Source organism: Lutzomyia longipalpis, chromosome 1, assembly GCF_024334085.1.
Source record: "Lutzomyia longipalpis isolate SR_M1_2022 chromosome 1, ASM2433408v1".
Lineage (NCBI taxonomy): Eukaryota > Metazoa > Arthropoda > Insecta > Diptera > Psychodidae > Lutzomyia > Lutzomyia longipalpis.
Window position 1 is genome coordinate 21,840,337 of NC_074707.1, and position 1,038,393 is coordinate 22,878,729.

The 1,038,393-nt window shown below is 36.4% G+C and overlaps 144 protein-coding genes, 5 long non-coding RNA genes and 1 other non-coding gene across 275 annotated transcripts; 76 read left to right on the forward strand and 74 right to left on the reverse strand.

Moving 5' to 3' along the window:
- The first annotated feature begins 9,908 nt into the window (after nt 1-9,908).
- LOC129796981 (apoptosis-stimulating of p53 protein 2) lies at nt 9,909-108,292 on the forward strand. Of its 6 annotated transcripts, none has more exons than XM_055839175.1 (9): nt 9,909-10,753; nt 17,417-17,462; nt 75,962-76,039; nt 76,278-76,467; nt 103,530-103,747; nt 103,821-105,616; nt 106,141-106,358; nt 106,430-106,632; nt 106,716-108,292. In XM_055839175.1, the coding sequence occupies exons 2-9, from the start codon at nt 17,433-17,435 to the stop codon at nt 106,758-106,760; spliced, it is 2,778 nt and encodes a 925-aa protein (XP_055695150.1). In that variant the 5' UTR covers nt 9,909-10,753; nt 17,417-17,432; the 3' UTR covers nt 106,761-108,292. The 6 variants fall into 6 exon arrangements, with proteins under 6 accessions (XP_055695150.1, XP_055695149.1, XP_055695147.1 ...); XM_055839174.1 differs by lacking the exons at nt 9,909-10,753; nt 17,417-17,462 and adding exons at nt 46,078-46,291; nt 67,830-68,153; XM_055839172.1 differs by lacking the exons at nt 9,909-10,753; nt 17,417-17,462 and adding exons at nt 46,078-46,291; nt 67,879-68,153.
- Nucleotides 108,293-108,443: 151 nt separating this feature from the next.
- LOC129796971 (nuclear factor related to kappa-B-binding protein) lies at nt 108,444-118,108 on the forward strand. The gene is made up of 7 exons (XM_055839147.1): nt 108,444-110,136; nt 110,232-110,807; nt 110,874-111,598; nt 111,668-113,594; nt 113,780-114,471; nt 114,553-115,018; nt 117,247-118,108. The coding sequence occupies exons 1-7, from the start codon at nt 109,177-109,179 to the stop codon at nt 117,478-117,480; spliced, it is 5,580 nt and encodes a 1,859-aa protein (XP_055695122.1). The 5' UTR covers nt 108,444-109,176; the 3' UTR covers nt 117,481-118,108.
- Nucleotides 117,932-120,714, reverse strand: LOC129797035 (serine protease gd-like). The gene is made up of 3 exons (XM_055839275.1): nt 120,191-120,714; nt 119,970-120,111; nt 117,932-119,015 (listed from the first exon to the last, which is right to left on the reverse strand). The coding sequence occupies exons 1-3, from the start codon at nt 120,570-120,572 to the stop codon at nt 118,196-118,198; spliced, it is 1,344 nt and encodes a 447-aa protein (XP_055695250.1). The 5' UTR covers nt 120,573-120,714; the 3' UTR covers nt 117,932-118,195.
- Nucleotides 120,715-121,824: 1,110 nt separating this feature from the next.
- On the forward strand, nt 121,825-126,618 carry LOC129797027 (serine protease gd-like). 2 transcript variants are annotated; one of them, XM_055839263.1, is made up of 5 exons: nt 121,825-122,045; nt 122,121-122,260; nt 125,462-125,558; nt 125,618-125,898; nt 125,968-126,618. In XM_055839263.1, the coding sequence occupies exons 1-5, from the start codon at nt 121,831-121,833 to the stop codon at nt 126,501-126,503; spliced, it is 1,269 nt and encodes a 422-aa protein (XP_055695238.1). In that variant the 5' UTR covers nt 121,825-121,830; the 3' UTR covers nt 126,504-126,618. The 2 variants fall into 2 exon arrangements, with proteins under 2 accessions (XP_055695238.1, XP_055695240.1); XM_055839265.1 differs by having other exon boundaries at nt 125,621-125,898.
- A 921-nt stretch (nt 126,619-127,539) lies between these two features.
- LOC129797030 (plancitoxin-1) lies at nt 127,540-128,803 on the forward strand. The gene has a single exon (XM_055839269.1). The coding sequence runs from the start codon at nt 127,540-127,542 to the stop codon at nt 128,737-128,739; it is 1,200 nt and encodes a 399-aa protein (XP_055695244.1). The 3' UTR covers nt 128,740-128,803.
- Nucleotides 128,766-130,697, reverse strand: LOC129797003 (poly(A) RNA polymerase, mitochondrial). Its single transcript, XM_055839226.1, has 2 exons — nt 130,461-130,697; nt 128,766-130,380 (listed from the first exon to the last, which is right to left on the reverse strand). Exons 1-2 carry the CDS (start codon nt 130,594-130,596, stop codon nt 128,801-128,803), a joined length of 1,716 nt encoding a protein of 571 aa, XP_055695201.1. The 5' UTR covers nt 130,597-130,697; the 3' UTR covers nt 128,766-128,800.
- An 86-nt stretch (nt 130,698-130,783) lies between these two features.
- On the forward strand, nt 130,784-132,125 carry LOC129797037 (uncharacterized). Its single transcript, XM_055839279.1, has 2 exons — nt 130,784-130,900; nt 130,960-132,125. Exons 1-2 carry the CDS (start codon nt 130,852-130,854, stop codon nt 131,982-131,984), a joined length of 1,074 nt encoding a protein of 357 aa, XP_055695254.1. The 5' UTR covers nt 130,784-130,851; the 3' UTR covers nt 131,985-132,125.
- Nucleotides 132,126-132,177: 52 nt separating this feature from the next.
- Nucleotides 132,178-133,670, forward strand: LOC129797031 (snRNA-activating protein complex subunit 3). The gene has a single exon (XM_055839270.1). The coding sequence runs from the start codon at nt 132,282-132,284 to the stop codon at nt 133,419-133,421; it is 1,140 nt and encodes a 379-aa protein (XP_055695245.1). The 5' UTR covers nt 132,178-132,281; the 3' UTR covers nt 133,422-133,670.
- A 1,870-nt stretch (nt 133,671-135,540) lies between these two features.
- Nucleotides 135,541-142,637, forward strand: LOC129797007 (serine protease gd-like). 3 transcript variants are annotated; one of them, XM_055839229.1, is made up of 7 exons: nt 138,994-139,485; nt 139,557-139,719; nt 141,027-141,367; nt 141,434-141,590; nt 141,661-142,013; nt 142,098-142,260; nt 142,338-142,637. In XM_055839229.1, the coding sequence occupies exons 1-7, from the start codon at nt 139,104-139,106 to the stop codon at nt 142,459-142,461; spliced, it is 1,683 nt and encodes a 560-aa protein (XP_055695204.1). In that variant the 5' UTR covers nt 138,994-139,103; the 3' UTR covers nt 142,462-142,637. The 3 variants fall into 3 exon arrangements, with proteins under 3 accessions (XP_055695207.1, XP_055695206.1, XP_055695204.1); XM_055839231.1 differs by lacking the exons at nt 141,434-141,590; nt 141,661-142,013; nt 142,098-142,260; nt 142,338-142,637 and adding exons at nt 135,606-136,086; nt 136,160-136,313; nt 136,384-137,569 and having other exon boundaries at nt 138,660-139,485; XM_055839232.1 differs by lacking the exons at nt 141,434-141,590; nt 141,661-142,013; nt 142,098-142,260; nt 142,338-142,637 and adding exons at nt 135,541-136,086; nt 136,160-136,313 and having other exon boundaries at nt 136,384-139,485.
- A 2,899-nt stretch (nt 142,638-145,536) lies between these two features.
- LOC129797042 (serine protease gd-like) lies at nt 145,537-148,526 on the forward strand. 2 transcript variants are annotated; one of them, XM_055839287.1, is made up of 4 exons: nt 145,686-145,938; nt 146,003-146,327; nt 147,350-147,503; nt 147,573-148,526. In XM_055839287.1, the coding sequence occupies exons 3-4, from the start codon at nt 147,385-147,387 to the stop codon at nt 148,393-148,395; spliced, it is 942 nt and encodes a 313-aa protein (XP_055695262.1). In that variant the 5' UTR covers nt 145,686-145,938; nt 146,003-146,327; nt 147,350-147,384; the 3' UTR covers nt 148,396-148,526. The 2 variants fall into 2 exon arrangements, with proteins under 2 accessions (XP_055695261.1, XP_055695262.1); XM_055839286.1 differs by having other exon boundaries at nt 145,537-146,327.
- A 1,609-nt stretch (nt 148,527-150,135) lies between these two features.
- Nucleotides 150,136-152,973, forward strand: LOC129797023 (serine protease gd-like). 2 transcript variants are annotated; one of them, XM_055839255.1, is made up of 4 exons: nt 150,136-150,224; nt 150,312-150,633; nt 150,715-150,886; nt 151,868-152,973. In XM_055839255.1, exons 1-4 carry the CDS (start codon nt 150,171-150,173, stop codon nt 152,691-152,693), a joined length of 1,374 nt encoding a protein of 457 aa, XP_055695230.1. In that variant the 5' UTR covers nt 150,136-150,170; the 3' UTR covers nt 152,694-152,973. The 2 variants fall into 2 exon arrangements, with proteins under 2 accessions (XP_055695230.1, XP_055695229.1); XM_055839254.1 differs by having other exon boundaries at nt 150,142-150,633.
- A 702-nt stretch (nt 152,974-153,675) lies between these two features.
- Nucleotides 153,676-156,104, forward strand: LOC129797038 (serine protease gd-like). Its single transcript, XM_055839280.1, has 3 exons — nt 153,676-154,249; nt 154,367-154,541; nt 154,977-156,104. The coding sequence occupies exons 1-3, from the start codon at nt 153,871-153,873 to the stop codon at nt 155,800-155,802; spliced, it is 1,380 nt and encodes a 459-aa protein (XP_055695255.1). The 5' UTR covers nt 153,676-153,870; the 3' UTR covers nt 155,803-156,104.
- An 815-nt stretch (nt 156,105-156,919) lies between these two features.
- LOC129797070 (uncharacterized) lies at nt 156,920-157,947 on the forward strand. Its single transcript, XR_008751304.1, has 2 exons — nt 156,920-157,355; nt 157,513-157,947. It is a non-coding gene; the product is annotated as an uncharacterized LOC129797070 (long non-coding RNA).
- A 552-nt stretch (nt 157,948-158,499) lies between these two features.
- On the forward strand, nt 158,500-172,512 carry LOC129796976 (muscle M-line assembly protein unc-89). 4 transcript variants are annotated; one of them, XM_055839157.1, is made up of 6 exons: nt 158,500-159,826; nt 163,678-163,896; nt 164,161-164,307; nt 166,786-169,934; nt 170,207-170,292; nt 170,368-172,512. In XM_055839157.1, the coding sequence occupies exons 1-5, from the start codon at nt 159,716-159,718 to the stop codon at nt 170,277-170,279; spliced, it is 3,699 nt and encodes a 1,232-aa protein (XP_055695132.1). In that variant the 5' UTR covers nt 158,500-159,715; the 3' UTR covers nt 170,280-170,292; nt 170,368-172,512. The 4 variants fall into 4 exon arrangements, with proteins under 4 accessions (XP_055695132.1, XP_055695133.1, XP_055695135.1 ...); XM_055839158.1 differs by having other exon boundaries at nt 170,371-172,512; XM_055839159.1 differs by lacking the exon at nt 158,500-159,826 and adding an exon at nt 160,116-161,225.
- A 272-nt stretch (nt 172,513-172,784) lies between these two features.
- Nucleotides 172,785-178,276, reverse strand: LOC129796972 (uncharacterized). 2 transcript variants are annotated; one of them, XM_055839148.1, is made up of 5 exons: nt 178,120-178,276; nt 177,915-178,057; nt 177,753-177,835; nt 175,512-177,692; nt 172,785-175,444 (listed from the first exon to the last, which is right to left on the reverse strand). In XM_055839148.1, the coding sequence occupies exons 2-5, from the start codon at nt 178,018-178,020 to the stop codon at nt 172,823-172,825; spliced, it is 4,992 nt and encodes a 1,663-aa protein (XP_055695123.1). In that variant the 5' UTR covers nt 178,021-178,057; nt 178,120-178,276; the 3' UTR covers nt 172,785-172,822. The 2 variants fall into 2 exon arrangements, with proteins under 2 accessions (XP_055695123.1, XP_055695124.1); XM_055839149.1 differs by having other exon boundaries at nt 178,165-178,270.
- A 1,035-nt stretch (nt 178,277-179,311) lies between these two features.
- LOC129796989 (RNA-binding protein 25) lies at nt 179,312-183,026 on the forward strand. Of its 2 annotated transcripts, none has more exons than XM_055839190.1 (8): nt 179,312-179,618; nt 179,708-179,820; nt 179,894-180,150; nt 180,212-180,462; nt 180,523-181,367; nt 181,437-181,742; nt 181,806-182,483; nt 182,563-183,026. In XM_055839190.1, exons 2-8 carry the CDS (start codon nt 179,752-179,754, stop codon nt 182,653-182,655), a joined length of 2,499 nt encoding a protein of 832 aa, XP_055695165.1. In that variant the 5' UTR covers nt 179,312-179,618; nt 179,708-179,751; the 3' UTR covers nt 182,656-183,026. The 2 variants fall into 2 exon arrangements, with proteins under 2 accessions (XP_055695165.1, XP_055695164.1); XM_055839189.1 differs by having other exon boundaries at nt 179,312-179,582.
- Nucleotides 183,027-185,280: 2,254 nt separating this feature from the next.
- LOC129797025 (uncharacterized) lies at nt 185,281-199,325 on the forward strand. 6 transcript variants are annotated; one of them, XM_055839259.1, is made up of 6 exons: nt 185,281-185,860; nt 186,058-186,221; nt 196,762-197,187; nt 197,676-197,910; nt 198,310-198,842; nt 198,942-199,325. In XM_055839259.1, the coding sequence occupies exons 2-6, from the start codon at nt 186,211-186,213 to the stop codon at nt 199,021-199,023; spliced, it is 1,287 nt and encodes a 428-aa protein (XP_055695234.1). In that variant the 5' UTR covers nt 185,281-185,860; nt 186,058-186,210; the 3' UTR covers nt 199,024-199,325. The 6 variants fall into 6 exon arrangements, with proteins under 6 accessions (XP_055695234.1, XP_055695237.1, XP_055695235.1 ...); XM_055839262.1 differs by having other exon boundaries at nt 198,945-199,325; XM_055839260.1 differs by having other exon boundaries at nt 185,281-186,221.
- Nucleotides 190,616-191,321, forward strand: LOC129797067 (uncharacterized). Its single transcript, XR_008751301.1, has 2 exons — nt 190,616-190,776; nt 190,869-191,321. It is a non-coding gene; the product is annotated as an uncharacterized LOC129797067 (long non-coding RNA).
- A 3,475-nt stretch (nt 199,326-202,800) lies between the features above and the next one.
- Nucleotides 202,801-207,243, forward strand: LOC129796991 (protein masquerade). The gene is made up of 7 exons (XM_055839191.1): nt 202,801-203,366; nt 204,100-204,510; nt 204,865-204,932; nt 205,011-206,244; nt 206,330-206,593; nt 206,665-206,849; nt 206,930-207,243. The coding sequence occupies exons 1-7, from the start codon at nt 203,282-203,284 to the stop codon at nt 207,065-207,067; spliced, it is 2,385 nt and encodes a 794-aa protein (XP_055695166.1). The 5' UTR covers nt 202,801-203,281; the 3' UTR covers nt 207,068-207,243.
- Nucleotides 207,244-208,067: 824 nt separating this feature from the next.
- LOC129797002 (NGFI-A-binding protein homolog) lies at nt 208,068-220,235 on the forward strand. 2 transcript variants are annotated; one of them, XM_055839224.1, is made up of 7 exons: nt 208,068-209,998; nt 216,770-216,871; nt 216,942-217,416; nt 217,479-217,926; nt 218,782-218,867; nt 218,923-219,019; nt 219,124-220,235. In XM_055839224.1, the coding sequence occupies exons 1-7, from the start codon at nt 209,725-209,727 to the stop codon at nt 219,376-219,378; spliced, it is 1,737 nt and encodes a 578-aa protein (XP_055695199.1). In that variant the 5' UTR covers nt 208,068-209,724; the 3' UTR covers nt 219,379-220,235. The 2 variants fall into 2 exon arrangements, with proteins under 2 accessions (XP_055695199.1, XP_055695200.1); XM_055839225.1 differs by having other exon boundaries at nt 208,297-209,998; nt 218,941-219,019.
- A 2-nt stretch (nt 220,236-220,237) lies between these two features.
- On the reverse strand, nt 220,238-224,156 carry LOC129797020 (venom serine protease Bi-VSP). The gene is made up of 5 exons (XM_055839250.1): nt 223,681-224,156; nt 222,445-222,771; nt 221,484-221,596; nt 220,610-221,342; nt 220,238-220,545 (listed from the first exon to the last, which is right to left on the reverse strand). The coding sequence occupies exons 1-5, from the start codon at nt 223,739-223,741 to the stop codon at nt 220,370-220,372; spliced, it is 1,410 nt and encodes a 469-aa protein (XP_055695225.1). The 5' UTR covers nt 223,742-224,156; the 3' UTR covers nt 220,238-220,369.
- Nucleotides 224,157-224,574: 418 nt separating this feature from the next.
- Nucleotides 224,575-228,229, reverse strand: LOC129797032 (venom protease-like). 4 transcript variants are annotated; one of them, XR_008751299.1, is made up of 5 exons: nt 228,128-228,213; nt 225,504-225,978; nt 224,952-225,437; nt 224,727-224,889; nt 224,575-224,645 (listed from the first exon to the last, which is right to left on the reverse strand). XR_008751299.1 is itself a non-coding variant. In XM_055839271.1 (4 exons), the coding sequence occupies exons 1-4, from the start codon at nt 228,177-228,179 to the stop codon at nt 224,781-224,783; spliced, it is 1,122 nt and encodes a 373-aa protein (XP_055695246.1). In that variant the 5' UTR covers nt 228,180-228,229; the 3' UTR covers nt 224,666-224,780. The 4 variants fall into 4 exon arrangements, 3 of the variants coding, with proteins under 3 accessions (XP_055695246.1, XP_055695247.1, XP_055695248.1); XM_055839271.1 differs by lacking the exon at nt 224,575-224,645 and having other exon boundaries at nt 224,666-224,889; nt 228,128-228,229; XM_055839272.1 differs by lacking the exons at nt 224,575-224,645; nt 228,128-228,213 and adding an exon at nt 226,441-227,408 and having other exon boundaries at nt 224,674-224,889.
- Nucleotides 228,230-229,144: 915 nt separating this feature from the next.
- Nucleotides 229,145-229,632, reverse strand: LOC129797065 (adipokinetic hormone). Its single transcript, XM_055839322.1, has one exon. The coding sequence runs from the start codon at nt 229,542-229,544 to the stop codon at nt 229,308-229,310; it is 237 nt and encodes a 78-aa protein (XP_055695297.1). The 5' UTR covers nt 229,545-229,632; the 3' UTR covers nt 229,145-229,307.
- A 1,483-nt stretch (nt 229,633-231,115) lies between these two features.
- LOC129797062 (ras-like protein 2) lies at nt 231,116-234,013 on the reverse strand. The gene is made up of 4 exons (XM_055839319.1): nt 233,767-234,013; nt 232,432-232,519; nt 232,154-232,365; nt 231,116-231,944 (listed from the first exon to the last, which is right to left on the reverse strand). Exons 1-4 carry the CDS (start codon nt 233,839-233,841, stop codon nt 231,747-231,749), a joined length of 573 nt encoding a protein of 190 aa, XP_055695294.1. The 5' UTR covers nt 233,842-234,013; the 3' UTR covers nt 231,116-231,746.
- Nucleotides 234,014-234,583: 570 nt separating this feature from the next.
- LOC129797011 (acetylcholine receptor subunit beta-like 2) lies at nt 234,584-238,069 on the reverse strand. Of its 2 annotated transcripts, XM_055839239.1 has the most exons (6): nt 237,857-238,069; nt 236,840-237,785; nt 236,540-236,772; nt 236,343-236,452; nt 235,969-236,119; nt 234,584-234,869 (listed from the first exon to the last, which is right to left on the reverse strand). In XM_055839239.1, the coding sequence occupies exons 1-6, from the start codon at nt 237,927-237,929 to the stop codon at nt 234,862-234,864; spliced, it is 1,521 nt and encodes a 506-aa protein (XP_055695214.1). In that variant the 5' UTR covers nt 237,930-238,069; the 3' UTR covers nt 234,584-234,861. The 2 variants fall into 2 exon arrangements, with proteins under 2 accessions (XP_055695214.1, XP_055695213.1); XM_055839238.1 differs by lacking the exon at nt 235,969-236,119 and having other exon boundaries at nt 237,857-238,046.
- Nucleotides 238,070-238,218: 149 nt separating this feature from the next.
- On the reverse strand, nt 238,219-243,473 carry LOC129797017 (serine/threonine-protein kinase pelle). The gene is made up of 5 exons (XM_055839247.1): nt 243,000-243,473; nt 242,766-242,872; nt 241,668-242,360; nt 238,546-238,901; nt 238,219-238,476 (listed from the first exon to the last, which is right to left on the reverse strand). Exons 1-5 carry the CDS (start codon nt 243,165-243,167, stop codon nt 238,319-238,321), a joined length of 1,482 nt encoding a protein of 493 aa, XP_055695222.1. The 5' UTR covers nt 243,168-243,473; the 3' UTR covers nt 238,219-238,318.
- A 63-nt stretch (nt 243,474-243,536) lies between these two features.
- Nucleotides 243,537-244,841, forward strand: LOC129797047 (thiamin pyrophosphokinase 1). The gene is made up of 2 exons (XM_055839296.1): nt 243,537-243,948; nt 244,014-244,841. The coding sequence occupies exons 1-2, from the start codon at nt 243,780-243,782 to the stop codon at nt 244,643-244,645; spliced, it is 801 nt and encodes a 266-aa protein (XP_055695271.1). The 5' UTR covers nt 243,537-243,779; the 3' UTR covers nt 244,646-244,841.
- Nucleotides 244,842-244,965: 124 nt separating this feature from the next.
- LOC129796974 (recQ-like DNA helicase Blm) lies at nt 244,966-249,785 on the reverse strand. Its single transcript, XM_055839152.1, has 7 exons — nt 249,429-249,785; nt 249,223-249,367; nt 247,315-249,159; nt 246,578-247,250; nt 245,502-246,506; nt 245,131-245,433; nt 244,966-245,070 (listed from the first exon to the last, which is right to left on the reverse strand). The coding sequence occupies exons 1-7, from the start codon at nt 249,527-249,529 to the stop codon at nt 245,030-245,032; spliced, it is 4,113 nt and encodes a 1,370-aa protein (XP_055695127.1). The 5' UTR covers nt 249,530-249,785; the 3' UTR covers nt 244,966-245,029.
- Nucleotides 249,754-252,260, reverse strand: LOC129797008 (asparagine--tRNA ligase, cytoplasmic). Its single transcript, XM_055839233.1, has 5 exons — nt 251,916-252,260; nt 251,607-251,809; nt 251,171-251,539; nt 250,152-251,034; nt 249,754-250,086 (listed from the first exon to the last, which is right to left on the reverse strand). Exons 1-5 carry the CDS (start codon nt 251,947-251,949, stop codon nt 249,902-249,904), a joined length of 1,674 nt encoding a protein of 557 aa, XP_055695208.1. The 5' UTR covers nt 251,950-252,260; the 3' UTR covers nt 249,754-249,901.
- A 101-nt stretch (nt 252,261-252,361) lies between these two features.
- Nucleotides 252,362-269,683, reverse strand: LOC129797041 (uncharacterized). Of its 2 annotated transcripts, XM_055839284.1 has the most exons (6): nt 269,242-269,595; nt 257,641-257,730; nt 254,029-254,348; nt 253,793-253,957; nt 253,626-253,729; nt 252,362-253,537 (listed from the first exon to the last, which is right to left on the reverse strand). In XM_055839284.1, exons 3-6 carry the CDS (start codon nt 254,252-254,254, stop codon nt 253,085-253,087), a joined length of 948 nt encoding a protein of 315 aa, XP_055695259.1. In that variant the 5' UTR covers nt 254,255-254,348; nt 257,641-257,730; nt 269,242-269,595; the 3' UTR covers nt 252,362-253,084. The 2 variants fall into 2 exon arrangements, with proteins under 2 accessions (XP_055695259.1, XP_055695260.1); XM_055839285.1 differs by lacking the exon at nt 257,641-257,730 and having other exon boundaries at nt 269,242-269,683.
- Nucleotides 264,338-264,844, forward strand: LOC129797069 (uncharacterized). The gene is made up of 2 exons (XR_008751303.1): nt 264,338-264,523; nt 264,609-264,844. It is a non-coding gene; the product is annotated as an uncharacterized LOC129797069 (long non-coding RNA).
- A 1,484-nt stretch (nt 269,684-271,167) lies between the features above and the next one.
- LOC129797000 (protein I'm not dead yet) lies at nt 271,168-286,558 on the reverse strand. Its single transcript, XM_055839221.1, has 7 exons — nt 286,116-286,558; nt 276,854-276,930; nt 276,619-276,754; nt 275,699-275,964; nt 274,590-275,628; nt 274,389-274,526; nt 271,168-272,573 (listed from the first exon to the last, which is right to left on the reverse strand). Exons 2-7 carry the CDS (start codon nt 276,904-276,906, stop codon nt 272,421-272,423), a joined length of 1,785 nt encoding a protein of 594 aa, XP_055695196.1. The 5' UTR covers nt 276,907-276,930; nt 286,116-286,558; the 3' UTR covers nt 271,168-272,420.
- Nucleotides 286,559-309,836: 23,278 nt separating this feature from the next.
- LOC129797071 (transcriptional regulator ATRX homolog) lies at nt 309,837-315,757 on the reverse strand. Of its 4 annotated transcripts, none has more exons than XM_055839325.1 (10): nt 315,604-315,757; nt 315,149-315,324; nt 313,821-314,965; nt 312,807-313,744; nt 312,566-312,741; nt 312,250-312,501; nt 312,008-312,176; nt 310,797-311,935; nt 310,570-310,716; nt 309,837-310,484 (listed from the first exon to the last, which is right to left on the reverse strand). In XM_055839325.1, exons 3-10 carry the CDS (start codon nt 314,963-314,965, stop codon nt 310,404-310,406), a joined length of 4,047 nt encoding a protein of 1,348 aa, XP_055695300.1. In that variant the 5' UTR covers nt 315,149-315,324; nt 315,604-315,757; the 3' UTR covers nt 309,837-310,403. The 4 variants fall into 4 exon arrangements, with proteins under 4 accessions (XP_055695300.1, XP_055695301.1, XP_055695302.1 ...); XM_055839326.1 differs by having other exon boundaries at nt 315,599-315,754; XM_055839327.1 differs by lacking the exon at nt 315,149-315,324 and having other exon boundaries at nt 315,604-315,749.
- Nucleotides 315,758-315,814: 57 nt separating this feature from the next.
- LOC129797072 (arylsulfatase B) lies at nt 315,815-321,230 on the reverse strand. Its single transcript, XM_055839329.1, has 6 exons — nt 318,895-321,230; nt 317,466-317,553; nt 317,014-317,405; nt 316,647-316,953; nt 316,292-316,585; nt 315,815-316,230 (listed from the first exon to the last, which is right to left on the reverse strand). Exons 1-6 carry the CDS (start codon nt 319,154-319,156, stop codon nt 315,888-315,890), a joined length of 1,686 nt encoding a protein of 561 aa, XP_055695304.1. The 5' UTR covers nt 319,157-321,230; the 3' UTR covers nt 315,815-315,887.
- Nucleotides 321,231-322,136: 906 nt separating this feature from the next.
- Nucleotides 322,137-325,335, reverse strand: LOC129797073 (proton-coupled zinc antiporter SLC30A9, mitochondrial). Its single transcript, XM_055839330.1, has 7 exons — nt 325,197-325,335; nt 324,872-325,053; nt 324,504-324,803; nt 324,180-324,450; nt 323,983-324,109; nt 322,531-323,455; nt 322,137-322,458 (listed from the first exon to the last, which is right to left on the reverse strand). The coding sequence occupies exons 2-7, from the start codon at nt 324,947-324,949 to the stop codon at nt 322,414-322,416; spliced, it is 1,746 nt and encodes a 581-aa protein (XP_055695305.1). The 5' UTR covers nt 324,950-325,053; nt 325,197-325,335; the 3' UTR covers nt 322,137-322,413.
- A 1,906-nt stretch (nt 325,336-327,241) lies between these two features.
- Nucleotides 327,242-346,349, forward strand: LOC129797078 (proton-coupled amino acid transporter-like protein CG1139). Of its 2 annotated transcripts, none has more exons than XM_055839336.1 (8): nt 327,242-327,575; nt 336,786-336,853; nt 337,784-337,867; nt 338,202-338,352; nt 338,806-338,927; nt 342,611-342,937; nt 345,292-345,504; nt 345,572-346,349. In XM_055839336.1, exons 1-8 carry the CDS (start codon nt 327,567-327,569, stop codon nt 345,999-346,001), a joined length of 1,404 nt encoding a protein of 467 aa, XP_055695311.1. In that variant the 5' UTR covers nt 327,242-327,566; the 3' UTR covers nt 346,002-346,349. The 2 variants fall into 2 exon arrangements, with proteins under 2 accessions (XP_055695311.1, XP_055695312.1); XM_055839337.1 differs by lacking the exon at nt 327,242-327,575 and adding an exon at nt 336,368-336,692.
- Nucleotides 346,350-346,553: 204 nt separating this feature from the next.
- On the reverse strand, nt 346,554-350,064 carry LOC129797076 (chromatin-remodeling complex ATPase chain Iswi-like). Its single transcript, XM_055839333.1, has 5 exons — nt 349,886-350,064; nt 349,678-349,817; nt 348,636-349,606; nt 347,658-348,574; nt 346,554-347,583 (listed from the first exon to the last, which is right to left on the reverse strand). Exons 1-5 carry the CDS (start codon nt 349,997-349,999, stop codon nt 346,702-346,704), a joined length of 3,024 nt encoding a protein of 1,007 aa, XP_055695308.1. The 5' UTR covers nt 350,000-350,064; the 3' UTR covers nt 346,554-346,701.
- Nucleotides 350,065-350,117: 53 nt separating this feature from the next.
- LOC129797079 (required for meiotic nuclear division protein 1 homolog) lies at nt 350,118-351,533 on the reverse strand. The gene is made up of 2 exons (XM_055839338.1): nt 350,411-351,533; nt 350,118-350,348 (listed from the first exon to the last, which is right to left on the reverse strand). Exons 1-2 carry the CDS (start codon nt 351,380-351,382, stop codon nt 350,145-350,147), a joined length of 1,176 nt encoding a protein of 391 aa, XP_055695313.1. The 5' UTR covers nt 351,383-351,533; the 3' UTR covers nt 350,118-350,144.
- Nucleotides 351,534-351,795: 262 nt separating this feature from the next.
- On the forward strand, nt 351,796-353,022 carry LOC129797083 (dephospho-CoA kinase). Its single transcript, XM_055839342.1, has 3 exons — nt 351,796-351,996; nt 352,109-352,400; nt 352,472-353,022. The coding sequence occupies exons 1-3, from the start codon at nt 351,885-351,887 to the stop codon at nt 352,779-352,781; spliced, it is 714 nt and encodes a 237-aa protein (XP_055695317.1). The 5' UTR covers nt 351,796-351,884; the 3' UTR covers nt 352,782-353,022.
- Nucleotides 353,023-353,828: 806 nt separating this feature from the next.
- On the forward strand, nt 353,829-355,189 carry LOC129797080 (transcription termination factor, mitochondrial). Its single transcript, XM_055839339.1, has one exon. It carries the CDS (start codon nt 353,917-353,919, stop codon nt 355,126-355,128), a length of 1,212 nt encoding a protein of 403 aa, XP_055695314.1. The 5' UTR covers nt 353,829-353,916; the 3' UTR covers nt 355,129-355,189.
- Nucleotides 355,190-355,254: 65 nt separating this feature from the next.
- On the forward strand, nt 355,255-356,326 carry LOC129797081 (exosome complex component RRP43-like). The gene is made up of 2 exons (XM_055839340.1): nt 355,255-355,363; nt 355,435-356,326. Exons 1-2 carry the CDS (start codon nt 355,341-355,343, stop codon nt 356,252-356,254), a joined length of 843 nt encoding a protein of 280 aa, XP_055695315.1. The 5' UTR covers nt 355,255-355,340; the 3' UTR covers nt 356,255-356,326.
- On the reverse strand, nt 356,250-361,765 carry LOC129797074 (kinesin-like protein Klp98A). 2 transcript variants are annotated; one of them, XM_055839332.1, is made up of 8 exons: nt 361,470-361,765; nt 361,155-361,372; nt 360,679-360,920; nt 358,838-360,609; nt 358,614-358,736; nt 358,362-358,484; nt 358,115-358,293; nt 356,250-358,028 (listed from the first exon to the last, which is right to left on the reverse strand). In XM_055839332.1, the coding sequence occupies exons 2-8, from the start codon at nt 361,205-361,207 to the stop codon at nt 356,966-356,968; spliced, it is 3,555 nt and encodes a 1,184-aa protein (XP_055695307.1). In that variant the 5' UTR covers nt 361,208-361,372; nt 361,470-361,765; the 3' UTR covers nt 356,250-356,965. The 2 variants fall into 2 exon arrangements, with proteins under 2 accessions (XP_055695307.1, XP_055695306.1); XM_055839331.1 differs by having other exon boundaries at nt 361,155-361,765.
- A 546-nt stretch (nt 361,766-362,311) lies between these two features.
- On the forward strand, nt 362,312-365,064 carry LOC129797077 (splicing factor 3A subunit 1). Its single transcript, XM_055839334.1, has 4 exons — nt 362,312-362,549; nt 362,675-362,839; nt 362,903-364,456; nt 364,521-365,064. Exons 1-4 carry the CDS (start codon nt 362,435-362,437, stop codon nt 364,988-364,990), a joined length of 2,304 nt encoding a protein of 767 aa, XP_055695309.1. The 5' UTR covers nt 362,312-362,434; the 3' UTR covers nt 364,991-365,064.
- On the reverse strand, nt 364,995-366,329 carry LOC129797082 (valacyclovir hydrolase). The gene is made up of 2 exons (XM_055839341.1): nt 365,576-366,329; nt 364,995-365,517 (listed from the first exon to the last, which is right to left on the reverse strand). The coding sequence occupies exons 1-2, from the start codon at nt 366,078-366,080 to the stop codon at nt 365,168-365,170; spliced, it is 855 nt and encodes a 284-aa protein (XP_055695316.1). The 5' UTR covers nt 366,081-366,329; the 3' UTR covers nt 364,995-365,167.
- Nucleotides 366,330-366,549: 220 nt separating this feature from the next.
- Nucleotides 366,550-395,481, forward strand: LOC129797086 (modifier of mdg4-like). 41 transcript variants are annotated; one of them, XR_008751306.1, is made up of 6 exons: nt 366,583-366,712; nt 367,265-367,503; nt 367,575-367,717; nt 367,788-368,364; nt 379,391-379,728; nt 379,818-379,934. XR_008751306.1 is itself a non-coding variant. In XM_055839350.1 (6 exons), the coding sequence occupies exons 2-6, from the start codon at nt 367,290-367,292 to the stop codon at nt 393,361-393,363; spliced, it is 1,278 nt and encodes a 425-aa protein (XP_055695325.1). In that variant the 5' UTR covers nt 366,583-366,712; nt 367,265-367,289; the 3' UTR covers nt 393,364-394,122. The 41 variants fall into 41 exon arrangements, 40 of the variants coding, with proteins under 40 accessions (XP_055695346.1, XP_055695325.1, XP_055695359.1 ...); XM_055839350.1 differs by lacking the exons at nt 379,391-379,728; nt 379,818-379,934 and adding exons at nt 392,952-393,090; nt 393,159-394,122; XM_055839384.1 differs by lacking the exons at nt 379,391-379,728; nt 379,818-379,934 and adding exons at nt 384,281-384,310; nt 384,756-385,014.
- Nucleotides 395,482-395,849: 368 nt separating this feature from the next.
- On the forward strand, nt 395,850-399,149 carry LOC129797088 (sorting nexin-12). Its single transcript, XM_055839389.1, has 3 exons — nt 395,850-396,234; nt 397,817-397,912; nt 398,016-399,149. Exons 1-3 carry the CDS (start codon nt 396,058-396,060, stop codon nt 398,244-398,246), a joined length of 504 nt encoding a protein of 167 aa, XP_055695364.1. The 5' UTR covers nt 395,850-396,057; the 3' UTR covers nt 398,247-399,149.
- A 912-nt stretch (nt 399,150-400,061) lies between these two features.
- On the reverse strand, nt 400,062-404,617 carry LOC129797084 (condensin complex subunit 1). The gene is made up of 4 exons (XM_055839344.1): nt 404,425-404,617; nt 402,262-404,341; nt 400,922-402,190; nt 400,062-400,816 (listed from the first exon to the last, which is right to left on the reverse strand). The coding sequence occupies exons 1-4, from the start codon at nt 404,543-404,545 to the stop codon at nt 400,192-400,194; spliced, it is 4,095 nt and encodes a 1,364-aa protein (XP_055695319.1). The 5' UTR covers nt 404,546-404,617; the 3' UTR covers nt 400,062-400,191.
- Nucleotides 404,618-404,639: 22 nt separating this feature from the next.
- LOC129797085 (CCR4-NOT transcription complex subunit 10) lies at nt 404,640-406,892 on the forward strand. Its single transcript, XM_055839345.1, has 3 exons — nt 404,640-404,838; nt 404,905-406,059; nt 406,127-406,892. Exons 1-3 carry the CDS (start codon nt 404,750-404,752, stop codon nt 406,821-406,823), a joined length of 1,941 nt encoding a protein of 646 aa, XP_055695320.1. The 5' UTR covers nt 404,640-404,749; the 3' UTR covers nt 406,824-406,892.
- An 85-nt stretch (nt 406,893-406,977) lies between these two features.
- On the forward strand, nt 406,978-411,892 carry LOC129797090 (cell division cycle 5-like protein). Its single transcript, XM_055839390.1, has 3 exons — nt 406,978-407,119; nt 407,237-408,793; nt 408,874-411,892. Exons 1-3 carry the CDS (start codon nt 407,075-407,077, stop codon nt 409,858-409,860), a joined length of 2,589 nt encoding a protein of 862 aa, XP_055695365.1. The 5' UTR covers nt 406,978-407,074; the 3' UTR covers nt 409,861-411,892.
- Nucleotides 411,893-414,368: 2,476 nt separating this feature from the next.
- On the reverse strand, nt 414,369-438,476 carry LOC129797091 (AN1-type zinc finger protein 5). Of its 8 annotated transcripts, none has more exons than XM_055839393.1 (7): nt 438,356-438,476; nt 437,406-437,514; nt 417,255-417,338; nt 416,479-416,846; nt 416,175-416,378; nt 415,493-415,637; nt 414,369-415,331 (listed from the first exon to the last, which is right to left on the reverse strand). In XM_055839393.1, the coding sequence occupies exons 4-7, from the start codon at nt 416,575-416,577 to the stop codon at nt 415,183-415,185; spliced, it is 597 nt and encodes a 198-aa protein (XP_055695368.1). In that variant the 5' UTR covers nt 416,578-416,846; nt 417,255-417,338; nt 437,406-437,514; nt 438,356-438,476; the 3' UTR covers nt 414,369-415,182. The 8 variants fall into 8 exon arrangements, with proteins under 8 accessions (XP_055695368.1, XP_055695366.1, XP_055695367.1 ...); XM_055839391.1 differs by having other exon boundaries at nt 417,120-417,338; XM_055839392.1 differs by having other exon boundaries at nt 417,120-417,338; nt 438,323-438,448.
- Nucleotides 438,477-438,528: 52 nt separating this feature from the next.
- LOC129797092 (translation initiation factor eIF-2B subunit alpha) lies at nt 438,529-439,902 on the forward strand. The gene is made up of 3 exons (XM_055839400.1): nt 438,529-438,837; nt 438,902-439,003; nt 439,065-439,902. Exons 1-3 carry the CDS (start codon nt 438,813-438,815, stop codon nt 439,853-439,855), a joined length of 918 nt encoding a protein of 305 aa, XP_055695375.1. The 5' UTR covers nt 438,529-438,812; the 3' UTR covers nt 439,856-439,902.
- Nucleotides 439,903-442,171: 2,269 nt separating this feature from the next.
- LOC129797094 (protein glass) lies at nt 442,172-448,454 on the forward strand. 2 transcript variants are annotated; one of them, XM_055839403.1, is made up of 8 exons: nt 442,172-442,656; nt 444,665-444,789; nt 444,889-445,028; nt 445,827-445,973; nt 446,036-446,761; nt 446,899-447,078; nt 447,292-447,396; nt 448,083-448,454. In XM_055839403.1, the coding sequence occupies exons 2-8, from the start codon at nt 444,694-444,696 to the stop codon at nt 448,153-448,155; spliced, it is 1,467 nt and encodes a 488-aa protein (XP_055695378.1). In that variant the 5' UTR covers nt 442,172-442,656; nt 444,665-444,693; the 3' UTR covers nt 448,156-448,454. The 2 variants fall into 2 exon arrangements, with proteins under 2 accessions (XP_055695378.1, XP_055695379.1); XM_055839404.1 differs by having other exon boundaries at nt 442,173-442,656; nt 446,911-447,078.
- A 2,764-nt stretch (nt 448,455-451,218) lies between these two features.
- Nucleotides 451,219-496,501, reverse strand: LOC129797096 (C-terminal-binding protein). 3 transcript variants are annotated; one of them, XM_055839406.1, is made up of 10 exons: nt 495,923-496,501; nt 478,451-478,492; nt 458,730-459,598; nt 458,308-458,613; nt 457,928-458,188; nt 457,682-457,822; nt 457,306-457,507; nt 452,395-452,588; nt 452,158-452,310; nt 451,219-452,065 (listed from the first exon to the last, which is right to left on the reverse strand). In XM_055839406.1, exons 3-9 carry the CDS (start codon nt 458,922-458,924, stop codon nt 452,245-452,247), a joined length of 1,365 nt encoding a protein of 454 aa, XP_055695381.1. In that variant the 5' UTR covers nt 458,925-459,598; nt 478,451-478,492; nt 495,923-496,501; the 3' UTR covers nt 451,219-452,065; nt 452,158-452,244. The 3 variants fall into 3 exon arrangements, with proteins under 3 accessions (XP_055695381.1, XP_055695380.1, XP_055695382.1); XM_055839405.1 differs by having other exon boundaries at nt 452,153-452,310; XM_055839407.1 differs by having other exon boundaries at nt 452,153-452,310; nt 494,271-496,493.
- Nucleotides 496,502-496,639: 138 nt separating this feature from the next.
- LOC129797097 (E3 ubiquitin-protein transferase MAEA) lies at nt 496,640-499,738 on the forward strand. The gene is made up of 3 exons (XM_055839409.1): nt 496,640-496,908; nt 497,106-498,146; nt 499,046-499,738. The coding sequence occupies exons 1-3, from the start codon at nt 496,867-496,869 to the stop codon at nt 499,142-499,144; spliced, it is 1,182 nt and encodes a 393-aa protein (XP_055695384.1). The 5' UTR covers nt 496,640-496,866; the 3' UTR covers nt 499,145-499,738.
- Nucleotides 499,560-501,825, reverse strand: LOC129797093 (CDP-diacylglycerol--glycerol-3-phosphate 3-phosphatidyltransferase, mitochondrial). 2 transcript variants are annotated; one of them, XM_055839402.1, is made up of 4 exons: nt 501,669-501,825; nt 500,662-501,533; nt 500,296-500,501; nt 499,560-500,221 (listed from the first exon to the last, which is right to left on the reverse strand). In XM_055839402.1, exons 2-4 carry the CDS (start codon nt 501,500-501,502, stop codon nt 499,802-499,804), a joined length of 1,467 nt encoding a protein of 488 aa, XP_055695377.1. In that variant the 5' UTR covers nt 501,503-501,533; nt 501,669-501,825; the 3' UTR covers nt 499,560-499,801. The 2 variants fall into 2 exon arrangements, with proteins under 2 accessions (XP_055695377.1, XP_055695376.1); XM_055839401.1 differs by having other exon boundaries at nt 501,637-501,825.
- Nucleotides 501,826-506,117: 4,292 nt separating this feature from the next.
- LOC129797103 (aminopeptidase N-like) lies at nt 506,118-511,491 on the forward strand. The gene is made up of 5 exons (XM_055839418.1): nt 506,118-506,269; nt 507,694-507,899; nt 508,651-511,034; nt 511,100-511,181; nt 511,253-511,491. The coding sequence occupies exons 2-5, from the start codon at nt 507,708-507,710 to the stop codon at nt 511,427-511,429; spliced, it is 2,835 nt and encodes a 944-aa protein (XP_055695393.1). The 5' UTR covers nt 506,118-506,269; nt 507,694-507,707; the 3' UTR covers nt 511,430-511,491.
- A 1,431-nt stretch (nt 511,492-512,922) lies between these two features.
- LOC129797101 (ubiquitin carboxyl-terminal hydrolase 1) lies at nt 512,923-519,418 on the reverse strand. 2 transcript variants are annotated; one of them, XM_055839416.1, is made up of 5 exons: nt 519,085-519,418; nt 516,260-517,524; nt 514,887-515,125; nt 514,374-514,815; nt 512,923-514,293 (listed from the first exon to the last, which is right to left on the reverse strand). In XM_055839416.1, the coding sequence occupies exons 2-5, from the start codon at nt 517,511-517,513 to the stop codon at nt 513,286-513,288; spliced, it is 2,943 nt and encodes a 980-aa protein (XP_055695391.1). In that variant the 5' UTR covers nt 517,514-517,524; nt 519,085-519,418; the 3' UTR covers nt 512,923-513,285. The 2 variants fall into 2 exon arrangements, with proteins under 2 accessions (XP_055695391.1, XP_055695392.1); XM_055839417.1 differs by having other exon boundaries at nt 519,223-519,399.
- Nucleotides 515,929-516,001, reverse strand: Trnaa-agc (transfer RNA alanine (anticodon AGC)). Its single transcript has one exon. It is a non-coding gene; the product is annotated as a tRNA-Ala (tRNA).
- Nucleotides 519,419-519,747: 329 nt separating the features above from the next.
- LOC129797110 (elongation factor 1-gamma) lies at nt 519,748-521,565 on the forward strand. The gene is made up of 3 exons (XM_055839426.1): nt 519,748-519,850; nt 520,073-520,228; nt 520,307-521,565. The coding sequence occupies exons 1-3, from the start codon at nt 519,848-519,850 to the stop codon at nt 521,450-521,452; spliced, it is 1,305 nt and encodes a 434-aa protein (XP_055695401.1). The 5' UTR covers nt 519,748-519,847; the 3' UTR covers nt 521,453-521,565.
- Nucleotides 521,566-521,910: 345 nt separating this feature from the next.
- On the reverse strand, nt 521,911-524,144 carry LOC129797109 (solute carrier family 52, riboflavin transporter, member 3-A). The gene is made up of 2 exons (XM_055839425.1): nt 522,265-524,144; nt 521,911-522,199 (listed from the first exon to the last, which is right to left on the reverse strand). The coding sequence occupies exons 1-2, from the start codon at nt 523,384-523,386 to the stop codon at nt 521,990-521,992; spliced, it is 1,332 nt and encodes a 443-aa protein (XP_055695400.1). The 5' UTR covers nt 523,387-524,144; the 3' UTR covers nt 521,911-521,989.
- A 340-nt stretch (nt 524,145-524,484) lies between these two features.
- On the forward strand, nt 524,485-527,292 carry LOC129797113 (replication protein A 32 kDa subunit). The gene is made up of 3 exons (XM_055839432.1): nt 524,485-524,832; nt 524,895-525,540; nt 527,142-527,292. The coding sequence occupies exons 1-3, from the start codon at nt 524,820-524,822 to the stop codon at nt 527,218-527,220; spliced, it is 738 nt and encodes a 245-aa protein (XP_055695407.1). The 5' UTR covers nt 524,485-524,819; the 3' UTR covers nt 527,221-527,292.
- Nucleotides 527,293-527,383: 91 nt separating this feature from the next.
- Nucleotides 527,384-530,849, reverse strand: LOC129797104 (uncharacterized). The gene is made up of 4 exons (XM_055839419.1): nt 530,512-530,849; nt 529,962-530,142; nt 528,457-529,868; nt 527,384-528,372 (listed from the first exon to the last, which is right to left on the reverse strand). The coding sequence occupies exons 1-4, from the start codon at nt 530,711-530,713 to the stop codon at nt 527,606-527,608; spliced, it is 2,562 nt and encodes an 853-aa protein (XP_055695394.1). The 5' UTR covers nt 530,714-530,849; the 3' UTR covers nt 527,384-527,605.
- Nucleotides 530,850-533,060: 2,211 nt separating this feature from the next.
- On the reverse strand, nt 533,061-538,883 carry LOC129797099 (protein mahjong). Of its 2 annotated transcripts, none has more exons than XM_055839413.1 (7): nt 538,491-538,883; nt 538,088-538,238; nt 536,521-538,016; nt 536,170-536,392; nt 534,112-536,083; nt 533,766-533,990; nt 533,061-533,683 (listed from the first exon to the last, which is right to left on the reverse strand). In XM_055839413.1, exons 1-7 carry the CDS (start codon nt 538,607-538,609, stop codon nt 533,367-533,369), a joined length of 4,503 nt encoding a protein of 1,500 aa, XP_055695388.1. In that variant the 5' UTR covers nt 538,610-538,883; the 3' UTR covers nt 533,061-533,366. The 2 variants fall into 2 exon arrangements, with proteins under 2 accessions (XP_055695388.1, XP_055695387.1); XM_055839412.1 differs by having other exon boundaries at nt 536,170-536,407.
- A 69-nt stretch (nt 538,884-538,952) lies between these two features.
- Nucleotides 538,953-541,106, reverse strand: LOC129797107 (tubulin-specific chaperone E). Its single transcript, XM_055839423.1, has 4 exons — nt 540,750-541,106; nt 540,177-540,649; nt 539,399-540,102; nt 538,953-539,330 (listed from the first exon to the last, which is right to left on the reverse strand). The coding sequence occupies exons 1-4, from the start codon at nt 540,843-540,845 to the stop codon at nt 539,029-539,031; spliced, it is 1,575 nt and encodes a 524-aa protein (XP_055695398.1). The 5' UTR covers nt 540,846-541,106; the 3' UTR covers nt 538,953-539,028.
- A 1,817-nt stretch (nt 541,107-542,923) lies between these two features.
- LOC129797112 (ribose-5-phosphate isomerase) lies at nt 542,924-543,842 on the forward strand. Its single transcript, XM_055839431.1, has one exon. The coding sequence runs from the start codon at nt 543,018-543,020 to the stop codon at nt 543,774-543,776; it is 759 nt and encodes a 252-aa protein (XP_055695406.1). The 5' UTR covers nt 542,924-543,017; the 3' UTR covers nt 543,777-543,842.
- An 86-nt stretch (nt 543,843-543,928) lies between these two features.
- On the forward strand, nt 543,929-546,424 carry LOC129797105 (BUD13 homolog). Its single transcript, XM_055839421.1, has 2 exons — nt 543,929-544,047; nt 544,135-546,424. The coding sequence occupies exons 1-2, from the start codon at nt 543,941-543,943 to the stop codon at nt 546,320-546,322; spliced, it is 2,295 nt and encodes a 764-aa protein (XP_055695396.1). The 5' UTR covers nt 543,929-543,940; the 3' UTR covers nt 546,323-546,424.
- Nucleotides 546,344-548,260, reverse strand: LOC129797108 (protein FAM98B). The gene is made up of 4 exons (XM_055839424.1): nt 548,138-548,260; nt 547,105-548,065; nt 546,795-546,981; nt 546,344-546,723 (listed from the first exon to the last, which is right to left on the reverse strand). The coding sequence occupies exons 1-4, from the start codon at nt 548,173-548,175 to the stop codon at nt 546,473-546,475; spliced, it is 1,437 nt and encodes a 478-aa protein (XP_055695399.1). The 5' UTR covers nt 548,176-548,260; the 3' UTR covers nt 546,344-546,472.
- A 99-nt stretch (nt 548,261-548,359) lies between these two features.
- Nucleotides 548,360-552,858, reverse strand: LOC129797100 (coatomer subunit alpha). 2 transcript variants are annotated; one of them, XM_055839415.1, is made up of 5 exons: nt 552,682-552,858; nt 552,452-552,599; nt 552,123-552,390; nt 549,382-551,710; nt 548,360-549,308 (listed from the first exon to the last, which is right to left on the reverse strand). In XM_055839415.1, the coding sequence occupies exons 1-5, from the start codon at nt 552,759-552,761 to the stop codon at nt 548,456-548,458; spliced, it is 3,678 nt and encodes a 1,225-aa protein (XP_055695390.1). In that variant the 5' UTR covers nt 552,762-552,858; the 3' UTR covers nt 548,360-548,455. The 2 variants fall into 2 exon arrangements, with proteins under 2 accessions (XP_055695390.1, XP_055695389.1); XM_055839414.1 differs by having other exon boundaries at nt 552,096-552,390.
- A 61-nt stretch (nt 552,859-552,919) lies between these two features.
- On the reverse strand, nt 552,920-554,929 carry LOC129797111 (deoxyribonuclease TATDN1). 3 transcript variants are annotated; one of them, XM_055839427.1, is made up of 6 exons: nt 554,878-554,929; nt 554,089-554,136; nt 553,990-554,024; nt 553,779-553,923; nt 553,120-553,717; nt 552,920-553,051 (listed from the first exon to the last, which is right to left on the reverse strand). In XM_055839427.1, coding segments are annotated over exons 1-6 (936 nt in total). In that variant the 5' UTR covers nt 554,879-554,929; the 3' UTR covers nt 552,920-552,942. The 3 variants fall into 3 exon arrangements, with proteins under 3 accessions (XP_055695402.1, XP_055695405.1, XP_055695404.1); XM_055839430.1 differs by lacking the exon at nt 554,878-554,929 and having other exon boundaries at nt 554,122-554,877; XM_055839429.1 differs by lacking the exon at nt 554,878-554,929 and having other exon boundaries at nt 554,089-554,877.
- Nucleotides 554,918-555,830, forward strand: LOC129797114 (60S ribosomal protein L23). The gene is made up of 3 exons (XM_055839433.1): nt 554,918-555,043; nt 555,319-555,530; nt 555,592-555,830. Exons 1-3 carry the CDS (start codon nt 554,923-554,925, stop codon nt 555,787-555,789), a joined length of 531 nt encoding a protein of 176 aa, XP_055695408.1. The 5' UTR covers nt 554,918-554,922; the 3' UTR covers nt 555,790-555,830.
- Nucleotides 555,831-556,779: 949 nt separating this feature from the next.
- On the forward strand, nt 556,780-573,848 carry LOC129797106 (heat shock 70 kDa protein cognate 4). Its single transcript, XM_055839422.1, has 4 exons — nt 556,780-556,791; nt 570,355-570,426; nt 570,855-571,065; nt 571,763-573,848. Exons 3-4 carry the CDS (start codon nt 570,861-570,863, stop codon nt 573,529-573,531), a joined length of 1,974 nt encoding a protein of 657 aa, XP_055695397.1. The 5' UTR covers nt 556,780-556,791; nt 570,355-570,426; nt 570,855-570,860; the 3' UTR covers nt 573,532-573,848.
- Nucleotides 556,952-558,831, reverse strand: LOC129797116 (uncharacterized). The gene is made up of 2 exons (XR_008751307.1): nt 557,230-558,831; nt 556,952-557,150 (listed from the first exon to the last, which is right to left on the reverse strand). It is a non-coding gene; the product is annotated as an uncharacterized LOC129797116 (long non-coding RNA).
- Nucleotides 559,420-565,001, forward strand: LOC129797098 (bromodomain adjacent to zinc finger domain protein 1A). 2 transcript variants are annotated; one of them, XM_055839410.1, is made up of 6 exons: nt 559,420-560,003; nt 560,147-562,767; nt 562,837-563,575; nt 563,642-563,817; nt 563,918-564,689; nt 564,755-565,001. In XM_055839410.1, exons 1-6 carry the CDS (start codon nt 559,891-559,893, stop codon nt 564,900-564,902), a joined length of 4,569 nt encoding a protein of 1,522 aa, XP_055695385.1. In that variant the 5' UTR covers nt 559,420-559,890; the 3' UTR covers nt 564,903-565,001. The 2 variants fall into 2 exon arrangements, with proteins under 2 accessions (XP_055695385.1, XP_055695386.1); XM_055839411.1 differs by having other exon boundaries at nt 559,422-560,003; nt 563,666-563,817.
- Nucleotides 565,010-565,533, reverse strand: LOC129797115 (uncharacterized). The gene is made up of 2 exons (XM_055839434.1): nt 565,250-565,533; nt 565,010-565,182 (listed from the first exon to the last, which is right to left on the reverse strand). Exons 1-2 carry the CDS (start codon nt 565,410-565,412, stop codon nt 565,115-565,117), a joined length of 231 nt encoding a protein of 76 aa, XP_055695409.1. The 5' UTR covers nt 565,413-565,533; the 3' UTR covers nt 565,010-565,114.
- A 235-nt stretch (nt 573,849-574,083) lies between the features above and the next one.
- Nucleotides 574,084-574,793, forward strand: LOC129797121 (nuclear cap-binding protein subunit 2). Its single transcript, XM_055839438.1, has 2 exons — nt 574,084-574,270; nt 574,342-574,793. Exons 1-2 carry the CDS (start codon nt 574,220-574,222, stop codon nt 574,756-574,758), a joined length of 468 nt encoding a protein of 155 aa, XP_055695413.1. The 5' UTR covers nt 574,084-574,219; the 3' UTR covers nt 574,759-574,793.
- LOC129797120 (uncharacterized) lies at nt 574,762-575,619 on the reverse strand. The gene is made up of 3 exons (XM_055839437.1): nt 575,511-575,619; nt 575,302-575,423; nt 574,762-575,229 (listed from the first exon to the last, which is right to left on the reverse strand). The coding sequence occupies exons 1-3, from the start codon at nt 575,617-575,619 to the stop codon at nt 574,798-574,800; spliced, it is 663 nt and encodes a 220-aa protein (XP_055695412.1). The 3' UTR covers nt 574,762-574,797.
- On the reverse strand, nt 575,514-578,506 carry LOC129797117 (ATP-dependent DNA helicase DDX11). Its single transcript, XM_055839435.1, has 2 exons — nt 576,029-578,506; nt 575,514-575,961 (listed from the first exon to the last, which is right to left on the reverse strand). The coding sequence occupies exons 1-2, from the start codon at nt 578,394-578,396 to the stop codon at nt 575,777-575,779; spliced, it is 2,553 nt and encodes an 850-aa protein (XP_055695410.1). The 5' UTR covers nt 578,397-578,506; the 3' UTR covers nt 575,514-575,776.
- A 13-nt stretch (nt 578,507-578,519) lies between these two features.
- Nucleotides 578,520-580,757, reverse strand: LOC129797119 (histone acetyltransferase Tip60). Its single transcript, XM_055839436.1, has 5 exons — nt 580,624-580,757; nt 580,399-580,525; nt 580,071-580,318; nt 579,205-579,995; nt 578,520-579,142 (listed from the first exon to the last, which is right to left on the reverse strand). The coding sequence occupies exons 1-5, from the start codon at nt 580,672-580,674 to the stop codon at nt 578,926-578,928; spliced, it is 1,434 nt and encodes a 477-aa protein (XP_055695411.1). The 5' UTR covers nt 580,675-580,757; the 3' UTR covers nt 578,520-578,925.
- Nucleotides 580,758-580,840: 83 nt separating this feature from the next.
- LOC129797122 (dnaJ homolog subfamily C member 3) lies at nt 580,841-583,218 on the forward strand. Its single transcript, XM_055839440.1, has 6 exons — nt 580,841-581,138; nt 581,202-581,312; nt 581,401-581,600; nt 581,673-581,941; nt 582,012-582,412; nt 582,487-583,218. The coding sequence occupies exons 1-6, from the start codon at nt 581,045-581,047 to the stop codon at nt 582,909-582,911; spliced, it is 1,500 nt and encodes a 499-aa protein (XP_055695415.1). The 5' UTR covers nt 580,841-581,044; the 3' UTR covers nt 582,912-583,218.
- LOC129797123 (inactive peptidyl-prolyl cis-trans isomerase shutdown) lies at nt 583,203-584,874 on the reverse strand. Its single transcript, XM_055839441.1, has 2 exons — nt 584,717-584,874; nt 583,203-584,656 (listed from the first exon to the last, which is right to left on the reverse strand). Exons 1-2 carry the CDS (start codon nt 584,770-584,772, stop codon nt 583,375-583,377), a joined length of 1,338 nt encoding a protein of 445 aa, XP_055695416.1. The 5' UTR covers nt 584,773-584,874; the 3' UTR covers nt 583,203-583,374.
- Nucleotides 584,875-585,431: 557 nt separating this feature from the next.
- Nucleotides 585,432-586,305, forward strand: LOC129797125 (UPF0598 protein CG30010). The gene is made up of 2 exons (XM_055839444.1): nt 585,432-585,653; nt 585,724-586,305. The coding sequence occupies exons 1-2, from the start codon at nt 585,540-585,542 to the stop codon at nt 586,210-586,212; spliced, it is 603 nt and encodes a 200-aa protein (XP_055695419.1). The 5' UTR covers nt 585,432-585,539; the 3' UTR covers nt 586,213-586,305.
- LOC129797124 (uncharacterized) lies at nt 586,243-611,936 on the reverse strand. 2 transcript variants are annotated; one of them, XM_055839442.1, is made up of 7 exons: nt 609,282-611,936; nt 608,537-608,767; nt 591,365-591,514; nt 590,585-590,806; nt 590,358-590,497; nt 587,635-589,831; nt 586,243-587,559 (listed from the first exon to the last, which is right to left on the reverse strand). In XM_055839442.1, exons 3-7 carry the CDS (start codon nt 591,512-591,514, stop codon nt 587,410-587,412), a joined length of 2,859 nt encoding a protein of 952 aa, XP_055695417.1. In that variant the 5' UTR covers nt 608,537-608,767; nt 609,282-611,936; the 3' UTR covers nt 586,243-587,409. The 2 variants fall into 2 exon arrangements, with proteins under 2 accessions (XP_055695417.1, XP_055695418.1); XM_055839443.1 differs by having other exon boundaries at nt 609,245-609,545.
- Nucleotides 611,937-615,784: 3,848 nt separating this feature from the next.
- LOC129797130 (gastrula zinc finger protein XlCGF57.1-like) lies at nt 615,785-619,652 on the reverse strand. 4 transcript variants are annotated; one of them, XM_055839449.1, is made up of 9 exons: nt 619,502-619,652; nt 618,782-618,976; nt 618,671-618,718; nt 618,566-618,604; nt 618,360-618,492; nt 617,990-618,084; nt 617,329-617,918; nt 616,341-616,746; nt 615,785-616,195 (listed from the first exon to the last, which is right to left on the reverse strand). In XM_055839449.1, the coding sequence occupies exons 1-9, from the start codon at nt 619,583-619,585 to the stop codon at nt 615,968-615,970; spliced, it is 1,818 nt and encodes a 605-aa protein (XP_055695424.1). In that variant the 5' UTR covers nt 619,586-619,652; the 3' UTR covers nt 615,785-615,967. The 4 variants fall into 4 exon arrangements, with proteins under 4 accessions (XP_055695424.1, XP_055695425.1, XP_055695423.1 ...); XM_055839450.1 differs by having other exon boundaries at nt 616,345-616,770; nt 619,502-619,651; XM_055839448.1 differs by having other exon boundaries at nt 616,341-616,770; nt 619,502-619,651.
- Nucleotides 619,653-622,244: 2,592 nt separating this feature from the next.
- On the forward strand, nt 622,245-628,074 carry LOC129797131 (uncharacterized). Its single transcript, XM_055839453.1, has 5 exons — nt 622,245-622,547; nt 623,915-624,050; nt 626,198-626,404; nt 626,479-626,601; nt 626,672-628,074. Exons 1-5 carry the CDS (start codon nt 622,511-622,513, stop codon nt 627,303-627,305), a joined length of 1,137 nt encoding a protein of 378 aa, XP_055695428.1. The 5' UTR covers nt 622,245-622,510; the 3' UTR covers nt 627,306-628,074.
- Nucleotides 627,888-631,422, reverse strand: LOC129797129 (vam6/Vps39-like protein). Its single transcript, XM_055839447.1, has 5 exons — nt 631,228-631,422; nt 630,151-631,163; nt 628,798-629,990; nt 628,352-628,490; nt 627,888-628,281 (listed from the first exon to the last, which is right to left on the reverse strand). Exons 1-5 carry the CDS (start codon nt 631,295-631,297, stop codon nt 628,003-628,005), a joined length of 2,694 nt encoding a protein of 897 aa, XP_055695422.1. The 5' UTR covers nt 631,298-631,422; the 3' UTR covers nt 627,888-628,002.
- Nucleotides 631,423-631,438: 16 nt separating this feature from the next.
- LOC129797132 (metaxin-2-like) lies at nt 631,439-632,624 on the forward strand. Its single transcript, XM_055839454.1, has 4 exons — nt 631,439-631,699; nt 631,770-632,009; nt 632,076-632,317; nt 632,387-632,624. Exons 1-4 carry the CDS (start codon nt 631,550-631,552, stop codon nt 632,544-632,546), a joined length of 792 nt encoding a protein of 263 aa, XP_055695429.1. The 5' UTR covers nt 631,439-631,549; the 3' UTR covers nt 632,547-632,624.
- Nucleotides 632,609-636,534, reverse strand: LOC129797126 (DNA-directed RNA polymerase III subunit RPC2). The gene is made up of 7 exons (XM_055839445.1): nt 636,351-636,534; nt 635,952-636,283; nt 635,599-635,887; nt 635,353-635,540; nt 634,910-635,288; nt 632,916-634,840; nt 632,609-632,845 (listed from the first exon to the last, which is right to left on the reverse strand). Exons 1-7 carry the CDS (start codon nt 636,420-636,422, stop codon nt 632,632-632,634), a joined length of 3,399 nt encoding a protein of 1,132 aa, XP_055695420.1. The 5' UTR covers nt 636,423-636,534; the 3' UTR covers nt 632,609-632,631.
- Nucleotides 636,535-636,582: 48 nt separating this feature from the next.
- LOC129797127 (toll-like receptor 3) lies at nt 636,583-641,008 on the forward strand. The gene is made up of 11 exons (XM_055839446.1): nt 636,583-636,979; nt 637,049-637,209; nt 637,273-637,595; nt 637,660-637,964; nt 638,027-639,038; nt 639,098-639,192; nt 639,258-639,447; nt 639,525-639,720; nt 639,795-640,061; nt 640,135-640,357; nt 640,432-641,008. Exons 1-11 carry the CDS (start codon nt 636,882-636,884, stop codon nt 640,862-640,864), a joined length of 3,303 nt encoding a protein of 1,100 aa, XP_055695421.1. The 5' UTR covers nt 636,583-636,881; the 3' UTR covers nt 640,865-641,008.
- Nucleotides 641,009-641,553: 545 nt separating this feature from the next.
- LOC129797133 (general odorant-binding protein 99a-like) lies at nt 641,554-642,913 on the forward strand. Its single transcript, XM_055839455.1, has 3 exons — nt 641,554-641,726; nt 641,892-642,283; nt 642,378-642,913. The coding sequence occupies exons 2-3, from the start codon at nt 642,242-642,244 to the stop codon at nt 642,756-642,758; spliced, it is 423 nt and encodes a 140-aa protein (XP_055695430.1). The 5' UTR covers nt 641,554-641,726; nt 641,892-642,241; the 3' UTR covers nt 642,759-642,913.
- A 14,043-nt stretch (nt 642,914-656,956) lies between these two features.
- On the reverse strand, nt 656,957-664,573 carry LOC129797134 (doublesex- and mab-3-related transcription factor A2). 2 transcript variants are annotated; one of them, XM_055839457.1, is made up of 6 exons: nt 664,072-664,573; nt 662,396-662,497; nt 662,124-662,322; nt 661,503-661,577; nt 658,045-658,585; nt 656,957-657,673 (listed from the first exon to the last, which is right to left on the reverse strand). In XM_055839457.1, the coding sequence occupies exons 1-6, from the start codon at nt 664,216-664,218 to the stop codon at nt 657,361-657,363; spliced, it is 1,377 nt and encodes a 458-aa protein (XP_055695432.1). In that variant the 5' UTR covers nt 664,219-664,573; the 3' UTR covers nt 656,957-657,360. The 2 variants fall into 2 exon arrangements, with proteins under 2 accessions (XP_055695432.1, XP_055695431.1); XM_055839456.1 differs by having other exon boundaries at nt 662,124-662,340; nt 664,072-664,535.
- A 3,827-nt stretch (nt 664,574-668,400) lies between these two features.
- Nucleotides 668,401-672,812, forward strand: LOC129797135 (uncharacterized PE-PGRS family protein PE_PGRS3). Its single transcript, XM_055839458.1, has 4 exons — nt 668,401-668,854; nt 671,279-671,593; nt 671,664-672,225; nt 672,284-672,812. The coding sequence occupies exons 1-4, from the start codon at nt 668,837-668,839 to the stop codon at nt 672,634-672,636; spliced, it is 1,248 nt and encodes a 415-aa protein (XP_055695433.1). The 5' UTR covers nt 668,401-668,836; the 3' UTR covers nt 672,637-672,812.
- An 830-nt stretch (nt 672,813-673,642) lies between these two features.
- On the reverse strand, nt 673,643-675,788 carry LOC129797137 (CLIP domain-containing serine protease B4-like). Of its 2 annotated transcripts, none has more exons than XM_055839459.1 (3): nt 675,559-675,788; nt 674,925-675,279; nt 673,643-674,482 (listed from the first exon to the last, which is right to left on the reverse strand). In XM_055839459.1, the coding sequence occupies exons 1-3, from the start codon at nt 675,677-675,679 to the stop codon at nt 673,933-673,935; spliced, it is 1,026 nt and encodes a 341-aa protein (XP_055695434.1). In that variant the 5' UTR covers nt 675,680-675,788; the 3' UTR covers nt 673,643-673,932. The 2 variants fall into 2 exon arrangements, with proteins under 2 accessions (XP_055695434.1, XP_055695435.1); XM_055839460.1 differs by lacking the exon at nt 675,559-675,788 and adding an exon at nt 675,319-675,501 and having other exon boundaries at nt 674,925-675,224.
- A 44-nt stretch (nt 675,789-675,832) lies between these two features.
- Nucleotides 675,833-676,653, forward strand: LOC129797139 (pterin-4-alpha-carbinolamine dehydratase). The gene is made up of 3 exons (XM_055839462.1): nt 675,833-675,939; nt 676,070-676,170; nt 676,273-676,653. Exons 1-3 carry the CDS (start codon nt 675,852-675,854, stop codon nt 676,570-676,572), a joined length of 489 nt encoding a protein of 162 aa, XP_055695437.1. The 5' UTR covers nt 675,833-675,851; the 3' UTR covers nt 676,573-676,653.
- LOC129797138 (N-alpha-acetyltransferase 40) lies at nt 676,604-677,514 on the reverse strand. The gene is made up of 3 exons (XM_055839461.1): nt 677,050-677,514; nt 676,831-676,989; nt 676,604-676,747 (listed from the first exon to the last, which is right to left on the reverse strand). The coding sequence occupies exons 1-3, from the start codon at nt 677,418-677,420 to the stop codon at nt 676,669-676,671; spliced, it is 609 nt and encodes a 202-aa protein (XP_055695436.1). The 5' UTR covers nt 677,421-677,514; the 3' UTR covers nt 676,604-676,668.
- A 215-nt stretch (nt 677,515-677,729) lies between these two features.
- Nucleotides 677,730-681,802, reverse strand: LOC129797141 (maltase A2). 2 transcript variants are annotated; one of them, XM_055839466.1, is made up of 4 exons: nt 681,393-681,802; nt 678,402-679,866; nt 678,035-678,184; nt 677,730-677,965 (listed from the first exon to the last, which is right to left on the reverse strand). In XM_055839466.1, exons 1-4 carry the CDS (start codon nt 681,538-681,540, stop codon nt 677,890-677,892), a joined length of 1,839 nt encoding a protein of 612 aa, XP_055695441.1. In that variant the 5' UTR covers nt 681,541-681,802; the 3' UTR covers nt 677,730-677,889. The 2 variants fall into 2 exon arrangements, with proteins under 2 accessions (XP_055695441.1, XP_055695440.1); XM_055839465.1 differs by having other exon boundaries at nt 681,354-681,802.
- Nucleotides 681,803-681,906: 104 nt separating this feature from the next.
- On the reverse strand, nt 681,907-683,580 carry LOC129797142 (dual specificity protein kinase TTK). The gene is made up of 5 exons (XM_055839467.1): nt 683,465-683,580; nt 683,339-683,386; nt 682,782-683,282; nt 682,158-682,707; nt 681,907-682,087 (listed from the first exon to the last, which is right to left on the reverse strand). The coding sequence occupies exons 1-5, from the start codon at nt 683,551-683,553 to the stop codon at nt 681,992-681,994; spliced, it is 1,284 nt and encodes a 427-aa protein (XP_055695442.1). The 5' UTR covers nt 683,554-683,580; the 3' UTR covers nt 681,907-681,991.
- Nucleotides 683,581-683,711: 131 nt separating this feature from the next.
- On the forward strand, nt 683,712-687,585 carry LOC129797140 (zinc finger CCCH domain-containing protein 14). Its single transcript, XM_055839464.1, has 4 exons — nt 683,712-683,800; nt 683,952-686,013; nt 686,535-686,783; nt 687,017-687,585. Exons 1-4 carry the CDS (start codon nt 683,762-683,764, stop codon nt 687,274-687,276), a joined length of 2,610 nt encoding a protein of 869 aa, XP_055695439.1. The 5' UTR covers nt 683,712-683,761; the 3' UTR covers nt 687,277-687,585.
- Nucleotides 687,586-687,696: 111 nt separating this feature from the next.
- On the forward strand, nt 687,697-688,471 carry LOC129797144 (cytochrome c oxidase subunit NDUFA4). The gene is made up of 3 exons (XM_055839469.1): nt 687,697-687,836; nt 687,964-688,110; nt 688,173-688,471. The coding sequence occupies exons 1-3, from the start codon at nt 687,789-687,791 to the stop codon at nt 688,233-688,235; spliced, it is 258 nt and encodes an 85-aa protein (XP_055695444.1). The 5' UTR covers nt 687,697-687,788; the 3' UTR covers nt 688,236-688,471.
- Nucleotides 688,472-688,515: 44 nt separating this feature from the next.
- On the reverse strand, nt 688,516-693,731 carry LOC129797143 (E3 ubiquitin-protein ligase RNF123). Its single transcript, XM_055839468.1, has 8 exons — nt 693,480-693,731; nt 693,183-693,408; nt 691,613-693,110; nt 691,345-691,544; nt 690,582-691,279; nt 689,693-690,516; nt 689,444-689,621; nt 688,516-689,377 (listed from the first exon to the last, which is right to left on the reverse strand). The coding sequence occupies exons 1-8, from the start codon at nt 693,572-693,574 to the stop codon at nt 689,224-689,226; spliced, it is 3,873 nt and encodes a 1,290-aa protein (XP_055695443.1). The 5' UTR covers nt 693,575-693,731; the 3' UTR covers nt 688,516-689,223.
- Nucleotides 693,732-694,603: 872 nt separating this feature from the next.
- Nucleotides 694,604-697,506, reverse strand: LOC129797147 (myotubularin-related protein 9). The gene is made up of 2 exons (XM_055839472.1): nt 696,450-697,506; nt 694,604-696,383 (listed from the first exon to the last, which is right to left on the reverse strand). The coding sequence occupies exons 1-2, from the start codon at nt 696,597-696,599 to the stop codon at nt 694,842-694,844; spliced, it is 1,692 nt and encodes a 563-aa protein (XP_055695447.1). The 5' UTR covers nt 696,600-697,506; the 3' UTR covers nt 694,604-694,841.
- Nucleotides 697,507-697,618: 112 nt separating this feature from the next.
- On the reverse strand, nt 697,619-709,463 carry LOC129797148 (GTPase-activating protein). Its single transcript, XM_055839473.1, is given in 6 exon segments — nt 697,619-700,265; nt 700,379-700,530; nt 701,270-701,493; nt 701,496-701,642; nt 702,051-703,820; nt 707,874-709,463. Coding segments are annotated over 6 exon segments (2,937 nt in total). The 5' UTR covers nt 708,055-709,463; the 3' UTR covers nt 697,619-699,802.
- A 1,409-nt stretch (nt 709,464-710,872) lies between these two features.
- On the reverse strand, nt 710,873-727,971 carry LOC129797145 (adenylyl cyclase 78C). Its single transcript, XM_055839470.1, has 11 exons — nt 727,416-727,971; nt 720,910-721,111; nt 719,727-720,488; nt 719,310-719,502; nt 718,233-718,456; nt 717,863-718,161; nt 715,540-715,680; nt 713,482-715,456; nt 712,566-712,794; nt 711,525-711,667; nt 710,873-711,252 (listed from the first exon to the last, which is right to left on the reverse strand). Exons 1-11 carry the CDS (start codon nt 727,523-727,525, stop codon nt 711,127-711,129), a joined length of 4,404 nt encoding a protein of 1,467 aa, XP_055695445.1. The 5' UTR covers nt 727,526-727,971; the 3' UTR covers nt 710,873-711,126.
- Nucleotides 727,972-738,648: 10,677 nt separating this feature from the next.
- Nucleotides 738,649-750,525, reverse strand: LOC129797151 (choline-phosphate cytidylyltransferase A-like). 3 transcript variants are annotated; one of them, XM_055839484.1, is made up of 4 exons: nt 750,297-750,525; nt 747,465-747,924; nt 741,820-742,143; nt 738,649-740,820 (listed from the first exon to the last, which is right to left on the reverse strand). In XM_055839484.1, the coding sequence occupies exons 2-4, from the start codon at nt 747,720-747,722 to the stop codon at nt 740,188-740,190; spliced, it is 1,215 nt and encodes a 404-aa protein (XP_055695459.1). In that variant the 5' UTR covers nt 747,723-747,924; nt 750,297-750,525; the 3' UTR covers nt 738,649-740,187. The 3 variants fall into 3 exon arrangements, with proteins under 3 accessions (XP_055695459.1, XP_055695457.1, XP_055695458.1); XM_055839482.1 differs by having other exon boundaries at nt 748,941-750,461; XM_055839483.1 differs by lacking the exon at nt 750,297-750,525 and adding an exon at nt 750,032-750,213.
- On the forward strand, nt 750,501-755,053 carry LOC129797149 (Fanconi anemia group I protein homolog). The gene is made up of 4 exons (XM_055839474.1): nt 750,501-750,728; nt 750,797-753,051; nt 753,118-753,321; nt 753,378-755,053. Exons 1-4 carry the CDS (start codon nt 750,696-750,698, stop codon nt 754,945-754,947), a joined length of 4,062 nt encoding a protein of 1,353 aa, XP_055695449.1. The 5' UTR covers nt 750,501-750,695; the 3' UTR covers nt 754,948-755,053.
- LOC129797152 (U4/U6.U5 small nuclear ribonucleoprotein 27 kDa protein) lies at nt 754,949-757,624 on the reverse strand. Its single transcript, XM_055839486.1, has 3 exons — nt 757,433-757,624; nt 757,099-757,319; nt 754,949-756,880 (listed from the first exon to the last, which is right to left on the reverse strand). The coding sequence occupies exons 2-3, from the start codon at nt 757,293-757,295 to the stop codon at nt 756,553-756,555; spliced, it is 525 nt and encodes a 174-aa protein (XP_055695461.1). The 5' UTR covers nt 757,296-757,319; nt 757,433-757,624; the 3' UTR covers nt 754,949-756,552.
- A 232-nt stretch (nt 757,625-757,856) lies between these two features.
- On the forward strand, nt 757,857-778,823 carry LOC129797150 (protein hu-li tai shao). 6 transcript variants are annotated; one of them, XM_055839476.1, is made up of 12 exons: nt 757,857-757,997; nt 767,316-767,456; nt 767,614-768,091; nt 768,173-768,483; nt 768,608-768,975; nt 769,059-769,182; nt 770,309-770,425; nt 770,528-770,813; nt 770,896-771,069; nt 773,309-773,374; nt 775,892-775,959; nt 776,049-778,823. In XM_055839476.1, exons 2-12 carry the CDS (start codon nt 767,367-767,369, stop codon nt 776,154-776,156), a joined length of 2,190 nt encoding a protein of 729 aa, XP_055695451.1. In that variant the 5' UTR covers nt 757,857-757,997; nt 767,316-767,366; the 3' UTR covers nt 776,157-778,823. The 6 variants fall into 6 exon arrangements, with proteins under 6 accessions (XP_055695451.1, XP_055695453.1, XP_055695455.1 ...); XM_055839478.1 differs by having other exon boundaries at nt 773,309-773,368; XM_055839477.1 differs by lacking the exon at nt 757,857-757,997 and adding an exon at nt 758,170-762,780 and having other exon boundaries at nt 767,124-767,456.
- Nucleotides 778,824-786,254: 7,431 nt separating this feature from the next.
- On the forward strand, nt 786,255-818,305 carry LOC129797153 (synaptic vesicular amine transporter). 5 transcript variants are annotated; one of them, XM_055839490.1, is made up of 9 exons: nt 786,255-786,792; nt 786,931-786,993; nt 798,447-798,708; nt 811,224-811,515; nt 811,686-811,744; nt 811,818-812,413; nt 812,498-812,694; nt 812,879-812,999; nt 814,451-818,305. In XM_055839490.1, the coding sequence occupies exons 3-9, from the start codon at nt 798,465-798,467 to the stop codon at nt 814,517-814,519; spliced, it is 1,578 nt and encodes a 525-aa protein (XP_055695465.1). In that variant the 5' UTR covers nt 786,255-786,792; nt 786,931-786,993; nt 798,447-798,464; the 3' UTR covers nt 814,520-818,305. The 5 variants fall into 5 exon arrangements, with proteins under 5 accessions (XP_055695465.1, XP_055695462.1, XP_055695464.1 ...); XM_055839487.1 differs by lacking the exon at nt 814,451-818,305 and having other exon boundaries at nt 786,456-786,792; nt 812,879-814,275; XM_055839491.1 differs by lacking the exons at nt 786,255-786,792; nt 786,931-786,993 and adding an exon at nt 789,644-790,117.
- A 3,824-nt stretch (nt 818,306-822,129) lies between these two features.
- On the forward strand, nt 822,130-825,943 carry LOC129797158 (uncharacterized). 2 transcript variants are annotated; one of them, XM_055839498.1, is made up of 4 exons: nt 822,131-822,430; nt 822,499-822,815; nt 823,360-823,590; nt 823,699-825,943. In XM_055839498.1, exons 1-4 carry the CDS (start codon nt 822,244-822,246, stop codon nt 824,503-824,505), a joined length of 1,542 nt encoding a protein of 513 aa, XP_055695473.1. In that variant the 5' UTR covers nt 822,131-822,243; the 3' UTR covers nt 824,506-825,943. The 2 variants fall into 2 exon arrangements, with proteins under 2 accessions (XP_055695472.1, XP_055695473.1); XM_055839497.1 differs by having other exon boundaries at nt 822,130-822,430; nt 823,360-825,943.
- On the reverse strand, nt 825,805-830,071 carry LOC129797155 (protein RRP5 homolog). Its single transcript, XM_055839492.1, has 3 exons — nt 829,955-830,071; nt 829,599-829,889; nt 825,805-829,530 (listed from the first exon to the last, which is right to left on the reverse strand). The coding sequence occupies exons 1-3, from the start codon at nt 830,036-830,038 to the stop codon at nt 825,910-825,912; spliced, it is 3,996 nt and encodes a 1,331-aa protein (XP_055695467.1). The 5' UTR covers nt 830,039-830,071; the 3' UTR covers nt 825,805-825,909.
- A 288-nt stretch (nt 830,072-830,359) lies between these two features.
- LOC129797159 (alpha-taxilin) lies at nt 830,360-833,256 on the forward strand. 2 transcript variants are annotated; one of them, XM_055839500.1, is made up of 5 exons: nt 830,360-830,551; nt 830,609-831,383; nt 831,540-831,695; nt 831,774-832,676; nt 832,739-833,256. In XM_055839500.1, the coding sequence occupies exons 3-5, from the start codon at nt 831,594-831,596 to the stop codon at nt 833,153-833,155; spliced, it is 1,422 nt and encodes a 473-aa protein (XP_055695475.1). In that variant the 5' UTR covers nt 830,360-830,551; nt 830,609-831,383; nt 831,540-831,593; the 3' UTR covers nt 833,156-833,256. The 2 variants fall into 2 exon arrangements, with proteins under 2 accessions (XP_055695475.1, XP_055695474.1); XM_055839499.1 differs by lacking the exon at nt 830,360-830,551 and having other exon boundaries at nt 831,239-831,383; nt 831,569-831,695.
- LOC129797160 (uncharacterized) lies at nt 833,195-833,806 on the reverse strand. The gene is made up of 2 exons (XR_008751308.1): nt 833,706-833,806; nt 833,195-833,639 (listed from the first exon to the last, which is right to left on the reverse strand). It is a non-coding gene; the product is annotated as an uncharacterized LOC129797160 (long non-coding RNA).
- Nucleotides 833,753-838,679, forward strand: LOC129797157 (pre-mRNA 3' end processing protein WDR33). Its single transcript, XM_055839496.1, has 8 exons — nt 833,753-834,349; nt 834,414-834,683; nt 834,764-834,915; nt 836,418-836,515; nt 836,601-836,727; nt 836,790-837,235; nt 837,496-837,807; nt 837,879-838,679. The coding sequence occupies exons 1-8, from the start codon at nt 834,077-834,079 to the stop codon at nt 838,520-838,522; spliced, it is 2,322 nt and encodes a 773-aa protein (XP_055695471.1). The 5' UTR covers nt 833,753-834,076; the 3' UTR covers nt 838,523-838,679.
- Nucleotides 838,680-838,723: 44 nt separating this feature from the next.
- On the reverse strand, nt 838,724-843,033 carry LOC129797156 (KAT8 regulatory NSL complex subunit 3). 2 transcript variants are annotated; one of them, XM_055839494.1, is made up of 4 exons: nt 842,732-843,033; nt 841,602-841,748; nt 841,008-841,541; nt 838,724-840,947 (listed from the first exon to the last, which is right to left on the reverse strand). In XM_055839494.1, exons 1-4 carry the CDS (start codon nt 842,837-842,839, stop codon nt 838,809-838,811), a joined length of 2,928 nt encoding a protein of 975 aa, XP_055695469.1. In that variant the 5' UTR covers nt 842,840-843,033; the 3' UTR covers nt 838,724-838,808. The 2 variants fall into 2 exon arrangements, with proteins under 2 accessions (XP_055695469.1, XP_055695470.1); XM_055839495.1 differs by lacking the exon at nt 842,732-843,033 and adding an exon at nt 841,992-842,203.
- Nucleotides 843,034-843,563: 530 nt separating this feature from the next.
- Nucleotides 843,564-847,988, forward strand: LOC129797161 (zinc finger protein 431-like). The gene is made up of 4 exons (XM_055839502.1): nt 843,564-843,698; nt 843,758-844,516; nt 846,679-847,641; nt 847,722-847,988. Exons 2-4 carry the CDS (start codon nt 843,759-843,761, stop codon nt 847,915-847,917), a joined length of 1,917 nt encoding a protein of 638 aa, XP_055695477.1. The 5' UTR covers nt 843,564-843,698; nt 843,758; the 3' UTR covers nt 847,918-847,988.
- Nucleotides 847,989-849,969: 1,981 nt separating this feature from the next.
- LOC129797162 (dynein axonemal heavy chain 5) lies at nt 849,970-876,502 on the forward strand. The gene is made up of 16 exons (XM_055839503.1): nt 849,970-850,215; nt 851,059-851,130; nt 851,943-852,008; nt 852,106-852,262; nt 852,388-852,529; nt 852,664-852,922; nt 853,263-853,463; nt 853,595-854,956; nt 855,316-855,435; nt 855,519-855,675; nt 855,741-860,402; nt 866,042-871,096; nt 871,440-872,572; nt 872,699-872,851; nt 875,500-875,632; nt 876,043-876,502. The coding sequence occupies exons 1-16, from the start codon at nt 850,138-850,140 to the stop codon at nt 876,294-876,296; spliced, it is 14,004 nt and encodes a 4,667-aa protein (XP_055695478.1). The 5' UTR covers nt 849,970-850,137; the 3' UTR covers nt 876,297-876,502.
- A 671-nt stretch (nt 876,503-877,173) lies between these two features.
- On the reverse strand, nt 877,174-885,482 carry LOC129797163 (uncharacterized). Its single transcript, XM_055839504.1, has 4 exons — nt 885,015-885,482; nt 878,957-879,086; nt 878,311-878,433; nt 877,174-878,225 (listed from the first exon to the last, which is right to left on the reverse strand). Exons 2-4 carry the CDS (start codon nt 879,080-879,082, stop codon nt 878,028-878,030), a joined length of 447 nt encoding a protein of 148 aa, XP_055695479.1. The 5' UTR covers nt 879,083-879,086; nt 885,015-885,482; the 3' UTR covers nt 877,174-878,027.
- Nucleotides 885,483-886,604: 1,122 nt separating this feature from the next.
- Nucleotides 886,605-890,692, forward strand: LOC129797166 (polycomb protein Scm). The gene is made up of 5 exons (XM_055839507.1): nt 886,605-887,391; nt 887,770-888,585; nt 888,658-889,033; nt 889,101-889,264; nt 889,333-890,692. Exons 1-5 carry the CDS (start codon nt 886,894-886,896, stop codon nt 889,471-889,473), a joined length of 1,995 nt encoding a protein of 664 aa, XP_055695482.1. The 5' UTR covers nt 886,605-886,893; the 3' UTR covers nt 889,474-890,692.
- LOC129797172 (SWI/SNF-related matrix-associated actin-dependent regulator of chromatin subfamily B member 1) lies at nt 887,398-899,864 on the reverse strand. 2 transcript variants are annotated; one of them, XM_055839516.1, is made up of 3 exons: nt 899,761-899,864; nt 898,669-899,693; nt 887,398-887,587 (listed from the first exon to the last, which is right to left on the reverse strand). In XM_055839516.1, the coding sequence occupies exons 1-3, from the start codon at nt 899,839-899,841 to the stop codon at nt 887,545-887,547; spliced, it is 1,149 nt and encodes a 382-aa protein (XP_055695491.1). In that variant the 5' UTR covers nt 899,842-899,864; the 3' UTR covers nt 887,398-887,544. The 2 variants fall into 2 exon arrangements, with proteins under 2 accessions (XP_055695491.1, XP_055695492.1); XM_055839517.1 differs by lacking the exon at nt 887,398-887,587 and having other exon boundaries at nt 898,444-899,693.
- On the forward strand, nt 891,363-895,126 carry LOC129797171 (trophoblast glycoprotein). Its single transcript, XM_055839515.1, has 2 exons — nt 891,363-892,095; nt 893,472-895,126. Exon 2 carries the CDS (start codon nt 893,495-893,497, stop codon nt 894,683-894,685), a length of 1,191 nt encoding a protein of 396 aa, XP_055695490.1. The 5' UTR covers nt 891,363-892,095; nt 893,472-893,494; the 3' UTR covers nt 894,686-895,126.
- Nucleotides 896,893-898,132, forward strand: LOC129797175 (8-oxo-dGDP phosphatase NUDT18). The gene has a single exon (XM_055839521.1). The coding sequence runs from the start codon at nt 896,893-896,895 to the stop codon at nt 897,898-897,900; it is 1,008 nt and encodes a 335-aa protein (XP_055695496.1). The 3' UTR covers nt 897,901-898,132.
- Nucleotides 899,865-900,119: 255 nt separating the features above from the next.
- Nucleotides 900,120-906,483, forward strand: LOC129797170 (deformed epidermal autoregulatory factor 1). Of its 2 annotated transcripts, none has more exons than XM_055839514.1 (5): nt 900,120-900,236; nt 900,564-901,200; nt 901,510-901,946; nt 902,143-902,309; nt 906,379-906,483. In XM_055839514.1, exons 1-5 carry the CDS (start codon nt 900,162-900,164, stop codon nt 906,386-906,388), a joined length of 1,326 nt encoding a protein of 441 aa, XP_055695489.1. In that variant the 5' UTR covers nt 900,120-900,161; the 3' UTR covers nt 906,389-906,483. The 2 variants fall into 2 exon arrangements, with proteins under 2 accessions (XP_055695489.1, XP_055695487.1); XM_055839512.1 differs by lacking the exon at nt 906,379-906,483 and adding an exon at nt 903,305-903,664.
- Nucleotides 903,374-906,453, reverse strand: LOC129797165 (snRNA-activating protein complex subunit 4 homolog). The gene is made up of 3 exons (XM_055839506.1): nt 906,340-906,453; nt 904,901-906,135; nt 903,374-904,830 (listed from the first exon to the last, which is right to left on the reverse strand). Exons 2-3 carry the CDS (start codon nt 905,995-905,997, stop codon nt 903,702-903,704), a joined length of 2,226 nt encoding a protein of 741 aa, XP_055695481.1. The 5' UTR covers nt 905,998-906,135; nt 906,340-906,453; the 3' UTR covers nt 903,374-903,701.
- Nucleotides 906,453-907,864, forward strand: LOC129797174 (polymerase delta-interacting protein 2). The gene is made up of 5 exons (XM_055839520.1): nt 906,453-906,563; nt 906,668-906,947; nt 907,011-907,352; nt 907,420-907,625; nt 907,687-907,864. Exons 1-5 carry the CDS (start codon nt 906,469-906,471, stop codon nt 907,802-907,804), a joined length of 1,041 nt encoding a protein of 346 aa, XP_055695495.1. The 5' UTR covers nt 906,453-906,468; the 3' UTR covers nt 907,805-907,864.
- Nucleotides 907,800-908,719, reverse strand: LOC129797177 (GPN-loop GTPase 3). The gene has a single exon (XM_055839522.1). The coding sequence runs from the start codon at nt 908,717-908,719 to the stop codon at nt 907,865-907,867; it is 855 nt and encodes a 284-aa protein (XP_055695497.1). The 3' UTR covers nt 907,800-907,864.
- A 122-nt stretch (nt 908,720-908,841) lies between these two features.
- LOC129797178 (actin-related protein 2/3 complex subunit 3) lies at nt 908,842-910,551 on the forward strand. The gene is made up of 3 exons (XM_055839523.1): nt 908,842-908,974; nt 909,109-909,478; nt 909,547-910,551. Exons 1-3 carry the CDS (start codon nt 908,969-908,971, stop codon nt 909,702-909,704), a joined length of 534 nt encoding a protein of 177 aa, XP_055695498.1. The 5' UTR covers nt 908,842-908,968; the 3' UTR covers nt 909,705-910,551.
- LOC129797167 (serine protease gd-like) lies at nt 909,750-914,803 on the reverse strand. Its single transcript, XM_055839508.1, has 4 exons — nt 914,753-914,803; nt 913,568-914,091; nt 911,318-912,200; nt 909,750-910,510 (listed from the first exon to the last, which is right to left on the reverse strand). The coding sequence occupies exons 2-4, from the start codon at nt 913,781-913,783 to the stop codon at nt 909,972-909,974; spliced, it is 1,638 nt and encodes a 545-aa protein (XP_055695483.1). The 5' UTR covers nt 913,784-914,091; nt 914,753-914,803; the 3' UTR covers nt 909,750-909,971.
- A 348-nt stretch (nt 914,804-915,151) lies between these two features.
- Nucleotides 915,152-919,147, reverse strand: LOC129797169 (serine protease gd-like). Of its 3 annotated transcripts, none has more exons than XM_055839511.1 (5): nt 918,848-919,147; nt 917,421-917,752; nt 916,919-917,348; nt 916,408-916,691; nt 915,152-915,780 (listed from the first exon to the last, which is right to left on the reverse strand). In XM_055839511.1, the coding sequence occupies exons 1-5, from the start codon at nt 918,895-918,897 to the stop codon at nt 915,251-915,253; spliced, it is 1,626 nt and encodes a 541-aa protein (XP_055695486.1). In that variant the 5' UTR covers nt 918,898-919,147; the 3' UTR covers nt 915,152-915,250. The 3 variants fall into 3 exon arrangements, with proteins under 3 accessions (XP_055695486.1, XP_055695485.1, XP_055695484.1); XM_055839510.1 differs by having other exon boundaries at nt 917,421-917,929; nt 918,848-919,066; XM_055839509.1 differs by lacking the exon at nt 918,848-919,147 and adding an exon at nt 918,120-918,327 and having other exon boundaries at nt 917,421-917,929.
- A 90-nt stretch (nt 919,148-919,237) lies between these two features.
- On the reverse strand, nt 919,238-932,509 carry LOC129797173 (uncharacterized). 2 transcript variants are annotated; one of them, XM_055839519.1, is made up of 4 exons: nt 932,365-932,509; nt 931,678-932,094; nt 920,669-921,204; nt 919,238-920,278 (listed from the first exon to the last, which is right to left on the reverse strand). In XM_055839519.1, the coding sequence occupies exons 3-4, from the start codon at nt 921,180-921,182 to the stop codon at nt 919,692-919,694; spliced, it is 1,101 nt and encodes a 366-aa protein (XP_055695494.1). In that variant the 5' UTR covers nt 921,183-921,204; nt 931,678-932,094; nt 932,365-932,509; the 3' UTR covers nt 919,238-919,691. The 2 variants fall into 2 exon arrangements, with proteins under 2 accessions (XP_055695494.1, XP_055695493.1); XM_055839518.1 differs by lacking the exon at nt 932,365-932,509 and adding an exon at nt 932,207-932,295.
- A 2-nt stretch (nt 932,510-932,511) lies between these two features.
- Nucleotides 932,512-933,242, forward strand: LOC129797179 (mediator of RNA polymerase II transcription subunit 21). The gene is made up of 3 exons (XM_055839524.1): nt 932,512-932,656; nt 932,712-932,740; nt 932,848-933,242. Exons 1-3 carry the CDS (start codon nt 932,615-932,617, stop codon nt 933,164-933,166), a joined length of 390 nt encoding a protein of 129 aa, XP_055695499.1. The 5' UTR covers nt 932,512-932,614; the 3' UTR covers nt 933,167-933,242.
- LOC129797164 (histone-lysine N-methyltransferase SETD1) lies at nt 933,175-939,031 on the reverse strand. Its single transcript, XM_055839505.1, has 7 exons — nt 938,866-939,031; nt 938,757-938,781; nt 938,420-938,650; nt 938,094-938,343; nt 937,784-938,031; nt 933,874-937,714; nt 933,175-933,802 (listed from the first exon to the last, which is right to left on the reverse strand). The coding sequence occupies exons 1-7, from the start codon at nt 938,888-938,890 to the stop codon at nt 933,629-933,631; spliced, it is 4,794 nt and encodes a 1,597-aa protein (XP_055695480.1). The 5' UTR covers nt 938,891-939,031; the 3' UTR covers nt 933,175-933,628.
- A 45-nt stretch (nt 939,032-939,076) lies between these two features.
- On the forward strand, nt 939,077-939,823 carry LOC129797183 (DNA replication complex GINS protein SLD5). Its single transcript, XM_055839529.1, has one exon. The coding sequence runs from the start codon at nt 939,156-939,158 to the stop codon at nt 939,813-939,815; it is 660 nt and encodes a 219-aa protein (XP_055695504.1). The 5' UTR covers nt 939,077-939,155; the 3' UTR covers nt 939,816-939,823.
- LOC129797182 (uncharacterized) lies at nt 939,806-940,748 on the reverse strand. The gene is made up of 2 exons (XM_055839528.1): nt 940,562-940,748; nt 939,806-940,492 (listed from the first exon to the last, which is right to left on the reverse strand). The coding sequence occupies exons 1-2, from the start codon at nt 940,651-940,653 to the stop codon at nt 939,889-939,891; spliced, it is 696 nt and encodes a 231-aa protein (XP_055695503.1). The 5' UTR covers nt 940,654-940,748; the 3' UTR covers nt 939,806-939,888.
- LOC129797184 (COMM domain-containing protein 2) lies at nt 940,734-941,609 on the forward strand. Its single transcript, XM_055839530.1, has 3 exons — nt 940,734-940,967; nt 941,028-941,110; nt 941,169-941,609. Exons 1-3 carry the CDS (start codon nt 940,823-940,825, stop codon nt 941,589-941,591), a joined length of 651 nt encoding a protein of 216 aa, XP_055695505.1. The 5' UTR covers nt 940,734-940,822; the 3' UTR covers nt 941,592-941,609.
- Nucleotides 941,601-944,741, reverse strand: LOC129797181 (cullin-5). The gene is made up of 4 exons (XM_055839527.1): nt 944,524-944,741; nt 942,568-944,425; nt 942,328-942,503; nt 941,601-942,262 (listed from the first exon to the last, which is right to left on the reverse strand). The coding sequence occupies exons 1-4, from the start codon at nt 944,530-944,532 to the stop codon at nt 941,975-941,977; spliced, it is 2,331 nt and encodes a 776-aa protein (XP_055695502.1). The 5' UTR covers nt 944,533-944,741; the 3' UTR covers nt 941,601-941,974.
- Nucleotides 944,742-944,766: 25 nt separating this feature from the next.
- On the forward strand, nt 944,767-945,675 carry LOC129797185 (DNA-directed RNA polymerase II subunit RPB7). Its single transcript, XM_055839531.1, has 4 exons — nt 944,767-944,878; nt 944,946-945,266; nt 945,340-945,477; nt 945,544-945,675. Exons 1-4 carry the CDS (start codon nt 944,867-944,869, stop codon nt 945,592-945,594), a joined length of 522 nt encoding a protein of 173 aa, XP_055695506.1. The 5' UTR covers nt 944,767-944,866; the 3' UTR covers nt 945,595-945,675.
- LOC129797180 (small G protein signaling modulator 3 homolog) lies at nt 945,612-948,574 on the reverse strand. The gene is made up of 4 exons (XM_055839526.1): nt 948,384-948,574; nt 948,156-948,311; nt 946,937-948,042; nt 945,612-946,873 (listed from the first exon to the last, which is right to left on the reverse strand). Exons 1-4 carry the CDS (start codon nt 948,450-948,452, stop codon nt 945,814-945,816), a joined length of 2,391 nt encoding a protein of 796 aa, XP_055695501.1. The 5' UTR covers nt 948,453-948,574; the 3' UTR covers nt 945,612-945,813.
- A 733-nt stretch (nt 948,575-949,307) lies between these two features.
- Nucleotides 949,308-950,215, forward strand: LOC129797190 (60S ribosomal protein L32). Its single transcript, XM_055839538.1, has 3 exons — nt 949,308-949,420; nt 949,648-949,745; nt 949,838-950,215. Exons 2-3 carry the CDS (start codon nt 949,653-949,655, stop codon nt 950,147-950,149), a joined length of 405 nt encoding a protein of 134 aa, XP_055695513.1. The 5' UTR covers nt 949,308-949,420; nt 949,648-949,652; the 3' UTR covers nt 950,150-950,215.
- Nucleotides 950,216-950,334: 119 nt separating this feature from the next.
- Nucleotides 950,335-962,169, reverse strand: LOC129797188 (axin). 2 transcript variants are annotated; one of them, XM_055839533.1, is made up of 12 exons: nt 962,012-962,169; nt 961,422-961,659; nt 954,879-955,250; nt 954,562-954,797; nt 954,053-954,493; nt 953,473-953,601; nt 953,238-953,334; nt 953,022-953,165; nt 952,523-952,932; nt 952,354-952,452; nt 952,058-952,279; nt 950,335-951,991 (listed from the first exon to the last, which is right to left on the reverse strand). In XM_055839533.1, the coding sequence occupies exons 3-12, from the start codon at nt 954,966-954,968 to the stop codon at nt 951,865-951,867; spliced, it is 1,995 nt and encodes a 664-aa protein (XP_055695508.1). In that variant the 5' UTR covers nt 954,969-955,250; nt 961,422-961,659; nt 962,012-962,169; the 3' UTR covers nt 950,335-951,864. The 2 variants fall into 2 exon arrangements, with proteins under 2 accessions (XP_055695508.1, XP_055695509.1); XM_055839534.1 differs by having other exon boundaries at nt 961,951-962,169.
- Nucleotides 962,170-962,707: 538 nt separating this feature from the next.
- Nucleotides 962,708-965,774, forward strand: LOC129797189 (ninjurin-1). Of its 2 annotated transcripts, none has more exons than XM_055839537.1 (3): nt 962,708-962,845; nt 962,917-963,093; nt 965,133-965,774. In XM_055839537.1, the coding sequence occupies exons 1-3, from the start codon at nt 962,810-962,812 to the stop codon at nt 965,325-965,327; spliced, it is 408 nt and encodes a 135-aa protein (XP_055695512.1). In that variant the 5' UTR covers nt 962,708-962,809; the 3' UTR covers nt 965,328-965,774. The 2 variants fall into 2 exon arrangements, with proteins under 2 accessions (XP_055695512.1, XP_055695510.1); XM_055839535.1 differs by lacking the exon at nt 965,133-965,774 and adding an exon at nt 963,834-964,655.
- Nucleotides 965,608-969,793, reverse strand: LOC129797186 (uncharacterized). The gene is made up of 3 exons (XM_055839532.1): nt 969,390-969,793; nt 966,650-969,325; nt 965,608-966,580 (listed from the first exon to the last, which is right to left on the reverse strand). The coding sequence occupies exons 1-3, from the start codon at nt 969,684-969,686 to the stop codon at nt 965,843-965,845; spliced, it is 3,711 nt and encodes a 1,236-aa protein (XP_055695507.1). The 5' UTR covers nt 969,687-969,793; the 3' UTR covers nt 965,608-965,842.
- A 25-nt stretch (nt 969,794-969,818) lies between these two features.
- On the forward strand, nt 969,819-971,958 carry LOC129797191 (actin-related protein 1). Of its 2 annotated transcripts, XM_055839540.1 has the most exons (7): nt 969,819-969,998; nt 970,164-970,228; nt 970,295-970,469; nt 970,533-970,684; nt 970,752-971,061; nt 971,127-971,363; nt 971,430-971,958. In XM_055839540.1, the coding sequence occupies exons 1-7, from the start codon at nt 969,951-969,953 to the stop codon at nt 971,571-971,573; spliced, it is 1,131 nt and encodes a 376-aa protein (XP_055695515.1). In that variant the 5' UTR covers nt 969,819-969,950; the 3' UTR covers nt 971,574-971,958. The 2 variants fall into 2 exon arrangements, with proteins under 2 accessions (XP_055695515.1, XP_055695514.1); XM_055839539.1 differs by having other exon boundaries at nt 969,832-969,998; nt 971,127-971,958.
- A 117-nt stretch (nt 971,959-972,075) lies between these two features.
- LOC129797192 (suppressor of fused homolog) lies at nt 972,076-973,829 on the forward strand. Its single transcript, XM_055839541.1, has 4 exons — nt 972,076-972,378; nt 972,440-972,848; nt 972,918-973,074; nt 973,140-973,829. The coding sequence occupies exons 1-4, from the start codon at nt 972,159-972,161 to the stop codon at nt 973,686-973,688; spliced, it is 1,335 nt and encodes a 444-aa protein (XP_055695516.1). The 5' UTR covers nt 972,076-972,158; the 3' UTR covers nt 973,689-973,829.
- On the reverse strand, nt 972,850-986,704 carry LOC129797194 (E3 SUMO-protein ligase NSE2-like). 3 transcript variants are annotated; one of them, XM_055839545.1, is made up of 6 exons: nt 986,519-986,704; nt 986,308-986,435; nt 986,098-986,197; nt 985,864-986,032; nt 985,657-985,799; nt 972,850-973,008 (listed from the first exon to the last, which is right to left on the reverse strand). In XM_055839545.1, the coding sequence occupies exons 1-5, from the start codon at nt 986,613-986,615 to the stop codon at nt 985,685-985,687; spliced, it is 609 nt and encodes a 202-aa protein (XP_055695520.1). In that variant the 5' UTR covers nt 986,616-986,704; the 3' UTR covers nt 972,850-973,008; nt 985,657-985,684. The 3 variants fall into 3 exon arrangements, with proteins under 3 accessions (XP_055695520.1, XP_055695521.1, XP_055695519.1); XM_055839546.1 differs by lacking the exon at nt 972,850-973,008 and adding an exon at nt 984,242-985,529 and having other exon boundaries at nt 986,519-986,697; XM_055839544.1 differs by lacking the exon at nt 972,850-973,008 and adding an exon at nt 984,448-985,565 and having other exon boundaries at nt 986,519-986,697.
- On the forward strand, nt 981,959-985,684 carry LOC129797193 (homeobox protein Hox-B4). 2 transcript variants are annotated; one of them, XM_055839543.1, is made up of 4 exons: nt 981,959-982,516; nt 983,584-984,210; nt 985,116-985,279; nt 985,352-985,684. In XM_055839543.1, the coding sequence occupies exons 2-4, from the start codon at nt 983,694-983,696 to the stop codon at nt 985,553-985,555; spliced, it is 885 nt and encodes a 294-aa protein (XP_055695518.1). In that variant the 5' UTR covers nt 981,959-982,516; nt 983,584-983,693; the 3' UTR covers nt 985,556-985,684. The 2 variants fall into 2 exon arrangements, with proteins under 2 accessions (XP_055695518.1, XP_055695517.1); XM_055839542.1 differs by lacking the exon at nt 981,959-982,516 and adding an exon at nt 983,103-983,474.
- A 67-nt stretch (nt 986,705-986,771) lies between the features above and the next one.
- LOC129797196 (poly [ADP-ribose] polymerase tankyrase) lies at nt 986,772-994,992 on the forward strand. The gene is made up of 9 exons (XM_055839547.1): nt 986,772-987,435; nt 987,502-987,538; nt 989,969-990,497; nt 990,570-990,823; nt 991,108-991,427; nt 991,527-991,894; nt 991,962-993,127; nt 993,197-993,804; nt 994,249-994,992. The coding sequence occupies exons 1-9, from the start codon at nt 987,277-987,279 to the stop codon at nt 994,327-994,329; spliced, it is 3,522 nt and encodes a 1,173-aa protein (XP_055695522.1). The 5' UTR covers nt 986,772-987,276; the 3' UTR covers nt 994,330-994,992.
- Nucleotides 994,993-995,643: 651 nt separating this feature from the next.
- Nucleotides 995,644-997,889, reverse strand: LOC129797197 (protein spartin). Of its 2 annotated transcripts, none has more exons than XM_055839550.1 (3): nt 997,744-997,889; nt 997,344-997,471; nt 995,644-997,275 (listed from the first exon to the last, which is right to left on the reverse strand). In XM_055839550.1, the coding sequence occupies exons 2-3, from the start codon at nt 997,452-997,454 to the stop codon at nt 995,782-995,784; spliced, it is 1,605 nt and encodes a 534-aa protein (XP_055695525.1). In that variant the 5' UTR covers nt 997,455-997,471; nt 997,744-997,889; the 3' UTR covers nt 995,644-995,781. The 2 variants fall into 2 exon arrangements, with proteins under 2 accessions (XP_055695525.1, XP_055695523.1); XM_055839548.1 differs by having other exon boundaries at nt 997,344-997,489.
- A 1,025-nt stretch (nt 997,890-998,914) lies between these two features.
- Nucleotides 998,915-1,010,004, reverse strand: LOC129797200 (F-box/WD repeat-containing protein 11). Its single transcript, XM_055839553.1, has 8 exons — nt 1,009,437-1,010,004; nt 1,002,895-1,003,117; nt 1,002,344-1,002,795; nt 1,002,068-1,002,259; nt 1,001,701-1,001,963; nt 1,001,203-1,001,392; nt 1,000,949-1,001,084; nt 998,915-1,000,865 (listed from the first exon to the last, which is right to left on the reverse strand). The coding sequence occupies exons 1-8, from the start codon at nt 1,009,488-1,009,490 to the stop codon at nt 1,000,846-1,000,848; spliced, it is 1,530 nt and encodes a 509-aa protein (XP_055695528.1). The 5' UTR covers nt 1,009,491-1,010,004; the 3' UTR covers nt 998,915-1,000,845.
- LOC129797199 (zinc finger matrin-type protein CG9776) lies at nt 1,009,838-1,015,484 on the forward strand. Of its 2 annotated transcripts, XM_055839551.1 has the most exons (8): nt 1,009,838-1,010,085; nt 1,010,161-1,010,787; nt 1,010,975-1,011,088; nt 1,011,421-1,011,611; nt 1,012,761-1,013,011; nt 1,013,089-1,013,281; nt 1,013,353-1,013,520; nt 1,013,584-1,015,484. In XM_055839551.1, exons 1-8 carry the CDS (start codon nt 1,010,022-1,010,024, stop codon nt 1,015,387-1,015,389), a joined length of 3,414 nt encoding a protein of 1,137 aa, XP_055695526.1. In that variant the 5' UTR covers nt 1,009,838-1,010,021; the 3' UTR covers nt 1,015,390-1,015,484. The 2 variants fall into 2 exon arrangements, with proteins under 2 accessions (XP_055695526.1, XP_055695527.1); XM_055839552.1 differs by lacking the exon at nt 1,010,975-1,011,088.
- Nucleotides 1,015,485-1,016,176: 692 nt separating this feature from the next.
- On the forward strand, nt 1,016,177-1,032,215 carry LOC129797202 (serine/threonine-protein phosphatase PP1-beta catalytic subunit). Of its 4 annotated transcripts, none has more exons than XM_055839557.1 (6): nt 1,016,177-1,016,358; nt 1,026,555-1,026,686; nt 1,027,443-1,027,658; nt 1,027,734-1,027,972; nt 1,028,549-1,028,788; nt 1,028,880-1,032,215. In XM_055839557.1, exons 1-6 carry the CDS (start codon nt 1,016,307-1,016,309, stop codon nt 1,028,997-1,028,999), a joined length of 999 nt encoding a protein of 332 aa, XP_055695532.1. In that variant the 5' UTR covers nt 1,016,177-1,016,306; the 3' UTR covers nt 1,029,000-1,032,215. The 4 variants fall into 4 exon arrangements, with proteins under 4 accessions (XP_055695532.1, XP_055695530.1, XP_055695533.1 ...); XM_055839555.1 differs by lacking the exon at nt 1,016,177-1,016,358 and adding an exon at nt 1,018,852-1,018,990; XM_055839558.1 differs by lacking the exon at nt 1,016,177-1,016,358 and adding an exon at nt 1,018,852-1,018,888.
- A 70-nt stretch (nt 1,032,216-1,032,285) lies between these two features.
- LOC129797201 (putative ATP-dependent RNA helicase DHX57) lies at nt 1,032,286-1,036,446 on the reverse strand. The gene is made up of 3 exons (XM_055839554.1): nt 1,036,250-1,036,446; nt 1,034,170-1,036,181; nt 1,032,286-1,034,088 (listed from the first exon to the last, which is right to left on the reverse strand). Exons 1-3 carry the CDS (start codon nt 1,036,315-1,036,317, stop codon nt 1,032,362-1,032,364), a joined length of 3,807 nt encoding a protein of 1,268 aa, XP_055695529.1. The 5' UTR covers nt 1,036,318-1,036,446; the 3' UTR covers nt 1,032,286-1,032,361.
- Between the last annotated feature and the right edge of the window lie 1,947 nt (nt 1,036,447-1,038,393).

The window sequence follows — 1,038,393 nt, forward strand, 5'->3', positions numbered from 1 at the left end:
TTCGACATAATGTATTTCATTTGAATAACTTAAAAAAAGAAAGAAAAGTGGATACAACAATAAAGTAACACTTAAATAGTGATGACAATGAGAAAAAAAATATTAAAATACATTTATTGTAATTTTTTTGTTCTTAATTAATTAAGCTGCGCGCGATTAATTGACATGCATATTTCTTGTGAAATTTTTCATTAGCGATATACCCAGAAGAATGAAAATAAGACATCATAACAACAAAATGTTCTCAAATTGTCCAAATAAAAAAAAGTTTTTCTGGAAATTGTCAGGAATTACGTATAATAACTAAAAGCAAAAAAAAAAAGAATTAATTGTCAATTATTGATCGCGCATTGGAACTCAACACTCGCCATGATTGTAAATATTGTGTATATCAAACCTTTAAGAAAATATTTGAAATGGAAGAGAATAAAAAAATCATGTAATGATGGATGAAATATTTAAAAGAAGAAGAATGAAAAAATATAATCTAATGGAGCAAATAACGTCTTTAATATTGAATGAGAAAAGTATAACATAAAAAATGAGAAAAATATAAACTTAACAACATATTTCTTTAGTTTTGTAAGACTCTCTGGGAGTTTATTTAAATGGGATCTCCATGATATTGAGCTGGATATCATATTTTCTAAAAATGATCTACTAGAAAATTTCTTTTTTTTCTAGTATGATTACTTTTTTTTTTAAATGTATAATGTAATTATAATTATCTAGCAATCTTGTCATATAATTATTATTTTTTGACTTTTTTATGTCTTCATTTTATTCTTTTGCAAAAGAAAAAAAAAACAAATTATTAAAACAAGAAAATATATATTGGTGCAAAACTAATTCCACAAGAGAAAAAAATCTAAAAATAAAATTGTAAAATTTTTAAAAATAAGGTAATTTATATTTTGAGATGTGAGGAATGAAAATGTAAATAACAATAAAAATTACATTTACGTAGACAGAATACATTAAATAGAAAAAAATACCAACTTTAAACCTGTTTCTTTCTTTTTTTTTCATTGGTTTTTGTGGAGATTTCTTTTGGTTTTCTTGGACTTCTTTACTCATATTATGCCCTTCATTTTTCTCCCCTCCCCTTTTTGTAGGTTTTTCTTTGGATTTATATATTATTTTGCATTTTATTTTACAGTTGAATATTAAAAAGATTTTTTTTTAATAAAAGAGGTTTGTCGAGAACCAGCACAATTTCTAGTTTAGAACCTACATTAACATAGGTGTACTTACCTATAAACGAGGAACATTAATTTGCTATATTACTATGTGAAATAATATGCAAATTGTAATAGGATTCAAATAGAGATATCTATTTTGAAAAAAAACAATTTTTTTTATTTGTCCCAAATCCGTATGCCCTTTTATTATATAATTTCAGTTGAAGCACTTTAAAGAAACAATCATTGGAATTCAATAAGCTATATAGTATTTTTTCTACTTAAAAATGAAAACATGATTAGATGGAGTTACAATAAAATTCATTTCTTCCAAATCATTTCAACTAATCTAAAAAAGTCATAAAATCCCATTTTTGTATAGAAAATTTTGAAATAATAAAAAAAAAATAATGAATAAGTTGTAAAAATAAATCACATTTATTATTGCATAGAAAAAAAAAGAAAGGTAAAAAAATAATATTAAAGAAAAATTCAATGATTAATAGGATATAGAGATACTTATTCTCATTTATTATTTGTTAATTGAGAACGTACACATTTTTTAGGTAACGAAGTAGAGAAAATCTTTATAAGGAACAATATGAAAAAAAAATGAAACAGTAATATCGTTAAAAATAGACACTTGGAAATGAATTTTACTCGATGTATTAATACAGATAAAGAAAAAATGGATTAAAAGATAGAAAAAAGTGGAAAAATATAATGAAAATTTCATTAAAATCTAGAACTTTTTATTCTATATATTTTTCAATTGATTTTTTGATTGGGAAACCCCTTAGCTCTGTGTCTGCGGTGTACGAAAGTTGCATTTAGTGTCTCCACTATATGGAATTTTTTCCATTGGTGCATGAAATGTACAGTATCATGAAAGTTGTTGGTATCACTTTCAAAAGTTGGATTGACCCAAAAGACCAAAATTCGTTATTTGCAATACCTTCATTTTACACAACCTGAATGCATTAACAATGGGAAGAATTCTAAAAAAATGTTTACCGCGTTAAAAGTTTCAAGGACGAAGTATAGCGAACTTTTTCATTGATTAAACAAAGTCCTTAAAACATAAGTATATTGTTCTATTTCAAAAATTAAATTTTCTTATAAATAAAAAAAGACCTACCTTGTAGCCTAATAAGCTTTCGAATGAGGTATAAAAAAAAAACGAGCACAATCTCCCCCACTTTACCCTATACTGCACAAGTTTAACATGGAAAAGTATTTATTTCCACCACATTTACCCTCAGTTCCTGGTTGAGTGTTGATAGGGGAAGGACACAATATTGCATATTGGGGGCTGGGATATTGTGTTTTAAGAACCCTTAACATAGTGCTTTTTGTGTGTCTTTTTTTATTAATTTGAAATGAGCGACACAGACCAACCAGGCGTCTCCACTGGGGAAAATTCAAAGTGTCCGTGCTATGAGTTTTCTCACCGAGAAAAAGTCATAACGAATTTGTTAAACCGTTCGGAAAATGTAATCCAACGATTGACCACGTCCCTTCAGGGTGGTTCGGTGAGTGCTGCCAATAAACCTTCACCAGGTGCACCCAGAGTTCATTTGCATGCTTCAGTGGCGTCACGACGGGGGTATACGCATCTGCCAAATGAGTCTATTTGGGAACAACGAAATTACATTTTCACGCAAAAGTATCCCTTTAGAGAAGGAGGTAGAGAAGGACGAGGGGAAAATGCGAGAAAAAATGCTACATTCGGAGGAAAAATTATTCAGCAAACACAAAATCCAACAAAGCGGAAGATTCTGACTGGAAAACGTAGAGGAAATTGGTTCTTTATGCCCAGTGAAACTCTCTTCCCCCTGCGTCAGAGTCAACCATGTACTGCTGAGACCAAAGTTGTTACCGGAAAAGTTATTCTTGATGAATCCTGGGGTGATATATTAAGCGGAAGTAATAGAAGAAACTATGAGTCGATGCAACCAATTTCATGCAACCAAAAAGCAACTAAAACGACTCAAACAGACACTCATGAAGATGAATCGGAAAATCAATGTTTCCTGGAGATTTTTGCCACAGAAATGGAAACTGAGGGCAGCGAAAGCAGAAACGAGGATTCAGTGGAACAATTAAATTCCGCAGAAGGGAATGGTATTCAGGGACAGGACGAATACGATACAGACTTTGAGCGCGAAACATCGTCATCAAGCAATAAAAATTCAAATTCGCCAGCAGATGCGTCTTCAGGCACGCAAACGAGCGCTAATATGTCCAGGAATGAATTTATTGCACTTTCCCCACTTCCAACCAATCCAGAGGGAAATGTGGATAAAGATGAGGCCATTAGAGCCACAGTGAGTGTAGCATGTGAGGCAAAATTGCCCATTCTTCCCTTGAATCAAGCACAAAGTGAGACAGACACTTTTAATGTTGTGCAACCTACCCCAATTGAAGAAAAAGACGAAACTGAAGAAATTGAAGAAGAAGAAGACAATGTGAATGAAATCTTCCAGGAAATGCTAAATACGGTTAATTCAAGAATAGTTCAACAACTTGAACCGGATTTTTCAAAAATATTTCATCAAGTTGTTGATGAAGATAATCATAACAGAGATTTTTGTGAGGACAATAGCAGAGTTGAATCTACAAAAAATCAGAGAGAAGAACGTGAGTTTAACTAATCCATTAATGGATAATTTAATTATTTTTGTCCCACAAAAAATAAACATTTTTTGGTTTATAAAAAAAACTATATACATATATATACTACTGAATTATATGTAGTCAAAGCTCAATTGGGGCTCGAAACTTTATACAAAATTAAATGAATGAGGTTGATGTGGCAATTTCCCAGAATTATATAACAAGATTAAATATAAATAAATCGTGTGAAAATTTGTTAAGCCCATAGTTAACATATAAATTAATTGTTTTGAGAAAGTATTACACTATTAAATATTTACGTATTGTGTATGATTTAACAATATCGTTTTAAATTATTGATGTTTTAAATACAAAACAACATCAATGTCCAATATTATCAAATTAAAATGAATTTTGGCAAATACGTTCAAAAGGATTTTTCAATTTGAATTTTATTGCTAACTTCTATATGGATTTGAACAATGTTTTAGACCGAAATCATATCCTAAATTCTAAGTTTTTTTTTTAAATATATAGTTTAATTTTATTTTTGAGTTTAGTTAAACAATATTAGTTTTCAATAATATAGTATTTAAATTTAAATTGAAAAATATTTAATGAAATATCCGTTTATGAGTGACTAGGTTCTTATCTGAAACGTGACTTTTCTATAGGTACGATTATCCTACAAATCCTACTTATGTCTATGCATATGGGAAAGCACTGTTGCAGTAGGGGAGACCGGGGTAAAAAAAGTCAATTTGCATAAATCCTTATCTGCAGGATTCCCCAAGGACAAGAAAATTTCCTCGATAGGTCATTCTTATAGGAAATTTCCTGGCCTACAACTTTGTCTCAGACCATTTTTCTCTATCTCCACGGGAAATATGAGTTTTCGAGATTTTCCTAAACACTTCCGCTTCTGACTTTTATTAGACGCGGCGGGTAAATATAGTCACCAGTTGGCTAAATTAAGTCGGTCGAATTTTCCGACATTTCCAATGATTTTCCACCTGAGAGATTGATAGTAGTTGATAGCTAAACTTCTCACCTTTTGATCCGCGACAAGGAATTTCACTTTTATACTTTCACTTTTTTAATGGATAGAAAATATGTCGAAAATTTCGAACTCCCATATGATTTACATGGGTTGACCCGATCTACCCCAAGGGGTATGTTTTGATTCAAATAATTGTACAGAAAAATCATTAAAAGTTATTGAAAAATACACCTTGGCAACGTTTTCTGCACTAACCCAGCTAGTGAGAAAAATTATCAGATTGGAAAATTGCTGAAGGAAAACTCGTTTTTCTCAATACGCAAAAGTTTGGGAAATGGGCCAAAAATTTATTTTCTTTTTTACCTCCTAAAGTACTGATCGCATAACCTCCAAATTACTGTCAAAAATTATAGGTTGGTAGGGCTTTCCACCAGAATTTTTTCCGATTTTTCCGATTAATAACTTCGGAGAAATTGGCATTTGAAAATTCGAAAATGACTTTTTTTACCCCGGTCTCCCCTACACTATAAATTTACAGAAATGTATTAAATAAGTAATGTAAAATCGTATAAGAAGGTTTTGTTTCTTATTAGAATCTAGTCAATAAATGATATATCGATTTACGGATATAGAAAAAGCCAGTTTTCCAATAAAATTTCCTGGAAAAGAGCAAGAGAGTATATCGATACTTATGTACCTACATATATGAAAAAAAAAATTGCATTAAAACGAATCTAGAGTACAATACCTACTCTGTGATGGAAATTTCTAAAAGATAATGCATTTAATCTTAATTTCAGACTCATTTACTAAAAGAAGAGAAACAAGAGAAACTAACCACTCATCAGGTAAGACTGTAGGTGAAACTGAAAGAATGTGGCCAAAAGTTGGAGACATTAGAAGCGGGTCGTGTGTTGGCTGTAATCACCAAATTGAGATTAATTACTCGTGCTTCTCGTGTGGCAAGAATAGAAAGTCGCAAGATATGCAAGGATATTGGAGGAAGTTGGCAAACAAAAAGTTATCCAAATCTCTTTCGGAGACAAGAAGGACTGTAGAGCCAATCCGGAACTTCCCGCAAGTGGTGACAGGAAGACGAGATAAAGTAAGGGAAGTGAATGGAGTGAATGAGGAGAGTGTACAGGCAGATGTTGAGAACTTTATTAGTGCAGTAAGAGAATCCCTCATGTCAATCGAACGAGACTCCTTACCATCGGACAATAGTTCGTCGTCTCAAGAGCTGCAACAAATAATCTCAGACCCCAATGAAAATCCTTCTGAAGGTGAAATCCCCAGTGAAGGGGAAGTCCAGAGTTATTCAAAGGATACATTTCCTAGTCGCGAATAATATAATTGAGATAAACATACAGCGAGCATAAAGCTGTTTTCCCCAAAACTTCAACCGCAGCACAAATCATTAACAAAGTTTTTTTTAGATTTACTTCATGTCAGTAGGATTTCAATTTGCCAAAAACATACGCAGTTATGTATATATTTATAGAGAGCAATGAAAAGCTGTAGAAAATACAAAGGAAAATTATGTAGAAGATATCATAAAAATTCTAATGCTTCATTTATGTTTTATATAAATCATTATTGATGAAAACTCAATTCATTTTTAATGGTTCACCAGAAGATTTATATACACTGAAGAAATTATGATTGTATGAACCATTTCAAATCATTTTTATTTTTATCATGGAAAAAGAGTTTTTCCGTTCTCTCCTCGTAAATCTTTAAAAATTTATTCATCCACTGTATATAAATGTACATTATGTGCTAAAATACTGGATAAAGGTAAATGGTGATGCTATGATGCTTGCAAATTTCTTGAATTAAAAAAAAATGAGAGAGATGAAAATGGTGAAAAACATTTAACCCTTCACTTTAAGAATTTATCAGCTTAACATGGTTGTTTTTCCAGTTGAGAATGATTTGTATTTTATTAAATGTTAAAGGCAACAAAAGCTTCAAAATCAAGATTAAAAAAAAACACACTGACATAGGAATTTTATGAGAAACAGAGAGCTGCAGTTCTATGTTTTATTAAGAAGAATTATTTATGTAGGTATTTCCTAAATAAAATTAAAACCTTTCCAATTAGAGAAATGAGTTTTATTTTTTCATTATGCTTGATAAATTATGTGCATTCTGGATAAAAAAGAATGTTAGTTGGTAAAGGAAGGTGCGGACAAGGTAATAATGAAAATGTGGACAATTGAACGGAAATGATAAGTCACTGTGGATTGTACTTCCGAGTGATCTCCTACATTCCATTCACTTTGTGGTGTGTGTAAACAGCGGAAAAAGTGGCTCTTTTGCTTGTTCTATCGGTCAATCTCTAAAGTGAAATATACATACATAATTCAGATACATTATAAAAAAGTTTGTTATGTATGTAAGAACTATGCTATCTGTATAATATTAAATATATTTCGAAGAAAACTTCAATCGTACAGAAAAAGTAATACTTTTTTTTTTGAATATTTATTGATTTTTAAATTTAAAAAGAAAGTTGTTTCAATTTCAATTTCACGATGTCAAAATGCGGTCATTTCGGCCGATCATATGTAAATCCCTCTCAATATAACATTGTATGCTTTCAGGTTCGTGAAGGCAGTTATGCTACGACCAATTTAAAGTGCACAGATTCTCATGATCACTATATTATCACAACATATCCGTGAAAGTATGTTGTTAAAACCCGGCCATTTAACTGCGCATAGATGCTCATGATTACTTATTAGTTTTATTGCAGTAGAAGCAGTAGTAAAAGAATTTTTTTCCTTAACCCATTTAGTGATCTAATAAGTACCTTATAAGATTTTAACATAAATATCTAAGTTAGGTACCTAAATACGTAATAATCCATCCTTCTCAGAGGATAATAAAAAATTTAAAAAAATGAGCAATGCGAGATATACTTTGTCAACGAAATGAGACAGATCGAATCTCTCGAATGTTCGATTTGTTCTCTTTCAGGTTTAGGTCTCACTCGCTCTACCTGTTTCAGAGCTACCCTCAAGTGAGAATCTCCGGATTTCTATTGAAATACTCTTGAAAGAGACACACAGGTATAAAAATAGCCAAATTCCTCAGGTGTGTCCATACACGGAATCAGCTTCTCACACATGCTCGCACTCAGCATCCGAAAGAGCATCGCGTAAAGAGGTTTCCAGGCATTTTCAGCGCGAATGGATGCGGAGCGAGTTCCAATATTTCGATTTTTCATTCATAACGTACATCTCTTGGCCTTGTCAGAACATTATTTCCTGTGCCATGAGTTTCACCACATACTGCCCACTGCTGTACACAGGGTTCACCGCAACGTATGCCAACCCCGTGCATGGTGATTTCTCGTGAGATTTTCCCATTGGAGAAAATGGATCAACTTTTCCCAGTGGAAATTGCTCAACAACGCGATTTAGTGTTTGTGTGGCCCACAGTGAGAGAGATGGAGAATGTGTGTTGGACACGAATATACTCTCGAGGGATCGTTCATGAAGAAAAACACACAGGTGAGAGCGTACCAGAGGCGAACTCGTCCAACTCGTCCCCAGCACCATTGAGACACTATTTTAAATATATATCCGTTCAACAAATTGCACCTCTTGCTTTTTTCTTATATGTACCTACATTTGGAAAACTTATGTGTGGAATAAAGGAAAAAAAAAGAGGAAAAAAGACATTTTAAAGGTAAATGACTAATGTTGAGGTATTTTCTAATATAAAGATATTTCATCCCTGGTAAAGTATGGGAAACATGAAACGACCGGTGAATCTTATAAAATATTCAGTTGGTTTTATGGATTACAGAACACCCGTTGAGTGAGCTCACAGAGCTCTTTTCCTCTGGATTAAATGCTTGTCCTCTTCAGGATGAATATTAATTACCTACCCGGCAGGTCAGTCAGAGTATTTATCTGCCAAAAGGATATAAATTTAATATCGAGAAATTTTGTTAAAAATTCATAACTGAAATTTTTTATTTCCCTTTTTGTTTCGTTGCGACCGCTATTCTCGGGAAAATGAAACACTATTTAGGCTAATTTACCATCATTTTTGATTGGTAAGTCGAAGAAAGAAATCAAAGTATATAATCTTTAAAACTTTCTGGATAATTTGATTATTATTTTTTCTTTGGACAAACATAGCGACAAGCAAGACAGATTCTTTTCCAGGAAATTGAAAAGTTCAAGGTAAATACCTCTCAATGTAACTGAACAATGTAGATATGATTAATTTAATATTAAATATTTATTTTTCAGGATAAATTGAATTTTTTTTCCTGTTTTACCAGAAGTTCCGGAAGATTCTTATAAAAAACTAAAGCATTTGCGGAATGTAAGTTAAAGAAATTTCAAGGTTATTATTGGTATAGTATTTCAAAATCCGGGTTTTTCGTCGTTTTTCACCGACGAAACACTCGGATTTTGAAATATTGCTACCCGGAAAAGTAAAATAGATTATTAGCAATGTTTAAAGATGTTAAATGTTAGAATATCTAATTCTTAACAGTTTATATTTCTCATAAACATAATCAATCATATCAAATTGTAGGAAAACTATTAGATTTTTCTTATTGAATAAAATCATTTTTGATACTCCCGCAAGAGATCAGGTGTTCATCATCTTTGGTAGGGGAGACCGCGGGACTAATTAATTCAATTTGCATCAATCTATATTTCTAGAATTTCTCAAACACATGAAATTTCCCTAGATAGGTTATTATCACAGAAAATATCCTGCTGTACAATTTTGTATCAGACAACTTGTCTTTATCGTACTGGGAAATATGGGTCGGGCTTTTCCTGGACCAAACGAATTGAGAGATTATGATTTCGGCCATCTTTTTATTTCTTCTTTTTTTGAATTTTAAAATTTACCGTTTATCCCCGACTCATCTCAAAATACGTAGGTAGTTTTAGCGTCCTACATTCAAATGCGTTAGAAGAAGGTATGCAATGCGTTCTTGTTCTTCTGTACGGTAGTGTATAATTATGTTTCTTGTGGAATTTTTGAGGTTGGTCTCACTCCACACCTGGAGAACTTCCCCACCACTATAGCGAGAAATGGCTGCCATGCCCATGAGTAGAATGCGCGTCGCTCTTAGCTTCCATCCAACCGAACACGGAGCCGCCAGCACAGTCAAACTCCGTCGTAACGGTTTGTTGTGCGCAAGAAAAAGCTGTGCAATTGACTTTCTCAGCGAAACTTTTGTGTGTGAAAACCGAGCATAACGTTGGAGTTGTGAGAATTTTCACCTCTAAAATAGTGCCGCATGTGTGAAAATTGTACGAAAAATCGACATTCCCTTGGCTGAAATCAAGGAAAAAGTGTGTTGACGGAATTTTAGTTCGCGTGTGTGCAAAAAGTGATTAATCGATTTGTTGTGTGCCGAAGCAGAGGTTTCTTAAAACGTCATCGAATCGTGCTCACCTGAGACGGTGAATGCTCCCAGAATTATTTAAGTGAAGTGATTTCCCATTCTAAGCGGTATCCATCTAAATTTTTGCCCTCATCCCAACCGTGAGCTCCGTGAGCTCACAACATCATTGTGATCGAATTGTTCTACATACCATGAAGAATTGTCCACGAGTCTCGCGACTTTTCCAGGCAGTTTAAAATTAAAACACAGAAATTTTAAAATAGGAATTTAATTTATTCCCATTTTTTTGTAGTTATATGCGTATTTACCTGTGTATGATTAGTGAAGTGGTATTGGTGTGCGCGAAAAAGAGCATTTTTCGAGTGAAAAGTTGAGTTTTGTTCCAAGCGAAGTATTTTTTTCTTCTTCGTAAATTAAACAATATTGGATTACGGTGAAACGAGACGGCGATAGTTTAGTGATCGTCAGGCAGAGAATTTATACGGATTTAGAGAATACAGACACACATCCATCGGTGAGAGAAGTTACGGAAAAGTAGCGAGACACCAACACAGCATCTAAGAAGAGGTAAAAATCTTTTCTCACAAATTTCTTCCACTACTTTACCTGGGTTGCATATCTATCTCTTTTTCGCCACGAAAGAACAAGTTTTGAGAGGAAAAAGTCGTTGGATAAATTCAAAAAGTGCAAACAATTGCGCACACTGATCTTGTTGCGCGATCTTTGCGAGATCCTCTCCTCCTCTGTTTTCAACTCATCCGCGTCGTCGTCGTTGTCGTGATTTCTTCACTTCATTCCAGTCGCGTTCTTGTATCCTCACATCCTCAGCTATTTCAAAGTTAAACTTTTCGGAGGAATGTCAAGAAGGTGGAAGAATACAGGATCGTTTATCACTTTTTTTTTCAGTATTCGCGACATTTTCCAACAAGAATTATTTAGTTAACACTTTCACTTATAAGAGAAACGTAGGTGTCTCTATAAATGTATTTGCCTGATGAAGGATAAAAAGTACCAAACTGTCACAAGAAATAAAATGATGGGATTTCTTTATTTTTTTTATCTCTACCTACCTCAAACTTCGTAGTTATCTCAATATGCTATTTTCATAATAAGTCGCTCAATGAGATATAAATGGCTTATGTTGATGATGACTAATGTTGATAACGATATAAGTAAAGATTGCTGTGAGTTTATTTAGTGGCATTTATACATAACTAAATATGTCAATAAATCAAGACGATCGTCGCGATCGAAAATAAAAGAATTGAGCGACTTGCATTCTGAAAGCAATGTTGAGAACTTGCTGGAGCCATGAGAAATGAGTTCCAGAAGCCAGAGTGGTGGTGAGATGGCAAAACAACCACACATGATTGGAGCCTGTTGATGACGATGCGACCAACTTTATAAAATGTAAACACTTTTAAGCCTCACTGATTTCTCACACAACTATACGCGAATTTGTTCTATTTTTTCAACCATATATTAGCAAATTTATTTTAAAAGGTATAACTTGTACCCGTTATTTCGACGGTAAAAAATTATACACAAAAATACTCTTAAAATACCATTTAAAATATGTTCTCAAATCCATTGATTAAATCATATAATAAATCAATATGATAACATTTTTCAAAGGAATTTAAGCGTGTCTCCATGGGAAAACTCCTCATTCGAGGAAGCACGCGTGACTCATATGCCATCTTTTAAAAATCATAAAAAAAGCATTAAAAAATCGCCGGGGCGACTTTTTTTTCCTACTGGGATTAGTTGGAAATAATCAGCGAATATTATCCCCAAAAATTCACACATTGACGTCACCATTGTGTTTTGTTTCTTCAAATATTTGAAACATATGCGCTGATGTTTCCTTGGTGATTCATGCATTCTCTAGCCTCTTCAGCTATTTTCGAGTCCTTTTCAATCTTCTAGAAGATTATGGATATCCTGATTATTTCTTCGAATGTAAGTTTGGCTCATGTGCCAATGAATGAACTCCTTAAAAATTCCATAAAATCATTGACTTTTATTTTGAACTTCCTCGGGAATTTATTGTTCATTTCACTTAAAATATTTTGGTTTGGCGGCATACTAGGAATGTGGAAACTATCGGGTCATTTTTATCGCTAAATAAAATACCCATCGTACAAAGTAGGAGAGACCGTGGCTAAATGAGTCAATTTGGATTAAATACATTTTCGTTGTTCTTTCAGTCAGTAAACTTTTTATAGAAAAAAAATTCCCTATAATTGGGTGACTCATTTAGTACGCCGGACTTTCTGTTTAATTTCTCAAATATAAATTGCAATAAAATCGCAAGAATGCGGAGCACCTTTTTGGTTGAATGAGATAGCATTGTTGTCTTTCACGCGTTGTGTGGGATGATAAGAAGAGTCAAATATAAATATTCTTCTGTTTGTGAGCACTGTAGTAGATGTTATCTAATCTTTCCATATCATACGTATATTCTATGCTGGTGTATCACCTGCAGAGTATAATAATCAAAATACACTAAATATTATTTTTCTTTTAAAAATTTCTTGTGGTAGTGAAGTCGGAAAATTATTTTAAAAAATTAATATTTGAAGGAAAATGAGGAATTACCATTATTGTCAAAATATTTTTTCATCAATATTATTAATTATTTGATTATTTTTTAACAATTTTTGATAATTCGTTTCTATATTTTCCGTTATTATTGGACCTTCCCTTAAGTACATACTGAAAAATGCAGAGGTCGGTTTTAAAGGCTTTTATAACTTAAGTAAATGAAATTAATTTATGAAATTCAAAATGTTGTGGAAGGAGTTATCATCATTACCCACCTTATAAGCATTTTTGTGTTAATAAATTTGAACTAATTGGTTTACTATCCAAGGAAAGATCTCATTTGAACACTGAGTGCCTTATTTCGTGAGAAAGCATGCCTTTTTGTTTGTAAAATTAGTTGGATCATTTGGACCTTGTGGATAGAATTTAGTTTACAATAAAAACAACTTAATGACCCTAAAATTAGATCACGAAAACAATAAAATTACTCGTCCGATAAGACAACCACTTGAGCTGAAGATTATTTTGTGAGATCAAGAATATCACGCAAAAAATATATTAAGATTTTTCCTTTCGATATTGTAATTAAATTAATTTAATGAATAAAGGTTAAAGAAATATTTACAATTCATTGATTGCGAACACATCGTATTGAATATTTCTCATACTATGTCAAACTAATTATATGCAAACTGAACCAGTTTGTATGACTTTTATTGATTTTTATGTTATCTGGTATTGGGAACACATATGCTGAGCGAAAAGTAAGTTACATAAAATACAATGTATGATAGTCAGTTATCTTATGATAAATCTAAATCTTTTGCTAAGCACAGTCTCAGTGATAAAATCAGAAAAGTAAAAAATAAGTGCGATGAGATAGGAAAGATAAGAACATAATTTGTGTGAATATAGTTTAACCCAATACATATTTTCGGTGATATCTGTTATGTTGCGAAAAAATTCCTGTTTGTTTTAGCTTTTCTATTTTATTTTATTAAGCAAAATTTTCCTTAACTTTAACCATTGTATTTTGTAATGAAGAAGATACGAGTAAGACAATACACAAACATTACAACTTGCTGTAAAGTAAAGCAAAATGTATTACATATATGTGGATAAATCTCTGAGAAATCGTTCTCAGGTCAAGAGATCTTTTGTTTTTTTTGCTTGTAAATACCAAAGTTACAAACACAGATTAATTCTCTTTTCCATTTTTGTTCTTATTTCTTTTCTTTCCATACTGATGCATAATAGATTGCTTTTGCAAATTCACCAAATAATTGTTTATATTCAATATCTATTGTGTCCTCTAGTAGATATGTTTGTATATAATAGCACTATGCTACAAGATCACAGAAATAGCAAACAAGATCACGGCAAAAAATTCAAGATCAGTGAAAAACTGCGAGGAACTTGCAGTGGAATTCATAAAGTTATCGCTGTGTGAGAAAGAATAGAGAGGAGAAAACTTCAAGGAATTGCTATGAAATTTCTTTTTTTTCCTATCCGTGATCTTCAAAAATTGCGGGAAAATTATTTGATTAATTTGTTTTTTCCACGATTACTTAATTATGTACAATTTTCTGGCTAATTTTGAAGCTTTTTGTGAATATGTAGGATCATCAGCATGTGAGGTAATCAAAGAATATTTCAACACTTTAGAGTGGTGTTAAAATTATGTACATATACATAGATAGGCTATAATAAAATAATTCGCCATTTTAAAAAGTAAGGAATTGCGAGGGATTATTTTGAGCTATGATTTCTTGACCTTGGATTTGAGAAACCTGTTATGCTCTTATAATACATTGGAATTTTACGCTAATTTAAAAGCCGTCTTGATAGCGTTAATGATAAAGAGTAAATTTATAGGTTGAGCTCTTGCGGTCAGAAGGTGAGTTGGAAAGTGCGAAACATGAGAGGTGAAGAGTGCTCAAAAACCACAAAATTCCTTCATTTTTGCGCGCAAATATGCTGACTTTTGAGTGAGTTCTTGGTGGTTATTTGGTATTTTTTGTCGTCCTGTGGCATTTTAAATTATTTCTTCGCAATACACCGCCAAAAATAATATTATGGTATTTATTGAAAATTGTGTACAAAGAGGACGCGGAGTTACCATTTTAAGAAATATACGCAATCACTTCGACACTTGTGTTACATACAAGATCTTTTGAAAAAAAGACGATGAAAAAAAAATACATTGAATGCCTGAACTACACACTATCGACTGAGGTTGGTGTAGAAGGGCGAGATGATAGAGTAAGAAACGAGAGGAGACCTTGAAGATTATGTGAAAAGGAAAAAAATCATTTCGAAATTCATTGGGTATACAAAAGTGGCGACAAAGAGAGAAACCCGAGAATGATCGTGCGATGATCTGAGACTCCCCAAGATGGGGAGTCACACATATAGGTAACCCAACACATTGTCAGAAAATCTTTTCCAATTGGCCATTGAAGCTGATCAAATATTGTGATTTCGCTTGGAATTCTTACGTGAAAGACAGTGTGGATGAAAGTTCTACGATGGAATTTGATTCAGAAAGTCTACTTGACTAACATACATAGATATCATACCTATATATACTGGAGTAATATACCGTTAAGCCCACAAAAGCTCGTCCATCGTGGATCAAAATGAAGAAGACTTGCAGAAGACCGCCACAGTTGTGATTTAATCTACTCTGCAGCTGTTTTTTACTCATTTTATCTTCACCTGGATCGTACAGGTACAATTGTATATATTTATGTTGCTGACACCTAAGTCTTCTAATATATGTTTGAGTACCTACAGCATCTATCTATCGTTGGTTGCTGCTCCTATGTTATGTTTCTTTATAAATCTTGACAAAAAGGAATATAGAGTTTGTAAGATTGTAGCAAAAATTGATCTCTTCATTAGTCATATAAATTCATTCCTATTGTATGTAGTGTATGTACATAAAACCGACCTTTACAGCCGGTGCACGGGTATATAGTGAATTTCATACAGAGCGTTCCATTAAGAAAAATGAAGGTTAAGAATGAAATTTTCTATCGGTCTTCGCACCTATGAGATGATCTCCACTAAATATTTCATCGTATAATTTTTGTATTCATTTGACCTTCTTCGTGTGGAGATAGAAGAGACTGTACGTATAAAAAAGACCATGAATTCCTCACCACATTTTGTGTGTGTGCCTCAGAATAATTCCTCTAATGACTTCCCATTTGAAAATTTACTATTCATTACAAATTGCTTTTTTATCCGAAAAAATTCCCACACACAGAGTCACAGTAATTCCTTAACAGCAGTACAATTTTATTTATTTCCTTTTTATCGTCTTTATTTTGGTTTATATTTTCTTAGAGTATACCAGTGCGTGAGTGAGTGTTCTTCGATAGAACAAAAATTTACGCATCTTCTTAGTAATATTTGAGAGAAATAACTATAGAGAAGAACTCAGAATGGTAATAATGAAAAAAAGTCATTTTTTCTTACACCCACAGTAATCATTGAATGCATTCTTTGTCTATAATCTCTTGGCACCATCCAACAATAAATATTTGCAATTGAGAATTTTCCTCTCGAAAAAAAAAAACTTTAATTACCTGCAAATCGATTCAAACCGATTCAAATTGATTTAATTCGTTGTTCATGGATTTCGTCAAAATTAAGGAAAAGGGTTTTTCTTTCTTGGTAATGAATGAGATCTCACGATGGGACTAAATAAAGAAAATATTCTACTTTTCGAATTGATATATAAACATAATGTAACGTTCTTCACGGAGCATAGAAAAATTGCGAAAAGCGCAAAAAAGTCAATTGTACTGCGCAACATATAAACTTGTTTGGTATTTCTTCTTTATGCTTTTTTATGCTGACCATGCTTCCACCATTGACTCTATTTGGTAATTATTGAATCATTTACCGCGAGACCCCCGATTCGTACATCAGAAAATTATTCAATGACTGGCTTTTCCGGTCAATGAGATCTCTTTTTTTGGTGTCGAATTCTGCAATTTAATTTGCAAGAGTGAGAGGAAATGTGAGAAACCGATTAAAAGTTTATGAATCTTTCGCTCGTTGTCCGGTGTGGACTCTCATTTCTTGCTTCCCTGAAAGCTTCATATAAGAAAAAAAAACAAGCAATTTGTAAATCTGTTGAGTTCACTCAGCGAAATTTTTAATGAGCCTGAACAGAGACTGTTCACTTTGCCATGTCTGCATCACATATGTTCCAGTTTTGTCCGTGACTTAATTTGTTGAAACATATATTGTTTAGTTAATAAAGTATCTTGACTTTTCGAAGTAAATGATTCGATTTTATTGGCAAAAACTTCTTTTAGTTGCTACAACTGGAAAAAATGGAAAAAAAAAGTAGACCTAATTTTCCTTTATTTGCAATTTTATTTAGACCTCAGCATTCTCAAAATTCTTTTACACATTTTATATGAAGCTTAGGTGTGCGTTTTTTAATTAATAGAATTCAATATCGAAGGAAAATATATTTAAAAAAAGAAACAAATCTTTAATACATTTTTTCAGCTTTTAATTTACTCTCGAATTGTATTGACTTGCTACGTGTTGCTTATGTGACAAAAAATGCCATAAACTCAGAGGTTTTTTATGGTTGTGACTAAAGAACTAAAAAAAAATAAACATTTATGTACTTATGCATTGCTTTTTTCTCTCTTCTAGGCGATCGCGTCATGGTATGAAGGAGCCGAACCACTTTGACGAAATTGTGAGTGTTTTTCAATGTTTTATAAATATTTCCCTTTTGTTGTTTCCCTTTCCCAATACTTTCTTTCACTATAATCTATATTATACACAACCATAAATATGTACAAACAACCGGCTATATAGCGCAATGGAGTATAGTAGTTTCAAATGGATTTAACTTTAATTTATTCTTTGATTGATGATGATGACTCAATTTTCATTGAATTTATTATGAACTGGAGCGACATAATAAGTTGAATCTAAAAGAAAAATCTTGCCAAAGTCAATCATAACGCGTCCAGTTATAAGAGTTGGTGTCCCACAACGTTTAGAAGTTTGTTTATGCGTTGTAATGCGATTTGTGAGCAGAATTAGTAGACTTTGATTTTTTTGTGAAATTCGGCAATTTGGTGGATAAAAATGGTCATATCTTTGGTTCTATAAGACCTACAGACATTTTTTGACTAGTTTTGGAAAGGTATTAAAACAGGCTATAAATTGAGATAAATTTCAATAATTTTCAAGGTCACCTCCAGAACACAAAATGAAGATTTTTTGTTTTACAAGAACATTTTTTGGCATTTTTCGTCTTGAAGAAATGGTTTTAGAAGTTTTTGATGTTCTAGAAAGTTGTAGAGTTTTGCAAAACCTTTAATTTGATACTAAGATGAGCAAAATCGGACAAACCGTTCAAGCGATATGGCTCTTAAAACTTTTCAAATTCAAGAATTTTTCAAATCTTCTAAACGGCGACATAGATTTTTTTCATTTTCGGACTGAAGAAAGATATTGAGTCAGGCTACAACATATCAAAATTTAAAGGAAAACGATAACAGATGTTGGGAGATATGGCCCCTTAAAGTTAGGCAATTTTTGTTTTTATTTTTAGCGCCTCTTGCGGATGTTTTTGAAACTTGAAATGTTCTAGACAGTTGTAGGGCTTCCCAATACCTTTCATTTGATACCAAGATGGTCAAAATCGGTCAAGCCGTTCTCGAGTTATATCGAAAAAACACTTTTTGCTTTAGGCCGCCATATTTGCTAAACCGCTTGACCGATTTTCAAGTATGAATTGTTGATGAAAACGTCTCACTGAGCCCTACAACATACTAAAATTTCAGACCTCTACCTATAAGGGAAGTGGTTGACGGTATTTCAAAATGGCGGACGGCGGCCATCTTGGATTTTGAAAATGCGAAAAAATGAAATTTTACACCCACATTTCTATAGAAAACTTTAAATCCGAAGTCTCTATCTGTTACCGTTCTCGAGCTATAAGGCAAAGTTTGGGCGACCGGCAGGACGGCCGGCAGGCCGGCAGGCCGGCCGGCCGGATCAAAAATTTTCCACCACCATTTTCGTTATGTGGGATGTCTAAAACGTTCTCATACCAAGTTTGAGCCCGATCTGAGGTGGTCGGTTTTTCCGACGATTACAATACTTGGTGTTCGCCACGAAGTGGAACACCAACTAATAATCACAAGAAAAATGTACTGGTAAGCTGACCAAGCTTACGAGAGCTGTGTTTCTTTCAGTGTACCAATTTTGTGAGAGCAAACTAGAACGCGAATTTGTTTAAATACATGCAAAATCGGGAAAAGTTGAAAAGTCATCCCCCAAGAAATCTTTAAAACGCCATATCTCGGGAACGGCTCCATAGATTTTCGAGTTTGAGCTATCGTTGGAAAGGTCTTAACCTCAACTATAATATATTAAAATATGAAGTAAATCGATAATGGCATTTTCGAAATATTCGAGTTCGAAATTTTCGAAAATTTTGATTTTGACTTTAGCGCCTCTCGCGGTCATTTTTCGAAGTTGCAATGTTCTAGACATTTGTAAGGCTTCACGAAACCTTTCATTTGCACTTGAGTTGATCAAAATCGGACTTGTAGAACCCGAGATATGACATGCCAACTTTGGAAGGCTATATCTCGAGAACGGAGACATAGATTTTCTTCATTTTTGGCATGGAGCTAGACAATATGGTCAGCTATAACATATCAAAAAATGAAGCAAATCGATAATGGCGTTTTCGAGATATTAATCGAAAACTCATCGAAAATTTTGTTTTTGATTTTTGGCCCCCTAGCGGTCACTTTTGAAACTTCGGATGTTCTAGAGAGTTGTAGGGTTTGTTGAGATCTTTCATTTGACCCCGGGTTGATCAAAATCGGTCAAGCCGTTTTCGAGTTATGGTCGATTTTCGATGAAAAATTGTGGCGGCCATATTGACTAAACGGCTTGACCGATTTTCGAAAATGAGGTATCGTTGGAAAGGTATTGATGGCCCCTACAACATATAAAAATTTCAGATTTTTAGCTATTACAGGGGCTGAGATATAGCCAAAACAAAATTTTGAGGTTATTCAAAATGGCGGACGCGGGGGTGGGGGGTAAAATTTGACGTCATAATCTGACGTCTTCCAGTCGACTTTTAAACTTTGCCGTTTACCGCAAGTCTCTATCTATTACCGTTCTCTTGCAATTTAGCGTTGTACTACGGACGGACGGACGGCCGGACGGACGGCCGGAAAAAAAATTTTTTGGCGCATACGTTTTTTGGAATGTGGGGACCCTAATTCGTGCTCATCCCAAGTTTGAGCCCGATCTGACGACTTTCGATTTTGCTCGGTACACAAAAGCTGTGTCTGAAAGAAACACAGCTAAAATCTTTCGGAGAAATATTCATTAATGTATTCACTTCTTGAGCTTATATGTGATTATATTGATTGTTTTATGCAACATGTATATTATGCAACCTAAACGAAAAAGTCAATGGAATTATCTTGAAACACGAATTTCTTTACAAAGCACACGATTTTCGTCCAAATCTCAATCATGCAGAGTGAAGAGGCTATATGAGGCTGAATGTGTATATGTAATGTCAAATTGATCCATTGTTGATGATTGTGATCAATTTTCATAATTATCTGCTTTGGCAATGGACACAAAACATATTTATCTGTTTTCTATTGTTTTATTGTTTTACATACATACCAGACACATAAATATCACCCACTACAGGTTTAATGATTTCATATAAAAGCCAAAATTGTTAAAAAAAAAAACTAATTTAATTTTTTTTGAAGTAGTCTTGGGTTTCTTTTCTTCAAGAAAAGAATTATATATTTTTGCAAGGATAAAGTTTCTTTAGCTGTGATAAAAAAAGGAAAGCAGTAAAAGCATCAAAAAGAGCTTTGGTATTTCAATGTAATTAGGACATAGCGGTTAAGGGGTGATAAAAGAGAAAATTATACAATTTCTGTGTTATTTAGAAGTATAAGGAGCCCCCACCCGTCCCACTGAAAAGTTGTCTAACATTGTCCATTGAGACTTTAAGAACTTTTCTACATTTTCTCCTGTGGGGATATAATTAATCCCAAATAATAAATTTAGGGGTTGCCGGTAGAACAAATAACGTGCAAAAAGGTGCGTGTTGAGCACATTTTGTCGTTCGTGTCTTTTTCAGAGCTTTTTCACTTCACCTAAAAGCACCCATCTAGCTCTCCTATACACCTCTGCTGGTGGAAATGTTAGGTCGTAATATTATGATAATAGCACCAAAATTTCACACGGTGAGTCTCATCTTACGACTTTCCCTCTCACTGACCATTTTTCATTAATTTTACTCCAACTTTTTCTCATTTGAAAAATTTCGTCTAGTGCTTACCTTTTGCACAGATAAAGTACCTACCGCAATTAATGACAAAACCATGTGATTTTGTGGAGCAAATTCGGCGAGAAATCGTGTATTAGTTAGACAAATGACTTGAGTAAAGTTTACTGATTGGAAGTGAATTGGGTGAAAATTGTAGAATTCCACCAAAGTTTATTTAACTAAATTTTCCACATGAGTTTATGAGATAATTTCTTCGCTATATATGTATATACAAACCAGTAGGAATGTTGTGAATTTTATTTGCTTATTAAAACCCACCTCAATTGTTGACTTTATGCGTTACTAATTTCATTGTGATTGATGACTAAAGATTGTATTCCCATGGCGGCACTTTCCACCAAGAAGCTGATCTACTTTGAAGTTGCAAAAGGTATATTAGTAGCGGAAATCATATCTTGTGGGTAATAGCAAACTCCCTCTTTCCCCAAACCATAACTGCATGGTTTTTATCCCTCCTATGCCATTTCTAAACCACAGCTACACGTATAGGTGTATATTGCAACATCCATGTGCTTTATCATTCGATACGCTGCAATGAAGCGTTGCACGCCGCTAATCACATTGGAATCTTTTCTATGTGCATTTTCCTTTCTCACTATTCTACCCAGGGAATTTCACATTTTACCATGACCATTATAGCGACCGTTATATTGCGAATAGTTTCAATTTTCCGTGTCTTTTGCACACTGTGTTTGACATCCTCTGTTAAACATTTGTCAAAAGGAGGTTTCGCATTCTTTCTATATGCATTTTGTGGAACGTTGTACCTACATAATATATAAATTTACTCATTCAATCTCAATTTGTAACAATTTCAAGTGCTTCTATTCACCAACAACCAGGGGGATCCAAGAAAAAAACTATATTGAAAAATATTTCATTTGTTCTTTCCTTTTATATTTTTAATTTAATTTTTTTTCAACTTCGTTCTGGAATTCAGGGCGTTATGTGCAATAAAAAATAAGAAAATATTAATTAAAACTGTCAACCCGCTAATACAGGTTGCCATAAATTAATAGGTAACCCAATGATTCTACTCTATATAAATAATACATGAACGTTTTACCAAAGTTCATCGTGCTCTATTATTTTATTAAACAATAGTTTATACTTCGTAAATTGCATTGGTAAACCCCTTGCTATATATTCCACATTGCGGTCAGTGCAAATGGTCTGTGTTGGCAATCTGAAGAACGTTGAAATGATAATTCATGAGTGATGAGGATCTCACAGAGTGTGGAGGATAATCTCCATGGAAGTGACATTTATACTAAATTGCTGCACAACAATGCTGTACTGGATTAATTTTCCACATGATTTCTCTTTATGCAACCAAAGAGGTATACATAGATGTGAATAGTATTCTCATGGAATTGCCTATGATGCTTTCTACTCTATAGCCTATACGAAAAAGGGAGTTTGTGCTTTATTCTTTTGCATAAGTTTTTCGCTATTTCTTCTCTTTTGCCTTCCCTTTATTTCTACATACATATATGTATACCACATAGAATTTTCAATTGCACCCGACCACCCATAGCCATGGGATTAGTATCCGCGCGGATGTAATGTATTTTGTTTCTCAGTAGCGCGTCCTTTTTCCAACAGTACTCGACAAAACCACAAATTGAGTCAATTTCGTTTGAGAATGAGTAGAAAATTAAATAAATCCCCCACTAAAACACTGTGGATGGAAAAGAGTATGGGTGACTCAATAAGAGGTTAAATTATGAGGGTGGTTTTCTGAACACCACTCCTCCATGTCATCCCCAGAGAAAGATATTTGTGGCTGTAACACGTTCAAATGAGCCCCAATTGAGGGGATAAAATTTAAGAGAGCTTTCACTTTAATACCATCCATACACACTCTAGAATATTCCTCTCAATATTTGATGAGATTGTATGCTCCATCGGGGAGCCCTTCTCGTGGCGAGAGGCCAAAGGGGAAAAATAGAATTCCACTGGGGTTGAGTAGATCACGAGGAGGATTTTATAACTGAGCCTGGTGATTTTTTTTTGTTGTTGCTTCTCTTTTTGGGGACTTTGAGATTCTATTTAATCACATTCCTTCAGTGTTGGTGATTTTCTAAATTAACTTCCCTTCACTTTGAGGGTGCTAAATTTACAATGAAAAGTCAATAATTGCTCCTGCCTGAAATTCTCTTATAATCTACACAAGCATAATGCCGCGTCCTTTTGAGCTTTCAGGGAAAATGGAAAGCCATTCACGACGTAAGTTATGTATAGCTCATAGCTTTCAATTCTGATTACAAGCAATTAGTGGTGATTCAGAGAAGCTGTTAAAATGATACAAGGCCATCAAGAGAGGACACTACCAATTCAATTCTTGAACATTTCATTGATTAAATTATTTTGTTGTTGATTTTTATGGACTGATTTTTATGTAATCTGATTCATTTCCAAAAAAGAACCGGTATTTAAGATTTTAAAAGAGAACGAAAAGCTTTTCGTCGTATAAGCTCTTAATTCATTACCATTAACATGAGCGCAGATTTCTCTAACACCACCAAAATAAATAAAAACAAAGTTTACCCTCAGAAATTTTCTCGCTGACACCCACGAGGGATTATTTTGCGAATGGCTTTTTCACTTTTTAGATGTGTGCCTTTTTAGCTGTGATTCTTTTTCTATCTCTATGTAAAATAAAATCAACTTAATAACTTATATAATCGCATGTGTAAAGACAGCGCGGAAAAAAACATATAAAAATCTTGAATAATGGACATTTTGGGAAATAGACCCATCATCCATCTCTCGGTGAATAACTTTTTAATGAATCTTTCATCATTAATGCAAACTATTATGAATACTATGTGGCAAAAAACGAATTAACTCAACAAACTAATTTTCAACATTTTCTGAATTATTGTGAGTGTGGTCTTTTTGTGAGTATATGGCAAATAAATTTCGCACATGAATTGATTGATTTAATTGAACTTTTAAATGAATTCCATGCTGTAATGTTTAATCAATTTTGAAAGTTTTTTGATGAAAAGTTTGAAACAAAGTTGGTTGAAAAGCAGGAGATTTCAAAAAGTGAAAAGGCACTTTATATCCTGGGGTATGTTTGAAATGAATCTCTTGGTTTTATTTGTGCTCGACAACCCTGAAATTGTGTCAATTACACTTTGTTCCACCTCATGATTTTGCATCATTTTCCAGGGAATGGGATACATTCGAGGGGGCTTTTGTCGACACTCTCGTCTAACTTCATTCTTTTGCCGAGGTCAGAAATACGATATTACCGTAACACTGTCCATCTTTACCCATTGTCACCCATCGGGCAGTAATTTCTTGGGGGTCAAAGAGCACAGAAAATTGTTGGGAGCATGTGTTTTTTTTATTTAGTGTAGGTCAGTTCCTCTCTAAAAATGTATCTTGCTTGATTTTGAAATAGCTAGAGCGATAAAAGGAGTGTATTCAATTTAGTATGTGTTAAGCAAACAATTGGGACACGCGTAAGTTTGTACAGAATCTGAAATAAATAAGAAATCACCAAACAGACTTACTATTTTCCACTGAAATCAGTTAGTAAAAGCCGCCAAAGTTTTTCCATTAAAATGCAAAACATGACGTCAGCATAATGTTTGTTTTTGTCTCCTTCAATGTATGAAGCGTTTACTCCAAAAAAACACAATAGTGACGTCATTGTGGTAATTTTTGGCCAAATCTTTGGCAGTTTTTCCTAGCTTATCTCAATGGATAATAGTAACGTCCGGCGATTTTTGATTCCCTTCGATCCTCTACAGTATTACGCGAATCCCGATTGGTGTCCTTCGAATGCAACGTTTTCATATCATGGTGTGGACTCCTTTAACACTTCAATATTTTGTTTTTATTACAGTTTTGTTTGTATAATTACACGTGTACAACTTCAACCACTTAAGTATTTAAATTCCAAGGGGAGAGTTTATTTGGGCTATAAAGTAATGAAAAGTTATATCAATAAAAATTCACAAATTTTATGGGTAAAGTTGGGCAATTTTACGGTATTTTGGTGGTGAGTCAGTATAAAGTTTCACTGTTAATTGAAAATTGTCCACGTCGATGTGGCTTATGGGCGAAAGATATGTATGATGTGCGAAAGCATGGAAATGAGCACGTGAGATCTCCACCCACAGCGACAGTAGTGGAAACCCCATAAATACTATGGGTTTTCACAGTGTTCTCTTCCAGCATGTCACTCGAAATTACACTAGTGAGCCTCTCTTTGTCTAGCTGTAGAAGCCATATAGTCTGTTTAAGCATATGCGAAGAGGATGAGATAAAATAGGGCACCGAACTGACATTTAGCAATAATTCGACATTTGAGGGCATTAACTTCTTCAGTGGAAAAGAAAAACTAATTTTTGCATTAATGTAAAGATTGTCATCCAATCTAAAGAATATGGATTGCTACTATATAATCTTGTGGTAATCACTTACAGCTTTATATTTTTTATGCATCATATATGCACAGTATATACCTATCAAATATGAGCTTTTGCTCTAGCGGGCAAAATGATGGAAATCTTACAAGTTGCTTTTAACAGTTAAATCCAGGAAATGCGGAAAACGATATCTAATCCTATTTCTCGTCTTTTGCACCAAATCAATTTGTTTTTTGTTCAACATCAGCTGCAATTGATTTTCTTTGTGCAGCGTATTATGTGGATGGTTTGTCGTATTCAACGAGAGAATGCCACTGTTACCGTTCTTCGAACACAAATCTCATATCAACAACATTTGATTTGGTGCGATGGAGTAAAGACAAGCGATTCGCTGAGAAATATTATATAAATACATACATATAGGTTTACAACATACTATCCCAAGCACGTGGTGTGTGACATTGCAGAGGGAATCCCAATAAGGAAAACCCCATATCTATAGAGTCCCGTTCGCTATAAGATGAAGTATTCTGTGGGAAATATCAATAGTTTATGCGGTTTATGCAATGTTAATCGTATTGTGAAATAAAAGACCAAATGGTATTTTTTTTCTTTCTACGAAAAAGTGATTACTCTGTATGGTTAAGCCAAAACTGTCAGGGGATGGTTAGGGTGAAAAAAAATTTAATTAATTTTTTTTTAATTAAAGCTCTTTCAATTATTCACTTTATATTTTTTCACATACGTATTCCATATTTTATGCTCTCTCTCTTAACTTTTTAGCTTATTTTTGCCTTATAGATCATTCATATCTGCTCAATCTAATTCTTTGATTTGGGTAAATCCTTTTAAATCTCATATGTTTTTTTTTCTAGAAAAAAATCCTTTTGTCATCCTATCACAAATTCTATGTTTTTTAAATAAATCTTGATTTCTCTAACCTGTGCTCTCTACTGAATTTCATGCCACGTCGAGGAAATATTTCTCTTTGATGAAAGAATTTCAATTCAATCGAAAATTTAGCGCTGTCTTGTTTTTTTGGCACTACAATGAATGTTCTGCTAAGCTGAACTAGGAGCATTTTTGAAGTGAACATACACAAAAATTCACTCTGCAGGAGATAATGTCGGATGTTGGTGGGAAATTAATTTTTGTGGTAGAAGCGGAAAAAATGAGTCTCTTATCGGAAGTTGCTGCTCAAAGAGAAAAATCCTTGGGGCTACCATGCGGGCTCAACCAATTTGGCAACTCCCCAAACATTCTCATACCCTCCTATATAGCCATCATTTTCCAGCAACGTTTTTCTGGTATAAATGTGAATTTTGCAATCTTTCAACGTAAAGAGGTACTGCATTTCATCGCACATGCAAAGTACACTTTAGAGAGAGCTTCATGAAAACAAACTTTAAAGTAAAGCTTGTTTGGGTTGTTATGAAAGCATCAGAGGCAGCAGCAAAGAAAATGGTTAGCGCTTGGCCTTAAGGACCTTTGAGTGCACTTTCTGATAAAATATGGAATATATGTATATACTTACTTGCATATACAGAACATTATTTAAAGGTCCTACTTACTTAGTTTTTGCTGCTTAAATGGAATTTGTAATAAAGTGGAGGGTGTGACAGACAACTTAATCACATGTAAACAGAATACTCACCGCTTTTAATTACACAGCACAATGAAAATTGTGTTTCCAATTAGTTTGTATGGTTTTTATTGAAATTAAAACTTTTCTTGTATAAAATATTCCCCGAATGAACTATTTTTGCTCATTACAAACAATGAGTGTGAAGGGTACCCTTCTGTAGAGTTTCTTACAAGAGGTCATATTTTTAATATATAGCTACAGATCAACCATAATATATATATATTTTTTAAATTCCCTTTAATGCACAAATAAATTTCTAATAACAAATTAATGCTAATTCCAAATTTTCTTGTAATAATAATATTACATGAAACAAAAATCACAGTAGTGACGTCATTGTTCGCATTTTTCATGCCAATTTTTACCGGCCTTTCCCACCTGATACCAGAGAAAAATTTCTTTTGGCGATTTCTGATTCTTTTTTTTTATCCTCTACAAGATCACGTGTAATAAATTGTTTTCTCTAAGAAGTTTTAACATACAAACACGAATAAACTCCTTTGCCCAGAGGGGTTTTATATAAATTGGAAATAAGAACTTTTCACCCGACCTATCATAAATCGTATATTAAAAAAAATATGCATGATATTTCTGCAACACTACTTGAGGTGTTGCTTCTTTCTCTTTCTTTGAACCAAATGTTAGCTTTTCTTTCATTCAATGCGGGAGCATTCGCAATTGAATTGATGAAGAAATCGCAAGCGTACACACCTATATGTATAAATCAGTCTTCCGCTCTGTGTAAATAGGATCGTTTGATTTTCAAAGAGATTTATATATGAAAATTCCTCCGCTATTGAAAATGTCAATCAACCTCTAAGTTTAATGTATGTAATATATGTTTCCTTTCCTCCCATTTCTTAACTTTATTTTCTATCTGTGATTATGTTGAAATTTTATCTCATAGTATATAGTTTGTAATTCAGTAGAGTGAAAATTATTGAGATTGACTTAGATGATAAAGGATCAAAGTTAGAGGAAAGTTAGTGAGAGACTGCAAAATTTGAATAATAAACCATCATATTCAGTAGAACTAAAGATTTGCATAATTTGCATAAAGAATGTTTAAAATTTTTCATATCATTGTCAAACTTTTAAGATGTGTTAAATTTATTTTTTAACTAATTTTCCTGAACTGTTTCGTGATTTTTATCTGTGGTTCACACATCACGATCTGTGAGAGAAGGAAATATCACTGAAATACCGACGAATATGTATGTGATGGATAAAAAAGTGTTGTACTCTCCATATTTGTACAGCTCCGTGATTGATGGATCTCGCATCAGAGTTCATCATCGTCATGTGAGCTTTCTCTTCTTCCATGGGAGATTTTTATAATTCGCACCAAGAGAATTGATTTCACAGTAATTTCCAGACGCAACGCTCAGCGTCTTTTGAAGTGAATTTTGCAAATTTTCGAGATACGCGGCAAAGCTTTGAGCTTCACGTTTGGTGTGGTGGTCATATGAATCCCTTTTATAGTTTCACATTACACACGTTTTCATTCATCTCTTGGCGCCGCATCAACATTGTATGTATGTAGGTGATCTATGTAGGAAATATAACGACGAGATTGACAAAGACATGAGAGGTGAGAGGATCACAATACACAAAAAAAAATGAAAATGATTTGAATAAAATGATCGAGTTTCTCTGATTGATTCTAATCTTTGCTTTTCGGAGGTGAATTTACAACGTGTTGATTCTTAAAACAAAAATATTTTATGATTTTCTCTTCTATTATAGCTATTTCTGAAACAAAGCTCTTTTAGTGTCGCCTTTCTGATTGATGACGGCAATCACCTTTACCTGAGAGATCAATGTAGGAATATTATATTTTGCGTGGTTGACACGCAAATATGTCTTTACTTTTATATTTGAAACAAAAAATCTGTCATAGAAAATCGCATGTAGGACGATATTTCGCAGATAATTTTTTCTAGAGAGAGATTTTATGGCTGCTTAGGTAGTTGAATGACCAAATGGCAAGAATAGTGAGAGTTTTGCGTTGAAATTTTCTTGTACGCTTTGTATGATTATTTCATTGATTAATCACAAGTTGAATTGCCATTCTTGGGATTTATTGGCAAAAGCCTGTATATAGGGTTGAGAGGAAGGAGACTCCTATATAATACATATTGTGTTAGATTTCGTGTATAAAGAAGTTGACTAACATACACTGTCGCACTCAAGAAAGATTAATAACTTGAGATTAGAGAGGAAATAAATTCCACCCACATCGATGATAAATGTTTCACGGAATTTCAATAATTTCAAATTTTAATTTTTATATACTTTCCCTTCTCTGCCATTTTGGTGAATTGCTATATGGAAAATTGAGCAGACATGTACATATGTGAGCTACTATATTTTTAGTTGGAAAGTACAACCAATCTCTGCCATCATCTTTCAACGGAGATTCCCATATTTTTTCTTCAGAACTAATTCAGAATGAAATAAATCGTGTACATAAGATGAACCCACGGGAGATGGAAGGAAAAGTGACTTGGCTACAGGTGGTTCAATTTCACTCTCAGCTCGAGTGATGTTTATGAGAAATTGCATGTATGCCCACAATTTCTCACCCGTAGATTGGCGTTGAGTGATTCTCGCGGTCCAGTACTTCCTCAAACGTCCGGACACAGTGGAGATTTAGTAGCCACCACATAACCCCCGGACAAATAGGGGTTGTCGACACACCACTCTATTTCCTCAGGCTATTCCCATAAATTTCAATTCGCCACACTTTTTTGGCAAATATACTCGCCCCTTTTTCGCCCTACTGCGTGGTGTATTTTCCCTTCACTAACCCTCTATGGTGGGATTGTTTTTTCCTTGTTAGATCACACGCAAAAACACATCGAGATTTTGAGGGGGTGGAAGATGAATAGCAATGAATGGTTTCGTAGAATCGAAATGAAAAAAAATCATACGTATCTCATTTCAACGTGAGTTTGATTTTTCCAGTTTCATGCGCCTCGGGATCGATTGGGGTAAAATATACATTTTAGGTACTTTTTGATCATCATCACCATTCAACTCATCTACTATGTATAATTTCCAATATGAGGATGTTTTTTTTCAGTTCGAATAAAAGCTCTTTTTCATAAATTTTCCTTTGATATTTACTTGGGATATTTTTCTTGAAATAGGCCATATTATTTTTTTGTTCTTATGATAATTTTTAAACTCGCCCATACGCTATGATTTATTTAGTCAATATTATTTCTTTGTTATTTAATATTATATCGATATAGAATACTGCGTATACCTACATATAAAATAGTTGTTTTTGAATTTTCTACACAACTTTTTATACACGAAGAAAATTCTTCACATTGAGAAACAATTTGTCTGGGAATCGGGGCGAGGCAGCACATATAAGAATCTCAAACTGATTGAAGGAACTCGTTTTCATGTCTCATGTATTTCCCTCCCAATGCAGAGAGCGAAGAAATGGGAGGGAAATTCTTCCAGAAGGAAAGTGAAACTTCCAAGACAAGAACAAATTACAGTCAGGACGATTTCTTATTGCTTAAGATTTCCTATGAAAATTCATTGATTTCCATCGTGTATTCTCATACATGGTTGTCTTTGGTATGAGGATTAATCGATTAAACAAAGCAGGAAAATAGAAAATGTTTTGCGTCAGAAATGAAAGTATATACGTAACTAAAGAAACATTTAGCTGCTATTATTTACTTCTAGGGGGATGAAAGAAATAAATTTGTGTTTAGCCATAACAAGAATACGAATGTTTGCTACACTAAATTGTAGAATTTTTTTTAATCTCGTTTTAATTGTGCTTAGAATCGATTTTGTGCACAATTAATTTATAGTGGGTGGAGAATAATTTTATCCTTGCTTAGAAACCGCAACCATATGTAGTTTGTGGTTTCAATGCTGGAAAATATCCCTCCACTTATTTACCTCATTAATATGTAGCATCGGCACTAATGCAAGTACAAACCACACCTGGTTGAAAGCAAACCTATGAGGGAAGACCTCATTATAAATTGTCGCATATTGTGAAGCAGAAAGGTCGTAGTTCATTGACTTTTTCAAGCAAGATTAAAAGATATAGTGGGAGTACATAAATAAAAAAATAGATACTCCTTCGAAGTTAGAACATATAATTTTTTTTTGCAATTTTCTAACCCCTGTAATATCGATAAAAATGTGACTAATGGACTGTTCAGATGTTTTATTTGTCTGTCATGTTCAGGTGTGGGCGGTGGTTTAAGGAGTAAAATGAAGAGGGAAGACGACTAGTTAGCAGATAGTGGCATAGAAAAGCCATGAAGTACCTACCTAACTGCCCAAAAAAGGCAAATAAAATCGAAACATAAAACTGCATTTAGTGGCCAAGTGGAGTGTGAATTTATAGCCCGTTAATTCGTTTTTATGTCCCAATAGGATTTACTCTTATTCCCTTCCGATTTTTTCCACTGATATCCACCCACATATCTAAAATTTTCACCTATTCATAGAATTCCAATTAAATTCAAGGCTCGGTTAGTTTGTATTTAATCCTGGATGCCATCAATTATCCTCTTACGTTTCATCAAATTTAAGTATAAAACTGGATACTGGGATTTTTTTGAAATATAGAATCAAAGTTAGAAATGTAGTACAGTCGTGCTCTCGTGGTAGGACCGTCGTCAAAATGACTTCTCCGCGGTAAAACGGCTTCAGAATGAAGTATTTTGCCTTCGCAGTGGGACAATTAGTACTATTGGAAAGGTAGGATACTAATTGTCCCACTGCGAAGGCAAAATTCCTCATTCTGAAGCCGTTTTACCGCGGAGAAGTCATTTTGACGACGGTCCTACCACGAGAGCACGACTGTATGGAAAGCTTAGAAATATTTACACAGCATGCTAAATCTTAATAGGACTTAAAGCTTACATATGTGTAGTCTATGAGAGCTTTTGTTAGACACAAAAGTTTTTTTTCCCATTCTCAATTTAATGTTTAAAATTCAAAATAATATAAAGTTCCTCTTGTGTGTCTGTAAAACAATCACGAACCGATTAAAGTAAATGAAGGAATTTAAAACAATTTTAGCACACACAATTTTGAAAGAATTACTTTACGGGCAAACAAAGAGTCGCAATTGTTGAATAATTGCGAGAAGAGAATAAATTGCTACATTGCTTGTATACACAAATTCAATTCTTTTTCTCTCTCCTATTTTCTTGAAAGAGAAACTCTCTTTGATTTAATGTGATCGAGTGTGTCTTTAATTTTCACTTTTGGAGTGTGAGCTTTACCGCAATCTTGCATGATAGAAAGAAAATTTTCTCGTGCAGACGAAACGATTATAATTTTTATAAAGATGGCGTTAGGCACCGTTCAATGGAAATTGTTTCCACACAAAATGAAATTACTTGTGGTGGCTACATTGACGCAAAGTGCTACAGAATCGACATAATTGGCGTGAATTGTGGTTTAACACTATGGGGCTTTCATGTGACAAACAATGATGGTGAAAGGTGGATGACCAACCAGAAGCTTTCATGTGACCCTCATTTAGTTATATACCAGAGAGAGAGGTAACTTTGACTACCTACTTGCGGTAGGTTAAAGGAGAAGGGGCAAAATTGAAGAACTTTTTGGCAAAGAGGAGAGTTCCTGCACACCCTCTTCTATTGCTCTTCGCTTAATTCTCTTCTATATATACATATATAGGTTCCTATATAACATACATAATAATGATATGCATCAGAATCAATAGGTAAACAAGAGGACTAAACGTTTGAAGATCAATTTAGAGAGCGTTGAAATGAATGGTTTATGTTGTACATAACAACAAACATCGGTCCTATCACACAAAAACAATTTTATTCTAGTCTAGTACATGCTATTTTCCTATGAGAATTGTACTTTATGAATTTCAGTTAAGAGGCACTTTATCAATCAACATTATTGTGCTTGTGCAATTCCAATATTCAAACTGCAAGTGCTAGATGGGTCAGTGATTGGTAATTGACATTTTGCACTCCATGTTAATCCCTCTCCAAATTTCCCCAAAATTATATGGATGATGTAGCTTCCATGTGTTTTCAATTTGTTTATAACCAAAATGAAATTTGGAAAATTATTTTTCCACCTGCTTTTCATCACAGATTTCTACGGTCATTTAATTAAAACACTGCGTACAATTTATTATTTACCCTTTTTTCTTGCATCTGCACATTTTCCCCGGATAAATTGTGCGGTTTTTGTATTAAATAAAATATGTTCTTTATGGGAAATATTTGTGGTTTACAAGTGATACTTCACCACACACACACACTGAAAATCCTAGATTTTAATAAAAAATGAAAAAAATCCGTATTGGATGCCACACACAAAGGTACAGGAAAAACGCTTTGAATTCAGGTGCAATTGAAGAACGTGGTATATAACATTAACCCTTTTGTGTCGTTTTCCCACGAGTTTTCACTATTCAATACCCGCTGTGTATGCGGGGACTCTTACCCCGTGCATTGTACACACATACATATGTAGTTCAACTGTATTTATGCACCTACCGAAGTGACTGCAGTAGTATTAAATCGCAACATGATTCCACAGAATGATAAAACACAATGTGTGAAAATGCATTGAGAACAAGAGAGATTCACGAGAGGTAACACATTTTCGAACTTTCAATTGAATTTCACGCCAAATGCTTTCAATTGAACTTCCAATGCTATCAATCAACATCTGAGACTGACAAAATAATTATATTGGCACCTCTTGGGATACGCACCATATTCCTGCTCTTTGTGAATCACTTTGTATTCCAAAATGTTGAGGGCAATTACATGGAAAAGGAGTATCATCCATGCAAATCCAGTCACAAAGATGGGATCGTTATTGGGTTATTCGTTTTTACGGGGGGCTCCTCATAAAGTTGAATAAAATACAAATAACCATTTAATATTATGAAAATATGCAGATGAGAGGTTCTCATATAAAGCTCTCCACAAGTTTAGTTATATGAATATTTCCTATATTTATGAATGAACTGAAGTGTTATTGAAATATTAGATTTTTAATGTTTTATTGCAGAGAAAAATCTGCCAGGGCTACTAGCCATATAGGGTATTTGCGTATCTAAGCACCATATACGATTTCGGGCTGATGTTTCATATTTCCAGTCTAAAACTATAATTTTAAGAAATTAAAAAAGAAGGATTTTCTAACGTTAAGAAAAATGTCATATATTGAAATAATTGGTATTACACGTTAAAATAGTAAATAATTAATGGAAAACTAATAAACATCAAACATTAGAAAAGAAGCGTCACATGATCGAAATGAAATGTCAAACGTTTTAAAAGGAACGTCAATCGTTAGAAAAAAATTAAACGTTTAAATTAAACAAATCCTTTTTTTTTAAATTATTCTCTAAAACACCAATTTCCTATAAAATTCTAGGTACGACCTTGAGCAATATACATATGTACATATGTAATTATTAATTTTGAAATTGCGGTCTGTGGTTAGGATTAAAATTATTTCAACCATAATTCGATAATATTTAACTCCGAAATGAGAGGTTATCTTCCCAATGTAATGGTAGTTTTCTAGTCTATTAAAATTGCAATTCTACATATAATTATTCTAAATGTTTAATTAATTTAGAAACTCTTGTATGTAATTGTTATGAATAAATTATCAATCAGTATTGATTGCCATGTGTTCAAATTAAAATTAGTAGGTATGAATGGAAAGTAATAAACTGGTATGGTTCAACATGTAGGTACTTAATGTGAAAAATCCAATAGTTATAAAACAGTTTGAAATAAAATTGTCACGGCTATTAGGAGTGTTTTTGAATCTTTTAAAGGGTAATGAAACATCTCATTGATTGCCCCATTAACACCATAGGAAATCCAAGAAGACACGAACATTGGAGAACTCAGGGTATTTTGAAGAACCCGAAGTAGGGGCTTCATGGATCTGGAGGACTCCGCCCCCTTTCAACTCCCGGCACTGTACCCAAAATGTCACATACACTAACGCTCTGACTCCTGTTGAGTCTTACCACTTGTATCAGCCGAGGCGGTCTGACTCCCTCCTCGAAAGACACCCCTAACAGTGCATTGTGGGAGAAGAGAGAGTCCTCTTACGCAAAACAGCCTAAGCTGAAGGGGTAGGCATTCGGGCTTTTTGAACACCTTTTGGGGTCATAGAACTACACTCGGCCATTCCTGAATTTCGACGTCCTCGGCGAAAAATTAAATGAATCAATGATTTGTGGAGGACATCAGCCTATCTCTAACCCCACCTCACTCTTCTATCTCCCATCTCCTAACCTAGTAATCCTATCCCATCAAGCTAACCTAAGCTTGGCCTGTATCTCTTTGAAAGTTTCCTTTCCTTTACGCGGGTCATTCTGATGTTTAGCGTGCACGCTTACCAATTTCCTAGTAACATGTTACCCTTCTGGTCCCAAGGCCCTTCGCCTTTCTTCGATCTGCTTCAACAGTTCCTTCTGTAAGCATGTATACTGCATATTGACGTTCTCACATATCCGTTGAGCTAGCTTTGTCTTTGAAGTTCCTTTACTGCCATCTCCTTTCGGGTTCCACCTGTAGGCAAGTGCAGGTCTTTCACCCATACACATCCAGGTTAATCGGGGTTATCTCCGGGGTTTGGTGAACAATGCCATGCAGCTATCTGGGAGGAAGTTTGGCAGACGCGTCTGCCAGGCGGTCCCAGAGGCAATACACAGTGACAATTGCTCGCCCCTTTGATTACCCTGCTGTTCAATTCCATACATTTGGACCTTCATTGTCCTGGAGTCCGTTCAAGATCACAAGATGGTGCGTGCATGTGTCTGACTCACCACGCCTACAACATTCAACTATGTGCACTCTGTCTGCCAATGAACTCTTGGATCTGAAATGATACTCAACGATATTTTTAATTTCCAAGGATCTACTTCTCACTCTCGAGTTCATCCCAGAAATTAAAGCCTCTGTGTTCTTTTATTACATTTTATTCAGAAAAATCGTCATCTCTCAAATCCACTTCCATTTCCTCTTCTAATTCCTCTAATCCTTCAGGAACACCACACCTCTTGAGGCGATCAGCTGCATATATGGCCTCAAACGGTCGTATTGTCACTTGTGTAGCTGGGGTGTCCTTTATCAAATATCTATCGCGACCCACCACTTTGGCAACAATGTAGGGACCTCTGTATCTGGGTATCATCTTCCTTGATCCTCCTGTCGCTGGAGCAGTGTATCTAACCAACACCAGATTTCCTTCCTTGAATTGTGTGGGCTTCTTCTTCATCAGATTATGTTTTTCTGCTTCAACACGTTGATGCTCCAACATCCTTGCTTCAGCCTTGCTTCTTAGGCTCTGCAAGTCTTCCATCGCGGTGTCTGTTCTTTCTACTGCGGTGGTCACAGCAAATGACAACAGATTTTCCCGTTGTTGTCGAGGGTTGTATCCCAACAAGAGCTGATAGGGAGTCTCCCCTGTTACTCTATTTATTGATGAATTGATTGCCCATTGCACAGTCGGCAAGTGTTTTGCCCAATCCTTGCCAAGCTCATCTTCTGATAGGCAGCGTAATGAGTCCTTGACTACCCTGAAGATGCGTTCTACCTGACCATTGGCTCTAGCAGTGGCCACAGCCACAGGGGAATGCTGAATGTTATTCTGCTTGCAGTATTCCTGGAATTCGCGAGATGTGAACGCAGACCCATTGTCGCTCACTGCAATGCATGGGAGTCCGAAGAATTGTGATATTTCATCCAATGCCCTTGTTACAGTGAGTGTTGTGGGACGAGCCACAGGTCGAAGAATCGTGAATCGTGTGAAGGCATCCACAATGGCCAGAATGTGTTCCTTGCCTCCCGATGTACGTGGAAAAGGTCCACAGAAATCAAGATGAACTGTGTGAAACGGTATGGGTTTCTTCTGCATAACGTGCCACTGGTATCGATGTTCGTCTGGGCTGGCTTTATGCATGGCACATTTCATACAGTTTCTGACATATTTTCGCGTTAATTGTCGAAGTTTTGGGAACCAAAAGTCCTTTTGAATGGTCTTGATGGTTCGGTCGGTTCCCGGGTGTCCACGCTCATCGTGTGCTGCACGCATCACAAAGAATTTCAATCCTGGGGGCACTACAAGGCGATTTCCCTGGGGAGTGAGTCTAAATAACTTGTTGTCCTGCACCACGTATTCTTGCAGAATTTGTTTCTGATCCACCTCTCCTTTCAACTTCCCAGTGACCACTGAGTATATTCTCTCCAATTTTGGGCTTTCCATCTGTCGTGCCACTACCCAATCTTCACCAGATATTCCAATTACCCTTACCCATGGATCTTCTTTGTTCCCGTCCAAAGGTACTGGGCATCGGCTAAGAGTGTCTGCATGGGTCATGGCAGTTCCTTCTCTATGCTCCAACACAAAATCAAATGCCATCATCCGTATCCACCAACGTGCCACGCTGTCTCTTATCTTGTGCTTGTTTTGTGTCATTTGAAGAGCACTACAGTCCGTCACCACTTTAAACTGCTTTCCCAACAGAAAGTAGCGGAACCTCTCCATTGATTCCACAACTGCCAAGGTCTCCATTTCATATGATGGATACCTGGACTCTGCATCAGTTGCTGCTCTGCTGAAGTATGCCACCGGACGTAGGGGGTCGTTTCCGGTACGTTGCATTAGCACACTTCCTATTCCTAGCTTTGATCCATCGCAGTGTAGCTCATGGAATGCCTCTGGGTTGTAGAGTGTCAACAGCGGTTCACTTGTGAGAAGCTTTTTGATTTGTAGAAAAGCTTTTTCCTGACTTTCACTCCAAGTTATTGTCTTCTCTTGATGAGCTTCCGCCCCTTTCTGTTTCTTCAACAATTCCCTCAGGGGCTGAGAAATCTTTTGAAAATCGGGGATGAATCTCCTGAAATATCCTGCCAGTCCGAGGAATTGACGCACATGGCGCTGGTTCTGTGGCTTTGGGAATTGTTCTACTGCATGAACTTTGGCTTTACCCGGCGACATGCTTTCCCCATTGATGTTATGACCCAGGAAGTTAATGGAGGAGTGTAGGAATTTACACTTACTGAGTTTTAAAGTCAGGTTGTGCTTCGCCAATTCAGCAAATAGCTTTTCCAACACCGCCAGATTTTCTTCCACAGATGTAGTAGCTACGATTATATCGTCTACAAAACAGTGCAATGTATCACCCTTTAGTGGCTCTAGCACATGGCTCATTGTGCGCATGAACACTGCAGGGGAATTGGCGAGACCAAACGGCACCCTATTGAATTCATACTGCCCCGATGGTGTGACAAAGGCAGTAAGATATTTAGATTGTTCCTCCACGGCAACCTGGTGGTATCCCATCATCAGGTCAACGGTGGAAAACACTGCTTTTCCCTGCAGCTTATGCACCTCCTCTTCTACGGATGGCATTGGATAATGCTCCTTGACAATCAGTGCATTTAGTTTACGATAATCGACACATAGTCGCAGATCACCGTTCTTTTTCTGCAGAGCCACCATTGGGCTTGCAAATTCTGATGTGGACTTCCGGATAATGTTGTTGTCTAGGAGCTCCTTTAGGGCCTCATCCACCTTTTGTTGCAGCCGCAGGGGAATGCGATAGGGAACATATCTCACCACCTTTGCGTTGTCCTTGAGGGAGATCGTCATTGGGAGCTCAGCATTGTGCCCCAACTCCTTGGAAGACAAAGCAAAGCATGTGCGGTACTTGTTGACCAGCTGCACAAGCTTATCCTTAGCCACGTCATCACCTTTGTCTCCAAACTTGAGATCCTCCATCTTCAATTCCCGTCGTTGCATCACATTGTTCCTCATTTGGTCCTCACGTGTCTCAAATGTCGCGTCTACAGTGGGGATAATTGTCTGACTTCTCCTTTTGCTTGCTTCCAAATAATTTTGTCCCCAATTTCCTCCCTTCTAATTCGATTTGAGTGAGCGATTTGCGGATGGGGCTCAGGCTGGTGGTACGCTCATGCACCAGCCTAACCCGAAAATCCTTCTTCTCCGGGCACTTAGACGCCAGATGTTCATCAGAGTTGCAGATGAAACATCTTTTCTGCGTATTTCCCCGGCGACTTCCACCCCATTGTCCGGATTGGGGCTTCCTTCGCTCAGTCTTGATAGCATCATCTTTCCATGAATTGCGATATTGACGATCGCGTGATCTTCCCCTATAGTTCGGCTTGTGTCTCCCTTCACAGGAGCGGGAGCGATCTCGCCTTGGGCTTCGGCTTAGATGTCGGCGATCCCTGCGTCGTTCTCTCATTCTGTTGTCCCTCTCGCGTGAGCGGTTCCTCTCACCTCGACGGAAAGTTCCACGCACTGAGTAGCGATTGCGTGAGTTGTGATTGCTGTCATCAAGTCGCTTTAACGCCAGCATCAGATCAGGTATTGTTTGGGGATTGGTGCATGTTAATGATGAGCGCTCTACATGCCCCGGCACTCCCTGGATTATGTATTTTATTATTAACCGTGTAGACAGTCCAATGCGCTGGCCCAGGGCATACTTGCCCATGACATAGGCCTCCACCGGTTCATCCCTCTTGCGGGTGGCCTCCATTTTCACCATGGCGCTCAAGTCGTCCACATCATCCGGGAAGAATTTTATAAGTGCCTCTTTTAGCTTGGGCCATGTATATGCCAAGTCCATGTTTCCCTCCAGCCATGATCGTGCTGCCCCTTTTAGCCTCATGGTGGCTATGATTACTTTTTGTTCATTTGTAATGCTGAACTGGGCGCAGCATTTTTCGACCATTTCAACCCATTTCTGGGCTGACAGGGTTCTGTCTTGGTCCGGATTAAATTCGGGAAGCATGGATTCAACTTCCCTTTTTCCTATGGACATGCCCAATCGCGGCACAGTGGGGTATTCCCGTGTTTCCGGGAAACCCCTGAATACAGAGCTGTCGGTCTCACTGAGCCTTGGTGGGACCTCACCATGCTCCTCGGCATCTCCAGGGTTATTTCTCCTGGTTGATGTGAGCCAGCGTTGGAATTGCACAAGAGTTTCTTCGTCCATTTCACTAATCACTTTTCACTTAACGCGTGTTGCTTGACTGAGAGCGATATGCGGAATGCTTTGTCCCGAGAGAAACGCAGAGTGCTTTGCCTCGACAAAGAAGACTTAATGCTTTGTCTTCCTGATGACTCACACATTTTCTCAGGACTTGGAAATTTTCCACTCGCCCGGTTAATTTACACAAAGCTTACTCACCGCCTTCGGCAATTATCGTTTACCCTCTTGTCGGTCGATGAGTAATCCTCACTTTCTCCTGATCCCGGTCGATCTCGTTCCCCTTCTCTCTTCTTTTCTTTCTAGCGATCTGAAAAGCTTCAGTTGCATTAGTATTGGGGTTCTTTTTCTATGACTGGTAATTTTCCACTCTTTCGTTCTCAATCAGCATCATTCATGGGCCCCATTTCTCACACACATACATACGTGCATACATACATACATATATATGCATGCCCACGCCATGTCTTTGCGATTAGAAAAAGAATACTTATCTTTGTGAATTGCTGAATCCTTTTTCCATCTTTACACTACACACTTGGGGATCTGTTCAGATCCCACTTCTGAATGAAGAACCCGAAGTAGGGGCTTCATGGATCTGGAGGACTCCGCCCCCTTTCAACTCCCGGCACTGTACCCAAAATGTCACATACACTAACGCTCTGACTCCTGTTGAGTCTTACCACTTGTATCAGCCGAGGCGGTCTGACTCCCTCCTCGAAAGACACCCCTAACAGTGCATTGTGGGAGAAGAGAGAGTCCTCTTACGCAAAACAGCCTAAGCTGAAGGGGTAGGCATTCGGGCTTTTTGAACACCTTTTGGGGTCATAGAACTACAATTTATACCAGGAGCTCAAAATGACAAAATTAATGGCAATTCAATGAATCAAAATTTATCTGTGTGTTAGAAAATCCTCCCAAAATGCCACAGAGCAAACGACATACACGTGAAGCCCGAATTAGCATTTTAATGGATTCGAAATGGGAAACAAGAGAGTGGAACCAAACTGGGTGGATAAGTGTGTGGCTCCCCATTAAAACTGAGAAATCAATGAACAAGTTTTTGGCGGGAAAATATTTGTCCACCAAATTGTCACATCTTGAGTATGTCCATACTCACGTCACAGTCACAGTAATGATGCACAGATTTTTACAAGATCACGATCATTGTGATCTCATGAAGAATTCATATTGAGCTTGCGCGCTCCTCTTTTTTTTCCAGAATGCTGTCAGTGAAATTAGAGCGGAGGAGGTTCAGTGCGTTATTGCATTTATAAGCAGAGCAAATTCATGGAGATCCAATTTATTATTCAAGGAGTGTCCCATGTGTGTTGGTTGTTTGATATACAATAGCAAAAGAATTTCTCTCCTTTTTACCATATCCCCGCATATACACTTTTTGGCTCCATGTCACTGCTTATAGACACAATAAAGTTCAAATGGAAAAATAAAATATAGCATTGCTTTTATTTTTTTTTGCTTTTTTGTGTCTCAAGCCAAATCAAGCATTTCTCGATGTTTGAATTCCATAATTTAAAAAAAAAATAATACGAATTTACACTCTTGAACTTTACCTATATAAAAAAGAATTAAAAAAAATAATTTCGACAATACATGGTGTTTTATTTGAAAGATTATTTGAGATAATTTGTGACATAATTTCATAGCGTGTGGAAAAAAAAAAGTTTTTTGATTTATTCTCGCGCTGGTTCGAGTATCCACATCTTTTAACCTCCTTTTATTCCTTCACTCAAATGGCAAACAATAAACATAAATCACAAAAATTATTCTGAATAATAAACATGTGGTAATGAAATGGAATAAAAAAGCATGGAAACGTTGAATGTCTCATGGACTGAATCAAGAGGAAGAAATATGTGTGTGTGTGTATAACATAAGAGCTGTAAGAATCACAATTCAGAAAAAAATATCCATATAGTAGGGGTCTTAAGAAAGTCGCATGACTTCAATGGAATCCCACGAGAAAATTTTTTTTCTCTAAAAGGATAAAAACCACCAAACAGTCGATTCTTTGTCCAAACTTCTTTTATTGTGCTCAATCTTGAGGATATACACATGATCTTTTGTTGATCTCTATCGGAATTTTGAGGCACTTTGGAAAATTTAGGAGCCTATTTCGGTACTAAAATTCCACAAAGGATGAACGATATATGGTCCACACTAAATGCAGGGACACATATAATATACAAGAACCATCCGTTTGGCAACCATTAAAATTTTGCCACTAAAATCTTATGGTGAACGTGAGATAGAAACTGTGAGGAATATAACATTGCTGAAATGAAAACCGTCAAAAGTGCTTTTCATAAATTTACGTTTTAGTATCTAATTAGTCAACCGTTTGATTTGTGGCGTTAATTTCCCATCACGTAAAGACAAATTTTGTGTATTGTGAAAGGTATACCCGTCACAGTATATTGAAACCCACAGCCTCACCGTTAAATAAGCAAAATTTATACATTTGACATTATATAGCACCTATACATACATTCATTTTCTTCATTTATGTACAACATACTATCTAGGTACATACATGTATACCTATACATATTATTTTAAAAAAGTCCAGATCAAATGTCTCTGAAATATACATTTTAGAGGTTTAAGATAAAAATTAAAAGAATGCATCTCTCTTATGGACATGGATTTAATAGCATTTCTAAGTGTATACGGTCTGTTTGGTGCCGGTCCAAGCTATTATATACTTAGATGGAGACTAAAAGGATGGGAGAATTTCCCTGAAAAGGGATGGAATTTCAAGAGTTGGTAACAATTTAAATGGACTCTGTTTCATGTCACTCAAGTGGCTCATCCTGAATTGAGCACTTGTCGTCAGTTTTGAGCATGCGGTAGACACGGAAGTTGAAGACAATTACATATTTTACAAATTTGCAATAAAGTATTACAATTGCATAATATGTATTTTAGTGAGAGTTCTTTTTGTGTGTCTGCTGCAATCCTTATTCTGCAAATTAGTCACTTGAGTTTGAGTCCTTTGTAATTTCCCCGTACATACAAAATGGAGAGGAAACATTGGATCTTGTTTTACGAATTGTTTGCTAAATTGTGACAAATTGCCTACACCACACGGAAATGATGTGGAAAATGCTTTTTAGTGTGATGAATGATGAATAGATATGTACTGTACGTACATAAGGTAAACATGTACCTTTTTCCATCGTTTGGACCACAACTAATGCGCGAGCATTGTATCTCCACCATTAGCACTAAAATTTTCCAAAGTGATGGAATTCCAATCATTTCCAGACGGTTCTCTGGCTCTCAACGCGTAACGCCCTTTCTGGTATCTCCCTGAGACAGTAATGAACTGAAGAATTTCGATGTATTTCGAAAAGAAAATTGTGTGGGCGAGAACCACAGAATTTGTCACTCTGACGCTCCTCAAGAGTCTCCCGGAAATATTTCTCTTCATGGTATATATATCGTCTCAATTTTTCCACCTCCTCCACCATCTCTTCTTTATAATAAATAATTTTTCCGCCTCCATGAGCAACTCGATTCCAAGCTCGTCATCCTCTCTATATGTTGTGTTTAGTTGATGATATTGTCCCATAGGAAAAAAAATGAGGAGAGTGAAGAAGTGAGATGAATTGGAAACCCGATAAGGCTCATCTTCTTTTATTATTGTATGTCTCAAATTGAGTTTTTCGTCCCACCTTTAATTCTTTGAGTGTACAAAATTCTCCAAAAAAAAGAAATAATCCGTATATGGTGATAGACTTTTCCCTCAAACTGTGTATCGTGTAATTGTCCGCACACAGATGATGCCGAAGAAAAAAAAGTAACGAGAAAAATGTTATTGAAGCTTTTGGAAATCATGTGGAAGAAATGAAGAAGGAATTTTGCTGACTTTAGAATTAACACGTTTTGAAGCCTTTCGTCGTTCGACGCCCCGCTTTTAGGGTTCAAGGGGGTGTGATTTCTGAAATGTCTTCAAGGATCGCGGTAAGTGGCTTGGAAAGCTCTCGAGTTGAGTCATTGTTGTGAAGGGATTTTTAGAGCCATTCCGTCCTTTTTCCATCATCCGATATTATCAGCACTTTTCCAATTTACCACTCGGTTTACAACATATTCGGCATCATTTTCGAAATAAAACATTTAATGTTTATTCAGTAACGAGACTATATAGCTCAAATAAACAAAGTTGAAAATTAATAGTTTTCAATCTTATACATGTATGTACATAATCTACTCTAATTTCTCTTTGCACGACAAATATGTACCTATATAACGTACATGTGCCTAGTTAAGGATAAAAATAAATTAAATTTCGGTAAAAAAGGTATGATTAATGTTAGTTATATGCCTATAATAAACTATAAAGCATTAAGAATGTATATGATATGCAAGAAAATTTTCAAAGTTCAGTACGATACAAAGATGAATAAGCATAATTTTCAAGATTCCTTCCCAAGTAATTCTAGTTCTTTATTTCCATAAATTGTTCAACTCTGTTGAGGACACAATACATATAGTAAATTCATTTAATGGATGCTTTACTGTGGAATTGTGGTTTCATTTAGATTCAAAAAGGCGTGTTGTGTATTTTTCAGACGGTCAACAAGCTTTTTTATTGCTCACTCTTTATTTTTTAAGGAATTTCAAGAGTTCCGTTTGAGATTTTCAATTTCTTTACTGTTCCTTTTGCGACAGGAAACAGTGTATTGTATTTTACATACTCTCAGAGCCGACATAATTCTCTTCAGAGTGACAAGGATGGTCCAATAGTTATGGAAACATGAGGAATTTAAGGGGAGATTGTTGAGTCAAATTTAAAAAATTGCTTTTAGTTTAAAATAAAATTATTTGATTTTTAACGATTTTGAGAGTTCAATAGAGTTTCTATAATTATTTTTATTAGACCTATCCATTATGTTTTTCCTCTTATTACATCGTATGTTTTAGATAATACGACCATATGGGACAATACTGTAATTTTTAGCGGGTGTTCAAAAATTATAGAGAAAATTCGAATTGGGTCCGCAAATAAAATATAAGGTTTTGTTAATAGTTCTTTATTGGATATGGCACTTAAAATGAAATACCATTAATTTGCCACCAGACCTTTTTGCTCTCTCTCTCTCAAACATTCATATGCTACATCGATTACTATCACAGCACTCGCACTGTCGTTCGATAAGAATTGATGTTATAAATGGGTATGTTGGAGGAAGTGGAATCCAATAAAACACCCACGATTTCGACTAAATCACATACTTGTTCGAGCAAAAGAAAATATCAACCAGAGTTTAGGTAATGATTTTCATGATTTTGTTACATGAAAACATTTTCCGGTAATCGTTGGGTGTAGGAGAATAGCATTTGAATTAATTGAGGGACACCCTCAGTTGTAGCAGACAAAAATAAAAGGTGCGAGATTTCTCGGTGATACGAGAATCCATCTCTACTGAGAAATAAAAAGAGAAATCCTCGAACATGTGGAAAAATTGGCTCTCCTCCCCATTGAGGCGGGAAAAATCAACGATGCCGGTCGGTGGTGATGGTAGAGAAATTGTGGTGATAAATATTGAAGGGGAGGATAATTTGAGCTTTTTTTATTGAATTATTTGAGGGATGCTTTAGGGGTGGAATGTACCATATTGATAAATGTATATAATGAAAATTCATTGCCCCAAAAACAACACCAGAGTAGAGTGATTTTCAATGAGAAAATTGCGTGAAAATTCATCTTTGTTGCAACACAAATTTCCATCAAATTGAATACATACATACACATCTCTCTCACTCTCTTTTGCCAGCTCTCTGAGAGAGTGCTTATCTATATGAGAGAAAGTGAATATTTTCAGTGTTTAGGAAAGAGCACTTTGGGAAGCAGCATAGCTTTTCAGTCGTTGTGCGATCGCCGCGCAGAACTGTTGGGCATTCAATGCAACAGTGCTATCGAATATACTAGTCTTGGGTGATAAATTTACGTATTTTCATTATAATTTTGTGTTTTTTGAGTGTATATCGAGGGGGTGTGATAATTATGTGCATTTGAGTGATAGTGAATCATAAAGCTGAACATAAAGAAACATAATATAATACACATAAGTTTAATGTACGAGTATGTTTTGAATTATTCTTCTACGTACATTCTTTTGTGTGGGAGGAGGATATTGCACGTGAGGGAGGACCCTCCAAAGTGTGCTCACTTGAAGATATATCTCACGCGGAAAAATGGTATTTCTTTTATTGAAATTCACCTTTCGTTAGGGTAGAAGTCATCCTCTCACACACCAAAAAGGAATCTCATACAAATCGTTATTTCTCGTATCCTTTCTCTTATTATTATTATTTTTATTATTATTACATATTATTGTACGTTTCTTTCTACGTAATATATGTGCGTAGCGTATATAGTGAGAATATCAAACGAATTTTATGGGCATTTACCCCCTTGAGAAAGACATTTGGTACAGGGAGTGTTGAAATTGCAATCTCGAGGTGCAATAAAAAAGGGTGGGAGTGGGTGTCTTGATGATCTATGTCTATGAAGCACTGTGACTATATAATATTGTAACACACAAATTGATAGAAACAGCCATCGTAACGACTTTCTCAGAATTAGAACGAGATCTCGGCAAAAAAATCAGGATGATGTTTATCTTCATACTCTCTCCTGCGTCTCATTTAAGATGTTTGTCTTACCTACCTATATATTTACACGCCACTCATGCATATGATTTTATCTAAACATAAAGAAAGCGTTTCAATTTTTTATAGCATTAAAAGTAACTTGAGAGTATATTGGCTACACTGAGAGATGTAAACAAATCGTATATGATGAAACTTGAAAGTAATTGAATGAGTCAGATAAAATTTAACATTTTATTGACACTGAACTCCAAAGATAAACTATAAAGTACAAGTTAGACAAGACGTGCACAAGTAGAGGAGGAATTAATTGTTTCAAGAAGAACCATCAGTGAAGCTCTCATTTTCAGCCTTGTGCGCCTCCCCAATCATTACATATCCTCATCAGATTGTTGCCTTGAACTTCCAAGTGACGCTCTTTCAAAAGGATCCTTGAGGAGCATGGAAGTTGATCGAGGATGTGTGTCGTGCGTACATTCTCATGGATAGCATAATTCTCGAGGGAATCTCTAACATATTAAAACATCCAATTCAAGGGAATTTCATTTCTTGTTTCTCTTATTAAGCATTAATTTTTGGTCATGACCTCTGCTGCTTCTCCTTCTTACATTGTTGGGTACAGGAAACGTGTCATAGTTCTATTAAGTAACTTTTATCAGAACGTGCAATGAAAATTCTTTCTAAAAATTCTATATGAAGGAAATATCTTTATTGAATATTCTTAAGCTTTTTCAAGACGTTCACAATTTTCTTAGAAGAAATATATTAGCCTTATTTTTGCTTTCTTATGTTTTCGCATTTGAACAAAAATCTCTACTCAAATATTTTATAAACTGGGAAAATGTTATACCTTTGTGGATTTCAGTTTGCAAGTGATGCACTTTTAAATTATGATGTTTTGAGAGTTTCAAAGTTGTTCACTTCGTGTTCTGAATTTTGTTGTTTATATATAGTGCAGAGGTAGCATCATATGGTATATTTAATATTCAAGTGGGGTGAAGCATATCACTTATTCAAGATCTTACACCCAAATGATTTACTTATTAAAGAATATTGTATGAGGAGTGAACGTAAAAGATGAATATTTACGCGAAACTTCCCAATATTTTCTACTTCAAAGTACCCTATAATGGAAAAGTGTCAATTTTCTTTCAACACAACACAAGATATCACCTAGTTCCATCACTTTGGCGTTACGCCCTTACAAGAGTATGTGAGAATGAGATAAGAGCCTTATGATGACATGCAAAAATCATTCGCCAAGACCCCGCTTAATCCCTTTTCATGACAATTATCTCGATGGTACATAGTAGATTCTAATTTATCCCCACTTTTTTTTCTACCATTATTATCACACAACAACATAAGAACATGAGAATTTACTTCACACATGTTGGTTTTTGGGGTCTCCATGCTATGTTGATAAACTATACGGTATGACAAAGTGTTGGAGGTTTTCCTACCACGCTGTAAGTTTCACAAGATCACACAGCTTCTCTTAAATATTTATAATACAAGTTACCTGCTGACTTCTTGCCTAGTTCGCATGATTTTTTTTTTCACTTGAAAAGGATGAAGAACTTTTTAGACTTTTTAGCACAAATATTTGCTTTTGGGATCTGCAAAAAGTTTAATAGGAGGAATTGCAAATTTTGCCTTACAGGTAAATGCACTTCTTTGGCTGTTTGACTTTACTTTGCGAATTTTGTTCGAAATCTCGCTAAAGGCATGTAGTGGGATTTAAATCTCCATGCCTATAGGTGGCATAACATATACATTTTCGCAGTTCTCAACTCTTTTTCTCGTGGGGGTCTTTTGTGTGTGCTGAAAAATAGTGGACATGTGTGACTTTTCAGAGGTGTGATTTACAAGGCGATTGTCTTTTGCAAATGACCCGGTTTACACTTGAGCGACTACATGTCTTTGATGCTTTGGCTTCTTCCTCTCATTGAATTGAATGTTGAATGCAAAATAAGCTTTGGGTATTATATGTATGTATGTAGAGAAGAATGGATGTTGAGAGAGAAAATTATGAAAGATGTGTAAAACGATCAATTTCCGTTTTAAAGAAGAGAAAGAATGAGCATAAAAAGCGAGGGAATGGGGGAAAAAGTTCTAATATAAATGCTAAAATAGGAAAAGAAAACCAACCAAACCATTGAGGGTATTTAAGCGAATAATGATGGTAATTTTCATAAGAAGTCCCCTCGTTGCGATGTTGGGATGTATTTCAGCAAAGTGCCATGAGTATACATGTCTTATTGAATTATTGAATTGCTGGCAAGAAGAAAAATTGTTCTACTTCATTTCCATGTCATGTAGATAAATTTTCTTCGAGTGTATTGAGTGGAAAAGAGGCGAAATAAATTTTCTTGACACATCGCGAGCTGAATAGGGAATTTCGCCATATCCTGGAGAATAAATCAATTAGTACTTTTGATGTCAGAATGTGGTATCTTTTCTCATCCACTTTGCATTACTTTTTTATGGCCATCCACAAACTCTATTGATTTTCTATGTGTGGCACCTGTAAAGGGATCCATGTTACGCGGAAGGGTGGTACATGAAACGCCCATAAATTATTCAATTATCGAATTAAAACCAAATTAGTCACATAGTGAATGTACTCGCGCAGAAAATGATGATGAGAGAATGGCAATAAATTGTCTTTGCAAATGTTGATCGAATTAAAGAAAATCTGATTAAAAAATTTAAATTACTTAAAAAATGAAAAATGCGTGAGACTAGCTCTTTCCCTTTTCAGAATATAAAACGTAAAATGGATTAGCGACTATATTAATTCGATATCTTACCATTTAATAGTCCATAGACGAATGCTAGAATGTCATTTTCATTAAAACCTTAAAATTGCGTCTAGAGTGGATTTGTCAAAGTATCCCAGAATACATAAATCGTTGAATTAATTAAATCACATCACAGCTCTTTAATTATGGGAGAGCATAAAAATGTGAATGAAATTTGAAGTTTCCAAATTATATTAAAACTTTCATTTTGGTGCTTTCTCTCTCATTTTATCACACCCACAACACTTCTTAAATGGTTAGGATATTTTTTCGATTAGGCACTTTTTGCCTAATTTTGCCTTTTTTCTTAAAAGGAATTTTACCCCGAGAAATGAATCGACCGTGACTTCAAAGTAATTCTTTTAAAAGGACGGATTTTGTAACTTTTCCCTTAATTTTTTTTTATCACATGACAAAAATGATAAAAGTTACAGAAATTCTTCTTTGTTAATTCAATCAGATTTCGGTTTAAAGAAATTCTTATCAAATTGATGATCTTTTGTACAATTTAAAATTGAATTTAGATATTTATTACTACATTAAGACATAATTATATTTCATATGATTTGTAATTAAATTGTTTTAAGACACTCCAATAAAAACTTTCAAGATATTATTAAATTCGAAACTTTTTTTTGGGCTTAAAGCTCATTTAATTTAAAGAGGGGAAGTTAATTTGGGGATATAATCTCGATGAATTAAGATGATGAGAGAACAAAGTCAGCTCGTTTAGGCAAAATCTGCATTAAAATCGTGGCTTGTAAATAGCCCGCGAAGACATTGAAATTTCCACTGACTTGAGAGATAAGTGACAATGGATAACACTTTCTTTCACCCACCGCCCTTCATCTCTTTCGTATATCACACTTCTTCGCGAGAATGAAAAGTCCCGTGGGGGACAATTTTAGTCGAGCGCGAGAAGTGAAATTTGCGCACATTGAAAATGAGAAGACTTTTTCAATAAATTTGTGATAGAGAAGAATTTTTATTACATACATAGATGCGGAAAAAGAAAATGTCAATGAGGAAAGCATATACCTTTCTTTTTTATTTGGAATTTTTCTTCGGAATTTCTGGCCTGAGGCACAAAAGATCTTTTTACTATTTTGTGCGAAAATTGACGTGGAATTGTAATTTTTTTGTGCAGTATATTGTACAGATTTAGCTTTAGCTGCTCAACATAAAAAAAGAAAGAAATATGCTCAGCTCACAGTGACAGGTTTTTTTTGGTTTCTGATATCAGTTTTTTGTCATCTTACTATTGTCTCTTTTTTGCCGCGTGTTGTATTAAAAATATTGAGGAAGAAAATTCTGAATCGCTTTCCTGTTCAATTGCTCGTCGCACAATCAAATGTGAGTGGATGCGGGAAATTGAATTGAATGTTGGAATCAAAACACAATTTTTCTCTTGTATGGAATTTGATTCCGCAATATCTCGGGGTAAAAGGTGAAATGCAAACGAACCCTCCACACAAACACTTTCCGCAATCTCTAGTAGAAGGAATCTTCTTTTTTTTGTGCTACCAAAATCAACTCTTGGATTCCCATACCCCATATTACAGGTACAAAGGCCCCATGAATTTTTTTTCACCTCCATGACTTTTCTTTTGGGAGTTAAAATATATTTTACTGCCTTCTCCTAAGTGGCCTTCTATTTGTGACGAAGTGTGTGCTCGATGAAAGGAAATGCTTTTTCATCCACCCGCGCGCGTTTTCCACATTGTGGCCCACTTTTTTTTGAAGTCCTTGGTTAGATCACCCCAGGTGGGAGCCCATCTAACCATTGTATCATTATTGTGTGACGTTCACAAATTCGAATTATTTGAATATATTTTCCCCTCAAATGTAGGACACGCACATCACGTTGTTAGGTTGACAGGTTCGAAATGAAATGTCGTTTTGGGATTAAACATACATTTATATATTGAGACAATACTATTTACAATTCAGCGTTAGTTGGTAATTTGGTTTTATAATCACAGCTTTCGGAAGTTAATAGAGAGCTTTTGGGAGGATGAAGTGTAAATGTTTTACTGATGCACCACAAGATTTTTCAAAAACTTTTTTTTTATCTCAAAATGAGGCAAGTATGAGAAATCTATTTGTTTTTTGAATATTTTACACTACCTAATCACTTTTATTTAAGGGATTGACTTTGGTGCGGGATTTATTTTATTTGTCATTAAAGTTCCACCAACGAATTTGTTAACATGATAATTATTTATATATTGTTTTATTTAGCTAATCAAAGTCAAATATAAGCCAACAGATATACCAGAAACAGTCAGATTTGTTATTGTGGTGATAGTGACATTCATATGACAGCTATTAAGCTCAACTAAACCAGAGCTAAATCTACAATATTTGCATATTTCACAAATTGCCACCATCATATTTTTCACGCTCTGAACGAAATAGAGAATTGATAAAAACCACGCATACAATTATTGTCCATAATTATTTCTCAGTAAAAAATAGATTTTATGAATGATATACCTGAAAATGTTCATTCTTCACTGAAATCGTTAAAATATTTATTGCTTATAGTACATATTTTTTGTTCTTCTCTTTGCAATGCATGAGAAAATAATCACAATTGGACTTTGTTTTCATTCACCAAAAGAAACATTTAGAGGTAGACGTTGTGCATTTCATAGACTCATCGCCCAATTTTCTCTATACAGATCGGTAGGCATACCTATCTCGTGTTTGTGTTGAATGTGTTGTACTTTTTGCTCTGCAAAAAAATCTATCGATTCGTAGAGAAGCGGAGATCTCGCGATACCAGTAATCAATGAAAATTAATTCGTGTTGCTCGTATTCTATATGAAATTAAATTAGAATTTTCTCATGTATCTAAACTTATTGTTCATGATTTACTTTGTATCAGACACGAATTACTTTTTTTTATTTAATTTGATTTTTTACGTGGCCGTAGTGGAAAAAAATGCACATAGTCTGTTGTTTTACATGATTTCTTATGTACAAATTTTAAACATAAATAATTTGTATAAAAAATTAGCAGTGATTAATTGTGATTTGCTAAAGAATTCAGCTAAAACTTGTTCATATATCATCGGTTCTCAATTTTAAGCATTTCTGTGTGTTGAAAGTAATATTTATATAAAATATTTGACTTACAATTTCCATTTTCGACTAAAATAGAAGATAAAATCTTTGACAAAATTCCACGCAAAGTAATAAAAGTCAGCATATTTTTATTTTACAAAAAATGATTCAAATTCATATTATTGGAAACGATTAAACTTTCTTGGAAGTTTTATGTTTTATACCCTAAAACATGCAATAAAATCCCATGAAGCTGACAGCATTGCCTATAGATTTTCAGCTATCATAAAGATTTTCTCATATAGAAACGAATGCCCTCCTTTTATATGTTTAGAAACAGAACAGGACAAAAATTAATTAGACCAGACTATTCCTGCGAACATACTATCGCTCTTTTGCCGGTGTAAACAAAACTTTCATGCAACAAATATAATTTTCAAGGGTATTCGTTGTCAGGATGTCCTTAGATTAGAGATATGTAATGTTTATTTTAATTAATTAAACTAAAGTTCTGTAGTAATTTTGCTGTATGGTATGTACTTTGGTATTGCATGGGGTTGATAAGGCAGAACGTCTTTATGAATTTACTAACTGTACAATTAAAATTAATATTTATAATAAACGTCCTTTTATGTTTCAACCTCTCATCTCAATGAAGTCTTTAAGGAAGGTTTTCTCCAAACCTATATTTTTAATCAAAGACAATTGAAATATGTAGTATGGAAATGCTTCCTTCAAAAGTCAGGGACTTACGTGAGCGAGGCTTTTGTAGACAACTACAGTGAAATTCGGGGTGAAATCTATCATATACAACGGAAAAAGTTTTCTCTAGAGAGAGAGAAGAAAGAGCGGAGAATTTATTTTACAAAAATTCTTCGTTTATGATTTTTTTTATATACGAAACAATATATTTTGCTGTCCTTCAGAAATGCTGTTATATGTGTACTTTTGTTTGCTATTTTATGGTGAATAAATTTTTCATATCCACACCACATACATACTTATGAAGTTGTAGCATTTACTCAAGATTTTTTATATCTTAAGTACACCGTGTATTTTATGCACAAAAAGAAATAGTTATGTTAAAAAGGATTTTTTAAAGGAATATTCTTCTATGATACCATTGCATATACATAGTTTATTATGCAGGTCGTCCTAGATTTTTTTGTGGTAAAGATTTCTTAATGAGAGTTTTTTATTATCATGATGGTGAAAAATTCCTGAAAAATCGCAAGATTCCGTGCTTTTACGAAATGGGCAGAAAATGTAGAATATGCAAATTCCTCCCTTTCGTGGTCACTCACGCAAATAACGTATTAATTCACTCACTCTCTTGAGTTTGAGCTACTCACACTTTTAATGACGAAAACAACCGACTTACACATTTATTTTTGCGACGAGTAAAATGCAAATGGAAAAAGGAAATGTGTACCATGGAACATAGAGTAATTCAACCGTGGAAATGCTAGCATTTCCACACACGGTGTTCCATATTGGTGAGCCTCGGCGTAATACGAAAGTTCTATGTAAATTATTATTGTCATTATTGCCCAAAAGTATAAGGGCAGCAAATAAATTTACACGGGAGGACGCACAAAATTCCATGACAAAACGCAAAATTTACTCATTTCAATTCTATTCTTTATGTAATGCGTTGGAATATGTTGTACAATACTACAAGCATTATTGTATTCACAGAATGGAATGCACAATACCAAGGGCGTGTTGGGTGAGATGAAAGTTTAATCTCTGAGATTTTTCCTCCCATGAAAATTTAATTATTTTGCTGCTAAATTCTAACACATACAAAATGCAAGTTTAAACAAAAAATACTTCGCGTTAAAAATGGAAAGTCAACTTAATATTTTATAACTCGACAAGGAAATTCAGATTAGAGTATTTCATTAAGGCACTTGAAATGATTTTTTAACACATACTGAAATTTTAAAATGTAAGACAGTCTGCTCTAAATGTGAGACTACACCACAGATTTTTTTCCAAATGTGCGCCATTAAAATTCAAACAAAGAGTAAAATGTAAATATGAATAAAAATTCATAAAAAATCATAAATTTATTTATGTGTTGACTCTTTCTTCACATTCACTTTAAAATCCCCCTTTTACATTTTTTTCCTTTCTTTCCCAAAATTACGTTTTCCTCAAAAGAGCTATATAGGAATAAATTTTATTAAACCAAAACACAGAGAAATGCAAAAGAGATTGAATAAAAAAAGGAATTTTATGAAGAAAACGACAAGTGAAATTTTTTAAAGGAAAATCTCTGAAAATTCATTTTATAGAGAGTATGATGAATGAGTGTACCTATGTTAAAGCCTGTGGTGTGGAATCTTTTATCAGGGTAAGAGTCATTGACAAATTAATAAGATTTAAACTTGAGGGGAACTTTGTGAAGTGCGATAGGTATACTATATACAGAACGTTTTAGGTACTCTTTCTCATGCAAATAACTTTATAAATAAAATGAAGATAAATTCATGTAAATCCAATTAAATTCTTTAAAGAGAGGGCACAGCGAAGAGCACTGAAATGCCATTTTGCTAGGGAAATACTGGAGGGTAAATTGAAAGATTTTCCCACACCGTCCGTCCCCTTGATTTTCATTTCACCTTCATTTTCTATCTTTACGTGTGTAATGAGTTGGAATGACACGACAAAAGAGAGATGGCACATAATTCAAAATTTACTGACATCTAATTAATTTTACAGCATTAATTAAGCTTTGACTAAACATATAGGTTTATAGGGGAAGGAGCGTAAAATGAGTGAATTAGTTCATCAAGCTCTCTCTCTCTCCGTTAGGGTAGAACATTTTCACCTTTTTCTTTCCTCGCACAGCCACTCACTCACACCTCTTTCGCTACAGAAGAAATTGCTTAACACAATTTTACCTGAGAAGAATCCCTCTTTGGCGTTTAAAATGTGTTTTCCCACATTCTTCCCGCACCATTTCATCTGGGTGGGCGAAAGATTTCCAAAGTCTCGGGTGAAGATTTTGAAAGTAAAATGAAAATTAATGAATCGTCCGTTTTTTTCTTCTTATCCACCGCTCTACGTAATGGGTGATGCGGTCTAAAGATGTCAGGATGAAAGATGAAGATGCCAGAAACGCAAGAAATTTTTCTCCACAGAGTCGAGAAGACCCATACTGACCATTTAATTAATTCGTCAATTTATTGGTAATATCGGGATGATGAGGTAGATGCTAGGTGGGGGGCAGTTTTCTGCGTTGAAGCTTAATTATATCAGCAGTAACACCCTCGAAAATCCACCAAATGGTCGATTATGTTTTTTTTTTACGACACACCAAACTGATGGTGGGTGAGGAGTGATTACTCAATAAATTAGTTGATGGTGCGCTGATCGATTCTCCCATCCCTCGCAGCTGGGGGTGAGTGTTGTCGTATACGATGTAAAATCGCTCCCACTGACCTTTGTCGTTCACGTTGAAAGCTTAACATATCAAAGTGGGGCAATTCCTCCATGGGTGTAGAGAGGGCAAAACTTTGAGGGGACTATATGAGAAATCGAAACCTCTGGCCCAGATGGTTGGACTGAGAGTGAGAGCATATTTGGGTCGAATGTTGCCGATAATTTGGAGGATGAGCTCTTTCGGGGTCATTTGGCTGTGCAAACTAAATGGCAGAAGCAGATGCCTTTTGTCGTCCTACAAACACAACGTGTGCGAATCCTAGGAGGAAGCTCAAGAGCATACGCAAATATTGACATGAGATACTGATTCTGATTTGATCGGATACGTGGATTAGATGTTGGTTGGTGTTTGCCGAAAAAGCCAACAAAGGCAAAATCTGCAGGAACACTCAAATTACTCTTGTAGGTAGTTGGTATATGACATGTAGCATTCGTATAATATATTTGACACACAATTTGGAGATTTAAATTGCAAAGAGAATTTTTATTCAAAGCCTTTTACACGAGTCTTCAAGTTCTTCTATGACAGAATCATCATCTTTCGTATTTCTTCAAGCACAACAAGTGGGTATCAGCACTTTTTTGTGTGACCTCAATTGAGATGCATAGTTTAAGCGGTACATGGTAAAATGGTTATGTACTTAGCATACCACGTGATAGTATACATTGAACTTGGCATTATGTACGTTATTATCACGATATTCTAACATGAAAATAAATTAGTCATGTACCACCTACATTTTACTAAAAATAAGTTTGGTTTCTTTTTCTATGACATTTTCTATTTTTTTTATAGCACAGACGTCATAGGGGAAAAAAACTATTAAAATATAGACGAGATGTGTACTATTTCTCGCAATGTTTTCAGAATTTCTATTCAAATTCCCAAAGAGATGGGGTAGAGTGTCATGCTACGTGATGACAAGGTATACCCTCAATGGGACCACTAGTGCATATTTCTCTTGCAATTCGTAAAAAAAAATATAACATAAAAAGGCACTCATGTAATTTTCATTCTCATATCACAAAATGACAAATAACTACGTGTACTGCTATCCTCTATGGTTTAACATAGGATGGTTATAGTTGAGTTGAAGCTTTATACTCAGATCAAACATATAGAAAATTCTTTGAATCTCCACCGGACTATTGTTTACTTAAATTGTTTTCTAAGTTGAAATTGACCTTAATGAGAATTTTAACCAAGTTTTCTTTTCATTATTGATTTATTAATTTAAAAAAAAATGTATTCATCTGAAGCTTTCTAAAGAAAAAACTCTAAGAGAATGGAATTTGAAGTCCAATCCTCCAAAGTGTAAAAATAAGTCGAAATATGTATTTTTTTAATACGTCATAGTCCCTACCTTCCCCATCGTAAAGATCTTTGACCAATACGTATTATTTCAGAGTAATTTCATGGTGGTCTGTCACCTCGTTCGAAATATAAAATTGGCACTGCTAACTTTGGGGGTGGAAGGTTGACTTTTGTGTTGAAAATAATGATTGATGACACCAAAAGTGGCACAAACAATTTATATATCGGCGTGTGTCGCCCAAGTGGAACCTAGAATCTACACATAAAGGTTTTTTTCACGTGTTTTTCCCAAGTCATGGAGTTTCCGTCCAGAATTCACCCAGATCATCTGTTTTTTTCTGTAGTATTCGACCCTGGGTGCTAAAATCAGACAAACTCTGGGTACATTTCCAGAGGGTTTGTTTGGAGTGAAAGGTTTAAAAATAGAAAAATCATTCATAATGTACACATACGTATGTATAGATATACATTATTCATTCGCTATAAAAGTACTTGGGATTTACTGTTGATTCCGCTCTAATAAAATTTCACAGCAGGATTTGGTGACTTCTACTTTTGGATTTCAAATTAATTCTCAATTAAAATCACATTATTGATCACGCCGCATCCCCATTTCAAATTGAAAGGAAAACTCAAACGATGTACATAAAAAAAAGTAAATCGTCATTAAGTATTTTCCATATGTTCACTCTGGGTTCGGTTCCATTTTATCGCTGTTTTATTGACATTTTAGATGATGAGAAATAAAGCATGGGACGGCTTTTTATGAGCTTTACATGGACTTGCCACTTTGTCCACTTTACCCATGTGCGCGTTTACTCACGTCCTCCTCTCAACAATGGCAATGATTGCAATAATATACAAATTAGCTAAGGAATTAATAAAATATACCTTGAGATTCGTTTTTTTACGTTCCTCACATGATCAATTAAATTGGCATAAATTTTTATCTTTAAACATATTATGAGTTTCAAGTTCAATAATTTTAAATTTTCACTATGTACACACATGTATACGTGATATGGCTCTAGTATAGAAAACTCTCACTGTGAATGAAAAGTTCTGATGTACCTACATATATAACTATAATGATTCATTGTTAGTAAGAAGATAATTTTCCAACCAATTTCAACTCATTCATAAAATGATTCAACACTCATCGCCCCGTAATGGAATGTACATAATTTAAAAGTATATATGTGAAAACTTTTTCGTGTGATTCTTATTCTCATGGAGTGAGACATTTTGTAGAATAAACTTGAATGAAATTTTTATTTTCTCCTCTCTCTCTTCTCTCAATCAAAGTGCAATTTTTGCCACGATATCGCAATGCCGAAAGGAAACTTCTAATACGCCCCTCAATCAGTGTTGAATTATCATGATTCAATTTTTTTCATTTCATTTTACCCAACATCGGCAATAAATATTGATGAGTGAAGTGAAACATCTGTACACCCTGCTGGTGTTTCGTATATATAACAACAACAAGTGAAGAGGCAATAAAATCGTGATGAAAGTGCCAAAAACAAAATTTTGCTTGCTAATAGCTTTTCTATTCACACACAATACCCCCTCTGTACCATTATTTCACATATGGCAGACAACGACAGACTTTTTTCTCGGAAAATTCTCACTATGCTCTTGTGGTTTTTCTCACCCATATATACACACATTAAAAGTTACGCCTCGATTATTGTTTCATCTTGGAGTCACTTGTACATAGTATATATGTTACGTATGTATGATAAGTTTGGCATAGAGGATAATTTTAGGGTTTACATCTTCATCTATACAAGATCTACAAGAATATAAGGAAAGGAATAAGTAGAGATTTATTTAATGATCCTGATCTATTTTTTAAAGAATAGCACCTCACGGAAAAAAATGAGGAAGAATCTTCCTGAGTGAATTTTCAAATTCACGCTACAAATTACAAGATGTATTAAAGAGATGCTGTAAAATGGGTTTGTTGAGAAAATAAATATTATGATGAGACCACGATGACGGAGATATTCCCAAATGAAACGAAGGGAAATAAAAAAAAATCTTTAAATTTTACACTGTCTTGAATATTTTCTTCGCTAATGCTTGAAAGGGAAATTTTTTTTGTACCAAAACCACTTCCCTCCTTTTCATTTATCCAACACATTTATCATCAACCCATCAGATGAACAACTCTATTTCGACATTAACTTATATTCCTCTTTTTTTGCTACTCACTCAAATATGTGGAGTGATACTACGTTATGCGCAATATTTATATTCAAAGCATACCACCATAGAAAATAATAAGAGAAAAAATAAGATGAAAACTAATGTAAGAGAAATATGATAATATATAAAGCAAAAAATTATTTTATGACTATAAAGAGAAAGAGATTTACTAAATTTCCCGTCTTGATTTAGAGGGTGTATGAATCTTGGCAATTCATTGCACTCCAAATGCCAAAAAAAAACTCCAACTGAAAGCCATTTAACAACATTTACCTTGTGACACGTAAATCATCTTGCTAATGGGATAAATGGACATGGACATTTGACTTCTTCACACATTCTCAAGGTGTGATGTTCGTTGGAAGTTAAAGAAATTCCACGAATATTTCTCACATTCCATGACAAAACTTCTGTCCTATTCACACCCTCTCACATCTAAGTCTCAGGCACACATTTTTCAGCAGAATTTGGAATATCACGAGCTGGAAAATATTCCAACTTGTGCTATTATTGCCTTTTCTAATGACCACAGAGATTAATGTTCTGTAGATATTAGAGGTACTTCAAGCTCATAGAGTGTTCAAAAATAATTTAAAAAGCATTTTTTTTTACATATAAAATTCTTGATATTTTTTTCTCAATTGGATTGATAAATTTATTGAAAATACAAGAAAAACTTTCGGTTTAAAATTAATTCAAAAATCGTTCACAAAAGTTTTCAAGTTTCCATAATTATTGAAGCATCTCTTATTTCAAAATCTTGCTAAACAAAAAAAAGCGCTGCTAAAAATCTCTTTTGCATACAAACATCAAATGTTCTTCATTCAATGCTGTCTGTCACTAAGGGCAACTTGGAATTAATGAGTGTTCATCTCAGCTTATATGTATGTTGTGAGTGTGGGACTTTGCACCCGCCCACCTTTTAGCACCCCACACCGTACAATATTCGTCCACATTAATTAGACTTTTCACTCTCAGCCCCGCACATGTGAGTCTAACATTGGGGAGGTTTCCTCGTTATCGTTATGGCTATATGGTGACAATTTTCTGGCCATTTGTTGGGCCACTCCCACCCCACTGTCTCTTATCTACGCTACCGGACATGTGTGTGTCACACTTTTGTGGAATTTGCCCTTCAACGACATCCGTCACCCTCGACCACCCAGAACCAAGGTTTTCAGAATTTCCGTCTATTTTCAGATACGAAAGCATTACAGAATACCTTCCTTTTTTATCAGTATATCCTGCTTCTAGTTTGCAATGCAATAACTAAAACTGTAAAACTCTTACAAAATCTCTATATATGATATATAACAAGGCGACTTGTGAACTATATTTGGGTAAGTTGTACTGTGTGGCTGGCATTACAGTGAAGGACACTGTCATTTTACCCTATTTCCATATCAGGATAACCCGGAAAACCTTTTTATTAAATTGGGCTGCAATTTTCCATAAGTAACTTAAACATTTTGTTATATATTTTGGACAAAAAATAGATTTTTTATCGTCTTCATCGTCCTTGATGAAATTAATAAATTTTAATTAAATTCAATTACCGATTCCTAAGTTAGATTAAGGGAAATTATTTAAAAGCTTTCAATGAGATATTAACTAATTCGGCTTTACAAATCCTTTTGAGTTTATGCTTTTGATGCTAGTTTTGTTGTGTGCTTTGGGTGCTTTGAGAAATACCAAAACTTTGCATATATCTACTCTTTCAAGCCTTTTCCGCAGGCGAGTAGTTAACATTTTCATCTCTCATGCATTCATGCTGTTGAGCTTTCTGGGTATTTTTCGGTGAGATAAAATGAACCCCATATCGCTATTTTGGGTTGATTGAGAAAAGTGCGAGTGGTGAGAATACAGAAAGGGTATGATTTTTTGTCATGATATATTCAGACCAACAAAAAATGTGGGTTGAAAACTCTACTTCAATTTCCTGGAGCTTTACAATAGCTCTTGAATATATGTATAAGAGAGGATTTTACATTAAACATTATTTGAGATTCAAAAAAATGTAGATCCATTTCGAGTTATTTTGCACAGAACTTTAAAATGGTTGGTATTTCCTAATTTTAAGTTAAGGATAAGTCTCTTTTTTTTTACTGTCTGATTATGAAAAAGTAGAAGTCTTTACTGTTTCTAACTTTATCAAGCTATAATCTAAAATCTTCAACTAATGAATCAAATTTCAACACCTCCCACTCAAAGTATATAGAATTTCAACTGCTATATGTATATATGTAATTCCAAAGGGGATCTCGTTGGGTTTTCAATGAGACCGAGGTGAAGAGTATCATCTATATTCTTAGTGGGAAACTTGTAATCATTTTGAGGGGGATTGTTTAGTATAGGGGCTTTTTGCAGCTTTTCATTTTGTGTGTAAGGCTTCTCCACCCTCACTTGGGGGTAGGAAATTGTGTGAGTCATTGTGTTTGGATGTCAAGACAAAATTACATGACTTTTTGGGCGCGTGCCGCACTTTCCAAAATATATATAATTTGGAAACCGAGAAGCTCTGTGGAGATGAAGTTGGGGTGAAGGGGATGAACGCGCGGGGTTGGTAGATATTTGGAAATTGCAGCATCTGCTTCGGGAAACATGGTGTTTTCCGCCCCATCTCTGCAAGTCTAGCGAACACATTCATAAAGTTTCATCCACACAGTATTTCGGGTGAATAATTTTACCATACACACCCGCACCCCTCGCTTCATGTAAACTTTACACTTCCCTCCTTCACGCAATGGTGACAAATTAATTATTCACTATGTTCAAAATTAAATCGTTTAATTACAAATGTTAGATGTGAAATGGGTTTTTGCGCATTTTCCATCCCTAGAGTGGGTGGAACGAGATGGAAAATATTGTAACCAGAGTGGCTTAAATTGAATTTATTGTTTATGTGGCCAAAGCAGCGTTATGAATGCTGTACATGATGGAGGGTGGTGAAAGATCGCAAAAGTTTGGTAAATCACTAGAGTATGTGTATGTGGGAAAACCAACATTATTATTGAGTCTGCATGCTCTATTTTGTTCAATTGTACGCTCAATTGGATGTTTATGATGTGAAAATGTATATCCTTAAAACATTCCTCTCTCTCTGTGTCGAAAAAAAAAATCAAACAATACCATGAAAAGCACCACCTACAACACAGAGTTTTCACACTAAATTAATTTACTCTCAAAACTCTGCTTTGGACATGTGAGAAAATGGTCATCGTTTGTAGTCGTTTGCAGAGATTTTTATAGCATCTTTTTTCCTGGTCGAACATTTTTCCTTCAGAGTGATGTCAACGTCACTGGAGAGCTTAAAAGCTCGCATAAAGCTGATCCTTAAATGTTTTTTTTCATTACGTTCTTCACACAATAGAAACAATATTGAGAAAATGTATTACTTTTGTTTAAATTTTTTTTACGTTATAATGCAAAAATAATATATCAAACGTATGTTCGCTTTTTTCTATGGCACATACCTACCTATATACCTATATTAAAATTATTGAGTCATAAAGTATGTGGAAAAAAATTATAAAAGGAAATTTTCGATAATAATTAAAATATGAATTTTAATATATAATTTAGCTTTGATAGTTAACACCCGTTTGAAAATGAATTATGAAAATACTAAAGCATACAAAAGGCAAAGAGAAAATTTGATAGCTCTGGCATTTTGCCAAACTTCTCGTAAAGTCCATTTTTTTTTGGAATGAGAAAACTATCAAGAGTGTTGTACGTTAATTCGTGATAGTACCGTACCTGTAGGGCGATACGGTAATAGTCAATCGGTGTGCCCTCTGAAGCCGGTGGAGGAGTCACGGCAACCTTACCTGTAGGGCGATACGGGAATAGTCAATCGGTGTGCCCTCTGAAGCCGGTGGAGGAGTCACGGCAACCTTACCTGTAGGGCGATACGGGAATAGTCAATCGGTGTGCCCTCTGAAGCCGGTGGAGGAGTCACGGCAACCGTACCTGTAGGGCGATACGGGAATAGTCAATCGGTGTGCCCTCTGAAGCCGGTGGAGGAGTCACGGCAACCGTACCTGTAGGGCGATACGGGAATAGTCAATCGGTAAGAGATCTAAGCCCTCCGGCTCGAAGCGAGCAAAAAATTGTTGCAGGAGGCCGGAGCGCCTTTCCACGTGTTTCTCCGGAGGATTGTCGTGCAAGCACAATAAACACACAGACTTTCTCAATTCAAATTTACTTTCACCCCTAAATTGTACAGGCCACAGGTGGGCAGATAAATTCAATATAAAAACTATGGAAAAGGTGGGTGAAAATATAAAAATCAGACAAAATTAATCAGCACTAAAGACGAAGCACCCAACCGCGTGGAGCCATTTTACAAGAGAGAGAATGATTTTGACCGGCGGGCGGAAGTGAGAGAATGTCACTCAAAGTTGACATCATCGTTACTTTGACAAGTTTCCTGCTGAGCCGCAGGTGGCGCTTATCTCACTGTGATGGTTCACGCGATGCGTGAACAAGTGTTTTATTTGGGGAGCACCTTTTGGGAGAATGATTTGAAAGGGAAAAAGTAAATGCAAAAAGAAATGTTTTCCCTCAAGTGATGGGCACTTTAGTGGCCACATTTGAGGTAAACTTTCTCCATATATAGCTCCGAAGGTATTTTGAGGGTTGAAAGAAGTCAAAATATACACACACGTAAAATGGGAATAAAAACTTTTCCATGGTGATAAAGGAAAGGGGAATAAACAGTGAATAAAGTATTGTTGGATTGAATGAATAAGAAAAAAAATCACACAATCGATATAACATTACATAGACTTCTTGTCCCATAGAGAGAAAATCTCTTATGTAGAGGGTGTTTGAAAAACAAGAAAATGTTGAGTTAGTCCATCAACTACTTGTTGCATTGTGCACCTTTCTCTATATGTATTCTGTACGTGTACGATATACTTTCTCTGGATAGTTTTTCGTTATGCTCTAACCGTTTATTTCCTGCTCATTGTGGGTGAAAAGAAAAAAAAATATATAAATAAAAAAGGATAGATTTGGAAAAGAATTTCTGAGAAAATCCCATTTCCCATATCATGTCGACATTCAATGTAAATGGCTTTCCTTATGACAATTTTCTAGACATTTAAGACATTTTTGTTTTCTTTCACACATCCCGTCCTTTTACTCCGCTAAGCCACCACTTCTTTATCAGTGTAAAGCCCCAAGGTGATTTTTTTTCACAATTTTTCTGCACGTAGGGCAAAAAAAACGCTTTGTTAAGAATGTCCAAAAAAAAACGTCTAAGCGTAACCATAAGGAGAAAATTCCCAGAAAAAAAGACATACAGGAAAAGGAAGATAAAATGATTAATCTGACACCATGGAGTTATAAAAGTTAGTAGTTCATATTGCCATGAAAATGTGTAGTAATAGAATTTAGTAGCTGACTAAGGAATTATTATTTTAAGCCAAAATACAAGATTTTCCTGTAAAAAGATCATCCAAATTATCAAAAGTAGATTGGGAAGAGTAATTTATGAAAGTCTTTAGAAACCTCTCATTTGACCGAAATTTTTATATTTTCAATTCAAAATGAGATAATACAAAACTAATTTGAGCACTAATGGAAGAGAATAATTAAATAGACGGCTAAAAAATATCAGATTCAGCCACGTATGTGGAATACCAACTAATTGTTTATATTTTATTGTCAGAAAGATTTCATCTTTAATGTAATGTAGGAGTTTTTCATTCGTTTCACCTGGTAAAAAAAATGATGAAAATTCATGAAATATTTTATGCATTTTCACATTGAATTTTTGCCACCTTCCGGTTCAACTATACACAAAAGGAAGAAAAAAAAGAAACGAGAGTTGAAGAAATGAAAGGAAAATACGCAAGCTCTTCACCTAAATTTAATTTTTCATAACACACCCGCACAAACTGAATAAAAAAATGTTATTTCAAGATTGTAAGATAAACATTTCGTAGGTAAATATGTATAGTTCACATTATGTAGGCTTGCTTCTTGTTGATTTTTTTTTAAATCTATAAATTGTATAAAAATATTTTTCTACAATGTTTTTTCACCTTTCAAACAGTTTTTAATTCAAAATGAAGAAAAATATTTATATATTAGAAAGTAGCTCTTGTTTTGCACCAGGTAAATGAAATCATTTTGGTTTATGTTTCATTAAGTTTTATTATTCCTCAATTAAATTAAAAATCCTCAAAAATCCTTTTACAATTATGTAGATCGAATCCAACCTATAAAGCTGAATTGATTAAAATAGATTTTCTTCAAAATAAAATTGTTGTTTTCTCTCTCGAAGACTTCAAAAAGACATTAAATTCTCTTTTATAACATTCAAAACGAACTTCTATAGCAAATCTCTATACACAATTTATGAACTTTATATTATAAAAAATTCAAAAGACAAATCAAAGAAAAAATTCACATTAATGCACGCAAAATATGAGGAATTGTTAAATTTGTAACATTTCTTTGTTACAAAAGAAAAACATTCTTCCTCAGCCTGCGGCTATTCACCAAGGAAAAGAAAGGAAAACCCAGGGAAAAAAAAGAAGTGTGATTCCGCAATGTGTTGCAAATAATTTTCCCCATGTGATTTTTCCCATAGCTGGTGGTAAAGAGAGGTGTGTTTCATGGGAGAAAAGCTGTTTTTGTGGGGAGTGCAAAAGCATTTGAAGAGGAGAAAATGAAATGCTTCGGGCACTTTAATTACGAAATATTTCGTCCAAAAAAAATCAATAAAGTGGAATAATCTCAATTCTCTTTTATCTTCCTAAAATAGTAGACAATTTTCTTCTTATATTCAATACCTTTGTTGTTTGTTTGGATTTTTCCCGGAAACGAAACTGAAATGATTGAAATTGTTGCCAAATGTAGAAAAGGTAGAGGATTAAAGGCAAAATAGTAATCGACTAAATGGTTCAAAGGGTTACCGTTAAAAAGGTACTCTTTTAGTGAAATTTTACAAGTTCAAAGTTCGAATTTTCATTAGAGCTTTTGGTTGTTTACTAAAAGCTTCAAATCGTAGTTTTTCCACCATACTTAAAAAGCTTGTTTTTATCTTTAATTTTGTAGTGAAAATAAATTAAAATAAAAATAATCTGGAACTGAATATCAACATCTAAACATCTGAAGGAGATTTTTCTTAGAATTTCTATTAGTTTTCTCTATATCATTTCTGCGAGTGAAAGCTGCTAAATGTTTAGAAAAAAAAGAAGAAGAATAATGAGAATTTCTATCCTCTATTTTTCTTCACTTCTAAGACACATCTTCAACTTTCTCGTGTTCCATTTTTTAATGAGATACACAGATTCATTCATTTACCCAAGGATTCCATTGAGAATAAGGACTCTCAAGCTTGTTGACAGAGATTTTTTCCTTCTTTTTTTTTTATTTACTCAAGAATCCCCGTGATTATTCTTATTTGGAGATGGGGTTGCGTTGGATGTTGAAGAATAAATAAACTTTTTGCAGCACCATGATGAAGACAAAAGTTGTCGAGACAAGGCTGCTCGGAGGGAAAAGTTAGGGCAGAGTTTGTACCAAATTGGGCTTTTTTGTTGAATCAATTCTAATTTTTCTTCTCTTGTGCACGTTTGAAATGGAGTATGAGAAAAGAATGGACAAAGATGAAATGCCCTTAAAATTAATAATTTTAAAATTACATAAATTAAAGATGCAGTGTTAATTAATCTACATTACATAATATGCTGTATATAGGGTATTGTTACGCACCGTGAAGAAGTGAAGACGGTAGCCACGTGATCTGGCTCTCTTGTCCGCACGGGGAGTTACAATATATTTTTACTCTGAGAGTGGTGGAAATTTAAAGAAAACGGTGTGAATTTTTGTATGAGACCTACATGTGAGATAAAAGACGGAAATTGGGCAATTATGCTGGACTCTTTGCCTGTCTTTCTTCATGTCTGGGCGAGAGTTCAAATGAAATTCTTCATTACTGTGAGCACAGTTTGCCCAGTGTAATTCAATGCCATCTCCCTGCAAACTTATACCAAAGTGCAATTACCATCCAGATAGACACCATGAATTGCAAAGTCGATGGTTAGGGGATTGTGTCCAATTCCGAGGGTCACTGATCACGCGGTGTCGGAAGAGTAATTTCCCACTCTGCATGCCGTTCGATCGATTTTCATTAGTGAGCACACGAAGGGTCGCAAATTATATGTGAATTTTTCCCCACAATAGCCTAAAATTATACTCGTCTGCATGAGATTGAAAGACTGATAAAGTTTAAGGAGGGGTACGCTGTACATTTCTGCGGAAATTTCAAGTAAAACTTGGGGGGAGCAACATTGCAGTGAAGTGAAAAAAAAATGTTGACTTGTGTGTGTCGCCCAGTAACCAGCTCCTTGCCAAAGCCACCAGCAATGGCACCCCAAAAGAGGAGTCCTATTGTAGTCACAGCAGAGCCAAGATTTGCAACGGCAACGATTGTTAAGAAATCAAAATCAACGAAGAAGGTAACGTTGACACCTTATATTAACCATCCTTTGCAGCATAATTTAGGGACTTTTTCTCATATGCATGTTAATTTATTAAAATTCTTCTATTGAAATGAAAATGAGTTTTCCAGATAAAGGTCCTGTGAAAAACTTTCTTGAGTTATTGAAAAATGTCTATGAAGAGTGAAGGAATTACCTTCGATTGTCATTTAAATGCATTTCTTCTATCTCTTCAAATTGCTTTTATTCCATAGTAGATACGTATGATTATATAAAAGTACTGTGCATATAGCATACATTCATACACACAATAGACTTTAACCCCCGGAATATGTCAGTTTTCCACGGAAATTATACTTCCACCCAATTCCGACCTTTCACACCGTGTGTATATCCTTGGATTTGGAATGTTGACTGAAAATAGTGTCAGCAGATCACTCTGCCCAGACGAGAGCTTCCGCCCTTTGGAATCACTATCAATATAGAATTCACAGTGTATTTTGTGTGGCGTTAGAGTGACTTTTCCATCCTGAAATTTTCCTATGTGATGAGAATTGCAATGAATTCACATCACTTTTGGATTCCTCCAAAATATATAACTCACAAATGGCACAACCATCATATAAGAGGGTGCTATATACACTGTAAAGTGTCATTCACAGTAAATTTTGTATTATTAAGATGTGTCACAGAGAGCAGCTTGAGTCCAATGTGATTTCGCGTGACATCCACGAGGAATTTTCAACCCCATTTACAAACCTCATGCTTGACGTTCTAATCTAAATATGTGATACAGTAAAAAGGAAATTTCATGTCATTTGGAACATTTCACCAAAATTATGCATTATATACATTACATACCACAGATAAGGTGATTAAAATGAATCGTTTGCACTATATTTGGCGCAATTTGCTATAGTAGAACTTTAGTAGAAAAAGTTTTCATTTATGTTGAAATAACATTCTATTTTACCCATTTACTTTTCCTTAATTCTATTCTACTTAACTCCTTAAATAAATCTCCGTCTGGCGGGAGTATTGAATTTTATTTGTGTAGTCATAAATTGAATTAAGACAAAAATTATGGTTTTCTCACCCATTCTCTCGGTTTAATATTTTGGTTGTATGAATAAAGGTATGTACATAATAAGTTTAATGCTCTCACATGAATATGATTACATTCTTATTCATGCGTCGTTTAATTTTCAACACATTTAGAATGAACCCTTTACCCTCAAAACCCTCTAATGAACCCATACTGTTAATTCACCATTCGGTCTCGCTCTTGATTTTGTAAGATGAACAAGTTGTTGACAATCTTCCTCATGCTTATTTACTTTGTGGAAATGTTTCTCTTTCAAAATTCACCTGAAGCTTATATATGTAGGTATATAATTCACTGATACCCCACAAGCTATTATCTATGTATGTTTAAATTTTGGTAGAGAGAAACAACAGATATTTGCACGATTTTATGTGGTATATATTACATGATTCAGTGAATCATTTTAGGTAGAATACGTGGAATTAGGTAAATAAATACCATATACGAAGCAATTTTTATGGTGAGAAAAAAAAACATAATTTGAAACTTGAATGAAATGATTATTTTAAGAAAATCGGTATAATCTCTCGAATAATATGTACATAGCACTGATTCATATTCTACATATCATTTCTTTCAAGAGATTACACACTCAGAAAAAAATACATACAACCGATTAAGCGGGTTAAATCAGTTAAATATGAAAGATGTAGATCTATGTGTGTGATTTTAGAGATACAGTATATCAAAAGCTTGTTCTCTAAGGGGTTGAAAACAAGATAAAATGATTTTCAAACTCTCATACGTATATAGAGTCCAATGTTTATAAAATACAATTGAAATTTATAGTACCATAGTAGAAGGAGAAAGAGCTAATTTTAGAATATAAAGTCCATCGTTTGCGAGAAATGTCGTTAAAGTTTCTCCATAGATTTAAATTTTCACAGAATATAGACAAGTTATTTGATTCAATATTATGTATATATCCCATAAGTTGGGGGGCGTTGGGGGTATTCCATTTTACATAGCGAGATGTTTCTGAAATTCTCGCTCTATGATCTCCTTGGGAATTTCGTCCATCAATTTGGTGTATCTCTCTAAAGCTTCACAGCGAAAATTCTATACGTGATAGAGAAAATATCTGTGAGAGTTTGATGCACAAAGTCTTCTTAACATGAAGCACTAAAAACAACAGCAATGCCTTTTAGCGAGACGTGTCCCCTCACAGCTCAACCCTTTCATACTTTGCTCTATATCACTTTCACGTTTAAAATGGCTTGAGTGGGAATACTGTAATAGGTAGCATACATATAATAGACTATGAGAAAGTGTGTACTCTCCTAAAGATGAAGCGGACAAATATTTGGTTTGAGAGAAGAGAGTTTTTGTGTTTAATTGACAATGATGATGTTGGAGGAGTGTGCCATTTATGTAGAAATACACAATTCACCCAAAATGGGCTTTGAGTTCGGGTCACAAGTCACGAACTCTCGATGGGGTTGAATGTTTAATCATGAGGAACCTTTTTACCATCCCTGGGAGGCGGGCATGATTTCCCTTCTCAAGGGTAAACCCACCATTTGGAATCAATCAAGACACCCTTATTGATTCCTTTACGGACTTCATAACGAAAAGTTATATACCGAAAAATTTGCGTCATTTTGCGGCAATCAACCATTTCCACTGATGTCATCAAATTTGCATAAAATGTATATAGGCAATACGGCTTCAAGGGTTCTCTCAAATATTTGTGCACTAATTAGTAAATTAAATTGAATTCTTAATTATTCAAAAATAAAACTGATATATTAGACATAAAAAAGTTCATAATATTTGATTGGTGAATATTAATTTTGAAGTATTATATGGGAAACCCTGAAAATGTTAAGAGGGTAACACAAAACGGAAGCATCCCCGTCACCATTGACACTCAAGACACGCAGGGATTCCACTTGAAGAAATTACAATTCAAGAGGGTTAGGATATAATTAAAAGGTAATTCAATAAGGGGGTGGGAGGAATGGCTTATACACCCCCCCATGAAGAAAATTGCTTTTTTACGCACACAACCACCGCTATTTGTTTTCAATTCATCCCTTCATCACGTGCCTCACTGAGGTGGGACCCCAGGGTGGAAATAAAGGAGTGTACGGAACAAGGAAGTGGGTGAATTTATTATACTTTCAAGCACATATAGATTTTCCTGATTTTCTAATGTTCCATCCACATCTTATAGACTAAAAGAGGTGGGAGCTTATTAATTGTTTACCATGCTTCATTTCTTTCCATAATAAAACCCCACCACCAATATCTCTTCTAAATTATGGATCATTAAGCTTTCCTCGGGGTTTAGATATCTACTTAAAAATGCAAAAAAAAATGTAGAGAAGATTCTCTAGGATTTTAGAATTAATAAATAAATCATTAAAGAAAAAATTAAATTTTCCCCATAGCTTCCCTTAATGAAATGTTTGTACCAGAAATTAGTGATGCATATCCAGTATATTATGTTTCTTCTATAAAATATTGGGCTCATTAAGAATTCTATTCTCACTGTATTAGATTAAACGGGTCACTAATCATCGTTATAACATTAAATTCACTTTAAGATAAAATTATTTATAGGACTTTTATTTGCAATGTAATGTAATGTTATAAATAGGAGCTAATTGTTTTCAACTTAATCTCTTCAACAAAGTACAATATATGCTTCGAATTTCCGGAGCTTTCAAAAATCTTTGAGTAATTCTTTTAGATTTAAAAAATTTTATTCTTCATCCTTCTTTGTGTTGGTTGATCCTTTTTTTATGAATAATTTAAAAAGAAAAGGAAGTTCTTAGCATTAAGAAGCGAAAAGAATTGAATTTCAGCTAATACATCAGGAAGTCAGTGAAAGGCTTTAACATTATATATAACATAATTTTAGCTGTGTTTCTTTCAGACACAGCTTTTGTGTACCGAGCAAAATCGAAAGTCGTCAGATCGGGCTCAAACTTGGGATGAGCACGAATTAGGGTCCCCACATTCCAAAAAACGTATGCGCCAAAATTTTTTTTTTCCGGCCGGCCGTCCGTCCGTCCGGCCGGCCGGATTATAAACTTAAATTGCAAGAGAACGGTGATAGATAGAGACTTGCGGTAAACGGCAAAGTTTAAATATCGACCTGAAGAAATCCGATTATGAGGTCAAATCCACCCCCCCACCCCCCCGTCCGCCATTTTGATTAACCTCAAAATTTTGTTTTCGCTATATCTCAGCCGCTATTATAGCTAGAGGTCTGAAATTTTGATATGTTGTAGGGGCTATCAATACCTTTCCAACGATACCTCATTTTTGAAAATCGGTCAAGCCGTTTAGCCAATATGGCCGCCACAATTTTTTATCGAAAATCGATCATAACTCGAAAACGGCTTGACCGATTTCGATCAACCCAGGCTCAAATGAAAGCTCTCAACAAGCGCTACAACTCTCTAGAACATCCGAAGTTTCAAAAGTGACCGCTAGGGGGCCAAAAATCAAAAACAAAATTTTCGATGAGTTTTCGATGAATATCTCGAAAACGCCATTATCGATTTGCTTCATTTTTTGATATGTTATAGCTGACCATATTATCTAGCTCCATGCCAAAAATGAAGAAAATTTATGTCGCCGTTCTCAAGATATAGCCTTCCAAAGTTGGCATGTCATATCTCGGGTTCTACAAGTCCGATCTTGATCAACTCAAGCGCAAATGAAAGGTTTCGTGAAACCCTACAAATGTCTAGAACATTGCAACTTCGAGAAATGACCGCAAGAGGCGCTAAAGTCAAAAACAAAGTTTTCGAAAATTTCGAACTTGAATTTTTCGAAAATGGCGACATAAATTTTTCTCATTTTTCGATATGTTATAGCTGACTTCAAGACCTTTCAAACAAAAAAAAATTTATGAAAATCTATGGATCCGTTCTCGAGATATGGCCTTCGAAACATTTCTTAGGGTATGACTTTTCAACTTTTCCCGACTTTGCGCGTATTTAAACTAATTCGCGTTCTAGTTTGCTCTCACATTATTGGTACACTGAAAGAAACACAGCTCTCGTAAGCTTGGTCAGCTTACCAGTACATTTTTTAAATGTCTATTGATGTTCTTTTCGGAAATAATTTAAAGAAATATGATAGCTTTTTCATTGTGTAGTTTTCATTGAAACAGAGTGATAAATAGAATGAATACAACCATATTAATTAAAATTTAATTTCATCCCCATTTTCCGGAGTACGCTGAAAATAAACTTATTATGTTGGTAGATTATAAACGCATTAACGCTGAGAATTTAATAAGAAAAACGGGGTTAGGTGGTACAAAACAGGGTACAAAATGCATAAAGGAGAAATCGAGCAACCCCTCCGCTGACTTGATGACTTATTCCAATTTAAATGGGGGATGTAAATGCTTCTATGTATGTATAATGTATGTATGTGCTGGAAGAAATAATGAGCAATATTGCATTCTTAGGACTCACTATGGAGAATTAAATTGCAAACAATTGGAGTAATTTCTATGTGAAGAGACTGAATTTCTCAGCTTTCATACGTTTCAGTGATCGCTTTTCTTTGGGCGATGATGGTAAAATCTTCCCCTCTTATGTAAGTGGATGATGAGACAAAGCATACGCTTTATAGTACAGAAATGTACTTTGGCACACATCGAAACTCTGAGAGCTTGAGGCGGAAAATTGTATATTGGCGTGAGAAAATTAGCATAATCGGGATTTTCCACGTACAAAATGGTATATGTTAGTACATTATTGTTGAGTGATATTCTTCGTCTTGCGTTCCACGTACCATTCCTTCCAATTCAACCAACATTACAAATTTCTCTTTTATTTAACTCTTTTTTGCTCTTACCCCAGTTTCCCGCATTTATTCGTCTTTTGTGCTTGTAAAGCTTCCATAAGCAACACTCGTTGCTTATATTGTATACATAGTACATATAACCCTACATGGATTTACATTTCAATCCACTTGGACACAATTGGGACTCGTTTAGTCAATTTGTCAAATGCGTTGCGTGGGAAACTTCTTCACTCTTTCACCCTCTTAAATCCTTATTTCACAAATATTACTTCCAAAAGTAAATTATCAAACACGCAAACAATTTTCTGTCATTGTGTCCTTATTTTGCTACATATTGGTGACATTTTCTTTTCAATATCTTACGATCAAACTGTAATGGCATTCAATTGATCTCCCCATGGGTATTATGTCGATGTCAATAACCCCAAAAAAGTTCAACAATTTAAGGGCGTTTTAACCGAAACTATCCATTGAACTTCGTACACAAAGGGAAACTTATAGGATCTAAAGAATTTCGGATTTTCTTAGTGAAAATTTAATTGAATTTTTCATATAGTACATAATTTGTTCTTGAGAGTTTTCAAAAAGTAAAGTTATGAAAATAAGCTCTTTCAGTGGGAGGAAAAAGTTTTCAAAGTGCATCAAAAGTTCTTTTGGAGCTTTTTTGGGTGGGCATGAGTTGTTTTAAAATCATACACCCAGATAAACTGTTTACTGGGTAAATGGTGAATAACGGGAGCTGAAGCTCAACATCCTGACTGTGCTATATATATGTACCTATGTATTTCTCTTACGTTGCAAACGGGGAAGGCGGAAAATTGAAACTTTAGTTAAATTGTTGTTTCCCTTTTCTAACTGTTGAAGAGCTTAATCGTCTGCCATGGAAGCTTTCTAGAAATTTTGTGTCAATATTAATTGCTATTACAAGTAATGTTCTAAGTAGAATAATGAAGAACCTTTATCAAATCTCAGGTTTAAAAAAAAATAAAATACTAAAAACGAAGGGAAAAGTTTTACTGATTCTAAATGTAGGTAATTCAATAAAACTCTATAACATTTATCAATCGAATCAATCACTTTCTATAAGATGTTTTTAAGTGATTTCGATTACTTGTATAGCAAGTTAAAAGAAAAGAAAACGTGACTCTTGATTGATTGTGACCACAAATTTGGAACAATTTGATGGCATATCTACGAATCGTAAAACATATTTCACTTGAAATGTCAGGATTGTGTCTGCTTTTGATTGATTTCTCAAAATAAAATAAATTTTTCTATTTTAAGATGCTGAAGAAGGACAAACAGAATTTTTCACACTCTCAACATTTATCTTTTTTGTCTACCACTTCCGGGTAGGGTGTAAATCCATGGGATTCAATGAAATATTTTCTCAAGATAATCCATGATAGCATAAATTCTCACCAAAAAGGATTTTCACTGAAATCCTTCTTTTACACTTTCTGTGGAGCAGCAGTAGAAGTAAATTGCGGTACAATTCATCATAATTTGCTTTTTCCCTGGATGTGACTTGCGGTGTCCTCTTCTGAAAAATATTTTTCTGTTTAGATAAATTCATAAAATTTTGCAGCAATTTTATCAAAATTTGATATTTTTCAAGAATAAAAAACATCAACTTTTTTGAATTCTATTAATTTCTTCTCATTATTATATTATAGATGATATATAAAAAAGTATGTGAATTAAGTAAAAGATTATAAAAGATATAAACAAGAAGAACTTTATTACTTCCTTTATGCAAAAATTACTAAAATGGAATTTTACGATGCAAAATCATTTTGATCTCATCTCATTTTAAACACTTCTTTTCCAATTCCCAAACCCCTATCCCCATAGAGAATTATTTATTATGTACAAAATGTGCTCTGAGAGCACTACAGAATAACATAATTAAAATTAATAAATTGCATGTTATGTCTCTTCATTGCAGGTGCCGGGAAGGCCAACCGCTGCTGAGCTTAGGGCAATGGCGTTGAGACAACAGCAGCAGATCGATTCCCAGCACCAGGTTAATTGCACACACAACATTTATACAATATTCAACCCATTTTCTTGCATGTTTTTCCCTCTTGTCCTTACCTGGTGCCCCTTTAGCCCTGTCCCCCCGTGTGATTATGCTATGTAATTGCAATATAGCTATGCAAAAAATTCAAGACATTCTTGTACGTGCGAGTTATTTAATCTGTCCTTGATTCGTGATGGATTCAACGAGGTATAGAAAAATGATGATCTTTTGTCATTTACAGCTTCTCGCGGCGAAGGAGCAGCGATTGCGCTTCCTGAAGGCCCAAGAGGCTCGTGGAGCTGCAGCCGCTGCTGAAGGTGAACGCCTAAGGCGACTCAGGGAACGTGTCGAAGCTCAGGAATCTAAATTGCGACGCCTCAGAGCACTCCGTGGACAAGTGGATCTTCAGAAAACCTACAATGTCACGCTGAGTAAGTTTTTTTTTATAATGAAAAAATTGTCCTTGGATAAATTGAGGAAATCGCGTGCGGAAAATTAATTATTTCAATTTAATTGGAGACTAATAATAAGCACAAGCAAGAAGAACAAAAAAAATATGTCCCAGGTTTCTTAAATTTTTAAATAGTTGTATGAGCACTAATATCCTTTCCAAGCTATTCTCAAATCGTTTGATGGGAATTATAGCTGAGAAGAAAGCTCCTAAAGAATTTTCTTTCTATATTATAAACATATACAGTATCTCAGATATAGCATGAAAATTTTTAGGAAGGGGAATGCGTAACGCAATTTCTAAAATTGTTGTGAGAAATCAATGGCTTCTCTTGTAAAACATTTTTTTATTGTGCGTGGAAGCCCGAGGCTATTGAATGTAATAAATTGACAAAATACCTAATAAATTTATACGCTGAGGTGGTATGGCTTGGAGCAAACATTTGAAATAGAGGAAGTGAGGTGAAAATTTGGTAATTACTCAAGATTGCAGGAGATCGTGATGTAGAAGACTTTTTTAGGGTGGGATTTGTAGAAATATAGCAAAAGCGAAAAATATAATAAAACAGTAAACTCTTAAGATAATAAAAACTATTACATTGTATATCTCTTCATTAACTATACAACAGTCATGTTTTATTCATTGTTGATTAGCAATTAATGGGGTTTTTTGTAATATAGGATCTTTAGTGATATATAATTAGCATGTCACAGAGGATTTAGCAAAAACATTTTCAATGTATTTTCTGTGTCTCATCACTTTTTATTCGCACAAAATCTCTCATCTTTGTGGGGTCAATATCCAACATCGAGGACTTCTTGTTGGAATTTTCCTATTGGTGTGATATTAAGTCTTGAAATAACATAGACCATGTATTGAGAATAAATGCGTGTTAGAACAAAAAAAAATACGTCTTGGCCAAGATTACGAAATAATTTTGCAGAGATTTGCGTGACGAAAATGGAGAAACATAAAGGAAGTAATTTCTCAAAAAGGTAAATAGCTTCTTCATTTTTTGCAAACATCATCTGTTCAAATGGGCGCACAATCAAAAAAAATATATATTCTTGGAGGTGTGGGAAAAATATATCAAATTGCCCCGCGAAAGAACATTTTCAACCACTTCGGCACTGAGGTTTTTTATTTCTTTTTTTCTGTACCCAGAAGAAAACGTTCTTTTCAATGCAAACGCAAAACCAAGAGAACGAAAGACGGCAGGAAAGGAAGGAAGGAAATAGGTAGAAAGTGAACGGAAATCTATTGTGGATTGAATGTTGAATACATTGGTACCTATATATTAAGGGAGAACAGGGAGAGAATGAATATAGGAGCTAAAAAGTCAGGAGTCAATTAAAAGCCATCATTTCTTTTCAACTTTCTCAATAAATTGCCCTCCGATGAAGATGCAATCTTTGGTCTTTATGTATGTACTCTTATTCCTCTCAAGGCAGTGTTATACATATATGTGTAGGAAACGTCAACCTTCCAAATCCACTACTAAAGTTGACTCCAATTTGCCCAGGAGAATTAATTCTGGAGATGGTTTGTAGTGTAATCCCCAAAATGGATATGCCGACAATTGTTTCAAAGTTAAATAGAATTCATTAAGATTAATAATCTTCTGGAATGGCGACAAACACGAGGGTGAAAGTGTTACGACGTGGCATAAATTAATTTAATCGGTCAACAAGGTGAAAATTTCCATCAAAACGGCACAGATGCTCAACCACCAGAGACTATCTCCTAGCTAGACCAAGTTGGGGATGGAATACCTTGAATGGTGAGACACTTTGTTTCAACCGGAAAAAGCACAAAGTTCAAAATATAAACACCTTCTCCATCATTCAGGAAAGTTCCGCTTTTCTCGCACTTAAACTAATGAAGAAAACAACTATAGAGGATTTTGCTAATCATCTGACTCCAACAAAGATTCCCATCCGCAGATGATCATAGCTTATACACAGGCAGTATTTCCAAGTTAAATTAACTTTAAACTTATTAATGAAAAGCTCTCCGTTAAATAAATAAAACTCCAAAGCACTACCCCTGTGTGTTGTGAGATTGTCAACATAAATCTTCGAGGAATTTTAAATTGGCTTAAAATAGGGACGACAGAGATGTAGATAAGAGAGGACAGTTCATTAAAGATTGAATATGGCTCTAAATCTCTTGATTGTTTCTATATTAAATCGATACATTTCGCTGTTCCAAAATACATATTTATTTTTAAAAAAATAACTCACGGGTATGGGAAAGAAGAGGAAACCAATCAGCTTATTGTTTAAGATTTATATACATAAAAATCCCTGAAGGCATATTGAATACAGCATATATACGCCTACAATGTCTCATTTCTGTAATTTCTTATTTTCTTTTTATTTACGATGTATCAATCAAATATGATTACGGGTAGTATTCTATGGGTATATTACTTGTGGGAATACTATTTGACTTATCATGACGATAATGTATGTATTATATATATACATACATTTATGTATGTAGTTTCGATCCTGATTTTTATTCAATCTTATGATTTTTACATTCTAACATATGGAATTTTTTTTATATGAATTAATCAAGAATGGAAGAAATATGAAAGAAAAGATGAAGAGACTTTCCCGATATAATAATAAATTCCATAAAATAATTGCCTTAATGCGTAATTCGATATGGCGTAGGAGTAGGTAGGTACCTGTGTATAATATTCGTGAAAATAATTTTAATGTAGAAAAAGAACATTGTGAAATAATTCGTCATTTTGCGACATTTGAATTGTAAATTGATGAAAAGGAATAATACGTATCACCATGGTGAAACTTTATTAGCAATTACATTTGGATGCATCGTGGTGTGCTTGTTCTGCGATACTATGCGCGTGGGAGGATGGTAGAAATATGACAATTTTCTGGTGGATAAATTTCACTAAATCTTCACCATCGCATCTACACTACACTATACGGCAAAAGGAGTGACTTGCCTTTTGGTGAGAGAAAGTCTCATTTACAGCGGAAGTATATACATACAACATAACTTGGCAAACTCTTCATCGCACAAGGGGGCAGCTAACTAACTCTTTGTTGTGTTCATCTATTAGATTTTCAATGGAGTTTTGAGAGTGTGTCGTACGGCATTGAATGAGAATAAAATGCACCCACTAAATATTCAACTAACCACCCCTTTTGAATTCACTTCACGATACTCTCTCGTCTTTCCTAGCTAAGAAGATTCTTCATTGAAAATTTATCTCATTCTTCGGGAGCACATTGAATTTGCAGCGTGGTCGATTTCATCATCCTGGTGAGCTCGTGTCTTTTGGTTCACTTTAATTTAGATACACGTTGGGTTGTGGGAAATAACGAAGAATATTCCCATCACAGACTTCTTCTTTACGAACCAACCATATACATACATATGTATATTCAAGACCCCTTCTGACAACGAATAAATCCTCTTCTCCCTGGCCTTATCGGTGCAACACAACACAATGCTAAAATAATTATTTTATGTCCTTCATGGGAAAATTTTCCATTCACTTCTGGCTTACTAACCAGCAGTGGGTGCGTCCTATACTGGGGTATATGCTTTCAGTGGACAAGAGGGTATCACGTGGCCAATGTTAGGAAAGAAGGAGTTTTGAGAATACAGCGATGGTGTAGGAGGAAGTCAATTTATGTCCAATGTGTCCTCCTAGATGACAATAAGGGTGAAATTGTGACTTCCATTTTCTATCCTTGGACACTTTTATATCCGGCAGTGAAGAAGGTGGAAAATGTTGTGTGGTCTGCCGCACCAACTCATCGTCTTCCACTAGTGGAAATGGGATTAAAGTGATTTGTTGTGCGCATGGGAGGAGTGAGGGAATGGTATGGGCAGAAAAAAAAGATACAGTTCAGTGGAAAGAAAAGCCACTAAAACACTTAATAATTTCCTCTTCAAGGAGCTTCTTCGCTTCATCGACTCTGGAGGCTATAGCACTTCAAAATTCTACTCCCTGTAAAATTCTTCGGGGTTTTTTTCCATCCCTATTTCCGTTTACTAGTGGCACTGCTCAACATCCTCAACTCATCCCACTTATAATGGAAAATCCATAAGTTGGAAAATACTCCATATTTCTCAGGAAAAATGTATGTTTTCTCGCTTCAGTCTACATTTCAGCACTTTCACATAGAGTACGGTTCGTGCAAAATATGTCCCATATCGCTTTTCATTGATTGAAATGGGTTAATATCTTTATGATGACTTTTTGCCTCTTACACAAGATTCAATTTTCACATATCATATACGCGCAAAAGAGGCACCGGAGCTGACAACATGGTATCAGCATCCATCTAATGATGATGTGTAATGTGTACTTTGAAGGAAAATGTGAGACATGTCAGATGCAATGATTCCTTTAAAAAAAAACTCCACGTTTCTTGTGCTTTACCCTTAAAGAAACCCCTACCCTTAGGAGGTTTTTTTTTTACTAAATTTCTCAAGTAAACGAGGAAATTCTTTTCTAAGGGGAAACGAAATTAGTTATCGGATAAAACCTCTTTAAATTCATAAATGTGAAAATTAATTTAATTCAATCTAATACAACCATCTAGTTATTTTACTTTTTATCCTTAAAAGAGGAGGCTAGAATAAATTGTAGAAAGTATTAGAAAAGAGCAATAGGAAACATAAATAGACATCGGCAAGAATCTAACGAACGCATCCGATGGTGCAAGCCCAAAGGTTGCTATTGGCTATGGAGTCAAAAATTTAAAGGCAAAATTCAAAATTTTCCAATTCACACATTGTGGATTTTTCTTTTCGATTCACTGAACTTTCAAATACGTAACCGATTCATTTTCAACCCAACACTATATATCTCACCCTCGCGGGAATATCTAGACGAGGGTTAACTTTTCAAGTGAAATGATCCGGGAAGAGGATACATTTTCCAAGTGAAAAGGAGAAAAGGTAATTTTTAAATCATCGTTAACGTGTATGAGATGGATGAGAGTAGACCGGACAGAACAGGGAAAAAAATTGCCAAATACGGATAAAAAAGTTTCTCACGTCCAATGCCTCCGGGAGATTTGTTATCTTATTATATTTCCCTATGGAATTGGATGATAAAAAGCGTGATTTTCCCGGTAGAGAGACAAAATTGGTACCTTATAAACTTTTGAGGCAATATTGCGTTCATCGCCAGAGTTAAATGCGATGGGGACGCGAGAGTTTTGTATGGGTGTGAGGAAAATCCTCTTGTAATTTCCTATTGAAAGTTCATCGGGAGAAATGGGCGAATGTTACCAATTTCCTGCCTGACGTCGCTTTTTTTCCCTTCAAAACAAACCATCGCACAACTTTTTTTGCCAACCGACGGGCATTTTTCTCTCACACCACCATTTTTATCCGCGTCTCCATTAAAGAACATTTAGAGTGTTTTCCTTCCGTCTCTTTTGCAAATGCAAAGTTATGTGCTTCTTCATTTGAGAGAAAGGAAAAAGGGAGCGTGGGAAATTCTCAATTGTAAAAGAATTCGACGCAGAATATGATCTACCCCCACCTACATTCACACACCTGCAAGAAGTTAGTTAAATTTAACAACTTCCTCACAATTTCCTTTCTCAGTCTGTCCTCTCACTCCAAGATCTAATAGGGTGTGGAAAATGAAAGAAAAATCTGAACCTCATCCCATAGCTCTGTTGTCATTCCTTAATTTGATTAAAAGAAGAGTCATAAGTCATTTTGCCAGGTCGATCCCCCTCGGTAGGCAATCTTGCTTCATTTGTACTAATATTTTTCAATAAAAGAAAACGGAAATGAATCGATTTTCTTCCCATTCTACCGGAAGTTTCTTGCGTAAAAGGAAAAGGCAGAGCACATGACCAAATGGAAATTGCATCCATTTCCATTATTTTTCCAGCAGAGTACATTCTTGATATAAACTTTTGAATGATTTTGAAAGTCATTCCTACTTGACATACATCACGATGCAATGGAGACATCAGCTTTGCATGTGCCTTAAGATGAGTTTGAAAATGTCTTTGAGAAAGTTTTTTTTATTATAAATATAGAAATATTTTTTTCCATTTTAAAAGATCATAATTTTGAGAAGCAAAAAGTTTTTTTTTTAAAGATTTTTCGCACTTTCTATGAAGAAATATTTTGCCTCAATGTAAAACCGGGTTCTACAAAATAAGATATATAGTAAATTGAAGCAAAGCTCAAATTTGACTCGTTTTTCATACATGGTTAGAAACTTTATATATTAGGTATATCCACATGAGTGAGCACCTCAGCTCCACTTCGAACTCTATAGAGAAGAGAATTTCAATTTGCAAAATGTATCAAATTTTCATTCAACTTTTTACTCGGTTGGCAGGAACATTACAATACATAGGACCTATACGTCATATCAGACTGAGATGCCTTTTCGAAATATCATCACAAACTTTACTTGCAAGTGAAGAAATATCTTTCATAGAGATGTGAAATACATGAACATGGTAGTAGAATTTCAATTTCCTGTCAATGTATTCAATTTTAAATTCATATTAAAAACTATAATGTAATATTGTATTCAGGACTTCAAGATATTCTAATTTTGTTTTTGAACTCTAATTGAATAAATAAAATGAACAATTCACTAAAAGTTTATTTGATATCGAAAGACGTTGTATGTAGGCAGGTATTAAATAAAAAAAGGAAAGCATTCTTTTATATGTGCATAGAAAAGGCGTCTTAAAGTGCAGGCATTTCGCTGTGGAATGCAATATAGATACATTCTTTAGTATCAAAGGTTTCTGTATAGTTAAAAGAAAGGAGGACGGCAAAGAAAATATATAAACTGCAAAGTAAAATATATATAAAACTGCAAAGTTAAATATATATTAAACTGTAAAGTAAAAATATACACATATAAAATAAAATAAAATATATATATAAATGCATATATATATACATTATATATATACATATAAAAATGCAAAGATAAATATATATAAACTGCAAAGATAAAAATTAAATATAGCATGGATGGAACAGTATAAAGCGAAAGAACGGTAAGTAAAACTTACGGGCTGTGATTCTTTCTTTGTCAGTGAAATGTGAAATTGACGGAAAATTGAGGATGGGAAAATTTTGAGGAAGACTTTCTCGCGCACCGAATCACAGCCAACGCGCAGATAATTTGTGAGAAGCCTTAATCGTGGGCGTTGGCTGTGATTCGGTACGCGAGAAAGTCTTCCTCAAAATTTTCCCATCCTCAATTTTCCGTCAATTTCACATTTCACTGACAAAGAAAGAATCACAGCCCGTAAGTTTTACTTACCGTTCTTTCGCTTTATACTGTTCCATCCATGCTATATTTAATTTTTATCTTTGCAGTTTATATATATTTATCTTTGCATTTTTATATGTATATATATAATGTATATATATATGCATTTATATATATATTTTATTTTATTTTATATGTGTATATAAAACGCCCCGCTTCGCGGGGCGTTGGACTTATGCAACTCAAGATATGACATGTAAACTTTAAAACGCGATATCTCCGGAACGGCTACATAGATTTTCTTCATTTTTGGCATGATGAAAGATATTATAGCCAACTATAACATATCAAAATATGAAGCAATTCTATAAAGCGGTGCTCGAGATATTCATCGAAAACACATCGAAAATTTTGTTTTTGATTTTAGCGCTACTTGCGGACATTTTTTGAACTTGCGATGTTTCGAGCAGTTGTAGGGCTCGTTAATATCTTTCATTTGAGCCCGAGTTGATCAAAATCGGTCAAGCCGTTCTCGAGTTATGGCCGATTTTCGATGAAAAATTGTGATGGCCATATTGGCTAAACGGCTTGGCCGATTTTCGAAAGTGAGGTATCGTTGGAAAGGTCTTGATGGCCCCTACAACATATCAAAATTTCAGACCTCTAGCTATAATAGGGCCTGAGATATAGCGAAAACAAAATTTGGGGGTTATCCAAAATGGCGGACCGGGGGGTGGGGGGTCGGATTTGACCTCATAATCGGATGTCTTCCACCCGATATTTAAACTTTGCCGTTGACCGCAAGTCTCTATCTATTACCGTTCTCTTGTAATTCATCAAAAGGTTCCGGACGGACGGACGGACGGCCGGCCGGAAAAATTTTTGGCGCATACGTTTTTTGGAATGTGGGGACCCTAATTCGTGCTCATCCCAAGTTTGAGCCCGATCTGACGACTTTGCATTTTTGAGTGTACACAGAAGCTGTGCTTCTTTTAAGAAAGAATCACAGCTAAAATATATATTAAACTGTAAAGTAAAATATATATAAACTGCAAAGTAAAATATTATATAAAACTGCAAAGTTAAATATATATAAACTGCAAAGTTAAATATATATATATATATAAAACTGCAAAGTTGAATATTGCATAGATGGAACAGTATAAAGCGAATGTACGGTAAGTAAAACTTACAGGCTGTGATTCTTTCTTTGTCAGTGAAATGTGCAAAATTGGGTGAATGGACTGAAATTAAGGAAAGGTCAAATTCTAAGGAAAGACTAACTCGCGCGATGGCTGTGATTCGGGCGCGCGAGTAAGTCTTTCCTCAGAATTTGACCTTTCCTTAATTTCAGTCCATTCACCCAATTTTGCACATTTCACTGACAAAGAAAGAATCACAGCCTGTAAGTTTTACTTACCGTACATTCGCTTTATACTGTTCCATCTATGCAATATTCAACTTTGCAGTTTTATATATATATATATATTTAACTTTGCAGTTTATATATATTTAACTTTGCAGTTTTATATAATATTTTACTTTGCAGTTTATATATATTTTACTTTACAGTTTAATATATATTTTTTTACTTTACAGTTTAATATATATTTAACTTTGCAGTTTTATATATATTTTACTTTGCAGTTTATATATATTTTACTTTACAGTTTAATATATATTTAACTTTGCAGTTTTATATATATTTTACTTTGCAGTTTATATATATTTTATTTTACAGTTTAATATATATTTAACTTCGCAGTTTAATATATATTTAACTTCGCAGTTTAATATATATTTAACTTTGCAGTTTATATAAAAACGCCCCGCTACGCTGGGCGCTGGTTTATATTAAGTAGTTTTGAAGTAACTTTGTATCAGTTTCAATTGTAAAATTCAAAGTCGTCAGATCATTCTTATAAACCTTTCAAGAAAAAATTTTAGCAATATGTTCAAACTTTTTATTAATTTAACATATTAAATATTATAAAAAGTTCCCCCTAGCGCCCAGGTTCTACCACGGGGAGGTGCGGACAGAAGTTGAATAAGAGAGGCTATATGTGTCGCGTCTTATTCCATTAAGAACCCAAAAACTGGAAAGAAAAATATTATTAAAAATATTCACAACAAAATATTACAGAAAAAACTTGCCTTAAAATTCGTATGTAGAATACTGCGTTGGCCGCTCGTGTTGTCGCCTGCCCGTTGATCTGCGTTGCTTGTAGATGCTGGTTGAGGTCGTTGAGGTAGCCTGTTTGTCTTATAAAAGAAATTAACTACATATTATGTTATTTTATCTATTTGGTAGGAAAAGGAGTTATTACTCTATTTTCCAAAATATATTTTATGTGTTTTCTCATTTTTGTTACATCATATCTTTGTTGGCATGGGTCTTTGCCTAAAACGTAACTGACCGCATTTGCCATAGCAAAAATGCCACACATGATATAGTCTGGCTGACTCATTACTTTCTTAATTTTAATATGATTAGAAATTGGTTGTAAATAGGGATGCAATTTGCTCAAAAAATTTAAGGCCTGATCATTAACTGTTGAGCCGTTCATCGAATCATAATAATCTATCGTATTGTCACCGTTATATATCGCGAGGGTAAAATGTCCTATGAAATTAGATTCTTGTCCAGAAGTAAGTATTATTTGAATGTGTTTTCTATTGGGAGGAATTATGGGGCATGCGTCTGTATTGTGGACTCCAAATTCAAGATTAACGTTTTCAAATTCGGGGTATTTTTCGGTGAGAATATGCATGAAACGGTATATATGAAGTGAACTTGCATATGTGGAGTCTAAACTTATATCTTCAGTTCTCCATAGTTCAAGTAGAACGTCAGGTTGGTCAACAGGTTTTTCTGGACTTTTGTCTTTGACTATTTTCTTAGTAGTTGATGGAGAAGAAATATTTTGGGGCTCTTTGACAATTTCGGGGGGTGGCAAAGAATCCGGCGTATGAGATTTAGGAGGTGATTTTGAAATAACTTTTTCTGGTTTCTTTGGGTCAGGCGTATGGGGTTTAGGAGGTGATTTTGAAATCGGCGTATACGGTTTAGAAGGTGACTTTGGAATAAATGTTTCGGGTTTCTTTTCATCGACTATGCAATAAACGGGACGATGATCAGAGAAATAACTATCATAAATTCCGACTGAGCAATTTTCATTTGGAATATTGCTTATAACGACATCTAACTGACTGTCATATTTGGTCGTAGTTTCATGAGAATCTAATTTAGATTCCAACTGGAATTTTGCAATAAAGCTTAAAAATTTCTTATTAACGTTATCCGCATGAATATTGAAATTAAAATCACCTGTTAAAATAATTTTTGAATTCTTAGGAATTTTTGAAAAAACATTTTCAAATGAATTTGCGAAAACATCGAAAGGTACTTTAGGTGATTTGTATCCAGAAATGACATAAAATTGATTTCCGTAATCTAAAACGAATAAGCTTAAAGTGTATTTCTTCTCATGATCAATTTTTAAGTCTTCTGCTAATACTTTAACTTTCGACCTATCTTCATTTTTGACCAAACATAAAAGGCCTCCAATATTCTGTATTTCATTGTCTTGTCTATATAAGGTAAAGTAACCCTTGAAACTTGGAATTGAATAAGATTGAAACGTTTTAGTTTCAGAGAATATTAAAATATTGAAGCATTTATACCACGAATCGGTATCAATATCTTTGAAATGCTTATGCAAGGATACGATATTGTGGTAACAAATTTTAATCTTTTTCCGATCTACTTTACGAACATCTTCAAAAATGTCTTTTAATGGTTTTTTTGTTCGTAAATTATGGATTTCATTAATGATTCGTTGTCCTACGTGTGAAATTTGTCGTGGGTAAAATGTACCAATTATATATAAACCGTTTAATGACGTTACTCTACTCAGTGCTACGTACATCATGCACAAGCTAATATTTTCTTGTTTAGTAAGATCAATACATATTGATTGATATGTTTGGCCCTGACTCTTATGCATTGTTATAGCCTCCGCAGGCATAATAGGAAATTGTACCCTTGATACTGTAGTGGTACCACCGCTATGTAATTGGAAACTGAAATTGCACTTTTCAAGTGGAACTAAATTTTCATTTAAATTATTTGTCTTTAAATAATTTTGGTAGCGCTTTTCCTTATTGAGTTTCTTACCAACTCTGTCTTCTAAAAATTCTAACCATAATAGAGATATATTCTTCTTTGAGTCAAAAGTTATGTGACGGAGTATTCCGCAAGCTCCATTTACTAAGCCGTCTTCTACATCTATATTCTTAATTACCATATATTTAATTCCTAGTTTTAAATGCAAAGTGTAGACGGCACCTGCACTTTTATTGGTATCTCTAGTTTGAAGGTCTTTTAATATTTTATCCGTTTTCTTATCGCTTATAGATTTGGACTTTTTACTAGTAACTACTTTATCTTTTGCTATCGATGTGTGCAATTCTCCTGGAAATTCGGAAATTTTCCTTTCATTGAACGCGTCAACATTTGCACGTGTGGCAAATAATCTAATAGCTTCTAATGGAACGTCCTTTGCATTCTTAACCGTTCTAGATCTAATTAAATTTATATCTTTCTGTGTCATTTTTCCGATTGCCATATTATTTAATGCTATTGTGAAATCTAAATCACCCTTTTGGCGCATTATTTCATTTAATTCAAAATACTTGAATTCTTCCCAAAGAGGATTGATATCTAATATATTGATGCTACTTTTAGTCGGTGCACGAAATATTGAAACATCTCCAACAGGAGCTATTTGATTGAGATCTCCTACAACGATAACTGATTTACCACCAAAGCTTTGATTTACTCCAAAAATTTGTTTTGATCTTTGATTCATTTTTAAAAACATATTTGAACCAACCATTGAAACTTCGTCAACTATAATAAGGTCAACGTCTCTAAGTTCACAACGAATTGAGTTAGCAACATCTTCTGAGAGACGATCAGTATTGACAGGATTTTGTGTATTGGGAAGCGCGAAAGCTAAATGAATGGTCATACCATTTATTAGAAAGGCTGCCATGCCACTAGGAGCACAAAGTAATACCTTCATAGTACCTGGATTACTATTGGGTAAATTATCAAAGTGGTGTGTTATTAATTGATATAAGCAGTTTATTACGCGAGTTTTACCTACACCAGCTGAGCCTGATAGAAATATACGAATTGGCAATTTATTAGAAGTGAAACACTTATAAATATGCATTACGATTTGCCTCTGACGTTCATTAAGAGATTGCATTTTTAAGCATAAATCATCTTTGGTTATTCTAACGGGGGAAACATATTTTCTAGGTTTATTATCACCGGGCTTATCATCTTTGGGTATAGGATCAACTTCTTGTGATTTCGATACAGGTTTGTTTGTATCAGTTTCGTCATCGCTTTGGACATCACGAACTTTCTCTATAGCTTCTATTATTTCTTCTTCAGATACAAAGTTATACTTATCGCGCACTAATTTTATCGCTTCTAAGTTCTTCAAATAAAGTTGCTTGCAATCAGCATCTTCAATTTCGATCTTTTCGTCTCTAAATGGCAAATACAAGAGACATTGAAAACGGTAATAATTTTCTTCATCTTTAAGTTTATCATATGGTTTAAATCTGACTATTTTGGAACGAATTCTCATACTTATATCTGTTTCATCGTCACTATCATCCTCCTCTTTACTTCTCTTAACTTCAGTATAATCTGCCGCATATTCAATCAAAGTTATATTATTTAATTCAGACTTTCTCTTCTGATATTTAAGAATTATATCTTCGGCAAATATATCAGTGGAATCTGGGGGTAAATTTTTCAATTGTTTTGTCTGTTTCAACATTCTAGCTCTTTCATTAATTGGCCTAGTATTTATATATACATTTGATCTACTACATCGACTCATAGGAAGTGATAAGCAATAATAAGAAGCTTCTTGAGCACCTACTAATTTAGCATTTAGAAGTCCATGTGCATATTTTCGCATTCGTTCTTCTAAGGTATAATTCTTATTTACTTTAATTTCTGCTGATATATCTTTTAAAATTTTCGCAAGACCAGAGTCTGCTTTTGTTACGTAATCGACAACATATTTGGCTAAAGCAAAGACTTCTAAAACGGGTTGAATATCCATATTGGATTCCGTATAATTTAAAATATCTTCATTATACGCATTTATATTGACTTCCCTACTGGTTCGTTTAAGGAACAAACGGGGACGTTTAATATGAGCTCTAATAGCTAATATATATTTCTCTCTAGTAATATTAAGTTTAAATAATAAATCTTCAAAAGACATATCGACATATTTCTTCGAAAAATTTTGAACTTCATTGTCAATCTGTTGATAGATTTCATTTAAAGTTTTACGATTGTGTAATTTTCTCTCTTCTTCGTTAAGGGGCAAAAGAATTTCTGTTTTATCCATTGGTGGATGTGGAATATTAAAACGACACCTCTTCCGTTTGCCTTTGTAGCAAGTTTCGGAATGTCTATGCATTTGTCTCTTAATTAAGGGATATTTAATTGGATCTTTATATTTGCATGTAACAAATTTATCTATAAATTTAATAACGCCTTCAAATGTGTCAGGATTTTCTGGATCAAACTCGGGAAAATCTTTACACCATAGAAGCATATGAATATGAGGGCTTCCTCTCATTTGAAATTCTACTCTTTGGAAATAATCAATTACGAAATTGTCTTCAAATGGACCACATTTCTGAATTTGGTCTTCACCTACTTTGACTGTTTTACTTGGATCAATTGTTAGCATTTTCATTAAATTCTTTGATTTGTTTTCAAAATATCTAACGCACGTAATAGGGTCATTTTGAATCATTTTGGTCCTATCGGCCTTTTCAAGGTTCATACTTTCTAGGAAACTTATGTTTTTATTTAAATTTTCAGCTAAATTTTGCAATAGCTCTGGGCAATGCATTTCGGAACATGTTATTGTGAGAAATAAATGTGGTTTTCCTAATTGTCTAATCATTGAAAGAATTATATTCTGTTTCTCTATAAAATAGGCGGGAGTTAAAGGATTTGCCTTAAGGAATCTATATCCATCATCAATTCCAACAAGTTTATCGACTTTTGTTGGGTTAAGAGCATCACCTGCAGTAACATTCTTAACATTTTTGGATTTTCGTAAACATATATTGACTGTACTAGCAACGGAATTTCGCAATTTTATATTAGCGCAATATAAAACTTTTTTGGGAATACGACACCGAGGGTCTTTTCTACGAAGTTCTGACTTGACACGTTGGTGATAGAAAATTTTATTAATTTTGTAAGTTTGTCCACAATAAATTTTAGGAAAGGATAATTCTTCTAGATTTTTATGGGTATCGAAATAGACGGGTTTCTTTCCTTGACCAGGGGCCATAATACAAATTTTACTAGCCGCAGCTTCGTATGCATCAAGATCTAAAAGCATAACATCTTCATTCGGTAAATTATCGTCATCATCAAAAATGTCTACAAGGGGATCTTTATTTTCGTCTTTCTCACTTTTAATCTTTTTATTGGGTTGAGTTAAAGGCTTTTCTTCCTTAATTTTATTTGTAAAGGTAAAAGTATCTGGGAAATCAAAACTAATATTATCTTCAAAATCATCATTTTCGCGTTTTCTCTTTTTGGGGCTTTCTGGAATTTCTTCAATTTCCATTAAAATATTATATACGACATTACTATTATTTTCATCAATTTGGGACGTTGAAACTATAGGGAACATTGTGACATTTCCGGTATTTAACATGGTGTATAAATGATTTCTCATTTCTTCAATTTTATAGCAAAGATTACTGGGGTCAATGTTATTAAGCAATGCTACACTATTTGCAATGGCATGAACACCACAAGAATAACTATCATTCTGCTGAAATGTTTTCATGAATTTAATTGCATCTTTCTTCTTCATTGTAGTAGGGTACATTTTCTTTAAAAATTTAATGCAATCCTCATTGAGTGTTTTCCAATCTAAGGAATCATATACGTAAATAGTTTTATCTTTATGTACTGTTGTTACCCAATGACCTATTTTATTATCACCTTTGGGTTCTAAAAACAAAATCTGAACGTTTCTCTTATTTCGACCTTTTGCTTTAACATGCTTGAGGCCCATATCACAAATATAAAAAGTTGGAAACATGTGGTTGTTCTTATATAATTTATTTATAATTTCGATAAATCGTTCAGTATGGTCACTATTTACGTAAATTTCGGAATTGCGAACATCTTGAATGTTCCATTTAGCATCTGGTTTAAATGAAGATGGTTGTGAATTATCTTTACCAGATAAAGTAAATATTTCGGGGGGAATTTCTTTCTTTTCGGGACTAACAACTTTATCATCACCTTTTGGTTCATCTTTAACTTGATCTTCCGGATCAACTATAAAAGAAATTTCTATATCTCCGATATCTTTTAAATAGTTCGGATCAACTGTAATCCCTTCAGATATATAAAGAGGGGTTGTAACTAGATAGTTAATAGCTTCTAATACTTTCCTAATTCGTACTGTTTCGAACATATAATGACTCTTGTAATCTTCGTGTCTCTTTAATTTAACTTGAACCGTATTCATATTATCAAATCTTCGCGGTAAAACTTTAACCATATCGTTTATTTCAACGGGAATATGGACGACGCTACCTTTTAAGCCTTTCTGGGGATTTAATGCGTATTTCTTTAACTCTTTTTCCTTCGCAACATCCACAAATATAATTTGTAACTTGTTTTCGTTTATCAAAAAATTCTAAAAGGGTGCGATTTTTATCTTTCATCTTCTTCACTTTCAATTTAAAATTTTTATTTCCTAATTTCTTGTAATTATAATTAACTTTAATTTTTAGAGACCGCCTTAATCTGTCTCGAAACATTAGAATTTGATTTTCGAATTTCGTTTGATCGACGGAGGAATATTTAGCTTTGAGTGACTTTTGAATACGTTTATCTATAAAATTATTAGGCTTTAATTTTGCATGATGAGTCTGTATACTACTTTTCTGCATTCTAATCGTTCTAAGTAAATTTTCCTTTCTCCTGAATTTTTGATCTTGGCGTTTTATAATTAGTCTCTTTCTTCTATCTTCGTTTTCAAGGGATTTCTTTTTGGGATCAATTCTCTCAATTATGTGCCTTAGCTTTCGTTTAATATTTTCAATTAATTTCGTCTTAGTGTCTTGTCGTTCAATTTTATGCCGTTCTTTTCGTCTAATATTTTCATGTAACTTTGTCATAGGATTCTGTCTTTCAATTTTACGTTGTTCTTTGCGTTTGATATTTTCAAGGGATTTTGTCTCATGGTCCTGCCTTTCGATTTTATGTCGTTCTTTTCGTTTAATATTTTCAATTAACTTTGTCTCAGGGTCTTGTCTCTCAATTTTATGCCGTTGTTTTCGTTTAATATTTTCAATTAACTTTGTCTCAGGGTCTTGTCTTTCAATTTTACGTTGTACCTTTCGTTTAGTATTTTCTGTTTCTCTTATTGAAGAAATCAATCTATTTTCTCTTAGCCTTTTTCTACGTCTTTCATTGTCATCATTTTTATAAGATTTACTTTGAGATCTACGAAACTGCTTATATAGTTTACTATATTCGCGTTTTCTATCCGTAATTGTTTGATCTGTTGAAACTTTATCTGTGTGAAATACACTTAAAGTCGTTTCCTTTATCTCTTCATGTACTTGTACGTTTAATAACTCGCTAATATTTCTATTATATTTAGTATTGCCATCTAATTGAACATGAATCGGTGTTATCGCAAAAGGTACCTGGCCGTTAAATGCAAGATTTCCATGAAGAAAATTATATTTTAAAATATTATATAAAGATATAATATCGGAATATCCACATAAAATTGATTTACCATTGTCAACAAATTGGCCAAAGATTCCACGAGAATGACTATCGAAGTAATAATATAAATTGTTAATTTTGAATATTGCGATTGATAGTAAATTACACGTAATTACGCCGTGTGTGAATTTATCGAAAAATTTGTGCAATGCTGTTTCAAAAATTGAATTTTGATCGTTACCAAATATTTGACCTTGCAAACCGATCATTGCTTCATTGAATTCGTAACCATTAAATTCTTGTTCAAGAGTAATGTGGATCTTAAAGTTTTTAATAAAAAAATCTGTGTAAACTTGTTCGACAGTTAAGTAATTAGTAGCGCAAGGATTATTAGAACGAGAAGTTATATATAGTTCATTTCCTGTTAAGAGAATGTCATCTAATGTATTTGTCAACCAACTGGAAATAGGTATTACATGAGTAAAAGCAATTGCTGCGACTGAATTTGCTGTGCATTGATTATTATTTGAAAATGGACCAAAAAGTGTTATATTATCTTGATTGTGAGAACCGGAAACAAAAATATGAGGTTTGATAATTCCAAATTGTTTGTAATAAGCTTCATTTTTCGCGATTTTCTTCTTCTTAGTAAAACCGGCACCGTATTGTTTTGGGCGTTCATGTAATAAATTTTGAAAATTTGAATTTTCAACAGTAAAAGAAATTGGATTTGGTATGGGCGCAGCGGGTGCCACGACCTTTTCTCCTGACCTTCGACCTTCGGTCTTGATCAGGGCGACTTCGGAGCTATGGTCAAGCCATGCCACGGATCCAGTCCTCCCAGAACAGCCCTAAAAAAATTTACTTTCAGTATCTCGAAAAGAAATTCTGCTCATAATTTATCTACGTCCCTTCAAATGATATGAATAAGCATCATGAGTAAAAATTCACATTTAAACAAAAAATTTAACCCTCTGAAAATCAAAATGGGGACAGTGTAGGCCAATTTTTGCAAGATTAGCTCATAACTTGACCTTTAACGAATTTCCCAATCAAATTTGCTTGATTCAAGTAGAGTTTTCCATTTTAATTTTTGTCCATAAATTTTCTCCAAGAAATGGAATAAAAGCAAACAACTGGCGCCATGGGTGGCCGGAAAAGTAGATATGACTTGATAAACCATTTATTTGTGTTTATTTTTAAAAATTTATGCTCAATTAGTGTTTTTTGCGTTTAAATACACTACTTTATTGAAGAACAATGAGAAATGAAAGCAAAAAATCAGCCAAAATTCAGTGATCTAAAAAAGTATTTTTTTGGACAAAAAATAAAAAAAATAACTATTTTCAGGTGAATTATTCAATTTTCTTTCAAGTCTTCAAAAAATTGTATGAAAAAAATTAAAATGAAAACTTTTTAGAGACTTTAATCAATTTAATTAATAGAAGGAAATGGAAGAGCATAAAAAATTCTCACATTTAAAAGTTCTTTCAACGGATTTTCACGAGATTTCCCACACAAGTGCCACGCGTAGCAATTCTGTACCAAAATAATGTAACGGAAAAATTTGAATTTGAGATTTTTTAAATTTTGGCACAACGTTTTTTTGGGCGTCACAAATACTTGCATGATTGAATGTAATTTTTCCCAAAACACCGCGAAATTTCACACAAAATAACTTCTTCCAATAATTGATGCAAAACACAATGAAAATGTATGAAAAAAATTAAAATGAAAACTTTTCAGAGACTTTAATCAATTTAATTAATAGAAGGAAATGGAAGAGCATAAAAAATTCTCACATTTAAAAGTTCTTTCAACGGATTTTCACGGGATTTCCTACACAAACGCGTAGCAATTCTGTACCAAAATAATGTAACGGAAAATTTTGAATTTGAGATTTTTTAAATTTTGGCACAACGTTTTTTTAGGCGTCACAAATACTTGCATGATTGATTGCAATTTTTTCTCAAAACAACGCGAGATTTTACACAAAATAACTTGTTCTGATAAATTATGCCAAACACAATTTTCACGAATTTAAGAAACGCGGCGTTTAAAGATTTTGAAGGGAAACGTAAATGAACTTTGAGCAATTTGTCCACGCACTTTTAGCGAAAATTTTCAAAGGACTTACATCACTGTCGTGGGAAGACACGCCTGACGCTTTGGCGGCCTCACGTCCGAGGGCGCGCCCCCTGTCCCGACGGCTGCTTGCTGTGGCCCTCCATGCGTCTGGTCCTCCCGTTGAGACGCTGATGTCCTAAGAACTCTGAAAATAAAGAAAGAAAAGAAAAAGAAAAATTAAAAAGCGGCGGCCCTGTGAGAGAAAGAAAGAAAACACTAAAAGCACTCCCGACGCGACGCGATTAATTTAATTTTCTCTCCCTATCACAAATTTACACCAATCTTCTCAAAAAATCTAATCCTAATCAGCAAATGAATGAAAAATGAATGGAAAGTCAATGAAAATCAAAGAAAAATCAATGAAAATCAATGAAAAATCACTAAAAATTGCCCGATTTGCTTAGCACGACGCACTTGCTTTTGCAATTGGCAACACACTGAGCGATCATCTGGTACGACATGGCGTCCCCTCGCCGAGCCGTTGGGAATTTGAAATTGAATTTGGTGTCACACACACAGTCGTTTGCCCTTACACTGGGCGTGGCTTCTCGTACACTTAAAGGTTCACAAACACAAATCACGTGAAATATTCAAAAAATTCAAAGGATAAAAAATTTTTTGGCGGAATAAATAAAATAACGCGGCATCAAAAAAAATTCCACGAAATTTTAGAAATAATTTTACTAAATTTTCGAAACAATGTTTTACCACATTTGCTAAAAATTGAAAAAGCTTAAAAATTGTTCGTGTATTTTTCCAGTAATTTATCTTTAATGAAATTTTCATGAAATTTTAGGGTTTCGCGAAACCTTTCATTTGTGCTTGCTCTAATATCACCAAAATATGACACGTAAATTTTAAAACGCGATATCTCCGGAACGGCTACATAGATTTCCTTCATTTTTGGCATGGTGAAAGACATTATAGTCAACTATAATATATCAAAATATGAAGCAATTCTATAAAGCGGTGCTCGAGATATTAATCGAAAACTCATCGAAAATTTTGTTTTCGATTTTAGCGCCACTTGCGGTTACTTTATAAACTTCCGATGTTCTAGATAGTTGTAGGGCTTATTGAGAGCTTTCATTTGAGCCCGAGTTGATCAAAATCGGTCAAGCCGTTCTCGAGTTATGGCCGATTTTCGATGAAAATTTGTGACGGCCATATTGACTAAACGGCTTGACCGATTTTCGAAAATGAGGTATCGTTGGAAAGGTCTTGATGAGCCCTACAACATATAAAAATTTCAGATTTTTAGCTATTACAGGGGCTGAGATATAGCGAAAACAATATTTAGGGGTTATTCAAAATGGCGGACGGAAGGATGGGGGGGTGGATTTGACTTCATTATCGGATGTCTTCCACACGATATATGAGCTTTGCCGTTGACCGCAAGTCTCTATCTATTACCGTTCTCTTGTAATTCAGCGAAAGGTTCCGGACGGACGGCCGGCCGGACGGCCGGCCGGACGGAAAAATTTTTGGCGCATACGTTTTTTGGAATGTAGGGACCCTAATTCGTGGTCATCCCAAGTTTGAGCCCGATCTGACGACTTTGCATTTTGGAGTGTACACAGAAGCTGTGCTTCTTTGAAGAAAGAATCACAGCTAAAAATAGAGAAGCGCAAAATGTTCATCCCAGAGGGATGTCTCTGCGATGCAAAATTTCCGACAAACATTGTAAAGAAAATGTTTACAATAAATTCTGTTGTATTTTAATTAGGAAAAAAAAGAAAATCATAAAACAAACTACTGAAAAAAATCTGCAAAATGTGGTTTTTTAATCAACAAAGTACTCGACAAAATACAAACATTTTACTACTAAAAATATTACGCGCAGATGAAATTGCGTTTATTTCCTCTAAAATTTGGTGGATCATTGCTATGGTTGAAACATTCACAATATTTGTTTTCAATGGAACGACCACCACTATATAACGCGCGTATGAGAAAGATGGTACTGAATAAATTTGCAGACACCCTTGTCTTTTGTTATTCGACTCTAATTACATCAACCATTTCCGATATAACTTAATCACGGAGTGAACAGGCCAGAAAGGTTGAGGGGAGGCTGGGGGTAGCTGGAGCCCTCATTCATCAAATTAATAATCGCCTTACAGACATTACAAGCACGCTTTTAAGGATCTCTTGCCACATAACTCCATAAATTACTATCTTGCCCGCGCGCGCATTTGATTGAATTTCAATGGGTGGTGCTGAAATGAACAAATACGAACATTGGTGGTTGCTATACCCTTTGTGATTCAACACTTCCAATATTAATTCTCTTTTGGGGGCTCAGAATATCGCATCTCGACATACGTTTAGACTTTCATTATATACCTTCTCTCACAGAGACTTTTTGGCATTTAATTTATCAGTGAAATCCATGCAAATATGCTCTATTTAGTAACTTTTTTATGAATTAGCCTTATTTGGTGTCTTTAGTAGATAAGGGATGGTCAAATTGTTTAAAATTACTAAAAACATATTTTAATCAATCAATACCTACAAGAAAATTTTTAATTATTTGTTTCCAAATTGACACAAAATTGCTAATAAATCTCCTCAAGTTTCCATTATTATTTGGACCAACCCCTTTTATATGATTTTCGTATTTGATTTAGGTATAGGTCGTATATATATGTAGTATATATAGATTGACTTTATATACATATAGACACAAATGAATAGCCCGGATAATCATCAATTGTATCAAGAGATCTGAGCAGAAGAAAAATCCGTACATTGTGGTTACAGTGAAAGAGATACATCGCAAGTCAACGATTTAATAATAATTTTTCGAGGACAATAGATGCATTTGTGGCTAATCTCAACTTATCATCGAGTTTTATGTGTTAATAGCCATAAAGTGGATTCCATGCGTGAAATCCGATGATAGACAGAGAGAGATTCAGAAGGCATACACCACAAGTGAGATACTCACGGAGACACTTTGAGAGCATCACATGGAATTTAGTGCCAACTAATTATGAGGGTTTTATTGTCTCATTATTTGAATGGCAGCCATAGGACAAATGTTATGTATGGAATGAAAGTGCGAGATGTTTGCGAAAAAGTCACGAAACTCATTATTATGGAATATGAATTTCATCCAGCGTCTGGTGTGAGATTTTTTTTCTTCTCAATTTCTTCACAACGCATCTTCCTTATGTGGTAGGTACCAAAAAGCTCCCTGTGAGAGAAGAAACTTCTCATTTTGGAGGAGTTGTGCTACACACCATGCACACTGTGAGAGTGAATCAAATGAGGGGGAAACTTCTTATGCTAAAGGTCAAGAAGGGTGAGGATTCTCATGTAGGCAAATGGAGCAATATATTGTGGGTGGTTCAGTCAGCTTTCAATAATACCACCATGAGAGACACGATCCCGAAAAAAAAGAAGAGAAAGAGAGAATAAGAGGTGGATGAACGTGCCAATGAAACAAATTAGTTATTGTATGCATATATCGTGAGTGTTGCTACCCATCGAAAACCCCATTCACGCTTGCCAAAGATTGTTTGAATTAGCTTTTGCCTATTCTCTCATTGTTTCCTGGACCAGGAGAGATGTGGTGAGTGCTTTTGAAGCACTGTGAAATCCCTGAATTCAATTAAAATTTCAGTAATAGCCTAAAGTTTGCACTTTTGTCTTCATCCCCTCATTCCACCATCCCGCATTTCCCCTAAACTCATAGAGAAGGTACAATTGGTGAGAATTAAGCTCAATAAATTCACTTTGTTGAATATGTTCTATTAACAAATCTCAGGAGGAATTATAAATTATTTCCAACAATGTCACATTTACGTAGGTACCTTTAAAAAGAATTTAATGTCTTTCAAAAAAAATCTAAATGAGAAAAGGAAAATTTTTAAATTAAATTTCATTGAATTCTAGCTGATGCAAGAGTATAAAAAAATTACCCGTAATGAAATATATGATTGGAAAGAAATGGAATGTGAAATGCTTATAATTTATATACATATATGGCTGCTCATGATCATAAAGTGAATTTCATTGAAAAAGAAAAAGCACTTGGCATTGAAATGAAGAATGAAATCATGGGAAGACTTTTCTCTATTGACATTGGAAATAAATAGAATTTTTTCGTTGTATGGAAAATCACAATACAAACAGACCCCGTGCTTAAAACAACAAAAGAAAGGGAAGTTGATAAAATACATACCTACATATGTTTGGAAAATAAATCTGCTGTTTTTATGTAAACAAAAATTAAATTAATTTAACATTCATTACCATTTTTAATTGATAATTTTGTCTTCTAGGGTGTAATGAGAAAGAACATAACTAACGGCTAGACTATTCCACGATATACAAAAGCTACAAACTCCTAAAAAATAGCAAGAAAGTGTCGTATTTTTCTTAGAAATTTAACTTTTTCGATTAAACTTTCAGTATTTTAATCCATGTTTTTCGTAACGAGAAAAGACAACAATTTGTTTTTATGCTGTTTAGTATTTGAGTTCCGTCCGCATGGAGTAATACTATGTAATTTAATTTTTAATTAGATATGCTTATTATTACATTCATGATTCATTATTATTCATTCAAAGGGAAATGAAGACACATCCTTTTAAACAAAGCATACCCAATATATACAATAATGTTTTAATTTAAGATTGTTTCTCTGTTTGGGCAAGTGAAGCTTAAGATTTTGAGAGAAACAAAATTCATTAAAGAATTAGGATCAATTGGATATTTTCTACTGTGAGTTTCGCTTCTTTGATGTAATCGAAAAAGTTTCAAAGTCAATTTAGAAAGCTTTTTTCTCTCATGCCAAAGAATTTTGCTGTGTGAGTTCTTATGGAGACTTTGTTCCTTGGTTGGACTTTCTTTTGAAATGAAGACTATGCACAATTGAGAGGAAGAACTTTTGCCTTTTGTGAGAAATGTGCCAAGGAGGATTTTCCATTTTAAAAACAAACAAGAGTAGAGTAAAAGGAAAAACCCTAAACCATTTTCCACATAAAACTGCAATTTAAAACGTATATAGAGATACTATCTTTTCATATGGAAAATAGAACTTTAAAATAAATTAGCTGTTCTACTGGAATTATTTTTTTTTTAAATTGTGCTGTAGTTTTTCCATCAAGAATTTTCCAACAAGTACCAGAGACAATAAAGCTTTTAATTTCTCAAGATTTTCTTTTGAGGAAAAATAATTAAATTCATTTGTAAACCATAAAGGGAAGCAAATAGTCTACCAAGTTGAGAAAGACTCTGTTTTCTACTAACGACTTTTGATTAAATTATATTTTTTCGTGGAATTTCCATGCACTGAAAATCTGAAACACAATAAAAGTTCCAAATAGAATTTAAAATTCAGGTGTGGCGAGGGGTGGAATAGCTTTATATATAGTGGAAAGTTTTTCTTCCTCCTTGTAATCAAATCCCTTCGTCCAAGAGACATTTTTATTGATTAATTGTCCAACGCACGTGAAAAGGTTGAGAAAAAGCTGGAGGTTTTTCTTTTTTTATAAATTAATTATTTAAAATTTTACAAATTTTATTGAGGCAAACGTATGTGCTTTCGTTGAACTTTTCGTAGAAAAAAAACGAGTAGGTAATACATGTGGTAAAATTGAAAAAAGTTGTACTTGACGGTATAGTCGAATATGAGTGACATTGATTTAAATATTTAATGTAGGTACACGTAGTGTTAAGGCCATATGCATGATATTAAATTTAGAAATCATAAAATGCTAACTTTTATGAATTAAATTTTTGTCTTTCAATAAGTAAAAAATTTCTAAACAAAACGAATGAGTTTTGTCGCATAAATTGTTACGAACTTTCATGGGAAGTTTGCGAATTAGGTTTTTATTTAAGGAACAAATAGATGTATATATACAAGAAGTTCTATTTTTTTTCGTTGACTGAAATAACTTTCTAATACATAATTTAACAAATTTCGTGGATTTGGAGCGTTTGAGAAATAAATAAATAGAAATAAATTATAAATAATCCTCACGGGGTTTTTTTTTAAATAAATAAATCTAAATTGAAAGTTTTAATTTGACTTACAACCAACAAAATTTATTATTAATTTCATTTAATTTACAATAACGTAAAGGAAGTTAAATACCGTATAAAATAAAATTGTTTCAAGCATTAATATTAATAAAATTAATGATTTTAATGTTGGTGTAAATCACTTACATATAAATTAATTAAGAGACTTTTGAGCATATAATTATCCAATTGATTCGTGTAAAAGCTCTCCCATTGCAATCCTTTGTGTAATATGCTTTTATTTTTCACAAATCGTAGTTCTTACCTTTATTGTGCCCTCTATTGATGCACGTGCGGAGAATCGAAGCCGGAAAATTCGTGTTTAACGTGCAAGCAAACCACGAGAAGATATCTTTTATGATGAATTTCGAGCATTATTGAATTTACTTCACTTGGTGGTTTTCCCGCCTTGAAAATTGAAATTCAATTCCACGTGCCATTTCGTGATTTGAATGCTGCAATTCATCCTTCCGATTCATTTTGATGTTCGTTCAAACCCCTTTTCGCACCATTCGCGCTGTGATTTTTGCATCTTTATGTAGTACAGCGATGTGCATGTGATATGGCACTTAATCTCTTCACGTCTTGAAGGCTTTATAGCGACGAAGACATCCCTCAAAAGTGATATGGGGAATATTGAAGGGAAAATTGTCTCAATATGGGTGCGATAATTTCATCCTTTCCCACCCACAACTGTATGATATGCAACACCTTCTCGCACCACCCTCATGTGTATGTGCCCTCAATCCCCTTAACGTTGCGGCTTATGTTGGGTAATCACAAATGTGGCACAACTTGCCACTTAAGTGGATTGAATCGATGAAGTTAAAACACTGCGGCTTTTCTGATTCAGCGTCTATGGCATGTTTTCTATCGACTTTGCAGTTCTCGAGGGCGTTAGAAATTGCAATCATGAAATGTATGTGCACCATTATCAAGGGCATATAAATGTTTCATTTGCCCCTTAATGAGTTTATTTATTCACCAGATTCACGCTAAATCAGGGTTAGTTCTTCCCTCTATTGCACAATCTATCTAACCATTTTCTCTGCTTTCTCCATGTAAAATAATACCTTTCTGGCTCAAAGTAAACCCTATCAAAGTTTTCCATGTTGATAAACTTTCTATATATTCAATGTTTGCAAATTAATTTCTTTGAAATATCAAACTTTCTACAGAGAATTTATTTAATAATAAAAGTTCTTGTAGAAAGTTTTGCAGTGAATTTTGTGCAATTTTTGATTTATATTACATACCCCTTATCACTTTACAATAAAATGATTTACCTTAGAATTCTTAATTCTATTTGTTCCTTCTCAAGGCACAATACTTTGTGCCCTAATAAATAGTGAAGATATAATAAAATTATTATACTCAACGAGGCATCAAGTCACAAATAAATGATAATAAGTAGGCACTATATTAACAGAGAAAAAGAGTAACCCTTACCTACGTCGCACATGAAATGTAAGATTTATTAACTTACCCTAAAAACACTTGGGAGCCATAAAAGGCTGAGGCAGTGCAAGAAGAAAGAGATGAATTCTCGTTAGGGGGCTCAAGAGTTTGGGAAGAGCGACGTGACCACGGGAATTTAATAATTTAATTTATGTATCGTTGAGAGAAATAAGCAACAATGTGGGGTTGATAAGGAGGTCGTAATCCGTGATTAATGATGAGACCGAGGACAATTTTGGTTGACCTTCTTTCCGAGGTTATTGCTCCAATATATTGATTGCTTGGATCATGTGACTGGGGGTGGAAGAAAAATTAAGAAATTTATTTTTATCCATCACAGGCAATGACTTGGATTCCATTAGGGCACTCTTTAGCGAGAAGGAGAAGGAGTTGAGTTTGGCTGTGGCAAAAGTGGAAGCTCTCACGAGGCAACTTGAGGATTTGCGACGAGATCGACGTGGACCACTCAATCTCATACCAGGTGGTGGAAATCCCGGTGGCAATCAACAGCAATCCGCAGCGGCACGTGAACTTGACAAATTACGTCGAGAATTGATGGTGAGTGACAAAATTCTTTTTTTATACTAATTTGCGTGCAACGAATTGCAACTAATTGCCTCCCGTCTTTTAGTATCGCAATCAGTTGTCGCTGCAACAAGATGCACGACTTCATCTGCAACGAGAGGCTCTACAGCAGCGTCAGGCGGAACTACGATCAGTGGACCAGAGGATATTGGAATTACAGAGTCGATTGCAACGCAAGAAGGCATCCAATTTACTCCTACAGACCTCGCAAAACCCATCTCCATCTCCACCCCAGCTGACACCACCGGCAGCCACCACGCAACCACTGCAAAATGGAACAACAGCAACAGTAAGGCCATCGAATAATGTCTACCCATCTCAGAGGATTGTTCCTCGTGCCAACAATGTTGCTGCAGTGGAACCCTACGTGCATACACCTCAGAAGAACAGCATTCCGATCTCGAAGCCAGCCCAGCATCTTATTCACGATCTCACGGCGCTCAAACAACTGAATCAGGCATCGAATCAAGCGAGTATTGTGAACCACGTTGCATATGCGGAAAGTGATGAGAGCAAACTTGCCCGGCAAAAACGACAAATGGCCACAAAGATCAAAGATCCAGATGAAGATCTGACCGTGACGGATTTTGCTGTTAAGAAGAATGATCCCAAATATCAAACGCTACCGTACAATACGAAGTTCGGAACACCCTTTGGAGCCAAAACCCCATCGTCTGCAGCATCGACGGTATCAGCGGCGGTAACATCGACAACGACAACGGTTACGTCGAATGGAAGTCTATCGAAAACGAACGAATGTGATAGCGAGAAAGCGGGAGAAATTGTCAAGACACCAACGTCCAGTACAACCCCAAGTGCGACGCAGAAGACACCGAAGGAGGAAAAGCCAGGACCGAAACCCAAGTCACTCCATCAAATTCCCAGTGGGAATCTTGTTGTGCCACCCCGGAAGCCAATCAGTAGTGTTGCCCCGACAACAATGATCCCCAAAATTGTTGCTCACAATCCCAAAGTACAAATGGTGGCACCCAGTGTCAATCACACGGCAGCACAGCAGAGTGGGATTCCTGTGAGTGTGGCAATGAGTGAAGCGGATAAAGTGCGACCTGCATTGCCACCGAAGCCCAACAAATCACCACCTCAGTCAGACACAGACTCCCCCAATGCCTCAATAGCTGTTGTTTCATCGGCCTCAGTTGCTGCTACAACAACCACTTCTGCCCCGACGATTGTGAGTATGATTAACAAACCCCCGGTAACGGAGCCAGCAAGCAGCAATAGTGACTCCTCATCACCTGTCCTGCCACCTCCAATGGGACTCTCAGACAATCTTCCAATCAAACCGAAACCACTCACAATTAAAAAGCAACCAATCCACGAACAACCCAAACTACGATCAAATACTGGCATTAAACCCATTCAGTATACATCGCGACGCATTGAAATGCCTCCTGCCTTCCTTTTCCCGGAAGTAGCAACAGCTGAGCTAAAGGACAAAAGTGAACCCCCACAGAGCACCCCACCAGTTGCCTCACCGAAATCCTCACCGGAAGAATCAACACAAATGAATGGCTCTCTCGATGAGACGGACAAATCAACAAGCTCCTCAACGGGTGATGACACAGTTACATCATCCGAGAATGAGGGTGTTCAACGGAGAACACGTACAATCTCCACAGGAGAGGGTGGTGGTGGTAAAGCAAAATTAGCTCGAAGAGTTAGCTTTGATCCGCTGGCATTGCTCCTTGATGCCAGTCTTGAGGGTGAACTCGAGCTAGTCCGCAAAACAGCTATGCAAGTCACAAATCCAAGTGCTGCCAATGATGAGGGTATTACAGCACTTCACAATGCAATCTGTGCTGGTCACCTGGAGATTGTAAAGTGAGTAAAAACATCTTTTCTTTTTAAACTAATTATTTTTGTTTAATTTTCATATCTTCCTTTTAAAACTTTTGTAAACTTTTTAAATATTAAATCTAAACCCAAAAAAATGTAGAGAATCAATCAATCTCAACAAGATTACACAGTTTCCGATTGTTTCATCAAATAAAGGTTCAAAATGAATAAACTCCTTTTCTCAGGTGAACTTTTAGGGAACTTTTGAACTTTTACACCAGAAAAAATCGAATATTTAACCAGGCCTAGGCATACGCTCATGCAATAATATAAAACAGCATAAACAAACAACCCTGAAAATTAATCGTTATGCATTTTCTATGGCCAAAGGCTTCATTAATATTTATAATGTAATAATTTATGTATAAAGTGAATTTGCATAATTGTGTTTACCAACAAAATATTAAATTATATGTTAAATTTTGCTCATAAATGCCTCTCAGGACATGATTTGTTGAATATTGTTAGCACATTTCATACCCAAAACTTTGATTCCTTCTTCAATGTAGATTCCTTGTGGAATATGGATGCGATGTGAATGCTCAAGACAGCGATGGATGGACTCCACTCCACTGTGCTGCTAGTTGCAACAATTTAGCCATGGTGAAGTTCCTGGTGGAGTCTGGGGCGTGTCTCTTTGCCGCCACCCTGTCAGACCATGAAACTCCAGCTGAAAAATGCGAAGAAGATGAGGAAGGATTCGATGGTTGTTCTGAATATCTCTACAGTGAGTTTTCTTTTTTTGTTTTCATTATAAAGGAGATTAAATTAATTAAAATATAATTAATTTTTTTTCAGGCATTCAAGAAAAACTTGGAATCCTCAATAGTGGCGAAGTCTACGCAGTCTTTTCATATGATGCTCAACAAGCAGATGAATTGAGCTTCTCAATTAATGATCATCTGACAATTCTGCGAAAGGGTGATGATGCTGAGAGAGAATGGTGGTGGGCAAAGGACAGCACTGGCAAAGAGGGATACGTCCCTCGAAATCTTCTGGGAGTAAGTTTCTTTTACAAATTAAATTAATTTCTTTATGAACTACAAAAGATTTTCTAATTAATTTTCTTTCTCAACTTCTTTAGCTCTATCCCCGAATTTCGACGAGGCACTCACCCAATCTTGAATAGCGTTTAGTGAAATGCTGGAAAAATCTGGACACGGGTGTCCTGACCAAGTGCTACGTGTCCCAGTTTATTTAAGGATTCTAAAGTATTTCAGAATCAACAGCGGCAATTTTTTTTTATTTTTAAAACATGAAAATCTCTAAAAATCAATATTTAGGATTTTGAAAAAGTTGTTTTGTAATTTTTAAAATTTATATATAAAAAAAGATTCTTGTCAAACCTCTATCATCCCAGGAGAACCTTCTTTCCAGGTGAAAGAAACAATTTTATGAGTCCCCTTTGACGAAATAAAAAAAAAAAACACATCAAATTTATATATTGTTGCCTTTTAGTGGGATATCGATTGAATATTAATCTATTTTTTTTTGTTAATTTTAAGTGTAAAACGAACAAAATTTGCAGATATTTAAAGCAAAAAAGAAAATGAGAATGTTTAATGGGAAAAATCGGTGCAAAAAATAGGATGGAATTCTTGATACTTTTGCAAAATTTTCAGCAATGAAGAAAGACAAACTATCGAATAGAAATTGTACATTGAACACATTTTTAGATAGATAAAGAAAAAAATTTATTAAAATATCAGTGTAAATAAAAAAAATAAATTTATCCTCCACACACATTTGGGAAGAATTCTTGAGGAAAACTTTTGAGGAAGACCGTGATGCGGGAGGGGGGAGAAAAGGAATTCCAAGTGAATTTCCGAGCAAACTTTCCTTTTTGAGATGAAATTTTATAGTGCCATTTCAAAATTATTATATATTTACAGACATATATATTATTAACACTTATTTATTTTGATGTTATCCTTTTAAGCCTCAATGATTCTATCTTCCTCTCCATCTCTCTGTTGATAGTTGTGTAGTAAAGTTTTCCTCATAAATTCTTCCCCTTTGATGCCGTCGTCAACATTTCAAAATCTCTCTACTCTCAAGAAATCATATCAAAATAAGCATGTCATTTTGCAATCTTATAATAAAAAAAAAACAAATAATATAAACAAGTATTTTCTAGAACGTAAGAAAAAAAATATTGAAGAGATGTTTAAGAAGAAAAAAATATCATTCTTGTTGTCTTTTAAGGAATTTTATTTAAAAGACGATTTAGAATAGAAAAAAAATGTAAAAGTTCTTTATTCACTCACACTCAGAAAATCACGTTCTTTGACCATTTACAACACACATACACACATATCTTACTTATCTTGTAGCTCCAATTTAATATGCAAGATAATTTTAAGAAGAAAAAATGTGAAAATTTGTGAGATTGCAAAAAAATGTTTAAACACCCACCACCCCCTAACTTATTTGGATAATTTTGATTTTATTTAAATAAAAAAGAAAATGAAAAAGTATTTCAAAAAGGATATTATTAAAGAAGGAAAAAAAAGGAATGAGAATAAAAATTGAAAGAAGACAATAATTGAATTTTATCATCAATTTAGCGAGTTTCAAGGATCAAGAAAAATTTAATAAGTTGTTGTGTAGTTTGGAAATATTAATAAAATATCGACCAAAACTAGAATATTTCTTCTAAAATATTAAAAATGTGTTTTATTTTATTTATTTTTTTTTAATAACTTCATTAAATCTTGGATTATTCGGTTACTTTTAACGGATTTTATCAAAATATTTGATTGTTGAACCAAGTTGCCGCGGTTGCGCCACCTAGTGGCAAAATCAATGACGTGAAAATACGAAGCCAAAACGAACGAGGTACGAATCCATATTTACATATATATACATAAAAGCATTAAATTATTTTGTCGGGAAAACGCGTGAAAAATTGGATAAAAAAGCAAAATTGTGCGTAAAAAGTGTTCTCTGGCATTAGATTAGCTAATACGGATTCCATTTATGGCCACAGAGTGTGCGAATTGCGTGGAAAAGGGCGTGCAAATGGGGGCGTAGGAGATTTCGGAGTGCGACTTGTGCAAAAAAAGTGTTCGTGCGAATTTAATGGAAAATTTTCGCAGAATAATCGTCTCGGAGACAGCAATTGTGTTATCTGAGCGTTCCGCTGGCATTTCCCACAGTATTGGGCTACTGGAGTTGATGGCACATCTATAAATATACCGGATAAATGGGATGTTTGCCTTGGGTGCACGATTGACAGATTGACGAGGATTTGCTTTGATTTCTGGGAAAAACTCACAGAGCTCTCCCGCACCAGTCCCACTCGTTCGTTATATAAGAATATTCTATTGATTTTGTTCTGCTTACCCGTACATCCAGACAATCGCTGCCGTGCAGGGCATTTGCGGGGGTCTCTTCCACCACTCTTGGCAAACTCTTCACACACAGAGAGACCCATCCGGACATAACCTCAAAGATGGTGAGTGACCAAAAAAGGCGCCCGAGGATTTGCCGGAATTGCAGCATTTAAGATTTGCCCACAGGGTGGAATTGGCTATTAGAGCGTAATGTACACCGTACAGAGGGACATGGAAGTGGACACGGGATCGGAGTGTTCGCAAAATACCTCAGAATCCCACAATACGTCCGCAAGTTCCTCAACGAGACGCTCAGAGGAGAGTGCCGAGGATGCGGGTGAGCCCCTTGAGTCAGCAACAATACTCAAACAACGACTGAACCTGCCCAAGGGACTCTGTGAGAGTGAGAGCATCTTCAATGAGTTCTTCTCCGACAAAATGTGGAATACCCTCACGAATGACATGCGAACGTACCTCGTGGACAACTTCTTGCCCAAATTCCCGGGAAATGATGAACATGAGAAGGACATTACGCTCCAGATGATCTTCAATCGGGAACCATTTCGTTTCGGTTCATCGCCCCTTGTGGATTTCCAGCGGAATCTCGAGGAGGGTAACTTCCGGCCCGACATTGTCAACTACCGCAACAGTATTCTCAGATCACAGCGCCGGGAGCAGCGCTACCAGGAGTGCGAACGTATCAGTCGCATTGCCAAGACGACGCTCCTGTCGCGTGAGAAGCTCCTTCGGTTGGCCTACGATTCCCCTCCGGGAGCGTCTCTACGGCCCACCGGGGAAGCTGTGTCCAATGATGTCACCAAATTTGGGGGCACAGCTGCAGCAGTCGTGAGGGCAAAGAAGCGCTATCATCAGGAAATCTCCACAATGGCCAAGGAAATTGGTATCCCCGTTTCGGATGATGAGGATTTCCTCGAAGCTGGACCTTCGGCAACACCCTCTGCGGCACGTAAACAGAAACGTACCCTTAGTTTCAGTTCTGGACCCGTTAGTCCCAGTGCTGAACCTAAAATTGTCAGCACTTTCACCCACCGATTCACCACGGGAGACCACAATCTCCATCAAGGAGCCCCAGCTGGTATTCCAGCACCCTCCGAAGACACCTACAGAGTGATGCTGTATCAGCACAAGAAGAGGAAACTTCGGGAAGTAGTGAGTTGTTCGAAAAACTTTTGTCTTTTCTACAAACTTTATTTTTTCTCTTTAAATTGTTTTGCTAAATTTTTTTTTTTGAATTTTTGTTTCAGGATCATCCGGAATTGGATGTGAGTGAGGTGAAGCTGAAGGATATCTATGCAAGGACACAGCTGTCTGTGGGCTATAGAAGAATTACGCCAAATAGTGGAAAAGTAGCCATTGGTACGAAGAAGAGTGCCCTGGCGAAGTTGAAGCAGGACATTGCAGCTGCTCCCCTTCCGGGAATGCAAATTCAAACGTCCGGGAATGTCACAAAGCCCCCACAGCCAACACCGGCAACACCAACTCTCTACAAATCACCTTCACTCCTGATGACGGTGAAGAGTGAGGAGGAGTTGATTGTGAAGACGGAACCAGAGCTCCTTTATACAACATCCTCACATGAATCAATCGGGAAGCTACCAAATGTTGAGAGGAAGAAGATTATCGTGAAGAAGAGACCAAATAGTGTCAGTCCGGGGATTGGTGGTGTGGCCAAGAAGAAGGTGACAGCTGCCAATGGAAGCATTGTACCCGCAAATGCGATGATGCACGTAAAAGTGGAAGATGAGGAGGAGGATCTTTGTGGTGTGGTTAAGATTGAGGAGGCAAGGATGAGTGAGATGGCATCAGGAAATCATTCTCAGGTATGTTATTGGATAAAAGTAATAATGCTTTGTTTTGGATGCAATAATCAGGAGATTCTCTTGCAGATGTTCGGCAAGGTGAAGCCAGCAACATTGAGTGATCTCGAGGGTATTGACATGATGCACCTCCCTGTGGATCTTGACACCTCAAGTCACATTGATATCCTCAATGACATTGCCGATGAGGCTAATTGCTCGCCGGAACTCATGCAGGAGACCCACGCGTGCTTTCTCTCCCTCATCCGGGATATCTTCTGTGCCACACCTGATCATCGGATGGCAATGGATAATCTGCAGCGGAAGATCGCCACGTGGCTGGGTAATCCAATCACCCCTCTCAATGATTGGTACTCTCTGTGTGACAATTGGCTCAATCAACTACCGTCGGTCATTCACTTCCTCGCTGGGGAGTTTGTGGATCAACCCGAGGACTATGTGCCCTACCTCGAGTACAAAGTCAATTTGGACATTTATCAGTGGATTGGAGCGGGGAGAGATACAGATCAGCACCTCATTCCCCTCTGTGCCTACTGGTTGAGTAGGAAGCACGAAATGGGGACGCGTCCGACACCGCCGAAGCTGGAGAAGACGCGCAGTTCGAGCTTTAGTGATGGCGAAGAGATGAGTGGGGGTGCAATGGCACCGGAAAAGCCCGTGTCTCCGCCACCACCACGCTGCCCAACTGCGTGGACGGTGCAGAAAGCGTCAGATGATGAAATTGAGGAATTCCGTCGGCAGGAGAGGTTGCGTTTTGACAATCCCCACATGGCATTCACGTACAGAATGCACGGGTAGGTGTTCAGAGCTCTAAAACATGCTAAAACTTTCCACTTAATTAAAAAAAAAATCTCAATTTTCAGGTATGAGAGCGTTGTGGGCCCAGTTAAGGGGATCTACACGCAAGTTCCGGGCGTGAGTAAAGCCAGACTGCACAACATGCTGACGAGAGATCGACCAAATTTCGTGACAATCCTCACACTTGTGCGTGACGCAACGGCACGTCTGCCCAATGGCGAGGGTACCCGGGCGGATATTTGTGAATTGCTCAAGAGCAGCCAGTACCTGAATCCCGCGGCCCAGGATAATGTTTTGCAGACAATTGTGAGTGGGGCACTCGATAGGATGCACACGGAGCACGATCCGTGCGTGCGATTCGATTCGAAGCGTAAAATATGGATTTACCTGCATCGTGATCGGTCGGAGGATGAATTTGATCGGTTGCACCAGCAGCAGCAGGGAATGTCGAAGCCAAAGAAGGTCCCAAGTAGGAGTAAGCTGAAACCCACCACGGGGAGGGTTATTTCCGGCAAGAGTCCACCCAGCAATAGTCATGTGAATGTGCTGAAGAGTGTCTCACCGGGTGGTGTACAGACGTCGGTTGTTGTGACAGCTGGGAAGATTATTAGATCACCGCAAAAGATGCCAGGACTACCGCAGGTGGTGGCAAAGGCACAGCAACTTCCAGCTTTGAGTACAATTCAATCGAATGCGGTGAATCAATTACCCGTAGCATCGGGTATGCCGCCGCTCTTGAACAAAATCTCCCCGCATCGTTCTGTTGTGAAGGCAGAACTTGTGCCCATTAAGGGTATTCCTCCCCTGACCACGGATAAAAACCAAATAGAGCACATTGATGTCGAAGCGAGCCTCGAGGCACACACGACACCCGTTCTCATTAATAAATCATCCCTCCAGAGTGTTCCGGGACTCGTGCAGAAGACCCCCATTGGTGCCCCATCGCCAACAACATCCGTCAAAGTGTCCACATCGAGTGGCATTCAAACGGTGCATGTTTCAGTGGCAACCACAACGCATGGGAATGTTTCGCGCCCACTGACGTCCCTCCTGGCCAATTCAGCTGCTCAGTCTGTGCTGATGAATCAGCAGAATCGCGCCCAGAGCCCCAATGTGGTGGGAAGAATTAAGAAGGCAGCAATTCCTCCGGGAAAACAACCAATTCTCATTCAGAATCCCAACAAGGCTCCACCGCTTCTCACCCAAACCTCCAGCAGTGGTCAGAGCTACATAATCCCCTTCAATCTCGCCAACACCAGTGGGGAACCAACTCTCGCGAAGGTTATCAGTTCCCTCCCGGCTACCACAGTGGCGGGGATGAATCCGAAATTGGTGAAAACATCAATTCCGCCAGCACTGACGAGCACTCTGGGCGATAAGGCGGCAAGTTCATCGTTGCTGGGGAAGAATGCGATTCGCGTGGGGAATACAATGGCGACCAAGAGTCTCATAAATCCGGCTGTGATCTCATTGCATCAGCAGAAGGTACCGACAGCGGTGTCAACGGTAACGAAGGCATCGACGCTGCAAAAGGGAGGTGCTCTGAGTGTGGTGAGTGGTATTGTGTCGTCATCACCAACGGGTATTGTAAAGGGGCAACAGCAGCAACTGACACCAACGCAGCAGAAGCAAATCCTGCAGAATATCATTGCACAGCAGCAGCAACAGAAACGTCTCGTTCAGAATGCCGTTGTTGTGTCCGGCAGTGGGCAGGCGACGCAGCAGCAACTGAAATCCATCATTGTGGCCGCCAATCAGGCTCAGGGGGCAACGGGGAGTATCGTGAAGATTGTCACGAGTACAGTTCCCGTGACAACGGGTACAAATACCGTCAGTATGCCCGGTGGGAGTCTCATAAATCCCCAAATAATTCAAATTCAGCAAACAAGTGGTGGGCAAAATGGTTCAAAGATGCAGACAATGTCTACGGCAAATCTGACACCGCAGCAGCAGCAGAATCTCTTCAATACCCTCCGGCAGCAGCAGCTAAAGGTGAGCATTGACATTCATTATAAATTTTCTCTGCGTGCTTGAGACATTTTTGGCCATGTTCCAAAAATTCCCGGGAATTTCGATGTTTTACAGAGTTTCCGAAGATTTGTGTATCTTTCAACCGCCAAATAGGCTTGTTCAGCAAAACATCGTTCTATTTAATGTTTTTTCTCCATTTATTTTAGGGTCAGAATCTGCAGGCAAATCAACCAGCTGGAAGGCAACAATCTCTCATTATAAAACAACATCCAATGCTGCAGATTCAACAGAAGGGTCAAGTAGCAACTTCCCAGGCATCCCAATCAAGTGTTGTGGATAAAGTAACGTCTGTTGTGACAACAGCCACAACGACAATTGTTTCATCCGCCGTGACACAGACAATGGCAAGGAAACCCACAACAGTTGCCACTGTACGCCCGGCAACAACTGTCACGAGCCCCCTGAAGGTGCTAACAAACCAAAGTGGTCAACTTATATCGCTGGAAAGTCTACTGCAGAAGCAGGGCATTGGAACACCCATCAGGGTAGCTGGTGCCAAGGCGGGTCAGACGAATCTCATTCAATTGGCCGGTGCGCCTGGATCGCATATTACACAGTACGCCGTGGTATCACCGGCAAGGAATATAATTTCCGTTGCAACGCCCCAGCGTGTTGTGGCGTCTGCGGTGACGACAACAGCTGCCACGGCACGTATGAAAGTTGCCACCGCAACGGCAGTTAGTGCTGGGGAGAGTGGACAACCGAAGCTACTCACGCAGAAAGTCACAGCAGCACCCACGGGGGTAACAAAAGCCGTTGCACCATCCCAAGCGATGGTTAATGCCAAACTTTTGGGTGTGCAGAACATTGCAGCGGGAAAGATGAAACCAGGAATCAGGTAAGAAGAGAACAATCTCTCTTTATAAAGGGAAAAGTTTTGATTTTTTTCTATGTTTGTGATGGTTGATTTTTTTTCAAGGATGGTGAATGCATCGAACCTGAATATTGCTCACATCGGAGGGAAACCGGTGATAATTGCAAGTAAATCCGCAACACCTGGACAAAGTGGGCAGACACAGGGGGTGATTCTGCAGAGTACAGCCGGGACAAATGGTGCCAATCTCGTGATCGGTGGGCAGACACTCAAAGTACAGAGTAACAGCTTAAATCTCATCAGTCCAACCAGTTCGAATGCACAGACCGTCATGATTGGGAATCAACTGGTGAAGGTGCAGCAGCCACAGCAAATTTCCGGGGAGGCTTCTACGACGAATAGTATCACTGCTACGGGATCCCCCGTGGCAGCTGCATCCGGGAGCCAGGCGGCAAAAATTATTGCTTCATCGAGTCAAGCATCCCCACAGACTGCCGTGAAGGTACAAGCCGCACAGGTTGAGCCGCAGCAGCAACAATCACAGATGATTCTTGGTGCGCAGGTGAAGAAGGTGAGTTGAAATGGGTTAAGAAGTAATCCTTGATAAATTAGTCGTGCATCTGATATGATTTTCTAAATTTTGACATTTAAATTTCTTTTTATTAGATTTAAATTTCATTTTTCTAGTGTGTGACATTTCTTTTTTTTTTATTTAACGTTTTGCATTTCTTTCTTAAACATTTGACGTTAATTTTAACGTTATTTTTTCTACTTGACATTGATGTTCATGCATCAGCCTCGATTGAAAATTCTTTCTGATCAGAATTGGGGCTGTTTCTTTACTGTTTTCATGACAGCATCCTTTCCGGGAGTGACGTTAGTTGCGGTCACGTGATCTACCTCTCCTATTTTTCTTGTATCTTCCCTCCCACGATCGGGAACGATCACGCTCTTTGCTTCGGCTTCGATTGCGATGATCTCTACGTCGCTCTCTTGTGCGATAATCTCTTCCTCCATAGCGATCTCTTGAGGAGCAATTACACCTTTCTAGTCTATTCAACGCTTGTATGATGTCAGGGATTGTTTGGTAGTTTGCACACCTCAGTATTTGCCTCTCCACGTGTCCTGGCACACCCTGGATGATGAATTGAATCATTAATCTTGTGGTGAGGCCGATCTTATTGCCCAGGGCGAATTTGTTTATGACGTAGGTCTCCACGGACTCGTCCTTTTTCCATTGAGCTTCCATCTTCCGAAGTATATTCAGCTCATCCACCTCATTGTCCCTGTCCGGATTAAATTCTGGGATCATGGACACCACCTTCTTTTCTTCACCCGAGGCTCCATGATCATTTGTCCGCGTGGAAGTCAACCTGCTCCGGCATTGACGCTTGAGATATTCATCCATTTCTGAAAGAAAAAATTATTAATTCCTCAATTTTTCATCAGGATTTCACTCCATGGGTGCTTACCTCACGATTAGCAACAAATTTTGTTGGCAACTTTCTATTTTCATTCACTTTTTCTCAGTTTTTTTGACAAAGGAATTTGTCGTACACTTTTTTTTCCAAACACGGAAAAAAAAAGTTGTACGGTACAGTTATTGACAAATTTCTGAGCCAGAAATTCTTATATGTCTCTACCACGTATAATTTGTATGTGAGCCACTTAGAGCTCTATTCTCGGCCAAAAAAGAATTTTAACTTCCTCACAAATTTTGTCATTTTTCACATGAACTTAGCACTCAGGAGAACCTTCAGTAACTCCTAGGAGAGCAATCTGGTTGAAAATGTCCAGGAAAATGTTAAAAAATTCCGCGAGAAGGTCATTCACGAATTTTCGCGAATTTGAGAAACAATGGGAATGAATCCACGGAAGGAACCACCATGAACAGAACATGCACAATACTCACATAAACATGGTCATTTTCATAAATCATCGGGAAAACTGTGAGATTTTCCGACAAATCATGAGATGTTACTGTGTAAATGGGTCCACAGGAAAATTGCACTTCTTCAGTGAAAGTCAAAAACACCATCCCATAACCTAATTTTTGAATGTTTTGATTTTTCTCTAAAATTTCTGCGCTAGAAATTTCAAATGTCTGGGAGAGACATAATTCATTTCTACCCTGGACATTATTATATTCTAACGCCAAATAGCTGGGAGAAATATTTTTTGTGTCTACCTTGGCTATTTATTTTTTTCCGTGAAATGACGCGACAAGTTTTCTGTCGTGGCGAAATCCCGAATGAGTGTACTTACCGCCCTTCGGCGATCATCGTTTTCTATCGTCGCTATCCTCACCATTAACACTTGGAGGACCAAAACTTCTAACCTCAAACTTTCCTCTCAATTTTCTATCAAAAAGAAAACGTTTTTCTAAGTTTTCTTTCGACAAACTTGAAGTGATTGAAGTCGCCTACACATAGATGTAGAATTTATCACAATAAGTTAAATATACTTTATTCTGTAATGATTTAAAAAAGTCAAATTGGCAGCGATCGTCAGTTTTGTCCTCCAAGTGTTAATACAGGAATAATAGAAGTTTCTTTTCTAACTTTTGACATTTCTTTTTTAACGTTTGACACTTTTTGTCTAACGTTTGAGGTTTCTTTACTAAGGTTTGAAGTTTTTTCATTTTCGTTTAACGTTTCATTTTTAAATTTATGGATTTAAAAAAAAAAGAATAATCTAGCTAGAAGTTTAAGAGTGCTTAGATAATTCCTCAAACACTCCCCTGACTGCGCTACTGGTACATGAGCTGCTTCTCATAAATTTCTCTACTTTTCTGTGTAGGCTAATGTGGTGAAAGGACCCAGTGGAGGAGCTCCTGGGCAACAGAGGGTAGTCCTTGCGCTACAGAGTGGTGGACAAATCCTCCTACCGCCGGGTTTTCAGGGAGGATCAATCAATTTGAAAACTCTCCAAGGACTCAAGATGATCTCAATCCCGCAACAGCAGCAGCAACAGCAACCGCAACAGCCGCAGCAATCACCTCAAGCAACACAGGCCAAAGGGAAGAGTGGATAGGAAATGACGTAGACGGAGAGATCCGAGGATGTTTGTAATATTGTGTGGTGAAGTGTGTGACAAAGTGAGTGTTCTCAAATGATCTCTTTTTTTCCCTATGAATTGTTTCTGTTCTTAACTTTTATTTTTAAAATCGTACCCCTTGACCCTAATGAAAAACTTCCGTTTTCCCCCCATCGTGTATCCCTCGTAAATGCATTTCCAACAAAAGAAAAAAACAAGGAGAATTTATTCTTTTCCTCCTTTTATCTACTTACCAACAGAAAAAACAACAACAACAAAAAGATGAAAAAGAACAAAAAAGAACCCAAATAGTGACTCAAATATTTGTAAATATTTCCTTTTTTATATATATAGGTCGTGTATAAAAGTGAGAGTAAAACAAAAAGAGTTTTAAAATAGCACCCTAAACACACAAGAAGGTTTAAATGAAAAGAAGATTAAAGAAAACTGAAGGACACACATTTTTATTTCCTAAATTAATTTATAAATTAATTTAACCTAAATACGATCAACATAATAGAATTTTTAAGAGGAATGAAAAAAAGTTGAAGGACTTTCGCGGAATGTGTGAGAGACGAAACACATCCAAAACCAGTGAATAAAATTTAGGAAATGAGATGAAAAATGAGTTTTTTTTCTCTTGATTTATTCTTTTTTTTTTTAAAGTTATTAATGCCTTTTCAGTCATATTGGGGAAGGCATTTTGTATGCGTTATTCCACTAAGAATGTTTCAATCCAAACGACAAAACTCACAACGTCCGTAAAGACAACGTACTCCTTGAGATCACATAGATTGGATTGTCTGTCTGTGAGGGATGTTGACACAACACCTCTGAGGGTCCATCGTCCCTCCCGTTCAAACATGAGTCCTCCGCCGGAATCCCCATTGCATGGGCCGTCTGTCCCATTGCGCCATCCTGCACAGAAAGTCACTTCGGATGTGATCTTTGTGAAGGCATCGTGCGAACGGAGGCATGTTTCGTCGGAAACCACGGGGATCTCTGCCTTCTTCGGGAGTTCCGTAAAGAAATTCCCATGCTCATCACGACCCCATCCAGCTGTCACACCGTTCAGTCCCACAAGGCTATCCTTACTCTCAGATCCCTTCCACAGGCAAGCTGGACGGATGAAGGTTGTGAAGCGCACTACCTCCGCTAGAACCACCACAGCAATGTCCGAATCGATCGTGTTGCGTTTCCGATAGTTCTTGTGAATGTTTATGCTGTGCGGGTAGACAATCTGCGTGCCCTGATCGTGGGGGCGCTTAAGATTGTGCTGACCAAGAATGAGGAGGACATCCTCAGTGGGTAATTGTCGGTTGTAGCGATCGAAGAAGCAATGAGCAGCCGTTATGACGACTTTGTTGGAAATAAGCGTAGCTCCGCATTGAAAGCCCAAACGTGGGCCAGTGTAGGAGAAGATTGATACAAGCCACGGCCAGCTGCCTCTTGTAATGGTCTGCCCATGGAGTACGAGAGATTGGAAGATGTTCGCATAATCAATTGTACCGCATTCCACATCATCGACTACCCTGTGAATTACATTAAATTGTTTTGTAGGCATTACTTTTTTTTAATTCAGGATAATTGCCAAAAATCATTTTTTATAGAAATCTTTTTTTTTTATTTTATAAAAGATTAAAAACCATTTTTAAAATTTAAAAAACTTCAAAATCGAAATTTATAAAAATTGAGACAGCTTTAACTTTTTACTGTTGATGCATTGAATTTAGCTAGTTTTTAACGATTTTTTAATGCAATTGAGGCATTTGAAGTATTTTTTCCTTACGGTATTTGGTATCTTTTGTAATATTTGACATTTAATCTAGCTTTCTTTTCTAACGTTTGACGCTTCTTTTCTGCATTTGTCAATTCTTTTCTTACGTTTTCTAACATTTCGCGATTAAAGAAAATCGAAAATTTTCTTTAAAAATTTTAAAGGCTAAAGTCACGCCCACATTTTATTAAAGTTTTCTACCAATCGAGTAATGATGCATAAGCTGCTGTACAAATCAACCCTTTGATATTTAGAGAAAAAAAAAAGTTATTAAATTGACTTCGCTATATTAATTGAAAAATTTACGAAGACATTAAAAAATTACTTTTGGTATAAATAAAGATTTTAGGAATTTTGACGAAATCTCCAACATAACTTATAAACTATTTATGATAAGTAGGATAAAAGTAGAAAGACCTGAAATAATGCCTTCACAGAATTCTTTAACCAAGCCAACCCAACCTGTCTGGAGACTTTACCCAAAATTAGTAGGTACCCTAATACCTAGTACCTAATCTATAAGTAAATCCAATTTTGAATCAAATGCTTTCTTTCCCAAAACGTCGCTGGAAAGCTAAAAAAAAGCTGTCCCCTGAATTTTTCTTAATGCTACAATCTAATGAGAGATAATCAAGAAAATTAATTTAAATGATTAATTCCTTTTTCAGAATACTTTTGATTTTTTTAAAGTTTAATAAAATATTCTTACGGAAATCTCTGATCAAGAGCTGTTGTTGGTTTTGGGGTGTGTATTGCAACAATTTTTGCACTGGATGTCTGATACTTTGTAAAATGATTGTATTCCATGAAGACCTTTATCTTAACGGGTTTAGAGCTGTTGTATGCATTTTCTGCACAAAAAGATAAAAGAGAATTCACTTTGGAGATCACAACAGGTAGCATAAGGCATCATAAACTTTAAGCACTGACCTTTAGTCGCACATATGTAATCACCATTAAGTATAAGAGCTGTGATGTCTGGCAGGGGATCTTGAATTGGGAATTTTATTTCAAAATTAATATTCCATCGAGTTTTGTCTTCTGTTGAGCGGAGTTTGTGGAAGTGAAGCATCCTTATGGAACCGAGAAAGGTGGTATTTTCTTCTAGTTCAACAGTAGCCAAATTAACTGCAATTGTGATGTTGTGTAGATATTGGGACCATGTTGTCCAAGCAAAACCAAATCCCATCCATCCCACTGTTGAGTCTACGTAGATATTTTCAACTGTTCCCGGACATATGGGACTACTGAAGTGGAGGACAGCAAAACAGGACACCGCGAGGGAGATTACGAGGTACGGCAGAGGATTCATTCACACGGAAATATTTTTAACGAAAGGAACTTTAACAAAAAATGAAGAAGATGAATGCTTTGGCAGGGAATGAAAGGATCAGTGCACCGGATGAGAAGGAGTGCAAAATGCAACTGATTGTCTCCTCGCCAAAGAGGAATGCACTTTGTGGCTGCATCCACTGTGCGGAGAGCAACCAGATCCCCCCGTGACTTGTTTCGAGGTCAACGTGCCATTCATGCGCGTCATATCAGAGATTTTTCATGATGTCATGGGAAATATCTTGCGAAACTATCCAACGTACTTTCCCGAATAACCAGCGACGGAGATCATCTTGTGCTGCACGAAGAAAACGTGTTCAGCAAATAAACTGGCTTCCCCCAAACAAGCTGTCCTTCAACCTGAAATTCTCTTGCGAGTCTACCGTCTCGATCAGTCGTATGTTCGTGCTTCAACATTCAACAGTCATCTTTTTGTGTTACCTGGCAGTGATATTTAGTCTTTGAACACATTAAAGTTTCAATTAGTAAATTTTGCTTGAAAATTTGGATTTTTGGAAATAAATATGCAGAAAATTATTTTTGTCATCGTCCTCCTTGCGATCACGACGAATGCAGAAGAGAAGACTGCTGATAGCCCCCTGCCACAACTACCTCCAGAAATTAGTCAATTGGGAGCTTCAGCTACCGGGAAAGCTCCCTGCCGAATTGTCGACAAGATCATTCCACACGGTGAAGAGTGGACACATCCCGAAAAGTGCGTAAACTTCTTCTGCTACGACGGAAAGATCATCACTGTTGACTACTGCGACGAACTCAAGAGTACTGGACCAAATTGCATCATTGTACCCATAAGGCCCAACTTGGATTATCCCTATTGCTGCCCCAAAGTTGTCTGCGATTAAGGAGATCTCCCTGCGATCGACACCTTTTTACTCTTTTTTTACAACCACGTCGATCAAAATGTTTTTACTCTGTGTATTTTTTATACAAAAAAATTATAATTAAATTTCTTGTGTAGACTATTGAAATATAATTAGCGTAATTCCCCACATAAGAGTGATCTTTCGAACTCCAAGAAGCGATAAAAATTAAAGTGTGTGTGTGCGTGAAAAACTGCAAATGATCTTGTGGGGATTTCCAATCTCGCAATAGCTCATCGTTCAGTGCTATCGTGTGGCTCTTCTTTAAATGTTACAAAACATCTTTAAGTGATTCTCTCAAATTCCGGTTGTTTCTCATGTGAGACGAATCTTCTGAAAAAAAAGAAAAGATTTGCTATGTTCAAATTTTATATCCTTCACGCTGTAGCGATCCTCAGTGTGATCTCTGCAGCTTGTGCAAGAGAACTTCCTGATTCACCGTGTCCAGATATTTTTCGATATCGCTACAATGGGACAAGTCGTCAGTGGTACGGGTGGGGTCATGTCCAAAATGCCACAAAAGCAACAAATGATTTGTATGTGAAACTCTTCATTAAACAACGACAGCCACTGTAAGAATTTAATTTTGTTGGCATTTGCTGAGAAGAAAGTTCATTGAAACAAATCTTTTTGTATAAAAATTGTAGATTAGAAAATGAAGGAAGGATTGAGATTATAAAGACCGGAGGTTCCCTTGAATTTACCGTACATTTTCCCATCCAACGTCCACTGCCTGACATTCACAAAATTATCCTCAATGACGAAGAAGTTTGCAAATCCTTATCAGGTGAGTTTTATTTTATTGCATAAGGAAGATCATAAACCTCGATCATATAGCAAAGATTGATTTTTAAGCATAAATGCAATTACTAAAGTTAATAACAGTGAACTTGCAAATAAAACTCGGAAATTAAGATGTATGGGAAATGATCACATACTGAATATGTATAAATCTCCGATCGATAGCGACGGAGATCATCTTTTATCCACGAAGAAAACTCGTTAGGCCAGAGAAAAAAACTGACTTCCACCCAACAAGTTGTCCTCCAATCTGAAATTGTCTTCTGGATCTCCATCTCGCGATCAGTCGCATTTTCGTACTCAATCATTCAACAGTCATCTTTCTTTTTTTTTTTAATTAGAAGGGGTGATTGTAATACATATATAATATTCATTGTCGATAAGAGATATTTCAAGTGATTTTAAAGAATTTAATTGAAAAGAAATTATGCTGAAAATACTTTTAATAATCATCCTCATCGCGATCACTGAAGATTTGATCATTAAAGATCAAATTGAAAAGGCGAAAATAGCAAGGATTTGTTTTACTTGATTTTGCGATCTTTATCTAAGCGCAATCGACGTAAAAATAAGATTGCAAATCACTATTTGCAAAGATTAATCATAAATCATTTAAATTGCATTTTATCATGATCGTATAAAATTAGGGAATTACTAATAAGGACTTGACATGAAAAATGTCTAAAACTTGCATGAAAATCAACAATAATACAAAAGGACGCTAAAACAGCAAAACAAAGACGTTATAAAACTAAATTTATTATAGTGTTATTTAAGCATAAAATGGATTATAAAAAGTTTATTGTCTTGGCGGTCTTGGCGTATTCATTTTTTAGTTAAATTGGCAAATATAGAACAAAAATAAAATAAAAAAATTAACAACAGATTGTTGTTTGGGATTTTGTGTATGAAAAAATGTGACGATCTGAAATACATACTACCTACAAAAAAAAATTAAAGCTAAGTATTTTCTCTAAATATAATGATTAACAGTTAACAAACAAATCATGAAGATTTCGAGGTACATAGAACCAGATTCATTCACACAAGCAAGCATTTATATTTTTTAATAATAACATTACATATTTCGCGAAATTTATGTATGTATTTTCCCGATCGCGACTCGGATTATCTCTTGCCCACGAAGAAACTTGTTCAACAAATAAACAGGCTTCTCCTTCAATCTGCTAAAATTCTCTTGCGATTCTCCATTCCGCGATCAGTCGCATATTTGTGCTTCAACATTCAACGATCATCTTTGTCTCATCAGACAGTGATCTTTTAAAACTTTACGTACAAAAGTTAATTCTCTACAAAGAATTTTATTGCAAAAAATGCAGAAAATAATTTTTGCCATCGTCCTCCTCGCAATCACAACGAATGCACAAAAGGAAAAACCAACTGCAAACGGCTCCCCGCCTGTACTACCCCCGGAAATAACTCGCTTGGAAGCCTCAGCTACGGGACGTGCACCCTGTCGTATTTTAGACAAGATCATCCCACACGGTGAAGAGTGGACACATCCAGAGAAGTGCGTGAGATATATCTGCTACGACAAGATGATCCTCAAAGTTGATTATTGCGATGAGCTGAAGAGTACTGGACCAAATTGCATCATTATACCCATAAGGCCCAACTTGGATTATCCCTACTGCTGCCCCAAAGTTATCTGCGATTAAAAATATCTTCTTTGCAACAGCAGGACACTTAATGTGAGAGGAGTCGTAAATGGAAAGGACTCATTTGGACTGATCCAGCACTAACGATACCGCTGCTGTGAAAAGATTTTACTCATTGTACTTTTTTTTATAAAAATTTATTAAAATTTTTGACTAGCCAACTATTGGAAATATTTTTTATAATCATTACGTATTAATCAGGTAAAAAAAATCTTAAATTAAAAGTGTTGCTCAAAAATAGTATTTTGTAAATGTCGTTACAGTGATTATTATGAGGTTTCTGCACGATAATAAAGTAAAGAAAGTGGTGGATCGGAACTTTGAGACATCAGCCAGATTACTTTTTTTCACCACAAAATATACAAAAATTTTGAGCACATGCTGACGCGGGATTGGATTTTCCAACGACTTGCCATACTTGAATTCTCACAAAACTAATTCTTTTTTTTTTTTTTAAATATTTTTTGTTGTAATCTGTTCCAAAAATCAGAATCGTCTCCATAATTTGAAATCGACTTTGCTTAATAAAATAAATTGTTCAAAAAAATTGAGAAAAAATCTAATGAATTAATAAATTGCATTGATGCAGACTGATTTAATTTAAAGATTTGATTTAAAGTGAAATAATTTGTGGTGTTATATTAACATTGCATCGAGACCCCACCATCTCTGAGTAAAATTGCGAAGATTCGTTTGGACTGATACACCAATCTCCTTCTAGTTATTACAAAATGATGTTTTATACCTACTTCTTTCATCATTTTGGTCTGACAAATACTTACTGGGAATTATAGCTCAGGGAGAAGCTCCAGTGGTAAAGAGAGCTAAAGCGCCACTCAATACCACCCATCACTGGGGTTGTGGGTTCGATTCCCGCAGCGGTTCGCCGTTTCTGGCCTGGCGCTTCCTTCCCTTTCTTTCCTTTCTACTCCACAGCTATTCCTTTCCTGCTCGGACGACTGCTGCCCCCAACGGGATGGAGCCAACATCAATATCAGCACCATCTGCGAGACGGAAGGGCAACAAGTAGACAGAGTCCCATAGTCGTGTGCCGGTCAATCAGCGATAATGTGCAGCCGCATACAGTAAGTGCCTGCGTTTGCGGAACTTCCTATATATATGGGACGGAGCCAAAAGATGAACAGAGCAGTCTGGTGGCGGAGGGACAACGCTGGTAAAAAACCGATCTACACTGTGTGGCCTGCCGAACGAACACCAGTGCCCAGCGTCTAGTGCTGAATGATTGCGGAACTTCCCGTGCAGTCGCCACCGACGGGACTCTCCCCCTACAAAATCTACATTGTAACAAAAAACATTGTAATTGAGTAGGAATAAAGGGGATGCACAATAGGCCCACATGGGCCGCAGTGCACAAGGAGATGTAAGTCTCCGGGCCCCACTTAGCGTAAAGTAAAGTAAGTAGCTCAGGGAAGATGTAAATTAGAAGACCTATTTCAATCTTTTTTTTCCCTAAGAATTTCATCTTAAGTTTTTTTTTATTTTTACAGAAATCGATCCTCAGTGGAGGAAAATTAGGCTGAGAGCTGTCTTCAATACTCAAACAACAACCACAGATCCCGGTGGATTGGAATCATCTCAAGGCAGGTCCGTGGAAAATCTAAATGGAGAAATTCATTTGAAACCTTGCTTGATCTCCTCCTCAGCAGGGAACACGTTGAATGTGGAACACTTCACCCCCTTTCCAGTGCCACAGCCCTCGTGGCAGGAGGTGAGATCATTAATCGAGGAACATGGCCATGGTTGGTGGCTGTTTTCGGCTACACAGGTCCATCACTTTCCTTTCGCTGTGGCGCCACTCTTATCTCAACTAGGCTCATTGTCACGGCTGCTCATTGCTTCTATCGACGCCGCGGTAGCAGGCTCAAAGCCATCGACATTGTCCTCATTCTTGGCAAATACAATCTCCGGAAGATTGACGAAGAAGGTGAGAGAATTCTTATAATATTCACAAATTGATTTTTCTTCAATCTCAAATGAATTTTTATTTGTTTAGGAGACAAGATTGTCTATCCGGAAAGTCTAAACATCCATCCTGATTACAATTTCCACAATCCGGATGCAGACATAGCTGTTCTTGTAACTCCCGATCCCGTGGAATTTACTCAATTTATTCGACCAATTTGTCTCTGGAATTCCTCTGATACTTCTGAGATCGTCAATCGGGTTGGTATTGCTGCTGGTTGGGGAATGGATGAGTATGGGAATACCTTCTCTGATCTTCCGAGGCATGTAAAAATCCCCGTTGTGGCGAATTCAGTGTGCCGAAATGCAAGTCTACAGTATCAGCTTCTTCTAAGTGAACGAACACTCTGTGTTGGATGGAGGAATGGTACATCTGGAGTTTGTCAAGGAGATTCCGGCGGTGGGTACGCTCTAGAGATTTCCAATCAATGGACTCTCAGGGGTTTGGTTTCCACATCTCCAGGAGTTTCGCAGGGAAGTTGCAATCTCAATGAATACGTTGTCTTTACGGATGTCTCGAAATTTATTGACTGGATAAATTCTCATGAACCAACAACAACTAATTGAATACCTCAATATGTGATCACACTGAACGATCAATACCTATAATATTTCTCATGCGTAATTAATGCAAACGCATGGACGCAATGATTGTAGAGAGCAATAAAAATGTTAAACAACATTGTGTGTGACTCAATAATTCGGGCTGATAAATAAGCTACATCAGATAGATCATGTAGGCAGATCACCAATGATCAATCTCCTATCATCATCGATGCTAAGCTGTCCTTCACATTTCGTATGGAGATTTTCGTTTTTCTTTCCACATAAATTTTATCTAGATGGAGGAATATAATTTTGTAGTCATTCCTGTGGCTTTTAGCTGATGATCGAAGCATTTCACGAGACAGTCTGGCTCCAAGTTGCGATCATGAGTGATCTTTGGATCTTCTACTACACTCTCCTTCTTTTGGTCAATCAAGGAATTGGGATTTCCTTTAAATCTCCCATCAATCCAGGTGAGGGTTCTTTCTCAGAAGCAATTCGAAACGTGATCTTACAGAGTAACTGATCTTCTGGTGTGATCTTACAGATTTCCCACACCAGTGCTGGTTGGAACAATTCCAGATGCCCCTCCAGAGAGATGAATTGTGGACAGATCGAGAAAATTGTGTGAGGTACATGTGTTTTGCCAGAAAAATGGGAAAAGTCTACTTCAGTGTCGAAGAGTGCACAACACGATCCCATAAATCCAATCCTGAATGCATTCTCGGACCAATAAATAGCACAAAAGATTACCCCGAATGCTGTCCCGATGTTATATGCTACTAATCTTTACGAAATAAATTAAAACGCAAAAGATCATGTAGAATTTTTTCTTTTCATTTCTAATCTGTGGATGTTTTGTAGTTGAGCTGCGTAATTTTGATATTCACATCTGAATAAATTAATTGAAATTAAATTTCTAAATTTTCATCAAGCGGGGTAAACATCAAAATGCTTCAAAAAGTTGTCCAGTTTAACCAGAAAGAAGTGCGTCAAATGCGTGATCTTTTGTGACTCAAAAGCGCGTAAAAATGCAAACAGACACCACGGCGCCAAGATGTCTCCCGCCATGCATGATCGGGTGCTAAACGACTTGTCGCACGATCGCCGCATCATCATCACGATCATCTCTGACGCTGCAGGCAGTGCTCTAAAGCTCTTTCCCGCAATCATAGTTGCAATGTACGGTGTTTTTGGGTTTTTTCTCTCTATTGGTGCATTTTTCATCCTTCCTGGGCTTTCTGAGGCTGCCCTGTCATGCCTGGACAGCCATGGAGATCCCATAGATTGGTTCAATTTATACAAACTCCCAAAAAAAATTTCCACAGGACTACAGTACTTTGTGCTGACGGAGAGAGACAATGACTGGCGACTTTCAAGTGATTCCATTGATGATCCCCTGAGTATTCCCGGGCAAATACTGAGACAGCTCACGCGTGATCATGTGGTGCTGATGTACAACGATGAACCTCCCGAGGGAGAGACTGATGGTACACGAGGACACACAAAGGGTGTTATTGCAACGGATGCAGAATCTGGGTTTTGGCTCATTCATTCTGTGCCAAAATATCCCAGCGGATTAGGTACAGCATACATGTACCCCAAAACGGGAACAATCTACGGTCAGAGCTTCCTGTGTGTCACCTTTAATGCCACCGAGATGGACACTATAGGGCTTCAGTTGATGATGAATGAGCCTCATTTGTATGAGATTAATCTCCCTGAAAAATTAAAGGAAGTTTTTCCAAATCTCGTGAGAGCATCCAACATGATGAGGATCACAACTCCACCATTTTGGCGTGTTGAGGAGCTAAAATCCCGCAATGGAAGCATCTTCAGGAGCTTCGCCAAGAGTGCTAAGTTCCAAAAGGAGCTCTATACGGATTGGGTAGCTCCCACACTTGGAGCTACGCTGATGGTTGAATCCTGGCTACATGGACCGGGTCGTTTGGAATCAAATTGTTCCCTCCAATTTGGTGTCTTCAATCTCAGAGACATCATCATTCACCTAAATGGCAACACAACGAGCTTCCGGACGCTCGATGATCATTCCAAGTGGGCTGTTTCACTTGGGGAGCAGGATTGGATTTGTGTGGGTGACATCAATCGTTCTGAGCATCAAAAAGTTCGCGGAGGAGGTACCCTATGTCGCTGGGACAAGAAAGTAGCTACTGCATACAGGAACGCCATTCTTGACTACTATCCCTGTCCTGACATCTCACAAAACTCATCTGAAAATTACTCAGAAAACTACTAAATGATCTCTCTTCTCTAAAACTCATATTTTCTATGAATAAAAACATTTATTCTTGGTCACACTACCTCCTTCTCTCTCTTCTGTCTACAGTAGTCTCTTTTGGTTTCTTCTTCAATCTCTCCGTAGGCACCTCTTCCTCATGTTCTTCTTCAACTTCCATCCCTTCAAACAACTTCCGGACATCTAGCATTGGCTTCCGTGGTGTTGTAGCTGGTCCCTTGAGGAGAAGCGACAAGAGACCCCATGGTGCCACGGAAGTTCTTTCCACGAGAGAGTCCAGAAGCCATGCAGCTTCCCGCACTTCCATCCGGAAGCGTTCCAATTCCTCTAAACTGACATTTTTACTCACATTTAGGCTGGTTTCGAAGGGATTTACAATGTACATGGGTGAAAAATCGGGTTTAAGGGTTTTGCGGGCCTCATTGAGGTTCAATGCGCGATTGGCAAAATCAAAGTCCGAATAGAACTCGAAGAATTGAAAGAGAAGCGCACCCAGACTTTCCTCATTTGTTATTTTGAAATCTATTCGATGTAGATCCCGTGCAAATGTACAATTTATTCCATCAATTGTTATCCTGGTATCTGCCGGAGATGCTTTTGAAACGAGATAATTGATGGAAGGAAGGATTGGCTTTTTGAGTTGCTGCAGGAAGAACACCACGAGGGCTGTGAGGGAGAAATTTGTTATCCACCGTCCAGCCACGGAATTTGTCAGGGAAACCGTGTGTGCCCATCGTCTAATGGCAAAGACAAGAGGTCTTACTCTCTCATCGAGCTCCCCATAGAGATAGAGTAACTCAGACATGTAGAGTCCACTCGTGTTGGTCATCGACAGATCAACTTCCAAGTCCAAAAATTCATGTTTGTACTTTACAATTGGTACCCTAGCCCGGAGGATTCGTCTAACATTGGATATTCCCGGCAGGAAGAGTTCTACAACGTCTCCAATCTTCTCCATGCATTTTTGGATTTGATACCGAGCATCTGTGAGCTCTTTTGAATGGAAAATCAGTCTAGATGAGTAATTTGGACGATTAGCTTCATCCAGTTCTAGGATCAGATCGAGATCGCATCCCATTTTTCCAAATCCATTTATGGAAGATCCAAATGGTAGCACCTTGGCGTATGGGAACATACCCGTGAGGGATTTCTCAATCTGCTGAGCCGCCAAGAAGCGCATCCTTGTGCCTAAATCATTCAATTTTGTAGCACTACAGAGAATCTTCAGCTGATCATCAATACTTGAGGCCATTTGAAGCCATTCATGTAGCTCCTCATTGCTTGTCACACTACTCCCATTGACTGTAGCCAATTTGGCATCTTTTGTGCATTTTATGGGCTTTCCTTTTCCAAAGTACAGAAAGGAGGATTGAACGGGAAGCACCTGGGCATCCCGGGCAAAGCAACTGGACTGCACAGCTGCTTGTGCACTCTCAATCTCTGAGAATTCCAACAAAATATAATTCAGATTCTCACCGTACTGATTAATTGCATAGTGATGCGCCTCTTTTATTTGGCCAAATTGAGAGCAATAGGAATGGAGTTCCGGATATGAATTTTCCGAGTACACCTGCACCACAACGCTTCGACTAGCTTCCTTTCGGCGTTTCTCAATGATATCCTCTAGCTTCTTGCAACTTCCTAAAACAGAGACAAAAGTAGGGGAAGCAGGATAAGTAATTACAGTTTTCCAGGCAATGTCCAGGAAACTCTAACCTCACCTCTTTCACTATGGCAATGCCGGGTATTGTGATGAAAAGTACTCGTTGTACTTACTACGCTTAATCTACGGGACACTCTGGAAAAGTTATTTGCTAAACTATGCAAATTCATGCATATTTCTGTTATTTTTTGCATTTTATAATTTCCCTAAAATTATTTTATTTTCGGAGCACGAAAATTCTCCCTAACCTAACAAAATATCGTGCAGTTTTGTCGGCCAATGTCGGGGTTTTTTTTTCTTGGAAAGAAACGGTCAATTTATAAAAGCTCGCGTGTTAGCGTTTTTTTGGATTTGCAAGGAAAGGAAGGCTGGGAAAAATTATAATAAATCACTCTTAAAGGCAATTTAACAAATTAATTCAGTGTAAAACAACGCAGTTGCAATTCAAGATGTCCCAGGACGATTTTGATATCTTTTCCAACATTAATGCTCTCGATGGTAAGACAAAAACAAAACAAAGAAATTTTTTCATGTCTAATCGTAAATTTTGTTTGCAGAGCCGCCTCCGGTGAAATTTTCCGATATACGAGTAAGCGATGATTTGGAGAATTCATCTCAAGCGGACTCTATTCTGACTTTAGATGATCTCGATGATACACCTGATACGTCTGAACGACAGCCTCTGTCTCTGTCCAATTCCAATGTCCAGGAGATGAGCAAGAAGGGGCAACAGCTGATGAAACGCTACCAGAAGAAGCAAGAGGTGGTACAGAGGCAAACTCAGAAGAAACTACAAACACAGATGAAGGTGAAGAATCCCTTTTCCCACCCTAAACGAACTTCCACGCCAACAGGCTTTCCAAAGAGGAAGAGGGCCAGATTCCACCGAAGTATGTTGTTTGGCTATGCCCTTACAGCTCAGGCACGAGCTCATGCACAGGCCCTGTCTCAAGACTCGGATGAAGACCTGGATGAGTATGGGGACGATTTTTACCAGGATTCGGGAAGTTTTGGCAGTGGACAGGGATCGTCATTCCAACGTTCAATTTCAGTGTCTTCCATGGAGCTCTCTCGAGAAATTGACCATGAGATCACCATAAAACTCAAGTGGCATGAAGACATTGAGAGGATTCCCTTCCGTAATCTTCAACCCTTTGAGGATCTCTTCAAAATGCTCAGTGAACGCGAAGGAGTGTCCTCAAATCAAATTCTACTGCTCATGGAGAACAAAATTATTTCTTCCACCGACACTCCCAGCTCCATTGGCTACACCAGTGTTAACTTCATCAGTGGCCGTATTGTCCAGGAGAATATGATAAATGCCAAACCCACCAAGAAGGTGGCGAAGAAGTCGGAGCTGCAGCTGAAAATACAATCAGATCGCTGGAAGAGACCCATTGCTGTAGAAGCACAAAAGTCCGACACGGTGGGACATTTGCTGCAGAAGTTTGCTCTCCAACAGAACTGTGCCACTGAGAAGATGTATCTGAAGTTCGATGGGGATGTTCTTGAGAACGAGATGACTCTTGCTGATTTGGATCTGGAGGGAGGTGAAATGCTAGACTGTGTCTTCGTGAAATAGTTGAGAAGTTTCTGTGTACAAAGGCCCATCATTGCGGTCATTATTATCTATTATTCCTTTATAAAAAAAAAGACTTAAAGAATTTGAAAGCCTGATAAATATATTATATTTTCCAATAAAATGTTGAATTAAATACAAAAAGATTTTGTTTTATATGCCTGGAAATATTGGAAGTTTGGCGCGTGTTCTTGTTGTGACTGGAAAGTTTGTTTTTATCTTTCTAACCAAAACAAATGCTAAAATCGGTGAAAGGATTGTCGCTGTTTATTTGACAAGGAAGGAATAACATCAGGAGCAATGGAGAGAGTTTATCCCCCAAAAGTGAGACCAAAGTACAAGATAGGAGATCACATAAAGGGATATTCCAAGTTTGTTCACATCGATGGAGTTCCAAAGTTCCCGGAAGAGGATGATGACATCCAAAAGTTAATGGGTTTAGAAGGGAATCCAACACAGTTTTACTCACTGATGAATTCCATAAGTTTAGATCAAATATCCTGCGATAAGGACATCCCAGTGGAGACTTTTGATTTGACAAAGAAGAATTACAACCGACAGACCGGGTTGAGCATTGAAATCCCAAAGGAAGCACTGGAATTGCATACAATTCAAGCACGCGTAGAAAAGAGTCAAAATTCTCACTTCCGGATTGATGAGCGAACTGCACGGTATTGTCGAAATAAGTGCCTCAATCCGATTAACAAAAGCACAGAGGGGCAGATGGATTTGGTTCCATTTGAAGAAATCGTAATTAGTCTTCACTTCTACTATCCCTTCAAGTACGAACCAGACCATCAGAGTTACCAAATAAAATTCTGCCAGGAGTACCTTGTTCTTGGATCACAGAAGCTTTCTGTACTGCGGGATAAGATCTACTGTTCAGCAGTGAATGGACCCTTCTGTGAGATTAGCGAGAATCCCGATGCTGCAAGGGAACCTGTGGAAGATAATTCTGCCTTCATCTTCATCACTGACACCTTCTACAATGACTTTTCCCGCCCAGATGCTAAAGATTACTCCTCACCGATTATTGAATGGGCTAAGAATATTGAGGAAATAGATGAGCTCAAAGCAGCAGAAATGGATGATGTAAAGTTTGAAGATCTCACTGTACGCTTCGGCTATCCACAGCTCTATCAGCACTATGGGAATTGCGAGCATATCTTTGTCTTTTCGGATGTGAGACTCCTGCAGCCGTCGGATGTTCTGCAACGTGCTCAGTATCCCTTTCTTCGGACAATTTCCAACAACCGCTGCCACATTTGCTTCATTTGTGGCGTCAACAGCGTCAAGTATCTCGTCCGGGGATGTGAAAGGCAGATCACAGATCCAACGCTCTATTGCCAAATATGCTATAATAAATATTTGTACGTAAATGGGAAGAAGAGAGGAGATTTCGAGGCTTTCCCCTATGCACAAAATCAACCATGTAAATAAACATGATGAATCATATCATATCACAGCATAGCAAATAAATTAGCATAAAAGTAAGTTCCTGGAAAATCCTTCTTCAATCGTCCTCTGTAAAAATCATTAAATATTTCATTCAATTTTTTCAATAATTTATTTGAAACAAAATAAAAATTATATAAAAAAATCAAGCCATAAAGCATCTTTATAAAATCATTTATTCAGATTTAATAAAATAAGTCATTGAAGAATTAAAATAAATCATCATTATAGTCATTCCTATTTTTATTGATTTTATTGAATTCAAAAGAATATCTTAATCGACATTTTTTATGCACTTTATTGAATCTTTGAGAAATTGAAAAAAAAAACAAAATAAACTTAAAATAATGCAATAAAATACAGAAAAAAAATTAATCTTAATATATAAAGCTGAAATCTTAATATATAAAGCTGAAAATGTTTGTTTGTCTGTCTGTGGCACATGAACTCCTCCGAAACGGCTGGGCCGATCTTGATGAAATTTGGTATGGGGGTAGAGGGGGTCAATACGAGTTGCAAGCGCTATATGGGATTCCGCCCCAACCCCCCTTTATAGCGCCCCCACAGAAAAATTGATTTTTTCCCATTTTCTACCTGCTGAAGGGTCAGATAACGGGATTTTTTTATTTTTAGAATTTCTCGGGGTACCGTATTATTCATCCCCCCTATTAATATACGCCCACCTTTTATAGCTTAAAATGGAGTTTGCTCACACGTGATTGGGGGCTCGGGTTGACTAGTTAAAATATAATTAAATTAAGAAAAACTGAGTGATTTAGCAACATTTTATAGCAAACACGTGGTAAACATTCTCAACATATATTTTCCGTTTAAAGTGATCATGCCAAATTTTACAGATTCTTAATTCAACACAATGTCTTTTGATCTCTTTAAAACCATAGAGAAGAATAAGGCTAATAAAATGAGAAAATGTTTCAGAAAAAGCTTAAAATATCAGATTTTCTCACGAAATAAGAAGTAAGATTTTATTTCGTTTGATATTGTAGGGAAATATGATATTTTCAGCTCCTTTGACTTTTATTAACCATTTTCTTAATTTCTTTGAAAGTTAATACATAATTTTTATTTCGTAAAAATGTTTAAAATTCTAAACAATTTTAAATGATTTAGATTTTAATTAAACAATACAATTAATTAAAAATTTATTATAAAATATGAAGTAAAAGTCTTAACCGAAGACGCGTAGTGGCTAATGCTAACATTACTTCAATACACTAATTACAAACCACTTTAGGACAGCAATAAGGATAATCGTAATTAGCTTGAATAGGTGTTACACGGCAATTTGGTCCTGGCTTTGGGTCCAGTGAACATCCCAGAAGTCTTATAATGAATCCATCGTAACAGAAAATCTGCACACAGTAGACGGGATGTGTCCAAACTTGACCATGATCTAATGTAGTCTCTTCGACTCGGCAAGTTTTGAAGACATCTAAAGTGAAAGAGTACACATTTTATTACGTTTTATATACTAAAAGTATCAATAAATAGTAATTACAGTCAGCAGGTGGATCCCCAATCCCTCGTATTGCGACCGCTAATGAAATGACTAAAATAGCAATTTTGAACATTTTCTTGAGTCGTCAGTTTTGAGAATGAAAAACACCAAAGAAGATTCGTACTCTTCAGACACTGATTCGCGATTAGCAGTGGGGTCTAATGGAATGGCTACCAAACCTCGCACAAAGCTCAATCCGAAGGACAACTATTGAGACTTGATGACGATGTAAACTGGTTTCATCTCCACGCATGCAAATTGGCCCTCACGTGCTAGAATATTCCTAAATTCCAAGTATTTGATTTTTTATACCTTTTTATTTATATTTGACTTTTCAAAGATTAAAATATTTTCCTAAAATTGTTTTTTTGCATAAAGATTTAGCCTTAAAATTCTTAGATTGAATTGATTTATTCGTTTATGATTGGATTTTATTACCTATACCTAAGAATAAAATTATATGTGTCTTTGTATGTATTCGCGAAATTTTAAGATGAATCCGAAAACTTTATGTTGTATTTCCTATATATATATATATATATATATATATATATATATATATATACATATATGTATATGCTACGTAAGGTTATTTCAATATTTTAAACTTGTTTCTCAATCACCAGGAAAAAACTGCTAAAAAATCTCTCATACTTTGATATCCAGCACCTCAACTCGTGCGATTAGTCTCATTTTACATGTTGAACAGTGAATTACATTCTTAGTGAGATTTTTGTTGCAAATATTCTAGAATGAAGTTCTTTTATCTTATTGTAGTTCTTGCAAATGCATTGCCGTCTTTTGGACGAATTCCAATGGGGAATTGCGATCGCAATGCTCATTTCTTTGAATTTGTTAGTCCCGAAATTGGATGGGTTGGAATTGGTGCTGTAAATTTGGGCGATAGAGATCGCCTGGATAATATAACCGTTTCCGTAAAGATGGAAGTTCCAAATCTCGAAGATCAACTATATTTGGGTGAAATAAGAAAGCTCTACTTTACAAGAGCAAAGACATCCAATTCCGTTCCAAAACATTCCCTTTTTTACGAAATACGTCTACCTGCTGATAATCCACTGCCTAATATAGTTTCCGTAGTTATAGACGGTTTTGAATTGTGCAAAAATCCTGGTAAGTACTTAATTTTTTTTAATTAGTATTTACTTAAAAAAATATAACAAATAAAATATAAATTTTATTGTAGTACAAAGTGATGAGTCGACAAAGATTCATTTGGGATACATCTTCAATTCTTTTCTAAACACTGAAAAGAAGTTTAGTCAAATAATTCACATTCCTAAGGAAGAGGCAAAACCAGAAAATGTAGAAAATAAGGAAATTAGTAATCTCAAACCTGAGTGAGTACAAAGCAAAAAAAAATGCGCATAAACTTAGAAATTGTATTTAATCAATCGTTGATTTTTGCAGCGGAAAAATCGAATGTGGTAGAATAGGAAATGTGGAGAATGTGGTTTCTTTGGTCTTGGGTGGGAAGAGCTACCCAAGAGGAGCATGGCCATGGCTTATATCCATTTATGCTTACTACGGCCCAAGACTTGGATTTCAGTGTGGAGGAACCCTCATTTCCGACACACTCATCCTAACTGCTGCTCATTGCTTCTTCGACAACTACAATCGGCAATTAGACATTCGAGACATTGTCGTTATATTGGGGCAGTACAATCTCAAACGACCCCAGGATCAGGGTACACAGATTGTCTATCCAGACACGGTGAACATCCATCCATCCTACCGCAAGCGGAATAGCGTTGATAATGATATTGCCGTGATAGTTTTGCCACAAGCAGTGCAATTTACGACTTTCATTCGTCCCGCATGCCTCTGGCAGGAGCCAGCTTCTAAAGATAGCATCATAGGTCTCATGGGAACTACAGCTGGATGGGGTCGTGATGAACATGGAAACTTCTTTACGGAAATTCCCAAAAAAGTTGAAATCCCCGTTGTGTCTGATGAGGTGTGTCTGAGATCACATGAGGCATTTTCGAAAATCACCACGGAGAATACTTTTTGTGCAGGATGGCGAAATGGCACAGACGGTCCTTGCAATGGGGATTCCGGTGGTGGACTTATATTTAACAGGGATGATCATTGGTTTATTCGAGGAGTTGTTTCGACCTCTCTATCGGACAAGAAATCATTAGCATGTGATCAAAATGAATATGTAGTCTTTACAGACATTATCCCATACTTAACATGGATTAAGTCTTTCTCAAAAAATCCTGATTTACTTTAGTAATGTATCGATTTATTCTCATACCTCTCAGACAGATTCAGACATAATTAATAAAGACTTAAATATTACATGTTTAATTCCTCTGGCATTAACCGTCTAGACAGGTGATCTATCTAGTAATAAAACGTTTATTTTATGCTTTACTTTTTTTTTTTTAAAAAAATTGAAAATGTTAAAATATAATGAAAAAAAAATGAGCTGTGGTCTGTTCAAAATATATTTCATTCACTTTTCAATAAAAAATTCTTTTAGATTAATTCCAAGAAATATGTATCACGTCATTAATCTACGCTCAATAAACGTATTTTTTTCAATAACTGAAATATTTTTAAAATAATTATTTTCTTACTAATTTACGAGGTAAATTGTCGCTTCGCTCCAATTTACCTCGCCCCGCTTCGCGGGGATTTGTTACGCTTCGCGAAAATTTTAGTGAGAAAAAAATTTTGATGGTTTGATGGTAAATTGTCGCTTCGCTCCAATTTACCTCGCCCCGCTTCGCGGGGATTTGTTACGCTTCGCGAAAATTTTAGTGAGAAAAAATTTTGATGGTTTAAAGGTAGATTATGACCACTTATCAATCCCAAAAGAAAAAAAATAGCAAAGAGAAGAAATCATTTTCATACAACACTTTAGGCGCCAAATTCAAAAATTTGCAAAAACTGCATGAAATCTCTATGGGGGCTACCTGAAGGGGGGCTTTGGGGGGAAAATGGATACGGCCATCTGAAACCGCCTGTTATAAGGAGCCTCTGTACCAAATTTCATCGCGATGGGTTAAACGGTGTGGATTTGTATAGAAAAGTCGGAACGACGATTACCAACAAACAGGCCTTTCTTTATTATATAGATGGGAAGCTCTCATCGAACGAAAAAGAAAAAATTTGCAATGAGGAGAAATCATTTTCATACAAAATTTCAGGCGCCAAATTCAAAAATTGGCAAACACTGCATGAAATCTCTATGGGGGCTACCTGAAGGGGGGCTTTGGGGGGAAAATGAATACGGCCATCTGAAACGGCCTGTTATAAGGGGCCTCTGTACCAAATTTCATCGCAATCGGACAAACGGTGTGAATTTGTATAAAAAAGTCGGAACGACGATTACCAACAAACAGGCCTTTCTTTATTTTATATAGACTAGATAAGAAAATTTCTTTACTAACAATTCAATTCGATGTGATCACATAGTTTTTGTTTCAGTTATAACTATGGTGATAATGATACATTTTATTGCCTTTTTTTTCCTGAAATTAATTTGTAGGACAGCTTTTCTTTTTTATTCTTTTTTTGGAAATAATCTGGATTGGTGAGAGATATAATTCTATTGTAATTTGTGATTATTCTGGACTCAGATGGCTTAACAGCTGCAAAGCTTTGCCATTCTTATCCTGGATTCCTTCGCATTTGTTTATTTTTGTAAAATTATATTCTATGTAAAAGGATTCCAGTTGAAATAAATATAATCTAATCTAAAAAAATCTTTATTTTATATTTTTTTACATAAAAAAATTATTACGATAAGAACGATTAAGAAGGAGATTTTAAATAAATAAAAATTATTGTAGTAGCATAACGAAATGTATTCAATAAAATAAAAAATAAAGTAAATGTATCATGACAAATTTGCACATATACCGGCATATAATGTTGAATATGTGTGCATAAGACGTTACGAACGACGAAACGACTTTTGTATTATCTTTGGGGAATTCCATCGGAAAAATATACGTACTACATAAAAGCAAAGCAATGGGATTGAAACTGGTTATAGCAGATTCTCAAATTTGTATGTTGGAGATGTTTATTCATTTCATTCTCCTTCAGTATCTACTTAGACCCAGAGTTAACAACCACTCAGTTTACTTGTTTTGCGCTAAAGTATAAAAGTTTCAATGTATTTACTAACAAGTCTCACGATATTGAGCTTAGTTTTTTCGGGGTTTTCACAAACTATAAAGCATCCAGCCTGTCCCGACTCAGGATTTAAATATGTTTATCTCAACGAGAAACATGAATGGGTTGGACTAGGATGGGCTTGGACTTCCTATGAAAATACTTTGAATAATATTAAATTGCACGTGGAATTTGCAACGGCTGAATTACCGGATACAACGAATTTAGGGACAATTAAAGTTTTGAATTTCTATCCTGTGAAGAATCCGGATGCAAAGAAAGAATGGACTATTGTCTACGAAGTTAAATTCCCAATTCAAGATCCTCTGCCGAATGTTACCAAAATTGTGTGGAATGATCAAATCATTTGCTACGATCCTTGTTAGTACAACATTTAATTTATTCGTAGAAAAAAACAATATACTAATTTTGCATTAAATTTCATTATTTAGTAAATGCCTTCACAGAAGAGAAACCACATTTAGTTAAAATGAAACTGAAATATAATGATTATTTGGAAGAGCAAGCATTTACCACTGAATTACTTACAAAACCCGATCCTGAGACTGAAAATTACAACAAAGAAGACGCAGACAGTGCAGTTGGTGCAAATAGGTGAGTTCTATTTCTTTCTCTGAATTTATTAACAAATCTTCAAATTTTCTTAACATCAAGTAAAAGAAATCATATCGAATTGCTTTCAAGTCGATCTGAGACGAAATTACAAAAATATTTTTAAATTTTTTTTTTCTTATTTTAAATATATTGATATTTATTAATCCTCCAATCATTATCCATCACATTTAACTTTCGGGCAGCAATATGGATAGCTCAGTGATGGTTTAATAGGCAAAATGTAGCAATTTGGCTTATCCATCACTAAATCGTCACAGAAATCCGCATCAATTAGCATTCCATCGTAGCAGAAGTAATCAACACAAGCTCTCGGGTCTGTCCATGCATCACCGTGCTTTAGGACTTTATCCACAATTCGGCAGCTTTCCCATTCACGCAAAGCTTTACTGGCATTCAAGTCTGTTGTTTCACGATTAAATCGTTCTGGTAAATTGATAAACTCCCCACTATCCTTAAAAACAATATCCTGTCCAGCTACCACGACGAAGAATATAATGCAACAGGCCAACTTAAGCATTTTCTCACTTTCAACTATGAATTTTTACTAATAAAAAAAAAAGCTTTTGGTTAATTTCTGAGAGAGCTGCTATTCTCTACTTGAGAATACAGTGACGACTAAAGTGATACGACTTCTTTCTTGGTCGACAAAACACTGGCAAGTTTGCAAGACGTATCTGAGAGTAACTTTGCGACATACTCCCATTGATAGGAACTTGTTGAATAAAGTGGGTTTTCTGGGTTTTTTTTCTCAGAGATACGCTAACAAATATTTTTGCAGATCTTCTCAAGTTCTTAATATTCAGATGAAATTTTAATTATTTATTTTAATAAGTGTTGTTTATGTATATTAGTACCTACATAATATAGCCTAATTAAATTATTTTTTTAAAACTGCCTGAATTAAAAAAAAATCGTATATATTTTAAAATGATTGGTTGCTATATTGCTCCAAGAGACAGAGCTTGTGAGTTTAGTTTATAAAATTTGGTACTGGAGGGGAAATTTTCCAATGTATTTGTAGCAATATGAGGTAAATATGTATAAATGCATGAGTGTGACGACATTTAAAATAAAGGAATCATCATGGAAATACCTTGGTTTAACAAAACCAGTATTCGCATCTTTGCTATACACATTATTTGGTAAATTCACCTCTAAGATCATCAAGCTAAAGACTTTGGGATTTCACATAATAAAAAAAATCATTTTAACTTTTTTTCTTATTAATTGTATATTAATTAAATAAATCCTTCTTTCATTTTTGTTTTATTTCAATTTATTTTCAGTGGTTCCAATAAATTCAAAACATACCTTCACCCAGCATGTCCTGATTCTGGATTGAAATTCGTACATATAAATCAAAATGAATGGATTGGCGTAGGTTGGGCTTGGACTAAGGAAGAATCTAGATTTAATAATTTAGTTCTAGAAATTGAATTGGCTTCCCCGGCATTGGAGAATACCACTGATTTGGGATCCTTAAAAGTTTTGAATTTCTATCCTGTGAGAAATCCGAAAAATGAATCAACTTGGAATATAGTTTATGAAGTAAGATTCGCCACTCAGGATCCACTTCCAGATGTAACAAAAATTGTGTGGAATGATCAGACTATTTGTTATGATCCTAGTAAGTATATTTTTTGGGTAATTACACTGAGGATCTTAATTATATAATTTTTTTTCCTTTTTATAGAAAAAGTCTTCACAGCAGAAAAACCAATAATGATTAAAATGCGTGCAAAATATAACAATATGTTGGAAGAACAGTCATTCAGTAGTGAGTTGGTTACAAAGTCAAACTATACTACAACCTATCCAACGATTCATTATAATGTCAACAATGGCAAAGAGTAAATTAAATTTTTAATTATTTATTGAGTCAATTTACACATTAAAATTAATCAAAATCTTCCTTTTCAGTGAACATAAGTATTGGATTCCAGATAGATTTAATCATCCAGCTTGTACTGATGATGGAGTGAAATTTATTTATGTAAACAAGGAAGTAGGTTGGGTAGCTATTGGTTGGGCTTGGACTTCAGAAACCTACAGATTCCACGATCTAACCCTTGAAGTGGACTTTGCAAGTGCATTAATACCAAACACCACATATTTGGGATCACTTAAAGTACTGACCTTCTATCGAGTTAAAAATGTAGAAGATGCAAGAAGAGAATGGAATGTTGCTTATGAAATAAGATTCCCCATTCAAGATCCTATTCCGGATATTACGAAAATTGTTTGGAATGATGAAACTCTTTGCTATGATCCATGTAAGTTGATTTTATTATTTTTTAATTAACGTTATTTTATTTAAACAATAGAATTTTAATTTATTAATTTTTTCCCATATTTAGACAGCGTATATACACCACAGAAGCCATATCTAGTTAAAATGCGTCTGAGGTACAATGATTATCTGGAGGAGCAAACTTTTTCAACTGAATTAGTGACAAAACCATTCTTTCTTACGAATTCAACAACTCCTAAGTCAAAATTAGAAGATGAGAAGATAGACAAGTAGGTTTTTTTTTTAAATCTTTATGATTTATTATAATTTTTTCTAACTGAATCATTATTATTTTTTTGTATTTCAGACACGATATCGATTCATTATTAGATGAAGAACACACGGTAGATGCCACAATCAATGAAGTAACGCCCGCTTTGTCTGATTTAGAATCAACAACAATAAAAATTAATCAAAATAAAACAGAATAAGCATGTGTATTGAGAGATGTAATGGGTGTGAAATAAAATACTTTTTTCAAATGCTTTATATAAAAGGAAACTCTTAACTTCACAGGCGATTATAATATTATTTCTGAACTTGAAGAAAAAAGATGTATGAAAAAACATGTAATTGTGAGAATTTTTCATTAAATAATTGAAATATTTTTACTTCTTTTTTACAACATGACAGTTTATTGTACCCCTATATTAAACCCTTATATGAAATAAGAAAAAAATGGAAAAAATATTATAACTAAATAAAAACAATATACCAACTAATTTATTTAGTTGTCTTATGAATTTTTGTATGGGATGGTGTATGATTTTTAGCAGGTATGTAGATTAGATACATTATATACAATGTTTTCTAACGTACTGACCTTAAAATATACCTTCATAGATATTCTGAAAAATATTAAAAATCCGTTAAGATGACTACATAATTTTCATAAATAATAAGGATATTTTCTTAAGTATTTTTCCTCCTTCATTTTACTTTTTCTGTCATATACCTAGTCTATCTAGAAGATTAATAAAACAGGTTATACAACGCATATTTTTTTCTTTCACGTGATGTACAAGAAATAAGCAAACAAAAATAAAACAACTGTGGAAGACTTGAGAAAAACAGCATCATTAGTTTTTTTTAATAAAAAGTCCGACTAAAGAAATAATTCTGAACTCTCATGAAACAAGTTATTGATGGATATTTGGATGGGAAGGGTTTTTCCAGATGAGTACCTTTATAAAATACTAAAAAAAAACAATATACATAGGTATGTATAAATAGGTTTTATATATATTATTTAATTCTTTATTTTATTTTATTATTATGTAACTAATCACATACAACTTTTGGACAGCAATAAGGAAAATCGTAATTAGGTTTTATAGGTGTTATGTAGCAACTAGGTGTATTCATTACTAAATCAGCACAGAAATCCACATCGAGGAACATCCCGTCATAGCAGAAATATACAACACATCCTTTAGGGTCGGTCCATTCATCGCCATGCTTGAAAACTCTGTCCACAAGGCGGCAATTCTCTGGTTCTCGTGATTGAGAATCATTCACAAAACTTCCACGAAGTGGTATCTCGAAAGCAATATCCATGTTTTCTGCACTATCCCTAAAAGTTATATCTTGCGCGACTACCATCACCAAGGCAAACAGGAAGGTCCCCAGAATTAATTTGATCATGTTTTTAGTTTATAATGGAGGTACTAAGATGAGTTTAGAGAAGAGTTCTTTCAGCCTAACAACTGGGTTTCCTCAGCAGAGTCTCTATGTGTACTGGCAAGATATTTTGAAAAATTTTGTGGTAAAGCAAGTTTATAAAACGATCCAATGAATTTACTTTCGGCGCATACTCGCTTTAGACGATTGACGATTGTTTTATCATCGCTTTGGCTCTTCGTTATATTATTAATTTTATAATTTTAAAAACATTTCATTTGTTCACAAAATTAAAAATCCTTTTACAAATTCAATATTATTATTATTATTAATAATTTTATTACGGGTTCCATCCGTTTAGATGATTTCCCCGAATTCAATATTATGATTTTTAATTTTTTTAAAGAGAATTTTACGATCCTTAGAAGCTTTCTCTTGAGTCGGATTTAATGGGTTCAATCAAAATAGGTTAAATTAAATCGTGGTGTGATAATGGTCTATATTAGATGAAAAATTTGAAAGATTGTATTGGTTAAAGGGCAAGACTGATTTTTAATATTTTCTTATCGTTAAAAACATTCAAATAGTTCCTTTATCAAATAAAACTTCAATCCCATTCTGAAATCAAGGAAAATGTTTTCTCGTGAAAAGTCATATTTAAAGATAGGACTTTTTAATTGGGAATTGAGATCGAGAAAAATTTTCTATAGCGCACATAGTGTGCTCACACCAAGTTTGAGACTGATTTGATTACCTAAATTTTAATACACAAAGACAGTGTGTGTCTGATGAAACACAGCTGAATCTAACATCAGTAAAAAAAAACCAACACAAAAATTATTCTCCAATTTGGTGAAAAAGGAAAATCTTTTGCAAAGAAAATAAAATAAATGAGTTGATTATAAGTATTTAATTTTATTTGAATACATAATAGCATAAAATTATTCACAGACAACCTTTGGACAACAATGTGGAAAATCATAATTCGGCTTTATAGGTGTTATATAGCAATTGGGTTTATTCATTACTAAATCATCACAGAAATCCACATCGAGGAACATCCCTTCGTAGCAGAAATAAACAACACATCCTTTGGGGTCTGTCCACTCATCGCCGTGCTTAAAAACTTTATCCACAAGACGGCAACTTTCTGGTTCTCGGTGTTCTTGTGGTTTAGATTCGTTCACAATACTTCCACGTATTGGAATTTCGAGAGCAATGTCCATGATTTCTGCACTATCCTTAAAAGTTATATCTTGCGCGATGACGATCACCAAGGTTAACAGGAAAGTCCCAAGAATTAATCTGAACATATCGATAGTATATAATGGGGCTACTAGATAATTTTATAGAAAAATTCTTTCAGCCTCAACGGAGTCTGTATATGTACTGACAAAATGAATTGAAAAGTTTCATACTAAAGCAAGTTTATAAGACGATCGAATGAATTTGCTTTCGTCACATACACGAGATGAATTTCTTTATCATTGTTTTGTTTATTTTTTTTATAATCACTATCTTTTAGCTTCAATAAGGCTTCTTATTTCTTGGGGAAATCCAAATCGTTTTACTTTTTATGAAAGCCCAATAAATTATTTTTCATATAATAAGTAGAGTTTGAAATTTCATTTTCTTATTCCTAAATATTTTAGAGAATTTTATTCATTTGGTGTTAAGTATTCATGGTATAGGACACTATGAGCTACATACTTGAATTTATTTAGAAAGCTTTTATTGTAAGAGAACAAAATAAACTTACAGAAAGTTATGCTGGAGAAGAAAATTTTCTCATAAAATTTTTCTATTTATGATTTCCTGATTTTAAGTACTTTGTAAAATTTAGAATTATCAAGAGCTTTTCATTCGTAGAGGAAAACAATGGGGTGCAATGCACTTTGAGTACAAAGTACATTCGATTCGTCATTTACTTGCAATAGTGCTTTACACAGCTTTGAGCTTTCGGGCGTGCTGAGACAGGAATAACGCCATTGTGGAGGGGAAATTGTCTACGTAGTTTCGGTTTTTACGTCTGACCACGATCTTTGGGGATGTGTAGTGGAAAAGCATATTACCATACTTTTGATTAACATCCAAAACTTTTTGTTTTCTGACGATACTGAACTTGAAACTGGCTGGGGAACGTGGTTTAATTTTTTTTATACCTGTCCACCACTCTGAATTGTACCTTGTGGAGTTACCACGACGAGTCATTTGGAATCTCACCAGTAGTGGTTCGGTTACAGAGTTAGCAGACACCTTATTTTCTTGTCGTTGAGAGTTTCACACGGGTATTCAATGATTCTCTTGAAAATATTTATAGTTTTTAGTGTGACAAAAATTGCATTTGCTCAGAGATTTTCAGTTCAAGCATGTCCTGATGCGGGATTGAAATTCATATACATAAGTTCAGACGTGGGTTGGAGGGGTCTTGGATGGGCATGGACACAAGAATCGCATAAAGTTCATAAATTGATTTTAGAAATAGATTTTGCCACAGCAAGCTTACCGGATACAACAAATTTGGGAATACTTAAAATATTGAACTTCTATCCGGTCCGAAATCCCAAAAATGACAAAAAATGGAATATAATTTATGAAATTATATTCCCAATTCAAGATCCTCTTCCTGATGTTACAAAAATTGTTTGGAATGGTCAAAATATATGTGATAATGCAGGTTTGTAAAAAAGAAATAATTTTGATTCGTGCAAAAATGCGCAGTTTTCAAAAAATGAGACTTTTGTGCAAATTACCATGACATTGTAATTTATTAAGACGCCGCATGAGACAACCTCTGATATTTGTCTTAATTTTTTGTTAAACCGCGACTCAGAAATCCCACTTTACGAAAATGTTTTTGTTCAAATTTTGTCATAGAAAAATTCTCTCGATGGGCTAATCTAAACCAAACTACATTCTTAAATGTTAGTCATCTACCTTAAAATGTCTTTAAACTAAGCTTAAACTTTATATGTCCTTTCGGAATAATGACATATATAAAGTTATACTTAAACTGGGTAATTTTCTTAAGAAGTTGTAAAAAATTAAAGAGAAATTTCTCACAATCTTAAGATTAGGATTAATCCTAAATGTATCTTAATATATAAAGCTGAAAATGTTTGTTTGTCTGTCTGTGGCACATGAACTCCTCCGAAACGGCTGGGCCGATCTTGATGAAATTTGGTAGGGGGGTAGAGGGGGTCAATACGAGTTGCAAGCGCTATATGGGATTCCGCCCCAACCCCCCTTTATAGCGCCCCCACAGAAAAATTGATTTTTTCCCATTTTCTACCTGTTAAAGGGTCAGATAACGGGAATTTTTTATTTTTAGAATTTTTCGGGGTACCGTATTATTCATCCCCCCTACTAATATACGCCCCCTTTTATAGCTTAAAATGGAGTTTGCTCACACATGATTGGGGGCTCGGGTTGACTAGTTAAAGAATAATTTTATGAAAAACTTGTTACCTATATTTAGATGAGGTGCCCAAGGATTATGGCTTTTACGTGAAGATGGCCTAATTTGAAAGTTTTCACTGTATCAGTAGACTTATGGCGTTTGTTGAAGTACACCTAGTTTACGACTCTTATGCACTAACTACTTATTAGCATTTTTTGAAAACTGTACAATGCACCGTTATGCATTACACAAAAATTAAATGATATTTTTTTAATACATTTTTTAATGCCAAAATTCAGCTGCTATTACACCGGAGAAGCCATATGTAATAAAAATGCGTGCAGTATACAATGACTACACTAAAGAGCAATCGTTTACTACGGAATTGGTTAAAAACCCAGTATCCACAACAGCCGCAGCACCAGTACACAACAGTACAAGCGATGATGACAGGTATGTGTTCAAATAATCTTTAAATTCTAAGGAAATTTTTAAAATTATTTTATAATTTACAATTTTCAGTAATACTGTTGGTTGCGGTAAAGTAGATTTAACAAATATCTATGTGCCATTGGTGTTGGAGGGAAAAACAATTGAAAGAGGAACATGGCCATGGTTAGTATCCGTGTATTCATATTCAAACCTAAAACTTGGATTTAAATGTGGAGCAACGCTCATTTCGGATAAACTAGTAGTAACAGCTGCCCACTGCTTCTTCGATATCTACAATCGACAAGTTAAAACTGATGATGTCCTCGTCATTTTGGGGCAGTACAATTTGAAACGACCTCAAGATCAAGGAACAAGGATCGTTTATCCTGAAAGCGTTAATATTCATCCACGCTATGCGAAACTCAATAAGATTGATTCGGACATTGCTGTGGTTGTTATGCCAGAAAGAGTAAAATTTACTACATACATTCGTGCTGCATGCCTGTGGAAGGGACCTGCAACGATAGATAGCATTGTTGGTGAATTGGGTTTTGTTGCAGGATGGGGTCGTGATGAGAATGGGAATTTCTTTACGGAATTGCCAAAACAAAGTGAAATACCTGTGGTATCCGATGAAGTTTGTCTACGCTCTCATCAAGCTTTTTCCAAGATTACATCAGAAGTAACCTTCTGTGCTGGATGGCGCAACGGCACCGAAGGACCCTGCAATGGAGACTCTGGAGGTCCACTTGTCTTCGATAGGGATGGTCGTTGGACACTCAGAGGAGTTGTTTCTACATCCCTCCTGACTGATGGCAGCAACACCTGCAATTTGAACGAATATGTTGTGTTTACGGATGTTGCAAAGTTTACAGAATGGATAACATCATTTGATTCTGAATATAATTTTTAATCTTTTTTGTTAATTATAAAATTTGCCAATACTCCGTACAAAGAATCAAAAGTTTCAGTTTAGTAGCTTACTGTGTACAGGAAATAAAGATACTTGAGGAAATAAAAATTCCGAGGATGATCAGTGAAAAAGATTTTTTCTAAACTAATTTATTTTGCATGCATCATGTTAAACACTTTAGAAGTTATAATGTTCCTGTGCGATATATTGAAATTTTAGTATGTTCATTACTACTTTATTTCTAAAATTGTATCAAATTAAAATTAACTGAAAAATGAATTTACAAAAGAAAGAATATATTTGGCGTCTTTAATTAATCTTAGTTTTGGAAGTGATTTAGCTTTATAAGTATAATCATACAATACCTACATATAGATTGTATCAATGTACCTGTTTAGGCGACTGAAAATATTAAAACACGTTTATATTGACGCTAATGTTATAAAATATTGTAGGTAATATTAATTTCTATAAAAAGAATTTAATATGACTATGAAATCACCATGCAGATTTGGCAATGAACAAAAAATCTTTCAATTAGACAATGCATATTACAATTTCTAAACAGTATAATTCAGAATTCTCAAAATTAATTTATGGTCATATAATATTTAAATTAATGATCTTTGACAGGGAGGTCCTTTTTACTTTATTTTAGTTCTACTTGATAGTTAAATGAATATATATGATCTATATACGTTGCTAAATTCACTGACTGAATTTTGTTTATCGAGGAATATTAGATTTTTTTAACTCATGACGCAATTATCAAATTTCTGACAAACTAGTCAACACTTTTTATAGAAACATTGAATATATAGGTAGGTATCATTATCTTATTGCATTGTTAAAAATTTTAAGCACTTTTTTGCAAAAAAGGTAACTATCTTCAAAGTTAACAAAATAACTTAAATTGGTAAATCCATTTTCCTAAATTTTTTCATTACTGATCATTCCTTATAACAATTTTTTCGATTGTGAAATTAAATGTCTTATGACATGACACAGGTAAATTAGTTTTGAAACACTACCATACTTTCTTATATTTAGGTACTGTTAATTTTTTTGCTACTTTTTCCTATATAGCAAAAAATATATATATGTGAAATAATCATTACACTTTCAATTGACTCATCAACCTGTATTTTCCGAAGCTCTTCGGTAAAACTGGTTGGGGAAGATGATAAACTATGCAACAATATTTCAAAAGTCATAAATTTTTTATAAAATCGACCGTAAAATTTTTCTTTTTTCTTTAACAAAAATAATAAAAAAAAATTAAAATAAAAAATAGATAGTAATAAAAAATACCACGATCCTATTGTATTTAATGTAAAAATAATAAAAATCTTTTGCTTAAGAAACACTTTAATGTCTTTATGCTCTTATTGGGTCATCGTGCAAGCACATCCGTAAAATACTTCGTGGGTAGTAATCTGCACGTGAGCACTGACCAGAATTTCCGGCTATAAAATTTACACAAGAAGATGAAAGCTAACAATCTCCAAAGCATGATTTTATTATGCAAAATAGAGATCTCAATAAGATATTTTAGCTTAAAAGTACAAAAAAATGTTTTTTTTTTAAATAAGATTGATATTCAAATTCCATAACAAAATTTTCAGACTAAATAAAATCTTTTGGTTATAAATCTTGGTATTCTGTATATTATTTGCTTTAGCTATATTTTATTTAAATAAGGTTGCCCAGTGTTGGTGTATAAACTCATAAGATATTTTATCCAGGTACATCAAGTATCACAGCGCAACATTCATATGTATCTGTTTAGTCTTCGAGTTGTGCTTGACTTAGTTGGTAGCTGTGTTTTGGTAACTCATAGAATTCTTTAAGAGTTTTCAATGAATTTTATATCAAGCCTGCTAATTATTTGTTTTATAACATATATATCTGCGCAGAGATTTAATAGCGAAAAGTGTCCGAACGGATATAAATACATATATGTAAATTCAGACATTGGTTGGGTAGCACTTGGGTGGGCATGGACAGGACAAACACATAAATTGCACAATATAACCCTTGATGTGGATTTTGCAACCGCAAAACTGAAGGATACATCATATTTGGGAGAATTGAAGATTATAAATTTTTATTTCATTAGACAAAGTGGAAATGTTCAACAGTATAATATAATTTATGAAATAAAATTCCCAATTCAGGATCCACTGCCGGTCATAACTAGTGTTATTCTTAATGGTGACACACTATGTGATGATTCCGGTAAGTGACATACTTTAGTTTTTTCTTTTTACTGTTTTGTATTTTGTTAAAATGTCGAATGTTTTTTTTTTATTTTTTTAGGTAGTGCATTTACACAGCAAAGGCCAGAATTAGTGAAGTTAAAACTTAATTATAATAACTATATAAAAGAACAAAAATTTACATCTGAACTGGTAACAAAGCCTGTCAGTCATGTGGAATCTTCTCCATCATCTAATAACTTCGGAAGTTCAGACCAGAGTAGCAGCGACAGGTTAGTATTAACCTACCTTCGTCTTAGTCTCATCCACTGACATGATTAAATTCAATATGTTTAATTTTTAATACTTTTTATCACATGAATGTTAATGGAAATTTTCTTTATACTAAAAACTGGTTTAAACACGCGAATTTCATTACTATCATATTTTTTGCACATTTCATTATGTACATACTGTATATAGAGATGGTTATATAGATACCTAAGTATAGACAATGTGATAAATCAGCTTCTTTCACTTGTAAGAGGAAATCCCAATTTTTCACCACATCTATTGAAACTTTAAAAGAAATTCCCAGAATTTAATTAGGAAATAACTTGGACACTACACAATTAAATTTACTTACTACCGATCATTAAATTTAGTTTTTTTATAAAATATTTTTGTTGTTTATCAGCACTAATGCTATGACATAAGAACGTTTTAGGAAAATACAAAAATACATAGGAATATTTTTACATAAAAAAGTACCTACATAATTTCTTTCACATTATATTTTTTAAATATATAGGTAATACACATTACAAGTTTTTTTTTTGCATTCTAAATAGGATTAGTTTTAGAATTTAAATTTTTTTATAAGTTTTGGATCTTGTTTTCTTGTTAGTGCGCAGCACATCTATAATCATAATATTTTTAATATGACCGTGAATATTTTGAATGTGAATAATATACTACATATGTACATTATGTATGTATAATATGTATTTATGTAATGGTAATCGTGTTGGGTTGCGGAAAATAATTAAGTTTTTTTTATCTTAATGATTATGATATTTTTTTGTGGAATTATGAGATTTTCGTAATAGAATTTTCAATATGTACTGAACTAAGATCTTCAGCTTGGGAAAATATATATTTAACTCAAAAGTTTTCAAATGCGGATATTAATTTTCCATAAAAATCCTGTGATTAACATTTTTAATTTATAAAACAACGAAAAGGTTTAAAGAAAAAAATTGTTTTTTTTTCAGTGGCACAATCGAATGTGGAAAAGTGGATTTGGTAAATATCTATGTACCTCTAGTGCTGGAGGGAACGACAATCCAAAGGGGTACATGGCCGTGGTTAGTCTCCATTTATTCCTACTCAAATCTGAGATTAGGATTTCGATGTGGCGCCACATTAATATCAAATAAGCTAGTAGTAACAGCTGCTCATTGCTTCTTCGATATCTACAATCGACAAGTTAAAACTGACGACGTTTTAGCCATTTTGGGGCAGTACAATCTGAAAAGACCCCAAGATCAGGGAACACAAATTTTGTATCCAGAAAGTGTGAATATTCATCCACATTACCGGAAACGTAACAAGATAGACTCGGATATAGCTGTTGTTGTGTTTATGGAACATGTTCGCTTTACATCATATATTCGACCAGCTTGCTTATGGAAGGAACCCGATACCAAAGAGAGTATTGTTGGTTTGAAAGGTTTTACAGCAGGATGGGGTCGCGATGAAGTTGGAAACTTCTTTACGGAGTTACCTAAACAAGCTGAAATTCCGGTGGTTTCCGATGAGACGTGCCTACGTTCCCATGAAGCCTTTAACAAAATCACCTCCGAAGTGACTTTCTGTGCTGGCTGGCGCAATGGTACCGAAGGACCCTGCAATGGAGACTCTGGAGGACCACTTGTCTTCGATAGGGATGGTCATTGGACACTCAGGGGAGTTGTTTCTACGTCACTGTCTAAACCCGGTACCAACACATGTAATCTCGATGAATATGTTGTCTTTACTGATGTTGCTAAATTCAAGGATTGGATCATAAGTTTCGGAGATGATACATACAACCTGTGAGACTTAGGTCACATTGACCAAACATTGAACTATTTACAATTATTTTCCATCTAGCATTTTTTTTTAATTTTAAATTCATCATCAATGTTCCATACTTTGATGAAGTTTTGAATATTTTAGTAAATATATAATTTTGAAAAAACAAACAAACAAAGTCCGTGTAATTAATATTATCTAAGTTTTAATAAATAAATAAATATAGGAAATATTACAATGATTATACCTGTGCAGGATTGAGAGAAATGGAATGAGTAATAAAGGACATGAGATGAGAAAAAAATGTTAATTATGTTTTTTTTATTCAAACTTTTACTAAAAGAGCCTTAAGAAAATATACAAAAGATCTACAATTTCTTTTTAATATCTTATGATTTTTTTCGTTTTGCACTCAATCACATATAACTTGTGGACAACAAAATGGATAGTCATAATTAGGTCTCAGCAATTATCTCCTTCAACCACTAAATCATCACAAAAATGCAAATTAAGGAACATTCCGTCATAGCAGAAATACAAAACGCATCCATTTGGGTCTGTAAATTGATCAGTATGGTTGAAATATCTATCCACAAGTCTGCAGCTTTGTAGATTCTGGATCTTGCTGTTCTTGCACATAGGAAAAGCTTCCACGTACTGGTGCTTCAACGTAGTCATAGTTTGTGCCTTCCATGCTATCTCTGAAAGTGATATCCTGTGCGAAGATCATACAGACTAAAGTAAGGATAGCAGAAACTAATCTCAGCATATTATTTAAGTAATAAAATTACTGTAGAAAAATTTAAAAAAAAATTTCTTGTATTCATATTAAAAAGCAGAAGGCTAGTAGACAGTAAATAGGCAGAATATGAACTGTACTAAAATTGATGGTTTTGGAAAAAAGAAAATTTTAAGTGGAAGGGATAACTTCTCCATGGGGAATAACGTCGTCAGGCATACCCATTAAAATTTAGTTAGCTCATCAACGATGTGTGTTTTCCGTCGCACGTTGAACTTCAAAGTTGCTGGGAAATAATATGAGACCCAGTCAGACCAGTTCCCCTGAGACATGCCGAGAAACCTTGCTCGAAGACATACAAACCTTTAGCCACTTCAGCTCAGCTCAGTCGCAATTTAGAATTTGAGTTGGACGGAGGTTTTCTTTTCATTTTGAGATCTTTCATATACAGAAAAAAATTCAATGAATTTATTGATAAGTTTAGTGATATTAAGTGTAGCGTATTCTGTGATTTCACAAAGATTAGATCACCCAGCATGTCAAAATGGCTTCAAATATGTTTATATAAATTCAAAAGTGGGATGGATTGGCATGGGATGGCTCTGGACATCAGCAGACAGTCGATTGCATAACATAACGCTTGATTTGGAATTTGCAACAGCTAAATTGGAAGATACCACCAATTTGGGTGAACTGAGAATTTTGCATTTCCATTTCCTGCGGCAACTCAATAGTGAGAAGAGATGGAATGTTAATTATGAGCTCATTTTCCCTATACAAAATCCATTACCGGACATGACGAAGCTCGTACTCAATGGCGATGTAATTTGCGAAGCTCCTAGTAAGTTTTTCTTTTTTAACTTAATTTTTAAAAGATTTTCCGAAGTAGTGTTCTTTGCAAATAATTTGTCTTTATATTTAAGCATTGCTTAATTTTGTAATGTTTTTCTTCATTTAGATTTGGAATATACACCACAGAAGCCTGATTTGGTAAAATTACATCTTGAATACAATGATTACTTAAAAGAACAAAGATACACAGGTGAGCTGCTGAGAAAAACCACACCAACCGCTGCTCCTCCATCTCAGCAAATCAACGAAGAAGTAACGCAGGACATCCAAGAAGATGATAGGTGAGCTTTCTTTTAATATTTACATTATTTATATTCCCAAAAAAAATCTTGAATATTTTACTTTTGCAATATTAAGAAGATTATCTTGTGACTGTTTTTGCATACACACGTCATGTGAATTCCCCACGGAGTTTTGGGTTTTTTTTTGTTAATCTTGTTTTTCTCAGTGGTATTTATTATAAGACGGCACACAATCATTTGAGATGCTTTAATATACATATATGACAAAAACTTTATATACATGTATATAAAGAATGATAGCAAAAAAGCTGATGTTTGTAAATAATATGGCTGAAAAAAAAACAGACGCTACGGACACTACATATGAGGTCAATAAGTGAGAGAATATTGCAGTCACGAGACTTGTAATTTATGAATAAAAAATTTAATAATTTTCTCTGAATATTTTTCTAATAAAAACATTTTTTTTTACAGCAATTCAATTGAATGTGGAAAAGTCGATAAACCAAATATCCACGTGCCTTTAGTGCTAGAGGGGACGACTATTCAAAAAGGAACATGGCCATGGCTTGTCTCAATCTATTCATACTCCAAACTGCGTTTAGGATTCAAATGTGGAGCCACATTGGTTTCCAAGAAATTAGTAATCACTGCCGCTCATTGCTTCTTTGATGCCTACAATCGGAAGGTTCGCATCGATGACGTGCTCATTATCCTTGGGCAGTACAACCTTAAACGACCACATGACCAAGGGACTCAAATTGTTTATCCAGAAAGCATTAATGTCCATTCTAACTATCGTAAAAACAACAACATTGACTCCGACATTGCAGTTGTAGTTCTAACCGAACCAGTCCGCTTTACAACCTACATTCGCCCAGCTTGCCTGTGGAAGGAACCCAATACAAAAGATAGCATTGTAGGCCTTAAAGGATTCACAGCAGGATGGGGTCGTGATGAGAATGGTAACTTCTATACAGAGTTGCCGAAACAAGTGGAAATTCCCGTCGTATCAGATGAGGATTGTATAAATTCAAACAAAGTTTTTTCGGAGATCACCTCCGATGTAACTTTCTGCGCTGGTTGGCGAAATGGTACGGAAGGTCCTTGCAATGGTGACTCCGGAGGGCCACTTGTCTTTCAAAAAGATGGCCGATGGACCATAAGAGGAGTTGTTTCTACATCCTTATCAACGGATGGTGGCAATACCTGTAATCTCAATGAATATGTTGTCTTCACTGATGTTGCAAAATTCAAGGATTGGATTTTAAGTTTTTCAGATAATTCGTATCCTTTGTAAAATAGGTCATCTAAACTCGTCCCGTGATTTCATTCTGATACTCTATCTATGCTGTACTTTAAAGTACATACCTAAATTTAATAAAATCCTCAAACATTTTGCTTTTATATCAATTTTCTTTCAAGTGATATGTAACTCTGTGTATTTACATAAAATAATAGAATAGATGAGAAGCAGTCTCACAGAATAGGAAATGATTTGAATGGATATTGCGGGTCTGCATTTATAATTAAATTTTGTAGTTTCAAAGTCTTTATTAAAGAGAAATAAAATAAAGAAACTTCAGTAAACTCAAACATAAATCTGTAATTTATTTTATTAGTCGTAATTCGCTTTTTATACAATCTTTATTGACAAACAACTTTGGGGCAGCAATAGGGAAAATCTAAATTTCGGTTCATGGGAACAATGTAGCAGTTTGGTTGATTAAGCACCAAATCATCACAGAAATCCACATCAATGAGATTTCCTTCATAGCAAAAGAATACAACGCATTTTTCAGGATCCGTCCATTCATCTCCATGTCTAAGGACTTTATCCACAATTCGGCAGCTTTCAGGTTCTTCTAATACTGCGCTGCTGGTTTTATTAGCAGGAGTGATGGGTCCAATTTCTCTTCCATCAGCTACGTACATAGCTATGGTGGCGATGAACATGATCCCAATAAGTAACTTTACCATTTTTATTTATTATTAATGAACTATAAATTTGTAAAAACTTTACTAAAGCACGAAATTGAAAAGGGGTAATTTGTTAAGAGCAAGCGTGTAGGTTGTCTGAACGTCTCAACCAGACTGATCACAATGTGAGTTTCGTCGACATAGCATAGAGAGACAAGCGTCTTTAATACAACCGGCAAGAAAGGAAACAGGTTACCTGGGTTATTTTGAGTGATGCATCTTTGCGGAATATACATACAGAAGTAGGTAGATATGTGTTTTAAGCTTTTCTACGTTGGTTACAAAATCTATTTTGTTCGTTTTATAAATTCCAAAACTTGTTGAACTTGAAAATACGGAGTTGAAATGATATTCTCAATCTCTGTAAACTTGTTGAATAAGAAAGGAAATTTTCTCATCAAGCCACAAAGACTTAATGACTCTTCGACCGAGAGATCAGTCGTGTATAAATTGTTGTATAGGACGGTTATATTTTGCTTCTTTCAATCATGCCCTACAATTTAATTTTAAGCATATTGTGCTTTCTCTTAGTGCAATATGTTAGTTCTCAGAGAAGAACTCATCCAGTGTGTAAGGCTGGATTTGAGTATGTTTATATTAATTCAAAAGTTGGATGGGTGGGCATGGGATATGCGTGGACTCAACAAGCCGAAAAAATACACAATGTCACTTTGGAAATGCATTTTGCCACAGTTCCATTAAAGGATACCACATATTTGGGAGAATTGAGGATTAACCACTTTCATCGTCTTAGGACACTTAAAGCTACATCTCGATGGAATGTAAATTATGAAATTAATTTTCCAATTCAAGAACCTCTACCAGATGTCATAAAAACCATTTTAAATGACGATATTTTATGTGATGATCCAGGTTAGTAAAGTACATAACGAAAATCGCCTTAATTAACTATCAGATTTATTGCTTAATCCATTTTTGAATCAATTTGTGTAAATGATTTATTTTGCATTCCTATATGTTTTAGGTACCTATTTGTATATTTATTAAACCTATTACTTTATGTATTTAGACACAGCTAAATCGACGGAAAAGCCAGAACAAGTTAAATTGTTACTAACTTACAATGACTACACGAAAAAGCAACAATACACTGCGAGCTTTTTGAAAAAAGTATAAATCACAACAAGCCATTAATACAATGCAATGATTGATGATTTTGGGGACCACTGATTTTTCACTTCAGGAGACTTAGAGGATTTATTATCACATCTCAATCTACGGATGGTAGCAATACATGCAATCAACAGGAAGATGTTATATTTACTGATGTTGTTAAATTTTAAGATAGGATCGTTTCGCTTTAGGAAGATTACTATAATTTTGATTTAATTAATGAACAGAAGAAGAAATAATAATTCTAAAAAATATTCCATTTTAAACATTATAAAATTCTTCCCATATTGTATTAAAAAAAATAAAATAAAATAATTAATATTAAGTAAAATCATTTTTTTTACTTGTTGTATAGGTTGTATATTTTTAAAACTTTGTGACCAGTTTGAGAACCACGAGATTCATTGAAGTACGTGGTCGCTTTTAGTGTTACCATCGTGAACATTTTTCCAAAAGCACATCACCCTCAGATTATGTATATCAGGGGCCCCCCATTGTCTCCCCTTACTCTACATTCTCATTGACTTACTCCCGAGAGCTTTCTCTCTCTCACTTTGAATTATCCATACAAACAAGACTAAAGCAGTGAATTTGTACATAATTTCATGCTTATTGTACATTACACCATATTAGAGTGATTTATATCGTTGCAAAGAGACTTCTAGTATACGGAATAAGTCACGCTATGCTATGTACATTTTGAATTGAAATTGATGACACAAGACAAGGAGTTTCATAGTAAAGTATGTACTTAATTCGTGTCTGATTTTTTCTCGATCGATATTTCCCGCTCAAACACGCGCGCGCCAATATTCCTCTCGGTATACAATCGTGAAGAATTCATATTCAGTAGTAACTAATAAATTCAGGGTGTACGGTAGGATTCTCAATTTTGTGCTCACTGCAGGCACTTATACTTTTTTTTGTTGATGTTGAATAAAACAATTAAAATCGCCACTCTATTGGATAAGTCTTGGCGATTAAATAAAATAGGGATAGAATATTAGTGAATTGTGAGCGGTATTGTGTACAATTTGTTGGTTGAATCAATATCTTGTAGTTTATTGATAGCACCTCAAGTTAGAATTACCTTTATGGATTCTTGTGTCATGATAATTTTCCGAATTTTCACCTTATTCTCTCTGTGTTCAACGTGAAAATAAGATTTTTGTACGCTTTGATGAGCTTTCAGAGCTTCCACATTGTCAAAAAAAAATGTGTGACTTGCAAACGTGCCTCGTATTTGAGTAAAGTTCGACGGTAAAGTTACTAAGAGCTAAAAAAAGCATTTGTAGAAAGCGCAAGGACTTTCCTAAGAAAAAAAAGTCCTCACTGTGTTTGTGAGTTGAAGAGTGTATTCCTCATGTTCGCTAAGACAGTAGCGAGCATGTAAATGTCTTAAGGATTCACGTTTATTGACTATTCTTTGCGGTTTGCTGGAAAATCGAAAAAGGGACCATTTGTGCTACGGTAGCCGCCCTCGTGTGCAGCATGAGGTAGTGAAGAAAGCAAAAACTCTCCGAGGAAAATCAAATGTGTCTCAGTGGAGCATTTTTTGTCATTTATGTGTCTCCTTGTTGATTAAATAATATAAGTTTTCATTTGTACAACATACATTTTCAACGATTAGAGCACCGGCTTGAATAATCTCATATGTGTTGCGAGTGAAGTTTTCCCACCGAAAATGGCGCGTGGACCGTGATAAGAAAGTCAAACATGGAGGTCCACCAGGCGTCTCCATCGCGTATTTCAGATGAAGAATTCCTAATGTATTTTAGTGAAATTATACATTACGTTTGCAGCTGATAAGCTCTCAAAATCGCATTAAAATAAGTACCTAGCGGATAAACTTTCAATAAATTTATATAAACCTACCACATATAGAACTTTATGGAAGAACTATTTACAAATGAGTTACAAAAGTAAATTGAAAGTTTTTTTTTGAAATTTTGCGTACACGCGTGGTTTCAATGTGCTATGATAATGGCGTAAAAAGTTTGCCACAGACGAGGAAAAGTAGATAAGCCTATTACAAGGGGAGGGTAGTTTATTTGATTCACTGCCAAGTGGATTTGTGAGACGTGCATCATTCAACAGGGATGGAGGAGCAGCAGCAACCAGAGACCACGAGTAAGAAGCAAAAGCGTTTGGGACCAGCTCCCATTGCTTCGGTGGAGGATATTGGGTCGTCGGATGAGGTGAGGCAAAAAGTACGTATCTCTTCTATCTCTTTTCTTCTACCTCTTTCCACCCACACTACACACATCCAGCTATAGTGACAATGGCGCAACAGTAAGATACCCTTCTTAATTCAATGTACACCTACCCTATATAACACTGTACACAAAAGTTCTTCGATATCTCGCTTTGTGCCCCTTTTGTGTGTTGCAGTATTCTAATTGGAGAAATAAATCGATTCACGAAACTTATTTAGTCAGACCAACCCACCTACCCCCGTAACCATTCATTCCATTCACCTCCTTAGCTATAGTTAACGCCGGTTTAGTGTCACCCAGTCTCTTGCCTTCTTCACCCTTCTTTCATGGTATAAATTGAAATTTTCGCCACTCATGTTGAACTGTTTCTCGAGTTCACGTATATTTCTCTTTCACCCATTGAAAGGGAGTCTAAGAAATTCTCTCTCTTTGGATTTAATGAATTTTGACTTTAGAATACATACTGCACTTAAAAAAAATCTCTCATAGTACCATTTAAGGGAGGTCAGTTATCTTAGGAGTTTTTACAAATTTTGTGTATTAAAATTAGAATTGTATTTTAAATTTACTTTATAAAGAATAATGTGGAATAAGGTATATAACTCAGGGGTTTGTTGTCTTACCCCACCTTGCCTAGGAAAGGGTTAGAAAAAATACATAACTGAAAGCATATCAATTAAAACTGCAATTAGCTTAATCGGAACTCCCAGGTAAATTATAATAAACAGAGATAAGTTTCATTGCTAACTTTACGTAAATTAGGAGAGTTCTCAAAAGTATTTCTTTTTAATTTTAATATTATAACATTATTCCCAAAAAAAAATACAAGAGTTAATTTCTAGTAAATTTCTTTAAAAAAAAACTTAAACTCTTTGAAAACAATAAATACGTCTAAGAGAGAACGTTTACTATGACACTCTCTCTCTCTTCTCTCAATCAGGAGAAGCTTTTGTAATGCTCCCTCTGCGCACTGCATGGAACAATTTCCGGAGAGATGGCATTCGACGGGGTTTGAAGAGGAAAATTTCTATGCACACATTTTCCGTTCGTTCCCTTTCGGGTCGGTCGGAGTACTCTCCTATGTCGCGGACTAGCTTTAGAGTCGATTCCTCCCTTTTTTCGCAGCACGATTAATTCAGTAAGTGGTTGACTTGCAACGAGTACGAAATGGAGAAATATATTTCGCTCCGTGTGCACTTGCTTTATCCAATAACTTTTCTTTTCTGCTCAGTGCTCTTGTGATAAATCCTTTCCTACGCAGTCGAAGCCTTCACATTACCCGATGAAAAGGCTTTCTTGCTAAATCTCATTTCATTGATCTCGTGCACGGTGAAAAATTTTCATAGTTTGTGCACTTTTAATCCTTCTATCGCATATCTGTGTGTAGAAAAAGGTGTGTACATCCATATAGGATGGAAAAAATCGCAAGAAAAGGATATTTCATTTGAAGGAAACCCTAAGAAAGATTATATAGACGGTATAAACCCATTAGAACAAAAAATTATGACTCCTCCGATGGGGTCATTGACTCAATTTAGTAGTTTTTTTTTTGGTGAATTTTCCAATGATGGCATAGCTTTGCAAGCGAGATCTCTGAAGAACTCACCAAAGCTCTCACTATACTTTTCCCTTAAACACACACTTTTACACCTTTTGGCGAAGTCCTTTTTTTGCGAGAGCAGGAAGGGAAGTTAAGGATTCAGGACCATGTCCAGACGTGAAACGTGTCTGAAGCTCAAATGAAACACTCATAAGGGTGAGAGCGGTGAACTCACTCACAGAAAAGCTCTGTGGCAGGTGTTATATATACTACATACATACAGACAAATGTAATAAGGCTCTTGGAATAATGTGCAAAAAATGGACTAAATACAATTTTCAATTTTGGAAAAAATAGAGAAAAAATGTACTGGTAAGCTGACCAAGCTTACGGGAGCTGTGTTTCTTTCAGTGTACCAATTTTGTGAGAGCAAACTATAACGCGAATTAGTTTAAATACGTGCAGAGTTGGGAAAAGTAGAAAAGTCATACCCTAAGAAATGTTTGGAAGGCCATATCTCGAGAACGGATCCATAGATTTTCATAAATTTTTTTTTGTTTGAAAGGTCTTGAAATCAGCTATAACATATCGAAAAATGAAAAAAAATTATGTCGCCATTTTCGAAAAATTCGAGTTCGAAATTTTCGAAAACTTTGTTTTCGATTTTAGCGCCTCTTGCGGTCATTTCTCGAAGTTACAATGTTCTAGACATTTGTAGGGTTTCACGAAACCTTTCATTTGCGCTTGAGTTGATCAAGATCGGACTTGTAGAACCCGAGATATGACATGCTAACTTTGGAAGGCTATATCTCGAGAACGGATCCATAGATTTTCTTCATTTTTGGCATGAAGCTAGATAATATGGTCAGCTACAACATATCAAAAAATGAAAAAAATTTATGTCGCCGTTTTCGAGATATTCATCGAAAACTCATCGAAAATTTTGTTTTGGATTTTTGGCCCCCTAGCGGTCACTTTTGAAACTTCGGATGTTCTAGAGAGTTGTAGGGTTTGTTGAGATCTTTCATTTGACCCCGGGTTGATCAAAATCGGTCAAGCCGTTTTCGAGTTATGGTCGATTTTCGATGAAAAATTGTGGCGGCCATATTGACTAAACGGCTTGACCGATTTTCGAAAATGAGGTATCGTTGGAAAGCTCTTGATGGCCCCTACAACATATCAAAATTTCAGCCCTTTAGCTATAATAGCGGCTGAGATATAGCGAAAACAAAATTTTGAGGTTATTCAAAATGGCGGACGGGGGGGTGGGGGGGTGGATTTGACCTCATAATCGAATGTCTTCCAGTCGATATTTAAACTTTGCCGTTTACCGCAAGTCTCTATCTATTACCGTTCTCTTGCAATTTAGCTCTGAACTCCGGACGGACGGCCGGACGGACGGCCGGCCGGAAAAAACTTATTTTTGGCGCATACGTTTTTTGGAATGTGGGGACCCTAATTCGTGCTCATCCCAAGTTTGAGCCCGATCTGACGACTTTCGATTTTGCTCGGTACACAAAAGCTGTGTCTGAAAGAAACACAGCTAAAATTATGATAGACAACGCTAGGTCGTGTATATTTATGAGAAACTTGCCATGCTGACCCATTCCAGCCTAATGCCATAACACATGGGAAATTCAAAGTTCCCAGGATAACCATTTAACGATAGGCAAAAAAATCATCTGTATCCATAAGTAATTACAGTTTAATAAAAAAAATCATTATCAATGTGGCTATGTGTCAGCATGTAATTAAATTTCCAGTCTGGTAACATACATAATGTACAATATTGTATAGTTGGCATCTCTTCAAGAATATATGTACATACATAATCCTTTACGTTCTTTACTTATTGAAAACAATTATGAATTATAGATGCAATAAGAAATGAGTTTACAGTGAATTCATTCAATTTAATTTTTAAACATTTTGTAGTAAGTTAGTCAGTTTAATCTTTATTTTGAGTTGATAAAGTTTTAAAAAAAATGTTGAAATTGAGTTTGAGGACAAAATCTTCAAGATCTTCAAAGATCCTAAATTTTCTCGTAATTCTTAGATTTTCGTCTTAAATCTAATAAGATTTTTAATTTTCTGGGACCTATAATACGTTAGGTAACCACGACTAGATTTTTACTATAACCAGTTGGTTTCCTTTTTCATACTTTCATACATGATACTAACTACTTAAACATATTTCTAACTATGCTATGTGTAATGTGGATAATTCATTCATGGGTACATTTGTGGTTACATTTCTGTCCTTTTGTGTCTTTTTGCACACACACATGATACATTTCCGTGATAGATGGAAAGTAGTGGATCTGGGGAAGGCCGTTTGCCTGAAATACAAGAACATCCAACGACTGCAAGTGGCCTTAAGGGCCCTTCGACCACATCGAAAACTGCTGGTGGATCGAATTTAGGTATTTTTGCGTCACATCCCCCAAGGATAGACATCAGCAGAGCCTCTAGTTCTTCTCATCAAGATAGTCGCGACAGCAGCCCCGAAAATGTATTTGAGCAGGTAAAGATTGCATATAAGAAAATCTCACCGTGAATGTTTTAAGAGATTGCAGTGGCAAACGATACTTTACTATGTCTCTTAGAAATTTATCTTTCTCAAAATTCTCCTTTTCTACCCATTAATTATTGGCTCAAGAGCATGTTTCAAGAAAAAAATCTTCGCCAAAAAAGAAACGTTAATTTCATTAAAGAAAACACTGAACCCAAGTTATTTAAAAAACGGAAATATAAAAATCAAAATTCTAATAAACACGACAAACACTAGATCGGCACAGGGACACTTCAGGAATGCGCTCCTATTGGGTTGGGCTTCGGTGAGGAAGGAGCCTTGGAATTGCGAAGCTCTACGGAGGAGCTCTACTTCATGGAGCCGGAAAAGGGCATGACAGAACGTGAAAAACCATCACAACAGGTTACTCTCTCAGTCTCTTATCATCGCATTCATTCATTTCTATGATTTTAAGTTTGATTTTTTTCTATCATCCACTAAACTATCTCCCATCTATTTCTTCCATCTTGCCCTGAACCCTTTTGATCACTTCTGCACCCACAAGAGCTTCCAATTTGTTTCAACTTTTCTGTGCTTTTGCTGTGCTTTTCATTGATATGATATTCTCTACTTTAGAAATTATATAACTATAAACTATTTACTTGTTCTATTTATCATTTCCTTATATAGATTAAATTTCCAAATTAGATTTTTATGAGATTCTTTTTTGAGTTGCTTCTTCTTCACATTTGGCTCATTGAAATTATTTGGCAGTTTCCTCGACATACGCGTTTAACTCGAAAAATGTCTTACACCAAGGACAACAAGAGGATCTTTGCAGATGTTACAAAATATTTATTGCATTTCGCTATCTCTTATGACGCAATCGAGGAAAATGTGAATGGTTTGTCCGTTCTACGATACGAAGTCGCTTCCGTACCAAACACTTATGTGAATTGTGCTATACACGAGAAAAAATAAAACAATCATTTGTAGAGAGCAGTAAAGTTATGAATACCTATGCTAAATGTACTACACACATTATTAGTGCTAAATCATAAGTTTTAGAACATCAAATCAACAAATAGAAAATTATAGAAAAAGACATAAAAGATATAGTCAAACAACCGGCCGTAAAGTTTTTTCAGGGATAATTATTATTTTGTAGGTATATGTATATATCAGACTATGGTGCTATTAATTCATTTCTATAGTATAACTTTCTTGGATTAACCCTCCCTTTACGGACCTATACTGTATTTACAGTACATATACTTATTCATTTCCCAGATCTCACATTAGGTGTGGAGAGCATCAATAATTGTGTTAATCATTCATGAAGAATCACGGCAGAATGAAAAGACATAAGAACCTCACAGCATCTGTCGCTGGAGATAGAAACATTCTTGTTTTTCGTGAAAATATTTTTCACCTTGTGGTCTTGGCAAAAAGAAGTTGCTCACTCTCTTTTTTGTGCCTTTCTCCTGTTCATCCCATTTATGTGCTCGAAAAGAAATATGTTTCCAGTGAAGCAGCAAAATTTATGTTTTCTTGCCTATTAAGCAGAAAAAAAAATCAGGGATTTACTCGAACCCTCCATTAAGTTTATTTTCTCACACAGATGAGTTTCTTGCTCTTTAATTTTCACATCTATGCAGTGATGAAGAAAAGTGGGTTGGTTTTGTTGAAGATTTTAATTCCAAAATTCATGCACATTCAATGAGAGGAATGAAATTTTATTTCATTATCAACTCCGACAGGAGAATATTGCACGTAATAGTGCGGATGAAGTGAAAAACGCCGATAAAATCACATTTTAAATAGGAAATTCAATTTTATAAGAAAATCAATTTATATGTGAAATTGAAAGAACAATTTCTTTGAAGTGGAAGTGGCACATACATATAATGTACTATGTACATAGACAAGCACTTTGTATTTATTCATTCAGTTTTAGTTTTGTCTTTTAGTAGGTTGCATTTATTCATAAGTAGTTTCCATTAAGATTCAGTTGGTATATAAAATTTTTGAGAAATCCAAAATCGGGAAGTATTTTGCACATTTCTCGTGCACAGAAAGATTCCACGAAAGTAATGAAAATTGGAAATAGGTAAATTACATCTCAAGTCTCAAATAAACATCAAGTTTTGAGTAAAAATTATGTAAAAATATTTAGCATCTTCAATATTAGCGTTAATTTGCAAATGAATCAAACTGATTTGAGAAACATTCACACGACACCTCTTCAGGGGACAAACAAATATAATATGAAAAAATTGTATGTGTAAAAAATCGAATTGGGGCAATGAACTTCATTATTATCGCATTCAGTTGAACGACACAGAAAATCCAGAAATCGCCTCGTTTTTCCACCTACATGTTCGGTTTCCTTTTTTGTCTTTTCAACAATGTTCTATTCTATGTGAAAAAATATACCCCCAGCATTATATCATACAGTACATATTGTAGAGTGTGTAATATATTCATTCAAAATGTGCATTCAACGTGTATAATGACGAGGAATTACTATACCTACATGGTTCTTTCATCCCTATTGGATGGAAGAGATTAATTTAGTCCCTTTTCACTGTAAAAGCCTTATGTTTTAATTGATTGTCAAAAGCGACTCCTTGAGAATGAAAAAAACACAGCTAAAAATGTAAAAAGTTGCACTAAAAGATTCATGATTATCATCAAGTGCGCAAAAAAATAATAAATTTGGTCTAGAATATTTCTGTTGAATTTGTGATCGTCCTTTTAAATTGCATATATATATAACCCGTAGAAGAGCTTTAGTGTGAACAGACAGCTTTAGAGGTTTACAAAATGCACGAAAGTTTTATGTTAAACTGTAATATTGAAGGTGTACAAAATTTTTAATATTATTTCTATCATTTGCAGGGCTCTCAATCACCGATTTTATTCAAATTCGATGAGCAACAGCAAGCATGCCTACAGCAAAACCAGAGAAAAGATTCAGCTAGTTCGGAGGTGGCTGCATTGCTTTGTATTTCTGGGCGAACTAGTCGAATCTCAAGTGTAGGAAGTCAAGGATCAGCAGCAAGTCGTTTGTCGGCTGTATCGGGGGTTTCTCGGTCTCCATCGCCTCATCGGATGCTGCTTGAAACCTCATTTTGTGGCCCTAAGCCCCTAGATGGACCGATTGAGGGTGGAATTGTAATGAGTGCTGAACCACCAACTGTTGAAACTTTGGAGCAGATAATTTTAGCACGAAAGCAAGATCCGACGCAGGCTGTTCTTGCTGAGGGTATCAAAATTGATATATCCACACCAAAGAGATCAAATGCCAAGTCAAATGGGGCCATTATTGAGTCTACAGCAAAACGGAAAGAACCCTTAAAGACTGTACCAGCAGCCGGAAGTAGTGTCATCCGGGGTGCTCTTGCAAAGAAGACTGCTGCTGCTTTTGGGCGTCGTGAGCCACCAAAAGCAATTCTAGGTGTTACAAAAAGTGGTACAGAGTACATAAGAATTAAACTCAAGCCAGATCACCTGTATGAAGACAATGGGCTAGCTGCAAATGAGACTGTGATTAATGCTCCACTGTCAGAGGTGCTCAAGAAACCCCTTTCACTGAGCCTCAAATCACAAGATACCAAGCAAACAGACGAAATATCTCGTCATCCAGAACAAAAAACACTGGCCTCGCCAAAACCAGCACGACACACCGCCCTAGCGAGAGATTCAGGTAGTCGATCGCCGTCACCAGCAACGGTTACTATATCACGAAAGAGTTCCTTTTGTTCGTTGTTTAAATCAAAAGAAGTAACAGGGAGCCCAGAATCCCCAACGGGTATCCATCGGAAGAAGAGCAAAGAGCCCGATGATGTCACAACACCAAGTAGGGCACGTTCCAAAAGTGGAGATCGAGGAACACCCCAAATGTCAGTGACGCCAAGTAAGCAAAAATCCGTACTGGCGATTTTTAAGCCTCGACGCAGTGGCTCTAAATCTAAATCCACATCACCCGTGGAGCCAGAGTTGGGGTCAGAAATTGAAATGACAAACGTGGAATTCCAGTTTCAGACCTCAAATCAACCACCACGACCAAAAAGTAGACTCCGCTACTACGATACACCTCTGGATGGCAATACAATCCACATTCCTCTTCATACGCCCCCAGAGGAGAAGGATGACTTTCGATCACTACCTCCCCCGAATCTAACTTCGACATTCGCCTCAGTCAAAAAACCCATCCATGAATCCATCCATCATGCACCACTGCCTGAGAAAAAGAAAGAAATTGAGAAACCTCAGCAAATTGAATATCCAGACGGAAGTATTCGTATACCATTGCACTCGCCCACAGAGGATAAGGAACGAGAAAGTTTATGGAGTGTTGAGGCACAGCGTCACAGTAGTCAGGAGAGTCAGGAAACTGTTATCTCAACGCAGATAACATTGGAAAAGCCAAGAAAGGTATCAAGACCCTCACTTACGGAAACAGAACCGTTGCATGTTGTGGAAAATGGCAGTGTAGTTAGTGCGGAAGTACGTCCACCTCCATCAGCTCCACCCCCAACTCCAGCAGCCTATACTGCCCCAACAACACGTGAAAAGAAGCACATTGTCTTCACAACCAAAATCGGTAGTGGAAGCGAGGAACAACTCTTTTGCACACAGTTTAGTCTCTCCAAAACCGAGAGTCTGTCGAGTCAGCTCTCTGAGCAGGTGTCTCAAATTGAGAGTCCTAAAGAAGCTCCCGTAGGACCACCAGGGAAGAGTGAGTCAATGAAAAGGGAAGAAACTCCTCCAAAATTAGTAACTCTAAGACGCCAAAAGGATTCCTCCGAGGAAAGTAGGAGAAAGTCAAAAAGCAGTAGTCAGTCTACCGAATCGATTAAGGAGGAACCAGTTGCCACACAGTGTTCAGTTACTGTCCAAATGCCACAGCAGTCTAAATTACGCGAAGAAGCCATTAATACCCACAGGCATTCACGATATATTGAAAATATCGATCAGATCATGGAGGAACAGCGGAAGATTCACGTTGCAATGCAGCAGAGTAAAAAACTTGATCCACCAGTTGAAGAAGATCCCGTCAAACAATATACTGAAACTCCAAAATCTCTGTCAAAGCCATCCTCAGCTGAAGAACCACAAAAAGAGGAAGCAGTGAAGGTGGAAAAAATTAAAAAAGAACAAAAATCTGAAGATAGTGTGAAAAAAGAACCCAGTCATAGATTGGATTCTCAGCGGGGTTCCTCTGAGAGTGATCGGGATGATGTCACGGATGTCACGGAAGAACGGGGAAAGCACCATTTAGCACGGAGTATGGCAGAAGATCATGAAAGTGCTGGACTTGTATCTCAGGAGTCTTACGATGATGAACTGCCCTACGTGCCCACAACACTGCCCGAGGAACGTTCCATGGGTGTAGTTATAATCCCGAGCAAGGAACGTGCTCACATGGAATTGCGGATGTGCCCTGTTGAGCGACCACGTTCAACCACACCAATCAACCCCAGCTGCCTCGAAGAGTACTGCGGTACACCGGGACCTGAAACACCGGAACCACCGACACCAAAATTACGAATTTCATTGCCCCGACGAGACTCTCGCGGTGAAATGAGAGGCTCAAAATCCAAATCGCCACGTCGAATTTCAACTCCATCTGGCAAGAGTTGGTTTGAATTTGCCGAACAAGGCATAAAGGGTGCTGTTGGGGACACTTCCAGGAGAAGTTCCGGACAACCAGATGATGATACGCCACCACCACCATTACCACCACGTAAAGCTCAAGCACCAAATCAGTGGATAAACTTTGAAAATATACCGGAAAAGAGAAAACCCCCGAAGAGAATTACTACACTACCCAGTGCGAAAGATTCCCGAAGTAGTACACCCCCACATCAAGTTCACTACACCTACGTAAATCCAGAAGAGTGTCAGTGTGAGTGTCATGAGTCAGAACGCGATGGAGCATCCGTACACAGGCCAACGGAATCTGAAGAGGAAGAACAAGGTCCTCCGGAAGATACACAACCCCTTTTGGATGAAGGAGAACCAGGGGAAGCTGAAGGAATCAGGTGAGGAAATATAGTTGTTTTGTGAAAATTGTCCCAGAAAACTCATTAAAATAAATTAGAATGCACAAAGAGTTTTTTGGCTAATGTACATAATGCATTGCATAATTTTTAATTAGGGATAAACATTAAAAATCATGAAAATTTGCATTTGGCACGTGTTGAATAATTTTTCCTTTACCACGTTATGCAAAGGAATATACATAACGTGCGCCTTTTACATAGATATATATATATATATCCTAATAAATAATTTTAATTTTTAATTCATACAGCGATCCCTCTATGGAACATTTGCTGTCCAGCAGTCGCTCATCTGGACGTGAAAAGCCCTACTCAAGCAAATAAATGTATACACCTGGTATGTACCTATATATATGTAGATTTTCATTCAATTTATTATCCTTTTCATACTTTTATCCTTCATCTCTTCTAGCAGAGAGGGGGATTTGGTAATATTTACTATGTAAAGAAAAGCTAATTTTTGTGGACTCACTCAATACACTTCTTCAGTGCTTTTTGGGAGCTTTTACTACTTCATCTTTCGACGTGCATTCTTTTCCTGTTGGGTCAAAAACTATATAAAATGTACTTTTATGGATATATTTCATTTGAGAGATATTTGAAAGGAGAAAAAAATATCTGTGATCCGTGACAGAATAATCCTGAATCCATCCTGAAAATCCCTTATATAAAAAAGTCACATGAAAAAAAATTCTTCATAAAATTCCTCGTCATTAACATACTGAAACTTTGCTTTTTTCACGTCCTTTTCTTATCTTCTAGCAACAAACACATACAAAAATTTCTATTATTATAAAATGGAACAAGACATAAAAAATATTCATGTTGTAGAATAGCTAAGTGAAAAAAAATTAATAAACATAAACCTTTACATAAAAGGATATCACGTAGAAATTCCTTTTTTATAGATAAATTTTATTAAAAAATATTTTAAAAAGAAATTTTTCAAGTTGTTCTGAAACAATCATTAAATCCTAAGAATGGTGTCAAGATTAATAAAATAATTATTATCTGAAAAAAAAAATCTAAGGAACAACTTAACTAACATTTTCGACCTTTTATCTCTCGATGTGCTGCATAAGCGTTAGAAAAATACAGAAAAAATCACATCAAAATTTAAGAGGTAAAAAAATAATATAAAAATTATCATTAGAAAAAATTGCGCAATAAATCTTTTCTTTGAAGTATTATATATGGAAAATTCGTAAAATTAAGAAATGTAATTAACATTAAAGAAAAACTCAAAAAATTTAATAAAAATAATAAATTATTTTTTTGAAAGAAATCTTATGATTGGGAGAAATATTTAGATAATGACAAATCTACTAAATTATAATGCTGTTTTGTTCTGTTCTGTTATTCCTTTTTGTTAAATATGAAAATGCAAAAAAATAAATGAATAAAACGGAAGCACTACCTATATTATAATCCGCTAAAATCGCTTATTGTTTTAAAGGGGTCGAATATGAGATTTAGACTAAAATTTGTGATTTTTATGGGATTTGAGCTGTTTCAATAAGAGGTGGAGAAGAATTTATTTAAGTCTTATTTCTTTTCTAGAGCATAATAATAATGAGCATTTAATGGGATTGCAAAAAAGAGAAGAGTCTATAAAATCTCCAATTTTAACCCAAATCTCAAATCCCCTTCAAAATTATTAAAATATATATTATATTAATAAAATGAAAAGAAAAAAAAAACGAAGAAAACATGATGCAATAAATGTTTATCACGGGTTTCCCATAACGTTCGACGAGAAAACTGAAATGTATGTACTTTGGTATGTGAAGAAAACTCCATTCAATGTGAATTCACAATTCTTTTATCGCCACGAAGGGTGGTGGTTAGAGAAATCACAATAGAAGGATTCTCTGTCCCCTCTTTTGTTCGACAACCAAATTCAATTGGTTTGTCGAGGCAGAAAATAGCATGGAGATGCGAAGCACTTTCTTAGTGATTTTCTCGCCACTCTGGCTTTTTTTGTAATAACATTTAAAGAATATAAATCACTAAGACGAATTTATCATTAAATTGAGAACAAAAGAATGATAAAAAATTATCAAACTTGAAGAAAATCTTCTTAACAATTCATAAAATAAAATCAACTGTAATTGTACCACATTCCTCAAAAAAAGTGTTCTTCGAGCGAACCCTCTTGTTAGTAGATCTTTAATTAAAAAAAAGGTAAACCCAAAAAAAGATTACAAGCGATTGTAAAGTATTTTAAATCCTATAGAAAAAACTTAATTTAAAAAAATAATGATGAGGATTTGAAACATTTGAACACATATAACAAAAAAAAAGAAAAATATATATTTATGAACATTTTGTGATTGTTAAAAGTATTTAAGACAAATCTTATTTCATTATCTCAAATATTGACTCATAAAACATAACTTATATTGTAATGAAAAGAAATACAAATATTATGGAAAAAAATCATTATACTCATTACCAATAGAAAAGTTCATAAAGAAAACATATGGCTATTCGCGAAGAAATGTATAAGAAAAGGACATTTGTCAGGAGAATCAATAAAATCATGAAAAGATTGCAATGCAGTTTTTTTTTCTTACTTCCTATAAACTCAATCTAATTTTTATATAGAAAACTAAACACTGACATCTAATGGGTTAACAAGATGCCACAAGTTTTTATTTTCTTGTTGAGAATTAACTTTTTCTCAGAAGTGTCTAGTCATCTTGACGACACTTTATATATTCTTGAATTTTCCTCAATTTCCTGGTGACAACTTAACAAGGTCAAAGGATTTATGTATGTTTGATAAAAATGCAACAATGGCATGAAATTGAATAAAAAATCAGCTTATTCTCTTCATTTTTTATTGATAAAATAAATCATCAATGTTATAAATTAACAAAACTCTTTACAATATTCATTGTAAACTTCCTGTCCGCGAATAAATTTGCTTCTTTTGTATCAAAAACCTTCCATTCGTCATTAGAAATTTCTTCAGTTTCCCTCAAAGCATCATCTTCTTCCATTGCAATGAGATCTAATAGGAAGATTCTTGATTCATTCGTAGGAATAATAAATTCTATCAACGTCTCTATGTAGAGAAATAAGGCATAAGAATCACATGGAATATTCACTTCGTCTGTAGAAGATAAAAATTCATTGGAGCATGTTGACCTCAATGTCTTGCTAAAACACCAAATGGCTCTACAAACAATCCTCCTGACATCGGGTTCATCATCTCTAAGGAGCTGCATGATCACTCGTAGAAGCTGTAGATGAAAATCTCGCTCATATCTTGTATTATTGCTGCAAATCCTGAGGATTTTCTCCACTAAAAGAGCAATATTGAGCCTTGTGAAGTCATTCATTTCGTTGCTGCAAAATCCAACGAGACTTTCCACATCAAGAGCAAAGATGTCTTCAATCTTTGATGAACAAACAAGGACTTTCCTAATTGCGCAAATTTTCTCTTCGGTAGAAACTTGATCGTTGGTTAGAGTCTCGTTGATCTCTTCAATTGTGCAATTCCGGAGATTAATCTCAGCGAGTGGCATACAGAGATAGGCTCTACATGAAATTAGTGAATTGTCACACCGTGTTAGACTTTCAAATAAATTCTCTTCACTTGTGTAAAATATTCTTTTTAAATCCTCTCTTTGCTCTTCATTGAGAGATGAGACAAATTCAATTTCATTATCTGGAATTTCATTTAAAATTTCTTCAGGAATCTCGTGCTTTTCATCTCCATTTAGTAAAAGAATCACATTCAATGCTGTTATGTGTGTTGGATCCAGCAGAGTGTTCTGCATCTGCCGTAACGACTCCATGAGCACATTTCCAATTGATTCTGCATCCATAGCTAAGGTCAGCTTAAGAATAAGGTATGAACTCTGTACAGCAGTTCTTCCCAAAACAGTTCTTTCTGCCTCCAAAAGCTTCTGCATCTGACCCGAAAAGTCCATCAAATAAGCGTGAGAAGAAGTACTTAGAATACTTTTCTGTTCTTCATGATCTTTCGGGAGATACTTTGCAAGAATTTCCATGAAGAGCTTCCCAATTAAGAGGCAATCATCCGAATGGAGCTTGTAAAGTTCAACGAAGGAATTTAGATATTTTCGCACAATGAATGTGTCCTTTTTAGCGAATTTTCGGAAAATTTCCCTAATTTGGAGGATTCTTGAATGTAAGTCATTTGAATTTTGAGGAATTTCCTTTCTAAGGAGCCACTCTATGCGCTTCTCGTACTCAGTTGGATGAATAATTGTAATCAAAGCTTTCACCGCGAGGACTCTTATCCTTAAATCATGGCATCTTGCTGATATTCTCTCAATTTCTCTCACATATTCACCTGAATCCCATTTTGGGCCATAGTGCCCATTGAGAGTGGGAAGACGTTCCAAGAGAAGAAAAATCGGATACAATTGAGGAGCACTTCCAACTTTCACCAATTGCTCACTGCCTTCCTTCAGTTCATTGTACATAAAATCATAGAGCATGGGAGCATCTTCGAAGAATTCATTGAATATCCACGTATTTACAAAGGGTAGCTCCTCTGTTGCCCCCTTAGCACGACAAACTCCAAACATTCGGACAATTAGTGCGGAAAATAGGAGAGTTGCTGAATTCCTCTCTGTCCATGCTGCTGATCCAAAGCTCTCAATGGCAACCTTTATCCCATCCTTGACGTAATTTATTGTTTTCAATGCGGAGCATCTGAAAATATACCTGAGGATATTCATGCTGTGTACTCTGCCTTCTGTATTCTTCTTCGATTCCTTATGCAGCCTATTGATGGCATAGTCCAAGAGCAGAGGATCGTATGAGGTAATAATTGATTGAATTATAAATGGAAGACCAGCACTTCGTCGTGTTACGCATAGTTTCACATATTTAGCAGATGTTTTCCTCTCTTCTGGACACAAAACGGCATTTAAGAGCTCCTCAAGCCATTCCTTGGGCAGTTTATTCAACTCTGGGCACTCACTTAAACGTAATCGCATGCAGAGCTTTGAAAAACCCACAGCGGAAACCTCAAAAGCTCCTCTGTGCTTCGATTCAAGGAGAATTTCAATGAAATTCTCTCCAATTTGAATGATCTCTTCATTTGAAATTAAATTCGTGGATATGGGTGTTTTTTCGCAAATCTCCCCAAGGAGAAGGGTAACTTCCTTAATTGTTCGCCATCCACACAGCAGGACCATCTGGGGAGTTACACGTTCATCCGTAGACTCCAAAAGTTCACTGTCTTCTGGGAAAAATCCCTCAGGGGAGGAATTATTGACGATAGGAGCTACAATTTGTGATGCTTCATTGCAAAGAAGTAGGACTTTCTCGTAGAAACTTTTCCATCTTGGGGTTTCTTTAATAGAAAACTGTGGGATGCTTTTAAAGTTGCTTCTTGGAAGGTCATCCAAGAGATAGCGTATACACAATATTGTTCCGTACAGTGGGTTTGATGCTGAAGCTTTAAGAATTGACTTTTTGGCATCAACAATTCCTTCTTGGAGAATCTTAAAATAAGATTTAAAAAATACGTTGAAATAAACTAATTAAAATGAAAGTAAATAGATAAATTACCTGATGGCACCACTCCAGAGCAGTCAAGATATCTATGTTGCTTGTTCCGTCATCTTTGAGTGCATTTGGGAAGACTGTGGGAGCAATACTTGAGAATAGAATGAGCAGATAGGCAGCTTCTAGTGAATCTGAAGGTTTAGCACTTGTCATCAAATCTTTCAGCTTCTGCTGGATCTCTCCCGACTTCCCAAATCGCAGTTCAATCCATTTAATTAGCAAACGTTCAGGAAACTTTTTCAAACAGTCCACAGTGAGCCTCTTCACAAATTCATACGGAGAATCAAAGCAGCTGAAGACTCCATCGAGATGTCTCAATTCCCAGGGATGTTTGCTGAAGATGCCCCAGGTGTCCTTTAGAATTTTCAGAGCATATCTCTGTCGTGGAAAACTTCCACCGGCATAAAAATGCTGAAATAGAATCTCCCGGAATTGCTCTACGAAATCCGCAATGATGCTTAGCTCCTGAGCATCCCGGTTCTTTACGGATACAGCAGATGTTAACAATCCTAGCCAATTTATTTTATTTTCATGCGGTTTATGCTGCAGAACAATCCCAAAGCGCAGAAAATCCAAGAATAAATCCAAATTTTGCAAATCTCCAGATATTTCTGCGAAAACTTTTGCTGCCGCAACTCGTGTATCTTCCTCAAAAGTCACAAGTCCCTTCTTGAGGAGCTGCCGCAGCACAGGGGTCCTTGGGAAGTTTTGGGGGTATTTTTTCATGCAGTTTTGTGCGTAAAGAATCATTTCAATTGGAATTTTCTCCGTGTCTTGGATAATGTAGAGAGTGACGTCGCTTCTCCAGGAGACAAGCTCTCTAAGGAGACTCTTTACTTGCTTCCTGAACCATCCTCCATGAGGATGTGCTTGGCATTCGCAGAGGAGTGGCTTTAAAAAGAGATCGTACTGATCCTTGAGATCTGTGGTTGTCTTGCAGAGTTCCACGAGGGCTTGAATGGAAGGATTTTGATGCGAACAAGAATCTCCATGGCAGGTTAAATCACAGATTTTGTTGGACCTCATGTCATCCCTGAGGATAATTATCATATCCGGAAGACGCTGTAAAACTTCTGATGATGAATACACTTCACAGAGAACCAGAAGTAATCGCCCACGCCACTTTGGTGAACAATCTGCAGAACATGTGCTCAGGAAGATTCTCTCCTCAAAACCCCCAAAAACATCCCCTGTTTGATTCATGCAAAAGTACAGGATATCCTTGAGGCTTTGCAAAAAATAATGCTCGCTCGTAGTTTTCTGACACAACGTGAAGAATATTTCCAGGCATGTCAGCAAATCCTGCTCTTCCTCCTCTTTCCAATCTCTAACTTCTGATAAATCTTCCCTAATTATATGGCACATTGGCATTACGATGGCCATTACAAAGTGAGTCTTTAGAGAATCACCCCAGAAGTCTTCGTAGAGCCTCTCATAAATAATTTTAGCACAAATTCTGAGAATCCTGCACATATTTTCTCTTCCCTGAATAATCCGTAAAGGATTCCGGAACATTCCTTCAAAGTACAGCATAATAACATCGTCTGTGCATCCCACAGTTCCAGCTTCAATGGCCTCAATGAGATCCATTAATTTATCTAATTTCTTCAAAATTACTATCACAGAATTTCCACAGAAGTTTCGTATCTCCCTGTTCAACCTTGCATTTGGTAAGTAATGCGAAAGGTTTGGCAGGAGAGACTCCAGTTTTTCTCTACAGGAATCTCTGGAGATTTTCTCATCAAATCTGTACAAAACTGAATTGATTCCTGACGTGGAATTGAAAAGAAATTTCTCTGCCAGTGTCTCATCAACTTCTGCAGAGAGACTTCTACTGATTTCCATAAATTCAGTGAGAATGGAAAAGATATTCTTCCATCTAATCTCTACGGCTTCAGCAGTGTAGGCAAAATCATCAAAAAAGCCCGTAATCTTTCTCGCCAAATTACTTTTACATTCCAGAGAATCATAATGTTGTTGGTACTCACAGAAGACAGTCTCCAAGACATCACCTACAGCATCCTTGAGAACCGCAGGATCTTTCTTCAGAAGAAGTTGCAAAAGTTCCTTGAAGTAGTAGGAGATCACGTGATCATACGTCCTGATCCTCCACTCAAAAACAAACCGATAGACAATTCTTCTCCTATCAGGGCATTTTTCGGCTCTTGTAAACTTTTCCAGGAACTGAAAATGATTTTTATATCAGTACATAAAATCTTAATGAAGTCTTATCATTACTCTCACCTCATTTAGAATATCCAATTGCGCCACTTCCTTCTCTGCAGCTGACAGGTCATCGAGACACTTTTCCAGGAATTCCAAATTTCCTGCAAATCAATTTCAATGAATTCCTTTCTACAGCCGGAAAAATATTGGCTGAAATTATGCAAAACATGTTGTTCTAACCTTTCAATCTTATGCTGCCGGCGGATTGATAAGCTTCAGGAAGTGGGATCCTGGGTGAATGGATGCTCTCATCGTTGTAGTATCTCTGTCGATATCCTTTGATCATTTTATTCTATTGAACAGGAAGCTCAGGAGGTAACCAGCTGGAAGACAAGTAGCACATTAGAGACATTTCCGGAAGTCGTCCAGGTGCAGGAATACTCACCCGATTCATAAAAATTATTGGAAAAATAGATAATTGAGCACTAACCAAGTTTCTGCACGACAGTTAAAATGTCCAGGATTGTGGGAAAGTATTTTGTCTGGACAATTTTTTCCAGTCACAAATGATTCGTCGTCAATGGAATCACTAACTAACGTATGTGCTAAATAAGTTATGACACTTGCTGATAAAGCCGGCTGTTTGATGGATTTTAGTTTTTTTAGTTTATTAGCTTATTAGTTGATCCGATCGCGATGATATTTGGTACAGAGACTACTGATACCAGGCGGTTTCCACCAACGATATTCATTTTCCCCTCAGAGCCCCCATTCGTAGCGCCCCCATATAAATTTTTTATGCAATGTTGACTACTTTTTGAAATTGGCGCCCTAAATGTAGTTCCAAAAGCCACCACTGCTATTTTTCGTATACATTTTGTATAGGAGAAAATGAGACAGTGCACATCACTGATACTGTCTCCCTCACACTTTTAGTTTTTCGCAATTTTCTCGCGTTTTCCGCCGAATGTCCCAGCGAAATTACCTTTTCTGTGACCAGAAAGCGACGTCGCGTCGATTGTCGTCCTCAGTTCAAAACACTCAAAATTTCCGCCAAAAAAAGTCGTACAAAATGGTTTTTTTAATCCGGCGAATTTCGCCACCAAATTTTTACTGAAGCTCCCCGGGGCCCCTCGGAGCATTTCCCGCATAGGCCCAAGTCGCGAAAATGAGTTTTTCCCGGAAAAATAATTATTTTAAAATTTTTCCGCACCTCTACAAACAAACATTTCACACACACACTCAAAAAAACACACCTACACAAAATGCCAGAGTGAGAGGAAAGTATTTTTCTCATGCCATGCGATGAGTGCTATCTCGTTCTAAAACAATCGATGTTTTTTCTATGAAACCTATGAAACATACCGGCACGCCGATTCGATGTTTTTCAAAAAAATAAAAATTGAAAATTTTTAGAAACAAAATCACATTTTTTAGTACCCGAATTGGCTCTGGGGTGTTCTAGAAGGCAATAAAGAGTTTTTTGGGATAAATTTGGAAAATTGCGCTGACAAATTCAATGGAAAATGCGAGAAAATCGCAAGAAAACCTACTGTGCGAGTGAGAGAATAGAGTTGTGATGCAAAAATAGACTTCTATCTCACTTCCTCTTCAATCAACAGCGCTTCTCAGCGGAAATTTTTGAAACTTCCCAAAAAACACTCAGAAAAGCGATTGCAAAATTGGGAAGTTTTTCCGAGTCAATTTTTTGCAATTTTCTGTGAAAATAGTGCAAATCTGCGTGGAATTTTACGTGATTTGTGTAAAATAGTGTCCCCAGATTGTGTTGATCAAGTTTTTTGGTGCGAAGGAAACCTGTAGAAGACGCAAATTGCAAAATATGTCAGAGCGTAGAATGTCGGAAGAATGAGGAGGCTTTTTCTGCAAATCCATCGATAGTGAGCGATAGTGAGGGCTTTTCTGCATCTAATCATTAGAATTGTTGTGAGATTTATCTGTTGGAATTGCCTCTGTGACTCCCTACCCCCATTTCTGGGCAGACGACTTACCATAACCTCACTTTATCACCACAGCGAAAGGGGCGAGAAGCCAGGCACTCCGATTTTCAAGCTTCAAAATGTCCTTTCCGGGAAGGCCCCCAATTGTCCCCGGTATGTCCTACATGCCGCCCCCATTAATTCCACCGGTAAGTACACCATTTTGCAATGTTTAATTCCCGAAAGGGATGAGTGACGCTTGACGGAATATTTTGCTTGCAGCTTCTTCCGGCTGGGATGCCTTCTATGTCAACGCCCCCGCCTACGTCGCGGCCCTACCGCACTGGCAATTCCACCACTATTAATTCACGTCCACAGCTGTACCCACAAACGCAAGCTCCTGATGGCCCCATAATCACAGTTTTTATCGGGAATATCAGTGAAAGAGCTCCGGAATCGATGATCAAGAAAATTCTTGCGGCTTGTGGTACCGTGATAAACTGGAAGAGAGTCTCCACATTTGGTTTTTGTGAATATGAGTAAGTTGAGAACAACTTCCTCTGAGATGTTTAAAAATTGATTATTTTGTGTTATTTCTAGTGGCCCAGCTGCTGGATCTCGTGCTGTTAGACTATTGCATGGCTTTGAGGTAGATGGGAAGCGTTTAGTAGCGAAAGTTGATGCAAAAAATAAGGAACTTTTGGACACGTACCAAGAAGAAGAGAGTAGAAATAAATCCCGCGATGGTGAATTTGAGCAAAAGAATGATGAGACAATCTTGGGGAGGATTTCTGGGATTCTCGTAGAGCACAAGGAAGAGATTCAGAATTTTGTCGCACCAGATAATAAAGGTACATTTCTAGTGAATATTATTTAGGCTTGAAAGTAATTAGAATATTTTTCCCTGATAGAAATGTCAACGTCTAGGCACAATAAAGTGCTCAATGATACAGACATTGAAGAGGGGAAGAGAGATTTAATTCATCGGGAGATTGGAAAGTTCCGGAAAACAGCTGAGGAGGAAGAGCAGAAGAAGGAAAAGGAGAAGGAGCGTGAGAAAGATCGCGAGAAGGATAGAAGGAAGCGCGATGACAAAGATCGTGAGAAACGTCGCTCATCGAGTCCATCGGGACGGAAGGAAAAGAAGAGACGCCGCAGTAAGTCTCGATCTCGTGAACGTGAACGCGAGCGGGAACGTGAACGTGAGCGTGAGAGGGAACGTGAACGAGAGCGCGAAAGGGAACGCGAACGTGAGCGTGAACGGGAGCGTGAGAGAGAAAGAGAAAGGGAGAGGGATAGAGAACGTGAAAGGGAACGCGAGGAGAATAAAGTTGTGAAGAACATCAAGGATCTGCAGAAGGAAAAGGAGATGGAGGATGAGGCACGTGAGCGCAAGAAGCAGGAGAAGAAAGCACGCGAGAAGGAGGCAGCGTATCAGGAGCGTCTTCGCAACTGGGAGATTCGGGAACGGAGGAAGGCGAAGGAGTATGAGAAGGAACGCGAAAAGTTGCGTTGCAAGGAGGAAGAACGCGAACGCGAGGCAAAGCGTCTCAAAGAATTCCTAGAGGACTACGATGATGAGAGGGATGATCCCAAGTACTATAAAGGTCGCGAGCTGCAGCGTCGTCTGGCTGAACGCGTACGGGAGGCCGACAATGATGCCAAGGACAGGAATAAGGAGCAAGAAGAGCTCGAGGAGTTGCGCAATAAAGTCTTCACTGGAGAGTACGATAATCCCACGCAGGAATTCGAAAGGGTTTGTATTTTCTTAATGAGATATGGGAGTAGCTGTTAATTCTAATAATTTGTACCTTTTTTTCGGCAGTTGAAAAAAGAGCGTGAGGATCTCTACAAGCCCAAGATCCTTATTGATGTGAATCTGGAGCAGTCACAGCAACGTGAACGTGAATTGGAGCGTGAGCGTGAACGTGAACTGGAACGGCAGCGCGACAAGGAACGAGAGAAGCTCCAGAAGGAGCGGTATGTGTTGGCGCAAGCGTCCAGGGAGCTTGCATCCATAAATGCCGAACCCATTGAGTCCGATTCAAGTGAGGACATTCAATCACCGTCGCGTTCCAACCATCGTCGTTCCAAGTCCAGAGATTCCAATGCAAATAGTCTCAATCATCAGGTGAGATCAATAATTTTGGATAATCTTTCAGAAGTATTTTGAAATTTTATCCATTTTTTTCAGAATGATGAAGATTCTCAGACGTCAGCACGCGGACCGAGTCCACCGTCGAATCATCATCACCATAGCCACCATCATCACCATCACCACAACTCTCAGTCATCTGAGCGACTATCAAACACACCTCCTGTGCTGAATACATCAATGATTTCTCTGAATTTGGGCGAGGCTACGGCCAAGAGGAAGAAGTTGGAGATGAAGGATGTATTTAGTATGGATGACGATGCTGAGGAGTCAAATGGGCCGAAGAAGAGGAAACTCGTGCCGTTGGATTATGAGGACAGTAAAGGTGGCGCTCCCGTACAACCAATACCCCAGAGCCAAGCTGCAGTTGCAGCAGCAACAGCTGCAGCTATTCAAGCTAGTAAAAATTCAACTTCATCCAGGAAGAGAGATGAATCGAAGAAGAGCGGTGAGGAAGCGGTTAGAAGTCAAGAGGAGAGAAGGAAGCACATTAAGAGTATCATTGATCGTATACCCACGGAGAAGGAGGACCTCTTCAACTACAAACTCGACTGGAATGAGACGGATAACACGCTGATGGAGAAGAAAATTCGGCCGTGGATCAATAAGAAAATTATAGAGTACATTGGGGAGCCTGAGCCAACGCTCGTGGACTTTATCTGCTCCAAAGTTCTTGCTGGGAGTACACCACAAGGCATTCTCGATGATGTTCAAATGGTAAATAGACAGATTTTGTTTTTATTTTTAAGAATGATGAGAAAGATTTTTCCAAATTAATATTTTATTTCTCCGGTAGGTTTTGGATGAAGAGGCCGAGGTATTTGTGGTGAAGATGTGGCGCCTACTCATTTACGAGGTGGAAGCTAAGAAAGTTGGTTTAGATAAGTGAGACAGGACGTTCCAAGATGAGAAAATGCATCGAATGAGAGAGAACCTACAGGTGAGCCCTCATTTCTTCAGGCAGATGAAATGAAATATAATTCCTCAATATGGTGAAGAACTTTTTAAATGTATATCTCCAAACAATTTTACATTTTTTTCCCGAAAATAATTTCTCTATTTTATATAAAAAAAAAAAAGATAACAATTGCTCTGCTGAGATTAGGAAAATTATAATTTTAATAATTTATCGATGGAACGATACAATGTTGAGGAAAAAATTCTCGGAATATAATTGCAAACAATAAGAAAACATTATAAATTGATTACTTAGATGCTGAATGAGATGATAGAAAGGATATAAATGGATAAGTAATGATACATTGAGTTTTTTCTTTCTTTCTTTTGTTATGTGGACTGATTACTCACGAAGCATCGAGTTATTTTCAAAAATTTTAAAAGGAGTTGAAAATCTGCCAGAGAATAAAAGAATAAGAAATCTCTAAGCAAACTCCTATTGTTTTAAAATTGATTTCAAAAATAGTATGTCAAAACTCATCGACGAAACATCAGCGTAAATGTTTCACGCACTTAAAGAGACATGGAACAGAATAGTGACGTCATTGTTTACATTTTTAATGATTTTTCCTGACTTTTCTCAATTAATCTCATTGGAAAATATCTATTCTGTTTGCTAATTTCTCATTTTCTAGTCCTTTACAAGAACATGTTTGTCCTGTTTGTTTCCTCCAAAATGAATAGACATTATCCTTTTGTGAATTTCCATCCTTATGTTCTCGTTGGCATTGAGTGTGACATCAAAAGATTCTCGCATAATGTTTCCGCACAGAATAAAATGTAAAATGGGGCAGTAGCAGTTGTGGCAGTGATAATGAGATGTGATAAATGCTCCTCATTTCTGCACTTGCTCAAAAACCTGTTGGAGGTGCTGAGGCCTGATTCTGAAGCGACCAACATAGTATTTGAGGGCGGCCCGCATTCTCTCTCTCTCCGAGAGCACACCAGCACGCTGCTGGTGCATTGTGGAGATTGCAGAATGACTGCACTGCAAATTGAGTAATACATCGAGCAAACTACATAATATCAGTGGGACGATTAAGTGAGTTACTTTAGTGGAACATGTTCTAAAAGTGGAGAGAGAGGAAGAATTTTTCCCCTAAATTGCCTCCAAGCATACCCACCTCTCACTCCGACTACCTTGCCCGGTTGATGCAGAAGTGAGATGCGAAGAATAATTTCATTCTCACCTGGAAGATTCTTGCAGCTGTCTCATTTCCACCTTCACGGTTCAGAAGCTTCGCGGTATCACTGACCACGGTTTACTTTAACGGTACCCGAGGCAGAGACAAACACGAGCTTGCGACCTCACTCGCGGAGATTTTGAGAGCACTTGGCCAGATGCTGGGTAGGTACATCTCTCGTGACCTCGAGAGCTCACGTAGAGTCGCATATGATGCTTGTTCCGCATCCGCGCAACAATTGATTTCCTCCCACGGAAGGTTCTTGCAACTGTCACCACGGAGATGATGGATCTACGTGATGTGCTCCATTTCCGCGCAGTGGTACAACGGGAAAGATCTCATAGAGCACACCACAGATGATCTACGAGAGATCCCACGACATCACGCACACACTCTAACTGTTCCCAACGTGATCTTTCCGCCGGATGATTCTGGAGGGCGCGCGAAAAACTGTCAAGGGTTCCGCTCCGTGACCCCTTAGAACGCCGTGCCATCCTCGGATTCTGTAAATTCTCTCACGTGACCACCGTCTTCACCTTCTTCCTCCATTTGCTCCGTGGAATTTTAATTAAACAAGAGACCATCTCCATGACCTGGAGGACTTAGCCCCGAGGTGAGTATTATGTTTAGTTTAACCTCTTGAAAAATTAAATTATTATCCAAGTGTGAGGTAAATCAGTGGTCAGGAGGATTCTCTAAATGAATAATATTTCGAGAGAATTTAGTCACATAATTCCTTCATTTTATTACTCAATTCAAAAGAATATTATTCTCGTTGAATATGTTATAAGAAAAAAAAGTTACCGACTTCCCGTTTAATGAGATTAAAATTCAAATCTCTGGAGCGGAAATAATTTCTAATTTATTGCCAAACTCTTTTAATGCCATGAAAAAAGGATTTTCATAATTTTTATTTTATTTTTAATTGAAAAAAAAATGAAGTAATTTAAAAATTAACCTCATAGAAATCACACATAGATCATAAAATGCAGCATAATAAAATCAATTGGTTGATAATATGCTTGTGGATTTAGAAGTTAATCAAGCAACGGCAGATCAGCCACAATGTGTGTGGTGTATGTGTGCAAAGCATAAATTCTCAATGCTCTCAATCGGGTGTTTGCTTTGCATTTTATTTCGCGATAAGGCTCTCGCAGGTGCAGAAAGAGGTCACCGTGAGAGCACTCTTGATGGTGATCTTAATGAACCAGAGAGACAGAAACACGGTCCAGAATCCATGCCAGTTCTGAGAGACAATCGCCTGTCCCGGACATGAGATTTGCAAAAAAAAGACCAATTGCATCATATATCATATCTCCGTGTGTCATAATTTCTTTCATATGTTTATGTTCTTCTTTCACTGAAGAAGTGTACATAAAGATGTGGTGCTCTTCCTGCGACATTGAACTGCCGGAATGGCGCAAAATTGGCGCGCAATGATGGAGGGAGGGTAGACGTGAAAGAGATTTTCAATTACACCGGAACGATTTTTGCCACAGTTGAGCAGTTCTCTGGTGAGCAGTTGGTGAGCTCCTCCGCCAATCTTCAGCAGCTCGCGCGAGTGTCTTCAGTTCACCATCAGCCACCGATGGAGTGACACCAGTGTTCGCGGATCTCTTCGCTATAACTTTCAAGTTCTTCGTGCCCAACGGGCGAGCTCTTGCAGAGACTGCGCAACATCAGGCCTGATTTTTTTTTTTTACTTCTTTTGCGTAAAAGAACTCCCTTGATGGTCTCTCAGGCATCGCGAGCAACCTGTCCAATTGAAAGTTTCGCGTGTGCTGCATTGTTGTTCGCGGTTGAGAAAATTCACCGAAAATATTGTGAAATACTCCCCGAAAAAGTGAGTCAAAGAAAAATATCCAAACGAAAGAGTCTCTCTGCGATCGCGAAACCCACAACAAGAGGAGGACTGCCAGTGTGTGCATGAACAAAAGACGGTGACCAAGCAAGGTACAACCAAAACACAAAAATCACCCGCACATTGCAAAGAACATGTGAATTTGAGAGATTGGAAATAAATCACAACGTGAGAGATTTCTGTGAATGCAATTAATAAAATTGCTGATATTGCCTTTTGGGCATTGTTCCATCCACAACTACACAGTGCAGAAAAAAAACATATACAACTTCTTTGTGCGATTTTTCAGTGAGATGGAAAAACGTCTGGGAAAATTTGTGATTTAGTGGAATTCTTCGTGCGCGCGGGGCATTTTGCAGCTAAACTGAGAGAGAAGGAAATTCCCGGAGAAGATCAAAACATCTCTCACATCAGCTAAGGCGTGCTCCTGCACACAGAGACAATGAGAAGAAGGTAAGAAAGATATGGAAGGTGATTCCTCCTCATACCGTACCTACGCTAATTTTGTGATTTTCTTGATCTACTTTTCCCGTTTTTCTTTTTTCTCGCCATAAGACCATAAAATCTTCCTCAATTTCACACTTTGAACAGGAATCGCCCAGTGAAACGATATTTTTTTTTCAATTTATATTGTTCAACTTGTTGTAGTTTATGCAAATTTAATTGTTTTAAATGCTGCATCTCTTCCATGTCCGAGGAAATAACAAAAGAAAATAAGAAGAAAAAATAGTTCATCATTTTATTTCTTCTCCCTACTTTGGAGGTGAGAGGTGGAAAATTCTCTTCAGTGAGTGATTTTCACATTTGAAAGTTGAGAGGAAAATATTTATTCTGTTCAGATTATGAATTTTATTATTCTTCACAAGAAGTTTTCTACCTTTTCCACTTCCGAGCTCTCAATAGATCTTTAATTAAATTAAATTACAATCATCTGTACGCCGCGAATGAAACACGCACAAGGGCACGGGGTAGGTGACCGACCCCACAGATTTTTACGCAAATTAAGCAAATTCATGTGGTTAAATAAGGTTTTATTGATTTCTTGAAATAGTTTCAGAAGTCTTCTATCCATTTCATATTAAAAATTTAAATTTCTGTTGGATTTTTATTTTAAATTCATACTGGTTTTTAACTTTGGCTAAAAACAAACTTTGAAGGAATCACCTGATAAAAATACTAATTTATTCTGCAATATTTTCAATAAATTTTAATATTATTATTTAAATCTCATATTCTGTAGAAAGGAAACTATTAAAGTTACAGGTATCGTTTTAGTTAATCTACGTGCATTTTAATTAATTTCAACTCTTTATTGCCTTTAAAAAGTAGTAAAATACATAGTTAAACGTAAAGAAGAACTTTGTGGTTCATAATTTTCATTTTTCATAAAAAAATCATTCCAGATCATGCAATTTTGCGATTTCTACTGCATCATAAAACTACAAATTAAGTGATTTTTTTTTAGACGGGAATAGAGACCAGACTTTTTTTTTGTAAATTCACAAAATCCAATAATAATGGCACCCGAATGTCTCACGAGCAAATAAATTCTAACTCCATATAAAGCTTATAAATCATATTTTAAAATTAATGAAGAAAAAAAGCTCTTAATTATCTATTCGGGTTGTAACCTCTACTTCTGGTCAGAGCGAGTACATAAAATTATCAGCACTCGCGTGGCGGAAGAAAACCAAAAAAAATTGAGTGCTCGCGAAACGACCACGCAAATTCACTTAATCGCGCGCGTATTACGTAAGGAAATCGGTACAAGAAGCAATTGCCATTGACATTGGGAGTCATCGATCATTGATCTACAAAGTATGTTGTATGAAGAAAGTCTCTTATGCTGCCTCTCGCTGTGTGTCGGCAGCTGAGAGCACCTGAGAGAATAAATGCCAAGAGTGCAGCATAGAGCACCGCGAAGAGCGACGATGTTGTTGTGTTGCAGATCAAATGGTCACGATTTTACATAACGCGCGGTAACAAATTACGTTAGGATCTTTTGGAGAGGAGAAGCAACAAAAACACTTCTCTTGGCAGAGAATTTATATACCTACATAATATAGGTAGGTAATATATGTGTAATCTTGAGCACAGGAGAAATGGGAAAGAATCGAGGTTACAAATCCAGTGAAACGACCTCAAATCACAAATTCTCCACTTATTCCCTCCGCTTCAGCACCTTTAAGAATCACAATAAATAAACATAAGCATCGATAGAGAGGTAATGGATTGAAAGAAAATGCCAAAGGCTATAGAACGGCTCACCAGAAGTGGGAAATGCTAGAAACTTCAACGCAAATACATTTCGATGATTCATTCCTTTCATCGCAATTTATAAAGATTTTATGTTTTAGGGCATTTTGCATTCTCTTCGTGTTTAATCCTCGATTTCTCCAACTGCTAGCTCTTTAGGGTCTTCGTGAATTTTTTTCCACAAAACTCCCACAATTTTGATGTATCAATTGGGATAGGTAACCCTTTTTCGCGAGCACGTTTCCTAAGTTCAAAATCACGAGAATATTACCTACATTGTGTGTGATTCGCGGGATCACGAGTGGAGCGAGGAGGATGAGAAGAAAAATTCGAGTCAAAGAATGGAATCACGCCTGATAACGGGATTGAGTATGATTCCAACTTATTATTTTCTTCATCTCCCAAACACATCAGCAGGAAGAATGGTTGAACAAAAGCGAGCATTAGATGTGTATATACGCTACAAGAACCCATTGAATTCCGCATGATCAGGAAATTCACAATTTATTTTTGATTCTATACCTCAACATCCAGTGTTCCTTCTTAGGAATTTGTGGCGCCTCTTGAGCTTCATCTCCTCCCACCAGATGATCTCGTGCTCTGAAACTCCCTCATTAACCATATCCAAACACCTTCTTCGCATTGCGCGCGGGGTTATAAATGGAATTAATGAGGATAGGGATGTAATGAGGTGGATTAATCCAATAATACGCCACAGAGCACATACTGCTGGTAATTAATCATCGGTGTGTGTGCGCGAGATTATAGAAGAGGAAGAATAAATCCAGAATGTGGAGCATATGAATGAAATTCTTAACGACCCGAACTAATTATCACGTTTCGCGTTGATTTTCAAACCGACCTCAACCACCTGGTGTGTGGCTCTTGTGGCCATTGCAGAACATTTGTACCAGTCAAGTCAATCAATTTACCTTCAGCTCCCCATGCTTGCGTCCATAATACTGTGCCAAACTCTCGTGGGATCCTCAATTCTTTATATCTGTTTGAAGAAGCTTTGTTTCATTTTTTTAAAGTCATTTAGAGCATGTTGTTCAAACTGAAATTAATCTAGAATTTTACGGGAGAACTTTTGATAGATCTTGCGAATTTAATTTCTTTTAATGCCGGGAAAAATTTTATTTTCTTTGGAGCTTTCTAATTTTTATTTTAATGGACTAACTGCTGAAACTTATAATGTATTACGTTTAAATGAAAAAGAGTTCTTAGGTTGGAAGATTTTCTGGAAATAAACAGAAAAATTAATAATATAAAAGACCAAATAAGTGTTCCCATAATTTTGGAAGAAAAGTAATTAGAGATTTATATAGCCATGTACTTTCCATCTCAAAGTTTAATAAATTCGCACTATGATTTTTTTTAAATTTTAATTAGGAGATTGCATATACAATAACATGCTGAATTAAATGTGTCAGTATACTTGATTATCTTTTATAATTTTTTGTGATTATTTGTTTCTGAAAAACCCAATTTAAAGAGTAAAAAATGTAAAAAAAGAAATCATCCTTTGCCTCCTCTGCAATTTACATTGCTGATTAAGAGCTTAAATAAACGAGAAATTCACATCAATTTACTTCAGTTCCAAGAGTGTAGCCATACTGTGTAGATCGTCTCAATTTATTTGTGAAAAGTCTCAGAAAGATGTCGGCAGTTAGAATTGGATTTTTGGTTTTATCCCTTGCAATTGTAAGTTCTGCTTACGTCATGGTTAGTCCTCCCAGTACACATCCTAGTAAGTGATTTGAAAATCTTATTTGAGGAATTCTATGCTGATGACTTTACATGATTTTACCCGATATTCATCTACTTGCAACAGATCATCCTGGTTATTGCTGGATTCCGCATCTAAGTCGAACTGTTAAACCTGGCTCAAGTTGGACTGATCGAGAAAAATGTGAAGAATATAACTGTTCTGATAATTTTTCCTACAATATTGTCGGATGTGGGAAGATTGGCTTTCAAGCCCCTTGTTACTTAACTGATATTGATACTACGAAGAACTATCCAGGGTGCTGCCCCAAGCTACAATGCAACTAATTTGAATATCTTATACCTAGCTGTAAGAAGATGAATAATGACGATCTTGAAGATCTCTCCCGTTTGATTTTTTTTATATTTCTTCAAAATTGAATTTTCAGAGTGAAAATACATATTTTTTTAATAAAAAAAACATCATTCTTTAAATTTAATTTGTGTGAATCATGTTAATATTCAACTAAATTTTTGAAATACGCATTAAAGTACCAACGATAGTGCGATTTTTAAAATAAAAGAAATACACCTGCCCTGAAGTCTCAATTAGAGATTTTTTATAGGCACGTATAGCATGTACTTTCCATCTTAATGCATATAATTTAATTCGCACTTTACGAGTCTATGTGAAATGTAAATTACATGATTATTGTATATAGTGTTGAGTTAGTAGAGTACATATTTGATTATCTCTAAAGTTTTTTTGTTTGTGCTAAATATATAAAGAAAAAAATCATCTAAAGATGCGAAAGTTGACGTCCTTCATAATTTTGAAGATCAACCACAGAAGTGAGTGAGAATTTTACTTAAACTTGTACTTCAGTTTCAAGATTACAGTCATTCCGCTTAGATCGTGTTAATTTTTTCAAAGAAGTCTCCTTGTTGGGAAAAATGTCGGCAATTAGATCGGGAATTTTTGTTATTGCTCTAGCAATTGTAATCTCTGGTCAAATCCTTCGTCACCCTCCGAGCACGCATCCCGGTGAGTGATGATCTTCTAGTGATCAAGGGGAGTTCTAAAGGGATCTAAAAAACTTTATGGCAATTGATGAGGGTTTTAATCAATGCGTGTAGATTACCCAGGACATTGCTGGATTGCTGATCTCAAACAGGCTGTTAGGGGTGGCTCAGAATGGAGTGATCGACAAAACTGTGTCAGATATTCATGCTTTGCTCATGATTACTCCTACGAAATTGATGGATGTGGAAAAATGGCTATTCCAGATACTTGTAAACCTACTCCTATTGATACCACGAAGGATTACCCAGATTGCTGCCCCAAGTTTACATGCAACTAAACTAAATCCACATAAAGCACATATTTAACATACTTTGGTAATGATCCATGCTGATGTTGTGCCCTTATCTGTTTGATGAAATTTATTTACTAAACAGAGTTGAAGTTTTTTAAAAGATTAGAACTTTTAAGAGGAATTCAGCTTCTAACTTACTTTTTATTTAAAAATTAAAAAATGGTGCTAAAAAATTTAATGATTTTTACAAATAAATTAAAAATGCATTTACAGATATTTTTTTACTAAATACTTTACCAGTTTATTCCAAATATCCATTAATCTCAATAACCGTGCAATATGTTAATAAATCTTGCTAAAAAGATGAGAAATCACTCCCACTACAATACGTATGCCGTTGTCCTTCAATTTCTCAAAATAAAAACCATCAAATTGTGCAAATAAATAGTCACTTTGAAGTTGAAAGTCAATCTATGATAATCTTGGTGTTTTAAAGTGATTTTGTGATTTTTCTTATAAGAATGAATTTTCTTAATGTTAGATTTTTTCTATTCAGTACGTTTTTTACTATTATTTCATGTCAGGTTGCATTTTTTAAACCAAGCATAAATCCAGGTGATAATTATATTTTTTTTTAATTGATTTATTTATGAGTCTTCTAAAGAATTTTGTTTTATTCTGTAGAATATCCGGGTCATTGTTGGTTAGAGAATTTTAATCAAACTATAAAAGGAGGTGATGTATGGACGGATCGCAGTGATTGCGTTCTCTTCTCATGCTCTGACGAAGACTTTTCCTACACTGCTTCGGGATGTGGAAAAATAGGTGCAACAGGACCTGATTGTAATGTTTCGGCTGGAGATAATAACAAGGATTTCCCTGATTGCTGCCCTCGAGTATCCTGTGATTAAAATAATGTACAATATCGATTGATTTATGCTCTGTGTCTGTTGAATTTCAACTCTGTGTATTGGATTAAGCCCAGCATGTAATTATGTAGGTAGACTTTTCCTCTCATATTCTTTGGGACCATTTTCTGTGACTTGCTTAATAAATTCATTATGAAAAAAAGCGTCTCCAAATTATGTGACCGAGACACACATTTGGGCTGGAAAAAAAAAGAAATTACCAACAAATTCTTAACGGTTTGAAGCACATTTCTCGCGCATATGAAAGAGTGTGGCGCAAATATAAAATCTCTGTTGAGACATCTTCATTTTACTAATGCGATGCTCACTAAACATTTTTGCTATAATAACAGTTATACAAATTTTAGAAGATTTTTCCACCAACTGTCACAAAAAGTGTGTTTCGTCAATTTTTATGCTTTATATGTACCTCTTTGTGCCCATCATCTTTATACCTTCTTGCAGCTCCCTCATGTAGCTGCATTGCAAAGTCCATCATCTCTACCCATCTAATTAATCTTTAATGACCAATTGTTTAGTCTATGGGCTTTTTTGTCCACATCGCTCTATACTATGGGAGTCGTGTGGGGAAGCTTACGGGTTCTTTCCCGCCAGATTTCTTGTGCAATTCATGAGCATTCAGAGCGTGATTAATCACCGTGTGTATACCGGGTATGGTGTGGCTACAAATCAATAAAATTATCATCACGCACTGGGCAAAATATGTAGTAAGTCGAAAGAGGGATAGAGAGATGGTAGGTGCATAGATCGCATGTTGAGGCCTTCCTGAAGGAGTTGCCGGTGGAATCACTTCCGTCCATTATGCATCTCTCACAGACAAATCATATACAATACCACCTCTCCATCAACATACGCGAGAAAAAGACGATTAAAGGGAATATAACAGTAGATACACATCACGGTGGGATTTTTGAGCAGTTTGATTGAATTTATTGGTAAATGAACAAAATTGTTGGACTTTTTCTCTGCCCTTTCTCCACATAAATTCAATTTGCTTTTCATCTCTGACATTGAAGACCCGCGAATGGGGAAAGATGAGAAAATTCCGCAATGTTACGCTTCACGGTGAAATTATGATCTAACTGTCGTTGATTATTGAAATCTTGTAAAAGCATCTTCCTGACCACATGTGATTCACCATGTGCACGCAAATGAGGTTGAAATGATTGCGAAAAAAAGCCCCGCATTGCATATTTAGATCAATTTTGGCGACTTAAACATGGCAAAAGTTCAACAATCGAGAACAATGATGCGAAATAGATAAAGTGGAGGTAAGTAAGTAATTTTGCTGAAACGCGATCATGCTAATTTTTAATGGGCCAGAGATGATGATCGCATCGCAAGTTGATGATCTCCAGGAAGTTGAGCTTCACACGTCGTCGTATGTGAAATGAATCAATTGATTTGTATGTTGAAAATATACGGCCACGCGGAGAGATGTGAATTTCAATTGAGAATTAACCGTTTAGTCCCCGGAATTGTGTGTGCCTCTGCCAAAATTGAAGGTGGTTCCGTGACCCAATTCTCGTGTAGCATATCACCGCGATGGTATACTTCTTTTTCTCACACATCATGTGCTTCTTCACGAAATTACACTCCAAAAGTGCTAACTGTGTTTTCTGTCGACGCAGAACCACCTCCCCGCGGGTAAGACAAATCCCTGAGAAGTCTCCGTACTGCGACAATGAGATCGCACATTTTTACTCAAGCCGCACACATTGACTCGATAAAATTCAACGGTGCTAATTAATTGGGATGAATAACGCAATTCAACGCCTAAATTTAAAAAGCGTAACGTGTTGCACTTATATAGCAGCACATGATGAAGAGAGAAGGAAATTGTTTTATTTATTACCAATTCGCGAAGGAGGAACTTTTACATTCTAAGATGAAAAAAAAAATCTTCAAGCCCAGGGGCGATATATTTTTCTTCAAAGGGCTATACACAATCCACTCCCACGCGACATAGAATTCAAAATCAAGTTCAAATACCAAATGCTCGTGGGGCAATTTATTACAAAAGCCCGGGCTATACAATTGAGAAGGAGAGAAAGGTGAAATGCTCCATTTTTTTCCCTTCCGTATAAGAGAGCAACAAAGAAGGAAAGAAATTTATGATGCAATTTAACAAAGAAACAATAAAACTTTCGAGATCTTTTCAGTCACTAAAATTAATGTGATTTTTGGGGAATTCATCTTCATGAAGTTCATTCAGTTGGATCGCTCGGCGCAGTTGGACGTATTTTTGTGGCGCTCTTGAATTATTAGTAATGGCTCGTGAATTATCGAAAAAAGGGCAACCCGTGAAATGTGATTCGGAGATTTCTCAACTGAAGGAGTTCTTTGAAAGGAGATTTGATCGAGTGGACAAATATATGGAGAAAATGGAAACAATTTTTTCGTCATTCTCAAAGGAACTCACTGGACTGAAGGAAGAAAATGATGCGTTGAAAGCTAAGATCATCTCTCTGGAGGATCGTTTGAGTGATGTGGACCCAGAACCTTGTGACTTGAATGCAATTGTGATAGATGGTATACCCAATGTCAACGAAAAACGCAAGTTTGCTCAAGCTGAGTGTACCTTGAAGGAAATTGGAATTTCTGTGGATCAAGGTGATTTGGATCAAGTTACCATCATTAAGAAAAAAATAGTGGCAAAAAATCAATCTGGTTCCAAAGAGCGGGACGCTGCTGATAATCCAGGAAAAAATTGTGTCATGATTGTGCGTTTTGCTTCGAGGCGGACAAGAGAGATTGCAATGCAACACTGGAGAAATCGAAAAAGGTCTGGATCAACGGCAATTGAGTTTGGGGGAATACCAGTCGAGTTGAGCGTGAGTGAGAGATTGAGCAAATCCCGTAGGGAGCTGTTCAATAAAGCAAGAGAGGCTGCTACGAAAAAAGGCTGGGCTTTTGCGTGGCACCAACAAGGTCGAATTCTGCTGCGTAAGAGGGGAAGAGGTACCGTTTTTGCAATTGATTCTCATCAAGATCTAAAAAAATTCATTGATTGTAACTAAATTGTTTCCAATTGTTAATAATTTTTGCATGACTTATTGGTAAATATTTTTGTAAATTCTTGGCAATGCGGATCTTTGAGAGATTACTTTAGTTTAAATTTGATAAAAAGTCAAGTGAATTTGTATGAATTTGAATTTAAATTACGCGTTGGGTGATCAACTGGGCTCCGAGGTGGCGACACAGCTTTTAGCTCTGCCACTTTGATCCCGAGTTCCTTCTACATTCTGTTTGTAAAAAATTGAAATATTTTGTAAATTTATGTATGTATGAGGAATAAGGTGAATAAATATACTCTACTCTATACTCTACTCTACTCTCTACTCATTTCTTCAAAGAAAAAAATTGCCATTCTCCAATCAAAATCACGCTCAAAATGTTGAAAATTTTATAGCCCATAATAATATTTGCCTTAAAAGAAAATCGAAAGCTCTACATAAAGTAAGTAAATTATGAAAAAATAAGTTGCTTTGTCAATAGCTAATAACTTTATAGCTTTTGATTTTAGAATTTACATCAGCGACTCTTAAAAAAACTTTCGCTAAGGAATGATGTATTCTTTAACAGCATTTTGAGATTTTTTTCAAGAAGAAAAAAAGTCAATATTTGATTTTCATAGCAGAATATTCGCCGTAAAATAATTTTGTTTCGGTGTCGGTGTTTTATTTCAAAGAGCCAGCCAAGGTAGTTTCTTCTTGTAATTACGATGTGCAGTAAAATAAAAGACCAGCATTCATGCGATATATTGAATGAAAAGAAGAATTAGAGAAAGACAAACAATAACATTATTAAAAACATAGTTCCATTAATTCCTTTCGCTTCTCACAAATGGAGATTTTTTTAATTTAATAAAAAATATGTTTCTTTACACATTTTTGTCGTTGTTTCAATTTCATTAAATTTTCGCATCACAGGTGTGGTATTTTAATCAACTATAATTTTCACTTTCAAATGAATAAAATCCCATGAAATGACATCTTTGCGATTATTCAACTTATTATAAAATCACTGATTTCCAATAAAAAAAAAAGCTAATGAGATTGAAGAAGATTTCCCAAAAAGCTTTTATTGGATTGATTAGGGCGGAGCACTGTGCCACCACCCTGATGAATATTAAGTGATTATGAAGTAGAGTGAAAAGTTTTTTTTCATTGTATGTAGTCAGGCAGGAGAAATGAGTTCATCTAATGTGCATGCCTTTGTCACTTTCAGTTTTCATTCAAATGAGATTTTCTTGCGAGATTTGCCTCTGCATGCGGTGATCAAATGGCGATGTAATCAACGCAAGGTCAGGCGAGAAGAAACGTACACACAGATGCTTTATCACAAGAGCATCGACATTCCCATAGCTATTGCATAAAAATAGAAACAACTCAATGACTTATTTTTTAAAGATCGCGAAGAATGTCACTCCCCAAGAAATCAAGAGAGCCACAAATTGGAGTGAATGGGATTATTCGATGTTACGTGTGGGAAAAAATTATTATCATTAAAATAAATAAATCCCGAGTGAAAGAAGGTAATAGAAAGAGAAAAAAATGTGCATAGAAATGAAGACACTTTCACTGATATAGTGCCTTTTTTTCGTCTTCCGTGCGCCTAGCGAAAATCTTCATAAAATGTTAATAATAAATATTTATTGAAGTTTAACTTCCTCTCTCTCTCTCTCTACCAACACCGGGGTTTGAGGAAGTGTGAGAAAGAGCTTTTCAAAATTATTCAAAGCTGCGAAAATTAAATGCCCGCTTTTCTTCACTTCTTTTGCAGCAATTCCATGGAGTGGCTTCAATTGTTCTTCGTGGGCTTCCTCATTGGTGCAACAGGTACAACTTCCGTTCGTCCACCGCCAAATCATGTGGTTTCCATCAGTGCCAACTGTACGAGGGATTTTATGAATCTCCGTCTTGATCTTGGTCGTCCCTTCAAGGGGGTAATCTTTGCTAAAGAATTCGCTGAAGAGTGCCATTCGCGTGGCAATCTCACTTCAACCGTAACCCTCCGACTACCCACTTCCGGCTGCGGTGTACGATCTGAACCGCAGGAAGATGGTTCCATGGAACTATCAGTGCGGATTGTCGTTCAAATGGACGGAAAACTACGACAGAGTGCGGACGTTGTGAAAATAGCCAAATGCACTCTTCTCACAGACATGATGAGCATGAATGTGATTTCATCACACGACAAACCTGTAAGGTAAATTCAAAGAACTCTTGGACACACAATTCTGAAATTATTTTTTTACGGGAAATTTTAATGAATACGCTGTGCAAATATAAAATTCACCAACACGAGCTTTCTCGTCTTTGTTGAAAAAAAAATTGCACCTTTCAGAAGGAATTGTGTAACTGGTTGGAGATTTCATGTGTGATGTTTCTCTTTTAACTTTGGGAATGTGCTAATTTGCTGATAAAATTACTTTGCATTTCCAACTATATTTTTCTCGAAGGTAAAAGTTGCAAATTTCTTTAAATGATTTAACTTTTTAATAAAAATGTGAAGTAAAGCCGAAAAATTTGAAATTTTGGGGGGCCACTGGTCCGTCATGCGGAGCATTTTTATTATGAACTATTCCATCAGTTATCAAGATTTCCCAAAAAAAATTACATGAATTTATACATTTCAATTAAATTTTAAGATATTTTTTTAATTTCATCGATTTTATCATTCAATTTCCTTTGCAGAAATGGAAGGATGAAAGCCGACTTACCAGGATCATCAAGAGTACGAGTGTGGTTGGAATTGGGCGGTAGTGGAGGTTCTGGAGCAGTTGAGGTGGGACAAGCAACAACCCTTGGTGTCCGTGCTATTCTACCAGGAAGTGTTGGGGTTCGCGTAGTTGACTGCATAGCCTTGGATGGGCTTGGAGAGGCATCACAGAAACTTCTTGATGAGAGGGGCTGCCCCATCGATGAACAGGTGAGTCTGCGGGAGGTTTCACTTTTTTACGACGCATAAAGAGTCAGAGAAAAGTGTGTGTGTGTATGTATTTACAGGTGAATTTGCATTACAAACTTTCTGATCTTGAAAACATTTTTTTCTCTTTGTAACCATCTCCCTGAGAGACTTCCTCGCCCTTCCTTCAGCGCAAGATTAATAATTCAACAAGACGTGAGAGATTTTTTTTCCATCTCCAATTGTTTCACCACAAATATTTTCATCTCATTGCCAAAGAGGAGAAAAATAGTCTTCAATTATTCCATTGTTAAATGCGAGAGAGATACAATTGTGACGAACGGGAGTGCTTCTTGTAGTACTCACAACGGAGAACTCTCGATTTTCAATAATCTTGGCTATTACACTTTATGTCTCTTTCAGGTGATGCCGGCACTTTTGGTGCGATTCCGTCCAATAGAAGAAGGCTGGTCCAAACCACACAAGGATGATCTTGTTGAGAAACTTTTTCAAACGACTTTTCCCGCCTTTAAATTCCCCGATCGGGAACACCTGCACGTATCCTGTGGCGTTCAGCTTTGCCGTGGACGTTGCCCCAAAGTGGATTGTCGCAGACGCGATGAGAGATTTATGCTGCCCACTGAGAGGCATTTGGCACGAATTGAAGTTTTCAATTCTCTAGCCGTTACGGCGCCACAAATTGAGCTAGATTCTCGATCACGCGGTGATCGACGGGGCAATATGACGCTGGAGCAGTACCAGAGATTGAAAAAGCTACGCTCAGATGGAACACTCTGCCTCTCGCAGTCCTTCTTGGCACTTTCCTTCTGCATTCTCGGCGTAATATTCCTTGTCGCCATTATTGTAGCCCTGTGCTGTCTACTGAGATCCCGGATGCGCTCCAATACAAATGGTAGTTCCTATCGTAATTCCGGAGCCAGCATCTTCTCCTCGAGGTGAGTGACTGATTGCCATCCAACCCATGGATGGGCATTGTGTTTGCTAATTTGCTAATAACTCTATTTATTTTTTTTTCATTACATATTCCCTCCCAGCAGCTCCGGCTCTCAGTCACGCTTCGGCAGCAAACTCCTCATCCCATACTCGGGCTCTCTCCCATACGGAAGAGTTTATTAATTGCCTTTCTTTCGCTCTGGACAGCATTCCCCACAAAGACTGATCTCTTCTAGTTCATACAATGTGCATACCTACATATCAATTTTCATGCATATTTTTAGTTTTTATTTTCTCTTCACATTTTTTTTCTTATTCTTCCTCTATCGGTGTTGGCGGGAAATCTTTATAGTGGGTGGTGAGGCGATAAGTGTGTCCATTGACACCTTCCAAACTGGGACCTTTATATTGAAATACAAATTCTATGTGTAAGAGCTGTTAATTAGGTGAATTATTGTGATAAGAATAAACAAATTTTCCAAATACTTGTTTTTTTCCTTACATTTGTTTTTTTGCGTTATTTAATTGAATTAATAAAGGACAAAGAAAACAAAAGAAATTCTTCCGATGTAAAATCAATAAAAAAATTTTAATTTTTCATTATTTATTTTCATTTTTTGAAATGGACCTACGAACTTTTTTAGCTTCAGGAGTTTTTTCTGTCCTTTTTTTATTTTTTTAATTGTGCTTTTCATGGCGGAAAATACAGTTTTGGAAAATACAACTTTTTTTTGGAAGTTGTTTTGATTCTCATTTTTTTTCCTGCACACTCGCTGTTTTTTTTTTTAACCTCTAGGCCGCCAAGCGGGGTCGTTGAACGACCCCAGCCCTATATTTCGTGCTATAACTTAATAAATATAAAAGTTAGCGTTCCCATCTTTTGGAAATAAGTTCTTTGGTTATCTGAGGAGGTTGTGTAAAAATTTCAGCTCAATCCGTCCACCACAAGAAAAGTTATTAAGGAAAATGTAGAAGAAGGGAATTCAAAAATTGGTGTAACGGCCATGCTGCGGAAAATTTATCAGAATGAAGTTAGTCACATCATAAATCATATGGTTGAAGGGTTGTGTTTACTTTCTCACTTTACCATCTCAGTGTCAGAATCATTGCGAATAAGTAGCATAAACAACATAAAACATAATCAGAAGCACATAAGTGTTGAAAAGAATAAAGAATTTTCTAGAAATATTGTCATTTATTACGGTGCGGGAAGTGAGGGGAATGTGGGGAAGTAGTGAAAAAAATAGCAGTTGCGGTCAACTTCGTGGCAAATTTCTCAGGAAGAAAGTGTGAAAAATGAGTGAAAAATGTTTTTCCCTAATATCTTCTTCTGCGTGTTTCCGGGTGGCGAATTTGTGATGCAAGGGGCAAGAGGACTATATAAGGAGTCTAAAGGTAGTGACCCGACAGTTCCCGGTTTTATAGTTTATGAGAAAATCGACTTCCTTCTTGGGGTCGTTCAACGACCCCACCTTGGCGCTCTAAGGAAGCTCCAAGGTCTTGGCGGCCAGCAGGTTAATTAATAAAAAAAAACGGAAAAATTTGAAAAAACGCGGGAAAAATAACTTTAAAAGGTTTAGAAAGTGTCGACTAAATGATTCGTTCTTGCATACTCTAAAAGCTCACAAACTAAATTGAACTAAACGAACTTTTTTTTTGCATTTCGACAAAATTCGTGATTTCCGTGTTTTTTCGTGGGCATAAAACGCATTTTTTGGGCTCCTGGGGCACCTACGGGTGCTCCGGGAGCCTCGGGGAGCTCCTCCGTGCGGAATTTGGGGCCCGCGGAAATTTTGACGGTTGGGGATTTTAACCCTTTAACGTCCAACGTGAAACATAAAAACATTGAAACATGCGCTCTTTTATCGCGATTTTTATTCTATGAATTTTTTATAGAAGACTTTTCTCACTCAGAACGTCTTCTTTGAACCCTTATGCGTGAATTTGATGCATTTGTAACATGGAAAAACAATTACATTCATAAATAATTGAAAAAATAAAATGTTTCACGTTTGGGTCAGCGTATGACCCAAAAAACCTTAAAGGGTTAACGAACGACTCGGAAAACCGAGTGAGCGAGACGAATGGCAGAAATTGGAGTGAGATGGCTAATCACTAAACAGCGCCATATAACGTCTGGCCCTAATAATAAAATTTGAATTTTAACGAACTTTTTTTTTTATTTATCCAAAAATAGGATCTTTTTTGTTTTCTCCCAAATTTTTGAGCATAGAACGCATTTTTGGGACTCCTGGAGCACTTACGGGTGCTCCCGCGGCCCCGGGGAGCCGCTCAGTGCGAAAATTGGGACTGGCAGAAATTTTGACGGTTGGGTTACAAATTTGAAAATTTTGACGGTTGGGGATTTTACACGCACTTTTTTTCCCGGAAATGGATTTTTGTGACTTTTGGAATTTTTGATGCCAAAAAATCAAAAGCGTTTTCCTGGTCACAAAAAACACAGTTTCCCCGGAAAATTCGGTCGAAAACGCGAGAAAATTGCGAAAAACCAAAAGTGTGAGGGAGACGGATAGCGATGACATAGCATGTCTCATTTTCTCTTCAACAAAATGTACCAAAAAAGGCGCCAATTTCAAAAAGTAGTAAAAAAGCATAAAAATTTATGGGGGCGCTATGAAGGGGGTTCCGGGGGGAAAATGAATGTCGTTGGTAAAAACCGCCTGGTATCAGGAGGCTCTGTACCAAACATCGCGATCGGACCAACGGTGTAGAAATGCATAGCTGAACAGACACGATATTTTAGAGAGACCTTTCTTTATTATAGAGATAAAATGTCTGTAACTTTCAATTTGAATTTAAATTAAACTTTAATTAAAATTAAAAATTTCTTTTAGAACTAGGATTTTTTAAAATTATCTTTTATGGTAGTAGGAGGTGAGAGTGATAATGAATCCTTGGCTAGAAATTCGTATAAACATTTTTTTTTTAAATTAAAGTTCTAAAAAAAAACAAATCAAAAAGCTTCTCTAAAAAAGTAATTTAATATATTTGTCTAGTTCAAAATTAGAAATATACTCTAAAAACAAACATAAAACAAAACTTATAGCTCTATGGAAAACAGGCAAAAAGAAATGCATGCAACAATAAAAATTCTTCCAAAAAGAAGTGAAATTCAGTCCATTGAAGAGACATAGAAAGAAAGTCGTCCAGAATGAAATGGAGAGTGATGAATTGGTGCCAAATTGAGAAAAACCCCTAATTGAGTCAACACGATGCGGTGAGAGCAAATTTTATCATCCAATTGAGGTATTTGGACCACGAGGCATGATTCAAGGGAGGACAGCGGAATGCTCTATCGCAGTCACTTCGCTTTGAAGTGCGTTTCTGACCAGAGTGGCGGAAGTAACAAGTCATTTAAGCATTTACCTGCTGCCTCGACAGGAATTTTATGTCTCATTCTCTTCTTTCTCCATCCATGTCTAAGAGAAATGCCCGCAATTCAAGTTTGGTTCAGCTATAGGTATTCAATGGAAAATCAGATTTTTTTTGTTATACTAATTACCAAAAAATTCTTTTTTTTTGTCTTTTACGTTTTTTTTCTTATTTGAATTTTAAATTAATTTTTTATTCATCTTTTAAATTGAAAAAAATATTAGTCAACGAAAATATTTTTTTTTTTAAGTTGGGCACACCTTCCAACGACGTATTGACTTTTTCATCTTCCATGAATCTACAAAAATCACTCAAAATATAAAATGTTTGAAATTATTCTTTAAAATTATGCACTAATCTCTATTTTATGAATTTTATCAATTTTATCATCAAATTGATGTCAAAATTATATCCGTATCTCAAAGATAAATCAGAGTTTCTCAAAGAATTCTTACGCTATTACCACCAAAAGGTTCTCCAGCCTCATGAGATGGTTGCACCTCATCATCCACTCTTTTCTCTTATTTCTTCGGTTAACTAACATAAATAATGCTGGGGCATCCACTCGGGCAGTCTGGGTGAGATTGCGTCAGTCTTCAGGTGAATTCGTTGAGGTGAAGAACGTGAATCGTCTTCGTGAGCACTGACGATAATATACCGTTAAACCGTGTCCAATTGATACGTGGTTGTGGATCTTTTTTTAGTTCCTTCTGCAGGAACAAATTTAATTTAGGTGCTTTTGTATGATAAGAATTCTTTGAGTGCAAAGTGCAAAGAGATTCGTAAGTAGGATGTACCTGGGTCAGGAGGAAGTGAAGTGAAGACATAGCCCCAGTTCATTCGAAGTATTCTCGGTGGGGCCCCCCAGTTGTAACGGTATACCCCGATGTCGTGTACCATAAACAGCAACATAAGCAACAGTATAGAATTCCAAGTGACTTCCATTTGATTCTCACAGTGAAGACAGATTATCCTGGAGCAAGGATAACTATTTAGAAAGGATTTTTGGGGGAAGTTTTGTTGCAGTGGACAAAGTGACTGAAAGAAAATGCAAAAATTATTTGTGATTGTATTAATTTGTGCTGGTTCAGTAGCTGGTCAAGATGAATCTCTAGCTGGGAGTTTCCTCTCAGGTACAATCACACTTCTAGTATAGAAATATGCCATTCTGAAATAAATTAAATTATTCTTTTTTTATCACACCTCTCTTCCATTTATTCTTCATACACCCATCATTTTACCACGCTGGCCTCAATTCCGATATTTCCTTCCTCACACACGTATCCATAGCAGAAAAATCAATTGTGGATTTATGGAAATAGCAAGAATTCTTGGGGAATATCTTCATGCTTCAGGTGCTCATGCGGTGTTGTGCTGTGTGGTGTATATTTTGTAACGGAGGATTAAATGGGCAATTTTCGCCACTTTCATATGCAAATTCATTTGAATTTCTCCGGTGCACACACTCATTTTCGTCTCCGATGAGCAAATACTTACATCACTTTGCAATTCTATGTATAAAGAATAATTTTTTCAATTAATAATATCTTCTTGATTTTTTTTCTTTTAACATTACAGTTTTTTTCTTTTTTAATTAAAAGAAAAAAAGAATTAAAACAATTGTGTGAGATCCATTAAAAATCTCAAAGTTTGTGAGATTTCTTTGTTAGAATTTTTTTTGAACAATGGTTCTTTTAATATATTTTGGAGCGTTCCAGAAAAAAAGAGTTCTTGATGTATCCTTCACAAGTTCATTCACTTTAATGCTTTTGATGATGATCTTAAACTTGAAAATTGCGCATTATGTTTGCATGAGATGTGAAATTGAGGCGTATGATGTTTTGGAAATTTAATTTCTTTTTTTAGGTCTTCTCGACACAATCACAAGTACGGCAGATTCAAAAGACTGCCCAGGAGTGTGTGTCCACACTCTGGCCACTCTCATCTGCTACGAGGTGTTGGAGGATGTACCGTGTCCCTCTCCTAGCATGAGATGCTGTCTTGAGAGCGCACCAGACGACAGTAAGACCACCGAGGCACCCAAGATTGCATCTACAACATCCACCACAACCACCCAAAGAACGACGACGGTGTCGAAGAATAAAAAGGACAAGGAGGACAAGAACAAGGCTTGTCCGGGTGTTTGTGTGGCTGATCATATAGCAGAGTACTGTGAGGCATATCTCAAGACGCCCGATTTATGTAAAACAGGTTCCAAGTGCTGCGTCTCACGTGATATCTATCCAGATAAACCGCCAGCTGATTTATATGTTCCCAGTAATTAAATCTATTTTTTTATTCTTAACATTCCTCTCCACTTCTTCCATATGTGGAGTTCAAGCTTCATTGTGTCTCACAGAAATTTATGGAAGTTTTCATGATCATTTTATGGGGTTCTATTGTCTCCTAATGACCTGTTTATGCGCGATTAAAAAAAAAGTTCTTCTCTTTTATTTTAAATTATCTTTTTTGTAAATGAAAAACTGATTTTTATAAATTCTTTTAACTAATTTAAAGATTAAAGAAAAATGAATTAATGAAAAAAACTTTCATAAATTCCAATTGAAACCTCTTTTTATGCTCAACCCTAAGCCGGGAGGAATATTAAACAGAAATTGTTGAATTTTTCAGGTCATGTTGTGAAGCCGACAACGGGCAGACCAAATTCTGGCACACACAAAGTAGAATCACAGCATAAAGTAGAACAAATTCCTTTGAGTATAAATATCTGAATGGAAGAATCATTTGTCTTTCTCTTTTCGCGCCATTTCTTTCAGACCACCACCGAACCACCGCGCCAGAAGACCAACAGTCCAGTTAAGAATGGGAAGCCGCCCAACAAGTACAACAAAATAACATCTGGGAATCGCAATCCAGAGAAAGAAGCCCCAGCGAGTAAGCCTCAATCCAAGGCATGTTCCGGAGAGTGTGTTAGCGGGCTATTTGCCCTCTTTTGCGATGATATCGATGCAGAGGCTTATTGTCCCGGGGAAGGGAGTTGCTGTATCACAAATAGTGGAGAAGATGATCGTGTTCAGACAACTACTCCACGTATTACCACACCTCCACCACCACCGAGATGCCCAGGATTCTGTCTCCTTAACATTATGGCAGCATTCTGTGAGCGCCCATCCGTTATCATACCTAGAACATCCACGTGCAAGCAGGGATCAGTTTGCTGTGATAACACCCGAGCAGCCACAACATCACGACCACGGCCACAGTCACGACGACCAGTTACACAACCACCAACGACCACAACAACCACTACTCAAGCACCTGATCCACGGGAACCATGCCCCGGATCCTGCATAGTGGGCCTATTGAGTTTCACATGCTTCCGCAATGCTGAATTAACTGACTTGTTTAAATGCAAAAAGAGCGGTACGCATTGCTGTGCACCAAAGAGTCGCATCCAGGAAGTACAAAATGCCATGGCTAGGAATGAAACTGTCGGCATGTACAACAATGGTCCACAACCACCGTATCCTCCGCCCTATGGTGCTGCCACACCAATGCCACCAAATTACCCTGCATCCCCAGTTCCAGGACCTGCAATTGCAACAACAAACAACTACGAGGTGCCTGCTCCGACATCAACCACCTCCAGACCACCAATCTATTCAAAATACGTCTGTGGTGTTAAGGGTACTAGTCGTACAGGACGAAAGGCTGAACCATTGCGTGATAAGCGACATATAAACGGTACGAGCTACATTAGCCATCCTGGCAAAAAGACAGGGGAACGTCTTCAATTGGGCCATGATATCACACCCTATCAAATTAGTCAGGATCTCGTGCAGTATGCCGATGTTCCCCCAGGTGGCAACTTTACGCGACAAGGTAGGAGACGAGGACGTGTTGTGGGTGGAGAGGATGGAGACAATGGCGAATGGTGCTGGCAGGTTGCTCTCATTAACTCACTCAATCAGTACCTATGTGGAGCCGCTCTCATTGGAACACAGTGGATCCTAACTGCTGCTCACTGTGTCACCAACATTGTTCGTTCAGGTAAAGATTTTTTTTTTCATTTTCTCAAAATCCTTTAAAATGTGACAAAAAAAATCCTCAATTACTGATTCAAAATTCTTTTCAGGAGATGCAATATACGTTCGTGTGGGAGATTATGACTTAACGAGAAAATATGGAAGTCCAGGAGCTCAAACCCTCCGGGTAGCCACAACTTACATCCATCATAATCACAATAGCCAAACTCTGGATAACGATATTGCCCTTCTCAAGCTTCACGGACAAGCTGAATTGCGAGATGGTGTGTGTCTTGTGTGTCTCCCAGCACGAGGAGTTAATCACGCAGCTGGTAAACGTTGCACAGTCACGGGATATGGTTACATGGGCGAAGGTATGTTTAATAGGAATAGTTACTCTTTCAAAATTTCGATTTAAACTGATTTGTTCTCTCTGTTAAAAAAGCTGGCCCTATCCCCTTAAGGATTCGTGAGGCTGAAATTCCCATTGTGAGCGATGCTGAATGCATCAGGAAAGTGAATGCAGTCACAGAGAAGATCTTCATTTTGCCCGCCTCTAGTTTCTGTGCTGGAGGAGAGGAGGGCAATGATGCATGCCAAGGAGATGGTGGAGGACCTCTTGTTTGTCAGGTAAACGCCCATTTTTTTCCAACTTGCTCTTTTCTCCTTTCTTATCTCTTTTATGTTACAATTCGATATTTACCTTGCAGGACGATGGATTCTTTGAATTGGCTGGTTTGGTATCCTGGGGCTTTGGTTGTGGTCGTGTGGATGTTCCGGGTGTTTATGTAAAAGTCTCCTCATTTATTGGATGGATTAATCAAATTATCAGTGTCAACAACTTGTGATCACTCTATACACAAACAAAAAAACACACATCTGCGATGAAAAAATTGTCCTCTCTGTAAATGCTGTAAATTGCACTACCTGCAGCCCTATGTCACACACAAGAAAACTTTAAAAGACTTGAATTATTTATTTTATTTCATAACATGTCTTTTCCAATAAAAAGGAATTAAATTTATGTTCTGCTGAGCTTTAATTTTGATTTACCAATACAATTTTGTTGTTCTTCTATTTAATTCTCAACTGAATCAACGAAGATATTGATCATGAAAATTATATCAAAAGGGGTTTACCCGTTCCCGAATTGGAAAATTTCTCATTTGAGGAATTTCCAGTTGAATTACCTAAAAATGCAAAAAATGACGTCACAATTTTGTGATATTGTCTCATTTATTGCAACTCCCGCAACTTCTCTCTCAAACGATTTTATGCAATCAATCGCATTCAACTTGCTATTAATCGTATGAAATTAACGTTGCAATTGGCGATAATTCATGAAAAATTTCAAGCACAGCTTTAACTTTATTGATCGAAAGAAATTTTTTAAGATTAGTTACATTCTTTTAAAATTATTTTATTAGAATTCTATTTTATCAAAAACAAATAATAAGTATTCTGCTTATAATTGAAAGAATTAATTAATTTTTTGTTTGGTTTTGTTTCCTATCTTTTATGTTCTTTATGCTAGAATTAAATCGAGAATTCTATTTGGTCACGTGGGTATTTTGTGCAACAATTTATAGGTAGGTACAATGTATGTTGCATATGAAAAAAATGCAATTATTCGAACAGGGGAAGGATTGTTTATGCGATGAAAGGTTCACCACGGTGATGAAGTCATGTGGGGAGACCGAGGAACGCAGTCGGTGAATCGGAGGGGAAAAAAGAGTCGAAAAACGTGGTTCTTGTGCTCCTTGCAATGGCATTCGCATCCGAAGACGCGGACGAAGTGAGATAGAAGAATATTGGAGAGTTGTAATGTCCAAGCGCGCGCATTTTCTCAGTCACATTTGTTCGGTGGTTGCTGACGAAACTGACCAAGAACAGCGTGTATGCAGCAAAAACTGGCCAAGAGGCCAAGTTGCGAGAAAAAGTTGTCTGTCGCTGGTGCGTTGTTGCTTTTTGTGGAGACATGGGGTAGGATTGTGGCTCCAGTAGTCTCATAATCGTGTGGCAATAAATGTGAAAAATGGTGCTCATGTCGCTCTTGTTTCCTCCACCACCTCGCTACCACATACAATAATATCTTATGGACACCCTTTTTTTCATGCCCACCCATCTCGAGTAGCATCTTGCGTCCTTGCCCGCTTATAGCGTGTTGTATAGTATATGTGCGGTGGACTCCTTCACCCATCCCAAGCATGGCAACTTTTTCACACCACCATCCCAATGCGATTCTATCGATTTTTGCAAGTGGAGGTGCATCTTTTTCACCATAACACAATTGCCGGGAAAACTGGTTGGCAATTATATCGCAATTTCTTCCTCGCACGCCATGTCGCTCGCTCCTACCCAAGGATCCCTGGGCTGCCTTCCATGAAAGGTGATGGACGTGCAACATCATAAAAGATGATGACATTAAAACATTCCACGGGAAGATTTACACCACTCGAGAAGGTCATCCAATTATCGCAAATCAAAATTTATTCCTCTATCAATCAATTAATAAGCTCATCATCATCGATGGAATCCTGCAATTTTTCAAAATCATCTCAACACTGACTTCAATCGCGTCCCCAATACCTCGTGGTCTTTTATCGTTTGCCCAAGCTGACTCGCTGTATAGCGACGATATCTTTCCGATGGAAAAGCGCTGAAGGGAAGGAGGGACAGAAGGAAAAAAAGTCAGGGAGAAGAAGCTTGAGAATTGCAACAAAAGGAGGAGAAGAAACTACAGCAGTTTTTTCCTCTATACTGCAAGTTTCCCTTCTTCTTCGACAAGGGCGGAGTCAAAACGCATGGCTCAACACCACAAGAGATCTCACAGCCAGGAGACCCAGAGGATTCAGATGTTTCTTCGACGTCAAGAACACAAGAACAGAAAAATTGCTCTGTGAGATCAACAAATTTCGGCGCCAAAACTCACTGTTGAGATTACCTTTGCGTGTGCTTCGTGGACAAATTGCATCATTTTTCCGCTCGAGTGCATTTCCCATCGCAGATTTTTTTTAAATAAAGAAAAAACAAGCAAACTGTGCTGTGAAGTGATAAAAGCGGGACTGAAAAGAAAATTCTACAAGGACATACATTAGTGCAACTATTTTAGAGCTTTTAGCAAAAGAAAAATTTCCCTTAAAATCATTTCCATTGCAATCCTTTCATGCCCTCTAACTTCCCTTGAGATTTGTTGTTTTTCTTGTGACGGTTTTCAATGTAGATTTCCTTTATTTCCTGTCTGGGTTAATATTTTATGTATATATATTTTTAAAATATGTAGTGCAGTAGATAATTCGTGTGTCAATAGTTAGTTTTTATTGGGAGTGAATTCCGTTTGTGGGTGCAATTTTTGCGCGCTAAATTGCTTACAATTTTCATATGAGATCTCATTAGTTTCCTGAATCCTTAAAATTTTGCAAAAATATAAATAAAGAGTGTTTTGCTTGCGAATTTTCTTTAACAAAAAAAATTGCGCGTGGGTGGGCAAAGGCGCGCCAATTGAATGTGCCTCTTCTCGTCCCCAATAATGGACCAATCGTCTTCGGGGGCAATTTCTACGACAAGTGGAAGCGTCATTGTGCAGCAATTAAGTACCACCACCAGCAATCCATCCGACGCCGAAGTTAGCCTCGCGGGTATTGCCATTCCAGAGTCTACGAGTCGCACGAGCCATCCACCGGCTGGGAATCTCCCAACCACACAACCGAGTCCATCAACTGCTGCAACAACCCTCAGTCCACCAGGGAAGGTTTTTGGGCGCAATTACAACGGAACGAGTGAGTTTTTTTTTAAATTTTTGTTCGAGAACTATCATACAAAAAAATTGCGTGTTATTTTACACACAAAAGAAAATCTTCAAAAAAATCCCATTGCATCCACTCGCGTAATATTTCATTCCACTAACCACCACCCTGCCACCCAGCACGGGAAAATTTTCCCTTCCTCTGCCCCCGACCCCTTACGATGTGGGAAGCAATAAGGAGAGAAGCAAAAACGAGCATCATGATCGTGCGGCTCCTACTAGTCTATCGAATGCAATAAAAACCACCCCAATAAGACACATTGCAACTTACAAGCAGACGAAAAGCATACAACATGAGAAAAAAAAGGCATGAAATAATGGAAAAATGAGGGGAGAACTTTGGGGCAGCGGAAGGAAAGACGCACACAAAAAACACGTCATTGCTCTATCTTGGCGTCTTCTCCACACATTGCCACCCTCCCCCAATTGAGGGGTAGCGAAGGGTGGGACAGAATGTTGTGCACGTTTCCTCATCGAATTGAGAGCAAAAACAGCAGTCAATGAGTTTCACATTGTGCCAACATTTTATTTGATTTCATGCCGCCCCTCTTTACCACAAAGGGTGGATTTTCTTCGTAAACACTGCACACACATTGTTTGGGGTAAGAAAATTGCATTCCGGGGAAGTCTTTTTTTTTCATTTTAATTTGTCCCGTTATGCAAACATTTTCTAAATTCTTTCTTGACTTGTAGATTTTTTTTTAAATTTTACTAGTCAACCCGAGCCCCCAATCACGTGTGAGCAATCACCATTTTAAGCTACAAAAGGTGGGCGTATATTAATAGGGGGGATGAATAATACGGTACCCCGAGAAATTCTAAAAATAAAAAAAAATCCCGTTATTTGACCCTTCAGCAGGTAGAAAATGGAAAAAAATCAATTTTTCTGTGGGGGCGCTATAAAGGGGGGTTGGGGCGGAATCCCATATAGCGCTTGCAACTCGTATTGACCCCCTCTACCCCCATACCAAATTTCATCAAGATCGGCCCAGCCGTTTCGGAGGAGTTCATGTGCCACAGACAGACAAACAAACATTTTCAGCTTAAGATGTGAGCAATCACGCATTTTTACTACCTTTCGGAGCTTTCGAATTATATTATAAATTCTAGCAATTGATTGACATTTTAAAAAAGTTTTTTTTTAAATAATTTTAATTAATTTTCTGAGGTCAGTATTGAATTGGTTATTTTATGTAAATAGAATTAAGCGAAATTGAAAAATAAAAGTGAAATGTTAGCCCCTTTCACGTACAAATCAAGGCATAAAAGCTTTAAAATTCGTCGCATTTCTTCCACTTATCGCTGATTTTATTTCTCTTTTAAGAAGTCAAAAATATTTTATGTTTGTGTCATTGATATGACCTAATGGTCCTTAAAGGTTTGAAAAGTCTTTGCTCTACTAATACCAATCTGCAGACTTAATGAGATTTTAACTAAAATTTCTTAAAAACATAACTCTATCCTTAATTTATGTTGGTACATAATGTTGTAATGTATACATTAAAAGTTCTCATCTCGTTTATTCATTATTAGAGAACTCGTTTATTTTCTTTAACCAGTTGTTGCTTCAAGTCTTTTTCCAGCTAATGTAAAAAAAAGTGTCCCTCGACGGTATAAAATCGAAATGAATCCTTTCTTACTGAGCAAAAAAAACGCTATCACTTTTCATTCCCATGGGACCGTCGTAGAACGTGAGATAAGACAAAAAAGAGTGATTTGGATATTCAAATTAAACATTTGATTTTCCCATCGTGTCGCAACCTCGTGAAGGTCTTTCCCACCTTTTTTCCTTCGCGTGATTTGGGTGTGTTTTATTCCTATTCCTTCGACAGGGGGTTGGAAGGAACTCCGCGATAGAGACCATTTTCGGTGCTCTCATCATTTTTCTCATATATTTATCTCCCCGAAAAGTATGAGAAACGCGCTTGTGGCAAAAAAAGTGCCCAGGCTAGGATGAACGATATATGTATATTGAGGAGGTATAACACACAAAGGGAAGAGTTGAAAATGCATAAAGAGATGGACAAAAAATGCTACAGAAGAATAATAAGATGAAGAGAAAAAACAAGTTAAATACCACGCAGAGAGAAAATTTACCTAAAACGCGGACTGCGGTCAGAAAAAACAACGAGCCTCCGACCCATGAGGATCTTCACCGTTTCTCCCTTTGGTTTCGCTGCCTACCTCTCTATACCTTCTGCCACGGATGATGATGCGGAGGACAGAGATGTATAGGAAAAAAAGTCCAAGCTGCGGCAAAAGGGTTAAGTCGAGGGGTGAGAGCGAGAAAGACTCAACGAGGGGATTGAATGCGTGAATGAGCGGCAGAAAAAAAAGTTTTGGTATGAAAAGTGAGTTTTTTCGCTTTGGCCTTACCTTCGTGTACTTTTATTCCATGAATTAGTGTGGATATGTTTTTTTGCCATGATGCCATAACAAACCCCACATGCATCATGAAGAGGGAATTAGATAGAGAAGTCTCCTCTGCTCCTTTATTGTGTGTACCTTCAGCTCCGATTCATTTGCATACGGACGGACGGACGTCTTGTCTCACCCAATGTCTTCAGCAATGCTATGGCGTTTTTTTCCTACCAAATGAACTTCTTGTTGGGCGAGGAAAAAAAAGCCGAATAAATTAGAGTTTTTTCACATAACATCCCATCCACAGCTAAAAAGTTTTTTCACACTTTCGATTTTTCGCTGTCTAGCCCGAGAGCGTGTGAATATTCGCCATGGAAGGATTCTCATGCCCGAATAATGATCTTTTTTATCCTCCTGTATCTTGCTCCTTCTTCGTTCTCATTCAAGTTTTTGCCCGGACCTTTTTGCATTTTCAACTCTCATCGAGCTAGAAGAGAAATGTGGATCAACATCATCACGTCCTATATGTTAGTTCCACCATCAGCAACCTTCGTGCCGATAGCTACAGACACGAAAGTGATGAGAGTTTGTTGACCATCATCGCCTAGAGAGTCAATGAAAGCCTTTCGGTGCCCAATGGTCATGTGAAAAAAAAACGCGGGAAATTATAGAGAATCTCGTGGGAATTTTCAGAGAAATTTCGCATTGCAAATTAACCTTCTTTTTCACCCATTTCTTCTACCCTAATGACCTAACGAAACCATCAGCATCCCACCCTGAAATATGCATGCCCAAAGGATCTATACTCCGAGACTTAATGAGATATCTTCTTTGTAGTTTATTTTCGCTACTGGAAACCTCCTCAGCATATTTGACGAAATATCTGCATATCATCAATTCCGATCAAGGTCTTTTCGACAAGAAAATTATGGCCGTTCGACATTAATTTATCGCACAAAAACCACCTCACGCTAACATTCCGCAAAGTTGTACTGAAGAAACTTCAACTCTTTAACTTACTTTGTGTACAACGCAAATTAATTATAATTCTTGGTGCATTTAGGAGGTATGCTTAACGAAAAATATGTATGTACTCTACATGTATTGAGTACCTACATTGAGTAGTAGGTCGATAAAAGAATTGATTGGCATACAATTATGGCCGAGGAAAGTGTTAAAATTTGTGTACAAGTTTTACAAAAACAAGGTATAATAAGCTTTAAAGTTTAAATTTAAAAAAATAAGGTCGAAATCAATTTCATAAAATTTAGTTGGTATATACCTTTATTTTTGTAAATGAGATAAAAAATGAGCGCTTATAAAGTCCAGGAAGAATTAGTAAATTTTCGATGTTAATTTTTTCTGCTCTCTAAAATTTATTTTCTTATTCCATTTTTGAAGTTAAAGCCTAAAAAAATTTTTAAGGCATTTAATTCTTTTTTTTTAATTATTTTATAAAACATTTTATAAAATACTTGGCGCCTCCACTATATGGAACATTAAATATAAGTACCAGGCGTCTCCATAAGTTTTATTGCTTTTAAAAAACACATTTCAATCAAAAAAAAAAATTGAGCAGAAAATTTCATTTTTCGTCAAAGCAAAATATAGTTATCTCCGCTTTTCTTCTATTTTGCCCAAGGTTCTCCTCTAATTTTTGATGAAAAATGTTTTTGTTTCTTTTATTTCAAAAACCTTTCAAGACTTTCAAGATAAAAAAACAATATTGATTTTGAAGACAGAGAATCAGATTTTTAAGATTTGAAATTATTATTATATTTTTCTTGAATTAATTTAATTTATGCATAATCAGTGATAAAGGCTAAGAAAAGATACTTGAACGTTTAAAAGCAAAATTATAAAAGTTGCTCTTAAAGATGATGCTATACTGCGAAACATCACTGTTAAAAACCAATCAGAGGAGCAAAATATTAGTTTATGCTAAAGTCTGATTTGGAATTCCATCAGATAAATCATTTTGTAGCAAATAGAGCCATGAAAATTTATTTGCACCCAATATTTCTGCATGGTGGAGACACTCTCGGAGCAAAACCAAAAAGGTAAAACACAACGAAGAAGACAGAGGAAAGGAAGATAAAATACAGGAGATGAACAAGGGAGAAGTTAAAGAGTTGCAATAAAAAAGAGTCGCATCTTAACATTCCAATTGTCCTTCTGTCCTCTCTTTCATGTCATGTTTTACAATTTACAGAATAAATTTTTTCATCATTTGTGACAAATTTGCAATAATTTTTCGCAGTGTCGAATTTATGCAGTTGTCCACTGCTGCGGGTATGGGAAAAGAGATGTGCGGTGGCCCCAGCGAGGGAATTATAAAATCAAATGTCTTGTCTTGGTGCAAAACATTGCGTAAATAATTCCTCATTTTGGATTTTTCCTCTTCGCACCGGCCAGAATGTTCTGTGCGTGGTGGAGAAGAAGAAAAAGAAGAAATTCTGGCTCATGGGGCCAGGGGTGCAAAAAGAGGCTGGTCTATGTGCTATGCCCCGCTTGGATGTTAGCCGATTGATGAAAATAATGGTTTTGTAAATTCATCGCGGTGCGTTGCGGAGCGAAAAGGGCTGGGTGTTTGGGTGCAAGCAAAAAGTATCAAGAGAGGGGCACCCAATTTGATGAGCTGCCGCCCTGATTATTATACAAAAGAAGCATCCAAAAAGGATTGGATTTGGCGAAAAGAAGACGCAAGTGAGGATGTTAAAAAATTTCTCGTCTTTAATATTATGAAATTTAACCAGACAATTTTTTGCAATGCCACAACGCCCAACTCAATATGCAATGGAGGTAGAATTCTACCACAAAACTTTTTCATCTAGCGCTCCGCAAGGAATTCTCGACGTCCAGGAATTTATCGATGTTTTGTGCACACACCACATCCACAATTTATTCCCCGCATCACCATCCCTTTTGGCTCCCCATGCCCCAGCTCTTCGGCACAAATTTCTTCTTGAATTCTATTTATCACAAAACACGTGGAAGATGCAATGAAGGATAATAAATTAACGGATTTCTGTCACATTACCAGACAAATCATTAACCTCCGTGGAATTTTTGACTCATGCGATGCCATCTCCGGCAGCTCCTTTTGGCTACTGAATTCTTTTCTTATCAGAAGGCGAATTTTGGTTTCATTCGCAAACTTTCACAGAAAAATCTTTCGCAATTTATTAATTTAATTTATAATGATCTGTTTATATATTTTCTTTATTTCCCTGTAAAATTAACATTGCAGATATGAGCGAATTTTCATTTCATTAATATGTACATATATGTTTGCAATTGCATAAAATTTTAAGAGTGTTACCTACATATATTACTGTACATAAGTTACAAAACTTTGCTCAATCCTTTTTGTTCTTGATTTACAAAATGTCTTTTATATTGTATTCCAGAGAGAGTGGTTAAATTAAGCGAGGAAAAGGACACAAAACATCACCCTGGCAAGCATGAAAAAGGGGTGAAGAAGTACAAAAGAGCATATGGTCTCTAAATGAATTTTTTTTGCCACCCATATCCTGGAGATACTTGAAATTCCTCGCTATCGGGCAGAAGAATCATCGAAAAACTTCCGAGAGTTCGTTAATCCTTCCACCCGGACTTTTTTTGTCCATGATTGTGTAATTTAATTTTTTTCTGGAGGTCTCAAAATTTCTTGGCGGTTGCCGCGCAATGAAATGTTTTTCATTGGTGCTGAAGGAGCATTGTGTGCATACAGAAAATCTCGCTATAAATCGCGTTTTTTCCCATAAACTACCAAATGTGAAAAGGGTTTAAGTGACATCCATTTTGGATCCTTTCCAGCATCCGGAGTGGAAAAATATAACGTCTCTTGTACCAATAAAAAAAATATCCTTGGAGTTTTACCATCCCTTTTGCGCTTCTTGCTGGAACGCATTGGGACAATTTTTCGAGTACCATCGAGGGTAGATTTTTGCTTCCCTTCAGTGAGGCTCAAAAGAATCCTCCAATCAAAAAATACCTTTGCAGAGTTCAGGGCAAAAAAAGCGTATATGGAACGTGAAAAAAAATAGTCGTTACAGGGAGGTGTGGTTTCATCCAATCTCTGTGAGTTTTTTTAACCCTCATCTTGTAGTCTACAGCAGCCGAATTCGCGAGAGAAAAAGTACCTCAATAAATCCATGAGCACCTCATTGGTGCCTAACGGTCGCTTTACCCTTTTTCAGCATACCTACATCACTCTTCTCAATCACCTCACCCTCTTCTTCACCCTTGAACCTCTCAAGCAACCCCTAAAATTCTGTTGAGAATTTATTGTTGCTTCACAAGAAAAAAAATATCTCACGACATTTCACCTTTTATTGGAATTTTCCCGCCAAAAATATAATTTTTCTTAACTTTCTTTTAGTGGTTGTAACATCAACTCCTTCCAATGAGGCTGAACTTCAGCTCTACAGAGTACTACAGAGGGCTAGTCTTCTAATCTACTATGATACCCTTTTGGAAATGGGTGAGTGAGATCTCAATATTTTTTTTTTCGAGTAAATCGCCTAAAAATTAATTTAATTTTATGTTCAAAGGTGGAGATGATGTTCAACAACTTTGCGATGCCGGTGAGGAAGAATTCCTGGAAATAATGGCTCTTGTGGGAATGGCATCAAAACCTCTGCATGTACGTCGCCTGCAGAAAGCCCTCCAAGAGTGGGTAACAAATCCATCAGCCTTTCAGACACCCCTCTCAAACACCCCCGACCTTCCCAGAGCAATGTACAGTCCTGAACATGCCCAAGGCTCATCCAGATCACCTTTTGGTTCCTCAATCCATTCCTCCATATATCCAACTTCGGCCATTTCATCCTCATCCACTTCATCCCTTATTGCTCCCAATACTGGTGGTGGGAATTTATCTCTGAGCAGCATTGCAAGTGGCCTGGGGGGACAAATTGGGACACTCTCGAGTACATCGTCGAGTACTGGTGGAATGGGTGCAGGAGTGCAGCTTACACCGAGTCTCACAGAACCTCAGATTCACCGAATAACTCAGGCGGCAGAAAGGTATTAAATTTTTTTTTTTAAATTTTTCGTTTCACTTAAATTGTGTTCAAAATTGTTTTTAGGATTTCTCAGCGACCCCAAATGGCTCAACTTGCGCCCCGATCACAGAGCTCAAAGAAGCGCTCATCAAAGGAACTTGAAGCAGTAATGGGAATGAATGAATCCGATCCACGAAGGATGGATGAAATTCGGAAGTATTCAGCTATTTATGGACGCTTTGACTGCAAGAGACGCCCTGAGAAACCCCTAACCCTGCACGAGGTGTGCGTGAATGAAGCTGCAGCACAAATCTGTCGTTTTGTCCCGGCCCTCCTGACCAGACGCGATGAACTCTTCACACTTGCACGGCAAGTTGTACGGGCATCGGGTTTTGGTCATTCTGCGGGTATTGCGAGATTTGCAATGAGCCAACACATGCCCAGGGATGAAGATTTAGATGCACCAGCAACCACAAAGAAGGCCAGGTTATCTTCCGGTGGAGGAAGCGATGGGAATTTGGATGCTTCAAAGGTAACAATGTCTCATGGAAGTGGGATAATTCAGGGACATCATCGTATGCCTCACTACCAGTGATAGAGCTTGATATGCTTTTTAGCTGATTTGGGCTTACATCACGCAAAGGGAGTAACTAGTTTGCTAGAATTCTCCTGCATGCACTACAAGGACTTACTTGTTTTCCATAGTTACCCATTTGAATCCCATCCTGAGAATTTGTCTCCTTCTCTCTAGAAATGCTTTATTTAATTGCTTTGCAGGTGTACCAAATCCTTATTGCATGTAAAATGCTTTTTACTGACCATTTTTCGATTTCAGTAACTGCACAGGGCGTCTTTGCCAGTTTTTTTATTCACAAAAATGCTTTAGTATTCTTATAGCCATACAGCAGCCAAAATAGTCCTCCTGTTTAGGCAAAAAAAATCCTATAGAATGCTTCTATATTGAATCCCTTCTTGCTTCATGTTTGAAAGTTGCAGCTTGAAAGCTTTCGAGGTAAGCTCGGCTTCCTTTGCTATATAGAATTGATTACTAATATCGAGGGTTGGAAAATATACTATACTAATTCATTTTTGTTGATTTTCAGGAGAGCGATTTGAAGTTTGAGATTTACATTGCTTCTTATGTAAAAATTTTTACAGTTTTCGCTGTAACTTTTTAGGGAACAAATATTCGAATTTGTCCTTTTGAGGGAAGATGAAGGACATCAAAAGCTATCGAAAAATGCGTTAAAAATATACTATACTAACTCGACTTAGTATAGTGTATTTTCCAACCCTCGATATGTATTTCGTTTACATCCCTCAATAAAATTTTCAAAAGTAAAAATATAAAGATTACTAAATTAAAAAAAATATATATAACTTCCAGGAAATTTCGGAGAACAAGGAGAAGATCCTCTCGATGTATCAACGAATGGGAAAATCTTTCGATTTAGCAGATTCGGCAAAGTTTTCGTAAGTTGTGAAAACACATTCAGGGAATAGAGATAAAATTTTGCAATTAAAACAGTTTTCTGAATTTTGCCAGATACTCACCGTACTCCAGGCCAGAGTTTGATGATGATTCGCAGTTTTCCTTTAGTAATTCCAATTCTCCACCGTTGCATGTGAGTTTCAAAGAAATTTTTATGATTTTCAGTTCATTGGATTAAGAAAATCTAGATTTTTTTAAATTCCTATTAAAAAATCTAAAACTCCTAATTTTCTTTAGGGAAGCAACAATGGAGGTGACATGGATTCAGAACCATTGAATGTTTCAAATGACAATAACAAGCACGACGACAGCAAGGAGCAGCCATCTTCACCGGATTCCCATTCAGATGGTCCAATTGGGATCCAGATTATTTCAGCATCCGGAGGGCATATTATTGCCGTTGCTAATCCCGCTCTGGCTCTCAGCCCTGCACTGGGAGACACTATGAGCGTAAAACGGGAACGAGAAGTTATTTCGCCGGATATTCGATAAAACAAAACGTTTGAATGAAAAGATCCGGCTACAGATCTCAGAAATCGCGCGAGTACCTCATTGATTAGAAATTATTAGATCTTAGATAGATATTTTATAGGAACAAATAAATATATAGCATAAACAGGAACGTTCGGGTGCAATTAAATTTTGGATTTTGAAAATTTTACCTTTAAAAGAAAACCCATTTTATCTTTTTGGTTTAAACGCAATCTAGTCGTGTCTAAATTAAATTTTGGAAAAGTGATTAAAATTTTGTTGCAAAGATTTTAAAACGAAAATTATTTTTTGGTAAATTTTCGCGAATTTTATGTTAGAAGGAAATAAATTTGAAAGCAAAAAAAGATTGAATAAATGTGCCTCAGTGTAGCTTAGGATTTTCTAATAAAATTTAAGTAGATTTTTTGTAACAAATTGCTTAGAAATTTTAGATAAAATGTTTTCAATTGTATTATTCTTTAAGATTAATAGAAAAGAGACTTTTTTAGAAAATTGTTTTAGGTGTGAAAACTTCTTTTAAGCAAAATTAGCTAACTTTTCATTTAATCTAATTTGAATTTGCTTCATTAATCGTTGTTTAACTTCTGTGATTTACAAAAGATAAAGAAATCTAAATTTATAATAAAAAAAATCGTATTAATGCACCATCATTGACTCCGGTTTATTTTGTGAAAGACAATAAATTCTCTCTTTTTATGCGGAGAATAAAATAAAATATCTGTGTAATCACATAAATAAGAAGAGTAATATCTTGGAGAAGAAATAGAATAAATTGCAATATAAAGAAGACATTTTTACATGCATTCCTGTATAATAAGATTTTCCGTACATTCGCCAATAAATCAAACATAAACGGATATACTATCTCTCACTCGTCTGACTTAATAAATCAATTTAATTTCCAGACTGTAAAAAAATACAAAAGCGTATAATTGAGTGTCTCAGAGTTATGATTATAAACTTTTATAAAATGAGAGTTTTTTTTTTATTCTTAAACACTATTAGAGACTTGTTCCCTAATCCAGTCTGAGAAAGTCTGGACACGTGTGTAGACTCCTGGAATACTTGCACGGGCACAACCAATGCCGTATGAAACAATACCAATCTGATAGTAGATGAAGGATCCTCCAACCCTTACAGGGATCATCAGTGGTCCACCACTGTCGCCTAAAAGTTGATGATTTTTTAAAAATAATTTTTGTTTATTTTATTGGTCATTTTAGCAACTCACCTTGGCACGAATCCTTGCCCCCTTGTAGGAATCCTGCACATAGAACAGCATCATTGAATTGTTTGTCACTTATAAGCTTCCTCACATCTCGATACTTTTCCATGCATTCCTCGTTTTTCAAAATTGGTAGCTGCAACTCTTGCAGGATGGATGCAGATTTTCCACCCTCCTGTGTACGTCCCCATCCAGCTACAAATGGAGAGTATCCTTCGAAGTTTCGCGTCAATACCGGTGGCTCAATGGGGATACAAACAGGACGAATAGTGTCTGTGAAGGGAATATCACTTTGCAGCGTAACAACAGCCACATCACTATTTCCATCCTTTGGATCATATTGAGGATGTTTCACTGTCTTCTCAATGGGAATATCATAATGCTTTGTTTCAGTGTCTATGTCGAGATTGTGCTCCCCAAGACGAGCAACTGAGAGAGTTGGACGCATGCAGTGCGCCGCTGTAAGGACATGACGTCGTGTAATAATGGATCCTCCGCATTTGAAGCCAATTTCACCCAAATTGTTCTTATAACCCAATAGGGCCATCCACGGCCAACCGCCCAATTCAGCATCAACACCTCCAACCACGCGATTGTGGGTTTTATTTGAAAATCCACATCCTTCTTCAGGTGTTAGAAGATGAATTGGACCTGAGGGTTGAATTGGTCGAGAAGTAGGTGATGTTGGAACAACTGGAGGAGCTGTTGTTACAGTCATCATGGATTTTGGACAACAAATCTTTAATAAGAAATAAAATCAAATTTCAAATTATTTTTTAAAACAATTCCAACCAAAATTTTCCATTTATGGTTAATTAAAATAATTTAAAATTCCATAATTACAAAAAGAGTTGAAGCAGAAAAGAATTACAAAACTCACATTGGGCTGTACGTAGTTACAATTGGCGTTGGATTGCTGTATATACCGCACATAGTTGGGGTCATTCTGTCTAGCCAAGAAGTCATTGAGCACCGGCTGGCATTCTTTTATATCTGTTGAAATTTTATAGACATTGCGTATAGAAAATTTATGGTCAAACAACATTTCATTGAAGAGTTTACTGAACTACCAAAAAAATACACCAAAGCGGGAAATTAAAGCGCTTTTATAGCTTCCTTATCACAACCGTTTTAGACTTTTCCGGATGTTTTGAAAATTTTTTAACCATAAAATTGCTACAAACTTTCCTATTTGTCCTTCAACTTTGTCATAAAAAACTTTAAAGTGGGGATTTCTGAAATATGATCTTACTTTGCAGAAATCTTGGTGAGAGTGACGCAGACACCAAAATATTATTATATAACTTTTTGTAATCATGGCGCTCCCATTTTCTTGCTATTTATTTAGTTAATACAAAAATAAATACACACTAAAGACGTTAAATAATTAACAAAATAAAAAATGTAAAAATAAACACACCTGGAGTATTTACTTGCAAAATTTCAGTATTTCAAATTAACCGAAAAGTTTAATAAATAAGCGTATGAAAAGTTATTCAAAATTAATATTATGGACAAATTAAAAATCTTATGACGTGTTTTGAGACTTATTCCACTAATTCCGTGGTAAAAATTTCCGCGTCAAAAGGACCACAAGAACTTTTGTTAATTAAGTTAATTAACAACCAAATTTTTTAACAAAGACACGTGTAGCCCATAATGAATTACGGATCTTTTAAATATCATCTCTAGTTTATTTTTTTGCTTTTTTTAGCTCTTTACGACAACAATAAAATAAATATGCAAATTGGGAAAAATAATCCTAAATGCAAAGTTTATACGTTTCTAATATCAATCAAAATAAATTAATAATTAATTAAAAAAAAGGATTTTCTACTCACTGACACACACTCCAGAATTTCCAGCAGGATCCTTGCAGTTGGAATCTGTAAGAGGATTTCTTTGGGTTGTGCGAGGTGCTTGAGTGGTTGGTGGTGGTGGCGGTGGGGGTTGTGTGGTTGGTTGGGGTGGTTGTGCATTGTTGGTGCCACAGCAGACAACAGGATTCCGATTGAGATTCCTGTTGCCGCAATTTTTCTGTGATGTTATGAGATAGTTTATGATGAGGGGATTCCCTCGGTTGGCGCTATAGAGTTGGATTAGTGTAGGACAATTTGGCAATACTTGGCAAACACCGCGCGTTCTATCCGCTGTGACGCATTCTTCACCTGTATTTGAGAAAAATCACTTTAAAGCACCGGAATTGAGTTAAGAATGTCTTCTAAGGCTGTGATATGGTGCCAAAAACTCGAGGACATTAACGCAGAAACAGGTTCTCGCGACAACCCGCATCTCAACCATTTCTGGTATTCAATTTCACTCTCAATTTTTTCGCGTCCATTTAGCCCAAGCATAAGAACTTGAACCACTGCCAAGGTAATTTCGGTTGGACAGTCAAACAGCTTGCGATAGAGTTCACGTCTGATTCATGCTATTTTTACAGCATTAATACACCATGAGAAAGCTGCTTCGCAATTACTCGCGCAGTGTGATTTACATTTTCAAGGCGGTTCAATGATTTTGAAGTGAAAAAAAAAAACTATTTTGTCAGCGATCAATTTGCTGGAAAATTTTTTGAATGAGTCGGTTCATTTTGAACGTCCAAGATTTCAGCAGAAATTGAGATTTTTGCGTGGATTTTCGTGAGAATTGCTTATTTGAGTAACATAGAGCAAATTTGCTTTGCTTAGTCGTCATCGTCGTCACAATATTTAGCGATATGAGTCGTTTTTGCTAAGAAAATCTCATTTGAGGCTGTGCTAAAAACGAAAGACTTGTGCGATAACATAGCTGATAACCCGTCCTGCTATAACTTTTTTTTTGAGTATACAACATAGACGAAAAACCCAAAATAGACTGCAAAAAATTAATTATTCTACATTCTCATGATATATATAATACAATACAGTTAAATATTTTGTTTTGATAGCTTGGTAGAGAAAAGAATTAAAATGCTATATACACAGCTAAATCTCTGTTAATTATTTCGCGAGAGAAAAACCACGGAAATAATCCAAAAAATACACCATTTACATTTTTTCACGGACACAATTCATCTGAGATATTATCACTCTCACCTTGACCATTGATATGGCCCGAAAAATGAAGCAGAAAAACCGAAAGTATCAGAAACTTCATCACTTCACTGGTATCCTTTTCACAATGCAAAAGAAAATCCTTGCACTCTGATTAAGTGTAAAATCTATTGAATACAACCTTTGTTGGAACAAATAAATGAATGGATGAGAGGATTTTATTTCGTTGTCTACTGCACGATCTTCTGTTGACAATGATATCACCGCGACTGAGAGAGACTGACCAGAGCATCAAGACAGGGAGCTTTTAATAAAGCCACAACACAGGCCCACCGAAATCACCGGTAATCCCACTTGAGAGAGACACCCAAGGAACTCATCGGTTTCTTAACACGCGCCAGTGAGATTTTTGCGCTCACGCCACGGACAAGGTCAATCAACAGTCGGAGACTTTTCAATTTATTTTAGCTTTTCAGTATATTCAGCATTAAATTCTCACGAATCCCCTCTTGGGAAGCACACGAAGTCATACGGAGATCATTCTAGGAGGGAGAAAATTAAATATGATTTTGCAACTGGAGCGGAGGATTCACTCCGCTGTGATGATCCATTGGAGGTTCTCTGTATAAATTGTGGATGTATCGGAAATTCCGGTAAAAAACATATTCATAAGAACTTTCAGCATTAATGGGGACGAAAAATTTCATGTTAAAATAAAAGTATGGGGAAAATCAATGATCTATCGTCTTCTCTTTAAATATTAGCTGTTTAAATAAATCATTATGTTTAATATAGAGGAATGTATTAAACTTTGACAACATTTCTTAAAGCATTCTTATGCAAGATGTAATAACATTATTTTGGAATGTCTCGAATGTTTTTTTTATATCATTTTCAAAAGCAAGATTATATAAAGAATAAAATGTCCCATCGATCCTGAAAGAGTCAACTTTTAAGAAACTGTGTGATGTCTAATCTTCTTTAAACTTTTAGATGTTCGTAAAATCCTTTGAGTAATAAAAGTAAATTTTTTAAGGTCAACTATCTATTCAAACATAAAGTCAATAAAAGTACATGAAGTAACTCACTGGGAGAGACGATTCTCAAAGAAGAACCAAATTGTGCAACAGAAGCGATTAAACTCACTGACTGAGTTGATCATTAATCCATGAGAGAAAGGATGTGACCCTTGTGTAGACTCCAGGGTATCCCGGAAGAGCACATTCATATCCATAGGACACAATCCCTATGCTAGAAAAGAAAAAGAAATATAAGATTTTTTTAAACACTGTAACCCAAGAAAAAATCCTTACACGTTGTAGTAGTAAAATGTTTTATCAGTTGACAGCTGCGGAAGATAGAGTCCAGCACCACTGTCACCAGTACAGGCATCCTTTCCTCCACTTGGCCAGCCAGCACAAATTATCTTGTCATCAAAAACAAGTGTTGGGAAGTTGCTTTGGTAGTTGGTTTCACAGTCACTAATTGGGAGGATTGGGATTTGAGTTTGTTGCAGGATATTCGCAGAAGGACCCCGGTAGGATGTAGCTCCCCAGCCGGCAACAAAAGGCTGGTAGTAAGTTAAATCCTTTTGTCGTAAATTCGTATCGGTGGGAAGGCAGACAAGAGCCACTCTATCATTCAATGTAGCTGGTTGGGCAAGACGAATGATTGCAATATCACTTAAGATATTTTTTGCCTGAAAATCAGGATGGACGGTTTTCTTTTCTATTGGAATGTCTTGTACGGCTCCATCCGTTGTTGAGGATAAATCATGTTCTCCCAAACGAATGAGGTATCTTGAGGTGCAAATATCATGCTTAGATGTTTTAAGTTAATAAATTCTGAAGAGCTTTTGAACTTACAGAGATTCCTGAATACAGTGTGCAGCAGTGAGGACATGTCGTTGTGAGATAAGAGATCCAGCACATGCAAACGTAAGTCCACGTCCAGGAGATCGATAGCCAAGAAGTGCGATCCATGGCCAGGCACCAATTGATGCATCTTCTCCACCCACAACCCTCGTAAATGTGGAATTACTCACTCCACATTGAAGGGCATCTCCGGTACTACCCTGACGTAATCCTTGGAAGGGGTATAGAGGGTATGGTGTGCTTACTTGATCATAGAAAATGAGCACATTGGATGAATCTCCACCAGAAACAGGGCAACAAACAAAGAACGAATAACTATCCTGTCCACAGAAGGAACGCTGAATATAATTAGCAATCCGCACATCTGATGTTTGGTAGTATTGTTGGAGTAGTTCAGCGAGGGTAGGACAAGATTGGAAGGAAACACAATTTCCCTGACTGAGGTTGGGTGTGAAACAATTGAGACCTTAGAAAAAAGGGAAAAGATTTGCAATTCATTCACATAACTGCGAAGAAGCTAATTGAAATGAGTCATCAATGTGTGATCTTCATGTTTGTACTGCAACATGAGAAGAGGATCAATTAACTTGTTAATCACGATTCATGTTGTAAAGACGTATCTTCACCACACATCCATAGAGTTTGAATAATCGCACACTGTTATTATATATTTTTACAAAAAAAAAGATTATTACCTGAGGAATTTATAAAGAAAGTATTAAGGAAGAAATATAAAATGATTTATTTGTTGTTATGTTGCTTTTTCCATTATGCTCAGAATTGACGTGATTCGTTAATGATAGCAAGATCGTGTTAAGAGACAAAATGTTATACAAATAGGCCACTTAACAAATTAATTGTTTCACAGGTAATTTTAGCAAAAAGTACACGATTCAATAACACGCGGTTTTTCCCGCGAAAAACTAACACAGCATTTCACATGACATCCATTTTTTTTTATCGATGAATCACAGAACGGGCACTTTTTCTCACAGGAATCTGTCCAATAAGATTTTGTTGGTTGAAGGCTGATCAGAGTCGAAGGTCACCGCGTCGGATTAAGTCCAGAATTAAATCCAGCATCACCATGCGAGGATCAAGGCAGGGACATCCATTGGGGAGTATTTGTGGTTGACCAGGAGCCGTTGGGGGTGGACAAGTGGGTGGAACTGGGTCACAGATAACAGGAATTGGTGGTGTAATATTCGGGATTGTAGGAAATGGAGTTATTCCACTCGTGAGAGGAGGAACAGGAGTGAGAGTATTTACCGGTGGAAATGGGCCAGTTGTAAGGGGTGGAACAGGTGGTTGTGTAACAGGGGGAAACGGCGTGAGAATTACTGGTGGAGTCATACCAGTTGTAAGAGGTGGAATTGGGGATCCTGGAGGAACTGGAGTGAGTGATCCTGGAGGAACTGGAGTGAGAGATCCAGGAGGAACTGGGGTGAGTGATCCTGGAGGAACTGGGGTGAGGGATCCGGGAGGAACTGGGGTGAGGGTTCCTGGAGGAACAGGAGTTAGAGGTGGAGGATTTGGTGGGAAGGGCGTTAGAATCGGAGGAACAGGAGTTAAACGTGGCTGATCAGTCGTCGTTAGTGGAGGAACTGGTGGGAGAGTAATTGGTGGAATTTGAGATGTTGTAATCGGTGGAAGAGTGGTCAGTGGTGGAACAAAGGTCATTGTAATTGGAGGAACAAAAGTCATTGTAATGGGAGGAACAGGTGGAACTGGAGTGAGTGTTGGGGGAGGTAATGTAGGAGTAAGTGGTGGCACCATGGTTGGAGGGAGGGTTGGGAATGTAGGCAATGTCGGCGGCGTTAGTGTAGCTCCTGGAGCAAGAGTGATGAACGGAAATGGAGTTGAAGTAAATTCTTTCCAGCAAAGATTCAGAAGCACCAGCTTCTGGCAGATTTTGTCAAAGAACATCTTCGACGAAGAGATCAACACAATGCAGCGAATTCTGCAGCAACACTGAACTCATCCAGAGTACGCAATTTAATTTTATTGCCATGAAGTACAATAGAAAATCATACAGAAGCGTGAAAAACTGATGCGAGAATTTAGAGAGATGTTATTTTAATAGATCAGAGATTAGAAATAAAGTGTTGAAATGTAAAAAAAAATATCTTTAAAAAATTTCGTAGGTTTAATTGAAACTTTTTAGATTTTAGGTTCATTCCTTATTTTGGTAATTTGCATTCTTAGAAGATTTAAAAAAAAACTTTTTTTTTGGTAATTCAATGACCTGATGAAATTCCAATCAAGATCGAAACATTGACGATTTGAGAAAAATATAAAACAAGGAAGAGCGAATTTCGCTTTTAAGCTTTTTTTCCACTTATGTTTTTGAAAAGAATTAGCGCAATCAAATTATGCAAAAAATCTCACCTTGTAAAAAAAGGAAGAAAAAAATCTATTCTAAATCTGTCATCTTTAGAAAATTTTACTGCTCTGTTCAGAACATGGAGATAAGTACCAAAAGTTTTTCCACCAGCTCAATTTCTCTTCCTCCGGAAATATGGTGCACGCATGAAAGTGGGCGCGAAAATGTGGAAAGATGCGGTGTGGCGATTAAATGGTACGCACGAGATGGTCCACAAAGTAATCAAACTCACAGTTTCCGCGGCTCCAGAGAATCATAAAAATTATCCCCAAAAGTGACTTCATCACGCTGCCGGATCTCAACTTAATGCATCACGAGCGACTATTGCGAAACTGACCATGTTAGTGATTGATGGGGCTACCTGGAGTGCCGTATGTGAGCTTTTTCTCACACATTAACCATCGCCGATTAAGTGCAGGTGAGCAAAAACTTGGCAAATATTTGAATAGAGACCATAATTGGAACACCTTTTTGCAGTGGCAATCAGACACCACAGTTGATGTCAATACCTCATGGTCATAATTGTTTATAAGCCCAATGAATAAAAATTATTCACTTTTTCACGTCTTGCGCGTGATGTCCCATGTGAGGCATGAATTTGGACGGCGAATATTAGTGACTAAGCGTACGTTCCATGCTGTTGCTTGGCCCCACTTAAGCCCAAGAAATTTGCAATAAAATTTAGTGGAAGCATAATCAATTTTATTGAGATCATTTTTCCACCAAAAATTTTCCCAGATTTCCCCCAATAATTTTTGAAATGTGCGTTACATAAAGCTTTAACATGCCGGAAAATGTCCTTCATATAGTAATTGAGGATGTAATAAATATTTATGAGTTTGTATACGCATTTCTGTATTTGAATTTATTTATAAAGGAAAAAAGAATCACTTGAAGAGAAAAAAATTAAAGCACTTTTCGTAGTAAAAATTCCAAAGGGGATTTTTAGATTTAATTTTCCAATTTTCTCTAGAATATAAATCACTTTAGTATGGATGGTGTTGTTCACGATAAAATGAGTAATACGTAAGCGAATGAAAAACCTTCAATTTGGTGAAATTATTAATTTGTTTGTCGAATTAAATGACGAATTTCCCTACAAAATCCGGTTAATTCAACATCTTTTTTTTTTCAACGCAAAAATTGCAACAATAAAAATTTCTGGGGGATTTTCTGAGAAATGTACATATACTAAAGAATGCGCTCCAGAGGAAATCCTTGTTGTGCGTCCACAGAAGAGAAATGCATTGGGTTTTTTTTTAAATTAAACCAGTAAATATATTAATATGTTTTCATACATCTTTCTTTTGATCTCATTTCATTCTGGTTCGTGATTTGAGCAGGCGATCTTCCGGGAACTTTTGCCAGGCTGTCCTTCATCCATTTCCAGCCTCACTCTCTGCGAGTTGCCATCATTTCTGATTGCAATCCACGAGCTTTTGGGCCTCATTTTGGATCATGCGGTAGATTAGGAGCACCAAGGAGTCCATATTTTCCACAGGCATGCGACTTTCGCTGGCAATGGCACCAGGTCCACCGTGCAGTGAGGGATCACTTCGCTTACCCCATCCAGGCGTGAAAGTCAATTGGGCATTGACACATACGAGGGCACAGATCAGGAGAACAGCCAGGATTACGAGTTTCGTCATTTCACTTACAACACAAAAAAACTCTCAACTCTATCACAATTTTTTTCGAGGGATCGTCTGCGCTATTTGCAGGAGAATGTGTACTTCGGGCTGATTGTGCGAGAAAACTAATTCAGTGTCCACCACAGCAGGACATTTTATAGGGACACAGGGTCCGCCTTGTGACGACACTCGCGCACTTGGCGGCTTCATTTGCAAGGCGAAAGAATCTCGCACCCTCCGCGAGAAGAAAAAAATCACAGAGGGAAGCCTAAAAAACTCCCATCGACGCGAAAAGAAAAATAAAATTTCTTCCGAACTTTTGTAATTAATCAAAAGGACGAAAACACTATGCTATGTGGTTCTGTCTTCATCTCCAACTCTTCTGAAAAAAAAAAGATGCAACACAAAAGAGAGTAGGGATGGTTTTTGGTGAAGGCATTTTCGAAGTATAGTTTACGTTTTTTTTATAAGAAATATTTAATCAAATTCACATTTTATAAAATAAAATAAGAATTAAAGTAGAATATAATTCTAATTCATTTTTCCTTTCCGTGATTTCAATTCGAGGTTTTTTTTCTAATTTCTAGCTTTCTTTCATTCATTATACATGAGGGAAAATCTCATTAAATTTCATTTTTCACTTGGATAAACTAAGAAAAAAGCAGTAAAGATTTGCCCAAAAATGCAAACAATGACGTGACTGCTCTATTTTATTTATTTATCCTTTTCTATGGATGAAGCAATCACGCTAAAACTTCGTCAAAGATTCTTTTATCGAGTACCATAAAAGAGTTGATTTCCCTTCGATAATTTTTGACAAGATATTTTTAGGCTTCTTGCATTGAAATATACAAAAAATACAATTATGACGTCATTGTTGGCATTTTTAGACAAATATATTAGCCTTTTTCAGCTTCTCCCAATGGAAAATTGTAAATATCTGGCAACATCCGGTTCTTTTTCCATATTCTGCAAAATATTGCGTATCACGATTACTTCTTTAAATAAAGGGCTGTTTCTTTAGGTTTAGACAGTGGGTAAACTGCTTTCTTCAAGAATCCTTCTTTTCAGGCATCTCATAAATTTATCACAATGCCATAAATCCAAAGAATGATTAGAAAATTCCTCAAGGGAGTAGAGAAATGTTGAATTGTAGGAAATTTGCCCATCCCTTAAGAAATAACATTGCAAATTGGAAATAGAATAAGATTCATTCATCAGCCTAATTGATTTCCATGTCGTCTATATTTGTCATTCGATAAAAGACATTTTCTATAAATACACAGAAACTGATCTTGAAAACAAGTAAATAAATCCCACACAATGCAGTCTTTATGTCATCATTAGAAAATATTAATTTTCAGAAGATATTCTTAAATTCCTTGAAAACATTTTGCTTTGAGAAATTTTCTAGGTAGGTGACATATTGGAATACTTTGCATAAAATGATGCAAAAAAATTTTTAAGTACTTCCAGCCATACGTATAATTATATGACCATCAGTTCAGTGCTTGAGGCTCAAATCTTAAGACAAGTGGTCACTACAACAAAGAGTAAGATAAAAATAAAGGATTAAAACAAACACAATATTCCATTTAATAACATCAAAATATTATTTATTGTTAAAGATCTTAACGTCGACTACAAGTTTCTTTTTGACATTGTAACATTAAAGCTTAAAAAAATTAACTTTTGTAAATAGAAAGTTACATACACATCGCAATGTTACTTAAAAGTACAATTTTTTATTATTATATTATTCGAATAAAAAGAGGAAGAAATTATGCAATTTAGTAGGTAGAGTATGATAACTCTTTTGATTCTTCTCTCTCAGAAAAACTCCCTTGTATTATGTGTGCTGCCCAGGAAAAAATAGCAAGTTGAAGAACTTTATTCTCTATGCTTCCTCCTACGTAATAACTTTTTTAATATAATCCTTTCTTAAAATATATAAAAGAGTAAAAACAAGAATACACAATTTTATGTAATTTATAATTAAAAAAGAGTGTGAAAATGATTCCTCGTAAGAGAATATTGCATGATGTTTGGGCGTCCGTGTATATATTTAGAATATTATTTAGGCACCTGTTTTTTTTGTCTTCTCAATAAGTTAACGAAACTTTTTTTTTTCATTTTACATTATGCGTGTTTTTTTTTTTACTAATTCGAAAGAAAATCTCCCATGTATGGCAGTTTTTTTTTCTTCTCTGCTGTGTCCAGTTAGAGAATGGAACACTTTCGTTTGTTTTTCTTTTTGTACTTTTCCTCAAAGAATGGTCTCTCTGCCTCCTGGAATTTCCTCACAATCCTCACGAGTTCGTGAAAAGCTTGATCGACATTAATGCGGTGCTTTGCACTGCACTCAATATACGGAATACCCAGCTGACGACACAATTGCTGAGCCTCATCCAGGGAGACCTACAAAGAGCACATTCAGATAAATAAAATCAACTTTTTTATTATTTATTTAGAAATTAATACAAAATGAACGTCTTAGACTGTTTCCTATAGTAGTGTGATTAAATTCAGATTATCTTATCGTAAGCTTTGAGTAAGTTGATTTAATTTTGAAAGACAAGAAGTAATTCATTCAAAGAATTTCTTAGTAATCATTGCGCATCACTCACCCGTCTCTGTGCCTCGAGATCTGATTTATTACCAACGAGGATCATTGGAAATTCATCTCGATCCTTCACGCGTAGTATTTGTTTCTGGAATTTTGCAATTTCCATGAAACTCGAATGATCTGCAAGAGAGAAAACCAAAAGGAATCCCTCTCCTGATCGCATATACTGCTCTCTCATGGCACTAAATTCCTCCTGACCAGCCGTATCCAAGACTAAAAATGAAGAAATTATGAAATTTCATACAAATGAGGACTCTACCCCCCAGCTAAGGGACTTACTATCCAATTTAGCTGGAACATCATCAATCACACACTGCTTTGTGTAGGAATCCTCAATTGTGGGATCGTAATCAGTGACGAAGTAGCTCTGGAAAATGAGGGAAAAGACATTTCAATTGTTTATTCAAAGATTCTTGACCCGTCCATCGGCGACCAGATGGTGGAATGTCGAGTGTTTTTATCATGCTACGAGGTAAATTGTCGCTTCGCTCCAATTTTCCTCGCCCCGCTTCGCGGGGGGTTTTGCGCTTCGCGCAAATTTTAGAGAGAAAAAATTGTGATGATTGGGCACACCTATCAATCCCAAAGAAAAATTTGCAAAGAGAAGAAATCATTTTCATACAACATTTCAGGCGCCAAATTCAAAAATTCGCAAAAACTGCATGAGAGTTATATGGGGGCTACCTGAAGGGGGGCTTTGGGGGGGAAATGAATACGGCCACTCGAAACCGCCTGTTATAAGGAGCCTCTGTGCCAAATTTCATCGCGATCGGTCAAACGGTGTAGATTTGTATAGCCGAACACGACTGATTACCAACAAACAGACCTTTCTTTATTATATAGATCGAGAGGTCTCATCAATTCCAAAAGAAAAATTTGCAAAGCGAAGAAATCATTTTCATACAACATTTCGGGCGCCAAATTCAAAAATTCGCAAAAAAAGCATGAGAGTTATATGGGGGCTACATGAAGGGGGGCTTCGGGGGGAAAATGGATACGGCCACTCGAAACCGCCTGTTATAAGGAGCCTCTGTGCCAAATTTCATCGCGATCGGTCAAACGGTGTAGATTTGTATAGCCGAACACGACGGAAGATTACCAACAAACAGACCTTTCTTTATTATATAGATTACACAATTGACTCGCTATTTTTGCTTATTAATTATGGATGTGTGTGAGCGTCTTGAGTGGGATTACATTTGCCTCCGGCACCTCCCAGTGATTCAGAAATGGCATACTTCCGGTATATGCGCCATCAATCATTCTCCCCAAATGTTCCATATCCTCATTGATATGAGAAAGGAGGTGTGTTCACAGCAATCCTTCCGGGAGTCTCACAATCTTGTCCGCCACTGATGTCTATTTTTGGATACGCGGGGGCGCAATCGAGGTTCACAAAATGCTCGTGATTCTCTCATGTATTTCGGTCTTGAGACGTATTTTTTATTGTGTTGGTTCGTCTTTGATGTTCCCTCACGGTGGACTTATGCTAGGATTTTTGCAAAATTAACCAATCCGGAAGTAATTTTTGTACCTGATTCCACTCCCTCGACATTCCCCAAATGGTAATACATGGAAAAATCTGCAAATTAGTGGGAAATTCGTGGAAATTACCTGAATAAATTGAATTGTTAGAGCTGACTTCCCGACTCCGCCACCACCCACGACGACTAATTTGTAGTGAGACATTTCCAGACGATGGCACGTTATTCTAACACGGCACAAGAACACAATATTGGCACGATTGAGATAATTTTTCACGCAATATTTACTTTGGAAATGCCACAAAATTTCACAAAAAATATGTTTACAAAATTGGCAAAAAACAAACACATTCACACACAATGTGGTCTCTACAAATTACGCACGATGGCGCACCATTCGCATTTACGTTTTTCCATTCATAAATGTTTCATTCATTTGTAAAATGAAACATGAATGAACTTTTACAATTTTTTTCTTCTTCCGCCAAAAATGCATTGCAAAATCTCCCGGAAAGCTTTTTCCCCCATTTCTGGAATCATTCGATACCAGAAAAAATCCAGGAAATTGCATCCAAGGATCATTTCTCACGTAGTAGCAAGAAAATGGGTGAAGAAAATGCAATTTCCGCATGGAAAAGCAAAGAAAAAATTGAAAAAGCGCCAGATGAGTTAAAAAAATACAAATTCACTACATTTTTGCTCAAGAATGCAAACAATTACGTCACAAATTGTGTGCCTTCCCTCTCGATCGGTCAAGCGGTTTTGAAGAAATTCACTTGCAGTAAAACACAGACTTTGTTTTATATATTATTATATATAATATAATAAATTAAAAAAGAGAACAAGAACACATTTTGGGGATTAAAAAACAACGTCGATGTTTTGTGCATTGGAGCGTGAAACCCATGGCAGAGATTGCTTCCGAAGTTTGTGCAAGAATTCCTCCATTTGTTTTTTAAATTCTATATAATAACTAACGTTGGTTACTAAGAGGTTTCAGGAAGGGGGGAAGAGCTTCTAATCCAGCTTCATACGAATAATATCCGGCGGTAGCATAAAGTTATTCTTCCGCAGCGGAATCTCACTGAATTGCTGATCAATGGGTGGACGTAAATCGTAGAGCGATGGACTCTGAAAAATGATACCCAGGGTACCGCCAATGCATGAAAGGGTAAAGAGCCAGAGGAAGAAACGATCGAGTACCATTGAGACAAATTTCCAATCTTCAACGATCTGGAAATAAAAAATTTACATAATTTTTTATTATTAGTTTTTGCGCTTAAATAAAATTTCTAACAAAAAAAGAAAACAAATAAATTTCACATCAAAAGCCTCTACTCAGAAATCGGAACAAGGATTGGAAATTCAATTGCGGATAAAATACAGGGGGAAACACCTTGACTACCCCGAAGGAATCAGAAACACCAACAAATAGCATACCATTATGTACTATTACTGCTGTACTGCAGTAAGTATTCTTGTCCAGAATTAGATCTACGATACTTTTTTTTTTAATTAAACACTTTATACCAAATTGAAATTCTACCTGAGAGCACCAAGTAATTGAATGGATTTTATTCATGGAGATTATGGTAACCACCAATGCTAAGACGGCGGTAGCCGTCAAGGGAATGGGAACAATGTACTAAATTTTGAATTAATACACTAAATGAATGAAGGGATGATCGCATGAAGACTACATAAGTGGGTGATTTGGAAATCATAAAAGATTTCACCGAATGAACATCATCCAACCAAAATCACAAAGCAACTGAAGTTAAGTTGATCAATAATATATCAAAACTACAAATATTGCACCAGCAACCCCGAAGATACGTGGTAGGTCATCAGTTGAAAGTTGAAATCGGACTTACTCGTGCAGGAAGGAAACAGAAAGATAAAAAAATGACCAGAAAAATATTTTATTTGAGCAATATAACGATTATTTGATCCTTTTTAGCCACTAAATTAATACTCTCTGAATTAGTAAGAATAAAAGAGAATTTTGAATTGTTAGAATATTCAGTTTTCTACTGTATGAATTAAGTTTCTTTGAATTTTGTTGTTTGTTAGGATTTGTAGAAATCAACTTAATCAGTATAAATTGTTGCACTAACAATAAATCAAACTAAAACAATTTGGTAACTAACTACAGAAATTTTGCATGATCAATTTAAAAGCATTACTGATCAAGTTAATTTGTACGGTACCAAATAAAAAGAAAAATAGTGTAATTTAGAACATGTTGAAAAAAATATATTAATTTACCAGCCGTAGATCAAATAATTTTTAATACTACCTACATATTGCCCAAATAAGATATCTTACTGACCATTTCTTGTAAACCAAATTGGTTCGCGTAAATCGTAGAGAGAGGGACTCCGAAAGATGATACACAGGGTACCGCCAATGAAGGCAAAGGTAAAGAGCCATAGGAAGAAACGATCCAGAGCCATTGAGATAAACTTCCAGTCCTCAACGATCTGAAATACGAAATTCCTGATTATATATTTTTCCTTTTGCTTACAAATTATCCAAATAAATAATTTAACATTAATTTTTTCCACTGTTTCGGAAGTTTTTCTCAAGAGACTCCTTGCTGTGAATTGCCTTAGAAATAATTCAACAACAAACCCATATGTATACTTACTATCAATCAATAATATAACCATCCCTTCCCCCCAGAAACATCACAATTTTTCTCACCTCGTTGTCTTTATCAGCATCTTTTATGTGTTGCGCAATAAAGCGAACACTCTTCATGGCTTGCATGAGTTCCGGGGTTATTTGGCGCGGGAACATTTGTTCCGATTCAACTGGGAATTGAGCAATAATAAAATGATTAAATGAATCCCATATAGGATTGTACAAATTCCTTTAGAAATTAAAAGAATTCTTCTTACCAGAATGAACGTGATTCCCGAGATTGTCGCAACTTCCATCCGCATCCTTGTAGTCACCGGGGAAGTCACTAATACTGTCTCTCACATCAATTTCATTGGTGTACCCATTGCTGGGCATTGAATCATCATAATCAGGGAGGGAATAGTGCGTTCGACGCATCATCATGAGCTTTGGCATAAAATGCAGGAAGACTCGTCGCATTATGGGAGACATGTTATGCGTTGATGGTGATCTGATGGAGCATTGCACAGGAATTAAATCTTCAATACAAAGCAGAGAATAAAAGCCCAAAATCTCACCTGAAATGAATATTGAGGACACAGACAGTCGTCCAGACGGAGAGTGAGACGAGAATCATGGTGAAAAGGAGGTATTTTCCAAGAAGTGGAATAGCTAGACTTGTTGGCGGAATAATCTCAGCGAGAAGGAGGAAGAACACAGTGAGCGACACAAGAATGGAGATACAGAGTGTCACCTTCTCCCCAGAATCGCTGGGAAGATAGAAAACTAGCACAGTTAGAAAGGTGAGAGCTATGATGGGAATAATCAGGTTGACAGTGTAGAACAGTGTCTTCCTCCGCATTGTCATCTTGAAGGTGATGTCAGAGAAGGGTTCCGTACAGCAGGGATAGTACTCCTCATTTCGACTAGCTGGCACCTCCAAAATATCCCATTCAACGGATAGATAGAATTCCGACAGATCAATCCCAATGAGAACAAGATTGCTTCCCTGCACCTGATCGAGATGCTTCAGATCCACCTGGGCACCATTGTAGGTCCACGAGCCGAATTTCATGAAGCACGTTTGCTCATCAAATGGAAAATATTCAACGTTGATTTCACAGGATGATTTGTAAATTGCTGGAGGTTCCCAAAAAACTTCACCAGTGTACTTGAGTGTGGCTTTAGTCATAAGAGTCACTTCGTAGTTTCCATCCCAGTTGTTGTACAGCACAATGTCTGGGAGCCAGATTTGTTCTGAAGGCACGTACAGCATCTCAACACCGCCATACTCTTCAGGATCCCATTTTAGCTTGTAATCGAACCATTTCTGCTTCACCCACAAATTAGTGGTCATCACCTGATTCTTTAGATTAACTTCAATCAACTGGGAGAGTTTTAGGCCCAACCATACTGTGAGGGTCTCCGTGTTATTGACCACAGGACGAATTAGACGATTGTAGTTGCTCAAAAGGTCATCATATAGTCTCTTTGCATCCGGATTTGCCTCCATTTGTTCCACGTCTTTGGGAGAAATGAAGAATTTTTTGAAAAAAAAAACTTCTCATCACTACACGCCCATAAATAGAACTCACCAAAACGCCCTCGAACATTTTCACTGAGAGCAAGGATTGTAATCACAAAAAACACTATTCTTCCACCAATCATTATTCACTGCACACCCGTGGAAAGTGAAAAGAATCCCCCACGGAGGGATTTCTACAGCCCGATAGCTTGAAAACTTATAAACAAAATCACCTGAAAATTCAACTCCCAACTCAGAGATTCTCAATCGATATCCTTTCCACGGAAAATCCGTTTGATGTGCGCATGCAAACTTGTGCATTTTTTCAGATACACGCGAGTGATGCTGCGAAAGCTCCACATGGGTGGAAGCTCCGCTAAGCTTTGCGCACTTCCACCCTCTGAGCTTTCTTTTGAAGAAAAAGTTCTTGAGTGATTTTTTTTAATATATAATTTTTGTTGATAAAACTTTATAAAAATATTATGCGAGCCTATTAAATAAAAATAGGCTCTATGTTGGAATAAAAGGCAAATCACAAATTAATTTTAGTATCAAAGAATGACAGCACCTTCACCATCTCCGGACGATCTTCCGGCCTGTCGGCTGTACAAAAACGCCCCAAACTAATCATCATGGAACATGCTTTTTCAATAACTGCATCCGCAGGGCAGGACTTGTCGATTAATTGATCTAACAAAAAATATCAGAAGGATTTATAAAAAATCCTTTTCATGTAAATAAAACGTTTCTTTGACTTACCAATCGAAACATTCTCTGCACACGCAGCCATAATGTGCCTAGTGAGGAATTTATGCGTTCGCTTGTGATCGTACGCCCTCAATCCCGTGACAAGTTCAAAGAGCACCACACCAAAGCTGAATGTATCAACTTTTGTACTGAGGCTGCGATAGCCTAGAAATTCAGCGGGAAGATAGGGTTTTGTTCCATAAACACGAGAAACTTCCATTGCTGTATTAACGGCATTTGGGCCCTCCCGGGCGAGACCAAAATCTCCAATACGAGGTTGACAGCATGGATCAAGAAGAATGTTGGCTGGTTTAATATCACCGTGAATTAGTGGTTTCTCCTTGAATGTGTGAAGGTACTGAAGACCTCTAAAACAAATGAAAAAGAAAGGGAAATCAAACATGAGGTTCTTTACGATAGAATACGATAAAGTTTAGGAATTTTCTTTGCGCTTAAAAAGAAGTGAAAAAAAGTGGAAATAAAAGGCGTTACAACGAGGTGAATTCATGAGAAATTTAAAAGGAAATCATCCCAAAGGGAACACCCTCAAGATCATAAATAAATGATTCCGCCTGTTAGTGAGGTATAATGATAACGATTTACAAATGATTAGTTCTAGTTCTCAAACGGATTAAGGACAATATACGACAATCTAGCGAAAAAAATGCCCCATCTTGTTCACAAAAATTTAAAAGAATTCATTCATTTCTATTTTTATTCAATTGAATTGCAGTGGATTCCACCAGTGAGATTTTCCGTAATAAATAAAGCTAAACTTACAATAACTCCCTTAGCTTCGTGCTTTTCGGCTTTCTTTTCAATTTGGCATGTTCTCTTTCAAATGAAATCCTTTCAAAATGGGCTTGAATTGACATTAATGTTTAGCTTGGCAAATGCATCCCTTCAAGCTGTAGTCACATTTATAACTCTCAATATTTTATTTAAGAAGAATTTGTTAAAAGTGTTGGATTTTTTTGACGAAATTATCTCTTCAAAAGAAGAATTTTTAATCAACGCTCGTGAAAAATATCTCAAAGAGAATCTGAGAATTTTATGGAAAATTTTAAGGTAAATTCAATTGAAAATTGATTTGTAATATTTCTAAAGTTTTAATCATTTTATTTTTCAGAATTTCCAAAATTGTATTTCCTCTAGCAACAACCATTGCATGCCTACCAGGGTTGATTCAAACTAATTTTACAACACCCATTTACTACACAATACCTGGAATACCGCAAGATTCTATCATTTTCATTACCCTGAATGCTCTACTGCAAACTTTACTTTTTTATGCTGTTGCTCTGTATGTAATAACAATGGATGTTTTAATTTTAATCTACGTTCTCTACCTACATGGAGAATTAGTGGCAATAGAAAACGTTGCCAAATTCCTGTGTGATGAAAAATATCTCCCAAAATGTCGAAGAATTCAGAAAGTCATCTACAACGCACACATAAAAGTTCTAGAGAAATACTCAATTCTATCACCCGTTCTGTGGCATTGCTACTGCCAGAAAGTCTTTTCAATTTTAATCCATTTATGTGGATGCGTTTTTGTCTTCACATCAGTACATACTACAAAGATATTTGGGATTGTTATACCTTCAGTTCTTTTGTGTGAATTACTTTTCCTCACCGTACCCGGGCAACTAATATATGACGCCTCAGAAACTCTAAGGAATTGTCTCTATGAAAATTTATGGTACAAAATGAAGATTGAGGACCAGAAAAATCATCTAATGCTCATGATGGGGGCACAAAGAGGCATTCGATATGAGACCTTTGGCGTGGGAAAAATTTCCATCTTCACTTTAATTCAGGTGAATAAAAGAAGAAAATTAATTTATTTTTCAAACAGGTGATTTTAACGATTTTTTTTCATGTTTTTTGCAGATTATTAAATCAGCAATTTCCTATGCAGTTATCATTTACACTTTTATTTTTAAATGATTTATTCTCTTGTATTGAAATAAATGTTTTAAGAGAATTTTATTAGAATAGAATTTGTTTAAGAAATATATTGCATAATTTTGGATTTGCGTAAGCTGATATTTTTAATATTTAAAAATCTCATTTTAAATTTTTTTTATGTAACTTTTGGCCTTCAAGAGGTGTGTAATTTCAGAGGTTCTCACACCTTTACTAGATACGTTACTTAGCTGACTTATGTTTAAAAAATACTTAAAATATTCAAGAAAAAAATATTGGCCCATAGGTGTGTTAAAAAATGTATTAAAATTGTATCAAAGAAATTAAAGTTTTCTTCAATTTGTATTTAAATGTTTCCTTTAAATTAAATTTATAAAAAAATCTATGATTTTTGGTCTTTTTCTCAATTTAGCTTATTATTTGCAACAAAAATCTTCAAAAAGAATAAAACTGTGAATACATTTTAAAAGATTTTTGAATGTCCGAAAAATAATTTTTAAAGAAATCTCAGTTGTCGATGAAATGAATTATGTCCAACACAAGGACAAGGGAAGACTTTAGAGAATTGGATGAACAATTTCTCAGCTTTATCGTGGAAATCAAAAGAGAATCTCGAAATTTCAAGCCTGATGACGTGAAACGTCTCACAGTTTGGGCAAAAAAGCTCAATAGTCCAACGGCAAGGAAGAACAAGAATGAAGCTCATGTGCGCAATGCTCTTGCGGAATTCCTCCTCAATTGTCTCAAGCATGCCAAACAACTTCTTCCACCATTCAACCAAAATCCCACCAACTATGCCACACTTTTTGACGTGATAAATTCCATTGTGAGTTTTCCCGAAGAAGTAACTTTTTTTTGGGGGAACTTTCCTACACAAAAAAATGTCTTTACTTTTTCTATTTAGCAGAAGAAATCAACTTTCGCACCGAGAAACCCACGCGGGAGGAACCCACCGAGGAAATCCCCAGAGAGACGCCCCGGTGTTGAAGAAGCACGCAAGAGGCAGCAAGAGCTCATTGATAATTCACCAGATGGTGGGGAATTCCTCATGAACTTGCCACTCCCTCGCGCTGGCGTCTTCTGCTATATGGCCATTGTGAACAAAAACACGGTGAAATAAATTCCAAGTCGTTATCTAACTGCGGGCATTGACCTATCTTCACAATCCGATAATGTATTTAAAAAAAAAGGCTTTTCTGACTCACCTGGCTGTTCCTTTAGCGATGTTGAACCTCTGAGTCCACACCAAAGGAGCCGCCTGGGGTCCACTGAAGAGTCTCTGCTCCAGAGATCCGCCAGTCATGAGTTGATACACTAAACATGGCTCAGCGCCGTTGATGCTGTATCCATAGAGTGGAAGAATGTTGTCGTGGCGGCAGGAATTGAGATGTCGTAACTCATTGAGACTCTGCTGCATCTGAATCTTATTGGCTTCTGCATCTCCCGTACCGCGGTATTCTATCTTCTTTATTGCCACTGCCGTGCACTTCCACATACCCTTGTACACGGTTCCAAAGCCCCCTTTCCCAAGAATACTCTTATCGCTCCAATTGTTCGTGGCTTCTACGAGTTCTTGATACTCAATCTGGGGTATTGTGCTTGCGTAGTCTTTAATATTCTTAATATCCACGACACCCGTTGAGGTAATTCCATTCTGTTCCTCGTTGTTCTCATTGCTGACTTCATTCTGTTGGCAATTGAGAATCTTGGCATTTGTTAATCGCTTTGGGACATCAGGGCGTCTTTCCTCCTCTGTCACGGGACTCTTTTCTTTCTTATCTTTGAGACTGTTATTCTGAAGCAGGACGGATAAGTCAGGCTGGCCACTGTAGATCAAACGATGATACCGGCGATCCACAAGATCCTTGATCACAGACATTGCCACGTACTGTTGCATTCTGAAGGCAAATATTGAAAATATTAAGAAATCTTTTCTATTGTGACCCTAATATCAGGTAAGCAGGTAAGGGCATTTTGATTCATTTAATAGTTTAGCAATTTTAGTAAGTTTATATTAGTAATCCAAAAGAGCCACCGAATGAGTCATTCTTGATTCCAAAAATCAAAGAAAAATTAGCATTTCTTCGCAGCTTTCTCATCGCCGCAGACGACAAACATTCATGGTAAAACTGCATTATAAATAAATTGAAGAGTTCTCCACAACCTCTCAACCCACGACATCTAACCACAAGATTAAATTATGAGTCAAAATGGTCAAAATGACTTCCTGCTAATACTGCCCAGATGGCCCAGATGTTTAGTCACTTTGGGGCTTGAGGAGCCCATTTCGCGGAACATCTTACCTGGATAGGAGGATAAACAACTCCGTTACAGTGTGATTCTGATCACCCCACATTGTGAGAAGTTCATCGGCTGGGGAATTCCCATGTTGCATCTGCCGTTTGATTTCCTAACACGGTAAAAGAGAAAGTTTGTTGTAGAAAATTGCCGCTTCGGACTTTCACTTGAAAATTCATTGCAAAATCCTCCTTAGAAATTCAGGGAAGATCAAGAGGAAAAGTTTGCCAGGCACTCACCTGAAGATCCGTCTTTGTGTACCCCATATGATTGAGAGCCAGATTTCTCCATACGTCGTTTTCATCCAGAATTCTGCAGAGATTTTCACGTTCCTGCGTCGGCATGTCGTACAAGTAAATGTCCATTGAGAGTCCACTTGATGTGGTATGACCACTTTGCTTCTGCATCTTCTTTTATTACTTCAATGTCACTGATTTGTACTGAATCCCAAACTTTTTTACATCATCCGGAGGCGCCAGAGTGAATTGAGAGAACTTCTTCACCACAAGATGCGAACCGTTTGACTGTTTCGTAATGAATGATCCAGACGGAGTGTTGCTCTGAGACGTGCCTCCGTGGAAATCAGCGCTGACTAATACAAGACGACACCGAGGAATTTCTGTTTGAATGAAGAGCAAGAAGTGGGACGAGATCAACAAGTTGGATTCCCCAATTGCGTCACGACGGACTTTCTTTGAAACACCAGCGCCCTCACCATGTGCGTGGAGATTCCCACAACTTAATCAGCTGTAAAAAATTGTCGTTATTTTTGAAAATTCCATGTTTGTCAGAATCTTCTTCTTCAATTTCATGTTGTGCAGTGCAGCATAAAACGATAAATACACGCGTTTTTGTGCCTCATTTTCTCACATGAAATTGACCTCAAATTAAAACGTGATTGCTGCAATAAAGCAGCTGTAATCACCAAGGAGGGGATAGTGAGTCAGATAAGTACCCTAAACGAACTGCCGGTCAGTTCGGCGGGGAGAAAATATTGCTGGAAAGTTCTTACCTGGAGGATGCAGAAGAACCACCTGAATAATTCATCCCCCGAGAGGGAAATCACAACCTGGACACCTGAAAACTACCTCAGATTGACTCATTTACGCGATGAAAACTATGCCATAGTTATTCTCAATCGCCCAATTAATTTAGAAGAAAAATTCGTCGTGGAACTTTGGAATTCAGGTTTGGAACATTATTCTTAAAGATTTCCGGGGGATTGCCTGACTAATTCTCTGGTTTTCTTGCAGCCCAAATTCGACACACAGTTGACGGTGGAACAGACAGATGGATGGAGTTCGCTAGAAAATGTACGTGTGAAAGAGAAATCCGCAATCCGGACTTAATTACTGGAGACTTTGATTCAATACATCCCGAAACGCTGCAGCATATGGAGAGTTTGAGATGTGAGATCATCCGGACACCAGATCAGAATGAGACAGACTTCACGAAAGCCTTGAGGCATCTGGTACCACGCTTAGCTGCTCATGGGGTACAAAATGTAATTGCTCTGGCGGATACATCGGGGAGAGTAGATCAGATCATGGCAAACATCAATACCCTCTTCAAGGCGCATTCCTTCGCACCCGGAATACGGATTTTCATTTTATCCCGTGATTCACTAAGCTGGCTCTTAGCACCTGGGCATCATCACATCATTGACATCCCACAGCGTTTCCTGCGACAGAAGCACTGGTGCGCCATAATCCCTATTGGGCATAAATGCGTCGTGACGACGAAGGGATTAAAATGGGACATGACAGATCAGACCATCCAATTTGGGGGCCTTGTGAGCAGTTCCAATACCTACAGCGGAACAGACACCGTTCACATCACCTCAAGTGACCACGTTCTGTGGTGTATGGGCATAAAAGTAGAGTAGCCAGGTGAAAGTTCCTCTCTCACATCTCACACAGTGCGAAATCCTCACTGCCCCACTTACTTACTTCCCGCCCATTGAACCCAGATTGCTTGACATGAGAGCACATTATTGCAATACAATACTGTTCCATAGAAGCTGGCACTTTGTACATAAGCTTTGTTATTCTTGTTGGAAATAAATTTTACGTAGGGATTAATTTTGTTTTTTATCACTCTCCCGCCTTATCAGATGCCACGTGAGAATGTTAAGTGGATTTGGCGCCAAAAGATCTGCGATGTTTTCTCCACGAGCTCCAAATCAAAGATTGAAACAACTGCAACTAATACTTCATGTTCTTGTATTTACAGGAGTTATAAAAAAAAAGAAAGATAAAGATGACGCCTTCTATCTCTTGCTGGAACCTGGCAGTGGCATAAGCTGGAATGCTGTAAAAATGGAGAAAATTAGAAAAGAAAAATTCTCAAAGAAATAAAGGAGAAAGTTACCTTTGCTGGTTGTTGTTGCCGTCTTTTTGCCAGAACCCGAAGATGTGGCAACTGTTCTGGCCTTCGTCCTGGGCACTGCTGTCTTTTTAGGTGACTTCTTCGTGCCGCGCTTCTTCGGACTCCCCTTCTTTCGTACAGTACGTCGGAAGCGCTTCTTGGTATTCATACCTCCACCCCAGGATTTCTTTCTCTTTAATCCACTGTTACTGCTGCTGCAGCTTTGCTTTGCCAGCGCACCCCAATCAATATCATCCTCATCAGCTGTACTTTGTCCTTGTTGCTCCTTCGCATCTAACATAATTGCTAAAACAAGAAGGACATTCAGCATGAGAAATCTTTTGAGAAACTAAAAGCATAAAAAATAAACTTACAAAGCTTATGTGCTGCATAGTTCTGCGTAATTTCCAGCAACTGTTGGCCAAACTTCACGAAATTCGCCGCAGTTATGTGTGGCAGGCGCATCATTTCCTCCTTCGTAGTCGGCATGACCTTTGACATCTCCCGAATAGTTTGCATATTCATAATAGTCGCGATGTTCACGTGTCGCTCACCTGCGAGCGTCCTCAGCTTCTCAAGCAAATCATTGTGACAACGCTCTTCGAGATCTTTAAGCTCCTTCCCGAGTTCCGAGTCAGCAGGTGGCATCACCTGTACTTCCTCAAGACGTGGACGTTCCTTCTTCCCATTGAGATGCAGAGCAAACATTATTTGTACTTGATTCGTCATGAGTGCCTCAATTTTTGGTCCAATTCGTATGTATGCCTGTGGAATTTCATGAACGAAGATCATCTCCTCATACAAATACTCCTCCAGCACCAATTTGTGCACGAGTCTCTTAATATCCGCCTTATCCCACGATGCCAATTGCCCGTGATACTTTGTGCGATGATGATTATTGTCCTTAATCTTCTTTATCTCACTCCCCTTGAAGAGATCCATTATGTAGAGTTCTGTAAATCTGTTGCTTCCACTGCAGAGATCTCTCACCGCCCGTACAATCTCCTTTGCCGTCTCCGTGGCATCAATGCTCTTGTACTCATTCTCCTTAAGGCAATTATCACAGGCAGTCATACGATTCTCCAGGCACTGTTCTCGCGTGAAGTTCTCCGCAAAGTAGTTGAGCTGCTGTGTCCTCCTGCATTCAGTCATATTCTCACAATAATCCACCATTCGCGAGAGATTCTGCTTATGAACTTGCTGTGCTGCATACGACATCGTGCGGTCCTGATCCATCATCTTTAGGTACCTCTTCATGTCAGCATAGCTGTAGTACAGGATACACGTAGCAAATTCCCCATCGCGACCTGCTCTTCCTGATTCCTGGTAGTACCCTTCGATTGATTTTGGCATTGAGTAGTGAATAACATATCGGACGTCTGAAAGAAAAATAATTTTTTTTTTAAAACTGTTTTATGGGAAAATCTTTCTGTTTTATTTTCATGCTTACCAGGCTTATCGATGCCCATGCCAAAGGCAATTGTTGCACACACAACTTTGATCTTCTCAATCACCCATTCCTGCTGTACCTTCTCCCGGACGCTGTCTGTGAGTCCAGCATGATAGGCCGATGCCCGAATACCCTCTGTAGACAACTTCATGGCCATTGTTTCGCATTCTTTGCGCGAGAGGCAGTAAACAATCCCTGAAGAGCGAGGAAATTTGCTCTTAACCAGCTGAATGATATCCATAATTGTCGAAGAGCCCTTCTTCTCGGCCACGATGTACTTCAAATTGGGACGATTGAAGCTACTCAGGAACCATTTGCAATTCTTCAAATTCAGCTGATTTAGAATATCAGTGCGAACCCGCGGTGTTGCAGTGGCTGTGAGAGCAATAATGGGTACATTGGGGTAGTTCTTCCTCAGCACGCTGAGCTTCGTGTAGTCTGGACGGAAATCATGTCCCCACTGGGAGACACAATGTGCCTCATCAATTACAAAACGTGCAAGAAATCCCCGATTGTACAGAGTATTCATGATTTCCCTCACACGATCCGACGCGCAGATTTTTTCCGGTGTCACGTACAGGAGTTTTATCTTTGGCGGAATTGTCTGGAGATCATTGAAAATTGCACGTGTTTGTTCCCAACTGATGTCTCCGGAAAGATGTTTGGCGTTTATCTGAAAAATTCAAGGGAATATTATAGAGGATTTTTGTGTAAAACAATAGGTAGGATGTACTTACATCCAGGGAAGCAAGCTTATTGCATTGATCGAGAATGAGCGACTTCAGTGGGCTGATGACGATTGTCACTCCCTCAGTCAAGACAGCTGGTAGCTGATAAATCAGAGACTTTCCACCTCCCGTTGGCATCAGTACGAAGCAGTCCAAATTCAGGAGAGTAGCATTAATGGCTTGGAATTGATTGGGACGATACGCTTTGAGTCCAAAAACCTCCCGGAACTTTGTTTGCATCTCAACTGAATGGCTGAAGTTTTTGGAATCAAACTCCCCAGTGATCCCATCATTATGGACTCCCGAGTGGAAATTCCCCAGAGAGTTGTTGTACTTGATCGGTGGATTTGCCTTCTTTGCCTGCGTTGGACTCGGGCACTCATCAATGATGTACTGCGTCTCAGTCTCATTTTTTCGTATGGCAGCAGCTGTAGTGAAGCCCTCCCTACCCGCTGGAATGGAAGCCTTACTCGTTGATGGAGCTGATTCCGTAAAATCTTCAATGCTGTACTTCTGCCATCCATCTTCATCCACCTCCGTGAATGTATCGTCAATCCATTGAGTCCCAGATGGTTTGGGCTTCTCCTCTCCAACCAGAATTTGAAAGTCACGCAATGTCATGCGATTCAGATCGGACAAACGTCCCATCTTCATCAAGGACTCTTGTTCCATCTGTGCCAGCAACTCATCGACATCATCATCGAAATTCAAATCGTCCACCGGTGGACTCTCAGAAAGGGAAATTACGGAATTTGTGGCAAGAAGGATGTCACTTTGCTTTGTCTTTGCCACGAACTTCTTCCTCGCCGGAGATTCTGCAGTGGAATTCAGAGTATCATCTACGACATCTCGAACTCTCTTCTCTGTAACTTCGGGAATTGGAAGTGCCGGCATTGCTCCGGAGCCCATTGCGGCAGCATCATCCGGACAATCATCATCAGCAGGATTCTGTGTTTCCCCGAGGAGTAGCTTATTGTGGTACTTTGCAGCAATCTTATTTTTCAGCCCCTTTAGCTTAGCAAACAAAACCGGTTGGAATCCTTCGAGTTCCTTGAGGTACGTCAGAGGTATTCTATCGAAGACTCCACAATACTTCTCCAAAATCTTTATGTAAAGTAAGCTCAACTTTCCCAAATCTACCTCAGTATCATCCGAGAGTTCCGCGGAATTCTTTGTTTGCTCCACAAAATCATCCAGTGTGGGATCAAAGAAGATTTTTGGTTGAGACTTCATGGAGGAAGCACTGGTTGGTGTAGAAGCCATGCATAGAAAATCAAGTTCATCCATTGATGGTTCATCATCACACTTCTTCTGCTGGTTTTCTTGTGAAAGAACTTGGGGCTTCCTTGGGGGTATTTCCGGAGTTCTCATTGGGCTTACTAGTGCACTCTCCGGGAGCACAAATGAATTGTCTTGTGGTGCACTCTCCGGAAACTCTTGAGCTATATCAAGATGAAGGTGCCTACGAGCGCTCGGCACTTTAGGGGTGAATTTCTTCTTCTTCTGTGATGCCAATTTTACGAGATTCTCCTCCAATTTCTTGGTAGCTGATGCGTATTTTGCATCTTTATTCATGAGATCCTCTGAGAGCTTTTCCAACGACTTGGAAACGTCAATCTTCGAAGGAGATGTTTCCAGCACCTTTGATGGTGGTGTGAGGGAGTATTTATTCATAACGTCAAAATCGGGAGCATTCTTTTCCGGAGAAGTCTCCGCAACTTCCATCTTCACTGGATATACTTCATGAAGCACCTTCTTCGGACTTTGGGCATTCTTGCGGAATACCTCCGGCACCTCAAAGTCGTCGTCATCGCTAATTTCAATACAATCCATTCTGCGTTTCTTAGGTTGAAACTGCCAAAAGTTTTTTTTCTTAATGTGAAAATCAAATCAGGACAAAAAAATACAAAGAAATACCTTTTTCTTGGGCTTCAGCAAACTCGGAGATCCCTTCTCGCTGCTTGTACCATTGGTTTTGTTAAGTAAATCTAGATTTTCTTTAAGAGCAGTACTATCAATCAACCCATTGATATCCTTAGAATCAACGGTACTATCCAAAATCCTGCAATTTCAACAAAATTAGGAGAATTTTCGCAATTTTTCGCAATAAAAATGGCCCTTACTTTTTATCCGTTTTCGGAATTCGCTTGATAAAGTCAGTCAACTGAGGTTGTTTGGTCTTTACCCGTCCATTAATCAGTAAAGAAATGGGTTTTCTGGACATCTTTCTACCTTCCCCATGTATTTTCACGTGAAAATTCGTACAAAATCCTAATGAAAATCGTGAAAATCGCTGAGAAAAAATCCAAGAAACTCTAACCAAACTTTTTTTTTGACAGATTAAAATTGCGCCATTTTTGATTTTGCTAGAATTTTTTCCATAAGAAATGTCCGAGGAATTTCCATCGAATTCTCCAAAATTGCGGCAAGATGAAATAAAAAAAAATATTTTGTCCTTTCCCAAGCTTTATTTTATTGTATTTAAGTAGCAAATGCAGAGTAAATAGCATAATTGTCTCAATAAATTACTGCATTGTGTTTGAATATGTTTAGTTGAGAGGAAATAACTGGGAATGGAAAATGGGGTTTTTTGCATCTACGGACGACATCTCTCGAGGAATCTGGGATAGAGGCACACCTCACGGATGTGATAGCGGTTGAGAAGCCAGCACATGAATCTCTCAAGCCCTAGGCCGTACCCTCCATGAGGCTGAGTCCCATAGATGCGCTGATCTGTGTACCAATAGTAGGGAGCTGGATCGATTTTCTCCCTCTTGTACCCTAGAAATATAAAAAGGAACTCAATTTAAAGGATTTCAAGTGGTTTAGCTTTGCGGATGGGCTACCTTCAAGGAGCTCCTCGTAGTTGTGAATCCTCATGGATCCACCAACAATCTCTCCTACATTCGGCAGAAGAACGTCGACACTTTCAGTGAGAGCACGATCTTCAGGGCAGCGAGGCATATAGAAGGATTTAATTTCAGCTGGGAAGCGACACAGCATAATGGGTTCATTGATTGTGTCAGTCATCTTTCTTTCTGGCGCTTCAGGAATGTCCTCGCCATCTTCGTAGAATGTTCCATCGTCCTTGGTTACGTTGTTCTCACGCAACCACTTGATTGCATCGCGGTAGTTCATCCTCCGGAAGGGTCTCTTGGGCGGCACAAAGCCCGGGTTGAGCTCCTGCACAACATACCCATAGGGGCTCTTCAGCACACGATCTACAACATCGCACACAAGATCCTCCAGACGATCCAGGAGGTCGTCGAACGTAATAAATGGACACTCCGCCTCAATGTGACTGTACTCAGCGAGATGTCTGCGTGTCCTACTCTGCTCAGCCCTGTAACTCTGGGCAATGCAGTAAACATCCCCGAGAGATGGGACGCACGTCTCTAAGTACAACTGAGAGCTCTGGGTGAGGTATGCTTCCTCTCCGAAGAAGTCCAGTTTGAAGAGAGTCGATCCACCTTCTACCTGCGTCTGTACCAGTGTTGGGGGTGTTACTTCAACGTACCCACGATCGGCATAGTGGCTCCTGAATGCTTGGAGAACAATTGAACGCATCAGCAGAATCTTGGATGTGTTTTCTCCACGAATCATGATGTGCCTTTGATCCAATTGCACATCCGGATGAGCCTCTTCATTGAGGATTGTATCAGCACCCCCTGCAGGTGCTAGTCCCACCAATTCCCAGTAATCTACGTGGAGTTCATGTCCTCCTGGAGCCTGTGTGTGTGTAAGAAAGATTTTAATCATTACCTCACTGATAACAATTTGACCCATCTGACCTCTTATTGGAATTTCTCATTAGATCTCACTAATACTCTGAACTGAGCTGGTCATTTAAAAAATATTTACTCACCGTTTTCCCTTCTGGGACAACTTTGAGCGTCCCAAAGAGCTGAACAGAAGACTCCGTGGACAGGAGAAGAGCATCATAGGTCTGACATAGCAAATCCGTGAGGACACACTGCAGGAATCCCGTACCATCTCTCAGCGTGATAAACATCAAACCCTTCCCCTGACGTCTGAGTCGATGAACCCAGCCATAAATCCGAATTCTCTGATCACGGAATTTTCCTCCGTCGAAAATCTTTATACGCTTTGCCTCTGGCCACGATGGATCCTGCTCAATTTTGATTTTCTTCGCTTCCTCGAGGTTCTGTTCTCGTTTCTTGGCATCTTCCTCCTCGCGCTTGCTCTTGTCGGCATTTTTGTGGCTCTCGCGCACCTGCAAATTGGTCGATTTATTGCATCAGCATTTGGATGCATTTCTTTTTCTTTCGCAGAAGACTTACCCACAACTTCTGAATTTTCTTCAATTGAGACTTGGCTGCTGGCTCATACGGTCCTGTCGTCTCATCTTTAGCATCTACGTAAATTGTGGGGAAGGGTTCCTTCCCGGCGTGTCTCATCGCCTGAAGTATCGTCTTGAAGGGCTTTCCTTCTGTCCCATCTCCTGTCTCATCAGAGCCCTTTTTGTCGGACGTATAGATCTCACCTATGTTGCAATTATGCATTAAATGCAGTCATTCCGGGAAGAGAGAAAAAAGGCAGGAAGAGATAAGGTTACGTCCACAAAAGTTTCATCACAATTTCTCACTCACCAATGCTCAATTTTTCCATTTCCTTTTCTGGCATCTTGCTAAGTGAATTATCGAGATAAAAACTCTGCAATTTTTTTTGGGAAATGCAAGAATTTTCCGGCTTTTGCGGAATTTCCACGTTTTGCAAATCTTCTCTGCACGTCAACTCAAATTCTTTTCACCCTATAAAAATTTTTGTTTTTGTTTTGGAATATGGATTAGACATTCCTAGGACATGTCCATTAATTCCGTCTATGAGGTTGGAAAGAGAAAAGCAGTATTCTCTATTGCATGAGTGAGAACGAGAAAAATATTGTAAACAATGGAAAATAATTGACTTCTCTTTCTCACAAAAAACTCATGCATAGCTCATGAATTGCATACAGGTGGCGCTGATGTCAATCCCGCGTTTTTCTTCGGCAATTTTTGCGCCAGAAATTAAAGAATAAAAAGAGAAAATACAAGAATTTTCCTCATTAAAATTTTTCACTTATTTAATGTTCTCTTCTTTGAATACAGATGAAGACATGGAAATAACATAGTACAGAATTTATCGCATATATTTGCTTTTTCACTCTCTATCATTCATTCATAATGAAATCACAGACTTCAAACCATTTCATGTCATTTTTCTCTTTGTAGAATTTTCATCAGTTATATATCGTACAAATTTTCCACTTTTCCTCATACTAAACGCAACAAATACAAAGAAAAAAATTCACAGAGATATATTTTGTGAAATTGTGATGAAAATGAGGGGAGTTTTCAATAGAATAGAGGAAATTAAAGTACAGGGTGTCAGTTCTACTGAAAGGACGGAATTAAAGAGATTCATGGGATACATTTGGAGGGGGTGGTTTTGTGTCCCTTAAAAAGGAGGTAATAGAGACTTTGTTGTGTGTTGTCTAAAACTTAAAAAATAATTACACCTCGTGTTGCAGGACGGGAGAGATTCTAATATAAGTATTGTAGAGATGATAAAGTACCATCTAAAAAATCGACTAAAATATCATTCTTCCATTTTTTCGAGATGAGTTGGGATTTTTTTCCATATGTACAGGGTGGCCCAAGGGGATGTGTCTTCTGCTGAAGATCCAGCACACTGCAAAGTTCCCTTTTCAATCTTTTCTTTTTCTTTGTTCCTTTGGAAGACACGCAAGACGACCCAAAACGCACGTAGATCGTGCTGCCTAAACTTCGGTACTGTGCGTTTGGATGCGCACCTTCTTCATACTCCCATTGCGTCCCATTGTGGGCGATTGCCCTGAGCCCGAGAAGCCGGGATTCTGAATGCCCAGCCCATCCTTGGGCTTGGGCTTTTTGAGACTACTCCGTAGGGGTGAGCGTGTCACAGAGTCCACGGTGGAGCCATTGGACATGCTCGTTAGTGTTGTATTCATCGATTGCATGCTCCCATTTGTGGCACTTCCCTGAGATCCCGTCCCGTATGGCTTCCCTGAGGCGTCCGTCATTGAGATGCCGCCAGTTCGTCGGCCCTCCCGGAAGCCGGGGTTATTGAATGTGGTCCCACTACCGGGCATTGGGTGTTCCATGAATGTGGGATCACCACCTGTTCGTCTAGATAGCAGCACATCGTAAATTGCCATCCCCATAAGGCCCAATGTGAGGATGATTGTGAGAATCTGCAAAAAAATCAATCAAAAATTTTATAGATTAAAGATAAGGATTTTTTTCTTATTGAGATTATTTAAAAAGAACATTGATACTCACTTGTAAGTAAAACGAGACACCTCGTGTTATCATAAAGCCAGTCCTAAATTGCCTCTCATCGGTTTCTATTGCGAAGAGAGCTGCAGCTACAATGGCCAGGATGGCTAAAAAAAATTAAGATTTTTTTTCTCATTCATCTTCATTAATTTTTAAATTTTTTTCCTCACCTGCCAGAATTGAGAAGATGAGTTTAAAAACTACTAAAACACTATATTTCATAACGACTTTCTCGCGTGATGAAATCATGGCTATCTGGATGATGCTGAAAATGCAAAAGAGCCCAAGGAATGTGCAACTGAGTGAGGCGACGATGCCACAAATGTAAATGGCTCCTAAAAAAGAGAAGAAAAAATACATTAATATAAAAAATTGACAAAAAGATTTAACAAAAAAAGAATCTTACTCGTTGGGCGGAAGCGGGAAACTTCCACGCCACATTTCTCCCGTCCGTATGTTAATTGCTTGCACACCCGCCATGGCCCAAAGTAGCCGCGATCAGTTTCCCAGCCACCAATGGGGTTATCAAAATAGCCCCAAATGGGGAGACCTACGGCCGTGGCCGCTATGGCAAAGCACACGAAGCCCAGGCAAGTTACGCCGGCGGCGTACAGAGCTGGTTTCCCGGCCATGATTCAGGCATAATGCGTGGCTCGACCGATTGACTCTGTTGCGGCTTCCTGGCTCACTTTTCGCTGTCACTCAACGCCAATTCGTTTACCTCGTCTGCAACATACAATGGAAAAGAAAGTGTTTAGTGATAATTCCCGTTGCAATAGAGTTAGGGAAAAGCTATGCACAAATATTTCCAGATTTTGCATACAATTTCAAAAAAAAAAGCATAAATTGTCGATTAAAGAAAAAAATTATGATTCTTAAAATTTTGCAACAGAATATTATATTAAAGGAGTTCATTCATCAATATGATGAAATAACATTCTTTAAGGATACAATCAGGACACGAAAATGATAATCTTGTAGACAACCAAAAATCTCTAAACAAAACTATTTACAGGAAGCAGATATAAAAATTTGTCAAAAATGTAAATGACGTCATTATTGAATTTTTGCCACTTTAAATGTTTTATTAAACATTCACGGTGATGTTTGGTTGATTCGACGTGCATCTAAAAGGTAAAAATTAGTGACGTCAATATTTGAATTTTTAGGAAAGTATTTTCCGACTTTTCCAGCCAATTTGTTACAAAACCAATAATAATCTCATCTATAAACTCAAAAAAAGATTTCAACTCGGTTATTCACAAGAAAGTATTTCACAAACTTTTAAGTTCCCACCAAAGCTGCAATTTCAAACCATATCAGGTATTTTCAAGGTGCTTTTTAGAGCTCTTTTTGTGCAGATTCTTTTCACACTGTTTGGAGAAATTTATTTGAAATTCCATCTCCACGACAAAGAAAGAGAGAGAGGAAATTTAACAGTTGCACCGAAATCGTCACGCACCACAAACATCTAACAAGATCCAAGATTTTGCACTTTAATTAGGTGAAATACTCAAGGAAACTTTTCACGATTTCCATTAGAAAATATTCTTTTTTTTTTCAATTAATAAAGTTCTAATATTCAATGGGAAATTCTATATAAAATTTTCTTTTCATAGAAAAGCTCCAACAGATAGAGCAAAGTTCTATTGATTAAACTTTTCGAGAATTGATTAAACAACATAAGGGAGATGCATGGAAGGGGAGCGGAAGGGAGGGCAAAATCTTCAATGAAAATCATGAAAAAAAATATTGCAAAAGTGTGTGTTGAAAAAAAAAACGTTGCAGGTTTTTTTTCAATGTTAAACACAGATTAAATTTTTCTCACAGTTGATTGACTATTCCATTGAAACACCCAGAAAAAAATATATACACAATCCTATTTAATTTCTCACGCGAGGGTGGTTTCACTCAAAATTTCCATTCTTCCGGAAATTTTTTCAATGTTGGTCGATTGAATGGAAAGTTCTCTTTTTGATTGAAATTGATGAGTTTTGGGTTTTTTTTATTTGGTTTTACATTCAAATGGAGGAAGTTGGATGATGCTTTCTTATTTAAATTCTCCTCTACATTTTCAATGGATTGGACACAAATTATTTAGGGCTCTACTGAACACAATTCTCAAATGGAATTTATTATAATTCCAACGAGAATTTATGGCTAATTTCATTTGGGATATCAAAGAGAAAGAAAATCCACTGAATAATTTTCGAATATTTTCTTCTTCATTGCCATTGAAAAATGAATTATTTGATGAATTTATATCTCCTGGAAATTCAATGAAAACTCCATAGAAATATACATAGGAAAAAACGTCTTTTTTGTTAAATCAATCATAGCAAAGACAGACAATATTACCACAAAACAATCAATTTCATCTCTTCAATTAAACAACCATGAAGCGTGATTGAATATTAAATGAACTTTCCACAAATTCTCTCTTTCTCCCTATAAGGGCGACAGTTGTTTATTTGGGGGGTGATGGAGAACTTTATATTGTTGGTTGATAGAATTGAAGAGTTGATATCGGAAGTGAAAGGTGCACCTGCTGAACTATAAGAGATTTCCCAGGAATAAGGATGACATCGATTGACGGGGTATTCCTCGAACCCTTTGCCAAAATTGCTGTGAAATTGAACAGATGCTATATTGATGAAAACTTCTGTCTGCAAATCAATCAAGGTTTGCCAGACTAAACGGGGGTGGGTAAAGCAATAATAAGTGTTGAATGGAATCACAAATATCCAAACTATATTGGTCTTTTTTCAAAAAAAAAATCTATCAGGAATATCGAATTTGCAAAGGAGTTTATTCGTTATTGCATAGAAAAATTCCTTATTCGTAGAGATAATAGTTACGCGTAACAGTAAATGTTAAAATTGATTCTCAAACATATCATTTTCCACTAGGATCAGCTGGAAAAAAATCGTTAAATGATTTGCTAAAAAATGCACACAATGACGTCACATTTGTGATTTTTGTCTAATTCAATGCATTCGCATTAAAATATCTTATTAAACTCACCGACGAAGCTTTAAAGTAAATGATTTATTTCTTAAAAGGAGCAAGACCTAAAAATGACGTCATTAGTTTGCATTTTTTGAAAATCTGTTCCGGCTGTTCCTAGTTAATTCTATTTGGTAATAACATAGTTTTTTTTAATCATCTTTCAATACGTATCCCAACTATTTACTCAAATAATGAGGTTTCCCTATATATAGAAACGAATAAGCTCCTTCGAGAGCTTGATGTTTTTTATTAAAAAAAAATTGTGAGAAAAATAGTACGAAAATTGAAACTTCAAAAAAAGCAACATATCGTAATTAATTTTCCTGAATTGTCTTTTGTCACACATTCAACAATGCTTCTATTAAATTCCTGTCTCCAGTTCCGAGGTATTCTGAGGTCACTGACTGCCTCAATTATCTCTGGTTGTCCGTATTTAGTGATGCAGAAAGACAATCTCTTTCTGTGTTTCATCTTTCCCCCGAAAAAAAAAAGATTTGGACGAAAGTTGTGGAATGCGTGGCATAGAGCCAGGAAGTTGGATTGCATGACACTGTACCAAGTACATCTCTGGGGAGCAAAGGTAAAAAAATGCGCGCGCTCTTGCCCAACCTTCGCGCCGAAATTATTTTGGAAGTCATCAACAGACTTGGGCCATTTTACTATTTTGGACACCGTTGGCGTGGATTTGGAGACCAACATGAGGAGTGACCAGTGGGTCAGTGACCCGCGCTTCGAATCGCGCGCGCCGGTTTTCTTCTCAAAGCATATACAACACGGCATAGGTATTTTATGTGATGTTGCCTCCGTAACACACACACATAGTTATGGAGTGAAAAAAAGTACTTTCAATGCTCCCAATCCAAAACATGATGGAGAAAAAAATATTATTCTGTTTACTTCATAACATTCATCAGGGGAATTCATAATTTTATTCACGTTTCGGTCTTGAGTCGGTGTGTGCAACATAAAACCATCTCGAGGGAGTCGCGTTCGCCCCGGTGAAATACACCTTTCCTTTGCCCATTCGTATTACATTTCGCCTCCCTCACTCGCCCATCAATATCTCCGGCAATGTAGGTTAAAAGGGTTTACGCCACACCTGAAAAGAGAGATCAATAAACTACTAAAATCCGTAGAGCTATTGCATGCAACAGTCGTGATACTTTTTCAACTACCTACATATAATACTATGGGAGCTCTTCATTTACTCAAACGGCTCCAAACACGCTTTCAGCCGAAAAAAAACGTTTCCATGGCTGCCCTCATGGACGCGCAAAGTGTGCAGAAAAAGAAGACACAGGAAGAGAAATTTTCCACTGTGCACTGCAAACACCATTCCTCAACTGTTTTCATTTAATGTACACAGGTGGGAAAAAGACCTTCTTCACCACGCGAGTTGACAAACATAATATCAGTTTGATGGTTGTCAGCAAAAGTGTCTTTAGAAAAAACTTCTAAGAAATTGATGACATGGACTTCTTGCATCATTTCATGGGTTTGTGAAAGTTTTAAAATCTTTGAAAAAGAATTTAGAGTTTAAAAAAATATATAAAATCCAGACTTGCATTGAAAATCTTATGAGATTTCCAGAAATTTTTCCTTCCAGAAGATATTTTATATTCTGAAAAGTCTTTCTTTGGACTCATAAATAATACGAATAAACCAAGAACATTGATTAACTTTTCAGGTTTTTTCTCATTAAAATTCGAATAAAAATATTTTCCACAAAGTTCGTTTAAATAACTTTTTATCCAGCAATTCAGTTGCAAGAAAAAAGTTATATTTTCTTTATGAGCACAACTGTGCTTTCAGCTCACCTCTAGTTCATCAAAAAGTATGGTGTAAACAGAATGCATAAAATGTGTTATTTCTTCAAGAATTTATTAAGATACTCGGGTGTTTTTCTCACTGGTGAACAAATAATTGAATTCTTTTGAGAATTTTAAACATTTTACGCAAACATTTCTCCCTCCACGCTCATAAGATATTTTCTAAAGTTCTCAAACCATCGCTCCGTAGGGCTTCAATTCATTAATCATTTTGTGTGGACTTTTTGTGCCTCATAGTAACGGTGTTCTCCCAAAGACAAACTGCTGGGCGAACTCTGAAGAGGTTGAGCCCCTTTGGATGATGCTTCATTTTGTATGTCACACAGTAGAAGAAGAACTCTTCACAGCGGCTTTCTTCTGTGTGTTTCACAATTTAAATCTTTTAACCAAAATCGTGCATCAACAGACGCGAAAAAGAACGCGATGGGCATGATTTTCGTGAGTTTCAAGCAAAAGATCTCCAGAGAGTCATTTTGGCGGGAAGAAAATGTTAATTTCAAACAAAGAATCACTCAAGCAAGAGTTTTTGGTTGAATGTAGGAGAAAAAATTCATTTTTTTAACACAAAAGCAAAACTCTCGGAGATATTTATCACAATGCTAATTAGACGCTAGGTTTCTCTAACTGCAGCTCCCCCAAAAAAAGAGATGTTGTGAAGAAAATATTACATTACAAGCAGTAAAAAAAATTAACACACGAAAGGAATTGCATCTCACACCTTGTGGAATTTTCCAGCTTCACTGTGCTCAATGAAAGATGCAACTTCTCAATGAATTAATCAATTTGTGGAATTAATTTTTGAGCGAAATTGTGCATCGATTTTCTGTTGGAAAATGTGAATTGGATACATTTTTACCTCTATTGGAGGTCATTCTCATGCACAGAGACGCAAATACCCAGCAATTTTCAACAGAAGCAAATTTTCCTCAATTAGTGTGAAGCTCAATTGATTAGTTGATCTCGTGTGGATATATTCATCCAAGTTCCAAAGAGCTTTTGCGATATGCTTCACTGCTGCGATGATTACGCAAGATCATTTGCTAGGAACAGGTTATTCTGGCATTATGGATAATCTCTCCTTCGAGCACAAAATGTATGACTATGAGGAGAATGAACGCCGAATGGAGCTTTTAAAAGCTTTCGTACCCATTTAAATACAACACTTTGCGTCTCTTTTTTTTTCTGAGTGAGAGAACTCAAGAAAGGTGACTTCACGCTTTAAAAATATTTATGTTAATCGCATAAAATATCCATAAGAAGCCATTTAAATTTCAATTTCTCTCACTCACTCTCACAATAAGGGATTTTTTATACGCATTTGCATGAAAAAGCATTTTAGCGTCAGAATGAAGAATGGAAGATGGGATGCTTGAGTGAAATTTTGCTAAAGAACTTATGAGAGAACTTTATAAGAAAAAAACAGCGTTAAATTACTCCAAATTGTGACGACGACGACGGTTGTTTTTTACAATTAAGATGTTTGTCTTCCCCATAGAAGTAGTATGAGATGTCAGTTTGATTGAGTTGTGAGATCGTTGAGATATTTTTCGCCAAAAGCAGAGCAAAAACTCATAAAATGTATAAAAAAAATATTTTAACTTTTTGAAATATTTTTGGTGAAAATTTTCTTTAAAAATTTAAATATTTAGTTCACGCTTGACAATTTTACTTTGGTGATTTTGAGTTAATAAAAATAACATAAGAAGTTTTTATTTTCCCACAAGGCAGAATTTTAGAAGTTCTTGTAAAAACCTGCGTGGTTAAAAATTTAATTTTCGAAACATTGTAAGAATTTTCAAAAGTATAGAAATCATCGGCGTATCCGTGTTTCTGATGATTAAGAATTTGTGCCTCTGCAGTGAATTTTGACAAATTATTTTTGAAGCATATAGACAACTTCATGTAAAGTTTCATATTTTTAGAACTTTAATGTACCTACCTATCGAATATATATAATTAATTAATATAAAATAAATTCCTATAAAGTGTTCGGGCAAATTTATTCATGCGATTCACTTAAGAAGCTCTTAGAATATTGATAAGTTCAATAAAACATATTAGAATATAGGGAAAGTATTTATTCTTAGCTATTAAAACGAAGAGAAGCAATAATGCATTTTATCAGTGACGTAAAAGCTGTAAAAGTGATGTTAAAGCATAGATGTTACACCGGAAATTGTTAAATATATAAATAAGTTTCCCTGTATTATTTTTTTTTCACTCTCATCCATCCAACATCACATGCTGGTATCTCTTTGATAGTCATGTTGAGAGGTATTTAATTAATATTATTTTACTGTGCGGCTTTTGAGGATGATAAACAATGGGTAGAAAAAAGTGAATGGCACAAAAGTGGGACAGCAGACGTGAGAGATTCTCAAATGCGAATAACACAGAGAGGTTAACATAAAACTTTTTATTGACTTCAAGAATAGAAAAAAAAAGAACTTAAATGTACGTCATGCATTTTAACGTGGAATAATCACCAATTGAATTCCCGGAGTGCACCTCATTTTTGTTCCAGCACAGTAATCTATATTAGAGATGGTTAAACTGTGATGGACAGAATAAACCACAAAATATTTCCTTCTCTTCGTTCAGCTTTTCTCACTTCCAGACAATATCGGTTCACTGATTCTCTATACGCTAGAGTTCTTTCTTTCATCGCGTAAATCGATTAAATCCGCAACTCTCATGGATAAAATTTAATAGCTCACGAGCTAAGGAAGGTAGATAGCTTATATTGATTGACTAAGAAAAATAATAAGTAGTGAAATATGATTAAAATTTTAAAATAAACAACAATTTTCTTCAATTTCATGGTCTTTATACTCATTACGCTGTCCTGATTATATTGTCAAAATCATCCTTCCCTCTTCCCCTGTACATCCACTATCTCTGTCAAGGCAAAGTAATAATTTTTTAAATGGTACAAAGACCATCTAACTAAATCACCCAATAAAAACGCCCACAATGCGATGAACATAAAAAATCTTTGTTAATGTTCGTAAATGTTCTTATGTAAACACCTGAAGCATTCAATATGTTCGTTCATACAGTCTTCTTGCCTTACCTATTTAATGCGAGTCACTAAAAACATCAATGTCAAATGAATATGGCCTTTTGCTCTTGGCATTTGCTAAAAGGATCCAATCTGTGAGCTTTACGATACATTCTCATGCGAAATATATAGCCCGTAAAAGATTGTCCTTTGATTCCTGCCATCGTGTTTTAGAGCATATAAATTCAACTAATAATAAGGAATCGATTGTTAAAAATGTCATTTAGAATGCATATACTCGTACAGTTTTATATTGTTTTTTTTTATCCTTTTTTTACTTTTCAAAAAAATGCCGAAAGTATAAAATCAAGCATGAAATTTGGAGCTTTCCTTTATGTCCTAAAGGCCCTAACGTTTAAAAACAAATGTACCGATGTACCTGCGTTGGAAAATTTTGATTCATACATCAAGAACATTTAATTCATACTACAGAAATACCTCGAGGCAAGATGTTGAATTAAAAATCTCTCTCTTCCTCGAATTCAATCGAAAAAGCAAAATTAATTAAATATGCCGGAAAGTCCTTGCATGAAAAACATATTTTTCGTCTTTATGCGAGGAAATAATCATTTGAATTTTTTTCTAGTTTCTTTCTTCACCTCAACAATTAACACGAGGATATTTCATGAATGGCAAACATTTAGGAGAGAGTATATAATCTTAAAATAATATTTTCTTGTATTTTTAGCACACACAGAAATTCGCTCTAAACGAGTGAAAATGTGCGAAGGCACTCCATACACATAATTTTAGCAATGATTGTATAAATAAATGTTGCAATTGTAAGAGTCACGTAACCACCTGATTTTTCAGATTGATCCATTGCTATCTATCTGTGGAAATGCCTTTTATTCTGGGTGATATCAAAATAAATTTGGGTGAAAAATTAGTGGGGGTGGAATGGGAAAGCGTGCAAAGAAAATGATGCGAGTGTAAAAGTAATTTTCCCAGCTGTTTTGGGTGAAAAGGACAAAGAGGGAAAATTTAGGGCAATAAACTACACCCACTCACCGACCCACCCTTATATGACGAGGTAGGTAGGTCACATGTTGGCGGTTTTGACGCCTACAAAACACCCCGTATCGCGCGTTCACAGAGCCGAGGACTGCAATATTCGAAATAGCTCATTTTCACGACACTTTTATCCGACATAATAAAAATAGACTTCCGCTTGATGACTGTAAACAAAAGTCAGGTGTCAGAGAGGTAGAGAGGGGTTGCTTGTATATCCACACATTTGACCTACATAGAGAAAACAGTCACATATTTCCCCCTCATAATGGACTAAGAGGCTTACATTTCATTGTTTCAAGGCAGCAGAGTGAAGAAGTTTCCATCTTTACGAATTCGCATACAATTGATTGTCAAAAAGTTTTGAGATGCTTTCAACTAGTATTACAATATTGTTGTGCCTTGTATGTTGCGAAAGTGCGACACAATGGCAAAAATTATGCCAGAGGAATTAATTAAGAATATCCCTCAATGACTTTCTGTCACATACAATCATCCTTCTTGAGAGCATCCAGCAGCGTCACAACATGATGGTTGTGGCACTTACCGAGACGCTTCAGGGAGACAAACTTTTATATGCTGTTGTATGTGGAGAATCTTTGTAAGGATGACAAGAATATATGAAAGCTCCAGAAAGGTAGAGCTAAGAAAATTTTATAGATATGTAGCCTATCTAGTTTATTCTTTTACAATTATATTTATCAAAACAATATTAATTTATTTTGAGAAATTAAAAAGCAATGAAAGTAATCAATCAAAGAAACAATTAAAGAGAAAAATCTTTTTTTTGTAATATTGTCCGACTTCACCAGAATTGTTCAATATCTAAGCTTTTTATATAAATCTTTTATCTTTATATAAACTTTATAGCAACAACTTTCTTCTATATCAATGCGGAGACATACATAATAAAGTTTTGATCAATCTTGTAATATGCTATTTGTGTCGTCCTTTGATGATTCCTCTCTAGGAAGCATATTGATTTACGAACTTTGGCATAAATATCGCTTGGAAGCGCACGTGTTTGGTCCAAAAATTAAAACTCCATCCGCGTATGGTGAGCAGATGGAGGTGCCGCGGGATGATGAAAGTAAACTAGCTATACAGCATGAAGTGCAGTCAAATTATGCAATACCCGCGTAATTGACCAAATAGGCAAGTTCACATAGGTTGTGCACACATTACTCGTGTATACGCAGCATTGAAAGGCCAATTTGAATAAATTGATTGACTTCAGGAGGTTTTTGGGGACAAATGTTAATTTCGGTGGATGATATGATGGCGAGCAGGGTCAGATTGCCAAACAACACGATAGAGAGCTCCGCGCAAAGGAATGTTTTCCTCATTGCGATGAGCGCGGGAAAAAACAGAGAATGTCTTTGTCCTATTTATGCTCGTGCACAGATGATAATCGAAATTGATGACTAACGATTGTCATTTGTGTATTTGAGACGCCATGAGATCAAAAATAATTATGATTCTAATTGAATCAACTTGCCATTCAGCAATTCTCCACAATGGCGAGACACATAACTCGCCCCAGGAGTATTCAATGAGCTTCATTATAATCACTGATTATAGCGCATCGCATTTCCATGCCAAAATAGGTCCCCTTATCAATCACAATCTTGGCGCGGATATGGAATCATGTTATGAAATTTATATTAATTTCCGCGCAGGTGTATCGGCATTCGATGGTTTGGCCCCGAAATGTGGAGTGTCACCGTGTAATTCCCACCAATTTATACATTAAATGCCGTCTCATGTGCCTAGAATACTTTTTTCTACCCTCCTAGCACATTTGTTTTCTTCATAAATAATTAATTAAAGTCATTGTCACCGCCCACATGTCTCTCTTGCGATGCCTCACTGTCTTGTTAGATAAACAAACATAACACGCAGTTTGCTCCATTATTTCCCTGAAACCAGCATCGTAGCTTTATATTCAGCTGGATAAAAGCATTTTCCCGCGTCCCGTGAAAATCCTTATGGTATGTAAATGCATTTTTTTGGTGCAACGAGCAGTCCCAGATTTTATTTTCACTCTCAGTTGTTGATTTTTTTGCACTTCCCCAGCAAACCAGGCCAATTCCACTAATGAGATCCACAGAGAGACGATGCGGTAATTAAAACTGCCACATGTTGCACAACATTGGAGCACCAAGTGCAAAAAGCTGCGTAATATCACCTTCTATATGTTTTGCGACTATGCGATCTCTAAAATGTCGCGTGTGTTCTAAGAACACATTCAATGGAAATGGAAATATTTTATAAAATGCACTTGGAATTGAAATTAGCTGTTGTCTTTTTGATGAATCTTTTAACAATTAAATTGTCAACTGTATAAAATAAGGCTTGTTTTGCATAGATAAAAGTTTCAACATAATCAATGATTTTTCTATTGTTTAGAAGGCCAGCTTTAAAGGTAAAAAAATGTCATTTTAACGAAATTCTGATTATTTTTCATAGCTAAAACTTTTAATTAATTAAAATTTAATTTACAAACTTATACAATAAAATAAATTTTTATGTGGATTCTATAACACAATGATGCATATATACCAGCAAAAATTTCCCTCAGCCTGTAGAACGAAGCATAATTTTTTTTATTTGCAGCCCAAATGTTATTTTTTTTAATTTTTTTCTTTGCGGAACTTTTTTTTACCACGATAATATACCTTCAAAATTCACTTAAGTCCAAACTCTTTGTACGCGGACAGTGTTAAATATCCCGCTATAATTCATCCAAATCACTCAACCGTAAAACAAGGTAGCAAAAGAAGTCTTTGTGAGATATTCTGAATTTAGTGTGGAGCAAAAAACAGAAGGTTCATTTGAGGTTTTTGTCTTACATTTCAATTGAACACCTTGTTGTCCGCATAACACCTTCACCGTTCTATGGATAATCAATTAATTCAAATATCAATAGATCCGCCAAAAACTTGGCTATTTGTAATAGGGGGTGTAAATAGAAAGTATTTGCATTTCGGAAGAATATGAGAATTTACCAGGCGGTAGGAAAGTCTCAATTAGAGCAATTAAGAGAGAAAATTAGAGTGGGATTAAATTACTCAGTCAGTTGCAATTAAAACTTTTAAGAAATAATTCCATCCTAATTATTTATATTCACCTAACTGATTTTTCTTTTATTTGTGAATTCAATTAAGCAGCTTCTGAGCGTAAAAACCGCTGAGATTTTCTAATAAATGGGATTATATTGAACAATTCTCTCCTACACCCACTAATTGCATTTTGAGGTTCTTTCTCTTTTAAGCTATTAGTGTTTTTTTTTACGTTTAGTATGTTCTCTTTTCTTATAGAAGTGAATTTTTTTCATGCTTGACAGAATTAACTTACTGCAGCACAATCTCATTGAAATTCTGGTGCATTGTCCTAAATTTCCGCTTCAATGTGACCAAATCTTGTGAGGAGGGTGACTTCTGGTATGATACAAAATGGAAATTTCTTCACGAGTGTCAGTCGTAAATTTATAAAGTATGTATCTCTAACTGTATGAGACAACAATGGGATCACTATTGATTTTCCTTGTTTTTCAATAACACTACTCTATAGCTATTTTTATTCGTCAAATGATTCGCAACGAGTCAATTGAATGCCACTCACATTGTATCACGAACTTTTATAGTTTGTGTGCCTCAACGGAGATACAAGAAAAGAAGTTTATGAATGAAATCACAAGAAAGAACCTTGAGTGTCTCCATGTACAAACATAAATCCATCTTTTCTACAAAGGAATTTCATCAAGGGGAATTTTCTCCCATATATACCACAAGAATTGCCAGATAAGACACAAGAATGAGTCAATTGAGTCAATAATTCGATGGAACATTAAGTTACCGCAATGGTAATGCCACAACGCGCCATTGCATTGATTTGCTACCGGTGGGGTGTTTGCTTTGCATGCAAAATTGGCAAAAATAGAAATCAATATTCAAAGTGAAAATTATTTATTGACTTTCGTATGGTGCTAAACATTTTTGAAGGACATTGAATGAAATGGACTAAAAAGAAGATAAATGCGAAAATTTAACAAAAATACAGGAAAAACTTTTTCCAGCACATCACACGTTTTGCTGCGCTCACTTAATGATGATGACCAAGTATATTAAATGACACGGAATGGAATGTGTGCCTGTAAAAGTGATATTTTCATCAGAAAACCATTTTCAAGCAAAGTCCCAAATATACATGCTTTTGTTGGAATTTACGAGAGATTCTTAACATTAAATTTGTTGCTGTCGTACACATTTTGTTACATTTTCACCCACTACCCATGTTTATTGTCAAGACCAACCTCATTAGTCAGGATTTAACCTGTGTGGAGTACGTACCGCGGCCAATTAATTAGCTTTTAGTGAGTAAATTAGAGTGGACCAGCTTTTAGCATTAATTGGGAAAACTTTGCGTGGAAATAAAATAAGGATAATTAATTTAATTTAATTTTGTATGCTGTGGGTTATAATTAATTTTCCTATGATTTGTTTACTCAAATTATTTTTATCAATTAATAGGAAAGGAAGGAGTTTATTCATTTTAACATGGAAAAACATCTCATTTGAGAGAAATCGAGATACTATACGATAACATTGGCCCATAAATGCAAACAATGACGTTACGATTGTGTTTTTTTGTTTAAAAATGTTTAAATAAAAACGAATAAACTCTTTTGCCAAATTTATCTCATAAACGGTTTGATTCGTCATACATATACGCTCCTAATTCTAAGATTTCTCAATCAGCAAAATCAGTCGAGAAATAGCATCTCATTAAATCTTTTAGATAAATTTTAAAGACATATTCCGATAGCATAAGAGCTATGTAATATGTATCTCTGACTTCCGCTGCCTAATGTTGCGGCAATATTGAATTGTTTATAAATTCAGGATCAACAAGTTGCTCTGCTTGAAAATTGAAGGGGAATTAAAGTGAATTTTAAATGAGTTCAGCACTTTGCGTATACCCTTTGCCAGCGAATATGTATAAATTAATGTTCATCAATATGAAGCTACTTCAGCATTATCAATTTAATAACAAATTAAAATATGCTGATGGATGTTCCACTAAAAGAAGCTGTATATAAGCGAAGCTGCTGCGTGTTTGACGCACCATGAGTTTTTGCAACAGCAAAAAAAAATATGCTGATGGTGCAACGCAGCCATTTAATTCTGCGGTATGGAAGTTTCAGTGATTCAGCCAACCTTCGCATGGAGCCCCAACACACCGGCGTGGACTCCGGTGAATGTTGGGGCTCAGTCGATCGTCACAATTGCGGTGTCTAACGTGTCTGTTGGTGTGCGAAAATGCCGCCGATTTTGCCACGGAGGAAACACGAGGCGCCATGTCTGTTAGGTCGGATGCAGTCACGCTGCCACTCCCAAGTCAGTGAAAGTGGACAAGAGATCATCGGATTTTAAAGGGCACACCACTAGGTTTCGATAGGTAATAGAAAATTTTTGACCATCATTTTTCAATTACAAATCCAACAATAGAAAACTTCTTTCGTAATGCAAAAAACACAGAAGAAAGATGGCAAGAAAATTATTATACTTGCTAATTCTGGATAATTGGCACTGCCAATTAATACATGTAATAATGCAATTAGCGTCAAAAGAATTTGGGATTTTCTGTGAATTACGAAAGTTTAAACATTGAAAGAAAAATTGAATTTTATAGAAAAGTCTGGAATGATTTTTTTTATATTCAGGCTGTTTAGATGAAGACCTTTAAGTCTTACAAATTTTTGCTTTCCAGTTACTTTTCCTGAAGTCCTAGCGTAAAGTTCTAAATTAAATTCTTGCCAAAAAAAAAGTATTTAAATAATAAAGAAAATAATAAGTTTATTATTTAGGTAAAAAAAGGATAACATAGAAATGAGCTTAAGGAACTTTCCTAAGCGAAAACTAAATACATAGCACACTAAAGTTCCTTTCTTTGTGGATTTGTTGTGATTCTTGAATAAATCAAGAATTTTCTGTGTGAGCGTGGATACGATTGAGGTAGGAATGTGTATATGCTCGCAAGTTGGCAATGTTCTGTGGAGCTTGAACGCATAGCTACATAAGCGCACAAAAGTGTGCGAAAGAAGGCAAAATCAACAAGTATTTGTTGGATGAAAACGAGTTTGGGTTTCGCATTTCATATTATACACAATAAAATATGAACCTCTTTTTTCCCCACTTCACGCCCCAACCGAACCAATACTCACGGAGCCTCCACAACTTTCCTTATACCAAGAATCGAAGAACTTCTTCGCGTTCTGTGAGAACATTCTTGATCTACATGGCGAGACGTGGCGTGAAGGTGCGACGATGAGAATTCTGTGATGATGTTTGCACAAGATATTTTCTTTTTTTCTGTGTGTATGGCGACGCTCTCCCCCAACAATGTCTCATTCCGTGTTGCGGAAAATTCACAATCTAAACCACCCACCGCCCTCTTGGCAAATGCCTCATCGAGAGCTCATCCACAAGTAGGGAATTACTGCACGACAAATTTATTTACAGAACAGGTGCGGCTTTGTGTATATGCCTTGCTTGCTTCTTTCTTTACCCCAGCTCTTCTCGAGCACACATAACTCTCGGGAAGGGAATTTCCCATATCAAAAAGACTTGAGAATTCTCAGTGAAAATTATTCAATTCAAGAAGTGATGTGAGTGGAATAGAAAAAAAAATCTGTAAGGATGCTTACCGCACGTGCTGCAGTCCGTTAGTGGAAAATTTAAATCCCGCACAAGTCAATCGATATTATCCTCAAGGGGGGAGAGGCTCCAAAAGCTCACCACACGAAAGTTTGAGAATAGCTGAGATTGAGGTATTCCCACTCACACACACACAAACGAATCTCACTCAATGCTTCGTGTTTTGAAATCCACCCTCTCCAACCACCCACTTCCTGTTGGCACGATTAGCACGTGATACGTCCACGACACCTGTCACACCCACTCACGCAGAATCACTGTTTGTAGGAGACTGTAGCGACCGCAGCAATGGGACACGCGGCAGGGCACCTGATTCTTCGTCAATGGCTATACTCGTACTAACTGGAAAGTGGTTTTGAGCGCGATGTCGATCCAATGCAGCAACGGTCGCAGCCCAAACAGCGCGTTGCTAGCGGCGCAAGAGTAATATTCTCCTTTCCACTGCCACCGCTTGCCGTGGCTAAAATTCTCAGATCATGATACGTACAGACATCTACTGAGAGAAAATTTTCAAAATGTTCCCGCGTAAAATTACAGATGCGCCCCAAAAATAATTGACCACTAATTTTATTTTTTGCTCAATTTTTTTCTCTATTTTTTTTTAGAAGTTTTCTAAATCAACATGAAATTCGAAGCAAATATTCGTAAAAAAATCTTTTTTTCTACTTATTTTATTTTTTTTACTTATTTTATTTCATGTTTAAAGTTACCAACTTTGGTCGATCCTTTGAAGCTTTAAAAGTATTTTTTTGCAATTAAAAGTTATTTTTAAGATTTTGACAATTTATGTTTTTTTTAAATCGTTCTATTTATCTTCCTATAAAAGGAAAATTAAATCTGAAAATTCATTCAGGAACGTTTTATAAAGGTTTATGAAATTGTAATTGTGGGAGAAATTCTCAGGCTCTAATTAATTACATTATTACATCACAAAACAACATAGTTGCTAACATATTACATTTATGAAATTATTCTTTTGTTTTTCAATAATGGATAAAAAAATAGAATTTAAAATCATACAAGATTTTTCAAAGAATGTTAAAAATCTTAGAGCTCTCAAATCCAAAAAAATTAAAATAGAATCAATCTCATTTATTTGCTCATAAACTTTGGTGTTATGCTGGATCAAATAGAAACATATATCATGAAAATAAACCTTTTAAATCAATAGCATAAAACCAGACAGCCAAAACTTGAATTTTTCGGGAACTTTGCAAAAAAGTTGTTTCGTGTTTTTGATATCTTCGATGGGGATTGATTATGGAATATTCAGCCGATTTTTTGAAATAACATAAAAAAAGAAAGAGATGGAGATTCAACTGGCTAATGCTAGGTATCATACAACGGGTTTTCCCAGCTCATCAAACTATTTCGTGTAATATAAAATGTATGATTTGTGTTGATCTTGGAAGTATTCAAGAAAATAAGCAGATTCAAAAGGAATCGAGTTTTAAAACAATTTTAAAAAAAAATGATATGAAAACCAGAAAAAAAACATTAAAAAGAATTTCACATGTTTACCAATCAGAGACAGATCATCTGAGCGGTTGTTGAGCGACATTGGGGTTTTCCCGATTTTCCTAAAAGTTCGCACATAAATTACCAAAGTGGATTTTATTTCGTCACATATTCTTTTTAGTATCACATATATAGACTCTAATCTTTGTAGGAAGTGTCGAGCCTGACGTCTAATTGCATTAGAACTGCGCTGTAAATTGATTGTCTGTGAGCCATGAAAAGTGTCAATGAACCGGATGAAGTTGCACAATTGGATAATTTGAATAATTCGCGACTGAGACGACAACGGAGAATTTCTTTTGTCATCTGAATCATCGTCTAGTCTCTCTTTAGATGAGAGAACAGTGCAATTTTTATGTATGCCAACGTACCTGGAACAATGAATAAAATACTACATATTTTCGTACATAATTTTTTCTGTATTTTTTTTTCTCTAAAATATTCTCTACTTCTATATCACTGTGACAATTTGTTTTAACAAATAATATCGGTGTTTCTGTGTACATAAATTTCTCTCTTAATATATTTTTGAAAACTATGCTCTTCTATTTTTAATTTATTTTACAAAAAAATATGTTTTCATTTTGGAAAATATGTACATTTCTTTTGAGCATAGAGGTAAAAAGTAATTTATTGTCCCTGGATACACAAAATTTATTCTTCCTGTATATATATTTTTTGAATAGTTGCAACACTTTGTAAAAATTCTCTGATGATTTTAAAATTTTAAACCGTAAGAATATTTTTGGAAAATTTACATTTTTCTAAAAACATTCTTGGCGTTCTAATTTCAATTTGATTTCTTTGTGATTAAACACACTATATACCACATCGTTTTCTTGTTAATTTTAATGCAAATATTCAAAAATAACACCCAAAATGTATAAATATAAATCTGTGTTAAGGTATGGAAGACAGGCCTTGAGTTTTCCTTTTATTTCTTCTCACAAAAGACACTCACAACGACTATTTAGTATTCAGTGTTTATGTTCCTTTCAACACCATCTTAAGTAAATGCTTTCATGACGTGATCCTATGAATTAATTTATCAAATTAATAATTTATTGCTAAAATATTCTTTCGCGATACATTCACCCAAATTCTTTTTTTTTTTATTTTCATTGATAATAAAAAAACACAAAATTTGGGATTTTAGAGAATTCATAAATTCTCCATAATATTTAGTGGTTACAAAATGTCATTTCACACACTGAGTGATTTTTCTTTTTGATTTTTTTTAAGATTAAAAAAATGAATTGCAAATTGCACCTATAGAATTAAATGATACGCACCTAGAGACATAAAAGTTCCCTATAATGTAAACTGGCGAAGAATGAATTTTCTTCAGTGTGTTCCAGTTAAAAAAAATTAAACACCTTTTCTTGGAAATTGTTACACATGTTTAAATAAATTTCATTCTATGGGCTGATCGAGTACCAGTTCTCCACATAAACTTGCTTAAAATGTAAAAAGTCAGTTTAGGCACTAAATTCAATCTCTGGATTTAACTAAAATCTTCGAAAAATATCCACGAGTGGCACATGAAAATTGTGCCACATGTTGGCCAACTGAATCCTCCGAAATGAGAAATGCAAAAAAATCTAAATTTTCTGAATAAGGCTCCTCCAAAGGGATGAGTTTAGATGGCTGCCTATGTCACAGTGGCATTGGCCACACTGACAACCGTATGTCTGGCCCAGTCTGGGAAGGTTGCGAGTTCCGGGTAAACGACAGCACCCCATGTTGGAAAACTAGCCCAGACAACGATGAGTGTGAAGATTGTGGGACCAATTCCAGCAACAGCCTATAAGACATCAAAAGAAATTTAAGAATATTTTTTTCTTTATAAACAATTAAAAGGATTTCTTCATTCTTTGTTGTTCTTTTTGGTGCCAAGAAAAATTACCAATTAGACAGATTTCTCAGATTTACAGACTTCCTTGTCATTTCATCTTCATTTTCTTTCATTGACTTTGTGAGACTTGAGTATTTGTCTTCGCCAAGGCCAAATAACGCATTAATCTTTACTCTTTTGTATTTGTCTCTTTGATATTTGTTTTCTATTTTTTTTTCTTTTGCAATAAAGAATCTGAGAGTATTTACAAATTAGTTGGTATACCACAATCGTGGCATACCAAGTATTGTAATCGTCGGAAAAACCGACCCCCTAAGATCGGGCTCAAACTTGGTATGAGCACGTTTTAGACATCCCACATTACGAAAATGGTGGTGGAAAATTTTTGATCCGGCCGGCCTGCCGGCCCGGACTCCACATTTTGCCTTATAACTCAAGAGCGGTAACCGATAGAGACTTCCGGTTTGAAGTTTTCTATAGAAATGTGGGTGTAAAATTTCATTTTTTCGCATTTTCAAAATCCAAGATGGCCGCCGTCCGCCATTTTGAAATACCGTCGATCAGTTCCCTTAAAGCTAGAGATCTGAAATTTTAGTATGTTGTAGAGCTCAGTGAGATGTTTTCATCAACAAATCATACTTGAAAATCGGTCAAGCGGTTTAGCAAATATGGCGGCCTAAAGCAAAAAGTGTTTTTTCGATATAACTCGAGAACGGCTTGACCGATTTTGACCATCTTGGTATCAAATGAAAGGTATTGAGAAGCCCTACGACTGTCTAGAACATTCCAAGTTCCAAAAATGGCCGCAAGAGGCGCTAAAAACAAAAACAAAAATTGCCTAAATTTAAGGGGCTATATCTCCCAACATCTGTTATCGTTTTCCTTTAAATTTTGATATGTTGTAGCCTGACTCAATATCTTTCATCAGTCCAAAAATGAAGAAATTCTATGTCACCGTTTAGAAGATATAGCCATTTGAAAAATTCTTGAATTTTAAAAGTTCTAAGAGTTATATCTCTTGAACGGATTGTCCGATTTTGCTCAATTTGGTATCAAATTAAAGGTTTTGCAATTCTCTACAACTTTCTGGAACATCAGAAACCTCTAAAACCATTCCTTGAGGACAAAAAGTCCAAAAAACTGTTTTGGTAGAACAAAAATCCGCAATTTTGTGTTCTGGAGGTGACCTTGAAATGTATCGAAATATATGTCAGATTATAGCTTATTTCAATACCTTTCCAAAACTAGTCAAGAAATTTCTGTATGTGCAATAGAACTTGAGATATAACCATTTTTGTCTTTCGAATTGATGAATTTCATAAAAAAAAATCAACTTTGCCTACTAATACTACTTAAAAATTAAATTACAACGCATAGACTGACCCATCCGCGTTGTGGTATACCAACTCTAATAACTGGACGCGTTATGATTGACTTTCAATTAATTCTGAACTCAAAAAAATCTTTTTTCAACAAAAATAAATATGTAAGTAAATGAAACCGCCATTAGTGGGGCTTTTTTCTTAATCGTGGGAATAAAAAAATAAACCCACATTGTAAAAAGAATTTAGGGCGCAATTGTTATTCACGATAAAGCTTCGTTTTTATTTTTTTTATCAATGCAGATTTTTTTTGTCCAAAAATGCGCCAAACTCATCAAAGTTGCGAGGGCATAAAAATAAATCTCTTATCTGCGTATAAAATCCTTTTCAATTTTCTTAGCGATTGTGATCAAAATCAATTTTTTTAGAGAATAAAACTCACCATGTCTTTTGTGGCGATATTTCCAACACCAGCAACAATAGCATTGGGGGGTGTTCCAACAGGCATGTGGAAAGCCATACTACAGCTAAGGGCAGCGGGGTACATCAAGAACAGTGGGTGAACTTCAATAGCGATGGCCTTGAAAGAAATTTTAAGTTATTATTTAAATTATGGCCGTTGCCACTTCATTTTCATTCTTACCATTTCAGCAAGAACTGGCAGCATAATGTTAGCAATGGCCACGTTGGATGTGAATTCAGTAAGACATGAAGCTGTGAGGCAGACGACAAAGAGAAGAAGAAGTGGTGGCAGAGTCTTCAGTCCAGCAAGTGAGTTACCCAGAAGGGCAGACATTCCAGAAACGCGTCCACCTTCAGCCAAAGCAAAACCACCACCGAGCAGGAAAATCAAACTCCATGGAACCTTCTGGTGAATGTACTTCCATGTAATGAGACCAGGTGTAGGGGCTTTGGGGAGATTGGCAGCTGTTGAGCGACTCTTAAAGTAGTTGAGGAACTTCCAATTGGCCGGGATAATGAAGAGTGCAATGACAACGAAAATGGCCGGGGTGGCATCCTTAATTTTAACATCAGTTAGAGCTTCAGCCCATCCAGTAATGAATCCTGGGGCACGTGTGAAGAACAACACAACAGACAGAAGGAAGAGGAATGCTACGGATTTTTCGTGTGATGTCATTGGACCGAGTTCCTTGTAGCGTGTCTCAATTACACTTCGAGCCACAGCTTCACCCTCCTTGCCCAATTGGGAGGCCTTTGCTTCGGGACTATTAGGACGGAAGAGACCCATGTAGACAAATTGTAGGTATGCCCATGTGAGGAAGGTGAAGATCAACATTCCAGGTACATTGTAGAACATCCACTTAGGGAAATCAAGGCCAGGTGCATCGGGGAAACGACTTTCGTAGATACCCTTGAATGTGAGATTAGTTCCGGATCCAATGATTGTTCCACACCCACCGAGGGTTGAGGCATAGGCTGCTCCGACAAAGTAGCAAATGGTCGTCTTTGAGGGTTTCTTTGGTTCATCATCAACCTTATCTTTGCCCAACATTCCCTCCTCCTCGGCTGACTTTGTCTTATCCAAGTACATCTTGCACAAACCCTGAGACTCCAGTTCTTCCAGGACAGCCTGCATAATTGGGCACATCATGGCTACAGCAGCAGTATTGGAGATCCACATTGAGACAAACATTGTAACAGTGAGAAGGCCAAAGTTTAATCTGCGCAGAGATAAAAGAAATTCTCAGAATAAGTAATTTTATTTAACAAAAAGAATATAAAGCCTTATACCTTCTTTGACTGCATCCAATGAGTGAGATCACTTTAAGAGCAACCCTCTTGTGAAGATTACAGTACTCCACAGCAAGTGCTATGATAAGGCCTCCAATGAACATCAGCATTGTTTCCTTCATGTACATCATACATGTTCTCTCTGTGTCCAGGACACCCATTACAGGAAAGAGAACCATTGGGATCATAGAAGTAATGGGCAGTGGGAGGGCTTCGGTGACCCAGTAAATTGACATTAGAAGCACCACGTACATGCATTTGTACGCCTGTAAGTTAAGAATTTCATTTAATTTTCCTTTCTTCTTTTAAATTCCTTTTAAGTTTGTCGAAAAATTAGTGAACAAGCGATGATATAGCGGAATTTCTTGAATTCTTCTCTAAACAAATCTTTCTAGTTTTAGGAGGAATTATCTTCAAAATTACTCAACCAATTAAGCTGAAGAATTTGCTTTTGGAATCATCGCTCAGCTGTTGAATTCATAAAGAAAATATTGATGCAATAAATTTACCACGTGCCTCATTCATAAATACGGTCTACGTCAAGAATAAAATAAATATATTCGCAAACGTAGTATATAAGATGTATTTGCATAAATGAAAATCATCTTTCGGCGTGCAAAAACTTATGTAATTTTTTTATCATGTTTTCAAAATATTAAGTTTTTTGTGTGTTGAATGACGTTATTTGATATCAAAAATCAATCAATAATGCGTTTAAAATTTCAGACGCTCAAAGTTAAAAAAAAAAACTGGCAAAAATATTCAATGTTTAGCTTTCTTTTTCATGAAATTTGCAATGAATTTTCATGATGAGCGATCGTATCGCGGTAAACTCATTCACGAATGTTTTATTATCTACAAAATGCTTTTTAATTGTTCACTAACTGACGTAGGAATAAATTTAAGAAAAATTTTCTCACCGGTCCCTCGTTCAGTAGAAAAACGGGTAGGAGGATAAATGGTGAAAATACAACCACTAGCGATCTCCAGTAGATGCTAATGAATTGTGAACATTTCTGCCCTGCAGTTAGTGGTCTCTGTGGTCGTTCTGGGAGTCTGTAAGTTATTTTTAAAAACCACAAGATTTACCATTGATTTTTCCTTTAGCCCTTTTACCAAAATAAAATAAAAGATTAAAAAAAACATTGAACTCACGTAATGGCTTCCTCGCCATTGAGCGGTTTCTCTTCCTTTATTTTGTCCGTCATCGTTCACTCACGAGGCCGTACACTCTGAAAGAAGAACCGAAAAAGAAGCAAGTTTTAAAAACATTTTGTCAATCAATAATCTTTCTCATCACCCACGCAAATCAATAATTGCCCCCAATTGCCTTCACCTCTAGGAGACCACTCAGGCGTAATATATAGGTTGTGTACATACATATTTTTAATGCAGCATAATTATTATTTCAGCTTATGGACGACGAAAGTGACTATTGTTGTATTTTGGGACATACCTACATATTTTTCATTGAGCATAAAATAAAGATTTTATTCGTAAGAATAATGTATAGATCCGATTCAAAGTCCATGCGAGTTTATTCGCACCACGCGATCCTCCTTTTTGTCACACCATTTATTTTAATTAATTCACAGTGGAATTTTTAAGTGAGTGAATGACCCCAGGGAATCACCTGGAACTTCCCACGGTAACCAAGAAAAATAGGGAAAGCGAATTTTTATGCTCTGTTCTAGTAATTAATAGCCAAAAATTTTGCATATAACTGATGGTTTTATGAGACTTTTTAAAAGCTTTTAGCTGTGTTTCTTTCAGACACAGCTTTTGTGTACCGAGCAAAATCGAAAGTCGTCAGATCGGGCTCAAACTTGGGATGAGCACGAATTAGGGTCCCTACATTCCAAAAAACGTATGCGCCAAAAAAAAATTGTCCGGCCGGCCGTCCGGCCGGCCGGCCGTCCGGATTATAAACTTAAATTGCAAGAGAACGGTAATAGATAGAGACTTGCGGTAAACGGCAAAGTTTAAATATCGACCGGAAGAAATCCGATTATGAGGTCAAATCCACCCCCCCACCCCCCCGTCCGCCATTTTGAATAACCTCAAAATTTTGTTTTCGCTATATCTCAGCCCCTGTAATAGCTAAAAATCTGAAATTTTTATATGTTGTAGGGGACATCAATACCTTTCCAACGATACCTCATTTTCGAAAATCGGTCAAGCCGTTTAGCCAATATGGCTGCCACAATTTTTCATCGAAAATCGACCATAACTCGAAAACGGCTTGACCGATTTTGATCAACCCGGGGTCAAATGAAAGATCTCAACAAACCCTACAACTCTCTAGAACATCCGAAGTTTCAAAAGTGACCGCTAGGGGGCCAAAAATCAAAAACAAAATTTTCGATGAGTTTTCGATTAATATCTCGAAAACGCCATTATCGATTTGCTTCATTTTTTGATATGTTATAGCTGACCATATTATCTAGCTCCATGCCAAAAATGAAGAAAATCTATGTCTCCGTTCTCGAGATATAGCCTTCCAAAGTTGGCATGTCATATCTCGGGTTCTACAAGTCCGATTTTGATCAACTCAAGTGCAAATGAAAGGTTTCGTGAAGCCCTACAAATGTCTAGAACATTGCAACTTCGAAAAATGACCGCGAGAGGCGCTAAAGTCAAAATCAAAATTTTCGAAAGTTTCGAACTCGAATATTTCGAAAATGCCATTATCGATTTACTTCATATTTTAATATATTATAGTTGAGGTTAAGACCTTTCCAACGATAGCTCAAACTCGAAAATCTATGGAGCCGTTCCCGAGATATGACGTTTTAAAGATTTCTTGGGGGATGACTTTTCAACTTTTTCGGACTTTGCGCGTATTTAAATGAATTTGCGTTATAGTTTGCTCTCACAAAATTGGTACACTGAAAGAAACACAGCTCTCGTAAGCTTGGTCAGCTTACCAGTACATTTTTTTTTCAAAATGAATTTCATGCCTTTCTTTGTGAATTTTTTTTAATCAATTTTTTGCGGATGATTCATTTAATTAATGAAAAACCATGTTATAATGTCAAGTTGGTTTTAATTTCTTGTCATGCGTGAACCACATTAGATTTTATTAAAGGTTTTTGTTTTATTTAATGAAATATGACTAATAAATAGATACAATAAATGTGATATAAATCAATGTATTAAAACACCACGTAATAGTTTGATAACAATCAAAAAATCGTGTTTAATTTAAAGAAACAAAGTAAGAAAAAAATATCAAAAATTTTATAAATCATTTTTAATTAAACAAAAACATTGATAATGCTTTAACATGACTTTTAGCTCTGAATCATTTGGAAGCTGAGTCATACCATCCGTTTTGAAAATTTTGATAAAATTAACTTTCTCCACAAAGTACAAAAGCTTTACTTTTTTTGTTAAAAGATGAAAAGGACGAATCAGAAGAAAATAATCAAAAAAAAGGCAATTGAAGTTCGATGTATCGTCTTAATTTTTTCCGAAGGTTATTTCAAACGAACTCTGATTGACTTTGAGAAATCCTCGCGGGAGGCTATGGCTATGGCGTTTGTCGAGGAAAATCCAAGAGCACACTACCAAAAAAACCCACGTGAGAAAAACAGGAGGGAAAAAACTCTAAGAATAGAATGGACGAAAGAATGGAGAAACCCCTTCTGGGTCAACCTTGTAATTTATTTTCAATGCAAATGTCGTGAATTTTTCAAGAGAGGGAGAGTAAGAGCAAAGTACCAGCATTTAATGTTTGTGTGCTGTCTGACATCAACAATTTGTTGTATTTAAAATATCATAGAGACAACTACGCGTATATTGACAGGCCGTGATCTACTTTTCCTTCAACACGACTATTGCTTTTGAATTAAAAAGTTCTAAATTGAAAAAAAAAAAAGTAAAACCGTTCATGACGTTAATTCGAGCCATTAGGCGCGCATTTTATAGACAATACGATAACATAATAAATGCATACAATATTATTTTAATATGTGCATTGAATCACGCATCTCTATTCAACTTGCAACAACAACTATGCTTATTATCAGCACGAGAATAAATTTTATCAGTCTATACTAACAAGCATAGAATGCGGGAATCTCCCATGATGAATGAGAAAATGTTTTGTTTTATTTTATTTGATTTGGAATTTAATGAAAAATCATGAAAAATCTTACAAAGTAAAAGATGTTCGTTGAATGAACTCCACGTCAGTGTTTACGAATTCTCACCGGCATTTAACGCCTTGCCTCTTCTATGTTTTCTTGTGAGCTTTTGCACTCATTTACCGGGAGCTTTGTATATTTACAGTGGAATTTCCACCCACACAAGATCTCTCTCTTGCACAAATAGCGCACAAAGCCACACTAAAAGACCGCTAGCAAAGTGAGGAAAATTATAGAAAAATAATGTAGGTAATGTGTACAGAAATATCACTTTTATAGCGCCGGAAGCTTTTTCAGTTGCATCACATCATCATGATCATCCGATTTTCATCTCGCAGTTAGCGACAGCTTCCACCCTGAGACTTCTAAAATTCCCCTCCTCAATGCTTTTCGTGATAGACATGATTTTTTTTCATTCTAATATGTATAAGAAAAAATTATCAACTTTTAATGAAGCATGACAAGATTGTAAATATTGGATGTAGTGGGTATAAGAAAAAAAAAGCTGCCACGCAATTTGTCGCACCAAAAATGAGAGCAAATATATGGAAAGTGAATATTAAATTTGTTAGTGACAGAGAATTACATAAGAAATTAACCTTGTCGGTAGGAGGAAGAGAAAAAAAGAATCGCTAAAAAGTTGAAAAATAATCTAAATTGGTGCGATGGAGACCGTGAAAGTTATATCAATGGTATACCACACATAATCCTCTCAGACCATATGATATTTTTCGTCAGCAATGCGGGGGATTAGAGGAAAAATTGTTTTTGTGCCAAAAGTGAATCGCCATCTAATCTAATCTAACCAGACCTAATCTAGAATCTTGTACGATAAATTTCAAGACCAATACGAGATCTTCAGTGTATGCGAGATAAATCAATGAGAAAGCTCAAATGATGCAATTTTCTCTCACAGCTGATTCCTCCCGCAATTTCCGGAGCACGAGGTCGCTGTGGGAAAAATAACATGATGATTTTATCTTCTTTTTTTTCCTTCACGAAGCACGAAGTTGTGTTGATTTTTTTCTCAATGTGGGTCAATGTGGTAGTTGATGTACTTTATTTTTCCCCTCTCACTTAATTCTTTTCTTTTAAGACATTTTATGCGTATATACCCCACATCATGATCTTTAATCCTATCTCATCGCTGATATCGTACGGACTTTGAAAAATTTACTGAGAGTACAGAGCGTTAGAATTAATTTCTTATCAACTGTTTGCTCAATTGTGGAACCTTTTTTCATGTCAAGAATTTAAGGGTTTCCAAAGAAATTATATCCAATAATTTACTTTTTTCATGATCATCTCTGCTTTGGAAGATCTATGAAATTGAATAGGATTTTCTTAAGAGATTAAAATACAATTAATTTTAATTGCAAAGTCATAAACAGTTTAAATGTTTACCGAACAATTAAGAGCAAAAAATTCACGTCAAAAAATTCAATTTCAAAGAGAAATTACATTAAGATAAGGAAATTCCAGCTTATCGATAACTTTCGACATTTTAGAGAATTTCGCTTCTATATTTGAACAGAAAATTCAAACACATTGATAAGCTTTTTAAATTCAGCAATAGCCTGAGGCCTTTCCTCGATTAAATAGCCTCTCGATTTACAACTTTGATCTCTTTTATTTCTGTCTGTATAAGCAATTGACAAAGTCTGAAAGTGAAGAAGCCTGTTGGCGAAAAAAAATGCTGGTTTGCAAAAAAGTTCACTAAAAGCCAAACACTTTCGCCCCATAATTTTATAAAAGATGTTAAAGACCTGTAAGCAAGTCTGGAAAGGCAACTCTCTGCGACCACATTCCGCGCGCGTCCATCAATCGAAGACCAGCAAACTCGCAAGGTCAGCCTTTGGGCCATCTCGCGCGAGGAATTTTTGCACATGACTACTCCACCCGGTTTCCCGCGCTTTTACGTCATACACAGAGGGTCATCTTTCGCAGTGAAAATCTCAACTTGATTCTATTTCAGTTCTTCTGAGAGTTTGCGACTATGCCAGTGTGTGGGACCTTGACGCAATTTTCATCTTTCCGCGCAAATTTTCAACTTGCCAATTTCCTCACAGAACACATTTTGGACTTCGAACGGAAGAGGAGGTTGTCACGTGAAAGAGTTTAATCAGCAGCTGCGTGAGGAGAAGTGTGAATCTGATTATACACGGCATATTGAAGAGATGATTATAAAAGGTACAAAAAATAGACAAATTAGCCCATCACGACTGTTATTGTGCATTGATGGCTGCAATAAAAAATTTGCATTGATAGATAGCTCTTCCACGTGTTTTCTATGGAATCTCTCACGCTCCTCCCGCATCAACAGTGGCATTAAATCGCATGCCAACTACATTAATGGCACGAGCAACAAGTTCCATTATAAGTACTTTTTAACAGTACCTGAATGAAGATTGGCGACTTGTTCTTCGAATAAACAAAACAATATTTTTACAAGATTGCTAATAATTTTTATTAGAGTTCCTTTCAAATGTTAAAATCACAATCACTAAGCGGTAGAGATTATAAAAATTAGAATAAACAATATTCTTGGTTTGTTTACTTGAAAGAAAGAAATAGTGATACCAATGTTTTATATATCGATGGCGAGTTTATTTTTTGTTGCAAATTGAAACAGATAACTAATTCAAGAGGTTGAAAGTAAATATTTAGATATGTTAGAGCAGGTAAAACAATAATGAATTCGATTGGAATTCATGTCTTGAGTACATTGAGAATGAGTTTTTTTTCTTAAAAATTTTATAAATTAAGAAGTAGAATTTAAATTAGAAATCATTTAAAATATGTATATTTTTTTAAATATAACTGATAGATCAATAAAATAAAATATGAACAGTTCTGAATTTCATTACAGTCAGGTATTGGTTAACGTCGCATTAATAATAATGAGTGGAAAGAGTATATCCCATGCGACGTTAATCAATACCTGACTGTATAAATTTTTTATTTCAAATTTAAAAATCTTTTCATTCACGAAATACAATTTTATTGAACTTAATTGATAGGATGAGAAAAGTGCGTTTATTGCGATGAATGAGAATTTTTTTGCTTGTTTTCCAAAAAATAACTTTTTCATGATGCAACATAATTCACGTGTGCGGTATTAATTTGCAGCTTAATTAGCACATTTCGCACAATCACAGCATTTTTAGAATAATTCGTCATAATAATATGTCAATTATGTGCGAGTTTATTAAAATGGAAATGAGTATTGAATGAAGAAAGAAAATCAAACAGGTTGGAATGTAGCTCGATTAAGCGATAAAGGTCACTATTCTCGTTAAGTGTTAATAAAGTTCTAAGCGCGTGGTTGCAGAGACATGTTGCAAAAAGATTGGCATTTCCCGCGCGCCGAAAAGATCGTCTTGTCTTTTATACCCATATCACAAAATGAAGGTCAATCTATTGCTGGGGTGATACATGCTGATAAATTATTTATTAGAATTTATGGATGGTGTCAAGTGGTTTGCAAGGAATTGCGTCTCCCAATAGCACTTTGACAAATATTTAAATTATAATACACGATTACGTAACATTCATACTTTTTACTCTCCCTCTCTCTATCTGGCGCGACAACGTGTAATTGAAATTCATTTTCCATGGGGGCAACAAAAAAGGCATATAACTTTTTTGTCCTCACGCCTCTAAAGACAATCTCGTGTGCGATATGCTCCACTGATTCTGAGAGGAAGACGTCAACTCCTCCACATTGTTCCCCACTGACCCTAGCAGAGGTCAGTCCAATTTTCATTCAATCGGGTCGAATTTCAGGGGCTTTAGAGGAAGTTGACTGTGCGCGATAACTTTTCCTAACCCCCAAGATACTTATTCTTATCAATTTTACTCTGACTTTCATTCCAACGTGTATATGACGCAACCTGGGGTGACATGCCTGGAGGAGAAGCAAGAAGCCTACCCGAAAATTAATTGACCAGAATGACACACTCTGTGGGGTACTTAAATAAGCCGAACAGTGGGCCACTTATCTTTATGAATACTCGTTGTTGCGAAGAGATTGCGTAAGTCTTAAAAAAATACTGCAGCATTGACCTTCCTTAAGAACACAAAATTGCTCTCAACAGAAATTCTACGTAAGTATAGACGTGAATCTTCAAGAAATCTATGACGTAAGATAATATATGCATAAATTATATTATAGGAATATATTTAGAATTTCTTGCTTTCTTATTTAAAATTAAATATAAAATAAAATACTTATCTAAAATTCAGAATAAAAATGCGGTAGAGAACGTAAATAAAAACCAACAAAATCATATATCGATAAAATTTTATTAGTTCTTACAGAAGAGTATGTAAAAAGTATTTCAAAGTTCTCAGAAAAGTTAGAGAGAAAATATTGCTTCAATTTATAATATTTTGTAAAAAATTCCATATAGCTTTGTTCAATAAAATTATCATGAGCAATTTTTCAAGTTACTGGGAAATTACATGTGCCATCTGGGCAATGGAAAAAAAAGAATAAACACGCTTGTCCTCCAAATAGCATGTATGTACGTACATAAATTAAAATTAATTTTGCGACGAATAGTTTAGTGGCATTTAAGTTCTCACTTAAAACAAATGTTAGAACCTTTAAAAATTCTGAAATTTTTTAAATTAATTTTTCAAGTTAATTCAACATTTAAAAAACAGCCAAATAAGTGCAGAGGGCTAAATAATTTGAAATATAATTCACCGCATTCACTCTTTGACCTAAAAAGGTTTTGGGTGGAGCTTTACATTAGGGCAAAATAAGTATAAAATAAAAGGTTAATAAACCCACAGTTCTTCAATGAATAAAGGGGAGTGTGAATGACGATTTGGCGCGCAACTGAATGTGTTTGAATTGCGAATGAATTGATAAGAACCACCCAATAAAGTCAATTGAATAGTGGTGCAATTGAGAAATCAATGGTCAATTGATAGGGGTTAAAGGGAGCATTTTTTGGCACTCATAACAAACCATGTTATGTGTGTGGATCACGGGAATTGCTTTGTTTGCATGCAACAAGTGGGTAAGAAAAAATTTCAATGGAAAAATCCCATCTGGGAATTCACTCGATAAAGCCCTAGGAATGCTCCTGCAGAAAAAGGGTGTTAGAGCAAGGAATTAATTGTCAAGTGTTCTCAATGTGCAATGCTTCTACTTTGTGAACGTTTTATCGGACAATTTCCGTTGTTGCCCCAAATCGATAAGATAAAACATGGAAAATGTGTGTAGTGTGAGGCATGGCGCGTGAGGAATTTTACGGCAAGAGAAAAAACTTTGTTCTTGATTCCTCATGGTACAAAGTCTCGCAATAGATTGCAGATAAAATGATGAACTAGGGAGACTTGTTATTCACTCTCGGTGCTTTATATAATTTGGCACATTAATTGCTTTACTTAAGGTTCATGTAAAAGTTCAAAAAATAAGGTCATGCTTCCACGCAAGCATTTTTTGGGAAAATAAATATTATTTCGGAGAGATTCTCGCGCCTTGTTTGTCGTCCAGAGATGAGAGCTATGCTGACTATGCTGCCTATTTGGTACAATAACGACAAGACAAGCGGTCGCAGAGATTAAATTGGAGAAATTGAGAACATGAAACGGAGAAGTTTGAATAAATTGCTGGTATATACTATTTGAGAAAGAGATGCTGTAAATTGAACCATTGCTATATCCTTCAATCGGTCAATTTGTACGCACGCAAAGCGGGGGAGGATGCAAAGGGGCCGCACCACAGATGATTTAGGATGAAAGAGAAAATTGACGAGGAGAAGCAGCGAAACATCTTGTATGGTGGTTTATTTTTATCACATAGCTATTTTTCACCAACACACGTAGTTCACACATTGCGTCACTATTGCGAGATTTCACGCACTTGAATCATTTATCTTAAAACATCTTCTTGGAGATCTCCATCTCAAAATCATGCCTTAAGTAGCTCAACTACTCAAAGATAGTGGGATTTATAGGAGGGGTGTAGCTTCTTTTAGAAAATTTATTTAGAGCTTAACTTGCACTCTTTTCGCCCCACAAACTCGTGACACACAACTTTTCCGCGATTAAATTCGTGGCAAGAGTCATGTTGAGGCTTTCTGTTTTATCACACCTCCAAAACCACGAGGCACAATTCATTTGCCATCAATCTCGCATTACAAGAGACGCCAATCTCGAGGGTTCTTTATCGCTTTTCATTCTCAACTTTATGACTTTTTAAATTATTTTTAGATGAAAGTATAGGGAGAAAAAAAATGCAATTCAACACTCACTTTATCAAAAAAATGTGATCCTCTCCTTTGAAAATGTTCACAAATGATCGTTATTTCTGCAAAAACTTGCGCCCAACGCTTAGAAAGAGGCGCACTTTGGTGTCTCTCCTGATGAAAACCACTATTGATGATTTAGCAGCGGAAGAATTCACGAGGAATAAAAAAAACAAAAACCAATAAAAGGATTGAGTTGACTGGATTTTGCTCAAAAAAATGAGCAAATATTTTATGCCGCAGAACGTTCTGAGGAGCAACAAAAAATGTTCTCGACAAACTCAACCGCACAACCTCGAGTCCGCGACTAACTGACGAGCTCGCCTCTTACAAAAATACATTATATTGTAAGTGCGAAGGCAAATGCAGCGGCTTGTATATCTGGTAAGTCCCCCCAACACTGCCATAGTAATCTCCAAGCCACATAGTCCCACACAAACCCGACTAAGCCCGCGTACATACAAAACTCCAATATGTGTGTTTTGGGTATACAATTCGTACAGAAATTCACACATTTCACGATACGAGGAATAGAGATAGAAAGAACTAATGAAGAGGAGGCACGAAAAAATCCACAATAATTTCTATGAGAATGATTTTTTTTCTTTCTCTCCTAAAAAGACGAATGGAAGAATTTCAGGTCATAGCATAGAATGAAGGTACCTTCGGAATGAAACTCTCCAGCCCTCACGTCAATCACGGACAATGGTCGTATTTGCGTCTCTCGAGATCAGTTCGAGACGCAAATTCATCGCATTTTGGCACCGAGAATCTCACTCTCCTATGAGAAAGACCACGTTTCACTGTTTATCTTTCCTGACTCGCATTGGCACACATCCCAAGGTAAGACGAATCCATCCTCATGATGTACACGCGTAGTCCTCTTCATATTTATCCTATATTCCCAAAATATTCAGAGAACGCACGATAAATGAAAATGAATGAAAATTGATTGAAATTTTTTTTGTAAGAATTCTATATTAATTTGGATTAAGAATATCAAAAAAAGAAGGAAAATCAGTGGTGTAACTAATAAGTTAGCTATTCAAGGCGGTGGAGAACCAGGAAGATTTTTTTAAAAGTTTAGCAGTCAGGATTTATAAAAATTGAGATTTTTAAATAAAATATAAACTATTTTTGCTTTGATAATCAGCATCGTTTGACGTTTTTTGTAACATTTGAGGTTTTCTTTAGGTTTAAAAATTGTAATGTGTTACATTTCTTTCCTAACGTTTGACGTTTTAATTTTTTTGAATTTTTTTCTAACGTATAGCATTCTTTCTTACATTTGACATTCTTTTCTATTTGAAGTATTTATAAACGTTTGACGTTTTTCTCTAACCAAAAAAATCCAAAAAAAATTTAATTCATTTCGCTGGGAAATTTTTTCATTAATCCTTGACCATACTGATTACGTTTTTTTATGCATGTGAAAGCTGTAAAGATAGATCATATATTTTATTTATTAACGACTTTCACAGACATTTAAAAATAAAATATTATACATATATCGACGCAGTTTCAATTAAATTGTTTTAGTCTTCACCTTGAGAACAATTATTAGCACTTTACATATGAATCAATAGAACTTCTTTACGCATTAAATTTTCAATTGAATTGTTTTCCATTTCCCGCCTAAAAAAAACTTACGATCATTGCACATTCGGGTAATAATGATAGCATCATATTGGCGTATGCCTAACTTATTACTGACGTAACGAAGCAAAGTTGAATTTCGTATTTATTGCTTGTAATGTTTAATGATGCATTTTCTTTTACGAAAATAGTGGAATAAAATCCCAAAGAAACATTGAACTTAAACTCAAGCCACACTGATTTTTTGCGCAATATTTTGCAATGAACTTATGCAGTCAAAAAAATATTTTATTACGTCTTCTACATTTGGGTTAATGTTACCTTCAAAATAATTAGAGACTTTTAATTTTAATAAGGTAATTCAAATATATAAATTGAAGATTCACGTTTGCTTCTCATTTTCTTTGGTCTCACTTGTGGAAAAATATTTAATCAAGAATTTTTGTCATTGTGGGAGGTTAGTTATGTAAGAAATCTTAGGTCAAGGCGGTCAAGGCACTTATTAAAGTCATTAGATTATGATATTTAGAATGTTAATAAATAGACTTTAGGTGGTCAACCCGCACGTAGAGTAAAACTTTAACAATTCTTGAGGCCAATCTTTACTTTAAAAATTCTTGAGAAACAAAGATAAACGGAGAAAATTCTGAATTATATATTTATCCAAAGCTTTTATATTGGAAAAATTTAATGGAATTTATGATTAAGAATGAAATGAATCGTCTGAAAAAAAATGTGGTGTACCCCACTCTATGTCCGACACTGTCTTGAAGTCATCGCTGCTCCAATTACGGCGTATCCAGCATTTCTCTCCGTTTGCGCACATCCAGACGCATAAAAACACATCACGAATATATGATACCATTCCCCAGAATTTATCATTGTCTGCGGAATTGAGAGTGGGCTCGTCTCTTGGGATCAGCCATGTATTTCCGCACGAGATCACCGAGCCATGAGACCTATTCTTTGCCTTGGGCGAGTGCAAACGCGACGGTGGAAGAGAATCATTATCGCCGTCGTAAACAATGACGAGCAAGTGAAGTCCACTGCTGGTCAACGAGCTCCACAACTATTTATTCATTCGCATGGCATCGAACACTGGGGCGCAGTTTCACGTCCACCTGTACGTGCGGATTTGTTGGCTACTGTATGTGAACACGTGGTTGGGGACGCAGGAAGGGTTAATATAAAAATAGATACGGGGTAGTCGGTATAAAGTTCACGGCACAATTCCATCAATGACCATTATTTTTTTCTCGCTGCTGTGCGCACCTTCATTATTAATTAAGTTGCAGAGAGGGCACGCCGATTGACAGCATTCTCGTCAGAATAAATTGCGTTAGAAAAATGCTTTATTGCACTTTGAACTTGATGAGCATTCTCTTCCTTGAACGTCACACCTGTCGAATCCTCCGTGATTAGATTAAAATATTTCACAGCAAGGTCATCTTCATATCGTCCGTCGTATGTCTCACAAGGTCCCCAGAGTATCGTGCAAGAATATTGTGAATTTTGACCAACAAATCTTGCTATCGCTTCATTTTCATACAAAGCAAGTTTTTTTTTAGGAAGAATTTGGGGTCTTTTGATAAAGAATATCTTATTTAAGAAACACGAGGTTCAACAAATTGATTCAAGTGTGATAAATGATTAAATAGTCTGCCAACCTTGTGATTTTTTCATGTTCAATTTGATAGAAAAATGTGGGGTGTATGATAAATTTGTATAAGCAGCTGATAAGAAAATGTTAGTTCCCGGATTATTGTTTCTTTAAGAAATTTATTAATTTTTAATATTTTCCTTATTATTCACGTAATTTGAAAAAAAAACAAATAATGCAGTTTTTTATTTAAATATGAAAAACGTAAAAAAAGAAATGAAGATATGTACAAATCTAAGCTTTAATTAGCTTTTTGTTTAAAATATTTAAAAGCAAACTTTTTCATGAAAACTTTCATTATGAAAAATAGTGATAGCGGTACGATAGGCGGCATACAAAGAATATATACGATGTTCTGTAGTTCATCACAACAAATCATAAAATTTCTTCGAAACTTTTTATGTTCCTTTAACGGTATTAAGATGCTATTAAACTTAAATTGAAGATTATTCCACCACATACAGCAAAAACGCATATATACAGCAATTTGAAAGTTTTTCTTTTAATTTAGAAAAGGAATGTTTCAATTAAAATTATATAGCGCCCTATAGCAATTTGATATACAAAAATAAAAGATGCGGTGTGTCTTGTCGTCACTGAGAACGCAAATTGACGTTGTAATTATCACAGAAGATGAAGTGCTCTTACGCAAAATCTCCAAGGAAGCTCCAATGGATTGTGAAAATCAGTGGAACACGCAAAAATGTCAAGCAGTCGAGTAAATATAGCGCCGCTTGCAATTTCCAATGAACTTGAACCATAAGTCAATCTCAAATGACTTAACAGGCGATTAACATCAATTTGCATTTGAATTGGAGAACGGAAGCCCCGAGAATGGGCACAAGGAATATTATAGAATTTTCCTAAATTTATTTTCATCTTCTGAGATTTTTTTCATTCATATTTAATATTGAAATTGGTCTCCAAGATACATAAATTGATATTAGAGAAATTTTGATTCAAAGGAGTTTACTCTCTTTTCATTATGGAAAACCTCTCATTTGCGGGAGTAATCCAAAAATTTCCTTTGAAAAAAATAAGAAGTTAATGTATTCAGTTGGGAAAAAACTGGCAAAGATTTGCCCAAAAATGCAAACAATGACGTCAGTATTTTTTGGCTTTAAATTAAATTGCTGGAAAAATATGAAAACCCGCGAAAACTCTATTTCGCCGTTAACGGAAATTCTGTTATATAGAGTTTATAGAGTAGTACACATTTCAGCGCGAAATTTAAAGTGAACGGTAAGGAAGAGCAAAGCATAAAATTGGCGCCAAAATGTTGACAAATGGCGCCAAAGCTTAAAAAGTTGCACAATTTACAACAATACAATAAATTTTAATTCCCAACTTCACTCTTTTGTCCCTTTTTCGCTTTTTTTTGTAACCCTCCTCGTGATGCTTCACACATCCTTTCCGCTATCGTACTAATCTTCCACGCATGAAGGGAACAGACGGGGTTGAAAGGGGATGCAGTGTTGTCGAGGAGGGAATGGATTTTTCAACTGATTTTCGCCTCCAGTGCATTTTTTGCAACTTTTAGTAAAAAAAAATCAATATGGATGATGTTAAAGCTACCTCCAGGGATTACGAATTCCCGCGGGGGTGTGGACTTTTTGTTTTACTCATGTTTGATTTTCCATTAATTGACAAGAAGCGCGGGAGTGGAGGCTAATTCAATAGAGGCACAATTAATTTGGTTACATTGCGCGAGTGTTTGGGTGCAAGCAAAAAAGGCAACACGGCCAATTGAATTGCCTTTCATTATTAGCACCCCTCTTTGAAAATTATGTGTGCATCTTTTTTTTTCACCCTTCCCGTCAAGATTTATGAATGTTTTTTTTTTTCGTGGAAAAAAATTGTATGAGCTCGTCGAAAAAAAATCAGCAAAATTTTGTAACATTTCAACCCCCTTTTTTCGAGGATTTTCGGGAGATTTTGAGGGCGCGGAGAGAGGATATAGTTTTTTTTGTGTGAAAACCTCACATTTTTGCCATTTAATGAAAGGCTTCCGAGGGGGCTTAATCCATAATATTTTCCCGTATTTCTATTCGCACCCGTTCGATATGTTTCCCTCGACATTTTTGGCGCTTCTTTTTGCTTTCGATTGACACCGTGATTAATGATTGAAGCACTTTGGAGTGAGTCACATTTTTGGCCTATTTTGCATTAAATATCCACTGATGAGACATGCAATGTGACAAGAACAAGATAAAATACGGGGGTGAATAATTGGTCCTTTTTCCGCCACTTATTTGCTCTGATTGTACTAAATTGAGTTTTAAAGTATTAAACATATTTTTGGATTAATAGGTGGGTATGTTAATGATGGATAAAATAACATAAATGCATTGACAAAAAATAGGGATGTCAAGGGTAGATAAACGAATTTTAAGGATTCCTTTTAAGTATATAAATTAAGATTCTCAAAAAAAAAAAGTAATAGTTAAGAAAATTCATTGTTCTCTTCATATTCTTAAGGAGTTTCTTCATACCTCTATGGAAAAACTCGGTATTCGAGGAAACAATTTTGAATGGTGTAATTTTGTAGAATAGATTATGAAAAGAGCTCTTTTAATCGCCAAATGTAACTTTCATTTTATACTCAGCTGGAAAAAAATATTAAAATCGGCTAGAAACGAAAAAAAAATACGTCTAATTGTGTTTTTTGTCTATACATGAAACATCTGCGCCAATGTTTCATTGATAAGATTTAAAAAAAATATTTTATGCTTCTTTGTAAGAACCTAAAAGCTAAGTAACGTAAATGTTAACATTTTTGAGTCAATCTTTGCCGGCTTTTCCCAGGTAATTCTTATAGACAACGATAGGTTTAATTGATAATTTCTGGAATATTATGGATACATCATTTTACTCTAAGGATTACGCGTATCCCGATAGTTTCCTCGAATGAAAGATGCATAAATGAATAAACTTCTTTTGTCTGCAAAACTCTGCCTGCATAGTACCTACAATAATTTAAAATCGAAAGCTCAAAAATAACAATTTGAATTTAGCATCTGTTCAACAATCAGGTTTATGTCCTAATTCTTTACTTCCTTTTGCACTACCAAAAATTGCCATCCTTCCCTTCTCTTTCCCAGACAGATTTATACTTTTGAAAAATTCTCACCGGTCTCACTCACATTGCCGAGTTGTTTCTTGGCATGATTTAATCGCCCCACGGCTGAAAAATCCAACCGTTGGGAGTTCAATAACCCCTTTTTCTCGTATGTCCTTTTCTGTCTCAAAGGGAATCCCCTCTGCCAAAAAATCTCATCCGATGCAGACTTTCTTCTCAGAAGCGATCTCCGATTCCTTTGTCCTCCATCATCTCCCATCGGGGGAAACAGGGAACGCAGAAAAAACGCACCGAGACGATGGTTGACAAAGGAAGGGAGAGAAATTGTTAAAAAATTCGTCTCAGCGGCAGATATTCTTCAATTGCATCACCTTTTCACCCTTCGCCGGAGGACAAGAAACGCATATATAACCCTCTTGCAAATAAACACTATAATGATGTATTTGAGCGAAATATAATCATATTGTTCCTCAATGGTAGGGATGCCATACACCGGGGGTTTTTGGGAGCGAGAGGAATGGTTGCTTTAAAAAAAAATTCAAACGCATCTCATTCGCGGCAGCAGGAACTGCAGCTGATGATGAATTTCATGTTTTCTTCTCGTCGGCGAAAAGGGATAAAGGTGCGCTATATCGGCTGCGAGTATCGTCGAAGGGGCTGGAAGGGGTGCCAAAATAGTAGGTATAGGTAAAAAAAGAGTGAACGCGTTTTTTACCACTCCAATCTCGATCATGCTTTAACATTTCATGAAAGAAATGTTTGTGTGAAAATTTGATCTTTTTTGATAATCAAAAATTATCTCTAAGTAAGCAAATTCGATATCTAATAAAATCTTAGTTCTTTTGAAATACCTTTCAAAATTAGATTGATTCTTGTGAAAATAGAATAAGCACGACTTCTGTGACTTCTGTGTATCCCCTAAAAAACGAAATCGTTAGATCGGTCTCAAACTTGGGATTTTATTTAAAGACATTTCAGTTTAAAATTATTACGTAGAAAGATCAATTGGATCAATTTATTGAATTTTTTGTAGATATCATAAAAGCTCGTTTACTCCACTGAAAATCTGTGAATATAAAGTTTGAAAAATTGCGTAAGGCAATAAATGAAATATTTCCTAAAATTTTCATTCGAAACATAAAACATCCTTCCAGTCCTGTTGTCTCATCAAATATTCCCCAACACGCTCACTCTTGTGCATTTTTTACATCCTCCCAGGAGTGGTTTGGGATTGCTGAAATATTTTTCCTGTGGCATCCAGTTTCCAACATTGCCAACCCGTTTTCTCTCTCTCACTCTGACCTGGGGTTGAAGGGATGATTTTTGATTGAGTTTGAATTTTGCACCCCTTGAATTTTCAGTACGATAGGCCCAGCAATTGCGTACGCATCTCCTCGCGGTCCGCCAGTCGAATGACGTCTCATGCCACGGTAACCTCTTTAAAGTAAATTTTTCAGACTAAAAGTAAATCTCCACACGGAGTTTCCGCGCAAATTTTCCCGATCGTTTTTCCCAAAGACTCCGTGAAAAGTGATTCTTAAAGAAAGTGTGTTAATGATTCATAAGGAACGCCAGGATGTGTGACAGACATGGAAGGTCTTCCATGGCATCCTCGCGCAATGGTGCCACCCCGGAATTTTCACATCAACATTTTTCGGGTAACAACTTTTTGAGGACATTTTCGCATGGCGTCTCCCAAAGGTGTCACGCTTTCTCTCTCTCAACATTTTCCCAAAGTTTTCTCTTCTTTCCAACATTTCCCGCATCCTTTATGGAAGTTTTGCCGGAATTTAAGTGATATCTGTGAAAATTTGTATAGAAATAATTCAATTAGTATGTCAAATACTCAATCAAAAGCTTCCTCCTTTGAAGCATCCTTCTGGAACTTTCGATTCCATTCACCTATTTCAAGCAAGACCTTGAATTTTTAATCATATCCCCCGCATTGAAATAAATCCATAATTAAGCACTTTAAAATATTGATTGACGTTTCAATTCCTCCTTGGGCTAATTTAAAATAGAGAATGAGGTTTTTGGGGGTGGCAAAAAGTGAAGTTTATGCAATGCGTGAAAACCTTAAAATTTTCATCTGAAAATAAATGATTAAAAGTTTATAAATGAAAGTGAAATGAGTATCAAATTTCTTGATTTATTGTGAATATTAATTATAAATTCCCCTGAATTAAATAATATATTTCAACGGGGAAATATTTTTTATTCGCTAAAGCTCAACAAAAGCTTTAATAATTTTGAAATTAATTCAATTATGTCTTATTGCATCATTTACTAATTTCTGAGAAATTTTTAATGTAAAAAATTTAACGTGGATTTGCATGTAAAACGAAATTTTCTTTCGAGAAAAAAGAGAAAGTGACATTGCGTGGTACGACGTCCATTTACAGAAATGGCGTAACTTTCCCTCAGTGTTTTCACTCCTCACGCACAAGAGCTTTTCCACAATGGCCGCCGTATTGAATTTTCAATGCCGGTTTTTTTTATTTCCTTTTCTTTACAATTGATGTGTAATTTTCGCGTAAATTTTTTTATTAATACATTTAAATCCTTCTTAATGGAACTGAATAAGTATCAAAAGAACAAATTTATTAGCTTTCAAAAGCCTTTTTAAGGGTTGTTTCCTTTGTTTGACAGGAAGTAATATGTGGAAATGGCGTACTTTTTGGTTCCTTTTTGTTGCTATATAATTAAATCTAGTCCTCGTTTCTATGGATATTTAAGGGTTGGAATATAAACAGAATAATTAATATTCCTTCAGGTATTACCCAGATCGTGCTTTCCGGCATTTTGGTGGTTTTTAGCGCCATTGAATAGTCCATATGTATATGTAATGTTCTGAAAAGAGAAGAAATCCAAAGCCATATCCATTGCATCTCAAACTTTAATACTTTCATTACCTTAATTTACTATAAGAGTTCTGAAATAATATCCAGCATATTACTTACTATTTAATATAAACTAAGGATAACAAACATAATTTATAAATTATGTCATATCGAATCACAACTTTATTTTAAACTTCTATATATGAAATGATCTTATATTTTTTACAAAGTAGAAAACAAAAGAAACCAGATTTTTAGTGTTTCTCGCGAAAATATTTTTGCTATTTCTGAAACAATAAATATTCAGGGAAAAAAGTTACAAATACTGAAATCTTCTGGTATACCTATACTATGTTGCAATCCCATAATCTTCTAATGCCTGTGGAGTATGGAAAATATCCACGAAAATTATTTTTCTTATGTTCTTCTTTTCATCGCAGAAAAGTGTTTTTATTTTGTTTAAATAAAAAAAACTAATTTTGCGAAAAGTTTAAGAACAACTGGGCGTCGTGACGTCGTGCATAGAATATGTATGTGGAAAAAAGAAGACAGAGAAAACACGCACACTCGAAATCAACCCCCGAATGAGGCCTCGAGGGGTGGATTTCTATTCATGTCAAAACGTACGATGGTTGGAGGAAGGTGGTCAGTACGTCGAATAGGACACACACGCTTCTACCCAAGCTCTACATAGTATAGTATATGCCATCATGAGAGGCCCCTATGCTAGCGAGGGTCAATTTCTCCGTGTCCTTCTGCCCACTTCTTCCTCTGACAATTCGCAGTGAATTAGCCACACGCTCGGTCTGGCACCACTCTGGATGACCAATGGAGGATGAGATGGTATCGTTCTCATAGGCGATTTTTCGGGGTCTTCCGCAGAGGGGTGTCTCGAAAAATTGTCTCGCATATACGGAGGGAATATTATGAAACGTGCAAAAATTGCCCCCGGTATTCACGAGGGTTTTTGGCCCAGGTTTCATTCACATTTTTTCACAATTTTTTTTTGCACCGTGATGTCGCCTATTTTTCACGCTCTTTTTTCTTTCACCCTTCAATGGAAGCGCTCGTTTTTTTTGTTCAAGCCAAAACGTTCAAGCATAGGAAATTGTTCGTCAATTTGGGAGAGCGTGGAGGCAATAAAGTAGCGAGAGCGCCTCTTTTGATTAATTTCCCCACATATTACACCGGAGAGTGAGAAGCACATCTTTTTCCACAAGTCATCCCAATTGAATGTCCAAATGGATTTCCAGAGTTCACAGAGGGTTCACATTCAAACCGCAGAATGCAATTTTCATTCACAGTCTTTTACTTCTGTAGCGCGGGATGAGTGGAGGTTTTTTTTTTATTTGGGGGTGGTTATAGAAAACGCCCATTTCTGAAAGTCTCTCCGTCAGGCATTTCAAATTCAATAACCCTTCATTTTTGAGGTACTTTTGCGTGATCAAAACAGACAATTCTGAATGTACAACGCCGGGGATCATGAACTCAATCATTTAATTTCCGATAAAGTGCAGCAATTTTATTAGGAATGTTTTTGAGCATTTTTTAAGTGATTGCCAATGATATTGCAAAATTATTCTTTTAGAGAAATATGCTCCGGTTACAAGTTATTAATCTAATTACTGACTCTCCATTCTGCAATGGATGTGTCGGTGTTTAGTATTTCAAGAAATTAAAGAATGTACAAAATTTCATATATTTTCATGTTTTTTGTAAAGAAAAACAAACAAAATAGTTAAAAAGAAAATTTTATTAAAATTAGAAGAAAAGTTCTTCATCAATTTTTTTACAAAAAAAAGATTCCGTTCACTAAAAGAAATTGCCATTAAAAATTTACAACACACAAAGTGACATTTTTCTGTGATAGGATGCACTAAAAGGTTTTCTATTAAATATATCATTGAATATTTTATAAATGTCCCAGATTGACCAATAAAATCTCCTAGCAGGAATTCCATTTTTGGACTCCAAATGGATAAAATTTGCATATTGTGCCACTTGGATGGGGTTTTGTCCTCTGATTGTCTTCATTTGCGCGCAAATTGATGACGAAATGGGAAAATAGTTTTCACGATGTGGGGGTGGGGATGCGATGGTTTATGAAAAATGCAAACAGTCGCTGACACCGTGGGGCTAAAGTGTTCATGCGATTTGAATTGTCACTTAAACAAATTTAATTGAATTAGCTGGAAATTTCAACACCTCATCCCGCCCGTTTGGGGCGGGAGGGCGCGCAAGTGGTGTGGGAGGAGGAAGTGTCGACCAGTCACTCCATATCATGATGGTTTGATTGTACCAACCAGAGTATGGAGGACTTAAAATAGAAAAGGTTTGCATTGTGAAATAATTTGATTATAGCCATTTATCCAGAGAGCACCCACTGAACTCCCAATTTTTTTCATCCACACCCACCCCCATAGCTGCTAGGTTGAATAAATAAAGCACACCACCCATTGAAAATGCTTTGGCATTAACTTACTCAGCCACAGCGCGATGGATACAAAATGTCAGGTGGCTATTAATTCTTTAATTGGGCACTCCAATGAAAGGGCTGTGGATGGGGGACGGATCGTGGGGTACGGGAAGATTCGGAACATGGAAGTTGCATCAAATTTAAAAGTCACTCCGGGGTGACATGGACGACACCTTTCCAGGGAAAATATTTATAAATTCATTGGCATTAATTGACTCAACAATGGCGTGGAAGGGTGTCGATTTGCGGAGAGGAAGCCAAGCCAGTCAATTTGGCAAGAGTGCATTATTTGGGTTTTTACCCCATCTCCTCGATATTCCTCGTTCAAATTAATTTTAACCTCACCAAATGCAGTCCATTCTCGTGGTGACTGAATTTGCAATAATTTCATCTAAATTCTTTGACCGATTCAAATTGGATAGTCCTTCAGCGTTCTTTCGTGTGGCACAAAATAAAATAATTCAATTATCTCGGGAATAATTGATTACAATTATCCCAATTTATTTTCTTTTTAATTTTAGCTACTAAATTAATGAATCATTAAATACCTATTGTAATTGTTTTAAAATGTCACAAAAGTTTTAAATAAACAAAAAGGAATTTTGAAACTTTTTATCCACTCCATTAAAAATAAATTTAAATTGACTCCTAAAATAAATAAATTGAAGGAGTGTATTTCTGTAAGGGAAAAACCATTAATTCAAAAGAATAAATAGAATTAACGTATAATCAAAAAATCCCAAAGGAATACTTTAATGCATCGTATATGATTTTGGCAGGCTAATTTTATACTCCTTGCATTAAAAGAGACAAAACACATTATGACGTCAATGTTTGAGTTTTTTGGCAAATCGAATACGGTATTTTATCGGTTTTATCGAATAAAGTATTTTCCATACAAAAACACATAGACTCCTTTATTTAAAAAATTACACTGTTATATATATATATATATATACATTTTTTATGTATTCAACTATCAACAACATTTTGAACTATGCCATGATACCGCATATTTATGAACATATGTACATATACATATGTAGTATATGAAGCCGATAAATTTGTCATTTATGCGTGTTTCCACAAGACTTAATGGAAATTTAATCCATGTAAAATTGTTAAATTTAATTAAACAGATAAACATTTTGATGATAAGCTTAATTAACTCACATCATTCACATCTGATGAATACTGGATATTATTTAATAAAATATGCTATAAAAGCATTTTATATTCATAAAATGAAGAATTAAGCACAGAAAATCCTTTTAGAATGAAAAAAAATCTTTTCTCCTAAATTTTATTTTGAAGGAAAAATACAAGAAAAAAAATATATTTAAACGAGGTAAATTGTCGCTTCGCTCCAATTTACCTCGCCCCGCTTCGCGGGGATTTGTTGCGCTTCGCGCAAATTTTTAAAAGAGAAGAGATTTGTGACGAATTGAAATAGATTCAATGGAAGATTTATTCGTTGGTAAAAACCGCCTGGTATCAGGAGTCTCTGTACCAAATTTCATCACGATCGGACTAACGGTGTGGAAATGCATAGCTGTACAGGAACGAAATCCTTTCTTTATTATATAGATGGGCCATGCAAAAACCTCCAACAGATATTTCAAAGGGGAAAAGTGAATTTCACACAACATTTATGGCGCCAGATTTAAAAAGTAGTCAAAAAAGCATGAATTTTATATGGGGGCTATGTGAAGGGGGGCTCTGGGGGGAAAATGAATGTCGTTGGTAAAAACCGCCTGGTATCAGGAGTCTCTGTACCAAATTTCATCACGATCGGACTAACGGTGTGGAAATGCATGCTGTACAGGAACGAAATCCTTTCTTTATTATATAGATAGATAGATGGGCCATGCAAAAACCTCCAACAGATATTTCAAAGGGGAAAAGTGAATTTCACACAACATTTATGGCGCCAGATTTAAAAAGTAGTCAAAAAAGCATGAATTTTATATGGGGGCTATGTGAAGGGGGGCTCTGGGGGGAAAATGAATGTCGTTGGTAAAAACCGCCTGGTATCAGGAGTCTCTGTACCAAATTTCATCACGATCGGACTAACGGTGTGGAAATGCATGCTGTACAGGAACGAAATCCTTTCTTTATTATATAGATAGATAGATGGGCCATGCAAAAACCTCCAACAGATATTTCAAAGGGGAAAAGTGAATTTCACACAACATTTATGGCGCCAGATTTAAAAAGTAGTCAAAAAAGCATGAATTTTATATGGGGGCTATGTGAAGGAGGGCTCTGGGGGGAAAATGAATATTGTTGGTAAAAACCGCCTGGTATCAGGAGTCTCTGTACCAAATTTCATCACGATCGGATCAACGGTGTAGAAATGCATAGCTGTACAGGAACGAAATCCTTTCTTTATTATATAGATTGACCAAAACACGAGTAAATTGGGGTGGAATTTCAAGTAAGGAGTGGATTTATTGGCAAAGCGAGAGAAGGTTAGAAAAGACTTCTTTAGGGATACGAAGAATCTCACCTTTGCTACTGCGGTGAGCAGAGATGGAGCATTTGATGGCGATGCTGCTTTGGGATTTTCTAATGTTCGACAATCAATGTCATCTCATTTTAGTGGAGAATTGAGCTTGAGAAAGGTTGACGTGACAGTGATGAGGCGCTCTCAAAAATTTAAGAGACATTCCATGTTTGGATGAGAAAGGGATAGGAACCCTCAACCCCTTTTATATCACTGCTCTCATCCCCGAAATTTGCACCTCGTCTCACGTGCTCCACCTACCATCCCGGTACATACAACAAGTCGTGTCTCATGTCAACTCCATAAAATCTTCTGTGAGCTATGAGCTCCTCTTCGATCCCAATGTACTCCGGGGTGGAGAGTTTTCCCGCGCGGAAAAAATGGATGGTGTCAAGATTAAGATTAATCTTTTTTTTCTCAAATAAAAAAAAAAGAAAGCTTTCTGAGTGGGTTGGAAATTTACAGCCCATCATTAGTAAAGCGTCTGTATATAGTAAACACACAAACATATATATAGGTAGATACCTACCACCGTAATTCCATAATTGATTCCATGAAAAATTCACTTGGGATGGAAACATTGGTGGAAAAGTCTCAAAAGCCCCATGCTTACAAGACGAAGAGTTATGAAAGGTGAAACTTTTGAAATCCGATATTCGTGTAATTGAGCCACTGATGGGTTCACCGAAGAGGTTGGTAAAGGTGATGGGGTACAACTAAAACTTTCCTCTCATTGGTATTTCCCCGAGGAAAGTGTAGGAAAACAATTGGGCAACTTCTCTTGAATACTTGTGTGAGAGTTATCCTCTCCCATCCCACTCATAAAAGCTCATGAGAATAAGTAATAAATGCACTTTTGTGGATGCAATTCGTAAAATTATTGAATTGTTCAAGTGAGTGTGTCAGACATAGCAGAAATATTATTTGTTAAGAAATTCAATAAATGGGTAAAGGGGGAAACACTTAAAAATAATTAGTTTCTTAACACAAATTGAAAATTTTCCTAGAGTTAAAAATGTCCTTTGGACTGCATTGTAAAAGCAAAATTGAAACTTTTACAAAAATTTGTGACAACGACTCATTTCAAATAATCAGCCACAAGAAGGACCTTTTGCTGACATTATGCTATATAGATGAATTTTTGATAAACTCGTCGAGAAGTTTAAGAAAACACGCGGAGTACCAACAAATTTACACACAAAACCCCAAAAGATGTGACAAAATCCACCCCACTAGGACTCCCTCAGGATGAGCATGGTGCTGGGTACATGCACAGAAGGATGGGATGTAGTAGATGTGAAATTGTGGGGGCAACTGAAGGTGTCCACAGATGCCACAGAGATCCCTTGTCAGAGTCACTAATGCATCCTGACACGCTGTCTGTGAGTTCCTCCGATCCCAAGAAGTTGGCATGAGTTGGAGCCTATGAATAAATGAGAACATCCAAATGTTGGGAAATTTTCAAGAGCAAACCTTCCATATCCTGTGATTGTTTCATTTGCCATGACTTTTATCTGAACAACAGCGCTTGCAACATTTCAATTGAGACATTCCTTGCTACGTCCTGTCTCAGAGAGCATTCCTTGTCTCGTCCTGTCCCCGCACTCCCTCTTAGTCCCAAAAGTGAAAAGTCATTACTTATTAACATATACATATATGTTTGTTTTCCGTTTTCCAGGTACATCTCGCGAATCAACCAAACCTACCCCAGATGTCTGCCAGAATTTTAGATCAATCCTCCTAAAATGAAACTGACAGCATTAATTAGCCCGTTGATCATCTCCCAAGTTTTAAGAAAAAAAATTCAGTTCGTACGCTTAGATAAGGTATTTATATAATTCTTATTTGTCACAGTTTATCAAAATTTTTCCTATATTCTTTATTTTTTAATTCGTAAAAAATTGACCTGATGAAGGAGATAATTTGCCTCCAAAACATTAGTAAAAGTCCTACAAAAAATTGCAGGATTTTAGTAATAAGTTTCAATAGAAATTTAAGCTTGAATTAATGCAATAATTCAGTTAGTTAGAGCTCTCAATTAATCCATAATAATTTACCTCAAAATATTTAGAGCGAAAACGCTTGGTGAGGAATTGTGGGAGACAGAGAGGTAGTACGTATAGCTTTTGAGAGGATATATTTAACTGGGAATGTGCACATGCAAATCGCGTCTGTATTAAAATTAATACCTATATTGGATATATTATACTGCAAATAATTATCTATGAATTGGTGGAATTGGCCTCTTATCGGGCACGGGGAAGTTGCACCCAGCAGGCAACTTCCGTTCGCATCCCCCGAGCCCATCAATCAGCACGTGGGTGCGCGGTGTTTGGCATTTTCTTCATTTTATGTACATAGAGGTGGGTATATCTCCCGGAGGCAAACATTGACAATATACAGAGATTTGGGTTATGGATGAGGGAATTTGAGATTTGGTGGAGAATCTCTCTCGGTGACATGCGAAGGTATACCTTTCTCTTAGCATCGCGTGAATGGGTAATGCAGAAGCCACAAAAGGAGTGACATTCACCTCGGGATGTCCATCAAAAATGAAGCAAAATGTCTCTTCGCTCTTTCGATGACCGGACATGGGTTCAAGTGGAAACATCGGTATCCACTTTTGGCGCTTCGCATATATTCATTATGGATAAATTTATAATGCGCTTCACCATCCATGGGTGCCTGGGTGGAACACAAAACACTTCCATCGAGCTCCATTTCCATTTTCTGCAAATTAATGAAATTGACTGACGTGCTGCCAATTGCCAATATTGGTGGAAATTGATAAATCTGCACACAATGCCAATGCTGAAATCTCAGGACTTGTAGCCAAAAATGTATGAGAGTGATGGGAATATGTGTGTGTGTGTACCAACCAAATTTTCACTCATCTTTCTGTTCACCTTCAACATAGCACATAGCAAAGGTAGATGTATGAGGGAAATAGATTAAAGATTTGAAATTATTTCAAAGTAAAATAACATTCGATCTTTGATGAGCAAAATGTTCAAAAACAAAATGAGTTTACTCTTTAGTTCTTAATGGAAAAATCCTTCATTCAAAGAAAAAATCAGGATATTCGTTATTTTATAAAGAAATCAAAAAATACTAAGAAATCGCCAAAAGACTTTCAATTTTGCGCTGATTGGGAAATCGGCAAAGATTTTTTTTATTACCTCTATCATAACACGATCAATCACAGGGAAGTTACATTAGAAAGTATTTTATCAATTTAGGGATTTTCTCATATAGAAATGAATAAACTCCCTTAAAATTTAATCTATACAAATTATTCATTGTAATGTTTTTCAACTCTGTTTTTCACCCCCATTGTGAAAAAGCGCTAGAGAATTTATAAAATAAAAAAATATGGAAGAGATAAAAATAAATTTTCAATATATCACATAAATATGAACCTCCACACTCCGGTCTTATTGATAGAGCTACTAATACCCCGAGGGGCCGTCACATATATGAACATAATTTCGCCATTTGATGCTCTTATGATTTATTTTATTACAAATTTTCACTGAAATGGCAGATTGACAAGCCAATGAAGAGATTCCTTCAGATTGTCCTAAAATCATAGACTCATCAAAATCTCATTCAGAGTGGTTTTCCGTGTATATGACGAAATGACGATTGAAGTGTATGAGATGGAAATTCATCAATAAATTCGAAATCCTAATCAAATATCGCGAGTTGACGAAAATTATTCCCTGCAAAAGAGCTCGTATGAAGTTTCTTGAGAAAATAACATCCTTTGTTGCAATTTATGCAAATTGGACTCAGCTGCATGAGACTTTGATGAATCGTGGGGTCGAAAGAAGAAGTTTTCTTTGGCCTTTTTCGAATTAGGGTCATCATAGTTGCACTTCTTGCTCGAGTTTGGAACCCCATTTAGTAGGAGGTACGTGTGGTTTAACGACTTTAGCTTTTGTACAAATTGATTCATTTGAAATGGATTTTCTCCATTTCTCAGGATCACACACTAAAATTACATCTAAAGTGATTTTATGTGTCCCACTCAATCGATTTTTATCAAACCTCACCAGTAAAAGAATTTTAATGGACGAGTGGCGGAGCAAAAAATTGTGGGCATTTTTCCCACCACTACGAAAAAGGAGGGAAAATACCCACGAGGAATTATCCCATGTTGCATATTGGTGAGCAAAATAGTAGAAATGGACGGTATCCTCTTGAGCACCACTCGCCAACATTGAGAGTAAACATTTTCTGAATTCACATGTGGGGATTATTTTCCAACAAATCACCCAAATCACCCTTAATCCATTCAACACAGTGCGCTCCCCGCAGCAGCCACCACACGATATATGGAATTTCAGTTAATTTACACAACATTCGCGGTTGATTGAATTGTGGGGCTTTTTGATGTGCAAAAGTGGGTTAAATTAGTTTTTTTTTCGCCCCATCTATTTTTAGCTCCAAAATAGGGAGGAAATTTCCACACAAGGAAGCTTTTTCCTATATATACATATGTGCGTATACATATATCTCGAAACTTTTCAATCAACAACGAAGTTCTTTCTTTTCTTTTGATGTTATTCGTTTCTTCTTCTCCCACGAATGGAGCGAGAATTTTTCTGCATCTTCTTTTTTCATCTCTTATTCTTCTGTATAGAAAAATAGGTGAATTGTAATATTTTTTTCAATCAAAGGGTAGTTTGACAAAGCATGCACAATATAGGTACCTATACCTGGTATACATACTGCGTATCCTATGTGTAAAGCAACCTCTTGAAATGTTGTACGAAATATTGATAAAATAAATAGAATGGAAAACAAATTGTCAATTAATTCATGTTCTTATCCTGAATGAATTTATATTTAAAAAAAAAATACCTTTCTTCACAAAATTAAGAATTCTAATAAGATTAATCGATTTTTTCAAGTAAAAAAATATAGTTTTTAAATAACTACTGAAATTATTTTCATAATAACTTACAGAATATTTCAAACTAATGCAAACCTTGCACAACTCCATCGTAAAATAAATCTCTTTAGAAGCTTTTCAAACTATAAAAAGGTTTTAGGAACTTTTAGAAACTTCAGTAACGTGAACTTTTTGATTTTTCTTCAATGTGTTTGAAAGTGATTTAAAATCTCTTACACTGAAATATTCCATTCACATTTAGATAAGATTTTTCGCACCACCAACCTACAAACACCTACCTATCCCTAATCTTTTAAATTATATTACTCACTTTGGCAAAACAAAAATAATAATTTCACGTACAGTTAAAGAAATGGAATGAATTAGAATATAATTTAATTTAATTTATTAAATTTTATTTAACCTTCTATATTACGTTTTATATTTTTCGTATTTTTTGCAGAAATAACTCCTAGTGGAAGCTCCACACTTCATGTGGTTTAGGGGTTGGAATTTGCATAATGTGCCCCAGAAAGAGCTTTATGGAGTGTACGGGGAAAAAATTGTGAATTTCCCGGTGAGTCTTCACCATTGGCACATTTCCTGGTGGCTTAATTAATTTCCACACTTCATGGGTGGGTTATTTTATTGCGCGCCGAAATATACACTCACAGAGGACTTTTATGTGGGGGGTTCTTTTGTGAGCATCAAGAGTCGCCCCCGATTTTAGCAAAGGGGGGGGTGCAAATATCTACCTTTCTTTTCTTTTATTCTTTCCAGTATAGAATGGAAATCCCACCCGGAAGTCGATTCGTTGCGGACACACGTGTTGGTGATCATTGGGCATCGCGAGAAGGCGGCAACTGTATACCGCGAAATTTTACCTCCCTCCCTCCCTCGAGCCACCCCCGCATGAGCTCGAGCGGAGGCTCACATTTGATACTTGCGGGGGATTCTGACGACACAAAATTTTCACATGGAAAATCGTGCACTCTCTCGCTCTCCCTATATCACAAACGTCTCCCCATGTGAAGCACCCCCAGTAAATCCCGTGGTCTGGGCATGGATTTTGTGAGCATGTGTGCGGGTGCTCGTGGGTGGGTGGGTGGCTCGGAATTCGGCGACGGTGCACTGCACAAAATGCTCTCCGATTTACCATTTTCGAGAGACGGAGTTTGTTTTGCCAACAAAGTGATTATGGGGTTGCAGCATCCACCTGACTTCCAACAGTCTCTCTTATCAGTTCGACCTGAACGGACCGTTCCTGGGAGATAGTCTCTCCCACACATTGTACTTTGTACCAAATAGTACTTTTGGTGTTTCTACATCCGGTACTTTGGACTTTGATTCTTTTTTTTCCAACGACATTGTGTTTAACTTTGCGCTAACATTTTTCCATTCAACATTGCTGAATTCTTTCTCTATTTTCTTTTCTTTTTTTTATTTTACACTGTCGCCCCACAGAGAGGGCTTTTTCGTGATTTTATTTATTTTTACTGTGTGCTGTAGTCACGGGTCAAGGATGAAAGGTGAGAAGAGAGCATATTGTAGCCCCAGGCATTGAAGAATATATAAACCTACGTTTTTGGGGGGAAATTGCGCTGTGGGTGGGTGGGTAAGCAAAGCATCGTCTTTTCGGGACGAAGCAAAAGATGATGTAATTGAAAACCTTCCCCGAATGAATGTTATTCAGTTGTAGAGCATTTAATTCCTCGGGATCTGTTGGTGTTTCTGCACACACCCACCCACTCACCCACTCAGCCCCAATTCATTCGTGCAATTTATTCAGGTAAAAACCAACACAACCCCAACAGGATCCCAACCACATCACCTCCAAGACAATGAAAAGGCATCCAGTTACCAATTTCACAACCCCCCGAGGATTGAGAAGGCATAGCAGCTCTTGTGATGTATATCATTTTGATTGTTGCTCAGAAAGCCGTGTTTTAATTCACTCATGAGGCTTTCGAGTAATAATTAAACACAGATACATCGCACACCATCGGTAAGCACGCCCACCCCATCCACACATAAAGTAAATTCCATCCAACCCCATGGACGTGGTCGCAACGGTGTGAAAATGAAGAGCAAAGATTCAAGGCAGAAGGGTGAGAATTAATTGAAAAATTAAATGGAAAATCAGCATTCATTTCTTATATTTGCAGAGATTCGCACCCATTGAAATTGAATTTTCACCTTCATACTCCTGACCCCCATATATACTCTCTCCCATCCCAAAAGGACCATTTTCCAGTCCCACAAAGCATTCACTCCTAAAATATATTGGCCAGGATGAATTGTGCAAAAAGCTCACAGCAAGAAGAAAAAAAAATATTATCCAAAGAGTCAGGGTAAGTCGCTCAAGACAGCAATCATGAGGGGTTAAGGCGTCATCTCCAAAAAGCCCATCACCCTCCTGGACAAGCCATAATTCCTCATACCCAGCTAAAAAATCCCTCATCCAGCAAAAATTCCACAAAATGGGAAGAGGAACATAAAACCATTTAAAGTTTCACTCGGCACTGTTTGCAATTAATAAAATTCGAGGATTTGTATTATATATAGCATTACTCCCTTGAACTATATATAAATGAGAATGATACCATTATTATATCCACACAAAACTCCTCTCGTAGTCTCTCTATGTCAAAATATCGCGCAACTTTTCGCCCTCCCCCGCACCTCCCAAAAATACTCTGCACATAAGAGAAAATTGTTTGTACCGCAAATTGATACAAGAGGTTTTCCATACACCACCCAACACATAGTCGCGAACACGCGAGTTATTTGATGCTCGTACATGCAAATTTATTTAATGATTTCTGTGCACCCTTCACCTCTTCTCTCACCCCCATCCTTTTTTTGTCGAGCTGCGGAAATTACATAACATACAAGAATATTTAAACGGTACATGCTACCATCACGAAGCTTTTTCTGCACACAGTAAGCTGCTAACATTAACTCCCAATTAGTAAACACTCGTAAATGAGGCATGCGGAATTACTTTTAATGAATGTTTTAAAAGTTAACTGAAAACATCATGTAATGCGTGCGTGTATGTTTAAAAATCATAAACCAAGAGAAAAGGTTACAAGTATTACATGAAAAAACGCAAGCTCATGTTATTGAAGGGATGGAAGAGTTTAATAAAAATTGTATGTTTAAATAAATTCTTTTTATATTTTACAATCAACGAAAGAACAAGGCGATCATCTTGATAAATAGGTATCTTTTAAAAAATCCCTAATGTGATTTCCTGCGATATCTTTGCTTCCATGATCAGCTAGAAAGCTAAAAAGATTTTATAGATGTTGCAAATGTAACTAACTTGCCTAGAAATCCAAAACTAACTTTTCTACTGAAATACTAAAAATTGTGTAGGTGTGAATAAAAATATTTCCCATGAAAAATGCAAGATAATTTTTATATCCCACGCAGGTGATATAAAAACTAATATATACATAAGAGATTTAATTTGTATTACGCGAAATTCCATTACAAGTTGCGAATATTTTTTTCCTGGAAATTTTAATTTATTTATTACAAAATATTTCATCAGACCACTTAATTAATTTTTTTATTTTAAATAATTTAATTAATATTTCCTAGAAATGTAAATATTTATTATATAAAGTACCTAAATTAACTTTGAGAGCTAGTAAATCAACTGAAAAAGTAAATAATTATACATTTTTAAATAAAGTACAAATTAATAATGAACCCTCTATAATCCAGATAGAAAATCTTAATTTTCAGACCCCAGTGCTTTGTATTTTCTGGATCCATATGGCCAATTTTGCCCAAGTTTTTTTACTACAGTATGGTTTGTTAAATTATTTTATTGGGTTCAATGTTTTCACTGTTCGATTTATTGGTGATATAATGATTTCTCCCTTTCCATTTTTAAAAAATATATTGGACTATCCCAAAGAGTTAGTCAAAAGCTTCTCAAAGTTATTAATTATAATTTAACGTTTGTTTTACGTGCTTGTATTTTGAGATTTAAAACTCTTTTTTGACAACTAAAAATAAATAAAATTATGTACTTACCTACTATCGGATAGATTAACAGAGAGATTATCCTCATCCAGCATATACCTTAAAGGTTGAGCCTGATACTTCCGACTTTCAGGTTTTCTTCTTCGGTTGGAAATATTGTTTCCGCGAGTTTCCAAGTCATTTGGGGATTGCCCCAACCATAACTTAAAAAGCGACAGGTTATTTAATTCTAAAACATGCCTGGCATCTTGGTAGGAATGCTCGTGACCTACAATAATTATAAGTCACGAGCATTCCTACCGAGATACCAAAGATAATTATTAATATATCTTTATTCATTCAGTTATCGGCGTATGCCACCTTAGCTTAGGTTTTAGGCTGGTTCACGGCACAGGTTTCACCAGGATTTCTACAGACTTGTAAACACTTCATCACAAAGGAGTTAACTCAATGCAACTGCTCCCCTATTCATTCACAACGTAGAGACATTCTTAAAGGTGGCCAAACCTTCAAGCTAAATCTTCTTCCTCAATCATGACTTTGCGGAAGTTAATAATTATTTATTTTATAGATTATTATTAGATTATAAGACTCTGCAATACGAATTTCCAGCCACTTCGAGCACCATGAAAAAGAATCCACCAAAACAATAAAAAAAGAAATAAAAAAGTCAATTGTGTTGTGAATTACTTTATTTATCCTTAAGAGTATAATTTATTAAATTAACTACATTGAATTTTATTTCATATCTCTGTTTATTTTTCTAATAAAAAGTTTTTTCTTCTTTTTTTCAAAAAAAAAATACCAAAGTATCCACATTTACATAATAAGTCATTTAAAGTAAAATTTGCGAAATCTCTAAACTACTATAAATGAGCTAATAGAATAGGACAAAACAAGAGATGTGTTGTTGAAATAAAGAAGACGCAATGAGAAAGATCTTTTTCTTTGTCGTCAAATTGCAAAATAATTGTAGTTTGTGCACTTTTATTACTTTTACTAGCCATCCAATTTATCTTTTTTTAATTCAATATTTACGAGCTTATATAACGAAAAAAAGGAAGATTTCACTAACTTGTAGTCTGAATGTTTTACATCATTTATGTAAATTAATCAAATTAATCATTAATTTACTTAATTTTAAATTCGAAATAACTTTATAGAATAAAATACCAAAAAAGGAAATTTGTTTGCGAATAAAATCATTTAGGAAAAATCATTGTGTGATTCTTTTTGTGTGTCTAATCTATGTTAATGACCCCATTATCGGATGGGAAGTTGTTTCCACTCAGTTGGTTATTCTGTCCAAAGTTTTGACGATTCTGCATCAGTAGAAAATATTAAAATATTATATTTGTTCATGGGAGTAGTTAGTACTGGTTAGTTCAAAGGAAATGTCTTACGTACCTGATTGAAACTGGGATGGTAGGGATTAATAAGGTTGCCCGATGATCCAGCAATGTACTGTGAATTGTAGTTTTGATAGATGTTGGGTATCTGTGGCGATTGGGCATCAATCAGTTCCTGCTGCAGCACAATCAGATCATTGTAGGTCTGTCGGAAAAAATTAAAAAAAAAAAATGAGACACCTTGATTGGGCAAGGGTGTAACATGATATGAAAAAAAAAACTCACTGTCATGTCTCCTCGGGACACCTCATTGTACATTTGCTGCACAAGGACTGGAATGTAGGCTTTAATTTGCATCTCATCGAATTCCGGATGATCCTGACGCGTCTTGAGGTCCAAAAGTCGCAGGAAAATATCCCCGCGGAATCCAAAGTAGTTGTTGGATGTTACATGCCCGGTCATTGCAGCTCTTCCAACATTTCCCACATTGAATGTCCCCATTGGTAATCCACTACCCATCATGCCATAATTGATGACGGGAACACGCTTCTTCTCAGCCTCATACTCCTCCCATGCAGCTCGTCGTTCCTCCTCATTGAGTGTCTCCTCTTCTTTGTTCTCCAGCAGTGAATCATGTTCGTGGTATTTGTAAATTAAATCCTCATACTTGGTCAGCATATCAGCAAAGAGACGATCTTTGGGCAAATTTGGCGTCTCCCGTGGCTCTTGTGGTTCCAAATCGTAATTGTAGAGGAGCATTAAATCATTTTCACGGTAGTGCCGATCAATTTGCTGCTCATCAATTACACGCTTCGATATGGCTTGTTTTGTCACCTGCCGCTCATAGATCTTCTCCTCCATCGTGCCCAAAGCGAGGAAGCGGTAGATGTAGCACGGCTTCACCTGCCCAAAACGGTATACACGGAAAATACTCTGAACATCATGGGATGGATTCCAGGAGGCATCGAAGATCACCACACGATTTGCCGCCACGAGATTAACACCCAAACCACCGGCACGTGTTGAGATGAGAAATAGCCTGGCACGGTGGTTGTCAACTTGATTGAATTGTTTTATCGCTGCATTCCTGTGCTCAATTGCCGTCGACCCATCCAGGCGGAAGTAATCCAAGCCAAGAGACCACGATCCCGCAAAGCCCGCTAGAAGGGGATTTACTTTCTTTGCCTGCTCATTGTCATCCACAAGCGAGAGGAAGTGCTCAATCACGTCCAAGGAAAAGAGACTCTGCGAGAAGACAAGCAATTTGTCACCAATTGCCTCGCATTCCTCGAGAATTGAGAAGAGCATCATCAGCTTGCCGGATACTTTGAGATTATCCAAATCACTTTCCGGAACCATGTCTACCCACCATTCAGTGGGATTTTCTATCTTCATTTGTTCTTGGCTTGGTTCAAACAGAGGTTCTATGCAGAGAAAAAGGACAACAAAAACTCAGCAATTCATTCATGAAAATATTTTGCTTTAATTGAACTCACCATTATTGAGCATTCTGCTATTTCTCGTTGTTCTCTTCACGGGCTTTTTCTCTGCAGAACTGTTGCTTGATCCACTGTCTGAATCACTCGAAGCCGCCGAGGAAGTTTCATCGTCAATGAAATCCTTCAAGGATCCCACTGATTCATCTGTGTCATCCATGAGATCACGCTGAGAAGTAAATTATTGTGATTTCAGTTAGATTTATAAAGAAAAATTATATATTGTAAATAAAATATCTTACCTTCTTTTGTTGATTGATCTCATATCTATCACTATTGTACCTGAGAACACGTGGATGTGTCCAGATACGCTGAAGATTCTGAAAATCTGCAAATAAGATGGATGTCCTCTTTGATCCACCTTCATCGGCACTCCTCGCTTTGTTCTCCATGTAGTACTTGTACAGCTTTATCTGCAGCTCTGTCAGTCTTATGAATACAACATACTCGTGCTTCGGTGGTAGGAAAGGCGCCAAAACGCTATAATCTCGTCTCTAATAACAAAAATTCGTATCATTTATGAATGATATTAAATTATTCTATTTTTTTTAAATTTACCTGGACGCATCCATCGAGCATTTTGTGCAAAACATGCGAACGCCGCTTCATTATTTGAATGTCACGCGGTGTAGAGTCAATGTACTGACCATTTGTGATGGGATTCACGAAACGATTCATGTACTCGTTGTACTTCCCAAGAAGATTGGGCTTCACAAACTGCACCATGCAGTAATCTGGAAAAGAAACCAAAATTCTCGTTTGAATGCTAAAAAAAAATAAAATGATTCCTGGAACTTACATTCTTTGAGATTATTCTGCAGAGGCGTTCCTGTGAGAACAATACGTCTGAGGGTACGAATCTTATTGACTGCCTTACTTAGGGAGGTCTTTTCATTCTTCAGCAGATGCCCCTCGTCGCAAATGACGAGCTCTGGGCCGGGATTAATGAGACCCATTTGAATGGATTCCCGGGCTTTCTTCTTAATGTTGCGATTCTTCTCATTGGACAAATTCCGGAAGAGATCATACCCAATCACAAGTACCCCACCACCCGTGTGCCACTGACGGATCACATTGGCACGATCGTTGTTCTGCTTCTGCTTGGACAATTCGTATACATCAATATCCTCACTATCACTCACATCATCCAGCCACTTGCTGAACTCATTCACCCAATTGAGCACCGTCGACAGTGGACAGATGACGAGTACGCGTTGCACACCCGTCTTTTCACTGTTCGCCAGCAGTGTGTGCGTCAAAGCAATCACCTGGAGTGTCTTCCCCAAGCCCATGCAGTGCGCCAGAATACACCCTGATCCATCACTCTCTGTCGATCGTTCGAGTGTTTCAAAGCAAGCATCCCACATGAACTTTATCCCCATTCCCTGATGCGGTTTCAGCTTCTTCACGAGATCTTTGTGCACCGACAGGAGGTCCTCTTTGGATTCTTCCTCAAAATCCAAGACAACCTTATCGAGTTCCTTCACTGCATCTCCATCCTTAACTTCGTATATCTCATTGTACATCTTCTGTCGCTCCTCAATTCTCTTCTTCCTCTCAGATTCCTCCCGAGCTGCTTTCTTCGTATCATCCTCAAGATCGCGATCCTTTAAGACTTTTCTAATGTTCTTCCGCTTATTCTTATCCGGACTCTTCTCCGTCTTCTTCTCATCATCACTCGAATCACTGTTCTTGGGACGCTTTATACGACGCTTTCGTGTTGGTTTTGTCACTGAACTGTTAAAAAAGAATTAAAAATATGCAACATTAAAAAATTATATAAAAACAAATTTATGTAAAAAAAAAAACTCACTCAGAATCTGTGGATGAATTGGAGCCTTTCGTAGAGTTGGATTGTGCCCTCTTCCTCTTCTTCCTGCTCACAATAATCTCACTATCTGTGCTATTATCACTATTTCTGTCATCACTCCCTTTCCCATTAATCTCTCCCACCTTACTCTCACTCTCAGACATAGGAACTTCCTCGTCAGAATCTTTTAATCCCTTTGACGGTTTCTTCTTTTCCACCTCTGAAGTTTCCTGCTTCTTCTCTGAACTCTTCTCAGAAGATTCCCTTTTGTCTGGGTTCTTTTCGGAAGTTTCCTTGTTCCCCGCCGTACTATCCTCGGAGGAAACTCTCTTATCCACCCTCTTGGTGATCTTTTTCTTTCCGTTCATGATCTCGTCAGAGGAACTTTCCTCTCCGTCTGAATCCTTATCTTCAGTGGACTTGTCTGATCGCTTCGAAGGATTTTTGATCACTAGCTTTATGGGTTCCTTTGCTGCTTCTGAGAGCTTCTCAATCAATGCACCGTGGCTATTGCGAATCTCCGTGACTTTATGTTGACGTTTGAGTACCGCAAGATCTTCCGGAAGAGCTTTTACCTGAACTTTGACACTCTTTGCGTGCTTTTCCACTTCAGAACTCACTACGCGCGGGGTGCTCTTTAGGGGAACGTGGATAGGCTCATCGTCACTTGAATCAGAGATAACTATTGAGCTCTTATTGAGCTTCTGCGGAATAGCGGTGGGTCTCTGCTTCAATCGAGATTTCGGTAATCGATTATTGGAGAGAAGTGTCGGATCTTGGAGCTTCTCAAGAGCAATCACACGAATTTTTGGCTTATCACCGTCACTATTCTCCTCAGATTCTTGACCCTTATTTGTACTCTCCTCTTTTACTTTCGCATTAATTGTAATTGTTTTGCAATTGCCTTTCCACTCTCCAATGGAGGTTCTCACAGATGTTGTGGCACGATCGATGGTCTTGGTGATTTTTCCTTGAATCTCGCGGAGGACTGTTAGGACGCTGTCTACGCGTTCATCAAAAGGAATTCCACTATCTTTGGCACAGAGATCTGACTGGCTTTTTTCCAAAGTGTCGCAACTTTGCTCAAGACTACTCCGGATACTTTCAAAGTGTTTCCCAATGGATTGGCAAAGAGATGAATCGTCCATCTACCGAATAAAATGAATTTTTGTTAGCAGGGCTGGCGCGTTTCCTGCCACGAAACACAGTGGATTGGCAGAGAAAACGCCTCACTCAGAATTGTGTGTTAATAAAAATGAAAAAGAATGGAAATGAAGGGAGCAAAAAAATGAGGTTAGTTCTGTGCCACACAACAAAAAACAACTATTTACCGCTAATTTTCTCAACTAAAACGCTCTTTTTATGCTTTGCAAAAAGCAGCAAGAGCTACATGTGAATAAAATGCGATGGAGCAACTAAATCCCATACACCCGGTCCACTCGGTGACCATCGAAGGATGCAAAGGCGACCAGAAACCCCCAAAGAAACCAATAAAACCAGATGCAAACTAAAAGAAAAAAACAAGAAATGCGTGAGTGTTTTTGGCCAGAGAAGACCACATAGTTCCCACAGAAGTAGCTAGGGTGTAACATTCTATGCGGGTAGCATTTCTCTACATCCACTGGGGACGTGTTCACCCGTGCCGGGGAGCCCACCCACGGATGAGCCCCCGGAAAAGCCAAACAATGCGCCCAGTCGAGGAGAGAAAATGGAGACGCGATTTTGCTACCCGTTGTGCGACCACTTTTCCCCACCAATCCCGCAACATAATGGGAAATTACACTACATAGTTGATTGCAGCAGGGCTACGGCAACAATTTACAGACACTTTTGCCTTTTATGCACATGAAATAAGCTAATTTTTTGCACTGAAAAACACAGAAAAACCTTGCCGGACAATTTTTGCGCGCAGTCGCAAATCCTTCCTGTCAAAACTTGTCTCAACGAAGTTTGCTTCGTCAATACCGGAGTCGTCGATTTTTTGAATAATCACACAATTTAACGGTCAAATAAATAATGATTTTTATTTTTTATCGAAATTATAAAATGCATTTCAGAATTAATTAATAATTAATTCTGGGAGGAATTATAAGGTAGAATGTCAATGCGTGATGACTCCAGCTCTTTGCCGTAGTAGCTGTAGTCTCCAAAATTTGTCCAGACATTGTCCCAGAATCTGGGATCTGCCCTCGGATCGAGTGCCCGATTGTCCGGCGGTATGACAGTCTCATTGTACTTGTTGAGGCGCGAAATGAGAGCATGAAGGGTATTGGGATACTTTTCAGCTACATTGGCCAATTCACAAGGATCTTCTCTGATGTTAAAAAGGCACGGGGCTTCCAGTGGTCTGCATACACTTCTTGGATTCTTCAGATCTTTTTTGCACTCAATATTAGCTTGTTGCCGCAATTTTCTGGAAATTAAAGAAAATTATTATCACGTTTTAAATAAATTAAAACCATTCTTTAATTTACTGAATTTCATCATCTTTCGGCAATAAATTCATCTTCTGCATTGCTTTTCCTGCTGGTGAACTCAACAGGAGACTGATGTTGTAGTTCTCCGGCTCTCTATCACCAGACGGACCATACCAATTGTCCCACTGCCCATTATAGTTGGTTCCTTTGATAACCTTCCAATCGCCGATCGTGAGAGCAGCACTACCCCAAATATCATCAATATTGTGCAGAATATGTGTTCTGGTTGATTCCTCATCCTCGGAAAGTTGTTTCCACAGATTTTTTCCATCCAAATCATTTCCCAAATCTCTAAAAAAAAAACAATACAATTCAAAATTAACATAAAAGATCATGTTGGCTAGGAACTTACTCATCATCTCCTCCAGCTGCAGCGTAGAGTGTTGGAAGCCAATCAGAGATGTGCATAGTTTGACGTGCAACACGCCTATTTTTCTTGATGAGAGGACTCCACAAGAGTCCAGCACCACGCACCCCACCTTCCCACAATGTATTCTTTACCCCCCGCAGTGGCCAATTTGAAGCAGCATTGAGATTAAATCCCTCCGCTGGACCACCATTGTCCGTACTAAAGACTATTATTGTATTCTCCAGCATTCCTTTGGCAGACAGTGCAGCCACAACAGCACCCACGGAATCATCCAGAGAAGACATCATTGCTATAAAAAATAATAATCTTCATTAAATCCCCAATTTTTATGCTGCAATTCCCATCTCACCTGCAAATTTCTTCCTATTGAAATCCGTAATGGTACTCTCGAACTGCATGACCTTTGCATCGGGTGCTGGAAGAGGGTTGTAGGGATTCCCAGAATGAACAGCTCCGTGTGCCATGTAGAGAAAGAGTGGCTGGGAATTGTTGTGATTGTGAATAACACGCACTGATTCCTGACTAATTATATCTGTTAGATATTTTCCATGGAGATCGAATGCAACATCCATTCCACGTCGCATATCCAGACCCCAGCTGGGTTTCTCTATGGATGTGTGATCAAAATAGTCCTGCCGACCCGACCAGAAGCCCACGTGAGTGTCAAATCCGCGATATAGGGGCGTATAGACCTTCTTGTAGTGACCCAAGTGCCATTTACCGACAATGTGATTAACATACCTGCCCAGAGAAAAGGGAAAGAATTATTTTGCAAATAAAGCAAAGTGTAGCATTAATTACCCAAGATTTCTGAGATGCTCAGGTAAGAGCTTTTCCTTGAGAGGCAAACCACGGGGTTCTGCAGCATATAGAACAGTGTGTTGCATACCTAAGTTTATAAAAATTAAATTAGAAATTAAGATTAGGAGAATTTATCTCAAAGCCATGAGGAAATCTTTAATTTTCTGGAAAGTCCAAAAATGAGATGTTTTCAATGTCCTTTGAATCAAATGAACTTTGTCATACATTTTCTCGCAATTATTCAAGCTTAACCTTTGGAATGCGGAGGCCTTGGTAGTTACGTAGAATGCGAAGGTGGGGTCGTTGAACGACCCCAAAAAGAAGGCCAATTTTCTCCCAAACTATACAACCTGGAGTTGTCGGGTTAGTGCCTATAGATTCCTTATATAGTCCTCTTGCCCCTTGTATCACAAATTCGCCACCCGGAAACACGCAGAAGAAGATATTAGGGAAAAACATTTTTCAATCATTTTTCACAATTTCTTTTTGAGAAATTTGCCAAGAAACTGCAATTTTTTTTTCACTCTTCCCCACATTCCCCTAACTTCCCGCAAAGTGATAAATGGCAATATTTCTCGAATATTCTTTATTGTTTTGCACATTTATATGCTTCTCATTATGTTTTATGTTGTTTATGCTCTAAAAAATTTTCCGCAGCATGACCGTTACACCAATTTTTGAATTCCCTTCTTCTACATTTTCCTTAATAACTTTTCTTGTGGTGGTCGGATTGAGCTGAAATTTTTACACAACCTCCTCAGATAACCAAAGAACTTATTTCTAAAAGATGGGAATGGTATCTTATATATTTATGGAGATATAACACGAAATATAGCGCTGGGGTCGTTCAACGACCCCGCTCCGCATTCCAAGGGTTAATGCACAATTTTGTAATATTTTAGAAATATTTGATGAAAAAATTAGCACATTCTATTTAAAGAATCATGTGCTGATTTTGCATAATATTTTGGAGAAGTGAGCAAAAGATAGGCAAACACTGATTCACAAAATCCTCTTTTAACACTTTCCATTTTCTTGAGCTTTATAAAGACTCTTCACGCGGCTTTAAGCACCCACTGTGAGAAGTTTTTTTTTTTTATTTACAGACACATCGTAATTTTTTATTCAATCGTGTGTTCAAAAAATTATTTCAATTTGGTGTTATTTTTATCACAATTTCTTGTATTGATTTTCAGGGGGTTTGATAATAAAACTCTTTGTGCTATTGCCACAGAGCACAAAGGGAATTTCGGTGATTTCACACCAAAATAAATAGTTTATGAGTTTTCAGGAAAACCTCTTATGTATTTTGGGGAATACTGCACTGCACACAACACTGCTGATCAGTTGCTTCCGATACTTTTGCTCAACATGTCTGGTGTGAGCACGCGAATGTTGTTTGATGATGGATTTTGAATGTAATACTCACCTAAATGGACTGGATACTTTCCCGTCATGAGAGCAGCCCTGGAGGGTGTACAGATGGGTGTGACGTAGTAGTGATTGAGGATGATCCCAGAGAATGCCAGTGCATCAATATTGGGCGTGGGAATTTGATTTGATCCATGGAATCCCACATCATTCCACCCTAAATCATCGGCTAGGATGAAGACAATATTGGGAGGCCTATCGGCAGCCCAACATCCACCAACGAGACACACACAAAACACCCACAAATGAAGAAGATTCATTGCTAAACACAAAATCTTGAGAGCGTCCCACGTTCAACTTGCAACCAACACTGTAGTCACCGAAGGAACCCTCTGAGACATTGAAGAAAATCCTAGCAGGGCTCTTTCCCACAGAGACTCAATACAGTACACCAGAGAAGAGAAATTTGTGCTCAGGAAGTGAGAGTCGATAAGAATTGCTTACAATTGCATTTTACTGCGTAAAGATATACCGATTTGTGCCTCAGAGGCGCGATCGAGGACAGAGTGTGTGGACTGTGCGCAATTCCCGAGACAACTGATACCAAACAGCTAAAGACTACGAGGCGTGAGCGCGAAATTTGCCTCATTTCGCGTGGTCCCTCAACTATGGGTTTAATTTGTAAAAATTTGTTGAGAGCTCAAAAGTGCTAAGTTTGATTGAATTTATCGCAACAATTTTGAGGAGAAATGATTTATTGGATTTACTTCTCAACTTGAATAGTTTTAATAACTTTACTGATATTACAATAAAATCTTATCCATAGAACGCTCAATAAATAAATTTGATATAAATTTTAAGAATTTCTTTTCAAGTATTTTTTGATTTTTTTTTTGCTAATTAATCCGATTTTAACAAATCTTGAAAAAGTCATGAAAGAAATTAATAGAAGAACGAGTCTTAATGATTATTTAAATCAAATTAAGAAGAAATTAATTTTTTTTTCAGTGTATTAGCAGTGGTCTCTTAGAGATGACGTCATGAGATTGTCTGTGAATATTCTGCAGCAGTGATCTCAATGGAGGATTATTATGTGTCTGCTAAAGAAGAAATTCAATTGACACCCATTGACCATTTTTTTGGGTGTTCTTTTGTACACGCATTCGATGCTAATTGCTCGTCAATTGTTATTCTAATCCAATGCTCGCGCGTTGATTCAAAAGCAACAAAAAGATCCCATCGTACGCCCTGCGCGTGGGAAATTAGCAAATAAGGTAAATTTAAATAAATTGTACATAAATGTCACAAAAAAAATTAAATTACTCAAAAAAAAAAACGACACGCAGCACTGAATCATCGGATTCTCGCTCTCTATGTCAATAGAGCAATAGAAATGCAATGCAGAATTTGGCGTGGATTCCCGTTAAAAGTTTTGCCTACAAAATAGCCAATTTAAACGAGATTTTCGTGTGAAATATAGGTGAGGAGGTTTGCAAAAAACAAACACTACTACCTCTCCAGGTGGCAGAAAGTGTGCTTGATCTTGAAAAGACACCTGGTGGGTCAAATGCAAATTTTAAATAACAAATCACCGCCTCTGCACGTCGCTGTGTCGATGATGCTCCATGGAGAATGGTTGATAATATCATCATAGGCGCGAGATGGACCACGAGACGCGACATCGCCAATATGCCAATTGTCGCATAAAATGCATTTTCTCTGTCTCTTTAAGTCGCCGATGCAAGCATGACTAGCTAGTCTTGCCAATGTCTATGGAGGAGGTGATGGTGGTTCAATAGATTGCGGCAGATCTAGTAGAGATGAGATATACACGCTTTGATGCCGTAATTGGTCACATAATGTGTGGCAAATAGAGACACTAAAATTGAGACCTCATTCGGCACTCCTCTGTGTAGCCAGCCAACAGATCCAGCTGCTCAATTTGCAATCATGAAATTAATTTTTGAAAACTTTTCGTGCTCAATAAATTCGATTTAACTATTTGTTGTATTTTTTCTCAAAAGAAAATATTGCGAAAAATTATAAAATATTTTATTTTATTACGAATTCAAAATAAAGCAACAATTTGAATTCTGCCCTGATCACTTTACCGCAAATAAATAAATTTAGTCATACTAAATCAATTTTTAAAATGTACGTTTACGACAATAAAATATTAATTTTAGTATAAAGAAACCTTCAAGGGGACAACAAAGTCCTTCTTTAATTTTTTTTAAAGCATACAAAATTGTTTACCAATAAAGTTTGATTCATGCTTGATTAATAAAAATGATTAAATATTTATAAAACGAATGAAAAATGTTTTTTCACTGAATTCCTTGCTAAAGGTGTTTATTGATTGTTATATGGGAAATCCTCTCATTTGAGGAAATAATCAAGATAAGCTTATCCTTAAACAGGATCGGAAGAAATTCAGAAATCGCCAGAGACTCTCATCAACCATGAAAAGCCGACAAAATTTTGCTCAAAAAAGTAAAAAATGACGTCATTATTACGCTTTTTCCTCCTTGAGTGTATTAAGCATAAAATATCTTATCAAAATTCACCATCGAAGCCTTGTGCGAAGTCTTCATGCTTTGAAAGGGATAGAAAATGAGGAAGTTGCTTTAACGAATTCTTTGATTTTTTGAAAGTTACAAGATTATATGTATCTCTATTACTTCTTCGAATAAGAAGCTTCCACATACAGAAATGAATAAGCTCCTTTAAAATGTAACTGGAGTAAAAAAACATATTTCAAGTAATTTGACTACGCAGAAATCCTTATCACATTTTAGCACCATTTCTTTATTATCTTCTGCAGTTTTCATTTCATTATCAATATTTCATTACAATATCAAACATGATAAGAAACACCTTTTTCGTTTGACCCAAAAATCACTTTGTTGTCTACACAGAAAATGCGCAAAATGCACATAATCATCGAAATCATTTCTGTGGTGGTAGTAAAGCGTGATGATTGCACGATAGTGCAGCAGTAAACGTGCTGAAAAATATTACTTTACATAATTACAACACAATCTGGAAGCAAAAACAAAAACGGAGGAAGTTGTAGTGAAAGTAATTCAGTTGATGCTTTTGAGAATATTCACCTCAGCGTGGAGAATAAAATTGATAACAGCACGTTGTTTTCAAATAAAAGAAAATCGTGATAAAGCTGGTGTTGACCCTTTTTTGTAAGTTTCGTGGGCATTTTGTGGGAAACCTAAAGCGTGAACACGAAATTGATTTTCTTTTTAGCTAAATAAAAATAATAATAAATGGGAAAACTACATAGAATGAGGTTCACATTTAACGATTTTTCTATCGCACTTTATTTTTAACTGCAACAATGAACAACGACTATGTTTGTTTTTTAACCGCTCAATATTGAGCTGGATGGTTTTTTCCAAGCTTAAATAGGAAAAATCCAATAAGAGACACTTTTTGCAATAAAACCACTTGGATAGAAACGTAGTAATAGTTTCATTGTAGATTTTAGGCTTAGACGCTTGGGAAGTTGGGCAGGTAGGAAAAATAAATAAATAAACTGACCTAAAAGGGAACAAAGTCCTGCCTAGAGAATCTCCAAGTCGCAATGCCGAATTTCTGGATATTTTTTCTGAAAATTAAAATTTTAAAAAAGAATTATGAGAGAGTTTTAAGACAACAAATCAATTTTCTAATTACTCACCTTAAGTTTCATTTCGATCCTGTCGATCTCTCCACCCATTAGGTCCACAATCTTCTCTCCATGCTTCAGCATAAATAACTCCACCTCATCGATCGTCGTGAAGGATTTTACCTCCTCGAGCATTGACTTTAAGTCAAGCTTATCGAGGTAGGATCGCGTCAATTCTCTCCCATCGAAATCAACTTCAGCCTTGTAGCGGACAAGGGAGTTGCCCATGTCAATACCTTTCACGTCGTGGATAGCTCGTAGCATCACATCACTCTCTAGCTCTGCGTTGATTTGCTTGAGATTCGTCTCTGGAATTGATCTCCCCACGAGGGCATTCACATTGGTGCGAATAATAAAGAGAGCCACCCCACCGAGTATCCCACCCACAAGCAGAGATCCCATAGCATCGGGGATGGGTGAATTGAGGAATGCCGATAAACCCATGCAGCTTCCAGCCACAAGAACACCCGCCACAGCTGCTGTATCCTCCGTAAGTACGACATTCACGCACGGGTCATGCCCACGTACAACGTATTCCCGGAAGGTCATTTGGGATGATTTGGCAGACTTTCGGATGGCATTGATGGCCACGACGAGTGTTGCACCTTCGGACACGAGAGAACCCGCCAAAATGAGGAATGCCATTGAGTAATCCTCTACGACTTCCGGGTGTACGAGTCCCATAATGCCGTGATAGAATGATAATCCAGCACCCACACAGAAGATCCCAACCCCAGAAATGAGCGAGGAAACGTACTTCATGTTTGCATACCCATACGGATGGTCTGAGTCAGCCATTTGATTTGATTTGTGAATTCCAAAGGCAAGAATAAGTTGATTTATTGTATCTGCCAAGGAGTGGATGCACTCGGCGAACATACTGTTGGAACCCGATGAGATCCAAGCGAAAAGTTTGAACAGAAAGTTTGCAGCATTTCTGTGAAAAAAAAAACGTTAAAATAAAATCAAAGATTAGCACATTATTTGCGATGCCAATAAAAGATCGCATATCGCGCGATCTGTAAGATCGCAAGTTCGTTGTCAATTAAAAGATCGCAGAGCTTCTCTAAATTGTCATTAAATTTTTCGCTGAAGCCCATATCTCAAAGATATTATATGAATATATGTATATAAAGAGAAGTTTCAATTATGTACCGGAAGTCTATCTAAATTAAAAAAAAATCGTTCATGTAAAAGCTTAAAGTAACAAATAAAAAAAACTAAATATAGATAGCATATAATTTAATTATCAAAAATGTCATAAAGTTTTTCTTCAACTTCTTAATTACTCGCAACTCTTATCAGCTGCGCCCGTTTAATTATCTCAAAGATTATATAAAATATTTTCATCTCTTCTTCCACGAGATTGCTATGCAAAGCAATAAATTAAAAGCATGTGCTTGCAGAAATTCAAAGCAATAGAGAAGCGCTTTAGGCAGAAGTTTTTTTTTATATACAACTTACATTCCTATAGCTGTTAAAACAACCTTCCCGGAGGTGCCAAACAGTCCAGTTTCACTTTCAATCACACTCGTCCGGCTTCCTATCTCCCTACGATAGTCTCGAAGACGTCTCTTGACCGTGAAAATGTCTGGAGAGATAATATAAACATTGAGATTAGCGTGATAATTAAACAGATAAAATACAGCACAACGACATACTCTGCTGGTGGGTCTTCTTTTCAATCTCCTGCTTAAGGCATTCCCGTAGAAGATTTTCTCGCGAACCCCACACCTCAATGGCCTTGGCCTCAACATCTTTCCGCGAGTAAACGGTTATGTATGGTTCTTCGGCGTGTGGTGATCGCCGACGCATCTTCACGAGAGATTCCAAATCCGTGGGTTTCAGCAGAAAGTCCGACATGGCACGACTGGGTGTTATAAATTTACGCTCCAATGGGGATGGATCGAAATCGACCTGCATTCTCTTTTGCTGTAAAAAGAGAGGGATTAATGAGAGAAATCACATCTACACTGAATATTTACCTTGTTAGGCCAAGAAGAATCTTTACTGGCACTTTCTGGCTCTTTTGCTGCATTCTTTTTGTCCTTTTCAATTGTAAGACTCTCCACTGAATCCTCATTAACGGAGGTCGTCACAACGAGCTTTCCGCTCTTCGTGTTGATTTCAAGAGTTGATTTTTGCTCAGGTGCTTCGGGGGTTTCTTTGGACGATGCTCTGAGAACACCGCCCGTGGATAAATTTCGGATTTTGGGAGAAAAGTGTCCAGTTGTTGGGAATGTTAGAAGAGCTGTAGAGAATTTCCGGAAATATCGTATATTTGGCTGAAAGAATCCACAGTGAAATTAATAAATATCCAGGTCCAAGAATTCAAAGAAATTCCTTTACTTACAGTGTCCTTTCTTACAGGAGTCAGGAGTATTTTATGGGTAATTCGAAAAACCCTTCCAGCATCCCATAGACGTGCCATTGTACTCGGTGCTTACTGTTCTTCACAAAGTTACTATATAGAATCACAATACTATTGTCAAGACGGTTTTTCTTGTATATCAAATACTCGCCCTCTAATACTCTCTGAAATAAAATGAAAATATTTTTAAAATGCAAATTTTTTCTACGTCAATCGAGAGAGATAATGGATTGAAAACTTTGCAAAATATTACCAATATATCAGGTGATTCATCGTAATTTTGGGTACTGATTAAATTTCATCTTACCTAGATCACCAGACGCCGTCTAATTACACAAATCATCGTGATAATTGGTCACAATAGCGTGATGCAATTAATTTTTGGTCAAGTTTGTTTTGTGGAGACTACGACTGTTTGCAGAGAATATGTCAAATTTTTGACGGCTATTGTAGCGCCGCTATTGGTCAGAAAATGAACTTTTTCAAATTATTTTTAAAAAATATCGTTTTTAACGAATATTTCGAATTACCGTTTGAGATTTTTTTTAACATTTTCTGCTTGAAATAAAGATTCCTAAAATGTATTAATTTCTTGTAATTATTGGATTCCTAAACATCATAAACATAAAAAGGAGTTTACCCGCGTCGCGTATTGAAAACTTCACAATCGAAGAACGGATAGGGACACACGTAATCACTGTAGGATTAAACTAATATTATTAAATACTTAAAAGAACAAAAATTACCAAAGAGATTACCTATTTCTTTTTCACTGTGAAAAACCGGAAAAGATTTGCTCAAAAATATAAAGAAAGACGTCACTGTAGCTCGTTACTCTCAAAAATTTTATTCAATCTAGCTAAATTTTAGGATTTCTCAATAATTTTTGCCACAAATTCACTTCTTTTCAATTGAAAATTAATTTGCATTTAAAATTATTCATAAATTGAATATCATTGAAAGCCTAGAACGTCAACGTATTCTCGGTATTCTCCAACATCTCATCTTAATCTGATTCTATCTTATTTTAAAGGCTTAACTTATATTCTCTCTTGTCTCGATAAAATTTTCAGCAATATCACTCTTAAAGGCAACCAGAGTATTCGAAATGATTTTCATTCATTATTTGTTTTAGGTCCAATATATCTACTTAATTAAATTTAATTAAAAACACTTTATCGCATTTATCGATGATTTTTTATGAAATTCATGAACTTTGAAAATAAACACTGTCATAGCCTTGCATTTGATTTTCCACGTTTTGCAGACAATAGATTTTCCCGTGAATAATTTATTATTAAATTTAACCTGCAATTAAATTTGTAGGCCACACGATTGCAAATTAATCACACTTCCATCCCATTTTTGTCACTCAACGCCACAGCAATAAATTGCGACGAGAAGTAGGAAGCCACCCTTCAGCAATTTTCCTTCCTGAAATCTCATTGTTGTGCATTTTTATTTTATTGCGCTCCGTGGGCCACGGATTTTTATCGCAATGTAATACCTTTATTTTTTGGAAGGTGTGTGTAAGTCCCACGAGACCTTGATAGCAATATATATTTCCACAGTAAGCAATTTTTGTCATACAAATTACATTAATGGGAAAGCTGTATAATGTTCAATGTGTTCTGTTTATGAATACAACGAAGTAAAAAAAAAATAAAATTGAGTCATTGTCAACGAGTCTATCGAGAAATTGACCTATCAAAGACAATCTCTTGGGTGTAGGTTCGTCTTCTATCGCACCAAATAAATCTTTTGTATTGCGCCCTGGAAGACAGCTATTGGTGCCCTCAGTAGTCGCAGCACGTGATTAATGGCTCTTTGCATGAGCCGTTTTGGGGCCAAATGTGCCCAAGAGCGCCCCACAAAAACCGTTTTGTTGATATGGCCACTGCTACCCTGAATTTTACCCATTTTTACCGTGTTGATGGAAAATTTTTGGGAAATTCGAGGGCACGAGATAAAGACCCTCACCTGGAAAAAAATTGTGCAAGTCCCTTTAACTCAGTAGAGTAACTGATTACTGCCTATAGGTGTATTTTTCCTTTAAATTGCATTAATTAAAAAAAGAAAATCTAATTATTTTTCCTGCGATCTATAAAATAAAATAAAATATGAATAGGTACTACGAAGTATGATCCTCAAAGAATTTGTAGTATTTTGCCATATTATTGATTTATTTGCAATACTTAATAGTTTATATGAGAGTACATAATGTTTTGCGCACGCGGGAGAGAATTAATGTGAGAGAGAGTGTTTAGCGCGTATAGGTATGAACATATATGATATGGGAAAAGCTAAAAAGCTCACCTGGGGCCGGGTGATTCCGTTGGGGCCGTGCATTCAGTTGATGTTTGCACCTCGACGGAAACAGTCGCACTTTTGGAAACTTATCCAGGGAGGGAAACGCGCTCATTGGGTATTTGGAACACCACCTGTTATTTATTATATTTATGTCTACGACGAGGGGCTTTGTCCGAAGTAAAGTTGCAAAAACACCGCACGTGAGTGAATTTCGTGAATGGTGCTCAAAATTCGCGTAGAATTCTCGACGCAGTGCAAAACGCGTACTTTCACCGTGGTGTGATTTTTTTCCCGCCTTTTTTCCTCCTTCTACATCTTCGCGAAACTCTTCTGGTGCGTCCGCACAACCACCTGCTGTCCAGTAATCATGACAAAGGTAAAAAAAAAATCATGCATCATCCTCCACTGTGCCCCAAATATTGAGATCAATCTCATTCTTATGGGACAAGGATTTACTTTGAGCACTTTGAGCTTTCTAATTTGCAAAGCAAATTCTCAGGAATTTATTTTCGTGACGTCTTTTGTGCCAAAAGACGCCACAAGAGAACCAACAAAAAAACCACAGAGTTCAGCATAAATGTGTTATGAAATTCCGCAATGAAGATGATAAAATGAGCATATTGAATTCACTTTAGGGCCACTCCACTTGTACAGAGAAAGAAGATCCGCCATCGAGGCAATTTTAATTTTCACATCGTATGCACCTCATGTGCGACACTCAGAAATGAAATTCAATACTTGTGTGCGGTCACAGAAATAAACCATTAGGTAAGCAGGGGGCATTTTTGGAAAATGAAATGAAAATCTCTTCAGTTTTGGGGCTGTAGTGACATTGACCTTTTAAAATGCTGACTGTGAGTGGACTGAACAATGTAATGCTGTGAAGAACTTTCTAAAAGTTTCAGCTTTACAAAATAATTGCCATTTTAGGGTATTTATTAAAAACACTTGTGAGGGAGAAGGTTCAGAATATGTGTGTACAAAAATAGTCATAAACAAAAATAATAATACAGTCGTGCTCTTGTGGTAGGACCGTCGTCAAAATGACTTCTCCGCGGTAAAACGGCTTCAGAATGAAGTATTTTGCCTTCGCAGTGGGACAATTAGTACTATTGGAAAGGTAGGATACTAATTGTCCCACTGCGAAGGCAAAATTCCTCATTCTGAAGCCGTTTTACCGCGGAGAAGTCATTTTGACGACGGTCCTACCACGAGAGCACGACTGTAAAGACAATAAAGATAAATTCATTTTAAATACAAACGAAACAGGCAATCTGAAACTTTTGAATCGGATGTACATTCGAAAGCTCAGTCAGCTTTTCTACGTAAAAACTTGCCTAAAACTTACTTAAGTAATAAAACTTAGAAACATAACAACATAATTTAATGCAATTTTTAATAATAAAACATAGTTTTTGAGTATTCAAGACCTTTAGTAAAAAAAAGTTATCATAAAAATCCTTAATGAATTTATGTTAAATCATTACAATCCTAAATTGCAATAAAATTAGTTTGTTTATTAGAATTAAATCTCATTTGAAATCTGCCAGAGTTTGTACTCCCTCACAAATTAAAATGCAATTTGTCATCAAGAACATTGCATGCATCGAAGAAGCATAATGTTCTTTTTCACAAACAAAACATAAAAAACTTAACATTTTTTTTTTTAATATCATATGGATCAGATTTTTTCCGAACTTGTTTACATTTGATTTCTTTCCGTAATAATTTTAAAAAAAAATCTAAATTTTCTATTTAGAGAGAAAAACCTTCAAGTGATACAGACACAACAACGTCATACACTTTGACTCTCTAAATCTTGTTGTCTTTAAGATAAAGGCATCCCAAAAAAATGGAGTATTTGCAATGAGATCAAAATGTCTCTGAATGCTATGAAAATGTGAGAAAATTTACCTCCCATAATCTCATATGTGAAAGATTAATGTGTATGTGGAGATCTCTCGATGAACGTAGCGCAATATTTTGCAAAATAGTGTGGGAGTGGGTGGAAGTACATAAAATGTAAAGTGCAAAAATGATTAATAAGGAATGTGCCAATGAACTAAATTACCAAAAGCAACACCATATTATCGAGAGTTTTAAAAAGCGAAAGTGATCCTCGATGGCCGTGAAGATCGCGATGGCGCTAAATGTAGGCGATGCAGTTTATATCGGCAACTTTTGGCACACAATGAGTTTTCTCAATGAATTTTGCCGTCTGCTGAAGCCTTCAGCTCCACCCTGTTCTTGGGAAATTCTCAACTTGAGACAATGATCGATTGACGTGGAGAGGGGTTTGCATAGTAGCGGTTATCATATGTTATTACATATTGCAATGCAAGCGACACTATCAGTCGATTTATATCATTTTGTTTTGCTGCAAATAAATCCTCGAGTGGGTGGCATTTGTACTTCTTCTATCCTACCATTCCACTCCCCTTTTATCTCGAGATGCACAGCAGACAAAAATTCCATGTTGATCGCACTTGAAGTGGAGATTGATGATCTTTCCCCCTGTGCGTCTTTTTATCGCATCCACTCGAAATTCGCACATACCAGCAGATTGCACAAAAGCTCTGTCCCACGAGATACGAGAAATCTTGTACATATACATTTGTCGCACAAGTATCGAATGTTTGACCAAAAATCACCTCACATTGCGAGTTATCTCCTCCTGAAATAATCCAATGCGATCGTAATCTCTGATTGATCACCCAGCAAGAAAATCACGTGAGGAGCATTTTTTACGACAAGACTCTCAAAAATTCACCTTTCATTTGGAGAGGATTATTTTCCGATGAGATGTCAAATTATGCATAAAATTGCCAATTTGCAGCACGATGGATCGACGAAAATAAATACACTTGCGATCGTTTAAGATTGTAAGTGTTTACACCGAATTGTGGCAAAAATTACCGTCAACTTGGGCGAATAAGAACGGAGGAGGTAAAAGCTTTTACTATACACCATTCAATTGTACCAATTTACCCCAATTTACGGTAGCTCATTAGAGGCAAAATTTTAAATTTAGCTATTAAAACGATTTGGGTGGGTTAAAAATGAATTATACTGCAAATAATGCGATAATTCTTGGAAAACTCTTGTCTTGTTTCCCACCAAGAATTCACTCAATTAGCATTGTCTGGAATGTCTTCAATGCAATCTGAGAAGTATCAAAAGATTTCTTTTTATCATTGCAAAGATGATCTTCTTCTTTGAAAATTATTTTATAAACATTATCATCTGAATTTGGTGTTATTAAAAGGATATCATTTCATGTAAATACAATACGCTACAAGGACATCAAGTTTTCTCTCAATAATAATTCTTCCTATAACAATTTTAATTTATTCCCAATGTTAATGATTTATTTACATATTGCACGGTTATTTTGTTTTTCGTTTATTGCAAAAAAACGATGTTAGATTTTTTGCAAACCTCGTAAAAAAATAGCCAGCAAAAAATATTGCTCTTAAACGGTCTTTCATATTAGTGAGAGTAGATCCGCAGACATGCTGTCTATGAGTGCAACACCATCGTGGGGATTTACCATAAAAATTTCAACGATGTGGAATGCTGATGGAATTTGCAAAGAAGCAAAATGGAGTTAATGGGAAATATTCATATACTCACACATAAATCACATTTCCACCTGTCTTCGGTAATAATATTGACAGAATTGCTCAAAATGCAAAATACATTGGAGTCAAATATGCCAAAAGACCAAAAGTAGATGTCCATCCATAGCAAGTAAGACATGGATGCGCACCCGAGCTTGCGGTGCAGATGGTCACAAAGATGAAAACAAGAAATTTCTTAAAAAGGGGAATTGCGATCGAGCATGAAAAAAGATGAAAGTTGTGTAATTAAGGAACACCATTTAAGAGTGCATATATTTAACAATTTCTGTTGTTTAATTTGAGCCTGAGTAACATTTTCCCGCAACGCCACCTCATTACCAAAATTTTTTTGTATCAAAAAAAGAGTCATTGCATAATTTTAACAATTTGATCGCGGAAGATGAAATTGCTCAAAAGATTATTATGGTGTAGGTGGTAATCAATGAATAAAGAGTTAAGAAAAAAAAGTGACGACGATTTCCCCCTGATAGCCCTTTATAATGATCATCATACCGCGATCATTGGTGATTTATAGTTGAGAAAAGATCACTCATGATCACATTGAATGTACCACACCAAGCCAACAATTAATTAATAAGAGAGATCAATGTTCCATATAAAGTCTTGTTGATGGGCATGATGGTGCGAGAAACAAAAAAAATAAAAACGTGTTCCTTTTCGCCGTAGACATCGAGGCGATCGCGCGACATTCACGTTTTGTATTATTGCCATCATCGCGATGAGAGAAGTTGACATAAATGTGAAATACAATATTGAATAGGCGCAACAACGAAGCAAGCACAACATGAGCTGTGTGAGATTAAGTCGCTTCGTATCTTGGATGAAAGAATTGCATACATAACAAGTGCGATCGCGCGCCATGAGATCAATGAATTCAGGTGGTACGATCGGTGCGCGATTGATGACTACTGTGAGAATAAATCAAACTCGTCATCATCGTTTTCATATTGACTTCTCGTGAACCTTCTGCTTACACACAGCTCACAGACGAATCACTTAAAATTAATTAACTTCTCGTTTTGAACCAGTTGACAAGATCAACCAATCATTCTTTACAACTCTCACAGCTCCTGCAGGGACATAAAACACAAGATATATGATCTTACTAATTGACCCCCATGATATCGCGTAGGTGCAAAAAAATCACCATTGAGATATCTTTCACAGCATTAATCTCATGAGAGTATGACCCAAAAAATTTCGACAAGCCCCAATACTATTATATAATTTGCGCGAAATATTCCACTTTTCCCGTGTCTTTTTTGCATTTTTCACTCTTTTGCAAAATTACACACACGATCGCAATACCAATCGCGAGTAAATGATCAGATAAATGATCTCACATAAATGAGGACTTTTAAACCCTCCTCCGGACATGCAAAATGAGCAACACAATAAAATGATTTGCGTATGAAAAGTTTGCTACTTATATGGCATACAAAAAAAAACTAAAATTGAAAAATTAGCAAAGGAAATTCAACTACTTGTAGTATACCATAATGATCAGCATAACAATAGATAATACCTTGTGTTTGTTTTTTTTTTTTTTTCAAAGTACTTGCCACCTCTTTCCGCTCATTTCTTTCATATTTCGATTTAATAGTTTAAATTGCAAGAAAAAAAAATACATATTTGATGAAAACCTTGAGGACTTGCAGTGATCTCGACTAATTCAAAATTTTCATCTGCCCATTCAAGCGAAAAATGATGAATTTGCTAAAAATAAAAATTCTCGATTGTACATATATGGAAATGATTGGAAAATCTTACAAAGCAAACAAAATGCAATAAATGATTCAAATTGACGTTATTGAAAAACCGCAAAATCTATAATATACATATAAGAAAAAATTGATCTAAAAAACGTTTCTCTAAAAATTTATTATTTTAATCATCCCATCTGTCTTCATTGGAATTTGCTTTATAATCAGGTAATTATTCAATATAATGGCATTTTCACACCATCCACGAGATAATTTTCTAGCTTTACTGGGATTATCTATAAAGTGGCATAGGTAGCGTCAAATATTATGTGAAAATTCCAATATCTTATCTCTGATATTTGCTATATGGCGAAAGTGATATGTGGTGGTAATATGTACAGGAGAATGACCTAAAGTCTATCACATGTCAATTCTGCGATAAACTTGGGAATACCATTCAGGGTCTCTCGACAATTGCAATTTTTTCTTGATAAATTTTAAGTGGACATGCATTAGTTCTAAAGAGCTCTGTTTTTTGAGAAGAAATATAAATAAAATTTCATAGGCATGCGTCAGAATGAATTCACATTATTGGCTACTGAATGGTTTGTTGTGAACTATTGGGTAGAATTAAGTAATAAATAAGATTTATTCTTCCACTTCTAAAGAACTTAAGGAACAATAAACTAATAAATTTTATTTTTCATTGTAATTCAAGTTAAGTTTGATTGCAGTGCACATGCGACATTCAATTTAATCAATGCGATCAAACCAATAAAATTATTTCATAGTACTATCAAGAATAACTTAAAGATTTATAAAAGGTTAACTTTCCTAAAAAAAAATTAAAAATGATTTTTTCAGTTTGAACAAGGGTTCGAGTTTTTAATTTTAATGAAAAAGACACAAACAGACATTTTTAGTTTTTTGTGATTTGAACTATTAGACGATTCGACGGTAGTTTCCTTCTTCTTTAAGCATTGAAATACCATTAAGATAAATTTTTGACTTTTACCTGAATATTTTCAAACCTGAAGAAGGGGTAAAACACGCGCGAATCCTTTAAGTATAGCATGATGAAATATAAACCTTGTAATCTGTTATGTGGCTCTGATGAACTCTCCCTGACAACGAAAAGTCAATCATAACGCGTCCAGTTATAAGAGTTGGTGTCCCACAACGTGTAGAAATTTGTTTATGCGTTGTAATATTATTTGTGAGCAGAATCAATAGGTAAAGATGATTTTTCTGTGATATTCAGTGATTTGATGGATAAAAATGATCATATCTCTGGTTCTATAAGACCTACAGAAATTTCTTGACTAGTTTTGGAAAAGTACTAAAACAGGCTATAAATTGACATGAATTTCAATAATTTTCAAGGTCACCTCCAGAACACAATATGGCGGCTTTTTGTTTTACCAAAACACTTTTTGGCATTTTTTGTCCTGAAGGAATGGTTTTAGAGATTTCTGATGTTTTAGAAAGTTGTAGAGTTTTGCAAAACCTTTAATTTGATACTAAGATGAGCAAAATCGGTCAAGCAGTGCAGAAGATATGGCTCTTAGAACTTTTCAAATTCAAGAATTTTTCAAATGGCTATATCTTCTAAACGGCGACATAGAATTTCTTCATTTTCGGACTGGTGAAAGATATTGAGTCAGGCTATAACATATCAAAATTTAAAGGAAATCTATAACAGATGTTCGGAGATATTGCCCCTTAAAGTTAGACAATTTTTGTTTTTGTTTTTAGCGCCTCTTGCGGATGTTTTTGAAACTTGAAATGTTCTAAACAGTTGTAGGGCTTCTCAATACCTTTCATTTGATACCAAGATGATCAAAATCGGTCAAGCCGTTCTCGAGTTATATTGAAAAAAACACTTTTTGCTTTAGGCCGCCATATTTGCTAAACCGCTTGACCGATTTTCAAGTATGAATTATCGATGAAAACGTCTCACTGAGCTCTACAACATACTAAAATTTCAGACCTCTATCTATAAGGGAACTGGTTGCCGATGTTTCAAAATGGCGGACGGCGGCCATCTTGGATTTTGAAAATGCGAAAAAATGAAATTTTACACCCAAATTTCTATAGAAAACTTCAAACCGGAAGTCTCTATGTCTTACCGTTCTCGAGATATAAGGCAAAGTTTAGAGTCCCGGACGGCAGGCCGGCAGGACGGCAGGACGGCAGGCCGGCCGGATCAAAAATTTTCCACCACCATTTTTGGAATGTGGGTTGTCTGAAACGTGCTCATACCAAGTTTGAGCCCGATCTGAGGTGGTCGGTTTTTCCGACGATTACAATACTTGGTGTTGGCCACGAAGTGGAACACCAACTAATAAAACCATTCCTAATACAATGTGTGGAATTTTATAGGCATTAGAAAATAATACAGACCGCAGTTAAATTGATCCCAGAAATTCCTATTATGTGACGCGAGAGAAGATAGAAAAACTAAATAATTGTAAAATGGTTTGCTAACAAAATGATTCATGCTGGAGCTTTTTGCGGATTGGTTGGGGGTGTTGCATTCCAATGCAAAAAAAACTCCACACACTGGATTGTGCGAGATGTGAGGTCGTGAAAAAGCAAAATTCTTCACTTTCAGAGCATCTGCAATGTATCGGTGATTGCGTGATGAACCTTTTGAGATCACATGAATTGTGTGGATTATTTCATTCAATAATTGCATACAATTAAACTATAGCCATACGGAAATGATCGCTTAGTGAATGAGAAGGAGATGTTTTTAGTAATATATAAAATCAATGTTAAAATTATGCTCAAAGCACGGGGAAATTTTGGTGCAACAGTATCTTTGCTATTTCAAACACTTTACGTGCACTTGGTGAAAGATTTTTATAGGTACATAGGTGGTATATACTGCGGCTAACCAATGGCTCTCCAAAAAATGATCGATGGTGACTCAAACACACGACTGAACAATATATCCCTCACAAGATAATTCAATTATTTCAAGTGCCTTCACAACTTAACAATTCATCAATGCTATCAACAGAGGGTTATAAGTATTTTGCCAACAGACGGAAGCAAAATTTAGAGAGGGATTAAACATTTTATTTCTATAGTTAAGTGTGTAACAGAGAATGAATCAAAAAGAAATGTATAGTCTTCTTGTGATTTAGAAATAAAGAGTAAGATATTTAAAATAGGAAAACGCATATACAGGGAGTACACTACAAAACGAACATTTACTTTGTTAGTATGGAGTCGGTCAGTTAAGATGTTAAAAAAAGAATTTTTCGATCAACCCAATTTTAATTGGCACATATTTTGGAGATTTATTTCTACTTCCTCAGGTACAAATTATTTGGAAAGACCCTGGTCGGTTCTTTTAAACTTCCCCGCACAACCATGATAATAAGAGTCGTAAAGATCCTGTTTTAACTGCATGAGTTCCATGCGAACTTTTCTAAATAATTTGCACCTGAGGAAGGAGACTGAAATCTACGAAAAGTATTTTCTTGAGCTAAATTGGAACATAAATGAAAAGTAGAATATCGGTCGTTGTGAAAGGAGCTTCCTGTACTTTCTGTTGTTGCGATAAGGCCTTAGCACCGATTTTTGCGGTCCTCCATTGTCAAAGAATTAGATGCCACATTGCTTTTTATCAAAAGCTATTTGGCTCAATTGCTACATCACCACATACCCTTTCTTGGTGAGCATTCTATAAAGTGCGCGCGAACAGTCAATTGGTCGAGAAATTGGCAATTTACAGTGTGGGATTACAAAAGATCACAAACGCGTTGGGAGACAAATTACATAAATACTTGGACATGTGCCACTTGATATCAAAGTGAAGATCTTGTCCACTTGTTGGTTTATCACCTGCTCCAGTCGCACTGCCGTATCACAATTCGATCCGCCAATTGATAAGGTGGTTGAGCCAAAGCAATTGGTCTCTCTCCCACTGTGCAGTGGGTTTCAGTGTTAATTGGGTGGCCTCCTGAAACACTCGTTCTGTGTGGACTATACTGTCTGATCCTCTCCCTGCGCCAGAGATCAGGCTGAAATAACTGCCATATATCGCAAAATTTAAAAGTCTCTTCAGCTCTTCGCGATTTACTACGAAGTGTGTGACTTGCTGTGAATTTTAAAATTTTTCACGAGAAAACCATGGCGGTACAAAAATCCCCATTAAATCATGATCTTGGTTTTTTATGCAAAGAAAAAGTGACTAATTTTGTGTTTTTCTTTCTGATGTGATTCTTACAGGAAAAGACTCCTTCAGCACCTCCGGCTGAACCTCCAACAGGTTTCAATCTCAATGAATTCAATTCCACGTAAGTTTTTTAGTTTAATTAAGATTAAACTTTTTTATATAAAGCTGTGTAATCGAACATTATTTTTCATTACCTAATTATTTTTCTATAATCATAAGAAAAGTGTCTCTTTGTAAAAGAAACTTACAACACATCTCTTTAACATTTGAGAAATTTTTGCTATTAATTTGCGTGTAATAAAGACTTTTTTGCAAAATCATTCTCATATCATTTTATCGTATTATTCCTTCCACATGTCAACTAACATGCACACAAAATCATTGACCAAGAGCATGACAATGAGAATTGAAATATTTTTCACATGCTGTAGCATAGATCAATTTGTTGCAGATTACCCCATAATAAATTGACACACATAATTCCAGAAACTTTTTCATCCATGTGTTACCTACGAAAATTAAAAAAAAAAGCTCTATACCGTAACATTTCGAGGTTCAAGTGTGAGATTTAAGTTAATTTTTGATAAGAAACTCGTGTCCCAATTTTTTCGTCACACACTTCTTTTCCACTCCCGCATACGCTAGGTCGGGAAAATTAATTAAGACATACCTTGTGCAACATGTTAATTCGTAATGTGATTATTACAAGAACAAATACAAATCTCTTTTCAAATAAATTGATAGGGTAAAAGCTTCACGGAATGACACACGTGATAAATGTTTTGATTGGATTTCTCGAGAGCTTCATATACGAATGGGATTAATAATGAAGATAATTCATTTTTCTTATTCATTCACCTTTAGAGGAAAGAATTTTAAACTCTTGTACATAATTTTCTTTACCTCATTTATATTTTATCAGTTTCATTCTACATTTAAATTCTCTAAATGTTGATATTCAAGGTGGTTGACATGCTAATGAGTTTATTAAGAAAAAAAAACAAATAGAAAATTGAGCAAAGTAACAGATTTTTCGTCAATTTTCTTTCAGGACAGCCTTGACGGAAAAACAGAGGCTTGAAGATGATGAGGAATACCATCCCTTCGAGCATCGTGAAGTGGCAAAGCCCTTCTCGTAAGTTTTCAATTTGTAGAGGGGCGACCGTGGGTGATGAATTGGATATTTTAAAAAACGGATTTTCGGTCTTATTCTCGGATAATTAGATTTTATTCCCGGCCGGGAATAAAATCTAATTATCCGAGAATAAGACCGAAAATCCGTTTTTTAAAATATCCACTTCTCGTAAGTAATTGTTTAATTTTTAAAGCATTTGCTGTGCTTAATCTCATTCTCTCAATTTAAATCAATTCTTAAGTTTTGATATTTTTTTTCCATGTTTTTCTTTTATTATAATCTTAAGATCTTTAAGATCAATGAAATGAAAAATAACATTTTATTCATTTCTCAGGACCGGAGGAGCTCTGGCGCATTTGCTTAAAAGTTCCCTGGGTACAGGGATCCTCGCCATGCCAATGGCATTCAAAAATGCTGGTTTACTCTTTGGTGGAATTGGAACGGTCGTTGTAGGATTTCTATGTACATACTGTGTTCATATTCTGGTGAGTATCGCACTACATATTTTAAGCTCACTTTTGAGCCCTGCCAGATAATCCGGTACTTCCGTTGCAAAAGCTTCATGTGTCCTCAAGATTGCATGAACTTTGGGGCTTCCCCGGGGCCCCTTTGTTTTCTGTGTACTACCATCAAAAGCTGGCTGACATTGCAATTTATCGCGCAAATTTGCGGTGAATTTTAATAAACAATCACGTTGAGGGGGTCATTTTCTGGGAAATTGGTCACTTTACGGCCCTGAATTGTATGGACACATACCTTCAATTGTTATACAAAAAAAGTTATGTATCAAGAGATGTTTTTTGTCTCGTACGTGCCAAGAATGAGAACAATGATGTGATTTATGCGATGGGGCGAAAACTTCCGGATTGTGACTAAGCTCATCATTTCCGCTTATTCTGCATAAATGAAAAACACTAAAAAATGCACATCTTTTACAGGTAAAAACATCACATGATGTGTGCAAAAAAGGTAGAATCCCACTGCTAGGATTTGCTGAGACGGTGGGAAAAGTTTTTGAATTAGGACCTGTGCCACTTCAGCGATTTTCAAATGCTGCCAGGTGAGTGACAATAAAAAAAAACATTTATGATGGTTTAAACACAAAATAAGCTAATATAATTTTTTTATTGAGCAAAAAGACAAGAGATTTTTCTATAGGGGAACGTGGCCCAATTGCGACCCCCTAAATTCTGTTTCAGAAGGATTGAAAAAAGTCTTATTAAAATGAATTAAATCTTCCCAAGTTTGGTACCATTGGAAAGGTCATTTAATAGGCTAACTTTGTTCTATAGATGCAAACATTCTAACTCTTACCTGTTCTGAGTAATAGTCGAATTAAAAAAAGGTGCTAAAATTGCACTTTTTCACCACGGTGTTCTAATTGCGACCCCCCGAGTGTTCTAAATGCGACCCCCTTTTTTGCCGTAATTTGTGGGTTTTTCACTAGTAGATCACATTTATCACTACTATAAATAGGGAAACTGCCATGAATTACCCGGAAAAGCCGGAAAATCAAGAATTTATTTTCATTCTTCCCCACATTTGTTTTGACATTTCGCCCTTGAGGTGACTACACACACTTTCACACACACCGACAATTGCGCACTCACTGACGTAATTCCCAGAAAATCCACGAAAATTCTTCTGAGGAATGCGTAAATTACACTAACTGCACTCCCCTTTGGCTGTAGGAACATTTGCACTGCGAAAAAACTTTCAAGAAACGTGAAAAAATATTGATTTTCCCGAAATCAAAACACAGCGCGGTCTGTGTGAGAGAGACACTTCCACACCACTACACGCATGCGCGGCTGCTTTACCGTGGTGAGTGGTGGAAATAGACGGTCCGAATTGAAACATTTTGGGGGTCGCAATTAGACCATTCTGCATGTATTACATTTTCACTTAATTACTTAAAATACCTAAAATCTTTCAAAAAATTGTAAATCAAGTAATAAACTAGACCCTCTAAGCTACAGAAACGCGGCATAATATGAGACATAATAGTGGGAAAAAAACTCATATCAACTTGGTTTCTAAAATCAGAAAATGTCGGCCAAGTGCTGAAAATGAATTTTGATTTTTTATTAGTCCTGTTGTGTACCAAATTAATTTATTTTAGGCGCTAACATTATCTTACTATAATATCTTCATAATGTAGTGAAACTAATTTTATAATATTTCGTCATTTACGAGAAAAAGGGGCGGTCGCAATTGGGCGGCGGTCCGATTTGGGCCACGTTCCCCTATGGTTAATTTTCCGCGACAAACAAACCACTTTAATTCCCATTTCGCGCGTCTCTACCAAATTTTTCTGCAATTTCCCGCCACTTGAATTATCACGGATTAAATGTAATTCCATTGAAATACTTTGTGATTATCGGACAATTGATTAAAATCAATGAATGTCGTGAATCATTCTTTTGGTGATTATTGTAAAATCCTATAGACTTTGCATTGAGATGATAATTTGGCTTCACAGCGTGAATTTTGTAAATTTAAAGCCGAATTCGGGATTTCTAAAATATATTTCAAGGGATAAGCTGATCCCTAGACTTCTGAAGCAAACTAGTGATTAAAAATAACATTGAGAGGCGTCCGAAAAATTGTTATTCTTATTCTATTGAGACAAAAAAAAACCCGAAATTTTATTATACTTTAATAATTTTATTGGCAATGTAATCACTTTTGAAGTTTTACAATTCCTCATATAGCAATAAAATACGAGGTGAATTAAATTGACGAAAAATGGTTGTAAATCATCTTACGGCTCGGCTACTATCAGTAGGAGTGTGATTGATGATCAATAGGGTGTCCAAATTGACGCTAGCAAGGGGTCCCCGCGGAAAGCTCCCCAAATCACTTGATTTATGAAACAAACACTTTTTTTTGAAGATGTTGAAGGTATTTTGTGGGGAATTAAGAGATTTTCTCCTTCTTTTTTTTGAGATTGTTTTCCAATGATTTTTTTGTGATTAGATTTGGAAAAAAAACTAGCAAAGCTTCAAATGAATTCCACGAAATTCCTTCCTTCATGCACATGAGATACAAATGAGTGGTGATATTATTGATACTTTAATCTGATTGCTCACAACAACTCATTATCAATCGATTGAGAGTCTTTCACATCGACAAACAATTCAAGCAATGATGAGAATTTCATTGAAACGTGTATTTCAATTTATAATCAGGGATCATCCCCTCTTGCAATTGATTAGGCAGATTTATTGATGTCCAATAAAATCGTCACAAAGATGAAGTAAAAAGAAACATACGGAAACAAATTTAATTAAAATTTCACAAACAAATCTTCTATGTTACAACGGAGTGACGCGCACAAAAGACACCTTGAGGCCTCTTCTTTACACCCTGGTGCACGTGGAATCAAGTCAGACACCTGATGTTTAAATTGTGGCATTTTTCATAGTCAATTTGCTAGAAATGTAAATAATTTTGTACTATTAGCAACACGGCAAAAAAATTTCACGCACATGAAATGATTTAAAAGCAAGCGACTCAATTTATTGGACGAACTACATAAATTTTACGTTAATCGTAATTTTTTTGTGATTAAAGTTTTCACCTTTTACGCATAAACGAAATAAATTCAAATTAAATTTTATTGTGTTGGATGGAAGGGCATGAAAATCAAAACATTCGCATACACAGAATGTACAAACGGAATACCACTAAATTGGGATTTAATAGTAATAATATTTAAATTAATATCTAAATTATTTATTTATTTTTAGAACAGACTAATTTGTAAATATTGTGGCTAGCCAATATTAATCAATATTCTTATAAGCGAAATTGAAGTTCTCCTTCAACTTGGTTGTATGTGGAGAAATATTGAGTCATTAATTGAACAAGGTGGTCTCTACCAGATGTTTGATTTATATTAAAATTTGCATTGAATAAGAGATAATTTTAATAAAATATACGATACTTTCGGAACTGATTTTATTACAAAAGAAACATCTTTTAGATTAGATAATAGATATTGTGAATTAATTTAAAACACTTTTTTTCTAAACCTGCACTCGCTTTTAGACACCTGATGCAGTTATATTAAATATTTTTCCCAGAGCTATACGAGATGTATATGTATATTCCTAATTAAAAGATACTTTAATGCATGGTTATTAGAAGTGATTAAATGCTGATATGTAGTCATTTTCTTTATGCAGAAGCAAATAGTTAAATGGAGAGAAAATTGGCGAGATTTGATACCGAGTTTAGGCGATAAATTCAATGATTGCATTCCAAATTGGAATGCAAATATCGTTCTAATGTGAATTTCAGTGCAACCTGAATTAATCGCAATTTAACACACAATGATTGCGCGCATTTTTACAATATGGAGATTTTTTTTCAAATTTAATTTACTTGTAAATAATTTAATTTATTTCTATTGATGTAAAGAGACGTCACAAGTCCCTTCACAAAGAAGGGAAAAAATGGAATTAAATTAGAATGGTAGTCTTTCTAGGAAATTCTGTGGAAAATAAGCCTAGAGTATGTAGAGAGATTGTTTAACTGATATCCCTCTCGCGACGTTCCACCTCATTTCACGGCAAATTCATGAATGGTGCGCGCTAGTGCGGGGCACACGAGAACGGCAAAAAAGCGCGCACGATTTGCGACAAAATGCCTCTGACCGCTGAATGTCGTTCCGATTAGATGGAGAGCTGGAATGCACCCTGACGCAATCCAATTCACGTGAACTATCTCTTTTTGCAGACTCTTTGTCGACTACGCACTTATGGCGACATACTACAGTGCAGGCTGTGTCTACATTGTCTTCATTGCGACGTCCTTCGCCAAAGTCGTCAATTACGAATTGGAGCTCGGCTGGGATGTACGCATATGGATTGCCCTTATGTTCGTACCCGTGTGGGTCATGGGACAAATTCGAGAACTCAAATATCTCGTACCCTTCTCAGCTATCGCCAACCTCTTCATCGTCATCACATTCGGCGTCACTCTCTACTTCATGTTCAACGTAGAGCTCGAATTCCACGACAAACCACTCTTTTCCAGCTTCGCACAACTCCCACTATTCTTCAGGTAAGTTCATCGAGAATATTACTAATTAATGAGCAAAAATTCTGCAAAACTCATTCATAAAAGAATCGTTCTTGAATATTCGTTTGGAAAAGAAATTATACGAACTTGAGGCAATTAAAGTTACGCTCAAACTTTTCCTCAAAATAATTACAATCTTTGATGATTTTTACAATTATTGCGTAAAGAATGACGTCAGTAGATTAAGAGTTTTCTTAATGTATAATACAATAGATCACGAAGATGCGATATTTCCCATATAAAAGCATTTATCTTTGTAAGATTGCACAGTGAAAATCAATGAAAACACCTACAAAATGAATTATTTCTTCCTTGAAAAAATTCTCGAGCTAAAAATCATTAAAAATTAGAGATGAAAATCACTTCTGTTGAACATTTAATGGATTTTGAGTAGATAGTTTATTCATGGGCTATACTCTCAATCGAGGAAATGATCAAGCTACGCGTATTGTTGTAGAAAATTAAAGAGATTCAGTAATCGCCATAAAAACAGAGATCAGTTAAGAAGAGATTTGTCTAAAAATGCAAAAAATTACGTCACTATTGTGTTTTTTTTAGCTGTGATTCTTTCTTAAAAGAAGCACAGCTTCTGTGTACACTCAAAAATGCAAAGTCGTCATATCGGGCTCAAACTTGGGATGAGCACGAATTAGGGTCCCCACATTCCAAAAAACGTATGCGCCAAAAATTGATCCGTCCGTCCGGCCGGCCGTCCGTCCGTCCGTCCAGAACCTTTCGCTTAATTACAAGAGAACGGTGATAGATAGAGACTTGCGGTCAACGGCAAAGTTCATATATCGGGTGGAAGACATCCGATTATGAAGTCAAATCCAACCCCCCACCCCCGCGTCCGCCATTTTGAATAACTGTCAAATTTTGTTTTCGCTATATCTCAGCCCCTGTAATAGCTAAAAATCTGAAATTTTGATATGTTGTAGGGGCCATCAAGACCTTTCCAACGATACCTCATTTTCGAAAATCGGCCAAGCCGTTTAGCCAATATGGCCGCCACAATTTTTCATCGAAAATCGGCCATAACTCGAGAACGGCTTGACCGATTTTGATCAACTCGGGCTCAAATGAAAGATATTAATGAGCCCTACAACTGCTCGGAACATTGCAAGTTCAAGAAATGACCGCAAGTGGCGCTAAAATCGAAAACAAAATTTTCGATGAATGTCTCGAGCACCGCTTTATAGAATTGCTTCAAATTTTGATATGTTATAGTTGACTATAGTATCTATCACCATGCCAAAAATGAAGAAAATCTATGTAGCCGTTCCGGAGATATCGCGTTTTAAAGTTTACATGTCATATCTTGAGTTGCATAAGTCCAACGCCCCGCGAAGCGGGGCGTTTTATATACACATATAAAATAAAATAAAATATATATATAAATGCATAGATATATACATTATATATATACATATAAAAATGCAAAGATAAATATATATAAACTGCAAAGATAAAAATTAAATATAGCATGGATGGAACAGTATAAAGCGAAAGAACGGTAAGTAAAACTTACGGGCTGTGATTCTTTCTTTGTCAGTGAAATGTGAAATTGACGGAAAATTGAGGATGGGCAAATTTTGAGGAAGGCTTTCTCGCGTACCGAATCACAGCCAACGCCCACGATTAAGGCTTCTCACAAATTATCTGCGCGTTGGCTGTGATTCGGTGCGCGAGAAAGCCTTCCTCAAAATTTGCCCATCCTCAATTTTCCGTCAATTTCACATTTCACTGACAAAGAAAGAATCACAGCCCGTAAGTTTTACTTACCGTTCTTTCGCTTTATACTGTTCCATCCATTTGTATTCTTTGCATTTTAAAGCAAATATTTTTCAGCTTTTTCCAGTTGAAGACAGTGGAAAATTGAAAGTCTTTGTCGATATCTTATTCTCATTTGATTCTCTACAAGAATGTGTATCCTGGTTGTTTCTTTTCCCCATACAGATACAAATAAACTCCTTTCAATTTAGCTTACAACATCATATAAATTTACTTTGACGAATGCAATTTTCTGCCTGGACACGTTTAAAATGTAATCACATAGTGATGTAGAAGCATAAATGATAGTGCGAAGAAATGGTGATCACATTATAGGTGAATTAATTAAATGGAAAAGTACTGAACCCAATGCGGAGTACAAGTTGCTTTTACTCCACAAAGGCACACACAGCACAATTCATTGACATATTGACCATGAAGGCGAGATGTATTGAATAATTAGATATGCTTGGGAATAGAATAAGCCTCATATATTGCGTAATTAAATTGCAATTGAGATGCAAAATAAAGAAAAGAAATAAGTGTGTGAATTTTTTTTTGTACAGCACTGTGATCTTCGCAATGGAGGGAATTGGTGTTGTGATGCCCGTTGAGAATACCATGAGGAAACCACAGCATTTCCTTGGATGTCCCGGTGTTCTCAACACCGCAATGATAACTGTAATTGTCCTGTACGCCGTAATGGGTTTCTTCGGCTACGTGCGTTTTGGAGATATTGTCGAGGGTAGCATAACGCTCAATCTGCCACAGGATCAAGTGTGAGTAGTCTTTTTCCTTTCCTTGCTCTATCAATGTTTAATTTTGGTTCTTTCTCTCTCATTCCAGAGTCGCTCAAGTAGCACAAATCCTCATCGCTTTGGCCATTCTCTTCACCTTTGGCCTGCAATTCTACGTCCCCATGGATATTCTCTGGCGAAAGATTCAGGATCGTATCCCAAAGGAGAAGCACAACATTTCACAAATTGCCATTCGCACGGGAATCATCCTCATTATGTCCGCCATTGCAGCTGCTGTACCCAATCTTGAGCCATTCATCAGTCTCGTGGGAGCACTCTTCTTCTCAACACTTGGGCTCTTGGTCCCCGCTGTCGTGGAGACAGTCTTCAAGTGGCCCAATGCCCTTGGACCGTTCAAACTTCTCTTTGTAAAGAACATTATTGTGGGTGTCTTTGCCATCTTTGCCCTCGTGTCCGGCTCTATTGTTAGTATTCAGGAAATTGTTGAGATTTATCGCGGAGAAGGAGAAGATCACTAAACCAACGATTGATTTTCTCATCTATTGCGTCAACCCAATAGCCCTCTCCGGGGCAACACGCTAGGAACAACAAATCGCAAAAAAACCACCCAAAAAATACAGGACTTTTTTAAAAAATAAAAAGGATGCTTTCCTGCATCCTTGTCTGTAAATAGTGCATTATATAGAAACAGGAGAGAACGAGTGCGTATTCTAAGAGGAAACTTTTATAAAGTATGACCGATTTTTTTGTTGTTGAAACTACCTTCATTTATCATTTAAGGATATTTTTTGACTCTAAAGCATTTTTTTGTAAATGTTGTAATAATATTTAATTTATAGAGAAATTAATAAAAAAAAAATAATAAATCGTTGAATAGCTTTAAGAAATGTAATGTAAATTGTGAGAAGAAAGTACAGTCAGGTATTGGTTAACGTCGCCTGGGATATACTCTTTCCACTCATTATTATTAATGGGTAAGAAGAGTATATCCCATGCGACGTTAACCAATACCTGACTGTAATAGATAAAAAGTGATCCAGCTAGTGACAAAATAATAATTTCAAATTCCATTTTTTAATGAAAAGAAAACATTTATTAACTTCAAAGGAAGGAATATAAAAAAATACTTCATAATAAAAGAAAAAAAGACAACTGAAATTTTAATGTTGAAGCCCTTCACGGGATAATCTGGGAAATTTCTTCTTGTTAGTTGGAACCCTAAGGTGTAAATGGATGAGATTTCTTTGTTGGACTCACCTCACCGATGGGAACAACATTTTCATCTTGTGGACGCTTCTGTCCTGTTTTGATGACTTGATATGCCCAAGCTGAATGTGGGCTTGAATTCGCCCCAATATTGCCACTTGTCTGCCCCATAGGCTGCATTTGAGGGTTCTGCTGAACATCCGGTGCACAGTTGACGGGAAGAGTAACAATTTGTGCTTGTTTGATCGAAATAACATTCTTATTGATTTCTGTTGGCTGCAAAATGTAGATTTTCCTCTGTTTTGGAGAGCTGGCATCAGCTACATTGACGCTTTCATGTGGACGCTTCTGCCCAATCTGTAGAGGGCCTCCATGGAAAGAATTTGGAATCGTGTTGAGTTTTTGATCAAATGGTTGCTTCAGTGTACCATTTGGTGAGTTCTGTATTGCGCTGAGACCACTGGGACCACTGTTGGAATCAGTAGTGCCACTTGTACCACTGGGGGCACTGTTGGAGCAACTTGGGCCACTGAGAGCACCGGAGAGGTCAATCCCATTAGATGGGTGCTGCTTCTTAACATTTCGAGTAGCCAACAAGGCTTCCCCAAATTCAATACGCCTGATGTACTTCTCATAGTCCGGCAACTGCTTGTAGTTCTTCCAGAATGCCTCCCAGTACAGCTGTACTTCCGTCGGATGCATCCCACTTACGGACGTTGAAATTTTCTTAATATTATTTCGCCCATGTTCTGCACAAGCCGTGATAAATTTATCAAAATGTTCCTTTGTCCAATGCTTGAAAGAAGCAGCAAGGAGGGAATCGTAGTGCTCACGCTCTGAAACAGTCAACGGTTGTGCCTGTGCAATCTTGTGTTCCATCTCGTAATCATCAGTCTGTTAAAAGAAAGTTTAAGGAACATCACTTAAAGACATATTCGCCATTATTACTATATGCTTTACTAATTTACCTGATGCCCCATGACTTGCATGAAGAGAAGCTTCTCCCTCTCAGTGTACCTCTGGAGGGCTTTGGGAAAGAACCAATGGGGCTCATAAGTTTGTATGTAGTAGGGTAGATGAGACAGTTTGGATGCATAACTGGATCGTTTGCGTCCCTTTCGACTCCATCGTGGAACATCCGGTGCCTCCAGCCTCACTTTCTCCGTTATCTTTTCGCGCTTCTCCTTAAAATCTTCCCCATCGAATTTGTAAATACTCTCATACTTGTGCTGCAGCACCATCTGATCGGATTTCTCTTCCAACTCCTTCTTTTGGCGCTCCTCACATCTCGCGAGAATCGTATCCAAATCCTCATCTGCCATCATTGTGTGCGCCTCCTCGAGTACTTGACCCATTTCCTTTGTGAGAATCTTCTTCACCAAGCCAGCACGTGTAAGCGATGGGGCACCCTTTATGAGTTTCTGATCAAGAGTAAATTTCATATCTGCTGCCTCCACAATGCGATCATCAACGGAATTCTCAAGAATCAACTTGTACACGTGCACCTGCTTGGTCTGGCCAATTCGATGGGCACGATCCATTGCCTGCAAATCCATTTGGGGATTGAAGTCGCTATCGTAGATGATGACACTGTCTGCAGTGGCAAGATTAATACCCAGTCCACCAGCACGTGTGGACAGCAGGAAGAGGAACTTGTCGCTGCCGGGTTTGTTGAATTTCTCAATTTCTTCATTTCTGGCGTCACCAACCAATGCTCCATCGATGCGACAGTAGGTGTAACCGCGATAGTTGCAATAATCTTCAATAATGTTCAACATCCGTACCATCTGTGAAAAGATCAGTACACGCGATCCTTCTGCCTTAAGACGTGCCAGCAATTTATCCATAATCACCATTTTGCCGCTGTTTGTAACCAAATGCTCTCCTATTTACAAGAAAAAAATTTAGTCACTAAAATCGAGGGCATTGAAAGAGAATATTCTTACCTGCCGTAAAAGGAGGACCTTCTTCTGCACCATCAAATAGGTACGGATGATTTGCCACCTTGCGCAGATGCATCAGGAGATTGTCAAGCTTTACTTTGTTAAAATTCCCATATCCGTCCATTTGGGTGACTTCTTTAAGGAGAACCTTTTGGTACCACTCCCGCTGCAATTTTGTCATCCCCACGTAGACTTTGAGCTCACACTTTGGTTTAATTGACTTCTCCACATCCGACTTAATGCGACGCAGCACAAAAGGCCTAATGATGGTCTTGAGGCGCTCAATGACGGTCTCATTGTTGATGCACTCCATATTCTGGAACCAACGGTCAAAATCATCGCCACTGTTGAAAATATCCGGAAGGAGCCAGTTCATGAGGGCCCAGAGTTCATGGACAGAATTATGTATTGGTGTTCCCGTGAGTATCATTCTGTGATTACTCTCCAACTCTCTCAGCTTGCGAGCTGTGAGGGAGTTCTCATTCTTAATCCTGTGTCCCTCATCGAGGATGACAGTGTGGTATTTAAACTTCTTCAGGAGACCTATCTCAATGTAGGACATCTGATAGGATGTGAGGAGAACATCCCAATTCTTTGGCAAAATCTCATCTTGTATGCGTGCCTTTCGTTCATTCTTCTCACCCTGGAGGTCCACTACCTTAAGAGTTGGACACCAGCGCTCAAATTCATTCAACCAATTCTGTATGGTTGTTGTGGGCACCATCACAAGATACTTGAGGCGTCCTGACAATTTCTTCGTGTGCTTGAGGTAACCAAGGAACGAGATTGTCTGCAGCGTCTTCCCCAGCCCCATCTCATCAGCCAGAATCCCACTGATGCCATTTTCGTACAATGAAATCATCCAATTAAGCCCCTCCACCTGATAGTCGCGCATGTCCCCATTTTTTATAAAATCAGGAGTTTTCGAAAAACGAAAGATTGTCTTTGATTCACTAGACTTGTTTGCTCGTGCCCTGAAACATCCCAAAGAGAGAAAAAAGATGTAAAAAAAATGTCCCGGAAAGGACAACCTACCTAACCTTACCTTTGAACCATTTCTTCGCGCCTCCTATTGTTGCTAATAAAATGGTCATAGATTTGCGTCCGTTGGAGGAGGTACTCCAGACGATTTTCCATGTTCCGGTTAACATTTTCATTGTACACAGCGACTTCCTCGGCTTTTTCCTGCGCCCCCACAAAAATACCCCGAAACCGTTAGAGGCTGAACAAAAGGAAAATTGTGAAATGCTTACCAAACGGAGTTGTTCCATTCGCAATTCCCTCTCCGTTTTCTCGGGTGGAGCCGAAGGAGTCTCCTGGACAGCCATTTCACCGGTTTCCATCACATTTTCCTCCATTTTTTCCATTTTTTCACTCAATTTTTCACAACGTTGAACAGAACCGAACAAAGAGCGAACACGAATAAAAAGCGGGATTTTCTGTTTCGGGAATTATCCGCTAGGGCTGCTGGATTGAAAGCAAAAATTCAAAAATAACGAATATTTTTATTTTTTATTTTGTACGTTCTTCTGCAACAAATTCAGCTTCCTGGCCAGAATCCACGTAACGTTCAGCATAGTGGATGATCTCAAACAACACCTCCACCATAATCAAGATGATGATCATCCATTCGAGGCGCACATGATGGGCATCATTGAGATTTGAGGAAATCAATTCCGCCAGCTCAACGCAATGATTCAGCTTCTCATTCATTACCTGCCCAAAGAGAAAGAAGAGCTTTTCATCGAGGAACTTTCTAAATGCAAACAAAAACTTACCTTTGTCCTCCTGGAAATACTGAAGTATCCACAAATCTGAGCATAGAGATTTTCAAGATGCTCACGATCCCAGTAGAAATCAGGCGTGTCCAGGAGGTCAGAACTCAAGTTAATGAGATGTCTCAAGGCAAATAATTCACCCGTTTTTCGAAGTACCTCTGCCCGGGACATTTTGATCTTTGTTCCTCGTTTGAGGTCCTCTGTCACAAAGGCAATTGAATCAATGTACTTATCCAGGGAAGCTTCCCAGATGCCCAATTTTACGGAAAGGGACATAGCATTTGAAAAGGTGTACTTCTCGAGGTAGCCCTCCTCATCGCGAGTCAGTAGAAAGAGTCCTCGTTTCAGGTGAGCCGACATCTGATCCGAGGCCACATAATTGTACACCATCTGCTCACTCTCTCCTGCCACAGTATTCTCATCATAGCTATCATGCTCGTACTGTCGCAGGAATGACAGGACATTGCTGCTCTCCAGTTCCCCGATATTCCACAAAATTACCGTTCCCTCCCTGAAGAAAAAGATATCCCGTGGTTCCTTATCTACTTGATACTTTGCAGATACATAGAGGACATCCGGTTCAACTCCATTGTCATCCGTACAGATGAATTTTTTCGGTTCGTACAGTTCCTGCTGCACAAGTCCACTAAGAAGTTTCTCCAGGTCGTATTCTTCAGCTGTAGCATATGCTGTCACCGTGAAATTCCCATCTTCTGTGACCTCTGCTTCTTCCGGACGCTTCTTCCTCATTGGGCGCTTCTTCATCTGAAGTGTTGCAATGCTGCCAATTGAATTCTTCCCCAAGATTCCATTTGCTCTCACAACAGGAAGCTTTAGATTGTTGGTAAAGCTGGATTTGGGGGCAAAAGTCGATGAAAATCTTCCAAATATTGCAATCCTTGCCGGCTGATGCAAGGTTCCCGAAATCGCGGAAATTCCACATTTTGTAAGTAATAATTTTATTGAATTCATATTGTCAAGTATATTCAGCCAATATGCTTTGTAAATCCTGTCACTGTATTTACAAATAACTTGGAAAACTTTGAGAAAATCGCTGGGAAATTGTGGTCACAAAATGCAAAAAAATATTCAACACATGTTTATTTTTTACTACATAAAAAATCCATTGAGAATTGTTCTGAATGTCCATGGATATGTCTTACGATACAGCAGACAATCACAATAATGAATACTATCAGAGGAATTGTTCAAATGAATATTCGGAATATTCACTATTTATTATTAAGTACAATTATTTACAATTTACAATGCATTACCGTTACAATTTATAATAATTTTACTTAAAGAATAAAATAAATTCGCAATTCATTCAAATTCACAAGACAAGTCATACGAAAGTCTCACTTCTTGGCACAATTGAAATAGAGAAATTGTTTACTGGTCAGAGGGTTCCTGAAAACATTCCGGAGGTGTTTTGTGTTGAGTTCATTTACGCATTTTCACAGAATTCAGCATGTTCCTTGTAGCTGTAACTGGCGGAATCGCCACTGGAAAGAGCACAGTGACACAGGTATTCAAGGATAATGGAGTACCGGTCATTGATGCTGACATAATTGCTCGATCAGGTAAAAAAAATACAAATTGAGGTTATACACCCTTCCTGCAATCTCAGCAGAGATGGTTTCCTTCTGATAAAAAAGTTCACAAAACTGATAAGATAAATGGGGTAATTTGTAGTTGTGGAGCAAGGAAAGCCTGCCTGGCACAAGATTAAGATGGTCTTTGGCGATGGCGTGCTTACGGAAAGTGGGGACATTGACCGGGATGCTCTGGGGCGTCTCATCTTCAATAGCGCCGAAAAAAGGAAGATCCTCAATGAAATCACTCATCCGGAAATCCATCGAATTATGTACAAACAGATCATCAAGTACTTCTTCCTGGGTCATCCATTTGTCGTACTCGATCTGCCACTTCTCTTCGAGACGGGTGTGATGTTCCAGTTTATCCACAAAATCATCACAGTCACATGGTCCGGTTTAGATATACTTATTATTCATCCCATGTAACAGTTTTTACTCAAGGTGACCGTATTTCTTTCAGTGAGGAGGACATGCAATTGACAAGACTGATGGATAGGAATCGATACTCTGAAGAGGATGCCAAGAAGAGAATTGCCGCTCAAATGCCGCTGCAGCACAAATGCGAGAAATCTCACTTTGTCATCGAGAATTCCGGATCCATTCGTGACACTCAAGCTGAAACTCTCAAGATCCTCGAACTTCTCCAGGAGAGCAATCATCACTGGAAATTACGTGGGATTCTTCTCACAACGGCGGCCATTCTATTCTCAGGGATTGCATGGTTCCTTCATCATCGATACAAAATTTTCCCACTGCCACATATCCAGTAGGATGATCTACATATTTTCCATTCTTAGTCCTTTTGCGGATAAAATTCGTGTTGGATTCTGTTCTTACCTTCCGGCTGATGGTGTCTTTATTATTTTTTGTTGTTGGTTTTTATTGTAATATCCATGTAATGTTTTTTTTTGTTGGTTCTTGTAAATTCTCTCAAATTCTAGTATCCATAATTTGTGATTTATTTCCCATTAAAAAACGAAAGTGGAATTAAAAGCTACATTTATCCTTGAACATTTATGGAATCTTATTAGAACTATCCTGCGGTTGTATAACTTCCGCTTGAAACTGGGTCTAAATACCCTAAATTGCTGTCTTATTAAAATTAATTAAATTGAGAAATATTCTGTATAATAATTAAAGGTTTTCGTGTTTGTATAGCTATGCATTTCTACACCGTTTGTCCGATCGCTATAAAATTTGGCACAAAAGCTCCTTATATCAGGCGGTTTCAGATGGCCGTACTCATTTGCCCTCCAAAGCCCCCCTTCAGGTAGCCCCCATATAGATTTCATGTATTTTTTGCTCCTTTTTGAATTTGGCGCCCTTTTTGGTACATTTTGTTGAGGAGAAATGAGATGAATGCATTTCACCGCTATCCGTCTCCTTCACACATTTAGTTTTTCGCAATTTTCTCGCGTTTTTCACCGAATTTTCCGGGGAAACTGTGTTTTTTGTGACCAGGAAAAAACTTTTGAATTTTTGGCATCAAAAATTCCAAAAGTCACAAAAATCCATTTCCGGGGAAAAAAATGCGTGTAAAATCCCCAACCGTCAAAATTTTCAAATTTGTAACCCAACCGTCAAAATTTCTGCCAGCCTCAAATCCCGCACGGAGGGACTCCTCGGGGCCGCGGAAGCACCCGTAAGATCCCCAGGAGTCCCAAAAATGCATTTTATGGCCAAAAATTTGGGGAAAAAACAAAGAAAATCGCATTTTTGGAAATGCAAAAAAAAAGTTCGTTAAAGTTCAAATTTTTGGTACAACGTGATGCAAAAATTTCAAGGTCGTCATTAATTAAACATAATGTTTCAATGATGTTTCATTAAAATCAAAACAAATAAAACAATAATACCTAAAGTTTTGAGAATATTTTTTGTGATTTTCCCGAATTTTCCAAAGTAAAAATGCTTCCTATTGTGCTAAAAATCTCCAGAATCACCCCAAAAGTTACATCAATGCCCAGGATTGTAAGACTCCTTGCGTCCAGTCGTTCTCTCGGTACATTTCAACCTGTGCAGGGAGTGCAAGGCATTGATGATATCTCTGATCCGACAATTGGTCAGAATTTTGAAGATTTCTCTCTCAGGAAGAGTAACAAACTCTACGTTATTCAATCAAAGCTGAAATGCACTGAAGAAGAAGCTACAAAAATGCTAAAGTGGTCAAAAGAAATCCAGGCAACAGACTACAAGGAGATCAGTGAAAATCTGACCATTCTGCTGAACCATGAGGTAACTCCGGCATGTATATTGGAGAATCCGTGGCTACTTGTGGAGAAAAAGGCGACTATAAGGCAGAAAATCTTCTCATTGAACGACATGGAGCCAAAGCAACTGAGAGACTTTGTTCCTCTGCTGAGAATTTCATTGATTAACCTCATGAAGCTGCAGCAAAGGTACAAACAGGAATCCTCGCATATTCCACATAAGCATAGGGTGTACTACCTCAGCAATCAACTGGAGATAGAACCTAGAATTGTCTCCAAGTACCTATCATTGCGCCAATTCATCTTTTACCTCCCATTCTCAAAATTGCATGCTTCTATCTCGTTGCTGAGGAAATACAATGTCGCTCCGATGAATATTCTCAAGGATATCTGGGTATTACGGTATAATGCAGACTTAATTCAGGAGCGCCTGGATTATGTGAAAAAGGTAGAAGTGAAGAGGACAATGCCATGGATGGTACGATGTCCAGATTCAATTCTTGACAACAGTTTGAAGATCACGCAGGAAAATCGAGCAATTCTGGGCAGAAATGAAACGGCTTTAGAATACTTGTGTGAACGACTAGGCTACGATCAGCAGACAATGATGTACATCATGTCCAAGCATCCTGCAGCCCTTCGTGTAAGAGTGACAAAGATCAAGGAAATTCTGGACTATCTTCTCATTGAAGCCGGTTTCTCACCTCAAGACATTGCTCAGGTGCCCCGAATTCTCTGCCATAGCCTAGAAACTACCCGTAGTCGTCTCAATGAACTGAAAAATCACGGATGTACCCCATCTACGCTTACCATTGTCTGCAAGAGTCAACGGGAGTATGAAAAATTCGTCAATAACTGGCTGTCTTGTCGTGAAAAAATCAAAATTAAGGAAAAGCTGGATTCCCTTTGAAGTTCTCTACTTTAATAATTTCTTGTAATATAATAAATAACAAATAAATGTGCCTAAATTATTTTTTTTTATTTCATTTATCATTTTATTTTTCAAAATCATCTTGTATCTAAAATGTTTCACGAATTTTTTGAAACATTCCGCAAAAGTAAACAAAAACATTCAGGAGATAATTTTTTTCAATAAAAATAATAGGAATTAAAATTAAATAAATGGAATCCCAATCACTGTACAAGTTAGTAAATGAATAGTAGTCATTGCATGAACAATTAGTTATGCTAAACACTGCTAAAATTCCTTCTGCAGACTCATTCATCCGGTTAAGTACTACCGCGATCATCTAAGCCAGAATGTTCGTCCCGATGGCAGGAAGTTCCTCGAATATCGACCAATTTCGGTGAATGTGAACTCCATTGGGACGGCAGATGGGTCAGCAATTGTTAAGTATGGTGAGACAACGGTGATTTGCGGCATTAAAGCAGAACTAGCAGAGCCACGTGCTGCAGAACCAGATTCCGGCTATGTGGTGCCGAATATTGAGTTGACACCACTCTGTTCGCCAAAATTTCGCCCTGGGCCACCAACAGACGAGGCACAGGTATTGAGTAAGAACCTAATGGACATCCTCGTGAATTCCAAATGTGTAAACCCGAAGGATCTCTGTATTGAGCGTGAGAAGTTGGTTTGGGTGCTATACTGCGATGTTTCCTGCTTCAACTACGACGGTTCCGTCCTTGATGCTGCCAATTTAGCTCTAATGGGAGCACTACACTGTTGCACTTTACCCGAAGTTATTTATGATTCAACCACAAAAACCTACAAGGTCAACTGTGACAAAAGGTCAAAGCTCAAAGTGCAGTCAATGCCCATTTCCACAACCTTCATGGTGTTTGACGAGAAAACCGTCGTGGCTGATCCGACGGCGGATGAAGAGGAGCTGGCCAGTAGCATCACCAATGTGACCTCATGCAATGGCGAAATTTGCTTCTTCTACAAATCCGGCGGTAGTACCGTGGATACCACGGAAATGGAACTCTTCATGAATCATGCAAAGTCTCAGGAAACTAAAGTGGCCTCCCTCCTCAGGTCAGTCCTCAAATCATCCGAAAGTAAAAGAATACTTTGAGGTCACACACTGATTTTTATTGTCAAACGATTTTTCTATCTACAAATTTACGAATAAATTTTCTTTTTTTAATTCAAGATTTTTTTTACACAACAATTTTAGGCACTTTTTCCATTTTCTTTCTCTTTGTTCTCTTTTTTTATATTTTATTATGGTGCAATAATTAATTGAAAATTGGGGAAAATGCAGGAAAGGGAATTTGTTTTAAGCAGCAGATTCTAAATTTTAAGTGATCAAAAAAACCTTCTTTAGAAATTAAGTGAAATCCGGTTATTAAAATTAATTTTTTAAGGAGTTTCGAGAAAACATTTTCCCCCTATTGATTTATTTCTTTATGTTAAAAGTGTGCTAATTTATGTAATTTACTAAATATTTTATTTGTCTTAAATAATAGAATATTTTTTATTTATTATAGTTTGAAGGATAGAATTTTTAAAATTTTTAATTTTATATTTAACAGTTATAGGTAATTCTCGTAGGGCAATCACAGTTGATGTACATTTAAAAAAAACTCATTCATAAAAGGAAGATAAAATAAAATTATATTGCAAGGATTGCAGGTTCTTAATAAAAAATAAATTCGCATAAAAAATAATACTTGAAAATGTGATGAACATGTGAACAAAAAATATAGGATAAAAAACGTAAAAAATAGGAAAAAAATGAAATGCGGGGATTAAAAAAATGAAATGCTTTGGGAAGCTTTGTTTTCTAGCCTGTGCCGTGTTTTCCGGACTCAAAGAGTCCCTTTTTGAAGAAGCCAGAGAACTCCACGAGACTCTGCTTGGTAACACCACACCCCCCGGGGCCCTCGTAGATCGGGCACTGAGGTATCTTTGCACAGACAACGAGAAGACGTCGCAAGTACGCCTCGAGGTACCTTCTTCGTGATTTGGCCACATTTTCACTTTTAGAACCAAAAATCTCACGTCGCGGAAAGGGGATGTCCTTTATTTTCTCCCCATAGAGATTCTTCATGCTATTGTGCAGCTCCCGGAAGCGACTGTATCGCCGCAGAAGGGTCCACCGTCCATCTGGGAGGCAAACTTTCACTTCATATTCGTAGTGAGTCTGTTTGCCGGCACCTCTCATAATGAAGCTCGGTATACTAACGTAATTTTCTGCATCTTGCCGTTGCTGCTGGTGAGTAGTCTCAATGGACGGCTGGCCAATGGAGTTTGTGGTGCCATAAATGGAATTCTCGTAGTGCCCCAGGGGGGCAATAGTGGATGAATTTGCACAATCATCACTCCCATTGAGACTCTCAGGAATATCCGGATGCTCGTCGGGCTGATGGATGGAATCAATTTCCGTTTTGAGGATTTGCTTTTGCTTCTGTAGCTCCTGCAATTGGAAAATGAGATCATCCAACTCGGCTTTATCGCTACAATCTGTCTCAAGGGTCTTCATTATGTGTGCCTTCTGTGATGCTATCTGTTCCCGTAGCTTTTGCAGCTGAGCCCCCGAGTCGGATCCATTGGAATTTGCACATGAAACACACGATAGACGATCCTCATCACACTGCTCTGCGGGATCCTTTGGGGACTTCTCTTGCGTCCTATTTGTATCCACACTCACACCACTATCACACATAATTCCATGCCGTGGAATGGGCTCGCACTGTTTAGCTTCTGGCGTGAAGACTAACTGCGAGGGAATGGAACAATTTGACGTGGCTGTGTGGTATGTCTCTGATGTGTCCAGTGTTTTAAGTTCATTGACCATATCAGTCTGGGCATCAGCATCGCTGGTCTTCTTCAAGTTGAGCGACATGCTGCAATGAGAAAATGCAACCATTAAATTATGGCCAATTAACTTGCCACATATTAGAAATGCCAGGCACGTGAAAGAGAGTCTCACCTCTGCTTCTTCAAGTTGAGAGCTTCAATATCAATATGAGATCTTTCAAGTAAGAGTGCTTGATTTTCAGCATCTAAATCAGTCATCTTTCCATCCAATATCTTCATCTTTGTATCACTTTCACATAGAATTTGGTCTTTATCCATTAAAGCTTTTTCCATTCTATCAATTTCGTCTTTCTGCAAAAATTAATTTAAGTCATAAAAATCTTTTTTTTTTATTTAAAATTTCGCCATAAATTACTTACATTCCTCTTGAGAGTTTCTTTGAGGAATTGTGCGGCGGAATTGTCTAAATTCTCAGTCACAGATAAAAGAAGATTACTCGTATCCTCCGGACGAGGATTTTCCTCTAAAATCTTAATGTCATGCTGAAAAAAAATGAAACAAAGAGTGAGTTTTTTCTTTCACTCTTAAATGCACAAGAAACGAATTCACGTGAAAAGAAAAAGCATGAAAGACTATTAAAAGAAAATAAAATTGGAAATAAAAAATAATACCTCGTCTAATTTACCACAATCAGATAACTCTTGCAGTTCTCTAGCTACATACTCAAAAAAGTCTCGCTTTTTCGAATCGAGCTGCGTCTGCAAGGCGCACTTTTGCCTGATTATTATTTCCATCTAATCAAAGAGAAAAAAAATAAAAGAAAAATGCAAAATAAAAAATAAAAAGTGAATTGTGAAGGGATAAAAAAAATGAAAAATTGCATCTCTAATAATACCTGAATCTCCTCATTACTCTTCTCCCACAGAAGCATCTCTCTGCGTGCATTCAATTCTTGCTCGCGAAGTTGAAAAATTGCTTCTTGGTCCCTCTTCTGCTGAATCAATTCATTGAGTTCGCGGGATAGTTTTGCCACTTTCATCCTATGCTGATGATGCATTTGCGTCCGTTCGGCATTTAATTGCTTCAGCGCATTACCAATTGTATCCAAAATCTTTCGATTCTCCTCCTGAACTTCAGCATCTTCCCGGCAAACCATCTCTTGGGGGTAGTAGACTTTCTCACGTCTACTACCCGTCAATTCGTCATCACTCGCAAAGCTGACGCTGAGATTCTCCCGGGAAGCCGCAATGAGGGATAAACGTGACAAATCCATACGAGATCTATTCAAATCCTTCCTCAGCTTAGCCGCTTCTGCGGGATTATTGTACCGAAACATATTTGTGCGACCGAGTAGAAGGATGTCTCCCTGTGAAATTCTCGTGGGTTCTTCAATCAGATTCGCATTGAGCCAACACTGAGCTGGCAACTTTGGCCATATTGTTGCAATTCCATCTGACAAAACAATCCTACAGTGTTCAGGTTGGATTCCAACGCCCGAAAGGACGATATCTTGCGGATTATCATTCTCATCCGTACCAATGGTCGTTTCGCCCTCCTTCAGGCTGTACAGGGTCACCCCTGTGCTAATATCATCGTGAATACCAATTAAATGTGGCATTTCCGAGTCAAGGATCACCCCATAGCCTGACTTTCGGAGTCCTAAGGATTTTTGTTCTCTCAGAATCATTTGAGCTTCGCGCCATTTCTCCGTCCACTCCTCTGTGAGAACTTTCTCCTGAGCCTCCTTTTTCTGCAAATCCAACAGCACCTTTGACGTCAACTCCTCCACATTGTCCACCGTAAGCATGGCTCGCAATTTCATAATCTCCTCACGAAGTTCCCGAATTAACTTCACATTCGGATCAATATTGACCGTGGGCTTATTGATGATGTTTTTAGCACGATTGGCATACCTAAGGGTGCTCAGTGTTTCACCATAATTGCAATCTGCTGGGGAAATTGCAGCAATCATGATGGTCTTGCTGTTGCCACCGAGAGAATCCTTTAGGAGCCACGTGAGGACGGAATCTCGGTAGGGAATGTAGAGGATGCGCTTATTGTTTGTGGGGTGTGTTTGTTCAGCCAATGCGGAAATGACACTGCCCAATGTCACGAGAGATTTATTAATGTGTGCCCCCTCTTTGAGCCTTTGACCTGTGGCTCCCGTGGCATTTGCTCTCTCACTTCCCGCCAAATCGACCAAATGAATTTTGGAAACTGTCTCACTGGGCATGTCATCGGTAAAACCCGCCTGGACGAAGGTAATTGTGAAGATTGCATGACTTCTGCTACTTGTATCATTCATATTAGTACTGGCCGTAGTACGCAGAATATTCCCCTTATTTATGCACTCCTTTATCTCATCGTAATCACTCACGGGATGCTGCGAGAGATTCTCCACGTACGGTCCCGTCGTCATGTGCTCTCTCACACGGAGCCCGTGTGTTGCTGATTGAGGTCCCAGAAGATCTTTCACGCGCTCATTGTAGATCTCAAGATAGCTCACGTGGGTCTTGTACCCCGTCCCAGCTTCTTGACCAACCTTCATTCGTGCAAAGAGGGATTTGCAAATGCGCGGTATGAGACCCAGACTGTCTGGATTCCCCATCATCGTGAAGGTCTTTCCACTTCCCGTCTGCCCGTACGCAAAAACGCACGCATTGTAGCCTGCAAGACATGAAAAGCATTTCAACAATCTCTATTGGGTAACGTTCTGTGCGTGTGCCAACGACGTACCTTGAAAAGCGCAGTTGATTACATCAGTACCCAAATCTTCGTATACTTCTTCCTGTGAGACGTAGTGCTTGTCCTGGTCGTCAAAGGACCAGTATGAGTAGTCAAATGTGAACTCATTGAAATTCTCCTTCGACAAACTATCTCGACAGATTGCCCCATTGCTCCCGGGTGTTCGTGGTTTTGCCAAGCGGGTCTTCTTCCCATCCATATGGACAATCAAGTTAGCCCCCATGTCGAGTTCCCTGCCAAACAAAGGCGCATACATTGTTTTAATTATATATCTCTGCGTGTAGCATCACCCAGCTCATAGCATTGAAGACAATTTGGGAGTCACGACGCATGAAGCGAGAGATTTTTTTATTCTTAGTTTGCAATGGAAATTCTTTTCTTTTTGAGATGGGGGAGGAAGAGCTCAGTGATACGAAAAAGTGACGTCATGGTAACTGTACGTCGAAATTAACTGATTTATCCCTTACCTCTGATTGAAGGGACGCACCCGAACAGCTACAATCACTTTTAGGGAACTCATTTTTGCTCTTTATCACCACAATATCACACCAAAATACGAGAAATCCACAACATTTTTGGTATTTTTCCTTCACTTTTCTTGTGCACCAAACCAAAACAATGAAGACCCATTAAATATTTTTTCAGAGTCAATTTAAGCTCAATGTTCCTCAAACTTCCAACTTATCTAATTAATTTGAAGAAATATGAGATTAAAATAATTTTCTTTTTTTCCGCATTAATAGAATCTTATCTTTCTGAAAAAAGAAATTATTTTTCTTAACCTGCTGGCCGCCAAGACCTTGGAGCTTCCTTAGAGCGCCAAGGTGGGGTCGTTGAACGACCCCAAGAAGGAAGTCGATTTTCTCATAAACTATAAAACCGGGAACTGTCGGGTCACTACCTTTAGACTCCTTATATAGTCCTCTTGCCCCTTGCATCACAAATTCGCCACCCGGAAACACGCAGAAGAAGATATTAGGGAATAACATTTTTCACTCATTTTTCACACTTTCTTCGTGAGAAATTTGCCACGAAGTTGACCGCAACTGCTTTTTTTTTCACTACTTCCCCACATTCCCCTCACTTCCCGCACCGTGATAAATGGCAATATTTCTCGAATATTCTTTATTGTTTTGCACATTTATATGCTTCTGATTATGTTTTATGTTGTTTATGTTACTTATTCGCGATAATTCTGACACTGAGATGGTAAAGTGAGAAAGTAAACACAACCCTTCAACCCCCTTCAACCATATGATTTATGATGTGACTAACTTCATTCTAAGAAATTTTCCGCAGCATGGCCGTTACACCAATTTTTGAATTCCCTTCTTCTACATTTTCCTTAATAACTTTTCTTGTGGTGGACGGATTGAGCTGAAATTTTTACACAACCTCCTCAGATAACCAAAGAACTTATTTCCAAAAGATGGGAATGGTATCTTTTATATTTATTAAGTTATAGCACGAAATATAGAGCTGGGGTCGTTCAACGACCCCGCTTGGCGGCCTAGAGGTTAAACAAAACTGGTCTCGATTTTCACAACAAAAAGTGGAAATTGCTTCCCCTCAAAAATATTGAGCATTTATTGCTTGCAAATTGCCTCCATTTCATTGTTGCAGATTGACAATTTCATTAGATTTTTTATGGGGTATTTATTGACATTTTCTCGTGTGTATCGAAAGTATTTTCTTTCTGAGTTTTCTCTGAATTTTTGTGCATAAATCGCCTAAAATTACGTGAAAAATGCCATCAGTTGAGGTGGAAGGTGCTCCTGCAGCTGCGGAGGCACCAAAAGAGGAAAACAAAACTCTTTCTGGGCCCGTAATTGGAATAATCTACCCTCCACCGGAGGTTAGAAGTATCCTTTTGCAAAAAAAAAAAACATTTCCAAACGTTTTCTTTATTTCAGCTATTTTATTATTAAAATACTTTATATTTTATTGAAAAATGTGCAAAATTATTCCTTAAATTGATTTTATAAAGATATTGTCGACAAAACTGCAAGTTTCGTTGCAAGAAATGGTCCAGAATTTGAGGCTAGGATCCGGCAAAATGAGATTGGAAACCCCAAATTCAACTTCCTGAATGCAGGGGATCCATATCATGCTTACTATCAGCACAAGGTTGTTGAATTTCGCGATGGGAAAGGTGAGATGATTAATAATAATAATATTTAATGAATTTTAGTTACATTTTGAAACTCTTTTGCAGCTACTGACCCAACTGTTCACCTTCCGGCGGGTATTCAGAAGCTCTCCATGAGCTCATCTGCTCATCAGAAGCAACAAGAACTTCTAAAACAAGTAGCTGAACAGCAATTCGTACCCAAGGATCCCCCGCCAGAATATGAATTTATTGCTGATCCTCCTTCAATATCAGCCCTGGATTTGGACATTGTAAAACTCACGGCGCAATTTGTGGCCAGAAATGGACGGCAATTCCTTACGAATCTCATGAATCGCGAGCAGAGGAATTACCAATTTGACTTCCTTCGTCCACAGCATTCTCTATTTCAGTACTTTACGAAACTCCTGGAGCAGTACACAAAGATCCTCATTCCCCCCAAGGATCTCATGAATAAACTCAAAGCTGAAGCTGCTCCGGGAAAAAGTAGCTTGAATCTTGTTCTTGATAGTGCAAAGTATCGTGCTAATTGGATTAAATATCAGGAAGCTCAGCGAAAGCGTGAGGAGGAAAAAGTTGAACGCGAGAGGGTGGCGTATGCGCAGATTGATTGGCATGATTTTGTCGTTGTGGAGATAGTAGACTATCAGCCGTACGAAACAGGCAACTTCCCTCCGCCAACAACACCCGACGAGGTTGGTGCTCGTGTCCTGATGGAGGAGCGTATAAACGATGATGATGACATTGAGATGCAGATTGAATCAGATGAGGAATCTAATGTTCAAACTTCCGGAATCAAACTATCCACTATGGAGGATCGTACGAGTATTAAGTACACCAATACGAAGGATAATAATCAAGTTCAGGATATGGATGAAGCATCGAGTGATGAGGAAGATCGTGGAACTTCCAAGGGACAACCTTCTGTCGCTGCTCCGCTTCCACCAACGCACGATAAGGTGGTGGTGAAGAAGTACGATCCAAAGCAAGCACATGTGGTGCAGAAGCCCAATCCAACTGCTGATGACTTCCTCATTTCACCAATCACCGGAGAAAAGATTCCGGCTTCCAAAGTGGCGGAACACATGCGAATTGGTCTCCTTGATCCTCGATGGGTGGAGCAGAGGGATAAACATACAGTGGAGAAATTGACGCAGGATAATGTTTTCGCAGCTGGAACAGCCATTGAAGCAAGTCTCAAGCAACTGGCTGAGCGTCGTACAGATATCTTCGGTATAGGCGATGAAGAGACGATGATTGGAAAGAAATTGGGTGAGGAAGAGACGAAGAAGGATGAGAGGGTCACATGGGATGGGCATACGTCGAGTGTGGAAGCAGCCACAAGAGCTGCTCGAGCTAATATCACGCTTGAGGATCAAATTCATCAGATTCACAAAGTCAAGGGTTTGCTACCGGATGAAGAGAAGGAAAAAATTGGCCCAAAACCCGTAACTTCTGCCACTAGTGCTCCTCCCAAGGTCTCTATGGTGCCATCTTCGCAACCTGTGGCTACACAGCCCACAATTATTGTTCCGCCAAAGCCACCATCCGTGATGGCTCATCAAGCACCACCAATGCCGCATCCTCATCCCAATCCAGTACCCGTCATGATGATGCCCATGCGTCCTCCACCGATGATGCGTAAGTTAATTCAGATTTACTTGCTTTTGCTTTTAAAATCAAATTATTCGTATTTCTTTTGCAGCATCCCCCTTCCAAGTTGGCTTCTTGCCGCAAATGCCACCACAGGGTGCTCCAATGCCTGGACCACCGCTAATTGAACCATCCCAGCAGCCACCACCACTACAGGCACCAGAGCCACCAGAAGAGCCACCCAGCAAGAAGTCCCGCACTGAGGATCATCTTGTTCCGGAAGCGCAATTCCTTACACGCCACCAAGGTCCTATTACCATTCAAGTTCAGGTGCCCAGCATGACGGAGAAACCCGAATGGCGTCTCAATGGGCAGACCGTGTCCATCACACTGGCACTCACGGACACCATTGCTACAATGAAGGGAAAGCTGCAGGACGAAACGGGAATGCCTCCGGCAAAACAGAAGATATCCTACGAGGGAATGTTCTTCAAGGACTCCAACACGCTGGCGTACTACAACCTCCTCAGTGGGGCCACAGTGCATTTGGCTCTCAAGGAGCGTGGTGGACGAAAGAAGTAAAATATTTCTTAAAACATTTTTAATCATAATAAAATCGTAATTTTTGCTGAAAATAATAAAGGGATAATCACCTACACCAAGTCTTCAATTCTTTAAGGCACTTCCTCTACCATTATCACAGGTAAAAACCTCCCAAAAAGAATCTGAGTCAGTAATTGAACAGAATAATGCAAGAAATTACAATTTTGCAAGGAATTTAGCGACAATCTTGTTAAAATCTTCAGCATATTTCATGTGAATATTGTGCTTTCCATCCGGGAAAGTGTGCAAAGTAGCTCCTTTGATGTTTTTCATTAGGAATGGGATGTGTTCTGCCAATAGCATTGGATCCTTTTCCCCATGAAGTATCAATGTTGGACATGAAACATTTTTCAACAGCTCCTTGCAGATGTTTCCATCCTTTTCCTTGAATATCAGTATCATGGCATCAATCCATTCACTCCACAGCTTCGGAAATTCCTCCTTCCCATAAACATCCTCCATGGGCTTCCTCATCCTCTCTGACCATTTGCTAACATCTCTGATATCTAAAAATATTTGAATATTTAGGAAAATGAAAACTAAAACTTAGAAATTACAACTTACTTTCAAAGATTTTAACCTCATCTGGGTGGATGTAGGAGTTAGAGCCCCATATGATGAGGTTCTCCACTGCTTCCGGGTACGTAGCTGCCTGAATTAGACCCGTAATACCTCCATCACTCCATCCGGCAATTGAGTACTTCTCAAATGATAAGCTTTGCATCAATTTATGAGCATATCTTGCATCATTGTGGAAGAAGTCAACATTAAATTTCCTTCGTGGTGGGATTGACTTCCCATAGCCTGGAGGATCCCATCCGATGATTGTGTAGTTTGGCAGAAACTTCGGAAGTCCCTCAATTTGTGGCACAAAGTCCGTCTTTGCCGAACCCAGGGCGCCCGGCATCAAGAGAATGGCTTTCTGGCCACTTCCTGCTTTCACATAATTGATGTTCACATCCTCCACTTTAATTTTTGATTCAGTAGTAAGTCCTGAAGACATTGTCCTTTGACTCCTTCGAACAATGCCAGCAATTGGGGTTTTAAAAGAGTTGGCGACTCTTATCATTTTTCCTTCTTTTTTCGAAAATTTTGATAAGCACTGTCAAAAAAAAATTCTGACGAAACAAAATTCGGGAGTTTTATGGATTTTTGTAATATTTTATTAAAAAGTCATTTAATTTTCATCATTTTCATTGATACATTTTCTTAATTGCCCAATTTGTTTTATACATATAAAAATATATTTCTGGGAATTCGGATTTCTGTTATTTTCAAAAGAAAAAAAAACATTCTTAACCCTTATCTGTTGCAAAGGGCTTTATCATCATGCAAGAAAATTGAAAATATAATTTTTTTTGTAACAAAAAAATGCAAAAATTAACGAATAATAAAAACATTACTGCAAATTAATATATTATTTTATTAAAATAGATAATAAAACATTTTTGTAAAGAAATTGTTGCAAATATCAACGGTATGAAAGGGTGTTTTTTCACCCCATATTCGGATCGAAGGGTTAATGCGTTTATGGTGATGGCGCTGCTTTCGGTCGGTTCGGTTGGTTTGACGTGACGTCATTTGTGAAAAAGTAGCCGAAGAGTTTAGACGTATTTTTGGGACGCTCCGTGAAAGAAGTGAAAAAGGTGAAATAAAATTTGTGAATTTAGTGAAAACTCCAATTTCAGAGGTTTCCCAAAGGTAAGTGGAGCATTTTGGTGTAATTTTTATATCGGTAGCTTTATTGGTTTTCGTGAAAATTGAAAAAGAAAATTGAGGAATTTTGTGGGACGCCATCTTTGAAATTTCGAAACGGTGCATTTATGGGCGTCTCTCGAAAAGTGGGAAAATATTTTGTGGGACTCGGCTGTGCTATAATCGAAAAAATGGCGTTTGGAAAATATTTCCCAAACATTTTTGTTTACGCCACGCAACCGGGGATGTTTGTAGAAATCCGGGGGCCCCCTGAGAAAATTTCTTTGTTCAACTACGCATCAGATTTAACGGAGCGCCCCCTTCGACAAAATGGCTTGGCTTGGGAACGCCTGCGTCACTATATTGATTTTCAACTTGAGTTTTTTTCTCACACAAACACAAGCGCGTGGGTTTATTTTTGCCTCTAAATGGGGCTTTTATTGTGCGGATAAAGTTTTTTTTATTGCCTTTATGGTACATAGTAATTGTGGGATGTTGAATAGCACAAAGCATTTTCCCGCTAAAATAGATTATGTAATATTTTTTCCCCTCCGACAGTGTGTGAAAAAGCGGCGCCAACAAGATGGCGGACGAAGAACTTTTTTCTCTGTGTTGGAATAACTTCAACACAAACTTATCTGCGGGCTTTCATGAATCTCTCGTGAATGGCGATCTCGTGGACGTGACGCTAGCGGCTGAGGGCCAACTCGTCAAGGCGCATCGCCTTGTGCTTTCCGTCTGCTCTCCCTACTTTCGTAAAATGTTCACCAACATGCCCGCCAATCAGCACGCATTTGGTAAGTTTTTTTTCTAATTAAATTTTGTTATTGTAATTAGTAAATTAATAATTTTTTATTTTCCTCTGTAGTATTCCTGAAAGATGTGACCCACTCTGCACTCAAGGAACTAATTCAGTTCATGTATTGCGGTGAAGTCAATGTAAAGCAGGAGGCTCTGCCAGCATTTATCAGTACGGCAGAAGCTCTTCAAATCAAGGGACTCACCGATTCGGTAATTAAAAAAAACTTAATTTCCTTTAAAAATATTTTGTCTGACAAAAATTTCGTTTTCAACTTTACAGGGTGAATCTGCCCCACCGCCACCTAGCTCACCCACCAAAGTAGCAACACCATCACACTCAACAGCATCATCGCCTCCACGGGTCCGCACGCAACAGCGTACAGTGCAGCGAACAACGTACAAATTAGAGTCTGAAGATAGTGCAGATGAGAGAACATTGATTCAGGTGCAGCACACGCAGAAACGTACTGCACCACGCCAAACAGTTGCCCTACAGTCCGTACCTTCTGCGAAGAGAACGAAAATGGAGACTCATACGATAGAAACTGTTGAGCAACCGACCGAAACACAGACCACGGCACGTATATCGGAAAAATCTGAAGCGGAATTCATTGATTTGCCCATCACGGAGACACTATCGGCAAAGGCGGAACCCGTGGAGGAGTACGCTGAGGACACGGCAGAGGACATTGAACAGGAAGGCGAGGCTACGTACGTCGAAGAGGACACCTACGGCGATATGAAGTATGATGAATCGTACTTTACGGAAAATGATGACACCGGCACAAAACCCAACGTTTCTGGATTTAGCGACACATACACCGGCGAATCGGATCCCACTGTGGCTGAAGCTCAAGGTTAGTGTTAATATTCAATGCAAATGAAGAGAAACAAAGTGGCTGTAGGCATTCCCCCCACATTGCAAAGTAAAATAGAAGAGTCCCTCTTACTCCCTGGGCCTGTGACAGTTAATCTTTATTTCGCTCACTCTACAATTCTTTTTCCTTAAAAAATTTAACTTTTTTTTAATGCAAATCGGGATGGTTTTAATCGCGCGCGAAAGAAATATATTTTTTGCAAAATTTTCCCATTAAAAAAATGTCATTTTGAATTAATTGCAGGTAGGTGATCCTTTTTTATTGTTCCGTATTAATTAGCGTTTCAAATTTGAGCTAAAAGTATTAATTTTTTTTTCTTCAACAACAAAGTTTCAATCTCTTATTAATTTTCTAAATTTAAATTACTTTGAAACGCTGCGTAATACTTGAACATCCCTTTGAGCGAAATAAAGATTTTTTTTTCAATTTTGATTTGGAAAATCATAAATTAATGTAGATTTTTTGACTGCACAGCGCCAACCTACGAAACTAGTTTCTCAATATATAGAAATTTTAAGATGTGATTTTTTATACAATGATGTTTTTATACAAAAAAAAGTAAGCAAATTTTAAAAAAGATGCCTTTTTGAACATTTAAAAAAAAACCTGTGATAATTACATAATTATTATCAAAAAAAAATTAACAATGATTAAAAATTGAAAAACCAATGATATATAATGGGAAAAAACATTAAAAAAAACAAATTATTTTGGTTGAGGGTTTAAAAGAAATCATGGATAGTTTGATAAGTGAGGTAAGTTGATTATGTTTTGTGCCGTCCTGTGTGTATTTTATTCTAAATTATTTTTCCAAAAACATAACTGACAGGCGCAAATACGCTTACCCTTATCATTTTATAGAATTATTTAAGGAAATTAAAAGAAAAATGATGTAAAATTTGCTTACTTCTTTAAAGATTAATGAAATTCTTAATAGTAAGAACAAGAAAAACTTATTCAATTGAATTATTCAGATTTTTGAGATAAATAATTCACACAAAATGAATTTAAAAATTATCATAAAGTGAAATGATAAAAGCGATATTAAAAAAATATTCGATAGAGTTGAACGATAAACTGATTCCGGGCGTAATTTTTATTTTATTTATTTTTTATTATTTGTTTATTTTAATCGTCAAAGTGAGTGAATTTAGAGAAGTGAGTGAAGTGTAAAAGTTTAGTGATATTTTTTTTATAATATTTTGTGAGTGCAGTTTTTTCTGAAGATAAAAGAGAATGTAAGTATGCAAATATCTTAATAAGTTGATTTTGAAAAAGAATTTAAAACTGTCGTTTAATTTATTCAGGAATTCATGGACTTCTCGGAATTTTGCAGAGGTTTTGTGATCATGGCGGAATTCCTGGAAGGAGTCCAAAAGAGTGTGCCTGAAGATGAGACTGAGATTCTTCAGAGGAGCTACAAAAATGGACGGTGGGTATAAAAAAGTATCGCCAATTTATTTAATTTTTCAATTATTTTATTTTTAAATTTCGTGTTTTGTGCGGAAGAAGCTCGTAAAAAATGTGTTTCGGTTAAATTCCGCGATGTGAAGTGTACGCGCTAGAGTGTCCGTGCTAGTCAAGTTCTCTCGGGTTGTGCCACGAAATGTCGACAAGTTATGTTTCATGTTGGAAGGTGTTTCATCGTCGATAAGTTGGTGTGCAGCTCGGATATTGTGGAAACTAACATCTAAACGAGATGCCAAGAGAAAATATATTCGTCTCGCTCTGCGTTTTGTGGTGTGCGTGTGGAATTAACCACTACATGCGCATGTGATGTGGAACTTGTGCGGAAAATTTTTTAAATAATTTTTCTCGCAAAGAAACATAATTTTACTGGGAAATTCGGCGGAAGACGCACGAAAATTGCGAAAAACCTTCCATGTGAGTGAAACAGTATCAGTAACATGCATCCGTCTCATTTTCTCTTGAACAATCAGTACCAAAAAATAGCAGTGGTGGCTTTTGGAATTACATTTAAGGCGCCAAATTCAAAAGTAGTCAAAGATACATGAAAATGCTGTGCAGACGCGAAAAACATTCTTTATTAAATAGATAATAGTCTGTTTTACATGTAAAATCATAAATTTTACAATAAAAGAATAAACAATTTGGTAATCCGTATGAATTGTACATTATTATTATTATTATGTATAAAATAAGTCAAAAGTATATTTAATATAATTCAAGAAGATTATTGTGTTGCCTGCTAAAAAAAAAATAATGAAAAGGAAAAGGAATCCATTTAATTTAAATGGTTAAACACAAATTTATATTCCTCACAGGCGGCAAAATACAGTTCATACGGAGCCAAAAGAAAAATGCCCAACTTGTGCTTGATGGTTACATTTACAACAAGAAACTTACGCAAGCCAATGGTTTAACCACATGGCGGTGCATAGATGTCTCAAAAACGCGATGTCGAGCAATTTGCATTACAAAGGGCAGCCAACTAGTCACATCACGACGCAGTCACTATCACGAACCCCACTGGAATCGTATTTCTAATCGTCCCTTGTATAATTATGAAGAAGACGCAGATCCGGACGCGAGTCATTTTATTGAAATATCAGCAGAGACTGAAGAGAAAATTGATGAGATGATTAGTAATATTAGTAATAGTAAGAATATTCAATTAGGTTTAATATCCTCCGATGTAAAGTAAGCAAAAAATAGATTTTTTTTAAATAATTTAATTTATAGATCAGATTGAAGATGTATGTACTCCAGTTTTTTTTTTAGAAACTTGTAAAGCAATAAAATACGAAAACAAAAGATGAAAAGAACTATTTCTTATTCATTTTCAAATTTATTTTAAATCTTAATTTAGAGAAGAGAGACATATAAAAGAAATATTCCTTTTTCCTTGGCTGTACAGTAAATTTTGGCGAAGCTCAGATGTTCATCGTGAGCCGTAAAGGGGGAATACATCTCGTGCATGAAAACTTTGTGTATCGGTCCAATTTAAAGCGACAAGGACGAAACAAGGATGTTATTTACTGGGAATGCATTCACAATCGCAAAGGTAAATGCCGTGGAAGGATGAAGAGCGTGGGTGATGCACTCTTTATCACAAATAAGAATGGTCAGTCTCTTTTATTTACTTTTTTGGTCCTTTCCTATCTCCGTATGTACAATGAAATATCCTTAATCTCTTGCAGAGAAACACAATCACGAAGCTGATTTGCAGCGAGTAACACAAGCTGTGAAAGCAAAAGTTACAATTACAAAATATTTCAGTGAATTGGGATTCTAAGTGCGGGTACGCTTATGGGGTGGAAAAGAAATAATTCAACTGGACTCACGTGTAAAACTCATTGAAAAGAGGCAATAGTCTGTATAAAATACATTTTATGTACATAAATTAATGCTATGTAGAAGAGAAATGAAATTTATTAGCACAATTGATAAACTGATACTGTTTTTCTTTACTTTTTTTATGTTGTTATTAAGAAGCTTTTCAATGGTCCATACTTACGTGATTCTTTCATTGTATTAAATTATGTTTTAGATCGTAAGGACTTCTTCAATGTGTCCGAATTGCCAGAGGTGCAAATTGTACACAATGAAAAGGGTCGTGTTCGTCTGAAGATCGACGGATATCTTTTCACATTGAATCAATCCAGCCACAATAGAACCGTCTGCTACTGGGAATGCATTCGACGTAGAGCTAAAGTTAGAGATATGCAGTGTCGTGTTCGTGTGGTAACCGTGGAGGGACGTCTCAAATCACTTGTTGGTCTTCACAATCACGATCGAGATACAATTGTGGAGTCATGTGTTGATCGAAAATATTTCAAATTATTCCCAAATACAACAATGTAGAAAAAGAATGATCAACAATACCTAAAGAGTTTTAGATCTTTATAATTATTAATTAATATTAAATATCTACTTTTATGTGTAGCAATAAAATTCTCTGCAGATAAACACTAAAAGATGATTATATACTTTTGCTTTTCTCACCTCATCCCTACTACAACACATGTGGTGTACACAGTTTCATCTGCAATGGCAAAAGGGCATCCAACATGTAGCATTATGCAGCATCATCAATCGAGCAATAGAATAAAGTTTATAAGGACACCAATGGGTCGAGAATGCCTTGAACTCAATAAATTTATATTTCTCTACAATAAAACAGTGGAGAAGACGGGAACAACATACTGGAGATGCTCATTCTCGAGTGCCAGGAAGAAGATACCGTGTGAAGTGAGGTGCATAACACGCCATGGGATATTGCAAAAGGTCACGGGTTTCCACAATCATCCACCACCTCCGCCGAAAAAAGCATTCACTAAAATAAAAGAAACCAATAAATGAGTATTTGTATTGCGTCAAATTATATTGAAATATAGTGTAAATTTATAAACTTATTTTGGTTTGATCAAAAGTAATATTTTAAAAATTAAGGACAAAATATTGTTGTTGAGTCTTTTTAGCTAAAACGCATTTCTTGTGTGTTTTCAGCATCGGAAGCTGATGCGCTATGCTTCATCAAAACCCCATGGTCAACATCGTGTTTAGTCATTGATGATTATATATACAATTGCCACAGTAATACGCATAAAGGGAAATCATACTGGAGATGCCATAACTACTCAAAGAGAAATCTCGCTGAGAGATGTAGGGCGAGATGTGTAATTATGGATGGGAAGGTACAAGCTCTAACTGGTGGACCGCACAATCATCTGCCACACACAGAAAAGATACAAAAGATAAAAAAGCGTGAATCCCTTTTGGAGCAATGCGATTCGTAGGATCCTTAGAAAATTCTGTACATGTAAAAAAACGAAGAAAAGAGACCATTTTTGGCATTAATTAAAAAAAAATGGAAAATACATGACTTTTGAGAGAGAGAAGAATAATGTTATAATTCCAAATTTATCCCGAAAATTCTCTCATCAAATTCTCTCGTTCATTTTGTGATTGTATTTTTGTGCTTTCAGCTGTGGTGAATGAGGAGAAAGTACTCCACATGTTCCTTCGAAGTCAAAGAAATGCAGCACTATTGACGCGAAACAACTTTGTCTATCGATGCGAAAGGTTTCAGCGTCGAAAGAGTTATTGGCTGTGTTTGAATTATAAAACAGATCACTGCAATGCACGACTTATATTCGATGGGGATCTTATTGTTAAGGAAACAATTCACAATCATGTGCCGGATTTTAGTAGATTTAAGAAAGCCGTTTATGAGTATAAATCCTTCACTGATGATGACATCAAAGCGTTCATTATGAAAAAGAGTTAGAATTTATAAGAATTTGTAATAAAACTTCGATAAATACAAAGTTTACACACATATGAATATTTTAAAATCTTTATTTGCTACCTTAGTTTGTTAGCAAGTAATTTTTATAATATTGATTGGGGGTTGTATCTTTCTGATAGAACTCATGGAGATATCATCAAATTCCGATGACAAAGAACTCCAATTCACACGAAGTCAACGTGGGAAACCGATTTTGTGCATGAAGGGCTACAGATTGCGTTTGGAGAGATCATCCAACAAGGGGATAGCATACTGGAGATGCGTGAGATCACGGTGTCGTGGACGAGTGAATATACTTAAGGATAAAATCATAAAGAAACAAGGACACGATCATTTGCCCCCACATGATATGATGGATGTTATTTAATTTTTATCTTTATTCCCTTCGTTGTATCAATTGTGCAATAAATGCACGTGTGAGAGAAATTGTTAAAAAGAAAAGTTCTTGTTTTCATTCCCAAGCATTGTTTATTAATTTAAGAATAGAATTCTAATGATTTTTTGCATATTCTTTTTTTTTTTTTTTTTTTTTTTTTTTTTAACTGCCTTACAGCCTTTATTTACAATCTGTCCACTTTTACATTCAATAGACAATAAGTAAATTACAACGCATAATAATCACGATCACTACAACACAGATTTTTGGGAAAGAAGAGTCACTACCCGATCCTCCCACACAACATCACACGCACACTCAACACTGTGGTTCGTCCGTCCAACGATGCGACAACTCAACCGGATCCGCCCTCCTGATGCGCCTGTACGTAGGTCTATTAAATAAAATCCTTGCTAGGTCACTGGGGTGGTGACGTACACGCTCCTTGTATCTAAGGCTGCACTCTTCAATCTCCTGCCGGACTGGATTGATGCCAAGATCCCTATGAATCACCTCGCTTCTCACATACCACGGGGCATCCACCAAATTTCTCAACACTTTGGACTGGAAGCTCTGCAGCACACTAAGATTCGAGTTACTTGTAGTACCCCAAAGCTGCACCCCATAAGTCCATATGGGCCTTATCACTGATTTGTACAGCAGCACTTTTGAATAAATTGGCAGCTTAGACTTCCGCCCCAAAAGCCAGTAGAACTTGCCGTACTGAAGCTTCAACTGGGTCATTTTGCTTTTTATATGGTGCTTCCAGTTTAATTTTTTGTCGAGGTGCAACCCCAAATACCTCACGTGAGTCTCCCTTGGAATCACAACATCATTCAGTCGCACAGACGGGCATTCTCGCTTTTTCAAAGTGAACGTAATATGTGCGGATTTAGTCTCGTTCACCTTAATCCGCCACACCTTCAACCACTCCTGGAGCTCATCAAGGTAGTCCTGCAGTTCACGGCTCGCTGTATTCGGGTTACAATGGGTAGACAAAAGTGCTGTGTCGTCCACAAACGTAGCCACGGTCACCTGATCCGATCTTGGGAGATCCGCAGTAAATATTTGGTATAAAACAGGCCCAAGAACGCTGCCCTGGGGCACTCCAGAGCCAATACCACGGAGTCCAGAGATCTCCGCGCGATGCCTAACTCGAAACTTCCTATCAGACAGATAAGACTGCAGGAAAGCATGGAAGTGCTGAGGAAGCCACTGTTGGATCTTTATGAGCAGGCCTTCATGACAAACTTTGTCGAACGCCTGTGCGACATCCAAGAAAACAGCACTGCAGAAATTGCCCCCCTCCAGGGCCCGCTGAACTTCCGCCACCACTCTGTGCACCTGCTCCACCGTGGAGTGCCCTGCCCTGCATCCAAATTGATGTGCCGGTATGATGCCGTGACGATCGAGAACAATTCTCATCTTCTTCAACAGGAGCTTCTCACAGAGCTTGGAAAGCGTCGACAGGATGCTGATCGGTCGGTATGAAGAAACAATTGTGCTATCCTTACCAGGTTTAGGGATCATGACAATCGTAGACAATTTCCATGATGAGGGAAAGTATCCCAAATTCATAATTGCATTGCATATGAAGGTAAACATCCTCACACAGTTGTCGGGCATCTTTTTCAACATGTACCCATCTATTTGATCATGCCCCGGGGTCTTCTTGGGATTGATTTCCTTCCTAATAACAGATCTCACCTGGGAGACTCTAATATTCGACCATGGCTCCATGACCGACAATGGCACCGGGGCAGGCAAAGGGTCGGGATGTCCACCATCTGCAGCAGGATACGGCGTGAACACCTCAGCAAGGTGATCGGCGAATAATTTGGCCTTTTCAGAGTCACTTCGGGCCCACACGGACATGTTGCTCTTCCTTACCGGTGGCTCCGGGATCTTGGGCTTTTTGACACCTTTCAGTACTCTCCATAGAGAATAACCATCACTTGCTTTCGGGGACAACCCACCCAGGAATTTCTGCAGATTCTCACTTCTTTCAACCTTCATTAGATCCTTCAGCCTCTTTGACAAACTATTCCACATTCTCTTAGCTTCCGGGGATCTCGTCCTTTGAAATGCCGCTCTGGTTCTTCGCTTCTCCGCAATCAGCTCCTTGATTTCAGTGGATGATATGAAGTGGGACTTTTTAGAGTTCACAGAACATTTGGGGGTGGCAAACTGAGCAGCTTCCCTCAATACACATGTAAAGTCATCTACGGCCCTCTCAACATCAGCACCGCACCTCAAAGCAACATTCTCATTACATTTTTCCTCCAAAAATTCTCTGTATAACGTCCAATTAGTTCTGCTATTCGTTAATTTGAAATTTTGAATTGTAACGTTGCTAGGTTTCTCCCCGAGCGTGACAATTAACGGCGAGTGGTCGGATGACAGTTCAAAGCACGTTTTGATAGAGGCCAAATTGGTGTTTACATTTTTCACAATTGCAAAATCGATGAGGTCAGGTGTCTTGCGGAGGTCAGTGGGCCAATATGTGGGTTCTCCAGTTGATAATACATCTAAGTTGTTTTTGTTTATGGCTTTCAGGAGTTTTTTGCCCTTTGGATTGATCAACCGTGAGCCCCAGAAGGTGTGTTTCGCATTGAAGTCACCCCCGATGAGGAATTTATCGCCAAGCGACCCGAAGAAAGCATCATATTCTGACTCATCCAGAACAAATCTCGGGGGACAATAAATGGCAGAGATTGTGAATGTACCATTGTGACTTTGCAGTGCTATACTAGTTGCCTGAAGATTTCTTAAGCAATATTTGGGCAGCTCATAATGTTGTAGACTCCTTCGAACAATAATTGCTGTGCCCCCATGGGCTTTGCCGTCCGGGTGCTTTGTGTCGTATGTAACATAACCTCTAATGCAGAAGAAATTTTTGGACGTAAAGTGCGACTCAGAAATGAGCATAACATCAACATCGTGGTCAAACAGGAACTTCTCGACCTCCAGCTTATGCTGAGAGAGTCCATTGGCATTCCAAATAGCGAGCTTCATCATCATTTACGACTAAGCAATTCATTCAACGCTCCCGTAAGGGATTTTATGCTCTCCTCCATAGTGTTCTGTTTCCGTAGCATTTCGCTCATGTTGATCTGCATCGCGTTTATATTGGACTGCATCATAAAGATCAATTGCATAACTTCATCACGACGACGAGGATCACTGCCGCCTGGGCGGTTTGCAGTCACATCCGCATAGGTAAGATGTTCATTGTTTTCATCTGCATTCCGGGTATTTTGAACTTGATTATTTCTTGCCACTCTGAATTCTCTGCGTTGCTTGGGGTTCATTTTTTCCAAGAACCCCTTATAAACGCCACATCCTCTCCAGCTGGCTGCATGGTTGCCCCCACAATTGTTGCACTTTCGGGCAGTTTGATCCTCTCTGTTTATGGTACATTCATCGGTCTTGTGTGACCCCGCACACGTGGCACAGATTGTATTAAGGCTGCATTTATTCTTCGTATGGCCATATTCTTGGCAGTTGTAGCACCGGACAGGCGCCTTTGCCTTTCGTGGCTCTTCCACCGCAACCACAAGGTGCATGAACCGCTTGAGATCATATATCGGGTGGTGGGAACCATTAGCGGATTTCACATTACCTGGCTCAAGTTCAAGTAGAAATATTCCTGTTTTTTCGCCACGAAAGTTTTTAACTACTGAGACATGTCTAGGCCGGAATCCCAGCGCTAGCAGCTCCTTCTTAATCTCATCACACTCCATTTCCGGAAATAGACCCTTGATCACCACTCTGAGGGATCTCTCGCTCTTCAGCTGGTACGTAAAAAATGTAATTTTGTCCTTCTCGAAAGAATTTTGCACCTTTCTGTAGTCATCTACAGTTTGTAGCTGTAGCTTTGCTTCAAGACCTCTTTTCAGGATCTTAACGTCATAGTTCTTAATGCCCAGCCTGCCCATAGACAAAGGGACATTCCGAATGTTGTCACTGCCACGGATATACATGGGTGTCGGTTTCTCTGAAGCTTCCGTAGTCTTGGCAGCATTGGCTGCCTTTCCCTTATCACGATCATCAGAGAGAGGAGAGAAGCGATTTTTTGTTGTCACCGGCTTATTCTGATCCTGGATCTTATTTCTACCACTAGACGACGCCGCAGGACTCCGCTTCCTTTTCGTGCGGGCCTTCACGAAGTGTTTGTAAATATCAGCGCCTGTAGCCGAAACTGCGGTTGCAGTCGTGTCTTCATCCATCGGGGTACCGGTAGTCTCCTGTGCATCCTTACTGTTAGCTAGGGGCACCTTGGAGCTACCTTCCCCTGGGTCGGGCAGGATCTCGCCATTTGGGTTCATATTGTGACTAATTGACTACTTTTCGCTAATCTTTCGTACACAACCTCCAAATGTTCATACACCCCCGAAGGAGTGATACAGGCAAAGTACCTTCCTTAGCCCAAAAGACTTAAGTCAATAGCGCAACTTGGTCTAGAGGGCCTCAGTATGCCTGAAATATGTGCCACAAGGGCACAGAGAAAAGAATTTCTACAGAAAAAGGCTTATAATATGAGGAGGTCTTTGTTTTGGTGTTAGACACTTGCCTGACAGCGCGGGTATATTTTGCATATTCAAGGTCTGGATTTCATATGCAGTCAACGCGGTCATCCACTATTAGTCATCGGAGAATACCTCTATCGACACAATCGTGGTCACTACTGGCGATGCATTGGATGTACAAAATACAATTGCCGCAGTAGAATAATTCTCAAGCCCGGTCGTGCTCCGTGGTGCATTGGTGCGCACACCCATCCACCTGAAACGGATAAAATTCAAAATGGTCGGAAAATGAATATTGGGAAGAAATAAATGATGAATTGCACACCAGTAGAAGAAAGTCTTTATAGTCTGTGTAGGACTAATTAATGTGAAATTAATGTGACTTGTATTGCTTATTTAAAATTTTCTATTCCATTGCAGGAGGGTGGTTATTTGGAGAATTTGAACTCGTACCAAATAGGAAGCACGGGACAAATCTCTATATAAATGGATATATGTACAGGAAGAAGGCAGTCTTCTCCAATACAATCAATTGGATATGTTCCAAAGCAGCCAAGAAGTGTTCAAAGACCGGAAAATGGGAATTCTGCTCTGCACGAGTAATAACAAATCAATCTGGTTATTATAAATTTGGAAAAATACCACATAATCATGATCCGCCCAAAATAAATATTCAGAGTCTCATGAATGGAGAATAAAAAATATATAAAAGACGAATTAAAAAAAAAACATGCAAAATGATCTTTTCTTGACAAAGTAAAATTTTGAATATTAAAATTTAGAACATTCTAATAATTTTTCTAACATAAATATGATTTATTGTTGCAGGTTCACCTCCAACTGCTGTTTGGATACAAAATGCAAAATTGATATTTACAAAAAACCCAAAAGGAAGGGAATTGCTCAACTTTAGAGGGTATACGTACACAAAGGAAGCATCATTCAAAACATGCACAAATTGGGTGTGTACGAGTGGACATGGAAATAAGAAAATCCAATGCAATGCTCGATGCGTGACCAAAACTGATGGAGCTATTAAACTCGGAAAGCGTCCACACAATCACTCAAAAATTCTTAAAATAAGCAATTAAAATAAATAAAAGTCATTCAATTGAGAGAGATTTTCTCATGAAACTAACGAAGATTTCATTCATTTTATAACACAAGTAAATGATGAATTAATTATGATGAATTGTTGCATTTCCCTTTAGATTAATGTTCTTTTCTCTTTTTTTTTTCTTTAATTTTATTCTAGAACAACTACGGTTTGTAATGAGCAACAAAGGCTGCCCACAGTTGGTTTACTGCGGATATGTTTTCAATTACGAACGTAGTCGGGGTAATCGAAAGTATTGGGCATGTGCTGGACGATACCTTCATAAATGCTCAGTGAGAGTCATGACAAGTTTAGATAATAAGTATGTGTACACACGGGTCTGTGCACATGATCATGAGGCGCCAACGAAGAAATTGCAAAAGAAGAAATTGTATCCTATAGACTTAGATGTGAGAGAATGAATGTACATTGCTCTTCAAATAAAAGAAAAATGCTATGATACTGAAAGTATAAAATTTGTTGGGCTTGCGGTGTCTCTGTTTAAGTGTTGTGTTAGTGATCTTTAGTAATTTATTAACTAACATGTAAAATTTATTCTTCCTTTTTACAGGATGTGCTGCTGCAATTTACGAGCGTACGATGCGTGGCAAAGATCAGGTCATTTACATGGGACAACCGTTTATTTTTGACAAATTTGTCCAACTAAGCAATGGTATTGAGAAAAGGATCTGGCGTTGCAATCAATGGTGGAATAAAAAATGTCGAGCGCGAATTTACACCATTGGTGACATCGTGACGCCAATTAATAAATTGCACACACATGCTGATATTATAAAACGAAAGAAGAGGACGATAAAGAAGAAAGTTGAATTGGATATTGATGGAACAATAATTACTACAATATAAGAGATCTCTTTTCTTTTTTTTTTTTAAATTAAATATTGAACTCAATAAAATTTCTCGTCTATAAGATAAACTATATATTACTTGTCTTGAGGATTTTTTTAAAAAAATTTTTGTTATTTTATTGTACATTTTTAGTAACATATTTTGGATTTATTTATCATTTCAGCAACTGATCTTATACCTTTGCACAGCGGCAGCGTTGTGTATGTCTCAAAGAAGGATCTTATATCGATCTTTACCAATAAACCACCAGTTTATACGTCGCGTTTGGCTGATTTGCTCTTTGGGGAAGAAGCTCTACTTGCGTGCAAAGAGAAGTACAATGTTAATCTGACATTGTTGGATCCTGTTAAACTAAAATCTCTCATAAGTACGCAATGATCATGTCTTTTGTATAAACTTGAATTACTATTAATATTTTTTTAAAATGTTTTTCATTGCAGTTCACATTGTTCAAGTGTGCAAAAGGAGTTGTATGGATATGAACGAGCAGTCAGTATTGTCGTATCTAAAGACAAAAATTAACAACATGAAGAAGGATGGCGCATGAAAATCTTCGAGAATTTATTTTAAAAGACTTTGAAATTATTATAGTTTATAAGTGATACCTTTTCTCCTCATTTTTATAATATGCTACAACAAAGAATAAAGCTTTCATTGAATTCAATATAAATGAAGAACAAAACTATGTTAAAATGTAGAAGATTTATAATTTATTCTTTTCAGCCATTCGTCGATTAATAAATTATTTTTATTTTTATTTTATTATCATTTTAGGTGAAAATGTCTCCCCAACGTACGAGTACATAATGTCATCACAGGGAAGGCTACAAATACTCTTCGAAGATCATGTCTTTACAAAAAATCATGAACTCAATGATCGTGCATATTGGAGGTGTTCCCACTCGAAATTACTCAAATGTAAAGCAAGATTAATTGTGACGAAGAATTCGGAAGTTATTGTGACAAATTCAGTTCATTGCCATAAGCCAATGAGACGATTGACCTATGGGATGGGGTTGAAGAGCAAAAACGCAAGAAATTTGGTGCGAAATAGACTGGAAACAATGTCAGAATAATAAATTTTATTAAAAAACACATTTCTCTTTCCTTAATTTTTGAAAATTGTAAAGTAAAATTGCAAATGATTTACTAATACTTTTCTTTTATAATTTTTTTTTAGGATTGAAAGCTGTTAAACAGGAAAAACAGGAAAAGGAAACATTTAATTACATTGATGCTGATATAAAGGACGATGTGATGCATCTACATTCAAAAATTTACAAGAAATACATGGGAAGAGCCTTTCGGAGCTACTGGAGGTGCATTAATGCATCCTGTGGTGCTCAATTAGTTCTCAGTGACCTCAAAGGGGGATCAATTAAAGTAATGTCGGAGCACACACCAGACTGCACGGATGCCATTATGGAATCAATAAAATGAACTTGAGTGAAATGTGAGTTGAGGAAAATATAAAAATTTTACCCAATTCTAACGAAAGAAATATTCTTCTTTTTTTTCAGAAGCATTGATCAGTTGCAGAAGACTCTCAGCTATTGGATTGCTGTTTGCATAGAAGAAAAGTTTTCATAAACTATTTTGTAGGACTATTACAAAAAAAAAAAAAGAAAATCATGTAAATATAAAAATTTCAGGAAATAAATAAAATGAAATTTATCTCGTCTCATGAAAATTTCTTCAATGCAAATACTTTTGTAATTTTCTCTAGAAATATTTTATTAACAAATTTTTCTTATTTTCTTTTTGAATTCTAGAAATAAGTGAGGCATCCTACATGACAAGCAAATACGGATCGAAACAGTTAGTGCACAACAACTATGTATTCAATCGGCATGTCTTTCGTGGGGATATAACATACTGGCGTTGTACACAATATTCCGTATTTAAATGTCGCGCAAGAATACGGACAAAGAATGATCGGATGTTTGTGCTGAATCCACGACACAATCACGAAGTCATCAGAGAGCCCCGGAAGTATGGGAGTCTCAAGCAAATTAGATCCGGCTCCCAATTGCAATGAAACACTGAAACTCTGTATTTGTGAATTCTAATAAAATTTTCTCTTGATTTTCTTCGTTCGCAACTATTCTACAGCAAAATTACTTTCTCTTCATAAATTTATATCATTTCACTTTTATTAATCTTTTTGTTTTTTTTTTCTTCAATATTTCTTTTCAGAACATACAAATCTGTCCTTTATCACTGGCTTCCGGGGGAGTAGAAAGCTAAAAATTGGTGACTATAGCTTCACGAAGAATAAAGTGTCTGGATTAAAAACCTATTGGTCATGCGCTAGAGCTGCAATGTGCAAATGCAAGGCACGTGTTGTGACGGTGTACGAAGATGGTGTACAATCAGCTATAATTCGATGTAGCACCCATAATCACAGTCCCTTCTAAGACAAACAATTTGAGAAAGAAGAAATTCTTTCAATACATTGTTGTTAAGAAAATAAATCAATGAAATCTGAAACTTTATAATAGTTTTTATTTTATTATTTCTGTAGATTTTCTTTTTTAATGTAAATCTTTTAAATTTTTACTAATAAAATTTAAAATTTTCTTTTAGGTAACAGAAAAGAACTTCAAGTGATTCTAAGTGAAGAGGATCGTTACCCCGTGAGCTTTGTGAAGGGTCAGAGGGGATCAACTCTACTTATTCTCGATAATTTCACATTTGTTAAAAATCGAATCTCAAAAGATAAAACTTACTGGATATGTTCGCGAAAGGTATGATTTAAAAAAAAAGTTCTTTTTTCTTTATTCTAATGGATTTTTTTCATTTTTTTTTCAGGGAAGTTCAATGTGTCGTGCACGAGCAGTTACAATTAAAGACAAAGGAGAAGAAATTTTAATTTCTCGGACAAAATATCACAATCATGTATCACTTTACACAAGAAAACATGAGCATTGAGCTCTCAAGACTTAATTAATAAATGATTTTTTAGGGATAATTCACAATCCCTTAAAAATTTTTATCTAAGCTTATGAATTGTAAGAAAAATGAAAGAAATTCAGAAAAATAGAATATTGTTGAAATATGATAAGAAAAAATAATTAAAATATTGCAAAATGTTCTGGATACATATGACAATGAAAAAAAAAAATTAAAAAAAAAGAAATATATAAGAAAGAAAACTGATTTTTTATTGGCATGTGTATCAAAATTGTTTTATATTTAAGTATTTAATTGTAACTAATTTAAGTTTTCTTCTTTTAACTTCTCTTTCATCTACCAAGATGTGAGCATTATCGAGCTGAAAACATCAGATTTGGATTTTGATCAGTGGAAAATCAAGAGGAAATCATGCAAAAAGGACCTGTCTGCAGAATCAGTTGGGTACAAAATAACGTATCAGGAGTCGGGACGTGGGAATCATCTGCTAATTCACGATGGGCATCGCTATATTCGGAATAATTGCCATGGCAATAAGATCTACTGGAAGTGCACCAAATGGCATACCGGTTGCAAAGCACGTGCCATAACGAAGCTTTTTGATTCCGAAGTGTGCAGACTTAAGAACATTCACAACCATCCGGTTCTTCCTAATGTTTAGAAAGAAAAAAAAACATGTGCACTGATCATCAATAAAATTCTATTGTAATTCCACATCCCAGAGGTGCTAAATTTCATTTTTAAGTCATACCTTTGGCGTGTTTTTTTTTTACTTTTAATTATATTTATTATTTTTTATTTTTTTTATATTAATAATTCTGTTTAAAATTCTTTTTCAGGTTCTCACGCATCAACTAAATCTTATCATGGTAATCCACTCACTGTAAAAGGCTATCGCTATGTGATTAGCTCTCGTAAAAGCAACAAAATTTACTACAAGTGTGCATCTTTTCGCAAAGGTTGCAAATCTCGGAGAGTTTACGATATTACAACTAATAAATATTCATTACTTAAATTTCACAATCATCCTCGATTGAGGAAACCATAAAATCTTCAAGATGAGATGATCCAGAACTGTAGGGATAACTTACAAGATGTTTTGCTGTTTATCCTCGATTATAAGATAAAATAGCATTAAGTTAAAAAAAAATCAGATATAGAATTCATGTAAATACTCATACAGTCTTTTCTTTACTGAAAAATACTAAACTGCCAAATATTGGTGGTTAAATGAGTTTTTTTTTTTAAATAATTTACTTTTTCATATATTTATAATTTTTTTTTATTAATAACTCTATTTGATATTTTTTTCAGGCCTTTACTCATCAAGTAGATCTTATCATGGAAATCCCCTTATTGGCAATGGCTATCGTTATGTGATTAGTTCTCGAAGTACCAACAAAGTTTACTACAAGTGCGCATCTTTCCGCAAAGGTTGCAGAGCTCGGGGAATTTATGATGTTGCAGCTGATAAATATTCATTTATTAAATTTCACAATCATCCTCGATTATAAGAAAAAACTAAAATAGCGTTAAGACAAATGTCAGAAGAGATATAGAATTCATGTAAATACTCGTACAGTCTTTTCTTTACTAAACCTACTAAACTGCCACATATTGGTGGTTTAATAATTTTTTTTAAGTTATATATTTTTCTAATTTTTAATTTTCTTTTTCCTCTTTTAGGCGGTCTGAAAATAGAGTACGTTCCATCGAAGCACAAAGGACGTCTCTTGCTCGTTTGCAATGGTGTACGATTCTTTAGGAATCGCAAGAGAGGCACCAAGCAATATTGGAAATGTTCAAACTATTACTACACCAAGTGTCCAGCTATAATAATTGTCAATGAATTAGCTGAAAATGGGAGAATGCTCCATGAGCACAATCATGTTGTGAAGAATTTTTATTAAAGAAAAAGATTTAAAACAAAATATAAATCCATTTGAAATCCCGTTTTAATCATTTTATTCCCGGAGTAGAATAATATTCTTTTTCCTTTTTATATTTTTTTCTAACAATTTTTTATTATTTTTCTTTTCTCAGGTGATGATCTCAATGTGATTTTCACAAAATCCTCCCGTGGTAGACCTGCAATTATTGTGAATGGCATAAGGTATTTGGTGATGACGGACTCAACGGAAAAGACACTTTGGCGATGTAGTTATATGGCATCGAAGAAATTGAAATGTCCTGCTCGGGTATTGATGCTGAAGACAGAACCTGCAACTTTCGTTTACATTCGTAGACTCCACAAACATGCACCGCTCAAGCGGGAACGTCTGGAAGAATTTGAATTTTCATCTTCAACCACGCAGTTTTAGACCTCCCTCCCTAACATGATCATGTTGTCGCATATTTTTTTCCCTTTTATCTCTTCCTGCGTATTCAATAAAAAGAAATGATCAGACTTGAGAAAATCTTCATCAGTTTTTTCATTAAACTTTATTATGTAGCTTTGTAACTTCCCTGACTAATTGAATTTGATGTTTTTTCTTTTCAGAAGTTGACGGAGAATCAGATATCATGTTTATTCGGAGTCAAAAGGGGAAGATTCACTTGGAATACAATGGGAATTGCTATTTGCCGGAAAAAGTAACCAAAGGGAATAAGACTTACTGGAGATGTGTTGAGTACACGACAAAATTCAAGTGTCGCAGTCGACTCCACACAATAATTGACAACAATACACGGCACATCACAAAGTGCTCACCTCACAATCATGGGAAGATCCTCAAATCATCTAAAATTAAGAAGCACTAGATGACCAAATTGGGCTACAATTAAGAAAAATTCAAATTCACAAAATAAATGAATGTTCTCTTGTAATAGCATTATTCATGTAAAAACAAATCCCCCGTGTTTTGAAATGTAAATCTACCTTCTATAGCAGAATTTTTTTTAAATATTTCTTACTAATATTTTGTTCTTTTTCTTCTTTTCAGATTTCAAATCAACATTTTTGTACTATGTCAAAACACAGAGAGGTCGTGATATGCTTGTTCACGATGGCTACAGATATGTGTCGAATCGCGAGAGCTCAAAACATATTTTTTGGCGATGTTCGCGGTATGTTAAATACCATTGCCGAGCAACTGTGGTCACATCGAAGAATAACAATGCACCATCAATTAGAATATCTGGCCCTGAGCATACGCATGAACCTGAAATGCAAAAGGATATGCAGTATTTGAATTTAAAGGAGGAACATGAGAAGAAGTTGATGACATAGATGATCTGTGTGGTAAATTGCAGTTGCGATAAAACCAAAAGGATGTGGCTTAACACAATAATGCTAAAAAAAGTTTCAAAACTTGAAAATTAATGTAAAAAATAAATACTTTAGATTAGTTAAATTAGCGATAAAGTTTATACCTTTTTTTAATTTTACTAAAGTCCCTCTTAGTTTTAATAATTTTTAAGATATTTATTATCTTGTAATCTCATGTAAAACCATTTTTTTCTTCAATTTTATCAGTACAATTTATTTTTACTGCAACAATAGCGTCAGAGGATAAACTTTAATTGCTAAGAAAAAAAAGGTGTTTCATTAAACATTTAACTTTTTCTTGTATAATGTGCTATATGAAAGTTAGTCTAAGCATAATAGGTGTTTCCCAAAATGGGAGAAAAAAATAAAAAATCAAAAAGACATTTATCTTTACTCTTTTTTTAAAATTATTTAAAGTTAGATTTGTTAAAATTAAATTACTAACATATCTATCTATGTTTATATTTTCAGGCGATCGAGCTCTCTTTGGACTATCTCAGCGTGGGTCACGTACGCTCATTTACAATTCATTCAAATATGTTAAAGACAAGCAATTTCTCGATTCAATTAACTGGAGATGTAGCCGATTCCGCAGAGATGGTTGCAAAGCACGTGCCATTACGAGGCTTGTAAATGGAATTGAACTTGTCAAGCTTTCCTATAGGCACCACAATCATTCCCCAAATGAATAGATGTATAATACAATGCAGAGCAATTTGTAATCTAAATAAATGGTCAAATTAATTAATATCTTCATTATATATTTTCTATTTTTAGCACATAAAATATGTTAAATTTATTATTGAGGATGCTTTTAAACTAATATATAAATATTTTTTCATTTGCAGATGTAAAATCATCAATTGTTTATGTACCATCGAAGCGTGGTACAAATTTAATTCTTCACGAGGGAAATACTTACACGCCAAATGATAAACTACAGCCGGGGCATCTATCGCGAAGCTGGAAGTGTTCACAGTACTATCGGCAAAAATGCAGAGCAAGAATTGTGACGAAAAATAATACAATTCGCGTAGCAGTTCCACAACATACGCACGATCCAATTTATCCAATTTCACTCAAGTATCATTACGACTTGTAGTGATTCAAATTACCATTTACACCCTGAGAATGAACAAGAGTTTAGTTTCAATTCTAGTAAGAAATCTTGATTTTTTTTAATAAACTGTCTGGATTCCAAAAAAAAAGGATGTTACAGAGAAATGATAAGAAATAAATTATGTAAAGGTCGAGAAGGAAAATTTGAACATCACTAAAAATCTGAATTTATATTATCAACCAATTAAACCATATCTTTTTAAATTTTTTTCTCTAATACAATTTTTCTTTTCTCTTTTAGATATTACATACAAAGAAAGAGTTTCTGTACCGCTTTGGGAATATATTTATGGTCGTCAAGGAAAACCAAAAATTATCTTCAGGAATAACTCATTTCATCGTAGTCATGCATACGCCGATAAAATGTACTGGTCCTGCCATATGTACTGTAAAACCAAATGCGGCGTCAAACTTGTGACCAAATGGAATAGCAATTCCTTGTACTTTGGGAAATTAATCATACACAATCATCCGCCGGAGTTCCTCAACACATACAACATAAAAAATATTATGAGGACAAATAATATAAATGAAATTCTTTCTTGCTATGAATTGGCTGGAAATTACAAATAAACGTTGAAAGAAAAATATGAGATAGTCAATATGAAATTACCAAAAAATTTGAAAGTTAAAAAATAATGATAAAGAAGTTAACCCGTTTCTGTATGGAAAAATTCCATTATCATAAAAACAGCTTAAAAACACATAATCTGCAGAGAATCTAAAAAATGATTTTAAAATATCCTCAGAATCATCACCATTGTTTTTTTTTAACTCTTTCAATGTTTGAAATATTTGCGCTTATGTTTCATCGATGTATTAGTATTTTTTTTTAATTTCCCATGAAGATATCCACAGGAAAATTTATTTCTGGACAAAAAGCAGATTTTATGTAGCAGAAGCTACATAAAAATGTTTCAAAAGTCTTAAGAAAAATCGTCGATAAAACATTAGCGTGAACGTTTCACACGGAGTTATAAAACACAATTGTGATGTAATTGTTTACATTTTTGAGCAAATATTTGATGAGTTTAATCCAGAAAGACTTCTAAAGATTTATGTATGTAGGCTCATTTCTCGAATCAGGCTCTACACATGCAGAAACGGATAAACTATTTTGTCCATTTAAAGAAAATGAAAGATTTATTTTTAAAAATTGTTTCAAGTTTCCATATTGATCATCATTTATTTTTTTAAAGGCAGTGTTCAACAGAAACTCAAGCTGACTGACAAAAACATTAAAACAAGCAAATATAAATTAGAAACCCAAATTAACAAGAATTATTTTGTAAAAAAAAATCTCCAGTTTAAAAATGTTTCTAATGAAAAAAGAAAGATGAAAATATTAATAAAAGCTTCCACTGTTGGTGATTTTAATTTATTATATTAGTAGCATCTAGCTGTGCTATATTAATAATTCTAACTAATTTTGTACTAATATGATGCATTTTCTTTCTGGATTTTAGGTTTAATGACCGCCGATGGAAAGCCAGAAACGGAGGAAATACATTTTGCCCGTAGTATGAAAGGTCGTCCAAGGCTTATCCTCAAAGGCTATTCATACTTCAGGAATAATGGCAATTGCGAACGCACATACTGGCTATGTTCGAGAAATCGTTACCACAAGTGCAAAGCTCGCGTGATCACGTCGGCAAATTACCGTGAAATCATACTGAAGAATCAAATTCACAACCATCCTCCTGATCCAGAGATAAACAACAGGGATGGGTTTTACGTGAATGACATGTAGAAGACGAAAAGAAACAATAATCTCACATTCTTTCTCTTTACACGAATATTACAAGAAAAAAGAATAAATCGATGTTGATTTAACAATTTAACTCCATGAAGATTTCATCAATTTAGATGTTATTTTTTTCTTTTAAATATTTTTCTTTATTAAAACTAACATAATTTTATTTCTTTTACAGATAAAAAGTTCAAATATGTGAAGCACCTGACCTTTGTGTCTGGACAGAGAAATTGTCCAAAGTTAGTCGTTGACGGATATTCATTTGTGCGGAATAAAGGCAATTACAGATGTACTTATTGGCGTTGTTCGGCAATGCGCTCCAAAGTATGTCCTGCAAAAGTCGTAACATATGCAGACAGCAATAAAATCTACATTAGAAATGCCAATCACAACCATGAGCCGGATTGTGGGAATTTTAGAGATGATGAATGAGGATTTAAATGTATGTACTGTGTGGTATTAATAAAAAGAAAATTATCTTTAAGAAATCCTTTGAAGGAAATTTATTGTTTTTGATAAATTGTAGATTTCATGTTATCTAATTTTTTAATTAATATTACAGGATGCTCTTCTTTATACTAATTTAATGGTATCTATATTTTCAGGGTATATGGATGAAGCTGTGTTCGATAGGACTCAACGTGGGTACCGCTGCCTTGTGATTGATGGCTACCAATTTGTAAAGGATCGTCTGTCGCATGATTCAATCAATTGGCGCTGTAGCCATTTCCAAAAGCACAAATGCAAAGCACGGGCCGTGTCGAAAATTTTCAATGGAGTAGAAATGGTCAAGATCACAAATAGCATTCACACCCACTTGAAGTTGTGGAATTTGCAAAAACTTCCAAAGTAGAAAAATTTCTACTTTACAACCAGAAATATATTTAAAAAAAAAAAAACATTCTTTTTCCTTTTTAAAAATTTTTATCCTGAAAATACAATAAATAAAAAAATGCTAATTTGTAGTAAAATATTGTAAAAAAAGAATGTGTAAGAGAAAAAAATTATAATTTCGCGTTTTAATCAATGAGTTTTAATTAGATTTATACAATTGGAATTTTTTAAAAGTTCATTTAAACTAATAATGTATTTTTGTCTTTCTAGGATGGAAATCTAAAAAATCACCTATTTTCACGTATGTTGTTGGACAACGAGGGACACCCAAAATTCTCTATGAAGGCTTCACCTATATTTGTACAAAAACAATTAAAAACCGAAAGTACTGGGTCTGTTCGAAGCAACGCAGCCGCGGGTGTAGGGCACGCATCATCACAGATTATGAGGAAACTGAATTAATTACAAGGAATAGTTGTCATACGCACAGTATTGACACAACCAATAATTTACATTTTGCTTAATCTCCAAAATTTTCTGCACACCACATCAATAAAGTTTTCTCGATAAAAGTTCAAATTCAATGAATTTCTGACTTTGATTTCTTCATTTTTTTACTATGATTTTAAAATATTCCAATGCGTTTATTTTATTTTGCTAATTTCATTTAATTTTTCTTTTCTAGACTTCCAATATATTCAAGAGGACAGATCAGCAGCACATGTGCTATTTAATCAGACACTGGAATATGTGCGTGGACAGAGAGGTCACAAATTGCTCGTCTTCGATGGGTATACCTTTTCCAAGAATAACACCTCCCTGAAGACTACCTACTGGACGTGCCGCTACAAGTCAGCCACTCGAGGTCCGTGCCGGGCACGTGTTATGACCACAGTTACGGATGAGCGTAAAGATCTGTACCGAATAACAATTACAATGGCAAACCACAATCATTCGCCAACAAAGAGAATGTTGCGCAAGTTCAAAGAGGACGCAGAAGGAAATCGCTATGAGTCAATATAGAGAACAAAAGTTTGCCGATTTTTACTCATTTTCTCTTTCTTTTAGCACCATTAGCAAATAAATGTGTATTTCTTCAGTTTTGTTTTATATGTTTTATTTTATTTTATATATTTTTTGTACATTTTCTTATCTATAGAATTCTTCACTATACTAACAACTTATATTGTCCATTTTCAGATCCATCATCAAGAGTGTTGAAGAAACGACCGAAAAGAGGAAAAGCTCCGGCAAAGAAGCAAACAAAGGTGGATATTGAAAAAATCCTCGAAGGTCCATCGTACCCCATGGAGTTGGTCAGTGCAAAATTCGGTGGCATGAAGGTGGCCTTTGGGGGGCATCATTTTGCCTTCCATTTCTCACGGAGACCCACGTGCAATTGGCGTTGTCTCAACTTCAATCAAACCGATTGTCCCGCAAAGATTATTACAAAGGATAATCGTGTGTACGTTCTCCATGGGGAACACAATCACACGGAGAAAGCACTTGCAGACACGGAAGATTATGTGCCTGAAACTGTGGAGATGACTTCAACTCCATCAGCTTCAAAACCCAAAATTCTCAACAAACACGCTAATAGGAAACGCTAAATGCACTACTACTACTCAAAAGAAAAACGTTATCTTTTTAATTTTATTAAATAATCAAAGGAGTTTATTCGATTTTGTATGGGGAAATTTCTCAATACAAATAAGCGTAATCTTGTAGAGGAAAAAAAATCATAAATCGTCAGATGACGATATTATTAATTTTTAAAAATATTTTTTTGTGCTTCGTGTCTTAAAAAATAAGAGACAGTAACAGAATAGTGACGTCATTATTCACATTTTTAGGCAAATCTTTTTTTTTAAGTTTTCCTATCTAATCCTGATGGGAACTTCTTTCCTGTAAATTCTTAATCCTCTTCTTCAAGATTACGCATTTCCAGATTTTTTCTCGAATGAAACAGTTTTATCATATAGAGACTAATAAACTCCTTTTAATTTCTCTTTTTGTATACTTGTACTTTAAATTTAAAACGTTTTATTTTTAATTCTTTGAATACTACATAATTAAAAAGATTATGTTTTATGGTAGTTACACATTTTCTTTTTCACAGTTTATCAAAAAGTTTAGCAAGATTTTATTAAAAACAAAAATTATTTTATCTTTCAAAATCCACTTCACAATTTTCTAAATCTTTTCCTTTAAATTTTTATTAAATTGTTGCAAAATTATCTAGTTAGGTTTTTTATATGAAAATTCCAATTTAATAATTGGCACGTTATTTAACTAAATTGATTTTAGTTTAATGTGTAACTATCAATTATTTTTTATTAAATAAGAAATGGTGTTGGGTTGATTCATAAGCAGTTCTAATGTTCTATAAGATTATGTATCTTAAAAACGAAATCTATATAAAATGAAATAAACTTTATTAAAAATTTTCTTATTATTTATTCTTAGAAATAGCTTGTAAATTTAAAATTATTGATTCTAATTTTGTTCTAATTATTTCTATTTATTTTAATTTCAGCTCAGGGAGAAGTTCCAATTGAGTATGTGAGTAGTATTAAAGGAAGTTTTCAGCTGTGCTTAGATGGATATCCCTTTACACGGCATCGCAATCGTGGCGAAACTATCTACTGGCGTTGTGTTCAATTTAAGCCTTTGGGGTAAGAAAAGCTTTTTTAAATAACAAAAAAAAATAATTTTAATATTTTTTCTCCTTAAATAATTTCAGATGTAGAGCACGTTTACGAACACGACGCAATGGGAAACAATTGGAAATTGTAGATAGTCGACATAATCACAAAATTCTCACAGAAAGGAGGAAGAAGGGATCACTGAAGGCACTGTATGATGAAAGAAAGCAAAAATTACTCGAAGCCAAGAGTGGTGCAGTAGCACAAGAAAAGTCTACTTTCAAGCCGAATACGGATGTTTAAAAAAATATTGTATATATAAATAAATGAATAAAATATAAAATAATAACAACTTTAGGGGGGCTTCACATTAAATAATAATTTTTATTATTTTGAATGTTTTTTTTTTTTAAATGTTTTCTTAAAACTAACATTTTATTTTTCTTGAATACTTTTAGGTTCATCAATTTCTATTAAGACTGAAGCATCAGACCGAGAACAATTGATTGCTCGTTGTTTAGCTGACCATAAACCAAGATCAAGGGCGGTGGTGTCCACAGATCCCATTCCACCATCGCAATATTCGTACAATGTGAAAGGAATGCTCGTGTACAAAGACTACCTCTATACGAAGGCGATGGTGAAGGGGCAAGATAAGACAATCTACTGGAGATGTACGAAATACAATCAATTGAACTGCAAAGCAGCCCTCAAAGCTGTTGGAAAAACCCTCTATGTGATGCGCGACAATCACAACCATTCAACGACGAAGCAGAAGACCGTAAATGTTATTGTATGGAATGAGCAACAAGAATAAATTCTCTGTCCTCTTGTTTGCTCATCCAACCAACACACTTTTTAAGCTGCTATATAATAAAGGCACGACGTTTTTTTTTGCATTTCTTTAAAGTTTTTGCAAAAATCAACTGTCCAATGCAAGAGTATAAATTGTATTAACTACCATATTTTTGCATGGGATAGGTGAAATATGCAACCTTATATAAATTAAAAATTGAAAAATAAAATGTGTATTGATGCGAATAAAGCTCAGAAAATATAAAACGGATATTGCACTCTATGCAAAAGATATTTACATGTGAGATAACTTTTTTCTCCAATTTCATCGATTTTATTCTCAAAGGAGATAATGAATTGAAACTAATTTTCTTTTCTGAAAAGGAAAATCTGATAAACGGAAATGAAGATGTCCATTTTATTGGATTTTCTTTGAGAAAAAGAAATAGCTAAAAAATCGTGGATATTTTTTTGAAACTTGCAGAATAGAGAAACATCATTTAATATTTTTTGAGCTTCAAATTTAAAATAATAAATAAATTAATAAAATAAAAAATAAGAAAACGTATTTTTCTACAATAAATAATTAAGTTTTGCAAAAGAATTATTATATTAATTTTTCTTCTAATTAATATGTATTTTTTTACAATTTATTTCAGGAGAAATGAGACATACGAAATTACCAATGAAAACTGAGAAACCACATACGATGGTTGTGAAGAAGACGATACTCTCTGGTGGGATGCACGTGAAGGAGCAAACAGAGGAGGAAAAGCCAATCCCGGAGGATCAGATTATCAAAAAGCTCCCCAATGGGCATGCTTTGTGCATCATCAAGCGCACCCGTGTGAAGGGTTTCTGCGTGGAGTGCATCATAAGGAATGGCGATTTTGAGAATTACAAGAAAGTTCTACCCAAAATTGTAACCTTCTGCCCAAAATGTCCGGGTGGTCGTTGGTTTTGTGAGCCATGCTTTGATCGTCTTCACTAACTTCGTTTATTTTTTATTTTTTGCTTATTCAATTTAATTCTTTCTCACAATTATATTATACCTATAATTAATGCTGGAAGTATGCTCTGAAATACAAGGTTTTTCTCTCAAAGTTACATTTTATTAATTTTAGGATATTGAAAGTAAAATATTTTATCTTTTATTGAAATAATTATATTTTTTTCCTAAAATTCTTTTTCATTTCCCCCTCAAATATAGATGATGAGATTAAGTGCACATCGAAAAAGGCAATCTTCACAATTGGTCAACGGAACTCGATAAAACTAATCTACGATGGGTATTGCTATACAAAATCCTACTTGGCTAATAATACAATTAAATGGGTTTGTTCAACGAAGAACTACACAAAATGTCGTGCGAGACTCCGTTTCCGCCGGGACATGTGCGTGTCACCCATCAATACTGTGCACAATCACAGCAGGAAAAAGGCTGGCTACCGCAACATTGTCAAGTGTACCCCTGAATTGACCAAGAGCCTCTTTAAGGATACAATTCAAGAGGAAAGGTATCACATGACAATTGAAGTTGATTCAGATGAAAATTAATTTGCAAGATGTAAGAGTTTAGATTTTTTTTCATAATTAAAAAATTCATTTTTTGTGAGTCCAATAAAATTGTATAATTTTGATCCTTTCTTGTTCCCATATTTATTTGGTAAGTATGAAGCTTTTTCAGGTGATTAAAGATAACGCAGCTTTCGAAGGCTTAAAGCTTTTAGCTTATTCTAACCGTGTGGCTGCCGCATACTTTTAACTACCCCGATCTCAACAAAAAAACGGCAATATTTCAAAAATGTTTTCTATCGATCCCTTTGTTCCTAATTGATTAATTTTTCTCATTTATGATAGACTTGGACTAAAATGATGATTAAAAATTAATTTAATTATGCTAAGATTTTCCGTGAGTTTTCCGGCAGTCTGCCGTTTTTAAAACTTTTTCGAAAATAACTGACAAATGCGGCACTTTTTGGACTGCCTAATATGAAATGAGAAAATGACAAATTAACGTCAAATTTTTTTTCATGAACACACCGAGAAAATTAATTTCTCCTATTTTTCATTGAAAAATCGCAAAAAACCACCGCAAGTAGTGGCTAAAAAGGACAAAAGTGTTTCCGTGAAAGGTCCCCCTGGAATATTGTGTTGGAAAATAGGCACAGGATTTGTGGTGAAATACAATAAAAAGAGAAAATGATGGTGGAGGATTCCACAGCTTCTGAGGCGACAAGGAGATTGAATGTGAAGAAGCAAACTCTGGATGATGCCTACGCTGTGCCCGCAAACTTCCTGGAGATTGATGTTGTGAATCCCATGACCTCCATGACGGCGGGCAAGAAGAGGTATACAGACTACGAAGTCCGGATGAGGGTGAGTTTACATTTTACGTAATTCATTCATTCCTCCTTCTTTGTTCCGCCTCTTTTACGCTAATCTCAGCGGCTACTGTTGCTGCTACTCTCGTCGCGGGCAGTCACAAAACACTTTCTAGTCAAGAGAGATGCACTTGCAATCAAAGTGCATTGGTCACACGACGAGAGGCAGGCAGCATAGAAAGTTAGTCATTCGAGAAAAATCTCAATCGCCGCCGCATAAACTTATCCGGTGATTGCGAACAAACAATTTTGCTGCTATCGCTCAATGCTCTGGAGACTATGGAACTGTTTGGGAAGAAAAGATAATCTCTTCCTCAATGAATATACAATGTTTACGCAGGCACATTTTTATGCTCTTATTTTTGCAGCAGTTTGACTGCCACGGCCCCTTATCTTAAAACTATACATACATTATGTATAAGTACCTACATAAATAATATGTTATACGCAACGTATTCTTTATGACGTCCCTTGGGCAAATAATGTGTACAATAATATTAGATTAGAATCCAGTGCTTCTTCCCACTAGAACGTCACCATAAGCTTGCTAATTGAATAATGAAAAGAAAAGATTTCGAGTTATGACCAAGGTCAATGTCACCTACCCAGCACCAGCTCCTTTCTTCTACTCCTCCTATCTTCAACTTTTCTCTCTTAATATATATTTTTTGGAATTAATAAAGACAGGCAATATAATGCCGACCGGACAGAAGCAATTTATCGGCGTCAATGAATAATCGCGTAATTGGTATTTTTGGGTGCTTATTGAATAGAGATAATTGGGAAAAATTTTCACTTTTTTTCGGTTCAATCCGCGTTTTATTGTTTTCAATTAAAAATATATTTGTAGTATTTCTTTCAATTCATTAAATAAAAAAATAAAGCGTTTGTTATTTTTAAAAGAGAACTGAAAAATTCTTAAGAATGAAAATTTTGTTTTTATATCCATTTGAACATTCTTTAATTGATCTTTTGATTTTTTAAAAATAGACTTATGAAAATATTTCCTATTTTAGTATGCAAATTTGACGGTTTTCATACAAAACATTGATTTTTTTGTTAAAGTTCCTTTTACGATTTTTATCAACATAATTCTTTGTGTTTTTTTTTAACATTTTGAACAATTTGTTTCAAAAAACCTTCTTTTCAGGATAATGTTTTGGTTCTTATTGCTAATCTATTTTAAAAAAATACCAGTCAAGCTATTATTCTTAAAAATAAAATTCTAGGTTAATTCTGTTATTGTGAGATAGAGAAATATTTTTTTCTAGCTCATATGCGTCATACACTCTTCGTGTTTTAATTAAATTACCTAAAAAAAAAGCTTCTACCTGTTCTACCTCAACAAAGAGCTAAAAAATAATGTTACCTACTTCATAATATGCAAGATGAATCAGCAATTTGACACACATTTTTTTGCAAAATGTTTAATAATATTTTATTATTACCTGCTGGCTATTTTTGTTACAATTCTTCTCAAGGTTATTGCTTTGATTAGAATTTAAAAATAGAGAGAGAAGAAGAATTTTGTCTACAAATCATATAAATATATGACGTAATGATTTTTTTTATTGCAGACAAATCTGCCCGTCTTCAAAGTAAAAGAATCCAGCGTAAGACGGCGTTACAGTGATTTTGAATGGCTCAGGAATGAACTGGAGAGAGATAGCAAGGTATTGAGGAAAGAAACAAGTCAATGTGTGAAGCTTTAAATTTTTTAAAAAAGGGAAATCTATATTCAAATTTATTTATTATTAATTTTTTTTATTCCGTCAGATTGTTGTACCGCCGTTGCCTGGCAAAGCGTGGAAACGCCAAATGCCCTTCCGCGGAGACGATGGCCTTTTCGATGAGAACTTCATTGAGGAACGACGAAAAGGATTGGAGATTTTTATTAATAAAATTGCTGGGCATCCCTTGGCTCAGAATGAGCGGTGTCTCCACATGTTTCTCCAGGAGCCTACAATTGACAAAAACTACGTCCCCGGGAAGATTAGAAACACATAAAATGCATTCAGAAAGTTGAAATTCACCGAGATACGTCTAAAATTACTTTTTTTGTACGTTGTGAGCTGAGAGGAAGGAAAATATTACTATATATATAAATATTATAAAAAAATACATTAAGTTTCAGGATTAATGTAATTTTTTTGCAAACAGATAAACATGGGACAACATTTTTCTCTTTTTTTTTCGTTTTAAGAAGTATAAATTCTATTTTTCTCTATTGGGTCAGACGTATTTTTACTTGCAATATAAAATGATTATAAAACAAAAGATATAAGAATATAGATTAAATTATAAAGTAACAGCGATACTGAAGAGAAAGAAAAAAAATCAAGGAAAATTCTATTTTTGGATAAATGGAAAAAAATAAAATTTGTCACTAAAACGCAAGTCTAATATGCAATCTCCAACATTTAAATTTAACAAGAAAAAAAGAAACAAAATACTATTAATGGAATGAGACAAAAGTGGTTATAAATAGGAAGCATATAGTAAAGTAATTTTTTGGAGCACCTTTGCGATAAGAAAAAAAACATTTATTTCTCAATTTATTAAGACAGTAAAGTTTATTTTTTAGAAAATATTGTATTATAGGCTATTCTTTAAAACAAATACAAACCTTGGTGGTAATTGAAGAATAAAAATTGCCAAAATCAATGTTCTTCTCTTTTGTTTGGTTACAGTATAAGAACAAGAAAAAAAATTGGGCAATACGAAGAAACTGCTGAAATTTTAAATTTGGCAAAAATGACATGATTTTTGATTGATTTGAAGAGAATAAAAAAACGTGAGTAACATTGTGTTGTAAAATAAATTCATTATCACTAGAATTGTATGTAATATCTGTTTCAAATGAAAGAAAAAAATATTTCTTGGAAAGATCAATAAAAATGTTTCAATCAATTAACTCTTTTTTCTTCTAAGTCCTTTTTTTTTAAAAAAGATTTTTATATTCCGTATAAATAGTTAGTAAGTTCTTTTTAAATCCATCATAAACCCAATTTTCTTTTCATTTCAGACAATATTTATTATGGGAAATGGATTCAGCAGCTGCACTACATGCAGATCGGAGATTAGTTCCTGCAAGCAACGTAAAATTGCCATATATGTAATCAAAGGAATTTTTAATTCATCAATGCTTCCAATTTATCAATAAAATAAATGCAATTACTGGGATAAATATAAAAATGAATCGTACTGTTCGAAAAAAGTAGCTTTAGCATGGCTTCAATATTAAATTTAAGCTTCAATTAATATTTTATATCTTTTTAAATTATACTTTATCAACAAAAAAAATTGAAATATAATTTTTGTTTCGTGTTTTTTAAGGATATTCTAAAATGAGAAAAAAATCAAATATGTATCAAAGGAGTTTATTCAACGATAGATTTCACTAAAAATGCAAACAATGACGTCACTTTTGAGTTATTTGGCTCTTAAAACATGCTAAATATTTGCGCTGAAAGTATAATAAGACCATCTTTTGTAAAATTCAGATTCACGTGCAATCCAATTGACCCTTTAAGGACCATAAGGAATCCAGCAGGTGCAATGACGTGAAAATATATTTTGTGAGTTTCTTTGAGCTCAATTAAAACATTTTTGGCCAAAGCTACAATTTTTAATTTTTTTTGTTTTTCGTCTTTCTTGGTCCTGTGAGTCCTTGAGGATGTTCTTTTGTCCCATTGGTCTTTAAGGATTAACCGATGATCTTCCAGAGAGTTTCAACAAAGTCTTTTAATTTTTCCTAGCAAAATCAATAAAGAATCCGCATCAAAAAAATTAATCATGCCATCGCTGGAGTAAAAAAGACAATTTTTAGTGGTACGTGAAAAATGAAGTTTCTTTTGAGCTAAATTGATTGTACACAGAACAGGAGAAATTACACCTATTTACAAACGAATTTCTTTTGCTAATTTCACACAAAATAAGAATTTTTATTGAACTATTTTCTAATCTTCTTCGCCCGTGTACTTCGTGATTCCTCCTCACTGTCTGAGCTGGTACTTGATTCCAAGACACGCGTCTTATTCTTCGTCGTGATCCTCCTCGATCGGTTGTTCTGTTGTCGCGATGGCATCTCATTTTCACGCTCATTGTCACTCTCCTCAAAATCATCCTCACTATCAGCCTGTCCGAATCTCCCACCTCTCTTCTTCTGCTTCTTTGCTTGAACTTTTCGTCGGATCTTCTTTGCATCGACTTTATTCTTTTGCGGTGACTTGTCACGACCTTCATCTTCCTCATCATTTGGATTTGCATTGCGAAACTCCTCCACTTTGTACTCCAACTCCTTCACGAGATCCTTGAGGGGTTGCTTTGCCAATTTACTCGTATTCGAAATAATCGTCTTGAATGCCTCGTAGACGTCATCATTGAGAATCTTATTCTTGAAGTAGTTTATATTGTCAATTAATTTCTTTATTGACTTCTCATTGTACGATAGGAGAGAAAGGCAGAATGCAACATCCCTCCATTGGCGTTCCATTGAAATAACACTAAATCTCAAGCAGAGCTTCTCAACAAGACTCTCAATTTGTTTATCCTTTCGAATTTGATTCATGATAAATCTACAAATAAAAATAATAAGAGAGAGAAGAGATTAAAAGGATTTATATAAATAGAAAATTCACACAGAGAGAGGGAGAGAGAAAATAATTAAAGAAAAAACTCACCTCATTATTGTTCTATATCTCTCCTCTTCGAGATTCAACGTTTGATCACCGAGTCGTGATATAATGTCGGGCATAACGTTGTAGAGAATTGTGGATTTCACGGAGACTTCCTTGAAGAATTCCTCCGTACTTGTGCGAATTTCTTCATCTTCATCCACAAGACGTAGTGCCAATTCGGATATTTGTCCCTTAACCCGAATCATTTCGTGCATAAGTAGGTATGAGAGCATCTTCACCGTTGTCATTCGTACTCGGGTATTTTCATCGTGTAGACTGTTGTAGAAGTGTCCCGTCCACGGTTCCGTCACATTCGGGGACCGGAATGTGAGATCAGCAGCTCCAATGATGATGTTGCATTTAACAGAGGAATTCCTTGCGCCACTGAGAATGTTCATGAGGAGACCCAAATTGCCTTCGCAGAAACTCGATGAGACACACATGAAGCGTATGAGGGACATTACTGCTGTCTGAAAGAGTTCCTCATCGTTGAATTGGCTGGGATTGCAACAGATATCAGCTATGCACGTTGTGTACTTCCTGAGAATACTCTGTGGCTTAAAGAGGAGTACCTCTTCGCAGATGAAATTTATAACTTCGGCAGTATTATCATCGGATGTTGGCCCCACAAGAGCCTCCTCATCTGTCTCCGTTATCCTCTTTAATGCATTACTTGCCGACGTGTCGAGTGCTGGTGATGCTATTGACGTATTTGCACGCCCATTTACCGCATTCTTCTTCATATTCTTCAATTCCTGCCGATACTTGACATTATTGTACACGCTTGTGTCCAAGAAGATCAACTCCCTCAACCCAAACATGCCCAAAGTGTAGATTAGTCGATTCAAAATACAACTTGGTAGTGTTAATTGAATAATTTTGCGATTCTTCGTCAATTGCGTACTCTCCTGCGTCATCTTCACTTCGGATGCCTCAAATAATTTTCTGCATTCGTCAAAAATTCTACAAAGAACATCTTCGCACACAGCATCCGGGGATTGTACCATTGTGTAGATAAATTGGGTGGTTTTTGAGGCAATTTCATTGAAATTAATCACATTCTTCGTGAAAAAGAATAGCTGAAATGTTTCGCAGATCTTTTGTACGAGTTCACTGTCTTTTTTGAGGCGTTTTCCACTGCTATCGCCCACATTGATGTTCATGAGGAAATCCAAGCATGTTCCATACAACACCGTATCACTTAGGCCTCTCTCACTGAAGGCAATACTCTCAATAACACCCCTATTTGCTATCGCCATTGATGGTTTTGTTCTACAAAAAAAAATCATATTGTTAGATTAGAATGAAAAAAGAAAGATTTTCTTGGGCAAAAGTAAACTCACCGAGATATTAAAACCAACAATTGAAGAGCCTCCCTGGCTTCCTTCTCAGTCGTATCTTCCAATTTCATGGTGCATCGCTCGAAGAGAATCTGAATGATTTGATGATCAAGATCATCATTTTCCACCCACTGATTTACGAGGAATTCCATCGAAATGTACCGCCCAATGGACATTTCTCCAATGAAATTACACAAATTCTTCACAACTTTTGCCGCATGTTGCCTTCCCTGGAGGTCAGTGGTGAAGAGAACCTTCTTGTAGGCTGCACTCACAGCTTCCTTCTTCTCCTTCTCATTGCACCAAATGACTGAGAGCATTTTTTGCATACCCTCTAGTGTGCCTTTCACATCAAATTGATAGCCGAGTGTGAAGAAGTTTATGGCCTCACACACATCTCCATTTGTCTTCGATGACAGCAACTCAAGTATTTTGGGCATTGCGCTCTGAATTATTTTCATAAAATCAATGCAATCAGTGTGGAATTGTACGGTGTGCTCCTGCTTGTCGAATTCTTCCTTTATCTCTTTGTGCCCATGTGCAATGAAGTAGTACGTACTTAGAAGAGTCATGTAATAAACGCACTTCTCCCTCATCTGCATACTACTCACGGATTCAGCATTAATATCTGTGGCGTAGACTAATTTGAGAGCACTCAGGTAGTCCTTCTTCTCTAAATACTCAATCACGAGTTCCGTGTGATTTTCCATTTGTTTCGAAGGACTTCCCGCGGGTCGTATGTCCGCATCACCATTCGTATCCAAGTGCGCAAGATAATCCTTAACAATGGATCCAGCATCGTTTGCAACTTCTTCCCAGTCATGTTCAATTTTTAGCATTTTCTCTCGCAATTCCTGAAGTTTTTCCTGCTGCTTCTCCACTTCCTTACTCAGCTCCTCCATTGAGAGTTTCCCCGAGAAGGGATTTCGTTCGAGGAATGATCGAATGAGGATCATTGCATTCTTTCGCACAATAGCACTCTTATCCTCAAGCCGTTGAACGGTTAAACGAAGAACTTTGTTATGCCATGCAAGCGGAATGGCCATATCTTCCTTAATCTGTATCCATGTTTGGAGAACTTTTGACCGTACATAGGAATTAATATCTTGTCCATGATCAAAGATATGCTCCAGATATTCCTCACGTTCCTCCTTCATTTCACTCGAGAGATCCTCCGAGGAGAGTTTAATGCGCAAAATATCCCCCATTATTTGAAGAATTGTATTTCGCAGTTGATAGGCATCGAGTTCCAGCAGAATGTCTGCTAGCATCGTTATGTGTGGCCTAATGATATCCAGTGCAGTGGTAGAGAGCCTCATGAGGAACATTGCGCAGTGTTTGACTGTTTTGCTGTCGTCTATCTCATTGGACACAACTTCAAGGAGATCCTTGAGGAGCAAACCACACAGTGTTGTAATGCCAAATTCCTCCTCAAGCAGGGATGTCCCATCGGCAATTGGGTGCACAGCTGTTTCACTGGCACGCAGTATTGAGATGATGCGCACTGGGAATTGTAGAGCATGGTTGTAGCGCTTGATTGCAACACCGAGAATCTGGAAGACAGCATCTGTAGCATTTGCGTGCCTCACAAAATCCAATTCGAGCGTTCTGTAGCCAACATCGCAGATCATTGTGACGAAAGATTCCTCGGCAATTGATCGCTCCCACAGCTTTTCAAGGGGAAGTTGCATTACATTGTACAACTGTACGAGACTCTTTGTCCGCTTCTCATCCCAATTTGTTAGGTGGATATGAACGTCATTCTTCTGTGCTCCCTTTTTCTTCTCCCCAGACCCACTGGATGCGAGGAAAACTTGATCAATGGCCTTCACGAGACCCGTCACAAGGTACAAAATCATCTTTGTGGCATTCAGTAGGGATTTCCTCTCATCCACCTCCATGGAACTCTGCTGCAGGACTGACGCCAGTGTCTGACCAAGCTTGTCTGTTGTTGTGTACAATAAATCAAAGGCATATATTGCAATGCTTGGGGAAATTGTTTCTGCTCTCTCGATCACGGAGAAGAAGGTGTCAAAATGATCAAATATGTAGTAGATTTTAATTTGTGACGCCGCTTTTGCTCCTGCAAAACATTCAAGATTGTAATTATGAGAAAATTCGCAAATTTTGGAGGTAAAAAGAACAAAATCGTAACGGAAGATTTACTTTTGAGCAATTCACTTATTTCCGCCGCTTGATGCACTTTCTTCACAAAGTATCCATTTCGGGGGGCTTCAATGTCCAGCAGATCGGCATTTTTGCCAGGAATTATAAACTCAAATTGCATTTTTACACACAAAAATCCTGTTTTAAACAAAATAAAAATTCACACAAACCGCTTTGGCGTCAGTTTTTGACGCTTTCGTTAATTCGTTTGCCGTTCGTTGATTTGTTTCGTCAAGTTTGCTTGATTTATTATTATTTTCTCTTTCGGCAAATTTTATGCAATTTCCGTACTTTTCTCGAGTTTTCCCAATTTTCACAGTGAAAAATGCTCGAGGGTGAAGGTGAAGGATCATCAATGACCTATAAAGATGAGGATCGAGCACTGATAAAGCTCTCATTTGAAGAATTTGTCAAGTAAGTTGTCTCTGTTTCTCTGTTTTATATACGAAGGCAATATTATGGATGAGTTTTCGTTTTCAGGCAGGATTATGGAAATGCATTGAAAAATCTGAATAAATTGGAAGCATCCATAGGGGCGTCGCCAAAGATAGCGCACAATAAAGCCGTGGTTGAGTACTACCTGAATGATTTGCAGAAGCACGAGCAATTCAGGAAATGTCTTCAACAAATCACCGGATGTACGCAATTTTCAGCTGGATTTGAGATTAAGGACGTTAAGATGTGCTCAGCCTTCTACAATCAAGCTCTTCTGCTGCATCACTTCCGGCAGCCACAGCAGGCACTGAAAATAATGACAGCTGTCCTCAATGTCCTCAACCATGCCAATCATCTCGATGAGAATTTCATTCAGCGATCCTACCTCCTTACCCTGACCATGCTTCTGGAAACAAATCAACCACGAAAGGCAAAGGCATTGCTGGAACAACTGGAAAATCGTCTGGGAATCTCTCGGGAAGCCCTCATAAATGACGACGATGAAATAGTGGCAGCAACTGAGGAATTAACTCTCACGCCAAAGGAAAAGGAGAGGAATCTCGAGGATTTCCTTGAAATGCTGAAACTCTGTACAATTCGGGTGAATTTAGCAAATGGAAAAACCACACCCCTACCCAAAGAGGAAACTTCTGAATTTTCAATTGCAAAAGCCCATCAGTACTATCTTGGGAATGATTTTCAAATGGCCGCCCGGGAGTTGTCGAAGAAATTCACAAATGATCCATTCACAATTGCCACCAATGGTGAGGATCAGGATACAATTATTGCCAATAATATGGGCTTAATTCACTTTGCTGTACGTCACTACGCCATGGCGGTGAGATTCTTCCAGCATGCTGTGAATTTTGATAAGAATGCCAATGAAGATGTGGCTCAGAAGTATCCAAATGGGTTACCTTTGCACGCTGTTGGGGCATCGAAGCAAACACAGATTCTCTACAATCTCGGTGTGGCTCTTTTGCACCTACAGCGCCCCAAGGAAGCATTTGAATGTCTCATTGTTCCACTAAACTATCATCACAACAATCCCCGGCTGTGGTTGCGTATTGCCGAGGCGTGTATTATGCTGCACCGTCAGGAGGTCAAGCAGAATGAGAACAAGGGCTTGGTGTCATCGGTGGTGAGTTCCGGAGTACACAGAAAATATATCCTTCAGCCAACACCTCCGAAAACTGTTTCGTAAGTTTTTCTTTACCATTTTTTTCCTTTCTTCTTTCCCTAATTAAAAGCAATTTCCTCTCCACAGAGATGGTTGTCTCTTCGCCATTCCCAGTCCAAATCTGGAATTTGCCGTTTTATGCTTGAGGAATGCCTACACACTCATTGAGCATTTCCTCGCACAGCAAAAGATGGAGGAGGAGAAGCAACAGGATACTGATGTTAATATGGAGTGGGATAAGAAGACAGAGGGAATCTCCGTTCATCCATCGAAGCCACTGAAGGACAGCGCTTTCCAGCAATTGCGAAGCGCTGTTCTTGCCTCTTTCTCGTACGTCCTTCTCACCCTCGGTGACTACACATTATCGCTGAAATACAGCAAGGAACTCCTGAAGATACCCAATCTCTCAGACACTCATCGCCTCTTGGGCCACCTCTACTGTGCCGAATCACTCATAATGCTCAACAAAGTTCCCGAAGCAATAATCTTTCTCGATCCCAAATTCCTCAGTGAGCTCCATGGGGAGGATTTTGAAACGCGTGCTTCACCAGATTGGAATGTTAATTCCTTGGAAGCTGCCCAATCAATTGTGACGTACAACCTCGCTGTGGCTCTCGTGATGAAGGGCGATGCCCCGGAAGTGGCTAAGAATTTTGTAATGTCGTGCAATCATCCCATTGTGGCGCATCACGTTAAGATGCTGAAACTCTATATGGAGCTTCAAGCAGGGAACATTGAGAATTGCCGGAAAATTATTCGTATGGATGCTCCGCAGTACATTTAATACTACAAATCTATTTTTTTTTTATATTTTATTATTTAATTACATAAAATAAACTAAGATTTAACAAAATTATTATTATTTTATTAGTTTTGAGGGAAATCAAAAAACCGTTAGCGGCTTGTTTTTTTGAATTTCACCCTTCGTTGAGTTTTTTGGCATCAAAACCAAAACAAGTAAACGTCAAAATAGATTCTGCATTTTTGCAAAAGTTCTTTTAAAAAATTAGTTAAATCGGCAAATATATCGCCAAAATGCCGCGGATTATGATAAAAGGTGGTGTCTGGAGGAACACAGAGGTATGTGCAAGGCAAAATTATCATTATATTATCACATTTATACGAATTTATTGCAAACGCTTGAAACTAACCTCATTGAACCCTCTCTGGGGGCCCTAAATAAAATTTTTTTTGCAGGATGAGATTCTTAAGGCGGCTGTAATGAAATATGGCAAAAATCAGTGGTCCCGTATTGCATCACTGCTGCATAGAAAGTCCGCCAAACAGTGCAAGGCGCGATGGTATGAGTGGTTGGATCCTAGCATTAAGAAGACCGAATGGTCCAGAGAGGAGGACGAGAAACTCCTACATCTGGCCAAATTGATGCCAACACAGTGGCGTACAATTGCCCCAATTATTGGGAGAACAGCAGCACAGTGCTTGGAACGCTATGAATATCTCCTAGATCAGGCGCAACGGAAGGAGGATGGGGATGACACAGTGGATGATCCGAGGAAACTCAAACCCGGTGAAATAGATCCGAATCCAGAGACAAAACCAGCACGTCCTGACCCAAAGGACATGGATGAGGATGAACTGGAGATGCTGTCGGAGGCACGAGCACGTCTCGCAAATACGCAGGGCAAGAAAGCGAAACGTAAAGCTCGTGAGAAGCAACTTGAGGAAGCACGGAGACTTGCAGCACTGCAGAAACGTCGTGAATTGCGTGCTGCTGGCATTGGGGGTGGGAATAATAGACGTCGACGCAAGGGTATTGACTACAATGCGGATATCCCATTTGAGAAACGCCCCATGGTTGGCTTCTATGACACGTCTGAGGAAAAAATTGCTCCTGTGGAGTTTGATTTCAATAAAATGCGTCAGCAGCATCTCGATGGGGAGTTGCGAACTGAAAAGGAGGAGCGTGAGCGTAAGAAAGACAAGCAGAAACTGAAGCAGCGCAAAGAAAATGATATCCCAATGGCGATGTTGCTGAATCAGGAGCCAGCAAAGAAGAGATCAAAGCTGGTACTGCCAGAACCACAGATATCGGACTTGGAACTTGAACAAGTGGTTAAATTGGGTAGAGCTAGTGAGCTTGCCAAGGAATTGGCATCTGATGGTGGTTCAGACACAACAGAAGCTCTCCTCACGGACTACAGCATTACACCATCTGTTACAGCAACACCGCGTACTCCAGCAGCAGCAGCTGATAAAATCATGCAGGAAGCACAAACACTGATGGCTCTCACGCACGTTGACACACCACTGAAGGGAGGTACCAATACCCCACTACATGCTTCAGATTTCTCCGGAGCACTGCCTCAGAATACAGCAATTGCAACCCCCAACACCGTTCTCGCCACACCATTCCGTTCCTCACGCTCTGACGCCCCCAGTACTCCTGGATTCCAAACACCCGGAATGGCTTTGGTGCCCGCTGGTGGTAATGCCGTTACACCCGCTTTCGTGAGGGATAAACTAAATATCAATGATGAAGATGCTCTCAACACGGGAGATACTCCAGCAGCAGTTAAGAACTACCAGAAGCAATTGAAGCAGAAGCTTAAAGATGGTTTGGCTTCTCTCCCTACTCCACGCAATGATTACGAGATTGTTGTTCCAGAGGAGGATATTGCAGAAGAAGAACCCACACAGACCAACGATATGGTTGAGGATCAAGCTGATGTGGATGCAAAAATGCAAGCTGATGCCAAGAAAGAGCGTGAAAGGGAGATGGCTCTGAGATCTCAGGTAATAAACACCTACCAAATGAACTTCCTAATAATATTTTACCTTTTTCTTATCTCTTTATTTGTTTATTTCTCACACAGGTTATTCAGCGTGACCTACCGCGGCCATTGGATGTGAATATGTCAATCCTACGACCCCCAGCAGACATGCAGGGTCTCAGTGATCTCCAGCGTGCTGAAGAATTGATAAAGCATGAAATGGTGACAATGCTGCACTACGACTCAATCAGAGATCCAATTGCATTGACCCAACCTCAGGCAACTCAGATGCCCAAGAAGCCCAACATGACAGCCCAGCATCTTGCCTATTTGGAACAGAATCCCTACGAGGACTTCACCGAAAAGGAGCTCCAGGTTGCCAAGAATATGCTCCAGCAGGAGATGCAGGTGGTCAAAAATGGCATGGCCCATGGGGATCTAGCACTAGAGAGCTACACTCAAGTGTGGGATGAATGCCTGAGTCAGGTGCTCTTCCTACCAAGTCAGAATCGCTACACACGCGCGAGTTTGGCCAGTAAGAAGGATCGTCTGGAGTCGGCGGAATATAAATTGGAGCAAAATAGGAAGCACATGGCCAAGGAGGCAAATAGATGTGGGAAGATTGAGAAGAAATTGAAGATTCTCACTGGTGGTTACCAGGCACGTGCACAGGCACTCATAAAGCAACTTCAGGATACATTTGAGCAGATTGAGCAGAACTATTTGGCACTGTCGACATTCAAATTCCTCGCAGAGCAGGAAGATAACGCCATTCCGCGGCGTCTAGCCTCGCTCACGGACGACGTAGCGCGTCAGACGGAACGTGAGAAACTCCTTCAGGCACGCTATGGACAATTACAGGAAGAACTGACACAATTACATCAGGCCATAGCCAAGGAGGAAGGTGCTCAGGAGAAATTTATCCCAGATGAAGATGTTGAGATGGTGGAGCAGTCAAAGAACGAGGTGGCAGTCACGGCCGAAGTGGAGGAGAAAGATCACGCGGAAAATGAGGAAGTTCTTGAAAATCATTGCCCTAATGGAGATGCCGAAGACGCGGAAATGAATGATAGCAATGGGAGTGAGTAAATTATTTCACGTGGAAAATGATTTACTCTTCAGTATATCCGCTAATTTACACGAGAGGAAATTAAATTTATCTCAAATTCAATGTAGAATTGTGTAGAGATAACAGAGGAGATAAATAATAAATTAAAATATGGACAAGAACGATATAATGAATTTATTTTTGTTTTTAATTAAAGACTGTCAACTGTTTTTATTGAAGAAAACTATAGCTTCGTTGATGATTTTTGACAAAGAAAGGTATTTTTTGTTTCATGCATTGAAAGAGATGCAAAAAAAACACAATTTGTGACGTCATTCTTTGCATTTTTGAACAAATCTTTATCAATTTCTTAAGTTTTGATTCTATAAAAGATTACGCATGTCCCAATTGTTTTCTGGAATAAAGATTTAGCCCATATAAAAACGAATAAACTTCTTTTCTACCTATAGCTGTCCAGTTAAAACAACAGATAAAGGAGAAAACGAAAAAAAAACATTTTTTTTTATTTCTAGTACGATACTTTATTTTTTTTCAGTTTTTGTAATTAAATTGTTGAAGAACCAAACGAAATTATTTGCATATAATTAATAATGTATTTTTATGTATATTTTTTCCACTTTTTTTACTCTTCATAATTTTTTTTCATGTATAAACTAATAAACTAATAAAATGAAAATTTTCCTACTAAATATTTACACTTGTTTTGCCTTATTGTTTCACTTGTTCTTTATGCTGAATGTTATGACCTCATCATTAAGTTTTACGACTTTACATTTTTCTTCTTTACATTTTTTTTTCTTTTCGCATGAATTATAACTTCTTGTATCGTAAATATACGTGTTAAAGCAGAAGAGGAATAAAGGATAAAAAAGGTTTTTTTTTCTTTAAAAAAGAAAACTATCCAAAGTCAAGTATTTTAGTTTCTTTTTAACCTTTCAATTAAGGGTTTTTATAAATACATAATATTCACCTAGACCTCTATCAGTAATGATCTGATTATTGTGAAATTTATTGTAAAAATTAATAATGATGAACTATACATTGCAAAAGATTGTGTGTGTTGTGTCAGTTTGTATGACCTCGTTTTTTTTTCTTCAAATTTTGTTTATTTTTGCAAATTTTTATGTAAACACGGTGGAGCACGTAAGAAATTGCGAGTGTTTTTTCTTTAAAATTTTTCTCTTAAACTGCCTTTAATAATGCGAATTGTGACGACAACGCCTAACATTGGCAATTTCTTTATTAACTTCTGTTATTATTTTTTATTTCTCACATTAAAATTCAATACATTTTCTTTATATTTTGCAATCATTTCTTCTCATTTCATTAAAACATGTATTTATTTATATTTAATTGTGTGATAAAATGATTTAAAAAATATCCCCAAAAATCAGATAAATTCTATACAAAATAGTTTTTTTTCTCTCATAACATCTTTTTTTTTTATTTATGTTTTACTATTTATTCGAAGAAATGTTCTTGTTAGTTTATTTTTTTTTTCAAAGAAAATGGTATTGAATTTTTTTAATTAGTGAAATGTGTCAAGAAATAGTCTGCACTGCTTGAAAGCGTTTTTTATTTTCCCAAATGATGAATTTCGTTTCTTTTAAAATATAAAGCCTATTAGTTGGTATACCACAATCGTGGCATACCAAGTATTTCTGAATATCGACCTATAAAAAAAATCCTTGATTTTATTTTACAATGTTTCGGCTAAAAGGATACATAAGAAAACTTACCGACTTTGGAAATATTCTTGAAATTAATTTGTGAGAGAAAGTTAAATACATAATTTTATCATTAAAAAAAAAACGTTCATAATCAGTTTCTTCGAAAGGAGCTTATTCGTTTCTGTATGGGGAAATTCTTCTTTGGAGCAAACTACCAATTGAGAGTCGTCTTGTACAGAATCAAATTGGTCAAAGTTTTGCAGACTTTTCCTAGCAGATTTCAGAAGGAAATGAAACCTCAGAGGATTTTTTTTTACTCAATTTTGATTCTCTACAATATTACTCGTGTCCGGATTGTTTCCTCAAATAAGGGATTTCCCATTTCTTTTCGCATTTACTCACCATTAGAATGATTCTTGCTAAATAAAAATGAACTGTCCTGTAAATTCCAAAAAAAGGGCATTTTGTTTTAGTTCTTAATTCAAGACAAATCTGAAGACCAACGATTTCAAACAGTGCAGAATTTCTATGCTCGAAATCTCTGAACGGATCTAATTGGATGCAAAAGTGTTTCTTTTTTTGGAAGTAAAAAGTCATTTTTTTAAATCTCAATGATATTCTTCACTTTTATATTTTTTCATCTATTTATCGAAAATATATACCATCTTCAAATAGTGCGCAATTAATATTCATGTAGTTTTTTTTTCTCTTAAATTTCTCACCATTATCACTCACACGATAATAATATTTTTTTTAATCATCTATGACTTAAGTTTTTCCTCTTATGAAATCCATTTTTTCTCCTTTTTTTAATATTCTTTAATCGTTTACTATTTATCAGTTCAATAAACATTTATGTTGCAAATTTACTACAATATGCAGTACAAGTAGCAAAATAAAGAGTAAAATGTTTTATTGTTTTTTTTTTAATTTTAAAATTTTTATTTTCATTTTTTTTTTTCATTAAAAATAAAAATTAATTGCACGCACATTTTCCGACAAAAAAGTTCTATGTAATATAAATGTTTTTAAAGCAAGTGAAAGTGATTTCTTTCCTTATACCCATTTTTTTTATTAAATCTTGTGTAATTATGTTTCTCATGTATGAAGAATTCAAAACCAAAAGCATTAACAACGAACAAAAATAATGTTAAAAAGCATTGAATTACACCGTAATTTTTTTATTAATGATATTTCTCTTTTTTTTTGTATGCAAAAATAGTTTTTCACCATATTATTTTCTAAGATTATTAAATTGTGTTTTTTTCTTTGCGTATAATGTGTAATATTAACAAACGTAGAATGTATAATAAAAAGACATAAAACAATATTTTTACTAAAACGTGGGCAAATTCACTGATTATTTGTTTATTAGATGGTATTTTTCATTCTTTTTCTTTTAGCTCAGTTTGATTTTTTTTAAACGCTTTTCTTCCTTTCCTCTAGATTTGCATCTGATTGGCAATGTTTAAAATTAAATTAACTAAAATACGCGATATAGATAAAAAAAAAAACAAAATATCTAAAGCCACAAAGGAAAAAAGAAATCCATGGCAGTGTGATAACTTTTTTTAAAATTTCACCTCTCTCTTTCTCATTATTTTTTATTGAAAGTTAAAGACCAATAGAAAGAATTATTTCTTTATTTAAAAAAAAAATGATTTTTTTTAACAAACCAACCATCCAATCAATATCAATCCTCTTTTTGCAAGAAATACTTTTAGCAGTCGATAATATCACAAAGTTAACTTGCTTGGAAGAATTTTTAGTTAATGCATTTTCATTTGGATGTATATTACTACATTCTTAAACAAATTAATTAATATTTATCGGGAATTTTGGTCATTATACTCTGTTCAAATTAGTTTAGCACCAATCCCTCATGCTCTATGATTCTAAAAATCAGAGTTCTTCTTTACATCATTGATTCTTCTTCTTTTTTTCACATTTATTTACCTTTCTATCTAAAGGTGGGGCTTCACGATGCAAAATTAATTCGATTAGAGTATTGAAGAAAATTTTATCAAGATATTTTGATCAATTTGGCCTTTGGACATTTTTATTGTATATGGCAGTATGTACTTTATAGGCTTTAGAACATTTTTTGGATATATTGGATAATTTTTTAAGCGCAAAATATAGATTTAATTTTATTGATTTTACAATTTCTACACATTACCAATCATTTGCTGATCTAATTTCAATTTGTTTTTCTGTAAAATTTTGCTAAAAGCCAAGAACAGCGATTATTTAATCTTTTGTTTTATTTTTCATTTGATAAAAGAATTTATTTTCCAAGAAGTATTTATTGATACAGAATCATCCAAAAAAATCTAATCTATATTGTTTTTGAATGACTAATTTTTTTGTCAGTCACAGTGAGTTTGTATTCCCAAAAAAAAAGACTAATTAAAAAAATTCCTAACCATTATCAAAAAAATAATAATAAACATTTACACGGAAAACCCATAAACATAGTTGTGTTCGTGGCGACTTTCGTGTATATTATTCCATTTTGCATTATAATCTTCATCCACAATTTATTTTCTTTTTTTTTTTTTAACTTTGTAACTCCGCAACTTCTCATATCATTACCGCCGATTGTTTACTTAATAAAAGAACTTTTTTTTCCTTGCCAACGTTGTACATTTACGCACTACAAAGTTACACTCTTTATTAAAAAAAAACCGCTCGTATTTTTTCTATTTGTGTGTTCTTATTTTTTTTCTTTTTTTTTCCTTAATTTTTTCACTTTAATAAAACTTATATTTTAATATAAAACATTTAGTTTTTTTTTATCTTGATTTTTCTTTTAGACCAATAATCCATCATAATCATCCCTCGATATACGCCTTAACTATACTTTTATCCACTTCCTGTATATTTCATTCAAGTTACAATATATAAATGTTTATACATATAAATAAATTTTTGTCTATTACTATATGCAAGTCAAATTCTGATTAGTTTGATGTTTTGTGGATTATTTGCCATTTCTTCTCTTTTTTTCTTTCTTTTCTTTTTCAAAAGCTGATAGCATGTTGTATAATTCTTGTTTCTGTACACAGTGTAAACAAAAAAAAAAAGGATTTCCTGGCGCTGGAAATTGAGGTGTATTGTGTTATGTTAATGAAAAAAAATATTAAAAAAAAAAACAAAATATTAGTATTGGTTTGGTTTATGTTACGCAAGTTTATTCCTGTTGCAGAGATAGTCATAAATTTAATAAGGGTTTTGTGATTTACTGCATGTTGTTTTTTTATTATAACAAATTTTGGTATGGAATTTTATTAAAAAAAAAATTATGAAAAAATAATCATTTCTACACAAAAAAAAAATCTGAAACATGTTGTATGTTCTATGAGAATTTCATTCTTATGTTGCATTTCCCAAACATGTTTTAAATGTAATTTGAATTTTCTTTTTTTTTTTAGAACAAAAACCTAAATTTTTTACCACATGATTTTTTTCTCAATATTTAGTGAATTAATAGTTATTAGATAATATATGCATATGTAATGTTTTTTTTTCCTTTTTACTTTCATTTTCTCAAAAAACGCATTTTCAGTTTCTTCTCACTTAAATCAATAATTTCTTTCTTTTATAATTATAGTTTTTTTTCTTCATTAATATTATATATTGATTATTTCATTGAAAAGATGGCACAAGAGTTCAAATTTTTTGAATTTTCTCACCAACTACCACGGGATTATTGCGCCTAATTTCTTGAGCTCCATGTTCTCGATAATCAAATGTACAGTCGTGTTTATCACTATATCTATGGATGGCGCAGAACAGGCCGCCACAACGGCATTCAAAACCTATTTTCAAGTTTTCCCACACAGACACAAAATCAGGTCAAGAGTGGAGGAGAAAAGAGAAAATTAGTTTACTTTCTGATAACGTACATTGATTTTTATAGATATAAGTAAAAAAAAATAAATAAATAAAAAGTAAACATTACATGAGAAAATATTCTTACCTGTTAATCCAACCTTTTTGCGGCAAACGGCACAGCGGTTCTTCTTTTTCTTTGACTCTTTATCATCCTCCTTATCATCCTGCTCATTGCTGCTTATTGCAGCTGCGCCTGCAGTTGTGGAAGTTGAATCATCGCTGGTCAATTTCTACACATTGGAGGATAAATTCCAAATGAATTAGTCATATTTCTTTACCTACAATTCCATTATCTTGAAAAGATTTTTACGTGAAAACCCTTTTGAACAAAGTTCCCAGAATATCACTGAATTTTAGACCATTTGCCTAATCTTTGAAATATCTTTTTGTTAAGTATGTAAGTAATCGATATTTACATTGCAATATTAAAGTTCTCTGTGCAGTTTAAAAAAATTTAACGTTTCATTCTCTAATAAAAGTTTTGTCGTAATAAGTTTTTTGTATTCCAATTCTAAACCAAAATTATTGCGTAGTATAAAATCATTAAATGGTGGAAAAAATATATAAATTCCAAAGTTACATACTGTGCAGTCTTTTCGAATTTATTCATTGGAGTTTGTTATAATATAAAAAAAACTACGTAGGTATATAAAGTATATTCATGTCCAAAAAGAAAGTCTCACGAATATTTCATCAGTTTGAAAACCAGCTCAGCATTGTAATGTATATTTTTTTTCTTCTTCTCCTGTTTTACTTAAAATACTTACATCTTTAATTTCATTGTGCTGTTGCAAACTCTGCACTGTTGGCTGAGCTGTACTAGTGACTGTGACGGCGCTGGCGAAATTCTGTGTTTGCGACTGTGATACAACTGTAATTGTGCCAACATTGCTGGATCCACCAGTGGGGCTGGCTGAAGCAGGAACAGGAGTACTGCTAACAGGTGGCTGTTGCTTTTTTCTTAATGAATCCTACACACACATAATAAATTAATTTTTAAAAAAAATTTTCAATCACTTCTATACATGAAAAAAAATTCAAATAAAAATGTGAAATAAATAAATAACCTACCTTGTAGCAGACTGAACATAGACCATCTGTAGCTGGATTTCCGTAGAAACCACATCCAGATCTGCACATTGGTTGCATTGGATTTGATTCACGTTCCATTTTCTTTTATCCTCTACCGAGTAATCGTCAAATGTTGCGCAGTACGCAGATATAAAAGATACGTTTTTTGTTTAATGATCTCTGCTTTAAAGAGTTTATTTTTTGGTTATCACTAATTGTTCTGCTAATTTTTATGCAGTAACAACACCACTCAATCTAATAATATAATTTTGTTTTTTTTAACACTGTGCCACACTATTACACCTTGTGTTTTTTTTTGACTTTGCAAATTTTCTTTTTCTACTACCACATTACACCAAATTTTGATGCTAAAAAAGAAAAAAAAATGATTTACTTTAATTAAAAAATTTTAAAACTTTATTTTACGTGATATTTGTTGACTAAACAGCAATGAAAACTTATTGAAATAATTTTCTTTGTAAAGTTTAGGTGACATTTACATGAAAATTAATTGTAAAATTAAAGTAGAGAAAAAATTAACATTACAAAAGTTCATGAGGTCATTACTGCATTAGCCAACAAAATTATTTAATGTTGTGTGATTTTTAAATTGATGTCTCTCTATTAACTTTTCAGCATACTTTTAAATGGGATTTTTAATCCAACTTTGTGTACTCTGCTGACTTGTAAATTTATATCATATCAATCTCTATTGGATGTGCTCCTGACTTGTGGAGATTGATTAGTGTCCTTTTTTAGGCAATCTGCTTAATTACCGTTTAATTTCACCTATTGCATTCACACTTCTACCAATTTCTTGGCAGTGTCAACCGGTGTCAAGACCGTGTTTGCGAAAAGATCTGAAAAGAAAAGAAAATTGATTTAGAATTTATAATGTATTTGCAAAGTTTTTTTTTGTTATTTTATAATTTTTTGAACTTAATCTTTATAAATAAAAACAAATGCCTCTTCCTGAGACTTTATTCCGTTCTCTTCGCCCACTAATAAAATATTTTATATGTAACACACTTTTAGCGCAACTTTTCTAGCCCCTCGAGTTAACGATTTCAATTTTTTATGGTATAAAACCGCTCTATCAACTTCTACATTCCAACCACCATTCGAAACAGTCACACAACAGTCTTCTTGTGAAATGGAATAATTCATAGGAAATTTGGACAGGTGTATATGTATGTATTGTATCTATCTACATAGTATAAGCTCTCAATTAGGTATGAATTTTATTTAATTACATACACACAGAAAAATTTTTCGCATTTTGTGAATGCGAGTGAAATGGTTCGCAGTTTCAATCTGCGAGCCTCAGGTAGACTCGCACATTACTATTACGAGTCTATGGTAGATAGTTTCTTTCTCACTAACATTTGACAGGTTTTTTTTGACAAGCTCCTTGTTTATTTTCAATTTGGCCGTTACCGCAATGCCTCATCTAAAGAACACTGACACGATTTTCTAGAGACGTGGTATATGAGATATTCAGTCCAGAAAACGTTTTTACACGTTTTTTTCTGGTTTTCCTGCAACAAAAAAGCATTTTCATCATACACGTATGATTTTGGGTCATTTTATAAAAGATGTTACACCATTGAAAGATTAACTTCTGCAAAAAGATTTCGTGACGACATGTCATAGGATAATCCATACCTTTTTCTCTTTTCGTCATTGAATAAATTCTTAATATATCCAATCATTTACAAAATTTTGCAAATATTTTTTTTATAATTACAAAAAAAAAACCAAAAATTATTTATAGAAAATTAAATTAAGCTGTTTTACGAAATCTTATGTCGCAAAGTGCTACTTTAAAATAACACGAGCTACTTTAGAAAGGATTTTCAGTCGGGATTTCGCCCTCAAATTCTTTTGACCGCCATCTTGCATACCAAACTATTATTGATTTTTTTTAAATTCATATCCTTGATTCTACAAAATAGGGCTTTATAACGTTTCATAAGATCTATATTTTCCTAAATTAAAACAAATAAATTAATAATTAAAATAAAAAAAATAATATTCGCGTGAAATACAAGTTTATGGTTATGGGAAATGTGAGAAACATCATCCAAAAAGCGTGGTTGTAAAATAAAATATTTATTTTACATTACATTTGTTGGAAAAAAGTTCGGATAAAATGGCGGCCATTTTTGAATTGCTTAAAAATTTTTATCTAAAATTGATCAACGTAACCATATTATGTAATATACTTTCATATTTTACCATTAAGCTTATAATAAGCTTTAATATTTATGATCGGACATTTCGGTTTAGGATTGTTCGTCCGATTGACTTAAATTTTATTTTATAAAGTTAAATTAATGTCTTATGAAACATTATCAAGTTAAATTAGTTTTTGACGATATTTTTTAAATATCCTTTCTAAAGTAGTTCAAGTTATCTTAAAGTAACCCTGCGACGTAAGATTTTGTAACACAGCCTTATTTAAGGGTCTATTAATTAACTTTTGTTTTTTTTTTAATTATAAAAAATAATTCAAACTTTGAAAGTCATTATGAAATTATTTAATGACGAAAAAAGAAAAAGTATGGATTATCCTACGACATATCGTCATGAAATTCTGTTGCAGAAATTATTTTTTCTATGGTTGTGACATCCTTTAAAAAATATGCGAAAATTTATGTTTTCGAGAAGAAATTTTATTTTTGTGGACCTTTACATGAGATCAGATAATGATTTTTGGTGTTTTAATAGTTTTTCCAGATGAAAAATTAACAAAATAAAAATCATGTGTAAAATTGGTAATTCAGCCCAATTTCCGCGCGGCGCTAGTGTTTGTGAAAGAAACCTTTTAAATGTTTTTTCTGCTATAACATTTGCTTTCTTCTCGTCAATTTTATCAATTAATATTGTATTTTTATTTATCTATTTTGGGCAAATAATGCTATTTATGGAAGAAATATTGCTTTTAAATTGGTGTAAGTGATTGAGCAAATCAGTATTTATAGAATTCAATGTTCAATTTCGGTCCAATAAATGTGAAAATTTTCGAGAAATAGTGCGAATGAGTGCGAGTGAAATATTCGTATTTTGTCTATGCGAGTGGCCCACTCGCAAAAATTGACGATTTGACTGCCACTTTTTATCATTTTTTTTCTGTGTGTACCCCCAGCAACAAATCCCTCATTGTCGTCCCCTCATAGTGACAACATCTACACAGAGAGTAGTTCGTAGAACTATTTGCACAATCTTCTCTTAAGTCAGTACCAAGAGTGAGAATTCTATAAATTGATGTGCATAATACGAAATGCTAAGAATTGTCTATTGTACCTCCTATCATCAATTCAAATCCCACACACAAGTACATTATATATCAAATAAATATTCAGTTGAATAAGATATTATGTACTCCTGCATTACATTAGTTTATTTATATCTTGTACATAAAACTATCTAATTATTGCGCCTCTCATTCATTGAAATATTTTTAATTCGTACACTAATAACTTTATTAATTGCATATACTGTACGTTCATATAGTGCCACCAAATATTTTTGTAAACTGTCAGAGAAATTATTACGATTCAAATTTATAAACTGATCATTTTAGAAATAAATCATTTTATTAGAGAGAAATACAGGAAAAAATAATATTTTAGATTCAAAAATCAAAAGAAAAAATATCCTTCAAGTAATTTGTTAAATAAAAATATATTTTAACATCCGCAATGTTTCACTTCTAATTTGGCACAGAAATCTAAATAAGCAACCATCATCGTCGTCGTCTCTTTTTTTGCAATACACAACGTGAGTTTTGTCACTGGGTAATTAAACATCATCACTAAGGCATAAAAAAATGTAGAATTTTAAGTTATTAAATAAGAAAACTATTTCCTATAGCCTTTTCTAGGTATGAATGCAGCAGTACGATAAGTTGATAAAAATGATAAAAGAAATATTACCACAGAACCTATTGTTGGCAAATTAAATAGGAAAATGGGACATCTTATCAGTAAAAAGTGGGCTCTTTCTCCTATATATATTAATGTTTGAAAATTGGTTCCATTTTCTAAGTAAGACAATAATGTTTAAAAAGCAACATCGTAACTAGTTCAGTCCAGATAAAAGTAGAAAATAAACAAATATTTCATGGGATCTTCTATATGTTGCGTCTTTCGTGATAAAGTGAATCATATTCAATCCTGAGAATTCCAAACATAAAGGCGCGTATTTTAACATTAGTCATTCCGCCTAAATTCACAAAGCCATGCAAACCAACAGAAAACAACCATCAGCAAACATTTTTCTCTGAAGAATATACGCCACTTTTGGAGCTGAAAAATGTAATATATTATCTGACATTAAAAGAATACTTCAGATTAAATTCCATGTAATATAAAAACAGTTTAGTCAATCATTTTCATGCTTCTCATCTTTTGGTCAGTGAAAAAAAAAAGGAAAGAGACGATGATGAGGGAGGAAATTCCATTTACTTCACAAGGTTGTTCATATTATCTTCATCGTATAAGAAGACCTTTTACCCTTCTCCTCCCCACTGAACTTCATCCCATCATCGTTTTGCGATTGAACACACATATAAGCACTCAGAGTGAGAGGGAGACAGAACAAGACTTTACGGATATCGTTTTGTGGCCTGGCATCCATTTGAGCAGCAACTTCTGCAGTGGGAGGTAAAGATTAAAGTTTTGTGCACACACAGAGAGGCCAGAAGAACCTCTCATCTCATCTCAGCTACAGGCACGACTCAATGGCACACACAACACTTTCCGCGACTTGAGCGCGTGATGATGATCGTCAGCAGTCGCCAGTCAACGTCATCGTCAGCGTCACGAGAACACTGAGTGACTCGTGGCGATATTGAGAAGAGTGGGAAGAAATCCAACGCTCACTTACTTATTAAACTCATACACGTGTAATATAAAGCAGCAAACAATATTAAGCTTACTCACAGGAGAATTGGAAAATGGAGTCATGCGCAGTGCCAGTTAAATAAATTAACGGGGATTTTATATATATAATGTAATACATATTTTTGTGTATATATACATAGATACATTTATATAAGCATTTGTCTGTACATAACAATACATACTGTATAATTTTAAAGGTGGGTGGTTGTGTTTTGCCATTCTTTTACCCAACAGACCGTCTGCTACATTTGCGCTTATACTTATGTAAGTCTATCAGTATAGTTACACTTTCCCATAAGACAATAGAATTTTCTTTTTACCTTAAGATCTACTGAAAATGTTTTTTAGTTAGGTACATTGATAATCGGTTTATTTGCCTAATGATATAAGGGATGGTCACGTTATTTTGGAAACTCTACAGGAACAAAATGGCCAAAATGTGAGAATTTCAAATGATTTTTTTGAGCACAAAAATTTATTTTCTAAATTGAAAATACTGAATTCTTATCAATATTTGGCCATTTAACAAGAGTGCAAGCAAATTTCGAATTTTTGGTTTCGAAATTGGCTTGAAAATCGTTCTTGAAAGTCCCCGAGTTTCCAAAATAACGTGACCATCCCTTAGTTATATGATAAGGTAGTACGTCATATTTATAATAGTACCTACAAATTTCTGGCCTAATCTCTTTATTCAGAACATTCTTAGAAGCAATAATAACGTCCTAAAGATTTAATTCAGAATGTATGTACGACGTACGTATTAAACCAACACATATAAAATTTAATACTCCTTTCAGTATAATCATATCAACTCATAACTTCAAAGAATTCGATAGTATCAACGATTCTACGCAAAAAAAACATTGATACCTACATATTACATAGGCGTTACCATATTTTTTTGTTGGGACCGATAATATGTAGGTATGTACTTAAACATATGATACTGTGAATCTAAAAGTACGTCACAGTTTAAATTTAATCTACCTGTTCAAGATGAGTTGGTTTAAAAATGAAAATAAAGTGTATAAAACTTTTCTCTTACATATAATACCCAAATTAATACATAAATGTTGTGTGTAAAAGTGAAAAATAGAAAGTTTCCGGACCGACATTGTAAAAATATTTTACTTTTGCAATTGAGTAAGAAGCAATAGCGAAGCCTCTTAATTGGTTTTCATTAAAACTATAAGTGAAAACATTCTCTTATCACTCAACACATTGAAGTATCTTCAAAAGAAGTCAATCATGAAGTTTTGGATGATATGTTTTTCTTTTTTATTTTCAAGAATGACAAGTGAAGAATTCGAATCAAAATATATTTTAATATATTTTGATGAAATTTGACTCAATATACGTGAATTAATCAATAAAATAATGAATGAAGTGAGTAAGAGTGTAGGTATGTAACCATATTGTGTTGAGCTATCCGAGAAAGTTATCAAATAATCTTCCTAAACTCATACAAAGGAAGTCGTTCCAACACATAAGCTGCAATATATCTCGGTTGATTTGTTCTGCCTTATTTATTTTCCAACAGCACAGTGGTTGCGACCACAAAATATATAGTGAGGAGGAACTTTGGTTGTAGGTACTTTGACCCATCCCATCCCATTTTATAGAGTCCATCAATATTATATCTTCTACATTATCTTCTCTTATTAGGGCTTCTTCTTTTTAAATTCATTTTGCTTTTATATTTTTGTTTCTTATCACAAAGAATCATTTTTCAATTTGTTTTTAAAAACAAAAATTAAGTAAAATGAACTTATTGTGATTTACTAAATTACATACATATTTACTTTTTATATTGCTTAACAACCAGCGATGTCAACAATACCAAAAGCAGATAACTCATGTTCGTATTTATGGTCAAACCAGAGAGAGCTACAATAATTTACCATTCAGGTGTTGTGAAGGTTATCGACCTTGGACATTAAAGGTCGTCTCGCTGCTACATCTAAACACAAGAGAATAATGCAGTATGGTGTGGACAATGAAGAATCCAAATTATTATCGGTTCTTTAACTTTTCATTCATCAAATTGATGCCCAATTTTATATCTTATTGTAATCTTTCAAGGACTAAAAAATATATTTAAAAAAAATAATAAATTATCGATAACAATAATTTACACCTCATAAGTTATTAGCAATATGTAATCCACTTCTAAAACAACTAATAAGCTCATACGGCTAATATTGTAATGCTCATGTACATAATGTATGTAACCTATAAAAGCAAGAAGAGACGGAATTTTATTATCTCGAAGATTGCATTTATGAAAACGAAGAGAAAACATTGAAAGTGAGTGTACAATTTTATTTATATAATATCTATGAGAGTTTCAGAGTGGGAATTCAAATTTTTCCACAACGAGACACACAACTATACGTGAATAAAATGTGGCACATTGAATTTTTGTACTTTGCATAGATTCCATATATGGGATTTATACAACATACATGTGCACATTCATTTTTTTTAGAGAATTGTAAGAATATTAAACTACCTTTGCTTCACACCTATTCTCTCTGTCGCTGAACTATTTCACACGGAAACTTTGGTTCATCTTGTGTAATATACTTATCATATAAATTGAATGAGTTTTAAAATTTTCTTTGATGTAAAAATAAACTATCATTACCTACGATATTTAAACGTTATAATAAAAATTAAGTTTTAAAAATTTATCTTTATATGGTTAATTTAAGAATTATGTGAATTGCATGGAATTTTCAGACGTATTTCCTTGGCACTAATAGAAATACGGAATTACGGAAAAAGAGTAAGAAAACAAATGGTATGAAACAAGTCTATTAAACCATTTAACATTGTGCAAATTTTTTCTCTGCAATTTTTTTTATAATGAACTGAAACAAGTCTTTTTATGGAAAATGATTTGAAAACAAAAAAAAATGTAAAAGAAAAACAAAGATTGATGTCTTCATAATCTTCCAATTAAAGTTTTTCGATATATTAAACATAAGTTGTTATGTTTCCATGAACCATAAAGATCATTTTGCAGTATATTATATAAGTCATTTTGTATATAAAGTCGAATTTGTTAGTCTATTTAACCAGAGGAAGTAATTATTTTTCTGTCCTAGATTTATGATATTGGTTCGCGTTGAAAATTTATGAAAATGAAAGATATAAAAAATGAAAATGGAAAATTGCAGAGTTGATTTTATGCGTTTATGCCTGCCTTATACCTAACTCATCCCGTACATTCACTCTCTCCATTTTTGTCCCCCTTTATATTCTACGTGCTTATGTACGCCATATCCCTCCACAAATGCGGTTACTAACCCTAAAAGCCATATTCTGCGTATGTACACAATGACTTTTATTATGCCACGTATTCTGAGCAGATTTGTTCGTAAAGTAAGGAGTAAAAAATATATAAAACGTGTAATTAGTTGTCTTTCCATTACAACTTTTGCTTAAAAATATTTTTAAAGGAAATCAGCTATAGAGTTCTCTTCTATATCTAAGTAAATGCGGTGTAGTTTTTTTTTTGTTCTTTTGTAAGATAGTCCTTTGTATGTACTTAATTGCAATGTTACAACCAATATGTAGTAAATTGCACATTACCAGAGCAAGAGAAGAAAACCCATAAGAGAAACCCTAATACATCTTCCTTGAATTCTCCACCCATATGTGTAACAATAGCACTGTGCGTGAAGACAAAGGTCATTCAACTACGTCACCACAAAGAAAAGTATTGGAAATAAGGGAGAATGAAATAGGGGAAAATGCGAAGAAAAATAGAGGAGTATCATCATCCAGTACCTCAACAGCAGAACCTCTATCATCAATTTCGTCGTGCACCGGCTGACTCCTGCTTTATGACAGCTGTGCCTAAATATATACATATGCCTATATAATATGCTACACAATTTGTAAGGCAATATATAATGTATGTACGTACATACATATATATCAAATATGTAGTTTATATTCGACATCTCCCGTGGACAAAATGTTCAGTATTTTGTTTGTTGCGTCAGGCAATATATAGCGTAGCTACGGAGGTAAACAAACTTCTCATAATTTTTTACACAGACATAACCCCCAAGAAGGTTCAATGTGATCCTTTTTGAATCTCTTCAAACCACAAAAAAAATCTTATGCATGCACAAAATTATTTTTTACGTGTGTAATTAATCTTGATTTATAATGACATCATTCAATACAAAAATTTTAGAATTTACAATTTAAGTAGTAAATTTAAAACTTTGTGGGTGACTTTAAAAGTTTTTTTTATATTCTTTCACATTTTCTTTACGTTTAACTCACTTTCAATTACTATTCACTTAATATGAAAAACATTACAGCTATAGAAATCCAATATGTACGTCGTATACATAAATTGCGCTACATTACCTACTGATTAATGCTAATTTATAAGCGCAATAATATCACACTGCAATAAAAAAGGAAATCATTGAAATTCGACACGTGGAAGAGAATATTGAATAAATATTAATAAATGATCGATAAACCACAGAAAATTACAAAGAAAGAGAATAAATGTAAAAAAAAATATGTATACATACTATGAATATATGTATGTATGCATATATATTTTATTATATAGGAAAAGTGTAGGTACGTTATTTCTTCTTACATAGTAACATATTATATTTTCATACTCAATTGATTAAAATCTACGACCTAACCATAAAGTAGTGTATACCTAATCGCTTTTATCTGCATATACTTTATGTCATATGACAAATGAATCAATATAGAAACTATGACATCATCTATCGTTACCAAAAATGCAATAAAATCTGTGAAAATATGTATTCTCTATTAATTAGCGATCATCATGTACCGATAGGAAATACATAGTATTGGTGAATTGATGAAATGTACAAAAGAGATAAGCACTACATATAACGTGTAATATGCTTGAGAAACTACAATTTTCTTATGAGATTTCAAATGTACAAGGTGATCAAGAAATCACATAGCAAAAGATACAAAGAGAATCTTGTTGTCTTATTGCGAAATGTACCTATATACAGAAAATCGCGAATCTACAGGAAGCATTCTATACACATTATCTCAATCTCCTTTAAACTTCTTTTTTTGAACAAAGATACAGGGTAATTGCGAAAATTAATCTTTGTTTTAATTTACATTATGTTTAAACTAATTTTCATTTTTTTTTACTGATTAGTGATGCAGCACAAATATTGGATTGTCCGAAATTCATGGAATTGTAAGCAAATGGAATATTGCTTCAACCACGAGAATTTCAATTTTTTTTTATCTATCTGTGCGTGTACTTAAAGTTAATTTTGGTTTGTAAATTAACTTAGTGGGACACAGAAAATTATTTAGAAAATTTATAATATGTTGGTAAAATACGGGATTGAAATTGCAAATGGGTTTATCTCACATTTCAACACGAAAATCTTTCAATTTTATTTTCTTATGTGATCAAAGTGATCAAAAGTACAGAAACACTGATTTCAATTTCACAGAATAAGATTTTTTTTTTAAATAAAACTAGAAACCCAACCACGTGTTCTTTTATTTTAGAATCAATTTAAATCATCCATATCTCTAGAAAAAGTTAAACCAAGGATTAATTTTAATAAACTCAAAAAGATTTAAGAGAAGTATAAGAGAAGCTTTTATTAAAGACGAAATTTAAAATAAAATTATGCAAAAAAAAAGAACTTTATATAAATGATACAGTTGTCGATTAATGTCCACAATGTCCATGTTCCATTCAATGCTAAATTAAATCGACACAATTTTCTCTACACATTCACATTATACAATTGTACATAATCTGTTATCATTTCTATTTTTGTGGCGTATTCTCATCATATGCGATATTGTGTGAATACAAAATGAATATCAGGTAAAAAGATACACTGTATTATAGTGACTTGCCTACATCGAAAATATGGGCACAAAAGAGCCACAAACATATTTTGGGGGAAAAATTTCATATTAAAGAAAAAAAAACACAAAATTCTATTTTACAACAAAAAAGTGTTTAATTATATATTCACCATGTTATGCTAAGCCACAATGTGATAACGTACATGTTCTAGCAAAAATAACAAAAAATAAGAAATATGTGACATACCACAATATGTAATTAAAAAAAGACGTGCTAAACTTTGATACCATTACCCAAATTGAAAGAAAAAATGAATAACAAAACTTTAAATTGCTTCATAAGTTACCTCTCTATATATTGTAATCTATATACTCACTGTATATAGCCACAGAAATTCATGTACGTACATGTTTCTTTAGTGTGAGAGTGGGATATAAAAGTAAATTTTAATACGAAACTAATTAAGAAATACTAAACTTACTCGTTAAGACTGTTGCCAAACTGGTAAATTCCAATGAAAAATTATTATCATTCACTTGTCCTATACTGTCACCTATGTATTGTGGTGAACATTCGTTACTTCCCACTTTCTTGCTAAATTGTTTCAATGAAACTCCAAAGCAAAGCACCAATTTTCACTTCAATTTATTCAGTAAAAAAATCATGCATTTGCATAAATTTCCTCACAAGTTATTCCAGTTTTTTTTTTTAAAAATATTTTTTGTTGTTTTTCCTTCTTAACAAAGACCTTTGTTCACTTTTTTTAAAGACAAATATTGAACAGTGATGCATTAAAGCTATGTGTAGCCGTAATCTCATCTATTCATTATCAAAATAAAAGTGATGGGAGTACACACTTATCAGAAAATTGAAAAAAAAAATAATATTATCAACTGCCACGTTACGGTTTCTTCATCTCTTAATGTGAAGCACTTTTGCGTCGTGGATCAACTTTCAGAGATGGACTTTTAACTGCTCACTAAAATCCATGCGATCTCAACGATTTCACAATTTACCTCTTTTTTTTGGAACTCTCCTTTTGAGACGTAAAAAAAGTCTTATTCACTTGCACAAAAACGACCTTCCTATATACATAGGTATATTATTCTCAATCTCAAATATAAAACGAATTTCTCAGTCTTTATAAGAAATAAGTCTTTTATTACACTTTTTTTAAGTCCCAACTTAAAGAATAGGAAAACGTTACGCAATTATCTTTTCTTTGCTGTGAATTCTCTTCTTTGTTGATTAAAAAAATAAAGAAGTAGACTACAAAGCAAATATGAGAATTAATCTTCTTCAAGTTCTTCACTCGACAAGCTCTCAATTTAGACTGACTTCACTCTCTGGCCTGAATTGTTCCCAACCAGCTTTTCTGTGTGACTTTTCTTTGTACTGAGCACGCCACTGCCACCAGTGCTGGCGTGACAATGCTGATTTCCCATTTCTTCAGCCATACAATAATAACACACATATTCACGCCAAGAGGGGAAATCTCTTATGTACTCATGCAATATATATAAATAATATTACACCGCTTTGTACACAAGCGCATTTATGTTTTTTACTTCTTCTATTCATTCGTATATATTTGTTTTTATACACTATTTACAACGTATTTTTTGAGAGAATGTGAAATAAAATGTTTATATACAAAAAAAAAGCATTTCTTAATACATACATAGGTAGGTTTAACATTGCAGGCAGACGCTATATTTCCAAATCCACGAATTTATATTTCCATCTTATAAACATGCTGTGTGTACATTACATATTGTGTACATACATGCATATATAGGTATATTGAACTGGACGACTGGACTGCCTTAAGTTAATGGCATGACAACGGCACAAAATTTGTTTATACGTTTTATATCTCTGTATTATGTATCATATAGAAGTTCAATATTTGCTGCGAATGTCTTTCTTCCATTCTCCCTCCTCTCATCTTCAATACATCCTCCATCCACACAACATGCTCAACGGCGCATTCAAAAGTGAGAATCAAGAGATGATGACGATAATGACGATAAAAACAGAAAGAGTGTGGGGAAAATACGATGAGACGTAGAAAATTGCCATACGTTTGAATTTATACAAATTGTCTGTATTTTTCTTCTTCTCTTTCATTAAGTGCAACATTGAGAAAAAATCATGCTTGTTGCACATATCAACATAAGAAGTATTGTAGATTTGAAAAAAAAAGTTATGTAGGTACCTACTTATTGATAAAAAGAACAATAAGTATGACATCTTTCTTAAGCTGAATTTAATTTTTTTTTTCATCTTATAAAAGCCTTTGTCAGTAAAATCGCAAGATAGAAAAATCAAGCATTAGTTAGAGCTTCTCAGGATCTTAATTTTCATCTTGTAGGTATCATCTGATTATTTTTTCCAATGGAGAACTCACGTAAGAATGAATCCATTTGCTCGATGATTGCCAATCATCCATTTCTTCAGGGAAAAACCTTCAAATTTACAATTTATAGTAGGTACCACCTACCCATCTCTATTAAAATTTTTCACACTGTGCAAATTCTTAAGGAATATAAACTTTTTTCTTTTTACACATATTATTTTGTTGCTGTATGTTGAAATATTCTTAAGTGTGCTCAGCTCACAGAGAGTGGATTCATATGAAAACGAGTGAATAACAAGAGATCGCAGGTGTACAGCATATAAATTTAACCACACATCCAATGCTTCATATATGAGAAGTTTTCAGGTGGATGAACGTGTTGTATTATAAAGTTGAATAAAGGATTATAAAATCGTTTTTTTTTTCTCTTATTTTTAGACAGCTTAAAAAAAAGAAAAGATTTCGATTAAAAAACCTACGAAGAAAACCAATTATTGACTAAATAAAATTGATTTAATATTCTTCTATTTCTTACTGAACAGAATAGAATAGCAATTTAATAACTTTATAAGAACTTAATTGCAAAATGTTCTCTACACACTAAAAAGTCTCCTCGTAAAGAGAGCAAACGAGGAAAGAAACGCAAAACATCTAAATTAAACAAAGAATTGAAAAAATGCGTTCAATCTGTATGGCACAAAGAAAGATATAAAAACGTAATAAACACAAGTACAAAAGTCAAATGGTAAAATGTAAAATGCTATCAATTTCTTATAATACAAAATCCATTTCTTTATCCAACAATATTTACGATTCTCTAAGTTTCTACTCCAAATAAAGACGAGAATCACGAGAATATTCATATTATATGTCTTTCTTATTCAGGTACTTTGTTTCCTTTGTATTTTATGAACATGAATTGTTAATTTTCTTTGTCAACATTGTATGAGTGCATTCACTTCAAGGCTGAAAACAGCTGATCCTTCTTTCTTCATCACCATTAGAAATTTTTAGTCAGTATTTTGCGACTAATATTTAGATATATCCGTAATCCAAATTGATGAAAAACATAAAGCAAAAAATATGTATTATACACACCAATACGAATTCTCTTAACTTTTTACAAGCTATTTTTAAATTCTTCTTTCACATTATAGTATATCTTCCTTATTTCTTTGTTGTTATTTCTATTCTTTTGTCGTCATGAAAAATGTATTAAAATTTTTAGGAAGAGGAACTGCCTTGAGTTGTCAACAGTTTCTTATCTTCTTCTAATTACAGCACTCATTTTCGTCATTAGAAGTGTTTTAACCTACATTTAGTAGGATGTAACCAATATTTCAAGTATAACTTTTTTTTTCAATTACAAATCAAAAAGGATTACCAAAGTATAATTAACAATACGAATAAACTAGAAGGTAGGTATGTAAATGAAGATATAACACTATGTATATAATTATGTACGAAACACAGAATAGCAAATGAAACGGACATCGAGAAAATACCAATATCCACGACCTTGGCGTCTATAAAAGCATTCCAATTGTAATTCGCGACTTTGCGGATTCTTTTTTAGTGTAGTCTCTCCTTCACTCTTTTGCGTCTTTTCTTTGTATGTTGCCATTTCCAACTTTTATATAATAGGTATAGGTATATATGTACCTACATATATTCACTTATACATGCAGTAATTTTATTTATTCTATCCATTATGTACGTACAAATCTCTTGGCCAATTCACCTTTTATCTTCTCTCTCATGCAAAGCACACTTTTTCGACATTTATGTAAGTGGAAATGTACATTATGTGCACATATATGTACATATATAAAATAAAAGATGACGGAGAAAAAAAAGAAGTCAAGTGGAGGTCTCTCTTCATCACAATTTTTCAACTTTCATACACTCTGAAGAAAAAAGTATAACATGTCTGTAAACACTTACTATTAAAGAAACAAAAATCAATTGAAATACCTATAATTTTTAATATTATATACCTAGATAGCAACAATATTTAATAGCCAATATAAAATAGAGACAATGTCATAAAATATTTTTAAAAAAAATTGTTTTAATGCTAATTTTTGGGCTTTATGTCTGTCCCAATAAAAGAGACCTTCCCCAAACAAAGTAAGGATTTTTATCATTGCAAGTTCATACATTTATTCAAGGTTCATCAAGATTTTAACTTTATTCAAGCTCTATTAAAGTCTTTTCTATAATTTTTTATTGCAATCGTTGAAAATGGCACTTATATTGTCACTCCATATTGAAAGAAATAGTACTCCAAGGACAAATTTTAATACAACATTCAAGCACAAATGCTATGGTTGAGTTGAGTAGTGCTCAGAAGTGGAAGAATGCACAACTAATATCCCAAATGCATAATGGTGCTATGCAGGAAAAGAATGTCAAGAGAAAATGATCATGACATTTTTTCCTGACATTTTTTGTCATTCTATCTCACTCCCACTAATGTATTTTCCTATCTTTCGTCTTTTTCTCACGCATGTTTCCGACATCTTTTTTCGTGGCATGCTTTTTTTCTTGCGCACAACATGTTTTTATTTCCTTGAATTTTCTCAACATTTGGGGGTATTTTCCCCAAAGAAAAGTGGAAAATGCTTAGCTAAAGAGCCCACAGTGCCAGGAAAACAGTGGAAAATGGAAATTTACGGTCATTTAGCGGCCAAATATGTGAAAATGCGCGAAGTGAAAAATCAAAACATTCTTTCCCTGACCAATTTTTACGGGATTCTTTTCTAGATTTTGACCACACAAATCACTTGTTGCGGGCTTTTTGTATCTTCCTACAGGTCATCTGCATAGGGAAGGTCGGCCTGGGGTCAGGGAAATGCTTCCTGGGTGGTGGAATCCCACCTGAACGCGAAAAACTGGTCCGGGAGTGAATGTTTTGCTGTCGAACTTCACTGTTTTCACTTATTTGGCCGATAAATACCCACGATTTTCCACTTTTCACACTTTCACAGGCACTAAGAACACTTCCAAGTCGCTTTTCACTTTTCCCGAGATAAAATATCACAATTTACAGAGAAAATAGACGAAAAATAAGAAACGTGTTGACTACACAAGAGCTTGAAAAAGAATGTCGCAGGAAGATGTTTTTTTTTGACATTCTTTTTCCAGCTCTTGTGAAGTCAACGTATTTGTTAGTTTTCTGCAATTTTCTCTGTAAATTGTGATATTTTAGCTCGGGAAAAGTGAAAAGCGGCTTGTGGAAGTGTTCTTAGTGCCTGTGAAAGTGTGAAAAGTGGAAAATCGTGGGTATTTATTGGCCAAATAAGTGAAAACTGTACAGTTTCTACAGCAAAACGTTCACTCCCGGACCAGTTTTTCCGTGTTCAGGAGTTTCTTGTACGATCCAGGAGACAATTCATTGACCCCACACAGACCTTCCGTGTTGCAGATGACCTGTGGGAAGGTCCAAAAAACCTGCAGGAAGTGATTTGTGTCGTGAAAATACAGAAAAATATCCCGTAAAAATTGGTCAGGGAAAGAATGTTTTGATTTTTCACTTCGCGCATTTTCACATATTTGGCCGCTAAATGACCATAAATTTCCACTTTTCACGGCTTTCCTGGCACTGAGAACACTTCAGCAAAGCCCATTTTCACTTTTTCATGGAAAAATATCCCCAAATACTGAGAAAATAATACGAAATGAAAAACATGTTGAGTGCACAGAAAAGAATGATGAAAATGTCGGAAGCATGCGTCAGAGAAAGACGAAAGATACAGAAATACATTAGTGGGAGTGAAAGGGAATGACAAAAAAATGTCAGGAAAAAATGTCATGATCATTTTCTCTTGACATTCTTTTCCTGCATAGCACCATAAATTCTTAAATTTATATTACTTAAAAATCTTTATGACTAAAGGAATTGATGGCCGAATGTATGAAGGATGATCCTCTATCGCAGAACAATTTTAACCCATTCCATCTTGTAGAGGATCAAAAAACATTGAAGAATCGCGAGAGAAACTCCCCAAAATCCACTGGGATCACATCGAAAAGTGCAAATAAAAATTGCAAAAAAATTCAAATATTGCGACGCCATTCGACGTTTTTTTCCCTATAAAAAATGTTTCAAAAGTTTTCTGTAGACTTGTCGCTCATTTTCTGTAGAGTTTTTTTCTAGTCAAAATAAATGTTTATTTTTTCGTTTCTGGAGTGATTTCTACATCTGAATCAAGTGATCCACAGCGAAATGAAGCTGAGGGAGGTTGATAGAACCAGCCCCTTGCAAATCAAAACAAATATTTTTACATTTTTTTGGGCCTTTTTGGCAGTGAGAATTTAAGCAAATCTTACCGAGTTGAATCCCATCCAGCGCAATATACCTGATTCAGATGTAGAAATCAGTTTAGTAGTCAGTATCCGGAAACATTCGACGGAGTCATCAAGCAAATCATGACCAGCACGGAAGATATTTCTGAGAGTCGCAGAACTAACTGCCCTCAAAGCTATTCTGGGATTCCTCCGGAAAGTCTCCTTCCGCGGATTGTAACACTGAGGAAGTCCACAAAATCTTCATCACCGTCTTCCCATACATCTTTCCCAAGAGCAATGACTTCCTGGAGCTGACAAAAGTGATTCTCAACTCTCATTTTGCCTCTCTGAGTTCTTTTCTGCAGAATGCCCACGAGGTTTTGCTGTAGAAATTGGGACTTCCGGAAGCGAAAGATTTGCTCCGGCACATTGAAATTGAATCAATGGGTAGTGAACAGAAATTCCATGTCCTCCTCCTTGTTGCATCCACTCTCGAGGAGGCTACAATGTCAAGACATCCGGAAGTCTCATGAAATTATTCACAGCAATAAACTCGCAATTAGTTTGTTTTCTCAGTGCTTTGAGAGTATCATTAGATGCACAGACTTCCAAGGAGCAGAAGATTTCACAGATTCAGATGTAGAAATCACTCCAGAAACGAAAAAATAAACATTTATTTTGACTAGAAAAAAACTCTACAGAAAATGAGCGACAAGTCTACAAAAAAGTTTTCAAACATTTTTTATAGTGATAAAAACGTCAAATGGCGTCGCAATATTTGAAGTTTTTGGCAATTTTTATTTGCACTTTTCGATGTGATCCCAGTGGATTTTGTGGAGTTTCTCTCGCGATTCTTCAATGTTTTTTGATCCTCTACAAGATGGAATGGGTTAAAATTGTTCTGCGATAGAGGATCATCCTTCATACATTCGGCCATCAATTCCTTTTAATTAGTTAAATAAAAGAACCTCAATAATCATAATATTTTCCCTTGTTTAATTTAATGAAATTATTCTATTATTTACTTAGATTAATTTAGTCATATTCTATTTCAGGGAAATAAATATGAATTGATGTAACAATAAAAAGAAAATTCTAACCACAAGAAGGGAAGACGCAGTCGATGACACTCTTCCCCATTTTATGCTGGTTCACTTTATATGTATTTAATACTCAAATCGTATAAATACACAAGAAAATGTATAAATATAAATTGCGTTCTTTGCACTGGCGGTTGATGGTTTTCTTCCATCACTTCCCTCCTCGCCCATTTCGTTCATTGTGATTATTTTGCCCGAAGGCCACTGACCTTGTGGTCGCTAGAATTGCTTCTCATCTGATGGATCCGTGCGCGCTCAATTCGTTATTTTGGATATATACTTATATTGTATGTTGAGGAAAAAAAGACGACTCTTCTTGGAAATATAGAAGTAGACAAGAAAGAGAGGTGCGCGAACTTCAAACGCGCTACTTTATCTTTTCTCAACTCTTCTCATCCGGTCAAAATTTCGAACAAAATACTTCCTGGAAATCCCACAAAGAAAATTGAGAAAAAAAAAGGAATTTGCAATCAAAATTGAACGATTTGTTTTGCTAAAATACTATACTTTTTTTAAAAGAAGACTTTATTTTGTTTCTGTACGGAAGAACTCTTCATTCGAGGAAACAATCAAAGCAAACGAAGATTTTTATAAAAGTTCAAAAAAAAAATCTCAGCAACAACAACAAGATTGTTTCGTCGAATTTTGAAGCTTTCACATAAAAAAAACGAATAAATTTCTTTAGGAATATTTTCTTTTCTATACCTACTAATTTATCAAATTAATATTATGAACCTGCATTAACATTTTTTTCTATAAGTAAACCACATGATTTGTTCGTGATCCTTTATTGCGTTTGACCTAGACGAGAGTCAATCTTAATCTTAAAAAAAAATCATTATCACTGATCGACTTTGATAGCGATGCGTTATGTGGTTTTTTAACCTTTGAACTTTTTTGATGATTAATTAGCAAACACAAGATTGTAGCATTTTTAAGAACACAATATAAAAAGAATATACTGAGAAAGTTTAGCTTTTCTGTGAAACCCTTAATATCTTCTGAGTAGTGCAGAGTAATATTGAGCAGGTAGGTACCCTACCTACCTATAAATTTAAGGCTTATCTGACTTATCAATCTGGCTGTTAAATAAATAGAAAAGTATTTCTCATGGGGAATTTTGAGAATTTGGGAAGAATTTAAATATGAGTGTGTCACTACTTTTCTTGTCCAGCACCAAGTCAAGTGGAACTAGTAGTTGGTCGCATACAAGCATAAATTCCCCTTTCCACAATCTATCTGTTCAATGAGATGTATTTATGAAAAACTCGTAAGAACAGTATGTAGTGGAGGTAGGGAGCTACGACGTTTTCTGAACAAAATGAATTTAATCTCTATACACATGCCCATTGGTCCCAACCACATCTATGTATTTTCTGTGTGTTTATATAGAAGAGATGACGGAATCTACAGCAGCAGTGATTAAATAATTGAGAAATGTGATTAAAAACCCCCACCAAACATGACAATGCAGCCATTTTTGAAGGCAAATAGAGTCGGTTGGTATTCATTCCAATATGTACACAAGAAATGTGCCAATTTCTTTTAGAGGACACCAGACACACCACAGCACAGTATGTGTCACATGAAAATTGCCACGTTTCATCATCAACTCCCCATATATTCTTTCTTCTCCCTCTCACATTCATTCCACAATATCACTTTCATTCCGATATTGAAACAACATTCACTTGCTACATCCATAATTTCTTATGCACCAAATTAAGGTCACACTGCTGTTTTCTTTGCTGTAATTTCCATTTTCATCAGTACCGTCGAAAATCCGCACCTTGTGTATTGCCCCGCGTGTTGTGAGACGAACAGAACAAAGGAAGAGCGTGTCTGGAAGAGATCCACACAGAGACATGCCAGACTTCCTTTTCTATACTCTCATGCTATAAAGTATAGCTCTACCCCACCCAAAGGCGGGTGTTGTGTGATGCTTATTCAGAGAATAGGTAATTGCACTTGACAAATTCCCCTAATTTAGTTGCAAATGATGAGACGACATATAGGGATGAAAGGTGCGGAGCTCCATGGCGATTAATCGAAACAAACACACATACGGATTGGTTATTCACTCACAGAACAGAGAGAACACTCATCACAGACCCATTCCTAATGGGTATTGTAATGTGAACGATCAGAGACGATGAGAGACGCCTCTTCAAGAGTTTTTCTTATACTATCTCGGTCCTACTCTGACCAATATGTACTGCCGATGCCCTCTTGTGCACAGTATGAGGTAAATATATATATGAGGGATATACGTTTAGTTGGGAGAGCTGTGAGAAGCAATGATCTGCAGCTGCTTCTACGCAGCATGTATTTCTCAGTCTCATGGACATTCCTATGTTTACCATGTCGAAAGGTAGAGATGTAACAAACAATTCACTACTCACCATTCCAGTCTCGTTCTTCAGCTTCTTCAGTGATGGGTTCCACCAAAGCGATTTATCCGATTCGCTCCTATTGATTTCCAATACACACTTTACCCCAAATGGTAATTGTCTGGCGGAGGGAAAAAAGGGGGCCAATGAGATAAAGTAATATATATTTTTTTACTAAAGATGAAATGATTGCAATTTGGCACTCTAGCTACAAAATTGATCACTTCCACCGCAACCCACGAATGCCTGCTGGCGAATTTCTCGTCATCAGCCCTGACGCAATTGAGAATGACAGGGACTCACTGAGTTGAGTTGCCAGATATTCTTGCACCAGCATTTTGCGGATTTCAAAGAAAAATTTTCTTGAATCAGCACAGACAGACAGCAATTTATTGCGAATTGCTTGTGTAGCTGTTTCTGGCACATTTCACAATCGATTTTTATTAGTGGGAAGGAGGCTCTCTCATGCAGTTATCAGATTTTCTATGAATACCCACAAGAAATGCTTGATCCTACTAGCAATCTCACTATTTACTCCCAATTCCTAACCCTCATACAAAATAATTACTGAGACAAGCTTTCAAATCCGGAAACAGAGAATCACTTTGCCAACAATCTGCCCCGTCTCCATGATGACAAGGTGTTTTTCCCATTGAGTCATCATTGACTTTCCGGATGTTTCCCAAAATCAGGATAACTCCCCAGAAAGTGCCCCACAGTACCCCGTCATATTTTAGTCTACACAAGTCATCCCCATCGCACAGAATTATATAAAACAATTTTAGTCTTGAGAGCATAAATAAAATGGCGGACATACAATTTGTTGGAGGAAAACCCAAAAGTGAATCCCACTTCAAGGCTGTCGTAAGAAAATTCACTTTTTCTCAAATCCCGTGCCATTTTTACCCCAAATTTAAAGAGATAATTACCCTTAGGGTGCACCTATATAGTATTTTACCTACCAAACACGGATTTTTCAACTGAAATGGTCCAAATAATCCACAAAATCACAGAGCACTTGCACACTAGCAAAAATCCAACCTTTTTCCGAATCCGAAAACCGAAAGTGTTCGGGTTTTTTTCCGAACAATCCCATCAACAACTTTTATATGGATATGTCGTAGGAAAATTCCTCAGTCTGTTAAATATTTTCTGTTTTCTATCGATTAATTTTAGAAAATACTATTTTTTCTTATAAATCTACTTCTAATTGTAGCATTTTTTTTATTTGTTTCAATAAAAAGAATTGTATTGCATGCCAATTTCATTCGTTTGCATCAGACTTTCCAACAATAATATAACATAGAATTCTATATTTTTTCCGAAATTGAACAATTTCAATCTAACCTCACTTTTCTCTTGTTCCAACCCATAACCACACTTTTGAATTGTTATTGCTACGTGTTATTTTTGTAAATAATGAAGGACAATTGTGAATCTTTTGGTAATAACATTATCCTCTCATTGCAAATTATTAGGTCTACATCATGTCTTCATTTTCATTACAGACGTGGCAAAATATTTTGCACAAGAGATGGAGAAGGATAAGAATCTGTCTGCCGGAATTGCAGCCATCAAAACATTGCTGATGGTCTTGGAAAAGACAAAATGTGAATAGAAAATTTCTATTATGCTCAGTCAGAATGTAAATAAATATGTTTTCCTTTGTAGTTGATACAGTCCAGGAGCTGCATACCACGATTAAAACAGCCATTGCAACAATGAAGGAAACTGAACAACCCCTGACTGCCGTAATTTCCGGATGTGAGCTGTTTTCTCGTTTCATCACCCTGGCTAAAATTGATGATGTTACAATGGAAGAATGCAGGACCATCATGCTACATCGCGGGAATGTCTTTCTACAGAAGCTACTCGAAGCCCGACAAATTATTGCGAAGCAGGCATCGCTTTTTGTCCAAGACGGTTGCAGGATTCTTACACACTCTCGCTCTCGAGTTGTTCTGGAAGCCCTTACTGTAGCAGCTCAATCCAATAAGCGCTTCCATGTTTTTATCACTCGTAGCTCCTCTGACAATGAAGGGGAGCGCATGAGGACAGATCTCGAGAAATATGGAATTGATTGTACCCTAATTCTGGATTCGGCCATAGGATATGTGATGGAGAATGTGGATATGGTATTTGTTGGTGCTGAGGGAGTTGTTGAGAGTGGCGGAATCATCAATCGCATTGGTACCCTTACAATGGCTCTGTGTGCAAAGGAAATGAAGAAACCATTCTACGTGCTGGCTGAGAGCTTCAAATTTTCTCGTCTCTACCCACTTAATCAGCGTGATCTGCCCAATGAGTACAAGTATCCACGGAAATCTCTCAAAGGGGATCTCTCAAAAACCCATCCACAGGTTGACTACACCCCACCAGCCTACATTACCCTCCTATTCACAGATCTAGGAGTCTTGACACCTTCTGCCGTCAGTGATGAGCTCATAAAACTCTATCTGTAGGTAGTAAATGAATATTAAAAAAGAAATACAAGAAATATCAGATAAAAGATTCTGGATATTTTAGGATGAGTGGGTATTTAATGTATTAAATTTCTCTGTTGGATCCCCATGGCCATCGAAGAAGTTACTCATAATCATCATAAAAGCAGTCACGTGTCAATGGCGATGAAATGGCAAAGAGAGCATTTAATCGCCTCGTGAGGCGGTACCTAATCACTAATAATCCTTCTTTACAATGTCTACTACATTATAATTTTCTCATAGATTAATCCAAGAGTAGAGAGATGTTCCACTTTTATTATGTAAAAAAAAATCATCTTAAATTTTTTTTTATATTCAATTACTCAATCCTTACCAAGCACAAAAAATCAGTGCATTGTGTGCCGAAAATTTATTTAATAACAAAATGATGTAACACCACCCTAAAAATCGATGATTGTGGGGGTTGTTCTGTTTTGTGGGGCTTCCGTGGTTGTTATCATCGCACCAAAACTCACCCCTCATCGGCACAAGCGAACTGTTATGCCTTCAATGGCTTCCCTGCGCCATTTGATATTTTCCAGCATGTATTTATTTTGTCACAATTGTCTCCTTTTGTGCTTTGGAAAAGCGGTATAGGAGTCTCTCTATGAAGAATTTATTTAGAGAAATAACAATCCAATCCAATTTTACTTAATTTTTTTTTTTTAAATATTATGAAAATCAACATTATCCCTAATTTGGTTAATGATCATTCTATTTGTGTTAATGGTGTTAATTAATGAGGAAATGATTTCTTTTTTCATTATCAAAAATATTAAGATTAATGTTGTTTCAAAGGCTCCACCTCACACGTTCTTATGATTTATTTTATAAAGTAGGAAGCCTCAAGTACGCGCTGTTATACAAAATTATCCAATTTTAATCCTGTAAGCAAATACAGGTGCTATCACACATTTATCCTCTTTTATATACATCACCATCCATTCAAGTGAATTCTGGTGGTTAAGCCAAAAAATCAACAGGATAATTAAATATTTTCCTCCTGTAGTAGGTAAGGTATCTCTATCTACCCCTCATCAATTAAATTTCATTTAACTGAATAAGGACACGCGGATGAGATATCACCCCCTCGTTTTGTGGCAAATTAATCCCTATCTCGAGAGAGTTAACATCATCACCGTCCATTGACTCCCTCTCTCACAGATTGCTGGCAAAAAGTGCAGTGGGCCGTAACCTCAAGCGAAATATCTTTCTGCCTCATTAGAAAGTCTCGCGGCATTCAATATCAGGATCGTGTTACATCCCTCTGAAATCTCCATTCTCAATTCTTTCTCATCAGTCCCCAATACCGCAATCTTGCTCATCATCTACGGATGATTCTGTTAAATACGTATGTAAGTACAATGTTCTATTTGTAATTCCCACCGCGATTAGAATTGTTGAAAGGTATTTATTTCAGTGATACGCGTGAACGATATTAACTACATAGCACATGATGAGATAAACCCAAAAGATTATAAAAACGTATATAGAAGAGAGAAAAGGATATTTAGTTCTGATTTATTTTTTTATTCTTTCTGTAAAATTAATTATAAATATTTTATTCTATATGGGCATTATTTTAAAGATATAATGTAACTACATAAAATAAATATCAGAATTGAGCTAAAAGAAAAAAAAAGTGTTGAAACATGGAATGAGAAAGTATGAGCGGATGTTAATAAGATTGAATTACCTTCTTCTTCCCCATTTACCGGACGAAGAGATGGGTTGCAAATAAAAATTTCGTCAGCAGCAAGGTGAAGGAAATTGAAAATGAGTCCCAAGAGGACGGTAAAGTCTCGAAAAAAAAAGAGGGCAGTGTAAAAGGCCATTCTCTCAACTGTAAGGAGTTTCTTCGCGTCGTGGAAATGTGATACTCCTTTCGTCTGGGTGGTCGTTGATCGTCATTGATCTCTTTGAGTTGTGGCCACAAGAAGCAGAAGATAGTCATTCATCGCACTGTCCTCGAGGACTGATCCACCAAGGGAGACAGTAACAGATGTTGGCGCTTCTTTCCTCATGATTTCCCATATAATATTGAATGATGCGAGTTCAATGAATGCATCTCCCGGCGATCATTGTTCATTTCTCATTTCGCCTGATCGCGCCCTCTAAAAAAAAACAAGAACAAGAAGAGGGAGATATTATATTAAATCGACTTCTGAACCGCGAATAGTGAGGATGAGTTCCACACACATTGGCTGGTGGAAGCATTTTCAGTCCATGAGTGGTGGAGTGTGCGTTTCTCTTGTGCGACAGGGTAAAAGGGAATTAAGCCAATAACCAACCCACCACTCCTCAACGCAGCCACACATTGAGTCGCTCGGAGGCATACATAATAAACACTGTCAGTTCTTCGCGCGACACCATCCAGGCACTTTAGCTCGTCATCAGTTCCCCCGAGCTCTGTCCCGAGGCGCACAAATATCACTCAAAAACTCCCGTGTTGGTACATCCTTGAGTGTTGAAATTCTCTCCTGATTACAATGTGATTAATACCTACATTCAACGAAATCTAAACGATTTATATTGGATTTATACTAGCATTTGGATTTATCGGATTTATCAGTGAATTTAAAAGTGATAAAAATGGATATATCAGTGAAGGAACCATTGCTGTTCTATCTTATGTGCAAATCAATGATCAAGTCAACGATAGAGTGCTTATGATTGTAATGAATTTGATATTGAAACTTGGTTCTTATTTTATGTGTATTAAACAGAAGCAGATTAGGTTTTTATACAAATTAAAACTTTGACGATTAGTATAGAACTGGGTGAGTAGTTATGAGACTCTTCTTAAAATTAGGTCCTAAAAGTGCAATTAAATTCATTAAAGCTCAAATTATGGAACTTTATCACTTTAATCAATTTAAACCTTGAGATGTGATCTAAAATAAAAATTAATTTCCTATATTTTTAGCGATATTATCAATTTTTTTTATTTTCTCAAATATATTTTAAAATTTTTAACTTTTGTATAAGAAAATTAAATTGTTTAAATGAGATTAATTTTGTCTTTTCGCTGTTTAAGCACAAGGTTTATATGCCTGAGCTGCCACACTGGTTTGTTGAATTAAAGTAGGAATTTTTTATAACAAAATTATGTTTATTATTCCTTGAACCCAATCTGAAGCATCTGAAATGTGTTCCATACCTTTAAAAAAAACTTCTTCCAATATTTATTTATTTGTTTTTAATATAAGGCAAATGATTACAGGAAATTGTTTAATCAAATGAAATCTTATTGTAAGGAAAGTAAATTAAATAAAAATTTAATGGAATATTCTCAAGTATCTCCTATAGTTTCTTCCCGGAAGATTATCTCAAATAACAGAATTTTTAAAGAAGAATTTTATAGGAAAATATGGTGAAGTTTGCAGAAGATGGATTTTACTCTAGTGGTTTGCCAGGTAAAAAATAATTCCGTCCGGTTAAGGAAATTTAGGTGTATCTCTCATGGAATTAATTCCTGATTTAACAACCACTCCGGAGGGGAATCCATCAAGAAAGTAAAAGGATAAAAGTTTTTTTCTTTATTTTTATGTTGTTCGTTAATAAGGATCAAAATAAAGCGGAAATCTTCTGTGATTTTTTAATATAATTATTTCGCGTTTTGATGTGTTCCTGACCCAAACGGGATATAATTTTAGTTAAAATTTTTGGATAATTTTTTCGCCATACAATGCTAAATGATCAATCTTGTGAGACTTATTTGTTCCTTCAATTTATTTCTTAAAAAATTATTAGATTTTCAGCATTTTGAAAATCAACATTTTTTTTTTCAATTTTATAATCTCTTGGCAAAATTTGGCATGGAAACATGCATGAAAATTTTTTTTTGGTAATAAATTTAGGTTGTTTTAGTTATTTTGAGTTTCTAAGTTAGTAGAACTTTATTATATTTAGTATTGATTAGATTTTCTTTCCATAATTTAGTTGTAAGGATCATTTTGCGCCGTGGCAAAAAAGAAAATCAGAAAAGTGTTATATGGTCTTAGAAATGAGACTATTTAATTACCTACTAGAAATCATGAGATAAAGACCTTAAGATTTTATAAAGTCATTTATTTTCCTGGATTTTCAGTTTTTTTTTTGAATCAGAAAGAATCTCATTTTTTTCATTTACCTTTTTTTCAATTAAATAACTTGTAAATTTTGCCCTTTATTCCTGGAATAGACTAGACTAGAATTTCAGTACATTGGGAAAGGAATGGGATGGAATGGGACGGAGAGATTATTCAATAAAAATTAGAAGTTCCTAAAACTACAAGGTCATTGTGTTAACTTCTTTCTCTTATGTTAGACACATTTACCAAAAAAAAAATTCTCCATAAAAAAATCACAAAATCAGTGCTCTATTTAAGAAGCTAGCTAAAAAGTTCTCTAAAAGAAAAAGTTTCTTTAATTGAATATATTAAAGTCAATGAATTAATTTAGATTCAATCGAAATTAAATAAAATTGCGAAGAACGGTGACTATATACCCAAAAAGGCGGGTCATGCTCAATGAAATGTACCACGCAGATTGGTTGCTATGCATTCAGAAGAGTGGGATATTGCCCTGGAGTTCCAAAATGGCGCCGGCTACCATTTTCCCTGCCAATTTTAAATCACAGAGAGCACCCAATAGAAGAATATTCATGCTCGATGAGAAATTGTATAGCAAGGGAGAAAATTGATGAAGAAGGTGCTCTGCGAGGGGATGAAATGGGTTTTTATAGGGGAAGGAATTGTGGGGGAAATATTGCATATTAACAGTCATACTCTTGCGTGCATTTCGCAGATCCCATCGTGAACCAAGAGGGTGGAGCCATGTACATTACGTGTGGAGATGGGATCCCCATGGAGCCGGAAATGGGATATGTTCCCAACAATCCCCTGTTTGGGCTACCGCAAGATAGTCCTCAGGTGAGTTCCTAGCTGAACACATTCTTCCTAGTTGCTCTAAATCTTATTTGAGTGGAATTTTATCTTTGAATTTGTGAACTTCCACTTCCCATTGAAAAGGAGTGTCCGTCGGCATCCTGCATCGGTTGCTCCAGCTGCCAGTGCCAAGCTTCCACATTTACTATTGCTGAGTTTCACGAAGACGCCAGAGGATCGGATTTCGACTGCGGAAGTTGTCTCGACCACAACACTATTCTCAGGTATCCACTGAACTCATTACAAATGTAATTCATAACATAAATGAATGTGAGATATATTCCCATTCTTGGTGATTTACCAGAAAAAAGAGAAAGTGTAACTTAAGTCTGCAATTGATTGCAATTTTTACTTAATATCTACGATTTTTCCTCTATCTATATTATGTATTTATTAAATACAGTTTAACAAGTTTAAGAAGAAAAGTGGAATTGTATTTATATTTAAAAATCTTTTGATTTAATAAGTTGGTGCAATGGTCAATGTTGAAAGGAATTTCATCTCAAGTAGCTCAATAATAAGAGTTCTAATTAAAACCCTTATTGGTACATTAAGTTTAGTGAATTTATAAATTTTATAATGAAAGTGTAATTTAAGGGTTATTTAAATGTGGTTTAAGGAGGTGAATAAAGTTAAAATTAAAATGAAAATGACGAGAAAGCGAACGAATGATTACTAAAAAAAATCAAACTACCCCAATTAAAGTTTTATTTCAAGTTTTCAGTACTTATAAGTTATTAACGAGTCATTAAGAAAAAGAAAATTTACTCAAAAAAGAAAAATTATAATTTCCAATGATAAAATTAATAAAAGAAAACATTATTCTGATTAATTTAGTGATTCATAGAGCGATTAAAAATAATTATTACCGCACAACTTTGATTAACATGAAGGAAGGTATTAGATCTCTAAGAACTTTCAGGTTCTTTTCTTAATAAATTATATATAAAATAATTACAATACCTATAACAAAAAAAAAGAAAGATTATCTTAGATTTTGATAAAATTGCTTCCAATTGTAGCCTACCGCAGAACATTCACACACACCAGCAACCAACCTCAAGTACTTACTGGAGTGAAGATATGGGATCCTTTCCAGGTCTTCCGCCTCTTGAGTTGGATCCATTACCTAGTCTATTCCCCTTCTCACCCTGCGGTGCTTCGTATGGGTAAAATATAATTAAATATTTTCCATCTGAATGGCTGCATTTCATGGATTTTCTTCATTTAGTCGAAATGAAAGACCAACACATGACATGGCTGATGTCCTTCTATCTCTCAAGCATGCCGTGCTGAAGCCAAGTCCAGAGCCTCAGCCCCATCAGGCGTCATCTCAGTCATTTGGGGCACCCCAAGCATCCCTTTCGTACACCGTTCACCCGTCGGTTCAGACACCCACTGCAGCTACAGCAAACTACGGTCCAAGTGGCTACTATGAGAGCTCCTGCGGGCAACATACACCAGCCATGTATCCCAGTATGAGTGTCAACGTCAGCATGAACATGACAATGCACGGATACGGTAGTGAATCATCAGCATGCTCTCAGTGGCCACCACAATCATCAGCATCTGCAGTAAATGTTCTCTACCCCCCGCTCTTGAGTCCTGGGCACTATCCCAGTGGAACCACGTACTCCTTCACGGCGGACTTTCGTCCACCTCTACCGGGTTCATCTGCTCAAAGTGTGCCCTCCATTGAGACACCCCCGCAGCCGCCACAGCGCTCAACATGCTATTCCGCCGGAACATATTCCCCAATCCAAAAGCCAAATCCCATGTGTGGAGCATCGAAACTACGGTCAGTTCGTACATTTGGAATTGGATATGATGAAGATGACAGCGGAGACAGTTTGCCAGATGCAAAGCCCAATTTATGTCGCCTCTGCGGGAAGACTTATGCTAGGCCTAGCACACTCAAGACGCACCTCAGAACTCATTCCGGAGAGAGACCTTACAGGTACATAAATTCGCTAAAAATTTAATTTCACTTAAGAAGAAATTTTGGAGGGATTTGCGAGATTCAAGAGAGATTAATTATTGAAAAATCAAGCTTTAGAATTTCGTGAAAAGATGCCCAGTATTCATACGACACAGGCAAATTTTCAGATGTCCAGATTGCAACAAGAGCTTCTCTCAGGCAGCCAATTTGACGGCACACGTGAGGACCCATACAGGCCAAAAACCCTTCCGGTGCCCCATTTGCGATCGAAGATTCTCCCAGAGTTCCAGTGTAACAACTCACATGAGGACACATTCCGGGGAACGACCTTACAGGTGAGTCATCTCATTACGAATTTAATTCCATTATAAACTCCTCCCCTTCAACTAATGGCGTCCTTTAATCTTGTTTTAATGTAACCATTTAAAAATTCTGCAGAAACGTTTTCGTCAAAGAAGACGATTTTCTTTGAAAGGGGGGAAATTCTATTCTCAATGTAATGCTACATAATAGAAGAAATATCTATATATGTGAATTACATATTTCAGATGTCGCGCATGCAAAAAGGCTTTCTCGGACAGCTCCACCCTCACGAAACATCTCCGGATCCATAGTGGTGAGAAGCCATACCAGTGCAAGCTGTGCTTATTGAGGTACGTAACACGTGTGTTGTCTGAAAAGTATCCGACTTTTTTTTACACCCCTGGTAATCTATTGTAGCTAGGAAACAATCAATCCGATAGTTCAGGTGTGTAGCTAAGAGTGTTTTTCGGTTTCTATTAAAAAATCCTAAATTTTGAGGCAGTTTAGATTTTTCTTTACAATTCAAAGAAGTTTTTTCCATGATAAAAAAGCCAGTAAGACCCTTCAGGTTAAAATTGTTTTCTTGAGCCAGCCCAACTCCCATATATAGCTAAATGGCCTCCTTCACGTTTAGAAAAATGACTTCAAGTTTTATAAATGGCTTTAACTCATGGTTTTATTTACTGTAAAAAAACCAATAGACTGATTTTGATAAAATTTGTGGAAATCATTTTCAAAAAACTAAATAAAAATTTAGAAACTGGTTTTAATCAAATCGGATTAATTTTATCTTTTAGAAAAAATTGAAAAAAAAAATAATTTTAAAATATCTCAGAAACTAAAGGATCTAAAAATTCCTAGTATTTCTTTGGTCAAATTTTACCATTCCTGAAATCATTTAAATCGGTCAATTATTTCTAAGAGCCGACAGTAGAGGGTTAAAACAATTGATGTTTTGGAATAATTTTCTTATTCTTTGCTGTAAAAGTAAAAACTTTTTATTGCTCTTACACAATTTCTTCCTATGTTATTGCAGATTTTCTCAGTCAGGCAACCTCAATCGTCACATGCGAGTCCACGGGACCAATGGTGGAAATTCAATAACATGACAAAGACACCCCGTTGGAGCCATTAATATCGCATCTCGAACATCCTTCAGTACAACAACATCAACAACAGTTAATGAACTACCCGGCTACTATAGGGCAGCAAATTGTCTCAACATCTACTGAATGCCATCGAATCTCTCAACGATTTAGTCGCGCATGTTGGAGTTTTTCAGTTCGTGAGTGTAAAAGAAACGTTACAAATGTTTGCATGAATGTTAGTACATCTAAACCTAATTCATTCTCTCTAGTCAGCAATGTTGCATGCTGAGAAAAATAAAGGATTTAAAACCAAAAAAAAATTAACATGTCTTTTTTCTTTAAAACTTCGTTGAAAGTCCTAAAGAACTTCAGAGCTCTGGAGTTACTCTAAAAAATTCTTTTTAAGGATGCTGACGTGAAATGAAAAATCTTATATTGGAAAATGCCTTATTTATTGTTATTTTATTTATATTAAATGTTTATATATATCTCATATATTTAATTAATTTTATACTTTTTTTTATACCAATCAGTAATGGATATATGTAATTTTAATTTATATTATTTATATAGACTAAAAATAGCGAAAAAATATTTGATTCTTCATTATTTAAATATTTCTTAATTTCATTTACTTATTTTCTGTTCTTTTTTTTCTTTAATTTTTTGTTCCATTTTTCTTTATTTTTTCACCGTCGTTTTTTTTTTCTTCGTAAAAAAAATGTTTAGTTCATACTACAAAAGAAAATTGTAAAAAGCTCACCTAAAAGAAACTGGTTGTTGTTTGCCTATTACAGAGAAAGTGGATTTTTTTTTGAAAAATTAAGAAATATAAAATTTCATAATCCATTTTTTTTTGCTAGTTTCCTTATGAAAAATTCCTATAAATTTCCATTTATCTTTCATCCACAATTTCATTTCCACGTATTTATACCATTCTTCATTTTTAATTTACTTTTTTTTTATTAATTACTAACAATACTATAGTGATTCATTTTTTTTCGTCATTATATCTTCACATTTATCGGATCCAAAATCGTACTTCTTGTGAAAAAAAAATCTTTCACTTCATTCTTTCTAAATAAGTTTTTCATATCTCTCAATTTTCTGCCCTTTTGCCATTTTTTTTTCTTCATTTCCTTTTCAATCTACTTGGTGTGTAGTCACAAGTAGGTTCACTTTATTTACTTTTTTTATTATAATTATATAGGATTCTTAGAAAAAAAGAAACAAGTTTCTAAATAAAACATAAAATCTACTAATTAACATACTTTTTCCTTGTTATTTCGTATCCCTTAGAGTGTTATATTTCTATTTTTTTCTTCGTTTATTATTTTTTTTCCTTTTTACTAATTTCATTTTTATTTCCTCCTATTTTCCGTCATTTCTTTTTTTTCTTTAATTTTTTTCATTGATCTACAGAGATGGGAAAATTGGGAGAAAATTGATGATTCAGCCCACCACATTGACTTTTACTTTTTTTCTCTTCATTTTAATAATAATTATAATAGTCAGATAACGTGGATTAATTTGTACAGGGACTTGGTAAAAATGTACCAAACATGTCCTGAAAATATTTTTTTTCCTTTTACATTATTTACGTTGAAAATTTGATGAAGTCAGGAAATCGTGATTGAGAAATAAAATTTTGGAAATTTGGGAATGGTTTTCCTAAATATTTTCTACTCTTCATGCTATTTTCTAATTATTAGAATTTTGTACAAATAGATTTTAATATATACCTTTTTTCTTATATTTTTTTTCTTTGAATTAAATCTTTTTTTTTGCAACTATATCTCCATAGTTTTTACTTTTTTCTGCCCATAACAAAAAAAATATTATACGCGTTAAACATTTAATACAAGTAGCTATTAAAACATATTTTGTGATGCACTTGGACCAATTTTTTCTCTCTTTTTTTTCAGCCAAAAAGAATAAAAAATTGAGGCAAAGAAAAATTTCTTACTATATATATAAAATATTAGATTACGCGAATATATTTATAGCCTATGTGTTGGGATATTTATGTGATAATGTATTTACAGGATATAACTTCAGTTAAAATTAAATTTGTTCTTTCACCATTTATCATGGATTTCTTTTTCCTTCAAGTTCTTCTTTTTTTTCTTTTGTGAAATGCTTCTCATTAAATTATTACACCATTATTCTGAAAAGATTGTATTTAAACTAATATACACTTTTTTTTATTAGTTTGATGCCCCCGAATATAAGCGCCTATTTTAAACTCAACTCACATTCTGTATATAGGACCATAAGTCAATAGTACCGGGTGGCTATCGATATAAAACAATTTCTCTTGAGAAAGGTTCTCCGTTCAGTGATTTTTTTTTCATGTCACTGTTGAGCAGTTTATCATTCAGTATCCATTATGAGGTGTCCTAGTTGATTTTTGTTCCATTCATATGTTGTGTTATTAATTTACAAATTATTTTTCATTTTGTGTATTCAAAAAAAAATGATTTTTTTTTTTAAATTTTATTCCCTCAAAAAATTGAGAACTAAAAATTCAATTGAATTTCCATTTAATTAAATAAAATATTGAATTGTCCCAAAATCCTCCAGATTTATTCTTCTAAAGATATGCCACCTAAAAAAAAGGAACTACCCTCATTTTTTTTAACAAAGGTGGTAGGTACGCACTTTTTGTCCTTTAATTTCTTTTCACTCACAGAGCATTGCTTTTTGAATATTTATAGCCTTTAAATTTCTTTTAGTGCTTAACAGTAACAATATGTTGACTGTTTAATTTCCTTCTAAAAAAGTAATGGACATTTTCTTTAATATTTTTTAATTTTCAATTCATATTTTCTTGCGATCAATATTGTTCCACAAACTCTTAAAATAAATTTTAATAATAATTTGCCTCTGCACTGAAAGAAATAGTTCAAAATGTGCGCTCACTTCAGGACACCGTAAATATATTTTTTTAGATTTTTTTTTCTCATTTTCTTTTATATTAGAATTTCACCATATTTGTTTTATTTTTTTTTTAATATATTTTTATCGTAATTTATTAACGACAGATTTTCTTCACTTTTCTCTCTCTCTCTCTCTCTCTCTCTCTCTCTCTTTATTATCCTTATTATGTAAAATTACTTTTTTGTGATAATTTAAAAATCTTTTCTCCAATTACCACAGTGCAATGTACTTCGTGATTTTCTCATTCAAATATTTTTCTAAATACACAAATTTTTTTGCCTATCAAATTCCATGAAAAAACACGTCCCGTGTGGAAGAAAAATTCTTCCCATCTTTTTAACTTCATCAATTCCGTGTGAAAAATTTCTTCTTTTGCCATTTTCTTCAAAGTCTACGACATTATTCTCCATTTGCATCTCTTTCTACACTTAAAATCTCAATATAGGTAGTTAAATTTATATCTTATCAAGATATAATATCTACTATTCTATGTGTATAATAGTATTTTCTTTTTCATTTTTATCCTTTCATTCCTTATTACAATATCTAGAGTAATAAATTCAAAAAAAAAAATTAAAAAATGTATGTATATATGTAATGAAAATTATTGTTAAAAATAAAGAATCAACATAATGTGCCAACGAAATTTACATCGTGGCTTTTCCTTGCTCAATTGTCGCTTTCATTTTTTTAATGACGCTTCTAATGAAAATTTAATTATCATTACTGAATGGTCACATTAAATTTCATTCTGGCTCTCAGTGTGTTGCTCCAAATAAACAAACAAAGGTGTATATCAATAAACTTTGTTGATCTGCAATTTTATACTACAAAAACTGCTGAAACATTTGCAAATTCTCGCAACAACGCGATCTTTTTTTTTGGATGATCAACGTCAATTTCTTTTCCTCATACGTTCTCTTCTTTTTTTGTAGTTATACTCTGAATATTTTGTTTTTGAATATACAATGTAGAGGTGGTGGACGATACACTAAATATGAGAAGGAAGAGAAGGAAAAAGCAACAAATTAATCATCACCAATCATCATTCTTGGCAAATTATTTCATGTCAACCTACCTTACCATTTTTTTTCAATTTTTTAATTTTTTTTATTCATCGCTAATGCTTCAACTGCTGTCAACCGAACTTTTTTTTTACTGAGGAATGAGCTAATGGACTTCCGAGGGCTCCGGCTTCGTAGCATGGTGATTGCTGGGATCCGGAGCACTCAGCGGCTAAAAGGTAAAATGACAAAAATTCGGAGGGATGATTTAGTGTCTGCTGCATCAAGGAAATCTCTCCTTGACTCTATTACTCACCGATTTGCTCACAAGTCCGTGCTGAATTCCAGTTGGAGGTGCAGCTGTGACCGCTGCGACAGGAGGTGGTGGGGGCACCGTTTGCGGCGGAGGTACAGTTGGTGGTGCATGTGGCCCAGCACTGTGAGGTGTTTCATGGGGCGTTGTGCTATGTGCCTGCTGCAGACCACCTGAGTAGTAGCCACCATTAATGCCTGCAAATTGTACAAGTAGAAACGAGATAAAGCCATGAGATTAAGTAATATTTTAAAATTTTCACAAAAGTGCAATGCTTTTTAGGAAAAAAAAAATTTGAAGATTTTCTTTTTAATCTGAATTATAAAAAAGGAAATTATTGTCAAAAAATTGATTATTAAAAAAGTTTCTTTCAAAATAAATGGAATTAAAATTCTCTAAATAATTAAAAAGGTGTTTATTCATTTCTGTATAAGAACTAAAGTTGTCATTCGAAGAAACAAAGAAACAATCGGAAACCCATAACCTTGTTAAGGATCGAATTCTTTCGAAGAAATTATGTATAACAAGGAAAATGATATTTCCTATTTTCGACTTAAAATAGTCGGGACCTCCTCAAAAATGTAAACAATGACGTCACCATATTATTTTTTGCTGGTCTTTTTTTTTTGAATGAATGAAGCATTTATTCCGACTTTTATTAACAGATTCTTGTGGAAAATGGAAAGCCTCTTCGGAATCTCTTTACGATTCAAGATAAGATTACGTTATATTCCGAATATACAGAAGCGAATGAACTCTTTTACTTTCTCAAATGCAGGATGAATAATGACAAAAAAAGTTACAGTAACAACTTTTAAGTTTTTAAGACGTGAAAATATTTTTTGGAAGTTTTTTTTTATGCTCAAATAAGACATTTTTGACCAAAATTTAGATTTTTTTAAAAATTTTTGTCTTTCGTCCACCCTGATCCTGTGAGTCCTTCAAGATATCTTTTAGGCTCTCGAAATGTCGAGGAACCATATAGAAAACGTCTTGAACTGCTTTTAGATTAATAAATAAAAATTAACTAACCAAAATTAAATATTTTCAAAATCGAGTTTTGGGACGAAAACGTTCCATATTGGTCCATGAGAGGTTAAGACAAAAAAGCTCAAATTATCGTATGTGAATAACTATAAATTCATAAATAATAAAATATAATATTCCCTAAATACACATAATACTACAATTAGTAGGGGAGACCGGGGTAAAAAAAGTCAATTTGCATAAATCCTTATCTGCAGGATTCCCCAAGGACAAGAAAATTTCCTCGATAGGTCATTCTTATAGGAAATTTCCTGGCCTACAACTTTGTCTCAGACCATTTCTCTCTATCTCCACGGGAAATATGAGTTTTCGAGCTTTTCCTGAACCCTTCCGCTTCTGACTTTTTTTAAACGCGGCGGGTAAATATAGTCACCAGTTGGCTAAATAAAGTCGGTCGAATTTTCCGACATTTCCAATGATTTTCCACCTGAGAGATTGATAGTAGTTGATAGCTAAACTTCTCACCTTTTGATCCGCGACAAGGAATTTCACTTTTATACGCACTAAAACAGAGAATTTTGCGATTTTCTCAATCACGCCATTTTGCAACAAATGGATAGAAAATATGTCGAAAATTTCGAACTCCCATATGATTTACATGGGTTGACCCGATCTACCCCAAGGGGTATGTTTTGATTCAAATAATTATACAGAAAAATCATTAAAAGTTAGTAAAAAATACACCTTGGCAACGTTTTCTGTAGTAACCCAGCTAGTGAGAAAAATTATCAGATTGGAAAACTGCTGAAGGAAAAGTTCGGAAAACGCGTTTTTCTCAATACGCAAAAGTTTGGGAAATGGGCCAAAAATCTATTTTCTTTTTTAACTTCCAAAGTACTTATCGCATAACCTCAAAATTACTGTCAAAAATTATAGGTTGGTAGGGCTTTCCACCAGAATTTTTTCCGATTTTTCCGATTAATAACTTCGGAGAAATTAGCATTTGAAAATTCGAAAATGACTTTTTTTACCCCGGTCTCCCCTATCTTTTGTATTTTTGCAGAGGGATTGCATATTTGACGTACCTACGTCAATTGAAAATCTTCAAATTTTTCCCCTTACTACTATTCTCATGTTTTTTTTTGTACATAAATTCTTTTTGATGAATAAAAGTTAAAATATTTTCTTGCAATTTATCTTGTATATTAGGTTTTGCAATTTAGGAGCAATTTTCAGATTTAAAATGCATTTTTTGCATTTTCTCCAATTTTTATACATTTTCTTGCAAGAGAATATTTTCTTTTATTTATTTTTATCTATATCATACAGAGCATAAATAAATAAAATTTAGACTTACAATAAAATTAATATATTCATTGTTTACTTACACAAAATGTGAGCTCGTTAATGTAATTTAAATCACTTGCAATGACCATCACAGCTATGTCTATTTTCTATCGCTTGACATCTTCTCTCTGTAAATTCTAATATTTGTGCCTTTTTTTTCATATTGTAAAATGATTCCATCATCCACGTGAACTGGCAAATGGGGAAGAATAACAAAAAAAAACGACACCCGAATTGCGTCAGAACAACAAGATCATCAAACTTATTTGAAAACAATTGAAACCATTTGAATTGCAAAAATGTGTGCTTGCGACATGAAAAGGAACCACAAACAAATTTCTTGAACCCCGCCTCGGCAAATGGATTCGGTGTAATTAATTTAACAATTCAAACAGTTGTATCTCCATTTCATGTTTTCCAACATTTTCATTTTATAATAAAGTTTTATTTTTCTCTATTATTAAATTTTTGTTTTTTTTTTGTACAAAAATTAATACAGGTTACATTTAGTACTCCCTCTATTGACCATTTTTTGTTTGTTTTGTTTCCATTTAATTTGAGAATGCTTGAGGAGTTTTATGCGGTTATTCTTCATACCGTATTGATGTTTTACCAAGAAAAAAAACCCTTTCTTCCATTTTTTTAAATAATCATTTCATGAAATATGGAATTATCGGTATTGTGTTATTGAAAATTCTTTTTTTTTTCTAATTTACCTCTTTATAAATTAATTCGAAAAAATATATATAGTACTTTAAGGCGAAAATAAACGCGGATGATGAAATCAATATCAGTGATGTCTATTGCGCTTCTAAGTTTTGATCACATTTTTTCTAAAAAAGTTCATTGTTTGTTTTGGTTCTTTACAAAGAAAATTACAATAAATCTTTTTTTTTTGTTTCTAATAAGATAAAATAATTTGTTTTGCAAGTTTTTTTGGCATTGAATGTAAATTTAATAAAACACAACGAGCTCACAAAATTGTCATAAAAATTATTTTTCTTCTTTTTTGGGGCTTTTCTTTAGTTTTTTTTTATCAACTGTTGCTGTACAACAGAATGAACTTCAAAGTATGTAATACAGAATACAAAATAAGAAATTTAATGTGAATATTTAGTAAATTTTTAAAATAAAAAAATCATCACTCTATCATTTCACATAATTATTCGCAAGAGTCTTTGTTTTGTGTTTTGTTTCTGTTCATTAAACATTATAAACAAAACAAGACAATTTATGAAATGATTAAAACTCAAAATATTATACCTGTGTTTACTTTCACCTTAAAAAGTAATACATAATTTTTATGACAAACCAAATTAATCTCATTTATGTATTTTTAAAAAACAAAAATCTATTTCATCGTACCGGAACATAAAAAAATGAATAATGTTTGAGTGATTTAAGAAAAATGTAAAGATAATTTGTAATACAGCGTGGTCTTTTTTTCACTCTGAAATTTCGATTATATTTCAATGCAAAGCTTTGCAAATTGTGTTTTCTTTCTCTATCTATTTTCTCAGTTTTTTTAGAAGAACACCTTTGATATTTTAATCAACAAATTTTTCTTTGTTTCTTTCTTATCCCTTACATTGTGATTAAAAACATTTTACTGGATTTTGTTGGACCTTAAATGTCCACTCAAAAACATTTTTTTATATGATTAAAATTTTGATGCAACGCACCAATCTTAAAGTTGAAGATCATTTCTACGAGCCAATTTACATATTATTTAAGATCAATTTACTTATAATGACAAAAAGTATTTATCTTTCTTTTTGTATTTCATGTATCATGAAAAGTTTAATTACTAAAAACTAAATTATTAAAGAATAAGTTTGACTTTCAGGACTTCAAATTATTTGTTACACATTCTAAATATATATAAAAAAAATTAACAATATTAATTAAAGTGTAATGTATTATGTACGCGTGGTGGATTGATTTCAATTTGAAAAAAAAAGAGAAAAATAGGAGAAATTCTCTTTATCATTAAAAAAAAAATTCTCTATCAAAATGGAACTTAAATGGCGAATTTTTCATTCATTAAAAAAATATTCGATATATTTCATTTTAAATTTATTATTATTAATTTTTTTTGTAATTCTACAAACTTAGCTGCATTTTGTCTTAAATATTATTCAAGAAAAAAAAGTTTTTAATCTATTATTTAGAAATAAAATTTCCACTTCAAAATTTTTAAATCCTTTGCATTTTGTACGTATGAAAATAACAATGAAAACAACTTAAAACGCCACGCTTCTCTTATTTTGCATCTTGAGAAAAAAGAGAAAGAAAAAAATCATAATGAATTGATTCTTTCTCACTCAACTTTCATCATGATTTCAAATCAATCTTTGTGGTTTTCCACATCCTACATGTATATAGACGTTTTTTTTGTAATTATTATAGTTTCTTTTTGCCACCCAAAATGGGTGCAAATGCTGTGCAAAGTAACCACAGTTTTTTTTTTCAATGTGAGAAAGGGGAAAGTGTAATAATAATAATAAAAAGGAGAAACAAATTGTTACACAAATCAACACTACAGAGGGATTTGTGGTTATGTATGCCTTCGATTTCTACCTTCAGTGTAGCCAGCGGCGGCCGATGGGGCCCTCATGAAATACTCCTTGTTGACACAGTTCCGAAGACACTCTGGAATATTGCCCACTATTGCTCTCCTAATTTCTGTGGCTGCCATTTCTCTGAGTTCAGACGCGGAGGCTTCACTATAAAAGGCGGCATGTGGCGTACAAAGAATATTTGGAGCGTCTTTGAGAACACCCTAAGAAGAAAACAAAAATAAGAAATTTATCAAATAAAGAATAATACAAAAAGATAGTGATATCTTTTGTAATTAAATCATAATAAATTGACTTCTACAATTTTAAAATTTAATTTAGTAAAATAATGGTAAAAAAAATTATGAAAGTGTTGTATACAGATGATGATAGCGAACCTGGAATACGTTATATGGCTCATTTTCATGCACATCAAGTGCAGCTGCTCGGATTCTGCCTTGTTTTAGGGCTGATGCCAGCGCCTCGTCATCTACCAAACCACCTCGTGCTGTATTCACCAAAAATGCACCTGGCCTCATCTGCAATAAGAGAAATTTCATTTTATTAAAATATTTATACACCGGCAATTTGCTGAGCACGACAGATACATTAATTTGGCATAAAACATCAAATGATAAACGAACCTGTTTGATGGTGAATTCATTGATTAAATGGTGATTGTGTTCATTAAGTGTGCAATGGAGTGAGACACAATCCGATTGGAAAAGTAAGTCTTGGAGGGTGTAAACTCTGGTTAAACCAAGTGACTTTTCAATGCCATCAGGAAGATATGGATCATAGAAAATGACATTGAAGCCAAATCCCTTTGCACGTAGAGCCACGGCACTGCCAATTCGACCCAGACCAACAATACCCAGGGTGTCCCCTCTGATTCTGGCACAACCCTAAAAAAAAAGATGTTTAAAAATTTATTTTAATTTATTTTCTTTTTTTGATCAATGAAAGGACATTTTTCAGGAAGTATGAATAATAAAGAAAGAAAAAAAAACAGATAATGACTTACTGTGGCAGCTTCCCTAACTTGTTCTGGTCCAGTGAACTTTTTACCCTCTCGCACCATATTTGCCAACCAGTACGTTCTTCGGTACAGATTCAATATGAGACAAAGTGTCGTATCTGCCACCTCTTCGACACCATAACCAGGAACATTGCACACAGCAATCCCCAATTCACCGGCCGCCTTAACATCAATATTGTCCACCCCGCTGCCGATGCGCACAATAATCCGAAGAGCTTTGAACTTTTCCAAATCCTCCTTTGTAAGGATGATTGTGTGCCACATGAGAGCACCAACGGCCTCATTCAACACCTGCAATTGCATCAAAACACGCAAAAATGTGACTAACATGCTTCACAAAATAAAAAACAACAAAAAAAAAACAAACTCAATTCTTTTATTTCTCGTCTCTGTCTCTTTTTACTTACCTTTTCGTGTATTTCCGTTGTGCTCTGTGCATCGCAAAACGCGACAGTGGCAACATCCTTGAGAATTGGCATTTCAATGGAGCAGTCTCTACCATCCAATAGTGCCACAAGAGGCCTAGGCTGCATTGGTCCATTTGCAATTGGACCACGAACATCGAGTCGTTGACGTTTTGGCAACATCATTGATTTCTCCATCACTACACTTTTTTTTTCACAATAGAAAGTGCTTAACTAGTTGATGTTGGTTTCTTTAATTTTTTTTTACTCTTCTCTTCAGAAACACAAACTTTGCTCACTTGTTAGTAATATAAATTACAATATATATCTATTGTTGATTGTCATACAAGTTCACACAGCTTTTATGCTTCTCTTTTTTTCTGTTTAATTTCAAAATCCTCTTTATTTTCTCACTGGATGTTCGTGGAAAAGAGGATAAGAGAGGAAAGAAAAAAATCACAATCACAAAATAAAAAAAAATACACTTTAAGGGAAGTTTTTTTTTTCTCCTTTATACACAACTCTTCTATACTTCCCCTTTTCACTTCTTTCCTTCCTTCCTACGAGAAATAAACACACTTTTGATACTTTTCCCTTTTTTACGTTTCTCACGCTCTCAAGAGCTTCACTTATGCGTGTGCTATGTGTGTGTGTGTCTGTGCCAAGGAATTGCTAATGCAATGACGACAGACACAACATTTGCAAAGTCAAGGAATCAAAACCACTTCACACAAATTTTGACTGATTTGAATTCCTCCAACTTTAAAGATTTGCAAAGTTTTTGCAATTCCACAAATATGTTGGATGATAATAATCAAATAGAAGGGGTTATTTTCGACGTGCTGTTCCCCTCATTGTGCCGCTTTTAGTGTCTGTAAAGAAATAACGAAAATAAAAGAAAATTATTAAAATATTCTAACATCGTTTTTTTTTCAATTTTTATTTGTAAAATATTTTGAATTTGATCAAAGTTTTTATTAATCATTATAATCAACTAATAGAGATTGCATTGATGCAAATAGGAAAAAAAATGCAAGGCAAAATAGTAAAAGTCAAAAGGATATTAATATAACTTCAATAAACTGCTGAAGGGTGGAAAATCTCATTGGACAAAACACAACAGTAGGTACAACGAAAAGTTCAATGATGTTTCAATACAGAAAGTGTGCTTCAACAAAAGCTTCATAGCCACACAACTTTGCAACAACTTAGTCTTTGAAAACTAAGTTATATAACTCATTGTACAACTAAACACGAGCACATACAGTATACGGAGGACGAGGTGATGGAAAAGGAGGAGAAAGTTTGCAACTTTTTGCGTCCCCCTCACCCACAATTCTCTCTCATCTTCCCATTTCCTCCCAACCCTCAATTTCTCATAAACCCCAACCTACGGCATATTCTCTTGTTTTCAACTCTCACCCGCCTAGTTGGTAATTTTCAATCCCATACAGGCAAACACACACACACATCTCCGCTTCAAAGCTCATTTCCCCAACTTGTGAAAGTGTGGTGGATAGAACTATGCTCTTCCGGTAAGCTATGTCTGTATTTAAATAAAGGATAAGTTCAGAGAAATGGAAGATGTATAAAATCGAAATACGATAGTCAAAGTTTTTCAAATACAAACTCCAAAACATAAAAATCTTATCAGTTTTTAAAATAAAAAAAAGAAACATTTTCTTTTGATTTATTTATTCAACCAATCCCCTCTCCTCAAACAAAAAGTATCCTTATCTTTTGATGACAAAAAAATGAGGAAAAAGAAACTTTTAAAGCTCTTCAATTTAAATTTACTCAACATAGAAGTATCCTGTAACATTAACTCTTGAAATTCTCATACTAAATTGTAACGTAACATATGTTATTTTATCAAAAAGTCTCTTCTAAAAGTGGATTTCCATTGCGACACCCCCATCACAGAATGTACTTGAGAAGAGTCAAAAACTGGATATATGTATATAGATAATTTTCCCCACTTTTGAGACTGTCTGAAGAACAAAACTTTTCTCCGCAATATACCATAAGCCTGACACTGCTGTGTGTGGATATATTCAAGCCACATCGATATAAGATTGGGGTGTGTATCACCCCCCTGTGCAGAAAAGTTGAAGACATAAGTGAAAATCCCAATATTATCACCATCTGTCTCGAGTATAGAGATGGTGGTACTACCCGAATATGTATCTCTCTTTAAATATTTTTCCTTGCTTTTCTTGCTTAACAAATTCGTTAAATTGAACTTTCACCCCCCTCCCCCAACAGAAAAAAAAGTTTGCTAAAGATTTCCCGGCATAGAGAAGCAAGAAGAGGAGCAAAAGAAAAAAAAACTTTTCAAGTCTCTCTCGCATCTTCCATTCCTTGTCAATTTTAAGGACAAATGTTATACTATATATACATTTGGTAAATTACTTTGTCCTCTTCTCTATGCTACTCTTGTCTCTCTTGCTTAAAATGACTTTCCTTCAACTTTATGGTTTTCGATCCGCCCACAACAGTCTAATTTTATCGCTTCTTATACCCCATTCCATTCAACCCCCTATACTCATCGCTTACCACTGACTTTTCCTTTTCCCTCCACCCAATAGACAGAAAAGCTGTCCTGCGCTAAAACGACGCGAACTCTTCACGTTAACCTATATATTAAAAGTGAATTAAATTCGATTTATTCATTTGCCCAAACTTTTAGTTAATATGCATTGAATGTCACACGAAATCAATCTTATTGAACAATTAAACATTTTCAAATTTACATGAGAAACATTCCAACATAAGTTAGTTGCAATAAATCAAATTATAAATTAGTCTATTCACATGAATTGATGGATAAAGACTTTAATTGGCTAATTAGCTTAAATTCATGACATGTTTAGCTTCTATGTATGCACATTCTCATAGTGCTCTAAATCAACAATCTTCGCACATTCCAGTATTATCCATTTGCACCAATTGACTGCATTTGTGAACATCTATGGATGTCCTTAATCATTTACACATAGTCACAAAAATGTATATAGTGAGAATACTATATTCACAACAAGGTAGATAATTTTGTATTTACCCCCGACATAGTATTATTCTTGCTCTCTGATCTATCAAATATTAATACGAATTATCTATAAACAGGTTCTATATACATTTAATTATTTTTTTGGAATCAATACAAAATTAAAGAAACAATTCTAGAGATGGTTTTAAAGTAGATGAAGCCATTTGTCAAATGAGTAAGCTTATTGATGTCTTATTAAACCAATAAAGAGCTTCCAATATCAATCAATTTCACTTTAACAACTTTACGAACATATATTCTATAAATTCATGTAGCAAACTAATAGAAAAGAAAAAATAAACTTTATTAAAAAAGAAAATTTATTATAATTTTTTCTTGTAATAAAATAACTTCAAGTGAACTTTTATTATTGTCTGTCTATATTTTATACATATAAGTACCTACATAATATTATACATAGGGGAGACCGGGGTAAAAATAGTCATTTTGGAATTTTCAAATGCCAATTTCTCCCAAAATATAAATCGGAAAAATCGGAAAAAATTAGGGTGCAAAGCCCTACCAACCTATAATTTTTGACAGTAATTTGGAGGTTATCCGATCAGTACTTTAGGAGTTAAAAATGAAAATAGATTTTTGGCCCATTTCCCAAACTTTTGCGTATTGAGAAAAACGCGTTTTCCGAACATTTCCTTCAGCAGTTTTCCCATCTGATAATTTTTCTCACTAGCTGGGTTACTACAGAAAACATTGCCAAGGTGTATTCTTCAATAACTTTTAATGATTTTTCTCTACAATTTTTTGAATCAAAACATACCCCTTGGGGTAGATCTAGTCATCCCATGTAAATCATATGGGAGATCGAATTTTTTGGCATATTTTCTATTCATTTGTTGCAAAATGGCGTGTTTGAGAAAATCGCAAAATTCTCTGTTTTAGTGCGTATAAAAGTGAAATTCCTTGTCGCGGATCAAAAGGTGAGAAGTTTAGCTATCAACTACTATCAATCTCTCAGGTGGAAAATCATTGGAAATGTCGGAAAATTCGACCGACTTTATTTAGCCAACTGGTGACTATATTTACCCGCCGCGTTTAAAAAAAGTCAGAAGCGGAAGGGTTTAGGAAAAGCTCGAAAACTCATATTTCCCGTGGAGATAGAGAAAAGTGGTCTGAGACAAAGTTGTAGGCCAGGAAATTTCCTATAAGAATGACCTATCAAGGAAATTTTCTTGCCCTTGGGGAATCCTCCAGATAAGGATTTACGCAAATTGACTATTTTTACCCCGGTCTCCCCTACATACATATATCTACAAAATAAGGCAAGAATTCAAGTAAAAGAGATTTTTTACCCCTTTTCACCCAAACTCCTGTACCCCAACATAGCATTATAAAAGTTTTCTCTCGCCATATCCCAAACTCTGAAAAACTTGTATCAACTTATTCTCTCTTTACAACTTTTCTGTTTTTCTGTGAACTTCAAGCGCGCTCTCACACACAGTAGCAACGTTAGAATCGATATAAGTATGTCCATAAGTAAATGTTTCCCAGTATACACAAAGTTCACTGAATAAGTTTTCCGTGCGCACTCCGGTTGGTGGTCGTCTCATGGCAAAAAGCTTCCAGTCAGAACTTTTTTCCATCCCTCTCAGATTCACTACCCACAATTGGAAAATGTGCGAACAAGATAGAGAATGAACTCCATTGACTCGAGGAAAATGTCATGTGAAAGATATATAATGTACATATATATGCTGCACAGTTATGTATGTATAATTGTGTATATCAAATTGCAAACTTTTTCCCTCTTCCACATTTTTCCCATAGAAGAGTTTTCACCAAGTTTTAGTTTTGCAAAAGTTACACCGAACAATAATAAAGTATACAAATATAGATGTAGAAAAATATCAGTACACACTGTAAAGAAGCCGCGTGAATATTTTTTAGCGTATTTCTCTTTTATTTTTAATTATTTAATTTTAAGAAGTATCATTTAAAAAAACCTAACCTATGCATTTTATCGATTGACTTCAATTCATTTTGAGTAGAATACGATAAATTAATCATGATGTATTTTTCTAAAAATATTTTCTTGTGTTACCAACATGTAAAACAGAATGCTATACATATTGGAATTGTGATGTACTCACGTCGCGATATGGGGGAGGGTAATTTTCCTTCACTCACTCATACCTTATGAATAAGTTAATGAGATAAGTTGTGAAAAGCTACTTTAACAACAACTACCTACCCCCATCCACGCAGTCATCCCTCAAAAGTCACCTTTTCACCGTGCCTTTTCTATGACAAACTTTTACGCATATTCCACCATAATGTAGCATTTCTCTACTGTCTCATCTCCACCACCCCCACATCCTCCCCAACATTAGGGCGTTACTTTGGTTCAATTCAGTAAAACACGTTCTTCTCCGCCATACCACAGTATAGAAATACCTACCTACATTTTGATGGAGCTACACGTAATGCGAAGAATGTTAGTCGAGATGGTAAAAGACTTTTCTTTCCTCCCTTTTGTCATATGTTGTTTTATGTTTGATTGTCAACTGTGCCACCCTTACTTTCTCACATCACACCCCTTTCCCACACATCCCTTCGTTCGCTATTACTTTATGGGCTCCAAATGAAAATCAAGGTAATATTATACGTATAGCTATGTAGGTACATGTGTGTAAGGGGTGAAATAATTTGTACTTTCTATATCTACATAACATAAAATTTTCCTCATTTAGTCAGTCGGGGGTTGCTGCACATATTCTATATGTATGTACGTACAAATTCAAACATAGCATGAGAAGAGAAGCTTTACTACGGAACACCGGAAGGAAAAAGTTTCACATGTCATACAAATATGTATATACCTTTATACATACATATACCACATAGAAACAATATAACTTGGTTAAGTGTTCGTTCATACAGAGAGAAAATTCAAACTAAACTTTTAATAATAAACTGCCAAGAAAACTTTGTTTGACGACAGATATTTATTAAATGCGCGCCAATGCCCTTAGCAAAATGAATAGAAAGGGTGAATAGGTGCATATTATTTTCCCATATTCTTTATGTTAATAATATTTAAATTACCCATTAAAATTTATTTAAAAAAAAATTTCCTTACATATGGATAAAAAGTTTAACAGAACAGTCTTCACTATTAGTAATTAAAAGTACAAAAGAGAAAAGACAATCATTAACTTCACACTCCAATTCTCAAAAGTGTAAACAAGGAATTCTATATGTCAACATTTATACATTTACACAGCATTTAAATAGTATCTTGTTTAGTTTAAATCGGAAGTCCAAAGTTCAAGAAGTGGATGTCATCTTTCGCTTAAATAGTAACACACAATTTTCACATACAAAACTTTCCCCTAGGACAACACAGAATAACTCCTCAAAATGTGGAGAAAACTCTGTCTTTTCCCATATCTATCTTCTCCTTTTCCACATGGTTGGAGAAATTTTCCCTACATTATAAAGTTACTTTAAGTTTCAGATTTTAACTCCCCCCATTCCATATACATAACATACAACGAAAGAGTAGACGACAAAATACATACATATACATATTCTGAATTCTACATAACATGCTGAAGATAGTTTGTAGGAAAACTTTCTACCACCCACCCTAAGAACCTAAGCGATATAACCCACATGCATGTACCGTACAAATTCATATGAATGTTTGATAGTCAAACGGAAGGTAAATCCTCTCCCTTAATACTTGGTATTCCAAATTGTGTAACTCAAATACGCTAAAAAATATAGGTTTGTATTAAAGGATTGAATTTTTCTTCAGAAAAATTGGAAAAATATTAATTATAGTCCAGGAGAAAACCTTGACATAGCTTAAAAAAGTTTTCCCATGATGTTATCGATAAAATTCAGAAAAAAATGTTTAAATGTATAAAATGTTTAACAAATAACATTAAATTTGCGTGTTTTGAAACGTTAAAAAAGAAAATCTCATGCAACAATTAAGAGCAATTTAAATAATGGTCTGTCTTTCCGACACCTCTTATTCGCATTTATATAGAATACCAAATGATTTGTGTGTAGTTGAGAATTAGATGAGAAGGCGTTGCAAGAGTTTTCAGAAACAGGAAAATCTTCCATAAGGAATGAACAGGAGGACACAATGTTTCTCATACCCCAACCCACCCCCAAAATGTCCCATTCTACTCAAAGTACGATGAGTGGATAAACTTTCACCCATGAGTGTGAATATGTATGTACATGAATTTCACAAATCTAGGAGAACTTTTGAGTGTATCTCGGTACACATTTGAAAAGCATCGCAATGCTCTGCCAAAAAGTCACTTTCAACTCACTATATGTACATATTTTGGCAACCCTCTTCCCTTTAATTTAAATAATACACCGCAAACAATCTACACAGGAGAATATATTCATCCTTATTCTCTAATGTTTAAAGTTTTATCTATGTACCCTATATGTATGAATAAACCTACCTAACAAAATTTAGTTTATTCATAAACAAATATGAATTATTTTGCTTTAAATACACAAAACACCTTCCTTGGTATTTTCAATATATATATACATAGGCACATAACATTTCAACTTTTAGCGTGTTCAGAGCGTAATTTTGATAGAGCTTGTGTGAAACTTTCAACTAAAATTAGTAAATTTTATTTAATGTATCGAGAGACACGCTCAAAGTACATTCACCCTAAAAGTTTTATCTCACACGATAAGTTAGAGTTTTAAATTTAATTTTGTCACAAGTACATAGATACCTAAAGATCTTGATTTTCCTTGCATCATATAAAATGCTATATGCTGATTTACCATAAATTCTTAGAGCAACTTATTAGGAAAACTAAAGAAATGATTTAATTTAAGCGTTTTCATTAATGTAACAATTAAAGTGACAACAGATGAATTTAATATCATTAAAAGCAAAGAATTTATACTTAGCATGGTTAAGTTACTATTTTAACACCCCCTCTCCATCCACCAACAGCCTCACCTTAATTTTTTCTCATTATAAACTCCCTGTTTTTTTTCGTGAATTTTGCATATTTCGTCTTTTAAGTGACTGATAACAAATTTTATTTTTTTAATGTTGAGTTATTTCATTTAAACAACAAAAATCATCTTTTATATAGAAGATCTGTAAACTTAAATGTCAGTTGAATTTTTGCAATATTCAGAACTTCTATTTTAAACAACAAGCATTTTATAATTCATCGTACAAACAAAATTCTACCATTAATAGTAAATATAACATATCCAACATTCTTTGCGTGTATTGAAGGGGTGCTATATGAAAATTTAAAGGAGAAACAACACAAATGAAAATCTAAAAGTCATGCCATAAATCGAAAGCGCTCTATTTGAGAGATGAAAGTTCACGGAAAGTTCTTTTTAGTTACCCCGCAAATAATTTCTTCCCTCCTTCATGTTCTTATATTATCACCAAACTTTCACCCCTTTCACCTTATCTAATATTTCGAACAATGCGTTTTCTTTTCCGCAGCAAATAGATAATGCAATGATTTCATTTTAATTTTTCAAAAAAAAATTAGAGTTTTAGTTCATTCAAATTCACTTTTAGGGCATCACTCAAACCACGAAAGCGATGGGTCCTTAGGGGTGGGAATTCATTATTTTAGAGTATAAATACATTACTTATACAACTTATGTATGAGTTCAAAATTATTATTATTCTGTCGTTGTCAAAAAGTTTAGTTTAATTTAATAATTATTTATGATGGAGGTGATGTTCCAAAAGTTTCTTTTCAACCCCTCTCAAAAAGCCCAGACTACACAACACATAGAGAAAACTCTTGGCATTTGATGTTGAGCAGGAGGAGGGAGGTGGGTAGGAAGGGGAGGTATGTTGGAAAAGTGTGGTTGGGATGGAACTGCTGGAGTTGGAATGAGAGAAGTTTGCCACTGTTCTGTGCATGTGTAAGCACTGAATTCCGGGAAAATGGTCGATTTCATCATCCTCCCCATATTTCTCAATTCTATATCAGCTGAATTTCCACTCTATATGGAGCTACACATTGAAAAACCCACCCACTAACATACATATATTACCCTGCTTCAGCTTCTATCCTAACGCTATGTACGTGTATACTGTATACAGTACCATACAAGAAACTCTGCACAATCGTACAAGAGTCAGCCACACAAATTCACCGTGTTGCGAGTATTTATATGAAATTGTGTATATGGAATAGAATACTTTGTATCTGTGTTGGAAGCCAAAGTTGAGCTCTTTTACCACCCCCCAAAAAGCCCCCGAGAGTACGAAACACACCACGCGGAGAGACAAATTCACCCTCACAGCGCGCCTCATCCAGTCAGACTAGTATGAGGATGGTGGTAACGTCAACAACGTCGTGGTGGGTGGAGAGACAGAAGAACGGGTAGCCCAAAAACTTTTAATAACAGAAAGTTTTCGCAGTTATAATTAATGAAATTGTTATCTATATAACGTATAAATCCGCGCAGAATATGAAAATGTTTTTTAGGTTTTGGACTTTTTAATGAAATTTTCCTCTTCATTCTCTGCTTCTCTCTTTCCCTCATTTTGGTTTCATATAAAATGTACCACAACCAATAACCTTGAGTAAAATGGGATGGGAGGGTAGTACGGGGAAAGATTCTAAATCTCATTTCATTTTATTAGGTACCTATAGGTATACATAACATATTCTTTTTTGATCGTCTTCCAATTGTACTTAAATGTGAGAAAAATCTTTTAGCTTTTTAGCTGTGATTCTTTCTTGAAAGAAGCACAGCTTCTGTGTACACTCAAAAATGCAAAGTCGTCAGATCGGGCTCAAACTTAGGATGAGCACGAATTAGGGTCCCTACATTCCAAAAAACGTATGCGCCAAAAATCTTTCCGGCCGGCCGGCCGGCCGTCCGTCCGGCCGGAATATAACACTATATTGCAAGAGAACGGTAATAGATAGAGACTTGCGGTCAACGGCAAAGTTCATATATCGGGTGGAAGACATCCGATTATGAAGTCAAATCCAACCCCCCACCCCCGCGTCCGCCATTTTGAATAACTGTCAAATTTTGTTTTCGCTATATCTCAGCCCCTATTTTAGCTAGAGGTCTGAAATTTTGATATGTTGTAGGGGCCATCAAGACCTTTCCAACGATACCTCATTTTTGAAAATCGGTCACGCCGATTAGTCAATATGGCCGCCACAATTTTTCATCGAAAATCGACCATAACTCGAGAACGGCTTGACCGATTTTGATCAACTCGGGCTCAAATGAAAGATATTAACGAGCCCTACAACTGCTCGGAACATCGCAAGTTCAAAAAATGACCGCAAGTGGCGCTAAAATCGAAAACAAAATTTTCGATGAGTTTTCGATGAATATCTCGAGCGCCGCTTTATAGAATTGCTTCATATTTTGATATGTTATAATTGGCTATAATATCTTTCATCATGCCAAAAATGAAGAAAATCTATGTAGCCGTTCCGGAGATATCGCGTTTTAAAGTTAACATGTCATATCTTGAGTTACATAAGTCCAACGCCCCGCGCAGCGGGGCGTTTTATATATACACATATAAAATTAAATAAAATATATATAAATGCATAGATATATACATTGTATATACATATAAAAATACAAAGATAAATATATATAAACTGCAAAGATAAATATTAAATATAGCATGGATGGAACAGTATAAAGCGAAAGAACGGTAAGTAAAACTTACGGGCTGTGATTCTTTCTTTGTCAGTGAAATGTGAAATTGACTGAAAATTGAGGATGGGCAAATTTTGAGGAAGGATTTCTCGCGTACCGAATCACAGCCAACGCCCACGATTAAGGCTTCTCACAAATTATCTGAGCGTTGGCTGTGATTCGGTGTGCGAGAAATCCTTCCTCAAAATTTGCCCATCCTCAATTTTCAGTCAATTTCACATTTCACTGACAAAGAAAGAATCACAGCCCGTAAGTTTTACTTACCGTTCTTTCGCTTTATACTGTTCCATCCATGCTATATTTAATATTTATCTTTGCAGTTTATATATATTTATCTTTGTATTTTTATATGTATATTTTTTTTTACATACTCGCGTAAATTATTTTTAAAGACTTACATATTCGCAATGTAAACTTTTTAAAGCATTAATGATAACTTTTGCCAAAATTGCAACAATGTAACTGGAAATTCTGCTATGTATGCATACATACTTCATAATCCCCATGAAATTAACTTTCTTAATTAGAAGATATATAAATTCTACAAACAACTCTCAAGATTTCTCCAACATCATAAAATAACTTTCTGTCAATTATAACAAAGTTTTGAAATACAAGAAAGTTGAAAATTTAATCATGCTACCAGCAAAATTTTCATTGTTTTAAATAATTTTACATTGTGGATGACAGTTTTGGTTAATAAGGAATCTCCTAAAGAAAATCCTTTTTCTCTTCTATACAAAGAAAAAAATTGAATGTTGCAAAAGGCACTATTATACATCCTCATAACTTCCAGAAAGAGTGAAAGGAGTGGCCAAACGAATTTTCCAACGTATACAGACAAAAAGTTAAAGAAAAGATAGAAGATTGTTTCGAAAACTTTCTTCAAACAAAATTTTTGTACAACTTTTCAAAGTGAGTTTTTTTTTAACTTTAAAACTTTCCCATCGAACCCCATACATCAACCTTCCACTCACAGAGTGGGTAGTACAACGAAAATTCTTCAGTCTTGCCACTGTCATATAATATAGCTATTTTGAAATCAACCTTTTGCTAAATGCACCATCTGGGCTTTTATATAGAAGATGAATACAACAAACTAGCATGAGACATAAAACTTTTTTTTTTTTTTCAAAGAACGACGAAAATTTAAAAGTTTTAAGTGTTGGCATCTAACTCAGAAAAGTAAGTTTACTAACTACATTGTGTCATATTTTGATTGATTATTTTCTGTGATTCTATTTCTTTTTGCTATTTTTTTTAGTAATAAAAATAATAATATAAAGTGCTAAAAAATGCAAATTCAATTTCATTCTCATAAAATACAGCATTAATATCTCTTTTTTTCTTATTTAAGAAAAAATATAGTATAACACACACACACACACTAAATCAATATTTAATTAATAAATAACAATTTAAAGTTGGATAAAGTTTTCCAACAAACTCCATATAAACTTGATCCATAACCCAAATCTCGTAACTTTGTTCGAAAGTTGTTCCAACTTTCAACTCTCCTCTGACTATGTAGACGAAGAAGGGTAGGTATATGTATGTATGTATTAAATCTCTATGTATGTATCTAGAAGATGAGTATAAGAACAGTTTGAGAAAGAGTGGCGAGAGCCAGCAGTTAGATGAAACAGTAGTGGGGAATATACTTTGATGGGGGTGGGTGGATGTGTGCACGCCTCCAACTGGGTGAAAATTGAGTGAGTGACTACGAACTTTTGGGGTGAATGGATGAAGATATCGACGTTTAAAAAGTTTTCTACGACAGCATTAATTTCACAGCAGACTAATATTACATTACTGAAAGTTTAATTAAGCAATTATTGTACATAAATCACATTAAATAAGTTTTCATACATACGAATATCTATACATGTCATCTTTTGTAGTAGGTACCTACATAAAATATTATATTCTATAATGCAATATTAACTTTCAAATATTCTATTGCAACGATTTTTTGTTTCGCAAATTGACGGAAGATTATAACAAATGACATTTTATAGCAAATTAAATAGAAATTATTAATATTCCTTTTCTTCAGTATATTCCTTGAGACACCTTGGTTTCTAAATGAATGATCTTGAATCGCGCGCATTCACTAAATATTCATAATATACAGATAAATATTATGTGAAGCTACTCAAAACATCTACTTTCCATCAGAATTTATAACACGTTGCTATGTTGGTGAGAGAAAGAGAGAGAAAGGAGATAAGTTCATATTTGTTTCCGAACAAAAGTTGTAGTACTCATTCAACACATTTAAAAGTGCCACCCACAAACAATACGCCAACCAAAAACTTTATAGACAGAGAATGAGGTTGGTGCTTGTTATACTTTCCTGCATCATCCTCTTCAGTACAGAACCCCATCTAGTGAGGTCCTGTGCTTTCTATACCTACTACTTTATTAATTTATACACCGCTCAACTATTTTACAACTATATATGACACTCACATACTATTTTATATGGTAACATTATAGAGAGAAGGGAATTTGAGAGGGATTGTTGGGAACTTTTTTAATCTCTCTTTTCTCAATTCGATTTTTATGTTCTGCACTACACATCACCCAAAAATGAGACAACAGCTTAACATCAGTTTAGTCAATGGAAAAGAGCAATAAAATTTACATGACATCTCAACTATGTATTGGAAATAGCAAAGATAAAGTGCACTTGAAATTACATTAAATAGAAGAGTTAAGTTCTTATCTCCACGTCCTCCACGTATAATAGATATTATGTATTTAAAGCATGAGAGAAAAAGGCGCGAAATTTCATTTAGATGTTCAATATAAGAATTTGATATATCGAATTATCCATACTTAAATACAAATCGATACCTACTTATACTTATGTTAGTCAAAACATTCGCCAGAAAAATATGCAAAAATAGATAGAAAATAACTCCTCTTCTTTTTTTGTATTCTCTGAAACTTTTAACTCATAAAATTATGTATGAGATTAAGAACAAAACTTTTTTTATGTATCAACTTTTCCGAAAAGAAATGTTAAATTGCTTCAACTTTTTTTTGGTATCTTTCTACAATAGACCATTTAAACGTCCGTAAGATAGACCATCCCCCATTATATTGTGTGCACACATTCACTCAATAAATCTTTCGTCGCGGCGTTGTGAGAAACATTAGCACGTGTCCGGAAAGAAACATACACGTCCACATGACATTATTCTGAAAACATTTTACCGCCATTCTACAGTCTCATTAAAATTTAAAAGTCTCTCTATACCTATGTATGTACATATATGTTTGTGAGTTAATTAACAATATAAAATACATTCTTTTATTGTAAATTTTCAACATTTTTCTACACGATATAATATTTTGTACATAGTGTAACATTTGGATATAGTTTGTGGTACATAATCATGATTATTAGTTGGTGTTCCACTTCGTGGCAAACACCAAGTATTGTAATCGTCGGAAAAACCGACCCCCTCAGATCGGGCTCAAACTTGGTATGAGCACGTTTTAGACATACCACATTACGAAAATGGTGGTGGAAAATTTTTGATCCGGCCGGCCTGCCGGCCGGCCGGTGCGCCAAACTTTACCTTATAGCTCGAGAACGGTAACAGATAGAGATTTCCGGTTTGAAGTTTTCTATAGAAATGTGGGTGTAAAATTTCATTTTTTCGCATTTTCAAAATCCAAGATGGCCGCCGTTCGCCATTTTGAAATACCGTCAATCACTTCTCTTATAGCTAGAGGTCTGAAATTTTAGTAAGTTGTAGAGCTCAGTGAGACGTTTTCATCGATAATTCATACTTGAAAATCGGTCAAGCGGTTTAGCAAATATGGCGGTCTAAAGCAAAAAGTGTTTTTTCGATATAACTCAAGAACGGCTTGACCGATTTTGATCATCTTGGTATCAAATGAAAGGTATTGCGAAGCCCTACAACTGTCTAGAACATTTCAAGTTTCAAAAACATCCGCAAGAGGCGCTAAAATCAAAAACAAAAATTGCCTAACTTTAAGGGGCAATATCTCCGAATCCCCATTAGGCAAATCTTTTAAATTTTGATATGTTTTAGCAGGACTAATAATCTTGCACCAGTCCAATCTACAACTTTCTAGAACATCAGAAAGCTCTAGAACCATTCCTTCAGGACGAAAAATGCGAAAAACTCTTTTTGTGAAACAAAAATCCGCCATTTTGTATTCTGGGGGTGACCTTGAAAATAATTGAGATATTTATCAAATTATAGCTTGTTTTAAGACCTTTCCAAAACTAGTCAAGAAATTTCTGTAGGTGTTATAGAACTTAAGATATTAGCAGTTTTATCTTTCAAATTGCTGAATTTCACAAAATTACTCAACTTTGCTTACTAATACTGCTCACAAATAGTATTACAACGCATAAACAAATTTCTACACGTTGTGGGACACCAACTCTTATAACTGGACGCGTTATGATTGACTTGTCTCTGCTTTCGGATTATACATCCCCTTCTACTTTGTGAAGCCATCTCTCATCTTATACATTTAACATCACTTTCTACCCTAACCCTACCCTACCCTATCTGTCCTATACAGCTCCTTTTGGTCTTCGTCTAATCTCCCTCAATCCATATAAACAAGATCCTCATACATAAATACACCCCAATGATATATACTTATACGCATATTCCACATAGTATACCTTACATCTGCCTTGCTCAATGATATTCACTTCCCTCTTCATCCATTTCATGTTTATCCTCATATTATATTGCATGTTGTATTGGTATTATGCTCTACAGATATGTTTCACATAGTCTTGTTCCGGAACCAGACAGTACAAATATGGACAAGTGTAAATCACATTTGAATGCCTACCTACATACATACATAATATAATATAAATATATTAGATATACTTTGTTTTGAAACCTATTAAAATTTTATAGATAAGTAATTAAAGCAATATCTAATTTACACACACACACACAATTTTAAATTTTATGTTGAATTAAAAAAAATTTAAGTTCCAAAACTATAATATAATTATTTCATTCTAATAGAAAAATAAAAGTGAAAACAGTCAGAAATAGTATGGATATAATTAGTAGAAAATTACTATTTTCCATTTTATCTCATCTGAACTGTAATTTAAACTACCCTTAGGTGTAATATATGTAGTTATAATCAAGATATGGTTTACTTTTAAAAACTATTTCTCTACAAATTTTCCACGTTTTTATTCACACACCATTGCAATAACAGACACAATCTCTCATCCTTGACACTGCAGCGAAAAAGTCAGCAAAAGTGCTTGCATAAACTTTTTTTTTTTTTTCAAATAGTAATTACCATAAATTATTGTTTCACCGTATTATATGTATGTATACACATCTACAAACGCTTATACATTATATATAACGTGCACATCTGTGGGCGAAAAGAATTCTAAACTTTCTTCAAGTTTTGCAAGTCAGAAAACTTTTGCACTCAACTTTATGTGTTATGAGTTATTTGACTGTGGAAGATGCAAACATTACAATAAGTTCCATTGAAAGAAGAATTTTTATAGGTAGGTACTTTTTTTTGTACAAAATTACCATTTAAAATTTTCATCTCTCTCTCAGTTGATATAATTTTCATTCTGAATATTTCTTGCTTTTCATGTATAATGGCACAAAATATAACCCTTCCCAAGAGAGAAATTTCATACATGATATATTTTCTCCAAAAGCAAATATACAGAATGTATATTTTCTATCATTTTCACGAAAATTTACAGCGCACAATCGTCATAAATCCATGAAGGGCTTCTTTCTCTTTCTACATCTTTGTTTCATCTCTTTTTCACATCTTCATATACACTATCCGGAACAAAGAGCCAGACTAAATAGATATACAATAATATATAGGACCTTACCTAACTAAAATTTTCACATTATTTTATCTCCCGGATTTGTTATTTATATACAAAACTATGTGAATTAAACTAAAGTTAATGTCAAAACCTTTAATGTGAGCCTAATTTTTTTAAGAGAACAATTTTGTACTACAGAAATAGATCAATAGTTTAACTTTGGCATAAAAATAATAAAATTAGTGTTTTTGAAACACTATTTTGATTACCTATAGATTTGAATAAAAATCTGTAACGTGATATAGGTATCTACCTATATGTAGTCATTTAATAGAAACATAAAGTAGAGATAGAAAGTTGGTAGAACTTTTCCAAACACACAGCTAATATTTAGTAACCCCCTGAACATTTTGGCAAACTTCTGTTCAGTTAAAACACAACATAATAGCCATCAACATGAATAGAGTTACAATTCCATTTTCCACTACAATGGAATTTTCATTTTACGTTGACATTCGGAATGAGATTTCAATTGTTTTCCATTTTAGCTCGAAGCACAGAAGACACATAGATATCCAAAAATTATATCGACCATATCAATTAACATGTATTTATACACAAAAATAAATGCTTACCCAAACCACCTACACAACCATCCCCAGCCTCTCCCCTTCTCATCATGTCCCTATCATTTTGTGGCAAAAAACATCCCCCTTCACATCTCATCCGTACATTTAACAATTTTGCGCGCACTCCGTCCTTTCCATTTGACCCCATCGAATTCGCCCAAGGGAAAAGGCAACGCAACGTGGGTGGGTGGTGGTGGATAGGGGAGAGTGAGTGGTCGAATGAGAGGCAGTGCGGGATTAGGGTGAGTTGAATGAATAAATGGGAGCAAATATGGGATTTGAATTTGTGGAAATAATTGTTTTCAACCCCATACTTTCCATTGTTCATGCACACTTGGGGAAATTGAGAGAATGATAGTTTATATGCAAAATATCATTTTACATTCCTACTGATTCAGTGATAAAATTTATTATATTTCGTCGTACCTATGTATAATTTATTCGTATACAACTTTATCAAAAATTTGCATTATTTTTAACAATATAAAAAAACAAATAAGTTGCTTAACTAACAGATTATAAAACTTTTTTAAATTTTGGAATAGAGTCAATTTGGCAAACCTCTTTAAGCTTTTTTTATTGAATAATAAATGTACTGGTAAGCTGACCAAGCTTACGGGAGCTGTGTTTCTTTCAGTGTACCAATTTTGTGAGAGCAAACTAGAACGCAAATTAATTTAAATACGCGCAAAGTCGGGAAAAGTAGAAAAGTCATACCCTAAGAAATCTTTAGAAGGCTATATCTCGAGAACGGATCCATAGATTTTCATAAATTTTTTTTTGTTTTAAAGGTCTCGAAGTCAGCTATAACATATCGAAAACTGAAAAAAATTTATGTCGCCATTTTCGAAAAATTCGAGTTCGAAATTTTCGAAAACTTTGTTTTCGATTTTAGCGCCTCTTGCGGTCATTTTTCGAAGTTGCAATGTTCTAGACATTTGTAGGGTTTCTCGAAACCTTTCATTTGCGCTTGAGTTGATCAAGATCGGACTTGTAGAACCCGAGATATGACATGCCAACTTTGGAAGGCTATATCTCGAGAACGGATCCATAGATTTTCTTCATTTTTGGCATGAAGCTAGATAATATGGTCAGCTACAACATATGAAAAAATGAAAAAAATTTATGTCGTCGTTTTCGAGATATTCATCGAAAACTAATCGAAAATTTTGTTTTTGATTTTTGGCCCCCTAGCGGTCACTTTAGAAACTTCGGATGTTCTAGAGAGTTGTAGGGTTTGTTGAGATCTTTCATTTGACCCCGGGTTGATCAAAATCGGTCAAGCCGTTTTCGAGTTATGGTCGATTTTCGATGAAAAATTGTGGCGGCCATATTGACTAAACGGCTTGACCGATTTTCGAAAATGAGGTATCGTTGGAAAGCTCTTGATGGCCCCTACAACATATCAAAATTTCAGACCTCTACCTATAATAGGGGCTGAGATATAGCGAAAACAAAATTTTGAGGTTATCCAAAATGGCGGACGGAGGGGTGGGGGGGTGGATTTGACTTCATAATCGGATTTCTTCAGGTCGATATTTAAACTTTGCCGTTTATCGCAAGTCTCTATCTATCACCGTAACGGCCGGAAAAAAAATTTTTTTGGCGCATACGTTTTTTGGAATGTGGGGACCCTAATTCGTGCTCATACCAAGTTTGAGCCCGATCTGACGACTTTCGATTTTGCTCGGTACACAAAAGCTGTGTCTGAAAGAAACACAGCTAAAACAAATATTTACATGATGTGCACAAAAATTCGTTACTGTACCCTTTAATGAAAAACATAATTCAATTGCAACGAGATGTAGCTCTATATGTATTGATTTTAGCCAATGCATATTTACATCATATACATGAAGCTCAGCGACATATCAATTATTGCTCTATGTACGTACAGCATTATTGTTCTCATGTGATATTTGTTAAATGAAAATTTTCCCGTAACCACTTTTCTCTCATTCCCCCCATGTTCGCGTATGTGATCAATAAAATTCACCATGTATGCACATAAGATTTACATTTTGTTGACTTCAAATTCACTCTATCAATAAATACATAATAATAGATACCTACATATAGAACATGAGATATTTCCATATTTATTCTCTTTAAATAGCGTGTAAATAAAAGCTTTTTAATAAAAAAAAAGAATGTATCTACAACTAATTACTGTAATCAATTTATTTTTTTTTTTTGCTTTTTAATCAAGTGTCATGTAGGTAAAAAAAATGTAAGTTAAACTTTTGTAATAAATTATGTTTCAATGCATCCATAAAAACGATTTTAAAAACTATTGCAATCTCCTTTCACTTTTATTTCAAAATCGAGTTCAACTCATAAGTAGGTACATTCAAATGTCAATACCAATTGAACTCAAAGATAACTTGTGTATGTGAAAACGGCCTTAAAACTTTACTTAATAATAAGTTACCAACCACTTTTGTGGATCAGAATGTAAATTTTAAGTTTAAATTGAAATATTTTTCAATATATGGATATAATATTTAATTTTGAAACTCACCTTTAGCGACAACAACAAAATCATTTCACTCCTTGACGCCTTCTGAAAATAAAGATAAAAAATTGTGTTAAAAATAAGTTTAAAAAAAATAAAAATAGGTATTCTAAGATGATATTATATCTTACATTCTAAGATACCATCAATGAATACATCTACTATTAAGGGATACATAATCTTCCTTATGAGTTTATTAATTTAATGTGAACTAACATAATTATAACATTTCTATTTCTACATAAAAACCAATGCTAAATTTAGACACGATGACAAAGAAAAAAGATAGCAAAAAAAAATTTTTTCATCAATAAGTATGTGTCTGTTTTTACTGTTTAACGATTAAAACGTGTTACGTTGATAATAATTAAGTCCAATTGAATTCAAGGTCAATTGAGGCGTCACACTGGGAAATCTCTGCTTTTTTTCTTGCCTCATTCTTATCGACAACAAGATGTATGAAATCATTTCTCAATGGTCAGAAGAATATACACAATATGTATGAATACATACATATATGTACTAAACATAAATCTTTTTCCAACTATTTTAAGTCTATAATGGGAAGAAACATTATCTCATCAATTTTGCATTTACAGTGAAAGTAGCATGTTGATTTCTACCAAAATAGAGGAGAGATATGCCAAATTGATCACCTTTGATGTTAAGAAACTCAACGTAGTAATTTCTTACTACTCTACCACATCTTATGCTTCCACACACCTTCTTGCATAGGCACTTTTTTACCATTCAGTCCTTTTTGCATTTTACTCATTTTAACATTCAACTCGATGATTTCATTCACATATCATAAAATACGTGCATATCTGTACATATGCACATACATAGCACACACATTTAAAAACAAAAGCTTTGCTAAAAAAAATTGGCATCGTGATTAATTGTATTTTCCTCGTCCATTTTACTGAATGTCAAGACAATTTACCATCTAATCGTCAAATTCAGCAGTCCCTTTCTCTTTATAGTTACAGATTTATTTTTATTTTAATGTGTTTTATCTCTTTTATTAGGTTTTAAATTTTGAATTGATTAAAAAAAATTATATTTTGACTTAAGTCGAGTTTTTGTGTTTAAAGATAAACAGAAAGTAATCCTCGTGGTATTTTATTAATAATTTATTTTTATGCATATATTGTTTCTTGGAAGCTCAACAATTATCTTTTAATAAGTATTTTACAATCTAATGTAGATATTAAGTTAAATGTTAGGTATATTGAGATAAAAATTTTATTATCAATTCGAGCACTCGTCGAGTCATTTAACCTCATTCCTTCATTTTCATTTACTTCTTTCTAATGGGAAAATTTTTGACAATTTTTCGGTTCGCTGATTTGGAAATATAATTGCTTTGCTCGCATAAAGAGATTTCAAACTTCGCCTTGTCTTACAACACATTCCATTTTCTTTCTATAATTTGTCTTCTCCATATTTCTTTTTCTTCAGTCTTTTTCTCCAATTTCTGAATTGTCACACTATGGATATACATGCAAAACTTGTTTTCAACATACCTCATAGCAAGTAAAATGAGTAAAACCAACACTTTGGAAAATCTCATGTGAACCATTTTGTGGTACTACACACTTAATTTACATTTTGTTTATGCGAAGCATCTCATTAAATTGCTTAATATTCATTTCTTCTTATATTTGCCAATTTATCAAGAGAGCCCACACTTCATAGGAATTTTCCCGCTTTACATTCAAGCATTTGCAATAAAGCAGTAAAGTGTGTCTCTAAACAGTCCTTTACAATTTTGAAAGAGAAAGCAATGGCAAAATATGTGGTGGAAAAGCAAGTCAAAGCATAATCAGCAATATCATCACGAAAGAGAAAGACATTAAATATTTTGTACGTAACAACGTTTTTTTTTGTTCCACTCTATATCAATATAACAAAATAAGAAGAAAAAAATTTCTTTTAACAATTCTGTATGTAGGTAGAAAGAAAAAAATGTAGGTACACATTTTTCCACACACACTTTTTTTGTACAGTCTCTCACTTTAAAAGCATTCCCAATGCAATATTAATTAATCCAAATATAAATTTCGCTCTCCTCTTAAGTTCACAAGCAAAGATCTTCACTTCAATATGATTGTTTCATATTACGTATAGCTTTCACGCACACACAATCACATCTTTTAGCTTTTATACTTCTCACAGCGGCATTTATAAACTTCGTGAAATAGCCAACAATTTATTTTTGCACACTCATGTTGAGAATTGAAATCTGCGCATATAAAATATATAGATGAAACGTTTTGTTTCTATTAATACACACAACAAATTCTAAATGAAAAGAAGTTATACTTATGAACAGCATAGTTAAGTCACTCATATAAATCGCAGGAATTTTTCCTCTCTTTATTATTAAAGCAAAAGCAACGTCTTTTTTTTATCTTCGACCTATTAATAGATTTATGCTGAAAATTTTTTTCGCATAAATTACTTTTTCGTTTCTTTTCTCACTATATTTATCTTCGACAGCAATTTTTCCACACTTCTCAAACAACCTATGCAAAAATATTAGCACAATGTTTCATTTTATCTATGTTTTTTTTTATATTATGCATTTTAGTAACACTGTGTATCATTTTATGCTGATAGCATTGATAAAATATATAGAGATGTTGATTTATTTTATGTTATATACCTACTTATTTATTCATGATAAAGGTTAATTATATTTTGTAAATAATAATTTCATTGTGACGTTAGAGTGATTTATTTAAAAAATATATATAATACATAATATTCATGTAAAGGTACATATTTTGCATAATGTCAAATTATGTATTAAGTGTATTATATAAAATGTTTATTAAATTAATTTTTTGGTAATTTAATATATCAACACATAAAAACTCTTTAATTTATACCGACAATTAAAAGAAATAAAAAATGAAAATATAGACTAAACTCTATTCATATAAAGTTCAAGGAAAAACATGATTATCCAATAAGTGAAAGAAAAATAATAATGTATAGGTAGATTGATTTCTTATAGTTCTACCGTAATATTTTGTTGTTGTGTTGAGCGTGCACAAACTTTTTGTTAGCTCACTTTTTTTATTTTAATCTTTTTGCAACTTCTCATATTGTTTAATGTGAGAAAATTCCGTATTCAGTGAACAAGTCCGTGTTGAGCGCGAACGAAGCGATTAACTGGCGATTGAAACGACATTTCGGACACGCTAAACCTCTGGTGAAATCACCCAACAGAACATGTCTATATATCGTACAGGACGCATTCGTATTTTCTTTTCAGCAAAAAATCGCACAATTACTCAAATTGAATAAATTTCTTTATATTGCAGGGTAGCACAACCATAATGCTTTCGCTCCTACACTGTCAATCAACCATCAACATAAAATATCGTATCACGTGAGCTATTAGACTTTAGATTACTATATCAGACTCTGACACCTCTTTTTAGTTGTAACTTTTTTCGATTGATGATAAAAACAAGTCAACTCATAGAAAAACAAGAAAATTAAGTAAAATTTCCTTTAAAAAATTATGCTCTAGGGGTAACTGGGGCAAAATGTTATATCGCAAGGTTCGGAAAATGGACTGAAAATGCATTTTCCCATTGAGATAGAAAGAAATCGTGTGAGACAAAATTGTAGCCCAGTAAATTTCCTATAAGACAGTCGTCATTATAAAATTAAAATATTTTCTCAGTACATACCAAGGAAAATATACTTCTCAATTAAAATTAACAAATTGCCCCATGTTCCCCTATAATTGAAACATAGGGGAGACCGGGGTTAAAAAAGTCACTTAAGGGTTTAGAAAAAGCTTAAAATATCATATTTCCCAAATAGATAAAGCGAAATGTATAGCTCATTTCTTTAGGAGTTTTACTGCCCTATAACTCTTTCTCAGATCATTTTGTTCTATCTAGCTAGGAAATATGATATTTTAGGCTTTTTCTAAACCCTTAAGTGACTTTATTAGCCCTTCCCTCCCCTATCTGATCTTGAGTGAAATTAAATTTAACGTATCAATGTTGCATGTTAAACCTGCAAAAACTTAGTACGGCAAAAACCATTACACATGAATGTTTAGGCGGGCACGTAATCCACACATGTTAACAATTTAGAAATTATAGTATATGTGGAAGAAGAGTTTTGAGTATATAGATATTTATCACAGCGTGTGATTTGAGAGATTATTACCTAAAGCATGCTTTTCAACTTGATGCAAGGAAACGCTTCAAATTGCATTTGTAATGTGTATAAAAATAAACATGAATTTAATGCCAAAGTCAAAAACTTCTAATATCTTTTACAATCGTCTCTAATATAGGTAAAATACAAGACAAAATAGTAATAAAAAAAAGAACGTCATGACAAGAGAAATGAATATGGTAAAAGCCAAAAAGTGTGGTATATTTTATTAGTCCCATTTAAAACGATTTGCTGACAATGCTGGAAATGATAGCTGACTTTCTGCAATTTGCTGACACTGAAAACCATCCAATGAATACACAGCACATTTTGGTATAAGTCTAACAACACCATAATACGATTTGTTGAGGAGGCAAATAGAATGTTGCATGTCATGCACTTTTCTCTTCTCTCCATTTCATTCACTCCACACTTACGCGCCATCATATGTTAAGTTACAGAGAATGATTGTTTGTATTTTCATTTTTATGACTTCTTAGTCCATTTCTTCCACATACTTTCCCTTCAATACTTTGCTGGATAAATTTTATTGAATATTTTCTTGTTCCTTTCTTTTCCATTACTTTAGTTCCGTTAATCTTTTTTTTTCTACAATAAAGACCTTTATCAAAACATAATAATCATGTTTACTTTTTAAAGCTAGAAGATATCATAAAGTGATAACGACAATTTTTTAATATTTCTAGTGAAGAAAATTCCAATCATACATGAAAAAGGTATATAGAATATAAGAATGAAACGTGCTAAATTTGACCTCATGTCAACGATAACTAAAAAAAAAACAAATCACAATGTTTTAAGACACTTTTTACAAGCCGTTACAGAAAAATAAATAAACTAACTAGCGCTGATAGCCGCACATCATAGAGATGTGAGAAGATGACGAATGAAAGAAAAAAAGATTAAATAACGAAGCAATGATGATGAAGATGAAATCTTTTCCAAGGAGATTGGTTGAACACATTTTAAGCTTTGGTATTGTAAAATAGCCAACAGTTTGAGATTTCACGTCTCCACCACATTTATAAATATGTATTTTTATAATTAACACAGTATTAATCCATGCTTCGAGTGTGTAAACGACCCAATAGAATTAGAATCAATGTTTATTTTATCGCATTTCTTCTTCTCACTCCCTCGATTGATTCTCTAATTTTCGTGCCGATTGAAAGGTTGCTAATATTATACTTATGTATACCTACATATGTATTCCCTATATCTATGTATACGTTATGTTTAGCATAGCGACTGTTATATGTATCGTATTTAAATTGTGAATATTAGACTAAAATGAAGCGTAAAGATAGTGTATAAAAAATAATATAAACATATCTATGTTCTTAACATAACTAACATACTAAACGTAGGTATCTAACACCTATGTATGTGCAGTGCATAAAATATACATAATTTGATCAAAACCAAAAATAATTGCAAGTCATTCTTCTGTACTAAAAAAAATAAACAAATCATAAGTGGAAAAGCAACATATTTTGTAAAACTGCTGGTTAATTTAATGATAACTTTTGAGTATGTATGATATTTGCATACAAATCCCCACTACCTTTTAATTTTAAAAAGTCGTACATTGAATACATTATATTGTAAATCATATTCACAAATATGCGAACACTTGAAATACATTTAAAAAAAAAAACGAAATGAAATGAAATGAGACAGATAGAGTAAAACATACAAATATAGCAAAATAAATAAAAAAAAAAGCATAACAAAAAAATAGTAAATATTAATGCAATCATTGGTGCAAAACAAGTATACTATGCAAAAAGTTGTGAAGACGGAATTTGTGGATGACATGAAAGATCAAAAAATATATTCTCAATATTCTGTTAGTTTTTCAATGTTTTATAATTTACACCATTTTAAAATTTCTACACCCACAATATAATTAAATATAATTAAATAATTTAACTAGATTGAAATTGAAAGCTACGTCAAGAATGATTATATTTACTGTCCTCTTTTTGCACTTACGTGTATAAGTTCATCTATCTTAATATTTTTGGGTAATTCCGTATTCATGGACGGAAGAAAACAGCAAAAAAATATACGTATGGTAAACAACTTCTACATCTTCTTCATACCGAAAATTTGTTTACACATGCAGGTATTTTTAGGTACAATGTATGTACAACAATTTTCCAAAGAATCATAAGTATGTACATAAACAACTTGGAGGTCCTTATTTTAAAGTATATAAATTTCAGAACAATAAAGTATTTCAGTATAAAGTTGATGCATATTTAGTTTTATCAATAGTTTCTATGCTTCTTTTATTTAATTAATTTCATAATTATTCAGGAAATCAAAATCATTTTTAAGAATTTTCTGCTATCATGTAACAGAAAATGTTTATAAGATTAAGTAATTCTATGAATTTTTAATTAAAAAAAAATAATGCTTTCATGTATGATGTGATAAAGGTCTCGCAGTCTAGTTGCCACGATTCACTGCATATTTCTTTACTTTTTTGCGAAATCGCAGAATCATCAATGCCAATGCAACACACATTTAAATTGCAATTATTCAATGAATGCAACTCAGAGAAACGAAAGAATAAAATAAAGTAACACTTAAATATCGTGCTAGCATTGTGCGACTGCGTATACTGATATATTCCACATTCAATATAATGTAGGGGAACGTGGCCCAATTCGGACCACCGCCCAATTGCGACCGCCCCTTTTTCTCGTAAATGACGAAATATTATAAAATTAGTTTCACTACATTATGAAGATATTATAGTAAGGTAATGTTAGCGCCTAAAATAAATTAATTTGGTACACAACAGGACTAATAAAAAATCAAAATTCATTTTCAGCACTTGGCCAACATTTTCTGATTTTAGAAACTAAGTTGATATGAGTTTTTTTCCTACTATTATGTCTCATATTATGCCGCGTTTCTGTAGCTTAGAGGGTCTAGTTTATTACTTGATTTACAATTTTTTGAAAGATTTTAGGTATTTTAAGTAATTAAGTGAAAATGTAATACATGCAGAATGGTCTAATTGCGACCCCCAAAATGTTTCAATTCGGACCGTCTATTTCCACCACTCACCACGGTAAAGCAGCCGCGCATGCGTGTAGTGGTGTGGAAGTGTCTCTCTCACACAGACCGCGCTGTGTTTTGATTTCGGGAAAATCAATATTTTTTCACGTTTCTTGAAAGTTTTTTCGCAGTGAAAATGTTCCTACAGCCAAAAGGGAGTGCAGTTAGTGTAATTTACGCATTCCTCAGAAGAATTTTCGTGGATTTTCTGCGAATTACGTTAGTGGGTGCGCAATTGTCGGTGTGTGTGAAAGTGTGTGTAGTCACCTCAAGGGCGAAATGTCAAAACAAATGTGGGGAAAAATGAAAATAAATTCTTGATTTTCCGGCTTTTCCGGGTAATTCATGGTGTTTTTCCTATTTATAGTAGTGATAAAAGTGATCTACTAGTGAAAAACCCACAAATTACGGCAAAAACAGGGGGTCGCAATTGGAACACTCGGGGGGTCGCAATTAGAACACCGTGGTGAAAAAGTGCAATTTTAGCAACTTTTTTTAATTCCATTATTACTCAGAACAGGTAAGAGTTAGAAGGTTTGCATCTATAGAACAAAGTTAGCCTATTAAATGACCTTTCCAATGGTACCAAACTTGGAAAGATTTAATTCATTTTAATATGACTTTTTTCAATCCTTCTGAAACAGAATTTAGGGGGTCCGAATTGGGCCACGTTCCCCTATATAAACAAGAATGCATTCGATTGGGATTGATAATGTAGAAATTTTGCATAATCAGAAAGAGAAGAAGATGAAGAAACAAGGAGAAGTGCAATGAAAAGGGATTGGTAGCTGTGTTACTTGAACTAAACAGATTTTATGATTTCATTTGTTTTTTTAATTTTAATGTGTACCTGCATTTCTTAAACAAATCTAATTTAAAGGTCATATACCTAAACAAAAACCCAGGCCTTCTCAAAAGCCTTAAAAGTCGATTCACTGCAGAAATTTCAAGAGACTCAGTGATTTTTCATAAGATTCACACAAAATATTGAGACTCACACAAGACTCGCACAGATTCACTGCAAAAATTTCAGGCTCATGGTAAAATTTTCAGACTCACTCGAGCTTCAGCAGGGCTTTTAATGCTCTTTCTATGCTCAGAGGCTCAAATGTTTTACCATAATTAACCCTGTAAGGGCATTTTTCTGTGATGTGAATATTATTGAACATCAATAGAGATATTTCGTTAGATAATTTGTAATATATTAATTTAATCAAAGCGTTTTTTTTTTGGAAATTTAAAAGAACAATTAAATTATTTTGAAGCCAAAGCACCTTTTTTAAATTTTTTCAAAAATATTTTTCAATGCTTTTCTCAAATGCGGTGTGCCAGTTTGAAAAAAAAAAATTTTTTTTGTAAAATATGAGACTTCTTTTTTTATACTTTCCATGTCGGAAGTCATTTCTATATCTAGACAGCCCAAAAAGTATTAGACTTTTAAAAATTATAAATTCTACCTATATAATAAAAAAAGGTTTCCGTTACTGTTCAGCTATGCATTCCTATATCGTTGGCCCGATTGTGATAAAATTTGGTACAGAGGCTATACATAATCACCAGAAAAAAAAACTACTTAAAAAAAAGGGGAAAAGCCCTTAGTCTACCTGCTGTGTTAACTTTGTTAATGAGGGTACCATAACGGTAATTGTTATTTATTTAAAAGAAAATAATTACCTAATCCTACTTATTGATTAGCATTCTAGATCTTTCTAAATCTATATAATAAAGAAAGGATTTCGTGTCTGTTCAGCTATGCATTTCTACACCGTTGATCCGATCGCGATGAAATTTGGTACAGAGACTACTGATACCAGGCGATTGTTACCGACGAATAAATCTTCAATTAAATTTATTTCAATTCATTACAATTCTTATCTACCTCTAAAATTTGCGCGATGCGCAACAAATTTATGTGAGCGTCTATATAACAAAGAAAGGTCTGTTTGTAGGTAATCGCATCTGTACAGCTATACAAATCTACACCGTTTGACCGATCGCGATGTTTGCTACAGAGACTTCTTATATCAGGTGGTTTCAAATGGCCATACTCCTCCAAAGCCCCCTTTCAGGGAAAAAAGCAATTTCTATGCGGGAGCGTTATGAAAGGGTCAGAATGTCATAGGAATAGTGCTTGTAACTCGTATTATACCCCTCTCCTTCCATACCAAATTTCTTCTGGATCGACTCAGCCGTTTCGGAGTGGTTCACTTGCCACAAGCAAACATTTCAGCATTATATACTAATTTCTAGAAGGATCTAGAATGCTAATTCAAATAACAATTACCGTTATGGTACCCTCATTAACAAAGTTAACACAGCAGGTAGACTAAGGGCTTTTCCCCTTTTTTTGAGTAGCTTTTTTCTGGTGATTATGTATAGCCTCTGTACCAAATTTTATCGTGATCGGGCCAACGATATAGGAATGCAAAGATGTGGAGATGTGAAATCCATTCTTTATTATATAGACTTGTCAACCCGAGCCCCTAATCACGTGTGAACATATTCCATTTAAATGTATAATTATAGGGACGAAATATAGAGTACCCCAACAAATTTTTAAAATTAAAAAAAAATGTTATTTGATCCTTCAGCAGGTAAAAACGCGGAAAAAAAATTATTTTTAATTTTTTTTAATTCTATCATGATCGACACAGTCGTTTCGGAGGAGTTCATGTGCCACAAACAAACAAACTTTTCAGCTTTAATATTAAGATTTTTAATTAAAAATTTTTTTTATAAAAATAATTTTAAAAGTCTCTTGGGGCTTGAAAAAAAAATTAAAAAAAAAGAAATACGAAATTTATAGGCAAATAAATAAACAAAGGTCTGTCACGAAAGGGTTAAAAATACAAAAAATCAGAGACCGACGGCAAGAGACTTTTAAGGCTCAAATAGATTCGACTCTATGCGAAATTTGCTCTATATTCATCGGATTCAACCGAGTTCAAGCGAGACTCATGAGGTTTTCTTTAGACTCATGCAGGCTCTTTCAGACTCATGCCAAAGAGTCGGAAAAGATTCAACTTTTTTGGGGATTCATGTCAGTGAATCGACTCTTAAGGCTTTTGAGAGGGCCTTGACAAAAACCAAAACTCGCTTTAATTTTCTTACCTCCACGATCCCTTTTTATCTCTAAAACCAAAGTGGCTAAATATACATACACACATCATATAGTTATGTATATGTATAACAATATATTTTATTATAAGTAGGTGCCTACATTTTAACAAAAACATAAAGTAATGTACACAAAACACCGTCGATGAGTGAAACTGAAAATGAAAACCTGTCCCGCGATTACGCGACCACGACTCCATCCAGTTATCGCATTTCACATTAAATTGTTCACTTCGTGGCGCGCTTCTTATAACTTGAATTTCGCTGTGTGGAAAATAATATAATATATTATATACATATATTTATATCTCTTTATTCGCTCTCCTTTCCGTCTCTCACAATCTCACACGCATTTTTCTCCCGACACACCAATCTTTGCCTAGGCAAACTTCTCAAGAAGAAGAAAAAAAGTAAGAAAAGGTGAAAAGAAAAAAAAATAAACACCGCTCTCAACGGCACCGACAGTATCGCCACAATCTCAATGTACACCGCAATTATATGCGAGACATTGCAAAAGTAATGTGCGAGAGATAGAATATTATGTGGAGGAACATTATAAATGGCGCTCACAAATCCATGAACTCATACAACATAACAACACAATTCAATATTCAAAGCTGTAAGAGAAAAAAAAAAAGCATGAGCAGTTGATACAACCAAGAGAGCGCTTCACTTCTATTCCACTTCTCACATCTATCCACTTCTTTTGCAAAACATTGTAGGTATATATGTGTTATATTGTTGTAGATTGCGTATTCGCAACAAAAGAGAGTTTAACTCTTTTTTTTCTCTTATTTCTTCTCCTCATTTCAGAGGCAATGCACGCCATGAATGTCGAAGGTAAAGTGAATACTGGTCAAGGCTTTTAATCATTAATATAATATTAATTATGTGATTTTATTTTAAATAAAATTTATTTTTTTAAAGAATAATTTCATTTGTAATAAAGTATTGTAGTCTTTTGAAAAAAAATCTTTTAATCATGTTTACCTTTTTTCTAGTACCCTTTGACCTTTAGGAAATTTTTGCCTTATCTTAGTGGACTAAATCGTGTACGTACATATTTGTATATCCCAGACTTTATTTATAGTCCTTATTTGTAAGTAATGGTGCTATGCAGGAAAAGAATGTCAAGGGAAAATGATCATGACATTTTTTCCTGACATTTTTTTGTCATTCCCTCTCACTCCCACTAATGTATTTCTGAATCTTTCGTCTTTCTCTGACGCATGCTTCCGACATTTTCATCATTCTTTTCTGTGCACTCAAGAATGTTTTGATTTTTCACTTCGCGCATTTTCACATATTTGGCCGCTAAATGACCATAAATTTCCACTTTTCACGGCTTTCCTGGCACTGAGAACACTTCAGCAAAGCCCATTTTCACTTTTTCATGGAAAAATATCCCCAAATACTGAGAAAATAATACGAAATGAAAAACATGTTGAGTGCACAGAAAAGAATGATGAAAATGTCGGAAGCATGCGTCAGAGAAAGACGAAAGATTCAGAAATACATTAGTGGGAGTGAGAGGGAATGACAAAAAAATGTCAGGAAAAAATGTCATGATCATTTTTTCTTGACATTCTTTTCCTGCATAGCACCATAAATCATCCCTATAGTTAGTGAAAGTTCAAAAAATAGATCATTTCATCCTGTCAAAAATGATGTATCATTAAAATTCTAACATATTTTAGGAAAATGGTGAAAATTTAAATCAAATGCTTTTGTTCCCTATACATATATATACCCATAAATGTATGCAAATTCGTCAATTAATGCAAATATCTTATTTCAGAGGCGCTCGAAGTAGACTACCATCAATAAAATCACCGATTATGTTCATGGTGAATATTTAGACTCTGGTGGAATTTAAATTTCGAAACAGTTTTTCGAGACAAAACAAGACGAAGAATTATAAGCAAGCCACCATAGCTATCAATATCGATATGTGAGGCATTGCATGCATATATACATACATACATATAATAAATGTATGTATGTGAATCGAGAGACGGGAGCCAAAAAGGGGTATTCGAAGCAGTGGTGTCTGATCGACGACTGTATCTCCTTTTGCTTGTCCACACATTGTCCATTGCATTTCGATGGTTTGTGCAGAAAGAATGCGGCAAGAAGCGAAGAAACGGAGTGAAAGAAAATGAAATAAAAAAAAATAAATGAAATGAAGGAAAAAAAGACTACATCCACCGACTTTCATACATATTGTAATATCTAACATATCTCTCTATCCATCTATCTCACCTCATATATGCACTGTGCACTGTATAAATATACCTACATATACCCATGGAACATTTTGAGATCCACACTTCAGGTTAACATTGCAAATACTTCAACTACATTGCACATATATAGTATATCGGTTTGCTATATCTCTTATTCATCTATAGGTTCGCATATATAGCAATAAGAGATATGTATGTATAATTCCATTCCTTCCACTCTCTTATAATACTGTATACATATTCTGTACGTTGTCTCCTTCACTCTCCGAATTGTTGCTGTGCTGCTGCTGCTCGACAGAATAGGCATTGCGCAGTCGCGCTAATCCGCAACCTTAGCGGCAGCAACAACACACAGCAACAATACAAAACGGCAACACTCGAGAGAAACAGCCACACAAGAGAGTAATGAAATGAAATGAAATGAACACATAAATATCTACATACCATATAGAATATATATAGGTAGATATTTAGAGTGAAGAAATATCGTTGTTGTTTTTTTTTTAGACACCGAGCAACGAGGGAAGAAGACTACACAAAAACGAGTTTTTTTTTTCCTCTTCATCTCTCAACAATCATTTTCTTTTTCTCCCTCCCCTCATATCCTTGCATCCCCTCAAAAACCCAATCGATGTCCCATCCTTCTTCGTAATATCCTCTTCTCTGATCTCTCGTTTCTCTTTCCACTTTTGTCATCATCTACCCACTTTATCCAACTGACGAATGCCCAATAGATTGTATTCTTTTTTCTTTCATTCTTTTTTTTTCTCCTCTTTGTGTATGATCTTTCCAATGTTTATTGTATACCTACATATGCTATAATACATATTTCCATTCTTTTTATAGTTAAATAAAATATCAATAAAGCAGAAGGATACAAAAAAATGAATGAGTCCAACAAAAAAACTTGCTTCGCGTCTCTCTCTGTTTTTGCATGTCATTTGCTATATGTAGGTATACATATCGTATAAAAAAACCACCGTGTACAATCTGAAAATTTCAATTTTCATTCACTCCCCGAATTCCACATTTATACAACTTGATGAAATGGGTAAAACAGCTTGCATTCAACAGATTTGGTAATTTTAGGAAAACAAAGTTTAAATATTAGGAGATTAACTCTTTCGTTTACTCGTTGACCGGGAATCCCAAATTGAACATTATAAAATTCTTACCAACTTATGATTTATTATTGGCTAATAAATACTTTACGAAGAGAAAAGACAAAAAATAAGAGAAATAAAAATACCCAAAGAACATATTCCAGTAATACAGCATCATATGTGCACATTGATACATGCTTATAAGACATTTTTCTATTTATATTCCAAGTGATAAGACGAAACTATATACATGCACAAATTGACAAATAAAAAATATTCTCACAATGAAGAATAGACAAAGGAAAAATAGTGTTCTTCCTCTTTCATTTCACATCACCAATTTATTGTGCCTTTTCTTCAATAGTAAATGTTCAGTAAGGCCCACATAAACAGTACTAAATAACCCTCCCTCCCTCCATTTTCATTCTCTTCTCAATTTATCCAATTACAATGTCACTGTGCACAACTCTCAGATAAATATCATTCCAATTAAACCACACATGAGAGTTTTAAGGGAAATCCCCAAGAGACTAATAAATTTTCCCTTTTGCATGAGTATTCAATGAACAAATCAAGCCAGTTTGAATTATATATGTAGATATATACATACATACCTACGACTCTTGAAAATATTTTACAAATTCACACATTCTCCAGTAATCACAGTGAGGAAGCGGTACAGTTTTGACTTTTCAGCATGAGCTGATAAGAAAACTCGTTCCAAGAAATAATTATAAATATACATATGTGTCAACATCATTAGTTTCCATTTCTAGACATACATATATACATACATTGTAGGTACATAATGTACAGAAAATTTAACATGTAAATATTGTTAAGTCTATACTTTGAGTATGGACATTATTCTTTTTATTTTATCTTGTTAAACTTCTTATTTTTCACTTTATTCAATTATACTTTTGAATCATTTGTCATTATAACGACAAATTATTTATTATATTAATTTGAATAAAATCTCTGAGGTTAGATTCTGATATGAAACACAATGTTTCTATACGATAATTCTACAAGTTATTTTTCTATCGTTTTTTTTTTTGAGGTTTGAGTAAAAGCATCTGTTGCACATTTTCTATGAGTTTTTTTTTCAGACATTTTTCAGACACATACAAATTCACAAAAATGTAGAAGAAAACTTGTAGGAAAATTGCATTTCTTATCAGAATCTAGTCACTGATACTATTCTATGCTTTACACTCAAGTTTATGTAATTAGCAAAAAAAAAGTAGTGAATAAGAAATACAGAGAAATAGAACTATTTAATGTTAAAATATATCATAATTCGAAATGTGCTTGAAAAATAGGTCACCATTCGACAGCATGTTTTAGTTTCCATGTGAAATAAAAAGTTCGAAAGGCCAAATACAAAGTGAATTCGCAATGGTTGAACGTTGGAGAAAGAGAGTATGTATATAAATTTCATTACTCAACACTTTTCCCCCGTCAAATCAGCAATTTTCAGTGATACATTGCTTGCAATATAGATGAAATTATTAGCTAAAAATATCACTGTTGATTTATTAAAGTGATAATATAGTATACTGTGTGTCGATTGAGTGGAAAAATTATGTTACAATTTTAAGACCGTATGTTATCGCACACACAGTGCCTCTTATCAGAGAAAACAAATGGAAGAGGCGAAAAAAAGCTATTGAGAAGTCAAACACAAAATAAAATTACACAAAAATGATACGGAAATTTCTTGTGAACATCAACATTCTTCAAGTTGGAGAGGAAAAAAAAACAGAGATAGTGAGAGTGCGTGATAGAGAAATAAAATTTCAATTCTCTCCATCACTCCCGTCCGCCTTTTCTTCATTATTATACTCCGCGCGCTTGCCCTATCGCTGCTTTTTGAAAAATTACACAGTAAATAATATTTTATATGGTACGATAATGATAATGAGTGATAAGAGAGTAATGTTGTAGCTGTGAACAAGTGAATTTGCGATTACCACTAATTCGTCCACAAAAATCATTTGTGAGAACAAAGTGCAAATTGTATGTTGATGGAGAAGATCATGCAAGCAACAATATATAAGTAACACTACATACTTGTATGTTGTCAGTACAACGCAGAAAATTTTGAATGACTTTTTTCTTTCTTTCAGCATTATTCATCTTGGTGATTTTTATGTATTTAATCCAAATTGCAATAGCACCAACAACAACACCTTTACTACACAAATTCACATCTCACTGAATAAATTAACATTCAAACTCACAAGTCAGAGGAAAAAGACGTTTAGGCAATCTCTCCTCAAGACATATTTTATCTCTTTCTCCATTTCTCTCACTTCCACGTTTGTAATATAATGTACTTTTTGTCGGTCTTTTACCATTCCCTACTTATCGTTACTTTTCTTTTGCTTTTCTTATATTGTTATGCTGTCAATGTGGTGAATTACGAAACTTTTTTAAGAGACTTTTAGACAATTAACGGTTTAGTTGTTCATTCAACTTGCAACTTTCTGCTGTGATTTATATACATATAGATATGTTGAGTTTTACTATTACAAACTCTATGTAGATATTAAATTAGATGTACTTAGAGAAATTTGAATGCATATTTTTAATTTTTGAAGAGTTTTTTATCGTCTTTTGTATAACAAAAAGTCAAATATAGGTAATGAGTGACCTTCAATGTCCTAGAAAATATAGATAAGAACTAAATTGCCAAATTTTCTTTATAAATAGAAGAGTAGTAACCTATCAATTAATAAGAATGCTAAATTGTGCTTTCAATATCAAAGAGTTTACCTAATAAATACATTAATTTGCACACAGTATAATATTTTAATATGCACAATGGTTTATTTTTAACAACCGTGTAGCACCACATAATTTTTTTTTTCATTTTAAAATTCAACACCTCAGTGAAAACGGGTCGTCTTCTTATGCAAATTTGATTTCTTTGCCTACCAAGAGGTACCGCGATGGATTTCTCTGTTGGCTGTGAATATAGGGCGAAACCCGAGACATGTGTGACACGTGAAGGTGAGGGAGTGCCCGCCGAAAATGTGCTACTAACCATGTCAGTGAGTGAGGAATACTGGAAAATCATCCCCCTTTTTTTGAAAACAACAAGAGAGAACAAGCGCGCGGAGGCAAAAGTGAAATAAAATGTGGAATCGAGAGACACGAAAAGTGCGCGCCATTCAATTCATTCGACCGGCATATTTCGCTTTTTCTCCTGCCCTCCTCATCCGATTCTCCTTGCCTTTACATTCGTGACTCACAACCACATTTTCACACTTTTTTTCTCAATCCATCTCGCTCTACCTCACACACATCTTGTCTTTTCCCATCCACAAAACCATTCCTCGCTTCCTGCACCGCGTCTCGAAGCCAGCGTGCAACAATGGCTTTCCGGGAGTTGATGATGAATATATTAAAGAGACAGGAGGGATAGGAGACGACGATTTTTCTCTCTCCACATCACATCGTGGTTTGGAGAAGAGAAATTACGCCACGATGCTCACTTGAATCACTTCTCTTGGTCAATTCCCATTTGTAAGAAACCGAGGCGAATGTGCGCGAAAGAGAGGAGCCCACAATACAACAAAGCTTATTTGCTGGGGCTTTTTTTTTCAACTTCACCTTTCGCAGAGACGGGAAAGGTAAGGTCTACTAAATAAATTGATAGCTAAGCGCGGAGAATGATGTGAAAATTTTTTTTTTCTTAAGTAGCGGATTCGTTTACTTACCTTTCGCAAAAATATAATTGGAATTGCAACCAATTCAGCGGGGGGGTATCACTGTGAGTCCGGCTAAATGGAAAATATGGCTCCACGCGCTGTGTCGTCTCTGCCAAGTACGGAATGGCGCGTCTCCTCTGTTTCTCCACCTCCCGACTTTATCCACACACACACTCACGAACAGACGCGGTCCTGGCCGCAAAGGATTCACAGCCGCAGATGGCCCAAAAATCCACTGAGAACCTTATGGCGGCACAGAAAATGCGTTACCCGCGGTAATGCGGCTCCTCCGGAAATCCAAACGACGGCGATGCAGAGAAAACGCCAAGAGATTTTTTTTCTTCTCCCTTGGCTTTTGGGAAATGGAGTCGCACGGGGTACACCACACTATTTTCAGCGGCTATTGCCACAATTCCACCACAAATCACTACCCTGGACGCCGTAATATTGATTCACGCACAAATATAGCGCACTTTTCCACCTTAAACCGCTGTAATTCCACAGAATTTTCAGCTTTTCTTGCACCAAGCGTACATCAAAAATTTCCAAAATGGCGGCTTGACTTTTTTATTATTTTTTTACAACACGCAACTGAAAAATATGAAACATGTAGCACGAAACATGTTTCCCACTACATTGCTATTACGAAAAAATATCTTTTTTCTCACTCTCGCATAAGCATAGCTGTATCATGCGTCTTGCTCTTTAGCAAAGGAGTATACCTTCAATCGTATTAGACTTATCCTCTTACTGGCAAGTAGCGCCCTCAATTCTCATAAGCACGTGTGGTGGATATTTTCACAAGCTTTTGAGACAATGTTCATTCACTTGTGGGTCACTCCTTTAGAAAAAGATTTTTGTTTTCAACTCCAAGACGTAAAAGAATTTTGTGTGCAAGATAAAGGATCAAATTGATTGGGATTTTCTCACCTTGCTACATCTTGAATTTGCCTATGATGTCCGAAGTAAAGGCCATAGAGCACCCTACACTCAAGGTAAGTTGAAAAAATGTGTGGTAAATCTGTTTTTTGTGCGATAGAAGGCAATTTTTCAACCGAGGTCATTTGCTGCCATTTCATCAAAAAAAATTTTTTGCCTGAAAGTCTCCGTGCAGTGGAATTTCTATTTTTACCCCTAAATTTTCCTTTCTTTCATTTGATTTATTGCTTAAACGGTTCTCCATCTATCTTAGGTGCCGTATGAAATTCTCAATAAGAAATTCCGAAATGCCCAGAAACAATTAGACAGAGAACTCAATCAGATCCAGAATGTGGCATCAGAGCTGGAGAAAGGCTTAACAAATGGATCAGCTGGGGAGATATCACGTCTCCTTGGTGGTGTTGTGGAACGCCTGCAGGTGTTGAAACGCAAAGCTGAGGAGAGTATTTCAGAGGAAATTGCTGCAGGGTATGTCTGCAAGCGACGTCTGGAGCACCTAAAACAGAATGTCGTAGCTCTTCCCAATCCTGACATTGAGGTTCAACTTGCAGCCACAAATCAATGGAAAAAGACTCGTCTTGACAGAATGATTGTTGAGCATTTCCTTCGACTGGGCTACTACGAATCCGCCGAACGTCTCGCCATCCGCAGTGGCATTCGTGACCTCACCAATCTGGACATCTTCCAGACATCACGCGAGGTGGAGCAAGATCTTGCGAATCACAGGACAACAAAATGCATGCTGTGGTGCAATGAGAATAAGTCAAAGTTGCGCAAGATTTGTTCAAATATTGAATTCCAACTTCGTATGCAAGAATTTGTTGAGCTTGTGCGTCTTGACCGTCGTCTGGATGCCGTGAAGCACGCCCGGAAATACTTTCCGGACTTTGGGACAGAGCAACTCAAGGAGATCCGTCAGTGTATGGGACTCCTGGCATTTCCTGTAACCACCGAAATTGAACCGTACAAATCACTCTTTGATCCACAACGCTGGAATGATCTCGTGCTCAATTTTCGCATGGAGAACTATCGCCTCTTCCAGCTGGCAACACAATCAGTCCTCAGTGTTGCCGTACAGGCTGGTCTCTCTGCCCTCAAGACACCCCAGTGCTACTCAATTGGCTCAAAGAACATCAGTTGCCCTGTGTGCCAGGAAAATTTCAATGAGATTGCGGAGAATTTGCCATATTCTCACTGTGCCCAGAGTCGTCTCATTTGTCGTGTCACAGGGAAGCCCCTCAATGAGCACAATTTGCCAATGATGCTGCCCAATGGGCAAATTTTTGGACAACAGGTTAGTAATTTGCATTCCTTTAGCTTTTGAATGAAACAAAAAAAAATAATTTGAAAATATCTATAATGCAATACTTTCTTGAGAAAATCTTTAAACTAAATGATTGCAATTTTGTGATTTTGTCAGCATTAACGAGTGATAGAGATCAAATTACATTTTTAAATTGCTCAGATTGCAATTTGCAATACGTGCAGTTTGTAATCTATTTAGTGGAAAGTATTTCAATTAAATTCTATGCCTTATGGGTAATATGAGCGTTTCTATCGTACTTATAAAGAGAAAAGGTTGAACAAGGAAATGAAAATTAGGAATGCAGGACACAAATAGAAAGAAGAGTAGAATATCCAAGAAAAACAATAAGAAATCACCCAATAGAGGCATCCATTTCAAACTGATGAAGGGTTTTCTCGTACAGAAACGAGTACATAAACCAGGGGGTAGACAAAGCCCTTTTTTACCCGAACACAGCAAATAATGGCGGACGGTTTGCAGAGAAATTAAAGGAAGAAAATGACGTCACTTTATTTCCAAAAAGTGCATCAAAATTTTTAAAATCAGTTTTAGTGCATTAATCTTCGTGAGACACCCCTCAAAAGCTATCAATCGATAGAATATTAAATTATCTATCCAGTGGTGGTGGATTTTTTCAGATTGAAGCATTTTCCTGGGTGTCTCAGCGAGTGAGCAGTGAATTCCTATGGAAATAGAGTCTTTGTCTACCCCCTGACATAAACTCCTCTTTACGAAATTATTCTGAGAGCTTTAACTAATGTATTAATTAGGTAAATTTAGTAGATAAGACTGTAATGGATTGAATCCAAACAACGATAAATTGCACCGCCTGACTCATGATGTTATAATGAAATGAAAAATGTATTATTTGACTGTCTTCTTTGCAGGCATTGCCACACATCACGAAGGAGAATGGCATCATTGTGTGCCCAATAACAAATCAGACATTTTGTCAGCCAAAAATTGAGAAGGTCTTCGTCATGTAGATTTATTGGGGCAAATCTCAGGCGTGTGGTGAGACGTGTTTTGGTGTCCAAGAGATGATGGGCTACACCATGGAGAGATCTCCTCGCATTAAAATATCATTTTATTGGTAAATTAAATTATCTTTAAGGCTTTTTCCTCCCTCAAATATTTCTCGAGTAAATATTAAGATAAAAAAATGAGCAAAATCTATTCGATCGTATAAGCAATTCTTGAATTATTATTTTTTTACTTTGAAAATTTCTTACTCTTTTCCAAAAAAAAAATGAATTACTGTTGAGGAAATAAGAATTGGATATCGTATCGTGGTTTAGATGATAGAGAAGAAAAAAAATTAAGATGAAGAAAAATGAGATAAAAATTTTTTGAAATGACAAAAGACAAAATTATGGGTAAATTAGAAATAAAAACAAAATGTTAAATTGATGGATTGACCTCTTTGACGTGACCATAATTTATTTTTCACTCACATAGTTGTGTCCAATGTGAGTTTATTCTATAAATGATTACATTTTTAAGTACTCTCCCCCTACCCCAAATCTTTTTGTATAAGGAAATCTCATCTCTTATGAATAAACATATGAGATATTGTGAAATAATTTATTTTCTTTTTGCGAATTTATTGACTAGCGGCATGAAAGCACAGATGCGCGCGGCAATTAGAAGAAATTTTTAAACACGGATACAACGGCTCTCACCCATCTTGGAATATCCCTTTGCGTGATATCAGATTCAGCTGCGCTCCCAAGTCGATAAAGATTCTCACATTCGGCCTCAAGGCGCCTCTGGAGGTCTGGGTTCTCCGTCACAATGCAAACTTGTGTCTCAAGATCACGATTAACGGATCTCTCACCGAAGTTTGAGGATCCAATGAGTGTCATTGCGGGAAGATTCGAATTGGGCAGGTAGTACCATAGTCCTTTAGCATGGTACGTCCATCCTGGCAATTGGTATTCATACAAACTTACCCGATGTTCCTGTTTAGCCGCACGGAGTTTCTCATAGAATTGCCGTGCAATGAGGGTGTATGCATCCGGAATACCACCTGCAGGACCCTTTGCACCCTTAAATCCGTTTGCCTATAAAGGATTTTTTTTTTTACATTTAATTTTACAGAAAAAAAATTGTTATATCATTTTGAACTTTTTCTTACATTTGGATGTGCCATAAGGATGGCACATTCAGCTTGACAATCTGCTATTGAATCCATATATTCCTGGGTGAGGTTGAAATAACCAGTTGCCATTCGAATTCGCGTACTGGGCAGAGAATTTTGGAAAATTGCCTTTGTCACTATGCTATCGTGATGAATACCTAGCTGACCCATTTCAATCACAGGGAAGATCCACGTATCTGCGTCTGCAAGAAAAAAAAAGAATTCCTTCTCAATAAACTGTACGTATTGCCAAAAAAGTTGTGCAGAGTGAGTCATCATGAAAAAAAATCGATGAACAATGCAGCAATTTTTTTCCAAAGAATTTTACACAAGAAAATGCATTCTAAAGAGAATATTTTTTACCTTTTTCCATGTCCACAGCATTCTTTTGCTTATCGACAACTTCACTAAAGTACGAGAAAATCCTCTGACGTGCCTCCTGGACAAAGACACTTTGATTACCCTCATAGGGCCAGTGCTTCCATGAATTTTGTAATTCAAACGATGATTCTTTGGACACTTGGAGACTAAATTCTTGAACTTTCCCCACAAGTCCTGCATAAAAGTCGGCAAGAGTTTTGTTCTCAATCATGATGTAACGATCCTGGCGATTTGTGAAATAGTCATTGGAGAGATTTGCTCCGCTTATGATGACGGAGTTATCAAACAGGTACACCTTCATATGTTGCAGCCCCAGAAGTTCATTCCATCGTGGTGGAGCAAATCTCTTTGTGAGACCCCGTAGGACAGGTGTATGGTAGAGGGATAAGCTAACATTTTCACTTTCCTCAATTAGTGGCATTATTGTCGTCCTCGAATTAATTTTTCCTCGTGTGCCACGATTAAAGTCGAGCAGGAAGTTTATTTTAAGCTGCTTATTCTCCCGTAAATTATCTCGCAACACAGAAATTAGCCTCGTTTCGAGTTGTCCGATACCCAGGTAGAGACTGGCCAGGATAATGCGACTCTTGGCTGAGGCACACTTTGCCACGACAGTCTCATAGAAAACCTTCGGGTCCTGAATAACGGTGATACTATCACCACGTACAGGAAAGCATGGTGCTGCTGCATGGAGCCAGGATAAACTCTGAAGGCGTGCATTGGAAAATTGTCGTCCTGGGAGTGGCGCAGGCGAAGGTAGAATATCCGCAGCTTGACCCTGGATGGGTTGTTCTATGAATGTCGCAAATAGTCGCCGTATCATCTTCACTAGTAATAATATTAAAAGTGGCCAGCTGAAATAGCGAAAAATCTCAATGATTTCAGCTACAAAAAAGCAAGATTATAGAAGTCCAGAGAAGAGCATGCAAAAAGTACACATCAGTGGGAGAAAAGTACCTCAAGAGAAAATCCATTAAACTCATTATTACCTCGGTAATTTAGCTATATTCAAATTTCACTGTGACCAATGACACTGCCCGCGGCCAATTCATACCTAATTTTTCGTCATCATGACGCTATCTTATGCAAAAATTGGGTTTATAAAAAGACTGCACACGCGATAATTGCAGACTGGGACATAAACACTTTTTTGTGACATCGCAAAAGTGAGGTTATAAACGTGTTTCCCAACAAATAATTTTTCCCACGAAATTCGGAAAATCCATACAGACATGTCGTTCGTTTCCCGCCAATTTTTTTAGCTCTTGGGCAAAAATTAATACAACCGTTAAAAAAAGTAATACAGCCGCTAAAAAAGCAATTCATCCGTCTTAAAAAGTAATATAACCTTTTAAAAAAAGTAATACAGAGCCGTTAAAAATGTAATATAGGCAGATTCAATATGGCGGAATTTTTAATCAAAAAGAAAATTAAAGCAGAAGGAACCATATTTTAGTTTTTTTTATGATCATTTCCTAAACTTTTTCGTGGAATGAGCATTTTTAATTTTCTGTTTTATTAAATAAAAATATTTTATTTTATTTCATTCACAATTAATTATCAAAATCTAAAAATTTATCTTTGCTGTAAAATATTCAAATAACAGGATATGATATACCTAACTTGTTTTAAAACCAAATTGAAAGTTATTTGTTGAATAGAAAAAAATAATTGCAATTTATCGATTCATTTTATTGTCATGATGATAAAGATCCATATTTCAACACGCTTTCTCAAATGGACTTTTAATTGTTATACCCATTGATCCGTGTTCTTTTTTTTACAATTTATCACCTGTGAAATAGAATAAAAATTGTCTGCAGAAGTTCTTTACGCACACACCATAAATTTCATTCAAAATGTGAATTGTTTGTAAAACAATAAAAATTATTTTGATGGCATAGAATGATTGAGAAAAATGTGGAATTTATACTAGGGAAAGGCTGAATTAAAGCTACAACGTACATTATTTTCTTTTTAATTAATTCGAACACTCTCAAAATCCATTCAATTGAATTTTTTTTGCACTCTCCTTAAGGTCACGCTCGGAATCTCCCAGAATTCAACCATAATTTCGATGAGATATTACTCATCAACCCTGTACTATTTAGTTAGAAATAGAATTAAAAGAGCTTTTTTATTACTCTCAGTGCATTCGATTGAAATTTCAGCAGAACAAAAAAAACTATGAGAATATTTACACATTATAATGCAGCATGAAATGTTGAGATAGTAATTACACTTTAATAAACCAACCGAGTACCATTCATTAAAAAATTATTGAACTTTAGCATTTTGGATTGGCAAGTGAAAGATATTTATCTTCTTGTGCATTAGAATAAGTTTTCAGTATGTTTATTGTCTTATAATAAGATTCTTGCGCATAAAACCGTTAACATGTCTTAGAAAGCCAAACCCAAAAACTATCAAATAAGGAACATTATAAAGAAATATTAAAGTAATGAAAAATTCATTAACGGCTGTTGAAAATTTGCGAAGAAAAACTAGGAAACGCAGTCAAAGAATAAAAGCACCCCTTTTCTGCACACTAGCAATTCATTACGTAATCATTTAATTAACCCTCCATAGGCCATAAGGGGTAGGTGGTGAGCCCAAAACTATAATTTTTGGTCAATAAAATAAACAAGTCACTCTTTTGGGAATTAGGTACAGTTCTTAAGTATAAAATCACAGCTAAAAGGATCTTTTTAGCGCTTCATTGACAATTTCTATGATTTTTTGTGACATAGAAAACTGTTTGAAAATTTTGAAATAATTTTTTTTTATTTTACTCTTTACACAAATGGAATAAATCACAAAAAAAACTGTTCCATGCAAAAGAACGTGGAGTTGCTGAAAAACACGAACGCACCCATAAATTTATGTTATTTACATTCATCTATATAATAAAGAAAGGTCTGTTTGTTGGTAATCAGTCGTGTTCGGCTATACAAATCTACACCGTTTGTCCGATCGCTATGAAATTTGGTACAGAGGCTCCTTATAACAGGCGGTTTCGAGTAGTCGTATCCATTTTCCCCCCGAAGCCCCCCTTCAGGTAGCCCCCATATAACTCTCATGCTTTTTTTTGCGAATTTTTGAATTTGGCGCCGGAAATGTTGTATGAAAATGATTTCTTCGCTTTGCAAATTTTTCTTTTGGGTTTGATGAGAGCTCTCCATCTATATAATAAAGAAAGGTCTGTTTGTTGGTAATCAGTCGTGTTCGGCTATACAAATCTACACCGTTTGTCCGATCGCTATGAAATTTGGTACAGAGGCTCCTTATAACAGGCGGTTTCGAGTAGCCGTATCCATTTTCCCCCCGAAGCCCCCCTTCAGGTAGCCCCCATATAACTCTCATGCTTTTTTTGCGAATTTTTGAATTTGGCGCCGGAAATGTTGTATGAAAATGATTTCTTCGCTTTGCAAATTTTTCTTTTGGGTTTGATGAGAGCTCTCCATCTATCTATATAATAAAGAAAGGTCTGTTTGTTGGTAATCAGTCGTGTTCGGCTATACAAATCTACACCGTTTGTCCGATCGCTATGAAATTTGGTACAGAGGCTCCTTATAACAGGCGGTTTCGAGTAGCCGTATCCATTTTCCCCCCGAAGCCCCCCTTCAGGTAGCCCCCATATAACTCTCATGCTTTTTTTGCGAATTTTTGAATTTGGCGCCGGAAATGTTGTATGAAAATGATTTCTTCGCTTTGCAAATTTTTCTTTTGGGTTTGATGAGAGCTCTCCATCTATATAATAAAGAAAGGTCTGTTTGTTGGTAATCAGTCGTGTTCGGCTATACAAATCCACACCGTTTGTCCGATCGCGATGAAATTTGGTACAGAGGCTCCTTATAACAGGCCGTTTCAGATGGCCGTATCCATTTTCCCCTCAAAGCCCCCCTTCAGGTAGCCCCCATAGAGATTTCATGCAGTTTTTGCAAATTTTTGAATTTGGCGCCTAAAGTGTTGTATGAAAATGATTTCTTCTCTTTGGAAATTTTTTCTTTTGGGATCGATAAGTGGCCCAAATCTGCCTTTAAACCATCATTTTTATTTTCTCTCTAAAATTTGCGCGAAGCGCAACAAATCCCCGCGAAGCGGGGCGAGGTAAATTGGAGCGAAGCGACAATTTACCTCGTCATTAAATATGCGACGAAAACCAATCTTTTTCGCTTTAGTCAAGATTATTGCAACATCCCTATACCGCCTTCACGTGCTGTTGTCGGTTACTGTGAAGTTCAAGTGTTATAAAACAATCCAAATAAATTAATAATAAAGACATGCACTTCACGTAAATTCTCATACCTTTTGAATTTATCTTCTCACGAAAGATGAGGACATTCTTGTGGAGAAGGTATGTAGGTAGGTAAGTAAGTACATACATAAATTGCACGTAATCTTATTTAAAGAATCTTCGCATAATGTATTAGAAAATGTGCAATGTTGATGAAGCGGCTGATTAATGAATTAAATGGATTTTATTAATGCTCATTTCCTCACCTTGATTTTCATGTCGGCACTAATTTTCCATACACTAACTAAGAGAATACTTTGTAAAACAGTTTTTTATATAATAAAAATAAATCACACTAATCACACATAAGAATCGTTCCAAATTAGCTACCGATGTTCTACGACATGCTCACAAAGAACAATTAAAAATTGTATACGATTTTTTTTTTATGTAGGTGTTTAATGTGGATTGTTGGCTGTTACAATTTCTCAATATTATGTTTTTAGTGTTAAGTAATTAGAACAAACTAAAACATTATTTTTTCCATGAATTTCCCCTGTCTATATAATTTCTTTGCAATTTACTGTTTGTATAGAAATTTCTCAAGTTTAGCTTTCAAGTTTTGCTTTCTTGGGAAAATCTCAAAGATCAATGAAATCAAAAATGAAATCCAATGAATCAAATGATTTTGTGTAAAATTAACAAACTTTTTAAAGCCCAAAAGTTACGTTTCTTCAGAAGATAAATTAGTTATGCTTTGTGCACAATTTTCTTAGGGAACTTGGAATAACCTTGACCTTAGAAAATCTCTGCCAACAAATAAATAAAATTCAATACTCCTCCTGGCCTGGGTTCTATAGAATTCATCTCACGAGCTGCGCATTGATTGCGCATTGAGTAAGATGACGAAGTTCATCAAACCTAGTGTATTTGCATTAATACAACCGCATGTTTTCCTTACAGAACATTCATTATGAGAGAGAATCAATGGGGAGTCAATGATTTGGAAAAGTTCTGAATGCTCTAACCACTGCCACGCGATTAATCTGCTCTCGGGACAGAGAAAGGGGGTGGGCGGGAGAGAGTGAGTCAGAGAGAGAAAGAAGAGCTCTCAGAATGAGAATCAAGATACAAGTTTTAACGGACAAGGTGGCCAGTTGAGTGGGGATTAGACACCATAAAAGCGCTTACGATGGTCAGAGTACGATCAGAGTCTATTGAGGTGCTTTCCGGAGTGGCTCGTGTGCCACACCATCCGTCCAGGTGTTGTGAATTTAGTGGTGGAATTTCAGTGCAATATACCAACGAGGATTCTCACGTAAAAAAAGGATTTCCAGTGCTCAGCAGGAAAAAGTGAGTGATTCAAATAAAGTGATTTTGTGCAAAAATTTTTTGATGATAAAAAATAAAGTCAAAAAGCACACCAATTATTATCTCCTAATGACTATAAGTTAACTCCTCCACAATGAAAGTTTTTTTCGTAATTCATGTGTGGAAAAATCATAAATCACGGACAATTTACATCGTTTAGTCATTTTACACCCGCAAATGCCCAACAACTCATAAATTTTCTTTTTGGATTTTTTTTAGCTTAAAATACTCCATAATGTATGTGCCGTTAAAACTGGTATAGAGTGAACGATACTTCTTGGCGCCAATATTTATTTCTTATTAATTTTCTCCATAAGGTGCATTATGTAATAATTTGGTTTATATTGCTTTGGCAATCATGAAACTAAATTTTCTTTTTACAATACATTTGATGTAAAAATTTTCATGACCCAAATGTTACTAATATTTTGCAGTAGAACTAATTTTTTTTATATTGCTGCTATTTTTATTTTTTATGTACATAATACGGTTCGAAAGTGGATGGAATTCATAGCATTTTGTGCGTAATGTTTGCATTGTATGTAGAGACGCATTTTGGAGACCGGTTGGATGAATATAAATGGAATAGGATTTGTCAAAAACTAATGGAGCTAAACAAATAAAATCTTTGAAAATCCCCCAAATAGATGAGCATTATAATGCTTTTTTCTATATTACTGTGGTCGCTTACCATGGATGTCAAGGTGGATTTAGAGTCGATTTAGTGGTGTGTCCATGGGGAGAATAATTGCAAAAATCTCAATACAATTGACAATAAAGATTTTGCACAGTCTAAATTACTTTTGAGATGCATTTTTTTGTACAAAATAAAATCATAGAAAAATCATGTTTATAAAAAGATTGGCGCCAAGTGAACACCTATAATTTATTTCTTTAGTTTAGATCCTAAAAGTATGAAGGGCATCAAGCAGTATAATGATCGTATGAGGATTTTAGATAAAATATATTTTATGCTTTTTATTTATAAAAAGACAAAATTTTAAGACTTTTTTCAAATGATCCGAATAAAAATTGGAAGATCTCTTCAGTGATTTCTTATTCTTTGTGTTCCGATCGTTCCCTAAAGCTTCATGGAATTTAAAGTTTTCCTATACACAAATGAATAACCTCCTTTTTTACTCAAAGACTTTTTTTTTTACAATCTTTCAATTAAGAATTGAAAAACTTTTACGGTAAAATCTTTAAAAAAAAAATAAAAATCATTAGAAGAAAAAAATTAAAAGGTATTAATTCAAGAACTTATCTGCCCCTGTGTGCGGTGATTGGATTTATCAGGATTTTTCATCACACAAAAATCACTCAATGCTGTCCATGGGAATGTGACACACATTTTTTTCATCTCACCCTCGCAATCTTTTCTTTTCTTTTTTTTTCTAATTTCACAGTTGACTTGCGAATCATGTCTCACGGGAGGTTACTCCTTGTGCTCCTATCCCTCGTCATCCTCGTCACGGCGATGAAGATTGACATCAAGGAGGAAAAGCCCTATAACTTGCCAGGAGACATCATTCCCGAGAGATACAGGCTCGCTGTGGTGACCCACATAAATGACGATGAAGGATTTCGATTCACCGGGAAAGTGTGGATCAGTGTAAGCAAAAAAAATCAAATTATCATCATTTAAAAGCGCGCGGTCATTCGCACAAAATTCTCAGCATGTGACAAAAAAATATTCTAAAGAGAACACCAACAGGTTTCTTGTCTTTTGGTGTTTTTAGAGAAGGTGTGCCCGTATACATGGGAAGGAAATGACGGCACAATCTTCTTTAGCTTGGGTCAAAAAACGGGATAAAGAGAGAAGCGTAAAATGCATTCTTAGAACCCAAAGAAGCGTATATTAAAAGCTCTCACCGAAAGCTAAAAGTGAATTTTCACAAAATATGTAATCAATCTGATGCATATTATTTTATGATTGAAGCTTTTATATAAATCAATGATCATTGAACTCATTTTCTAGGTCAAAAGTTATTCAACTCGTGACTAGACTACAATACCAGAACATTTTGTATCTCAAGCTGTAGAGGTTTTTCAATTTATTTCGCATGTAATCAAACATAATGTTGTATAAAATTATTCATAAAAAATAGAGGCGTAAGGAATGCATGATAGCATAGAGAAAAAAAACCGAAGTGTTATTCAATTCAATTTACAATGCTTAAATCAATTTCTTGAAAAATTTTATCTCTGTTCGCCCTTTTATAAGAATCATTACATCTCACGCGCATTTTATCAATTTACATCACGATTGATCGAATAAATTAAAGAATCAACCTCCAAGTAATTCACCTGAAGCTCTGTATGATAATGTGCTTTTTTTGTTGTTTGTTTAATTCAATTCTCAGATCATGCCCATTAAGCCAGACGTTCCGGTGATCAAGTTGCATTCGAAAAAACTCAAGATTCGCTTTAATGAGATTAGATTGCTTCAGTGCGATCAGAATAGCCCAAAGAGGACAAGAATTAAGATAACGAATGCAGAATTAATTCCTGAGCATGATTTTCTTGTTATCCATCCGGAGGTAACGCTGGAAAAGGGTCGTGTCTATGAGCTATACATTCCATTTGAATCGGAGCTAAATAGTGATTTGGTGGGTTACTACAAAAGTAGCTATCTTGACAAAGCAAAGGAGAAGCACTGGCTCTCCATCACCCAATTTGAGCCCACCCACGCGAGACAGGCATTCCCATGCTTCGATGAGCCAAACATGAAGGCACGCTTCGAAATAAGTTTGGCGCACGACAAGAAATTCACAGCTCTGAGCAATATGCCGCTCAAGTGGTCAGAGCCATTCGATGGGAAGAGTCACTGGGTGTGGGATCACTTCCAAGAATCTGTTCCCATGTCAACATATCTCGTTGCGTACAGCATCAATAAATTCCACTACAAGGAGTCCTATGTGAAGATGGTGGATGATGTTGTGTTTAAGATTTGGGCTAGACCCGAAGCCATCGATCAGGTGGACTATGCTAAGTTTGTTGGGCCAAAAGTGCTCAAATTCTACGAGGATTACTTCGACATCAAATTCCCCCTGCCAAAGGTGGACATGATCGCCATCCCGGACTTTGGAGCTGGTGCCATGGAAAATTTCGGTTTGATCACATACCGTGAGACAGCTCTCCTCTTCCAGCCGAATATTTCATCAGCAAGTAGCCAGCATCGGGTAGCGAGTGTCATAGCGCATGAATTGGCACATCAGTGGTTTGGGAATCTCGTTACAATGAAATGGTGGACAGATCTCTGGCTCAATGAGGGTTTTGCCACGTACATTGCTAGTCTGGGGGTTGATCATCTCCACCCTGAATGGAATTCTTTCGAGGAAGAAAGTCGCGATAACATTCAAACTGTCTTCATCTTTGACGCCCTCAAGTCTAGTCATCCAGTTTCCGTTCCAATTGGCCATCCCGGGGAGATTTCACAAATATTCGATGCCATCTCCTACAAAAAGGGCTCAACAATTTTGCGTATGATGCACAAATTCCTCGGTGAAGAAGCCTTCCGCAATGGTGTCCGTCACTACCTCAAGAAGCACAAGTACAACAATGCTGAACAAGATGATCTCTGGGATAGCTTAACATTTGAAGCGCACAAGATTAAGGCACTCCCCGAGGAGTTTAGTGTGAAGAAGATAATGGATTCGTGGACACTCCAAACAGGATTCCCAGTGATAACAGTTGAACGTGACTACGAGAAGGGACATGCAAAGATAACGCAAGTTCGTTACTTGCTGGACTCGAAGCGAGAAAAAGAATTCCTTGAAACCTGCTGGTGGGTTCCATTGAGTTATACAACGAAGAAAGAGATGGATTTCAATGCTACCGAAGCGAAGCATTGGCTAAAGTGCGAAGATGATCACAAGCCAGTGCTGAAGGTCATGAAGGATATGCCACCACCAGAGTATTGGGTCATTTTCAATCTTCAACTTTCGGGATTGTACAAGGTGAAGTACGACAAGAAGAACTGGGATCTTCTCATTGATCATCTCACGAGTGAAAAGTTCACCGACATTCACACCCTCAATCGTGCTCAATTGATCGATGATGCCCTCGATCTCGCCTGGAGTGGTGATCAGGAGTACTCAATTGCTCTGCGTATTGTGGAGTATTTGAAGCAAGAACGAGAGTACATCCCATGGAAAACGGCCCTGGAAAATCTTGCATCAGTCAATCGGATGCTCAAACGTAGTCCACAGTATGGCTTCTTCAAGATGTACATGCGTAAAGTTCTAACGCCAATGTACAAACTCATGGGTGGCATTGTCAGTGACAAAAAAGCCTCTGATCGATTGGATGCAGTTAAACATAAGATTCTCATCACAAGCTGGGCATGTCGCTTTGATGTAGCCGATTGTCGAGAAGAAGCAGTGATGCTCTTCAAGAAATGGATGCACGAGGAGAAGCCCGATATTAAGAATCCCATTCCCATTGATATGCGATCTGTTGTCTACTGCAATGCAATTCGCATGGGTACGGAGAAAGAATGGAATTTCCTCTGGGAACGCTACTTGATGAGCAATGTTGGCACGGAGAAAATCATGATCCTCAGTTCATTGGCATGCAGTCGGGAGGTTTGGATCCTCTCACGCTATCTTGAGTGGTCATGCCAGGAGGAGACGGGAGTTAGAAAGCAGGATATGCCGACTGTTTTCAGTAGCATTGCTCACACTGAAGTTGGGTATCATCTAGCCAAGGGATACTTCTATGAGAACTTTGACAAAATTCACAAATAGTAAGTTTGAAGTCTCTACTTCTTTCTGGAACTTGATTTAATATATTTCATTTTCATCTTCATAGTTTGGGAGCCGATACAACGAGATTGGATCGATTTGTTCGTACTCTAGCAAAAGAAATGACCACCGAAAAGGAGTTAGTTGAGGTAGGTTAATTGCTGTTTTTCCTTAAATCTAAACAATTTGTAATTTATTCCATTTGTTAATCCTTCAACAGCTGAGCAGTTTTGTAAAAGCCCACGCTCAACAGCTCGACAAAGCTACGCAGGGAGTTAAGCAAGCACTCGAGACCGTTGAGATCAACACTCAGTGGCAGCACAAGAACTACAAGAGTATCTCACGTGTTCTCAAGGAATTCACGGAAATCCACGAGGAATTGAAGGCACAAGCATAGAGGGAGAAATGTGTTAATTTAAAAGAGAAAAAAAGGAAATACAAGGAAATTTTTGAGAATTATAAGTTTTCTTTTTATTTTGGAAAATAATATTGTTCTTCTCATCAACTAAAACAGTCGCTCTTTTAGTTTATCTTTTAGTTTATACTTCATCTGGAAAGGAATTTATACACGTTTTTTTTTTCTTTAAAACTTTTCAATTGTGGCGAATAATTAAATTCATCATGGGAAATAAATTTAATTAATTCACCCTGAAGAAAGCAATTATGTTTTTTTGTTTAAAAAATATACATGATATGATATTTTTACAGTATATATAATTATATGCTTTCTTTAAATGTTTTTTTGCTTTGTTTTAAAAATGATTTTTGTTTTATTTTTTTAAATCTGTCTCTTCTATTTAACATAGACACATTTTATATTTCTTTTTTTATTTTTTCATGTTTATAGCGAATTATTATCTTTAGTCGTTTATTTTTTTTTCTTCTTTTTTATAGAGTTACATTTTTGCGTCATTTTAAAATATATAGTTTTTTTCTTGTTTTCTTTTAAATGTAAAATTTTTCAAATTCAACAAAAAATTAATATACAATCAGAGACTGGAAGAGATAAATTTAGTGTTATACTTTTTTTAAAATAGTTTTTTTTACCAATTTTCTGGGGTTTGTTTTTTTATAATCATTTTTAAATTCTTTTTTACGTTTATGATCATTTTTTTAATATATATACTCCTCTCTTTCTAAAGATATAAAAATTAGTTCGTAAATATCTAACACTATTTAATATTACATCTCTTTTTTTTACTCTTTAATCTACAAGCGGTGTTATTATACTGCAGTGTAATGTCACATTATTCCTCTTTTTTTAAGATCTCGATCACTTCAAGGTATAAAGTCTCTCAAGATAGACGAATCATTTAAATAAAAAATGTAGTTATTTTTAAGATTTACTTGACTTTTAAGTTTTTTTCTTTATGGTTGTGCAAATTGTTTTTGAACGCGCAAGAAAACAGATAAAATCACTTGGACACAAGAAAAAACATAAATAAAATATTTTTAATGTTTTTTTTGTGATTTTCTGTATAGAAATTAAAATATTTCCCATTATTGAAAATTAATGACGGACAAACTGTAGGAAAAAAGCTTTAAAATCAAAGATAAAAATGTTTAAAAAAAAGAAATTGAGAAAATAAAATGCTCCACAACTACAATTCGGAAGCCCATGAAAGTTTCTGATAACAAATAAACTCCTTTTTTTAAAAAGAATTTTAAATCTGTTTAATTCAAATTTGAAGTAAATAAAAAATGCTCAAAATAAAATTGTTTTTTTATCGTTAAATTTTTCGTCAATCTTGTAAAACTTTTCTTTTTTGTTCTCTCATTGAAAATTTTCTTTTTGTTGCAATATTGTTAAAATTTCTGTTGGTCCAATCTACAAAAAAAGAAGAAATAAAAGAGAATATCGCAATGCGCTTGAACAACGCAATTCTATCAGCCGTTTTTATCTCAATTTATTTTACAATTTTTTTTAATCATTTTACAACATTTCTTTTTTTTATTCTCTTTAAATTACTAAAACATTTTGCATTTTGAAGCACACTCATCTCATTTTCTTTCTTTTTCTTTTAATTAAGTAATATTCAATATCAATTTATTTTCCCTCTTTATCTGTTTTTATTTATATCCCGTTCAAGATCACAATGAGAACCTATATAGTGTTATTATATACATAGATTTTTCTTTTTTTTCTCTTCCTAAACACTTTCCCTATTATGACATAATTTCTTTTTGTATTATATTCTATCGACTTTTGGCCACCATGGGGCACACTCACGCTCTCTCCACGTCTCTCTCTCTCTATTTAATATCGTTACGTGCGTAGAAGAGAAGATAGGGTGTAATCATGACTTTTCGATTTGGTGACAAGAGTTCTTTGAATTCTTGCTGGGGCATTGATTTAATTTTATCATCATCACACATAAACCAAATTGGCTCCTGAAGATTACCACCACTATTCCCGAGACTCCCCGTTGCCCCCAGTGGCCGTACAATTCCGTTTATATTGACTTCGGTTATGGAATCAAGAGCTGATGCACTTACCCCACTAGCTTGGTGCTCCCCAAGTGCTGCAGTACTACTGTTGTATTCCACTGGGCCATTATCGTAATTATTATTCCCATTGCTATTAACGAGGAAACTTTCCTTGGCGTGAATACCACAGCAATTGAGTGCTTGACACGTGGTGGATGCCCCCTCGGCTGCTGCAGCCCCATTTGGCGTGGAATTCGCCGTAGCTACAACCGTATTCCCATTCATAGTCTTTAAGTTCTTTGTTAAATCACTACTACTGGAAGCTTTGCTCCTATTGTCACCCTTCTTCAACCACGATCGCTTCTTTAGTGCCATCTTCTCCAAGATCAAACCCCCATTGCTCCTTTCCGATCCACCTGCTGCATTCTGTTGCTGTTGCTGCTGCTGCTCCTGCTGATTCTGCATCAGTCTCCGCTTGTCCTTATCGCAATTCACGTACTCACTGTAGGAATCAAGGGAGCACGTGTATGTGATATAGTGACCCGCGGATAGCGTTGCACCAACATGCGTTATCACACTATATAATTTGTAGACGTGAATCTTCTTATTCTCCGCCAGTGCATGACACTTTCGGCAGAAACACTGCAGTGTAAATGGCGTAGGTATGTAACTATTGATCTTTTCCATGCCACCAGAGAAGCGTTTCAGCTGAATCACCAATAATCGTGGTAATACTTCAAAGGATATCGATCGAATTGCCTCCGTGTAGCCAAAACACTTTTCACATCTATACTTGTTTTCACCTCGAAAATATTCTTTGGTAATGCACGAGTTCTACAGTTAAAAGTGAAAGAAATCACAACATTGTAAATGATAAATAAGCAATCCAGCTATTTAATAAATCTAAAACTCACCTGAAAGAAAAGTTGTGCATTTTCCATTGTTTCCATAGTCTCCTGCCCCGAAATTGGAACCGAAATATCAATCATGGTCTCCTTTTGTTCCGTTTCCGTTTCACATGTTAGACATTTTGTCGTGGACACGGTAATACCCTCAAAATCCTCACAAAAAAAATCCAATCCCATCTTCTTGATTTTCTCATCCAACTTCTCCCGTTGCTCTTGACTCTCCTCATCAGATATTTTACCCTTATTCTTGGCATTTGCCGAATCTAGGGCATCATTTATCAAATTATCCCGCGAAGGTGATTCGGGTGGTTTAATTAATTTCGATTTATCATCTTTTCGTTTTGATTTTCGTGTCAAATTATTGAGAAGCGCCTTTAACGATTGCGTTGAATTTATCGTTGTCGACTGTGGTGGTGTCGTTTCAATTTGCTCCGGTACACTTCCACATCTAAAAGAATTTTGCAAAAAAAATGTTTTTTTTATAGAAAACTCGGAAAAAAATAAAAAATAGCAACTCACCCATTTAGTACAATGTCTGGGCAGTCGGAAATTATTTTCGTTAATGACTGACATGTTTCACGAATACTGTCCAGAATACACATTAGCAATTCATGGGCATCCTGCTGTTGATTCCCTTCAAATGTTGAGCTAACATCTTGAATTGCATTGAGAAAATGTACTGGATGGAAGGGATCGGCGTCTATTAATTCATTTCGATGAAGATTGTGGAATAATTCATGGAGTTTCTCAGTGACAATCTAAAGAAAACAAATAATTTTATTTTTTAAAAATATTGTTTGATAAATATTTCATTTGAAGTATTTTTGCAAAAAATATGCAACGTGATTTTTTTCTTCGTAGGTATCATTGTTATATACACTATCATCAAAAAGTGTCTGAACAAGCAAAATTTAAGGATATTTTAAAGCAAAAGAAATTTATTCGTTTTAGTATGAAAAAGCCTCTCAAAAATCCTCAAATATACTTTATACTTTTTATTGGGATCCGCTGGAAAAAGTTGGCAAAGATTTACTTCAAAATGCGAACATTGAGGTCACGATTGTGTTTTTTGTGGGTTTACTAAATTGATGGTAAAAAAGAGAACTTGGCCGATTTTTTTACCTAGTCAGATTACCTTTCTAAAACAGCCAGATTTTTTAATAAATCAATTGACCACAGACAACGTAATATGTATTTTTTTTTAATTTTCCCTCTAAAAAATACCCCAGTTTTGGATTGTCCTGATACTTTTTAAGGGTATTGTATGTTCGTACCTTAACAAATGATAAAAAATTCATAATTAAATGACTACCTATTCTAAAAATAAATACCAATTTCTGCACAATTAAAAATTCTATAAAAATTAAATTGTTCGAAGGGTATTATCAACAGTATGTAGGTACTGAGAAATCAATATACACATTGCATGTCTCAAACGTCTCAATGAAATCCTTCTCTATGAAGCAGAAAATATCAAGGTTTATTCTCCTTCTGATTCTTTTGTTTTGAAATTCATTTCAAAATTGCTCAAAAGAATTCATTTAAAATTTAAAAAATAATTTGGAGATGCCGGGTATCGATCCCGGTACCTCTCACATGCTAAGCGAGCGCTCTACCATCTGAGCTACACCCCCAGATACATAATCAATCCCAAATGATCGAGGCTTGCACGGCAATTGATCCACTTTTGGCGTGGCCACCTTTCGAAAAAATGCATTTTTATGAGACACTTTCGCAACGACCTCAAGAGCACCAACTTCTTCCACCATAAATGTTCAAACATTTCCGTGGTGTGTGTGTAAAAGAAGTGGAGATACGCGCTACGAACGAGCTGGAGTTAAGTGTATATGATGAATTGCCTGCATTTTGGCTAATTTAATTCTTCCACGTACCTGTCTATTTGATTTGGAGACTTCGGATAAATTGGTATTTAGCGATGCTAAATCCTTGCTACTCAAACTCCGTCCACTGGACCCTTGGAGGCCCCCAACATTTCGTCCCAGCGATGAACTCTTGTAGCGATACCCAAGTCGCTGATTCAGCTGCGTGAGATCACTCACAAGATGATGGAGGTTGTGCAGGAAGAGCGGAGCAAATCTCAGGGTGTAAATGACTGAATTAAGGTAGCAACTATTCCCAATGTTACTCAATGTGGCCATAGATGATGAATTTGTGTGCATAAAATGATTTGTTGCATTCCCACTGGGTAGATCATCATTTGCTGATGTCTTCACATAGCCACCGGCCACCTCGGTGATGGCATCCGATCGCATTTGTCTCTTGTAGTCGGATATAGACATATCTGCTGCAGAGGTATTTTCAAACGTTTCCAGGATTCGTCGTTTTCGTGGATTTCGCTTTTTTGGCAATGAATTAATCACTTCAATACGATCGAAACTATCATGCCACAAATCTCTTTGTTGATTTTCCTGATTCTCAGGATTTCGACGTTTTCGCAATCTTACACCGTCTCTCGTGATCACTGGTTGCTTCCTCGAAGCACCACCCTTTTTTCGTTTTGCAGGAATAACACTACCACTATGCTCATGAAATTGAATGTTCACCTCAATCACTTTCCTCTTGAGGGCACCCCTCGTCAATATTGCTCCCTTACACTCGTACTGCTCCTCTTCACTGGTATCCGAAATGCTTATTAACAAATTCTCCGTCAAACCCTCACGAACACTCTTCACAGGTGTCACAGACTTTACTGGTGTCACAGGATTTACCGGCACCACAAGCTTCACTGGTTCCACTGGCCGAATAATGTGGGATTTACCATTGAGGATGGGGGAGTTGTTGCAACTCAGTTGTGAATCATGGCTACACAGACAATCCAGAGGATCACGTAAAATTTTGTGAATTTTACACTGCCGACTATGTCGTTCTTGCCACAATAAGCACTCATCCGTGCAAACAACACTTTGGGGACTTTTCTTTAATTCAAATGGATCCTTGCCTAAGTCAAAACGAAAATCACACGTACACTTGGATGGGGATTCCCTTCTATTGTGAACACAATTCCGATGACAGTGTTTGAGTTGGTAGTTGAATATATCGCCAAAAGTTCTCTTTAGTTTTTCATGTTTCTCACATACGGGAAGTTTTTCCTCCTCTTCATCGGTTTCAGGTTTTACCAAAACCATCTTTTGGAAACCTAAAATGAGACAAATTAAGCACCATTTTTTTTCCTTTTATTATTATGCTCAAAATATGCTACGAAAATATTATGGTGTAGAAGAGTGTTTAAAGAGAGACGTTTACAGTTAAAAATTCTCTTGGGAATCGCTATTGGTGGCTGACTGAGAAGAGGAAATCAATGTGCGACATGCCGACAGTCTCGTGCTGTTTCCCTGCCATTTCGTCACATTCTCCAGCGAGGTATTGGAATAATCAACAGGTTTTGCCTTATCAGATTCTATATTTGTGGCACGACCAAATAATTATCATCTCAACTCAACTCATGAGGACACCGAACAGTGTGATTCAGTATTATATGGTGCCACACATTAGCGTCCCAATTTTTTTATATATATTTCTCATTCACATACTCAAAAAAATATATTTGTCTTAGAAGAGAAGCCACAATCGCACTAAGGCATCTTCATCACTTTCTCAGTAAATAGTATATAATCTGAAGTACTTTTTTGCCCTTCAATATGTCAGAGTATCATAAATACAGCCATAATCCGAAGAATTGGAACACGTATATGTACTACAAAATAATAAATCTGTTAAATATATTTTTTTTTACTTCTGTGAATTTATCCTTGCAACACGTTGTCCTTTGGCATAAAAGTAATATTTTTTTTTAAGAAATCATTCACACGTTTAGTTTCAAATTTAAATAATTGAATTGATTAGTATACAAATACCTCTGACTTGAATATTTCAATTTTGAATAAATTAATCCAAAGTCGTAGAAAAACAACGTATATGAGAGAATGCAGAACAAAAAAAAATAGTGGATCATTTATTTTGATCTTTACTGTATGATTCACGGGATTCACGATATTTTTTTGGCCATGTGATATAAATGATTGATAAGAAATTTGAAGATCTACACGGCACACAAATGCCCAAAAAAAATAAGCTTGTGGTGAGCCGAAAAGTGGTGTTTTTATCTCAACACATTATTATGTACATTTATAATTATTATAATCCTCATCATCTTTTTGTTACTACGTGGGAGGATCCGGATTGATTGGTCTTTAAAAATAAAATCTCATCTAATACCTATAATAAAATCGTCGTCTTTTGCACATTTTCGCACAGTTTACTCTGAAAACTGCGCTCTTTTGTGCGGCTTTCCCGGGTGCCCGGAACGTAGTGCTTCCAGTTTACAACGGATAAACACGTCACACTCCCGGAAGACTTCCACAATACTGTCCGACATGAGGAAATCGCGCAGTGCGAATAAAAGTGCAGAAATCGCTACGAAATTGTTGACAAAATTCATGCAAAATTGCTCGCAATGCCCCAGAAATGGCAGCTCCTCCATCCGGGCATTACGGCGAAGATGAGTCAAGAGGATTTTTTTGTCAGGGAGCTTGCGGGTCCTCTTCTCACGCAAAAATTGCAATGACAACAACATGGCCTATTCGTCGGAGTTGGATGAAATTTCTTTCATATCGCAGTTAGTCTAATCTCGATTCCCAGGAGAATTCAGTGTAAGAACATAAAACAATAGTGGTTATATAATATTCCAGATACGTACATTACTAGATCCAGTGACATAATTAATACAAAATCGACGAATATTTTTTAGTAAAGAAAAACAATACAAATCACACGGCAACTTTTCACGCCTGTTTTTCACCCACTTCCTCAGCTGTCCCGTCACAAATTCGCTTACCAATTCGCACTAAAACTACTTTCCTACAAAGTTTATGCCTTTTCAAGCACTTTTCATATCACTTTTCCCCAATTTTCACAAACTTATCTCTTTCGCATCATTATCAAGGAATTTCTTGCTTTTTTTCATCTACCACTAAATTTTTGACAGCGCCTTACTCTCTTTTCTTACCAACCTGAAGTTTTTGAACACTCCCTGGCAAATCGACGGGTTCGATAAATATTTTTTATTTATGAAAATAACATGTTTAACGTTTTTTTTACGTATTTAACCGCATTTAACTCCCTTAGAAAATGATATTCTTTTAATTCATTATTTTGTTAATAAAAAATTTTAATGATCAACTACGTTCAATACGTTCAATAGAGCGAATAGAGCTTTTACTGCACTTACAGGTCTAGGAAAAAGAAAAAAAAATGCCTATGCTGATTATGTTTAATAATTTCTTTTGTTTTTTTTTTAATTATATGATTAAAAAAAGATTAAAAGGTTTTGAATTTTATAAAAAAAAATTCCACTATGAGACTTTGGCTGCCTCAGTCGACAATTTTTATCCAGCTTCCCAATACTTCACGTTAGTCCGGTCTCTTTTTTTAGCCAGCCACGAGATCTTTCACTTCGAGAAATGGTGAGTTGCCACGAATACTGAATAAAATCCCTTTTTAAACCAATTTGAAGACATTTTTAACCCTCAGCAGTGATTCCAATTGCTTTCTTACAAGCCAATTGGTAGTTGAAGTAAAAATTTTCTTTATTTTCTCAGAAAATTCCATGTTAAAACTTTGCCGAAAACTAACCTTAAAATTCCAGGAAAATTAACCTTTTTATGGACATTTTTTCCCTTTTTCAGACTCTATATACGTATCCCAACAACTTCCGAGCTTACAAGGCGCTCATTGCCGCTCAGTACTCCGGGGCTAAAGTGAAAGTAGCCTCAGAGACGGAGTTTGTATTTGGGGAGACGAACAAGAGCCAGGAATTTCTCCGGAAGTTCCCGCTTGGCAAGGTAATGGGTCTCAATGAGAGATTAGTATGACGAAAAAAAAAACGAAGTGCCAACGAGATGTTCTCTGTTATTTTTTAGGTTCCTGCTTATGAGACAGCTGATGGGCAGTTTTTGACCGAGAGTAATGCCATTGCATTCTATCTGGCCAACGCTGAGCTCCGTGGGAAGACTGAGCTGCAGCAAGCTGAGGTGTGGCAATGGGTGAATTTTGCAGACAGTGAAATTCTTCCTGCATCATGTGCTTGGGTATTCCCACTCCTTGGGATAATGCCCTTCCAAAAGAAAACTGTTCAACGTGCCAAGCAAGATGCTGCTGCTGCCCTTGCGGTTCTCAACACCAAGCTGACTAATGTGACATTCTTGGTGGGTGACCGAATCTCTCTGGCGGATATCTGTGTATTCTGTACGTTGCTGCATTTATTCGAGAATGTGCTGGATGCTAATGAGAGAGCACACTACGTCAGCTTGACACGGTGGTTCAATACAATCCTCAATCAGCCACAGGTGAAGGCTGTCATCCCCAACTTCCAGCTTTGCGCAAAACAACTCGAATTTGATCCCGAGAAGTATGCTCAGTTTGTTGCCAAGACTGGTGGAGCTGGTGAGGAGAAGGAGGAGGGAAGCAAGAAGAAACAGGACAAGCCGAAGCAGGAGAAGAAGAAGGAACAGCCGAAAAAGGAGGAGAAACAAGAGCCAGCTGAAGAGCTCGACCCCGCCGAGGCTGCTCTCCTGGAGGAGCCCAAGTCCAAGGATCCTTTCGACAGTCTCCCCAAGGGCACCTTCAATATGGATGACTTCAAACGCTTCTACTCCAATGAGGATGAAGCCAAATCTGTTCCGTACTTCTGGGAGAAATTTGATCCCGAGAACTATTCCATCTGGTACGGCGAATATAAATACAACGAGGAGCTCACCAAGGTGTTTATGAGCTGCAATTTGATCACCGGTATGTTCCAGCGTCTCGACAAGATGCGCAAGCAAGCATTTGCATCCGTATGCCTCTGGGGTGAGGACAATAACAGCACAATTTCCGGTGTGTGGGTATGGCGTGGCAAGGATTTGGCCTTTGAACTCAGTCCCGATTGGCAGATTGACTACGATTGCTATGCCTGGAAGAAATTGGATCCATCCGCAAATGAAACCAAGGAGTTGGTTAAGCAGTACTTCTCCTGGACCGGCGAGAGGGATGGCCGCAAATTCAATCAAGGAAAGGTCTTCAAATAAATCATTTCTTTTTTTGTCCGCGAAATAACACACACTGTCTAAAAAAAAAGGACACGATCCTTCGTTTTCTTTATCCCTAACACAGAGATTAAACTTCAAACTTTTGTAAGGAATCAGCTTTTTTTTGCACATAGAGTGTTCCTTCATGGGATGTAGAAGTACCGCATCTGTTGCATTCAGTTTATCTTTCCGATAGAAATGTTGAGCTAATCTCGAGGAACTCTTTGCTGTTTGCACGGATTGTTGACTTTATGATCTCATCAGAATTTTGGTCGTTTCATGCATTGTTAAATTTTCAAAGTCAATGAACTGATTGCATATCAAACTAAAGGTTGCTTCGTCACGTTCTCAATTTATTGTTGATCTTCCTCAAATTAAAAGAATCCTTTGTAATCCTTCTTAAGAATTTCATGATCTCTCTACGTATATTGATTAAACTGAGATAATTCAAAGCGAAATTTAGGACTCCTAAATACTAATTGTCTTTATTTAAAAAAAAACTATAAAACGGAATACAAAACTAGTGCCAAACAATATTTATGGCGTTGCTGGACACGTCGGTGTGTAGGATGTAAAAAGCTCAGCATTATTTATAAGTACAAATGCCAGGATTGCACCACTAAAAGAACCTATTTGTGAAACACCTCCCACCCAAACTAAGGATTTTCCACCCTGTTGGCGGAATATTGTTGTTATGGATAGTTTCATGTAGCTTATGAGACCATTGAGTACTGTCCACGATAGAACCTGAAAGAAGATTAAATTTTATTAGAAAAAGAAAAGATAAGAGCAGGAGAAGCATTGACTCTCACCACAAGGATTTCTCCTCCAATATTGCCAAGGAGAGGTGGCGATGGACTCATTACAGCTGTAGCCACAGCATAGACACCAATGGCTGTGGCAATTGAGCTGAGTATGGAGATCATACGTATGGATGTGTGGGGCAAAAAGACTGCCAAGAAGCATGCTAGGGGATTGGCGATAGAGCTCAGGGTCACTGTTAAGTGATATGCGATATTCCCATATGGGAGGCATGAATATGATTGAATGCTGGGGAAAATCCCATTGCCGAACATACAGATGATCCCCATGAGAACAAGGAGAGCTCTGTAAGTTGTCACGGAGAGGTTTGTGAATCCCGAATCTTCCTGGAGAGTGAGCTGTTCTCCACTTTCATTAATTTTTGATGACTCATCGTACGTATACTTATTGCCCCTGTCAATCTTCACTGCTGCATACTCCTTCTTGCAAACACTGAGATTCTCAAGGAGCACAAAGGCGCCCAAGCTCACGACCATGAAGGTGGTGACGAAGGCAAAGAATTGTGCAGTTCCAAAGCGCGGTGGTGGAGTGTACAGCTCATACTCTTGCCCTCCATCGGTGGTATTGCGCAAAACACACTGGTCATTGCCGCCAACTCCCTGGATGAGGGCTAATGTACTTGGTAGGAAGCCACTGAGGCCCTCACCGATGAGGTATGTTATTAGATAGATTTCCCTAAAACGTCCCATGTATGGCATGAAGAGTACCGAACTGGAACATCCCACGAGGGCAAGGAAGAAAACAACAACAAACAACCAGACACTCCTCTGCATCCCTGCCACATAGGCAGTTATATCGTATACGAAGCACATGGCTAGTGCTGCCATACACCCTATTCCCAGTATCCCGTATATCACATGAGCATCCAGAATTTTCTTTGGGGAATACTTCTGGATGAGTGTGTAGGCGAGTGGACCAAGGTTGCCCAGTTGTATAATCACAACGATGAATGACGGAAGGTCCCATCGCTCAGGAGCTAATGCCACAAGTAGGGGGAATTGCACAAAGGTTGAATTGATGCCAATCCACGAGCCGATGCCAAAGAGAATGGCCAGGAAATCCACGAAAACTCTCCTGTCTCGGAGGATAGATTTATATGACGTCAGTCTCATGGTCTCACAGCTGCGGACACGGACTGTGGGGGAAAAATACTCCACTCTCGGTGGACGTCTCGTGTGTCACTAACCCACCAGAGTCCAACACATTTAATGATAATTGCTTCCAAATTTTTATGCGAGCGAGCACGACAATCAACCGACGAAACCAACCATGATTTTAAAGTTAAGGCACTCCACTCATGCGAAGAAGATTTTATAGATTGTTTTTTTGGTATTTGGGTAATCTTTCAAAGAAAATATCTCTATCGATTATTCCTAATCTTTTCTAACAAAAATATGAAATGAATCAATGTCACACAACTCGTAAAAATTACATAAAAAAATTTCTTCCACGGATTGCAAGTGCCTTAAACATAAATTAACCTGCGTAACCTTATCACAGAGTTTCTCTTTTTTTTTTTATTTACAATCTCAATTAACTACAACGGCATACATGTGTGATGCGAAGAAAAAGGGTAGTGCAAACAGACGAATGAGATGAAAAATAAATTATTCGGGATTTTATCAGAATCATGCCACACTGGAGAGCAATAAAAATCGTCTCGATCGTATTTTTCATATCTTGAACAATGGAGCTTTTATCTTTATAGGCTGCAAATAATAATGGCACGAATGGCACTCTCGTCAACATTGTATTATTTGAAGAACGATTAAGCTGGGATTAATCAATCAAATTGGCTAATTTTTCATTTATTTTCTTTTTTGCCGCTCTCCTTTTTGAATTTGGCGCCAGAAATGTAGTTCCAAAAGCAACCACACTGCTATTTTTTTTTGGTACTGTTTGCCCAAGAAAAAATGAGACGGTGCACGTCACTGATATTTCAGCGAAATTCCTTTTTTTGCATTCCCGGCAACTTTGGAGCCAAAAAAAATGAGTTTTTCCCAGAAAAATTAATTTTAAAAAAAAAATTCCGCATAAGTTCCACACAAACATGCGCATGTAGTAGTTAATTCCACACGTTCCAAACGCACCTCGCAAAACGCAGAGTGAGACGAAGATATTTTTCCTCATGCCATCTCGTAAACCATATATTGGGTTGTCCCATAATGGTTCGCAGAATACGAACGTTACTTTTCCGTTAAAATCTGCTGGATAATTTGGGACAGCCCTATAGAAAAGTGCAATTGGGAATAAAACAGACATTCATAGGAATATCTCAAGATTTTCCAATCTCTTTTCCAAACGGGATTGCATTTTTCATCATTCCGCGCGTATTTTGTTTCACATCAGAAAATTTCTAAAAATTAAGCTGTTTTAGTGGAAAAACAACCTACGGAAGAAGATTGAACGGTAACGTTGTGTAATTATTTAGAGAATTTGCAAGAGGAAGCTGCAAAACTTGTGAAAAGGCATCAATTGGGGTTCTAACCTTAAAATCAATTTCACAATCTTATTTGTTGGAAAATTCCTGAAAATACGCTGAAAAATGAATGAGAGTTGTAAGTTATGCGTTATTATTGCATTGAAGGAGCAATTTTTAACGAGTTTCTGTAATTTGTAGTCACTGGAGGTGGATTCACTGCAACCCAGGGTGGTGGTGGACCTAGTGGTCCGGAAAGTAAGGAAGGTGTTGCCCCGCTTGTTATTCAGCAGATCTATCAACTGGGAGATGATGGAATTAAGATCTTTGGTTTTACTTACGGTGTTATATCACTCGTAGCAATTGCCAGGAGTGTGGAGCACACATCTACGAGGATTATGTACAAACTTGAGGATCATACGGGAAAAATTGATGCGCACCTGTGGTTGGAGGAAGGAAAACCCGAAAACAAAGAACATATTGCCATCAATTCCTATGTCCGTGTATATGGAATGGCACGTACCCATAGTGGTGCAAAAGTTATCATGATCTTCAAGATTATGCCGATCAAGTCGGTTAATGAAGTTACAACACACTTGCTGGAGGTGATGCACGCACGATTCCAGGCGGAACAGTATCTACGTCTGATGGATAATGGTGGAAATGCGGCCCCAATGAAGGATCCAACTATGGAGGTAGACGCACCAAACAATGGGAGTTTTGCAACGGGGCTTAAGGGGAAGCCCCTTCTCATCTACCAAGCCATCAAGAATCACACATCCGAGGAGGGAATCAGCATCAATCAGATTCATCAGAAGTTCAAGCACATCCCCGTCGCGGAAATTCGGTAAGTGCCAAAAAAGATAATGGAGCTAATTCTGGCAAAAATATTTTCTTTTCTTTTCTTACAATTCGTGAGTTATAAGGTTTTTTGGCATTCTCACAAAAAAAACTTATAAATTTGTAAGATCTAAAAAGTTTCACACTTCAACTTTTAGAACACGTCGCGAGAAACATTTTTGCTATAATAGAAAAGAAAAGGTTTTGGTATTCCGGCCGAATTTTTTCTTATAACTTGTAAGAAAATCTTACAAAATCATATCTTAATATATAAAGCTGAAAATGTTTGTTTGTCTGTCTGTGGCACATGAACTCCTCCGAAACGGCTGGGCCGATCTTGATGAAATTTGGTAGGGGGGTAGAGGGGGTCAATACGAGTTGCAAGCGCTATATGGGATTCCGCCCCAACCCCCCTTTGTAGCACCCCCACAGAAAAATTGATTTTTTCCCATTTCCTACCTGCTGAAGGGTCAGATAACGGAATTTTTTTATTTTTAGAATTTTTCGGGGTACCGTATTATTCAGCCCCCCTACTAATATACGCCCCCTTTTATAGCTTAAAATGGAGTTTGCTCACACGTGATTGGGGGCTAGGGTTTACTAGTGATTTATAAGGACCTGTCGAGGTGCTTTTTCAATCTTTTTGTGAATTTTGTGACCACCAAAGCATGATTCCTTATCATCATAGGCAACAATTGACTACTTTGACGGATATTTTACATGAATCTGAGTGTTTGGAATTGTTTTTTAACAAAAATTATTGTGAAATATGTGGAAAAACTCTGACCATTTTTTGTGAATTATGCCAACGAATGTCAATCATTTTCAGAGACTTGGCCTTGAGGAAGATGATTAGAATTATGCATTCACACAGGCACTGCATTAAAAGATACTTCTGTAGTGTAGAAAAAAGGCAAAAGTTAGAGTATGGGAAGACATTTTATTAAGGAACATTCTATGTAGATTCGCGACTTCTTCTCTTAATGCCATTCCGGAGAGCTGGTCCCACCAATTTCAACTCTTCCACAAATGCTTCCATCATTCCGCATAAGATCCTGCTTACTAAACAAAAATTTCATGCTGCCTGGGAGTTGTCCGGGTATTCTTTCCCGGAATCCGTGGATGCCACAGATGTTCAAAAGCTCCGGATGATTCAATTTTTTTCCATGATAGTCTAGATAAAAAAAAAATTTAAAAAAAACTCTTAATTCATGGAAAAATTTTTGCATGGAATATGCAAAAATACTTTAAAAGGGTTAAATTTTTACCAAAAATCGAATAATCCATTGTGTTTTGTTGATAAATTCACTTAACTTTAACCTCATTTTCTTTATTTACATTAACTTATTTCACTTCGTCTATCTTCGGTTTCACTTCGTTTGATAAAACTTAAATTTTAACAGCGACATCTGTTTTCTTGTTCTAATTTCGGAGGTTTGTGTATGTGTTACTATAAAAGAATGAAAAAGAAATTTTTCTGGGAATGCCAAATCTTACAAAATCCCTTGTAAGACGAAATAGATAGAAAAGAAAATATTTTTGCCAGAATAAGCTCCAATATTAAATTTTGGAGACACAAGCCAATGCATGTGTGACTATTCATTTCAGTCAAATCACTGAAGCTATGTCTCTCGAGGGACACATCTATTCCAGCATCGATACTGAGCATTTCCTCCCTACTGAGTAATCTGAATTATTATTATTATTATAAAATGCAGGAGCATTCTTTTTACCTTTAATTACATATTTTTTCATTGAATACGACAATGCGTTGTTTCTGTCCCTCACAGCAATTCATATTTTCTTAATATTTCAGCTATTTAGATGAAAATGTTCAAAAAGTCAGTTGATAATCACTCAATAATTTTCATTTATCATTTATCCTTATACATAAGACAGTGTCATAAGCAAAATTCATATTAAGGGAGGGGGGATATTGTTGCTCAATCCATTGTAGATTACTTTTCTTAACTTACTTCCTCTCATTTATATCGATTGGATGTCGCTTGGAAATGGGATAATTCCTCCCACACAGACAATAAAAAAAAATAAACAGACAAACTTCCCTCACTTCAATCGCTATTGGATTCATCGCCAAAGTGATGCCGATAGTTCCGTCGTACTCGAGCTACTTTCTGCTGAAAGATTTTATATGATACGGCAATTTCTTCTTCGGCCTCACCACCGATACTGCTTGTACCATTTTCAGTCTGCTGCTGCCCTGCCGATCCGGAGGACGTCGATGGTGGCATCGATGATCCTCCGGCACCGGATGAATTGCATTGATACTGAGAAGTCTCACCAGCTGTGAGGACAGAGGCTATCCCACTATCGGGTGTATTTGTCAACTCTGTCTTTTCCAGCGGTGTCTTGGGGGTCTGTGATGCACATTTCCACTTATTCTGCTTTGTAGTGCTGGCCGAGTGATCGAGGAAACTATCATTGCTGGTGGAATCATCATTGTGGCAGCTACTATTGGATAGGCGTGAATTTGAATGGCTCGAATAGATATCCGTATTGTGGTACATCGGTCGCCGGCCGCTCACTTCTGCAGGCCCGCAGCGTCCATTGGATACTCCATTTTGCATCCTTGGCAGGTGATCGTCGTCATCGTCATCATCTGAGTCCATAGATTGCTGAGCAAGACGGAAGAGTAAACCCTTCCCGTTTGATGTGATGCCCGTACTTGTGCTGGGAATATCGGCTGCATTATCACACGTATTCACGCCATTAGGGTTGGTCGTTGTTGTTGTGGCTGTGGTGGGCAAATTACACGCATTCCTTGGGGCTCCAAAACAATTTCCACTTGAATTCTCATCGGAGCTTGTATCAGAAGGCTCTGGGGAATGAATCAGAAAAGAATTTTAAGGGTGTTAGAAGAAAAATATTGTTAAATTTAGAGAATTATTTGGTGTTTACTCACTCGTGGCTGGATTTGTGGATTTGCCTTTCCGACGGAATGTGAGACGGAAGTGTGGGTTGTGATGAAATGTCTGAACTCGCCTCTTTGTCGGCACTTTCTTGGGCACTTCTGTGTCTGTACTTTGATCTGTGCAACGACGTCTGTACGCTGTCTTCGTACCATGACGTGTTGCTACTCTCTTTGTGGATGAAGCTTTTCGCGTACCCCTAAAGCCTGACCTTTTGACTTTGCGCCCAGAGAGTTTACCCATTTTCACGCGATTTGGTGTGTGATTGACGGCACCCTTGAGGGCCAATCTCTTTAGGGTATTCCTCTTTGTGGAGATCAAGTATGCAATGCGATTGAGGTAGATGGATCGCTGTGGCTTACTCGGATTGTTGGCCATACGGTGCCGGTAGAGATCACGCTGCGAGAAGTAGTGCACGGACTCACTGTCAGATGATTGCGATGATGTTGGGCGTGAGCTGTTGTAGCTGTACTCGGTCTGTTGATGTGAATCTGAACTGTCTGTGCTGTTCCATCCCTCAATCTCCTGCTGAACGAGTGAATCGAAGAATGCCATCATCCGGGGATCCTCCACGGTGCTCTGATTATTGTAATCCTGTGCCAAGCTTTGACCACCAATGTGCACCATTGAGAGATACTCATCGTGCGTGTAGATACGACGGGGATTTTCAGGACCAAGTGGTCTTTCCACAAGTCCCCCATCCCAGTGCTCTGTAGGGAATGGCATCCAAATCTTTACAACCTTCTCCACACCCGATGATGCAATCATGCACTTTTGCGAATTGTAGCGAACTTGATTGACAATAGAACGATGCCCGTAGAGAACCACCTGATTTGTGTCCACCCATTGATCTGTTTTTGTGCAATCAGCATCCCCAATACGCCACATGTAGAGGTTAAAATCATCCGATCCCGATAGTACGTACTCATCCATTTCTCCGGCAAAAGTACAACTTTTCATGGTGCAGGAGTTGTAGTAGTCGGGATGGTAGAATTGGCAAATGGGATCCGGGGAAAGGGTGTTGTATAGAATTGGTGGAAGGCGTCGCCTTAGAGCGAGTATGTGATTCCCAAGGGTATTGAAGCGAACACTCATGCAGCTCTGGGATGTATCCTCACGGAACCCATAGCGGATTGTTGGTGTTTTCGGACGACGCAAATCCCAAAGGGAGGCACCTTCCTTGGCATTGCCGCTCACGAGAAAACTTCCATCCAACGGATGGAACATTACAGCATGAAAGGGGGCACGGCATTTGGCCACATTGAGGACTTCGGTACTCAATCTCAGATCGAATATCAGCAGTTTCCCATCCTCGCAGGCAGTGGCGAAAATTTGCTCATTTGTTGAGTCTATTGACAACCCATAAACGGGCTTTGTGTGTGTGAAGACATCGATTGTTTCACCACTGAAATGGAGGAAGGTGTGTGGAGGAGAGAAGAAATGGAATGAAAATTATTATTTTATCTTGAACAAGGAGAGAGAGAGAGAATGGTCATACCTTGAGACATCGTGTACAATCACGGTATCATCATTACCCCCAGAGAAGATTCTGGTGTTGTTGCTATTAAAGCCAAGACAGAAGATATTGCTGAGGTGCTGACTCTTCATACGGCAGGGCTTCTGTTTCTCTGCTAGGGCGGTCTCCAGGTGCCACAGAAGGATATTTCTGTCATCTCCACCTGTGGATTGTCAATGGGAAGAAAGGAAGCCGGTTATATGGAGGATCTCATTGCAACAAAGGAAATGTCGACACAAAAAATCATTCGTAGCCAAAAGGAGGGGTTCGCATGAAATGTCAATTGACAAATGAAAATTCTTCCCAAATTTACTTTATATTTAGCACCCCAATGCTACTTCCGTACCCGTATCAACTGCTAAACATAAATTTGCAATGTCTGAACAACTTTAATCCCAATCAATCCATGCAAATTACATTGAAAAATGCTGCAAAAATTGTCAGAGTGAAATTTCAATGGAGGTGTAGAGAGGAGGAGCACCTCTTTTGGGAAGATTGATTCAACCAAGAATGAGAAATGGGGATAGCTCACCTGATGCCATGTACTCCCCATCGCGGGAGAATTCAATTGCATTGACACATCCTGTGTGTGAGACCAAGTCTTTCCGGTAGAGATTATTGGCCACTTTGAGGCGTTCTCCAAAGAGATGCTGACGGAAGGAAAGTCGAGTATTTTTCCCACTTTCGCGGTGCAAGAGGTGGATCAGAGTGTTTGGCCCAGATGGTTTCTGCATCTTTCAACCTTTCCGCACTTTAATTGTTAATTAATTTTCATGAATATCCACGTAAAAAGGGCACAATTACACTTCACATCACACAGTTCACAAGGAATAAGCACATCGCTGTTTGCAACACCAAATGTCGTATAAAGTTATTGTATGGGATTGTCGTTATGCAGATACGATATTTGCTGTCTCAGAAAGCGACATAAGGGAAATCGGGGCAGTTTGTTACACTTTTTTTTTAGATCTCCTTCCTGACTTTTTTGTGAGTTCCAAAAATATTTAATTACAACTATTTAATAGGAAATTTATCGTTTTATAACCTAACTTTAGGACATTTTTTGATATCTCAATGCAAAAAATGGTTTTTGGACTATTTTTCCAAAGGATTCTAAAAGCTGTTCATCAATATGCTCCAGGTAGGACTAACATTCTTCCTTATGCGATTTCTGCGATTTTTATAAAGAAAATTAAGTATTTTTCTTACATACTTGTGTTTTTCAGAGAAGGACTTTCTCAATCACGAGAAAATTAACGTTAATTTAACATTTAGGCCAAAATATAAGTGATTTTGAGTTGATTCTACATCTGATTTTTCTAAAGAAAGAGGTCAATTCTATGATAAATCTTTAATTTTCTTTTTTTTTACAATTCGATCAACAAGATTTTTGATGTTCTATGAAAAATATTTTATGGTGCTATGCAGGAAAAGAATGTCAAGAAAAAATGATCATGACATTTTTTCCTGACATTTTTTTTGTCATTCCCTCTCACTTCCACTAATGTATTTCCCTATCTTTCGTCTTTCTCTGACACATAATACCGACATTTTTTTTTCATGGCATGCCTTTTTTCTTGTGCACATGTTTTTCATGAATTTTCTCAGCATTTGGGGATATTTTCCTCAAAGAAAAGTGGAAAATGCTTAGCTAAAGAGTCCACAGTGCCAGGAAAGCAGTGAAAAGTGGAAATTTATGGTCATTTAGCGGTCAAATATGTGAAAATGCGCGAAGTGAAAAATCAAAACATTCTTTCCCTGACCAATTTTTACGAGATATTTTTCTGTATTTTCACGACACAAATCACTTCCTGCAGGTTTTTTGGAACTTCCCACAGATCATCTGCAACACAAAAGGTCTGTGTGGGGTCAGGGAAATGCTTCCTGGGTGGTGGAATTCCACCTGAACGCGGAAAAAATTGGTCCGGGAATGAATGTTTTGCTGTCGAAACTTCACTGATTTCACTTATTTGGCCGATAAATACCCACGATTTTCCACTTTTCACACTTTCACAGGCACTAAGAACACTTCCACAAGCCGCTTTTCACTTTTCACGAGATGAAATACCACAATTCACAAAGAAAATTGCAGAAAACCAAGAAATATGTTGACTACGCAAGAGCTGGAAAAAGAATGTCAGAAAAAAAACATCTTCCTGCGACATGCGTCAGAAAAAGACGAAAGATAGGGAAATACATTAGTGGGAGTGAGAGGGAATGACAAAAAAAATGTCAGGAAAAAATGTCATGATCATTTTTTCTCGATATGAGAAACGTGAATAGACCCATTATGTATGTATTTTTACAAGATTTCGGCGTATTTTTTCTTCATTTAGACGTATTTTAAAGAAAACTATTTTTCTAAGAATTTTCAAAAATCTTTCTGAGAAATTTCTGTAACAGGAACCCTTTTGTTTCTCTTTTATCGCACAACAAAAGAATAATTTAGAAATGCAAACTGTCAAAATCTTTATTTTTAAAAGATTTTGGACAGAAACAATCTTTCGTTATTATAAAAAAATTATTTTAATTGAAAATTAATTTTGCTAATTTCTTTAAAATAAAATTAAGAAATTGCATCAAAGGTAGATCTTTAATGAACTTAAAAACTAAAGAGATAAGTTCAAAAAAATGTGCACTGATTGATTATTTTGTGATATAACATATAACCCCGTTTTCCCCTATACATAAACACATATAGATAAATAAAATAACTAAAGCAAATATAAGAAAATATATTTTGGTAAGTTCGCACATCCGATAGGCTCCTATGGGCATGTGATCTATTCTTTCTCAGAAAATATTGTAAAGTCTATATCTGGTAAAAATTGAGGATAGGGAAATAAACTTTTTGGGAATACTCCACGCAGAATCACAGCAGATTTATTATTTCCTTACCTTTTTAGCCTAAAAATAAATTAAAATTCTTTTTAGGGAGTCCCTAATTTTTGAAATTTTTTTTTCCATTTGCAAACTTGCAGGACCCTTGACCAATCCTAATAGTTTTGGCGATAATTGCATGAGATGTGGGTGTAGAGAATTTTCCATAAGCTCCAATTTCCAATAGATTTTCTCCATAAATTCTTTGGAAAATATAGTATCAATTTTTAATCATCATTTACTTACATTTTTTTATTGTTTCTTCCACATTTACTTGGAAAATTGTGTCACGCACAACTTTTTTCTTCTTCTCCCGATGACCTCTCACTATAAATCTTATACGCACATCTTAAAAGCTCACTGCTGTAAAAATGTTATTACAATATAATTACAAAAGTTTTTCCTTAAAAAAATTCCTTTTGAAGAAAAAAAAAAACAATCCAAAATCCTTTTGAAGGTCTAACGGGAGATATTTAAGGGTTTTCCTCCTTTTTTTTAATCTGGCTTTCAATCTGAGACACTCGTCCAGGAATCATCATCTTGTTCGGGAATAAACAAATCCTCTGCTTCATCGTCATTTGGATTGTCTCCCTCCTGGTCATCGTCGTCATCATCATTGTTCACTGAGCTGGCCAAATAGTCACTACCTGTTTCGCTGCTGCTTGAAGTACTTCGTGGCGAAAGGCCCAGTATCCTCATGAAGTTCCTCCTTCCAACCTGACGGCGTCTTCGTCGTCTATTTTGTCGTCGATCACCATCATTATTGCCCCCATCTCCATTGTCATTGTCACCACCGCCATCCCTTCCGTTGTCCCGCAGGAGGGCTTTAGAAAAAAAAGTTTAAAATTTAATTATAGAAAAATCTCTTATCTGCAGAGAAAATAATTTGAAATGTTTGAAACTTACCTTCTACGGATTCCGTGTCTGATATCGTTCCATCCTCAGAGCCTTCGGATTCTTCCTCCTCATCCTCAACTTCATCTTCAAAGTTTTTCTTCCTTCCCACGGTGTAGAGTCGTATTACGGATTCCTGGACTGAATCATAATCTCCATTGTTCTCTACCACAGCTATAGTGCTCCCATGACGATTTACAGACAGATCATGAATATTCCTCTTTACATCCATTGTTGCTGCAAATAAAAATACGTAAAAATCGCAATTGTGACGTCATTGTTTGCATTTTTGGCATATTTTGGGGCATTTTGTTATTATTTAGTGTCTGTGGAAGGTTGATAGAAAGGATAAACTCACCAATACTGGAATAATCGTAACAATCCAACGTCTTGAAGCTCGAATTGAATCCATAATTATCATCCAATCTCGTGTCTTGCTCCACACTGAATGCATAAATAACATTTTGCGGGGAAAAGATGGCGTGACATTGATCAAGAATTGGCACAGTTCGTAGCAAATGGAAAGTCCGAAGATCCCAAACTTCCGTATTGGACACCACTTCGAGTCCATTTGGATGGAAGACACCCGAAAGTGTTTGATTGAGTTTATCAAACTTGTGTATCTCAACTCTACTTCGAACATCCCATAGAACCCCATCGGACAAAATTAGCTCATCCGTGGGGCAAAATGTTGCGCGATTCTTTGTATATTGATTGAAGACTTTTGGAGCGAATGTTGCAATTGTCGTTCCTGTGTGAAGATCACAAATTGTGGCAACTTCTGACTTTGTACAGAGAACCTTATCCTGGGTAACATTGCTAAATTCGCAGTATTCATCATCCGAAGCTGACCACATTATTTCAAATTGACGATTCTCCATGCGCCACAAATGGGAGGTGAAGGGTGGCGATTGCCACTGAGACGACGTGAGAAGGAACTTCCCATCGCGACTAATCTTCACATTGCTCACATTGGAATCGTGGCATTCATTGGAGAACTCCTCTGTGCCATCATTGATGTTGTAGACCTTCACTTCGCCACTAAAACAACCCACAACAACGTACGATGAGCATGGTGTAAAGTCGCAGCATGTGAAGAACATATCGGGTTCTTGGGATCTCAGTGTACGCGTACTTGAGAAATTTGAGTGTACAAGATGCCTGTCGAGACGTTTGGAATTGAATCCAGCGTGTCGTCGGAAGAAGCGATCGGCAAAATTGAGGCACATTCCTGAAATTTTATTTGGACGCGGATCGGGACATTTGTGTGGGACAAAGAGATCAAATTGCGGGCATGTAGACATGGGATTCTTGCAGAGAGCATGCTGATTTGTCAGATACTCCGTAATTATCGTTTCAAGTGTTATACTATTCGGCTGGTGATGATACGTCGTCATTTCCTTTTGATTTGTGGTCACAATGAATGAATCCGACGAACTTATTTGCTTCTGCAGTGATCTCTGATTTGACAATGGTGTCTCCTTTGTGTTGGTTGTATTTGTGGGATTACTGGGTGGAGCGGATTTTTTGATTAACTTTATTGGTGTACTGGATGTGACAAAGGATGAATCCTCAACATCCATCTTTCCATTTACTGGCACAGAATTCGCCGACACTTGCGACGACGTGTCAGCTGCAACGAAGGACCCACTTGAGAGTAGGGCTGACACATTTGTTACACTCGTTTCACGCTTCAAACGACTCCGGGACAAGTGACTGGCATTTGGTGAACGAAAACTGTACGGCGATAGATGAAGCAACGATCTCTGTTGCTGATTGGACGTCAGGAGACCCGCTTCCCTTTGCAGCATTGCCGCCGATTCGGCAAGTCCACGTGACACCAAATGCTGATGTATTAGCTGATACAGCTGAACTTCATTGAATTGAATCTTTGTCTGTGCAACAATATTGGCTTTGTGAATATTTGCAAGGGATGCATCAAATTGACTATTAGACGTCTTTGTCTTCCCCGACACGCGTTCCATGAGCTCTAGGGCGTACTTCTGAAATTGCACATGTTCCGTACGCTTTTCTTGTAAAATTGGATCCCTCATGAGATTCTGCAGTTGTCCATTCGTGAAGAGGGATAATTTGCTTATGATCTGCTTCACTGTGTCCGATCGTGCGAGTCCCGCGAGAGCTCTGCACGCCATACCACGAATGCAATCGGCATCAGTTATCGGTGTCTTTATCTGCATTAGCGAGAGTAGAACAATAATGCCATTTGTGCTGCGAACACACTCCCAGATAGCTTGAATAATCTCCTCCGATATCTTATTCACCGATGATTTCTTCTTCGTCGATCCGAAACGTATTACCATCCCACTTGGCTGCAAGAAAAACAAATTCCATGGAGCATTGAAGGATTCTGTCATGAAGAACATAAAGAATGTCTAAAATACAAAACACAACTCACCCTGTGAATTGGAGCACAGACACAGTGCACGAGGACTGCAAGGGCGGATTTTTGTACTTCAGCATCAGCTACAATTTCTCCCTCAGCCGCACCTAGGATCACATTCATCCCAGCCGTTGATGTATCATCCGGCAATTCGAGGCGTTCACAGAAAACCTGATGAACACGCGGCATGACACAGCATATGGACAGTGCATCCAAAGCCGATCGAACTGTTTCAGCCCTGCAAGTTTCAAAACTAGCGTTGCAATGAGAAATTGTACAAAAGTCTAAAACTAAATTAAACCTAAAGGCAAGTAAATCCTATAAAGAAGTACATTCATGATATTATATAAAGTATAAACAACTCACCGGCCACTGTAGTTCCATTCGTATGTAAGGGCAATGATACGGAGGAGAATTGTAACACCTCCATAGTCCAGTAATTTATCCACAGGTGCCCAATGAGCACGTACGGGAAGCATCTCCTGCAGCATCCTCACTTGATCGCTAATAACTTCGGGATTGCACTTTGGGGCACGAAATTGTGGTTGCATTCCGTACGTATTTGACGGTGATTGTTGCCGCGTAACTTGAGCGTATTTGAAGTAGAGGTGACTCTCCATGTACTTCTTGAGCGAGACACACACATGCCGTACCAGCTGTCGTACAGCATTCTCCTCATCATCATTGAGATTGACATCATCTGAGCTGGATAAGATGGGTAGCACAGAGATGACATTGTAGAGCTTCCGTAGGCCATCCTGACTGTCGAATTCATCGAGGATCACTTTAAATTGAAACGACAGCCCGAAGAACATTGTGGCGTGACAACGTCCAGAATCATGAGCACAACCCAAGAGCCAAAGAGCATACGATACAAGTTCCGAAATTACTTTAGGTGGCATCAGGCATATTCTCTCCATGGCATCTTCACAGTAGGCCAGGTAGTACAGAGCAATGGACACTCCAGTGGCAGCGAGACTTGGCCGAGGAACTTGCAGAAGACGCTGAAGACCTCCATTCGCGACAAATTCAATGGAAAACTTCTTGTGGCACAGCAGAGAGGCTAAATATTTCAATGCCTCAAATGCCAAGCAGGTCTCCTTGCTGTCCAACTTCTCAATATACCGGAATATTATGCTCATTGCATTATTTTCAAAAACCTGTCCCAGGAATTCCTGATATTCCCCCATAGAGGCGAGATAGCGTAGAATTAGCATCTGACTTGTGGCTGTTGTTGGTGGATGGATGGGTATTGTATTGCGGACGTGAAATTTATTCTCCGTATTGCTCGTACTCAGCTCATTCTGCAGCAAAGTATTGAGATTGGTTGAATTGCGGAACTTGTAGATGCTTCCATTGGGAATTTTGGGACTTGTAGCTGATTTATTTCCCTCCGGACTGGTAGGTGCTGATCCACCACCCAAATGCTGATCAGGTAGTACATCTGTGTCCATTGCGGAGTCATCGTGAAGCTGCAGATTGGATGCTGAGGATGTTCCTTCGGTTGCGATAACCTTTGGATATTGGTAGACAACTTTTGTAGCTTGCAGTGCATGGAGACGTTTCAGCATAATGGGCAACAGGTGAGTATTCTGATCACGAAATCCCGTGGCTGTTTCCTGAATTTCCATCGATGCCCCCAAAAGTCCCGTTGCGTAGCTCTGCAGTGGTTCAGCACTACTTTCTGCCCATGTATAGAGGCGATGGATGAGGTAATCATGTTCACGCTGAAACACAGCTGACGTATCTAAGCCTGGCATTATCACCAGAATCAGTCGACATGCTGCCACATTGAGATCCATGGAACTCTTGGGAATGTTTTGTCGCGTGAAAAAGTTGTCCCGGAAGTAGTCACTCATTAACTGAAAATTTTCAAATAAAAAAAAATTAATCAAAAGTTCTGCAAATTATCCTTTCAAGACATCCTCCTTACCCTGGTCATAAAATTATCCTTTCTAAAGAGCAATTTAAGCATCCGCCCCAGTTCACAATCTGGATCAGTACGCGATGGATGACGCTCATCGAAGGGATCTGGATCTTTTTGCATGTAAATCTCCGTTTCTTCCTCAATCAGCTCCGCTAGTCTGCGCGCGTGCAAAAAGAAAAACAAACCTCAGCTGTTTTCTTTCATTCATTGACATTTTACTCTACCCCCCTCCCCATCCAAGCCATTGGCGGAAAATTCCATATTTGATTCCCGACTACTACCACCTGCTTACAGCTAGATTCCACCTGGGTGTTTAATGAGTTTCCCAATTGCGTGGAAAGTTGAAATTTCAGGCGGAAATCGAGAAAGTTCGCAATACGCTCGAATTGCGTCATTCCGGGTAACTCACCTGGTAAGAATGGGACATGGATCGAATCCCGGAGTGGCGTGCCTCTCCTCCCAGAAACGAAACATAAGATGGAGATCTCTGCCCTGGAGCACTGTGTCTTGATCCAGTGGGGATGTCATATTGGGATGGGAAATAATACGCCACAGGAGGCCGGATAAGAAATTTTCTCGGCTACCCTAACCTCAATTTCCAACTTTTCCTTCCTATTGTGAATACCAAATGAATATAATGCGAAATTTTCACTTTCCCCAGTGTGCCCGGGTAGACACTTGCACAAGGAACAGCAACAATAGCACAATGTGGAATTTTTTATTGAAATTTGGTCGAATAAAAGAAATTTACTTTTGCAAAAACGCGAGGAGAAATGTCACAAATTGTCACACAATTTGATGAACCAAAATTCCCCCAACAATAGCGAACAAACGAAATTCTCCGCGGAAGTGTCATATGAAATATCCCAAGTTTGTCATGTGCTTAAAATTTTATTTTCTTTTCAATTTTGTAAACAAAAAGATAAATTGCTGCACAAAAAGTTTTCCTACCACTGAATTATGATTGTATCACCATCCTGGATTGAGTAGTAATCCAGTGTCCTGGACATGTTGTCTAGGACAACACAAACATCCTGCCTTTCAGCATCCACATAGCTCAGTATCGGGAGACTTCCTGCATTTGATTTGAATAGCTTGAGAACGAGTCCCTGGAGTGCCTGAATTGTCATCTTTTTGGGGAGTTTCTTCGGTACAAGTCGATTGGCTTCTGGATCCAGAAGATTCACGGCAACCACTGAGGAAACCTTCACCTGCGGACGTACGAGAGATTCATCTGGAGAGCCATATTCTGCAAAAAAAAGAGATTAAAATTAAATTAAAAAAATAAATAAAAGACAATCTTTCATTCATTCATACTTTCAACGATCCTTCCGTAGGTACGAATCTTTTTCATAAATTTCTTTCTTTCCGTGGGGCTCCCGCTTGTTTGCAAATACTCCCATCCGTACAGCTTCCAAATGTCATATTCCGCATCACGTCTGTTCCCTGAATTAACTGATATTTTATTGAGTTGCCTGAGATGGCTAATCAGTCCCACAGCTCTGGAAAACATATTCTCAAAACCCGACTTTGGGTCTGGTGTTTGATTGAGAATAGCGAGTGATTTGAGTTTGTCCAGTTCATTGAATGTTTCAATCTCATTTTCAATCGGATTATCGCGCAAGTTGATTTCCATTAGATTTGGGAAGATTTCCACGTATTCCGTTGCCTCACAATCCGGTAGATTGATCCTCTGTAGTCCGTTTTGCATGAGTAGAAGTACCTTTAGGTTCACAATGTTTCCAAGTTTGAGAATTTCGTCGAATGAGCTCAAATTATTCTTGTGAAGATCCAAATAGTGGAGATTTTTGAAGACAACATCGCAATCCGGCGCAATAAGCTGTGAAATGTTATTTTTCTGCAGCGAGAGGGATTCAATCCATGGGAACAGCTTAGCTATGTGGAGAATGTCCTCAAAGGAGCTCAGGCCACAGTCGCTTAAATTAATGTCCTTCAAGTGACGGAATGATGGTTCGAGGTCAACAATATCCAAATCTGACGGCAAGACAAGACGATTTTGCCTAATAGGAAATGCAAAAGAAAATTCTTATAAGAATCTGACAAGCTTTGTTTGCAGGTAGAGAGGAATACTTACGAGAGGTTCAAGTAGGAGAGTCGTGGTAGCTGACTGGCAATATCGGCAACAATTTTCCAATTCCAAATGAGTGTAGCTGTGAGATTGACGGTAACCAAATTGCAGAAGGGCATCAAATTCCCAGCAGTTTGGGCATTGGAGTATGCCACTGAGATGTCTTCGAGATGTTCCACATGACTTTGCTTCTTCATAATCTTCTCGGCACCGACAAACTCAAAAATGGACGCCTTCACATTTTCCTTGGCCTCCCGCATGAGATTTTCATCCAAGGGATTACCAATATTGAGCACGTAGCGCTTCTCAATGGCCCCCGCCAGCGAATCAAAGGGTGCTATCTTCCCCGGACGAATCATGGAACCCGCATTTGGGCATGTTGTCTCAAAATACTGGATCTCATTGACGCATCCACTGTGCTTCCCGCGACGTGGGTCATCCCACTCAACGCCCACCCACAATCCAGAGTAGCCTTTGATCTGGAAAAAAGAAACAATATTCCACTTATAAGCTCACCAAATCCCCACAAAACACCTGAAACTTCCGCCCTCCTTGTCCTGCGTGGCATTTTTAACGTACCTCTCCGAAAAATTTCACTGTCCCGTAGTCATTAGAAACTTTAATTCGCGAATTAATTGGAAAAGCTGACATCTGCTGCTCCACCAGCCCCACCATTTTTCCAAAATTTCACGTAAATCACACTTTCTTGGATGATTGTCCAAAAGCACCAGCACTAGCCGATGCTATGCTCATGAAATTCACTATTTCCCTTTAATTTTTTCCCCGAAGAAAAACAACAATTTTTCCTGCAGAAAAAAAACTTTTCCTTTTTTTCCTTCACTTCTTTTTTAGAGATTTGAATGACACATCCAAAATACCACGTTGAAGTTTTAACCACGCTGTGAAAACAAGATAGAATGTCTCGCGCATCTCTAAAAACTTCAGTAAGTTTTTCTTTTCTAAAAAAAAACGCATTTTTGGAATTTTAAAAAGCGATTTAATTTTTTTGGACTTTGCTCAATTACGCAAAAGCTAAGCTTTTTTTTCTTTTATAATTTCCAAAAATTATTTTTTCTTTTAAATACTCCTTTTAGCTGTGATTCTTTCGAAGAAAAGAATAGCACAGCTTCTGTGTACCACCTAAAATGCAATGTTGTCCGATCGGGCTCAAACTTGGTATGAGCACGAATTAGGGTCCCCACATTCCAAAAAACGTATGCTCCAAAAAACTTTTCCGTCCGTCCGGCCGGCCGTCCGTCCGGCCGAAGTATAACGCTTAATAACAAGAGAACGGTAATAGATAGAGACTTGCGGTCAACGGCAAAGTTTAAATATCGGGTGGAAGAAATCCGATTATGAGGTCAAATCCACCCCCCACCCTTCCGTCCGCCATTTTGGAACACCCCCAATATTTGTTTTCGCTATATCTCAGCCCCTGTAATAGCTATAAATCTGAAATTTTGATATGTTGTAGGGGCCATCAAGACCTTTCCAACGATACCTCATTTTCGAAAATCGGTCAAGCCGTTTAGTCAATATGGCCGCCACAATTTTTCATCGAAAATCGGCCATAACTCGAGAGCGGCTTGACCGATTTTGATCAACTTAAGCTCAAATGAAAGCTCTCAGCAAGCCCTACAACTTTCTAGAACATCTAAAGTTTCAAAATTGACCGCTAGAGGGCCAAAAATCAAAAACAAAATTTTCGATTAGTTTTCGATGAATATCTCGAAAACTGTACGATAGATTTGGATGAAATTTCAGTATGTTATAGTTGACTATATTATCTATCTCCATGCCAAAAATGAAGAAAATCTATGTCGCCGTTCTCGAGATATAGCCTTCCAAAGTTGGCATGTCATATCTCGGGTTCTACAAGTCCGATTTTAATCAACTCAAGCGCAAATGAAAGGTTTCGTGAAGCCCTACAAATATCTAGAACATTGAAATTTCGAGAAATGACCGCAAGAGGCGCTAAAGTCAATGTTTTACATATCCAAAATTTTTAAGCCTAAATATCTCAAAAACTGTATTATGCATTTCGTTAAAATTTCAGTATGTTATAGCTGAGGTCAATACCTTTCCAACAACAGGTTATTTAAGAAAATCTATGGAGCCGTTCAGGAGATAAAAGGGTTTTAATTTCTTATTTAATTAACACGCAAATTCTTAGGCGCACCGCGAAGCGGGGCGCCTTATATATAAGGTATATGAATATAAATGCAGAGTAAAATATAACGGTAATATATAAATATATATAGTTGCATGTTTAATTAGTACGCTAACTATTTGGCGCCCCGCGAAGCGGGGCGCCTTATATATAAGGTATATAAAGTATATAAATGTAAATGCAAAGTAAAATATAACGTTAAAATATATATAGCAGTATAGTATAGATTAATAAGAAAAGGGAATGTACATGGTAAGTTTCACTTACGGGCTGTGATTCTTCCTTCAGAGGCTAAGTTAAATATATGTAAATGCAAAGTCTAATAGATAGCTGCAGAGTATGGATTAATCAGAAAAGGGAATGTACTGGTAAGTTTCACTTACGGGCTGTGATTCTTCCTTCAGTGATCAGTCTAAGTGTGATATTTGATATAAGTTTGGTGGTGCAAACTCTGGGGAAGGATGACTCGCGCCACGAATCACAGCCAATGCGCGAGTTAGCCTTCCCCAGAGTTTGCACCACCAAACTTATATCAAATATCACACTTAGACTGATCACTGAAGGAAGAATCACAGCCCGTTTTTTTAACACGCGGGCATTATTCTTATCAGCGATAAATGCCCCCCACTGCTGGAGTTTGGCTCGCTAATTTGAATCAGTCGAGGCTAAAAGAGTAAATGTTATTGAAAGTAAATCCAGTTGTGTGCCACATTCGTCGCTATTTGCATAAAATGAGTCTAGAGGAGGCCAAGAAGATTGCCGCATACAAGGCTGTGGATGAATTTATTGAGACGGGCCAGGTTGTGGGAATCGGGAGTGGATCAACGGTCGTCTACGCTGTTCACCGACTAGCTAAGAAGGTTACCAAGGAGAAGATCAATGTGACTTGCATACCAACTAGTTTCCAGGCGCGTCAGCTTATCATTGGTCACGGTCTCACGCTGAGTGAGCTGGAATTGCATCCAGAAATTGATGTCGTGATTGACGGAGCCGACGAATGCGATGGAGATTTGACACTAATAAAGGGTGGAGGAGGATGCTTACTGCAGGAGAAAATTGTAGCTTCATGCTCGAAAAAGATGATTGTAGTGGCGGACTACACCAAGGACTCCGCAAAGCTGGGAGAGCAATACAAGAAGGGCATCCCAATTGAAGTTGTTCCCATGGCATACATCCCAATTCGCAATAAAATCCAGAATCTCTTTGGGGGAAAGCTTCAGCTGCGAATGGCAGTGGCTAAAGCTGGGCCCTGTATTACGGATAACGGCAACTTCATACTGGATTGGCATTTTCCATCAGGAAATCACAATTGGGCCGAAATAAATCGTGAAATCTGCATGATTCCTGGCGTAGTGGAGACTGGTTTATTCATTCGAATGGCTGAAAAGGCTTTCTTCGGTCAATCCGATGGTACCGTTAAGGAGAGATCATCATAGTTATCATAAAATGTACTTATCTGATTTTTTTGTACAATTTCCGGGAGAAAATGCGCCATAACCAAACTTTTCGTTTCACTTCCTTCCGCCAAAGACAAGGTGTCAAAAATTTTAGAGCGGTGCGTGCATGTTTTTAATGCATTTTTACTTGAATTTCATGCAAAATGAGTGCAAAGATTGACCAGAAAGAGTATCTGAAGAAGTATCTATCCAACGACGTGGGTAAGGAGAAGAAGAAAAAGAAAAAGAAGCGCCCCATTACGGGGCAGAGGTGAGAAACAAACTCCACGAAATTAGTGTGTAAACAATTTTTTTTCCATGGCCGCCGCTGAAAAACGCCTTTTTTGCAATTTTCCAGCGTTACTATTATCGATGATGACGTGGATGTGTCGAAAATTCAGCATCTTCACGACGATGAACTCGAAGTGCTGAACACTGGTGAGGATGCCCCGCAGGTGGTGGGTGTAATTGATGAGCGTCCACCGGAACTGAGAGCGCAAGATTTCAAGAATAGCTCAAAGTGGAAGTTGATTGCTGATGACAATGGATTTGAGTCCTCCCTCACGGTACAAGAATTGGATAGAAAATCCGGGCGAATTGAGAAGTCAAGCAAAGGGAAACGCGAATACAGGTCCAGGTCGAAGAAGGACAACAGTAGTCCGGATCTTTCACCTGTGAGACACAGAAGGAAGTCGGGTTCCCAATCTCCCCCACGGCGCAGGAAGAGTTCGGATTTATCTCCTAAGCGCAAGAGAAGCCCAGATTTATCCCCGAGACGCAGAAGGCGCTCAAGTTCAACTCCTCATCGTAGGAATAGTTCAGATTTATCCCCGGAACGCAGGAAGAGCCGAAATTCAAAGAGAAGGAAAAGCTCCAGTTCCTCTGCAAGAAGTTCCAGTTCTTCTCCCAGACGCAGAAGCCGAGATCTATCGCCTAAACGCAAAATGTTGGCAAAGACTTATAGACGTCGAAGCCCAGAGTCCCCACCAAGGCGCAAGATGAATTCCGAATCTCCCATGAGACACAGAAGGAGTCCAGATTCACCACCAAGGCGCAAGAGGAGTCCAGTATCCCCACCAAGACGCAAAAAGAGTCCATATTCCCGCAAGAGGAGTCCAGATTTCCAGCCAAAGCGCAAGAGGAGTCCTGAATCTCCTCCGAGACGTCGCAGAAGCCCAGATTCACCACCAAGACGTAGAAGAAGCCCAGATACTCCCCCGAGACGCAGAAAGAGTCCAGATTTTTCCTCCAGGCGCGGAAATAGTCCAGGTTCTCCCCCTCGACGACGTAGAAGCCCAGAATACTCTAATTCTGACTTATCTCCGAAACGTCACGGAAGAGGGTATGAAGCGTCCTACCAGGGAGACAAAAGTAATTCTTTTTATGCGTCATACCGCAACAGGACACCACAAGAATCGTTTAGAAACAGAGAAAGATCAAATTCACCGCGTTGGCAGCAAGATAGAAATAGAGGTTTCCAGTATTCGTCAAACAGGGGCAGGGACTCATACGGCAGGGGAGGTCGTGGAGGCCGAGGTGGTCGAGGAAGAGATTTTGAGTACAGACAGGATCAGTCACAGAGGGGGGACTTCTTCAGGGGAAATCAGGCGGCATTCGATAGAAGAAATGAGTCAAGAATGGGAAATCGAGGAAATCGAAATGCCCAGGAGTGGTCTCCGCGGAAACATACTCAGAATGCAGGAATTTCTCCTACAAAGAGGCGATTCAGTCCAGAAACTTCACCTGGGCCATCATTTGAGAAGCATCGCAATCAGGGAGGACATTTCAGTAAGTCCCGAACTGATTCCTCGCCCAAAAAGCGCGGAACAACCCCTGATTGGGATGACTGTCCTCCACCATCGGGAAATGCAGAAAAGGAACGAAAGCCCAGAACTCCCGACAGTTCTCCTGAGCGAAGTAAAATGCAAAAGACTCTTGAGGGAAAGACAGCTGGATTGCAGGATGCAAAATCACTGAGGGTGGAAAGTGATAAGATACGGAAACGTGATGCTGAGGCATTTAATCAAATGAGTGATGAGGTATCTGGGAGGAATGCATCAATGGTGATGCGTGACAAGAGAACAGGCAGGATTAGGGATCTTGATCGAGAAGCAGAGAAGGAGCGTGAGAAAGATCAGAAGGAGCAGGAGAAGAAGGCGGTGTATGATCGCTGGGGAAAGGGTTTGAAGCAAGTTGAGGATTTTCAGCAGAAGATGGATGAAGAGATCCATGAGATGAGTAAACCCGTGGCACGATATTCAGACGACAAGGACTTGGACAACTACCTGAAGCAACAGGAGCGCGAAGGGGATCCAATGCTTGAGTACATACGACAGAAGGAGCGTGAGAAGCAAAAGGACAGCAAGACGGCCACCATGCCAACATACAGAGGCCCATATCAAGATAATCGATTCAATATCCGACCAGGGTATCGTTGGGATGGCGTGGATAGATCCAATGGGTACGAGAAGAAATGGTTTGATGTGCAGAATAAAAAGAAAGCTCTTCAGGAGGAGGCGTATCGCTACAGCACCGAAGATCTCTAATTAAAATAAAAAAAACAATACTTTATGCAAAAAAGAATTTAGTGTGAAGGACACACAGCAAAATGGAAATAAATTAAAATAAAATTGAGATTTTAGAGCTGATGCATAAGGAGATTTTTCTGGATATATGAGAATTTTCTTGGAAAGCACTTAACGACGACCGCCACGATAGTTGGAGGAACGTCCTTGATTGTAGCCTCCTCCTTGGTTGTAGCCGCCACCTTGATTATTATGGCCTCCTTGATTATGGCCGCCCCACTGGTTGTAGTTCCCCCCCTGATTCTGGTTATAGTTCCCTTGATTGTTGTGACCCCCGTGACCTCTATAGCCTTGATCCTGGTAGTCCTGCTGGTTGCGATTGCTGTAGCTATCGCGATTATCACGGCGATAGTTATCAGAACCTGAAATCATTGAATATTATTGCAAATTATTCACCTTACTGGTATTCCTTAAATCCCAGGCAGTTAGTTACCTTTCTGAGACCAGCCGCCTTGAACGCGACTACCTTGATTTCCGCCACGATGCTGGCCACCGTCGGAGCGATTATCGTAGTACTGGTTGCCCTGAGACTGATAATTTGAGTATTGCTGTTGCGATTGCTGATAATTCGAGTAGCCCTGATTCTGCTGGAAGCCACCTCTGCCCCCACTCCCACCTCCCTGATAAGAAAGACGTCAACGTGAATCATTTTAACATTTTTTTTTCTAGAGGGCCAATCACAAAAATTCATTAAAAATCATGCAAATTTTTTCTATTTATCGCAATTTTTGAAATTTTCTCACCCTTCCACCACCACGACCACCACCAGGTCCACCGGTGGATCGATTTTTCTGCCACGAAGGCATTTCCGGTGGTGGTGGAGCATGTTCCCATGCCCTTCCACCTCGATCTGGTACCTGCCCAATAATATGCCGCTGAATCTTACTCTGGGTATTCCTCCGTACAGCAGCACTGCTGGTTTTCTCAATAATAACAAGACGATCGCGAGCTGCTAGGAGTGCCGATATAGTGGTATTCTTCCCCCCAGTCTGGAGGGTATCGAGATGTTGTCGCTTGAGATTGTAGCGTTGGTAGATCTCATCACCTTTGCTCTTGAGGCGATCTGACCACTGGAACGACTGAACAGTCACGTCAAGTCGCGTAAGGAGCATCTTTCGCCTCAAGTCATACTCTAAGTCAAGTTCCTGCTGGAGTTTCACCAATTTCTGCCACTGCTCTCCCGTGAGAGTTTTGCTGGGATTAAAGAGAGGCTTCCCAATGCGCTTTGCGCCGGCTTTCTGCATCACCTCGGCCAGCCGGGAATCGATCTTATCGAAGAGAGCCTTGCATGGGAAATTCTCTGGTGGCTTCCCCATACTCAAACCCATTGCAAGTTCCTTCAGGGCTGCTGCTGTGGGAGATTCCTCGAGAGTTATCACATTGCTTGTATCTTTCGGCCGATTTGCCTTGACCATCTTCATTGCCATTAATTCGTTGATTAGGAAGTTGAAAAGCAAACTTAGAGATTCCATTGAGTCAAAACGATTCTTATTCATGCCATCCGTGAGGCTACTGAAAGGGCACTTCATCTCCTTGAGGAAACTCGAAAGTGTCATCCGGAATGAATCCAAATCCCCATCATCGACCAGCTGTTCATCGATGTTCCCCAAAACACGAATTTCATTCGTGAGCCACACAAGAACAGCCCGCGCCTCCGCATTTAGGTTCTTTTCCTGGAACACCGCACTGCTGTTTCCGGTGTATCTGTAAATTTATCCCATTAAATGGTGGAATTTTTGGCTTAAATTCATTTCTTTCACTTTAGTGTAAACTTACCCAACAACCTGGAGTGCTTCCGCAAAATCAGCATCCATATTTCAGCAGGAAAATTGATGAAAATCCAGAGGTTGCGCGAGATGAGAAATGACAGGCGGTTGCTACATATATGTACATATCACTATTTCTATCTCACTCTTTCAACCTCATGCTCTGCGGAATTTTTATTTTATTTTCAGATCAGCGAAAATTCTTTTTCTACTCAATAAAATCAATCAATAATTGAAAGTAAATAATAAGTATTTTATTGACCAATAATAATATGAAATACAATTAAAAGAATGATAGATAAATCCTTGCGAAAATGCTTGAATAAATTTATCGGAATTGCAGATGACAGATTCTCAAACCAATCACATTCTTCCCCACTTCCGCTACCCCGCAGACAACACACTGAATTCCCTTGAAATCGGGATTGTAGGTGGCTCCACAGAGTGGGCACTTCTCCTCAGGTTGACCCCTGTAGATTGGCTTGTAGGTGACGGCGCATAGGTTGAAGGGATTGTGTTCATCGTACAGCAGATTGTGCTCATCCGTGAGATTCATCTCGCACGCTTGGAGCATCTTTCGCGCCTGCTGTGCCACCTCCATTCTCGGGCCCAATTCCAAGAGACGCCTGGCAAATGAGGCGGCTGTCTTGTAGTTTTTGAGTTTGAAGAACATATTGAGTGCCGTTCTCAGGGTAAGAATCTGATGGACTGGCTGAAGATTGCAGTGCGTAAAGTAGGCTGCCATCTCACAGAGTCTCTGTTGCTCCTCCAAAGTTCCTTTTGGCAATCCCTTGCGTTTTGTCTCCATTTGCAATCCAACAACGTACTCCTTGCATATCGTGAGGAGTTGCTGTGCCTCCGAGATGTCCTGTCGACTGTCCACAATGAGCAGCGGGATTGATATTGCAATCAATTGGAATTTCTCAACGGCCTCTGTGAATTTCCCACCAGTTGTGAGTTGGTAGCATTTCTGCAAATTCTGTACGAGGTCATTGAGCTTTAGAGCCAATACTGGACGATTATTTTTGAGATTTGTATCCTTCCAATTGCGATTGGGATGGGCAAACATTGACGGTAAACCCGGAAGGGCTTTATAGGATGTTCGTGACCCAGCAAAAATATTCATAGCAAGCTTCCGGTAGGGCAAAAAGTTAACAACTCCCACTTGATCATTGAGGAGTCTGTTGGCAGAAAAGAAGAGAAATTAAAGGAATTATTGAATTTTCAAGATTTAGCAAAATTCTCTTTACTCACCTGAATGCACTGTCAAAGGCACCAGCACGAAGATGATCAGCCACAAGTTGGGAATTGCTACTCCAAATTTGTGCCTGAGATAGTCCCTTTGTTGGTGCCACAAATCCACCTGAACCATCTTCGGATGCCTTGAGATTAAGCATCAGTTCTTCCGGTAGTTCCACTTCATCTACATCCCATCCTGGCCCGGCTTCTGCTTCACCTTCTTCACCCTTCTCGGCATCCTTGAACTCATCCAGATCGTCATTTTCATCCAAATCAAGCTCCGCATCGGCTCCCCAACCCTCAGTCACACCACCATCTGTTGGTGCTTCAAAAGCCAACGCCTGATGTACACCCTTTGATGCTTTTGTCGTCATAGCGGCATCGAAGAAGCTCCTGGACACCGTTAGAAGGGGCCAATTGGCTTCAGCTTGCTGCACCGGTACAGGTGGCTTTAGGAATACCGCATTGGGATTCAGTGGTGGCACCTCTTTACCCTGACTAATATCCTCCCGAAGCTTTTCAGCTTCCTCTGTGAATCCGTGCGTGGCTGCAGTCAGATAGGCCAAGGAGGAATGCCCGCAATTTTTTAGAATATTAATCCTTTCCCCCACATCTCCAAGCAACAGAGCTCCTTGATACTGTGCCGAGGTATCCTTTCGAATTTCTGCAATTTTTGTCATCTTCTTCAACTTCTCCAAATTCCCCGTGATGAGGTACAAAAAGGAGAGTTTATCAAAGTTCTTCGTTCTCTGGTAGCACATCTCCACAACTTGATGATTACCCTGCATAAGGGCAACCTGGCCAAGTCTCTCCCAGCATGCCTTGTCATCCAAAGCCTTGGCTGCTTCTAGTGCCACCTCAATGTTTCCACACTCGAGAGAAAGATTAAATCTTGTCTTTTCGTCTTTGACAAAGTGCAGAGCAACTTCCGGATAGCCCTTCTGCTGCAGATATGCAATAATACTCTGGCCAACGAGTCTGGCATTGCGTACCATATGCAGAACTTCCTCATATTTGCGATTAATCAGTGCTAGCTTGAATTTATACTCCGTTGGATCGATATTCATAACACGAGCCCGGCATTCACGATCCAAGCAGAAAACTTGCGTTCCCTTCACCTTTGTGATGTAAATGGGAAGATCGAGCGTTCTAATGATCCCATGATCGCCATTTGTGATGGCATACTTGATGTGATTGCTGGTGGTGTATATGAATACCCCACTATCATCCCATGCACCTGACTTAACGCGTGTATTCTCCAAAATGTTGCACAGAGACTCCAAGCGTCTGTTGCAAATGTTGACGGTGTGCTTACCCAAAAGAGCCACGTGGGACATATCCGGTGACCACACCACGTAGCGACACTTTGAAATTTTCACCTGTGCAATCACCACGAGCTGCTGAACGTCATATAGAGTGACGTAGTCAGGATCACGTAGGAGTAGCATCCCCGTGCCAGCATAGAAGATCTCATCGCATGGTGGAGCTTGAATTTTCTTTGTAACTTCATTCTTGAAATTCTTCACCACAAGCTGATTGTTGCGATCGAATACGGCAAAACGATTCCTTGCCACCCACAAGGCAGTTATCCCGGAAGATCTTTTGCATTCTACCTCAGAGCTGCTGGTCGTGTCAGTGTCCTTGGGCAAGCTATACAACTCATACGTACTATTCTCCATATTGGACGTTCTCGAGCAGAGAAGCATCGCATTGAGGGCTGGATTGTAGGAGATACTGTACACGGGAATCTTCCCACTGCCCCGCAGTTGAGTCACACTTGATTCCTTCGTTGTGGTCAAGTCCAATTTCTTGAGAACACGCTCCTTCACATAGTACAAAATATTCCCATGCACCGTGTAAGCTGGTCTCTCACGCTCAAGCTTAAAGACAATCATACCAGCATCGTGACCAGCGGCAAAGAGATTGAGTGTCGGATGAGCAGCTAGCACCCAGAAACGCTCATGCTCCCGACGGAATGTATGGAGGCACTGTCTCTTTGTCATATCCCACACACGGATACTCTTATCCTCGCTATTGGATATAATGAGCTCCTGTCGTGGGTGGAACAGGACACATGAAACATTGTTGTAGTGACCCCGACATGTGTCCACCTCCCAGGCTTTGTATTCATTCATACGCCACAGTTTTATCTGTCGATCATCCGCTCCGGATACAATGAGGGGCATGTGGGGATGAAAACTAGCCCAGTTGACACCGCGATCGTGGCCCTCCAGCACGTGCTTAACCACAGCATCCGCTTGCCCGAAGAGATCTGTTGTTCCGGGATTTTTAAGATGTTCTTCCAATCCACTTGGCCCAGGAGCTACGTTCTTCTTCCGCAAACCTACCGTATGGGAAATTAATCATTAGAAAAATTCACATCATATAACAAGTAATTGTTGAAAAAAAAATAATTAGAGGAGACAAAATATTCAATCCCAAAATAAAGAATTTATGAAGATTAAGGTCTAGCAGGATTTGTCATCCTGTTTCCCTTTAGTCTTCATTGTGATACTACTCTTATTGGAAAAGCTCTAAACCAATGAAAAAAAAAGTGAATGAGAAGTGAGAATCCATTACCATAAGAAGAGATGTCATGTCCGGGAGGAGAGTTTTGTGAAAGACATCCAAACCATCTCAACAATCATGCATTGCTTCATTTTTTTTTGTGAATTTCGATAAATAGGGTTTCAACATAACACACGTGTCTCCTACCGATACAATCCTACCTTTCATTCCATCTCGATTGGCAGTACCTGAGATATCCCACACCCGGACTGTCTGGTCGAGCGATGCAGACACAATTTGATCCTCGGTGGGGTGGAATAGAGCACACATCACGTAGTGATTGTGCCCCGTGAGAACACTTATGCACGTGCGCGATTGCCAATTCCAAATCCTGATTGTTTGATCATCGGAAGCACTCAGAATCCATGGATACTCCTCGTGGAACACGGTTGTACGGACATAATCCAGATGCCCAAGAAGAGTGAATGTGCACCGTCGCTGCTTATAGTTCCACACCTGCCAGGAAATCATAAAATCATTAGATTTGGGGCACTCTTGTGTCTAGAAAAACTCCCACCTTAATCTTGAAATCATCACCTCCGGACACAAATAGGGGTTGCTGACTGTGGAAGCAAATACCCCTCACTGGACCATCGTGCTCATCAAATTTCTCAAGAAGGGTGTGCATCCGATAGTCCCACAGCTGGATGACCCCATTGTGCAAGCTAAACAAGCAGGAATTAGTAAAATAATTCAGGAAAACGACTACCGGATATGAGCCGCAAAACATGTTGGTTTTCTCTTTACCTGGCCAGAACCCATGGCCGTTTCGGATGAAAGGACAATCCTTTCACACGGGCGGACTTTGTTTCAAAGTTTGTCAGCATTTTCACACAGTTTTCCCAGCTATTTTTCACTTTTTTCCCAAAGAATACTCTTTTCAACACTGACACGTCGTCCCTGTTTCACGCACGTTTCATGTACATGTTTCATGTTCATGCTACGTGTTCATTTTCGAAAATGTTGGCGCTAAAAAAAATCCAGATTTTGGCAAAGAAGAAAATTCTTTTATTCAAGTTCATTCGGGAAAAAGACACTCATAGTGTTCTTGTAGAACAAATCAGCCAACTTTTCCTCATCCTCCCCTTTTACACCAGCAATGACTTCAAGCACTTGACTGAAAAAAAAAAAATTAAAACAGATTGAGGCAAGAAATTAAAAAAAAAAATCTTTAGCTTGTCTTACTAGATTTGTATTGGTTCACATCTTCCATCAATAAGTTGATCGGCAGTCCACTTTTCCTTCCTCTTCACTGTGGGGAATTTAGTCTTAACAAACTTGGCACTAGCATGACTTGGACGGATCCCACACCAAGGAGCATCAGTTTCAATCATAATTTTCTCAGCTGGAAGCAAACTCACAACCTGCAGATTGTCCTCAGTTTTCAGGGAACATCCATTGAGACCAATAAAGAATCCCAAATCTATTAGTTTCTCCGCCTCATCGATATTCCCATCGAAGGAATGCACAACACCTCCACACTTGATCTTGTCCCGATTCTTTTCGATGATCTCAATAAAGTCCTCATGGGAGTTTCGGCAATGCAAGAAGAGTGGTAGTTTGAATTCTTCTGCTAGCTGTAGCTGTATATCAAAATATTTCTTCTGAATGTCTTTCTCACAGAAATGAAGACGATCATAGTCAAGACCAATTTCTCCAACAGCCACGACTTTCTGTTTGAACTTTTCAATTGACGTGGTGAGATTTTTTAAGTATTCATCTGGATCAGCAAGGAACTCTGAGCATCTCGTCGGATGACAACCAACAGTCATTACCAAGCGATCTAGATGGGAGACAAGAAAGACTTTTAGAAGAATAATAAAAATTTCTTGAATCTAATTTACCATCTCTCTCAATAACTTTTGCAGCTTCGGCAATATCATTCACACTTCCGCACGTGACAATGATCTTTTGCATCCCAATGTCCCAGCATCTCTTGAGGACAATATCCAAATCAGCTTCATGCTTCTTAGATCCTCCGTATATTCCCTGAAAATGTAATTTTGCAATGTACAAAAAAAATCCCGGCATTCAGAAAGAAATATTCCCACAAACCTGGAACATGGGATCCGTAAGATTGGCACCAATATCTATAATTAAATAATTAATTCATTAATAGAGAAAACTTGTAAATACTCATTAATTTATCCTTACCTATAAACTTCATTGCAAATCTCCCTAACTTACTCAGAATTATTCTCATTAACCTGCTGGCCGCCAAGACCTTGGAGATTCCTTAGAGCGCCAAGGTGGGGTCGTTGAACGACCCCAAGAAGGAAGTCGATTTTCTCATAAACTATAAAACCGGGAACTGTCGGGTCACTACCTTTAGACTCCTTATATAGTCCTCTTGCCCCTTGCATCACAAATTCGCCACCCGGAAACACGCAGAAGAAGATATTAGGGAAAAACATTTTTCACTCATTTTTCACACTTTCTTCGTGAGAAATTTGCCACGAAGTTGACCGCAACTGCTATTTTTTTTCACTACTTCCCCACATTCCCCTCACTTCCCGCACCGTGATAAATGGCAATATTTCTCGAATATTCTTTATTGTTTTGCACATTTATATGCTTCTAATTATGTTTTATGTTGTTTATGTCACTTATTCGCGATAATTCTGACACTGAGATGGTAAAGTGAGAAAGTAAACACAACCCTTCAACCCCCTTCAACCATATGATTTATGATGTGACTAACTTCATTCTAAGAAATTTTTCGCAGCATGGCCGTTACACCAATTTTTGAATTCCCTTCTTCTACATTTTCCTTAATAACTTTTCTTGTGGTGGACGGATTGAGCTGAAATTTTTACACAACCTTCTCAGATAACCAAAGAACTTATTTCCAAAAGATGGGAATGGTATCTTTTATATTTATTAAGTTATAGCACGAAATATAGGGCTGGGGTCGTTCAACGACCCCGCTTGGCGGCCTAGAGGTTAAAATCAAATAACTGGAATTCAAAAATAACAAAATATGAGGTTATGTCAATTTCGAATGGAATTTCGAAGTACACTTCCATTGGATTTCCGGTGTGTGATTGGAAATTTGCTTCCTTTCCAATCGTTTGTCATTGGTTGAAAAACGTGCTCATGTCTAAGCGAGGTAAATTTTGCATTTTATCCCTAAAATACTTTAATTTTTGCTTAAAATTTAATGTTAATCTTTAGTTCACAATGTGCGCTAAGATAATGTGTTGAAATTGCAATGGAAATCACGAAGTTTTTCACGGAATTTCAATGTTAAAGTAAAAGTGACAACAAGCCATATTTTCCCCGGAATGATCGATCCGGATTTCTCTTTCATTGCAACATTAGCAGTGACTTCCAAGGATTTTGTCGATTTAGTAGTCTAATTACTTGTTTTTTGGTATTTTGCAGGACGAGGAGGTTCCGCCGGAGGAAAATTCCGGATATCCCTGGGTTTGCCAGTAGGCGCCGTGATCAATTGCGCCGACAATACAGGTGCCAAGAATCTGTACGTAATTGCAGTCCATGGCATCAAGGGGCGTTTGAATCGTCTTCCCGCGGCCGGTGTCGGTGACATGTTTGTGGCCACGGTGAAGAAGGGCAAACCTGAGCTGAGGAAGAAGGTATGTTCCCTCTTTTATTTCCAAGAAACATAAAAAATTAATTGCAATGTGTTTTTTTTAGGTAATGCCTGCCGTTGTCATTCGGCAGCGCAAACCATTCAGAAGGAAGGACGGTGTGTTCATTTATTTTGAGGACAATGCTGGCGTAATTGTAAACAACAAAGGCGAAATGAAAGGATCAGCAATTACGGGGCCTGTGGCTAAAGAGTGCGCAGACTTGTGGCCACGTATCGCTTCAAACGCCAGCTCTGTCGCTTAAGCACGTTGATCTGGAAATAAAATCCTCCTCAACAGTCTAAATTGTTTTTTTTTTTACTTTTAATTGTTTTTTTTTTGTCGTATTTATGGTTTCAGGAAGTTGTTATAATTCCCGCTCAGGATTAGGGAAAGAGTTCTATTTATTCAGTCTTGATACCGAATTTTTCGGACATCACAGGATAAGAACCTCGGGTTGTAGCCATTTTATGGTTACGAACAATTAAATTAATTTAAAAAATCCCTTAATATGCTATAAAACGTATAAAACTAATTAATTATTTATTATTTGATATTGTTCATTTATACTTTTTTTATTGGCTAAGAAAACTTGAATTACAAAAAATCTTAAATTGCGTCATTTATTCTCCTGTTTTTTATCGGAAAATTGCAAAATCTGCAATTTCCCAGAAATAAAAAATCTGCTCGGCTGAATTCTACAATTATCCTTCAAAATTCATCCGCCAAAACACTTTACATAACCTCAAAATAACACCGTAAAACTGCATAAACTCCTTTTTTATGCGATATTTTGACACTTGTGACAGATGAAAAACGAAACCCCATAAAGAGTGTCCATGGACAATCCAATGGATTGTCCATGGATTCGTCCCATGTGTCCCATGGAAATTTCTTGTTTTTTTCTTATATTCTGTCCTACGACAAAATAAGACATCCTCAAAGACATTTTCATGACTTCCGAGTCTTGCTTTCGTACGACAGATTTTGGACAGATCATAGGACTTGTCACTTATTTCCGGTTAGGATTTGTCCAATGTTTACAAAATTTTTTATTGGACACGTCAGGGGACAGTCCATGGACAGCCTATACAAAGAACATAGGACATATCCAGTGTTTAGAAAATTTTTAGAAGACGAGTCAGTGGACAATCCATATGAATAGCATAGGACAGATCCGTGTAGAGTAAAAATCTAGCAGACACCTCAGAGGACAATCCATGGGACAGTCTATACAAAGAGCATAAGACATATCCAGTGTGCAAAATTTTCAGTGGATACATCAATGGACAGTCCATACGAATAGCATAGGACAGGTCCGTATTTAGAAAAGTTCTAGCGGACGCGTCGTAGGACATTTCATACGAATAGCTTAGGATATGTCCAATTTTTTTCTATTTTTTTTTTTTACTAAAAAACGCTTTGAATTAATTTTTTATTTTTTTATTTAAAAATTATATATATAAATCTTACATGTATGATACTTTGTCCTTCGGCGGTTGAACTCTGACGTCCTGGGTCTTTGAGATGTTCTGCAACTCCTGTATTCCAAGACACGGGATGCTCTGCAATTTCTGTTTTCCAAGACACGGGATGCTCTCCTACTTCTGTTTTCCAAGGCACGGTCTGAAAAGACAAATAATTTTATGAATATTAAGTAAAATCTTCAAAATAAAATGAGATATAATCAATCAATGATAAGTACCTTTTCTTTTCTCCATTCCCTTCGTCATAAATGCTGATAGTTCTCTTTGGCGAGCTTTTGTAACGTGGGAGTATCCGTAAGATAGTTGTCCGGGAACGCCGGGAACATGTAGCTGTAAGAATATTACAGAATATAAGAAAAAAACAAGAAAAGTCCATGGGACACATGGGACGAATCCATTGACAATCCATTGGGTTGTCCATGGACACTCTTTTTGGGGAGCCTGGGAGAGTCCGGAGAATAGAAGTTGTCCGGGAACATGTAGCATGAAAAGACAAATCAATGAATAATAATGGAATAATAGAAAAATTTGTCAAATATTACATACATAATATTTACTACTACTACCCCGACTACTTCTACTACATACTACTGCTATTACTACTACTACTACTACTATTTACAGAAGAGCGCTCTTTAATTAAAATACTTCTCTTTTTACCTGCTTTTATTCGAAAAAAATCTCTCACCTGGACTTGTCGAAACACGTAACCTGTAAAAAAGAAAATTTCTATTTTCGCGTACAATTATATAAATTGCAACTTAATTTCTTATACACATCGTTTAACTATATCCTAATTAGTGTATAATGTACTTACTTTGCTATTTTTCCGGATATTTTTCCCATTTTTCCATTTTCCAACGCTGCTACACACGCACTCTTCACAGAACAAAGACATTTGAACAAACGTAAGACATATCGATGGAAGCATATGTCGAAAGTCCAATGAAAATAGTTGGACTGGCATTAGATATATGAAATTTTAACGTCCTATGATATTCCTTTGGATTAGCTTTGGACGTCTGAATTAGACGTCTTAAGAGATATCGTAGTACAAGATATTATACAATCGTGGGATATATCCCAATCGAATGTTCAATGATGAACTAATGGACTGGCATTGGATACGTTTAACGTAGACTTTCCTCTGAAATTCCTTTGGACTAGCATAGGACATTTGAATTAGATGTGCTAAGATAAATCGTAAGATTAAACGTTCGACCATCGTTGGACATATCTCAAACAAATGTCCAATAATAAACCAATGGACTGGCATTGGATATGTCCAATTAGAATGTCCTATAAATTTTCCTTCGACTAGCATTGGATGTCTGATTAAAGTGTCCTGAGGTAAACTGTAGGATTAAACATTAGACTATGGTTGAATATATCTCAATCGAATGTCCAATGGTAATCTATTGGACTGGCATTAGATACGTCCAATTAGAATGTCCTATGAAATTACCTTGGAGTAGCATTGGACGTCTGATTATGGTGTCCTAACATAAATCGTAGGATTAAACATTAAACTACTGTTAGACATATCACAATCGAATGTCCAATGATAATCCATTGGACTGGCATTGGAAACGTTCAATTAGAATGTCCTATGAAATTACCTTGGAGTAGCATTGGACGTTTGATTATGGTGTCCTAACATAAATCGTAGGATTAAACATTAAACTACTGTTAGACATATCACAATCGAATGTCCAATGATAATCCATTGGACTGGCATTGGAAACGTTCAATTAGAATGTCCTCTGAAATTCCTTTGGACTAGCATAGGACATTTGAATTAGATGTGCTAAGATAAATCGTAAGATTAAACGTTCGACCATCGTTGGACATATCTCAAACAAATGTCCAATAATAAACCAATGGACTGGCATTGGATATGTCCAATTAGAATGTCCTATAAATTTTCCTTCGACTAGCATTGGATGTCTGATTATGGTGTCCTAACATAAATCGTAGGATTAAACATTAAACTACTGTTAGACATATCACAATCGAATGTCCAATGATAATCCATTGGACTGGCATTGGAAACGTTCAATTAGAATGTCCTATGAAATTACCTTGGAGTAGCATTGGACGTCTGATTATGGTGTCCTAACATAAATCGTAGGATTAAACATTAGACTACTGTTAGACATATCACAATCGAATGTCCAATGATAATCCATTGGACTGGCATTGGAAACGTTCAATGTAAACGGAAATTGGACTCATATAGGACAAGTGAAGGACACGTCCCAAGAAAAATCATTAGACTAGATATAAGACTGTAATTGGACATATCCCAAACGAATGTCCAATGATAATCCTTTGGACTTTCATTGGATATGTTCGCTGAAAAAAGATCACATTGGATTGCTGTTAGACATGTCCATAGACATGTCTACAATAATAGGACAACTCTTTATGGGGAAATTGGTGCACAAAAGTTTATTTTAAAAGTTTTTCTTCTTACCAACTAATTTAAAGTGTTTAATTTATGTTTTAATTTATTGTTGAAACCCTTGAGATACTCGAAAAGCAGGCTAATGTGTAAATTTATAAGGAAACAGTGAGAAAAAATGGATAAAAATTGTTTTTGTGCGATCAAGGCAAATCGCTGAGCGTCACTATAAAAGCGTCCACTACAAACCTTGAAAATCATCTTAAATTGCACCTTATTGTGCAATAAGATCCTTTTTGGGTGATTAAAAGTGTGATAGAGTAGATCTGCAAGTTTTCCTGGCTTTCGGAGTGATTTGCAAAAAAGTTTTATTTTGACACTTTGGTTCGGACGCCAATTTCCCTCCAAATCACTCGAGGTCAGGCTTGCATTGAGGGAGAAGCTTTAAAGCGTGTGCGAGCCAAGAAGAGTGAAGATGCCTTTGATAAAGAGAAAAGAATTCAAACCCCTACCCCCTCCGGATGATCTTCAGGACAACGAGGAGGTCTTCTACTGTTCCATTACCAAGGAAGTTTTCCGAAATCACGAGTGAGTACACGTTAGAATTCGATTTTTTTTCATGGCTTATAAGATCATGCAAAATTTCCCATTCAAATCATGAGAATCATGAGACAATGTGGGTGGATGTAGGGAATTTTTTCCTCATGCGCTACTGTTTTTTTCGTTTTCAGGGACTACTTTGAGCGTGTAATGCTTATAAATTCCATGGTATGGACATGCGCTCTCACGGGAAAGAGTAGCCTAACGTACAGCGAGGCACTGGAGAGTGAGGAAAATGCCCGGGAAACACTGTCGAATTTCTCAAAGGCCCTCAAGACGGCCGTTGTGATTATTACAACCTACACACGACGTAGTGGGGTGCTCGATCTTATGGATGAGCTGTACACCTACATGAAGGATCGCTACTTCAAGGGTGAAGAGGTGATTTACTGTCCAAAGGATGAATCAGAAGTTTACGGGAAGGTAGTGTCATTCGTGAAGGAGAGTACAAATTGCGCAGATATTGAGTACAAAATTATGCTATTTCGAAATCGAGAAACAATCTGTGTGCCCGGCAGTGAGCTAAGGAGGCACAAAGCTCGACTCACGCGAGATAAGTTGAAGTTTTTCCTCAAGGATAATACGCATTTGGTCAATGGATCCCTCTGCATTAAGGAACCAATCCTGAGGAAATATACAAATGATTCAACGATTAAATTCGAAAATATTCACTGTGGAAAACCACCTGTTTTTGCGGCGTCAATGCGTGTCCTCTTAGCTGAGAAGCAACCGAAGAAGCAGGCACAAATCTCCAAGTACTTCGCAAAGGATGGTGCAAAGAAGAATGCTGCGGCAAGACTCGAAGCGGCAAATAAGGAAATTGAGGAGATTAATCGAGAGGCAGCTGAGGAGATGGAAAAGAGGAGGGTGGAAGAGCAAAAGAGGCTAGCTGAGGAGAAGGAACGTCAGAAGCAAGAGCTGAATACTTTGGTGCAGAGCACCGTACGAGCTATGAATCAGATTAATGAAGATCTTCTGTTGCAAGATCAAAGGCCATTGCCGACACCCAAACCAATGGAACTTCTCGTACCAAAACGTTTTTACGGCGACTTCCTCATGGTGCTGGAGTTTATACACTCATTCTCTGAGGTATTGCAGATACGTGATAAGTTCCCCAAGGGTGTCACTATTCCACTCCTGCAGAGAGCTTTTCTCATACGTGATGTAGCTGGGCCACTTAGTGACATCGTTCAAGTGCTCCTTGCCACGATATTCTCCCTCCAAATGGAGGAACGAAGTGAAGTTGTGATCCGATACAAAAAGGTTTCCAAGACCAAATTGGCTAGAGCAAGTGATCCGACGGAATTTGCTGAACTACACGCAACACGGACCATGCGGTATGCAAAGCAGTACTTTGGCAGTGACATCTCAGATTTGCCCATGGATGCTACGACAATTAGTGAAATCTTGAGGTTGCACATCTTGAGTTCGGGGGCTCAGTTGATGGACGATCAAGCGGTTAAGTGGCGATATCAAACTCGTGGTGGCTACCGCAGTACAGACGACCCGGGGCTGCTTCTTCGACTTCGATACGCTCACATAATTCGCGCACTGTCTCATCGAACATTGTACGAACTCCCCCTGGGGGACATCTTTAAAATCCTTGAGTGTTTGATAAGTCAAATTATGACCTATCCATCTGTCAGGGATATCATTGATGAACGCATAGAGAAGGCCACAAGTGCGAGGGCAACGATGAAATCTCTCACCCTTGCTGAAAGGCAACGTGTGCGACGATATGAAGTTGAGAAAAAGGATCTACGTGAAGAGGCGACAAAGAAAAAGGAAGCAATTCAAGTTCCAGATGGTAATGTGGAGTTAAAAGCGGCAAAAGAGAAGGAAATTGATGATGCTCTGCAAAAGAAGTTGGAGAAGCTTGAGATGGAGTCAATAAAGGCAAATAAGCAATTTATGGTGGCCCTTGAGAAGAATAAGTCACAATGCTTTGATTATCAACTCTATTTGGGATCTGATCGAGCTCATCGGAAGTATTGGCTCTTCAACTCCCTGCCGGGACTCTTTGTGGAGCATAGTGATGAAGATTTGGGACCGTGTTTTGATGAAGTGACAAGAAACATTCCAGAATTGACTAAATGTCCCCAAACGGAACGATATAGAATCATTAAGCAGCTTGTTGCGACGCAAATTAAGACAAATGAGAAGGAGAATAATCGTGTGAATGGTAGCAAAAATCAACCACCCATAACTAATTTTAGTATCTCCACCGCTGATTCGGATACTGCAGTTTCCCAGAAGGATTTGTGGATGTGCACAGCTAAACCCGAAACTTGCCCAATACACAGAAAACGCTTTCCGGATAAAGTTCAATGGAGCTACTTTCACACAGCTGAGGAGGTGGATGCTCTTGCAGCTGGTCTCAATATTCGTGGATTCCGAGAAAAACCACTCAAGGAGCAGCTTGAGCTTGAACGTGAACTCATTGTGGCTCATGTGATCAACTGTCCGCACGATCTACTTCAGCTGAATGCTGGGGATAAGGACAAAATTCTCGCTCGCTATGTGGCTGATCAAAAGAGATATGAGGCGGCGAATTTCCAAAAGGACGATACGGAAATCAAAAATATCATGTGCTCCGTGCTCTGTGATTACATCTTGGATCTCGAATGGAAAATCTCACAGGGATACCTTGGAGTACAAAAGGGGCAGAATAGGCAAATGTGGAGAGATGCTGTCGTCAATTTTGACTACAAATCCCTTAAGAATGGAATGCAAATCCCCGCACATTCTAAAAGTACGTTGATTATTTTATTTTTATTTGTTTTTTTTTTATAGTTTATAAAAATTAATTTATATATTTCAGAAGTGACGAAAGGCAAGGAAGACAAGGAGAAGGAGAGTAAGGAGAAGGAGAAAGAGGATAATGATGATGAGGATGATGATGACAGTGATTATGAGGATCCTGGTGCAGATCTGCCAGATTCTCTCTTCGTCGAATCCGAGGATAGTGCTGATGAATGCATACCTCTGTATGATTTTGACGATGAGAAGAAGAAGGTGCACTTTCTGGCCACTGCTCTCATTCAAGTGAAACGTACCATTGATACGAAGTTCCTCAAGTGGCCATTTGGCGTGGCCAAGGAAAAACCCAAATCCATTCAGGCAAAGCTCGCAAGAACAGTGAAGAATTTGCAAAAATGGGAAACTGCCCTCATGCGTGCCGTCAACTATTCTCAGGTCTTTCTGCACTACAACAGGCTCTATGATTCCATTCTGTGGTCTCAATCGGCATCACATGCCGCCTGTCAGATTTGTCGTCGGAAGAGTGATCCCGAAAAGATGCTGCTGTGCGATGAATGCAACAGTGGTTGCCACATGTTTTGCCTGAAGCCGCCACTAACGAAAATTCCCGATGGCGATTGGTTTTGTACAAAATGTAAACCCGAAGTACCACAAAGTGCGCGGAAACGGAAAATCTTCCGAGAGGAAGAATCGAGTGAAGATGAGGAGGACACGGAGAGTGATGAGGAGTCCGATGATGAGGAGGAGGAGGACGAAGAGGAAGCTTCGGAAGTTGAGGTTACCAAGAAGAAGAAATCACAGTGAGTACTTTACCCTTTATTTATTCTACTTTATCCTATAAATATTGCAAGATTGAATATTTATAGATCATCACGATTTTGGGATTTCAGTGAAAGTAGTGATGAAGAATGCGATGCATGCCATAAAGCTGGAAAGCTCATCAAATGCACCACCTGCTCCAGCTTACGGCATTCAAATTGCATCACTAAGAAGGATTGGGTGAAGCCAGGCAAGAAATGGGAATGCTCCAATTGCAGGAAAGGTAAGCGTTTTTTATTTGCTGACTAAAATGGTTTCGTAACGTTTTAAAGACCTTGACCAAAGTTCAAAAATACATCAAATTAAAAATTTCTTCAATGTAGGAGATGAAAAGGAAGTTGTACCTCAGAGGAAATCAAGAAGGCAAGAAGCTGCAACGGAAAAGCAACAACCATCGCGTAATTCAAACAGGAGATCATCAATAAAGCTTCGAAATATACAGCAAGAACAAGAGTCATCGTCTCCTGATGAAGATGATGAACCACTGGCAAAGAAACCGAAACGTCAAGGAGGTGACACCAAGAGAAAGTCCTCAATTAGGCTACGGAATTTACAAGCTGATCAGGAAACATCGTCCCATGATGAAGATGGTGCTCGATCGGGGAAGAAGAGGAAGCGCCAATCGGAAGCTGATACCAAGAGAAGGTCCACAACGAGATCACGAAATCAAGCAGATCAGGAATCATCACATGATGAGGAAGAAACACCACCGGCAAAGAAACAAAAGCAAGACGCTGTAGCACCACGCCGGTCCCTGCGTTCTCATGATGATTCAAAAGATGATAGTAGCCCAACAGCGGCAAATGGGAGGAAGATGCGAAGATCAAATATAAATCTACCTCTGGACAGCGTCTCTCTGTACGCCCTACTCGATGCAATTGCAAAACATCCGGATTCATGGCCATTCAATCGTCCCGTGGCTAAAGTCGAAGTTCCTGACTACTATGAGATCATCAAGAATCCCATGGATTTTGCCAAGATCAAGTCCAAACTCAACTGTGGAGATTACATTACAAATGAAGGACTAATTAAGGACATTGAGCTGGTATTCCATAACTGCGATGCATACAATAACAGCGATTCAAAGATCTATCAGTAAGGAAATTCCCGGATTCGTTTTTAGGGCTTTTCATTAATTATTATATTTCATTTTCTTATAGGGCTGGAATACGATTGGAGAGATTTGTCATTGAAAAGTGTGCAGAACTCAATTTTATATTCAAGCACAGCGACATGATATCCGATGATGAGAATGAGGTGACTGTTATTGAGAGAAACAAATCCGGACGCAGTAGTAGGAGGAAGTAGTTTGTAATTTAGTGGAATTTTCCTCGTACCCGGAACTCGTGAAATTTTCGTGTATTATTCCCATTAGAGATGGATTAAATTTAAATATTTCATAAATTCTACAAGCATTTTTTTTTCACTTCCAACCAGCAATTTTATTCATCCCATGAGACTACAGAATTTTAAGATTTAGATGGATCATCATCGGATTCTCTATTCGTGGGGGGAGATACTTAGTGGTGTTCCGCTAGTTCCTTCTTCTTCATTTCTGCCCACTTGGCCTTGTTTTCAGGGGAATTAGCTGAAAGAACGAATAAAGCAGACAATGAAGCATACGGTCATGGGGAATTAAATCCAAAAGAACTCACCGAGTTTGCTGATTTTGTAGAAAATGGGGAGGCAGCACACCACCGAGATGGCATAATACTTCCAGATCCACTGCTTTGTGAAGTAGAATTTGTAGGGAAATTGGGCGATTTTCGCGGAGAAGGTATAGGGGAATTTCATGGGTCTGGACACTTTATCAGACATGATTTCGGGATTTTGTTGAATTTCACCTGAATGCCCAGAAAATTGAGAAAATTCACCCTGAAAATTCACAGGAGGAAAAATTATATAATGTCCGAATGTCAATCCAATTGTCGAATTTCGAAAAGCGAGGTTATGCTACCCAGCAACCCTTTCTCTCTTAAAATAAGAGTTCTCTTAATTCTTGAAAGTTAAGAGAAAATTGCAAAGAAAAAACAGGCATTTTTGGGAATACTTTGGTGGAAGCTCTCCGTGGACGTGTCATTAGATCTTCCAGGGAGCTGAAAGCTTGGTTCGTGGGTTTCTTAGAAAAATACTTTCCTCTCACTCTGGCATTTTCTGGTGGGGGGAGTGCGCTGAAGTTGTGTGCGTGACGTTTGTTTGTAGTTGTGCGGAAAAATTTTTAAAAATTAATTTTTCATGGAAAAACTCATTTTTGGGGCGCCAGAAGTTGGCGGGTAGCTCAGGAGGGCCCAAAGAACGTTCAGTAAAAATTTGGTGGCGCAACTCCCCGGATTTTTTTGGGGAATTTGCACGACTTTTTCTGGCGCGGATTTTGAGAGTTTTGAACTGGCGATGCCAATCGACGCGGCGTCGCTTCCTGGTCACAAAAAATGCACTTTCGCTGGGAAATTCGGCGGAAAACGCGAGAAAACTGCGAAAAACTAATTGTGGGAGGGAGAAAAAGTCAGTTGCTGTGGGAAGAGAGAACACGGTGAGAGAGCATGAGAAAATATGTCTCCCTCTCACTTCCTCTTGGACCTACAGCGCCCCCAAATTTTCCGCGGATTTCCCGCGAAATTTTTCTTTTTTGCCACATTTGCTCTCAAAAAGTTCAACAGCGCGGACGTGAAAAAGTGTGAAAACATCGTGAAAAGCGGAAAAAATGAAAGTTGGACAATTTTTTGAAAGTTACGAGGAAATGTGGGATGCGTTGCAGGATCTGCAGCGGGAAACTTGCAGCACATTTTATGTGAGGGATTCGAAATCCGGGGAAAAGGCCGCGCGGCACGTGTCGAAGGAAATAAAATTCCTCTACCTCCATTTTCTTTGCGTCCGCGGCGGGCCTTCGCGGGATTGCAGGTAATTTTCCTCATTTTCTCTTAATTTTCAGCACAATAATTTCCTCTCAATTTTTTTATTCTACTCCTGCACAATTTCCTCTCATATTTTTTTCTCTCCTGACACACAAAATTTCCTCTCTTCTCCATAGAATTAAAAAGAAAATGCTAAAGAAAAAAATAGGGAAATGAGGGAAAGAAAAAAATATTTTTAATTTTTTTCCAACAAACATAAAATTTTTGGCATTCAAAGTGAAGAACTAATTTTTTTTAAAACCCCAAAAAATACATTATTCATTATTTTTAAATAAAAACTAAAAACAAAATCGAAGAAATATTTTAATTAAAAAAAAAATGAACGAACAAACTTTTCCCAAAATATTTGCAAATTCAATGAAATTGAAAATATTATTTTATTTCACGAGTGAGAAAAACAAAAATGTTTCAGAAAAAAAGCTTGTAAAAAAATTGTTAAAAAAACGTAAAATTATAAGAAATTTGACGAAGAAAGTTGTAAAAAAATGTTTGTACTAAAAATCATGCTAGTAGAATTGAAATTTTTAAAAGAAAAGAAGAAATAATACCTAATAATTGTAAAATTATTTCAAGTTATTTTCACTTGATTTTTTCAAATTTTCTTGACAACGACGCTTTATTTCTTAATACCAATTTTGACTGTGGAATTTTTTTTAAAAGAATGTTTAGTGTTTTTATTATTTCAAAAAAAATCAAAGTTTTAAAAATGTCTTACAGCACTGAAAATGAGAAAAAAATATGATATTGTATTAAAATAAAGAAAAGATTTTTTCAACACATTTCTCGTCTTGTTTGTTTTTATTTTAATAAAAAAAAAATTAAATTGAAAATATGAAAATTAAATTCCCTTACCTGGGAAGAAGAAAAGTCTTAAAAAACAGAACAATTAAAATGATACAATAGCTAATTAGCTAAAATAAATAAACGAAATTGCATAAAAGTGAAAGGATGCAATGAAATTTTTTCGAGAAATTTAACCCTTTCGCGTCACATGAGTTCTTATTATTATGTAGGATATTTATTATTTCTCAAGCAAAAATGTCGTTTTCTTTTCTGTGTGAATTTAATGCATTTCATAATTTGAGATAAATATTAAAACTTATAAAGTTTGTTATGCGTTTGACACAAAGAACGAAAAAGCGTTAAAATTGATCATGAATTAAATTGAATTGTAGAATTTTGTAATGATTGTTTTCAAAGATTGAGAGAAATTATTTTTTTTTATTAAAAGAAGAAAAATAATAAAACATTTTCTATATAAGGAAAAAATTTAAAAAAAAACAGAGCAAATAATTAAAAAACAGAAAATAGAAAATTGGATACCCGTTGAAAATCTCAAATTAATTTGAAGAAATAATAGTGAATGATTTTTTAATTCAAAACTACCTAATTAAATTGAATTGTGAATTTTTTCAATTAACGATCGATAAAAAAATTTTATACCCTATGACCAAAAACTCTTACGCGAATTGATAGGTGACCGATCCCATAAATTTTTTCTCAAAATAAGCGAAACTTTTCCGTCAAATGAGATTTCATTGGCTTTTTGATACACCCTAAGAAGTCTTTTGTCAACTTTATATTGCAAAAAAAATTTTAAATGGATTTTTTTTATGATTTTTGCAATGAGTTTTACAACCGACGGATAGGGCTAAAATTCTTTTCTTAGAAAGAATTAGGTAAATAAAAAATATATTTGTCTGTTTGACTAATTTTTAAATTCCCTCTTCTTTCAAGTTTGTTTTGACACCTTCTCAGAAGGAACTTATTTCCAAAAGATTGGTTTTTTTCTAAGTATTAGGGAGAATTAGAGCGAAATATAGCTCTGAGGTCGGTCACGGTCATGGCAATGCGAGGGTTAAGAAAAAATTAAAACAAAAGAAACAAAACAAAAAAAATTATTGAAAAATTAAAAAAAAAAAGCAATTAAAGAAAAATTTTTAAAAATTTGAAATGAATTTGATAAAAATAAATAGCAAAATGAATGTATTAATGAAAATTGCTTTCTGACGATAGACATTGAGTTACTTTTTGTAAAGATTTTGTAATTTTTGTAAAAGAAAAAATAATGGTAGAATTTGTGGTATTTTTCATTTAATGGTTTTCTTTTATCAACAACATAATAAAAATTAACAAGACGATTAAAATAAATTTAGGTAAGAAATAAGTTAATCAGTAGTAGCCACACACTAAAAATAATTTTAGGAAATCTTAATTTTTCCGTAAATGTTCTCTCACTAGAAAATTAGTCATTTTCTCTTAAGTTGCAATCGAATGAAAACTAAGTTATTTTTAGTGTGCAGGTGAAGAAAGTGTTGGTGAAAAGATTTCCTTGAATTTTTTTCCTCCCAATTCCCAATCCATCCTACCAGGAAGAGCCAGCGCAGAGGCTGTAGAGCCTATATAAAGTTGCGGGCTACGAAGGTGGGGACGTCATTGAGGGTCACCAAAATGGATTTGACCCACAACCATAGGATTGATCCAGATCTCAATGCGTCCCTTCCGCGCAACAACCATCTGCGGAGGCCACTGTACAAGGTGGCTCGGATTCTCCTGAAGTCATCTCTGCCCCACCGTCTGATTGCGCAGTATCTGCTGTATCGCTCGGGGAAGGTGATTGACGAGAGCGTAATAAAGAAGAGATACCGGACTTCCAAGAAATTTTCTCCTGTTCTCATCCGGCAGACTGCCGAAGATGTTGAACAGTGGTTGTGTCTGGCCCCGGAAGACCGCAGACTGCCTGAAGCAGTGACAGACAGCGAGGAGACGGAAGAGGATGAGGATGTCCCGACGAGCCAATAGCTAGTGGGTTGGTAGGCCCGCCAGCCCCATCCTCAAAAACGGTCCTTTTCAGGACCACAATAAAGATCATAAAGAGCTTTAAATGAAATACAGTCGTGACTGCGTTGTAGGACCATCGCTAAAAAGACTTCTTCGCGGTAAAACGGCTTTAGAATGACCATGAATTAGGCTCCCTACATTCCAAAAAAAACGTATGCGCCAAAAAAAAATTCGAACTTAAAAATCGTCACAGAATAAAATCTATTGGACTTATATCTCGATAAATTTAGCATCTATGTGTAGGGAATTTTAATTACTTTAAGATAGCAGAAAGAAAATCTCGAGAAAAGTCTTTTCTTTGGAAGATAATTGTGGTCAAAGTCAGAATCCAACGCGGAGGATCAAATTGGTAATAACTACCAGTCAAAATCCCATACATTTTTGCCGTGGTTTTGAGGTTATGTTTCCCCATATTTCCCAAATGAAGTATTCTTGTTCACTTTTCCCGGAGTGAAAATCATTAATGTGGACTAATTTTATTGCCGGAAGTGACTAAAAAGTTACTTGAATAATCAAAGTTTGTGATGATTTAGGCGCAATAATAAATTAAGCAAAACTGCAACTAAAACAGTCGTTTGTATTGGCAGTTTTGCATCGATTCTACGCAATTTTTTTTCAGTGATGATTTTCTCAATTAAATATTTAGTAATTCGGTGCAGGAATGCTTGAAGGAGATTAAGAATTAGTGAAACTTTCGATCCTCATTCAATAAACTGATTAATAATTAATTATTGAGCATATTTTATCAGCTGGTATACCAATTTGATCCTCCGCATTGTGCCAAAATGGTGGGTCCTCCAAGTGTTAAAGTGAAAAGTCGTTAACCAATAAAAATTCAAACTGTGTGGATGTCGAAATGACGTCCGGCCTTGAAAAATTTAAAAAGAAGAAGAAGAAGAAGAAGAAGAAGCTTCCCTAGCGCCCCTAGCGCAGAAAAAGTCAATCAATTCTATCTTCTCCGCGACACGCCGTGAATGTGTTTTTCGCGTTCTCTGAATTAATTAATTAGTTAATTTTCACGTGCTCAGTCAGCAATTTCCCACCATTTAAACGCTAAATCACGAATTTCATTCAATCAGGTATGTATTGGCACAGAAAAGAATTCGGGGAAATTTGAAATTGCAGAGAAAATTGAATTGCAAAATTTTGTTTCTCCCATATGGGGCATTCGAGGTCACGCTTCCAGAAATTTCCATCACGGCCATGATGATTCATTCACAATTTCTCCAAAATCCCCATTAATTCCGCCCGGTTACGTGCTGAAATTTAATGAATTCTTATCACGGAGATGCGTTTTATCGGAAATGTGGGGATTTTATGAGAATTTTCGGGGCGTTACTGGGCAAAACGTGCAAACACGTGCGTCAGCGTGGTGTGGAAATTTCTAGAAGCACCTCCCAGAACAAAGCCACACGCATTACCTTAGCCTTGGAACGTGGTTTGAAATATTTTTTCCCTTTTTTGGGTTCTAATTGGATCGGTTTTTCTTTGATTTTCTTTCCAATAGTAAAAAATGGCAAAGGCTCCAGCTGTTGGTATTGATTTGGGCACCACCTACTCCTGCGTGGGAGTTTTCCAGCATGGAAAGGTGGAAATTATCGCCAATGACCAGGGCAACCGCACCACGCCGTCCTATGTGGCATTCACGGAGACTGAGCGTCTCATTGGTGATGCCGCCAAGAACCAAGTGGCCATGAATCCAACAAACACCATCTTTGGTAAGTCTACTACACATTAAAGCATAAAAAAATATTCGAGGAAGACGCCAAGAAGAGCAACTTTTGGCACTCGGCAGTGTTGCTGGAAATTTTCGCAAAGGTTACGTAATTTGAGAAGAAGGAGCAGAAAAATTTGCATAAATAGCACAAAATGCAGTCAAAATGAAATATAAAATGTAGAATTATTGGGAAAAAATATTAATCTATTAGTTGTGAATATTCTTGGGGCTAAATTTAGAACATATGAAGACGCTGATATCTTCTCATCATAAGTAAAGATCTATTTTAGCACATTAATGCTTTGAAAATTTATTTAAAGACCAGCTGAACTTGTCTTAAAACTAGAAATGTGTCATAAACCTTTTTTTTTTCTTGCTTTGGGCGTTTTGGGTCATCAGATGATGCAATGCTTGCAAATTGCTCAAAGGTGTATGAATTTTAAATGAAATTAATGATAATTATGGGGCTACGTGCAAAATATTTGAAAATCCCCTCAAAGATAAGACATACGAGGTAAAGAAGATTCCTAGAATACATACTATTGCTTTGAATGCGAAGTTTCCAGTATCACTGGGTTTAATTTACAAAGAAAACGAATGAGTCAGCAAAGACGCGACGCGGAACAAATCAAACTTTGGTTTGATGATTAAAATTTTAGCAGCAAAGTTTCAATGGGAATTTTTTCTCCTTATTGCAGATGCTAAGCGTTTGATTGGTCGTAAATTCGATGATCCAGCTATTCAGGCTGACATGAAGCACTGGCCTTTTGAGGTTGTGTCCATTGAGGGAAAGCCCAAGATTCAGGTCTACTACAAGGATGAGAAGAAGACTTTCTTCCCAGAGGAGATCAGCTCCATGGTGTTGACAAAGATGAAGGAGACAGCTGAGGCTTATTTGGGTAAGACGGTGACCAATGCCGTCATTACCGTACCGGCCTACTTCAACGATTCCCAGCGTCAGGCCACCAAGGATGCCGGCACCATTTCCGGTCTCAATGTTCTCCGTATTATCAATGAGCCAACTGCGGCTGCCATTGCATACGGTTTGGATAAGAAGACCTCAGGCGAGAGGAATGTGCTGATCTTCGATTTGGGCGGTGGTACCTTCGATGTGTCAATCCTCAGTATTGACGATGGTATCTTCGAGGTGAAATCCACAGCTGGAGACACCCATTTGGGCGGTGAAGATTTCGACAATCGCCTCGTGAATCACTTTGTGCAGGAATTCAAGCGTAAGCACAAGAAGGATCTCACCAGCAACAAGCGTGCTCTTCGTCGTCTCCGTACGGCATGCGAGCGCGCAAAGAGGACCCTGTCATCGTCCACTCAGGCCAACATTGAAATTGACTCTCTCTTCGAAGGCACAGACTTCTACACCTCCATTACACGTGCTCGCTTTGAGGAGCTCAATGCCGATCTCTTCCGCTCGACCATGGAACCCGTGGAGAAGGCCATCCGCGATGCCAAGATGGACAAGAGCACCATTCACGATATCGTCCTCGTGGGTGGCTCCACGCGTATCCCCAAGGTGCAGAAGCTTCTTCAGGACTTCTTCAATGGGAAGGATCTCAACAAGAGCATCAATCCCGATGAGGCTGTGGCCTATGGTGCTGCCGTCCAGGCCGCCATTCTCCATGGTGACAAGTCAGAGGAGGTACAGGATCTCCTGCTGCTCGATGTGACACCACTGTCGCTGGGTATTGAAACAGCCGGTGGAGTCATGAGTGTCCTCATCAAGAGGAACACTACCATTCCCACCAAGCAGACCCAGACATTCACCACCTACTCCGACAATCAACCCGGTGTGTTGATTCAGGTGTACGAAGGTGAACGTGCCATGACCAGGGATAACAACTTGCTCGGTAAATTCGAATTGTCTGGCATCCCACCGGCTCCACGTGGTGTCCCACAGATTGAGGTGACATTCGACATTGATGCCAACGGTATTCTCAATGTGACCGCCCTGGAGAAGTCCACCAACAAGGAGAATAAAATCACCATTACCAATGACAAGGGTCGTCTGAGCAAGGAGGAGATCGAGCGGATGGTTAATGAAGCTGAGAAGTATAGGAGTGAGGATGAGAAGCAGAGGGAGACCATTTCTGCTAAGAACGCCCTCGAATCTTACTGCTTCAACCTCAAGGCATCCATGGAGGATGACAAGGTGAAGGATAAGATTAGTGAGCAGGAGAAGAACACCGTTCTCGAGAAGTGCAACGAGACCATCAAGTGGTTGGATGCTAATCAACTTGCCGACAAGGAGGAATATGAGCACCGTCAGAAGGAATTGGAACAGGTGTGCAACCCCATCATGACTAAGATCTATGCTGGAGCTGGTGGTGCACCAGGTGGCATGCCAGGAGGATTCCCAGGTGGCTTCCCTGGTGGTGCTCCAGGTGCCGGTGGTGCTGGGGCCGGTGCTGCTCCCGGTGGCGGCTCTGGACCAACCATTGAGGAAGTTGACTAAACAAATCGTCGCCGCCTACTTCGTTTGCAACACAGTATCTGCTGCCACTACGTAGAAAATTTTACATCATGCGAAATCTCAAGCTCAGCGTTCAATTTTATGCGAAAATATTCAGTGAATTCTTAAAAAAAAAAACTTACCTTCTACAGAAAACTTACGCGTTACTCGAAGGAGTGCCGTTTTCAGACACTTCCTGTATTTTATCCATTCCAAAGCATTTTGCAGTAAGCCACTGAATGGCACCACAATGAATTAAAAACGCTTTGTAGTTGAATTGAATTGAAATTCCAGAAAATATAATCATCCGTACCACCAAATTTTCTTGTCTTTTATTGTAATATTTCTTTTAAATCTACAGGAAACACAACCGCAAGAACTTCCTGCTTCAGGGACTTTCGGGAGAAACATAGTCCAACGCTTGTAACGGTTTTTTGCATTTAAAAATTCCGATCGAAAATATTCGAAGTTCGGGAAAGTTCGGAGAACATTCGTGTAAGCTCGGCGTAAGCAACGCCGAGGCAACGCTGTGTAGATATTGAAATGACGTTCGGCCTTCAGTTGTTAAGAAGCAGAAGAAGAAGAAGGTTGTAAGTAAACAATCATCGTCTTTCAGTGATATTTTATTTTGCATAAAAAATAAGTCTATTCAGTCTAATTGTTTCATAAAAATTCAAAAACACAATAAATCATGGCTGCATCATCTGTAGAGTTGAGTTCATATCGAGATCAGCACTTTAAGGTAATTTAAAATAGTAAAATTGGGAGTTTTCATCAACATAACCTCAAACTTGTTATTTTTGTTTTATTTAGGGAAGCCGAAATGACCAGGAACGACTACTGAGATTCACAACAACACTGTACGTGGGCAATCTATCATTCTACACGACGGAGGAACAAATTCATGAACTCTTCTCACGATGTGGTGACATCCGGAGAATTGTAATGGGCCTGGATAAGTTCAAGAAGACTCCGTGCGGCTTCTGCTTTGTCGAGTATTACACACGAGCTGATGCTGAGATGTCTATGAGGTACATAAATGGAACACGGCTCGATGATCGTCTAATTCGTGTGGACTGGGATGCAGGATTCGTCGAGGGACGACAGTATGGAAGAGGAAAGTCCGGGGGACAGGTACGAGATGAATACCGAACTGACTACGATTCCGGACGAGGTGGCTACGGAAAGATTCTGCAGCAGAAAGCTGTCCCAAATACTGATAATCTCTAAGAATTTAGATTAAATAAATAATATTATGTATGTTATGTTTTATAATTCATTATGTCTATGTCCACCGGCTAGTTGGGGTCCTTTTTTCAGCTTCTTCCGCACTTTCTTGGTCTCTTTTGGCTTCTCTGGCGTAGCTTCGTTGGCACCGCTATGTCGGTAGGGATTCACAAAATCCTCGGAACGTTGGTCTTCATTAATTTCCTGATTGAATAAATTGAGCATTTCAATTGTTCTTTCATCAATCACATTTTCATGTTGCATCGTCATTTTCCACGCCCATGCAATGATTTCTCTCCACTTTGGCATCTTCTCCAATACTCTGTATGAAATGTCTGGCATGTGGAGGACAAGGTCGCCGAATAAACAGGTGTTTTCTAGAAGAAGAAAGAGAGCTTCCATCTCAGTCTGATTAGTCGGAAGTTCCTTGCCTACGGAATCTTCGCTCACTACTTGGCGACTTTCCTGTATTATCTAATGAAGAAAAGGTAGGTAATAGCAATAGTTAAACGATTTATTGAAAAAAATCAATAGAGGATTCCTTACTTGTAGAATCTTTTCATAAGCCAGCTTCAGTAATGCAAATTGCTTCTCATAGCTTTCAGTTGCTCGCAGATGATTCCGCACAAGGCGATGCTCCTCTCTTTTTCGCACAAAGATATTGGAATCTTCATTTTTTTTTTAAATTTAGTAAAGGAAAATTAATTTATTATGGCTGAAAAGTGAGGGATTAGTAATTTGGCAAAAAAGGATACAAATTTTTGGTGTAATGTTTATGGTGGCTTTATCATCACTACTGCTGCCCAAACATGGAACTATAACGCACAAAAGGATAATTGTTTGTCCAATTCCAAGAAGCCCCATTATTTAAAACCAAAGAACTAGTCAGAAGAACAAGATTTTATAATATTGCTGCGTATAGTGCGTGTACCAATGAAAGCAAAAAACGTAAATATGTGCCGGTGGGTGCGATGAATTATCTTCGGATCAACTCGAGAGTTCTCGCATTGAATCAAAAATTTTAAATGCCTGTTCGTTTTTCACGAAAAAATTTCACGAGTACACTCTGAACAGCTCCAAAGTTGGGGGCTTCCTTGAGGCTTCTCCGTATCCATCCAGGGAGCTTACGTGATATCCTCTCCTGGGCGTATCTCTCATCCAGGAGGATTACACTGGCATAGTCGTTGATGTGTCGTACAGCTCTTCCTGCAAAGAAAAAAAAATCTTTTTACTTTTTTTCTCAATGATTTTTACAAAAAAAAAAAATTCTTACCGATGCACTGGTTAACGGCTTTCATACAGAGATTTTCGTAGTAATCATTCCCAGCTCCTGGCCGCAGGATTGTGTCGCAGTGCTTCATCTTTTCAATTAGTTCGGGATTTGTTTTATTGGGAAATGGAAGGCCAACGACAACCACACACCTTCCGAGATCATCGGAGAAATTCAATCCCTCAGACAACTTCCCACCGACCACACTAAACATTATGGCTCCTCCACCCTTTGTGGCTGCATCTGAGTACTCACTGAGAATACCCTCTATTCGACCACCTTGACGTGGCTCACGAAAAACCTTCTTCCTGGCACGTATTCTCCCAAGGACACCACACTCATCGAGATGCTGGAAAACAGCATTGAGGTAGTCGTATGAGCTGAGGAATACAACAATTCCCGCTGGTACCACATTGCACAGATTCTGAAGAGCCATCCCAATAGCCATGAGAGATTCTTTTGAACTCCGAGATGCAAAATCCAGTCGTAGGGCTTTCCCAGCTGGACCACGGGGTACAATGAGGGGCAAGACGGAATTTTCTGGTACAACATGATCAAAAATATATTCCCGAATTCGGGGAATTTCTCGGGAGAAGATATGTTCTTTTAGTTCATTTGTTGGCTGCATTGTGCCTCCTGCAACAACCAAAGCTCGGCATTCGCTGAGGATACGGGAAAAATGGGCATCTGGCTTCAGGAGGAGGTACTTCATTCGTGGTTTTGGTTCCCACGTAAGGAGAATTCGTCCATCTGAGATATCCTCTGTGAGGCGTTCCAGAAAAGCCAAGACAGGACGAATAACTGATGGGGTATTTTTTCTCTCTGCTTCTGATTCTTCCTGTTCAGCTGCCTGATTTATTTCCACTTTCTTTCCTCGCTTCTTTTTATTTCCATCTGATTCTAATTTTTCAAGCAATATCTGAGTAGCAGTCTTTTCTTTCTGATCATCCTTTAGTTTCTTTCCACCAAAATTCATTGAGAATCCCTGAACCTTTTGAGCTAAGCGAGTATTTTCGCAAAAATTCAGTAATTCATAGAGGTTTATGTTGAAAAATTCTCCCTCTGACATGAGCTGGTGCGACAGAATTATTCTGTGCGTGTCCTTAGAAACTTCTGGGAACATTTTAACGAGTCTCCCCACAACAAAGATCAATTGATTGAGTTTCAGGAGATTTTTGGTGCTAAATTTCTTCACATACCTCTCGCGGTAGGCCGTTAGTTGATTTTGAGCTTCCTTCAGTTGCTCCAGGTCAATCTCAGCGCAGTAGATTGAAGAGATTGTGTCCAGAAGATTGTGAGCTTCATCAACGATAATCACAGAATCTTTCAAATTGATCCCCATCTGATCTCTTGTTCGGCCGTGAAAGATCATCTGATAGGGCAGTAGTACCAGCTGGGCATCGGATATGGCTGCTCGACTTGCATAGTATGGACATGATTTTTCTCCTTGACCCATCTGTATGATCTCCTCAATATCAGTTATATCCGAAAGGATGCTATCTCGTAGATTCTCAATTGTATTCTCTCGCAAGAATTCACATCCTCTTCCGCGTTTCTTTTTCAGAGCCTTCCCACCCTCGATCGAGGTGACTTTGGAACGATTTCTCTGCAAATCCAGACACTTCTCATTGATCAATGCTGCAGACTTTAGCCCCCTTACTTCATCATTTACACAAAAATTCTGCCTCGATGCTAGAGATACAATTCTGGTATTTTTGGCGAATTTTGTCTTCCTAATTTCCTCCAGCACCTGAGCGAGTTGGGAATGTGTGCGACTGCAGAAGAAAATCTTTGTGCATTTATGCTCATCAGTTGGAGGTTCTTCTTCGCTTGGTTCTTTATCTGCATAAATCTCCTCCAAGAGGAAATCCTCTGTGCCATCAGGTATCTCTTCTGGATGATCTTCTCCATCAGATTCAACTCTATGAGGTTCCTTTTTCACTAAAGATCTCCATTTCCGTTTCTCGTGAACTTCTTTCCTTTTTCTCTCACGCATTGCCTGGATCTTCTTGTCATGCTCCAAAATCAAATCCAGCATCTTCTTCTGCAACATCAAATCCTCCTTCAATTTGATCGTAGCGTATTGACTTTCAATCCAATCTCCACCAGACGAAGGTTTCTTCTCTTCTTGTTCAATCGTCAGCTGGACATCATTTACCTTTGTCCTTAGATCCCTTTTCAGTTGTTCTTCGTTATTGTGTAGCCAAGTTAGTGCTCCACAGAGGAGACTGAGGGTTTTCCCAGTTCCTGTTGGACTCTCAAAGATCCCAATAAGTCTCTCCTCAATCACTTCATAGAGACTCTTCATAAAATCCTCCTGTATTTTGTAGGGTGGAAAGGGAAATCCAAAATCTCCAACTGAGTCTGTCATCCTGAACTTTTTTTTATTTTACACAACTGAAAATTTTGATACTAAACAAGAATAACCTCCGCTATCGAGCGAAATTCCCGCCAAAAAATGACGTAACAAAATGAAAAAAATAAAACATTGAGGTTAGGCGATTAAAATAATTTAATTTTCTAAATTTTACAAATTCGACAGAATTTTTTTTAGCAACTGTACAGTACTTTTATAGCTTTTCTTTTCTTTCTATGGTACACAATTAATTCCTGAAATCTCAACCTTTCTTTTTTTTTGTTTATGTAGTTATAAAAACATAACATTAAATTGTAGTTTGTTCTCCAAATTGCCTTCCGGAAAAGAATTTTTTATCCCCTAAAATCTACTTTAATTAAATCTAAATTATTAACTATGTATACTACTAGATTACATAACTAATGTTTGCATTGAATGTACAATGATGATTTTTGTTTTTAAAATACAATTTCTCAATACGGACACGTGGACACACAATTAAATAATGAAACACGTTAAAATTTTTAACAAATTTTGGATGTCATCACCACTTTGACCGTTTTGACCAATCTTTCGGTGTCCAGTGGAGACATTTTGGGTCAATCCGTACTTTTCTCTTCTCCATTGCTTGCGTATGTTGCTCAATAGTATCCGCTGTGAGGCAGACAATGTATTGGCCTTTGTAGTAATTAATTAAATTGAGATTTTGTAGAGTGGATATAACATCCTCCTTCTTTATACTGGTTAATTCACAGATTTCGCTGCAAATAAAAAAAATCATTAGAACAATTTCAAAGTTTATAAAGGATATGTGAGAAATTACTTGATTGTTATTTGTGGCTTCTCGAGATCTCCAGTTGGCTTCTGTGCCAGGAGAATCTCGAGGATTGTCTGAGCCCAATAGCTACGATAGGATAACAGTCCAAGGTCTGAGAGTGGCTTCTCGGGCGAGCCAGTTTTTCCCTCGAATTTGGATAGTTCATAGCTAAATTCAATAAGTAACTTTCCGTAGCCTTTCCGCTGAAACGGTGGCATTGTGAGAATACATGCAACATTGTAATCCTCTGTGCTCTCTTTCTCTTTCGAAAAATACCCCACAATGTGGAAGCCCCGGCTATCGAATTCAGTCATTACGTAGAAGAGGAAAGGATCGGTGTCGTAGTAGAGAGTCTTGTGGTCGAGAAAGAGCTTCGCAAGGAGACACAAATTCTGCGCATAGACCTTATTTTTTCTTCCATCAATTTCAAAGAAGGATATTGTACCCTTGCGATAGATCTCATTTCCAGGCGGGTGCTTTAAATTGCATTTCTTTATGTGCCTCTCGAGGCACTTTTTACTCTTGCGGTATTTGAGGCAGAACTCACAGATGTAAATGCAGGACATCTGACAGAGCTCCTGGGGGTATGGTGCAAAATACCATGGCTTTATCCGATGAATACCCAGCTCAATCATTTCAACATTCTTCATTCGTGTCACAACATCGTCGTGATGGGCAACCAAGCTGCCAGATTGTCGAGGTGTCAGCTGCTTTGATCCATCCTGGGAATTCTCCTCAGGTTCTACTACGGACGGGGTGGTTGGCACTGGAGTGCTTACTGGAGCAACAGTGCTCAACTAATGTACAAATGACAGATATTAGGTAAATTCTGATTCACCTACCACCTTTTTTATCTGTTAATTTCTATTCACCTTTCTTTTCCTACTCATTTTCTTTTGCAGCGCTGCCGCAAGAACTGCACTCCCATTGACGAGTTCACTGGATGGTGTTACAGGACTTACGGGACGTGACGTTGTACCCGTCGTTGGTACTGTTGGTTGCTTCTTGGGTGTCGTAACACCCGTATTTTGTCCCGTGGTTGTACCATCGCGCCGCGGAAATTGTACTTTTCTCGTATCCATAAAATCTTCACTCACCCACTCATCCAGTCTCTTGTTAACTGCAAAAAAAAGGAACAAAATGTAGCACGAGAGTGTCAACAACAAACCCCCACCATGGCTTTTGCCGGCCGCAACTTACAGTCTACATAGTGCACATAGAAGAGTTTTGGCTCTGTGTGATCCTTAACGCTAATTATTTCAGCCAGTGGCCAGTCATTTGTGCCATTCATCCGTACTGGGAGTCTGCATCCTTCCGTAAGCGAAGCCTGTAGGGAAAAAAGCCAGGTTATGTTTACATTTTTATAAACTTTCACAATTTGTGCATTTCCCGAACAAACTCCACGGGGTTTTCACATGAACTCACCGTAGACTCGCAAATAGATGATGCATCTTCATCTACATCCATTATTTGCATTTGTTTTAACTAATTTTTCACAAATTTTGCGAGAGACAAACTTTTTGTTTTGAGATTTTAGCTGTCACTGACTCGCGAATACTGAGAATACATCGAATTCCAATTCGACAAAATACCGAAAATCCCCCACTCCCCGAAGGTTGCACGAGCATTGCCGAAGTGTGACATATCATGTGGTGCTCTCTGATTGGTCGGATCAAAATTTGCCCACATCAGTGTCAAAGTCGCGGGTTTTATTTAGAGAAGAAGGAAATTTCGTCATGCCATCTTCAAGATTTTCCTGAATTTCAATCTACCACAGCTGCATCTAGTCAGTGGTTGCAATTATTCTGTTGCAAAAAGAGTTAAAGTGTTTTATTTGTGAGAAACCATGGCGATTAATTTGGTGGATATGGTGCCGTTGGTCCAAGATAAAAAGTTTACGGCTTTAATTCTCCTCCTTTGCCTTGATCTCTTTATGGATGGTAAGGAAGATGCTCCTGGTTGTGTTTCAAAGACTCTGGGATTTAATGCATTCTGTTCATTAGGTGCTGAATCAGCAACACAGGCGGAAATTGATAGGCACCTGGAGATGGGAAGACAGTACCTGGCCAGCAATCAGTTAGCTGACGCTCTAACACATTACCACGCAGCTGTTGGTGAGAGAGAATTCGTGATAACAACAACACATGCCTCGCAATCACTGCAATTAAATATACCTAATGCAAAATTCACTTTTTTCAACAGAGGGGGACCCATCAAATTATCTTACCCTCTTCAAACGTGGCACCGTCTACTTTGCCCTGGGGAAGGCCCGGAATTGCCTTCAGGACTTTTCGCGCGTTTTGGAGCTGAAGCCTGATTTTACAACAGCTCGTGCCCAGCGTGGTGTGGTCTATCTCAAATTGGGTGACTATAGCAATGCTGAACTTGACTTCCATACAGTGGTGAGCATAAAAAATGCACCAGCAGACCACATCATGAGATGCAGTAATGTTATTTTAATTTTTTTTTAACAGCTTCTTGAGGAACCCTACAATGATGACGTAAACTACTTGTACAGCAAAATAGATCCAGCTCGTGAACAATGGGCAGCCGTTGAGGATTTAATACGTCGCGGTGATTACCGGACAGCCATAGCCTTCCTCACGCAGCTCCTTGAAATCTCTCCATGGAGCGCAACCTTCCGCGAGAGTCGAGCAGATTGCTACATCAAGGAGAATGATGTCCTATCCGCTGTTTCTGATCTCAGATCTGTCAATCGTCTATCCCACGACAGCACAGGAGGGTAAGATATTCTTTTTTTTTTTTGAGAATGTACAGCAATAAAAATTAACAATAATTCCATTCATCTGTAGGTACTTTCGCCTTGCCACACTCTTGTACAATATGGGACACACTGCAGATGCCTTAAAGGAGATTCGGGAGTGTCTGAAGTTAGATCCCGAGCACAAAGACTGTTTTCCCTTCTATAAGAAGCTAAAGAAGGTGGAGAAGGCCCTCTCGGATGCTCAATCGTATCTCGATGAGCGCCAATATGTGGGATGTATCGATTCCGCTGAGAAGGTGTTGAAATTCGAGACAGAGGTACCAATGGTGATATTCAGTGCAAAGCACCTTCTTTGCTCGTGTCACGTGAAAGAGGAGCAATTCACACAGGCAGTAACACGGTGTCGTGAAGCACTGGAGATTCACAAAGATCCCACCGTTCTCTGTGATCGTGCAGAGGCGTACATTGGTACGGAAATGTATGATGATGGTAAGTTTTCTAATAAACAAAAAAAAGCATTTTAGCAGTGACTAATTCCACATGGAATTGCGATTGAATTTCAGCCATTCGAGACTACCAGGCAGCTATCAATATCGATGAGCACCTTCAGCGAGCTAAAGAAGGACTCGAACGGGCTAAGCGTCTACAGAAGCAATCAGAGAGGAGAGACTACTACAAAATTCTCAATGTTAAGCGCACAGCTACAAAGCAGGAGATCACCAAGGCGTACCGGAAGGCCGCCCAAAAGTGGCATCCGGACAACTTCCAGGGTGATGAGAAGAAAATTGCCGAAAAGAAGTTTATTGACATTGCAGCAGCCAAGGAAGTTCTCACGGATCCCGAGAAGCGACAACAATTTGACAATGGGGAAGATCCACTGGACCCAGAGGGTGGCAATCATGGTGGCTATGGTGGTTTCCGGGGTGGAAATCCCTTCCATCATTTCCACCACGGATCACCGTTCCAGTTCAAATTTCACTTCAACTAATCCCTGCTCTTGAAACAATCCCAAATGGCCACGTCAGTGATGCCGCTGTGGTGTGTGGGTGAGCTGCTTCAAGCATTCTCCCATCTCCGTGGCGCAAGACCTTGCTCGGTAAAAAAAATCCCCACTCTTGTCTCTTATAATCTTAAATTATTTCACATTGGATTTTTAGCATCACTATAAAAAGTAATAATTAAAAAAAAGTCAAGTCAGGATTTGTCTGATGGTGAATTATGTATGATTGTGAGGAGATTGTGTGAATCTTAAATATTGTAAATAAAATAAAATAAAGAATTTGTTAAGGATCGAATTTATTGTTTATTCTGGTCCTTTTGTTTGTTGCAACGGAATAGAATTGAATCATTTTTTTTTTAGAAATATTATTAGTAATTCATAAGTTTTGTAATTCAATTGATTGAAAAATCTTCAAAAGAAACCTGAGATTCACAAAATTAAAATTTATAGCTTAATCAGTCTTGACCAAGCAATATTTTGTGGAATGCTCTGTCGGCAAAACACTGAGGATAACATTTGGCACCATCAGTAGGACATCATCGACAATCTTCTTTTGTTCCTTTGTGAAATCCACAGCAACAATTTGCTTCTTAATATTCTCATCTTTGAGGAAATTCTGAACTGTCTCCTTGAAAGCTGCTTCAAATTCTCGATTAATCTTGGACAGATTGTTCTTTTGCACTTTATCGTGCAAATTAAATGCCTTCTGCATCATACTAGCCATCGCGGTGTCATACTTGTCCTTTTCCTTCACAACCAATTCCATTTCTTTGCGAATTTCCGGTGCATTGGAGTACTTCTGGGCTTCATGGAGGCAACTCTTGGCGCGGTCGAATTCACCCAAATTTCGCAGGGCACGTCCCTTGTGGAGGAACAATTTCCCTTTGAGATCAGTGGGAACATTTGGGAAGTATCGCTGGGCCTCGTTGAGATTGGAACAAGCACTCTTTGGTTGATTAAGTTTGTTGTACATCATGGCGGAATTGATGAGCATTTTCACAACCAAATCATTTCTCTCTCTATCCTCCTCTGGATTTTGCGTGTCAACCCTCACGAGGATCCTTATGGCTTCATGGTAGGTACGAACTGCTGATGAAAAGCGATAGCACTTTACTGCATTCTTCCCCTTCTGCCGGAGCTCTTCCACCTTCTTCATGACACTGCTGTAACTCATTGTCTCATTATCTTGCACCTGATGATCACCATACCCAGGCTCCAGGTTGATCACACGAATGAGCACAAGACCATCCGTGTTTGGTGGAATTCGCGGAGGGCATCCAAGTTCACCATACAAATACTTGCAGGGTATTATGAATTTTGCCTGCTCCTGAGCCTTCATTGTCATCACACTATGGTGAATTCCCACGAGTAAACCGCTATCCTCACCCGTAATGAATGAGAAGTTTTTCCCCGTGAGGAGAGTTGAATCCACAGGGATGGGGGTCTTTTCGAAGAAAACAGAGTACACCATCGTGACCCGGCAATTCTTTTCGGGAATTGGTTCACCAAAGCCCTCCAGGAGAACCTGTTTGTAGATTCCCAAGTCAATTTTGACCATGGTCTGACGAATCTCCTCAAAGGTCATTCCCACAAAGTCAGCATTCTTCCACTTCTCGCAGGCTTCCTCATACTTTCCCATGTCCAATTCGTCGTAGTCGTCATCTTCGTCAGATTCAAAGAATTGCTCCTGGGCTTCAACGCGGAGCTGGACACTCTTTCCGGAAACCAAATCACTGTAAATAGAAGAATATTTTGTTCTTTCCGCGCCTTTTACACACAGTTTCTCATCTTACTTGATATTCTGGTATGTTGTGTTCATAACACCGTCTTTGAAGCACAGTTCCGACATTTTTTAGATAATATTTTTGCGATTTTTCTCAAATTTTGTGTTTTTTTTCCGGGAACTCGTGAAGTCGGTTTGTTCGTCTGCTGAATCAGCTTGTATTGTAACCCATTCAAACATGCGACATGTGCTAATGCAGTGGACGATGTGCGAGCGAGAGGGAGTGAGAGTGGGAGCGAGAGGGAATGTTGCCCCTGAAATTTAGACTACCGTTTTTTGGCTTTTTACACTCTGGGAACTTTTTGAAATTAAATAAATTTGAATTTCCTGCGTTTTTGATGCCATTCGACGCGGAGCGCCCCCCTACGCCCCAAAAACCACACCCGGACGGAAAAAGCGCCCGGAAAATGCGAGAAAATCGCGAAAAACATTGAATCGTCGACTAACTCAGCTTGCATTGTAACCTATGGGGAACTTTTTGAAATTAAATAAATTTGAATTTCCTGCGTTTTTGATGCCATTCGATGCGGCGTCGCCTCCTACGCCCCAAAAACTACACCCGGACGGAAAAAGCGCCCGGAAAATGCGAGAAAATCGCGAAAAACAGAAAGTGTGAGCGAGAGAAAACGATGATTTTGCAGCAATGCGTCTCACTCACACAGCAAAATTGACAGTGTGGGAGCGAGATGACCTACTAAACTGACAGCACTGACAGCATTTGAACATAACCTCTATTTTTGTGCGAATTTTTCTTGTTTTGTGTGTTTTTTTTTTAAAATCTTCTCTGAATTTCCGGATAAAATTAATACAAAAAACGAGAAATAGCCGTGCAAATGAGACTAGGAAGATGGATGAATTGTTTACGCCAATTCTCATCATACGTACAAGGACAATCACCGGAAAAGAACATCCGGGAATACTTTTATTTTATTGATCACGAAGGAAGGGTAAGATTTGCCTCTGAGACTCCTCGTATTAGATGTGGAAGCAAAAATCCAACTCACTCATGGTAGCTAGCTCTATTTAGATGATGCACGTATGAAGAATTTCACGTCCTGCTTCAAAGACAAGAAGTTCCTTCATTTCTTCTTCACTCGTGTTCGGCTGAACAACACTGACCGCTATTCCGGGAGTTTCCCGTACCTGTCTCCTTGTGGACGTGAGAGGAATTTCATCCGGTGTGATGATCTACCTATTGTCTACACCCACACCATGGAGGATGGGATGAAACTCTCCTACAATCATGCAGGAGACTTGTTGACTGTACCCTTTCAACCAGATAAGATTTTTATGTCTCCCGACACGGGACGTGTATACCATCCGGCCATTGAGAGGTACGGATCAATAGGCTTGATCCGTTCAAAACTAGCCATTGAGTTCAGCAAGAATTTCGACTTCCAAGATGGTGAAGCGCAGCCTCCAACACATTTCACATGGAAAGGGACAAAGTTTGAGCTGGATCGGGAATGGGTAAGTAAAACGATCTTACTACAGAGATCGCTTTAGTGGAAGAATAAAAATGTGATCTTTCGTTAATTTTGTAGAAGCATTTATTATTTTTTTTTTAATTATACTTGCCAATAAATTGGTGTAATACAATATTTTCTTTTTTTTATTTCTTATTAAAACTATGAGTTATTACAGAATTTTCCTTGATGCGACTTTTTTTTCCTGGAAAATTTTATCACTTATTTGCTAAAATTAATGAGATTATTTTTCTAAAAAAATATATATATTTTAAATTAAAATTACGTTGATGATTAGTTACAGAATTGGATTCAGATAAAATATTTCCCATACGAATATAAAAAAATGGAATGTTTTTAGTACGGAAATGATATTCGTGTTGAAAATCACGTCTCAAGGTGAGAGACAAAAAATATAAGAGAATTTCCTAAAATTGCATTTGCGTCCCTCCACCTAATCGTTATTTTTTTTAGAATCAAGAAGATCATACGATTTATGTATAAATCTTTAATTTTTTGCAAGTTGAAAAATTGATACTTTTGCCAAATGAACCAAAAAACTTGCTGATCGATCCCATTTATGTGAATTCTAGTGATTAATTTGATCAACAGTGCTTTAGTGCAAGTGGCGCTAGATATTTGAGAGAAAAATAATGATTTTGACATAATTTTTCAATTATTTCACATCCTACATACTTATATTTTTATGCTTGAACATGAAATGAGTGAAAAATAACATGAAAGTTCAGGTTTTCTCGAGTCGTTTTCTAATGTTAAGGATTCCTAAAGAAAAGAGAAGAGATTTTAAGTACAAATTACTAAAAATTCATTGTGACTGTTTTGAATTCAACTGTACATAATTATTGGCATAAGATTATCTCTTCTCTTGATTTATTAAAGAAAATAGTATAATCAATTAATTTTACAGTCACAACGCCATTAAAATCCTATCACAGGAGTGAGTTAATTTAAAATTATAACATTTAAAGAGGTGTTTCATTTAATATTATTTCGTGAAATTGAAAAAAAAAACGAAAGACTCGCTCGAAAATAAATTGTAGGCAGATAGAAGTTCCAAGTTTCGGCATTGATTGGATTAGAATTGAGATAACAGAGTTACAGAGAGTGACATAAAATTAACAAAAGTATTTTGTTGGCACATTGATAAAATTATTAATACTACAAGTAATAATTTTTAGTATTGATCGTTGGAAATGGGTTGGGCACATCAGCTCTCCTACATCCTGCCCTGATCTCCATACCAATCCTGTGGAGCCACTGAACCTGAAGCTTGGTAGCTGGTTCTCTGCTCTACATACTGGGATTGTGCCACAACATGTTCCTGTTGACTACTTCCGCTTGTACTTGGAAGTTGTTGGAATGTTGTCTGAAAAACAAAAAAAAAAATGAAAAGATTGATTAAATTAAAACAACAACAAAAAAATCTAAAATTAAACCATACCATGAGTCGTCTTGATCGTCGCACTTTTGGCGTTTGATCGGGCGAGGACATATCGGATCCTGTATCGGGAGCCACCCAGCGTTCTGTGAATTCACTAGCAGATCGTGCAAGACTAGGTTGACTAAGTGACCGCTGCAGAGAGCGTCGATCGTAGGGATCATCCTCGTAGTATCGATTGGGGTAGTGGCTGCTGGCATCTGATGTATTATCCAGATGATCTGGACGTCCAAAGTCAACGGTTACCTCGGACATGGATCGCATATCCACATTGTCGGATCTGTATGTGGACGAAGAGCGGGACGTTCGTCGAGAACGGTGCTGTTGCAGTTGAATTGAAATAGGTTGACTCGGATCTTGACTAATTGTCCTCACTGATGATCCACCGTCGCTGTCGTATTCGTAAAGGGTCGGCAAGGAACTGCGTCGTGATCGGGTATCCCATGCTTCCTTCTTCTTGAACTTTCTCGCATTGCGGAGTTCCACATCTTCCTCAGGTGGTGCCAGAATACGGATAATCACATCCCATGATTGGGGTTCAAAGAGACTCTCATAGCGAGCATCACTACGAATACGCTCAAAGTCCTCCTTCACCACGGCTTCTGTCAGCATTGTGCGCAAAGTGGACTCTGTTGTAATTATCTCCTTCCACTTGGTTTTATCTTCATAGCTCAACTGGCGCGTTAAGAAGCTGACCGGGGATTCTGTGGATGTACGATCGTCAATTTCTGAAATTTCCGGTTCGAGAATTCGAATGAGAACATCCCAATTTGGAACACTCTTATCCTCGGGTGGCAATTCAATTGGCTTCATATTTCCGACTAGTTCCGGGCTTCGGAGTTTCTCTCCTGATTCATCCAAGTACGGCATTGGTGGCACATTGACAAGTGGTGCACGCTCCATCTGTGGTGTTAGGGGAACACCTGAAATACTCGATGAACGATCAGAAAAGTCTTCCCATTGTGGCTGCTGATGCTCGTCAGTGGCATATTTGCGTATGGTAACATCCCATGTAGGATCGGGAATGGGTTTCGCGGAAGCATACTCTGTTACCTTTCGCTTATACTTCTCAATATCTTCAATTGTCTTCTTCTCTGTGATGGTACGCAAGAAGACATCATCCACAACATGTGAAGTTATTTCTGGTTTACGCATCACATGAATTGGCGGCTCAGGCATTGCTTCGGTATTCTCCATATGAATTGAGGATCTGTAGCTGCTGATGGGATAGAGATGCGATGAATCAATCATTTCACCAATTGAATGGGTATCTGTCATTTCCGTGCCCAATGAAGCAATACTACGCGTATCAGGAATTGACGGTGGGGCATCCACAATATCTTCTGGCCACTGACGTTCCTGGCGTTGAATCATTTCTTGCTGTTTGCGTACTATACGCGAGAATACAGGCGGTGCCTGAACGTGTCGTGGAGCAGGATGAAGTTCTGGGACATAGGTGAATTGACTGTGAGCTACATCCTGTGGCATGGAGTCAATGGTGAGGATACTATCGCGATCTTCATGACTCTCCATAATTGTTGAGAGATTATTGCGTTCAATGCGACTATTGGCCACGCTGTCGGTATCTGAAGAAAGGGAAGCCGGTGGAGGAGGAGCAGCTCGCTTCACGCGAACTTGAACATCAAATTTAGGTGAGGATTCCTTGACTGCAAGTGGTAGACGTGGCACCATTGAAGCTTGAGCAACAGCATTGGCTGCCTGGAACTCCTGAGTGTGCCCGTAGTGTTCACTATAAATGCTAGAGTTGTCCTGAACAAAGGCGCGATTCTCAAAGCTACCCGTGGAACTAACTGGCAGTGATCGTGTGTCAACTTCTTCAATTTCCGAATGACTCTCACTTGGATAGTCAGATGGGATGGTGTCAGAAATAAGGGGTCCATCGCTACCGGAGGAACTGTGCACAGCAGCCAATGGAGCATGTGCTCGGGGTATCTTGAGACCCTCGAATGCACTAATATTACCCAAACTGCTACCACTGAGTTTTGTAATCTCTGACCCACTACCCATTGACATTGGTAGACGACGGACCACTGTAACTGGGCGCCTACGGAGGCAGTAGTAGGAGACACCGAGTCCAAGAAGAAGGAGCGTGAGGAACATTATAGCGCATATAATTAATAGAATTTGAATCCCTTTCAGTGGTGCTTCCACAACAGAGGCGGGAACAACGTCATTCAAACTGCAATGTACAGAGAAAGAGCATAAAGATTTATTGATGGGATTTTTGCACAACGATGCCAGCACTCTAATATGCATAAAATTATGCATACACCAAGGGGCGATAAATTATAATTTCTTCTATAATTTATTTGCCAGAATAGATTTTCATAAATTTCTTAGAATTCTCAATTTGAACAGCAAAAGGTGTTTGAGCATATTAAAAATCCATCAGAGACCATCATAAAGCGGGAAACTGTTAATCACATATGCTATATGCTTGAAAACGAGGTAGAATATTTGCTTCTCTCGAAAGTAAAATTTTAATTTGGAATCCTACCGAAGCGTCTTTTTCAATTTCTTGCTGTATTTAACGAAGAAGCAATTTATCTCGCGATATACTTGATTTTTAGAGCATCTCTGTGGATTTACGAGTGATTCATAAAATCATTTTTTTTTCACGAATAATTTCAACATAAATTTTGATGCTGGCTTTCAACCAGCTTTGGAGGTGGATTCTGTGGAGAATTTTTATTGTATGTACTTACATTGGGGCAGGTAGTCCTGCGGGAATTGGCGCCACTGGAGGGGGATATCGGCAAACGATGGTAATAATTTCATCACCGTCCATCTCTAAGCCGGGATGGAATCTCACAACGATATTATTTGTAAAGACCCGCTGGGGTTCCTGTTTTGGGAAAGGGAAGAAAAGAATAATTAATATTTTATTATGATTATTTGAAGGAATTTCAGGAATTATTTCACAAAAACTCACCTGTTTGGTCCCGCACCCCTTAAGAGGTAGCTCAAGTTTATAGCTCAGATCACCCTTTCCGAGGATTTGGCATGCGCTATTCCTATCGAAGTCTGCATACGCAATTCCGTAGAATTTTTCATTGAACTTGAGATCGACTTGCATTGATCCTGCACCACAATTGAGGGCAGCTTTGGTTCGATTGAGGAATATTATCGGGCTGAGATCGTCCAATTTGGTTACCTATTGTTGTTGTTATTTTTTTTTAGTAAATATAGAGAAAGAAAAAAAAATAAGGAAGAATTCCAAGATGACGAAGAATCAATTTATATTCATCAATTTCAAGTCAAATTTCAATGGTATCAATCAAATGGGATTCCATCAATCGCTCTTAGAGGTTTTAAATATTTTGATTTATTGTGTGCATCTATTTGTTGAGCATAAAATGGAATCCAACGGAGTAAAATATACTTTTCCTCGTAGTAAACTCCCGTAAATTAATTGCAAACAATTAATCTCTGGGACTGCCTCTTTATTGGTCAGTGAGGTAAACTGTGTTGCTGTATTAAGTTATTAATTCTTCCACCTACTCTCTACTAATAATAATTGAGTTTGCAGTCATGATCAGTTGTGGAATGGGTTCAATGGCTTCTAGAGGGCACAAAGGCGACGTTCTATTGCTTTTCCATTTCCAGAGATTTGTTTTATCTGTTGGACCACCTCTTATTGCTGCTGGTAGCACCATTGAGATTGCAATCCTAGAGCACGAATGACAAAAATCCAATGAGGAAATGAACTAACCTTTCCGTCCAGTGTGGCTTCCTCGGGCAGTCCTTCGCCCTGGTACTCCACGTTATTTGCATGCGATGCATAATTTGACTGGGCCAAAGTCGTGATCCAGCTGCAGCTCACGCCAAGGAGGATGCAGTAAATTGCCACGGAGCGATACATCTACAAAAATGGTCAAAAGGGATTTTCTTGTTTTAGAAATTGCATTGAGATTAGGACCAATGTTTAACATATTGCCGTTTTTTGCCAACAAAGCTGCTGCTATACTTTTAATTGAATAAAGAAAAGAACATATAGGTAGGTGGTATACTAAGAGACAACTTTTTGCATTCTCATACTCTCAAGAATTAATTCAACCACTTTCTTTATTCCTTCAGCTCATTCACATTCTGTTGCGTAATGCAATAATTATATATTAGTTCGTCATTCTCATTTATTGAAATTTTTAGAAAGTGAATTTCTTCCATTCAAATGCGACTGAAAAAATTGTTTTGTATGGGAAAAATGTCTATGGTGCATTTTCTCTATTTTTATTGTGTTTTTCTCCATTTCAACCAAATGATGGTAGCATTGTTTCTCTCATGTGAAGACATTACACTACGGGGAATATATGAGGATTATTTTAATTTTTTTTTCAATATACATGTAAATAGAAAAAAAATATCCACATTATGCCTTCAATGATATGTAGATGCCATAAAACATATTTCAAAAAGTAAAATTTGCCTTTTTGCATGTAAATCTATGGTAAGTTGAGATGCAACGTAACATTGTGAGAATATATTATTAAACCATATATTTAAGAGAAAGTATGTTGTAAGCATAAAACGTGATTTTTTTTATTCTTACAAATCCTAAAGAAATCTAAAAGGCAAAGAACACTCATATTTAATGCTTTCCAGGAACATTGGAGCCATCATCAGACTCTATTATACAAAAGAAAACGATTTAAATAATTGATTTTAATGAATTCATTGTAACTACTTATAAAATGTTGTAGAGTTTGTGTCGAATTTGATTAATATTTTGTAAATTAGTTTAAAAATCATAAAATTAGGGCAGTAAATTGGAAAAACGTGTTGAATAAACTTACTTTTACTTCACTTTATATCAAATTCTACTTGTCTATTCAACACGTTTCATAATCCACATTCATCTCAATTGAGGTGTTTTTTTTCTTTATTATTCTGAAAAATGTTTTATTAATTGAAAGACAAGGCAACATTCAGTGTATATTTGCGTAAATCGTGCTCATCGCTCACCTATACGTGATTTATGGAATTAATTTTAATGATGGATTCAATTAGTGATGAATTGCGGTGCTCTCTCAATTGCTCAATCTCGACATATAAATGCACCATCTCTTTTTTTGTGCCATACATAATATTTTTACCCACACCACAGAAGACGTTCCTCGTGCAAAATTACAAATATTTAATTTCTTCCGACAATGAGATTTCTGTGTGGCATTACCATTAAATTCAATAAACATTATGAAAGGTGTTTTCATCGCGGGACTCCTGAACGAATTGCAAGAACAGTTATAACAGATGTTTTTGCATTATAAATGTATAAAAAAATAGAGAAAAAAAAGAGAATGAAAACATGAAATTATCTTCATGTAGCACGGATTAGAATCTCATTCCATCACACCGATGTCCACTAATGCAGAAGAATGGGAGGAAAATGTATATATATGAGAGCAATGAGAACGGAAATGTTTGTGAATTCTTTTCCTCCTCTATATGTATTCAGTGCAATTTTAAATTATATTTTCCATTGTGGATTTATATGTATTATCTCCTTCTTCTTCTATTGGTAAACATACTGTGCAACTGTTGATCATGTGTGGACTTTTTTCTCTCTTCTATGATATATTCAACACAGTTTTCACGTGCTTTTGTCACAATCATCCGAATTCCATGTTATTCATCGAATTTCAATGAATTCCGAGCAAAGAGGAAATAGTGATTATATGTAGTTTGTGCTAGCTTTTTTTTTTAAAAGCTTCTCTTGTAAGTCAATTTGCCATAAAATCATGTGACTCAATAAGCACACATTGGCTCAGAACAGACGGCCGTGACTATTGGTTGACGTCTTCGCGATGCAACTTTTTGGATGTGACTTTTTTGCGCAGACATAACCTCAAAGCAACTTTTTTGTGTGCAAAAAAGTGAGAAATACGGGAAAAAATGCGTTGCAGTGCCCCCGGGGGGCTTCCTGTATGCTGTTATAGCATTTTCCAGGCGGAAAGAACGTTATTCACTATACATACAGTAAGTCCCCCGCATGTAACCAAAATTGGGTTTTAAATTATTGTAGGGGATCATTAAAGGTTCAAAATAAGCGTGGTCATTTCCCGGAAAAGCGCTGGGAAACCTACGAATTTTCCGATTTTCTGTTTAACCTATGTTGATTTATTTCTCAATTTATAGCAATTCTAGAATATTGCGATTGGTGTCAAATTAAAGCTATATTAATGCTTAATATTATATATTAAAACCATTTTCCAAAATGCACTAGAAGGTGAAAATTCGGAAAGATTTTCCGAACACGCATTTTTCTTTCGCCTCCCATTTCCACAATATTGCATGGGACCACCTGGAACATCCCTCATTTTGTAGCATTTTTAATCCCCTTTCATTTGGTATAGCACTTGGTGGGGAAATCCACTGGGAAAACTCGCTACAGAATGATTTTCCAAAATTAAGCACATTTTCGCATTGGAGAAAAAGAGATGGACAATTTTTTTCTAGGGGAACATTCTAGAAACATCAAAGAGGAGAAATCGTTTATCTCTTTTCTTCCAACGCGAAAACGTGCTTAACTTTGGAAAATCATTCTGTAGCGAGTTTTCCCAGCAGATTTCCCCAGCAAGTGCTATACCAAATGAAAGGGGATTAAAAATGCTACAAAATAAAGGATGTTCCAGGTGGTCCCATGCAATATTGTGGAAATGGGAGGCGAAAGAAAAATGCGTGTTCGGAAAATCTTTCCGAATTTTCACCTTCTAGTGCATTTTGGAAAATGGTTTTAATATATAATATTAAGCATTAATATAGCTTTAATTTGACACCAATCGCAATATTCTAGAATTGCTAGAAATTGAGAAATAAATCAACATAGGTTAAACAGAAAATCGGAAAATTCGTAGGTTTCCCAGCGCTTTTCCGGGAAATGACCACGCTTATTTTGAACCTTTAATGATCCCCTACAATAATTTAAAACCCAATTTTGGTTACATGCGGGGGACTTACTGTATGTATAGTGAATAACGTTCTTTGCACAATTCTGTTTTTTACCACAACAATATTTCGATGCGACTTTTTTGACACTTGGATGCGACTTTTTCGATGTAACTTTTTTGGATGTGACTTTTTTGATGCAACTTTTTTGGGTGTGACTTTTTTGATGCAACTTTTTTGGGTGTGACTTTTTCGAGGAAACTTTTTTTGTTCAAAAAAAAGTGAAAAAAGTTTCCTCGAAAAAGTCACACCCAAAAAAGTTGCATCAAAAAAGTCACACCCAAAAAGTCACATCCAAAAAAGTTACATCGAAAAAGTCGCATCCAAGTGTCAAAAAAAGTTGCATCAAAAAAGTCACACCCAAAAAAGTTGCATCAAAAAAGTCACATCCAAAAAAGTTACATCGAAAAAGTCGCATCCAAGTGTCAAAAAAGTCGCATCGAAATATTGTTGTGGTAAAAAACAGAATTGTGCAAATTTCCGCCTGGAAAATGCTATAACAGCATACGGGAAGCCCCCCGGGGGCACTGCAATGCATTTTTTCCCGTATTTCTCACTTTTTTGCACACAAAAAAGTTGCTTTGAGGTTATGTCTGCGCAAAAAAGTCGCATCCAAAAAGTTGCATCGCGAAGACGTCAACCAAAAGCCACGGCCGTCTGTTCTGAGCCATTAGAGGTAAAGGCGATGAAATATGTATATAAAAAAAAGAAAATAAATATATAATCGCGAGATTGAAAAATAAACATGCAAATACGGAAGGTATAATATGTGTAGACGGAAGATGCGCGAGGTTTTGACTTGGAAGATGCAGGATTTATTTCAATCATATTTAATTACTCCATCACCAGCCGATGGAAATTCATTCATAAAGAGAATTGATAATTGATGGTGTGTTTTTCACATATAATAAACAATGAGTACAATTAGTGGTAGAGGAGTAATAAAATGCATTAAAAATACTGGACCGTGTCCAATTCCATTCACATCACTCTCACATCAATGGATGGAGCGTACTGGATTTGTTGTACTACGACAGAGTGAAACTTCTTGTGTATACATTTTCCACATGATTATATGTATATATATTCTTCACGAAGACCATTTACACGCACCATCTTCATTTGCATTTTCTCTGTGCTATTATTAAAAATTCCGCTACTTTATTTCACTCCACAACACGATGGGACCCCACTTGAAAGAGCACCTTACTCTATGTCCCGCGTCTTCTTATGGCTAAATCTTGTGGTTTGACGGTGACTTCATTCTCTCACCATATCTCTTGTTCACCTTTTACCGCGTACGCCGTGCACTTGGATTGTTTGAGGTTTCTTTACCATGGAATGGAGCACGTTCAAGTTAAAGAGAGGAGAGATATGAAATCACAGGAATTTGTATAATAATTGCAAAAGTAAGCTTCAACATTCACGTGGTAGCGAATGTTACGCTAAATATGTTGCCATGCCCCAGATGTTCTATAAAAAATAGTCGTTGAAGTCCTTGGTTTAAAGGGATTTTTTTCTATAAAGTTTAAATCCATAAGTAGGTTTAAATGTCGTTGCGTTTAAAAAAAAAATAGGTAGTTTTCATGATGAAAAGATTATTATGAGTCGATTGAGATGCATTGCAAAGTCTAAACAGTCTTTTACTGTATTTTGTGTAAAGGTTTCCTCAACTAATCACTGACCTGATGAAGAAGGAGTAATACTCTCGAAATGTGTTATGAAGCGTATGTGAAGGGGCTAAAGCTTAGAGAATTTTACATGAAAAACTCTCATTTAAGCTAACTTGTTATGTTGAATATTGAAAATTAATCAAAACTAAGAGAATGGGCTTGCTTGAAAACCTTGATGTTCTTTTTAATCATACATAACTGATAAATTAAAAGAAAACTATGCTAATTATAATAATTAAGCGACAACTTGAGATGGAACTGGGATGACTAAAAAATGAAGTGATAAAAACGATAAAAAGAATCACCTGCCTTTTATGTCTTTTTGTGCTCTTTGAGTTTTAAAATCTTTCCAATAAAAAGAGAATATATTATTTTACATTGGTTTGCTTTTACAATTCCATAATTTTCGAATTATCTGATCATTTTTAAATGGTTGTCTTAAAAAAATCGTCTTAAAATGAGTTCAAGAAGTTGAGGAAAGAGAATCATTGAGATTTTTTTTTGTAAATGATTGCACTAATGCATTTTCTTGGACGTTACAATGATAAAATGCTCATAGAATGAGAATATAGATCTACAAGAATCTCATCAAATGAGTATCAAACACCGTATTTCACATTTAATGAAGCACTTTGTGAGAGAAATTTGGGTCAATTGTATAGAACTTTCTTCTGTGTGTGCTTTTGAGCAATTACATTTAGTCTTTAACATTCAGACATTCACAATAGCATATCCAACACAATCGCTCAAAAGTAGCCATAATGAATGAAAGACCTCAAACTTTTAGTAAATACTTCCATAGCTCGAAAAACACCAAACAATAAAAGACTTTTTTTCTCCGAGAAAAAAGCTGCATTAATTTTAGCAATAGTTATTTTTAGATATTCCGTCAAAAGATGTCCCAATCTTCATAAAATGATCATAATAATTTTATTATGAAGAAAAATTCCTTTAAGAAATTCTATTTTAATACAGTCGTGCTCTCGTAGTCGGACCGCTTTCAATAGGACCGCTCGGTGGTAGGACGGCCTAAAAGCGGGGAAATTTGCCTTCGCAGTGGGACAATTGGTACCTTGTCTCCGCAATAGGACGAAGGGGAAGGTGAAGTTTTCACCTCCGTAATTAAAATTCACCACTGATTCTAGAAACTTCCAACACATCTTCAACAAAAAAAACATTATTTTTCCCTTTAATTCACTAATTAGGCCTTTTTAAACTTATCTATTAAATGTTTCTTTTAAAATAGTTACGAAAGAAGCAATTTTCGACGAATTTATTGAAAAAAAAACGAACTATTTCAATGAATATTTATTTGGTATTTCATATAAATGCGTATGTGAAATAGTTGGTATTCCACATAAGAAAAACATCTTCAAATGAAGAAATCTCTTCAAAAAAAAATTAAACTCGAACTTTATTCAGGGACTTTTTAAACATTCCTCATTGTAAAATATAGTGGAAAAACTTTTTCCAACAGCTAAATAATAGCCAAACAGATAAACATAACCTCATTTTTTAAAAATTTTTATTGTGCAAAAAAAGTCAAAATTACCGGATAAACTGCAATGAATGGTGCCCGGCGGGTTACCAATTATACTATTAAATAATATTCTAGTCGAAAATTTGCATAATTCACATTTTTTTGACATAAGAAAAATTGAGTTTTTTTTTCAATTTTAGTATTTTACGGCCGCGAACCTCATGTCCATAGGGGCAAAAAATTGAGGTTATGTTCGGAGAAACCTTTTTTCTCGCGTAAAATATGGCTGCGTAATTCGGCTGTAGATTTACGAAAAGGAAATTTTCAGTCAAGCAAAACATAACCTCAAAATAAATTAATTTTTTTCCAACCGATAATTCCTTCAATTCCGAGTTATTTTTACAACAATTTAAGTAAGGTTATGTTAGCAGGTATATTTTACAACCTATTTGGTGTTATACGCTAAAAAATATACCTAATTTAGCTGAAATTTTTTAGGTTATGATGAAGCGAGAGAAGCCAAAAATGTCAAAAGATGTGCCTGTCTTGTCAAAAAAAATGCATCAGGAAGCTCCTAAGATTCTTTAGAAACTTCCTGATACCAAGATTTCAATGATGAACAATTTTCAGCAAACCCTTTGCAGTTACGGGAAGGACCCATTTTTTGTGAAAAATAAAATTGGAAGTGTGAGAATTTTGGCTAGGAAAATAATTAACAGGGTGAAGGGCATCCCTCTGGGGGGTTTTCATAGCATTTCATCCCATAAATCGCACAGTTTTTGCACATGAAAATTTACTTTGAGGTTATGTTTGGGGGGAGAGGGAATTTTCCTCACATTAAACGTGAGTGAGTATAATTTTGCGCCCTGAGAAAATCTTCCACTTAACATAACCTCAATGCACATTTTGTGACAAAAAACCGAATTATGCAAATTTTCGCCAGGAAAAAGAAATAAGAGCAATTCATTTTTCCCATAATTCTCACTTATTTGCACAAAAAAAACAATGTTTGAGGTTATGTTAGCGCAAAAAATACTCCGCTAAGTGTCAAAAAATACGCTTCTCGTGAAGACGTTAACCAAAATCCGCCTCCGTCTGTTCAAAGCCATAGGATAAAAAATAACGATTTTTAATGTCCCTTATAATCTGGAAATTTCCACTCTTTCCTTCTCGCGGGATAAGACTTATTAAGTGGACAAACGAAATGTTAAAAAAAATGATGACAAAAAAATCTTTTTTTTTTCAAATTCTTGAAAAAAATGTCCATATTGCGACAATTTCCCCTACACAAAACAAAATTATGGAATTGCCAGAATTGGACCAGTCTCCCCTAAAAAAACAGCTGACAAAAATTTCACCACTTCACCTCAACTCGCCGCAACTTCATTCTCTTCTCGTACTTTTTCATAAATTTTCTTCATCATCATAAAAAAGAAGAAAAAATCTGTTTTAATTAGTTAATTCGGCCTCAAAACATAGTCTAAGTGTTATTGTGATATGGTGAAGTGTATTTGTGTAAGAGAAATTAATCAGGTTAGTCAGTTCAGTGGAAAAAAACAACGTGAAAGACGGACCGTCCTACCACGAAGCAAGAAGCCCAGTTTTCTTTTCCATTTTCCTGACTCATTTTCCTCTGGGTTGCATTTTCTTTGCCATTTCATGAAGCTTGGAGGCTATCTGAAGATGCCTGTCCAAAAATTTTCCTCAAAAATATTCCTGTAAGCTCAGATTTCGTGGTAGGACGGATTTGCTAGAACCGGGTTGGTCCGACTGCACATTCATGACTGTATTTAGTACAGTATGATTACCACCTCCGTAAATTACTTCACCGTAATTTCACTCACTAAATAAACAGCACCACTGAATATGCATAAATTAGTGAATCATCCAATTTAATAAGAAGTTTTTTTTTCAATGAAAATATCGAAGATTCAACAATAAATGCTTGCGGCAGAGAGGAAGGCAAACAGAATGGAAGGCAAAAAACAACATTTGCAAACTCATTAAAACAGCGACGTCTCTCAAACCCATTAAATACGTTGGTTCTTTTAGTCGTAAAAATATGAAATGAATGTCTCCAATTCTTGTGTGGAATACAATTATCGCAGGGTAAGGATCTACACATAAGTATGTTTGCTCGCTTTCGACAGAACAAATTCCAAGATTTTCATGTTAAAATTCTCAGTGAGAGAAAAATTCAAATCAAATGCGATTGGAATTTGGCTACCACTTCACATTTTCTCTTTCCAACAAGCCACTCCATATGGGGTCATTTAATCCATGAAGAAACAGCTCAATTGGCCAACAACCTCACGTAGCACCGCCAATAAGAATGAGATACAAATCTCTGACCAGAAAACATGTCCAGGGACAAGAATCTTTACTTTATCTTCAATATATTGAATTCATTTTGTTAAAGTGTTTGCTCAACTATTCAGGGTTTAAATTTTAAAGAAATCTCTCTATATGTACTCCTTTTGTGTAAGAAGCCAAGTATTCTTTTCTAAAGGTCAGGAGTTGATTTAATTATATTCTTTGGCTAACGGATCGTCTTTTGTCGTCTTGTATACACTGAGAAGACCAAGAATGAGAATTGAACTTTTTCTTATATACAACACACTGATCTTGTAAGTTACTAAAAAAAACGATTTAAAATTTAATTGTGGGCGATTGGAAAAAATACGAATACAATAAAAAAAATTGTTCGCTCTCCTTTTCATTAAAATAAATTGCTTTGAAAAGGTGTGTAAATTATTGTATGAAAAAAAATGTCGTTTAGAAAAAAAGGTCTTTAACGAAAAACTTGGTTTGATAGTATCTCCAGAAAGGAGTTGATAGCTTAATGGATTTTGCTGCTTTTTCTCAAACTTGAGTAACTTTTTTTTTCTCACAGGATGTAAATTATGTTTTTTTTTTGTTTTTATCTTGTCTCCATGTAGATCAGATGATCTAATGCTCTGTCCACTAACGCTATATTGGCTTAATTACATTTTATTTGACTATGTAATTTGCACAGAGTGGCAGTGGTCTAGTGACTTCATCAAATTCAAACTCGATGCTATATTACGAGACGCGAGAATCCGCTTCACTTCTTTTTGCTCAAAACGTCTTCAAGGTTGTCTATTAATTTCATTTGTACATATTGGACTTTCTGCTGCATTAGTATTCCGGGGTGTTTTTCAGTAATTGAATTTTGCCATTAAACCGACAATGTTAGTTCAAATTTATTAGCTCTCATTTATCCTGTTGTGTATGTCTCATTAGGCTACTGATACGGCAAGAGTTTCCAATTGAGGAAGAAGCTTGTTATATTGTCACATTTGAAAATATTTTTCAACACGTTCTCGCAATCATTGTGCCTAATGCAAAACCATCTGGTCAATAGAGGTGATCCTAAAGAAAATATGGTTTTGCAGTTGGTGGATAGTTTCAAAACGAGAAAAACAAGTTTCATTTTTCATACGACCATCAAGCGATTTTACAGGAGAAATAATATATTGAGGCGAGATTGTTGTAAGCAACTCGATAGTGCGATAATCTCATGATTGCCGTTCTATTTTATACACTGATCTTATTCCACCTTCTTTGTGCAGTGCCAAGTACCACCGGTGAATTGCACCTGGACACAATTTTTATCTCCCCACCACCCCCTCCCAACCAGATTTCCTCTTAGGCTCTCAATTAACAGGCTCTCCTCTCCACTCATTGTTTTTTCTACTACGACGCTTTGGAGATTTATGTTGTGTTGCAATAAATGAGAGAGAAAATATATAATAATACAATATTGATCAATGTGCAAAGTATAGGAGAATGGTAGGTACTCTGAGATATCAAAAGAAAGAAAAGAGTCTCCTTTTGGCGGCAAATTCTATCGCAAAAGGTGTCCAATGAACATTCAATTACGCCCATGTTGAAATGAAAAATCATTCACAACACTCTTTGTCTATACGAGTTGGTTTGTACCTATACAAAAGTGAGCAGCAACAACTGAAAGAAATTCCGAATGGATGTGAAATACTGCAATACACATAGATGGGATTATATTACCATTTTAGGCATCTAGCTCCAAGACTCCCCGTCACCGTATTGCCCGTCTCTCGCAGTGGGATCTTAAATTTTTTCACGTGTGTGTGACGAAGCACATACCAAAAAGCTTTATTATATATATTGAGAAAATCTTTTCCCACTAAATAACTACATATATGTTACATACAACACTCATTGTTATCAACGAAATCCTTAAATGTGAAAAATAAAAGGTACATACAGAGAATTTTCTTCTTGTCCAGCTGTGCACCAAATGGCAATCTTTCACGTATATGGCGAGTGGTTTTTGCCATAACATAAATTACCATTTGGTGCCTTTTTGCACAACACCCAGCAGCCATTTGAATAAATCTTCAGAAACATGACTCAACTTTACATTCTTTTTCGTGCTTTTGAGAGTGACAAACACAACATCATCATCAGAATTCTGAGAAAGAAAAATGCCAAGCCTTAAGTAAGAATTTTTGTGCTTGATACATTAAACGCCCCTTTTGCCAGGAAATCCAGGTATTGTAATTAAGCAAAATTGTCACGTAGTGCTTTATTAAATTTAATAAAATTCAAATATTTCTATATGCTATGGAGTACACATTGTTGATTTTATTTTTAATTCAATAAACGATCAATATTTAATCAACATATTTTCTTATAGAAAAAGGCTGCCATGATTATGTAATCCATGATAAAAAAAAATTCTAATCATCTTCCATTTTTCAACCACACAATTAGTTTGTATTTATTAACGATGAATTGGCTATTTTTGTGAAGAAATTTTGAGAGCTTTTACTTTTTGATATTCGTTTTTTTTCTTCATATAAGCATCGCGGCATTTCTCTGATTTGTTGAATCTCCACAATGAAAGGGGACTTTGTTATTTCCTAAAACGAATAAGCGTGTGGCTGTAGCGTGCAAGAGACAATGTTTGAAGCGGGTCAAGAGTCAAATTCTTCGATGCATTCCAACCGTTAATTAATCTCCAAGAGATTTTTTTTATTAAATTTTCATTTTAATCCGCATCCAACACCTTTGCACCCCCGGGTGACACCTTTTATATTGTCTTCCAACGCAAGAACGATTTGCATTCAAACAGCAAAGGTATTCTCATTAAAATTGCACACTCTGTGCACACAGTGGTAAGTGCTGTGAGAAAAGAATAGGGGCTACATATTTTATCGCGAATGTACATACAAAAAATAATTTTCGATAGAACACCGCGATATACTGCTGTTCGAGTGAAGATTCTCTCTGACCATGGGAATACCATTAAAACGCACATACTTCTACCATTTTCAGCTAGATTATCTCTTATTGTTTGTTTATATGTGTACATTTTTTACTTGAGGCCATTACATTTGCTTCATCCTTGACAGTGTTGAATTTTAATTGAGCAAAAATCACACCGGCAATTATGAAATGATATATAATTGATGAGTTTTCGTGGTCTGGCGCTATTTTTTTGCCAATCCATCCACTCATATGCAAGTTCTCTTGATGAGAAAATAATCATATTATGCCGTTCTGGCTTGGGTTTTTGTCATTTTTTTCCCATTTTGTCGTTCTCATAAAATATTCCACCAGATTTTAATCTGAAGATATGTGCTGTGGCCTAAATTCCTATCTAAATCAAAGCTTTAATATTTCGCTTTACTTTGTTTTATAAAATAAAATTCATTCGTTCTAAATATTGATAAAATATTGGGGTAAACATTCTTACAGGATATTTATTTTAATTTGATTACGCCCCTTTTCGTTTTTTGCTTTAGTTTACCTCGTTATCTTAAGATGTGCTCCTTTCTTTTAAATTCCTATATAAGTATAATTTTAATGACTGGCAATATAATGAATATTTCATTAAAACATTGCAACCCTTTACTCTGCGAGTAATGGAGGAGATTCATTTTAAATTGAGAACAGTTGTTCTTCAATTGTAGGTACGAGAAAATATACTCTTTGAACATGTAGTAAAGGTAGGAGGGGTAGAAAAAAAGGATGAGAACACGATATGGCTTTAGCATATAACATGGCGAGTGACATAAGGCTAGCTGTGGTATGAGGCGAGTGATTGATGTGCACCGATTGTGGAAAATGGCCATCAACTGTCGAGTGAAGATGCAATTGTGGAGTGCGGAGAATTACGAAAAGAGTTAGACATCTATGCATAGAATTGCAACAGAGAATGGGGAGACGCACATAGCCAAGGCCGGGTAAGAAAAAAAAAGAGTTAATGTTGAAATTGCAATTTCTTTCATGTCACAACGACCATAAAATTGCAACGCGTCACATAATGAGATGGGAGCATGCTGAAAAATATACCAGAACTATCGGGTGGAATGTGAGGAAAATACCATCTTCTGCAATTTTCCCCATTGACCACTAATTGGAGGCAAGAAGCGCACTGCTTTTTATCTCTTCTCCGAGACCGACAGACCATTGTGTGTCGCCCCGTGCCCCATTGGAATCGAGAATCTGGCTATTCTATATAATACGAAAGACTTCAATGCGTCCATAGGAGAGGAAAGCCACAAATTAACAATGGTGTGCCGTGATCTCGGCAGATGGTGGCATTTTCAAATGACTCCATTCCCCTTTTGCTCTTCTCCCGCCACGAATGGCAACAATTCAATTAAAATTGATTCAATTCGCACCTCAAAACACTGTGCTATGGGGGACTATCATATGGTGACATAACAATATTGAATAATATTAAACTTCAATTACACAAAACAAAAGCTCCACAGAGCAAAGTTTGCAATATTCCTTTTTTGTTGGAAACCTATCGCTAAAATATATCTCTGAAATAAATCGCAAAAATCAAAATATATTCGTTATATTCAATAGATTTCCTCGCTTTATTCCATGCATTATATTTATTCACGCTCTCAGTTTACTGAAAGGATTGATTAATACTACTGTATGGCCTTTTTTCATGTCAAAGATCTCAATATTTGAAATTGCCATATCGCGAAATCTCCGCCTGTCGTACTACACAAGAAATGCCTTTTAAAAACTGCCACGTCTCTCCAATTTATTCCAAGGCACTCGAGTGGGCGACTCAAACATTTCTTGTATGTGCGAAAGAAAAAAAAGAGCTGTATGATTATTTAAATGAAATATAAAATCAGCTTAACTTCACTCAAATCCAGCTTTAGAACTCTCTCTAGCTATGTATGTTCTGAACGTTAAGTGCAAATTCTTGGTACCACGAATTCACACATACTCAGTCAGTTATATTTCTAAATTTCTTGTATCTATCCTTGAGACATTTCTTGACACATCATTCATATATAGAGATTGAAATCTATTCTTGATCGCCAAAATGATTGGTACGTTTGATAGATTCGTGTGAGCTAAATTGATTTTCTTGATAAATTGAACAGCAAGCAAAAAATGATCGTAGAACTAATTTTCAAGCAGAAACCTCCTCTATATCAACCTGAAACTCGCCCTGAAAGACTATTATTCTTATAACCTTGATTGTCTCTTATAGCCCATCTTTTCCCATTGTTCTTTAGACTATAGGTAAGAAGTTGCGACTTTACACAAATCCCAATGATAACTCCAAAAAAAAACTTCAAAAAGAAAATATATAATAACTGTTTGGATAGGTCAAAAATCTCGAGGATTGTTTTTGCACGGTGGGCGTATTTCTTCGTGAATGCTGATGAACTTGGTATCGATCGAAAATCTGCGACTATGAAGAAACAGTTTAGTTTTGTGAAGGCGTTTCTGTTGATAGATTCAATAGATTAAGGGGGGTCTCTTTTGAGAGCTGGCGAAATTAAATATTTTTATTTTTCTTGGGGTTTTTCTTAAACTTGGTTTTCCAATATTGGTTACATATGTAGCCTAATTAATGAAGAGTCAGAAAATCACTTTCCGCCATCTTAGGTGCGACGCCATCTTGATATATTCCTCAAAACACAAAGGTAGGTTTTTCTCAGGATCTACTGGATGGATTTTGATGGGGTAAAAAGCAAATGAAAGAGGAAATACAAATGCAGATTTTGATGTACCAGAATTTTGAATTTCCATTCTGGGGCTGAGAAAAGTGCAAAAATGTCAAAAACTTGTGAACAAAAGTCACATTTTTGCACTTTTCTCAGCCCCAGAATGGAAATTCAAAATTCTGGTACATCAAAATCTGCATTGGTATTTCCTCTTTCATTTGCTTTTTACCCCATCAAAATCCATCTAGTAGATCCTGAGAAAAACCTACCTTTGTGTTTTAGGGCAGTTCTGTGGAAAAGTCGGAAAATCACAAGATGGCGTCGCACTTAAAATGGCGAAAAGTGATTTTCTTACACTTCAATAATTAGGCTTCAAATGTAACCAACATCGGAAAACCATGTTTCAGAAAAATCCCCAAAAATGACAATATTAATAATGTGTAAATTTTAACAGTTTTCACAAGAGACCCCCCTTAAGACAAAAATAGTGTCTCGTTGCTTCAGCAATCATTAAAATATTTCTTGTCAATTTAAACTATTTAACTGTTTTCTTTTTTTTTTTTTATTGTCTCGGGTTTCATCTGGAAGATGATTTCCCTTAACTGTTTTCCATGCATGATATTTGTGTTACTATTTTATGAATCATTTAATTTCTTAAAATAAATTATGTTTTAGCATTACACTAGATTCTTTCCTTAATGTGGAAGGTCCTACAGTATCATTCAATTGGTTTCTTTATAACAAATCCATTCGCTAAAAGTTTGTTATTAAAAAATTTGCCTACCATTTTTGTAAAACAGATAATATAAGAAAATACGTAATTAAAAAATTCATATTGATTTATGCTCATATTTACCAATACTTCTTTTTATAAATCAATAATTTCATTGAACTATATTATAATTAAAAATGCATGAATAAATTTTCCATTTTGTCTATGTAGAAATTTCATCTTCCAATAAATTGGTTAAGAGCTTTTTCTCAAAGAGATAATAGGTAGGTATTCATAAGACCGATTGAAATAAATTGCCTGCCCGGATCTTTTGCGAAATTTGAATTTTTTTTTTTTGAGAATAGCCAGCAAAATGTGCTAATAAAAGATTTTTGCCATGCATCTCTTTCGTGGGAAATACTGGTAAACATATTAAGATGAATTTATTACTCCCTAATTTGCACATTTTTCAGAAATTCGAAGCTATTGGGATTTTGTGAGCTTCCTTTTGGTTTCACATTATATTGGTGGAATTTTCAAAACGAATCACGATAAATACATCCATACAACATGATTTTTGCGAAACATTGATGCTAATTGAGTCATATATAAATTCTGTGAAAAGTGACTGCAGTCTCTGCGGGAAAATTTCCATAAAAAGTGATTTGTCCTGGAATTGTGTGCAGTGCCTGGATTTTCTTCTAACATCATGAGTAAATCAAAATCACAGCTTGACAATTAGCGTTTTGCGAAGAATGCCGTGTATACGCAAATACGATCACATTAAATTGCAAAAGTCGCATAATATGTACTTCATGCATAAAAAGCTCTCTGGCGCATGTCGTATTGAATTAATTTTGTTGAGAAAATATCATAAGAGGGACGTAAAAGACGCAGACAAGTGAAATCCTGAAAGTCTCGTTTCAAATTCCCCCATGGCGGGGTTCTTTTGAACACTTTTGTGAATAAATGATCAAGTTGGTATTTTAGCATCTCGTACGTAAATTTTTTTCAATGACTTTTTTCTCGTCTTTTTCGCCTGGTATAGACCACCTCTCCGCGGGTATACACACCATAAATATGCCAGATTACATGGTGTAACCTTGCAATAAAAATTGCTGCTTGCTTAAAAGTACCACGAGCTGGAAATTGTATAAGCAACTTTCACTTTTTATTTGATTATTTCTTTGATGAATTGCATTTGAGACGTTCAATCTCATTACTAAAATCTATTTTTGCCAAAATATTGCAATTTTTGTTTATTCAATTTGAACCATGGCGCGGATGTATGCAATTTGGGGAAATTTCTTGAGAAACTCTCTATGTATAGTATAATGAAATTTTGAATAGGGAAATGGTTCCATTATGGGATGTTCTGGGATTAAAAAAATGACTTAGCGTTTATAGGTTTATGAATAAGGTATACTTCTGATATGTAAGAAAAATTAACTTTTTTTTATTTTACCTGTCTATTACAGTCTGGTCGACAAATTTTGAATGTTTTTTGCTCTAAATATAAGAGTAGAATAATTTACTTTTCATCTACATATTGTTCCATGTTCAAATTGATCAGAATTGCATTTCCAATCGGCGATGAAACCATACAATAGGTTTATTGATTGCACTACATATAAAGCATTTAATTCTACCTCATGTTAGTTAATCGTTGTGAAGCTTGCAAAGTATTATCATAGTTTATTGATCTGAAAAACATTAAAAGATATGAAAATTCCTTTACCGTCATTAAGTGAAATATAGGAATAAATCCCAAGTTGGAACATTGTTCCCTTTTTTGTCTTTGCTTTTCGAAGTCAGAAAATGGGAGAGTCTTTTGGATGATTTCATCCAATTATGCTGTTCGTTTTTGCATCTCAAATGGGGATGTACATGTACAACACACAGAGTGAAAATATATATTTATGCATTTTCGTGTGCAGAAAGTGAATGAGGTAAATTTACTTTGATAAATATAGGAAGTTTGGCGTGGGAGTGTCACAAATGTGTTCAAGGAAAAAATAGCACACACACTATGGTGGTGAAAAAAATTGTAGATAATTTTTCATCATATTATATAACTCACCTTTATACAGCTGGCTTTTACAAAAGTGTCATTGATGATCTCAAATAAAATCCGCACTCGGCCTCTTCGCTGAAGCTGTTTCAATATTTCTTGCTTTTTCGGATTGGAAACTCCTCCGTTGTGTTATTTGCCAAGGAGGTATCACCACATAACATTCACATATAGGTATGTATATATGAAAAGCACCTCGAACTTTTCTCTTCACTGTGTGCAACGCATCGAAAACAACACCTACAACAGAATTAAGAAATACTTTTCTTTAGCTCACGATGGATGAAATCATGTGAAATTCATGGTATATATTTTTTTGAACGAAAAATTTCACAAATTTCAAGCTTCAACGTTTTCACTCATTCTCTATGGTTCGCGCCCTTTCAATTACTTCCAAAAATGTGTAATTGTTTCAGAAAAAGAGACGAAGATGTTCACTATAATAAAAAAAAAACAGCTAAAAAGAAGAGGTACATATACTATAATTAACGTGAACACAGGTGAGCCAGAGAGAAGAGGGAAAACATATTTTTTGAGCGCACACATGAGAGATGTGCTACACGAAAAATTAACTATATGGCACATGGAGGCTTGCGTAATTGTAAAATTCATCGCACTCCGTAAAATGCTTTTTTTTCTCTCTCTTTGCTATGTGTAATTTTTCAATTTAGTTTAAAATTTCATATGTGCGCTGCTTTTTTAGTCTTGAGAGCCCACCTTCTCGATCAATGTAAAAATGCGAAATCCCACTCACTTTTTGGCCTTCTACCGCGCGGGTATTTTTGACTACTTGGTAGCACACAGCAATGCTATACCATACAAAAAAAAATAAAGTACTGGACAGTCCAAATTCGTAAGACACACACAATACAGATACACAGGTGATGGAATAAAGCCCACAACGTCTCACATAACCCACGGAAAAGTCTCTCAATCTCACACGGCAGTGACACCAGCAAGCACGAAAAATTCCACGTACGTGCTTCCACTTCAGAGTGCTGTACTCTACTGACTCGCGGATGGGATTTGATTTCGCGCCGCGAAAGACTTAACCGAATGACGTCATGCTCAGGTGAAACGAATTTGTTGGAGTGCTCCTATACGCTTCGGCGGTCACTTCATTTGGTGTACAGTCATCAGAGAGACCACAAAATACTTCGACAGCCCCATCCTCGCACCTTCCGCACTCTCCGTCTTTCCAACTGTTGGTATTTGTAGGTATATAGTGCCCCTATAACGAGAAAAGATGGAAAGATGTATTAAAAAAAATCCATAAAATTCACACTTTTAAATTTTATTCTCAATGCATGGAAATTCGACTTTATTGTCTTTTTACCAAAAAAAAATCTCATCCGGACATTTAAACATAAATCCTCCAGCACTAAAAATTAAATTTATTAGCCATTCTAGGTGATATACCATATGGATTTAGAATTTAGAATAGATTTTTTTCTAATTTTACAAATTTTTAATTAATATGTTTGAGAATTTTGCTATTGCAATAATAATTCTTATGCTACATACATATACATACATAATTTGCTGGCTTTGTCTTCTAGGCAAGGGGGAATGTTTGGCGCGAGCGAAAAGTGTATTCTTTTCGTTCTCACGAGTGCGTGTTGGTGGGTGATAAAATGCGTGGTTGAATCCTGAAACTGCCATTAAAAAGCAATACGCCAACGAAGACGCCAATTTTGGTTGCCATCCCACCCAAAAAGTATCCAGCTCGCCAGCTCTCGTGCAGAGAAATGGCGAAGAAATCTTCTTGCTTCACCAACAGCGATTGCCTCAATGTGAGATGAGAATGCGAGAGAAAGAGAACATAAAGAGTTCGCTTGTATAAACCGAAGATTTAATATGGGAAGAGAGAAAAGACAAAGTGACTGCATACATCTTCTAAAATCCATGCATCTTGGGCACCTTAGCACAGCAACATATAGAGCCAGCATATACAATAAAGCGCTTCTTGTGGTATCTCTATGAATACCATGGCAGCGGTGACTCTGTGGATCCCTCTTGTGCTCCATTGCAGATTCTCTTGGCGTCGCGAATCACTTGAAACAGGTTTCCCACTTGCCCCCTCACCTACGAGGCCGCTGTAGAACACTCACCTATCTCCTTCGGATTGGCCGCCTTGCGCCCCTTCTTGATCATCCGCCGCATTATAGAGAAGACTTGCAGCATCATCTTCAATTTGCGCAGAGCCAATGGAGCTCCAAGGGAATCACAGAGAAATTCACGCTTCTCGCGACTTTATGCTTTAAGCACGGAGATTCTCAGTTCAGCACAAATTGACCGGAAGCTTCAAGAGATGAGATTGAACATATACTTTACACAAATTTCCTGCTGTGCGGCGAAATACATTTTTTTCTTTTAATTTTTGGAAGGTTGATTAGATGGTATTGTCATGTAATACAACTTGCTGGTGCATTTAAAAATCTATTAGATACATTTTGATCAGATATGTTTCCTTGAATGAGGGAGTTTTCCATACAGAAACGAATATACTCCTTTATTGAAGAATGAGCTATTCTAAAACACATATATTTAACAATGAATGGCGTGGAGAGATTTGTACCCAACAAACCATTGATAGTTGCCTAAACGTTGCGCGGAGTTACATTTACTACAATGCAACTACGCCTAACGGTATATATCTGCGTTGCCTCGAAGTAGATGGTCAATAGATATCTGCGTTGCCGCAACTAGTAATCTCAACGTTGCAAAACTCTGAAATATCCTTTCCCGTATACCGTCTCGCAACTAACATTTTTTGAAACAAAAATGTTTCAAAAAATATTTCAAAACATTCCGCTGTCATAAATGGAGGGAAATATGGTACACACTCATAATAATCATATGGCGTCCATATTCCCATCATAATAAATGACAAACTCTAATGGATAATTTATATTATTTAATAATAGAGTTTTTAGATTTTTTCCAAATGAAAAAAAATATGCCATGCGGTTCTACCGTCATGAAATCGCCTCAAAGGAACTTAAATGATGCTCCCATCTCAATTTTCTTAATTTTTTTAACCAAAAAATAATTTTTTTTAGGGGTCAAAAATTTAATTTTTTTTAATTAATTATTTAAACACAAGTAATGCACCCAACTATCCCTAAGAAAGCCTTCCCACATCATTTTGGGCTCCCAATTGCTCGGAATAATGAAATAAAAATCAACTTTTTTATGCCGTCGGCCATGTTAGACATTTTTTGCAACTCTGAGGCAACGATGCAGCAACCTTTGCAACAACGTTGTAAAATGATTCGGTAGCAACCCACCAGGGCGGCGCTAGTTTTGCTGTTTGTAAACATAAATGAAAGAGACAGACTCATTTTTTTCTATTCCGCTCTCTGTCTGTTTTGGGTTATTTCTCGCGATAGACGCGCCCCTTGCGGTGAAAGGAGCAACATAGGCACAAAATGCGCTTGGATTGCGCCGGCAAACCCTGATGCAACGTTTATGCAACTAAATAAATTATATTTAATAAAATTAACAATTTTTGATAAATTATCAATAAAAAATAATTATTTTAAGGATAAGTAATGCATAAAACTCATTTAGAGTCCAAAAAACTTTAATTTCAAGGAAAATTTGTTCTTTTTCGAAATTTTATTGCAACTAGTGCAACGTTGATATATACTTTCCTGCAACTATTTTTAAGGTGATTTTTTCAAAGTTAATTATTTTGCTTAAAATTGAGATTTTAGTGTGTTTTTAGGTAAATTATTCTTTGAGAAGTTGTAGAAAAGACTTTAGAACGCAAAAACACTTAAATTTTTCAAGTTATTGGAATAATAAAGAAAATCTTGCAACTTTGGCAACATCGCGATAAAGTATACTGCGTCGTTTTCCATGCAACCATATTCGCAACTTTAGCAACTAAGAAGTAAACTCTCTTGCAACGTTGCTTCAGAGTTTTTAAAGTTAAAGTTGCAAGGTGTTTGCTGGGTAGGGAAACATAATGTATTATATTTACAATCGTCACCACATTTATTGTTGGGTATATGGTTCAATGAACTAACACAAGAAAATACATAAATCCAAATTTGATGGTTAATGACTTACCGCTGTGGATGCCAAACTCTTCCGGCCGTGCTCATGATCTCATGAAGCTCTGGCACTATAATGATGATCATGATCGTGTGGATCTCTTCCACTTTCCTCCTTCTTCTCTGTGCGCCCTGGTAAGCCGGGAAAGCGAATCTATAGAAGAGGGTACAAAGAGATTTCTGGTTGAGAGTTTGAGCAGAAACAGAATCCAACTTGCGGGAGTGACAATGAGAAGAAAGACAATTGAACAAAACGCGGAAACACGAGAGAGTCACTTTTCCTCACGTGTGACAATCAAAATTATCTTCATCTTTGCAACTCCATGAGTGGCTACCTCTCATTTCTTCTTGTCTCTTGGATGCCCGCCATGGCATGGAACGATCCGAAGGGAATTGTAAGCAACAATCTATGATCTGTCTGCGTATATTTTATACCATACCACAAAAATCTTGCCTTCTGCACAAAAGTGTGGGATTTAAATAAATAATAATTGCCAGTTGAGAGTTTCACAAATAGTCGTTGGTTTTATTTATTCACCAACCATTTATCAAGTTGTTCTCTTGTATCCCCGCAACACCTATATGGGCCCCCTCTGCGCCCACCGTCCCACCAGCCTCACGAGACACACGACAAGATGTGCCATTTGCATGTCGAGAAACCCATAGAGTGCACTTTAGAGGAAATTCCTCGATAAATATATGCATCAATCAAATTAAGCAAGAAGTGCATCATGATTGTGCCTTGAGAAAAAGAGCTCGCGCGCGATAAAACCCACCACACATCCATTAATTTCATCCCCCACTTTTCCATTCTTCATGCCTTTGCTGACTTTACTGCGTCTATTCGTATATATGATTTTACCACCAATTCACGCAGATATTGTAATTGTTCAATAAATTAAGTTGATCTAGATTTATTTTAGAGCCACGAGACGTTTCGTTTTACTTATTCTGCGCAATTTTGAGAAAATCCTCGCTGGCATTTTCCAACTGATCCCAGTGGTAAGTGGAAATCTTTTTGGTGATTTCTTTTGATTCTCTATTTTACAAGATTATCGGTGTCCTGATTGTTTCCTCGAATGAGCGATTCTTCCATACAGAAACAAATAAATTCCTTTATCTATGTTTCTCGTAATTGTCTTAAATAATCTCAATAATATAAGAGTTTCTTGCCTTACTTTTCGACTCTTATCACATGTGTATGTTATAAATTTTCTATGTATCTGAGGCAGATTTTTCGCTATTAAGCGAGTGCCGTATATTTGTCAATTGTCAGTACAATTGCTTGATTTTTGAATTTCTCGCGCATTAAACAATATCTATAACAGCATAATATACGATTTTATTGACACCCACACAGAATTCCTCCATCGCCACCGCATTGTTGCCAAGAATCTCGCAAAGTCCCTCGTCTTATTGCCTCTCGCAATTCCACCTCTCGTGGACGCAAATCAACTGATCAATTGCTGTGCAACTCATGGCCACGTTAATATAAAGAATGGTACAATTTCAGTGTGGTTGGCATTGAAAAGAGGCAATGTGGCCACAGAACAGACTATACTCTTAATGCTGCCACTTAATTCCAGACCACTAAAATATACCAAGAAGCATAATTTTTAAGCAGTATGGTACTCGTTACACCAACTGAATCATATTTAGCATGTTAATCAATTAAAAAAAAATCTTTAAAAATTTTGCAGGAAAGCAACGATATCTAAAATCCTCTTCAAGGTTTAGTAAGCAATATTTTATAAATAATTATTATCTTCAAGAATCTTTAAATGCGGAAATTTGAAGGAAAATTTATATTCACCTGAATATCAATTAAAGGTGAATCGCAGTAAAATCATCATTTTAACTGTGATGAGGATCATTTTAATCATTTCTTCAGAGCACAAATTAATTTTATTGTAAACTGTTTGGAAGAAAATCTACAAAGATTGTGGCTTCCTTAGCAAATTACTGACGCGGACATGCGGTTTCCTCGGTGGTCTCCAGGAAGAACAATGGACATCAATGCTAAAGTACAAGAGAAACCCGTTATTCTCATCATTCTAATTTTTTTTATCTTCGCGATTTCCTTTTGCACAGTATTTTGCTCTCTCTGTACCTACAAATAGCTAGGCATTAAGATTATGCATCAATTTATGCAATAGATCATTTTATTTTCTTTCCTTTGCAAATTTTTCTTCGAGGAATTTCACATTGTATGGCATATGCAGGGCGAGAAGAGTTCTGCTACTAGGAAGGGTCATCAACATTAACATCTCGCTCATAATTATTAATTCATCTTTTCAATAAACATAGATCTTTAGAATTTCTCGAGTTTTAAGATGTAATTTGTACAAAGATAAATTTAATTTTGCCGCCAAATCGCGTTTCGTGATACATAAACGAGATGGCGAAAGAAATTGTTGAGTGTCTCGGCTATACGAGATGGCATGAGGAAAAATCGGAAAAATATTTTCGTCTCACTCTGCGTTTTGTGGTGGGGTGAGTGTGGAACGTGTAGAATTTACCACACATACCCATATTGTGTGGAACGTGTGGAAAAACATTTTAAAAAATTAATTTTTCATGAAAAAACTCATTTTTGGAGCTCCAAAAGTTGGCGGGTGGCTCAGGGGGGCTCAAAGAACGTTCAGTAAAAATTTGGTGGCGCAACTCCCCGGATTTTTTGCGGAATTTGCACGACTTTTTTTGGCGCGGATTTTGAGAGTTTTGAACTGGCAGCGCCAAACGACGCGGCGTCGCTTCCTGGTCACAAAAAACGTAATTTCGCTGGGAAATTCGGCAAAAAACGCGAGAAAACTGCGAAAAACTAATTGTGGGAGGGAGACAGTATCAGTGACGTGCACCGTCTCATTTTCTCTTCAGCAAAATGTACCAAAATGGGCGCCAAATTCAAAAAGTAGTCAAAAAATCGTGAAATTTATATGGGGGCGCTACGAAGGGGGGCTCTGGGGGGAAAACGAATATCGTTGGTAAAAACCGCCTGGTGTCAGGAGTCTCTGTACCAAATTTCATCGCAATCGGACCAACGGTGTAGAAATGCATAGCTGTACAGGAACGAAATCCTTTCTTATACATAAATTTCTTTTAAAAAATAATTAAAATTAGTAAAAGAAAATAGAAAAACTCTTTCAACGTGCTGAATGTACTGAATTTTTGTTAGACAAAATAAAAAGGCAACCAATTGCACGTATTCAGGGCGCTCCTGGCCAAATTCTAATAATTTATTTGCAAATTTCTCACCTCAAATTGCTTTCTTCTCAGTTCCCAAAAAGAAAATCCGTAACAAAATAATGGGCTCAGCTCCTTGCAGTGCAGGTATTTCTGTTGTTTAGTTAAAATTCAGTCGCGCGCCATTTATGGTTGTTTAATTGTGGAATTTTTGGATATGTCGCGCCAGAGAATGGGGACTCTTGAAGATGTTGAAACAGATATGGCACACGAGTTTCATCATTGCATTCACACTGTCCACAACACCAGCAATCGCAGGAGCTCCATTGGCCATCAAGGGGAACGCTGTGTGCGCCTGGGAGGTAATCACATGCTGAGACCTCGATTGTGTAGTGGATGGATATAGGAAGTTCTCGCATTTAATCTATTTTGGATTTTTTTTTCACATAATTCACCATCAATTTTTTTTGGTAATGTGTTTGATGACAAATTTCATGTGTGTGAGAATGGGAAAAGAAGAAAAAGACATCCAATCAGTACAATACTTTCACTTTTCATCACTATATCACCTGCATATCGAGTCCTATTTGAGCTTTGCGCTCCACTTGTTTTCTCACATTCTCCGACACGCTTAGCATCTCAGATACGGATAGTACCCGTTTATTGCTGACACCCCCATGTTGTTCACTGCTCGGTCCACAAATTTGCGATGGAAGTCCCCCAGCGGTAGCTGCAGCGAATTGAATGGCAAAATTTTGTCCAGCAATGTCATTCTTTCCAAGGAGATTTCCTGCAGCAGCAGCTGCATTCTTCAACTCTTCCATTGCAGTAGCTTCTGCCTTGATGCGTTTTCCTTCATTCTTGAGAATCGACAGCCCATGGATACTTCTCAGGTGCTCATTGAGAGTATCTGCATCCCCAAATGATTCCTCACAACTCTCAAAGTAGCAACTGTACTTTCCCGATGCTGCCGATCTACAATAGGACGACATTTTCAGCCTTCGAACGAGAGGCGAACATTGAATGTCTCAAAATCAACTCTTTCTACAATACTTTTTTTGTATAATATTTTTGTTTTTTTGAAATGAAGAGTGAAGATGCAAAAGGACTAAAGTAAGCGTAGCTTTGCAATATTTCTTTTTCTTAAAAGAATAACGATTCTCATTATAAAAAAAACCAAAGAGGTAGAGATTTCTTAGATCGTTTAGAGTTAGAGTTAGTATCAATTCGAGGTTTAGATCAGCACTTGTCATAAAAATTTATTTTAATGGAGCAGATCATTCATCTTCGCGAACGACCGGATATATCAGGATTTGGAAACAAGGCTCTCGCGTGGAGAAATCTCGAGTGTCGTTCATTATTTCTTCGCGGTAAGGGTATAGACTCTGCTGCTGGTTCAAATTGGATAAAATTTCACCAGTTTATAGATTTATACAACAAGTGCTGATACAAGCAACAAAATAAAAAAAATAATTTAATCCTTTTTAGTTAGTATAATAAAACTGCATAAAATGTATGATTTATGCGTAGGTTATGATAATAAGTTTGCAATCTCACCTTTTAACGGATAATCGCTTAGGATGATTTGTCATGGAATGATGGGCTTGCATATGACGTGTAAGATGGTGCTTCACCGTAAATCCTTCATTGCATCCTTCCACGGGGCACACAATGTACCGCCCATCGATATGACGTTGAATGTGCTTCTTCAGGAGTGCCTCCTGATTGAATGCCGAACTGCACATTGTACATTTGAATCGATACTCCTCGTGCATCTTCATATGATGCTCCAAATGGACAAATTGCACAAATTTCTCCTCGCAACGACCACAGGCGTATGGAAATTCCAGCCCATGCGTCCTGAGGTGCTGCTGCAGGTGGGATTGCTGTTTGAACGTCTTCTCCGGACACTGTGGGCACATGAAACCCCGGATGCCGGTATGGAGTGCTAGATGCTGATTGAGTTGGCTTACTTGGATGAATCGTCTGGGACATTGATTGCACACATATTGCTGCACCTTGTGATGCGTCTTCATGTGATTGTTGAGATTCGTCACTTGGGCAAAGGAGCGCCCACAGTCAGGCTCAATGCAAACAAATGGTCGTTCTCCAGTGTGAAGACGTCGGTGGTTGTTAAGATTTGTTACCTGTACAAAAATTAAGGAGAGGAATGAATTAGTTATTTATTCCACATTTTAATTTTATGTGATTAACTGACCTGGGTAAAAGCTTTCCCACAGTCAATGCAAACATATGGCCGTTCATTTGTGTGGATCCTCTCGTGATTGCGCAAATTGGCTGCCTGGGTGAATCCTGAAATGAAATGAAGTGAATTATGAGCAAGAGAGTTAAAGTTTGCCAACAGAAAGGTGCTATGCTTTGGAGTGCACCATCGTGCACATGAAAACTCCCGCCAAATCAATGTGTGGTGTGGAGAAGGCAAAGATATGGAGAACAGGTTTTCACCATTGCATAGCTTCTAACATATACCATAGGTAAAGTATAAATGACATGCACTCAACTTGCTAATAAAGCTAAATGCAATTCAAAAGGATTAATAGTTAAATAATGAATATTTTTCGCATTACCTTTCTGACAAAATGAACACACGTATTTCTTTTCTGCTGAGTGATTTCTTATGTGGTTGAGGAGGGAGGATTTCCTTCCAAATGTTTTTGAGCATAGTGGACAGGAACCTTCGTCAGTGAAGAGAAGATCATTCTGAAAAATTAGAAAATAATTTCCAATTATGCCACAGATATAAAATAAAATTTATTTTAATGCAGATACTTGCATCGATATTCTGGAGAGTTTGTTCCAAATCAAATGGTAACTAGAAGAATATTAAAAAATTAAATTAATTAATTAACATAAAAGTATTAAGAGATAATTGACTCACATTTTCGTGCTTTTTGGGGGTTTGATGAATCTGGGATTGTTGCGTTTCCTTAAAATACCAAATTAACATAGTTTATGATTGAGAATAATCCTTATTTTTAGGAAAACTCACTGTTGCTCCATTCATATTTGGTGGTGGATGTATGGGCGTGGGTGCTGTAGATGCAGTTACTGAATTTCCAATTCCTCCGCCGCCGTCAATGCTCCTTGGCTGTGAAGCCGCTCCACTGTGTAGCCCCTTTGCTGCCAATTGCTCAGAGCACTTGAGACACGATGGTGCGGGATAGCCAGGAACTTGATACAGTTGCTGGAAAACACAACGAGAAATCACTGGAAAATGCACAAATCCTTTTTGGGGGAATTTTTCAAGCAACAGCCCGGAATTTTATGGTCTAACGCCAATGAAAATGCCCCGAAGAATCGTCGATAGAATCAATTCTCGTCGTCTTTCTTCAGCGTACTTCTTTTATCGAGAGACATCACAAAGCGAAGCTCTTACAGCACTTTTTTTGTTTGTATTATTATTGCGCTCCTTCTTCGTTTTTCTTTCTAGAGAAGATGTATGTTTTTTTTGTGGGTCTCGAGGCTTTTTTTTTGTATTATACCTCCTCTGCCCAGCTTCGATGTATTATTTTTGTCTCCCCTCCTTCGGCGCGCACAGTGCAAGGAGAGCAAAAAAGATTCACCAGCGAAGCTGGGGAGAGAAAAGAAAACAAGCCGAAGACGGAGAGGACGGCAAAGGGAGGCAAGAAAAAAAAGTGAAGAACATGTCCGTGGAAGGACAAGGGAGCAGAAAATCAATAAACTCGCTAAAAAGGAGATGGGATTTTACCTCAACCTGCTGAAAACAAACGCCGCACAAATTGTCCATGATACTAAAGCATTTTTTGTTTATTCTCTGACCATTTAAATACATTTAATTCCCCCAGAACACTGTGATTAATAAATAATCGTACACACCGTGAAAAGAATTCCGCGATAAACCCTGACCAGCTTAGAATTCCATGGAATTTCATGTTAACACTTCACTTTGTGCTATGTTGAGTATGCTGAATAGGCTGAGTAAATTAATTTTTATATATTATTATGCTAATTTTTAGGCCTAATGAACTTTACACGAGACTTTATACATCTTAAAGATCGTTTTTATTGAAAATATGTAAAAATGTACTTTCTTGGCTTTTTAAAAGTAAAACAATTAATTATAATTTTATTTTTTTTTAAATGGTACGTATTTAATTGATATTGATATTGTTTATTTATCCGCAGAAATAGGGTATTCCCCTCTTACATAGTCCGCGGTAAGAAAAAGCAATGAAGAAAAAGTTAAGATTAATAAAAAAAAGAAAGGAAGATGTAAAAAAAATTTAAAGAGGATGCAACTGTTCTGTCGGGAATCTTCTATGAATAGCCTAGGCTGATTCACGACTTTCAGTCGAAAGTGCATTAAAAAAAGGGAAACACCCTTGACAAAAAGAGTACGATAAAATATATCGGACCGCGCTCTCAGAACTTTGATCTAGGAAGTTTTAAAACTGTCCCGTACAAAGATTCCCACTCCACTTCATTAATAAAGTTAATGAATTATTCTGACATACATTATCTATGGCCTAAAAAGAAAAAAAACTTAAATATCATTTTGTTAAATAATTTATTAACAAATTCAAATTCCTTTTGTACATTTTTTTAAATTCACTTTAGCTCTTCACAATCAATTGGTGTACAAAAGATACCAGTGATCATAGAAGATTTTCCAAGTAAAACACAATAGCTGTGATTATTAATGTACAGAGATTGTGTTACTTGACGGAAACTTAACGAAAAGCATACATTGGTTCAGCCGGGTAACATCTAAACTATTGGTACGCGTACCAAAAGAGTATCTAAACTTTTAGCAGAACGAATGAGAAAAACTCATTTTTGAGGCTCCAAAAGTTGCCGGAGATGTTCCGAGGGCCCCCTGGGAGCTTCTGGGGTAATCTTGAGGCAAAAACACTTTTTTTTATACTTTTTTCGTACAATTCGGCTCCCACCGCGACACTGCGCCGAATCCATTTGGCGGCTGTGGAAAAACTCAATTTTTTCCGCTCTGGTGCAAATTTCCGGCTTTTCCTGCCCCAGGAGGGGTTGTGAAAGATGGAGACGTGTGTTCCGGGTGTTTTTGGGGCTCTTTCTGGGCGGTTTTTTGGGAGCGATTTTGGGGGACGCCGCCGCCGGGAAGGCTTTGTGATTTTATACGATTTTTCCCAAATTAAAATAAATTTTTCATTTTTTATTTTAGGGGAGAGCGGGGCTAATAAAGTCACTTAAGGGTTTGGAAAAGGCTTAAAATATCATATTTCCTATCTAGATAGAACAAAATGATCTTAGAAAGAGTTGTAGGGCAAGAAATATCCTAAAGAAATGAGCTATACATTTCGCTTTATCTGTTTGGGAAATATGATATTTTGAGCTTTTTCTAAACCCTTAAGTGACTTTTTTAACCCCGCTCTCCCCTACATATTAAAGTTTTGACATACTTCTACCAAATCGTCGCTGGAGCCTATAAAAGAGATGCTATGTAATATTTTTTGACTTCCTTGCAAATAATTTATTTAGTCAACAAAAGAGTTGAATTAATATAACAGTTAAGTACTTCCTCAATTATTTTTTAATGATACGAAAAAATATATTTCATAATACTTTAATCTTCTTAAAAAAAAACAAGAGCTTATAAAATTTTAATATTTTTCTTAAAATTTTTTGGGTCATAGGATAAATGTCATTTCGAGAGTAATTTAAATAATTCTGAAAATAGTTTAACACTCGTTAAAAAAAAGTAGCTGTAGATTAATTTTAAACATTTGGTACTTTTCAACAGTAAAATTAACTACCTAATCTAAAAAAAAGGTTATCGTTGTAAACAAAACAAAATTTAGATGCGTTAAATATAGCAATTAGGAAAAACGTAAAAAAAACAAGTAAAGCCCTAAACAATTAAAGCAATTAAACAAGCATTTATTTAATTAGCCGGCTTTCTTACTTTTTAGCCAAGATGCTAAAATTTTGTATACCTAATGTTTATAGGTCTAGATCTTATAATCTACACGGAAAATGTCTACTAAACATTTAAAATAGTACCTAATTCAAAAAAAAAGAAACATAAAAATCTTAAAATAATATTTTTTTTTTTAATAATTCAAAAGAGAGTATGGAAGAGGAATTAGGGGTTCAAGCTAATATCGGTGTTGTATTATTTGTGCAAAAAATCATTATTTATATGCGAAATCTCAGTGTAGCCTCGAGTTCCTAGAGCAGAGTTTACGAATAAATACTTCCAACAAGTGAATTAGTAGGTAAGTTTTTATAAAATACTTTTATATGTATGCTGTGGTATTATGTTCATTTGAAAGAAAAGTTATTTACGTGTAGTTTGACGGAGTTAAACGAGCAAATTTTACACAGTCAACGACTGTAAAAATTGATGCAATGCATTAATTCACAACCAAGATCAAAATCGTTGCGTGCTTCGTGATCGCAGCACTTCCCCTCCAAAGGCGCATTTTATAAAATGAAGAAACCAGTAAGGTGCCTTTATATTTACTTGACGATTACCCAACTCTCGCACCAACCTGCGCGCCTCTCACAGTGATCACATTCTAATAGCGCGATCCGCTGTTGGGATCATTCGCGCGACTTCTCAGAGTATTTTTTAGTTGTGCCTCGGCCGCATTCCCAAACACATCGCGTGCCCCTCTTGCTTACACAACCGATCGCGCGGAATTGATTTTCTTCAATTCAACTGTGTGTGACCCAAAAAACCTCGTTGATCTCAACTCTGTGCAGAAATTGCTAATGCAAAATGCATACATTTGCCAATGGATATAGTTCTGGTGATGGTTAGTTGAATTTTTCATTGGGATTTTCTGTGGAAAATCAAGAATTTTCTGTGATCATTTTCATGTCGTCTTGACGTCTCTTTTGGGGGAATAGTGAAATCTCAGAGATATTGAATATAGTATTATGTGGATGAGAGAAAGATGTGGCTGTATTAAGTGATTTGTACTTTCACTTTTTTACTCGTTCTTTTTTTGTGTGTTGAATGGTTTTTTTGACTTCTTGTCACGCACCGAAAATCACCTTTTGGAGTGCAAAAATCTCTAGAGAATATTTACAGACAACTCTTTCTTTCCTCATATTTGCCTAAAGATAATTTTTTCTGCCTTCGGGATGTTCACACATTCAATATATATTGTCAATATGTGATCTTGAATCTTTTGACGACACCACCAGTCACTGCCCATTTGATTTCACATAATACATACTTCCTATGGCTCGTAATGGAATAAAGCTTTTAACGTTGTACTTGCGTTGAGTAAAAAGTTTTGATATAATTTTTCTTAGGAATATGAGTTTATTTTGTTTAGTTCAGGTGCATTTCGTATCAAGATATCACTTCACAAAGTTGAAAAGTATGTATTCTTCAAAGCAACCGTGCATCTAAGCCCCGCCTATGGTTATAATTTAACTTAGATTTAGTTAATAAAAATAAATCTGATTATCTGATGAATTCGGGTAAACCGAAGCTATACTGTGCAAGGTTAATTTAATTATATAGTAGAAGACAATTGTATTTTATTTAAAAAAAAAAGTAAAAGAAACTCTTACAAAAATGATTAGTGAATAAAAAAAGGTAAACATAATCAGATAAACAATTTGTTTTTGTTCTTAGCTTAGACAAAATGTTAAATCAAAGCTTTGTTTTGTTAAATTTTACCTTACGTTTCGTTTAACGTTTTTAAATAATTAAATTAAATTATTTTTTTTTTAATTTCACCAGAAGAAACGATCATAAAACTTTTTACTACACCCTAATTATATTCATGAAGGAAATCGAGTGATATGTGTGATTGTAAGAATGTTAGAATAACGCTTAGATACATTAATACAGATGCACTGAGACTAAAAATAGTATATAACTACAATTTTACGCGATACCCCCTTCTCATTGGACAATTTGCATCTATATTTTGCGTAGTTAAATATTAGAAACTGCAAATGGGACAACATGCAAACACCATGATTCTGCAACAAAACTCATCATTTTTGCATTCAAAATTCATTTTTTATGGTTTTTTCTTGCATGGAAGATCACAGAGAATGCTCTTTGCAAAAATGATTTTCTTTGGCTATATACGCTTTCACTTACAACGAAAAATTATTTTGTGATTTTAAGTATTTAATTTCTAAAATTTACAATTTACAGCGAATGAAAGTCAATCAGAAGCCCACCAGTACCTCAATCGACTTCTAAACGATGGTGCAAAAAAAGAAGTAGATGTTGATGTGGATTCATACGAAATTAAATTACCCTCCTTCTACGACAAAGTCAAATTTGAGAGGTCAGTAAACTCATATACAAACAGTGCGAAACAATCTTTACATCTTTCAATATTGCATTTTGTGATTTTTGCCAGTGTGTATGAGTCAAAAATTATATTTTATTCACCACCAATGCATGTAATACTGAGAATTGAGCCACAAGAAAGTGCATAAGAAGTGTGTATAAAGAAAACGCATTCAGTATACTTTTGGAAAATCAAGTTTCTGTCGCAAGTGCGGTGATGGTTTCTTTGACTCAACTTTTCGTGGGTCAATCTCGTGAGAGGAGAAAAAGGTTGCTAGACTAGCTCGTGGCTTCATAATTTAAAATCAATTTAATATTCAACATGAAACTTGCAAGATGCAATTTGAATAAATTTTTTTATCTTGGGGTTTTCCCCAAAGGGCTGTCTATGTGAATCATTTCCTGGAAGTATGTAGGAAATGGAAGTTTAAAAAAATGCTTTTTCTCTTAATTGGATCTTTTCTATAAGAGCTTGATTTTATTGAATAAATTTTATCTTAATATTTTATTTTTAATGGTAGGTAGAAAGAAATTGCGGCTAGGTGTGTAAAAAGAGATTTTATGATCTGAAATCGTATTGCAGAAAATATTCTATTAAAATTGATTATCACATACATGCTAATATGTTGGGTGATTTATTATAATTGGTAATAAGTGATGGTCTGATAATTTTGGATAATTAGGAAAAAATTCTAAAAATCTTTGAAATGTATATAAAAAGAACGTACTCAGCGAAATAAAAAAATAAGACCGAATGATCGATATTTAGGCAAATCTTTGCCGGCTTTTTTTAATTAATCCTAATCGAAAAGAGAAATCCTTTTAGCGATGTCTTATTCATTTTTGAACCTATCCAAAATGTTTCCTCGAATGAGAGCCCATAAAGAAACCATTATTAGGCCATTTCTTATCAGCATACCTAATGCATTTTTCTTAATCCCGATAAAAAACATACAATTTTACGTACTGATAGGAACATAAAACATTTGCCTTTGTAATAATTTTTTACAAAAAACGTCCATGTTGCAGAAAACAATTTAAAGTTTTACGATCTCTTTGCAACCATAGCGAAATAAATTAAAAATATCTCCTCAAGGCCAATAAATAAGTGATAAATCACATTAATAAAACTAATTAAAAAAAAAGTGAGGAAAAAAAATATAAAAAGCTAAATGTGAACAAGAACAATCAAAAACAAGAACTAGGTAATAGAAACAAAAAAGGGGTTATAGCCTCTGATGCTACATGAATTCAATTTGAGGTTCTCCCGACAAGTATGAGTGTTTTTCTTTTTTTTTTGCTTCACCTCATCTTGGTATTGCTTCTTGAGATTTTTTTTTGGTCGTATTTAATGTGGTTTTTACAAATGGGTTGTTTATTGTCTTGTTTATGTTTCATTTCATATTACATATAGGTTTGCAAAAAATGAGATTTTATGCTAAAGGCCATTTTTTAGGGGATTTTCGGGAGTACGGAAAAAATTTGCGCCTGTTGGTTAGAACGTTAGAAGTATTTAGATTCTCGATAAAAAAAAAGTTTCTTATGAATTATTTTTATATGATTCTTGGAGAGGCCTGAAATTAAAGTGAAAAAAAAATATCTCGCTTGCGGGCAAATGGGAATATAAAGTTTATATTATGCCCTGTAATACAAGTTTCTGGGAAATTTTACCTATATTAAAATATTTTGGATTTAATTATTAAACATAGATAAAAGACTTTCTCATTTTTTTTCAATTCTAATAATTAAATCAGGTAAACAAATCAATCAAATTGCTTCGAGAGTTGATAAATACGCTCTAGTTATTGTTTATTGCGGATGTTTTGCAAAAATAAATCTTTAAGACTCTTGGTTGAAAATCAATAAAAGTGTGCTCAAATGGAACATTATGGTGAAGCAAGTACCAGCAGACTGTTTCATTGAAAAATGAACATTACAGTTAAAAAAAATTCTCTCAATGATGCCTTTTTACACTTCTCAGTGATGATCTATTTTCTTTGCGAAAGAATATTCATGCGAAAGATCATTGTGAGAAAATTGCGCGTTTGTGAATTGTGCACAATGAAGAGAGAAAAGTCCGTTAATTCTTCCCGCATAATGCATCTGCGCGCACGCTAATTTACAATGAAATTCTACTTTCAGGGCGAGGAAATTCTATTTTGACAACATCTATGGCTTCTTTATCTCCAATTTAACTGGCTTGATATGTATTTTGGCCATTCAGACCATCCTCAATGTGCTAATATGCACAAAACAGTCATCTACACCAAAAACTGCATATAGACGTTACTTGGCCACCATACTGCATAATGTTAACTTCTATTCGGCAAATCCAGATGTGAATTCCAAGTAAAGTTTTAATTTTTGCAAAAAGAAACATTTGCAATGGAAATAAATGTCTTGTAATGATTTTCTTTTTTTAGATGCTACAGATCAATTGTGGCTGTGAGAAAGAAGCATATAAGAGCTTCGAAATATGCTCAAAAGCACGGTATGGGGATGGTTACGCAAAAAGATATGGCCCTAACACAATTTGGTTTTCTAGGGTAATTTTACGATATTTTCTTATCCCTTTACGAGCTTTTATTTGACAAACATTTTAACGTCTTCTTGCAGATTTGTTCTTGTACAGCCAAAGATGATGGGAATTCGGGAGGATGGAGAGAATTTTGAGGCTCTCGTGCATTTTTGGCGAGTCATTGGCTATATGTTGGGCATAGAAAATGAATACAACGTTTGTACAGACTCTCTGAGCACAACACTACCTAGACTACGGCTTATAGTTGCAGATGTAATAGCACCTTGCCTTAAGAATCATCCACAGAAATTTCATGAGATGGTTCAGCCCATGATCTCAGGTCTATGGTGCTTTAATCCCTTCCTAACTACTCCGGCCTTTACATACCTCACCTATCGTGCTGCTGGAGTACCCGGATACTACTACGGCAAAGAAGAGCAATCATTGGAGATTCAGCGCTACAAAAATTCTCCGGAAAATTGTTTGGAATATCCGGAAAATGATGGATATAGTCCAACGTACAAGGAAATGTCCTGGTGGAGTCGCTTTGTTGTAGGATTCGTAATTTACATCCTCGAAACACTCATCTATGGAAGTATTATTTTTCGATGGATTTTCAACAATAACATCAACACATCCCTTTTCATTATCAAATGGTTTCCCTTCTTGGCTATCCCTAGATTTGGTTTTCAAGCATCATACGTGCGAATTCTCACTAGAGATGATGATTGAAAGGATAGAATGTTGCTTTTTCTATAAGAATTGCATTTTAAAAGAAAAATTATACCCGATTCTAAAGAGTTTGTTACTCATTAAGTATTTTTCATTGAGCACTAAAACCAGCCGAAAAATATTTAATTCATTTTACAATGCTTTTTTTCTTAATTATTAGGTCCGGTGTACTAATAGAATCTTGCCTAAAACTTGCATCATATGCCAGTTTTTTTTGTTTAGTTTTATAAATTATTGTCTATTTGAATAAAATGTGCAGTAAGATTAAACTCCTAACATTGGAGATTATATTTTCGTAGCTCTTACGGTTCATTTTTGGGTATTTCTAGACACCTAAAAGGTTTAGAAAACATGCTGCAAAATAATTCAAGTAGATTATGGATCAGAATAAAACATAAGGTTGGCTCTTGAACTATCAACAAACTCTTTAAATATCGTAGCCTTTTTTATGAAAACTCATTGATTTTTTTTTAACTAATATGTTATTAGGTACTCATTCCAAATTGGGAATCTTGTGATATTGGATACTCTTTAATGGAATATTTAATTTTGTTATTCTGTTTAAAAAAAATGAAAAGTATCTTTTAAAAGAAAGATAACGATATTTTATTAGGATGCCGAAATAGTTTTTTTTTTATTTTATGAAATAATGTAAAATTGTATTACCTTTAGTTTTGGAGTTTTAGATGCTTGATGTTTATTTTTGTTGACACGAATAATGAACAATATCTCCATTTGGGTAACGAATAAATGCACTTTGATTGCCGAATTTCTTCTTGCAACTTGGACAAACGCTGTATTCGGAGATGACAACTGTATTGGATTCATTTTGGATGCGATCTTCATGGATTTGTAGGTGTTCAGCATGAAGAAGTCCACATAAAACTTGAGTCTTTCTCTTCTGCTCCAATTGGTGTTGCAACGCAGTTTCCAAGAACGTACGAAGACGAAGAAGGGATATATTGTCAGGAAGGATCTGCCAATAGAAATCAAGATTCTTTAATTAGAGAAAACCAATTAAAATAGAAAAAAATAAATAAACATACCTGAAGTACAGCAAGAGGTTGTACTTTTTTGGCATCCCTTTCGAGGATCTCCAAAACCGTCTCAATATCAGGTGTTAGACATTTTGGATGGAGAGGAACACCACTGTAGGGAGGTGAGGTTGGAGGCGTCAAAAGCGTTCTGCGTGATGTGTAAATAATATAAATTGAAATTAGCATTATTATCACGTCCCCAATACGACATTCAATAGAGAGAACCATCTTTAAAACATCCATACACGTACTCTCTACCCACATAACAATCCCACTCAAAAGAAGCAAAAGAATAATGGCTAGGCCCCAAGTACTCTCCAAAATTGTCCGTGATCACGATTTTTTTTTGATACAATACAATGAAATTTGTAATGCAAAGATTTACAGAATTCCACACATTTTTGTAAATTTTGATAAGGGAATCTAAACAAGATAGAAGTGGAATATTAACTCACTTGATGAGTAATACAAAAATCTCATCTCTCCGGGAATCCTTGCTTGCATAGACTTCGTCACAATATTTGATAGCCTTATCAACATCGCCGAGAATTTGAATGTAAATTGCAAGAACTTTTTCATGCTTCTCCAGCTTTCCCAGAATTATTGCACGCTCCTCGAAGAGATCTTGGTATGGGAAGTCCCCAAGAACCGTTTCAGGATTATACTTTGTTGATTTCTTCAGAAAATCCAACAACATTGCTCTCACATTCTTCACATGAGCCTCCTTTTCCTTCGATGAATCACCAATTTCCATATCCTGCTTCAATTCTTTCACAATATCCCTATACTGTTGAATGAGAATATTGTGAAAGATCGGTTTGGATTCATTCCACACGTGAATCACGTGCTCCAAGTAGGGGACAACAAGTTGTTTATGATTCTTCAGCAGATAATCGAGTACTTCGGCTCTTGGAAGATTTTCCACTTCTTGAATGTCTTCAGTAAAGATCTTTAGCCCATCTTCAGGGTATTTTTCCAACACCCATCCGGCAAATTCAAAAATCAACCCCTTATGCTCACTGCCCAAGTGTTGGAGATACTGAATGGTGCGCTCGTGTCCGTAGAGATTCGATCCTGATTCTTCAGCTTGCGAATGCAGGAGTTGTAATGCTTTCTTGTGCTGACCCTTTGTCTGATAGAGAATAATGAGTTCCCCGAATTTTTGATACTTCTTCAGTATCCGCTCGGATTCTTCCAAATGGCAATAGTTGCGTCGCAATAGTGGTGCCACAAATGAATCATTTGTCTGCAAGTAACACTTGAGCATGGTGGTGTCAATGATTGAGAGCAGAGGGGAGAGTTTCCCAAAAGGTTTCGCTGAATCAGCAGGTCCACTCTGGAGCTCCTTCCTTATTTTAAATCGTACCTCCGTAAGGTAATCAATCAGCGCTAAAAGTCCATTCTCGAGATCACGATCGTCTAACTTTGGTAGTACTGCCCCACCCACAACTACTGAAGGTGATTTATCTTTCTCCTGTGGGAGTAAATCCGGAAAGAGGCGAATAACATCACATGGGTCTGTCTCGAGTTTAGCAAACTCTTTCATTGACTCGCGAAAGCGTTTGTTGGCAAACAAATCGAACGCATAGAGTGTCTGTATCTGATGAATCTTCTCCTTCTTGTCCTCCTCGCTCTCTTGAGAAATATTCTTAAGAAGAAGCCAAAAAAGAAACGTTATTTATAATGTGTTGCCACATACGGAAGCATGCCAATGTTAGCAATAGAAATGAATTTATTTAGTCAATATTTGCTAATTCATTCAGACTCTAGTAGTATTTACTCATAACTTCTAAAATTCTCAAACTTACCGTCAGTTGGAGCGCTAGTTGGAAGTTTTTCTGCTGCAATAAATTATGTCTCTGCTTGGGGATATCAGTCATCTGGATGCGCCACAATTGTCCAAGAGATGCAACAAAGATCAATCCCCTCTGAGTGCGGATGAGCAATCGAGCTCTCAGTAATTCTGGAATGGACTGAACAAGGGTTTCTTTGCTGGATCCCGAATCAAGTGTCCTAATCTCAACGGTGTCATTTAGTAGTGCTACAATGAAGGGTTCATCCCACACTAGTGCCTGTACTGGGCTAGTCCATGCAATAGACTTTATCACTTTAGACGCTTCTTGATCACCAGTGAAATCCTCCGGTTTTACAGAACCCTTTGTCTTATCGGCCTCCTGAGCGGCCAAGTCAACTGGATCCACAGGAATGATAAATTCATCTTTGGCAAGAACAAAACGATCATTATCAATTATTGTTATGCACGGATCAACAGTACGGGATGAGCTTGTGGGGAATAAATCTCTTTTATCGGGATCCTTGTCTGTCAGCGTATACAGAACGTACTCAGTTTTAAATCCAACACAAATTGTATCCAGAGACCAGCAGAGAGACTTTGGAATATCATTGAGCTCAATGTCTGGTGCATAATCAATGAATTGATTGTCATTGTGTCTCCAGCACCAGAATTTGAGTCTCCTCTTCACCGCTACGCACATCCGGACGATTAGTGTGGTTTCCCCGGTGAGGCATTTAATTCTCTTGTAGTTGAGACAGAAAACTGACGCCCCCTTACTCTTGACCACACTAAAGACAAGGGGGAAATTTGTTCTGCTGATGTCATTTACATTTATCTGATTATCCGTGAGGCTCACGAGTAGCTGATATTCCGGAATAACTTCAATCTGCACAATGGGTTTCTTGCTGAAGTTCTTATCATACTGCAGCAATTGCAGGTCCATCTTTATCTCTGTTTCACTCTCATTTTGTTGAATCAAGTACATGAGCAAGTGCCCGAGTTTTGTGCCCAAAATCACATAATTATCTGAAATTAGAATTGTTTTATTTTTTTCAATTTATTCACAGCATTATAAACATTTTTAGCTCACTGTATCCTGTGATGCATTCAATTTGGACTCCTATTTTTGCTGCCTGCGACACTGTGTAAGCCTCATGCATTATTTTAAGTGAAAACTACTTTATTTTCTCTCTAAATTCTGTAGAAATATCGGGATAAACACCAAAAGATAAGAAAATGAGAATGTTTATGAATGAACTGAGTCAGTCAAGTTCGAACAACAGCTGATTCGAAATTGAAATTTTCGATAATCGAATTCCAGAAAATCAGCTGTTTTGTGTTTTGGAAAATTTATTTTCTTTTTTGATAACAAAACCTTATTGCAAATTCTCTTACACAAAAACTCCCTCATAATGCCGTCAATAATAGGAAGTGAGTATCTGCGACAAGAATCTCTAGCAGAGGACCCATGGAGAGATGCTGAACTTTATCAGCCGTACGAAGCAGAGACAATCCTACTTCCTGAAAATTCTGCATGTTTGGCCGTGAAGACTTATCTGCAGGTGAGAATTCTAATCCTGCTTGGCATACGTTCTTGATATAAAAAAATACTCTGTTACCTTTCCTGTGTAGATGTGCAAACTCCCCTTTGACGTGAAATTCGCCACAAATGCTGAATATATGTCATCCGGAGGGAGAACAACGAAGTTACCTTTCCTCCGGGTAGGTGCTTTCTTTGCATCAGAATTCGAGCCAATTGTGAATCTGGTGGAAAATAAGGGTATAAGCTTAACAGAAGACCTGACGGAGTTTGAAAGATCCGAAGCCAGGGCTTACTTGTCTCTTACGGATAATATCTTCACGTACGCAGAGGTAAGCCTCTAAATGTTTAATCATTCTCAATGCAGCTTTTAATCATTGATCATTTGTTCTCAATAGCTGTATATCAGCTACATGGATGAAGATGTTTATGAGAATGTTACAAAACCACGAACAGCTTCAGCCTACAATCCACTCCTTGGCGTCATTCAGAACTGGCGAAAGAAGCGCCATGCTCTGAAACAACTGGATGCAATGGACTGGAAAGATCTCACCATGGAGGAAGTGGTTGAAAAAGTAGCAACATGCTGTAATACTTTAGACTCAAAATTGGGAGACAAACCCTTCATGTTCGGAGATAAGTGAGTATTTTCAGGGCTATTTATTCCTGAACAAAATGGCATAATTGATCATTCTTTTCATATTCACAGACCTGTTGAGTTAGACGCCATGGCATTTGGTCACATCTTCTCTATCCTAACAACACCTTTGCCGAACAATAAATTGGCAGAAACCATTCGTATGTATCCGGGACTCGTGGAATTCTGCAAGCGTGTTGAGTCGAAATACTTTGTTCAGTTTCATTTCTAGGCCTCCACCTTCCCTACACATCAAGTAGACATTTGTTTAAATTGTACACAGAAAAAAATATATTTTGTTGAAAAAGAACTTTTTATTAGTAGTTAGATAGTTCCAGACGCGGAACTACATTCATACTCGTTAGTTCTTGGAAGAGAAGTTTGCAAGCATACGGCATGGAGATCTTGGAGACACTAGCCGAAGATTTGCAGCTGTGACACCATGAGGAGTAGGCAAGACGACCGCAGAGGTTGCAAACATCCACATCAAAGGCATCTGATGATATCATTAGCCTCTCCATGATAAGCATACTAGAAGAGAAGATTCTTCATTGAAAAAATCTGCTGTAAGAACAAAGTTAATTTTATTGATAAATCTTACCTAGCTCCGTAGGAAATGAGACAATCTCTTTCCATTTCTCCCAATCGAAGACCCCCTTCGCGGCTTCTTCCCTGTGTTGGTTGACGCGTAAGGACGGCACGGGGTCCCCTTGCACGTGCGTGCATCTTATCCTGTACCATATGCTTCAACTTCTGGTAGTACACCGGTCCTGAATAGATGTATCCAGTCATCATCTCCCCCGTGGTGCCAGAATAGAAGATATCCTTGCCAAGGTAGTTGAATCCATTCTTAAACAATTCATCTTGCAGATCTTGACATTTGGATCCACCAAAGGCTGTCCCATAGTGAAACTTCCCCTCAAGAACGGCTGCTTTGCTCCCCAGCAACTCAAGCAACTTCCCGACCGTCATACGAGAGGGAAACCCGTGGGGATTCATAATCATATCCGGTGTTATGCCGTAATCATTGAAAGGCATATCCTCCTGCTGAACAATCAATCCTGTGACGCCTTTCTGTCCGTGACGTGAGCTGAATTTATCCCCAATTTCGGGTCGTCTTGTCTGCCTCAAGAGGACTTTAATGAGAAAATCCTCTTCTGCATTTGCCGATACCATCACCTTTTCAATACAACTCGGCTCCGGGCCCTTGTACGTTATCGGAGCTGGTGAATAGGTGACCGGCTGTTGCCCACTATCTTTCTGCTCCAGCGGATTTATAGATGCAACAGCGGGCATTTCCTTATTAATCATCACCTGCTTGTTGTGAATCACTTCGCCAGGAGAGACAATCCCATCGGAATCGAGAGTTTCGTGCCGATAGATTGTCTTATTGGTGATTGAGTCCTTCACAGGCCCCATTATACGGTCATACGTCTGATTCGTGTACCTCTTCACCGTACATTTAGCATTCTTATACACCAAACACCTTCCGTAGCCACGATCAATTGAAGCCTTATTTAGAATGAGAGCATCCTCAATGTCGTATCCGGAATAGCTCATAACGGCAACTGTGGCATTCTGTCCTGCTGGGAGTTTATCAAAATTCGTCAATTCAATTGTTTTTGTCTTCACGAGCGGAATCTGCGGATACACAACGTTGTACATGAGTGTATCAATACGATTCTTCTGATTGTAGCCAATTGTGCCCATTGCTTGTTTCCCCATAGCACATTGATAGGTATTCCGGGGACTCTGATTGTGATGGGGATATGGGATGAGTCCAGCACAAACCCCAAGAAGTGTAAATGGTTCAATTTCCAAATGAGTTGTCTTCTCCGTGATCTCAGACTCATTGCACGCAATGTACGAATCATTCTCCTCATTGACATCCAGATACTCAACTAAGCCCTCATGAATGAGATCAGCGAACTTCCTCACACGTTTCCGGATGTCATTGATGTGCTCCTGCGTCATTAGGGGTTTTCCATTCTCAACAATTATATAGGGACGACAGAGACGTCCGCCATCCGTGTGAATATAGACGCAACGCTGTGTGTATGATGTGTGGACGGACACGAAGGCTCCAATCAAACCACGACGCCGTACCATCCGGAAAATCCTTACAATTCGTTCTGGTCGATTTGTGGCACCCAAAATGTTCCCGTTAATGAAGACCATAAAAGTTTTCGGATGATTAATGGCATTGCCGGAGAGAAGACGAATATCCTCCACGCCTGTGTTAAAGGCAAATCTTATAATCGGTTCTTCGTCCACTTCAGTCGTAATGTGGGTCATCAGAGCGAGATTTTTCACCAAGCCACATGCTTCTCCTTCGGGAGTGTCACAAGGGCACAATTTCCCCCACTGACTTGGCTGCAGTGATCGTGGTCCTGACACCTTGCGTGTCTTCTCAAATTGCGAATTAACACGCGTCATCATTCCCAAAGCAGAAATGTAGCTGAGTCGTGAGAGTACCTGCGTAACTCCAGCTCTCTCCATTTTGAATCTCTTGATTGTCCAATTTCCCTAAAAGAAAAAAAAAGATTTCTTTTGATTAAATATCAGTTAAAGATTAAATTTAAAAAAGGATTTTACCGAAGAAATTGCGGATTCCAATCCAGCTGTTATCTGAGCCGCCCTCATGTGCTTCACAACATCAAATTGAGCTGCTTTTATCTTTGGGATGTTCTTGTCTGCAATCATCTTCAGTTCCCAGTTGAAACGCTTAAAGAGGTCCTCAAACATCAACGACAGAAGAGATCCCGCCAACTCCAGACGCTTATTGCCGTAGTAATCACGATCATCCATTGAGGCCTTGTTGAGCTCAGCTTCCATAACACGACGTACCATTACGGACACGTAGAGAGCCTTCATGTAGAAATTGAAATTCTCCACAGGCACATGTGCCAAGATTGTTGTCGCCAGGAGTTCACGAGCTTCCTCTGCGGGTGTTTTAACTTTGGTTGTCTGAAATCTATAATAATAAAAAAAAAACATTTCAAGAATGTTTCTAATGGAATTTAGCATAAGAAATTAACCTTTTAACCACCAGCTTCCCTCCCATGTACTCCAAAGCCTGTTTCTGCGTTATAACATTGAGCTTCACGACTTCATAGAGAGATGCTGCAAATCTCTTCTGTGTACTCTGCTGACTTCCAATCAACTGCACAATTTCTTGATCAGAAATTAATCCCAAAGCCCGAAAGATTATCACAATTGGAATATCCTGTAAAAATAAGAAAAAATCAGCCATTCGCTCTGGGGGAAAATGTAGAGATTTATACCTCAGTCATTGAATTGTGCTTCAAGTAGTATTTTCCCTGTTTTGCCAAGACAATCGTTCGAGACTTTTTCTCGTGAGTCGAGCTGGTTACTTGACACTGAAGCACGCCATTGTAGTCTTCGGTGATCATTTTGTTCCAAGAAAGTTGCTCCTGAATCAGAATGACCTTCTCCTGGCCACGAACTACAAAATAGCCACCCGGATCATGTGGGCATTCATTCATTTTGGATAATTCAAATTCACTCTTTCCACTTAGGACGCAATTTGAAGATCGCAGCATTATTGGCATCCTAAAATATAGTTTTTTTTATAGAGGAAATGTTCTAGAAGATAGGGATTCTCATATATTCTCACCTTCCAATGAGGAGTTTATTTCGAACGACCCTCTGACTGCCTCTTGTGTACTCAATGTCCACAGTAATGGGAGCTGAGTAGGTCATATCCCGTAAACGGCACTCATGAGGTGTCGTCTCCTTCGTGATGTTGAACCCATCGTCAACGTCTGGTTTACCAACGTAGATATTGAGATATTTCAGGTAAAACATAGGGTCAGCATCGCTGATGACCTTATCATTCGCCTGAACAATTTTCTTAATGTCCACATTGATAAAGTAGTTGAAGCTGTCGATGTGCTGCTTCACCAAACCCTTGATCTCCAGGAAGGAAGGCACCAGCAGCCACTTATCCTGCAAAAGCCGGTAATTTTTTCTTTTACATATTGCTAACCTCAAAGCGAATGGATTTTTCACTCACCTGCAGTGGTTTAATCGGATTATTTAGGGAGTACTTTTTTTCTTTATCAGGTGATTCCGTTCTGTAGGCCATGACTGCAATGAATTTTCCGTGGATTTTCACGTAAAACACAAGAAAAAAAGATTCTTTGCGAGCATTGAATCCATTGAATAACGTAAACACAAACACACGTGAAGATGTTCGAAAATCAAAAGTGTCAAAATCACATTTTCGAACTGGATGAACTGGATGTTCGAAAAGAAAGATTTCTTGTACTTTCACTTTTCCAGTCGCAAAGTTTTTCACAACCAAGTCTTTCCGTGAGTTTTTCCGCCTTGGGTCAATTTACACAATTAAATATAAATGGGGAAAGAACAATGAATGTACTGCGAGTTTTTTTGCAAGTGATTTGCGTGAAAATTTTGTGATATTGACGAAGAAATCATTGTGAGAGTTTCAGGGTCATCATGGTCATCATGCTCTTAGTTTAGTAATTGGGGTGGAAAAGTCAATTGATAAATTTATGCTTTTCCTCTTTATTATCTCAATTAAATGATGAATTATCTTTTGGTGATTTTTTCCTTTGTACTTCTCCATGTTATTGGAGGAGAGTACATTCCACCCGGACCCAAATATACCTGTCCCAAGAAGTAAGTTTTACAACCAAGAAAATTCATCCGGATGAGAATTCTTATTTTATAATTTCTCTTTTTTTGTAGTGATAAAGTCTTGTATCCCTGCAACTGTACACGAGGGACAGATGAAGGGCTATTTGTAACCTGTGAGAATACTAATCTAGCCAGCCTCTCATTAAGTTTACAAAATTTAGCTATCCTGGAGAGTCCTGTTGAGGTACTTTTGATCAGAAAATGCAGCTTCCGTAAGTTTTCCTTATTGCAAGATTTTAGACAAATTCTTACAGTAATGCTAATTAATTTTGTAGGACATTTGTACGGAACACTATTTTATAAGGCTCGTGTACGAATTTTGAAGATAGAAGACACCCCTCTTGAATATATCGATGAAGGATCATTTTTTGGCATAAATGAAACGCTTCAGGAGCTCTATATTGAAAATACATTCCTAAAAGAATTCCCCAAAGAAGCCCTAAACCCTTTGGGACTGCTTACAATCCTCAAGATTGACGGTAGTAGAATTGAGACTCTAGATACGGATATATTTGCCAATAGTTCAGCTGTTGGAGTTATTGAGAGACTCACTTTGAGCAATGGACAGCTAAAAGAACTTCAACCACAGTCATTTCAGGTACATCGTCACTCTGCAAACAAGGTTTGATGATCTAATGTTTTTTTTTACATTTTTTTTGTAGACGATGCGTAAATTAAAATTCTTGGATTTGCACGGAAACAATTTAACAAGTTTGAAGAAGAGTCAATTTAAGAATTTAAGAGACGTTGAAGTTCTCGACTTGAGTCACAATCAAATTGCTAAACTCGATGCTTCTCACATTTCGGATCTTACCAAATTGGGTTGGTGCAATGTATCTCATAATGTTCTTAAAGAGTTGACGAGAGGAACATTTGCCAGGAATTCTGTGCTGAAAGTCCTAAACATGGCTCACAATAAAATTACTCGTTTGGATGCAAATAGTTTTAGAGGAATGAGATTTCTCAGGTAAAAATTATAATTTGCCTCACAAAAGTTTTGAAAAATATTAATTATTTTGGATCTTTTAGGCGGCTTTACTTGAACGATAATTCTATTAGCGACATTGGCAGAGCTGTATTTGCATCAGTCGCTAGAATTGGGACCATTGATCTAGCTAGAAATAATATAAAGAAAATAGATTTCCAAATGTTTTCAGAGCTCAATTATGCAGAAATAATTGACGTGTCAGGAAATAATATAACAGAAATCCTAAAGGGATCTTTCAAGGATCTCTACTTAACTAACATCAACATCTCTCACAATTATGTGACGAAGATCGAAGCAAATGCCTTTATAAATTGTGCCAACATTACCGTCTTGGATATGTCGCATAATGAAATCACGCATTTCCCCGGCGATGCTTTTGATACAACAACCTATGCTACAGTTTTTCAACTTTCCTACAACCAACTCACAGATTTATCAAAGGTTCCACTGAAGAATATGACGGGACTAAAGGTTCTCAATGTATCTCACAATGCCATTGAAACTATTCCCAAAAACACATTTCCAAAGCTCTATGAACTCCATACAATAGATGCTTCTTTCAACAATATCAGCGACATTTTTAATGGTGTCTTCCAGACACTTTTTTCACTGAGATTCCTTAATCTCAGTCACAATTCATTGGAAACACTGAAATCATCAACTTTTGGTCCTCTATCGACTCTCCTTGAAATGGATTTAAGTGACAATATCCTGAGTAATATTGCAAGGAGTTCTTTTACGAAGTTATCGAGTCTCCAATTGCTGAACTTGGAGAACAACAAGCTGGAGAAGCTCTTCCAAATCCCCATATCGTGTAGTCAGCTTAACCTGAGACGTAATCAATTGACTGAAATTCCTGAGAGAACGTGGCCTACCATGAATGCCTTACTCTTGCTGGATCTCTCGCATAATCGCTTAGAAAATAATCTCAATGGTGGCAGTTTCAATGGACTTTTAACCCTTCAAACACTCATCTTGTCCTCAAATGGAATCACAGAGGTCCCTTGGGAAAGTTTTGTACCTCTATCTACTCTACAATATTTACATTTAGAGGTAATTAATGTGAGAAATTTGATTTTAATTAAATTAATAAAAATATTTCTTTTTTTTAGAACAACAATTTGACAAAATTGGCCAAAGGAGCATTTGGGAAACTTCCCGTTGTCTTTGAGCTGAATCTGTTCAATAATCAAATTTCCGACATCAGGTACTATTTATTTAGTCTTTCTTCATACATTGAATTAAAGTTAATTGGGGAATTTTTAATTTCAGCAAAAAAGCTTTTGATGGACTATTGGCTCTTCTTACGCTCAATCTATCAACTAATTCTCTTGAAACAATTCCCAATGATGCCTTTGCGAGCTTAGTTGCTCTCAGAACGCTTGATTTATCTCACAATAAACTCGAAAAACTCGACAATAAAACCAATAGTATCATCGAAGATTGTCTCAGTCTCATTGAAGTAAGAATTTGCAATGATATGGTGGTAATGAGATACTTTGTAATTTACTGTCAAAATTGTATTTTTTTTCTCCGTAGATTGATCTCAGTTTTAATAGGATTAGCTTTGTGACAAAGAAAACCTTCCCATCTGATCCGTATGTGCCCTATCGGTTGGCAAAAATAAACCTCAGTCACAACAAATTGCCACTGATAACAAAAGATATAACATTTGGGACGAAAAAGGTCACGCATTTGAACATCTCGCACAATGCAATAAGTAGTTTTCTGCCAGGTATGGGGCCAGGTTTAACGCATCATTTGAAATGATTGGATTTTGAAGATAATTTTTTGTGATTTCTTCTTCAGGTGCTCTTGGAAATTTGACCTCCTTGGAAGTACTTGATGTGAGTTATAATAAAATTTGGGACCTCAGTGAGGCAAATGTATTCAATTTACCAGAGAATCTCACGGAACTCTACGTCTCAGCTAATAATTTAGCAGAAATCCCAATGAAAGAAATAGTAAATGCGTCTCATCTGAAGATACTCGATGTGAAATTCAACAAATTAACTTCATTGGATCAAAAATTGCTAAATAAAATAATGATTGAGGGTCTTCAGGTCAATCTAGAAGGTATTTGCTGCACTAACGATAATTAACTGGTGCTGTCAGCAATTTGTTGCAATTAATGTCTTTCCATAAATAGGAAATAATTTTCAATGCGACTGCCGTATGAGACCCTTCAAGCATTACTTTGAATCCTTTACACGAATCCCGGAGAATTACAAAAACTTTATTTGCTACTCACCGATGCATATTGAAAATCAGCCTCTCGCCGATGTGACGGATGTTCAACTAAATTGCCCTGAAGATCCATTTTCTGAGGATTACAGTGCTCTCCCTGACCTCCAATTTAGAGAAATATCTTTGTGAGTCACTCCTACTGTACACACCTAAAAAAATTCCAAAACAAAAATTAATGATTTTCTTCCTTTTTAAACAGCTTCAGAGGAAATTTACTGGTGAGATGGTTCGTCACAGCCCAGCGCGACATTGCGGATTTTTATGTGCTAATTCGCGACGAAGCTAATGCTATTCTCTTCGAGCGTCATACATCGTACGACACGAGAATGGTGACAATAGCCAAGGAGGAGATATTTGGCACAAATGGACCTCAAAAAGCCGTTCAAATATGTGTAATGGCCAAATTGAGTACGGGAAACATTGAGAGGTGGTTTGAGTCGCAATGCAAAAATCTTCCTGAAAATTTTTCCCACGAAACATCCCACTATAAGACCGTTCTCTTCTCAACTGAGCCACACTCCAGACGCAAACTACTACTAACATCAGCAATAAGCAGCAGTTCCCGGATCCACGGGAAGATTATTCCAAAATACTCAATTATTTTAGCATTGATAAGCCTTTACTTTATATAGTATTTATACGATTTTTACTTTTTGTACTTAAGCAATTTGATACCGTCCATTGTTTATACAATTTTTTAATGTATTTTTTACGAAAGCGGAACAGAATGAAAGCATGAATGTTTTGGAGATTATACATAATAAAAAATGCAATATATTATTTGTTTATTTTGATTGAGTTGATGAAATGAGTTTTCGGCGAAGCTTTTCTCCCATTTCTTTATTTGTGTGGGTGGAAAATATTAATTGAATTTTAAATTTATGTTTGGGAGAGAAGGTTTTGAAATTTTTCCTCCAATTTACATTGGCCTTTGCGCTTTGCCTCTATTTGTAGGTACTAATAAAATCAGTAGCAATGAATTACAATTAATTATATACAAAAATTGGTTCTTCCTGCATTACTTCAAATTTTACTGACATTGAAGTTTTTATTGTAGATCTTACAGAATGAAAGAAAGTTAAGAAATTTTGGTCAAAATTCAAAATTAAAAACTAAATATAATGAAAAACTTCTAAGAATATAATATATATTATAATTATTTCGCGAAATTTGCCATGATTTGCACGTAATGATTAACTTTTTGACCTCATCAAACTCCACCACACAAAGAGCAAAAGGTTAAATGTGCAAACGGCGTTTATCGTTTTGTTCTCAAAAAGCCGGTATTTTTTCAAGATCAGTGATTGACCTTTAGTATGGGGAACAATAGCCAGAATTCACATAACATTGTAATTCATCCCACAATGACTTCTTATTTGCCCTGTTTGACCACCCCGAGAGGAAAATCTTCCTTCCAATTTTGTTTAATTCCATAATTTCGTACTCTAATCTCGTGCAGTTTTGTTTATGTGTGATTTATTATTTGCTGTTGCGGTGATAACAAACTATTCCACTCGACCACATAAAGACTTCAGGAGCGAACTCCCGCTGATCTCTCAAGATTCTCGCTCTTCATATTATACTTTTTTTTTCTTTTAAACTTTTTCAGCAGATTCTGGGGACATATTTTTTTTAAATTTATTTTTGGATTATATTTAGATTGTACAAAAAAAGCCACTAATGTGGACACAATCGACGGTTGATGAATGGGTATTGGCGCGCGATTTTTGTGACCAAGTTCATGGTCAGTGGGAATCCAAAATTAATTAGTGCAGGAGATGATGCGGTGTTGCTAAAAAAAAAGTTCGCCTCTGGCGCGTGACTATAATCTTCAATACATAATTTAATTGAACTGAATAAGATAATGTTGTGGAGGCTTCCAGAATCGATGCCGGGATTGGCAGACAGTATAAAAGCACCACTGCAACTGAGCAGCAGCAGAGTTGTAGTTCTCGTGCCATACTGTTCAGGTCTCACAAGTTGTATCCAAAAGAATATTTTTTTAAAAAATGAAGGCTGTTTTTGTGGTTTACTTTGCCGTCTTGGCTGTGGTAGGTGATCCTCCTGATTTAAGCTGATTTTTTTCCTCTCCTCCAGCAGACGATCATGATTTTAATTTTTGGATTTTTTATTCCATTCTCACAGTGCTCTGCCGAATGGCGAATCCAGACTGCAGAGGATCTCGCTAAGCACCGCACCAAATGCGTCGAGGAGCTGAAGATTGAGGAATCCGCCGTGACGGAGTACAAGAAGTGGAATTTCACAGATGACGAAAAGACACGATGCTACATCAAGTGCATCTTCAACCAGATGGAATTGTTCAGCGATGAGACTGGCTACAATGTTGAACACCTCGTGGAACAGCTGGGACAGACTGGTGACAAGGAGAAGGTTCGCGAACAGATCGTCAAATGTGTCGATGACAATCCCAACAAGGACGACAAGTGCACCTGGGTCTTCCGTGGCTTCAACTGCTTCAAAGCCAACCACCTGAGCCTCATCAAACAGAGCCTGAAGAAGGACTAAATCCCTATTCCCTCCCACCAGGAATCTCTCCCTCACATACTCTCGCAATTGCGATATTTTTTCTCAACCAGAAACTGTGTCCCCCATAAAAAAATGAGAAGAATTCACGAGTGGAAAGTTTTGTGGTTAATTGAATAAATATTGTTGTCGCTGGACGAATAAATCTTCTCACTTGCCGGGCAGCAACCCAACGAAGGAGCCCCCTCCCCCTTCTTAGAGGACCGGATGCATCAATATAAAATTTCACTGGCATCTCCCAGCATTTCTATTATGTAATTTTCTTCCAAATTAAAATTTCACCTCACCAATCAAAAGATGCTCGTAATCCAATATTTTATGCTCTTTGTTGCATAATCAAGATCTTTCTTTTTTTTCCCGTACAATGGAATCTACACGCAGCATTGTAATAATTTTCTTGACTGCACAATAAATGGCAAATGGGATGTTTTGATATTAATTTAGCAATATAAATGGGCAAATTGTTCTCTTTTGGAAATTCAATATTTATCATCCTGTCCTGCCTTTTGTAGGAAATTGAGATCTTTTATGTTTAATTAAACGTGTGTAATGCATTGTCCATTAGTGAAAATTTTGATACCTTTTTCTCCAAATTGATGCTCAATTGATCTTTTATCCCGAGGTTTAATTTTATTTATATCTAATACTTTTTAGAATCTAAAAAAAATCTTTTAATAATATTTTTAGAGGCAAAGGCGCATCTTCTGGATTTTTGAAAATAAATTAATTTAGTAATTTTTTGAGCTACAGTTGTGTACTTACACGTACAAAATTAATAAATTGAGAAACTTAAATGCTGTAACTTTTACTTCCATTAAGTTTTTTAATGTAAACGCAAACATAAATTGTTGTTTTTTGGACTAAAAATTTTCCACAGTCGTGTGAAACTTTTCACATAATTTAACCGTCTTTGGACTGTTATAGTCACGCTCAATCCCATGGGGTAGGTGATAGACCCTAGAAATTTTTTACATTATAAATTCATGAAGTCAAAAAAGGATTTTACAATGAAAATTAAATGATTTTTTTTTCAAATCTTTTTTTGCACAATACAATATTATAAATATTATATTATATATTATAAAGTTCGAGAAAAAAAAATCTTAAATTTTTAAATTTAATAAATTCTTTCAATTTATCGTTAAAAATATTTGAATTCCCGCCGCAGTCACCCATGAAATAAAACTCTACACAATATTTTTAAGTCTGACGACTTTGCTACGATATTTCCGAACATTTTTCCGTTCTACTTTTTTTTTTTTTTAAAAATTGATAATTAATTTTTATAAATCCAAAGTTGACTTAAAATGTTCAACTAAATAAATTCTAAATAAATTCCAGTTCATTCTAAATAATATTAAAGATAAATAGAAAATAAATTCGATCATTACTTTAAATATATAGACCAATCCAATACGTAAAATACATATGCACATTCTTATATTAATTCACATTTTAGTAAAATTAAATGATTTCATCTGGAAGCTATCAATTGTGTATGGTAGAAAAATGATTTATAATGAATTTCTCACCCAATTAAAAACTGCCGTCGGAATTCGCTCATATAGCGCTCATAGCAATATAATAAAATGTATTTTATGCGCGTTGCTAAAGAAAGGATCAAGTCGAGGAAGTCTATCAATTAGTTAAACCCACCCAATTCATTCCGACAGGTTCATTGCATTTTTTCTACATGCACTCATGTGTGGCTTTTGTGGGAAAACTCTCGGAGCTAAACGATCGAAATAATTATCGCGTGACTCTCCTATTGAGACGTGCTCTCACACCACCCCCTCTTTTAGTCCTTATAGCTGCAGTAATTGCACTCTGGTGATGGTGTGAATTTTTTTCCGTTGATTTATTCCCTTCAACTTCAAATTTAAGTACAAGAAGTGAAAAAAATGGCGAGAATGAAGGGGGTGGTGGTAAGAGAAAAAAAAACACGAGTAAAAATCTTGTAACTAAACCATTTTCAGCTTGTTGAAGAAGCCTCTAAATTTTCACCAATTCTCCATATTCACTGAGGCGTAGTAATTTTACACCCATCACCGTCTTATGTTTGTCTGTAGCCATAGATCTTTTTCTCTGATTTTTTTTTTACTTCTTCTCCATGAACCTCCTCCCCATTCTACGCGATTTACTATATATATTCCACCCATCTGAGTGTATTTGAATTGTAATGGGTCGCTGAAAGAAGCTTCGGAGCTCAAGAAGATCCCTCTGAATTGTATGAGGGTGGCGTGACCCTTTTTTTCACCATCACTGTGAATACTTACATTTCCATCCCTTTCAGAAAAGTGATTTTCATGTGAAAGAGTACAAGAAAAAAAAGTATTTGGCTTTTATATTCGAGAGGAATAATATAATAACTGTGGTACATAATTTAAAAGTTTTTCGGTTACCAATTCCATTTTATACTGCAATCTCTGTACAATTTCACACTTGGGGCGTAAAATTGTACTGAATTGATTTATTTTTTTGAGAAAGAAAATAATGAAAAAATGAGCTCAAAGTCGATCTTGAGTTGTTTTTTATGGTAAAAAAATAAACTTTATAGAAATCCAATGCAATTTTCTAATTAGATTTTATGTAATATGAGTGACTTTTATGTCCTTAACTAACAACATTTCCCTTTATACATAATATGAAATAAATATGCGTTGAATCGATCATTCAATAGAAAATAAATTTCTATGTTCATATGAAGAGTAAAAAAAATCTCGTGTAAATGACCACTTTAGGGCTTTAGGGGAGGATTCTGCAGAAAAATCGCCTTTTCGTCCCATACATCCATTTAATAACAAATAGCCCTTTCATACCCAAACATTTGGAGGATGTTTTGCAAAAGACCTGAAAGAGAAATCGCTATAAATTCATTTTGCCATTGACCGTGGCACATGCAAAAAAAAAACTCTCAAATATCATCCAGCAAAACTTGGACTTCTTTATTATTTATTTCCATGCAATATTTTTCCCGGGCTCACCCGCTTTCGAGGTGTGTTTGGGAAATCCATAGAAAATGATGAAGTGGCGAAAAGAAGTAGAAAACATTTTCGATTTATTTTTACAAAAGTCCACGCATAGATTTTTGGCCAAATAGCAACGAAATATGAAAATGTCCGAAACAGGAGAAAGAATCAATGGATTAAATTTATTGAGGAATGGGTTGGGGGTGTGAAAAAAAGCCAAACTAAGCGACATTTTTATCCGGGAGGGTTGCAGAGTAAAAAGTCCTCGAGCTCTTGGGGAAAATGGGGCGGCTTTCTATGTCCATTGAGGGATGAAAATTGCCTGCGATGGAAATTTAGATGAATAGAGCATTTACGTGGTTGGTGGAATTGATGTGAGAAACACCCCAAAAAGTTATAATTAGTGCTCAATAGACTTTGATATATAATATCAAGAGGAGAAAATTATATATTCTATACACAAAGTAATTTCGAGAGATTATGCTACCGGATAATTTTCAATTGATGCCCCCAAATCGTACATATTATACGTACACTGTGGTAAGCTCATTAACCTTGTAACCTCATTTTGGGGGGTGCTGCTCCCGAAAATAGCGAGCGTGTCCAAATTGATTTTATCTCTCACAGGGACAATTGTTTCGCTCCATCTGGATAACTTGGCGCGCCTATTCATGAAACTATATATCGATAACGGATCTCGTCTGCCACATTTGTGTTATAACATCGGGCGTGAGATGGGCATACAATATGGTAGAAGCACATTGAATGGGAATTAATCTGAGGCGGAGTTCCAAATTGTTAGTTGAGCGTTGATTGGCCAGAAATATGCAAACGTCCTCGGTATATACGTGAAAGAACACATAGTTTGTATTTTAGGCGCGAAAATGTTCCTTTTGCGTCCCTTTCACGTATCTTTTTTTCTCTCAATATATCAAATTCAACATACGCGCGCATCATGTACATACAAATTCAAAATTGTAGCCACAACTCACCCTTAGTCCCACAAAATTTCCCTCCTCACCAAATTTCAATATAATTTCCCCCTTCTTATAGAATGGCAACTAAAGAATTTCGAGCAATATCCTCAAGCATACCTGCTGGGGATTATTGTGCGGAGTGGAGTCTTTTGTTATGGATATCGAGATGAGACCGAAAAGAGGCAAACTATCTGAATATCTCAAATATCTTTTGCATTGCTATTCGACACTTGGGCGAAAGGTCAGGCAATAAAATATCGATTAATGACAATTCCAATCCGATTAAGGAGCGAAGCTATATTATATTGAAATATTTTCGACATAATAAAAAACTATATATGTATAATTATATTTGCATGTGGGTGGAAATTCGAGCCTAATGTTCAAGGAAAGATATTTCACTGGTTTCACATCAACACTGAATTAGAAAGGTTACGAATTTACTTACTGATCTCTTCTTTCTTATCTCATTTTATTTTACGTTAACAATTTTCTTGCAAAGAAATTTGATATCGGTTTTGTTGAATACCTACTGAATTCTTAACGATTCAATTTTCATCGTCTATAAAACTTTTTTTATCTTATATTTTAGTTAATCACTTATTAATTGAAAGAAATTCTATTTACTTATATATGTAATTTAAATTCTTTAAAGAAAAAACTGTTTAATTTTGCTTTTTTTTTTACAAATATATTCCATTGTCGAAAAAATCCGACATTTTGCAAGAAATTGTATGAAAACAGGATTAATAATTATTACAATCCGCAACCATGTTGGATAATAAAAGGAGGGAGATTCCGAATAACATGGTTCAAGTTCTGAAAATAAAATTGTGTACATAGGCATAAATTCGCAGTATATCCCAAAATATAGCCCCTCCTCTTTCTCATAAAATAAAAACATATAATGCGTGATATATAATCACAAAATTCCATATGTTATAACCTTTTTCAATTCATGAAATAAATATATAGGGAAATAGGCTTTGTTATAATAGGAGGAAAAAAAGAAATAAAAGACGTAAAAATCGCATACTGTTTTATTCTTTTGTCTCCTCGATGAATTTCCATTGTTTCGCAAAACAGAGAAATAAAGTTTTTGAATTCATTTTCAGTAGCTGCTTGATTTATAATATTAATGGTTTCGATATAAAACGTTTTATTTGTTCACATATGAATGGTGATTGTCATCGATTATATCCTTGTTATTATACTATTTGTACATTTTGAACAATGTGCGATTGAGGAAAGGGTCCATTGATCAATGTTTAAATGAACGAACAAACCACACAAAAGGGGAAGTACTTTATTTTATTATTATATATTTTATATAAATAGTTTTTGTCAATTTACTCTTTTTCTCTCTTGACCCCTTCTCATTTCTCGGGAGCTTTTTTATTGAAGCTTTTTGTCAAAATTACAAGGGAGAATATTTTAAATTTAAGATAATTAAATAATAATAATTCTATGGAATTTCAAATCAAACCGTCTTGATTTAAAACATATTTTTAATGTTATAATCATGTAAATAATTCACTTTAAGGACATTTGATGAGACAAAATTTAAATTCCATAAAACCAAAAGACTTTTCACGCGAAATATCCTAAAAGTTAATAACGTAATGAAAAAATTGAATTTCTTAAATAAAGAATAATAAATTAAATCACCCTAAAAAGGAGCTAATAAATTAAATAAATTATTGCTTAATTTTTTTGACAACCCTCATAACAACCTGTTTGAATAGATTCATGTGGGTGGAAGAAGAAGTTGCCGATTTTTTCTTGCATTTATTGTATCTTCAACCAATAAAATACAGATTAGGCATTGTTTTTTTTGCCTACAGTATAAAACCCATGAAATGCAGTTGAGGGCTTTCCTCCCATTTTTCCTCCTTCAAAGGATACATTTACAGGGATACATCTATACCAATGTGAATCAATGAGATGGTTAATCTTCCAACCCCACAAACCACAATGTCTTTTAGTGTGTGTTTTTCTTTGTATTGTATTAAAATAATGGAAAAATGCTGATAAATTTCAGACAATTGCGTGGGAGTACAATTTGAAAGTAAAACTGCTGTAGACGCAAAAAAAACAGAGATAGGTGCACTTGAGAACAATTTAATACAGTTTATTGTAAAGTGTTCACATTTCATGTTATGTGATATTCCACCTTATTTTTTTTATTCCTCAACCTTATTATGTCTTTTGCAGGAAAAAGGAATGTAACCACTTGAAATTCACCCTCAAAGATGAACTAGAAAAAAAAACATTTGACTCTCAATTATATTTTTCTCGTCTCGTATAGAGAAGATTTTGATACTCTAGCAAATCAATTTCAATTGCTGTATCATATTTCTACAGAGCAGGAGGAAATTGTACGTTTCTTCTAGGTAAGAGATGGATGAAAAATGTAATGAGAAAAGTTACTGGCAGGTAGATAAAGTGTAGAAAAATTTGATTTGTTTTTTTATCGGGGGAGAAGAATACAAAAAAAAATACAAACTTGTAGACTGTTTCAGAAGGAAGCCACATAAAACACCACCAATGTTAAATATTAAATAATGCTCGATTGAGAAAAAAATGATAAACATACCTACATAATAATGTTTGAGCTCAGATTTAGGATCTTTGAATATTTCAGAAATATGTATTAACATATAAGGGCAAAGAGACACTTACCCTGCTTTTGGTGGGCCCACAGATTGTTTTGTACATTTAACAACAATTACCAGTGAGACGAATTGATGTTGATCGGGACATTCTGCAATTTCCCCACATCACATCTAAATCAAGAACTTGAGTGGATTTCAGAAGGATTCTGCGTTGGATGCGGAATCATCTCACCCATCATCAGTGATGTTTGCATTATTGCAAGCATTCATCCTCATCGTCAAACGTATACCCTTTCATCCTTGCCGGGGGAGAGAGAGGGTGAACTGAAATAATTGTACAAGCTATAGGGACTTGGGTTGCATTGTAGTGTCAATATGTAGTATCTGTTGACTGTCAACCCCAGGCTAATTCCTCACCATAACACCAAAACGCATAATGCGGGATGCGAAAACCTCCAGTAGCGACCAATAAAGTTCCCCTTTGGATTTATAATAGTAATTTATCTATTTACACGTCGCCCGTTAAAGAGTTGCAAGAGGGTGATCCCTCCGATATGTATTTAATACACCATCAATTGTGTGTATTGTGTAATTTTGTGCTTTTTACCCCCGATACCCATCCCAATATGAACCTTTAATATCAATATAATTGATTGGGCGTTAAATTTACCCCTTTTTCACATTATTATATTTAATTTTTAATTAAATACCATTTGTACATAACAATATGAATTGTGCAAGAGAAAATTAATTGCATTCGCCATAATGTATATAGAGAATTTAATATCTTTTATTTTTAAAAATTGACTACCTATATTTAGATCTTTATTGTCAAGTTAATTCTGAAATTTTATTAGAATAAAGAATGTTATGTAAAATCGAGCACAGAAAGGTTCGACTTTGGTCATTCTCCCCAAAAATAATATTCTTTCTAATGCACGTTCAAAAACCCTTCAAAATGGTACGAGAAAAGTTCTCAGCAGTGGGTACAAAAATCATCAAGTCAAAATGCCGAATCGTCTGAAAGATTTTTCACAAGAAAATAACTATATTTTACATTAAAATGTATGTCAATATTTGCTCTAAATGTTATTTATTTAGTGATGTTAAAATGCCGCCGTTTCAACAAGGTGATATACTGAATGTGCACAGTTCTGAAACAGTGACATTTTTTCCTAAATCTTTCTTTTTTTTCCTAAAAGGAATTTCTGTTTGTCTTCCCACTTCTTCTTATGCTCAAATATTCCTCCATTCGGGTAACGCATTGTGGTAAGAAAAATTGTAAATCTATATTTTTCATGTTTACTCCTCTTGAGTGTCTTCCTTTTCTCTTCGCATCTTTCCCTGCAATTGCACTCAATTATAATTCTCAAGATTAGTGGGCTAATGTTATTTCAAGTGAATTGAATAAATTTTTTTCTCTCGATCCTTATGAAGTTTTTGTATCACTGTAAGATTCCCCTAAAAGTTGTTGAAAAAATTTATATTAAAATTTTACACAATGACACGTTTCCATTGAAATCATTCACTTCTTCTATTGTGGTGTAATAAACGAGTATATTGATTACAATCCTTCCCATCATCAAAAATACCCAGAAGGAAGAGATTGTATTAAAAAAAAACTTAATGTAGTTTCTAAGATGAACATTCAATTGAGACTCTAAAATAAACCCTTAGTTGTACATAGGATACACTCATAGAAAAAATTCCGTATTTATCACCGCAAAGTGATAAATACCGAAGTAGAAGTGGTGTTTTCAGTAACACTTTTGAGGAGTGGTAATTTACCACCGCAAAAGTGGTGCGGCAAGATGTCAAATTTTTTCTCTCAAAAAAATGCCTTACAATTTTCACTAATATAGAAAATACATTATAAGAGATAATATAATACACTAAACAAAGGTCTGTTTAATGAAAAACTGGTGAAAATCATGGAAAAATACGATTAAAATTATTTATTTTTTCATCACCCCATTAAAATTTTGTCCTCTATTTGCGGACACAAATAGGACATTCCATAGGAATTTCACATGTCACGTTTCGACATTAAAATATGAATATGTAAATTCATTTATTCTTTAAAAAAATTAAAAAATTTAAAAAACGTCGACATTTAATGAAAATAAAATCACAAGATTTCTCTCATGAAAACAAGATGGCGACTATTTCTTTCGAAATTTCATTTTTTTGTAATATCTCGCCCTCTATAAATAAAGACGATAATGATCTCAAATTTTGGTAAATTGTAGGTAGAAATAAATAAAATCTTTCCCAAAATTTTGGCTAATCTCCAAGGCGCCATTTTGAATTATGTCATTTCGCAATATCTCGTTTTCCACAATAGATAGAAGAGTGAAATTTAGATATTTTGTAGATCTTATTAAAATCTTTCAAAAAATGGCTAGTCTTCAAGCCGCCATTTTGAATTAGTTCACTTCGCGATATATCGCCTTCCACTACAGATAGAAAGTTCAGGTCTTAATAAAATCTTTCAAAATATATGGCTAACCTCCTAGCTGCCATTTTGAATAATTTTTTTTCGCGATATATCGCCTTTCACTAGAGACAATTTTATTTAAGTTAATTTAGGTTAAGCCATTCTTGAGTTGTATCCGAAAAAAAAACTCTTTTTACTTTAAATTGAGGTAAAAAACGCCATTTTGGAAAAAAATGGCGACCATTTTGAAAATACATCAGGAGAATTACCTTTTGTCTCCTGAAAACAAATCTACCATGAGAATTCCGGTAGTATCTCAAACATAAGAAAAGATATTCAAAAAAAAAATTTGCGCTTTCTTTTGAACACCCAGATATCCAAATTCACTCTTCTGTCTATAACGGAAGACGAGTTATCGTGAAAAGAAGTAATTCAAAATGGCGGCTCGGAAACTAGCTATACTTTTTTAAATATTTTATTGGCTCTGAACAGACGGCGGTGACTTTTGGTTGAAGTCATCGCGAGGAAACTTTTTTTGGCACTTGCAGGTGACTTTTTTGCGCAAACATAACCTCAAAGCAATATTTTTTGTGCAAAAAAGTAAAAAATGTGGGAAAAACTGCAGAGGATCAGCAGGGTGTTGAAAAGGAGGATCCTAAGAACCCTTAAAAACTTCCTGATGCAATTGGCAGTCATCCTGCTGACTTCCAGGTACTTATGGTACTTTCCTGACACACATCATACCGTTTCGGGAAGAAAAAAGTGTACAAACTTCAATTTGCTGTGCAAATTTTCGGCTGGAAAGTGGCATACGGGAAGCCCCCGGGGGCATTGCAATGCACTTTATCCCATATTTTTTTTCACTTTTTATTTGCACAAAAAAAAGTTGCTTTGAGGTTATGTTTGGCGGGGAAAAAATGTACCTCGTCCAAAACTTCAGTTGAGTGAAGCAACTTTTCGCTCGGGGAAAAACCTCCATCTAACATAACCTCAATTTAGCATGCGATAAAAATTCGGAATTGAGCAAATTTTCGCCTAAAAAATGCATTAAGAGCATAAGGGAAGCCCCCCGGGGGTGCTGCAATGCAGTTTTTCCCACATTTTTTCACTTTCTTTTGTACAAAAAAAAAGTCACCTGCAGGTTTCAAAAAAAGCTTCCTCGAAAAAGTCACGTCCAAGTGTCAAAAAAAGTTTTCTTGCGAAGACGTCAACCAAAAGTCACCGCCGTCTGTTCGGAGCCATTATGAAATGAGAATTCAAAATGGCGGCTTGGAAATTAGCCACATTTTTTGAAAGATTTTATTATAATCTACAATATATCTAAATTTCACTCTTTTAACTATAGCGAAAAGCGAGATATCGCGAACAGAAATAATTCAAAATGGCGGCTGGAAGAGTATAATAATAAATAATAAATATTTGTAATAATTAATAATTAATTTAATAAAAGATTTTATTAAAATTTACTAAATGTCGGATTTTTAAACTTTTATCTATAGTAGAGGCCGTAATATTGCAGTGAATAACTCAAAATGGCGGAAAAATAGTCGCCATCTTGTTTTTTTTTATGCCCACAAATCGTTTGGCATCTTTTCTCTCCTGGTACCCTGTTCTCTAATTTTGTTCTGTTAAAATATAATTTTTTAATAAACGAATTTGTTCATCTCCACTTCACGGTACGACATTTCCTATGGAATACGGAAGGATGTCATATGGAAGGGTGGAAGAAATTATTTTCGGGACAAACGTGCAAAAGTTTGACAGCCGCACACCACTTTTGGAGGGGCAAAAATAGCACTTTTGCGGTGGCAAATTTGCACCTCCAAATTTTGTTCTATGAGTGTATGCAACGAGATATACCTCTCTTGATATGCACAATAATGGATATTTCAGTTATTTAATCTGCCACCAAACCACAAAAAGGTTGTAAGGTGGGTGAGGTCGACAAAAAGGATCCCTTTTACGATGAAGAAAAATAATTTTCAAACAATTGTTCCTTTTGTTACCACAAAATATTCTTGAATTTATACAGCCAGATTTCTTGAGCACATAAAAAAAGAAAAGAAAAAAATGTAAAGTGTAATTGAAATACCTTAAAATTCTTCTTCCTTTCTGTATATAAGAAGAAATCCTTGAGGGAAAATGAAAAGAAAAACTCAAGTCGATGTTTGCAAAAGTGTTGCTCAACGCGTGTACATTGTACAAGATTGAATTAGTGGCAAAAAATAAGCATGCGTATGTGGAGTTGAATTGATTGAATTTCATGTATTAACGAATCTCTATTAATTGATATTAAACAAATGTGATGAACGAAAAAATTTCAACATCGTGAAGATATTTTACTTTACCTTGGGGCACGTAACAACAGTTATTTATACTATCTAAAATAACACTAAAAAATAAAATTTTATTTGCTTTGGGTGACATTTTTTTGTTATAAAATGAAAGCAAATAGACACACTGTAGGCAAAGTTTTTTTTAAAAGATTTTTTTTACCTCCACCAAATCAACTCCTGCCCGATGTCACCCAGAGAGTCAAAAGGGGAAGACGGACGTAACAAAAAGGTATCGCGTATTTGATTTTCTTAAATGTTGCTTCTACTAGACTATTATTTGCTTGAATTTCATCGATGCGCGTACATAGAAGTCAGTATATCGTCACACAACTGTGAGAGATAAATACATTTTACCAAATAAATCAAACATCTCTTGTACAAGAAAAATATTCAATTATGTAAAATATACATTTTTTCACAAGTTGCTCTCAACTATGTACAAAAAAGAGAAGAAAAAAGTAAAGAGTTTCAATGCAATCACATTTAATTGTTTTGCTTCTTTGCTATTCTTTTTTTTAGGTTCTTTTTTAAGACTTTCGCTAAAGCCCAAAAAGAGAAAAGAAACTGTGCAGGATGATGATAATTTGTCCAATATTTACAATTATACTATAAATCTGTAGAATTTATGCATTATAAAATATTATAAGAATTACTGAGAAGACTGAGAATAATAATGAAATATTGACGAAAAAATAAAATGTAATTGCTAAGAGCAAATAGGAAATAGAATTCTTAAAAAAATCATTAAATACTTACTATTTAGTCACCCTCTCATCGTGCTTTGCTGATGTATAACATCCTTCTTGGTGAGGTGAAGTCAATGTAAATTTTTATTACGATCGCGGATCAGCTCGTCAATTATGTATACTAAAATTAAATATGTGTCAAGCAAATATCCAACCAGGTAAAATACAAATGTTGTTTTTTTCTTCTCTCAATTCTTCTATTATTCTTTCGTTGTCTTCATTTCCTTCTGGTATTTTTCACGTAATAAACTTTAGCTGTAACGATGAATAATATAAACATCTCAAAGAGATTTTACTGAAGAACATTTCAAACAATGTTTTGGACATTTTGGTGAAATCAAAGATAAACAAAAATGTAAAGTTTTATTAAAAACTGATCTCATAATTTGTATTTTCCGTATAGACAAGAAAAAGTACATTTCAAATTGTAGGTATGGAGGATGGGTTTGCGTTTCTATTGACGGCTGTATTTTACCTTCAAGAGGTTTGTGAGGTGTGATGAAAAAAAAATGGAAAAAAATGAGCTACCAAAATAAAATATTGACACGGGGGTCATAATTAAATTTCTTACGACGTTCAATATCAGCGATACTTCTTTCTTCTTGGGCTGAATGAATTGAGAATAGTAATGAAGAGAAAAGATCGAATGATTAATAAATGAGGAGAATACACCGAAAATTTTGCATGAATTCAACTAATGAAATTTTTCTGTCATGTCCCAACAAAGCTTTTTAATTCCCCACCCCCTTGCCCACCCCACGGGATACTTTTGCGCTACATTCTAAATTGGATTCTATTATTTAACTAATCCGGTTTTAATCAATTCACTCGGAATTCCATACTGGATGGATTCCGATTTATCTGAAGAGGTTGTCTCCACCACAAATTCACTGTTTGATATTTTCATCCAATCCCTTGCACAATAGCCCAACTGAATTTGGGCGGTGTGGGTGGATGTGGAATTAGAAGGGAATTAATATATATGCTAATATAATTTGTATACACATTTAATATAAGTGTCGGTGGATTCATGGAGCAAGGTTGCCTATATGTAGCACATTGATATAAAACTCATCCAATAAAATCATATGGTGTTGAGAATGTCACCCGCAGATATTTTCGGCACGCTCCTCCTCGGCGCGGCTTCCCAAACCGAAACACTTCAGCCACACATTTCTCCTCTTTCTCTCCACCTTCCCTTTCTCTGGTGCCATACATATAATGCGATGTACACACATTTAATTTGCAGAAAGGCCATATCGTTTCTCCGGCATTCGCCTCACACAATAGCTGGCAAGAGGCACCAAGACGCGTCGGGGTGAGTGGCGGGAAAAAATAGGGTTGCACGCCAAAAATCACCCCCATAACCTTTTACCACACAAAAATTCCATTGAAATGAAAAAGGGATGTGAAAATAATATACCTACTACGGACACAGAGTTGAGGACCTAAAACTAAATGTTTACAATACGATTTTATGCTGTAGTAGTAACTCATTTAATTAATAATCTAAAATATTTAAGATCTTTGTCGATCTAATCCTAAAAAAACTCAGCTCAACTCTGTATTTTGAAAGAGTTTTTTGACAATTTTTTCGGACTGATCCTATATGTTAGTCGAAAATGTTAAATCTGTTTGGCGATTTCTAGATCTTTTAAGATCCTCTGATTTATACGTATCTTGATAGCTTCCTCGAATGAGGGGTTAGTCCGTATAAACGAATAACCTCCTTTTCATTAAAAGAATTAGAAAATGATTCAATAAAGGAGCTAAAAGAAAATTCGTTAATTTAGCAATAGAAACTGCATAACATAAATCAAAATGTGCAAAATTCAATCTTCAATCTTCAATAATCTCAACTCAACTCCACAATGATATTTTATATACATCCCTTCTTGAACTTATTGCTGCTTTATTAATTCGTTTATTTCGGTATGGTTTGAGGGCGTGCGAGTGACTGTGAAATTGAAGGAAATTGTACCTAAATTGATGGAGAATAAAAGATGTCGAGTGAGATCGCAAACTGGGAAAGTCAACAGGATCAAAGAAATGCGATGCAGCATCCCTTTAGAAACACACTCTGCATCGCAAATAAAATAATTTTTCTTCAATCCATTACACATCTTTATTGGCTTTTCAAATAATTTTTTTAGCATCTGATTAAAGCATATTGAGATTATTTTCATCTCTCGGTCTCATTCTAAAATACATAATTACTGTATACTGTACAATACATTATTTCAAAGATACAAGTGCTAAAAATTCATCTACTTTCGAGAGGATTTTAATGGTACCTCCATATAATTTTATAATTGAAAAACGAATCACTACGCACTATATAGATTTAATTTAAAAGAAAATGAGAAAGTTTTTTTTATCATATAAAATACAGTATTTTGGGAGGGCTACAGCGAATTATTATTGATAGGGATATTACCTATAGCTTTTGAAAGTTCCCATTAGTATAATTTGAATTCAGCTTAAGTACGTAAATTTTTATAAAACTACTCCTGATTCTCACTTCCACCAGGCGGTGTTCCAGCACGACCATTACTTCCGCCGCCATTTCCGCCGGAACTTCCCCCGCTATTGGGGCCACTTGATCCATTTGACTCAATCTGTTCTGCTGGTTCGGATTGAATCACTGTGGAAAGGTAGCCGGTACCAGAATATGGTGCTGCCAGAAAGCGTTTAGTGGCTACAGGCTGTTGTGGCATGTACGGATACCTTCCACCGGCGGCCGTGACAAATGCCGTCGGAGGTATGAGGGGTGAAAATGCGGACTTCACGGAAAAAGGTGGAGATACCGATGGTACACTGTAAATTGCCCAAAGGGACAATAATTGTCAACCCGTTTTGCTTTTAAACTTAATCGATCACGAATTAATAATTCAAAATGATGAACTTTTTGATCAAAATTATAACCAGATAACCGACAGAGTAAATCTTTTTAATTACCTATGCCATATTTTCGAAGAAATACAAATAATGTGTTTTCTATCAAATAAAACATAATTTTTTCTCTTAGGTCGATTACCCAGCTTGATAAGGGAAAATAATTTTTCCTTCATGTATTTACATAGACGAATGGGAAATTCTATGTGCTGAGCGTGATACTACATTATATGGGCATAAATTCACGTGCGAATTATTCATGTAAGTAATGTATAGATAAATGAATTACTCACCAAATGGAATTTAGGGCACTCTCCCCATTGAGCATTGCCTCCATTGCTTGAACTACATCCCCGCGGAATCTGTGCAGTAGCTGCTCTACTTCACTACGTCGTCTATTGGGGAATACACGTAGGAGAACATTCACGGGTGAACGTGACTGACTGGACAGCGAAACGCCACCATCGAGGGCATCCTGCTGCACATAGGGTTGCTGATGGGGATGATGGTGGTACGGTATGAAACCCTGGGAGCTTGTGAAAGAACGAAGTGCGTGGAGATTGTCGAGGGTGGTGCATGGTGGACCAGTGGGTGGGGGAGAGGTGGAGTCCTCCTTCTTGAGACTGAGATTCTCGGGAGTGGCATTCTCGAGGGCTGAATCAACATCGAGATCAGACTCCGGTGAACTCGGTGCACCCCTCTGAATTGGAGACAGTTGACTGGGCAAAGAAAATGGATTTGCCTTGAGGCATGTTGCGGGACTACTTGGAGACGACTCAGATCCTGTGTCGTTGTCATTGTCTGTTTCATTCGAGAGTCTTGTACGCTTTGGACCTACATATTGTGGGGTGGATGTTGAAAGAGAGACAATTGGTAGGTGAAATGTAAGAAGCAGTCAAGTAGAATAACAAAAGACATTTTAGATAATAATTTTGCAATTATTTGAATTCAATTGTATACAAGAATTTTGTATTATATCAGATGATGGTTTGAAGAAGTTAGCAGTTTTGATACAAAAAAAATCACAAATTGAACAGGGAATTCCAAAATTTTATAACATTTTAATTCACAATTCAAATCATTTTAAAATTTAAAAAAATCTGAGAACTTTGGGCTAAATAAAAAGTCTAGCGTAGCAAGGGTTGAATAAATACTTTGAATTAACAGCAAGATTAATCCCCACAACGCACTATTATCAATTAAACGATTAAATTCAATTTAAAAGATGTGTATACATAATTTGAAGCATAAGGACTTGCGCGGATAATAAAATTCCCCTTGTTATATATTTGACAAAGCCCTTCTGAATTTTAACCATTCATTCAAAGAGGATGAGAAAGATATTCCGCATATTGTTTCGACCATAATAGAGATACGGCGTGTCTATTATGTACCAAAATTGTATTTAAAACATCTGCAGATGTAATTCTATGAAATTTATTAGCATTCTAGTGCTGGTGACATCATTGAAACTTTCCAAGAAGAATATTCATTTGTAAAATTATAACACAAGTCACTGGGCGAACTCTATGGTGAAGACGTGTGGGGGAAGAACTTTTAACTTCTGCCTCTTTACTCATCCTTTTCTGGGGATACTTTCACAGTGAAATCTTTTATATTAGTCTCAGCAACAGATAAAACCCGAAAGGTAAGTGTATAGACTTTTGTTGTATACAGATATCATAGCATAGATAATCAAGCAACTATTATGTACCTACTTATTGTCCTATGATTTTCCAGACAATACAATTCGTTGCTATAAATAAACTTTGGCGTAAGCTCCTCTCTTTTGTTAGAATATTGCTCTATGTGTCTGTTGAAATCAATTAAATCAAAAACTTACAAACTTTTGGGGGGTGATTTCAAAGAGAATGAGTTCAATTTCTTTCATGAAGAGAAGTCCGTGTGTCATTATATATTTTTATTTTAATTGTGACTCTTTTGTTGAGAAAAATTCTGTCTTTGACGCACGACACTTCTGAGGGTTTTTTTTTTAATTTTATGGTCGTTATAGGGGATAGGGTGTAGCTCATACGAAGATTCTTTTTACTTGTATTGTTAATGAAATTTGTTTTATTGTGTTCATATTGCAGAAATTTTTCAAAATTCTTGAGAAAATGATTCTCTGAATACATTTTTGTGCGTTTGAAATTGAAGTCTGAGAGTAAAATAAAATGTACAACGTACGAGGAAATGATAAAATGATGATGGCTATCTCGTATAATAATATAAATCAAAATAAAATCATACAATAAAATTTTGCTTTGCATTCTACACAAATAAACTTCAAGTGTGGCTATCGAAATGATTTCCTAAAATGAAAAATCACATCAAGGGAGTGAGTCAATAAAAAAGTTCTGCGAAAGTATCGGGATTGAGATTATGCATAATAACACCATCACAATTATGCTTTCACATTTGACATTTCGAGAGCTTTATTCTTTCCTCAGCAGGTCTTTAAAGTATGAAAAGTCTATGTACATATATGTACTTTCTTTGAGGTTTTCTTGTCACAAAAAAACAGCAGAAAACTATCTAGCTTCAAAAAAACATTTTTAAAAACTATCTGGGGGTAAAGAATATTTTTTTCTAAAGTTAATGCAGCATGCTTAACCCTTTCGCGTGTATTAGATCATACGTAAATCAAATGGAAAACATAATATGTATATAAAAATAACTTAAGTTATACTACGCTAAACTTTTTCATAGAAGATAATAAAGAGAACGTTTCGACCGAGAAATTATTTTTCAAAGTATTCACAGAATAAATATCGTTTTCTTTTATGTGTCATGTGATCGCGTAAGAGTTAATAATTAATTTTATTTAAAAAAATAACCCTAAAAAAATTTTCTCTTCTCAGAACTTCTAATGCAACTTTGTGAAACCCAATCCATGAAATGAGAAAGAGGGCAAAAGATATGGACTTTCCTCCACATATATTATTCACTGTGAATAGACCCTTGAAAATTCTAAACGGTACTTGAGAATAAATATCTGATGCTTTTCTCCCAGCAATGCTTTACACAATAATTGTACAAAATCTCTGATCAATGTGAAATCATCTCTCTGTGGTTGCGTGAGATGCTATGCTATGGCCACAGAGCAGCCCTCTTAATGGGTTCACCGTCTATACCACTCAACCAGTGCCTTTTGCATTTTCCACCCTGCGACGCAGGAAAATTATTTTCAATGGATGATTTCAAGTATCTAGTAAATCATGTGTATTCAATTCATTTATGAATATCGTATACCTCATTTGGGAATTTTCCCTCACTTTCATCTTGAGCACAATGTAAAATGCCTCAATTAGAACAATATGGATAAATTTTTACAAAAGTGCCAAAATTTATCGTATTTTCCGACATGTTATATACAATTTCTCAAGAACCATCAAATACATTTCGCAAAGAAAAAGAGCAAATCCTCTCAAGTCCCGGCAGAAATCAAAAAGGTACCTAATACGAGCGCACAGTATAGGTAATGTCAGAAGAGCTAGCAAATCATTACAAAAAGAGTCCACCCTATATATTTTAATGCCATGTAAGCAAACAACTTAAGGAAGCCAAAGTGTATTTTCACGCTTTTCTCTGCCACTCTCAAGAACCTTTTCATCATTTAAGCACAAGTAGTACCATGTACATATAACGAATTACAACAATGCAAAAGTTGAACGCAACTTACTGCGTGTATTAAATTAAAGGAAACAAATGAACAACAATAAAATACTTATAAAATGGTTCTCACACTTACCGGGACTTCCATCATTTTCTGTGTTTTCCGGTGAATAAGATGCTGACAGTCGTGTAGATCTTCCAATATCTAATTCTGAAATTGTAAAAAAAAATATTAGATTTCCTAATTGGATAGAATAACATGAGACAGAAGCATGTACAGAAAAAAATAAGTCTTCAGTACAGCCACAGTTTAAATGAAAAAATATCTTGAGTTTGGATTTTTTTGGCATATTGGTCATAAAACTGAAAGAATTCACATTGCAATGACCCATTGAAAATCAACAATGAATACAAATTTTGTGAATTTATGTAAATTAATGTTGACTAAATCACATAGCAATTATTAACAGAAACATTTTTCGTCGTTTAATAATAACTGCAAATAAAGGATTTTGTAAAGTTTCACACTCTATTACATGCCAAGTGCCAAAAAAATGAATTAAAATTGCCAGAAAAACTAACACTTTGTGGGCGATAAGGTCACAGAATGGAGCGACTGTGATAACAAATATTACATACATAATGTACGTACAGAAAAAATCTATATTTGCCTTTCTTGATTATGCGAATTTTTAAATAAAGTCTTCTGAAAGATGAAAAAATAAAAGATTGAGTCAGAACTCTATAACACACTTACGGGAATCATTATTGTTGTACGATGAATTTCTCTGGTTTCTTGACGTATCCTTCCTCGGTGATGTTGTGGACCCCCTAATAGAATCCTGTGAGTGAGGAATTTTATCCGAATTGCCAGAATTCGCATTTGGCACTGCGTACAATAAACCTAATTCACGAGCCTCATTCTCCTCTTGTGCCTGTTGTCTCCTCAGGGCGACCTTATTCGACAAATTTTCCTATCAATTTCCCAGGGATTCCCAAGGATGTTTTATCAAAATATTTATTATTTACCTGTGCTGCCATGACACGTTGTCTCTCAGCAATCAATGTACATTTTGCACAGACACAATCCCGCCATCGGCAATATCTTTTGTGTCCTTTCAATGCACTAACCTGCGTAAAATTGGTTGAAAAAAAAATTGTAATACAGGGCTGTGGGAAATCCCTTAAAAAATCATACAAGAGTTTATTACAGTTCATACTTTCTTTAGAAATAATGCAAAGAAATTTTAAAAGAGTCGACGAGGATGAATGAAAAGAGCAAAAAGGGTTGCAAATTGCTTGTTTTCATAATTACTCACAATCAAGAAGTAAAACGTAGCTTATAATAGGGCTATTTGTGCAATTAAAAAACACCCTCTAACAATTTTTCAATTTAACTACGACCAGTAAAGTTCTTATTTAGCAAATTAACGCTGGTAGGTACCTAATTGTCTTTATTCAAAGGCCGTTTTTTATAAGCAGAATACAGAATGAATGAAAATGTAAAAAAAAATCACTTAAAAAAAAACGTAAGGTACTAATTTTATTCGGGTATGTTTCGTTCAGAAATGATTTTAAAAAAATCTTACATTTACGAGCACACTCTCAAGGACCGCTTAAATAATTAAGTTGATTAAATGGCAACTGAACTACTTCTTGTTGTCAGATTAAATTATCTTAAAAGTTATTTAGGAAGCATATCAACCCCCAAACCAAAGATATTATTAATTATTTTGTTTTTTTCTAAAGGAGCACAAGAAAGTATGACCACCATTACAAATCAATCTTTTTTAGGAGTAAGAAGGAAAGTAATGAAACAATTTTTATTTACATTTCTTATTACGTGTTCGTTCATACATTTTTTTTTTAATTTTTCAAATTTATTTTCAATTTTTTAAATTTAAAAAAAAATCAAGTTGAAGTGAGTCTGAAAATTTTAGCATGAGCCTGAAATTTTTGCCGTGAATCTGTCCGAGTCTTGTGTGAGTCTCAACATTTTGTGTGAATCTTATGAAATATCACTGAGTCTCTTGAAATTTCTTCAGTGAATTGAGTTTTAGGGCTTTTGAGAAGGCCTTGATCTCCATCAAATGATTAAAAGTTTTAAAAAATTTTTTGGTTTTATTTTACAAACCCTCGACCAAAATTCTGAGCTTATTTTTCAATAAAGAGACAGATTATCCAAAAAAATTATATGTCCATAAAATTTACTTATGGTCTGTTAATGTGTAGAAATTTAAAAAAAAAAACTCTTCTTTTTTTTGATCGTTTTCCCATTTCATTTAAAATTGATTTTTTCTCGTTTTTTAATCCACTCGCTCAGTGTAAATTATAAACAATCCTTTTGAGGACCAATCAATATTTTCATCATACTAGAAAATAGATATAGAAATATGTAATGTCTAAAGTCTTGTAATTGTAGTTAATATTATCAGAATTGTTCGCAGGACTGTTTCGATAGTTTCTGAAGCTGGACATTTTAACGACCACACAACATACTAAAAAATTAAAGACTCACAAAAGAGGCAAATCGAAAAAAAAAACATAAAATCGCGATTTTATACGATCTTTAAAGGAATAAAGGTCAGCAAAGCGCACTAAATATTTTAGCCGGCGTTATCTTACACAAAATGCGCAAGAATTTAACTTTTTTTTTAAAGAATCACAGTAAATAAGATTAGGAAATTAAGAAATCAAAAATGTACCACTCCGTGATTTCGACATCTTGCACATTTTGGTGTCCTTTGATAGCGTTCTGAGGCAGCTCGAAGAAAAAACGAAGGTGGCAAAGCTCCTAGCACAGGATGTTGAGACATTAAATTTGTCATATCAACACCATTTGGTAAACTCATTTCGTACACTTTTGTAATTAATTTAAACTTAAATATTAAATTTAAAAAAAAAACACTCTTTTAAGCACACATAAAAAACTTTTGAAACTAGCAAAATATGTTCAATTTACACATTTTATTCAAAGTTATTCTTTTTTAATTTAATTTTTAAACACTTGAAAAAAAATGTTACTAATTTTTGAAAGTTAAATGACACTGAAGAGAGATGAAGATTGTTGAAGAATAAGATTGCTAACGGCTGTGGTAAAACTGAAAAGCGACACCGCCACCGCTCACAAAGTGCAGAATGTAACTGAATCAAAAAGTATATCCAATGATGCCATAACCATCTCCCGTCCAAGAGCCAACCAAATTCATCCGAAATCCTCAAGTGGGAAACATTATACTGGATGCTGTGTGTAACCGTGTGACGCTACATAGAGTAATTGTATATAGTGATGAGTACACATAATGCTTTGCTGTACATAATGTATTGAGCGAAATACTCCCATCTCAGTGGCAACACAACTGTATCACGAATAGGTGAGATTTTCATTGAAAACACTGTCCATTCCGCAGACTTGCCACAAAATTTTCATCATTGCCATGCCTGATGTGGGAACGAGATGGCAGACTGTGTGCACCAGAGGCGGCCTCAGTGAAACAACACACAATTGAACACTGTGTGCAAAATTTCACCCCCCTTATTCGGGGGTAGAAGTAGCAAAATATGAGTGTTAGACAGGGAGAGCAAGTCCAACATATCGTTTTTCTTTCATACATATAGCACCCAGGGTTGAATTGGATTAAATTGGATTTCTGAGCATCATTTCAAAGCTGCCGAGAAGAATTTTCTGATCAAATTGTTACTTTGCGCCGTTTTACACAAAATGCTTTCATCCCCCATTCGTCAGCTCCATTTTTCTCTTTCACTCACTTTTCACAAAAAAACTGTTTTTCTTGAGATTTTTCTCTCTTTATCACTCACATTTCCCACTCACTTTTCACAATTTCCCACACTTTGTTGATATATTTGCACCCCAAAAATGGGATACAAAACTTGGGTTGTTAACTTTTTTTCTTAACTCGAAACGTTATAAAATGTGAGAAATATAAGTATAGGGGAGGAGATATCTTAAAACTTGGAATTTTCCAGATGTGTGAAAATTATTTTCTTGTACAGGTATTTTTCACGCTAACCCAATTTATTAGTTTAGTACGCAATCTAATTAACTGTAGTAACTTTAAGAAGTATTAAAGAAAAACGAAAAAAGGAATTAACAAAGATCATTAAATGAATGTAAGACTGCAACATTTTTTGCCAGTATAGTTGTTTTACATAATACCATCTTCATCTCATAAATTTTTAAGAGGATATCCACAATAAACATTAATGTGGTTACAAAAATGATTAAGAAAAATTGAATACAGTAAATTTGCATACAATTCTGACCAATCGTATGCTTTGTACAAATGAAAAGTAACTGTGTTCGTCCCTTTCGTTGAAGCCGTTCCCACAAGAAGGCGGAGCTCTTACTCGAGAAGTTGTTCAATTTTACATAAACGTTACATAGATATTTTCATTTTGAGCTTCCATGAAAAGAAAAAGTTTTGGCACAATTGCATTGAAGATGCTTTTCTGGTCTTATTTTAATCAGAGAAAGAAGAAGATGGAAAAATGTTTATGTATATTTAAAGTGTATAAGTCTTTCTATATAATATCTCTATCTAAATCTCAAAAACTTTTCAAGCAAAGAAAATTCTTTTCACAAAAGGAACAAACAAAAAGTTTTATCCCATGAATTGGTGTTTAAATATATACATACCTCCATATAAATAATGGTAGAGAATGTGGTGTTTGTTGGTATAATATGACATACAGCAAGTACTAAAGTGTTAAAGTTAAAGGTTCTAGACAAAGCATTAGGTATCATACAAAAAGAGAACTTTAACTACAGGTAAAGTAACACAAATAGTGGGAAGTTTTAAACAATTAATTTTTTTTCAAAAATTTTTGGTTAAACATTTTTTTTAGCGTTTTTCAATATGGCTGCCAGGGGCTTTTACAAAATAAAACAGAAAACAAGTAAAATATTATGTCTAAATGAAATTTGCTTATAAGGATGAAGAAAATATTACCAAACAATACAAAATATAGGACAAAATCCACCATATTGAAAAAAGTGGCGGCAATTTATGACATACCGTATTACGACAGGATACAGTATGTACTACCTAACAACTTTCTAATGCTCTTTCTCCTTTGACGTTTTCAGAGCCTAATTCCGTCTTCATCAGTATGTTAAATAGTTTAGTTTAGTGCATGAAAATTCAATTTACCCTTCTTTGTCATTTTTCCGCTTTTCGTGATTGATGAACAGTCGTTTGCCGCCGGCGATGTGTTCATTTCATATACCTATATTTTTTTAAAACCAGTTTTTTGGGTTTTGTCCTGAAAATCTTTTCTACCGGAAATAAGGAAAAAAAATCAGAAAATTGGGAAAAATCACAAGTGTGACTGAAACGGAAAGCGAGTGAAAAATACATATCCTCCTTGTTCAATAAAAATCACCATCTGAGTTCGGCTCTGATATCTTATGATGCGAACGTTTCACCTTGGTGCGAAGAGTATAAAACATAGAAGAAGCAATACGTTATTTTCAAAATACATCGCGATTGCGGCGATTGCATTTAAGTCATCATTTTAAATCCAAAAAATCGTTAGAAGATTGATTTGAGAGACAATTAAAACAAACATACACTTGAGCGAGATTAATCAAATTTCACGGTCAGGGCAACGGGGAGTTTCGTGACGCTATATGAGCAAATATATTCATCATCAATTTATTCCAAGTAGTTTAGGGGCTAAAGCTTGAGAAAAAAAGTGGGTCAAAGCTGTTTTTTACTTATAGATTCTTGGGGGAAATCGTGAAAAATTTCCTTAAACTTTATCATCTTATTGAATTTCTCACAATTCTGACATTTAATGATTTTTCTCTGGTATTTTCCGAGAAATGATATGCTCTTTTCATCAATTACAATATTTAGTTGTATAGCGGTAAGAGGGTTAATAAATTACTCGGATAAAAAGTCCAATTAAATTGATTCAATTTAATTTAATTCCTGTGAATTTTTCACACTTTTTGCAATCTCACACAATATCATGGCGAAGATGAATCAGAAATAACAATATGCATTTTTCCCTTTTTGTTTTTCTATAAACAAGAAGTTTAGTATAAATCATTCAATTAAGATTCGCACGGGGAGAGTCGCTCAAAAATCGTGTCCAATTCATTAGAAATCATATTCATCGATTTTCAATAAAATATTGTAATTATTGTATCTCGCAGAAAATGCTGCGGAGTTGATTGGAGCTTGCTTCTAATAAAATTCATTATAAGAATTACAATGCACACAATAATTCTCTTTCTCCCTCTTTCACTACTTTATAGTGATCATTCCTTTTCCGCGCTGGATGCACAGTCAAGGAGTTGAATTAAGCCGGTCCCGTAGAGGTCTTAAGAAACTAGTGTGTGTTGGTTGAATATGTAAACATGACTCTCTGGAGAGTTACATTTAATAAACAATCAAGTACATGAATCACAGATATATATAATGGAGAGGAGACCCATACTTAAGATCGAGTACCTCGCAACTCGCAAGGCCTCTCAAAGAAATGTGCAATTGAGAAAATATACCTGTGGGTAAGAATATTTACCTACACATTTTCACAAGAGTAATAAAATTGACACTATAATGCTTTAAAGTAAGAACATCCATCAATTCTATGGATTCTATGGTATTCTTCAAAAAAAATTTCTTAAAATTTAAATTTTTTTTCTAAGCAGAAACAACTAATTAAAAAAGTTTTTGACCTGATGAAGGAGATGTAATCTCTCGAGTAGTGTTCATAAAAACATAGAAAAATCGATAATAATATTATAATATTTCAGAACACTTCTAAAAAAAATTATCATAATATTCAGACAAAGCTTTCTTCTTCTTACACTCAATCGACTCAATTTGACCGAAAATTGAATTTGATTTTTTAATTTAAATAAAAAAAATAATAATTTTCATTTTTCTAAACATAGTTGGTATCCCACATATACGAGATAACTCCCAATGTATTTGCGATTTTTATACACCATTTTATACCCCACTCTGAAAGGAAAATGTATTTGTAAGTTTGCGAAGTTTAGTATATCTCTCTACAACAGCGATACTGAGTAAGGCCCAAGCTGAGGAATATATAAAGGTAAGCAGCGCGTTATTTTAATTCATTCGTTTGAATGGTGAAGATGTAAATGACTTTAAGAGAATTTACATTGGGCAGAAAAGTTATTCTCTTCAGTGTTATTTACTGTTTAAATCACTCCGTGAAAAGAGACATCAAATAGAAACGCAAAGTGTAAAAAATAGTGCCCAAAAAGTTTGTTGCTTTTTTTCAAGTGCAAATATACAAATTTCATCGTGCGATATTTTATTTATTCTTTGTGGAGTACTTTTTATCACCTTCAGCGACACTTTCTTCAAAGCAGAGTTTATATTAGTTTTCTTTTAAGTGCCTCTGTGAGTTGTTTTGTGAATGTGCTCAAGAAAAGTTCTACTGATTGAGGATTAACTTAAAGACAAAATCATGATTCAGGCAATTAAAGTGAGTTTTCACATTATTTTCTTACTCAATTAGTTTATAATATAATTAATTCAAGTGATCGTTAATTGTTTAATAGTAGTTCTTTAGCATTTTTGCACCATTCTTTGTGAGCAATGGGCAACAGGTTTATTTAAAATTATCTTCGTGTGGCACCTGAATTGCCTGGAGGGTGAATTAATAGTGCACCCAATGTCTATGTCTCAGAGTCTTTCATAAGAATATTATTATACTAGTCAACCCGAGCCCCCAATCACGTGTGAGCAAACTCCATTTTAAGTTATAAAAGGGGGGCATATATTAGTAGGGGGGATGAATAATACGGTACCCCGAAAAATTTTTAAGATAAAAAAATCCCGTTATCTGACCCTTCAGCAGGTAGAAAATGGGAAAAAATCAATTTTTTGTGGGGGCGCTATTTAGGGGAAAGGGGCGGAATCCCATATAGCGCTTGCAACTCGTATTGACCCCCTCTACCCCCATTCCAAATTTCATCAAGATCGGCCCAGCCGTTTAGGAGGAGTTCATGTGCCACAAACAGACAGACTTTTCAGCTTTATATATTAAAGATGTATGTTTTAATATCTTTCCCGCTATATGCATATATGAAATGGTGGGAGAGATTTTCATTATTGGTATCACTCAGATGGAACATAGCGGTGAGGAGAAAAAAAGCGAAAAAAAAGTGAATCAAAGAGTAAAATAATAAGTAATTTATCTCATTGTGCAATAAATTTTGCAAAACACGGAAGTAAATCTAATGCATTGCATTGAGGAGGAAATGATGTATGTGGGTGGAATATCCGAGATTATGTGAAAGAGTATTGCTCTCAAATGTAGAACAATGGTGTTCTTATTTCCAATATCTATCCTCAATCTTCAATTCCTTTCTTTCTCTCTGTGCAATTTCTTCTCTCACTCCATTTTCAATTGAAATTTCTCGCGGATGGAGAAAGAATTCTTTTCAATTGTACATTTTAACCCAAATAGCACAAGAGAACTTTATTCCATTGCCTAATGTGTCTGCACAAACTCCACATAAGGTCTCACTAATGCTGTGATTTTTCTTTTCATACACCTCATAGATGGAGGTGTGTACATTATATTGAAAGATTAGAAACATGGAGAACAGTTATTTCATCTCGTGTATTGTTTGATCGCATAAAATTCAAACAAATGGTAATTTTGCAATGCTAAAAAACGCACTCTTAAATAAAAACAGCAAAGAGAATATTTTGTCCTCACCACAATGAGTTGGTATGTTCTCACTAGATTTTAGCATAGAGGTAGTGAGGAAAAACGTGTGAGAGAGAAAGAGGAAATAATTGGGCAGAAAAAAACAAACAAAATGAGAATAATAAAGTGTTAAAATGCATCAAATTTTATGCCTATGAGGGGAATAATTAATAATTATTTATTGAGCAAAAATCTCTTGTACACCTCCATGGAGGCTTATTCAAAGACAGTTCACCAGCACTATTTCCTCCACTCACTTTGGCGAGACAGAAGCCTCCATGAAGGCAAAGTACGTTTTTTATGTAGGCTCACGCCGATTCATTCATTAATAAAATTGTTGTAAATGGAATATACAAATACAATCAATTTAATCCATTCTATATTGCTCTGCATACTGCCAAAGAACCATAACACTTTTTTTTCCGGTGTGGTCACAATTTATACTTCTTGTATGGAGTGTGGAGAGAGACCCACACAAATTACTTCCTCGCATAGTTCGCGATACACTCAGAAATATATTTTTTTTTTTTTTGAGAAAATCTTGAGGTGTTTATACTCTTTAGAATTTTCTTCTATTTTCGTAATATTTTCTTTAATTAGTTCATAAGTTGATGAACAAACTTCTTTAGCTCTTCAGTCATGCTGAATATTTATTTTTAACCAATCAATGTATCAAATTACCAACAACTTTGGTGAATTTATCTGGACAAAGAGAATTATGTACTTGAGGTCGTGATGATGAAAAAATTAAATCCAATAGAACTTCTATGCTAAATTATTAGTAGGATACATTTTTTTTTATTAAAATACCATGACCACACGATAGAACATTAACATTTAAATTGTGGTATGATTTTGGCGGAAAAATCCGTATGGCCTTTACAAGCCGCCCGGTCGCATAATTTCCATCGGTGAAGTATGTACATGAGAATGTCTCGGAGCGATTGAGGAAAAAAAAATTACAAGTTTGTGCACGATTTCACTTTTAAGAGAGAAGAGAAAAAAAAGATGTAGCCAGTAGTTTTATTGCACTTTTGATGCAACTTTATTACCAGTCGCGAGTGAATTACTCCATCTCACTTAAATGCGTCTTCTTGCCCGCGGATGGTCTCATCCATTCATCAAGACGCTCACTTGTGGGCTCAATCATGCACGGCGAAGAGTGGATAAATTTGTCATTCGTAATTGCAGACTCTCGTGCTGTTGGTCATACCGCTGGTCACACTTGTTCAGTCGACCACGCTCAAGTCACCCAAAGTCTACAATGCTCTCATCACCACAGACCAGAATTTAATTCCCAGCAGAGCCTATCCTGTTGTCCAACCCACTATACACGATGCAGGCTTTGGCTACTCAACTTTCGGTCTTGGGCACCACCATAACGCTTTCGGCCTCTATGACCCATACGCTGGCCCATACCATCCACATGGTGGCTTCCTTGGGGGACCCGTGCCTGGTGGTTTTCAAGCAAGAAACCAATATTCATTCTTCAGCAGCCAACAAGGAGTAATAGCCAACCTAAAGTCATTCTTGTCGTACATCCAATTAAATTCATAACATTCGTAATATTTTGCAGAAATCTGCGTCAGGTGTTGCAGCAGCAGCTGCAGCGGAAGAATCTGCTAGTGGTGCCTCTGTTAGTAGCGTGACAAGTGAGCAGGCAATTATTAGTGGCAATGATGCTCAACTCGATGCAGGATCTGTAGCCAATACCAACTTACTTAAGGAAAATCCACCAATTCCACTCAATGAATTCGGTCTTCCACCCAATTTGATTCCTCTCTCGACGCCACAGGACTTTAATCGACAGGGAAATCCTGTTAATCTTCAACCATATCCCTACAATTCATATCCACTGATTTATGATTCCTTCGGTGGTGGCTACAATGCTAATCCTTACTTGCCACCATTCAGTTACTATCCATCTGCATTTGGTGGACCAGGTATTTTGGGTGGTGCTCCTGGAGCTGTAGCTGCTGGTGCTGCTGCTGGGCCTGCTGGTGGACCTGTGGGTGGACCTGCAGATGTACCCATTGGTGGTCCTGATGGTGGAGCTGATGGCGGTGACGCAGGTGCAGCGGGTGGTGCCGATGGTGATGCCGGAGGATCAGATGGTGGAGATATTGATGGTGGTCAAGGTGAGCTAATTTATTTCTCTGGTTTTTTATTTCTCTGACAAAGTGACTTTGCTGGTAGATGGAGATATCGATGGAAGAGTTGGAGATGCAGGTGGAAGCGATGGAGGTTCCTCAGGAGGTGCAGGAGGTGCTACTGGTGGTGATAGCGATGGAGGATCAACAGTAAGTGAGAAACAGACAAATGATGGTGGAGCTGCAGCAGGAGGTTCTTCGTCTTCTGGCGGAAGTTCGGGCGGTTCTGGTGGAAGTTACGGAAGCTCAAGTTCATCAGGTGGTGATGGCAGTGGCTCATCATCATCATCATCATCGAGTGGTGGCACCTATCGTGGCACCTCACGTCGAACTGGTTTCCGAGGCAGTAACATCCGTTCCGCTCTGAGAACTGATCCCCAGAATCCCGCACAATCATAAGTGTACAATTCACTTACTCCCCCCGATTACTCTTCCCTGACTCCCAGTGCTCTTCCTAACTTATTAATCATTATTAATAATTATACTCCCCAAAAGTTGAAAGATAAAATGCTTTAGAGGTCAAACGTCCCCGTTTTATTTGTACGAAAAACTGAAATAAAGAAATGTAAGAAAGATCATATGCGCTTGAAGTTCTACGTGCTAAATGTAGCAAGTTTCGGCGATGGTGGGAAGCCGAAGATGGTTATCTTGAAGTGAAATCCCTGACCGTACTGACCCTGAACGTCGAGAAAGACCCAATTGTGATTCATGCCACCCGAATTGAGCGTCATAATTCCACCAGTTCCGTCTTCCATTTGATCTTCGGCGATTATACACTTTATTGGCACTGGTGGATCGATATAGATCTATTTCAGAGATAGGAGAAACGAAACTGATTAATCGCTGATTTTTTTCACCCTGCCCCACGAACTTGGAGCTCACCTCAAGTGTGGCATTGAGAGTGCTTGGCCCAGAGTTTTCAATTCTCGTATCATCTGTGTAGATTATGACGTCATCTGGATTGCATACACCACTCAGAAAATGATTTTTTACACCAAATTTGGGTGCACCCAGTGTAAGGATGGGTAAGGCGGCGAGAAATGGGAGCACAAATTGCACAAAATTAAGTTTCATTTCGCAAAACACTCTTTCAGCCGGGAATCAAAGGGCAGACTGGTGGTTTTATTCACACAAGCCCTGGGGAGCTCAAGTTATTTTACATTGTGGCCAGCTTCCAGAAATCATGATCCCCATCTTGACCCCGCGACTGATAAAATGTGACACAGAAAGCAAAACCGGAAAAGCGTGTCATAATTGCTATATGTTTTATACTATGTCCACACATATGCCGGGAAACCTCAATAAAATCTTTGAAATAATATAAAGAGCTAATATTTAATACAATTTGCAACATTTTACATTCAAAATGAGTTCATTGATTTCACAAAGAAACAACAGAATGATATTTATAATATCGTTCAAATTTTCTTCTTTATTATTCAGATATTTTAGAGGTACCTTGTTGTATAATAAAAGAGAGGCTTTTATGAATGAACGTGACTGAATAAATGAATAGATTTAATGTGCCTGATATTCACAAACTTGTGTTCATTCAAAGTCATGCCAAATTGATTTTTTTTATTGTAAATATGAATAAAAACAGGATCAACATTCCGGTTCTTTTCGTTTTTTCTTATTAAAAAAAAATATAAGAAAATCCTGCTTAAAGCATTACACGAAATTTATATAAATCCTTTACGGATTTGAAATGATTGCATTAATCCAATCAAGATGTGCTCCAACTCTCGTATATATTCCAGGTAGTACATCATCATTAATTGGCTTTTGATAACGTGCATAGGAACTAAGTCCAATGACCTGATAGCGTCCATCATGGAGACCCATTAGGGGTCCACCCAAATCCCCATAGCACGTATCTCCGCGTTCATCCCATGCACAGAATTCTTCTTTTACGGAAAATTCCGCTGTTTTGCGATGGAAAAGTGTTGAACAATCCTGCGGTGTAAGTGGGCTGGCTGGCATAGTTTGCTCAGAGTAGCTGTTACGACCAATTTGATTTGATTTCCTGCATACATGGAAGTGCATCTCACGGAAGTTGTAATTCTCAGAATTTGGCAAACAAATTGGGCGAATGAATCTCGTGAGATTGGCGGGCTTTTCCAATTTAATCAGTGCAAGATCGCGACTACTGTGCAAAAAAATATCATCAACTTTTAACGAAATTCGCTGTGATGTATTTTTATTTCCTTGACCGTCCACGAATTCTCCCAAGCGGACGCGAGTACTGAAAGAAAAAGATTCTTCAATCATAATCGGCAAAATAATTTAAAAAATTTGCATGAAATAGAGCAATATTTTATGAATATAAAGTATTCATATTTTTGCCTTGAATTTGAGCTTGAAAATTTTACACGAATAATCACTTAATTGCACATAAAATTTATACGTGAAAATAATATAGCGTATCAATTTCTCATATCATCTTTCGAAGGCTAATTCTTTTTCTATTACACCATACATTAACCAAAATAAAGTAAAACATTTTTTACAACGAATATTTTCAAGCTGTTGTACATATTACAATTAGATGAGCTTAGTTTGAAAAGAATCCGCAGAATTGATTTGGAAGTTATTAAAAAATACTGTTCTAGTAGTTAGTCATACATATTTCTATAAAAAAATTGTTTAAGAGACAAAAAATAATGTAAAAATTAATATGAACCTACACGATCCAAAAGGGATGGGAATTATGGATGCTGGATACAGTTGTGAGTACAAATTGATCCGAAATGAGCACACCTTTGCTCAAAGTTCTCTTTTTCATTTTATTCTTCGGATGAGAATGCTCCAGAATGGCTATCCATGGGTAAATTTCACCTGTTTTCTCTCCACAAGTCTTATTATTAATTTTTGCAGCTTCTGTTGTTGTAGTCGTTGGTTCAGTGGTTGATGTTGTTGTTGATTCAGGGGTTGACGTTGAAGTGGTAGTTGGAACTTCAGTAGTGGTTGTTCTACGATTCCTAAATCTAAAGGGAACTCTCGTTGTAATATTGGCACTTTGCACGTGTGCACTTAGCAAACCTATAATTAAAATAATGTAGTTATTATGATTTATGCCACCTCATTGCACATGCAAAAGCTCAGCTCGTGGAAGAAAAAAAAAGATCGAAGAAATTTGCACTTGAACTTATGATTAATCATGACACGAGGATTAAAATTATTATTATTGCTTGGCTACACTAAATATTTATTGCACTGTTATTTCCTCAAATCACGTTTTTTTCTCTTGTCACTAATCACCAAGATCACACCGCGATTTCAAAGTGAATGTAAGAAAAAAAATCTTTTGCACACACTTACCGACAAGCAGCAAGCAGGAAAAATATGTGATCAACTTTGTGGACATTGCTGTGGCAAATTCAAATTCCCCGGAGAGCAATGGAATTAGACTGATTAATTTGCCAGGGATCGGATTGAGCATATAGTGGGAATAATAATTGTGAATTTTGGGTGAAAAAGGTCAAAACTTATCAAATTAGATCAATTAATTCGTTAACATTCAAATAATTGCCGGCTAAAAGTATTTTGCGCATGAAACAGCATTTAGTGGGGAATTCTGTGGCCGCAAACTATGCGGACATTTCGATAAAAAAATGACTCTTTTCCGGAGATTTATTTGCTTCCTGCCCAAGTCAGGCACTTGGAAATATCCAGCAGTATACCAGTATTCAATTCCGTTAGGTAAGAATCCTTGTCAGGGACCATTGTACGGATAAAAATCAATAAGTTTTTTGTGCACAGAATCTCTATCCCCCAATTTCCCCCACTTAGAGCTCATTCAATCTCTCTGGACTCCCCTTCTCTTTTTAAGCTCCAGAAGTAGATTGGGCGTCACGGAGAACACAACCACTTGTTACAGTTTCTCGGCACTTTCACAAATCACCTCAAAGGTTATCAAAACGCATAAAAATGGTAAGTATTGCTGACAAAATAGACTTTAAAAAATGGAAGTTTCCTCCCAGTTACACCAGTTACATGATTCTGAAGATTCTCTCTTGGAAAATTGTATTTTAGCCAAAATTGGAAGGTGCGGAACGTCAGAAGCAGCTTGAACCTCTCTTCAAGGCTGGTTGGACTCTTGTTGAGGGTCGTGATGCAATTTACAAAGAATTCCTCTTCAAGAACTTCAACGAGGCATTTAGCTTTATGACCAGAGTTGCTTTGCTGGCGGAAAAAATGGATCACCACCCGGAGTGGTTCAACGTATACAACAAAGTTCAAGTCACCATGTCGACACATGATGTTTCCGGACTAAGTAGCAAGGATGTCCGGGTGGCGAACTTTATGGAAGATATTTTTAAGACATACCAATAAATCCAGCTCACCAGCATAACTGAAATCTGCGTCCAAAACTACACAAAAGGACAATAAAAAGAATTCTCTCACGTTGCATAAGTATTTCTTTGTAAATTATGCTGCAATGTCTCTGCTTAGGATCTCGTAAGGTTGATTTTCTTCCCTCCCCGGTGAAGTTTCGTCAGTCGTGTAGCTGAAAATGTTTTAAAAAAAAGTGTGTAAATCTCTATTATATTTACCAGAGGGGATGTGGCCATCAGCTACTACGGTGCTTACCCAATTTTTCTGAAGAAACCCATACCGCTTGGATTATTCTTCAGTACAGTTAGCACAATCTTCTCCATTCGCCAGTGCGCTGCAGCTTTCTCGAGTATAGACATCATGTGAGATCCCAATCCTTTCCGACGTGCACTCTCCTCCAATTGAGTTTCGTAGCTAAAATAACCCAAGAATCATTGTACAGGATGATCTCCCAATTAAAGGATTATTTCTTACCAGTACAGGACACAACGCTCATAGTCAATGTCAAATCTGAACATACAAAATGCAACCGGAGTGTTCCCAGAATTATAGGCTATGAGATACCTTGCCCAGTGTTTATTCATGTCTGCCTGTTTAATCTTGGGCTGCCATCCTAGAGAACATGAACTGTAGAAGGGTCCTACATTCCGTTCTGCCAATTTTATGGCCCACTTGAGGGTCTTCTGTGGAATGTCAGCTTTCCTCCAGGATTTCAGTTTTACTCGGAAATCATCCTTTTCATAAACCAACATTTCACTGACGCAATCCAGGGGATCCTTTGCATTGGCTGCCTTCTCTATTATCTGCTGTCTCTCCTTTACAGTTAATTGATCATTTTGCACCATTTTCGACACTGTTTTTAGTTATTTTTTCCGATAAAATGCAATTTTTTTTACCAACCTTACCAACAAAACAAAGCGTCGGAGGAAGTGAGGTTATGATTAATTTGAAAAGGCGCGCATTTTCGTTACATCGAATTTCCAGTGAAAATTCGCACTTCCATTGCTTTTGAATTAATGTCGAACCGTTAAGATTTTTTGTCTCTTTTTTAGAATTTTCCTAAATAAAAATTTAAGGGGAAAAAAGATACATTACTTTGTTAATAGATTAATTTTTTAAGAAAAAAAGTAGAACATGATGAAAAACACCCAAAGTTGCGCTCAAAATGATAATTTTTTATTCTACTGAATTTGTGCAAATCAAAAAGATATTGAAGCAAAACTTTAAAATTCCGATGCAATCAATAAAAAAATGAATTTGCATTCGGATGCCATCAACACGTGGAATACATCTTGGTAAGCATTATTCTTCTTTTTAAGCTTTTGGGACGTATGTTAGGATTATGGCAGAGTATCTGGAAACAGGAATTGATGAACTGGACACCTTTCCCCTGAAAGAAATTTTAAAAAAAAATATGTTAAAATGGATCATTTTTTGAGAAGTAAGAAGAGAAACTCACTTTACAGCCACATCTGTGGCATTGTAATTGGTACTGAGAGTGTGCACAGTCAATTCCTCAGCTATCCCAACAACATTGGAAAAGTTGGCATTCACGTACTGCTCAGTGGGATTGAACACTACAAAGAAGCCTGGATTTCCGGACTTTGTCCTAAAAGTATAAAACAACAATAGAGTAAGAACTTTCATTGCCAGATGGTTAAAAAAAAAGTGTTAGTGAAATCATTTACCAAATTCTGTTAGCCATGTTTTAGTGAGAAATGGTTAATGCCACAGAGAGGAAAGAACATGTGAAATGATTAGTTTGATTAGTCTTGTTAGCAGCAGAAAATATGAGTCAACTATATAAAGCGGGATTTCTGTTTTACCTGGAATAGCCAATAACGGTGCTGTTGACATCTCGATAGAGATCAAAGCTCCCGTGCATGTAGGATGGTGAAGTGCGGATTTTGTGGAATGCCTCCGTAGAGTAGTCCTCCGCCTTTGCTTTGGAAGCATCTACATTGAACACTGGAACACCAGGGATGAGCTGGAGGAAGATGTTGTATTCGGAAATTGTGATTTGTTGCAGAAGTTCCTGCTTCACATAGTTCCATTGAAGCCAGAAATGCTTCCCTGTTTCAACTGTACTCTTCCACACATTCTGTAGCTCCCTGTAGATATGATCAGCACTGGTACTATTGGCCAGAAGATTGGTTACTCGTCCAAGCTGAATCATATCGAGAGATTGTACTCCTTTGGACGACATATAAACTTCCGGACGATCAATGTCATCGGATGCTGCTAGAAAACCTTCGGAGTTTGTAATATTGTGAACGTACGCCTTTAAATCATACAGGAGATCACCCAATCCATCTTGATATGTGGTATGAGCGTGCGTCCAGAAACCATACTGGGTATGATCGTAGTTTGGATTATTCGATGGTACATTGTCCTTAAGTTCTCGATCAACAATAAAGTGCTTCGTATTGGCCAGACGAATGCCTTTAGCTCCGAGAGAAACCACCTCCTTGAGGACTCCCTTTAGTTTTGTCAGAGCAACGGGATCATTGAGTTGAAGATCAAAGCGATCATGCCCAAATTGCTGGAGAAAGATGAGATTCCCTTCATTTGTCCATGCACTTCCATTGACCAATGAGAGCCAATTATTGGGAACTTGGTGTCCTTCGCGTGTAACAAATGCACTTCTTACATCAGGATTATTGAGAGCTTTCTGAAACAATGGATCTCCACGCGAAACGAAATTCGGAGTGAGATCAACAATTAAATTAATGCCATAGGCAGCGAAAGATGCCGCCAACTTCTTCAGTGCATCAGAAATAGCAGGATCACTTCCAATATTGTACGTCTCATCAGCGGGAACTTCGTAGATGACACCCTTCACGCCTAGTCCCTTAATGCCTTCAATTTGAATATTATCTGGTGTGGGTGTATCAATCTTCACCAGTGGTCCCTGCTTCCACCATGACAGTGGCTCAGGAGCTGCACATTTTGGTGCATAAATAATAATGAGAACAGCTCCAACAAGCATCCCAGCCCAGAGGCCCCAGAAGCAAATGAAGAGGAACCAACGCAAGCGAATCCAGAAGGGATCATTGGCGTACTTCATGAGTTCCTCCTTTGTCAATCCCGTGAATGTCTTGTCAATGGCTCCAATATCGATCTTTGCATCGCCATTCTGTTGATCGCCACTGATGAATTTAACTTCCTCCTTCTTTGCCAGATTCTGCTGTTCCTCCTCACCGGCGCCAAGCATCTTCTCATCGGCCCCCTCCTCAGACATGTCAACCTTCTCGCGTACCATGTTTGAATTTTTCACTGCGTCGCTTATCACTGTTTGTTGGGAAGAGAGAAAAAGCACACACATCAAGCGAGATTAGTATATTTGTGAAATATTCCACATCATCACTGAATCTCTCTCAAGGGTTGGTCATTTTCTACTTTGAAATACTTTTAATATTTTATTTAAGGAGAAAAATTGTATACCTACTGCTTTAGAAAACAGAGGAAAGGAGTAAAAATTTATGATAAAAAAAATAGCTTTAGCTAATAAAACACACCCACTACTATAGACTTATAGAGCAATAAAATAATCTTTTATTCTCCTAATTATCTAAATTTAATACATGTTTTAACTTTCAATGATGATTATGTAACGCTGAAATTTTATATATTGCCTTCAGTTTTATTATCAAGTTTTTTTTTCAAAGGAAATATTTGGCAGTAAATATTTAATTAATAAGTTCTTTGTGATTTTTTGAGTGTTGTGCATTCTTTTAGGCATTTTTGGTGAATCATTTTAGAAAATATTTTAATCAGTCATAATTATTCCAACAAAAAAACTAATAGAGTTGAATTTACATTACCAATTAACACTTTGAAATTCTTTCAGACTTCTGAGGTGTAGCTAGAAATCTAATCTATTTATAAGATATTTTAAGACTGGACTGGTTTAAGCACCCAAAAATTCTTCTTAGCTACGTTACAAAGTATCCATTATTATCATTCTTATTATTAAGTATTTTATTTGCATTTACTCAATGACCAACTCTTGAATGATTTCAATCCAACACCCTGTGAAAAGAAGGACTAACGAGTGTGCTGATGTACTACAGAAGACAAAATTGCAAAATCAAATTGACTCTAATGCGGATGCTACTAACTGATAAAACGAACAACATTCTTCAAAAGCATTCTACAAGAAACGCTGGGTGGAAAATTTACGTAGACAGAGAAGCAGATTGAGATGTTGTGACCAATTATCACGCACTCTGGCTTATTTGTGCAAAAGCGGCAGAAGCTGTGAGAAATATAATACATGTTGTACATAAATGGGAGGAGAAGGAAGCAAAGTTCAGAAAATAAAAAGATGAAAAGCTGGAATTTCAGGGAGACAAACAAGCATCTATACTACGGTATCATCAGAAGCAAAAAAAAAGTCAAAGAAAAATGCGATATATGAGATATCATGCTGAGAGTAGCCCACAGTGGTTGTTATAGCAGATTTAGGGCAGAGTGTTGCATCCCCTCTTCCAACCATTGCGGTCGCTCGATTTCTGATGCAATTCCCAGCAAATGTGTCATGATGGCCCTCAAAAATATTTATATTCCGGAATTTTTCGCACTTTGTAACCACTGTGGATTGCCACCATATCACAAGATTATCTCACAGAGCGCACAGAGCACGTCACACGACGGGGAAAAGGCACGTTTTTTGCAAAAATATAATGGCGACAGAAGAGAGAAAATAATATAACAGAAAAATAAAAAATATAGCAGTAAAAAATAAAAAGTGTTAGAGATAGAAAAGATGATGATACCCATGCAAAAGACACAATGTGACAAAAGATCACACAGACCGTCTTCGAGTTTCTTCTCAGCCTTTTGATGGTGATCTAAATCCGGAATGGTCTTGTAGGTCTCCTTGGGGAATGGGGAATCGGAAGCGGACAATCTCTGCGCTTCCAGGTTCAACTTGGTACTATTCCTTTCAGTTTTATCAGTCATCTCGCGCTGGCAATTATGGGGCTTCGGCGTTCACGATTTCTCTATTCGTAGCAAACTCGTCGTCGGTGAATTAAATCGATTAGTCCAATAAAAAGAGAGATTCCGTGGAAAACGGTCGTCGTCTAGTTTCAGAGAGCGCGAAAAACACATTCACGGCGTGTCGCGGAGCGGATTGAATTGAAATCTGCGCTTGCGCGTTCCAGCTTCGCGTCTTCTTATCCCAAAAAACTGACTACCCAGGAGCCAAGATTTCAGCTACTCTGGAACGCATCATGGACATATCCACGGAGAGCTTCCACCAAAGTATTCCCTATGCCTGTGAATTTTCAACATTGTGCGCGCTAAATTCGAATTATAACGCAAAAATAATGTTAAAATAGAAATATTTTGTTTGCATTATAAAAAAAATATAAAATTATCAATAATTTACAATACAAAAAAAAATTGAAATTCATTGCATTGGTAAAAACAACTCAAAGGGATAATTGAGTAATTCCTTAATGGAACTTCTTTCCTTGGGATTATGTTTTAGACACTTTTGTGCAATCTGAAAAAACAAGAGATTAAATTAGAATTTAAAGAGCAATTTTTAAAACAAAAAGAAATAGTTAATTTACCTCAAGAAACATCGGGGGGTAGTAGGAGGGTAGTGGTGGGTAGTTGATGGCTGTATTGGGATTACAGATGGCCATAATTTTATTTGGAATGATCTTTATGTGACCAAATGGTGTAGTTTTGTACAGCAACTGGAAGAAAATACATCCCAGAGACCAGACATCTGTCTTTGGGGAGATTTTAATTTTAGGCACATCCTGTCTCGTGTCCTCATCTGTTGATATATCAATCAGAGTTTCGGGACTAATGTAGTTGTACGTGCCAGCTTGAGTGTGTTTAATGATGCTCGTTGAATCCAAGGAAATATTGCTGGCAATACCAAAATCAATGAGTTTCAGCTTCCTGTTGACCATAAGGAAGTTTGCTGGCTTGATATCACAATGAATTACACCGCAGCTGTGGATGTACTGAACGCATTTTAGCATTTGATACCAAAAGTCCATTATCTTGTATACTGGAAGATTTTGCTCGAATTCCTTTAGGATGGCATTGAGATCCTGCTCTCCCTTTTCCATTGCAATGTACAATATTGAGTCATCCGGAGAGTAGAAACTAAAAGAAAAAAAAATTCACTATGTGCAAAAATGTGTTTTAAAAGTTATTTTTTCAACAAAATAATGACTTACTGATCAAAAAGAGTTACAATGTAGTTTCCCTGTAATCTCTTGAGTAATTCAATTTCATTTATATTGTCACTCAATGCATCTTGATTCCCACTTAGCCGGACCACTTTAAGAGCACACTCCATATTCCTGTCCATCATATGGGCCAAGTAGACAACACTGGAGCCCCCCTGGCCAAGTTTTCGCTTTACACTGTAGTCTTTTCCATTGATTTTCACAATTTTATATGATTTCTCTTCCGGGACCTTTATCGGCGCATCAGACGGCGCTTTCATCTCCACTGTGCTTCGTTTAGAGAATTCCGAAGAGGATTTTTGTTCACAATTTATATTCAAATTAGCCAGATTCCGATTATTCTCCTTCATTCGTCTGACACTGAGAATTACTTTCTCTTCCTTTCCTTCGTCCTTTTTCGCTACCGGTGTGGCAATGCACGGCACTGTTTCTTCATGATTCCCACCAATTGTTTCCGATACTTCTCCCGCTTCCGGTGGTGTTGGCTTCCTGAAAAAAGGAATCTTTTCTATATTTCTTTTTACTGTGAAATTTATGTTTCTTACCCAGTTTCATCTTTATTCGCTTCAATTGTCCGCAGAATCTGTGTGATACTGTTTTTGTATAAAAAGATTTTTCAATTAAAGTCGTTCTTTTCTAAAAATAAACAAAAGCAAATATCCCAAACAAACCTTTTTCCGTCTGTGTGCGTTGAACTATCTGAATCAAAATCAATGGGAGGCAAATCTTTTGCACGCCTCGGCAGTGGTTTTGAAGACATTGTAAAAAATACCTTTTATTTCACAATTTTAGGAAGATTATTTTGGAAAAACAACTTTTTATTCAATGCCGAAATTGAGGTTATGTTAGAATAGTTTCAAAATCAACTTGTTCGCCCTCTTCGGGAAAAAATTGTCCCTAAATTTATTTAGAAGTTGATTGAAGAAGAAAATTTAGTTGTGTTTTTCGCTGAATTTTCCGAGGAAATCATGGAAAATTTGGGTTCAGAGATTGGTCAGAAGATGAGGGTAAGTACAGGGAATAGAAAACGCTCAATGGCATAGTGGAAAATGCAGTAAAAACATCTCAAAATTGTTTTTCCATTGAATGTTTTGAGGTTATTTTTATAGTAAATCTGTACTCTTGGGAAATCTTGTAATTTTCTCCTGTATTTTCCAGCATGCCGTCAAGGCAAAGCTTCTTGAACTTGGAACGGGGACCTCATCTGGCTATGTGGATGATGAACTACCGGATTATGTGATGATTATGGTGGCAAATAAGCGATCAAGACAGCAGATGGTTGATGACTTGAATCTCTTTCTGGGATCTAACACCGAAGAATTTGTCAGTTGGCTCCATCAGGTTCTACAGAAGCTCCAGGAGGTGTCAATCCCGGCAACAGTGCCCCCAAAGGCGAGTAAGAGGAAGCAATCGGACACTTCGGATGTGTCATCACACAAAAAGGAGAAGAGAAAAGAGAAGAAGACCAAAAAACCCTCAAAGAGTCAATCATCCGTTAGTAGCTCATCAAAATCCACAGTGGAAAAGTCAAAAGCTCCCCCATCAATTACTGACGTCTTTGCCAATCAGTTGATTCAGAAGGCAAAGAAGACTTTGGCAACGGAAGCCACGGTGAATGTGAAGAAGCGAGAGAAAACACCGCCGGAAGTGAGTCAAAGTGAAAAGAGAACGCCGGAGAATGATTTCGATATTCCAACAATTACGCAAATATCTACAAATACCGTAGAACAGACGCGTCGGAAGGAATTGCTGGAGCTCGAGGAGATACAGAAGAAAATTTACCAAGCCAAGCGACAACTGCGTAACCTCACATCGGATGAGTCTGAAGATGAGGATTTTATCAATCTCAAAGCCGATGGAGAGGAATTTGATGAACCTGATATGAGACAAACAGAGAGTATTGTGGATTCAACACGCAATCAGTCGACATTTCGCAATCCTAGTCCCATTGTGTTTGATCTCCCAAATCGAAGGGTATCCCATAGTAGTGAAGGGACACCGGAAAAAGAGCTAACTCCAAAGAGGGGTTCTGTAAAGGAGCGTTTGGGTTCAAAACCACCTGCTGAGCCAACCACCACTGCTGCTGGGAAGAATGTTATTAGTTTGTCAGCCAATCGACGGAGTGAGAAGGAAATCTACATCCCGGCCTTTCGACGTCGTGAAATGGAAAAAGCAAAAGAGCTGGCTCTTTCGAAGGATTCCACTAAACCCAGACGTACACGGGATGAATCTCCTGAGAGGGCAAATCGTGAGAAACGCAATGGGAAGGAACAGAAAGTTGAACTGAAACCTGTAGCGAAACCTTCAGTGCGTCAACGTATTGGATCGCGTGTTATTGTAGCACCACCAAAGCCGGAATTTGATGAGGATGCTGTAGATGTGTCGATTAGTAGCATTGTGACAATAAAACCACGCCCAGCAGTGCCCAAGAGTAAACAAGCCAACAAGAATCTTCTCCTTCGTGCCATGGCTGAGGCACAGAAATCCACGGCAACGGCTATGCGACGTAGTAGTGAGAATGATAAAATCACCCGGAAGGGCACAAGAGGCAAGGCGAATATTCTCATTGAAGTCCCACGTGGGGATGAGACGGAAGCATCGCGGGAAGATGAGTACGTACCCACACCTATAGTCAGTAGTCGCGAAGAAGAGGAGGGAGTCGTGTATATCCCACAAGTTTCTCGTGAGGAAATTGAAATTAATTCATCTGATGATGATACCCCAGCAGAGGCGAATGAAGGGGATAAGAAAAGACCCCAATTTGTCGTGACTCTCGATGGAATTTTCAAAGGATTGAAAGAATCGCCCAGGAAGAATCAAAAGTTGCCGCTTAAAGCCCCAAAGGAGCGACTTGTTGATAAGAAAATCCTTCCGGTTGAACCGAGAAATCGCGATGCTAGAAAATCTTCACCAATACGTAAAAATGACTCTCCGGTGCGAAGTAAAAGGGACGAAGGATCCGGCAGTAAGAGATCAATTGAGAAGGAGTCATCAAAAGAATCAGAACAGTCTGAACCGCCGCGAAAAAAGAAGACTCGTTGCTCACCAATACGTTTCGATTTGGATGATAAACCGAAGAAAGTTGAATCTCCAGGAACTCCAAAGAAATCCCACAAAACTCCCGAAAAGGAAGTTGAGAAGAATTCAAAATCAGACGGAGACGGACATACAGTCACAATTAGGAAGATTGAGATTAGGAAGTACGAAAATCTTCCTTCATGTAAGTTTACTTTTTTCGTTTTATTTATATGGGGGAGTGTAGGGATAGCTCAACAAATTTTTTTATTCGCGTTTTAAATTGTGACAGTTTTAGAGACTTTTTTTATGCATTAAATTACGAAAGAAAAGCAGCTGAATGCAATTTAATTGCACATAGAAGACGATTCTTGTTCAAAGGGAATTTTAATTTCAGACCAATTTGTACAATCTCGAAGGATAAAAGGTATTTAAAATGTTCTAGGCTCTAAATATAATTTGCCTAGACATGCAATGCAATTTTCTCTATCTATCTAGCTTTCTCAGCAATTTTTGCTTCTTCTTATCGTCTAACGTTGACAATATCTTGCTTGAAAAGAATTTTCCAAAGAGATTTTCGGAGGGCTTTAAAATGCTCAATTTGTAATGATTTAAATAAACTCCAAAAAAATTCTCTGGCTGAGAGAAATTACTAAAAAAAGCAATAAAATAAGTAAAATTTTTATACAAAATAAACTAAAAATTATCATACTTTGTTACTTGCAGTGCTAAGCTCAGTCGCGGTGCCTCAGTCATCGACAAAGCCCAAGGATCGCTGCAAGTACTTCCCAAATTGCAGCAAGGGAGACACATGCGAGTTCATTCACCCCTCGATGCCGTGTAAATCCTTTCCAAATTGCAAATTCGGCGACATGTGCCTGTATTTGCACCCCAAATGCAAGTACGATCTCACGTGCTCGCGCCTCGATTGCAACTTCTCTCACACCCCGATTGTCACAGCGGCCCCACCTCTAGGTAAGATGACATATTTTTGGCTATCAATTGAGGGGATTTGCAATTTTTACCTTATCGCGGAAGCACGTTTTGCGAGTATCATGTGCACTTGCTATCAGGATTTTGTTTGCCAAAAATAATCACCTCCAACCAATATCTCTGCTGTTGGTCATTTACCGGCTTTGCCACCTGGGAGAAGAGTTAACCCTGCGTGCTAATATGTTGCAATGTTGTTGCTTTTATTTTTTCTTCAGCCTCCCATGTGGTTCCCGTGAATAACTACAAGATGATCACGCAGAATTTATTGCCACCACTCTGCAAATTCTATCCAAAATGCAGCAATACTCTGTGCACGTTCTACCACCCAAAACTATGCCGCTTTGGTAAGGCGTGCATGAATAAAGTCGAGTGTAACTTCTATCACTACGATATTCCTGCCGTGGATAAGTTTAGGTGGGTCTCAACGGCATCTGGAAGTGGATCAGGACATGCACCAGCATCGACGTATGTGTAGTTATGTCCACGCATTATCCTAAAAAAAAATAATATTATTCAAACCTAACTAAGCATAACAACAACAAAAAGAGAAATGTGTCCATTGACGTCACATTATAATGCATTATTTATAATTAAATAATAACTATATATTATACAATTACTACGATTTAGGACTTTATTTAATTATCACACCAATCGTTTATAGGCGAATAGGAAAAATTGATGGACATGACTATAATACGTCACCAAACTCCCCACAAAAATACAATATTGTGAGTTTCGGAAGAAATGTATGAGAAAATAATTAAAAGTTTAAAAAATTGCATCAATAGATTGATAGATTCTGCAAAAAAATGTTTTTTATTTATGAAAAAAAAAATTCTTGAGGTCCTGCAACGGTTTTATTTGAAAATTTGACAAGCCCTCTAGCGGTGATGGCATTGCAACGCTTTTGATCTTGTCGTTCGCGAAAGGGTTAAAAGTGAAGAAAAATTTTCTGTGTGCAAAAGAAAACGCAATTTCTCCAGGATGGTGATGCAAGGAATGGGAATGTCCAGCTTGAAAAAGCACCCTGCTGTAAGTAGAATAAGGACAAATCCTCAAGATTCCCATTTTTATTGCGAATTTATCCGTAAAATCGCATTTATTCTGTTACGTCACACCACATTGATAAAAATGTCTTCTACCTTCCCGGACTCATTAGCTGATCCCCCTGTACGTTTGTGTGGCAATGGGAGCAGTTGGCGCAGTCTACTACACCCTCCGTCTGGCCACACGCAATCCCGATGTGACATGGAATCGATCTAAAAATCCCGAACCATGGCAGGAGTACTCCAATAAGCAGTACAAGGTAAGATGTTTTCAGGTTTTTTCTTCCGGAAGGAGAATCCTGAAAATGTAACAATTTTTCAGTTCTACTCCCCCATCCGGGACTACTCCAAGACCGAGAGTCCAGCCCCCAAGTACACTGAGTAAGAACTTCTGCATCCAAAAATATTCAAATCTCGTGGGGTCTTCAACCTTCAGCTGTAGTCGCACCCGACCTTATGCCGTCGGCGAGATTTAGTAAAAAAGGAAATTCAATAAAATCTCTTTAAATACAAATTCCGATAAAAATCACCCACATGGGATTAGCAAACTTCTTGATAAATTGATGGATTATAGCTCGAGGTAATTACAGAGAGTATGTATAAATAAAAAAGGTATAATTAGTTTGATCTTCTTCACTTGGCTGCAAAGAGTAAAGAAAAAGTCCTTCTGATTTGTGCAATAGATTTTATTTTATTTCTTTTTTTTCTACAAACATCCTGTCTCGTGCCAAAGAATTGAAAATATTTGATAAGGAAACTCTGCGATTGATTAGATTAGAATATTGTTTGATTGCAGACGGCTCAAGTGCCTTCTTTTTTTATCCCAAATTATTCAAAATTAATACCATGTTTGACTTATTATTTTTGGCTCTTACATTTTGGTTTTTTTTGTGGTCCCATCTTATACTTTCCCTATATACATCCTTGGCTAGGATCTGAAGATTTATTTGTTTTATTATTTGTACAATACCTTTAAATGTAACTGCTAAAATTAAAAACATTAGATTCGCTAAACTGAGATAACATAAACATTTAGTACAGAGGCACAAGACAGCTTTTATTTAATGTGCTATTCAAGCTAGATTAGGGAGTTCATTTGATAAGATTTCAAAATACTTTGTGCTGATTAATTCTTTTCAAATGAATTCCCTAAGTCTTAATTTTTTTTAGAGAGGTAGCTGGAATGTTTTAAACTTGGAATATATTTTCTTCTACACATCATTGACTAAAACACGCGCGCACACAGGTAAAATTTGCATAGATTTTTTCCACTAAAAGGAGAATTGACTAGATTTTTGAGGCAAACAGATAAAAAGATTACTATTTGTGGCAGTGAGTAGGTGAACACTCAGATTTCATTGCGGTGAAGAGATTCATGATGTAAAATACTCGGTACTGTCTTCAGAAGACAGAGAAATGTGGGAATTTTCGTAGAGGATAGTTCCATCGAAGGATTTAACCAGAACAATGGGAGTTTTGCAGTAGAAGCATACTTTGTTGCTCAGTAAGTGCTGAACGATGCAGTTTCTGCAAGGAAATGAATAAAATTTAAATTATTAATGAACAAATTGATAAGAAAGGCAATCAATTTACCCGCACGATTGATGCTGGCACGGGAGAAATTCACACGAAATAGCTTTGGCGTAACAAATTGAGCAGAGAGAATCTTCCGAGAGGATTGTCACTTCAGACATCATTGTCTGTCGCTTTTGAAGAACTCTGATCATCTGTCTTACTTTTAGCAACTCTTCGGATGTAATGTGGGTGGGATCTGTAAGATTATCAATAAGAAAATTATTTAGACTAAAAAAAAAGACTTTAAAAAATAATTAGTAAACTCACAATCGGCCAAATTGAAGGTCAAAATAGGAGGATCCTGGGGGAATTGTTCAATATTTTGAGTAGAATTATCCACTCCTGAATCCGGGGGGCTTACTACTGGAGCAATTGGCGTTGCTTTTGCCTCCCCAAGAGCAAATTCCAATGTGATTGTTTGAAAACTCGGCTCAATTAGCAGGCAACGGGAAACTCTTGGGATTTTGCTCACAATAAAATCCTCCTCTTCAACTTCATCCTTCATGAGAGCCAGGAGGATGCCCAAAACAGCCGAAATAATGGCAAAATGCGTCACACTACTCAAATCTGGTAGACACAGATCGAGTACATACTGAAAGCATCCCGGTGGGGTTGTTACGCGTGATAATACTTGACTGGCTAGCTGGCAAACACGTCCAAGAAGGAGGTCACTATTGGGACGGGAGGGATCTTGAAAAATTCCCGGAGCAATTGTTATAATCATCTCGAGGGCACGCATTAGTGACACAGTGAGCTCGAAACACATTGAGCATATCTTGAGTTGTCTCGAATCAATTCCCTGATGCTGATCGGTACGTCTACTGGCCGTTTGAATTTCCTGCAGCAAGAGGATGAATTCCGAAAAGGCCCAATTGAGCTGCGAAAGGAGTGAGTTGAGAAAGATTGTGCAGTAGGGTTCATCAGCTAGTAAAATACGGCTGATTAAGTGCTGAAAATGGCGTGAGGGACAAGCTGGAGCAATGTGATGAAGAAGCCCAGTGTGGGAACCATTTTTCCCGCGACTCCTGAACAATCCCAATGCTGAGGATGTGAGTTCACCCTGCTGCCAAATACTCGTAGGTCGAGATTCTCTGCAATGAGTTATATTGATTATATTCTTATCAGTAAGCAAGCCTAAAGAGAAAAAAAACTTTACCTGTATGCGAATCCTTCACCAAGCCAGAAACGCAAAAGAAGCCAATTGCTCTGTCCCCAGGCACGATTCTCATATGGCCGTAAGAGGGAATGCACCATGGCCAGTTGACTGCTAGCAGTTGTCTTCTCCAGTGATCGTATTCCCACTTCATGGCACGTGACTGTTCCCAAGGCCTGAAGCAGGGCATCCTTGCAGGAGGCAAGAACAACACGAGGGTCAGTTGAATGGGCAGCTAGGAATTCTGCTGCACTGATCACTATGTCCATTGAATCCGTAAAATCATGCTGAAGATTCATGTCGTGAAAACTAAAATCAAGTACAGTGTCGAGCAAAATGGGCAATACATTGATGTATGTTTCGGGGACAAAGGAAAAGAGGACACCCTGACTGGATCCCGATTGCAGAGTATTGAAGATTAGCTTCAGCAGCCAACACAGGAGATCCCGTCGATGAGCACCGAGTGCCACAGATCGATACCACGCTTGCTTTCGTGCCAATTCCATTGATCTCTTTGCAAAAATACTCTTACGCTGCCCAAAGCGCTCCTGAATCTCCACAAGAATGTCATCGTGGGCATTTGATAGACCCCCATTGGCGGCCTTGAGTTCTTCCAATGTCTTGAGCACCTCATCTGAGCAATCCTTTGTCTCTGTCAGTATTCCCGACAGCATAGCTATATTGTCACGCAGGTCAGCAATCTTGAAAAGGCAAGAGAGAGATTGAAGTTCATCAGAGTTTTAGCAAAAACAAAAAGTTTACTTACCATTACGATGTATTTATGAGCTACAGCGTAGTAGTAGAAGATAGAGCAGTCTAGGAGTTCATCTAGAGATTGATTTGTATTCCTATCGATACCCCTCCTCACGGGACTTCCCACCTGACGTACAGGAAAAATATTTCTGGGAATACTTGATGGGAAATTTTGATTCGGTTGATGTCCAGTAATCATCAACATAGCTGAATCTGTGGAAATAATAATATAGTCTTCAATGAGGAATTCTACAAAAATCAAAATTTTGATAGAAACTCACAGAAATCCGCAGAGTCCTGCCTGTTAGCTGCATCCGGTGCTAGGGGTATGATTGCCGGATGATTTTCTCCTAGGACAGTGATCATTTCTGTGCGAAAGACCTTCTTCAAATGCGAAAGGACCCCACCAAGGCGATCAAAGTGAAAGTAAGTGAATGCATCGTTGTAGAAATTTACAGGATCTACTTGAATGCGTTTTGCGGGCATCTCGGTGGCGAGAAGCTGTCGTGTGACATCAAGGAGGATACAGAGAAATGAGAGAGCCACTGCTGGCTGTGTGGGAGTTGCATAGTTATTCTGCATCGATAGACTACGATGTTCCAAACTGTTCTCCATGACGTAGTTCCGGAACTTCGTGAGGAATATCCTCCTACTTGAAGGGCTGTCGTGTGTTCCATCGCGATGAGTGAGGAGAACGGATATGAGATTCTTCTGGAGTGTGTAGAGTGTGACTGTGCAGGAATTGAGCTTCTCACAAGCAGCAATATAGAGATCTTTGCGACCACCTATACCCTCTGTCCAAATATGATCGTCCGGAAGAAGACGCTCAAGGGCAGCTTCATCGGGTGGTTTGATGTAGAGAAAGAGAGGTAAGCAATTTTTCTCAAAGAATCTCTCCAGCAGTAGATACTTTCGTGTTTCAGGATGATTGCAAATGCATGTAAGGACAACGATTACCATTCGTTGCTTTTCATATTCAAGATCAATCGGTGTCTCCTTGTACGTACTTCCAATGAGATTAATTAACTTCATAAGCACTGCCCGGGTCTCCTCGGGTTCCATGTAGGTCCAGAGGAGTGTCAAAAATGTTCCCAACGTGGAATGTGGGTGTCCAGGATGAATAACCACATTCTGACTTGGATCACTGCGTATTACACACATACTCCGTACGTAGGAAAAAAGTTTATCTTCCACAACGTATGAATTTGTAAGGAGAGGTGCTAATTCTTCCACTAGCAGAGCAGCTACAACCATGAAAACAGAGTCTGAGGTGCTTTTCTCCCCAGCCAAGGGGACTTTAGTGCGTGAAATCAGCCTCGATAAGTTGGCAAGGTACTGTAGGAGATAATCAGCTTGCTGTAGAAGTTGTTTTGGTGGCAGCTGGAGAGGTTTGTAGCCCGCAATGGGATGCCTAAAGGGTGATCCACCAAAGTTGGCGGTTAAGCTGTCATTGTATGAGAGAGATACTGCTGGGAATAGTGCCAATCCGGGACCACGTTCAATGTCCGAGAAAGCCTCACCGAGACTCACTCCATTGCGATGGTACTCAATCTTCCCCTCATCCATATCCAGGCAGACACTGAAAACATCTCCACTGCGCCAATAGGGTCCATACTTCTTTGTGTAGACATGCCAAATTCGTTGTTTGCTCCCATCCAATCCATAGCTGTACTTTGTATCTCCCACACCCGTATCTGTTGTGAATTTGCATTTCGCAGAGCACCATCCAATTTGCATGACTCCCTTTGAGCGCAACTGCACCTCATACATCCACTTCCCCTGAAGGTAAAAGATCAAGGTCAGAAAAAATTATCAACGTCAAAACTCCTGCTGGATGGGTTCAGTTCTCACCTTGAAAACGCAGCAAGTTGCCCGAACAGTTGAAAAGGGGCTCTGGGATTGCACTGTAAGACGATCAGGGGATATGGAGACCAAGGCAGTGTTGCCTGGTTCTTTATCAAAGACAGTCCTTGGTGGCCCCAATCGTCCATCCTGTTCAGCAACTTTTTCCCCATTTGCATCATTAATGTTGCTAATTATTTTTGCCTTGAGCCACTGCGTCACCTCACTCACATGCCTGAAAAAATCATAAAAAGAAACAAATTAATCAATGACCAAACCCCTAAATACAGGATTCATTGAACTCACTCAGGAAAGGTCAAAGACTTCACTTGTGGCCCCAATTTGTGAGTAAGTGACGGATATTCACCAAAAATTTCCACTAAAATATTCGAAATTTCCATTTGTGCTCTTCTCTCAGCTACTTTTGCACATTCACTGAATAATTTTGCTCATGACCTGCAGGAGAGTGTCCTTCCCAGATGCCAGAAAATCCCCAAGGAATGACCTGCGTGCTTTCTGTTTATCTTCTCTTCTATATCTATCTTCTATCTATATAATAAAGAAAGGTCTCTCTATAATTTCGTTCCTGTACAGCTATGCATTTCTACACCGTTTTGGTTCGATCGCGATGAAATTTGGTACAGAGACTACTGATACCAGGCGGTTTTTACCAACGACATTCATTTTCCCCCCAGAGCCTCCCTTCCTGTAGCCCCCATATAAAATACATGCTTTTTTGACTACTTTTTGAATTTGGCGCGGTAAAAATGTAGTTCCAAAAGTCACCACTGCTATTTTTTGGCACATTTTGCTAAAGAGAAAATGAGACAGTGCACGTCACTGATACTGACTCCCTCACACTTTCAGTTTTTCGCAATTTTCTCGTGTTTTCCACCGAATTTCCCAGCGAAAGTGCGTTTTTTGTGACCAGGAAGCGACGCCGCGTCGATTGGCATCGCCAGTTCAAAACATTCAAAATTTCCGCCAGAAAAAGTCGTATAAAATGGTTTTTTTAATCCGGCGAATTGCGCCCCCAAATTTTTACTGAAGCTCCCCGGGGCCCCCCTAAGCATTTTCAGCGTAGGCCCAAGTTGCAAAAATGAATTTTTCCCGGAAAAATAAATATTTTAAAATTTTTCCGCACAACTACAAACAAACATTTCACGCACACACTCAAAAAAACTCACCTACACAAAATGCCAGAGTGAGAGGAAAGTATTTTTCTATGACTTTAATATTAAAAGAACTCACCCAGAAAATGTAAAGAAACTCGTAGTTACTTCTTCTTTACTTTTCACCAAAAGTGAATCACCCTTATTTAGACTTTCACTTACGTTGCTTACGTCGAATGCTACCTGTTGCAAATTTTCCTGAATTTTCCTCATTTTCTTGGAAAAAAAACATTAAAAGATGAAATAAAAATTAATTAATTTTCATTTTATATAATATTTATGTATATATTTTTTAGTCATTCATGCCAAAATACATTCAGTCCTCATGGAATAATAAATTGCAGGAAAGTAGATTAATAATAATATTTTTTTTATATAAATGCTTCCTGCAGTTAGAGAGAAAGAAAAGAGAGAACTTTTGAAAAATCTAATTCTTTTTTTTATGAAGGGTGAAAGGGAATTGACTGACAAAATTGCACACCACGGAGGGAGAGAACTATTCACAAGATTTTGATGATCCTGACGTATGTCCACCACATTTTTCTATTTCCTGGTAATCCCTGTAGAGATCCATTAATTCCTTCCGGAGGCGTACAACCTTGGAACGGAGCTCCTTTTCTCTGCCTACAAGATTCTCAATATGTTGTCGTAGCCTCTGTGCTTGATCCTGATTCACCACCCAGCGTAGGTATAGCTCATCCCACACCACAATACTTATGGGTGCCACGGATGGCCATATAACAGTGGGATTAGGCTCATAGACGGGACTCAGAATTGTCTTGAGTACCTCAGGGCGATTTATGTAGGTCCATAGACTTGTTGTTTTCCTGGTAACACCAAGTTGCGTTCGTTCGTGCTCGGAATCCGCGAGGAATGTACCAAATTGACTGCTGAAGCTGTGCTCAAAGAGCATCACCAGGAAATTTGTACTGAACTCAAAGCTACACGAGAATTGCATGTGTAGCTGGTGGACGCAATCCAGAAAGAGGACAAAAGTTGAGCCGGAAGTTTTAGCACGAATGTGGGCAGGAGTGTAGCAAGATTGTCGGTGGCGTGTGTGAAAGGGAAACCCCGCTTGAATCCACTCCCGTTCAATGAGAGCTTGAAGGCCGCGCACTGTTCGACAGTCGGGATTGAGGATAATCTGCACGAGGGATGTTACGATGAGCGTGGTATCTAGGCCTTTGCCACCGTGTACGAGCACCGGACTCCCATCTTGGTCGAGACACTGAGCCACAACGCAGGCCGTATTAAGAGCACTAAGCACGTGACCTAGCCAATTGCTACTCTCAAGGCGTGATAGCCACTTATCGGGGGAACATGAAATATCATTGCATGCTTCCACGAGGCGGCTAAAGCTCTCAAGGAGCTGTGAAATGTGAGCAAAAGCACACACGGGTCGAACGGCTTTCTTCCACTGTGAGTAGTGTTGATCCGTTTCCGATGTACTCTTCCCCTTTGCACCCCACGTATCGACGATAAAGCCCTTTCGACTCTTCCCGAGAACACAGTTGAGGAGTGCCTCATCAGCACGACATCGTTTGTTGTTGGATGCAGGCGATGGTTGGGCACTTCGTAGCATTACAGCCCCATTCTCATGACGATAGCTTATCACGGGAAATCGTCCACCATCCCTAAATGCTGCTGAAGCCACAATTTGTTCATCAGTCACAGCTCGTGGAACAACAACAACAGCCGGGTACGTTGAACACACGGAGAAATCTCGATTTATCGTGCTCAGACGCCATTCATCGCTAGCAAGTAGCTTGGAGAACTCCACCTCGGGGCGAAACATCTCATAGCCATCCTCGAGAATGGGAAACATGGGTCGATAGAAGAAAGCATACAAGAGGTTGACACTGTCAAGGGTTATCAATTGCTCAATTGTCTGAGCAACATTGTAGAAGTCCTGTGCAGCGGAGATCTCCAATGAAATGATCCGAAGATCCTTGCATTTGAGCACAATTGTTCCACCCTGTAGCTGATTGTTTGTCATGTGTGGCTTCCGTTCCATGAAGTCAATGTTCTGGTGCAGCAGCTGCAACAGGATATTCAACACAACATTCACAATGCACGTGAAATACGAATTATTCTCACTACTCACCCAGAGCTCCTGTGTATCCTCTTTTCGTGCACTAAGGATAAGATGATGCCCTGTGATGCAGAGTGTTCCTGCCACGGGGGCAGAGTCACCACCAGCCAGGAGGGTGACATTATCAAGTTTTGGTGTTAAAATCAACTCTGCAAACTCCATTGTGTGGGTGTTTTGACTGCAACACTCACTTCCTTACCCCGAAGTACTCCAAACCCATTTGGTTAGGCTCCAGAGTGTTTAACTGATCTGCTGTTCCGATTCACTTTAGGGCTTTTTTATGGGCAACAAGCAGAAAATTAGATAAAAATAATCTTAAGAACCGGGCATGCCTATTAACGCTGTTTGCAACAGCAATTATCGTATCTGCCGTAGAATACCCTAATATAGGTTACGACAATTTCTGTTGTAAGCAGCGATTAACCCTTTGATGCCCATGAATTTGTGGAAAAATAAAAAAAAAATTCTTTGAAAAACTCGTTTTTGGGGCTCCAAAAGTTTCCGGGAATGCGGGTAAAAATTTGGGGGCACAACTCTCCGGATTTTTTTTTGCGGAATTTGCACAATTTTTTAGGCGGGAATTTTAAAAAATTTTAACTGGCGATGTCAATCAACGCAGAATCGCTTCCTGGTCACAAAAAACCTGATTTTTGTGGAAAACTTAGCGGAAAACGCGAGAAAATTTGCGAAAAACTAAAAGTGTGTTTCATTTTCTCTTCAACAAAATGTACCAAAAAATACCAGTGGTGGCTTCTGGAGCTACATTTACGGCGCCAAATTCAAACATCGCGATCAATTTCATCTTGATCGGACCAACGGAATGGGAATGCATAGCTGAACAGGAACGAAATCCTATTTCTACATAGACTAGAAAAACCTTTTAAAAAATTACCAGAAGTACCATTTAGCTGAAATTTTGGATTTTTTCTTCACAAAAATTTATTAGAGCTTAAAAATTTCTTCAAGGATAACAAAGTTGTAAACTCCTAAAATCCCCCATAAATTTTTCTGCGAAGAGCAAACAATTGCATTAAATCGCATCGATCCAACAACACAGTCACTGCACGTATAGGCGTAGGAATATTTTATTCTCTTGAATGTAGGCAGGCAATAAAATACAATCAGTCGATGATGCCCTGCCTGCAGAAATGATGTGTCAAGGCAAATAGAAAAACAACCAATTTTATATTTCTCATCAATACATTATATTTTATTTCCTAGGTGAAAAAGTCGTGGAACGGTATAAAATTACATGAATATAGAGTTCTGAATGTCGATAGAAATGTGTTTGAAATGAAATTAATAGCTGTGAAGCAACGAAAATAAAACGGACCTATGGTATAAATTTTTACAAATATTTCACACATAAACTTCATTTAATATTTAAGCAGTTTTTTCATTGAGTTCTATTTTTGAATGGGGGGGGGATTTATTTATGTGCACTACTATTTATTCTTTTTTGTATTATTTTCTCGAATCATTTAATACACAAAAAAATATAATCAAAAAAATGGGGAGGAAGTGAGATTACAGATTGCTTAAAAATTTTAATTTTTCTCTTGTTTTTTTTTTTTTTTAACTCTTTTTTAATAAATGAACATTTTTACTTAAACACTAAAATATTTTCTCTATATACTTTTCTCAAACAACAGAAAGAGTTTTTTTTTGTAAAAAAGAGTCATAACTTGTGACAGAAAGTTTCCTTTGTGAAAAGAAAATTTGATTGTCAAAATTTTTTTGTTCAATTTCAACTTCCATCCTTTAAAAAGCAAAAAAAAGAAAAATAAATCATTTCCTTTTTGGCGTCTTGCATTTTTAACTCTTTTGCATTTAATGGCATTTTTGTACTGCATTTCCTTCTTCTTTTAATTATTTCCATGTCGTGGAAATTTAAATTTCTTCATTTCCTTTTTAAATTTAAACACTAAATTATTATTTTGTACTCAAATCAGTACCTACTACTTTAAGGGTTTTTGTGTTTCTTCTTTTTTTGCAAAGGAATTTCATTTTATTATGTTATTTTTTTTTTAGTAAATTTGTGCCAATTATTTCTTGCTCATTATGAAAAAAAAATCATTTGAGGGTGTTCCAAAATAATTGCTAAACTAATTAATTTTTATTTTTTATTTTCGTGACTTTTATTACGTGTAAAAACTGACCATATTTCCTTTGGATTTTAGCTTTTAATTTGAAAAAAAAAAAACCTAAAAAATCTTATAAAGCAAGATAGACTTATGGTGGGATTTCACTTTTTTTTTTAATAATTTGCAATACTTTTTTAAGAATTTGGTTTTAGAGTCTTTTAGAATTTACATTAAGTGGTTTTCAGTCAAAATTAGGAATTTTAAAAAAAAAGGCCTAAAAATGCATTTATTTTGGGACACCCTCAAAATTTATACATAACTTTCGAATGAATTAATGAAGTTTTTAAATTAATTGATAAATGCACTCGTTTATTAATTTTATATTTTTGCTAACAGTATGAACCGATATTTTTTTACTTTTAATTGTTCTATTTTATTAATTCAGACAATTCAGACGGAATATTTAATTGAGATTAATGTTAATCACACTCCTTATTTTTGAGCATACAAAAGACATGCTCTCGTGTACATTATTTTTACTTGTTCGCTTTGCTTGTTGAATTTTAATTGTTTTTTTTTCTTACATGATTTGCAATGTAGAAGGATTCTAATACAGATAACAAAAATTAACACTCTCATTTATTACCTCATTTAATAAAACAAAATGATATTTAAACGGAAAAGTTAACGATTTTTTTCAATAAATTGAAAAAAAAAGTTGGATTTAAAAAGATTTATCATCTAAAAAATTTTAATTGCTTGTTTCATGAGCATTGCGTCTTAATAGCCTATATATCCCCTAAATTGTTTTCTTTTACTGAACATCATTCCAAAAATTGAAACTGAAAGGATTTTTCTCGAGATATTTTCCTCCTTATTTAATTACTCCCTACTAGGGAAATTTTTATCGTAATAATATATATAGTTAAATACACGTCGGGGTATTTGTTTTTTCTTAACTGAACGTTTTTTTATTTTTGTATACTCGCTTCAATCGCGTTTTATTCTATCAACTTTTACTAATATTTTACTAAATAAAAAAAATCATAAATAATTTAATTGGAATGTTTCTTCAAAATATACAAGATATCACATTTTGCAACACCAAAACTAAAAAAAAAAGAATGAGTCCAAAAATACATACACCACACACATTTTCTCTCCCATTTCGCATGGAGAGATAAATCGCATGAGCATTGAGAGGGAATAGTAAATGCCCAAATTATTATTGAAGGTAGTAATTCCTTACACTTTGCACTTGATATTATTCTTTTTTATGCTTTACTCAAAACTTCGCACGTAAGCTGGTCGAATTGTCCTGAACTCCACATCACCTTCCTGCGTTGAGTCGCGTGGTGTTGTGGTAACTTTGAATGCACCCCCACGCCCACCTTTGCTCATATGTAGGTAGTTATCGTCCCCAATTGGTGCCTGACGACTCCCATACCGTACCTCCATGGCTAATTTTGCACGATGATTTCTATGGACATGATCAAGTGCAATTGCCACCTCCCGGAGGGCTTTCAGCGTCTCGTGGCACATCATGAACTCACTCACTTGCTGTGGGGTCCCCGAGTATGCAATGGGATTCCCCATTGATTCCAGGCACTTCATGTTCGACATGATAAGTGTGTGCGTTCGTTGGAGATCACGAGCTGGATCCAGTGCAGTTCCTAATTCCATTTGGAATGACTTTGGTGACACAGCTGTGCACCCATTGGCATTCTGGTCGCGTGAATTGCAACTGAAAAAAAAAACAATGCAGAGGCATAAAAAAAATATTGCAAACTTTTCCACCCACATTAAAATCTCAAACTTGTAAAAAAAAACAGAAATGAAAGAGAAAATTTTACTCACCATGTCCACATATTGTTAATATAGGCACATGGATGATAATGTTCGAGACGTTCTGCATTTGACTGGCAGATCTTTCGTAGGAGATCAATCCACTCTTTTTCCTCAACACAATTAGCCGTTTGCACGTACAGGGGACGATCCTTCCTCACGATCTGTCGACAAAACATACAAAAAAGATTGCACCTTTATTTACATTGTGGGAGAAAATCTTTTTTTTTTTGTATACCGCCTTTCGTTCTCCGTCGCACATCCATCTCGCCAAAGAGAAGCTAATCCATGTGACCGATTCTAATATACTACCACGCTGTGTGCAATGCCAAATGGGCACACACAGTGTGTACAAAAGAGAATAAAGCAATTAAATTCCACTCAGAGTATTAATTCCACGCGTTCAAATGACACATAAAACTCACATTTAGTGACTCCCTGAGATGAATAAATAATTTTTTTTTAATTTCAAAGAGCATGAGCAAAAATATGTGAAAAATAATACAAATACAAAAATGTCCCAATTCCCATTATTGTCTCTATATGTGCGCCCAAGAGCGGAAATTTGCCGTGAGTAGATGACCCACAATTTTTTTCTTCATTATATTCATGCTGCTGTTTATCCAACATATGTGGGTTTTTCAATAAACCCATTGCATAGAGTCGCGATGTACAAAATGTACATGATTTACCATGATTTCTGGGGATCTATACAACACGTGTTCCAGCATAAAAAATTATGATTGCAATTAGCAGAAAACTTTTTTTTTATTTTTAACTTGATTTGCAGACTTTGCAGTGATCATTAATAAGTTTCATTGAATCAAAATTTAAACAAAAAAAAATAATTTGAGAAGAGTTAGAAAAGGAGAATCATAAAGAATTCTAAAAATTGATTCTTACCTGAAAAATATTCTGCATCTTAAAGCTACACTCATTTAACTTTTCAACAGCTAAAATGTCCGACAATGGAATATCACAGGTGGGTTTCTGGCCCTTTGATTTTGAATAACTCAGCGATTGGGTTGTTAAGCGAAAATATCTCTGTTTAAAATTCCTCTGCTTGAAGAAGAGTTTCTTATTTTGTGCTCTCTTTGTCATCATCCTGTAAGAAATTTATAAACAATGCGAATTGCAATTAAAACATAGAAAAAAATCATTACAGAGAGAAAAAATGTACGGGTAAGCTGACCAAGTACTCTGCGAAAGCAAGTTTCAAATGAAGCCCTACAAATGTCTAGAACATTGCAAGTTCGAGAAATGACCGCGAGAGGCGCTAAAGTCAAAATCAAAATTTTCGAAAATTTCGAACTCGAATATTTCGAAAATGCCATTATCGATTTACTTCATATTTTAATATATTATAGTTGAGGTTAAGACCTTTCCAACGATAGCTCAAACTCGAAAATCTATGGAGCCGTTCCCGAGATATAGCGTTTTAAAAATTTCTTGGGGGATGACTTTTCAACTTCTCCCGACTTTGCGCGTATTTAAATTAATTCGCGTTCTAGTTTGCTCTCACAAAATTGGTACACTGAAAGAAACACAGCTCCCGTAAGCTTGGTCAGCTTACCAGTACATTTTTTTTTGAAATTTTCTGTAGTGCTTGCTGATAACGATCATCTTGAGACGCTGGCCAGAAGACGAATTTTTGATGTAAAATATTAATATTGAAGAAAGAAACTTACCAAGGGTTCGGTGGTTAAGTCGAAGAGTTTCGGTCCAAGAATGGCTGGTGCGAAGAATCGCAAAAAGATGAATCCAGACACAACTGAGTATCTCACTTCACGATTGTCGGGAAAGAAGTGTTTGGCGGACTCCTTGAGATCATGGAATATTTGGCATAGAACGGCGGGACATCGTACAGCACTCGTGGTAATGGCATTGAACACTCTCTCAACATATTCCTGCAGATTCTGTAAATTACCATCAATAACACTGGGATCTTTCAGTCGTGACGGATCAATTTCACATGGTTTTTTCTCCTGCACAATGTCATCCACCACTGGTCGTAGTGTCTGATGGAGATACTTAATCCCAGTCAGTCTCATTGCTTCGTCCATCATCTTGGAAACGAGTGTGTTGCCACGGAAAATTGTTGTGGGATCCGTTAGCTTAGAGATCTCATAATCAGCTAGAGCTTTAATCATTGGAGCTATTTTGTTCTTGTACGTAAACAATCGGACAAGGGGTTGAGCTACATCCGTTTTATTGGACACCACCTCACCGAGAATGTGAACAGCCGTCGTTGTTACAGGACGTTGTTCCACACTCTGTAGGAGAAGATTGAGCAAAGCATCGTACGTAGCGAGGGGGAAGACGTGATCAGCCGCATAGTGGATACGCAATCGAAGAGTACCGAGCGAACTGTTGCAACTCAATCTCGTACCATTCGGTGTGGCACAGGATGTTATTGGTCGTGAGTTGGAGGGACGTGGCTGAAGAAAGTACCACGCATCAGGCTGAATGGCATTTTGCTCCTGTCGCCCGCGTAGAGGCAGCTTTACTTGACCGAGGAAAACATCCTCCCCCATTCCTCCGCTATGCCACACACCAACTGTAATGTCACAGAGATCTGCTCCTCCTAGTGGTACGATAGTATAGGCATTGTTCCCATCACTCTTGGAGTCTCCATCGATGCTCATATCAAACACCACTGTCTCGTCGAATACAGGACTGATAGTTTTCTTCCGAATCTTCGTGCGTTTCTTGATGACCCGGTTATTGGAGTATTGTGCCGATACGATGATGTAGGGATCACAATTTCCATTTTTCTTCGCCAAATTTCCGCATTCAATTATACGGACTGCCACGTGACCCTTCATCTCTCCCCGAAAGGGACTTAGAGTATCCAACATGTTAACACTCGTCTTCTTTGACTGTGTCCCACTCCACAGAGTGAGATCCGTATGGCCAAAGATGCTCTTTGTCTTTGTCAGTGTATTGCTCGTCCTTATGGCTTGCTTGAGACTCTCATTTCGCGAAACACCCCTCTCGCTACTCCTATCATCTCCTCTCCCATCGTCATCTCCTTCCCCACTACTGGCCATATCGTCAAAGTCTGATTTTCTCTTCAAATTCCCTGTTCCATCATCCACTGTCACCTGTATGTGTACCAATCCTTGCACTTCGGAGTCAGCATCTACAGGCCTCAGTGAGAACCAATAGTCCTTGTCATTGTACTCATGCAGATCTTCTCGTCGAATTGCCACCTTCCCCACTGCCTTCACTTGCTTTAGGTGTCGATCGCGATCCCAAACATACACCGACAAATACCGGAAGTATCGTGGAATCTCAAATTGGTATTCCTCACCGAAGAATGGTGTGAGGGTCCTTTCAATTGTCGGTGTTCGACAGATCTCTTCCTGATCCAGGGCAATTGTGCAGAAAACATCACGGACGCCAGTGGAACCATTAGTTCCTCCATTTCGTCCCACGAGGTCCTTTGCATCACCTACATTTTGTCAAAAAAAATCATAAAACAATTTTTAAACAAAAATCTCAAGATATCTTATAGTTATTTCTGTAGTAGATTGCATGAGAAAATTCAAGTTTAATCAAAAGCCAGCATGAATATAAAAAAATTAGATGAAACAATTGGTTTATGAGGCAGTTTCAGTACTCCAATCCATCTTAATTTTCATGTATTTCAGCTTATTCATTTGACTGAAATTTATAATGAATTCATTTCTGACCACATTCATTTAAATAGAAGACAGCAAGTTCCCATTGAGAAAAAAAAGAGTGTATGTGATTGAAGAATTCCCATATGAGACCGCAAATTAGGTAAAAGTCCAATAAAATAAGTCACGACTCGAATAATTTTAACTAAAATTTTTTTTTGTTTAAACTAATTAGTGAAACTCGTTAGTTTCTACCTACACTCAAGTATAGAGCTTTATTTTAAGAAAATTAAGTACTTAACCAAAAAGACCAGACTGATTAAAATGATGCTGCAAATAATATAAAGGCTAGACAGGCTAGACAGATATCCTTATCCTCAGACTAAACTTTAGGTATTCAGAAAATATATTAATTTTTATCAGGATTTTAAAGATCTGAGAATCAAATTTTAAAATATATTTCAAAAGAATACCAAATACAATTATTAAAGATCCATTGTAGGAAACTTAAGAAGTAATCTGTCTGCCAGGGTCTAATAACCAGTAATTATATTCTACCCTTCCTTTTTTCTCTAAATACAAGTAAATTCTGAGACATTCTTTTCTCATCCTGCCGCCAGACTTGTGTGGTGGAAATAAAAATCTCGGTAGGGGTAATTAAAATCGAAAGAATTCATACAATAACTAAAAAAATTGCATGAAGAAGTTGCTCTTTGTTTTGTATCCGCTACAAAAAGAAGCGGGCGCGACAAAAAAAGTCGTGCGAGGAAAGAAAAGTCAGTCAAGTGAGAATGAGGTGAAGATTAAATAAAAGACACTATACTTGGAACATACAACATAGTTTAATATTTTATATGAGCCCCCTGATTAGGTGCACACACATGAAATAGTAATGAGAGTGACTTGAATATCGTGACTCTTTTTAATGTCTCCCATTTTTTTCCATTGTACAATTTCGCACAACTCCAACCTTTTCTTGTGAATCATTTTCATTGAAATTTAAATTCTTTTTTTTTAACTTTTTCCTCTCACGCCCCGTCTCAGAAGTGTGTGTTTAGCTCTTATTCCCCCTTCGTTCTCGTCCGCTTTTTTGTCGTCTCGATTGAGAAGAGAGGAAGTACGCAAACAATGAATTAAAATTGGGGTCTATGTGAATTTGTATTTCCAAGAGCATTAGCAAAATCGGGTGTTTTCTGTGGTGTTTTACAGACGCAACTAAACGGGGTTTTCCGTATTGTAATTTGAGGGATTTCTTTTTTTTTATAAATTATACACCTTTGATCTTCCTTTTAATTTTCCCTGAAACAGGGAGATGCTGATTTTTTGTTATTTTCAAAGTTCTTGACTCTCAGTATTACAACGCAATGAATGTGTTTTGCAGGAATATTAGAAAAGGAATTCATTTGGCTTCCATTTTTACATGCCTATATTTCCTACTCTGCGTAGACTAGGTTTGTTTGAAAATCTGAGTTCTAGTTTACAGGAAATACTCTAGAAGCTTTTGGTAAAATATCAATTTAGAAATTTAACGGAAAATTGTATTTTCTATTGTGATGAAGATTATAGAATCTCCACATCTTACTCACTGAGCTGGGTGCATTTTATTTTATTCAATATTACGTTACGGTTGTGCTTAATTCAGTTGGCTCTACGTAAAGTAGGTTCTTAATAATATTTTTTAGAGATTGACTTGTATATTAGATATCACGGGAAGTAGGAATACTTTGTTAACTCTTTTTTATTTGTTTTTTCAGAAGGTTTGGCTATATGAAAAGCACCATTCATACTTTTTGGTGATAATGCTTAATAAAAAACGAATAGAATAGGTACCTCTGTGTGGTTGAAATATGAAATAAATGATAACGCGTCCCTCTTTGCTTCTATACCTCCCGTTTCAGTGTGCTCAAGGAAAATCGCGTAATCAGTGAGATAAGACAGAGTTTTTTTTGCTCAATGACGATTATGTATTACATTATAAAAAATATCTTCATGTTACTCCGAGAAAGGAAGGCGTCACAACATGGGTCAAAGCGGTTAAGACTTTTTTTTTAATTCCCTTAATTTGAATTAACTTTACACATATGTATATCCTTTTAATACTAAATCTCATTCATACAGTCCACAAACTAAATCACGCCATGTCATTCATTCCGAAATCTTGAATTTTTTCTTTAATCAGTTGAGTTAATTGAAGTATTTTGTTTATTATAAGTGCCTTTAATTGTTGTGCATCTACGCATCTACTGAAAATGGAATTTTCTTTCGAATTGGAGGCTTTTATGAATAATTCTCAATCTTCGATATCTCCATGTATTCCATATGCCAATCTGTTTATCCTTTGAGGAAAAGGGAGATGTTTGTACATGAAATTAACTTTGCCGTATATTCACTCAAGGCAAATTTACGTAATCCATGCATACGAGGAAGCACATTCTACCACGGGGATACAACAATTGAACAGATATTTTGGAACTGGCAAAGTGGAAATCCTTTCAGATTGCAGTTTCTGTCAAAACAGATTTCATTGCAACACAAATGGGCATCTTTTAGTTTCTAGCAGGAAACGATGCAAAACTTGCGCAATTAGAGAAGGAGTACAACGAAAATCTTGACCACAGCTCCGAAACCATGCTCTTTGTACGGGAGAAAATTGTTGAATTGGAAGTTTGCTCCACACCTATGCATGAATTCTCTAAGAATGAAAAACTCCCGTGATAAACTCCTGAAGGCTTTAGCGGTTTAAAAGAAATGCGAAAATCAGGAAAATCTTACGGGAGTTTATCACGGATGCATTATTTTTCTTACGTGAAGTTTTCCTCACTTTTTCTTTGAAGAGTTTTTCACTTTTAGACAATACAGCCCCTGGTGGCCAGCAAGGAGCTTCAAGTTCCCTCAGGCGGTTTGAAAGAAAACCTGAGGTTTTCTGTTACTTCCGGGCATTCATCTGTTGGCGCTAAACTCAAGGTCCCTCAACTGGAACTCCCTAAGTTCAATGGGAAATATTCCAATTGGTACCTATACTGAGCGAAAAGAGTTATTCTTGATATAAGAATTTGCGGGATTGAGATTACTTTCGCGGGTGTTTTTGGATTTTCGACTTGTGGTGATCCGATAACACTGAAAAGGATCAGTGTGATCCTAAAATTCTCATGGGAACAACAATCGAATAGATTTGCAATGTTGGAATAAGAATATTTTCGGATTGAGAGTACACTTTTACAGATTTTTCATCTTTTGGGTTGTAGCGATCCAATAACATTGAAGGTGATCCTTACGATCATACTATCTTCTCACAGCTACACTTCTTTGTAATTTTGCAATACGCCACGGTGACGTATTAGTCGTTCTAGGATAATTTCGATAGCACAAATTGCAGAAAAAAAATGACAAAGATTGCTTCTTTGAGGGGGAGGGAGGGAGATTTTCGGCTGAGAGTGAGAGGGTGCGTTGCTTCTGTGGTGGTATGTGAGCGGCAGCCATATCGAAAATGTAAAAGAAATCTTCAATGAAGTTACATTTATGTATAGTTTTTGGGACATTCCACGAGACAATTTTATGCCAAATGCTCACTTTTTGAACACTGCGATACGTTGCAATTGATTTAATTGTACAATGAGGAGGGAATCGCCGTGAAATTTGGATTAATTGCAACACCTGTATTAAGGGGCTACCCAATTCACTTTCATTCCCCCTCCTGCACCTCACAGCATACACAACACACTCCCCTATGACCCATTCAACACCTAGTGTGTGTGCCCACTGTTTCACCAATTTTCACCGCATTTTCCACAATCACCCACCAAAATGCCACCGCACCTCAACTCAACGGGAATTCATTTGAATTTTCTAATGCAATTCGGTAAATATTTGGACAAAATACATACCAATTTTAATTCTCAATTGTTCTTCAACACGAATCTTGCGTGTATTATCGGCCATATTGAATCCATAACTGGTTTCCACCACCATTGGATCTCTCTTTTCTACTTCATTAAGTACACTGAAAATTTTACCACTGTCCCTCTTCCACCACGTTCGCAGTAGAGTCCAACTGCTCTCGTACATGCAGAATCACAATATACAGAATTTATATATATTTTTCTTTTCTTCTCTCAGCTCAGGAGTGTTCCTTTCTTTCTTTTTTTATTTATTTTTTATTTTTTTTTGTGTAAAGAGTGCGAGAAGAACACGAAAAAAGCCTCTTGAATTTCACGAAGGAAAAAAAAACAGATTTTTTCCAGCTGCAAACGATTGAGATGAGAGAGAGAGAATCACTTTGTATGCGCGTGTGTGCGTAAATTTTGGGAGGGGGGGGGAAATGTGCATTCACAGAATTTCACAAATCCTACGCAAAAAATTAAAATATGTAGTTTTTTTTTAAAGAGCTTTCACGAGATGCATAGAAAAAAAAGATCCACACAAGATCACTTGGATTATTAAATCACCCACATTTCATCTTTCCGTGGGTTTTTCCAAACACCCAACACGGATAAATTTTTGTCCAAGAGGAAATAGTTTTCTTACAATTTCCTCGTTCATTCACACCCTCGCACAATGATTTTATTTTTTTTTCTGCGGTGTAGGTAAACTCTCAATTCAACTTTGTTCCACAACCAATTGATTTTTCTTTGCACTTTCCGGGAAATGTGGGAAAAAAACTCACTGTGAGAATTACTCAGAGTTACATGTAAATTCTGTTGTACGTGCTGTCCAATCAGTCGTACAATTTTTCTTTTCCAAAGAAACACTCAACTTTGTGAAATTAAAAGTCTCTGTGAGCATTTCTTGTAAAAAAACCCCGATAAGCACTCGATAAGCTGATGAAAATCTTGTATTTTTTCAATGAATGAATTTTCACACTATGGAAGTTCACCACTCACGTACAATATGTAGCTATGTGTAAAGCTAAATGCAGAATGAAATGGAAATCTAATGAAATATAGAAACGATCCACACTGCACGAAAGCTCTGGGTGTACTGCTGAATGAAAAAGAGGAAAACGCTCTTCAATGGAAGAAACACGCCACAGTGAGAGACTCGTGTGACTCCAGCTGTTGAATTTCTCCAAGGCGGCTCGGCTCGTACATTTCCCATCTCACACATACCCACACGGCCAGTTGAGACGCCAGCGGAAAGAGTGAGAGGGAGAATTCCTTCAATAATTTTTTTTTCCTGGATTGGCGTCGACGCAGGAGGAAAAGCCACCACAGAGAGAAAAATCTCACAGGCATGCGAGAGAATGGCCTCGAAATCCTTTCCTAAAAAAATGCAGCACAAATGGCTCCAAGCTTTGTTTTTCCTGTTTGTTTATATAGGTATGTGGAGTTACCTTCCTGGCTAGATCCAAATGATAAGGTCCAAATTACGAAAGTAAGAGTGATTTAACTTTTGCCATATTCACATTTTTTATACGACCGAAAGTCAAAGATAAGATAATGTTTTTTTTGCAAAAGTGATCTTAGAAATTCTCTAAAAATTTTGCAAAATTATTCATAAAGAATACGAAGTTGTATGTGTACTGTCCTAGATTGCCGAAAAATCTGAGCAAAGATGTATATTCGTTTCTGTATGGAAACACATCTCTCTTGATATAATATGGAAAGAGTGCCAAAAAGATTTCCCATTAAGACTTGGTTCATTTCTTCGAACATTATAGCAATCTAAAGTTAAAGACCATAGACTGTCTCTAGCATTATTTGAATAAGGCGTCAAAGTGTAATGAAAATCCAAATCCATTCAGAGTGGTTTTTAATATTCTAAGGATATTAAGATATAGAAGTAGGTACCAATTTTGTCTAGACGAATTCATTGAAATAGAACTTATTTCCTGGCATTTAGACATAATTTCTTCTTAAAATATTAGGAGGTTCATGAGTTTCAGGTAAATGTCTCCCTGTGCCTACTTTCCCACACATAAAGGGCAAAATGATAACATAAGGCGACAGAAGGCAAAAGAGAGAAAAAAATTGACCTGAATTTTGTGGGATTCACCAGGATTGGATTTCCTCTCAAAGTCATTTCCTCTCGTTCGCACTTCAACAAAATTTGTTTCGCCTGCAATAAATTAGATTTTTTTCTCCGTTTATATATGTAAGAAAGTCTGAGGCACTCTGTAGGGTTTTCCGGTGTTTGGAGATTTCTGTGATTATTGGGATTTTCTCACACTTTTTGTTATTTTTCCTGACAAAAAAGTGTAGCATTGAAAACACATCAAAATGTAAGATGCGTAATTAAAATACGTGTATAATATCTAAGTGTTCATTTTGAGAATGAAGTAATTTTAGTGTTAAAATTCTACGGATTTTCATTACAACTTTCCTGAATCTCTTGCAAGATTTCCAGAGAGAGTAAATGCCAGGGAACTGAGAAACCGCGAATTTATTGCATTTAGCCGTTATTTTCAAACGTGAAAGCTTTACAAAAGCTTCAAAAGCTCAATCTTTGTTCGAAGTTATTTCAAAGTTTTCGAACATGTTGGATTGAAAATTCCCGCCTTTTCTTTCATACAGCTAAAATTTTATAAAAACTCTTCCAATTTCCAAAAAAAAAATATCAAATAATGAAAAAAATCACAGCTAATGGAAAACTACTTCTGTTTTTTCTTCTTAAGCCCTTATTCGCGAATTTTTACTTTTCGAGTCATGCTTACATAAGAGAGAAATAACGAGTCCTATCCCAGTGCCCCTGATGGAGCAGTATTGTTGTAGATCGTATTTAAGAAACAAGAATTTTTAAGGACAGCGTCCTTTGTCGACATTAAGCAAAAGCTTCGCCACATATGGCCATTTCTTGATAGCGCTAGACAGTCATAGACTAGGATATCTACAATTCTTGTTATTTAACACATTTAGTTAATACCTTCTATTTAAAATGAAAGAATATAGAGAAGTATATAAGGATTTTCTTTATTTATTTTTTAACAATTTTACAAACATCAAATATAATTTAACTATACACTTTATGTTTCTATATAATCTCAGGGTTTTCCCACATTTTCTCTATTTTATGAATAACTTTTCATTATATTTATGAAAAAAAACTTCGTGGGTTCTGAAGCTATATATAATTTGCAATACGACATTCCTTTCTAATAATGGACCTATGTATTTTTTTTATTAATTAATTAATTAAAGGACACTAAAGATCCGAACTTGTATTGTTGTCATTGAGTTGGAGATTCCGAAAAGTAGGAATGACGGGAATGGCACTCAAATTGGCACTTGCGGGAGCCGATGATGACGACGTTAGCGATGCTATTGTTATCTGTGGGTAAAGAAACATTAGCTGCATTGCATGAGATAACATAAAATGATTAATAACAAAAAAATAACATCATCAAAATCTTCAAAAAATGAAGAAAAGAGCATAATCTTTTAATATTTTCTGAAAAGAATATTCTCCTTTTCTTATTAGCTACAATGCTACACGTAATGAGAGCAATGTGCACTCAATGTTACAACACGAACTCAGGATATAATTTAGCAAATTTATACTTGTATGGTATTACTATCGTGCAGAATCTCAATAAGGCTCACCTTCTTCTGATTGTAGCTTCTCCCACGAACTCGCGTGGTATTGCGTCGAATGGGATTAGACGGAACTCTCTGGGATACCCTCACTGAACTGAAGGTGCTTCCCCGGCGACCGAATTTCATTTTGGGCGAGGGAGTTGCGGTGGCTGGTTGAAAAGGAATACGTATAATATTTTAAAAGTATTTCCCCCTCCTTATATACTTATGTTCGCTATGCTCAAAACATGCCCCAAACTTGTATTACGTATTATACATAATAAATGGGATAAAGGATATAAGGACTTTCAGTGCATAGTATAGATGGAATATTTCTTTCTTTAAGAAAATCCATTATATTATGTGTACCTGTTGAGTCAATTGATTTGTAGTGTATAATACAATTTAGGATTTTAAATGCAAAGCATTTTTTTACCTTTTTGTGTGTGTGATAAAATGTTATATAGTTTTTGTTTACCTTAAACTTTAAAGTGCAACTTTTTTCTTTCTTTTTTTTGGTACCATTCAAATATTTAATTAAACAACCTGCAGGTATTACTACAATACTATTGTGTGTAGGTTTCCATGCATTTTTATATATTTTTTAATTCTTTTTTTTCGTTTTTGCATAGACTTCCGCAATTATTAATTCGTGTATTTTTGCTAAGGGTGTATTTATGTAAAACTATTAATAAGTAAAAAATATTATGCTTTTGCTAATTGTCAGGCTAATTGTAAGAAAAAAAAAAAGATTTATGTTTAGAGAAATTTGTGTAAAGTGAAAAGTGTGTACGTACGCCATTATAGATGAAAAAGTTAAGTTTTTAGCGCGACTCCAACCTTGAATAAGTGTGAAAAATTTAAGCAAAAGTGTTTCGAAGGCGTATGTGTACTAAATGTAATGGGTTTTTGTATCTAGGCAATGGCGGAGGAAAGTGGCGTAAAAGTGTCCCTGAATTTTCTGAAGAAGAAGAAAGGGGGCCCATCGCTGTAGTGCTTCCTCGGCAAGAAAAGGTGGGGTTGGATTGTGGGAGGATGATGAGCAAGAATGGTGAAAGTGATACTTACGCGTTGAACTGTTGAGTGTGGTCCTTTTAGTGGCCTGCATCATGCCAAAGACAACGGCCGCGAGGGAGCTATGATGGGATGTTTGGCGCTGAAGCGAGGGCGTCTGTGCCTGTGGAATACCCGCTGGCATTGGTGTGGGAGACATCAATTGACTTGCGGGAACATTGAGTCCCAGCACCCAGTGTGTAAGCATTATTCCCTTTCCCTTTACGCTTATCTCTCCACGCACCTATCAGCGAAAGAGAGAATGTAAAGGAAAATTTTAGGCATGTACCTCATTATCCAGTTATTTTAATTTTTCCTAATGAATTTCCCCCGGTTCACTTGTTTTTAATCCTAATTTAATCAATTTGGAGAGATTATTTTGAAAATTTCTTTTGATTCCGTTGAATAGCTTAATTAACACAGATTCGCGAAAATGCGAATAGCGTTGTACATGTTATATATATTGAGCTAAGCTTGAGTTAAATAGAAAATTCTACGAAGCTACTTAATTGTAGAGATTTCAATTCGCTACAATTTATTTTATGCTTGATTTTCTTCAATTATTTACATCAATTCAATTAAAACCTTATTTGTATTTCACCTTATGCAAATTGTTTAATTTTGGAATATTTTTGAAGTCAATTTCGAGACAGTTAATTGAAACGATTGGAAATAAATTATATATTATCTTGTTTATTTTATCTTTTTGTGCTACCTATACATAAAATCATAATTCAATGTTCTTCAGAAGAACATTTTCTTGGACAGATGCCAAGAATTATGTAAAGCTGTACGAGAATAATAAGAAAAACAATCCCAATAAAAAAAAATAATTAAAAAAAAATTGAAACCCTAAAAACTTTTAGTAAGATCAAGATAATAAAAAAATTCAATTTAGCTTTGTATATATAGTTAAAAAGTGAAAACTTACCACACATGTGTAACCTTTAGCTTGAAGAATTTGTGCTGTGTAGTCTGGCACTTGAATTTTCCAATTTTCCCCCGTTGAATCCATCCTGGAAGCCACATTAACAGTGTTACCCCAAATGTCGTAGACAGGTTTGCGTGCCCCAATGACTCCACTCACAACAGGTCCACTGCTAATTCCCACCCTTAATTGAAAGGTATTGAATGCGTCCTTATTCACTTCCTGTAGCTTCTGTCGCATCGCAAGGGCAAATTCTACAAGTTCAGCAACACAATCCTCTTCAGTACCACCACGCTCAATTTGATGCTTGGGATTTAGTCCCGAGGCAGCCATGTATGTGGCGCCAACAGTCTTTATTTTCTCAATTGATGTAAAACGCTCCTCCTCGAGGAGTGAATCAAAATCACAGATTATTTCGTTCAGAATCCTTATACACGCTTTCCCATTCTCAATGTCTTCCGAATAGAAATCTTGGAAATTAGGAATAGATGCAAACATTACGCCACACAGATTATGCATTTGAGCATACAGCTCATCGGTACGCTCCTCGGAAAGATAGTAGCTAGCCACATGATCAGGAAGGATGTTCTTGATAAGAAGATCATTGAGGACACGATTAGACTTCATGTTGGTAAGCTCCTTTTCTGCCTGTTCCTTCCATATGAAATCAAGTCGCGATGTTACTTCAACAAGTCGAGCATGGTAGCAGACCATTGTAAAGAAGACAGCCAGCATTATGAGCATTTGAGCTGGTAGAGGCATACCCAAATGCAGTAATTCATATTCAACATCTTTGCTGGTGAAAACATCGGAGAAAACTACAAGAATAAGAATTGCATAGCATGCAACCATCCCGATGGCCATGAGGGTTTTAACGAGATAGTATAGCTTAAGGGCTGTAGCAAGAGCTATCAAACAAAGCACCCAGGTGAAAACAATGTACTCCGGATGAGCACACGGATCATCAATGATATCATCACTCATGGGTCCATTATCTGTCGTATTACCATCAAGCATGCTGCCATTTATGTCCTTCGTGGATGCATATGGAATAGAATTTCCTGTTGATGACGATTTCCTAATGTCTCGTAGCATTATATGATGGGATGACGTGAAATTGGAAAATATCACAGGCGTCTCTTTGGATGGATTGATTGTGAGGTTTTGTTGAATTGCAACGAGGATATTGAGATGAAATTCTGTGGGTTGGGTGTCCTGCAATGCCAACGTTTCGGATTCTGTTGCATACTCTGTGAGTGGACAGATACCCAACCCAATGGCACTCACTGCTGACATGAGGACAATTATGAAGCAAATAAAAACTGTTCGACGATTGCGATGGTGCACCAGAGAGGCGGAAATGCGCTGCAAAACACTCGGAAGTCGTGGAAATTCTTCTGCCATGACAAGAATCCACGCAAGGGTCATAAGAAATGTTGCAATGGAGAGACAGATGATAAGAATTACGCAAGTTGGAAGGATTATCACCTGACAGAAGACAATAAAGATCCACACCACAAATACACAAAGCATATTGGATCGAAACATATCCTCGCGCAATTGGCAAAATTTTCCTTCCTGTGCTCCATCCTTGAACTTTAGTGTCCATCCATAGAGGAATTCTTGTCGCATTTGCTTGTTTGTATTTATTTGGATGTTTTGGTCAATGAACTCATCAACTTCCTCTGTGGCTGAAAGTGATATTCGTGTCTCCTGTTTCACATAGTCACTTGCCATGACTGAATCTGTACGATTCAGACCATCGCGTCCATCAAGATTCTTAAAGGGAATCTCTGGTGTCCAATCGGTAGTGGGTTCATCTTCGTGAATTGTATTCCTTGAACTTCTCTTTGAAGCACATTTGCTATCCGGTCGACTTGCCACCGAATTCTGCGTCGGAATACTGGCTTTATGTTCTGAGAACTTTTGTGGTGGTTCATGAAATTCGCTTCCACGGTGAATTAATCGCCTCCGGGGCCTTTAAAAAAAGGTCACACACACATTTTGTGTTATACACATATTATTTGAATCTCCATTGATTTATGATTTACCAAAACTTACCTCAGAGGTTCTGTTCTTTTTATTAAAAACGTTTTGATGTTCATCATTTTTAAATGATTGTCACGACTCCCACCATCTCCGGGTTCCACTTCATACGCATCATTGAGGCAGTTTAATGTGGCTTCGGAAATATGGACTCGACTACGAAAGGATAAATTGGCAAACAGGAAGATTAATTTCACATGACAAAGATACCAATATTTCCCACTTATTTCCTGACCTCGTAAACTTAAAATATTCCATGACCATGAACTATTGTTGTATCAAAAAATAAAGTCAATCATAACGCGTCCAGTTATTAGAGTTGGTATACCACAACGCGGATGGGTCAGTCTATTCGTTGTAATTTAATTTGTGAGTAGTATTAGTAGGCAAAGTCGATTTTTTGTAAAATTTAGCAATTTGTCAGATTAAAATGCTTATATCATAAGTTCTATTAGACCTACAGAAATTTCTTGACTAGTTATGGAAAGCTATTGAAATAAGCTATAATCTGATGTATATTGCGATACATATCAAGGTCACCTCCAGAACACAAAATGGCGGATTTTTGTTCTACCAAAACAGTTTTTTGCACTTTTTGTCCACAAGGAATGGTTCTATAGGTTTCTGATGTTTCGGAAAGTTATAGAGTTTTGCAAAACCTTTAATTTGATACCAAATTGAGCAAAATCGGACAGACCGTTCAAGAGATATGGTTCTTAGAACTTTTCAAATTCAAGAATTTTTCAAATGGCTATATTTTCTAAACGGAGACATAGATTTTCTTCATTTTCGGACTGATGATAGGTATTGAGTCAGGCTACAATATATCAAAATTTAAAGGAAATCTATAACAGATGTTCGGAGATATTGCCCCTTAAAGTTAGGCAATTTTTGTTTTTGATTTTAGCGCCTCTTGCGGATGTTTTTGGAACTTGGAATGTTCTAAATAATTGTAGGGCTTCTTGAAACCTTTCATTTGATACCAAGATGGTCCAAATCGGTCAAGCCGTTCTTGAGATATATCGAAAAAACACTTTTTGCATTAGGCCGCCATATTTGCTAAACCGCTTGACCGATTTTCAAGTATAAATTATTGATGAAAACGTCTCACTGAGCTCTACAACATACTAAAATTTCAGATTTCTAGATATAAGGGAAGTGGTAAACGGTAGTTCAAAATGGCGGACGGCGGCCATCTTGGATTTTGAAAATGCAAAAAAATGAAATTTTACACCCACATTTCTATAGAAAACTTCAAACCGGAAGTCTCTATCTGTTATTGTTCTCGAGTTATAAGGTAAAGTTTGGCGCAGAGGCCGGCCGGCCGGCAGGCCGGCCGGCCGGATCAAAAATTTTCCACCACCATTTTCGTAATGTGGGATGTCTAAAACGTGCTCATACCAAGTTTGAGCCCGATCTGAGATGGTCGGTTTTTCCGACGATTACAATACTTGGTATGCCACGATTGTGGTATACCAACTAATCTAGGAAGATAATATTCTTCTATATATTTGGAACTGTCCTGACAATAGCAGATTTATATAAAGACTATCACAAAAAATCAGTATGTAGTTACCTATTGTTTTATTTCGAGTCATTTAATGTAAATAATTTATTATATACACCATTCTATATATAGTGTGAAAGGCTAAAGGATTTGCACCAAAGAACCCTATTTCGAAAAATAAATTGATTAATTGATCATAAAGAATTCTAATGATTAACAATTTATCACAGAGTTGTAAAATTAAACGTGAAAGAAATATCGGTTTACTTACAATGTAAAACCTTTTCTTGAAAGTTGAGGAAAAGTGTTTTTTGAATTCTTAGAATAAACTTTTTTTTGCTCGATGCTATTTAACTTTTTTGGCTCCTAAAATTTCTTAACAGACTCCAACCTTAAGAGACCACTAGGGTTTCCTTTTTTTTTTTCATTATGCAATTATTTATTCAAGAATGAATGAAAGATTTATTAAACAATTGAGCGGGTATAAAAGCAAAGCAATGTTGTTGAGATAAAAATGCGGGGGTGGGGTGAAAATATGAGAAAAGCTATTTTGACCAATCAGCTTTGCACAGCTCCACTATTGTACTACATACATACATATAGGTACATTGGTGAGGAAAATGTATTGATTGTGTTGTCAAAAAATACAAGTGACTACGATAGACACCGATTATCCAATTTTTTTCGCGTGGTCCGATGATAACAACGTACCGAAAATAGATGCGAGAGTGACTTGGTGGGAAAGGTTTGCAAAAAATACATAATATTGAGGAGCTATAAATAATGGCCGTGCGCTCTAAGACATGTCCTAGGGTAGTAAACAAAACTCACCCAGGTATTCCGCCTGATTCCATGTGATTAGCGATAATGACGTCATTGGACCACACATCAAAGTGCCATTTCTTGTCGCCGAGCACCCCACACATTACGGAGCCACTGTGAATCCCAATTCTCATATTCAGGTCTACATGGGTGTTGTGACGGACATCCTTTATGGCGCGTATCATATGGAGACCCGTCTCGACGGAGCACACAGCATGATCCGGTCGAGATTTCCAGCTATGACTGTCAAACATGGAGACACAGTAGTAGCAGTCTCCGAGGAGTTTTATTCTCAAACAGTGATTATCCTGAAATAACAATTTTTAGGGAATATTTTTCTTGTTCCACAAAATAGCAACATCATGCAGTTTAATCTTACCTCAGCTATTCGATCAAATCTAGCAAAGAGATCATTGAGGATTTTTACAAGTTGCTGGGCTGAGGTTTTACTTGCAAGCTCCGTGAAGCCCTTGATGTCGGCAAAAAGGATACTGACGTTCTCCATGTAGTAGATAAAGAGCTTCTTGAATTGGGCATCAACATTCGCATCAGCACCTTTGTACATTTCTTTTCTGATGTCATTGTTGACAAACATAGGAAGAACTGTTGAAGACATTTTTTTTAAAGGATTAGCAAGATTATTTTATAAATATTTTACTTGAGCAGAAGTTGACGAAAAAGAAGGGAAGGAGTTTTGTGCAAAAAAAAATTGATCGATGTACATTTGGAAATGATAAGTGATTGTCTTTCATGCTTCTCTCGTTAAAATATTTTTTCTCTTGGTGCACATCCTCGTCATCCTATGGGAAAACGTATGATACTACGGATGAGTCATCGAGATAAACGGTGACCTGTTTTATTTTTATCGTCCCATTTAATGATAACTACAGGACATGAAACGGTGTTTAGTGACCACGACTTATATATTAAATGCTTGGTTGGCACTGCTGGGTAAATTGTTGTCTCTTTAATATACTGTGCTGTATACCACCTACAGTAACTGAAGCATTGTTTTCCTGACAACATGTGAATTGGAGTGGATGGTAATTCACTGGGTGGGTGATGCGTGCCCGATAATCACACTTAGCATGATAACATTTCACCTCACACCGCATTTGGATGTTTTAGCATAAAATTGGAAATTGCCAATGCCATTTAATAAATTGCCTCTATGGATGATGATGAAATTGGAAATGTGTGAAAATAATGCTCTACTTCGTTTTCTCCAACAGATGAAACTTTTTTTTTTCATATAACCATTTGTTTGATAAATAAATTCAATATACCTACTTTTTTTTCTTTACGATTTAAGGGTGAGATATAACAATGCATTTAAATTCAATGAGATTCTCCTCTTGTTTCCATTTTTTTGTCAATTTTTCCCATTTTTTTTTACCAACCTACGTTAAAGCTAAGTGACGTGGAAAAAATGTAGAGATTTTGTTAGGTAACTTACTTGAATCAAGGAGATTTTGTGTACGTTGATACTCCTTTTCTGACTCCTTTTTATGCTCCATCGCCTTATGTGTCTCAATAAAGGCAAGTCTCTGGCCTCGATCAGTCAGGTACTTTGTATACATTCCCGCAAAGTTAATCGCGAGATAGAGCAATGAATTTGCTCCTAGTTGTCTTAAAAGACAGGCCTCATTCTAAAATTTAAGTTTGAAGAATAAAAAATGATAGAAGGGCTTTTAAGGAGTACATAGTTTATATCGTATATTCTGGGGCAACATTTTTTTAGGGAAATCTCTCATTAGAAAATGATAATTCTTTAGAAAAAATAATCCATAACTTTGAAATTAATAATTGAAGAAACTCGAAAAATCGTTAAAATAATAAACATAATTTGTTTTTATGTAAAAGGATATCTTACCACATTCTTGTGAAATTTTTCAATGGTCATCACGATGAGATGGCACATTGCTGAAACCGATCCAGCAATCATGCACCATTTCAGAGGAAGCGGAAGCATAGCGTATGGCACAAAGATGATGAATAGAACATACCAAACGAGATATTCTCTCTCTGCAAATCCCATACCCTGTCCCACGAAACCCTGAAGATTGAGCAGGAGCCATGTACACGTAGCTGCCCAGTGGAGATAATTGTTGGCAAAACATCGCCAACATCCGAGCAGACAGATACCCAAATTAGCAATTATGCAGCAAATGGACCACGTTATTGCCTGTCCTGTTACGGGAATATCTGGTGATCTTCGTGTGATCCAGACAACGGCAAGAATCAGCTTGAGAAGAAGATCCACAATATTGACAATTATGAGGGACTTTTGACGTTGCCGATGTGAATAGGTGAGGTATGAATGCTCCAGGGAGCGCGCCTTGAAGGAATTCGTGAAGGATGGACAGAGGATGCCTTTCATCACAGTGCCACGCTTGAAGGCAGCATATGTCTCATTACCAAATGGTGGTGGCTCATCTGAGAGTGGTTCGGGGATACTCTGTTGGTTACTACGCTCTACAAGTTCGGTTCCATTGGCCGGTTTTATCACATCTTGTTCAAAAGGACATGTTTGAAGTTTCACGGTTGTGGTGCAAAATTCACCTGGAACATCCTCAGCTTGTGCCCCATCACCCGGAACACGAGGAATTTTTGATATGTCCGTTTTTGAATGTTCCTGCATTTCGTGGTACAAAATTAAATGGCACACATTTTTTTAGGGATATAAACTAAAGTTCAAGCATTTTTAATTTCAATTTTAGTCTCAAAAATTTTATAAAGGAATAATTGACATATTCTTAAATCCAAAATCACAAAATGATAATTTAATTTATTAGTAATTACAATCTCGAATTGAAATTATCCTTCATTTAACTAGAATAAAAATTCACTTAAAAAAATGGAACAAAAAAAATTAAAAAAGCTTTTAGCCCTCAGGGTGAGCATTTAAAACTCATAGTTACATAACGAAAAATCATACAAAATAAATAAACTCATTAAAAAAGATATTAATTATTTTCATTAATTGAAACAAAAACCCGAAAAAATTTTATTAATTATTTCATGTTAATTGTCATAATTTTAATAGGATAACTTACATCCGTTTTTCCAATCCCACTGTCCGAGAGATCATCGTCCAGGTCGGCGGTTGTGGCATTGTTGATAAAGCCATTGTGATCCAAGGATGTATTGGAATTCGTGGCAGGTCCTGTGGATAATCCCCTTTCATCCTGATGATTCCCATTTGTGACAATTAGGCGATCCATGACACGAGACCACAATCTTGTGGGTTTTGTCGCCCTGCAACGGATTTAACACTTTTGAACTTTTAATTAAACACCACCACTCTAGTGGACTTTTCCTAAGCACTTTTGATAGAATTTTCACATTGTGGTAACAAGGAGTGGATTCTCTTGTGAAATATGATAAGTCACCAAGTTGAAACAGTGGGTGAAGTATTTTTTTTTTTGGTTTTAGCTCTTTGGCGTTGTGTACAAACAAAAATGAAGAGCACTCACTTTTGAAATGAAAAAAAAAAAAAAAAATAAATGAACTAAATTCTATCACACAAAGCACCAATGTCCTTCCGTTGTATTTTGGATGCTATCCAGGGGATCCAGGGCACTAGTGTCAAAGAAATAGCACATCAGCAATGCACTGCACTGCCATAGTTATATGATAAATTTTTCTGTGGGCAACTTTGTGGCTTGAGGGGGTGACTGATAAAAGCTCACTTGTGGATGAGATTACGCGGGAATGACGGTTTGAGAAGACTTTTGGGTGAAACTGAAAATGCGTCCAGTCGCTCCAAGCCACGTCCCGAAACTAAAGAGATGGAGCTCTTGAGCGACGCGCCAAAGTGTGTGCGCGCGGATAGCACGACGGATGATGACGAAGGTCAGAATAGGGAGGGTTTGGGTTTAGCGGTCGCAGGAAGGGTGGCGAGGAGCCGCCTGGGTGTTGATGATGAAATTACAATAATTACTTGATATGTACAATGTGTATGCTCGCGAGGGAGGGGCGTTTTATCATATTGCTGCGATAACATCAACGCGGATGAGTCAAAATGATTAGCATGGGAGGTGAGGTAAATTTGCAGTGTCGCTCTTTTCAGAGTCATCGTAAAACAAACTGAATTTCTATTTTACATTTAATGTCTTTTTAGGTTCATTCTTATGTGTATTGACAGTGTAGAACATGTAGCTCAATGGTAGTATTTGAATATAATTCCTTTTAAAAACCTTTGAAATTAATACAAGAGATGCATATTAAATAAACCCTCCAATTATACGAATATTTTGATAGATTTACGTAAAGTGATGTTTATCTATTTATTTTGTATTTTAATTTGATTCATTTTCTTTGTGGAAATATTCCATTTGCTTTTCTTCTTCTTCTTCTAATTGTTTTTTCATACAATATTTTAATTCAAATGAAATCTCAAACTCATGTTTTATTATGAAAACTCATTAGTATTCCTTTGAAGAAAAAATCAATAGGAAAATTTATTTAAATTTTCCCTTCAATACACTCGGTCAGGGATTTGAATCTAAAGCTTCTGGTTGATTATTGTATTATCTTTTTTTTTTTAACTTTCTTTTCATGAACATGAAAACTCGAAATGATTTTTGCACCACTATGCTGCTAGTTGATTTTTCGCAGCATCACCTTCCGGTTGTAGTGGATATAAAGGATTTGAACAGATAACGAAATTTCCACTCTAGTGAATTTAATCACATGTCGACAAAAATATGAATCAATATTTATGGGATTTTGATGTAATCCCTGATTGCAAATTAAATGAAAACAGTCACAAGAGATCTGTGAGAATGAATAAAAAATTGTTTTTTTTGAATATCAATAAATTTTATATAGGTCGTTTATTAAAAAAAATACAGTTTTTTGTTTAAATTTGGAAGAAAATGTTGTTTTATCTCAAAAAACTCAAAAAGAGTTTTTCATTTAATAATTTTCACAAATTTTCTGTTTAATACTTCATTTCTTTCTAATTCCCAGAGTATCAAAATTCAACAATAAATGCTTAATATTTCCCAATTAATAAACTCATATTGTCATTATATTTTTCTTTCGTTTTTTTTCCTCATCATGAATTTCAATCACAGCTTGTGTACCTGGCAATATATTCATGGCAGAGAAATTAGACAGAATCCACTCGAACTGTTGGCAAAATTTCGTGGAGGGATGTTCAAACAACGCGGAGTAAAGCTATCAAATCACTTCTCCATCTGCCGTCCTCATTTATGTCAGTATTTTCGGGTGAACGTGAAAAAGGGTTAATTATGGGTTGTTGAATGAGGAAATGTGTCGTCGTTATCGGAATCTGTGACAGAGCCGCGTATTATCAATCAAGCAGAGTAACAATCAAAGTGGCTAATAGTGTAATTCCCACCATATGACACATTTCTCTCCGTGTTAGGATATTTTTCACACATATAGAGAGAGTCCTATTTTCTCAATTTCTTTCACGGTGAGGATTGATCTTTTTTTTCGCTATTTGACCCCTTCTTTTCAACATTATTGACAATTTATTACCCCTTTTATATCTTCCATATCAGACAAACCACCATAAATGACCATCCTTTGCATTACTTTTCAATGTTATTCAATTTATCACTGATGGCATATTCTTTTCTTCTTGCATTAATATCGAATTGAGCACCGATAGACACAGAGGCGAAGGAGAAAAATAAATGGAGCTGGTGCGGAGATTTTCTTGTAATAGTAGAAGATGAAAGTTTTTCTCAACAAAATACACATCCAAAGAGAAAAACAACGAAAACGGTCGTCTAGACGCTAAAAGAATGGCATTTTATTAATTTGGAGTCAATGACAAAATTTCCGCTCTATTTTATTCCAATTTGCTCACTTTTGTACATCACTTTGGTGGCTGTAATTAAATCAATCTCGAGAAAAGTTATGAGAAACTTTATCAAACAAGAAAGTACTTGAGAATTCTGAGTTAATTGTTCTATTTTATCCTCTCAAGACTCTCAAGGAATATATGAGGAAACATAAAATTAGTAGTTCAATGAAAAGATAATTTGAAACTATTGTCTATCGTTAATTGAATTTAAATTACAGACTTAAAGATGAAAGTTTAATAATATTGGAAATCCTAAGAATTGTGTTCAAATTGTACGTTAAATAACTTTTTGAGTTTTTAACATAGGGGTGATAAAATTTTTCGGGCAAGTTAGCTTTTGATTTATTTTGTTAAATTGAAATTGTCAAGGGCAAACCGCTCATACATATATCTACCAACAAAAGCTTTATGATTAATATTAACCCTTTCGCGTCCATAAACTTTAAATGTTACCCTTTTACTTTTTTTCTGAATTTAAGTAATTATTTTTTTAAAGATTTTTTAGTAATTTGTGTATGTAGATGAGATCAAAGCAAGTGTCTTAACGGGGAATATCCTCTGAGAACATTTACAAAATTAAAAATCGTGATACGAAGTCGAATTATATTTCAATATGTTTCAAGCTGTCGCGAAAAGATTAATTTAAATTTTATCTCAAATTAAAAATCCCCAATTAAAAAAAATCACTCAACCATTTCATTTTGTTTATAAAAAATTCTTTATAAAATTTATTTAAAAAAAATGCAGCTTGTTGCCAATTTAATGTGCAGATCATGTAGTTTTGCCGCAGATAAAAAGAGGACAATTTTGGTGCATTTCAATCAATAATAAGTCTAACCAAAGAAAGCCAATGTGTGTGCAAAATGTATAAGAGGAGGTTGAATGAATGCAGTTAATGCGAGTGCAAAAGTTAATTCTAACGCTGTAATTGACTGCGAGACGAGAGTGCAAATGAGGTGGAAGAGGTGTGGAGAATGAAAAGAATCCGAGCCATTGCACCATCGTCAATTTCAACTAAACACGCTCCGGGGGTGAAGTACCCGGCGTACCCATTGTGTCGCCTTGTAATTAAATTGCATACAAAAGCAAGTTCACAGCCCCGCTCGCTGTTGGGGGTTCCTTCCACCATCCTCCCACAAGCAGAGGCATTTATACTCAGCAAATAGCGGATTCACTAATCAAATTCATGTGTATTTGAGCTGTGTGTGGTTGCATTGGGGTTGAAACATAGGTTATTAAATTGCGTTACCCATTGAAAGCTCTCAGCGTGAGACACATAAATGTTGTACCTATACTATATACACATGCTGTATGTATGTAAGTAGCAAGGTTAAAGCTCTTGCTCGTGCTCTCGTGAGTGTTGCAGGGAGCAAAAGTTCAAAGGAGGGTAATTTGTGGATGATGATGGTGTATGGCATAAGGAGAGGCGAGAAAAGAGAAAATCTTAACCACAATTGAGAGGAGCTTGAGAAAATTTGCGGTAATTGGGGTGAATTTTCATCTACTTGTGGCGGCTTTTCTAAAATGTTCATTTGTGTGGCAGATTAAATTCTTTGACTTTGATAATCTTTTTGGGAAATTGGAGTGAGTGGAAAATCCTTGATGTACATAATAAAAAGAAGTCAGTGAGAAAAAATATACAACATTAATGCTCATTCTGTGACATACTTTTTTTTTGGAAAAACATAGAGTAGAAATCAAAGAGAATATCAAAGTAATTTTTTCAGAGTGAGAAAATTCATTTTTCATGAAGCTCTTTTTCGGTCTTTGACTTTTCAAAAGCTTCAAAACATTTTACCTTCGCAATATTATATACAATCTCTCATAATTTCTCTATATTTAAAATTAAAAAGATATCAATCTTCTGTGTGATGCCATGATGTTGTCCTTGGGAGTCGTCCTAAATTTTCATCTAAAACACTTTGCAATATTTATGACTATACGGATGGAAGGAGAGCCTTGAAACTCCTTGAGACACATCCAATCGAAAAGGTAAAATATATGTCTGTGAGCAGGTTCACTTCTCTCATGGGAATTAGTCTTTCTTGTTTACACATTAATTCCAATTAATCATAAATTTTGGTGAATTTCTCAACAAAACTTACTTTCAACCCTTATACCAAGCATACAAACAAACCCTCTCATATCACACAAAAATTCATAAGCCTTTCTCTGGGGGATTTGATCCCACATAAACGAGGTATTATTTAGAAGGATTCCACCTTGTTTGGGTTACATGCCATACCTACATAGTTTATTATGTTTCTACTACTACCTTTGGTTTCATGTTGTACCTACATGCTATTAATATACATTTAAAGGATAAAAAATTCTCCAAGCAAGACGAGAATTTTCAATAAACACCACAACAATTTTACCATTTAATGCTTAATGATAAATGATGCTGAATGATAAACTGGGGTTTTTACTTGGTGTTTAATTATGTTGGAAGATGACTCATTCACAGTAGAAGTGCTCTAGATGTTAGAATTACGAAATGAGCATTCTCCCCTCTACATTGAGTATCAAAAGGTAAATCTAAGGGATGGTCAAAATCATTTAAATTTTGCGTAAGAAATTTTAAAGCTCTTCAATTAACCGAATAATTCAGCTTTTAAAAAGTATTACTAAATTAGTTTCCTTTAAAAAATTTTTAAACTGTTCTACATATCTACCCAATAAACGTATTTAGAAAATCACAAGTACTTGAGTTTTACGATGAATCATTTTTTTTCTGTAACACATTTTAATTCCCCCAAATCTCCAACCGAGGCAAAAACAAGTATAAATTCTCTCAATTTTACTGTGGTCATTATAGGAAATTTACATAAGTTAAATACGTCATAAAGCTGTGTGTAAATGGATGTAATGTGATCACATCGTAAGATAAATAAATAGGCTCAAAGAAAATTTTCTCTATAGCAATTTTGTAGCTCATAGAGCTCAAGTTTCAGCGGAACTTTGTGTTTTTTCGGTGTAAAACGTTCATAAGAGCGTTATACCTATCTTAAATAGGATATTTCATTCGTTTAATTGAAGATTTTGAAATTTGTCACCGAGGGACATAATCTCCGTGTTAATCGTGGAAAGTTTTTTGGTGCGAAATGAATTTACTCTTAAAACCTTACGGGAGGAGTGGGGGATGGAAAATATCCGCGAAAAGTAAAAGTATTTTTGGGGTGGACTGAGCGGAAAATGACTTTGAATGTTGCGTGAATCTGTTTGAATTTTATCCACGTGTTCTACCTTCTGCCAGTACACTCGTATCTCTTCCACCAGTGAGGTTGGAAAAATAAATAAAAATTCTTCACAAGTTTGTTATCAAAAGTCATCTTACAGCAATTCTATTTGGTGTTCTCATTCTCGAGGTACTCTCCCATCCCACACAATAATATCTTTCGGGTGCAGAAAGAAAATGAGGTAAGAAAATGACGAGTTGGAGGCGTTGGAGGTGTAAGTTTGTATTTGAACGACGAAAAAAAAAATGTCAAAAACAGAAGTAAAATTGAATTTTTCCTCCACTTTTGTCCCTTCTCACACCTTTTTTTATGCCACCGCCGATTGATGGTACAAAATAAATTCTTTTCACCCCCGTATAAAATATATACGTCGTAACATTTATCATGTAGTTGAAAGTTGTAATTATTTCTTCGTGGGTTTTAATTGGAAAATTAATCAGAGATATATAGGTGTATGTGTGTGGTGTCTATTGAATCTTACCGCAAAGTTGTCGTTTCTCCATTAATATTATCATCCAATGGTACATTTATGGTAGCATCCTCTGCTCCATCATCTGGAATTTCCACTTTATGGTGATGAGACGACGTCATAATTTTCCACTTCCACCTCACTTATTTTCAATTTATTAAAGACACCCCTTAGCACCTCACACCCCAGATGCCCACACTCCAGCACTCTATGTAGTCTCCTATATTATATGTTATTCCTCTGACGGAAGAGGCACCACTTTCTAACGGCCGTATCTTGCCAATAAACGATGTTTATCAATCTATTTGTGTATTCGATTGATGTTCGTGTCTTTTACATTGTTTTGACTTCCAACTCCCATCTCGTTACCACCTGCCACGAGGAATAAATCACTTAATGCTCACTCTCCCTTCCTTTGCAAAATTGCACACTTTTCCTCCGCAACACTTCACGGATGATCGTGAAAATCTCATGCGAGATGATAGAGGTCCGCATTCACACTATATTTTATACACCATTTGATAATTTTTGGAGCACCTTTCTTATCTAACCAACATATATATTTTACTCCATACTCATAATTCAAGCCAAGTTGCGAAGGAACGAGATGGAAGATCTCGAAGGTAAGAATACATTATGAAAGTCAAGGGGAATTTTGTGATTCTTCCTGTACATAAAATTCATTCAAGAAGTCGTTAAAGTTTAAAGACTTTTACTATAATCTTACAAGCATCTTAATGAGCTAAAAGAAAATACTAAACTTCTCATATTTTTGCAAATTTCCGGGAAGCTCTTGTTAAACTTTTAAAAAGCTGAATTCCTCAAAAGTGATTTGCAATTGGGGCTTTTATGTATTTAAAGAATTTAATTAATTTTCTTTGATCTTAAGAATCTTCCAGGATAGAAATTTAAAATCCACATTTGCGAATTAATTCTCCTTGAATGAATTTAATCAAGAGCATTGAGGGTCATTGATTGTTATTTGATATTTGATTTAAATCTTTACATAAAATTATTCTCAATCCCTTGTCTTAAGAGAATTAAATTCAACGCTGAGAAAAGCATAAAAATAAATTTTTGAGTGTAATCCATCATACCTTATGTGCTGTATTTGTTAATCTCTTTTGAGAGAAGATTTTTTTTGTAATTGGTAATAGTATAGTATGAAAATATTCTAAACTCTCTAATAAGGAAAAATTTACTGCGATTATAGAACCTTGAAAAATTATGCAAATATTGAGTTTTCTCGGTAGAGAAAAAAGAGTTGAATAAACGGTAATACCTAACATTGAAAATGTTGGTGGAAAATCTGCGTCCCCAAGTATAAACATCATACATATATTTGATAAGAAAATTGACGTATCGCATAAAGAAAATTCATAGTTAGGAACTATTTTTGCGCGGACTATGAAAACCTTATAGATTATCAACTCAAGGTATAGGGATTGGTCCAGGAAATAATGTTAATATAAGTACAACAGCTAAAGCACTGTGTGATAAAATAAAATAGAAAATGTAATAATTCTGATTATTGTTGTGTAGTGAAGGTTTTAATATATCTAAAAATCAAAGATTTCTGCATAAATCCCTTAAGGTTTTTTAACCTTGTGAGAAACCTTGACCTATCTTATTTGTCTTTGTAACTCTCTTCATTATGTAATTTTTAAACAAGAAACATATAAGCGTTGGCACTAAATTCTAAAATTATTTCATTACCTTATAAAATAGATTTAATAAATTCATAGTAAATATTTACAGTGGAGTAATTCTCTTGAAGAAAAATCTCAGATAAGCTCCTATAAAGCTGTTGGAGAAATTTTCATATTTCTGCATTCTATACCATCTCGTTAATATTTTCCAGTCATTGCCTTTCTCTGGTGCTTTTTTCCTCACTCCTCATGGGACGACTTGGGCGGACAGAGGGACTTTTTAATTAAAATCTCGTAATAATTTCACTGTGACTTAGGCGAGGGATCTTTGGAGAATAACGGATTACCCTTCAGAAACAATAATGGCGTGAAAAAATCTCTACGATGTGACAGTGATGCAAGAAATCGAAAAGTCAAGTATTTCTCATCCGATTGACCATTTGCAGGGCAAAAAGGCTAATCAATTTTGATTGAATTCTTCTCTCCTGGCCTCTTGAAAGGCCATCCAATTGGATTTTTTCTCAGAATTATATTGGCTATTTATATATTATTAAGGTACACACTCAATGCTTTTCTTTTGATAAATGAGATCAAAATATGAGCGAAAATTAATCCAGGGTGGATTTTCCTCAGGGCCTTCCTAAAAGTTGGAGGAGACCTTCCAAATGAGATTTGTGTATAGAGAAATCTTAAATCGTATTACTTGATTCTTTACTTTTTTTGCCTCACTTCGCGAAACGTTGGATGAGTAATTGAGTGAGAAAACGTGCACACAGCAATTTTCCATTTTTTTATCCTTCCAAGAATTTGGTGGAAGAGAAAAAGGTGCCTTGTTTCTATATTCTTTATGTAATGAATTCCATAAATTACGGGCCAGAGAAATCAAAACTTACAACATATCTGTATTCTGTAGAAAATAAAAAAAAAATCAGTTGGATCAGTTGGAAAGATACTGCAAAAATTCGCTCAAAAATGTAGATTTTTTTCTTTTTTTTAAATGCATAAAAAATGTTTCATTAATTTTATGTTTTATTCTATAGAGGCAAAAAAGGCAGAGAATTTCAAAAATTCCCAAATTCTCAGTCTAATTCACACGTCGGCTTACCAAAATATGCAAAAAAGGCATTATGGTAGTTGATCCCAGTGTAAATCGGATATTCCTTTGACAATTTCTTATGCTTTTCAGATCAAGAAAATTATACGTATTCCGATAATTTCTTCAAATGAGAGATTTTCCCAAACAGAACTAATAAACTCCTTTTTAATGATTTTTTAAAAATATTATTTTTTATGAACTAAATTGTATTTTGCATAAAGTTCTTGGCCGAAAACTTTTGATCAGCCCTTGCAGTAAGAATTAAAATCGGTGTGCGGAATTCGGTCCTTTGTGTACCATATATAGAAATTTTTCAATATCGAAATTCCAATCATTCAGGGATGAAGAGAAGGAGGGAGCAAAAGTAAACGAGATATTGTCACAAAATGAAGAAAACGTCTGTTACTTAATAACATCGGAAAATCATCGGGAAAAGAAGAAGAAAATCAGGCCACGATGGTGCCAATGAGAGGAAGAAGCAAAAATGAAAGAGGAAAGACAAGGAGTAACATGTAATGGAATAAAATTTGGCTGTAATAGAATTTAGCTTCTTGGAATTATCTTCAAAAAGTTCTCTTTACCATCTCTCACATTTATCTGACTTTTCCTTTTTCTTAAGACACTCTTGACAGTACAGTATTTCCCGAGTAATTTACTGGTTTTGTGAGTTCATCTTATGCTTGTGGTGGATGGCTTTATTTTCTCACCCATTTGCCCATTTGGATTGTGGAATTCTCTTACTGACCATCAACTGTCTGATGTGAAAAATCCAGATATCCCATGCTACTCACTCTCAACTTTATGCGTTTCTTCGCAACATACATACATATATCGCTCTTCTGGCTATTTTTGTACACTATCCGTTGGAATATAAAGAACGGAAAGAAATTCTTCATAAATTGAAGGAAAAGCTGTGAGGCAAATGGCGTGCAATAAAATCAAAAACAGACTAACAATTCAATCAAAACATTTTGTTTATATACATACATTTCACATTCTCATCAACGGTGGAATTTCTTATCACTTTTCCTTTTTCTGAATTCACCATTTAATACGTCTTTAAATTTTTTTAAACGTGGGAAAACTCTTTAAGTAAATAATGTCTTTAATTTAATTTTCTTTTTTTGATCATAAAGTGATCAGGGATTGTAAAGGTTTTTTAACATTCGCAATTCTCGACATCTTGAGTTAAATGCAAATTAATAGACATTAAAAAATGGATATGAACTCATTGTTTTGGGAATCTTTTAACCCTTTAATTTCCATTAATTTATTTTTTCGCCACACCTTTACCAGTTTACCCTTTCCCTTTGTACATACTAATTATGCAGCAGTTTGTAATACCTAGCATAATGTAATTTTAATTAATATTCCACACAACTTTACAGCTGACAAGCAAAAAATCAATAAAAATTTAATAAATTTCAAATTCAAATTATTTCTAAATTTCTTTTTACTACTTGTTATGGATAAATATTTCTAATAATCAAAATTTTCATAGTTAAGCCTCAAAATATATTTACAAATCATCATAGATTTGTGCCTTAGAGAATTACAAAGAAAATATTATTGGGTCATCTCGAAATGGATGTCGCAACCAAGTAAAAAATTTCCGTTTGACATTTGCTTGGTTAATGGGTAACCCAATAAAAATTTCTCCCTGATGAAGATTGCGTTGAAATTCGATTTATTAGTTCAAATAAGATGTAAAAAGTTTAGATTTAAATAATTAAAAATTAGTTGGTAGTAACCAAACTACTTTTTATTAAGTGTTTTTTTTATAATAATAAATACGCGATTGAGCATTTTTTTTAAAAGTAGTACCTATATTATATTTTTATCAATTTTTTTTAAGTTACATAACGCCTTCACAAAAAACTCAAATTAAATTTTTAATAATAATTTATAATTTTTTAAAGAATAAAATAAAAAAAAAATAATTAAAAAAATAGAAGTAATTAAAAAAAAACTTTTTTAATTAAATTTTTTTTAATTTTATTTTTTTAATAAAATAAAAAAAATAATTTAAAAAAATTAAAAGTAATTTAAAAAAAATTATTTTTTTAATAATTTTAATAATTAGTTGGTATACCATATACCAAGTATTGTAATCGTCGGAAAAACCGACAACGTCGGATCGGGCTAAAACTTGATATGAGCACGTTTTGGACGTCCCACATTATGAAAATGGTGGTGGAAAATTTTTGATCCGGACGACCGGTCGGTGCGCCAAACTTTGCCTTATAAGTCGAGAACGGTAAAAGATAGAGACTTCCGGTTTGAAGTTTTCTATAGAAATGTGGGTGTAAATTTTCATTTTTTCGCATTTTCAAAATCCAAGATGGCCACCATCCGCACATTTTCAAACACCGTCAACCACTTCCCTTATAGCTAGAGATCTGAAATTTTAGTATGTTGTAGACCTCAGTGAGACATTTTCATCGACAACTCATACTTGAAAATCGGTCAAGCGGTTTAACAAATATGACGGCGTAAAGCAAAAAGTGTTTTTTCGATATTACTTGAGAACGGCTTGACCGATTTTGACCATCTTGGTATCAAGTGAAAGGTATTGAGAAGCCCTACAACTGTCTAGAATATTCCAAGTTCAAAAAACATCCGCAAGAGGCGATAAAAACAAAAACAAAAATTGCTTAACTTTAAGGGGCAATATCTCCGAATCCCCATTAGGCAAATCTTTTAAATTTTGATATGCTATAGCAGGACTAATAATCTTTCCCAGTCCGAAAATGAAGAAAATCTATGTCGCCGTTTAGAAGATATGGCCATTTGAAAATTTTTTTACTTTGAAAAGTTCTAAGAGCCATATCTCTTGAACGGTCTGTTCGATTTTGCTCAATTTGGTATCAAATTAAAGGTTTTGCAAAACTCTACAACTTTCTTAAACATCAGAAACCTCTAGAATCATTCCTTGAGGACAAAAAGTGCAAAAAACTGTTTTGGTAGAACAAAAATCCGCCATTTTGTGTTCTGGAGGTGACCTTGAAATGTATCGAAATATATGTCAGATTATAGCTTATTTCAATACCTTACCAGAACTAATCAAGAAATTTCTGTAGGTCTAATAGCACCTAAGATATAAACATTTTAATCTGTCAAATTGCTAAATTTAACAAAAAATCGACTTTGCCTACTAATACTACACACAAATGAAATTACAACGCATAGACTAACCCATCCGCGTTGTGGTATACCAACTCTAATAAGTGGACGCGTTATGATTGACTTTTTTTTAAATAATTTAAAAAAAATATATATTTTTTTAAATTAATTAATTTAAATAAAAAAATTGATTAAAAAAATTAAAAGTAATTAAACAAAAAAATTTTTAATTAATTTTTTTTGTTTTATTCTTTAAAAAAATATAAATTTTCATTAAAAGATTATTAGTCTTATAGACATAGTAGATATAGATAGTTTCGCAGAAAAAAACAAATAACTTTTTAATAATTTTTTTTATAAAGAAGTAAAAAGTAGTAGATTATATTTTTTATCAAAAAAATCTCAAGTGCGTAACGCCTTCACAAAAAAAAAAAGATTTTTTTTAATTATTAAAAAAAAATTTAAATTAAAAAAATTGTTTTATAATTTTTTTTAATTAAAAAAAAATAATTATTTTTAATTTAAAAAATTATAAATTGATATTAAAAATTATTTTATAGAATTATTTTTTAAAAATAAATCCTTTTAAGTGCGCAGCGCCTTCATACAAAAAAGCAAATTACTGAAATTACTTAAAAAAATGTTTTTACAAGGGTAATTTTCTCATTAAAAATCTTTGCTAAAGAGTAGTTTTTTAATGTTATTTTTATTAAAAAAAATAACATTTTCAAGTGCGTGGCTCCTTTACAAAAAAACAGAACTATTTTTTAATATTTTTTTTAAATAAACCTTTTCAAGCGTGTATCTACTTTGTAAAAATTGAATAAGTTTTTTTTATTAATATTTTTTACAAAAATGGCGGATCTTGTATTATAAAAACTGTTCTTGACATTTTTTGTACTCAAGAAATGATTTAAAAGATTTTAAATATTGCAGAAAATTGTAGAGTTTTGCAAAACCTTTAATTTGATATCAATTTAATCAAAATCGAACAAGCAGAACAGAAGATATGGCTCTTAGAACTTATAAAATTCAAGAATTTTTCAAAAGGTTTATAAAAGTCTTGACTATTGTCGATTTATGCCTTATTTTTTTAAAGTAATTTTGGAGTAAGTCTTTGGACTTGACTTCTTCTAAACGGCGAAATAGATTTTTTTAGCTAAAACATTTATAAATTTCGCGCCTCTTGTGGCCATTTTTGGAACTTTGAATGTTCTAGACAGTTGTAGGGCTTATTGAAACCTTTCATTTGATACCAAGATGGTCAAAATCGGTCAAGCCGTTCTCGAGATGTATCGAAAAAACACTTTTTGCTTTAGGCCGCCATATTTGCTAAACGGCTTGACCGATTTTCAAGTATGAATTATCGTTGAAAACGTCTCACTGAGGTCTACAACATACTAAAATTTCAGCCCCCTAGCTATAAGGGAAGTGGTTGAAGGTAATTTAGTATAGCGGATGGCGGCCATCTTGGTTTTTGTAAATGAAAAAATGAAAATTTACACCCTCATTTCTATAGAAGACTTCAAACCGGAAGTCTCTATCGGTTTCAACCACCATTTTTGTGATACAGGATGTCTAAAACGGGCTCATACCAATTTTGAGCCCGATCTGAGGTGGTCGGTTTTTACAACGATTACAATATTTGGTAGAGGTAGGGGTAGAATGGCGGCAATTTTTGGATTTCCCACAAAATTTTAGCAAAGGTTGGTCAAATAAACCAAATTGATATCTTACCATTTAGCGTCTAAAAGGTCAAGGGCGTTTACATATGGTCGGCCATTTTGTTTTAATGTATTTTGATTGACTTGAAATATTTTTTACCGAGTTAGGTTTCTGACCTATACAACATATCCAAATTTCAACATTTTATCATTTGCAGAAACAGAGATATAAAAAAAGTAAATAATGGTTTATTATTAAAGATGGCGGCCAGAAATATATATGTATTGGGAGGGTATAATCTCTTAAAGCAAAGATCCTAAGATTTAATGTTTATTTTGCAAAAGAACGCATGTGTTTATAATACCACCATTTTTAGCTGTGATTTTTACAATAATTTTTCGAAATTCTTTCTAAAGTAGCTTGATTTATCTTAAATTAGCCTCCGATGACGTAACACAGCTTAATTTAAGGCGATGTAAATTAATTTTTGGCTTTTATTAAATAAAAAAAAATTTTGAGAAATTTTGAATGCAATTGGACATATTAAGGAATTATCCAATGACGAAAAGAGGAAAAAGTATGGATTATCCTACGACATGTCGTCACAAACTCTTTTTGCAGAAATTAATTTTTACTCGGTTGCGACATCCATTTCGAGATGACCCAATATAATGAGTGCAGCAACAATTTTTATCTATAGGGGAGACCGGGGTAAAAATAGTCATTTTCGAATTTTCAAATGCCAATTTCTCCGAAGTTATTAATCGGAAAAATCGGAAAAAATTCTCGTGGAAAGCCCTACCAACCTATAATTTTTGACAGTAATTTGGAGGTTATGCGATCAGTACTTTAGGAGTTAAAAATGAAAATAGATTTTTGGCCCATTTCCCAAACTTTTGCGTATTGAGAAAAACGCGTTTTCCGAACATTTCCTTCAGCAATTTTCCAATCTGATAATTTTTCTCACTAGCTGGGTTACTACAGAAAACATTGCCAAGGTGTATTCTTCAATAACTTTTAATGATTTTTCTCTACAATTTTTTGAATCAAAACATACCCCTTGGGGTATATCTAGTCATCCCATGTAAATCATATGGGAGATCGAATTTTTTGGCATATTTTCTATTCATTTGTTGCAAAATGGCGTGTTTGAGAAAATCGCAAAATTCTCTGTTTTAGTGCGTATAAAAGTGAAATTCCTTGTCGCGGATCAAAAGGTGAGAAGTTTAGCTATCAACTACTATCAATCTCTCAGTTGGAAAATCATTGGAAATGTCGGAAAATTCGACCGACTTTATTTAGCCAACTGGTGACTATATTTACCCGCCGCGTTTAAAAAAAGTCAGAAGCGGAAGGGTTCAGGAAAAGCTCGAAAACTCATATTTCTTGGAGAGATAGAGAAAAGTGGTCTGAGACAAAGTTGTAGGCCAGGAAATTTCCTATAAGAATGACCTATCGAGGAAATTTTCTTGCCCTTGGGGAATCCTGCAGATAAGCATTTACGCAAATTGACTATTTTTACCCCGGTCTCCCCTATCTTAAAACAATATGATAGTTTTTCCATAAATAATACCAATTTATATACTTTTATTGAGCATCGTCGTCATTCTTTAATCGCTCCTAAATAAAAAATAAACTACCTACAATTAGTGTTTAAACATAAGAAGAGCTATCGCGCGACATAAGAGGTTTATGAGGGGTGAAAAAATGGCAAAAATGCGTAATTTGGGGGGTGGTAGGGGTGTACTAAAGAGGCATAGAAGGTAAGTTTGTATATCTCTGGAGTGGAATTTTCACGTCCGTGTAAACAATTCCACGGAGTGGTCGTCAACAATCCACCCAACTGTGATGTGAATATTTAACAAGGCTTCTGTGAGACGGAGAATCAGTCAACATGGAAATAAATAATGCGAAATGCCCCCAAACGGGGACTGGTCGTATAATGACTTCTTGGGAAGAGAACGGAAATGCACGAGGTGGGGCACTTTAGAGAGGATTTTCCCTTGAGGCGGGACAATGGTCACTTTCAATTTGAGCATCCATGATCCCCCTTATTGAGTGTGGGTTGTAAAGACGAGAAATTCCATCCTTGATCCTCATCTTCAGCATGGCTGAAAATCTCGGATTGAAAGGAAAAGGACTCTCTCTCTCCCTGAAAGAGGATTTACTCCTCGCCTTTCTATTTTATGGTATAATACTTTACACACTGCAACACAAGAGACATTCTCATGTCCACTTCACTGCCTTCCATCGCTATTTCAAGTCTTTCCACACTAATACGGCGCGTGGAGATGGGGGTACGACGAGTTTTCTCGTTTTTCTCACTCCTTCTGAGAGTCACAATTTAAGAGGAGCAGCAGAAAACTCGTCTGACTGCTTTGCACGCTTAAAGCAAACTAAATACAATTTTCCTTTAGCGCTGCTAAACAGCATTTCCCGAGCATTTTCCCTCCACATTGACCCACCACAAATACAGAAACATCCTCATGGCGCAAGGATTGAGGCACATAAAGCAACACCAGAGAAGGAAAAAAAATCTCAAACGAAATATTTTTCATGCATTTTCCCCATTTGCTCAATTTTTCCCCCGCCTAATTCCATTTTGAGGGATTTCCGAGACTTCCTCTTGGAAATTTTCACCACATCCTTGTGATTTGTGGCAAAAGTTTCAAGCACATACGCAACCTTTTTGGGGAAGTGGGTTGCAGCACCTCCACTCCACCCAGAAATTAAGTCAAATGAAAACCACATCGAGCTTTTGTGCTTCATTAACAGGAAGAGCTTAACCCATTTATATTACCTATTTTGAATTAAGCATTTTAAGAAAATCTTTACCAATTCATAAAGCTTAAATTCACAGAAATAATTCAATCTGTAATTTAATATTAATTCAGGGAGGGGAATCTTAAACAAAGTTTTTAATAGGAAGGAAAATCCAATTTTCTTCTTGTTGAACTTGTTGAATAAGTAGAAGTGAACTATTCATGTATTCTTTTCTTCTAATTTAATCTCAATTATTCGTAAATTCCACACTTTTAAATAATTTCCTCTCTATATATCGTTTTATAACAAATCAAATGAGATTTTGTAACTTGGATGGGTGCATTACGACGTACAATTTTCATGGCGCCACCAAAAAAGGGGAAAAGACAAAAATGTTGTTTTCGTTCATTGGTCTGGTCTGAAGTAATTCAATAGTATTTATGGACAAAAGTAATGTTCTAGCTAATAGAGTTCTGACAGTGGCGTAACCAGGGACGGTGTCTAAATACCCTGTAAGTTCAAGCGGTTCAAACATTGTTAGAGGTCAAAATAAATTATTTTCAAATTAAAAACTAAATGAAAAAAAAAATAGATTTTCAAACGTTATGAAAACAACGTTACGCGTTAAAATAAATGTCCAACCCTAGGAAAAACGTCTAACATGTGAAATTTGCATGAAACAATTAGTCAAGTAATAATATAATATCAATCTTGCGTGATTCTTAAAACTTCTTTCCTTATTCATTTAATGAGTAATATAAATTTTTAGAAATATTTCTTGGCAACATCTTTTGAAACAGATTTATGGCTACGCCCTTGTTAAAAATGGAAGGGTCCTTTTGGATAAAACTGATTTTAAAAAGTTAATCAAGATTTTTAAATTTGTTAAATTATATGTGTTTAAGGAAAACAAATCATAAAAATTCATCAAAGACGCCAAACAACATTATTCACTGGAGATAAATCCTTTTATTTTCTTTAAATAAACCTATTGGGATTATATAAACTTTTCTAAATATTTTATGCAGTTATAATATATTTATAATTTTCTAAAAACAATTTTTTTTATTATTAAATGTATTTTGCTACTGTCTAAAATTCACTGCATTTAGCCTCACTACAGTATCATATATGAAATTATATCTCTGTGAATTGGTGCGGTAGGTTATAATTATTTCTTGCACAGACCTGTGGTGGACTATGGGTGTGTTTTCATTTCTTTTCATCTGAACAAACAAAATCGAATAATTGCTCCATGGGACGTACAATTTTGCAAATGGACGCAGAAAAAAATGTAAAAAAAAAAATTCTGGGAAAATATTTTATTTTCTGCTTGACTCTTTTAAACATATTTTCTTCATGAAGCATTTTTGCATTTAACATTTTTTTTTGTAGCAATAATTTTTGTGATTATTACAAAAATTTCAAGAGATTTCCAATCACATGAATTGAATTACATTAGTCAATTCAGTGTGCGAACTGACCCTTTTTTCTCCTCATGAAGGCCTCAATTTATCTCCCCATGGATTTATCAAATGGAGCCAGAAGGGACGACCGGATGGTTGGCTAAATTTTCGCAAATTTCAGTTCTGATTCCTTTTCATTTTTTGAACTTCTTCGTAATTTGGAAAGTTCTCTGAGGCAAAGTGTTAACTTGTAGCAAAAATCTCCTTTTTCTTCTCCTTGGGAACATCAATAAATTATCTTCTTCTCTTATCAATATAAAATATTTAAAACCTATACAAAAAAGAGGAATCATATTTGTTGTATCTATAAAGACAATTTAATTTATCCAACTCGGAACTTGTTGCACTAAATACAAACACAAAAGTTTATTCAACAAATACGCGTCATCTCCATTGTCTCACGCTATCGTTTAGCACAAACTCACTCGCTCTATTTTAGAATGTCTTTTTTTATTTCAGCTAAACTCATTACTTTTAGCTTTTGATGTAGCTCTATAAAAATTTCTATGTTTTCAAATTATTTCACTTATAGTCTAATGAAAAAAAAAGAGGATGTACCAAAAATACACAAATTAAAGCTAAGGAAATCTTTCTCATTGTGGTCTCCTGGAAATTATTTTGCCATTACCTATAAGATAAAAAAACGTTCAAGAATTCCACAAGAAAAGTTTTCCAATTTAATTTCTGCTTTGAAACAACCCCTTTTCTAAGTTTTTTTTTTCTGTAATTACTGTTTCATTTAATGTTCTGCGTTGCTCTTAAATAAGTTTATTTTCTTCATATTGTAAGCAGTTTACATCCTAAACGAGAATTTGTGTAACGAATAAAGAAGCTTAATTTTGGGTTGAGCCGCAGCGATTTGTGCACGTGTTGGACACTGCGTGAAATGAACGTATGTAGTGTGTCTCAATGGGTAGGAGAAAATCATCCCCGAGGGTGGATAAAATGAGAAAATGACCGAGACATTTAGTGTCAATACATGGGGGGGGGGGTGTATATGCTGTGAGACGATGAGATTAAAACTAATGTCCCTCGATGCCGTCCTCTGAGTCTGAGTACTCATTGCGATGATGGTACAAGTGCTTTGTACGCTTCTTAGTCGGTGGTGAATTTGGCAGGGAATCACTTCCCTGTTCGGGATCCTCCTCATCATCCCCATTGACAGACCCATCGGGGCTCCCGGGTGGGCTAAATGCCTGCATTATACGTCCCTTTGACTCATTCCATATGTTCGATAGGCGTTCACGCCCAAACATTAGTAAGAAGGTTTCAATGAAATCCCGAGACTTCTCCTCCCATGATCTCAAGAGGTCAACTTTCACCTCCTTCGCCTTCCCCTTGAGCTCATCCATTTTATTCTGCAGCCGGAATTTCTTCTCTTTCAAGAAGGACACATTGAGATCCTTGGCCGAATAGCCACGTGCTAAATTCCGACGCACATATATATCGTAGTCTTTCACAATACGCGCCACAATATCCGATGTGGACACACCCTCAGTCCTTTCTGTTGCCACAAACATCCCAGCACGCTTTAGGGGTGCATAGATATCAGCACCATCTTCACCGCAATATGGAATCTCATCGTGAGCCACAAAATCAATCTTGTGCTTCCTCAAATATTCATCAGACAGCTCCCATGGAGCTTCTGTGATAATCTGCAAATAAAAGGAAACGCTTTTTTTTATTTTCATTTCTATTTTTTTGTCAAATCATTAAAACACCTGAATCAATAAATTTTTCAAGAATTTCATCAAAATTGATGGAACATATTGCTTGGTATTCTTACTCTACTTTGCATATTGGTCAATGTCAAATGTGAGAGCGGAAGGAAGATTTAATTATAATACTAAAATAGAAAATTATTTTTTTTTCTTAATTATGATTCTTCCAATTAAAAATTCAAGTTCTCTGTTAAACCAAACGAGCAGAATTATATTTTCCGAATATAAATTAATTTTAATATTTTTCAAGTTAGAAATGAAGGTCAAAGATGTTCTTCGGACGTTCTGACTAAGAAATGTTCTACTTGAGTATTTATCTTAAAAAGACTGAATGCTTCAATGTTTCACGTGGTCGCCAAAGGGTTAAATGTCCGTTTTGACATCAAATTACCCCATTTACTTCTATAATCACTATTTAAAATAATACTCTTTTGACCGCAAATAATATGCCCTCGATTAACCTGTAACATCTATAATTACTTCCAAGTAAGTAAGAGAAGGTACACACCAATAAAAATTACGCAATATCTTTGCGCTTGGATTCAATTTTATAATGTGACTTTGTGAAAAGCAGAATTGAGGTGATTTTCTTGTTTACTCTGTGCAGCGAATTTCTTGACGCTGTTATTTTTGGATTCATCTTCCAAATCTTTTGGTGTCTGCAAATCTTGATAAGGAATTTTTATACTATTCAAGTTCTTCACGGCCCCATTGGAATTACTTTATGAGTGATGTGTCTGATACACTGTTTTAGGCCATTTAAGACGAGCTTTTTATTTTGAAATCTTTGCAAATTGAAAAAGATGTCTCAGTGTGTAGGTATATGAAGGAGTTTTCTTTAGAAATTTCGTAAATATTTTTTTTTAGGTTTCCTTGAGACTTGTAATTAAACTAACAACTTCTGACGTCTTTAACTTATATAAATCAACTCACCTCATCTACGTAGCGACAATGCCTAATGGCTTCATAACGTTCTCTCTCATTCATGACGGTACGTCCCTTTCGACTATGCGTCAACTCATCACTACAGACACCTACAATGAGGTAGACATTGGGAAAGACATTCTTAGCCTGCATCAACTGCCTCGCGTGTCCCTGATGGAAGAGATCATAAATGCCATCGGCGTACACCCGTACACGTCGTGGTGCCTTGCCACTTCGTGCCACGGCGTAGGATATCTTCACCGTGTAGTCACACATATCTCGTTCAAGACATGCTTCGGGATCCGTTGAGAAGGGAGCCGGTTTGCAAATTGTCTACAAAAAAAAAGAAAAGAAAGCAAAATCAAAAAATGTGAGACAAGCAAAATTTGTGCGAAAAGAAAGATAAAATTTAGATTTTTGCGTCATGACCTTCAAATTCTTAAAGATATCACACACATAGAATATTTTGTGAGATTTCTTTCTCTCTCTCCCACTTTTCTCACCGCGTCGATCTCATATGTGTGGCTACATTTCATCCAACAACATCCAATGTCGCGACTTTTTGTTTCAATAAAATTGGAAGTAAAAACCTCCCTGACACTTCCGTGGAGAAATGTAGTACCACGTCATTAATTTGATTTAATATAAATAAACATCACCTGTTTATGGTACTCAACTCATACAGCATCATTATAATAGGGAAGTAATTACAATTGACATTGATTTTCTGCAGCGGAGAAACTGACGTTACAGAGTGTTAATTTAATCAATGAGTATATGTAATTAATCATACCTATTATCATTAATGTTATAGTGTGGCTAAAGCGTAAATCAATCATTTGAAGCTAAATTGAGGTGTATGATATTGATGATTGAATGTGTACAACGTAGAAAAAAGATTTCTCAGTTAATTTGCTCAAACTCTCAGGTAAATGTAAAAGAAAAGTCAATCATAACGCGTTCCTCAATTAAAAGAGTTGGAGTACTACAACATATCTCTGGATGCTCTGGATTTATGTAAAAGAACTACAGAAATTCTAACTTTATTATGAAAAGATCTTGGAATACAAGCTACAATTTCTTTAAGTCAACGTAAATGGTTACGAAAAGAATAATTTAAAATTATGTGCCATATTTTTTTTTTATTAAAAGAAACTTTCGCACTTCTTATGCCTAGTTTAGAATGTAAATAAATCACAGCATAAGCTTTATTTTTTGCAGAGTCAGAACCTTGCGGTGGTCACTGTAGATCACGCGTTTCGACAGAAATTTTTCAGTGGCGTCATCAGAACGGAAATTTTATTCCACAGAGGCATTGTCTTCTATACTCAAAGGGGTGATTGAGAATTCATTGCAAGCATAATTAATTTTTACACAACACTCAATAAATACTTTAAACTTTTCTTCGAACATTTTATATTCTTCCCGGATGTTCCAATGCCACGGAGATATAGAGAGAGAAAATCCAAAGCATTGAAGGATGAAAAAAAGTGATGTAATAAGGGAAAAACCGCATGTAAAGATTTTGTAAAACTCACTATTTCGTCAGGAGAAGTTTTCTATAATGTTGGAATTTCACTTTTTGGAATTGGTGCCATTGTCAGAGAGTGATGCGCTTTGTAAACTCAAATATCAATCAATGTGTGAGATAGCGCCTTAATAAATTTCCGTTTCTTTGCACCCGTGTAAAATTGAAAGCGTCTCAAGCGGTTAGAATTTAATTAAAATTTTCCGTGAACGCTATCACTTTGCACTACACTTTGAAGCCACAAACTCAGTGTAAAGATTCTTTTTTATTGAAATTCAAATGTAGTATCTCCTCTCGGAATTGTGAAAGAAATAAATATTTGATAATTTTACTGACGCACATATACGACGACTATGAGCTTCGTTCAACGTTAGACTCACAACTAATTCACGGATCGTTTCTAAAAAGCTGCCAACGAACCACTTTACAGTTCTCGAACGACCTTTTTTCTCTCTCTTTATTTCTTACAATTTCAGATTTTTTTGCGACTCACGCGAAATTTCATTACACACCTTTTCGCGCACCCAAGTGCTGTAGTACGAATATATGTGTACAAGGTAGCCTCGGTGGATTTGCACAATTGGAATTTCTTTTGATGAAAATTAAATCGAACATTCTCGATCAATCTATTTGGTTTTTTAAATTTTATTTAAAATAAATTTTAAAAAAAGTCATTTTTTCCTCTACAAATAAATTTACAACTCTGGCAATGAAAATGTGGAATGATTCAATAAGTAATTTATTACTCGTTCATTTAAGTGGAATTTTCATGGTCTCCAAAAGACTTTATTCATTTTATTTCGCCGGCAAATTTCTCTCTCTCTCTCTCTTCAAGCACTTATTCATGAACTTGTGGTTCCTATAATTTATTATATGGCCTATGATTGACGGCTTCAACAATCTCTCTTACAGCTCACACATACTTGCAAAACAAAATTGACGCGATCATAAGAAATTTTGTGGCAAGAGGGAATTTCTGTCTTGTAGACATGATGTGCTGAAAAAAATCCAAACTGGTCGTTTTGGTATCGTACGATCGCTTGGAGGTCAATTATGTGACTTCGCCCAATGGGATCTATCTCTCGTGATTCGTCACATAGTGTGACGTAGAGATTTTCTGCTGCTAAAACCGTGACGCCAGTCCACGCGATCGCCAAGTGTTTGCCGCAAATATTGCCAATTAGAAAATGTTATCAAATACTGCAAAGCAAACGAATTTAGCAATCTTTTACCATCTCACAATGATAAATTATTTTGAATGGATTGAAATAATTTATTTCAATCATCATGAAAGAGTATAAAATGGGGTCAGATACTTGAAGTATTCAGTGTCTGTTAATGAATGATCCCGGACATTGGTGATAGGGCTTTTTTTTCTCACTCCAATACAATTGTAAGAGTTATCTTGTGAGCTACAGTACATGGAAGAGACGTTCATTATTTTATTTTTTAACAAAATAATTTTATAGTTTTAAGACGTAAATACTTAGAAGCTTAATTATTAGAATTTGTGATAAACAATACCATAAAATTAGTAGAAAAAGAAAATAGAAGATAAACAGGAACTAAATTGTTTTCAAATAAAACATTTTACTAAATTAAATGAAAAGAAGAAAAAAAATACTTCTAGTCCTTCAGTGGGAGTTTTATCGGTTCTGTGAATGAAACATTTACTTTTCACTCTAGATATCAATTTTGCGAACTGATTCCAAATTTAGATTTATTTTTTTCTTTTGAAAATAATTATTATTCATGGCAATGTGAAAGATCTGTTAACTTTAAAATTACGGCCTTTGATTGACAGATGTAGACTGACCCCGGAGAAAGAGTTAATTTGCAAATTCAACTAGAGGGGTTCTCTTGTGGTTTTATTTTAATTATTCAGTGTGAAAGATGGAAAGGATTCATTGAACAGTGTTTGGATTTTTAAATGAATTTTTTAAATATAAATTTCAAATGTGAAATTTTCTGTCAATTCCAATTTGCCAATTGCGTTAATAACATACAACCAGCTGACTGGCAATTGAGATGTAGGTATTGTTTTTCTCACAAATTTAATGAAGGTTTTCTTTATTTTATGTTAAAATCCCATGATTAATATGGGTAATGGGAACACACACATATTTAATGTAAATATCTGGAGGAAAGTGTGTTTACTCATAAACACTTGTCTTTGGGTGGAAAAAGAGGAGACAAACAGAAAATGATTCAAGTTAGATTATGCAATACATATTTGTTTGTCCTTATTACTTATTAGAAAAAAAAAACTGTATAGACATATCAGAAATTGTTACGAAATATATATTTATAACGTATGATACGTCTGGATGAGTCACTTACAAAAGTTTCCTATTGTAAAAGGAACTTATATGTTTTTGTATGGTACTAACTACTCAGGACACGTGTAATTTTATAGAAGATCAAATTTCAGACCAGAATGTTTTTTAGCTCCCTACAAAATTATGCAAATTCCGATTCTCTCGTCAATTAAGAGGCTTGTCCATACAAAAAAATGGAATCTCTTGAAATTCTTTTACTATAAAACTCCTTATCTAAAAATGAATGAAATGGCCTTCAAATGAAAGTTAGCCTAGAAGAGATAAGGTGTAGAAGGTAAAGTATTCATTTATATAATTTTTAAGCAGTTAGAGATTATACATTATATAATTTATTTTTTAGAACATCTTTTAAAACGCTAAAGAATGGTTAAAAAAATGTTTTTTCAAAAAAAAATTTCTTGAAAAAATTGTTTACTTTGGGTGCAACGCACGTTTTTGTAGTTATTATCCTACACTAAATCGAGACTAGAAAAAAAAACGTTGAGTTCGTTTTTTTAGCACTTTTCTAACCTCATATAGAAAGGTGAAAATGCACTTTCTCAGTTTGTGCTACATTTTCGCAGTTTTCTCTTTACCTTTACATGTTTTGTGTGACCCAACGCAAAAAAACACACACCTAAGCAAAAACGAGAGATAATTTCAGCTATAAATCGTGCAAAAAAAAAACTATAATTACTCATTTCATGTTTACGTGGCTTATATGTGGCAAAATCCCCACAATTCCCAACCACATTGGCGTATGAGCAATTCACAAAATTTGTACTTTGATCAACGATCACACCACAAACTGAGAGAGCCAGTGCAATGATTTAAACCATTCCTTCGCTATCTTCCTCCGACTCATATCATCAAATATTGAATTTGATGAATGCCCACAAATGTCACACTCACAGAGCCAAAAAAAATCATTGTGAGGTATAGGGGAAGTATAATTCTCTCTTTGATTACATTTTCCTTCACACACTGCGTTCATTTTTTTCTTTACATTTTACGATGGAATTTTATCAATGTAGCGCATACATATAACATGACGTTTATCACACCACGAGGGATTTCATCTATATATTTATATTTTTGGAAAATTTTATTTTGATCAATGACAGAGGAGCAAATATTGTGATTATGGGTGAAAGTTCGCGTGACGCCAAACCTCAACAACAATGGCCAGAAATCAATTAATCTTCACAAAGTGATAAAGTTCAATAGAATCCTATTGAAAGAATACAACACCGAACTCGAATGAGGGAACTCTATGAATTGCCTAGGCAGAAAATTAATTAAAATTCAACATCGATCATAATGTTAAAATAAATTAATAGATTATTCATATTTTGGGAAATCAATGTTGTATTGCATGCAATCGAGATTCTTATCGCGACAAAAATTATTGATTTTTCCGATAGTAATCGCCGCAAAAGCCCCAAGTTTGCCAAGTTCAATACACAAAATCAATTACGGTGGAATATTTTGTGCCGTGTACGCAATATATCATCAAGGTTAATAATCTAATCATGTGTTGAAATACTGATAACATTTCCCACCGAATATTTTCAAGCACCTTTCCTCGAGAAAGCAGAAATGTTTCCCTACATTGAAAACTTTTTAAAACTACTTATTCTAAATGAGTTGCAAGAGCCGGATATAAACTTTAGAATAATTTATAGGAAAATACTCAAAATGTAAATAGAGTTGACAATGAAATACATTTTTATAGTTTGAGCGACTTAATTGTGATTTCTTATTAGAAGATTTTAAGAATTTAATGGAATAAAAGACGAAACACTCACCATATGCTCAATTCTGTTCCCAGAAGCCTCCTCAATCATTCCCTGTTGATGGCTTCCATTCTGTTGCGTGGTACCAGAACTCGTTGATGGCCCACTATGCGAGGCGCTCTCCTCTATGTGCACATTGAGTTTGGACGACAGTGCTTGCTGTAGCCCTTGATCGATTGTAGGTGAGAAGGACGCCTCTCTGGGTCGCTTCCTACTTCCCAGCGAAGACGCCTGACTAGACGTTGAAGCACTCAGTGTTGCTGTAGACATTTCTCTGTGTATTTATCCTGATTACAATCTTTGGCGAATCTTCTTTTGTTTCTTCCAGTTGGAAAGCACACCTTAATGCTCCTTTAGATGTGCTTCTTACAGATTTTTTTTGGTCTTTCTAACACCCAGTCAATTTCCGCAATTAACTTTTGCTATGATGGGAATTGTCACTCGAATCTCATGTGCATTTGACTCGTTTGACCTGCAAAGAAAGACGAAGTATTAGAGAGACAAAGAGGACAAAATCATTAATGTCATCCAAGATGGGCGAGAGAAGCAATTGAGATGAATTGATATGCGCAACGTGGAATAAGACGAAATAAACTTCTCTCAAGGGGATGTGCAAAGTCAAAGGATTTTGCACAACTTCATTGAGCATAAAATTTCATTACTAATATACTTTCATTAAAGGTATTTTGTTCAATTCGTATTTTTATTATTTAAAAGTAAATATAACATTCTAAATTAGAGAGTTATTAAATCAGAATGTTATTATTTCTGAACAGTAGAACCTATTATTATTTACTACATATTAAATGCGTTTATATACATTTTTTATTACCCAATTCCATTTTCTCAGTAAATTAAAATTAAGATTAAATTTTCTTCCAAGAATAGTTACAAATATAATAATATATTGGATGGAAAGAAAGAAAATCATTTAAAGAAAAATATAGCGTGAGTCCCTAAAATAAACTTATAGAAAAGTCCAGCCCTAATTTTGGAATATTATGTACAGTCTGTCTGCATATTTCATGAGAAAATATGTTCCTAGACAGATTTTTTGGTAAATAACTGACCCCTTTTCAATTTAGTGTGCCTTATGTAATCACCACCAAACCAACGATATATGTTCTTTTCCCTGGAAAATCATTTTGTGGAAGATTGAAAATCTTAACTTCTCAGAATGGCTTAAGCGTCCCAAATGACCTACAGATAAATTAGCAGATATACAACGCAGCCAAAGAGGAGAATTGCTAATTTGATTATTGCTTCCAAACTTCCACGATTCTGGGTAAAATAGTGGGATGTGTGGAGATGTTTTTTATTCCTTCTCAATTCCCTCGAGGAATTTATTCAAATTTAGCGTGTTCGGCGTAATATATTAAAATTTTACAGCATTCATTTAGTCACGAAGCCGCAGAAGAATGCATTTAAATTCAATTTTAAACACAATATGATTTTTTATGCTCAAGATATTTTTTCAAGTGAAATCACCTTAAACTTTATAATATTTCTTATTTCTTCACTCTCTTTTGCGCCTTAAACCTGAGAATACTTTATGATAGGAGGGAACTGGGCGCTTCCCTCAAAGATTTTTCAAAGAACAAACTGCTTGTGCGAGTGATGAATGCAAACTGGGGGACACCGGCAGCAAGAGCCGTGATTCAGCCAACACTGTATTGCGTCACTCGCACGATAAATCCGAGAAGTCAGCTGATGGTGACCACACATTACGCCTGCGTGGAACTGGAACTGCACGTTCGAAAAGCAACTTCTCCGGACTCGCGAACTTAATGAAAATTTCGTTTTACTCCATCAACTAATTATTATTTTTTCTGTTTTTTTCTGGTACTGAGAACGAAGATGCCAAATAGTTCTAACGCCTGAAATTGTAGTGAATTTCCTAATTCAACTAATCCTTCTTTGCAATAACATAAAATGAGATCATCTAAATTTTACTGAAAGATTTCATTCGCTTTTCTTTTGAAAATTTAAAACCTCTTTGCTCATATCATCATAATTATGGTATCTGATGACTATCCACCAAGTGACGGGTAATTTGCTTGGATAATTTAACCAGTTTCTTTCTGTAGACTGATTTTATCACTCAACAATTTGCGGAGGGTCAAGTTCATGCAAATATTTTTTTTAGAGTAATTTGTGACCAATTTTCCATAAAAAAATAAATTAAAGAGAAAATTTGCCAATGAGAAGCTAGATTGCCTCTCAAGCGAGACACTTTGATTTCTCCTGCAGTTGGGGCTTTCATCTGCCTCATTTCTCTATCCACTGACTTCTACCCAGACAAGCCCCAATCAGCGCAGAGAATTGCGTCGTGCGATAACCCGCCGGAAGTGCCTCTAAAGGCCTCGAATTAATAATGGATACCATTGGAGGCCGTATCGGGGTACATGAGTCTTGGTGGGACTCATCGGGCCTGCTACGAGTGAGCCGAGTGGGTCAAAAGGGCCCACGTCTCACGCCATTCAGCTGGCACAGTTCTCATGCGCTGAAAATGACGTAATCTCCACGTTTTTTGCTGATGATGGTCACTTCGTGGCTATGATGTGGCACTGTTATTTTACCCATAGAAGAATCTCTGCCCACACTATGTGTCCAGGATCCACTATCACGTGGCATTCTTCCCAGAAGGAAGTGCAGGAAAAGATAAGCCAAACCATCATCCCGGATTGTTAACCCCTCCCTAGTTCATCTCATTACATTCACAACCTAATTATAGCCCTATGATCTGAGGAAGCACAGACTACACTCTCTCTAGCTTGTGATTAAATGCGAAATTATCCGTACTCAATGACTTCAAGTGCCCCCGAAGTTCACGAAAGACGTTACCTCGGACAAGATTGCGTTTTTTTCCTTCTCCGTCGATGCTCCGCAAAAGGTCACTTTGGAGTCACAAGAAATGATTCTTTCTCTTACTGTTTACAAGTCACCACAATACACCTCTGTGGATTATTACTCATATGGGATCTTTTTGCAACTCTTTGACTTTGCTTGCTGAAAACTGCGAATTGATTATTGACACCAGAACTGACCATACTGAAGTTTTCGCCAAATTGACATTGTATTTGCGAAAAGGTGAAATGTTTTTGTCAGTCAAACAAAAACTCCAGACTGGTTTGATTTCTTCATGAAAGAGGCGGGAAAATTTTATGTTTTGGTTTCTGTTGTTGTGAAATTCTCCAAACAAAGTCAAAATTCTTCTGTGAGGACAAATTCTGCTGATGCACAATGAACGACTACGCATTAAATAAACGCTTCCAGGTAAATTCACTATTTATCAATGAAGGACATTTTTTAATTAAACAATTAAATCAATTTGATCCCATCAGGAGCTGATCACCAAACTGAGAAGCTTAAAGGAGAAACAGGCAAATACGAAGGATTCCTTTGGGGGCATTATGGAGTTTCTTGGAGAATTGCCAAAGCTCAAGGCGAATCATTTGGTGGAAACAGTTGAGTTTTGCGAAGAATTAATCCGTGATCAGGAATCTTCTTTCATTGCCTGGAAAGATATTCTCCCGCCTGTCGTGGGAGCCATCAATAAACTTCCCCAGATCAGTGTAAATGGGATTTCAATGCCAGGTGGAGAGTACCGGCAGAAGATCATAATGTCCCTGACGACACTAAAGTGGCAAACGGAGATTGTCATCCCACTGGCTGAGATGTTCCGGGAGATGGTGATTACGAAGGAAGAACGGGAACGTGTGATGAAGAAGCTTTGCGAATCACTCCCCAAAGTCACCCCGGCAGAAATTCCTTCTCTGGCATACCAGCTATTTTCACTCAGCAAATCTCCCGCGCTTCTCATTATGCCAATTCTCAGTTTGCAGAAGTACTTCAACACATTCTACTACAAGAAACTCTATGATGATCTCCAGACTAATACAACAGATTTTGATTCAATTGACATGCATTCGGACAAGGAAATGCGTAATTTTGAGGAAACTGTCCTCTATCATCTGAACAATATTACAGAATTCTCCATGACTGAGAAGGAGATTGTAGCATCTTTCCGTGCTGTGTCTGCTACACCGAGCTACATCCTCACACCATTTGTCACCACAGCTCTCCTCACGATATCCAAGATTAACCGGCAGATTGAGATGAATCGCCTATCAACATCCATTGTGCTGCCCTTCCTGCGATCAGTCATTAAAAATGCTGAGAAAGAGAAGCAAATGGCCAGGGAATCTGCATGGTGCAGGAGCACATTTAATCGTGATTTCGTCAACATCGAACGACTCTTTGAGATTCTTTTTGAGCAGAGCAAACTCGGCATGGATGTGGTGACACCGGGTTTTGTAGGACTACTCTTTACACTACTAAAATCAAAGAATCAACCTGATCTCAACACGATGGCCATCAACCTCTTGCAGCAGTTTCTGAAGAAACGACAGCACTTTGGACGGGGTATTGTGAAGCATCTCTTGGAATTTCTCTTGGCAAACTACGAAGCTTCCCAATTGGCTGAATGTATGAACTCACTGAGCCTTACAAGTACCCTCGCTGTGTCTGAATGCTTCGATGGGCTGAAGAATATAATGGACTTTTTGCTTATGATTCCGGGTCAGCAGGCAATGCGAATTGTCACATTTATCTTCCCACTGATAAAGATCTCCTTCGCCACGAGGGATTATCTGATAGACACCCTAAGGACTGCAACATTCTCACACGATGAGAGCACAAGAACCTTCGGGATTTATGGATTCTGCACACTGCTCAAGCATCTGAAGAATAGCAATTCCCGCCGGGTTGGCTCTACCGGTACTGGGCTCATGAGTCAGATTAGCATCTCGGGATTCTCAATGATGTCCCAAGCTACACTGGGCAACCAGGGAAATCCGAACCGGGACTTTGATATGCTCACAATGGAAATCCTCGGAATTCTCCGAAAGGTCTTCGATGAGAGTGTTCAGATGAAGGAGATTCTCTACGATACTCTCCTGCGAGCGGTTGATCGTAACGTTCAACTTGCTCCTCATGTTCTCTTCTTCATTGATTTCCACTTCCGAAATTACCTCGAAGTCGATGAGCTCAATTTCAACATTAAATTCAGCGAATTCATCACGGAGCGTGATGGTAAGATCGAGGTATGGGACAATTTGGGAGCCCTGATATACTTTGTTGGATTTTCCGTTGTCACATCCGACAAATATGAGCTTCCGTACGATACAAAGATACTCCGTAAATTGCTGGACTTCCTCGTGAATCGTATTGGGAATGTTACTTTTGAGAGTTTGGGCATAACTGGAGCAGTTTCCCCTCTCAACATTGCCCTCGCCACCCACTTTATCTACTGCCTCGAAGGTGTGATGGCCTATTGTGCACTGGCGGCAACTCCTGCTAATCAATATCTGGATAAAATCAGCAAGATTTTCGATCACTATGAGAAATGCACCAAGACTCTCAAGGACATGTGGGAAAATCTAAAGAAAGCAACAGGGAAGAAGGGGAAGAAGTTGAATCTCACAAAAACCGCCATAGCCACACAGATGACTCAACTGCCCCAATTTACTCCAGGGAAGCCTACAACAAATATTTGGGATTTTGCGACGTTGGAGAGATTTCTGATTGTTATCTACGAGTGAGATAATCTTTTCTCTTTTTAGAATTTCGTTTAGAATGATTAAGAATTTTATTAAAATTTCAGGAAAGCCAACATCTACGGATCAACGCAACATATCAACTCAATACGAGAAAATCGTGAATTCCACTGTCATGTCCTTCGGATTACACGAGACTTCATCAAGGATTTCTCATCACAGCCAGAGTACAAGCATGTTTCCCACAGTCGACGACTCTTCATGCTTCTCTGCTCATCTTCAAAGATTCTCTTTGAACATTGCGTTAAAAAGTAAGTTTTCACATCATTTTTTAAGAAAAATGTATCCATGACGATAATATTTTCAGATTGATTCCAATTATGGAAAGATTTGATGTGGAAGCAGCAATGCTGGGTGTGGAATCCTTCAAGCAATGCCTCATAACGGCAGACAGCGTCTACAAGAGAAAACTCAGCGAATTCTTGCGCTTTGTAACGAATCAAAATCAATCCATCCCGGAAAATGTGGGGATTATTGTCAAGACAGTTGAGGAACTTCTGCTGAAATGTCTCGAGGAGAAATCTCTATTCGACATTGATGCCAATTCCCGTCAAATTCCAGGGATTTTGCTTTCATGCCTGGAGATGCTCTACTCCCATATTCCAGCAGAACGTCCTGAAGCATTAAATGCCTTCGATTGGCTCCACAAATTCTGCCAGAATCACACAATTCACAGCAAAGGTCTGGATAATGTGCACAAAATGCTCTTCCAGCAGCACTTAAAAACGGATGAAGGTCTATTCCTCAGCACAGTGGCCTCGCAACTGAGCAATGTTATGGGAACATTTGGGGCGGACCTCGATAATCCTACACCATCGAATCTCAAGTCTATTGAAGCTGAAAACGCAGAGAGTTGCTTCATGAATTTGGTGCAAATACTGAGGAAGGAGCTCTCCGATGTGGATTACTTGACTCTCAAGATCAAGAGTATTCTGGCCAAGATAAAGTTCATGGGTACAACCAATTCCGATGATCATACAGAACCCCTGATCACCATGGAGAAGGCAGTTTGTATGCATCTCATCAAAGTGGCCAATTGCATCCTAACGCTGTCGAATATTCAAATCAAGCTGGGAAATCCCGTTGAGGGGATACTGCGTCTCATTATCTCCTACTACGTTGCAGTGACTAATGTCACTAAGCACCTCACTGTGCGACATCCTCTCGTTCCGGTGAACTTTTCAGCTATTCGCTTTGAAAAGTTGGTCCAAATTACTGGAAGTTCTCTCTCAAAGGCCACCTATGCCCTCATTACATACATCTACGATCTCTTGTCTCCAGCAGAATCTGAAGGAACATCCGCAAAGAATTCAAAAAAGGAATCCGTTGCTGTTGTTGTGCGCAACACTCGCTATCTGTCCACGGTAATCCGAGAAATGGAGAATTTCAACAAGTTCGTGAGGATGCTCGGACGAAAATCAAAGAACAAAGTACTGGAGAAGTACCTCCATGAGGATTGTGTACGTGATTTCCGTATCAAGAAGGATCAACTGAGAGATGTTATTGATGATGAAATTGAGGATTGTTCCTCCCCGGATGATGAAGAAGATATCGGCAGCTCATCAAATGATGATGATGATCAAGAAATCACTTCAATGGAAATTCATCCATCTGGCAGCAGTGGAGCCAGCACTGTGCAGGATGTTCTCCCAGAATCTGATCACGAAGACGCCATACGTCGCAATGTACGAAAAGTTCGCAACAAGATGAAGAAGACATCGGAATCAGTAGATGATTCCCCCAATAAAGCTACGAAGAAAGCAAAGGCTCCGCTCAAATTAAACAAGAGAGCTGCTGGAATTGTCGTGAAGCCATCCCGAAAGCCCTCAGAAGACCCCGAGAATCCCCCGAAGAGAGCGAGGAAGTCAGCAAAATAAGTTTTTTTTGTTAATTTTATTTTTCTTTATTTTGAAATAAAAAATGGGCACATAAGTTGAATTCAATTGGAAGAAATAAAATACGGTTTATTAAGCAATTAACACACAGAGATATTCTTTGATTTGCGAGAAAGTTCTGAGAAGCGTCTTATGGCATGACAAGGAACAAAATTATCCTTGTGATTCATCTCCAGAAAGTCCTCACAGTGGAAATCAAAGTTGGTACATTATTTTTACAGTATGATTCAAAAGTGTCCACTAATAAACAATTTTAATTAGATTTTTTTTGGAACAGTTTGTCTATGTTGGTTTGAAAAATTATTCTGTTTCGTACCAATACTGACCTAATAACACCCCTGATGATGGCTCGAAGTGAGCCGAAAGCTGGGAATTAAAAAGGGAAAGAAAATAAATATTTTTCACCTTAATTTTGGGAAGAAATCTCTTGGAGTAGTTAATGATGGTTAGAGTCAAGTACAAAAGGACTTTATTGCCCATCACTTTCGGTTCTTTTTAAACCTTCATCAGTGGCTTAAAAGTCAATGTCTTATTTCTTTTAAGAATATATTATTTATCTTTACTCCTTAAACAAATCAATTAAAAATCAATAAAAACCTTTAAGTTTGGGCAAATAAATATTATGAACAAATTGAAAAAAAAAACAACATCTATTGCCCAATAATTAAAAAAAAAACTTTTAGGGACACTTTTGAACGACACTGTTGTTTCTTATATGAATATATATGTTGTAATCAAAATGCAAACTGTAATAAGATAAAAACGAATTAAAAAATGAGATAGTAAACGATGTGTGGCTACAAAATGATTAAATATGATAAAATGAGATGATGTGATTCTTAACTGCTAGAATAATTTTAATGAAAATTCCATTTGGAGGCTCCTGCAATTTTTTTTCAACTATGCACTCTTTTGTCTTTAGTAGAGAATTTCTCATAATTTACCTTTTTTGGTACAATCACATAATTTTGTAATTTAATTTGTTTTTTTTTTTGTTTAATTTCTTTTAACTTTTAGTGAGGTATATTTTTTGATAATTTTTTTTTATTATCTATTGAGCTATTGCATGTTGTGTGTGTGTATGGAAATTCAGGAAGGATAAAAGAATTTATCCTTCAGCTGAATTTTAAGGCTATGGCATTGGATTTGATTTGTGGTGTGTATGGATTTACCCAATTGAATATTGAATCCCTGATTTATTAATACGATCCCTGCTGAGTGGCACAGGCAAATGTGCCCGCAAGGATCGTATTTCCTGTAAAAATTTATACTATTGCAAAATTTAACATTGTTTGAGGTAATAAATTGTAAATAACTATTGCTGTGTGAATGGGGAAGATGTGGGGTGGTAAAATAAAATAACTATTGTGGTTCTATTGTGGCTATTGTGGTTGTGGGTGGAGGAGTAAAATAATCTGTGTACAGTGGAAAAAAATACCCGTCACTTTCTAATATTATCTTCTGAGATAGGAATTTGATTAACGGAAATTTAAATTAAAAAAAAAAAAGAACAAGGTGAACAAATTCAATCAACATGAGGTAAATTGCAGGTAGTTAAAGTGTTGTCCTCGTCCCCCAAGAAAAAAATCAGGCGACAAAGTCCAGTGGGCGATTAAAGCCGCCCTTCCGGTTCATGTACTGCCGGTACTTTCGCTTGAGGATCACATGAACCTCCCCAGCATTGTTACCTTCTACCTTTTTGTTTTTTGTGGTATCAAAACCACAGAAGCCCATTGTTTTTAGCATTTCTTGCTCCTCAGGGCTCTTCCCTTCGAGATCTGCCTCACTCACCGATGGTCGCTCACTTCCACCGGCACTGGAACTCCCGCCGCCACCTCGTCCACGGGACCTCGAGGGACCCGGCTGGTCGCGGCGATCGCGTTCGCGTGTATAATCTCTGGACCTCGATCTAGATCTATCCGCATAGCAAATATAAAAGGAATCCCAAAATTAATCCATAACTCCACAATAAAAGCCAATCAAAGCAAGCGCTAAACATTTAAGCTATGATTTACATCGAATTACCAGAATCAATGAGTTTTTTTGGAACTTTAGAGAGCGCAAGGTTTTTGAGGAGAAAAGGTATTAAGAGTGAAAAAAAGGTTACACAATACACTACACTTAGCAATTCACCTCGATCTGCGGCTCGGCCGGGCGCTTCTCTCTCGACTCCGGGAGTGGGATCTGTGTGAACGTAAACGACGGTCACTACGCTCCCAGTCATCCCTTTCGCGAGATCTCTGACGCTTCTTCCTTTTCTCTCGATCGCGTTCCTTTTCCTTCCGACGGTCACGGCGTGCTGCAGGGCCTGGGGATGGTGAGCGCCCCATTGTTTTTTTTTATGTGAAGGGAAACTTCCGGCGAAAAAAAATTAAGGTTAGTTTATGTGAGAATTTATCAAAATATTCAAAATGAATACAGAAGAGATATTTTACTTATTAAAATAAATGAGAAACTTTTAATTTACCTTTTCCTGGGAGCTTTTTTCACTTATTTGGCCTTAAAACTAAGAAAAACTAAAGAAGAAAAAAAACTACGCAAACATTTGACGGCGTCTTATCGATATAAATAAAATATCGATATCGACGATATATCGTCGCGATGCGATAGTGAATCGTCTGATTCAGAATCAGGGAGAATCAGTGAAAGATTCAGAAACATGAGTGCGTGAAACCACCCTTGCTCATGTCGCTCTCGCTTGCTTTTGCCATCTTGAATTTTTGACATACGAACGAGAAGAAAAGCGAGGAAAAGTGGCTTGAAAATTGGTAAATGCCGCGGAAATTGGTGAGAAAACGAAGAAATCTTTGTGCTAAATGAAGTAGGTGGTGTCTCAATGTGGCGGTAGTGCTGTAGACAAGCAGAAAAAGCATATTGGATTTGTTGGGCGTAGCTTTGGTGAAAATTTTTTGGACTTTGACGACAAAGTGTGAGGAAGCGCCCCAAAACGCGCCAGTTGAGAAAAAGTTCATCCCGAAACAGCAAAAAGGTTGAAGAGCAAAAGCAGGTCGCTACGAAGGAAGCAGAAGACGGTAAGATTTTTCATCCGGAGATCGTAGTTCACCACCTATTTCCCTTTTAACCGATTTCTTGTGGTGTTTGCTAAAATGCCGTTGCCGCGTCTATTCTCCCCGCTTATATAATTAATATTGAGTCGCTACTTTTCACTGATTCAATTAAGCGCCGTTTGCGCTAAAAACTCGTCTTTCACATCTCCGCCACAATGAGAAGACTCGCGGTCTGGGTGTGGTGCGTCGAATTGGTCAAATTGGATATTTTTTCGCCTATTGGACGTCGTCCGGATGGGCCAACAGACTGTGAGAGTTGGAGTAAGATGGCTCGGGGAGTGTCAAGAAATTGGGGGCCATTTCCTTTGAATACATCAATTTGGAGAAATGGTGGACAATAAAAATTATGGGGGGATGCTAAAAATACCACCCAGCAACGCCACAATCAATTAACCCAATTACTCCTCTAACCAAATCCCCCCTCACATGATGAGATACCCGTTGAAAATCCTGCTGACCAGGTCTCTTTGCAAAAATGTACTTTTTGTCCAAATTATCACCCCCAAAAATTGTTCTTTGTGCTCACGCTCCCTTATGTGGCAAGGAAAATCGATTTTTCACAAATCTGTGAGAGCATTTCCATTTCCTCTCTGTGCACTCGCTCATTCCGCTCCCTCTCTTCGAGGTGAAAATCCTCAGTCTCTGTGTGAGCAAAGGGAAAAACCTACCCTTTCCGCTAATACGCAATTTCCCGTTTGTGGCTCCACAAGACTCTGATCAGAAATCTCTTTACAAAAAAAATGAAGGAATTATTCTTCAATGTTTTAGGGTTTATTAATAAAATATGACGTCAACTCTGTGAATGCGATATCTCGCATTATTCCTTCACTCACACGGTTCTCTCCTCTGATATATGGCAACGCTCTAATCAATGCAAACATTCATTGGATTAACCAGAAAATGAGAAAAAAAATAATGACAACACAAACTTATCGTAGGCTGTCTTTTGTATAAAATCCACCGGCTTTTGTGAAGAGGAAATTGCATGATGATTTTGATGACAATTTGAAGGTCTCATCTGCATTACATGTGTGTGGAAAATTCATAGGTGCTCTATCACACCTTATCCTGGTACTTCCGGACATTTGCACATGATGATATTTGCACACGAAAGAATGAGAGAGAGAATAAAACATTGCTCTGTGTTGTGAGTCCGGATGGGAAATGAGGTCAAAGTGGAGGCAAGAAGTAGAAATAATGTTGTGAAAAGAAGAGTTCTTTGTTTTGGCTTCCACCGTCAGTGCAAATGAAAAAGAAAGATTTGGTGCTAAATTCTCAAAAATATCTTTCTTTTATGCTAAAATTCTTGCTAAATTAAACAAAACGTGATTTCATTCAATTGTATAATCTTAATTCATGTACATACCTACTTTATTGTTGTGCCATTCATTACTTTTTTAAAGGTTTTGTGGGTAGTAAAGTATCTGAGAATGGGCTTTATGGAAAGCATATTATTGTTTTTTTTTCCACAGAAAAAATACCTGCAAATCTTGCATAAAATATTTGAATATTTCATTAAGAAAAAATGATAAAAGAGTTTATTCTTCTCTGTATGAGCATGAGCAATAGCATACACCTCCAGAGTATTTTTTATGGCGATCAGTCGATAAAATGCGACAAATTGCTTTAAAATATTAAATCTGACGTCATCATTGTAATTTTTGTTTGTTTCATTGCAATAAAGTAAATACTTTATCAACAATTATTGATAAAACATATGCGTAAATGTTTCATTGAAAGAGATGAAAAACATAATAATGACGTCATTGTGTACATTTTTTCAACAAATATTCGTGTCATTTTTCACACAAATTTTATTGAAAAAGAATAGTCTCTTTGGCAATTTCTTATCCTCTCTCTCGCTTTCTACAACCTTATGCTTATCCCGATTGTTTCATTGAATCTGTTTTCCCATACAACAATGAATAAACTCCTTTGCCGACTCATAAAATTAATTTGTATTAAATACTCAATTTTTTATTCTGCGAAAGCGAGCAAGTAATGCTGGATTTATTGTGGGCTTTTTTGAAGCTCCATAAGGCTCACAATGAATTAATCTGTGTGGTTAATCTTTTCAATTTCTTAAATCAAACAAAAGTTCACAAAGGTCTAGAGAGTGATATACGTTGAACAACAAAAATGGGGCAAAGGAAGAGGTTGAAGATCTTACTGCAATGTGTTTGGGGGGAAAGGCAGAAAAAGACACTGAAAACAGTTAAAGAAGTTGAATTGTAAAGTGTTTATACTCTTTTTTTTGTCCAAATGCGATGAGGAGCGAGAAAAACGAACGTTTAAGACATTTAAGAGAAGCAACAGTTATGCAATAAAAGTCTTTTATGTTGATGATTTTTAGCATGTTATTTCTTTTAGGCTGCAAAATGAAATTTCTATATACATACCTACATAATTTGTAGATTAACCCCCTTTGGTTTTAGAAGTTGAAGGAAACTTTTAAATGTGAAGAAATTGTTTCTGCCATTATGACGAATTCTTATCAGCACAATGTGGATTTATGTTTTGGGATATTTATGGACATTTACCTCACACACATTGAATGGTTGGTTTTGGTGGAGAACAAGTGGAAATTGATAACGCTTTAACCCTGGGTGCGATTGTGCTTACAGCTAAGCATGCGGATGCGACGAGAGAGGGAGAAATGGAAGAAAGCGTATTTGTTAGGCGGTGCATGATGAAGAAAAAAAAATAATATAGAACTTTTTTTTTAATGTGTCAAACAGTTGAGTACATATACATATTGAAGAAAGGAGAAAGAAAAATGAAAATTGTATCAGTAGCCACACCTATATTTACCTTTAATGCACGTCAATTATTATCAATCAGTGATAATGAGGTGAAGTGTGACTGGAAAATGCTCAATCTCCTCCTGGCGCACGCTTGAACATGCAGACAGTATTAATTTGCTCGCGGGTCTTTGTAATTTCCATGCAATTCTCCCAATGGAGAGTTGGATGTGCATGAAGATGGAAAAGTGTGTGAAAGACATCGATGGGGAGGTATGGTGGGTAATTGAATAATTAGCTAGGAAAGTATAGATAAGAGAGAAAAATGAGAATAGCGCAGGGTATGGTCATTCAATTGGATAATAAATAGTTTTCAATTTCATTTGATGCACTCACATGTCTCATCATACAATTCTTCTTGCTCCCTTTTATTTTTACTATTCGTGCAAAAGAAAGGTAAAAGAGTTTTTGTTTTTGAATAAAAAGACGGACAAATACAAACTGAGCACACACAATATAAATTTTGTTGAATTAGTAGACACATTGCAAAATTATGCACATAAATTGTACATAAATGAGAACCACAAAGAGACAGACAAAACCATGATAATGCTAGTGAGGGGAAACAAGTGAAAGAATGAGAATTTAGGACACTTTCGACTAAATATTCTTTGTCTGTTTTTTTTTATATCCTCCCATTTTTTTGCTAATTTCTCACTGTTTGCAGAAAATAAGACAAATTTGTTCAGCATAGAGGACAAGTAGTTTTAAATTACAAACAAGAAGGAAAAAGATTTGCAAATTGTTGCTGAAATAATCAACTTGCAATTAAGTAATGTTTTTTCGTGTGACTTTTGCAAAATAATATCATGGGAATACTGAGGATTGTTTGAATATATTTTTGTTGCCTTCATTCACCGTGAACGATGACATCATCGCCAAAGTGGCAAAATGCGCACGCTTCGTTAGCACGAATAGTGAAGAGATGCTGCTGCGAGTTTTCTTTTTTTATTATTATTTTAGTCATTTAATATGAAATATCCTTAAATCATTCATTGTTTAGGCTTCGTTTAAAGAAGTTCATTTATCCTTTATTCATAGAAAAAATTTTCCGGACGTAGAGTTTAAAAACGGAATAAGAAATTGTCAGTAACTCTAGATTTTCCTAAAAATGTAAACAATGACGTCACAATTATATTTTTCTTGTCTCCTTTATGAAATCCTTCAAGAATCAAGGAATAGAAAGAACCTTTTGAATTGACTCCTGATGAAATATTCTTTGCACAATATGATTTTATCTTATGTATAGAATTTCAAATAGACATTTCGAAAGTTAGTTTCTGCTTCATCAGGTATTTGAAAGGACCAAGAAAATCTTTACCATTTGAAGATATTTTTTTATTAAAAAAAAAAAAAACTAGAGAAAAATTGTGTACATATCATGCTAAGTGACCTACTATGGCCCTCTCTTGCTGATTTTAAGCTGATTGCTTATTTTTCTCTCTCGGTTTGTGACCACACACACAACACGGGGGGAATTAAAGTTGATGGCTATCAAACAAGAGAGAGAAAGAGCGAGTGAGATTTCGTGAATTTGCGGTACGCGAGTGATTTTGTCCATCAGTAAGGTTTCCCTACAGCATGTTTCATCTCACACATTCCTCCACACTTCCCCTAAATCACAGTGTATAGCGAAAATTTTCTGATTTCTGGTTTATTTTTATCATCATCTCACCAAAAAGCAATAGCACACACTATCATCAATGGTGGAGGCCATACAGTCAAGAAGAAGACACTTGAATAGCGAGAGAAATCTTGGGCGTAGGAATTGAAGAAGGAAGAAAGAAAAAAAACATATTTGTGGGTATTATGGGGGAATGACAATCAAGAAGAGCGAGTGTGTGGAGAACAAGTTGTAGAAACAGTCTGAAATGAAGCACTATATAGTGCTATAAGGTACCTTTTTTCTCTGTTTTCTAATTATTGGTTTAGTTTATTTTGTGTTTGTATCCCCTAATAAGTTGTAGTTAAATTAAAGTATTTACCTAATTGTACATAACGTGTTTACAAGATAGGAAAGAAAATTAAAAAAAAAAGACAATTAAAATCTTATATGGGAAAGATCATGTTTAATATAAAATTTTGAATGCAAAGCGAGGTCAGAGGCGAGAAAAAAACCAATAAAAGGCATATTTTCATTTAAAACTTCTATATAAAGAGAACAATATATTCTTGCTGAATGGGTGAAACGTGAAATGATGTGCAAAGGAAGATGAACTATTATTTGCAGTGATGCAATACCAGTTGATTTCCCTGTTTTTCCACAATGATGTATGTGAGATGTAGTAATTTGTATGGAGAATTCAATTATAAAATATTTACATTTGTCGCGTCTATTTCATAAAATGCTGACGTGATATTTAGACATGATTGAGTTTGAAGAGTGTGTAAAATACTCACTGAATCTCCACCTCAATTGAATTGTTCATTTTATGCTAATGGTACAAAATGTAATGTTTGGCGAGATGAAATGGGAGGGAAGAATGAGGCAAGAGCAAGAGAATAAACTCTGTTGGGAGCTGAAGAGAGAGAGAGAGCTAAACTGGACAAATTTATGCAAATAAAATGATGACGGGAAGCCAGTGAATTGATGGAACAAAATAATAATACGAGTGATAATAGAAAATGAAGAATAAATAAACACATTTTATATTGACCCAACACACTGTGCTGGATAGAATCCACCATTTGCCAACTTTATTTAGAAGACTCCTCGTGGTGATACACCAAGTAAAATGAATTTATATGTTGCACCAGAGTGTTTAAAGTGGCTAAAAGAGATATTATGCAAAAAAGAGCTGTTACATTCAAGTTTGCAATCGGTTGTTGATCTCGCCGAGAAAATGAATTTATTCCATCTCTTGAACGCTTTTATATACCTCATACATACTATCGAAGCGTCACAAATATTGATTTCCCACCAAGGTGAATGTTCATGAGACATGAAATAAAATGAACCTTTATAAATGTGGAAAAGGCTGTATGCAGGGAGGTAAAAAAAAAGGGTGGCAAAAAGTGGGCAGTTTGTTGATCACACACACGTAAATTTCCTGGGCGTGGATAGATTTCACTTTATATGGTTGGAACTATTAATACATCATCATTTCACTTTCCATTTCAATTTGCCAAAAAAAAAGAAATAATTTTGTGCCATATGAAAGAGATAAAATCGTGTGGGACGCTATAGAAATTTTAATTACTTTCGGAATTTTGTATATTCATAGTACAACAAATAAATTACAAAAGTTATGTGTCAAAAAAAACTTATAATACCCTGTAAATAGTTCAATGAACTCCCTTTTGTGTCGTGAGTAAGTATATTCTTTTTTTTTTTCTTTCGTGGAATTATTTGTAATTTTCGAGGTGTTTCTTTGTACATAATTTGAAGTTTAAGAGATGTAGGTACTTTCTTCTGTGTGTCAAGAACTTTGCCTTACAGTGAAAAAAACAGAATTCTTTTCCTTTTGGTCTTATTTTTTTTTAGCAAGTAGGATTTTAAATTTTAAAAAAATGAAAGCATTATGCAAATAAAGAGGCGCAATGGTCAAAGTATAAAAATATATTGATTCATAGCATAGCAAACTTCTTATCAAATTTTATTATCAGTTTCCCTAATTAGGACGATTTAATGAAACAAATTGGAAGACAGGGTCAAAGCAAATTGAACTAATTGTAAGATTTTTTTTATTGTAGCATAATTGAAAATGCTTTGTAAAATAGGCGCAATCACAGTCCTGTAGAGCGATCCAATGTAAATAAATGAGATAGAACTTTTATTTTATACTGAATCATCCAATTTGTTTATGATTATACATATTTTTCTCATTGAAAATTCTTTTAACCAAAATTTCACGCTTCTGAAAAAATATAAGAGGCATTTAATTATAAAATCCAATTAAACGAGAATTACCGAAACCCAACATCAAGATATGATTTTTAAAGTCTAGGCCTTAAATAAATTTTCTTCGTCATCAAACCGTGATATTTAGAAGTTTATTTTTTTTGGAATAAATTTATTTATAGGTATTTATTTTCAATGGAGCTTTGCTGAAATTGTTGTCTGGGTTACTTTCGAAACGTAACTTTTTTTAAATTTTATTTTGACATGTCTGTTCTAACATTTAATGTTTCTGTTTTATTATTTTACGTTTTTTTAACGTTTGTATTACTTTTTTTTAAATTTTACATTTCTGTTTTAACGTGTTATGTTTCTTTTTAAATATTTGACATTTATAGTATTTGACGGATTTTTTTTATAGATTGAAGATCTTTTTAAAAAATAGTTTTTAGCTTAAAGTAGTATCTTTGACTTCTAAAAAAAATTTAAACTCTGATTTTTTTTCTATAATGTTTCGACATCTAAACCCTTCGTCTCAAACACATCAAACAATTTTATTAAAAAAATATTGTAACAACATTTCGTGCAACTCACACAGAGATTGGCTAACTAAGATAATTTATTTATTACATTTTTCTCCTAAAAAAGAGAGGCAAGAAAAAAAGTCAACTTCCGTGTTTATGAACTTTTATGAAAGTCAAGAACCCTATCCAACATTGCCAGCCACATCAAATGAAAAATGAATGTGACATACGAAGAAATTTTATGAATATCACTCGAGACATGATATAATTGACGTATTTCGTTTATTTAATGTCTATATAAGAGTGTCAGAGGGTCAATAAGTTTTAAATAAATTTTACATGTGATGAGTGAAAGAGGCAAATGTGGCGTATCACACTGGGTTCACCATCATGCATTCTTCATGGAATCAAGACTTTTTTTTTGCTGTGCCACAATATGTGCATATTAACTCCTACCAGACGCATGAGATGATGCTCAAATAGCATAAATTATCGTGCCGTGTCAATGCATGCCAAACTAATGTATTTACATTCAAAAAGGCAAAATTGGTTATTATAAATTTATTGCTATTTGATTATGGAATTGCAAATAAGTAAAATGGCATAGAGTGTGAATGATTTTAAATAAGTGGATACTTCGAGGAGGAATTTTCCGTTCAATAAACCAAAATGGTGATGCTCATCCATGGTGGTTTATGGAATGAAATTTGTATGAGAAATATAATGAGGGGATTGCAATTGAGAGTGGGTGAGGAGTCTTAATTCACACTGACACAGCGTATTGTTTATGTTCACGACCAAAGAGAAGGCGATAAAAAGTAACCTAGCTCAGCTATTATAGTGAAGAATGATTGTAACGAAAGAGAGATCACGTACTGAAAAGACAAGATATTCCAAATGGGAAGGAATAGAAAATAGAAATGAAAAAAAAAAAAAAAAAAGAAAATAGATGAGGTTTTCTCGTGATTAAGACATGAAAGTGAAAAAGTGTGGAAAAGTCTCACTTTTCGGTGTATTGTGCTATATTATGTTGAAAATAAAAGTTGGAAAAAATATACATAAATATATGAGAATTCTTTATGTGGTGAATAAATCACCAAAGTTAAGAATAATCTTGGAAGGAATTCCGATGGATTTTTAGAGGGGGAAAAAGTGTAGATATTTTAGGGATGTCTGGAATTGTTTGAAATTAATAAATTGCCTACACATCACTCTAATACATAACTCAGTTTGGTTTATTTACCATACCATGCTATGTAATGTGACATGCGCTAAAGGGGGAGTATATGTGAGAAAACATTGAGCAGTTCAAGGAAATAGTAATAAGTAGCACTCTTCTAAACATAGGCAATTACCATACGTGTTACGATAATTCTCGCACCAGAGTCATTGTTGAGGAACGACAATTTTGACAATTTTCGTTTTTTTTTTTCTTACCATTTGCAAACGTTGAGTGATAAAAAAAAATGATGTTGTGAAAGAGATTTTGTCAAGCGCTTGCGAAAAGTCGTAAGATTTAGAGAGAGGAAAAAAAAACGAACTTAACCCAGATCAAGATCTTCAAAAATTTAATAGCCAGAGTAGTTCTAGTCTCAACTTTTGGGCATTTTGATTTCTGTCGGTGTCGACTTGTGCATCCTTATTCATCCTCCTACAACACTCTTTCAATGCTACAAAGTTGTAAAACTCCAAACCATTTCTCTGTATTTTTGAGATTTGATTCGGCAACTGATACACAGGAAATGGTTGGCAATAAGAGAGCCTTGTTTTTCATAAATGCACAAAATTTTGAAAGAACAGATTAACCCCTTGGAAGTATATAATGCTTTCATTCATAATATGTAACTTCCCCTTTTTAAAAGCATCTGACATAATAAAAATGTTTCAAACAAACATCAAACCTTTATTTTATGTTACTCTGTACTAGATGGATGCCAGCATAGTAAAGTTGGCAAGACTTCATTGTTGATTATAAAAAAAAAAATTACATGAAATTGCTTTTCATTATAATACGATTTTCTCATCACTTTTTTTTCCAAACTACTTCTACTCAGAATTCGGTATGTTGGTTTTATTCAAGCGTATTATAAGAAGGTATTGTTGCTTCTGATTCTTACAGATTTACTAGCTGTTGAGTATTGAGAGGAAGAGGCAAAAAAACTCCATCGAAATGACTGAAGTTGAACAGCCACAGACAAATGGCATTGCCAATGAAGAGGAAGAGGACAGCAATAAAGCTCGTCCGGCAGATATAGAAGCGGTTTGTATATTATTTGCCATTTATATATAAAGGAGGATTATGAAAAAAAAGTGCTGGCATCTTGGGATGTTGCAAAAATGTTGATTAGTTTAAAAATACAACAGCAACAAAAAATGCTTACTTACGGTTCTTTTCTCTTTTATAACAACATGTATAGGATATGAAGGAAATGGAGAGGCGAAAGAGAGTGGAGGCGATAATGAATTCACGACTGTTTCGCGAGGAACTCGAACGTATCGTTGATGGGCAACTGAGAGAGGGCCCGTCGGGTATTTTGCAACAACTGTCGGATATGATGGGTGTTCCGGCTGCACGTGTGGGCAGTGTTTTCAAAAGTTCCAACTGTGTTATGCCCATCAATGATATCCGTGGCATTGAGTCGATGGGCTATGCAAAGGGAGAAAAGATACTCCGTTGCAAATTAGCTGCCACTTTTCGCTTGATCGATCTCCATGGATGGGCACAAGGGTTGTCAGGACTCGTGACAGCACGCCTCAATGCTGACCAGGAGCTCTTCCTTGTCAATCCGTATGGGCTCTTGTATCACGAAGTGACGGCATCATCACTCAATAAAGTGAACATGCAGGGACTCATCCTGGAACAGGGCACTACCAATTTCGGCATCAACAATGCACGTTAGTACTTTTTTCTCTCTTTTTATTGTCATTAAAAAAAATTCTTAATGTAATTTACATTAAATTTCTTTCTCATTGCAGAATTCGTCTTGCATTCCGTTATTCATGCTGCTCGTCCGGATATTCGGTGTGCCATCTTCTTGTGCAGCAACCCGGTTATTTCTGTTTCAGCACTCAAATCTGGTCTACTTCCATTGACCAAGAGTTCTGTGGTTTTGGGCGAAGTTGCAGTGCACACGTACACGGGTAGTCTCAATGAACCCGAAGAGAGGGAAAAGCTAATTCGAAGTTTGGGACCAATGTCCAAGGTGCTCCTACTCACAAATCATGGAGCTATTTGTTGTGGTGAAACCATCGAAGAAGCATTCTATGCTGCCTACCACATTGTCCAGGTGAGTTATAAAATGCATTTTCATTATATAGGAGAAATGGAAAATTAATTACAAGGAGTGCATTGAACATGAATAAACTAATCGGGGATGAATTTTCATTATTATTTTTCATTTAAAATAAAAGGCTTGTGAAGCCCAGTTGAAGCTTCTTCCTCTTGGGCTTGACAATGTGGTATTGATTCCGGAAGAGAGTCGCAAAGCGATATATGAAGCATCACGTCGACCACCTGAGGGTGTTGATACAAAGCAGGTGCAGCAAAATAATAAAGAGAGTGACAAGGAGAAGCAGCCACAGCCAAAGTGGCGCGTTGGTGGGGCTGAATTTGAGGCGGCAATGCGGATGTTAGACAATGCTGGCTTCCGAACTGGTTACATCTACCGGAATCCACTCATTAAATCTGAACTGCCAAAACCGAAGAATGACGTCGAACTGCCACCGGCTGTCTCATCGCTTGGCTATTTGCTCGAGGAGGAAGAACTCTACCGACAAGGGTGAGTTTTTGCGTCATTGAGAAAGAAATTGGAGAATTTTCTTTTGAATAATGATATATTTGTATTTTTATTTATTCCGACAGTGTGTGGAAGAAGTCAGATTTGCGCAAAGGTGGTGATAGATCCAGATGGCTCAACTCACCAAATGTCTACCAGAAAGTCGAAGTGTTGGAAACTGGAACTCCCGATCCGAAGAAAATAACAAAGGTAGAAATAATCAAGTTTGAAGACAAATAATGTCTTAAACAATTTGTTTTTGGATCATTATCAGCAATTATGGCTTTTTACGATGTTGGGCGCAACTTTTACAATTTTATTTCCTTATTTTAAATAATCCACAACACATAAAAGATGAAAAAAAAATCTAAAATTAGCATTTTACAATGTTGTTAATCAAACATAGAAATATTTAACGACATTTTTGTTTCTCTTAATTATTTTTTCGAAAAAGATTTTGCGCCAAGAAGCTATATTCTATAATATTATTCTTATTGCTAGTCCACTTGCATATCAATTTATTTCTTAAATACATATTCGCTAGTCATTGAAAGATGTTTGTGAGAAAATAATAAACTGCAAAGAATATATTTTATCTGCCATTATTACTTACCCAATTAGGCAGATTTAAAATGCAAGTGCCATATTTCTCGTAGCAAAGACAAAAATAAATATTATAATTGAACATTCCAAAAGTAATTTGAAAGCGTTACAAGTAAAAGAAAACTCTACTGCATGCTTATGTAGAGTTTTTTCAATATAAATTTGGTGGAAGCACAATACAATGCTTTAATGGTAAATCAATGTGTGTAGCTTTAGTTGGTACAAAATGTCATTTTATTGACTACAATATTAATGATAGAATATTAAAGAAAAGTGTAATGGCTAAACAACATGGTTTCTTTCTCTTTGTTTTATTTAATTTTTCTCACTGGAAATTGGTGAAGTGGTGATGTCGAAAAAAGATAATTTGTATGCCTTCCTGATCCTTTTGATTTTTATCTTCTAGTATTTTTGTTTTATTTCCAAATTATTCCTTAAATGGAGTTTTTATCCTAAAAAAAATTTGGTAGAGAGTTTAGACCTACTGCCAAAATATTACAATAATTCACATTAGCGACAAACCATTGAGAAAATCAAATGGGACACGGCATGCAAATTATTTCTTTCAATCTCATCCTTTCACCAGCATTAAATCACAATTAATTTCTTTTTAAATCAAAGATTTAACACATTTTACCATTCTGCATTGTAATAAAAAGTATTAATTTAAAATGAAATTTGTTAAACATTTTTTATTTGTCGCTAATATGAAATTAAATATATATTTTGGCAGTGGGTATCGGAAGGTTCTCCAACTCATTCCTCATCGACTCCAGTGAGAATTGATGGTGCACTCCAGTTCGTTCCGCATGGTACGAATCCGCGTGAATTCAAGAAACTTCAGCAACAGGTAAGTGTTTCAAAAGTGTCTATATTAGACTCAAAATTCGGTTGATTAGTTTTTTGTGAGATTTATCTACATGGATGGATTAATTTATCATAATGTCTGTAGATTAAGGATAATCGACGTGCTGATATCATATCAGCCGGACCTCAGTCACATATTTTGGAGGGTGTTTCGTGGGATGAAGCAAATCGCATTAAGGATGCAGGTGTATCTGGTACCAGTGATCACGTAGTGCTCATGGGTGCTGCATCGAAAGGAATAATTCAGCGTGGTTATCAGCACAATGCTACAGTTTACAAGGCGCCATATGCAAAGAATCCCTTTGATTCAGTTACAGATGATGAGTTATCTGAATACAAGAAAACCGTCGAACGGAAAGCTCACGGTGATTGTAAGGATGATTCTTTTCCGTTTTGAAGGATTTCATCAATAAAGCAACTAAACGCCTTTTCTCTCTCACTACTTTTCAACAGATACTGACACTGATTACTCTGAATCAGAAGCCCTCAGTTCACTCCAGACATCTGGACCACCGAAGAGCTCTGCCCTATCGCCACCAAGTCAGTCGGACAGTGAGCCTCAAGTACTGAGAATAGAGACAAAACAAGCACCGAAGCCGAGTCAACCTGAGGTTGTTCTCAGTGATGGTGAGTACAATTTTAATTTCAATATGTCCTCTCACTATACCTTACCTCTATTTTCCACTTTGCTTGGGCAAAATTGAAGATTTTTCTATTGGATTATCTTAAAATATAAATTGTGTGTGTTTGACTAAAATTTTGTGAATGTCGTAAAGTGCGTAAATGTTTACAAATTTAAAACTCTATTGGCTTTAAATGTATCTCTCCTGTTGCAGTATATTTTCTATTTTTATGACACACTTTAACACAGTAAATTTTCGTCTTTTTTTCAACAACAAATTTTATGTAATTAACTACCTAATATAGCTGGCAGTCGTAAAAGTAAAAGAAAGTGAATTTAAAGTTAAAAAAAACTCGGTGAGTTTTAGATGATGATGAGAATGGATTCATATCCACCTCCATTTTGCATTTAGTGAGAAAAATTAGTTTGCATTGAGAGTGATATAGAAAATTAAGCAAAAAAAAAACTAAGAATATCGTATTACATAAACTGATAAACTAATTGGAATGCCAAAAGAGAAAAAAAAAAGTATGAAATTCTGCCTTGAATGATTTTTTAAAACTTCTTTTTTTACTGAGAAGAGCATGTAATATAGTCTGTTTGAAATGAAATTTTATGTATTTTGGAATTAAGATACAATAAATACATTTTACAGATTTTATTTGCACGAAATCAAGATGAATTTTTAAAATATTCAAAATTTATTTCAAACAGAGTATAGTGTGATTTATTTTTTATGCACCTATTGAACTTTCTTTTTCTATCGAAATCTACAAAAGTTATGGAGAAAACGATAAAAATCTAAATGATTGAATGCAAAGGAGTTTATTCGTTTCTGAATGAAAAGAAACTTCAATCAGAATACGCATGAATTTTAAAAGTTCCACACAAAGACGAACAAACTCCTTTTTTATAAATTAATTTCTTCAAAATGCTCATTGGTAGTTGAATCCACAACTTTTGTAATGATTTCATTCTTATCACTTCTTTTAGCTTCTGAATTATGATTTTTCTTGAATTTTAGCTGTGTTTCTTTCAGACACAGCTTTTGTGTACCGAGCAAAATCGAAAGTCGTCAGATCGGGCTCAAACTTGGGATGAGCACGAATTAGGGTCCCCACATTCCAAAAAACGTATGCGCCAAAAAAAATTTTTTTCCGGCCGGCCGGCCGTCCGTCCGGAACCTTTTGCTAAATTACAAGAGAACGGTGATAGATAGAGACTTGCGGTAAACGGCAAAGTTTAAATATCGACTGGAAGACATCCGATTATGATGTCAAATTTTACCCCCCACCCCTCCGTCCGCCATTTTGAATAACCTCAAAATTTTGTTTTCGCTATATCTCAGCCGCTATTATACATAGAGGGCTGAAATTTTGATATGTTGTAGGGGCCATCAAGAGCTTTCCAACGATACCTCATTTTCGAAAATCGGTCAAGCCGTTTAGTCAATATGGCCGCCACAATTTTTCATCGAAAATCGACCATAACTCGAAAACGGCTTGACCGATTTTGATCAACCCGGGGTCAAATGAAAGATCTCAACAAACCCTACAACTCTCTAGAACATCCAAAGTTTCAAAAATGACCGCTAGGGGGCCAAAAATCAAAAACAAAATTTTCGATGAGTTTTCGATGAATATCTCGAAAACGACGACATAAATTTTTTTCATTTTTTGATATGTTGTAGCTGACCATATTATCTAGCTTCATGCCAAAAATGAAGAAAATCTATGGATTCGTTCTCGAGATATAGCCTTCCAAAGTTGGCATGTCATATCTCGGGTTCTACAAGTCCGATCTTGATCAACTCAAGCGCAAATGAAAGGTTTCATGAAACCCTACAAATGTCTAGAACATTGCAACTTTGAAAAATGTCCGCAAGGGGCGCTAAAATCGAAAACAAAGTTTTCGAAAATTTCGAACTCGAATTTTTCGAAAATGGCGACATAAATTTTTTTCATTTTTCGATATGTTATAGCTGACTTCAACACCTTTCAAACAAAAAAAAATTTATGAAAATCTATGGATCCGTTCTCGAGATATGGCCTTCTAAAAATTTATTAGCGTATGACTTTAATACTATTCCAGACTTTGCGCGTATTTAAATTAATTCGCGTTCTAGTTTGCTCTCACAAATTTTGTACACTGAAAGAAACACAGCTCCCGTAAGCTTGGTCAGCTTACCAGTACATTTTCTCTTCTTCCTATCGGCATCTTGTATTTTGATTTTATTTATTGTAGCAAATGCTGATTTTCTGAGCAATGAGAGAGCTCATACAAATAAGGGAAAACCCCCAAGAGGTACAGGTAAACGCATTTTGATATATTATTTATTTTTCACTGAATTATGTCACGCACACATTGCATGATAAATTTGTCGTCACTTTCATTTTTTTTTTTAAATTGCTTCTGCATGATTTGTTGTAAAGCTTCTCTACATATTTTCTATGCATCATTTCTAGCGGGTTTTGAAAATCACGATCGTTTCATTTATGTGACTGATCGCAAGAGACTTGCTAGGGCAAGAAATAAGTTTACAGCAAGTACATTGAGTCTACCGAGCTACCCATTGTCGGATGATATGTATTCAGGCAAGAATTTCATGTCGAATTCTGTATCATCCAACTCAAGCATTTGGTCGTATTGCTTCAATATTCCGCTGAGGGTGGAGAATGAAGAGCAAACAACACCATATCGGACACTCTCTCATTTCGGCTTCAATTCCCCGAATTTCGTCAATCAACCTCATTATCATACGAATTATTGGGGATGTGCTTATGTTCCCATGAGGAGGAGCCTCTCATTTGAAGATATTTTCTCCACTCCGAGATATTTGTCACTCCCGGACAAGAGTGTGTCGAAGATCCTAAAGAGAAAGGCCCTTTGGAAGAGTGATCAGTTGAAGCAGAACTCATCTGATGGGGTGAACAGATATGATATGGAAAATGGAAAGAAGTTAAGGATTTCGTCAACTGATGAGCGTTTTATCTCCACGAACTTTGTGATGGAAAATGATCCTTTGGTTAGAAATTTGAACTTTGATGACACCGATGCCAATGATACTACCCAGAATGACGGTGGACGCGACAATCCATTCAAGGAAATGATTAATGAGTCCGAATTTTTGAGCCCGATTTCTGAAGAGAGGAGCCCAAATGTCTCAGTTGAGAGGGAGATTTTTGTAAGTTCAATCCTCTCTGATATTCTGGACAATGCTGTCTTGTCGGCGTACAAGGAGATTGCGATGAAAAATATCGGGAAGAAAATTGATAAGATGTCCTACAACACTTCAATCATAACTGATGACTGCGACAGTTCCTTTTGTCAGGTGGAACCGAGGAGTGCTTCAAAATTGATGGGGAGATCCATGAGGGATGAACGACAGCGTGACCATTATGAGATTGTTAAGCAACATCTCACGCCGGACAAAGATTCAACAAGCATATTGCCGCAGTATTCAGAAGATGAAACAACCTCATTGATTAACTCAGATAGGACAACTTGTGATTCAGGGGAGACATTTGTAGTGAGCGATGGGGGCGTTACTGCATCGGCAAGCAGTGGTTTTATTACACCAACCTCCAAGTGTACGATAAGCACCAGAAGTACTCCATCGCGAATTCCTGTATGGAAGGGAACACCATTTGCAAAGCCCAATTCAAAATCCAGCGATGACTCATCAGGTCAGGATAACTTTTTCACACCAGTTTCGAGATTGCCAAGAAAGAAAAAGGACGGCCCAAGTAGCTGTGGACGGACTCCAATGACACGAGTTAATTATTCATCTGTGGGTATTTTGGACATCCCCAAACCGGCTTTCTTCCCAAAATCTCCGTGTTCTATTCGTTCCAATCCCGGGGCGATTTTTTCTATAAATCCTTTCACAAATGAACATCAAAGTAATGGGGGGATGCACCATGAGAAGAATAGAAGGACCAGCAATGGGAGCATTAATGCTTTTCAGTTGGACAACAATGAGAGCCATTCACCAGCTCTTTGGATTACATTCCGTAAGAAAGATGGAAAGAAAACACCATCGAGTGGAAGGAAGGAGAATGAGAGTAAGATTTCCGAGCGCAAAGGGATGAATAAGAGGAAGAGATCAGATGCAAAGAAGCATTCAGCAGCAAGGAATTCTCGTGCACTGAAGTCGCTGCAACAGGAAACGGATAAATTGGAAGAAACAATTAATCGACAGTGCTCAACAAAAATTGATTTGGGAAAAATGTTTTCCAACATTAATGAGAAAGCTCGGAAAATGATTACTGATTGAAGGGATGCTGCTTTTATAGTTTTGCTTTGCCTTATCTTTTATCTTTCAATAAGCTTCTGAATTTAATTTTGAAAAGTGAATTTATTTTATTTTGTAGCAAAACTGTATGATGCTTGAATTAAAAGATTCTTTTATGCTTTGTACATTAGATTACTTTTGTGCAGAGGGGTTGATAAGTAAATAAATAAAAGTTCACTAACAAACTATGTGGTAAAAAGTAATTTATTAAATAGAGAAATGCTTCTTGTAATGGCAAATGTAACTAGTATGCATGTAGTTATTAACTCCTCTGTTTGTGGTTTGTTGTGTGTATAAATCGTCTGTGGTTGTGTATAAATTGGTGATGAGGACATCTCACATAGTGGAGCTATTTAATCATGACATTCACATTAGTTTATGTAACATGAACATTACAGGTAATTAAAGAAATTCATTGTAAATAGCATTTTAGTACAAAAAAAGCTTCACACTCAATACATACATACATACACAATGATATATAAAAATTTGATGATCAATTCCTCCCAATTAACAATGATTTATGCTTCCAGGCGAGAATGTACACAACGGCGATCATTCAGATGCTCACGTCAGCACATTTTCGCACAGCAGTAAGGAAGTAAGTTTGAAAATTAGTCAGTTTATCTAGTGATAATAATTCTTTTTTAAATTGAAGTATTCTTACATTTGTATTCGTTTTTTTTCTAGGATGTTTCAACCGAGGGCTCTCCGAAAAAAGACAAGAAAAAGAAGAAGGGTCTGAGGACTCCGTCTTTCTTGAAAAAGAAGAAAGACAAGAAACGCGTGGAGGGTTAAATTGTGTTTGTTTAAAACGTGAAACAATGACGCATTATAAAGTTAAAAAAAAAAAACTATTATTATTTTTATTTTTATTTTGATAATTTAACATAATCTATGCGAGAAAATTTTTAATTCAATAAAAGAGAGTATAGAGATAATGGAAAACTTTAAAAGTTTTTTTTCTGGAAAGAGAATGAGAGAGCGGAAAGTAAGAAGTGAAGTATGATGATGATTAAAACATGATGATAAATCCATGGCGATTTAGCGATATTCGTAAGAATTCAAAGGTGCATTGACATTCAAAAAAAAATATAAACAATTTTATGGTGGAAAAAAAATGATAGAATTGGAGTAAATACGATGAATAATTTATTAATGTTGCCGGGCAATGAGAAGCAAAGATTAAACAATGCTAAACACTCAAATAATTGCAATATTGTTAACATCACTCTCAACATTAAAATGTAGGAAAAAAAATAAAGAAAAGAGTAAACATTAATCTACAATGATGTAATGATGTAGAGAAAACCATTCCAAGGTATTTTCGCATATTTGATTGAAGAGGGAGAGAGAGAGAAAAAATGGTTCGAATAAAATAAGAAGCGATTCGTCCAAATGAAGAAAGGGAAGAATAAAATAAAAACAATCCAGTGAATAAAAATAAACTGCTGATTAATGTGTTCTGGTCAATTGTTGAATAGAAATAACAAAATTGAAATGCAATTCAACAGATGATTCTTTATACAGAGATAACATCTCAGAAATAAATTGCATATTTAAATTTATAAATATTATTCATTGGTTCTGAACAGATAAGGAACATATTTAATTGTAGTAAAAAAAAATACCGCGATTGATATAACAATACATTTTTTTCTAACGATTTAATTGAGTTAATTTGTTAGAAATTTTCTTTTTTTTAATATTTCTATATTAATTGCTACTTTAAATGTTTTTACGTACAAAAAATTATTCACCATTCATTTCAAATTACAAAGTATGCATATGACGACCATGTTTTTTTTTATTTTATGTTCTACAAACACGAATGCTATTTGCGACTGGGAAACTAAAATAAATTATAAAATGAAAACAACATAAACTGCCATCTTATGAATTATTAAATTAATAATAAAATGCAAGGAAACACAAATACACAGAAAAGAAACATTTCTCGATACTTTTTACTGAAGGTTCTTCGAATTCTTTCTAAAAAAAATGATTAATTTTTAAATTAAATAGGAAAAAAAGTTAAAAAGTTGTTGTAATAACGATTTTAGTGAGTGACGTAGAAAGCCTAAATAAAAAAAATGTTTCCAATTTGTCTTAATATAAAAAGAATGCTAAAAAAATAATTCAATTGAGGGCAAGAGAACACGTTGAGAATAAAGTTGTTTTATAGATAAAAATACATCACAAACGGTTCGTCAGTTTTACTTTTCAATGAGACAATTTGAAAAATGAAAAAAAAAATTAAAGGAAATTACTCTCTGATATGTACTCGCTTACATGATAAATTAGAAAATAATTAAAAAAACAAAATATATTGATTGTAGAATAAGGGAAATAATATTGAAGGATGGAGAGATGATTTAATTATTATATAATGTAAAATCCAATGAGTGTCCCAAAGTTAACGTGAAGACATAAAAGAAAAGCATTTTATTGAATTGGCCATCAGCTCTTACAAAGAGATGCTTAAAAAAACAAATATTTAAAATAATAATCTAATAAAATGTTCTCATTTTAGTTTGTACGAAAATTTTGGGACTCTTCGCCGTTCTCTGTAATTGCTAAATTAAAAAATATTTTTATTTTCCCTTTTTTGACACCACTTTTAAAGTTTTATATAAAAATTGATGCAGAAAAAGTGTGTTATAAAATAAGTAAAATGAATAAATTAAAAAAAAACTATATTTTAGGAGCTTGAGCAGAGCACTTATTTTTGCTAAATTGAATACTAATTAGGCATTAAGTAAAGATCGATTTAAAAAAAAAATTGAAAATGCTTTGAAAACTAACGTTCTCTCCATGGCAAAAAGTGTGTTGAATCTTGTGGAAGGAAGTTCAAGAATGATAAATGTTCTTATATAATTGCTTTTATGTTCTGTTTCGTTGCTCCTCTTCGTTTACTGTCGACATCTTCGGTCGAGGGAAGTTGTGTCCTTTCTGTTGCTACATTTTTTTTTAATATATAAATCTAAAATAGAACGACACTTTATCTAAGAAATTGCATTAGCAATTGCATCTTATTTACATTATATAGTGACATACATATATACAAAAGAAAATAATCAAGTATATTTTTTAGGACCTTGAGGAACTTGCCTAAGTGAAAGCGATATAAACGATATTGGTATGATAAATGAATAATAAAAAAACACACACATTGGATAAAAAATAAATTCATTGTAAAATAGTGATTTACTCGGATAAAAGTTAATTATATTATACTTTTATACAATTTCTGTTATCACATTTTTATTTTATAGAAGTGAATCGATGACTTTTTATTTACACTTTTTTTTGCTTTCATTGTACAGCTAATGAATTAGAATATTGCAGAGTTTCTAAGAATTCACTTTTAAAAATAAAAGTACTATGGATATTCTCTATATTAAAATGAAGAAAAACAAAAACAATTTATTGAGTGTAAGAATAAATTTCAAAACACATTAAAAATACTTTTTATTCCATTTGAGCTCCAGCTGACAGACTTACCATTTTTCACTGATAGTGAGATCAACTGGAAAAGGCTAACAATGGCAAGGATTTGATAAAAGTTGCTTAAAAATGACGTCATAATTTTGCTTTTTCAATGTACGAAGCATTGAAGATCCTTACCAACAACATCAGCGTGAATATTTCATGCATTTGAAGAATTTAAAGGAACAAGGAAACAACGTAAACCATGTGGTGAACTGACTTAAGCATCTTTATGTGCGTTCTAATACATTTAGAACGATATATTCGAATAATTAAATTTTTTTCCCAAAAAAAATCACAAAGTTTTTACTAATTTTGTTGATCATATTTAGGGTTCAGGTTGCAATTGAGCCGTCTAACTCGTAACATGCCTAAAATATTTCCTAAAGAAAAAAGTATGAAAATCAGAACTGTTTCAAAGTTTAGAGCGGCCAGTTTAATGGCAATCCCCTTACTGTGAGATCCTCCAATGTCTTTGCGAGTAAGCTTTATTTTTATTGAAATTCAAACGTATTAAAATAAGTAGGTAGTATTAAAGTCTTACATGTGATTCCTTCACAGCCTTTTTTTTATCAAAATTAATTTAATCAAATCAGCTTTTTTGTGAGTAAATCAAATCAGTTAACGACTTAAGAAGAAATCTTAACCCATTTGAGTACCAATAGTTAATAGAAACAATGTAAGTATAATTTTGTTGTTTTTTAGACTACCACCTTGAGGCTTTTGTTAGAGATTTTCACGGGAGATTGATGCCCCCTTGAGAAAATCAACATTGTGGTGATTTTCTGAATCTCAAGAGAGCTTTCAAGGCAAAAGTGTGAGGCATGAGTTGTCCTTTTAGTAGACGAATTATTACGCATTATATGCCTCCTTGGGGAATGACTAATTTCTGACGCCACCGAGGGTGTAGCAGCAAGGAGGAAAATCAATTCCATCAAGTGGCCATATACCCTTTACTGCCGGACAGACCTGAGAAATCGTCTTGACGGCAAAAACATGTGATTTCACTTTACTTTCCACATCTATCCATCTCACCCATAAGAAGTAATTTAATTCCACCTTGTTTCAGGGATTCTTTTATTTGTTTTCACTCCACCCAAGTATCCGGTACTTCTCTGCACCTTCAAACTCACCAAAAGAAGCCTCTAATGGGGGAACGGGGGAGGCTAAATGTGGGTGTTGTTGCGTGTTTATCGATTGGAAGCAATTCACATTGAATTAATTTTATTTTATCGCGCGATTGCCGGTGATATTTTCAATTTTTTTCCCTCCCCTTGGTGTGGATGGTGAGTGGGTGCCAGAAGTGGTTGTTAAATGCTATGTCGAGGGCGGTAGAGTCAGTGGGGAGGGAGTGCGATGAGATATTTGGTTGTGACATCTCAATAGGAGCAATTTCACGCAATTAACTCGATCCCGCGTCGATATTCATTCGAGAGATGAGCGATACACCGACCTCTCAATACGAAGCCAATCACGGGGGTGGCAGAGACACATCTAACTGGTGTGGAGAGATGCTTCCGGTTCTACAAGAGTGTAATGGAAGTTGAAGGAAATTTCCCGTAAATTATCACTCTCTTTGATTTCCTTCACATACACACACCAAACTTCCCAATTTATTTTACCAAATCAAATTCATCACAATTTACAAGATGATAGGGTAAACCTGGGTTAATTGAGTTAATTTATTTTAATACCTACGTTTTTTGATTTTTTTAAAAAGTTCCCTTGTTTTTCTTAAATTCTTTTCCAAAATCTTTTTGGCGTTATGGTGTCGTCTAACGTAAATGTGGGAACAGGGGGATGCCCAACCCCGAGAAACCAGTACTTTTCGTGAGGCAGCAGGTTCTTCCGATCAGAATAAGGGATCAGTTTGCACAATTCCACTTGCAATCGAAAGTACATTTAATTAGCTCTCGATTGATCCCTATCTCATCATCGAAATAACATTATTAATATAAAAAAAGTTAAAGTGTTTCTCGGGAATCGGTCGAGATTGAGCGAGATTCGAGAATTCCTCATACATTTTGGTCAACAAAAAGTGACTTTTCTTCACTGAAAATGAGGTTAAACCATCCCCTTGTGTGGGAAAGTCTAAAATCTTCTCTAAACAATGATGCCGTATCTGGTGTAAGGGGTTTGAATCCATTAGGATTAATCGTAAAAAATACAATTTTTATCACATTTCATATCCTGTGTGCCAATATAGAGTTCTCTTCTCATCCTTAAAGTCCGTGAAGGAAAATGAAATGTGTATTACTTTTATGATCCCTAAAAATGATGATGGCTTTCATAGAGTTCTCTTACGCTTTGCCTTTTTTTTTTTTGCACCCAACTACACACAGTAGAAAGGCTGAGAGATAAAGAACACCATATAGAGCATGTCAAGGAGAAATATATTGTGGTGAGAACAATAAATAAGATTTAGTTTCGTTTGTCACATAAAAAAATGATAGTTCTGTCTATTTGGTGGCCTCTTGAAAGGATTTCCATGCATACGTGCGATGAGTTGCGTGGAATACCCCGACATTAGTGAAGATGCTAAGTTGAAATGCGATGGTATTTTTTTTACTAAGAAATAAAATTGATTTTTTTACAGGTGATACAAATATCAATTTGTGAACATGAAACGGATCTACTCTGAATTGTGTCTTTAACAGTGAATATAAACACCTTTTAATAGCGGAAAGGTGGCGAGGGGAACAACATACTTTATTTTTGACCAACTGTGTCACCCTATAGAGCGATTTCTGTGTTGTATTTTTTTATGATCGATAAAGCTTTCAGCATAAAGTGCTTTTTGAAATACTTTATTGTTGTGGCAAAAATGACCATTTTGAATTGATAGAAACGTTTCCCGTGCCTCCTTGTCAGTTCTCTATGTATCAGCAAATTCTTGTAAGAACTTGCTGGAAACTTGATGGGGGAACAGGATGCATAAAGGGCATAGAACGGAAGGAATCAGAAAATCTTACGATGATAATTAAAAATATAAGAAAGGGTAGTTCCTTTGAATTTGCTTAATATACTTTCGCAATTAGTGGCTAAAATAAGTTCTACAAGGATTCATAAAAGATTCTTCAAGATCACAAATTGGGTAACTTTTTTTTAAAGCTAAGAGAGATAATTGATTCTTTACTGTCTATCCCAGAATATGAATTTGTCTTTTAAATATTAAAGTTTATGTGAACAAGAAGAACTTGTTTTACCTTTTTTTTTAAGATTCTTTAAATTTTTTTTTTATATAAATTTTTAATGTAAAAGGAATGTAGAGTTAGATCAAATTGAAGAGAGAGAGAGAGAGAGAGAGAGGGAGAACTAAACTAAAAGTTCCATTTTTCCTGAGGACTCTGTCTCATTAATTTGAAATATTAATTGCAGATTCCTTTGGAAGCGAGTATACAAGGGTGGGTGTATAGGAAGAAAATGCCAAGTGCGAGATGAAAATTCCACCCAGATTCACCCTCAGTTCTCCCCCAACCCCTTGTGGCACTTGTTGAAGTTGTGGAGTCGTTTGAATTCTTGGCACGCGATGGCTTTATTTCATTCATCCTTTCAACCCTTAAAAACCCACGAGATGTGTGGTGAAATCATCCGCCACATAGCATTGGTGCCCATTCCACCGCCTGACCTCCCCCATTTGGTGCGATGAGGCATCATGGCGTCAACTTGGGGAGGGCATCAGCTATGTGACGATGATGTCTCACATGTGGAGCACTATGTATGAGGTGGGTGCACAATGAGGCGAAGGGTATGAAAGAACTTAATAGTCCGGAACGAATTTGTTGCCCGCCAAAAATTCTCAACACAGCTATCCAGCACATCCAGTCTATCATCGCTACGATATCGTCGAATCATCTAATGGGAGAAAAGCTGCGGCTCCTGCGGGTGGGTGTGAGTATAATTCTTAATTTAATTTTCATTCCGAGCTAAGGAGAGAGATCCACTTGTCCCATCCCTCATACTCCCCCACAAAAAGCTCCCTGACTCCGTTATCCACGACACTGAGAGTGAGGTATTTCAGATGATAAAGTTGCTCTTTGTAATCCGATTACATCTACTATTTCACGATTTTCTTCCACATTGTCCATACCACTTGGAATGTCTCTTGCCTCCGTTTTTTTTCTTTCTTTCTTTTTTATTAATTAAGCGGATTTTGTGTCTGGATCTCGTTGCTGGGCGGAAGACAAATCAGAATTGATCATTTTGATTTGAGTTTTTTCCCTTATTGTCTTTCAGCATATATATAAAAATTTAAATAAGAATTAGAACATTTTCGAGTAAAAAGTTTCTCTATGAACGATTAATGTGTCACGCATTGTCTGATTTTTTTCTTATACATATTGAAAACACCTTAAATTGTGTCTGTATGATATTTTTTTTGATCAGGTCTTAGAAAACAAGTTCTATGGAATATGACGTGATTGCGAGGACTTAATTTCATATACATCAAGGTTGAATTAGTTCACGCATCATTAAAGTATCTTAATTCTAATTATTCGCTAAATTTTGCAAAACAAACTGCGTAAAAAATGAATTGATTTTTTTTTGTAAATCTATTTTAGATCAGAAACTTTCAATTTATTTTTGATCTCAGATATTTTTCTTTTATTGTAAAATTAATTGTATGTTATGTAAAGAACAAATTGCTAAAGCACAGCAAAATAAGTACAACATACCTGTTTCTTATATTTAGATTAAAAGAAAAATATTAATTTGTATTACTTGGGATTCAAAGGAAAAAAATTGCACGCTTTTATTAACTTCAGTGGTATTTTATTATAATATCGACTAATGCCTACAGTTTCCGCATTTCAATTAACTTGTGCACTTGATGACCTGGATTCCTTTTTTATTATCTTCTCCACCACCCCATTGATCCTTCATGGCTTCTTGATCATCAATGTGGGGGCGTAATTGAAAATTTGCCATTATTATTGAGAAATTATTATTCCAATGCGGTAACTGCTTGAGATGAACTTCCACAACATCCCATCGGTAACCCACAGAGAATGCCATTATTCAACCTACGCCTAGCATGACGGCTAACTCAACAATAGTCGTACTGGTGGATCTTAAATGGACATTAGTCTTCGATGATTACACAGAAGATGGTACAAGATTTGAAAGAGAAACTTGAACTTTGGCGCCGCCTTTTATTGTATTTTCATATTTGCATTTTAAGATAAAATTAGTCTTATGTTTTATGAAGAATACGTCATTTGTGTAGTTAGATTCAATTGTGGTTTGGAAGATGAAGAAATAGAATGAGGAAGTATGTGTGTGGGTTCTGCTTGGTCTTCAACTTGGGGGAAGAACTTTTCCATGCCAAATGAAGGGGATGACAATTTCATCTAAGAATTCCTGGCGGTTATTAGAGAATTCCAGATCAACTCCGTGAGAAAATTAAATTTCTTCGACGGACGATTTAATATGTACATGTTGAGTTTAGCATTTTTATACACGCCCCCAACTATACCCGTTTATATGTATAGTGTATGGTATATAGAAAGCGTCATGACATAATTTTATACTGCGACTCCTCCATCGGAAGTAAGTCACTATACGCCTCTATAAAAAATGAGAAGGATATTAACTCCTCTATACGACTTGAGAAAGAGTCACAAGTGCCACAAGTATAAAAAAATATTACTTACAAGACTTTTGTGAGATATTTCTTTTTTTTTATTGTATTCTATTTTATGCGAAAGTCAACACAATTGGGGTGAAAAGAAATATTATAGATGATTGCTGAGAGAATAGATTTTCTTGCGCGTTGATTTATTCTTCTTCTAACACAACAGGTCTCCCAATCACTTTTCCCTAACTAAAGAAGGGTGTGAGAATGGTTGAGAAAAGTTTACCTCCCACACCCTGCCATGATTGCCAGAATCAAAATTCTGTCACGATTCAAGGAGAGAAAAAAAAGAGGAAATCTGCTACAAAATACCGGATATTCCTTGTAGTGCATTAAAAAAGAAAGATTAAGAACAAAAAGACCTATTTAATCTTTTTGTTTGGTAAAAAGAATTTATAAAATTATATTTTATTCCGTTGTAAGATTATAATTTTTCATTGCAGAATAATAACATCGGAATTGGTAGAGCCTACCTTATGTTGCTTGTTCTTGTTGAAGCCCTCTTCCGTCACAATACACTACACTCGCGAGATGGGCGCCCAATCTAATTTTTTATGTCCTTTGCGAATTCTCTTTTTCTTTTATCCTTTTTACTGCACTTTTCTTCACAGTTCAATTTTTGTTCTTTTTTTTATTTCATACATCACTTAGATCATTTTTAAATTTTCACAAATTTCACTTCCAGGAATGTATGACATATATTGAAGCAAAGAATACAATCGTTTTAATTTCCTATGCACAATGAATTCACTTACAGGAATTAGCATTATGCAATTAAAAAGAGAAGCTTTACTATTCCAATTATTTGCTGTTAGAAAAATGCTCGTTTAGCCAATTTCTCACTCATGTTTGTTTTTTTTTACACCCACACATCATCTTGCATATAATTCCCCATCATAGAAAAGTGCATCACTGCCAATCAAAGCTTCTTTATGCCCCTGTGTAGAATGAGTAGTCGTGAGAAAGTAATTTTCCAATTTGTTAGCTTTTATATCGCTCAAGATTAGATCATTATGTATATAAGTTGTTTTTTGTATATAAATTTATGAGCAACTTTGTTCACATTTTGCTCCAACATATCGGAAGGATGATAATTCATTTCGTTTGTTGCTAGATTTCTGCACTTAACCCCAATATACCCGCATGCATTTGCCAAAAGAGAAATGACTATGACAGGATTCAAATGAGATTAAGGGGACACAAATGATAGTGTCCGTCTAATTTGACAATGGGAAACTCAAGGATATATTTAATGAAAATCTTTTTGAAGCATAAATAATTGTTTTTCCCCCCAAAGACCACTTTAAAAATTATGGTAACATTTTTGATTACTGAACTGGATTTATGTTCTCATTTTCATTTGCTTTTCATTCATATATTCCACCTGTAACAAATAATTTTTCTTATTAAAAAAAAACTTTGTAACACTTGTCGCCAAAAATTTTTTTTATTTTATAAACAAGAAAATCTTTTAGAAAAATTTCTCTTGAAGTTTTACCGATAGAGACCGCGGCAAATATCATACAAGAGCTTCGGACATACGATTTTTGAGATTTTCTGGATTTTCCTAAACCCTTGGCTGACTTTATTAGCCCCGATCTTCCCTACTTTGCTAAAAATATCAGTTACTGAAAATTAAAACTTCTTTTAAAAAAATTGTATTACATTTTTATTATTATCCTTTTCTGATACATATCCTCTATCGCAAGAACATTCTAAATTACGACGCTATATTTAAATAATCTACTTTTGGTGTACCTCAATCAGGCCAGAAGTAATCCGTTTTCTAGAATAAATTGCACGGGATATCATCTATCCATTCCCATTTCTTCATCTCTAAATGTGTTGTGACACATATACCGCCAACTTCTTGGTGTTAACTTGGTGATGCGAAAGAGGAACCTGTTGAAACCACCAAGCAAACACTATCCATTCGCCAAAGGGGTGACCTATGGAAGTGGAGCGCGTCTCCCCATTTGGTACATCATAATTTCCCCAGGCGAATGTCATCATGCGCAAGAAGCGGAGGTCTCCAACGGCGTGGTAGCTGTAGTACTGAGGGTGATTTTTCGTAGCAGTACGAGACGAGATCTCGTTGCCACAGGTACTACGTAGGTCATCTGTGTGCTCGAGATGTTAGTGATGTGGCTCAGTTAAATTTTTTGGGCACTTTCGGGAATTTCATCCGGACATCATCCGGGGGATTGCTTCACTTTACACAGTGATTCGACACATTTCAGCACGATTCTATCCATCCCGGACAGATTTCTTTTTCTGACCACACACTTTTTGTCCGCCAAGTGAGACAAGGTAAATATTCTTTAAACTGTTGATTCTTAAAAGTTTCTCAATGACAAAATAATAAAGTAGATTGAAATTCCAAATTAGAATATTTGAAAACATTTTTATTCAAAAGGAAAATTTATATTTGCTTTTCATTTCTTTCAGAGTGCCACCAAATCAATCTCGTTAAAATGGATTGACACACTTTACACCATGAAAACCCAAAAGGTGAATATTTTTCTACTCACTACTATATACTTTTCTACAATCAACATAAGAATTGTAAAATTCAGACGCACTTTTCCCCATAAATATGATAAAAATATTTATTTGATTCAGACTATGTATTAATCAAGTGGAAAAAAACTGCGATACTTTGGGATTTTGTGAAAAGATTGCGATCGAAAGTGACCTCGGGGGTTGAATTTAGAGAGTGCAAAAAATGTATACATATGTTGTAGTGATGAATGAAAATGAAAGGCTGGTGAAAATCTTTAGGAATTTAAATGAAATTCTGGGAGATATGATAGAAGAAGTGGGAAAAATCTGTTTCGTGCAATACATCTCATTTTCACTTTTATTCTATAAAAAAAGTAGGTATTTCATTGATATTGACCCAAATATTATAAAGAAAGATCGCATGAATTCCCAGAGTAATAAGTAATGCTCTAAAGTGAGAAGGAAAAGTAATAAAAATATAATTTCCCAGAAAACTGCTTCCAACCCACATTAATTGCAGTTTTTTCCTCGTGAAAACGATGAAAATCAAAAATCTAGGCACATATTCCTAAAAATGTGTAATTTTTCTCACATAGATTTTGTTCAAAGTAAAGCGACGGTGATGTGACTCACTAAACCTCTAAACAAATCATATAGATATTTAAATAAAGTTTTTTTCACTGGGTTTTACGGCCAGTGTGTTGAGTGTGCTTTAGCATCGTTTATAAGCAATAATTACGGACTTTTTCTCACTTTCCTTGTTAGCATAAAATTGAAAAAACAAAGTCAGAATAATTCTGAAAGATTAGGCGGTGTTATTTTATGAATCCATGTTTACTTATTAGTTTAACTACAACATGAATTTTAAATAAATTTATTGTTGAATTTATTTATACAGGTATTGTGCTTCAAACACGTTTATCTTGTAAAATTATAATTCGTTCTCATAAAAGTTTGAGAGCTTTTGATTTTAGGAAGCACCCAAAAGCTATGTCTGAAAAGAATACAGTGATAATTTTTATTTGAATTTTTTAAAATAATTAAATATATATATATATAGAATTAATAAATCATAATGATCATAATTAAATAGATTTGCCTAATTTAGTATATGTAGGAACTTCGCAAATTCATTTTGATGACTTAAAAGTTTTGAAGTTAGACTTCAAGAAAATATTTTTTTTTAAATCTATCCGCGTTAATGAAAATAAAAACTGTATAAATAGTAAAAACCTAAATTTTATGACCAAAGTAAAACACTTTAAGTATCATACCATAAATTAATTTAGAATTCAAAAGAAAAATTTAATGTTTTCGGTAAAATAAGTTGTTGAGAATGACGTACCTACCAGGAATATAAACTCATTGTCAGTTAAAAAAAATCCTGAGTCATAAAAAAGCTCCTCAAAAATTGACAAAAACGAAGGTGATCTTATCAGGAAGTCTAAATGATTCACTGTCCTATAGTCTTGATTCTTCTTTAACGTTCTTTAGAACAATGGTAGCAGAACTATATTGAAAGAAAGAGTTTTGATTTAATGTACAAAAATGAGAAAATAAAAAGTTACATATTTACCGGATGCTATTTACCTACTTATCGCAAAAAAGCGTCGTTTTCCGGATAAAAATACACTTAAGTATTCTTTATTTGTTCTTTCATACATATTAAACTTATCAAAATAAGTAGAAAGAAATGCTTTTATTACATAGAATAGTAGCTAAAAATGTTAAATATGTATATAAGTATTTATTTATCACAATAATACTTATACATAATTGTATATTTACCGTCTTAATTATAAAAGTTTTTTAGAGCACATATTCTGCAACAGAACTAAAACAGCATCACTTGAGATTAATTTTTGATGTTAGCAGTGTAATAATCGGTGATTAATGTGTACGACGTTTCGGAGATGTATGCCTCCTTCTTCAGGTACAAATTATTTAGGGGTCAATCAATACCACACAGCTATGGTGAAGAGAACCGTAGATGTACCCGGTTTGTGTTGCAGAAGAAATGCAATAGTGACTGTAATATCCCCAAATACCATTTGCACAGACGCGAGAGGGTTAAGAAAACGTAAAATAAAAAATATTTTAAAATATAAAATCCTTTTATCACGCGTAGATAAGTGTAGGTTCGAAGTCTGAAGATGGTAATTTTAGGGAATCATTACGTCTGATGAGAAAACATAACGGAGTTTTAATTCGTTTGCTATTTTGAATAACCACACACAGATTTTTTTAATCAATATTTTGGAAAAAATGTATGTTGATAAGATACATCTTTTATATTGTTTAATGCAGCAAAATGCATTTTCATAAGCCTACGGAACATAATTAAATTAATTTCATACTAAATTACCAGAGTGCCTACTTATGTAAATAAAATTTGGGATAAATATATTTACATTTATGTTGCATCTCTAACATTACTACATATTTCATTTCTATCCAGAAAATATCAAGTGAGCTAAAAGAAGTAAAAGAGAGAAATACCAGACCAATTAGGTAGTAATTTTTCCACAACTTACCAGGAATGTCTTAATTATTTCTGACGAAATACCCATAACATTAGCCGGGGTTTTCTCGAGCTCCAGGTTTTCAGTAGGCTACATCATGAATGTTGGTTCAGTTTATCAGTGACAGTGGCAAGAGCTTCTCACTTTTGTTTTAAATAAACGAATCATAGTTAACATTGAACGCGTGCCGTATAAAACTGCACGAGTTTTTCCTCTGGGCTATTAGTTGTTATCAGACTGTAGTGGTCGTCAGTTGGGGTAAAATCGTGCTCTGAGAAGCTGCATTTTTTTTTTAAACTGAAAACATTTTATTTTCTCATTAATAGAAATATGAGATAGCGCCTTTATGAGTGATTTTTCCAATTTTATTGAGTGATCTACTATATAAACATCTGAATAAATGATTTATTTTAATCATATTGATTAATTTGCGACAGTGTGAATATTTTTTTTAATATTCTAATCCAAATGTTCTCGAGAAAATTCCATAAATTGTGATAAATATTACTCTTGACTGTGAGTAATAAAATATTGTGCTTTTGTGATCGTAAAAAATAAATATTCGCATCATTACGTGGACACCACGAAGGAGCTTCTTTTTGAAAGTTTATGTGAGTTTCCGAATGCTAATTTGTGTTGAATTTCAAGTTCATGAAGACGATTGCCTGCATTTAGCACTTAATTATTCACTTAATTCAAGCAATTTGTGAAGGAGTTATACTCAAGTCCAATTGCGGCTCTGCTGAAAATTTTATTTATGCCTAATGTGATAGTTAAATATGAGCTTCAGATAAAAATTCACGTTTTTTTTTTTTTTAATTTTATGGCATAGAAAACATTTACACGTGGTGGCCCAAATTTATATAAAAATGTTTTGTTTTTTAGTGATAAAAATTGTAATACATAAATCAACCTCTATTTTATGCTAAGTAAGGGTTTACTTGAAGTGAAATTGTGGAATTTTTTCTATTGACGTGCTTTTTTCCTCCTTCGCACTTCTCAAAATGCAAAATCTGGATAAAAATAAATGATCAGTTGCGTGTGAACTTGGTGGTTGAATCATTTTTCTCGCCGTATACTATTAGAAAGAAGAAAAAATATTAATACAAAGCTCCACTTAATTGTTAACTAATTTCAATACCACACATGTTTATATATGTATGTATAAATGGGTAGGCAGGGATAGGATTTATTCCCAGGGGAGGGAAAGAAAAAAAGCTCTATAACTATCATGTATGGTACCCGTATTTAGCAATTAAATTCCTCAGATTGCATAAGAAATAAGATGGATGCGTTCAACATCACGCAAAGGTGTTCGATCATCCTTTGTTATTCTTCCTCTCTGATTCATTATGCCCGACTTATTTACCTCAATCTTCCGCATATAAGTTATTAATGAACATATTTTAAGAAAAACAGGCATACGTATATAGCGAAAATATATTACCTAATTTCTGTTTTTGGGGCTTTGAACCCTAATCAATAAAATACTTTAATTTGTTAAAGAAAAACATCCTTTTTTCATATTATAAAGTTAAAATGAGCACAAAAATTTATCGTTTATTAGATTTCTTTTTAATACCTAGTTATTCTTTAATTGTCTATCTTAATTAATCAAAAATATATGTAGGTCCAGTGTATCATAGGTATTTTTGACACCAATTGTGTTCTTAAAGGATATTTCGCTAAAAGATATGAACCCCTTCTCAATATTTCGAACTTTTCCCTGATGGTTGCAATTAGAGAACAAATTAAAATTCAATTTTCAGGAAATTAAATGTTTCAGACATTTTCGTATACCTCCACCGCACCTTTTCCACGCTACACATTTTCTCCATCACTCAATTAATACTTTGTCGCGAGCGACGAGCACGAGGTGATAGGAGATTTTGTGGTGTCGGAGACGAGATTGTGCCGTCTTAATGACTAAATAATATGAACTTGTTGGTGGTGCTCCAGTCGTGTCTCACATCTTCCGCGTGTGAATCGCGATCAGTGGTGTGGTGCTGCCAAACAATCATCTTGTTCTACCGCAAAGTTAGGGATTTTTTTTCATGCCCACCAAATCAAGCTTTTCTGGAATATTTCCAACAAAGTACTTCGCATCTAAACTAAATTTAAAATAATTATACCCAAAATTGCCGTTTGTTTTCCCCAAAGTCAAGATCATTCGTAAATTCATTGCGCGAGATGATATATCAAACATCTCAGCTGTGATACTTCCATTTATTTTAATTGGTACTTATCGTGTGTGTGTCCCATTATCATGCTATGTTTAATATGTATATAATGATTCGAATATGGAAACGGGTTGTATTTAGTAGTGATGAATAAAAACGTGACAATATTTCATAGTTTTAGAACAGTTTGAGATGCTGCGCTAAGGTTGATTGCCGGAGATATGGCGTTTGAAGAAAAAAGAGTGTAGAATGAAAAACTGGATATCATTATTCCAGCAGACACTCAAAAATTCCTCCAAACTTGATTTGAAGGTTACCATTTTTTTCGCTAATCCATCGTACAAGAAGAAGAATACTCCTCAAATTCCTTCAGTCGTTCAGTGCCTTCACGGAGTGAAGCATCTTCACAAAGTACAAATTTTTTTTTCGCTTATACCATACCTTTAAAAACCAATATCTTTGGAATTTTACCTGCACCGCGCTTACCTCAACGCCATCGCGAATATCAACCCCAATTCACTTGGCAGTGTTTGTGTTCTGTTATTAAAAACAAATACTCGGTGGTGTGTAGTGCTTAACTTCAACTTAAAAGCAATTTAGCGGAATTTTTGAGTGAAACTTCTCCAGAGGTATTATATTACAAACTTACCTACATTTACATACTCAAAGAGAAATGCAAAATCACTACCTTTGAAGAGAATTAAAGAGATAGAAGAATCATCGATAAATTAATGCTTTTCTTCACACATATTTATGATTCTTTCTCCTTGTGCTCGTGCTGTGCTAGTAAGAAAAGAAGAAAATATCATTAGAAATAATTTATGCAAAAATATGCAAAATTAAACTACATGGATCGTGCTTAAAATATGTATCAGAGAAAGTGAATTTAATCTGGGAAAATATGGCTCAAGTTCGGACCTTTTCCACCAAAGTTTGTTTGAATAACAAAATTTATTTTGAATTGTTTCAAATACCTTAATTAGTTAATATGAATAAAATAAACACGTTTTCCAGTAACTTTTCAATATCGAATTATTATACTTTGTATAATTCTTTCAATATAGGATTTTTGAGAACAAAGTCTATATAAAATCTTTCTTTCAGTATTTCTGTAAGTTCTTTTATAAACTTTTTTTTTTATTAAATTGTTTATTACTTCATGTAAAGAAAATCTAATGAATTCCCATGATTACAATATCAGTGAATCAGAGTACAATAGCCAAGAGCAAGAAGGTATAAGTGGAGGATAATGCCCGAATGTCTCAAAGCCGGAGCAGATATAAAAAAAATGTTCTGAAGATTGAACTGTGTGGCGGAATCAATGAAATTAGTGATTTTCGTGAAGTGGATGAGTTATTGAGTGGATCTGCGAGTCTCAAGAACACGTTTTACTTCCATAGTATAGAGAGAATTTCATCTTCTGCCGCCGTATAAATCGCCTCCACACGATGCGACGGGGGTTTTAGAAAGATGTGAAAAAAATCGAAGAGATTTTGTGATTATCAGCCAAAGAAACCGCATGAGAATTGTATGCTATGGAATAATTGCCAAACAACGTGCACATCATTAAATGTGCTGTAGCTATATAGCTGTTGGTAAATGATGGAACCACCTCAAAAGCATTTTTACCCTTCTTGACTTCTTCGGAATGTTCCAAAGTTGTATGTGGACTTTCTGTTGCGATGAGGGTATACACAGAAGTACATATTCAGTGATTGTAATCTGAAGTAAACACTTTACCAAGAGACACAATGAACACATTGAGGCATATCGTATTGACTTTAATTGGTTCTAGTTAAGGTGGCGTTCTTTCTTGATGCAAAGAACGCCACACTTCCGCGACATTGTCATTCAGATACAATTAAAATTTCCATCATAATTCACACTCTTCTCCTCCATCTATTTTGCGTGTGTGCTTTTATTAATTTCTAGTGAAATTAATTTTATATTTTTATTTCCAAGTAATTCTTATAAAGATGCAAAGAAATTGCCCGGGAATTTCCATGAAAGCATACTACAACTTATGTGTATAAAAAATATATACAATATAAAACAAATTTTAAAACGAGAAATTTTTTTTTTATTTTCCTTACAACCGAATATAATGTGTGCAAAAATAATTTTCTTTGCTGCAAATTTTCATTAAATTGCCTCACTTATTTCATCTTCAAGAGTTAACTTTTGTATAGTGTTTATGACGAAAAAGAAAAAAATCGGATTCAGATTTTTCTATACCTATAACTTTTCATCAAGAAATGTTTTAGCTGTGTTTCTTTCAGACACAGCTTTTGTGTACCGAGCAAAATCGAAAGTCGTCAGATCGGGCTCAAACTTGGGATGAGCACGAATTAGGGTCCCCACATTCCAAAAAACGTATGCGCCAAAAAAAAATTTTTTCCGGCCGGCCGTCCGTCCGGCCGTCCGGCCGTCCGGCCGGATCATAAACTTAAATTGCAAGAGAACGGTGATAGATAGAGACTTGCGGTAAACGGCAAAGTTTAAATATCGACCTGAAGAAATCCGATTATGAGGTCAAATCCACCCCCCCACCCCTCCGTCCGCCATTTTGAATAACCTCAAAATTTTGTTTTCGCTATATCTCAGCCCCTATTATAGCTAGAGGTCTGAAATTTTGATATGTTGTAGGGGCCATCAATACCTTTCCAACGATACCTCATTTTCGAAAATCGGTCAAGCCGTTTAGTCAATATGGCCGCCACAATTTTTTATCGAAATTCGACCATAACTCGAAAACGGCTTGACCGATTTTGATCAACCCGGGGTCAAATGAAAGATCTCAACAAACCCTACAACTCTCTAGAACATACGAAGTTTCAAAAGTGACCGCTAGGGGGCCAAAAATCAAAAACAAAATTTTCGATGAGTTTTCGATGAATATCTCGAAAACGCCATTATCGATTTGCTTCATTTTTTGATATGTTGTAGCTGACCATATTATCTAGCTCCATGCCAAAAATAAAGAAAATCTATGTCGCCGTTCTCGAGATATAGCCTTCCAAATTTGGCATGTCATATCTCGGGTTCTACAAGTCCGATTTTGATCAACTCAAGTGCAAATGAAAGGTTTCGTGAAGCCCTACAAATGTCTAGAACATTGCAAGTTCGAGAAATGACCGCGAGAGGCGCTAAAGTCAAAATCAAAATTTTCGAAAATTTCGAACTCGAATATTTCAAAAATGCCATTATCGATTTACTTCATATTTTAATATGTTATAGTTGAGGTTAAGACCTTTCCAACGATAGCTCAAACTCGAAAATCTATGAAGCCGTTCCCGAGATATGGCATTTTAAAGATTTCTTGGGGGATGACTTTTCAACTTTTCCCGATTTTGCATGTATTTAAACAAATTCGCGTTCTAGTTTGCTCTCACAAAATTGGTACACTGAAAGAAACACAGCTCCCGTAAGCTTGGTCAGCTTACCCGTACATTTATTTGTGTTTATAAATTGAAAGAAGCTCATTGTTAATATTTTTTATAGAAAATACAAATTAATAGGGTTTTTTCCATCTCTTTCTCCACCTATTTAATTTAACGTAAACAAAATGAAACAAAAACACACACCTGGACACAAAGGATTTGTAAAAATGAAAAACGAAATATTTCAAAACCGTAAATTTTCTAAATTAAATTGTCTAAGACATGCATTCTCAAAGCAAATTCTTATCATTTCGCTTAAGAAGTCCTAAAACTGTTCTTATAACGAATTTATTTGACTTCTGTGAGAATAATACAGTACTCAAGGTAAACACAAGAATAATTGTCGAGCTTACTAAATTGACAATTCCGGGTAAATAAAAAAGTAAGTTGAATTAAGGAAAAATCTCAATTAATTTTATTTTTGTTAGACATTCATTAAATGTAAAATATAAAACTGGAGAGATTTATCTTTAAAAAAAACCGCTTTGTATGAATTTGCTAATTAACGTGTTGAATCTTAATCAAATTTTTATAGCAAGCAGGAAGATAGATTGATACCTACTAAAAAAGATATTTTTCATTGATATAACGGAAGTGATGTTGTGAGAATATTTTTAGTGAGCTTAAAACATTTTCGTATGATCTTTACCCAGGTGTTCTATTGAACAAAAGATTATAACTTGTTATATTCATTTTTGGGTGTTTTTTTTTATTATTTTAAAAATTGATTGAATGATTTAAAAACTCGAAATCATTGACCTTTTATTTTACCACAATACGTATTCCTGAAACAAGAAAAAAAGTAATATTTAACGTTCCCTTTGCCAGCCGGTTCGAATCAGTTTAAATCAGTTTATTATAGTTTTTCTTTATGTCAAGTATTAGATAACGTAACTTGGGTTAATTAAAAACATGTAACGCATGCACAATGTTATCTTCTTCCAAGAAATTTTAGACCTTACACAAAAATTTGAAAAATCATCTATTCTAAGCAAATAAGGGAAAACAATTTTACTTAGAATTCTCATGAATGAAGCGCATTGACCTTTGTTGCAAATTTACAACTCTCAGAAGCATCTATTTTTGCCTTGGAGGCAATGTTTTTGTTGCTTTTTTTGCAATAAGCATTCACTGACTGAGATATTTGGTCATGAATCAATTTTCTTTTCATTTTTTCTGAATGAAAGCGAATATTATCAATTTTTATTACATTAAACTTCGGAATACATAGGAAAACACATAAATCCAAAACTATTCTAATCACTATTACAACCTTCAGAACATTTTAATAAGTTTATGAAATTCTATACGAGTCTTTAGAACTTCATGTAAGTAGAACTTAATTTAAATTTCAATCAAAATAGATCTAGATTTTCTTTTCTAAAAAATTTAATTTTATTTTTTTTTGTTCTGCGTGCTGATTTGTATTTCTTGGAATCCCACTTGCGTGCTACAACAAAAATGTATTCATTTTAGGAATGTATAAAGAACGATGCAATTTTTCCATAAAAGACGGCACAGACTGCCCCATCTTTCATTGCACAAAACCAATTTCCTCACGCGTACATTTCTAGTACGATTACAATGGAATCAGTTATATAGAAAATTAAGTGGATCAGCGATATGGAGTCATCTTGCAAATGGAAATAAATTCATTTAACACATTTTTATGGTGCTTTTTTGTATTTTTGCACGCAGTTATTTGATTTGGAAACTCAATTTGAATATTCAAATGCCCTTTTTATCACTCAGTCCTCCCTTTCTAACTTGATTTTCCATGGCATTTTCACTTTGAAACGTTTTTCTTACACACTGAGAATATTTTCTCAGAACTCATTTTACTCTTAAATGTACCTATATACAGAGCTCGCGCTATGTATCAACTTTTGCTTCCACCCTACATATAGCATTCTGTTGAGAAATGCGATGGCAAAAGGAAAATGCTGAAAGGAGAAGTGTGAGACTAATATTGAGAAACTTGTATGGAAATTTAATTAGCATGATCGTAAAAATTGTGACAATTTAGTAGAGCACGATAGTAGTACTTACATATTATGTGCAAAAAAAGAGCACCATTAAGCAAATTGATGCACAGACGAATCAGATTTGTTTACTTGTACGTACAGTCAAGTTTATGCTCAAGTTAATTTTCTTGAAATTATGTTAAAATTCTATTTGTTTAAACTGTTTGTCCTTTAGTTTATAAATTGCATGGGAATCCTTTTCAGTTATAGATGATTTTATAATAGAATTTACAGTTCCGGTATAGATCATGATCATACAAAATAATTATATTTTCTCACGTAAAACTGTACATTTTTTAAAAATATTTTAAAAAAAAAACAACTATGTAACCTTTGCTCCCCAAGGGAACCATTCAAAACTACATATCGGTAGGTACTACACGCATCGACCACCAATTTAACGCCCCATATTGTAATCGGTTATTGAATTAATAACATTTCCTTCCTCATCAGCATCACAACATTGAATTTATAATTAAATCAGTTTTGTATCAGTTGAATCGGTGTTTTCGCCATTCATATTTCATCACATCCCTCACCTTTGGGGAAGGTATAACATTCGCATGTGACTTTGACGAAGTTGCTCCCTAAAGGCATAAAGTGAAAAACTTGTCTCAAACTCTCTCCCATAGTACACCTACTACATATTATGATGAGTGGCCTATATTTTCCATCGCTTTCCACTCTTTCTGGCACTATACTGTTATGTATATTCTGTTAGGCATGGAAAAAGAAGTTCCCCAGGTGGAGGTGAAACCACAAAAACCAGCAGAATGAGATACACAAACTCTCAACACTAATTTTATTTCAATTTCAAAATTGACACGAGGGATTTTCCTCATTTTGCACAACATTGCGCACAGATAGACTTCAGGCTATCCTCCTGTACCATTAGGATCTCGGGTGATGCGTAGTGAAACGCGTGTATAAAGGAAAGCGGAAATACAGCAAAATACATGAGTGAAAATTCACCAAGCATTTTGGACGAGAGTTTCTGTGGCGGGACAGTCGGTAATTGACGTGGAGTGTCCTTCGCATTCATTGACCACTCAAATCGTCGTCCCTGTGTTTGGGAGGTCCTCAGAGTAGTCCCTGAAGACAAAACTTCCATGATTGATTCTCTGGAGTTTTGTTCTAATTTGTGCAATCAATAAGTTTATAAATGCAGAGATATTAAGATATTTTTGCAGGGAATAAGATCTTAAAGAATTAAAATTCAACTTTAATTTTTGATTTTGAAAAAAAAACTTTAAAGGTTTTGGCTAAAATATGTTCCATTTTTTTTTACCTTTTCAGTAAATACTGGCCTCTGAGATGCAGTCCACAGATCCAGGAGGGGCCAACGCCAACCAACAATCTGCAAACGCTCTGCCGCATCCACAATCAACGGCTTCGGCCGTGGGTGGTGGAGGTGGCGGAAGCAGTCCCGGTGCCAGAAATGGAGGACTCTTTGGAACAGCAAAAACATGGATGGATCGCTGGCGTGGCTCGAGGCGTCTCGTCCTCATCATTGTGGCGATTGCACTCCTCCTCGACAATATGCTTCTTACCACAGTCGGTGAGTCAAAGGGATGAAATATTCCACACCATCAATATATTCCCCCAAATACTCCCATTGCCACCGCTATGTGCTGCTCCCCCCTGGGCATGAGAAGTGCACTATAAAATCTCAAAGTTCAACAGTTGGCTCTTCAAGTAGAGACACTCCATCGCTGTGACGAAAGGATTCCTCCATGTGGGTACAAGTAGGGAGAATTTTTCCCGCATCTTTGCTTAGTCACTCCACTCAACTCTCCCCCCATGGATATTGGCTCTCCTTTCTCACACATCAAAAAAACTGTCTATTGGGAGTTTGGTTGAAGAAATGTGGAACGATAAAAACGACTAAATCAAGTTTGCTCAACTAAATACACTTTCTGTACAATGAAAAAGAAAATATCTACCGTCTTTATTCTGTGCGGTGAAGAGGTGTGTGCTGGAAAAAATCTCATCGGATTTTCCGTGTTTTACTTTTCAGCACACACACACACCCTAGGGAAAGTGAAAATTGTCAATTTAGCCAGCTCATGGGAATGTTGCACCTGAAAAATTTCTCTTAGGTGAGACTGGGGCTAAAAAGAATCATACAAAGGTTTGGGAAAATCTAAAAATATTTTGAGTATTTTTCCCAAAATGTTAGAGCAAAGTTATATTAGCGAGGGCTAAACAATAAAAAGTCGTAGTCGATTCGGGAGCCGAACAGAATTAAAGATGCAATGGAAAAGGCCTAAACCATGTACCACACAGATATTTATGCCGTAATTACTGACAGCGCAAGTAACATGATGGATTTGGGAGAGCTCCTAAAAGATATCGGAGTGTGGCACATCACGTACAATGCCCATTCCGGGATCCTAAAGAAACAAGACATGACTAAGAATACAAGAAACCAGATGCATCTCTCCGAGCTGCTAGGTGGTCATAAGAAATCTACAGCCACCCAGCAGCTCGGAGAGTTGCATAATACACCCTCAGATAAGGCGGCTTTCTTGAAGTCAAAAGGCTGTCAAGCAGTAAAACTGCCTAACAAAACCAGGTGGAACACTCAATAAGATGGACTTCGTTGACAATCACTTAGCCTTTATTGAAAGGAAAAACCATTTCGGAATTGAAAAGTCCAGTATGTAGAGCGGTATGAAAATTATCAGTTGATTAGGTAAAAGTCCTATACCTAATCCTCTCTAGAATTATCTGACAAAAACCTGATTTCAAGACCAATTCTTTGAATATTTCCCTAGAATTTCCATCATATTAATGTGGAAAATCAAAGTAATAAAATTAGAAATGTGCCATGCCAATGAAAACTGCTTTGTACCGACAAAAAAAAACTATTTTGCTTCCTTTCTGTGCAAGACAAGATGCATTTAGTGGAATTAAAATATTTTCAGACACATACACGGTATGATAATTTAATATGTCATCAACACTTTGTGAAGCTATTTCCGGTGCCTATCAAGAATCTTCTGTTAGCAGGGAGGACATTTTGCCCGTAAGGTCTATTCTTCGTCTTCTCTGGAAAGCCTCAATTGGGCGATGGTATGGAGTGGAGAGGAAATAGACCCCAAGAGGGAATCCCATCGTCTTTCTGTTATATTCACAAAATCCATCTCCATTCTTTTATAACTTTCCTTTTTTCCACCACGTTACGCGGCAAATGATTTCTCCCTCTTTGTCCTATTTATTCATCTGAAATATCTAGCAAGTCGATTGATGGGGGATGGTGTGCAAAAGTTGTTCTAAGAACTACATGTCGGTTCTTTTGATAGAATTTTATTGATGTGGTGCTTCTTTTTGTCTGCTATATTGAGGGTTCAAATTGATTGTTAATACGGATAAGCAAAATATGTTGCAAAACGATTTTCGAGGTGTTTCAACGAAAATTACTTTTGCCATTGATTCATACCATTGGTATGCTTCATGATAAAATTTCAACATTCATGCAGTCTTTGGTCACTCTCTTCTTTCCTCTTTTACACAAAATATTGTCCAATAATTAGATGAAGAAAACCGATGAAAAGTTTATTATCTTAAAAAGATAATTTTGTAACAAAATGGATTGCAATGGAAAAGACTCATTAATTAATGAGCATTTTTTTAGCATAATGATTGAAGAAATGGAGAAATAAAGGAGGAGGTAAAGAGTTTCGCCATTAGGGAATATTTTTTGCATAAAAATCATTCTCACGGGATAAGCACCACATAAACCACAGTCTCTTTCATACTGATCTTAATGTTGGAGAGGGGAGCATTCTTGGCTATTGGGATTTCGCGATTTAAAAGGAATATTGCGATAAAGTGAAAATCGCAATATTGGCCCCATTTTCCAATTCTACGAACACAACATTTTATGTACAATCTTATTCTTTTTTTGCCAACGGATGAATGTGGGAATGTGGGATGGGGGTGGATACAAGAAAAGTGCGAGGTGAGTGGAGTGAATTTATAGCGTCGACCACTTATCGAAATTGTTGTCTCAACCATTTTCTTACTCTCAACCACCAGCCACTTCCATCATCAAGTCGAGGCATCATTGTGGGTATATAGAAGGCCAGCAAAGCATCCCTCATTGAATAAGTAATTTTGTATCGCTTTCCCTTTGCGTCTTACGAAGTGAGAAGTGATGTCGTGGTTGGGCGGCAAGAGCGAGATTTCGCACCAAATTCATCTCAATGCCACCCCTTCCCATCTCACAATCTTCCCCCCATCTCTGTGGAAGGGTAACTTTAGTAGTCATGTTTTATTAAACACTATCCATCCTCCCCTGATCTTCTGCCCAGTGACTTCTTACCCCTGTAACACAGAGTGCGGTCAGAGAAAAATTTCCACCCTCGTGACTTTTGCGTTTCCACACCTTGTTTTATCCATCCCACCCATTGTCTTTCAGCAAAACTCCTTTTCTGAATTAAACTGCTAACCAGGGTCGAAATTATGATGTGCTATATCCCTATTGAAAAAAAATCTTCAATACCCCGCAATTAATTCTAACTGCCATACGGATTTTCTTATTTTAATCAATTCTGGGGAGGATTTTTACGCGCGCTCCCATTTAATCGGTTGTCGCGGTCTTTCAAAAGAAATCCCCTCAATCCGCCGCTGGAATGTTATCTTGCCTCATTATTCAGCCACTTTCACTCGAATCTTTCCCAACATTTCCTATAATGCTTCGTTTATGGAAAGAAAGGAAGAACGTTCACTTCCCGTAAGTTCATGCGATTGCACACCATAAAAGGAAAATTCTTGACTTCTTTTTCTTTTTTGCTATTATTCACATTTAGAATTTCTTTATATAAAATAAAATTGGATAAAATCTTAAAACTTTAATTAATTTTTTTGTATAAGTTTTTTAAGATAAAATTCTTTGTTGCAAAATTTTTTTGAAAACAAAGGTGTTTATTCATCTCTGTATGGAAAAAGCTTCTCGTTCAAGGAAACAATTGTGACGTCTTTTTTACCGATTCCAGCAAATAATGGGAAGTCTTTTAGCGTTTAGTTTTTTTATTCTGTATAAGATTACGCGTATTCTAATTTTTTTCTCGACTAAGGGTTTTTTTGTACAAATACGAATAAACTCCTTTGTAGATTTTTTATCTATCTAAGGCATAAAAGTTTAAGTACCTATACGACTTTCGTATGATTCAATTATTATTGGGAAATCGTGGTTCCGAAGCTTCTGAAGCATTTGCAAATAGTGGTAGTTAAAGGAATAAATAAATAAAATAAAATAAATTATTTTCTTATAATATTTCTTGGGCATATATGGATCATTTTGAATATTAGTAATGTGTTAAAGATTTCCAAATGAATGTAATAATCCCCATAAATATTTTATTATCCTTTCATGAATTATGATCCATCAATTTTATGTGAAGAGGAGAAACTTTTTTTTTGGTTTCCATAATTTATTGAATTAGATTTTATTAAGTCCGAGATTTAGTTTTTGTAGAAGAGTTAAAATTTAAAGAAAAATATTTTCTTGAAAAAAATATATAAAATTTTACATTTTATCACAGGAAAGGCTATTTTAGTAGGTACACACAGTGCAATATGAGTGGTGCACAAAAAATCGATTCAGCATTTCCACGACTATCACTTTAGGTGAAATCCTGCCATGCCCTATATAGGAAGTATGAAATTAAGGTACATAGCGGACAGACCCCTTCTGGACTGTGAGATGCTATCGCTACCACAGGGGATGGGTGATGAAGTGAGGAGAAGTATTAATAAACGTGGAGGAGAAGTTTATACACAAAATTCATTCTAGTATTCGTTTAACAGTTCATATACATTTAATATTTGTTGTCTCTCCGTCCTCTGCGTATAATTATAGTATATAAAATGCACAGGGAAGATGAGTGAGAAAGAGAAAACTGTGAGGATACACCAGGAGAAAGTGTAAGCTAATTTCGTCCTAGAATTGCTAGCTAATGGACGTGCAATTATCAAGGCAATCTCGTTTCTTAAACGGCAATAAATTGAATTACCAATCGCAATTAGTTCCAATTCGTCACAAGTTTGCCCTTTCCCATCATACCACTTTTCATGTGACTGGGTGACACCGTCGGCCTCATTGGGACTCCACACATTTAGTCGTCTAGCTTCAGTGGAAATTTTATAATGTATTACTCTTTTAATTCCTTCTTCAAATGAAACTCGTAAATTTCACTTTTAACACATTTTTAATTTATTTTCCTTTTTCAACAATTTTAATTTTCACTTTTCATATTTAATCACTAAATGACAAATTTATTCGGGCATTGAGGGGACGGCACAAAACCCTGGTCTTTTCTGGCTCTTTGGCCTCTCAGCTGCTGCCACTGCTGCTGGTGTTGTTCTGGTGTTGCGGTTGGGCACATACTGCTTGATCTCTGCAAAGGCAGAAGAAATGCCCACGGGGCAATTAATATAATATTCCCATTTCGACCGTCCGCTCTGCATTTGGGGGAATTATTTAAAAATTTTCTGCGCGGATTTTTTCAAACGTTACATCCCCCCGTACTTGGGAAAAAGAAAAACAAAAAAAAAGAAAAATGGCTTCACGTGGCCCGGAAATTTCCCTCCTTTCTTAAAAATAAGACTCTAAATTATCATTTTAACTCTACAACCACCAAAATTCTTATCGTCCTCAATCTACCCCCTTGATCCGTCGCTTATTTTCCTTTTCTCCCCCAATCCACCATTATCTCCTGCGGATACGCAATTTTCATCGCTGTGCTGATGATAGGAGGATGTTTGTGTGTATGGGGAATTGAGAGCACATTGTTGAGTATAGTATTCTTTGAGCTTTTTTCGGTGGGTTCCACCTCGGATTCCTTGAGTTAGCGGACGGAGTATTGTAGCCATGGGGTCATCTTTCTCCTACTTGGTTCACCAAGGGACGAGATACCCGTCCAGGGTCGTTGGCGCGTCCTTAGGGGACAAGCGCTTGGAGAGCGGGCAAGCTACCTGCCCTTAGGGTTGTTGGGAAGACCCTCTAAGGTCCTCCTTGATGACTCGGATTCCCAAGTATTTAAAATCATCGCCCATGCTTTTATTTCACTCCCACGCTTTTTCGTTGAATACTGGGTGGGCTTTCACCTAATTAACTCAAATTTGAATCGTTCTCGTGCTTTCGGTGGGTTTTTGTCTCGACGTTTGCTGCAAATGGGTACGAGGTTGGGTATCAGCGATTAGAATTGCGCATTCGTAGGAAACATAAAGGCACTGTTCTCATGAACTGGGCTAACCCTTAGGCCCATTTGTTTCAACACTTTCGCATCAATTCCTCTACCAGACATCTTCATCCCTCAAGATTTTCATAAATTACGATGCTTCTGTGGTGGCCACCCACATCAACAAAATTAACTTCAATCTTCTCCCATTTTAATCGAGCAAAAGGCCGACGAATCTGGGCAAGCAAAACTTTAATTCTCCCTGCTGGAGATTCCCAGATGCACTACTCAGGAATGAAAATCTCTGAATTCATCTTCAGATTTCCCTGGAATTCGATTCTTTAATTTTTACCCTTTTTTTTTTTGCGACGATTAGAAATTTGAGGCACGATAGAATTACTTAAAATTAAAAGCTTACAATTAACAAAACAATACTCAGAGTCTTAATCCGGCTTAATGTCCTTCTTGTGAAATCTCCCAATCTTATTATTACTCAAATCGCGCAGTTCATATGTATCCCCATGAACTGAAACCACTTCAGATTTCACCCAACGGAAAAATTTATGCTGGACTCCTTTTACCGCATCGGAAGGAAGAAAATTTCTACGCCAAACTATGTCGCCTACGGAAAATTGCTGGTCGCGGGTACGCAAGTTATATCTACGCGCTGAATCATCATGCGCTTTACGTAAGCGGGAACCCACAACATTCCGAGCGGATTTTAGCTTTTCCATTCGCGTTGCGAAGTCTTCTGGAGGATTAGCATCAATTATCTCATATTCATCGCCGTTGGTTACCATGTTCTGGCCAAAATTGAGATAATAAGGGGAAAATTTCGCAGTATCATGGACAGAAGAATTCATTGCTGCTTGTATCTCATGTAGATGCTCTGCCCATTCCTTGTGTTCGCGCTGGATAAACGCTCGTATGGTGGAAATTATGGTTCGGTTGGCCCGTTCAGTGGGATTTGCTTGGGGGTGGTAGTAAGGAGTCTTATAGTGCGCGACATGATGATTCATTAGAAAATTTTTAAACTCCCTTGATTCGAATTGTACTCCGTTATCTGTTAATATGCAGCGCGGATATCCGTACACATTAAAGACATGATCATTGAGCACACGAATTAGTGCTGGGGTCTTTGCATTTCTCAGGGGGAACAATAGAACAAATTTTGTACATTTGTCCATAAGGACTAAAATATTGTTGTACCCATGGGAAGATCGGACCAGTGAACCAATATAGTCAGCACTAAGGAACTCCCAGGGTCTTTTAGCTTCAATATATTTCCCCATTGAGGGTGCAAGGGCAGCATTAGGAGCTTTGGAACCTTTACATACATCGCACTTTCTCAACCACTTCTTGACATCCTGTCGCATTTTGGGCCAATAACAAAACTCAGTGAGTCTGCTAAAGGTTTTGAAAAACCCAAAATGTCCTGCAACAGGTTCATCATGATATTTTTTCAACAAATCTTCACGATCTTCTTTTGGCACAACCAATTTCCATTTATGTTCGATCCCTCCTGTAGGATTTTTCACGCGGCAATTCTTGTACAATTTCCCATTTTCAACGCGATATTCAGGGTGTTTCGCAGGATTAGTCGACCCTTTTGTGAAAAGAGAGGAGTACCATTTGTCTTGCAATTGTACAACCGAATTCGCATCAAAACAACGGGAGAGAGCATCGGGGACAACATTTTCTCGGCCGGGTCTATGGGAAACTTCAAAATCATACCCTTGAAGTTTAAGGATCCATCTTGCCAAACGACCTTTAGCATCCTTCAACTTTAACAACCATATCAAAGCTGAATGATCGGTCTCCAAGTGGAACTTAGCCCCAACGAGATATTGTTTAAATTTTTCAATACTATATATTACCCCAAGTAACTCTTTTTCTGTTGTTGTGTAATTGGACTCAGCAGCGGTAAACTTTCGGGACATATACGCGATGACCTTTTCTTCATCTCCTTCTCCCTGCACAAGGATTCCTCCACAACCGAAATCGCTTGCATCGGTTTTCACACGAAAGGGAATATTGTAATTGGGTGTCGCTAAAATAGGAGCGGACGCAAGTAAATTTTTCAATTTTACGAAGGCCTCATCAGCTTCTTGGGTCCAATTAAGGGTCGTAGGCTTTCCTTTCAATAAGTCCGTCATGGGTGCAATTTCTACAGCGAAATTCGGGATGAACTTACGGTACCAGGATAACATGCCTACAATTTGTCTTAACCCCTTAACATTGGTGGGACTTGGTAAATCTAAAATTGCATCAACTTTTTGGGTATTAGTGGACACTCCCTTCGAAGACAAATCATACCCTAAATAGGTCAATTTTCCTACACAGAATTTTGATTTTGCTAAATTAACGGTCAAATTCGCCTCCCTAAGTCTTCTTGCGACTTCCTTGAGCATTTTTATGTGGCTTTCGAAATCATCCGTCACAACAAGGATATCATCTAGATAATGATACACCTTATTCTCCAAATCATGTCCTAAAACCTCAGACATCAGCCTTGCCATGGTCATCGGTGAATTCACGAGACCAAATGGGGTACGCTGAAAACAATACAGCTTTCTCCCAGGTAGGGCAAATGCTGTCTTCGACTGTGATTCAGGGGCTAAAGGGATTTGAAAGAATGCTTCGGAAAGGTCAATGGAAGAAAGGAATTTGGTACCTGTGAGCTGTGATAGGATAGATTCAATATGGGGAAGAGGAAAGGTGTCTCGAACGGTTACAGCATTAAGTTTTCGAGCATCCAGGCAAAACCTGATTTTACCATCCTTTTTCGTCCTGGTTGTAACAGGGTTCAACCAAGGGGTTGGCTCACATTCGCGTAGTACTCCTAATTTTAAGAGCCTATCTAACTCATCATCCACTTTACCCATTAAATGAGTTGGGATGGGGTAACACCTTTCTTGAACAGGACGATGATCGCCTGTGTCAATTGTGTGTGTTATCTTTGGAGTACACCCGAAATGAGTTGCGGTTGTGACCGGAAATGCCTTAATTGCCTCATCTAAGGACAATTTCTCTTCATCAGACAATTGGATGATATCACTCGAGCCTTGAATTTCACTAACATGCTGTGGTTTCATCATTTGTAACCCAAAAGCAGACCAAAAATTCATTCCAAGGATCAATGGAGATGCAATATTAGGGACCAATAAGACCGAAAGAAGATGATTCTCATTGTTATATTGGAATGGAACATCTACTAATTCTTCACATTGGTGCATCGCACCATCAGCCGTTCTTACAAAAATCTCTGATGTATTAGCACGAATTGTTAAACTTAAATCACTAAGGATCTCCCCCGACCCAGCCCCAAAGCATGTCTGTGAGCATCCTGTATCCATCAAAGCAGTTATTTCTCGGTCAAATACTTTCACTGTAAGGAAAGGACGAGGATCTCCTTCATAAGGAATTCCTTCAGAGGTGTCATTTACCTCCAAAACTGTGGGATTTAATTGCCTATTTTTAAGGACATTAGCATCTTGATTTTCAGAAAAATCAATCAACAACCCACCATCCCCCCTTACTGGACTAATTTCTTCAATATCAACCAATAATTGCTCGACAATATCATCATTAGGGTCTTCATTCACAGGATTTTCAACAAAAGGGGTGGGTAAAGAAGAAATCAAATTTTCACTTACCACACTAAAATTATCATCTAAAACCAACACCTGAGGGATTGTAGAAGTTGATGCAGCATCAGAAGAAATTGACCCTCTCAATTCTCCTCCTGCCCTTCCCCCGAACGACAGCAATTTGAGCAATCTCTCTTCGTTACGTTCTCAGCCCCACACCCATAGCATAAGATCTGGGCTCTTCGCGGCTGTGAACAATTTTCCACAGCGTGATTCCCCAAATAGCAGTTTACACAAAGGGAAGATCGACCAGAACCTTGTCGATTATTCTCCCTTGGCCGTACATTCTGAGAACGGGAATTGTTGCGAGAATTATTCTGAGGACGAGATTGTTGTGCAGAACGAGAAGGATTTCCTCCTTGGGCATTTGACGACGTTTGGACGGCATTGACCTTTTGTGTTTTAGGGCGATCCGATAGGGAAAGAAGAAGATTTTGTTCGATCCTATGCAGGGCATACTCAAGGTCTTCCAAGGTAAAGAAGTCACGGTAGAGGAGGGGGTCGCGATATTGTGGAATTAAATTTCTTCTCACAAGTTGAATTTGCGTAGCTTCATCCAATGCCAATTCTAATTCCTTAAATAAGGCTCTCATGGCACTGAGATACACTCCCACTCTTTCACCTTCCTTTTGTTTCCTTTCCTCAATTTTCCTTCTAATCGTTAGGTCGCAATCCGTCCTTCCAAACGTGAATTTCAATGCATACGAAAATTCTCTCCACGTTAAAAATATTTCACTTGATCGGTACCATTCGAGGGCGTCTCCCGTGAGGCATAAATGGAGCGAAGAAAGTACTGATTCCACCCGCACACCTTGAAGCGAGGCCATCCTTTCCATTTCGCGGATAAAGGCTTGAACTCTCATTCCTTTACCATCACCGGAAAATTTAATCCCCCATTCTTTCACAGGAATTGGTTTATAATCCCCTCGTGGATAATTCACTTGTCTCGCATTTGCATGATCACGGAAACCCTCATTAACACCCCCCGAACCGTGCTCAATCCCAGGCTGAAATTGTTCAGGAATATCCTGAATAGATCTCAAAGGACGTTGCTCATTGCAATTCCCACCATCCCTCACTTCATTTGGATTAGGATGTGTTTGCCGGGATCCCACACTGTCGATGTGTAACTTAATTTCCCTGATTGCATTTGATAAATTGTACAAGCTCTCCTCGAATTGATCCAATCTTGCTGACACAATCGCATTCTGCGCTTCCGCTTGACTTTGCTCCCCCCGTCCCACACGGGATTGAGCTCTACCCCCCGAAGAAGTTCCTTCTCCATAAGGATTTTCATTTGCCTCCACTGGTACACCTCTACCGCGGCCAATGTTTATTGTTTGGTTCAGAACGCCCATTAATTGCACATCGTCCTGACTTTCCTCTAACGGATCGTGCCGAATGATATCAGAGGACTCCGACCGGGTTGGAACACCTGCTTGTGGCATCTCCTTCGGATTTTTCTTTTGTGGGGATCTCACGGTTGCCATTCTTGTACTTGGAGAAAATTCGCACGAATTCTGCAAAAACCAATGCACCAAATTTTATTACTTTCCACACACCGCAGATAGATTTAAAAAAAATATATATTTTACACTATGGATGTTTGCACTTTTCCCTTGTGAGTGACTATTCTCTTCCCTTCCTTCAGGTAAAAATCAGTTTTATGATCCACCAAACTGTGTAAGATCACAATATCTCCACACTACACTTTAACACAATTTTTCCCTTTTGCAACTTCACCCAGTCGCATTGAATCTCCCCATACAATATCCCCCCCGCACTGGCCCAACAGAATCACAAAATTATCTCACACAAATGCTTCACTGCGATCATCCACAGATTGAAACAACGTGATCCCGCCAAAACACAGTACACTGGAGAAAATGAGAGAGTGCGATGTATGATTAAAGCGCAAGTTTGGGTGTATATATGTGCGCTTGGAGACAATACCTTGGGGATTTACGGGATTTTGAGCCACCAAAATCAACCTCGTGGGCCAAAATTTGCGCACCACGTTTTCACCAAATTTGGCGATTTTGAGAGGAATTTACAAAGACAATCCACAGAACATGAAACATATATCGCGTTTTGCCCGCCTTTTTCTGAGTATTAATTATTTTCCACAAAGCGCATATGCTTTGTACTCAGAAAAAGCACACCAAATTATTAATATTATCACCAGATTAACCAGATTTTCAATGATCTATTTCCACACTTAAGCACCGAAAAATTTGCATTCATTAAGTTTTTGTTACAAAAAATATTTTTGGAAAAATCACAGATATATCTCACACTGCACAGAGAAAATCATGCACAGGGAAAAAACCATTTTCACAATAATATCAATGATTATTCACTTTAAAACCACACTTGAAATATTTCATGTGGCACACCTCGTGTCACAACGAATTAATATATTTCATTCACTTTTCCGAAGAAAATTTTTGAAAATTTGCACACTGCAAATCTCACTGAGAAAACCACTTCACCTGAGAAAAGAAAAATTCCAAACTTTCACCCAATTTTCCACACAATTTTCACGGAACTCACACGTTCATTTGTGCGTAGAAAATTATTTCGGGGAAATTCACACTGTGCAACAAGATATTTTTGGAAAAAAAAAATTCACAAATCACTACTGCACTTGGAAAGCTCCTTCACAGGGAAAACTCAGTTTTCTTTCAATTTTCACAGAACTTCGGATCAGTTTTTTCTTGTGGGTTCAGAGTTTATCAGTTGGGCGCCATTTATTACTCTTTTAATTCCTTCTTCAAATGAAACTCGTAAATTTCACTTTTAACACATTTTTAATTTATTTTCCTTTTTCAACAATTTTAATTTTCACTTTTCATATTTAATCACTAAATGACAAATTTATTCGGGCATTGAGGGGACGGCACAAAACCCTGGTCTTTTCTGGCTCTTTGGCCTCTCAGCTGCTGCCACTGCTGCTGGTGTTGTTCTGGTGTTGCGGTTGGGCACATACTGCTTGATCTCTGCAAAGGCAGAAGAAATGCCCACGGGGCAATTAATATAATATTCCCATTTCGACCGTCCGCTCTGCATTTGGGGGAATTATTTAAAAATTTTCTGCGCGGATTTTTTCAAACGTTACAAATGCAATTAGATATGCAGACACTGAGACGATACGTCCCTCAAAATTGAGCTGAACATGACATACATACTGGCTGGTGGGGCTTTTGATATGCAATCAATCTCTCTCTCACTTGCAGTTCCCATCATACCGGAATTCCTATATGACATCCGACACCCGGACGCACCTCTGGCTAGCCTGCCGAAGTTACCACCACCCACAACACCAGTACCACCATGTGGACAGACGACGACACCCTGGGACGGTATTCAGGAGACTACACCCGGCTTTGACAATGCCAGCTTCTATGCGGAGCTTGAGGAAAGACACAAAGAGCTTGTCGGAGAAACCGTTGAGGTGGGCCTAATGTTCGCATCGAAAGCCTTCGTACAGCTTCTTGCAAATCCCTTTGTTGGACCACTCACACACAAGTAAAGATTTACTATTTTTATGGTTTCTTATGCTATATAAATTGGCATTTGAATAATTAAAATTCTAAGGAGCATTGCAAATAAACTCCTTTGCATATTTCTTAAAATTTTTATATTTACTGTATTTACTCATACTCAATTTATCAAAGATTTTTTTTCTAACTCCACAGAATAGGCTACAGTATACCAATGTTTGCAGGATTTGTGATTATGTTCATTTCTACAATAAGTAAGTAAATAAGTCAGCATTAGAAGTAATATAACACTATAAAACTTTAACTTTACTTTACCACTCAATTTAGTTTTCGCCTTTGGACGATCGTACAGTGTTTTATTTCTTGCCCGAGCCCTCCAAGGTATCGGTTCATCGTGCTCCTCAGTATCAGGCATGGGTATGCTGGCGGAAAGATATACGAATGACAAGGAACGTGGAAATGCCATGGGAATAGCCCTAGGTGGTTTAGCATTGGGCGTTCTCATTGGTCCACCATTTGGTGGAGTGATGTATGAGTTTGTCGGAAAATCTGCGCCCTTTATCATTTTAGCAGCCCTTGCCCTTGGAGACGGTGTCCTTCAGCTTCTTATGCTACAGCCCTCGATTGTTCTCACGGAATCTGATCCACCTTCCCTCAAAGCACTCGTATGCGATCCCTACATTATCATTGCAGCTGGCGCTATTACATTCGCCAACATGGGTATCGCAATGCTGGAACCATCCCTGCCCATCTGGATGATGGATAATATGGGTGCGAGTAAATGGGAGCAAGGAGTCACATTCTTACCAGCTTCTATTAGTTATTTAATTGGGACAAATGTATTTGGCCCATTAGGGCACAAAATTGGAAGATGGCGAGCAGCACTTCTTGGGCTTATGATCATTGGACTCTGTCTCCTCTGTGTGAGTATTTTTTTATTTAGTCCTTAAAGCTTTTTTTCCATGAGTCATTTATGTTTTTTTTTATTTATTTATTTTTTATAAAAGGTTCCCATGGCCACATCCATCAACCATTTGATCCTGCCAAATGCCGGCTTGGGCTTTGCAATTGGAATGGTGGACTCCTGCATGATGCCCGAATTGGGCTATCTTGTGGACATCCGGCATTCAGCTGTCTACGGAAGTGTCTATGCCCTAGGTGATGTGGCTTTCTGTGTAGGATTCGCCGTTGGCCCTGCCCTCAGGTACATTTTTTTTTATCTGTAAATGCTTATTCCCTTATTAGAAGTATTTTCTCAATTAACTGAGAATTCACAAAATGCAACTTGTTGTACAACAAGATCATCCTCCTTTATTTTCTCACAAAATTAATTTTCTCCTTAATTTAATTGAAGCTTCTATAAGTGGAAATCAATGATCTCATTGCAGTGGTACTCTGGTTAACACAATTGGTTTCGAGTGGATGCTGGTCGGGATGGCAGTAATTTGCTTCGCGTACGCGCCGTTGCTCACATTCCTGCGAGCTCCGCCGACGCGAGAAGAAAAGAAGGTAGGAATTGATAATCCTGGCGTTGTCTCAGACAGTGGAACGACTGGGGGTTCAGATGGCATCGTTGTGGTGGCAAGTGCCCCTCCGGGGGCCGCCATCGAGAATGCCGTGACCAAACTGTAGACTGTGCTTCGTTCTCTGTGGATTGCGCTGATTAAGGAGTCCATCGCTGTGTTCTATCCAATTGTCTTCTTTTCGCCTCCACATCTCCCTCTTCCAAACACATTTTTCCTCAAAATCATTCGAAAAAAATCCCATCACATTCTCTGTATAGTTAAATGTTTTTTTTTCAATTTCTTTAGCATCTAATCAATGTTTAAAATAGATGTTCTTTTTGAATGCTTTCTTTGTAATATTCTTTAATATGATTTATGATGTATTATTGTTGTTAAGATTTGCAAGGAATGTGTACAGAGTGTAAAGTGATGATGTCCTAGGTAGAGAGATATACTAAAATGATATAATTTTAAAAGAAATATTTCATGAAATGCATGACATAATATTAAGTTCGTACAGTAATACGTTGCAATTTTCTTTATCATTAAACAACAATTTGTTGTCTGCTTTTTGTAAATATTTTTCTCATAATTGCAGTCTTTATATAAGTAAAAGTTTAAGTTATTATCAAAAATAAAATATAGTAAATCAAACCGATAAGTTATAGATAGGACTACAAATCGCCCATTATTGGAGTTTTCTGTGAATAATAAGTGAAATCTGTATATTCTTTTATCTTTCTCTTTTAAACGATAAGCTTCCATGGCCTTTCGACAAATATATTTTACCAAAAATGTCATGAAATATTTCTAAAGTAGGTATTGAGAATTTGTTTTGGGTGCTATACTGAATTGAATAATTTCTTTTCAACAGAAATGATTTCTAAACAAGAAAACTTTTCAACTTGGAAATAAGTTTAATAAATAATTATTTCGGCAATTTTTTAACACTAAATGAACAATGAATGTTCCATTAAATATTGCATAAAACGATATTTTTCAAGGATTTTGTACTTAAATCCATTTCATTCAATCACAAAATATTTAATAGCAGAAAGTTATGTTAAATTTTCTTTGAATTTAAAAAGGAGGTTATTCATTTTCGACAATTAATTTTTTTTCTTTTATAGCACCCAAAAACTCAAAATAAATATCTTCATCACTAGTCCTAGGAAAAACAAACTTGCTTTATATGTTTACTGTTTGCATCAGAATGTTATGTCTTTTTTTTTTGTATAGTCGTTAAGATGAAAATGAATTAAAGTGATATAAAAAGAAAATTATTTTATTTTGCTTTTGTGCATTTTTATTTTACGTTTGCTTCTACGAGTTTTTTTGTTTTTGGACGGACAATTAATCAGACGTTGGAACTTTCAGTCAGACCCTCAAAAACTTCAACAAGAATGAAAAAAAAATTCTAACATGGTTTGTATCTAATTATTATTTATACTGCAGTTACTAATCACGGGAGATCGTTCATCTGTGCGGTACGTAACGTACCAAAATGACGATGATGATGAATAGAACTTCAAGAATCACCAACATCTTTCTCCTCAAGACCAACAAAATTGCTATTTAATAAAATATAAATTGTATGCAGCACATGACCAAAAAAGAATTCGACCAAGATTAACACAGAACAATAACATTTTATTCACTTGTTGAACTCCGCACCCAAATTGATGTTTAAGGATGTTTTATTCCGACAGGAATACATTTTTTCTGGATAATTTACATAGGAGACAAATATATTTATATATACACTAATGTGAAAATGGTGAAAATCAATAAATAGAAAACAAATAGTGAAAGCATATAGAGATATTCTTATCTAACAAAAGAAAAACCTAAACCTGGTAAGCGCCTGCCGATTGTACTATGTATGCAAATATCAAACTTCAAGGTAAAATAACTTTCCTTTTTTTCCATAATATACTTGTGGCCTATTTAAGAAGCCAGCAAAATAAATAAAAATCTAGAAAATTTCCTTATTTAATAAAGAAAAATCTATATAATTCAAAAAACAAAATATTTAAATATTTACTCCCTGCATCTAAGCAAAGTCAATCATTTCGGGGGTAGAATAATCACTTTAGAGAACCTTTAAAAATGCTCTTTTTTGTTATAAAAAAATCTATACACAACAGATGCCCTAATAGAACATTCCTGCCTCAATCTCTTGTACTCCACAAGGGTAAGATTTTCATAAAATAGTGGATTAGGATTAATTTATCGTGGCAATTTGTTGCATCGACAACTCATTACTTTAACTCTCAAATGGTTCTTTTATCCCCGAAATGGCGCAATTTGTTGCTATGGACTTTTTTCCACAAAAAGGAAAGATATGTAGCGAAGAAAAGAAAAGTCAACCGACATGCCATAGCAATAAAATTTGCATTCAATTAGGAAGTATCTTAAAGAAGAAAAAACTTTCAAGAATCCACTATTTGAAAAAAATATTCTATATTTAATGTTGAAAAAAAAATCATGAAAAAAAGATTATCAAAAAAAGGAGCTTAAATGGAAAATGCCGTTGTATTGGATATGCTTTCTTGTAGATGTGTAAAGACAAAAAAAAAACAATGAAGTAATAAGAAAATGAAGAGAATCTGACCTTATATGGGAATTTTAAGAAAAAAAAATAACTAATACTAAAACAAAATAAATAAAAATTACATATAAATAACAAAAAAAGAGAGAAATACTCAATGTCTTGTTAAAATTTTAACATAAAGGAAATTCTGTGTAGAACTTGAGTAAGTAATATTGAATAAGAATTTAATTTAGTTAAAAAAAAATCATTTTTTGTTCGTGTTCTCACACGCAAATTGACTAATTTTAAATAGAAGGAATGGGAATTTGAATGGCTGCAAATTTTCATAAATTTCTCGAAATCGGGGCAAAAGAATAAAAGTTAATATTCAACAAAGAAAAATAAATAAAACAATGAATTTCGAGAAATTTTCTGTCTAAGATTACTCAATTTCAAAATGATGATAAAAAATGTCTTATTTCGAAGATTGCTCATCAACTCGAATGACTTCTTCAAAGGCCATCTAATACATATTTCACATAAAAAAATAACAAGAATATCTAAAAGATATTACTTTTGTGTAAAAAAAACTCATACTTAATATTGAAAGTGTTTTTGACCAAAAAAAATATTTAGATAAAAAAGATGATATATATTGCAATAGAACTCTAATCTTATATACAAATGTACGGGTTTTTTGGTAGACTTATTATGACATTGTCCTGATTCCAAAATATTATACAAAACTATTTTATTGAAAAATATTTATCTTACAAAAAAGTGGATAATACTTACAAATATTGTATACTCAATGTCTACAGAAAAAAATTGTTCTTAACTGTAAAAGTGAATATTTTGTGTTTTAGTGATATTTAAGAATAATATTCAAAAGAAAAAAAAAGAAAAACCTTTGTGAGCGAACTTTTTGGAAGGATATACTGCTACATATTAGGCTATCAAAAGGACACAATGTAAAACCCCCAGAACTTTAATATTGTTGTAAAGAAAATGATATACAAATGGGATTGAGCTCCAAATATGGCAAACTTATACACAAAAGAAGAAAAAAAAACTTTTAAAATATCTACAATACTAACTAATATTGCTTAAAGCCATTTTGCTGAAGTATCGCATTAATAGCTTTAATTTGTGTGTACTTATTGATAGTAGGATGATAAAATCAAAATGAAAAAAAAGAAAATAACAATATTAACGGCAACAATAACATACTAATAAACAATAAATGTTTTGAAAATTTATTTATTCTAATATTTATGTAGATGAGATAGAGAAAGAAAGTAAATGTAGATCAAACCAAAAAAAAGTGTATGATATGACGGTAATGTATTTATAGTAATAAATATATTTAATGAAAAATATTTGCTGAGAAAAATGTTCCCAAAACGATTGCAGAAGAGAGTTGCTAAGACATCGATTTAAAGTGTTACTAAATACCAAAACCAAAATAAGAATACATAAAAATCAGATATGTTTTGAATGCTTCATTATTATGTTGTTTATTCAACTTTTATTTGCTCACATAATTATGGTCATTGAGAATTGCTGACTCAATCAAAAAATGATGATGATTATATAACAACATAAATTGCGTTGTACAGAGGATCACAATCAAGCATAAATTTATCATATATAACTTTATTGAATCAAAAAAAATCCAAGAATGATTGTAAATTAATCAGGATTGAGGTCTAAAAAACCAAAAAAAATGAATGGCTAAACATATTTAAACAATGCATGACCAATTGATCTTATTCGTAAAATAAATGTTGCATCTAATTTTATAAAAGAACAGAGTAAAAAAAAATACTTTCCAATTTTTAATTTTATTATCATGAAAAAGGAATTTGGGACATTTCGTTCCGTCTTTATTGTGAACTAGACAATACAATTTATAATCAGAACCAAAACATTTTTAATTCATATTTAAAAAAAAACTAAATACATTTTTTGCTGAGAATGGAAAACATAACGTAAATTGAGAGTATAGAAAAAAACAGAGTTGATATTTATATTAGAAGCATAAACATAAGATTAACCCATAATACTTAATGCTCTTCTTGAGATTATTGCATTTAAATTTAAAACAAAAAATAGTAGTGAAAAATAGTTGCGAAAGATTTGAACATTTTGTTCATAAGTTAGGCTGGTTCGGGGTCAAAACAATGGAATTATTATTTAAGTGATGAAATGCAAGTTAAGAAGAAAAAAACAAATATCTATATAGCTCGAGTATTTAGTACGCTTATTAATAAAACTTGCAGTTATTGAAAAATTTTTCCAAAGAAATATTTGTTGAAATATTATATAAATGTGTGTTTAGCTAAATAGTACTGGCGAGGAAGAAAAAAAATCAAGTAAAGAGGAAAGTGAGGAAACCAGTAGATTGAATCTTAAAAGTAAATGTTTAGAAGCTTCTTAATGACTAAAGAAAAATAATAAAAATGCCAAAAAATAAAGCGTAGTGATGTTATAAAAAATATATATAGGATATTTGTCTATAAAGCAAAACTTACGAATATTAAAAAAAAAAACTAAGGATGATCAAATTAAAATCTTATGAATGAAATCTTCATACAAATCTTGACAAATTCAGTGTTTTCTGTGACCAAATCTAACGTTTCTAATATTCTAATAATAATAATAATAATAATAATAAATAGTAAACAATGTGAAAGTATATTCATATATTGTAATAGCAATGTGTATGTACAATTTTAAAGAGGAGCACAAATAAAGTTGTTGGTGAAAACGTAAAATTTACTTTTTTTTATTATTGATCTTTTTATGATCTTATGCCAATGAGTATATTTTTTTTCAATTTTCCTATTAAATTCTTTTTAAAAGCAAGCAAAAGAAATTCTTGTACCAATTTATAAGATCTTTGTTTCTATTAATTATTAATTGATTAATTTCTAAGCACGATTGAATTTAATCTAAATCCTTTTTTTACGAAGGACTCTTAAGAAGACCGTTGACCAACGAATTTTTTATAACAACTAAGAAAACGGGTTGTGATTCTTTCTTTGTCAGTAAAATGTGAAATTGGCTAAAAATTGGGGATGGGCAAATTTTGTGTTGTTCTTTCTGCCTCTGATGATATCAAGTTTTACTTTTTCCTGTCACTCGGTATTCGTCAGCGTAAATTAACGTTACTCTTATTTTCATAGGTAAATTATTTGCAAATGTTTTGATCAAATACCACCCATTAATTGCTTGTAAATTTACTCAACTCAAACGGCTCCAACTTTGATCAATTTTTGAACAATTGAGAAAAGTGGGAAAATGTGACTTTAGTTCAGATATTTTTGTCGTTTTTCTTTTTTTCTTAGCCCCAGAATGGAAATTCAAAATTATGGTACATCAAAATCTGCATTGGTAGGTATATCCTCTTTCATTTGCCTTTTACCCCATCAAAATCCATTCAGTAGATCCTGAGAGAAACCTACCTTTGTGTTTTAGGACAATTCTGTGGAAAAGTCGGAAAAACACAAGATGGCGTCGCACCTAAACTGGCGAAAAGTGATTTTCTTACTCTTTAAAAATTAGGCTACAAATGTAACCAACATCGGAAAACCAAGTTTAAGAAAAACCCCAAGAAAAATAAAAATATTAAAAATATGGCAATTTCAACAATTGGCCCAAGAAATCCCCCTTAATATTCCATTAAAAAATCTTCTTTAGAAGAAGTTTTAATGTTAAACAAACTCTTAAAGGAAAAAAGATTATAGAGATAAAACTCTTTTGATTTCATTTTCACAGGAACTTCATGCACATGGCTAAAGGCTAGTCGGATAGTTCTATAATTGCTATAATTACTTCACAGGTTTAGAAGGTACTTTGTCTATAATCAATAAAAATGCAATTAAATTGGATGATGCAAAAATCCAGTTCAGTTTTTTGTTATCAAACCTTCGTTCTACTAAGCAACAAGTTCAGTAAATCACAACAAGAGAAAGTAACATCGTGAGAAAATAGTTCTTCGGCTAGAATCAATAAAAATGCAATTAAATTGGATGATGCAAAAATCCATTTCAGTTTTTTGTTATCAAACCTTCGTTTCAGTTCTTTAGTAACCTAGCATTGTTGCAGTTGTTCGTTAACAAAGCTTCGTTGCAGCCATGGAGAAGTTGTGGGATATTTTTAAGTTTTTCGTCAAAATCGTTTCACTAAACCCCAAAATTTTGCGAATCAAAAGATTTTTCAATCGTATTTTGGTTTTTGTATTCTTATCGTTAATTTTGAGTTTGCCATGCCCAAGCGTTTCCCTTTTTAACACTAACGAAAATTTCTCCATTGAGGAGAATATGAGAATGAAAATAATAGCTGAACTATATATAATTGTCGGTGGTCATGTTATTTTGAAAGGATTTTTCTTTTTCATTTATTGTGATGAATTTTATTATTTACTATATTGGATGAAGAGCTTACAAGGTAGGGAATTTGATGCTTTACTGCAAGATCATGTAAAGAAGTATACTTGTATGGCTAATGAGTACAGTCAAAAATTATTAAGGTAAGAAGCCTAAAGGATGAATTTCTTTTAAAAGTGTAAGATTGTTTTATTTATTAAAAAGAATAATATCTTCTTTTTAGATACATCGTTTTGCTCTATTCATTTGCGGGATTATCCATTACAATGGATTGCCTCATCTATAATCCAATTGATATTATACCATTTATACCAATGACCAATCCTTTTTATAGCGTTTATTCATATTTTATTCAGATTGTCTGTACAATCTTTGTTGTTTCTTTAATGATATTTTACGACATATTACCTCTTCTGACTGGCCTGCACATTGTATGCATGTCTTTTGCCATAAGAGACGGCATCAAGGATTTGAATAGTGTTAGAGAAACAACAGAAACAGAAGAGGAAGTATCAAAAGCGAATGACTCCAAACTTCTAAAAGCCATCACTGTGGTTCATTGTGAATTTCTCATTCAGCTCGATCGCTTCTGCAATTCCTTCTCCATGTTGGCTTTAATTCAACTTACCAGCAGTTTCCTTATTCTACTTCTTTTTTTCTATGGGTCAGATGAATTATCAAATACTTTAATTTTAAAAGTAGCCTTTTTCATTGCTGTTTTTGAAATTTTTCTCATTTGTCTCCTTGGACAAATTGTTGAGATGAAAACTGAAGACATTTACAATGATTTCTGCCAAACAAATTGGTACGAGATGAGTATTGCAGATCAGAAGCATTTTCTTCTGTGCCTGCAAATGGCTCAAAGGAATTACGGACTCAGAGCAGGAGGAATCTACAACATCGATCTCAATATGTTTTTGCAGGTTTTTTAATGTAAAGAATAATTTAATTTTTTTTAATTTATTTCAATTTTCAGATTGTCAAATTGGCTTTCACTTACTGCGCCATAATTCAAACTTTATTAAAATAGAGCAAATATAGAGTCGTGCGTCAACATTGTACTATACTACACTTTATTGAATTTTTCTCATCGATCACATTAATTGGTCTATTTTCAGTGTGCTAGAAAAATAGTATTTGTAACGTTTTACACAGCTGTGAGAAAAGTTATTTTGCAATTATTTAAAATCAATAAAAATATTTGTTTTTGTGGAAACTATTGTCTTTACTCCTAAAGATGTAAAGGGTTGTAGGCGTTGTAGGGCCTGTTGAGAGGTTTCATTTGACCTTGTGTTGATCAAAATCGGTCAAGCCGTTCTCGAGTTATTGCCGATATTTGATGAAAAATTATGACGGCCATATTGGCTAAACGATTTGACAGATTTTTAAAAATAAGGTATCATTTGAAAGGTCCTGATAGCCCCTAAAACATATCAAAATTGCAAACCTCTACCTATAATAAAGACAGAGATATAAGCAAAACAAAATTTGGGGTTATTCAAAATGGCGGACAAAATGGGGTGGTGGATTTGACCTCATAATCGTATGTCTTCCAATCGATATTTAAACTTTGCCATTTACCGCAAGTCTTTATCTATTACCGTTTTCTTGTTATTAAGCCTTATACGACGGCCGGAACATTTTTTTGGAGCATACATTTTTTGGAATGTGGGGACCTTAATTCGTGCTCATACCAAGTTTGAGCCCGATCGGACAACATTGCATTTTTAGATGGTACAGTCATACCCCGTTTTATCAAGTCTTGGTTAAACTCTTCTCACCCATTAATTTTAATGAGTAAGAAGAGTTTAACCAAGACTTGATAAAACGGGGTATGACTGTACACAGAAACTGTGCTATCTGTGCTATTCTTTTCTTCGAAAGAATCTCAGCTAAAAGATCGATATGGCAGGAACTGTTGTGCTGGTTGTGCTTATGCTCTACATAACATTTCTACGGTAATTCTTTTTTTTCCTATTTCTTTTATACAAAAAACTCATTTTTGGGACTTTAAAAGTTGCTGGAGGCTCTCAGGGAACTTCTATGAAAAAAATGGGCGCAAAATTCGCAGTATTTTTTGGGGAATTCGCGCTATTAGCTGTGTTTTTTTAGGCGCGAATTTTAAAAGCTTTGAACTGGTGATGCCAAAAATAAGGTAAATTCATCGGACTGAAAATATAACAGATTGTCCATGGAAAATCAGTTATGGGGATTTACAAAGAAGAAGAAGAAGACAGTTGAGAGGAAAGACAGGGGTTGGGAAAAGTTGTTGTTTAGTGCAGAAATCGGAAATTTGTTGGCAGAAAAATTAAAACTGGTCACAAATGATAATGACGACATCGCGATTGGCGCGAGCAGGGCGCAGCAGGTTCTTCATCGGTGTGGGAATACTCCTTCTGATGGTGGGCTTTGTGGCAATCTTCCACAGTTCCCAGCAACAATTGGAGGAGCTCCGCCAAATGGGGCTGCGGTGTGAACAGCAGCACGAAGTAATCTCATCCCAACTGCAGGGTGAGCATTTGTGCCCATCTGGTAGGATTTAATTTCTTCTAATTGCCAACCTATTGATATAATTTTAGTTGAGGTGGAGAAAAACTTTCGCCTAGAGAAGTCACTGGAGGGGGAGCGTCAGTCGCACAAGCAAAACAAGCTGGATTTGCAACATAAGGCACAAGAGGAGAAGGAAATTCGCGAAAAGAGCACCAAGGAGTCGAATTCACGATTAGCTTCACTGCAGCAGCACTACAAGCTACTGCAGAGTCAACACGATGACCTTCAAGAGTCCTGTTCCAAGTCCCAACAGAAGCAACTCGAAGAAAATAATGGGCTGCAAAGGAAGCTCGAAAATCTTAGACAGGGAGAGAAGCAAAAAGACAAGGAAATTGAACATTGGAAGGTAAAGAAAACTTTTATGAATATTTAATGTAAATGATAACGTTAGAATATTTGGAATATTTTTTATGGCTCGAATAACAGAGCCATTCATTGTAACAGGCAGTCTTTTATCTATTTTTTTTCTAATTCCTTGAAATACTTTTTATTACTTTCTTAAAATTACTTTACTTCATAAGAACAATCTTTGTCTTATCTTCTTAATATCAGTTCATGAAAATAATATGTATATATGTTACAATTTTACTAAACACAACTGTATACAACGCAGAGAAGTAGTATGATATATGATATATTTGATAATTCCCAACTGAAAAATTAATATGGTAATTAATGCGAATTTTATAAAAAAAACAACACTCTGAAAATCCAATACATACATAATTCGTGAAGATTAATTATATAGATTCATAAGTTCAAAGTCCGCTACTTTTGCAGTTTTTTGGCCTCATAAGAAAAAATAATAATTTTGTCAATGATAAAAAACTATTAAATTTATTCTCACGTTTGGAATTTCATCTTCTCTTTATCATTTTTTTTTCTTTCAGGTAAAGTATAAAGCATTGGAGATTGAGAAAATCAATCTCGAGGGAAGGCTGAAGTCAAAGGGAATATCTGTGAATGATTCACCAGGGCGTGTGGCCCAACTCGAAAAGATGATTGAACAATTTGAAGCACATTGTGCTTTCCGTCCTGATGCTCTGGATCATCACATGTTCAATTCTCCACCTTCCGGCAAGGTGCACGACAACGAAAAGAATTTCAATGCCCAACTGACCGTGAGTGAAGATTTATATAAGATACCCATCAAAATTAACCGCATGTCGACTGGTGCTGGGACAGAGGGTGAACCAAGGGCCATTGTTAATTCCATGAACACCTTTCAGATGGCTCCAAAGCCAAATGACAAGGGTATGAATAGTGCTAATGTACTTCAAGAGCCACCAGCTCAGGTGGCCATTAAGAGTTCCACAGCAACCCTCGATAGGCGCCAGTCGCCTTCATCACCCCAAAATATCCCTCCAATTGCCGTGATACCAACTGTTGTGTCCAGCACCAAAAAAACACTCGACGTTTTGCACAAAACTAAATCCCGGGCTGTGCCACAGGGTGTTGTTCCCGTGCCAGAGAGCATAAGGGAATTGCTGAAGGAAGAAGAACCTCAGCATGGGGAGATTTCGCCAAAATCTCCAGATCGCTACTCAAATGCCATTGTGGATTCTGTTCAGCAGTCACCACAGCTGAAGAAGGATGAGAACCGTCCAGAAGGGGAGACGAATTTTCAGAATGTAAACGAAGTGGACAATGGTGCCCACGAGGTGGATGACTTCAACATAGTTGAAGATAAAAATCACAGGGATCACCTTCAGGAAGTACTCGACGATGAGAAACTCAATGTAAACAATAATGCCGCTGAAGAGGACACAAATCTCTACGATATCAACAAAATTCCCTTTAATCGCCAAAAGCCAAATGATGACATTGATCTGGAGATAATTAATCGAAGAAATCCCCATCTGGATGGTAATGGGGATAGTAAGCACAAGTACTCAAATGACAAACTCATGAATGAGGAAGTTGCAGCTGATCAGGGGTTTGATCTGCACATGGAGGAGCAAGTTGAGGAGGAGGATGATGATGAATATTCGAATTTGGCAGCACGCCACCAACAGGGACAAGTTGTGCGAAATTAAAAAAAAAAAATGAAAAAACTTCGCACTCTCCTTTCGTCCCACCTAAAAGGCATTTTTCATCCTATCCTGCTCATCTCTATAGCGGCATTTCTACATTAAGGCAAGTATAAAAGCTGATTTTTCTATTCACATCATAATGTATACAACATAGTACGTATTTGCGCATAGACTGTTGATTCTTTTCTCACTCTCTCTCATTGAAAAAAAAAAGTTCGCAAAACCAATCCTTTTAAGATAAAGTAAAGAGGAAGAGGGTAGGTTATTCAAAGAAAAAATCAAATAGTTCTCAAAATTAAATTATTCCAATTAGCCTATCCGAAAAATGAAAGTATTTTAAATGAAAGAAAAGTCTTTAAAAAATTAAACGAAGAGCAATGAATTTTATAGGGAGAAAATGATTTTTTATTTCATTACTCAAAGACACTTTTAGTGCCAAAAACCTATGTTCTCAAATAAATTCTTAAAAAAAAAAGAATTGAAAAGCCAATAAAATTTTTCAAATAATGACAACGTTGAAAACACAAACATTACATTCTTCTGTCCGATAATAAAAATCAATAATCAATTAAAATAAAAGAAAATTGTAAGAAATATTTAAAATAATAAATTAAAGAATATCTCGATTTCTTAACTAAACTTGAGGATTTCATGCATAAGAATTTATTAAAAACAAACTGATTAAATTAAAAAACTCAATTATTTGAACTGTAAGACAAACATATCCCCCTATGAAATCTCAATTTTTTTAACTGAAATTATAATTTAAAAAAATCAAATGTTTTAGATATAAAGGTTAAACCTCTAAAAGATTAACTTAATTAAAAAAAAAGAATCTTCTGACCTCCTCAGTCTCTAAATATTTGTAAAAATTGCATGATGATGTGATGAAGTGAGAATCAATATGTTTAATTATTAGGTACCTATATACATATATAGAAATAATCTTTTTTGGGTTTGTTATGAGTTGTATATATCTGCATAAAAGATTGTAAATTTTGCTAAAAAGTTTGGCATTTAGATGCAATATTATGATGAGATCCTTTCAATGAAAACACTCAATTGAGAACGTCTTGCATAAAAAAAGAAAGAAAGTTCAATTGAGAAAACAGATTAAGGAGTTTTCAGAGTTAGTTTTCTTGAAGGAAAAAGAAATCCCGTCCTTTAATTTTATTTAAAAGAAAAAAAACCTTTCCTACACCCTTTGTGTAAAGTGATGTATAAAAAAATCTCATTTAAAGAGATACGACGAAAAAGTCGCAGAATTTTTTGTTTGAGTTGTAAGGAGAAGAATTTGTAATATTATTTTGTGATATGAGCTTTTATTCAATCAAGTGGCAAATTTTATTTAAAAAACAAACAGTTAAGGATAATTTGACAAAATACATTGTAGCATTTAAGGTCAACTTACGTTTTAATATAATTTTGTACAAATTCCTCAGCCATGGATTTTATTTTCTCCACCGATTGCTCATTGCCGAATTTCTCCTCAAAATCTTGATACTTCTTGAAGAGTGATCGCATCTTCTTCAGTGGCAACTTCTGCAGAATGGCACGATCGAGAATTTGCCTTGCCAGATCGTGTCGGGAATCCTTTGTCAACATATCTACGTACATGGACCAAATGTCCACGCGTTTGGGGTAAGATGTGACAATTTGCTCAAGGAGCGCATGGGCGGTTTCCTTCTCGTCAAATTTATTGTGCAACTTGGCAAAACTACTGATTACTGCAATATGATCTCGCTGTGGAAGAGCACCAATTGCTCTGTGCATGAGTTGCTTTGCATCATTGATGAGTCCCACAGTGAAGTAAGCAGCACCGACTTTTGTCCACATTTCAGGATTATCTCTAAACTTCTTCACTGCCACAGCAACTTTTGCACGTAGCTCCTCGATTTTCCTCACATCCGCCAACATTTCTATTGTCTTCATCATGATCCTAAACTGATCATTTACCTCCATTGCCTCACTGAGTACACCCTCGAACGAATCTCTTGAACCAAAGCGAAGTTCCAAATTCAAAAGAGCCACCCACATGTTTGTCAACTCAACCTCTTCACGGTATGAGATACTCTTGATAGCCCTCCGGGCTACACCACGTGCCTTTTCCACCTCTGTAGCTTGCAGATAGTACACCATGTACTTAATCCAAATTAAACTATTGTTGGGTGTTGTGAGGACAAGTCTTTCAAAGTCATCCGTATTCTGTGGATCACTTATACCATCCGCTAGATTTTCTTCCCGTTCACGAATTCGAGCTTCTTCCGATTTAGCATGCTCTAGACGCTCGCTTGCTGTTAATTTTTTCTTCTTTGCCGGTGTTTCCGCATCAGATCTCTCTGAATCGTCTTCGCTTTCGGACTTGACAGCACTTGGTAGCCAGGAAAAGTCTGTATTCCAGAAATTTGAAGATCCTGCCGTAGGAGCTGTTTCTTTGTTCTCATCCATGGCATCATCATCGTCATCTTCCTTATCACTAACTTCAATCTTTTCTTCCGCTTTGATTCTCTTCGAAGGAAGCTCATCCTTTTCTGATTCACTGATTGATTCCTGCTTTCGCTTTCTTCCTTCTGTAATTTCATTGATGTTGCGGCATTCTTCGTAGATATCCTTGAAGATGGCTATAACTCTTTCTGCTCTGTCATTTAACAAGATCACCTCACACTGTCCCTTCCTATCAGCAAGTACCGGACAGAAATCGTTGTAATGCAATTTGAGTGGAACATAAACAACGTGATTCGATTCCAAGAGAACCAGGAAGAAGTGATCTGTTTTTAGGATAATCTCTCCTGCTTGTTTGATGTGACTAAAAGGCGGATGATCCTTATTCCCACGCATTTCCATATGACTCGACTTGTTGCTGAGATGGATTAGACCTTCTGGTGATACCCAAAGCACAATACATTGCAATTTCTCTCCAACAGTGGGTTCGCCATCAAGGAGATGGCGTGGAATGATTCCCATTTGTTTAGTTCCGCTAATTTTAACGCTCGCACTCTCTTCGCGAATTTCCACAACTTTTGCCAATACTTTGTCACCTGTCTTGTATTTGGGGCTCAACTTTGCGTATATTGTGTCAAGATCTTTAAAGAAATTAGTAAGAATTTTCACAGAAGCCTTCAGATTTCCATTCCACACTTGACTGAGAAGTGCTGAGCATGAAATTATTCCTGTTTTCATATCCTTACTCAGGACCTTCACATGGATTATCTGCTCAGGATGGAAGATACCTTCTTCATCACCTTCCTGGTAATTTTTCAAAATCATTGGATAGAAGATTTTTGTGGTTTTAGTCGCATCCCGAAGCGGCAGGTGTACTTCCAAGCAATCATGATTAATGCACTTTACGAATCCTCGCAATATCATCCCAGGTGACAGGGATTTCCACGATGACATCTTGAACTTGCAGAAATGACTCACATCGCGCAAACTGTAGATATCATCTGAGAGCTTTACAACGCGCACTTCTCCAGAATCCAGGCAGGATGAGAGAATTTGTGCCAGCTGAGGAGTCTCCGTAACGTAGTGATTTGAAATCCAAGTATTGGATTTTGAATTCTCAGCTTCCACTTCGATTCCTGACGTGTAAGATCCTACAATCTTGGAATTGAAGACTTTGCCATACTTCACGGAATCCTCATTCGTGCCTCTGTCGAAGGTGAGATTTATGAATCGATCATTAGCACTGGTCACAGTTACTTTGACAATTTGACCCGCTTTCATTGATTCGTAGTACGAACGATTGACAAGATCACTCCCTTTAATCACAGCACCGAGAATTCTATTGAAAAACTGCACAAGAATTTTTTTTGTGGTCACATCATGGATCATTCCAATGTAACTCTTTCCCGGCAAAATGTCTCCTCTCTCACAGATAATTGCAGCATTTTCTTTCAAGTATTCTGGTCGTGTTGTGAAAACAACTTTCTTGTATTGCTCATCAATGAAGAGCACCCTTCCACGAACTTTACTTCCCACATTCTGCTTTGACACCATCTTCGATAAGTGTGCTTGATATATGAATCCTTGGAGTTGCCCGAAGCTTACAGCAAAGCCCTTACTTGGAACCTTCTTTGTTATTTTCACCTGAACGAAATCCCCGATTTTTGCATCTTCCAAACAGAAATATTTCTCATTGATGAGACTCTGCTTATCCGTACAGATGTAGACATCATCCACGGGATTGTAGTCCATTACACGTAGAATTGATAACTTTGGTTGCGTATACTTTTTGCTCAATTCGTCTTCATCCACATTTGTGTGTATTCCCACCCTCATGTGAGAGTAGGTGATGAGTCCTTTAGCATTGTCGGAAAGCTTAAGGAGTATCCCACTTTGTGACTTTCCCAAAATCTCCACATTCTTCATAATTACTCCATATGGGATTCTTTGCTCCAGCGTTACAAAAGAATTCAGCGTTAGGTAGACAAACTTCGTGAGTGGCATAATGTAAAGGACTTTTGCTTCAATTTCTGATCCAATTTCAAATTCTTCAATTCTCTTTCCCTGCCCCAAGTGTGTCTGATTGATATAGGCTGTGTATGTGCCATCGAGAATTTTCCCCATCAGCCCATTCTTCACACAGTCCACAATAATGAACTTTACTGTGAGTGTTGGGAAAACATGATCGAGTTGAATGTCCTCTTCGCTAGAAAGAATTTTCTCTTTTGTACACTCCTTGAGTTGAACTGTTGTCACTGAACTGTTTGTCGTTACTTTGTGAAGTGTGCACATGATCAACTCTCCAACTGAATACTTTCCATGAGACGTGCCCTTTGTTGGCAGAAAAGCTCTCACATTTGCAATACCAAGATCCACGATATATCCATGATCCTCAACAGATTCAATTGCTCCGGACATTATCAAGCCTTTCTGCAATTTCGCGTGATGCACATCACTGTGGAGATCCTTCGGATTGAGTGATAGTTCGATTCTTTTGGTGTCACCTTTTGTCTTTCCCTTTGATATTTCCATCACTTTAACATACACTTCCTGACCAATGTCGAATAGTTCCACAAGGGTTTTACACTGAAGAAAAAAAAGTACGAAAAAAGTTTATCAACCTATAACAATAGCTAATTCTTGTGATTTATTACCTCACCCTCTCCTTGAACAACATTCTCGAGGGCATTTGTGTAAGGAGAAGAGATTGAATTAATTGACACCCTTCCCTGAAGCCTTCCTGGTAGGGAGACATACAAATCCGTCTGAAGAATTGATTTTATGTACCCCATAAGGAGCATTCCTTCTGCAATGGTTCTTGATGAAATCAATTCGGCTTTGCGAGACTCCAAAGATTCTTCCTTTGCTACTCCGCTTTCATTCTTTTTCTTGTCGCTCTTCTTGTGCTTTTTCTTCACAAATGTCTTCTTCGATATTGCTCCAAACTGTAGAAACAAAGAATGGTTTGCATTCTTTCAGCAACATTCCTTTAGAATAAATTGCAGCTTACCTGTTGTTTTGATCCATCACCGGCATTTACTTTCTTTCGCTTTAGTTCTCCTCCACGAGGAAATGTTTTCTCCACGAAAACCATTTTAGTTTACGTGTCCTTTATACGGCAACAACTTGAGAGCACTTTATGGTAATTAATTCACAGTCTTTACAGTAAATCTCTGTTTTATTCTGAAGAAATTATTTCCCACATGTAAAAAGCAAAAGCACGTGTGTTCGAAATGTCAATATGACAGCTGTTTTAGTACTGGTAGTACACGAATCAACTCGAAATGTACTTTGTGATAGGAAATTGCAATTTGATTGTTTTGAAATTTTTAATGATATTTGATAATTTAATTTGTAAATTTATCATAGGTAACTCAAAAATCGGCCAAGAGTTCTGGTACTAAACATTAATTTACCTAAATAAGGTAAACGTAACTAATCTCAGATTTTTATCAAACACAGTCTACATTACAATAATTTGACTTTGTGCATACCGCTTGTACTAATTTGTAAACACCGCACCGAAATGTACACGTCATTAGTTAGGAAAATTTGAAAATTTGCGACACAGTTTTGCGAGCAGCTGAGTTTCCCACTCATTTTTCCAGTAAGTACTGAAAAAAATTAATTTAGTGAATTGCAAATGATAGTGCAGTGATTTCAGGGATTGGAGATGAAGAGACAAAAGGCTGGAAAGGAATCAAGGAGAGAGAAAAAGGAGAGGCGTGAGGAAAATGCAAAGATCCATCAGCAACTTTTCACCGTGGCAATTCCGGTGCTGATTGTCGTATTTGTTCTAATTGCCGCATATGTTTACCTGAAAACTCGTCCCATTGAGGGTTGATTTGTACAAGTGTACTTGTTTTACGTGATACAAGTGTCTTCCAAAAATTTTTATCAATCTTAAATTTTTCTTTTTTTTTTAAAATAGAGAAGTTTCTTTACAATGATACATATTTTTACACGCTGTTCTGCACAATATTTCACTATCTCTTGGATTTTGAGCTGATAAAAATTTATAGATTGTTCAAAATGTTTGCATGGATACTAAAAAAATAAATGTTATTGAGTGAAACATTTCCATTATTTCAATAAATTTCAGAAAATATTGTGTCTTAACCCATTTTAGTCCAAATTTCATTGATCGAATTCTCTTGAAAAAATATTTTTTGTGTGTAATTAATGATTTCCTTTCACTACGAGATCTCTGAATCTTTTCTTACACTATGAGATCTTTTTTTCTATTTGAGTAAAATTACATAAATGTAAATTTTACATTGATTTTCAGCATTCGTGAATCTTTCATTGAAATTAAAATGAAAGTTGAGCCTACAAGAATGGGTTAACAATGCCGGTTGTTTTATTCAAATCGAAAATTGCTGTCTTAATCCAAAAATAGAATTTTGGGCCAAGAAAAAACGTGTGGACTTTCATTTAAGGTGAGTTTAATCGATAGATTACGCATTATTCTTTCATTTTCCATACATTTATTTTCATTCAGGATAAAACTCTGGAAATTATTTGTTATTGAGTTAATGAAAAGTTTTGTTTACTCTCCGTAAATTCTTTTAACCTCAAAAAGGAAAATTTTACAGCTTATTTTAGGGAATTTTTTACCATAAAGGGAATTTTCCAGTGGGATAGTTGCGATGGAGAACACAAAGAGCGATGCCAGTGGTGATCGAAAGGATTCAGAGAGGAAGAAACTGGCCAAAGAAGAGAAGCTACGAGATTTGAAAGTTGAGGAGCAGGTGAGTATCAAATTTCATTTTAAAACTTGAGATATCCTCGGTAGAAATAATGTGATTTTTGCATTTTTATGTGTGCAGCTTGTGAAATCAATGAGTAGCATTGAAAATCCCGATGATAAGATAAACAATCTGGTGCGAAAGTATGTGGAAATGGAAAAGGAAACCCGCAAACTTGGTGCTGTGGCTAAGCAACAGGAAAAGCGTTTGGATATGATACAGAAGGAGAAGGAAAACTTGCAGCAGGAATACAACAAAGCCATCTTGACCAAGTCCAAACTCGAATCACTGTGTCGGGAACTCCAGCGTCAAAATAAGTCCATCAAGGATGAGAGTTTTACAAAGATTCGCGAAGAAGAGGAGAAACGCAAAGAAACTCAGGCAAAGTTTCAGAAATCTCTCAACGAAATCTCTACTCTTATGACGGAAAATAACGAACGAAATAAGAAGTTGCAGGACGATAATATGGAAATGTCTAAGAGGCTCAAATTTTTGCTGGAGCAATCGGAGACACGAGAGCAGCAAGTGGAGAAAATCAACATGAGCATCGATCTTTCAACACAGCTGAATGAAGCAAAACTCACGAAAATTCAAATGGAAGCAGCTCTGGAGAAAGAAGGAATGTTAAAGGAAAAGCATGAACTTCTGACAGAGCTGAAGAAGAGTCGTCAGCAATTAGCGGATGTTCAGATGAAGGAAAAATTGATGAAGGAACAGCTGGATCTGTACACCACAAAGTACGATGAATTTCAGAATTCCCTCTCTAAGAGCAATAGCATTTTCACCACATACAAGACAGAGTTGGAAAAGATGTCAAAGAAAATCATAAAACTTGAGAAAGAGCGGAACGAGTGGAAGATGAAATTTGAGAAGAGCAACATTGCTGTTCTGGAATTGGCATCAGATAAGCAACTCAAAGATCAAATTCTCAACAAAACAACCCGTCAATTAGATCAACTTCAGAAGCTATGTCGCTTGCTTCAGGTCTTTTGTCTTTCGGAGGAATCCCAAATTGAATTTCTCTTAAATTTCTTTTTAATTTTTAGGCTGATCGTGCCCTTCTGGTAAATATTCTCAAGGAAAATAACATTGAACGACCATCACTACCGGAACTACCCCCAGAACCTGAACCAATTGAGCCAGAACCAACACCTCAGGATGATAAACTTGAGAGGATGATGAAGAATTGCAGTGAATTTAAGCAAAATCTGGCAATGCTACAGAATCAATTATCCTCAATTACAAAGCCATCCACATCACAGGAAGGCAAAAAATCAAAGAGCAAGAGTAAGAAGAAGGACGCTCAGAAGACGCCGCCGGAGCAAGAAAATGGGGAACTTGATGTTGCACAAGCCCCACCTGTTGCTTCTAGTGTCGTCCCTGAGGAACAGGAAGCCCCCACAACGAATGCAGTTGATGCAGCATCAGAAATTGATGTGGTGCAATCAGCTCCTGAGCAGTAGTGTTGGATCCTTCATAATACTTCACAGAAACCTCGAATATAGTGTGGAATTCTTAATTTAATCATCTCTCTGAATTAAATCACAAATTCTGTCATATTATACATTTAAGTGTATTCAATCGGGATTAATTTAGTTGCTGAACTCTGGAAATTCGTCCTTCAATTTCAACGCTACTGATGGATGCATCCTATCCAACACATTCTTCACGTTACCTTCGAAACATTTCTTCTCACTGGAGATTTCTTCATAGATTTTGCGCAAATCCTTGTTATTCTGCAAAAATCCTTTCAACTGTGACTCTATTTCCTGCACCTCGGTCAATATTTGTGGTAAATCCGGGCAATCCAAAGCTGCATCATGTTTTCCTGTTGTATTGTCCAATCTGCAATCATAGCTGTGGCACAAATAGTAAGGTAGCTTTTTTACTTTACTAAATTCCAAATCCAATCGCTGAAACTCCCTGACACACTCATCCATTTTTGTCCTTTAAATTGTAAGAATTTTGTCAATTTATGATTGTTTGTTTGTTCTTTCTGTTAAAATCCGTTACATTGAGGTTAAGTTTTCTCATTTCATTTTTCGATAATAGATTGTCATTTCGAAATGCCAAGTTCGTTCGAAAATTTCCCAAAAAGTGCTCGTGTGTATTTTCTTTTTCTTCACAAAACTCACAAAATTGTTAATATTTTCATTTAAAAACATTACAAATTGAAAGTATTTCAAGCATAATTTCCATTGAATAAGGTAGTTTTTGTATAAAAATCGAAGGAAAGTGAAAATTGTGAGGGGAAAATTTTGTAGGCACGCCACTTGCACAGACATCGCACGAAAAAAAAAACTTGAGAATGTCATAAAAATTTTTCTAAACTCAGGAAAAGAAGTTTTTAGTGTTTTAAGTTAGTGAAAAATAGACCAAATACAATGGAGTTTGCTGTACCACCACCACCGACGGGGGCGAACTTTTCAATACCCCCAACGGGCATGCCGCGATCTTTTCAAGGTGGCTTTCAGGGGGGTATGATGGGAGGAGGAGCGGGTCGACCCGGAATGCCCTACTTCCGGTCAATGTCTGGTTTTCCACGAGGTCCCGGGGGTATGCCAATGAGTCAGGATGATTTCGACGGGAAGCGCCTCCGGAAGAGTGTAATGCGGAAAACAGTGGACTACAATGCCTCCATAATTAGGTCTCTTGAGGTAAGGTGGACCCAGGGTGGAGATTTGGGATTTTTAATGAAAATATGGGGCCTATTGGTTGCAGAATCGTATATGGCAGCGAGATAGTAGAGATCGGAGAGCACTGCAGCCGGAGAGTATCTACACACCTGAACTTTTACCACCTCCGAGCTATATGGACAACCCGAGCAACTCTGTGACAACAAAGTTCGTCAAGACAGCCACGAATAAAATGAAATGCCCAATCTTTACGCTTGCCTGGACTCCCGAAGGACGGCGTCTGGTAACGGGAGCCAGTTCCGGAGAGTTTACTCTGTGGAATGGTCTAACCTTCAACTTTGAGACTATTCTTCAGGTTTGTTATCCAAATTAAAATTGTAAATCTTCAAAAAGAAATAATTTCCTAATTCTTGGATGCTTTTTATTCAAATTCAGGCTCACGATGCTCCCGTTAGGACAATGGTGTGGTCCCACAATGACAACTGGATGGTGACTGGAGATCATGGTGGCTACGTCAAATACTGGCAATCGAATATGAACAACGTAAAAATGTATCAGGCTCACAAGGAACCGATTCGTGGCATAAGGTACACAACACAAAGGTTTTTACAAATATATTTCTTTTATCATTGTCTGAGGAGATGGGTCAGACTTGCCTCAATACTAGCATTTCTACTTAGCAGTGTAGTTAGAATTTTTATTGAATATTTATTCTCTCTCAACCTCCTGCCCCTGTTTGTGTCTGTGATTATGAAATAAATCTTACGCATGTCCCCTCATCAAAATAAAGGACCCTTCGTTCCCTCAAAAGAAAAATTATTCACACCCCAACATATTCAAGTACTCCCAGAAAATTACTTTTGGCCAAATGTGAAGATAGAGCAAAGCGAAAAAAGCCTAATCAGTTGTTAAATTGAAGCATTAATTTGAGGCACACTCAAAAAGGATGTCAAAGGATGTTTGTTGGTGAGTCAGGTAAGATTTATGATTAAAAAATAATAAGATCTTCGATGGGAAGAGGTTAATTAAATTAAATAAAAATTATCAAATAATATTTCAATAAAAATTTAGAATGACCGTTACCTGACTTACTATTTAATTTTACGTTTTTTTTTTTTAAATAATTCTTATCTGATTTTGGTAAATCTTTAAAGTCTTGATAGCTACACCTATTTTCTTTCCATTGATAGCAAATTTACCATAATTTGTTAAGCAGTTCGGTTTTGGCTTCTGATTGAATCGGACATGAATTTCACATTAAAAGAGCAATTGTTTTTTAAAGGGAGTACTTGATGATGTTCCGATTAGGGTTAAATAAATAACCCCCTATGCTATGTCTTGCCCATACCCCTAAATGTTAGGAAAAATAAAAAGGATTAGGAAGCAAGACTGAATGTGATAAAGAAAAATAATTAACTGTGATAAAAAATGTGTGATTCAAATAAAGAGAAAACAAATCAATAAAGACGACTAAAAGAAAAATTTTTACATGAAAAAGAAAGACGAATAAAGAATAAAAATTCAGCGATTTCATCGTTGTACAAAATATTTTTTTTCCTAAATAAATTACATTAAATTGTAAGTCGTGGTTTCTTTCATTGGTTCGCGGGGGAATAAAATGATGGTTGCGCAATAAGAAAAAAAAGCATCTCAAAACTCATTCACTTGGATACCAAGGACTTCAGGAGATCCCACTTTTACGGGTCTCTCACAGCTTCTCCTTCCTTTCTGTATCGATGGCAATAAAATGAATAAAGATTTATAATAAAATTAAGAAAATATAGAAAATCCCCGACCTTCTTGAAATTGTTGAAATAGAAATAAAAAGAAAAGTCTCCCCCTTTTTCCTACACAATTTCTCACGGATGCAAGAGCAGAAGCCCGAGGAGTCCTCTCACAGCAAAAGCTAGCAAATTGGAGTGATAAAAAATACATTTTTGTACACGATGATTTTTATTATAAATAAAGCTTAGATTAATAATATTTTGAGGTTGAAAATAAAAAAAAGAGATCCCAATAAGACAGTTGATAAATAAATAAAAAATATATACCCATTTCGTCCAATATGTTCTTTTCTATCCATTCGCAGTTTTAGCCCTTCGGATAATAAATTTGCAACATGTAGCGACGATGGAACTCTCCGGGTCTTTGATTTCTATCGATGTGTCGAAGAGAGAGTCCTCAGAGGTATGTTTAATTTTTTTTTTTTAGATATTGCAACCGAAAAATATGATAAATAGTCGACTAAAGTGTGGAACTTTTAACAAATTAGGTCATGGTGCTGATGTAAAATGCGTGCATTGGCATCCACAGAAGGCTCTCATTGTTTCCGGAAGTAAAGACAATCAGCAACCAATAAAGCTGTGGGATCCTAAAAGTGGGCAAGCTCTAGCTACACTGTGAGTGCAATTTATCAAAAATTCAGCATTATGTGATTGAAAAATATATAATTTTTTTGTAGACATGCTCATAAATCCACCGTGATGGACCTCAAATGGAATGACAATGGTAATTGGCTCGTTACAGCATCGCGAGATCACTTGCTGAAGCTCTTTGATTTACGCAACTTAAGTGAAGAAGTACAAATATTCCGGGGGCATAAAAAGGAGGCGAGTGCCGTGTCGTGGCATCCAATTCACGAAGGTCTTTTCAGTTCAGGCGGTTCAGATGGTTCCGTTCTCTTCTGGAATGTCGGTACAGACAAGGAAGTTGGTGCCATTGATACAGCACACGACAGTATTGTGTGGACACTCGCATGGCATCCACTTGGTCATATCCTCTGTTCCGGTTCCAATGATCACACCATTAAGTTCTGGACGAGAAATCGTCCAGGTGATCAGATGCGCGATCGATACAATTTGAATACACTTCCAGCGAGTCTTCAAGGATATGATGATTGCGAAATTGGTAAGTAGTGGTTCATCTATAGGCAAAAAATCGACAATTTTTCCTTGTTGACTTTGAGCCTTTTGAATGCATAGAAATATCACGAAAAGTCTTTAATTTTCATAAAAATCGTCTTTGAATTGACTTTTTAGAATTTTTTATATGTGAAATTTTAAGAATATTGATTAAAAAAATTTGTTTTTTGCTGGATATAATCAAGTTAATTAGACTAAAAAGATAGGCAAGGCAAAAATTTACCAAAAATAATTTTACCCAAACAGATGATCATGTTGTAATTCCGGGAATGGGCCTTGAGGATAAATCTGACTTCACGGAAAGTTTAACAGCAGAACGAGACTATATCCCTGGCCTTGATATTGAGCCTGAGCATGATCGTCATAGAGACAAAAAGCCATATAACAAGCCCATTCCACGTAAGTTCCAAGCTCAATGGAATGATTCTGGCAAAATGGAGGAAGAAACAACATCGCAGGAGATTAAGGAAGTAATCACGCAGATTGTTGAGAATGCACCTGCCACCAGAGGAACCCCCTCGGCTATTGTAGTCCAAGGAAAGGTTATTCAAGTCATAGGTGAGTGTCACAGAGAAAAGGAATTTACGATCAAGAAATACATATATGTTTATTGTTTTTTTTTCCTTTAGCGGGATCTTTGCTGGAGGCTGCAATCATTGAAGGACCAGCCGCATTGAGCCAATTTATAAGTTCAGGTGGAATTGAGGAGCTCAAAGATGTTTTGCCTGAGGAGAAGACGGAGAAAACAGACGAAGCCGAAGAGGAGGGAGATGAACCTGCACCCAAACGTACTCTGATTGATCACAATGTCCAATATATTTACGACAAACCATCGGGTCCATCAATTCCATCACTCATGGACCTAAAGCTGGATACTGTGAATGTGAATCTTCCGCCATCAACAGTTCCGCCCAAGTATGATCGTGATCGCCTGAGGAATGGTACAGGTGAACCGGTGGCTGCCCTCACGAGCCCATGGCAGTCAACAACAGGTCAACCTGCAGCAGTTACACCAAGTCCTTGGGCATTTGGGCAAGCACCACAATCGCTCAATGAAGTAACTCAAAATTTCCGGAGTAATCTCAATGCGGTTGCATTTGGCCCATCCGTTGGTAGTGGTACTGGCAGCAATGGTAATGGCAATGCAGCACGTAAAGTTGAACCCTTCCGCGATGGGCGCAACCGAAATGTGGATGGTGGCACTGACCGAAGTCGACGTGCTGGATCAGGAGAACGCAGTCGTAGATCTGGTAACAGGTGGGGAAGGCGTTAGAAGACCCTAAAATAAATCTTATTTAACAAACCTCTAAATAATACAATTAAATAGGTAATGATGTTCATTTTTATATATAATTTGCACCTTTTTGCTATATAATAAGATCATGTAAAAAAAATAGAATATTTAGATTAATAAAATGATGTGCTATTGATTCAATGCATAGAAAATAGGGAGGGGAGGGGCAAAAACACAAAATTAGTTGATCCAGATCTATTATTTAATACATTTTTATTTTTGCAACAAAGAAAAGCTTTCACAAAATTCCAAAATGATCCACAAACTACTCTGACGGTGCATCAGGTCGATTCTTATTCTGCTGAACAATATTTACGAGTTTCTTCACCGTGAGATTCTTATTGAGAATCCCCGGAATCTGCCTTATGGCACCGCTTGGCTTTACGTAGATTGTGTGTGGTATTTTTGTTGTACCCTCTCCGGTGGTGGATCTTCCTGCCTTATCTGAATCCACATTAATAATGATGGGCTGAAGTTTAGACGTTGCAATGGGCTTGGTGGATGTCATGACGCCACTCCGTTCGATGTCACTCGCCTTCACTTTGACAACTTTATTCCCAACAATTTGCATACTACTCGTTACCACGGGAGTTCCGGAATTAATTTGCCTGAAGCTCGATTGTCCTCCTGCTGATGAAACCACAACTTTTGTATACTTGAGTGGTGGGACATTCTTTGAGATGATATTTGGCTTCATATTCATTGTGTTGCGATTGATAAACACCACCTGTTTACCACTACTTCCAACACCTGCCTTTGTGGCGGGAACGAGATTTATAATTCTCGTATTGGACGTTTCTGAATCCTTCTTAGGACTAACAATGATTGCGCTCTCATTTGAGAGATCTGCATCTTCAGTGGATGCATCAGATTCATGAATATTACCCTCATTATCCGCAAAAACAATGGGGATGTCGAAGATGTTAGTACTGGATAAGTCTGGTTGGGATTTTTCGGCACTACTGGATGTAATCATTGGTTTTGTGGTCTTCATGATTGTGAACTTGTTGGGCAAACCACTTGAGGACACTGTAACCAACTGAGGCGCCTGTGGGGATTGTTTCTTCATTGAGATCACCTTATTGCCCGTGGATGTCTTTATCGTGTACAATTGAGGCGTCTTTGTGGGTGTGGCAACGGTACTTCCGCTCTTTATTGTGAACACCTGCGATGTTGTTCCCACATTCTCCATACTTCCCGGCTTGAGCTGCACAAATTGATTCGGCGGTACCATCTTCACTTTGGGTCTCTGTATCATGGGTAAGACAATGGGTGTTCCTCCAACGCCTGAAACCGTTGTGGAATTCGGAGCTCTCCCAGATACCAAACTACTAACAGCTCCACTTGGAATAATGGGTTTGTACTCTACTTTTTGCGTAATCTTCCCCTGAACGATCTCATAGGACGTCATAATGGGTGATTTTGTCTTAACAATATCTCCATGAGTAGGAAGTGCATCCGGAGGTACCAATTCGGTAATTCCCTCCTGTGGCAAAATACTCTGAATAGCAATATCAAGAGCCTCACTCGATGGCTGAAGAATTCCACTTGTGGGAATCGGTTTCTTGGGTGTCTTCCCCGGAATGGGCTTATTATTCAGCCTGGGACGTCCAACAGGACGGGGAGTCTTTGTCGGACTGGGTTTTTCATCACCTCCATTCTCTGAATCACCCGTAATCTTCCTTTTACGTGCTGTTGTGATGGTATTCACCCCATTGGGTGTAGCCACGGATGATTGATTGAGTCCTCCACCTGGCAGCTGGCGCGGACCAGGAGGATTAATTAAGCACGATGTCGCAAATTCAGCCACCTCATCCATTACCATATTATCTACCATGGCCTGCGTAACCTTCTCAATGCGCCTCTTCTTCGTATTCACACGCAGGGCATCATCGGCTGAACCCACAATCACTAAACTCGTTTGAGCTATCATATTCTCACGCAGAGACTCAATCTCTTCCTGACTTGTTCGTGCTGAATTCTGCCCAATTACAAACAATATTGGCGTTGTGATCTCTTGAATTTGATCATCAGGACACCCCCGGATACCCTGCATGGTATTGTAGGCAAATCCCATGCAAACAATCGAGCTGGCTGACTCCAAAACACCAATTTGTAGTGCCAATGCAGCCCCTGAATTGAATCCCACAAGAATGATTGGTCTCCCCGGGGATTCAGCACGAATATCTTGAATTTTTGCCCGTGAAACTGTGACAAGTTGCTCAACGACTGTCTGCATATTTTGCTTCTGAATTGCCACACCGCCAGCATGGATTGCAATCGGCACTACGGAGCCCATTGTGGCAAAAAGAGCAAACCATTTCTGCATTCTATTGCTTGCGGGACTCACGGATGGTCCATTTGGGAGAATTATAATTATTGGCTGATTGGGCAGTTTACGATTCTGCAAGAAAAACAATTTTAAGGGTAAAGAAAAGACGAGATTTGTGCGATTTGTACTTACTTTGTGATTAATCTTTGGTTCCCACGGTTCCTTCATCACGGGTCCCATAATTTCATGCATACCATGACTGGTACGACCAAAGATCATCTTGTCCACCATGGCTGGTAGCTTTGCCTTGAGTGTTTGCAAGATATCGAGATAGAGGCTCATGTAGCACGGCGGGAGATGCTCCATGAGTACACCATGAAGCCACTGCGTTAGCCTGACGTCCCAGTTAACAGCAGCAAGTGCCTGTCGCATTCTCTGGCAACTCTTGTCGATATCTGCCCTCCGGAAGACAGACTCGTGCTCGCGACTCTTTCGCGCTAGACGTGCCAGCCGATCGAGATCGAGAATGTTGGCAACTTTAGCAAAGAGATTCTGCTGCACCACCGTCCAACCGAATTTGTTAACTTTCTCCTCCCAGTCGTCCTCATCGGGATTGCTGTTCTTCACACAGTAGGCAATCTGCGTTGTGTACTCCATGGCTTTCATGGCCTCATCCTCGTCATACGGCAGAGCCGACGACTTGTGCTGCTCATCGACATCAATTCCCTGTAGAGAGCACAGGTGGTGGCGGAGTTTGGGAGTGATTTGTGACAATATTGTATTTACCTCATCGTTGGCGTGTACGTGACACGAGGGGCACTGTGGTGCTCTGTTGACCATAATAGTTCTCGTTGACATGACTTTGCTGTTTTCTGCAGGCCTCCAATCACGAGAATAGCTATGTTCCATTTCCACAGCAGACTCGCACCGAAACTGCGAAAAAAGTATTGTTTCCGGAGAGATAATTTGAAGAGGAGACCTTTTGTGAGTCACAAGTTTGTGGTTATGTTTGCAAATTGATTTTCTTTTTTTTTCTTTTAACTTGGATTATTTCCAAGGTCAAAAATAATTATTGCACGAACAATTCTATCAATTGTCTGCATTTTTATCAAATGAAACCTCCTAATTTCTTTATTATTCATTGAAAAATATTTCTTTTTTGGTCTTTTTTCTTACCCAAACGTCAGCAACTTTTTGCAATTAGTTTTTCGTGGGGAAAAATGGAAAAAGTGCACTTTTCACTATCATACGATATATAATTGATAAAGGAAAAAGAGTCTATTGATAAAAATTTTGGGTTAAAATTGGAATTTTACAATTTTTTTACGAAAAAAACTTTTCTCGACAGCCAGCGTCGTCTATAAAAAAAATTCACCCCATAAACTAACTGATTGAGATATCATTTCGACATCGACGGATTTTCGTCAGAAATATTCTTTGCCAAAAAAGCAAAATGTGAAAAATTGGCGCAATACTTTTTTGGTAAAATAAAATATTTGGCAGTTAAATCATTAAATTAATTAAAATAAATTAGATAAAATTGTTTTTTTTTATACATCTATTGTTATGTTATGAACTACATACTACGAAATGACTAAAGGAAATCTACAATATTTCCATGGGTGATTGGTTGAAGGGTCAGAAAATTATCATTTTCCTATTTCGCAATTTACAAATTCCGATAAGAAAATACATAAATAAAAGCATAGAGCTTCCAATGAGATACATGTATCCCCGAAAACTGTTTGATTATGTTTTTATGTACTGGCATTGCGAAATCTCGGCATAAAAGGGAAATAGGAAAAAAGTCATCCCCGGCACACAATTCGGAAAAGAAAAATCTTATGCAATGGGGGGCGCGTTTTGTGGGTGTAAATTGTAAATAAAACAATCCAAAGCAATTGGAGAATACTCACATGTGTGTGATGATAAGGAAGCCCGTTATTTCCCAGCATGTCTTGATTAAGTTCATTCACACTGCCTTCGCCGCCGCATGACATTGTTTTGTTTGCCGACACTTTCATTTTTACCGCAAAATATGGCACAAGGAAGCACCGGCAGTGGCTTTTCAACGCCAACTGCCCACTTCACTGATTCTTCCTGGGATTAGATTGTGAATTAAAGGGAGAAAACAAGTAATTAAGGAAGAAAATGAGAAAATTTCGCGCTAGACTTGCACTCGGTTTCTTGACAGTCACCCAATAAAATACGCGTATGGAAACGGACTTTTTTGTCCTATGAACATCCCACGACAAATGTGTGATCAAATACTTTCCTCTCACTCTGGCATTTTGTGTAGGTGAGCTTTTTTTGAGTGTGTGGGTGAATTTTGAAATGTAACAGTCGAAAAAATTAAAAAAAATTAATTTTCCATGGAAAAACTCATTTTTGGGGCGCCAAAAGTTGGCGGGTGGCTTAGGGGAGCCCAAAAAACGTTCAGTAAAAATTTGGTGGCGCAACTCACGGAATTTTTTTTGTGGAATTTGCACGACTTTTTCTGGCGCGGATTTTGAGAGATTTGAACTGGGGACGCCAAACGACGCGGCGTCGCCTCCTGGTCACAAAAAACGTAATTTCGCCGAGAAATTCGGCGGAAAACGCGAGAAAATTGCGAAAAAGTAATTGTGGGAGGGAGACAAAGTCAGTTGCCGTGGGAAGAGAGAACACGGTGAGAGAGCATGAGAAAATATATCTCTCTCTCACTTCCTCTTTGACCTACAGCGCCACCAAATTTTCCGCGGATTTCCCGCGCAATGTCTTTTTTGTCACAGTGCTGTCAAAAATGGAGAAGAAGAAAGAAGTTTAATTCGGTGGTTCCTTTTGTTCCTACATTTCTCCCTTTTTCCGATTCCAAAACAATCACAAGAGTCTTGTGGAATACGCGTAAGTTTATCTTTTGTCTGGAAATAGGACCGGGAATTGATTTAGGTGAATAATTTCAGCATGAAAATTGGACCGGAGACAATGGATCTGGACTTGTATGACAATGAAGATAAATTCTTCATTCCACAAGATCATCTCAAAGGAGAAATCTGTGATTTTGAAATCGACCCGTTCCTCACAATCGGTATAGTTCCTATTGAAAATGAAAGCTTTAGTGATATACTTGCAATCGATGTGAAGCCATTGGACTACAACATTCCAAAAGATGAAGAAGACACACCCCTGAAAGATGAAGTCAGGCAGTATCTCGAAGTTGAGGCAAACACAGCAATAGTCCCATGTAGTACTCCCCCAAAGGGGGATGTAGAGAATGTATCAGGAGAGAGCTTTCACTGTTCCGAATGCATGAAACCCTGCTCAAATAGACTGGTACTTCGTGCTCATCTCCGAAGGCACCTCAAGGAGTCTCAATTCAAGTGCAAAATCTGCAATCTCTCATTTCGCTATGCTGGGAAATTAGTGGAGCACTCAGCGTGTCATTCAACTGCTGACGAGCCCCACAGATGTCCCGTCTGTAAGACTGTCTTTGAGAATCTGAAAGAACTGAAAGACCATGTCAATAATACTCATGAAAAACTTCAAATGTGTGACCTGTGTGGGAAGAATTTTCGCTCCCGGAAAGCCCTCAAGGATCACCTGCGCCTCCATTCAGGTGACAAACCCTACAAATGCGAAGACTGCGACAAAACCTTTGCCACAGCATCACATCTTTCGAGTCATAGAAGAATCCACAGGACTGCCAAACTACATAAATGCGAGTAAGTGCCCCCAAAAAATACATTTTTAATCTAAAAAGATTTCATTTTACATTTATTTTCCATCAAATAGTCTTCTGGTATTGATTTATTTCTCATTCGTGTCATAATAGTATAACATTTTGTATTTAAATCAAAAGGGGAGAGCGAGGGAGTAAGCTTTGTTGCTCTGCCGATATTGTGATTCACTTGGTGACATCACTGTACCAAAAAATTCAAATATTTTGCTTTTTGAAAGACTATCTTTAGCATTTCCTTCAGTTTAATCAGATTTGATTTTTTTTTTAAATTTATTTATCATAAAAAATCGACTGAATAAGAAAAGTTTGATTTTTAGAGTTAATTTTGCGAGGAAAATAAAAATTAATTTTGATTGTTTACTACTTAGGATTGTAAAATCTCATTCTATATAATGATTATCATCTCAGGATAAAATAAGGAATTAATTAGAATCAATTGCAATAGCTGTGGATTTTACACAGTTGAACCCGAGCTCTAAATCCCAATGTGCCGCAAAATCATGAATATTTCTTCGTTTCCCTTCACAAATCAATGGAATTCTTAATCAAGCAGGGAAAAAGGGGGCAATTGATGAGGGTGTAAAAAAACAACTTTGTGCATTTCTTGCTCTTCGATTTTTTTTATTTCCCTTTATAAATGTGATATATTTTGTTGCCTTTTCATATTTCATGGGGTGGCATTTAAAAGAAAAAATATATTTTCTTATTTATTGGACGGGCGTGGTATTTGTTTTTCTGTGAAGCCTGATAGAATATCAAACAGGGAATTGAATTTATTTTTTTGCTAAAATAAAATTGCGAGACTCCACCACACCGAAAAATATTGATTGTACATAGTCATATTTCGCATGCCTGATAGGGAATATAAAAGGAAATGAAACCTGCAGGCAATAATGGGTGAGGGTTGTGTAATGGAAAACGATGAAACAATTTGGATATAATACATAAACTCCCCTAAAGTCACAAACGGAAAAGGAATATACATTTTTTTTTAAAGGAAAAGGGACGTGGCAACATACAATGGTAGACAGACAGCTAAAAAGCGCAAGCTCAAAATTCCCTTCACTGCCCAGAATCTTTGAGATTTACAGTCAAATTAGAGAGGTGGAGGGTTTGGGTGAAGGAGCTGCTTCTATGTAATATACACGTTATAAGAGTGTCTTCACCCCAGAACCATATACGTAGTCTTCCTTCATTGTATGTACATATGTAGCGTAATCTAATATTTTTTCATGCGAGCAAACCGCGGCAAAAATTCTCCAGCAGAACCCCTCGCTTTGAAAGAATTTCTTTGAGCACGTATTCTTTTCAATTTTCGCTCTTCATATCGGTGGGATGAGCATGAAAATTGTCTTGACGACGGAAGAGAAAATATGTTATTATAAATACAACATAATGTGAATAGTATAATTATTTTATTTTTCTCTTATAAATACACATTTACATAGAATTGTAATAACAATAATTATAACTTGTCTCCAATTATTCTCATTCCCTTCTCCAAAGACTTAGATTAAATTATTTAAAGTGGGTATTTATTGTATAGAAATTACCAAGAATATATTTTGTAAGAGAAAAGAAAAGACAAAAAATGTCGTTGAAAGATTATGTATGTTGAAGAGAGCTCCCCATAAGTTTATTTTTCTTCCGTCCCTCCTTTCAGTGTGATGAATTTATACAGGTTGGACTGGGTGATTTTCATCCCTCGCATATGTATAAAAAAGGGGGTGTTTCTGTCATTTTTTTATATGAAAAATGAAGTATATAAGTTTGTATGGGGAAGAAATTGCTAAATCTACAGAAATAGGGGAGTTTCTTACACCTCTCTGTATGTATTACTCCATCTTCGAGGGGAGAATTTTATTTTTTCTTGTTTGGTTTATGCTGAAAAATTGATTTGTAAACTCAGCTGTAACCTTTGGTGAATGAATGAGTCTCACAGAAGAATTGGATTCTTATTTGAATTTGGCAAGGTTTTATTTTTTACTTGATGCAATTAATTAATTTTTTTTTAAAAGGTAGGTGCATTAAGTTTTAAAATTAATTAATAAAAAGTAGATAAGCTCCTAATTTTTTTAGGGCTTAGATTAACAGGTAAAAATAGTTTAGTTTCTCAACATATTTTTTCTTTAATAATATTTCTAGAAAATGTGGCTCTGAGTATACGAGGTCGTATGACCTGAAAAAGCACACAATGAGAAATTGTGGAAAGGCAAATGGCAATAAAAGGAGAAGAAAAGGAAAATCATCAACATCGGGAGTACTGCCATGTCCATGTTGTACAAAAAATCAAGATAATTCGGTGAAAAAGAAATTAATTGGTGATCATTTGATGAGACACAAAATCTTCAATTCCTACAAATGCAAATACTGCGACCAAACATTCTACAATCCCAATGATTTCATTCAGCACGAATTATTTCACACGGGAAAATTCCCTCTGTACTGCATGTTCTGCAATGATATCTGTGAAAGCCAAGAATTAGCAGAGGTCACGGGGAGGAATCACAAGACACGGGTTTTGTGTGAAATTTGTGGGAATCTCTATAGGAGGGAGAACACCCTCGTTGGTGGTGATCATCAGATTGGAAAAGAGAAAGAAGCAACAGCAGAAGCATTGAGTCCAATGGAGAAAATTGACTTCACGTGGATACTATCACAGCAAACACCTCACGAATCATTCCGATGTCCGGAATGTGGAAAAACGTTCCTCAGAAAGAATCTCTTCAACGTTCACGCGAAGAGGCACAAAATAGCCACTCAGTACAAATGTGAACACTGCAACCTCGCATTTCGCTATGCCAGTCAACTTGTTGTGCATATCCTTGATCATCCGGAAAAAGTCACCCTACAGTGTCCCGTGTGCGGTAACTTTTTCCAAGATCAAGATAGTCTGGAGAATCATGTACTCCTGACGCATGAGAATGTTCTTGTTTGCGACATTTGCGGAAAATCCTTTAGGAGTGACATCTCATTGCGCAATCACACGCGTACCCACACTGGTTTTCGTCCGTACGAATGTCCAGAGTGTGGAAAAACATTTACTACATCCTCGCATCTCTCCAGTCATAGGAGAACCCATCGCACACAGAAGCAATTCAAGTGCGAGTAAGAAACCCTTTTTTATTCAATTTCTTGATGATGGAATATATATATTTTTTTAATATTGCTCTGTTTGTTCTTTTCAGCGAATGCAATTTACTCTTCACCCGAGAAACCCATCTGAGGAGACACATTTTGGGCAACAAATGCAAAGGGCGCGACGAGAAAAAGACTCCGAAACGCCTTGGATGTTCCTCATGCCCAGACAGTTTCACCTCGAAGAAGGGTTTGAAGCAGCATATCGAGAGTATGCACAATCAGAGCACTTTGAATGAAGCTTAGACGTGAAAGTTTATAATGAATGAATCATTCATGTATCCTATCTATTCCTATTATACGTAGTATTATTACAAGAATTGTATTTTTGGGATTTTGGTGAATTTAATAAAGGCGTGCTACATCTAATTTCACTATAAACTATGAAAAAAATTTGTTTTTATTTATTATTTAATTGAAGAAAAATAATTTTAACGGATTTTTTTTTCAAAAACTTGATTTTCTCTTACCTCTTATCCATTCTTAAGAATATATATCTTAATTTAAGAGTATTATTGTATTTTACATTGATATTTTTTTATATCTTAATTTAAGAGTTTAGTTTCCAGCGGCGGCGTAAATTAAATTTATTAACCGATGAGATAGCATGAGAAAAATACTTTCCTCTCACTCTAGCATTTTGTGGTGGGGGGAGTGCGCTGAAAAATTAATTTTTAAAAATTAATTTTCCATGGAAAAACTCATTTTTGGGGCGCCAAAAGTTGGCGGGTGGCTCAGGGGGCCCCAAAGTACGTTCAGTAAAAATTTGGTGGCGCAACTCCCCGGATTTTTTTGGGGAATTTGCACGACTTTTTCTGGCGCGGATTTTGAGAGTTTTGAACTGGGGACGCCAATCGACGCGGCGTCGCTTTCTGGTCACAAAAAACACAGTTTCGCTGGGAAATTCGGCGGAAAACGCGAGAAAACTGCGAAAAACTAATTGTGGGAGGGAGACAGTATCAGTACGAACACCGTCTCATTTTCTCCTCAACCAACAGTGCCAAAAAGTAGCTGTGTGGTGGCTTTTGGAACTACATTTAGGGCGCCAATTTCAAAAAGTAGTAAAAAAAGTGTGAAATTTATATGGGGGCGCTACAAAGGGGGGCTCTGGGGGGAAAATTAATACCGCTGGTGAAAACCGCCTGGTGCCAATAAACTCTGTACCAAACATCGCGATCGGACCACCGGTGTAGAAATGCATAGCTGAACAGGCTGAACAGACACGAAATCCGTTATTTATTATATAGAAAAGATAGATAAACCTCTCAAAAAAACTACTACACGTCTGCCGCCCCCACAAACCCCCTTTGTAGCCGGAAAAGCCGGAAAATTCCGTGCGCCAAATGGTTTCGGTGCAGTTTCTCAAATTTGGCGCGGCAGCAAAAAAAGTAAACTGCGAAAAATTCTTCATAAAAGCCCAAAAACTTGGGAAAATTAAAAATTAAAAACCGAAAAAACTGGAGTTTTGTTAAGATCTTTTTTTTTGCTTTAAATCTTTAGAAATGATTAGAAAGGGTGCGACGAGGAGTGAAGAGGGTATTATTAGTGTGATCTGATTATTAAATTCTAATTCTTAAAATTATTTAATTAGCTTAAATTATCCTTTATTTCTATCTTAAACATTCTTAATTTATTAATAGAACACAAAGTAATGCAGCTTCATACTAAAGAAGTTACAGTTAATTAAATATTCATAGCAATTTGTCTCCTTTTCTTTCTTTTCCAATCCTTTTACGTGAACATTGATGTAAAAGGTATGATATGCTTGGAAATCGATTAGGAAGAAACATGTGATAAAAACTATATCAAATATTTATCGCAAAATATATGTACAACATATAGTGTGGGTGGATGGTACAAAAAGTACCTTCAAAAAGCTCATGACCCCACGTGTCACCGACATGGTGAATGAAAATGTTTTCCTCAATGATTTGTGTGCCATATGGCCTCACGACTAAAGGAAGTTTGTTCACAACAATGGGGGATGGAAGTGAATGAGGCCTAATCACGAAAACATTATTTTGGATGGCCCATTGCCCTGGCATTTGTTGCTTACCCCAAAACTTTGCAAGAAGAAACTATGGAAACTACATTTTGCAACTTGTTGAGTACGCCAACTTGTTGGCTTTATTCGACTGCTATTGATTTTAACCATCACGCTACAAAATCAGCAACTGTTGCACAATGTTTGAGCAACAAGTGCAATTTTTTTAGAGATTAAGGATATTTTTGGAATCTTTTAGTTGCCAATGGAGATATGTTTGATCGAAGTCAACAAGATATATTCGATTTTTCACTAGTCCAAGTGAAAAGTTTGCAGAAGAAGGAATCATTTTGTGAAAGCTCTTAAAGAATAAAAAGAAAATTAAAATATACAATTATAACAAAGATAGCTTAATTAGTATTGCTAATCAATTAACTATTTGAACCTTTTGTGCAAATTATTGCAAAGAAATTACTCGAAAAATGTTTGTGCACGATTTACGGGCTCATGATTCGGATTCTGGAGAGGAGGAGGATATCCCTCAAGGCGATTTGCTTCAGGTTGCACAAAATAAGCAAAATAATTTTCTTTGATTTATAGCATTTAATTTCCGAAATTCTATCTCTCTCGCATTTATTTTAACGATAAATTAATTGGTATTAGGGAATGGGTTACGTAAGATGGAAAAATTGTATGTTACGAAAGAGTTTGTTTGATCAATGACTTTGGCAAATCAATATCAATAAAATCGCATGAGCTAAAAATAAAACCCAATAGCATTAATATTATTACAAAGATATGATACATTTTTATTCTCATATATATGTTGTTAGTTATTATTACATCAATTATTTCATATCACCCAGAAAGCAGTAAAAAAAATATTAATAAACACTCAATTATTGTAAAAATATTTATACTTTTCATTTTCAGACAAACACATCACATGCCTAATTTTCCAAATGAAACAACACCCTCAAAAATCACATCAAAAATAAACTGAGAAATATTTTTTGACACCCCCTTTCTTTTCCAGCAACAAACGGAGCCTGATTACAGACAACACATAATTTTGATTAAAAGATAAAGAAAAGATACACAATTTGAGAAGAAATGGCATTTTTTTGACACACTTTTCACAATTTCTCCACATATATATGAAATATATGTATGAAAAGAACTGACAATTTTTGCACAAAAAAAGGGAATTTTGCCATCATTTTTCCATATTTGCAGTATAATTGAATTTTTTTTGTGAATGAATGAATAAATATTTTGATTTTTGCTCTTTTTCCCCCGCGTGTAATCGCATAAATGTTGTTAACATTACGACGCGCGTGAACTGAAAAACAATTGGCTTTTTTTGTGAAAATAATCCTAAATTCGCAATGGATGATGCACAGAGGAGAAGAGAAGAATGCGAACGAAAGGCACGCCGTGGGGAGATGGATCCCCGATTGGAGTTTACGTTCCAGGTATATGAAAAATGAATTTTCATCCCTTATATGTCACTCCCGCAATGTTTGTACTCACATTTATCCTGTGAGCATAAATGAAATCATTTCTTTGAGCACGATTTTGCCAATTTACTGCGCAAAAGAAGAGACAACCTTTATGTTGATAAGTAAATTTATATTACTTATATTAGGTATATTAAAAGAATACGCAGATGAATGAGTTTCAATCAGAGCATAAAACACAGTCCAACTTTTCGACAAAATATAAACATTTATTTTGTCGCAATCAATTTGCAAAGTAATCAATTTATCAATACACGTTGAAAGGTCAATTTTGGGGCATATCAATTTACCTACCTTTATACCCTCTTAGTTTCAATAGGTTCAATTTTTTCCAATATTGTGCAACCAAATCTCTTGCTTATATTTTCCCATTGTTTGTGTTCACATTACCTTTGTTTAGCTCGTTATGCCTATTGATTTACATTAACCCTTTTTTACTCCCACACATCCTTTATATTTGTTTCATCACAGATTTGTTATTCACTTTATTGCCATGAATACCTACATGAAAGCTTTATCTTTAGCCATCATAGCCAGCATGGGCGCATATATATTTACTTTTCAAACTAAAGATATAATGTAGCACCTATACTATTGTCCAATTCAAAGTAAAGTCCAATTCCAACAGTGGTAATGAAATAAATCCTTTCTGTGGGAAAAGAGAATCCCTTTCTCATCTCACACAGATAAATTCATGGGAATTTAGTTAAATCCACCCTCATTAGCGTTGAACTTTATCCATCCCCAATGTTACCACCACCATATAGCTGCTGATGGATGGAACTGGGTTGCCTCGACATCAAATAATGGATCATATTTTCGAGGGCGACATGGTGAGAAAATGCAAAAAAAAAATTTACAAAAAAAAAAGAAAATTAAAATGAATTAATTGATTGATTCTCTTCATTCCACAATCAATTTATTTATTAGTTGGATGAGATTAACCAGCTGTTTCTGCCCAACATGAGGAACAAATTAATGTGGTTTTATCAGGAGATGGACGAACCAGAACCACAACCAAGCTCCGATGCCCCAAAGGCTGGACCATCGAGGGCAGGAATGTCAAACATCTCGAAAACTCCTCAAGGTAAATTTGCTCTCCTTACTTCTCCCCAAAAACTTTTCCCCAAATCTCCAAGTTATATTATAAAAATACTTCTGCCCATCTGATACGAATTCCACCGCATGATGATAAATACTTTCTCCAAAAAGGAACAACATCTAGTGGACCCACAATGAGATTCAAACTATTCCTAACAGACGGATGGAATTGTGCCTTTACTGGTGTATGCATCTATATGTTTCGCATAAATAATACAAAACAGCTACCCGAGGAGGGTTTTCATAAGGATTTGTGAGTTATTTGTTGGGATTACTTGTAATATTATATTTTTTTTTCTTATTCTTGGTTGATATAAAGCACAACACTTCTGGAAACTCATTCAATGTGATTGTCCTAATGGATGTCCCATAAATATTAAATTTCAGATATTGTGGCGTAATTGATTCTCGTCGGGTGGGTTTAGTTGCCTCAGTTGAGAGAATTGTAGAATATATTTTCATGCAAGCACTGGGATTTCCCACGGAAGATGATGAGGAAATAAATCAACTACTCATTAAGGGACAATTGCTCCCTGGGTTGAGATCATTCTGCAGTGCTCTCCGTGTATGCGAGAAGGTTTGCAACTACGTCAACGTCTTTGAAGATAATATCCATAATTTTTCAATGCAAACAACCGTAACAGAGGTAAGAAAATCCACTTCTGTTCATCTTATAAGGATATTAGGGGGCATCTCATTAAAATATCAATAGAGTTATCTAAAAAAAATATTCAATCCCCCTTCTCTTTTTATTAATATTTTGAGGAAAAAATTAATGAGGGTGCTTTTAGAAGCAATTTGATACGATTTTTTCTCTCTAAATTTTGGAAAGGAAAAGAAAAGTTTACTGAAAAGCCTCTGAGGTAAATATTTCGTATTCTAGAGAAGAAGATATGTTCTATAAATATTAGATGTCTCCATTTTTATGAGATCTCATCCAAGACGACTTTCATTTGGTATATGTTTATAAATACATACATACATAGGTGAAGGAATTGGCGACAAATCAGGAATTTTGCCGGAATTCTGAAGAGCGTGTCAAGGCATGGATGAAAGGAATTAATGTCAATATTCTGATGGAAAGTGAACAGCTCAGGCGTGAAAATGACTCAAGTGGCCCTCAAGATGAGCTAGAGTATTGGAAATGTCGAGGAGCACAATTTTCTCAGCTTTTATCACATTTACAGGTAAAGATGCTTCTTTTTTTATACCACCTGGATGTCCCTCTGCAAGTCTGGCAGTCATGTTTTATTCAACCAATAAGTTGAATAAATATAATGGAAAATATGTTTTATTTTGCCCTTCTTACGTCATGCAGGAAAAGGAAGTTCAGTACACCCTCACCACGCTTTCGCTGTCAGGATCAAAAGTGATGAAAATGTGGAAGGAGACCGATCGAAAAATAACATTTTGTTACAATGAGGCGAGGGATAATTCTAAATTTATTCAATCGATGGAGCAATGCTGCCATGCCCTGTACCTCGATGATCCGGTTAATATGAAAGAATCCATTCTGAGTCTCCTACAGACAGTGAGACTCATCTACAGTGTATCCCAATTCTACAACACATCTGAACGTACCTCGGCACTCATGGTTAAAATTACAAATCAAATGATTGAGACATGCAAATCCTACATTACGTGCCGTGGAAAGGAGACAATTTGGTCACAGGATCGTAATTTAATTCGAACCAAATTGACAAATTGCATTAAATTGAATCATATCTACCGCGAAACATATTACACCGTTCGTGCACAGCCTTTCCTTCCAAATCAAACACCATTTGGCTTCTCGGAGAATTTTGTATTTGGCAAATTCGATACGTTCTGTGAGAGATTGCAGAAAATAATTTCCATGTTCAATCTCATTGATGACTACAATCATCTATTTGAGCGACGGCTCGAGGGTTTGCTGCTGGGTGAAGCACTAGATGAGGCAATGAATAACTTCGGGGAGTCAAAGAAGGAAGTGGTGTTCAAGAAATACGATTACCTGGATCATCGCAATGCAGAATTCAATGTTGACTTTCAGAGTTTCCTATCAAGAACCAACACCCTGAAGGAGTCTATTGCATCGATGATTGAGTACAACTTTGATACAGTGTGGGAGACTCCGCAAGGTATTCGCTTCTTGATTCGATTTGAGAAAGTCAGTGAGAAAATTCCATTGACACAGATGGAAGAAAAATATCAGAGAATTCTCAAGTATTGCGAAAAGGAGGTGGAGAGAATTCTCAAGTTGTTTCGTAAGCAACGCGATGATCCCCCATTGCCCCGAAATGTACCACCCATCGCGGGTCGAATAAAGTGGTGTCGCTCTCTCGAGTGTCACCTGGCAGAGCTTGTGTCGAGTGTGTCAACACATCCCATCCTGCAGAATTTACCCGCCACGAAGGATCTCGAGAATAGATACAACTCAGTTAAGATAATCCTGGCAGAATATGAGCAAGAAATTGTGTCCATATGGCTTAATCAGGATGTTACTGTAGCTGATGCCTGTCTTGTACAGCCTATTCTTGCTCTTCAGCACGATAGACTATTTGTTAATCTACACTCAACTATTCCACTTCTTATTAGAGAGGCGAAATGCCTGGCAAAGATGAATATTGAATTGCCAATAGTAGCCGCTACGCTTCTTGCAAAGCAAAATCACTTTAGCACCATACAGGATTCACTGAATGTAAGTTACATTTATATACTTTTTTTATTCTTGAATTGAAGATAGAGATTGATTAAAAATAATATTTTTAAAAATTTGTGTTGGATCCTATACAATTTTTCACAAAAAATTAGAAGATAATTGTGCTGAAGAGCAGAAAAAATGTTTTTTTTACACAGAAAATGCTATTTAAATTTAATCCAAGATTAATTATTTTTTTATTCGATATGAGCTATTTTTGATTGTATGTAAATTGAATTATTGTAGGATTGGCGAATTTTAATACCTTCTCGAATTTTTCATCATTATTATTGTATAATTAATTTTATTATTGTTATTTTTGCCAATCATAATAAGCACTCTCGCTCGAACCTTTTCAGAGCCTTATAAAGATGTTTTTGTCGGCTGTTAAAAAAGTAAAATTGGAAGTGAGACCACTCTTTCTCCCTCAACTCGTTCGTCTAACATCCATGCTTCGTCCTGGATTACAGTCAATTAACGTGAGATATTTTTGGCACATTTTCAAATAATAATAATACTAAAATTATTATTTGATGCTTACCTTCATATAATAACTTTACAGTGGACAGACCCGAAGTGGGTGGAATTTTATGAGAACTGCAAAGAAGCAATAACAACGTTTGATATCCTCGTGGCTCGGGTTCATGATATTTATGCCAACCGTATACTTCATGTTCTCATGTCAATGCAGGACGTTACACTGCAGACTCTGCCCACAGGTGAGAGTGGAGAGGTGCCATAAAAAAGTCGTAAAGTCCACAAATGAGTATTTTCCTTCTTTTAGACGATGAAATGTGGACAATCGAGGAGTTCTTGGAGAAAAATGAGGAAGCCTGTCGGCAAGCGGCAATTGAGCTCAATAGGAAAAGTCAAATGGTATCTGAGGCAGTTGAGGAAGTACTCGAATTAGTGCAAAAAGCCTCGCAGCAATTTAAGGAAATGTGTGGAGCAGAAAATGATCTAATGGCCGACGAGGAAAGTAAAAGTACACCGTCCAGTAATAAAGATGACGAAGCGGATAGTTCTCAAAACCAACAGCAAGATTGGAGTATCCTTTGGTCATGTTTTGAAAACCCTCTGTCTCTCCTGTCGTCCCAAAACGGTGGACTCTCCAAGGGGATGCAGGACATGGTGCACAATGCTGTGGCAGAAATGCGTCGCTACTATAGTCGGAAAGTTATTGATGTTCTCATAAGGGTAACAAGATCATCCCTGGATATGCTTCGTCGACGTTTTGTTTCGGAACTTGATGGAGAAACCTCGAGGAAGCCTGTATTTCTCATGAATGCTACTCTTATGATTCCCAATGTTTCCATAAGACCTACCCTCGATGAGCTACAGGAAACTCTTGTACAAGCGGGAAAAAATATTGCTGGGGTAGCCAAAGGTGTGGCTCAGTGGTCAAGTGGAAAGGACTCATCAGGCGGCTATTCTATCACAGATAAACGAATGAGTCGCAACATAAGGGAAGATAGTAAGACCCGACGACGTAAAGTCTATCGTCTAGTCTCAGAAGAGAAACCTCAAATGCCCCACATGACTAAAAGCTTCTACAGCTACATTATGGACAACAAAGAGGTAGTGAAGACTCTATCACTCTTGTCAACTTGCACCAGAAATGTTAAGCAAGATATCCAAGGTTTCATCAAGAGGTGGAAACCCTATCATTTTCTCTGGAAAAATGATCGTACAGCACGACAACTTATGGAATATGGGCTGCATGAATTTGAATCCTCACTCCGTTGTCTGGCAGACTTGGATGCAAATTTATTGATTGAGCCCGATATGGAATACTTTGGTCAGAGTATTGCAATATCCACTGAAAAACTTAAATATGGTCTGGCAATTGAAATAAAATCGTGTACACACAAAATTGGCCAAGCTATGAAGAAGAAATACAAGCGTGAGATGGATTATGTGTACGCAGTAATGCATGAGATGGAAAGGAAACTTGATCGACAAATTCGCGATTTAGATGATGTGCGAATGATTATGGATACATTGGCGAAGATTCGTGAGCAGGAAGTAGACATGGAATTGAGGATTGATCCTATAGAAGAAGCATTTAATGTTCTAACGAAGTACGAAGTGCAAGTGGACAGAGAACATTACGATCAAGTAGATAACTTGCGATACACGTGGCAGAATCTGCAAGGATTGGCTCTGCAAGCGCAAGTCAAACTTCTAGATATGCAACCAAGCTTTGAGTCCGATTTGAGGAATAACCTAGATAAATTCCGTCAGGATAAGATTGAGTATGTCAATGAATATAGGAATGCTGGTCCAATGCAACCTGGTCTGACACCACGAGAGGCTAGTGACAAACTAATCCTCTTCCAGAACCGCTTCGATGGGATGTGGCGTCGTCTGCAGACTTATCAGAGCGGTGAGGAATTGTTTGGCCTTCCTCAAACAGACTATCCCGAATTGGGTCAGATCCGAAAAGAACTCAATCTACTGCAGAAATTATATAAACTCTATAACGATGTCATTGATCGCGTGAGTAGTTACTATGATATTCCATGGGGTGAGGTTGACATTGAAGAGATAAACAACGAACTGATGGAGTTCCAGAATCGTTGTAGGAAATTACCAAAAGGCCTCAAAGAATGGCCAGCCTTCCATGCACTTAAACGAACCATTGACGACTTTAACGACATGTGTCCCTTGTTGGAGCTAATGGCTAACAAAGCTATGAAACCACGGCACTGGCAGAGGATCATGGAAGTCACAAAGTATACCTTTGAATTTGACAGTGAGGGTTTCTCTCTCAAGAACATCTTGGAAGCACCTCTACTGAAATATAAAGAAGATATTGAAGATATTTGCATCTCAGCCATGAAAGAAAAGGATATTGAAGCAAAACTCAAGCAAGTAACAAATGAATGGTCTGTGCATGAACTGCAATTTATGACATTCAATAATCGCGGAGAATTGCTGCTGCGAGGTGATACGACTGCTGAAACAATTGGCCAGCTCGAAGATAGTCTTATGGTGCTTGGATCGCTCATGTCAAACAGATACAATGCTCCATTCCGTAAGCAGATCCAACAATGGGTTTTTGATCTATCAAATTCAAATGATATCTTAGAGAGATGGCTACTTGTGCAAAATATGTGGGTCTATCTGGAAGCTGTCTTCGTTGGAGGTGACATTGCAAAACAGCTACCAAAAGAGGCGAAAAGATTTTCCAAAATTGACAAATCATGGCAGAAAATTATGCAGAGAGCTCACGAAACTCCAGGAGTTGTAGCATGTTGTGTTGGAGATGATCTGCTGAAGCAATTGCTGCCACACTTGCAAGAGCAACTGGAACTTTGCCAGAAGTCTTTGAGCGGCTACCTTGAACGCAAGAGAATGATGTTTCCACGTTTCTTCTTCGTATCTGATCCTGCTCTTTTGGAGATCCTGGGACAAGCATCTGATTCGCATACTATTCAAAATCACTTGCTTTCAATTTTTGACAACACACGTTTTGTGAAGTTCCACGACATTGAGTATAACAAAATGATGGCCATTGTTTCATCTGAGGGCGAGACTATTCAATTAGATAGAGCCATTCGAGCTGAAGGTTCCGTGGAAACTTGGCTCACATCTCTCCTTGTTTCGTCACAGCAATCACTACATTCAATAATTCGACAGGCTCACACAAACATCAACGATCCAAACTTCCAATTCCTATCTTTCTTGGAGAAAATGCCAGCTCAAGTGGGTATTTTGGGTATCCAAATGGTCTGGACTCGAGATGCCGAACTAGCTCTCATGCAGGCGAGGCATGAGAAGAAAGTAATGGCCGAGACGAACAATAAATTCCTTGAACTCCTCAACACTCTAATTGATCAGACTACAAGAGACTTGACAAGAATTGAAAGAATTAAATTTGAAACATTAATCACAATACACGTGCATCAGAGAGATATTTTTGATATACTCTGCAGAATCAATGTGAGATCAGCAAATGATTTTGAGTGGCTGAAGCAGTCCCGATTCTACTTCAAGGAAGACATGGATAAGACTTGGATATCAATTACAGATGTTACCTTTAACTACCAAAATGAATATTTGGGCTGTACCGAGAGATTGGTAATTACACCTTTAACTGATCGCTGCTACATTACTCTTGCTCAGGCATTGATGCTGAGTATGGGTGGCAGTCCCTGTGGTCCAGCAGGTACAGGCAAGACAGAGACTGTGAAGGACATGGGAAAGACTCTGGCTAAATATGTGGTGGTTTTCAATTGTTCCGACCAGATGGATTATCGTGGTTTGGGAAGAATTTACAAAGGCCTAGCTCAGTCGGGAACATGGGGATGCTTTGACGAATTCAACCGTATTGAATTGCCCGTGCTCTCAGTAGCAGCTCAGCAAGTTGCAGTTGTTCTTACAGCACGAAAGGAGAAACGTAAGAATTTCGTTTTCACCGATGGAGATCTCATCGATATGAATCCAGAGTTTGGTATATTCATTACAATGAATCCAGGATATGCAGGAAGAAAGGAATTGCCTGAGAATTTGAAAATTCAATTCCGCACAGTTGCAATGATGGTTCCTGACCGTCAAATTATTATCAGAGTTAAACTTGCTTCCTGTGGCTTCCTCGAAAATATCACGCTAGCTAGAAAATTCTACACACTGTATAAGCTATGCGAGGAGCAGCTTACGAAGCAAGTACACTATGACTTTGGTTTGAGGAACATTTTGTCGGTTCTGAGAACTTTGGGAGCATCCAAGAGGCAAAATAGTAAAGATAGTGAAAGCACCATTGTTATGCGGGTGCTGCGGGATATGAATTTATCAAAATTAATTGATGAGGATGAGCCGCTATTTATTTCTCTCGTTGCTGATTTATTCCCCAATCAAATGCTCGAGAAGACAACTTACCCAGATCTTGAAGCAGCTATTCAGATTCAAGTAGAAGAGGCAGGATTGATATTCCACCCACCGTGGGTGCTGAAACTAATACAGCTGTATGAGACACAGAAGGTGCGACATGGTATAATGACTCTGGGACCAGCTGGTGCAGGCAAGACATCATGTATACAAATCCTCATGAAAGCTCTTTCACACACTGGCGAATGCCATCGTGAAATGCGAATGAATCCAAAAGCAATAACAGCTGCACAAATGTTTGGTCGCCTCGATGTTGCCACAAATGACTGGACAGATGGCATTTTCTCAGCTCTCTGGAGGAAAACTCTCAAGATGAAGAAAAGTGACCACGTCTGGTTGGTGCTCGATGGTCCCGTGGACAGTATTTGGATTGAAAATTTAAACTCTGTGTTGGACGACAACAAAACTCTAACTTTGGCTAATGGTGATAGATTAGCCATGTCACCTACATGCAAAATTATCTTTGAACCACATAACATTGATAATGCTTCCCCGGCTACGGTGTCTCGCAATGGGATGGTCTACATGAGTTCATCAGGATTGGATTGGAATCCAAGTAAGTTTAAATTAAATTTAAAATTTGCACTTTATACTGAAGAATCGCGACTTGGGGCTTAGAAAAATGAGGACTCTCGCCCCGCCTCATCTCCCTCGCACCGACCCCAATCACGAACTACTCAATTGATTCCACGGAGAATCGTACGACGTTTTATACCAACCAAGATGGTCAAACTCCATCAGAGGAAAGGTACACCTACCGGTGCTCTACGGGAGAAGAGAGAGTCCTCTTACGCATAAACAGCACTAGGCTGAGAGGGGAGGTGTTGGGGATTTGTAACACCTCTGGGTAACAAAACTACACTCGGCCTTTCCTGTGTTTCGACGTCCTCGGCGAAGGTTTAGAAGAAATATCATTAGAAGGAGGACGTCAGCCTAGCTGTAATTTCCGCAAATAATCTCCTACTCTCTTTTCCTAGCAATTTACCTAATTTTCATTAAATAACCGCAATTCAAATATTTATCCGCAATTGATCTTTTACTCAATGCCGTACTGCATTTCTTTGACCGACCGCATGATTTAATTCCGTTTTAACCCCTTTAATATAAAATTCCAAATTTTAAATACTGCAATTGACCGTTTACGCGCCTATATTATTCCGCAAATTAATACCGCACTAACTCTAAATGGCCGTTTCCGCATATTTTCAATATTTTCCGCCTAACTGACAGGGACTTCGGAGAATTGCGTGCACGCTTACCAACCATGGAAGCCCATTACCATGGTATCCCAAGGCCCTTTGCCTTTCTTTTCCTCGATCTGCTGAATCTGCTCATTTTGCTTTTGAAGTTCTGGTAGATTCGTTGAGCTAGCTTCCGCAACCCTGCTATAACCTGCCTAACCAGGACTTCTCTGAAGGCTCGATCATCATTCTGCAGCTGCTGGCCCCTTTGGTCTTTCTCGATCACTTTGCCCTTTCGGGACCGATGGGGGTTGGGAATATCACTCCATATACTAACAGGATGTGGGAGGAAGTTTGGACCAGGGCATCGTTAAACGCAGCTGCCAGGTGGTCCCACCGGCATATAGTAGCAATTATTCCGCCCCTTGATGTTCTAGATGACTGCATAACTCGCCTCTTTTATCAGTGGGCTTCCCGAGCCCTACAGTATGTCCAGAGATCACGAGAGTTATGTGTGCGGGTGTCAAAGCCACAACGCACACAATTCTCTAACTCTGCACTATACTGCCTGCTGGATGATTGTATATTCTGTAACGAAACTCAACAACATTTCATATTCCTGCAATTGGAGTTCGTTCACCGCCCAAAATGCCTCTTTATCCAATCACCCCTTCCTAACAACTCATTCCTACTAACACTTCGTAATCAAGTGCTTTACACTCTATACCATTCAGTGAACATCCTTTTCTGCTACCTGTCTACACATCTGGACACCTTCAGGTGAACCCTTCATATACACCCCTTTCTGGGTGTCTTGAGAATTGCTGCTTTATACAACAATATCAACCCACGGTGATCTATCCTGCCCGTCGTGTTAATTACTCCAATTGTTCATTCCTGCTGCACGACTGCCATACTGTGTTTCCTTCGGAATGTTCTTCTGTGTGTGATGTGATGCTCCTTCAGTCTGCAAACTATTCTTTGGTCCCTCATCCACCGTATGCTACTGCATCATGTAACATTCTCTGCCCAACTGTCTCTGCACTTCCTTCACTATAGTCCATTGCCATTGGAGCTTCTGTTCCTTGAGTCTGTGTGTTGCAAAGGCTTTCGGCTTTTCCTTCCATTGTTTTATTCCGTATCTAGTTTCACATCCATGTGAATCTTTAGTTTTCTCTTCTTTAACACTGCTCTCTGATTGTCTAATGTCTGCATCCATGGGTGGCTCGTGATTATTGCTCACACCCACATCAATGCTCCTGATTTCCATCACATTGCGGAATCCAACAACCATTTCCGTTTGATTCATTTCCATACATCTTCCATTGTTGCCAGTTTATCTCAATTCCTCCAGCTGTGTCCTTATTTGATGCTGCCCGTGGTTGTATCAGCAATCCTAACACTTGGGTGCTCGTTGGTGGTGTTTCCCAATGATTTGAGTCCTTTTCTCAGCTGCTGATGAAGTTCCTCCTGTGGTTGACTGGATAATGTCCACTTTGAGGTGAAAGAATAGTCACACAGATGGAAGTTACTCCACTGTATTTTCTTCTTATACCTCTGTGGTCCTCGTTAATCAAGATAGCAGGTGATTTTCATCATCTACCATCCCATTAACTCTGTGATCCAGTTTATGCCCCTACAATGTTTCCCTCGTTGTCCTTGGATGCTGATGATTTCACTGCTGTCCATGTTCAACTGCTACAACACCACCAAATGACTGCAACATCTTTGTTTTCCATTTAATCCGCTATCTGCAACATTTCAGGAATTATGCATTTACGGTGAACTTCATTTCTTCCCACGATGTTCAACACTGCTGCTACACCTGTAAAAGATTTCTCCACTACTTTTCTTTATTTCATCCTGCTTTATTCTACAAATTCAAAATCTGGAACACCTGAAACAACAATCTCTTTGCTTCAAACCCCTCTATCAAACCACGACAGTGAACCTTAACACTCAACGCAATTGTGAACAACTCAATCACTGAAGTTATGAATCCTTCTCTTCAATGATCATTTCAGCTGCAGATTTTCTTCATCTGAGTATTCATTACTTTCCGCATTTCGCTGCCTCCTTCGTCTCACATTTACCTACAATGTTGGAGGGTGTTCTTTAGAGAATTAAATTCATATTTTGGCTGCTGTCCTTTTGAATCCATACAGTGTTTTCCTTGAAGTGGATTTATTTGTGCCTGATGCTGCAACATGTTTTCTCTGTATTTTGCTATGGCTAAGCTTTCCCTCTGTTACAACTGCTGTACATCACAACCATTGCTGTTCTACATCGCACACCTTATACTCAGAAGCATTTTCCTATGCGTTCTTGTGCATTTGTTCCCTTTATCCTTACCATTGAGCTATCTGAACTCTCCTCGTTGTTCATCTGGACAATTATTGACTGTCTTCACCACCAGAATTTGTTTTGCAACTTGTTGTGTTCTCTGGATCTGTATTTCCATGGCTATGACTACCGAACTTCACATCAACTCTATGGCTGGCCTGGCCATCAATGTAACTACTGCTGCTGGAAATCATTGCCTCCGCTGCTACTGAATATTGCTTCTCGATCATCCCAACTCCAATGAACTTCCCTGAAATTCTCCTTGCACACCACAATGATGCCCCGTATCCTCCAGATACCGAACTATCAAAATAATTGCCTCACTGAGCACTTCCCTTAAAGATCCAAACACCATTGGTAATGTTTGAGAAGACACAACCAACCCATTCAAAGGAGAGAACCAACCATAATAATGAATGAGAATTTTAACCAAAACTTCCACAAGACATTCCTCTGATTCAATTTCAATACCGACAGCCAAATACTTTAGAATGACTGCATCAACCACCTTTGATGCATGCAATCACTCTACTTATTATTTTGCTCATTTCTCATTAGAGCATATCAAGGAATGATGGCCCATTTGTCCTCTGATTTTATTTGGAAACATTTCACATAAAGGAAAAGGATGGTTTTAATATATTTTGGGCCAAATGGATTCATGGGGTAACATTACCAACTGTTTTACCCCATAATCTCCAAATATTTTCACCTAAAAACATTTCCAGTAAACCTTATGCAAATCATAAAGGGCGCTTCAAATAAATTTTGTTGTTTTCATTATATTTGGGGCAAAGATCTCATGGAACAACTTCAACAATTATTTCGCCCCAAAACCTCAAGATAATTTCCACTGCTCTGGATGGTGCACATTTAACTGCTTAAATATTTCCCCATAAGACAACAAATTGGAACGGACTCACCAGATCAGCCAATATTGTGCTTCACAGCATCACCTTACTTCCATGGTTTTCATCTTGAGCATCCTTCGCAGCTTCATCTCGCGCCTTCAGTTGACAGCCTTCCTGATGACCTGCTGGAGCTCCATTCTTCCACACAGTGTTGACGTCACTCTGCTGGGATACGGCTGCTTCTTGTTCACGGCTTCTTTCTGCAATTAAAACTTGAAACAAATGACCATCTTCTCTTTCCCCTCGCCGCAATGGGGTACATAATGTTAGTGGGTCTCTTTATTTGGGATGCGGCTTGAAAATACATCAATTTTCAATTTCTCATTCACACATGGGCGCCCATTCACACAAAAAATTCAAAAATTTTATGAAAAACTTATCAACGTTGGGATTTCCGAGAAATCCTTGTCCACTGATGTCTCCTTTCCCCTAATCCTGCACTGCAATCTGGTGCTCGTTGAAAATGAGGGCCTGCGTTGTCTCTGCTGCCGTTGCCCCATTTTTGACATTTGCTGCTCCCTTGACGGCATCCACGGTGTCCGTTGGCCTCATGATGACATCCACAATGATGATGATGATACCGCCGCCTTTGACGATCCGGAACGCTCCTTTTGGCGTCAGCTGGGGCTCCTCCCTCCTTTTGGGGCCCCTCACATGTTCTGCAACCACTTTCACTGCCCTCCCAGTCCATTTTCAGGGCTTTTTCACACACTCACGGTACTTTTCCTTTGTCTTTTCCCTCACGGCGTCATTCCTTTCCGGAGGATGATATCATGCTCAATTTTCGCGACATTTTCCGGAATTTCACACTTTTCGCGGCTGCACAAGCTCAGCACGCACTCTCACTGCACTTGCGGCCCCATTCCCGGGCTTTTCACGCATTCTTTGTCTTTTTTTTTTTATACGCGGCGTCCTTCTTTTCTAAAAGAAGACGCAATATCCAATTTTCATGGAAAATTCCACTAATTCTGACACTTCCGCAACTTGGGTGGCTGCCCCCACACATTTACTAAAGTTCACAACCGTTGGCAGCCCCCAATTTCACTGTTTTCTCGCGAAATATGCGTTTTTTCAAGACGCCCCGCGGCCGCCATGTTGGAAAACGTCACTTTTTCTTTGTTCGAATTTTCACACGCGAATTTTACAATTTTCACTCGATTTTCACGGGGTTTTCGACGCACTACCCCTTCTGTGGATCACCCCGGCACTTGTGATCCCACTTCTGAATGAAGAATCGCGACTTGGGGCTTAGAAAAATGAGGACTCTCGCCCCGCCTCATCTCCCTCGCACCGACCCCAATCACGAACTACTCAATTGATTCCACGGAGAATCGTACGACGTTTTATACCAACCAAGATGGTCAAACTCCATCAGAGGAAAGGTACACCTACCGGTGCTCTACGGGAGAAGAGAGAGTCCTCTTACGCATAAACAGCACTAGGCTGAGAGGGGAGGTGTTGGGGATTTGTAACACCTCTGGGTAACAAAACTACAATACCTACAATACAATAAAATGTATTACATACATGGTTTATACATAATTATATAATGACGTGGTGAGCTAAGCACTGACAAAAACAGAAGAATAATTATGAAATAGGTGAAATGAGCATAAAAGGACCACATCACAGATTTTATTATCTGTTTGTCTTTCATTTAAATTTTCCCAGAATTTTCCTTCTTTTACTTTCCGCCACTCTCACAAAAAATGTATAGTACTGACCTAATTCCATTGTTTCGTACATTTCGTGTCTTTCAGTCCTAATGGCATGGCTTTTGACCAGGAGTCCACGTGAGAAAGCCGTATTTCAGGAATTATTTGAGCTCTCCTTTGCTGCTCTCTACGCATGGGGAACGCAAAATCTCAATTTAATGATGGACGTGCTTCAATGCAACATTGTGAGTCAAATGCTAAGTATTTTGGAAGGTTTGGTACCTGTGCTCAAAGAAGAGGAAAATAATGTTGCTCTCTCCACAACTGAGAGCTTAGAGGAGGAAAATCCAGAGGAGCAAAAGCAAGAGGTTAAGGATGAAGTGTGTACCCCTGAACACCTCCATCGTCTCTACATCTTCGCCATGGCATGGGGTATGGGAGCATTTCTCAATACAGGTGACCAAAAGAAAATGGATGAATTTGTGAAACAACGATTTCCCACAATGGACTTCCCCATTGAGGAACGCAATCCAAGTGCTACGATATTTGACTTTTTCGTTACTTCCACGGGTGCATGGCAAAATTGGAGTACATTGGTGACAAATTATGTTTATCCAGAATACTCTACACCCGACTATTTGAGTATCCTTGTGCCCATTGTTGATAACGTACGTATTGATTACTTAATTAGCACAATAGCTAATCAGGAAAAAGCTGTCTTGCTAATTGGTGAACAAGGAACCGCCAAGACGGTTATGATGAAGAATTTTATGAAGAAAACCAACCCTGAATCTTTTATGGGGCGCTCATTCAATTTCTCCTCTGCCACGAGCCCATTTCAATTCCAAAAGACCATCGAGAGTTACGTGGAGAAGCGTCTTGGCAATACCTTTGGCCCACCCGGTGGGCGAAAACTTATTGTCTTTATTGATGACATAAATCTGCCTCAGATTAACGAGTGGGGTGATCAAATTACTAATGAGATTGTGCGGCAAACAATGGATATGAAAGGATTCTACAGCCTCGAGAAACCCGGGGACTTTACCAATATTGTCGATGTTCAATTTGTAGCGGCAATGGGCTTACCAGGTGGTGGCCGAAATGATATACCTTCTCGTCTCAAGAGGCAATTTGCGGTGTTTAATTGCAACATCCCCGATGACGCGTCCATCGACAAGATATTCCGCGTTGTGGGTGAGGGTCACTACAATACCAAGAGGGGCTTCCAACCTGAGGTGAGGAATTTGGTGAAACGCCTCATACCACTCACACGCCTTTTATGGCAACATACCCGCAATAAATTGCTCCCGACACCCGCAAAATTCCACTATGTGTTCAGCCTCAGGGACCTCTCACGCATTTGGCAGGGGATGATTGGCACCCTCTCCACTGTAATCACGTCCGAGAGTGTCATGGTATCCCTGTGGAAGCACGAGTGTACGAGAGTCTTTTCCGATCGATTCACCGTGGCCTGCGACAAGGAGTGGTTCAACACAGAAATACTCGCTCTTGTAACCACAGAACTTGGAGAAGAGTTTGTGGAGATGGCCAAGCCGAATCCCGTGTTTGTTGATTTTATGCGTGACGCACCAGAGCCAACGGGTGAAGAGGGTGAGGATACCGACATGGAATTGCCAAAAGTCTATGAGCCCGTCACGCAGTATGATATTCTTAGAGAGCGTCTTATCATGTTCCTTTCTCAATTCAATGAAATGGTGCGTGGCACAGGCATGGATTTAGTCTTCTTCCCCGACGCCATGCTACATTTGGTCAAAATTTCCCGCATTATTCGTCATCCACGGGGAAATGTTATGCTTGTTGGTGTTGGTGGATCTGGGAAGCAATCACTCACGAAATTGGCATCATTTATCGCGGGATACAAGATATTCCAAATAAACATGACGCGTTCCTATAATGTGGCCAATTTCCTCGAAGATCTCAAACTTCTCTATCGCTCATGTGGTGTTCAGGGCAAAGGCACAACATTCCTATTTTCCGATTTAGACATCAAAGAAGAAGGATTCTTGGAGTATCTCAATAACATCCTCTCATCGGGTGTTATTTCGAATCTCTTCAATCGCGATGAACAATCGGAAATTGTCTCCGAACTCACTCCCATCATGAAGAGGGAGAATCAAAAGAAAACTGCAACTTCCGAGACCGTCATGGAATATTTTCTACAACGGACATGCCACAATCTCCACGTAGTTTTCTGTTTTTCACCTGTTGGCGAAACCTTCCGGCATCGTGTTTTGCGATTTCCAGCTCTAGTTTCAGGATGCACAATTGATTGGTTTCAACCATGGCCAAAAGATGCTCTTGTGTCTGTGGCCAAGCACTTCCTCTCAGACTTTGAAATTGAGTGCACGAAAGAAGTAAAGGTGGAACTTGTGAATGCCCTAGGAACCATCCAGGATGTCGTCTCTGAAACATCCGTGGATTACTTTCAGCGATTCCGACGTGCTACACATGTTACGCCAAAATCATACCTCAACTTTATTGCTGGGTACAAAAATATTTACCAGCAAAAGCAGAAGGAACTTGGTGATGGGGTGGAGAAAATGGATACGGGTCTCGAGAAATTAGCTGAAGCCAGTGCTTCCGTGGAGATTCTAAAAAAGGATTTAGCTGTGATGGAAAAAGAATTAGCAGAGGCATCCCAGAAGGCAGAAAGAGTACTCCTTGAAGTCACGGAGAGAGCAATGCAAGCAGAAATTGTAAAGAATCAAGTGCAGACAGTTAAGGAGAAAGCTGAAGCTCTCGTAGCAAATATTGCAGAAGAAAAGGGGCTAGCTGAAGAGAAATTAGAAGCTGCTAAGCCAGCTTTGGAGGAAGCAGAGGCTGCCCTGAACACCATTAAACCAGCTCATATTGCGACAGTTCGCAAACTAGGTCGCCCTCCTCATCTTATCATGCGAATTATGGATTGTGTGCTTATTCTATTTCAAAGAAAAGTTCATCCAATGATTGCAGATACAGCTGCTCCTTGTCCTAAGCCATCATGGCAAGAGTCGTTAAAAATGATGGCTAGCACTACGTTTTTGCTTCAGCTACAGAATTATCCAAAAGATACCATAAACGACGAGATGATTGATTTTTTGCAGCCCTATTTTAGAATGGAGGACTACAACATGGATACAGCAAGAAGGGTCTGTGGTGATGTTGCCGGATTACTTTCCTGGACGAAAGCTATGGCATTTTTCCATGGAGTCAATAAGGAAGTTTTACCTTTAAAAGCAAATCTTACCTTACAAGAGGCTCGACTTAAAATTGCCATGGATGACTTGGCAGCTGCGGAGAATCAACTTGCCGAAAGAGAAGCTGCCCTACAGGAAGTCAAAGAGCAGTATGATTCTGCTGTTGCTGAAAAACAAAGACTCACAGATGCAGCCAATGTTTGTCTCAGAAAGATGACCGCAGCAACAGCTTTAATTAATGGTTTGGGTGGCGAGAAACATCGATGGACACAGCAAAGTAAGGAATTCAAAATCCAACTTGGAAAGCTCGTGGGGGATGTTCTTCTGGCTACGGGATTTTTATCTTACTGTGGTCCGTATAATCAAGAATTTAGGGCTAATCTATTGAAGACGTGGATGAGTATTTTGAAAACACGCAACATCCCCTATACTCACAATCTCAATATAATTAATATGTTGGTGGAATCATCAACAGTTTCTGAATGGACACTTCAGGGGTTGCCCAATGATGAACTTTCTGTGCAGAATGCATTGATTGTTACGAAATCCAGTAGCTACCCCCTTCTCTGTGACCCACAAAATCAAGGCAAGTTGTGGATAAAGACCAAGGAAGATTGCAATGAACTTCAGATAACATCGCTCAATCACAAGTACTTTAGAACCCACCTTGAGGATAGCTTGTCTCTCGGACGACCACTACTTATTGAGGATGTAGGAGTGGAATTGGATCCTGTGATTGACAATGTATTAGAGAAGAATTTCATCAAGTCGGGAACAATAGAGAAAGTGCTTGTGGGCGACAAGGAGTGTGACGTCATGCCTGGATTTATGCTATATATCACAACTAAATTACCAAATCCCGCATTTAGCCCTGAAATTAGCGCAAAGACATCCATTATTGACTTTACCGTAACTATGAGGGGATTGGAGGATCAACTTCTGGGTCGTGTGATTCTAATGGAGAAATCCGACTTGGAGGCAGAACGAGTAAATTTATTCGAGAGCGTTATGAAAAATCAACGAAGTATGAAAGAATTGGAGGCAAATCTCCTCTCGCGTCTGACGTCATCTGAGGGTTCTCTCGTGGACGATGAGGCTCTCATCCAGGTGCTGCAGGAAACGAAGACCACTGCAGAGGAAGTTAATCAAAAACTCAAAATCTCCGAGGTAACTGAGAAGAAAATTATGGTGGCACGTGAGGAATTCCGTGCAGTAGCTAGTCGTGGATCTATTTTGTATTTTCTCATTGTGGAGATGAGTAATGTAAACATAATGTACCAGAATTCGCTAAAGCAATTTCTTGTAATTTTCGACAACTCAATTACTAAATCCGTCAAGAGTAGCATAACGGAGGAGAGAATTAATATTATTCTCAAATATCTCACATATGAGGTGTGGGCATTCACGAGTAGGTCGCTGTATGAGAGGCACAAGCAACTATTCACCCTAATGTTGGCTATTAAAATTGACTACCACAAGGGGAATATAAGTCACGAGGAATTTATGTCCTTCGTAAAGGGTGGTGCATCATTGGATCTTAATGCTGTGCAACCAAAACCATTTAGGTGGATTTTGGACATGGTATGGCTGAATCTTGTGGAAATTAGCCGACTAAATACCTTCTCAGATCTCCTCAAAAAGATAGAAACGAATGAAAAGGAGTGGCGTGTTTGGTATGAAGCTGAGAAACCAGAAATGGAGGAAATCCCATGTGGGTACCACAATAATTTGGATGTGTTTCGGAAATTACTATTGGTGCGGAGTTGGAGCCCGGATCGTACAATTTCGCAAGCTAGAAAGTACATTGAGGAATCCTTGGGTCCTGAGTATGGGGAAATGCAAATTCTTGACCTGGAAGCCACTTGGGAGGAATCCGAGCCCCGCACACCACTTATTTGCATCCTGTCAATTGGCTCGGATCCATCAACTCAAATTTCAACATTGGCAAAGATAAAGAGTATCCGTAAGTTTCTTATATACATACCTACATATTTAAATTCTTAAGTTTAATAAAGTACTACCAATGTAATTTCAATTTACAATCTAATTTGAAATGTTGGAAAATTTAAAAATTTATATCAAAAAGTATTTCTTTGCATAACAATTCCTTTCTTGCTTATTGTTCACTTAAAATGTTTGACTTCAATAACCATCGCGTTGTTTGTTTTATCAAACAAATAAACACGCCTCAGGTTTCTCAATCGATATTAGCTATTTTCATATTCATTTTATGAATGAAATATAAATCACAGCTAATAGACGAATTGTTGCTTGCTTATAAATATAAAATCATGTTCATTTTACAGCTCTTAAAGCCGTCTCGATGGGTCAAGGACAAGAGTTTCATGCACGCAAACTGATTACAGACTGCATGGGTTCTGGGGGGTGGGTGCTACTTCAGAATGCTCACCTCTCTATAACATTCTGTGCCGAAATAATCGATATTCTCGTGGAGACGGAACACGTGGAGGAAACATTTAGGCTGTGGGTTACAACGGAGGTTCACGAACAATTCCCAATTGGTCTTTTGCAGATGGCAATTAAATTTACAAATGAACCCCCACAGGGGATAAGGGCTAGTATGAAGAGGAGCTATCAAACTTTCACACAGGATTTCTTAGATTATACATCAGCACCGCAATGGCCACCGCTTCTGTACACAATTGCCTTCTTACACACTGTAGTCCAGGAGCGTAGGAAATTCGGCCCACTCGGTTGGAATGTGCCGTATGAATTTAATCAGGCAGATTTTGCCGCCTCCGTACAATTCATTCAGAATCATTTGGATGAAATGGATCCTAAGAAGGGTGTGTCTTGGCAAACACTGTGCTATATGCTGGGTGAGGTTCAATACGGTGGCAGGGTTACGGATGACTTTGATAAACGTCTCCTGACCACATTTACACAAGTATGGTTTAGCGAATCTCTTCTGAGTAGCGGCTTTGAATTTTACAAGGGCTACAGAGTCCCAATGACACGCAATTTGCAAGGTTACGTGGATTATATTAATTCCCTACCAACATCTGACACCCCCGAAGTGTTCGGTTTGCACCCAAATGCCGATATCACGTATCAGATTAACACGGCCAAGGGTATATTGGATACTATATTGTCGGTTCAGCCCAAGGAGGGTGGTAGCCAAGGTGGGGAAACACGAGAAAACATTGTGTATCAATTAGCGGATGATATGCTACGCAAGCTACCGCCCGCGTACAATTCTTTTGAGGTGAAGGAGGCTCTCTTGCGAATGGGTGTGCTTCTGCCCATGAACATCTTCCTCCGGCAGGAAATCGATCGAATGCAGCGAGTAATTAAAACCGTACGGTCTAGTCTCAGCGACCTGAAATTGGCCATCGATGGCACTATTGTCATGAGTCAGTACCTTAGGGAATCGCTGGATGCCATGTATGACGCACGTATTCCTGATAAATGGATGAAGGTGAGGCAGCATGAGATGGGATTTAATTTTCTTCATTACATTTTCAATGTACATACATACCTATATTATGTACAGTACATACATATACCATATAACACATCTAATATTTTTCCGTCGCTTCTCAAGGTTTCGTGGGAATCAACAACACTTGGTTTTTGGTACACGGAATTACTGGAAAGAAACACCCAATTTAGGCATTGGTGCAATAGTGATAGACCCAAAGTCTTCTGGATGACGGGATTTTTCAATCCGCAGGGATTTCTCACGGCTATGCGACAGGTGAATTTGTTTTTCATTCCACTTCACGCTACATCTGCCTCTTTGCTATGAGAATACCTACACATTCCACTCGCATTTTCACGCACAAGACATCATCATCACATAATGTTCCAAAATCCAAATTTTCCCTCCGGGAAATAGGTAGGTATATGTACGTAGCGGAATGATTATTCTACTGCCTACTCCTAAATACCAACGTGTTTGTTTTTCATTGAGTTTCTTTTACATTAACATTAGGATACCTTCCGAAATATTTTCATTCCAACACGTGATATATCTTTTTTGCTGGATTAAATTGTAGAAGTGTATTTTGCAGAAGGTGGGTGGGATAACCCTAACATTTAATTCACTTTAAAAATGATTTAATTTATTTCTCATGGAAGTATAAAAATTATCTTTTTTTATTATTTAAATTACCCTAAATTGATGGTTTATATTTAATGTCTTTTTTTGCTCATGGATACCCATTCCTTTCGTCAAAAGTTATATTCCGTCCTAAACAATTTGCAAGAGTGCCCATTCATAAAAGTCCCATTCAATGAAATGAATTGAAGCTGTTGAAATGAAAAGTTCTCTGAATGCCTATCCACAAAATGATTTGATCCTGTAGGCCGCCAAGCGGGGTCGTTGAATGACCCCAGCGCTATATTTCGTGCTATAACTCAATAAATATAAAAAATACCATTCCCATCTTTTGGAAATAAGTTCCTTGGTTATCTGAGGAGGTCGTGTAAAAATTTCAGCTCAATCCGTCCACCACAAGAAAAGTTATTAAGGAAAATGTAGAAGAAGGGAATTCAAAAATTGATGTAACGGCCATGCTGCGGAAAATTTCTTAGAATGAAGTTAGTCACATCATAAATCATATGGTTGAAGGGGGTTGAAGGGTTGTGTTTACTTTCTCACTTTACCTTCTCAGTGTCAGAATTATCGCGAATAAGTAACATAAACAACATAAAACATAATTAGAAGCATATAAATGTGCAAAACAATAAAGAATATTCGAGAAATATTGCCATTTATCACGGTGCGGGAAGTGAGGGGAATGTGGGGAAGTAGTGAAAAAAATAGCAGTTGCGGTCAACTTCGTGGCAAATTTCTCACGAAGAAAGTGTGAAAAATGAGTGAAAAATGTTTTTCCCTAATATCTTCTTCTGCGTGTTTCCGGGTGGCGAATTTGTGATGCAAGGGGCAAGAGGACTATATAAGGAGTCTAAAGGTAGTGGACCCGACAGTTCCCGGTTTTATAGTTTATGAGAAAATCGACTTCCTTCTTGGGGTCGTTCAACGACCCCACCTTGGCGCTCTAAGGAAGCTCCAAGGTCTTGGCGGCCAGCAGGTTAATGTCCAAGATTTTATAAAAGGGATCGTCTTTGTAAATGTAAAATTTCCATCCTACTTAAATGCTAAGGGGCATCTAACTACGTATTTGTCAGTAATACATTGGTTAGTTAACCCGATTTTTATGGGAAAATTCCTTGTTTAAGGAAACAATCAGGACAGGAAACGCGTAATCTTGTATACATCTCATTTTTCCTACAAGAAAAAGCTAGCAAGTTATCCATTTAAAATTTCAAACAATGACGTCACAATTAATGATTTTCGCCTCTTTCAATGAATGCATAACATATATAGTATATTTTTGCTAATACTATGTTGATAATTTTCATAACATTTTCAGTAAAAACTCTATGGTGTGACGTCATTGTTTGCATTTTTGAGCAAAATTATGCCAGCTTTTCTCAACTGATTCCATTGGAAAATATGAAATCTCCTTGTTGGTTTTTTTGGATATTTTTCGACATTTTTTAACAATAAAAATCTGAATAACTCAACATTTTTCATTAGTGAACTGCCCTTTTACTTGCTTTAATAGAATGTGGGCAGAATACGTATTAATTGTATACTAATTTGCTTTTAGAGATTTGAAATTCTATCTGAAAGGCCGAAAAGGGTACGTTCCTTGAATATCTCAAATGAACAATTGAAAGAAAACCAAATAAAGTTTGTAGTCAACCCACAAGAAAGTAATTACATCAAAAAACGAATAAATACCTAATATTAATAGATAGTTCTTGTTAAGAGCTTTTAATGATCACAATATTAATTAATTAACTTATTAAACGCATTCATGCATCGTGTGTGATTATTAAATTGAAACTCTAAGCAATTGTAGGTAGGGTAGGTAGGTATATGTAGATTAAATGGTTTAAAGGCTATAATTAAAATTAATCAAATATAAATGCTGTGGATACTTACGAACTATTACCTCAAGCCATTCATTTACGATGGAATTTGATAGTCCAAGTGCTAATTTGTGCTTCATCTCATGTGTGGTTGTCGATAAATGCGCATACAAACCCTGCCCTCACGGACCACAAACTATGTATACTCCTTCATGGATGATGTAACAAATCTTATTGAGTCGTTTCTACCCTGAAACCAGAATTTGTATAAACAAAGTTGGGGAAAAATGATTTTTCTGATTGCTGTTATTGTTTGCTCCTTCTTCATTTTCTTCCACTATGTTGGCATATGTAAATACAATACTCCCACGAAATCATCTTCCATATACACACGACTCATACCCACTTTTAATGCTCTGAAATTTTTCCCTTCTCTCTCTCCCTCTCTCCAATTTCAATCAGGAGGTAACGCGAGCACATAAAGGATGGGCCCTGGATTCTGTTGTACTCCAGAATCAAATAACACGCTTCAACAAAGAAGACATCTCCGAAGCGCCGTCAGAAGGTGTTTATGTGCATGGATTGTTTCTCGAAGGTAAAGGATTATGCTATCATGCTAATTTCTGGCTTTAACTCCAAATCCCCATCATCAAGTTATAAATAAGGAAAGAGAGAGCTAAAAAAAAATTAAATGTGTGGAGGCGGAAGCAGAAATGAGGATTTGAAATTAAAATAAAGACATTGTGGTGGGGTTTTCAAAAGATTTTTCCAGCATTGTGGAGGCATTTCTACTTGACTCAAGGCGTTATTCTGCATTTAATATGGAATAAGACAAAAATCCCTTTCATCATCTGCGATAATATAAAAAAAAATCTCTCCATATCCCTTCTGCTTTATCATTTTTTTTTTCGTTCCTCTATGACAAAAGCAGGAGGAGATGCTTCCTGCCACATTGGGTAGGCTTAATAATATATTCTTTTCTGCTTTTCTCCCCAAACCACGCAGGAGCATCTCTGGATCGCCGCAGTGGGAAGTTGATAGAGTCAAAACCAAAAGTTCTATACGAACAGATGCCAGTGACTTATATTTATGCCATTAACACAACGGCTGGCAAGGATCCACGACTCTATGAATGTCCCATCTACCGGAAGCCACAGCGTACAGACCAAAAGTACGTAGGCTCAATCGACTTTGAGACGGACTTCAATTCAAGACATTGGATTCTACGTGGTGTCGCCCTTCTTTGTGATATTAAATGAGCAATGAATTTAGAAATTTGTCGGCAAGTACACCTTCAATGCTTTGTGGGTTTTAAATGAGCAAAAGTTTCGCAATAATTTAAAATGATTCACTTCTAGAGATATATATGGGTTTGCATTGTATATAGCAAAACCCACGCACAAAATTCTTTATAAACAATTTTCGCTGCTGAATAAAGTTTTGCTTTTACACCTGCTTACAGAAACAATGCAAGATTCACAGTGATGGGGAAATTCGTGCCGGAAACGAGAAAATATTAAAAATTTTATCTTACCTGTATAGGAAAAAAACATAGAAAATTTATAAAGACTAGAATTATTTTTTTTAATGAAAAGATGTAAAAAGGAGTTAATGGGTTTTAGTACGAAAAAGCTCCTCAGCCTCACCACATTCGAAGAAACAATTAAGACTCACGTATACTTATTAGCTGTGATTCTTTCGAAGAAAAGAATAGCACAGCTTCTGTGTACCACCCAAAATGCAATGTTGTCCGATCGGGCTCAAACTTGGTATGAGCACGAATTAGGGTCCCCACATTCCAAAAAACGTATGCTCCAAAAAACTTTTCCGGCCGTCCGTCCGGCCGTCGTATAAGGCTTAATTTTTTTTTAGAGAAAAAGAAAAAAAAACAAACCAAAATTTGTGATCATGCACAATTTGCTCATCACTGTAAAATGATTCAGCTGTTTTAATATCGTTTTCTTGCTTTCCCTCCGCGTAAACTTATGGCTTCGAAAAGACATTTAAAAAAAAACCATTTAAATTGTTTCCCACATTGTTGAACTTTTCCGCCTGTGATGCTGTAGCAATGAAGAATTGCAAACTCTCTGTTTTCCGGGAATAAAATTATCTTTAGGTTTTCCAAAAGTTTATATATTGCTTAAAAATTAAATTTTATTATATACATCATCTCATTTTTAGTCAATATATTTCTCCTCCTTTTCATCCATCTTTTTTTTTGATCTCTCACGTTTTCTTGTTCTCTATTTTTTATAATACGAAATAATTTTCAATATGAATATTTGGATGTCACTAATTTTAAATCATGTATTTCATCTCAATCTTTTACATAATAATTAATAAATATTTTGTGGTAAGATTAGTTTATTTTTTCTATTTCTGTCACATTGTTCCATATTTTGTCCTCTCGTTTTTTTTCTTTTTTTTTTTAATCTTTTAATAAATCTATTTTTAAATTATTTTCTAGAAGACTTGATCCTTTTCACTATAACTTGATTAGATGGGAGAGAAATGGATTGGAAATCACATGCAATTAAAATATTTATATTAAGATTTAATTTATTCCATGAAAAATTGTTTGCTCCTGTGTGCAATTTCTGCATAAACATATATATGCATATCCTGATGCAATTCAATTAAAAATGCCCGTTGATGTGTGAATAAAGTAATTAAATTGGAAATTACTTTCAGAGTTGCATCAGCCGTTAAACGAAAATTCTTCAGCATGCGTCCTTTTTATCTGGATTTTATCTGATTAATGATTATTTGTTTGTTTTCATAGTCACATGAGAATTCCAATTATTCATGGAATACTACTAATATCCTTTTTTCTTTAATTTAAATTATGCACAAGGAATGGGAGTGGGGGGGGGGGAGAGATCAGATCCATTTTGGGGAATGTTCATTAATTTTGGTTCTTGCACTTTTTTTGCGGGGAAATTTTTTTTTCATTGAGGAGTTGGAATTAGGGGTGGGCTGGGCAATTGAACCTAAAATAAGCTGCCTTTGTGACTACTGTATTCATTGTACAGCTCTGGTATGTCGTTATCATTTCTGCTGAGAATAACTTTCTTTGTGGGGTTCGAATTGGCGTCGAAATCCATTTGTTGTTGCTCATACACATAGTCCGGCGGTACTTCTGCGCGCTTTTTGCCAATTGTCTTTAGGATTGCCCGATTAATCTCGATCTGAGATATTGATGAAAAAATTCGTAGATTTTCTTTGAGAATAAAAGCACAAAAAAATTGGAAAAAAATATTTTTTTCTTTGTACCTGTCTATTATTTTCTCGCATCTGTCTTCTGGCAATCTCAAGTAGAAGCCTCTTCCGCAGAACATCCAGTGGATTTACTATTGATAGAGAAGCGTGACCTCGTTTTGATGACTCGAATTTATCCTTTTTGCAAAAATGGAAGATGTGGCAACAAAGAAAATTGAAAATAATTAAAAGTGGCATTGCAATGCGAAGCTAGATCTTTCAATCAAATACCCAACAAAGGGTTTACAAAAAAAAACACTTTCATTAAAAAAATTCTCAATAAAAAATTATTCTTTAAATTACAACCGAGTCAGGAAAACTTGTAGGGAAGGACGGTTCAATTCTGACCTCTTAAAGTACGTCTATTAATCGAACAAAACTTCAAATAATGATAATTATGGCATTAAATACTAAAACATTACCAAAGAATATTGATATTTGCATATTTCCAAAGTGGACCATTTTTTTTTCCTAAAGCTTTCAGTGAGCTTTTTTACACCTATTTTCTCTAAAAAGCTTACAAAGAGTGGTTGTTCAAAGAGAAAAAGTTTCAAGTTCAGAACCCAAAACTCAAAAGCAAAAATTGCATATCTTGTTCTTCTTGTTGTTTTTCTTACAAATGAAATTCTTTATACTTTAGAAAAAAAAATTCTAAGCATACCTGCAAAAGCTCATTCCCCCGTGACTCGTCGCTATAGTGAAATGTTGCAAAAGGAGATCCACGAATACTTTGGGTTAGACAAAGCATTGTTGTAACCAAGGTACAGAGCCACAGCGTGGCTTTCATATTTCTGCAAAAAAAGAAGAGTAAAGAAATAAAGCTCTATACAAAACAAAATCTAATAAACACATGGGCGATGGATATATCGCAGAATCAAGAAAATTTCTACAACATGAGTGGGAAGCAGAATGGACTTTTGCTATCCAACATCCTATTTGCTAAGCATAAATAAAATATACCCTCGACATTGCATCCAATATATATTTACGTGTGTTTCTTCCCCCCTTTTGGTCTTCACATAACAAATAACTATCACAGGTATAGAGAAGAAATAAAATTGCATTCCACACCTTAAAACAATTTCTTCGCACAATTATTCTTTGTTACTACTCTTTACCTCCTCCGCCTTATCCATACTGAATTCCTTCTTTATTGTATGCGCTGCCTTTCACGGAATTCGCAGTGGATTGTGTGAAATTAGGTCAAATTACACCCTAAATTAAATTCTTTGCCACATCCTTCGTATTTGGTGTCACATATATCTAATTATTGGAAGGATAATTGAAATTAATATAATGTGTGATGGTGTGGAATGCACGACCTTTCCCGTCACTGATAGAGGTAGCTTTTATAATTCATTTCAAAATATTTACGTCGCAACTACATGAATAGTCATGGATATATTCCATTAGTAATGGATCTGGTTATTTAGACAGTGATACCCAAAATGATTTTGTACATTAAAGAGAAAATTAATATAAAAATAAATTATAATTATATTAAAAAAGTTAATGAAATATTCCAATATTATTGATAAAATAATTATGCCCTCTTTATTATTTCCATTGATGAGAACTTTTTAATTATAAAAATAGTCTTTCGTTACTTTTCTTGTAGCCTTAATTCTTAGTTATATTAATACAAAAGAAGAGTTAGGGAGGGTATTTAAACCCAGATCTATTATTATCTATTATTAAGTACATAGATCGATTATTTACACTCGGAAAATTTTCTTTGTTAACTTTGAGCGCTTAAGTCATTAAAAGTTTTTTTTATTTCCATTAAAGTCAAATGGTTTTGATGTTAAGAAAAGGTTTTAGAACTTTTGATGTTAAAATAGATTAGATTAGACTTTTAGATTAGGTATAAGATAGATTAGAAAATATAGAAAATTTGAAGTCAAATTTCGAGGAAATAATAAAAAAAAATCCGTGGCAAGTTTTAAATATTTAAAAAGACTATTGAATTATATTAAGCTATTTCGGTAAGTTTATAGACAAAATGTTTTCAAAATAATTAAATTGGTCATCATCCCTGGGTGATCCCCCATAACAAATTAAATTCTAATTGGGGATTTTCAAACGTTAAAATGTTCGCCAAACGTTAGAAAATTTGTAAAGATCTTTTACTCCTTAGTCCTTTATCCAATTTTAGCATTCCTTGAATAAAGACTGTAATTTACTTTCTAAAAATATCTTATTGAATTATTCTCTAGCCCAACGCCCATCTATTACACTCACACATCTTTACAAAAAAAAATGCCTGATCACTGAATGTTAATGAATTATTTCCATAAAAAGGGATATTAGGTAAGTATATAGAGCTATCGAAGAGCATAGATCAATAAAAAGCCATTAAAAATTTAAATTTTTGCTTAATATAGACAGAAGATTTCTTAGAACGTATCAAATTATAATAAAAGTAACTCCACCTCATGAATTTTCGTAAAAATAAAGCTTGCTGGAACATTTCAAGCATATAGATGATTAAACTCTGAAATTTGAATTCACTTTTATTTAGCTTAAATAAATCATAAAGTTTTCAATGGACAAATCTGCAAACTCAGGTAATCATTCAAAATGAATATGAATTTAATAGTTTACTGATCACATCAAAATAAATGTGTTAGAAAAGAAATATTGGAATTTATCATTATCAGATTTCTGCACCCTATTTTATCAAAAAAAATCCTTTTTGTGTCCCTTCATTGTATATTCTCAATACATAAATATTTTATCATATTCTATGACATTCATGCCTGTAAGAATACATAAAGAATAAAAAAAAAATGTACAAAAATAACCCGACAAAATACTGATAAAGGAAAAACTTATCACTACAATTAAATCAACATAGGGCACATGACGCGATAAAATAACGTCAAATGGATTTTTCTCATTCGACATTAATCACCTACAAATATTTACGAAAGTTTGATTTGGTTGTTTCGGGCGTATTTAGCATTAGTGGGGGTCGAATAAATTGATTTATTGACATATTCTTTCATACACGAATAGTTGCCGCCATGACTCTCAAGGGGCGAAAAAACATAATTGCACGCTCCCACCTCTTTTCGATAATTTGCTCAATATTTTGAACTTTAATCGTTGCGTGGGTTTGAGAAAAGAATTATAATTGTTACTTGACCTAATAAATCTCACAAGACCACCCTCACCCCTCCATGTGATGAGGGAGTGTTTGTGCAAACATTCGAGAAATTTGCAAGAGAGAGTTCAAAAATGGTTAAGTTCATGGCATTGGAGTTCATATCAATGGTAATATGTAGTGTATGCGTATGACGGTATATTAGATTATCCTGTGAACCATGTGATTTAATAAATTGCTGTGCTTGTACGCTCAATAGGAGTTAGTTGTTTGAAAAGGAAATATGCTTGATAAGAAAGTAAAGAAACTAGGGGCAAATTATGCAAGAAAAGGCGAGGGCGCAGGATTTGAGAGAAAAATGATGCCTTCGAGGAATGATAAGAGATGAAAAAAATCGTTATTTCTTCTTTTTATCCATGACACCAAAATAATGAGAAGTATGCCCAAATAAGGACCAGAAATTTTATTCTGTTTTATTTATTACTTTCTCAACAATGTCCGACATAGATAAATTTTCAGAGTATACACCTGCTTAACTTTTTGTTGGCAAACAAATTCCCTTGAGCACATTTACCCCTTCGTGATTTGATGATGATGGTAATAAAATGTTGAATTTGTGTGATGTGTACAGGTGGGTGTCGTGGCCAATAGGGAGGTGGTCAAATGGGGAAGAGTTTTGTTCGGCTGGTGTGTTAAATAATGTAAATATAGGCTAAACATGTGTTGTACCCGCTCATAAAACTACCCCAAAGGCACAAAAAGGAGAACCACAAAATTTACACCGTTGTTACATGCTCCAATAACATTTTTATTCCCCACATATACCTTTGCCCGTAAAATCTTATGCTGATTTTTTCTATCTACCTGCATAATTGAGTGGTAACAATAAAGTCGAAAGTAGTCTGGCAAAAATTATATGGTTAACCTCCCACTGATTTCATATTTTTTTCTTTACCCAGGGAGCCTTTTTGATGATTTTCATTAAATAGGAATATTCCTTTCATTTAATCTTAAATCCATTGGGATTTAAATACACAAAAAATTATTATTAAAGGCAGAAACCAAAAATATATTTATGGAGTTGAACGCCAAAATCAACTAAGGATTACAGTGCATAATACCAGCTTTTGCATTTTAAGCAATAACTTATAACAATTAAGTTTACTTTAATACAGAATTTAGCTAAATTCTAACGTTTGACAATAACGTCTATGCTTTCCAACAACGTTTTGACAAGAAAAATAGTTTACCTTTATTTCGTAATGTTCGACATTTCATTTCTAACGTTTGGAAATATTTTTTAAAATTATTTACGTCATTTTTGGTCTAATTTTTTTTATTCATAGACTCTCTAAAAGAGAAGCTGAATTGTAGAATTTATCAGGATAGATTTAAATATTTTAGTCTGTGACGATTTAAGAAGATTAAATTGACCACGGTTTCCACAGCAAAATCCTCCGGTGTTAACAATATTTTTTTCTCTTAATGATTTTTATTAAAAAAGTTTTTTTTCATAGAAAACATCGATCAATTCAAGATGTTAAGAAAAAAATTAACAAATTTCCAAAGGCCACGTGAGTTCAGAACTCCCCTACGGCAATAAATTATTCATTCCAAGAAGAAAAGCGTTTTCACAATTTACAAATAACAACAATATAAAATGAAAAACAAATTGTTGGAGTATTTTAAAGGAAGATTCATTTGAATTCTTCCACGCTTATGTAAATTGTCCTGGTCGACTATTTGATAGGTAGGTGGGTGGGTTGTTGTATTCATTTTTTCCGCAATACCTGAAAATGCTACCTGAGCTAGGAATGAGAACCAAAGCAAAAAGGTTGGGAATATTAATGCTGAATATATTCTCTGTTATGCCATCATTTTGCAATATTTCCGAGGGAGAGAATGGGGTGTCTCTTTGCTCTTTTTCAGCCACAATTTGCACAAGGAATAAGATATTTTCATCAGTAAAATTGATATCCTTGCGCTCAAAAGGTGGAAAAAAAAGGGAATCAACTTGTTGCGGAATGTTATATGTTATATTGAATTTATTTACCCGAAATATTTTCTCCCCTCTTCCCCATTTTGTGTGTGTTATTTAACTCTGACGTCGTCTAATCGGACTAAAATGAACTTCCCACACATTTTTTTCTCCACCACCATCGGCAAATCGATGACTTTTTCTATATGGTTATGCCACAGAATAAGGATGAGATGGGAGAGAGTTTTGGGATGAAATGCTCCACCCTTGAATTTGTCTGATCTTTCTATTATTCAATCAGATTAACGACTTTCGTGCTAGAATAGGAATCCCATTCATCAGCATTGATTGTATGGAAATGTCTGATTGATTGATTCGGGAAGGGGTGAGTTACAGAATCAGCCAAAAAGGAACGATGATTTTAATGAAATTACGCAAAATGGGATAGAAGATGTACGATATTGTTCGTAGAGAGGATTGTAAATTCTCTGTCGCGCATCACCTCTAGAAGTAACCATACTTGATTATATTTCGTGGTCTTGTGAAATGAATTATTGAATGAAAGCTTTGTCACATTCTCCTGGAGAGGCATGAAAATTGAGATGTAGACCCCGATAAATGAATATTGAATTAGGAGTGGAAATTAATTATATACTATCTCTGTGACACGGACGCACTCTCGTCAACAAACAAATTCATTAAGTGCCTCTTTGGCCGAAAGGGCACCCACTCATGATTTAATCTGGATGGAGAACATATTAAAATTAATTGTAGGAAGGACTGCGATGTTGGCAAAATATCGCAATTTCTTGCCTCGTTGCAGAAGATTTTTTCCATGTGATTGAACCGATTAAGAGGTTTATCCTCAATTCACAATCTACTGGCGTCATGATTTTACACAGATAAATGGAAAAAATAATGAGACCCTTAAAATGAATTTTATACACTTCATTTCTTTTTCTATATTCATAGTTTTATAAAAGATTTTAAAGCTTTTTTGTCTACTTGAAAAATCTTTTTTTTTAACAAAGTTCTTATGTGGATTAGAAATTTTCTTAAGAAACTCAATTTTAACTAAAATTAAATGTTGGTCTAGGTGATTTCTATTTTAGAGTTAAAATAAAATATTTTTATACACAGAAAAATTTAAAAATAAGAAGAATAGATATTTGGGAAAAGGGGGAAAAGGAAACTAAGCTTATAATGTTTAAATTTTTAATTGAAAAAAAATGTAAGAACTTTTTCTTAAATGTGCCTTTTTAACGTTTCTCAATTAAATTAAATTTAATTAGAACATAAAATTTTTAAAGTTATTTTTTTTAATAAATTTAATTGAAAGTAAGGGACAAGAAAGAAAAAAAATCACTTGGATAATTTTTTTTTAAAATCACATCATTTTCTTGCGTCACTATTTGCGGCACAACGACGTCTTTGGAGAACATCAAATTTAATAATCTCGCGAATGATAATTGCGATATGGTTCAAAAACGGTGAATCACACAGAGAGAGAGTTAAGTCATTTGTGAAAATCAAACACCCACCACTCTGCTGATAAAACTCAGCAATTAAAAGCATTTTATAAATAAATGATTATTTGTGGCAATGAGGTGAAAAATTCTTGGTCACTGCACTTACGAGCTGGGTTGTGTTCTTGAAATATTCTTCCAAAGAATTAAGTATCCAAAAAAGAGTGGTCACTAATCCAAAAATTGCGGGAACTTTTTCAGCAAGCTCTTTGCCCCAAGAATACCACGAGAGCGCTTTGCACCATTCAACAAGTTGATTTTTCAGCGACGGTCTTCGGACAAATCGCTTCACGGCACATCGGGAGCATCCTTTTAAATGGTCTGTCCACACGGGTTAGGAATTTCTGTACCGGCGCAGTCTTCTCACACATTAGCTTTCTACACTCCCTCGCAGTATATTTGGGGCGTCATACAAATAATAATAATAATGTGCGACATAATGATCCTTCTTTAAATGTTCTTAGGGCTTTTCATATCAGAGTTTTAGCAAAAAATAGGATGAGTAGACCAGCAGAAAGCATAAGTCTATTCAAACGGATGCTCATGAAAATATTTTCATTTTGCAATTTAAATTACACTGAAAATAAATTTAAAAGGAAGAATTTATGTATAAATCGATTTATGGAAATAAACATTACACTATAAATCATGTTAACGGTTATTATATTCAAATAAGCAGTTTTTGACAAATTGTACATTTCTAACGCTTGACGTTTGTTTGCTAACGTTGGGAATTTCTTTTCCAACGCTTGAGATTACTATTTTAGCTTTAGTCATCTCTTAATAGAGAAAAGGAGAAAAATTTCATCCATTTCGAATTTATTTAAATTATGTAAATATATTCAGTTTTCCGGGTTTTTCGTCGGATCGGTATGGATGGAGATTAAAACACCAGTAGGCGGATTCAGCACGCGTCACGCTATGTCGGTACTCTATATCGGTAGTCTATATCGGTACCGATATAGGGCATTTGTGCAGTGAAAATTTTTTTCGGTATTCTCATACCGACATAGCGTGACGCGTGCTGAATCCGCCTACATAGTTTTCATCCCAGAGCTTTCGGCTTTACACAAAGCCTTCTTCAGTGGCTGTGGAAAAGTTTATTCGGACATTAGCAGCCGTACAATCATAAATATTTTTCTCAAAAAACATACTCAAAAGGTTGGTGATTGTTGGGGCGATATGTGACGAACAGAGCTGAGGAGAAGGAAGAAAATCACCAACCTTTTGAGTATGTTTTTTGAGAAAAATATTTATGATTGTACGGCTGCTAATGTCCGAATAAACTTTTCCACAGCCACTGAAGAAGGCTTTGTGTAAAGCCGAAAGCTCTGGGATGAAAACTCTGGTGTTTTAATCTCCATCCATACCGATTCGACGAAAAAACCCGGAAAACTGAATTTGAATAATCACGTCGGTAAAAACAATAAATATGTAAATATATTTTATGAAAAAGCTTTTAAGGACACATTTTAGTAGCAGGATAATTTTTAATGAGCCTCACAGCCACCTCATATAAATGTTAGATAAAGAAAGATTAAAAATAATTTGAAAAAAAATCTTTACTAACTTAGCCCTGGTCATCCCTATTGTTCTTTATGCTATGGAACATCCTCGGATGTTCATATATTTTTCCATTGGAAAGTTAGACATTTCTGCCAAGAAATAATTTTTATCGTCGACTTAATCATCCAGTGTCATTCTGCGCGTGTTTGAATGTAGCAATTGTCGATTTAGTCAACGATTTGCTCTCTTTCTCGCTCATGTACAACTGAATTGGTATGTTGCACCCTACTCTAGCAAAAATCAAATGGCGTCGTGCAAAAATTGAAAGAACGCTACTTTTGAACGCAATTTACCTGTAAATCCAATCTTTTTGTGAGTTTTATCTGTTCCACGGTGTAAAGAACATCTTACCGGGTGTCTGGTGGATGTGTCTGCATGTCTGAGATGATAGAATTTTGTGATTTGCATGAGATGTTTTGAACATGTCGAGTGAAACAAGTTCAACAAATAGTCGCAGCAGTCCGACCACCGCTCAGTCCAAGAGTCGCGGGCCGGGGAGACCCAAGAAGAATCCCATGACTCCATGCACATGGTGTGCCGAGACGAAAATACCGCTAAAATATGTGCTGCCCACGCAAAACGGGAAAAAGGAGTTCTGCTCCGAAGTTTGCATCACAGAGTTCCGGAAAGCATACAGCAAGGGTGCCTGCATTCAGTGCGATAATGTGATCCGGGATAATGCACCCCACAGGGACTTTTGTTCAACCTTCTGCATGAATAAGCATTCAAAGAAGTTGGCTTCGGCCAATGGTGGGTCTGTCAACAGCAACTCCGGACAGTCAACGCATAGCAATAACAATAACATTGAGAATGTCAACGACAGCAATGGGAATCACGATGGTCGTGGCAGTCCCATCATCCAGTCGGGTCCATTCCAATTTGAGCAACTTCACGTATTCAACTGGGATGAGTACCTTAAGGTAAGATTTAACTACTTTCTATATAATTGACTCCAATATATAAAGCAGGATGTCTTTTCTTGAACTTGTACATGAGTAATTTCATTTGGGAATCCTGATAAACCATTTGTTCCGGGATGATTGTAGAAAAATGTTGTACATTTGCTCTGCTCCTTAATTATCCTTATTTGCTGTAGTTTTATTAAATTTGGCGAACCTGAAAAGAGAAGGGATCATAATTAGGGTAGTTTTTATTTGAAGAAAAAAGGATTCTTCATTCTTTTTTTCTTTATTGTTAACTTATGACCCATAAAAAATGTCAAATTAGGATAAAAAAAATATATTTCATAAGAATCAGAGGAATGTCTGACTCATCTAAAAACCCATTTTTACTCTTAGAAAACTGGAAGTGTTGCTGCACCACCAGAATGCTTTAAACAAGCCCTCGATCCACCTGAGAATAATTTCAAAATGGGTATGAAATTGGAGGCCTTGGATCCCCGAAATGTCACCTCGACGTGCATAGCGACTGTTGTGGGTGTCCTAGGAGCCCGGCTTAGGCTCCGTCTTGATGGGAGTGATAACAAAAATGACTTTTGGCGTCTCGTGGACTCTGACGAGATCCACCCAATTGGGCACTGCGAGAAGAACGGTGGAATGCTGCAACCTCCGCTGGGTTTTCGGATGAATGCCAGCAGCTGGCCCACGTTCCTCTGCAAGACCCTCAATGGAGCTACCACGGCACCTGAGGAGATTTTTCAGCGAGAGCCACTAACCCCACGAGGAAATTTATTTAAAGTGGGTCAAAAATTGGAGGCTGTCGACAAGAAGAATCCCCAGTTAATTTGCTGTGCCACCGTCGATGCTGTCAAGGATGATCAAATTCATGTTACATTTGACGGATGGCGAGGTGCTTTCGATTATTGGTGTCGCCACGACTCAAGGGATATTTTCCCAGTAGGTTGGTGCGCACGAAGCTGCCACCCAATACAGCCACCGGGACAAAAAAGTAAATTTGATTCTGCATCTAACAATAAGCACACAAAGCGCTCGAGTTTTGGTGTCGGAAGTGACGGCGACGCATTGACGCCCACTAAACCCGTCACGGTGCATTTTCACACGCGATGCCGAGGTGGTCCCTACATCAATAGCTCACGCTTGCCATCGATGGTGACAGCACCCAGCCATTCGACCCTTGCCAAGCTATGCCTTCAAGTAAGTGTAAAAGATCCTGTTGCTCCTATTAGTTTTTCTCATGACTACAATAACTGTTTTTACATTCTTCAGGAAATTCTAGCTGCCAGCACCAATACGTCACAAATGTCTCAGCTGCTCTTTGCACTGGATGGCGAGGTGCATATTGTCACGGCAGCTGGGAAGAATTTCACAGTCAAAATACCAAGTTATTTGCGCAAGAAAGGAAATACAGCCATGGCGGAATTCCTTGAAACACTCTGTACTACAGTAAAGAGCTGTAACAACCTGATAACCCTCGACCCGGGACCGGATAATTGTCCGAATTGTGCGTCACCACCCAAGAGACCTGTGGAGACTGAAACAGTTGCCCCTGGTCCCATTAGTCCCAAGCGAAAACGTGTTGCCGAACAAGAGACCGCAACCTCTACTACGACAAACGATTCGCCAATTCCATCCTCTTCGACAGGTGAGAGAGGAAGAGTGACATTATCTTTAAAAATAAAATTCTTTACGTCATTTTTTTTTATTTTCAGGAACATCATCATCACCTTGCCCAGTTGTGAATCAACAAAATCCATCGGGGAGCCCTCAGATGCCCACATCCTCACCAAGTGAGTGGACCATTGAGGAAGTTATTGATTATATTGCCATCACAGACTCAGCTCTAGCCATTCATGCAGATCTTTTTAGGAAACATGTATGTATTTTTCTTGTTGCAAAAATATTTTATACGAAATAATTTAATTTCCTTAAAATATTTGACAGGAGATCGATGGGAAAGCCCTTCTTCTTCTCAATTCAGACATGATGATGAAGTACATGGGATTGAAATTAGGACCAGCTTTAAAAATATGCAATTTGGTTACACGAGTTAAGGGACGAAGGCCGCTAAGTTTCAAAGAATAGATGACGGGATAAAACGACCGAGTGATGCTGTGGAAAATGTTCCAAAAATTCAAGCAAAAAAGAAAAAAAAACAAGGTGATAGAGTCATGTTTATAAATGCAAAAAAATGCATTTTAGTACGTAAATTTCTTTCTGACTAGTTTGGTTAGACTTATCAAAGAAAGACGTTTAACAACATAAAGTAGTACATATATGTATGTAATACTACCTACTGAAAACATTTTTTTCTCTTGAATTCTGCATAATCGAAATTAAAATGGAATTTAATTTTGAGAACATTATTGTTTAATTTTTTTTTATTTATATAAATGGAAGAAAATTTCTTTGTGATAAATCCATTACGATTTAGATTCATTTAAAAGGTAAATTTTTAAAGCAGATTTCTTAGATTTTCTGCAAGTCCCTAATAAGTTTGTTTAGTTGAAATAGAAAGAGAAATTGCTAATATGTGGTACTATAATGAGAAATCTTGAAAGTTTATTTTTTGTCCCATTTGGATTACAATATTAGCCCTTTTAGAAAGAAAAAGGAAACATAATTCCATTGCATCACTTCAACATTGTATACTGATGAAGTGTTTGACTCCTTTCATATAGATACGCTTGTGAAAAAAAAATGGGCTAAAACAATTAATTAAATTCCCTACATTGCATTGATTAGTCTCACAAATAGAGAGAGAGAGAGAGAAGTTGGGCAATAGAACTCCTTTCATGTGTAATCACACCCCGAAAAAAGCATATTCCCCAAAATATTAGGAACTGAGAGTAAAAATTTTGAAGGAATATAATTTATAATGCATTATCATTCAGTTCCTTGCGATATAGGATCCTATTGTTAAATTTCGTATGAAGAATTTAATTAAAAAAAAAACAACAAAAGTAATTTGTTATTGAATTTACATATAGCAGAAACAAAACAATAACTTAAATAGAGCACACATGTAATTTTTCTGGAGAATTTTCCAGCCTTTCAAAATAGCAAGCAAACGATCAAATTGTGTTTTTGCCTCAAGACATCACGCAATTTTTCAATACAAAACTCTAATGATAAATGCATGCTGTACTTTTTTGTGTATCATATCTTCACTATAAGGTTATAGTTTTTAAGAAGAAAAAAGTATATAAGATGATTTGAAAAGTGAAATATGTATGTAAATATAGAAATTTTGAGAAATTATATATATTATCACATCAATAAATTACAAAGAATTAATGAAAAATGATTGTTTTTTTTTCAAAATGAGTTTTCCCATTTCCCAGAATCCGCGTATTTTTTTTTAGAGATTTGAAAAAGAATAAGAAATTTTTCATTATCCTCAAGAATGAAATGGGAAAAGCCGGCAAAGATTTGCTCAAAAAATGCTTTGTCGATGATCTTTGATAAGACACTTCATGTTTTAATAGACAAAAATCGTAATAGTGACGTCATTGATTGTATTTTTAAGCTAATACTTGCAATGTCTTCTTTAGATTTGCTATAAGAAGATGCGTATCCTAATTGTTTCCTTTAATGAAAAATTTTCTCCAACAATTTATTTTTAACAATTTCTTTTTCTTTTCCTTGTAGATCAATCCCTAACGCAAGAGTATCATAAATAAATCAGTGCACATGATTATTTTCTAAATTCTCTACAATGCTCTGAGTTAAAAACTATTAGTAATTCCGCTTGAGATTCAGCAATAAATCACGCTGAAGAAGTTAAGTTATTGTTCGGAAAAATGAAACAATCGCGCAATGTGAGCCTCCTCCTTGTGCTCCACCCCGGCACTTCTCTGGCACTTCCTCCCTTCCTTCCCAAATGAAGAAAAAAATATATATGCGAACAAAAAGAGCGGTGAATGCGAAATAGGTGGGTATAGTGCTTTTCCATGCAGTCACGTTAGAGAGTCACTTCTCCCAAGATTGCCTCAGTGTTAGTTTCTTGGAGCGAGGTTCGCGTAGTAGAGTCACACAAAACCAGTCCCCGCAGCTCATACAGAACCGAACTCACCATCGCGAGCCAGTACCTTTGTGAATTGCGACACGGTGTGAAGCTTCTTCTTGAAGTCCATTTCGCGCAACGACCCCCAAAAGCGTTCTCCCTCCTCATTTTCTATGCCGCAAAACAATACCCATAAGCTACTGCAAAAGTCGTAAAAGCAATCCATTTGTGCAAGTGAAAATTCTTTAGTCTATTGACGATTCTTTTGGGCAGCTATTGTTCAATTTTTTTCCAAAAAAAAGTCGCAAAGAGACACCTCAATTTGTGATCTGTGCGATACAATGGAAAGGTGTGTGTGTTCGGTCGTTGATTATTATTTTTGTGACTCCTAATTCCGGTTTGTTGATTTTGTGTGACTTGTGTGGTGTTTTTCACCTCCCCCCCCCCCGGCAGCAAAGTAAAAAAAATCAAACAAATGAATGCTGATAAAATACAATTGTATAATAGCTAAATGTGAGAAATGGACATACCCATTGAGAATCAAGCAATTAAACTTTGAAAACTATTTCTATCGGAGCAATAATAGAAAATAAATAAATAAAATCGCGATCGCTCCCCCGCTGAGGCTATAGCGGCACTCTCATCCAACTTTTCCCTCCATCCTATTTTCTCACAACACATTGGGAGTAGTTTTTCTCCAAGTAAGTATATTAAAATGTATACGATTGGCAAACTGACTGCAAAAGCCATTCATTCCATTGGCACTGACTCATTCAACTCATGTAAAGAGGACAAACAAAATGTTCTCTTTCTCTCTATTAACTAAAACGTTCGATTGTGTGTGAACATTAATATCTAATTGATATTGAGAGACAATATTCTTTTGCAAATAAAATAATTCACTTTTTTCTGTAATTTCTTCTAAATGATTAGGTATATATCCTAAATTCTATAAGTGGAAAAAATATCTATCGTATGCCTCACCTGGCTCAATTAGCACCCCCGTATCGCACAATTCTCACAATAGTGCAAAAAAAATCTGAAGCAAATATTCTGTGTTAGTGAACCTATTAAATAATAAGTCTTTATGTACTGCTGATAATAGGTTCTTAATAGCTCAATTTCACTCTACCTTACAGTGTTAGCTCTCTCTATGGAATTCATAAGTAAAACATCTCAATGTATACCTGAGTATACATTATACTTTTTACCTCTCCAGAAGAGCGATAAAAACACCTTTCATTTGCCTTCTGACGTCGAATGTTGCTTTCAGATAACACCAGTTTGTGTACTCCATTTGGGAACCTCATGCAAATTTCACGAATTTCATTGAAAATATCAAATTATATTACGGAAAAAAATTATTTTTCAAAGTAGAATAGAAATAATTCATGCACTATTTATATGAAATTTGTTAGAAAAAACAATAAATTATTGTAATACACCGTTTGTCATAATGTTTGCTTTCATTGAGAGATAAAATTAATCTCCGGAAATAGATCATAAAAAAAACTATTCTTGATATTTTAATAGGTCTTTGCGTTTTATTAATGAAGTTATTGTTTTTTTATAGAATTTTACGGTTTTAGATAATTAGTTGGTATACCCCAATCGTGGCATACCAAGTATTTTACTATGTATTCTAAATATTTTTTCTATATTTAATTTAATCTTTCTTACTCTTTAAACGTTTTATTACAACCTTTTAAATAAGGATATTGTGAAATAAAAAATAAAAATGTCAAATATCAGAAAGAAAATTTACAAAATCAATTATGAAGTTTTACCAGCTGCGCAAATATTTCTTATATGGATCTGTGTGGTGAATTTCTTTAAAATGTTGTAAATGCACAGTTTTGAAGAAATTTGAGGAACCTTATTAACTCAAAAAATATGTAAGATCACGAAAATCACACAATTCTTCTATTTTTAATCATTGTATTTTTTTTAGTTCAAAAAATCTCCCATAGAATTAATATTTGAAGAGCCGAAAAAGTCAGGGCTGTCGCTAAATATAAATTTCAGAAATTCAAATATTAGCACAAGCTTATGCACAAAATGTTGACTCTTCTTTCAGGCACCCCAAAAAAAAGACACGCCATGTACTGGAAATTGCTGACAACGCTGGTACTATTGAACATCTCAAATGTCTGGAGCGGTGGATGTGGACAAATGTTTAAGGGCAAATGCACATGTGGCTATGGGAACTACGACAACAGCCGGCGATATATAGTAAATTGCACTGACACTGGATTTAGGGATACAACAATGTTGGAAAATCTTCCTGCTGAAATTGAAGTACTCATCTTCACGGGGAATCACATCTCGGAATTACCGTGGAACGTTTTTGGACAAATGAATGACTTGGAGTCACTGACAATCGTCGATATGTCTAACAATGGGATTCAGGAGATACGTGGAAAATCCTATCATCATGTGCCAAATGTCCGTCGCCTCATTCTCAATCACAACAATCTCAGCATCTCACGCTACGATGATGATTTCAATCATCACCATCCCAGAGTCTTTTCTAATTTCATCAATCTCATGGAACTCCATCTGACCAATGCATTTGCAGACAATACCTCGGCACAACTTTCAGAGGACCTACACGATATCTTTGTGAATAGCAACCTGACAAAATTGATAAAACTCCACCTGGAGCAAAATGAGATCTCGGCATTTAGGGATAAGCAAGTTTTCTGCGATCTTCCAGCCCTGAGAGATTTACACTTGGGTGACAACAATCTTAAGGAAATAAACTTCAATTTAATGTGCCTCAAGCACCTGCGCTTCCTGGATCTCGAAAGGAATAAATTCGAGATGGTTAAAGCCCGAGACTTGGCCACACTCGATGCTCTCCAATCTCTTCCTGGGCGCGACGTTAATCTCGTCGTAGATTTCATGTACAATCCCTTCCGGTGTGATTGCTCCATTAGCTACTTAAATGAATGGCTTCAGAGAACGAAAGTAGATGCTAGAAATCGAGACTACTACACCTGCCAGCGCAACGGGAAGGACTTTGACACTGACACAATAATCACCCTAAAAGTTCAGCGTTGTAAGAATCAATCTCAGAGCACAAGAACTACATCTGGACACACAGTGACCCTAGTTTTCCTTCTTGTGGTTCTCTGCTTCATTCTCGTTGGTCTCGTAGCGGCACTCATCTACGTTAGTCGCGATCGTATCAACCTTCGACGCACATTCACACCAATGCTCAGCAATGTGTCCAAGAAAGTGCAATACACTTCCATAAAAGACGACGATTGTCCTGAGGTTCATGTCTAATGAAAAAAAAAGACTACACCCCCGCGCATCACCCTATATACGACATTTTCTTTTTGTTTTAAAATTAGGGCTCGTATTTTTTTTTCTATTCTCTTTTGCAATGCAACCAAAAACAACCAACACGGCAATGATTGAACTCCAAGAGAATTTGGGTTAAGATGAATCCAAAATGAATATTTTACGGCGGAATTGTGCCATGTCATGTTTAAGAATTTACATTAAATTTAAAAGTAGAATTACTTTTTTTTAAAAAAATTACATTTCGTAACTCTTCCGGCAAGTAGGACGCAATATAAGAATAAATTTTTATATTAAATAATGTTTTTACTGTATTTGCTAAAAACTGTGATTATTACAAATTAATTCACTACATTGTGTAAGAATTTATTTGAATTTGACTTGAATACTTAATAAAGTAATATAGGAATACTTAAAAAAAAATTAAGATTTTGTTTTTTATTTATTTATCTTGCATTAGCGATCATTTCGAATAAAGAATTTTAGGATGAGAATCGACTTTTCTCAGGATCTTCATTCGTTAGCTTTTAGATTTCCCGCCACTTTATTTATTCGTTATCTCTGCATTGCGCATGTTATTTTCTTAATGATACCGCTGCAGCATGTTTTTGCATAGAAATAAATATATATCCAATCCACTGTCAAGTTTATAAGTCGCATACATTTTCTGGCAAATAAATTTTGACCTGCACCCATAAAGTACATAATATAAGTGCCATGAAGAAATGGAGCAAATCGACCAGTGTTGGATTTAGCAAGTTGAAATATATAGTATTTGGAGACTATGCCATAGAACCACCAGGTAGGTAATTAAACTAACGGTAAGCCAAACCTCATATTGAGAGCTTCAGCAAGCGAAAATTGTCCAGCTAAATGTTTTGCAATACACTTGAGGACCACATTCCATTGGAATGTTGATTGAGAAATATAATTTTGGTATAAACAAGGTGATTGTTGAAGTTGATCTACGCAGGTGGTATATGCAAATCCCTTGCTATATTTCTGTTTATCTCATAAGACAGCATAACAAACAATATATGTATCTTCCCATTCACCCCGCATTTGTGTAGTAAAATGCCATTGCTATTCCTGATTTTCATTGTTAAAGCTCGCTCTGCGTTTAACCCGACATTCTTGCATTGTGATTATGCGATAGCCGCTGTGAGTCAGAAGAAGAGTGGGCAATTCTCTGGCGAAATTGCTCTTTTGTTGAGAAGCATTTCCAAGAATGCAAATACACATGCACAAAACGGTCTATGCAGAGGGAAGAAGAGGTCGAAGAGTCAAATTTTCTATAACATCTAAATTTCATGAATTTTACTTTACTGAAAAGTTCAAAATATATAATTTTTTTAAGGCTCAAATCAAGTTCCGATTTGAAGATTTAACACAAAAATTGTTTTACACAGATTATCACGATTGTTATCTCATTAGTATAGCAGAGCATCTGGAATTTTAAGGAATGAAACTTTCAATGCAACAATCCTAAACTCTACTTTTACAGAGTTCCATCAGATGCCCCAATTTTGTTTTATGTACATTATTCAGGTAAAGCGCAAGCATTAGAAATTCCTGGATACGTCCCATGGTAATCAAGATTCAAGGCAGCACAACATACAAACACACCGCACCACCGCAAGAGAGCTTGGTGTTATGCGTTGCTGAATTCAAAATCCGCCGTCACACCACAAACACACCAAGGCGGGAGTTGCTGGAGGCACTTCTCTTGCGCAGCTCAAGATGAAAGAGTAGTTGAACGGAGAGAGTTGGAGAGTGCGGTTGGATTTCATTTTTAAGTAGAAGAAGTAGAAAAGAAAATAGATATCTCTTGGAATTTTAGTGAATAGACACATACAACAGGTTGTTGTGCCCCGAAAGTTGTGTGTAAGAGGGAGACCCAAGTTCATCAGCTGTGTCAAGGTGAAAAGAAAAGGAACCAGTTGAGAGGTCGTGAGAATTTTGTGCGCAAACACAGTGAAAAATCTGAGATCATCGAAATTAGATAATCGTCACCAAGATCAACTTTTTGTATAGGGAGGTCTCTGCATGGAATGTTTGTGACTGCGGAGCTTCGGCACATTGGAATGTTTGCGACTTCAGGGAGTGTCGACGTGTGCTAGAGGCATTAGCTGGCGCATTTATAATTGAGAAATAAAGCACCAAAACGCACACAGAACTACTCAGAAGAAATGGAGGTGCATCTGTCGAATCTGTTGGGTAAGCTGAGTATAGGTAACGGTGCAACGGATCTTTGTGACTTTTCTCTGGCGGAGCAAAATGCCCTCAGTGAGGCACATGGTATAACACCCAGCACTAGCCCGGACTACTTGCCAATCCTCGGCAAGAGTGTCAACTACATTGTAGCATTTGTCCTCGTCAATGATGCCAATGAAGTGCTCATGATGCAGGAGGCACGTGAATCTTGCCGTGGCAAGTGGTACCTTCCTGCGGGGAGAATGGAACCAGGGGAGACAATTGTGACTGCAGCTGCGAGGGAAGTATTGGAGGAGACTGGCCTTATTGTGGAGATTACGACACTCTTGCTCGTGGAAACAGCCGGAGGCTCTTGGTTTCGCTTTGTTGTGACGGGTGAGATTGTGGGTGGAGACCTGAAGACACCCGAACAAGCAGACAGTGAATCTCTACAAGCCGCATGGGTGGCGGATGTGTCGAAAATGAGCCTCCGCAGTCAAGACATTGTTGCACTCATCAATTATGGTCGCCTATACAAGAACAGCATTGCTGTAGCCCTGGGTCCACGAACAATGCTTCCCCAGCCAAAAGCCCACACGAAGAGCCATTTGAGACTCGTGATGGCCATCAAGAAGCGCGCTACAAATCGATTCCACATCCTCTACAGCGAGAAACAAACCTCACACTACCCTACCGTTGAGATTCATCCTGAGCGAAGTATCTACTCCACCCTCATTAAGTTCATGAAAGAAATCTTTGGAGCAGACCTACCACAGCACAAACCACAGGGACTATTCTCCATAGAACACTCACCATCGGAGGCAGCTAGTACAGCAACAGATGGAATCTGCCTGACGATCCTCGTGCTCTTTCGACCACCCCTAGAGGAGGTCTCTTTGATTGGAAAGTACGTCTGGGAAGAACTGTCCCCGGAGGCGAGTCACGAGATGGAGAAACTAATTACCGCTAAACACGCTCTAATTGGATTGAGTGTGCTCAGATAGGCAGTCTAAGAGTGACGCTTTAAAATACATATTTTGATACCAAAATAGAGAAGAAAAAATATATATATACAAAAAATTGCATGCTCTGCGCCCCCCCAAGAACTAACACACCTGCCCATTGAGTAAATTCAGCTGAAATCTACCGTTTTGGTGCTAATTGCATTGAACAAATACTCGCGGTACTTGTAGACCTTATGTTCGACTGTTGAATAAATATATGTATTTAATGAGATTCACTGACTCTTTGCATTGAAAATTTAAAAAAAAGTAATAGGTACGAAGGTGCAGCAACAAAAGAGATCCACCTCCAATCCCCCAGAGTATAAGTTATAATTTTAATAGAGAATAATTATTACAAAAAGCAATTGAGAAAAGAAAGTCCATCTAAATGCTTCATACACCATAAGTAAACGACTGCCTTAATTTTGAAGTAGGTACATACTTTTAGATTCATGATTATTAAAATATAAATCTTGTATGAAGATGTGTAGGTAATGCTTGGTCTATGAAGAGTATGAAAGTTTTAAGAATAAGATGCTTAAATCCAGCTCTGGACGGACATTGAAGTCATCAAACGTCCATAGAAGCATATTTTATTGGAAAAGATTACATACATTACTTTCACACAAAATCTATAAAAATGTATTGGAGAGAGTTTTTTTTTACTTTTTAAAATACGTTGATAAAAATGTCTCTATTCCGGCATTAACACCCGGTGAAATATTTTGATGACAATATTTTGTAGAAATGAGGAATAATAATACTTACCACCCCGGAGTTGTATTTGCCAAACGTCTCATTCTTCGAGTATTTCTATCTTGATCGCGGATTTTCTTCTCCATTTCCGCATCGGTGAGGGTTTCCAGGAATGGTGCCCACCCATCGGCCTCACTTGGGGCTCTGAAGGGTACTTCAACAGTGGCAAGGGGAGCCTCACTGAAAGCATATGTGCGCTGATGCCAGGACAACTGTCCACGGATTGAATAAGCAATAGCAGTGACAAATTCTCCGCCCAGACCAAGTTCGGCACAGAGTTTCATTGCAAATTCCTCGGGATTGTTATCCTTCTCCGACATATCCCACTCCACCTGATCTACAAGAGACGTATTGCCTACGTGAATGTTGAGCTTAATGATGACACGCTGATCGCAGCTCTCCTCAATGATAAGCTCACTGGGGTAAGCCTCAATTTGTTGACGAATTGCCGCTGCAATTGCTGGGACAAAAGCCAATGGATTGAGATCAAGATCATCACAGAGCACCTCTGCAAACTGTTCTGGGGTTATCATGCTCTCATTTTTATTCCATGTGAAGGTGTCACGAAGCTTTTGACCCTCCAGCTCCATGTCTAATCGCACAGGTACCAGCACTTCTTGCTGAGCTGCATTTTCGAGATTCGTAGATGGGTCTGTGTCATCGAAGCACATTGGGAATGTGCGTACTTTCTTCTGGTAGACACGATTGCGATTGATGGGCGTTGCCTGGGGCACAGCGTCCAGGTGACTGGAATTGGGCATTGTTGGAACCCAAGGTGTGGGTTTCTTTGATTTACTTTCACGTAGAATTGGCTGATCAGAAGAATGCACCGAGACTGCTTTGTATTTATCATCATTTCCTTCAATAACATCCTCCACCTCCGATGCCTTTAATAAGGACACCGAGCTCGCCAGTATGTGGCTGCTGAGACCAGATTCAATGAGTCGCTTTCTTTCCTCATTCGAAAGGGTACGTCGAGTCATACCAGGGTACTTTTTGTACAGAGATCCCCGAAAGAGGCGCAGATAGTTGCCCACCTATAAACAAAACACGGCATTTTGAGGTTAGTTTAGAAGAAATTCATTTTCATCACTGATATCTCACCTCCGACCCCACACAATAGTACTCCCCATTTTCTTCAAGCTGAAAGCTTATCGGTTTATCACCGTACGTCCTGATAGACATGGTTCTAGACTGGGTTTGCACACGAAAAACAATGGAAAATTCTTTCCGGAGAGAATTCTTCTTCTTCTTATGTACCACAGTTACTAAAACCGCCACAGAGCGCTAGTGTCGTGTAAATGTTCTCCTCTTTTGGTTTTCCTGCTGCTTGTCACCTTGTCTGGTGGTTTTGTGGAAAATTCCGGAAGTGCAGTGCATCCCGTGTAGCGTCTTCTACGTGCGCATCTTGCTGAAATATCTACCCACCGTGTTGTGTGTATCTCGAGGTTGTTTTGAGTGCCGAAGCGACAATTGACGACGACAATTGAATCGGGGCGCCGATCATGGATGAGAATCAGTCGGACATCTTGCCGGACATAACCGAAGCCGAAGCTAGCTCACAAGAAAATGGAAATCAGGTACGTTGCATGCCTTTTGCACCTTTGCCGTGGAAAATTAGACCCGTTCACATGGGGATGGCAATTTTCCCAGGGGCCCCGAATGTTCCAACGCTTGGGCGCACCTTTTGCCTTGTGTCGAAGCATCCATTTTGAATTTCTCACTTCTTGCCCTCTACCACTCGCCATTGAATTCCCCACTTACTTCCTAGCTCCCGGGGCAGCCTGGAAACATCCAAATAACCCATCCCATTTTCTCGAAGCAAAGTCCTTTGTTTTTGGACAAAATGAACCCCCCAATGCTGTATGAAAAGTACACCCTCCCTGACGTATTCTATGACATTTCAGACTACCACAAGGACGCGTCTCATTGCGGCCACAACGGCAGAGTCAAGCTCCGTCGAGGGGGGCACCGTGGTGTCCGTTCCTGTACCCGTGAGTGTCCCCGTGGGCAGTGCCAGTGGCAGTACATTCAACGTAATAACACCTGAACAGCTGCTCCACTTTAAACCAATGATTTGCGTGGACAACAATGGTTTTATCTCCGGCCAAGTGGTCGGAGGCGATCTCAAAGCCACACACATTGTCATCAAGCAGCCAGTGACGTCTTCTGAGTCAGTTGCTACAAGTACACAGGAGATCACCACGATGACTGAACCACAGCCCCAGACGCAGTCTCAGACAATTCAGAATCAGTGGGCTGATATCATGAATATGGAAGTTTTACCAATTCGCTGCAAGACAACAACTGCAGAGTTATACAAAAGTCGCCTGGGCTCCGGTGGACGTGGACGATGTATCAAGTACAAGGACAACTGGTTCACGCCCAGCGAATTTGAGCAAGAATGCGGTCGTGGTTCTAGCAAGGATTGGAAGCGCTCCATCCGATTCGGGGGACGAAGCTTACAAGCTCTCATTGATGAAGGTGTTTTACAGCCACACGCTACTAGCTGTACTTGTCCTGCATGTTGCGACGATGATTCTAGTAAGTAATATTCTTTTTTTAGGCCTCTAATCTTATTCATTTTTTTTGTGATTAAAATCTGTCTAAAGATTTTATTGGCAGCCTGCTTATTTTCATTAATTGATCATAGATAATACATTCATGTCTGCTTCCACTAGGTTTTCTAAACGTCTCTTTGGCTGCATGATTAAAAATAAATGTAGAAATATGTAAACTATTTTCGTCTCACGAGATGCTGCTTAGCTTGCATTCTCGCTTGTCACGAAATTCCCACATGCAACGAATGATTTATGAGCTATATTAATGTTCCACCAATTTTATTTCTCACAGGCGCTACAGGTCCAGTGCGCTTCTTTACGCCATACAAGAGACGTAGACGCAATCAAATTGAAATTGATAACAAGAAAAAGCGCCAATCGGGCTCAGCAGATGAGTACACTGAACAGGAGCCCGTGGTAATTGCAAAGGAAGAACCATGGGGTGCTCTAGCAGATGGTATTGATGGCTCTAGCGATTTTCTCGATGCCACACAAGTTGCTGAGGGTAACATACCGCTTGAGAGACTCAAAACTTTGTGTGTTCAAATGGCAAAGACAGTAGCTGACTTCAGGAGGTACATCAATGAGGCCCAGGAGATCCATGCTAAGCAAGTGGAGCGGGTACAGCGTGAGAGAGATGCTGCACTCATTGCAGCACGTGTTCATGATATTGAAGATCCAAATGCCATTAATATTGGGGCTGGTGTTGACTTGAATGGTGCCAAGAAGGTAAGATAATATTTTGGTCTTAAAGCGACTCAATGCCACAGAAAAATGAAAATTTTGCAAGAATTTCTGTAAACTTGGCTATAGATTATTTTTAGAATTGTATTATTTCTCTAAACGGCATTGATTTAACAACTTTTGGATGCTCTTCAAGTTATTTATAATAATTTACAACCAATTTTTGTATTAAATTTTCTAGTGTGCCAATTGCAACAGAGAAGCCCTCGCCGAGTGTTCTCTATGCAGACGAACACCCTACTGCTCGACATTCTGTCAACGTAAAGATTGGAACTCACATCAGGTGGAGTGTTCACGAGATCCAGCGGATGGTACTCAGCAGATTATGCTTCTTGTGGACGATCAAGCGTAAGGAATTAACAATTTATATTCGAATTCATTTTTTTTGAAAAGGTTTTTTTTTGAACAGAAGTAGTTCTATTGAGAAGATAAATAAGTTTTAGTAAAATGATTCATCGTGTTATTTGTGCTGAAATTGATCTAGCACGATTAGCATTTCTTTATCCTTCTAATTCATGAAAGGAATTAGAAGATTTTTTTTTAAATATTCATGTACGGAAAGAGGGAGAAGCATGTTGTATAGTTACAATGAAACCACCTTTAAGGAAATGGTGTCTTCACATCCCTTTTTTTCAAACTTGAAAAGGAATAAAGAAGAAGAAACAATTGACACACTACAATCAAGAAGTTTGATATAAAAGTAGAAGAAATTGCTGCACATTGAGAACCACACACAATTGATAAAAAAAAACTAATTGTATGTAATCATAATTGTATTGAATGATAAGTATAAAAAGTAATTGATAAAGGTTCTAGTATAAATTATAACCATTATTATATCACTTGTTGGGGATTGTTACTTCTTTTACAAACAAAATAATGTATTTGTAACTATTCACTGAACATTGTAGCCCTACTTACATTTTTCAACGGATAAAAAATGATATTTTCATTCTTTTTTTAATTTACAGAAAGGTAAAAGATTTGGGAAAATATCAAAATAAGAAATTTCAATTTATTTAACAATTTATAAAGTTTTGTTCTTTGCCAAATTAATTTATCATTATTTTGCTGTGAGCCAAATAATTAAGTTTTACCTTTTCATCTACAGAATTTTCTTCGTATATAGGGTGTTTCGAATAAGGAGAATTCTTTTAAACATTAATTAGGAAATTATAAATCTTATAAAATAGATACTTATTGTACTTAATGAAAATCTGAACTTTCATTATTGGAAATATTTTTGCTTGATTTTTTTTCTCAAAATTTTATAGTTAATTCTCTGATCTTGAAACACCCTGTGTATTACGAAATTTATTTATTAGAATTTCTATCGTTTCTAGGCATTATCGGGAAATTATTAAACTAATACAAGAGGAGTATGAGGGAAATTAAAAAATATACACATATGGTTTAATTCAGTATAAATTCATTACAAGTTTATTTTGAATTCATTTGAATACTGCTTTAGAGTAATAATATAAGACATCATATTTTTTAATAATAATTGATGTGGAATATAAAGAAAAAAATGAAATCTGTATAATCTTCTAGATAAGAATAAGTGTACGTTGTAGAACAGAAACAAAATTTGAGATATGAGAATAAAATTAGTATAATCCTTTGATTGTGTACTGTAGAAGTGAGAGAGAGAGAGAGAGAGAGAAGAAAAAGAAAGAAATAATAAGTGAAATAGAAGTGAAGATTCTTTTTCTAACTAACAAAAAATTAACCCGATACTTAATCTGAGTCTGTCTTGATCCTTTTTGAACAAGTTCCCTTTGATTCTTCTTCGGAAGCTCCAAAAGTTCTCTTCTTAATGGGGCTCCTGGAGATTTCTTTTATCACATATTCATCCTTATCGTATTCAATCACATAGTATAGGGCTGGTGATTCCCGAGAATTGTTGTGTTCTGCACGAGTTGATGTGGAAGCTTTTGGTGTCTCCTCCATGATAAGTTCTTCATCAACAATCTCTTCAATATCGCAAGAATTTGAAGCAACTTGCGGAATTCTGCTCAGTAGTGCCGTCCAGTAAAACATCTTCCGGAAACGTGCTTTGAAGTCCTGCACTTCAGGTACATTTGTTGGTACAACAGAAGATCCCGGGTTGGACTGTTGCATAGCTAGCGTGGCAGCGATACCCCGAAATGCTGCAATTGTACTCCAATTTGGTGGGAGGCAAAGTGATGTAAGGATACCCTGAGGGTCAGGGATATGTTTCCCCGCAATACTCTTCAGGTGCATTAACTGATTATCCGTAAAGTTATGCTGAGCAAAATTCAACTGATTTCTCGTAACTTTGAAGTCCAGCACATTCGCGATGTGACAAAGATTATTCGTCACCGGTCTCTGTGGTCGTAATTCTTCTCCGAATTTAAAATCATAGCTCGTCATGAAATACTTGAAGTACTTCCGGTCAATCATTGATGTTTCCCGGAAGGGATCATGCTCTTCCTGCGTCTTGTTGTGAATTTCAACCATTCGTTCTTTCCAATTCTCTCGTGTGATATTCGTTGTGAGTCTTCGGAGTTTCCGTGGGACATCTTTTACACTTTTCTCCGGATTTGCTTCCAGGAACTTTTTGATTGTGCGGTAGCGTGTCCTGCAGCTGATTCGATTGTGCGTTCTGAGAGCATTAGCGATATCTGCCCAAGTTTTCTTCTCATTCTCATATTGATTAACCAATGCTTCATCCTCTTCCGCTGTCCAGATATTATTGTTACCCACGGAAAGAAGGGAATTGCTATAACGACTCCTTAGTTGCGGAACCGTTCGATTTGGCATAACTTCCTGGACAATTTTTGAGAAGTTTGTCCCATATTCTTCGATTGCTGCCATGAGGACGCAGTCATCCGCAGCTGTCCATCTAAAGAAAAAAACATTACAAAATTATATTGACGATGTAATTCGAGAATTATTTTTTAAAAAATCCTCACCGAGAATGATCAATGTTGGGATTAAGGCTATAGTGGTATCTCTTGTAGAGCGTATGCTTCGTTCTATATTCAAACTCACTACCAAGACGTGTCCAGCAAATTGAATCACCAAAACGATACTTTTCCACAAGCTTCAAAAGTTTCTGATCCTCCTCCGGCGTAAATTTCTTCCTGAATTCAATCTTATCAATCAAGCCAAAGTTTGTCTGATAGTGAACGAAGCACTGAAACTCGGATCTATGGCCAACCTTCATCGCAATCTTCTCCCAATCACCTTCACCTAATCGTTCGACGGCATTCAGCAGGACATCCTCTTCGTCAGACGCCCAGGGGGTTCTATTGAGCTCAGGACTTAGGTGTAATTTCCACATGGATTGGCATTCAATAGCACTGTGACGCAGATTGAGATTTTTAATTGAAACCAAATCCCAGTCAACATGGAAGTCCGGACAATCTTTTACGCAATCCCAGAGCCTGTCAAATGGCATATCAGCAACATTCTGCTTTTCTGCCAGCAGGGATTCAATCTTTGTCAGTCTCCCAGGAATTTTTCGGCGTCTCTGGAGCACTTTAATGGCACTTTCAACCCGATGACTGTGGAATAAAATCATTGCGCTCTTTACACCATCCAGGAGATTCTTCTGATCGAGCAAAGTCCAATTCTTCCTCTTCATGTGAACATAATCCACCGGCAGTAGCTCTCCTCTTTTCATTTTCTCCAAATGATCCTCATTGTCTGGAGCTCTTTTTCCACCTGGCACCTTGAAGAAGGGATACCCATAGTTTCTCGCACTCTGCCAATAGACATGCTTCTTCTTATCGGAGAAATTATTTTTATTCTCAAGGAATTCTTCGATGGCAGTGTAGCGTTTATCACAGAGCTCAATTAGGGATTTCACCTTCTGCCGCAGGCTCTCGAGGTAGTCGATGTAGCGCTGATTAATCTGAATTGCATTGTAGGGAGTGATATCGCAATGCTGGACAATCAAATCTTTAGCTTCATTCAGGAGACTTCCTTCTATTTTAAAATCTATCTTGAGACCTTCCTCATCGGAGCCAACTAAAGAATCTGAGTCTTCTTCCAAAGGGTCATCCATTTTCACGGACACCGCAAACTTATTGCTGGATTATTATCACGACAAATAAATACAATTTTTTTAGAATTTTTCTCAAATATTTTGTAGGTTTTGTACGTTTTGACGTTTTGTTATGACTTATTTGCTCGGCGAAGTTGGCTATAAGAAAAATATATGTAATGTGAAGTTTGTTATATTATTTTGTTACTTTTTTTCGTCAAAATTCTCAGTTTTTTTTTTTAATTTTTACTAATTTTCAGAGAAAACTGATTAAAATTAAGTACAGTTCATCTTTTTATGTTTAATTTCTTCATCTTTTTCTCATTTATTTGTGTAAAATTATAAAAAAATAACTATACCTACCTTCGATTGAATGACAAGAATCCATTCGATTTTTTTCAGTGTACTTTGAGACTTTTTGGAAAAGTCGTGTTGTGTTTATCAATAAAAAAAAAAGTCAGAGAAAATTAGTGAAAAACTTCCATTCCGGCAATGCAAATTGTGATGAAGCACCTGCTGACGGGGAAGTCAATTCACTTCCAAGTTGCCCTACGATGCATCTCTACACAATCAACAAGATTTTCCCGGTAAGTTGAGCGGAACGTTTCCTATTTATAAAAAAATCACTCAAGTCTATTAGAGAGAGCTTCTTATATAATTTTCCCTTTTATAAAAATTAAACGCAATTAAGCTTGGCGGAAGTGGGAAAATTGGAGACACCAAAGATTCAGGGGAAATACGATACAGGACAACTTTTCCTGCATCGAGTCTTTGGCTACCGCGGCGTTGTTCTCTTCCCGTGGTTGGCACGCGTTTACGACAGAGATATTCCCAATACACAGGCAGCACCTATCAAAACAGAAGCTGACCCAAGTGCAGAGACGCCATCCGGTAATGTTAGTAAGGAAGTCAAGGGCACAACACATACTTTCTACCAAGTCCTCATCGATTCACGAGACTGCCCTTTTATTGTGAGTATTTTAATACGATTTAAGTAACAGAAGAGATTTAATACATGTTAAATGTAATTTCAGAGGGCTCAGACTGAGGCTGTAACTTTCTTGGGCAATCAGGATAGTAGCAGAAGTCTCTATGCCATCCCAGGGCTGGATTATGTTGCCCACGAGGATATTCTTCCGTATTCATCAGGTGAAAAGGCGCCGCTCCATCATGAGCTCTTCGACAAGTTCCTCACGTATCAGCCAGAGAGGGATCCTCCTTTTGAGGCGCAGGACACACTAATTGCGTGGCAGAAGAAGAACCATCCATGGCTGGAGTTATCAGACGTACACAAGGAAACCACTGAGGGAGTTCGAGTGACGGTGATTCCATTTTACATGGGTTGCCGAGAAACTCCAGCAGCTTCTGTCTATTGGGTATGCTTTTACCACCCTTTTCTTTATTTCTTTTCATTGCATTGATAATTTTTTTTGTTATCTCTAGTGGCGGTACTGCATCCGCCTGGAGAATCTCGGAGAATTAAGCGTACAACTTCGAGAGCGGCACTGGAGGATATTTTCACTCTCTGGGACACTTGAAACGGTTCGTGGCCGAGGTGTGGTGGGCCAAGAACCAGTTCTAAGTCCACGTCTTCCGGCTTTCCAATACAGCAGCCACGTGAGTCTCCAAGCTCCAAGCGGACATATGTGGTAAGATTCTATACTAATCCATTCCATTCTTATATGATCTCACAAAATGCCTTCATTTTAGGGGAACTTTTCGTCTAGAGCGTGAGGACGGACACACTTTTGACTGTAGAATCCCGCCTTTCTCTCTTGAGAGTAAACCCGATGATGGAGGAAGTGTTCCTCCAGAAGAGAATGTGTGATTCAAAATATTATTTATTCGAAACTTCAGGAAATTATAAATTTGAGACAAAAATGTAAAACTAAATTTCTTCATCATCCGGATCAGCTTGTTCAAAGTCCTGCACTTTTACATCAAAATCCTCTCCATACTGTATAATATTGTCCACAATTAGTAAAACCTCATTAATACTCTCCTCATCGTTAATATCCAGTGAAAGGAAGCGGACGAGACTGAATGAGTCAATGAGACTTCCGATGGCTTCTGAAAGTTTCTGGTGTTTACGGCCCCATGCAGATTCGGTATTAACTTCGCTGAGTAGAGCCATTGGATCTGGTTCCAAGTACTTGTCCAACTGCTTCCTGGCACTCTTACTGAGAAGATCCATTTTACTGAGAATATTCACATGTGGTAGTTCAATATTAACCATCACACTGAGAGCTGCCATCGTACCGGAGATGAATTTAGCGCCGTCGATCAAGAATTGTGAGTCAAGCAGAAAGACACTGCATACTTGAAAATTCCAAGATTGCAGGAGCTGTACGAGATCCCTGCCCACAGAGAGGTGTGTGTACAACTCTATTTGACCAGGCATGTCGAATATAAGGTAATCATCGTCTGGTTCACCTTCCAAATCCTCATCTGAACCTCCACAGAGCTGTTCCTTGAGCCAATCTGAATTCTTTACGAGGTACTCCAAGCAAAAGACAAGACCACCATTTGGGCCAAAATGTAGCTCTTCATCCTCCATCGTGTCTTCAACATTGATGAGATCTCTGATGTCCACAAGTGGTTGGTAGTCAAAGACTTCTGCGGCAGGATCCAGATTCACAATATTTATCACTCTCTTGGAATCCATGGCGTGTCTCTGCATTGTAGCACAATATGTTGACTTTCCACATCCTGCAGGGCCCATTACTAGCTGTGCGTAACGCATTTTATTCCTTTTTTTGTGATAATTTTACCTCAAACACAAAACAAATTATTTATTTTTGTTTTTTATAACCTCTATGCAACGCATTTTACCCCGCCTCCCACGATGATGAAACATTTTGTTTCAAAGTATGACATTACATGAAACATTGATTCATCTTCCCAAAAAAATCGAGTGTTTTCATAAAAATTACAAAAACTACTTAAAATAAACAATTTTTCTAGGTTTGGTCTTCAAAAACCTACAAAAAAGATGCCGGTGAGTGAAAACTATAATAAAAACTTAAAATATTCTACAGAATTCCAATAAACAAGTTAATATTTTCGAGGGTGTGCCCGGACGGACATCATTGCGATAAGAAAATTAATAATTTTGGATTTCATCCTCATCAGGCTTACCATTCACAATTGCGTGACTATTCCCAGTCTCTGGGTAATGTCGCAGTCTTGCCATTGAGAACTCAACACCGAGGACCAGCTCCTATCAGTAACAGTGAACAAGACATAATTGATGAAGCCCTCTACTACTTCAAAGCCAATATATTCTTCCGGACATTTGAGATTAAGTCGGAAGTGGACAGAGTGCTAATCTATGTCACTCTCTACATCACCGAATGCTTAAAGAAGCTCCAGAGGTGCTCCAATAAAAATCAGGGGCATCAGGAAATGTATTCTCTAGCTATATCAAAGTTTGATATTCCGGGAGAAGCTGGATTTCCACTCAATTCAGTCTATGCAAGACCATCAACTAGCCAGGAGGCAGGTAAAATATCACCAATATAATTAAACAATTTCCTTACAACTTGAACTAGAAGAAAAAAAATTTTATAGATTTAATGCGTCAGTATTTTTTGCAACTACGTCAAGAGACTGGGAATCGTGTATGTGAGAAAGTCTTCAGCGGAGATGACGGAAAGCCAAGTAAGTGGTGGCTGTGCTTTGCCAAAAAGAAATTCATGGATAAATCCCTATCTGGTCCAGGACAGTAGAGAGTCGCTGGGTGAAAGTTTGCGGCAAGAAAAATCAGTATCTTATAGGAAGTTAATACATAATGATTTTTATTGTCCTTAATTGCTAAAGAATATTGCAATATACACAGATTTATTTGTAAAAAAAAAATAGTGATTACAAGGCCAATGCCTTCTCTAAATAACACCTGAGTATCAACAGAAGAAGGTCACCCAGAAAATTTAGTTTACATTTTCTAGTAAATGGCATTTTTGTGGTTTTTTTCTGAGTGTGACTTGGAACTTTTGCTACCGCATGAATGAACGAATCCAACTAGTGAATTTTGCTGCGTCCGTAAATACCACGTACTCCCGGAGGTCGCAAACTCCAGATACAGGATGCTTTATGGCAATTGAAATTACCCCACGGAGCTGCCATCGACCGTTCTCATACATAATGAGCCCTCCGCCGGAATCTCCCGTGCATGGACCATTGACTCCATCACGCCAGCCACCACAAATTGTTCTCGCGGACGTGAGAACGGCAAAATCATCACGAGAATTGATGCATTCTTGCGAAGAAACAAGGGGAACCTGTGTCCTCTTGGGTAGATAAGTCACCAAGTTGCCTTTTTCGTCACGTCCCCAACCAACTACAACGCCGGTTTTTCCAACAAAGTATTCCTCGTCTGTTGGTAGGCTCCATAGGCAGGCAGGACGAATGTAGGTGCTGAATTCCACACTTTCTTTCAGCACTAAAACAGCAATGTCAGCATCAAAGGATCCCTGGGGATCTTTGAGGAATTCAGGATGAATATTAAGGTCGCTCACTTCGGAAATTGTTGCTCCTAAAAAAAGAAAGATTCAATAAAATAACTCGATGGAAGTACATCTTTGGATATTAATCCGGCTGAGACTAATTTATATTTATGTTTTCAAGCGAAATGAATTTTATAAATTTTGATCTTTTGCCTTTTGAATTTTCGATTGAAAATGCTCTCCTGCAGATAGATATCAAATTTATGGCAAATTTTGCATAAAATTAATTTGCAAAACCTGGCTTATTTATTTTATGTATATGTAAAGTAAAGCTTCTCATAGACTTTAAGGATTTATCTTTCCATTTATGGAGATCTCGCGTGTAATAGTTAGCTCATTTAGGCAAATTCTAAGCTTTTAAATACGTAAAATTGACTAAAAAATCTCAACAATATATATATTTTTTTATTTATAAAATCAATCAAAAAAACTCAAGAAGACTGAATTTTTTATCACTTACTACCAACGTTTTTTTTCCAGAAGATCTTCAAATCTTTGATTAACTAATTTAAGCCGCTTATAAGGGGGTTATTATCCCAGTTCTACAAAAATATGGGCAAAACGTGTCGCAAAATCTATTTAGCCTATTTAGCAGAAGCTTATTAATTAATATTTAGTCAGAGAGAAATGCCTTGACTAATCAGTTTCGGTGAAAATGACTCATGCATGGAGGATCAATTAATTTTAACATAAACATAAAAATTAATATATTTTAAAAGAATATATCGTTTTAAAATAATATTTTAATTTATATAAGATCACGAAGAGAGAATTTATTTAATTTCGATTAGATAAATGAACATGTTTGAAGACTTTTTTTCAAAATCTAACCTCACCATCTTCTTTGAGCTTCCGTAGATCGTGTTTTCCAACGAAGACAATTACATCAGTTGCTTGGTAGCTAACCCCTCTTCCGTCTGTAAAACAGTGAGCTGCACTGACGATGACGTTGTGGGAGACGAGAGTTCCGCCGCAGACAAATGAAAATTGAGCACCTTTGTACACGTGCACGGCAACAAGCCAGGGCCAAGAACCTTTGGGGAATTCTTCGCCACCGTATATAAGAGGTGTGATCGTGAAGCGACTATCGATCTTCCCACAAACATTGTTCCCGCTCTCTCCCCCGTACCTATTAACAGCTGTCTGATAGGGAGGATTTGTATTCTGTTGGATGAAGGGATTTGTGGGTCTAGTATTTGAAGGTCGTTGAGGCAATGGAGATGGTGGTGGTGCTTTTGTAGGTATCGGTTGAGGTTGCTGAGGTTGTTGATAGGATGGGTAGGTTGGATCTACTGCTGGAGCTTGAGGAATAAAATTGTTGCTACCGCCATACGGATCATATTGATTGCCTTTATCGAAGAATGGATTCGTGTTGTTTTGAAAGTAATTATTTTGCGTTGGATATGGTTCACTAAATGGATCGTGGTACGTAGGCGTAGGAGGGGGTTGTTGATAGGGATTCGTTTCGTAAAAGGGTTGATTTGAGAGCTTCGTTGTAAGCATATGATCTAAGCGAATGTTTGTCACATATGATCCTTGATGTGGATATCGGGCATTTTCTCCTTGGCAAATAACATTTCCATTGTACGTTATCGACACGAGGCGAGGAACTGGATTAGGAATGGGAAACTTGACGCGATATCGCACCGGGAGACCATTTCTCAGGCGCTGCAGAGCCACATCTTGGGAGTCACGCAATTCGAGAGCACCCACGTAACTCTGAAAAAAAAATAGAGATTTAAATTCAGCTTAGCCATGGCACGGGTTTATTTCATTTGAATTAATTTTGCTGTCTTCTGCTTTTCATTTTAATACACACGTACGACGATTTAGTGTTTTCGTCAGAAATTCAAGAATTTTGTGGATTTTACCTCACAATTGTAAAAAGTAATGCGTCATTGATGATTAATATGGTATGCGCAGATTAATATCAAATTTTTAGTGACTCTCCCATATGTATTAACAGTCAATCGAAAAATATTTTTATGTTGGGAAAGGCTGTTTTTGTATAAGATTTTAGTTTAATAGTATGGTAAAATTTCATTCTATTGAAATTTTCAACACTGTTTCTCAGAATAAACTGCAAAAGATCATCTTTATATTAAAGATATTAAAATTTAAATGAATTTGGTATCATTTTATATAATTTTGCTTTTCATAAACTATAATTCATTCCTATATTTTACTTTTTTTAAATAGATAATCTTCCTTTTAACGAATTTCTCTTTTAAAAAAAATCACAATTGGAATTTACAAAAAGAATATGTATCCGCTTTGGGATTTTTGTTCATCCAATAAAATATACGCAGATATAAAATTTTAAAACTCATGATTACAGTTCAATAAATCTCTTGTAAATCCCAATGTCCTCCGCGTCCTCATCAATGATATAAAAGACTTAACGATCAATAGAAAAAAAGGTACTGGAGAAATCTCAATCAAAAGATCCATTCAAAAGATTCAATCATGAACTAATAATAAGTAATTTGTGTGAAAAGTAATCCAATGGTGATTGATTGTCCTCAAGCAAGGCACTGTGGCTACTTGAGGCGGCTCAAGTGTGCTGATGCTGAAGTGTCTGGGGAATCTTAAATAGTAGGATGGGGAATACCCGAGAGAAAACACACTTTATTAGCACTTTCATGCGAAAGGTGTGCTTAGCTGCAATGAATACCAAAGATTTCTATCTACCTGATAGTTCTTTATGGTTCTATATTTGTCTCATTTGAGCTTCTACTCTGCGTCATACAGAGATATTTTGGATTACAAACAAATTGATGTGATTTTATTGATTTATCTAAATGAGGAAGAGTTCATGCACGCAAAGCAATATTTACGCTATTATTTGGCACGCTTCTGATGTTGAGGAGATGTAGAGTTTTCTCGCCAACCTGGCTTATATTGAGCTATTGAGAGATCTTTTTTGTTGTTTCTTTTTGCATATTTTATCATTATCGCGCTATCGTGAGGAGTGCCAAAGTTTTTTTTTTCGTCGTCTTAGTATTTTAGCATGGAATCGAGAGAAGATGGGAAACTGGTTCTGGGGGAAATGAAGAATGCGATGACAGAATCGAAAAGCTAATTACCGATGGCAACTGGGCGGGAACTGTGAGGAAGACGTGTAGCTCAAGTTTGGTGCCAATAGGCGGCGCGGGAACTTCAAGGGCGCCTTCGGGTTCATATCCATTGTGCTGATACTGGAAGAGGTTTGGACAGGGGGAGCTAACTTGTTGACCCCTGACCACTGAAAAGACCACAACAGTGTGCACGAGTGCAACGATACACTTGACTGATGTGATCATCTTCGTGATCGATTGTCTTAAAATATTTTGCTTTGAATCACAGGTTTTTTTTTTACATCAACCACAAACTATCTTCTCTTTCTATTCATAGTTTTTGCAGCACTACGATTGCACTTATGATGATCAATAGGGAACTTTTCGCTTTGCAAATCACTCTATTCACATTTAATGTGCTATTTATGATCTACTAAACGAACCACACGGTACAGTCACGGAGAGCTCAAAAAGAAGTCCGTGCTGAAGCGATCACAGTGCAGGTCTTACTGATGAGGAGAACTTGGAATCCGGTCCGTGAATGATCAGTGTCTCTGGAAGTGGAGAAGATAGTTTATGAGTGGGGGAATACTAAACCAAAATTGTCTCCTCTATTTCCAATGAAGCATACATATACCAGAAAACATACGCATACATATCGTACATGAATATGAGAAGGAGAAATCCCCAGAATTACATAGCTATATAAAATGCCCCCAAGAGACAAACACAACCGATAAACTAACATTAACATATAGGTCCGATCCAAGTAAATATTGATACATACTTATCTCTTGGACACAAAAGCAATCGATATTGATAGTATACAATACGGTATATTTTAACGTTTGATAATAGTCCCATAGTATATACATAATGCTATACATAATAGCTAAAATATAGTTTGCTAAGTCTTGAGACAAATAAACTCATGTTATTATGATTACAATTATAAATAGCTCATCGACCGTTTTGATTAATATCAAATTTTTGCAAAAACGTTTGATTTATTTGCCCAATTTCTACCCCTATGTATACATATGATTAGCTGTTTTAGGTACATATATCTCACGCCTCACTTTAAGATCTAAGACTTAGCATCACAAATAAGAATTTTAGAGACGGACATAGATCGAAAATCCTATCATATTGGCAATATTAATTATAAATTACATTTTTTGTATTTGATTCCAAAGAAAAGATTTTCTATACAACCTGTAGCACTTCTTTTTGCCTCCTTCTATGCTTCAAATTTCCAGCTTTTTTGTTCTCAAACGGAATTGCTAAATTTGGCAGAAAATTGTTTGGAATAAAAAAGACACTCAATATAATGCTGCGGGTTCGTCGTCTATGCGCGTTAAAGTTTTTCGTTTTTTAAATATCACATCACACTTCAACTCAAACTCATATATTTGTGCACACATAAGCAAAACCTAAATGGGCAAAAGATCACTCTGCAGACAAATCTTCAATGACATACTGAATCACATCGCAAGCACAAGACGCACAAGATATGAAGAGTATAAAGCAAAATAAACTTTTCAATAAATCTGTGACAACACCAGAGATTTCTTCCTGAATATTTGGTTCGTTTACACAAAACACTTTGGACTACTTAATCAAATTTTATTCCGTCTAAAATCTGTCTTATAGTAAGTATAGAAGTTGACTTTTTTGTAGGTAGAAGGTATTGCTGAGTGCCTTCTGATTTTGCTAAATAAACGATCTGATCCAGTCTACATATTTGGCGACATCCGTAAAGACAACGTACTCCTTGAGATTGCATGAGCTCGTCAGCATGTCCGAGAGGGAAGCTGAGACAATACCCCTGATTGTCCAGCGACCATTAATGTCGAAGATGAGACCACCACCGGAGTCTCCATTGCATGGCCCATCGGAGCCATTGCGCCAACCACCGCAGAAGGTTCGATCTGTGGTGATCTTGGAGAAGGCCTCATTGGAACGAAGGCACGTGGCGTCTGACACAACGGGCACTTCAGCCTTTTTGGGCTCTGGCGTATTCACATTCCCATGCTCATCACGTCCCCATCCCACGACAACACCAATTCGTCCCACTACTGAATCCTGCGACACAGGACCACTCCATAGGCAGACTGGCCTGATGTATTGCGTGAATTCCACTTCACGCGATATCACAACCACCGAGATGTCAGAATCAATTTTGTGGGCACTCATGTATTCCGGGTGATTGTTTATGCTCTCCGGGTAGACAATTTTTGAACCTACAGAGAGAAATTTTGTTGAGTGAAATTTCGCAAAATCTGTGCCAAATAAATATCAAACAAAACCTCATGGAAAAGTTATGCATGTGCATGAGTTAGATGAGTTATGTTTTTTGCAGTACAAATATTTATGGATTTCTATTAAATTCTTTTAGTATTTTCTTTCAGAAAAATTATGTTTTTTGGGAGATTCACTCAAGAATAACAATTCTGATGAATTTCGCAAAGATCATCGCAATCATCGAGAGCTTTCTTGTTGATTGTTAAAAAAAAAATATTTATGAGGAAACTGAATCGCGGGAATTTTCGCAATAAAATTAAAATTTCCAATCAAAACACAATCTCCATTCAAATAAATTTGAAGATTAAAAAATTGATTCGATTGGGGAAAAAATTTCCCATTTCTGCCAAATTTCTTCTTAAAGCTGTTAAAGCAAATTATAGAGTTTTATACAAACTTTCGCAAAGAAAACCCTTAAGAATATCTCAAAGAGGTAATTGATGGTGATGATTTTGAAGTGTGATATATTGTTCGGAAATACCCAAGATCCAGTCGAAGCTGTGAATCACACAGCAGTGGTGCTGAAAATGTATTGGAGGAGAAATACCAAACACGATAAAACTCACCTTCTTCCTGAGGTCTCTTGAGATTGTATTGCCCAAGAATGAGGACAACATTTTCCGTTTTAAGCTTCTGCCCCTGGCGATCGTTGAAACAATGTGCTGCTCCGATAACAACCTTTTGGGAGACAAGGGTGGCACCACACTGAAATGCGAGGGTATGTTCCTTGTATACGTGCACTGCCACGAGCCAGGGCCATGTGCCGCGCTGCAGTGATGACCCACCCACAATGAGTGGGGTGAAAGTGGCGAGAGGATCGGGTTTCCCGCACGTGACACCTGAGTTGCCGCTGTTGGAAGGGAAATTTCGTGCATGCTTTTAGTTCAATGGTCGCGTGTTTGTGCGTGTTTGGGAATTTCCGGGGATACACAGAAAGCCCATATGGGGAAGGGATTGTTGTGTGTCCACAGCAGAAAATATCATCATAACAGTAACACACATTCCGATTGCGAATACACTCATCAGCGGCAACATGATGCTATATATGCGAAAAAGGTGCTTCCCCAACACACATACCTGTCTTTGCTATCAATGGACGACGGCAAACTTGGAGGTCGTGGTCGCGGCTGGACCTGCTGAATCTGTGGTTGTTGCTGCTGAATCTGTGGTCGCTGTTGTTGAATATGTGGTTGCTGCTGTTGTATCTGTGGTCGTTGCTGAACTTGTGTTGGTCTCTGTTGCTGCGGCTCAACATTGGGGGAGGAAAATTGCGACGTATCGCTGCCACCTAACGAGAAGGGTCCTAGCGTAACATCCGGAAAACCTAGATTGAAGCCGAAATCATTCGTCTGTGGTAGACCGAGGTTGAGTGAGGAACCTGAGTCGTCTCCATTTCCTTGATTGAAATCAGAATTGAAGTTTTGATTGTTGAGGTGCACTGGTGATCCTCCCTGTGGCTTGAAGGTGTACTGAAGACGAATTTTTGTTGTGTACTCATACTGTGTGGCTGAGGGAATAGTGTTTTATTTATTTTTATTTTTATAAAGTGTTACTAAAAGGGTGGATATTTTGTTCTTACTGTATTCTGATCTGCAGATTATATTATCATTCACTGTAATTGTTGACACTTCTGGCAGAGGATTTTGGATGGGGAAGCGCACCTCAAAATTGAGCGGCTGATGATTGTAGATCCGATTGGCAATCTCCTGAGGTTGCCCCAGAATTTTCACCTCACCAACGTAGTTGGAGGTCAACTGGGTACCCACTGAGAGTGTGACGAAGAGCATTATGTCCTCACCAATGGGCGGATGAGCGATCCTCCCGATACCGATCCATTCGCTTGAGCCACCGTCGAATTGGTAGCGAAATGTATTGGGGCACGGCGAGCTCGGTACTAACTGACCAGATGAACTTGATGTGAGGATACCGAGGAAGATAGCAAAGCACCACATTGAATTCATTGCGATCCTCCGTGCGCGAATTTTCTCGATGCCTAAATGCTCTGGGTCGTGTGTATGTGTTTAAATGCGGAATTTGTCTCTCTGTCCAAAATGTAGCTATTCTTCCACTTCTTTTGTGGGGAATACACTTGAGTTACAAAGAGGAAAAACCTGTTATCCACTTGAGACACAAGCACGACGCAGCTGAGAAGGCACTTAGAAAAACATGCTCACGGCCGGAGCGACTCGAGCAGACTAATTGGATATTTTGGAAGGAAGCAAAATTTGTGGGGGCATGCTCTTTCTCTCCTCTTCTCCTTTAACTATTATGTACGTACATCCAACACCGGGAAACCATATATACCAACAACAACGATGGTATTTTTTTCTTCAACAAGCCTAGCACTTTGAAGATCACATATACGAAAGCACAACACTGCACGGGGTGGGAGATCCACAGGTACTCTCGTCGTTGTGACGCAGCCGTATGATCTCTGTCCAGGCAAGACAATCAAAGACATCTTTCCGGAATGCAAAAGAAGCATCTCTGCGGCATGGTGGGGCAATACAGCATGCAGAGACGGATTGGGGTACTGCTGATGAGGAGATCCACCTTCGGGTGCATGATGAGTGTGGTAATCATTCGGCATTAATTTACTCAGCAGGAAACAGATTTTTTGACTCGACACACGCGGGCAGTGCATCTCTATCGTATTGTGATTGATTGTGCTAACAAGTTATGCCAGAGAGTTTAAGAATTTTTGGGATGTTTTTTTCTGTACGATATTTTTTGAAGAAATTAATATTTTTCAGAACGATATCACCAATATATTTGATGAAAAGACCAAGAGAATTCGCGAAAAAAAAAGTTACACAGTGTTATGTTAATCTATTGTGATTTATAGTTTTTATGTAATGAAAAAAATCAAAAGACTTTTCATTTAGTGATAAAAATAGAAATAAAAAAAAACGATTTAGAAAAATACTTTAAAAATATGTATGATCAGAGTGATAAAATGATAAAAATCCCTTTGCCCCAGGTAGTATGTGATATATATTTTTTTACCATAGATTCCAGTACTGAAACATCCATGAGAGATTCCAGCAGAGGTCCATGCCTGAAGCCCCTGAAGCGATAGGAATTTCCAACGATGAATGAAATAGAAGAAAATCAGTTGACTGCAAATGACGCGTTTAAATGCACGTGGGAACACGATTAAGGGGAAAAACGTGAGCTAAGACACAAAAATTTAGTTTAAAATGCAAAATATTAGACCACTAATCAGAGAGCAGTATTATATTGAAAAGACTAGACGATAGCAAAGATGATCACATTTGAATACCCGTTCGGTCACTACGTAAGTGCGAAAGATGGCATTTTGAGCGGACCTCTCCGCTGAAAATCCTCATTAGTGTTTGTAAATATAGCCATAATAGAGAATATAACAAAATGTTCTTCTCGGAAAATGGGTTTATTCATTATACAGAAAATAAAATAAATAAAAATCACAAAATGACTTTCTTTTTAGACAATTTCTGCGCAACATTCCTTTTCTTCATATAGCTATATTGTAGAAAATATAATACTATATATAAGATTAGTGGGTGAAATACCTTTTAGGTATATCTACATAACATTACATAGTTTTGCCACAGAGAATTTCACTTAACAATCTAATCGTAATATTTGTGGAAGTAATTTATTAGGTATTTTAAATTGATATTTGTCGTTCACTTAGCATTAACAAACACACTTATACAAAAAAGAGTTTTTTTTTCTTATATCTTTTGAGTCTTCAGTAATGTATGAGAGGAATTTAAATGCCGCACTTCCTCCTCGGGATGGAATACTGTACGATGTCTACTAGATGAGGATGTTTATGAAGAAACTCCCCGGGGGAGAGAGATAATTAGGCACACTCTGGCGACACTTTCGACAATTTCGGGCCTCCGCCATTTCGTGTTCCCGGTGGCGGTGAATTGCTCCCCGTAAGAATACTCGATTCTCGTGCATCGATCTCCGACACGTGATGCGAATGCCGTTTTGTCCTGGGTGGTGGAACTGGAACAGATTCCACGGAGGTGAGGTGCGTGGCAGTGGGAGGTGCTTTTGTACGTTGCCACCGCATCAGATGCTTGATTCTCTGTCCATGGTAGTGATACAGATAAACCACAGCCAAGCAGCAGAGTACCAGCAGAAGGGACACAATGGCAATGAGGGCTCCAATGTATTTGGGACCCTCGGGCTGTGGCTCGTCCGCAGCTCCAGGTGGCAGGCGCGTCGCCTCCGACATCTTTGTCTTGGGCGTCGTCTTTGTTCCCGGTCGAATGGGTCGTAATGGCGGTGATGGGGCTCCATACCCAATGGAGATGTCCGCACATGCACGGAATTGTTCCTGAGGACCACATCCCACTGTGCCCGTGCCATTCTCGCACATTCCCCAATTGTTTCCCGCCACATAGATCCACTGCAACAGGCAGCTTTCGCATTTCAAGTCTGTTGAATTGAAGAATTTATCAATTAGAATATTAATATTTGAATAATTCTTTTTCATAGCAATTATTATCATGCGTAACGTGGTCATAAACAAATCATCATCATTTCAACATAATAATGGTACATATTGATATTACATCTACATATTTTTTATGATGTTCAGAATTAATATTTTGGAAAATCAGCAAAATATATTTCAGCATTATATGAATCTTTTTGAAGAAGGTGTTTTCATTAATGATAAAAAATGTTCACAAAAACTGAAAATACGAGAATAACATAAAAGCTGAATTTGCCATAAGGTATGCAATTTTTGTTGTTTGAAAAAATCCGTTGATTAAACATAATTTTTTTTAATGTGCTTCATTACCTTCTATTCTAACGTATTACCTTCTGGCAGTCTAGCTCGAATCTCATAGACTCTGCTTCCATTTCGAGGATAGAAGCGCGTGGCGGGATCATCCACGTTAAGTACAGCAGGTGATCCACTGAGAATTTCAAGGATATTCTCATCGAGACAGTCTTGCTTTCCAGCTGGATCGGGGCAGATTCGGAATTCAAAGTATCCCCAATGACTGGCAGTCAATTCGATACGTATGAGGAAATCTGATCCTGGATTGTAGCGCCTAACAATGACTCCTTGGCCATATTTGCCACCATATTCATTGTCCCTTGGTTCTGGTGTGTCGTATGCATCTCCACAAACCCCACATTTGCCTTCATTTCGCTGCCACTGCCGCGAAAAGCCACCACAGAAAAGTTCATGATCATTGTAGTTGGGTGGTGTATTGAAGCCATATCGCCAGGCTGAGGCTCGACTCGGGGGCTCAATCATACGCCCATGTCCCGCACCCAGAGTCACCAAGCCGGCAAAAATGGCAACAGCGGCAATTGCCCTCAGCATGCTAGTGGTTGTTGGTGGTGGTCTGAAAAGAGAATAGCCAGGAAGACACATCATCAATGGAGCCATTCTTCTGTGTTAAGTCGGCGGGAAAAGTTGCATCACACCCACTCACAGGTAGGAGAATTGTCGAGGAAAACCATTATATATTTTCCGACAATGTTGCCACTTCCTGGACAATACACTCTTTTCTTTGTCAATCATCTGCATAATTTGCACTTTCTGTCCTAAAGGCAGAAATGTGTTCTTCTCAGTCAGTGTGATCTGTCTGATATTTCCTAATACTACATGGTACAACTCCAGAGCGTGCTGTCCAAGAGATTGATGGTTTCTCACATCAAATCCCCGATACTTCGCATAATTCGCATAAAAAGAGTGCAGGAGAATAAAATTTCCCTGGCATATTAATGCTCATAACATATTCAATAGAATTGCGTGAATCTTCCCATTCATCAAAGTGAAACTCCTACTTTAAGTCAAACTTTCTCAATTTTCTTCCCAAGATTGACGCGCAGGGCTTTTTATTAGCTATGCGCTGGGGGAACCCAAAAGAATATTCCATCGCGTCTCTGCATGGCAATTTAGTTAGTATATTACGCCAATCGCTTAATTATATCAAAAGGCACGACTGTACGATCGTGACCACTTTTGGGACTTTTGAGTGTTATTTCTGGTGAAAAAACAATAGAGATCTTTTTCTCTTGCAGACTCTTGCAGAGGGGGAGGCCTTGGATATTTTCATGCGCGGGATATTGTGGAATTATTTGCCATTACATGGGCCACAGTAGCTTGAAATTTTCCTAAAATCAGCCACTAACTCTTTTTAGTAGCATATAGCTCAAATGGGAGATCCGATGAAAATTTCACACGGCCACAAATTCTCTCCTCGAGGGCACAGGTGATTTCACAAAGGAGATGAGAAAATCAATTTTGCCCATTCTTGTATAACCGAAAGAAAATCATTTTATGCTCGAGGATAAATGTGATGTCACATGTTTTTTTTTAATACTGGATGGGAATAGAACAACGAATAACATTTTTGAAGAAATTGCGTCTCGATTGGGAATCGCAAAAGCTTGAAAGATAATCACGCGCGCGAGATTATTCATGCTTCTTGTGAGATGAAAATAAGAGTGATCGCTTCGAATCTCATTTACATTTTATTAGCTCCACTGGGCCCGCGTGTCTTTCACATCATCAATGATGAGTTTTAGATTCATTGTATTTCATTTTATATAAAAGTCTCATTATTTCCATTATAGTCAGTGCATGAGAATAGGGTTAAATGGGAAGACAAAAAGAGTTTTCTCCAAGCACGAAAAAAAAATAGTTATAGGTACCCCCTTCTTGAGAGATAAAAATGAATTGTGAGAACTCGATGGCTGTGACTCAGTGTTTTTCTCTATATCTCTCTCCTTTTCATGCTTAATTTGCATAACAACCTCGGGGTGGAAAATTGTGAAAATTTCTTCAATGAAGGCCAAACGCAGTCTCTCTTAGGAGGAGTTCAATAACACAATTTATTCACGAAAAGCTATATGAATATGCAAAGTAAAATTAAATCATAAAATTTACTTTAATCTTATTCTTCTTATATGTTTTAAATTAAGTCGCCATTAATTCTCAATTCCTTAAGATCGATTAAGTTAAATAGAATGAATCAATATGGTATTAATTTCGTATTTAATTATATTCATTCTTTTCAAATGAATCTTATAGTTTTTGGGAAAATGAATCACTTTATATTCTACCGGAAGACAAGATCAACATTATTTCAGTTTGTTTAACATGTTCCAATAAAATATTCAACATTCTGACTCTAAAAAAAACATGAATAATTTTTTTTCTGGAAAAAATCCCAGAATAAACATTATCAAATTTTCAAAATCACTGCAATACGGAGTTTAGTAAACAAGAGGAATTTGGTAAATTTCTTTTACGAGAATTATGACTTTCTCACTTTCAATTACCTCTATATAGCTTAATCATTCAACAACAACTATCTAATGCTAATCAGAGAAAAATTTACGTGGAATTTGTTGGCGCGAAAAAAAAGCGTCGCGTTTCTCGCAAAAAGCATTTCTTTCACATCGAACAAATGCTTTCATATTTGAGATAATGATTGATGAATATTAAAATTTGTTTATCTAATAATGAGGCAGAAAATTATTCCCCAATTTGCACGAAATGTCTTCATCTTACAATCGTGAATTGTATGTGTGTATGTACACTAAAATGGAAATGAGTTTCATTTTCATTTACAAAAACTTTTTAACTATTTTATTTCAATGACCACGCTGCTTTTCCATTGATGAACTTGCGGTGTACTACACACCGAAAGAAACAATGTAGTTTTTCGCATATAGTACTGCGAGATACTGAGAAATGATCTTCAAGTCTATCATTGAGAACAATTAATTGATACTTTGGTTGTGAACACATACTATGTAATATGAAATCAAATGGAAAGAAAAGACATCCACTCTTTGAGTAAATTACCAACTTTTCACTGAATCAACATTACTATTGACTATGTACTGGTAAGAGGAGCTTTAAAAAATCATCAGGTACACGCAATTAATAATGAGAAAGAGGTGTACATAGATAAAAAAAAAACTTTCAATTGCATCCAAATTTTCACTACCACTCTCCGTTCCCACAAAGCGCAATTTATGCTTATACCATAATCTTGTATAGGTCTGATGGACAGTGATTTAGGTGTGAATGAAAAAATGAATTCATTAGTAACAGGCGGGCTTTAAAAACGACAAATATTTACCATACTTCCTTTTAACGCCCAGATAAGTGAAGAGAAAAAAAGAACGAAAAAAGTTTCACTTGAATTATGTAGATATTTTGCGTTAGCGCATACAAGAAAAGTCACTCGTTAGTTTAGGCAAAAGTTGAGAGATATATTCGCAGTGGAATTTTACGAGGAAGGAACTATATAAATTCAAGTCAAGCGCAAAATTGCCAAAATAAATATTCAAGTCAACAATTGACGGAAATAGTAATGTGGCGGGTTAATTGAAATATATTTGGTAACAAGGAAGAAAGGCCCGCGCACATGAGACACAAATCTGCTTCAGAAGAAGAAAAAAAAATCTTATGTGAGTGAATTCCCAGCCAATTTCTCCAAATTAAAAAGAAGAAAAAAACCTTTAGGTCGGTCATGTTGAAAGAAAGACTCATTTGGTTGTTATTTTGGTGAAATAAAAAAACCATAATTCACATGCAAATAAATTTGAGCACAATAGGATCATTGAATTGCAAATAGTGATACAAAAAAATAATTTTGAGAGCTATAAATTGAAAGTATCATGTACCACACTGACCCTGATGTCTGTTGCACCGTACCCAGACTATGAACAAGAGACACCAATGACCAACGAGATGGTGCGCGAGGCGAGAATGAAACCGGAAATTGACTCAAAACAACAAGAAACTCCTCTTTTGATTCATTCTACGTTTCCACGAATATTCTCAATCATTAGCACGCACTGTAGTAACAAAGATAAAAATTTTTATACTAAACTTTAAGTAAATGGACATAAAATTTTTTCACTAAATATTTCCAAAAGATTATAAAACATTTTTGCAAAAAAATATTATGTGAAATTGGGCCAAGACGATATTTCGTGTGCAATTTATTTCCCTTTTGTTCCCACCTTCCACACTAGCGAACTTCCACATAAATCTGCAATTTTCTCAAAATAATTGAGAAATACATATCTCACATCGTGAGAGACAATTGAGAAAAATTGATATTTGACCTCCAAATTACAATAACTTTCAGATATCATGCTGTATAGAGCAATTTTTTATAGAAAATTTTTCTCAAAATAAATCTGAGATTTATGGTAAATTTTGTTGTAAGGAGTTTATTAATTTTTGTATGAGAAATCCTCTCCTACATCTATGTATTATGTTGATAATGTTGTCATGCACATGTAATAGGGTGTCATGTATCTATATAGGGTGTCATGCATATGTAAAGGTGCCATACACCTATATTAGAGTGTCATGCACGTATATTAGACTGTCATGCATCTGTATTAGAGTGTCATGCACATGTAATAGGTGTCATGCATTTATATGGGGTGTCATGCATATATAAGGGTGTCATGCATCTATATTAGAGTGTCATGCACATTTATAAGGGTATAATGCACATGTTTTAGAGTTTCATGCACCTATATAAAACTGTCATGCATCTGTATTAGAGTGTCATACACATGTAATAGGTGTCATGCATCTATATGGGGTGTTATGCATTTATATGGGGTGTCATGCATATATATAAGGGTGTCATGCACCTATATTAGGGTGTCATGCACCTTTATTAGGGTGTCATGCACCCTTATTAGAGTGTCATGCACCTATATTAGGGTGTCATGCACCTTTATTAGAGTGTCATGCACATGTATAAAAGTGTCATGCACATATATTAGGGTGTCATGCACCTTTATTAGAGTGTCATGCATCTATATAGAGTGTCATGCTCCTATATTAGATCTTATTAGAACCTATATTAACATTTTAAATCTTTGTTCCATTACAATTACTTTATCTCCAAACCTTGTGCGAAGCGGAGCGAGGAAAATTGGAACGAAGCGACAATTTACTTCATTAGTCTTTTAAAGATTTTAGACCTAATCTTACAATTCTTCACTAACAAGAATTCAAACATAAAAGATTGATCTGCAATAAATGATACATCAATTCGAGTGCTTTTATGTACGTCCTACTTTTCTTCTTGCACTTTGGTTTATATTTTCGAGCCACACGTAATGTTATCAAAGAGCTCTTCTCACTCTCTCCGGCTTTACGTGCCATTCAGTTAGCCACGTATTGTAGGAATTTTAATAATTTTTAGTTACCTACTACATACATAGCTACCAGCAGCACTATTTATTCCAGCATTATACATAACATACGTTTGCTGCAGAAATTTATCAATCGTTAACACGTCGAATGAAAAAGAACTTTGTGTGTCGCATTTTGTGTGGGGTTTTTTGCGCAATTAATTATTTTGTTTAGTATTTTACTCATTATTGCAACACCGCTTTATCCATCATATCTCAACGCACAAAGTCAAAAAAAATGTGATTCTTTTTTTCGAATTCTTTGGCGGCTCTTGCACAATATGCAAAACTTTTAATTGTGGCAAATACACACAATCATGTGGAAATTTCTCCGTGGCACAGTCAAAGAGTATAAATATGGAGAAAATGTGTCCAGGAACTTTCTTTTGCACATCTTCGCAAGCCAAGAAGCTTGTCGTCGTGTGCCATCAATTTACACAGACCTGAAGAGGCCTATTCAAAGAGTTTGCTGCCAGATAATAAATTTTAGGCTCTCTAGTGGAGGTCGTAGATTTCGGTAGATTTAGTGCCAAATTGGGTCACACTTTGCATCGTCTCTCGTACATAAATTGCGAAAATTCGGAAGTTTTCATGGTCAAAAGGTAGATTGTGTGGAATTAATTAAATTATGTGTCAATCACATGAAAGAAAAATCCCGCGTGAAAAATTCTAATTTGCAATAGAAAACCCACCAATTAGTTGCAATTGTCTTATCCGATGCACATCTTGTACAGGGATCACAGAAATGTATTAAAATAATTGGAAAAATTGACACGATCGCGTGATCTTAATGCATAAAACATTCATGAGCCAAGAGAAAGACAAACATTCCGTGATTTTATGTCATATTTTGCCATTTTATACCTAATACTATTTTCAATCTATGCACTTTCAGACTGTATTTTATACATCCCTATGTTGTTTTAATTAATTGTTTAATTGCCTCACCCGCACAAGCACAATTGCATTACATTTTAATAAAGCATGCAAAAGTGCTAACAACTCTATTCCGCAGATTTTATGCGAAGGGTAAATACTTTACTTCCGTCTTTTTTTTTTCAACAGAGAGCTTCTTTCTCTCAACTCGTTTTCATCTTATGAGATTACTTTTAAATTTTCTCAAATTGAATTTTATATTACTCTGTGCGAATAATTTTATATAAATGAAGTTTTTTTTTCTTTTAAATTAAACTTTCTTTTGCAATTACATTAAAAATTTATATCAGTTTTAGCTGTGATTCTTTCTTCAAAGAAGCACAGCTTCTGTGTACACTCTAAAATGCAAAGTCGTCAGATCGGGCTCAAACTTGGGATGAGCACGAATTAGGGTCCCTACATTCCAAAAAACGTATGCGCCAAAAATCTTTCCGGCCGGCCGTCCGGCCGGCCGGAGTATAACGCTAAATTGCGCGAAAACGGTAATAGATAGAGACTTGCGGTCAACGGCAAAGTTAATATATCGGGTGGAAGAAATTCGATTATGAGGTCAAATTTTACCCCCCACCCCCCCGTCCGCCATTTTGGAACACCCCTAAGTTTTGTTTTCGCTATATCTCAGCCCCTGTAATAGCTAAAGGGCTGAAATTTTGATATGTTGTAGGGGCCATCAAGACCTTTCCAACGATACCTCATTTTCGAAAATCGGCCAATCCGTTTAGCCAATATGGCCGTCACAAATTTTCATCGAAAATCGGCCGTAACTCGAGAACGGCTTGACCGATTTTGATCAACTCGGGCTCAAATGAAAGATATTAACGAGCCCTACAACTGCTCGGAACATCTCAAGTTCAAAAAATGACCGCAAGTGGCGCTAAAATCGAAAACAAAATTTTCGATGAGTTTTCGATGAATATCTCGAGCACGGCTTTATAGAATTGCTTCATTTTTCGATATATTATAGTTGACTATAATATCTTTCATCATGCCAAAAATGAAGAAAATCTATGTAGCCGTTCCGGAGATATCGCGTTTTAAAGTTAACATGTCATATCTTGAGTTGCATAAGACCAACGCCCCGCGAAGCGGGGCGTTTTATATATACACATATAAAAGTAAAGTAAAATATATATAAATGCATAGATATATACATTATATATACATATAAAAATGCAAAGATAAATATATATAACTGCAAAGATAAAAATTAAATATAGCATGGATGGAACAGTATAAAGCGAAAGAACGGTAAGTAAAACTTACGGGCTGTGATTCTTTCTTTGTCAGTGAAATGTGAAATTGACGGAAAATTGAGGATGGGCAAATTTTGAGGAGAGACTTACTCGTGAGCCGAATCACAGCCAACGCTTGCCACGATTAAGGCTTTCTTCAAAATTACTGCGCGTTGGCTGTGATTCGGCTCGCGAGTAAGTCTCTCCTCAAAATTTGCCCATCCTCAATTTTCCGTCAATTTCACATTTCACTGACAAAGAAAGAATCACAGCCCGTAAGTTTTACTTACCGTTCTTTCGCTTTATACTGTTCCATCCATGCTATATTTTTTGGTATACCTACTTTTTAAAGCTTTTCTTTTTCAATATCATGCAACATACAAAGGAGTTCTTAATTTTAATTACATACCTACATATTATTAAATCAAATTAGATGCTAAATAAAGTTAGATTACATACTAATGATTTTGTAATTTTAAAGAAAGATAATCTAAACTATGTGGAAAGTCCAGAAACTTTAACGAGAATTTTTAAATGAAATCTTCTACCTGAACTATATGATTTGTTTTGATCATGATTACAAACATTTTGTTCTTGAACACAAAATTAAATCTTTCAACTGCTCTTCCAAGACATTTAAAAGTAAATGAAAATTTCATTATATTGTAATTTTTTTTTGTAAAATGACTCATAATTTTTTTTAATTCACAAAAGAATATTATATGCACGTCAGTTTGTTTTTGTGGGAGAATTGCATTATCATTTTAACACACATTTTGTCTCTTGGCCATTTTACTTTTAACTAAAGAACGGACAACAACGTGACCTCGGCCAATGACCCAATTAATCCGTAGGTGGAGGAGTTGTTTGCTTCAGTAGACAGTCGCCTCGCCAAAGAGAAAAATATCGCAGATGACCAAATTTGAGGGAAGAAGAATAAGCTATATAGGAAGACTTAAGTACGTTAAGTATTCTGCACACGAAAATTGAGGCCACAGAGAATCGCCTTCAATTAAATGTACTCTGAAAAAAATAGTTTGTATTTGAGTTTGTCAAAGTTTGTAACTCCCATACATTTTTTAACAAACATGGAAGTGAAAAGGAGTCAAAGCCCTTTTTTGTCAAAGGAGATTACTTTTTAATCTCCAAGTTTGTTATTTCAAAATAAAATATCCATGTTTGTAAAAGTTTGTTATTGTTTGTAAAAATTTGTATAAAAATCCGGATAGCACCCCTTACAAACCATTACAAGCTTGTTTGTCATATTTTGTTACTTTTAAAATAAGAGATATTCTTTTAAATAACAATCATCAAAATTTATTCACAATTTTCTATTATTATAAACATAAGTTCCGGTGACGTCGTCGATGATGAATCTGATCTGAAAATCTCTTTTAATGTCCATCACGGGGATACGTCCATCCCGTCCATCCATATCCTGATGCAGAGATATCCCAGCCACAGCCAAAAAGAGTTCACAATGGAGTTCCTTGGTGTTTCCGGAAGTTTTTGGACGACCTGCTGCTTCCTCCATTCGTAGCGAAACACTCAGGTGGCTACGTGTATATAAACCAACTGAAGTCACTCTCCTCCAGGAACTCCATATTTTTCCCATTATCTATAAATAAAAAGGATATGTTTAATTCAAGAATAATTCCATACACGATTGAGGCTATCTTGAAATAACTTACCATTCAAAGATGTATCTGCCTCAAAAATCCCAAACTGCATGGACAAGTTGGAGATTCTCCACGAAATCATAAATGATTTTCACCTCCATTATTCACAAAATACCACTTTTTCTGGCTTTTTTTAACTTCTTAAACGGCGTCCATTCTTTCTATTTCTAATAAAAATGTACCAAAATAACAAATCTTTCAACAAACTTTATCAAAACGTTTGTTATAGCTTGTTAATGCACTAAAACAACAAACCTTTTAACAAACTTTATCAAAAATGTTTGTTAATGTTTGATTAAACAAACAAACCAGCATACAAACATGTTTGTAAAGTTTGTAAAAAGTTTGTTCTTCCAAATTTATTAAAATTTGTTTGCAAAAACTTGTGAAATGTTTGTTAAAGTTTGTACTTTTTTGTATTTTTTCCTCAATTTACAAACATTTTACAACCAATAATCTCCAAATACAAACTATGTTTGTTAAATTTCATATTTACCTCCAAATTAATATCCTTTAACAAACTTTGACAAACATCGCTACAAACTATTTTTTTCAGAGTATGGTAGGTTGGTGTGTACCTCAATTGCTTCCTTTTCGCCACACCAAGTTGTAAATTGTTTTAAAAAAAATAAAAAAAGCGAATTAATGAGCTTTTATCTTTATTATTTTCTTCTTTTGAATCGACATGACTGTCGTGCGTAGTTTTGGTGAAATTTCAATGGAAAAAAACCTCATGAAATGTCGAAAAAAGGAAGACAAAAGCCTAGGTGAAAGACAAGAAGATCGTGGCGTACGGCAAAGAATTCTGTGGTATTATAATATATTTTTGTCATTTTATTTTTCTACTTTTGAGAGGTTTTCCGTTTGAAATTAGCATTTTGGTGGAAGAAACTGGCTCTGGTGTGTTGTTTTTGTGGTCTTGGTGACGCTATATGGTATACTCTCTCTTTTACCTCGATTGTGCGCCTCTTTTTGCACAACATTTATATGCTCAAGTTCATTATCAAACAATTCTATTTAATTTCCAGTGCGAAGAAGATTTGTTTACCGAGATAGACAATTTTTTATTATTTGTTGCAACGCCAAAACTTTTGTGCAGCAAATGTGAAAATATATATTGAGTAGGTGTATGATTCATTCAATTTCTAATGATGATCCACATGAACGATTCCCGCGAGGCCCGTTATTAATCCTCCAACTATTTATTTTTTTTATTTTTAATTCACCCGAGATTTGCCTTAGCACGCACGCCACCAAGAAATTATTTAATTGTTATTTAATAAAAATATATACGGGGTTTTTCTTGCATTTATCACTGCATGTTCTGGTGACCACACCGCAAGTAAAAGCATTTTAATGAGAGCTTTAAAGAAAAAGTCACAGAAAATTAATTCCAATAGTGGTAAGAATTTTTCTTTTCTTTTCACCATTGAACACTGAACCGCAATTGCTCTGTGTTGGTTTGATCTTATTCCATGCCTTCATTGAATTTCTTCCTCTTGGGCACAACAATGCCATATGTAGGTACACTTAAAGAGAATGAAATTCAATTCGTGCTCTCGGAAGAATGCAACATAAAAGGTGAGGGTAAAAAGAACTAAACCGGAATGATTGCACTCCCTTGGAGGGCTTCGTTTATAATTTCTTGCACTAGCTATAAGTTGCATTAAAAGGCACCTCCTTAGCTTTTGCAACTCTTGTGCGACTTAGCAATTAACTAAAAGAGCGAGTTTTGCATGAAATCTCCTCTCAACATAATTTTAACGACTATGTGTGTAGAAATTACCTTTTATACGAAGTCACTTTAGTGTCTCTATCCAATGCTGTGGAAGGTTGATTTTTTTTTATCTCCGATCTTGGTCAGAATTGTGAGTCTAAGTGCTGACCAAGTTAATCCATAATCCCTTTCCTCCGCAGAAATTACTCAACACCGTCAGCACTCACTACAATATTTTGTTGATCACTTAACACAGAAAATATGTCTATTTGTACCACTTTTGAAGAATAAAAAGTTCTTTTAATTTTATGTGGTACACTCTAACTAAGCTCTGTAACTTGCTTCCGCCACTCACTGCGGCCGCGATGGAACTGAGAGGTATTATGTACCACGGAGCTACATAGAGTTGTTGTGTGAGAATCTCCCAGCAGCATACCCGGAGTGAGTGCAGTGAACATAAAAAAAACGCGCGCGTATTTTGAAGCGCTGAAAAAGATATTTTTGTAATTAATAAAATTGAAATATTTTGTAAACCTTTATGAAAAAATAGCAGAGGAATAAATATATAATGAGGCTACTCTTCATGATGATGCCTCACATATAGCAACAACCGCATTCTTCTCCTTAGAGCAGTTTCCTAATTTGCTGCTGTAGCCGATCTGTAGCAACTGATTTTTTCCTCCATTTCTTCCTACATGTCCGCAAAAAGAAGTCCTCAGAATTGTTATTTTTCTTCGAATTATAAAAAATTCTTACCAGGATTTTGTAGTGACATTTTTTTTATGTAAGCTATGTTTTGTAGCTTTTCCCTGGCTTTTCCGACAGTTGAACTTTTTGAACATAAAACTAGGTTATGTGATCGTACGTCGGCTGAAGCGAAATTCTTTTATCTTTCAACATAACACATGCGAGAATGGATGAGGTAGCTGGCGGATAGTTTACGTTTTGTTTGTCTGTTGTTCTAGAAAATTGCTTGATTTGGTTGGGAAAATAAAAGGAAATTTCCATGGCAGACCGTTTAACGCAGCTTCAGGATACTATAAATCTCGTGAGTTTACTGAAATTCATTCTAAAAGCAAAGAAATAAAATATTTTTATTGCAGCAAGCTGACAACTTCTGCAACAGTATTGGGTGAGTTTATGCTCTATGCAGACTCAGGATTTAAGTCTCGTTTATTGCTTTTAAACCTGTAATAGAGATTTTAAGGATATAAAGCAAATTAAAATTATTTATTTCAGAATACTCCAACAATATGCTCCGCCGAGTCGTTTTTCTGGCTCTCAGACACCTCAGCAAACACAGCAGGAGGATTATGCCCAGCTCTTCTCAACGCTAATAAGTCGCTGTGCAAAGGACATTGATACACTTATAGAGTCCCTACCGAATGAAGATTGTGGTCAAGAGCTTCAAGTACAGAGTCTCAAAAGGCTAGAAGTGGAAAATCAAGAAGCTGCCGAGCGCCTTGAGGAAGTCGTGAAGAGTGGTGAGGCTCTCCTGGAAAAAATTCAAGCTGCTCTTAGCGACATTGCACAGGCTCAACTCGATATGGATCATTAAAAAAAATCTTAATCATGAAATTTTTATTGATTCTCTGACTCTGTGTCTCTCGAGGAATAAATTATTTTACAACATATTAATTTGATCCTTATTACAAAAGATATTTCTTTTTTTTTGTCTGTTTCTTTACATAACTTCAGAAGGTTATTAATATAGCAAAGGATAAATCGATTGACACGTTGAACTTTTTACATTTATTCTTTTATTTTTTTATTTTCAAATCACTTGATTTTATTAACTAAAATTTTCATTTTTCCTTAACTTAAGACAACTATACACTAAAAAGAAAAAAAAACTAAAAAATATTTTTTTTTGCTGAAAGTACAATAAACTTATAATGTTAGAATTCTTTTACACAAAAATTTATCCTATACATTTCAGAAGAATGGTGAAATGATAACTAATTCGGCGGAAAAATTGAGAAGGAAACCTTCTCTGAACTTTGAATATATTATCACCGAATTAGTTGAGAGTCCCGCGGCATCCTTGAGCCCCACAGAGACACGGAATCTTTTCATCTTCCAAAGGAAATTTGTAATCATAGGTGATCTCCTCATTAATCCCAATTGGTTGTTTAGAGTAGATGACAATCTTCTTTTCCGATTCAATCGTAATTACTTTTGCATAGCAGTTGGGCTGCAAATATAATGATAAAATGAAAATATTTTATAGACAAAAAAAACTTCTGAGAAAATTTGTAAACTTACATTGCAGCTATGATTGATAAATCTCGCGAGATTTCCACATCTTGTCGCATCAATGATGGTCTCCATGTCAATGCGGAAAAGATAACTGCTCCCAATGCCAATTGCTTCGTACTTATTCTCCCGCAAATCAGCCACTACGGGCCTAACCATTTGTCCCACGTACTCAATCACCATCTCATCGGCTGCAATTGGTTCCAGTGCAAACAATCCCCAGTCGTGAATTTGCGACTTGGCGAATCTCAGATGCTTCTTGCGGAATTTCAATTGATTGAACTTTAATAATTCAGATTCGGTACTTGCACCGAAGGCAGTTAACAGACGTCGCTGATTGGAGCGTGCCTCCCTCGAGATTCCTTGCATCTTCGCCACAAGGACCTTACTAGCTGACTCAGCACCAGCTCCTTCAGCCTTTATGTGGGTCATCTTGTGCTTCTGCTTCTCCCGCACATCCACTTTGTAGTACCCTTCGGTTCGTGCTGATCCCGAAGCGTGTGGCTTGAGGTCATCCACATCGCGTTTCCTCTTCTTTGTCGGTGTCGGCGGCACCCACGTCCTATCCGTAGAACAATGATCCACCCAATGTGTAGCATTTAGCCAATAGCTATTTGCATCATCTTGCAGGAGGGATTCATAGCTACGGCGCAAATATTCACTATCCTCGGCATCGATGCCCTTCATAAGGAACTCATAGAGCACGAGAAGTTCTCCGTGGGTATCTCTCTTTGCATACTTGAGCTGTGGCACGAAAGGTGCAACCTTCACCTGTTTCTCCGTTTGTTTCTTCACCGGTTCCTTCTTCGCCTTTGCCGCAGGTTCCTTCTTGGGCTTTGCTGCAACTTTGAGGGCAGCTGCTGGAACTACGGCTTGTGTAGTAGCCTCTGGCATAGATGCACTCGTGGTGTAGCCATGATCGTGAGCCAGAATCTCTGATGTAACCTTTACAGCATTTGCAGTTGCTTGCTGATGGGATGATTGGGAAGATGAAGTTGGTGATGCTGATGGTGGCAATGAGTAGCAATGATCCAGCGCAACCTGACTCGCCTGACTTGCTTGACTTGAACCACCATCTGATGAGCTGGGAGAGTACTTTGCTGCCGGAGGTTTCTCCTCAGCAACACCTTTGGGTTCCTTTGTATCGTGCTCCTTGACAAATTGCTCGAATGATTGAATGTACCCATTAACATCACTTGCTGCCTTCTTTTTCTTCGGCATCTCCTTCGTCTCAGGCATTGGCTTCTTTCGCTTCTTATCCGACACTCCTGCCTCCTTATCCTTCATGAATTTTCCTAAAGGATCCGTGTTGTCAAATAATTTTGCTCCTGGTGTCGGTGGGGGTTTCGTGAGAATTGGTGTTTCCGGATCCATGGGACTGAATGGAACTGGAGGCAATTCCTCAACAACTTTATCCACTTCCTTCTTCTTCTGTTTGTCCTGCTCAGCCAATTCTTCTTCACGCTTTCGCCTCTGCTCTTCCTCAAATTCCCTCTCAATCTGTTCCATGTACTCTGTGTTGCGACGCCTCTTCTCTTGATATTCCCTCTCCTCATCCGAATCACTGTACAATCTATCGAGACTGAAGACAGATTTCTTCGGAGGTGCCACAACTTCTGAAGGTGGTCGAGTATCTTCTTCTCGTCCGGGTGTTCTTGGAATTTTTGTATCATCCTTCTCGATCTCCTTATTCTTCGTCACAATCTCTGCAGCAGCTGGAGACTTCCTTTCCTTCTTCCTCTTTACATATTCCCTTTCGGTCTCTTCCTCTGTATCCGTGTCAGAATATACTCCTTGCATCTTGGCACTTCCGATGCGCCTTGCTACCGATTCCACAACCTTTGTCGGCGTTATATCATCGTCATCGCTCTCGAAATCCGAATATATGCGCTTCTCATTATCCCTCTTCTGTGGCACTCGTCTCTCATTGAGTTCTGATGCCGAAGAATAGTCAGAACTTGTGTCCGAGTCACTACCACTACTCCTATCCTCACTGGATGTTGTAAAGAAACTAGATGTGCTACCCTTGCGTTTCCGTACACGATGATGCTGCTGCACTGGGCGACTATATGAGATCTTCGATTTATGCTGAACATCCTCTTTCTCCGTATCAGAACCCTGAACCATCTCCTCCTGGTCACTGAGGTGCTTTCTACTATCCTCATCGTCATGGCGTACAGGAGATGGTTTCTTTCGTCGGAAGCTCGGCATTTTGGGAATTGTAGCACGCAAACCCAGACCAAAGCTCGCTGAGTAGTTGCTCAAGTCAAGATTCTCAAGATTGCTATTCAATAATTGATTGATGTCTGGAGCCTTCTTTTCGGTGCGAATCTGATTAGCTTCCCCGAGTGGTTTTATCCCAATCTCGGGGACTTTTGTTGTAATTTTCTTGTGCTCCTGCTCATCCCACCATGACTCAAAGCGCTTGTACGCAGTATTCTCGATCATTTTCTTATTAAAATCCTTCTTGAGAATTTGCTTTAACTCAGCCGTCACTTGATCCACAACAGCCGATATCGTACCAGCATGGGGATCCCTGGAGTCCTTGGGTGGCTCCTGTTGAATCTCCTGTCGTATGTGGTAGTACCCCGAAGCTGAGTTCATCATAAATCCTGAGATGTAGGGATTCATATACTGATAGGATTCGTAGTCTGACGAGTAGTGATAGTAAGGATGTGCTCCAGCTGGGTAGAGATATGCCGACGAGGGATGAAAGTCGTGTTTTACTGGAAGTGCCGCAGTTTCCGCGGACGCCGGAGGATCTTCCTCAATTTTGGGCTCTGTCGACGATAACGATGATAATGACATCTGATCATCGTCTTTCTCAATCTTATCCGGAGGCAAGGGGCTGTAAGTACCCTTCTCGAGGAGAATTTCATCATCACTAGACGAGATATCACTGGCACCCTCATCGAGCGTCAACTTCTTTGCCGCCCTTTCCATCTTCCGCAACATTTTTCGCGAAAAAATACGCGCTTCCTGGTACGCCTCGAGTGAAAGGAAGGGACTCGGTGGTGTGCCCGGTGGACTAAGAGAACTCTCCCGACACTTCTCTTCCACCTTCACTTCCGTCGTTTCCACTTCTACAGCCACTTGCTCACTAATCTCACCCTCTTCCTTATGCTTGCCCTCACCGTCACTGTCACTACTGTCGAACTGGAGGAATGGCGGTGCTGCTTTATCCTTGAACATCATTGCAATTCGAGTATCGAGATCGAGATTTGAATTTTCCGTATCTGGCACTGCTGCAGCTTCCTCTTCGGTCTGCTCTTCCTTACCACCCTTTTGCTTCTTTGGCTTCTCCTCCATTGGCGGTGGGGGTGCCGGTGTTAGTTCAGCATCCCAATCTTCATCTTCTGGCGGAGGTGGAGCTGTATTTGGGGCTGTCCATGGGATTCCTGGGTGCCACACAGATGTCCCAACATACTGTCCATATCCATGGGATTGCTGTGTCGAAGCATAGGCCGTCGCCGTATAGGGGTACATTGAGTCGTAGTGAGCACCCATGTAGCTCGAGTGGGTGCTGCTGTACATGATGTCACTGGACATTGGAGTGCCATAGCCATCGACTGACACTGAGTACTCCCTCTCTGATCGACTACTGTACGCATACTTGTCGATGCTACTACTCCTTTCTCGTCGATCTCGATGCCTGCGATTTTTGTTCTTTCTCTCACCCCTATCCCGATGATGATCTCGCTCGTGGTGCTCTCGTGGCATCTCATACTCACGCTCCCTATCACGCCTTTCCTTTTCTCGATCGCTTTTGTGGTGATATCTGTGGTGCTTCCGTCCTTCCTTCTCCCACCTTCTACTGTCCTTTTTCTCACTATATTTATCCATGTCATGCCTAAAGTATTTCCCCAAAGTTAACATAAAAAAAATTCACAGAAAAAAATAAATAAAAATAATAACTTACCTATCACCCTCATAGTCCCCGCTATGAGAAGAGTAGTGCTCATAATCTCGAGACTTCTCTTTGCACTTTGTAGCTGCTGCTTCAAGTTCCAGATCCCAATCTCCGTCTGTGTCTGACTTTGTCCTTTCATCCATTGACGGTACAGTTGAGGGTGCTGATGGAACTGAAGGAGCTTTTTTCTCACTCGTAGCATTCTCCAGGAACTTTTTGCACTCATCCCCGAAAGCATCGTGAAAAACATGCAACACCTGGCCACAAATTGATATATTAACAGAAATGAAAGTAGCCATAGAAAAAAAAAAGAGCAAACCTTTCCCATCACAGATGTCCCATTGAAGCGTTCAATGCATCCCCGTGCAGATTTGACTGTTTCAAAGACAATCCTAGCTACACCCAGGTGCTTATTTGATACAGGATGGTAGTAGATGTGCATCTCATCCGTAGGACCACATTTATGGATCATATCACCTAGAAAAGCCTTATCTATGTTGTCATTGAGATTTGTTATTGTAATTTCCACCGCTGGCGGCTCCCCCACGTAGTTCTGATCGATCCGGAACCTGTAACCATGGCAAAAATTGAGTTGTTTACTGCCGAGGAAAGCACGCAAGTAACGCCCATATTAATCATCCTTACCGTGGCACAGGTAAATCCAGGGGGTCAAGGCGTGTTCGAAGCCTTGCCAGGGGTTTCCGGGGATCCCGTAGTACGATGGGAGGTTGCGTGGGATCTCCCGGAATAACTCCATCGTATCGATATACTTTGGTGGCTCCCTTCTGAAGGAATGGATCCACGAGCAATTTATAGTTGCGTGGAACCTTGTGGCCTGAAGGCGCTCCGCTTTTTTCAATCGCGCCATTCATCTTCCTAAAAAATTTGTAAACATAACCTTCAAATCTTTTGACATGGAATTCCAATTGAATAGTTGTAAATAAAAAATTTATCATTTAAGGAGCTTTTTGGGTAATCTTACCTCACTTTGGGGCGTTCTTCCTTTCCTGGGAGAATGAGAAGGGACCAAATTCATTGAATATTGCCTGACTTCTCTGCCATTTACCATAAATCTTTCTCTACTCATTTACCTCGCGTCTCCGCGGCAACTTCCATGTCCACCCCAAAGCGTACCGCCCAGTAACTTGTCCAGTTGTGAAATGAAGCAAAAAATCACAATATTCCTTGCGTTTTTGGTAAATATTGTTAAGAGACAAATATCCCCAAATATATCACACAAATTTTACGTAGCTTCAAACAGCAACTACTGCAACTGCTACTAAGCTAGCACATACAGCATATGCTGATTTAGGTGACACCAAAATAAGCTTTTGTTTTGTTCGCGCCTTTTTTTTAGAAAACATCCCAAAAATCGTGATAAATGGGAGATACCGGAGATACCGAGGAATTAGTGACAAATGGATACGACAGCAATGAGGAAGAGGAACCAATAACAGCTCAAAAAGTGTTGGAAATCTTAGAGAAGGCATGGCAAAATGAAAAACTTGCTCCGGACATTCTACCCCAGCAGACAGAAATGCTGGATTTAATGATGGGCCAGCTGTCCTACATGGAGGAGAGTACAAAACAATTGGACAAGAATGATTTCCGTTCTGTGGCACATAGAATGGAATTGGAGAGGATACGCTATCTCATTGCAAGTTACCTGCGTTGCCGACTCAGCAAAATTGAGAACTTCACTCAGGCAATCATCAACGATGAGGAATCCAGGAGTTTGCGGGATAAACGACTCTCCGATGAAGAAGCTGCCTTTGCAAGGGAGTACCTTAGTAATGTGGAAACACATTTTCAGCAGCTAGTTCTGCGACACCTTCCGCGTAGCTTTCCGGATGATCCCCGGAAAAGAATTGTACAGCCCAATGTGGATAGCCATGTCTTTATCAGAGCAAATGAAAATGTTGACGGGGTAGTTGTACGGGATGATGAAGAAGAAGTTGACCTGGAGTCGGGATCTCAACATATTGTAATATATAAATTAATTGAAGAACTCGTAATGAAAGGAAAAGTAGATTTGATTTAAAATTTTTATTCATGTAGTTTTATTTCTTCTTTTTTATTTTTTTTATTGAGGAGGTAGCGAAGCAATGATCAATTTACATGTACAGATTGGATTCGGATGCTTTGATGTTAACATTACGGATGTCTTGGCAGGAAAGCCCAATTTTGCTGAGAACATGTACAAGAGGTTCAATTGTTTGGGAATCCAATCGGAGAGCCTCAACGTAGACAACATAGCAAGGAGTTGGGAGATTGTTGAACTTCCGCCAAGATGCAACTCCAGCACAGATTCCAGTTATAAAATTCGGTTCCTTCAAGGGTGTAATCTCCGCCAGGTGGGAATCAATGCCACGAATAAATGATACTTTATCAGTATCCACTTCCCTGGGACCTTTGTGAAGAGAGCTTGGCTGAATGGAAATACTGCATACCTGAGGAATCTTCTCAAGGAATGGCTTCAACAATTCAGTTATTGGCCCATAGTAATTGAGGTTTTTCTCCTCAGATAGACAAACCACAGTCTTCTCATTTGGAAGATGGTACAGAGAGACTTTTCCTGATTTTAGTTTAGCAATGGGATTTCTGTCTTTGAGAATTAGCAGCTTCATCAACTCTTCAATTTTATCTCCCTCAAGAACAATAAAGGAATTTGTGTTTGCAGGACAAACCACATCTTTTGCTTCTGCATTCCATTCTGGACTAAAAAGGATAAAAGACGGAGGAACTGAGTCCTAAAGTCCCTGAAATCATTAGATTATTTTCTCTTACCTTTTAAATTCTTCATTGTCATTGAGATCGTCGTAGTCATCCCAGAAAGCTCGAGACACTGGCTCTAAGATTTCTCCAAAATCCACTTCCATTTTTTCTGGTAAAAATCACAAAATTAATTCCGGTGATAAACAAAAATTGCTGATTTTGTTGAAGCGGAAGTAATGTTATTGAAACACATGTTTCAAGAATGCGTAATTCTGAAACATCTGAAACCAGATTGGAAAACAAAAATAAACTTTTATAAAAAATTCCTCAAAAATGTTATTTTTTATAAAGAATTCTCAGAAAGATCGGCTGCTTTTCCTCTCACAGCAGCCTCCAGAAGTTATCGTTGATTTCTGTAAGCTGGCATTGGATTACCTGGCCAATGGACCAAACGAGAAGAAGTATTCCATTGCTGCACGTAAGAAAGAAGCTTTTTTTTTGCTAATAAATCATGAAATTAAAAGATTCCGTATTGCAGAAAAACTCAACGTCGTCCAGGAAGATGTAGGATCAACCGTAGAATGCCTGCTTTCCCTGCTCATTGACTGTGCGGCTTTCAATGTAAAACCACTTCAATTTTTAATTCATCTTCAAAATTGAAGATTCTTATCTAATTTAGGTCACTGAGGCTGATTTTCAGGAATTATCAAGCCTCAAATTTTCTTCAGAACAAATTGCGATTCTCTGGCAATTTGTTACCAACAAAAACGAATACGTGCGTAGTCTGCTGCAGAGTCGACAGAGGCACGACTACCGATTTCGGGATCTTGAATGGCGCCTGGATGCACGTGTGGCCAGTAGATCGAATCTCTCACAAGCCACACCACAGATCACGATGAAGTTCCATCTAGATCGTGAAACAATTAATGAGCACAAGGACAGAATTTACGACACTACTGACACGTCCTCGAGTCGGAAGCAAATTGTGGTGAGTACAGATCCTTGCAATCTCACCCACATCATTGCCACCCTGGAAAATGCTCTTCAGCAATCGAAAACACACAGAACCAGGAACTTTGTGAAAGCATTCCAGCAGCAATAGAAGATGATATTCAAGTTATACGCAATTTATTATTACACCTTCAGAGTTCTATATAGATTTAAAATTGTCCAACTGCATTACAATATTTACAATTGAATTGTATGTATATATAATTGAGTTATGGGAGGACGATGGGGGCTGGGGAGACTAAAGGATTGACTCGCGAGGAGCTAAATATAAAAGCATATCTCGTGGGCAGGCAGAAACACTAATCCGGAAGCCAGGAATAAAACTTCCAAAAATAGCCAGCAGCTAACGCGGGAGAAAGAAATTTTGTTAGAGCTGATAGCAATGTAGGTAATGAGGAAGGACAGGTTAAATGTGTTTGGTGAATCCTTTGTCATCCTTTATCTAGGGAAGGGGGAGGGGTTCAGCAGTGCCCTTTAGGCCATGTAAATGAATGTGTTGATGTCATCGTCATCCCGTCTCATGTACTTGTGCTCAATCAACCACTCTAGTTGCTCCTTAATCATCTTCTTTGACGGTAAAAACATATTTTTGAGAATATCAATAAGTTCCGCCTGGAGAGCTGCATTGTTGAGTCTCTTTCGCATCTTCATTATCTTTATAATTGCTTCCTGGGTGCGCAATATTCGCAATTGCACTATCGATTGGTTATCCTCCTGCTGAGATCTCTCTGTGCTCAATTGCAGACGACCAATCATATTTATCTGAAAGGAAAGAATAAAACGAGAATTATGTGAATAATTCCGAAAAAAAATTGAGATTTTCTTACCTTTCCTCGCCGCTGTGGCCGGTTATTCTTTATCAGAGCAAACTCCTGATTTACCCAGAAGAGAGTATTTTCGGTGAAGTCTTTGGGCGCAGTCACAGCCGGTTCGTGCAGAAGTAACTGACGTTTCAGCTTTGGGAAAGCTACCAACGACCACAAAGTACGTCTCAGTTCCGGATCTGTGTAAAAAGAAAAAAAAATGTTTAGTATTTGCTGAAGATTTGAAATATTCCTCATCATCACCTGGAAGCTCTGTGGCTAATCTTAAGTTCTCATACGACACCTTTTCAAATGGACGCTGATTCCAAGCAAATAGAACGGCCATTTGAAATGTGGTAACATCCAGATCGAAGCGTCCAACGTCATTGGCAAACGTAATGGTACCATTGCTCATATGATGGTACCACTGGAGCTTCCTGCCGGAATGTTTCTTCTTGTAGAACTCCTCCACTTCGGGAATGTAGTCCTCCAGTTCGACGGGAAGGCTCACGGATACCCTTTCGGAACCCCTTGCCCAGGCACCAGCATTGAGAATTTTTATGTTGATGGCATCATGTCGGGTTGTGGATGAACGAAATTGTGCATTGAGATCCTCACTAACTTTAATATCCTGAAACATTCTCGCCAATTTGTTCACATAGTCCGCCGGCATACCAACTTCACGCAACCACTCAACCATATCCTCCTCCTTCTCACTATCTGCACTTGAATCGAGGATTAGACGTCGCGTCAGATGGGCTTTGTGGTACCGCATAAAGACATCCTTATTGCTAACGTACTTGAGCACGAGCAGAACATCCCTCAGGCGAGATTCAATCTGATCACTCGTGAGACGCTTACTGAGTGGCGTCCTTCGCAGCAGCATATCACAATAGTTAGCCAAGAGTTCGGGGCACTTACTCTCCGGCGCTGTGACTTTGGTGCCACGTGCCGTGGTGGCTGTGGGCAGTTCAAGTTTGAATACTGTCGTATCATTGACCACGGTCTTGAAAGCTTTATCGCGTGCCGTAAGGAAGCGCGGATCGTCATTTACAGCTTCTCGCACGAGATTGCTGAAGCGCCGGAAAAGCTCCAAAAGACGCTCAACGTACTTCTCAGAGTCCTGAGTTATTATATCAGCTGCCGCCACCATATCCGCCAATCCCGCGGATACAATGTGATTCTCTAAGTCACGCAGCATAGGTTCCACACCACCTGGTACCCTGTCCAGAAGACGAAACATCAACTGCAACCGTTCTGTCTCTCCTGCCTTAATCAATGGAGCACATTCAGCTAAAAGTGTGGGTAAGTGATCACAAATCAACACGGAGACACAGCATTGTGTGAGAGCATTGAAGCTACTCGGTTCCAGGTATCTCTTTGCGCGGGCTTCCTCCTCACGTAGCTTTGTATCTGCATACCGCATGAATGATTGCACTCCATTAGCTTGAAGCTGCTCACTCGCCTTGAGGGTGTAGAATGTTGTGGTTGCCTGGAGGTATGCCGCCTCGAAGTTGTCCCTGTAGATTTCGAGTTGATCCTCAGGATTGCTACAGAGATTCACGTAGCTCTCACGCACACCAATCACCAGCTGCGAATCGAAGGCATCCCCATTGCGTTCAGCATGCACCAACTTCATTGCTGAATCCTGGAGGCGATGCTTGATGTTGATGAAGATACTCTGATTCCACGAATCCAGCATCAATTTGCGCACAATACTGTCGTCAATGGAGGACTTTTTCTGGGATCCACTGCCAGAGTTGTGATTTGATGATGAACTCTTCCCCTGGAGGACACTTTCGAGTGTTCGAAATGGCATCGGAAGGTATTCACTTTGTGTGAAAAATTTCCTCCATTCCACAATGTAGGCCTTCAGGAGGGCCTGTTCCTCCCGATGAGCCAGCACCCGTGCCTGGGCTTGCTTGATAAACGACACAATGTCTTCTTGAAGGCATTCGTAGATCTTTGTGGCACCCTTCTCGTCCCACAGGCACACCAAGTGGATCAAATAGAATATATCCTGCCATTCATGATGCGTCACAGCTTCCTGCTTTAGTACTTTCAGTATTATGGGACGCATCTCTGGCCATGAGCCGTCGAATGTCTGCTGATCCCCTTTGCCCTGCACAAACATACCATGCATATTGTGTGAGGAAAAATGCACGAATTTGGAGAAAGTTTTCAGGGCAGCGGCATTGCACACCCTTCAATGTCACTCACCTTCAACATTGTAAATTCCTGGGAAGCTGGGTTGCACCACCATTAGATGATAGATATTTGTGACACCAAAATGCAAGTAACGCCACTATATTTTTAACTTAATCAAAACTCCCACAATCTTATTTATCTTGCGGAGAAACTCTAAATAATTTGCAAGGATTTTGGCATTTTTCCGTAAAAAGTGAGACCAACTGACAACTTTTCCCGAGCATCTGACACATCTGCTCATCCGAAGTTTTCCGAACTATAAAATGCGGCTTCGGCTCGGCGCGTTCAAGCTTTGTGGGAAAAAGTAAACAATCACCGTGTTTTTCGTATTTTTGTACAAAAATTGTAGAGAAAAATGTTTTATCACGTAAGTAAAATGTTGTTTTACATCCCAATCTCATGGGAAGATGCTAAGGTAATCCATTTCACTGTAGATTTCACTGGAACATGAGATTCTCCTGCATCCGCGGTATTTTGGGCCGCAGCTTCTGGAGACGGTGAAGCAGAAGCTTTACACGGAAGTCGAGGGAACGTGTACCGGAAAGTATGGATTTGTAATTGCCGTGACTACGATAGACAACATTGGATCGGGAATAATTCAACCCGGGCAGGGATTTGTAGTGTACCCGGTAAAGTATAAGGCAATTGTCTTTCGGCCATTCAAGGGGGAAGTTTTGGACGCCGTTGTGACGCAGGTTAACAAAGTGGGGATGTTTGCTGAGATTGGACCCCTTTCCTGCTTCATCTCTCATCATGTAAGAAAAATAATTAGTATTATGTTTTGTGCTCTGATTTGGTTTCTTTTTTTAATTCGGGGGATGATTTCAGTCAATACCTGCTGATATGCAGTTTTGTCCCAACGGAAATCCACCTTGCTACAAGTCCAAAGATGAAGACGTGGTCATTGCGGCTGAAGACAAGATCCGACTCAAAATTGTGGGGACTCGAGTAGATGCCACAGGCATTGTGAGTATAAGTTTTTCAGCTAATAAAATTCATTTTATAAAAAAATGAAAAATTTCCCCCATTTAGTTTGCAATCGGCACCCTGATGGACGACTACCTTGGGCTAGTTTGCAGCTAGAACATTCCCTGGGGGTATTTTTCACTTAAGATTTACATACTATACTGATTATAATAATAAATTAATTACAATTTACAATTACATTTTGTTTTCTTCATAAAATATAGCATGATTTCTCGTGTAAATAAGATCTTTAGATGAGCTGCATTGGAATAGAATGGCGCACTTAAAAATGCTGCGAAAGAAATGCAACAAAAAGAAATAGATATCTGCACATTCCTATAGGTCCCAAGAGAAGAGATGATGCTTAACAAGCATATCACGAACGCCATCCTTCAACGGTTGACTCTGAACACCCTTTTTGGCTGGCAATTCCCAGTCTGGATTGAGATTGAAGGCAAACTGCGAGAGGATGCGCACCTCACACTTGATCTGTACCCATCCGGGTGAGAAAATAAAACTCCACGGGTAGTACCATTTCTGCACAATCTCCACGCAGCTACAGAGAACCTCGAGCCAGAGATGGAGAACTTGCTCATTGAGTCCGAGGCAAACGAGCGAACGAAGTTTCACGTCCATCTGTGCATGGGCATTGTCGTGACTCTGATTGATTGACTGGACGGATCTGTAGAGCAATTCTTCAGGTGTGAGCACTTTCCCATCCTCATCCAAGCGGTATGTCTTACAGAGCACCAGGCGACTGTACACCGAATCAAAATCCTTCTCAACCTCACGCGTTGCTGCTTCCTCAATGAAAAGCCACGGATGGCAGGGACCACCGAGAAATGATGGCCGCTTCATCCCATGTTCCAGCACTTGTTTTATCGTAGGAGCAAAGGTACCCCTCACGAGATCCGTAACAGTCTCGGAGATGGCATCGTCACCTGCAGAGCTGTACTGTTTGCTTCTTTCATCGAGAAGCTCAACGAATTTGGCCGGGAACCACCCTCGAAGCCCATTGAGTTCTCCCACCCAGCAGTGTTCATCCTTCTGACTCACAATGGTTATAATGTCATTGCGCCGAAAACCCAATTCATCGTCGTCATGCCGCTCAAAGTCATGCAGAGCCTTAGCACGTCGTTTCCGATTCCGTGACACATTGATGTAATCCTCATGATCCTTGGCGTGACTGTCCATCGTGTAGTCAGCCACGAGCTTGATGTGTGCCTGCAGTTTGGGTTCAATGGTCAAAAAGTGACGAGCCACCTTGAGAATAGCCTCTCGTAAATCCACAAGAATCTCCGTTTGCTTGATATTCTTCGATTTGAGATCCTCATCTCCGTTTTCCGTGCCAAACAGCAGAGTCTGAATGACCGATTTGTTCTTCTTTACTTGTCTCCTGAAAATATTTCCTTTTATTTGTACAAATACTTTATCAAATAAGAGATTAAAGTTAACTCACTTGACTAATTGCTGCTTTGGAAGGTTTGGCGAAGCTTCAGGGTTCCCCACGAGTGTTCCCTGGTCAGCCATGAGGTAGGCCAAGTGCCGTCTTCTGTGGGTATCAATGACAGTCTGGCTAAGTGATCCTCCTACCTCCATGGAAATTGCAAAGAGATTCTCAACATCATCAATATCCCCAGGAATGTCACTCAGAGAATTAAAGATTTGGGCAGAATTCTCGAGATCCTTGAGGTTGGGTTCCTTAATCTTGAGCATCCCGAGGGTGAGCTGGAATAGAACAATGGACCCATCGTAGAAGAACCAATCCCACACACGCAGAAGAATCTTCATGTGGACCACACTGGCGAAGATGGTGAGGAACCAATGGAGTGTGATTAGGGAAAGTTCAATGTCGTGACTTTTTAGGGTATCATCGACAGTGCTGAGATAATTCCCAATTAGCGTTTGCATGACCCTCTGATCAGCCTGAATGCCCAGCAATGTTGAGGAGTAGTATGAAGCTGGGAGGAGGTCCTCAACAATCGTTGCCATCATCCAGAAAGCATCTTCCTCTTCCATAAAGAGTAAGAGTGATGCTGCAATGACACCCGTTCCCTGGCAATAGCCAATATCCGGATAGAGCCATGCAATACCCCGAAGTACACGCCTAAGACGTGGAATCCCCGTTCCAGATGGTGAGCTGAAGCACACATTGGTAGGCATTATCCGAAGTAAGTCCTTCTCAATTTGCTTCGATGTCATGAGGGCATCATTGCTGGACACTTTGACAATTTCTTGGTAACTCGTTTCGGTCTTTAGCTTCTTCTGCAGTGCTCCCGACAAGCGCATCCACATCTGTGGCCGCAGAGAATGCGGAATCCCTGCACGTACCATATTCCGCAGCTTCTCAGTGCGTGGCAGGACAACATCCACAGTGTCCCAAGTGAGTTCAGTTGCTTCTTTGTGGTGAGAAAATTCCAAATGGGCAATCCACTGCAGCCGATGCTTATCGTCCTCAATAAATGGAATGCTGAGCAATTTATTTGAGCTCTGTTCCGGACCATCTTCCTCTTCCACGCGAAAGCCAAACTCATCAAATCGATAGTCACCCTGGTCGTTGTCGCTCTGTCGATGGAAATAGTAAAGCGTTAATCACTGTCTTTCTTATCAAATCGATTAGCCCGCAGGGAGTCTATAAATAACAATGCCACCCTGATAACATCGTGACACCCACTCACCTCAGGCTGACCGAGTTTTGTGAGAATGTCTTGGGGCCACATTGAGGGGGTGAGTGCAGAAAATGGACCTCCGGGACTTGGGCGAACCAAATGGAGTGACTCCGTGGCTTCTGCCAATTCAGCATCATCCTCCGAAGCAGCTGTATCGAGTTTCTTCTGCAGAAAACAACAATGGGCATTGTTTTGCTGAGTGGCCCAAAAAAAAACTTCATTTTTGCATTGACTCACGATATGTTCCTCCCTGCTCACATATCCCTCGTGGTCTCGCGTGCCAAAGAGTGATTTTGCCATCTCCATTTTACACCAACTTGGCCCGATTCTGGTCCAGAAGCTCAAACAACTGGAATCTTTCTGGACAGAAGAGAAAAAGTCTCACGACTCCCACAATATAAACACCAAACTGAAGTTTTTAGAGATGTTTCGTGTCTTTTCAACTATGCATTTCTACACCGTTTGTCCAATCGCGATGAGATTTGATACAGAGACTACTGGCACCAGGCAATTATCACCAACGATATTCATTTTTCCCCCAGAGCCCCCTTTCGTAGCGCCCCCATATAAATTTCATGCTTTTTTGACTATTTTTTGAAATTGGCGCCCTAAATGTAGTTCCAAAAGCCACCACCAGCTACTTTTTAGCACTGTGGTTGAGGAGAAAATGAGACGGTATACGTCACTGATACTGTCTCCCTCCCACAATTAGTTTTTCGCATTTTTCTCGCGTTTTCCGCCGAATTTCCCAGCGAAATTGCGTTTTTTGAGACCAGGAAGCGACGCCGCGTCGATTGGCATCTCCAGTTCAAAACTCTCAAAATCCGCGCCAGAAAAAGTCGTGCAAATTCCCCAAAAAAATCCGGGGAGTTGCGCCACCAAATTTTTACTGAACGTACCTTGGGCCCCCCTGAGCCACCCGCCAACTTTTGGCGCCCCAAAAATGCGTTTTTCCTGGAAAAATTAATTTTTAAAAATGTTTTTCCACATGTTCCACACAGCATGCGCATGTAGTGGTAAATTCCACACGTTCCACACTCCCCCCACCAGAAAATGCCAGAGTGAGAGGAAAGTATTTTTCTCATGCTATCTCGTTCAGTTAAGCACCATACTGAAGTTTTTAGATGTGTGAAACATTAATGAGGAACATGAGGAAACATCGTTGAAACATGTTCAACTAGAAACTTCAAGCTCTGGTGGTGAACTTCCGGTTTCTGTCTTTTTATTCGGTGTTGTCAGAAAACGTGGATTTTTCTGATAGTTTTCCTCAAAATGTAAGTAAAATTCCTACTTTTAAGCATTAAATAATGTTTAGCGATATAGTTTAGTTATCAGAACATTCAAATGGAGTGAGAGATTTGTGAAAATCCGAAGGAGAAGCATTATTTTATGCTATGTTTGAGAAATGTGAAATGTTTGGGGTTATGGTGTGATTTGTTTTTGGAGATATCTCTTGCAAATCCTTCCCAACTAATCATCTCCATTTTATCCTTAATTTCAGCCAAGATGACCATTCGACCAGCATACAGACCTAAAATTGTGAAGAAACGCACGAAGCGTTTCATCCGGCACCAATCGGATCGATATGCCAAGCTAAAGGTAAAAAGATTGCTTCCGTTGTCCTCCCCCGCATGGCTTACACGCCCTGCATAGTTTATTGAAACTCAATCAATCCTTTTTGTCTTTTCCAGCAAAAATGGAGGAAACCCAAGGGTATCGATAACCGTGTCCGTCGTCGCTTCAAGGGACAATTCCTCATGCCCAACATTGGTTACGGATCCAACTCCAAGACACGCCACATGCTCCCCACGGGCTTCAAGAAGTTCCTCGTGCACAATGTGCGTGAACTGGAAGTGCTCATGATGCAAAATCGCGTATACTGTGCTGAGATCGCCCACGGTGTGTCCTCAAAGAAGCGACGATCCATCGTCGAGAGAGCTAAGCAACTCTCAATTCGCGTTACAAATCCCAACGGCAGACTTCGATCGCAGGAGAATGAATAAGCTAATGGTTTTTGTTTTCCTCATGAAAAAGGAAAAATGCCAATAAATGGTAACAAAAAATAAAAATAGAACTTTTTACTTTTTCTTCCCGGAAAATGAAATATTCAAGGTTCTCCAGCAGAGCATCTGTCCGGAGGATCCTCTAAACTAGAAGGAAAGATCACGGAAGCAAAAGAGGCTCTAGATTTTCCTTTCATCAGACTTTTACCTTTAATTTTCTGAACTTTTTCTTTTTTTTTTCTTGAAATATCATAGTACAGTGTTCTAACTAAATCCTAAAATTGCTACATAAGGTGTTTAGTTTTTGATTCACTTTACAAATTAAATTATTTCAATGGCATCAACATTGAAAAATCATAATAAATCTTTATGTACATCTTAAAAAAAAACTAAGCATTAATTTGTTAATTTATTTGGGGGAGAAAATGTTCTATTAGAGAGTCTTTGAGCTTTAATTTAAATGTTTTTCTTTTATTATTCAAAGTTACTACAGTGGTGCTCTGCAATATGTATTCTTCAATTACAATTTTAAGAATCAACGTTAGAAGAGAAATTCTCTAAATTTTAGAGAATTACATGAAAATAAAATTAGTTTCGGATAGACATTTTCTCTCTCCTTTTTTTCTCTCACTCAAGTTACAGGTTTTACAAATTTTCTAACAGAATAATTTAGTAGATTAGTCATTTCACTATAAAAATATATATACAGAAGAAAACATAAAAATAATACTGAGTAGTAAAACATACATTTTTTTCACTGATTTTGAAAAGGTTGCAAGAGGATTTTATTTGTTTCTGTATGAAAACACCCCTCACTCAAATGAATGAGAAATTCTCAAAGAGATTTTCCAATTTTTCATTGATTTTCCTAAAAAAGCAAACAATGACGTCACCATTGTGTTTTTTGTCTTACATTAGTAACGTGATTGTTTGTATTTTAAAAGCAAATCGTTGGCAGCATTTTCCAACTGATACAGAGTTTTCTCATACAAAAACGGATAAACTCCTTTGTCTACAATTTCTTACTTTATCTCATTTTACAATTATTTGTTTTTTTTTCTTAAATTCATTTCTGAAGTATAAATTTTTTTTAATGTTAATTTTGTAACATTTTGTCGTATTTAAGAGAAGGCACTTTATCTGGTACTTTTACATAAAATTATACATTATACATTAAATTTTTAGAAAAAAGAGATAAGCTGCCAAAATTTTAACTTTTTTTTGGGCAAGAAAATGACACAAAATTTTTTTTTCGTTCTCCAAATTCAATTATTCGTAAATTATACATTCTAATATCCACTTTTTATTCATTTTTTTATCGTTTTACAAAAAACGACATTTTATCGAAAACCTTATGATCTTAATTTTTTTTTTGATTTTTTCTCACTGAAACTCAACTTTTATATCTTGTATAAAATAAATTACTTTCTAATTTGATTTTTTTCTATAAAAAAAAAATTAAGATTATTTCGCAAAGTCCATATTTTGCAATATTAAAAAAAAATATTCTTTTTTCCACTACTGCTATTACATTTATTGCAGGCAGTCCATAGAAAAATTGCTACTCATTTTTTTTTCTTGCAATTTTTACACTAAATTTTTGAATTATTTTGTGCTTTGCTGATATCTTTTTCCCTCTGTGTAAAACACACATAACGTTCATTTTTTTTTGATTTTCTTTTTAACTCTAATATATTCACTTGGACATATAAGCACTACTCAAATGGCTTAACCAGCCCCATGACTTTCCCATCGAAAAGTGGAAGGACTTCTGAATCAGATACAATCTCCTCTTGAATAACTGGATTATCGGGATCTTCGCATGCAGTCTTGAAAAAGAATCTGAAATGTTTATTTTTAAGTTATTATTCAAGTAATTTTCCTTTTTTGTTTAATCGCTAAACTCACCTAAAGTTTCCTTTCTTCGGCAGATACTCCTTGAATTGCTTGAGAGTGGGCTGCAATCCGGGTATTTTCGTCCTATATGGAAATTCTTCATCACAAAATGAAAACACAACAATTGTGTAATCATGAGTTTTGAGATGATGATGCGACGGATGGGACGAGAGTGATGTGGATGGGTGCTGTGATGATTGTCCTGCAGGCGGGTGTTGTGAGTATCTTCGAGATCTACGAGTAAAGAAATGAAGAATTAATATAAGGAAAATTGCCATAAATTATTTCAAGGTACAATCAATATATACCTTCTACTTTCATCCTCGAGTCTTCTTCGTGCCTCTTCCAATTGACTCGTGGTCATTGTGGACGAATCTATGCCCATAACACGCGAGAAATTACGCGAACTGCGGAAATGAAAGATAAAAGAAAAGTATAAGTACAGTGGAGACATTATTAGGTGATGAATATTTGTACCTTTGCTCCTTTTTCATTGTTAAATCCCCAGAAAAGAGACTTATGCCACTGTCGGTGTGCATTGATGGCCACTTATTGCTGAGAGAACGGCGACTAGAGCTCGGTTCGGGCATCGATCGCGAATGCCTCATTGACGTCTGACTACTTCCCCCACCGAGTGTTCCTTCACTCATCATCATCGGTGGTGTTATACCATATCCGGGATTTATTTCAAATCCACGCCGACGGAGCGCCAATGGATCCGGAGATTTTGTACCTGGAGAACGATTTGGTGTATCCGACCAAACGCGCTGAACATGCTGATCTAGAATTGCTTGATCACTATCATCGTCCACTGGGAGCTTTTCCCGAATGGCATCGCGCAATTCTGCCTGAAAGGACAGAGCTCTTTCATTTATAGGTGCGTCAGTCTATACAAAAAAAAATGAGAAAGAAATAATTCAATTTGTGATTTTTTATACGTTTTTCTATTTTTCAAAAAAGTGGTTCATTTTCTCACCTCTTGCATCTTTTTGACAAAAAGCTCCTCCGAATCTTGCTTTTTTCTAATTGCTTCCAATTTCGGGATAAGATCTCGTATCAGTTCTTCTGGTTTCATTCCATAATGTTTATTGCTATGCATTCGATGTGTTCTTGGAATAATCTTCAAAGCAAAAACATTTTTTTGTCAATTAATTTGATTTCAAATATAAGAACAATCATTTTTTATTCTTACCGGTATTGAGTCAACTTCTTTATTCGTAAGGGCATTTTGTCTAATGGCTCGATTCTCCATGGAACTCTGCCGTCGCTGGGAATAGGCTCTACCATCCCTAATTAATAGAGAAATAAGCAAACATTATAGCCAAAGTTTATCCTTTTCCTTTTCAAATTTCGTCTTTTACCAACACCTTTTTTAAACAAAATAAAAGAACAGAAAAAATATTCAAATAAAAAAACACATTACTTACATTGAGGTGGAAATTGACGCTGTATCGGAATCCGTTTGTCCCGAACTAAAGCTTTGTATTTCAGAATCTTGAAGCGACACAGGGTAGAATGAGTCGCAATTGTTGGTGTACGTGCGATATCCAAACGCTCTACATGCATTTTTTTTGTTCAAAATCATTTCGCACAGATTCAAGTGTGCCCATAAAGTTCAATATTGGAAATCCAAGGAAAGGGGAATTTTTTGCAGGATCATCAGGTATGCGATTTTACAGGTGTAAGGGTTGAGCGCATGCGTTTTTGTTTTTAATTACAAAATTATAAGCCACACACGCAGAATTAACCACAGGATTGAAAAGGAGACAATTGCCAAAAAAAGAAGGAAAAAAAAACAAAAATTAATAATTCGTAAATAAATTTTGAATAATAAATAATAAGAAAAACAAAACTGGTGGTGTGGGAAAAGAATAAATGAAAAAAAAAACTTTGCATAAAATCTCTCTCTTTTCAATTCTAACTCGTGAAACTTGTGAGAGTGAGTAGAAGCTGAAGACATTCAACAGGGGAAAGAATTGTGGTAGAAGAAGGATATGTTGGACTTACCCTGATGGACGAATTTCGAGACGTCGCTGCTCCGTAGCTAGCAGAGCATCACGCGTTAGTCTCATTGGCACATCTGCAGGAGTTCGACTCCCAATTTGTGAACCACTCGCACAGGACGCCTCACCGAGAGTTAATTCACTGTCCTCATGAAGCGTGGGAAGGGTGAAGCTTCGTGTAAGTTGTTCAGATCCACCAGAACTACTTGAGGCCGAAGGTATTGGCTGTGCGCTCGTACCGCCGGTACTTGTCATAACTCTAACATGTTCCAAATAAATTTCGGACTTGAGGAAGTGCAGGTAGGTGGATTCGTTGATTGCCCGCTCAACATCTTTTTGCATTTGATCATAAATATTGGCACCAAGTTGAATTTTATTGTGTCTAGCCGCTTTCACGAGATTTTCGACATTTTCGGGAATTTTGAGGAGACTTTTCCGTAAAAATCTACAACAAAAAATCAATCTTTCAAATGATAATATAATAATAAAAAATAAAAATTGCAAAGAAATTACCGATAAATTGCAATTATCAGTCGTTTAATTTTTTCCGGATCTGTTTGCTTTTTGAGACCTTCGCAGGCAAAATAAAAATTGAGACGATCCGCATGAACACCACCCTCTGTCTCTACATAGCGCCTAAATAATTCAACCCCATCGCTATCCTCAAGGAGGCTCGAAAGTGTGCGGGCCCATTTCAAGTATGGTGGCGACGAGGATTCCTGTGATGGTCCTGGAAGACCTTCAGTCATCTACAAAGTAATTTGCATCTCTTTGGTCAATTTTGTTTTTCTATCTTCCATCAAATTTTTCCCTAAATGCTGCCCTCATACCTTGTGAGGCCGACACTCTCCGCCAGGAACTGGTGGTCTGGGTCCACTGCATTCGTAGCCATCAAATTTCTCCACAGGGGGTACACTCATACCCAATTGCGTCAATCCTTATTTAATTATTATTTTGAGTATAATTCATATACAATTAACGTTACACACGTGTGTCAGAAAACGCCTCTAACAATTTTTTTCTTTAAATAATTCTAATATGAAATTTTAATTACTAAGCAACGAAAGTTCTTTTTCTTTCACCAACAAACAATTTTTTGTCACCCCAACTTTCGTTACACAACACCCCAAATATATGGCGGACGTTTTGGAAGCAATAAAATTTGCACCTAATTTCCTCTCAGAAGGCAATTAGAAAAAGGCCTGAAAGATTGAAGAAAAAATAAGTTATTTAAAGTCATTTTTTTTGCAATTAATAAATTTAAAAGAAAAATCTCTGTGACGAAAAGGGATTTCAATTCATTCTAAAGTATTATTAACAAGGTGGGATGAGAAGACGCCGACAGCCATGATGGGAGTTTCTCTTCTCATTGGTCGGAGAGAAAACCAATGGCAGCAGTAGCGGCTTCTCTTCCCCCTTTTAACATGAAGGTACCTACTACAGTATGTTTAATACCGTCGAGTTTTTTTTCATTAAAGATTATAAGAATGTAAATTAAACTATTTATCAAAATAGTCGACTGATTAATTTCATAAGGAGTAATGCCTTTGGCAAGAGAAGATCTAAATTTTCAATAAAGGAAATTAAAAGTGAATTAAAAGTGAGAATAAACGAATTGTAAAATATTTTCTTTGTTCAAAAATTCCTGTGAAAATAAAGAAAATTTCATTGAGTGCTAAAGTGCTATGAGTTTTATTTAATGTTTGATTTGTTATTGTGGATGAATTTACATTAAATAAAATTATTTTCAATTTACAAATAAATTTTCTTAAACAGCGTGAAAATGTGATTTGTTTAAATTAATGCAGAAAAAATCCTTCACAACGAAGATTAAATTACTGATTGCAAATTATTAAAAACTATTTTTATGGAAGGATATAATTTATTTGAATTATACTTATTCTAAAAAGTCACTTGAAAAATCTATCAAACAATTTAGTGTATTAATCCTTTATCAATAAATGACAATTTTGATAAATTCAATAGAATTGATCAAAAGTTTCAATTATTCTTCTAAGCAGCACAAGCCAATGAAAATAACAAATGGGTCCAATAAATTATGGGAACTAGAGGAGTTTAACGATTTTTGAGTCAATTCTTCTATCATTGCTTTTGGAAAAAAAAACTTTTTTTGGCTTAAAATTTCGGCAGTTTTCATACTGATTCCTTAGACAGAGAATTCAAGAAAAAACCAATCATCATTTCTCGCCGCTCCTCTTTAAAGTTACCATAAATAGCTAATCTTTTAACGTATTGGCAGTGGATGACGAAATAAAATATTCCATCAGCAAGTTGTCGTTAATTTTATAAAGAATTTTAACCAAAAATTTACATTAAAAAAATTAAGAATCAAAAAAAAGTATAAAACCAGTCAAAAATATTAAAAATAGCAATGAAAAGGGCATGTTGGTAAGAAAAATTTACTTTCACCCAGATATTGAAAGAAAATGCATCCTTTTTTATCACCTAAACGAGTTTTTTTGTTCCCGTAAAGAAAAATATTTTGAGAAAACAATCAGGATACGCGCGAATCCTCTATGAGAACACTTTGCAGAATACTTAATTAACACATCCAGGACGGCTTGACGCACATCGGCGTCCACTGACAGTTCTCAATTCTATACGCTGTAACAATTTGCCACTCTTTTTGCGTTTGACATTTACCCGGTAGGAAAACTTCTCCAACATTTTTTCAGCCAATTTTGATTGCTGACTCGTGAGGTGTTCATATATGATTAATAAATTTTTATTTATTAAATTTTTGAAATGATTTGGAATCAATTTGAAATGATTTGAGATTGATAGTGACAAGAAAATGGAATATCTAGAATATTCTATTCTATTAATCTTGATATTGACAATAGAACGAATAGAACATTCTTTTAGATACTATTATCCTATAAAGAAAAAATATGAAAAATATCATGTCAGGAGAAATAAAATTTTCAAAAATTAAAAAAAAAACAAGAAATAAGTAGAAGGATATTTAGAATATTCTAGTTTTTTTTAATTGCTCTGTCACAGAGAAGATTTTAGCTAAATACATGTATTATGAAGTTTTCAGAATTTTTAGAACAAAAAAATCAACCTGCTCGTTCACGTTATCATTACCATTTATTTTTAATATAAAATAATGTAAATGCTAGAAAATTCTCAAAATGGTTCAGAACGGATGGCGAAGCAATTTTTTTTTAACATATCTGGTATATTTTCTCGTTTCAACATAACCTAATTTTTTATTCTGGTGCCCGAAAAAAGTGAGAATTATGGAATAAATTAGCAAAGAAAAGCTTCAAGAAGTTCCCCAAAAAATTCTCTTCACCAATATCATACCATTTAAACTATTCCTCTGACTGTTCTGTGAGCTTGAATTTGATGTTCAACATACAACAGTTAGTGAAATCTTAAAGAAAGATTTTTGAAATTTAAATTGTATTTTAATTTGAATATTATTCTTTTTTTTATTGTTTTGTTTTCGATTATTTTATATTAAAAGAATATTTGTGTTTCACTTAAGTGAGTATTCTCTCAAATATAAATATTTTCTGATAGCGTGCGAAGAACATAAGCACACTATGGTCCCACCGGGTAACATTTCTGGACGCCAGTGACTAATTGTTACATGTCGCGTAAAAAACCTTTGGGAAGTATTTTACCCGTCGTCAGTGTGTTAATTGTTTAAATATTTTTAATAGGTAATATCAGTGTAGAAATCTCGCTATAGTTCTACACTGTATTTTCACCGCAAGACATTCTTGGGGATTCACAGTATATATAAAGGAAAGTTCGAAAAACGTTCTTTTAATAAAAATTAAAATAAAAAAAATTACTTTCCCATTACAATAAACAACAGAAATATTAATCAATTAAAATGTTTTTTTTTACCCTTGAACGGAAATTGGATCTGCCTGTGTACATATTTTTTTCCTCAAGTAGTTTCCTCTTCAAAAAGGATCAAAATTCCATGCTTTGGCGCACAATTTCAATTATTCCTCCACAAGAGAAAAGAATTATGAATTATGAAGGGGATCCGTTGAGATTTTTTTGAGAAAAAAACACAACTTCCACACAAATTTGATGGCTCAACAAAGAGCAATATTTGGCATTCAGGTATACAAAATCTATGATGATTTTTTTTTTGCCTCAAGGAATGATGATTTAATTTATTTTGAGAATCTCTTTCACAAGATGTACATATATGATGGATTTATATTTCACTTTATGCTTTTACTCTTTTTTTTTCAGACACAAATACAAAAGACGTTCGATCAGTCCGTAGGCTGAATACTAAATGAGGAGAGCTTTGAGGACAACTTTACCTCCCAACACCTTCTCATCTCTAGTCTTGTGGAAACTCTCAGTGGGGGTTGCTTACTCTCCCACAATATTTTCATTCCTATTGAAAATACTTAAAATCCAATGCACCAGAGTGGATTAAAGCTTATTTAAATAATTGTTCTTTTGGGATATAATGGAGAATATAATAAATTTCAAGAGAGGATAATGATAAATTTATTTTCAATTTATTTTTTCACAAAATATCAAATTGTTTGTGCGCAAGTCCTTATACCTCCTACCATCGTCAAGTAGCAAGAGGGATTTACCCTTCTGACTGAAAAGCCATCAGAAAGGTTGGAAGGACTTTGCAAAAGGGAGGAATGAAAATGCGCTGGTAAATTGAGTCTCGCTTTTGTAAAAAAGAAAAAAAATTGAGAGAGACGCTAACAGAGTTTGGGGGAAGTTTATTTGCATTGCAAGGCAAGCAAATGGGTTGTGCATATGCGAGATACTCCAAAATGGACGTACAACAATGAAATTTCGAGGGGTTGCACCGCAGAAAGACTCGTTAGCTTCACCCTCCAGAATAAAATGATTTTTCACGATGTTTTTTATTTAGAAAAAATATTCTCTGAACAATCACTGAATGAAATGTCTATTGCTGACTCAGAAATCAATAAAAATGTAATGATACCACATTTATAAATCCATATAGTGTACCAAAAAAATATTTGAGATAACAATACGGGGATTTAATTCCCATTCCACCATCATTTGGAATCCTCCTTCAGTCAGCCGAAATTAATCTTGGCAGAGGAAATATTCTTCAAGTTTCTCCTACCAAGCCAATTTTACTTCTGCAAGAGGAGCTTGCAATAAAATTGTGGGTATACTGAAAATCCCTTTTTCGCAAAAATATACCTTTCCAGGCAATGACCTGTACATATAATAATAAAATTTACAGTGTGATGAGGATTAAAAAGTCAACTTTAGTCACCATAAATATTTATTCAGAACAATTGCAAGAGGTTGCAGTGTCATTAGAAAAGTCAATTTTTACAGCATGGGCAATTGTAAAAGAGCCTCCTTGCCGAGGCGGCTCTTTTTGACCATAACTTTCCCTTACAACTTAATTTTACGATGACCCCTTATCTCTTTGCTTTTGCCGACACGATGCCACATTTTGGGATTTTGCTTTTGCCTGCTGCATGAAATTTTTGCTTCAATGTTGGATTTTTAAATGTATTTTGTCAGAGATTGAGTATTCAATTAAACACGAACAAATTCATAAAATGAGATGGTAATTGAGGATGAATTATAAGAGGTAACTTTTTATACTTATTGTGCTAAATTAAAATTCATTATGCGATTTGCGAGAAGATACGGAACATGACTTGAGGTGATAGGACTAATTAAGAGATCCTTGATTAACTCTCCCTTGATTTGAGAGGCTCTAGCATAAAAAACAAGGGGATTTATGCTTCTGAAATACGTCTAATTACAACAACAAAAAATACCTAACAAAAGGATCTCTCTTCATATTAATTATGTGGGTGCAGTGCATACCGTATTGAAAAAAAAATCACAGTTTAAAAAAAAAGAAATCTCGAATTACCCGAAATTAATTCAAAGATTTTATAAAAGGACATCTTTGTTGACAAAAAGGAAGAAAAGACAAGTTTGACTTTCTCGAGCTTAAACATAAATTCAATAGGTACTACACTGTAATTCAAATTTTTAGTAAAGTGCTAGTAAAGTCTGTAGTAATGAAACATTTACTAAAATTTTTAGATTGTATTTTCAATAAATATTCTCATGACTTCTAAGTATATTTAACACGAATTATAATTCCTGTGTCTAACAGAAAAGAGTCAAACTATTCCTAATCAAATCCAAAGCGTTATTAAAAGTTAAATATTTTAAAATAAAAATATAATTGAAACATAAGACATGGTACAATGCTAATGGAAACTCCACAAGAAGAATTACAAATTTTCATCAAAGTTTTTGGTCATTAAATAAACTTGAAAAACATTTTAATTTATTGTTTGGAAAATAAATTAAAAATTCCTTAAAAACTTCTCGAGTTTCCATAAAAATATTTAATTTATATGCTTCTACTTTTATATTAAAATAATAATGATGTAGACTTTATCTACTGAATATTCTGAAAAAAATATATGTTAAGGTTTTTCTTCAAAAAGGATTTAAATTTAGAAAGTATCATAAAATAAAAATTTTCAGTATTTTCTTTTATTCTGAAGAAAAATTTTTTAATTAGTTTTTCTGTAATCGTAGCCAGGTAGAGAATTATTCGTCCAATTAACACAAAAGCAATTTCCCAAAGCTTCTAACCTAACTCATGTCATCTTTAATAGGTGAAAAGCTATAAGAAGTTACCTGTGCTCTTAATAGACGAATAACACTACCTGAGGAGGATCGAAGCAAAGAAAAATATTAAGCTATCTGATAATGTTTTTTTTTTAATGATAAATCTAATAGGATTACATATTGTCGGAAGGATGAATTGAATTATGGATGCGATTTCTTATCTTATATGAAGACAATTCTCTTCAGCATGTGGAAGGAGATGAGAATGTTATTTGAAGCAATGGATATTATAAAGTCCAAAGCTTTTCTAGCAAAATTATTCAACACCAGGGATTCATGATACCTCAATTTGAATATTTTTTCACAAGAATATTTAAATAATTTTATTTTCGATTCATTGAATAAAAAATTGATTCGTCTCCCCTACTTCAGTTTTGATACACTACGCATTTTTTATATAAAATTCTACATAGAACAATACATCTTTTAAAATGTGAAAGGGTGTAAAATGCATGTGGGAAGAAGTTATGCAGTCATATTACACATTCTCGAAGGAAACTCGTGCGTAAGATATGCCGCAAATTCCAAAGGGGTTTGATTTGTTATTGAATTTAGCTATGATATTGCAAAAATCAATCTCTTTCTCGTCACATCCCCCCTTTTTTGCGGAATCCACACTTTTCTTTGTAAATTCTCAAGGAATCCGCGTGAGATGGTTATTTTATTGGATTCAAAATCAATGAATGGAAAAACAAATTTCTCACCTGTTAATGTCAATTTAGCGAAAATTGACGATAATGAGGCTTCATGGTAAAAAGAATCCTTCTGGTTCGTCCTCTTACTCCTAAACTCCATTCTCTTCCGGCACACTCAAATCGCCGGATTTTGAAACACCGTTCGTGTAAACATGGTGAGATTAGCAATACGGAAGCAACAATAAACAGCTAAAGAATTACGAAGCTCTCGTGGTATCGACGGAGATTTCATTGCGAACAATATTTCCTGTCAAATGAAATAAAAAAAATAAAAGAAATCCATTATTTCCGGGAGATTTAAAAGCTTCAATCAGCCTCCTTCTTTATCACGCATTTTATGTGAGTGTGTGCGTGTATCGGAAGGAAGCTGTCGGAATGTTAATTTTTTCGCACATTGTGATCAAGGTACTCCCTTTGAGGGCACAAAAACTCGTTGAAGAGTTTCGTGGGATGTTGCGACATGCAATTGCCCAGGATTCAAATGATAGGATGTACAGGAAATAGGAAGGAAATTATTTCCGTGACACCACACACTCACCTACACTCATACGGATAATTTGTGCGAATTTCACATCGTTTTTCTCCACCTCCTCACTCACCTTGCACTTGGCGAACTAACTATTTATCAACATCGGCACTTTGAGAAACAATTTATGTAAAATTTAAACAGATACAATAAGGGAAAATAATTAAATAATAGAAAAGAAAATAATTAGGTTATTTCACGGAGCTTCATGAAATTGCCACTTGTGACAGCAGCGCAGTAGACCCCCCTACCCAAGTGGCTGGGATTTGTACTAGCATGAGATTTCAAACATCTTCAATTGATACAGCCGTTGTAACGGACATCATGTGGAATTTCTCTGAAGGACATCAATGAATCACTGATATTAGAGCATTCTATTAGAGAAAAAAATATTTTACTACCGTGTCATGAAGCTTTAATTACATATAAGGGTTTTCGTGGACTTAGGAACTAGCAGACGGCGTGTAATTAATAATTAAGCAAGCATTTTCTTTCTTATGTGTTGAACTTTAAAACTTCAACTTTGTCCCAATTTAGAGTCAAAGCCATTGATCTAACAATACCGTCTCGATGGCAATTACGGTGATTTTATTTTCTTTACGGTAGGTATATTTATGCTACTTATAGACATTGAGGAATTTTGTTGTTGTGGGGGAAAGGAGCAAAACTCTCGCGCACACTCTCCATCGGCTCATTTTGCGTGAGTTTGTTGTTGAGTCTCCATTTCCATGGTGCTTTTCAGTTATTAGCAAAGCCTCTATCTGTTTAGTTGGAATATCATTTTTATTAGTGAACTATCTACATTCACCCAGAGTGCTCCAATAAATTTTCACATAGTGCGTGTGGGTGGACTGAACATTATCCTGGAAGAATGGCTGCCATTATCGGAGGTGGAACCGATGGATTGGTGAGTTCAATTAGAGAATCTCTTTTACGGAAGTTCTGGAAATTGACAAATATCTGGGTCAATTGCCACAGCTCAAATCCATGGACGCAAATCGGTATGCTACGAAGAAGACCATCGCCCAAGGAATGTTGGATATTGCCTTGCTCACTGCTAATGCATCGCAGCTAAAGTACATCCTCCAGGTTGGGCAGAAGCACGAATTCTATACTCTGATGCTCACACTCATTTCCATCTCAATTTGCCTGCAGGTAATATAAATTCTTTCTCTTTTGTATGTATTTTTCCTCCATTTCACATTAGCTCTCACGGCATATCGATCGATTTATTTTTCCCACTAACCCACCACCCCCCAATCAACCATATTCTCTCACGGGTTGTCCTGAAATATTCATAAAGATGGGTTAAAACACTTTCACATTTTGTCAATAAATTGTGTAAGGAAAACCATCCAACCCACAGGTCGGAATGGGAGCCCTTAGCCTCTCATTCAATTTGTTGCGTGATTGTAAACTCCATATGCCGGATTACCACAAATCGGCGAATTATATTAACCATCTAGCAACATGTATTGCTTTCATTGTCACCGTCGTCAATTTGCTCATTTCTGCATTTAATCCTAATGCCATGGGATTCTATTTCGACTATGCCGATCAATAAGCCAAACAGCAAAAACATGAGATTTTCATCACGATTTTTCCAAAGCAAGAAAAAAATATTTTTAAAGCTTGAACTTATAAACAGTAATATTCATATTTTTGATAAAAACTATTTTCTATAACTATCAAAACGACTACCTATAACTTAATGTGTTCCAAAGCAAAATGATTTGAAAAATTGCACGATTTTTTGAAAATTCTATACATACAGTATTTCTGAGACTATAAAATGAAATTTCAAGAGAAATTGCTTTAGAAAAATTAAAATGAGCTGAAGATGATCTCTCTCTAATAAAGATTATTACCTACATAATAATGTATCATTTTTCCAGCTGATCGTTGGCATATTGTTCATTGTAATAGGCAGTCTAAACATAAATCGCCATAAAGATCAAAATGCTGCAGTGATTCTAAACGATGTAATTTTAATATTGATCTTTGTCATTTCGATTGATAATGTTATTATTTCGGGCTTTGGCATTGAACACTCATCTCAGCCACTCAGATTATTGCACGACGAAGAAACTAGAAAGTTGCTGTAAAAAGTATTTTTCTTTAATTATTACGATGTAACTTAAAATGTTTGTTAAAATAATAAGCTCTCATAGACTAGAAGTTTCAATTCAAACCCTTTTTCTTCAATTTAGAACATTATATAGTTCTATGATCGTATCTATATTGCAAAGGAGTTTATTCTTTTCTCGTTGGGGAATTATATTCGCATAATCTTAAAAGAGAATCATTTAGGAATTAGAAGTCACGTAAGAGATTTCTCTTTTTCCTTTAGAATCTGTTGAAAAGATTTGCAAAAAAGCATAAAAAATGCAATAATGACGTCATTGTTTGTGTTTTTTAACAAACCTTTGTCAACTTATCACAGCTAAACCCAGTAGAAATTTTTTTTGATGATTTCTTATTCTTCATAAAATAACGCTGTTTCCTCTAATGAGGAGTTTTCTCATGCAGAAATGAATAAACACCTTTAACACTTCTTTGATTTAAAAACAATCTACAAGAGACTAAAGTCCACAGTCTGTGGGAGTATAATATGCAGTAGAGAAAAAAAAATATGTAGGTATATCGCGTGGTTTAGCCAGAATCACTTTAAAAGTTATTTATTCAATCAATTTAAATAAAATAATAATAGTAGGGGAGAGCGGGGCTAATAAAGTCACTTAAGGGTTTGGAAAAAGCCTAAAATATCATAATTCCTAGCTAGATAGAACAAAATGATCTGAGAAAGAGTTGTAGGGCAGTAAATTTCCTAAAGAAATGAGCTAAACATTTCGCTTTATCCATTTGGGAAATATGATATTTTGAGCTTTTACTAAACCCTTAAGTGACTTTTTTAACCCCGGTCTCCCCTATTGTTATGTCGCGTAATTTATAGATGAAAAACCCAAAAACAACCGAATATGAAGATTAATAAATCTGTATTGCATCGTTGTTTAAAAGCCTTTTAGAAAGAAAAGAATTTAGAGTTTTGTTTCAATGCCATTGATTTCGGTTATTTTTGGGTACATTTTTTCATTTAATTGCTTAATGTGTACTTAATTGGATTAAAAAAAAACTCAAAGAATTTATCATTCGCCATTGACCATCATCTGATGCTAACAATTGATCTTATCTAGGTGTCGGCAGCCATTATAGCTGTTGTACTAATAACATTAAATGGTGAAAGTCATCAAAAAACTGCTGCAGTTCTTAATCATATAGCGATGGGCTTTGTTCTCGGTGCAATGTTCTGTGATGTTGTTAAAATGAATTTTGGTCTTGATCCTGCAATTCCCATTCCAAGCCAAACGCCACCTGATTTTACAACATAAATTTATTTTTATTTTCTTTCCTTTCTCACCATTCACCTCCAAATGTGCCCAATTTTTGTAGATTGCACAGTGTTTTGTTTCCATTTTCCTTGGTTCGGTCAACATCAACAAAGAGACGCACCACCAGAGAGCCAATTTAGCCCAAAATGTTGTTCTCGGACTCAATGCTATAACAGTTTGCACAAATATCGTAATAAATTCATTGGAGGTGAAAACAATGTCAAATCCGGAATTAATAGCCGAGAAAAATGACTAAAATCAATTAAAAGAAAAATAAAAATTAAAGATTGTTGAAAGTATTAAGTATTTACTTAAATGAAGAATTTGTAATTGTTAATTTATAAATTATATAAGAAGGAAATTAATCTATTTGGATAATATTGTAAATTATGAAGGTGTGAAATAAAAATTTTATAAGATTTTGGCTAAATTTAGCGTAGAAAGAGACGAGGCATCACAGCCAGTGTTTCTTCTTTCCCCCCCCCCTTTTTTTGGTGGCACGCACGCACCCACTCCTAAATCCTCTTCGTGCTTCGAGTTGATTTTTTCTCCATCTTTGCGGGTGGTTTCTTTGTCTTACCCACCACCTCCTCATCGGCATTTATTTTCTTCGTCTGACGCCCCTTCCGAGTCGGTATTCGAGTTCCCGTTGTGCCATTGACCTTTCCTGAGACTTTCACATCCTTATTTGGTAGACGGTCATTGCCCTCTGACTGCCCGGATCCATCTGAACAAATCTCAAGGCGATTCTGGAATTCCACAGCCGAAGTAACAGCTGAATTACGTTCAAAACCTTTGGATGGTGTCTCTTGTTTCACGGTGGCATCATCGTTTTCGTCAATGGGTGCAATGTTTTCTTGCCTATTCATTGTGTATTGCAAAGAAACAATTTGAAGCTCAACACCTTGGCGACAAGCAGCTCTCTGATTCCGTAGTAAGTCACACATTTCCAATGTTTTCTTGCACTCCATCATACTCTCCTCCTCCTTTCCCAGCTTCACTAGCGCATTTGCGAGCAATCCCCTTGATTTCACTTCATACGGCTGAAGGTGTTTGTCCATTTTGAGGTGTCGAGAGATGCAAATGGACCTTTCATATTGCTTCTCAATGAAGAGTATCCAAATGAAAAAAAGAATCATTTGCTGGGAAACTTCAGTTAATTTTGATTGCAGACATAGAAGACATTGGCACTTGGATGGGTGTTTCAGGAACATTTCACGGGCCGACTCTACAGCTTGCCATTGAGTTGGAATCTTAAAAATTAAAGAAATAAAATTTAAAAAGAACTAAAATTTGCAGTTTGTAAGAAAAAAAATTCTTACGATAGCATTTGATGCAGGCACATCAGTCTTCTGCCAAGAATTTATCCAAGAACCATTCGGAAGCTCATCCAAGTGAAGAATTTTAATAAAGTAGAACAACTTTGACTTGCAATTCTCCACTTTCTCCTGCGCCAAATCAATCTTTGCCGTAATGAGCAGAAGCTCCGTCACTTGCAGCACCATTCCAGTCTTGAGGAAGAACTTGAGGATCATCAGAGCGTACGAATTAACACCCGTAGTGTCGAATCTCACAACACTGTATTCTGCGAGTTGCCGAATAATTTCCAATGGCATGAGGTAAGCAATATCTTTGGTGAACTTTATGCCTGATTTGATGTAGTTTGTGATTTGCTGCATAAATTTAGCATGAGACATGCGACACTTCTCACTGAACTTGATTGTAATCAAATATTTAACGGAGATCAGTAGCATTTCTAGATTCCTGAGACTCTCAAGGCTGTGAATTTTTACATGAACTGCCCTGAGATAGTGGCAAGATGATGCAATAGCTCCCTTTGCTGCGCAAAATAGTGCATAATTTAGAAGGTAACTGATGACAAGTGCCTGTTGCTTCGTCTCGCTCCCACCGAGATTGCGTACCTCTCCCGCAATTAATTTTGCATTTGCTTTAACCATTTCACATAGAATGGTTTCACTGGATTTTATATCCTCATAAATTTTCCAGTAGAAGAGGACATTCGAGAGGGACGTCAAGATGGATTCCGAATGATTGATTTTGTGTGAGATTTGATAAATCAAATCATACATCGCGACAGCTTCTCTTACAGCACCATACAACTTAGCATCGCAAGCCATATTCTTCATTATCCTTAGCACATGGTGGATTTGCTTGTGCTCCCATGGGGAGTTATTGGTGAATTTTTTGAAGTACTTCACCGATTTCTGGATGTCGAGCACATTCTGGATTTCATCCTGAATGTTGATTTTTTCCAATATCTTCCATTCCTGATTATTCAGCATCACCTCAGTGAGCGTTTCCTCGGAGAAAGTCACTTGGAGCGCCTGGAACTTCCAAGAGAATTTCGCATAATGCAGAAAAGCCATATGAAGATTCTTGTCTGCATAGTCTTCCTGAGCCGGTACCAAGTCGAGGAGATTTTTCAGATCCTTCTTGAAGTTTGCATACAGTCGCTCAGGGATATGCATGAAAGCAGTGGTGAGTATCCTTGGATCCTGAGTAATATTGCAGAGTTTTTTCATTGCACACAGATGAAGAGGTTTCGATGCAAGTGTCTCATATGAAGCTATTTGAGCCATTAGTAGCTTGCAAGCATCGTATTTCACTTTTGTTCCGTACCAAGAGAACGATTCATCCTCAATCACATCAACAAGATTCGTCGGTCGAATGTCACGAAATCCAAACAGGATGTAGTGAAGATTCTTCTGAATTTCTCCTGCAATTTTTTCTGTTGACAAATTATCTTTCTCAATGAGCAGCAAAAGACTGAGAACACCAACATTTAGAGCCTGTTGCATATCCTTCTGAACTTCCAAATAGAATCGCAGCATAAACTTGAGGATGTGATGACGTTTTCCCGAATCAATGTTGTACTTCGTAATATTTTCCAGAAGGAGTTGCATTGTCTTCAGCACATACATTTGAACATCCGCTTGTTTAATGTAGAGGAAAACATTGAATATTCTTCGCGAAAAATCCACCATTAGAGTCTCCTTCTGTGAACACTTGAAGCGTCCCATAATGTAGAAATTGTGCTTTATATAGCTAAGAATAGCTTCAAATGTAAGTCCAGGCACCTCTTGGGACTTCTTCGTGGCACTCCCGAATAAATTCAGTGCAACTGAAATCAATGTGGCAATGCAGTGCTTCTTTGAATCAGAATTGCTACAGAATCTGCAGAAATTCTTCCGATTGTTGGTCTGAACGGTAATTTGTGTGCTAATTGAGCGTATTATTGAAAGACATCCATTCATAGTGAGATCCTCTCCGAGCTTGAGCCCCAGTTTATCCATGATTAGGGCAATTGTGGCAAACGTATCCACAACAGAAGTCTCATCAAGACTTCCACGTAGATCTTCAATCTTCTTTTGAAATACCTCACACAACTTCTCCGATTCCTTGAGCTTCTTTTTGGCAAAGATTACGCAAAGTATATGCAATACTTCGATGCATTTCTTCTCAATTTCAGTGAAAATATTGCTTTTCTTCCAAATATTTGTAAATCTCGTGCTCATGCTGAGTTCTGGGTTGTTGTTCTTCAGCTCAAATGCCATGAAGGTCTCCAGGAGGTCGGTGTAGGTGAGGAAAATTTCACTCACCGAATCCCGGTTTTCCATGAACTGTTCAGGAAGTGATTCCAATACGTCCAGGATGTTGGAAAGAAAGACACTCCCAAGAGACTTATCCGTTTCAATGAGGCGTTGACCGTAGCGATATTTCTTATCAAAAATTTTCTGCAAGTGCTCCACAAAAGTCTTATAGTTTTTGGGTGTAGCAGAGAGTTTTAGGAGCGTGGAGAAATTCCTCAGTAGACCCTCGAGATAAACTTTGTTGGAATACCCATTTTGATGAAGCTGGAGATACGCAGTGGCCAAGTATGTCGTGAGATTCAGATAAATCTTCTCATCCTTCTTCTGAAGAGATTTCTCTTCGACGGTTAACACTGGGACCAAAGCCACCATGTACTCCCATAAGTCCTGAAATAGACGCTTGCTTTAGGGAGCTTAAATTCTTAAAATTTTAGAAAGAAAAATAACAAACCATGAATTTATAGAGAGCCGTTATGAAGTTCCAGAGGGAAACGAGAACCCAATAAGCTCTCTTAACACGCCTAACCAACCAAATAGCAAGCTCTGTGAAAGCTTGAGCAGCCCCCTTGTGATCAGGAAGGTTCTTGGTCAGGAATTCCATGAGGATTTGCACATTTCGGTCTGTATGTTGGAGTTTCTCGACGGAAGATTTCAACGCTTTCAGTTTGTTTTTTGCACATCCACCTGAATCCACATCTTCCAGCCAATCAGTTGCCAACTTAATGAGTTCTTCACCTCGATTCGGCATTTTGCATCACAAAAACAATTATTCTCACAACAAAATAGGCGATTTACACAGGAAAAACATTTTCAAATAAACGTGAAAACAGCTTTTTCGTGTCGGAAATTTTGTTTGATTTATTTTGACATTAGGAACTTTAAGAAATTCCCGCCAGGTGCGTGGCGTGCGTTGGGCAGGCAGTGTCATCGTTTCGAGTATTTTTTACACATTTGTTGTACATTTTCTGCATTTTTCGTTTAAGTGTTTGATAAATTTGTAGAATAGCCCACGATGGAGCCGTACGATGTCATCGTCAACCAGCCCGTTGTGATAGACAATGTGAGTTATGCAGAAATCCCAGATTTTTTGAGAAGAATTCTATGACATCACCCTGTCAAACATTTTTTGGTCACACCTCGCGAAGATTTTCTCCTCAAACATTTTTCACTCAATTTCCCGATGAAAGTACACTTTTCCACCCACTAATGATGGTGCCTCTTGCAGGGATCGGGAATGATAAAGGCCGGCTTCGCGGGGGAGCAAATACCAAAATGCATCTTTCCCAATTAGTAAGTCTTCCGGAAGGGTATGGTTTGGAAATCGTGGCAAACATAATTTACATGATTCTTTCACAGCATTGGACGACCAAAACACGTAAGGGTGATGGCCGGGGCATTGGAGGGTGATTTATTTGTGGGACCCAAGGCTGAAGAGCACAGAGGCTTACTAAGCATAAGATACCCAATGGAGCATGGAATTGTGACTGATTGGAATGATATGGAGAGGATCTGGACGTACATTTACAGCAAAGTAATTCTCACGCAATCACACAAATGGAATTATTGAGTAGATTAATATTTTGTTTTTCTTTAGGATCAATTGACAACATTCTCGGAAGAGCATCCAGTCCTTCTCACAGAAGCTCCTCTCAATCCTCGGCGAAATCGCGAGAAGGCAGCTGAGATTTTCTTCGAGACATTCAATGTTCCAGCGCTGTTTGTCTCCATGCAGGCAGTGCTTAGTTTGTAAATATATTTATTAATAAGTATGCAGTTACAGGAAGATTCTAAAATACATTGGCTTCATCTCCAGGTATGCAACGGGTCGTGTTACTGGAGTCGTGCTGGACGCAGGAGACGGTGTAACGCATGCTGTACCCATCTATGAGGGTTTTGCAATGCCTCATAGCATCATGAGGGTGGATATTGCTGGAAGGGATGTCACCCGACACTTGCGAGCATTGATAAGGAAGGAAGGCTTTAATTTCCGCACAACAGCTGAATTTGAAATTGTAAAAGCCATCAAGGAGAAAGCATGCTATTTGGCCACAAATCCTCAAAAAGAGGAGAGTATTGAGACGGATAAAATACTCTATACCCTTCCGGATGGAAATACCATCGATGTACGTAGAATATTTCGAAACAATTTCAAATATTATTCTTTAAACTATATTAATTTGCTTTTTAGATTGGACCTGCACGATTCCGTGCTCCTGAAGTTCTCTTTAGGCCCGACTTGCTGGGCGAGGAGTGCGAAGGCATTCACGAAGTGCTAATCTACTCAATTCAGAAATCTGATATGGATTTGAGGAAGATGCTGTACCAGAATATTGTCCTCTCGGGAGGATCAACCCTCTTCCGTGGTTTTGGTGATAGATTACTCTCCGAAATTAAGAAACAATCCTCAAAAGACATGAAAATAAGGGTGAGTCACTATTTAATGAGAAAAAAACCCGTTCAAAATTTTATTGAAACTGCTTTTTTGTGTCAGATTGCGGCCCCACAGGAGCGCCTCTATGCTACATGGATGGGTGGCTCGATTCTAGCGTCCCTCGACACCTTTAAGAAAATGTGGATCTCTAAGAGGGAATACGACGAAGAGGGTCAGAGGGCAATACATCGCAAGACCTTTTAATTTTATCCCTCATTTGCAATAGTTATATTTAATTCTTTTTTTTTTCGTAAAATCTGCACAAAAACTTATTGTTTCCTCATCCGCTTATCATCGTGTGACAATTTGTCGCTGAAGAATCGCATAAAATTTTATCTAAACTAAAAAAATATATAAAATATAGTATCCTGGCAGCATTTTGAACACAATTTGAGAAACACTTATGTTCCGTGAACGAGAGAATAATAAAGTTCTTTCGGTGTTCCTTGCAGGAGGAAAAGAAAGGCCCATTCTCATTTTCATATAGGTAACAACTATAGGATAAATGGAAATTTAATGTGCTTTTTATATTAATATTATTTATAAATTGATCCAGTAATTTAAAATATATATATGAGATTCTTAAATATTTCTGGAAGTTTTCATTTTAATAAAACAAAAACAAAAAAAACGCGTTCATAAAAAATATGAAAATGATCTGCTGGAGAAATACAGTGGAATCGTCATAGGACAATTCCACCAAATTGAAGTTATCGGGTTGATTTTTTTGTTCAAGAATGAGAGTTTGTTTACTTTTCGACTTTAAGTGATTTTTCCGAAAGAAAAACGATGGAAAACTTTACAAATGCTCCCCCAGGACTCAAATCTCTCTTTGATGAATGCCGAAGAGTGTATCCTGATCAGAAGAATCCCCTGCAAGTTAGCACTATTCTGAAATACTGGTTGGGAGGAAATGACGTCCTTGACTACATCACTATGTATGACAATAAAGGGGATCCTGCAAGGAATATCCCACCTCACTGGCATTATGTATCCTTTGGGCTGTCTGGTTAGTACTTTTGACTTACCTCCTATGAAAACAAGAGACTGAATTCCAAATTTAACCACAGACCTGCACGGAGATGGAAGAGTCCATATTCCAGAACCATCAGCAGACTTGGAGTTTCGTTCAGGAATGGGATTCGAATTGACTTTTCGTCTCCTGAAGACTGACGACAAGAATCAGCGTCCACCAACTTGGCCTGCAAATCTCTTGCAAGATCTTGCCCGATATGTTTTTACGACTGGGAATCGTTTTTGCGTGGGAGACAACATTCCCTGGCCGAAAAAATCTCTGGACAATACGGATTCTAAAATTCTTCATATGCTCATTGCTGAAGATGCTCAGCTTAGAAGGAAAGAAACCCCCTTTGGCTGGGTGGATTTTTGTCAAATAGTCGGAGTGACTAGTGAGGAGCTCGAGCAAGCATCCCGATGGAATGGCAAGGGTGTCCTCAATCTTCTCAGTAATAATCCAATGTAAGAAATGAAATTTGCTTTATGAATTCAATGTGATGAAACTTACAAGTTCTTTTTTATTGTTTCTAGGACGGGAGGCGAATTTCTCGTAACGGATATGAAGAGATCCAAAAGTGTCTTTGAGCTCTTTCCCGAAACTCTCCGTGAGCTTGAGGATGATCTGGAAAAAGAAGGTTCAGATTTAGTTGGCGTGAATGCTGAATTTACCTTTAAAGAATTTCCAGCTGTAAGTTCTTCGAGGAATAAAAATGGGGATTGTGTTAGGTAAAAAAAAACATATATCCTTTTCAGATCTCCATCAAACAAGAAGTCAAAACGGATGATTATCCCGAAATGCCCGCCATGGATGTTAGCCGAGAATATATTTCAATGAAAGCTGAAGAATTCTCACCGTTTTCCTCTTCAATGAGTACCAGCAACTCCCTAAGCATGAGCGGACCAATTGATACGAAACCCCTAACAGGACACTCAGTTCCCCTGGGTGGAATTGAATTTACCCTAGCCCCCTATGCCACCAAATTCCTCGTGCTCGCCATAAAGGATCGCATTAGACACGGTCGCCACTTTACATTCAAGAGTCAGAGTCTCGCCGTGACATTTGTGGCGGAATCAGTGACGGGAGCAATGGTAAATCGTCGACATCCCTACGCCCTCATTGGCTACTGGATGCAGATTCTCATCCCCGATGACTTGGTACCACGTATGCTGAACGCCTTTGAGGGAATCACCGAAAAATTTAACAATCTCAGCCTCCCCATGGAATTTGAATTCCTCGACAAGGGTTTGAAAATCATCATTGACAATCCACGTATGACTGAATCGAAAATCTTCCTGCCATGAACCCCACCGACATGTGCCTCGAAATTCTTTCGTATTTTATACTTAATCGTATATTCTCCCTTGACTAAGCAACTTTTTTTTTATATCTTCCACAAATTCTCCACGAAGAATTTAATATACAGATTTTTTATACTTATAAAACCAGTGAGATTTCTTTGATGGTCTTCCTCTGGGGCAAACTTCTTCAGCATCTTATTACATTTTATCTGAAATTAATTCATCATTTAGCAACATCAATCACTTGCAGGAAAACGATGGCTGGGGGTTTTGGGTGGGTAGCAGAGAGACTCCGTGGGTGAGATAAGTACCACCGTTTTGTGTTTTTCTCTCTAATCGCGCACCACACCAAAAAACCCACCCCCGTGCGCTCGACGTCCAATATATTCAGCATTTATTAAGCGGCACATAAAAAGCATTCCATTCTCTCAAAGAGCACCACCACCACCACCCGAGAGGGATGAGCTCGTGAAGGCGTCGCTAAATTTGCCAAGGAGAGTATAAAGTTGGATGAAAAAGTTGAGGGCAATAGAGTGTGGGGTGTGGATGATGAGATCAACCCTTATGGACATTTTTGTCGTGTCAAGTAATGCCTCAACAATATCATTTAACATTGAATGGGGACAGAGGAAAATGACTGTGGAAAATTATCAGGGATTTTGTTGGGGAAATTTTACTAAAGCACATTGGCTAAAATGTCTTTTATCTTTTGCGCTGTTGGAAGATGTACATAGGTGGGGCTGGGGGAGGGTGGTGGAAATTTAGCTTTTCACTCTCTCAGAGATTGTGCTAAAATGTATATCCATGAAATGCACTGTAGAATAAAATGCGCGTGAAAATTCTCTTACAAAATTGCTTTGAAATTAGATGAGGAGCTGCCCGGAAAAGTCGCGTGTCTCTTCAAGGGTTAGTGAAAATCTCTGTTAAAGAAAATGGGGCGACAGAGCCGAATTCTCAGTGTCATTAGGTGGTCTTTAAAAGTAGAATTGTACAATTTTTCTAATAACTTTTAAATTATTTATTAAAGAGCATCGAGATTAAAAATATTTGACTTTTAAAAAGATTTAATAAAATCCCTTTTTGAGAAATATTTAAAATTAAATAATGAACAAAATTTAGAATTATTGCTATTTTTTTCAATATTAGTACATGTACCATTATTAACTAAAATCTTATGTAGCAGGAAGTAAATGAAGCGACAAATGAGCCTAATTGGCGTCTGAATCCTTCCCTGGGTATACAGAATTGAAATGTACTCTCGGAGCGTTCTCTGCATGTGCAGAAAAATACTATTACATAGTTTAGTTGGAAACATAAAGAGAGCACCGTCGGTCGTCCGCTCTTTTGATTCCGGGAGGGATTAATTGAAATACCAAGCATTCCACAGTCGCATCATCCCACCGAAATCCTTCCACCCACTTTAACTGCTGTTTTCATTCTCTCTCCCCCAATTCGAAGATATTTTCTATGTATACGCAAGGATAAAAGCTACATTTTCCGTTTAAAACCATGAAAAGAGCGAGGAACATACATTAAGAATCAAATCATTGAATATTTCGAGGCGAAACTTGGCTCTTTTACCCTCCTCATTACAACCAATAAATATTCTACATTTCCCAAAAAGTTATTTCTTCCGTTAAAAAAATAATTTTAAAACTTTTGTTACGATTAAATAACCAATCTGCAATACATACATAGTCTTAATTATAATTACACTATGCTAATGACAATTATTTCTAAATATATAGATTAAAGGATTACTTAATTGATTTGAATCTGATAAAAAACATTTCTGATAAAAAGCTGTTTTTTTTTTAAATCAAAAACCAATGTTGATTTCTAAGTCCGGTAACTACGAAATGTATGAAATATCTTAATATCCATTTTTAATTGATTTTTTTCGCTATGTTTAAGGAACTGCTGAATACCTATCTATCTATCCTTATTCACAGATAAGAATTGCATTTGAAATCCAATTTTGAGTGGCTCCAAAATGAAGACTTTCCATCCTTTCCATAATAGAATTTCAAAAATTCCCAATTTTCTCATTCTAAATCACACGTCGGCTTACCACAATACTTTCCATAATATTTACATTTTACAAGTTAGAAAAGTTCTATAGCAAAGCAGCAAAATGTATTTTTTAATAATAAAAAGAAAAGAGCACGGATTGAGGAAGCCTGTTCTGCACCTCACTTTATCTGTCGTAAACGTTAAGTGACGCGGAACATTTTGTTGTGTACAAAAATTATCTAATAAGAGGGGTTACCCTATTTCTGTATAGGAAAAAAAAATAATAATTGTCCTTTTACTTGACAAGAGCATCACTTCAACCCCTAATCTTGTCTTACAGAATGAATGCGGGTGTATTTTGTCCTACCAAGCACGGTATTATTTTATTTTTTTTTTATAATTTCAGTATCATGTTAGGTAGCTATTTGAAATAATCAAAATTTGATTAATCCACATATGCAGACAGAAAATAAGGATTTTTTCAAAAATCTATCTAAAATCTTTAATAAGATTTCTTTAGAAGATTTACTTTTAAAAGAAATATTTCACATACATAAATCGTAGACAAAGTTACTAAAATCGGATTTCGTTTTACATTATTTAGTAAATGGGTAGGTACCTAATTTACGGAATAAAAAATATCGATGAACTTGTGGTATGAAGTCATATGTAAGCCTGGGGAATCACCCACTCTGTAACTTCCTATGTGCCAAGGCGAAATAGAATAGAATTGCAAACCTAAAATTTAGACTAACCCAAATAAAAGCATATAATTTGCAACTTAACACTAAATTTTGATCTTTGGAAGAACTAAGTATTTATCCAAAAACTATAAGTAGAACAATCGACACAAATTAGAATTATACCTATGTAGTAGTGCTATCTTTCAATTTTTTTTAATTTTCAGTAGAAATAATTTGCATTATATATTGGATTACCCTGATGTAATATCATTAGAGGAATTTAATTGATACTGAAACATTTCAACAAAAAAATGTTGTACATTCACCCTTGAGAGCTTGAGGGGGAAAATCAAAGTGATAAAATTAAAAAATCATGTCCTCTGTAGTTAGCACGTGTTCCACCCCATTCATTTTTGCAGCCCATAAAATAGGAAGGGTGAGCTCGAGAGGATACACTTGCTAAATCCATTTCACAGTTGAGAAAAAAAAGATGCTCATGATTAAATTGCGGGGTTGATGGGATGCATATTTGACTTTTTCCCTCTTCACCCATGGCACACAGAGAGAATTTTCATTGTCGGGGCAATTTTATGAGAATCTCAATGGAGGGAGGTATAATATAATTTGGGATGGTTGAAAAATCAACAAAAGGTAGATTTGATAATTTAATGAGATAAATGACAAATTACCCCACACAACGAGCACGTGGCGGCAATTAATTTTCATCTAACCCACAGGAAAATTGCGTGTAGACATTTAAGACATCATTAGATCACTTTCCATTTCACCAGAGGAGGCCTCTTTTACAGGGTTTGGTGGGGGTTGTGTGGGATTAGCCCGAGACTGAAGGAGAAAGTGATGAGACCCCCTGTAAGGAATTTTGATCATGCTAGTAATTCACCAAATCTTCTTACCTGTCATCATTCTATATAATATATCTATATATGTACACATGTATGTAAAACACTTTCTCTCAAACAATTTACCCTCAACCTCCTGCCACACATTATACCAACATAATCTCAACTCTAGAATTTGAAGGGGGCTCCAAGAGACAACACACAAGACATTCAAGCATCTCCTCAACAAACACTCGACTCAAGCACAACACCCACTAATAATATTTTCCATATAATGCCACAAGTTGATATAATTTGTTGAGGGGTGGTCGATATTTATGCTTTTCGATTGGTCACACTCAATATTTCATCAATACTCACCCTATTATTTATATTGTATTCACGAAACCAATAGAATCCAAGTTAAACGCTTCACAATAAAGAGCTTCTCTGCTCTTTTTTTTTTTAATTTCATCCTGTCTGTCCAACTAGACGGCTAAATGAAGCTTAGGAAGGACTTAATGAGATTTTGCAAAACGTAACAGATTTAATTAGGGCTCTGAGCGTTAATTAAATTGATGGACTTTTGACTTTAATGATGAACATGGCAGAACAAACAAACCAAGGGATTCTCCACATATCCGTTGCATAACCAAAATCCGATTAAAATGGTCTTTCATTGGCTCACAGTTCTGTATATATACATATAGTATTCTCATTATAGGTAGCTATTTCCATGGTCATTGCATACATTTTTGAATATCTGGTAATTAAAAGAGTATCTATTTAATCTCTCAGTCGACAAACAAATGTTTTATCCATTGTTAATTCCACCTTTGGCTTCATCTAAAATAAAACCAAAATACTTTTCAGAGAGAAAATTTTAGAATACATACGGGTGTACTTGAGAAATTATCAAAACTTCACCATTGCTGATTACGGACATAAGAGATAATTTTGGGCCACTTCCGTCCATACCAGTAGTGCTTTGTTCAAAATGTTTATTAATTTCGTTACCCCGAAATTCTGTTTTTGATACAAATTAAATTGCAAAAAGGGGTTGCAAACATCCAGTTCCACCCAGCAAATTATATTTGAAATATTAATTAAAATGAATTGCAGCACGATTTATACTGGCGATATATCTGTCTGTTTAAAATTCACGTAATTTAATTATCGTTCCACTTGGCCAACAGTGAATATAAGTACAATTCTATGTTGCATTTTGCAATCACAACCCCAAAATTAATTTTACCAACTCCAATATTGCCCCATACACTAATATGGACCCATTTTCCAGTGAACTCTTCTACAATGCGTTAAGTTTGTGTTATGACTATCAATAAAAACTTCATAATTTTCCTGCACACAAATTTTTCCTCCGTGGGTGGCTTTTGTGTGGAAATTTTCGGTCTATTGGGCCCATTCTCCTGTGAAGCTTTAGGGGGATGTAGATGAAAGCACAAGTGAAGATAAAGTTTACTGTGCGGAGCTTTTGCAAGCCTGTGGGTGTGGAAAGCGCGCCCCTTTTTCAGGAAATTTGTGGGGAGGTAAAACACAAAGAATTCTATGAGCTCCCTTTCGCATGGCGGGGAGATAATGAAATAATTTCTAGCAAGAATTTTCACCAGGGTCGAAATATCCATTATTATGTGAGTTGAACCAAAAAAGATATTACTCTGTCATGAAAAACAAAAAAAAACATTGATTTTCTTTTTACTTTAAGTGAAATAATACGGTTAAAGATTTTTGATTGAAGCAATTAAAAATTGGTTTCTTGAGTCAAATTCTAGTTTTGTTAGTTAATTTTCTACTTTTCATAGCCTATGCCTGATAAAGTGGGTAAGATAGGTAAGGGATTACGAATTAGTTATATATCTCATTCAAAGTGTAGTCTTGAAAATTCTTTAAGATTTTTCTTAATTTTTTATCATTAAAAGTTACGATCATTCTATAGCAGAAATTTCATTTAATCTAATTATAAAACAAACCCGAAAAAGATTTTTTTGATGTTAGTACGACCCTGGTAAAACACAACTTTAATGAAAAGCCTTTCGCGATGTTTAATCAAAATGGAAAATTTAATTTTCCAATAGACGCATAAAAGATTATCGTGTTGTGATAGAGAATTTACCGTCATAAAGATATGCTTTTGTCAATAATGAATTTATTGTATGAAATATTGCTCATAATGACAAAGGATGGCTCACATACATGCGAATAAAATTTGTCCCTTTCTCGGTTACACACTATTGAGATAATTTATCACAATAATGAGCAACTTAGTCTTTGGTTTTTTTAATAAGAATTTTCAAAGGCATTCTTGACAAGTAATTCGTGAGTCATGAGACGAACATAATAATAGCCCATGTTATTGGAATTAGATATAATTTTCCGGAAAATTGCTACGGGTTTTTTTTTTATTAAACCACCCCCTCATTGAGTGTATTTGTGGTAAAAGCAAAACTTTTATCCTTCGACCCAGCCGCAGGGAGGACGCATGCGTTCATGCTGTTGCAGAGGGAGAAAATCCACCAAAGAGGAAAGGATGGAAAAATTCTGGGAAATGTAGGCGTGTTCAGAGCAATTTTGAATTGTTTATTCTTCACTCGCGTTCCATAACGCGTCCATCAAGCCACGGAAAAACGCGGGGGAGGGGGGAAACATCTCAATCCGCCATCATCATTTATGATGTGGTTTCTCATTCCATCATCAGCATTTTCCCTCAACATAGAGACACACAACTCTCAACGAGGATTTGGCGCTTTTGGTGTGGGCAGGAAGAATTTCAGCAGCAGAGACTTCAAAAGGAGAAGCAAAACGCAAGATGCTGTACATATTGCGAATGGAGAATAAAGTTAGCAATAGCAAAAGGGAAATACCTTTCTTTTCTGCTTCCATTTCATTACACTATATTGCATTTTTCTGTCGCGCGATGATTGAAAAGATTCCTTCCGTTGTGATGTCTAAATTTGTAAGAATTTTAAAATTACAAAATCTCCACCAAACAAATGCTCCAAATTTAGCTGTTTTTTTTTTCATTTGCCTTGCTCCATCTATCCTATATCGCACACCAATTCACCATGATATTGCCAATACTTTTGATTACTCAACTATAAACAAAAATTTTAATATTATATCCCGAAAAATCTTTCATCAAAAATTGTTATATAGTAAAGCGCTGCCATATTGAATAGAAATTTCCAATTTTTCACCTCAGTGCATTTTCCTCATTGTGCTGTTGCAAAATTTGATTTACACAAAAAAGCAGACTGAAGAGCCACAAAATGAATTTTTAATATAGGACCCACCCATCAAACAAAAAAAAAACCACCCACATCCCCAACTCAATATTCCAGCAGCATATGCAGAGTACGAAGACTTTCAAACAAATCAAAAAACTTTTTGTTCTGCATCTCGCATGGAGGCATCCAGGGGTGTGGTATAAGCAGCCCCCGAGAAAAGTTTTTGAGGTGGTATTTTTAATTTTCCATCATAAATATTCCGCGCTGCCGCGAAAAAGGCAACAAGAGTGTATGTATACACATACATATATACAACAAACGAAAATATTCATAGAAAGACCAACACTGATTTTTCATTATGGAAATATTTATGAAAATTCTTTAAGTACACACCAACCACCCCCGCAGACTCAATTTATATCTCAATGGAATTTTAATTCCACCAATAAATATTCTTCTTTGTTAAAATGAAATGTAATATGTTGTGCATATTATTTTTTAATGTCGGAAAGTTTTGTTATTTTAACCCTTTGCTATTGGGTAGTTTATTGGAAAAAAACTAAATAATACCTACAGATTTTGGTGAAATAAACTGTTTTTTTTTTCTTATGAAAGGATTTTAATTAATATTAAAGACATAAGATGTTGGCATGTGACAGAAAAAACTGAAAAATTGATCTTCTCTTCACGATATTCATTCAATTAATTCCTTAGATCCAACTTATTTGTGAAAATGTATTTTTTTTAATGTCTTTTGCAGATTTTGCAACTTACAACATCTACCCAATTAGTCTTTAAATGCCTTAAACCTATAAATTATTTAACAGAACGATTTAAGTTTCCAAAGAAGATCTAACTAATGGAAATTATTTTGCATTATAATTTCACGTGAATATTTTTCATTGCATAAAAAGGGTTACATTTCATAAAAGTTCTTCTTTAATGTAATAAAATGTCCTTGCTCTAGTTTACTACAAAACTACTAAATTTGTTATTTGATATAGTAGAACGCAAAAACGTAAACGTACATATCATAGCAATTTTTACCTAAAACACTAATAATTCAGCAAATTCACAAAAGAACAACAGTGGGAGCTAATTGAAAGAAAAAGCATAAATTATTGGCGCTTATTTTGGTCGACCATAATTAAATTGAATTCATTCACCACCCATAAAATCAGTTTGGGGTTTTCCTAGTTTCCCTTCTATGCACCATCATCCTACCATTTCTCCTCTCTATATCCTTTGTATTCATAGTAAATATAGCGGAAGCACACAGAGCTTCTATGTTATTACCTCATCTCTCTCTCCATGGCCCTTTATTGAGATTGGGGTGGAAAAGAGGCGGAGTTTCGTGTTTATATCACTTCACCGGAGGAGAGCTGGAGTGGGAATGTAATAATCAACATTGTATTTTTTTTCTAAATTAGACTCTAAAAACTCAATGATAAAAATTTTTCAAGATTTTTTTCAAAATACAAATTGTGTTGGAATTAATAGAAACTTGAATAAAAATAAATAAATAAATTAATATTTGTGTAAAGAATGGCGGGGAAATGGCCAATGTGGCAACTGCGCACTCTCACACAGCATCCCACCATGCTGATTGAGAATCTCAATGATGGGGCAGCACACGTCCATATTAAATCAAGACCTTCTTCACTCCCCATTTTATAATGAGGGTGGTATATTAGCGTAATAATGATTGAGAACACCACGTATTCCATCACCAACTTCCGTCGCAACAGCACTGTTTCTTGATCAACCGACCCTCGTTGGGATTTTACCATATACGACCTGCAGGAGGGAAATTCATCATTCTTCTTGTGAAGCTGGTCAGGAACGGACGAGACAGTGCTCCCTCCGCAAAGTATTATACCTAAATATTTAATGTGACTGAAAGTTGTTTTTCTGTAAAGTGTATCGTCTATAAACTAAATGACTCAAAGTTAATAAGATCTTTTTTTTAATGTGAAATTGTTCCAAAAAAATAAATATAATTTTTACCTAATCCGACAAGTGGATATTCACGAGCCATGAAATTTTGAGAGGTACGCCAAAGGGGTTTTCTTAGACAAAAAAAAACTATAGGAGCCCCCACATAATATAATTGATGTAAATTATTACAATTTCTCCTACTCTTTGTCACATTATTCATGATTATCAAGTGAAGAAAATTATCTTCATTTCATAGATAGTTGCATCAGTAAATTGTGCTACGAAGGTGTTGAGTTTATTTCAAATTTTTTAACCAGAAACCATTGTTTCTTAAAAAAATTTTGTACAACCATACGACACATTACGAAAAATATTCATCAAGAAGGACACGAGAAATAATAGTTTGTGTGTTAGAAAGAAATTAGTGAATAGTAGGTAATATCTGTGAAATGTGCGGGGGTTAAAAAAAGAGGAATACACTTTGATGTGCATCTTCAGGAAGGCGGAACGGCGGAGGAAAATTTTAGTTGATTTTTTTTTTTCGTTTATGCTGCTAAACAGTTCTTCACCTCGAAATAGAGAGACACATACTGTATATAATAGGCAAATTGAAGAGACGCACAAAAGGAAGTTTAACAAAAAAAATTATATATGCACGGTATATTAAAATACCACCACCATTCGCACAAACAATAGTTTCAAATGCGGGTAAATTAATATGTGTTTACCTAATATCTCAGTTTTATTGTAATTACAGTTTAGTTTTGTCGCTGCACTTGTATCGTGTGTCAAAGAGTCGAAAAAAGTGAGGCAAAAGAACTAAAAGTGCGGTCTGAAATATCCGGCAAACGAACTCTGAGAGATCGAGTAGAAACTGGAGAAACTGTGTCCAAAGAAATTCGAGAAAGGGTCATCATATCTCCTTCTATGACTCTCCTATGAAGAATTTGAGTGAATTGAATGTTATATACATTTCAGTGCTGTTTGTCCTCTTTAAATTATACCTCTATTCAATATACTAAAGTGATTTAGTGCTAAACGGAAAGTTTTTAGCAAAGAGATCTGTGAAAAGTAATTCTAAACCAAACGACATTTTTTTTCAGTATTTTATCCTCATATACACAATTTTATAGTGGTTGAACATTCATTGAACTAATACCGGATCTCCCTCTTGTTCCAGAACCCACAGAAAATACAAGCAGACGTGGAAAAAAATCATTAATGAAATTTATCCGAGAGATAAGCAAAGTGTTGGTGAATTGCAAGTGAAGAAGTGCATACAGAAAAAAAATGATCCATCCTTCTACAAAGTATCCATCAAATCCACTGTCACACTTTCTCACTGGAGTCTCCACTCCTGGCACTATCCCAAATCATCATCATCCACCAACACAGTCATTCAGTGACATAGAAAATGGGCACAACACCCCCTTGGAGGTTGTGAATGGAAACATCGGGAAATCCTTTACAATTGCCGCAATTTTGGGTCTCAAGAAGAATGCAGCGGCTGCTGCTGCAGCTGCTGCAGATAACAACAATCGCACTTTCGAGGATGTTATGAACTTATCACTCAATCACAACATCACCACCGATAGCAACAAAAGTGTAAATCACTTTGCGGAAAGCCAACGGCTTCTTAGCCTCAGTGGAGGAAATTTGACGAGACTCCCGGGGATTTCAGCCCTTTCCCCGCACTATACCCACCACCAACCATCCGCTCTTCAGAGTCTCCAGCAACTCCATCAACAACATTCCTCGTCAACAGCAAATCATCTTAGTTTTCCACAAAGGGAACGAAACAGGAGTGGTAAGATTTTTTTAAGGAAATTTTTAAATTCTTTTGCTATTTTGTTTTATATTTTGCGTTAATTTTTTTTTAAGTATTATAAACACTGTAAAAACTCATGCTTACATATTAACTAATTAACAAAGTTTTATGTAGTTTCAAAATAGATTTTTGTCAAGTGTTCTAAAATTGATTATTTTCACAAACGGTTTTGGGGCTAAATCAATGTAAAAGTAAAAGATGCGAGAAATAGAAAAATAAGAGTTTTTAATCATTTATTTTAGATCCAATGGGCTATAATATTTTAACTGCCACAAACAATCTCTTTTTATTCAATAATTAAAGGTATTGTTCTTAAAATAAACTTTGTAATTTTTTTCTGTTCGATTGAAGTTTAGGCTAAATGGTTTTCTTATCTCATAATGTTGAATGTTTTAGGATCCTTGAACATCTATTTATGAATGAATTAAACTCATTAATACAAAATTATGTCTTTTCGGATTCTATCTTTCTTTATTGATCAACACAATGGTTTCAAGTAAGGTGAGACGTAAGACGAATTGTTAAAGTTGTAGTATGAATATTATTTTGTATCAATGAAATATGGAAAAGGACGTGATAAAACTGAGAGGAATTTTAATATATTTTACTAATATAAGTTTCATCCAATGTCTTCTCAAGGTATATCTTATAATATCTTATTAATAATCGAAGAAAGGATTGAGCACAGTGAAATAATAGAAAAAAAATATTTTTACATATCCTATAGTGTAATTACTTTGTCATTTTTAAATTCTTATACTATCATTTATAATGCAGAAAGTCTTGCTATAATGAAATATATTTGACGTTAAATATGTATTGGACTATGCTAAAATAATATTGGCTGATTTTTTGTGTTATTTTTACGTATCATTTATTTTTAGATCACAGTGGGTCTAAGAAGTCTTCAATGAAGAGCAAAAGGGTACGAACAATATTTACTCCAGAGCAATTAGAAAGGTTGGAGGCGGAATTTGAGAGACAGCAATATATGGTGGGACCTGAGAGACTCTACCTTGCTCACACTCTTCAATTAACAGAAGCACAGGTAATACCAACAGAAGAGAGAGAGAGGAAATATATTCATTTAAATTACTTATTACCCGCATGTGTTTAATAGGTTAAAGTTTGGTTCCAAAACCGACGGATAAAATGGAGAAAGCATCATCTGGAACTTACTCAGCAGCGACTAGCTATTCTGCGACAGAGACAAATCACAGCATCTGGTGCTGTCGCCATCAGTAATACCCTACCGCCCACGGAAACCGACATGGGAGCCTGCAGTGATTCAATGGAGGCTACAAGTGGTCAAGAGGATAACTAAGATGTAAATCCTTATAGGCCACACACCAAAGTACAGGGAGTTTCATCACTTTAGCATTCCAATGTAAATAGAAAGAATTCTTGTAAATATTTCTAACTCACCATTAAAGATACAAAGATGTGGAATCAATTAGTCGCTATCGCTCTCATTCGCTTGTGCAGTGAGCTGAATCCTCAGCAATGCGTCTTCTGTAACATCAGCCATTCTGAGACGCTGCTTGTTTGTACAGCCAACATAGGGGCACCTGAAATCATCAATGAATCACAAAATATGAATAAAGAAGAAACTGCAGGATTCTTTTGTTCTACCTGACTTGGGAATTCAGTTTGATAATGTTACTCAAACTGTCCTTGTCGTAGACGTGCTTGCAAATATTGTTTCTGACTGGATTCACCATTGGTTTCTTCGTGAATGGATCAGTTTTCTGTATTGATTCGGTGACAGTCATACCTTCAGCCGAGGATGTTGCATCAGAGCCTGGAAATACCGGATGAGTATTACCCTTAAGTATTTTAAAACAATTTGCTGTGAAAAATAATTACCTTGTCGATTAATATCATTGATGAATTTATCAAAATTCTTGTATCGCTTTGATTCTTCCAAATTAACGTGAACGTCTTTCTTGCTTTCGCGAATGTATTCCTGGATAATTAGGGAAATTTTGTTAACCAATAAAAGATTTGAATTAAAGACAAAATCAAAACTCTTTCCGGGAGTATGAAAAATACCATAAATTTTGAATAACACTGTACCTCTTTGTAGCCGCTCGCAGTGGGATGTTTTCTAGCCTTATCAATAGCCCTGATACGTGCATCCTTCTGTATTTCAATTGTCGCAAGTCTCTTCATCAAATCCTTGTAGTTAATTATATTTTCCTTGGCTAAAATTTACGAAAAAGCAGGAAAAATTCATTATTTTCATATCGCAACATAACCCCAAAAATAGAAAATTCATTTTTCTTACTAATTTCATGATCCTTGCCGAGATTAATTACACAAATCTCCAAAGCGTGAAGTATCTTGTTGTTGATTGTATCAATTTTTGAGTTCTTTTCTGCCATGGTGCTTTTATTTTCCAGGAAAAAGGGTTTTATGAGAAACAACCGCGGAGCGGAAATTCACACAATCACAAATCAACCACTATACCAGCAAATGTCTCAACGTAACCCAATTGTCAAAACGCAAATACAACTTTTGCACATTGAATGGACGATTCTTTTTTTATTTGGAATTTGACAGCAGTTCTTGGCTTTTGTTTTCCTCCGCTTCTACGCGAGTGAGATTTTCTCAGTTTTTCCTCTGCATTTCTGGGCATAAAACATATTAATGTGGTGTCGTGGAAGACGTGCAAGTCCCTCTGATCTATTCAATGGCATAAGCAAGTGAAAAAGGGTTTAGTGGAGGCCGATTTTAACGGCGCAGGGAAAGTGTCGCAGTGTCACAGAAAATTTTCGCGAGTGAAAAAAAATAATGGCTAAGCGAAAAGGAATTTCACAATCTTTTCCAAACTCACTGTAAAAAAAACGGCAATGAAGCCGTAAAAAGTGTGGTGGGTAGTAAACGGATAGAGAAATTGTAAGGAAGAGTCTGTGATAGAAGGGTTTTGAAAATAAAAATTGCCCAAGGCCAAAAAAGGGGGCGCAAAAAGGGGCAGACAGTGTGGTAACTTCGGAACTTGTGTGTGGATAAATTGACATCCGGATACGAGAAACCATACGCACCATGTCCAATCGCATGAGATCATCAGTTTTATCCGTAAACTTGGATGCTGCAGCTCTCGCCAACGATCCCCTGAGAGAGCTCTTCGAGGCGTGCAAGACTGGAGACATTGTCACTGTGAAGAAACTCATAAATCCATCAACTGTGAATGCTCGGGACACGGTAAGAAGAACATCCGGATTCACGTGCAATTGCCCAGATCATTTATTTTTAATTTGAAATTTTCAGGCTGGGAGAAAATCCACACCACTTCACTTTGCAGCCGGTGAGTGTTTATCATCTTATTGCATTGGGGTGGCTAAAATCAATAAAATATACTTACCCTCTCTTAATATAAACACAAGATGAAAGCATTCGGGGAATGGATGTGCTTTAAAGAATGCCATTCGTTCCACGTTGCGCATTAATTAATTGCTTATAGGAATTAGGATTTTTTAAAGGACATTTGTTTCTTCTACCTTTTGTAGATTTAAAGTGTCCTTAAAGCAAAATATTTCAATGTGCAAATAAGCTTTCAGATCCTGAATAAAGTAGCAAAATAATTAATGAAACGGTATCTCAGTGCAAAATTTGTCGATTGAACAACGTAGCAAATTAATTAATTATTTATTGAACGTGATTGAAATTTGGGTCAATTATAAAACACTCGATTAATTCAATTGAGAGACACGTTGAAAATGAAGCGAATACAAATTTAATATAAAACGTGTATTAAAATTCATTTATAATTAAGTGATATAGGTACCTATTTTCCCTCAAATCGCGTAAAGCGCAAAGAAAATATTTGTTTCTGTGATTAGTTTTTTTTATCAGAATTTCCTTTTAATTTTTCTTCATCTCTAGATTAGATTATTTCTTTGAATTCATACAGTGTTCCATCACAATAAAACACCAAAAAATTAACTCTTGTTTTGTAAAATGATAATATTATAGACTTTTTTTGTAAGTAAAGAGTTGAAGAATTTGTGCAAGAAGGCCAATGTTGGGAAATCTTTTAGAGATGTACCGACTAAAATGTACTCTTGCAGAACAAATTGAAGCAGTGAAAATTGAGAATTTCGATGCTCATTGTAATTAATCACCTCAAATTTACCCCCTTTTTGGCTATTTTTTTTCCTACTTAAAATTTATCTTCCACCGTCTATAAAATCCATAACATTGAGCTCATGGTCAATGAGTTTTGCTGTCTTTGTTCGCAATGTGAACAAGAAGAAGTATAAAGTGTATTGTGTATGAGAGCCATTGCAAGTCACTGAGCGATTCAATTTAGAAAATTTTTCACAAAAATTCGCGTGAGATATCTTTGTTTTTTTCTTTCCTCCGTGGTAAGATCATTGCATCACTGTGAATTTGCAATTAAAGACCCCCGTGCTTTGCGTTTTCAAAATTGACTCATAAGTTGCAGCAGGAGAAGAGTGTTGAAGGTGGCGCGGCAAATGAAAGCGATTTCCCTCGTCAGTTTTATGTGGTAGACGTACATAAAGATTACAGCACAAGAAGATTATATGATGCGAAGGAGGAAGATATTTTAGTGGATTCAAAAACAGATAATATAACTTCCACTTTCCTGCATCTTTATCACCTCACCCACCACACACGTTTAGCGCATTCAGCAGAGATATCAACTTAAACATCTCTCTCAGATTGTGATCAGATTAAAAAGGAAAAAAAATGCACAAAGAAATGCAAAAGACAAATTGAAAGGTGCTAAATTTCATCATTAGCGAACGATTATTGAGAAATTGGGTGAAAAACTTAAAATGTAAACAGACATGAAATTGAATTGTATACACTAAAATTGCTGCAGCTGTTGTAATTACACGCGTCGCACCAGACCTATAAAAAAAATTATTTATTTCACTTTACCCTGATATGCAGTAGGTACAATTGACGTTACATATTGTAAGAATATAACACGCTGATTTTGATGAAGAATTGAAATACTTAGGTTCTACAGTCTATTTTGCAAAAGTTTATTTAATTTAATTAAGATTATTATCTTCAACACTACATACTTCTAGAAATAAAAACAGAAAATCCATAATATTTTTTTTTCATAAATCTTAAACGGATTTAATTTATAAAAAAAGATAAATAATACGCCCTTCCTAGACAAACTGTAAAATGGTGCAATGTGTGCAATTATTGAGGAATTCACATACAATGAATTCTACTTTTCAATAGTCGCCCCATTTTTGTGTATTTTGGAAGAAAGAGATTTTATCAAAATACAAAAAAAGCAAAGGCACGTGATGTGAAATTGATTAATGTATAAAATTGCATAATAGTGTGCAATAAACAATTTAACTTTACTTTGCGTTTATTGATTTTTATGCGCAACGAAGAGGCAGACACAGAGGAGGCACAAAAATTATAATATATATTGTAAAGTTATTAAAGCGAGAAAGTGCAAATTAGAGTATAAGGAATTATGTAACATCATTCATTGAGCCAGACAACCCACAATATAATGTACTCCGAGAGAGTGCTACAGTGTTTTATATTTCTTTTTTTTCCCATTTACTCTTCTATTGTGGTCAATTTATTGGTTGAAAAATGAGAATATAAAGTTAAAAGGGGAAAGATTGAATGAATAAATCTTTGTTTTATCACGGAGAGAGGATTGATTTTTTTTTAAGAAGAGGTTGATTATAATTTTTGAAAGATAAAATATGAATTTATCTGCTTTGATTAGGCTATGGTCGTCGTGAAATAGTGGAGTACTTGTTGGCCAATGGTGGCTCTATTCAGGCCCGTGACGAGGGAGGCCTCCATCCGCTTCACAATTGCTGTAGTTTTGGTCACGTCGATGTAGTGCGTGTTCTCCTGGAGGCGGGTGCCAATCCCAATATCAAAGACAATTGGAACTACACTCCACTCCATGAGGCAGCAAGCAAGGGGAAGGTGGATGTTTGCATTGCACTCCTTCAGCATGGTGCTGATCCAAATATAAGAAATTCCGAGAATAAGACTCCCCTAGATTTGTCAGATGCAATAACGAGACCCGTACTCACGGGAGAATATCGTAAAGATGAATTACTTGAGGCAGCCCGATCGGGAAATGAGGAGACCCTTCTTGCCCTATTGACGCCCCTCAATGTAAACTGCCACGCGAGTGATGGACGAAAATCGACACCTCTACATCTGGCAAGTGGCTACAATCGCATTCGTATTGTGAAGATTTTACTGCAAAATGGGGCGGATGTTCATGCAAAAGATAAAGGGTAAGCTGTAGCTGCGTACCATATGCTGTGTGAAAATTAATCATAAGTAATGTTATATTGTCTCTCCACCAGGGCACTCGTGCCGCTCCACAATTCCAGCTCATATGGTCACTTTGAGGTGACGGAGCTACTGCTAAAACACGGGGCGAATGTTAATGCAAATGACCTATGGGCTTTTACGCCACTCCATGAAGCAGCCTCAAAGAGTCGTGTTGAAGTTTGCAGTTTGCTACTCAGTGAAGGAGCCGATCCCACACTTCTCAATTGCCACAATAAGTCTGCAATTGATTCCGCGCCAACGAGGGAGTTACAGAACAAAATTGCCTGTGAGTTTGTTTTTTTTTATTGCAAAAATTTACACTGTGGGAGGATTTAAAATTAAATACTCTGCCGGTCTAAACTCACCTTCATACCGAAAACAGTTTCTATTTCTAATTTCTCAATTATCAAAATGAAAGTTGAAAGTTTTGGTAAATGCACCAAATTTTTTTAAAATTATTTATAAAGAAGCAAAAAAAATACTTTGGAGTTGTTTTTTTTTTTTTTCAATGAATAGTAAAGCGCAATAGTTGCCATATAATTGCTAATCCACTTCCCATCCCATTCGCAGATGAATACAAGGGGCATTGTTTGCTCGATGCTTGTCGCCAGTCAGATATTTTGCGCATAAAGAAGAACCTCAATTCGGACACGGTGAATTTTGCACATCCGTATTTGGGTGAGACACCTCTGCACTCTGCTGTGCGGTCTGTTTCGCCGAAAAGGAAGCAGGTCATTGAGTTGCTCATTAAGAAGGGTGCACTGCTCAATGAGAGGAACACGGAATACCTCACATCGCTCCATGTGGCCGCTGAATTGTCTCACTACGATGCTATGGATTGTCTTCTGAAACACGGTGCCAAAGTGAATGCGCTCGATGGACTGGGTCAGGTGTGTATTTTCATAATAACACCCAGTGGCATACAATAGCGTTATCTATATTTTCTGTTTCTTTTTTTTTTTTTTAATAAACATCTCTTTTTTTTGTAGACTGCTCTGCATTTATGTGCCAAGCAGGGAAATATTCAGGCTTGCAGGATACTCTTCTCTTACTCAGTGGATGCAACGATAGTGTCACTACAGGGATTTACAGCAGCTCAGCTGGCGCCTGAGTGCATGGCAAATATTTTACGTGACCCACCATCGGCTGATTTAGAGATTGAGCTACTGGAGGCAGCCAAAACCGGTGATCTCATGACTGTGCGTCGTATTATACTATCTCATCCGGAAATGGTGAATTGCCGTGATCTCGATGGAAGGAATTCGAGTCCACTCCATTTTGCGAGTGGTTTCAATCGAGTTCCTGTTGTTGAATTTCTCCTCAAGCACGGTGCTGAGGTTCATGCATCTGACAAAGGGTGAGTCTCCTTCTTTTTTTTTAACTTATGAAGACTTGGGTTTGTAAATTACCTTCTTTCTCAACAGAGGTTTAGTACCACTGCACAATAGCTGTTCGTATGGGCATATTGAGGTAACGGAGCTCCTATTGAAGCACGGAGCGAATGTCAATGTGGCTGATTTGTGGAAATTTACCCCACTCCACGAGGCATCGGCAAAGGGAAAGTATGAGATTGTCAAATTGCTTCTGAAGCACGGAGCTGATCCCAATAAGCGCAATCGTGACGGTGCTACTCCGTTGGATCTCGTGCGTGAGGGTGATCAGGATGTTGCAGATCTTCTGCGGGGCAATGCTGCTGTCCTCGATGCAGCAAAGAAGGGGAATCTGGCACGGCTACAGCGTCTCATAACGCCGGAAAATATCAACTGCCGTGATTCTCAGGGTAGAAATTCGTCACCACTTCACCTTGCAGCAGGATATAATAATTTCGAAGTAGCTGAATACTTGCTGGAGAATGGGGCTGATGTGAATGCTCAGGATAAGGGGGGACTTATTCCATTGCACAATGCCTCAAGCTTTGGACACATGGACATTGCTGCTCTGCTCATAAAGCACAATACAAAAGTCAATGCAACAGACAAATGGGGTTTTACGCCACTCCATGAGGCAGCCCAGAAGGGACGAACTCAGCTCTGTGCACTACTTTTGGCACATGGAGCAGATCCCTATGTGAAAAATCAAGAAGGACAGACACCAATTGAGTTGGCAACAGCAGAAGATGTTAAATGTCTCCTTCAGGACGCTATGACATCTTCCATTGCACCGCAACCTTCTCAGTCTAATGTTGCATCGTCAACTGCTTCCGTAACAAATCTGTCCAGTAATCAAACGACTGTTGTGTCTCCCATTACGGAGACGGTAACCCTTCCCACGGGGGCCTCAATGACCCTCTCGATTCCTGTGCCACAGCTAGCGCCACGGGGATCACTGAGTCCGCTACAAGGAGCGGAAAATAATTCAGATCCCGATCCAGACTTACCCGAACCACCTGTGCAGGAATCAATCAACACAGTAGGTGGTTTCCTGTCCAGTTTGCAACTTGATCATCTTGTGGATTTGTTCGAGAGGGAACAGATCACATTGGAAATACTCGTGGAAATGGGGCATGAAGATCTCAAGCAGATTGGTGTGTCAGCTTATGGATTCCGTCATAAGATTCTCAAAGGCATTGCTCAACTCAGAGCCACAACAGGTTAATAGTTTTATTCAACCAAAATTCCTAATGATTTTATTGGAAATGTTTTCTTTGTTATTTTTCCAGGACTGGGACTAACACCAAGTCCATTCACACTCTTAGTGGATCTTCTGCCAGATGATAAGGAATTCTTAGCCGTTGAAGAAGAAATGCAAGCAACAATTCGTGAGCATCGTGACAATGGGCAATCTGGTGGGTATTTCAATCGTTACAACATCATACGAATCCAGAAGGTGCAAAATAGAAAGCTATGGGAACGCTATGCTCACCGACGTCAGGAGATTGCCGAAGAGAATTCCCATCAGGCGTGCGAGAGAATGCTTTTCCATGGGAGTCCATTTATCAATGCTATCGTCCAGAAGGGTTTTGATGAGCGACATGCCTACATCGGTGGTATGTTCGGGGCTGGCATTTATTTTGCTGAACACAGTTCCAAGAGTAATCAGTATGTGTACGGCATTGGGGGTGGTATTGGGTGTCCAGCACATAAAGATAAATCCTGCTACGTTTGTCCGCGTCAGCTACTTCTCTGCCGTGTGGCGCTGGGAAAGTCTTTTCTACAATTTAGCGCCATGAAGATGGCACATGCACCTCCGGGGCATCATTCTGTCATTGGAAGACCATCAGCTGGAGGGCTTCATTTTCCGGAATATGTTGTCTATCGCGGAGAGCAGGTGAGAGAGGCTTTTTTCTTTAAAATTATGAGGTGGTTTTTCAAGTTGTTTGTTCTTTCGCAAGACTTGCATTCCTGAATTTCATAAAACTATAATGTATTTCGTATTTCTCATGGCTTTTTGCCAATTTGCGCAAATTCTAAACAAGTAAAGGCACAGGATAGAAGATAGTATACACAATATAAATAAATTCTTATCTCCCGGCACTTTTGGGCCATTATTCTGGTCTGGGGATGAAAAGTAATTTATTGTGTGAAAATGCAAATAGCAACTAAGCAGATAATTGTTTTATGCAATTCTGTATACGGAACATAAATTTAATGCAGCTCACTCCTATCTCCATAAAATTGATTGTTAATTTTACGCTATTTATACTCAATGACCCGTTTACCTCAAATAAGTATCTACAGAAGTTCTTAATAAAAAAAACTTTTAATTTTGCAGGCTTATCCGGAGTATTTGGTGACATATCAAATTGTGAAGCCGGAGGATACATCCAGCGGCACGGAGGAGGCAACGAGTTGATGGACAGTGAATCAAGTGCCAGTGATGGTGGATAAGAGGAGGAGGACGACGACGATAAATCTTTGCCGCAATAAACTCAATCAATTCCTCGTGGTAACACCAGCGGTATCTATTGAGCCCTACACGACCAAAGGGATGCAGCAGCAAATGTGTGAGACACAACTAATCTCCACAGATGCCATGGACAATAGGAAGAATAATAACAATGTGTCGCCGAAACGTTGGTGCTCCCTCATTTGTGCTGCTGTACGTTGTTTCGGGGATACTCCACACACCCAGACACACCTGAGGCGTCCACATTCAAACCCACGATACCAACTAGCCACTCCAGAGGGTAATGGGTTTTATGTAACCAAATCACGGGATAAGAACCTCAATATTACGTACCAGTTGTGACAACCATCGTCCTACCATCACGCCCTGTGCGTTATTTCTACCCTCTTACTCCGCTAAATGTCGCGCACCGAAATTCACATGCCCATTGAAATTATCCCTCCCGAGATTGTCAAAAGTGATCACACGGGGTATATCGCCGAAAAAGTGAACCCGGTTGTAATGTTAAGAATTTTATTTGTCTGTAATTTAAATGGAATTTAGCTGTGTTCTCAAACAATGTAGATTATATTGCAATATTCACCGAATAAACGTATGAAAAATTGCCAATTTCTGCATTAAAACACAATTCATTTTTCCTCGTCAAATGGAATTTGCTCTCTCTCCCTCTCCCGCTCTCCAAATCTCAGGTTTCTAATCTCTCTTTGCATGAAGCCTATGTCAACAAAACATTATTTCCAGTATATGGGCGATAAGAGTATTTGGGTGTAAAAACATTTTTGTATACAATTTTGAAGGTCTCTGTGTAGAGAAGAAAGACCTGTACATAAATGTTTTACAGCTTTTTTTGTTGTCCAAAAGCATTTAAGACACTTTTCAGCAAAAAATGGGAGGAATCTACTTAGAAAAGATTGTGAAAAATGAAATTCACTTCTAAGAAATTTTTAAGAACCTTTCTTTACATAAGACTCCCTGCTGCCTCTTGTACATAATGCAAAGGTTTTTTCGTAGTTTTCTCTACAGCCCAAGTTAAATCTTTTCACAAAGAATAATTGCTAAAATTTCTTCTCACAGACCCACAAATTGCAATTATTGCCCTTTCTAAACCTTACGATTCAACCCCTTATTTACTGCATTAAAGAAATTACTTTGACTCACAGAACTCTAATTTCATTTCCATAATCTTCACAATGCAGCTACAAACCAGATTTAATTTTGGAGATAAAAATTAAAAATAAAAATGATTAAAACTCTTCAAAATGTGTCTTCAAAAAATATATTTTCTCCCTTTAAACATTCTTAAAATTTTAAAGCTTCAGTGAAACTCTGTCATAAAATCTCAGATCCAAATAGAAGACTTTGCTGTTTGTTATCTATATGAGATTCCCCCTCCAGAGATTACATTTTTCCATTATTATCAGTCCCTGTAACATCTCGCGATGGTCCACTTTGGGGATGAAAATCTTCGACAAGAGCTCTCCCTGTACTCTTTGCTGCCTTCTTGGCAATTCCCTTAGGCGTCATCAGCCTAACATTGTGGCTCAGGGCAAATACATTTCCAGCTGTTTCAAAGGTGCTGGAAGCTAAATTTCCCGCTGTTGGGCCGTACTTGTGCTCAATCACTTTGACGGAATTGGTGCTGAGACTTCGTCCGAGAATTGAGGCAGATTCCTCGAGACCTGTGTAGACCGTACCAAAAGCCTCCACAGCTCCTGCTGCCACAGTTAGGGCATCAGCCATCTTCTCAGTTGCCACCTCTTGACTCATACCCAGACTGTGCGATAAAATACGTGAACCCTGCTTCTGAATATGAGGCGCAATGAAACGCCCCAGTGCCATTGTGGCTGTTCCGAGTTTCTGTGCCATAAAACCCGTCACTGAGGCTGCAGTTCCAGTTACGGTTTTTGCTACTTCCACACCTGTCCGTACGCCCGTAGACACAGGAGCCACCGTGATTGGTGCCTTTTCCATGCGAGATATGATGTAGGGAGTGGAGTACGTGATAAATTCTCCTGTCTTCTGAGATCCTCGTATGAGTCCTTGGGAAAAGTAATAAGCTCCCTTTGTGATCTTCTCAGACACAGCCACTGATCGTGACTGTCGCCTGGGTGTCTGCTCAGCGGTATCCTCATCTTGTTGACGATAGACACACTTGAGAATTTCATCGAGTATCTCCATCAAGACTTCATCCGGTGGGCCCTCAACTTGCATTCCAACAGTGGCTCCTGCCGATGGAGGTGCACGCAAATCAGGCATAATTATGGCACCAAAACGTGTCCGGAAGCAGGGTGATACCCCAGGGAGTAGTGGATAAGTCCATACAATCTCAGCCAAGCTCTTACTGTCGTCCTTCTCTTCATTCGATGATGATCCATTTGATTCAGCTTTATCTTCTTCTGCCACACCTTCAGCCCCATTGGATTCATTCACAGCCGCCAATGCCAAAACAGGTTCGGAAGTCTTTGTAATTTGCATGAAGAATATCCCCTCATTGGGTTCTTCTGCAGGGGATTTTGTATACTTCCAAATCTCCAGGAGTGTATTATCCAATGTCAGCGTAACAGTGCCATCCTGCTGAATTGTGTAGAATTTTACATTTTCACAACAAAATACCAACTCTCGGGTGGAATTGTCTTCAGAGGCGTTCTGTATCTCCCGTAGAACTCGCACTAGTTCTGAGAATAATGTAGGGCTCGTCTCACGGAAACGCCTTTCCTCTAGAATCCTCGTGATGTGTTCCATTCTTTTTTCTATCACCGGTTTTGCACGTGTCAGGTGATTCACCATCTTTGTGGCATCTCTGCATGCCTTGTAGACTATTTCAGGACACGACAAAGCTGCATTTAGACCTAAAATCAGCAATCCAAGACCAGTTTTGTATTTTTCGAGAGCCTAAAACAGACGAAATTGTATTATTTATAAAGCAAATCTTTTGCAGCATTTTAACATTTTCAACTTACCACCTCGAGATTCTCATTAATATCATCTTCGCAGGCATTCTTAAGGATGTGATGAGCTCGGTCGTGATACTTCTTGAGCTCACTGTAATTTTCCAGCCACTCGCAACTCATTTTCCTCGTTAGGCTGACTGCAAATTAGTTTTTCCCTACCAATTAAAACATTACTCTGGATTTGTCATGTCGTATAAATTAGCAATTTTATCTCCCTGCCTCATCCACTAATTTCCCTCCTCATCCATTTTACCTTTTGCTAACATTTACTAGCAACTTTATGACGAAATACAGTTTCCATTATTTCGCAAAAATACAAGTTTTTTTCAACAAAAGTCTTTTCTATTCTAAAAGGAATTTATTTCAAGTAAATCGACTAAATCTCTCAAAAGCTAATGGGAAAACTCACCTAGTGTGCTGAAGAGTGGACTCAAAGGGTGTAAATTGTGAGATTCTTGGAAATTTTTGAGTATTTTCAGTATTTTCTAGGGAAATTGGAGAAAACTTATTTCACGGTCATCACACAACGACGGCAAGACGGCAACTGTCATAGCTGTCAGCCCGTGGTCGAGCAAACGCCACAGATTAACGGTCAGGTCGTTAACGGCGCGTTTTGGCGCCAAAACGTACACGAGCGAGAGAAATGCAAAAACTTCGTCGTTTCGCTCACACTTTCAATTTTCCTCAATTTCTCGCGTTTTCCGGCAATTTTTCATAGGAAAATTGGATTTTTCATGAACAAGAAACGACGCCGCATCGAATAATCAAAAATTCCAAAAGTTTTAAAAAAAATTAATTCCGGGGAAAAAAAGTTTACACAACTTAACGTAAATAAAGACAAAAAACGAAAACGGCGGCTTTTAAAGCTTAACCATACTTCAGCGTCAAAAGACGCTGTTCGTTGTTTTTTCTCACTTGCTCCTTGTCAAATTGTATCGCGCTGTCACTGTCACACAAGAAAGGCGGTTATATAACATATAAACCGCGTTTCTTGTTTGACAGTGACAGCGCAATACAATTTGACAAGGAGCAAGTGAGAAAAAACAACGAACAGCGTCTTTTGACGCTGTTGCTTGGTTAGGCCTTTACTCTCCAAAATCGCTCCTGAAAAACTCAAATCCTCCCGGAACACGAATCCCCTTGACCCCTTGGCGCAGGAAAAGGCGGAAAGTTGCGTCAGAGCGAAGAAAATTAGGTTTTCCCACAGTCGCGAAATAGTTTCGGCGCAGTACTCACATTCCGCGGCGGTAATTAAATTTTCCGGTGAAAAATTGCATTTTCAACTGGAAAAATTGCATTCTCCACCAAAAAAAAATAAGAGAACAAACACAGGAAAAGCATAATTTGAAAAGTCGAAAAAACGAGAAAATTTTGAACCAATTAACCGTTTAACAATTTTTGAAAATTTAATGCTTTTTCTTTCATTTTCCCAATTTTCTTAGTTTATTTTACGTTTTTCTTCGTTCAGTTTTCATTTGCCACGTCTTACGGATGCAATATAGATAAAAAAAAATAATAAAACAAGATGAATTTGAGATTAAGAACGGAAAAACAATCCAAATAATTGAAAAACATTTTACTTCTCCTTAAATTTTTAATTGTATATTTAAAATAATCCTTTATTTTCTAACAGAATTATTACACTGGGTGCGATTTAAAATTCATAAAATTCTTCATTTCAAGTGTATTTGAATTTTCTTTTTTCCTATTAAATAAATGCCGAACTTACATGGAGTTTTTCCTCTTTAAAAAGACACGAATTTTAATGAACGTCACACAAAAAAAAACTAATTACATCCCTTTTTTATCTTCTATTTACCTAATATTATTTTTTTTAATATTATATAATAATGAACTAACTACATGAACTTTCTGTACATTATTTCTATGAATTTTTTCCATTTTTCATGTTGAATAATATTTTTTAACAATTTTTTTCGCATCTACGCTTAATTTTTGCTGTTTCTTATCTTAAAATTGTTTACTTTTTTCTCTATTTTTTCTGCTGCATGCGATTTCTCCTGTAATGCCTTTCGTTTTTTTTTTTCCTTTTTAATTTATACTTTGAGAAATTTTGGAAAATTGTATTTTTGTAGATCGATTTGAGTTGAAAAAATTGGCAGCCACAATTTTTTTTCCTAATATATTTATAACAAGTTACTTTTTTTTATGCAACTACTATTGAATTTTATTTATTTATCTGACAAATTTGCTGGAGATCAAATTTCTTCTTTTAAAAGATTCACCAAAATGACAAAACTATTATATTTTGCAAATTTCTAGTCGTCACCGTCATCACTTTTTTTTTCATTCACTTGGCACTAATTATACAAATCAATGTTGAAAGATATATTTTATAAAAAAAAATGTGATGGAAAATAATTTACTTGAATCTCATTTACAATAAAAAAAAAACTTTTATCCTTTTCTTCTTTAATAACAAAATGAAGTACTCTGAGAGGACTTAATAATAGTAGGTAGGTAATAATAATAGATTATGCGGATTATACACAGAAAATTGGTCAATTTGTTACAAGCTATTATCTATGTATAGGTATAAAGTATTAATATAAATTATATTTATGTTGTAGGACAACCAAGAATATTTTTCATTTCAAAATCTGGTGCATAAGTTTAATTTTCTTTCAAAAAAAATCAGTAAATTACTGTACAAAGGATCAAGGGGCAATTTATGAAGGGAATTATAAAGAATATAATGATATAAATGGTATTACTGTAGTAGTTTATATAAAAGTCAATAGAAAAAAATGGATTTTACATTTTTTTTTGTCTCACATTAAACGCACAATTGAAATCAATGCATATACTTTTATTTCAGTGTTTTTAATTCATTTTTATTCATCATGCTGTTTTAAAAAAAATCATTAAAATGGCTTAAATTAATAAAATTTTGAGCAAATATATTTTTTCCTATTTCTTTGTGGGTAAAATTTGCTAAAATATTTAAACTGGTATTAATCAGTCTTGAAATTAGCGTACAAACAATCGCTGCACGAAGCCAAAAAAATTGCACGTTTTTTGTCAATTAAAATTTCAATTATGCGTTATCCTTGGGACACAATATGATAAATCAGCAGCAAACTAATTTCTTCTATTATAATTTAATCTTAAAAAAAGGATCTCTCATCACTTCACTAAATGTGAATTTAAATATTCAGCTTTTTGCGTTTTTTTACTTTGTTTCTCAAGATCCTTGCATTCGAATTTTATTTTAATTAGATAGAGAGAGAGAGAGAGGGGAGAGAGGAAGATAACTTATATACTAAAAAGAATTTTATGGTAAAAGCGACTATGTTGTTGCTAAAACTAACAGAGTTCAATTATATCTTTTTTTTCATAATCCTATTGATTAACTCACAAGTTAATTTTTTTTCAGTGCACATATTTTTTTTTCTTTTTCATCCTATTTTTTATTCATTCGTCAGAGAGACAGAGAAGTAATGTAGAGGAGATCATTACCTGGATGTCAATTACATATTACAACCACACACTAATGCTCCATAAGCGATGCTGAGGAGAGAAAAAAATTATAAATTTCATATAATTTTTTTTTTAATTTTATTATTGGTTCTTTATTAAATCAAATAACTTACGTGATGGACTTCGATTCGAATTGCTTTCGGGTGGTATGTAGTTGAGGAAATCCCATATTAAAATGGTATCATCGTGAGAACTGCTCACTATTTGGAATTCATCAAATTGCAGTCGAAATACACGACCAGTGTGTTCCTGAAAAGAAAACCACACATACAATATTAATTAGGAAAGAATTAAAAATAAAAGAATCTGCAAGAAATACATAGTATTGCAAATGTAGGAGAGACAAAAAAAGAATAAATTAACATACCACAAGTGTTTTTAAGCACAATGAACTCGTCTGAGCACGTGGATCTAAGGCAGCCACCAAGTCCCACACTTTTATCTTTCCATCGTAAGCTCCACTCACAATCCGCTTTGAATCGAATCGAATACATCGCACTAACTCCTCATGTCCCTCCAGTACACGAAGGCATGCTCCGCATTCAATATCCCATAACCTAATTAGCGTTGGCCATTGCGCAAATGAAGTACACCACATCCAGACGATGCAGAAGTACAAATAATGAATAAATTGAGAGAAAAGCACATTTTAGAACTTTTTTTTTTTTGATTTAATAGAATTTCTTGAAAGATGGCATTTTTGTAATCAAAATAAAAAAAAGGAATTTATTAAGAAAAAAACTAATTTGAATAAATCAATAACAACATGCAAGCAATTAAATTTTTCTTCACGGCTTTTATAAAGAAAAATTACTTTAATGTCTTTTTGTCATGAAAGATGAAGGTTTATAAAGTTTTTTTTTACCTTATAGAGTTATCCGAACTGCCACTGACCACTAATCTATCACGATACTGGAGACACGCGATACCTCTTTTGTGACCATTGAGGGTCCGAACAAATTCACAAGTTGATGTATTCCACACTTTAATGGTACGATCCCCGGATGCCGATACGATGTATTTCTCATCGAAATCAACTACATTCACAGCTGCACGATGCCCAACAAGGACACGGCGCAATGTAATTTCACCAGGCGATGTCATATCCCACACTGCTATAGAGCGATCCTGCAAATAGGTCAAGAAAATAGGATTTTTTTAATCAAGAAATAATTGAAATTGAAATTTCACTACAACAGAAAAAAAAGAAAATTTTTTCTTTTTCTTTTTACCTTGGAACATGTGACCATCATTCCATTATTGAATCGCAAATGTAAGACAGCTTCGCAGTGATGAATGAGCGTATTAACCATTTCACCGGAATTGACATCCCACACACGGACGGTAGAATCACTTGATCCACTTATTATGACTTTATCATCATACTGAAGGCATAACACAGATCCTGTATGGCCTGTCAGTGTCTAAAATGAATGTTAATAAGAATAATTTAGTCATTTAGTATATCCTTTATAAAAGTAATCCTGAATAGTGTAATTTTCACGTACCTTTACACATTTCAGATCACTTCTATCCCATATTTTAATTGTATTGTCTCTCAAGCCCGAAACGATTTTATTATCATCGTACTGAAGGCAGTAGACACCTTTGGAGTTCTCTGAACGACAATTAATACGTCTTAGCATATGACGCCCAGAGCGCCAATTGCTTTCTATACTTTCAATGTCATTCATAATCTTAGGAAAGAGTGCCCTGTAGAATGAGTGCTGTCGATGTGTTGTGCCCGGTCGTGGTTTAAATAAATATTGTATCCATCCACGTCTCTCGGCAAGACCACGCCATAGCGAATTAGTTCTTACTTTGCGTTCAATTAACTTCTTCCATAGCATTCCTTCGGAAATAACACGAAGCCATTCTTTGCACACCAATTCAGCAGCTTTCAACGAATCAGCATCCAAATACGATAAGATATTTTCCGCAATGTGATCCAGTCCTTTTTCTGCAAACAATCACACATAACAAAAAAAAATTATTTAATCCTTTCCCCTCTCCTTCCACATCATATGCAATTTATATATATTTTTTATCTTTAACTTACTTGGCAACAAAGAAATAAAGTCTCTCTGGAGCATTGGTTTGAGAAATGCATTTATATGCCCATGCTGATAGTGACACATTCGGGATAGTAATTGTTCAACAAAATCCACTTGATCTGCTTCGTTCCATTTCAAGAAGTACGTTAGGCAGGTTTCTCGTTCATTCTGAAATGTTGGCGATGGCTCTTTTTTCCTCGCTGGATCGTACAGAATCATCGAGGTGTACTGGAAAAGAAAGAGAAATAGCCATATAGAAGAAAATTTAACCTCCATTTTTTTCGCTCTCCACAAACAACTTCTCACCATCACCAATCTCCTCTTATTCTTTTTTTCTTTTTTTTTTCACACCAAACCATCTACATTCTATATATAATAATTTTCTTTATAGAGAGAGAAAGAGTAACACCATAAAGAAAGTTCCAAATTACAATTCCTTCTTTTTTTTATGCAATTCCTCATATTGCTCACTCATTACTCCCCACAAGCTCAACACAATGCATCATTATTTAGACTTTTAAGCATCCTCTTTGGACGACTGAAGCTGATGGCCACGTCATGTCTCTTTTTCTAGTTACACGTTTAATGTTATTGTTTTTTTTTATTTTTTGAGCGAGAGTAGGAATATTTGTGATGACAATCTTTATGTAGAATTCATACGAGTTCTGCATTGAAAATTCCAGAAAAAAAAGACAATTTTACAATACTTGTTTTCTATCGTGAGTGGACCTGTCTCTTTTTTTTTTCTTTCTCTTCTTCCAGTCCACACATTTTATGCTATATGTATTACCTTTTACTTGAAATCACCATGCAGAAAATGAAACTAAAAAAATTATAATTAAATTTTCTTTGTTACTCAATTACCCGCATACAGGTATATATTTTGTGGCAAAAAAAAAGAAATTTACGTTTTTTTATGTGACCACATATAATATTAATGGATCACCGAATGAGACTTGCGAGGTTGCAATTGATTAGGAAAAAGTAGGTATACCTATTCCAAACACTTGGATTATTCTTAAAGGCCAATTAAAATTTAAAAAAAAAAAGAATCTTGTTCGAGCAACAAGGAATAAAATGACGAGCGTTCTAATTTAAAAGTTCACGTCTACAAAAGTGCCTTTAGAAATCGTCACAGTACATATTTTAATCTTATTATCATAGACAAGACATCATCATTTCAACTTTGCTGTATGACTAATACGTGATTCCAATAAATTGTTTGACAGTACCTACACATTGACTAAGCTTGTGTGAATGAAAGTATACAAAAAAAAAATATCTTTTACAAAGTTTTAAAATACAATGACAAACAATATTTATATATGATAAATATTTCAAACAATATTTTGCCGAAAGCCAATTAACAAAAAAGACAGAAATTCTAATTTCTCTTCAACACCTATTTGCGGTCACTCTCTTTTGCTTCGTTTCTGAATCGCGCAAGTGTGGTGATGTCGAATACAATAGAACACTAGTCAATTTTTTTTCTACCATTGTACTCAAATGAGTATTGAGAAGACATTAACCCTAATTGAGCTTTGATATGAAAATAATTGGTTCTGTTTGGATTACAGAATGGCAACAAATACAAAAAAATGTAGGGGAGACCGGGGTAAAAATAGTCATTTTGGAATTTTCAAATGCCAATTTCTCCCAAAATACAAATCGGAAAAATCGGAAAAAATTAGGGTGCAAAGCCTTACCAACCTATAATTTTTGACAGTAATTTGGAGGTTATCCGATCAGTACTTAAGGAGTTAAAAATAAAAATAGATTTTTGGCCCATTTCCCAAACTTTTGCGTATTGAGAAAAACGCGTTTTCCGAGGTTTTCCTTCAGCAATTTTCCAATCTGATAATTTTTCTCACTAGCTGGGTTACTACAGAAAACATTGCCAAGGTGTATTTTTCAATAACTTTTAATGATTTTTCTCTACAATTTTTTGAATCAAAACATACCCCTTGGGGTAGATCTAGTCATCCCATGTAAATCATATGGGAGATCGAAATTTTTGGCATATTTTCTATTCATTTGATGCAAAATGGCGTGATTGAGAAAATCGCAAAATTCTCTGTTTTAGTGCGTATAAATGTGAAATTCCTTGTCGCGAATCAAAAGGTGAGAAGTTTAGCTATCAACTACTGTCAATCTCTCAGGTGGAAAATCATTGGAAATGTCGGAAAATTCGACCGACTTTATTTAGCCAACTGGTGACTATATTTACCCGCCGCGTTTAAAAATAGTCAGAAGCGGAAGGGTTTAGGAAAAGCTCGAAAACTCATATTTCCGGTGGAGATAGAGAAAAGCGGTCTGAGACAAAGTTGTAAGCCAGGAAATTTCCTATAAGAATGACCTATCGAGGAAATTTTCTTGCCCTTGGGGAATCCTGCAGATAAGGATTTACGCAAATTGACTATTTTTACCCCGGTCTCCCCTATTGAAACACATTATTTTATGTTTTATCACTAAATAAAATCATTGAAAATGAAGAAATTAGTATTCCTCAGATAGGTTGGCAACCAATGAATGGTGTCAAATTAGGTAGACAGACATGACTTATCGTCAAAAACACGTTGTATATACTCTCTCCCATGAAACAATGAATTGCCATTTTATTTTACAAGCTTCACCGTGAATTATTTGTGTTAATTTTCATTTCATATTTTACAGTGTGCAAATTTATTCAGCAAAAAATTATTACAAGGTTGTAAACCTTTTCCAATATGTTTTTTTCTCTACACAGGGACGTAGTCAGAATTCAATTCAAAGGGATGTTTGAGAAAAATATTAAGTGAAATTTATAGGATGTTAAAAAGTATATAGGTACAAAAGAATGACTTGAAAACCTTGTACAATATCTAACATTTGTAATTCTATATAACTACAATTTTAAGCTTGTAAATTATTTTTCTTTCGAACTCTAAAGAAAAACAATAACTGCTTTAATATTTTCTCTGTGTTTAAACACCCAAACTCTTCCCCTGGCTACGCCACTGTTCTCTACGAAAGACAATAAAACAGAAATTATGATACAAAATATCATTAATGAGATGAACATTGCATAGAAGTTATTTCATTATGCATTTTTTTTTGCTTTTAAACTTGCATTCCTAAAAGTGTAGTGTGTCTCATTTATGAAGCAAAAAAATAAATAAATTAACGCTTTTTATAAGGTAAAGGTTTTGTCGTTCTAATTCTTGAAATAACTTTCTAACGTATAAAATTAATTTATTTATATTAATTGCAATTTAATGGAAACACCTGTGTTGTGTTATCATCAAGTCCACTATTTTGCAGTATCAAGTTCTGTCAATTCAATCCTCTTTTTAGCTGTGATTCTTTCAAAGTTTCTGAGCATCATAATTGTTTTGTCCTCATTTTTTTTTTAATTTTATTATCCCGATAAACTACTACGTTAATAATAAAATTTAAGCTCATTCTTCAATGCCATGTCATGAGAAGTTCAAAATGTACACATCGCTTTCTTAAAGTGAAATAAAAAGATTTTTGTTTTGTATCTCAATGAAAATGATTTTCATCCAGAAAAGCGACGCTCTTTTACAGCAAACATTGTGCTTTTGGGGGTCATTTGTAAGCTTTATATTTCTCAACAAACAAACACAAACAAATAGTTATTGTTTTCCAATGAGAAAGTTTTTTTTTTAACTCATCCTGAGAACGAAATGTCCATGTTTTTTTTTACTTTAATTTTCATTTTATAGGTATTACTTTGCCATTTCCTTTTCAATCAATTAACTTTTATTGCCAATCCATTGCACTTTATTATGATTGATCCACTTTCAATCAAACGTAATGACCGGAAGATTGTTTCCTCTAATGTGCACACTTTTCCCTCACAGTAGGTACTCTCTAAAAAAATACTATTCATTCTAATGACATCACAAGAATTATTGCATTCCAACTCTTTCATATTTTATCACTAATTTTTTTTTGTTATTTCTTTATTGGTTGATCATAACATTTCCAATACATAAAAAAGAAATGTGTGGTGAGGAGAAAAGTAAATTTGAGCAAAAAAAAATACAAAGAAAAATGATGCTTAGCATTACCTCATAGTAGTGAAATATAATATTGGATAGAGTATTAATAATAAAATAAAAATGGAAAGTTTGATGGAATCGGAAGCAGAAATCCCTATTGGAGAGATGGAGTGAAAGCTTTTTTTCTTCTTCTCATTTTCTTCTCTTCTTGTGCTACAAACACTAACTGCGTTAAAAGAGGCTTTGTATAAATTATAATGAATTGCATATAGACTCTTTTTCTTCCATATTTGACCAACATAAATGTATCAAAGAGATATAAGCAAAAGACATTTTTTCCGACTTGAGACAAGTCAAACTTGTGGGTATAATAATTAAAAGGATGAATCAGGAGAAAAGTCAGCATAGTATGATGATAAAGAAAGACGAGAAAATGTTGAATTAAAAATTAAATTTATAATATACCCAACAGTGGAGGCATTAACTTCAATGACTTCAACAATGATTGCAACTCTTTCAACATCCCAGCGTAAATGAAATTTATAAACTCTGTCTCTTTTTGCATTTAATTTCCCTTGAAGAAGCATTTATTTACCTCTCTCACACTTGTATGTATCTTTTGAGGCACATAAAAGACCATTAAATTGAAATAATAGAGGGATAAAAGCAAACCACAAGAGTTTATAATATTGGTGTGCAATGTGGTCGGTGCACCTTGCGCTTTATGTTTACAATTAAAAATACCTTAAATTTTGCGAGAAAATTTATTAAATTAAAAATTCATTATAATTCATTTTTGTATGTTTTGCTAATCCGGTCTTCGTCAGAGAGAGAGAGAGATTTTCAGTTTTTCTCTAAATATTATATTTTGCCTTTTCTCAAAAAGTTTCATGTTATGTAATTTAGTAACGATTTCCTCGTACTATGTAGTTCCGTTCTGTGACAGTCTTGGACGTTTCCAGGAGTTTTCATAAGGAATGTACAATTTGATGTAAGAAAAATATTGTAAAGAATTTTCTCGAAAAATATCAATAAAAAGAAAAACTCTCTCCACAGCCATTGAGAAAGGCTCGGAGGGAGCCGAAAGCTCTGGAAGAAGAATTTGAGTTTTCCTTTTAACTCCTGGTTAAAAAGAAAAGCCCCCACTGACGAAGACCGGATTAGCAAAATATAAACACCCACGTCAGAACTCAAAATATACATTTTTGTATGTTTCCTCAATGATTCTTAAGTGCCTTCACCGAAAAAATTGTTGAAGAGTTTGAGCTGTGTTTATTTTAGTTTTTGAAATTCTTATTTGATATTATTAAATAATAACAAATGAATTCACGTAAAAAAATTGTTTTCAACCGCAACACAATCTTTTTGTTTAGATATTTCAGGAATTACTACCAGTATATAGCATATTCGCTTTAATTTGTCCTTAAGAAACATACATAAAGTCATTTACCGCAGTAAATTGGAAGTTTGAAGGACAGTTTGTTGCTGCAGCAGCAGCTGAGTGAGAAAGCTGTAATAATCTCACGTGATATATGCATTGAATTGGAAAATGTTGTTCTGCATAGTATAGAAAGAATTTCACAAGAGTATACAATTTTAATGTATTAACCTACAGATGGTTGAAGAACGGTCGGGACTTGAGAGAAAGAAGAGAAGCGATGAAAATGTCTCGATTTAATCAACGAAAAACCTGCTGTAATTTCTAATGAAATTAACGGATCTCTCGTGAATGATTGACTGAATGCAAATCTCTTGTGATGATTTCCAGTCTCTTATTAGCATGAGCTGCTGACAACCCTATGAGTTTTATTGGGGGCGCACTATTTTTTGGACCTTTCCTTTTAATTAAAAAAAAAAAACCTTAAGGATTGACGACCTACATGGAATGTAGTGCAGGTCAAATGAATCTACATACAACGATGGGACATACACTACATACTGGTTAATTAAGCAATTGCTCAGTACACGACGGACTATGTGTGTAGGAAATTAATTATATGAACGTGCGATATGATAAATTTTTATTATAGTGTTGGGCAACAAAGGAGTGACGCATCCAACACCTTCGGCCTCTTCTGCTTTTCACCTCGCGAGTGAAGCAAAAAAAAAACTGTATCGTTCGCTTGTTTGCCTGCAGTAGCATTAAAATTTCTTGAAATGCCCAAAATTGAGTTAGAAGAGGAACAACTTGGTGTGCAGTTTGTGATCTACTTAAAGCCCGAGAGCAAGGAGAGGAGGGTTGGGCAGGTGATTTTTCTGTCCTAAATATTGAGGGTCGTCCAGCTTCGGTTATGTCGGGTGCCCCAATTAAGCTGCAATGCACCCGAGTACTCGCAAATTGCAATTCTCCTTTCTTGCGCACTGTTTGGCCGTAATTATGGAGCAAAAATGAAATGTTTTAGAGATGTTGCTGCTACTCAATTGTAGTAAGCATGAGCGAATAAAAAATTTGGAAAATGGCGTAATCGATTGCAAGTGGAAGAGTGTCACTTTTCTCCCATATACCGTATAATTCATTGAGGTTTCTACGAGAGGGAAATTACCTGTGAATTGCTATTGGAATCATCCATAATTTTATCCGTTTCCATCTTTATCATTTCACAGTACACAGAAGTTGAACAAATGAGGTGAGATTGAGAAATGAAATGAAGTTGATTTTTTTAGCACTCCGCCACCACTGTTGTCCAAGGAGACTTTTTTCTTGTCGTTTTCACACAACAATCAACACTTCCGCTTGTCCTGCATACACGTTTGCACCGTCGGAAGTTACTGGGCCACGCTTCCGGCCACTATTTTGCCTATTTTAGCAAATTTATCACTAATTTTCAGGAGAGAACGACATGATGGACGATGTCGCGTAACGAGAAAATGACAATTGAAAATGCCACTGCCTGTCAGTGGCGCTGATGTTGCATTGATGACGGGTTCTCTGGTGGCGCTTGTGTTTAAAATGCGTAACTTTTTCACTTGAAGTTCTTGTGTGGATTTTTTGGAGAACGCACCACATTTTTCGTGATTTACAAAGCAAAAAAGTGCTTTATAGAGTAAATTGTGAGTGCTACAGATTCATTGTGAAATTATAAAGAATTTTCAGGTGGAGTTGTGAATTGAACGCCACCGCCGTAAAAATGGGAGATGATAAAAGTGTAGAGGAAAAAAGTTTGTGGCCAGACGATCTCAAACAACGCGAAGGTACATTTTGCAAATTTTCATCGCTACTGCCTCCCTAGATTGCAATTACTCATTTATTTATGTTGAATTTTGTAGAGCAATGGCAGAGGAATGGGGGTCCCACAACGCCAAGGCGCTACGATCGACCACCTTCGCCCCCAATGCCTCCGCCGGTCGACGACAAGAGACGCAGTAGAAGTCATAGCAGAGAGCGCAGAAGGAGTAGGAGTAGAAGTAGAAGTAGGAGCCGTAGTCGTGGGCATAGTCCAAATGAGAGATATCGACGACGTCCGGAATCCTACGACTACCGACGTAGGCCGGTCAGAAGATCTCCGGATAGGCGATTTACTCGTAGGGATAACTCCCGGGAGAGGAATCGTTCACGTAACAGGAGTAGATCTCGCGACAGGCGTGACCGGAGCCATTCCCGTGGGAGGATGAGACGTGATTGGAGCCCGAAGGGAAGGAGATCTCCTGTCCGACGACCCGCAACACCTCAAGCTCCTCCACCACCTAATATTAACCAAGCTCCACCGCCCTACATACCGCAACCGCTCTACACGGATGGTTACAACTACAATGCTAGCCTACCGCCATATGGGCAGAATATGCCGCCTCAGCCCTATGGAGGATATGATTTTCCTGGTCAAGGGCCCCCTCAGCAATATGTCCCTCCTCCATATCCTCCACCGCCCCCAATTCTCATGCCGCCTGGACCTACTGGTAAAAAAATAATTCTATTACACTCCTATGTTTCTTATCGTTTCGTTGCATTTGTGTCTTAATGGCTTAAAACTGTATAAGCATCACAGATTAGAGGGCATTTTTTGGCTTTTTCTGTTTTTATTTTATGAATCTCGCTTAACGTTTTTGTTAAAATTTATCCTATTCAAAGCGTTTTTTCTCTCAGGTGATGATTTTGGACCTGGCGTTTGGGGTGCCCCTCCACCAATGGGTCAGCAACCAATGCCACCCCAGATGTCCATGCCCGTTGAGTCTGAGGAAGATAAATGCAAGCGCGAAGGTAAATATCATGAGAAAGAGAGATGTTTCTTCATCAAAAGAGAATTTTTGCAATTTTATCTAACAGAAGTCATCTACATATATAGAATTCCTTTACCCACAAAAAGTGCTTTCAAAATTTATTCTTGTAATATCCTTCGGCAATAAGTGTGTGTGATATGCCAATTTACTATGCAAGAAAATACTCCCACCGGGTGTGATTTATTTGCAGCAGAAAATTTGGGAATTTGGGTAAATGGTATATTGAGAGTGGAGATTAATGGATGAGGCACGATGTATGTATGATGGAAGTGATTGCTATATTTGTTCAAATGCAATATGGGTTATTTTTAGCTGCTGTTGCACAGGAGATGCAGAATCAACGGGCCACGCTGAAGAAGCAGCGTGAAGATTATCAACGGCGTGCAAGTGCACTCACGCGCGAATTGAAGATTCTCAAAGAGCAAAGAAATAAATTGGCAGCCGTCAATCAGCCACACAGTCCGACAACGAGGAATTTTCTCAAGGAAAATGATCGTCTACAGGTATGTGAAGGAATTTGCGCTTTTTTTATTTTTGTTAAATAACAATTTTCCCCTTTGGAGGTCTTTTTTGGAGAAAGTATCAAAAAATACGCATAGTAGATACAAGAGTTTGTATTTTGTATAATGAGATTCTTAAGAATGAATTTGGAAAAATATTTCATTCGAATTTTTTTTGTTTGATTGTTCTGATTTTTTGATACTTTTTATTGCCGTCCCATTTTGAATTATTTACCAATCATTACTTATTGTTGTAATTTTTTTTAATGATATTTAACCCCTTTCTATATTACCCTCGATGATAGTGCCCAAAATGTGAATCAATTCTCCACTTTTTCACAGCATCACTGGTCATTTAAAGAATTTCTTACAATAGTTGCAAGTTAAGAGAAAAAAAGTACCAATGATCGCTTCGTAGCGACATTGTGATTACCATTTGCAATATTGGATATTGTGAGACATGGAAGTGACCCAAAAAAATGGTGTTGAATATTTGGGATAGACCTACAGCACATAGGGTACCTCTGGGCTTTGAGGTACTGGAAGCGAATGGCGAGACTTTTAGTATATAAGATGTTCTATTTGTATCGAATTTGTTTTTTTTCTCTTTCTCTTTAAACACCATTCATGCGTCTTTGGAGGAAAATTCTTTGCAGTATATCTAATATTTTGTGAATGAGAGAGATAAAGAGATAAATCAAAGAAGAAAAAAAACTTCATTGACTTTAAAAACTCATGGATGGTGTTTTTAGATATTTAGATATTTCTTTAGATCATAAGTTTAAGTAATATTTGTAAAGAATACTGATGGACCACACTGGGGCTTCTTCTGCATGTATTGTGTGTAATTCGAGCACAACAATCAGAAAAAAAATCCCCCTTCTTGGCATCAGAGTTTCCCGTCGAAGCTGATCATCGATTAAATCAGTCCAAAAAAAATGAGTATTAAAGAAAAATCATCTTCTCACAGAGTGTATGAATGACAAAATAGGTTTGTCATGCCAAACAACACAATAAGTTACTATTCATTGCAATATTTTACTTTTTACCATTTGATTGATCTCAACTCATTTGTCCTTTATCCCTTTTCTCTTTTTTTTTCTCCCCATACCTTGTCAACAACGGTTATGCATTGAATTATTCCCAACGTAGTCTCAGATACAGAATAAGCTAAGCAATATCGAGAATGTAATTGCAATGTTGTCGGGAATAATTGGTGTGGATAAGACACCATCGCCGCCATCTCTTTCATCGGCATCAAAGAGTTCAGCAGCACCAAAAGGCAAATCATCGGTCTCCACGAAGGGTTCGGATTCTGATGATAGTGACTCCGAGAAGCTCAAGAGTAAGCTGATTCAGAGTATGAAGAAGAATAAAAAGGAGAAGGAACATGAAGGTTCAATGTAAGTTTACTGCGTGAAAATTTATTTGTATTAAATCAGAAGTAAAATGAAGTTTTCTCTCTCTCTCTATCCCTCAGCTCACGTGAAAAATTAACAGATCCAGAAAAGAAGGTGAACTACGTATTCTACGATCCTGAGATGCATTGGTGTCCAATTTGCAATGTTTTCCCGAAATCTGCAAAAGATTACCTCAATCATTTGCACACTAAGGAACACATCAATTTTACCAAGAATCAGGAGTCACCATGGCATGATAATGCTAAAATAGATGTAAGATTAATTCCTATTCAGCGATTGAGCTATTTTTTTGGGACAAGAGAAACATTTTTTTTTCATTGCAGGAGTTTCCAACTTATCCAAATGCTCCTTCAAAGAGGACTCCCATTCGAGGATTACAATTTTTCACACCAGCCACTGCATGGTATTGTAAACTTTGCTCAATGTGGATGGGTGATCTTCACTGCGCTTCAACGCATCTTAAATCCAAGCTTCATGCTGATAATTATAATGTAAGAAGTCTTTGAGAAACTTAATTTGCATAAGTTTTTTCACAAAATAATTTCTCGCACTAGGCCTATATCGATCAGAATCCTCACTTTGATATGGATTGGATGGCGAATCGGCAGAAGGCGTATGATATCTTCCGCGAGAAGGTTGCTTCTGGAAAGAAGTCTCCGTCGTTGCTGCATGTAATTCCACTTCAATCGGACGATGATTCGGAGAAGAAGCACAAGAAGAAGAAAAAGAAGCAGGATGGGAAGAAGGATAAGAAAAAAAGAAAGCGTGGTAAGCGTCGACGTCAGTCGACATCATCATCATCCAGCTCCAGTTCATCAGAGTCGGATTCCGAATCAGATAAGAAGGAAACATCGCAAGATGCCCCCTTTGAAGAGCTCCCTGGTAATTCCATTCGTGTATCCATGAGGAATATGACAAAACCCCCACCAGCAGCAGTACCAAATACCGATGATGACAATGCTGTGGGTAAGTGGACGATGGTACAGCCGGCACAGGTTTCATCGCAGCCTCCATTTGCCCCACCAGCACCATCAATTTCAAGTGAAGCAAAGAAACGCGATGAGTTGATCATTTCGCAGTGGACGCCTGGTCCAGTAATTAGTGAATCAGAGCGGAAGTTGCTTGATGATTTGAAGGGGAAACTGAAGAAGAAGACAGAAGTCGATGTGGGTGGTGGTGATGACAGGCGTCGTTCCAGGGATCGTTCACCGTCAGATCGTCGCGGAAGGCGTCGCTCTAGATCACGCGGACGTTATTCACGGAGTCGCTCCAAGTCTCCCTACTACAATCGCTATGGACGTCGGCGTTCGTCTTCGCGCAGCCGGAGGTCATCATCACGTGGGCGTCGCTCAAATTCCCGCGGAAGGCGAATAATTGAAAAGCCAGTGGTGAATTATCCTCCAGAACCAAAGCGTTTGAATGACAAGAAAACCAAGGGAAAGGGTGAGGGGAATGGTGATAGAAAAAAGTCTCCACCCAAGAAGAAAGCTCCAGCACCTCCACAAATCAAGGGGAAATTGCCCTTCATTGGACGCATGCCGGTGTTTAAGAAGCAAGTGGCTGCTGAGGATGCTGCAAAGCAACAAAAGGAAGTTGAGGCTGACGCCAAAATTCAACAGGTTGCACCGAAAGCACCCAAGTTTCCAACTGCTAAATCTAATGCAAAAATACCCCAGGGTGGCTCTACAATGGACGATGAACTCATGCCAGATCCTACACAGTATATGGTGCTGTTATCAGGTGGGGGAGCAACAGCTCCACCTCCACCTCCATTGCATGACGTGGAGAAGAATGAGGAGGAGGTTCTTCCGCCTGGGATTGACGAGGCAGAGGCAGATCTTGTGCCAAAGCCCATAAGTGATGCTCCACGTCCAAGAAAGGGACCACTACCGAAGGATTTCCAAGATGCACTAGATCTGATTTTTCCAGATGAGAAGAAAAAGAAGGAAGCTGCAGAGCAACCAACTATTGACGCTAATCGAGAACCCGTAGATATGGAAGGAATCACAACGGCTGGTGACTCATCATTGCCCGAAGGGGGATTGCCGCCTGGTGTGGAAGTTGCTGCACAGCAATCTGTGGAAATGTACAATGCCTATGCATCAGCATTTCCCGGTGCACAGAATTATGCTGCTGTATATGAAGGACTTACGGGAGCTGCTATTCAAGCGGAAGCACCTCCAATTGTTCCACCACCCCCACCAATTGATATGGATACTGGGAATTCCGGGGATGGAAGCATTCCTCACGTAGAGATGGCCATTGAGGAGAGCAAAGATTCCTCCGCAAGTAAGATTGAGTTGGATGATCTGGCACTTTTGGGCATTGATGCCGACGATATGGCTGCGCAGTGTATGTAATTCTTAATTCTCTTCTAAAATATTTCTTTTTGATTTTCTTGAATTGTAGTTTTTATTGAGAAAAAAATAAATAAAATTATAAATATCATAAAGAATAGATAGATAGATATCATTCGTTCGTTCTTCTTTCACGGCTCGAGAACTGGTCCAAAAAGGGACTCGGTCTTTTTTTTTACCAGAGCTCTCCATCCTTGGCGATCCACCCCGTTGGTCCCACTCCCTGTTAGCGCCCCCCTCCCCCGTTAGCGCGCCCCAATTTTTTTTCTTTGTAGATTTTTTTTGTTGCTCTTTGAATTTGGCGCTCTAAATATAGTTCCAAAACAAGTCACTGCTACTTTTTGGCACTGTTTGCTCAAGAGGAAATAAGACAGATGCAAATCACCACTATCCGTCTCCCTCACACATTCAGTTTTTCGCAATTTTCTCGCGTTTTCCGCCGAATTTTCCGGGTAAATTGAGTTTTTTGTGACCAGGAAAAAGCTTTTGAATTTTTGGCATCAAAAATTCCAAAAGTCACGAAAATCCATTTCCGGGAAAAAAGTGCGTGTAAAATCCCCAACCGTCAAAATTTTCAAATTTGTAACCCAACCGTCAAAATTTTCGCCGGCCAAAATTCCGCACAGTGGGCCTCCCCGGGGGCTCCGGAGTACCCATAAGTGATCCAGTGAGCTCTGAAAATGCGTTTTATAGTCAAAAATTTGAGAGAAAAACAAGAAAAATCGCATTTTTGGAAAATAATATTTATTGTCCGTTAAAGTTCAAATTTTATTATTTGGAACCAGCAGCCGCCAAAAATCGATCGTTTCTGCGCGAATCAGATACGTGAAAAGCCCCTTGATCGTCATCCTCCATTACGGGAAAAATAGTTTTTTCGCTTGCTCCGCGGGGCCCCAAACGTGCAAAAATTGTGAAATACGATGGTTGATTTCGATCTAAATGTGGACAGCTTGATTAAGCGCCTCCTGGAAGGTAAGCCCTACATGAATTCAGTGAAAAAACGAGAGTTTTCATTACGCGGGGGCACAAAGGGAGCTCCATTGCTTAGAGGGGGACCGCCCGCACGGTCCCGCAGAAACAGAACAACTTTCAGAGTGACCATACATGGCTGGGGAACAAGTAGGGAAGTGTAGTGAGGGCACAAAGTATCCGGAAGATTGAGAAAATTGACACACAAAAAAGATATGGGGGGGTGTCAGTACAGAGAGTCTTCCGTGACACACACCGCCCCAAAATAGACTCCAATTTGAGAAGGAGTGAGGAGAGAGTTAATTTGAGAGAGTGAGCCTATACTGTACAGTACATACATAGACGACGGGACCCCATAATTTCAGGGGCACCACGAGTGAGTGAGTCATTGTAGGAGGTCGCGGGAGCACAAGATTGTCCGGCAAGAGAGAACAACGATGGGGGTTTTTGTCAAGAAAGCGTAGCTTCCTGCAATTACGAATTTCCTGCACTTAATAGGAAAATCGTGTGTAGAACGATGAGAATAGAACGTTGGGCAATATTATTCGTAACAGTTGATGAAGCCCAACATGCATAATTAATGCCCAGAGAGTGGAGAATCTTCTTGCCGCGGAATTGATGTTCTCAAAATGTAAAGCACTGGTGAGCAGCAGCAGCACACAGCTGAACACAACAGCCCAAAATAGACGGCATCGCACCAATAAAATTACTAAAAGAGTAGTTTATTTGAGAGACAGTATCCACCATTGGGAGGCAAAATCGATCGATTCCGGACCTACACAGCAGTTTGCACTAGTTTTGCCTTATTATTATTATTTTTTTTTTGTTGATAAAGGTGCCTTCATCTCCTTTTGCCGCTATACACATTTCTCTGTGTTGTATAGTTGAATGACTCTCACCGAGCTCACCAGCACCGCAATTTCAGCTCAATCGACCATCGAATGGGAGCCACCACAAAAGATGATGCTCTCTAGCAAAGAGTGAGCAAGCAGCAAGTGGAGAAATATAAAAACACAGAAGAGAGATGAAAAGAAAACCTACTCATGGAAATGCTTATTGGGATTTACGGCAAAGAATAGACGGCATTTGAATTAATGTTAACCATTTATGTTGGGCAATGTTGTGGTTTTGGATTCGCATTGGGAATAACAAGTTCCAGAGAATTTTCTTAGTTCTGTTATGAAAAGATTAGGTGGATTTAATTTCTTAAGAATACTAGTTATTCGGTTCTCTTTTTTTTCGAAAAAGGTAGTAGATAAACTTTTAATTGAAATATCACATAAATTTTACGCAATTACAATCATATTGCGATAATCTTTGTGTGTTATTTTTTCGTCAAAACGTGAAAAACACGGTCTTGATAGCACTCGTTTTTGAAGATGAAAGTGAATCAGCACGGAAGAGATAATGACAATTTATGAAGTATGAATCAATTTGTAGGTTCGACACACATCTACACTTTCTTCAATTTGGCATGAAGAATAGAAGGGAGAAAAAAGATCAATTAAATTCCCTTTGGTATAGAATTCTTCGTATAGTAAAAAGTCTGTCTTTGGCATGTTCTCTCTATAAATTTATCTAAGGCATCTCTCCTTTTTTTTGCCACACACTAAACACTTGAGAATTTCTTTATGTTTTTTTTTTCTTCTTCCTCATTATTCACCACATAAGCAGTATATGTGTGGTTTAGTGAGAAAAATATCTCATGTGTCGTCTTGGTGAATATAATATAAAATTAATTGAAGGCAAGATGATATTATCTACACACAGCTTTATTAAAACTCACAGCGAGAGACTATCTCACTGAAAGTCTCGTGTGTCGTGCAATTTTCTCTGCACTTGTATGTGGATGAGAATGATATTTTCTTATCAAAGCCTTCCGAGAGTGGCGTTTTAATATTCTGTGAGTAGAAAATTTGATAAAGCTGTTGGGGTTAGAGTTTCACAGGTGAGGTAGACAATGATAAGAGGGAATTGTATGTACCTATATAAATTCTCTGTTTATACAAGAACAATGGATTTGCCTTTAGGGTTTCATACCCACGTATAAAAACCACGTGGAGAATAGCATTAGATAGACTGAGAGGAAGAGCATCATCACATTATATTATGACTTTTGAACCAAAATATTGTAACAATGTTTATAAATAGTTTGGGGATAATTTTAGTGTCACAGTGAATATATGCGAGACAAGAAGTCAACGACAAGAGTTGTATCTCAATTTTCAACTAAAACATGTGCAATTTGAATGATGTTAACTCAAAGAAAAAACTTGAAGTTTGAAAAACTTTGCCAAGGGATGATGTAAATGAAATCGGACAGAAAATACGACATTTGGAAAAGGCTGTGAAAACTCTCTTCAACATTAACTCTCTCGTCTCACTCATTGGAATTCTCTTATCGCAATCAATCGAGGTTGTTATCACACATTGGAAGAAAAAGAAAAGAAACAATATTTCTTCAAGGCTGTTTTATCTCTCACGCATATATTTCAATTTAATTAATTAGAAATGTTTTGGGGCTCAAGTGGAGGTGGTATAAATTCTCTAAAACTAGAGAGAGAGATAATTAATTTACATTACTATTACATTGTGTTTATATACATACATACATATGTGAATAGTACGTATTTAGGTAACATACCTAATTGATTGACTATACGAAGGAGGGAATTGAGATAATTTATCAATTGCTATTGACTCAGCCTATAATTGTTCTTTTCAGTTCGATATACGACATTTCCTTCACATCTCTGTGCTGTCTATGGCTTCTATTTATATTCACATGCGTCTCTGTCACTCTTAATTTATTCTTCTCTATTGTTTTTTTTTATGGAATTTACTAATTTGTGTGTTACTCCATGTTTATTGTGTTTTATTGCTGTGTTAATTTTATGTATTGATCATTGCAAAAAAAAACCAACACTCAAGCAACACAATAAAATCTTTGTAATTTTGATTTATTTTAATTGAAAGAAAAATAATACATTGAGAACTGCTCGAATTTCTTTTTGAGCGATATTCATCTCAAGATTTTTATGATGAGACTCTCTCTCACACACAGCAAGTGCTCTTCTTTAATCACAAAATAAAAGGGGAATTTACTTGAAAATTATTAAAGTAGTAAAGGAGTTTTTTTGTTTTCTGTATGGCAATATTCTTCATTTGTGGAGACAATCGGGGGATATCTACACACAATTGAATCAGCTGGGAAAAATTGCCAAAAATGTGAAAAATGACGTCACTATTGTGGTTTTTTTCTCTTTTGATACATGAATCATTTGCGATAATATTTTATCAATAAATCGTTTATGCTTTTGGAACGAAAAAACTTTTTTATTAGCTTAATGATTATTTTTCCTTTAAAGTAAATTGAAAAATTACTGCACTTTGTTAGGGATTATACCTAATATTTATTGTTATTTATTAAAATTATTTATTAAAATTAAAAAGGCGGGTGCCATTATCACTAATACTTCCCAAAGATAATTTGTATAGAGGAGTAACAATTCGGGGCACAAGGTACAAAAACTCAGATGTAGAAAACGCAAAAACAAATTTTTATGTTCTGTTTGTAGTGTCATACACAAATTACGCTCTTTAGTTTACTTTACAGTTCAAAGTGAGTTCCCAGAGATGATTTTTATTAATTTGTACACTGAATCACATCATTAAACGCGCAGAATGACCACAAGGAAATAAAATACATGAGAGGGAATTGAATGGAGAGAAATAATGCCGATAGTTTGTTATTGAAAAATGGTGTAGGTCGTGTAGGTGAAATCATGACATGATTTGTGGCAATAATCCCACACTCATACACATTTTTTTTTATCACAAAAGCAATAGTATCTCTTTAAAAAAAATGATTTTTTATTAATATTTTTTTATTTCTCTATTTTTTTTTTCCCATACAACGAAACTTCAAAAAAACTGAAATACATTGAAAAAAAATGCTCAACAAACGAAATGCAAAAAATTAAACTCACTTTTTTTTAACTACTTGTTGGTTGATAAAAAAATATAATAATATAAAATTAAACTGAAAAATGCAAAGTCAACAAAATCCACCATTCGCAACAGCATTCGATGGAACATGGCAGGAAAAAGGGGAAATTCAAAGAAATGTTTTCAACTGATTTCGGTATATTTCATTTTTCGTCGATGGAAAAATTATATTTTGTAAAAAAAAACATAATTTTCTCAATTTTTTTTACATCTTACACTGTGCTAGTTTATTAGTTTTGCATATATTAGTTTAATTGCATTTTGAATGATTTAGCTACTTTACATACAAATTCACTGCTAAAAAAAACATGTTATTATTTATTTTTATCCCCAAAATAATATTCTAATATTTTATATTCATATCCTCATCAAATAAAAAAAAAACATTAAAAAATGTTTAGTAAAAGAAAAGAATTTAATTTTGTAAATATTTTACAAAATATAAATCAAACATGTATTGTAGAATGAAAAAATGTGCGCAAGATGATTTACGCAATATGCGGGAGAAATATTAAATTCATGTGGCTTTCTTGAAAGGAGAAGAGAATATAAAACGATCAAGTGATTGGTCATTTAAAATTACACATATGAATGCTTGAGAGCAAATCTTATGGATGTTCTTCTTATATACATTATAAATTTCTATAAATAATTTTCTACATCATCTTTCTCTGTCTTTCCTTTAATTTTTCTCTCCTTCGCCATCAATTAATCTTGACTTTTCAGTATTTTGTTCCTTCTTGTTTTTTTTTTCTTTTTTGAACAACTCTCAAGAAAAGTAGCAGTTTATGGAGCACACACATTCTTTACAACACTTTTAGCTGTGTTTCTTTCAGACACAGCTTTTGTGTACCGAGCAAAATCGAAAGTCGTCAGATCGGGCTCAAACTTGGTATGAGCACGAATTAGGGTCCCCACATTCCAAAAAACGTATGCGCCAAAAATAAGATTTTTTCCGGCCGTCCGGCCGTCCGTCCGGCCGTCCGGATTATAAACTTAAATTGCAAGAGAACGGTAATAGATAGAGACTTGCGGTAAACGGCAAAGTTTAAATATCGACCTGAAGAAATCCAAATATGATGTCAAATCCACCCCCCCACCCCTCTGTCCGCCATTTTGAATAACCTCAAAATTTTGTTTTCGCTATATCTCAGCCGCTATTATAGCTAGAGGGCTGAAATTTTGATATGTTGTAGGGGCCATCAAGAGCTTTCCAACGATACCTCATTTTCAAAAATCGGTCAAGCCGTTTAGTCAATATGGCCGCCACAATTTTTCATCGAAAATCGACCATAACTCGAAAACGGCTTGACCGATTTTGATCAACCCGGGGTCAAATGAAAGATCTCAACAAACCCTACAACTCTCTAGAACATCAGAAGTTTCAAAAGTGACCGCTAGGGGGCCAAAAATCGAAAACAAAATTTTCGATTAGTTTTCGATGAATATCTCGAAAACGGCGACATAAATTTTTTTCATTTTTTGATATGTTGTAGCTGGCCATATTATCTAGCTTCATGCCAAAAATGAAGAAAATCTATGGATCCGTTCTCGAGATATAGCCTTCCAAAGTTGACATGTCATATCTCGGGTTCTACAAGTCCGATCTTGATCAACTCAAGCGCAAATGAAAGGTTTCGTGAAACCCTACAAATGTCTAGAACATTGCAACTTCGAGAAATGACCGCAAGAGGCGCTAAAATCGAAAACAAAGTTTTCGAAAATTTCGAACTCGAATTTTTCGAAAATGGCGACATAAATTTTTTTCATTTTTCGATATGTTATAGCTGACTTCAAGACTTTTCAAACAAAAAAAAATTTATGAAAATCTATGGATCCGTTCTCGAGATATGGCCTTCCAAACATTTCTTAGGGTATGACTTTTCAACTTTTCCCGACTTTGCGCGTATTTAAATTAATTCGCGTTCTAGTTTGCTCTCACAAAATTGGTACACTGAAAGAAACACAGCTCCCGTAAGCTTGGTCAGCTTACCAGTACATTTTTTTGTTTATTCGCTGAAGGCTTTCCTGGAAAAAAGAATATTTCATCGCTAGAGTTGAGAAGAATTAAATAAAATCGATATAAAAACACTTTAATTTCTTCATGATTGAATGTGTATGTTTGCAATTTGAATTATTTAGCGGGATTTTCATTAAATTCTCAATAATTCGCTAACTTATTCGTCTCTTCACATCTTCCTGATACACTATGTATGCCATATATATTAACTTATAATTGTAACGCCAAAGCTATACGATACATTTAGGTACACATACATAGAATGTTGTTTTCTTCTTTGATTGCGGATGTAATAAAAGATTATGTACATACAAGGTGTGAAAAAGACAGAGACGAGCAGTAAAGAGAAAATCATCGAATATTTATAGCAGCACTTTTCTTTTAATTTACTATCTCTGGTAGTCTCAATTCTAGAAAGTTTCTGCAAGTTTTGCCGCATGTTTGTTTCTATATTTTAAATTATTTTCTATTCAGGGGAATCATCAGCTATGATGGCACCCCCTTTATTAATTAAATAAATAAATAAATAATTTTCTATTTTAGCTGTGTTTCTTTCAGACACAGCTTTTGTGTACCGAGCAAAATCGAAAGTCGTCAGATCTGGCTCAAACTTGGGATGAGCACGAATTAGGGTCCCCACATTCCAAAAAACGTATGCGCCAAAAAAAAATTTTTCCGGCCGGCCGTCCGTCCGTCCGGCCGTCCGGCCGGAACCTATCGCCTAATTGCGAGAGAACGGTGATAGATAGAGACTTGCGGTAAACGGCAAAGTTTAAATATCGACCGGAAGACATCCGATTATGAGGTCATATCCACCCCCCCACCACCGCGTCCGCCATTTTGAATAACCTCAAAATTTTGTTTTCGCTATATCTCAGCCCCTGTAATAGCTAAAAATCTGAAATTTTTATATTTTGTAGAGGCCATCAAGAGCTTTCCAACGATACCTCATTTTCGAAAATCGGCCAAGCCGTTTAGTCAATATAGCCGCCACAATTTTTTATCGAAAATCAATCATAACTCGAAAACGGCTTGACCGATTTCGATCAATCCAGGCTCAAATGAAAGCTCTCAACAAGCCCTAAAACTCTCTAGAACATCCAAAGTTTCAAAAGTGACCGCTAGGGGGCCAAAAATCAAAAACAAAATTTTCGATGAGTTTTCGATGAATATCTCGAAAACGCCATTATCGATTTGCTTCATTTTTTGATATGTTATAGCTGGCTATATTATCTAGCTCCATGCCAAAAATGAAAAAAATCTATGTCTCCGTTCTCGAGATATAGCCTTCCAAAGTTGGCATGTCATATCTCGGGTTCTACAAGTCCGATTTTGATCAACCCAAGTGCAAATGAAAGGTTTCGTGAAGCCCTACAAATGTCTAGAACATTGCAAGTTCGAGAAATGACCGCGAGAGGCGCTAAAGTCAAAATCAAAATTTTCGAAAATTTCGAACTCGAATATTTCGAAAATGCCATTATCGATTTACTTCATATTTTAATATATTATAGTTGAGGTTAAGACCTTTCCAACGATAGCTCAAACTCGAAAATCTATGGAGCCGTTCCCGAGATATGGCGTTTTAAAGATTTCTTGGGGAATGACTTTTCAACTTTTCCCGACTTTGCATGTATTTAAACAAATTCGCGTTCTAGTTTGCTCTCACAAAATTAGTACACTGAAAGAAACACAGCTCTCGTAAGCTTGGTCAGCTTACCCGTACATCTTTTTTTTATAAATTAAGAAATTCATTTAAAAATTATATATTTTTTTAAATAGATTAAAAAAGTATGTTTTTTTTTATCAATATAACTTAATTTAGTACCTAAATTTTGATTTAACAAAATGACTATTGCGTGGAAGTTACTACAATTCGAAAATAGTTACATTTAAATTTAAAATTATCGTATAAAATATAGCTGGAAGTGCAAAATAGGCGCACCTTCAAAAGCCTTCAAATACCCAATATAGCGTGCTGTATTCACAAAAAGATTGAAGAAATTGAATAGAATAGCTATGTATTTATACTTCAAGTGCTTGTTTATCGATTTTGTGCCGCAATCCGATAACACGCGCCAAAAAGGTATACAATTGACTTTGGTATAGAAAGACGACGAGGCGTTTGATGGTAAATGAGAGTGGTTAGACAAGATAGTAAACAACTAACTTGTAATCGTAATTGATTCACTCGATGAAAGACGAATAGACTATGTGAAATAGAAATTATGTTTGTGGCAAGAAGGGGGTAGTTAGTGTGAAAGGAAAAAAACAGCAAGAAGAAAAACGAAAATCATAAAGAAGAAAAAATGCGAATCAGACACTGTATGTGAAATTCTTCAAAGAAGTAAAAGAAAAACTCGATAGCAAAAGAAAAGAAGAAGAAATGAAGTATGTACATAATATACAGTTGAAATCAAGAAATGCTTTTGATGTTCAACTTTTCCTTCTATACTCCTTCTATCCTTGTTCTTTCTCTCCGCACTTCCATCTGAATAATGCATATTTTGTATATAACAGAATATACTTACATTTACCTCTCTACCCTCTTCAAAGTATTCCTAGACGTATTTTTTATATTTTCCTTTTTGGTTTCCTTTTTTACTCTTTTCGTGTCCCATGAGAATTTAATTTAATAGAATGAAGTAAAGGAAAAAATGTACTGGTAAGCTGACCAAGCTTACGAGAGCTGTGTTTCTTTCAGTGTACCAATTTTGTGAGAGCAAACTAGAACGCAAATTAATTTAAATACGCGCAAAGTCGGGAAAAGTAGAAAAGTCATACCCTATAAGAAACCTTTAGAAGGCCATATCTCGAGAACGGATCCATAGATTTTCATAAATTTTTTTTTGTTTGAAAGATCTTGAAGTCAGCTATAACATATCGAAAAATGAAAAAAATTTATGTCGCCATTTTCGAAAAATTCGAGTTCGAAATTTTCGAAAACTTTGTTTTTGATTTTAGCGCCTCTTGCGATCATTTCTCGAAGTTGCAATGTTCTAGACATTTGTAGGGTTTCTCGAAACCTTTCATTTGCGCTTGAGTTGATCAAGATCGGACTTGTAGAACCTGAGATATCACATGCCAACTTTGGAAGGCTATATCTCGAGAACGGATCCATAGATTTTCTTCATTTTTGGCATAGAGCTAGATATTATGGTCAGCTATAACATATCAAAAAATGAAAAAAATTTATGTCGCCGTTTTCGAGATATTCATCGAAAACTAATCGAAAATTTTGTTTTTGATTTTTGGCCCCCTAGCGGTTACTTTTGAAACTTCGGATGTTCTAGAGAGTTGTAGGGTTTGTTGAGAGCTTTCATTTGAGCCCGGGTTGATCAAAATCGGTCAAGCCGTTTTCGAGTTATGATCGATTTTCGATGAAAAATTGTGGCGGCCATATTGATTAAACGGCTAGACCGATTTTCGAAAATGAGGTATCGTTGGAAAGCTCTTGATGGTCTCTACAACATATCAAAATTTCAGACCTCTAGCTATAATAGCGGCTGATATATAGCGAAAACAAAATTTTGAGGTTATTCAAAATGGCGGACGGAGGGGTGGGGGGTAAAATTTGACATCATAATCGGATGTCTTCCAGTCGATATTTAAACTTTGCCGTTTACCGCAAGTCTCTATCTATAACCGTTCTCTCGCAATTTAGCGTTATACTACGGACGGACGGACGGCCGGCCGGCCGGACGGACGGCCGGAAAAAAAAATTTTTGGCGCATACGTTTTTTGGAATGTGGGGACCCTAATTCGTGCTCATCCCAAGTTTGAGCCCGATCTGACGACTTTCGATTTTGCTCGGTACACAAAAGCTGTGTCTGAAAGAAACACAGCTAAAATGAAAATATTTTGCTCCCTCATGCCTGGTTTGTCCGCTAAAGTCTTTGTTGTGATATATACATGTTTTACATAACTTGCCATTGTGTGAAAATGTAACACATTCACATAATTAATTGGCAATTAAGAGAAGATGAAATTGAAACCTGTAATTAAGTGGGTAATTGTGCTAATTTTGCTGTCCACCCTTGCTGGTAGATTACACAGAGAGGATCATTTTTGATTATAAATGCATTTTGTACATTTTTAATTGACCACTATAATAAATTAATTTATACTAATTATTGATTTTTTTTTCTCTCTTCCTTTAACAACCAAAATACAGTTCGAGGATGCCGCCCAGGAAAATCAGTGTTAATGACAGAGGCAGAAGTACGGGGCTTATGTCTAAAATCCCGTGAAATATTTCTGCAGCAACCCATTTTGCTGGAACTGGAAGCTCCACTGAAAATATGTGGTTAGTATCCTGTTAGGTCTATGTATTTTGGGGGATTGATGTTGTTCTATTGAATATCAATTTCAAATGAATTGAATAGTAAATTGTTTATGAAACTATAATCACTTTAGTTTATTGTCAAGAAAATAATTAATCCGAATGCAAGAAAATTATATCATTTAATCGTAATATTACATTTAAACACTTGAGATGATTCATTTCCAAAATAATTCGCATTCAATCGTTATTTTTAAGCTACAAAATTCTCATTTTCGTGTTTATTTGACCTATTTTCATTCTTGACAAGATGAACCCATTTTTATTCATTTTATTTACTGAAAAAAAAGTGTTTCATCTTCACCCAGGGACGAGACATTTGTGCACGTGTTAATTTTAATTTAATGGACAAATGTGTGCCATATTCTGTATTCTACATAAATGAAAAACTTTAAATGAAATTTTCACACTTGATTTTTTTTCAATTATATAAAATTCCCAAACATAAAGTCTTATTGTGTGTAAAGTAATGAAAATAAATTGTATTACTAGATACAATTTTGGAGGATTTAAAATGATGTTAAGGTCATTAAAGAAAAAAAAACTCTTCTCCCTTATTTTTTGGGAAAAATTTGAATAAGAATTGAGAGAGAAAGAAGACATTGAATATGGAAATTTGTTAATTAGTGATGAAGGCGTGTTTCCTTGGAGACATTTTGAGCCCATCAGATGATATTTATTTTGTTATTTTTTTCTTCCTTCTTCACTTTGCTACTTCAGGAGACATTCATGGTCAATACACAGATATGCTGAGATTATTTGAATATGGAGGTTTTCCACCAGAGGCGAATTATCTCTTCCTCGGCGATTATGTTGACAGAGGAAAACAATCACTTGAAACAATTTGCTTGTTGCTCGCCTACAAAATTAAATACCCAGAGAATTTCTTCTTGCTCCGTGGCAATCACGAGTGTGCCAGCATCAATAGGATTTACGGTGAGAATTTCAAAGTAGAAAATGGGGTGTTTTTGTATGTTTAATGAATGTGTATAATGTTTAACATCTCAATAGGATTTTATGATGAATGTAAACGGCGATATAATGTGAAATTGTGGAAGACCTTCACTGATTGCTTCAATTGCCTCCCCATTGCTGCAATAATTGATGAGAAAATCTTCTGCTGTCATGGTGGACTGAGTCCAGACCTTCAAGGCATGGAGCAGATTCGGAGGATTATGAGGCCCACCGATGTACCCGACACAGGACTCCTTTGTGATCTACTCTGGAGTGATCCCGATAAAGATGTTCAAGTGAGTGACAAATGCCGTTTTAAATATACACACATACATACAAAAGAAATTTGCATTCAAAGCTTTTAAAATGCACAAATCAATATCGATTAGGTTTGACTGTAAAGCACAGTGTTTATAATTTGCATAAAAACATGGCAAATTCTTCCCTTTGATATTGATGTTTTTGCAATTGATTTTTGTGACATAGTAAAGCTATCAATTGCTTTGAGATTTCAAGGTTAATATATGATATACTGTACGATACGTTACATTCATAATAATCTTTCTAGAATGCGTGTTATCCTTTCTCAAGGTCATTTCACTACAAAAAAAATGATTTTATAGCTCTACTTTTTACAGCCTGTTTTATTGATCAGTGTGTAGGTACAAAATAAGTTTGATATTGAACTTTCTTTTGCAACTTGTGTAAGACTAGTTTTCCTGGTTTTATCAATTAAAAAAATAAATTTTTCAAGAATTATGGAGCCACAATTAAGAGAAATAATCGTTTCTTTTTTTTTTTTTTTTAATATTTCCTTGAAATAAATTAAGCTTGAATTCTAATTTATCTCTTTATTTACTATATTTACTTAGGGTTGGGGTGAGAATGATCGCGGAGTGAGCTTTACATTTGGTGCGGATATTGTGACAAAATTCTTGGGTCGACATGATTTGGATCTAATTTGTCGTGCCCATCAAGTCGTAGAAGATGGCTACGAGTTCTTTGCAAAGCGACAACTCGTCACACTTTTCTCTGCACCCAATTATTGCGGAGAATTTGACAATGCTGGTGGCATGATGTCTGTAGATGATCAACTAATGTGTTCATTCCAGGTAGATAATCCCAAAAAAAAAGAAAAGAAAAGATTTATAAAAATGCACTTTATTTATCAATGTTTTAATGTGTCTTAATTTTTTGTGGTAGATTCTGAAGCCGGGTGAGAAGAAGGCGAAATATCAGTACAGTGGAATGAATTCGGGAAGACCATCGACGCCACAGCGTATACCACCGCCTCCATCGGTTGCACCAAGCAAGAAGAAATAATATCACATAGTTCCATATTCATAATTCATATTAAAATATTAATGTTATACAACAAAATGAGAAGAAAAAAAAAACATACTTGCATCCGTGGAACATCATTTGGAAAAAAAAGATTAGGGTGAATTCGTGTGCTGAAGGAGACAGAGAGAAAGAAAGAGAGAGAATGTTTAAGGAACTTGGAAATTGAAGACAATGTGAATGAAGTCTCGGACATAAATTGAAATGACATAGAAACGTAATTTTTAGCAATGACAGAGCTCTCGTCATTTGTCTATAAAATAAATTTTATTTAAATTACGCATAAAATAAAAAGAAATAAAATAAAGAAAACGTAGTCAATCGGACATACCTTCGGCAAAAAAGTTAAATTGAATGAAAAACCAATGCGGTGATTGGGTGAAAGAAGCTTTATTTTTCCCAGGTAAACATTATAATGAAAACTCATAACAAGCAACATCACTTTATATAGCATTAATTTGCAAGCTAAGGAGAAAAAGCACAGGAATGTAAGAACAAAAAAAGTGAATGAAAATCGCGAAAGCTCTGAAAATGTGTTAAAAAAGTGTGCAGTGCATATTAAATATTACCATCGCATCAGACAGGATGAAGAAATTGTATGAAGATGTATTTGGAATGAAAACACTCGATGGAAGAATGAAAAGAAAAAAAAAACTTCATTGAACATTTTTTGAAAAAAATCTTACTTGTACATTGAAATTTTTTCCTACAGTAGACGATATTAGAGAGAAGAAAAGAAAATTAAAAATCCTCGTAAATTCGAAGACGTCATTCAATTCCTCTTTATATACTTTTTTCTTGATATAAAAAAAATTTCACAATGTTTAAGCCACTTTTCATATTGGCAATTTTTTTCTAAACTACCTATAGTTTAACAGACTAATATTAAAAAATAATAATAAAAAAAAGTAACGAAAAAAAGAAGAAATTTCAAAGAAATTAATATTCTTGATGACAAGTGTTTAAACAAAAAAAAACTATATTTAAAGAAAATATTGTAGCAAACAGAGAAAATTTTCAAAATTTTAGTGAAAGTCTCAAAGATCGATTCTTTCACGTGAGATTTTTAGAGTCTAAAGTATTCAGACTTGACTCTACATATTTATCATTGCATATAGGAGACCTCTATAGAAGTCTCAATGATTGTCTTCCGAAAATATGATTTTGACTCTTACAACCTGGCCAATTAATGGTTACTATAATTTTTTTTTTTATAAACTGCAAATGAAGATTTTTTGCAAATGATTTAATATAAAATTGTGAAAAATGTCTAAATGGGAAAAAGAATTTCTATAAATTGATTAAAATCAGAAAATTTTTGGCAATTAGTCAGATTTATTGGCCTTAGGTGATGTAATTGGAATAATTTTGCATGAGGCTACTATAAGTTTCTTATTGCAATGCTAAATATTATATAATAAAATCAATTTATGTAATATATACATTAGAAACAAACTTCGAGTATATATCGCCCGGTCAGAAAAAAATCTAATGGAAAATAAATGAATTAAACAAAGAAGAATAAAATAAATATATTTTAGTGACAATATTGAGATCAAATCAGAGGAAAAAAGTCTTAAACTGCGTTTATATTTCTTTTTTTTTTCTAATTTATACTTTATCATCGCTTCAGCACACATATAGCTGAAATATTCCAAATTTGCAATTTTATCACAAACTGTATTGCTTCTATATTCATTTTTTTTTAAACTTAAAAACTGATTAAAGGGAGATGAAGTTAATGGGGAAAAAATAAAAATGTTAATTGCAGAGAAGAAGTCATTGAAATCCACATAATTCATTAATATTTAGGCATTGATTGTATTAATTTTGGCATCTCTATTCGTTGGTATTTTTGATTTAAATTATAGGGGTGAGGGGGGGAGGAAGGAAAATTAAATTTGGAACAAAAAACATTAGAGGGAGAAAAATTACACCAAAGAATATTTTTTGAAATTCTATTTCATCCCTCAACAAAAAAAAAGAAAAACAAAAAAAAGTAACGCGGCCGGACAATTGATTTAATGGGATATTACAAAATGAGTATTTCAAAATAAAATTTTGAGCTTAATTTGAAGTGACTGAGGGAGAAAATGAAAAGGAGTTTATATGATTTTATTTGGAAAAACTTCTCAGTTGATAAATTAATTGGGATAAACTAACTTTTAGAGAATAAAGAATGATAAATTAGTAATGAGTTTTCCTATTTTATACTAGGAATAATTGGGAAAGGCCATGAAAGATTTGCTCAGAAATGTAAACAGTGACGTCATCTTTGCAATCTTTTCTCAGCTGATTTCAGTTTATTCCGATTATTTTCTCAAGTGAGGGGTATTTCCATACGGAAACAAGTAAACTCCTCTATGTATTGTTGATTAATTTTGGAATGTATTTTTAGGTAGAACAACCTTAAAATCACTTTGTGTTTGTTGTCATTTTATAATTTACATTTTGATTATATCGAAATAATGCATAGATTAATTTAGTAATACATAAATGCTTACTAAAGAAGAAACAAAACAACTACAGATATTTCAGTAATGCAGTCACTGGGAAAGGCCGTTCTTAAATATTTTTAAATAATATTTTGTAAAGAATGATATTTTCCATTGCCTACATAATAATCACTACAAACATTATTATTATTATTCTTTTTAGGATGGACTTTTGTCAGGGTTTTCGCGCTATTCATCTTTCTTTTTCTCGTATGAGTTTTTTTTTCTTCTAAAATCTAAATCAATATTATAAGGATGAGAACACAAATTTTTTCAAAATAAAGTTTTCTTCATCACTTAATGCAACATTTTCTTTTCCAATTGGAGAGATTAATAAATAAAAAAAATATTTTGCTCACTTGCTTCAAAAGTACTCACTCACTTGAAGGGGGGAGGCGAATCTTTAAGAGACTCGCATGTAAAGAAGTTTCCTTTTCTTTATCTCCTGTCGAAACTTTGAGAAAAAGAAAGAAATTCACACCTTTTGATAGGAATGAAGAGTATAATTGCTTAATTATTAATTTAATTATTAAATTTAAAGAGAAAAAATGAATATGAATATAATTAAGGAATGAAAATTTAAGAGATGGTCCATAGAGATAAAAAAAAATATTATACTAAAAGAGGAAACAAAAAAAAATCTGGAAAAATTATGACTATTTAACAAGAGAGAAATAAATAAATAAAATCATAAACTAGTAAATTTATTATTTATCTGCTTAAAACCCAATTTTTTCTTTTCTCTCATTGTCAGCTAATATAAAAGATGTTCATTTTTAATTTTTGGGATGGTTTTATTTTCAAAAATATTTTCCTTCTGTGTTTGAGTTTCGAGGGGATGTTCAGTGTTCACTCCGTCGTGAGAAGATGGACAATTGTCCCAATGAGTCTACTTCCATTTTCGTGATGAAGCAAATTCAAGCAAGGATCCCGAATCTTCTGTTCCAGCAGCTCAACAAGTTCCTTCCGGAGCCACTTTACCATCTCGGCTACTGCATGATTGGCAGCCTGAAGCATAATCCACCCATCCTCGAGTAAGATAATAAAATCTCCTCCATGGAGTTCAATCTTAATGTCGGATCCGGAGAAGAGTACAAGCGGCAGGAGGGGCACCATGGTGGATTCACGAATGAAAATCCGGGATGTTTTCACCTTTTCCTGGAACACCAAGAAGGGGAAATTGAAGTGACCCACAACGGAGTTCACGGAAGACGGATGAATGGTCACGTAGCCATCTTCTCGGGTCTTAAAGCGCAACTCTGATGGCTGAGCAACGCGTGGAACAGCACCACCCATGCTCATTATGAAATTCTTCTCTGGCGTAAGAACTTTAACGACATTCGGGTACAGAGCAGCACAGAGAATTCCCATGAGGAGGCGATAGTTTTCTCCATTGCAATTCATTTCACTTCCAGTTAGCTCCAACACGTTGTCCTGGAGCTTGCGACTGTGCCGTCCGGACAGGTCAATGGGGATGAAGCCAATTGAGACAAGAAGCTCAAGGAATTGCTGCTTAATCTCCATAAGCATCTCCAATGTTGGCACTGAGAGGAAGTTCTCTTCGGCAAAACACCTTCCTGAATAACGACTGCGCTTATTGGCCTCGCGCCATCGCTGATATGCTCGCAAGACAGTGAGGTGATCACTATTGAGGACAGCCAGTTCACGTTTTCTCGCATCTGCTTCGGCTTTCTTGCTAAAAGGTGCCACAAAGGGGGATTTGTGACTGAGACAGGCAGCTATTGTTAGGACACTGTCGACACACTGGAAGATCGCACCGAAAAGCATGAGTTTCCCAATTCGCACATCAACGGGTAGGGTAGCCAAGTGATGGCCCAGGGCTGTTAGATTTTGATCAGCATCCAATGCACCAACATCCTGTAGACGTCCTATAGCCGAAGTAATACTCTCCTGCGTTGGTGGCTCAATAGTTGCCTCAATGACACTCTCAATGGTCCTGCGCGAGAAGTTCGGGAGTGTCTTTATGCGCAAAAGAAGCTGTTCAAGGGGTACACGATGAATCTCTGGCACAGGTTGACTCAGAATGTGATGCGTGTACCGATGCCTCGTGAATAGGTGAATGGCTACACCACTCATAACTCTCCCGGCTCGTCCTTTTCGCTGCAAAGCATTAGCTCGGGAAACCCAGACAAGTTCCAAGGATTCCATATTCCTATTCGAATCAAATCGCTTCTCCTTCATATGCCCACAATCAATGACAAACACACAGTCATCAATGGTAACGGAAGTTTCGGCAATATTTGTGCTAAGAACGATTTTCCTTTTTGGTGGCTTAAGTTTCTGGAACACCAGCGATTGCTCCTCATTCGTGAGAGTTGAATGAAGGGGCACAAGAACAAAATTCCCAGCCCGAGGGCTGAAGAGTGCGTTATCGGTGAGACAATTGTGGACAGATTGAATTTCAGCAAAACCTGGCAAGAAGATCAAGATGGTTCCTTCGCGTGGCCAATTGTGCTCCCCTTTCACAATGTGCACAAGCACTGATTCAATAAGTTCGGGATTGATTTTCAATGGATCCATTAGGAACATTGTATTGCACGTTCTCTTTGAAAAATCTACAAGGCAAGAAGAAAAGAAAGCAAATTAGACTTTTACAAGGTTCATTTAAATGCGATTTTGTTTTTGCAAATACTTACTCCTGTATCGTGAATAGAAGTCAGCCAATTTGAGATTCTCATCCCGAATGGAACGGGGAGGATCGGCATTTGAGGCAATCACATCAGCATATTCTAATTCATTCATAAGATCAGCCTCATCAGACTTCTTGAGCTTGCGACAGTGTTGTGAATCTGCTTCCAGGACATAGTTGGACTGCTCAATAATATCCTCCAGGAAGAGCTGTTCAACCGGGAAAGTTCTCCCAGGAATATCCAGCACTGGAGCCCCCTTGAAGTACTCAGAGAAGATTTTAGCATTGAGAGTGGCCGACATGAGGATAACTCTCAGATCAGAGCGTTTCTCCAGCAATTCTCTTAGGATGAGCAGCAGAAAGTCAGATTCTTCGCTTCTCTCGTGCACTTCGTCCACAATCACGTAAGTTACATTAGCTAGTACAGGGTCCGTTTGCAAGCGTCGCAAGAGAATACCAGTTGTGCAGAAAGTGAGACGCGTGGATGCAGAGATTTTATTTTCTAGCCGAATCTGGTAGCCTACGGAGTTTCCAATGCGTTCCACACGCTCATCGGCTACGCGCTGTGCCACCCCGATTGCTGACAAACGTCTTGGTTGGGTGCAGATAATCTCAACGTGTGGAATATTCTTATTATTCCCTTCAGCTGCTGAGCTGAGCCATTGGTCGAGAAGAAATTGAGGCACTTGGGTACTCTTACCGCATCCTGTTTCACCACTAATCACCAACACTTGATTTTTCTCCAATATCCCGAGGATTTCTTTCCGTTTATCCCACACTGGAAGTGATTGTCGTGTCTTCATCATATTCTGATAGCTGAGATTTGTCTGTTTCTCAGTGAATTTTCGCACAAGTCTAGCATTTTCACGCCGAAGCTCTTCCCTGGTAGCTCTATCCCTGTCTGACTTCCCTGTAGTTCCCTTTTGATAGTGCGTCGGAAGATTTTTCTTTTCATCAATACCATTTTCAGCCTCTTCAGTTACAAAGAAAAGGGATAATTTTGAATTAAGGAATGGTGTGAGGTCATTTCTCAGAAACTCCTCCACTTCTTCCTTCACTTGCAGCAATTCGGCTAGAGTGTAGAAGCTCGGCATCCCGTCCTCAGCTACTTTGCGTGCTTCCACAGCAAGCATTCGCATTAGGCGCAAGCACGTGGGTGTTGGGAAATCTGGATATGTAGTCTTCAGAAGAACAAGTGGTGCCTCAAAGGGATATTTGCATCCATCAGGAAATCTAACTTCGAGGTAGAACCAATTTTCCGCTTCTTGCGATTGTTTGTCAACGGGCTTTTCAGGAGGTTTGTCAACTTCATGGGAAAATCTGCAATTTTCTCCATATTTGCATTTTCCTCGGGCAAAGTTCCTACACTTCTCCATACTCTTCTTCACCTTAGGCACATTGTCATTCTTCTTCCGCTCCAGTTCCATCTTTTTCTTCTCTGATGGACTATAGATTAGCAGATGCTCAATTTTCAGTTTCAATTGCCATATCCGGTTCCTTTCCTTTTCCTCAAAGTTTCCCTCATAAATTGACTCCAGAGCGGATTTCTCGTCTTCCCGCATCATAATAATTTCATTTTTCGTCGCTGAAATATCCGGATCTATTCCTGGTGGAGAAGGAGGTGGAAAATACTTGTCATAGAGAAGTTTGAGAGCATCATCGATGTCCCATTTGCAGTACTCAAGGGCTTCCTGACAGTGATTCTTGTGAAATCCATAGCTCTCGAGTTTCCGGATGGCATAAAAGCGCATCATATCTTCAGAAGATGAACCAGTTTTTGGAACATTGGAGAAATCAGTGATGCCCTGAATGACCAAATTGCCACGTTCCTCCCAGTAGGACTTTTTAAAATGACTCCCCTTGTCCTTGTAAGCACTTTCACTGCCCAGATCAAAGTCCTGACCGTGTATACCACGGAGGGTCTCCATCACCAAATTTTGGGAATCTTCATTCAGCCGCAGCACCTGCAATTCTACTTTTACTGGCGCCTTAGGGGGCGGAGGTTTAATTCCTGCATTACTGGAGAAAGAAAAGGATTTTCCATGCTTTTTTCACAATACTTTTTGCATTGAAAATTAAAAACTTACGTTGTGCTCACATCGAGCACGGGACGCAGGAAGCAATCGTCAATCATCTGCTTAGATTCTTCGTCCATCTTGCGAATTTCACGTGTTAACCAAAAGGAATAATTTGGGCGGATAATAAATTAATTTCACAATTTTATTTCACAACCTACAAATACTCCAAAATCAGCTGAGAGCCACAAAGTTGAGGTTATGTTGTATTCATGTGAAAAATTCTCACTCGGCGGGACCATTGCATCGCTGATTGGTAACGATAAAGTGCTGATTTCGCGCTGATACGTTAGGACAAAATAAGTTTATAGACGCAGAACACAAAAAAATGAATTAATTTTCCAATTTTACATTATCTGGAAAGTTTAAAACGTTTTATTACAGTTTATAGAGCTACATCAATTATTATGGCATTGAGCCTTTTTCTGAAAATTGCCTAACCCCCCTAAACCTAAACATTATGAACTATTTTGTACCAAGCTAATATGGCTCTCATAACGTTCGAAAAAAAATTAAGTTGAAAAGAATACCTACAATTTTTCCGAGTTTTTCGCATTAAAATCCAATCAAGAGTTTGACTAGGGCATAAAAGAAATCAATTCGGCCTATATAAGTATAAATACGGTATTTATAAGTTTTATTGTGTAATTTTGGATGTACCATCATGGTGGTGGTGAGACTGCGTGAAAAGAAAAATCAACAATCTATAAAACGTCCGCGAAAAATAAAACAGCTGACTGAATCAAAAAGTTTAAATAAAAAAAAAGAACTGAGAAATTAATTAGCATTACTTATATTGTGTGTTACCATAGCTCTGGGCCACCTCAGTAGGAGTGCTAATTAATTGTGGTGATGATTGTTCGTCAGTCATCCATGGAGGATCCATTTCGACAGCAGCAAAAATCCAGAAAGTGTAGCTCACTTGCCACGCTGATGGGCTCGTGATCGCGATATTATCATCTGAATGACGACTTCTGGAGATGTTAGAAATTTTCCCAATTGGATCACAATTGCGAAATATGGATCACCCAGAGAAAATAACAAAAAGATTAATTTTGGGCATTTAGGGATTTTTGTTCTTAGAAGACGATCTCCTTTGCTGCTTGAATTTTTTTACATTATTGTTATCCCTAAACTAATTTACTCGCGTGGCAGATGGAAAAGTACGGAAACGCCATAATTTCCTGATTGGATAATAGACGATCGCCGCATCAGCAAATTGTCGCCCACACCTCAATTCCCCATCAATATCCGATCACAGTAAATCAGCAATGAACTTGATGCGCCAAAAGGAACAACAAAAACAGAAATTACATTATCGATTTGATGATAGCAAAAGATTGCGGTTTTGAATGAAAAAGAGGTATACACAGAATGGCATCATCGGTTATTGATTAGGGGCGACAAAGAACCCACTAATCCGTGAAGGCTGCTTTTTCATGGAAATTAAAAAGCTTCTCCTATATTTTGCCGGTGAGTAATATTAACATTTCTTCCAGCTTTAGTCTTTTTTTAGCGTAGGTTTTTCCGATCTTTTCCTTCAATGTGTAGGGTACCTACACACACAATTTAAGGCCATTCAGATTTTGCTTTCATTGACAAAATTTCTGGTAATATTTTCTTTTGGGTTGTACGACAAAGTGAGTAAACTGATAAGAAAATAATACTATTGATACTGCTTTACTTTGGCGCCGTTCCCTCAACCTTCCAAGAAGAAATAATAAATCACTGCGTGAGAGGTACAAAATGTCTTACACTTTGGCGGATATTTAACATCAAATACCGAGTCACTGTGAGTACCCGGAATTGATTAAACATCTCTCCGAAACTCTTAAAGTATTTTTGTTTCATAAATGTTTATGTCAATTAAATGGACAATTAATTGGTTCACGCAATTGAAAGATTGCACAAATGACTTCTATTAAGTAATTAGAAATCTTTTAGCGAAAATCGTCAGCAGACAGTTCGGTAGTCAGCATATCACATCAATCAACCATCAACCTCGACACCGCCGGCCGGGTTCAATCCTCACAATCATATCAACGCGTCTTATCAAAATGATCAAGTGGTTGCACCTTGATGGCATCGAAAACTCTTAAGCTTTAAAATCATTATTGATTTATTACATGTCTTTTGATTTATTTAGAAATTTTACC

What these genes read in the sequence shown, in the direction of transcription:
- LOC129797112 (XM_055839431.1), top strand. Translation starts at nt 543,018, where the DNA reads ATGTTATTGAAAGTAAATCCAGTTGTGTGCCACATTCGTCGCTATTTG.
- LOC129797082 (XM_055839341.1), bottom strand. Translation starts at nt 366,080, where the DNA reads ATGATAAGAGTCGCCAACTCTTTTAAAACCCCAATTGCTGGCATTGTT. An exon ending in TGAGGTTAAAATCTTTGAAA is followed by an intron (nt 365,518 to 365,575) that starts GTAAGTTGTAAT and finishes AAATATTTTTAG; the next exon opens with ATATCAGAGATGTTAGCAAA.
- LOC129797159 (XM_055839500.1), top strand. Translation starts at nt 831,594, where the DNA reads ATGGAGAACACAAAGAGCGATGCCAGTGGTGATCGAAAGGATTCAGAG. An exon ending in ATTTGAAAGTTGAGGAGCAG is followed by an intron (nt 831,696 to 831,773) that starts GTGAGTATCAAA and finishes TTATGTGTGCAG; the next exon opens with CTTGTGAAATCAATGAGTAG. An exon ending in AGCTATGTCGCTTGCTTCAG is followed by an intron (nt 832,677 to 832,738) that starts GTCTTTTGTCTT and finishes TTTAATTTTTAG; the next exon opens with GCTGATCGTGCCCTTCTGGT.
- LOC129797131 (XM_055839453.1), top strand. Translation starts at nt 622,511, where the DNA reads ATGCATACATTTGCCAATGGATATAGTTCTGGTGATG. An exon ending in TGGATATAGTTCTGGTGATG is followed by an intron (nt 622,548 to 623,914) that starts GTTAGTTGAATT and finishes TACAATTTACAG; the next exon opens with CGAATGAAAGTCAATCAGAA. An exon ending in GACAAAGTCAAATTTGAGAG is followed by an intron (nt 624,051 to 626,197) that starts GTCAGTAAACTC and finishes TTCTACTTTCAG; the next exon opens with GGCGAGGAAATTCTATTTTG.
- LOC129797011 (XM_055839238.1), bottom strand. Translation starts at nt 237,929, where the DNA reads ATGATTGGTGGAAGAATAGTGTTTTTTGTGATTACAATCCTTGCTCTC. An exon ending in GTCCTCAATATTCATTTCAG is followed by an intron (nt 236,773 to 236,839) that starts GTGAGATTTTGG and finishes ATGCTCCATCAG; the next exon opens with ATCACCATCAACGCATAACA. An exon ending in CGGGAATCACGTTCATTCTG is followed by an intron (nt 236,453 to 236,539) that starts GTAAGAAGAATT and finishes CTCAATTCCCAG; the next exon opens with TTGAATCGGAACAAATGTTC.
- LOC129797096 (XM_055839406.1), bottom strand. Translation starts at nt 458,924, where the DNA reads ATGGAGAAATCAATGATGTTGCCAAAACGTCAACGACTCGATGTTCGT. An exon ending in AAGTTAGGGAAGCTGCCACA is followed by an intron (nt 458,189 to 458,307) that starts GTAAGTCATTAT and finishes CTTTTTTTTTAG; the next exon opens with GGTTGTGCCAGAATCAGAGG. An exon ending in ACGGACTTGTGAGCAAATCG is followed by an intron (nt 452,311 to 452,394) that starts GTGAGTAATAGA and finishes TTTACCTTTTAG; the next exon opens with CCGCTGAGTGCTCCGGATCC.
- LOC129797030 (XM_055839269.1), top strand. Translation starts at nt 127,540, where the DNA reads ATGTCTCCCGCCATGCATGATCGGGTGCTAAACGACTTGTCGCACGAT.
- LOC129797184 (XM_055839530.1), top strand. Translation starts at nt 940,823, where the DNA reads ATGTTATTTTTTATAAAGAATTCTCAGAAAGATCGGCTGCTTTTCCTC. An exon ending in GAAGTATTCCATTGCTGCAC is followed by an intron (nt 940,968 to 941,027) that starts GTAAGAAAGAAG and finishes TCCGTATTGCAG; the next exon opens with AAAAACTCAACGTCGTCCAG. An exon ending in TTGACTGTGCGGCTTTCAAT is followed by an intron (nt 941,111 to 941,168) that starts GTAAAACCACTT and finishes TATCTAATTTAG; the next exon opens with GTCACTGAGGCTGATTTTCA.
- LOC129797156 (XM_055839494.1), bottom strand. Translation starts at nt 842,839, where the DNA reads ATGAAAGTGTCGGCAAACAAAACAATGTCATGCGGCGGCGAAGGCAGT. An exon ending in ACGTACACGCCAACGATGAG is followed by an intron (nt 841,542 to 841,601) that starts GTAAATACAATA and finishes TGCTCTCTACAG; the next exon opens with GGAATTGATGTCGATGAGCA. An exon ending in AACCAAAGATTAATCACAAA is followed by an intron (nt 840,948 to 841,007) that starts GTAAGTACAAAT and finishes TTTTTCTTGCAG; the next exon opens with AATCGTAAACTGCCCAATCA.
- LOC129797199 (XM_055839551.1), top strand. Translation starts at nt 1,010,022, where the DNA reads ATGGGAGATGATAAAAGTGTAGAGGAAAAAAGTTTGTGGCCAGACGAT. An exon ending in CATGCCGCCTGGACCTACTG is followed by an intron (nt 1,010,788 to 1,010,974) that starts GTAAAAAAATAA and finishes TTTTTCTCTCAG; the next exon opens with GTGATGATTTTGGACCTGGC. An exon ending in AAGGAACATGAAGGTTCAAT is followed by an intron (nt 1,013,012 to 1,013,088) that starts GTAAGTTTACTG and finishes TCTATCCCTCAG; the next exon opens with CTCACGTGAAAAATTAACAG.
- LOC129797127 (XM_055839446.1), top strand. Translation starts at nt 636,882, where the DNA reads ATGATGAATTATCTTTTGGTGATTTTTTCCTTTGTACTTCTCCATGTT. An exon ending in AATCAAATTTCCGACATCAG is followed by an intron (nt 639,193 to 639,257) that starts GTACTATTTATT and finishes TTTTAATTTCAG; the next exon opens with CAAAAAAGCTTTTGATGGAC. An exon ending in AATAAGTAGTTTTCTGCCAG is followed by an intron (nt 639,721 to 639,794) that starts GTATGGGGCCAG and finishes TTTCTTCTTCAG; the next exon opens with GTGCTCTTGGAAATTTGACC.
- LOC129797000 (XM_055839221.1), bottom strand. Translation starts at nt 276,906, where the DNA reads ATGACGGACAAAATAAAGGAAGAGAAACCGCTCAATGGCGAGGAAGCC. An exon ending in AATGGCGAGGAAGCCATTAC is followed by an intron (nt 276,755 to 276,853) that starts GTGAGTTCAATG and finishes AATAACTTACAG; the next exon opens with ACTCCCAGAACGACCACAGA. An exon ending in ATTGGATGCAGTCAAAGAAG is followed by an intron (nt 275,629 to 275,698) that starts GTATAAGGCTTT and finishes ATCTCTGCGCAG; the next exon opens with ATTAAACTTTGGCCTTCTCA.
- LOC129797155 (XM_055839492.1), bottom strand. Translation starts at nt 830,038, where the DNA reads ATGGTTTTCGTGGAGAAAACATTTCCTCGTGGAGGAGAACTAAAGCGA. An exon ending in GTGATGGATCAAAACAACAG is followed by an intron (nt 829,890 to 829,954) that starts GTAAGCTGCAAT and finishes TTGTTTCTACAG; the next exon opens with TTTGGAGCAATATCGAAGAA. An exon ending in TTGTTCAAGGAGAGGGTGAG is followed by an intron (nt 829,531 to 829,598) that starts GTAATAAATCAC and finishes TTTTTTCTTCAG; the next exon opens with TGTAAAACCCTTGTGGAACT.
- LOC129797197 (XM_055839550.1), bottom strand. Translation starts at nt 997,454, where the DNA reads ATGAGTTGCGAGTGGCTGGAAAATTACAGTGAGCTCAAGAAGTATCAC. An exon ending in TTAATGAGAATCTCGAGGTG is followed by an intron (nt 997,276 to 997,343) that starts GTAAGTTGAAAA and finishes CGTCTGTTTTAG; the next exon opens with GCTCTCGAAAAATACAAAAC.
- LOC129797072 (XM_055839329.1), bottom strand. Translation starts at nt 319,156, where the DNA reads ATGAATCTTCTTCATTTGTGGGTGTTTTGTGTGTGTCTCGTTGGTGGA. An exon ending in AAAGTATCCAGTCCATTTAG is followed by an intron (nt 317,554 to 318,894) that starts GTGAGTATTACA and finishes TTATAAACTTAG; the next exon opens with GTATGCAACACACTGTTCTA. An exon ending in CCGAAAGATGATGAAATTCA is followed by an intron (nt 316,231 to 316,291) that starts GTAAATTAAAGA and finishes TTTAATTTCCAG; the next exon opens with AAAATTGCGGCAACAAGCTA.
- LOC129797105 (XM_055839421.1), top strand. Translation starts at nt 543,941, where the DNA reads ATGAGTGCAAAGATTGACCAGAAAGAGTATCTGAAGAAGTATCTATCC. An exon ending in CGCCCCATTACGGGGCAGAG is followed by an intron (nt 544,048 to 544,134) that starts GTGAGAAACAAA and finishes GCAATTTTCCAG; the next exon opens with CGTTACTATTATCGATGATG.
- LOC129797020 (XM_055839250.1), bottom strand. Translation starts at nt 223,741, where the DNA reads ATGAAGTTTCTGATACTTTCGGTTTTTCTGCTTCATTTTTCGGGCCAT. An exon ending in AAATTCTGGAGTGTGTGTCA is followed by an intron (nt 221,597 to 222,444) that starts GTGAGTAGAAAA and finishes AAATTTCAACAG; the next exon opens with ATATAAAAGAATGCCAGCCG. An exon ending in GTAACTACGTACAGCCCAAT is followed by an intron (nt 221,343 to 221,483) that starts GTGAGTTTTGTA and finishes TTCTTATTAAAG; the next exon opens with ATTTGTTGTCCAAAATCCAT.
- LOC129797153 (XM_055839487.1), top strand. Translation starts at nt 798,465, where the DNA reads ATGCAGTCCACAGATCCAGGAGGGGCCAACGCCAACCAACAATCTGCA. An exon ending in TATGCTTCTTACCACAGTCG is followed by an intron (nt 798,709 to 811,223) that starts GTGAGTCAAAGG and finishes TCTCACTTGCAG; the next exon opens with TTCCCATCATACCGGAATTC. An exon ending in GCCGTTGGCCCTGCCCTCAG is followed by an intron (nt 812,695 to 812,878) that starts GTACATTTTTTT and finishes ATCTCATTGCAG; the next exon opens with TGGTACTCTGGTTAACACAA.
- LOC129797200 (XM_055839553.1), bottom strand. Translation starts at nt 1,009,490, where the DNA reads ATGATAAAGATGGAAACGGATAAAATTATGGATGATTCCAATAGCAAT. An exon ending in TGATGGTCACATGTTCCAAG is followed by an intron (nt 1,001,964 to 1,002,067) that starts GTAAAAAGAAAA and finishes ACCTATTTGCAG; the next exon opens with GATCGCTCTATAGCAGTGTG. An exon ending in TTCGAATCGAAGTCCATCAC is followed by an intron (nt 1,000,866 to 1,000,948) that starts GTAAGTTATTTG and finishes TTCTCTCCTCAG; the next exon opens with CATCGCTTATGGAGCATTAG.
- LOC129797085 (XM_055839345.1), top strand. Translation starts at nt 404,750, where the DNA reads ATGCTCGAGGGTGAAGGTGAAGGATCATCAATGACCTATAAAGATGAG. An exon ending in TCATTTGAAGAATTTGTCAA is followed by an intron (nt 404,839 to 404,904) that starts GTAAGTTGTCTC and finishes TTTCGTTTTCAG; the next exon opens with GCAGGATTATGGAAATGCAT. An exon ending in ACACCTCCGAAAACTGTTTC is followed by an intron (nt 406,060 to 406,126) that starts GTAAGTTTTTCT and finishes TCCTCTCCACAG; the next exon opens with AGATGGTTGTCTCTTCGCCA.
- LOC129797152 (XM_055839486.1), bottom strand. Translation starts at nt 757,295, where the DNA reads ATGGGGCGCTCACCATCCCCAGGCCCTGCAGCACGCCGTGACCGTCGG. An exon ending in CGGCCGAGCCGCAGATCGAG is followed by an intron (nt 756,881 to 757,098) that starts GTGAATTGCTAA and finishes CTATGCGGATAG; the next exon opens with ATCTAGATCGAGGTCCAGAG.
- LOC129797041 (XM_055839285.1), bottom strand. Translation starts at nt 254,254, where the DNA reads ATGGCCGGGAAACCAGCTCTGTACGCCGCCGGCGTAACTTGCCTGGGC. An exon ending in TTCCCGCTTCCGCCCAACGA is followed by an intron (nt 253,958 to 254,028) that starts GTAAGATTCTTT and finishes TCTCTTTTTTAG; the next exon opens with GAGCCATTTACATTTGTGGC. An exon ending in CATCTTCTCAATTCTGGCAG is followed by an intron (nt 253,730 to 253,792) that starts GTGAGGAAAAAA and finishes AATTTTTTTTAG; the next exon opens with CCATCCTGGCCATTGTAGCT.
- LOC129797094 (XM_055839403.1), top strand. Translation starts at nt 444,694, where the DNA reads ATGTACATTACGTGTGGAGATGGGATCCCCATGGAGCCGGAAATGGGA. An exon ending in TACCGCAAGATAGTCCTCAG is followed by an intron (nt 444,790 to 444,888) that starts GTGAGTTCCTAG and finishes CCCATTGAAAAG; the next exon opens with GAGTGTCCGTCGGCATCCTG. An exon ending in CCCTGCGGTGCTTCGTATGG is followed by an intron (nt 445,974 to 446,035) that starts GTAAAATATAAT and finishes TTCTTCATTTAG; the next exon opens with TCGAAATGAAAGACCAACAC.
- LOC129797084 (XM_055839344.1), bottom strand. Translation starts at nt 404,545, where the DNA reads ATGCAATTTGAGTTTATAATTCCTGGCAAAAATGCCGATCTGCTGGAC. An exon ending in AATAAGTGAATTGCTCAAAA is followed by an intron (nt 404,342 to 404,424) that starts GTAAATCTTCCG and finishes AATGTTTTGCAG; the next exon opens with GAGCAAAAGCGGCGTCACAA. An exon ending in AGATATAGAACAATAATGAG is followed by an intron (nt 400,817 to 400,921) that starts GTGAGTTTTTTC and finishes TTTTATTTGTAG; the next exon opens with ATTTATCATGAATCAAATTC.
- LOC129797182 (XM_055839528.1), bottom strand. Translation starts at nt 940,653, where the DNA reads ATGGAAGTGGATTTTGGAGAAATCTTAGAGCCAGTGTCTCGAGCTTTC. An exon ending in GACAATGAAGAATTTAAAAG is followed by an intron (nt 940,493 to 940,561) that starts GTAAGAGAAAAT and finishes TATCCTTTTTAG; the next exon opens with TCCAGAATGGAATGCAGAAG.
- LOC129797174 (XM_055839520.1), top strand. Translation starts at nt 906,469, where the DNA reads ATGCAAATTGTGATGAAGCACCTGCTGACGGGGAAGTCAATTCACTTC. An exon ending in CAATCAACAAGATTTTCCCG is followed by an intron (nt 906,564 to 906,667) that starts GTAAGTTGAGCG and finishes AACGCAATTAAG; the next exon opens with CTTGGCGGAAGTGGGAAAAT. An exon ending in CACGAGACTGCCCTTTTATT is followed by an intron (nt 906,948 to 907,010) that starts GTGAGTATTTTA and finishes ATGTAATTTCAG; the next exon opens with AGGGCTCAGACTGAGGCTGT.
- LOC129797103 (XM_055839418.1), top strand. Translation starts at nt 507,708, where the DNA reads ATGTCTCACGGGAGGTTACTCCTTGTGCTCCTATCCCTCGTCATCCTC. An exon ending in TTTGACAAAATTCACAAATA is followed by an intron (nt 511,035 to 511,099) that starts GTAAGTTTGAAG and finishes TCATCTTCATAG; the next exon opens with TTTGGGAGCCGATACAACGA. An exon ending in CCGAAAAGGAGTTAGTTGAG is followed by an intron (nt 511,182 to 511,252) that starts GTAGGTTAATTG and finishes ATCCTTCAACAG; the next exon opens with CTGAGCAGTTTTGTAAAAGC.
- LOC129797172 (XM_055839516.1), bottom strand. Translation starts at nt 899,841, where the DNA reads ATGTCTATCAGGACGTACGGTGATAAACCGATAAGCTTTCAGCTTGAA. An exon ending in ACTATTGTGTGGGGTCGGAG is followed by an intron (nt 899,694 to 899,760) that starts GTGAGATATCAG and finishes TTTTGTTTATAG; the next exon opens with GTGGGCAACTATCTGCGCCT. An exon ending in GCAAATACAACTCCGGGGTG is followed by an intron (nt 887,588 to 898,668) that starts GTAAGTATTATT and finishes TTCTCTTTTCAG; the next exon opens with GTTCGCCAAATTTAATAAAA.
- LOC129797099 (XM_055839412.1), bottom strand. Translation starts at nt 538,609, where the DNA reads ATGACATCCCCACTGGATCAAGACACAGTGCTCCAGGGCAGAGATCTC. An exon ending in AGGATAATTTTATGACCAGG is followed by an intron (nt 538,017 to 538,087) that starts GTAAGGAGGATG and finishes GAAAATTTTCAG; the next exon opens with TTAATGAGTGACTACTTCCG. An exon ending in GAATGGAACTACAGTGGCCG is followed by an intron (nt 536,408 to 536,520) that starts GTGAGTTGTTTA and finishes TTGCAACGCTAG; the next exon opens with TTTTGAAACTTGCAGGGCTG.
- LOC129797181 (XM_055839527.1), bottom strand. An exon ending in ATTAGCCACAGAGCTTCCAG is followed by an intron (nt 942,504 to 942,567) that starts GTGATGATGAGG and finishes CTTTTTACACAG; the next exon opens with ATCCGGAACTGAGACGTACT. An exon ending in GGCCACAGCGGCGAGGAAAG is followed by an intron (nt 942,263 to 942,327) that starts GTAAGAAAATCT and finishes CTTTCCTTTCAG; the next exon opens with ATAAATATGATTGGTCGTCT.
- LOC129797120 (XM_055839437.1), bottom strand. Translation starts at nt 575,619, where the DNA reads ATGGGGCTTCTTGGAATTGGACAAACAATTATCCTTTTGTGCGTTATA. An exon ending in AAACATTACACCAAAAATTT is followed by an intron (nt 575,424 to 575,510) that starts GTATCCTTTTTT and finishes AAAAAAATGAAG; the next exon opens with ATTCCAATATCTTTGTGCGA. An exon ending in CTTATGAAAAGATTCTACAA is followed by an intron (nt 575,230 to 575,301) that starts GTAAGGAATCCT and finishes TTTCTTCATTAG; the next exon opens with ATAATACAGGAAAGTCGCCA.
- LOC129797186 (XM_055839532.1), bottom strand. Translation starts at nt 969,686, where the DNA reads ATGCCGAATCGAGGTGAAGAACTCATTAAGTTGGCAACTGATTGGCTG. An exon ending in CGGCTCTCTATAAATTCATG is followed by an intron (nt 969,326 to 969,389) that starts GTTTGTTATTTT and finishes CGTCTATTTCAG; the next exon opens with GACTTATGGGAGTACATGGT. An exon ending in TGCCTGCATCAAATGCTATC is followed by an intron (nt 966,581 to 966,649) that starts GTAAGAATTTTT and finishes TTAATTTTTAAG; the next exon opens with ATTCCAACTCAATGGCAAGC.
- LOC129797196 (XM_055839547.1), top strand. Translation starts at nt 987,277, where the DNA reads ATGTCCAATCGCATGAGATCATCAGTTTTATCCGTAAACTTGGATGCT. An exon ending in ACCACTTCACTTTGCAGCCG is followed by an intron (nt 987,539 to 989,968) that starts GTGAGTGTTTAT and finishes TGCTTTGATTAG; the next exon opens with GCTATGGTCGTCGTGAAATA. An exon ending in CGCTCGATGGACTGGGTCAG is followed by an intron (nt 991,428 to 991,526) that starts GTGTGTATTTTC and finishes TTTTTTTTGTAG; the next exon opens with ACTGCTCTGCATTTATGTGC.
- LOC129797008 (XM_055839233.1), bottom strand. Translation starts at nt 251,949, where the DNA reads ATGCCAGAAAAGGAAATGGAAAAATTGAGCATTG. An exon ending in AATGGAAAAATTGAGCATTG is followed by an intron (nt 251,810 to 251,915) that starts GTGAGTGAGAAA and finishes ATTGCAACATAG; the next exon opens with GTGAGATCTATACGTCCGAC. An exon ending in TTGTCCCAGAAGGGAAAACG is followed by an intron (nt 251,035 to 251,170) that starts GTGAGTAAATAT and finishes ACACACACACAG; the next exon opens with GCTCCAGGAGGACATGAACT.
- LOC129797134 (XM_055839456.1), bottom strand. Translation starts at nt 664,218, where the DNA reads ATGAGTTTACCAAATGGTGTTGATATGACAAATTTAATGTCTCAACAT. An exon ending in GATGTCGAAATCACGGAGTG is followed by an intron (nt 662,498 to 664,071) that starts GTACATTTTTGA and finishes AATTTTACGCAG; the next exon opens with GTTAGTGCATTGAAAGGACA. An exon ending in AGAAAATGATGGAAGTCCCG is followed by an intron (nt 658,586 to 661,502) that starts GTAAGTGTGAGA and finishes CACAATATGTAG; the next exon opens with GTCCAAAGCGTACAAGACTC.
- LOC129797101 (XM_055839416.1), bottom strand. Translation starts at nt 517,513, where the DNA reads ATGGTTTTGGTAAAACCTGAAACCGATGAAGAGGAGGAAAAACTTCCC. An exon ending in TCTCCAAATCAAATAGACAG is followed by an intron (nt 515,126 to 516,259) that starts GTACGTGGAAGA and finishes TGTTTTCTTTAG; the next exon opens with ATTGTCACTGAGAAACTCCA. An exon ending in CCAGACATTGTACTAAATGG is followed by an intron (nt 514,816 to 514,886) that starts GTGAGTTGCTAT and finishes AAATTCTTTTAG; the next exon opens with ATGTGGAAGTGTACCGGAGC.
- LOC129797144 (XM_055839469.1), top strand. Translation starts at nt 687,789, where the DNA reads ATGGTGATGCAAGGAATGGGAATGTCCAGCTTGAAAAAGCACCCTGCT. An exon ending in GCTTGAAAAAGCACCCTGCT is followed by an intron (nt 687,837 to 687,963) that starts GTAAGTAGAATA and finishes CGGACTCATTAG; the next exon opens with CTGATCCCCCTGTACGTTTG. An exon ending in ACTCCAATAAGCAGTACAAG is followed by an intron (nt 688,111 to 688,172) that starts GTAAGATGTTTT and finishes ACAATTTTTCAG; the next exon opens with TTCTACTCCCCCATCCGGGA.
- LOC129797183 (XM_055839529.1), top strand. Translation starts at nt 939,156, where the DNA reads ATGGGAGATACCGGAGATACCGAGGAATTAGTGACAAATGGATACGAC.
- LOC129797190 (XM_055839538.1), top strand. Translation starts at nt 949,653, where the DNA reads ATGACCATTCGACCAGCATACAGACCTAAAATTGTGAAGAAACGCACG. An exon ending in ATCGATATGCCAAGCTAAAG is followed by an intron (nt 949,746 to 949,837) that starts GTAAAAAGATTG and finishes TGTCTTTTCCAG; the next exon opens with CAAAAATGGAGGAAACCCAA.
- LOC129797109 (XM_055839425.1), bottom strand. Translation starts at nt 523,386, where the DNA reads ATGAGACTGACGTCATATAAATCTATCCTCCGAGACAGGAGAGTTTTC. An exon ending in TTGGAGGAGAAATCCTTGTG is followed by an intron (nt 522,200 to 522,264) that starts GTGAGAGTCAAT and finishes ATCTTCTTTCAG; the next exon opens with GTTCTATCGTGGACAGTACT.
- LOC129797138 (XM_055839461.1), bottom strand. Translation starts at nt 677,420, where the DNA reads ATGGTGCAAAATGATCAATTAACTGTAAAGGAGAGACAGCAGATAATA. An exon ending in GAGCGTTGTGTCCTGTACTG is followed by an intron (nt 676,990 to 677,049) that starts GTAAGAAATAAT and finishes GGGTTATTTTAG; the next exon opens with CTACGAAACTCAATTGGAGG. An exon ending in GGTTTCTTCAGAAAAATTGG is followed by an intron (nt 676,748 to 676,830) that starts GTAAGCACCGTA and finishes AAACATTTTCAG; the next exon opens with CTACACGACTGACGAAACTT.
- LOC129797077 (XM_055839334.1), top strand. Translation starts at nt 362,435, where the DNA reads ATGCCATCAGTTGAGGTGGAAGGTGCTCCTGCAGCTGCGGAGGCACCA. An exon ending in TGAATTTCGCGATGGGAAAG is followed by an intron (nt 362,840 to 362,902) that starts GTGAGATGATTA and finishes ACTCTTTTGCAG; the next exon opens with CTACTGACCCAACTGTTCAC. An exon ending in GCGTCCTCCACCGATGATGC is followed by an intron (nt 364,457 to 364,520) that starts GTAAGTTAATTC and finishes TTTCTTTTGCAG; the next exon opens with CATCCCCCTTCCAAGTTGGC.
- LOC129797073 (XM_055839330.1), bottom strand. Translation starts at nt 324,949, where the DNA reads ATGGCACGTCTATGGGATGCTGGAAGGGTTTTTCGAATTACCCATAAA. An exon ending in CTCCTGTAAGAAAGGACACT is followed by an intron (nt 324,804 to 324,871) that starts GTAAGTAAAGGA and finishes GGATTCTTTCAG; the next exon opens with CCAAATATACGATATTTCCG. An exon ending in GTTTTAACAGCTATAGGAAT is followed by an intron (nt 323,456 to 323,982) that starts GTAAGTTGTATA and finishes TTTTTTTCACAG; the next exon opens with AAATGCTGCAAACTTTCTGT.
- LOC129797147 (XM_055839472.1), bottom strand. Translation starts at nt 696,599, where the DNA reads ATGGAGTTTGCAGAGTTGATTTTAACACCAAAACTTGATAATGTCACC. An exon ending in AGGATACACAGGAGCTCTGG is followed by an intron (nt 696,384 to 696,449) that starts GTGAGTAGTGAG and finishes ATCCTGTTGCAG; the next exon opens with CTGCTGCACCAGAACATTGA.
- LOC129797166 (XM_055839507.1), top strand. Translation starts at nt 886,894, where the DNA reads ATGTCGAGTGAAACAAGTTCAACAAATAGTCGCAGCAGTCCGACCACC. An exon ending in TTGCCAAGCTATGCCTTCAA is followed by an intron (nt 888,586 to 888,657) that starts GTAAGTGTAAAA and finishes TACATTCTTCAG; the next exon opens with GAAATTCTAGCTGCCAGCAC. An exon ending in AATTCCATCCTCTTCGACAG is followed by an intron (nt 889,034 to 889,100) that starts GTGAGAGAGGAA and finishes TTTTATTTTCAG; the next exon opens with GAACATCATCATCACCTTGC.
- LOC129797194 (XM_055839545.1), bottom strand. Translation starts at nt 986,615, where the DNA reads ATGGCAGAAAAGAACTCAAAAATTGATACAATCAACAACAAGATACTT. An exon ending in CTGCGAGCGGCTACAAAGAG is followed by an intron (nt 986,198 to 986,307) that starts GTACAGTGTTAT and finishes CTAATTATCCAG; the next exon opens with GAATACATTCGCGAAAGCAA. An exon ending in CAATGATATTAATCGACAAG is followed by an intron (nt 986,033 to 986,097) that starts GTAATTATTTTT and finishes CGGTATTTCCAG; the next exon opens with GCTCTGATGCAACATCCTCG.
- LOC129796974 (XM_055839152.1), bottom strand. Translation starts at nt 249,529, where the DNA reads ATGTCCAGAAAACCCATTTCTTTACTGATTAATGGACGGGTAAAGACC. An exon ending in CATGGGCATCGATAAGCCTG is followed by an intron (nt 246,507 to 246,577) that starts GTAAGCATGAAA and finishes TTTTTCTTTCAG; the next exon opens with ACGTCCGATATGTTATTCAC. An exon ending in GGCAACAACAACCAGCAAAG is followed by an intron (nt 245,071 to 245,130) that starts GTAACTTTCTCC and finishes CCATTTTTACAG; the next exon opens with CATTCCAGCTTATGCCACTG.
- LOC129797108 (XM_055839424.1), bottom strand. Translation starts at nt 548,175, where the DNA reads ATGGATGCTGATTTTGCGGAAGCACTCCAGGTTGTTGG. An exon ending in GTGGTCGTGGTGGTGGAAGG is followed by an intron (nt 546,982 to 547,104) that starts GTGAGAAAATTT and finishes CTTTCTTATCAG; the next exon opens with GGAGGTGGGAGTGGGGGCAG. An exon ending in AGGCGGCTGGTCTCAGAAAG is followed by an intron (nt 546,724 to 546,794) that starts GTAACTAACTGC and finishes CAATGATTTCAG; the next exon opens with GTTCTGATAACTATCGCCGT.
- LOC129797140 (XM_055839464.1), top strand. Translation starts at nt 683,762, where the DNA reads ATGGAAAATTTGGGTTCAGAGATTGGTCAGAAGATGAGG. An exon ending in AGATTGGTCAGAAGATGAGG is followed by an intron (nt 683,801 to 683,951) that starts GTAAGTACAGGG and finishes TGTATTTTCCAG; the next exon opens with CATGCCGTCAAGGCAAAGCT. An exon ending in CACAGCGGCCCCACCTCTAG is followed by an intron (nt 686,784 to 687,016) that starts GTAAGATGACAT and finishes TTTTTTCTTCAG; the next exon opens with CCTCCCATGTGGTTCCCGTG.
- LOC129797098 (XM_055839410.1), top strand. Translation starts at nt 559,891, where the DNA reads ATGCCTTTGATAAAGAGAAAAGAATTCAAACCCCTACCCCCTCCGGAT. An exon ending in ACCAAGAAGAAGAAATCACA is followed by an intron (nt 563,576 to 563,641) that starts GTGAGTACTTTA and finishes GAATATTTATAG; the next exon opens with ATCATCACGATTTTGGGATT. An exon ending in AGCGATTCAAAGATCTATCA is followed by an intron (nt 564,690 to 564,754) that starts GTAAGGAAATTC and finishes ATTTTCTTATAG; the next exon opens with GGCTGGAATACGATTGGAGA.
- LOC129797092 (XM_055839400.1), top strand. Translation starts at nt 438,813, where the DNA reads ATGAAGGACAATTGTGAATCTTTTG. An exon ending in GGACAATTGTGAATCTTTTG is followed by an intron (nt 438,838 to 438,901) that starts GTAATAACATTA and finishes TTTTCATTACAG; the next exon opens with ACGTGGCAAAATATTTTGCA. An exon ending in GGTCTTGGAAAAGACAAAAT is followed by an intron (nt 439,004 to 439,064) that starts GTGAATAGAAAA and finishes TTTCCTTTGTAG; the next exon opens with TTGATACAGTCCAGGAGCTG.
- LOC129797167 (XM_055839508.1), bottom strand. Translation starts at nt 913,783, where the DNA reads ATGATCACATCAGTCAAGTGTATCGTTGCACTCGTGCACACTGTTGTG. An exon ending in TTCCCGCCCAGTTGCCATCG is followed by an intron (nt 912,201 to 913,567) that starts GTAATTAGCTTT and finishes TTTTTTTTTCAG; the next exon opens with AGTTACGTGGGTGCTCTCGA. An exon ending in ACGGAAGCTCAAAGAAGATG is followed by an intron (nt 910,511 to 911,317) that starts GTGAGGTTAGAT and finishes TTCTTTTTTTAG; the next exon opens with GAGCAACAATTTCCGAAGTG.
- LOC129797117 (XM_055839435.1), bottom strand. Translation starts at nt 578,396, where the DNA reads ATGACAGACTCAGTTGGAGATTTTGGATTTCCCTTTCCACCCTACAAA. An exon ending in AGCCGTTAACCAGTGCATCG is followed by an intron (nt 575,962 to 576,028) that starts GTAAGAATTTTT and finishes TTTTCTTTGCAG; the next exon opens with GAAGAGCTGTACGACACATC.
- LOC129797080 (XM_055839339.1), top strand. Translation starts at nt 353,917, where the DNA reads ATGCTTCCTATTGTGCTAAAAATCTCCAGAATCACCCCAAAAGTTACA.
- LOC129797180 (XM_055839526.1), bottom strand. Translation starts at nt 948,452, where the DNA reads ATGGAGATGGCAAAATCACTCTTTGGCACGCGAGACCACGAGGGATAT. An exon ending in CAAAACTCGGTCAGCCTGAG is followed by an intron (nt 948,043 to 948,155) that starts GTGAGTGGGTGT and finishes TTCCATCGACAG; the next exon opens with AGCGACAACGACCAGGGTGA. An exon ending in CCAAAGCAGCAATTAGTCAA is followed by an intron (nt 946,874 to 946,936) that starts GTGAGTTAACTT and finishes AAATATTTTCAG; the next exon opens with GAGACAAGTAAAGAAGAACA.
- LOC129797193 (XM_055839543.1), top strand. Translation starts at nt 983,694, where the DNA reads ATGATCCATCCTTCTACAAAGTATCCATCAAATCCACTGTCACACTTT. An exon ending in AAGGGAACGAAACAGGAGTG is followed by an intron (nt 984,211 to 985,115) that starts GTAAGATTTTTT and finishes ATTTATTTTTAG; the next exon opens with ATCACAGTGGGTCTAAGAAG. An exon ending in TTCAATTAACAGAAGCACAG is followed by an intron (nt 985,280 to 985,351) that starts GTAATACCAACA and finishes TGTGTTTAATAG; the next exon opens with GTTAAAGTTTGGTTCCAAAA.
- LOC129797123 (XM_055839441.1), bottom strand. Translation starts at nt 584,772, where the DNA reads ATGTCGGAACTGTGCTTCAAAGACGGTGTTATGAACACAACATACCAG. An exon ending in ACAACATACCAGAATATCAA is followed by an intron (nt 584,657 to 584,716) that starts GTAAGATGAGAA and finishes TTCTATTTACAG; the next exon opens with TGATTTGGTTTCCGGAAAGA.
- LOC129797065 (XM_055839322.1), bottom strand. Translation starts at nt 229,544, where the DNA reads ATGACGAAACTCGTAATCCTGGCTGTTCTCCTGATCTGTGCCCTCGTA.
- LOC129797017 (XM_055839247.1), bottom strand. Translation starts at nt 243,167, where the DNA reads ATGCAGAAGCAAAGTGGTCATACCACATCAAGTGGACTCTCAATGGAC. An exon ending in TTGTTTATCCTCCTATCCAG is followed by an intron (nt 242,361 to 242,765) that starts GTAAGATGTTCC and finishes ATTTGCCTTCAG; the next exon opens with AATGCAACAGTACGTGGCAA. An exon ending in ATCGCTAAAGGAACAGCCAG is followed by an intron (nt 238,902 to 241,667) that starts GTGAGTCAGAAA and finishes CATTTGTTTTAG; the next exon opens with AGGTCTTCAGTACCTTCACA.
- LOC129797179 (XM_055839524.1), top strand. Translation starts at nt 932,615, where the DNA reads ATGGCAGACCGTTTAACGCAGCTTCAGGATACTATAAATCTC. An exon ending in TTCAGGATACTATAAATCTC is followed by an intron (nt 932,657 to 932,711) that starts GTGAGTTTACTG and finishes TTTTTATTGCAG; the next exon opens with CAAGCTGACAACTTCTGCAA. An exon ending in AACTTCTGCAACAGTATTGG is followed by an intron (nt 932,741 to 932,847) that starts GTGAGTTTATGC and finishes TATTTATTTCAG; the next exon opens with AATACTCCAACAATATGCTC.
- LOC129796976 (XM_055839157.1), top strand. Translation starts at nt 159,716, where the DNA reads ATGGAGGAGCAGCAGCAACCAGAGACCACGAGTAAGAAGCAAAAGCGT. An exon ending in CGGATGAGGTGAGGCAAAAA is followed by an intron (nt 159,827 to 163,677) that starts GTACGTATCTCT and finishes TTTCCGTGATAG; the next exon opens with ATGGAAAGTAGTGGATCTGG. An exon ending in GGGGAAGCTGAAGGAATCAG is followed by an intron (nt 169,935 to 170,206) that starts GTGAGGAAATAT and finishes TAATTCATACAG; the next exon opens with CGATCCCTCTATGGAACATT.
- LOC129797071 (XM_055839325.1), bottom strand. Translation starts at nt 314,965, where the DNA reads ATGGACGATTCATCTCTTTGCCAATCCATTGGGAAACACTTTGAAAGT. An exon ending in GCAGAATAATCTCAAAGAAT is followed by an intron (nt 312,742 to 312,806) that starts GTAAGTTCCAGG and finishes TTTCTTTTCCAG; the next exon opens with ATTACTGCATGGTGCAGTTT. An exon ending in ACCATCCCAGTTTCAATCAG is followed by an intron (nt 310,485 to 310,569) that starts GTACGTAAGACA and finishes CTACTGATGCAG; the next exon opens with AATCGTCAAAACTTTGGACA.
- LOC129797142 (XM_055839467.1), bottom strand. Translation starts at nt 683,553, where the DNA reads ATGTCTTCAAAACCACTGCCGAGGCGTGCAAAAGATTTGCCTCCCATT. An exon ending in ACGCACACAGACGGAAAAAG is followed by an intron (nt 683,387 to 683,464) that starts GTTTGTTTGGGA and finishes ATACAAAAACAG; the next exon opens with TATCACACAGATTCTGCGGA. An exon ending in ATTGTAACTCTTTTTGATCA is followed by an intron (nt 682,708 to 682,781) that starts GTAAGTCATTAT and finishes TTTTTCTTTTAG; the next exon opens with TTTCTACTCTCCGGATGACT.
- LOC129797031 (XM_055839270.1), top strand. Translation starts at nt 132,282, where the DNA reads ATGGAGAGAGTTTATCCCCCAAAAGTGAGACCAAAGTACAAGATAGGA.
- LOC129796972 (XM_055839148.1), bottom strand. Translation starts at nt 178,020, where the DNA reads ATGATCAAAGGATATCGACAGAGATACTACAACGATGAGAGCATCCAT. An exon ending in CGGCAGCATAAGATTGAAAG is followed by an intron (nt 177,836 to 177,914) that starts GTTAGAACAACA and finishes ATTGATTTGCAG; the next exon opens with GAAATTTGGAATTCCTGGAA. An exon ending in CTCTGGAGTGGTGCCATCAG is followed by an intron (nt 175,445 to 175,511) that starts GTAATTTATCTA and finishes TCTTATTTTAAG; the next exon opens with ATTCTCCAAGAAGGAATTGT.
- LOC129797192 (XM_055839541.1), top strand. Translation starts at nt 972,159, where the DNA reads ATGGAAAACTTTACAAATGCTCCCCCAGGACTCAAATCTCTCTTTGAT. An exon ending in CTTCTCAGTAATAATCCAAT is followed by an intron (nt 972,849 to 972,917) that starts GTAAGAAATGAA and finishes TATTGTTTCTAG; the next exon opens with GACGGGAGGCGAATTTCTCG. An exon ending in CCTTTAAAGAATTTCCAGCT is followed by an intron (nt 973,075 to 973,139) that starts GTAAGTTCTTCG and finishes TATCCTTTTCAG; the next exon opens with ATCTCCATCAAACAAGAAGT.
- LOC129796989 (XM_055839190.1), top strand. Translation starts at nt 179,752, where the DNA reads ATGTCCTTTCCGGGAAGGCCCCCAATTGTCCCCGGTATGTCCTACATG. An exon ending in TGTCGCACCAGATAATAAAG is followed by an intron (nt 180,463 to 180,522) that starts GTACATTTCTAG and finishes TTTCCCTGATAG; the next exon opens with AAATGTCAACGTCTAGGCAC. An exon ending in CAAATAGTCTCAATCATCAG is followed by an intron (nt 181,743 to 181,805) that starts GTGAGATCAATA and finishes CATTTTTTTCAG; the next exon opens with AATGATGAAGATTCTCAGAC.
- LOC129797062 (XM_055839319.1), bottom strand. Translation starts at nt 233,841, where the DNA reads ATGTCTCACTACAAATTAGTCGTCGTGGGTGGTGGCGGAGTCGGGAAG. An exon ending in TAACAATTCAATTTATTCAG is followed by an intron (nt 232,520 to 233,766) that starts GTAATTTCCACG and finishes CTCATTTTCCAG; the next exon opens with AGCTACTTCGTCACTGATTA. An exon ending in TGTTCCAGCTAAATTGGATA is followed by an intron (nt 232,366 to 232,431) that starts GTAAGTCCCTTA and finishes CTTCATTTTTAG; the next exon opens with TCTTGGATACGGCTGGTCAG.
- LOC129797027 (XM_055839263.1), top strand. Translation starts at nt 121,831, where the DNA reads ATGTTCAAATTTTATATCCTTCACGCTGTAGCGATCCTCAGTGTGATC. An exon ending in ATTAAACAACGACAGCCACT is followed by an intron (nt 122,046 to 122,120) that starts GTAAGAATTTAA and finishes TAAAAATTGTAG; the next exon opens with ATTAGAAAATGAAGGAAGGA. An exon ending in AGTTTGCAAATCCTTATCAG is followed by an intron (nt 122,261 to 125,461) that starts GTGAGTTTTATT and finishes TTATTTTTACAG; the next exon opens with AAATCGATCCTCAGTGGAGG.
- LOC129797113 (XM_055839432.1), top strand. An exon ending in ATCCCCGTCGCGGAAATTCG is followed by an intron (nt 525,541 to 527,141) that starts GTAAGTGCCAAA and finishes TATTCATTTCAG; the next exon opens with TCAAATCACTGAAGCTATGT.
- LOC129797002 (XM_055839224.1), top strand. Translation starts at nt 209,725, where the DNA reads ATGTGCCTCTTCTCGTCCCCAATAATGGACCAATCGTCTTCGGGGGCA. An exon ending in GGAATTTGGATGCTTCAAAG is followed by an intron (nt 217,927 to 218,781) that starts GTAACAATGTCT and finishes TATAACTTCCAG; the next exon opens with GAAATTTCGGAGAACAAGGA. An exon ending in GCAGATTCGGCAAAGTTTTC is followed by an intron (nt 218,868 to 218,922) that starts GTAAGTTGTGAA and finishes CAATTAAAACAG; the next exon opens with TTTTCTGAATTTTGCCAGAT.
- LOC129797132 (XM_055839454.1), top strand. Translation starts at nt 631,550, where the DNA reads ATGCCGTCAATAATAGGAAGTGAGTATCTGCGACAAGAATCTCTAGCA. An exon ending in ATATCTTCACGTACGCAGAG is followed by an intron (nt 632,010 to 632,075) that starts GTAAGCCTCTAA and finishes TGTTCTCAATAG; the next exon opens with CTGTATATCAGCTACATGGA. An exon ending in CCCTTCATGTTCGGAGATAA is followed by an intron (nt 632,318 to 632,386) that starts GTGAGTATTTTC and finishes TCATATTCACAG; the next exon opens with ACCTGTTGAGTTAGACGCCA.
- LOC129797119 (XM_055839436.1), bottom strand. Translation starts at nt 580,674, where the DNA reads ATGCAAATAATGGATGTAGATGAAGATGCATCATCTATTTGCGAGTCT. An exon ending in CTATGTGCACTATGTAGACT is followed by an intron (nt 580,319 to 580,398) that starts GTAAGTTGCGGC and finishes TTTTTTTTGCAG; the next exon opens with TTAACAAGAGACTGGATGAG. An exon ending in AAATGAGTAGGAAAAGAAAG is followed by an intron (nt 579,996 to 580,070) that starts GTGAATAGAAAT and finishes TTTGTACATTAG; the next exon opens with TTGAGCACTGTTGCTCCAGT.
- LOC129797078 (XM_055839336.1), top strand. An exon ending in CTCAATGAATTCAATTCCAC is followed by an intron (nt 336,854 to 337,783) that starts GTAAGTTTTTTA and finishes ATTTTCTTTCAG; the next exon opens with GACAGCCTTGACGGAAAAAC. An exon ending in CGATTTTCAAATGCTGCCAG is followed by an intron (nt 338,928 to 342,610) that starts GTGAGTGACAAT and finishes CTCTTTTTGCAG; the next exon opens with ACTCTTTGTCGACTACGCAC.
- LOC129797171 (XM_055839515.1), top strand. Translation starts at nt 893,495, where the DNA reads ATGTACTGGAAATTGCTGACAACGCTGGTACTATTGAACATCTCAAAT.
- LOC129797145 (XM_055839470.1), bottom strand. Translation starts at nt 727,525, where the DNA reads ATGACGTCGTCTCATCACCATAAAGTGGAAATTCCAGATGATGGAGCA. An exon ending in AAAAATTTCACAAGAATGTG is followed by an intron (nt 719,503 to 719,726) that starts GTAAGATATCCT and finishes CTTAAATTTTAG; the next exon opens with AATGAGGCCTGTCTTTTAAG. An exon ending in GAATCAGGCGGAATACCTGG is followed by an intron (nt 715,681 to 717,862) that starts GTGAGTTTTGTT and finishes ATCCTTTCGTAG; the next exon opens with TCGAGTCCATATTTCCGAAG.
- LOC129797151 (XM_055839484.1), bottom strand. Translation starts at nt 747,722, where the DNA reads ATGTCTACAGCAACACTGAGTGCTTCAACGTCTAGTCAGGCGTCTTCG. An exon ending in GGAACAGAATTGAGCATATG is followed by an intron (nt 742,144 to 747,464) that starts GTGAGTGTTTCG and finishes TTTTTTTTGTAG; the next exon opens with ACAATTTGCAAACCGGCTCC. An exon ending in ATTGTCGCTACGTAGATGAG is followed by an intron (nt 740,821 to 741,819) that starts GTGAGTTGATTT and finishes TTTTATTTGCAG; the next exon opens with ATTATCACAGAAGCTCCATG.
- LOC129797106 (XM_055839422.1), top strand. Translation starts at nt 570,861, where the DNA reads ATGGCAAAGGCTCCAGCTGTTGGTATTGATTTGGGCACCACCTACTCC. An exon ending in TCCAACAAACACCATCTTTG is followed by an intron (nt 571,066 to 571,762) that starts GTAAGTCTACTA and finishes TCCTTATTGCAG; the next exon opens with ATGCTAAGCGTTTGATTGGT.
- LOC129797088 (XM_055839389.1), top strand. Translation starts at nt 396,058, where the DNA reads ATGATGGTGGAGGATTCCACAGCTTCTGAGGCGACAAGGAGATTGAAT. An exon ending in ACTACGAAGTCCGGATGAGG is followed by an intron (nt 396,235 to 397,816) that starts GTGAGTTTACAT and finishes TTTTTATTGCAG; the next exon opens with ACAAATCTGCCCGTCTTCAA. An exon ending in AACTGGAGAGAGATAGCAAG is followed by an intron (nt 397,913 to 398,015) that starts GTATTGAGGAAA and finishes TTATTCCGTCAG; the next exon opens with ATTGTTGTACCGCCGTTGCC.
- LOC129797130 (XM_055839448.1), bottom strand. Translation starts at nt 619,585, where the DNA reads ATGTATTTAAATGGTCAGAGAATAAACAAAAAATGCTTTAGTATCATG. An exon ending in CCCCCAAAAAGCACGAAAAT is followed by an intron (nt 618,605 to 618,670) that starts GTGAGTCAATTA and finishes ATATTCTTCTAG; the next exon opens with TTACCATTTGATTTGGAACA. An exon ending in AAACTCTCCAGAATATCGAT is followed by an intron (nt 618,493 to 618,565) that starts GCAAGTATCTGC and finishes CTAATTTTTCAG; the next exon opens with AATGATCTTCTCTTCACTGA.
- LOC129797178 (XM_055839523.1), top strand. An exon ending in ATCAACTAGCCAGGAGGCAG is followed by an intron (nt 909,479 to 909,546) that starts GTAAAATATCAC and finishes AAAATTTTATAG; the next exon opens with ATTTAATGCGTCAGTATTTT.
- LOC129797035 (XM_055839275.1), bottom strand. Translation starts at nt 120,572, where the DNA reads ATGAATCCTCTGCCGTACCTCGTAATCTCCCTCGCGGTGTCCTGTTTT. An exon ending in TTACATATGTGCGACTAAAG is followed by an intron (nt 120,112 to 120,190) that starts GTCAGTGCTTAA and finishes CTTTTTGTGCAG; the next exon opens with AAAATGCATACAACAGCTCT. An exon ending in GCTCTTGATCAGAGATTTCC is followed by an intron (nt 119,016 to 119,969) that starts GTAAGAATATTT and finishes TGTAATTCACAG; the next exon opens with GGTAGTCGATGATGTGGAAT.
- LOC129797081 (XM_055839340.1), top strand. Translation starts at nt 355,341, where the DNA reads ATGGAATCCCAATCACTGTACAA. An exon ending in GAATCCCAATCACTGTACAA is followed by an intron (nt 355,364 to 355,434) that starts GTTAGTAAATGA and finishes TTCCTTCTGCAG; the next exon opens with ACTCATTCATCCGGTTAAGT.
- LOC129797150 (XM_055839476.1), top strand. Translation starts at nt 767,367, where the DNA reads ATGACTGAAGTTGAACAGCCACAGACAAATGGCATTGCCAATGAAGAG. An exon ending in ATCCGAAGAAAATAACAAAG is followed by an intron (nt 769,183 to 770,308) that starts GTAGAAATAATC and finishes ATATTTTGGCAG; the next exon opens with TGGGTATCGGAAGGTTCTCC. An exon ending in ACGGAAAGCTCACGGTGATT is followed by an intron (nt 770,814 to 770,895) that starts GTAAGGATGATT and finishes ACTTTTCAACAG; the next exon opens with ATACTGACACTGATTACTCT.
- LOC129797202 (XM_055839555.1), top strand. Translation starts at nt 1,018,867, where the DNA reads ATGTTTTGGGGCTCAAGTGGAGGTGGTATAAATTCTCTAAAACTAGAG. An exon ending in TGTGAATAGTACGTATTTAG is followed by an intron (nt 1,018,991 to 1,026,554) that starts GTAACATACCTA and finishes ACCAAAATACAG; the next exon opens with TTCGAGGATGCCGCCCAGGA. An exon ending in CAGCATCAATAGGATTTACG is followed by an intron (nt 1,027,659 to 1,027,733) that starts GTGAGAATTTCA and finishes ACATCTCAATAG; the next exon opens with GATTTTATGATGAATGTAAA.
- LOC129797042 (XM_055839286.1), top strand. Translation starts at nt 145,946, where the DNA reads ATGATTCTCTTGAAAATATTTATAGTTTTTAGTGTGACAAAAATTGCA. An exon ending in AAATATATGTGATAATGCAG is followed by an intron (nt 146,328 to 147,349) that starts GTTTGTAAAAAA and finishes GCCAAAATTCAG; the next exon opens with CTGCTATTACACCGGAGAAG. An exon ending in AGTACAAGCGATGATGACAG is followed by an intron (nt 147,504 to 147,572) that starts GTATGTGTTCAA and finishes TACAATTTTCAG; the next exon opens with TAATACTGTTGGTTGCGGTA.
- LOC129797115 (XM_055839434.1), bottom strand. Translation starts at nt 565,412, where the DNA reads ATGTCTGATAAAGTGTCCAGACCCATGAAATTCCCCTATACCTTCTCC. An exon ending in CTACAAAATCAGCAAACTCG is followed by an intron (nt 565,183 to 565,249) that starts GTGAGTTCTTTT and finishes TCGTTCTTTCAG; the next exon opens with CTAATTCCCCTGAAAACAAG.
- LOC129796991 (XM_055839191.1), top strand. Translation starts at nt 203,282, where the DNA reads ATGCAAAAATTATTTGTGATTGTATTAATTTGTGCTGGTTCAGTAGCT. An exon ending in AGCTGATTTATATGTTCCCA is followed by an intron (nt 204,511 to 204,864) that starts GTAATTAAATCT and finishes TGAATTTTTCAG; the next exon opens with GTCATGTTGTGAAGCCGACA. An exon ending in GAGGACCTCTTGTTTGTCAG is followed by an intron (nt 206,850 to 206,929) that starts GTAAACGCCCAT and finishes TTTACCTTGCAG; the next exon opens with GACGATGGATTCTTTGAATT.
- LOC129797158 (XM_055839497.1), top strand. Translation starts at nt 822,244, where the DNA reads ATGATAATGACGACATCGCGATTGGCGCGAGCAGGGCGCAGCAGGTTC. An exon ending in AATCTCATCCCAACTGCAGG is followed by an intron (nt 822,431 to 822,498) that starts GTGAGCATTTGT and finishes ATATAATTTTAG; the next exon opens with TTGAGGTGGAGAAAAACTTT. An exon ending in AGGAAATTGAACATTGGAAG is followed by an intron (nt 822,816 to 823,359) that starts GTAAAGAAAACT and finishes TTTTTCTTTCAG; the next exon opens with GTAAAGTATAAAGCATTGGA.
- LOC129797083 (XM_055839342.1), top strand. Translation starts at nt 351,885, where the DNA reads ATGTTCCTTGTAGCTGTAACTGGCGGAATCGCCACTGGAAAGAGCACA. An exon ending in TGACATAATTGCTCGATCAG is followed by an intron (nt 351,997 to 352,108) that starts GTAAAAAAAATA and finishes GGTAATTTGTAG; the next exon opens with TTGTGGAGCAAGGAAAGCCT. An exon ending in AAAATCATCACAGTCACATG is followed by an intron (nt 352,401 to 352,471) that starts GTCCGGTTTAGA and finishes TATTTCTTTCAG; the next exon opens with TGAGGAGGACATGCAATTGA.
- LOC129797125 (XM_055839444.1), top strand. Translation starts at nt 585,540, where the DNA reads ATGAGACTAGGAAGATGGATGAATTGTTTACGCCAATTCTCATCATAC. An exon ending in TTATTGATCACGAAGGAAGG is followed by an intron (nt 585,654 to 585,723) that starts GTAAGATTTGCC and finishes CATGGTAGCTAG; the next exon opens with CTCTATTTAGATGATGCACG.
- LOC129797133 (XM_055839455.1), top strand. Translation starts at nt 642,242, where the DNA reads ATGAAGGCTGTTTTTGTGGTTTACTTTGCCGTCTTGGCTGTG. An exon ending in ACTTTGCCGTCTTGGCTGTG is followed by an intron (nt 642,284 to 642,377) that starts GTAGGTGATCCT and finishes CCATTCTCACAG; the next exon opens with TGCTCTGCCGAATGGCGAAT.
- LOC129797111 (XM_055839427.1), bottom strand. An exon ending in ATTTGCAATGAAGTTTATAG is followed by an intron (nt 554,025 to 554,088) that starts GTAAGGATAAAT and finishes ATTTAATTATAG; the next exon opens with ATATTGGTGCCAATCTTACG. An exon ending in TGTGAACCAATACAAATCTA is followed by an intron (nt 553,052 to 553,119) that starts GTAAGACAAGCT and finishes TTTTTTTTTCAG; the next exon opens with TCAAGTGCTTGAAGTCATTG.
- LOC129797170 (XM_055839512.1), top strand. Translation starts at nt 900,162, where the DNA reads ATGGATGAGAATCAGTCGGACATCTTGCCGGACATAACCGAAGCCGAA. An exon ending in ACTTGAATGGTGCCAAGAAG is followed by an intron (nt 901,947 to 902,142) that starts GTAAGATAATAT and finishes TAAATTTTCTAG; the next exon opens with TGTGCCAATTGCAACAGAGA. An exon ending in CTTCTTGTGGACGATCAAGC is followed by an intron (nt 902,310 to 903,304) that starts GTAAGGAATTAA and finishes TATCGTTTCTAG; the next exon opens with GCATTATCGGGAAATTATTA.
- LOC129797023 (XM_055839254.1), top strand. Translation starts at nt 150,255, where the DNA reads ATGAATTTTATATCAAGCCTGCTAATTATTTGTTTTATAACATATATA. An exon ending in CACACTATGTGATGATTCCG is followed by an intron (nt 150,634 to 150,714) that starts GTAAGTGACATA and finishes TTATTTTTTTAG; the next exon opens with GTAGTGCATTTACACAGCAA. An exon ending in GACCAGAGTAGCAGCGACAG is followed by an intron (nt 150,887 to 151,867) that starts GTTAGTATTAAC and finishes TTTTTTTTTCAG; the next exon opens with TGGCACAATCGAATGTGGAA.
- LOC129797007 (XM_055839229.1), top strand. Translation starts at nt 139,104, where the DNA reads ATGTATTTACTAACAAGTCTCACGATATTGAGCTTAGTTTTTTCGGGG. An exon ending in AATCATTTGCTACGATCCTT is followed by an intron (nt 139,486 to 139,556) that starts GTTAGTACAACA and finishes TTCATTATTTAG; the next exon opens with TAAATGCCTTCACAGAAGAG. An exon ending in AATGTCAACAATGGCAAAGA is followed by an intron (nt 141,591 to 141,660) that starts GTAAATTAAATT and finishes CTTCCTTTTCAG; the next exon opens with TGAACATAAGTATTGGATTC.
- LOC129797173 (XM_055839519.1), bottom strand. Translation starts at nt 921,182, where the DNA reads ATGCTGAGGGCAATTGCCGCTGTTGCCATTTTTGCCGGCTTGGTGACT. An exon ending in TCGAGCTAGACTGCCAGAAG is followed by an intron (nt 920,279 to 920,668) that starts GTAATACGTTAG and finishes TCAATTCAACAG; the next exon opens with ACTTGAAATGCGAAAGCTGC.
- LOC129797037 (XM_055839279.1), top strand. Translation starts at nt 130,852, where the DNA reads ATGTCCCAGGACGATTTTGATATCTTTTCCAACATTAATGCTCTCGAT. An exon ending in CAACATTAATGCTCTCGATG is followed by an intron (nt 130,901 to 130,959) that starts GTAAGACAAAAA and finishes TTTTGTTTGCAG; the next exon opens with AGCCGCCTCCGGTGAAATTT.
- LOC129797163 (XM_055839504.1), bottom strand. Translation starts at nt 879,082, where the DNA reads ATGAAAGCCACGCTGTGGCTCTGTACCTTGGTTACAACAATGCTTTGT. An exon ending in GGGGGAATGAGCTTTTGCAG is followed by an intron (nt 878,434 to 878,956) that starts GTATGCTTAGAA and finishes TTTTGCAAAAAG; the next exon opens with GATAAATTCGAGTCATCAAA. An exon ending in TGCGAGAAAATAATAGACAG is followed by an intron (nt 878,226 to 878,310) that starts GTACAAAGAAAA and finishes TCAATATCTCAG; the next exon opens with ATCGAGATTAATCGGGCAAT.
- LOC129797149 (XM_055839474.1), top strand. Translation starts at nt 750,696, where the DNA reads ATGAACGACTACGCATTAAATAAACGCTTCCAG. An exon ending in CATTAAATAAACGCTTCCAG is followed by an intron (nt 750,729 to 750,796) that starts GTAAATTCACTA and finishes TGATCCCATCAG; the next exon opens with GAGCTGATCACCAAACTGAG. An exon ending in TTTCTGATTGTTATCTACGA is followed by an intron (nt 753,052 to 753,117) that starts GTGAGATAATCT and finishes TTAAAATTTCAG; the next exon opens with GAAAGCCAACATCTACGGAT.
- LOC129797076 (XM_055839333.1), bottom strand. Translation starts at nt 349,999, where the DNA reads ATGGAAAAAATGGAGGAAAATGTGATGGAAACCGGTGAAATGGCTGTC. An exon ending in GAATGGAACAACTCCGTTTG is followed by an intron (nt 349,818 to 349,885) that starts GTAAGCATTTCA and finishes GTGGGGGCGCAG; the next exon opens with GAAAAAGCCGAGGAAGTCGC. An exon ending in TGCAAGTCATGGGGCATCAG is followed by an intron (nt 347,584 to 347,657) that starts GTAAATTAGTAA and finishes TTCTTTTAACAG; the next exon opens with ACTGATGATTACGAGATGGA.
- LOC129797104 (XM_055839419.1), bottom strand. Translation starts at nt 530,713, where the DNA reads ATGCAGAAACCATCTGGGCCAAACACTCTGATCCACCTCTTGCACCGC. An exon ending in TGGGGAGTACATGGCATCAG is followed by an intron (nt 530,143 to 530,511) that starts GTGAGCTATCCC and finishes GACAATCCACAG; the next exon opens with GTGGAGATGACAGAAATATC. An exon ending in ATCCACAAATCCAGCCACGA is followed by an intron (nt 528,373 to 528,456) that starts GTGAGTAAACAC and finishes TTCATTCCCCAG; the next exon opens with AGCCTTCTGATACAAGCTCC.
- LOC129797175 (XM_055839521.1), top strand. Translation starts at nt 896,893, where the DNA reads ATGGAGGTGCATCTGTCGAATCTGTTGGGTAAGCTGAGTATAGGTAAC.
- LOC129797165 (XM_055839506.1), bottom strand. Translation starts at nt 905,997, where the DNA reads ATGGATGACCCTTTGGAAGAAGACTCAGATTCTTTAGTTGGCTCCGAT. An exon ending in CCCAACATTGATCATTCTCG is followed by an intron (nt 904,831 to 904,900) that starts GTGAGGATTTTT and finishes TTTTTTCTTTAG; the next exon opens with ATGGACAGCTGCGGATGACT.
- LOC129797141 (XM_055839465.1), bottom strand. Translation starts at nt 681,540, where the DNA reads ATGACTGATAAAACTGAAAGGAATAGTACCAAGTTGAACCTGGAAGCG. An exon ending in ACCGTTATTGGCTATTCCAG is followed by an intron (nt 678,185 to 678,401) that starts GTAAAACAGAAA and finishes TTATACTTTTAG; the next exon opens with GACAAAGTCCGGAAATCCAG. An exon ending in GCCACAGATGTGGCTGTAAA is followed by an intron (nt 677,966 to 678,034) that starts GTGAGTTTCTCT and finishes AATTTCTTTCAG; the next exon opens with GGGAAAGGTGTCCAGTTCAT.
- LOC129797124 (XM_055839442.1), bottom strand. Translation starts at nt 591,514, where the DNA reads ATGTATCGCTCCGTGGCAATTTACTGCATCCTCCTTGGCGTGAGCTGC. An exon ending in AGGGGTGCGGGACCAAACAG is followed by an intron (nt 590,498 to 590,584) that starts GTGAGTTTTTGT and finishes TTCCCAAAACAG; the next exon opens with GAACCCCAGCGGGTCTTTAC. An exon ending in GCAGGACTACCTGCCCCAAT is followed by an intron (nt 589,832 to 590,357) that starts GTAAGTACATAC and finishes TGTACATTGCAG; the next exon opens with TTTGAATGACGTTGTTCCCG.
- LOC129797079 (XM_055839338.1), bottom strand. Translation starts at nt 351,382, where the DNA reads ATGAATTCAATAAAATTATTACTTACAAAATGTGGAATTTCCGCGATT. An exon ending in GTATTTCCAGGAGGACAAAG is followed by an intron (nt 350,349 to 350,410) that starts GTAAGTTTTTGT and finishes CTCTTTGGGCAG; the next exon opens with GTAATGAATGAGAAGCTGAA.
- LOC129797126 (XM_055839445.1), bottom strand. Translation starts at nt 636,422, where the DNA reads ATGGCCTACAGAACGGAATCACCTGATAAAGAAAAAAAGTACTCCCTA. An exon ending in TGGAATCCGCAATTTCTTCG is followed by an intron (nt 634,841 to 634,909) that starts GTAAAATCCTTT and finishes TTTTTCTTTTAG; the next exon opens with GGAAATTGGACAATCAAGAG. An exon ending in CTCATTTCCTACGGAGCTAG is followed by an intron (nt 632,846 to 632,915) that starts GTAAGATTTATC and finishes CTTCTCTTCTAG; the next exon opens with TATGCTTATCATGGAGAGGC.
- LOC129797164 (XM_055839505.1), bottom strand. Translation starts at nt 938,890, where the DNA reads ATGGAAGTTGCCGCGGAGACGCGAG. An exon ending in GAAGAACGCCCCAAAGTGAG is followed by an intron (nt 938,651 to 938,756) that starts GTAAGATTACCC and finishes CAAATTTTTTAG; the next exon opens with GAAGATGAATGGCGCGATTG. An exon ending in CTGGATTTACCTGTGCCACG is followed by an intron (nt 938,344 to 938,419) that starts GTAAGGATGATT and finishes CCATGGTTACAG; the next exon opens with GTTCCGGATCGATCAGAACT.
- LOC129797114 (XM_055839433.1), top strand. Translation starts at nt 554,923, where the DNA reads ATGTCAATTTCGAATGGAATTTCGAAGTACACTTCCATTGGATTTCCG. An exon ending in CGTGCTCATGTCTAAGCGAG is followed by an intron (nt 555,044 to 555,318) that starts GTAAATTTTGCA and finishes GGTATTTTGCAG; the next exon opens with GACGAGGAGGTTCCGCCGGA. An exon ending in AACCTGAGCTGAGGAAGAAG is followed by an intron (nt 555,531 to 555,591) that starts GTATGTTCCCTC and finishes TGTTTTTTTTAG; the next exon opens with GTAATGCCTGCCGTTGTCAT.
- LOC129797107 (XM_055839423.1), bottom strand. Translation starts at nt 540,845, where the DNA reads ATGGTGGGGCTGGTGGAGCAGCAGATGTCAGCTTTTCCAATTAATTCG. An exon ending in CAGTGAAATTTTTCGGAGAG is followed by an intron (nt 540,650 to 540,749) that starts GTACGTTAAAAA and finishes TCTTTTTTCCAG; the next exon opens with ATCAAAGGCTACTCTGGATT. An exon ending in CTACGGAAGGATCGTTGAAA is followed by an intron (nt 539,331 to 539,398) that starts GTATGAATGAAT and finishes TTTTTTTTGCAG; the next exon opens with AATATGGCTCTCCAGATGAA.
- LOC129797025 (XM_055839257.1), top strand. Translation starts at nt 196,733, where the DNA reads ATGCCCGCTTTTCTTCACTTCTTTTGCAGCAATTCCATGGAGTGGCTT. An exon ending in TCACACGACAAACCTGTAAG is followed by an intron (nt 197,188 to 197,675) that starts GTAAATTCAAAG and finishes TTTCCTTTGCAG; the next exon opens with AAATGGAAGGATGAAAGCCG. An exon ending in GCCAGCATCTTCTCCTCGAG is followed by an intron (nt 198,843 to 198,941) that starts GTGAGTGACTGA and finishes ATTCCCTCCCAG; the next exon opens with CAGCTCCGGCTCTCAGTCAC.
- LOC129797143 (XM_055839468.1), bottom strand. Translation starts at nt 693,574, where the DNA reads ATGGAAATTTCGAATATTTTAGTGGAAATTTTTGGTGAATATCCGTCA. An exon ending in CAACTTGCTGCGTTTTCAAG is followed by an intron (nt 693,111 to 693,182) that starts GTGAGAACTGAA and finishes TTTTACCTTCAG; the next exon opens with GGGAAGTGGATGTATGAGGT. An exon ending in GACCTTCAATTTGGCCGATT is followed by an intron (nt 689,622 to 689,692) that starts GTGAGTTTACTA and finishes ATAATCTTACAG; the next exon opens with ATCCCACCCACATTACATCC.
- LOC129797201 (XM_055839554.1), bottom strand. Translation starts at nt 1,036,317, where the DNA reads ATGGACGAAGAATCTAAGCAGATGATTGACGATTGCTTCCTGCGTCCC. An exon ending in GTGCTCGATGTGAGCACAAC is followed by an intron (nt 1,036,182 to 1,036,249) that starts GTAAGTTTTTAA and finishes TTCTTTCTCCAG; the next exon opens with TAATGCAGGAATTAAACCTC. An exon ending in CTTCTATTCACGATACAGGA is followed by an intron (nt 1,034,089 to 1,034,169) that starts GTAAGTATTTGC and finishes CTTGCCTTGTAG; the next exon opens with ATTTTTCAAAGAGAACGTGC.
- LOC129797139 (XM_055839462.1), top strand. Translation starts at nt 675,852, where the DNA reads ATGACTCTTTTCCGGAGATTTATTTGCTTCCTGCCCAAGTCAGGCACT. An exon ending in CCAGTATTCAATTCCGTTAG is followed by an intron (nt 675,940 to 676,069) that starts GTAAGAATCCTT and finishes TCTCTTTTTAAG; the next exon opens with CTCCAGAAGTAGATTGGGCG. An exon ending in TATCAAAACGCATAAAAATG is followed by an intron (nt 676,171 to 676,272) that starts GTAAGTATTGCT and finishes ATTGTATTTTAG; the next exon opens with CCAAAATTGGAAGGTGCGGA.
- LOC129797185 (XM_055839531.1), top strand. An exon ending in CCTGCTTCATCTCTCATCAT is followed by an intron (nt 945,267 to 945,339) that starts GTAAGAAAAATA and finishes GGATGATTTCAG; the next exon opens with TCAATACCTGCTGATATGCA. An exon ending in GAGTAGATGCCACAGGCATT is followed by an intron (nt 945,478 to 945,543) that starts GTGAGTATAAGT and finishes TCCCCCATTTAG; the next exon opens with TTTGCAATCGGCACCCTGAT.
- LOC129797100 (XM_055839414.1), bottom strand. Translation starts at nt 552,761, where the DNA reads ATGCTGACAAACTTTGAAACAAAGTCCGCCCGTGTGAAAGGATTGTCC. An exon ending in CAATCGAGATGGAATGAAAG is followed by an intron (nt 551,711 to 552,095) that starts GTAGGATTGTAT and finishes CCCATACGGTAG; the next exon opens with GTTTGCGGAAGAAGAACGTA. An exon ending in GCCTTTGACAGTGCATTCAG is followed by an intron (nt 549,309 to 549,381) that starts GTGAGTAAAGAG and finishes TTCTGCCAACAG; the next exon opens with ACTCCTCAATGATCAAGTGG.
- LOC129797161 (XM_055839502.1), top strand. Translation starts at nt 843,759, where the DNA reads ATGAAAATTGGACCGGAGACAATGGATCTGGACTTGTATGACAATGAA. An exon ending in GCCAAACTACATAAATGCGA is followed by an intron (nt 844,517 to 846,678) that starts GTAAGTGCCCCC and finishes TAATATTTCTAG; the next exon opens with AAAATGTGGCTCTGAGTATA. An exon ending in CAGAAGCAATTCAAGTGCGA is followed by an intron (nt 847,642 to 847,721) that starts GTAAGAAACCCT and finishes TGTTCTTTTCAG; the next exon opens with CGAATGCAATTTACTCTTCA.
- LOC129797047 (XM_055839296.1), top strand. Translation starts at nt 243,780, where the DNA reads ATGCAGAAGAACCACCTGAATAATTCATCCCCCGAGAGGGAAATCACA. An exon ending in CGTGGAACTTTGGAATTCAG is followed by an intron (nt 243,949 to 244,013) that starts GTTTGGAACATT and finishes GTTTTCTTGCAG; the next exon opens with CCCAAATTCGACACACAGTT.
- LOC129797093 (XM_055839401.1), bottom strand. Translation starts at nt 501,662, where the DNA reads ATGAGTTTAATGGATTTTCTCTTGAG. An exon ending in TGCTGTGGACATGGAAAAAG is followed by an intron (nt 500,502 to 500,661) that starts GTAAAAAATATT and finishes TTTTTCTTGCAG; the next exon opens with ACGCAGATACGTGGATCTTC. An exon ending in TCCTTATGGCACATCCAAAT is followed by an intron (nt 500,222 to 500,295) that starts GTAAGAAAAAGT and finishes AATCCTTTATAG; the next exon opens with GCAAACGGATTTAAGGGTGC.
- LOC129797191 (XM_055839539.1), top strand. Translation starts at nt 969,951, where the DNA reads ATGGAGCCGTACGATGTCATCGTCAACCAGCCCGTTGTGATAGACAAT. An exon ending in AAATGCATCTTTCCCAATTA is followed by an intron (nt 970,229 to 970,294) that starts GTAAGTCTTCCG and finishes ATTCTTTCACAG; the next exon opens with CATTGGACGACCAAAACACG. An exon ending in CGGATGGAAATACCATCGAT is followed by an intron (nt 971,062 to 971,126) that starts GTACGTAGAATA and finishes TTTGCTTTTTAG; the next exon opens with ATTGGACCTGCACGATTCCG.
- LOC129797137 (XM_055839459.1), bottom strand. Translation starts at nt 675,679, where the DNA reads ATGCTCAATCCGATCCCTGGCAAATTAATCAGTCTAATTCCATTGCTC. An exon ending in TTCCTGCTTGCTGCTTGTCG is followed by an intron (nt 675,280 to 675,558) that starts GTAAGTGTGTGC and finishes TTTTAATTATAG; the next exon opens with GTTTGCTAAGTGCACACGTG. An exon ending in TCCCATCCCTTTTGGATCGT is followed by an intron (nt 674,483 to 674,924) that starts GTAGGTTCATAT and finishes TTTTTCTTTCAG; the next exon opens with TACTCGCGTCCGCTTGGGAG.
- LOC129797169 (XM_055839511.1), bottom strand. Translation starts at nt 918,897, where the DNA reads ATGGACCTCTGCTGGAATCTCTCATGGATGTTTCAGTACTGGAATCTA. An exon ending in TCCATTGATAGCAAAGACAG is followed by an intron (nt 916,692 to 916,918) that starts GTATGTGTGTTG and finishes CCCTTCCAACAG; the next exon opens with CGGCAACTCAGGTGTCACGT. An exon ending in CAAGAGACCTCAGGAAGAAG is followed by an intron (nt 915,781 to 916,407) that starts GTGAGTTTTATC and finishes TTCTCTCTGTAG; the next exon opens with GTTCAAAAATTGTCTACCCG.
- LOC129797157 (XM_055839496.1), top strand. Translation starts at nt 834,077, where the DNA reads ATGGAGTTTGCTGTACCACCACCACCGACGGGGGCGAACTTTTCAATA. An exon ending in CGAAGAGAGAGTCCTCAGAG is followed by an intron (nt 836,516 to 836,600) that starts GTATGTTTAATT and finishes TTAACAAATTAG; the next exon opens with GTCATGGTGCTGATGTAAAA. An exon ending in GGGCAAGCTCTAGCTACACT is followed by an intron (nt 836,728 to 836,789) that starts GTGAGTGCAATT and finishes ATTTTTTTGTAG; the next exon opens with ACATGCTCATAAATCCACCG.
- LOC129797189 (XM_055839535.1), top strand. Translation starts at nt 962,810, where the DNA reads ATGGCTGCCATTATCGGAGGTGGAACCGATGGATTG. An exon ending in GAGGTGGAACCGATGGATTG is followed by an intron (nt 962,846 to 962,916) that starts GTGAGTTCAATT and finishes CAATTGCCACAG; the next exon opens with CTCAAATCCATGGACGCAAA. An exon ending in CCATCTCAATTTGCCTGCAG is followed by an intron (nt 963,094 to 963,833) that starts GTAATATAAATT and finishes TCATTTTTCCAG; the next exon opens with CTGATCGTTGGCATATTGTT.
- LOC129797162 (XM_055839503.1), top strand. Translation starts at nt 850,138, where the DNA reads ATGTTTGTGCACGATTTACGGGCTCATGATTCGGATTCTGGAGAGGAG. An exon ending in CTCAAGGCGATTTGCTTCAG is followed by an intron (nt 850,216 to 851,058) that starts GTTGCACAAAAT and finishes GATGATGCACAG; the next exon opens with AGGAGAAGAGAAGAATGCGA. An exon ending in ACTGCAGACTCTGCCCACAG is followed by an intron (nt 855,676 to 855,740) that starts GTGAGAGTGGAG and finishes TCCTTCTTTTAG; the next exon opens with ACGATGAAATGTGGACAATC.
- LOC129797038 (XM_055839280.1), top strand. Translation starts at nt 153,871, where the DNA reads ATGAATTTATTGATAAGTTTAGTGATATTAAGTGTAGCGTATTCTGTG. An exon ending in TGTAATTTGCGAAGCTCCTA is followed by an intron (nt 154,250 to 154,366) that starts GTAAGTTTTTCT and finishes TTCTTCATTTAG; the next exon opens with ATTTGGAATATACACCACAG. An exon ending in GACATCCAAGAAGATGATAG is followed by an intron (nt 154,542 to 154,976) that starts GTGAGCTTTCTT and finishes TTTTTTTTACAG; the next exon opens with CAATTCAATTGAATGTGGAA.
- LOC129797177 (XM_055839522.1), bottom strand. Translation starts at nt 908,719, where the DNA reads ATGCGTTACGCACAGCTAGTAATGGGCCCTGCAGGATGTGGAAAGTCA.
- LOC129797110 (XM_055839426.1), top strand. An exon ending in GGAAGTTCCCGCTTGGCAAG is followed by an intron (nt 520,229 to 520,306) that starts GTAATGGGTCTC and finishes GTTATTTTTTAG; the next exon opens with GTTCCTGCTTATGAGACAGC.
- LOC129797090 (XM_055839390.1), top strand. Translation starts at nt 407,075, where the DNA reads ATGCCGCGGATTATGATAAAAGGTGGTGTCTGGAGGAACACAGAG. An exon ending in GTGTCTGGAGGAACACAGAG is followed by an intron (nt 407,120 to 407,236) that starts GTATGTGCAAGG and finishes TTTTTTTTGCAG; the next exon opens with GATGAGATTCTTAAGGCGGC. An exon ending in AGATGGCTCTGAGATCTCAG is followed by an intron (nt 408,794 to 408,873) that starts GTAATAAACACC and finishes TTTCTCACACAG; the next exon opens with GTTATTCAGCGTGACCTACC.
- LOC129797003 (XM_055839226.1), bottom strand. Translation starts at nt 130,596, where the DNA reads ATGCAAAAAATAACAGAAATATGCATGAATTTGCATAGTTTAGCAAAT. An exon ending in GCATTGCCATAGTGAAAGAG is followed by an intron (nt 130,381 to 130,460) that starts GTGAGGTTAGAG and finishes TCTCTGTTTTAG; the next exon opens with GAAGTTGCAAGAAGCTAGAG.
- LOC129796981 (XM_055839174.1), top strand. Translation starts at nt 68,007, where the DNA reads ATGTTGACTTGTGTGTGTCGCCCAGTAACCAGCTCCTTGCCAAAGCCA. An exon ending in AACCTACAATGTCACGCTGA is followed by an intron (nt 76,468 to 103,529) that starts GTAAGTTTTTTT and finishes TATCCATCACAG; the next exon opens with GCAATGACTTGGATTCCATT. An exon ending in GGTCACCTGGAGATTGTAAA is followed by an intron (nt 105,617 to 106,140) that starts GTGAGTAAAAAC and finishes TCTTCAATGTAG; the next exon opens with ATTCCTTGTGGAATATGGAT.
- LOC129797086 (XM_055839346.1), top strand. Translation starts at nt 367,290, where the DNA reads ATGGCGGACGAAGAACTTTTTTCTCTGTGTTGGAATAACTTCAACACA. An exon ending in TCAAGGGACTCACCGATTCG is followed by an intron (nt 367,718 to 367,787) that starts GTAATTAAAAAA and finishes TCAACTTTACAG; the next exon opens with GGTGAATCTGCCCCACCGCC. An exon ending in CACTGTGGCTGAAGCTCAAG is followed by an intron (nt 368,365 to 391,615) that starts GTTAGTGTTAAT and finishes GTCCATTTTCAG; the next exon opens with ATCCATCATCAAGAGTGTTG.
- LOC129797121 (XM_055839438.1), top strand. Translation starts at nt 574,220, where the DNA reads ATGGCTGCATCATCTGTAGAGTTGAGTTCATATCGAGATCAGCACTTT. An exon ending in ATCGAGATCAGCACTTTAAG is followed by an intron (nt 574,271 to 574,341) that starts GTAATTTAAAAT and finishes TGTTTTATTTAG; the next exon opens with GGAAGCCGAAATGACCAGGA.
- LOC129797129 (XM_055839447.1), bottom strand. Translation starts at nt 631,297, where the DNA reads ATGCATGAGGCTTACACAGTGTCGCAGGCAGCAAAAATAGGAGTCCAA. An exon ending in TGAATGCATCACAGGATACA is followed by an intron (nt 631,164 to 631,227) that starts GTGAGCTAAAAA and finishes TTCTAATTTCAG; the next exon opens with ATAATTATGTGATTTTGGGC. An exon ending in AACTAGCGCTCCAACTGACG is followed by an intron (nt 629,991 to 630,150) that starts GTAAGTTTGAGA and finishes CTTCTTCTTAAG; the next exon opens with AATATTTCTCAAGAGAGCGA.
- LOC129797122 (XM_055839440.1), top strand. Translation starts at nt 581,045, where the DNA reads ATGGCGATTAATTTGGTGGATATGGTGCCGTTGGTCCAAGATAAAAAG. An exon ending in AACTTGACTTCCATACAGTG is followed by an intron (nt 581,601 to 581,672) that starts GTGAGCATAAAA and finishes TTTTTTTAACAG; the next exon opens with CTTCTTGAGGAACCCTACAA. An exon ending in TACGGAAATGTATGATGATG is followed by an intron (nt 582,413 to 582,486) that starts GTAAGTTTTCTA and finishes ATTGAATTTCAG; the next exon opens with CCATTCGAGACTACCAGGCA.
- LOC129796971 (XM_055839147.1), top strand. Translation starts at nt 109,177, where the DNA reads ATGTACACCGTACAGAGGGACATGGAAGTGGACACGGGATCGGAGTGT. An exon ending in AGAGGAAACTTCGGGAAGTA is followed by an intron (nt 110,137 to 110,231) that starts GTGAGTTGTTCG and finishes TTTTTGTTTCAG; the next exon opens with GATCATCCGGAATTGGATGT. An exon ending in CATCAGGAAATCATTCTCAG is followed by an intron (nt 110,808 to 110,873) that starts GTATGTTATTGG and finishes ATTCTCTTGCAG; the next exon opens with ATGTTCGGCAAGGTGAAGCC.
- LOC129797032 (XM_055839271.1), bottom strand. Translation starts at nt 228,179, where the DNA reads ATGAAGTCACTTTTGGGGATAATTTTTATGATTCTCTGGAGCCGCGGA. An exon ending in TCTCTGGAGCCGCGGAAACT is followed by an intron (nt 225,979 to 228,127) that starts GTGAGTTTGATT and finishes CTTTTTTCTAAG; the next exon opens with GTCTCAATTGTTTCACACCC. An exon ending in CACTGTATTCAGGAATCTCT is followed by an intron (nt 225,438 to 225,503) that starts GTAAGTTCAAAA and finishes TTGCACCTCAAG; the next exon opens with ATACCTCATTCGTTTGGGAG.
- LOC129797097 (XM_055839409.1), top strand. Translation starts at nt 496,867, where the DNA reads ATGATGTCCGAAGTAAAGGCCATAGAGCACCCTACACTCAAG. An exon ending in TAGAGCACCCTACACTCAAG is followed by an intron (nt 496,909 to 497,105) that starts GTAAGTTGAAAA and finishes CATCTATCTTAG; the next exon opens with GTGCCGTATGAAATTCTCAA. An exon ending in GGCAAATTTTTGGACAACAG is followed by an intron (nt 498,147 to 499,045) that starts GTTAGTAATTTG and finishes TCTTCTTTGCAG; the next exon opens with GCATTGCCACACATCACGAA.
- LOC129797188 (XM_055839533.1), bottom strand. Translation starts at nt 954,968, where the DNA reads ATGAGTGTACCCCCTGTGGAGAAATTTGATGGCTACGAATGCAGTGGA. An exon ending in CTGATAATTGCAATTTATCG is followed by an intron (nt 954,494 to 954,561) that starts GTAATTTCTTTG and finishes TTTTTGTTGTAG; the next exon opens with ATTTTTACGGAAAAGTCTCC. An exon ending in GCGTCAATTTCCACCTCAAT is followed by an intron (nt 953,335 to 953,472) that starts GTAAGTAATGTG and finishes TCTATTAATTAG; the next exon opens with GGATGGTAGAGCCTATTCCC.
- LOC129797091 (XM_055839393.1), bottom strand. Translation starts at nt 416,577, where the DNA reads ATGGAACGTGAATCAAATCCAATGCAACCAATGTGCAGATCTGGATGT. An exon ending in TATGTTCAGTCTGCTACAAG is followed by an intron (nt 416,379 to 416,478) that starts GTAGGTTATTTA and finishes ATGTGTGTGTAG; the next exon opens with GATTCATTAAGAAAAAAGCA. An exon ending in CAAAAAGGTTGGATTAACAG is followed by an intron (nt 415,332 to 415,492) that starts GTAAGAATATTT and finishes ACTTGAAAATAG; the next exon opens with GTTTTGAATGCCGTTGTGGC.
- LOC129797135 (XM_055839458.1), top strand. An exon ending in TCTTCAGCAGCCAACAAGGA is followed by an intron (nt 671,594 to 671,663) that starts GTAATAGCCAAC and finishes AATATTTTGCAG; the next exon opens with AAATCTGCGTCAGGTGTTGC. An exon ending in AGATATTGATGGTGGTCAAG is followed by an intron (nt 672,226 to 672,283) that starts GTGAGCTAATTT and finishes CTTTGCTGGTAG; the next exon opens with ATGGAGATATCGATGGAAGA.
- LOC129797074 (XM_055839332.1), bottom strand. Translation starts at nt 361,207, where the DNA reads ATGAGTTCCCTAAAAGTGATTGTAGCTGTTCGGGTGCGTCCCTTCAAT. An exon ending in GTGCGTCCCTTCAATCAGAG is followed by an intron (nt 360,921 to 361,154) that starts GTAAGGGATAAA and finishes TTTGTTTGGCAG; the next exon opens with GGAACTCGACATGGGGGCTA. An exon ending in AGAGTAATGAGGAGATTCAG is followed by an intron (nt 358,737 to 358,837) that starts GTATTATTAGAG and finishes CTCTTTGATTAG; the next exon opens with ATGGAAATAATAATCAGGCA.